This window comes from Balaenoptera physalus (genome assembly GCF_965194825.1).
Source record: "Balaenoptera physalus genome assembly, chromosome: 13".
NCBI classification, from domain to species: Eukaryota; Metazoa; Chordata; class Mammalia; order Artiodactyla; family Balaenopteridae; genus Balaenoptera; species Balaenoptera physalus.
The window spans coordinates 102,405,841-103,537,355 of record NC_138892.1 but is presented as its reverse complement, the minus strand read 5'-3'; the positions used below and the strand labels follow the sequence as shown (position 1 = coordinate 103,537,355).

Here is a 1,131,515-nt window from a genome sequence, read left to right as displayed (position 1 = left end):
GCCTCCAGAGTGGTGAGAAAATAAATTTCTGTTGTTTAAACCATCCATTCTGTGATGCTTTGTTGTAGCAGCCTTGGCAAATTAATACAATGGGCAAAACTAATAAATAGCAATAGACATCTGAAGTGTGGTTGACTTTTGCGGGAAGAGTGGTATTTTTAAAATTTTTAATATTTATTTATTTATTATCTTGGCTGTGCCGGGTCTTAGTTGCGGCACACGCGATCTTTCTTGCGGCATGCGGGCTCTTAGTTGTGACGTGAATTTCTTAGTTGCGGCATGCATGCGGGATCTAGTTCCCTGACCAGGGATTGAACCCAGAACCCCTAGCATTAGGAGCACGGAGTCTTTACCCACTAGACCACCAGGGAAGTCCCAGGAAGAGTGTTGATTTGAAAGAGGCTCAGGAAACTTTCCAGGGTGATGAAAATGTTCTAGATCTTGGTTAAAGAGGTGGTTATTTGGGTGTATAATTGTCAAAACTCATTAACCATATTCTTAATGGAGGTGCATCCTAGTGTATGTAAATTATACATCAGTTTTAAACAAGAAAACATCTGAATTCATTTCAGTTCCAGCACTTCAACTGACTGGGAGGATGGTAACAACATAGCTCTTAAGGGTTGCTGCTAAAATGAGATGAGCTAACACCTATGACACACCTGACGTGATGTTTAGCACATAGGAAGCTCCCAATGGTAGTTCAATCAAATCCTGCCTTCACATCCTGGCTTCTTGTTCCTTTGAAATATTTGCTTTATGAAATATTAATAAAGACATCAAAGAGGTAAATCACACTGCTATGTTCTTTTGTATGCTAATCTGCTTTCAGGTGGAGACCTCTTTCTTCTTTCACTTTGTCCTAGAATCATCCCCAAGCACTACGTAGACAGACCAGCATCCGACCTGTTCTGGGCTTACCCTTCACCTGGCAAGTGGCTCTGATTCCATCCAGGAAAGAATTTCACATATTCTCCTCGTGTCCACTGATCCCTTTTTGGCTCCAGTGTCACCCTGGAAACTGCCCCAAGAAGGGTTTGTTTTCAGGCATTCAGGGCAGCAGCGGTCGCTGATCTTGCCCACATTGGCTTTTCTGCTGGGAAAAAAAGCTTGCCCCTTCCCCCTGGATTTGTGGAGTTGTTTTTTGGGGACCTGAAGAAAAGAGCTGTTGTGCAGCTGATCCCATCTGCAACCAGTTAATGGGAGGGACCTTTGTCCTTGGCCTCAGGTTGTTCTGGTTTCACTTAAGAAATTAGAAAATTAATGTTAATGCTTAGCTTGATTTTTTTCACTGTGCAGAAAAGTAGAGCACCTGGAAGTGTCTGTATTCATCAGCACAGTGGTCACGCAGGAATCCAGAACCTTGTTCATAGGTGTCTTCTCTTCACCCAGGTCATTCCCAAATCCCTGGAAAACGTAGCTATGTTCATGTGGGTGAAAGGGTGGGGAACTAGGACAAGGATGACCAGAGATAAAATAGTGTCTACAAACATCACTACCGACATGGATGGTGTCATTAAGGCATGTCCTAACACACTGATGCTCAAACACCATCCTTCCTGCCACCATGAAAGATCTGACCTGGCCTGGCTTTCCTCATGCCCCAGTATATGGTCTCCCCACCTATATACAACCTTACTCCCTCTGTTATCCAGCACCCATACTCTGACCTGGCAAGATTTGTCTCTTTCCTGCCCCTATGTGAGCTATACTCATTCCCATAAGAGGCCTATGGATGCTTCTAGGGATGGTGATACTCTCCCAGATACAGGAATATATCTGGGAGAAGAGGCAGGTTATACTGAGGAATAGATAGGCTCAGAAAGACGTAAAACTGGGAAATGTAGAAGTGAGAGTAATCACATTTGTTAAACCCTGAAGAGGTGGTCCAGTGGTTAGGACTCACACTTTCACTGCAGTGGCCCAGGTTCAATCCCCGGTCACGGAATTAAGATCCCACAAGTCACAGAGTATATATATATATATATATAAAATAAAATACACCCTGAAGAAGTTAGAAACTTGGGAGCTTCCAGGTTGGACAAGCAGGGAAAACCCTTAAGAACCTTTGAGTCTACCAAGAGAGCTTCTTGGAGGAACCGCTGCATTGCACAACTCAGAGGCACTGTGCACATAGAGTAAAATGAAGTTGTGCAGCATGGTGGCTTTGGCTTCCCAGTACATGTGGGATTTCAAAAGCCACTTGAACGATGGAAGAGAGAGAAAAAGACAGAAAGAGAGAGACTTCCCTGGCGGTCCAGTGTTTAAGACTCTGGGTTTCCACTGCAGGGGGCGCAGGTTCGATCCTTGGCCTGGTAACTAAGATCCTGCATGCCAAGTGGCATGACCAAAAAAAAAAAAAAGGAAAATACCTTCTCACAACTCAACTTTGGTCAGAAACTTTCCAGACTTTCAGGCCCGTGTTTCTGTGAATCTATTTCCGCCTGAGACTAGGACCGAAGGGGAGAAGGTAAAGAAATGGGAATTGCTTTGCTGGGAGTAACGGAGGCCAAAAGGATGACTCAACAAAGCGATCAAACTCAGGAAAGGTCATTTTACAGACTGTGGCGACCAGCTGTCCTCTAACTCCCATGACTGCAAAACAAATTTTTAACTCATGGCAATTTGTGACTCATTTTAGAAAGCTATTCTGCGTGGTTGACCCCATGCCAATTTATTTATACCCTAGTTAGCTCCTTAAAAGGATTTGAGGAGGCAGCATTTGAACTTTTTAAACAATCAAGCAGCAAAAGAGCACTGAATCAAGACCACTAAATCGCTGACCCGTAGATTTGATGAAGTGGAAGGAGCTTTAGATCGTAGGTAAGTCCCATTTATTCATTTTATAGATGCAAAATCTGAGAACTTAAGAGGTAAAGGGACTACACCTAAATCACATAACCAAGTGACTTTATTTTATTTTATTCCCAGAAAGAAAGCCCAATAATCCCAGGATTCTTTATTTGATATCCATGAACCCCTAAGAGGTCCCTGAATCCCTTGAATTTGTGTGCAAAATGTTATGTGTATCTGTAATTCTGCTACTAAGTGGTTTACAACAGTGCATCTGTATTCGGTATTAAAATATCCAAATGCCTCCACACTGGTTCCAAATCCAAATAATGTTCCACAACACCAGCTGTTCTGGCCTCTCTCTAGGAACCCTCCAGATGTCCCCATAATCCAGCAAGTAAAGAGCTAGCGTCTGGCTCAGCAGGGGCCCTCTAGGCCCCTCCCCTCTGGAGAACCAGGACCATGCTTGATGTTTACTATTTTAAAAATCACCCGCGTGTATGTGTGTTTGTGTGTGTGTGTGTGTGTGTGTGTGTGAGAGAGAGAGAGAGAGAGAGAGAGAGAGAGCGTGTGTACATATACGCGCTTTTCTGGAGAGAGGCCATATATACGCTTCAATTAGGTTGTCCAAGAGGTCTTTGAACCCAAAAAGATTGGGACCAGTGGTGCCAGGGCTATAATTTCACTATGACATCTGGCTCTGTTCCCAGTGCCTAACAGTGGACTCAGGTCTCTGAACTGTGCTTTGCCAAAATTTTCAGAGAAGGTCGGGCAAGCCAAGAGTTCGAAAGTAGTTGGATGCACGCCAGTCGCTATTCCTGTTGTCTTCTCCCACTGGGACTGATGGGGGAACGTAAGGAGTCCCAGGTTACTAGTGAAACATATTTGGTCGTATTTTTTCCAGTAAACATTTACTTACAGCTAAGCGAAGCCCTTTTCAGCTGCAGCAAAACCACGTGCCTGTTTGGTTTAATGGGACCTGGACACAGACAGGTTACCATGGCGAATGTTCTGTATCAGAGGTCCGTCTTCTTTTTGGAAAAACATCAGGGTAAGCAGGAGCCCAATTCAATGCATCTAAATATATATTTAGCACCTTTTGGGGGTGTCAGAATGGAGACGCTTGAAGAGCCAATATCATAAAGCTGTACTGTATTCCTACTATGTGTCAGGTCTTTGGCTAGGCTCTACGAAAGAGTTCTGGAATCAGACCTGAAAAGAATTGAGATGCATCCGGGCTGAATTCCTCATTTAAGGACAGGGGGACTGAGTCTATTGCCCTCTGTCTGTAATTTGGGGACATTAAAGAGACTTAGAGGGGCTTCCCTGGCAGTCCAGTGGTTAGGGCTCAGTGCTTTCACTGCCAGGGCCCAGGTTCAATCCCTGGTCAGGGAACTAAGATCCCACAAGCTGCATGGCATGGCCAAAAATAAGAAAAAGAGACTTAGAGGTTATCTGGTTCTAACCCCTCTTTCTACAGGTGAGAAAACAGATTCACCAAGGTAAGTATAGCAGATTGGCTGACAAAACTAAGAAAGAATCTCAGCTTATTTCTTCTGATTCTCTGACCAGTGCCCTTTGTCATATCCTCATGGGATCTTTTCCTGCTTTGGGGATAACAGGGCTGGAGATGGGAGAATTATGAATACACAAGGCAAGGAAGGAGAAAGGATGGAAAGCAGTAAGTTTCCTTCATCAGCCTCATAATTTTGCCCGAGGCAGGTCCTATGTGAGTCCTGACCCCACCATTAACAGTCTTGGGCAGACAACTGAGGTTCCATGAATCCCAGTGTTCTTCACAATCCTAGGATAATACCTATGTACCTCTCAAGTTGTCATAATAGTAAATGTAATTCTTTGTCAAGCTTCTTGCATTATGCTTGGCGTGTATCATGGGCTCAAACAACCTTAGTCCCCATGACCTTGCGTGTTCCCTTTCTTCTTGACTTGCCAAATTTAAGTCCATTTCTTCAGCAAATAGAAGCTAAGGAGTACACTTTAGCGAGGACAGCTCTAGAAAATTGGAATTGTTGGCTTCGAACTCAGTGACGATTTGCAAAAAATATTGTCATGGTAGTTAAACTTCCCAAAATAAAATCCTAAGAAAAGAAGCATTTTGAAGCCACTTTATCAGCCCCCTCCCAAAATTTGCTTCCTTTTCATTTACAAATTTTATTTCTGGGAATGTATCCTGAGGAAATAACCATTGTCGTTTATGAAAGAAAACCGAAACTATCTAGCAATTGGATTGGCACCAAACTCACAACAGATTGGTGACATTAAATATGGTAATCCATATAGAGCAATACTATGCAGCCTCTTAACATTGGGTGATTGAGATATATTTATAGTTAAGTTGCAAAGTTTAGAAAAACGTATGCTGTAAAACAGTATTTTATATTTTAAAATATTTTATATATGTTTGCAAAATGGCATCTATGCATAGAATAAAGTCACAAATTATACAAGCCATATTGTCAACAGTGAACTGTCCTGGGGTCATTGGATTGTAGGTGATCTGTTGTCCCCTGTGTGCTGTTAGGTGTGTGGCAGAGGCAGAGCTCTGGTTAGCCATACTATGTCATTTTCCTCCTAGGCACACAGAAAAATGATATTTCCCAGCCTCCTTGCTTATAGGTTAGCCATGGGATTAATTCTGGCCAATGGAATGTGGGAAAAGTGATGTACTTATAGACCTGACTTTAGAAAATCCTGAGAATTCCTCTCTCTCTCTCTCTCTCAGCTTGTTGACTGGTCAAGTGATGCAAAGGATCTAGCTGAACACTCTGTGCCACTGGGAACAGCATCATAGCAAGATGAAAGAATCCTGGATCCCTGAGTCACTGCTTGGAGGGGAGTCACCAAAGAGAGTCATTGTTCAAATTTGTGTGAATGAGAAATATACTTGTACTCTGTTGTGATTTTGAGTTTATTTGTTACAGAAGCTAATGGTAATTACCCTGACTTAACACATGGTTTTTCAGTTTTCTACATTAAATACGTATCGATTTTGAAGTTAGAAAAGCAAGCTATTAAAAAAGAATAACTGCCCATCCCTCTCTTTCTGCACTGCACCCACTACTTTAAGGCATTCAGGAAGATCTGCATCTTTAGACACCTGTGTGTGAAGGGATAACCACCCTCCCACCCCCTCACACCCCGCTCAAAGGCGGTACCCTGGAAATATTTTGGCAAACCAGCCATTCCTTTGCATCTGTACAGTCATACCTCATTTGAAAGTCATACCTGCTTTTCTTAAAATTAATTAATTAATTGATTAATTAATTAATTAATTAATTTTTGGCTGCATTGGGTCTTTGTTGCTGTGCTTGGGCTTTCTCTAGTTGCGGTTAGCAGGGGTTACTATTCGTTGTGGAGCACAGGCTCTAGGTGTGTGGGCTTCAGTAGTTGTGGCACGTGGGCTCAGTAGTTGTGGCTCGCGGGCTCTAGAGTGCAGGCTCAGTAGTTGTGGCGCACGGGCTTAGTTGCTCCGCGGCATGTGGGATCTTCCTGGACCAGGGCTCGAACCCGTGTCCCCTGCATTGGCAGGTGCATTCTTAACCACTGTGCCACCAGGGAAGTCCCTTTAAGCTGCTTTTACCAGAAACTTGGGGGGCAGAGCTGCAAAGCCACCGACAGCTGATTTAAGGAAATCAGAGGCAGGCACAGATCCTGCTGTTTGGCCTGGGGCCCAGCATATGGTTTTGGAAAAGAGGTATTTGCTGTGGATGGTTCTCAATCTGCAATTCCACTTAAGCCCCGTGAGTTGCTTGATGTGAGCATGAAAGTGATTGCCGTGGAACAACTGGGCCAATAAGAGGTGATGCTGGCGGGGCAGGTGGACCTCACCTGTGCCGGACTGGCCCATCCTCCAGGGGAAGTCACAGTCTCATGGTTCTCCCGCTGCCATTTGCGATGCACACAACTGAGGTTGGGACTCGTATCTGTTGGGATCAAAGTCTTCTTTCAGAATCAGGGCAGTATGCTGGCTGCTGCCCCGTTTATGCCCTGAAGTCAGTATAGACTCCACTTCTGAGATGGACTTTGTCCCTTGAGGACCCCAGTCTCCCCGACCCCCTGGCCCCTTTGTTTCACCTTTCTGACTTCAAGGGTCAAAGAGCCCCTGCCAAATCTGGTTGATCCTGCCTTTCTCTTTCCCTCTCTCAATCTCTCTCCTTTCTATGCACAAACACATGCACACACGCACACACACACACACACACACACACACACACCAGTTTAAGCCTCCATTTAAGACCATCATGATAAGTCCCTCGTAGAAAAGCCTTATTTTAAGGTTAAGTGCACACTTGCCACTCCCTCTATTTCCTGTAACTGTACCTGTGGTTGCTTTTTAAGAAATTGTGTTGATATTCATGACTGAGAGACTTAGAAGATGTTGGAGAATTTGGGGACATGTCCTTTCATATGGCTTCCATCAGATAAGATTTTATCTGAAAAGACTTTTCACAAAAGGCTCCCATTCAAAGGAGCAGAAGAGAGATGGCCATGGTGCAGACACCACTTGACTCTTGACAGAATTCCTTGGTGAGCCACGCTGGCTATTAGGCTCTACTCTTGGGAACAGGGAGATCCATTTCCTTCATCTTCCCTGGGCCCACTTCAGGAGGTTAATGGGGAAGACATTCCTTCAGGGGTCCACCCCACTTCAGCAGTCCTTTTCTTGGTGGGGCTAGTCACTCAGGGGTTTCCTTCAGGACTAGGAAAGCACAGCTCGCTGTTGGTGGGCTATCATCAAAACTGAGTCTCTCCGTCTCTTGAATCTGCTTCCATTCCTCTTCATCCTTTTTGTTCTCGGCAGGCACACACCATCCAATGGCAAGATGGCTCCAACCTCTCCAGGAACCCTGGTCCTCAGCTTTCATGACCCCAGAGAAGAAAGGTCCCTGCTCTTTCCCAAAGTCTATACATCCAACCACAGGGATAGCCCTGATTGGCCTTTCATTGGGTTATGTGCCCATTTCCAAGAAATTCACTCTGGCCTGAGGGCTGAAGTACTGCAATAGGCAGGCCTGGATCACCAAGCACCCCTTTGGCAGAACGTAGGATGGGCGGATGGGTGTTGGACCACCTACCTGAACCACTTGGAATAGATTCTCACAGAAAAGAAGGTTTCTGTCACAGGAGAGGGATGAAAGAGGTCTAGGAAGACAAAAACAACACTCACAGGTACATTTTGTGCTTGTTAAACAGAGAATAAACAGTGTGGTTTCTCAAGGATGTTGAGGTTTCAGAAAATCTTTGACATGTGGGATAGCCATTTGAGTTACAAAACTGTGGTAAATACTTATTATTTGTATTAACCTACTCTTTCAGATGTTGTAGGTCTTAATCTCACTTTTTTTTTTTTTCTTCCTCTTAGTAAAAATTCCACAGATGTTTGCATTCAGGCTTAAATTTCATTCATTCTGATGTGTTCTATCATGCCGCCTGGGAATTAGACTCTCCTTCTTATGCGCTTTTCTCTGATTTGACAAAATCCAGGAATGAGTGGCTTGCTTTTGTCTTTCTTGCCATGGGAGAATTGAAAGCAGTAGCCTTTGTCCAATAAAATTATGTTTTCTCTTTTATTTTTATAAATGATTTAAAAGAATGTCAACTTGGGCCAAGAATCCAGCGACAGCTCTACCCCCCTTCTCTTATTGCTTTCTTTCTCTCCCTCATATTTCAAAATCTAGCTGTTTTCAGGTACCATTTTCAACTCTCTTCTCCTGCTCCTTTTCTTCCTGGCTTCAGAGAATACCAAGGCCTAGGTCGAGGGCAAGTAAAATCAAGGCTCTCCATTCACCTCCTCATCCCCCCAAAACCACCTCCCTTGTTACCCTCCGACCAGTCAACTCAGGGCTCCAAAAGAACTGTTCTCACATGGAACCAACACCTATGGGATGCCCAAGTTCCCGAGCACCAAGGGGATGCATGTATAAGCTAGAATATAGTGTATGTATGCGTATGTATGGGGGTGTGGAGATGCACTTCTGTTGGAAACAGAGAATAAAACTAGAAAATGCCAGGACACTCCATCTAACGCAAGGCTCTAGTGACCCCTAAGGAGATGCCACAGACCACCAAAAACTCTGTCTCCAAGGTGCCTGGTATCCCGCATGACTAGCCCTTGGGAACACCTAATTTTGGCAAACTGCCTTCGTTTATGATCAGGAATTCTGGATCAATGCTTGCTTAATTACTGTCTGTTTTAGAGTACTAAATGTCACACAAATCACCTCATTTCAACCTTTTAAGTATCTAATGGGTTAGGTATCATTGTCCTCATTTTATCAGAATGTAGAGTAAGGCTTAGAAGAAGTTATATTACTTAAGTCCATACATCTAGTAGGTTGCAAAACTAGGTTTATTCCACTAGAGATAGAGACGGAGACAGAAAAGAGACAGAGAAAGATTTGAAGAAATTGGCTCACACAGTTGTGAGGTTGGTGAGTCCGATATCTCACTCTTTGATGTTACGGCCTTCAACTGATTGTAAATATTCATCACATCTATAAAATACCTTCATGGCAACATCTAGCGTTTGACCAAATGACTGAGGAACATAGCCTAACCAAGTTGACCCATAAAATCACACATTTCTTCCCACCACATACTTCTTCCTTGGAGGGGATGTGTCCCATTTAGCATAGCTACAAAATGGAGGCAGATTATTTAGCCTGCTTTGGATTGGGGGTGAAAAATAAACTTTAGGTGTGTTTCACCTCTGAAATGTTGACGTTTGTTACTATGGCATAGCTTCTTCTATACTGAACAACTTAGATTCTCTTTGTTGTAAGTAATAGAATACTCTTACTGTTTAAAAAAAACCTTGAAAGTCCAGAGATGGCATCAATAATGATTTCAAGGACTTAGGTTTTCTCCTACTTTTGGCAGAGTAGTGTAGTAACTACCGAGAAACAGTTCATGCTGTCAGTTTCGTGTAAGGCTGATTCTCTTTGTGGGTACGAGATGGCTGACAGCTGCAATCAGCACTGTGTGTACAGAGAAATATTCTATGCAGACTGACTTAATCATTCTCAAGCCTGAATACATACAATCACCCAGGGGTATTCGAAAACATGACCAATGTCCAAGCCATAGCCCAGAGCAATTAAATCAGAATCTCTGAGGGGATGAGAACATGCATCACCAAGCTTCTCAGGTGAGTCTGATGAGCGGCCAGTAGGCAGAACCACTGGCTTAAACAGACCAGTCGGAAGCTCCCTCTGGAATCCTGATGAGGTGGAAAAGGGGAGACACAAAGGATCATTATATAGGGAACAGAGTCTCTCTCTCTACCATAAATTTAAGGCTTAAATTGCAAATATTCCTGGCATAGAAAACTTGGTGATTAAATATTTGTGATCATAGCAGAAACTTTCAAGAGATTGGGTTTTGATGGGAAACAGGGATCTCAAAAGGGGAGAAAATTTGGGGCTAAAAGATTGGTAAGAGTACCATAGGTATTTTCCTATTTTATTTCTTTTCCTGGTCCTAAATCTCATCTCCCACAGGTTGATTTTAGGCATCTGGGCTTTCAAGCATATTTGGCAAAACTCTCAAAGTCCTTGATGACCCCTCACTTTGCAAGTGGGGAGTATTTTGACACAGATGTTTAGGAGGTAGATAAGGAACCCCTGTTTTGATTTTGGATTATGGGTTGGGTGTGATTCTTCAGCTCCCAATCCGACCAACCAACTCATGGTCTCCACCATCCCTTTGTTCATTACTCATTTAAGGCAATGAGGATAATTTTTCAAATACCTATGTGAGCAGGAAGTAGATATGATGATAAATGAAGTCTGACCTACGAAGGACTTCAATTTTGGGGAAAAAAGTCAAGTTAACTATTTTCTTAGGAAAAACACAATGCACATAAACCTCCAAAATTTTTCCTTGCTAGCCGATTAATTCCTCCCCTGTTCATGCAGAACTGCTGCCTTTGAGCTGCTTCGCCTGCTACAATTATCTCCCAAACTATGTCCAAGTTCTTCCATGTTAATGATGTCAAAAGCCTGGAGACTTTGGATTAATCCTTGGCCACAGTGTCTGTCCCTGCATATTTCTCTGGTCTGTCTCCTGATTTCTTCTAGGTCCATGCCTGAGCTACCAGTTTTCCCAGCTCAACATCTACGTAGACACCCCTTGCTTGGTCTGTCTCTCTATACAGATTTTATCTTCTTGAAAGCAATGACAATATCATTCAGCTATTGATGTATTCTCCAACTCCTATTAAGTATTTAGAACATAATTCACGCTTAAAAATATTTTCTTGAATGAATGAATATCAGTGAGTTGATAGGCCATTCAACAACCTGTATACAACTCAGTGTTGGCAGAATAACCTGATGAGTGTTTTATAATCTTGAAAAAGTCACTTTTTAACTTCAAAAGTCACTAAATTATTTCCCAATCTGAGAATCTCTTGCTGTAGGAACTCTCCACTATTTACACAGGGCATCCTGGGAAATCTTGTAATAAAATGCACTAATGTAAAGCATGCCCCAATTTTCCCTTCTGAACAATGTTGTAATTTAGGAGATTACATTCCTGACTAAATACTGGGCTTTAGATCAGAGCTAAGGATTGACCACATGTCTTATAGGACACTGTACAATAACAACAAATGAATAAAATGATTGGAAACAGCAAAGATATGTTTTCAATTTTATTAAATGGGTTTAAAATATGCTAAAGAGAGTCACATTTTTATAAAGGGTATGGTCATTTTATTTACTTTATTAGAACTTAGGGAACTTGTTTGAAGATGATTGGAAATGGTCCAGCTCAATACATTTAAAATGTTTTGGCTGATGCCTTTTATTCCCCATATAATTTTGTCTGAAGTGAACAGATGCATTCAAAACTATCCCACTGATTTTATAGCTGCTTCAAGCTCCGTAAAGGTTTTCACTGTATGGCGTTGCTACTGCTGAATGTAGGTAATGATGATGATGGTGGTGATGATAAAGATTTTTTTTCTCACTGAAAGTAACTTTCAAAACTAAGGGTTAACCAACTCCCTCCCTACCTCCCCTGTTCTTACAAAATCTCTGCTTTTGAGTAGCTCAAGGGAATGATATACCCCTGTCTGCTGTTGTGACTTCCCATGGCATTGAAATGTCTTACAAACAATTACAGGTCATTCACAGAGATTTTTAAAGAGGGACTTCAAAAAACACTCTTTGGGAATTGTCAGGACCTGTGTAGGTGGCTATCCATGTTTGATTCCTATGGCAGCCTTCCTTAGGTAAGGGCATTAAATAATTCTGAATTGGTGGACCAGAGCATTCTTAGGGTAGGTGTGGGGATGATTGAAGGTAGAAGAAAGAGAAGGTGGGATTGTCCATTACCTGTTCCCTTTTCACAGTTCCATAACCAAAATTTAAATGCCTTGATATTCAGACATGTAACTGATATACTCCCCTTTCCCATCCCTGTCTGTCCCCTAAACACAGAAAGCACTCAGCATTGATCTAGTAACTAATTAGTTATTGGCTTAACCTACTCCTTAGCTCTTTTTAAAAAAATTCAACTGAGTAAATTTTAAAGGTCTCATTGGCTTTATTCAATAATTCATGAATCAGGTTGCATCCAATCTACCAGATAAAAAGGAGCTCTAAGGAAATGAAAGATTTTATAGGCAGAAAGAAGCAGGAACAAGGTTATTCGAGGCAAAAAAGCAGGTTGGTCCTTGCAAGGTTTCTTTCCTTTAGGGGATGGTAGGGGTTGATCCGACAGATTATCTAACTAGTAATGCTGACGAGATGATTCCTGATTGACTGGATTCAGATTCCATTTCTGGGAGAGCCGAACTTGCAATTAAATTAAGTCTCAGGTTGGTGATGCGGGGCTTAGCATAAGCAACTCCATTTTGGGCCTGTTGTCTTGTTTTTAACAGCTCTGTCAGGAAAAATTGAAAAGATACTTTAAATGGACATATATATTTGTATTTATGGGTGTCTTGACTAGATCACCCATCCAGATTATCTTTCTCTTTCATTCTCTTTGAGCTATCTTACAACCCTTTCAGTTGTATAAAACTGATATTAATGCATATAATTCTTGCATATTACAAATACGTTGTGTCCAATAGATTTCAGTTGATTGTTGCCCTGTGGACAGACCAGTTTTGCATGTATTTGTAAACTCATTTCATTTCCTTTACTTCATATAAACATGTGGTTATTTTAATTCTCCTTTGACCAGTTGTGACATCTTACTGGCTCCCTCATTAATTAATGAGTTAAGTAAAAGTCTTTGATGATATTTCATTTTATGCTTATACAAAAATCATGATTATATCCTCTTTAAAAAATCATCTTCTAATAATTTGGTAGTTGATTTATGGACTAAAATAGCTTATGTCCATCAAGAGGGGCTAGTTAAGGACTCTGGTAAATCAACAAAATAAGATTAGCGATTTATGTGTAGCTCTAACTTTATTTTCTAAACCTTCTGTGTATAATTCACATTGCACATATAGTCACATCCCTGACAATAATTAACTTCTAAATTGTTTACAGCATACAAAAATGTTTTCACCTATTTTATTTATACACCCATACCCTATATAATAATTGAACAAGAATTATTATAACTCTCACTTTGCAGATGAGGAACTGCAGAGGTTACGTGTCCTGCCTGATGTCATATGAGTAAAAACACAGATCTTCTGAGAAAAATTCCTTGCTTTTTCCACTATCCAACCAAACAACACTACACCCCCCATACCTCAAAGTGCTTCTTGAAAAAATCAAAGTTAATTCAATTAAGTTCGAGACAATTTTAGAGTGAAGGATATTTTATTTGAATATGCCAATAAATTTCAAATGGATATTTAGTTGTGGTTTGTAGGTTAACTCTTTTTTTAATCATATTACTCAATTGAGCTATAAAATTGTTGCCAGGATAATTTATATAGTATGCATTTTCGGAAGGAAGAAAAGAAACTAACACTTATTAAATACCTGCAATGTGGTCTTTTTTGGCTTATGTTTTTTCATTTAACCTTTGAAATAACCTTGTGAGGTAACTTCCAAGTTCTCCTTTTACTGTTGATGTTGATAAATAATACAAATCATTGGTACAGTTTATTGACCACTCATATATTATCTGATATATTCATCACAACCATCCTATCAGTTTGGTTGCATAAGTGAAAATTAAACCACAGGAGCATTAAGAAATGTTTCCAAGGTCATAGAGTTAGGATTTGAACTTATGTTCGAAGGTCACATTCTTAACAACTACTTGTGGTTCAGAGTAGCCAAGACCATTGTTTGTTGGTCAAAATGACAGTGTCCTTTCTGCGTGGGGCTTTGTACTCAGGATGCAGAAGAATAAAAAAGGTCTCTGGTCTTGGGTGTCTTGCTGTCTAATAGTGACACAGGGTCAAGGGGACAGATTCGAGTTGAGTCTGGAGAATAGGGACAAGGAGATCTTGACAATGGCTGGATGTGTAAGAGGAAAATCTTTCCCAGGGACCTAGAAGAGCCGGGATAAGAAGTCGTGAAGGTGAGCTTCCTGTTCACCCCCAACCCCCTAAGTTATCCCCACCCTTCCGTGTAGGGTAAACTTACCATTTTGAAGAAAAGGAAAAAGAGTTTCTCCTCCGACATCTCTATAACTTGTTCCAAAATGAACTCTTGTCAAAGCTTTGAGAAGTTATGGATGATGACATGTAAAACAACCCAAAGGGCTTTTCAGCTACATTTGGAGCTGAGTCAAGCACAAGGCTGTTAGATCAAGAGGCAGCAGAGAGTGCGTGATTCTCTTTCGCCCCCCTCCTGCATCCTTGTCTACCAGAATGACCCTCCCACGGGGATGGACAGGACAGGAGGACATGGACGCTTCAGTGGATAGTGAGCATCCAGAGAGGATGGGAGCTGTGGTGGACCTCAACCTCCAAGTCAACACCGATTGACTTTGTTGTCAACAGCAAAAGGATGTGGAGGCCTGGGAGTCAGGGCAGATTCCATAAGGGACTTTTGGAAGATAGTTTGTGAATTTCAGGGAGGGAGTGACCTGATCACTTAGGAACCATCTGAGTGCACAAAGGATGGACCGTAGGATGGATCCAGTGAGAAACGTTTCTTGCTGGGACGTCAGGCAAATGAGAGATAAATGAAGTGTCTGGATTTCAGTCATTCATCTGTCAAATTTGCAGTGGCTGCAAGAAGAAATTAGAGTTTCTCATGGATGATTACACTTTGCTGTCTGATAAGGTCTGGAAGTCTGAGATTCTAGCGTGTACGCTAGATGGCAATCCCCAGATTAGGGTTTCTGGAAAATACTGATGTAAAAAATGACTAGTAGAGATGTTTTTAGTTTTTCAGGCCATGATGCAGTATGGTATTATGCCATAATACAGAGAATGTCATAAATGAAATACATTTTGAGCTCTGACATCCTCTATCCACGTACCCTAACCGTTTTCTTTACAGGAATCAAATATATAAACCCTCACATCCCATCCTCACCCTGTCCTTTCTCTGCCAAACCAGGAAAAAACTTTCATTTGCCGTGAGTTTTCCAATTTTTGAGAAAGGAAGAAAAGTCCCCCTTTCTCGTGGTTCCCCAAGGCTTCTTTTCCCCAAAAGGCACGGGTAGGGTTCGATTAGGGGGATCGTTACCCTGTTGACTCCTGATCCCCTTCTGGAATGCTTTCTGTTGTCCAAACTTTCTTCACTGGCCACACACGACATAGTCTTGCATCAGGCTGAGAACATTTTTTTCTCCAGTGGTAGACTCTACTAGGTTTCTTTTGTTTATAAATGTGGGTTTTCAAGTTTTATGGGGGAAATAATTTTTAACTTTTGTTTTTCTGTGGAATCAAGCACATCTCCACCTCCTTTATGAAAGGTTACATAAACAAGTGGGACTGGAGGTTGGTTTTCCTTCCTCCAAAATAAGGAAAAATGAAGCATTCGCCTCTTCTTCCAAAAATGCGCTTATATAGGCGAGTGTTCTCATGAAAAACGTCAAATAAATTGTTTCCTACTCGAGCATATGCCTGTGACCAGGAATGCACCTAGAACAACTTCTTACTGGATCAGTTGTTTTGAAACTGTAAACAACAGTTTAATCAATCCGTCCTGGAGCTTATAGTTCACCAGAGGTAGGAGATTTTTCCATTTTTATAAACAGTAGCCACTGATTCCCAAGGGGCAGGGGGATAATTAAGGGCATATAGACTACAGTAAAACAAAGAAAAAGGTCTTTTCATCTCCTTTTGGAATTACAATTTTTATTGTTCAGCAAAGAAATTGAATTACGACTGTCTTATACCATGACCGGTTAGGAGAGAAGAATATAGGAGCAAAAGAGGAAGAGAGGAATGGGAAAGCAGATGGGGGGTGGGGGATGGAGCGGAGTAACAAGAAAAAACTGGGTCTTTGATCCAGTTATAAACAAAGATATAGAGAAACCGATCCAGATATAGCCAGGCTGAGACATAGATAGAAACTCTTTCATATAGAAAGAGACACACACACGCATGTACACACAAACACTCCAAGAGAAATAGAGAAATAAACACACACACGAGGCTTATGAACAGAGACTCAGTTAAATGAATTAGAAGCCCACACATTTTAGAGACTCACACATTGAGAGAGATGGAGAGAAATTAAAGGTTAATAAAGTGCTAGGGAGAAGCAAGAAGAGGTGGGGAGGATGTGGAAAACCCGGTTCACTGGATGACTGACTTTCTCCACATACTGCCTTGGGCTCCTTGCAGGGGGTCATAGAGCAGTTTTTATAAACAAAGGTTTTGGATCTCACCTGCAGCATTTCTTAATTGTGTGCTGACGGGCCAGCTTCTTACCCTCTCTGAGGTTCAGTTTTCTCATGTCTAAAGTGGGGGTAATAATTCCTACACTGCAGGGTTGTTTTAAGAACAAAATGAGATCATGAAGATTAGGTGCCTTGCTCATGGCCTGGCTCAGAGGCAGTGTTCAATAGACGGTGATAATGTTATCATTAAAATTCATAACAACGCTATGGAGTGGGACTCATTATTCTTTATACCATGAGGAAACGGAAACTCAGAGAAGTTAAATAGTACACCCAAGCTGCACAATTGTCGCGTGGTAGAGCCAGAATCGAATTCAAATCCACCTGCCTCAAAAGCCCATGCTTGTTTCACTGCACCGGGGCTGACACTAACCTCATTTGAAAATGCTGCATTTGTGCGTGCACGTGCGTGCCTGTGTGCATTTGTGGTGGGGACATGGCAATATGACTCTCTCTCTAAACTTTAAAAATTGCTTAAAGTGGGGTGGGGGAGGATGGATTGGAAGTTTGGGATTAGCAGATGCAAACTATTATATGTAAAATGGATAAACAACAAGATCCTACTGTAGAGCACAGGGAACTATATTCAAGATCCTGTAATAAACCATAATGGAAAAGAATATGAAAGAGAATGTATATATATGTATAACTGAGTCACTTTGCTGTACAGCAGAAATTAACACATTGTAAATCAACTATACTTCAATAAAATAAATTTAAAAGAATTTCTCCAAGTGTTCAGGTCTTGTTATGTAAAATTTCTTGGATTCTATGTGGAATTTTTAGGTATTTCTTTAACTCTTCTTCCTATGTATCAATGGGGGAATTTAAAAAATGTTACAGTTCTGTGAAGTGAGGTTCAGGTAACCTCTCAGAGACACCACTGACCTTTCTGATTCTGCTGCCACAGTCCATCTTGTATTTCTGTAACCATAGGTATGGATGGTGTGTCTGTAGCACTTTTCAGACAAGACGAAATAAGGCAAAGGCATCCACAAAGCCCACACATCAGAGGTTGTTCTGATCCCAAACATCCTGAACTGGAAAGCTTATCCCACCTGGAAAGCTGTGTCCCGTCCCCTGGGTTAGAAGTTTCTCCCTATGCATCTCATGTCAAGCTCAGCCATCGCAACATAATGTTTCTTTTCCTAACGCCTCCTAAAGGAACCAAACCATCCTTTCCAGGAACTTGTATTGAATGTATTTGCTTACAACACTGTCTACTATCAAATGAAAGATTGATGCAGAACTTCTCAGTGGAAGGATAAGGCTGCCACCGTCTTTGTCACTTTTATCAATTTTAGCACCACTGAAACAGGGTATGTCTCTCGCGATGGTGCAAAGGAATTATTCAGCATAACCTAAGGATTTTCCTTGCCAAAAAAGTTGAACCTGAACTTAACCAGATCTTTAGAGAAAACTTCCATGTATGGGGAAACATAGGGGAGAAAGAATCAAGTTAAAGGGCACCAGAAGAAAGCAAACAGAGAAACCTGGAATGTGGATCAGTCTAAAGGCCAGCTGGTCCAGCTGCTTTAACACGGAAAGTATGTCTGTCACAGGCAGGCACAAGGATGTCTGTCACAGGCAGGCACAAGGATGCCTGTTGACTGAGTACGTGACTCCCTTCTGAGGACTCCCATGGAAGCCGATCTGTTCTTTGACTGTTACTTTTATCTTTTTCTACTGTGTTTATATTCGTGTCCTGCCTCAAGATCAGGTCCTATGCTTATCTTTATCTCCCCTTCCTTCCTGAGATGCCGTCCTGAAGGCCAGAGGTAGGCAGTATGTATTTTTTGTTTCCTGTGTTTAATAGGCAATAGCTCTTCTCCTACACTCTCTTCTTAACTCGGCCAGAATTGTGAGAAAAAACCTTTTCAAAGGTTGCTTTTTTATTTCCCTCAGAAATACTGAGTTCCTATTCGGGAAAGGGGCTCATGTCACCTTTTCCTCTTAGGGCCTCGTTCCCAGGAGGTGATTGTCCAGGACCATCCAAACGTGCCACCTGAAGGCCGAGTGTGGCCCAGTTGGCACCGAGATCTGAGCCACCAGCGAGCAAAGACTTCAGACGTCCTTTTCCATTACTATGTCAAATAATGTTGTTTTTGCTCCCAACCTAAAATCTGCATGCTTGCACAATTTCTCTCCCTGGTCTGTGCCAGTTGAATCTGCTCTGGATCATATGTTTCCAAATGAGCATCGCTGGGCTGAGTCATCGTGTGTATCCTGTCCCCACAGGGCCAGGTCCACAGCCCCTTCTATCACGTGGAAGAGACACACACAAGCGCCCAGGTGTTGCTGCGTGTCGGTCTCTCCCAGAGCATGCTTTCCTCCCTCACTCAAAGGCACGGCTGTTTGGCATTTGTCTGACATCCTGCATCTGTGAAGGGAGAACAAATAAGTGAGGGTGGTCTTTCCCTGGGAACTGATAAACGAAATGTTCACATGTTGAGATGTAGGGAAGTCATTCTGGCTTATACGTGCGTTAACTTGAATCTGATGCGAACTAAAATAACCTGTTTGCGGTCTATCACACGTACATTGTACGTGTGCTTTAATTATTAGAGAAAAGCACACATTGACCAAAAGTAAAGAATGTCCATGTAAAAAATAAAGATTAAATGCCTCCCTTCCTGGGACACAAATGCTGGTCCTTCTTTGATAAGACCCCCTCCTAGGTGCCAAGGTCATACTGACTTGCTGTGTACATGCTGGTCTGTTCTTTTTTTTTTTAAACCTTGAAGAAATGTAACCCTGGCTTGTTCAATGTCCTTTGTGAAGATATAAAACAAGATATAAAACTGTGCTGGAAGCCCTGCTTCTCCAGAGCAGTTTCTCAGAGTCATCTGGGAAGTGGGCTTCCAGGCTACTCCTCAGTTTGGCTCATATAAAACACTTTTCTATTCTTATTATTGGTGGGTGATTGATTATCTTCATCAACTGAAGTGCCCCGTGAATGGATGCCAGACCCTTCTCTTACATGCTCAAGGCGGCAGAGTGAGGGTGTCCTGGCTCTAGATGGACATCGCTAGCACCCTTTGACCTGCATCCCCGTGGGGTAAACAAAGGGCGGGGGAGGAGCTGAAAGGTCCCTCCCAGACGTGAGCTGCAGAGAGGTGGGCTCTGAGCTCCATAGCAGGAGAGTCTACACGCAGCCGCTACCTGCACTGTGAACTTCACCACCGCGGGATCTACCAAGCAGAGAGAGGTGGGGAGGGGAGGATCCGGAAGAAATGAGGGAGAAGAGGTCAAGAGAAAGAGCGATATATAAACCGGCCATGGTGAGGGAGCGGGCACCTTGCCCAGGGAGGCCTCCCGGGATGGGACGGAGGTCCAGGGTTGCTGGCTCACAATCATAATTGCTTTCAGGGCTTTCCAGTTGTTTTACCGTCCCTCTAAAATATCACCTTCCATTTGATCCAGGCCCAGCCGATACATCAGAATGTGTCTGTGATCGACAGAGGCATAAATACATATCTGCTGCCCAAATTCCCTGAATTTTTGCTGGATTATTGAGGCATATTCGGTGGGTGGTACAGTCACGTGATGTACGTGCTGGTGGTCATTTCTCTGCCAGGTGTGTGCAAAGATACACGGAGGGAAATGCTCTAGAAATACCATTTATTGAACGTGGATCTCAAGTGTGTGGATTTCTGCAGATGAGGACCCTGGGGCCCAGGAGGTGGAATCACTTGGACACAGGTCCTTCTGTTCCTCTTTCACAAAAAAAGCTCTCTGCTACATCCTGAGCGATCCTATGCATCTGGGTGTGTACAAAAACCTAAACAGACATACACACGGACTTTCTCCTCTTTATTTTTACAAATAGTCTTTTAGTGAAAATTATTTTAGAGCACAGCACATTATTTTAGGAAGGACCATCCTACTGAAACAGAGCAGGACCCTATGTTCCCTGCCCCCCATGTCCTCAGCCTGCCTTTTGTCTGTGGAAAAACTTTAGCCAAAGAATAAGTTTAATCAGAGAAGTGAGAAAATGCAGAAACAAAGGAAAACAGTTAAAGGAGACCAAATAATAAAAGTTTAGTCATTAAGCATAGTCGAGGACATTTAGTTCCTCCTCAAGGGCTATAGATAATATTCTGAGCCATATCCTGTGAGCTGTCTTAGAGACACTGAAACCTCCACCAGGTGGAAGAAGTGAACTACGTGATGACCAGGCTTTAGCCATGACATAAGCTGCCACAATTCTGAGAACTGGCCTCAAGGAAATGGGAACAAACCGATCTTGGAACTGAAGATTAACTGTACCTAAAACAATCAAGATGACGCTGGTCAGACCACCCATGACCAATTTCAAGGTGACTGTCAGAGCTGACTGTGCCGTTTCTGCAGGTAGCCCCCTCCCTCCACCTGTAAAAGCTCTTGCCCACCGATTGTCCGTGGGAGTAGTCGGCCTTTCGACAGGCATCTGCCCTCCCTCCTAGCTGCCAGCATCCAGAATAAAGCAAACTCTCCTCTCCACCAACGTGGCCTCTGTATTGGCTTTTGAGAGGCGAGCAGCCAGACCTGACTTTTGGTTACACCACCGGGGTAGCTTTTATAACCTAGGATAGCATTTGTATCAACTGTTTTGCACATTTAAATAAACAGGAATGATACTGATAATAGTAGCAAGAGTAGAAACTCGTTGTTTAAAACCTGCACAACAATCTCATTCAATCCTGTTGTAACAGCCCTAGGAAGAGGCATTATTTTTATCCCGTTTTGTCAGTGAGGAAACTGAAGCTGAGGGTGGTTAAGTAAAAGGTTTAGGGTTCCCCAGCTGGGCAGTGTGGACTCCTGATTCAAACACGGGTTTTCCTGACCCCAGAAACCCAGCTCCCCACCCCCGTTCCTGACTCCTTGCCTTTTCTCCAGTTTCAACAGAACACAGTTCTAAGTTTACGTGTGGGTTTCCCTCTCAGGTCCCTAAATAGCAGAGCTGGATGCCCTCTTAGGGTCTTCAGCCTTCTGCCGATTCTGCTTCCAGGCACATGTCAAATACCATTTCCCTCTCCCCTCCCCTGGAGGCGCTGGGGCCAGCTACTTACTGCCTCTCGCTGTGTGCTGTCCACTGTGGCTTCTTTCTCCTCCTGAGTCTGACCTCTCTAGGGAAAATTTTAATCTTTTTTTTCCCCCTGTGGTTGTTTTTGTTTGGTTGCTTAGTTTACTGACCTTTCCTCTTCTGGTTTCAGAAAGACAGTTGGACCACAGTGAGACTCCCCAGGGATGTGTCCTGCTGTCATCAATCAGGCTCACCTCCCCACCGGGTTCTTGAGTGGCTACATTTGTCATGTCCCTCTCCAGCGGACTGGTTTATATTTTTAGCTGATTTCTTTCCCCCCTCCTTTCTACCTTTTAAACAAATTTTATTAGGCCTCTAAAATTTTTATATAACCACTACTCCCAAAGCTTAAGCCAAGCTTCCCTTTTAAAGTTGGATGAACACCTCAGTATATTTTAAACTTCACAAAAACAGAGGTTTTGTTTCTGTTCAATTAAACGTTTCAACGTAAAATATTTCAGACTTTAATAGTAAAGGTTTAGAGACTAGGATAAACATGTGGATACTTACCACCCAGCTTTATAAAATCTTAACATTTAGCCATATTTTTTTCAGATTTCTTTTTCAAGAAAGAAAAGCAACTTCTAATTCTGAAACTTGGTAGTGAAAAGAAAAATAATTAAGTGGGTTTCTTGTGTTAACTGTATTTCAGGATGACTAAACAGCCCCTGAAAATGAAGGAAGGTTTTCTCTTTGGGTTTGGTTTGCAGAGTACTTCGGTCTAATAAATGAAAGAAATGATGGAATTAGAAAATCGCCATTTTGTAACCTCTAATGAAATCATCAGTTCAGGCAGTGATCATCAATGGATGAAACTAACAAATGAAAGGTTGATGGGGAACTTCGTAGTGGAGGGATTAGGCTGCCATCATCTCTGTCACCTTTATCAGCTTTACATGACGGAAACATGGTGTGTCCCCTGCGATGGTACAACGGAATTATTCAGCATAACTTAGGAAGTTTTCTTACCAAAAAAATTGAACCTGAATTTAACCAAATCTTTAGAGAAAACTTCCATGTGTGGGGGATATAGGGGAGAAGGAATCAAGTTAAATGGCACCAGAAGAAAACATACAGATAAAGCTAGAATGTGGAACAGTCTAAAGCCTGGTCCCAATCCTTTAACAAAAAAAAGTATGAAAAAGGAAGGGGCGGGGGCGGGGCGGGGAAGGAGAGCCTGCGCTTGATTTAAAGCAATTTAAGACACATGAAAACAAAACACAGTGTGTGGTCCTTGTTGGGGTCCTGATTTGTACAAGCCTAGTGTAAAAAGGTTTTTTTGAGATGATTATGGAAGTTTAATATAAACTACAAATTTTAGATGATGCCAAAAACTGTTGATCATTTTGTTAGGTTTGATAATAGCATTATGGTTATATAAGAAAGTATCCAATTTTAGAGAGGATTACTGAATTAAGGCATTTGCTTTAAAACAGTAACAGCAACACATCACAGATACTTTTGAGGCCCCTGAGCGAACTCTCCTCTGATCTCCCTTTTTTTTCTTCCCTCACTCTCTGAATGTGATGTCTATTACTTCCACCCATACTTGTTTCTATTACTTTATGTGGATGTATCCATAAGTGTTACATAGTACTAGTTTTCGATTCTTTGAAACTTTTGCAAACGGTTATTCTGCGGCAGGTCTCATTCCATAACTTATTTTTTATACAACGTTAGCATTTTGAGATGTATTCATTCCAAATACATAGATGTGGCCACTTATTTCATTGCCTTATTATTTTCCATTATAAATATATTCCACAATTTCTTTATGGATTCAACTGGATATGGATATTCGGGCTGTTTTCAATTTGCCACTATCACTCGCAATGCAGCAATCCACATTGTTGCATATGTTCTGTTGTTCACATTTTCTAGAATCCTCCTAGAAGTAGATTTGATGGGTTGAAAGGTATTTGTATATTTACCTTTACCAGAAGCCAAGAGATTATCCTCTAAAGGTGTTATAACAGTTTATATGCCCAACACACCTTATAAAAATCTATGAACGTTTACATGTTTGCCAGCACTTGGGATGATCAGGGGTTTATAGAATAACTTCTAATCACAGTTATTTGGAGATTTTTCTCACATAGAGGCTTGGGCTTTCCCATGCAATTCTCCAAAAGAAAGCATGTTGAAGTTTGGAAGAAGGATATACATTTATAAAGCAAATACACCAACCAAGCTGATGCATATATCCCAACTTCCCTGCATTGTGGCATCATTGTACCATAGAGTCATTCTAATCTCAGCACATTTACAGTTCTTCAGCCTGCGCTGAAATCAGGCAGCAATCAGGATCAAAGCAATCCTTAGAGGCAAGAGTACCGGTGATCCCTGATGGAAGACTAGAGGTCATGGAGGAACAGATGGCACTAATACCATGTGTCAAGAGGAAGGGCACAGCCACCCAGCTTAGAAACCCTCTGCTAGTCTCTCTTCATAATCGTGGAGCCTGGATGAGAGAAAGGCTGGGACAGAAGCCAGTGCACATGTGACTGATGCATTCAGGGGCACGATTAGTTATCTACCTAAGCTGCTCCAGGCTTGGCAGACTCATCTCATGGGATGACAAAGGAAGCAATGAAAAGCAAACAGCTTAGAGTCCATATTTTGAAAAAAAAAAAAATCATGAAATAGTTTTGATGTACAAAAGGTATAAAGAATAATACAAGTATCCACAATTGAAATTAATAAATAAAACATTATCAATATGATTGAAATCACCCACGATGCTCTTATCTTGAACGAGGTTTTTATGTTAATTCCCATGCATGTCATTCTACTTCTTCTTATAGGCATATGTCCCTTATGCACATAAAACAGGCACTTACATGTTAAATAAATGACTGTTTCCTCTGTACATTATGCTATAACTTGTGTTTCCCTGAACATTAAGTTTTTAAAAATCGTCCATACACGTAGCTCTAGCTCATTCACTTTTGCTGCTGTATAGAATTTTCTTGAATGAATATATCATAATTTATTTATGCATTCACCTGTTAAAGGGCATTTAGATTGTTCTGTTTTTTTTGCTGTGTTGATGCTGTACACATCTTCTTACGCACATGTACCAATGTTGCCCTCGGGTGTATACCTAGGAGTGGGCTTTCTGTGTGTTTGTGTATGAGAATTTTCAGCTTTGCCAAACCACTCTCTAAATTGGTTTTCCCAATGGGCACCCAGCAAAGTATCTGACTTCTGATTATTCCACATCTTAGGGCAGCACCAAGCCAACACTTGGTGCTGTCTGATTTAAACTTTTCTCCCCAATTTAATGGGTGTGAAATGGTTTTACCAATGTGTTTTAAATTTATACTTCCTAATTGTTAGCTGAAATTCATGTACTGCTTCCTTGGAGTACTTGCCCATTAATTTTCTATCGGATTGTCTTTTGGGAGTACATGTGTATATGTGTGTAATTTGTAGGAATTCCTTATGACTGTGGGGAAACAAATTCTATTCAGCCCAGAAATTGTCTGGGATTTCCCCTAAGGCCAAGGTAGTGATTAAAAAAATCCCACCTTCTATTCCTCTTCTCAGTTCACCAAGAAGGTAAAAGAAAGGCATAAGGCATTTCAAAGCAGGCTGTGAAGCAGTAAGAAATAGGGAAATTGCCAGACTTGTTAAGAGATGTCTGTACTCTTAATAGGTTTATTGAGGCATAGTTGGCATACAATTAGTTTGATATTATAGAGAACAATTTCATACACTTTGATATATGTGTACAGCCATGAAACTGTCATCACAATCAAGATGATGAAGTTCTCTATCACCTCCCAAGTCTTCCTCATGTCTCTTTTATAATCCCTCCCACTCCTGTTCCCAGGCAATCACCAACCTGCTTTTTGCCACTAAAGCTTTGTTTGTATTTTATTGAATGTGTCGTCACTCAGTATGCATATTTTGTCTTGCTGATTTTACTCAGAAAAGTTATTCTGAAATGCATCCATGTTGTCAAGTGTATCACTCTTCCATTTCTTTTCATTGCTGGGTAGTGTTCCATTGTATGGCTGTACCACAGTTTGTGTGTTCACTTGCTGATGGACATTTGGGTTGTTTCCAGGTTTGGACAATTAAAAGTAAAGCTGCTCTGAATGGCTGTGTACAAGTCGTTGTATGGATATACGCTTTCCTTTCTCCTGGGTAAATAGTAGTCGAACGGCTGGTAATGCATGTTTAACTGTTTAGGAAAATACAAAAAGTTTTCCAAAGTGGTTGTACCATTTTACCTTTCCACCCTCAATGTTTCGTATGAGAGTTCTAGTTTTTCTACGTGTTTGCTAATATTTGGTGTGGTCATTCTTTTTTTAATTTTGCCATTCTAGTACGCGTGTAGTGGAATAGCACCGTACAGTCAATTTGATTTGCATTTCCCTGATGACCGATGACGTTGAGCATTTTTCATGTGCTTAAAGTCCATCCATACAGCTTTTAAGTATGTATTCAAATCTTTTTCCCATTTTATGATTCAAGTTGTTTATTTTCTTATTTTGGGTTCTGAAAGTACTTTATAATATTTGGAATTCAAGTCCTTTATAAGGTGTATGATTTACATCCATTTTCTCCCAATCTGTCCCTTGTCTCTTCATTTTCTTAACATAGTCTTTTGAAGAGTAAGAGTTCTTAATATTGATAAAGTTCAATTTATCAATTTGCTGTTTTGTGAATCATGCTTTTTGCTGTCACATCTAAGAAATCTTTGCCTAATTCAAGGTCACAAAGGTTTTTTTCTTATGTTTTCTTCTAGAAGTTTTATAGTTTTAAGTTTCATACTTAGATCTCTGATGCATTTTGAGGGATTTTTTTGTATATGATGTAAAGTATGAATTAAAAGTGTTTTTTTTTTGTTTGTTTTTTGTTTGTTTGTTTGCTATAGATACCCAAATGTTCTGGCACTGTTTGTTGAAAAGACTATCCTTTCTTCACTGAATTTGCACTTTTGTTGAAAATCAGTTGTCTGCATATCAACCTGGAATCTTTATGCTGACCAATTTCTCCCTTGGCTGGTATCGAAATACCAGTTCCAAATTCTTGCTCTCTCTGAACAGCTGTCCACCACCTATTAGTCAATAAAATCTTTCCAAACTACATTTCAGCATTCTAGTTGCAATAACTTTCCAGACTGCCTCCCTGAAATTAGCCTAAGTCACTCTGACGACCTTTGATATTCCCCCATCTCTATTGATATGTTTCCAGACTGTCCTTTGGTTTCTTTAGCCTATGGATAATAGTTATTCATTTTGCTAATTCGTCTTAATTTCATTCTTACAGCTCCACAGACCCAACATAACACTCCCACATCTGAACACAATATGATGTTAGAATTTCTGACAAGTTCTTGAGGACCAATAATCTTTGTTTTATCTCTTTAACCAAGTGATGAGACTTTAGTGGTCCTTACTGACATTGGTTCTTGGTAGACCACACTAACACCTCAAATTTCCACTTAAGAACACAGCATCTAAAATTGGAGAATCATTCATTCATTCATCAATCACTTTTGAACACCAACTACGTGCCAGGCACTTAGCTAGTGCTTTGGGGATAAAGAGATGGATAAGACATATTCCCTATTCTCAAGATATTTCAAGTCCAATATATTCTGTACCTTTAGGTCCCAAGGCCTCTTAAAGACTCTAAGGATCAATATGACCCAGGTTTCAGAACCCGGATCCACATTCTCTCCTCAGATAAGATGGCTGCCTTCAGTAGGAAGAAATGAGACACTTTCTGAGTCAAATCAGACATTCTAATCCAAGAATCATGGGATTTAGTTGGCAAAGACAAGCTCTGAGAAGGGATAAAGCAACTAGACAGGACCAGATGTCCAAAGGCAGATGAGTCACCCAAGGTCAGTGAACATTTCTCAGAAAAGAAGGGGAGTAAACTGGTGAAAAATTATCTTCACCTCTTGACTGGGAAGTGTATGTGCAGGAGAGAGTGGGTAAAATTAAATGTGAGCCTCAGGGATCAAAGTTCTATTCGTGTCACCTTTCCTATGATGAGGGGTCACTGAGGGAGATGCAGTCCAGACACATCGCAGAGAAGGGAACTGAATCAACGTGAGGTTGCCTGTCCTCTGTGATGGATGCAGGCTTTGCACACGTCATGAACAAGCATGCCACAAAGGGCAGAGAGATGACGTGGCTGCGAAATGAATCAGCTCTTTAAAAGTTCTTGCTCAGCCAGGGCGCATCTCAGGAGTAAATGGAGAACAAAAGGCGGGCAGCCTCTGGTCTTAGCCAGAAGGGGAAGGCCTCCAGTGCCTTTCTCCAGGACAGCTCAAGTACTTCCTGCCTGGGGATGCAGAGGAGTTAGGGGTTGGCATCAGCTTTCCATGAATATGGATTTCTGGAAATTCAGCTGCAGCTGGGAGAAGGTGTCCAAGGTACAGACTAAGAGGAGTGCTGGGGTTAAGTGCGGTAGGAATCCAGAAATTAAATTCCCTTCCCAAAGGGAAGCGAGTGCTGCCGGGTGGCCAAGAGGGAGGGGTGAGTAGCATTGACCCCACACGTGGGTTCAGTGGCCTATAGTCAATGCGGTGTGATTCCAAGGACCCAAGGAAGACCTCCTGCCTGAACTAATACCTCCCATCCCTCAACTAGAGCCTGACATTCCTTTAAAGTGGGGCATATACTTTCCTCCATAATTCAAGCTAAGGCTTATAATTAAAGTATCCCTGGGAGAGTTATATTCACATTAGGAGTAAGCTAGATTTTTTTAAGAGTAGTGTTGGAGGAAGGCACAATTATAAGAGTCTGGTGGAAGGGGAAAATTCACAGAAAAGGGAGCCGGGGCTCTGGAAGGCAGATTCCACCGTTCTTGGTGGCCAGCCCGATGCTGTGGCCAACAGGGCTGCCAGATTTGGCAAGACAAAGACAGAAGAGCCAGGATGCTCAGTTACATGGATCTGAAATTCAAATTTAACAGAATGTCCTGTATTTCATCTGCAAGCCCGGCCAGTGAAGGCGGGGCGGGTTGGGGGGAGTTCTATCTCATGGCCCTGCTCACACCCTGCCACCGTACATGCCTTGTAGATTCCCGGAGCCTTCCCTTGCAAGGGTGAAGACAGCTGGGGAGAGGGGTGTGTCGTAGAGAAAGCAGAACCACAATACTCAGTGAGGAAGGTATATCATTGAGGCCTAGAAATGTAAATCCCCTGAGGATGCAGAATACCTCCCCTCTCTCTGCATCCTTGGTGTCTTATGTAATGCCTGGTGCAGGGCAGGCTGCTCAGTACAGATACACTGAGATTCTTTAAAAATGTCAATAACAACATCAACAATAATAATAATAGCAGACATATATAGATATAGATATAGATATAGATATAGATATAGATATAGATATAGATATAGATATAGATATATAGTGCTTACCGCACCCAAGCTTTCCTCTAAACCCTTCACTGAAAGGCTGAGACCTTGTATAAAACCTGGTGCAAGTGACTCAGAAGGAATTTTGCTGGTAAAAGGGAGGGGTTCATGAGACATTGCTTTTTAATTAAGTAGGTTCTTTCATTCTTAATGTGCAATCCTTCTTCTTGGGGGATAAGCTTAAGGCAGGCCTCATCCTGGGTTTCCACTCAGCTCTTCAGCCCGTCCTCCTCCTAAAAAACAAAAGTACAAACAAAGCCAGTGACGTAATCCATTCTTCCCTTCCTCCCCTCTGTAACTGCTCCCGTGTCCACACAGCAGTGATACCTCACCCTGCTCTCCCAGGCCCCCCTCGCTCCAGGGCGCACATACATAACCATGAGTGTACGGCAACGCATTGTTAAGAGAGTGAATAGCTTTTGAAATAATTTCTTAATGCTTTCTCCGAATATAGGTGATGTGGGTTACATGGGAATTTGGATTATCCAGGCTGGTCTTTGCCTCCTTCCACACAGAGCCCCAAGCCTTGTTCTGTGGCTACATCACAGGCAGACGGAGGGGGGGGCGGCAAGGGATTAGGTGCTTAAACCAGGAACATCTCTAGCCTGGCATGAACTGGCTTCAGATTTGCCAAACGGAGCATTTGGAAAGTTTGGCTTCATTACATCCATCAAATCAGGACCAGGGAAAGCTCAGGACAATTTTAGGATTGGAGATATTAGGTTTGGAACAACCATTACTACTTTCTGATATGTCCTTGGTTTTTTAGGCAGAATCCCAAGTGCTTTCCATCAATGCCTTCTTCACCTCCACGCCCTTCAGACCACCTGTCTGGTCCCTTTTTCTTGATTTGCCCAGAACCATGGTAGAGCTTCTCCCACCTCTGAGCTGCTCAGATCCAGACATCTTGTTCAGCTCACTTCAAAGAAAAATCCATCCAAGATCAAATCTCTTCTGTCTCCAGAACAGCCTCTAATGCTAACGGGGGACAAAGCCCAGCTTCTCCCTCCCCAGGCTTGGTGGGGGGGTGTACCCTTGCTTCTCCAACCTGCCCCCAGCTCCAGCCAGGCTTCTGGAAAGAGAATGGGCCGCTTGTCCTCAAGCTTCTCATTTCACCTGTCACAACGGGGAGATGAACAGGGCTGCTAGGGGTCCCCCAAGGAGTTCCCTATCTGTAGGGCTGGGCTCAGGTCTTTCACAAACAGGCCATTCCCGGGGCTTCAGATCTCAGGATGGGGAGATTAGCAAGGGTCTGGGGCCAGGCAGCCCCCGGACTCTCCCTTTCCCTCTCCGGTTGCTCATCTTCAGAACCGAGTGGCTGTGTCTCCTAGGAAGCTGGGAGCTGCCTCTTACCCTACCTTCAGGGGGCAGAGAGGAGTGAGGGAGAGGGCACTGCTGACGGAATTGCTCCCAGATTGGCACTGCACTTAGGGCTCAGTCCACAGAGAATTCAGAGAGAGCGCCCCCCTTTGCTAGTTCCAGAGACGACACACAGAAGAACGCCGTATCCTTTTACTGCTCTGTTTCTCCCATGCTCTCTTCTCCCTGCCCCACACAGAATAATAATGCATCACAGAATTTCAGGACTGGACCATCCTGTGGCAGCCTTTAGCCAACCGACTGTCCTCATGTTACATAGGAGAAAACAATCATGGGCAGGGTCACAGTGGCTCATCCATGGCCACGCACTGGAAAGTGTCAGGACAAGGATGGGAACGAGGCATTTCTCACCTCTTCCTCCTTTTCTCAGTTCCAGTGGTTCCTAACCTTCGGTCACGAGTGCACCACTTCCATCATTTTTGGTGTAGCTGCAAACACCTGTGCTATTACTTAATACTTGCTCTCTAGCCTGACCCATTTTTTACTTAAGGGTAGTGACTTTAAAAGGAAACTATATCACTGATGCCAATGGAAAAGCAACATGATTTGCTTTCAATATTGGAGACCGAAGGGCAATGTTGGGAAACTAGCCAGATACTGTGATCTGCGAGGCTCTCATTCCAAGACCTAGTTGTTTGGGGTTAAAATGGGAGCTAAGGGTGTGAGAAGAGCCCAGGAGAGCCTAGCACCTGCCTGAGACTTCTCCCTGAAGGGAAAGTGAAGAGTCAGATGGAGGCCACCTTCCTGAAGACCAGCCACGCCTCCCCAGGCACCAGAAACCTGCTCCCTGACCCCTGGGATGTATGTTCCCCACGAGGAACCGCTGTGCTGGATGGGGGCACCTTCAGAAGGGGCGGGGCACCTCTTGCCTGGCTGTCTTCCCTTATCAGGGTGGGGCTCTGCAGATGCAGAAGACAGACACAATATTCAGAAAGTATGGCAGTGATGCCTGCAGAGGAAGAGATTTTTTTGGTGTCAGTTTCGCTGTCGGCTGGTGCAGTTTCTCCCAACTTTCTGGTTGGGAAGCAGGGTCATTGGAGGGCGATTATGACCGTCCTTGGACTTGAGACATAGCTAAGTGATCTTCTGGGCCCTGGACATCCTCCCCCTCCCCCTTATTGCCGTCCCCATAAGTCACAGCCTGGCCCATATCACTCTCTGTCAGCCGGTGGTGATAGGAATACATAGGCTTCCTTCCTCTGTGGGAATATCCGACAGCGCTCTCTGTATGACCCGAGAATCGGGGGTCCAGGTGAAGTGGGGTTCGTTTCAAGCACAGCCTGGAGATTCCTATCCTTCCACCACCCCCCATCTTAGTATTATCACAACAAGGAACGACCCAGATGGCAAGCAATTCTTTTTTTTTTTTAAGTGAAATATAGTTAATTTACAATATTGTGTTAGTTTCAGGTGTACAGCGAAGGGATTCAGTGGTACATATACATATATATATTCGTTTTCAGATTCTTTTCCATTACAGGTTATTACACGATATTGAGTATACAGTAGTGCTATACAGTAGGTCCTTGTTGTTCACCTATTTTATATATAGTAGTGTGTATATGTTAATCCCAAACTCTTAATTTATCTCCCTGCCTTCCCTCTATCCCCTTTGGTAACCACACGTTTGTCTTCTAAGTCTGGCAAACAATTCTTAATCACCTGCCACTGTGCCAGGTGTGGGATCACAGAAATAAATAATACATCACAAGGCACCATGTCTGCCCTCAGGGCAGCTTTGTGTAGTGGAGACAAATGTCATTCATATAAAAAGGTAGCAAGGACATGCATGCCACGTACACACTGATGGCTGGTCTGATGAATGTTCTGGAAGTCTGCAGGAGGGTTGAGGCCTGGGGCTTGAGGGGACCGGGGGAGCTTAGCGGAGAAGGTAGGATTTTTGTAGCACTTCCTTCTCCCTATTGTCCTCTGGTCCTCCTCCCGCACCTTCTCAACCTCTTCCAGAATGGGTGCAAAGTCTGCAGTGGCGGAGGCCGGGAGGCTGGCTCTCACCCCTGGGCGTGCGCTGCACAGGCTGACCAGGTGGACGGCGCCCACGCGGCTGCCCGCGAGGTCCTTGAAGACAGATTTACCAGTTGCCAAATTCTTCTTGTAGCCCACTCTCCTCTGTGTGGCCCTGCACAGCAGCTCTGAGAACTAGTGCGGTGGGGGGGGGGGGGGGGGGCGGGGGTGGGGAGAGGGCTCCAAAGAGGTGGGGGAAAGGGCATCACTCAGAACTGCAGGGACCGCAGGATGCCTCAGGCACATCCCACCCTCCCAGTCTCTGAGCACAGATTCTGCCTCTGCCCCCGCAGACCCCTCAGACCAGAGGGGGAAGCCGCTGACACAGGGGAGGTTTTCACTCCCGTAAGTGCGCTCTGCTGACCTCGTGCCCTGAAGTGCCTGCCAGGCTGGCTGGGAATCAGAAGTGGAAACCAGCTAGGCCACTGAGCCTGCATTTCCTCCTCTGCCTCCTTCTCCAGCTTTTTATGAAGATCTCGATTCCAGACATGGAAGGAAAATGAGAATAGGAGGCAAGAGGAGGGAGGGAGAGATAGAGACAGAGGTGGACAGAAGGTGAAGGATAAAAAATAGTGGTAAAGTGATGGAGTTATAGTGGAGACTGAAAAGTGGAAAGTCAGGGAAAAGGCAGGCAGATTCGTGTGTTAAACATCAAGGGAGCCCCAAGCCGGTCCCTTTTGCCTCCGTGTGTTTCGGTGGGGCTGTGTCTGCCCTATCCAAGCTTGACACTGTCCATCCTGATCAATACACATTAACCAAGGAGAGTCTCTGCCAGCCACTGTACCTGGCAAACACGGGGGCTCCAGGAGTGCATCTCACCTTAGACAGGCATAAGCTTACACAATTTTAGGAAAAGAATGCAAAAATCAGACATACAGAACTAAGCACAAAAACATATTTGTTTAGACTGAGAAAAGAAATCACAGCAAATTAAACATTTTAAAAAGCTGACATCTACAAAAGACCTCCTGATCTGGAAACTAACAATATTTTTATTAACATTTTTCCCTACATTCTCTTCCGTCTCCTCTTTACATGGCGACAACTTTGTGAAATCATTTTCTGTGGAGGGAAAGACAATTCAGCCTTCCTCCAGCACAGTTGACTGTGATTTTTTTAAAAACAAATTTAATGTGCATTCAGTCTCAGACCTTGTTTAACTCCGCCCCTCACATCACTGAAACCCTGATGACAAGCACTCTGTTTCCACTCTGCCTCAGTCCCTCTGCCCGCTTTACAAGCCACGGAGGTGGGTGAGACAGAAGGACCCCCTCAGGATTTGACAGGTGCATCACTCTTACCAGAACAAGACCTTCTCTCCCTGCCCGCCCTGAGGGGCTTTGGAGATAGGAGAAAGGGCAGAATCACCCTTGTTCTCCTGAGTGAGACCCATGAGAGGAGGTGTAACTGTAGTTTGAGATCCCAGATGAAGGAAAGACGGATGCTAATGAACAACAGATTCCACTGTCTTCAGCCAATCAGCACATGTTTGTTAATTATGAAATATCCTGTAGCCCCTGTTCCGTGTCAGGCACTGTAATTGGCTCTGGGAAATAGTAGCAAACAACACAGGAAAGACCCTCCATCCTGGGGATCCCCATTTTGCTCTCCACGGGTTGGATGACAGGTGCATGACGGTTTTGTCCCCCAAGCACCCTTTCAGTACAAGGTCACCAGGTCCTCCCAATCACCACCACTCTGGCCAGTGGACATGGTGGGGGGAACTTCCCTCTGTTCTCATCACGTTGCCTACCTCTCCTCCCACCACTGCCCCAGTGCCTTGTGGATTAAATGGAAAAAAAAAAAAAAATTCCAGGATATTTGGCCAAGTTTCCTTTCCCAGAATGGGCAGTCACCCACTGCTACAATCATCCTATTTTGGGGGTCTGACATAGATGGGGCTTTTCTATTTAATGTTGAAAAGCTGCACAAATTTATATGGAACAAAGCATAAAAAAATGAAAATGATACGTTGCATAGTAATCTAAATTAATCCTAGTCTGTATGATAGAGGATGGAAAATTTGGTCCCATAATTTCTTTCTTCATGGTGATAGACTTAAATCAGTTGAAATGTATTTCTGTAGCACAGTTTAAGCTTCAATAAAAGTCTGCTTAATTCATTGTCTAGTGACATTCAAAAGAAAAGGGTCAGAGAAGATAAAACCCAGCGTGGGTTGAAGTTTTAAGGGGAGATTCATATTATTCCTTCTGGACAGAGGATTGTTCTCATGCCTGCTTTTTCCCATATCATCTCGTCCTCTCTCTGCCGTCTTTCAATTCATTTCTATAAATCCCTCCTCCTCCGAGAAGCCCTCTGGGACTAACATGCAAGAAGAGGCATCCTCTGACTCCACTGTGAGGTCCATCCCCTGAGCCTCCATCTGCCTCTTCAGGCTGTGCTGGGCGCTCAGACAATGAGCAGGCAGGGCGGGCACCGCAGCCCCCTTCACGTTGGATTGTTCCCCCTGCAGTTCCAAATCACACAAAGAACGACACCAGGACATGAAGCATCGGTTCTAAATTTGGGGGATGACTCTAAAAAATTGCAATTATTATTGTTACCTGCAAGAGAAGCACCCGTCATCTTCCTTTCCCTTGAGGCTGAAGTCTGCCTGGGGTCCGTTAGGAAAGAGTGAAGTTCCTCTGTCACCTGGTCCCTCCGATGGCTTACTGTTTAGGTCCCTCAGTTCAAGACAGACTCGGGGCAACTAGGACACATCTGGTAGGTTAATTTGTAGAACAAATTTCTACCTGACATCTTAGGGTAGCTCTTTTTTAGAAACAGATGCTCCTTTTGCTGTGAATAAGTAGGCCTCTGTGTTATGTTTTTAATTAAAAAATTTGTCTTTTGTTCATTGCAGAAATTCTGGAAAATTCCCCAAAGCACAAATATGCATAAACATCTTCCATAATGCCACTAGCTAAGGACTGTTTGTGTGTTGACCCACATTCTGCCACTTTTCCCTATGCACGCGTGTGTCCCCTAAACCCCAAGTCCCCTCAGCGTAGACCTTCTCGTCCTGTTGTGCCTCTCTCCACACAGGAAGTGTAGATATAAGCTGCAAAATTGAGGTGATATTATAGGCAGCATATTGCAACCTGCATTTCTTGCCTAATAGTGTGTCACGGTCAAATCCCTCCTGTTATAATGAGATTCACTTGGAACAGGATTGTTCTGACCACATAGTGTGTATTTCATCACACGGGGGTACCACAACTGAATTAACCATCCCCCCGGTTGTTCCTTTAGGTGGCTCTCAGTGTAGCAATGTCACCAATGTTACAATATTACCACAATATTCACATCATTGTGAACATCTTCGATCATTTTCTTCCAAGCCGTCCCTAGAAGTAAAATTCCTGGGCCAAAGGGAATAGATATCTTTATAGCTTCGCACACACATTGCAAAGCTCCAAGAGGTCCCGTTCAAGAGGGGCAGTGAAATCAAGACAGCTCTGGACACTCGAGGCGGAGGTTGGGGGCGGAGCAGCCCTGATGATGACAGGCATTTCCTACCAGGTGGCCAGTCCAAAGAGGGCCCCGAGCTCACTGGGAAGGTGGAGCAGAGATGCTCAACAGAGCCGTCCAGTACATCCCCCAAGAAAGCGGGGGACGGGGGTAATGGCTTGAGCCTTAGAGCTCAGACATTCCATATGCTGGGCAGGACCTTGGGAAATATGGCCCGAAGGTGTTGTCACACACACATCACCACTGCCAACTCTGTTGATCAGAGCTTCAGTGATACTGCCCTCTGGTCCCGAGAGGCCAGAAGATCCGAATCTTCTCTCCATAGCTTTGTCTACTTCTCTTGTATCCCCGGGCCCTGTGTGTACTCCAGGGGTCAGTTTGAGGAAGGCATAGCTCCCTCAATTTTCAAGCTGTCTGGTGTCTACTTGATTCGTGGATCCAACAGCAAGTGTCGGACAGGCTCTACTGTGTGCCAGGCACTGTGCAAGGACTGAGGGTTGGAAAGATGAATAAGACACGCCCCTCCCGTGTATTTTAGTCTACTGAGAGATACCAATAGGTAAACTGTTTTACAGATCATGAAAATATAGTTGGTAATTTCTGTTTCTTTCACTCACGTATTCTTAGAGTAACACCTGGCAAATCGTGGGGACTTGAAAATATTTGATGAATGAATACTTGAATGAATCAAATGCATTTAACGGATAGGGTTGTATGCCTGAAGTACAGGATCACCTAGGGGTACTGTTTATAAGGTTTTATTTTGAGATATAATTTATGTGTTATAAAACTTACTCATTTTGGGCTTCCCTGGTGGTGCAGTGGTTGAGAATCCGCCTGCCAATGCAGGGTACACGGGTTCGAGTCCTGGTCTGGGAAGATCCCACATGCCGCGGAGCAGCTGGGCCCGTGAGCCACAACTACTGAGCCTGCGCGTCTGGAGCCTGTGCTCCGCAACAAGAGAGGCCGCAATAGTGAGAGGCCCGCGCACCGCGATGAAGAGTGGCCCCCGCTTGCCGCAACTAGAGAAAGCCCTCGCGCAGAAACGAAGACCCAACACAGCCAAAAATAAATAAATAAATTTATTAAAAAAAAAATTACTCATTTTTAGTGTACAGTTCACTAGTTTTTAGTATATTCACAAAGTTGTGCAGCCATCACCACAATCTGATTTTAGAACATCTCCATCACTCCCAAAAGAGACCTCATGCTTATTTGCGGGCATCACCAATTCCCCAATCTTCCCAGCCCCCAGTCCTAGGCAACCGCTAATTTACTTTCTTTGTCTGTAGATTTGCCTATTCTGGATAATTCATCTAAAGGCAACCATGCAATGTGTAACGTTTGAGTCTGGCATCTTTCACTTGAGCATAATGCTTTTGAAGTTCATCCGTGCTGTTGCATGGACCAGTACTTTATTCCTTTTAATTGCAGAATGATATCCCATTGTGTAGATAGGCCCCATTTTGTTCATCAGTTGATGAACATTTGGGTTGTTTCTACTTTTTGGTTATTCTGAATGGTGCCGCTGGGAACATGTGTGTACAGTGTCTGTGTGGACATATGTTTCCATTTCTCTTGGGGAGGACTGGCGTTGCTGTGTCATATAGGGTACTATGTGAGCAAGGCTTTAAAGAGGCATTTACAGATGGGAGACTTGGCTCAACTGGACCAAGCTAGGGTCTGTCTGAGGCTCAATAGCAGACACTCAAGCATGGCTCTCCGGGGACCCGTCCTAACTGGGGCAAAGCCTGAGGCTCTATCTCCTTTTTTCCAGAATTCTCTTTAACCTGCACATTGCCCTTCAGTGAATTTTTCTTTTCAAGGCTGATCTATGCTTTCCCTTTTTTACAGGGAGTCGGGGTGGTGGAGGGTTTTCCCATACTTCTCTATTCTTAAAATAACATTATTATGTTTCCTTAATATTGTACTAATGGAATATAGGTTTATCATAGAAATATCAGGTTCCACAATCTAAATTTTAAACAGAAACTAAGAAAAGTAAAATGACCTAAAATATCACCACCCAGATCTAATCACAATTAATATTTTGGTGTGTATTCTTTCATAGATAGATAGATCTATATAGATCATTCTCTACATAGATAGATATAGGTGTAGATAGATATTGATATTAATGTATAGATTTATGTTGTATATGCTATTTTGATACCTAGTTTTTCACCTAATATATCCTATCTTTTGTCTTTACATATTTTTATATTTAATGATTGTATACTTTTCCATAGCCACAATGAGCCTTAATTTATTTAACTAAATTCTTATCACTGAGCATGCAGTTTGTTCCAAAAATTTTTTGCAGTTATTAAAGAATGTTGCAGTGAATTCAACGTAATTAATTCTATACATATTAATCAGTATTTTTATAGGACATATGAAAATGTTATCTGAAAGAATGTTTCGAGGCCTTTGGTTGATATTGACAATTGCCCCCAGAAAGTTTAATCCAGTTTACACTTCTACCAGCCATGTGTGAGCGAGTTTAGTTCCTTGCATTTCCACTAAAACTGTCACCATAAAAAACAAACCCCAAATTTACCAACAGGCAGAAAATGGCATCTTTTGAAGTTAAGCAATATTCTTTGATAACTAATGAGGATGATGACTTTTCACATATTCACAGGCTATTTAAATTTCCTCTCTGGAGCCCCTGCCCCTTCTATGGAAGCATCACAGGTCTTCCTTCCCATGGCCTCGCCTGCCCCCTGCCCAGCAGGCACACTCAGAGGCTCTTCCCCTTCCCTCACACCTTGGGCAGAAAGCGAAGGGGATGCCAGGTGGCCCCTGCTCCACCTGCCACCACAGTAAGACCCTGAAGCCCACTCCCATGGCATAGGAAATATCTCCTGCTGCCCACAGGCCGCCTGGTACCCACCAAGGTTGACTCTACTGACATCTAAACCACAAACCAGTGGGACTGAGTTTTACAACAGGATGAAAGTGCAGGCTTCTGGAACCCCATGTTTTGGCACCAGCATCCTTTATCGGAAGGGCCAGTCTGTGGGTGGTGGAGCTCAGCTGTTCTTCTTTCCCTTTAGAGTCAGAGCAAAGGAAGTGAGATCAAATTATAATAGAAGGGATGTCAGTTAGACAAAAGAGGAGACTTGTTGCCAAAGAAGCTTGCACAGCACTGCACCTAAGGAAATCTTTGATGAGGGTGAGTTATCTGTGGGTTAATTGGATCCCTGCCTGGCAGTAGAGGATGGGCCTTAGCCTGAGCCTAAGGTGATAAGCTCTGGCTTAGCTCATGACCACCCTGGCTTCCTGCATGCTTTCCACCACCTGACAGCTTGTGGATCTTTCTTGGAACATTGACTTTAGAGATGCGGCCCCTTTGGGTCTCTCTGCCCCATCTTAGAATAAACAATTTAATCAGAGGTTTTGGTTTCTAGAATCCAAGAAACAGAAGCAAAGGGAATATATATCATTAAAGGCTAACTCTTTGTCAGGGTCTGGCTATCTAAAATCTTTATGATAGCGGATGAGGCACAGAGAGGGAAAACTAGCCCAAGGTTTCATATTACATGACAGAGCTGGATCCACACGCAGACATGTTTTGGCCCCAACATTCCTTTCTGTCGAACCATATTACTGAGGAAGTAATTTTAGTGCTGGAGGTGAGGGGATTTAAGGGTATAAACTCCATTTACATTGTACAATTAGCAGACAATTGCCCTGGCCATCTTACTCTTCCTAGAGTCTAAGTATTTTCCTGATCCAGGTGGAGCGGGCCTGGCATGGGTCTCCTGAGGCTGGACTTCTTCTTGGTCTCATTGTTTTCTGGTTTCTCAGCCCTAAATATCCTCTATGTTTATTCTTTTGCTTGCATTAACATGATGGTAGGTACTAGGCAAGGGTGGGAAACACAGATGGGGAATAAAAGATAGGAAGTCAAATCCCAACCCCACAACTCACTAGCTGGGTGGCTTTGGGCTACTTAGTCAATTTATCTGTGTCTCCATTTCTTCATCCGTAAAATGGGGACAAAAATAGCATCTTTCTCACACTATGGGTGTAAATATTAAATAATTAATAGGTTCAAGTATTTAGAATAAGAGTTGGTATAATAAGTCTAAAGTAATGCTAGCTTTCATTATTTAGGTGGAAATCAAGACTTGTATACGTGGGGAAAAAACAGTATGCCTCAATTCTCCATCCCTCCCTCCCTCCTTTCCTCCTTCCCTCTCTTCCTTCCTTCCTTCTTTCCTTCCTTCCTCCCTTCCTTCCTTTCTTCTTTTTTTTCCTCAATAAACATTTATTGGAAGCTCTCTGCATGCCAGACACTATGTTAGGCATTGCAATACATGCATTGATTTCATTATATTCTAACCCTGGTGCTATCTGTTCTTTCCTGCTAGAGACAGACAGGGCTAGTGGACCTGTGTGAATCCCTAGCAGCTCTTTGTTAAAAATCTGAAGACATGAAGAGAGAAGAATTAACCAGAATGCCATAAATATAAGGAATCTGAGGTACTGTCTAATCTGAACATCTCCCGTCCTCACAGGTGAGGAAACTGCACCATCAGATGATACCTGACTTCAGGATGCCCCTCAGCCAATTAACTGGAGACTCAGGACTCAATCTGTGGTTCCGGGTATCTCATCATCTCTTTCCATAGATGCTCCTACTTTTTCTACTTGATAGCCTGGACAGATGCCACAGGGAGTGAGGCATCGATGGGCCACCTGGTCCCGGCCCTTGTGCACTCCATCGCGTGCCAGCCGTGTTTCTGCCCAGGCTTTCTTCCCTTCTTACACGACTGTGCTCACTAATCATGCTGTGGAGAGGGGGAGGGGTGCCTTGTAGCTGGTACCAAAATCCAACCCCAACCATCACATCTGGTTTGCAGGTGTCCCTGTGACCTCAGAGATGCTGCCTTGCATGGGAGTGGAGACCTCTGTCAAGTGGCCCCAGCTGTCCTCTGAGATGCCAGGCATCTGGGACTAATGAGAAAGGCCTGGTCTCCACCTTCAGCCCGCCCTCCCTGTGCTCCTACTGCCCCTCACTCTCTGTGGTCTGCCGACCACCAGACACACCTAAAGCCATTTTCCTGGAAACCTTTCCCAGCTCTGATACTTATTGGCTGAGCGAACTCAGCAGTCATTAGCCTCTCTGGGTCTCTGTGCTCATTTGCCGTAACTTGATAGAGGCTTCCCCCATCCCTCCCAGCTTTGGGATAATGTGAGGTTTGTCTTCTTAGTAATCAGCACACTGCCGGGTATGTGTTAACTGCTGACCATGTGTCCAGTGCTCTGCTAGGGAACATCTGCAGAGCTTCCCACTGTGTTTCATAGAGTTTCTCACATATAAAGTGATTGTACAGCTCACCAGGATACACGATGAGGCTTCTGCAGCCAGACCCTGCTCAGCAACCACAGGAGCCATCTGGGGACATCTGGTAAACCATCGCCTCGCAGCAGACAGGAGATGCTGTGACATTCCAGAGGTTCCCCGTGCTGTCCTTGTCATCCAGGGGTTTACGGTCTCACCAGGGATGTGTGACACTCAAAACAGCACTGAAAAACTAACACTGCACTCTGGTTAGACCAGAGGGTCACAGTAACTCAGGGAAGGGGGTGATGGGTGAGGTAAAGGCATCTGGGGGGCTTCCCAGAGGACTGGCACTGCTCAGAAGTGGCCAACTTGGATTTCGTCAAATCAACACAAGAGGCAGAAAGCACGGAGGACAGAGCCCTGTGGAGGGTCAGAGCCCTGGATTCTGGTTCTGACGCCACATCTAAATCACTCTTCGGCAAGTAGGTTCCATCAGCCCCGGTGCCTCTCTTCCCTCGTCTCCCACTGGTGCCGGTGGGACCCTCCCAGGGGACCTCCCAGACTGCCGTGAGGTTCAAACAAGAGGCTGAAAGTACAGATCAGGACTGAGGGGCCAGGTCAATGTCAAGGATGCTTAGTAGCCGTGGATCAGGGCAGCCAGTGGAAGCTTCGTGATCAGAGAGCGCTTTCCCTAGTTGGTTTATTAACGGTGTCAAATGCTCAGAAGGATGCCTCTTCCTAGGAGGGATTTACAAACAGTTATTGAATGAAAGAAAAAGGGTGACTTGATCGACCTTCAGGACTGACTAGGTCTTGGAAGCTGGTGCGAGCAGCCACTCCCCACGTGGATTGGGATGAGGTTATGAGGGGCCATGAGGCTGGCAGTTAAGCAAGAAATAACACAACAATCCCACTCCTGGGCATATATCTGGAGAAAACCATAATTTGAAAAGGTACATGCACCCCAATGTTCATTGAAACACTATTTACAATAGCCAGGACATGGAAGCAACCTAAATGTCCATCAACTGACAAATGGATAAAGAAGATGTGGTACATATATGCAATGGAATATTACTCAGCCATAAAAAAGAATGAAATAATGCCATTTGCAGCAACATGGATGGACCTAGAGATTGCCATACTAAGTGAAGTAAGTTAGACCGAGAGAGACAAATATCATGTCTTTCAACTATATGTGGAATCTTAAAAAAGGGTACAGATGAACTTATCTACAAAACAGAAATCAAGTTACAGATGTAGAAAACAAAATTATGGTTTCCAGGGGGTAAGTGGGGGGAAGGATAAATTGAGAGACTGGGATTGACATACACACACTACTATATATAAAATGGATAACTAATAAGGACCTACTGTATAGCACAGGGAACTCTGCTCAATACTCTGTAATGACCTATATGGGAAAAGAATCTATAAAAGAGGGGATATATGTATATGTATAATTGATTCACTTTGCTGTACAACAGAAAGTAACACAACATTGTAAATCAACTCCAATAAAAATTAAAAAAAGAAAAAAGAAAAAGAAATAACACACAGGGTGAGGCTAATGCAAAGGTAAACAGATGGCTAGGAAAGACCATGGAAGCACCAGCTCCCCAGGACACATCCTCAGGTTTCCTGGGGGAGGAGCTTGGGGCTGAGAGAAGCAGAAGCTATGAGTTGAGGGAGAGAGAGGGGGTGAGTGCACGTAGCTCCTTTGAATCTCTGTATTTCATAAACAAAACCAGATCCTTCAGGGACCATCTCTCTGGATGAGTGGCCTCGGTCCAGCAGGGAATCCTGTGCTTTCCTTGATGACAACCTGCTTCAGCCACTGGCTCTCCAGGGGGCCCAGAAGCTCAATCCCCACCCACCTTCCAGAAACCTGATGGCTGACCCCAACCTCAAGGGAGACTGTGGTGGGCAGGCACTTAGAGACCTGGTGTTCTCAGGTAGCCCAGGGGACCCAGCAGGTATATGGAAGAAGAGGTTTTCACTTGGATGCAATTTAGAACTTTATTTTCCTAGGAGTTTTTGATTCTGTTCCTTTCTTCTTTGGCTTGAGGTTGCAGTAAAACACAAGATCAACTGGAATAAGTACCAGACTGGCTGTGAGTTTAGTGGGAACAAGAGAGGGGCATTTAGAGCCAAGACTGAGAGGCGGTGCATGAGAAGCAGGTGTCTGCTGGCTTTGCAGGCTGGCTCCTCTCCTCTGTGAACCTGCCTCACCTCCATCTCGCTTCTGCATCTCCTCCTTCTCCTCCTGCTCCTCCCAAATCAGTGATGGAGGATTGCGCCTCCCCCGAGGATGCTGTGCTCCACAGAGCAGGACCCTGTTCATTGCTCTTCCCAAGCCGTCCATCGAAGCCACCAAGGCTGTGCCCCAAATGAGCCTCTTTCCAGGGACCCAGGAAAGGACCCCAGGCCTGATCTGTATTGAGAAGGGCTTGACTTTGCCTACGAGCACCGGCTCTCACCTCAGAGAGCAGGTCTGGGCTTCCTGAGAACCTACAAAAGCTATAGGGAGTCTCTATTGACATGGGGCTGGGAAAAGTGACAAAGGGACATGTGGGTTTCCCGAGGGAAGAGAGGAGAAGGGAATATTGGACGTTTAGAAACTGTCAGACACCCACTCTTCCTGCTCTTCATACGTTCTCACAACTGTGAAAGGTCAGTATCATTCCCTCCATTTTACAGATGAGAAAACTGAGGCTCAGAGGGATCTATGGACTTTCCCAGGACCCCACAGCTGTCAGCAGCAGAGTTTCGCTTCCAGGGCTGTCTGCGTCCAAAGCCTCTGTTCTTTCTGCTCTCCTGGGAGAAGGACAGACAAGGAACCAGAGCTCACAGCCATCCCGGTGCCATGTATGGTACCCCAAGGTGACACCCCCCCCCCCATACGGGACAGGGTTCAGGGTGTCACCCCATGGACCCAAAGAATGGTCTTCAACCAAAGCCAGAGCCGCACTGGGGTTCTTCACCCTTCACCCTCAAGGAAAGTACAGAATCCCAGTGAAGTTTCCCAGAAGACTTCTTGTAAAAATGATGAAAAGATTGATACAAATAAGAACTGAGGGCCAAAGGGAAATAATGTGGGAATGCTGGCTGGGAAAATGGGCTGCCTGCCGCTACACAGCCTGTGAGCTTTAGAGGAGCCCTTTGAGCAGAGTCAACGGTTCGTGGTGTCCAGCGGAATCAAGCCAAGGCTGAGAAACGCCAATTCAGCTCCCGCCCTGGGAGGCCTGTGAAATCAAGTAGTCCAGTTCCAGGGAATCTAGCTGGAGGCAGTGTATATATTTTAAAAAATGACTTCTTAAGTCTCTTTTCAAGCCTCAAGCCTGGAATTGTGGAATTCTGAGAAGCACATTCGAGAGCAGACGGGGGCCGGGGGGAGATGGATTTAGATGCCCAGTTCGTATGGAATGAAGTTGCTATGGGTTCTTCTAACGGCATCAGGTGCCCAGACGTGACAGCAATAAATGGAGAGGAGTATTTATGTAAACAAAAGAAATATGAATAGAAGGGAGAGAGTAAACTAAATATAAACTCTCGGTTCAAAGTCACAGATAGAACAGCCAGTGCTATTTTCAGAGGAGGGTGTGTAAGTGCATGGGGGGGGGTGCTATTTATAGACAGGAGGTGGTATGTAAACTCTGATGGTGGCCGGCTGCTTTGGATGGTGGGCTGTCCAACTCAAGCTGAAGAGGCCTATTGTTTGCTCTACCCCACAGGGAAGAAAGCAAGAGAGAAAGAAAGGGACAAGTACAGTTTTCCTCTCCTGCATGCACGCCTGTCTCTGTGGTATGCATCTCACCCTCACGTCTCTGACTCTGTCTTCTGGACCATCACTTCCTACATCCTGTGCATTCTTGAAGGCTCAGCCAGACAGTCTTCTGCGTGAGGTCACCTTCAGGATCCCGATGCCCACCAATGCGTTTCATCTGCTTTTTAAGACAATGGGCACATGCACAGATTACGTATTTTTCTTTGGCCACTCTTCTTCCTCTCTGGCTGTGCTGTGGGTTCGCTGAGGGCAAGGCTGGACTTCCGTCAGTAAGCTAAGCACATAGTAGATGCTCCAGTTTGATTTGTTCACTCAGTTAATCACGGATCCAAAGGACATGTGAACTTGAATTCATATGCAGGAAAGGGATTTGTCAGACACAGGGAGATGGGGCCGAGCCTGAGGTCTTGTTCAGATGCAGGGGGATGACAGCGATCACCTGAAACCCCTCCCTGCCCTCTCAGGACTTTGCCCATCTTTCAGGGGAGGTCTCAGGATGATTGTGTTATGAATTTGGCCCATAGTTCTCTGCTTCCATGTGTGTGATTCCATCCAGGACATCCTTTTTTGGCTCTCCCCAGAATGCTGAGCCTTGCGTTTGCTCCAGCGAAGGAGAATTACAGACAAGGAAGAAATTGCTGTTCTTTGGGGTTTTATTTTTTTATCTTTTTATTTTTTTGCGTGTTTCCCAGAAGAGGGCAGCATCTCCCTAAGGTTTCTCTCATCAGGTGGTGCAGCCCTTTCCGGCAGTCTTAGAAGGAATAGTGGATTCATTGGTAGCAGAAAATGGTCTCAGGTCCCTCCATTCGGATTCACGGAGGGAAGGGGATAGAGATGGGAGAAGGTGTGTGTGTTGGGGGTCGGTTTGGGGGAGGTGGCCGGCTCGCTGGAGAACAAGCTTTTTCAGAATGTCACTTGCCCACAGTGGCTTAAGAACACGGTCCCATCAGAAGGCATTAGTGGGCGTTTGGAAACCTGGCAGAGCTTTTGTGCCCTGAAGCCCGAAGGTGAGAGTGCAAGGTAGTAGGGAAAGGGCAGTCTGGTTGCATCGGGAGAGCACACAGTTGCTTCTAAGGCAGGACTTTGGAGGGCAGGTGGGTGACTCAGTCACTCTGCTAGTTAGAACCAGGACAAGCCCTGGGATCTGCTAACATCTGTCCACCCCTCCCCCACCACTTGGACCGGACAAGGTCAAAGGTAGTGTCTGAACGTCATTCCCACCAACACTGGTCCCACCGGTTCTCGCCAATTAGACACATTGTAGGGTCCCGGGCCATTGACTTGTCTTCTCTTTTCAGTAAACAACCAGGAGGGCAGATGGGGGAGACCTCACGGGTGGAAATCGATGCTCGTGGACACTTGCCTGACCTCTGGGTCAGGTGGTGAATGTGTCAGCGAGGCAGGGTGGCAGCAGGCCAGGAGGGTCTCCAGGGTGGGGTTCCTGGGGCTGTCTTCCTCTACGCTCTTCTTTCTCTTCTGGATGTCTTTATCTGCGGGCGGCATGTTTGCTGGAAACAAAAGAGCGGCAGCTAGAAGTGCCTTTCAAGTTTGGGATCTGTTGTTCTTACCGAAAGGATCTGAAGTTGTTGGAGGAGAGGAACAGGTGGGGTGAGGTAGGTGGCGTGGTCCCGTGTGACTGAGTGACCCCACTCAGCGACACCCTCCCAAACTAGCCCAGATTCCCTAACTCTGTTCCTGCTCCCAGAGCAATGGTGACTGATGTAAGAAAGTCTTCAGTGCCGGAAGTGTCGTTCTCCCTCGGTGAAGCCCTGACCTTGCTTTAGCACGAGACCAGCCTTACTGTGCAACACCCCAGGAAGCACGTTTACCCTGTATGCTGGGCAAGTGGACGAAGGCAAACACCTTCCCTTCCATCCTGGAGACCTCTGTGCGTGCACGGAAATCAGCACAATTGCCTTCAAGCCTCAGAAGGCTAGCCTGTGCTCCCAGACTGTGCCTCGATACACATTTGCCTTTTCTGGCTCTGCCGGATTGGCATTCACTCTGCATTTCCTGGTCTTTGTGGTTTGTCAGCCCCTTAACATTGCTTTAGCTTCGCTGGCGTGTTGTGTGTGAGGATGAATTATGAGAGTTAAAAGCCTCCCAACCTCTGGCATGCTGGAACTGTTCCTTGAATGTGGCTCTGTTGTGAGCTGCTGTCATCACAACTTATATCAAAAGCATCTCTTGCCCCCAGGACATGACTGTGTTTTGAAAGCATTTCTGTCCTATGTTGCTTGTGCAGAGAGCTTCTTCCATTTCTGTTCAGTTTTTGGAGACGGGTTTTAGCGATGCCTCCGTCGTACAATCTTCAGCCCCGGAGTCTGTGTGACGATGGAGGAGCTCTTACTGTCTAGGCTCTGGTCCCAGTTCCACTGCCAAGCTGCCGGGCAACCTTGGACAAGTCACTGCCATTTTTAACACTTCATCTCACCAGCTTCGTATTTTATCTCTGGAAGCAGAAAGAAAATGAATTTTTCTGCCAGTAGGCTGAGAAAAGTCGTTCCAAATACAAACTGAATAGGATCAGAGAATCAAGGAAGCACACGCTCATGGAGGGTGGTGAGTCAACAGAAAAATATTGCCATTTTGGATGTCCATCTGCCTCCGTTTAACTCTTCATCTGAGGAAGGGGTGAAGTGTTGGAAAGCGTTTAAAATTGGCAAAAATGGGAAATGAGCTAAAAGCCTCGGACCTTTGGGACAGGACATACCACTGCTGGCCCTCGTGAGGACAGCTGCTCTGACAGCTGTGCCCTCCAGAATATGCTGTGGGCATCAGCCTGGCAGCAGGGTCCCTGGCTGTGCCTGATACCCAATAGGGACGCTGTAAATATTTGGGAAGTGAGTGGACAAGTGACTGTCCCTGGTTTGGGCTGGTGCCACTTAGAGGGCATCCAGAGTGCAGTGGAGGGCGAGGCTTGGGCAAGAGGGACATTCCTGCTGCTGGATCATGGTGAGAGTGACACTTCATGAGAGCCCAATCCTTTGGAAAGCCCTGTGCTTAAGTCCTGCGCTGACACCCCAACCCATGATGGAGAGCCAGCTCCAATGACATGCAGAGATGCACGGACCCAAAGAGGCAACCAGGGGGAAGGGAGGGGCACAGCTTCTGCAGGTTGGTGCTGAACGAGACCCAAGACTCACGTTCAACACAACCCATAAACCAAGCACCAAGGAAAATTCTGCCTCTGCCTCTTTCTCTTCCATTGGACCCTCTTGGGCTGCCCTTTTTTTTTCTTTTTTTAAAACGTGCCTCAGAGGACTTTCTTTAGGGATAGTTGAAATATTTCCCCATTTTTATTTTATTTTTAAAATTTATTTATTGATTTATTTATTTTATTTATTTGGCTGCGTTGGGTCTTCATTTCTGCGCGCGGGCTTTCTCTAGTTGCGGGGAGTGGAAGCTACTCTTCGTTGTGGTGCGCAGGCTTCTCATTGCGGTGGCTTCTCTTGTTGTGGAGCGTGGGCTCTAGGCGCGCGGGCTTCGGTAGTTGTGGCGCACAGGCTTCAGTAGTTGTGGCTCGCGGGCTTAGTTGCTCCATGGTATGTGGGATCATCCCGGACCAGGGCTCGAACCCATGTCCCCTGCATTGGCAGGAGGATTCTTAACCACTGCGCCACCAGGGAAGTCCCTTGGGCTGCCCTTTTATGTCTTCATTTCCCTTGACGTAGGGAAAATTGACTTTTGCAGGGAGTATAGAGCCTTATGAGTTTTAACATATATAGAATCATGTTACTGACACTATAATCAGGATACAGGACAATTCCATAACCCTAAAGACCTGCCTTATGCTACCCCTTTGTAGGCTCTCTTTCCCCATGTCCCCAGCCTCTGGCAATCACTGACCTTTTCTCTATCATGGTAATTTTGTCTTTTGAGAATGTCATATAAATGAAATCACACAGGGTGTAACCTTCTGAAACTAGCTTCTTTCACTCAGCATAATGCCCTTGAGATCCACCCGAGTTGTTGTGTGTATCCACACTTCTTCGTTATTATTTTTTTTATGACTGAGTACCATTCCATCGCATGAATGGACCACTGTTTGTTTATCCATCCACCTGTTGAAGAGCTTTGGGGTTATTTCCAGTTTTGGGTGATTATGAATGGAGCTGCTATAAATATGTATATACAGGTTTTTATGTGAATGGGAGTTTTCATTTCTCTCTGTTAAATACCTAGAAGTGGGATTACTAAGTCATAAGATATGTTTAACTCTATAGGAAACTGCTAACCTGTTTTCAAGAGTGGCTGTGACGTTTTGTATTCTCACCAGCAGAGTGTGAGAGCTCCAGTTCCTTTGCATTCTTGTCAGCACTTAATACTGTCAGCATTTTTTATTGAGTCATTCTAATAGCACATGTTTTTAACTTGAGTTTCCCTTAATGGCTGTGATTTTGAACATCTCTTCATGTGCCTAGTTTCCATCCGTATTTCCCTGTGGTGAAGTATTTCTTCAAACCTTTCCCCCATTTTTAAACTGGTTTGGTTTTTTTCCTTATAATTGAATTCTGAGAGTTTTCTCTATATTCTGAATATAAGTCCTTTATCAGAGATATGATTTTCAAATTTTTTCTCTTAATGTGCCTTTTCATTCTTTTAACAGTGAATTTCAAAGAGCAGAAGTACTTAATTTTGATAAAATCCAATTTCCCAGTGTTTTATTTTAGGGGTCTTGCTTTGGTGTTGTATCTCAGAAATCCACATCTAACCCAAGATTACAAAGGTTTTGTCCTATGTTTTCTTATATAATTTTTAAGATTTTAAGTTTTACCTTTAGGTCTATTGATCCACTTTGAGTTGATTCTTATATGTGGTGTTAGCCATTGATTGAAGTTCATTTTTTGCGTATGCATATCCAATTATTCCAGCACCATTTGTTAAAAGTACTAATCTTTCTCCATTGAATTGTCTTTGAAACTTGGTCAAAAATCATTTGATCATCCATGTGTGGGTTTATTTCTAAACTCTCTATTCCATTTCATTCATCTATTTGCCAATCACTAAAAATACCTCATTGTCTTGATTACTATAGCCTTATAAGAAGTTTTGAAATCAGGGAGTGTAAGTCCTCCAACTTGGTTCTCCTTTTTCATAGTTGTTTTGATTATTCTCATTCCTTTATCTTTACATATGAATTTTGAAATTAGCTTGTCAGTGTTTTAAAAAAAAGGCTGTGCTGGGATTTTGATTGACATTGTCATCTTTACTATTTGGGTCTGTCTTCCCATTTAAGTCTTCTTTGATTTCTTCTATCCACATTTTGTAGCATGCAGATCCTATCCATGCTTTGTTAGATTTATACCTAAATATGGTCGGGCTTTGGAGCTATTATAAATTATATATATGTAAATTATACATATATGTATGTAGATATATTTAATTTCAGTTTCCAATTGTTCATTGCTGGTATCTGGAAATATGATTTATTTTTGTGTGTTGACCTTGTATCCTGTGACCTTGCTGAGTTTGTTTATTAGTTCTAGAAATTTTTTGCAGATTCCTTGGGATTTTCTACATAGGCAATCATATAATCTGCAAATAGTGATAACTTTCTCCGTGTCCAATCTAGATAACTTTATTTTCTTTTTCTTTATTGCACTAAGAATTCCTGTATGATGTTGAATAGAAGTGATGAGAATGGACATCTTTGCCTTGCTCCTGATCTTAGACCAGAAGCATTTTTTTCTTTCACCATTAAGTGTTAGCTACTGGTTTTTTTGTAGATGTCCTTCATCAGGTGAGGACGTTCCCTGCTATTCCTAGCTTGCTGAAACTTTGTCTTATGCATGGATATTGAGGTTTGTCAAATGCTTTTTCTGCATCCATTGCTATTATTGTGTGGAGTTTTTTCCTTTAGATATTAATATGATGTACTATATTGATTAATTTTGAATATTGAATTTCTGAGATAAGCCTTACTTTGTCATGGTGAATTGTTCTTTTTATACCCATGCTCATTTTTAACGTCATTTTAGCTGATATACTCTCTGTGACCTGCCCAAAAGGTAAAGGTTTCTCAAACCTTCCTGCACATCAGTTCCTGAGACTATTGGACTGAGAGTTTCCTGAAGTCACATTTTAGAGGGAGGGGATGGTGTGATGTGCACATAGATAAACCAAGAAGTCCCTGTAATATAACAGGAATCTTTTGGATGAAGGACCAGAAGATCTCTATCATTTCATGGCTTCTGTACTATTCCTATTCATTCTTGGTGGAATTTTTTCTCCCCCTTCTCATTCCCAAGACAGAAACTTTGTATGATTTTAAGTTCCAAATGACTAATCTAAAAGACTAAAATCTACTCATTCATTTATTCAATAAATATTTATTGAGAGCCTACGACGTATTAGGAACTGTTCGATGCTGGGGATGCTATTATAGGTAAAAATTTAGTTCCCGCCTTCAGTGGGACTTATAGTTTGGTGGAGGAACCAGACGTGAATCAGACAGACACACAGGTGTTAATAGGAGAGAGTGCTGGTGTACCATTTTATGGTCATATATCATTTTCCTACGTCAGTGTCCTCAGTTAAGAATTATGTTATATTACAATTTCGTTATCTACCCTGATTTTTAAGACCATGTATAGATGAGGGCTTTAGCTCATGCTGGCTACGCATGATATTAGGACTTCAACTTCTGGCTGAATTGATGATAAACAAAGGGAAAAATGATGGCTCCATGACTCCATGAGAAAGACCCATTCATATGTTTCCTCTTCTCTTACAGAATGCCTTCAGTTGAGAGGATGCTCAAGAAGACAAGGTATCTTGAGAAACTGCAAGAAATGTTATGGGGAGAAGTGAGGAAGAAGAGAGGGAAGTTTTCAGGCTAGTTGGACTCTGGAAATTCCAGTCCCCGCCCCCCTTACTCATACTGGGACCCCGAGTTGCCAAGTGAAAGCAAGAAGTAGGAGGAGAGTGAGGCAGAAAATGTAGTGAAATGTAACTTGGGAAAGGAGAATTGCTGATGCATTCCTGGCATTCAACACAAAGTAGAGGCCAACCTAAGTCACATAAGGATTTAGGTAGGAGGGTCTCTGAGCATCCCTGGGGGCAGTAGATATCTTTGATTTTGGGACTAGAAGCATTCCTAGAGATGTACTGGTCCAACCCCCTGATTTAAAAAGTTAGGAGATTGAGACTCCAAGAGGGAAGTGACTTTACCTTAGAGTCATCTGGCAGGTTAGTAGCTGAAGTGGCTCTGAAATTCAGGACTGGGACTTCCAGAAGTGATCTTTCATCTCTTCCTCCTATTGATGGAGACTGAGACCCAAAACAGGGACAGGAACACAGAATCAGAGCAGCATCATGGTCTCTAGACCCCAGTGGAGAAAGGAGAAAGTTGGTAAACGTAGCCATTCCTAATCTAAAGCTGGAAAGTTCAGATTACGTACTTATTGATAGTATAATGATTATAAACAACATTAACTGAGTACGTACGTGCCAGGCACTGTTCTACATGCTCAATTGCTTTAATCCCTTCAACAACGCTATGAAGTAGGTGCCAGTATTATTTCTGGTTTATAACTGTGAAAACTAAGGCATAGAGAGGTTAACTAAGTTGCTTAATGTGGCACAGTCAATAAATGGCAAAAGTGGAATTAAATCTAGGTGATCTAAGTTCAGAGCCAGCCACTTAGCCATATGCTAAAATGTTTCAATGCAGACTGAATACCACTTAGGTGTTCCAGTCCTAATTCCTCACACAGAAAAGAATTCCACACCTGATGGAACCAGATTTATTTCCACCTCCAGCCACCTGGTACCTGCACATCAGAAAACTTGAGCATCCTGTCTTCGAGGTGGGCCTCAGGACACAAAGCCTGTGTGCTGTCTTTGAAAGGAAAAATTCTAGTGGTTCTAGAAACCACTCATGCTGAAAAGAAAGCTGGCTGCTGACCCCGAGTACCCGTGTTCCCTTCTCCCACTTTCTCTAGTGCCGTTGGCAGTGCGCCAGTGTCTCTAAAGCACACTCACTCTCCACTCTTTTATAATTCTGTTCCACCATTGTTAGTCTTCTGGGTATTACCCAGTGACCATAAAGCACATTAAATTAATTTCTGCTGCCTTACTTGACATTTATATTTGAGAAGCAACTCTGTGATGGGGCAGGGAGGTTGCCTGGAAAAATGCTAAATTAATATCCAGTTGAGAGACGGGTACCAGCTTCTTTTGATTACATAGGATATGTGCCTTTTCAATTGTCTGATCATACTGCCTGCTGTCAGTTGGAACAGAAGCTAACTGACCTCTCTAGGAATCAGAAAATCTGATCAGAATCAGGAGGCTTTCTTCAAAGAGGATAGACTCAAGGTTTTCCTCCTGCTTTCTATGCCCATGTCCCTGTTGAGTTCTGATCAATACGGCAAGGAAGGTTGCTTCACATTCCCTTCAACAAAGGCTTATGGTCCAAGAGAGGAACCAATCACAGCATCCCTCACGTCAATGTTTGCCATGTATTACATTGTATTTCCCGAGCCACCTGCTTGATTTCATCTTGTAGAGATTGGTGTTGCCATTGTGTCCTCTTGAACTCACCCTGACTGCTAGGAATGGCCATGGGATAGTGTGGAGGTGGGCGAGATAGTGAGACACACACTGGAATAGTCTCCCCAGAGAGTTGCCATAGCTCTGATACTTCCCATTTCCATTGTTTCCTTACATTTCAAAGTATTTTTACATGTGCTATTTACATATACATTCACCAAATATTTACTGAATGTCTACTGTGTACCACGTCCATATCCCAGGGCAAACAGTTGGGACACAGTAGTAATAAATACAAACGAAAGAAGTTTGTCCTCATGAACTTACATAGAGCAGAAGTTATCTCAAAGGCTTCTCGTGCTGATCCATCAGGGAGGCTGGACGAAGAGCCATGAGTCTCTTTTATGATTAAGATAAACCAAGGCTCAGAGGAGTTAAATGCCCTACTTAAAGGTACACAACTAGATAGTGGCAGAGCCCTGGAAAGCCCAGACCACCTGAATCCTTCTCTATTACTCTTTCTGGCATAATATTCTGCCTTGACTTACGCCATGAAGGCCCTGCTAGAACCTCATGAAGTCATTTTGGTCATCACCTTCCGTTTCCTGTCCCCCATTCAAGCCTCTCAGGAGCACCACATGTCAAGAGAAGTGGGTTTTGCATGTTCCCACGGCACCCACCCATTCCAACAAATCACGGCTCCCTCTTTCTTGAAATTCTGTTGTGTCTTGAATTTAAATTCTTCATGCTACAAGCTCAGTACTTCCCGTCTTCCTCCATTCTCTATGGAAGTGAAGTGAGGCATCTTTGATGGACCTGAGGACAATCCCCAAAGCTCCTCCTCTCTGGAACCATTGACAGACGTCTACATCCAGTCCTGACTTGTTTTGTCTCAATTGATCAGTAAACTGTAGTGAGGGTTTAGTCATTCTCACCCCTATTTTAGTTCCTCTTATACAGTTAAAATGACTGTTTTACCTATCAGACCAAAATTTAATGGCTAAAACAAGATTTAAGAAGTAATATCACCTATATGCGGAATCTAAATTTTAAAAAATGACACAAATGAACTTATTTACAAAACAGAAACAGACACACAGACTTCGAGAACAAACTTATGGTTACCAGGGGGAAACGGTGGGTGGAGGGATAGACTGGGAGTTTGGGATTGACATGTACACACTGCTATATTTAAAATAGATGACCAACAAGGACCTACTGTACAGCACAGGGAATTCTGCTCAATATTCTGTAATAACCTAAATGGGAAAAGAGTTTGAAAAAGAAGTAACTCTGGGACCAGTTGATAGGTTCACGGAGGGGGGATTTCATGGTTTGTCGTTGGAATGAGGTTTTGGCAAGCTTCAGTCCAGCAAACAGTCTTTTAAAAAAGAAACTAGAACAAAGAAATGTTCAGAGGAGTTTTAACATAATAGAGATGAGATTTCAAGTCAAAACCAGAGTCAGTCTCAGCTCTGCTGTTTACTGGTTGTCTTGGGCTGATTGATTGTTTAAAACTCTCTGTGCATTTATCAAATTCAATCACTAAAAGGCAAAACAAATAATACCTGGAAGGGTTTTTATTCAAGAAAATGAGAGAATATTTGTAAAAGGGATTTCTCCACCATAGCATGCAAGGTAAGCAGTAGTGATTGGTATGATGGTCACTATTGCTAGTTGTGGAAAGGAATGGGGCTGCGGTATAAACTCATGGATTATTTTGTCACAGTCTGTTTGCAGGCTTCATTTTCGTCTTCCACCTCCAGAGTGCCAGAATAGCTTGCCTGTGGCCTCTCCTTTTCCCTCCCTAATATGGCAATGACACCTGGCCCATTTCTCATGCAGGAAAGTATTAAAGCTCTAGCAGGTATCTCCATGACAACAGAGATCGTTTTGTTTTCCCTGTATCCTCAGTACTGGGAACAGTCTCTTTCTTACAGCAGGCATCCAAAGATATGTATGGGAAGGATGAATATATCAGAATTTGCCTCAAGGCCCATGGGAGAAAGAGATCAGGAAGAACTTTGTGTAAAGAAAATGCAATGGTTCAGCCTTTGAATGGGGGAGAAGTGTTGATACTAATGTTACAGGAGACAAGGAAGGCTTTGTCCTGGCATGTGGGTATATGGCTTTGGCTCTGAGGCAGACAACCTGTGATGTCTGCTAATCCCAATGTCCCAAGCTGTCCCAGGACTATCCCGTAAGCTGAACATCCATGGTCTTACAGATTCTGACATGCAGACACTACAAGGGCTCTTGTCCTCCAAGCTGACCTACCCTTGGCTTGTACGATGAGAAAGCTGAGGTGGAGAGAGTCACCCAGAAGCAGAGCAGAGACTGGAATCCAAGCTCCAGATTTTTAGTGAAAGACTCCTTTTCCTTCCAGAGGAAACATTCCATCATTTGAAAACTAAATGCTGATTTTTTGCTCGTTACCTTGCCTTGTTCAAGTGTGGAGAGAAAAATAGGTTTCTTTCAAAGTTTAGTGGTGGTCTTGTTTATAGGGGAATGCTTGATAGCTGAAAGGTTTTACCAAGAAATCGCTGGGTTTCCTAACGATCCCTTGGTATGAAATATTACTGAGACCATCTCCTCATCCAGCCCGTGTGTGTTTTTCCTTCCCTCTTGAAATTGTCAAACTGACATAATTAACTAAGCTGTTAGCTAAATAAATCACTGGATCCCAGCAAGAATTTTTACTGAGATATCATTGCCCCCTCACCACACTGCATGAAGGACTGTCAACACCGCATGATAGATGTATGGCAAAGGATTCTGTTTGAGAGACAGCTCTCTCCTTCTCCCTGAGCATCGAACATGGTTGGCAGGCTACAGAACAGATGTCATGGAGCGTATGTGAGAAACCCACCAATTCCTTAGAGTATTTTGATCCCACAAGGTTCACGGAGCCTGAAGGCACATGGAATGCAGGCTGATAGCCCAGGGATGGACTCAGGTCCTGGTGGACCTCAAACAGAAGCTGCTGTTATTCTGCAGTTCTTTTTTGTAGAGAACTGTGCTCTGACACAGGGGATGCACTTACTAACCTCCAGGAGTCTCTGACATCCCTTGAGGTAGATGAACACACTGTTATTGCTTTACTTTTATCTTTAGGAATATTCATTTGTTAGCGCTTTAAGAGCAGGGCCCACTCCATCTTTTGATCTATGTGGCTCATGGCAGAGCCATCTGGTAAATATGTGGCAGTGTTCATCTTTTGCTTTCCATCCCAGCTTTTCTGTATTCCTGCAGATTGACCAATGATTGAGGGCATTTTGGAGAAGAGTCTTATTAACAAATGAAACCTTATTTGAATTTCAACAGATAAAGAAATAGAGGCTGAAAAATCACGACAGGGGTGGTCAGTCTGTTGAGGAATTCAGAACGCTGAGGCACCAGGCCCTCGGGTGATGGACGGCTGCTCCTGCACTCGGTTTAATTAGAAGCATGGCTAATGGCCAGAAACTTGGAAGAGAGATTATAGATTCATTAATTAGGTTCATATTTACACCTTGATTGTCAACTGTAATCATTTGTTTAACCCGAGGTCTCCTTAGTTCATTATGATCATTATTGCTTGGCTAGAGTTTTACAGTTATGAACGAGGAATGTGAGCCTCTATATTCCAGCAGGAACCCAGGCTGACAGTATATGTTAATGTAAGGGGAGTTTCCTTTAAATCTTTGTTTTAATCCTCAGTCACCTTTTATTTCAGAACTATAAACTGTGCCCAATCAATGGATGCATTAATAGTTGCCCCTGACAACTGATAAGATCATCCACTTTGAGAATATCAACAATGTCTATCTCATACTCATAAAAATTTTCTAATTTTCCAAGGGCCTTGGGGATCATCAACTCATATGAGATGATGCTATGAAATCTAATTTGGCTATACAGTAAGTTCCCTACATACGAACGAGTTCCGTTCCGAGTGTGTGTTCATTAAGTACAACAAAGTTAGCCTAGGTACACAACTAACACAATCGGCTATATAGTACTGTACTGGAATAGGTTTATTATACTTTTCACACAAATAGTACATAAAAACAAACAAAAAAATAAAACATTGTTAATCTTACAGTACAGTACCTTGGAAAGTACAGTAGTCCAGCACAACAGCTGGCACACGGGGGCTGGCATCGAGTGAACAGGCAGGAAGAGTTATTGACTGGAGGAGGGGGAGGAGGTGGGAGATGGTAGAGCTGAAGGATTGTCAGCAATAGGAGGCAGAGAGCAAGCTGCAATTTCACCAATGCCTGATGTTGATGGCACAGGTTCTGGTTCCTTGATGGATTCAATGCTATGGATATCTACACTCTTGAAAAAACAATCCAGTGATGTCTGGGTAGTAGCTCTTTGTTTCACGTCACAGATGACACGGTAGCACTGGATTGCATCCTGAACAGCTACTGCAGCCTTTGAGTACCGTTCTGTGTTTGGATCCTGTGCCTCGAAAAATAACAGTGCCTCCTGAAATAAAGAAAAGCCCCTAGCCATTTCCTGTGTCATGAATCTCTTTGGTTCTTCAGTTACTTCTTCTTCCTCTTGTCTCTCTTTGTCCTTTCTCTGGGCCTCCAATTCCATCAGGTCTTCATTAGTAAGCTCCACATTTGCATCTTTGAAAGTTTGCAACTTGAAGGTTTGTATGTAGGGGACTTACTATGTACAAGAAGCTATGTTTGAGGCCCATAGAGATACAGCGATGGGATCTGGGGATGTGTGATGGGCAACATTTCTGCTTCTGCTCTGCTTTCTGTAGTTACCTCCAGGCTTCTCTGCAGACTTGGGGGTTGGTGGGGGAGAGAGAGAGAGAGAAGGTCGACCTTTGGCTGGCTTGGGGGTATCTTGTTCCCTTGTCTTATGATGGATGTTGTCATATCACAGGGGACATTACTGAGGGAGGATTAGAGTAAACCTACGTTAAGGCCACAGTAGAGGTTGAGTGGAGGGCACTAAGGAACTACACGGACAACTTCTAAGGCCTGAGAACCTCCAACACCAGGCCCCAGGGATTTACCTCTTTGTCTTCCCTACTTTAAAGAAGTAAAATTTGATAGTTTTCTTCCTGGAAGAATTTTCCTTTTCCACCAAATCGAACTATCCTTGGTTAGAGCTGTAATGCCCTAGCTATCCCCTTCTGCTTAAATCAGCATATTCTGCAGAACTATATCCAAAACAGGCTCCATTTTTTTTTGCATCCTTGGACAAATGATCACAGAGAATCTCCCACTGAGTCAAAGGATGGAGGGAAGGACGGCAGTCAGTAAGAGTGAGTGCTCAGAAATGTGAATTATCTGCTCGAGCAATGTACAGGTGCATTCAATACTTGCTCAGACCCTAGTTCTGTGTACATGAGCTTCATTTAATGTTGAAGTCTCCTGGCCATGTATGGCGTATTATCCATCTCTACCAAGGTCCAGTGTCAAGCTAATAATAACTTGCTTTGCTCAAAAACCCTAGGGTCATCCTCAGTAATTATTTTCTTAGACCTTGTCACAGACACCTACAGCATCCCCATTCTGTTATCCGTCATAGACATTCTGAGCAACTTGGGGACACAGGGCAGAGGTACTTGTACTGCAGCGTAGACCATTTGAAGAAACTTCTCTAGTTTGGTGTCCCACCCAGAGCCGGCAGCTTTTCAGGTCACTTGGTCAATGGACTGGAGGAGCACATCCAATTTTGTTATTGTGTTAAAACAACCATCAAATCAAAACAATCGTCAAATCCCCTTCTTAACAGTAGATAGAAGTTCCGGCTTCTCTGTCCCTTTGGAATGGATATTCAAACATAACCCAGTCTCCTGAACTTCCTAGAAACTTCTATGAGATGACAGGTTCCATGTTTTTGTTTTGGAATTTTATTTTATTTTTTAATTTTTATTTTACATTGGAGTATAGTTGATTTACAATGTTGTGTTAGTTTCCGGTGTACAGCAAAGTGATTCAGTTATACATATACATGTATCTATTCTGTTTCAGATTCCTTTCCCATATAGGTTATTACAGAATATTGAGTAGAGTTCCCTGTGCTCTACAGTAGGTCCTTGTTGATTATCAGGTCCCGTATTATTGTGTGGGATTTATCTTCCATGATGTGCATTATGGCAGATAAATGGATAATCTGGATAGTATGGCTTTATATTCTATAATATAAGTTACCTAGGCATCTAGGATGACCATTACTTACTGTTCCTCAGTATAGCCCCTTTCATCAACTTATTATCCTCATTCTTTGTGCTATCTAGAAGCAGCCACTCCACAGAACATTCCTTGATTTCATCGTATCGTCCATACTTTTCCAAAGCAGTGGCCACCCCATCTCCCAAAGCCTTCTCTTCAATGAGCACCACATTTTAAGTAGCCATAGGCAATAACCCAATTAACTGTTTCAATGCTACAAGTCATGAATTGCCAAATTATTATTACTTAATATTAGGTGGATTTTCATTGCCTTTTGTCTCAACTGGACCCAATTCCCCAATTTCACTTCAGATTCCTGGATACCACAGTCTGGAACCAACTTGTGTCTTATTTAGAGTTTTGGTTACAAATAACCAAAACCAACTAAGCTCACTTAAACAATATAAGAGTTTTAGAAAAACATATTGCAGACGGGGCTGGCTTCATGGGTGTGCGACCACTGCATTTTCACCAGGCCCCATGCTCAGAGGTTTAAGGCTTTGCCATTGCCATCTTGAAATTCTTAATTTTATATTTTAACTTGTGTTTTGTAAGTGATGGGAGAGTGGAGTGGCTGCCACGGGCTTGGAGGCTTGGCTCACAGTATTGGATGAATAAGCAACGGATGCCCACCCAGGCTCAAGACTTCAGGAGGCCCTCGAGTTCCTCCACTCTGGGGGGAAGATTGCTTAGCACCACATGGGAGGCTAAATTGGGTCCATCTGTGCCCAGGGGCACCACACCCTCCTGAATACAAAGTCTAATAGTGTTCTGTCTCCTCACAACCTCTCCCTCCCTCCTTTCAGGGCCCCCAAGGTAACATCTCCCAGACACAGAACACATTCGAGTATCAGGTGAGGCTGCACATCTCAGAGCTTCCCCCTCTGCCCCTCCTCCCCGGAATCAGGGCAAGTGTTTGTGACAACGTGCGCCATCTACAGGCTTTAGTTTCCTTCCACATCTCCTCTAATCCCCTTTATCTACAAACAAATTTGTGTGGAGGCAACTAACGAACTGGTATGAACCTGGCTTTGTTTTGTTTTGCTCTTTCTCTTTCAGAGACTTTTCAAGTTTCCCCCTTCCTGCCTGTCTTTTTTTTTCTTTCTTTCTTTCTGTGTGGGGAGTCCAAGTTCCTAGGTAAACAGCAAGTTCTTGTCCTCCTGACAAGTCAGGCCGTATCCTGTAAGACGTCTAGGTGACAGAGGATGGGAGAAGCATGCAGGGAGACAGTTAACTCCTTCATTTCCTGAGGTTCTGCGTCAGGAAATTACCTGGGAGGAATGTAGGTAGGACAATTGTCACCACTTAATATTCCTCAATCCAAGCTCAGGGGACAGAACTTACTTTCTTCATGATGGTTGGCGGTCTTCTACCAAGCTCAGCATCACTTCTGTGCTGATGCCTGGAGATGTGACTAAATGGCCTGAAAGTTCACGTTTCCCCGGATTTACATCTGGTCCAGCTGCTCATGCTTTTCCTACAAACAGTCGCTTGTAGTTAACAAAAAGCAAAAATAGCAATTCATCTCTGGTTAACAATTGTACAACATATTTGTACCAAATTTATTAAATCATAACATGTAAAGAAATACAAACACCTAGTGACAGTCCAGTATCTTTCTGATTAAGCTTCATGACTTCCTTTCCGGGATCAGAAACAAAGGGAAAAGAAAACCTTCATGAAACACTGAGTCTGAGTGTCTGTCTGTCTGTCCTGTCTGTCCTGGGGTCTGGGGCAAGCTCCACTCCCACCTCAGGCCTGGGCAGGGCCTGGGAGTAAAAGTTACTCCTGGACAATCAGGCCACCTTCCCTCTCTTCCCCTCTCCCCTTTGGTGTCAAGCATCCTCTCTCCGATTACTCCAGCCAGTACCATTATTGTATTTCTCCAATCTGTTCCAAGAGCCTAAAATGGCTGCACCTTCCCCTCTTTGAAGAACTGAGATCATCTCATCAGCAAAAGAAAATCATTCTAAGATGCTATTTTAAAGTACAAATAAAAGGGGAAGGGGGGAAGAAAGAGAGAAAAAGAGAGAGAGAGAGAGGGAGAGAGAAAGAAAGGAAGGAAGGAAGAAAGAAAAGAAAGAAAGAAAGAAAGAAAGAAAGAAAGAAAGAAAGAAAGAAAGAAAGAAAGGAAGGAAGGAAGGAAGGAAGGAAGGAAAGAAGGAAGGAAGGAAGAAAGAAAGAAAGAAAGAAAGAAAGAAAGAAAGAAAGAAAGAAAGAAAGAAAGAAAGAAAGAAAGAAAGAAGGAAAAGAAAAAGGGAGGGAGGGAGGAAGAAAGGAAGGGAGGGAGGAAAGAAGGAGAATAAAATCTACATAGTAGACTGACTCCCAGGATTCAAACCCAGGAATGATAAACTTGCAATCAGAATTCTCTTGCCTGGTGTACGTACGAATATCCTGATGTTATTCTATCCAATGTATACGAGAATATACAGTCTACTCTGTTCAGAATTCTGAAGGTTTTCTTATTAGCTAATTCTGGCTCCTTGCCAGGTGGTATATACTTAAAGAGACCTGCCCCCCCTTTGTCCTTTGAACATTTAAAAAACTTGAACCACAATAAAGTTTTTAAAAAAGAAAATTCTAAAACTAGACTCGCTAGTTTCATAGGTACCAGAAAAACTGAAAATGTACTAATAAATTAGTGTGTTTTCACTTTTTACTAGACCTTGATTTCGTTAAATGTTGGGTTAAGGGGTGGAAGGAGCCCTTTTATCTGGTTTCTGTATCCCTAAGATCTAGCAAAATACCAGGTTCACAGTATGTGCATAAAGAAAGGAGTGGATGTGTTTGCATTTCCCACCGCCTCCACTTCTGCTCTTTCTCCTTTGCTGGGTAATTCAAGCCAGCCCACCACAGTCCTGTTGCTGGAGGGGCTGAAGCCCACAGGCGCTGCCCCTGGGAGGCCTGAGCAGGGAGGAGCGTGGACCGGGCTCAGCAGGGGACCACTGGCCACAGCTCAGGCTGCTGTGCAGAGAGAGCGCTGGAGAGGATGCTCGCCGTCGGTGGCCTCCTTCTCCTCCAGCTGCCCCCGCCTCTCAACCCTACTAATGACCCGTCCTTACCCTATGCCACCTGCTCTCTTTCCTCTCTCCCGAAGCCAAGCTGTGGAATCTGGAATCCAACCATGGATGATGTTAAAAATGCTTAGAGAGTTGTAAAATTTTGTTTTTGTTTTCGTTTTTAGATTTTTTTTTTTTTTTGACGTGGACCATTTTGAAAGTCTTTATTGAATTTGTTACAATACGGTTTCTGTTTTATGTTTTGTTTTTTTGGCCGCGAGGCATGTGGGATGTTAGCTCCCCGACCAGGGATCGAACCCGCACCCCCTGCACTGGAAGGCAAAGTCTCAAGCACTGGACCACCAGGGAGATCCAGAGAGCTGTAAAACTTTGTAAGTGCGAAACCAAAAGCAATCCAGGAAGTGGGGACAGTCCCAGATCTCTGGCCTCAAGCAGGTTCCCTTCTCCCACAGTGTGTAGTGTGGTCTCTCGCGGTCAGGAGTGAAAGGGGCTGAGATCTGGTCCAGACACACACAGAACTCGCCAACCGACCCAGAAGTGCCGTCCGTCCTCAGGGGCCGGGAGGGGGGCTGGAATGGCTGTAGATGGTTAGTTCCCAGGCTGGGAACTCAGACAATGTTGCTGGCCTAAATGAGATCATTTGCTACCGTATCTGCCATTTACCCTCTTTGTCCCAACATCAGACAAACAGTCTGGTCTGGGGAAAGTCACGACTCCATCCTGGAGGAAGCAGAGACCCAGAGAAACTGTACAGAGAAGCAGAAGAGAGGACAGCCTAAGAGGAGCAGCAAAGTGTTTCAGGATTTTGTGGTTTTATTAACTGTTTCATTTAACAAATAAGAGTTGAGCACCATCAGGCTCTGAATAAGATGCTGCGGTCCAGTGGTGAGGTCATGCAGACACAGCCCGTGTGCTCTTGAAGTTCACAGTCTAGTGGGGACGCACACATCAAACAAAAGATTTGCAACCTGGGTTCTGTGGAATGAAAACTCATAAGGTCCCACTAGAGAGTATTTGGGGGATTTAATTTAGATTGAGGGGATCCAGGAAGGCCTCCTTGAGGAAGTGGTATTTTAAGTTGTGACCAGAAGGATGGGCGTCTGTGTCTCCAGCAGAGTGGGGAAGCCAGGTTCCAGGCAGACAAGGGAGGAGTGAGAGCTTTTAGGTGGGAAAGTGCTTGAGAAAGAGGAAAGATCAGTATGGCCAGAGCAGAACCAGTCAGGGAAGTGGTAAGACTGAGACTGGAGGGGTGGGCAGTGGAACGATTATGCAGGGCCTCTGGGGGCAAGTTATAAATGTTGGAATTTTACCCTGAATGAAAGAGGAAACCGTCAACCGTTCTAAGGTGTGAAGAATTCACTTTGACTTTGCATTGAAGGGGAGAAAGAAAGGAAGTGGGGGGGATCAGTCTTGAGGCCGTTGACACAGTACAGGTGAGAGATGATGGTGCATTGTTCCACCTGACTATGGAAAGAAGAATGAATTTAAGTTATGCTCTGGATGTAGAATCAATAGAACTTAGGGGAGGATTAGATATTGCAAATGAGCACAAGGGAGAAATCAAGGACTTTTCCCAGGATAATGGGGTAGTTGATTGTACCATTTATTAAGATGGGATTAGAGCATTTTGAGGAGGAAAATCAAGAATTTGTTTTTGAAACTTAAACCTCCATTGACAGATGAATGGATAAGAAGATGTGGTACATATATATATGGAATATTAGTCATAAAACAGAATGAAATAACGCCATTTGCAGCAACATGGATGGACCTAGAGATTATCATACTAAGCAAAGTAAGTCAGAAAGAGAAAGACAAATACCATATGATGTCACTTATATGTGGAATCTAAAAAAGGACACAAATGAACGTATCTACGAAACAGAAACAGACTCACAGACATAGAAAACAGGCTTGTGGTTGCCAAGGTAGAGTGGGGGAGGGGAGGGATGGATTGGGAGTTTGGGATTAGCAGATGCAAACTGTTATACATAGGATGGATAGACAACTAGGCCCTACTGTAGAGCACAGGGAACTATATTCAATATCCTGTGATAAACCATAATGTAAACGAATATGAAAAAGGATGTATATGTATGTATAAGTGAGTCACTTTGCTGTACAGCAGAAATTAACACAATATGGTAAATCAACTACAATAACAATTTTTAAAAAAAGGATTTGTTGTTGAACACGTTACCTGTGAGACACATGTGCAAAGCCAAGAGGAGATGTCAAGGAGACAGCTAGAAATACGGCTCTGGAAGTGACAGGAGTGAGCTGGGCAGGACATGGGAAGGGGTCACCAGCATACAGATGATATTTAAAGCCATGGGATAGATGAGATGGCCCAAGGGTAAGCGTGTAAAATGAGCAGAGAAGAACACTCAAGCCTAACTGGTAACAACTCCAATATTTAAGTCAAGAAAGGAAAATACATGGTACAGGACTTTCGTTTCCTCTCCCTCGTCTAGACAAATATTCATAATCAATCATGGCTTTCTTCCTTAACTGAGCCAAAATTCAGAATTTGATTTGTTTTCAAGACAACACCATAGAAACCTCTGCCAAAAGATTAGTGCTGGCAAAAGAGAGAAAACCTGATGGACTTCCTGGCTTTTGTTCAAGGGTTACTAAATTTTTGGAGGGAGAATTTCTTTTTGACATCAAAATATTTAAACAAGCCTACATAATGGTAGTTTTGTTCTTGTTTATTCAGTCAATAGACTATACTAACTGCTCATAAAATGCCATAGTAAGCCTAGGGCCCTAGGTCCACTGATTGGGAATGGCTCCTCTAGAGCAACGATTCTCAAAGTGTGGTCCCTGGACCAGCAGCATCACCTGGGAACTTTTTAAAAATGAAAATTCTCAGGCCCAAACCCACACTTACTGAAAAAGAAACTCTGTGTTGTAATAAGTCCTCTGGGTGATTTTGATGCAGGATGAAGTTTGGGAGCTTCATTCATTTTAATTTCCATCAGGAACTAGGTTTAGGTTTTCAAAAATTCAACTGTATTCTTAGTTACTATTAAAGTTCCTGGAAACATTGAAGGGGCTTAATAAATGTGTGATGAAAGAATGATTGACTGAGTGAATGAGTTCTCGCTATAGTAGTGCTGGAGAATGAAAATAGGGACTGAACAAGGTAGCCCCTACTCTCAAGAAGCCTGGTCGTTTCTACAAAGAACTTCTTGGTGATAGCAAGGTCAAAAACCATTTCTCTGTCCAAAAACTCTATCCAAACCACATTGTAATTTCATTTGAGCATTAGATGTTCCTTGGTACTAGAATCGTAAAGATGAAAGGGACATTGAGTTAGCCATCTTTTTGTTTGTTTGTTTTTTTAGTATCTACATTTTTTCCTTTCTTTAAAAATATTTATTTATTTTTAATTAAAGTATAGTTGATTTACAATGTTTCAGGTGTACAGCAAAGTGATTTAGTTATAGACATGTGTATATATATATATATATATATATATATATATATATATATATATATATGTATATATGTATGTATATATTCTTTTTAAGATTCTTTTCCATTATAGGTTATTACAAGATATTAAAAATAGTCCCCTGTGCTATACAGTAGGTCCTTGTTGTTCATCTATTTTATATATAGTAGTGTGTATCTGTTAATCCCAAATTCCCAATTATCCCTACCCCCACTTTCCCCATTGGTAATCAAAAGATCGTTTCCTATGTTTGTGAGTCTTTTTTGTAAATAAATTCATTTGTGTCATATTTTAGATTCCAGCTATAAGTGATATCATATGACATTTTTCTTTCTCTGTCTGGCTTACTTCACTTAGTATGATAATCTCTAGGTCCATCCACATTGCTGCAAATGGCATTATTTCATTGTTTTTTTGGCTGAGTAATATTCCATTGTATATACATACCACATCTTCTTTATCCATTCATCTGTCGATGGACATTTAGGTTGCTTCCATGTCTTGGCTATTGTAAATAGTGCTGCTGTGAACATTGGGGTGCACTTACCTTTTGGAATTAGAGTTTTCATTTTTCCCAGATAGACACCCAGGAGCAGGATTGCTGGATCGACTTGGCCATCTCATCATCCAGTGAGTAGGCTGAGCCCTAGGGAGGTAGGTGGACTGCCCAGGGACTCACAGCTAAAGACAGCATGACAACCCCAAACTCATCATGACCTACAGAACACACTGAATGTGGAGTCAGACAGAACCCAAGGCCTCTACTGATTAGCTCAGTGGTCTTGGGAAAGTTTCCCTGAGTTTAAATTTCTTCATGAATAAGAATACTCAACTGTCAGACAGTTGTAGAATTAAAATGAGTTACTGTGTGCCATGAAAAATTGACGTTAGTTTTCTCCCCTACTGTGGTGGGCTGGAAATGTCTTCTCAGAAGATAGCCACATCAAATTCCTGGAATCTGAGAATGTTACCTTACTTGGAAGAAAAGGCTTTTGCAGATGTGACTGAGTTAAGGGTCTTTAAAAAGGGAACTTATATTGGACTGTCCAGGTGGGCTAGGCCTTAAATACAATCACATATATACTTTAAAAGGTAGACACACAGAGAAGACAGACACACAGAGAAGACAGATACACCAGGAAAATGGGATGTGAAAATGCAACCAGAGATTGAAGTGATTCCATGACATGCTAGGGAAGCCGAGGCTGCCACCAACTCTGGAAGAGGCAAGAAGGATTCTCTCCTGCAGCACCTGGAGGGAATAAAGTTCTGAGAGATTTGGGGCTTTGAGCCTCCAGAACCGTGATTGAATGCATTTCTATTGTTTTAAGCCACTGAGTTTGTGGCAATTTGTTCATGCAGCCTCAGGAAACGAATACAGTACCCCAGCAGTAAAACTCCCCTGAAGTCCTCCCACACTCACCACTGTCTTGGAGCTCCTGTCTCTTACCCCAGAATGTAGGGGCTGATATAGTCTCAGAGACTAACATCCAAACTCAATGAATAGCAATCAGTGTCCAGCTAAGGACTCCATGCTTTTAAGAAGAAGAGGCCAGAAGAGAAACATGTACACGACATGAGGCTTGAACAGAAGGATGGCCCCAAATGCCATGCATACTCCTACCTTGGCCTCAGAGAATTTCTTACCAGTACCAAATAGCAACAACAGGATAAATGCAGTCAGTTGAAGATACCAGTCCCTCCACGGAGGAAACACCCACCATGAATTTTGCATAGCTATCAGAAGAATGGCTGGAATCCCTTGAAGTCTAACATAAATGGATTAAAGGGGGAATCACGGGTGACACTATTTGGGATTTTTGACTGCTCCTAAAATAGGGGGGTGGGCAGAGGCTAGGGTAGAAGGGACAGGGACGGTGGATACAGGAGAAGGAATCTCTCTTCCCAGCTCAAAGGAAATAACTCTAGGAGGGCAGGCCACAGACTCAACTGCCAACCCAAGGCAAAAAATAAATAGGTCCATTTTGGAGGCTGAGATGCATTTGCCCATTTGTTGGAGAGTCCTGTGAAGTCAGTATAAATTTTTGAACCCTACACACTGGCTGTCTGTCTGTGGATTTCTTGAATCTTCGGGATCAATATTTTAACTCGTTTGTTGTATCTCCTACTCCTTCTTCATTATGTTCCTTTTGAACAAATTTCCTTTTCTATATCCTAATGGTGGAAAGCATTCCCAGACTTTCCTTTACCTTCCCTCAAAGAGTATATAGGAATCTTTCCAGGTCAACTTGGTTGCACCATCCCTATACATATACATCCCTAAACATACATATCCCTACACATACACATCCCTATACATACACATCTCTTTCCTACACATCCCTATACATATATAACTCTATGTATATACACCACTTTGTCTGCAGCACTCTCTAAAAGGCAGCCTTCCATGTCCCTTGTTAAGGAAATAAGGCAATGAGAATTTGTGGGGATATACAGAACCCTAGGCCCTCCTGTGTCTTCCTAGACAATGGGAGAGTCTCCCTATAATTTTAGAATTGCCCCCTTCTTGAGTGCAGTCATTTCGTGCTAAGATATCTCATGACAATTTTTGCTGGCTCTCCTGCTCCTGGTTTAGGTTTTTGCCGTGAACTTGAGGAGTCAGCCTGCCCTTCACACTTGGACAACGGGTGCTGACCTTGAGTGGCCCAACCACTAATACCCTGTTTTTGTTCTGGTGCCACATAGAAGACCAGCAGAAGATTTCTCCAGTTGGTTCTTAGGTCATTAAGTTTTTTTCTTCCCAAAACACTCTGTCTGAATAATTAAGTAGATATGTGGCCTTAACCCCACTTTAGAGAATGGACATAAAAGCACAAGGAAGTTAAAATTTTTCACTCAAGTTCATTTAATAAAAATCAATTTGAGTTCTGGTTGGGATATTCCTCATTGTATCTTCTGCTCAGAAGACCAGGGGTCAAAGTCTTAGTGAAATATAATCCTGCCTAAAATGTTTGGATCAGACAGCATTACCAACCCTGTCTAAGGCTTCCCAACTGTATCCCCTATACCATTTCTTCAGGGAGCATACAGATCTCCATGGCAACTACTACCTCTTTTCAAATGGGACACATTGGTTCCATCTCTGTTGAGTTAATTTCATTTCCAGCAAAGCAGCTTGACTCACACCAGAGAATGGCAATGCCTACAACATGAGGTTGTGAGCCAAGGAAGAGATGTTTGGGAGGCACCCAAAGTCAGTGAGTTGGGTACATTCTATTCTTGACATGTACAAGCAGTGATGTGGTTACATCTGGAGGCTAGGGAGGCAGGAAGGCCAGAATTCAAGATTCAAAATGTGGATGGAAGGAGCTTCTCCAAGACACTGCCTTGCTTAGCTAGTCTAGGATTGCATACTGTCTACAGCTGTAGGATCCTGCATGGAATGGGCTTTTCAGGGACTATTTAGTTTATTCTCTGCCTCCAGGTAGAACTGTATGTAATGCAGCCCAAATTTATGGACATTTCTCCTGTTCTCGAAGACACACAGTGAAGGAGACACCATATCACTCTTGATGATCTAAACCAGTCTCCAACAATTATGCAAAGAAAGTTCTTCTGTGTCTTTCCTAAATCTCTCTTGCTACAAGGTAACCCTTTTTATTCTGCCCTCAGTGAAAATTAAAACAGATGGTCCCAGGCCACCTTCTGAAGACATTTGTAAATACCTTCCACCCTACCCTCAGCTGCTCTATCTTCTCCATGATGGAAAACCACAAGGCGTTTTAATTTTCCTGTGACCCCTTCTGTACATGACTCTGAACATTTTCTACTGAAGATTCAGCAATGTGAACAAGTTTCCCATATATTAATGTTGGAAGCTCACAATTTCTATCTGGTGCTTCTAACAGTCCTGTAGGCTGGTGGTCTGGGGCTCTGCTTTGGTAGCTGACTACATTTCCTGGCCACTAGCCTTTCCTCCTGTGTCTCCTTAGTGAATAGTGCTTGGCGATCCTTGCTAGGCAGTCAGCCATCTTTCCTTTTGGCAACCACCACGGTTGGACCCCTTAGTCCTTTGTCAGATAGTTGTACATGAGTAAGCTAGTCCTCAGCGGCTCCCTGTCTTCTGTGGATGTTGGGTCTGCTCTGTCACTCCAGTGCCTTCATCCATGTGCTTGTCATGGGGAGGCCCTCCTTCTCTTATGCCAGTTTCAGTCACACCTTTCCTCCAACATAGAGCTCAAGTTCCACTTTGTTGGTCAAGGTATCCACGTCCTATGGCCCTGAAGAATCTCCATGTCTTCCAAATTCCTCATAATACTATATCATTTATCATAGAATAATTCACTATATTAGATTGTTGTTGTTCTAGTCGTGTTGGTCCAGGGCAAAAATAGGAACCAAGTTTCCTTTCTTGGGACAATGCTGAATGATTCATAGGGGCTGCGTGGAGAGCTGGGGTGAGAAGGATTCTCATGCAGCACCCTAATTCAATGAGAATGTGCATCATGATTGATTTAAGAAATCTGCCTCAAGGACAAACATAGCCAAGGGTAGTATATATACCACATATTTGCCATCCTTGTTTTGGTGTTTTTCCAGCTAAATTATATGGAAGGACCCATAACATATCTTTTGGATCTTCCCATGCTGAGAGAAAGCAGGTACTCAATAAATACCTACTTGTTGATTGTCTAGTTGACATTTATACGTTTGTGACCACCATCCTTTAATGTCTTCAAGAAAATATGACCCAAGCAGAGTGACAGTGGAGTGCTTTGCCAAGCTTTTCTGTCTCCATGGAGAAGAGGGGGAAGGGGCTGGATGGCAAATCCATCTCACCCTCTACTGGAAGCTTATATGAACCACTTACCAACTCCATAGCTCTCATCCCAGATTTCTTGAATTTGTTTACTACATTTTTATTCCTTTGCCTAAATCCAGAGCCAAGTTGTTGTAAGCTCAAGTTATCCAAATAAAATTTCATAAGGCTGTGTATCAAATGCTTAAGTTGTCATCAATATAAACATAGCATTGTTAGAAATTCTCCCTGAACCATCCTTCTCTATCAATGGTTTGCTTTAATTCTCCTACATTCTCATTCCCCACTTTCTCCTTTCCTTCTTCTGTACTTCTAAGAAGATTCCACTTGCTATTTTCCCTCACTGAGCAACTCATCCTTACCCCCTTCCTCTCATCAATCCAGGACAAGGAATTATCAACACACAATCCTGTTTCCAAACCTCTCTTTAGCATTTTCACAGACTGAAGCAGTAATTGAGGGGAAAACAGAAAGGCCGACACTTAGGAAGATGGCAGGAGTTAATTGTTGGCCAAGTTCCCTGAGTGAGTGAGTCAACATTATTTAGTGCCCAGTTCTGTGTTGAGTATTTTGAAGGAAATGAAAAAAAGAAATGAGAAGCTGACTTCAACCCTTAGGAAAACTAACAATCTAATCAGAGCCATAGGAGAAGCAGAGATAGTTGCCTTAAGAGTTATTGTTACAGTTTCTAACTGGCAAATGTCAGTATAGCTTAAAGTTTAGGAATCAGACTCTGGCCTGGAGTCCCATTGCCTGTGTTTAAAGCCAACTACGTGTGACCTTGGCATTTTACTTAACCTCTTGAAGTCCAGTTAGGAAATGGAAATATTAGTGCCTACCTAATAGAAATATTGTGAGAATAAAATGAGATGATGCAAGCAGAATGCATTGTCTTATAATGCTATATATAAATACTCAATAAATACTACTATTAATGGTTAACCAATTTTCTTGTCAACGCAGATGACTTGCAAATCCATAGAGTCAGCTATCTTTGATAGTAGCAGTGAATGTTGATATTAACCAACCAAATATAGATAGGATGATTCTGTCCTGCATGGGAAATTAACAACTGAACACGGTTGCTGACAACTGCAGCTTAACGTCAGTCTTAGGTTTTTTTCAGAATCTACCCAGAACCTATACTTTCATAAGGGACCCCAACACATTTAAAAGTAGAGCTCAGCCTCAGCTACCTGTCTTCACCTTTCCGTAGACCCCCTTTGTTTCCACTCTGATGTTTCCTCTCGTGGGTCCTTTAAGCAAGCATCTGGGTGCCCAAGCGAGAGGCTTTGTTCCTGTATCTGACTTGGAGAATTGGCTCCACCGGGGAGGTTCTTGGATGGAATTGTGGGTTTGGATGACTGTACTTCCCTGGAGCGACAGACTTTGTAACTCTCCAATTTTTTTTTTTTTTTTCTTCTGAATCTAGGAGGTGTCTCCACATTTTTAAGCAAATGGAGGTTGTGAAGCTGCCAAGTAACCCTCAAACTTCTCTCTCCCTGAAAGGATGCACTGCAGCAGAGGAAAGGAAGGAATTAGCCAGAAACCACAGAGCAATTAATGGCTGAATCAAACCAAATGAAATATTGCCTAGTAGACAATGCCCCCATTCCGGCTCAGTTGGGGATGTCCAAAGAGAAAGCGTATTGCAGCTTCTTTGTTTGGGCAAAATGAACCAAAACCCAGTGCTTGAGTGTGTGTGTGTGTGTGTGTGTGTGTGAAAGAGAGAGATGGGGCAGGGGGGGGATAGAATATGAGTTTTTCATTTGCATATGGGGCATTGATTTTTCTCCAGTGGGGAAAACACTGCGTAAAATCCTAGAGTAACTAACAAAGGAGACCACCTTCACACCAGGAAAGAAAAGGCTAGATAAGTGTTTGCCATCTGTAAGGACTAGTCTAAATCTCTACCTGCATGAAGACAAAGGGTCAGAAAACAGTCCCCCTTTAGCTGGAGGGGGGGTGCTGACTCTCCTTGGTGGGTACTTGTTTACACTCCATGGAAGGAATCTGCTCACAGGACCCCTTGGAATCACTGGAGTCCCCTCCTTTGAAGACTTATCCATCCCTCTAGGCAGAGGAGACTGAGTGAGGAAAGATGCAAGAAAGCACACGCCACAAGAATGCAAGTCTTCCTCCAGGCAAATAGCTTGGCAAACCCCAAACAGCAGGCTCTGGACCTTGTCTTCTGTTTCTGAGGGACATGTTTCTCATCCCGGAACCTCACTCCTCCCGCCTCGGTTCCCAGGGTGTCCTTCAGAGTGGCATCTGCTCTGATCCGGATTTGCTTGGCTCCACCAAGCAGGAGACACTCCCTTCATTTGCACAACAATGTCTTTGACTCACTCCAGCCCCATGTGGGTCTGTGTGTACACGCACATGTGTCTGAACCAAGGAGGCATATTTACATTTCACTGAAGGAACTTTTATGATGTTGTCACCAAGCCACACTGTCTCCAGTTTTCAACTCCAAAATCTCTGTTATTACAGAAAGTCCACGTGATAAGGCTTCCTTCCTCTCTCATACTTTACTTATTCTTCAGTGGGCCAGAAAGGGGAGTCTTGGCTTCTCGACTTTCCCAACTACAAGCCCTGCAGATTGAAGACGTTTACCAGGCTCTGTGACAAGTAGTATTCAAGAGTTTTCTTCCAGGGATGGAGATCAATTTCCTTCCTTCAATATCTAACCTCTCCTAGAGTATCTCAAAGCTGTTGTTAAGAAATCAGTGTCAAGATCCTTATACAGAGTCCTCCCCCTACTGTGGGAGGGACTCAACCAGGGTCAAGACCACAACTCAGGTTGGTGACTTTTTCAACCGTGAAGCGGCTTCTTGATGAATCTACTGAGTGACATAACATGGGTGCTTTGCATTGCGCCCCTGGCTTGCTAGACTCTGGAAAGGGGAGAACTGAATGCTGTTCACTGGGGGCCAGTCAGCTGGCTGGAGTGCTGGCCGGGGGAAGTACCAGCCTTATTAGACCCATTTTCTGGCGGCCATGATGCAGCAGTGCAAAGTTCAGGCTTTGCATTAATAATCAAAAATTGGGGGAAGTGAGGCCGACAAAGTCAGCACAGATCATTCCCAGAAATGTGTCAATCTAATTCCTTTATCGCGCAGGTTCTTCCCTTTGTGTTTACCTGGAACCTGGAAGAAAGTCCCCCCCCCCACCAATCCCCCACCTTTTCTTCTGTTCTCACCGAAGAGCTGGGCCTGAGAATTATTCTGATTTCTCATATTTATTAATCAATTATATTGTCCAGATAAACCTTGTGGGAAGATGCCAAGAGGAAAGAATTTTGAGGACAGAATATTCTTAGGCAAAAATCTCCAATTTAAAAAAAAAAAAAATCTGCGAAGATGTCTTCAATTTTTATATCTCCTAAAAGAGGTTTTCAAGGAATTAAGAGAAGTTTGTCTGAATAACAAAAGGCCTGAGGGGGTAAAAAGACTAGAGCTGAATCATGATCTTCAAGACCACAAAATATTTTTATTCCCAAATAACGGTCTTCTTTTGAAATAATCTGGCTTGAGGCTGAATATTAAGGAGCTTTGGGGGTTGGAGGAAGATAAGATAATGAGGCGTACCGTGTATGATGGTGGGAAGTTGTAGCTGTGATTTCTCTGTAAGGTCTTCAAAGAAAACGAGTGAAATTTTCTCCTGGAAATGGGCAGGATAAGCTGGGTGAGTCTGTGGGGCTCTGATCTGCCCCATCAATCTGTGCCTTGATGGACAGACAGCTAATGAGGCAGTTACAGGAGAGGGTGGTGAGGGCTAAGGTAGTGTGTGCTCATTGGAGGGACCTCAGCTAAGGGGAGGGTGCAGGGTGGCACCATGGGAGCACCAAGTGGGAAGCTGGAGGGAGCCTGGGTGCTAGTTCAGGAAGCCACAGATGTGGAACCCCGAGGACCAGAGAGGCCTCTCTCTTCCTCAGGAACCTTCTTGCAGCTTGGCACCTGCAGGGAAGAGAAGGCAGTGGAGGGGGCGGGGCTGGAGTGCGGGCTCTTTCGTAGATGCAGACTTGGGGGTGGGGCCCACACTGAAGCATCTCGCTTCACTCTAGAGGCTGTGGAAAACCCCTGAAAAGCAAACCCCGGTACATCTGGGCTTGCTTATGACCTCCCCACACCTAGCAGGAATTCGGGTTACTTTTTACACACCTGGTTAGGAGCTGGGGGGTGGGATGGGGTGTAATTTTGTCATCTAACGTACAGAAAACTTCCTTAACAGTCCTCTTAAGATTCTCCATGTCTGAAGCCCACTGGTTCTGGTAGGGAACGGGTCAAGGGAGGGATGGACACCTGCAACGTCAGGCTTTTGTTCCTGTTGCAGAGGAGTTTTCAGCAGAGGGTGAGATTGCCGTTATGTAGACAACTCTGCTGTCCATGGAGGAGGGGGCAACGGAACCTGCTGGAAAACATGGAGGAGGAATTAGAAAGGCAGAGAGAATAGTGCTGCTATGCACACAGGGGTGCATTAAAAAAGAATGTGTGTATATATGTATATATATCTGAGTCACTTTGCTGTACACCAGAAATTAACACAACACTGTAAATCAACTATACTTCAATAAAAATAAATAAAATTTTAAAAAGAGAGAGAGAGACGGTACCTGCAGGAGAGCCACCCCAGGTAATGGCTCAGGGAGGACTATTTTTCCCCTATGAACGATGGAGATAGAGGCCCAGAGAAAGCAGTAATCAGCCAACCTCTACCCTCTGGTGTTGCCCTTATGCTGGGGGGCAGAGGGGGCGCAGGGCAGACGGATGCTCTTTGCTGGTGTGACCCCAGGACATCTTTTGCATTGGGTAGGGAAAGGATTTCTGTTTTAAAAGCCCAAAGGGCGTGTTTCTTCTTCCTTAGATTCTGGGTCTGGGTTAACTTCAAAACAATTTGGGGTGCCCCCCTTCTCCGCCCCAGCAGCCCCGGTGGGCCAGCGCGGGCCTGGAGGCACCGGCCACTAGAGGGCGCGCTGCCTCCGGGCCACCGGCCCGCGGGGGAGGGGTGCGGGGGTGGGCGGGGCGTCCGCTGTGGAACCCGCGGGGACAGAGGCGGCTCCATCCAAGGCTTTCTGAACAAGGCATCACAAGCCTCAAACGGTGGGTTTATGGCCCGGGACGGGAAGCGCGTGGAGTGGGAAAGAAAGACAAAAGAGTTCAGACACCTCTGGAAAACTCGCAAGGAAGGGCAGCGTGCTTGCCAGAAATTGCACTGAACCCCGATTGCACGTTTTCGGCAGGAAAACCTGCAGAACTTGGGGTTGCTCTTTTTTTTTTTTTTTAAATAGATCTTTATTGGAGTATAATTGCTTCACAATACTGTGTTAGTTTCTGTTGTACACCAAAGTGAATCAGCCATATGCATACACATGTCCCCATATCCCCTCCCTCTGGAGCCTCCCTCCCACCCTCCCTATCCCACCCCTCTAGGTCATCGGAAAGCACCGAGCTGATCTCCCTGTGCTATGCGGCTGCTTCTCACTAGCTATCGATTTTACATTCGGTAGTGTATATATGTCCACGCCACTCTCACTTCGCCCCAGCTTCCGCCTCCCACACCGTGTCCTCAAGTTCATTCTCTACGTCTACATCTTTATTCCTGCCCTGCAACTAGGTTCATCAATACCATTTTTATTTATTTATTTATTTTTAGATTCCATATGTATGCGTTAGCTCTTTTAATGGACCCTTCTAGAGTAAGTGTGAGTCAGATCAGATCTGATGCCTGCAGCCGCCTGTGTCCCAACAGGGAATTCTGGTCCTTTCACCCACCTGGTTAGGACCTTGGAGCTCGGCAGGGGGCGAGAAGGTCATGCGTGCCCCACCTGTGTCACCATGTCTGAGATGCAGAGAGTGTGTTCAGAGATCTGGCTGGCGGCTGCAAGACGAGGGAGGAAAGCAGGGATGGGTTTAAGCTGCTGCTGCGTTGCAGCTCTTGTGGGCTCTGTAGGGGGAGTGGGCGCAGGAGGGGGCTGAGCTGGTGTATCCCCCAGGCTACGAGCAGCCTGCTGGCCTCAGGCGGCCAGGAAGCAGCAATATCCCTCTTATTCCTGAGGCCCCTTCTAAGTTACAGCTCAATTAGAAAGTAACAAGATTACCAAAGGGGATGGGATGCGCGATGGAGGAGAGATAAATTAGGAGTTTGGGGTTAACATATACACACTAAGGAGACTTCCCTGGCGGTCCAGTGGTTAAGACTCTGCGCTTCCACTGCAGGGGGTGTAAGTCTGATCCCTGGTGCGGGAACTAAGATCCCACATGCCTCGTGGCACAGCCAAAAAAAAAAAAAAAATATATATATATATATATATATACACACACACACACACACACACACACACACACTACCACACACCTTCAGTGTAGCACAGGGAACTATACTCAGTAACTTGTAATAACCTATAATGGAAAAGAATCTGAAAAAGAATATATATATGCATATATATGTATGTGTGTATAACTGATTCACTTTGCTGTACACTTCAGTGTAAATTAACTATATTTCAATTAAAAGAAAAAAAAAAGAAACAAAATTGGTTCTCACTCCCACCCCACACTACCCTCACTTCGAACTATCCTCGCTGTTCATCGGAGGGAACATGCGGGCATAGACTGGCCCCCCATCATGCCTCTGCTCTGCATCCCCACACGTGCATGCCCCACCCCGACTCCTGGGAAAGGGTGACTTATTTAGGAGGAGCCCCTGCAGTTGCACGGTGCCTCTGCTGCAACAGCGGCAATGAGATTACTTGTGTGTTGCAGGAGAAGGAGGCCCTCTGGTTGACAGAGCTGTCATGCTCAGGATGAACGGCCTCTCCCTGAGGGTGCTGCAGTGGTTGGTTTCCAAGTTCATCCCTGGGTCTCCGGGCACTTTAGGAAATGAACCGCTGTAATTCCGCTCTGATCAGGCAGCCTTCCACAGCCAGTCCTGGTGGCCTGCTGGCTTGTCACTCAGAAGGCCAACCAGGGGCATCCACAGGGACCCCTCCCCCCAGAGGCAACGGAGGGCTTCCTGGCTGGCTGTGTCCTAAAGAAGGAAGGCGGGGACCTTATGCTCTGGGGAGCTGGGGGCGGGAAAACCACAGACCCAGTGAGCAGCGTGGCTGAAGTGGGAGCACCGGGCAGCCCTGGGGCTGTTCTTGGATTTGCATTTCCTTGTTGAGCACCTAAACGTGATACTGTTTATTAAGCTTTGGTGATTTAATATCCCTGATTTGAGGGGAAAAGTTTCCTCTGGCTCTCTTGAACTCACCAGATCATCACCCTGCTCTGAAAGTAGAAAATTACGGTCTCTGTGATTGCGTGGGGTTCATAATTTACCATTTTTTGCTAATTTAATTTTATAATCATACGTGTGGTTTGGTGGGCGGTTATCTATTGCTGTGTCATAAGCTCCTCTAAAACATACTGGATTTCAAACAATAAGCAGTTTTTATAACTCTTTTGTGGGTCAAGAATTTGGGCGGGGCTTACCCAGGCGATTGTTCTGCTCTGTGTGGCACCGGCTGGGTCATTAGGTGGCACTCAGCAGGTGACCTGGAGCATCCAGGGACTTCACTCAGACACCGGGTGCCTTAGTGGGGACCACTGGGGTCACCTGACCCCGCTGCATCCCTGTAGATCTCAGAGCTTTCTCCATGTGGTCGTTTTATCAGTACAGTTGGACCATTCACACGGCAGCTAAGTCCCAAAGACCGAGCCAGAAATTGCCAGTCCTCAAAGCAGCTTCCACCACTTCTATTGGTCAAAGTGATCACAGATCATGCAGATTCAAGAGGAGGCAAGTCACATCACTTGCAGCATCTTTAATCTGCCACCAGAGTCAATTTATTGATGGAAATCATTTATCTCTAGGGACAAGGGGGCGTCTTGTTCCAGGAACCCTCCTAACAGAAACCTCCTTTCTCCGATCCTTCATTCAGCACAACTGTGGTGCCAATACATGAAGAAGTCCTTTTAAGCCATTTGTGTTATAAAGTGATGAGGGTCAAAACAAAAGAAAAGAAAACTGCCCTTACTGCACATCCAAAGTGAGAGTAGCACTCCGGTCCTTCCCCCCTGTCTGGGATATTTACATAACCTTATTTCAGGTTTCCTTACCAAGTCAGAAATTGGATATGGTCATGATAAATGGTATTGGCTTCATATTTTAGGATACAGGGTCCCTGTGTGTAGTATTCCATGCAGCCTGGCCACGGATCCACAAGGCCATTCTGGAAACTGGATTCTCTGCCATTCCTTCCACTCACCCAATAGACGCTGACAGTCACTATGGGGTGGTGACGGTATGTGGTTTTCCTTACGCAACCAGCTGTGATATCGCACAGACTTATCCTGATCTCTCTCGGGGCTTCCACCACTGGGTCACTGTAGGTGGGCTAGAAAATCAGTACAGGGAGGGGGCACGTGTGCAGAGCCCTGCGCCCTAGACCCCAGGAGCTGCTTGGTAAATATGTGAACCTTGCCAGACGAGCCACCTTGCCTATGGTAGGAAGAGGTTCTGTCTCATAATTCAAGCCCCAGAAAGTACCACTCTCTAGACCAGATGCCCCCGGGGGAAGTTTCTGACAAGTGTACCTGGATGGCCACTGGAATATAGAAGACCGTTCTCTGCAGGCATGGCAGTGTCTCACCCTGTACACGTGGGCTGGTTTCAGGCTGTCTGTCGGGTGACCCGGGCCATGGGTCTCCTTGGCATTTTCACGCTAAGTACTTCCAAAGTTCTCTGACAAGGCTCAAAACTCCCCATCCCACCAAAGATTCTTGCACATTATTTAAATGGGATGCAAATGCATGGTCTGCTCGGAGCCCTGACAGCTTTCAATTTTTATATTTTCAGAATGGTGAGGCCTGCCATCAGTTCATTCGAAGTTCAGTCCAAGATGTGCCTGCCCCTGACATTTGTTCATTTTTTATGCAGGTAACATTTTGGAAAATTTAAAAAGAAGTCACGGTTGTATGCCATTCCCTACCACCCTCCAAAACAATGGGAAAAAATATTTCAGACATTTGTTGCATGCAGAAGAGCTGGGACATGACCAACTTCTTCCCTCCTGCCTGAGTCTCCAAGTTGGATTCTATACGCCCTGTCGTTGGCAATCCATTATCTATTTCTTTCCTGATATGTCAGGGGTAGGAACTGCCTGTTTGAGGGATTAGGCTCCTGAGAGCACAAGCACATCCCATCAGAGGGTGGAGCCCAGAGGTTGTCAGGATGAGTAGGAGGGAGGTGGAGTTTGGCTGCTGACAATGGGAAGGTGGGTACCGTTCACTTATTTCCTCCTTTTGTGGTGAAGGCTGAGTCCATTCGCTCCCGAGCTGAGCATGCAGCTGGGATCTGGGCAGGAAGGGGGACTGCTTGAAAGATAAGACCGCAGGAGGGGAACCATAAAAAGATGAACCCAGGGTGGTGCTGTGTGGGTGGTATGCCGGCTACACAGACTCAGGGCCCTCCCAGATCCAGCCCAGCCTGCATACGTGTGTGTGTCTGTGTGTGTGTGTACGTGTACACACAATTATACACTCCCCACCACTTTATGGCTAGTTCAGAGTGAAAGAAAGGACAAGGATAAGGGAGATAAAGCTAGAAGAGGGAAAGGAAGGGAAAAGAAAGACAGAGGGTGTAGCACATGTGGAAAGCTGGTATTTGTCCCTCTAGAACCCCCAAGTCCCTTTATTCTTCCTTCCGAGGCACATGTCACTAGAAACGACACTTCCCGGCTTCCTGGCCCTGATGCAGGGCCTGGTGACTCAATTCTCACCAATGGAATGTGCATGGAATTAGCACCTGCTTCACCTCCTGAATTGAAACTGCTGCCTCGTGCTGTGGTCCTTGTTCTCCCTCCCTGCCACAGGAGGGAAGGACCAGAGCCCCAAGCGAGCTTGCGGTGCAGGGGAGCTGCTGCCGGAGAGGCGATGGGTGCAAGAAACAAATGATTCCATTTCAATCCTGTGCTGTTCAGTTTCTCTCTTTTGTACCGCACAGAGCTACAGTCTGTAAAGAAGGGCAGGTGAGACAAAAACTGAGCAACTGTGGAAGAAAGGATGACACTGAAAACACGGGATCAAAGGGAGGGATCAGCTTCCAGGAGGATACAGGGAAGTTGTCCTATTTCCACAAAACTTCTCTCCAGCCTCCCTGACCATCATGCCACCTCCAACAGTGATTTTAAGCAAAATTAATACAAGTGCTGCCACCTTAAAAGGTGAGGGTGTCTCAAAAGAGTAAGGGTTACCAAATTAGAGGTCCGGGTGCTGGCCTCAGTAAGAATTTAACTAATCAACTGGGATGATTCTCCCGTGGAATGAATGCCCATTTCTGGGTGTGATCAAGAGAGGTTGCAAGACCCTGTCTCATGACCTTGGAAAGGGGACTCCCATGCTGATCGAGCATTTGACTAGATAAATTTTAAGGTCTCGTCCATCATTAATATTCTCCAGAAAAGGTTTAAGTCAGAAAAGCAGAGTAGCTTTTTCAGTGCTATGTGAATTATTTGCATTCACCTCACTGTTCACTTGGGCTGTGGGTATTGAATATTTATCAGCACTTCCACCTGCTTTTTGCAAATCCCCAAGACCTGGTTTCCACTTACTTGCTGGGTAAGTCAGAAGCTCCCCGTGAATTGTCTGTGTCCTGTGTACTGTAACAAAACACTGGTTTCGGAGGTTCCTTAAAAAACTACAAATAGAACTACCATACGACCCAGCAATCCCACTACTGGGCATATACCCTGAGAAAACCATAAGTCAAAAAGAGTCATGTACCAAAATGTTCACTGCAGCTCTATTTACAATAGCCAGGACATGGAAGCAACCTAAATGTCCATCGACAGATGAATGGATAAAGAAGATGTGGCACATATATACAATGGAATATTACTCAGCCATAAAAAGAAATGAAATGGAGGTATTTGCAATGAGGTGGATGGAGTTAGAGTCTGTCATACAGAGTGAAGTAAGTCAGAAAGAGAAAAACAAATACAGTATGCTAACACATATATACGGAATCTAAGGGGGAAAAAAAAAAATAAGGCCATGAAGAACCTAGTGGCAAGACGGGAATAAAGACACAGACCTACTAGAGAATGGACTTGAGGATATGGGGAGGGGGTGGGGTGAGATGTAACAGGGTAAGATAGTGTCATGGACATATACACACTACCAAATGTAAAATAGATAACTAGTGGGAAGCAGCCGCATAGCACAGGGAGATCAGCTCGGTGCTTTGTGACCACCTAGAGGGGTGGGATGGGGAGGGTGGGAGGGAGGGAGATGCAAGAGGGAAGAGAAATGGGAACATATTGTATATGTATAACTGATTCACTTTGTTATAAAGCAGAAGCTAACACACCATTGTAAGGCAATTATACTTCAATAAAGATGTTTAAAAAAACAAAACAAAACAAAAAACAACACTGGTTTCATGGCTTTGTCTTCCGTGGAAACCTCAGGTATGCCACTTGACAGGTCAAGGCTATCTGCCTCGCCTAAGCAGTCTGCTTTTAGTCGTGTTGGGAGGTCCTCAGTCATGAAAATATATTTCTTACTGACATAATCACAAATGCCTGAAATTCAGCTACTAGTGTTCATTCCTTTGCATCCCCTTTAGTCCATTCTGAACAGTTCTTTCTAAAAATGCAATCATCCATTGACAGGTAACAAATTAAATGTGTGTCTAAGAAACACAGGGAAAGGGGAATTGTTGACAGAGGAAATTGGCTCTGAAAAAAACTGCTTTATTCATGGCTATCCCTCACACAGCCTCTTTGTGTCTGCTGTTAATATGGGAGAGAAACGCAAGGTGGCCCCTCGAGGTCTTTACTCTCCTCTCTCTATGCCTTCCAAGTACGTTTGTACTCCAGACCCACACATGATAGAGGGCTGACAGTGACTTACAGCCAAGAGAGCCAGCTGGCTACTTGGCTTGGCCAGACCTCCCTCTCCTAACCAGGAGCAGCCCTGGGCCCTGGGATCCCACAAATAATCTTGTACCTCTCAGTGTTCAGCCAGTTGGCCAGGCCACTGCTCTTGGTTCCTTTTGTGCAGGTCATCTGAGGAGAAAGGGGGCTCAGGACAGGTCGTGTTTATTGGGTGGAAGGGGAGGGTTGGGTGTGAAACGAGAGCCCACCTGGACAGTACAGACATAGATGGAGAGTCTGAGTAACTCATAGTGACAGAAGGTCACCAGACAATTGGCAGAGGGTAAGAAAGGGAGGCTGAGTGGAGAATAAAAGAGAAGGATGGAAAAAAAGCTTCTGCACTTAGTCGTTGTGCTAGGTGCCTCAATGCAGAGAACAGTATTCAAAGTAAGAACATGGATATTTATACATTTTTATGGTGCATTTGACCTACTGCTGGGATATTTCTGAGTCTCCAAAGGTCAAGGTTCCCTGATAGGAGAGGGGGATTCAGTTTTATTCTCAGCCTCACAAGATCATATGGAACTTTGGTTTCATGTTAGGCTGCCAGCTTCCTTGAGCAGAGAAGGAGGCAGGATGTCAACTTCCGAGAAAAGGAAACACAGCTTGAAGAAGGGAAGGGAGGAGAGGAGGAGGACTCAGAAAAGAACCCTTATCCAAAAGGGGGAAATGAGGCTGAGGACCTCTCAGTGTCTAGGCTGACCCAAGGGAAAGAGCAAGCCCCAGTGAAAGTGAGCCTGAAGGATGATGGCACAGGTGTGGGTGGTGATTTAATGCATAGACTCATGAGCTTGACTCTGAGTCTTGGTTCCCTGTGGTGGGCTCATTCCTGGGAGGGTCATGATAGTTGAGAAGCCTGGAGGCACATTCTGCCTTCTCATTTTTTATGTTCATACCTAATGTCTTATCATCCATCTGATGATGAACTCCTCGAGGGACATTTGTATGGTCCTCAGCGCTTAGTTCAATGTCTTGAATGTGGTCCATGCTTACGGAAGCATGAGTGTCACTTATGAGGTATTGCCATTAGCTCCTCACATCTCCCAGCCTCTGTGCTATTGAGGGTGCCTTTTGACTAACCCGAACAGTGATCTGGGGAGCAGGAGGGACAGAGCTGCTGTGTGACCCACAGCTAGCTCTTCCCTTGCAGCCAAGAGCCACGTGCTCCCAACGGTGAAGCTGTAAGGTGGTGGAGTCTTTCTCAGATGGTGTGGAGATTCACTCATCTACCAACCCACGTTGGAGATGTTGCCCTAGTGACAAATAAAGTTTTGTTGTTTTCAACGACTGGGATTTGGGAGTTCTTTGTTACTGCAGTGTGACCTAACTGATCCTGACTGATGCAAATTCAATAAACCCCAATAAAATTCAATAAATTTCATTTATGACAATATAAAGGCTACTGATGGGATTTCCTACTTGGATTAACCTCTGGATTAACCTCTTCACTGCCCACAGCTTAATTTTTTTTTTTTTTTTTTTTTTTTGCTGTCAAGATCTTTGAGTTTGTGCCTATTGGCAGTTAATACTATTCTGTCTTCCCTAACTATACTATAAAGACCACATAAGGTGGTTATAAAGACCACATAAGGTCTTTCAGGGAAAGGGCTAAATGTTGGATGCAATAAACTACATGAAAGTATATTGTGCATCAGCCATGTTTCAGGCACTGCACTAGAACCAGGAATACAAAACCGGGTAAACATGTCCTCTGCCCTTGGAAGGTTCCCATCCTAGTAGGAGATGTAGAGACACAGCCAATTACATTGGAATACGTGTTATCATAAATGCCAAGACCAGACAGCTGCTACTGTCAATAGCAGAGAGAAGGAGCACCTAATTCAGGCTGGGAATTCAGGCTGGAGGAATTGGATAAGACAAAGACAGAAATGAGAGACAGCAGATGTGTTCAAGAAACTGAAAGTGGGTCAGTAAATTGGAGAACAGTGTACAGGAGTGGGTGGTAAAAGATGATTCTAGAAGGGTGAGCAGGGGACTGTGGTGCCTTCCTGAGTTTGACCTGCACCAAGTAGATAAGAGTTGTAAGGCGTGGGGACATGAAGTCCCCGCTAGTCAGAGTGCTATAAAACCTTTTGACATCCTTGTGTAGGTGATAGAGAGCCATCGAAACATTTGACCTGACAGGACTTCTGTCTCAGAAAGCTCACACCGACAGTGGTGTGGAGGATGGATTGAGGGGGAGGTGGTGGCGGCCACAGCCGGTCAGCAGGCTGTTGTGTGCCCCAGGTCAGTGTTGGTGGCCTGCCCCCTGACCAGCTGCCTGGGGTTTCACACCAGCAGAGGGTCCGCTGCTGCCATCAAAGTGGTCTTTTTGGAGCCCACCTCCCAGACGGCCATGCTGATTTCACGTGGTCAGAATCAGTACCACATCTGCCTCTGGTTCCCCAAGTCTCAAACTCACAGAGCTCCTTGGTATTTCTGTCTGAGGTTGGCAGAGGTCTTCAAGTGGGGCCTTGGACACCTCCAAGGTCTCTAGGCTCCCCGCTTCATACCAGACCCTCGAAGAAATTCAATATGTTCTGGTATTTTTCAAACTCTTTCTTCTTTCCTCTGTGCCTAAGATAAAACTTACAACCATCTTCATAGAAGGCAGAATTGCGTTACTGATGGGATATTGAATTTTTCTTGCAAGTATTTTACCAAGTTTTAAACCTTTGTGCCTTGGGGAAATAAAACAGTATTTTTCTCTATGTTTTATATCAGGGCAAAAGTGACTTCTTACAATAAATTGGGTAGCTTTCCATCTTTTCTCTATTTTTACTGCATAGTGAATACAAAAATAAATTCCAGATGGATTAAATAATTAAATCATTGCATTCTTCAGACAAATCTGCTGAACTCGATTCTTCTTTAACCTACTTCATGCCCAAATTAGAGTTCTGAGAAGGCAGGAGGATTCTCTCATGGAACCAGTGAAGTTTGAGGGGTGTGTGTGTGTGTGTGTGTGTGTGAGTGTGCGTGCGTGTGTGTGTGCAGACGGCTTGCAGAGAGGAGGGTATCAGGGCTGTGAGATCATCATCTGGGCTTGTGCAGAGCATCAGTGGGCATTTCAGGGACAGGAAATAACCTTAGAGCCGATCAGACCAGACCAGACCTCTCTCCATATGTGCGCACACGCGTGCCTGTCCATTGAGGCTTGGGGGAGGCTGGGGGTGGGTTTCCGTTGCTTCACAAATTTGCCTGTAGGAGAGAACTCCAGGGGAGAAAAGCCTGCCTCCATCCCCAGCCCCTCAGGTCAGCCCTGGGGCTGGACCTCGAACCGGCCTGAGACACCCTCTCTTTCCCAAAGAGGACCAATGAGGCTGCTTCCAGAGCTCACTTCGGCAAACCCCCTCCTTTTCCCAGCATCATGCCCTGGCAGCCTGGCTCCATTCTCCAGCCCTTGCCAGGGGGAGACATGGATCCAGCCCTTTGGAGAGGGAGGGCACGGGGCCAAAGCGTTTATGCCTCCCGGGGTTCCCTTCTGTCACCCCTCCTGTTTTGCACAGCAACCCGGGCTCAGCGCCTGCTGCCCGTGGGCACAGCCTCCTGAATTTGATAATGGGGGTGCCACTCTTTGTTGGTTTACATGAAGGCTTGAGGCTGGCGGCCCATGGTGTCCAGGGGGGTATGCTGCAGGGCTGGAGCGATGCAGGAGGTGGAGAGCTGTTTGCCGTCTATACCAGAAGCCCAGTCAGCAGGTCTGTAGCTCAGCCAACAGCAGCATGTGGGCAAGAACCAGCAGAGAAGCAGGCGGAAGGGAGATCAGAGGGCCTGCGGGGAGGCTTACACGTCACAACCACTGACATTGGTGAGCCTTTCGCATTTTTCAAAGCACGTCCACATTTGCCATCTAATCCCGTCCCCATAGCAACCTTGGGAGGCAGGCCCGCGAGGTAGACATAATTCATCTCATTTATAGATGCTCAAAGAAACCTCTCCTGAATAAGAGGTGGAGCAGCGAGTTGAACCCTGATCTCCTGGCTCAAGTTTTCATGCTTCATTCTGCTAAGCTTCTGGGATCATTGCTCTGCCCTGTTTCTCCCATTCTCTCCCCTGCAGCCTCCTCCTTCCTGAAATGTACACTCCCCACCCTCCAGGATCCAGGGTTCTCACACCTTCTCTGTCCCTCCCCTGTGAGATACCTTCTCCCAGGACCCACTGGAAACTCAGTCACACTGCGCTGGGGATGGCTTGGCACCGCTCCCCTCCTCAGAAGGATTTCCTTTTCTTTTTTTTAAATGTAAAGGTTTTTTTCTTTTTTTGATGTGGACCATTTTTAAAGTCTTTATTGAATTTGTTACAATATTGCTTCTGTTTTATGTTTTGTTTTTTGCCCAGGAGGCATGTGGGATCTTAGTTCCCCAATCAGGGATCGAACCCACACCCCCCTGCATTGGAAGGCGAAGTCATATCCACTGGACCGCCAGGGAAGTCCAAGGATTTCCATGTTAACTAGAAGAGAAAAAACTTTACATGAGAAAGATGAAATGCTAGTGAGAGGATTTCAACTTTAGGAACTATGCCTTTGAGGGAATGGAGCCTTCGGTTTCCTCTCAGACCAAACCTAGGTTAATTGTTTCCCTGCCAGGCTTCCGGCTGACCCAGAGGCTGGTTACAAGGACAGAAGGACCCTGGGGAGCAGTTCCCCTCCTGCCCCATCAGGTATCAAACAAGGGGTGGAGCCAAAAAGCTTGGACAGGAAAAAAAAAACGTTCCCATTGACAGGCAAACTGGCTGGGATCTAGGAGGGACTGTAGATTCCTCCCTGGCTGCTGGGACAATTCTGGAAGCTTTAGTAAGGGTCTGAATCCAGAAGTCCAGTCCAGGGGTACGACATGCATGCTCCACCCTGCCCTTGGCCCTGTCTCCTTGCCTCAAAAGCCAGGTTGCAGAGAGAGAGCGTCCCCAGGACCCACGCCAGACCAGCAGGTGTGCTTCTTCCCTGGAGCTGAGCTCAGCTCTGCGGGGGGTCGACCCTTCCCTCCAGCCCAGTCCCTGCCCGCATCCCCTCATCCCTTATCCCTGACCATGGCTCCCCGCACCCCACGCAGAGATTGGAGAGGCTGTGCAACAGGCACTTGCCCACCCTGGGGGCTGATAGCGGGCTGCCTTTGTGCAAGCTGCCCCCTCTGGTTTTATGCCACATTTTTAAAATGTGCGGACTTCTCATCAAGAGATGCTGAACATGAGAGGAAAGAAAAACGCCAACAGATCTAGCGGAGCAGTGGGTCTGTGGGTGAGGGGCTGACTCCGGTCCTGCCAGGCTGTGGGCTGGCCTGCTGACGAAGGGGAGGGGCAGCAAGATACCAAATATATTCTGGGCAGCAGCTTGCAAATGCCTCAGTGTTTTCCAAATGCAGGCTCTGCGGAAGGCTTGCGTTTTATGATGTGAGGCTATTTATTATAGGCTTGTGTTATGGGTCAATAATTTCCTGCTCCAAAATAACAAAGGAGGCTTGATCCAGGACCCAGGACTGAAGCCAGAAAAAGAGTAAACAAGACCTCAACGGGGCTACCAGCAGAGGGCTCGGCCTGGATATTTAGGGGTCCTCTAGGGCCACCCCAACTCTCCAGCTTTTATTCTTCTCAAATCTTCACCCATCTCATCTCTACCCCTCATTCCTCAGTCTTTTACTCCTTCAAAAGAGTAAACGGTTAACCAGCTTGAACGATTTCCTTCTTCCGTTATCCCAGGGCCAAGTCTGCACTTGAGTGAGTTTGGACAGATCAGCATCCCCCGATGGGTCCTGGTTTAATTGTCACCATGGTAGCTCTTCCTGGCTCTTCCAGGGAGCCCATCAGTCAGGTGAAAGTAGCCTTTAAGAAGAAGGTTAAGGATAAAGGTAACTGGCATTGCATGGCATTTTGCAGTCTGCAAAGCCCTGCCGTGTATTTTCTTCTAGAGGTATGGTTAGGACAAGGTTTTATTTCAACTTGTCAATGAGGAAATGGAGGCTCAGAGAGGCTAAGTGAACTGTCCTTAATCACACAGCCAGGAGAAGCCCAGCTTCCCTCCTCACACATTGCAGGGCAGGTGGAATTTCCCAAACCGGGGTCTGGAAACCAGCACCAAGTGTGCAGGGAGACTGAGAAGGTGAGCAGGCAGAGAGAGGCCAGTGGTCCAGGTACACGTGTCTTGTACAATTTCTCCTGAGGCTGGTTTAGGTCATTTGACGTTAGCCGCTGGGTCTGGGTGTGAGTCCTGAGTCCTTTTTGTTTGTTTACACATGAATAAGAATAATGTGCATGGTTTGAGCTAGAAGAGCCCAGGACCACAATTCAGGAAACCCGAGTTGGGAGTGGGCTTTGGGGCGAGTTACCCAGGGGCCCCTGTTACCTCCGCTGGGGCGGTGGAGGGCAGGATAGTCTCAGCAGCCCGTGCCCTCTGACAGTCCGGGGATCCCTATGCCCCTGGTTGCAGGAAGAGGCTTTGGGAGAGCGGGCACTGGCGCATCACCTCCAAAGGGGACAGAGAAAAGCAGCCGCCAGGGCTCCTCAGTTGCTTTGATACACGAGTCATGGCCAGGAGGAGGCAACCGGAGAGCTGGAAATAGCCCTGTGGGTCTCGAGGGATCAGGGGCTCCCCCGCAGGATCTCTAAATCGAGCAACTGTGGGAGGTGCAGCCTCGGGAACTGCTGGCAGGATGAGGGCCGCGGGGCTGAAGGTCGGGGAGGCCATGTTTCATTGACGTCGAGGGTCACACTCTCTTGAGTTTGTCTACTGCCCTCTGATCACCTTCTTGCCTTTGGTCTTTACATCACCGGCCCTGGTGGGGAGGAGGCCGCTGACTTCCTCTACTCTGTGATGAAGTGACCGCGGGGAAAACACGGAGGACGAGAGATGGTGATGGTGACCCACTGACCTGGCCAGGATACCTCCCCTCTCTCCCCGACACACCGGGACACATGCATACATTGAGCGAGACCGAGAAAAAGGCAAGAAAGAGCTCCCTCTTCTTCCTCAGGGATTTCAGTCGGTTCTCACATGGGGACTCTGTGTGAGCATTAGGCTGGCGGGTACCTTCACTTCCCACAACCCAGCTGAGAAGGAAACATGGGTGCATCTGGAGACTTGGTAACAGTGCCAGGTGGAGACTGACACACACTTCCGCTTGCAGGCTCTGGACAATAGGGGAAACCACCGCAAGTGTGGTTTAGTCGGGTTTAGGACTTTCAAGGAGTTTGCGGAGGGACTTTGGAGGACAAACTGTCCCCCAGCCTGCCTTCTAGTTCATTACTCTTCCTCCTCCGAGCCTCCTATTACCCTTCTGTCCCGTCCATCAGTACACACTGTCCTCGGCAGGACCCGGACTCCCTTGCCCAGCATGGTCCTCTCTGCCCTCTTTCCTCTCCTCTGGACAGTTCTATCCCGGGATAAGACAGTGTTTACTGGAGAATCTTCTCCCCAAAATGAGTTAATAGTAAAGTCCCTTGTGTTTGCTATTCCTCTCAAGGAGGCCTAATGGGAGAAGAACCGGGGTAAGTGGGTGGCAGTCAGCTGGACCAATCTGTAAGGGGTGACGCAGCCTCTCCTGGAAGTGTCATAAGATGAAGAAAATTATGTTCACGATAAGTCCTTTCAGGGAAAGCAGTGTATGCTGCAAAGAATCCTTTTCTAAGTCTTGGGGGTAAAAATTAGAAACTGCCCCCCCCACCCCGTACCCAGAGACATTTTCTAGCAACAATCACTTTCTGAGGAGGGTTTGTCCTGTTCCCGATGTTTATTGTATTCTTTTTCATCTTTCTCATCTCATCTCCTTGCTCATCCTGCTACCCCTGTCAGCACAGAGCCAAGGCACCTAACCAAAATCTCAGGGCAAATGGTATCTTTGCTCATCAAGATGTCCTGCCAGATGCCAGCCTAATGATTTTTGGACGATTAGTGCCAACGGACTCCAGCAGAGAAGGATGGACCAGACTCACTGGTAGAGTCTCCCCTATCTGTGAGGCTTTGGTTTTGCTGATTGGGTAGCAAGTTTGGGGCTGGAAGAGGACAGCTTAGGGCACTAGAGGAGGACAGGCCTGCCATCAAGGGTCAACTTTTTCTGCCCTCTGCCCTCAAGGCACACGGCACCCCTCTGAGTGAAGGCTGAAAAAATGAAGAAGAGCACCAATGACTAGCCTGCCTGAGGAACTCAAAGTCCCAATGCAGACTTGCGTGGGGTGGGGGGCTGTGAAAATAAGCCTGGCATGTAAAGAAGACAGGATTGCAGAGACTCACTCCATGGAAGTCACAGGGTGAAAACAGCTGATGAGTCCCTGGTCTCCAGTCCAGGTCCAGAACCCCTCAGAGAAAGGTTATTTCTCAGCGAAATTAGCGTCACGTTTTTCTGTCTCCAGGTGCTTCCCAACCGGAAAGGAATCATAGAAGGGGGGATGCAGCCAGATGACCTAGAGCCCCATCCTAGGGGCCCCTGTCCTCTGTCCCAAGCCAGACCTGGCTGGACTGTATATCTCTGGAACTATTTGCTCAGATAAAAATGTCAACCCAGGCATCAACGTGGATGGCAGGAACTCAGGGTTAAAGAAACATGAATGTCAGGCTCCTGGAACGGGGTGAGAAATTTCTATAATTTACATCCCTCTAAGGTAGCATCAACCCAGGAGGGCTTCTTAGAAGAGTGGGCCTTCAAACCTGATTTAAAGGATAAGCAGGACTACACATCTGCCATGAGGATGGATGTGGGAAGGTGAGTGAAGGGGAAAGTCAATGATGTGAGGACAGAGGGGAGATGCAGGGAGGGTTAGGGTTAGGGTTAGTGGACCACGTGGGGAGAGTTGTGTGTTCTCAGGGGCAGATCCTGAGAGCAGAGAGGTTGAGGATGTATTCTGTCCAAGAGAAGGTGCAACAGAGAGCTTCTCTTTGAAAATGGGGGCCCTGAAATGCTGAGGCTTTTGCTCTGTGTGGCTGAGTAGACGGTAAGCCCATGGTACCAGCTACAACATCCACAGTCCTCCAGACCAGCCCTGTGGTCTTTCTTGGACCGTCCAGTCGGCTTCCTTTTGTTCCCACCTCACTGACGTGGAGGCAGAATTTCCTGTGCTGAAGTTCTCCCTAGATCTGAAGGTCACGTTTAACCCAGTCCAAGTCCTCTCCTTCCAGTGAATCTCAACAGAATCTAAAGGCATCCTTGGCCAGAACCAGGTCCTTCCAGCCCTTATCTCCACCCTCTGGTTCCTCCCACTTGGGTGGGGTTGACCAGCTGGCTTTGTGTCAGCAGTAGATGCTGCTCTTTGAGAGGCGGTGGGCTCCCCTACTGGCTGCCCCACCCCTGGCAGCTGGGCAGAGTTAGTGGCACAGCCGTGTCTTCATCCCACACATGCCTCCTGGAGAGACCCCATCTTGCCATTCTGGGCCCCCAACCAGTTCACCACACCCCTTGAGGCTCCCAGACCTTGTTAGGACATTTGGCTTTTTACCTTGGAATCAGCTCAAGAGTATATTGTGAGTTTGACTATTAGGGCAGTGCTCTCTTTGTATTTTAATAATCTTCCCCAGATCTCTAAGCACTTTGCCAAGACTCTCCTAACACAACTTCTAAAAGTGCACTACTGTGATGGAGGAGGGCAGATCTTCCTCAAGTGGACACAAGTAAGACCTGGCGTTTGAGTATCTTGACAGCCTTGTTGATACCATAAAATGTGTCAGCTGGGAGTCAGACTCGTGCATCCCAGCTCTGCCCTGGACTTCATCTATGGAACTCAGATCTCCACTGAGAAAGGAGTAGGACCAAGCTGAGAATGGTCTTCAACTCTGTGATTCACAGAGCTGCAAATCAACAGGCTAACATGCTGGTGGTCGAGCTCAGCCGGCAGATTCTTAAGCATAAATCCACAGTTCCCCTGTCTGCATGAGAGCAGACAAATCCTTCATTTCTTTGATGGAAGTGAGAGAGCAAAGTCTGATGAGAGAGGTGGAGAGCTTCCTTCCCAATGTTTATTTTATCCTTTCTCAACCTTCGTGCCTATCCTCCCTCCCTCTGTCAATTAGTAGCCTAGACATATAACCAAAATCTCAGGGCACCTGTGCTCATCAAGGGTGTCCTGCCAGACATCAGCCTAATGATTTTTGGACAATTAGTACCAACCAACACCAGCAGTGACCTGCCAGACTCTGCCCTTGTCTTGCCCGTTGTCTCTGGATCAAGGAGCATTGTCCCAGCCTTGGGAAGTGTCTTTGCCAACCTCCCAGCATGAATGATCCGAGCTCCACCTTCCCCTCACTCCTTGCGCCTCTCAACAACCACTGGCCTTGTCAGGCATGCTGAGCAGAGCCTCAGGAGTTGCCAAATGGCCTTGGCCCTGGGCCACCAATGCTCCCTGAAGCAGAGGAGATGGGATTCGCAAAGGCACTCAACTCAGGAGAGGGAGAGGGCTGGTCTTCTCTCATAGCTGTAGCAGACCCATGAATTGTATTATCATAAAATATTTGCAAACTAGAGCCCAGGCACTCCACCCATGAATGAGTCCTTTGGTCATATAGGCAAACTCAACCTCGTAGGGTTCCTCTGGCAGGATCTGTGCATGTTGACAAGGAAGGACCCATCCCTGTCCCTGGTGGATACTGGAGGTAGGCTGGTGACTTCTGAGCAAATCATAGTGGATTACCTGTCTTGTGATGGCTGGGCCCAAGGTAGTTTCCCAAGACTGTTGTTCTTCCAAGTCTGTACAGTTGGGATGGAGGAAAAAAGAGGCGTAGCTAAATAAGTTTGTGGATTCTCAATCACTCGGATTAATGCCTGTAGCTTTAGATTCTGTCAGTGCACAAGTTGTCAGAGGAGATAATCCCTGGGCCTTCGGGTGAACACATTCCTGCTGGGAGCAGCTAGTGAGGGCTGCAGAGCTTGAATAAGGGCTTAAAAGGACCCTGGAGAAAGGGAATTCTCCTCCTGCCCTCTCTCCCCTTCTCAGCTTCAGTGATTGCCAGTAAACTCATTTAAGAGCATGGGAATCAAATATATCTCAGCAATAAAAAAAAAAAAAAAAAAAAAAAAGGGAGAGAGAGAGCAAAGTACTGATCTGTGCAACCACATGGATTATTCTCAAAAATATTATAGTAAGGGCAAGGAACCAGACACAAATATTTCAGATGATTTCTTTTATGTAAAGTTCAAGAACAGATAAAACTAAGCCATGGTGACAGAAATCAGAACAGTGGGTGTCTTTGGGGGAGCAGGGATTGTCCAGAAGGGGGCAAGGGGGAACTTTGCGGAGCGATAGAAACGTTCTTTATGTTGGTCTGGGTAGTAGTCATGTGAGGACCTCGAGCTATACACTTAGCATTTGTCCATTTTAATGTATGTTAACTGTACCTGAATAAAGTACTGTTAGTATTAATACGGAAAAAGAGGATGAGATCAGGAAATACAAGAGAAGCTCTCTTAGCCAATCTCCACTCCCAGGGGTCACTGGCTGTCCGTGCAGTAGTCTCCTCCAATGCTGGGTGGCCGCTGCTGTGGTCCAGGGGTGCGGGCTACTTCCTCACACACCTGCACACCTCTGCTGCCTCCAGGTAAGTGGCGGGTCCACCAACAGTCAGTGGTGTTTGCTATCTCACTGACTTATGTGGTTGTAGTTTTTGTTTTTTTTTTTACAATGAATTAATTTAAATTGAATACTCCTTAAACAAAATATAAGTATGAGAAGAACCAACATGTTTGTGAAAATGAAGTCGAATGCTCCGGAATGTCTCAATACAGGTGAGTTACTAAAAAGAATTGATGCCAATCAGATGTGGATGAGACAAACATAAAAGTGAAACAAAAGTTATATAAATCTAGGTTTCTGGACTCAGATTCTTCACATATGTAAACTCTTCTTCCACTGTGAGGAAACTGAAACTGGAAATTGTCAAGGATGCATTAAAAGTGTGGTTTTTGCAAAAAAAGAAAGGCTGGCATGGTAATCCTCAGATCTCTATTCCCAGGCCTGTGGCCTTGGCCCTTCATGTAAAAGTTTTATAATAAACATATGTGTATGTTTTGAGTTAAAAATAAAAGGTTTATCACATGTGTGTTCTATATTTGCTGGTTGCCCTTTTGAACCAACTGTTCTGATGATCTGACCAACGACCTGGGCATGGATCAAGAACAAGGAGGCGTCCACCCTGAGAGGTGGGGGTTCAAGAAAGCAAAGGCACAACTTTCCTAAAAGCTGGACACTCTTAGGTTCTATGTACGTTCAGAGAACAAGCTGATGTGAATCATGTGAATTCATCCATGTGAACAAGTTGGCCTCATCCCACTTTGCACAATCTTATCTCTGGTGAGTGTTTGACTATGAGGTACACACATAGCTCTGTGTGTTTATGCTGCATTTGTGTACTGTGGCATGTGATGCCCTGTCCTGCCTCCTTCCCTGGGAGTCCCGTGTGCAGGGCACAGCAGGGACAAGGACCAAGGGGTCTCATCTGGCATCCATTCAGCTCTTATCCATGAACAGCCTGCTTGTACGTTGGAGAGGGATGTGCCAGTGACCCAGATCTGTTATTTTTTTAAAAAGACACTTATTCCCATCATACTGTTGGTAATAAAACTTGCCTCCAAGGTCTCTCATTGTTATATTTAAAAGCCAGTTTAAGCTAACAAAGAACTGCCATTCACATATTCATCACTCAGAGTCTAGGTTAGAATCTCCTGAGGACTAGAATTCTTTGTTTGGACCCTGGGGATGAGTCAGTATTAAGTATTAATAAGAGGGATGATGCTTTAATTTTACAAGTTTGTGTGAATTGCAAAGACTTTAATTCTTTTTTCCCAGAGTGGCAAGCCTCAAGGAGATGTCCTTCAGCATCCCTTGTGACAGAACTAGACCCTACACAAGACAGACAAGCTTGCTGCAAGCACCTCCTGGCAGTACCCCACTTCTTTCTTTACCGATCATACCTTACCAGCCATGTCTTCTATTTCCTGTGTTCTGATGCTTTGACCTCTGGGATCTTCTGACCATGGAACCCTGCCCTCTCTGGGTTAGCCAGCTTCTGGAAATAGCAAACAGCCCGTCCAGAGCCTACACCTCAACCACCATCTTCAAGCTCCCCCACCCCCGGCCACTATCCACCTGCCCTAAGGACGCCAGCGCCAGGTACCAGACAACTAGGGACAGCACTTCTGTCCCTGAAAATTGTTCTGACTAGCCCATCCTCAGCCTGCATGCCCTGCCTTGCCCGTTTCTTCCCACAGAAACCACAATAAGGCTCTTGTCCACTCCTGCCTGACTGCCTGGCGCCCCGTGGAGTGGAGTGGAGTGTCCTTGCCCTGGGGAACTCTAAGTCACAAGCTATCTTTTCGGTGGCAGTATCCCCTGATCTGTTGGCCTTACCGTACCTCAAATTTTCTGTTAATCCACTACAGTTTGAACATATATCCTTAGCAATAGTTCTTTCCCTGGCCCTCCACTCCCCTTTGATGGATTCGCTAACAATTCTAACCTCTTTGGTATTCATTCATTCGTATGCAGGCTTGTACTAAAGTGTACCGTTTTGTCTCACTCATCCTCATTTATTAAGGGGCTGCAGACTAGCTAGGGGTCTGAGTCTAAAACTCCAAGAAAAAAAACCCGCAAAAAACAACTTTATCTTCGGTCAGATTTTGGCTCAGGACCAGAACTTCTGATGGATCCTGTTGGGAGAGAAACCAACCGTAGATTGGCTGTTGTAGGTAACTGAGAGCATGTAGCCTGGGGCAGGAAGCGTGCGCACAGCTTGGCCAGGGGATCCTGAGTGGATGGCCATGCGGTCCAGGTGGTGGAGGACAGGATGCAGGTCGGGGAGGGTGGGGGAGGAGGAAGGAGAGGAAGGTAGCTCTGGATCTCACATGGCCAGCAGGTGGAAAGGCTGGTATTGGAACAGAGAGAACACGCATGCCCGTATTCTTTCCACTCTATCACGTGGCCCAAGGAGGTAGATAAAACAGAAGAGGTACTTTGAGGGAAGAAGCAATGGGAACTGGTGATCAGCCTTGGGAGATGAGGAGGGAGAATGATCAAAGCTGACTCAGAGCGGATGCGGATGCAGTTCAGGAAAGAGATGGGGAGGGTGGAGAAAAAAGCACCAGGTGGGCCAACTGTAACTTTGGCAGAACCAGAGATCGGGCACAAGTGTCTTTGTTCAGGGCGTTTCCCAATCCTGGTCCTACAGGAAGAAGGCAATTGATGTAGACTAATGATGCCAGGAGGGGGGTGCACAGTGGCTGTTGAGCTGCCAGGTCCCTGCTGGGAGGTAAAGCTGTCAGGCAGAGGGGGCAGATTGGCCCTCATTCAGAGGGCTTGTAATCCCACCCCCTACCCCCGCTGCCCCAGGAGTCCTGTCTTGTCTCTCCGGGCCAGAGACCCTCTCTGCCGGCCTTTGTTCTGGTCTAACCTCTGTGTATCCTCTCCTGTTCACGGGAGCCACCTTCCTGCCCCTGTTCCCAGCTCCTTGTGTTTTAGGAGCGGAGCCAGTGTACGTGGGGTTGACTGAGGATACAGACCTCTCCACACCTCCTCCACAGGGCTGCCCCCCTGTTCCTGGCCCATCCTCGTCTCCGTTAGAACAATGCGATCCCTGGACCAGTGAGAGGGACAGTCTACTCCGCCTTGGTGTGAAGGATGCGCTGCTGCTCAGGCTGGCGGTTCAGTTAGGACATGTCCTCTACAGATTTCTGAAGGGCCCTTAGGCCTCCGAATAGCCACTTAGAGGCTGAGTCATCAAGTCATGACTTCTATGATCAAAAGAACTGGCTCCCTCCTCCCTCGGCCATCCCCTATACCCCTTCCAAGTCAATGGAACATCCCTGTGCCAAGCTCAATAGTGGACTCTGGATATTGATAAGGGGGCCTCACCCATGCCCTGATCCACAAATAAGCTACAGCATGCGGTCCTGGACCCCTCTTGTGCCCCGCCACATAGCCTCTACCCGACATCGTGTACCAGCGACAGCAATGGCAGCTGGATTCCTGCAGGCGTGAATGGACGGTCCTGCACTCAGCCGCACTGGGGCTCAGGTTCCTGTCCCACGGCTCTCTGACTCCTTCACTCCAGCACTCCACGTGAGGCTTTCAATCAAGACTCTCAAGTTTACTGACCACAACTGTAGCCGACGCTTCCCATCTGCGGACCATCTCCCAGCTCCAGTGCTTTGCCACTAATGGCTTGCAGCTGCGCCCTCTCTCTTAGGAGGATTGTCCTTGGGCCACTAGTGCTGCCACTATGGCAAAAGTTGGAAAGTCCCAGAAGTTTACCACCCCTCCCGAGCCCTCCTCCCAGGGCGGCTGGTAGCTCCCTGGCCTCTAGGACGGATGCATTCTGAATTGTAACTTACACACCAGATTTCTGCAGGATGGGACTGAAGTTGGGGCTCCACCTGTAACCAGAGCCTTGCTTAGTTTTTTCTCTTCTGTCCTGCTTGCCCCACTCCCTTCTCAGTACCTCCTGGGAGCCCTTCCTTAAAGCACTTGCACGCGGATTCTCTGCTCAGGGTCTGCTTCTGCGGAACCTGGCCTGCGGAGCAATCATCTTGCTGAGTGCTGAGGCTACAGTCAACTGCAGGAGGCTCAGTGTGTGGCAGGGAATACATACACCATTCTAGAAAAGTCTAATGTATGCTGGGATGGAACTTCAAGCTTTGAGCCTGTCTCAGTGTAGTCCCAGATACCACATCGAGAGCCTTTGGGGCCAGAAAGTCCTGTGTTTGAATTCTGCCTTTGTCTCTTACAAGCTGGGTGTTCTTAAGCAAACCTGTCATCTCTGATCCTTGGTTATCTCATCTGTCAAATGGATGTAATACCTAGCTCACTGAATTGTTATGAGGATGATCTCGCTTATGGGACAATAAATGTAAAGTTCTTGGGCTGATAACAAGCCCATAATGAGTGCTTAATAAAGGGAACTGTTTTTAGTGGGTATAGTGTGCCTGCAACGTGATTTGAACATATCCATATAATGTCACATAGGTCACATTCCTTCGGCTCCCCCCACATAAAAGCTTGCAAGCATGGTGTCACTCCATCAGTTCTCATAACTATGAAGTTCCCAGACTGACCACAGGAAAGGGTCTTCCTTATCTTCTGTTTATCCCTTCTTCGAAGTATTGGCGTCTGCACCCATTTACTGGAGGTTATTCTGGAGGTGCCAATTTCCCGTTTGCTATTACTAATTGAGTTTTCTTCTTTGGTTGAAATTCTTCTCTGTGAAAGAAATACATTCCTGAGCTCCCCCATATCTTTGCTGCCTCAGGGTCATGAAAAGCTAAATCCGGTCTTAGCTGTCCAAAAGAGAATCAATCCCAGCCTGCCCCCAAAGAAGTTGCTGTCATAATTACATCTCCTTTTGGAAGTAATTTGATTTAATCACATTAAAGCTAGGTTGCACCATTTCCTTGGCCAAAGTTGGTTCCAAATTGGCTTTGCTATTTCCCTCTTGGTCCATAGATTCCTCTCTCTCTCTCTCTCTCGCTCTCTCTTTTTTTTTTGGTGGTGGTATTTGCAAGGAAAATATCTATTTCAAAGGAAAGTCCAACAGAATGCCACAGGGTGGCACTGATACCTTCTGCTAGAAAAGCAGGTGGCTGAGTGAGCTCTCACCTGCCAATCCCCATGGGAGCCACGTTTCTCAGCAAGGGCCAGAGCTGGCCTCAGCTACTGCTCCTCAACCGATGGGACAGGGGACATCTAGGTGAGTATTGGAGGCCTCATTCCTATCTTTCCTTCTAGTTTTTCTGCCCTCTTTCCTAGGGAGCCTCTCCTAGGTCACCAACAGGAAATCTGTGGTATACCAGTTATCTGAATGCATGCCATTTATTCGTCAATTGTTTGTGTTGGGTCTCAGCATAGCCAAGATGCTCCCCGGTCCTGAGCATCATGCCAGGAAAATATGGGACGTAAGGAGAGAGGCAATGTGGCCTCTATCAGCTCCTGACAATATGACATCTGTGCTGTAGGGACTTAAAGCTGAGATAGTGGGGGCGGCTCCCCAAAAAAGAGGGGCTGACTTCTGGTTGGCCTTGAGAGAGGTGAGGGGAGGCAAGGCATTCGAGGCGTGGGAAACGGAGATGCCCTCTTGTCATCCCTCCCAGGGAGAGAGATGAGTGCTGAGTTTGGACAATCATGATGCAGTTAGCTTACAGAGGGCTCTCAAAGCCAAGGGGAGGACTGAGTCTGATTATGACTTGCAAGTCAATTTGGGAAAAAATCCAGGGTTTATTAATCAAGAAGAGTTTTGTTCATGGATTTCCTGTATTCTCACACCCCATTACTAGTGGAACAGAAAAGCTCGTGAAGCCTGGAGCCTGGATAGTGAGATAACTACTCACATCGGGGAGAGGCTAGGACTTCCCTTCATAACCACTGGGGATTCTTGAGCAGGGAGTAACAAGAGAGAGTGTTTCAACTGGCAAGAACATGTAGAATGGGGGAGATTTCAGTGTTTCTGGCTGACATGCTCTGAAATGTCCCAACAGGTCTTGCCATGCCTGGAATCCTCCGTGGGTATGCAGAACAAGTCCCCGTGGACCCTCTACTGCAGACCGTCAGATGTGTCCTCCCGCCCTTGCTAAGCATAAGCACCAGCAAGGCAGGGCTTCTACCACCTCTTCCTTTTCTCCTCCATCATTCCCTGCTATGAGTTGGTCCAGAGAGCTGACACTATCTTTTTCAGCAACAGACAACCTCTGACATAGAGAAATCCTTCTTCATGTCTACCTTTAATTCACTGACTCATTAAGAGAGATTTATTGAAAGTCTACAGGGTGTAGGGCAGTCTCCCCTGTCCTGTGCTTTTCAGGACCCAGAAAGCAGCTCGTTCCTCAGGATGGAGAACACCCCCTTCCTTACACACGGCCAGAGTCCAGCCTGATGCCACGAGGAAGGCATGGGAGGGAATGGGCCAGGTGGGGCACGGAAGGGTTTGGAAGTGGTTATTAATGGAGGACAGAGCAGTGCTCGTGTGCAAGGCGCGCGGAATGTGCTGTGGCTGCCAAAATGGAATGTGCCTGTTAATAGCACGAGTGACGAATTACAGCTCATGCACTGACACACGGAACCCTGGGCTTCCCGCAGAACGCAGTCTGCATGCAAATGATGCCAGGAGCCTCCTGCCCGGCCCTCTGGATCCATCTCTCCTGGCTGCTTGCTTGTGTGATACTGCAAAGATCGCGGCCCCTGATCTTCCACCCATCCCACGGGGCTGGCCTAGAAGGTGGGATCTGGAGAAAAAGTAATCTGTCTCTGCATCCTTCTTTCTACTGACTACTGTTGAGACCTGGGATGGCAATCACAGGAAACATAAATGGAAGAGTGGTACAAATCTCCAAGAGTTCAGAGACAGGGACTGGGGTAAAATTGCTTTGAAAATATTACTTCCTCCAGATCACAAAGCAATCCATTTTAGACACAGTGAGACAGTCCAGATGGAGACTCGGAGGAGGCTTCCGTCCTTGATGTCCCTTGGTTTTCCTTTGAAGATGTCTGGGTCTGGGGAAAGGGGAGGGGGCTTTTGAGTGCATTTCAGGGAATGCAGGGGAAAAAATGATTCCTCGGGGCTCAGGGAAAATAGGACATTGGAGAATTGTGGTTTTGACTGTTCATTGCCTTTCTTTTTTGAATCTCTCTGCTGGTTCCTAAAGACTGCTTGTCCCTTCACCTGACAGGGATTGTCCTGGGGTACTATCATCTTTTTAAAAAATTATTAATTAATTAATTAATTAATTAATTAATTATTTTTGGCTGTGTTAGGTCTTTGCTGCTGCGCGTGGGCTTTCTCTAGTTGCCGCGAGCGGGGGCTACTCTTTGTTGCAGTGCGTGGGCTTCTCACTGCGGTGGCTTCTCTTGTTGCAGAGCATGGGCTCTAGGCACGCGGGCTTCAGTAGTTGTGGCACACGGGCTCAGTAGTTGTGGCTCACGGGCTCTAGAGCGCAGGCTCAGTAGTTGTGGTTCACGGGCTTTGTTACTCTAAGGCATGTGGGATCTTCCCGGACCAGGGCTCGAACCCGCGTCCCCTGCATTGGCAGGCGGATTCTTAACCACTGCACCACCAGGGAATCCCTGGTACTGTCATCCTAAAAGGACTGAGGAGTGCCCAAGTGTGTGCTCCAAGGGAGGTCAATGTCTGAACCTGAAGAGCGAATCTTAAGGAGAAGTTCCGGCCAGCAGTTAAAGGAAATATTGGGCCTTGCTTCTCCCCTTGAAGAAACCTTGTAGGAAACTTCCTGTAACCTCCTAAGGATGATGACAGTTACCATCACGATAGCAGCTACAGCAGCCACAGATCACCACGCTTTGGGGATGTTATCACTCAGAGTTTAAAACAAGGAAAACAAACAGGCTCAAGAAAATTTCTCAAGCCGCCCAGAGCTGAGCGAGTGGCAAAGCTGGGGTTCCAGTCTGCCCCCTCTGCCCCCACTGGCCCTGCCTCTGCCACAGCCTTCAGAGCGCTTCGTCCCTCAGCCCCCGCTGGGCCCCGGGGCCCTGCTGCTCAGCCTGCCGGGGCTCGCTCTCTCCCCAGGCTGAAGTGAGAACAGGGCCAGTGTCGGGGCTCAGAGGACATTGAGCAGGAAGCTTGTTTGGAAGAGGCTAAAAACAGTCTCTCAGCTACCCAGAGACAAGACCTAAATGAGATGAAGCGGGTGCAGACTCTCCTTTCAGACCCCATCTCCTTCCAGCCGTTCCTCTGGAAAACTCTGTATCGGATGGACGAGATTGCTGGGTTCCTAAAGGGACAGGTGCTAAGGACTGACTCGGGACAGGAAGCTTTGCGGACGCGAAGGGCTGCTACTTAGAAACAAGGACGGCCCGCAGGTGGATGAGGTGAGGCCCTGGGAAGGGATTCTGTGAGCAACTGAGTAAAGGAAGAAAGAAGGAATGAGCAGACGTTCTCTATGCACTTATGACTTGTCAGACGTGGAGGTGGTGCTACGGGCTTAATACACTTCATCTATCGTCGTCCTGGCAACCGTGGTGGGAGGTCGGGACCATCATGCCCATTTCTCAGAGGAGGAAGTGGGGATCCAAAGAGTTTAGGTCGTTTGTCCAGGTCGGCCAGCAAGTCCGCAGCAGCCCTTCCAGAACCTCGCTTTCCCCTCCTCCCACTCTGTCATGCTCTTGGAGAGATCTTGGCCCCTGGTTCCCCAAAAGTACCACCCAGCTCCGGTGCACCTACCTGGAAGTCAGCCCCTTCCATGCAATTCCCTGGCACCGTGTGAGTGGCTTAGTGTGAGCGGCTTGGTCACTCGCATTCCAGCGGGCGGTTTGAGCAGGAGAGGGTGTGGGGCCTCCGTGGGGTCTTAAGGCAGAAAGTGTTGAGAAAAGAGAAGCCGGGCCTCGTGGACTAACTCTGGGGGTCTTCGGTCCAGGCTTCTGTGCCCCCCCTTCCTCAGTGGTTACAGGGGAGCTGCTCCCCCTCGCTCAGGGTTTTTGGTCTATTATTTGGAGGGTGTTGTTTCTGTCGGCTGTGGCGAGTGTGGTTCTTCCAGAGGTCACACGCTCCCTAGAGGCAGGGCAGCGTGGTGATGAGAGCTCCCCAAACTGGTGGCCCTGGATGTCTCCCTAGTCCCTGGCCCTCACGGTGTTCCCAGGCCCGGCCTAGTTGCTGTGTGTGGATGGATATAGGCTGGGCGATGGGAACTGCTTCTTCTCTTGTCTCCTGGGGAATGGCTGGCACCGTGCTTTGGGCAACTCCACCGCTCAGGGGCTTAGATCTTGCTACAGGCCCCCATGGGGACAATGCGTGCTGGACCACACAGGAAGACGGATGCACAGAGCCGCCCTGACCTGCCCTTCCGAGATGCAGCTGAGCCCAAGAGGAGAGAGTCAGCTCGTTGGCTCAGGGGTGACGCTGACATCCTAGGGCAGATTAAGAATTTGCTACCTGCACCCAGGCGTTAGGGGCAAGTGGCCGCACGCCTCTGGGGAGAGTGGCCCTTCCCAGGCTAGGCAGATGCTTTGTTGCAATCCTTAATTATTTCTTAAAAAACAAAACAAAACACTTTCCAGCCAGGAAAAGGTGAAGTTTGTCTTCTTTTAGGGTTTGGTTAGGGCTGGGGATTGTTCCTTTTTAATGCGATGGCCTCCTGTCCGGGCAAGAATCAAGTGAAAGGAAGGATGAAGCAGGCTTTCCCGAATGTTTGGGGAGATGCAGAGCTGTGTGGGACGGTCCCACTGCCGTGGCACCTGTGATCTAACAGCTCTTTGGAGAATGCAGGCATTTTGGTCCCATCACAGCAATGGGGACAGTCTGGGCTATGCCGTGACTCCTAATAACTTCTAGAATGGGGAGAGTTGTAGACTAGAGCCCTAGTTCACTCCCCGACTCCACCTCTAACATTCCTGGTGGCCCTGCAGAGGCCCTCTGTCTGAGCCTCAGTTTCCTCCTTTGTCCTGCGGAAGCAGGGGGCCGTGCCCAGCTCTCTCCTGGGCTGTTTGGAGACGTCACTGGGAGCTGGGAATGTGTCCACAGCAGGAGGCTGCAGACCCAAGCTGGCTGCCCCGGGCTGGGCTGGACGCCTGTGACGGACACTTCCCAGAGCGCCCTCTCCTGGGCACCTGCCCCGCAGGACCTCCGTCCTCCCTGGTCTCCATGTCCCCTGAACAATGAAGAAGATGCTGCCTGCCTCCTTCATGGAGGCCAAACTGTTCCCATCCCACTGCTTCATTCACAGGTCACCTAGTTGTCACATGGCTTCATTCCTGCCCAGCTAGTGTGCCAGGCCGTCCCCAGCCCAGTGCCTCAGGGCCCCGTTGTGAGGTCACACAGTCCGAAGACCTGAGTGCAAATGCCAGGTGTGCCCACACTCAGGCCATTGGCCTGGCTGTCCTGTTCCCCCCGTCCCCGCTCAGACCAAAAGGGGAGGCTCCCCTCCCTTCCCCCGCTCCAGGCTTTCCTGTCCATCACCTTTGCCTGCAGAGGCCTGTCCTCGTGGCTCCCAGACCTCACCTCCCCCTCCATCTGTGCCCTCCCTCAAGTCCCATCTTAGATGCAGTCTCCAGCCTGGAACTCCCCCCCTCCCCGAGCTTCTAGCAGGACGAGACCCTCCCTTCTCTGAGCCCCTGTGTCTCCCTGCTCCCGTGGATTTTCTTACAATCTGGGGTGAATTGGGGCCAGTTTCCTTGCGGGCCTGGTGGGTCGTGCCTGGTGGGGGTCTTTTGTCCCCAGTGTTGGTTCAGGGCCGGCCGAGGTTGCCAGTTAGTGTTTGAGGAAGGAATGAGTAGCTGGGTGAGGCGGGGACAGATGTAAGTGCTGATGTGGGTCTGAAGCTTACATACATTTTACGAGATCTTCAAGGAAAAGAACATAGTATTTTGAGTACAGAATTAGGGTCGGAGAAAGGCCTATGTGAGCGAGGGGCCTGAAGAGGAAGCTTCCCCAGCTCCAGGGTCACATCCCCGTTAAGGGTCGGTGTGGGTCAGTGGCTGAGGTGCGCTCCAAGGCTTGGCCCCTTGCCTTCCCTGCAGCACAGAGGGGGCACCCAGGAAGGTCCTCGGAGACTGGCAAGTGGGCATGGAGGGAGGATGGAGGGAAAGCATTCAAGCAGAAAAGGGACAAAACACAGAGGCAGGACCCCCGAGGGAGACCTCGGCCCCTCTCTGCTCTGGCCTTCATCTCTCTGCCCCCAGAGTGTTTGACTAAGCGTCTTCATCAAAGCTTGTAAGCTCCACCCTCCGTTTGGCAAGTCCTCCCCCCACCCCCTGATCTGTAGCCCCTTCCCCTCCCCTCCTCCTTCCCTCGCCGCCTCCAAAATCAATTTTCAGCAAGAGCATCAGGTTCCGTGCCATCTGGGGCTGCTGGCAGCCTCCACAGGCTGTAAGCAGCTCAGTCTGTTTCCCTTAAACCAGCCCCCGAATTTCTCTGCCATCCCCAGCCTGGTCTTCCGCCTCTTTCCTCCCGCGAGGCGGAGGAAGAGGAGGGAGGGTGGGATCGGGACCCTCGAGCTCTTCCCCTGAGAGGTGCCCCCTCCATCCGTGCCGGCAGTGCGCCCCTCCGTGGGGTTTCAGGCTCGGATCCGCGCTGGCCCGACAGTCAGACAGAAGTCACGGCCGCTTCCCCACCTGTGGGGAAGGACGGATGCGGTAATTGGCAGGAAGAGCGTGGAGTGGAGGACGGCGGAGCCGCGCCAGGCTCTCGGGGGTGCGCTGGCCTTCACCTCGGCCGCGGTGGGAGCGGCGCGACTCCATCCTGGTGACGGCGCCGTGAGATGCTCGGTGCTGTGTTCTCTGTTTGGGGGTGAGGAGGGAAAAGCAGAAACCTCCTTATCTTCCCTCTGCTTTATGGACGACTCTGCCATCCGGAGCCCCCGGGAAGGACTATTCTGCAGGGCAGGGAGTAGTGTTGGAGTATTTTCGGGCGTGTGTTTGCTTTGGAGATGGGGACCAATCCAGGACACTTCCTGAAGTGACAGCCCCCATCCACATCTTGCCCTTGCCCCCTACACCCACACAGGTACATTTTCAACTTTCACCTGCTTTCCCAAGTATTTCTTAGCTTTCTGGTTAGAAAAGAGCTTTTTTAGGTGACTTCTCCTTGCGTGTAGACCCCACCACACATCCCCCCATCCCCTACCACCGCCTCCCCTATTGTTCTTTATCTCCCATGTCCTTATTTAGCCTGCCAGCCACCACCTGTTTCCCTCAGGCCACCAGTTGACACCGAAAACACCCACTAGAAATATGATCCCAAGAAAACAGAGGTAAAGGAATCTTGGGTGGATGGTGTTTGCTTCTAGAACGTTCCCCAAGTGACTGGACGACTCAAGACCTGAACTCAGATCTCCTGACTGATGGACTGATGCCCTTCCCACCCTGGGGCAGCCAAGAACCTACTCCCAAGAGAGTCTGGATGGAGCAGTAGGGCCGTGAATGAGCCCCCAGCACCCTGGTCTCCTGCTTGTCTTTGTGACCTTGGGTGATTACCCCCCACCTGGAGCCCTGGAAGCCTCCCCTGTGCAGCAGGGGGTTGGCCTTGACAGTTAAGTTGTCTTCACGTCCTCAGCATGAAACAGAGTGCCAACCTCCACACAGGTGCTCCCTAAATATCTGTTGAAGGATGATCTCTTGGTTGGAGACTCTGGGAAGGCAGAGACCCCCACCCCAGCACCTATCAGGTAGCAGGTGTTCAGTACACGTGAATTTCCACAAGTTACTTCTCATGTGGTTACAGAAAACCAGTGGAATGCATTTGGAGTAGTGACATATTTTACAGATCACCATGGGGTGCTTTGGGGAGTGCAGGGGGCATTGAGTCCTGGGCAGCCTCAGGGCATCCGAGCTGAGGCTGCGGGGTGTGGGGGCTGTCGTGCTAGTTCCTGTCCTCTGCCCTCCGCTCCCCGCCCTTCTCTATGTCTCTGCAGCAGACACTGAACAGAGGGTACAGAGCTCTTCCTCACGTGGCCCTGGGCACCAGAACTTTCATCATCTGGCATAGGGTGGGAATTCCCTTTTATGGGACCAGTCCTCACTCTCTGAGCAGTGCTGCCGAGGGATGGCTGAGTGAGTGACCTCCGGATGTCCCTTGGCTTGTCAGGACAATCCTGACATTCCTGTAGGGCAAGGTGGGCTGGTTTAGGAATCAACACCAGTGACAGCCAGATTCCTAGGGGACTGAAAGAACATTCACTGAAGTCAATCCAGGAAAGCTCAAGGGTCTTTTGAGAAAGTCCTTGAGAGGGTAGCACCCCCCCCTGAGGGCAGGAGGGTGGAAAGGAAGGAGGGATGGGCTCACAGGGTCCAAGCTCGGGGCAGTGAGAGCAGCCGGCCTGACCGCCCCTCTCCTTCCATCAAGGCCAGAGTACTTCTCTGCCTTGCAGGGGAAACATTAATCACATTTCCATTCCACTTTTTTTTTCCACAGGTGATCACCACATTTGTGCCTTTAACACATGTTTTCAAGATGCTTTTCCAATGTTTGTTGTCTTCTAATTTCCCCCAAAGCTTGTGGCTTATGTAGGCACACTGCTGACGACACTGGTACAATGCTGGGGACTCGGGCAGGAGGGAGGGCAGAGTAGGTCAGAACAGTGGGCTACGGAGAGTGGAGAGTGAGGAACAGAAAATCAAAGTTCGACATTCCTTTGGTCCTCACCTAACAGGGTATTTCAGCTTCTAGAGCCTTATTTAGGTGCAAATAAATAACGTTCCCTTGTACTTGTAGAGCACTTTATGTTTTCAGAGCACTTTGACCTGCAGAATGGTGTTTGCCCTTCACAAAAACTTCTCTGCACAATAAGCAAGGGAGGTGCTATCATCTTTATTGAACAAAAGGGGGAACTGAGAAAGACAGAGGTCATGTGATTAGCCCGAGGTTCTCCAGAGAGGCAGCACAGAAGCACTGGCAAGAGGTTTATCTTCTAGCCTTTTTACCTTCTTGATTTTTGCCATATAATCTTTCCCCCTATACTACTGCTCTCTCTCTATACATACAGACACAGATACATGAACATATAATACATATAATATATATGCACATAACATAATATAATATATGCACATAAATATATACATTTATTTTGTATATATACACATATACATATGCATATACATACACACAAACAAGATTCTCTTTAGAAGATTCTGCTAGGCCAGAAACTGCCTTTGCAATTCCTATTCTATTTGGACCATGTTTATCTCTACACATGGATAAAAATGTTAATAGCTAGCCAGCTTTTCTCAGTGCTTACAAACATTATAACTAATACCCACACTTCTCCCATGAGGCAGGCCCCATGGAAGCTCTCTGGAGCTAAAACAGCCTGTCCGAGGTCATACAATGTGTATGTGGAAGAGCAGGAATGCATGGCCAGCTTTCTCTGATTCCAAATGCCACATGGCATGGCCTCTGGAACTTGACTGGCCCAGTGCTTCCATAGTACCTATCATCATCTGGGGGATTGCAAGCCTCAGTCTCATGAGGCTGCTGTATCTTCACCATCGCATCCCATTCCCTAGTCCTGGTCCTTCATTAGACTGTGGGCCTGGAGGCCTTTTTCACTTTGATTCCATCTTGCCTGTCCTGAGGACCAGGTGGCTTTGGTCAAGGTGTCCAGGGGCATGAAGTTACATCACCTCAGCGCTAGGCCTTAGCAGGCAGAGTACTAGGACAGAAGATGGACTCCTGGTCACTGCCAACTTCACTTAGACCAGCATATGGCTATTGTATGTCTAAGGGCCACCTCTGCCAGCCCAGAAGGACCCTAAGCAGAAAGTCTCGTGAGATGCCTTCTGACAATCAGGGTGGAGTGTGTAAAGAGTGTCAGTGCTGGGATTCCGTGACTGCCTGGCCTCAGGCAGCCACATCCGTAGGACTGCAGGACACTCTGTGACATCTTCAAGGCCTTGGGACATGATGGATGCATCCTCCCTAGTGGAGGAAAAAAACAGGTTTCTTCAGCAACCTTTAGTTGCAGCTGGTAGCTGCAACTTCACATTTTCAAGGGCTCCTCCGTTTTGCTTTATTTTTTAACATCGTTATTGGAGTATAATTGCTTTACAGTGGTGTGTTAGTTTCTGCTGTATAACAAAGTGAATCAGCTATACATATACATACATCCCCATATATCCTCCCTCTTGTCTCCCTCCCACCCTCCCTATCCCACCCCTCTAGGTGGACACAAAGCACCGAGCTGATCTCCCTGTGCTATGCGGCTGCTTCCCACTAGCTATCTATTTTACATTTGGTAGTGTATATATGTCCATGCCACTCTCTCACTTCGTCCCAGCTTACCCTTCCCCCTCCCCGTGTCCTCAAGTCCATTCTCCATGTCTGCGAAAGACTCCTCTCTTAACTATTAAATTTTAAACAATGATGTTTTAGATCAGATACTAATAGAAAGATGAGACATATGTGTAGTGGTCAATAGCTCCTGTTATGGATATGTTAATACTACATCAGAAGTTAAAACCTACTTAGGTAGAATTAGACAACTGGCTACGAAGTCTCTCCGAAGTGCCAATTCCAGACTGGGTTTCAGACTTATCCTCCTGAGTTCCTAAGGGATTGAGATCTATTTCTACTATTAAAGTTTCAGTTGTTATCCCTCCTAAAAAAAAAAAAATAGGCATTAGGTAAAATGCTTAATTCCCCTTTAGAAGAAGCATTGTGCTGAGTAGGAAGTAGGTCTACCAAAACAATAAGAAAAGAACAGACGTTAACTAACACAGGAGAAACCCGTAGGACCCATGAAAAATGCTTCTATAGGTGGCAATTGTGTCCTAGTCTCCTCTGTACTGTATCTTGCAGCCACAAGAGAAAAGCCATCTTGCTCCCATGAGCTGAGCAACACGGGTGGTCACCAAAGGAACTGAGAGCTTGATCAGCTGGGAAGGACTTGGCCCTAAATCTACTGTATAGATTATACTGCTGGACCTTGAACAATGAAACCAAACTTCAATTCAGAGGTCAGCAAACCTCAGCCTTGGAGAGAATGCCTCCCATGCTCCGGTCACCTTTAGCTGTTTTCAGTATTTTATACATTAACCCTATCTCCCTGGATTGTTAGTAAGTTTCTTAAGGTCAGAGGCAATCTCTCCAATTCTTTTGTGTCTCCCATCTCACTAGCAAAACACAGGCCATGGACACAGAGGCAGTTTCCATGGAGGCTTCTGAGTGTTGGAGATGGGAGGATGGCAATGACGGAGGCAGCCTTGGGGCCGTCCCCCTCGTGCCTTCACTTCCCTGGGCCTTTGTAATCCGCTGTAAGATGGAGCTCTCTCTCAAGGTTACCTCCTGCTCTAGGCAGGTTGCTTCTGTGGAGACAAGATAGTGTGGCATCTGAAAAAGAGCATTGGACTTGGAGTCAGGTGGGATGTTTGAACTCTTGCAGTGTCACTTACTAGTCAATTTCTCCATGCATCAATTTCTTTACCTGTAACAGGGAAACGATGACACAGGCCTTCTTTACTTTAGAGGAAAGGGGTGAAACATAATTCAGGCACCAAACACTTTGTAAATCATAGAACTAAACTCATAGGGAAGTAGCCGTTGATAGTGGGATGAGACAGATGAACGGAGTCTATGCACAGAGGATCCCACAAAGTTAAAGAATTGCACTGAACAAACGAAAGGGTGGTGGGTTCAGATGGTATGGCGTGGGAACAAGCAAAAGAAGAGCAAGAAACATCTTCCCTGTAAACAATGCAAGCTTTAGACGTCTTGGCTGTTAATTACATGAAGAGACCAAGAGACTTGTAAGCCCATCTGCTGCCTGGGGAGGATTCCATACGGCTGAAATCTGATTCTAGATCTTGGAGAGTGGGTTAAGTAGATGCAGTCAGGCACGAGCGCTGAGAACAAAACAATAGGAAGGTGCATTTGTATCGTTCCTCACCATTTGCAAAGCACTTATATATACATTACCCCGTTTCATCCTTATACCCGTGTGAAATAGGTATCGGGTTCTTATTTTTTCAAGTGAAGAAACTGAGACTCTGGGAGGTTGAATAATTTGCTCAAAGTCACAGGATCAATATACAACTGCCCCCAAACTAAGGGTTTCTGACCCCAAATTCTTTGCTTCTTCCAAGTTTGGAGAAAATCTCACATTATAAAACCTACTGGATTTAATGGGGGGAAAATCAAGCCCTCTTAGCTTCTTGGGAAAGAGGGACTTTAGTCTACCAGTCAGCTTTATTGCCTACACGTGTGCAAAACTTCTGACAATGTTTTAAATGTTAATGCTCGCGATCCAAGTAGATTGCAATACGAATTGTAAAGATGCACAGAATTAGCCCAAGAATTTAAAGTCACAGAAGTATTATTGGGGTGTACCAATAGGGCCATCTGGACAAGGGATATGCACATAGTTTGACCAGAATCTTGGAGTTTTAGAGGAATCCTGGAGCCTGTGTGCAAATGCAGTGTCTGTCCCTGGGTTGGGACATTGGCCCGGGGCAGGTCTGCAGCCTAAGTAGGTCTAAGATGTCTAAACAGGACACTGTCTGCTGACGTGACATCACGTCTCTTCACCTCGAATGTGTGTGTGAAGATGGGCATCGCCTCTGTTAGAAGGAGGCCCTCTGTGTCCTGGGAAATATGGAAAATGTGGTGCTTGGCTGAATGTTAAATGCAAGTCGTGAGGACAAGCCCAACCTCAGCCCTCCTCTCTCCCGTGCCTGAGCACAGCCACACCTTTCATGGACCAATCTGGGGGGGAGTTGCTTATATAGTTTGTCCCTTTAAGCAAGAGGAATGGCCTAAAATACTCTGGTGTTATGAGATTCTCTTACACCTGTTTCTCCCTAGATGTAGGGAACACCGCTGGGATCAAGATGAATTCAGGCAATGAGAATGCTCCCTTCTAGAAACCTCTAGCATATTTATCAGTTGACTATGTTCAGTGGATTTACCTTGTTTCTATGACATTTTCTTCCCCAAGTGAGGGGACTTATCCATGACTTATGGGGTGACACCTGGAAAATCATTCAAATGTTCTGGTCTTGATCCCAACCTCTCTTGATTCCAAAAGGTCTAGAGATGACAACCATCCCTACTTCTTCACTGAGCTTCCGTGAGGGCTAATAAAACATTGAGCAACTAATTTTTTTAATATAAATTTATTTATTTATGTATTTATTTATTTTTATTTTTGGCTATGTTGTGTCTTCGTTACTGAGCGCGGGCTTTCTCTAGTTGCAGAGAGTGGGCGCTACTCTTCGTTGTGGTGTGTGGGCTTCTCACTGTGGTGGCTTCTCTTGTTGTGGAGCATGGGCTTTAGGCATGCAGGCTTCAGTAGTTGTGTCACATGGGCTCAGTAGTTGTGGCTCGCGGGCTCTAGAGCGCAGGCTCAGTAGTTGCGGCGCACTGGCTTAGTTATTGAGCAACTATTTTAAATTGACTCTTCCAATTAATGGAAAAGATCAGTGAGGTGTATAATCTAAGAAAATGTCTCATCCAGGAACAATTAAAGAAACAAGAAGTCAACAAGGCATGTGTGCTTCTGTTTTCAGTTTGGGGCTGGACATAGTGTGGGACCCAAAAGACGTATAATACCTAGTATTTGTCCTAAGAATTTACAATCAAGCTGTGAAGATAATTACTCAAGGGATATTTACAAAGTAATAGGGCTCATTGTATTTCATGTATTCTTTAAACCAAAAACGAATACATCTAATGAGATGTTATCTTGAAATAAATGTCTCGTAAAGTTATTTACTTAAACCAATGGTGCTTCTACAGCTCCAAACATTTTGGGCATTCTCTTTAGTTTGCTGATGAATGAGCTTGAAAGGGAGAGTTGGCACCCACCTCTTGGTGGAAAGAATCTCCGCCCTGAGTCTTCCACTGCACAGAACATGGACTGGGGGTGAGATCAATGAGCCCAGGTTATCAGCTTCTGGCTTCTGAAAGAAACACCTGGTTGCTTGGAAGTATCAGGTGATCTAGGGGGGAAAATACAAAATGGAAAGGATTGGTTACAGGAGACAATGGGAGTAGAGGATCAAAGGGCCTGGGAGGCACCAGCAGGCCTGGGAGCAGGTGACACTCAGTGACACACACCCGGTGTCATTTTCTAGCGGAGATTCCCGATTAGCGGAAGGAGGAGGAAAACAGTTGGTAAATGGAGAGTGCTTGTTTTCTGTGCAAACTTTGGACCCATAAGCTCTGCGATTTGTGGTTCCAGAGGGTGTGGTACCAGACCTTTTTGCAGATGGACAAATCCCTGGCTTAGATCTAAAAACAAGGTGGCTACTGTTTCTTTTTCTGATGACTTGAATCCTTCCCCGCTCCCCTTTATTTTTCTAAGAAAGGCTGATCTTTAAAGATTTATCTGATCACATTTCAAGAAAGTCCAGGCAACTCTTGATTCCACTTTGGATAAAAGCCTCATTGAATATTAATGTCAGGCTGATTCACCTGCCTTGTATTCCATTCAATGGCGTGATATTTATTGAACGACCACCCTGCCAAGGGACAGAAGTGCACCACGAACGAAGTCACCATGAATCATGTGTAACCCTTCAAAGATCTCACTCTCTCATTGTGGAGACAAAACCAACAGCTCTGCAATAACCATGGTACCAGGCAGAACAGGTTAAACATAAGTGGGAGGTTCAATGACCTATGGCATTTGAAATTGGGAGAGACCATATATGCACGGGTGCCACTAGGAGCAGGGAAGCTACCAAGTGGGGTGAGAGTTTGAAGGGTGGGCAGAATTTTCCCGGTCAGAGAGGGCCATGGTGGCTTCTCGGGAGGTGGTGGGGAGGCATGGGATGAAGCTGACATTTACAGTTTGAAAGTTTGGGAAGAGGAATAGGAAAGGATGGGCTTGGAAGGATAGAGTGGGTACAGATTTTGGAGGCTTTGAATGCCAGCTTCAGGTTTTGTCAAAAGGTAGTGGGGAATCAGGGAAAGCTTACTAGCAGAGGAGTGATATGACCAATAGTAGGTTTGGGGAAGGTATTCTGCTAGCCGCAAATAGCATGGGCTGGAGGAGAAGAAGTAGGAGAAGGCCATTGCCATACCCTGGAGAGAAGAGGAGTGAGTGAGGTGGCCGCATACTTAGGGAGGAGGTGGTGTGATGAGGGGCATGGCAGAGAAATCATGCTCTGTGTATCGCCTTCAGCGCAATCCGTGGCCTTCGATAACTCCTGATACCATGCTTTGTGGAGCCAAATAGGATGGAATCTGCAGCTGCCTTCTGTTTCTGATTCTCTGCCTCAGTGACTGAGTTGGTAAAAACCACCAAACGCCTGAATCTAGGAGAGACTTAAGCTTCCCTGGCTGGGTTCCTCTCAGATCAGGCTCGTCTGATTACTTAAAGTGGGTGTCGTGCCAGGCTGAAAGCGTGGGGTCCTGTTTTCTAAAATATCGAAGGTTCCATTTCCTCAAGAGCACAGGACTAGATACCAAGAAAATGCCAGAGATTTGAGCTCAGAGACTAGAGCTAGAGGTAGAGATGGAAGGAAGGGAATGGGAGGTAAGGAAAAATAGAAAAGGAATTTCTAGAAGAAACAAATGTCATGGGTTAAAAAGATGGTCAGGCCCTTCAAAAACTGGGTCCCGGACCACTGAGAAGTATGGAAACAATCTAGGACACATTGCATCTGAGATTACTGCACATGCCACTCAATTTCCTCAGTCAGATAACTCCCCAGTGATGGACACACGTGGTGAGACTATTCCACAAGGGAAACAGGGTGTGTGTGTGTGTGTGTGTGTGTGTGTGTGTGTGTGCGTGTGCGTGTGCGTGTGTGTGCTTTAATTGTCTCCCCAGTTTGTTGCGACTTTGTTCCCCGATTCTGATTGCACGGAGTCCAGGGAGCCTGTTGGAGTCTGTCCCAGGAAAGGCTCCTTCTTCCTACTCCTGGGGGAGTTAAACTTCTCCAGCTCCAAGTCAGTGACACGGGGGCCTGCCCATCTCCAGGGCCTTATTTATTATAACTTCTCCTCCAATCTGCAGGTCAAGGGTTATTCTACAGCATGAATCATAAGATCAAGGAAAAGAGACAGAGATTTATTTAATGCATTGGATTTTTTTTTTCTTTTTGCGAAATGAATGTCTCTGTGCCTAGTGCCTGCACTGTGAGAGTTTAGAAAAAATAGTGCTAACTGCCACATCAGCCAACCCCATCATCAGTGGCTTATCATTCTTAAGAACATTTATTTCTCACTTATGTCACAGTCTGATAACTGGTGGGTCAAGAGGCTTCTCCATCTTGTAGCTACTCCATCTGGTATGTGTGACATCTAAAGCAAAAAAAAGAAAAGGGAAAAAATTTTATCTTTTTTTTTGGAAGAGGTTGCTGGAGGGTGTTGCAGGACTTTTTAAGGGCCAGCCTCAAGTGGCTTACGTCACTGCCCACATTTCATCAGCCAGAAGCCAGTGGGCTGAGGCGTCAACCCAATGCCAGGGAGGCTGGGAGACACGGAGCAACACATGGATCTTTGCTGCTACAGAGCTTTTGCTCAAGGGCTTCTCAGCGGGGAGATGATGCCCCGGTGATCTGTAGGGCACGCTTACCAGTGACACCCCAACTCTGCCTTTGGAGTCCTCACGTTCATTCCCATCGTGCTGAGTTAGGAGAACGAGTGTGAATGTCTTCTTAAAACCCTGAATGGAAGGAATTCCCTGGCGGTCCAGTGGTTAGGACTCCATGCTTTCACTGCCAAGGGCAGGAAAAAAAAAAAAAAAACAAACCCTGAATGGAAGAAAGATATTTGCTAGTCCTAGACCTGAGATGAAGCTTAGAATTCTCGCCAGGGTCTGTGCTCTTGACTCTGGCAGTGGGGGAAGGGAAGCAGAGAGAGCTGGGAACAATGGGAGGTGAAGAATGCAGGGGCAGCTGAAACATTGCCTTATGGTCTCCCCAGACTCCAAGGCTGCATCATCGGCTTCCAGAACACCCGTGTGACCTCACTGGATTCCAGGCTCTATATTTGGTAGCCGCCAGTGTCTATTACTGTAAATAATTGAAAAGAATATAATAGGGTGAGAATTATTGTTGCCTAACCCCCCCCGCTTTGCCTTTCATAAAATCTTTTTATACCAGAGGGGTCTGGCCCCAGCCACTCCTTGCTCTATAATTAGTCCTGGGAGTTGTGAGGACTGAGATTTAGTTAATGACATTTCATGGTTCAATCTTGGGGTCCCTCAGGCCTTTTCATCTTTGCTGGAGCAAAGGACCGGGGCCACAGGTGAACCTGGATAACTGGCACTAAAGACACATGGGTCGGTCAGTGGGTGCCTAAATGTTACAAATGAGCAAGGGAGACCCCAAGCCTGGTGTGCTGATCAGAGAGCCCGTCCCAGCCTCCTAGCTTCTCAAGCAGATGAGAATGGTCTGGGTTTCATTAGTCACGACTGGTGGGTTTCCATTGCCCTATCATTTTGCCATTCCATCCTGCAGCCTTGGCCACAGTTCTGCCACCAGATCTCTTGACACAAAGTATTCTCTGCTTGAGAATCCACCACAATTCTTGAAGCAGTGTAGGCTGCAGGAGATCTTCAGGGTTCTCATGGAGGCTTTGAAGTATGTGGCATGAGGCATGGACACACAGCCAGAAGTGTGGTAGGCAACATCGCTGAGCACAAAAGGAGTTGGAGAGGCTTTCCAGAATATCTTTGGAAACTAAGGTCCAAAGACATTAAGTGACTTGCAGATCTGCTCTTTCCTGTCTATCTTCATACCCCACCAGCCTATCCCCTCCCTCTCTGGGATTTAGATCCTTTATCTTGGGTGCCAGGCTGGTGCATATCTCCCTGGCTTTCCACTTACCCTTCCCTTTGATGGAACACCCTTCCCAGCCTTGTCCTACTGAATGTTTATTCATCCCTAAGACCCAGTGCACTTATTTCTCTTCTTTGAAGCCTCCTTGACTTCTGCCTCTTCTAGCGTGAGTTGACTACTCCTTCCTTTGCGCTATTACAGATTCTTATGCTTAGCTTTGCTACAGCGATCATCACACCACGATATAACAATGATGAACTGTCTTTCTCCTCCGAGCTATGAGCTTCAGTGAATGAAAGCTATCCTCCTTATCTCTGTATCATCAGAGCCGGGATGCTTTAGACTCATCTACACATGGTAGAGACTCAACACATGTTTTCTGAGTGAATACATGCATTAAAAATGTTTACCCTTTCCCTTTGCACAAAGATAACTATAAGACTGAGAAAGACAACAAATGCGGAATGCTTGGGATGCTTTAGAATCCCAAGGGGGCACTAATCAAATAGTATTTTGAGACGTCAAGCCTCCATGTGTCCTGATCTCCCAGGAAAGATGATGAGAACAGGCAATTGCAGTTCTATGCAAGGTCCTTTCTCTTCTCTTCTGCTGTCTACACTGGATCAGAAGATGGGGCAAGAGTCTTACTGCATGGGTATTAGCTAAGCTGCTGTAAAAGAATACGATCTCCTTGGCCAAGAAGTCCTGTGGGCAGAGTAAGCCACACTCCACCTCGTCATTCAGCTATTGTGCTTGGATATTAATAGCCTGGGCAGCGTTGTCTGTGTGGGCAAGTGCTGCTTTTTCTGAGCTGTGTAAACCCCCATCTCCCAGAGGCAAAATGCTCTACAAATAACCACAGCATGTTCTGAATTCCTCTGGGCAGGGAGCCCCGGGGATCACTAACAGGGCAAGGAGAAGCAGAGCTCTGGGAAGAGCAACAAACACCAATAGCTCCTGGCAGCCCAGAACCCAGGGTTGGGGTGTTGGTTGGGGGCTGGAATAGAAAGAGCCTGGGTAGGTAGAGAAGGTCAGCACTCTTGGATTTAAGTCCTGGCTTTTAAAGGAATTAGCTAGAGACTTCAAACAAATCACTGAAATTTTGTGAGGTTTGGTTTCTTCTTCATCTGGATTAAAGTTCTGCTTATTTCATAACACCATGATGAACCCATGATGGGATACTTGTGAAAGGTATTTATTGATTGCAAAATAATGCATCAATGCAAGGGAAAGTGATGAGGAGGAGGAGGAGGATGGTGGTGATAGTAACCGCCTGTTAGGAGAGCACGCCCTAGGAAAAGACAGTGAGTCATCTTTATGGTGACGATTTCTGGACGTCAGTGACCAATAAAGGTCTAGGAATGGGGTCTGCACTCTCAGCTCTTTCCCATCTCTGAAGAGCCAAATGTCAGAGCTCCCTGAATGCAGCAAACCCACCCACTCTTGGCAGAAGCTTTACTTTCTCTGGAGAATCCTTCTCTCACCTCCTACACACAGCATTTTTGATGAGCAAACGCCTTCTTTTTCTCCAATGACTAATTCAAAAGAAATTTGGGGGAAATATTTTGATTAAATGGATTACTCCGTGCTCCATGCCTTCCTCTCTGTGCCTCTGGACCAGTCTGACATTTGTCCCACTTTCCAGGTGTGTGACCTCGGGCAACTGACTTCATCTCCATGTGCCTCGGTTTCCTCACGTGTGAGGTACCCGGATAATAATAGTGTCTTTGTATAGTGAGAAGAGAGCCTGGCATTTGGTAAGAGTGCAATCATTGCTGGCTGGTTGTGCATACTTACCCCCAGCATCTGATTTGATCATTGCCTTTGAAGAGATCCGATGTTGCTTTTGTGCAGTGGAGTGACTCAGAGTGACACAAGCCCCCTGACTACACAGAGGAACCAAAAGAAATGGTAAGGAGGTGCCCAGCCAACCCCTGAAGACGAGCCTCTCCACTTTGATCCACATGAAGCAGCAGGGACTCAGCTGTTCGTGGCTTTTCCTCTGGTCCATGTTGTCTGGATTTGACTCCAGCAGGAAAGTCTCCAGTACAACTTGCATATCACAGGGAGGGAAATTCACCAGGTCCACGTATCCCAGGATCTTTAGGCATTGTCTTCATTACCTAGGGCCACCACAACCGGGTACCACAAACTGCACAGCCGAAACAACAGAAATGTGCTATCTCCCAGTCCTGGAGGCTAGAAGTCCAAGACCAAGGTGTCAGCAGGGCCCTGCTCTCTCTGAAGTCGGCAGGGAAGGATCTGTTCCAGGTCTCTCTGAACTTCTGGGCTTTGGATGGCATAACGCTATAATCTTCACATGAATTTTCCTTGATGCTCATCTCCCTGTATCCAAGTTTCCCCTTTTTATAAGGACATCTGTTGTATTGGATTAGAGCCCACCCTAATGATCTCATTTTGACTCGATTACCTGTGTAAAGACCCTGTCTCCGAATGCTGTCACATTCTGAAGTTCTGGGGTTCAATACTCTACTGTATTGGTTAGGGGACATGATCTAACTCATACCAGGCATGTTGTCACCCAGACCTTCATTCCGGCATGAATGAACCTTACGAACATGGTGGATGGTCTCCCATTTTTTTTGGCAAAGAAACTGAGTACTAAAAGAATGAAAGAAAAAAGAAACATGAAGTCTCAGGTCTCCTGACTGAATTCCCTGATAGAGTGACCCCCTCCTTCTGTGCTGGGCCTGAGCACATGTTCTCCAGAGCAACTACACCTGAGGACCTAAGAGGTAGAACTCACATCTTTCCCATCTCACCCTACTCCTGGTGCATCAGGAACTCTAGGGATGGAATTTAGATGCAAGTTGAGCAGACTCACCAGGTAACTTCCTCTTCCCGAAAGTTCGAGAACTTTCCCTGGGTGTAGAGCTAGTGGATTGGGGTGTATCTGTGGCCTAGACTTCAAGTCAAAGTGGAACCAGGAAGATGAAAGGCAACCAGGCTCCCAGGGCAGCCTGATGGATTCCAGCATCTGGTTGCATGAGAAGTTGGGTTCAGGCCTCAACAAAGCCCTGGTATTTTCCACTGCCACATTTTCCTGGTGGCTTAAGAATGACAAATGTGGGTAGTGACTGTGACCACAAACTTTAATTGAGGTTGGAAGAGTGTAGGATTTTAGGGCGGAATCCCCCCCCACACACACATGATCCCTCTTAGCCACAGCTTTCTGAGGTGCCCCCAGAGCTCCAGATAGATTATAGGGACACTAGGGTGTATCACAGGAGCTTATAGTTCCAATATGAGGGTTTCACTCTGAAAGTTACCCTTTATGTTACCTCCAGCAAAATGGGAATGAAAATGATTTACTGTATATGAGGAAGAACAGATCCAAATGAACCGTCCTGTGACATACAGATAAGGGTACTTACTCATGCTCAAATGTCTGTGTCAGTAAAACAAGTAGTGAGGATAGCTATTTGAGTCTAGACAAAACAAGACTAGGGCTAGCTTATCCTGATTCTCTGGGATCTATAACTCTAAAGCAACAAAGCATCTTCGGGGGACCCCCTCCCCACCCCCACCCCTGCCTCTTATGGCGAGGCTTTCCTATTTCAGGATCAAAGCAGGCACACCGTGCAGGAGCGAATGAGCTGATGTATTTAACAATGCAATAGTTCTCTTCTGTCATTGGAGAAGCTCCCAATTCCCTACAGGGAGATGAGCTCCATTCCTCTGAGAAACAGTCTGATAGGTTTACGGGGCAAATTGCAGGACGTTCCTTCCGCTGATAGAATCAGGTGGGACGCTACTGATGTATTCAGAACTTCCTTTTCAAAAGTTATTTCTTGATGAGGGTAATCCGAGACAAAGGATAAACCAAGGACAAATTGTATCAGCTTTGGGAAGCTTTTTTATGTGTCTGCTTGCTTCTTTTACTTTGGGAGGCGTGGTAAAAAAAAAAAAAATCTTGTATGATGATGTGTGGTTTTATAATGCAGAATTAGGAGGAGGAAATGGAAGTGGGGCTCAAAGCTTTTTTGGAGGAGCAACAGATGGATTACCCATGTGTGAGTGGTGAGGAGGAGCTGACGGCCTCGGTGCCAGGCTGGGCTGTGGTGGGTACAGAGCAATGCCAGCATCTCTAGAGAAACAGCTTCCCTGTATCTTCTCTGGATTTGACTGTTTCATGATCCCAGACACTCGCCATGTTTTCTGTGGTCAAAGGAGCGGAGGGTGACATAGTAATAACCATGGGTGCATGGGGTTGTCTTTGTTTAAGTTGGAAGCAGCCATTAGTGTACTGACACGCAGAGTCACAGGGATTTTTTTGACAAATACCAGAAGAAATCCCAGAATAATCTCTGATTTATGTATGCAGAGCAGTTTTATCAAAGACACACCATGGATTTCCCAAAAAATTCCCACTTCAACCAAAGAGAAGGACATAATTAGGATTATCTCTATTTTATAGGCAGGCAAATCCAAGTGCCGTTTCTTGCTGCTCAGGTCCATAGAAATGGAAATAGAACTGTATGCTCTAGCATCTGTGTCCACCCTTCCAGGTCCTAGGTTCCAGCTGCAGAATAAACAGTAACAAGAATGCGGTAAGATGGTCACCCGGAAGCAGTTTCCAAATATGAAGAGTTTGGGACTGGATTGAAGAAAGGTTATTTTGTTGTTGTTGTTATCGTTACTTTAAATCATGTGACTATCAGGAGAGAGGACACCCATTTCTCTAGGTTAGGTGAGGTGGAGTCCAGAGGTAGGTGGTGGGCAAGGATGTGGTTGGTTGACCTCTGCAATCCCTGGGATTCTGTTACCCACCATTCAGAATGAAGAATCATCCAAACCTCGTGACCACAGCCCCCCAGAACGCTGACCGTTAACGTGATGAATCTGTGGTCATGCCTGTAGTCTTGTTTAGAACGGGGCCAAGCAAAATGGTGGGTCATCATCATCTTCAGTAGCACTATTTGCAATTAGTAATAATCGCGTGCTCACCTTTGGAGATCTTTTGGAGGTAATTGAATCACACCACTTAAGAATTCATCTCTTCTGCTCTCCTCTCTCTTTTTTTTCTCCATTCTCATGCCTGGAAAGGAAAGAGAAGGCAATTAATATTCTTCAGGTCATGATGTTTCATTGAGATTTATGAAATGAATTGTTCAATGATACGGTCACATGTTATCTCTTCAGCATCTTTGAGATTCAGTGGTAGGCAGACGCTTGACTCTTAGGGTTGCAGAGCAATTCTTGGGCATCAACTTCCTACTTCTTGGACTACACTAAGTCTTTAATCAGGAACCATCAGCTGGGAAGACATATAGATTGCTTATCCCAGAAGGGTGAAATGGGATTACCGAGGCTCATATGATGCATATGTGGATGAACCAGATCTCAAATCCTGAACTCTGGGTCCCTAAGCCACTCTTCTTCCTGGAACATCTGACTGCTTTTGCAAGATCATTTTCAAAGTCATCCATGGCACATCGGCACAGTCCTTCAGACTGTCCCCTTCTGTCACCAACATTCCAGACGTTACAGCAGAATATATGTATATATGTATATTTATGGGCCCCTGTATTAACAACTCAAGCACCTTTCCTATCAGACATGTTCTACTTTGAGGAGCAAGTTCTTCCTTACTTACTCATCCATTAACGAGCACTTATTGAGCGCCTTTTGTTTGCTTCAGTCTGGAAACATGTTTGGCATGCCCATGAAGCATTAGGCATTATGCTGGATACTAGGGCTATGAAGGTAATAAGACACAGTCTCTGCTCATGTCAAGAAGGAGGCTAAGACGAGCACACGGGTATGAACAAAGTCAAGTGCAGTAAGCATGGATGTGCCTGAAGATGAGCTGCTTTTAATAAGGTGACACTGGAAACACCTGAATGTCCCTGAGAAGACAGTTCAGATTATTCAAATCACAAACTTTCGTGAGCTCCAGCTATGTCCCGGGCACAGTGCGGATTACAGATATGACAACAAAGACAGTTTCTGTTCTTACCCGCACATCTGTACATACTAGGAAAGAAGACAAATCAAGTGGGAGGGTGATATAAGATTCATTCTGACATCCAACTACAATTTATTGAGTATCTATCATGGTCCCTATTCCTGGGAAGTCTATAATCTGGTAGGAGAGGTGCATAACCAAAAAAAAAAAAAAAAAAGTAAGAAAAGGATAAAATCATTATTATCTGTGTTAAAAATATGAGAAAAACAAATAGAATGCCATGATAGATATAAGTTTTAAATAGATTTTTGCTTAAGAGACTCAGAAAGAGGTAGAGACAGAGAGAAAATGAACAGAGTACAGAGGGCAGCATTTTTAACCATTAACCATAATATTAACCATTAACCATAACTGCTTATTATCCATAAATGGAGCCAGACTGCCTAGGTTTGAATCCCAAATCTACCATTCCCCAGCTGTGTGACCTTGAGCAAGTTACCTAACTTCTCTGTGCCTTAGTTACTGCAACTGCAAATAAGAATTATATTTTTTTCTGAGATCTAAATGAGTCAATATTTGTGACCAGCCCAGAATAAGTCCTATGTGCTAGCAGAGTTGATAATGCAAGGACCCAAGGAGTAAATTTCTCTTTTGCCAAATGACCTCCTAATCTGACAGTTCTGTGACAAGGAGTGTAGAACTGGGGGGCAGGGATACACTGGGGCTGCCAGCTTGTACTGGTCCATGAGAGCCAATGGTTTGCATCTCTCCCCCAAACTCTGCATTCAGTGGTAGGAGCATCTACACCACAGAAATTGGTAAATGCTACAGATCAGGGCTTTCCCCCCCCCATGAGTCAATTGTTAAAATTTATCAGCACACTGCTGGTACATACATTCAGTAGAACACAATGGGGAATTGGTGTTCTTCTCAGTGGTTCCAAACTGATCTATGTCTAGTGTGATATATTTGTGAAATACATATTTGTTAAGAAATTCAAAACACCTGGATTTAATGTGCCCATTAACCAGTCCTAAAAAAATCGGGCTCATTTGCTGGCAATCGTGTTAGAAGGCAAGGGTGTGATGATTGCCATTAATATTGTGACATAAAGACAAGCTCTTCACCAGCTAAATATGCTCTCTCGACATTGTGCCAGCAATTTGGGTAATTGCCTAACTTGTTAGGAACTGCAGAAGCTAACCCCTTATAACTGAGGGAGAATAAACACCTACCTAATGATCCAATTACTTAAGCAGCAGCTATAAAAATAAAAACATAACAATAAACCTGTTTAATCATTAGCAATCACTAAGCATTCAAATGATTTTAAATCAAGGTAAAATGACCCAACATCTAAATAGATATGAACATCAAGGTGCAAGTTGTGTCCTTCCCCCACTTAACGTTATCTATTAAGAACTATTACTATTTACTAATATTATTAAATATTTATTGTGTCAAGAAATCCTCTGCGTATTACAGGTATATTAACTAATTTAATTCTGAAAACAACCTTAAGACGGAGTTATTATTATTATTTTTCCAAGTTTGCCAACAAAAAAACTGAGGCCCCAAGGGAGTAAGTAATTGGCTCAGGGCCTCCAGCTAGTAAATGTCAGAACCAGGACACAAGGCAGGGTGTCTGGCCCCAGAACGTGCACCAGCGATACCGCTTCTCAGATGCTTTTCCCTGAAGCAGACAAGAGACCAAATATCATCTCTATTATTGTCATACAACTGACATTGAAGAAATTATATCTGCATGCAAGAGTGTTTCCTAACAGTGAAAAAGAGGATAAAGCCATCTTATGCAGACACAGGCAGCACTTGGGCAGGGCTGGTACCACCTAAGGGACAAAATATAAGGTGGCATTCACCCTCAGGGTCATGCCAGTGCAGAGCTGGCCCTGGGAGTAAATCCTTCCTCAAATTTTGTACTCTGGCCCTGGACCTGGCTCTGAGCCGCCACAGGTCTATAGCCCTCTTTGTTTTCATAACCAGAAGCGCTAAAAAAGAGGTTTTCAAAAGCCAAAGGGAACCATAAGTTTGTTTTCGATGTCTGTGACTCTGTTTCTGTTTTGTAAATAAGTTCATTGGTACCGTTTTTTTAGATTCCTCATATAAGTGATATCATATGATATTTGTCTTTCTCTGTCTGACTTACTTCACTTAGTATGATCATCTCTAGGTCGGTTGCTTCCATATCTTGGCTATCGTAAATAGTGTTGCTGTGAATACTGGGGTGCATGTATCTTTGCAAATTAGAGTTTTCTCCAGATATATGCCCAGGAGTGGGATTGCTGGATCATATGGGTACCAAAGGGGACGGGGATGGGGACGGATAAATTAGGAGTTTGGGATTAGCAGATACAAACTACTGTGTATAAAAGATGTAAACAACAAGGTCCCACTGTATAACACAGAGAACTATATTTGACATCTTGTAATAATCTGTAATGGAAAAGAATATAAAAAATAATATATATATTTATATATGTAACTGAATCACTTTGCTGTACACCCAAAACAAACACAACATTATAAATCAACTATACTTCAATCTAAAAAGAAAAAAAGAATGGACTTGAGGACACGGGGAGGGAGAAGGGTAAGCTGGGACGAAGTGAGAGAGTGGCATTGACATCTACACACTACCAAATGTAAAATAGATAGCTAGTGGGAAGCAGCTGCATAGCACAGGGAGATCAGCTCGGTGCTTTGTGACCACCTAGAGGGGTGGGATAGGGAGGGTGGGAGGGAGGGAGACGCAAGAGGGAAGAGATATGGGAACATATGTACATGTATAGCTGATTCACTTTGTTATAAAGCAGAAACTAACACACCATTGTAAAGCAATTATACTCCAATGAAGATGTTTAAAAAAAAAATAGATAGCTAGTGGGAAGCAGCCACATAGCACTGGGAGATCAGCTCGGTGCTTTGTGACCTCCTAGAGGGGTGGGATAGGGAGGGTTGGAGGGAGACACAAGAGGGAGGGGATATGGAGATATACGTATGCATATAGCTGATTCACTTTGTTATACAGCAGCAACTAACACAACATTGTAAAGCAATTATACTCCAATAAAGATGTTAATATATACATATATATAGGGAAATACAAAAAAATTAAATTAAATTAAAATAAATAAATAAAAGCCAAAGGGAGAAAGAAGAGGTAACCAATGGCCTGGAAAATCCACAGGTAACACCCTTGAGAGCCAGTTGTATCCACAGACTCCAGGGACAGACAGAAGGAGGCTGGTGAGTCTTGGGTTGCCCCTGCTTCCAAGCTTTTCAGCAACTCAGGCTGTTATTTTTTTTCTTTAATTTATTCCAGCTTCACTGAGATGTAATTGATGTATTGATGTAATTGATGTACAATTGATGTAATTGATGTATAACACAGTGTTAGTTTAAGGTGTACAACACAATGATTTGACATACGTATATATTATAAAATAACTGCTACAATAAGTTTACTTAACATCCATCACTACACCAGTTACAATTTTTTTCTTGTGATGAGAACTTTTAAGATCTACTCTCTTAACAACTTTCAAATACGTAATACAGTATTAGTAACCATAGTCACCAAGCTGTACATCACATCTCCAGGACTTGCTCATCTTATAACTGGAAGTTGACACCTTTTGGCCACATCCACCCATCTCCCCCATCCCTCACTCCCCATCTCTGGCAACTATCAATGTGCTCTTTGTTTCTATGAGGTTTTTTTTATTTTTAGATTCCACGTATAAGTGAAATCATATAGTATTTGTCTTTTTCTTTCTGACTCATTTCATTTAGCATAATCCCCTCAAGTCCCACCCTTACTAATGTCTCCTGTTGCCAACCCAAGAGCTTCTTTCCTTCATCTCAGCTCCAATGACAGCTCTAGAAACCTTGTTCCCATAGACCCAAAGATGGAGCTACCTCTTGGCCTTCTCCCACTTAGGCCTTTACAACACTCAAGCTGTTTCTATTACTTTTCTCAGTATCCCTCATTTGCCATCCCTACAGAGAAATCCCCTGTATGATGCTATGATGATAAATGAAATGAAGACACCTAATAGCCCAGATGGCTTTAGGAGTAGGAGCCAATGACGTGCACAGTATCATATGACTTCAAACTCCAGCCCAGATCCTGCCTCTCAGAGAGACCGACCTCTGTCTGAATCCAAAAACCTCCTTGTGCCATTTTCAGTGGGTCAGAGAAGCATTTGAAATCAAGATGTGTGCAGGGCTGGTCCCCTTTTGGAGGCTCTGAGGGAGAGTCTGTCTCTTGCCTCTCTCCTGGCTTCTGGTTGCTGATGGCAATCCTTGGTGTTCCTGGGACCAGAGGTGAATAGCCAACGGCAAAGGCAGGGGTACTGACAACTGGATCTGGGCAAACCCAAGACGTAAGGAGATACAAGGATGAACAAAACAAGAGAAGCCTGTCTATCGGTCTCATCGCAAAAGAATAAAAAAAGAACATAGGAGTTCTTAAGACTCAGTGTCACCCAATATACCTCTCGGAGAAGCCTTACGTTTGTAAGAAGGAGGATGGGGTGTTCTCAGCATGAGAAAGCATCTGAATCCCGACTCCTGTGCTCTCCCTTCTATCCTGATGGTCAGACTGGACACCTCCTGTCCCACATCACAGGTCCCCATTTCCCTTTTTCTTCGAGGATGCCATTAGGTGCTCAATGTCTCCACAGAATCTTCGGTACATTTCAGAGGGTCCCCCTCCCCACCCCACTCCAAGCTGCTCCATCGTGTCTCCTCAAACCCGACCAATGGGCCACGTCCTAAAGCAGCTGTTGGGCCTCCACGTGATTCATAAAGGAGGCTACTCCTCTATGTCTGGGTCTTTGTCCTACCCCAAGCAGAGCTGGCCGAACGGCTAAATCCAGCAGATTTTCCCCAAGACAGTAATGCTTTAAGGCGACTTCTGCATGTCCCTTCCTTTGCATTTTAATTGGCACCCGTTGAATTAAAGTGGAATTCCTATGGAAATATACAATATCTAAATCAATACTTGCTGATTAGTGTCAGGAGAATGAATCTCAAAAGATATAGTAGCAATGGCAGGGTCCCAACCAGAGTGGATAAAGCAGCCCACGTCCATTAACTCAAGCCTGACTCATGCTAAATGACAACAAACTATCTAAGAAATTCTGGCCAGAGCCACTTGAAAGCCCACAAAATATAGCATAATTAGCACTACGATGACAAATGCAGGAAGAATTCATGACGCCCAAAGATGCCTCATAAAGTCCAATTGTATAAACTCTTCATTTTTCACCCATGCGATGCCTCGAAGGCCATGGGTAACGTAAATCCCTCTACCCTCCTGCTCATCACGTCCTGAGCTAAGTCAGGCCTCGCGTGGGCATGGGAGGATGAATTGCAAACCTCCCTGCTCTCTCTGTTCTTCAGTGCAGTATTCATTTCCCTCTTCTCCCTTCACCATGCCTCTTGATCTGTGTGTGTATCTGTCTCCATCTGGTTGTCTGTCTGCCCATGCATGATAGTGTCATGGTCATGAGTACACATTCTTATGTCAGATTCTGAGTTTCTTTCTACTGCAGTCTCTTCTCTTTGGGAAAGTTAGTCTGTACCTCAGCTTCCCCACATGAAAATTGGGATAATAGTGATGTCCACTCATAGGGTAGGAATGGATATCAAATGAGTCATTAAAGGGCCTTCAAGGGTGTCTGCACCAAGGAGCATGTGGCAAATGTGAGTTCTTATTTTATTTTGTTCTTTTTTTTAAAAAATCGACTCCAGAAGCAGTAGGATGAAAAAAATAAAAAAACAGACGTATGGACAACCCTGCCCTGTCAACACCTCCTTGCTCAGAAGCACACAAAAGCACAGGGAGTTAAAGAGGAAATGACCTTTAATAGAGAACATTTCATTCAACCCCCACTCACTGACAGATGAAGAATCTGAGGCCCAGGGAGGGGAGGTGACTTCCTAAGGTCAACCAGGTGTTTCTGTTCCATTCAAACATTTATTAAGTGCCTACTGTGTCCATACTGTGTGTCAGTTACTAAACTGCAATGATGAATTAGTTCCTGTTCTTAAAGATTCTACCATACTGTAAGGGAGCAAACACACCCACAAAACATGTACATATGATTTGGCAAGGAAAGTGATGAGAGAGAGAAAGAGAGAGAGATGCAGATTTTAAGAGGTTATAAGAGCAGAGGAAGAACACTGGGTCCAACATGCAGATTTAGAGGGGGCTTCTCAGAAGAACTGATGCTTGAATTTGGTTCTGAAGGAGAATGAGTTAGCCAGGCAGTGAAAGAAAGGCAGAACATTCTGTGCATGCACAAAACACAGGTATGCAAGAACACGGTGAGGGTGGGGAACCATAGCAGTTGGCCCATACGGGAACATACAGCACAAGAACAGGGAGTTGCCTTGGCAAAGAGATTGGAGTGATTTCTGCAGATAATAGGGAGCTTCCGAAGGATTAAGCGGGGGAATAACATGTTTACAAGTAGACGGAACATTCTGTTTTCATTTGGAGAGTGGATTTTGATGGACTAATATAGAAAGGAGGATTTCAAAAGGCTGAGTAAGAGCTAATAGGATCTGAACTAGGGCAGCAGAAGTAGAGAGGGGAGGGACAGATTGGAAAAGTAATTAAGATGCCAAGTCAGCTGGACTTGGTGACTGGTCAGCTGTGAGGGAGAAAGAAAGGGGAGTATAGAATGATGTCAAGTTTCTCACTTGGGTGACAAGATGGATGATAGAATTATGAACTGAGAAAGTGAGACTATAAGACAGAGGAGAAATGGGATGAGAAAGGTTAAATGGCCAAGACTTGTAGACAGCTGGAGGGCAAGCGTGGCTCTCAGGGAAGAGAAGGAGGCTGGAGGTAGGGATGTGGTGGTCCTCAATGTACAGGGAGTGCTTAAAAGAATGAGTTACAAGACCATTCGGAGAGCATTTATTGGACGAACAGTAGTGGGTCAAGGTCTTATTCTTGAGAACAGCATATTTAAGGGGAAGGCTGAGGTGTCTTCCATGAGGACGTCAAGGAGATCATCAAGGAGGTGCAAGCTGAAACAAAAGAGATGCCAAGGGAGTCAGGAGTTCACGATCACAATATTAGAGGAGAACGAATGTCTGATGACATAAGGTTGGAAAGCATCCTGTGGGTATGACATCATCCCCCCATGCGTGCTGACCTTGGCTAGGGCAGTCAGAAGCACAGCAGAGAGGGAGCCCAGACGGAAAGGGCTTGAGGAATGATGGGGTTGTGAAGTGGTGGAGACAATGAGTGTAGACATCTATTTCAGGAGCACAAGATTTTTTTCAGGAGAATGAAAGACAGGTTGTTGGTTGGGGGAGTCAGGAGAGGGGTTTTATGGGGAGAAGAGAGACTTGGGTATGTTTATTGGCAGATGGCAAAGAGCCAAGTGCGAACAAGTGGTTGAAGATGTAGCAAGGAAAGAGGCAGTTGTTGAGACAAAGTCTTAGGGAAGTGGGAGGAGATAACATCAGGAACCACAAGGAACTGGAGAGGGACATCTTGTCCTCTGACCCCTGAAGAAAAGAGCTGACCATGGAGGAAGAGCTGACAAGTTTGACCATGACGGTGGAGAAGGTTGGAAGTTGAAGTACTTTATTCTTCATGGTCTTATTTTTTGAGGAAGAAGAATCAAGTTTGGGGTGCTGTGAGTATAGTGTGGGGTTCAGTGATGGATGTGAGGAAAGAATATCCTAGATAGAAAAGGACCATCAAGCAGTGCAGAGAGGTCAGCTGAGGTTTGTGGCCAAGCAAGAGTCCAAGCTCAGGTCTATAGATTCTTGGAGAATTACAGCTCTCTTGGAGCATTTATCTTCAGTTTTGGTGATATTTTCGTACCATTGGTTTCTAGTTCCTGTATTTCTCATCAGATTCCAAAACAAGTCATCCTGCATCTGCACAGCTTAGAAAAAATTCCCAGAATTACTGCTGCTTGGCTCCTTGTTTGGACTTTGTTCTATGTTAAGAAAGGATATTTACAATCCTGTTTATAATATAGGTATTGAGTTTGAGAGGCAGGAGCCCTCCATAACCTCTGTGTCCAAAGACAAAATAATCAGATCATTCAACATAGAGGCTGCTCCTAATCCCATAATAAATCCAAACTTCTTCAGATCTTCCTCCTTTCCCTCCCTTGCCACAGAATAGACACTACCATGGAAAATCAGGGCCCTGTTTCTGTTCTCAGTAATCTGGAAGAACAGTGCACTTCAGGGTCCAGTGCCTAACAGCTGACTTCTTAGAAGTAACCACAAAGGGTAAGGACAACCCAGAATTCTTCTGTAAGCAGAGAGCTGTAATTGGTGACCTTTCCCAAAGCCAAGAGTCAGCTGGTGGTCTGCTTTCTTCCTGTGGGCTGAGATCCTGGGGACCCTGATAATTCCCACAGCACGCTGTAAGCAGAAGCATGCAGGACATAGATGATGGTGGTTAAGTCTGGAAGTGCTTGCTGGGGTTTAGGGGAGAAGGGTGAAAGGGGATGGTGGGGAGATTAAACGTGATTAGATATTTTCCTGAGGGAAGCTAGAGTAGGGTTCTCAACCCTGGAGGTCTGTGGTGACACCTTCTACAACCATCTGAATCTACTGTGAACCATAGGTCTTTGATTGCTTTGTCTACTCAGTTTCGGTTGTTGCATTAGTGGGATCAGGAGTGTCCCATGGTGTCATTGTGCTTTCTTGACATTTATGCAACTATTTTAACAGTGAAATACCCTAGACCCTGCTAAGAATTGAAAATTTGAGGTGTTTCTTCAAAATATTCGGGGAGAAGGTGACAAGTGTGAACAAAGCAGAAAACAAATCATATTGTGAGAATAGGGTATGTATGTTTCAGTGTTTTCTTGTTTGGGTTACAAACTATTCCAAAACACAGTGGCTTCAAATAACAACTATTTGATTTGTTCACGATTTTGTTGATCTGCAGTTGGGGGAAAGCTCAGCAGGGAGAGCTTAACTCTGTCCCACTTGGTAATGATTAGGTGTTACTGGGATTAGAGGATCCAGGATGTCTTTAACTACATATATGGGCACTCGATCGTGGAAGTCAGCTGAGGCACCTCAATGCTCCTCCATTTGATCTCTTTTTCCAGTAAGTTAGGCTGGACTTTCTCACATTGTTGTTATGGATTCTTGAGCATAAAAGTGGAAGCTGCCAGACCACATAAGCCCTAGGTACAGAAGTCACACAGAATAATTTCCACCATATTCTATTGCTCAAAGCAATAACTAGGTCAGCTCAGATTCAAGGAGAGGGGAAGTAGACTTCACATCCTGATGGGAGTTGGCATGTGCTTAGGGTTTCAAAATAGAGCACTTCATGATCTCCATGAGGTTCAAATGTGGATGAGACTCCTGGAGACCTGTGGACTAGCGGGATAGATTATCTGTCCACCACATCCACAAAATACAGGGATAAGATAAGAACATTCCATTTTACAAGGGAAATGTTGGGAAGAACAAAGCAGTCACTGATCCAGGGCAATTCTGAAATCCAGACATATGTTGTCAGTTCCCCTGACTCTAGCATCAAGGAAGATTCCTTGATCGGAGCCCATTTCTGCTCTCTGGGAATGGTTCTGCAATCTGTTGTTTTCCTTAGCTCCTGGCTCTGCTGGCTGGGCTTTTCCCTTTGAACACCTTTCATTTTCTATGAGAAATGGATTGTGTTCTCCCCTGAGTAGATTTCTCAGTATGCTTTCTTCCCAAAGAAAGTTGGGGACCTGAAGGCATCTTTATTTTTAACAACCTCTGTCCTAAAATCCAAGCTCTTACTGCTTTCTTTAATACACTTATCTTAAAGATTTTATAGGTTTTCTATGAATCTTGTTGGAGTTTATTCTATGACAGTAAGGCAGATTGTTTCCAAAGATGGCCATACTAATCCCTTCAATTACAAGTACACTTTCGAAATGTAACTTTGACACTCTTTCATTCAAGATTTGGAGTGTATTCCCCCTCTCACTGATTCCAGGCTGGACTTGCTTTGACCAACAGTAAGAAGCAGAAGTGACACTATGTCGCTTCCAGGCCTAGGCCTTAAGAGACACATCAAATTCTGTGTTTGCACTCTTAAGGCGTTGCTCTGCCATGGAAGAAAGTCCAGACTCTCCTGTTGAGGAAAGAGGCCAAGCAGAGGAGCACTGAGACACTCCACTTCCTGGCAGCAACAAGGCCCCAGACATGAATGCAGACACGTGAATCCAGTGGTGTCCTGTATACCCATTGAGCCTTACCAGAATTTTTGATCTACAGAATTATAAGCAATAAAGTAGCTGTTGTTTCAAGCCACTAAGTGTTGGGGTGGTTTGTTATATAACAATAGATACCCAGAAGAAGGGAGCTGGTTGGCTCCTAAGAGGTTTCATAAGTATGCTTTCATCTTGCTAAATTCTATGAATTTTGCAGGCTTGAAAATTCCATCTCATGGAGATCCTAGCATAGATCACAGATAATGAATGAGTTCTGCTAACCTAACTCACAGAGGCTGATGGATAAACTGCAATGTCAATTCACTCATATAAAATAGAGTACGGCTGTCAGGTAGACAAGATACTCATTCATACCATTTGGCCAGTGAAGCTTCTCTGTGTGGGAAAGCAGTTTGGAAAAACTGATAATCAGAAAGTTGTTTGGTAGAGTGGATCCAGAACAAGCGGGATTTGAAAAATAGAATACCCAAAGGGGTCCAGCTACGGTCATGCCTTCCAGAAGGATTGTACCTTCTTAATGCTTGAAGGGACTATGAGGTACCCTGGCAGGTACTTGGACGGGCACTTCTCAAGTTTGCCCCGCTCTCCTTCTTCTAAATGGGTTTGTACATTTAGACCCAAGACTTACAAGTCCTAAAGTCCTTCTTTCTGATTTGGTGTTTCCCTATTCTCGTGTTTTTCAACAGAAGACAGTTTTTCCCCCAGAGAATTTTTGGCAGCATGTGGAGACGTATTTGGTTATGACAGCTCGGGGGTGAGGTGGAATGGTGCTACAGAATGGTAGTGGGCACAGGCCAGGGATGCCACAAAACCTCCTACAGGGCACAGGGTAAACACCACAACACAGAATGATCCCGTTCAAACTGGCAATAGAGCTGACATTGAGGAACCTACTCTGATTCACTTTCTGTGATTAATGATTGAACCCTTAGAGTATACTTTTAATTCTGACATCTTCAAGTAGTAAAAGGTATCATTGCCCACCCCCCTCCCCGCCCATGTACTACTATTGGGTGGGCCAAAAGTGCCTTCGGTTTTTAAGTAACAATAAAAGACACATTTTTCATTTTCACCAAGAACTTTATTGAACAATGTATTCACCCTTTTGTTCCACTACCTTCTGCCATCTTTCAGGCAACTTCATAATTCCATCTTCCCAAAACTTTTTATCTTTTTGAACAAAGAACTGTTCCAGGTGCCTTTTACAGTCTTCCAGGGAATTGAAATTTTTTCCATTAAGAGAATTTTGTAAAGACCAAAATAAATGGAAATCCGAAGGTGCAATGTCTGGTGAATACAGCGGAGGAATCAGAACTTCCCAGCCAAGCTGTAACAGTTTGTGCCTGGCCATCAAAGAAACATGCAGTCTTGAGTTATCTTGATGGAGCATTATGAGTTTTCTTTTGACTAATTCTGGATGCTTTTCATCAAGCGCTGCTTTCAGTTGGTCTAACTGGGAGTAGTGCTTGTTAGAATTAATCAGTTGGTGTTCCAGAGGAGCTCATCATAGAGGACTCTCTTCCAATCCCACCATATACACAACATCATCTTCTTTGGATGAAGACCGGCCTTTGGTGTGGTTGGTGGTGGTTCGTTTTGCTTGCCCCACAATCTCTTCCATTCCACATTGTTGTACAGTATCCCCAATTTGTTTTAAAAACACAATGTTTTCATTACGTTTAAGTAGAGAATCACATGCGGAAATACGGTCCAGAAGCTGTTTTTCACTTAAGTTATGTGGAACCCAAACATCAAAGCAATGAACATAACCAAGCTGGTGCAAATGATTTTCAACGCTTGATTCGGATATTTTGAGTATGTCGGCTATCTCCCGCGTGGTATAACACGGATTGCTCTCAATTAATGTCTCGATTTGATCGCTATCAACTTCAACTTGTCTACCTGACTATGGGGCATCGTCCAGTGAGAAATCTCCAGCACAAAACTTCACAAACCACTTTCGACACTTTCGACCAGTCATAGCACCTTTTCCATAAACTGCACAAATCTTTTTTTGCGTTTCAGTTGTGTTTTACCTTTCTTGAAATAATAAATCATAATATGCTGAAAATGTTGCTTTTTTTCTTCCATCCTCAATATTAAAATGGCTACACAAAAATTCACCAATTTTGATAAGTCTTTTTTTAAATGCACACTTTTTGCCTAATTGTGGAGATGATATTTTCAATACTGACTTCAAATAAAGCAGTGTTTTGGGAGATCAAATTGTGGGTTTTTTAAAAAAAAAAAATCTAACCATCTCCTTCCACGTGGAGTAGGACAGCAGCTAAGGAATTGTCAGACTTTACGGACAACATTGTTACATGGAGATGGTCCGGAGATGGTCAGTTGCTAAGGGCCTTGGGGAGATGCTGACAGGAGTATTCTGTTTCTTTGGGAGGTGGCTTGGGAAGGCCAAGCTGGCAGATTCCATGATGGCAGAGGGCATCAGGAGTGACTGAGCATGGCTGAGAGGCGATGCCATAGAAATTCTAACCAAAGACTCACGGGCCCTCTAGATCAGATGAGAACTTGAAACCCCATCTTACCTTCCCCCCATATCCAGGCAAGATACTAGCAGAGTTATCCAAAACACGTTAATTGTTGACACTATACCAACTTTCCAAAGCACGAGACAACGCTCCTTAGCAACCCCTCTGGGCATTCAAATTTTCATTTACTTTTCCTTCTCATCTCCTTCAAAATGAGAAGAAGGAATTTTCTATCAGCTCCCATTTATCTGTGTTATTGAAGAGAAAGACTGGTACATATAATCCCTAAGAGCTAAAACCCAAGAATTATTTCTATTTGGTTCAGGAATGCATCCATCATAGAGTGAAAGGGCCTTTGTAGAGCCAGGAGACTTAAGGCTAAGCCATGGTTAGTCACTGAGTGAGCAAATAACCATTGGAAAATCATTTGAACTTCTCTGAATTTAGTTCCTTCATCTGTAACATAAGAATAATAATGTCTCGTCTCTGGGGTTTCCATGGTTCCAATGAGATAATACGTGAAAAGGCTTTACAAGCTGTAAAATACTCATCAAATATACGGGGTCGCATTTGAACACTGCACATCAGGCACGCGTAGAATCGAACACTGGGTGGAAGAACCCAGGAAAGTCTTCAATCAGCTCTTCAGTCAGACCCCACTGATGAGCTCCTGGACCAGCCCCACTGGACAAAAAGCAGGACCTGCCCGCCCCTCCCCCCCATCCCTTGTCATTAGCTCCCTGTCTGGTGGGTTCATATGTCAAAACCACACTTCAGAGGAGCGTGGGGTGTTCTAACTAAGTGTTCCAGGGCAGTGGGGAAAGGGAAAAGGGAGGCCCTAAGCCTTGTCTTGCTTCCCTCTCTGGGCCCCAAGCTGCAGGCCAGGAGAGGCATCACAAGCAAACCATGGCTCCCCCCAACCCTCAGACTGGAAGCAAGATTTCCAGGAGATAAGCTGTAAAGTGAGTAATGAAAGGCCCACTGTGTTTCCCTTGGAAACCAGGGGGTCACCTTGTTTTGTGCACTAGGTGGAGAGAGACCTGATCTTAGCCTCCTGGAGTCACATAATGTGACGTATTACTATGTTTGGGATTATAGAGCCCTGTATGATACAGTTTCCTTAGCAGCCCAATCAGCTTACACAATTTGGCTTTTAATGACTCGCAGTCAGCTGGCGATCCTAGGAAACTACTTACGTCCCATGACACCCCCAAATAGAGCACAGCAAACCTGCCCTCCCACCCCCCACCCTGCCCCTCACCGCGCCCAAGTCAGTCTCACAACACAACGAACGCCCTAGACAGCCATGCGTAATCGACCAGAGGTGATATGGGAAGAAAAATGTCCTCACACCTCAGCCCTAGGTGGACCCTCTTATTGTAGGGCTTCCTCAGGCTCCAGTAAGTCCTTATCACACAGTACAGCAAGGCCCTGCTAACAGCTGGGTCTGAGATGTGAGGTGGGTGTCACTGGACACCCAAACTTAGTCCACAAGGTAAAGGCAAAGTGAAAAGTGGACGTGATCTGGTGCCAGAAATGACAATAGGACTCATCAGGTCTGAAGCACGAGGCTGGAACCAGACCTGTGGACAGATGTGCAGTCCCAGCCCCACAGACAGGATACCCCAAAACAGGGCTCCTCCCAGGGGCGGGCTCGTGCTCCGTTCTTGGTTTAGGTGGGTTCTCTGAACACCATCTCGTGATGCTGGCTGAGGACTGACCCCCACGGGACCCCAGGCCCCGCTGGCCTGACGGGTGGGTTCTCTGAGCAGAACTGGGCAGGGATCCCTCACTTACCTTCATGTCCTCTGAGTCCAGCCAATGGCTTGTTGCAGGGTTTGTGCTTTAGTGAATGTGGATTGAATAAATGTGAGGCAGTCAGGAGACTTGGACCCTGATCCCTGGGTCTCCCTTTTTCTCTTCAAAACGGGTTCTCCCTACTACTTCCTCCCAACTCTTAACACAGTGGTAAGCAGTAGAAAACATTCAAAGAATACATATTAGATCTCAAATGAGTGAACCCTAGGCCAGCATAGGAGAAAAATTCCTCCAGGGAAGAATGATTTCTCCGTCTTGCCTTCCCATGGTATTTTTATAGAGCTATACTCCAGTAAAACACTGATCACGCTTCATATCACACTTTTTAAAAGATATGTTTGTTACCCATCCCTGTTGGCATAGGAACTATGCAATGATGGAAGTAATGGAGGCCATGACTTACGTACCTTTGTGCCCTAGAACCTAACGATGGCCCTTGCATGGTTGATGGATGACAAATGTACACAGGGACAGAATCCTGGCAGCAGTCATGGTAGACCCAGGCCTCCTGCCCATCCACTGCTCCACCCCAGTGTCCTACTGGAGTGTAGAGACAGGTCTATGGGCTCCAGAGGATCCTGAACCCCAAACTTCCCACCCTCCACAAGCTCCATCCCAGAGCACCTACATGCCATGTCCCATTTCCACCCACAGGATAAATGCTAAGAATAGCATGACTTTGTCCTGGGCTCTTCTCTTTCAGGAAGCAAACATGTATTTTTAGAGAATGGGAAGTCTTTGATCATTTCTCAGTCAACACAGAATCACAAACTCTAACTCTCAGAGCTAGAAAGGACCCCAAGTGGCCACCTGCCTTTGGGAGAGTGAGCTACTCTTATGGCTGTTGACGTAGTACAAAATCCACCAACTCACACCCTCTCCCATGGGCACCATATGCACACTCATGCATCTTAAATGTATGTGTACATGCACATGTGTGTATGTGTACATGCACATGTGTGTATGTGTGCAGGTGAGCATCTGGGCACAAAGAGCAAATGTGTGTTTGGTCTACAGCTTTCCCAGCCAATAGAAAGAGAGCACACATTTTGGGAAAATCTAATCAAATAATTAAATAAGACTATTAAGCTGACCCTGACCAGACTTTCAGAATTAAATAAGAATAGACACATGCCAATTGGTCCCCATTTCATGATGGAAAGAAGCCAATTCAAGAAATAGATTTGCTAGTGACAACAAAATGCTGTGTGTGATCAGACAACTGTACTGAATGTTTCTCAGATCTCTGCTTCTCCTTTATAAAGGGGAAAAGGCCACCTTCTCTTGGGCAATGGTTGAAGGGAGAGATGAAGTAGAAAGAGGCAGGACTGGCTTCCAGGGAAACACTCTCTGCCACCAGGTATCCGTATTACTTTAGGTAAGTCACTTCATCTCTCTGGGTCGGGGTAAAACTGGGCATAGAATTGAATGACAGCAAAAGTCTTCCTCTGCTCTTACATTCTACCCTCTTCTATGTGGATCTTTTGCTTCATTGGGGAACAGGAACCTTGTAGAAGAGCCCATCCAAGACAGCATGTGTTTTGACATAGCTCCTCCTTCAAATGGTTAGTCCCTGATTTAGTAACTCTCTCGGCTTTCCCACGCTCTCATCACTAATTGAAATCCCTGGTTCTTGGTTCTTGAAGGAGGGTGGTGGGGATCCACCAGGCATGGGGTGAACTGGCCCACGGGACTTTTCCTGCAGCTGATGGGAGAATCAGAAATGGATGAGGTGTGCAGACCTGGGAGACCAAAGGATACCCATGATTTTATAATTTTAATTAATAACAAATGCACCTTAATACTTGGGTAAATTGGTCAGATATTATGTTCGTCGGCCAGCAGACAGAAATACACAGTTCAACAATGGGATATTTTGGCAGCAGAGACCTTACAGAGGTCTTAATGCAACCCCTTTTCTACAGAGGAGGAAATTTCAACTCAAAGAAAAGGAAATGATTTTTCCAAAGGAGTCAGGAATTGCAGTGTGGATTGAATTAGAACCCAGGGATGAAGCACAACAGGAGCCTGTAAGTGTGACTGGATGGTGGGTGAGTGTTTGCTCCTCTTTCTAAATGCCCCTGGTGGCCGGGTTACACAAACAGCCATAGAGCTGAAAAGAGGTGTGATCAGAGGAAATACTCGGCCTCGGCCTCTTGGAGCTCATTAATCTTCTTTATGCTCTAGATGACAGAAAGCTATTCCCATTCTGTCCCAGACCAGGAACTCAAATGCAAAAAGACAGACGGGCATATTCGGGGTCAGAGTGACAGTGCCTTGCAGTGATTGCTACCTGACTATTTACAAAACTCATCCGTGATCCACCCCCTCGAGGAATAGGTAGTGTGATCTGAGTTTGCACACAGGGAAATCAAGGCTCAAAGGGCTTAGGCAGTCTGAGCAGTTGGCCTCCTGTCACTCAGCTGGTCAGTGGCAGCCATGGAAGCAGAATCCAGTCCATCTACATGAGTGAGAAGAAATCTACCTGCAGAAACAGACATCTTTAAGGTGAGCCCAGCGATGGGCTTGGCCAACCACCAGGCCTGGGTAAGCGAGGCATGGGGTAGCTGAGGACACGGGATTGAGCGGAGCAGAGGGGCAGCTGCATCCAATAGTCTCTCCTGCTGGCCGTGCCGTGAACGTGTGTCTGGAGCAGGGATTAATCTGGCCTTAGGACACATAGTTGGCATCCAGTGAGGACTGTCTTAGCAAACACGTTGACTGCTGATGCTTCAGTGTATTCTCAACACACTAAATCTCAGATGGCTCAGATATTTCTTCTGTCTTTTCAACAATTCATTCTGACACAGGCCCACGTGTTCTCTATGCTCGGTCTGCACAGATGCCATCCATGAACCTCAGCTCTCACACACACCCGGACCTCACGGGAGATGCAGAGCCTGACTTTGGGGCAATCGTAGCCCGTGGACAGAGGGCAGAGATGGCAGACTTTGCACTAAGAAAACTCAGTGATGAAAACAGCAACTCAGATCATCTGGAGGCGTTTTTGCATTCTGTTGAAGAATTACCTGCAGAATTTTTCTGAATATTGAGATTAATACATATCAAGCAAGTTTTTATTTAAAAAAAAAGCTTAAACAAATGGGACCTAATGAAACGTAAAAGCTTTTGCACAGCAAAGGAAACCATAAACAAGATGAAAAGACAACCCTTAGAATGGGAGAAAATATTTGCAAATGAAGCAACTGATAAAGAATTAATCTCCAAAATTTACAAGCAGCTCATGCAGCTCCATATCAAAAAGACAAACAACCCAATCCAAAAATGGGCAGAAGACCTAAACAGACATTTCTCCAAAGAAGATTTACAGATTGCCAGCAAACACATGAAAGAATGTTCACCATCACTAATCATTAGAGAAATGCAAATCAAAACTACAATGAGGTATCACCTCACACCAGTCAGAATGGCCATCATCAAAAAATCTACCAACAATAAATGCTGGAGAGGGTGTGGAGAAAAGGGAACCCCCTTGCACTGTTGGTGGGAATGTAAATTGATATAGCCACTATGGAGAACAGTATGGAGGTTCTTTAAAAAACTAAAAATAGAACTGCCATACGACCCAGCAATCCCACTACTGGGCCTATACCCTGAGAAAACCATAATTCAAAAAGAGTCATGTACCACAATGTTCATTGCAGCTCTATTTACAATAGCCAGGACATGGAAGCAACCTAAGTGTCCATCGACAGATGAATGGATAAAGAAGATGTGGCACATATATACAATGGAATATTACTCAGCGATAAAAAGAAATGAAACTGAGTTATTTGTAGTGAGGTGGATGGACCTAGAGTCTGTCATACAGAGTGGAGTAAGTCGGAAAGAGAAAAACAAATACCGTATGCTAACACATATATATGGAATCTAAAAAAAAACGTTGGTTATGAAGAACCTAGGGGCTGGACAGGAATAAAGATGCAGATGTAGAGAATGGACTTGAGGACACGGGGAGGGGGAAGGGTAAGCTGGGATGAAGTGAGAGAGTGGCATGCACATATATACACTACCAAATGTAAAATAGATAGCTAGTGGGAAGAAGCCATACAGCACAGGGAGATCAGCTCGGTGCTTTGTGACCACCTAGAGGGGTGGGATAGGGAGGGAGGGAGGGAGACGCAAGAGGGAGGGGATATGGGGATATATGTACATGTATAGCTGATTCACTTTGTTATAAAGCAGAAACTAACACTCCATTGTAAAGAATTATACTCAAAGATGTTAAAAAAAAAGCTTAATATTTTGGGTCTATCTCAGCACTTCTGTGTAACAGCATAGAAAGCAGATGACTGTGACGTGAGGATTCGAGGATGGGCTTGGGAACGTCATAAATTCAAGGCAAATGTAAAAACATGACGCCATATGTTTAAAGTGCTATAGCATTTTGAAGCACTTTTAGGTATTCCTTACACAATTATAACAGCTAAAGTTTTCGAGAACCTACCATGTGTCAGACTCTAATTGAAATATTTCTGTTCACGTTGCTGTTTCACAACCCTAGGAGGTATGTATTACTATAACCTCCCTTTTAAAATGTGGACGCCGAGGCACCAAAACTTTAAGGAACTTGTGCAAGAATTCACAAGAAAGTCAAAATTCAAACCCGGGACCCAGGGTAAGGATGCAAGAACAACAACTGTGTGAAAGGTGTCGTGTTATTCCCATTCTACAGAGGAGAAAAACAAACCCAAGGAGGCACAGCAGCTTTACCAAGGCCACCTGGCCAGTTAGTGAGGTCAAGGCAGTGTTCCTTCCAAGAGGTGGGTCTTGGAGGAGGGACTGCGGGGGGGTGGCAGGAGCTGGTCCTCCCTCTGTGCCGAGGGGTGTGAAGTCAGCCAGCAGCAAGGGCGTCTCCCGCGGGATTGTCCCCTCCTTGTGGGGAGTTGGCTCCAGGCGGTTGGTTTGAGACAGACAAGCAAGAAACAAAGAGCAGCAATGGGGAAAATCAGGCTGCCTTTGTCTCCAGCTGGCAGCTGGCAAAGCCCTGACCTTTAAGGCTTCAAAGGAGGCCTTTGCCCTGTCATCACCCACTGACTGCGTTTTAGAGACTGGAAAATGTTGATTGTCGCTCTTGGGCTCTGCCCTGGTCCTGTGGGCATAATAACCTCGAGCACTATTTACTGAGCCCAGGTAAGTGCCAGATGCTGTGCACATCCCCACATGACTCTGAGCCCTGTAACACTCCTTTGAAGCAGGTAGCACTGTTACTATCTCCTTTTAGCCAATGCAGAGATGGAGACTCAGAGAGGTGAGGTGACTTGCCCAGGGTGGTCCAGCTGGTAAGCGCAGAGCCAGAATCTTCTTGCCGCGCCATGCTGCCTCTCAGAAGTCAAGTCCAAGATGGAGCTTCCATTCTGCCTCCCCAGCTGGTCTACTCATGGTCTTCCTGATTCCGGGATGGAAATTCCTTTCTTCCGGTGCTCAGGATAAAAACCATGGGATGACCTTGACCCCCCTCTCTCTCTCACAGTCTCTGCATCCAATCCCATTAGCTCCACCTTCCAAAGAGACCCAGATCGTGACATGCCTCAACTCTCCCACTGCCACCAACCTGATCCAAGCCACCCTCACCTCTGGAAGTCCTGAAAAAGTTTCTGTCTTCTCTCCATGCTTCTACCATTGCTCCCAACAGCCCATTGCCAACGCTGCCCCCAAAGTGACACTGTGAACACAGACATCTGGTCAGGAGGCCACCTCCCATGACGCCTGGTTTCTCTAGAGGGAAAGCCAGGTCCTTACAGCGGTCCCTAGAGCCCATGAGAGTCTGCGTCCCCCAAGACCCCAGATCCCATCTACTTCTTTTGCTCCCATCCACTCTGCCCTGTCAACCTCCTGACCATTCTTCAAACATACCAGGACACTTTCCACTTGGGACTTGTCTCCAGCTATCCCCTCTGCCTCCAATGTTCTTGCCCCAGGTAGCTACAGAGGTCACTCCCCACTCCTTCAAGTTTTTACTCAAAGGCTACCCTCTTGGTAAGGCCAAGCCTCCTCTCTGAAGGCCCCAGCCTCCCTGAGCGGCTCTGGGTCTCCATACCATTTAGCACTTAGTATGATATAACATACTGTACCTTTCATTATCTGCCTTACTTGGTATGTAGACAAGAAGTACTCCATGAAAGGCTCTCCCAGTAGAATGTCAGTGTCACAAGGGGAGAAGTTTTTGTCTATTTGATTCACTGTTGCAATCCCAGCGTGCAGAACGGTTCTTGGTACTTTGTAGGCACTCAAAAAATAGGATGAATGAATGAATGTGGAATGAATGAATGACTGAATGAAAAAAGACTTTTTTCTACCCTAGGGAGAGGAGAGACTGAAGGGGAAACAATGCCCACATGTGGGCAGGTGTCATTAAACGGGGCCTCCCAACCCTGAATGCAGAGACCCCACTCTGCTTTCTTGACCTGCCTGCTTGACTGGCCTCCAGGTCTGGGAGGCCTGAGACAGATGAGGGCAAGCTGGAGGCTCTGTGACTTACATAGATTTCTGACATGTGCAGGAAGCAGGTTGAGCTCACACAGGTGCCAACAGAGGCCAGGTCCTGCCCTGGCTGTGGATCTCAAAACCCTGCCCTTGTCACCTGGTGGCAAATTGGAGGGAACAAGGTACAAGATGGCATAATGCTTGTCCTAGGGAGAGGGTGCTTTCCTAAGGATCAGGAATTTCCTTAAGACTCTTAAATTGGAATCTCCCAAAGGTAGTAGCCAAGCCAGCCTGCCTACCTTAGTACATGATAAGCACTTCCCGGCTGCAAATTAGTATTTCAAAAATAGCTTTGAAGATGACTTAATATTGATTCTGTTACTTTTATTTATATATGAAAAACAGGGGTATTGATATTCCACCAAATGTGTGCCGAGAGGTTCCAAATTTGGCTTTGTGATACAGTCTTCTGCAAAGCTACGGGAGACCCATCTTTTTTCAACAGCTCCCAGAACTTCAGGTGTGGCTGGGATGGTAGTTATTCCTCTGTGCTAAGCTATTCAGACGTTACCAAGGCCCTTGGCAGTTTCACTGGAGGCATCAAGATGCCTGCCAAGAGCTCTTTTTCTAAAATCCTTTCTATAAAGTTTGTAAATCAACATTAAGAAGATTGTTTCTCCCTGGGACTAGTCAGTTTCAGGCCCTGCAACTGTAGCCAGGAGACCTGCAGTTGTGTCCCGGCTCTGCCTCTTACTTGCTGTGTGTCCTTAGGCAGAGCACCTCTCCTCTCTGAGTCTTGATTCACTGCTAGAGAAAGTGAGGTTCGTAATACGTGCCCTCTTGACGCCGCCTCCTTACATGGCTCACAAGTTCTTTGTAAACTATGAATTTCTGTTCAAACATGAGGGGCTTTTAGGCTTTTTTTTTTTTTTTGTCTGCGCTGCAGGGCTTGTGGGCCCTTAGCTCCCCGACCAGGAATGGAACACACGCTCCCTGCAGTGGAAGCAAGGAGTCCTAAGCACTGGACCTCCCGGGAAGTCCCTCGGCTTCTAACAGAAGATCCTGCTGCATAGACTGTTGCAAGGGTGATACGTGAAGTTTAGAGGGGAAGGAAGGAGAGCCAAGCTGGCTGGGTTTTCACCGTCACCTAGCACCGGGTGTGGGCAGGTGCGTGGGGATGGGTGCGCTACATGAAAGTAGCTGTGTTTGGGGCCCGCACCTTCCCTCCCGCCCCGGCCTTGCTCTGGGGCATTGTGTGCCCAGTGGAGATGGTCATGAGCTCCAGTGCCTTCATCATAAAGCTCACGAAATGGATTCACACCCCTTAACAATTCAGCTGGAATCACCAGACGCAGCCCAAGGCAAGGCTGTCTTTGTTTGGGCGACATCTCTCATTTATTCATCAGCTCCCCTAGGGAAGGCGTGTTGTTTGGCCCTGATGAGGGACAATGCGGCAGGTATTTATAGCTCTGCCCTCACACCTGCAGGGCCGGAGCCTAGCACTGCGCATGTGCGTCTTCCCTCCTCTGAGCACAGCAGCGGGAAGGCACTTCCCCATCAATTAGGGCGGAGGGTGCGTAGTGAGCTTTGGACCAAGGATGCTGCGGGGATGGGCGGAAGGGCTGACCCCTGGTGGGGGGGAAGAGGTCAAACCCTGTCCTGACCTCAACGAGTGAAAAAGGACACAGGAGCTTGGTTTATCTTGGTCCAGATTCTGACTTAGACACATGTTAGTCTCACGACCGTCGGCAAGTCTGTGAAAATCAGTTTCTCCCCTGGAAAAACTACGATAACAATAATAATACCTACCATGCAAGGCTCTTGTGAGTTTTCAATATGAAAACTATGTGAAAGCTCCTGGCACACAGTAAGTAAGTAGACACACAGTCAGTGTTTGTTGTTGTTGGATCTTGTTGGAGTGAAAACACAGCCCTACGGGAAAGAGTGGAGAACAATGCAAGACAGTCTGTGATACAGGTGTTGAATTAAACATCACCAGGTGCCAACCTGTGTGGCATGACAGCCGCCCTCCGCCCCCAGGGGTGCTGGAGAGCCCAGACAATAGGATGTCTGTCTGATTTCACAGGAGGGAGTGCCCACCACCCACTATGGAGCCGTTCTGTCTGGGCAACGGAAAACTCCATCTCCCCATGAGCTCGCCATTTCTACATCCTCTCGGCCAATTAGTTCAGTGATCGGAGGATGATTTTTCCCTGCAATTTAATTCACGTTTATTAAGTCCTTGGGATGTAGGCCTGTAGTAGGCTTATGAGGATACAAAATTGGTAAAACAGATGCCCACCCTCAAAGAGCAATAGGAAGACTGTGTGTGTGTGTGTTTGTGTACAGTGTGTGTGTAGATATACTCATATATATGTTTATACATACATGTATAAACTCAGTGTTTTAAAGCAAGATGACATTTGGGAAATCAGGTGGTCTCCCTGGTGGAGAGGGCATTTACAAATGGTCTTGGGGGCCAGCTCTGGCTTGCACACAGGACAAATACTGACTTAACCCTCTGGCTAAAAGACGCAGGTCCCTCAGCTTTTCCCACATCATGCCCAAACACAAAACAGAAATGCCTGTTCTGAAAAAGAAATAAAGATGACATCTTTTGAAGGAAGACAATTCTGGAAGATCAGTTTCCAGCTCAAGCAGAGAAAAAAGGAAACATGTGCGAATAAAAGAAAGAAGAGAGTGAGTTTGGAGGTGGTTGGACCAGAATGGAGGCGATAGAGGTGAGGAGCTGGTACGTCTTCTCTGGTGCAGGGTGGGGGAGGGCAGGGGTGGGAGGCTCAGGCAGTGGTTGGGGGGTGGTCCACAGGGGTTGAGGTGTAGGTTGGGACTACAGGGGCAGCAGGGGAGAGAGTTCTGTAAGGAGGCTGAGGCCCAAGCCTGGAGACTCTGGTATAGTTGGATGAAGCACTGGGTTTCATTTCTTCTTGGATCCTAGGAGAAATAGGACCAGAAAAATGCTTTAAGAAGACTTATCCCCCAGCGTGGAGGAAGCAATGGTGAAATGGAAACAGAAAAGCCTGCAGGTTCTCAAAAGCAGGCAGGACGGGATGGCTGCGGGAACAGAGAAGAAGAGGGGGCAGTGGGTCACAGTTTGGAGCTAGACTCGCTGACTTGGCAGTGCTCACTATGCGGGGTGGCAAACGCACATCCCAGCCCTTCCCCGGCCTCTGCTCCCCGAGCTGCCAAATCCCCTGGAGAACTGGCTGCACCTGCCCCCTCCGCTTCCTCCCGCCCACCTTCTCTCTCACATCCGGCAGTGCCCCCGCCCCCTCCTCTGTTCAGAAAGGGCTCTCTTGAAGGTCACCAAGGTCCTCCCTTGGCCTCTTCTTCATAGAACTTGATATCGCCAACCTTTTACTCTTTGGAATTCTTCCCTCTTGGCTTCTCCTCCAAGACATTCTCCTGGTCCATACCTACTTTCTGGCCCTTTCTCCTCCTCATCCTCTGTGTCCTTATTTGCTTCTTTTGCATCCCCAGCAGAGCATTTCCCCCAGAGGATGTCTTCTCTGCTCTCTGTCCTCTTGCCCATAGTAATATCTCCAATCTCTCACCACATCGTCAATGATCGCATCTCCCCAGTCTGTGTTCTATCTCTGTTCCCAGCACTGGACCCACATTTCAGGGACTTTGCAACTGTATGTCCTGGATGACATCAAGCCCAAGATGGCTTTCCCTCAAGGTCACCTCCTCCTTCTTTCCCTGTTTCTGTTAAGAGACCACCATCCCCCTAAGCACCTGCACTCAGAATTCCAGAGCATTGTAGATGCTTCTCCTCCCTCACTGCTCCCATGCACCATCATCGTCTTTAGTCACTCAATCCTGGGACCTCACATCCACTCCTTCCATCCTCACCCCAGTCCCCGTCCCCCTCAGTCATGATGAGGGCATAGCAGTTGCCTCTGGGTCCTCTCTGTTCACTCTCTCCATCTTGAGCCATCCTGCATGTGACCACCAATCAACCTTCCAAATATTGTTTATGTTATACAAACTCTTTTTAGCCTATATTAAGTCCCTGTCGCTAAGCTGACTTCTGGAAAGTAGAAAATTAAGGTGTACATGTACTAGTTGAACAGACAGACTTGAAAGCCAGTAATAGCCAAAAAGTAACCCAAGACACTCATACAAACATAAACACCCTGCTGTTAGAGCCTAAGAGAAGCAAGTTCTAGCTACAGAGGTGAAGGGGGCAAGCTTCAGAAGGGCTGGCATTTAAACTGGTTCTTTAAGATAAATAGGGGTTCAGAAAATAAAGACGAGGAAAGTGGTAGTCGAGAGAGAGAGGAAGCGTGGAAGTACGTGGCAGACAGGAGGAACAGCGGCTGATTGGGTGGCAGTGGGGTGTGGACTGTGGCCTTGCCTGTTGTATTGAGGAGCTGGACTTTCTCTTATAACCAATGGGGTGTCAGGGGGTTCTCACCAGAGGACAGTACGGTGGGTTAGCCGTGAGCACCAGGGAGACCAGAAGTGGACCATCAGACCTTCGGGTCTGGAAAGCAGATGAAGGTGAATGGCAAATCCTATCACAGAGTAAATGACACCAGCCTCAAAGTGAAGTAAGATGCCAGGGCCCTTTCAGGAGACTCCTGACTTGGAGCCCAGGAGAGGAGAGAAATTCAGGAACCAGAGGTGGCAACATGGTCATGGAGATGAGGAGGTGCCAATGAAATGCAGGGGACGGGGACGGGGGGCTAGTTTAACTCCAGAAGATACTGTTTTCTCAGCAGCAGGTCTCTTTCTGAGGGGTTAGGTTGCTTAGACTTTTCAGACACGATGTCTCACAGGTGTCAGGGTGTGTCAGGTTGCTCTCGGCCCGTGACTCTGGTGACAGGATGGAGGATGTAATTGAGGAGAAGAACATGGAGACAGGCGAGTCCAGAGGCTTGTCCTATAATCAAGGTCAGGGATGTTTGGCCACGTGCACAGAGATGATGGGATGGAATTTAATAGTCTTCAGCGATCCACAAGCCTTAGTGACCACCAGCATTTATCACTTTGATTATATCATTTATTTGCTCAAAACACTCTTAAGCAATACACGTTTTCTTAGAAAGGTTACCAAAATGTGGGACACAGAAGATTTTAGGACCTAGCACTGAATTGATATCAATTTTCATAGTCAGCAACTTGTTGATTCAATCCTTTTTTGATGCTTCTGCTAAAATCAAGGTGAAACTGTTGACTTCTAGTCTGTATGTAGCACTTTTTAACCCATGATAACATCCCTAACAACAGTAGATGAGCCACAGTATCTACCCATAATTTAATCTCACTGTTGATAATGTAATCACTTTTCCATCAAACCTCTCAAATCTCCTTTAAGCATTTTGGACTTGTTCTTTTTATTTGTTAGAGCTAAGTTAGGAAAATAATAAAGGTATTTGCTACTATTTCCACCCTTCATTCAACAGACTACGGACAGCTCTAGCCAATGAATAAGTGACAAGAAAAAGAAATAAGAGGCATAAGAGTTGGAAAGAGAAAATCATAAAATATAAAATGATAATTTACATAGCCCAAGAAAGTCAACAAACTACTGTAACAGCAGTAACCAACCAGAAAATGTCTTTGAAAGTAAGTAGCATTTATAATATGACAATACACTCACGAAGACTCCACAAATTAAAATACCATTTAAAATAGGAACTAAAAGCTCTAAATCTCTAAAGTAACCAGAAATGAATGAAAATGCACAAGACCTACATGGAAAGAAATGATAAAATAGCCAATAGGACATTAAAAAAAATAAGTAAATAGAGACCTATACCATGGCCATGAGTGAAAAAAAACACATAAAAATTCCAATTCTCCCCCACATCATATATAAAGTTTAAATAATTTCAATGTAAATCCTGGAGAAAAAGATAAAATAACACTAAAATGTATATGGAATAATAAAGGTCTATATATATTTGAAAAAGAACAAAAAGAGGAGACTCTCTTTACTTCTCAGATATTATAACATGCTGCAAAGATAAACGAATTAAAACCAGCATGATATTGTGCTAGGACAGAGAGATATGCCAGTTAAACAGAATGGAAGATTCAGAAACAGAACCCACATATACAAGGGAACTTGGTTTATCATGGACGAGTCCTCACAAATCAATAATGAAAGGATCAATTATTTAATAGATTGTGATAGGGAAATTGAAAAACATAGAGACAAGTAAAATTAGAACTCAAATTCCAACTACTTGCAAAAATAAATTCCAAGTAGATTAAAGGTCTACACATGAAAGGCAAACCTGCAAAACTATTAGAAGAAGCTGTGGAGGTTAGCTCTGTGTTCTTTAACTGAACGGACATTTGTTAAGCAAGACGCAAACACCTATAGCATAAGGGGAAACACTTTGGATTTGACCACGTAAGGAGGAAATATTTTGTTCTAAGAAAGACTCTCTACACAAATTTGACAGTTGCCAGACAGGGAAGGTATGTTTTAAAGCACAAGACTGATTGTAATGCAGAATATAGAAGAAAGTTATGTAAATCTGCAAGAAACCGTCAGGAAACCCAAGTGAAAATGGGTCAAGAAAATATAGAGACAATTTATAGAAGGTAAAAGCTGACAAGATAACGTACCTATGAGCAGGTTTTCAACTTGATTACGAATCAGGAAAATGTGAAATCAAATAATAATTTGAGATACTATTTTATACCGATGAAATGGGCAAAAATAGGAAAACAGATCAAGTATCAGGGTAATATCAAATACTGGGAAAATGGAAACCCACACACTTTGCAGGTAGGCATGTAAGCCAGTGTAGCCATTTGAATGTAAAATGTACAGGGTTTGGTCAAGTGTGAATGTACCTAGCAATTTTACACCTTACAACTTTACTCAAGTGGACATACAGAGAGATATGTGTACAAACATTTTTATAGCATAGCATTGCAAACAACCTTTGGAAACCAAACCAGAGAGTTGATCTGAAAATTCAACCTGGTGCAAAATAGGGGGAAAATAAAAATACATGCTAATGCTGAACATAAATGGCTTCTTGAATCCTCTGAGCTTCCTATTTCTGGCATGAGTAATGGTGGATTGAATCTAGGTGGCTTTAAAAGGAAGCCTTTCATTTCCATGCCTATTTTATTCAAAACACTAGATTTGAAGAGTATTATGGACTGAATTGTGTTTCCCAAAATTCATAGGTTGAAGCCCTAACCAACTATGTGACTTTATTTGGAGGTAGGGCCTTTAAGGAGGCAATTAAGGTTAAATTAGGTCATAAGGATGAGGCCCTAATCCAATAAGACTGGTGTCCTCATAAGAAGAGGAAGAGATACCAGGAGTGAGCACACACAGAGGAAAGACCATGGGAGGACACAGAGAATGTGGATGTCTGAAAGCTAAAGAGAGAAGTCTCGCCAGGAACCAACACTGCTGCCACCTTGATCTTAAGTTGCAGGCTCCACAACTGTGAGAAAATAAATTTCTGTTCTTTAAGCCACTGTAGTATTTTGTATGGCAGCCAAGCAGAGTAATAAAAAGAGCATCTATAAAAAATAGACAGAAAATTACCAAGAATGGTTCTAATAAATTTTTAAATTTAATCTTGAATTCACTTTAGTAAAAAACCACCATACCAAAAATATGCAGGTTCAATGCAAATTCATATTTTGATCTGAAAAACACTGTGCTTTGCTGCACCCTCCTCCACACAGATTGGCATCGTTCTTTCTATTTTACCATGTATTGTTATTCATAATTAATCACTTCGACAGCACTTCTTATGTGTTCTTATGGTTCACTGATTCATTCTTTTTATATGATCTCAGGTAAGACATTTTGTTTCTTCTAATGGAAAGCCTTTTGACAAAGCAGTAAGGTCAATTTGGGGACAGGATACAAGACGGAGTTCCAGGTCAATTTGGGGACAGGATACAAGATGGAGTTCCAAAGTCAGAGACGGTAATCAGTTTCCACAAGAACTTTACAGATTAGTTAGCGGCAGAAAGTAGCACACATGTGTGCAAACTAAGATCCTGACAAAGACCTTGAAGGACGTGTGCAGGCTTACCTGTCCCTCCACCCACCTCCCTCCCACCTCCTAATAAATTCCAGAGTAGATGAGGCGTGGGTTGGATATACTAATACCCATGTAGAAAGCTCAGACAGAAAGCTGCAATCAAAAGACCACTGAGTGTTATGAAGAGTGTATTTTGCTTCAGCATCTGAAAAGATGAACATTTTGCACTAAAGCCAAATTGCTCTTGTGTGGATAATTACCTCACATCTTGTCTCATGCTCAGAGAAGAGACTTATGTGGCCACCACCAGGCTGGGTAGGGTGGATGCCAATGATTCTATTATGATTAATTCATCTGAGAGTCTAGAAAATCATTAAGAGTCACTGGAAAGAAAATGTGATGTGGCAGGAGGGGATACCAATACTTTATTGATAAGGAAACTGAAGTCTGTAGAAGATAAATGCTCAAGCTCTCTGTGATCACGAGGGGGCAGGACACTGCTCTCACGGGTTGGGGAGCAGGGACCGTGCTCTGGCAGCCGCCACCTTCTGTCACACCCCAGTGCTCACCATCAGACCCAGGACAGTGCCACTTAGTGAAGGACCCTGAATGCTTGGTGGTGCTGGTTAGGAAGAAATTTTTCTTGAGAATTATAAACTCTAATTTTTGCCTACTAGTGCATTAAGTGTTTTTACTTAACTTGTATTTAATAAATACCAAAAATGTGCACATCAGAAGTGGTGGGTGGGAAGGAGCAAAGATGATAAATGTGGTTCCTGCCCTCCAAGAGACATCCAGGCTAGCTGGGAAGACAGATTCACACACAGTACAAGGAGTGTCAGAAAGAAAGAACTATGGGTAAGTTATGAGAAAGGCCTTAGAATGAAAGTAGAATGAAAATTTTAAGGTGGAGCCTTGGGGATAGCTGGATGGGCAGCTTTAAAAATCCCATGCCATCAGTGTGCTGCTTGGTAGCTTAGAGTCCTTCCAAGGCATATCCAAATTATACCCATAATGGCTGATCACCCACAGTTAATTATGATACTGTATATTCAGGTAGGGAGAGGAGTTGAAGGAGAGTAGAGAATAAAGTAAAGGTAACTTTACTGAGTCAGAAACTGTGTCAATGGTTTGCAAAATGGGTAGGGTTGAGGCAGGAAGGCTTCCTGGAGAAAGGTGGTCATTTGCCAAAATTCCGAGAAGAGGGATGAAGCAATGCAGTTGGCCGTATGTAAAAAGTCCACCTTTGATATTGTGGCCTCCAGGAATCTGGCCCAACCAGCATATGCTTAATATGCTTCTGTAGTTTCTCCTGCCCTCGGGAGAGGCTACGGACCAGGTGCAGGAGGGGCAGCCTGCAGTGAAAGGCTTGGCGGGAGAGACCCACGTCAAGGTGGAAAGGGGAGCATGCTCTTCCTTCCATTCCTGCCTCCAAGCTCTCCGCGTTCAGCTCTGTTTACAAGGTGTGGAAGACATCCAGAAGGAGACAGCCCAGCTCAGGAAGGCAGGTTGGATTCCAGGACATTATGTACATCAGTAAGCAGTATTTGTATAGACCAGTCTGACTCCTGCCAAGAGAGATTTTGAATCATACAAACAGAAAACATTTTTTGAGAAAGGCACCAGAGGGAGACTGGAAAGTAAGACCTGGCTGACTGAGGTCAGAAAATCCCCAACAATTGTTAGGACATGAAAGTGACTCCTAAGATGGGCTGGGCAGTGAGAGGAGTATTGATGGGAAGGAGAAAGGGGTGGGAGAAGGGAAGGTGGCTAGAGGTAAAGGTGTCCCATAGAACTAAAGTACTCATGGATCAGAGAGCCCCCTTCGATGGCATCTTAGGCCAAGTTCTCCATAAAACACTCTCTGAGATAGAGATTCAAGTGCAGGAGGAGTTCATGTGCAGCAGGATTGGTCAGAGGGAGGAGTTGAACAACAAGGCAGTGGCCACAGAGGCACCAGCCAAACCCGCAGGGTGCTCTGCAGTTGAGACGGGCATCCAGGGATGTCCTGATGGAGGCAAGGAGGCCAAGCCTCTGTGCCCCTACAGCAATCAGTCATGAGACACAGGCCGCCCCTGGGAAGCAGGTGTGATCTTGCACAAGGTGGCTCTAGGAATTGCTCCGTTGGGCTGAGGACAACGCCCAGAGAAGGACTCAGCTAGGTAAGTACCAAACAGACAGAAGGAGGCTGTGCATTATTGTTTTGTGTTGAGCTCAGTCAATTGCTAAAATATATATTAATGATTACCTTATGATAATAATCATAAATCCCTATACAGTGACACTGTACGGTATAGACGAAGCACCTTCTCCATGGTGAATTCCAAACACAAAGTATCTGTGGCCGAGGCTCGTGCCTAAATCCCCGGTGAAGCATCACCATAGATTCCTATTAGCAGCCGCAAGCTTTCCTCCGCGCAGACTGGCTTCTGATGCTCAGTCTCAAGTTGCAAGAACTACGATGATGCGTCTTCCCATTCCCAACACCCCCCTTGCAAGGACAGAGGCTGCCGCTCTCTGGGTGGTGCCGTGGGCTGGTTCTCTCTGGCTTTAACTTTTCAGTCTGTCAGACAAGGGGCTTGTCTCAACCTGATCACTAGGTTCTATTCTAGAGCCGACAGTGCGTGAGTATTGGAATATAGTCTAAAAATGAAGCCTATAATGAGACATTGATGATTATGAGCCCTTGCAGGGTTATTTGTGCTGAAATCCATGTTGCAGTCAGCCCTCAGCAGGAGAAAGATGCATAGCTCTTGGAAAAGTCAGGAAACCCCTGAAAACTCTCTGGGACTCTTATGGGACATGGCTCTGATATGCTGCTCAGAAATGGCCTTACAATCCTTACCTGATCTGACTATACAGTAGTCACCAAGCTTATGGTGACCACAACTAAAGGTCCCAGAGTCAACAGAAAGAGCACGACTTTAGGTTAAGATTACCCTAAATTGGGGGCCCAGTTCTGCCACTTCCTGGCCGTGTGGATTTAGACAAGCTACTCAATCTCTCTGAGCATCGGCTTTCTTATCTATCGCACAAAGCTGCTAAAAGCTGTCTTGTAAGGGTGTGGTGAGGATAAATGAGATAACGTATGTACGCACAAAGCACATTCATGTAATAATGAGAATCAAAAAACCATAGTAAGGCTGCATGGATGCAGTTTTAACATATTGCCTTAGGGCTGGGATTGGGTTGGAGGTTGACAAAGAGTAATGTAAAATAGAAATCAACTAGTTTGTTTGTAGGAAGTAAAAGCCTTTGTGTAGAGAGACTTTGAGGATTTGCTCAGAGTTCAATTAAAGTAGAGGAAGTTAGTTCATCCAACTCTTTTCTACCAGGTGGAGGGAAAAAGAAAGCATTCCCAGATGGCAAAAGGAGACATATGTCTTTAGTTGAAGATTTTCAAGTTTTTGTATGGATTTGTGTGTTAGCAATTAGGAACAAAAATAGCCAAAACTACCTGCATATAGCTGTTGAAGGCTGCGTATGCAGAAGTCTAACACTAGGATATGCAGAACAAGAGAGGTGCTGAGAGCTCCTTGCATTTAGGAAAGTAGCTTTGAACAAGAAGACAACCACATTGACCAGCCCTAATATACACTAATATGAGACGCGGAAACAGATTAAACGCGGCACAGAACTAAGCACTCATAAAAGAAGTCGTGACTGGATCTGGGATCTCAATTGTCTTAACTACACCAAAAGGGCAAATTTGATATGTGTTGTTATAAGCTTGCTACATTTAAAATTGTCCATTACTGTATTTCAGCACATACCCCCTTTTTAAAAAACCTTGCAAAGGAGCACACATGATAGAAATTATATAAATGTTTCTTTCCTCTTCCTTAATTTCTTCCTGGGATTGAAACTGGAAAAAGTGGTAGAGGAGACCCAGTGGTGAAGTGATACTGATTCAGTGATTGGCTCAAAATCAGTGATGAACTTGTCAACACGCCAGCTTTTTTCTCTGTACAAATGTAGCTGGACACGTGTTTAGAAGGCTCTGCCTGTCTTCAAAAACCAGGGGCTGACAAATGACTGAGCTTGAAGAATGGCCTTTATGCAGAATGACTGTGCTTTGTTCTCCTTCCATGTTTTTCATCTGATTCATCAACCGTAACAAGCCACGCACATGCAGACTGATGGGAATGCTAACTTTCTTGCCATCACCGAGGCAACCATGTAATGTGATTTTCCATTTAGGTGCTTTGGCAGTGGCTCTGAGAGGATGCCGCCTGAGCTGCTCCCTCCTCTAGAAGAGACCCCAGGCCATTAACACTGCTATGGGAGCAGAGAAACGCTGTACATCACAGGCATGTGCGTGGACTGGGAACCTTGCTTCAACAACCACAAGCTTACAAACAAGCTTTAATTTGTTGCATATTTTTCCAAAATTAATTTGTTGTAACACATATCAGAGTCATTCCTTAAGTTGTGAGGAAAGCTGTTTGTCAACATCACCAGAGAGTTTGTGGTAGTCCATTCATTGTCTTTTCCATTCTAGTACTACAAAGTCTACAATAACAACCACAGTAAAAACAATGACAGATGATGATGACAATGACGATGGTAATATCAGATGCAGAAACCCACAGTCAGCTAGGGCTGATCAAAGCCAAAAATCAAGGACCGTAATTTCAGAGGAAGAGAAGGAAATGATGAAGGGGTGTCTGTAACGAACCAGACACTTTCACACTTGTTATTTTCATGAATATTCCCAGAGCCCAGTGAGGTATCTACCATTATTCTCATTTTACAGTGGAGGAAACAGAATGGAAAAGGTTAGATAAATTACTGAAAACACCACAGCTAGTAAGTGGCATATGCAGTACTCAAACCCAGTCCATCACTACTCATCTTTTTACCTGTGCACCACTTGCCATCCTGTTCATCGCCCTTGTAACTTAACTGTTGTGTAGACTGCAGCCATGTCTTGTGTTTGGCAATTCCTTCCCAGGAAGCAAAAGCATTTATGAGTCACAAATTGGGGGCTGGGTCTTATTTGGTTGTTGTCAGGCTCCCTCTAATGCCACTGCCAGCAGTGGTTGCAAGGGACATCTGAGTATCACCCCACTTGAGTCTCTCTACTGTATTTCACCCAGGAGTGGAGATGGCTACATCTCACCATTCACTAACTACCTACTGCCTAGATTGCAGACTTTTGATATATGCTATATGTTTATATGGTATATATTTATTTAAAAAAATAAATAACAATGCATTTGGGGGGGTTATAGTATATGTAGAAGTTAAATAAATGTCATAATAAATTAATATTGACTTAAATAAGTATGATAAAATAACAAAAGGCAGGAAAGGAGGTAAATGGAATTACATGATTGTAAGATTTTTTCATTGCTTATAAAGTAGTATAATATTACTTGAATGTATACTGTAATAAGCTAAAGATACATATTGTAATGTCTAGAGTGGCTAGTAAAAATAATACAAAGAGATATAGGTAAGAGGTTGATCAATGAAATAAAAGAGGATATTCAAAATAATCAATTCACACAAAAGAAGTCAGGAGAACAGGAAAGTCAATAAAATTCAGATGGGACAAATACAAAACAAATTCCAAAACGGTAGACTTAAACCCACACACATGAAATGTAAATAGACTAAATGCTCTAATTAAAAGGCAGAGATTATCAGAGTGGATAAAAAACAGTACACAACCATACATTGATTATAAGAAACCTACTTTAAATATACAGTAGGTTTATATATAAAGACAAAGATAGATTAAATGGAAAAAGATGAGAAAAGATACACCATGTAAACACCAGTCAAAGGAGAGCTGAAATGACTGTATCAATATCAGACAAAATAGAATTGAGACACAGAAATATTATCAAGGATAAAGAGAGATCTTTAATAATGATAAAGGGTCAATTCATCAAGAGGACATAACGGTTCTAAATGTATATACACCTAATAACAAGATCTTCCAAACACATGAAGTAAAAACTGATAGAACTAAAGGGAGAAGTAGACAATAATATTATCTACAATTATAGTTGGAAATTTTAACACTCTTCCCTCAGTATTGATAGAAAGAATAGGCAGAAGATCAGTAAGGATACAGAAGACTTGAATAACAATACAAACCAACTTGAACTAATTGACATTTATGGAGTATATCACCCAAAAACAGGTTCTTTTCAAGTGCACAAGGAACATTCACCAAGATAGAGCAATATTGTCATAATAAACTAAAATCAGAATAAATTTAAGTCAATTGAAATAATACAAAGTATATTCTCCAAGCAAAACAGACTTAAACCAGAAATTAATAATATACCAAATATGGACAATCTCCAAATATTTCTAAATTAAACAACACACTTCTAAATAGCCCATGAGCCAAAAAATTTTTGAACTAAATAAAAACAAAAACACAACATATCAAAATATGTGAGATGTAAGTAAAGCACTGTTTAGAGAAATGTTTATTGCCCTAATTAGTTATTGCACTAATTCCTTATTTTTAAAAGGAAAAGAAGTCTCAAATAAGTGATTAAAACTTCCATGTACAGAGAGTGAAAAAGAAGATAAAATTAAAACAGAGTAAAGATGGAAATAAGTAATCAAGAGCAGAATCAATAAAACAGAAAGCAGAAAAATACCAGAGAAAATAAATGAAACCAAACCTAGTTATTTGAAAATATTAATAAAATTGATAAAACTCTAGCCAGACAAATCAGGAAAAATAAAAGAAAGAGAGAAGGCATGAATTACCAATATCAAGCATGAAAGAAGAGACATCACAACAGATTCTATAGACATTAGAAGGAAAATAAAGGAATATTATGAAAAGCATTACAGTGATCAATTTAACAATTTAGATGAATTAGACAGATTCTTCAAAGACAGAAACTATCAAAGCTAACTCAAGAAATCCATAAACAAAAAGTTTTATATTTATTAAAGAAATTGAATTTACAGTTAAAACTCTCCCACAAAGGATGCTTTATGCCTAATTATCTTTACTGTTAAATTATACTAAACATTAAAAGAAAAAATAATACCAAACTATCAGTATCATGAATGAAATATGATCAACATTGAATATCCTACAGATATTTAAAGGACAATAGGGCATATTTACAAATAATTTTATGCTAATAAATTTGACAACTTAAATGGAATGGGCAAAATCATTTAAAAGCACAATTTGCCAAAACAAACTTAGGAGGAATTTAAAGCTCTGAATAGCCCTATATCTATTTTAAAAAATTGAATCCATAATCTAAAATCTTCCCACAAGATAAACTCCAGGACAAAATGGTGAACTTAATGAAATGTCTACAGTATACATAATACCAGTCTTATACAAAGTCTTTCAGAAAACAGGCAAAGAAATATCCCTTTCCAACTCATTTTTATGAGATCAGAATAAACCTGAAGCCAAAACATGAAAAATACATTTCTATAAACATAAGTGAAAAATCCTTGACAAAATATTAGCAATCAGTGCTTAACATTTTAAACTAAATCAATGTAATTCAGGATGTTAACAGAACAGGGGAGAAAATCATATAACAATTTCGTACATGCGGGAAACACATCTGATGAAATTCAGCATTGATTTATGACTTAAAAAATCCTCAGCGATGATCTAGGGATAGAAACAAAATGGTGGTTCCATTTGCATGAAGTCTAAGAACAGGTAAACACTCACCTGTGGTTATAAAATCACAAAGCAGTTGCCTCTTGTGGGAGCTGGGGGTAGGCAGTGTGACCAGCTAGATAAGGATGTGAAGAAACTTATCCACTGTTCCATGTGGATGGAACTTTGGGTGGTGGTCATAGGAGTGTACACAATTCTGAAAACTCATCAAACTGAACACTCAAGGCCTATGCATGTTATTTTGTATAAATTAAATTTTAATTAAAAAAAAATAAGAAGCCCACATACAGCACTCACAGAAACACATATGCACTGACTTTGCTTACAATAAGAGTCGAGCTGTTGAAAGTCAGAGGTGGCAACAACAGTGTATTTTGGGGGTTTTCCAAATCCATATGTTAAAAAAGAGATAAAGTCAGTAGATAGCAAGACCAAAACCCATGGCCAACATTTACAACAAAACTAGTTGACAGCATGCGAGTGGACGGGGGCAAACCACCAACAGCCACCAGGTCTGCGAGTTACCAGCACGCGTGCAAGAAAAATCAGAGGGCAAAACTGAGAGCTTGACTGACCAGAAAACAGGAGAATCCCAAATAGCCAATATGTGATCACAGCAAAGAACAGCGAACACATTTGAGAACCACAGTTGGAACTGGAAGCAGTTTTATTCAGTCCAATAGCAGGTGAGTACAAGAGTCCTGCTGTAAGGCCTGAAAGACATAGAGAAGTCTAACCCCAGGATTTTCTTATAGAACAGGACTCTATACTGAGGACAAGCTCTTTGGGGTGAAATCAAAATTAAGCAAATACAAAAGAATAGAGAAAAAAGGAAAGATAAGGCACAAGTAAAAGTGGGAGAGGGGAAGATAGTCAGGAACTCTTAACCTATCAACAACATATGAGCACGTGTTGAGATCAATTCAATATAAAGCTACTATGAGAAAAAAAGAGAAGGATCAGCAAAATATCCCTACAGACAATGAAAGATGCCAGAAAGACATGGTTTTAAAAGATTAAATCTGTAACTTAATATTTCAAAATAAACTAAAAGACAAGATATGAGAAAACAACATAAGTCAGAATTCGAAAAACTCAAAAATAAAGTAATGGAAAAAATAGAAACGTTTAGTTTAGAAATGAAGACTAAACTAGAAGGAACACGAGAATGAATAAACACAACAGATAATGACTTAGAAGAAATATAAATTCAAAAAAGAAAAAGAAATTAAATCAGAACAAATGAAGAGATTAAAAATATTTGAGACAGAGTGACAAATATTAAAGATACACAACGAAGATCCAACACACTGATGTAGATGTTTCTGAAGAAAAAAAGCAAAGCAAAGGGAAAGAACAAATACTAAAATCAAGAAAATATTCTTAAAATTAAAAAAGTATTTTAAACCAGACATTGAAAGAGTACACAATGTACCTGAGAATATCAATGCAGAATGATAATCATAAAAATGTATTCTAATAACATCACTAACTTTTTTTAATTACAAAATTATCTTAGCATCTAGGTAAAAAATAATGCATTACTTGGAATGAAAAATTATTTTACCTTCAGACTTTTGTACCACAAGAAAATGAAGTCACTTATTTAGGTTATTCAATGTTTTCTATCCATTAGCAATATCAAGAATCAGAGAATTTTGTATCCATAAGCCCTTCCTAAGGAAATTACTGGATAATGAGCTTCAGACAACAAAAAAAATCTAGAGAGAAACAGACACAAGGAGTAGTAGTGATCATTAAATTACATATACATGTACTTGAGAATACATAAACTTGTAGAACTCAGGTTAAATAAGGATTAAGCAGGAATGAGTATAGTACGGAAGGAAGATAGGTAGATAGATAGATAGGTAGATAATAGATAGAGGATAGATAGATGTATAGATACATAGATAGATACATATATTCAGATAATGCTGATATAATATAACCATAAAAAACAAAAGAGATAAAGGGAAGTATATATACAATTATTTTACCTTCTTTGAGAAATCATAATTGATGGAGATAGTATTAATATTGTTATGTTGAGACTGTTGTTTGTGTAATGTAGGCTAGAGCAAATGAATCATTATGGGACATTCTAATTCTATCATTCTTGGTGTCTTTGGGAGCCAGGATTATAAACATGGATGGAAGGAGACACATACATATAACTTAGAAGAGGCTGAGGAAATGCCATGTAGTCATGGTTTTGAAATGGAAATACTATATGTACATATGAGGTCATTACATGTGTGTATAGAAGATTATATCTACTTATCTATATCTACATATAAAACCCAGTAGCAATAAGCATCTCTAGTGACCACATTGTGGCCTTGAAATACTATTTCCCATTAAAAAGTGAAAAACGAAATACAAAACAGGGCTTCTCAGAGAATATTCAAAGTTAGCCTGGACCATTCTACCATACCACATAGCATGACAGCTATGACCCACTACTAGGGTCCCGTCAAAAGGACTTAGGCACCAACATGAAAAAGCTCTCAGTACCTAAAGGGGGGACACTTCGAGCCTCTATAAAGAAAAGAATTGCAATGAATTGAAACACATCAAACATTTTAAAATCTACAGATTTATAATATTTACCATTGGTCACATTCAGAGGGTGACAAGGAACCAATTCATTACCTTGAAAACTGGGTAAATAAAAGGTAAGATTCTAACATTTATCCTGCCCATCCTATATGAATTGTGCCACTGAGTAACAAAATATTGGATGAGAAAAAGTGTTTCCTTATTCAAAGAGCTGAGGTATTAGATGTAAAATGAAATAATAGATTAAGATGTCACCAACCCCCAATAAATGAATGAATTTAGTTATCGTGCATCAATGGCTACTAACATCAAAAAAAAAAAAAATTGAAAACCAGACACAACGCTGTGTTGAAAGAATATGCCACTACCATAGTCTTGCAAAAGGGTCACATCTGAGTCTGGCCAAGCCTCAGATTCTAGCTGCCAATTTGTAGGAAATGCAGAGGACAAAGGAGCATGTTGAACAACACCAAGAGTATGCGTCCAGCCAAATCTAGACTGCAGGTCACGTGCCAGGTTCACCAACACAAATTGTAAGGAAAATGACAGGGGTGAGGGGAAGGGAGGAAGAAACTGCAGATTAAAGGAACTTTAAGAGGGCAAGTTTTTAAAAATGGGCAAGATTTAACTACAGCGTTTGGGGATGCACTCGAGTGATACAACCGTAAAGTAATGCAAGGACGTGATAACTGTAACATGGGTTAGTGATTCATTGTAGAGGCAGAACAGTGCTGTGTCTGGAACGAAGCACAGGGAGGGGTCACTTGGGGGCTGCAAAGTTCTTGCTTCACCTGGGTGGATTGACGGTGTTTTCCTTATAATAATTCACTAGGATATGGTTTTGTAAAGTTTTCTGTTTCTGTGTTTTATTTTACAACAAAATGTGTGTGTGGGGTGGGGGGGGAATTCCCTTGCGTTCCCTGGCCGTCCAGTGATTAGGACTTGGTGATTTCACTGCCCAGGGCCTGGGTTCAATCCCTGGTTGGGGAACTAAGATCCCACAAGCCACGTGGCCAAAAAACAAACCAACCAACAAACAAAAAACAAATGTGTGTGTGTCTGCGTATATACACACACTGTGTGTACTGTGTGTACACAGGACACACAGTATTTGTGTGTTTATATATGTGTGTGTGTATCTGTATGTATGTATATCTATTCTTTCTATCTATCATCTATCCATCTATCTATCTATGTATCTATAATGCTTTAAATGAGATGTCTTTCAAGAGAAATATCTCCCCCATTGGGAAAGGACCTATAAATGATCAAAATCAAACTTTGTATGCTGGGGTAAGATAGTACAGCTCAGTCTCTACATCAGTAAAATGAGAATTAAAAACAAGACGATCTGGAAGCTTAGGCCAGGACTCCTACTACTAACGTGTCAGCAGCAGAAGCCACCTTCTGCTTTGGGACCCTGCCCTGAAACACACTCCGCTGGGGCCTGGCTCTCCCTTTGTCCCCAGCAATTAGCACAGTTTACACTTGAGCGATCATTGTTTTGACCTGCCCTAAGTCTCGGCATCCGGACTCCATCACCCACCATCTGTGCTCCGGCCAAGAGGACCTCTCAGCATCTCTCCAGCAAGCACTGGAAGTGGGTCTTGGCCACAGGCCTACGCTGTGACATGTCACTCATTGTCTCGAGGACTAGAGCTGATCAAAACCAGCTCCGTGCAGATTTAGCTACCCACAATATGCTCTGCTTTACAGCGAGAGAAGGCAAAGTAAGAGGAAAGGGAAAAAGAGGTGCTGAGGGGACGCATAGGAGAGAGAAAATGTAAAGAGAAAAGAACCAAGATTAAAAGAAGGGAAACTGAACAGGAAGAAGAGAGAGAAAGGAGGAGTTAGGGAATGGAGCACATAGTCAAAGAGAAGTAACGCGCCTTCTGAAAAGAGTCGGCTACTGCCGGTGAAGTTGCACTCTGAACTGTGCTCAGATACTTCCAGCATTAACTAGAATACACAAGCTCTTTAAGGAGGGTTTGTTCCTCATCCTAATCCAAATATTTATTTGTGTTTACATAGTAACTGGGAAAATACAGAGATCCCCACCAACTCTACAAGAGACCGGAACAGCTCATTTTGAGATTCTGGGGAGCCGGCGGTCAGACTGGGGCAGTGATGACTTCAAGATGCTGAGGCTGCAGCCCCAAACTTGGGCAGAAAAATGCTTGGTCAGCACGGGAAGATGCACTTGCCTTGGGCTTCTCAGCACAGGCACAGGCCACTTGGGAAAGCGGCTTTGGAATGGCTGGTGGTAACTGACCAGGTCTGAGAGAAGGGATACCTCCGTTCTCCACAGGTCTGCATGCTCCTTAACTGTCCCCCAGGCTTAAATGCACACTCTCCCCAACCTGGCTTTTTCTTGACTGGGTTTGTAATCTTTCAGAATCTGCCAAGAGTATCAATAAGATACACCAGAAGACCTTGTGTCCAAACGCATCCCTGGTGGGAAAAGATTGATGATTAGGTGTGAGTTGTGAAGATAAAATTTTGTTACTAAAAGGATCAAGAAGATGTGGTACATATATACAATGGAATATTACTCAGCCATAAAAAAGAATGAAAAAATGCCATTTGCAGCGACCTGGATGGACCTAGAGATCATCATACTGAGTGAAGTAAGTCAGACAGAGAAAGACAAATATCACATGATATCACTTACATGTGGAATAAAAAAAAAAAAAAAAAAGGACAAATGAACTTATCTACAAAACAGAAAGAGACTCACAGATGTAGAAAACAAACTTATGGTTACCAAAGGGGAAAGGGGGGGGAGGGATATATTGGGAGATTGGGATTGACAGATAAACACTACCATATATAAAATAGATAACTAATAAGAACCTACTGTATAGCACAGGGACCTCTACTCAGTACTCTGTAATGACCTATATGGGAATAGAATCTAAATAAGAGTGGATATATGTATATGCATAACTGATTCACTTTGCCGTACAGCAGAAACTAACACAACATTGTAAATCAACTACACTCCAATAAAAATTAATTTAAAAAAAGGTACCAACATTTGCAAGCAAATTGTTTATTTTAGCTATAAATTGGAGAGGACCCAAGATGGCCTCTAGAATGATGTCCTGTTCCAATATTTAGTCCTGAGTGGGATGAAAAGGAACAGAATACACCAGATGGAGTGGAGGTGTGGGGAGGTAAATGCACGTAACCATTGCTTTCTTCCTGGCATTGAGCTCTTAATCGGGATCTACTCTTGAGATTTTATCCTATGTGTGAATGTATCTTGCATAGAAATTACTATAGTATAAATATAAATATATACATAGAATATAAATTCCATGAGAGCAAGGAGTTCTGTCTATTTGACTCATTGTTCAGTACTTCGTGCCTAGAACAATGCTTGGCACATAGCAAGCACTCCATACATGTTTACTGAAAAATAAATAAGTAAATGAATAAACCACATCTCTTATGCATGGCTGTAGAGCTGCTTTTTTGGACCATGCCTTGGAAAGTCTCTAAAAATAGCCCTCGTCTAAAAGGGTTTCTTCCTTGAGTAGCTTTGCCTTTGTTTCAAGGTTTTTAGGTGTTCTGACTGGTGTGTCTGTTTCTCCCCCCTTGGATGCTTTCCTGGAATCCTCTCTTGACTTCTGGACTTCACCTGACCCCACGTCCTGAGTGCTGGCCCAGATTTGATTCCTGACTCTGCCTTGACCCCCTGCTTCTGTGTAGTTCACGAGTCCAGGACTGTACCTGCCACATTCTCTCCCTTCTTTCTCTTCCTTCTTGTGTTGTGTTAGTTTCAGGTGTACAGCAAAGTGATTCAGATATATAAATATATATATATATATATAAATATATTATTTCTCAGATTCTTTTCCCTTATAAGTTATTACAAAATGTTGGTTATAGTGTATAGCACCAGTATTGTATATTGTTGCTGTGTATAGCACCAATATTGTATACTGGTGCTATACAGTAGGACCTGTTGGTTATCTATTTCATATATAGTAGTGTATATCTGTTAATCTCAACCTCCTAATTTATCCCTCCCCCCCACCTTTCCCCTTTGGTAATCATAAGTTTGTTTTCTATGTCTGTGAGTCTCCTTCTGTTTTGTAAATAAGTTCATTTGTATCTTTTTTTTTAGATTCCACATATAAGTGATATCATGTGATATTTGTCTTTCTCTGTCTGACTTACTTCACTTAGTATGGTAATTTCTAGGTCCATCCATGTTGCTGTAAATGGCATTATTTCATTCTTTTTTATGGCTGAGTGATATTCTGATGTATATATGTACCACGTCTTCTTTATCCATTCATCTGTCGATGGACACTTAGGTTGCTTCCATGTCTTGGCTTTTGTAAATAGTGTTGCAATGAACATTGGAGTGCATGGATCTTTTCGAATTATGGTTTAAACTCTGATGGTTTGCTGAAGAGCTGGAACTCATCACCACTACAATACACCCATGCTGATTCCAGGAGTGATTTTCTCCTAGTCAGGGTAGATAGATAACAAGAGGACGACAGGATGGGATGTAGGCAGGGCAAGGAGAAAAAGCACAAAACTTGGGCTTTCTTCCATAATCAAAAACAACTACCATCAGCATGGCACCCATTCACTGAGTGTTTACTGCATGTGTGCGGGTGGAGACTAGGATTTTAATTTCTCTTCAGGACAAGCCTTTGAGATGTGAAATCAGATTGTCAAAGCATTCAACATTTCTCCAAGGTCACTGGTCTAGAACTGGCAACTTAAGATTCATTCTCTGGCCTTGTCCCAAGCCCGTGCTCTAAACCACCATCCTGAACTCTGTCTCCTGACCACAGAGCCTCCACATACAGCCTCAGGGAGCCCTGGCACGTGCCTCACTCACATCCTTCTCCGCCGACGGTTATGTAGGGGTTATGTAGGACAGAGCTCTAAGCTCTACGTTCTGTATGTTGTTTTAGGGTTTGTGTCACAGCAAGGAAGGAATAGGATTACTTCATGTTCCAAATATGGTTGATCTTTATCTGAGAATTTTTTTCTCAAACAGACTTAACGTGACAATGAAAGTGGGTTGAGCTCAAAATGAATTGCAACGTAAAATAACTGAAAGTGGAAATACAACGCAGCACTAGAAACCCTCATCATTTTATTGTATTATAGCTACCAAGATCTTGCCTCTTATACCCATCCCTTGAGATTTAGCTGTTGGACCAGATTTTCCTTGACATTTCTGATTTTCTCTTTAAGGCAAGTCTTTCACGCTGTGTACATTTCCCACCACTCGAATTTTCTGACTTCTTTCCATATATCATGACTGATGCCATTTCACGTAGATAAAATTGTGTTAAGTGCCTACTGTGTGTGGGGACCTGGACTGAAAGCCAAGCAAAGTTAGACTCGTAAACAACTAATCTGCAGAGTGGGAGTGTTATAAAGAGGGGTTGAGACAGGGCTTGAGGGGAAACCTACAAGGTGACAGTTGATCTGTTCTTTGCAAGAGGAGGGCAAATTAGGAGGGCATAATTAAGAGGTATGACCTTGAGTAATGGGGAGACCCCTGGATGCCTGTGCTGGGACTTTCGACTCTGGTACCAACAAGTGTGCAATTCCAGGTGAATCATTTTATGAGCTTTTTGTTTTCTCATCCATAAAACAAATCAGTTACACTGAATGGTGTCCCGGATCCCATGCAACTTAAAATCTGAAATGACACCTTTCTAAATCAGTGCCATGACCCATCCAGCCTATTATTGCTTTAAATATGTCATCAAGGAATACACTACAGTAGTTACCAACTCATGACATGGACCCTAAAAAGAAAGCACCATGGGATGGAAGCTTGCCCTGTTGTCTGTCTAGAGAGGTTTGGCCACTGACCAACATCTGACAGCCAAGAGCAGACAGATTAAGTAGGTTGTTCCTGTTGCCTATTCAGTCCTGGATTAATAGACTGTTTCTTTAGCTCCTGACTGCTTCTCTTTTTAGCCTGTCTTAACACATCCAGTTGTTAATCCTGGCCTAATAGCTGAGGTTTGCTTATGGCCAGAGGAAAGTCAGAGCATGTGGGGTCATGGTGGCAGAGGAGAGAGATGATGATTTCCTAGGATTTCCCATATATTGTAAATTTTGGAAGGAGGGATGTGTTTCTTTTTCCTTTCTTTTTTTTTTTCCCCCCTTTGGCCACACCGCACGGCATGTGGGATCTTAGTTCCCCAACCAGGGATCAAACCCACTCCTCCTGCAGTGGAAGCAGAGTCTTACCACTGGACCACCAGGGAAGTCCGGGGATGTGTTTCTTATAGTGAAGTTCTGACCATTCATCAATGCCTTCAATTGAAATTTAATATGTGAGTTTCTGTTGAGTGAGGGACCTATGTAATGGGCAGGGTCCAGTAGGGACTCACTGACATTTCAGGTAAAATAAGTCCAGCTTAATTCAGAGAGGAAGAGTTAGGAAAAGTGCCCCCTTAGTTTCCAGGCTTGGTGCAGGTCTGACTCACGCCCTCTCCATTTAATCCTTCTGGCCCCCTGAAGTCTTCTGACTCCATGACTGTTGGTCATCTCCATGCAAGATGCCAAAAGCATCTTTCAAAGTCACGGATCAACCAAGAGGGTGCCCTTGGCCTCCTATTCAGGCCTCATGGGCCTTTGCCATGGCCACGTTTCTGCACTACAAACAAATAACAGGCAGCTGAGCAAGAGAGAGCAGTGCGGAGCCTGCCAACGCTCGGGGCAGTGCATCCTTGACCTTGTGTCTCCAATAGTATAATGGATGAATTATTAATTATGATGTTTCACCAGGATAAAGGAAACTTGTAGGCGATTCTCTCCAAAGACAAGAGTACAAAAGACTGTGCCTGGGGCTCAGGATTTTATTACTGGCAGATGAACATTTGGAAGAGAATAATAGAGATGATTGATATTTTTCACCTCACCTTTCAGCCAAGCACTTAATAAGCACTAATTCATTAATTTTCAAAACAGCCTTGTGAGAAAAGAAATATCATTTCTACATTTTTCTCCCCACAGTTTTTAAAGGTTGAAAATTTAAGGCATCTTAATTTGTCTATCCCATTGCTTCTAAAAAGCAGTACTAAATGCATGTTCTTTCAAAGCACTATTTAAATGCAACTTCACAACTCAAACTATTTCTTCTTCTAAATAGAGGGAAATGTTCATCGTACCAGGAAATGTTTAAGAAATGGAGGCATTTGTTTTGATTCTGACTGTCAGATCAAGAATGTTTGGGAACTCTTAGGAAGCCAATAAATATTCCAACAGTTTCCCATTTGTTACTTGCCTAAAAATCTAATTTGTTAGAAAAAAATCATCACCTTCACAGCCCCAACTATTGTGGGTAAATGCTACCAAAATGTTTTCTTTGTAACTACCTTTCCTAGAATTGATTCCTAGAATCAAAAATTAAAGAGTATTTGATTTTATCTATAGAGATGCATCAGTTTTAAATGCTTTAAGGGCATTCACCATCTACCTGACACACGTTGGCTGGTGTAGAGGCGTGGAGAAGATAGAGGGAGCAAGGAATTGGTGGCAAGGACCTGGAGGGAGACGTTCGTGTGTGACTTTGTTGTTGTCATTATCATTGACATCCTTGTCATCACTACCAGTTACGTACATCAGTATATTACACCACAAATTCACAAGGGCCTTTTTAAACATTGATTGAGTAAATTCTGTAAGAGCCCCACAAGTTAGGTTTTGTGATCCTATCAGAGACCCTGCCTCCAAGAGAGACAATGTAAATAACCTTATTTGGAGACTTGATGGGGTCAATATATAACATTATCCATTTTCAAGCCTGAATGCTGGACAGATTGAGATAGAAGAATAGACATTTAGAGAATAAGATGTTTCCCCTCTTATTAGTAAAGTTGTCAAGGAACATTGCTTAAAAGCGTGGCAACAGTGAGATTCCTAATACTGAATCCCAAATTAAGCAGTCACCTCCGCTCAGGCACAAACAGCATCGGATAACCACAGGTCCACTCCCTAAGGACAGAGACTGTTTCAGAATTGTTCAGGACACGAACTCCCTGCAAGCACATCCCACAGAAGGAAGAGACGAACCACGCAGGTTCAATTACTCATCCCAAACCCACCGACTAGAAAAGTCACATCTCCTGTCTCAGGTTCTGATGGGTGTCTCTCCATTTGGAAGGATGCCCAAGAGGAGGGAATACTAATTCCCTTCCAACATACAACTCCTTCTATCGGAATTTTCCACTCTTTTATTTTGGCGTAATGCTTAGAGATAGTTGGGTTGTGTGGGGGTTTTGGTTTGTTTGTTTTTGGGGTTTTGTTTTGTTTTGCTTTTACCCTCCTGTGTTTTATTAGATGTTATGTTGGCTGGTGGGAGACAGTCGCTAAGCCCTGGTCAGTAGAGACTGAGGCATGAGATTCTGCCAAAACAGAGAGGTCTGGTGGGCAATTGTGGAATTTCTCACATTCAGTACACCCTTCTCCACCTTCTGTTAATAGCAGAGCCACCTTAATATGCCTGATTTTAGAAAGTAACTAGTTAGAGCCCAAGGTGTTTATTATTTGGCTTATCTCAGAGTAGTTCTCCATCTTAGCTAGATCCACGTTAGTTATTCATGTTACAGAAGATAAAAGCTGGTTCTCTTTTTGGGTCTGTCTTATATACCTCCAATTCACCCTCCTCTGATAGCAGGAGGAGCCCCACTTCTGAATAACTCCTCCACTCACAAATTTTCTTGGTCTCTGTGTCAACCTTGACATTCAGATGAACTTTCATCCCAATTCCTCCCTTCTCAGGATCAACCCCCAAAGTCCATCTTCCCAGGAACGTACCTCTCATCTATATCTGGGAAACTGGCACGTTTATATTCCAAAGAGGCAGAGGGAAATTGAGGTGTCTTTCTAATACTAGGGATCTGGTGAAAGTCTAGGTATTGTAAGGTATAAACAGTGGACCACCTGCAAAGAGGTAGATAGAGTAAAATGTGCAGGTGATTATCAAAGGTAATCACTGTGACAGTGTCACACAGGTGGGGTCAACTCTTGGGCAGAAGAGGGAAGCTGGACTGATCCAGAGGAATGTCAAGAAGGACTCTGCTTCCAGGTTGAAATTGTCTGTTTTCTCTCTTAATTTAAGGTCCCAGTTACCTCTGGATATATCATCAGTTAAATAGAAGGATGAAAGATCAACAAGGGCAGCTAACTACAGTTCTTAGGCAAAGATTCTTTCTCTTATATTAAAAGAAATAAATTCCAAGACCAAGCTTGGCTTCTTCTCATTTTGCTTCTTTGAGTTAAGCCCAAGCCATAGGTCATACTTTGATACAAATGTTGGTCTTTTGATCATGAGAATCCACAAAACATGGCATAGGGCATGGCGTGAGGAATGGGAGAGTCCACCTTAAGAAAGATCCAAGAGAGGAGATGACGCTGTATGGCAGTGGTACCAATGCCTAGTCCATGGACTGAGCCCGTCCACCAACCATTTGTTATGTGTCTGCAATGAAATAACTGCGGAACTTTCTGTAGAGAACAGTTGGAAACTTTTTCAGCATTTTGACAGAGTCATTCTATGACTGTTGACTCTACTAATAATAAAATATTTGTCTCATGTTATGTGTGACTGCTTTTTTTTTTCTAGCAATGTATTTTTATTGTAATCTTAAATAAAAGTGTTAATCCATGAAATATTAGACATTAAAAAAGACTTTCTTTTACCACAGATAAAGAAGTACTCAAAGATACATGCACCCCAATGTTCATTGCAGCACTGTTTACAACGGCCAAGACATGGAAGCAACCTAAATGTCCATCAACAGATGAATAGATAAAGAAGATGTGGTACATATATATTGGAGTATTACTCAGCCATAAAAAAGAATGAAATAATGCCATTTGCAGCAACATGGGTGCACCTAGAGATTATCATACTAAGTGAAGTAAGTCAGACAAAGACAAATATATGATATCACTTATATGTGAAATATAAGAAATGATAAAAATGAACTAATTTAGGAAACAGAAGCAGACTTACAGACTCCAAAAACAAACTTATGGTTGCCAAAGGAGAAAGGGGAGGGGAGGGATAAATTAGGAGTTTGGGATTAACATATACACACTATTATATATAAAATTGATCATCAACAAGGACCTACTGTATAGCACAGGGAACTCTACTCAATATTCTGTAATAACCTATATGGGAAAAGAATCTGAAAAAGAATGGATATGTATATATGTATAACTGAATCACTTCACTTTACACCTGAAACTAACACAACATTGCAAATCAACTATACTCCATTATAAAATTTTAAAAAAAAGAAGTACTCTTCTATGGCATAGTTTCCCAAACTGTGTTCTGAGGAATACCAACATTTCATGACATGCTGAAAAATGCTTTGAGGGGAAGGGGTTCCTTCATAAAATAATTGTGAGCACAACCTTTTACAAAGTTAAGTTTCCTTACTACAGGATTCACTGAACGTTGAACATATTATGAATTTGAATCTCCAAGATTAATTACTAATCTTCAAGAGCAGACTATCCTAAATTTTCTCCATTTTATTTGACCTTTGAATCCTTGTTACATCATATAAAGTAGTGTTCTGTGAAATATAGAGAAACATTTCTTTATAGGGGAGTCTAACCTTGTTAGAGGTAAAAATAGTATTTTTCCCTTTACACCTGACTTCCTCTGCTACCATCATAAAGTATCTAAGTAGCAGATTCTACTTGGTTGAAATCATCACAACTGCCATTAGGAACTTAATATGCTTACCATCAAAACTGCAAAAACGAGACACAATAGGAACATGTGTTTGGGCCCAAATGGTCCTTAACATCCCTGGGGCATCTCACTTAACAGGTCCATTCTCAAATCCTTAGTTTTTAACCCTCAAACGTCATGCTGCTCCTTAACTCTTTTCCATCTGCATAAAAAGCACCATAATTCACCCTATAATAACACCAAAAAAGTGTGGCATTATCTTGGAGTCTTCTCTCTTTATTCCCTTAACATATCCTTCTAGATTCACCTTCAAAATATATATTGTACTTTTCAGAATAAACAATGTGAGATTCCAGAACAAGCACTTTAACTTTCATGAGATTTAAATCAACATGAGAAAAGTTGGCTGAAAATGCATTGGGAGACCTTCATCCATCTTTCGGCACACGTGATGCCCAGACGGCTGTGGTTGGGGAGGAAAGAGATGGAGGGGACACAATTGCTCTTAACTGTCACAGCCTGGGCGTGACACACACAAGTTCTACTCATTGAACTAATCATCTGGCTCTAATGTAACTGCAGGATGGTTGGGAAATACAGGGGAAAAAAGAAATATTTGGAACACTATCTCAATCCAATTACTTGTCCTACCACTTCGCCTGCTATCATCCTAGTCCAAGCCATGATTGTCCTTGCCTGAAATAGTGCAGTAGTTTTCTAACCACCTTCCTGCTCCTAACCATGCCAGAATGATCTCTTCCTTCCTCCATTCTTGCTATCTCCTACTTTCTGTTCCCTAACCAACAAAGTCTCAAAAGCCAGACTCTTTTACACGGTCTCCAGGACTCTACACACTTTGGGCCCTACCTACTTCTCTCCATTTCTGCCACCTCCCACCTGGCTTACATTGCAGTAGCCACACTGGCCTTCACGCTCCTCTTGAGAACATCAACTTTATTTTTCTTTCTTTCTTTTTTTTTTTTTTTTTTGGCCGCACCACGTGGCTTGTGGGATCTTAGTTCCCCAACCAGGGATTGAACGCAGGCCCAGGGCAGTGGAAGTGCTGAGTTCTAACCCCTGGACCACCAGGGAATACCCTAGAGCATCAACTTTAATCCTGCTGAAGGCCTTCACACTCATGGTTCCCTCTGCCTAGAATGCTCTTTCCTCAGACTTTCAGATGGCTCACACCTTCATTCATGCCTCTTGAAGAAGCTATCTTTCATAGTTCTGTATAAAATAGCAAACGTCTAGCCCCACTTCATCACCCACTAACCCTTGACTCTGCATTTTCTTTCCTAGCCTTGTCCCTTCCTGACATTTAATTATATCTTTATTTGCTCAGTTGTTTATTGTCTATCTCCTTTACTTGAATGCAAGCTCAGTAAGTACAGAGACCTTGACTGTTCTGTTGACTGTTGTTTTCCCAGAACCAAGAACAGGGCTGCTCACAGTAGGTTCTCCGTAAGTATTTGTTCAGTGAGTGAGTGGGTGAATTAGTTAATTAATTAGTGAAAATAAGTCAAATAACAAACCAAAAATATTTTTAGCAGCAAGAAAAGAAACTGAGTTGACAGACTCATGGCCTCAGTTCTCACCCGGTCACTCCGCAGGCAGTCTTCCTGGAGCTGTTTGGACAGCCCTGCCTGGGGCTCCTTGAGGTTTCCTTGAAGTCCCTCAGAATCTTTGTTGAGAACACCTTCCTCATTGACCCCAGCCCTGGTCACCTTTGTTCATCAAACCAGCCACCACCCATCACAGGAGATGCGGGGAACTGAAAAGTGACCAACTTGTATAGTGCGGTTTTGATGAAAATGTTAATGGCCATCAAGAGAATCTATTCCAATCCTTCAAGACAGACTTGGCCGGTGAAGTTGTAAACTGCTTGCCTGAACTGTATAGCTTTGGAGCAGGGCCCATGTTTGGATAGGGGGAGTGAGGGCTGAAAATGCAAAATTCAGTCTTCACTGGTAATGGAAAATTAGTGAGGACGGTGGAGGAATTTTGACTGTTCTGTGCGGCTGCCTCAGTGAACTTGGCCTGTAAAATCCAAATGAGGTGTGGCCCCTGGGCACCTCCATTTTTTCCATTTCATCCTCTAGCCATAGTATTCATCCCATCTGGCTTTCCCACTTGGACTTCTTTACTCTCACTATTCTTCCCAATAGGGGAATTGCTCGTAGACCGACAGAAAAAGTGTACCACAGCCAGAGTTTCCTTTTATTGGCCTCTCTAATAACAACAAAAAGTATTTCATTATTTCCTTCTCTTTCTTAGACAGCGTGCTGCTCTTGACTGGCATGAAGTGGTGGTTACATGGAGTGCAGGAGCTGGTGGTTCACAGTGAGGATCCAAACTACAATTTCCCTGGGACAAATATCTGCCCTTTATCAGTGTCCCCAGGCTCGATCCCAAGTAAGGGTTGGGTTAAGGGAAGTTGGATCCGTTCATTCTGTACATTCACATAGTAAGTGTCTTGAGAGCTCCTATTCTAAAGAAACCTATGCAACTTTGCTTAACCCAACATTTCCTAAACCTGTTGCATCACTGAAACTATTTTATTTCTGCTTAACAGAGTGATGCTCAACTTAGGCAATACCACCTGCCTCATTCTGCAAACCTGGGCAATGCTTTGGTTTCAAAGGCTCTATCAGCGTTTGAAAGGTGAGGATCAGGGATGCTAAACATGGTGTAATAGGAGAGCCAGTCTTTCCCATTTAAAGAAGAATGAACCCACTTAAAAGGGCAGTACCCTGCGGGGTACATCACTTGATTCACATTCTCTAGTTTATATGCATAAAATAGATAAACAACAAGGTCCTACTGAATAGCAAAGGGAACTATATTCAATATCCCGTAATAAACTATAATGGAAAAGAATATGAAAAAGAATATATATATATAAAATATATAGACTATATATATATATAAACTGACTCACTTTGCTGTACACCAAAAACCAACACAACATTGTAAATCAACTATATGTCAATAAAAAATTTAAAAAAAAACAAACCCTAGTCTAGGCCAACCTTCTCATTGTACAGATGGGGAAACAGACCCAGAGAGGGGCAATGACGTGTAAGGTCACAAAAACAGTGTCCATGGTCAGAGGCAGGACTGGGACCAGCTCTCCTCTCCCCGATTTGGTGCCCATCACCCCACACCACACTCTTTATCGTGCTTATACCAGCACACTTGAAAGAATAACAAAAGACGTTGTTCAAGAGCATTGAAGAGAAGTTTCTCAGAGCTCCAGAGTGTCTAAATGCCTGTGGAAATATTAATTGATGAGTGACTGAAACAATGAAGCAACAGGAGAAAAAAGCATGACTAGCTTTCATGCGGTGACTATATATGCTGGCCCTTTGCACATACTAGGTTTTCTATGCCCCACCACCATCCTGTGACATAAAGATCACTAACTCCATTTTGCAGATGAAGAAACTGAAACTTAGAGCACTTAGCTAAATTCCTTGAGGTCACAGAGCTCATAGAAAGACATGGAGCTGGGACTCAACTCAGTTTTTGTCTGACTTCAAAGCCTGAGTACTTTTCTTCAGGTCATGCTACCTCCCAATCACCAGCCTGGGCTCCTGCTCTCAAAAATGGGAAGCAAAATCTGTTTTTGTACTGGTTACATGTCTATTGTTAAAAAGTAACAGAAATCCATATAAGTAGGCTTAAGCAAAAATGAGCATGATTGGAAGGATACTGGCGTTCATAGAATCCATGAAGAAGCTGACCTACCCAGCTGTCCAAGAGCTGGAGGCAGCTGAAGTGAGTGGGCACACAACCCAGTGCCGTGCTGTGGAGGATGCTGACTCATCCCCATCTCCCAATCCTTGTTCCTAAGGTCAGTTCTTGAGAAAGGTGATAGCTCTGTTTCATCTTCAATCTGGTCGTCACCCCCCATCTAACTGGTAATAGCCGTGGGGTTAGAGTCACGCAGCAGAACCATGGCTGCTGATAGGGCATTTCTGTGGACAGGGTGTGTATCCCCAAAATTGTTACCATGACCATGAAGCTTCTATTGCATCCTTCACATCGCCCTTAGCAAAATACCTTTCCGTCTCTTCAGTGTTTATCTGATTTCTTCAAAAAGTTATCTACCACCTTTATATCCTTTCCCTCCCACCAAACTTCCCCTGTTAGAGAATTCTCTATACTGACTGTAACTCCTATCTGACTGATAAGAGTCCTCCGAGAGGCTTTGCATTTTAAGAGAGCTTAATGCAATACAATCCAACCAATACTGACGGAGCATGCTTGCCAGGGAGGAGTCCTGAACAAAGAATTGTCCCTCCTGCTTTAAAGGGATTCAAAGATGGATAAGGCTCAAATCTTGCCCTGCAGAAGCGTACAACTGACTGGCTTCAGTCAAAAGAATGAGTCTGTAACCTTAATAAGGGAGATTTGGGGGAAGGAAGTGACTTTAAAGGAAGGGCTGGCTCCTCAAATCACACCAGAAGGTGACCAGTTGTCTCAGCTGTCAGGTTCTCTCAGTTTTCAGTGATGCAGAATGTAAGAGGTTATCCACGACCACAACAAACTCAAAAGACGAGCTTATGGTTAAGGACATGGGTAAAGCAAGGACGTCTAGTTAGACCATGGGAAACAAAGGAATGCCACCCAACAAAATAAATATTTTAGCCGGGACTCCTTAGGAAAATATCCCCTTCGGGTCCACGTCATGGAACATTCCATGGTAAAGGCCTTGTCTCCTATGGGGTGCCTGCCAGGACATGGTTCAGTCATTCACATTCCCGAGGGAGGCACAGAAAAGTGAGGGAGTCGGTCCTCATTCTCATCAGATCTACGACAGTACTGCAGTGAAGGTAGGAACAAGTTTGCTGGCATTAGTCATCTTGCCTTTCCACTACACAGGAGGTCCTAAGAAAATCGTGAATAGACCTGGGTCTAAACTGTATCCTGATCTCTGTCCGCTGCCTCTTTCTTTTCTCCTGATGATGCTCGCCCTATAAGTTTCTTCAGGGCACCTGCAGAAGCATCCTGTCTGGGCTTGTTCAGCTTAGATAGGACCATGATCTGGACACTTTGATGCTTTCTCATTTCCCTCCATAAAAATGCATCGGTTCCTTAACGGCCTGAGTTGTTTACCTACGATAAAGTGATCTACTCTAAAATGTTCGTGACTGACACTCACATCTCTTTTGGGTTTTCAAGTGTTTTATACTTGAAAAAATGTCCAAACTCAGCTTTACAGGTGGTCACCACAACAGGCAGAGAGGGAAATATTTGGGGGCAAAGGGCAGGGGCTTTTCATGGTATGTTTCAGAACATATCATATGAGCAACTGCCTACTTCGCTTCTGTGAAAAGCATCTCTACATAATATGTTAGTGACTAGGGAAGTTATGACATGGCCTTGAAGGAACTGAAAAGAGTAAGAGAATCAATCATGCTTTGTTCAGCCTTAAAAGTCAAGAAGTTCAGTTCCACACTTTTGAAGACTTGAAGCAAATTTATCTCTAGATTCTCCCAGCCATCCCCCTAATACATTTATAATTAATCAAAAATTCTTCAAAGCTATTTTACAGTTTAATTCCATTGTGATTGAAATCATGTTTTGTACTATGTTAACCCTACTAAATATGTTGAGACTTGTTATAGGGCCCAGAATATGACTTATTCTGATAAATGTTTATGTGTCCTGAGTGTGTATTCTGCTGTTGTTGGGCAGAGTGTTCTATAAATGTTAATTAGTTCAAGTTGGTTGATAGTGCTGTCTTCAATATTCTTATTTTTTTTCCTACTCATTCTATCAATTGCTGAGAGAAGATAGTTGAAATATCTAGTTACGATTGTGGGTTTTTCTATCTCTCCTTTTAGTTCTACCAGTTTATGCTTCTTATATTTTGAAACTCTGTTATTAGGTGCATACCCATTCAGGATTGTTATGACTTCTTAAGGGATTGATTCATTTATTATTATTAAATATCCTTTGTCTTCATTGCGATCCTTTTAATGAAGTCTACTTTTTGATATGAACAGAGCCACTCTAACTTTCTTATGGTTGGTGTTTGCATGGGGTATATTTTCTATTCCTTTATTTTAAGTTATCTGTGTCTTCATATTTAAATTGGATTTCTTAAAGAATATATTTAGCCAAGTCTTGTTTTCTTTTCCAATCTCTGTTTTTTAATTGGAGTATTTATACCTTCTATATTTAATGTATTTAATGTTTGGATTTAATTCTTTTCTATTTGTGCCACCTATTCTTGGTTCCCTTTCTCCTCTGCTTTTGGTCCTCTTTTGGGTTCACTGAGTATTTTTATTATTCTATTTCAACTACAATGTTAGTTTATTAGCTATACCTCTTTGCTTTAATTTTTTGAGGTGAACTCTAGAGACTTCACAATAATCATCTTTAAATTGTTAGAGCCTGCCTTCAAATAACATTATACCATTTAATGTATACTCTAAGAATATTCTAACATTATATTTCCATTCTCTCTCTTCAACCTTTTGTGCCATTGTTGTCATGTGTTTTATTTCTATACATGTTATATACACAATAAATTATCAGCTTTGATTTAAAGCCAATTTTCTTTTAAAGAGTAAATCTATATTTTAATGTAGAATTCCTCAATTTAAAATATTAGCCACCAATTCAGAAAAATCAAACACAAAGTGCAGGACACATTCTGTACAAGTCAAACAACATCCTCTATGGTTGAATATTATTATGTTGACTATATCATCTGCAACTTGGTTTTTTTCCCACTCACTAGCAGGAGGTGTAGATCTTCATTCATCAGTACTCTCTCTTTAGCTGCTGCATAATGTCCCTTGGATAGATACACAATGGCTTGTTTAGCCTTTTGCAAGGTGATGAGCAATTAGATGTTTTCAGCCTTTTGCTATTACAAATAGACCTACAATAACCACTCTTATGCAGACCTCTACACACATGAGAGTATATTTCTGTAGCGTCAATACTGAGAAATGGAATCACTGGTCAAGGGATAAGACTGTTTTAAATTTTAACAGAAACATTTAAATCACTCTTTGAAGTGGCTGTAGGTAGTTAGATCTCCGCCAGCTGGGACTAAAGGCATCTCTACAGTGCTTATGAGGCTTTGTGTCAAGATTTTTACAGTTTTTTAGTGTTACAACACTATAGAAAAGCATTGAATATTTCCTATGGGCATATGAGAATTTCATTTTTGGAAAAGAGCCCTGTAGCCACCATTGCTGAAAAATGTCCATTTGCAGAAATTAGTGGGCAGCCTTCTTAGAAATCCTCTGTCAGGGACTGAGACAGGGGAATTGAAGAAGAAATGACTTCTTCAAGCAGATCTTGGAATATTCACTTTGCAAGATAAGTTTTCAAAGAGTCTGTTCCACCCAATTAGTGATCACCTCTAACTCAGTAATTTTTATAATTTCAAAAATAAAATAAATCGAATATTCTTCCTAAGACTGACCTTAGAAATCATGTAATTCATCCTTCCCACTTTTCAAACAAAAAAAATAATGAAGCCTAGAGAGAAGTTACTAGCCCAGCTGGATCTTGGCAAAATCATACTTGAAAACCAGATCTCATGGTTCCCAATCCAGGGTGTTGATGTGGTGGAAAAACTAGCCCAAATACAGAATCTTTGGGTTGGAAGCAGTCTTAAAAAGGACCTAGACATCATACTCATCTTAATATAGCCTCCCATGCTATAGAGGAATCTTCCCAATAAAATACCAGATGTATCTTACAGCTAGAATTAGAGCATTTTCTTTGAAAATTAGTTCATTAATTTATGAGAAAAAGATAGACCGTTATTGGGTAGCTTTGATTATTAGAAAATCTTCCGTGCTGAAATCTGCCTTTCTGTAATTTCTGTAATTTCTGTAACCTCTTGAACTTTCCCATTTCTTGGACCATCCATGAATCAGATTCCAGGCTGTTCACCACCCCACTTCCGGCCCTCTGCATTCTCTCCTATTCATCAATGTCCCTCTCAGAATGTGGCATGCAGAAGAGGACAAGGCAATGGTCCAGCTGTGGTCTGCCTAGTGCAGGGTGCAGTGGGGCCATTGTCTCCTTTGATCTGCTCTGTATACTTCTATTAATAGAACCCCAACATGTCTGGCTTTCTTGGCAGCTGCAGGCCAGAGCTTATGGTCAATGGGAACACCAAGTTTGTTTGTTTGTTTGTTTTAGCTGATGACTATTATGCCCTCCCAGTCTCCTTCATCTTCTTTTTATGTAACTAATTGCAGGATTTGGGGTTAAAAATTCTACTTTTTAGCTTTAAGTTAAACACTCTTACTTTGAGAATGTTTGAATCTTCATCTTGTTATCTAAAACGTTCGTCTTTCTCTGTGCTATCCCTCGCACAAATTTGATAAACAGCCCTTCTATGCTTTTGTAGAAATCACTGAAGAAGAGACAAGCAAAGCATGGAGGGGAGGGCCCAGGTCATGGCACAAATGACCTTGGTCCAAGTTGAATGATGACCACTGTGAATTCACACCCAGGACACGGAGACAACCTTTATTTCTTTTTTTTTGTTTTTTTGTTTTAATATGGCTACCATGAAAGACTGTTTAATGCCTTTCTGAAATGAAGATACTCTATATAACTACAACATTCTTTTGATTTGCTGCCTGGTAACTATTTTTAAAAAGAGGAGATGGGGTTTTTTCCACATAACCCATATTGGCTTTTAGTGATCATTTCTTTGCAAATATCAACTTACAGATCTCCTGAAGGCAAAGAACTAGGGCACACAATGGCAAAAACATAATGCCCAAGCCAGAAAAAAAAGAATTTTTTGGAAGCAGAAGGAACCAGTTTTTGTCCAGTGATTTACTGTTTAAACCTCTTTCGATAGAGAAACACACAGCACTCACTGTGTTTAGGGGAGAGGAGATAGACAGATTGTATAAGCCAAAGGCTTTTGAAGGTCTTGGGAAGAGAGTGAGCAGAGTCTTTGTGAATGATGCAGGCATCCTCCAGGACAGCCCGAGACAGGCTAGGACTTGCAGCAACCCTGGCCTTCCCAAGGCACCCACCTCTCCCTCCCTCCCACTCCCTTTCACTTGTCACCATTCTGCCTGCAGCCCTTGGAGTCAACTCTAGCCTTTTTAATAAGATGGTTTGGAAGAGAAACAAGCCTTTTCAGTTTGAGAGATAAAAATAAAAATGTCAGGGATCAGAATTTCCACTTATGGTCTCAAATGATAGATGAAATTTAAAGCTGGCAATCATCCTGAGTTGGAAGGACATAAGCAGCAGAGGCTGGAAAAAAACAGTTTAGGGTTTGGTTTTGTTTTTTTCCCCCTAAGTGATAATGGACCAATCCCAAACACAGCGAGTTCTTTTCCTTTTTGAAGGGAGCGAAACTTGCCAGCCGACCGGTTCAGAGACAGTTTGCAGCCCCTTCTCCACGTCTGTGAATAGGTTTTCCCAAAATTCCAGGAGGGAGTCCTCTACAGACTGCCCATCTGTTCTCAGGCACGCAGGGAATCTGGGTGACAATTACATTTGGGAATCACCTGTTGGAGCTCCGGAAGAGAGACCATACTTCTACTCCAAGTCTTCGGAGTTTTTTTTTTTTTTTTTTTTTTCTGCAAGACACTTCTGCTTTGGGGTGTGATTAGAGATTAGGAGGAAGAAGAGGGAGGAAGGGAGAAGATCAAAGCACAAGAAAGGTTGGTTTTTGCCCTGACACGAGACACGAACATGTTTCCAAGGCCAAACCTCCTGGGAACCCTCTGATCTATACTCTTAGAGAGCTCGGAATACGAACCCATGAGAGACAGGCTCTGTGAGCAATGTACCATATCTCTGGGCAAATCGTTCCAGCCTCAATTGACTCACCTGAAAAATGAGGAGTATGAACAATATGATATTTTAAAAGACTTCCTCTTTTTACAATTCTGAAACCACACAACCCAGATTGCGACTTGAACCCACTGTCTTTTAATTAAAATCACACACCTGGTCTCAGGACCTATTGAAGTTCAGGTTCTTTATGTCTCAGTACAGAAAGAATTTAGTGAGAGACAAAGCAATAGGCAAGAAGTGGATTTATTTAGAGAGATACATATTCCATAAATAGAATGCAGCCCGTCTCAAAAGGCAAGAGTGGCCCTGGGAGACACACACTCCTCAGAGTACGGGCCAACTCAGAAGGCGAGAGGCCCTGAAATATGGGGCAGTTAAGTTTTTATGGGCTGGGTAATTTCATAGGCTAATGAGCGGGAGGATTAGTCCAACTATTTTGGAGAAGGGGTCGAGATTTCCAGGAATTGGGCCACCACCCACTTTTTGACCTTTTATGGTTGGCCTTGGAACTGTCATGGCACTGGTGGGTGTGCCATTTAGCTAATGTATAACAATGAGCGTATAATGAGGCTCAAGGTATATTGGAGGTCGATTCTTCCACCATCTTGGGCCTAATCGGTTCTAACAAGTTATGTCGTACCTGCAAAGGCTATGTTATTCTTTTAAAGATTGTGCCCTGCCCCATTCCCTCCTGTTTCAATTCCATTCCAACTTCTAACTTGAAGAATTCCAAGGCTAAAATATGTTCTAAAATATGGGCCAGTGGTTCTCAACTTGAGATCAGTTGCAATGTGAATCAACTGGAGAGTTTGTTAAAAACCTAGATTTTTGGACTCTGATACATCGATCTGTGGTGGAGCTTTAGAATTTGCCTTCCTACAAGTTCTTGGATGATACTGATGCTGCTGGTTTAGGCACCATACTTTGAGAACCTCTGTCCAGACCAGCTGAACTCCCAGCATATTAATGGTCATGCCTGGGAAACTGTTACCTACAGGACTGACTTAAGGACTAGTTAGCAAGAGATGACTTCGGGAGCTGCACCAGATTTAGATGTGTTCTATGTGAGAGTCGGGGATTGGGAAGAGGAGTAGTCAGGGGTCTGAAAATGCACCTTGAAAGATGTCATCAGAATTTAAGAAAATGCCACAGTTAATAGGAGCAGTTGAGACTGTGTATAACCCAGTCCTGGCCTTACAGATCCATTGTGCTCAAGAAAACCTAGTCAGAGAGAGTGCATTAGCCAGAAGAAACCCAGTCCTGCTGCTGAGAAAACACCTTTCAGCACATGCCCTGTTGAAAGTAGATCAGTATAACATATACACACTACTATATGTAAAATAGATAACCAACAAGGACCTACTGTAGAGCACAGGGAACTCTACTCAATATTCTGTGATAACCTATATGAGAAAAGAATCTAAAAAAGAATATATATATGTATATGTATAACTGAATCACTTTGCTGTACACCTGAAACTAACTGGGCCACAAAAAGTGTTAATAACTTGATTAAGGATCATAGAGGTCTTACATTCTTGAGTTGGGATTCTCCAACAGAATTACAATAGAACCAAAACGCAGAAGCCTTCAGAGGACTCATGCTTTGAGACCCCTCTGTTTCCTGGTTAAATAGTACTTCAATACTGTTAAGTTCAGGTTACCACACTCTAGGAGGAAAAACAAGTGAAAACTCAAAATAGGGGAAGAAGTTCTGGTTTGTTGAGAAAGATCTTAAGGTCATTTAAAAAGTATCTACTGGGCAACCATGATTTGCCAGGTGCTGGGGACACACTGATGAACAAGATGGGCAATGACCCTGATGCCCTGATGGGGCTTACAGTTTAAGGAAGGAGACATAATTTAAACAAGTAAGCCCACAAACCTTTAATTACAGTTGTTGTAAGTGTCATGGTAGAGAACAAGGAATCATAGTAAAGTGCAATACTACCTAGAGTGTTCAAAGCTAACCTGATTCTGGGATATAGAAATATAAGTCAAGGCTTTGACCATTATCGTGCATAATTCATCACATGAAGCCTTGCCCCAGTGCAGAATCCTGTGAGAGGCAGCATAGCGTGACTGAGTGTGACAGGGCTTGTGTTCCCTTTAAAAAATGAAATGTAAAAGCTTTAGGGCAATTCTTCCTTTACCTCCTGCCCTAGACAGATCTTTGCCAGAGCCCGGACTCCTTGATCATTCAAGGAGAGTTTGAAGTAAGATATGGAAGGGCCTTGGAGAGGTTGAAGGGATTGGAGAAAGGGTTAAGGAAACTTAAGATGGCTCAAGAATCGGAGCGTTAACTGACTTGCTCTCTCAAAGCGCATGTCCTTCATTAAAGGCTGATGGCTCTTCTCTCCATGAACACCCAAATATGACTGGAGCAGCCCAGGGATCTCAGGGATTAAAACATCAACCCACACCCACTTCTTAAGTCCAGTTCTGTTTCTTGGGGACCTTAATTCAACTGGAAGGAAATACTGAATCTTGAAGAATTAGGTTAAGATTCTGGCACAATCTTTATGCTTTGAATATGGAGGGATCCACTTATTTGAAAACATGCCATAAGACTGAGCTCGTAGGTGGGAAGGACTCACCTCCCTGACTGCCCAGCTCCAGGCCAGGCCACTGGCATCATTCCAGGCAGGGAGAGGACATCGCCCTGCCACCTAATGCATTGGGACCATTTTCAAGCGAGCAGTGGTTCTAGGAAGGTCCCTACCCCAAACAAGCTATTCGGAATGTCATGCAGAGAACAACAGGGTTATTCCCTTGGTTTAGGGATTTGCCTGAAGTTAAAGTGTAGGTGTCACCAGAGGGGTGGAGGTTATTACTGTCTATTAATACAATAGCAGGAAGTACTTTCTTAGATCCTTTCCAATCAGAGCCAGTAAGGAGCAAAAGAGAAAGGTCACATATCTGGGAAAATGGAATGTGGGAGAGAAAAGGAAGAAAAGACCTTGGTAGGCTGCATGGAGGAGCAGGATTCCCGAATGAAAGAGAGGGTAGCCGTGTGCTGTTTTGAAGCATCTGTTGATTTCCACGATGTAAAGACACCCCCCCCGACCCCCACACCATGGCTAATTTCAAGCTGCCAGTGTGATGTCAACTGGCTCACAAAATTCCTGGAAATGAACAATTGGCTGGCGCTTGCTGCTGGGTGAGCGTGGGCCTCCTGGGGGTCCCCACGAGTGGACAGAGAGGCATTGAATGGGGAGATGGGAAGACCCCAAATGTAGACCCGGCCCACGGCGTTGGTCTGAAGCGCTCCCAGACTGTGTTGAGGTTCTCCTCTGCTGAGGGCAGGAGGTGTCGTGGGACCTGGGTGGCCCAGGCAAACATGGGTGGGACTGAAACCGCCAGCAAGTGAAAAAACCGATGGGCCTCTAATTAGACCGCATCTCCCCAACTGCCTTTCATAACCATCACGTAGAGAGACAATCCCAGCAACAGCAGCGTTAGAGAAATCATCAAATGATTGCTGCTAATATCCCGGAAACATGCTTCTCAGTCTGGGGACACCCGTTCGAAGACAATGTCCTAGAATCACAGAGGGAAAGTGACAATGAAAAGAGGGGAGGGTGAGGCCAGCTGTTCCCCTTTGTGAGGGAGGCAGGGACAGTCAGGGTTATTAAAAGCTCCGTGACATACTTTGGCTTTGACGGTGAGGTTATGTCTCAGCCCGCGGATCCCTCCCTTCAGAGCGGATCAGGAAGATATCAGGGCCAGCCTGGTGGAGTTATTCATGTCCATGGGCCCTAATCCTGCTACATGTGTTCACTCTTTGATAAGGGTCTGCCTTATGTCTCAAAACTTGAATTCTCCATTCCAGGCGGGGCAGAAAGAATGATTCCTCAGAATCTCGGCAGAACTGGGAAGCTTCCCCACATCCCTTCCTGTAGATTTCTCCAGGCAACCTGAAGCAGCCTCTTCCTGTCGCCCAGAGCTCCACACTCTGGAGTGAAGTCATTCGCTACGTCTCACCTGTTTGCCCTTCCACTCAATGCTTCTATTTTATTTCTTGTAGCCTCGTAATATTTTCTTTGTATGATGAGTGAAATCCCTGTGAACGATTGTACATCAAGAAGTTAATGACTGCTTTTGACGTAAGGAAGCATCCTCTTTCCCAGAGGTATTTGTAGCTTTACAAACCTATCACTCCAAAGAAGGATTCTAGTAAGGCAGAACTTTGGCCTCTGTGGTAGGTAAATGACATGACGGTTTGGGCCAGGCTTGTGGTTTCTCACAGATCATACCCAATGGGTGAACGTATCAACCCCTACATTAGTCCTGCCCTGATCCACCTAACAAGGAATGGCATCCGATCATTTACCAGGAGGTCCAAGTAGGTGTATCAAGCATAGGCTATGCTCAGCTCTTTTAATGGGGATAAAGCGAGGTCCCTAAAATGGCCCCAGCTCTTCCACTTTGTCCAAAGACCAAGAAGAGACTGAGAGAAAGAGAGATACAGGAAATTTAAGGGTGTGTGACTGCTAAAACCTTTCCTGTGAGAACAGTCCGGCAGGGAGAATGGGAAGCAGGGTTTGCCCAGGACCTGAGCATCCCTTAAGGCTCAGACTTGACTCGTCTGTGTCAGAGATGCTCCAACCTGGTTTGGGACTGAGACACACCCATGATACTGCAGTGTTCTCAGGACACACCTACCCCTTTTGACCAACACACACAGCCGGCCACACTCTCAGACCCATCACCTCCCCTCTGCTCTACCCAATCCTGAGCAGGACTGAGTGGCAGAGGACGCTCCAGAAGGCACCGAGTGATAATAACTATAATAGCTGTCACTTATCAAGTCCTTACTTTGCCCAGCTGCTGTGCACAAGGCTTCATGTATATGTGACCTCATCTCATCCTTGCAACCACCCATTCAGTGTTGCATTGTTATTATTCTCATTTTAAAGATGAGGGAACTGAGGCTTAGGCTAAATAACTTGCCCAACGGCACACAGCTAACAAATGGCTGTGAGGGTGGAACCCAATACACTAGGAATCCAAAGAAGCTTAGCTTTCCCTTAAACTCCACTCCCTGGGAGCTAGTTCTTCTTCTCCATCTCAGCTGAGCTGGGCCACAACCAGTGTGCCCAAGTGTGGGGTCTACATGGCCACAGGAATCTGCAACCAGATTCACAGTAGGGCCAAAGAGGTCTCAAGTCCAGAAGAGAAATAAAGACCAGCAGATATTTTCGGTCGGCTTTAATCCTAGGATTCCGGATGTTTTCCTTTCTAGAGGTAAATGCATTTGATTTCTGGCTGTCTTCTCACCGAAAAATTTGATTTGCAAAGGATAGGAGAAGACCATCAGGATAGATGTGATGGGGCAATCTCAATACTTCCTACATGGCTCCAAAGGGGAGGCCATTTTGGATGCTAATATTCTGTAAAGAGTTGCCCTTTCCATCCCAGACTTGGCATCTTCATGAAGCTATGTCAACAGACAGTGGGAGAAATGGGGGCCCTTCCTTCCAATTTTAATGTAAATCTTTACTTGCTTCCTGGCTTTTTGTTGAGTGCACCTAACTTATACTCAAGGTCTGGATGCCAGAACTGGGATTAGTTACTACCAAGAGCAGAGCTGAGATGGTTGTCACCACCATAACAAGAGAAATACAGTGCAGAGGGGCTGTGTCTCCAGCTCCTCTTTCACACACCTACCACCTGACTTCACTCAGCAAAGCCTTGTGATGAAGAATTAAGAATTAAAGAGGCAGCAGCTCCCAGAGGGCTAGAGCCAGAAATGATACCCAGTTTCCACCTGATCCATTTATTTATTCTAAGAACTTACAATTCATCTTGTTGCATTGAGTTTTGGGTGAATGCCAAAACATACTGGGCATAATCCTCATCCTCAGGGGGTTACTATCCTGTTGCAAAGATAAAAATGTTAAATAAAATGATACAGACATTGGTAAGACCAGGTTATTAAAACATACAAGAGTGGTGAGAGTATGGCAGGAGTTCAGAGCATTCTAGTGTTAGGAGGGATTTCGTGGAAGAGAAGAGCAGAGCAGGACCAAAGAAGAGGGAGATGGGAAAGGTGGTCTTTAACCAAGCTCCCTTCCTCAGGCCAAGTGTGCTAATTCCATTGATTTTGGCTTACACTGCAGCCTCTCCTAATGCACCTTCTCCCTCCTTCCCATCTTCACTCTCTTCTATCTCTTCTTATCTTCCTATCATGTGAGTTATTCAAATCTTTTTCATACTTCCATACTTCAGCTCAAGTCCAAACTTGTTCTTGAAGACTTTCCCAGCAATTCCAGACGGTGCTGAATTTTCCTTTACTTATTTCTTATAATGGGTAGATCTGTACCATGCCTTGGGAAAATTAATTATCTGCTGCCTTATATTGTTTGCTTCTTATGGGCAGGGCTGTGTATGGCATTTCTTGTGTACCCAGCACTTTGCTAGATACATTACAGGTGCTCAGGAATGGTGGTTGACTGACTCGCCATCCAGGGGCATTGGTTTCTAGTCTCATTTGAAGTTCCACAGGGGGAGAAGCTGCAGACTGTTCAGATACTTGATGACCCAGGGAGTGATTTTCATGTCCTTCCAGAATTCCTTCTGTTTTAGTTAAAGCAACTGCTCCATATGTGTTTCATAAAACCGTTCATGTCCTTGTAAATACCACTAGCTCTCACATCTCTTTGCTTAACAAATTTGGATTCTCTTGCTCATTCTTTATGGCCCTGGGGCAGCTTAAAACCTCATCGTTTCTTCAGTGACTGTTGTATAGTTTCAAATAATTGATTGAACCCACGTTGGCCTCAGTTTCCATTTTGTTCAGATCATTAGCATCGTTTTGGCTCTGGACAGGGCAGAAGCCTGGGCTTGGGTGAGTAGAGTGTCTCTCTGTGTGCATACTTCTAGCGGCTCTGGGGTTACATCTGCAGGCACTGATTTCTCAACAGAGAACCTTGAAGGGCAGAGCTGGCATCTCTGTGCTTCCCTGATCTCTCCATTGTCATCACTGTGTCATCAAACCATTGACCAAATACTCATCTGTAGTGCAGGAAATGGGCTGAAACCACTGGAACTGATGGGGAAAACATCAGATATGACACTTTAGTCCCAAAATAAGGGGCACGAGCAAAATAAAAGGACTGAAGACGACTCTGCTAAGGAATCTCATGTGAAAAAGAGCTTGTGGGTTTCACAGATTGTAATATGTGAGTTACCTGTGATCATGGTTGCCACAAAAACAGATGCAAATGTATATTAATATTAATACATTTATTCTAATATAATAAGAAGGTACTATCCAGAAGGAAGGTGAAGCCCGTCTCTACTCTGCAGACTTTTCAGTACTAGTGTTAGTATTTAGAGAAGCTGGCAGTGTGAAATGTGTTCAGAGCATAACCAGGGTGGCAGAGAACTTGAAACCACGCCACACGAGGAACTTTTGATGAAGCAGAGGGAGCTAGTCTGGAGAAGGGAAGCTGCAGGTAATGCTAGATGTTGGTCTTCAAGCTTCTGTCATGTGGAAGGTATAGTGTGGGTGCCCAAGGGTTTCAGTGAAGACTTGCAAACTTACAGACTTCAGCTTAATACATTGTAGACTTTTTAGGACTAGTCAACTTGTATGGAGACTGGCCAGTCACTTGTCAAAACTACAAGGGGGTGAACGGGACTGGGGATAGGGTCCAGGAGTGGGTAGGATTTGAAATAGGCTGTGCTAGATGATTTCTAACAACTCCTGTGATGATGGCATTCAAGCAGGAGGGAAATTATTATTCTCATTTTTATAGCTGAGGAAACCAAGTCCCAGAGTGATTAAATGGCTGATCCAAGGTCATGCAGATTGTCAAGATACTGGCCTCTTGATGCCAAATGGAGTGCTCTGTACACCACGCTTCTAGCTGCTATTGTCAACCTTCCCCATGATAAATACCCTCCTCGTTGGATTCTAGAATAGTCTCTGAATCCCTAAAGCACTCAGCAGAATAGAATCAGGGTGACTCCCATTGGGGAGTCAGAGATCTGGCTACCTTTCCCTACAGCATCCCATCCCTGGAAGAAAGAATCAAAGACAACCAACCTCACCTCCAACCCTTAGCTAGGAGAATATCCAACATGAACCCATGTCTCTGGCTCACTCCTCCTGACTGTGGGAGAAGAACTCAGTGTAAACTTCCTGTCAGGGGTGCAGACAAAAGGGGGGAGGTGAAAAGAGAAAACTCAATAGAGGCCCTAAGATAGGGCTGGCTAGGTTGCCCCTGTCAGAAAGGCGGCAGAAGCCCACATTAGCAATGGCTCCTGGAGCAGCCTCAGTTTGAGAAAATCACATATTTTTAACAAGCAACATTAAAAAATACATAAATTTTATTGGGAATATGTTAATTCACTCACCAAAAAAAAGTAAAATATTTGTCTTATGATATATTCATTGCCTGGTTCCTTTCAATAGTCTGCTTTCTTCCTCTTGTGCTTTCTGTCTGCCTGTGATGGCTTTTTTAAAAAATAACAGCTTTATTGAGACATAACTCACACACCATAAAATTCACCTGAAAGTGTACCATTCAGTGACTTTTAGTACACCCACAGTCATGCAGTCATCACCACTACTCATTCCAGAATATCTTCATCACCTCAAAAAGAAACCCCTTGTCCATGAGCAGTTTTCCCCATTCCTCCCAGCCCTAGGCAACCGCTAATCTACTTTCTGTCTCTGGATTTGCCTATTCTGGACATTTCATATAAAGGGAATTATTTATACAAGACATGGTCTTTTGTGACAGGCTTTCTTCTCTTAGATGAATGCTTTCAAGATTCATCTATGTTGTAGCATATGTTAGTACTGCATTCCTTTTTATGACCAAATAGTATTCCATTGTATGGATATATGAGACTATGTTTTGTTTATCCAGTCATCAATTGATGGACATTTGAGTTGTGTCCACTTTTTGGTTATAATGCATGCCAAATAGCATGCACCATTTAAAATACTTTCAGCCATGTGTGAAAGTAAACATCCTCACCATGCTTGTTATTTTCTATCTTTTTGACTATAGCCATCCTAGTGGACGTGAGGTGGTATATCTTTGTGGTTTTGATTTCCATTTCCCTACTGGCTAAGGATGTTGAGCATCTTCTCATGTGCTATTGGTCATTTGTACGTCTTCATTGGAGAGATGTTTAATCAAATCCTTTGTCCATTTCTTAACTGGGTTGTCTTTTTATTCCCTTCAGTGTTTTTGAAATCAAACTTCATTGACAAAACCCTTTACAGGAATGGGTCCACTGTGACAACATCAGTCTCAGATCCAAGCATGTCTGGCTCATGAAGAGGATGATTGTTGGGTACACTGTAGCCTTCCCTGGAGATGGCAGAATAGACTGTAGGTGACATCTTTTTTTTTTTTTTTTGGCTGTGTTGGGTCTTCGTTGCTGCGCACGGGCTTTCTCTAGTTGTGGTGAGTGGGGACTACTCTTCGTTGTGGTGCGCGGTCATCTCACTGCCATGGCTTCTCTTGTTGCGGAGCACAGGCTCTAGGCACGCGGGCTCAGTAGTTGTGGTTCGTGGGCTCTAGAGCGCAGCCTCAGTAGTTGTGGCACACGGGCTTAGTTGCTCCGCGGCATGTGGGATCTTCCCGGACCAGGGCTCGAACCCGTGTCCCCTGCATCGGCAGGTGGATTCTTAACCACACCACTGTGTGCTCCCAGTCCAGACACAGAGGAGCTGTGTGGCCTTCCCGTTCTGTTTCCTGATCTTTTCAAGAAATAAGTAGAATTGAATGATTTCAAAGATCCCCTCCAGCAGTGCCATTCTAGGATGACTTTATGAAATCTTTATTTCCTTTTCCCCTCACTGCTGGGAACAGAGGAAGGAAAGCATAAATGCCCATGGGGAAGATTAACGTTAAGCCAAAGGAAGAACTTTCCAACCTCTGGGGTCACACATGACAGAGGCAGGGCTTGGAGGAGAGCTGTAGGATTTATTTCTCTGATATTTGAAAGAATAGAATCTACTCACCTAAGGTGGGATGCATTTGAAGATGCTGGAGGCTGAGAGTACTGTGTGCAAAGATGGCGTTCAGCTGTCAATCAAACTCTTTCCTCTCTGGTTCAGCTCTGGACGTGGCCTTTCTGCCTTCAGTTATCTCCTCCCTTTCCCTTCAAACCAACCTGTATGAACTGCTTAGTGCCTTCCTTCCATCATGTCATTTTTCAAAAATCTGACTATATTTTCACAACAATTTGTCCCTTACAGTATTGTGTCTGATTCCTCTTCCTGACTTCCATTTCTCCATAATGTGCTTCTGCCACTTATAAAAATACTTTCCACTAGAACCTAGTCTGTCCTATAAATACACCTGGAGTCCAGGTCCTAGACCATTCCCATTGTCATGGTTTTGTTTATTTTTCTTCATATTCTGAATGTACTTAATCTCTCCAAGCTCCATGGAATTACTGCCTTGTCCCTGAAATGTTCTCTGACCCATCTAACCCTTCCTGAACTCTTTGACCCCACATACAGTTCATCACGGTTGATCCTTGGAGATTTTTCTCTCATGTCTTAAGCTGTATTGAAACCTAGGGTTAGGTACTAGGAAGCCCTCAATACAGGCTTGATGGATTTGAATACACTTGGACCTTCTCTTTTCTGTGATGAGCCTGGAATGGGTCGTCAGAGCAGTCTCCCATAAGGCTGGCTTCTCTGTATATATCTGCCTACATAATGCCGGGGTTGTTAATGATACTTTTGTGTGTCTGCACCAAGAATGGCTCATTTACTGGTCTTCTGATTGCTTGACAGGAAGATCCTGGCAGAATGGATCTTTCTTGTATGCCGGGTCAGATATTTCTTACGAGTAGATTTATCCTAGGAAAACAACCTGAGTATGGCTTTGTTCAGATGGTCAGAGTGGTCTGAAAGCTACCCTGGGCCATTAAAATTAGCTGCAACTGCCTGTCTCAAAAAGAAGATTCTGATCCAAAGTACAGGTCTATCTTATGCCATAGAGGTATTAAATCTTCCATTACTCAAGAGGGAGTGTCAACAATGGAGAACGAAAGATTATCGAGCTGAGCATCATGGGTTCTGGCTAGCTCTGCCACTGGTCCGTGAACGTGTTAGGGTGAGCTGGGAAGAACCACAGTGCTCTCAGAGCCTCAGTTTCTGTACATATAAATAAGAGGTTTGCATGAGGTGGTCACTAATGTCCCACAAGCTCTGACGTAAAATGGATCCGTGAAGTTGTTAGAATGCTGCTCTCCATTCTTCAACAAGAGATGTAGGGAAGAGAAGAGTATCACACTATAGAAGTGAAGATAAAGTTAGCCTCAGGTCTCACCCATCTATCTATCCATCCTTCCACCCAACAAATATTTATGGAATACCTACTATGTGCCAAGCTCTGTTCTAGGCACTAAGGATTCAACGAACAACAACAACCAAGTCTTTATCATGGAGCTTACATTTTAGTGATGAGAGACAGACATGAACAAATAAACCAGTATGTACATAAGATGTCCTCTAAAAACAGACTACTGCGAAGGGCCACACAGGCTATGCACAGCACACTCCCAGGTGGCGCCTTCACCTAGATTATAACCATTCTGGGTGACGATGGGTGCTATGAAGAAAGGAAAGTGGGTTGGCAGATAGAGAGTGATGGAAGGTGTTATTGAAGATAGAGCTTTGAAAGAAGGACTCTCTACTGAGACTTTATTTAAACAGAGTCTTGAATGAAGTAAGAGAGCAAACCACACACATAATGTAGAGGAAGGGTCCCACAAGGGCTGTGAGAACAACGCTGTCTGAAGGTCCTGGGTGGGAGTGGGCATAGCCTGTCTGAGGGTCTAAGATGTTGTGATCCTATAACTGTCTCCCAGACAGCGATGGGACCAACAGTCCATTAGCAAAAGAAGGAATCAGACCTTGTAACAACAGGTGCCAATGCCACTCCCTGTGGCCACCCTCTCACAGGGCTGCCCAGCTCTTGTTTTTTTTTTTCATTCTTTCATTCCTTTAACAAATATTTAGTAAGCACTAACATAGTGCCAGGCACTGAGAAGGTTTCCTTGCTAACTTTTCTCTCTCCTAGGGTTAAATACCAATTCCATTCTTTTCTTAAGGTCAGAGTATGGAGAGTGTGCTAGAAAAATACAACCAAAAGCAGAGTGGAGCAGGGCCCATCATACTTGCCTTAAGAAGATCATTTGTCACTCGTCCCCAGCTTTCAACTTGGAGAACATCTTGGGAGGAGATGCTGCATCAGTTTCTAGCTTTGATTTCACCACAGATAACTTTTGCTAGAACCTGGCTTTCCATTTTATAAAAGGTGACTTTCACTGTCTACTTCACAGAGTCCAAGAATGAGGATGCTGAGGCAGTTTAAAATGAAGAATAAAGGGACTTCCCTGGCTGTCCAGTGATTAAGACTCCGTGTTTCCACTGCAGGGGGCACGGGTTCGATCCCTGGTCGGAGAACTAGGATCCCACATGCCACACGGTGTGGCCAAAAAAAAAAAAATGAGGAATAAGGTTCAACCAGCAATAAATTAATCAATGCATGGATTCTGAGGGAGGACAGGGTCCTTTCCTTAGGTAGGAAGACAAACACAGAGATATTGTCAGTGAATTAAAACATGGTGAATGCTGGAGGACCGGGGCTGCGAAAACATGCAGAATGAAGTGAGAGGAAGGAAATCACTGTGATCTGAGTTGATTAGAAAAATATTCATAAAACCTGGGCTTGAGGATGGGCAGGATTTTTTCAAATAGCGTCGAGAAGATGAAAGGATGGGGATAAGACGTGCAGATGAGAAAGCTCATGGCAAGTTCAGGGCACTAGAGAAGGAAATAAAGAGTCGCAAAGCAAGAGAGGATCCGGGAAGAGCACTGGGGCCAGAAATTCCAATTTTAGACGTTCAGTTTGTTTTCATTATGCCCTGGAAAATTCTAGACACCATAGCTGAGGTTTCCTTTAGGCAAAGCTGGGCTACCACCTTCTCCTTCATTGTCAACCCCATTAGGCTCCACTCAAGGGCTCTTCTGCCAGCATCTCCTATGGTAACAATAGCAACAGTAATTCATTGTCTTCGTATATTTCATATAACTTCGTACACTTCGTATAACTTGTCTCTGCAAGTTGCAAAGTGCAGTATTTGAAATTTCACAAAGGCAGGGGCCTTATCTGTCTCCCTTTATCTCCTTGAACCTGACACAGAGCTCACCACCTGGGACACACCCAGTAAACTCTTAGTCAATTGATGAAAAAATAGGAGAAGCAACTACATCATCTCATTTGAGCCTCCTAATAACGTTCTGGGGCAGGGAAGCCAAATGTTCTTATCCTGATTTCACAGATGCAAGAAGTGAAGCCCAGAGTAGGTATATGGTTTGCCCTTAAATACTGTGTTACAGACTTTGTATTAAAAATTGCACTGAGCTGGGAACCAGAGGACCAGGAACTAGTGAACTAGGAGCCTAGCTTTGTCATTTACCTTCTCTGGACCCTAGTTTTTCTGGCCTGTTAAATAGGCTTGGAACTAAATTTCATTGATTCCAAGATACACAGACTCACACATTTATTTAATCACATTTTAATGTCTCTGAAGTTGGAATATATCTTGTCATTAATTATGTGCCCTATTTTAATTCGCAGCATTTTTCTTGCTTGGTTTCTAGGAAATATGGTAACCTCTGACCTGTCTGTCTGCTGAAATGTGAATGTAAAAGGGTGTTGTAAACTGGGAAGCTCTGTACAAAGAAGCAATGGCCGCTGGCCTCCCTATATCCCTGGTCCCATGCTTCCGAACCACTCTGGAGAAGCCAGCCCCCAAGTGGGTTCTACCTGGAGTCCCTGAGCAGGCTCTGCAAGAGAGGGGATTAAGTGGCATTAATGCAACAAACAAATGCTGGCATCTCTGAGACGCCTGGTACAAACCTTCACTATTGATTAAAGGAATTAGTGGTCTGAGAATCTATGAATAGACAAAAGGAAAGGAAATGCAATCCTTTTCCACAAGCCCAAACACAGACCAGACATTCATTGATTTCTTTGTTCTCTGTTTGTGCATACCTGTGGTTCCATAGGGCTGAATTCCCAGAAGGACCCCCTTTGACACAGGGACCCTGCTCTAACAGAAGACCTCCTCCCCAGCAGAATCTCCTCCCCCTGCCACTCCACACCTTCCTTTGTCTGCAGCAGCCCCTGGCCGGGTGGGCAATGCACAAGGGACCATTCGTTAGAGGGCTGGTGATGTCTGCTGTGAGTCTGCAGCAGGCACGGTGGCATTGAGAGCCACTGAACTGCTTCAGTTGTTTACATTCGGCCTCCCTCACCCACACTTGTGAAAAACAAAGAAAATTTAAAATGCTGGCATTTAAGGAGGTGCTGGGGGAGGATGAAATGAGCAGCAGAGCTGAGACCAGGGTGAGCTAAGTGAGATGCTTTGGGAGCAAAATTCAAGGGGGAAGACACTCTCACTGTCAAGCTTGTGAGTAGCCCAATAAAGGCATTTTCTTGTTGTTGTTTGTAACATTTTTTTTCTCTTCTCTGATTTAAAAGACAACTGTGAAAACACTAATTATTAATCTGAGTTGATGGACACCCACTTTATAGAGATGTCATGGTGACATCAACACATAAGGAGAGGATAGAACTATAAAGAAGCTAAGTCTTTGTATACTATTAAAATTAGGTTGGTATTCATATATTCCAGATTTTTATAAACTAAGATGTTAATTAAAATCCACAGAGCAACCACTAATAACTCAAAAATATATACTAAGAGAATCAACAAGAGAATTAAATGGAACATTAGATAATATCTGTTTAACAAAAGAGAAGGCAGAAATGGAGGAATAAAGAAATAAAACACATAAGACGTATATAATACAATAACAAAATGACAAATATAAACCCTACCTTAGCAGTAGTTACATTGAATGTCAATGGATTAAACACTACAGTCAAAAGAAAGAAACAGGTAAATGGACTTTTTTTAATGATCTAACTGTATGCCGTCTACAAGGGACATTCTTTAGATTCAAAGACACAAATAGGTTGAAACTTGAAAGTATAGAAAAAGATATACCATACAATAAGTAAGCAAAAGAGGACTGGAATGGCTTTATTTATATCACAAAAGTAAACTTTAAGAAAAAAATTCTTACTAGAGACAAAGAAAACTATTTTATAATGATGAGAGGGTCAATTAATGAGAAAGAAATGATAATTATAAACACGTGTACACCTAACAACAGAGCCTCAAAATACATGAAGTAAAATATGTCAGAATTCAAGGGAGAAATAGACAACTCAACAATAATAGTAGGGAGTTCAATAAACCACTTTCAATAATGGATAGAAAAGCTAGAAGAAGAAAAACAAGAAAATATAACACTTGAACAATACTATAAATAAATTAGATCTATGAAACTTCTATAAAACACTCCACCTAACAACAGCATAATACACATTTCTTCTCAAGTGCATATAGAATATTCTCCAGAATAAACCATACATTAGACCATAAAACAAACCTCAAGAAATTTAAAAGGGTAAGAATCTTTCAAAGTACATTCTCCAATCACATGAAATAAAATTAGAAATCAAAAAAAGAAGAAAATTTCAGAAAGTTACAAATATGTGGAAATTAAACAACACATTCCTAAATAACCAATGATCTGTATGGACTGAACTGTGTCCCTTCAAAATTTATATGTTGAAGAACTAATCCCTAACTAATCCTTAATTTCCTAATTGGATATAGGGTCGTTAAGGAGACTATTACAGTTAAATGAGGTCATAAAGGTGGGAAAATAATTTGATAAGTCTGGTATCCTTATAAGAAGAGGAAGAAACCCCAGAGATCCCTCTCTCTTCATACGAGTACAGAGAAAAGAACATGTCTTCTGGCCAGGAAGAGAGAGCTCATTAATCATTTAAAGACAAATTAACATCGACGTATGTCATATTTATAGATTAAAAGACAAAAACCACAGGATCATCTCAAAAGATACATAAAAAGCATTTGATGAAATCCATCACTCTTTTATGATAAAACACTCAACAAATTAGGAATAGAAGGGAATTTCCCCAACCTGATAAAGAGCATCTATGAAAATCCCACAGCTAACATCATGCTTAATAGTAAAAGATGAAATATTCTCCCTGAGATCAAGAAGAAGACAAGGATTCTCATTCTCACCACTTCCATTCAACAATATACTGTATGTTCTAGTCAGAGAAGTTAGACAAGCAAAATAAATAAAAGGCATTCAGATTGGAAGAAGTAAAACTAGCTGTATCTGTACATCATATGATCATCTTGTATGTAGAAAAATCCTGAAAAATCCAGAAGAAACTGAAAACTATTAAATCAGTTCAGCAAGGTTTCAGGATACAAGATCAATATACAAAAACCAATTGGATTTTTATTCATTATCAGTGAACAATTTCTTTTTTTCATCAAAAAATGAAATTAAAGAAACAATTTCATTTATAATAGCATCAAAAAACTAAATAGCAAGGAATTAATATATTAAAAAACATGTGCAAGACTTGTTGACTGAAAAATATAAAACATTGTTGAAAGAAATTAAAGAAAACTGAAATAAATAAGAAGACCTCCTATGTTCATGGATCAGAAAGCTAAATATTGCTAAGATGGCACTATTTCTCCAAGGTGAGCTACAGATTCAACACAATCCCAATCAAAATACCACTGCCTTTTTTCAGAAATTAACAAGCAGATCCTAAAATTCCTATGAAATTCAAGGCACCTTGAATAGCCAAAACAGTCTTAAAACCAAACAAAGTTGAAAGACTCACACTGCTCAATTTCAATACTTACTTCAAAGCAACAGTACTAGTACTAGCATAAGGATAGACATATAGATCAATGGAATAGAATTGAAATTCCCAAAATAAATCTATGTATCTATGGTCAACTGATACTCTTTTTTTTTTCTGGCTGGGCCAAGTGGCACGTGGGATCTTAGTTCCCTGACCAGGGATCGAACGCGTGACCCCTGCAGTGGAAGGGTGGAGTCCTAACCACTAGACAGCCAGGGAATTCCTGTATGATCAACTGATATTCAACGAAAGTGCAAGGATGATTCAACTGGGAAATAACAGTCTTTTCAACAATTGGTGCTGGGATATCTAGCACATACAAAATAATGTATTTGGATCCCTTCCTTGCACCATATACAAAAATTAAGTTGATCATAGATATAAATGTAAGAGCTAAAACATTAAAACTCCAGGAAGAAAACAATGGAATATATTTTTATGACCTTGAATTAGTCCTTGAAAGACTTCTTAGATGTGACACCAAAAGAACAAGCAACAAAAGGAAAAATAGATAAATTGGTCTTTTTCAAAATGAAAAATTTTGTCCTTTAAAGGACACTATCGAAAAATGAAAAGAAAACCCACAGATGCAGAGAAAATATTTGCAAGCCATACATATGATATGGGACTTTTATCCTGGAGATGGATAGATAGATAGATAGATAGATAGATAGATAGATAGATAGATAGATAGATAGATAGATCAATCTTGCAAATCAACAATAAAAGGATATATAACCCATTTTTTAAATGGGTAAAGGATTTGAATAGATATTTCTCCAAAAAAGAAATAAACTGACCAAAAAAGTCCATTTGATCAACATCTTTAACCATTACAGAAATGCAAATCACAACCACAATGAGATAGCATTTCACACCCTCTAGAATGGCTATAATAAAAAAGATTCCCTTAATACAATAACAAGTGTTGATGCGGATGTAAAACTGGAAACCTCATACATTTCAGGGAGGATGGGAATATGGTGCAGCCAGCTTTGAAAATTGTTTGTCAGTTCCTCAAAAAGATAAACACAAATTTATCATACGATCAAAAAATTCCACTCCTGGAGAAATGAAAATGTGTGCCTACACGAAAACTTGTATACAAATGTCCATAGCAGTATTATTCATAATCACCAAAAAGTGGAAATGGAGACAACCAAATGTCCATCAACGGAAGAATGGGTAAACAAAATGTGATATATCCATACAGTGGAATATTTTTCAGCAATGAACAGGAATGCAGTACTGATAAATGATACATAGAGGAACTTTGAAAGCATTATGCTGAGTGAAAGAACCAGACACAAAATACCACATATTGTATGATTACATTTGTATGAAGTGTCTAGGCAGCTTCATAGAGACAGAAAGTGGATCGTTGGTCACCAGGGTCTGGGAAGAGAGGAGAGTGAGGAATAAGTGATAATGAGTATAGGGCTTTGCTTCAGGGTGATGAAAATGTACTGGAATCAGATAGTGGTGATTGTTGCACAACTCTGTGAATACGAAAAACCACTTAATTGTACAAATTTACTCAAAATATCCAAAGTATTTAAAATACCTTCCTTCTATTTTGAAAAAATGTTATATCAATGATGTAGGACCCTTTTGACTGCAAGTAACAGAAAATCCAGTAACTTGCTTAACCAATAAAAGGTACATAATTTGTAGGCTCATATAACAAAGGGCTAGTGCTTTAATAGTGACTTATGTCAGGTGATTTGGGCAGGTCTTCTTCTGCCCCTGTTGTATTGGCTTTGTTCCTTTTTCTTTCTTTTCTTTTTTTTTTTACATCTTTATTGGAGTATAATTGCTTTACAATGGTGTATTAGCTTCTGCTGTATAACAAAGTGAATCAGCTATATGTATACATATATCCCCATATCCCCTCCCTCTTGGGCCTCCCTCCCACCCTCCCTATCCCACCCCTCTAAGTGGTCATAAAGCACTGAGCTGATCTCCCTGTGCTATGCGGCTGCTTCCCACTAGCTATCTATTTTACATTTGGTAGTGTATATATGTCAGTGCTACTCTCTGACTTCGTCCCAGCTTACCCTTCCCTCGCCCTGTGTCCTCAAGTCCATTCTCTACATCTGTGCCTTTATTCCTGTCCTGCCCCTAGGTTCATTAGAACCTTTCTTTTTTTTTTTTTATATTCCCATATATATGTGTTAGCATATGGTATTTGTTTTTCTCTTTCTGACTTACTACACTCTGTATGACAGACTAAGCCTTCACAGAAACAGTCTCCAATCATCTGAGGTTCAAATCTCCAGGGGAAATTTCCCTGCCTCTCTCAAAAACCCTAGCAAAAACCTCATTGGCTGATTGGGTCATATGTTCATCTCAAAACCAATCACTTTGGCCAATGAAATATATGACTGGCCAGGCCTGTGTTATGTGTGTCACACTTGTAGCAAGGAGGGGGCCTCACCAGGAGTTTCCTGACTGAAAGAAGAAATTCCCAATACTGTTACCAATGGCAGAGCAGAGATGAAATGGATACTCAGGAGCCAGACAACAAGTATCTACTATGAATAGTTAGAAAAAAATTGCCAAAATGGGAAATCAGTCTAGGGACAGCTCATAATCTTGGTAGAGTAAGTACTCCAAAACACATAGCCTCTCTCAATTTTAGGTCTTTTTCCTTTGAATCTAAATCCTGTTTGAGTTACAGTCTACATTCAATGCTCATATTCACTTTTCAAAACTTGAAGATTAATCTTCCACCATAACATTCTATTAGCTCACCCTCTGCACAGTGGATTGGATGATGGCCCTCAAAATGCTATGTCCACATCCTAAGACGTGGGTCCTATGAATTTTACCGTACACTGAAAAAGTGCCTTTGTAGATACAATTAAGTTAAGGATCCTGACATGAGGTCATCTAGGATTACCCAGCTGGGCCCTAAATCCAATGATAAGTGTCCTTATAAAAAAGGCAGAAGAGGAGCAGACATGGAGGAGGATGAGATGTGAAGACAGAGACAGGGTCTGGAATAATGCAGCCACAATGAACACCCAAGGCCACCAGAAACAGGAAGAGGTAAGGAACCGATTCTGCCCCAGACCCTCCTTGCTGACTCCTTGATTGCAGACTTCTGCACCCCAGAACTGTGAAAGAATATATTTCTGTTTTTTGAAGTCACCACGTTTATGGTAATTTGTTATGGCAGCCCTAGAAAACTAATGCACTCTGATAGAGACAGTAGATTTTGAAAGGATTGGGTCTATCTCACAAACTTTGATTTTTAAAATATTTAAATAGACTACAACATTGATTTAATCGGATATCGTATGGCTTTTCTTTTTCTTTTTTCGTTTTTAAAATCTTCTTTCTTTCTGTCTTAACTTTATTTATTTATTTGGAGCAGAGGAGATTTTATTGAGGGGCCAAGCAAGGAGAAATGGCGTGCTCATGTTCAAAAAGCCCTCAATCTTCTCATATGGCTTTTCCGTAGGAGCAGATAGATGAAAAATCCTGTTTCTTTACTCTTTCATGTCTTTCCTCATCCCTAAAACAAAACAATGCCAGAAACAAAATAGCAAATAAAAGACTAGGGGGGAAAAAAACCTCCCAAACTTGGATTAATAAGAAACAAATGAAGGAAAATATCCACTATTCTTTCAAGAGTTTTGTGTGAGAAGAGAAGGAAAAAGCTCTGTAGATACAGGGGTACTAAGGGTCAAAAAAGATTTAATCTTATTTTTATTGTTATCTTCAGAATGGGAGAGAATTAAGTATGTTTAAGACTTAATTAAAGGAAATGAACTTTTAGAAAGGGGTTGCATTATAGAACCAAGAGAGGGTGACTGACAGGTGGGTCTATAAGGAAGCAGGAGGGGAGGAGGTGACTGGCATGGGGGAGCCATATGCATTCTGAATGAAAAGATGGAGACCTTGCCCTTAAAACTAGAGAAATGATGGTCAGGATGGCTACAGATATTGAGGGTTTAGATAAAGCGTGAATATGAAACTAAATACAAACAATCGTCTTATAAATTCTTCTTTTAAGATTTTCCAGATAGAGCAACTAAGATTAAATTTCCTTTGGGTGATTTTATTTTCTGACAATCCCATTCCCAAATGTGTATAGCATAGATCATAAGAGTATAGACTTTTAGAGTTGGAAGAAGAATCCTACGCATTAAGTTTCCAAAATAATTATTTTCTCTAAAAAACTCTCCTTTTTGAAAAAAAAAAAAATCGAGGTAGAGTAGTTCCAAGGTACAAGAAGTCTCAGGATGAGGTCTGGATGAGCAAGGCTGAAGCAGAGTGGAGATTTAAGTCATGAGCTCTGAGGATCCAGGCATTTTAAGATCGGGAGGCAGCATAGCATAGGTTTGGTTTCGTTTTTCATATAATACATTTAAGGGCACAAACTAAAAGCCAGACTTCCAGGGTGAGAATCCTCGATAGGCCACTTAGTAGCTGTGTGATTTGGAGTTTATACTTCTTTTTCCTCTTCTATAAAATGAGAGTAATAATGGCACCAACCTCCTAAGTTTGCTTCAAAGACTAACTGAGTGAATATTTGTCAAGTCTTATTACAGTGCTTGGCATTTGATAAGCACTAGATTACATTTTTACAAAAATATTGGGTAGGTGATTCTGTATCTTCTGAAGAAAGTTTAATGTGAAGATTTTATGCATGATTTTAACTCACTCATTTTTGTTGTTGGTTTTTGCACACCAAAATCTCAGAGAAGCAAGTCTGCCTCAGAACAGAAAAAAGGATGCAAGGGGCTTCCCTGGTGGCGCAGTGGTTGAGAGTCTGCCTGCCAATGCAGGGGACACGGGTTCGAGCCCTGGTCTGGGAAGATCCCACATGCCGCGGAGCAACTAGGCCCGTGAGCCACAACTACTGAGCCTGCGCGTCTGGAGCCTGTGCTCCGCAACAAGAGAGGCCGCGACAGTGAGAGGCCCGCGCACCGCGATGAAGAGTGGCCCCCGCTCACCGCAACTAGAGAAAGCCCTCGCACAGAAATGAAGACGCAACACAGCCAAAAATGAATGAATAAATAAATTAAAAAAAAAAAAAAGGATGCAAGGACTTAGCTCCCAAGCCAGCATCAAAACCCAAAACCCAATGATCAAATAAACAAATAAAACTAACGACCTCTATCACCCCTGTTCTCCCCACCCTGGGTGCCCAGCCACCCTTATCCCCAGAGGGTCACCATTTCTCAGAACACCTAGCACCTTTAGAAGTCACTGGAGGACCAAAGAAGCGTGATGTGCATGCAAAGCAGGATTCTGGTGGCCCCAGATCAGAAGCTCTGGGGTCCTGCTGGGGGCAGGGCAGCCCAAAGATGTGGATTGTTCTGGCAGAGATGAGGGAGACTGTGTCCCAGAACCCTCTCTCTCTGGGACCCTCACCTATAGCTCATCCCTGCTCTGCAGTCAAACATGTGGATTCCATCAGAGGAAACCCTCCCATCTAATCACTAGGCAACAAAGCCATGTTATCTCAACCCATCACCGTTGAAGGGAAACCATGTTCGGTTCCTGAATATGCTGCCCAGAACCATCTCAAGGGCTTCTGTGGTTACATGTCAGCAAGTGTTAGAGCTGGGATTTCAACTCAGATTCCTTTGACTCAATGAGATGACTTTCAGGCAGCTGAAAAAATATGTAACAAGGAAGCATATGAAATAGATAACTAAGGATCCTTCCTGGGATGTGTTCAAGAGCTGGGAAGAGGCTTGAAAGAAAGGACAAACCCTGCTTTCAGGAGAACCTCGGAGTTTGAGGCTTGTTTCGACAGGCTAAGTGGCCAGGTCATCACCCCATTCTAAGCACTTTTCTTAGGTAACCCAGTGGGGAGGGGGCACAGTTTCCAAGATTATCAAAATGATTTCAGTGAAAGAGACAGAAAAGTAACTGGCTAACTGTGAGAAGTTTTACTGATAATCAAGAAAATCAGGAAGACCCAGAACCTGGATGGCTCTTCCCACCTAAGAGGTGCTCCCTGCCCCTTCTCCTCCCTGCCCATCTGCACACAAAGGCACCTGCAAGAGATTACCTAGAGGGCCAGGCTTCGAGCCCACGGAGATCCAGTCAGAATTGTTGCAATGACTTGCAAACCTGTTCCCTAAAGCAGGATAATTTTCATGAGGCAGAATAAATCCTTCCCATGACAATGAGTAATTTTTATGGTCTTTCTGCAGCCATCTAACTAATTGCAAGTCTTACATTTTACAATTTTCCCTCCCCCATCCATACAAGAGTAGGAGTTAGTATGATCTTGGGCTCTCCTCCCTCAGAACCTATTCAAAATTGTTAGAAGGGGAAAATACATATCGCTGGAGGCTACAGAGACCTTTCTCCTGCTGTTTCTGCAGTCCTTTGTGGTTAATCAGCCAGTGGTGGTTGAGCGGATGTGCATTCTCTGAAATGATTGGGCTCTACTGGAGGCACAGTTTGCCCTCCAGACCCCCATTCCTGCCATTGCCCTTCTAAAAATTTATTTCAGCAAACTTTTATAAGTGGGCTAGGTTTGAAAGATACAGGAATTCACAGACATGGGAGTGGAAGGGGAAGACAGACCCATAAACAAAATAAATGCCTATTAGTGAGATGAGGAAAACTCAGCTAGACCATGGGGCTCAATGGGGACTTAAAGGCGGACATCCTTACTTTCCCAGTGGGCAAGGGGGGTGATTTTGAGTTGAGTCATGAAACTGAGTTGAAATTCTCCAGGGAGAAAATCCAGTGGACCAGCATATGCAAAGGTTTACAACAGCTTTGTGAGTTTAGGGGACCGCAAATACTACAAATGATATAGCTAGCTGGCAGGGAGTTGGTGTGGGTATGACCTTGCAGGCCATCCAGGGAGGTTGGGACTTTCACCTGAAGTCAGTGGGGGAACTTCAGAGGTTTTTGTTTTTTTAACAATGGAGCAACTTTGTATTTTGGAAGATAACTGCCTGCAATGTGGAGCAGGGGCAAACCAGAGGAAGGTTGTTCCGTGAATAGAGGCTGAAAGGAGAGAGAAGAGGAACAAATCTCAGAGAAATGCAAGTGTGAGAGTCAACAGAACTTAGCAGTTAATTCATTTGGGTGGTGAAGGAGAGAGGAGGACATGGCTTGAGTCCCCGGATGGATGGTGGGACCATTCATCAAGATAAGGAGATTTGAAGAGGGAGATAGTAAAAACAGTTTTAGACGTATGAAGTCAGAAGTGTTGATAAGACAACCTACTTAATAAAAAATAAATTAATTAAAGGAGCTCTCATTCATTCATTGCTGGTGGGAATGTAGAATGGTAGAACCACTTGGAAGACACTTTGGCAGTTTCTTACAAAATTTATACTCTTAACGTGTGTTTCAGCATCACGTTCTTCAGTGTTTACCAGAATGAGGTGACACCTTAGGCCCACACAAAAAACCTATACATGAACGTTTGTAATAGCTTTATTCGTAATTGCCAAAACTTGGAAACAACCATGATGTCCTTCTGCAGTAAATGGGTAAACAAACTGAGCTACATCCAGACAATGGAATATTATTCAGCGATAAAAAGAAATGAGCTGTCAAGCCATGAAAAGACATGGAGGAACCTTAAATGCAGGTATTGCTAAATGAAGGAAGCCAGGATGAAAAGGTTACTTACTGTATGATTCCAACTATATGACATTCTGGAGAAGGCACAACTATAGAGACAGTAAAAAGATGAGCCGTTGACCAAGCAGGACCCTGTGGGGCTCCTGGGCACAAAAGCCTTTCTGTGTCCCCCATTTCTTGATTACAGGAAATAAGCTTCATTCAGCCTTCATGACCTTTCCTGAGTTCCTAAGGGCAGATTCAAACAGTTGTTAATTAGGGAAGGAAGGGGAAGCGAGACAAGGGAGGAATAGTCAAGAGAAACAATAGTGCAGCCTTGGGGCAGGGTCCTGGTTCCCCCTCAAGGGATACACACAACACTATCTTTGAGCTGTTTTGCAGATACTGAAACCCCACCAGGTGGGAGAAGTTAACTGCATGCTGCCCACAAGCATGTAGACCCCAGACCAGTTGGAACCAGAAGGTTGATGATGCTGTCTCCCACTTACCTCACCGCCAACCAATCAGAAGAATGATCATGAGCCGATCATGCCCTCTTTGAACCATTAATATAAAACTCCTCATTACCCCCTCCAGATCGAGACACACGTTTTCGAGGGCATTAGCCTGCTGTGGCACCCTTGGCCTGACAAAGCAATAAAGTTATTCTTGTCTACTTCACCCAAAACTCTGTCTCCAAGATTTAATTCTGTGTCGGGGTACAGAGGCCAGATTCAGCATCATGGTTTCCAGAGGATAAAGAGGAGGAGGGAAGATGAATGGGTGGGCAAAGGGGATTCTTAGGGCAGTGATACTATCCTGTATGACACTATAACGAGGGATGTACACCGTTATACATTTGTCAAAATCAGTAGAATATATGGTGAATTCTAATGGAAACTATTGACTTTAGTTAATAACAATATGACAACAATGGCTCGTCACCATAACAACTGCACCCCAGTAGTGCAAGATATTAATAACAAGGGAACCTGCAGGGGTGTTGGGGGGATGTGAGAACTCTGTACTTTCTGCTCAATTTTTCTATAAACCCAAAATTGCTAAAAATAAGTAAATAAATAAAATCTATGTATTAAAAAAAGCCTCAAAAGGAAGTTTTTTTAAAAATTTCTGGCCACTTTTACATATGCTTTTTTCTACCCTTGTCTGAGTGATGAAGGCAAAGGGCATATATGGTGAGGATTTCACCTTCTCATCAGTTGTAGTTGTCAGCATGTAAGAAGCCTTTCTTCAGAAGATTAATACATGATTTTTTTTTTATATAAATTTATTTATTTATTTATTTTTATTTTTGGCTGGGTTGGGTCTTCATTGCTGTGCACGGGCTTTCTCTAGCTGCGGCAAGCGGGAGCTATTCTTCGTTGCGGTGTGTGGGCTTCTCATTGCGGTGGCTTCTCTTGTTGCGGAGCATGAGCTCTAGGTGCGCGGACTTCAGTAGTTGTGGCACATGGGCTCAGTAGTTGTGGCTCACGGGCTCTAGAGTTCAGGCTCAGTAGTTGTGGTGCACGGGCTTAGTTGCTCCGTGGCATGTGGGATCTTCCCGGACCAGGGATCGAACCTATGTAGCCTGCAATGGCAGGCGGATTCTTAACGACTGCGCCACCAGGGAAGTCCAATACATGATTTCTGACCCTATAAAGTTATGTTACACTGAAAGAGAGAAGAGTCATTACAGAGAGAAGTGTAGAATATGACAGTTGGAAGGGACTTCATACCAACGATCTATCTTAAAAATAGAGAAATTGAGTCCCAGAGAGAAAAATGACTTGCCTATTGTCACCTAACTCATTTATCCAACACTTATTAAATCCTTTAATGGGTAAGTTTGTGTTTGGGGTTGGAAATAAATGGATGAGAGGCAGTGACTAATGTCAGGGTGCTTATGGTCCAGTGGAGCAAGAGATCAGTAATCAGAAAGTTACAAAGCAATGTAATAATTATGATGACGGAGGTATGTATGGGATGCAAGGTGGGCAGATCCAGGGTCTGGCGTGGTCTCAACCATCAGGGTCCAAACTGTGAGTGGATTTGACAACAATATCTCTTCCCAAGGTAGGGTCCGAGCTGGAATCCAGGCCACTCAATTTTCCCTTTACTTCTCCTCTTATGCATGAAGAGATTGCTAGGCATAATCCTGGGTGGTTGGTTGGGAAACCAAACTGGACCATTTGAGGTTGTGAAGATAAATGGGAAGGACTCCCTGAGGTGGGTTTTCTACTTGTCAAAGTGATGCTGAGGGGATATCTCCATACAGCAAATAAAAACATTTCTTACCACCTGTTCCATGCAGGTAATCCTGATACGTGTAGTTGTGTAGCTGGTGGTTTTTCTCAAGTGTTTCCACAGCTCTCTTCTTTCTGGATTCCTTCTACAGTTCACCATGGAGACAAGACTCTTCTCCCCTAGGAGACTGTCCTTCATAAGCCTCCACATACACCTCTGTCCCATCTCAGGAGAGAAAGCCATGCTACCTATTTTTCCCCTGGGTTTAAAAAAATCTTGAAAATGAGTTATTCTCTATCAAGTGGCAGGCAACAGTTAGAAATTTGAAACCCAATAAAACGTCCTTCTTTTCTTGAAAAATCTCTTCTGTATGTTTGGAAACCAAGCTCTCACATTAATTGAACGTACTGAACACACACAAAGCAAAACAATTTTCAAGACCTTCCTTTTCCAGTTCTGGGTTTTAAAGTTTTGGTTTCCAAAATGTTTCTGACAAGATTTTGACTGTTTTTCAGAGATTTTTTGTGTTGCCTGTTCAAGCTGGCCAACGAACTCAATTATCTGATTCATGTAACATCCTTTTCCATTTCAAATGTTTTCCATGTCACCATGTCACAGAAAAGTACACAGTTATCTAGGAGGGTGAATGGCATGTGGCTAAGATTTGAAATTAAGGTAGAATCATGGGTTTAATAGGCAGATTCTTGGAAAGAAAGTCAGAATAGCTAGATCGTTCACCCAGCTCTGCTACTGGGCTATGATTTTATGACTGTGAAAGATATAAAATATCTGATTTTCAAGATTCTTTTAAACTTTTGCCACTCTGGACCTTCTCTGTCAGTCTGCCTGAATAGTGGGGAGCAAAAATCTTTGTCCTATTGTCTGGAATAAAAGAGATCAAAGGAGTTGGAGCATTCAAGAAGAAAAAAATGTTCCACCAAAGTCCCACGTGCCAATAATCCAAAAAATTTCTAGGAGGTGGGGATACACTTCTTCCTTGGGCTCTCTCCAGAGCCAGGCGTGCAGGTAAATGAATGAGTCAATATTACACGGGTGGAAATTAAGATTTGTCTTCATAAGAATAAAATATTTTGGAAATATATACTCAGGGAAAACTAAGGACCAATTAAACACAGAAATGCATGGTCATGATTATGAGCGCTTTGTAATCATCTTCCAGCCCTCTCAAATATTCTCATCTCCAGCCATTCCCCACCACAAATCCCATCTCCAGCCACGCCAAATTACCTGACATTGCAGGAACATGAGTCTTTGTTCATGTGCTTCCCTTCGCTTGGCATGTCCAGCCCCATCCGCTCCACCTGGCACCTTCCCCATCATCCTACTGGATTCCATTTAAAATCATCTCCTCTGTGTAGCCTTTGTGATTACAGCCATGGGTTGACAGCCTCCTCTTCCTGGGCTTCCAGAATCCTCATTCTCTACCCATGCCTCCATCACAGTGCAAATCTGTTGTCATGATCTCTTAACATATCTGTGGTCCCCATTGGATCGTGAGATCCTCGAGGGCAAGGATGGAGTCATCCATCTCTTTATCCCAGTGCCTCACATGGTGCCTGGCATTTCATAGCTTCCTAAATATTGGAATGGGGCAGTGTTGTGATTCAGTCAACTTGTACTGACAACTTGAGCTGGCTTTCGAGACCTGATTGTTAAATTTTCAGGAATTTTGTTAGCCAACATTAAAAATGACAGTCTATAAACTTACAATTAAATGTATTCAAAGGAAAAGTTATAAATACTCAAAGTTCATCACTGCCTAATCATGTTACATTTTTCTATCTTTATGCACTTGAGGTTATTTATGCCTATTGTGCGTGTATGACACAAATTCTGGGTAACATTGTGCTGCTGCATGCCTCCAACCCCACACTCAGCAGTGTCACATTGGGCTTGACTTTGGTCATGGTAGCACTATTTACACCATAGGAATTGGCAAATGCTACTAATCAGACTTTGGTTTATTGTTTTGCTCACTGTCTAGACTTAACAAAGTGATGGAGAAAATGTTATGCAAACTAAATTAAGAGTGTGTGTAATTGTTACCTTGTGAATCACACACACACGCACACACACATACAAACCCTGAGTATTTGAAAATTATTTTCCAACTCAACAATGAAGACTCTCAAGTCATTGAGCAAGTGAGATTGTGACATGCCTTTGTTGTTTCACTTTCATTTTTTCATTAAAATGTCAACCAGCATTCACGTCAGAACAACATGTTTGTCAATTGCAATCATAGGTTCACTACAGATACAAGACTCCGGCGAACATCAGTGAAAGTGTTTTGTGAACATCGGCTATGTAGAATTTACAATAAAGAGTATTATGTGTTTTATTATTACTTGTAAATTGTGCACTACCCATTCTTTATATCAGTAAAATGTATAATAAACTCATGTGTGTATATGAATGTACTTAGTTCCCCCTCTGGAGAGCTTGTTCTTAAATGTCTACCAGCATATCACTGGATTCAGAGAAGGGAGGCTTCAGAAAGGACTGAAGTAGTCAAGAAGAGCACATTTATGGAGGAGGTGGGGCTTCGGGGGTTGGGGGAGGGAAGCAGCACGATATTCGCATCTGCAGTCAAATGCTCTGCCCCTGAGCTACACTCCCGACAATATTCCAGTCTGGAAGAACAGCAGGACCAAAGCACAGAGGTAGGGAAGGCTGGGTCTGTGCAGGAAGCAGTAAGGAGCCTGCTAGAAGGAGAGGGCCATGGGGAGATCACGCTGGAAGGGCTGGGAAGGGCTGAGTCCTGGGAGCCAATGCAAGTGAGGCAGAGAAGCCGGCTTTGATTTAGCAGGCAACAGGGAGCCCCCTCCGACTCCTTACAAGGGGAGTGATGAGAAGTGAGCAGGGATTTAGGAGGACGGATGGGGCCATGGTGCTCAGGATAGATTAGAAGATGGACAGCCCGGCCCCATCCCTCTGGAAAGCAGAACAGAGACTGCAAAGGAATTCAGGACCAAACGGATGAGGTAATGCTGCCCTCAGCCTCCTTCTCCACCCATTTTCTCGCCGCCTCCTTTCTCTCTGCCAAGCTCAGCCACGTCCCCCTCCCCCAAGCTTCCCCTCCAGCTGCCCGTTTTCTCTGGCGTCTATGATTAATTCTCTCTTAAAAGTATCTGGTGATAGATACAAGGGGACATTTCATAAATTCTGCCTCATTGTGTGAAGCCTAGTTTAAAAACTTCCTTTTGTCTAGATCAATTATGAAATAATAAAATCTGACCTGAAACTAAACCTTCATCTTTTCTTTCTCTGAGAAAAGGATCCAACGATGATCAAAAATACAAAGAAGGAGAGAATTTGATCCTGTAGTCATGGGAGCCCAAGAAGTAAGTAGCTAAATCAGCATTATTGAATGTTCTTCAAGATCAATTGTATAGATTTCTTCTCTATTCACTCTCTGTATTTGTGTGTCTGGTCCTCACACACATACACACAATGACGCATGCACACAGACTCCCACTATTTAGCAATATGTCAGTTGGCTGTCTAGAGCATTGCCATTCCTATAAGCTTGGACTACTTAGAACAAGAATGCTCAAAAAGGGTGATAAAACAAAAAAATCAAATATCTGCCATTTACAATCTTCTCAAGGATGCTGGTTGGTTTTAAGACCATGGTGTGGCATCTAAAGCATGATCTTGTTCAGGAATTATATTTGCTCTACTTGTTTAGATGGCCCAATACTACCCATCATGCCCTCTGAGGTGAGAACAATGTCTGGCTAGGAATTTCATGGCACCATATTGGGCCAAGCTTTGATTTCATGGTCTTTGGGTCTTGAGGTTGGAGTGGTGGCACTGGTGTCAGTGAGGTATCCATGGCTCCTTTGACTTGATGGTGTCTTATCTCAGCTTTGACCTGCCTGTTGTCCAAGGACATGGTTGGGCAGGTACAGAAAAAATGCTCCCACTACTGAAAAAGAAAAAAATACCCAAAGTGAGTAGTATTCACATATCTTTTTCCTTTAGAAATATGACCTATTGCAAAAAATTAGGTGCCCCAGTATTTTATTTTCTTTCCACATTTTCTTGTCTAGAAGTCATCAGCATAGGCCCTTAAACACATTCTTGCTGGTGCCCACACGTACACACAATATTTCTATCCTTCCTTCAAAATACCATTCCTGCAAAGATGTCTACCCAAATTCCTCAGACACTTACAGCTGCTGTTTTCATGCCCCATTCCTCCTAGTTCCCTGTTGACAGCCCAATGGGCCTGACTCCCTAATATTTCTCCCTACCAAGGACAAAAATAAGAAGTCATAAATGCCAGACATTTCTAGGGCCTAAGTCAGCTCCTTCTCATGGGTGATTTTTATGCTGGGCTCTGGCTGGCATCTGATACTCAGTTGCATGGTAGGTCTAAGGCCTACTGGTGCCCACACCTAGGGAATGAAAATCTGGCAATCCATGGCAATCGGTAAGCCCTTGTTTTTTGCACTGAGCTAAGCACATGGAGAGATTCAAAGAGTATAAGGTGTGTTTCCTGCTTTCAAAGGGAAGGGAACTAACGTGCAGAAGCATTCAAGAATAATCCAGTGCTAAATTGGGTGGCCCTGGCTGGAGGAGATAGTGCAGTATTGTCAACAAGTGTTAGATTCAAGGGCTCTTTCTGCCAACTTCCTTCCCCTCAACACACAGACCCCTCAGACCCTCTCTCTTTCACAACTCCAATCCAGTTCACTCCTTAGCCCATACTAGATTTTCCTGAACTGGGAATTCATTAAGATTCAACATAAGTGTGGGAACAAAGGAACTAGGGTTGTATTTAACAAGTAACAGAATACAAGCTATTGTGGGTTCCATTTTCCCAGCTCCATCCATTAGGGTTGTGCCTCTACTCTGACCAGATGAATAAACTGAGGACCCAGGGCCCTGACTGCCAACAGGACCTAACACTGAAGCACAGGATTTTGACTGGGTTGTCTTACTTTGGGTTGAGTGGTTGGCTTGTTTTAATTTACTTTCAAAAAGTCCTATGCCTCTTTCAATTTGCGACACAAATAACTTTTGAAGACACCCAATTCTCGGTAGTTCTTCAATATCAAAGATTCTCATCAATGAGTCTTCAAAGTCCAAGGACGATATGAGGTTAGAAAGCTAATTTATTTCTTCCCCCGCTTCTGAATTCATCCTTTTTTTTTTTTTTCCAGAAAAAAGAGCCTTACAGCCTCTCTCAATGCTTTCCTAGTCTGTCATTGGTTGGGAAGTCATTGCTTGTGGTTCATCTGTATTTCACTTCTAAGAAATCAAGCTCATTTTCTTTTTTCAAATATATTTTTTAAATTTTATTGAAGTATAGTTGATTTACAATGTTGTGTTAATTTCTGCTGTATAGCAAAGTGACTCGGTTATAGCGATACATATATATTTATTCTTTTTCATACGCTTTTCCATTATGGTTTATTACAGGATATTGAATATAGTTTCCTGTGCTATACAGTAGGATCTTGTTGTTTTCATTTTCTTTTAAGTTCTTTTTTTTTTTTTTTTTTTGGTCGAGCCGTGCGTCATGTGGGATCTTAGTTCCCCGACCAGGGATCAAACCCACACCCCCTGCAGTGGAAGCGTGGAGTCCTAACCACTGGACCACCAGGGAAGTTCCTTAAGATATTTTTAAGAAGAGATTTGTTCATTCATTTACATTCATTCAACAAATATGTACTGATGACCAACACTGGGTGAGCCCTGTTCCACACACGTCTGCGGGTACCCTACTGTCTATAACCCAACAAAATAGATTAAGTCCCTCCAGGTGCCCAGTCCCTGGAGACAAAATGAAGAGGTTCAGTCCCCAGTTTTCCCTACATGAGGGCCATGGTCACAACTTGGAGGATGATGACACAGTTCCTTAGTCACGTGTGCACATGTGTGTGTACCAGCATCACGAGCACAACTGTAAGAAAATAACGTTAACAGATTTCATTTACTGAGTCCTGACTTTTTTTCCAGACAATACACCAGGCACCCTACAAACATGGATCCTAACAACAGAACCACGTGGAGGTACTATTATCCTCCCCACCTCACAGACAAGGAAATCAACGCCTAAAGAGTCCACAGAGACAGATGTGTATCCTCGTAGACCCACTGTGCTCTTGCATCCTGTTCTGCTGCCTTCGTGCTTTTAGCCTGTGTTTTTCCGCTGTGACTGTGGCAGGCCTGCTGCATGGATTTTGAAAGATGTGCTTTTTCATATCTAATATTTAATGAGGTCATGCATGCTCCTCACCTTGACCTTTGATCTTCACACCACGCAGAGGCCACTGACAGGGCCGGAGGGCCCCCATGCTCCTGCCGTCCTGCAAACGTTCTTCATTGGTTGAGAGAAGTACCCAGGGCCAACGTAAGCCTTCAGACGCCTCAGGAAACTCCAAGCACTGGCCCCACCCATGGCCAGGTCTGCGTTAAGCATTAGGGATAGCTCATTACCTGGAAAATCTCACTGTCTACCACAAAATATGGTGGAGAGAAACGTAGGCAGAAAAACCAGTGGGTTTCTTATGTTCAGGAGGCATCATCCTAGCTCTACCAGGAATGGTAAGATCCTGTCCCTCTGTCTTAGATCACAGTTCTGCCTATGGCCTTGTGTGACCTTCATAGTAAAGTCTGTAGAAAAAAGTGAAAGGAAATGTGGTAAACCAAGACAACTCCTTAATAATGCCATCTAGTTCCCAGGCAGACACTTAGAGAGAACAATAAATCAGAAGCCCACACTGGTGTGAAGGCAAAGATGGCATCCTGCCCCCAAACTGTTATCAACGCCGCATTTATATTTATAAATATATCATTCATATTTATAAAACAAGCAGTTTTATAAATAGCACTGGACAGTGCGCACGGTAACCCACGGCCCCAGAATGATCACCCGTCAGTCTGCACTGCTTCACTGAGGGCTGCCCATGCCGTGTGGTCCAGCACCCATCCTACCCAATGAGTCACCATTTGGAGCACACATCACGTGCCAAGCATCTTGCATACAGCATCCCTAATCCACACCACAGTTCTGCAGGACTCGGGAGGGAAGAGGGAGAAAATCAGTTCTGACTGTCCAGAGCTTCACAGTTTACTGGAATGTTATCACACCTTCAGTCACAAATGATGGTAAACCCAAACTGGCCTAAGATTATGAATTGATTGGCTCACACAACTAAAACCCTGGGGGCGTTGGCTTCAGGTTCAGTTGGCTCCAGGAGCTCAAACAGTATCTTTCTCTATCTTTAGGCTCTGATTTCTTCTGTGTAGCCTCCATTCTCAGACAAATTGCCCCCTCATTGTAGAGGCAAGAAGGTTGGCTGCTGGTAGTACAGGCCTACATCTACACAGTTCTAAGCCCAGAAGAAAGATAAAGACTTTATTCCCAGCGATTCCATCAAAAGTCCTAAAACTATGTCTCTGAATCTGTTTCTGTTTTGTAAATAATTTCATTTGTGTCATATTTTAGATTCCACATATAAGTGATATGATATTTGTCCTTCTCTGTCTGACTTACTTCACTTAGTATGATAATCTTTAGGTCCATCTGTGTTGCTGCAAATGGCATTATTTCATTCTTTTTTTTTTTTTTCATGTTCCAAAATAAATGGTCTTTATTAAAGGTTTTGGATTTTGTGGGGGATGGTTCTTAAAAAAGAATTTCTGGGTTTTTTATTTTGGTTTTTTTTTTAATGTCTGAAACATTTATATTAACATATTTCCATACATTCATTCTTTTTTTTTAAGGCTGAGTAATATTCCATTGTGTATATATACCGCATCTTCTTTATCCATTCATCTGTCAATGGACATTTATGTTGCTTCCATGTCTTGGCTATTGTAAATAGCGCCTTTTTGAGCTTTTGGGTGCATGTATCTTTTCAAAGGTACACCTGAAACTAACACAACATTGTAAATCAACTATACTTCAATTTCTTTTTTTGTTTGTTTTGTTTTTGTTATTTTCTTTTAACTATACTTCAATTTAAAAAAGTTCTAGAACTGAGTCTCTTTAGATCTGATCCAATCACGCGCCCATCATTGAACAAAGCCCAGTGGCCAGGAGGGTTTAATGCTCTAATATCCAGGGTTGAACCACAGTCCACAAGCAGGTAGGGTCAGCTCTACTCATGGTATAGAATGTGAGAGTGGCTAAGGGGTTTTACCTAAAGAAAACGGAGATGTTAAAAGAAGGAGGGGAAACAGATGTTGAAAAAGCAAAAATAATACAGGTCCACCAGGCAATTCCCTAGTGGTCCAGTGGTTAGGACTCCGTGCTTTCACTGCTGAGGGTGCAGGTTCAATCCCTGGTCAGGGAACTTAGATCCCCGCAAGCCATGCAGCCTGGCCAAATAAAAAAAAAATACAGGTCCACTACATTGAAGTCTAGGATGCACACAGCACACTCATGGATACATACTTCCTCATGCACTTAAAGCAGTAACATATAATGAAGTGAGCATTAACGTGATACAAACCAGTGACCCAAGACTTCAGAGAAAGGGTGAAAAGGACCATCATTCAGATGGAAAGGGTCATACCACCTCGTTTCCATATGCTCACCATGACCACTGTCATTATCACCATTAATAGAACAAGTCAAGCCTCTTTTGCCACAAGAGCATTGCAATGGGCACCATGCTGATAGAATGAACTAGGAAAAGTTTCTTCCTTTTAACAGCTCACCTTATAAAATAGTCAGAGCGTGAAAGATCTGTATAAACAAATCGAGAGCAGATTTAAAGACATGGAGCTGTCGACTGAAAACAATTGCACAACCTAAAAGCTGAGAATTATGTTTTATTCAGCGGACTTCAAGCCCAGGAGACAGCCTCTCAGGTAGCTCCAATAGGAGTTTTTGCAACAAAGACCAGGGAGTTGGAACATTGAAAGATTACTGATAGTTAAAGAAAACCAGATATCTCACGTAAATGAATATAGCACTTTTTTATGTATGGGAAGATGCAAGAGCCTGGGCTCCTTGAAACCCTTCCTTTGATATGCACATTACCTCTCTATGACCAGTATCCTGTTCGTTCCCACTGTGAGTCTTCTCAGGGTGCACCGTCGGAGGTGGAGGGCTGCAGGGGCTGATGGCTTGATGGTGGGCATCCTGTTTCCATCCTGAGTTCCGTCAGGGCTCACCGTCGGGGCAGCTGTAATGTGATGGCTTGGTGGCTGCAACATCCTTTGTTGACTGACATGGCGGCAACATTTCTCATTCACAGAGCTCATATAAGAATGGACATTCATAGAATAGTGGAACATTGGTTCATTCTCTCTAGGCACTCACGTCACACCGACTAAGTGCCAGGTGGCACTCCATACCCTGGGGACACAGTCCCTCCCCCTAGGGAGACAGAGGTCAACTTTTCCAAAACTGCATCTTACAAAGGAGGAAACTGAAGGCCAGAGAGGATAAGTAACATAACCAAGGTCATGAAACTAATTAGGGGCAGAGTTGGAACCAGAATGACTATCACCCGATCATGTACACTCTGGGGCTGTGAATAGAACATGAACTTAGGGTTCAGTAGATCTGGATTGCAATCTTGACCCTGTTGCCAGCTGTCTCTAAGAAGCCCACCCACCTCCACCTTCTCCGGATCCTGTGCTTTGTGGCCACCTGCAGGAGTGAACCAGGTGAGCTGTGCTGCCTCTGTGGACATCTGCTTTGCGAACTCGGGGATATCTCACAGAGATGTTTCCCCTGACAGGTTTATGGCTGGTCTTGGCTCAGTGCCTTGAAAACACTCATCATGTGATGAAACAAGAATGCCATTCTGCCTACTATCAATAAACCACGTGGACATTCTCACCTCCACCTCAACGCCACCCTACCCACGCCCTTCACCTCCCCACCAGCCCACTCTCTCCCCACATCCCAACGATGCCCAAAACATCTCATTAGGAAGTGACACCCAGCAGGATTCATTGCTCCAGATAAGAAGCATGGCCAGAGCTTGTCTTACAGACACTTAGGTTTTGTGTTAAAAGCTGGAATTTGAAAATGGCAAGATACGTCTAAAGGGAAACCGGGGAGCATGTTTGAGTTCAGGCTAGAAAACCCACAAGGTGACCATCAGAGGATCGTAACAGACCCTAGAACAACAAGATCTTATTTCTTGCCTGAAAAGGCATATAGTAGACTTGAAAGAGACCTGTTCTCTGGATTCCAACCCAGGGGATTCAACCCGGGGCTTTCCCTACATGGTGGAAGAGTGGGTTTCCCTGAAGAAACTGCATGTGGGCCTGAGTTTCTGGGATGCAGGGTGAGATGGCTGCCCCCTGGGCTGAATGCTCACCACAACCCTGAGAGATACTGGGCGGGAAATAAAGGTTCAATGAAGGCGTCCAGGAGTATATCAGAGTGCTTTCCTAGCCCCTCCATAAATATCATGTCCACCCCTTCCCACCATCTTGCCCATTCCCCTTGTCCAGGACACAGCCCCTTCCAGAGGTGGAGAGAAATATGATCCCTGAAGAAGCAGGAAAAGGTATTAAAAGGATAAAACACAGAATGGGAGAAGGGAGTCAAAAGAAACAAATCTCCAGTTTAACTTAAATAAGCTCTGGGGATATATGTACAGCACGGCACCTGTATTAATAACACTGTGTTACATATTTGTACATTGCTAAGAGTGTAGATCTTAAAAGTCCCCAACACAAGAAAAAAAAAATGTTTTTGGAGCTACATATGGTGACAGATGTTAACTAGACCTATTGCGGTGATCATTTTGTAATATTTGCAAATATCAAATATCATTATGTTGTATATCTGAATCTAATACAATGTTGCATGTCAATCATACCTCAATAAAAAATGAAACAAAAATTTTAAAACTTAAAAAATTATAAGCATGGAGAGCTCTCAGAAAATCATCATACATAAATATTGCTGTTAAACCACATGCCATTAAATGTGATCATCACTAGTGCTTTCTATCTTCTTATTATTGGGTAGTCATAATAAGAAAGAATACTATTGTATACCTATACCTATCTATCTACATGTCTGCGTTAGAGTTATTAAGTAAAATAATCAAATGTATTCCCACTTTCCCCTTTCTATTAGTAGAGATAACTCTATGATCATAAAAGCAATAAAATTATATTTTTTCCAAAAAAGAGGATATATAGCACAGGGAACTATATTCAATATCTTGTAATAGCCTAAAATGGAAAAGAATCTTAAAAAGTATATATATATATATATATATATATATATGTAAAACTGGATCACTTCGTTATACACCTGAAACATTGTAAATAAACTATACTTCAATTTAAAAAAAAAAGAGGATAAAGCACATCCATATGCAGGAAGGGAAAAAATACAACAACATCTTGGGGGGAGCAATGAAATGTTGTGAGGGTGACAGAGGCTGAAAGAATGGTAAAGCCAGGGACTCTGAGATTATTAAATTACCAATGCTGTTCTGAACTAAGACTCTTAAACCACACTCTCTCTTATCCAAGCAAATGAACATCCCACCCTAAAAAAAGCTGACGTAACAGCAGAGTGGTATGAAAAAGACTCTGCTTTGGGAATTGAAGGAGGAGGTCTGGACTCCCAGTTCCCCCCAGTTGCTTCCTCTGGGACGTTGGGCAACTTATTTCACTTCTCAGTGTGTTGATCTGTCACTTGCGGATAATAATACAACTCCCCATGATGACTGTTTGAAGCAAATAAAATGATAGATTGGAGAGGATTCTTTATTCACTGTAAAACACCATCCAAGTTGCAGTCACTGTTATTTCCTGTTCATTTCCCATCTATTTGATCCCTTTGATATAACTGCGTGGTTATGGTCTATCTCCCATTTAGATTCCATGTCCTTTGAGGGAGGGACTTGCATTTACCTTTGTCTAACAGGTGCTCACTGAGAGTTTCTGAATGAGTGTGTATAGAAGGAATGATGGGCAGTCACAGATTCCTGTCCTCTGCGTGCCATTGCCAGGACCTGGGAGCACAGGCCTGAGTCTGTGTCAGCTCAGATCTGGCTGACCAATCAGATGGGGTCATGCCAGGCTAGAGTCCAACAGAAGGTCTTTGCTCTGACTGCCCATCTGTTCTGCCACTGAAGCCAGCACTAAACTTAGCCCAAGTGACTCGTGAACACAGAGCCATCCCAAGCCCCACAAGTCATCTCAAAAAGCCTCGTGGTTGCAGCCAGTAGCTCTCTCCATCCCCTCATTTCTTCACCAAGCTCACTGGGCCGGTCTCCAGGGATGCACGGCTGGGAGACAGCACTCACAGGGGCAGCCGTCCTATGGGGATGCTCTTCTCTCCCAATTCACGGTGCCCCAAGCAGAGGTTATTTCACAACTCATTGAGCAAATGTTCAGCGGCTCCCTCGGAGAACCGTTCCCTAGGTGTGTGGCATCCTTAGGGAGATGGCAGTGCTGTTTCAGCCACAGTGAGATGGGGGGGGGGGGTGTAGGGGGCAGGGGAGGCATCATCTGGAGTACGATGGAAACTGCTTAGCAAGTATTGTCCATTTGTCCATTCAATGTTTCAGTCCTGCGTTCAGTACATCTTCTCAGTGCTCCTCAGTGTCTGCAGGGTTTCAGGGCAAAATCGCAGATAAATGGAGGCCATGACTGCTTAAGTGGGCAACCAGAGACGTCCGGTCACATGCATTCTGGTTTGATTCATTGTGCAGTGAATCGGAGCTTCACCACGTCGTACGTTTGCATGAAGCGCACAGAAAGGGCTGCGGGGAGTGGTCTGCCCTGGGTGGGGGCAGTAAGGGGACGTACCCGTGGGCACAGGATTTAAACACAATCATAAAATGGATAAAAAGTTGATCTGCTTTTTATTATTGCCATGAGCTAAACAATCTAAAAAGGTCAGCAATGCAGACTGCTATATTTAGAATGGATAACCAACAAGGACCTACTGTATAGCACAGGGAACTCTGCCGATATTATGTAACAACCTAAATGGGAAAAGAATTTGAAAAGGAATAGATACATGTATATGCATAAATGAGTCACTTCGCTGTACACCTGAAACTAACACAGCATTGTTAATCAACTATACCCCAAGATAAAATTAAACGTTTAAATTAAAAACAAAAAGGTCAGTGATAAAACAATCCTTCCTGCTGGGGTGGGTGGCTTCCTCCACTCCCCACCTCACCTCCATACGCCCCTGAACCACACTCTTCATGAATTCATTCTTTCATTAGTGCATTCAGCCAGTCAGTAATCAACACAACTCACATTTTTGTAGCATCTCTCAGGAGAAAAACATTGTGCTTGATGCAGGGGGACACAGAAATGGCTAGGACACAGCCCCGGTTCTCTGAGTGGGCTCATGGGATGGGGGAGAAAATCAAGGCTACCAACAGCTACAACAGAAAACGTCCACTTCCCTGGACTTGTCAACCTTGGAGGGGAGAGTCACTCTTCAATTCAGTATTAAAGTACCATATTTCATCAATTCTGAGCGACACATTTATTCACATTTAGATGTCTGAAATCAGAATCCATCGTACAAGTGATGTCTCACAACTGTAACCGGCAGCATTTTCCTTTCTTAGTGGTGCACAGAGCTGCGGTCATCTTACAATCATTCGGGATTTTAGAGTCTGTGTAGGATGGTAACACAGCAAAGTCCCAGGCTGTGTGTCTGCGGGAAGCCAGGCTTTGTCAGGTTCTCTTCCTGAGGGTCTCTGGAACACCCCAGGAATCACACGACCAGCATCTCTGTCCTGCTTGTCACCTCTGTCTGGGTTCTCTCTGCCCATTCCATTTATCGGGGCTCAGTATCGCTTCTCAGGCTATTTCCCCTTCCTCTCACTGCTTTGCCCTTAAGTCCCCAAGTGAGAACTAACTCTGGGCTGTAACAAACGTATCTGGAGGGCAGAGCAGAAACGGATAGCCTGATGTAGGTAGCAGTGACCACACCCGCTCAAGCACGTCCACCTTCCCCTTCAAGTCCTAGGCTGTGACTTTCCACCTGGTGACACCTTCTCTAGCCTCACTCCCCAGCCTGGGACCCAAACCCCCAGAGAAGCAACATTTTCACAATATGATCATGTCTGCTTCTCTGGACAATCCATGCTAAACAGTTCAGCTCAATGACACCACTTTTCCATTCCAGAATAGGATCTGACCTATAACCAAAGATGTGTTAAGGAGTTTTTCTTAATAGAATCACGGTCTTCTAGGACTTTCCCGGACCTCTACTCCAGGAGTTCTGCCATGGCCCAGAGAGTATGGGTTCCTGAAACTTACTTGTGCCATAGACCCCCTTGGCAGTCTGATGAATCTATGAACTCAGAAAAAAATTTTTAAGTGCATGCAATATGTGGGATTTAAAAGGATACCAGTTTTATTGAGAATCAGTTGTCAAAATAATTTTTAAAAACCAAATGTGTGATACAATAATAGATGAGCTTTTTTTTTTATTATTAACACATTAAATAACACGATCTACAGCCAGGTCTAAAAATTACTGCAATTTTGAAGTAGTGAAGAATATAAAGCATCTTTCCAGATATCTGCAAAATCTGTAATATACATAAAAATATCTTATGGATGGCAATGTCACAGTTACTGCTAATTCTACCTTGGCTTTTTGCCTATTTCATAATTGAAGGAAGTGCTAAATTTCAGTTAGCGTTTAGTGAAAGCAAAGAATGTCATTTTTACCAACTCAAGTTCACTGATCCCCTGAATTATACGAGAAGATTATGAACTTCTACCCTAGAGCAGCAGGCACTAAATACTGGCAGCTTGAGGATTCCATTTTTCAGTGGAAACTGCTACACGTATTCATGCAATGGTGGAGGTAAGCATGAGACGCCTGGTGTGCTGGGGAGCCTCTCTTTGCCCCCCAGATCCACTTTCTGCCCTTCCCTGTAGCATCACCCAGACTCGCTTGCCACCCAGCTTCCTACTGGTACCCAGCAATGAGGGTCCTTGTCTGGAGACTGGAGCACAGGAGAGAGGTTGGAGTGTTCCTTCCCTAATAGCTGAGTCTCTCCAGGGTTGGCTGGATTCACTGGGCTCTGGTTCCAGAATCAACCAATGGATTTGGAGTCAGAAGACTCAGGGGAGTCCAGCTCTGAAACTCAGCAGCTCTGTGAACCGGGTAGGTCACCCTGAAACCAAATCTCAGTTTCCTCTTAAGTTAAATGGATCCAGCAACCTCTGTCCCACCTACTTGCAGAGCTGCGGGGAGGGTCAGCTCAGACAGTATAAATTCAACACAAATGCAAATGTTATTATAAAGAGGTTTGGTGAATACGGATGGCAAAGGCAGGGGAGGGTGCTGGGCCTTGTGCCACAGAGGAGCCAAGAGGCCCAGAGGGGGAGGGCTGTCCCCCCTCCTCTGCTTATCTCTTGAAGCTGCACGTGCAATTGAGAAACTCAGTTCAGTGACAAACTACGGTCCATCCTTCATGCTGATGGCAGTAGCCTGCTTCTGCCCAATGCTCTGACTGGCTATTGGAGAACCAGAGCGGGAGATAGAAGACCCCACTACCCCCGAGACCTCATCCTGCAGCTGTCCAGAAGGAGCAGTTACGCTGAACTCTTCGGGGGACCAAGGAAAGAACCCACCAATCAGTCAGCCTTACCTTTGACTTGGAATTCTGAGCAGTGAAGGGAGGGAACAGAGTGATGGGAACAGAGAGACAAGGTCTTTTGCTTCAGACCCAAGGGTCAGGAGCCAGGTACCAAGCAGAAAGCCTGGCCTCCTGAGATAACTTCTTCTGTGTTTCCCTGCATCCCACACTTCCTCAATGCCATCCATTCTACGGTTCAGATGAATCTTCCCTAAAAACCCTTCCAACGCACCATCGAATGGCTTTAAGTGCCTCCTCTTGATCGTCTGTAAGAGGAGGCTTCTAATCCAACCCCATTCCTTTTACAGAAGAGGAAACTGAGGTCCAGAGAAGGGACATGATTGGTCCAAGGTCATGTGGCTGGTCAGGACAAAGGAAATCCAGACCCTTTAACCTAAGATACAAGATCCCGGAACTATTTCTGTCTTTCCACCCATCGCTCACTCCGTATTCCGGTAGACTAGACTCTTTACTGTCCCATGCACAACACCACGTTGTCATCCTGCAGGTGTTCTATTTTTCATTCCATTTCATTCATTCACAATGACATTGTGCTGTCATTTCATTACAGTACAACACCCTGGGTAGACATTGCTACAATGGGAATAGAAGAAGCAGTGGAGATTCCCACTCCTGGGAATGGTCTGCCCAGCCCCTCAATGTCATGGGACTGTCTCGCATGTTTTGTGTATGAACAGTGTCTTGGAGGAGTTCAGGATGACCTTAAGGAAGAAAATGTCAAAATAGGGCGGAAAATGCATCTGACCAAAGACCATAGGAAGTCACTTGGTAACAGCCAACAGCAGGTATAGGAACAAATATTTCCTTTCTGAGTCAAAGAAAACTTTTATGTGGTAGCTGGCTTTAAAAACAATGATGTGCAGAAACTAACACACCATTGTAAACAATCATACTCCAATAAAGATGTTAAAAAAAATGATGTGTTTCAGCCTGATGGGGTTGGGTTTTTAGACTTTTTTTTAATGATCTCCAGATGTTACACACACACACACACACACACACACACACACACACACACACACACACACACACTTGACCAAAACAATAGTTATGGTTCAGGGTTAACCCTTGGGTATGAGTCTGCAAATCTACAGCAAGCATGCAACGGAGGACGTTCAAGACATTGCTATCTGTGTATTCATTGGCTGCAGCAGGATGATCACCAATTGAGGTTTACAGGGATTATTGACTGGAAATAGAAGAGAGGAAGATTTTCTGTCATACAGAGATGAATTCATGCCTACCCTTGAAAAACTCCAAATCCAGAACAGAAGCCAATTAAAAGAGTGAAATCTTGGATCCCATCTCTCCAGGAAAAATTGGCCTTTATGCCCCATGGAAGCTTGCATCCATGTCACCACTGCAACTCTCAATGGTGTGTATTTCTTGGACCCATCTCCCCTATTTACAGAGCACAAGTGCACTCCTGAAGAGCAGACACTGGTCTACTTGGCTTTGATCCCATGCTCCATGCCATGCTTGATGTAGTAGGAACTTTGAAAACATTGCTTAAATAAATGAATAAATGAAAATAAACTTCAGTAACTTTTCTGGCTAATTATTTGGTAAGAAGATTATCTGGAACTGTGGTCTTTCCTACCTCAATTTTCTAACCATCTTTGACATCATTTGCTTATTTATTTGTCTCTGTGTAAGGGAAATATGAACTGAGAAAAACTGTAATCAGTCTACTTCTATCTGTTCACAGCTCTTATTGAAGCTATAAGGGGAAGTAAGAGCCCATGGTTACATCATCTTAGTGCTATGAGATTATTGGTGAGTTTTAGTTTTACAATGTGCATCTTCTCTTCCTCAATTTAGTAATAGATAATTGTGTGTTTTCTATTGGGAACCATATCACACTGTATACCTGACCAGTTATTCAAGTAGGTTCATTTTGGTCAAAACTCTAACTAAAAATTCAGATAAACACAATGGTCACAACCAGATTTTTGCTTAGTCCTTTGAAATAAGAAGCAATATTCAGAAGAATGTCATTGGGTTATAATAAGGCCTTTTTAACTCATCAAAGAAACTTTTAACCATTTTAGTGTAATTTTAAGTATTATTATTTGCTCTCATGGTCCCTTAACTAAGCCACCTGTTAAATGATATGATATAGGTAGAGGGACTCAACACTGTGCCTGACACATGACAATTGCTCAAACAATGATTATTGAAGCAAACAATTTGGGATAAATGGCAGCATTTAAACCTGTTGATTAATGGTTCTCAAATTAAGGATTATCAGAATCACCTTGATGGGTTATTAAGACACCAATTTCTTGTTTATTATTGTTAACACCACCCTCAGAGTTTCTGATTCAATAGGTCAAAGACGGAGCCCAAGATCCTGCATTTCTAACAAGTTCACAAGTGATGCTAAAGCTACTAGTTTGGTGACCCCACTTTTAAATCCACTGCTATTGACTCCTCTGGACTATATGAAACACCTTTGGCTTCTATGGTAGACACTCCTGCTGATTGCTTATCCAGTATTCATTTCCCCTTTTACTTACAAATAGACTCTGAGTTTATTCCAGGCAGCAACGCAAATAATACCTCTCCCAGCTTCACTGCTGCTAACTGCAGCCAATAATATGGAAGCAGAAGTTGTCTGACAGGACTTATAGGAGAATATCTAAAAGTAGTACAAAAAGATGACACAAGCATTTTTGCCCTTTCCTCCTTTCATTTATTGTAATGTGGACATAATGGTTGGAGCTCCAGCAGCCATCTTGGACCACGAGGCAAACTTTAACAGGGGAGCCATATACAAAAGTTTACAGAACAGAAGCACAGAATAAGCCAGAGTCCTTGATGACAGCATGGAGCAGTCATGCCAGCCTATTAATTGTTTATCTCAGATTTCTTCTCTGTGAAAGAAAAACAGATCTCTAAAATTTTAAACCACTGTTATTTTGGTTTTCCATTTTATACAGCTAATCTAATCATATCATATCTGATTCAGCTTCCAATGTACTGTAGCACTCTTTTTGTCCTCCCTCTTCTCAAATTACTCCTTTTGGAACCTCTTCCTCCTCCTTCTTATCTTCTCCAATTTCTTTTCTCTTTAACTTTTCTCTTTTTCTTTTTTTGCCTTTTGAACCATAGCTTATCTAAAGATCTGACCTCACCTCTCCTTTCTTTTCTACTCCATTCTTCTCCTCTTCTTTCTCTGGACTTGTTTTTGACAATCTCAGCCAGCTTGATTGCTCTGATTATAATCTCTATTCTGAAGACTCCCGATTTTGAAACTACAACCTTGCAATTGCAGAAAAAGAGCTGCTATACATCTCTACCTCAGTAGCCCAGTGGACTGACACATTCAGTGTTTCCAAAACTGAATATCTGATCTTCCCTCCAAAATCAGCTAGTTTTCTTTTGTTTTCCATTTTTCATAATAGATTCCTCTGATTTCTCCTTCACCATCTGGAAACCTTGAAGTCATCTTGAACTTCACTTCCTCCCTCGGCTTGACAAATGATCAGTGATAAATCCTATCAATCCGGTATCTGCAATTTATCATCCAGCCAAACTCTCTTCTCCATTCCAACTCTTATTGATGTCATTCAGGTCTTCATCATTATTTCTGGGCCACTGAAAAAGTGTAATAAATGTTCTTCTTTATAACTATTCCACTCACCTGTGTCTGTGAGTGTGGGTGAAGGACCACACTTATCATATTCTACTCCTCTGCAGCCATCATAATCCACCAAATATGGTCCACCATCTGATACCAACATATCTTCCCAAAGACAATTTCCACTGCTTCCCATCATATACTTTACCTAAACTTCAACCTATATAATTTACCATCCTCAATATTTAACCTAGAATTACGTTGTCACTATTTTATCAGGTTCATTTGCCAGTAATCCCTACTACTGTCCATGCTCTCATGCCTGAATCCTCTTTAAGCCCAACCAAAATGTCATCTTGAGACCTCACAGAGCCTTCCATGAACTCTTAAGCTGAACGTTCTCTCCTCAAATCCTATATTATTTTATTTGTACATCTTGGGGCAATGATTTTCCTCTTGGTATAGTAGTAATCAGGATACATGCTGTATCTTGTTAACTAGTCCTGTCTTATTCATCTTGCTTGTCCTTCACATGCCAGCATGCCAGGTGCTCAGTAAGTATGTTTACTTGTTGAGTGCATGAGTGAATATACGTGTTAAATGTTTGACTACTACTTATAGTCTACCATTTCATTGCCATGGACACTGCCTCCTCCACGTCCACTTCCCAGGCTTCACGACTTTGGATAAAACCAACAAAGAAAGTAAGGAAAAGAAGGCAAGGGAAGTAAGGTGAGCCAATATGTTCACTTCTTGAAAAATAAATACAACAGCAAGAAAGAGGTTAAGTTTTGATTGAGGTTTGATGGATAAGAGGATTATGAATATATTTTTGCTGCAGGAAAGACATTTTTGCTCCTTTAAGACTATGAAGACTCCCTCTGAATGCAGTCCGGGGCTCACGTCCCACTGCACATCAGACGCCTCGGGCTCCCTACTTGCAGCCCATGTCACACACTTCAGTCTGATCCACTGCAACCCAACTGTCCTTCAGGGAGGCACGCGCCTGCTGACATGATCAATGCCTTTCAAAGACTTCCAGACGCTTTTTGGAGAGCAAAACCCCTCTCAGTTTCACTACAACACGGAGGGGAGAAGTTAAGAGCGATGAATCACATGCTGGGATGTATGAACTGTACGTGGTGCACGGAGTGGGACGTCACGTTCTCCCCCTTGGCTGTGTGGACCACTGTGTCCCTTGCTTGGCACCCACCGCCGTCCCCCAGAGACCATGCAGGCGGGTGCCCTCTCTTGTCCCAGGGGCACAGAGACAGTCAGATATGGGGAGGAGCACATGCTTGGTGTCCTGGACCCAGATTGCTATTTTACCATGAAGCTATTATAGACCTTTTTGTTCTCAGTTTTCTTATCTCAATAGAACCTGCATAGTAGACCCTTGTTTACTGTCCCACAGAGAGTGATGCTAATTAAAGAGCATTTTATTTACCTTTTTTCCAGCTGGTTCACAGTCTGAGGGCACGTACTTCTTGCCACCCAATAAGCCATGAAGAGGGTGTGGCTTACACCTGTTAGATGACCAGAGGGTTGGGGTGGAGGTGGAGACTTCCTTCTCTTTCTCCTCTTGCCTTCCTCCAATCCAACAGACTCTGGGACCCAATGAAGCAGCTTCCTGCTGAAAGGATCTGGTCACACTCATGCAGCCTTAGGGGAAAGGGTGGGACATGGGATTCAGGCATTAACCCCTGGCCACACTCCCTGGTCCCTTCCCACCTCACAAAGAGGGGAGGCACCCCTCCTGCAGAGGTGACCCTTCCTGACCCCTCCTGCACAGGCACCCCTTCCTGCAGCTCTTTTCCTTCAAGACCTTTTCCTTTGCTATCTCTTCCCCCTCCCCTTGCCCAGGATGTGTCATCCTCATGATAGGGTAATGAAATCCCCATCTGTACAGCCTCCTAATGCCTGAAACACCCTCTTAATCACAGTGACTTTTTAAAATACTATCTCTATTACTTTGGTAAAAAGAAGGCACACGCTCTGGTTTCCAAAGGGTAGGAAGCGGTGGGGTGGGGAGGAAGTTCTAGACGATGCTTAAGGGCAGAGGAAGAGAAATGAGGGCAAAAGGCTTTTCTCTGGCCGGTGACCGTTTTTCCTCATAAAGGATCTGAGACTAGCACGTTATCCCATGCTGAGGATTAATGTCATTCTCAAGACTCTTGTCTGGTCTTTATGAGAAATTTGTATTAATTTTACGTGGCTTGCAAGATAATAATCCTCACCTTACAATGCTAAAGGAGTACGTGCCCCTTCCCTGCCCTGTGCTTTATTACACGATTTCATCACATTCACTGACAAGGAAGAGTGTCTTGCCCAGATCACTTCTCTTGAACATCCCAGCTCCTTCTGCTATTGTGGTGGTAGCGGGGCCGTCTTCATCCATCCACGTATAAACACGGCTCTGGGCTTTAGGTAGATGATGGATTGTACACCTGTGAAGTAGCCACCTGCATTATTGATGAGCTCCCAGATGACACGGAAGGGGCCCTCCTCTGGACCATGCTCCGAGAGCACGGACGGAATGGGTTCCTCCACCATCCAATGGGGAGCAGCCTCCAAGTCTCAGGAGATGAAGGAGAGGCTGGAGGTTCTGCCTGGACCATTTCAAGTTTCAATGAGCATGTATTTTCCTACAGTCACTGTTTCAGACCAGACAGTATGCATACCCAGGATAGTTCACAGAAAGCTATTAAACTGATCATCATTCAGACATTTTCCAAGCATCTATTAAGGGCCTACCATGTGCCAGAACATTTAAAGTGCTTTCATGATCAGTGCAGGCGATGAGGGGCATTCATGATGAGATGGGTGGTATGGACTGAAGTGTTTAGGGAAGTCTTCCTAACACAGTGGGAATCAACATTCCGTTTAGAAGAGGGGTAAACTTCATTTTCCCAAAGTCATCAAGAGCCTCAGCACCAAAGGTCCAGGTATATTTATCTTTTGTTGGTTCTCGGTCCTGAAACACCTCGTTGGATGTTTTCCTGGCTGTAGACTATGGAGGAGAGGTCGCCGGGCTGGCATGATGACACTGCTGGACTGCAGTCTGTCCTAGTTGTGGGCCTGGCTCTGCCACTGGCCAGCACGTGACTGTCGGGCAGTTGCTTACACTCTTCCAACACATGTCAAGAGTCAAACCCAAGGACCTATTGATTCCATCCCAAGATTTTATCGGGAGGCATGTTTTCTCAGTCTTATCACTGTGGACACTTTGGACTGGGTAGTATTTGCTGTGGAAAGATGTCCTGTAAGTAGGTTGCTTAGTGGCATCCCAGCCTCTACCCACTAGATGACAGTAGCAACCTTGCCAACAACTTGTAATAATCACAGTCTTCGGACACCGCCAAACGTCTCACCCCCCGGCTGAGAACCACTGTCATAGGACATCAAATGAAAGATAGCTGCTTGAGTAGGGAGGCCTGAGGCAGCATGACTTATAATAGTAAAAAAAATTTTAAACCATTTGCATCAACAGTAAGAGAAGTTAAGAAATTGTGGTACTTTCATTTGATGGCATATTATGTAGTCATTAGAGACAAATACATGAAATTATATACATACACAGTCATATAAAATCACATTGAATATAAAAGCAGAACATTAAATTATAAGTACATAATGCAGTTGAGTAAAAATTCTCTGAGTTATAAAATCTGAGGATTAGAAAGAACCTTGAAAGTCACACAGCCAAAGGACCTCCTTTTCTGATTCTCAGATTCCTTTGGAGATATCCTTACCAAGCAGGCATAATCCCCTGCTTGATCCCTCTGCATTAGTTTCCTATAGCTGCTGCAAGAAATCACCACAATCTTGGAAACTTAAAACAACAGAAATGCATATGCTCACAGTTTGGAGCCAGAAGTCTGCAATCAAGGTGTCGGCAGGCAGGTCCTCTCTCCCTCTGAAGGCTCTAGAGAGAACCCATCCTCGGCAATTCCAGCTTCTGGTGGCTCCTGGCATTCCTTGGCTTGTGGCCGCATCACTCCAGTCTCTGCTTTCTCCCCCATGTCTGTGTCCCATATCTCCCACTCCTTTCTCTTATCAGGACACCAGTCATTGGATTTAGGGCCTCCCTAAAGCCAGGATGATCTCAGCTTGAGATCTTTAACTTAATTACATCTGCAAAGACCCTATATGCAAATAAGGCACATTCACAGGTACTGAGGCTTAGGATGTGGCTATATCTTTTGGTGGTGATGGGGCATTTGAAACCACAGTACCTTCTACTGACAAGTACTCCCTTCCTCCTGAAGAGGGTCTTCCATTCTTTTTTTTTTTTTTTAATAAATGTATTTATTTTATTTATTTATTTTTGGCTGCATTGGGTCTTCATCGCTGCGCGCGGGCTTTCTCTACTTGCAGTGAGCTGGGGCTACTCTTCATTGCGGCAGGCAGGCTTTTCATTGCAGTGGCTTCTCTTGTTGCACAGCACGGGCTCTAGGAGCATGGGCTGCAGTGGTTGTGGCACGTGGGCTCAGTAGTTGTGGCTCGCGGGCTCTAGAGCGTAGGCTCAGTAGTTGTGGTGCACGGGCTTAGTTGCTCTGCGGCATGTGGGATCTTCCCGGACCAGGGCTCGAACCCATGTCCCCTGCATTGGCAGGCGGATTCTTAACCTCTGTGCCACCAGGGAAGTCCGGGTCTTCCATTCTTGGACAGCTTTGAAGGAGAACATCCTTCCTCGTGTTGTATAAACATCCTCACGTATGCACAGTCATTAGACACGCTGGAGAAATGTAAACAGCTGGAGGAGGTGGATGCTGGGACTGAAGGATTCATTTTTCTTTAGCCACACATTTTTCTGATTAAAAAATAAAAACCTGCTTTATCTTTCCTCATAGAATCCAGTCTTGTAGCATGCGTGAAATAGCTTTGTACAAACGAACTACCAAATGAACACAAGGACGCTCACCAATGACGTCCCCCTCACTCTGCAGATGCTCACCTGTTCAGTGTGCTCTACCTGATAAGCCCGTACTGGGAGCGCTACCGAAGGAGGGTCATCGAAATGTACTTTTTGGAAGAAGGTAATATTTGCTATTGTAAAATCTCATGAAATCCTGTTTGCTATTTTTAAAAAGTCATCATGAAAAAAAAAAAACCCAGAACTTGGGTGAATTTACTTTTTATTATTATCTTCATTGTTGGAATGACATGGCTGGGAACATCCTACATTTCTTGGTGCTTAAGGTTTCAAAGAGCATCCTTCCAGGGGGATGCGATGGTCAAAGGCCTCCCATCCTTGAGAGCAAATCAGTCAAGGGTCACCCCGTTTCCCATCACACAAGAACCAACCACTTTTTTCTCTCCTTTCACTCTTCTCTCCTTTCCTTTTATTTACCTTTCTCTGTCTTTCTCTGGTTGACCCTTACTCCCCCACCAATTTCTCTTTCATCCTCTCCCTCTTCCTCCTCCCCCCCCCCCGCCTTCTCAGCTCCACTTTCCCTCCCCCCAACCCTTTCCGCACAAACACATGTCAGACATCTGCATCCCAGCACAGAGAGGCAGCTCCTCCAAGCTGTGAGGGGCTGGCTGGACACCTCACTTGGATACTGCGGAGCCTCTGAAATATTTCCCGAATCCCTCTCCTGACACATGAAACACACTTATGCTAAATCAGGCCTCCTTGTCCACTCACCCAGGTGCACTCAGTGACCACTGCCCACGGCTTTCAGGACACCTCCCACCGTGTGGCCACATGGAAGGCAGCACTGGGGCCCGGGACTCAGGGCCTGCTTAGGCCGATCACAAATGTAAGACATCACTACCCGCAGGGATGGGCGGTGAGCCCTGAAGGTGGCCAGCAAGGAGGGGCTCCAGCCACCAACAGCCATTGCGCCAGCCATGGTGCACTTGAACCCTTAGCTCTCTGAAAGCCAGGAACCAAAGTTTTCTTTCGGCCAAGGTTATTAAAACTTTTCGTTTACTTACAGACATGTGACCATGGCCATCTGCTAAGGGTCTTTTAGCTAAGGGTTTCTGAGCACAGGGTACTGGGTCAAACTGCGGTGACAGCAACTGGTCTTGATAATCAGGAGAGGAGATGCCACTACTATTTCAGTTAGTCTGGAACCAGAAACTGTTTCAGTTGGTAAAGAAATAGGCCCCTCACTCACTCACTCATCCCCCAGCCGGCCGAAAGTCTAGTTCCAGAGGGTAGGACCACGGTGTAAGTTTTCAGGGTGTGGACCTTGTTCCCTCATCCCTATAAAGGACAAGAACCACCCCTTCCTTCTCGACCCCTTGCCAGACTGTTGTGAAAAGCAAATAAGACGGTGGATGGTAAAGCACTAGGAGATGCCGTAGCCACACAGCTATTGACTGGGGTGAAAGGGGAGGAGATGTATCTCAGAGCTTCTGGTCTCCGTTCTCCTTCCTCAAGCTCCCTGGAGTAGGTTGAGTAGTGACCTCCAAAGATCTGTCCACCCAGAAACTGTGAATGTGACCTTATTTAGAAAAAGGGTCTTTACAGATGCAATAAGGTTGAAGATTTGAGGGCAAGGTCTTCCTGGGTTAGGATGAGCCCTAATTCCAATGACAAATGTCCTTATAAAAGATGAGAAGGGGTGGAGACACAGAGGTATGGCCATGTGAAGACGGAGGCAGAGATCCCTGAGATGCTGCCACGAGCCATGGAATTCCTGGAGCCACTGGAAGCTGGAAGGCGCAAGGAAGGATTCTCCCCTAGGACCTTCAGAGAGAACCTTGATTTCAGACTTCTAGCTTCCAGAACCAGAAGAGAATCCATTTCTGCTCTTTTAAGCCACTGAATCTGTGGTCATGCATATGGCGGCCCTAGGAAACTAATACGCTCACTAACAAAACCTGGCAATGTTGGTGGAGAATTTCAGTCTCACTAAAACCCGCCAACATGCCTATATGTTGTCATGGCACAGATGTGGGTTTCAGATAGACCTGGATTTGAATCTCAGCTTTCCTGCTTTGCAGCTGAATGTCTCGGGCAGGTATATAACCTCTCAGGTCACAAGGTCCTCAGCTGCAGAAATCAGAGGGTAAGACCTCCCTTCCTGGGGTGTTAGGAAGACCAAATGAAATGAGGTCCAGAGGGCTAGTTTTCTGCACCCTCCCCTTCAACCACCTCTTTTCTTCTCCCTGCTCAGAAAGTGCTGGTGGTTCTTTCTGGTGATCTGTAAAATTAAGCCCAAACTCCATAGCCTATGATAAAGATCCTTCACATTTTGCCTGCTACTCACCCACCTGCCACTCAAACCTCATTTTTTTCTATCAAATTCTCCCTAAAAACCTCCACTCTTGGTAATGACTTTTCCCTGAAGCAGTCTTCTGCCTAGCTCCCCAAATCTTTATGCATGCTCTCTGCCCATGCCTCCCCCATGCCAGCTCCACCCACCCTCCCTCAAACATCTTTCCTGCATCTCTTCCTGTGTTTCTGGGGCAGGGCACTGAACCCTCCAAATTCAGCCATAGAGCACTAAGCTTGGGGTGATAGGCAAGAAAATAATGATCTGCTTCTGGGGCCCTCAACCCCATTCACTCCTCCTCATCCTCCTCTCATATCCCCTAACTTGCTTTTTCCAGGTATTAATTTGCTCTTAACAACTCCCCTCCACCCACCACACCACCACACAGCTCATTCACACCGTGGCGTAAAACAATGATCACAGCTTAAATTATTGCTTCCCACAAGGGACTCAAAATCCTCAGCCTAAGTAATTAATTTCGTGCGTCATCAAACGTGGAGATGCCAGGTCCAAGGGGGAGACCGGAAGGGCTTTCTTAAGTGACACGAGTGCCGCTGCCCTGGGCTGGACCTGCTGTTGGGATGTGTGTGCTACAGGGACTCCCCCCCCACCCCACCTCCATCTCTGTTGCCTGGTGTATCTGCCTTATTCTGAGATCCAACACCATCGGGGGTTTTCTCTCCCTGACTCCTTTTCTCTGTCCCCACCCAGCCTTTTCCTTCCTCTTTCTTCCTGCAACCTCAAGTTCTAATTGCTCCCTGGGGGGGACCATCCATCTTGTTCTCTAGGTATTCAATTAGAGCAGACCTCCGCCGCCCGCCCGTCTAGCCCCGTCCCTCCCTCCCTCCCTTCCTCCCGCCCTGCCCGCCCCCAGTGTCACCCTGCAGGAAGCAATATATAATACTCTCCATCCACTACTGGCTACCTGCCATCCCAGCCTCAGTCCCCATTAACTCCGCCAAAGCAAATGAATAAATAAATCTCTGAGGGGGAAAAGGGAGAGGCGGAAGAGCTGGTTCAGAGTTAATGAAGGTCATTCTCAGGCAGGCCTCCCACTCCCACTTCTATGCAAGGAGCCCAGGACTGGGGACAGAGCTTCCTCCTCAGGCAAGAAGCCGTGTGCATCTGTCCGTGGTGTGTGTCCCGGCTCAGTTCCAGGAGCACGGGGTATCGTCAGAGCTTTGCTGCCCCTGATCACCTTACTTTGATCTTCACACACCATGAGGTCTTGGGGCAGAAAGCCACAGTGCCTCTTGTCCAGCTCAGATAAAGAGTAAAATGACCTGTGTTTATGTGGCACGGTGAAGTCGGCCACTGCAGGTGGGCAGATGGACAGTATTATCATTGTTTGAGGGATGGGAACCACCTCACCGAAGACTGGAGATGATGGGGAAGGCATGCCTACATGTTCCTACTCTGATTTTTATTCATTGACAGTCATATTTCTCAGAAAGGGAGACACATACCTCGGAAAGTGCCTGGCTTTATGCCAGGAGGTAAATGAAACCAAGGTATAAATGGGACACTTTGTCCTGGATGGTCAATTTCACTTGATTATAAGTAATTGGAGACATAATTTAATATTAATAATATTAATCTCATTACAATAGACATTATATACACATACATGTATATTACACATAAAGACAGGTATATATTATGGAATAGAAAAAAATTTCACATTAGCTTTTATGAGAAAACAAAAGACAGAGTAATTTCAAGCCTGTTTTCCCTATCGTTTTTGTCCCCTGGGGCACCCTATCACGCTCCCCAGACTTAGGGTCATTCCTTGATGAGTATAATTTGAGCAGCTCTGCCCGCAGTATCCCTGAATTGATCTGGTGAACAGACTTTCACCCCCAAAGAGCCCCTCACTGAGGAATTCTCAATGTGCATGTGTAACCTGCATGTAGAACGGTCACCCAGAGCCCCAGAGTGGGTCTGACCTAATTTTGTTGCCCCTTGGCCATGATACTTGTTTCAAAATCTTCGCCCAGTCTGCTGATCACCTTAGTTCATCACCTTCAACTAGTCCTTCTCTTCGTCTCTCCCATGTCAGTTGCAGGTACCACCATCCCCCAAGTCTCTCAACCAGAAACCTGGGAGAGTCATTTCTTTCTAAACTCGGCTCAGGACCCCATCCCCTCCACTATCTCCAATCCAATCCATCACTCAACCCCAAATGGGTCACAAATCCACACCCTCCACCCCCACTCCCCACTCCCTCGTCCAAGCCACCATCATTTCTCACCTGAACCATTGCAATAGCTTCTCAACCTTCCTTCCTTTTTCTCTCTTGATTCTCCCCACCTCCATTTTCCAGACATCCACAACAGGGGTCTTAGTAAAATAGAAATAGTTCATTTCACTCCTGCCAGTGTCCCCATGGAGCAAGGTAAAGATCCAACCTCCTTAACACAGTCTGCAAGGCTCTCCCTGGTCTGACCTGGGGCTTCCAGAACACCCTTATCTCCCATGGGATTTCCCCACCTGCCAAGCTCCAGCTAAGCTGGTCCCCTGCCCATGCCTTGAACATGCCAAGTTCCCACTTGCTTCAAGTCTTTGCCAGGCTGGTCCCTCTCCCTGGAGACTTCAGCCCCCACTCTTGTCATGCCTCCTGTTCACATTTCATAGCACAGCTGAGATGATGCTTCTTCTGAGAAGTCTTCCCAGGTCACTCAGTCTAAAGTAAGTGCTTCCTCCCATTGTTTTCTCTTATGGCATTTTCTTTATAGTATATATTTACTACCAGTTATAGTTGTGGAATTATAGGTTGTCGTTACAGAGTTAATGACCATCTCCTTCTCTAGTTGATAAGCTCCTTAAAAATCAGAGACTATGTCCAATTCTCTCAGCATTGAATAAGCAAATGATTAACCTCAAACCTGCTCCTTAGAAGGTGTCCAATCTTTTTTTCCTTCATGAATGAATGACTGAATAATCTATCCGTGAATGCCGCCTTGGATTGCTTATACATTAAGTATAATTAACAGAACAGTGGGGAGTGGATATATTCCTTGTTTGACTGAGTGTTTTAGGTTGCCTGGGCCATCCTGTCAAATAGGAGTTCCCAGTTTGGAATTCAAATGGTAGGGAAGAAGAAAATATAGCATAAAAATTAAGATCACAGACTTTAAGTGTCAGCTAGATTTGAGTGCCAGTCTTGGCTCTTCCTTACTAGCTATGTAATCCCAGCCTGTTTCCTTATGCAGAATGCAGGAATAATAATAGCACATATGTTGTAGGGTTATTATGAGCATTAAATAGGACAATAGGCATCAACTTCTTAGCCCAGACTTTGGCCTTCAGTATGTAGTCAATAAAGGTGCACTATTCTGATTTCTCTTCTTCTTTGTAAGGCTCAGAGAGGAACCTGGTTTTTTAGCCCCTGTGCCCAAGACTGCTAACTGTCCGTGGCATTTATTTTCCCTTCTTTCTTTTAATAATAGAACCACTCCTCAACTCACAAACAAAATTAACTACACGCACACCCACTCATTTACAAACTATATTTCTCAGGATTTCACAGATCGAGGGAGCCTTATGACTTAAATTCTTGCCAGTAAGAAAAAGTGACAGGTTGCAAATTTCATGTCACTTGCTTAAAGGCGATTGCTTGCTTCTTACACCCTAGGGAATAGATCCACAGCATGAAGGGAATCTAGGTCCCTGTACAACCTCTAAGAGCAAGGCTTCCTGCCTGTCTGAGCTGCTCACCTCAGACTGTTAGGAAAGAGAGAACAAACTTCTATCTCATTTAAGAGACTGTATTTTCAGGTTGCCTTGTGATAGCAAATGTCCTAACTTATATGGCTTGTTATCGGGAGTCTTAGGAAGAGAACTAAGAACATCAGTGTTGAGACTCACAATTCTCTCAACCTAATTCTCACCCTCAAGTTGTGGTGACCAGGAATATGACGTGGAAGGCAGGGGATGTTCCTGTTGAGGTCGGCCTAAAGAATATCCATCCACTTTAATATCCTCTCATCGATCCATCACCAGGTACCGGAGTCCTCACTCCATCATAGCCACGGCAAGACCTTGGCCAAGTCGTCCAATTTCTGAGCCTCTGTCTGCACATCTTTAAGAATGTGCGGTATATTCTTAGATAACAGGAGATTTATGAGCATCATATGAGAACAGTAAACGGAGATGTACCAAGTGTGAGGCATGATGTGATGCTTCTCACCCAGTCCTTGGCCCCAGTCCTCAGAGACCCTGGTGGAGCCCCATGTTTATAAACCAGTCTCAGCTGAGCTGGGTGGTCCTTCAGGATAGAGGAAAGGCAATGCTTATCTGTCAGTGTAGGGCATAAGCCATGTTTTGCACACTTACTGTTATGCCAACTTTCTCAATGAGGATGTCGTCCTGGAGCACATCGTATGGTGAGCATGTAAAGCGGCTCCTGGAACACATCCTCCAGGTTAAGAGCCAAGGTCTGAGATGTTCCTGGGGAGGACAAGCGAATAGAAGGAACAGAGGGGCAGGGAAAGCTTAGCTCCTGCACCAGGAATCACAGAAGCTGGGATTCAGTCCCAGCCCCGACACGGGGTCACTCTGTGACCCTTCCTTAGGCTCGTAATCCGTTCTGGAAAGGGACTGGGTTGGACCTGATTATCCAGCCTTTCCTTTCTGAAAAGTCCTTTCTCAAAATCTGTGATTCTAGGCACTGTGGACAAAAGGACAAGGACACCAGGGAGTGAGGGTGAAGAGAGAGGAACTCCAACAGGTAAGAATCAATTGGTTCCTTTGCTCATTTATTCTTTCTTTCAGCAAGATGTCACCGAACCCCTGCTCCAGGAGGGGGCACTATGAAGACCAGAAAGACGGAACTGCCTGCTTTCCTAAGTCTTGAGCGGGGAGGAACGCTATCTGTCTGGCACCCAGTGAAGCCAAATATTGTGCACCGTGTAGTTAATTTAGGGCGGTGCTGGCAGCAGCCAGAGGGCTGAGAGCTGCATTCGCTGACTCATTCATGCCCTTCTCCCTGCTTTTCAGTGTGACCTTTAAGCAATGGTAGCTGAAATAAGGGTCAGGAGGAGAATCACCAAAGTTTGAAAATAAACGATGAAGACAAACCTCACCCTATGGAATTCCACAGACCACAGAATTGTTGTGCCAGAACCAAATCAGGCAGCAACACAAACCAGAAATGGGAGTTGTTGCCTGAGATCTGTCACCAGCTGGAGTATCCGTGTCACTCTGAGCAAAGAACCTTCCCTCTCTGAGGCTTAGTTTCCCCTTCTTTAAAGACTGGGGTTGAACTGGATTGTCACCAGTGACTCTCCTCGGTCCGATGTTGCCCTAGTCTGTCCCTGACTTTATCCCATAAGGTAGTATTTATTCCCTTCTCATGACACAGCACATTGAAGACCCCCCCCCCCCAGAGTCCAATGCAACACCTCTGTTCCCCCTGCCTGGCTGATTAAATTAGTGAGGCCAGGCAGCCCTCACTGGAGGGAAACTGATGGATACTTGGGAGAGATTTCCAAGGTGAGTGCATCATCACCCTTGGCTGGATTCTGCAGCCCTCCAGAATGTTCTCTGAGTTGTGATTAAGCATGAAGTAAAGAGGTCCAGCTATGTAGAGAACAAGCCTGAAGCTTCCCTTGACAGAAAATGCTTCTCAACTAAGGGCTCTTTTACCATTTGATGCAAGGAAGTGCACTGACTTTTTTACTCATTTTTTTCCAACTCCATCATCATGTTTGAATTACATAAAGCTACAGAAGCAAATCTGAGCAACGTCTCAAGGTTCGGTGAACACCGGTCAGTAGTTCAGAGTGTACGTGCTAGAGGCTGCATAGGAACCCTTGGCAATGGCCTTGGAGAATCCAAAGAGGCAGGCATGATGTAAAGAAGGAGAGGTCAGTGTGGCTTAAGTCAATTCTCAGGACTGAAACTTGGAAGATACAGGAACTGATAGTTACTGAAAACCTACTATGTTCTGTGATAAGCACTTCGTAGGTATTTTCTCTCTTTTTTTTACAAAACACACATATGCACACACCAACTCTTTGAAGTAGGTGTAATTATCTCCATTTCAGAGACGGTGGGAAACAGGCCTTAGAGAGGTGAGGTAGTGTACTCAGACTAGAACACTGAAATCCAAGTCTTACTAATTCGGAAGCTTGAGTTGTTCACAAAACCAGTGGTTTCCAAATTGCCTGAGTTGGGGAGAGACCCTTTAAAATATTGCCCTTTTTCTTTGCACTTCTATAGGATGCTAGGTTTTTAAAAATCAGTCCTACCACGAATGCTTGAGACCCATGAATTTGGAGGAACTGCAGGATCCTTGTATTAGCTGTGCAAAAAAAAAAAAAAAAAAAAAAAAAAAACCAATAAAACAAACAAAAAAAAACCCAGGGCTTCCTGAGCCCAGGTAAGAAAGTGGCAAGAAGTACAGAAGCGGAGTATAATACCTACATGACATAGGGCATGCTTTGACCCAGGAGACTTCAAATTGGAGCCTAAATTTTATTCTTTCTTCTCTAGCCCTTTATGTCTAAGAATAACAGATTTGGACTTTTCTATACTTCCAAGAAGATGTCAGAAGCTCCTTGAGAATCTCAAAACCAAGCTGCTTTGTGAATAAATATATGCTGAATGAATGAATGACCATAAGCCATTCATTCTAGGCTTATTAATTAACGTCGCCTCATCCATCAGCTGCATTGTCCAATAGAGGACCCGCTGTCTTCAGCTCTGGATGGCTTACATGGGTTTGAGGTTGTTAGTCTCCACGCCCCGAAAGACAAGCAGAGACACAGTGTTGCTTTCTTGCAGAGTTGTACACTGAGATGCTGGGAATCAGAATCTAAATGAGTTATCGACGGGATACAAAATGGTCAGATTGATCCATATGTAAATTATAGCATTGCGTAGAGCTCTAAGAGAACAGGTTTTCCAAAGTAGATAAGATGTCCCCTCACTATACTAAAGACTTAAATCTAATAAGGCTTCTCGCCAAACCCTTATCAAAGTAGAAACTCTGCAGCAAGCTGTCTATAGCCCAATGTGCCAAGCAGAGTCAGCTTAAAATACAAGAAACACCTGTGGTGTCATCTAAGGAATTCCCTTCCCCTTAAAATAATCTCTTCCCCATTGGCCTTCTGGCAAGACTTGGCATGCCACCATTCATTTCTTTGGGCTAATACATTTCTTTTTCTGGAATCGGTGCCATTGACATGACAAGAGCTGAGATTGGGCAGTTCTGGTAGGATCGATAAAGAATTAGCAGCCCAGAGCATGAGACCCTGTTTACTTATTTATTTATTTGTTTGTTTGTTTGTTTGTTTGTTTGCAGCACCGTGCGGTATGCGGGATCTTAGTTCCCCCAGCAGAGATCGAACCTGTGCCCCCTGCAGTGGAAGCATGGAGTCTTAACCACTGGACCGCCGGAGAAGTCCTGAGACCCTGTTTAAAGGCAAGCTTGGGAGAAGACACCCTGCCAGGCAGGTGCAAGCTTGACAACAGCTATCAAGAAAAGGGAGTAGAATAGAGAATTATTTGTGTGTGTGTGTACGTGTGTGTGTGTGTTTGAGTGTGTGTGTGTATGCTCGTGCATGCAGAGAAGGGGGCTAAGAGAAATTCCCCAGCCAGGCTGCCCAGCAGAGCTTGTAGGAGGGCCAGTGACTGCTGCCATCTTCCCTCTAATCCATTCCACCTCCATATTCTCTCTTCTCCCAACTGTATGTAGAATTTCTTGAAAACATACTGGCTAACTTTCAGACTCACTGGGCAAGCTGGTGAACTAGTCTCCTGCAAACAGACAGCCACAGATGATGGCTGGGTCCAGAACAGAGCTGAAAGTCACAAGGCCTTGCTTCCATTCTGGCTCTGCCAGTATGAGGTGAATGGCCTCAGCATCTCCGTGACTCTAACATTCAGGGTTTAAATGATTCTCTAAGTTCTCTGTTGACCCCTGTGTCTTGGAGTTACACGTTCAACCAGGTCAGTGTTTTTCAGCTGCAGGCAACAGCCAATCAACAAATACAATCTGTGTGTGTGTGTGTGTGTGTGTGTGTGTGTGTGTGTGTGTGTGTGTGTATTTAGGCATAAGGTGGAGGTAGGGAAAACAAGGTCATCGCATTCATTCCTCCATACAGACATTTGTAGAGCATCTACGGGCATTAGACACTAAGCCAGGCAGTCATACCTTGAAGCAAAAGCTTTGTGAACTTGGTTAAAAATATATATACTAACAAATATAAATTGGAGGTACTCACAAGACTATGCAAGTGAATGTGTTATGAGGACATGGATAAAGGAACTTTACCATAGGTCGGTCGAAACGGGAACATTAATCCCAGAAAACAGTCTGGAAATGTCATCATTTGAGGAGGAAGAGAGGGAAAAGGTCAGGCTGGGTATAACTTGGCTCCAACATCAATTTTTCCTCAAGTAGAAAAGAAGTTGGCTCCGTACAAAGTCCTCACTCTTCCCCTATAAATGGGCTGAGATCTTTCGCCAAAGCTCAATTATGCATCGGACATTCTCTTACTATATTTATATGGGAAAGAAAGAAAAGCAATTCACAGCCTCCCCGCTTCTTTTTCTTGCTGCTCTCCATTTGTCTTTGTTGCTGGCATGTTATTTCACTAAACAGGAATGTCCTATTTTTAAGAGGTGGAAGGCAGTACGTGGGGTGGAGGTTATACTAATACATGCTGATGTGGAAAAAAAAGAAGACCTTCTCTTGTTTCCTTATGATAAAAGAAAACCAAGCCAAGAATCTGGAAACTCACTGTCATCCCAGAGGGATAGGAAGGTCTTCAGGAGGGAAGAGGTGTCTTCAGAGGGTCCCTGAGCATGTGCCCGGCTGGTGATATGCAATGGACAGTAGTGCCTTGAACCCCTATCATTGTTATTACTGCCCTAGACTCCTGGGAGCATCGCAGATCTCTCTGCAAGGGGATATGCCCTTTCCCCCAGACTGTGGTGCTTACATCTCAGCCCTGTACGGTGATGCCAATCCCAGATTCTTTCTGCCATTTGATATACCTTTATTGATTATCTGCTATGTTCCAAGAAGCTCTAAGCACTAAGAATTTAAAGAATTCAAAGACGAATAAGAACATTTTGCTTGTTACAAGTGTATTAGTTTGCTAGGGCTCACATAACAAAATACCACAGACTGGGGGGTTTAAACAACAGAAATTTATTTTCTCACAGTTCTGGAGGTTAGAAGTACTAGATCAAGGTGTCCGCAGGGCTGGTTTCTCCTGAGGTCTCTCTCCTTGTCTTGCAGACGGCCACCTTCTTGCTGTGTCCTCACATGGCCTTTCCTCTGTGTGTGTGCAACTCTGGTATCTGTGTGTGGGTCCAAATTTCCTCCTCTTATAAGGACACCAGTTGGATTGGATTAGGGTCCACCCTAGCAGCCTCTTTTTAACTAAATCACCCCTTTAAATGTCCTATCTTTAAATATAGTCACATTCTGAAGTATTGGGACTTGTGACTTCAACATATGAATCTGAGAGAGACACAATTCAGCTCATAATAGCAAAGCAGCTCCCTGTACTCATAGTAAAACAGATATCATAAGCCAATTCACATGAAAAAATAAAACTTCAATTTTTGTAAAGGATCAACAGATTGAATGCATCTTCTGGCCAGAATAGGACCTTCATACAAGTTTGCTGAAATGAGCTCCTCTGAGTATCTGGGGAAATCCTCACAACTGCAGGCTCTGTTTCTTATTTCAGGAGAGATCTAATATGTAACGTAATTCCAGGCAGAAGGAACAGAGGATGCAAATGCACGATCATGGCAAGGTCCTAGTGAAACAGTTGGGTGTGCACACAGTGTCTTACGGGGAAGGGTTAGGAGATAGAACAGAAAAGGTAGGTTGAGCCCAGAGGGTAGAGAGAGGGTGGGGCACATGTGCTATGCATCCTGATTTCATCCTGTAGGCTCAACAGCAGTATTGGTGCTTGGAGAAGGGAGGCTATTTTGACTTGATGATCTTTGTTGTTTTAAGCATGTTCCTGAAACAGCAGTGGGGACAAAGGACCAGCGTGGGGAGAGGTGCAGACAGAGAGCCCACTTAGGAAGTGATCACAGCGATTCAGGCCATTTTAGGAAATTAGGAAGGCACTGGGGTGGGAGCCCAGGTTGCCCTCATTGCAAAGATATGGGATCCGTTCAACACTTTCTTAATCTCTCAGAACAGACAAATGCCAGTGAGGTTAGATTTGGGAGAAGGTCACTGGCTTACAGGCACAATGCCATTGATTTCCCTTGTACTTGAGCCAAAGCCATGCTGAGGGCAGAAAGGAAGGAGACCAGAGGTCCCCAAAAGTTATGGGGAGTCTCCATGGACATGTCAGCTATTGGATAATTAAATTCCTTATTGGAAAAGTGAGATCTAGTTCCTCTCTCCCATCATAGTATTCTTGCAAGAGACGCCTGCACTTTCTGCTGGCTGCCTGGCGTGTCCAGCTGCAAATGTCAAGGCCTAGCCCTGTAAGGTGCTGGAGACCTTCCATCTGAGAAGTGACTCAGGTGGGTCCACCTGCTGGACCAGATGAGGAGTCTTCACTGCTGGGATCAAAACCTTGCCTTCTGCGAGTGGAAGAGTGGAACATTTTCTGGTTTTAAGAGGGCCATATGACTGGATGTTTTTTCTTATATCTTTTCATTCCTTCACTCAGCATTTGTCAAGCACCTTGTGTATGCTGGGCTAATGACAGACACTGGTGGTACAGAGATGACTATTACCCGGTCCAGAGAAGTCTTGTGCTATCTGATAGGGACCAGGCAGATCCAAGTGGATGACTTGAAACATCATATAACATACACCTTACCTTAACTATGAGCTAAGGGGACCACAGTGGAAGAGCCACAACCAAGTGATTACTCTCCTCAGGCAGAGCGCCCCATGTTGTACGTGGTGTGATGATTTACCAGGACGCTGGAGTCAAATGTATGGTTCACTGGCTTATAGGGGTACCAGGAATTCCTACATTCATTAATTAAGTCTTTGGGTGAAGGCCTATTTAAATCCAAGAATGTTTTTGTTTTTTTCTAATTAATTAATTTATTTATTTTTGGCTGTGTTGGGTCTTCGTTTCTGTGTGAGGGCTTTCTCTAGTTGCGGCAAGTGGGGGCCACTCTTCATCGCGGTGCGCGGGCCTCTCACTATCGTGGCCTCTCTTGTTGCGGAGCACAGGCTCCAGATGCACAGGCTCAGTAGTTGTGGCTCACGGGCCTAGTTGCTCCGCGGCATGTGGGATCTTCCCAGACCAGGGCTCGAACCCATGTCCCCTGCATTGGCAGGCAGATTCTCAATCACTGCGCCACCAGGGAAGCCCCCAAGAATGTTTTTATTCTAATCATATCCTACTATTTCAGCTCAATCACTTAGAATAACCATTCACCCAAATGATATGGAAAGACATATAACTGACAGACCATTAGTCACGCAGACATTTATCAGCCATCTCTTACCTAAAATGTACTGGATTTGGGTACCGCAGGAGGATGGAAAGGCACGTAAAGGGGCGAGAGGGAAGCAAGTGAGGGAGTTAGCCTCCGGTGACTGCCAGGCGTTATACTGGAAATTTGGTGTATAGTACGTGATTTATTTTTGAAACAAAGATATTATTATCTCTATGGTATGGGTCAAGATACAGGTGACATGAGTTGCTCAAGTTCACAAAGACAGCAAGGGGCATTGTCATTGTCATTCCAAAGCCCATGTCCAGTTGACCACTCCCTGGTACTCTGACAACTGTGCACAAGGTATGTTTCATAAGGAAAGGAAGGGGAGAGAGAAAAGCCCTGACATGAAATGAAGCAGTAGTCCTGGTATCCGAGTGGGAGGGGACACTCATGGCAAAGCCCACCACGGCCTGATTTTTCCAGCGGGGCAGGGGCAAGGCACATTCCCCGCTGCCTCAAAGCACACAGGGAAATATGACCCTACACTGCTGCACCTGTGGTCCTCCTGGGTCAGCATTACGGGCTGCTGCAGACACGTGTGTTTTGCACATCTATGTGCTACTATTTTTCAGGGGCATGGGCATGTTAGGATTGTCAAAAGAAACATCCCTTTGAAAGAACTGTTGACTTTATATCCTTCTGTCATCATGAATAGTCTCAGCTAATGGATACTAGACAGGCAGTCACTATTCTGTGTAGGGTATGATGATATTTTTGTTTCTTGGCATGAAACCAGGGTCCTCATTTTAGAATCGGTTATGTGTCAAAGAACTAGAGAAATTGTACGGTTCCCTCTGATGAACATCTATCAGGGTTAGAGCTCATACAAGCTGCCAGACACTATGATAAGAACTCTGTACATCGTCTCACTTGAGCTTCACAGCAGCTCTGTAGGTGGGTAATATTATCATCCCAGTTTAACATATGAGAGTATCAAAGCTCAGAAACATCAAGTGACTTGCCCAAGGTCGCACAGCTGTTAAGTTCTTGAGCTGAGATTTGGCCCTATTCCTGGATTTGACTGGCAGATCCCAGCCCTTAACCACTGGTCTCTCTCCCTTATTTAATAAGCTGTGATTCTGCCTTCCTTCTCGAAGTTGTCTCAGACTCCAGACTAGGACAGCCTGCCAGAATCCAGCTTCATCTCATGGGTGTGAAACAGACCCTTGAGCACATTCTCTGAGTGATAAAGCACTTTGCCTCTAAAAGCTCTTTTGAGCTGCTGCTAGAATGTTTTTAAAAGGAACTATTCAATAAAAGGGGAAATTTCAGTGGAGTTTATTTGGCATGCTAATGGGCTGGTGCTCTGGACATAATCATGTACAAGATAAACTATCCAGTGGAGAGAAAAGGAAATTCCTTGCACTCAGAGCCAGAAGGCACCAAGATGAAACACTGCACTGGGACTCAAAGGGATTCTTCTACTATCCTTTGTGAGGGACTTTGGACCCTGAGCACGTCTGCCAACAAATTCGATCTCCTCTCTACCTCCAGTATGTCTGACCTGTTTCCCTGGGATTAGCTCCCTTGAAATGGAGCTAAAGTTCATTTGATGCAGCCCATGGGTGCATCACCATCTTGGTTCTGTCTGTGTTCTACTGACCTTCCCACTCTGGTCCGCAGGAACTACTCACGGTCATGCCCAATCGCTGAACTCTTATCCTGGCAGAATTGCCTTTGCATCGAAATGCAGGACTTGAAATTTTTGTCCTCTTCCTTCATTTTTAATTGGATATTGCTAGTTTTCACATAGCATTACAGGTCTCCAAATTCTTTTGACTATTGTTTCTGCCATTGAAAATATCAACAGATATTTCCAAGACTGGAGTAATACGCAAATTTGGAAAGCTTGAACGTTTATCTTCTTCCAAGTCGCTGATGGAAAATATGGAATACAGACACAGTCCTCTGTTTACGTCTCTTGGGACTTGACTGCAGTTTGACCTCAACCCACGGAGACAGCCTAATTCCTTGATGACCAGCCCAGCTTCTGTAGCACATTTTCAGTGAATCCTTCCTAGATCCTAGAGACTGTCACCTTCCAGCCTAAGCACTCAAAGCCATCGATTTAATAATCTCTAGAATGTTCAGTTTCATCTATCGTGTCCTGAGTCATCCTTCTCACCTATTTTGAAAATAAACACACTTGCCCACTTCCAGTATCTAGTCCCTTTTTCCATGAATCTCAAATGTTATAAACAATCGTCTGAGATCATAAATGTTAATTCACTTCATATGTTAATATGCAGTTTAGTGAAGCCAGAAGATTTGAATTTAAAGTGACCGAGTGTCCTCTTTGTGTGTCTTTGCCTCTTCCCCCCACCGAGGCTGCAAATAGATTTGGAATCTATTTATTTCTCCCATATATACACACATGAAAACCTCTCCCGCTATCTGTTTATCAAGGAGAACAGAAAACTCTCGTTATTCACGCAAGACCCAGGATGAGGAATGGGAAAAATGTTCCATGAGGTCAGCTGGCCACACTGTCTGATCATGACATGTTTGAAACCCATCCATCACCTCAGAGCCTGAAACTGATTGGCAAATTAAAAAGGGTCATAAAATTTTAGAACTGGGAGGGAATCTGGGGATTCTCTAACACAGCCCCTCATCTTGCAGATAAAAAGTGAAACTCACAGTGGGGGGTAGGGAGTGGCCTAATGAGTACTACATGGTGTGTTCATGATGGAGACAAGCTTAAAACCTGTCTTCTGACTCCTAATCTCATGCTCTTTCCATTTCCAGGATCACTTTTCTAAATTCCAAGTGGCTTTTCAGAGGAAACAGTTATCAATGGCGCAACTTGTTTTGGCAAAACAGTAAGGGAACTTTAAGCAAGTTTATGAAAGGACATTGTAAGTAAGGAACCGGAAGTAGAAGCAAACACGACTCTTGTAGAAATTCCTTAGAATGGTCCTTGTACCCTACTCCCCATCATCCTCTCCACCCGCCCAGCATCTCCCTTTTATGAAACTGAGGCAGGGAAAAAGTTCAGGCATTTTTCTAAACCTGCAGAACTGCTAAGGGATTTGAATCCAAACAGAGTGGTTCCAGAATTTGTGTTCTTAGCCATTGGACAAAACTATCTCTCCTGCTCACTTATGGCTCCTAGGGGTACACCAACCACACTGCCCGCCTAAATGGGTAACTGCTTCTTTCCAGCAGACTGTACCTTCCTTACCTGACCCAGCTGATCTGATACACTAAGTGCCAATGAGCCCAAATGAGCACAAATTGCCCCTTTCAATTTATACTTTTGGACAGGGGCCTTCTGGAGATGATGTCTTTCCATGAACTTACTTCGACAAACCCTTTTGGAGTATGGACCCCATGAGGGATCTATTAAAGATTTTCTCAGGAGAGTTTAATTTTGCCCTTCCCCTCATCAGCCTGGTGTGTGATGAATAATAACACCCTGTGCCCGAGACACACAAAACCTCGAGATCACTTCTTCCCTCTTAATCCCTTACTGAAGCATCGGATGCTGAGGAAACGTGGAACCCATAACTTTGTGGTACCTACATCCTAAGCACTGTGCCAAGGGCCTCACATATGTTATCCTGCTTAATAGTCATTACAGATGAGGAAACATTGGCTCAGAGAAGCAATTACATGTTAATGATCTTGCCAAAGTTCTCCAGCTAGAAAGTGGCTAAGAAAGTTGGGATTCAAAACAAGTTGGGTTCTAAAGCTCTTGCTTTCTTTTTCCTTTTCTTTCTTCTTTTCTTTTTTTCCCCTCCCTTCCTTCCTTCCTTCCTCTCTTTCTTCCCTTCTTCCTCTCTTCTTTTTTTTCTCTCTTGAATTATCCTAAGCTCTCTCACATATATTAGCCCATTTTAGGATGGAGGTCATCCAGGATGGATGGCTGAAGGGATACCACAGAAGGAGGACGGAGGTATATGTCAAATTCACCAAGCGTTATTGAAATTTGAGTACAGTGAAGGCTAGACTAGCAACTGGAGATGTTATATAATTTAAAACTTCCCCTGTTTCTTAATATATTTGCTCTCAAAATTAGAGGAATCAAACAAGATGATCTCTAAAGTGTAATGTGGCCATGCAGGCAGCAGAAGAGTGAGGGGTTGGAAATACCTAGAGTCAGGACAGACTGTCTTTTGTCCTCAACCTAATCAGACACCAAAAAGATAACAAAAAGAAAGATGAGAAATGCAGAACATAAGTTGCCACAAGTTCAATATTTCCCAAAAGTCTGTCTTTTGCAAACCACATAATGATTTTCCCATATACACATATCACTAAAACTATTATAAACTTAATTTTTCTTTAAATTGATTAATTTGTTTTATTTAATTAAATGGATGTTTTCTTTTTTACAAAATAATATTGAACTATAATATTCATGCAGAGAAGTGCCCCGATGATAAATACATGACAATAAACTTTTGAAAAGTAAACACTGATGTAATTATCATCCAAACCAAGAAATGATCACTAATACTCCAGAAGCTCTCATTCTGCCTCTTTCTAAGCACTACATTTTTTTGTCCTCAGAGGTAATCACTATCTTAACTTCAAAAACCACAAATTAGTCTGGCTTCTTTTAGAAACTTATTGAAGATGAAATTAGATATTATGCAATCTTTTGTATCTTTTTTTTTTTGTTCATTTGTTTGTTCAAAATTTTGGTAGCCAGATTTTTCTGTTTTTGCATGCAGCATTAATTCATCAGTTTCACTTGTTATAGAGTATTTCATTGTATAAATACACTACAGTTGATTTATTTCTACATTTGAGGGGCATTTAGGTTGTTTCTAAAATATTGCTACTGCATTTTGGCACATGTTTTTGGGGCCAAAGTGCAACATGCTTCTGTTGAGCATATACTTTAAAGTGCAATTGCTGGGCCAAAGATAATTATATGTTCAACTTCAATAAATACTTACATAATAGTTTTCTAAAATGATTGTACCTATTTATGTTGCATAGATTTACTAGAATTATTCTTGGATACAAATGTTTTTATTCTATTGGAAAGGTATTTTTTAGATTTCATTTTCTAATCATTTACTGCTAATAAATAGATTTTTTGTGTGTGACGACCTTATAACTACTGATCTTAGTAAATTCACTTTTGAATTTAAATAGATTATCAGGATTTTCTTTTGAAATTTATACATACACAATAATGTTATCCATGAATAATGACAAGTTTATTTCTTCCTTTTCAACCCTTATTTTTATTTATTTGTTTATTTATTTGTTTATCATCCTGAGTATGACTTCCAACTAAGCAGATAGCCTTGTCTTGTTAATGTTCTCAAGGCAAAATCTTTCAATTTTTCACCATTAAATATGTTGTTTGCTGTAGGTTTATAGGTAGGGGTGTGTGTGCGTGTGTGTGTGTAGATGCCTTTTATCAGATTCAAGAGATTTCCTTCTATTCCTAGTTTGCTACATTTGCTGGTTTCATCATGAATGAGATTTGAATTTTATCAAACAATTTTTCTGCATCTATTAAGATGATCATCTTTTTTCTTTTTTGTTCTCTTCACGTGGTAAATTGCATTGATTGGTTGTCAATATTAAGGCAATTTTGCATTCCTGGAATAAACAAAAATTGGAAATGACTTTATACTTTTAAAATATCCTGGATTTTACTTTCTAGTATTTCAAAGTTTTTGCATCTATATTGGTAAGAGAGACTGACTTATACTTTTTTTTCTTCTTGTAGTGTCCTTTTCAGGTTTTAGGCTCATGAAACAATTTAGGAAGTATTCCTTCATTTTAGTCACTGATAGATTGTGTGTAAAAATGATGTTATTTCTTCGTTAAATACTTACAAGTGTTCATTAGTGAAGCCATCTAAGCCAAGAGAGTTCTTTCAAGAAGGTTTTAAATTTCAGATTCAAATTCTTTAAGAGATATAGGAATAGTCACATTTTCTATTTATTCTTATATCATTTTGGGGAATGAGTGCTTTTTCTAGGAATTTGTAAACTTTATAGAAATTTCCAAATGCATCGATATAATTTTGTTCACAATGTTCTTTCCTTAAATATTTTTATTTAAATTCTTAGAATCTGTGATTCTTTTCATTCTTGATATCAGTATTTTGTGCCTTCTATAATTTTATAGATTAGCTGTACTAGAATTAATTATAATCTAATATTAATTAGATTAGTCATTTATAAAGACATTTGAAAGGAACAACTTTAAAATGTATTCCATCAATAGTAATTTTATTTTCTCTTTCATTCATTTCAGGTCTTATGAGTATTGTTTTCTTCTATGTTACTTGCATATAATTAGCTCTTCATTTTCTAACTTCTTGAGATGATATTTAGTTAAATGATTTCTACCTTTAATTCTTTTCTAATATATATATTCAATGCTACATATATTTTCCTTTAATCATGGCTTTAGCTGTATCTTACAAGTTTGGTCATATCATATTTCATTGTCATTCAGTTCAAAATATTTTATAGACCTTGCAATTATTTAATTTATGAGTTATATAAAAGTATGTTCCTTAATATCCAAATATTTAGGTGTTTTCTCACTGTTACTGATTTCTTAGCTTTACTGGGCTGTAGTTAGGGAAAATATTCTGTATGATTTTAAACCTCACAAACTTTTTGAGACTTACTTTACGAATCGGCATGTTGTTAATTCTGTTAATTACTACATGTCCACTTGGGAAAAATTTCTGGGTGCAGAGTTTTAAATATTTGTTGTCAGTAAGTTCAAGTTTGTTTACCATGTTGCACAAATCTTTTATAACCTTAATAATTTTTTTTGTCTATTTGATCTACCACTTACAGAGAAAGATGTATTAAAATCTCTCACTATGATTGTGGATATGTCTATTTCTCCCTTGTGTGTGTGCATGTGTGTGTGTGCTATATTATATATGTATAATATATACATGTTACTAGGTGCATGGAAGTTTAGATTTTAGTGTATGGAAACTTAATATTTTTAAATGTCCCTCTTTATTTCCAGTAATGAGTCTTGCCTTATTCTCTATTTTACCTGATATTAATAGAGTTACACTACTTTCATTTTGAAAATATTTTCATGGTATATGTTTTATAATCATCTTGCTTTTAAAGTTTCTTGGTATAATCGCCATGTAATGTTTTTTTTAATCCAGTTTGTTTTCTTTAATTGAGGTAGTTAGATTACTTTATTTCAATATATTCATTCATAAATATATAAATAGACATATTTGGGTCTAATTCCCTACTACCTTACTATTAGTTCTCTCTCACCTGTGCCATGTTCCTTTCTTTTCTCTTTTCTGGCCTTTTTTGGAATTAATATTTTTCCCAAACCCCACATTAGCATCTTCATTTGCTATATTCATTTTGTGGTTATCATGGAAACTACAACAGGTCACTCTGACTTATTAAAGTTTAATATACATTAGTACTTATATGGCTTTCCAAAGAACACAAGAACCTTGGAACTTTTATCTAGTTACAGTGTCCTGCCTTTTGTGCTGTTTCTGCCATAACTTTAATTCTACAAGATATTTTGTGGTTCCATAGTGTTAGTATTCATTCACATTTGCCGCACATTTAACTTTTCCTATATTTCCACACTTTCATATGCAGTCTTTTTCCTCATTCAGGAATAAGTCTCTTTAATATTTCCTTTAGTGCAGCTCTTCCAGTAATGAATTATCTCAAATTTTCATTATATGAAAATAATTTCACATATTTTTCAAGGATACTTTTACTAGCTAAGGAATTCAAGATTGACAGTTCTTTTCTTCTGTACTTTGATATTCTCTTGTCTTCTGAGTCCCACAGTTTCTGTTAAAAAGTCATTGATAAGTCTCATTACAATCGAAGGTAATGTGTCTTTTCTCCCTCTGGTACTTTTACTTTTTTCTGTTTGTCTTCAATTTCCACAGATTTATTGCGGTGTGCCAAGTGTGGTTTCCTTTCTATTTATCTTGTTCAGGTATGCTGAACTTCTTGAATATGTGGGTTGGTGTCTTTCATCAATTTTCAAAAATTCTGGACCCTTAAATCTTCAGATATTGCTACTGCACCATTTTCTATTTCCTCTCTTTATGGGACACTAATCATATGTGTATTAGATCTTTTCTCTGTGTATCATATGTTCTTACATCCTCCACAACATTGTTTCAAGGTAGTCTTATGCCTGAATTTGTCCAGTGACTTATAGCTATGGAGGCAGTTGATTCTAATTCTGGAAATTCTGTGTGTCAGAACTATCACTTTGTCTTGACTTAAAATTTGCACCCCTGCAAATTCCATTCATCCATCCTAGTTCTATACTTTGGGGTCTTCCATAACAGCCACATTTTTAAAATTTACATCATGACCTTCTAGATATTGGGGTCTTTGCAACTCCTGTTTATTGGGTGGCCCTAAGCTCCTGAGGTCCGTAATGCCAATAACAGATATTGGTGTCAGCTCTTTTACAAAGAAGCAATTAGGATGTAAATAGGAGAGCAAAGAACTTGACCCTACGTTTTACTGATAGCTTTATTGCAAGAAAAAAATAAAATTAAAAATTCTACCAAAGAAACATTCCCTTAGCAAAGATAGATACTTTTGCTGTCATTAATACAAAGGAAAGAAGATTTTTTTAAAAGATTCATTCAGGTGAGAATCTTAAAAGGTTATTTATAATGTTATTGAAAAATAGTTGGTCTAATTAATCCTCTCTTCAGAAAGGGCTGACCTTATGTCATCAAAAATAGGAAAGTGTCCATTCCACTTCTGAAGCTGTCTTTTAACCTCTATGTGATTGAAACTCTTTTCCATTTCCTACTGAAACTTTGCCTGCTGCGTGTTAAGTTAATTTTCTCTTGTCTTGCCAGTAGTGCACAATGGGAACAAAATAAAGACAATGAAATATTAGAATAAGTGGAAGTAAATAATGAAATAGAGGGAAGAAGTAAAGGTAAGGAATTAGAGGGAAAAGGGGCATTTCCAGAAGGAAAGCAGGAGTTGTGTCTATTTCCTGGGGGTTGTATAGACAGAGCAGATGAAGAACAGCATTCTAGGAGTCATGAGTTTGGGTTCCACACTCTCACTGACAAGTCTCGTTTTTTGCGTGCTCTCTGGCTGGTCCCTTCATTATCCTGAGTCTTGATAATGTTCTCTGTAAAATGAGCAATTGCACTAGGGGAATCCCAGGCACCTCGCAACTCTGAAAGAACTTAAGTCATTCATGCATTGATGCTACATTGCAGCCAGTCTGTTTTCCAGTTTGAGATACAGAGTGTGGACCAGTGATTCATACTGTAAATCTCCTGCCAGTTATGAGTCCATTCCCATCTTAACCATGGATTCCCTGCTAACCCTGGGAAAAATACATGGTTTGAGGTTTATTAATATCCATGTATGGAAAGAAGACTACTTCCAACTTTGTCATATATCTCTTTTGTTAACTTTATTTTTTAAATGTCCATTAAGTCAGTGGGGGGAGATCGATACAGGTGGAAAGATAATCACTGTCATCATTTGCAAAGTTATTCTTTCTCTTTGCGCCACAGGAACTAATTTCTAACTTTTGGACTCATCGTTGAAAACTTTTGGCAAAGGACCTTTGAAGCAGTGGGAGAAGGACCAGTGGAATTCTCTTATCCTTGTTTGGAGGCAGAGAGGCTGGGCATGGTGGAGCAGTAAAATATAAATCTGATGCCTCATGATTACTTTGTTGGCAGCAGCTCCAGACTTTAAAGCTCATTCACAGGCAGGTTTTGGCTGCTGGCTTGCCTGCTGTGTCTGAGCTCTAAGTGGCATTCAAGTCTGGGTCTAAACTAAAGGAGGAGACGTTTGCATGAGTGTACTTGTGACTGGATGGGATTCAAAGGAAACATATGTAACAATACATCAGTTGTCCATAATGTTCTAATTCAGCATTCTATGGTTTTGGAGTGGAAATTTACAGACTTATTAGAGACTCAAGGCTCAACTATTTTCCTGTATGTCTTGATGCTGTCAGCACTAATAGTTTGGATTAGAGGCCTTTTAATCTTTGGAGCAAAGCCAATGGCCTGCCCCCTTGGAAGAATTTCATAGTAACCCAGCACTGCATGGGTTTGTCCTGCTTACTTGGGGGATTTCTCTTACCCAAGGCTGGCATGTTGTTATCTAAGCTGTGTCCTGGCAAAGAGACCTGCTGAGGAGCTGGGAGGGTGCTGAAATCAGTCTTTCTTCCAGGTACCAAGTCACTGATCTGGAATGAGTTCCCTCCATCTACAGAGGCTCACGAGGGGCCGGGCCATGGATGGACTTGACCCTGCTGTATCCTATCATCCTGCCCTAGGATGACCTTGAGCCCAGGAGAATTAACCCTACAGATATTGCAACCCTGATACTGCTGGTCTAGGCCCTGGACCAGAGGCAGGAGACCTAACTCACATCTGAGCTCCTCTGGGTGATCCTAGGGAAGTTGCTCGTCTTCTTCTAGGCCTGTTTCCTCATCTGTAAACACACCACCCTCTCATGGTCGGATGGTGTAGAGGTTGACAAGCGGTTAGGGTTCAAACTTCTGTTTTGCAACTCTTTCACTACCTAGGTATCCTTGGGCAAGTTATTCTTTACACCTGAATATTTTAAATCAATAAAATGGAGACAATAATCGTATCTACTTCTTATATATTATTTAATCCTTAGAAAAACCCTACAGGTTGGCACGATTATTATCTCCCCTTAACAGATTTTTTTAAAATGAGGACTACGAAGGGATAAGCAACTTGCCTAAGATCACACAGGAGCTCAGACATGCACCAGGTTTTCTGTCTCCTTGTCCAGTTCTAGGACACGTGATATACATATATCTATAACATATGAATACATGCTGGTACAGGTACATGCATGTATATGTACATATATATATATATACACACATATATGTGTGTATATATATATACACACACATACACACCCACGGTGCTTAAAAAAGTACCCGGTATATAATGCTAATATTATTAACAGTACCTGGTACCCATTAAGCACTCAATAAATGTTACCTATTGTTAATAATAATAATAATAATAATAGTAAGATGATGATGACGATGACAATCTGTAAAGAAGGTTCCCACCTGCTACAGTTCTCCCTGCGCTGGGAGTTTATGGTTCTATGGGACCCCAGCTTGGGTATTCTTTGTGGCTGGAGCGTTACTTGCATTCTGAATGGGGGCCTGAGGCCAGCCTGCTCTCAGGGTGGGAACAGGGGCAGACCTTACCGTGAATGGACTGGTAAATATAGCAAAGCACCGGATGCGTGCCTGCAGGGGTGTGTCTGTATATATTTGTGTGTGTGGAGGAGAGAAGTGGTTTGTAAGCTTATTTTAACTTGAACTCGGCTTTCCTTGGCCCCCAAGAACTGCTAACATCCCTTTTGAGTGTTTCATGGGAAGTCTGGGCACAAGGTCTTTAAAAGAAAGGGCTCAGTGATTAGTTCCCCATCCTTGGTTTTGTAGACTGCTGGAGAGAAGAATGTTTTCAAGGAGACGTGGACAACAGGATGAACCTTCCTTGCCCCCCACCGCATTCTGCACATTTTGAGCCTGTCCTTTCGGTGGTGAATGAGGATTGGTCTTGGGGGCGGGAGAATGGATGAGGTGACCTTTGCTGGGTCACCCAGCCTGGAATTCTGAGGAGAGATGTACAGGAAGAGAGTACTCATAGGACATTTTATTGATGTCGCTGTCATACTCATGGCTGGACCGGACGGGGCTCCTAATTAGGAGTAAGGAGACCTGGGTTCCTGCCTTACTTAGCCTTAAATGCTTGGGAAAGCTGTACCTTTGGATTGTTATAGATTTGCCTCCTAGACTTTCCCCGCCCCTGACTACCCAGGAAGCATAGTAAAAGAAGGGTGTGGCCAGAAGACTTGTCTATTTCCTAATTCCATCCCAGTCCCCAACCAGAGGTAAATCCCCAAATGACTTCAACACCCAGTGGAAGGGATTGTGTGATGGAAAGGGCTCTGGTTTTCTAGTCGCCCTTCTAGACAAGAACCTGTATTTTGTGCCCTTTTGCCAGCAAGCCACGGAAAGTGCAAAAGGCAAGCTTCACTCTACGCTGTAGTAATGGGTAGGAACACTCCAGCCACAGGAATGAGCAACTGGCCAAGCTTTGCACAGAGAAGTCACCTGGTTGTGGCTTGGAACCAGCTGGAGTCTCACTGTCACTCGAATTACTGAAGGTGGAGGAGAGCAGATAATATAAAACTTCCAACTGTGCCCCAGTCAGTGTGTTTTTTATATTTTCGTATTTATATTCCCCGTTATACAAGAAAGTGAGGCCAAGTCCCTTATATACATGGTAAAACCAAGGAGCTGAAAGTTCAGTGAATTCCCTGAGCTCACAAAGTCAGTGACAGTGTTGCTTTCTCTCTGCTGTTCCTGGATTCCCTGGATTGCATGTCTTTCAGGATGAACCAACATTCTTTCAGCATAAATGGAAACCTAAGCTCCTCCTACAACCTTCCATGTCCTCCCAAGCATTCATGGGTTCTTTAGTATCTAGACCCTTCCCCAGATGAAGCAGCAGTGAAAAGACCACCAGACTGGAGGTTTGGAAATCGGACATGGACCCTGTCCATTCAACCCGTGGACCCCAGCCTTCCCCTGAGGCTCACAGCCCTGCTCCAAGGGGCTCAGAGTCTATACTGTCACATATGCATCTGCATCTCTTGAAACATCCAAATTGACCCTGTTTTTCACTTCCAGCATTTGGTGATGTCTAAATACCCCTTGGAGGGCTCAAGAAACAGCTGGCTGGTGAGTGGGCATAGCTCAGCAGATGAATAGTTACTCTCAGCATCTGTAACTCTGCACCTGGACCAGGAGATGCTGGCTCACGTGATGAGGGGGATAGTCTAGCGAGTATTTTATTGTCTGAAGATGGAATTAATGGCAGTGCCATAGCTATGTCAAACCCAGCTAATAAAACCTTATGAGTTCTTACCCATGAAATATTTTGTTTATGTCACATGGTGTAATCGAAGGTTTTTTTTTTCTCTTTCTTCATCTCCCTGCCCCCACCGCCTTCCCTGCCCCCTTTGTCTCCTGAGGCCTATGCCCTCTGGAAGTGCATTAGTTACCTAGGAAACCTGCATGTCATTTTTTTTTATGCGTGGAGTTTGGTGCAACGTAAAGCTAATTTATAAGGTGGTGAGGAATTCATGTCATGACTGGTGAAATAGGAGACTGTATTATGATTTCTATGTCCACCTGTGTGGTAGGAATCCATACCTTCCCTCTATTATTCTGGGTAATTTTTTTTTTCTGGGTAATTTTTTGAAGCATAATTATGAATCTGCATGCTATCTCACAAAATGAGTTGATCAACTATTGTTCAGTGTAACTCATTATGTTGTTCAGTGTAAGCTCTAGAACATAATTAGCAAGAACAACAAACCGAGAACATACGAGGCGAGCTGTTGAGAGTTAAAGGACACTGGAATTTCCTTTAAAATGGGGAGGTGGTTCTGTTTTAGAGGCAGAGAATGAATAAGATGAGATTTTGAAATCCTTCAGCTATGTCTTCCATGCTCATTGAGGTCCATATTAAGAAGCTCTTAGAATTCTAAATATGTCCACTACTTCATTCTGCTGCTTTCTTTCTGTCTTTGTCCAAAGGGGAGAATATATACCCATGGAGCTACATTAATGAAATGTTTAAAGACAGCTTACAAAAAACAGGACAGTCTTTCTAAAGGCTGATCCACCCCCAGTGGGGTGGTAGGGTTTCAGTGCAAGCACCGTTAGATTGGGAGTTGGGGCTTACGTGGTACCAGGCACTGTGCTGGGTGTTTTAAATAAATAAGTTCATTTGATCCTCATAACACTCCTATGAGGCTGGCACTGAGAAGCTCAGCACCTGCCCAAAGACACACAGCTGTGAAGTGAAGAAGGCCGCATGAAACTTGGGTTTGGATGAGTCCAAAATCCCCTCTTTCAATGAGTCGTAGCTCCTGATCTGTTACCAGGCTTTTTCTATTTCCCTGGGGAAAGTCACGGTCAGGCTGGAGCCTCCGTTTCCTCAACTATTCAATGCGAGATGAAGACACAGAGGCTCAGAGAACATGACCTCTGGGATCCCTGCTCTGCCAGACACCAGTGCTGATAACAGCAAAGCCACACTTTCTCGAGACAGAAATTTTAGGGAAGACCTGGGCACACAGCTTCTGTGGACAGCGGCACCTACTTTGCATAAAAGAGTAATGCCTCACGCAGGACTCTTCAGGACCTTTGGGCAGGGTCGCTAATGGGCCTGATGTTCACGTGGGTGTGATGTTAATAACGCTGTGGTTAGGACCTGTGCAGTAATGGGTGGGCAGTGGGGAATCTTTTGAGTGCCAGGAGCCAAGGGAGTGCACGGTCCTCCCTGACCCTTAAATTCCCAGTCCCTGTGCAAACACCTTTTGCATTCACTTAATTGTTTCACAAACAGAGACTTTCAGGCTCCCCTGGCAAAGCAGCAGTCTGAGTGAGTCGGGGTGGGGGGGGGGGAACAGGGTAGGGCCCAAGAAAGGAGTCATGGGCATCCTGCCAAATTCTCCGAAGTGCCCTCCAGCCGCAGAAGATGCAACCTGCGAATATTTGAGGGTCTTATGTGGTGTGGAGGAGCAATCTCCAAGGCAGGAGGAAAAACAAACAAACAAAACAAAACAAAAAACAATGAGAGAAGACAAATGTTCAAGGCTAGCTAGCTGATCATGGGGAAAATCACCGCACTTGTCTTTGCCACGAATGGTCACAGAGGAAAGGGTCCTTGGAGGCCATTCGGCCCAATTCTCTTTTTTCCTGGGTCAACATGTCACAGTGAATTAACCACAGGCAGCTAGAGCACAGGACCACACGCTGGGCATCCCACCCCGCCAACACACAGTCTACTTAAGTCAAACATCGAGGCCATAAGTGCTGCTTTTTACAAGGGAAAGGCACGCTTCAGGCCAACGTTTTCATCCTATTTCTATTCAGTGTTTCAACCACAAAGTGGTGCTGTTGCAGAAGAGAAGGGTGGGCAGGAGGCGAGCTCTAGAAATTTGCTTTAGGAGAGAGTTTTACAACGGACCTCCAAACACCAGATCCAGTGCCCGCTCTCACAAACCACTTTCAGGAGGAGGGCCTGACACCCAGATGCAGCCAGGAGAAAAAGAAAGTTCAGCAACCTAAAAATACAGCCAACAGATGGACGGCCAAGGCCCAGGCTGCGACCACCACGGGCTCAACTTGGAGAAAGGGATCCCAAAACACCTAGTTCTGGATCGACTGCCCCGGACCCAGCAATGCCTTTGGGGCACGAACTCCCCAGCTTACTTCCTAGCTCTGTTCTTGCTTTAGCTGTCTGCAACACTCAGATCTGTCTCTATTTAGAAAAATGGATTTGCTTAGAAGTCACAATGCTCCGCAGTTCTAAAACGATTTCATATTATACACAATAATCTTTCCCTCTATCTTTTAAAAAAATACACCTTTCTACTCCTTTTTCTGGCCACCCTATTTCTCGATCACCTGGTCACTCTCTTGGAAGCCAGAGGGAGGACCTGGATATCAGTCTTTAGAGGGGGGAAGAGGACACTTAGCTCTGCACTAGAAAGGATAGCAGTAAGGAGAAGGCAGTTTGCCTGCTCCAGGAAGATTGTCTGAGAAGGGCCTTCCACAAAGGAAAGGGCCAGTGGCTCTCCATTTGGGAAAAAGTGAGCAAAGGGCATCTTTCGGCCTCTGCCTGTTCTCTCCTCTTCCTCTCTCCTCCCTCAGCCCCTCCCTCCCTTCCCCCCCCACCCAAGGCACCAGGCATATTTGGCAAGATTAAAGTGTCACCTCTCATATTACAAGGCGTATTGATTGCACGCAAAGACAGACCCACCAGCTCAGGACAAAACCCCCTCGAGGTGGGAAAGGCACAAACTTTTCCTGGGATCGCCTAGGTCCTGGCAAAACGCGATAGCCAGTCAGCGGCTGGCATCTGCAGAACAAATCGGTCTTAGACTCCACGCTGCCTCGTCTTCTTCTTTTTTTTTTCTTCTGACTTTTTTCACATTTAAGTTTGCCCCTCTCCCTTCCCCTCCTCCATCCATCCTGCTGGTGACCGAAGAGCGGCAGGCAGATCAGCCGGGACAGGTTTTTAACCCATTCCTCGCTGCAGCGGAGCCAACCCCCTCTTTCCTTGCAATCTTTGGGTTACTGGAGGACCTGGAGCTCCAGAGAAGAGCCCCTAGAACCTGGCCAGCAGAGCTGAATCTGGGGCCTGAGTCCGGGGCCTGAATCCCGCCTTTGACTGCGCGGCAGCGGGGGGTGGGGTGGGGGGATTGGGGCGCAAGTGCCGGCAGTGGGGGAGGGCAGGGGGGCGGGCCAGAGCAGAGCGAGAAAACCGGGACCCAGCAGAGCACGCCCAATCCAGACCTTCATGGTGCCGTGCTCCGGGCGGAGGGGACATCTCTGCAGCCTAATCTGGCCCGGAGGAGGACCTAAACATTTTGGCGCGAGGGCGGCACGGAAGGAGGACCTTACTCTCCCCAGGGACCCCGGGAGGTGCCGCCCCTTGGCCTCAGTAGGCGCTTCTGGCCGTTTTCCATGAGGCAATCTCCAGCAGCCAGGATAATGATGAGGCAGGTACAATCTACCTAGTACGCAGCCCCCCGCCTCCCCATCCCTTCCCACCTCCCCTCGGACCGGCAGCCTCCTCTCTGCGTCGGGTTCGGCCTGATCTGGTAGGTGCGGCGCCCTTATTTCTTGGCGTTTGACTAAATTCTCAAACAAGTCAAAGGAATTTGGATTTTTTTGTACTTGGACGCCAGCTGAACTGCTTATTAGACGCCCGGAATGGCAGGGCCCCGGGGAGAAGCGATACCTACTCACTCCCCTCCCCCAATGGCGCGCATGTCCAAAGGTCCTGGAAAGAGATGGGGTGAGGGGTGGCTGAGGTGGCAGGGAGGAAGAAGTGGGGGGTGGAGGGGGATCGGAGATGAGATCCCCCCACGCCACGACCCGGGGAGCGGGTAGGAGGAGGACAGGGGGGCAAAACTCTGTTCCGAGGCTCTGGATTTCTCATTGACCCCTCAGTGACATTTCCCCCCCCCCCCACTTCTCTTGATGGCAAATGGGCGAAAGCAAAACGCATTAACTAGGGTAAATTTAGAGAGACCGAGCTCACCGCAAGCGGGCTCTAATGGGCGGCTAAAGTTATCTCGAAATAAGAGATTTTGCACCCTGCACTCCCCCGTCCTTTCCTCGAATAAGCTAAGGGTGGGGAAGTGGGCGTCACTCCTTTCGGAGCGCTTAGAGAGGTTGGTCTGTCGCTTGGCTTTCTGCTTCCCGCGCTGTCTCCGCGTGCAGACTGGTGGGTGCTGGGCGGGCGCTCGGCTGCAGGGCCCGACCCTCATTCGGAAGGAAGGGGCTTAGAAGAAGTTGAAGGCTTCGTGGAGCGGGAGGCTCCGATTCATCACCCTCTCCCTTCCACGCTCACGCTCGCACAAACACACAAGCGCGCGCACACACCCGCCCTCCCCCCACCCCCGCCTCGTGCCCCCCCCCCCGACCCCATACCTGTCTGGCTTGATCCGCCTGGACCTCCTGCAGCGCCTTGGGTGCTGGTCCCGGAGTGGCGGGCACGCGGGGAACGGTGTCCCGGGACGTGCTCCGGTGGTGGGGAGCGGGAAGGACGGGCGGGTGCGCTTGGTAGGGGGTGGGGGGGCTCTGGAGCTTTAAGGGTCGAAGGTTCGGAGAAGTTCGCACATTCGACCCAAGCCTCCCGAGGCAAGGGGCAAAGAAAGGCCCTTCTGCTTTGTAAAGAAAAACCTTAGATGAAAAGCAAAAAGAAGATCAAAAAGAGATTTTTCAAGAAAAAGAACAAATAAGACAGACTGAAGGCATGAATGTGTAAAGTGCAGTGTGAAAAGTTAAATATTTCGTTTTTTCTTGGATCTCTAAAACGGAGATGGAGGGGCAAACTGAAGCCTACTACCAACTTGGAGGTTGGGGATATTTTTCTTTAAGAAAGGACAGGGGAGATAACCCTGTGCCCCCAGTGGCTCCCGACCCCAGCCGGAGGGGCGCTGGGGCGCAGGCTCGCGCGGCCGGCCGGGCGCGGGGGCGGCCGGCGCGGCGCCGAAGGGGTTAAGGCGCTGAGCGCGCAGCCATCTGGCCGGGTTGGCTGGTTATAACCGCGCAGATTATGTTCACGGGACTCAGAGTTGAAGGCTCTTCTCCCTATCGTAGCAGCTCCGCGCGAGGCCCCCGAGAGAGCCCGGCGCAACTACTTTCTTCCCTCTCCTTTCTCCTCTTTTTGTCCCCTGCTGGGGGCTGGCGGCGGCGGCGGGGTGGGAGAGACTTTGAATGACCGAGCTCGCGTCCACCTTTCTCTTCATGTCGACGTCCCTGGAAACGGCCACACGGATGCCATGGTCACTTCTGCCACGGTAAGGGGAGGCGGGCACGCTGGGCGGGCAGGTTCGGGGCCGGGGACCCGCGCGGGGCCCGGGCTCCGCACCCCGGCCTCACCCCATCGCGCCGCGCTCCCGCACTTTCCCCCGCTCGTGCCTTCCCGAAGTTTGCGCCCGGATCTGCCCAGGCCGAGGTGCGATCACAGCCCCCCGCCCGCCCCCGCGCACGGACACTCCTTCCCACCTCCTCCCTCCCGTGCCTCGACTGCTGGAGAAACCGCCCAATATCTGGGAAGTGATCGGGTTTAAGGGACCGGGATTGGAAATGGTGGGAGGGGGGCGCAGGCGAGGGGAAAGGGGGACGACGGAAGGGCAGGAAAGGGCTTCGGGAAAACCGCCGGCCGCTCACCAACGCACCCGTCTACTCCCGCAGGGAAGGCTCCTCGCGCATCGCGTAACAAAAGCGGGTGGCAGCCGTCTCCGGGGCGGCGGGGAGGCGAGGGTGCCGCCGTCGCTCCCCGCACGCGCCCCCCGCGCCCCGCTCGCCGCCTCGCCAAGCTCTCCGCTCTCCTCCCCCTCCCGGGCCGGGCGGGGGCTGGGGCGGGGGAGGGGACGCGGAGCTCCGGCCCGGGAGAGTCGCTTCCCAGTTTCGCGAGTTGAGACTCCGTGCGTGGCGTGGCTACCTGCTGGAGGCCCCCTGCCTCCGCTCAGAGCTTTCTCGGAAGCAGCCCCGCACCCCGGGCTCGTCCTGGCCGGCGGCCACCCAACCCTGGGTCTCTACGCAGATGCTGGAGCCGTGCGCGCGGCCCGCGCGTCTGGGTCGCCGCCGGGAGCGGCGGGCACGGGGCCCGAGCGGTCCCTGGGGAGCTCCTCGCGGTTCCTCCGGGCCAGCTCTGGGAATCGGAGGTACCGGGAGGCTGGGAGGCCCGGGGCCCGGCGCAGCTAGGTCGGACTTCAGAGGACCCCCAAGCACCAAATTTCTCCGTGGCCCCTGAGCTGGAGCTCGGGGTGGTCGACTCACACTCCGAAGGACATTTGGAACGCTCGGGAGTTGAAGATTCGGGAAAGGCGGGCCTGGGGTGGGGGAGGGGGCTCTGCTTGTGGCTTTCGGGCGCGAGTGGGTGCGCGGCGAGGAGACGCTGCTTCTCTGGGGGAGTTTGGCTGCTGCGTTCCCCAGAGGCACAGCACTGAGACCCCCGAGCCGCACCGGGTGAGGGCTGCTGACTAGTAAGGATCCCTCTCGCTGGATCCGAGGCCGGGGGCTTCCAGGTGGAGGAAACACCGAACTAGACAGCCTGCTCTCGACCTCTGGCGGCGGGCGGCACGTTCAGAGTCTAGCGCAGGCAGCTGCCTGGACGCAGCCCGAGCGCTGAGCTCGGAGCTGGAGAGCTGGCGACTGCGCGTCCTGGACTTGTTTCTGTGCGCGAGGAGCAGGGGGCGGGAGCTGGGGGTGGGGAGGGCGGGCTAAAAGGGGGTGGGTGTCACCCCGGGGACTCCAGTCGGTTAAGCACTGTGCTGGGCAAGTGCTCTGTAATGAAGAGATGTCCTCTCCCGCTCTGCAGAACGGAGAGCCAGAGGCACATCTAAACCCTCTGCCCCAAATGTCAGGATGGAGAAAGTTGGAACGGGAAGGAACTTTGCAATCGGTTCTGTTTTCCCGGCACTGAGAAATTCTCCCAGGTCCTCAGCCTGCCCCCCTCCCGCGCCCGACAGAAAGAAGGTGGAGGGGTGGGATTCAGGGGATAAAATCCAACCGCCTCTGCCTTGGGCTCAAACGCTCAAGACCTGGGTTTGGCGTTGGGAGAGGAGGAGATGAAAAGAAACCTAGCTCTGAATGGTGCTGGGGGAGAGTAGGAAGTCTGCGGGGTTGCAGGAAGGAGCGTGTACGGTTCTGTGCTGGTGTGGACTGTTTTGTAGCTGGAAGTGGAGGCTGTGGCTCTGTGTGAACGGGTCTGCCGTCTGTGGAGGGCGATCAGGACCCCTGGGCGCTCTGTTTGGTCAGGGAAAGAGGTTTTTTGGAAAGTGTCTGCGTGAGGGTGTGTATGGGGGACGGCCAGAGTGCGGGAGCTCGCCCTGCTCTGTGTGCAGGTGGAGGTGTGTGTTTCTGAGGCTCTCTTGCATGGGCAGCAGGTGAGAGCATGTGGGAACAGAGGTGTAGCTAATGAGAAATCTGTGCCTGAGAAGGGTGTCGGAGCAGGAGGAGAGGTACGGTGTGTTGCAGCAGATGGCTTGTGCGTGCCTGCACAGACACACGGAGTGGGTGTGGCGTGAGAAGGCGCCCGCGTGGGGGACGTGTGTGGAAGGTTAGCCTAGGCGCCTGCGGATTACCGAAGGGATGGGGAGGGGAGATTATCTGCAAAGAGCAGAGTGTGAACCTTAGGAGTGAGTGCTGGGAAATTTGGCCAGGAGGGCATTGGGGTGTGTGGGGAACAGAAAAGTGTGGGCTCAGACACATTATGGAGAGATGGGGCATTTGCAGAGAAGGATGCTGGGGTGGTTTTTGCCTTCTCCCGCTCTCCACCTCCCCAGAGGGCAGGAAATTGGAGAAGGCTTAGGATGAGGGATGTACATTTAAGGGGAAAAGTCCTCTGTGTGTTGGTACCGGGTGGGGATGTGTGTGAGTGAGATCTGAGTGAGTGGAGAAATGTGTTTTGCATGCCGGGAAGGGATGTGCATAGTATTATATTGTATAATGGGTTTCTTATTTAAGAAATAAGAAATGGAATGCCCACTGGATGCTCAGCCCATTGCTGGGTACTGGGGCGTGGCACGGTGCCCTGGAACAATTTCTTCCCAGGGCTCAGCGGACTGCCACAGTTTTGCCAGGAGGAACGAGGAGAGCTCGGTGCTAGTCGAGGTTTTTTTCAAGCACTATAATTCAGTTTCTAGAGATGTTTATGGATCTCGGAGGCCACAGGGAAGCTGATTTGAAATGTACCTGTGGTTTTGTAAAAAGGGCGCAGAAAGATAGGGGTGATGGATAGTTTTGTGTGTTGGGGAGGGAGCTGAGGGCTGTTTCTGTTTCTTGTAGGGGGTGTGGGCTGGGAGTGGAGAGTGCAGCAAGCCAGGTCAGGATGCAGGTGCTGATACCCTGGAGGATTGAGTTTCTGAGAGCACGGCAGGGACGCGGCTTCATACGTGGAGCTGGAGAAGGGGCGAGGCAGTGAGCAGGAAGATGCCAGGGAGATGCAGGTTGGGAGTGTCTGTTGATCTTTGATGACTTCTGGGCTGTGAGTGTAAAGCTAACGTGTGTGTGCGCGTGCGTGTATGCGTGTATGCATGCGCACACGCCGTGGGTCTGGAGTGAAGTAACTGGGGAAAGGCTAGCTTGGAGGACAGGAGGGGCGTGTATGCTGGCTCTGGCGGAGGAAGTGGAATGTATGTTTTTGCAGGAATTCTTTGTGGCCGAGGAAGGATAAAAATCGTCTTGGATGCTCAGATGTGTATCAAAGTTTAAAAGGTACAGACAAAAGAAGGGTTGCAGGTTTATTAGGAAGCATTTGGGGAGGGAGGGGCATGTGATGTTGATTGGGTTCATACCAGCAAGAGCTGGGGAGGTAACTGGGACAGAGCAGGGGGAGGGGTGTGCTTTGGCCGCACACACCTGCTGACCAGGAACCTCATTTATTAGGTCTGTTCGTGGGAGGGCATATGTCTGGGGGGAATAAACCTCATCTGTTTGACCCATGACACTTTTGATTTCCTGAAATGATGGCTGTGTCATTTTGAGGTTCTGCCTTATTTGTAGGGGAAATTCATCTGTGTAAGAGTGTTGATACAGGGTCTGACCCTTGGTCAGAGGATCTTGCGGCAGTATTTCGGAGGACGGCGTGGTGGAGATGGAAGGTTTCCCATTGGGAATGGCTTGTTTCTAGTCCAGTTCTGCCACTTTGGAGCAGGGTGACCTCGGGAAATTTTTCTAATCTCTCTGATCCTCCATTGTTTCTCTGTGTAAAATGGCGTTGTCTGCCATGACTCAATGAGGAGGAAAATTCACTCTGCTTCCCTCCCCTTCAAAGCTTGGTGTGTTTAGGGGTACTAAGCTTTACTCAAAGGTGACGCCGAGTTGAATACAGGCGCTAGCATGGATGTGAACCATTGTAAAAATGGGTCCTGGACCTCCTTCTCTACAGTGCAAGTTGGTAAAACAGTCTTAATGCCCGCTGAGTGTCTACTGCTCACCCATGGTGCAAACAGAACTTTCTATAACCGCCTCAGTTTACTCACCCATAAAATGGAGGCAGCCAAGCCTAGATTACTATTGATGGCAATCTGTTTTCATAACAGGTCTTTGAACTATTCAGAAGAAAGGTGGTCCACAAATCAATGTTATTAACTATCCGACGCGGACGTTTCCCTTTTCTGCAGGCCACAATGCCTAAAGAAATGTGATTTGAGGACAGAGAAAATAGTCATTGTTCTCGGCGTGTTAGAATAAAAGAAGAGCGAAGTCCAGCCAACCCGGGTTACTATGAAGGTCTGTTTTTCTCCCGGCTACGTGTCCTTGGCAGGCAAGAGCCTGCCCGTAAGAAGAGGGCATAGGCTTTGGATCTTTGCAGACACCCAACGCAGCGAGTTGGTGCAGCCACTTTCCCCAGAGACAAAAATGGAGACCAAAAAAAAAAGAGGGACCAGGAAACCCACTCAAGCCTCCGAGTCCTCCCAGAAGTCAGCACATGCTGTGAACTGCTGGCTCGGAATCAGGCTCCCATCCATCCTTGAGTTCAGTGGCCATAAATAGTCAGGCGCTAAGCTATTTCCATGAGGCACTAAACCAATTCTGCTGCTTTTCTTGGCGAGATTGGGCCAATTAAGTTGATTGGAAGAGGTCACTGTTGATGGCTCTCACATTCCCCAGGCGGGACAGGCCAGCAGAGTTTAATTACATAACATTTCCCATCTCCGCAGCTCCCCTCCCAGACAGATCAGATGTGCAGGCCTCCCCCGCCGCCCCTCCACCCAGGACGCCGAATGCAGCAGGCGGTTCCCGCTCCAGGCTTCTCCAGACTGTTTCCTGAGCAGTTACAGCACTCCCACCCCAACTGTGAGGAATGTAAATCCAGTGTTGGCGGGAATGAGAGCAGGGAGTCAGGCCAACACAGAAGATCCTTCAAACCCACCACCCTGCTTCCCAACCTCACCAGCTGCTGTTTTACTCTTTAATGAGGCAGGCAGTTTCTGGTGGTGGGGATGCTGAACTAATGACCGTTGCTAGGGTTTTCCATTTAGTTTTCTTTAAAATTGAGTTTGTTGGAGAAGGACCAAATCTACCGGAGACCAGCCTAAGACCCGTGTGCTGCTGCTGATAGGCTCTGTGGATGTACTTTGTGCGTGGATAGGTGTGTGCAGAGAGAGAGGAGAGCAGGGCTGTGTGTGTGCTGGGGGACACGAGAGCACAGGAGGGGCCCTGGGTGGGCAGGAGGCATTCCTAGAGCTTGTGTTATGGGTGGCGGGTATATGGGCACCTGGTTCAGATTGGACCATCACCGTATTGTGTCTTGCAGAAGAGCCAGCTTCTGGAAGAAATTGGGAGCAGCTTTTTTTCAGACCATTTGTATCTAGGGAATGGAGGATGTGTGAGTTTTAGGAAGTCTGAGGCCAGTGCAGATAGAACCTCATTCTTGCCTGAACAGATTTCTATTAAGATCAAGCCTGGACAAAGGAAGCCTTTCAGAGGACTCATTTTAGAACCTATGAAAGCACATGTAGAGGGACAGAGATCTTTAAAGTCTTTTCGTGTTGTTGATAGTTTTCCTTAAGTCAGCCTTTCCTTCTACCTAAAAATACCGCGGGGCTGAGTGTGCACGCACCTCTGGGTGGTGAGGATACGTTGGCTGTGTCGTGTCCACATCTGTGCCATGGTCCTTCTCAAGCAGTCCTAACTGGGAACAACCAGAGGCTGTCTGTGGCTCTGGGCATCCTTACAGGACTAACCTCTGCCTGCCAGTGTGGTTTCGCTGGAGAAGGATTTTGACGTGAACTTTGGTGTGGTCTGTTGTGATTGCTCACTTTTCAGCAGCATCTCCAGGAAAGACTTTTGTTGAGCCCCCAGTCTTCCATGGATTTTGTTCAGTCAGAGATTTTTTGAAAGGGTTGAGGTTCTTGCTCATTCAAGACCAGAGTTGTAGGAGTAAATGGCAGCTTACTGATCTCAAAAGATCCCAGGCCAAGGTCCTCTTAAACAGCCTGGGGCAGCAGAAAGCCTGCTGACTTAGAGGTGGGGGACCAAGCTTGCCACTGAGCTCCGTCACTAATAGGCTGCTGTTGTGTGACCCTGGATAGTCTCTCCAGGCCTTGACGTACCCATCTGTAAATGAAGAACTTGAACTAGAGGATCTCAAAGTTCCATTCCAACTGCACCATCTGAGGATTGTACAGTAGCCCCATCCTCCTACTCGCTCAGCGCTAATATACTTTGCTTGGAGTGCATCTTGGCACACCCTCAATGAGCTCCTGTTTTTATCTTTGGGGAATGGCTGAGTCAAAGTCAGAAAGGCATGCAAAGAATTTGCCATAGAGTTTTGTTTTGGCCAAGAATGCTCTTGAAGTTGGCTTCGCCTGCACAGTGTGTACAGAGCTCTAAGGGGTGGGGTTTGGCTTTCTGGTAGACCCGATGCTAATCATCCAGCTTCCACATGAACGCCTATTAGTGTTTCTGACTAAGAGAAGTACCCACTTTGAAGATGATTGATGATGATGATAGTTAATATTTGAGTACTTACTGGGTGCCAGGCATTACTGTAAATATCACATGGTGTTATTTCAGTGCCCAAAATAATCTCCTTTGCAGGTGGGGAGACTGAGGTTATGTGAGGTTAAGGGGTATGTTTACGGGTACACAGCTAGATCTCGATGTGCTGACATTCTAGCCTGAAGCCTGTGACCATCCCAAGTCCATCACCTGACAGTCAGGTTCTGTTTCTGCATTCTGTGAGGTCATCCAGATGGGAGATTGCTTGATAGCCCTCTGCAAAGTCTATCACCCCACAGGGTAACTTGCTCCATGGGAAGGTTCATTTTCATGTGCAAGACAAATGCTGAGGCTTTCTGGCCACCTGCTGGAAAGCATGTGTCAGATCTGTCTTAGCTCCCATCGCCCTCCCCCTTTACTTCCCGTCCTGTTGACAAGGAAATCTGCCCTTCCAGAATGGGGGTGTTGATTTAAGTCACAATTGCCTCCTTGTAAACTCTATAAGATTGGAGCTGGACATCTGGTTTTGATCCACTTGCCCACGAGAGGTGGTGGGTCCCAGCGTTCTTGAGTCCTGTGATGAGAGTTGCACAGAATCAAAGTAAAAGAGAATGGAGGATGTGAGGGCTCTTCAGAATTTGGAAAATGGCTTTCCTTGAAAGGCTAGGGAACTCCCTCCATGTACACAGGGGCCATGTATTTCTTGCTGAGAGGTTGAAGGCAGGAGTTGCTGCCAAGGACTGGGGTCCCCAGGCTCTGTTTGATGCAGAGCAGAGCAGTTTTAGAGTCTTCCAGCCCTGGCACTTGCTTGCTGCATGCCCTTCTGGCCAATACCAGAAGTAAGGAAGCCAGAGGTGTTCTCGGGGTGCATGTTGCCACCATCTCTGAAGGGTGTGACTGAAGGCTCTTGTTGTTTCTCCCTCCACTGACTTTCCCATCACCACTACCACACATACACCTTCAAAGCAATGAATGAGAATGACTGGGTTCTGTTGCTGAAAGGTATTTGCAACGTGCTTGTAAGTGGACAACGTTAACCTAATGCCTATGAAATTGTGGGTGCTCCAAAGATATGTGTTTGCTTTGTTTAAAACAACATTCCACGTGTAGGGTGATGCTTTCCTTCTTTGTAAGAGGACACAGCCCTATTATTATCATTTTTTTTTATGATAGACCAGTCTTGCCCTGCCCCCCCCCCTCTGTTTTTAGGTCTGAGCCCATGGCATTTAAAAATATCCTCCCCCTCTGGCTCCAAATCATCCCTCAGGGAATATAGTTCAAGATCTCAGTCTGGGATTATTTCCATTCTGTGTCTAGCAGATCTGCTCCTGATGGATCATGGGGCACATCCATCCCCTGCTTCCACTGGGTCCGGGAGGGAAAGTGCAGCTCTGGAAATCACCTGTTTCCCAACACGTGCGTCCTGTAATTGGGAAGGAGCCCAGCTCTCCTGACACCCAGCTTTTGCTCCCCAAACTGCTCACCTCACCTCTCTTTGCAAAGGACTCAAACTAGCTGTGCGACCTTAAGCAAAGCATTCTCCCTCCACGGGCCTCTGTTTCCTCTTCCGGAAAAGGAGGGAATGGGATTCACTGGAAGGTCAAAAGGACCCTGCCAATCATGACAGGTCACATATTCCATGACTCTGCTGCTCCCTAAGCCCCTCTGTGGCCCATGCCTGGCATTTCTGGGTATCCCTGCTCCTCTGGAGGACTTATGTGCAGAGATGTGGAGGGGGTGGAGGAGGAAATGAAGTTATATGATGCCAGATAAGTTCTTGAACACATGGAGGAGTGCATGTTTATAAAGTGCTGAAGAAGCAAGCTTGCCAGATCGGTGGCAGATCTTGGATTGGGAGTTGAAAGCATAGGGAAAGGTTTATGTGGGATAAAATTCTCTTTGGGTAGCTGAACTTGGTGAGTGAAATCAGAAGGATCCTGAGCTATGAGCAGAGCTACCAGACTCCACCCCAAACTGTCCCAGAGCCTCACTGTGCAATTTGGGGAGTCTCTGCTCCATGGAGAGTGAAAGGCTCCTGGCTTAGATGATCCCCCAAATCTTTCCTGACTCATCAGTAATTATGGGAATCGAGGGCTAGTAGAAAAGCCTGGATGGATGGATTGATAAGGGGCTTGAATGTAGAGGGAAACGTCCTCTGATTGCAAGAGGGTAGGAGTAGCAGAAATATACGTCTGTTCTTGAATTTGAGATGGTCACGGAGGGCTTATTCTGTGTGTATATTGGGCTTAGAAAGCTCTCCCTTCTTCACCAGGGATATTGAAAGCATCCTTCACATCTTTGCTTCACCATTACCTTCTCCTGGAAGCCTCCCTGCATCCCCCAGGGAGCCTGGGGCTCCCTCTCAGTCACCCTGTGTTACACCACCCGGTATTCTGTCTTCTCACTAGAAGATGGGCTCTGCAGAGAAAGGGACCTGGTCTTTTCATCTCTGTGTCCCCAACACCTTGATATGTGTCGGGTGAGTGAATGCATGACAGGTGGGTTATCCGGGAGTCCAGCGGTGAGAGGCTGGGCTCAGAGAAGTGGTACTCCTTCCCAAGGGTCCAGAGCCATACGTGTTCTCTGTGTCCCATTTCGGCCTGTCCCGAGGCTGATGTCATGAAGCTCGCTGCCGGCCCACTAGGAAAGGCTGTTCTTGCTCTCTTTAGAGACCCCCTTCTCCCCTGTGTCTTAGTCTGCCAAGTCCTTCTGCAAATGTGGGTTTTGGTCATGGGAAAATTGGGTGTCACTGCACATGAATTAGGGCCATCTATCTCTAGACACTCAGAAAACACATGCTTAAAGATTGTTCATTAAGCATCCTGTTGGTGGCTGCCGAGTCTCAGGCCCTGTGCTCGGTGCTGGAGAAGATGCAGAGATGAACGCTGAGCTCTGAGCTCCAGGGTCTAGGAGCTGGTGAGGGCAACGGGCCAGTTACCTCACTGTGCTCTAGGGAGGGGCCGTGTGAGCATGGAAGTTCAAGCGCAGGGTTCCTGGATGGAATGTTGTGTGTTGGTGTGAATAATGATGGGGAATCCTCTGGACCAGAAGCAGGCTGGAGGGTCCATGAACTGCCTTCACTTTTTCTCGTCCCTGAGTTCCCAAGGCCTGACCAAGCTCAGAGCCCGTTGTGATGGGAGCCATTGGTTCTTCCCAGGGAGAGTTTGGGGAAGGGGCGTGATGTACAGGTGTTAGGTCTGGGTGGATGTGTAGGTGTGTGTGCTTTCCAGAAGTAGCCCCGCTCTTGGCTGTAGTCAGCCCAGGCGGGGGAGGTGCGTCTGCCCGGGGCTTTTAAGCGCTGCTTCTCCAGGCTGCACTGTGTGTTGTCTCTGTGACCACTCCTGACACAGGGACAGACTGCCATCTACTGTCCACTCTTGTCCTCTATGAGTCCGTCCTGCTCAGTGAGCTCCTCAGCATTTTTTTCACGTCCTGTTTTTAATGGGTCCAGATACCAGCAGAAAGAGAATAGACATCAGGTCCTTGTTAAGTAACTTCGTTGGAATTTAGAAGGGGGCGTTTCAAAAACATAACACATCTGTTAGATGTTTTTCTTATCTGCTTAACAAAAGTGTTATTTGAAGGGGGCCTCGTGCCTCTCTTGACTCTTCTTAGTTACCATGCTGGGTACCTGGGTACCGTGTAGAGTGCCAAGACGAAGAAGGCTAAGTCCTGCCTTCAAGAGCTTTGCAGTTTAGTTGGAAGTCGGGACAGACCTGCAAAGAAATAGACCATAGGATGCGGCAAGATATGTTTGGTACGTGGCACGTGAGTGGCAGGGACCCCAGAGGCTTTGGGGGTTTGGGGGAAGGAGGAGTCCTTGTAGACAGAGTGATTGGGAAAGACAAGTGTGGGCAGCTTGACTGGGTCTGCTTTTAGCAGCCCCAGGGTTTGGTGAGCGCCTCCTAAAATCACTGTGTGGTATCGTGGAACAGGCTCTGAGCTGGGAGTTCGGGGACCTAGAAGGTCTCTGTGACCCAGGGGGGCTGGTTTCAATGTCCTAGGGCCCACCTATCCCTGACCTGGCATCGCATCCCACATTTGCATGCAGAGGGAGGTGGCTCCTCGTTTCCATCTTGTCAAGGACCAGTAGAGCCGGAGTCCCTCTTGCATCCCCTGCAGGGAGGTCATCTCAAGGTGTGTCCCGTCCTGACAACCCCACACACAGTGGGAGGGAGAGAATGTCCCCAGAGTAACCTCAGGTGCTGTACAGCTATGAGGAGGTGAACGGCTTTCAGGACGTGTCTGCCTGCTGCTTCTCTCTGTATCTCCCCCTGGACCTTCCTTCCAAAATACATCTGCATAGTGCTTGAGTCAAGGATAGTTTTTCCAAAAGAAACTGCATTAGTATCCTAGTGTAGATTATAGCTCAGGTCTAGGATGCCTTCATGTTAGAATTCATTCTACCATTGCTTTTGTGGAGCTTTTTTAAAAAGTATCTAAGACTTTTGATGACTGTGGATTAAAATGGGGGAAAAGTTGCTTTTCATAACTCACTCCCATTCTTTCTCTTTCTCTCTCTTTCTTAGCATTTAAATGATCATCAAGGAAACCTTCAGTGTATTTATTCCATGTACTTGTCTTCTGGTGTATGTGTATGTGTGTGATTGTGTGTGTGTGAGAGAGAGAGAGAGAGAAAGAGAGAGAGAGGGAGGGGAAAAGAGAGAGAAAGGGAGGGAAAAAGAGAGAGAGAGAAAGAGAGAGAGCAAGAACAAGAGAGAAAGATACTGTAGACTGTGGTCTATTAGCGAGTCTAGGAAATCAAGTTGAATTGGAGTTGGGTTACTGGTAGAGAGACCTCAGATTGTCACTCTAAACCTCTGACATTTCGCTTTTACTCTTTGGCTCTTGTACGAATCAGGAATGTCTCTTCCCAGTCCCCCTTCAGTGTTTACATCTCCTTTTGGGGCTGCTGTATTAAGTTACCGTCTGCCTGCAGAAAGTCTCCTGAATTCTTGGGGGACCTCTCAACAGAGGCACAGTCAAGGATGGAGCCATTAGAGAAGGTCTGATTTTTTACTATGAGGGGGAACTAAACCCTTTTACTAAAAGGGTTAGGGGTTGTTTGTCATGTGTTTTCGTGAAGGTGCAGATGGAAAGAGGGTCCCAGGTGAGGGAAACCGGGGGCTAAAAGAACCGAAAGCCACCCAGGTCGTGGTTCATGGGGAGCAGCGTGGGGTGATGCATCCAGGGAGATGGGAGGAAAGAGGGCCCACACTGAGCCCCCTCCCAACCCCAAGGGCAGCAGGGGCCAGTGGAGGTGGCACAGGGGAGGGTACATTCAGTCTTTTGTTTTAAAAAAAGATCACTCTGGTGCAATACGGGAGATGGCTTTTCCTAAATAGTTGTTCAAGGGGAAAAAGACTATTGGCTGGATTGATGGAAGAATGAATTAATGAGCAAATAAATGAGTGAAATGCAGGGGGGACTTGATCAAGCCGGACTTGATCACTGGTTACTCTGACCAGTGCTGGCACCGGGGGAGATGAAGGACAGGACGGGCTGGGACGATAGGCGACAGGTCATGGATTCGCGTGGCTCTGGCTGTAGGGAAACAGGGACCAGCATAGTAACAATGCTGAGAGATCAGTTGGCCGTGGGAGGATCTCCCAACCTGTTTACATTTTCTATACATTTCCATCCAAACTTGATTTCATTCCGGATCGAAAATGAAAGTGGCTTTTGGAGTTGTACCCCAGAAAATTTGAAACTGTGATGGTGACTTTCTCCAGAGGGGGCTGCTTGCTCACAGACCTTTTCATAGGCTCCAAGTGGGATGTGGACAGATGGTGAGTTTTCTGGGGCATCTGGCGGGTCCCAGATTCTGGACATCAGATCCATCTATTGATGATTCCTATGGATTAGTGTGTGTTTGTGTTTGTGTGTGTGTGTATTTCAAAGTCTCCTGAAAATTACCAAATTCCACAGAACCTCTTCTGCTTGTAGTGGATCCCCATAGAGAGTCACTTGCAAGGTCACGTAGGTTAGCACAGATAAGAAGAGTGTGTGTGACAGTGACCTAGACAGACACCTGGCATGCCCTCCAGCGACTTGGCCTGGTGGAATGCAGGAATCCCCCTTGGTGGAGGCAAGGGAACCAAAGAGAACGTTCTGTGTCATCTCGAAGGTCTCTGCTCAACAAAGACCTCACTGTGGAACCCCCCCTCTGCACTGTCCCTGCCCCTCTGTGGCTTTGCCGTGGCATCCGTCCCATTCAGTGAGGTCCCCATAAACCCATCATAAGTTGAAAATATTGTTGGTCGAAAATGCATTGAATACACCTCATCTACCAAACATCACAGCTTAGCCCCGCCTACCTGAAATGTGCTCAGAACACTTCCATCAGCTTGCAGGTGAGCAAAATTATCTCACACAAAGCCTGTTTTATAATAAAGTGTCGAATATCTCATGTAATGTATTGAATACTGTACTGCAGGTGAAAAACAGAATGGCCATCTGGGCACAGAATGGCTGAAAGGGTATCGTGATTGCGGGGCGGCATCACGAGAGAGGATCTACGCATATAGCCAGGCCAGGGAAAAAGATCAAAATTCAAGATCCGCCAAGTACGGTTTCTACTGAACTCGTATCACTTTCACATTATCGTAAAGTCCAGGAAGTCTAAGTCTAACGGTCGTAAGGCGGGGGCTGTCGGCCCTTGCTTTGACGTATGCTCAGTTCATTTGACCTGAATCTCCTGCTCCTACTCATCCGGCATCTGCCTGGGAAAGTGGAGACCAGGAGGGCAGATCACAGGTGCTCAGCAGATTCCTAAGTGCAGCTCAACTCCAGCTACTGAAGGCGGTGTTGAGGGTGAGGGCAGGGAGCAGGGCAGAGAGAGAGGGACAGAGACCAGTATTCCTAGGGCCTGAATGCTGTGCAGGTGCCTTTTTATTTTTATTTTTATTTTTTATTTTATTTTGGCCACACCGTGTGGCATGTGGGATCTTAGTTCCCCGGCCAGGGATCGAACCCTCACCCCCTGCAGTGGAAGTGCGGAGTCCTAACCACTGGACTGGCAGGGAAGTCCCTGTGCAGGTGCCTTTGTACAGGTCATCTCATTAATTCCCCCCAACTGCCCCCCAGAGACAGCTCCATCCCAGGCTGGAGGGCGTGGCATCCACAGTGCTTTCGGAGTTGTTTGTGGTCTATGCGTGATCAGATTTCCTGGTTCTCCCTGGGAATTTGCGTACCAGTGAGAGGCCCTACTCTTGGGGCAGTTAGGGAGCAGGGCTGCCGTTGATGTCCAGCACCGATGGCTCAGTGGGAAAGTCAGCACCTTTTTTCCCTTTCGGGTCTGGGGAATCCACCCAAGCGCCAGGTTTAGGACGACAGGACTCCCAAGAGGCCCACCCTGAGGACCAGCTTTAACCAATGGGCCTCCTTGGCAGAAGGCAGTCGTTTTCTTGCTGTTTTCCTGTTAGGGAGCCAAGACTTGCAGGAGGGCAGAGGAGTGGAGTGTCAGAGAAGGAAGCTGAAAATCAAGGTCTGAAAAACCTAGTGAGGTCTGAAACAGTTGCCTTGCCAACCACATGTTCCCAAATCGTAAAGTGGACCTTGTGGGATGATCGCAATCCCTGGGTTTCTCGTTACGAGAAGTTATCCCTGTGGATACTGGCAGTCGTGCTGGGGCTGGACGTCCAGTGCCCATGGCGAAGTGCGCGTGTCTCTAAGCCTTTGGATTTGGGATTCTCCGGACTGCTGAGTGGCCTGAGTGCAGTTGGAAGCTATGATGGAGCAAGCCGTGCCGACCGGATGTAGGGCCCGGGATGGTGGTTCCCCGGGGACGGGCAGGGGAGGCTGGATGGTGGTGTGGGCAGGTGGGGGGGGGGTCTCGTTCTGCACGAGTCACTGCTGGGGGATTGCCCATCGGAGACAGAGACAAGCCCTGCAAAAAGCAGTGGAAGCAGAAACCCACAGGGCTCTCTGTTCATATCCTGCAGGTGGAACTGAAGTCACTCCTGAGAACAGGTAGGCCCCGCCCCCCACCCCCCGACCCTGCATCACACAGCCGTCACCCTCGGCCATGACTTTCTGCTTTTAACTCAAGGGACGGTAGTATTTCAAGGAGTGGGGCAAGAGATGAGCTGAAGCATTTATATCTGGGTTCTTTTTTACATTTTTTATTGAAATACAGTTGATTTACCGTGTTGTGTTAGTTTCAGGTGTACAGCAAAGTGATTCAGTTATACATATATAAATATGTATATATATGTATGTATATACATATATATATATGTATATACATACATATGTATATATATTCAATTTCAGATTCTTTTCCCTTATAGGTTATTACAGAATATTGAGTATAGTTCCCTGTGCTGTTCAGTAGGTCCTTGTTGTTTATCTATTTTATGTAATAGTGTGTATATTTTAATCCCAAACTCCTAATTTATCCCTCCTCCCCCTTCTCCTTTGGTAACCGTAAGTTTCTTTTCTGTGTTAGGGTTGAAACTGGTATATTCTGATGCTAATAGCACATTGTCCTTTTTGGTAGGCGGCTCTCCTCCAAGTCAGTCTGGGAAAATGTTCCTTAAAAGACATGCTACAAGCTGATCTCCCTGTGCTATGCGGCTGCTTCCCACTAGTTATCTATTTTACATTTGGTAGTGTATATATGTCCATGACACTCTCTTACCCTGTCACATCAGCTCGGTGCTATGTGACCACCTAGAGGGGTGGGATGGGGAGGGTGGGAGGGAGGGAGATGCAAGAGGGAAGAGAAATGGGAACATATTGTATATGTGTAACTGATTCACTTTGTTATAAAGCAGAAGCTAACACACCATTGTAAGGCAATTATACTTCAATAAAGATGTTTAAAAAAAAAAAAAAAAAGACGTGCTACAGCACTGAGAGTCGGGGAGAGAGCCTTCAGGGGGCACCGTGGGAAGAAATATTACAGCTGTGGCTTGGAAGCATCAATGTATTCCTTTACCTGTTTCTGATGACGTCGTCTGGGGTGTAAGCTCACGTGAGGGGCGGATGGGACCGCGTGTTGGGAGCGGGCAGGCATGAGGCATTGAAGATGTGGTACAGGAAACCTGAGGTTATGTTGATGTGGGTTCCTCATCCCGTCTGCAAGGCCATCCCCCGAGTTTGCCTCCAGCTGCTTGCTCTCTCGTTATCCTCTGTCTGCACCATTATATCTGCATCTGCGAAACGGAACTTCCCTCCCAGCAGCATCGTGGATCTGGTTGCAGAGCTCATAGATGACCTCCCCTGCCTTATTGTTTACTATCTCATCATTATGCAAATACCCTTGAAACACCCCTATTCTTGTTGTGTGGATGCATCGCCTTATATCTGTGAGATTATGAAGTATTCAAGGTCCTTTTCTCTTCACTCTTTTCACTGCCTCCTGGGGGTTGAGTTGTTGCAGTAGTAGAGTTTGCTGTTTCTTTCCATGGTGCTGGTTTTCCTCGGAGGGTGGTTGGTTATTCTTATTGCCGGGTTATCGTCTGTGGCAGATTCTTCTACATTCCTTGCACGTGGATTCAGTGCTTGGCTTCAGCTTCTTAAATTATCTGTGGCTTTTTGAACGTGTACCTTCCTTTAGGGATTCCTTACAGCTCCTAGCCAATGAAAGCCTCCCTTCCTGTTTTCCAGCCTAGGCAATGTATAACTAACTGCCTAGGCTGGAAAACAGGAAGGGAGTTTTACTGTGTTTTCTGTTGTATGTATGGACTTGATAGAGGAGGAGGAGGAGGATTGAAGTGGGCACTCAGTCTGCCGTCCTGAAATGGGAATCCCTTCAAAGTTCTTAAGAATCCAAGTGGAACATTTAAGCCTCGGTGGAGATAATGGTAATATAACTCAGACCACTTCACACAGTGCCTGCCCCATAGCAAGGGCTTATTGTAGATAGAACTGTTCTGTTAGCTGCATATTATTGTAATTAAAATAGAGCCTCAGCCTGGTTTCAAATCCCATCTCCACTTCATCTTAGCTGTGAGATCTTGACAGTATTGCTAAGATTCAGTCAGTTCCCTTAAGGGTAAAAAGATATTACATTGTTTGGAAAGACTAAATAAGTTACAGCATGTAGACTCAGAGAGTCTGGAACGTGGTCAAGGTTCAATACCTGTTAGCTGATACTATCATGATATTATTAATTAACCCAAAGGGGGAAATAACCAGATATTGTGCCATCTTAGGGAATCCAAGGGCAGGAACTGTAGCCACGCTTCATAAGAGACTAACCTAGGAGCCTGGAGGCACTTCTCTGTCTACAGGACCACATGGCCCTGTTCTCTCTGCCTCTGGACCCCGCTTCCCCACTTCTCATTCTAGGCCTACCAACTGACTCTCCCAGGGCTCCCGTTTCAAATTCCTTAGGGTGAGATCTGATTGGCCCAACTGGAGTCAGAGGTTCATGCTAGTTCATTAGCTGGGGACCATTGAGTATGGTCATGTCACGCGGCACGTAACTTCAGAGTACTACCCTTTCAACAAAGCTGCAGCTCTTCTCAGAGCACAGGCCTGTGGCCTGAGCATTCACCCCCAAATTATCGAGCTTCTGTGAGTGTGTGTGTGGCGGGGTGGTAGAGAAGCAGTGATCAAAGGGCAGACTCACAAGTGACAAATAAGCAGGCCTCACGGAGCATCACCTTAGGATGAAGAGGATAGGTTTACGTGTCCCCGCGAGACTCTGTGTCTTGCTGAGTTTAGGGCATGTTCGGGACCATCCCTGGTCTTTGTCTTTGGGTAACAATCCAGTGAGGGTCTTCACCGGAGTAGACGGGCATGAGATGAATTCTGCACGCAGTTTGGGGAAGCATGATGAGGTCTGGTTGGGGTACTCTCACCTCCCCCACATGCCCTGTGTAGCTCAGGGAGCCCGAAGCACGCCTGCCATGGAAAGGCCACCATCCCTGGCTCAGCTGCTTTTCCCAAGTGCAGATCTGAGGCTCTTCTCTAAGAAAGCACCCCCCAAGCTGTGCTCTTACATTCAGAAAGTGAGATCCTCACGGTACACATGCAGATCCTGGTTTGTGTGAGCTTTTTCCCTTTAATTCTCTGCCTTTTCCAAGCTGAACCCAAGTTTAAACAATGAAGGCCTTAGGAATATCTGAAATGGTGAAGATTCAGATCCTTAAATCCTAGGCAGATAGAGAACAAGTTTCTGATCCAAGAGGAGGGTTCTTAATGTGATTAATTTTAAAGATTTGTTCAGGATTTATTGGCTTGTTTGTTTGCATGTGGGGTCATGACACTGGGTATTATACTGTGCTTGGTGCTTTAGTGCACAATCCCATCCCCTTAGCCACTCGGCAAGATAGACATAATTTCCCCCATTTCACAGATGAGGAAACTGAGGCTCAGTGAAGTTGAGCCGCTTGCCCAACAGAGCCTTGATCAGCAGCCAGAGCTCTCTGACTCCACAACTCACATGTTGCCCACAGACACCACCTTTCCTCATCTGCCCAGGTGCCATTTATCTTTCCTTTAAACCACACACCTTTCTGTCAGAAACACACAATCTCATTGGTGAAATTCTTCTCTTCTTGTCATCTTTCATCTAATTGTTAGACTCATTTTTGAGTTTAAGTTTTTAACCCCTTTTTCTGAAACAACCCTGGTTTTAAAAAATATTTTCTTTATTATCACACCAAGTAAAAGTTGGGAGTTCCAAAACAACACAAAAAACTGGTTTTCCTCTCACTCCTCTCTTTGTTTCCTACGTTATCTGGGATTTTTGTGGATGAGCAATTTTGTTGCCCATGGAAATAAAGAGTGAATGCATCCACACTACCTAACTCATGTATGTTTGAATAAATAAGGTCCATGGGAGACTCTCCATCCCCCGTCAAGTACAGTCTGAGCTCCTGGGACATGATGCACTTGGCCCCATGACCCACTCTGCCTGCCTCACGTGATAGGCCTGAGTGTTCTGCCTCCATGGGAGTTTCTCACAGCCAGACTTCTGTTCCCATTACAGTAAGTCCCCTACATACGAACCTTCAAGTTGCGAACTTTCAAATATTCGAACGTGCATTCCATCCATGTAAGGCGTGAGTGAAACTGCAGCTTGCCCTCTGTCTCCTATTGCTGACGATCATTCAGCTCTACCATCTCCCACCTCCTCTCCCTCCTCCAGTCAGTAACTCTTCTTGCCTGTTCACTCGATGTCAGCCCCTGTATGCTAGCTCTTGTACTGTAGTACTGTACTTTTCAAGGGACTGTACAGTAAGATTAAAAAAATGCTTTCTTTATTTTTTGTGTTTGTTTGTTTTTTATGTATCATTTGTGTGAAAAGTATTATAAACCTATTATAGTACAGTACTAAATAGCCGATTGTGTTAGTTGGGTACCTAGGCTAACCTTGTCGGACTTACGAACAAATTGGACTTATGAACAAACTCTCGGAATGGAAGTCATTTGTATGTAGGGAACTTACTGTATTCCCAAACCTCCTGACACTGTTTACCTGGCTGACCATTACAAGTGCTCACGCAGAAAGCCTTCCCTGAGGCCAGAAACATATCTCTTGTATGTCATTTACTACATTATAGATGCTCAAATGTCTGTCCATTTTTTGCAGGTAAGGGCCCTATTCTAACTGTATCCACCAGGAACTAGTACAGTGCGTAAGAAATGTTGGTTACACTGAACTGAACTCCTGTGGCATGAGGGGTCCCAGAATTTGGCAAGACTTTTCCAGCACTGATGGATCTGTCTTGGTTGAGTGTATCTTTAAAAGCTGCCTTTTTTTTTTTTCCATGGGAAATTTCAGCTGGGTAACTTGAAAAAGCAGCTGCTTCATTCCTGGCCAGAGCTATAAAGTCTTGGCTCTGCTGGCAGGTGATTCTTACATCAGTGTCCAAAAAGAGTGTTCTATCCAGAAATATTTAGTCAGCTCCTGCTATGTCCTGGGACACTGTTGTTGGTGCAGGAGACTGAGCACAGAACGAGAAAGGTCAACCCTCTGCTATCAAGGAGCTTAGATTTCACTGGAAACAGTCTTCAATGCAGAAACAAACAAGTGGGTGGATGGATGGATAGATAGATAGATAGATAGATAGATAGATAGATAGATAGATAGGCAAATGAAATTTTCCTATGGGGATTAGTGCCAGGATGGTTAATAAAATCAAGTGATGTGATAGACAGTGGGAGAGGGTATTTTTTTTTTACCTTTTTTTTTTTTTTACCTTTTTATTTTATATTGGAGCATAGCTGATCAACAATGTTGCATTCGTTTCAGGGTACAGCAAAATGACTCAGTCATACATGCACATGTATCTATTCTTTTTCAAATTCTTTTGGGAGAGGGTATTTTAGATCGTTATGTTCATGACACAACAGAAGGCTCGTGTGGCTGGGACAGAGAGTGAGAGAGGCTGGCTAGAGCGTGTAAGGCCTTGTAGACCACTTATAGAATTCATTCCTGTGATGAGTTGAGCTGTGTAATTAGAAGCCACGCCCCCCTCCCAATATGGTGGGAAGCCAGAGCTTTTCCGCTGCAAGAGTATTGGGAAGCCATTGGAAGCTTTGGAGCAGGGAATAGTGTCATCTGCTCAACATTTGTAAAAGGCTGCTCTGCCTGCTTTGTCGGGGGCAGGCTGCAAAGGCAGTGAGACAAATCGGTTGACAACACAGCGGGCAAGAGAGAATGGAGGCCTGGATTCCGGTGGTCGTGAGGGGGTGTTAAGGAACCAGAAGATTTGGGATCTGTTTTGGAAGTAGGGCTGGAAAGACTTGATGGACAAGTGAGAGAAGAGAGTGTAAGAAAAAGAAAGCTGTCAATAGAAGAAGGAACAATCCAAGTCCGGGAAGGGAGACATGCCATTGACCTTGTTGGGTTCCTAAGACCCGCAGAAAGAGCTGACTTTACAGCCTGAACTCTGTGTGTGCTGTGGCCAGGAGCACAAGAGAAAGAAAAATAGAATGTTCACTATGCTTCTTTTACCTAATCTGAAAAACAAACTCAGGTCGGTGACCTAAACGGACATAAACTCAGGTGCTGAAAAGCCCACTCATCCAGCCACTAGCTCCTGAGCACTTGATGTGGTGAGGCATTGTGTCCTTGCTGATGGGAAATACAAAAATTCACGGTTCCTCACCTCCATGAACTCATGTTACATCTGGGGAGATAAGACATCCCCAACTAAACACAACTCAAGCTAGAAATGATTAAGGCCATCGGGCTGTTACCCACAGAGGGCAGTTGGAGTCCCAAAGACTGCTGGTGGGTAATGAGGGGACCCCCTGGATTGGGCAAGAGAATTAGCAGGTAGCTCTAGATGGCGCAGATGGAGGCACAGAGGTGGGAAAGGCATGGAGCGTTTGGGGCTTAGAAAGTCTATGCAGAGCAGTAACAGGAGCTGCATCTCAGAGCAGCTTCCTCCCCCGCTCCAGGGCATCGTGGTTTTGGGGGAAAGGCTCTATTACGTCCCCTCATGGCTCCTCTTTCCTTTTGCTGTTTTTGGTTTGCATTATTTCCCCTTCAGAGCATTCTTTGAACTTTCTGGAAACTCCCCTTGGCGGTCTCCTCACCTGTTCCCAGTTTAACCCTTTGCTCCATCTCATGGGTCCTGCTTTGTAGGTTGTAGTGTTTGAGACGCTGCCTTCCTGAAGTGTTTCTCTGAATTAGCATCGGGTACCTGTTCTGCTGTTTTGTTGCCATCCCATTACCCAGGAAAGGAAGGGTTCCCTTGGGTGTAGGAGCAGGGCTTCAGAGAAAAACCTAACACTTCCAGCTCCTGAGTTTACAGGGCTCTGCCAAACCTGGTTTCACACAGATGAGGAAGAGCGTCACAAGTTATCTTCTTTGGTGTCAAGTGCAAACAAATCCCTGAGCCCCTCTGAGGGGCACGAAAAATAAACCACTGGTTTGTGAAGCCCCAGGATAATCCATCTGATTAAAGCCTTGCATCCCGTTACTTAAAACATTCTTGCACGTGCATTGGCTGGCACGTGCACGTACAAACTCACACATCTATCTCTTCGTGCCCTTTTCTAGCCTCTGATGACTTCTTTCCTCTCCAGGAGGCTGGAGTCCAAGGCTTCTAAAGCGTGACGTCTGGAAAGCTTTTCCTTCTGCCTAACCAAGATGTCATCTCTTTCCTTCTTCTCCTGGGGAATCATTGGCCATTGGATAGTGGTTAGGTCACGGATCAGAAGCACCCTTGATTTCTGGGGGTTCATCCCTAGCGCCTGGGTGGGAGGCTGCATTGTGGTCTGTCATCTGGCTCCACCTGGCTTTTGGAGAACCCCACTTGAGTCTTTAATGATCTCATGACTCCCAGATGGCCCTGGGAATGTGTGGACTTAGAGGAGCAACCAACCTCCTTTCGTCCTGGCCTCTGCAAGAACAGTTTGCTATGTAACATCCTTACGAGACACAGGAGTGGGTGAAACTCCCCGGATCTTGTGTCTTTCTTTAAACTCTATCCTGAAGCAGGAGAAACCAAAGAACAGATATTACCTTTATCAAAAGAAGATCAGGGATTCCTCTGACTTCTTATGAGGTTGGATACACCCGAAGGCGAGGAAAATTTTGCTCTTTGTTCTAGCCATTAGGAAACCCAATACCACAATGTTGATGGTTTAATTTTCCCTCATCACATGGGGTTGAATCCCCTTTGCTTCTGCAATTTCTGAATGGTTGCAATCATTTCTCATGATACTCTTGTGTCGTCACTCAGAGTAGAAGAGTAGATTTGACTCTTAATCTCAAAAGAATGGCGATTGTTAATATTTATTGAACTGGGAACCACGCTCAGTACTTTATACGTGATCTCAGGAAATCTCCCAACTACTTGAGGAAATAGCTGCTTTATTTCCATTCCATTTTGCAGACAAGGCAACTGAGGCTCAGACAGGTTTTTCTACATTGCTCCTAAGATCATCTGAGAAACTGTGTATTTCACTTGTTTTTCTAATGTATTTTCTTATTCTCCCTAGTATTAACAAATCCCATGGAGTGTAGGGCTTTTTTGTATCCTTGCTGCACTGCTGTATCTCTAGCACCTGAGAGGCTCTGTGGGACATGACACTTGCTCTGTTAGTATCTGTGGAATGACCACATAAGTTGCCCAAGGTTAAATGGCTAGGAAGTGGTGGCCGAGCTTGGAATCACTCTTTTCTGATTCCGGAGTCTGTGTTCCTAACCACTACTTCACACTGCCTTCTTGTTTATTTATAAACAATTCCCCTTCTCCCACTCTACCCCTCTTTTCAGTGCTTTTCACCCTTCTTGCTGGAATTGAACAGCACAGTTTTCATTTACGAGACGCAGTAAGTGGCAGTCCCCCTCTACCTGGTGTCCTTATCCCCCTCTGCCTCTAAACATCGTCCTTGCTTCATCCTCTCTTAAATCACCAGGCTTAGTTCACATATCTGGTCATTTTATCTAATCAGAAATGCAAACCATTCGCCTCCTTAATTCAAGAGTTTGGGCTTTTCCTAGGTTAAGATCAGGGCCAAAGAAGTACCACATTGCTGGTTGGGGTTACTCAAAGTCTGCTCTTTCCTGCGTCTGGTCAGTGGGAAACAGAAAAGATGACAGCTGAAGCTTTGGGGGTCCTTTCAGAAGTAGTTATAACATACGACGTTGTTGTACAATTATGAAATAAATGGCTGTTCTAAAATATGTCCATTTTAGAGAATTAGGAAACTATTAGAATAGAGGAAGACAGTTACCAGAAATCCCATCCACATTTTAGGGTATATCCCCTGAAGTTCTTTTCCTGTGTGTGTGTGTTTGAGTGTGTTTGAGTGTGTACATGTGTATGTGACTCTGTGTGTGTTTCCTTTTTTAAATAAGGGGGCTCATCATACTTGGCGAACAGTTTTTAACTGGAATTTTCCACTTAATGTTGCTTTGTATGTTTTCCTCCGTGTCTTTAAGTTTACCTGTATAAAATCATTTTCACTGCATAATATTCCATCATGTGCCACCCTTTAACCGTTTCATGACTGTGGCACGTTTGCCTTTTGGCCACTGTTTTTATACTACAGTTAGGCATCCTTTTACATAAATGTTTAATCACAGGTGTGATTACTTTCTTAGAGGAGATTTCTAGAAGGTACGTTTCAGCGAAGTGCATGTGTCACGTGGTGCAGTGAGTGGGAAAGCGCTTGAGTGTGGGAACCAGGCCAGCTTGGCTTTGAATCCCAACTCCCTCACTTACTAGTGGGGTGACCTTGAGTAAGTCATCTATCATCCTCAGATTCCTGTGGAATGGGAATAAAAATCTAACTCATCGAATTGTACAGGATGAAATGATCATATCATGCAGAATGCTTTAAACAGTGCATGGCACGTGGGAAACCTTTAATAAAAGGCAGCTTTAAGGAAATAAATTTTAAGCTGGGTAAATCGACAACAGATTATTATGATTCCTATCTATATTCATATTGTTTTGCTGTCTAAAGTGTCACAAGCTTGTCAGCACTCTGGCACGTGTGGACTTACTGGCCAGACGTTTCCTCCGGTCCCAGGACAGCTCTCTCCCTCCTTTCCTGTCCTTCTATCCTTCCCTCTCCCCTTCCCTGAGACACTGTTGTTTTACAGAGTGTGGCTTTTCTCAGGCTCCCCGATCTGCCCACGTGTGTTTGCTTTGCTCTCCCATCCCATCTGGACTTTCCCTCCTTGTCAGTTTATTTATTCCATTTAGGAGGAATTGGAGCCCGGCCTCAGCTTTCCCGTTGGCTTTACCTGTGTGCGGCATTGTCACACTGTTCTCTCCGTGACTTAGAAATCTCTTTGATCCTTGTTGAGCGGGTATTTGTTCTCCTAACAAATGTTTGGGGTGGTTGGAGGATTTTCTTCTCCTGTTGGCCTAGCCTCCTGCCCCTTCAAGCTGCCCTTGTTTGTTTGGGATCTTTACCCGGCTGACCACAGACCAGGGACATCTGTCCAGAAGGTCTCCCTTGCCCGGCAACACTGAGAGTGGCATGACGACTGAGACTTTCTGGGGAACCTGCTTAGCAGGAGGGGGGTGGTGCTGGGGACCCTGCAGGGTCCAGTTTGAGTTCCTAGACACCGTCCGGGAGCACTTCCAATCCACAAGATACATGACTCATCTCATCCTCTGTGGCTTGTTAACAAAACTCAACCTTCCGTCACCTGCTGTGGACACAGAGAGAAGCTTCGGGTATGGCAGGCAGCCCAGGAAGACCACGAGGGTGGGGAAGCATGTGAGTTCCCTGGGGCTTCCATAACACCCTGGGTGGGTAAAAACACGGGGAATTTATTGTCTTACAGTTCAGGAGGCCAGAAGTCCAAGATCAAGGTGTTGGCAGGGCCATACTCCATCAGAAGGCTCTAGGAAAGAAGCTGTGTCATGCTTTTCTCCCAGCTTCTGGCAGCTTGAGGTTCTCCTTGGCTTGTAGACAAATCACTGGAACCCGCCACCTCACCCGCCTCCCTCCCTGAGTGTTTTCACATCGTCTTCTGAGTGCCTGTCTTGGCCCAGGTTTCCTCTTTTCATAAGGTCACCAGCCGTACTGGATTGGGACTCACCCTAATGACCTCATTTTAACTTGATTATCTCTGTAAAGACTCTATTTCCAAGTAAGGTCACATTCTGAGGTCCTTGGCAGGGCGGGGGTGGTTAGGACGTCAACATGTCTTGTTTTGGGAGACACAGTGCAACCCAGGACAGGAAGGCAAGACACTGGGGGTCTGTAACCCCTCCGTGCACCCACCCTGGGCAGTGCAGGCTGTGTGCAAATATGCTGTCAGCTCTTTTCAGGATTAAGATGAACGGGGCCAAGACTTTGAGTGGGGTCTCTGTAGCAGCAGTGATGGCCAAGGAGGACGATGTCTTGCCTTCCTTGTCTCAACCCAGATGTTTGTATATCCCACGTGACCCCTGCCTCTGTCTCCCAACACATTGGGAATTTCTGGGGTCCTGGGATCTGGAGAGAAAGCAGCGCAGCCGGAGGCCAGCTGTTCAGGAATGGAGGAAAGGGATGGCGTCTGGGAGGGCAGAGTGGAAGGGGTGGTGGGATCAGGAAGGGATGTGATGGAGCACCAGGGTGGTGGGGGAGGCTACAGGCGCTTCCTCCACAGCCGCGAGTCATGCCCCCGCTCTGCCCCTAGGCTGGGTGCCTGTGACCTGGGCATGTAGCTTCTCTGGACCTCAGCACCTCCACGGGTGAGGCTGGGAGGCCGATGGCGGCTCTCTAGGCCACCTTTCCCGCCAGAACAGAATTAGCTAGAGCCTGATGTGTGGGGCAGATGGGAGCTCCAGTGCCGGGCCCCTGCAGGGAGCGCAGCCCCCCTTCCTGTGGAAACATCTTCCGCGTGGGACTCCCGGCCCAGGGTCACCCGGCACACATCTGGCTCCTGCACCCCGCTCCACCCACCCCCCCACGCCCCCCGTCCGACTCCTGTCTCTTCCCACATGGAAGCCGGCTACTCCTTTTCATGATTCCCATTACTCTTGGGCTGCACACATCTGCCTTCCATCGTTGTCAGCCCTGGGAGGCTATTCCAGACTTCTGGAACATGGCCCATGCCTACCTGGGCTGGATCCCGTGAGTGAGCCAGGAGCAGGGAGGAAGGTGCCTGCAGCTGGGGCAGGGGGTCGAGGGCCTGGGCCCTGACTCTACAAGTGCTGTCCTAACAGATTAAATGAACCTTTGGGTCCTGATCGCCCGTGATCGCCTCAATACCGAACACACACACACACACACACACACACACACACACACACACACACACCCTCCCCTGTATTCAGAGGAGCCCGAGCCCTGCTCATGCCCTCCGGTTTAGTCTGCCTGCACCCCGGGCAGCGGAGGCCCAGATCTGCATCCTGTTTAACTGGATAATGGGGAAGGGGAGTGTGGGTGTGGCTCGGAGAGGTGAAGTCTTGCCCAGAGCATGCAGCAGCTCAGCTGGGAACACGCTGCTGACTCAAAGATGCTGATGGGCAGGAGGTGGTCTCTGTCATCCTTCTACTGAAGTCCTTTCCGTGATTGACAGAGAGGGTGAAGGCTACCCCGGGAGAAGGTTCAGGCATAAAGGTCAATGGTAAGAATCACACGGTCCACAAAGTCTAAGCAAGCAGACCGTCTGTGGCAAGCTGGGGGTCATAATGGCCCACTGGATAAGGCTCAGTGCTGCAGGGTCCAGTGGAGAAAAAGAGGGTGGCAAGCTGTTTGCTTATCGATGACGTCTTCCTTCAAGTATCCTGGGAATTCTGCAGTCAGTGGGTGGTCTCAGGTGTTCAGGGGATGCTGTGTTTTTCTCAGCAGGGATACTGTGATCACTTGCAGAGGATGGTTCTCTCGGGGGTTCGGGATGCCCTGCAGGCATTAACTTCTAGTAGCCTCTTCCCCCATCAATCACCATGAAAACCAGGAAAGCCTCCCCCCATTTCCAAATGCCCTTTAGGAGGGGCAGTACCAGCCCTTTCTGAGAATCACATAGACCCACATTGATTAAACGAGTCGAGAAGGAACGAATGATATCCCCCTTTTGTGATTTTGCAGCAAACTCCAGCTTCCTCTGCCCCAGGTGGAGCCTCGCCACCATTATTGAATCTATCTCCCCGCTGCTGGGGCCAACTGCACCCCACCGCCCCAGGCAGGGCTGTGCATGCTCTGCAGAGAGCTCGCTCGCTGCGCAGAGGTGGCCCTACTTCTGCCTCGGTCCAGCTGGGAACTCTGGGGACCCACCTCCACCTCCACCCCTCCCCCTTGGACCGGTGATTCGGGGTTGGAGCCCCAGCATTATTCTGCTACGTGTCTGGCCATTGGAAGAGAGGTTTGTGTGAGATTCCCTCTCAGCAGCTCGGCACAGATGCATTGGTGAGGACCAGATTCGGTTTCTGATACTCACCAGGCTTTTTACCAGGCTTCCTGGAACAGACAGGGAAACAGAGTGAGTTCCTTGAGGTCAAGTGATTTGGACCCAAGCTCCCCAGAGTCCCCGAATGACCCTGTTAGTGGCCCAGGGTGCCGAGCACCTCGCAGCTGCTAGTCGGAGAGGCGGGTGCTGCGGGAAGAGGGCACTGAGCTGCCGTCCAGCCCTGCCACCCACCCATGGGGCGCGGCACTGCCTCTGCCTGGGTTTGCTCACCTGCAGAATGGGGAAGGTGGTCGTCTTGCTACTTTGGCTACACAGGCATGGAATGGGAGCAAAGAGGAAATATTTATGGAGCGCTTTGAACTCCAGAGAGAACAGGCAGTGCACGCATTCATGGCGCATTAGGATTTGACGCAGGCACGGTCAGAAGGTGGAAATGAACCTAATCCCGTCGTGAGTGTCATTGCCAGGAAGATCCAGGGGTCTGCGCACCCGGTGCCCCTCTCGCCACCCTGGGAGGCCTCCCTGCCCGCTCCTGCCTTGACCCTCTGTCCTCTTCACGACCAAACTTCTCTCACAGAGGAGCCATCTCTGTGATGCTCAGACGCCCCGCGACCTCGGTCCCACCACCCACATGCCCCAGAGCCTCCTCGGCCCACGGCCTCGTCTCTAAAGCCGGAGAGGCTGGCCTCCTCCTGCTGGGCCTCCGAGCACCTTTCCATGTGGTCATCTTCTTGAAATTCTCTCTTCCCTGGATCTCCCACACGGTCCTGCTTTCCACCCTGCCTCTGGCAGTCTCTTCCCACTTTTCTTAGCTGACTTTTTCTCCTCTGCCTTGGGCTCTGCTCTCTGCATGCTCTCCAGAGGCATTGGTCTCTCTCAAGCATTCCAGTGGTCTCTCACATCTGCCTGGGGCTGACTCCCAAACATACAGGGGTTTTCTTGGAAGCTACAGGCCCATATACCCTGCTGCCTGGTAGATACGCCACCCAAATGTCTTGCGGGTACCGAAAGCTCGGTGTGTCCCAAACTCCACATGGGGGCCCTCTGTGCTACAAACCGCTCTACCTCCAGGGAATGTTATCCGCTGTTTCCCAGCTTAGTCAGTGAAACCACCTGCTGCTGCGTTTGGTCGAGTCAGAGCCTGGGTACCCTCCTCAGCTCGTCTCACTGCTGATCCCCACGGTCAGGTGGCCTCCACATCATCCGAATTCTAACCTCAGAGATGTCTCTTGAGTTCATCTAGGTCCCCTCATCTCCACTGCCACAACCCCGATCAAAACCGTCTTCATCTCTTGCCATTCCCCATACTTTGCAAAGCTAACTGGGTTATTTTTTCCTATTGAAATCTTATCATGGCTCCCCTTGACATGACCTCCATCCTCTTTATACTTCCTTTTCTCCCTCTCCAGTCCTCTCCCCTCCTCCCTTCCCCTCTCTCCTTCAGCCTTACTGGGTTTTGTAGTGGTTTCTGAGGATACACCATGTGCCGTCTTGCCTCTGAGCCTCAGGACTTAGGTATTGGTTCCTACCGCCTGGAACAATCCCTCTGCCCACCATGCCTCTTGCCTACTCTTGTCACCCTTCCGGTGTCAGCTTCAGCACCACTTCCTCTGGGAGGGTGTCCCCAATCCCCTGTCTTTCACAAGGGCTCCTTGCCATGTGCTCCCAAAGCACCCTCGACTTTTCCTAACACCCCATGTTTCCTATTCTAACTCCTGGTTCCACACCATTCTTCCTAGACTATAGACTCCTTGAGGGCAGGAATTCTTCGTAACATCATTTCCATCCACATCCACATTGAACACAGGGCTTGGCTTCAAATAAACAGTCAATACACAGCTGTCGAATGAAAGGGTGAATGAACAAAAGCGTTGCCCGGCAGAAACCTGGGATGGGATCAGAGATCAGGCCTGGGATTAAGAAACCAACTTCCTCAGGGTGGCATTAGGCACTCCCAGCACAGGTGACTAACCCCATTCACTTTGGCAACAGTCCCTCCATGCCACACAGCCAAGTAAAATGTTGAATGAGGTTTAATCTCTGCCCACAAGGAGCTTATTCCTTTTTTTGAAAACCTCTGAAAACAAGCTCTGAAATGATTTTGGCAGTAGACGGACTGGTTCCTTCTTTCTCTGTGACCAGTGATGGAGAAAAAGGGAGTGTGCAGCACACACACACACACACAGACACACACAGACAGCGTGCCCACACGTGGACTTGCCCAAACCCTTCCTCTCCTTGATGAGACAGTACTCACTCTTCTGTCTGGGCTCTTGGCGTGCCAGGGAACATCCCATCAGCCCGAGAGCTGGGGAAGCAGCTGTGACCATGACAGTGAGGCTGTAGCTCAGGTTTGCTGGCTCCCTTTATGCCCCCCACTTCTCGTTTGGTGAGCGCTGCTGTTACACTGCCCTTCCCCCCAAAGTTAGCACCTGATTTGGCTCCCCCCAAACTGGCTTTCTGTGCTTAGAATTCATCTTCGCTTCCTCTTCTGGATTCTCAGATGGGATGAAGTCAGAGGATGGAGACTGGCCACACCCTTCCTCCTTGACCCCCATAAAATTTCTTGGAGGCTCTCCAGAGGCAGCCAGTTCCTGCTGGTGAAGGAGCATCTGACAAGAGGCCTTGGGAAGCCCCCAGGCCCTGTTAAGGATGCGTCTGTCCTTCATTCTCAAAGACATTGCTGTTATCCCCCTGCTTGAGTGACACATGGGCACTGGCTCTTGCCTTTACACACTCCAGCAAGTGGCTATTTCCTGGACCTCTTAGAAGTGATTCCATCCTCTTTGGAGCTGTTTTCGTATTTCAGTTATCTTCAGGGAGGAGCATATGTCTGGGATCTTTGCCTGGCTGTGAAATTTCATTTCCATTTCTTTACACCTGCAGTTGCAGCATGAGAAGACAGAGCCCAGCTGATGTCCCAGACAAGGTGCTTTTTTTTTTTTTTTTTTAATCAAGGTTCTTTGGCTGTTGTTTCCCAGAAGGGGCTGCGGTCTGAGAGCTGATTTCATAAGCGGGGCTCTTGTGGGGCCACCTTTTTTCTCTTTGGGGTCTTGGCCTCTAATTCTTCTTCCTTCCCAGGCATGAGCTCTTGGTTTCCGTCTTTAAGGCTGATGTTGAAAAGATATTTGATTCGCTGTTCCAGATGCTCATTTCAAGTTGCAATTTGTCCTGAGGGGCCAGCTTATCCTCTGGCTTTTTCCCTCTTCCTAATCCCACCTGTCAATTCCCCTTTGGGACCCCCTGAAAACAGAACTGGTCTCCGTTTTGTTCTTTTGTCACCACAAGGCCGATGATCCAAGGGATTTCTCCATCTTTATGTGTTCCTTTCTACCTCCCTGTGGGCCAGTGCCTGACAGATAACAGATGCACATTTAGCGATCATTCCCTCCCACGATTCGGGCCACCTTCCCAGGGACGACAAAAGAGGGCAAGGTCGATTCCAGTGCCCCCGCCCCTGATTTAACCTCATTCCCTCTTTCTACAATAAACTGGATCAGAACCAACAGCCCTGTAGAAGTACATTTCTTTGCCTCAAAACCAGGCCCCAGAGAGCATTTGATTCCTTGGCAGAGAGGGGTAGGCTTAATTAATTTTTCTCTTTTTCCCTTTGAACCTCTTGGAATACACACACATACTCACATTCATGCACAATTGGGTGTAGAAGAATTTTAATGGCAGGTGGTGTTAGCAGTTCTTTTCCTCCTGATATGACCAGGGTTTTTCCATCTGGACTTTTTAGCAGGACCTAAGAATATTGACTTTCTAACCACTTGGATGTGGGTGGAGTGAGCAGAAGGGGAAGGGGGGTGGGGAAGTTTCAAGGGGGAAATATGCTTATATATAAATCACATGTGACGGCCGTTTTGAAGTCATTATTGCTTCAGGATGTGTGAACCGTAATTATTTTTTAAGGTCTTGATTTGCCCAATGAGCTTTCCCAGGGTTGCTGCTCCAAGCATGACGTCTTTGCTGTCAGGGTGTCCGGCCTGGTCTGATAGGAGTTTAATCACTTTAAAGGGGGCCCAGGGTGGGATCTGGTTTCTCCCAGTTCTCGGCTGCGGTCAGTTCTGCCTGCAGCGTGATATCCACATGACTTTGACGATTAAGACAAAGGAGTTAAATTGAAGAAGAGGCGTTTTCCCCCTCTCTTTTCCTCCTGATTTTTTTTTAATGGTTGGCTGCACAAGACACTACATCACTTCTAGGCTGTATGGATATTGGTCGTTAAACTTTCCCTCTGCCCTCATCAGCTCCCCGCTCAAAACAGGCAGTGCCGTTTTGCCTAAGCTCAGAAAGCCACTTCTCAGCTGCCCACATTCAGCCTTTTGACCCCCGAGGCTCGTCCTGCCTTCTCATCACCCCCCTCCCCTGTCGGCACACCCACTCTCCCAGCCTCCATTCCTCGTGTCCTGGCAGCTGCAGCCCTGCATCAGTAATGGTCATCCCAGGGAATAGTTGTCAAAGGTCATGTAAAACATCCCCCCCTCTGTGTTTTGAGAAAGTTTTCCATCCCCGAAGGGCCTCTCTGGATAATGAGGAAGGTCGAACTGGGGCAGCCTAAAGGAAGAAACCTGGAGAAGGGAAATCTGTGTCCATAAGCCATGCTGATCCAAAACTTATTTTTTGGGCAAGTCACTTAAAGAGAAATGTGGAGAACTCGGAAGACCTGGGGGAAAAAAATTGAGAGAATGTTGAAAATGTTTGAGGCATATGTGCATGGGAACACTTTAAAGGCTGTGGTGGAGAATTAGATTTGTGGTAAAACTTTGTAACAGAGTAACCTGTTCTTTCACCGAAGTGTGCTTTAATGTGAGGGTGACAAATTCAGCACATGTACTACCATTCTACACTTTGTCCAGAGCAGACATCACTAATCAATCACAGCATTCCTTCCCACTGTCAGTTCTTTGCCCGTAGCAGACATCACTAATCAATCATTACACTCATTCCCACTGAGCTTCGCAAGGCCTTTTAATCCTCAGCGCAGGTCTCCAGGGACCCATATATCAATCAGTTGGATTTGGAACTTAGACTGAAACCCATTTGGCACCTCTCATTTAATGGAAAGAACATTAGACTTAGAGTCAGAATACCTGAATTCTACTCTGCAACCTACTACTTGTTGGTAATTAATTATTAGTAATGATTATCTAATTTTAGTTTCTTCCTCTCTAGTAAGAAAACAATGGTTATCACAGAGGTCTGAGATAAGGGTTAATTAAGGTAACATGTAACTTACAAGATAATGTATGTGGTTGTGTCTAGGACAGAGCCTGGCACATTGTAACAGCTCAGCAAGAGATGACCAAATATGAGTTTGCAGTGGGACATGCCCCCTCTCCCATGTGGAGGACAATAGATAGTACTTCTCCCACCCTTGCTGCTACTTTGAATGTCCTCGGTGAAGGCAGATGGGGAACAGCTGGGGCTCTGTCCGCCTCCTTTAACTTCACATCGTTAAGACTCTTATTAAATCTCTCTTTCGAGAACTAATGTAATGGTCCCTTGATACCCTGGGAGGACAGAGTTCACACCCGGTGTCAGGACCTGCCACGCTGCATGTGTAGCTGTGTGCCGACGCCAGGCCTGCTTTAGACCTTGGCTGTGCAGGGCATCCTCACTGTGACTAAGGAAAGCCCTGGGAGAGATCTTGGTTGAGATATTTGTACAACTTATTGTCCTAGTGTTCTGGCTGGTGGTGATGACGGAGAACAAGGGACCCATGGAGGTGGTAGGACAGGCTTTTTTGGAAGAGGTTTCACCGTACTTCAACAATTCCAAGGTCAGAAGACTGCAGAGCGGTGTGTGTAGGGCATCCCCAGGACTGCCTTTTCCAACATGATGTCAGACTGGCACTGGATGCCGCCTTCAGACTGGGGAGGCGTTATTTTCAGAGCAGCAACCTCAGGGGACATTCTTTGAGCAAACTGAACCCTTAGGGTCATAAATTCACACATCCTGAGATGTCAGTGACTTCCAAATGCCTTTCTCATTATATATATTATACGTAGTGCATTTTACTTCCTGTCCTACTGATTTGCAATGAAAAAGGCGAGTGGAATAGATCTCTTCCATGTGGCTTCAGATTCTCTTTGGACTTTTCCTTGTTTATCTTTCCACTCAAATGTGAACAGTTCATACCAAGGATTAGTCAAGGCCATCAGGTCCTTTTTTTCTGGAATGAAAGGGGCAGGATCCAGATCCCTGCATCAAGGAAGATTCATTGTAATTAAACAAATAGATATTGATTACCTGCGTGTATGCCAGACAATATGGGAGGCACTGAAAAGTGTAAAACGTAGTCCCTGCCCTTATACAGCTTAAAAACTGTCATGAGGGATAAAGAAATACACAAAGGATATGGCAAAATAGAAGATCATCAGAATGTCCTGGGAGTTTGAAGGAGGCAGATCCCCAAAGGCTTCGTGGAGGAGGCGGCAATTGTAGCCCTTGAGATCAGTCTTGCAGCAGCTCTAGATGAATGGGCTGGGATGGGGCTGGGATGGGGCAGGGGTGGGGCAGTAGGACTGACAGGCAAGAGAAGGCACCAGCGTGAGGATGCGGCCATAAGAGCCCTGAAGGGTGCAGGTTGTAGTGAGGATGGGTTTATGTAAGGGGCGTGGCCTAAGAGGCAGGACTTTTTCTTTTGCTGAGGTCGGGTTTCAGAAGCAGAAGTCAGTACATATGCTTTCAGAAGCATACGTACGTATGGCTCTAGGACAAGTCCTGTGTGGGATCTTGGCAGGTCTGCGGATGCTTGGATAATTGCAGAGCTGGCTTAGTCCCTTTTCCATTATACCGCGCTCCCAGGGTACCAACTTGCTGTGAGGATTTGTCAAGCTACCGCCTTTCTCTGGGCTTCAGTTTCCACACCCGTAAAATCAGGAGATTGATTTAGCCAATTCTAGGTCTGACATCTATGATTTTGTGATGATAATGAAAAGATGATGGGAGCATCTTTTCCTTCTTTCCTCCTCCCTTCCTTCCTTCCTTCTCTCCCTCCTTCCTTCCTTTCCTCCTTCCTTCCTTCCTTCTTTTCTCCCTTTCTTCCCTTCTTTCTTTGTCAGTCATGCCTCTTTGAGATGGGAGTGGGAACAAAGTGACATCCGTTCCCACAAGAACGTCAGGGGTCCAGTTCTGGGCTTGGTCTGAGCTGGGCTTGGTTTTTTTCTGCCCTGACACAGGTAGTCAGCACAGCTGCTTCTTCCCCATGGGAGGTCCCAGTGGGGTCTATGTGGCAGGCCCACCAACTTGGAATTTCTGCTCAGTTCAGCAGACACTTTCTGAGCAGTACCCACGCTAGGCGTTGTGTGGAGTTGCATCTCAAGGCAGACAGGTCAGCCTGGAGGGAGCAGTGGGTCCCAGACCTCAGGCTTATCAGAGTCACCATGGAGGAGTTTTCTTAAGCGTAGATTCTTGGGCCCATTCATTAATGATGTTGCCTCAGCAAGCCTGGGGTAGGGCCTGAGAATCTGTAATATTAACTGCTTCCAGGTGATTGTGATGCTGGGCCAGGTTTAGGGAGCTGCAGTCCAAGGAAGATGCCCAGCTGTCACTACTCAGAATGACTGTGTTCTACCGTACTTACTTGTATTTATTTGAATTTATTGAGTATTTGTTGTTGTTTTCCTATGTACTTGATACGGACCTCTACATCCCGGAGGTGGGGGGGTGTAGAAGGACACTCTAAGTTAGACTATTGTGAGACCTTCACTTCTGAGCTCCTGCACAGCTGACGACCTCATTAGGAAGGCGAGTCATTCCCATGAAGTGATGTCATCATTCCCATCCTCACCGTTCTCTTTAGTATTCATTTAAAACTCATGAGATTTATCCATTGAGATTGGAAAGAGCCCCCCCTAAGGTGGACAGGTTAGGTGTTTTATCTCTTTTTTTTTCAATATGGAGACCAAGGCTCTGAGAGGTGAATCGATATATCCAAACTCACAGAAGTAGCAAGTGTAAGACCCAGGATGCAAAGCTAAACTCCTCCCTCAGTTCATTGCCGCTCCCCACTCCCCACTGAGAACTATCCTCTCCCCCCAGAGCACTGGATCCTGGAGCTGGGAGAGGCCAGCGTGGGCTGGGATGGTTGGGGAAAGCTTCAGGGAGAGCTGAATTCAAGGTGGCGGAGGACTGTGGCTGGAGCCTGTCCCAGGAGCAGGGGGGCTGACACAGCTTTGATCTGGGATGATCCTGGCTGCTGAGAGCGACAGCTCTTTACATCCGCCTTGCGAGGCAGTAACGCCGTGACAACGTATGTTTATGCTATTTCATCTGCGCAGAATTCATGTGAGGCAGAAAGAGGGCAGGGCTTATTACCCCGTACCAGTGGGAAAGTTTAGGTTGAAGACAGACATTTTTCTAAATGAACGGAAAGACTATTCATCAAACGCCTACCGCGTGCCAGGCAATGTGCCCTCTGGGCGTACGGCATGCAATGCTTCCTTGATTCCCGTAACTGCTCTGTGGGATAGGCATTGTCAGTCTGATTTTACGGTTGGAAAAACTGAGGCTTACAGAAAGTGTGTGAATTACTCACAGTCAGACGGCAGGGAGATGGCAGAGCCAGACTCTGAGTGAGGGTCTGTCTGACCTCCCAGACCACCCGCTTGCCCCAAAGTCCCCTCTGTACCACTCACCTAGTGGAACTGATCTGAGTCCCGGACCAGTGGCCCCACTAAACTTCTCCATCAAGGGAACCCTCGTGGTACGTCGGCCGTGTCGCTCAGGCCAGCGTCCCTACTTATCTATTAGGAACTGTGCACCAGGTGGGGCTGCTCAAGAAGCGTTGTCACAGGAAACTTAGCTCCCTGTTGAGGTGACAGGAGTTGCTCGAGACCATCTGACTTGTAAGTGGCACGGCTGGGATTAAAAGGCAGGTCCCTGACTCAGCTGTTGGCCCACCATATGCAGCTCAGTCTGCCTAAAGGATGCTGAACATCCCAGGTTGTGTCCCAGCCGAGGTAGCCAGAAGCAGGGCCTGGCAGGGATCTGTGGGCATCATGGGGACCGTGCCCCAGTCTCCAGGCTGAGCTGCCTCTAGCCTACCCCAGGCAGGGGTTGATACTAGAGCTTTATAGGTCTTGAAGTGAGTTCTTCTGAAAGGCCAGCCCAGCTCTGTCCTGGCCAGCGGTGAGATGCACGTGGTGAGGCCAGCTCTGGGTATTCTTTCCCGCTGCCCTCCCTGTGCTTCAAAACTCAGCCTGCAAGGATAATGCCAAAAGAATGCACTGCCAGCCCCAGGAGGGTCTTTTACAACAACTTCTGGTTCCCTCGTAATTCTTCTGACAAATGCTCCTTTTGATCTAGACTTTTTTAGCCATCAGTTCATTCCAGAAGTGACGTGTATGCACACATGCTTGAGGGAGATCCAGGAAAGGGGATAAGAGGAGAAACAGGAACTCTAAATCTGCTCAGATGTGGTAGAAAAACCTATCCAGAGACTGCTGACTGCTGACCGGAATGTTATTTGCCTTTTTTTGTTTTCGGAGTAGTCTCTTGTTCAAACTTGAACATGGAATTCCTCCACTTCAAAATGAACAGGGGAGAAAGCCTGCAGGTTGGGATTTCCCAGGAGGGCTGGCAGCTGTCTGCCCTGGGACTGAACAGGGAACTTGAACTCTCTGTACTTGCTTGTTTTGTTCCTGGGAAGAATGGGGGAAGGGAGGGAGCAGCCGGAAAGGACCACCCCTGCACTTTTCCTCTGTGCCCTTGAATGGGACGGGGGCCAGGCATGGGGTGTTGTCCACCAGGCTCCCCTTTTGGAGCATTGGGGAGTGTTAGGAAGAGTTGGTCCTGGATTTGGGTTCTGTGATCTTCCTCAGATCATGTCACTTGTCCTTCCCTGGGATGGGAATAAGAGCATTGTAGCCAAAGAGAAGAGTTTTGTTCTCCAAATGTCAGCATCCTAGTGCCTGGGAGGAAGAGGCCTTTCACATGCTGGTGGGTCCTCATCTGTATTTAACGCCCCTATTCTTAGGCCGTATTCCCTTGAGTGTCTTCCATGGTTTCATCGATCTACTGAGGGTTACACAGTTGTCACAAGAGCAGCACAAAATTTGGGGAAAATACTAAAAAAAAACGTAGAATCTTATAATTGGGGGCACAAACCCCAGTTCCGGCTCCACCATTAACTGGCTGTGTAGCCTTGGGCAGCTCATAATTCCCTGGCCTTGGTTTTTTCATCCGTGAAATGAAGGCTGAGGGCTTAGATGATTTCCAAGTTCCTCTGAATGCTAAAAGCCTGCTCTGGAGGACTTTTTTAAAATGTCACCAGCATTTCAAAGCATGTATTTGGGGGGGTCCCCCAGGTGAGCCTGGCCTTGTGTTGTATCTGAAGGGGTTTGGCATTCGGTCCGGCTGTGGTCACCTGCTGCTACGAGGGCCTTGGCTCATTCAGAAGGTGGAATTCTGAATTCTCCAAGGGATTGGCCAGATGCCAGACTCCTCCCTCTCTCACCCCTCCTCCAAAAAAGATTCTTTTGATGTTCCTGCTAGACCTGCCCATTAATCTTGCTTCTTTCAAATCTCCATGTGATGAATGTCCATCCTTGAATTCTGACAGTTTGAAATGAGGTATGCTTCACTGTTCAATCACCAAATTGGAGTGAATTTATTTCCCAGCACGCGGCTGCAGAGGGATAGACTGGCCGGTCCTTATTGGCTGCCTTTCCTCCCCTCCCCCTCCCTCCCTGCCCAGATTTCCTTTGTCCACCACCCTCTCTGCTGGCTCCATCATGCCGGGTACGCTGTACACCGTGAAAGTGGAGAGATGCGTCCTTTTCTTTCCACTTTCCCAAACTCTGCCATGAAGCCACTGCCCCCTCCTCCCACGCCTGCTCCCCACCCCCCAACCACGGTTTCCTCTGATGAGATTTCCTCTCTGAGGGAATATTTTGGTCCTGTTCTCTGTTCCCAAACAAATTCCCCGGGTTCTTTAAATCTGGTTTCAATCAACATAATCACAGTCTGTTCGGTGATATCAACTCTGCCTTGATTTGTTCATGTAATTCACGCTCTGGCCTCCACCCCTTGGGCTGTTTTATATACACACACTCAAATGCATATATATATGTATATATTACATATAATGTATGGATATTGTGTATTGAAAGAGGGATACATTTTCCATCACGCCTGTAATTTCTTTTCATCCTTCTCCAAGTCGATATCTTAATGCACGTCACCTCAACTGGATTCATTGTGAGTACCCTAGGGGCTCTTTTTTATTTTTTAAGAACAGCTATGTAAATCTGGGTCATAAACGAGTTACAAACTGAGGGCAGACTTCTTTTATCTGCCAGTGTAAATCCCATCCACATAACGGAGTCGTGAAGAGTGAGGTGGGAGATTTGCTTGTCCCTTTGACACACGCTTCCCCGATACCACAGAGCATTTTCTCCTAAGTCTTCATTCATTTTTCTAAGTCCTTTCTTGTGTCTGGAGGAAGAGAGGTGAGGAAGCCCTGGGAAGGCGTGACGCACGGAGACCGTAGGAAACAACACAGATAGGAGCTCAGAATTGGCGGCTCAGTGATAGAATCTCAATACCCCTCACATACTGAATTCTGCTAGCCTGCTAATTACACTGCCCTGTTTATTCCAGGAGGCAATGAAACAGGACACTAGTCTGGGTCTTGGTGAAGCCCCCCTCCCCAAAACAAAACAAAACCAAACCTATTGGGTCATTAACCTCAGAGAGGAGGGTGGAGGCCACCTAGAAAAGAGAAGTCTATTGAATCGCTGAATCGATGTTGTAAATCCATAACAGACCATAATGGCAAGCCATAGCTTTTCATCGCCAGAGCAGCCACTCAAGGGAGAAAAGTTTTTGTGAATACTGAAAATTTAACTTTACCCTCTTAGAGCCACAGTTCAGAGGATTCAGAGCATAAGGACATCAGAGCCACTTTCCCAGACAGCAGGCTGGGAGGGGAGGGTTTGGAGGGGAAGGGGCACGGCTTAGACGGGGAGGGGCTGGAGTCTGCAGAGTCCTAGGGAGGGGGCGGCTTCACCGTGGTGGAGTCAGGGATGGTTCCGGGCGCAGCGATCATCTTAGAGTGCACAGGACAAAGGGGAAGCTTGCACTTCTTCACTGGCTTAGGCATGAACATAGAATGGGATTCGACAATTAATCTAGAACTAACCCTGACCAACAAAGCAAAATGTAGAAACACTGGCCAAACTTACCCTGAAGGTCACAGAGCTTGCTGAATGTGTGTCTCTTTCACATTCCAAAATAATATAAAGATAATTTTTGAACCGTGCATTTAATTTCTTTTTAAATGTTGAGATAATTTTAGACCTGTGCCATCGATTATTTTTTTAATTCTCCCTGTCTTTGATTTATTGAGACCCCCCGTATTTAAAAACCAGAATGAGGGCTTCCCTGGTGGCGCAGTGGTTGAGAATCTGCCTGCCAATGCAGGGGACACGGGTTCGAGCCCTGGTCTGGGAAGATCCCACATGCCGCAGAGCAACTGGGCCCGTGAGCCACAACTACTGAGCCTGCGCATCTGGAGCCTGTGCTCTGCAACAAGAGAGGCCGCAATAGTGAGAGGCCCGCGCACCGCGATGAAGAGTGGCCACCGCTCGCCGAAACTAGAGAAAGCCCTCGCACAGAAACGAAGACCCAACACGGCCATAAATAAATAAATAAATAAATAAATAAACCCAAAGTTTAAAAAAAAAAAACCAGAATGAGAGGAACCCCATGTCCCTTTGGTGTTGTTACTTGTTCACAAGTTCATTTTAAGGGGAGACGTGTCGTAGAGGTTTTCATGGGGAAGAATCACATGGCTGGGATTCTTCCTCTCCTCTGATACGGGAACAAGAGCTCTTTCTTATTTCTACTGTGAGCAGGAAGCTGGATTAACGGCCACAGGCTCCAAGAGTGAGCAGCTAGTACGTTCAAGTTTTGCAGCCGGAAAACACCCCCTCAGCCTGAAGTTTGATTGCTGAATCCTGTGTCACGGTCTGGATGCCCAGGTGGAAGCAGGTCTTCCGTGTTCCTGGGGCATTCTGCTTGGAGCCTGAGTGGCCATCTGTGCAGCGGATAAGCCTCCATCACCACCCACCCTCCCTTAGCTGCAGGGCAGGGGCTGTGCCCTCCTCTTTACTCCCGTCCTGGAGAGCATGCCCCGCCTTCTCCAGGGTCCCTGGTGCGATGGCTGGAGAAGGGGGAGCCGGGGGCCAGAGATTCCTCTCGACACCGTCCTTCCTTCCCCTGCCTCTGCCCGCCGCCACCGGGCCAGCCACGCCGTGAGACCAGAAGCCTCATCTTCCCCTCCCAGGCGAAGCCCCAGACATCCTGCGAGCACGCCACCCAGCCTGGAGGCCTCTCCCCCAGCAAGTCTGGCTGTAAGACAAGCATGTCGCCCAGATGACTTCTGATAAAGGCTGTTATTTTGAAGTGCAGAGTGCCCGTCTCTGGCCGCTGGTGTTCACAGGAGCTGGGCATGTTGTCAACACCTGCTTGGAGCCGCTTCCGTCCCCACCCTTCCTTCTGACAATGGGAGCTGCAGTTCATTTCCTCCATCCCCAGGCTCCTCTCCGCCCTGTGACTGTGTCCTGCAATCGGCAATTAAATAGTTATTCATCCACTGGTATAGTCTGTGTCGAGACTCACTGACTTGAAGGCACTAAAACTTCCTCTGGTTTTTATAGACTGTTTCACGGGCTATTAATGTGGAGCAGACGGCCTTTGGAAACAGCAATTCACAAGGGTTCAGGACACCTGGATTCATCAACTGGGGAGGGACCTTGAATGGGTCACTTTCTCATTGGGCTTCCTCATCTCTCGCCCAGAGGACCTATGTGAGTTTGGGAAACTCTCAGGAAATAGTGTATTGAAATTAGAAACTAATGCTGAAATACAGAAGCATGATCATGTGTGTAGTCTTTTCCCACCAAGACCGTACCCAAAGAAAAGGGACTAAAATTTGCAGTAGGAAGATTTGGGATAGAGGGTGGGGCAAACCTCGGGGCACAGGGGCATGGACGGCTGATGGTAACCGTGGCCATTTCCAGAGGCCTTTCAGAAGACTCAGCTTCGGTATCGGCTGCTTATTACGTGTGTTTCCTTCTGTGGCCGGACTGCTCGGGAGCTCTTCTTGGAGATAAGGAAGAGCGTCTGGTGGAGGCTGGTGAAGGAGGGTAGGAAGTCTGCACGAAGAGGCATTGTAGAGAGGGGAATAGTGTCGCATGAGACTTGGATTTGCCCCCTGAGGATAGATCTCTGGATCTCTATAGAATTCCAGGGTGGATCTCCTGGTGGGAAAGTCTCTGCCTCCTAGTGGAAAGAAAAAAGTGAGCATTAAGCATCCTGCAGGGTATGTCTTGGTCGGCGGTAGGAGGGTCGGAGAGATGGGGAAACCCTCTCCCCAGTGCTGTGCATGAACCCTGAAAGTCTGGTGCAAGAAAGCGTTATGTAAAAGACAGAAAACCGAGCTGAGGGCCTGGACCTTTGTCTGCATATTGTCAATGTTCACCTGGTTTCCTTTTGATAAATGTGATCTCTGAGATCCTGCCCAGAAAGCATCACCTCGCAAGAGGTATGTGATTTAGCTAAGGGTCAGGTTGCCATCTATACGTAATCAGGCTCTAAAGAGGGAATAACTTGAAAGTATTTTTTAATACCATGTAATAGGTAAGAATCCCAGGACTGTGTTGATGGAAAGAGAGCTGGGGGTTGGTGTGGTCTGAAGGCAAAACACGATCAGGGGGCATCCGTGGTGGCACAGTGGTTGAGAATCTGCCTGCCAATGCAGGGGACACGGGTTCGAGCCCTGGTCTGGGAAGATCCCACATGCCGCGGAGCAACTAGGCCCGTGAGCCACAACTACTGAGCCTGCGCGTCTGGAGCCTGTGCTCCGCAACAAGAGAGGCCGCGACAGTGAGAGGCCCGCGCACCGCGATGAAGAGTGGCCCCCGCTCACCGCAACTAGAGAAAGCCCTCGCACAGAAACGAAGACCCAACACAGCCAAAAATAAATAAATTAATTAATTTAAATAAAAAAGTCAACTGGTAAAAATGTATGAAAGATAGAGTACAAAATAAACAACCAGCGTGATTTGACAAAGTTTAAAAAAAAAAAGAAAACACGATTAGGCACAGAGTGTGTGTAAGTATTTAGGAAAAAGAATAACAGCCAGAGGATGTGGATGGAGGCCTAGCTCTGTCACTTAGTGGCTGTTTGCCATTGGACAAATCATTTCATCTTCCTAAGATTCAGTTTTCTTCAACGGAAAATAAAGAAAATATTGCTCCTTATATCTCATTGAGCTACTGTAATAATCAATTCGAAAATATACAGAACAGTGTATATGTTCGGAATTTTTATTGTGACATCTGGAGCCACCAATGCCAACGTCCTCACTTTTTCCCTTTAGTGGTTACTTATTCTCTGCCCCTCTTTCTGGTCAGTTCTTCTGTTACTATCATTTGAACCTGCCTGGGGTGGGGGAGGGGAGGTGCCGCTCTCCCGTGATGCCTGGCGACTGGGCAGTTTTTCAAGACCAGAGTGACCATCACGGCTGGCCTCTTTTCCCATTTGTACCTGTCTTTTCCCCGCTGGTCCCAGGGTTCCTGGGAGGCTGATGTTGAGGAAGAAAGCCACGGCAGTGGGAAGGGGCAGGATCAGAGACCAGGAGTTGGTCTCAGAAGTAGGCTTTTGCTTTCTGTTCTAGAGCATCAGTGACCTCAGATTTCTATGTTGATCCCTGTGTTAACTTACCCCCAGAGCTGTTATTCAGTGAACTTTAAAAAAAAAAGCTCTGCAGCCTAGTTTTTCTCTGGGTGGCGAGAGCACGCACCCTCTCTGAGGTCCACTTATCAGGTGTATATATTCCTGGGAGGGTCCACCAGAGCTCCTGTTCTGCTTAGTTCAAAAGCAGTCTCCCCTCCCCTCAGAGCTCTTGCTAAAGACATGACCCTGAACCTTCTTTTTGTCACCGTGATGGAGTCAAACCTGCTTCCTCTTTACCTTTTGCTTGGCCAGCTCTTCCCAGATCCTTATCTGTCTTTTGGGAGTAAGTTCTTTCTGATCCACACATGTCATCCTGTAGCCCACATTGTTCCAGGCACTGTGTTAGGGGCTGGAGCTGCAGAGCTGAATGAGATGGGCCCTGCCCTCCGGCACAATGCAAGCCAGTGGTCATGTAGAGCCCCACGGGGCCCCCTGACCTGGCCGGAGGGCCTCTCAGAGCCTTGCCCCAGCCGGGACTTGGCCTCCGTGGTAGCAGCTTAGGAGCGTTTGGGCCCAGCCCTCGTCTCACCTTCATGAGATCTGTTGGGTGCTGGTTCCCAAGTGCTATTATCTGCAGATTCTCCAGTCTCGTGCATTCTCTCCAAGCCCCAGGAATTCCCGATCTAATCCTGATCCTGGGCCAGATCTGTAGGTGGAATGTGAGAGAGGAGACGCAGGTCCAGAGGGGCTTCGGACTTGTGTCCCTTCCCGTCTTGGTGCAGGAGTCCTTCTCTGTATCCCCGGGGGAGCTGCCTTCCTGCTCACCTCTCCTTCCTAAAGACAGACAGCAGTGCTGCTTCCGGGCAGTGGGCCGGGACTGCTGGAGATGAAACTTTGATTTTCCTCTTCGGCATCCGAATCCTTCCGTTGTAGTGGCTGGCACACAGGTTGTGTGAGAGATCACCTGTGTCATCATCAGCTCCCAGGACGCCCAGGAACTCCTTCTCCCTACCCTCACAGCGTCCTCAGCCGAGTGGTACCAGCCACTCTGTTGCTCTTGACTCAGTAAGTATCTTTAGATGGTGCAATTAGTCCATGTTAAGGGCCTTTGGAGACAAGTGAGCATGAAAGGGAGCACTAATAATAATTATACCAGGACAAAATCATCAATGATCACGCTTCTTAAGAGGTCCATCCCTTTGGCCCATTGACTGTGTTTCTCGGAACCTTTTACTGAACACCGACTGTGAACCTGGCACCATTATGGATACTCAGGACATCAGACTTCGAAGGAGAGCTTACAGTCCGGTGCGGGAGAAAGACAAGGAAAAGGAGGGTTATAAAAGAATGTGCTGAAAGGCAGTGTCTTTAGGGAGGTGGTGTAGGAGCAGGGTGGGAGGGACACATAGGAATCAACCAGGTAAAGGGCGGGGGTGGGAGGGATACTGCTGGCAAAGGGGGTCATCAGAGATCCTTGAAGAGGTGAGAGCACTTGGCGGGTTTGCAGAACTGCAGCCCTTCCTGGTGACACCCGCACCCAAGACCAGACTGGGAAGGGCCTCATGCCAGGCTGAGGAATTTGGGCTTCACCTCGAAGGTTTTAGAAAAGAACAGAAATTTCTCCAGCTGGGGAGCGATGCAGTCAAGCTCCACTTTAGAAGGTCCTTCCGTTCCAGTTGTGGAGAGGAAATGAGAGGGAGTCTGGGAGAGGGTGAAATTGGGGTCTCAGAAACCATCTAAGGGTCCCCGGGAGTAATCCCAGCAGGAGAGGTAGTACGGGCCGTAGGGAAAAGGGGCGTGCATTGTGAGAAGTAGGAGGCAGAATCAACTGGAATTTAATGGGACTTCCCTGGTGGTCCAGTGGTTAAGACTCCGCACTTCCACCGCGGGGGGCACGGGTTCAATCCCTGGTCTGGGAACTAAGATCCCATTTAGTAACGGCTGGATGAAAACTGTGGGAGAGCCACAGAAGCTTAAGGAGACAGGTCAGGAGGCTAAAGAAGGAAGGGCCGCAAGGCATCTACCTGATTTTCAAATGAGGGACCCAGGGCTCTTCTGGGAGGGTTGCTTCCGGAGGGCCCGGTGCTGGTGGTGAGGATGGATGGAGGGAATTCTGCCCATTTCGAGGGGGTGGAGGATGTGGAAGTAAGCAGTGCAGGTGCTTTTATACGAAGTTGGATTGGGACCTGCTAGTTGTCCTTAGGGGAGAGCTATTTTCTTTTCCTTGTTTAGGGTTGGTAACATGCGAACATTATGGGCACACCTTGTTTTATTGGGCTTCGCTTTATCGCACTTCTCAGACGTTGCCTTTTTTACATTTGAAGGTTTGTGGCAACCCTGCCTTGAGCAAGTCCATCGGTGCCATTTTTCTATCCACATTTGTTCACTTCATGTCTCTGTGTCACATTTGGGTAATTCTGGCAGTATTTCAAACTTTCTCATTATTATTGGTGATGGTGATCTGTGATCAGTGATTTTTGATTTGATGATTGCAAAAAGATTACAACTCGCTGAAGACTCAGATGATGGTTAGCATTTTTTAGCAAGAAGGCATTTTCTTTTTTTTTTTTTAAATAAATTTATTTATTTATGGCTGTGTTGTGTCTTCGTTTCTGTGTGAGGGCTTTCTCTAGTTGCGGCAAGCGGGGGCCACTCTTCATCGCGGTGCGCGGGCCTCTCACTATCGCGGCCTCTCTTGTTGCGGAGCACAGACTCCAGACGCACAGGCTAAGTAATTGTGGCTCATGGGCCCAGCTGCTCCGCGGCACGTGGGATCTTCCCCGACCAGGGCTTGAACCCGTGTCCCTTGCATTGGCAGGCAGATTCTCAACCACTGCGCCACCAGGGAAGCCCCAAGAAGGTATTTTCTAATTAAAGCATGTACTTTTTTTTAGACACAACGCTACTGCATATTTCATGGGCTACAGTATAGCGTAAACATAAATTTTATATGTACTGGGAAGGCAAAAGATTCATGTGACTTGCTTTATCATGGTATTTGCTTTATTGCAAGTGGTCTGGAACTGAACCCGCAGGGCAAGCAATGTCTGAGGTCTGCCTGTGTCTACTGAGGAAAGGAAACCTGCAGAGAGGGGCAGGTTGAAGACAGGATTGGGATGGAGGCCCTGATGGAAGGAGGCTTCTGAGTGAATGGGAGGCGGTGGGACCAGCGTGTCGCTGTAGATGCTATTGGAGAGAGAATGTGACCAGGACCCCCAGACACTCAGAGGAAATTATGGCTGGACTCAGTGTGAGTGTGGAGTCCTGGTTGATCCAGGGCAGGCCTGCCGTGTAACCATTACCCCAACCAAATGATTCATTGCACCCCCTTTCACTTTCAAAAGTTTACTGGTTAGGGTGATAAAGCATCTGGCCACTTCAGCTGTGTGCATTCAAGGAGATGTGTGTACAGAGTGAAGAGTTCTTACCTGGGGGACCCTCTCTTTTTTTTTCTCTGAAGTAGGAGGCAAGCTTTCTGTGCTCTGAGACTTCAGGAGATAAATGTGGTTTTGAGAGAGCTGTTGTGAGGAACAGAAGAAAGACCTGACACAGGAAGAATAGCAAAAAATTGATCTACAGCAAGGGCTGAGCCAAACGTGAGAACATAAATTTGCTTGGCACCGAACAGTGTCCGTGCCGCCCTTCCCCGTCTCCGCAGCCCGAGTATCAGCCGGAGAAATGGATGCTTGATTGACCTGAGGCTGGGGAGGTGCAGGGCAGATGTGACCAGGGCGGAGGGGTGGGGTAGAAGAAGGGCTGAAGCAAAGGACTGTGGGAATAACTCAGACCCACGGTCACCTCTGCACAGGAAGATGTTTATTGCAGCATTGTTTATGAGAATGGAGAATGGGAAATAATATATTTCCTACAAAGGGGGTGTAATCCAGTAAATTACGGCACTTTCCTGGGATGGACTATTAATTATGTAGCCATCAAAGCTTTGTTTATGTACAATTTTAATACGATGGGAGAATGCTTAGATTATACGATTAAGTAAGTCAGTCGAAGAAGGATGTGTATTCAACAATCTCAACTTTGTAATGCCTAGAAAAACTTTGCACGTGTTTAGAAAAGGCTGGGTACTTGTGGGAGTTGATAGATTTCTTTTTGTATTTTTGTATTTTTAGAATGCTCTCCAATATGCTCTGATTACTTTTATAACATGGAAAAAGAATCTCTAGAGAAATTTATTTAAAATTCTTTAAACATAAAAAGGGTGTATGCAATCACGGGTTAATTTGGCCTCCGTATTCTCTTGATCTCTTAGATGGGAAACATCACCCAGATAGCATGGTGTTTGAGAAATGAGTTTTGGTGTCAGACACACCTGGGTTTGAATCCCAGCTCTAGTATGGCAGTGGTGTGATCTGAGGCGAGTTGTCTTCTCTGGGGCCCTATTTCTTTATTTACAAAGTAGAGAGAATAAAGCACTCCCACAGTCTCTTATTTACAATTCCAAAACCCACAAAGCTCTGAAAACCCAGAGTCCCTTCTTAAAGTTTCAGCAGATTTATTTGGCTGCAAAATATGACCTGAATTGACATAATCTTTATCTCTCTTAAGTGAGTATTTATAATTTTGCAATAGAAATATTACCTTGTTTAATCACGGGGGCTGCCCCAGACCCATGGAGAGTGTTAGGTAATGTACAGCAATACACAGGGTTTCAGATAAGTGACTGTCGACTGTGGGACCTGCCTCAGAGGGTTGTTGCAGAATTAAATCTTAGCGAAGTTCCAGGCAGGAGCAAATGCTATCATCATTATTGACATCATAATTATTCTTGAGCCTTTGCTACATACAGAATGCTTGATTTCTGCTTGCTTTCTCTTCCTTCTCTTCCTTTCCTTATTGGGACCTTGAGAAGAAGACAGACATGTCATTTTTTATGGGCACTTAGGTTGGCATTGTTTAGGACACGGGAGTGGAAAAAATGGGAACTGCCAGCAGAAAATTCTCCCGCCTCTTTCCTTCTTCCCAGTTTCTAGTTTCCTGAAGAATAAGCCAAAAGGAATAATGCATGTTAACAGGTCACCCAGATAGTTGAAGAGCTCATCAAAGGATTAAGTCTTATTCTCTTGGTGAAGAATTTAATCTCAAAGCACATGCGTTCATTGTGGAATTGTGATATATTTACAGCATAGCTACTCTACATTTAAAGATGTACTTTGCTTTAAGCTAAAACTAGTCTGATATATATATTTTTTAATGGAAGAGTGGTTATTTACTGCTTTCCATAGGAATTCACAATAAGATTTTTTGTTGCAAACCCTCCTAGTATCTTTAAAACACAAATCAATTCACAGAAATGTGATTTGCACTCAACCTTTTCAGAGGCATAAGTAGGGTATAAACTGAAGTTATTCCTTCCTGTTCTTGGGTGAGTTTTGCTTCATAAATTCTGTCAGTGTGGCACTAGCCAACTGCATTATTAACATCACCAAGGGGAATTAGAATATAAAATGTTATAGGATCAAAAGTTCCACATTCTGAATCAATGCCAGTATATTTCCAGACCCTTCAGTTTGACTACAGTCTGCAGCCATCCTCTCCTCTCCACCATGTGACTCACCCACTTCAGGGTGGAGGTCATTGACTGTTCCCACACATCGCTATGGCCCCATCAACGTCCTCATGGTGGAGCGTTTTGCCTTTACATAGAATCACAGAGCCTCAGGTCTGGAAAGAACTGTTTTGCAATCCTGTCTATTAAATCCAGTGAATCTGGTCATTTCGACGGCATGCCTGGAAACTCACTAGAGCCTTCTTTCTAGTAAACCAAAATAGATCTCCCTGAAGTAGATGGTTCAAACTCTGCAAATTGGTCCAGAGGCAGAAGAGCTGGTCTGTTGGCTAGAAATGACTGCCTGTCCTAAGGTCTCCAACCCTTTTCCACTTCAGCTCATCAGGTCCTCGGTGGCCCTCCTACTGCATGCCCAGCACAGTGTCAGGACACATTCCTGCACATTCTTGGGTTCCAACTTACCCTCTATGTTAATGCATTCATTAGCACCAAACTGCAGGGTTCCTTGCCAAAGCCCATCAAGCGTAATTGGAGCTTCTGAAGTGAGATCCCCCAGTTATACTACTTCAGTTGTCTCATTGGTCTCATGCCCATCATCAAACACATTTTCCATCACGATTGTTGTCATTTTCTTAAAACAGCTATTGTTGAGAAAGATTGTTTTTAACACAGGCTTTTGCTTAACCAGTTGTTTGATCTCCAGAATACAATAAATCTTCAGACGGAACAGAGCCAGGAATGGGGGAGGGGGGACTGGGGAGGCTTAGAAAGAAGTAGGTGCAGAACTTGAGCCAAGGACCGGCCCCACCCATCTCCCTGCATAGGAAGAGGCTCCTGCAGCCAGAGGTGGCCCACCTTTGGAAATGATCCACTTTGTATGAATTGGTGCATCAAAGAGGCAGTGGGCCTAGAGAAAAGTGCAGTCTGCATTTTGTAGCTGTAGGGACTCTCCCAAAATTCCCAGAGAGCTGGGGGATCTCTACTTCCTGGGCGGTCCCAGGCATATGGTCTGTCCTCTGGATTCTTCAGGGCTTTGAGAATAAAGAGGTTATCTTTTAGGAAGAGTGCTGGATCAGGAGTCAGGAAGAACGGTTCTGGCTCTGGCTGTGACAGCTTTGAGCCCACCACTCATCTACGCTATGCCCTAAATTTCTCAGCTTAAAATTAGCAATACCCTCTCTTTATAATTTTCCTAACTTCATCTCCACCCAAAAAGCTAAAGACAGTAGGATGTAAGTATTAAGTTGCAGTCCTTGGCATATAGTAGGTGCTTAGTGTAGCATCCTTCCTTCCTTTAAGAGATCAGGGGGTTCTGCCATGTCCCCAGATGTTTTCTGCCCACGACCTGTGTCTGTGAAAGCCTCGAGCCTCTTGATGGACGCTTTGCCCACTTCTCCTGGCTATGTTTGTTAGATTAAAGGGTTGCCTCACTGCCTGTCTCAAGGTAGCCTCTGCTTGCTCTCCCAGGCACCCATGGGGGCCTGGAGCCTTTAAGTACAATTGTGCTTTTGAGGAAGAGGAGCTCCACACAGTTCTCAGGCTCACTGGCGCTTATTTGAGGTCATCTTCAGCCTTTCCAACTCAACCCCTCCAGAGGGGTGAAAACCCACCTTCTTCTGTCTTTTGGGAAATCCACCAGAACTAGTGTGAAGCCATGCATTGCATTTTTCAAGAGTCAAACTCAATCACCAAAAGATGCATCAGAGAGGGCAGGGGGTGTGGGGTAGAGGTCAGGGGAGGAGGTATGGAAGGTGTGCTCGCATCCCCCCCAAAAAAGAATTGGAAGTGGTGTTGGAAAAATCCTCAGCCTTTATTTACCACGGTGGGTAGACACAGGAGGAGGGGGAGCTGGGTGGGAAAGGAAAACAATAGAGGGCTGTGTGCTTTGCTACAGAAGCACGCTCTCAGCAAGTAACGTGGCAAGCTGGGTCAGCGCTGCTCAGTTGGCCCCAGAGCTTAAAGGAGGGTCTGGTGCAGCTGTCGGTGGTGGTGGGCAGGCTGGGGCCAAGGCAGGCACCCTCCGGGCACTCGGAGGCAAAGCTGCAGGAATCCCCAGGTTCAGCGGGCTCCAGCCTGATGGAAACCCTCGCTGCCTCTTGTTCTAGGGAGAGGCTTGTGGGGAGACCACAGAGGAGGTGACCAGGAAAGGGAGTGCTCACATCTCATGCAGAGAGTGACCGACATATGGAACATGTTATCGGGAAGGGTTACAGGCTGGAGGAGCTCCTAGACTTTTCCAGGGGTGGGATGGGGGAGGGGGCAGCCTTCACAAACCCAAGGAGGTTTCTAAACAAAAGGAATTTGAGAAGGGTTGGAGGAATAATGAGAAATGCAAACTTGACCCAGAGTTTCTCTTTCTATCTCCCAGGCTTCTCCCCAGCCTGTCCTTACATGTTTCCAATTCCTGGGGACCCGAGAGGGCCACTGGGGCCCCGAGAGGGCCACTGGGGCCATGTGCCTTCCTCCTTACATGGGCAGAGCTGGCGGGGGGTGGGAGCGGGGTCAGCAGGACCCCAGAGCCGTCTCCCACGCACCCCACCTCCCCCCGTGTCCCTGGGGACCAGAGAGAGAGAGCAGGGAGCCCAGAGCCTTGTCTTTGCCCCTCTGTGGGTAGGCAGACTGCAGACACTGCGAAGATCTCAGGATGATTTACCTGGATTCCCTCACGCTGTAGAAGAGCAAACTGATACCTGGGAGGTGGAAACAAGGCTTGTCCAAGGTCCCATGGGGACTGACTGGGAAAGCTGCAAGGCGCACCCCAGCCTTGTGTTCCTCCAACCCTAGGGATGTCTCCCCTCCTCAGCACCCCTCTCCCCACCCACTGCACACACGCACACACAGATACACACAGACACACACACTAAGACGCAGGCACACACGCACACACAGATACACACAGATACACGCACAGACACACACACTAAGACGCAGGCACACACGCACACACAGATACACACAGACACACACACTAAGACGCAGGCACACACGGACACACAGATACACACAGATACACGCACAGACACACACACTAAGACGCAGGCACACACGCACACACAGATACACACAGATACACGCACAGACACACACACTAAGACGCAGGCACACACGCACACACAGATACACACAGATACACGCACAGACACACGCACTAAGACGCAGACACACAGACACACACAGATACACGCACAGACACACACACTAAGACGCAGACACACAGACACACACAGATACACACAGATACACGCACAGACACACACACTAAGACGCAGACACACAGACACACACACACACACTCAGACATACACACTCACATACAGACACACACACACAAATGTGGACACACGCACAGACGCACACTCAGACCCAGACATACAGACCCAGACATACACACAGACACACACAGTCACACACAGATATACATACACATATCGACACAGATATATATTCATTCACACACAGACATACACATTCACACACAGGCACACTCACAGATATTCACACGCACACCATACACACAGATAAACACGACATACACTCACACACACACTCAGACACAGACGTACATGCACACATGCACACATACTCACACAGACACACACAGGCACACTCACAGATATCCTCACACACACACGCTTTGCTGGCCTGTTTCCCAGCAGCTCTTGTACAGGTTGGAATTCCTCCTCTTTCTGCTCTGCTCTGATGGCAGAGAGCTGTAGGCACTGCCCCGGCCACTCTGGGACAAGGTCCCAGTGGCCGCAGGAGTGTGGCCTATTCTGTGTCACCACCAGGAAGCCCTCTTTGACCCTGAGTGTTCATACCTTCGTGCTTGTATTCGTGTCCCTGGCTGCTAGGAAGAAAATGTCAGCTGGGGTGGGGTTAGCCAGCTCTGGGTGCTGGCGGGTGGAGTGGTTCCTAACACGGATGGATCTAGATTCAGACACCCTCTGGGTGGCAGTCGTGGTGGTTTTGGGGGACAGTCTCTCCTCCCCCGTTTTTCCCTAGCTGGGGCAAAAGCCACCATGCAGGGGTCTTGGACTCAGCTGAAACCCTGTTCAAGAAAGCCTTGTCTCCCTTCCTCCCTCCGTCCTCTCTTTCTCTCTGTGTCTCCCTCCCTCCCTCCTCCTCCCCAGCCCTCCACAATCACTTGCCCTGAGGTCCCCAGGAGCAGAGATGGCCCCCTGGCTCGGTGTCACCCCTCTGCAGTCAGATCCTTGGCCGCAGGGCCTCAGGTGCCTGACGGCTCGCCCCTTCCGTGGGGACGGTCCTGTTCTTCGTGGCTCCAGTAATGATCCCCGAGGTCCATTTTAGACCATCCTCCAGGAATGTACTCAGACTCTTCTGAGCAAGCTTAGTGAAATGGCATCACTGGCACTAAAAGGTGACACCTCTCATCCTCTGTACTTTTTCCAGCTCTGAGTGTTTGTCCATCCTTCACTGTGTAACAAACTCTCCCAAACTTGGTGGCATAAAAAAAAAAAAAACACTGTTTTCTCATTTCTCATGATGTTGTGGCTCAGGGAATTGAGTCGAGCTGGGTTGGGAGATTCTTCTGTGTCAGGTGGCCTTGACAGAGGTCCTTGGTGGTTTTCAGTTGACTGATGGGCTGGCACGGGTCACCCAGGCCAGTTCACCCGCAAGACGAGCACCTTGGCAGCACTGGCTGGAAAACCACGGTGAGGGGGGTCTCCAACCTGGTGGCCTTGAATGTCAGTGCCTCCCGTGGCAGCTCGGGGCCCCAAGAACAGGCAGAAGCCACACGGCCGCTCACAGCCTAGCCTTGGAAGTCACATAATGTTACTTCCTCTATACTGTATTGATCAAAATGGGCACAGGACACCCACCTACAAGAGAAGGGCACATGGACCCACCACTAGGTGGGAGGAGTGTCAGAAATCAGCATGTTTTAAACTAGCAACCTGCTTGTGCACAGTATTCGATCCCAGTGTATCTTCTGGCTACACTCTCTTCCAGAGCAATGAACTTATCCACTTTTGCCATCTGATATAAAAGAGAGCCTCTACTGGTGCTTAAGCCTCCTCTCTCAGGCTTCCGGGGTGTCCCCCTGGGCCATGCTCTGTGATTGTCCTGCACCCCTCCCTCCTCCAGCTTCTCCTCCTGAGACAGCGTGCAGCCACGCTCACAGTCATAACGCCAGTCGGCTGGAACGCAGAGAAGCTCTTCAGAAACAGCAAGGTTTCCAAAGACAAGGGAGAGCATTGGTCTTGAGTACGCTGAGGAACAGGGAAACCAAAGGGATGGAAAAGCCATCAGGTTGGAGGTGAAGTCATCCAGAGTGGTGGCAGGACCAGAGATAGAAGAGAAAAGGCATGCCATTCCAAAGCTCTTGAGGAGTGCAGATGTCACTAGACAATGGTGCTGATGCCACAAAAATGTTTGTAAAAGGAAGGGAAGGGTTCTGCCTCATGGGCTACCTCTTGAGCTGAGTCAGGCTGCGAGGGCTCCAGCCCTCTCACAGTGTAGCGTTCCACATGCTGTGCTGGTCCTGATTCCGCTGCACCTCCCAGAGAAGCCCTTCTGCAACCTTGTGGGCAGGTTTCCCTCTGGGTGTCCTTATATTTATGGTTCTGTGTTGGTTCCAGATGAGCAGCACAGCTCTGGGCCTCTGGAGAGCTGGCTCCTGGTTCTGGCTCTTCCATTAATTGATTGTTGCATTTGGGGCAGGCCACTTTCCTGCTGTAACCTTCCCATTGTATGAGAATTCTAGTAGATTAGGATGCCAGTGCCTGGCTCTGTAGCTTCAAAAGGACACAGAAAAGTAGGAAGGACCAGAAAACGAGACCAGTATTAAGGATCATTTGTCTGGTGAAGAAATGGCTCAGGGTTAGCAGAGGGTCATAGAAGCACAGGATATTAAAGCTGGAAAGAAGCTGTGAAAAACTGTTTAATTCAAGAGTTCTTCACCGAGGATCTATGGGTCTCTGGGTTAGGCTTTGGGGAGCTGGTGAACTGCCTCGAATTTTTTTGCAAACTTTTCTGATATGTGCACATGTATTTTTTTAGGGGAAACTTTCTTTAGTTTTTATCACATTCTAAAAAGGGTCAAAAACGGCTGAGAACCACTTTAGTCCACCAGCATTATGTTATGTGATTCTTAACCAGGAGGGATAAGGCCTCCCCAGATGGTATTTGGAAAAGTGTGAGTGCCTTTTTTTGGTCGTCACCATGACTGGGGACATGATTGACATTTAGTAGGTTGGGGGCAGAGCTTCATGTGTGGGAGACAAAACTGAATAATGAAGAACTAACTCTCCTGCCCAAAATACCAGCATCAGCCCTAGGGAGAAAGCCCGTTAGGAATTGAGACCCCAGGATGAGCAGTGATTCTCCTGTAGCCACAAAGCTGATCAGTGGCAGAGATGCTTTTCATTCATAAATCAAAGTGGGAGACATGCCGAGAGTCCGCATTATTTTATTTCTCCTTGTCAATACGCTAAAAATCTATGAAAACCAAGTAATCAGAAATCTGTCTCACCTTCAAAATTCCAGCAAATTTCAGAAAGAATCCCTGGGCTCTTGGTCTTCTTTACCATCCAGTAAGGACAGAGGAAAGGAATGTGTGACATTTGGGGAAACTAAAGCACAGATAAGTGGGCCCGTCAGCCCCGTGTTGCATAGATATGCTTCTCAGCCACTGTGAATTGGCGATGCCCAGCCTTGGACGGTGAAATATTCCCTTTGCACTTCAGAGCACCTGTCTTGGATATCTCTTTCTCAGAACAAGGAAAGAAGCATTAATGTATCAATGAGGGGCTTGGTGCCACACTCCCTGCAAGCAAGTGGCAGGTGCCTTCAACTCTCTGGAAAGAGTTGGGAGGTGGTCTGCGGTGCTGGCTAAAAGTACAACCTGGGGGTCACACAGGGGTCTGCATCCTGGCTCCACCTCTCAACTGATGCGTGATCTCGGACAAAATGACTTAATCCCTCTGAGCCTCAGTTTCCTGAGCTGACAAGTGGGCATGATAATCGTATCCATGAAGATTAATTGAGACAATCCATGTAAAGTCTGGAGAAGTCCTCAGCATATGGTGCGGCTCGGTAAATACTAGCTGCTCTTACAAGCGGTTATGATGACTGTGTCCGTGATGAATGACAGCTTTGGGTCCACAGTGTTGGTGCCAGAATTCAGAGGACAAACTCTGGGGTGGTTTCTAGTCTTGCCCAGCTGCCCAGAGCGAGAGTCGGTAGCTGGTTTGGGACTGGATCATAGTGTGTATGAAGTGCCTTCCACACACTTGGGTTCGGGTGGAAGATGGATTTTCTCCCTGTGTGTCCATTCCAGCCTCCCTTTGCAAGGGGGCGCAAAGAGGCTCAGGAAATCTCCCGTGCAGACGCCTCTCCTGCCTTGCTTTCCTGGTCTGGCAGGGGATTCAGGTGAAGGACGGTGGCTGGGAGGAGGCTTTGGCCCTCCGAGTCCCCAGACAGCGTGGTTTCCTGGAGAGGGCGTCCAGACCAAAGGCAGCCATGGACCATCTGCCAGTCCCTCATCCTTGTGGAAGGAGGCTGGCTGTGGGCTGGGGGAGGCGTGAGCGGGAGACACAGGCCCCATCGCCAAGCCTGCAGGAGAAAGGCTGCCATCTGACCGCACTCACTGCGGCCAAGTCCTCGTGAGGCCAAACCAGGGTGGTTTGGGGTGACCCCAGCCTCGCTGCCGCTGCCCTGGCGGGTGCAGTCACACATCCGGGCATTGCCAAGGCAGCTGTGGTCTTGGTTTGGAAGAGGCATCTGGAGAGTGAATGAGAGTCCTGATTTGGGATTTCCCTTCGCTCCCAGCTCTCAAGGTAAAGCCAGCTTCCTTATTCTGCGAAGTTTGAGACCCATCCTTGGCTGGGTAGACAAAGTAGATAATTGATCATCCTCATCATTATTTATCATAATTATTAAAGATTGACGGTCAGCAGCCTTCTGTTACAATTAGCTTACAGCCGGGTAGCACTTTACAGGAAATACATATGCTTGACACATCAACCCAACTCAAACACGAGGAGTACCTCTAGGACAAGAAGTTTCATTTGCTTGGGGAGGTTATTCTCTGACGCTAAGAGTTGAACGCCAGCCGTACCCACAACTGGCTGTGTAATGGAAGCAACCTTCCCTTGTGTGTTTCCACACTTGGAAAAATGGAGTTAACCCAGATGCAGAAAATGAAACCAAACTCAAGATGTCTCAGAATATTAAATGATACAGTAATTTGGAAATAACTCGACTGTAACCCATCCTCATTTGGGGAGGCTACAGTGTGTGTGAGGTGTGTGTGTGTGTACGCATGCACACACAAGCCCACCACAAACCCATGCATGTGCATCTTCAAGCACAGTGGTGAATGAGCATTAGTGCCCAGAACAAAGAAAACGGAATTTCCTAGATAAACACAGTTATGGCCGGTAGCTGGATTGACTCAGATTTTCTCTGCAGATTGTTCCTTGCCCAGCCTCTGGCCATGAAATGAGAGTTGGTAGGATGTAAAGGATAAAGTAAACGTGGGTTTCCTGGGGCTTGTGTCGGCATACCAAGCTCCTTTCAGATCTCTCTGCCAAGATGGGGCCAAGCCAGAGGGTTCCCTGGCCTGGGGAATAACTGTACTACCTTCTTCTCGGAGCTGTGGTGCACATTGTTTTGACATGTGCCATACCTTCTGTCTCTCACTACCTTGGGGCCCAATGAGTGGATGCTTTGAACAATGTAAAATTCCTCTTCCAACAGCTGTGAAAAAGAAACTCCCAACTTTTTACTTCCAGCTCAGGGTGTTTAGCTTGCTTTTGGGAGACCGGCTCCTTGTCTTTTCAGGGGTCTCTTGTCTTCATTTTCTGACCTCCAAGAGGAACCAGTTTCAGCAGTTCCTTTCTGAGGGAGGTGAGTCACCCTTCTGAGGTCTCTATTTCATTTCTTTTCACCCTAGAACACACCTTCCTTGTTAATAGGTTGTCTTGTTTCCACTGGGAAGCCAGCATCCCCTGAAAACCGAGGACCTTGTCCTATTTCAGATCTTGGACCAAGCGTTGTCTGTGTCAGTCGGTTTCAGAACCCTGAGTTAAGTAAGTTTCACTAAGAGGAACTCTGCAGAATGAGGGGCTTTTAGAGAACAGGGAAGGAATCCGTCTCCCTGCCTCTGCTGTCACCTGTATGGACTCTATGTGATGCAGACCTGCCCAGGGATCAGGGATCTCAAATGAGGTCTCACCAAATACAGCGGAGAGGTGATCCTTTTTGGTTGGGGGGCGGGGGGGTGATTTAGACCATGCTCACCAGCATCTTTGATGACAGTCGTTGACTAGTTCTCTGATCTCGGCTCGATTTCTTACCCTCTCTAAAGCTCAATGTATGTGTTCTTTTTCTCCCTAAGACAGGGAAGAGTGGCCACCCTCAGAGGTGCAATAAGACTGAGCGAGGTGGGTTTGAGGGATGCATGCAGGGCCGTCGGGGGAGGAGCGCCATGAACCCCCACACAGCCCAGTTCTTGCGACTTCATTTCTAATCCGCACCTTCCAGCCACCCCAAGTCGCTCCTTCCCTCCATCCTTTCACAAGCGTTTCCCTCCCTTGTTGGTTTTGGGTCCACCTTGCCCCCAGTGAGTTAACCTACGTGTTTCCAGTCTAATCTCATCCTGCTTCTTCCAGGCCCCCCGCCCACACGGGGGCTGGGGAATAATTGGTTTGTCCTCATCGGTGTTTGTAGCGCCTTCCCTTCAAGCGTCATCCGTGCGTTTCAATTAACCTGCCACTTTTTCCTCTCTCCTGCTTCCGGATCATTATTAAAGAGATTAACCAAAGCCAGACGAGTCCCCAGCGGAGGCTCCACCGGGACGTGTCTCTCCCGGCTCCCAGCCTTGTCAGGGGTCAGACCATCTTCATGTGGCCCCGACTGACTCATTTTGAGGCCTCAGGACCCGTGTTCAGAACAAAGCCAATTTGAATTAATTTTGCAATTAAGACAGGAGAACAAGCCTGGCCAGTCCTTTTATATGGCCTTAGTTTAATGTTTCCACCACATTCCTTTCCTTTTGGTCATTCTGCTTTAAATCTATCGCCTCCCCACCTCTCTCTCTTTCCACTCCCTGATCGAGATATTAGGGTTATCTGGCAGGATGTGGTCTTTGGACATCTTAGCATTCATCAGAGACCAGGTCATCGCTGCAGAAATTCTCCAGAGACTTAGGTCCTTATGGCTACAATTGGCCAGTGTCCTCAGTCACCCCCGCCAGAAAGTGCACTTGCCTCCGGCGGAGGTGGCTACCCTGGACATAATGAAATCTCTAGAATTTGCATATTCAACACTTGGCAAGTAAAAAAGTGCTTCCACCTTTGTTCTCACACCTCCTCCCCTAGGAAAGCTAGAACAGAGCCTTTATGCCTTCTGTGTTATTCACCCCCTTTTCCAGCGCTGGGGCCAAACCCAGGGTCTGAGGTGGCACATTCTGTGCTCTGTATGAAGCAACGCGTGGGACAGGCACCTGCAGGGGCCTGACCTTGGAGGGCATCAGGCCCAGGAAGGACGCGAGGAAACTGAATTGTGTTTCCTTTCATGGGGAATCTGAGAGGAGGAAACAGGGGTGGTGGCCTCAAGCCCCCGGAAACTGCCGAGAGCTGCCTAGAGGCTTCTCGGGGGGATGCGCGGCCTGCCGGGTGGAGCTGTCCCGGCTCCAGGCTTGGAAGCTGAGTTTCCTCTGGACTGTGTGAGAGCCAGGACAGACAGACAGCACAGGGCATCTGCTCCAGAGGCAGACGGCCATCCCGTCTGGGCTCTGCTGCTTGTTAACTAGTTATTAAACCTCCCCATGCCTTGGTTTCCCCATCTGAAATGGGAAATGTAACTACCTACCTCCGAGGGGTTGTTACCAAGATGAAAGATGCAATGTATGTCAGTTCCCGGCAAGAACATCTTTGTGCTTGGTGACCCCGCTCTGCCCAGGCTACAAAATTCACTCGGTACACGTGCAACAAGCAAGGGCTGGGGGTTCATGGCCAGGCGGTGGCTCGCACGTGCCAGGGAGCTAGTCCTAGAGAGGTGACTTGGAACTCAGCGGTGATGGCCCCCATCCCCCGCGTGTGGCAGGACAGACCCTGGTTGCTGTGGCCTCAGACCCTGTACCACCGTCCTCACCGGCTTCTCTCCCATTTCAGCTGCTCCTTCCAGACCCCAAACCCTCTGTGTGTATTGTACGCTGAGCCAAAAAGGAGGAATCAGAAATTGCTCTCTTTTGAGTATTTTGAGGGATGGTGAAACCTTGTAGGAATGTTGCTCCAGGGACTGGGAAAACACCATATGTGGGAAAGCATTTCTAAGCGAGCAAAATAGCATCTGCAAGCTGGTCAGGATCTTGGAAAACTCTGAGCGGGGAAAACGGGCACTGGGGAGAGTGCAGGAAGGGGTCTAACGGAGGTCTTTAACAGGTCTTTTTCCAATTATAGCCGAGAAGAGCCTGGGGATCCTGGCCTGCTTCAGAGCCAGGCCTGTATTTTCTTTGGGAGAAGAAGGCAGAGTTGATTTGCTTCCAAACCAGGCTTGGCAGAAACCCAGACAGAATCCCAGGCCAGGAAGCTGTGTAGGTCTTGCTTGTAGTAGGTGCTCATTCAGTAAATGGACCTGGAGGCTCGACAACAGTGCAGCCCTGTGCCGGACGTCAGAGGCGGGGGGATGAGAAAGACGTGGCCTAGTCATCCAGGGGGAGCCATTCAGACAGTGATAACTCAGTAGGATCATTGCTTAAACGGGGGTCTCTATAAACTGCAGTCACCACTGGCGAAGGAGCATAGAAGTCTCTCTAAATTGAAACATTCACTGATGCGCCTTCCTGGTACTGCCTTTCCCCTTCCACTCCCCACTCCAGGGAATTAGTCCTCTGCTACCCGGTGTGTGTGCATGGAGGGCAGGCGTGCAGTGTCTTCTGCTGCCGCAGATAACTGAGGTTCATGTTCATCTAACCTGTCCAGTGAATCACTGTGTGCCAGGCACGGTGCTAAGTGCTTTCCTAATGATGTCACTTTTCACCCCTGACCATGACCTTGACTGTGCACCGGCCACGCGATCTCTGTTACGCTTAATCACCAAGGCCCCCCTGTCCCTCTCTGTGTCATGTAGCAGTCAGACCTTACACAGCTCGCTTTACACTGCTCCGGGTCTCAGTGTCCTTAACGGTAAAAACGAGGTGGTTCTCTATGGCCCCTTCCAACTCCAACATCTGTGTTTGGGCGAATTTTATTAGCGACATTCTTGGGCTTGCTCTCTGCGAAAAACCTGAAAGCAGATTATCAAAGTGGAGTCCGCAGGAAGCCTGTTTTAACACAGCCTTGCAAATATCTAGAAACACTTACCAGCCTGCAGATGATTTACTCCCAGGACTTACTCCAAAGTATCATGACGAGTTTTTGGACTTGATGGTAAGCAAACATTCAGATCCAGAAATGGGTAGGACCCATGCTAAGGGGCATTTGGGAATTTTTATATAATTCATTTTGTTCATTTGTCCCACCCCACCACCAGCAGTGCTGGCCTGATGTCTCTGTGCTGAATTTGTGTGCTTGGGACCCGAGGGGATACTGGGGTTTGCCTTGGGGCTCCCACAGGTAGATGGGATGGTAGGAACAGTCCAGCCTCTACAATTCTCTGTAGAGAACTGAAAAACAATAATAAATCAGCTACAAGTCAGTCTGCTTTGTACGATCTGAGCACTGTGCTTTGGCGATTCTTTGCAATATCAGTGATGAAGTCTTCCTCTCTGACGATCCTGACCTCTCCCCCAATCCCCCACTGCCCAGGGGAGCAAGGAAGGCGGTCTCAGGAGCCTTTCCCATTGTCCACAACCCCGGGCCCTCCCTGCCGGGTTGCACTAAAGTCACAGCTCCCGTCCATGGCCCTGCACACTGCACCCTGTGGGCTTTGCACATCCCTTTTGACCAACGATAACTTTCCGCCCTTACTTTCAAACAATTTCACCAAGACGAACTGTCTTAGTTCCTGCAGCCGGGGCATCACACAGAGTCTGGCGCTCAGAGAGGGGACCTCAAACTCAAGGTGTAACGCTCTGTGGTTACCATCTTGAAATTCGGAAGAATTGTATTTCTGACTGTGGGTTTTCTATGTGAGGTCCCATGGGACCATGGAGCATGCACCTGGGGGCCCCAAGCATTGCCTCAAACGTGGTCACGCCTCCTGCCACCATCCTGCCTGTGAGAAATGTTTGCCCTAGGCCCTGCAGACTAGGTAGCCAGTTCCGTGCGTGGAGGGCAGGCGTTCCGGCCTCACTGCACCCACTTTGTATTCACTGTGGTGTGGACTCAGGGGAGAGGCAGACACAAACAGGGAGGAAGGGGCTCCTGGCCTTGGAGGAGAGCGTCTAGGGAGTAAACCACGTCATGCCATGAGGGCTGTGACACCTGCCACCATGCCACATCATGCCATGAGGGCTGTGACACCTGCCACCATGCCACAGAGACGCAAAGGAGGCCGGGCTGCCGCTATCAGGGGAGCATCACAGAAAAGTTAGCTTCTGAACCAGGCACTGAAGAATGAGCAAAATTTCAGCAGGAGAGGAGGCTGTGAAAGTGCGCAAGGTGAAGGGTCACATGGGCCGTAAAGCTTATTCAAGCGGCTCGTGAACAGTGAGTAGGGCTGAGGGGTGGGGCGTGGGAGCCCAATCATGACGTGATGAAAAGGAATGCTGGGCCCAGAGTGCGGGGTCCCCCTCTCTGCCCTTGTGTGCCTCTCCTCTGCTTTAAACTGCAGTCCGGGTTTTCCTCATCTATAAAATGAAGGAGTTGGATTAAATACCCTTCTCTTTCTTACATCTTTTGGTTCCATAATACAGGCCACCTCCCATATAGCAGGCCAATCCATCAACGTTCTTCCTACCAACTCACCCTTGCAATGACCTTACTAATCTAGGCGTGACTCTTACTGGACCTGGGACCTCCCTCCACTCACCACACTTGATTGATTTCCCTGTGAGCAGGTAGCCTGCTTATTCTTAGTTGATAGTGGCTGGGCTTTTGGGGGGTTTCATAAATTGTTTTTCGATAGCCTCTCCATCCCAAATTATTTTATTGCAGCTGTATTCTATTTTGGAAGGGAGAAGGGGGTGTAATTCTAGTTGCATGTACACCACACTTTTTGTGTTCAACCTTGATTTTGTTGGGCCTGCAAGATTGAAGGGGATGTCACTCTTATGCAGAGTTGGGGGGGAGATCAGTTATCCTGTGGGAACCATTTTCCCAGGATAATACAATAATTACAATCAGGGCCGATCTTCTATGTCTTGTGCCACATTTGTTTATTTCCCTTCTCTTCTCCCCCTGGGTTTCTCGAAATACCAAAGGTGAACCAAGGGAAGGATTTTATTTTCCATGCTTAGAGCTTTAAAGAGGAAACGAGAAAGGCCTGGGGACAGTAAGGTGGCTTCAATGGTGATTACAGAATGAGCACCTCGAGGCTAGTGGTGTGAAGCACGGGGCACGGGAGGGGTCATTAGTGCAGCCAGCCCTCCCCACCAGAAAAAATCTCCTTCCCGTGCCAACCCTCGGAAAATCAGGGCTGTGCTCTAGTGAGGGAGAGACCAGCAATGAAGGTATGTCAAGATCGGCCCTCTAATTCCACAAGGACTCAGCAGAAACCCCAAGTCGAGGTTCTACTATGGCAACAGAATGAGAGCGTTGATGGGTTCAGATGCCACTGAAACAAGGAGACAGCAGAATTAGAAACAGAACCATTAAAAGGAACATTTCATAGTGGAAACTTAAAAAGTCAAACATGAAAAATTAACAGGGAATCTTGCACTTCAGGGCAAGTGTAGCCCATTAATTTGGGCTGTGTCTCCATCTTCTACAGGTGGTGCTTTGGGGGGGCTGCCGTCTTGTGAAGAGGGTCTCTGGGGATCGGGTGGGCACCATGGTAAGGATGTCCATTGGAGAGGTCGGCAGAGCACCTGACACTCAGGCCCTCTCACAGCATAGGTCGCAGCCCACATGGTCATTTACAAGGGCAGGAGAACAGCTCTGCCAGGCTGGCCAAGAACGAGCCATCTCTGATGCTACGGATATAGAAGCAACTGGCCCAACCCAACCTTGGGCTTGGCCCAACCTTGGGGTATCTGTTCCTTTGAGAGATCTCAGGGGCTGCAGTGAAGGGGGCAAGAGAACTATGATTCTTGAGACAATTGCAAAGCCACTGCCACTGATACTTTTTTAATTAAAAATGTACGTACGCATTTATAATTTTCAGGTTCCATTTCTTCGTATTTTGCCAAGGTGGAGCGGGATGTGATCTTTTCAGGCTGAAGGCACCTTTAAAGAAGTGGCAGGAGACGTCCCTGGCGGTCCAGTGGTTAAGACTCCACGCTTCCAGTGATTCCACTGCAGGGGGCACGGGTTCCATCTCTGGTTGGGGAACTAGGATTCCACAGGCTGCATGGCACAGCCAGGAAAAAATTTTTTTATTAAATAGATAGAATAAAGTGGCAGGACGTCATCCACACACAGCAGAAAGCTGCAGATGGTAGACGTCAGGTGCAAAGGTGACAGGTGCCATCTGTCCAGGAAGGAGATGGAGGTTGAAAGACTGGAGTCAAGCGCACCTGCCTCTTTGTGACCCGGGTCTTCGGGAAAGACCTGACTCTTCTAGGCTGTAGTCCTTCCAGCGATGTTCTTGGTTTCCTTGTGAAAAAGACGATTTTGCCCTCTCTCTCTTACACACACAGACACACCTCTTTCCCTCTCACACAGCCACGATGCTGGAGGAAAGATTGTTGAGGTGAAGGCACTTGGACATCTAGGAGAGAAAGGAGGGCTGGTAAAAGGCAGTATTTCCCAGGGGAAGGGGAGAGAAATAGACAGCCTCCGTCTCTGGCCAGCACAGGGGCGTTTTGATGCTCCCCTAGGATGGTGGTCCCCTGCTCTCTCTCTTGCCTCACAGGGATCCTCAGCCTCTGGTTCAGGACGGCACGGACCCAGCGGCCACCACCTCCTGTTAACACCTATGTTTCCTTTTCCGATCTTACAGGTGAACAAGGTGATGTCCATCTTGTTTTATGTGATATTTCTCGCTTATCTCCGTGGCATCCAAGGTAACAGCATGGATCAAAGGAGTTTGCCGGAAGACTCGCTCAATTCCCTGATTATTAAGCTGATCCAGGCAGATATTTTAAAAAACAAGCTCTCCAAGCACATGGTGGACGTTAGGGAAAACTACCAGAACACCCTGCCCAAAGCAGAGGCCCCCCGGGAGCCCGCCAAGCCGGAATTCCAGCCCATGACCGCCATGGGCCCCGAACTGCTGCGGCATCAGAGACGCTACAACTCCCCCCGGGTCCTGCTGAGTGACAGCACCCCCATGGAGCCCCCTCCCCTGTACCTCATGGAGGATTACGTGGGCCACCCCGCGGCCACCAACAGAACGGCGCGGAGGAAGAGGTATGCGGAGCACAAGAGTCACCGAGGGGAGTACTCCGTGTGTGAGAGCGAGAGCTTGTGGGTGACCGACAAGTCATCGGCCATCGACATTCGGGGACACCAGGTCACGGTGCTGGGGGAGATCAAAACCGGCAACTCTCCCGTCAAACAATATTTTTATGAGACGAGGTGTAAAGAGGCCAGGCCTGTCAAGAACGGTTGCAGAGGCATTGACGATAAACATTGGAACTCTCAATGCAAAACCTCCCAAACCTACGTCCGGGCACTGACATCAGAAAACAACAAACTGGTCGGCTGGCGGTGGATACGGATAGACACATCCTGTGTGTGTGCCTTGTCGAGAAAAATCGGAAGAACATAAATTGGCATCTCTCCCCGTATATAAATTATTACTTTAAATTATACAATATGCATGTAGCATATAAATGTTTATATTGTTTTTATATATTATAAGTTGACCTTTATTTATTAAACTTCAGCAACCCTACAGTATATAAGCTTTTTTTCTCAATAAAATCCGTGTGCTTGCCTTCCCTCAGGCCTCTCCCATCTGTTAAACCTGATCCTTGTAACCCGGCTCTCGGGATCCACCGCCCTGTAAAATCTGTGTACACCAGTATTTTGCATTCAGTATTGTCAAGGCCATGACTGTCGTTTTAGTAAACTTGTTAAAATCGGCTGATGTCAGAGTTGTGTGTAGACACAGTTATATCCCCCCTTCCGGGGATGCCTCATGGTTGATTCATTAATTTAAAGAACTGTTACCACCTCCGTTGCAGCGATGTTTGGCAGTTTGGAGCTGCACCCTTAATTCTGGCCAACAAGCTCGCTGCCCACAACCTACTCGCCTTTCTCTGCTGTCAGTTTTGCCAATTAGAGTTATGATTTGCTCCAATGTTACAGTCCCGAAACAATAACAATGAAGCTGGCAATTTTCGTTTTGGAAGTTTCTTTTCAGCACATTTGTTGTTTGGGGGTTTGAGATTGTTAAGGGTTGAATTTTTTTTTTTTTTTTTTTTTTTTTTTGGCTTCGGTTTTTGCTTTTTGGAAGTGGTTTTCTGAGGCACATAGGAAACATTTTTTAACTATTTGTAACAGAAATAATTGTGTGGTTACACAGAAGCAGAAACGGATCCTGAGTCATCTGCACACAGAACAGAAATGTGCTCCTAAGAGATTCTCTTGGAGCCCCGCCTCCTTTTCCTCTGCTGGTCCCTCTTGGTGCTGCAGGGGGAACTGAAAAAGGCTGGTGCTTTGGAGTCAGACCTAGGTTCAAATTCCAGCTACCCCCTGTGACTGTGGGCAGGGTTTTGAAGGCTCCCTGAGCCCAGGTTTCCTGGAGTCAGAGATTCAGATGTGGGTATGGGTCTCGCCTACCCCACAGGTTGCCATGATTCAGCTATATTACTGCAGTAGGCGTCCCAACAGAGGGTAGATATTCAAGAATGGAAGTTCCTTATCCCTTCCCTCCCTCTCCTTACTTAGGTATTGTGTTCCTCTGTATCATTTTTGGGTTTTGGTGTTGTTTTTTTTTTTGTTCTCCCGCCACCCAGCTTTATTAAGATATAATTGACATATAACATTGCATGAATTCAAGGTGTACAGCGTGATGATTTGACACACGTATATATTGCGAAATGTTTACCGCAATAAGGTTAGTTAGCACATCCCTCACCTCACACAAGTGCCATTGTTGTTATTGTGAGAACGTTTAGAAGCTACCCTCATGGCAACTTTCAAGTATACAGTACAGTATTGTTGTCTATAGCCCCCATGCTGTACGTTAGCTCCCCCAAACCTATTCCTCTTAAAATTTGAAATTCGTACTCTTGACCAGCATCTCCTCTTCCCCACCCCCAGCGCCTGGCAACCAGAGTTCTACTCTTTGCTTCTGTGAGTTCAGCTTTTTTAGAGTCTACTGTACATGAGCTCTGTATCATTTCTGGTTGATTCATCCCCTTAGATGTAAAAACCCCAATTGGAGGGAAATTTCCGGGTGCCTACTGATCCCAGGAGGGGTCCACAACAGCCAAGGGGTCACTTGGTGATGGCCACACCTGTCCTGCCAAGGCAGACACTAGTGATGCCCTCCAAGTGCTTTTCCCCCTGGGAAGCAGTTCACCCTCCAGGGTCTGGAGCCTAAGGACTCCCATCTCCCATCTGGTCGGAGACGCGAGGTACCCACCATACCACTATGGACCCTGCATTACTGCCCTGAAACCCTGTCTGTTCGCTTCTCTGGATTGCCCTGCCTGCATCCAAGGCCCGTGTGTGCCCTCAGTATCTGGAGCAGCCTGAGCCCCGAGGTCTGGCCTTCCGTAAAGGACACACATGCCTAACAGCGTCTGTGTCCCTTATGGGACATGACCCTTCTGAAACAGGCTTTGGTGACGAGCATTAGATCACGCTCGATTCTGGATGCCCAGAACACGAGGGCAGGAAATGAGGAATTTACCACGTACCCACCACGTGCTGGCCGCTTTCAAATGCTGCCACCCACAGTAAGTTGTCACAAATCCTTTGCGGTAGCAATTGTCATCTTCGGTTTACAGGTGGCGAAACTGAGGGTTGAGGATTTAACCTGCCCGTGGCCACTGAGCAGGTAAGTGGCAGAGGGAGGGTGCAAATCCCTGTCTGAGTGCTGACGCTGTCCTGTCTCCTCATCTCTAGTACCTTCCCATCCCCTTCCTGCAGCCGTGCGTTTCAGAATGAACCACACAGGCCTAGGGAAATGGAAAGCTTCGTCCTCTGTGTGGAAACCTTTGGAAGCTCCCGCTTCATGAGCCCATGTCAAGAACACAGTAAGCCCGCCAATAGGATACTGGGAGTCTTATGATTGACCCAAGCCCGGTTCTGAGGTTGGAGTTAAGGAGCCTTTATGTTCCTCTTCTGGAACTTCTACTCCAAATGGGTTTAAGGCCTCTCTGGAAGGTCTGGGGAGACAGGCTTGGGTGACGGAGACCCCAGAGTCCAGCCTGGGAAGGCATAGCTCCTAAACAGCAGGGCTGAGTCCTGGACCACACCTGGAATGGAAGGAGTTTGCCTACATGTCGAGAGCGAGTCTGGAGCAGCTTGCTTCCGGGGTAAGTGCAGCTCAGGGGAGAGCTGAGCCCGGGGATGATGAAAAGAGGCCTGAAAGGAGCTCCGGGCTTCAGGCTGTGGGGCAGCTCTGTTTCCGTCCGCGTGCTGGGAAGCACAGTTCCCTTTCAGCAGCTATACTGGCATAAGAGGGCATCCAAGGTCTGCCAAAACCAACGTGTTGGACTCACGGGCCAGGGCAGAGCCTTCCGCAAGGTCCACAGGAGGCCTTTTTCATCTCATGCACACGTTTGCCATTGAGATGATTGGCAGTTCAACTCACCTCTGAGACAGGAGGGCCTTGGAGGGCAGGCGTCTGGCTCCTGGAGATGTACTTGCTCTCTGTCATCTTCCCTTGTTGCCTGGCTTCTTGCTGGAGCTTCGCTAAACAGAGACGTGTGTTGCAGGGTGAGGAGCCTGGCTGGAGGGAAGGCAGGTTCTGGCCCGACTTTGTTGCCAGTGGCGGCCTGACCTTGGCTAACTCACCTGTCCCAAAGTGGGCATTTCAGCCCCCCGAGCTCCTACCGCAGAGAGGGGCAGTATCCAGGCTGCCATTCCTCTCTTTCCGGATGGATGCCACGGTCAGAAGCTCTGTTGGCCATTGGTGGGGGCTTCTCTCTGCCCTTTCATAAGGACGCCCCCCCTCTACAGGCTGTGTGAACTTGACCAAGTTACTTAACCTCTCTGAGCCTTTGTTTCCTTGTCTATAAAATGAGGATAGTGGCTACTTCATAAGATCATTTTGCAATGTAATGAAAATATCCTGTTCCTGGCCCATCAGAAGCCCCTTTAGGGTTACCTCTGGTGGTTAGGTTTGGGGAAATTTTCAGGAGCCTTCACTCTGGAATTCCAGTAGGAATTTCCCAACTTCACAGCGGGGGATTGATCCTAATTAAAGAGTCTTAATCAGCTACCCCATGGGAGGCAGTCCCCAGTTCACCCACTTCCCTTCCACAGATCTCTTGAACGCTGCTCAGCAGACCTACCAGCAACACACGTGATTTTCTGAAGAGTGTGTGGATGGGTGGCTACGGGGTTTGTTCCTTCTTGCAAATTTATGGGACAGCTTTGTTCTTGTATTATACGTCTGTCTGTCTGTCTGTCTCTCACGTCCAACAACGCTTTCTCCAGGTTGGTGTTTAGGGTTTGGCATTTTTGAAGATCTTGGTTGTTTTTTCCTGCCCCATCCATGCATGAGCATGTCTGCGTGTGTACGTCTGCTTTTTAGTTCATTTAGTCAGCATGGAAACCCTCTACCAGGGCTTGGAGAAACCATACGCATGTATGTTATCACCTCCGAACATGTGTGCAGGAATGAAATTCGTGTCGTCACCTCCCAGCTACCTGGAGATTTGTCTGACTTCACCAGGAAGAGGCATCCCCCAGGCTTTGAACTCGGATGGCCCCGGCCGTGCAAAGCCATGCCGGCTGCCCCGTGAGGCCTGGCCTTGCTCTTTTTCCACAAACCCAGGAAAAGCCGCAGCCCCCGAGGACTGATTCTCTGACCTGGAACCTTCTTCAGCCTAACCCTCGTCCTCCAGGTTCCCAGCCCCAGATCTAAGGAGACCTCCCAAACTCCTTGCACTCGCTTCTCAAGTTACAGCAGGCCGGAGGGCTGCTCACGAGGCACACGTGTTTCACCACAGGCTGAAAGGCAAGCGCCTCTGGGTTGACCGGGACCCCCGGGGCTTTTGTTTGGTTCCAGATGGAGGGTGGCCCGGCTCGGGCGAGCAGAGCCACGGCGAGGACGCAAGCCCTCTGAAGGACCGCGGGTTTGTTTCCTTCCATCCTGGACCTGTATTTGGTACGAAAGGCCGACAAGATGAGCACAGATGGGCTGAGGTGGGGGCCAGGGGTGGGGAAGGCCCACGAGGTGGAAAGGCGAAGGCCCAAACATATCGAGAGAGTTTTCTAGAGGCGGACTACCGCTGAGGAGTTTGGCTGAGTTGAATTGGTGCAGGGGTCAGTAATGACATTGCGTGTGCTGTGACAGAAACCTCTGTGGCAAGAAAACAGAGAAGTTTATTGGGAAATGGTGAAGCACAGCTTAATGAGTTAGATGGCTTTTCACATGGAGTTGTAGGGAGGCTGGTGGACGCCCATGAGCGTGCTTGCACGTAGTCGTGCGTGCGTGTGTGTGTGTGTGTGTGTGTGTGTGTGTAGCTGCTTTGATTTCCCAACCATTGATGTATTGCCTTTTTTTAAGGAAAGGTCATGCTTGAAAAGAATGTTCTAGAACACGAGTTTAACCTTTAGGAGACTGAGCTGGTAGCCAGCTGGGGAGCATATGGAACACGAACACTCTTGGGGCTGGAAAACAGGCTGGTCGGGGTTGAGGATTTACAAGCAGAAAAGGCATCAGGCAGATTCCAGCAGCCAAAACAGAAGGGGCTGAAGGTGTGGGCCTTCTGATTGGGTAGGAAAGTGCTGGAAACTGGTGCTGGGGTTAGGGGTGGAAAGGTAAGGTCAGACTGAAGAATAAATAATCATAGTAATGGTTATCATGTACTGGCTGCTTCTTTCCTGTAAGGCTCCGTGTACACCCCAGTAGTTTTAACTCTTTTGTGCCGTTGAGGACACTGGTCAAGGAAAGTTAAGTAACTTACCCAAGGTGGTACAGCTGGTAAGGGGACGTGTCCAGATGGGAGCCTGGGAGGTCTGGGTGGTCTGGAAGCACATGCTCTGCACTCTTTGAGGAAGACAGCAATGGGGAGGGTGCTGAGTGCCTCAGGGGACCTTGACCTGAATTTCAGTGAGGTGGGGGAGTGAGGAGGGTGGCAGGCATGTGGCACAAGGAACAATTAAGGGGTCAACACAGCAGGGACTCGTAGCAATCGATCTACCCGGGGGAGATGCCAGACTCGCCAGCACGGAGGCTCCCTGCAGCAGGGACTTTCAGCAGGTGGGAAAGAGGAGCGGGTCTCCCACCCAAGCCCCCCAAACCATCCATCCCCCACCCAGTAACTTATCAACTGCTGTACTAGCTGGATTGGTGGTTGTCGCTTTGCCCTGAAACATAAAGATCAGCATGGCTGTAATATCCTTTGGGGGCTTTTGCAAAAGGATAGGACAGGAATTTCAAATTTGGACGGAACTTCTCATCCTCCCTTACAATCAGAGATCCATCTTTTATCCATTCAGTACATTCTTTAATCCACTGAATGCCTATTAGGCGTCTGGCACCCAGCTCGACTGTATGGGCTCAGCACGAGTCATGTCATCCCTCCTGGACGAACAGTGAGTAGAAAAGATGCGACCTTCAGGTATAGCCGCTGAGAGTACCCTTGATAACGTTCACGTCCTCTCCATAAGCAGCTGCTCACAAGGAGTTGGTGCTATTTTATAACAGCTCTAATTATCTGATAGAAATCCACTCCCTATGGTGAAGCCACATCTACAGATAAAACAGATGTAACTACATTGTCAGCAAAAGGGTTCCAGGAACCCACAAAATGAGCAACTAAATGCTGCTGGGAACAGTCAGGGAAGGCTTCCCTGAGGAGGCAACTCTGAGCTGGCTCTTAGGGATGAGTAGGAGTTTGACAGGGAAGATTGAGGGGAAAGATATTCCAGATGGAGGAACAGCCTTCAAAAGTGCAGGGTGGTGAAGGGGTCTAACACCTGCAGAGAAAAGTAAAAGGTTTTGGGTAAGGAGAATTTTATGACTGTAGGAAGCTGGAGAGAGAAGCTGGAACCAAATAATTCAAGGCCACGTGTGAAAGGCTGTAAAGTTTGGATTTGATTCAGAATCACCTGAAGGGTCCATCACCTGAGCCTCTGACTGATTAGGTCTGGGTGGGGCCTGAGATTCTGCATTTCTAACAAGTTCCCAGGAGATGTTTTTGTGTGCTTTGAGAATCACTAGTTTATTACGTAATGAGGAATCAACAAGAGTTTTTTCCTTGATTTTTTAAGAAGATGATTTTGGTGGTAGAATAACTGACGGGCGGGCTGGAGGCAGATTGATGGAGAGAGAGCTGGAAGATCAGCAATAAGTTATACAAGGGAGGGTCCAGACCAGGACAAGGCAGAGGGGGCAGGGGGGCAAACGTGGGATGAGAGGGGCACTTTTCAGATGGCACCAGTTGGATTTGGTAACCAGTTGGATGTGGAAGATGAGAGGGGAAGACCTAAGGACGGTGACCACTGTGCTCTGGAGGCATGATGATTCTAGATCAAAGTCAAGAAGACTGCAAGATGAGTGGGTTTGAAGACAGGAATGATAGGGAAGGAGTTTGAGGTACCCACGGGATATTAAGGTAGAGATATCCAATAGACAACTCACGGTCAAGACGGAAGCGTGCTTGAAATTATCAAAGGCCATCTCTTACGCGTCTCGAAATAATCCAGCACAGGTGAGCCTCTCCATTTACAAATGGGTCGAGCCTAAGCTTAGTGGAAGCAAACCGGGTTGTGGAATCCGGACTCCTCGAGGGATCTGGGGTCAGACCCCCACTGGAGATGACGCGGAAGATGGAAACAATATGCGTCGCCAGCATCACTCCATGGCGGTGTGGCTCAGTGGTCAGCTCTAGGATGCGGCTGTCGGAGACATGTCAGGTTACATTTTAAAGGAAAAATCAGATGTTGGGAAGCCAAACTCTGAAGATTCTTGGCCCAAAAGGACCCAGCATGGTTCTATTTTCCAGGCTAGGACCTTTACCAGTTGTTGGCTGGGCTCCTTGAAAGCTTATTGGTCAATCAGGAAAATAAAAGATCCTTCTCTCTTAGGAGAATCCTGGAAGGAGCCAAGCCCCATTCTGCTCCGGGGCTTCCAGACATGCCGTTCCCTCTGCTTGGGCGCTGGTCGTCTGTCCTCCGCTCCCTTTGTCTGGCTGCCTCCTGCTCAGTTTACAAAGTCCTCAGTTTATAAATCCAGACCTCAGTTCATCCATCCCTTTTCCGTGGGGGGGGGGGGGGTGGGCCTTTCCTGACATCTCCTCCTGAGTTCATTAGAGTCTAGCCTTCCCCATCCTTTTATGTCGTCCTGGTGCACAGCATTTATATCACATGACACAACTGAAATGACAGGTGTCTGGGTATTGGTGTAAGTCCTTGTTTGATATGTCACCCCATTTGGCGTTGATCTCCCTAGGGAGCTATCATGGTGGTTTTGTCAGAATCATATCCCGGATGCTGGGTGCTAAGCTCTCAGTAGGCAGTCAATATCTGTTATACAAACAGATGAATGAATCCCCTTAATAAACCGGAGCTACAGCAGGAAGGGTTTGGGTCAACCTAAGGGAGAGTGGATCAGGATGGAAGGCTGCATTGCTCTTTAGTTACGTAGATGGGTATGATGAGGTGGATGAGTATTTCTGGGAGACAAGAAGCTCAACAATATAGAATCGTAATGTCCTTTTCACTGCAAACATTCGAGACATCGTTACTACATTGATGAATTGTTGGGGGGAGGACTCGAATTGGAAGAAAACAGCTTTTACACATGAGTAAAAGGAAACAAAACACAAGGCCGGGAGTCAGGGTTGTGTTTACGCCTCTTAGATACAGAACACCACGTACTGGTTGAGCATTTGTCCATCCATTCAAGCTCACGTTCATTCAACCAATGTCGATAGAGACCTACTAAGTGCCCACTCTCCACCTAGACATGGGTCAGTATAGTGACAAACCAGCAGGTGAGGCTCGCACCTTAACGGAGCTTCTTGTCTAGAGGGTGTAACAGAAAAAAATTAGAAAGAAATAAGCAAATCTGCATATAAAGTAATTTCAGGGAACGCTAACCACTCAGAAGACATTGATGGAAAACTGTGAAAAGGATAGAGAAGGAACGTGGGGTAGACAGGCAGTGGGGGGGCAGGGCGATGGTGGGGGTGAGACACTATATATTTTCATGATTAAAACGCTTGCTGCTGTGAAATTCAAGATGTGAAATGTCAGTATGCCTAAGGGAAGTCAAACACATGTTTATATATACCCTGAGCAATGAACGGCCCTAATTAAAGCAAAGGATCTTTAACGAAAAAATCATAAGTCAAGCTTTGGCAATAGAAGCACAAACAGGGCCCGGTCCATGAACCATCCCTGCGTTTCTCAGGGTGAAGCTTTCTCTTGGGACCTCAGGGCCCCCCTTCTCCCCTAAGAGGCCAGCATGTTGCAGTGCTGCTTCACCAGCCTCCCCGCCCTCAGAGGGACTTTTCTGCCTGTCAGACCTGTTTCATTCCAGAGAAACAAGACTGGGTCCCTCCCTCCTGCTGCCCTGGTGCCCTGCAGATCTGAAAGGCCGGGGGAAGGGGGGCAGCATGGTCAGGGCCACTCCCCCTGAATTCCTGTGCCTCTGGCTCCTGCTGGCAGCTCCCCAACAGGGTAGGTGGGGAGGTTTGCCCAACCCAAGGCTAGGTTTCTGGTTCTGGTACTCTAAGAGAACTTTCTTTTCATCTAAGACATGCTTCAAGAAAACTATCCCTGAGATCCCATCACAGTGATTTTTCTTGGGACTATAGTTGAGTCATTTGTACTCCACAACCTTCAGTTTTGCTTCCTGAAAAGTGGGTCTAAAAACATTCCTCATCAGTTACACAGTGTCGTGGGAGCAGACCCAGCCTACCTTACAGATGTGGAAGGGGGGCCAGCTTTGAGATAGTATGGAAGGAGAGGCAAGCGGAGTGGTCTCTGAGAAGCTCCAAAAAGACCATTAGAACCGCTTCCCACCCCAACCTACTAAAGCCAGCTAGATTCAGAGAGGTTAGGCAAGCCCGCCAACGACACACAGCTAATACGTAGGGCAGAATGGGGATGAGAACCAGATCTTCTGTCATCCAGTCCAGAGCATCCTCCTTTACTCCGCCTTGCCTTCATAATCATGTGACCCGTCATCATGTGGGCAAGTTTCCTGATTTCATTCAGTCTCCAGTTTCCTATAAAATGATGCTGATGGTAGGAACTACCTCTCAGGGTGATAGTGAAAATGTCTGTAGCTGGAACAGGCAGCGTGGACCAGTGGAGAGCGGTCGGCTAGAGCAGGGTCGTGGGGGCATCCGCTGGGCCTTCTTTGAGAGTCTGAGAATAGAGAGTTCCTGCAGACCCCCAGGGAACGGAATGGGTAGTGGGAGATCCCTCGGGGGCTTGGGACCGCAGTTATTAGTAACTGGCACAGCAGTTGTTTGGTATTTTAATAACACCTTTGAGCCCAACACCTGCTCTGCCCACCTCACTGGGTGTCGTCAGGATGGAAGGCAAACACACACAAAAGGCACTTGGCGGCCCACGTGGCATCCCGGAAGCTCCCCTGACACTGGCTCCCCCGTCCCAACCCCCGGAGAGATGGGACCCAGCCAGCTGGCCCCAACACACAGACACACACGCCTGGCTGCTCATTACCACCCTCATTTGAGGGAAGAGTCTATTTTTCTTGCCCAATTCCCTCACGCTGCAGTCTAAGTCAATCTTCTAGCACTTTTCTGCAGACCAAATCTGGAAGCTTTCTAAAGCCCTTATAAAAATACCCTAGGCTCTGAAAGCGCAGTCCAATGGGATGGGTAAGGAGGTCGTGAAGCGGGGGAGTCCTGATGTCCCAGGGCTTCCTTTGCTGCATCCCCCCTTCCTCTGCCCGTGCTCCAGCAGACAGCGGCTCCACTGGGCTCGGACCTGCTCCAGCTGCTGGCGAGGCACTGCCCCAGCCTGGTGCTTTCCGTTTAGCAAGAGGCGAGACAGATGGAGAGCAGAAAAGCAGAGCCCAGCATGCCCGTCAGGAGCTGCGGGTGTGAACCCTGGAGCCCTGGTCCCACTGCGCAGCCTCAGATGGACCATGTCCCTTCCCTCCTCCCCAGCACCAGCTCCATGTTGGACCCCCGCCTGGGGACAGAGATGCAGCGCAGCCCCCTGGAGAGATGGACACGTACAGCCGTGATGCAATGTGATCAGGGTTCCAACAGCTTCAATGACAGCTTGTCATTAGGGCACAGATAAAGGGCTCTTTGCCTCGAGCCAACTAACAGGTTTGTGTTGTTGGGATATAAAGATTGAGGACATCAAGGGCCAAGCCATGGCAGCTTGGACCTAGTCCTACAGAAGAGGAGCACCTGTGTCCTGTGGGAGTTAATCAGGAGAAGGGCCTTCAACAGATGTGCCTCGTCTGTCAGGAAGGACTCCAAGCTTCGTCTCTCCACCCCTTGGTGCCCTGCTCCCCTGGACCCCCTGCACTGGCTGCCCCGTTGCATCTGTGCAGACCCAGGCCTGCCTGGAGCGGGCGCAGCCCTGCGGTGGTCCCACTGCAGATCCGAGGATGCTCTGTTGCATCTTCTCTGGAGGATGGACTTGCTTGGAGTCACAGTGAAGGGGAAGACATGGGGTGGGGGCATCCTGGAAGGCTGAGAGCCAGGTTTGGAGAAGGTAGATGAGAGACTCGGGACACAGTGGGGCCACTCCATCCCTCATCTGGGCCTGACCCATCACTCCGCATCACTCTGCCCACGCCCTGGTCCCCTTGGCCGGGTGGGAGGGCCAGCTCTAGTCACTACCCTTCCTGGTTTCCTGCAGCTGGGAGTCCAGACGCTGGGTCTCAGTCCCGGGATAGTCGCGCTGTCCGCATTGCTCCCTCTCCTCCCCATCCTGTCATCCTTCCTCCTGAACTTTTGACATAACCCTGCTTCGCGTGTGTCAGTGTGAGTGTCAGCACAGTGGAGTCAGCCCCCTTGGGGTGGGCTGTGCGACCTCGCTCAGCCTCTGGAACCCACAGGCCCTGTGCTGGGCTGGCAACCTTGGCTTCCCTTCTCACCCCAGGGCAGCCGGGCTGCGATTCCTCCGGAGGGCAGGGGGAAGAAGGCAGAGCTCAGCTCCCGTGGCCTTGGGACCATGAGGCTCCTGGCTGCCCCCTGGATTCCTCTGCATGGTGTGTCCTGTGCTGAGGGGCAGACGAGGCAGGGTCTCACCCCACCCTAAGGAGCCCTCAGCAGAGCTGCCTTTCCTCTCTGTGATCCAACCGTGAAAGGAGCTGTGTGGGATTTCTCCCAGACACGAATTTTCATCAGATGCCACTTTCATCAGGTCCCACCCAGATGCTTCCAGGAGCCCCCACTGTTCAGAGTCCCAAGCCCTCTGGCTGGGTACTTGGGGTCATTGACAGTGTCACCCAGCCCCTTTTCTGGCCATGTCCCTCTCTCAGGAAGACTGAGAACGGCCCCACTGATTGAATTCCTATTTCTCAGACCTGCTCACCTCCACGCCCTGGCGTGGCACTTCTGCTCCCCTGCCCTTCTGGATCCTTCCCTGACCACAGCCTTCATCCCACACAGGATCTCTCCCTGCTCTAACTCGAAAGTGATGCCAGAAAAGAAGAGGAGGCATGTGTGTGACGTCTGGACTCTTGAGTTTGTAAATTTCCCCCTTTGGCAGATGAAGATGCTGAACCCTGGGGAGAGTGAACGCAGGCGCTCAAACCAGGACGCTCTCCACACAGAGCTCGTTTCCTCCGACTCACAAGGAGGGAGAATTCTAGATTACACACGCAGCGCTCCCTGGCTCTTGCCCACGTCTCGGCACACGGTGATTCTCCTTCCTAGGGTGCTACATTTTTGCAAGGGAAAACCCTAACCAGACTTCCAGAGCTAACCTGGCTGTAACCAGAAGCTGCATAAATTTCCCGCCCCAGGATTGGCTGCAGAATTTGCAGGGACCCATGCAAAAGGCAAATAATTAAGAATTTCAAGATGGTGACAGCAAACATTAAACCCCAAGTGCAGAGCCCTCCTGCATGCAGGGCCCGGTGTCACCGCCCGGGTCCCGCTCCTGTGAAGCCGACCCTGCTCCTGCTCTGGGCTCCAGAGCACCTGGCGCTTCCCCTCCCAGCACTCAGCACACCTGGGCGTTGGGGAAGCAGGGCGTGGCCATCCTTGCTGAGGTCACAGTGTGAGCAGTGTTCAGCACACAGTAGGTCCTCAACAATGTCTGTTGAATTGCAAAGACTTCTCGTATGCAAGAGGTTATGAACTTCAGAAGAGGTGATTCTAAGAACAAAAGAGATACCCATGTGTCTGGATCCAGATTTTTCTGGTGCTTAAAACTTTATAGGGCTTCCCTGGTGGCGCAGTGGTTGAGAATCTGCCTGCCAATGCAGGGGACACGGGTTCGAGCCCTGGTCTGGGAAGATCCCACATGCCGCGGAGCAACTAGGCCCGTGAGCCACAACTACTGAGCCTGCGTGTCTGGAGCCTGTGCTCCGCAACAAGAGAGGCCGCGATAGTGAGAGGCCCGCGCACCGCGATGAAGAGTGGCCCCCGCTTGCCGCAGCTAGAGAAAGCCCTCGCACAGAAACGAAGACCCAGCACAGCCATAAATAAATACATACATAAATAAATAAATAAATACATACATACATAAATAAATAAATAAATGCATACATACATAAATAAATAAAGCTTTATAAAAATATGTGGATTCCCCTGAATAAATAACACAAGATGGGATTACTGTTCTGGACTGAACTGTGCCCCCTCCTGTAATTCAAGTGTTGAAGTCCTAACCCCCTGTACTTCAGAATGAGACTGTATTTGGACATAGGGTCTTTAAAGAGGTGATTTAGTTAAAATGAGGTTATTAGGGTGGGCCCTAATCCAATCTGACTGGTACCCTTATAAGAAGAGGAAGTTAGGAGAGAGAGAGACAGAGAGACAGGGAATGAACCATTTGAAGACATAGGGAAAAAGCAGCCATCTACAAGCCAAGGAGAAAGGCCTGCAATAGATCCTTCCCTCATGGCCCTTAGAAGAAACCAACCCAGCCGACACCTTGATCTTGGGCTTCTAGCCTCCAGGATTGTAAAACAATACATTCCCTAAATTAAGCCCCCAATTCAAGCCCTTTGTTATGGCAGCCCTAGCAAATGAATACAGGTACTTAAAGAAGAAAAATAAATCACAGCAAATTATAAATGTTAAAATCTTACAGGTACAATTAAAAAATCAGAAAATATAGAAAACCGAATACTAAGAGTTTCATTAACTGCCTGGCAATACGTCTATAATACTTTATTTCCCCTATTTTTTGTCTGCATGTTCTTCATATCTGACAATAGTTTTATAATATTATTTTCTATAGAGAGAGAGAAAGAGAACTGAGCTTCTCCTGTAACGTGACTGATCAAAATTTGTTTTTTAATATTAATATTTCAGGAAAGTTCTTTTCAGGTTGTATCCTTGGTAATAACAGTACATTTTCAGAATTGTTACCAAATTTAGGAAAACCTCTCTTAAGGTTCTTCCACATAGCAGCTGAAAAATGTCAGGATGTCTCTATTTTTTTTTTTTAATGTGGTGATTAATCTTAAATGCTCATTAACCAGTCTGCCATCATTGTTCCTACTGTAAGATTATGTTATCTTTATCAGTGATAGCAGTTTATGTTGAATCAGCAAAAGAAGGAAAATCCTTTTTCCAATATGAACATATAATTAATTCCTTTCCTTTAATTGGATTATGTAACAATCTAAGGTCCTACTCATCACTTCTACAGGAAATGTATCATTTCTATTGGAAATTTATTTCTTCCTCTTAACGAATTAATACTTTAGTGTGATCTGAAATTTTTTGTTACTATTTGTTTCTTAATATCAGAATAATTTTAATCTTACTTTTACAAGGTTTTTGAAACCATGTAACACGTGAATAATTTGCTGAGGCCCCTCCCAGCCTTTGGAAGGGGCTGGAGCAAGTGAGGGGATTTGAAGCTTCTTAGCTTCCTGGTGGTAAATCAGCCCTGGCCAAGGTTGAAGGCTCCGTTAAAAGAAGAGCCCAGGGCAGGGGCAGGGAGGGTGAGAGGAATGTGGGTCACACCCGCTGCCCCTCTCAGAGCCAGTGGGGGCTTTCCTGTCCTCAAAGCCGGGAGCAGAGAGTCTCCCCGAGGCAGCTGTGTGCCTGGGGGAAGCGGTGGGTGCTCTAGTTGGGGTGCAGGACAAAAGTGGGTGCCCTGCTGGGTGGCTTCTTGTGCTTCTGGGCAAAGGTCCTCCTGTTCGCTGGATCCGCCTGTCATTTTCCTCCGCCAGCGTGCTCTGGGCTCGGACTTTCTGAGGCACCCATGCTGCCGTTCCCAGAGGCTTAAGAGCAGGCTGGGGGACATGTGGGCATCTGGTGAGCCTGGGAATTGGGGAGGGGGTGTCTGAGCAGGGAAGCTGGCCCAGCCCAGTCATAAATGCCATCCTCTTAAGGACCCGCAGGAGTATTTTATGATTTCATTGAAAACTGAGACCCCAGCGCAGCTGTTCTGCCCAAGAATTCCAGGGGGCAGGGACGATGGGACGGGGAGAGGGACCGCTCGTCAAGTAGCTGAGATCTTGTTACTGGGGTGGAGGGGAAATTAGATGCGGCCCCAGGTCCCAACCCTTTCTTGCCCCACACACCAGGGCGCTGGCTCCACTCACGGCCATCAGGACACCGGGGCCTTCTGTTTAATCCCCATCAGCCTAGCAAATGGTTTCGGAGCCAACTCTGACAGTCTGTTTTCATATAGGACAAAGTTAAAAAAAAAACACCTCTTTGTTTGGAGAGCAAAACCTGCTCCGTGTTAGAGGTGACAGGTTAGGCTGAGATGCGGATGGAAACTTCCCCTCCTGGGTTTGTTAGGAGGCTCTCGCTGGCTGGTCTGTCCACCTGGAATCTCTCTCCTCGGATTTCCACGGAACCATCTCCTTCTTGTCTTTCAGATTGCAACTTTCAAGGTCACCTCCCCCAGGGGGCTTCCCTGCCACCGTCCCGCTGTTCCCCCTTCCGATATCTTTCTGCCGGTGACAATGCAGGCACTTTGGGAACAGGGACTGTGTCTGCTCTTTTGGCTGCATTATTACCAGCACCTCGAAGACTATCCAGCACACCGCAGGCATTCAATAAATACGTTTTATTATGTTGAACAAATGAATGGTGTTGAAGACCTGGGGTGTGCATTTTCCTTGATGAAGAGATGGAGAAAATGTAACATGGTGGAGTGGAATGGGGCCTTAAGGAAGGGACCCGCATCAGGAAAGAAAAATAATGCCATTTTTTTCCTTCAAGTATAACCTGCTGAAAAATAAGTACCTTGAGATCAGATGCCATTAGGGTTCCTGCCAGGCAGGCAGCTCGGAGACACTGGGCTGGCCCCCCAGCATCTGTGACCTTAGTTTTCTCTCCCTTTGTAAATCACATCCATACCCTATGCAGCCCTGAAATGCGTGTCTCATTTCTAAAATGTTTTCCTACAACCTAGTAAGTGTGACTTCCTTCCTCACTTTGGAAGGGGGTGTCATTTTACATTTTAAAAGTCCAAAAGAAGAGACTTCCCATCCCTCCGGAGATGTCTAGATTCCCCTGCAGGGAACAGTAGCTGTGTGACCTTGATCAAGTCGCTTCCCTTCTCTGGGCCTCAGTTTTCCGTAAAGCGAGGAGATGCTGCTGGCTGGTATCCAGGGTCCATCCAGAGGGCTGTGAGTGTCTGATGCCCACGCCCAGGGAACATCCACAAAGGGAGGAGAAGCCCCAGGACCCAGCATCCTCAGGAATTACAGGAAGCAGAGGGCCTTCTTCCTGGTGCCCAGGCCCCTGCTTGTTCCCTGGGGCTAGTCCGTCCCCCGCTGCTACAACACACCATGAGGACCCTCTTTGACGAGTGAGGAAAAGCAGAGTTACCGCCCAAGGTAGATTGACTGCAAAAACAGCCCCAGTTCACCCAATCCTGTATCCAAGTCCTTTGCAGTGTACTGTAAATTCACACACCTATTTCAAGAGGTGGAGCCTAGCCTCCTACTCCTTACATTTGGACTGGTTTGGTGGTGCCTTTGGTCAAAAGGATGCTCTCGAAGTATCAATGTGTGACTCTGGAGCCCGGGTTACAAAAGGCCTTGCACAATCCTTTCTCCTTCTTAGGTCCCTGTCACCGCCATGAAGGTAGCCCTAGGCTAGCCTTTTGGAGGATGGGACACATGGCACAGTGTGAGCGGGCCAATCAAGGCCATTCTAGATCAGCCAACAGCCAGCCGAGCACCAGACACACGAGTGAACCAACAGCTCAGCCAAGATCAGTCAAGCCTGGATCAGACCAGCAGAACAGTGCGTCGCCCCACAAACTTGTGAGGGATGCTAAGTGGTTGTTTCCGGGTTGCTTGTTATGCAGCAGTAGCTGACTGATGAAACTCCCTGCATCTTCCCCCGTGGCATCCCAGCCCTCCCTTATTTTGCACCCTGGAGCACCCTTGCCCATGACCTGCCCTTCCTAATTCTGCACTGCCTAATTATTTCTTAAAAATACAACCTCCCTCCTGTAAGTATGCATCAAGGCACACGTGCAAGTGTCTACATGATGTAATTTTATTTTTCAGGGTCTCTTAAAAACCAGCTAGCATTGGTCTCTTAAAAACCAGTATCTGACATTGTTGCCCAAAGAATCAGCCTTTTGTTGTTTCTTTTTTAATTTATTTTTTTAATGGAAGTATAGTTGATCTACAATGTTATGTTAATTTCTGCTGTACAGCAAAGTGACTCAGTTATACACATATATATATTCTTTTTCATATTTTTTTCCATTATGGTTTATTCCAGGATGTTGAATATAGTTCCTTGTGCTATACAGTAAGACCTTGTTTATCCATTCTGTATGTAATGGTTTGCATCTACTAACCCCAAACTCCCACTCCATCCCTCCCCAACCCCCCACCCCTTTGGCAACCAGAAATCTGTTCTCTATGCCTGTGTGTCTGTTTCTGTTTTGTAGATAGGTTCATTTGTGTCATATTTTAGATTCCACATGTAAGGGACATCATATGGTATTTGTCTTTCTCTGTCTGACTTACTTCACTTAGTGTGATAATCTCTAAGTCCATCCATGTTGCTGCAAATGGCATTATTTTGTTCTTTTCTGTGGCTGAGTAGTATTCCGTTGTATATATGTGCCACATCTAAAGAATCAGTCTTTTGAATTGCAATACAGATTATACACACCAGGTCGATGAACAGACATCCCATCTCAGTTTTAGCAGCAGGCATTAGTGGGCAAAGGGGAAATCGGAGGCAGGAATGATCTCTTTTATGCTTGGGAAGGGACTCTTCCGGGGATGCAGATTTGCCAGGATGCTCTGGTAGAGGCCTCCACGAGGTCTCTGGAATTAAGCAGGCCAAGGCATGTCCAGCTGACCCTGTTTTCTTGTGCAATTACTCCATTTCCCTGGTCTGTTCAATCAACATTGGTCAGAAGTCCATTATAAACTATAAACTAGGTAGATCCCCTGCCCTCAAGAACTGACTAATTCATGATCCCAGAGGTACAGAAAACCCCTAGGAGCTTGTGCTCCTTCATCATTAGGTTCGGATTTAGTTATCCCTTCTAAAAGTTTGGAGATAGAGCCAAAATCAATGATCAACGATTAGAAATCTCAATGAGAAAGATATTTACATTACTTAGGAGTTTATAGTTTTCCACATGTTACTCAAATTGCACTTCTCTTTGCAAATACCGTTACTATTCAAAGGCAAACTTGATCTGCAGCCATGTCCCCAAACTGATCTCCCACATGTGTAAATGATTCCTCTGTTTACCTAATTGCTCAGGCCAAAAATACAGGCATATCATGTAAAAATAAAGTTATATATATTTATATATAAGCTCTATTATTCCTTTTTTATACTGTATCTATTATAAATGCTGTAACTCTACCCCCATGACATATACAGAATCCAACCAGTTCTCACCACCTCCATTACCTCCGTCCTCACACAAGCCATCCCATACCTCTCACCTGGATTTTTGGCAAAAATCTCATAACTGGTTTTCCTAATTCCATCCTTCTCCCCTACATACTTTTCTAACCGGTAGGCAGAAAGATCCTTATGAAACGTAAGTCTGGTTATGTTAATCCTCAGCCCCAAACCCTCTAATGGCTTCCCAACCCACTTACAATAAAGTTTAGACTTCTCATCAGAGCCTCCCGGGCCCCAGATGACCTGGCCCTGACCACCTCTCTAACCACATTCCCCCATCCCTTGGCCCCTTGGTACACTGCTCTGGTCACATGGGCAGTATTGCTTTTCCTTAATCTGCCAAACCTCCCTACCTCAGGGCCTTTGCACTTGCTGTTTGCTCTGCCTGTGACCCTCCTGACTCAGATCTTCTCACAGACCATTTTTCGTGACTTTTCAATCTCTACGCAAATCCTACCTATTTGAAAAGAACTTCCTTGATCACAAGAGCTGAAACCACCATCACCACCGCCCCCTCTCTTCCACAGCATCCTTTGCTCTCTTACCACCTGCTTACCACCACCTTCTATTATATTAAGCATTTATTTCTTTGCTCATCTGTTGCTGAATATGAGCTGCCTGAGTGCAGAGGTCTCGGTTGTCCTGGGTGTCCCCAGATTCCTAGAACTTGGGACGGTACCTTATTCTTCCCAACTGTGAAATAGACATTTGTGGAACAAATGCCTATGTGTTCACAATAATTCCCCTAATCGTTCGAAGTGTTTCATTTTTAGATAACTAATAAGAACCTACTGTAGAGCACAGGGAACTCTACTCAATACTCTGTAATGACCTATATGGGAATAGAATCTAAAAAAGAGTGGATACAAGTATATGTATAACTGATTCACTTTGCTGTACAGCAGAAACTAACACAACATTGTAAAGCAACTATACTCCAATAAAAATTAACTTAAAAAAGAAAGAAAATGAAAAAAATGTTTCATTTTGTAAAATAATCATTAAGAGAATGGGCAAGTCTGTAGCAGAGCTCAAACATGAGTTGGAATTCAGAAGGCGTGAATTCAGTCCCATTACTTCTCTATTAAAAAAACAAACAAGCACCTGTTTTTCCTTTTTCAAATCATGCCTTCCCCTGTCCCAACCAAAGAGGTACGATCGTTACTTCCATTTTACCAATGAGGAAACTGAGGTCTAGAAAAGTTAAGTCAGCCTTGGTCTTTGCCATCTCACCAAGAGGTCGACCTTGAGGAGGCAAATTCTGTCTGGGGATCGTGGCCAGAGAAAGTCGCTCTGGGGATCATGTCAGAGGCAGAACCCTGCATTTATGCTATCAATTCCTGTAACAGGGGAGGGAGGTACTCCTTCCCAGCCCCCTCCTCTGCCCAGCCTGTCCCCTCCCCTGGTGGGACAGCCTCTGTGCCCCTGGGTCGCTGGTTCCTAGGAGCACGGCCAGCCCTCGGGAGCCCCAAGGCCGCACACTCAACGCCTTCTGGTCAGGCACAGACGGACGGCTGTTAATGCCTCCCTGGGCGTGCTTGATGTCATCACAACAAGGGTGTCTGTCCTTGGCACAGGCCGGGTGCAGACACCGAGGCCTCTGGGCTGATAACTGCACGGGGTCCTTCTCAATTAGAGGAGGACTTGGAAAAGAAAACAAAAACCCAGCATCGCAGTGTCTCCTGAAGTCTGCCTGCTCAAGGCCCAGGGACGCCCAGGTGGAGCTGGGTCCCCACTCTTGGGCTCTGGGGAGGACAGCCAGCAGGTGCCCACCCAGGGGCGTCCTGCCCCGGCTCAGGCTGCGCTTCCAGCCGGGAGAAGAAAGCACAGGGGCCTCAGCAGGCCAGCTGCCTCCTGAAGGGTCTTACTTTTTGCAGATCTTTGTTCTCGTCAGGGAAGCCCCACAGCACAGAGGAGCGGGCAGTCTTGGAGAAGTGGATTTGAACCTGGATTTTGCTACTTGCTGGCTGTGTGACCTTGGGCAAGTTCTGTGGCCTTGTTGTATTAGTCAGGACTCCAGCAGGAAGCAGAGACAGTCAAATTGGGTGATTTGAGGCGAAGTGTATTAAGGGAATCTTTACAAAAGTGTGGGCACAGGTGGCAGTGCAGCCCTTGGGACCAGGGACAGGAGGGCCCCCTGACCCAGGGAAGGCGGGCCTTCGATGCAAAATCTAAGGGGATGTCGGGCTTCCCTGGTGGCGCAGTGGTTAAGAATCCGCCTGCCAATGCAGGGGACATGGGTTTGATCCCTGGTCTGGGAAGATCCCACATGCCGCGGAGCAACTAAGCCTGTGTGCCACAACTACTGAGCCTGCGCTCTAGAGCCCATGTGCCACAACTACTGAGCCTGCGCTCTAGAGCCCGTGCTCTGCAACAAGAGAAGACACCTCAATAAGAAGCACTGCAACAAAGAGTAGCCCCTGCTCGCCGCAACTAGAGAAAGCCCGTGCACAGCAACGAAGACCCAATGCAGCCAAAAATAAATAAATAAAATAAATAAATTTTTTTTAAATGCCACAATCAAGATTTTAAAAAAATACTTCAAAGCAATATTTTCAAATTAAAATTAACAAAAATCCATGGTGAACAAAATATCAAAATCTTAAATAAAAATAGGCTCCTGCAATGCCTATTTTTATTTAAGATTTTGGGGAAATCTTAAATAAAAGGGGAAAGGGTGTGTTCCTATATATACATGTTTCTGTGCAGTTTTAATGGTTAATTTTTTTTCCAGAACATACAAGTTTTTAAGATATTGAAAATTAAAAGTACGTGTATAAAACTCACAACACTATTTTAAGTTTAAATGTTTTCTTTACATCAAAACCAGACTGTATTATAATTTTATTTTCCTGGCTTAAAATGGAAGCAAACTCATCAGTAATGTTTTTAGAAGCCACGTGTTGATTTATGTCAGTTTCAGTTGAGAGAATTGCCACATTTGACAATATCTCTTGACCAAGTGACTATCTTAAATAATTTTTTATTAACTTCAGCTCACCAAAACTTCTTTTGCAAGACAACACTACTGGTATTGTTTACAAAAAAATTCTGAAGGCTATGTCTAAATTTGGACAAGATTGCACTAAGCAAAATGTATGAATTAATTTTAGAAGACGCAGATACAATACTGATTTTACATTGTAAATGATTGATAATTGTGTGTTAGTTTTAACTATGTCAGATGAAATCTCTACATCAATATATTTAAGAGCTAAGTCAGTGGCTTCTTTTTGTATATCAGATCTATTAATGGAAAACTACTTTTTACAGTTAAAAATTCAAAATCCAAAGGTACTTTGTTTAATTTTTATATCTCCATTTCAAATACGAAATTCGGACGTCTAAAATCTTAATTTCTATTTGATATGTACTGGTCTCATTCTAATTAATACTCTTGTCCATGATTCATATGTTTCTAATTTCCTTTTTCTTTCATTTCTTTTTAAATTCAGAAAGTATACTCATATCTCTTGATAAAGATTTATATTCCTCAAACATATTTTCAAAGTTATTTCCCTCATTTGTTCTCACAACGCTCAACTGAAAATAAGATAAGCAAAGAAATAGATTTTAAAAGTACTAATGATAAATTTGCTTCCTTTAGAGCCAGAAATAAAATTATAATACCTTCAGCTGGAGTATAAATAAAATATTTAAATTTAAGATAATGTGAGTTTTTTTTATATACCCACTTCTCAATTTTTCAATATTTTTTTCAGCTAAAGTTCTAGAAAATGTAGCCAGTAAAAACAATATAAAAACAGGTATACAGGGACACCCAGTTCTCCTGTTGCCTCGGACTCCAATATGGCTTTGCAGGTTACTGCCATGACCACCGCTTGGCCTGAAGGCTCGGGGCTGTTTACTGGAAGCTGCAGACAGAGAGTGTGAAGTGGAGAGGGCTGATTGACAGGGGCTGGGACCCCGCAGGGAGGGGCTGGGAGGGAGCATCCTGACCTCACATCTCCTGCAGGAGCTCTGCATGGGCTGGACCCATCTGCACGGCAGTGGGCAAGGGAGCCCCTTGGTGTCATCCATGTCATCATGGGGCGCAGCCTTGCAGCCCAGAGCAGGGCGAAGAAGGGTGGAGAAAATATCTATAGGAACAAATGGAAAAGCTACGGAATGTCCTCTCGGTCTCAGTGGATTTATTCAAAAAAGCAAAGTTTCTGTATGAGGAAAATAGCGCAATGTGTGTAAACTGAACAAGGTACAGTAGGCGTTCCCCAAACTTGAGCCAATACTACAACTGAAATGAAAGTAACCGCTGCTGGCAGCAGAGCAAGGGATTTACAGATCAGGGAGGGGGTGAGCAGGGTCCTGAGGAGACCACATAGGACCAACATGGCAGGTCTGACCCCAGGAGGGCCGGCTCTGCCTTCAGAGGAAAAGCGGTGGGAAGAAAGGACCTCTAGCCCCTTAAACCCAGCCTCAGTTTCCTTGTCTGCACAGAGTCTGATGGTGATTGGACAGTGCCTATCTCGCAGGATTTTGAGAGCCGAGAGAGAGAGATAATGCATCTGAAAGTACTTTGTAAACTATGAAACTTGTTCATTGTTTACTTGGAGTGGGAGGGCTGGTGCTTGTTGCAGCCTCCAAACAGAAAACTACATAAAAGCTATGGGGCCATATTGTCTTCTTTACTATGAAATCAGATGCAGAAAATATTTTCCTTACTTTAGGATGCCATGTGAATTGTCCTTGTTGGATGGAATATTACCATCCAGAAGTAAGGAATTAAGGATTCGAATACCAACTTTCTCCTGTTTTGCCGAGATATTTTAAATCTGTGTCCCCCATTGTCTCTTAATGTCCTTGCAGGCAAAGCAGGGGCTATGATACTCAATAAAGTGCTTTACACTTTGGAGAAGAGAAAAGTCACCTTGACGATTCAAGGTTTTATCAGCGTGAGTGACCTGTCCCAAGAGGGATGTGTATTCTATAGCAGAGTTATGGGAGAATGTAGACACCTCTAAAATGTTCTAAAAATTGGAATGGCACAGAGGACTATTTCCGATGGCCAGTTCTCCTAGAGGCAAAATTAGTTGGGAAGATCCCGTAGTTGGATTCCCCGGGCAGAGCCCAGTACCGGGCCATCTGGGCAGAATCAGAGGAGAGTAGAAACTGCATTGCTGCTCCCAGTTTACAGATGAAACATACTTAGAGCTGCAACTTGACCTCAGGGCCCCAGCACTGGTGGCCACAGACACAACTGTGAGAAAGCGCAGGGCAGGCTGGGTGCAGGGCAACAGGGATGGGATCTTGGGACAGCCGGGGCCCCCTCTGGGGCTCTATCCCGTCCTGCTGTGCTTGGCTCTGACCCTGAGCCAGCCACCCTACCCCTCGGTTCCTCACCTGGGGATGAGGGCATTGGGCCAGACCAGCGGTTTCACCGTCTGGGTGTTCAGGAGAAAAACCTGGAAGATTTGAAAAATCCAGTTTCCTGGGCTTTTGCCCCTGGAGGTTCTGAGTCCGTGGGCTTGGAGCAGAACCCTGGAATCTGTATTTTTCCAGGCACCTGCAGTGATTTCTAGGAGAAGCCATGCTTAGGAGCCAGGAGTCTAAGTGGTCACCTGCATCCTCCCAGGCCGGCTCCAGCTCCCTCCTACCCTGTGGGGATAAGCTCTAGAGACTGTAGGTTTGGAGCAGAATTTCATAGAAGGGCAGAGAGGGAGAGAGTTTTTCCAGCTCAGGGATAGATGGCGTACGGACAGCTGTGGTAGCTGTAAAGACCTGGAGTTTCTCTTTTAAGCCGATTCTGAGTCCTGACTTGTTTTTACTGCTACCCCCATGGGAATGATTGCACTGTCCTGACTGTTTGCATGTTTGAGATGCCATAATTTCTCATCTAACCCTGTAAAAATCCAATCATAATGAATTGAAAAGTTGTCCTAATATCAACACCCGAAACATTGCGTGCACCCTCTCCACCAGCTGAGAATTCCATGGTGGCCTGGAAAGAGCTTACAAGGCACCTGTGTGCAGCTGTAACGTCTTCCTCAGATTGCTGTCTTGTAGACAAGCAAGGGGTCCCCAGGGGCTGCATCTTTACACGAGGAGCGGCCGCCCGGCCGAGGGGAGACTGTAAGATCTGGGGTAGGAGGCGCCAACGGGAGATGGGGCAAAGGGATAAGCAGAGGCCCAGGGAGTGGACGTGGATGTTGGGGGCGTGGCGTGGAAGGCCACTGGCCCGAAGCCAGGATGGGACTGGATCCTGCAGAGGCAGCAGGACGAGAAGCACGAGGCCCGAGGCACAGGGTAGTTGGGCTTCATCCCGGAGAGAGGGAGTTGGACAGGGTCCGACAGCAGGCAGTACCAGGGGGGTCAGCAGTCCTGGGAGTTCTACTCAGAGCCTTGGGCAGCAGCTGGACCCAGGGACAAGGGCTGATATGCAGCAGGCTCTAGGTCTGGGGCAGGAGGGGAGGGGAGGCTGTAAGAGGAGGCAGCCTTAGCCAGTCCTACCTTACGAGCTGCGGTGCTAGGCTCCTTACGATGCCCCAAAGCCACATGATGCCCACTTACAGGCGAGGAAACCACGGCACAGAGAAGTTGTGGAACAGGGCTGCTGGCTGGCAGACCTGCTGTTTAAACCCCAGTCTGCGTGATCACCAAGCCTGTGCTCTTTGCCAAGAGAGGGCGGCTGGGCGGAAACCGGTCCACGGGGTGTGCCCCCAGACTGGCATCGGTGTGGGAGGCAAGGACCACACAGGTACTCCAGGGACCCCCCCAGCCTTCCAGACCCAGGGTGGTGCTGGTGACAGCGAGGCCTGGGAGGGTGGGAGAGGGCAGAGGTGGTCCCTGGCTCTCCATTCGCTGTCCAGCAGGCTCGGTGGGTAGGCCCGGAGGGGGTTGAAGGAGGTCAGGGCAGTGGTGAGGACAAGAGGATGATAGACTTGTCCGGCCCCTGCAGATCAGAAGGCCAAGGCCAAGACCTGGCCATGACTCCACCGTTCACCCATGTCGGCGGGGACTTGACAGTGACGACTGGTGCAGGTTGGAAAGAGCGCGGGTGTAAGGAGGCTGCTGGGAAAGAGCGGTCGTGAGATGCTGGTGAGAGGTGAGCAAGGCTTGAAAGGTGGAGAAGGACGTGTCTGGCAAAGAGGGTGAGGCAGGCATGTCAGGTTGGAGCAGGACCGCGTGTGGACCGGCTCAGAGGAGGAGGCGGGGGAGAGGCCAAGTGACTTTCAGATCCCAGGCTGCCACATGGCAAGCTGGTGACCGCAGGCCAATCCATGACTTACCTGAGCCTCTATTCCTCACCTGTAAAAATGGCAGGAGTAACGCACACCTACTGGGTTTTGTTTGAGGAGTAAGTTGGAAGGAGTGTGCACTCCAGACACGGAGCTGGGATTAGATAACGGCTGATGGCACCAAGGGTTCCGGGATCCAGGGTGGGAGGAGAAAAGAGGGCCAGGGATGCTGGCGGGAGTTGATGCACGGTCACCTCATGGCACAGGAGACCCTAAGCGACATCACAGGAGCAGAGAGGGAGTCCAGAGCGTGCAGCCAGCTTTAAAATCCCAGAGCACAGGCAGGGCTGACAGCGCTGCCCGGGGTGGCAGCTGCTCCAAGCTGAGGCCTTGGGGTACCACCTGCCTGGGCTCCTTGGACAGGCTCCAGAATGCCAGGCCGCCAGACGTGAGGTCATGCACTTACGATGGGGAGCCGTGCAGCTGGGGTGGTGGAGAGGGGCCGGCGGGGGAGGGTTTCGGCCCCCTCTCAGTGCTCCTGGGGGCACCCAGGCTGCCTAGAGGGACTTGACTGAGGCCCCCAAGCAAAGCTGCCTTAGGCGCAGGGGTGAGGGGAAAGGGTCCTGCCCGTCTGCCCTCCCACCCCTGCCCTTGTCTCCTTCTCACTGTTCTGGGCCGGGCGGCCGCCTTGAGCCAAGCTCCTGAGCTTGGTGGCAGGTGTCTTTGCGGGGCAGCTGACAGGTCTGACAGGAGCCAGGTGAGAGCACGGGCTGCTCAGGGCTTTCAGTCGCCGCCCAACACCTCGGGCCATTGAAACTCAGCCCTGCTGGGGAGGAGAAAGTGCCCTCACCTGCAGACGCGGCCTCCGGGGCCAAGGGGAGGGGCAGGAGGACCAGGGAAAGGCCACCCAGGGGACAGGCTTAAGGGGGGAGGTGAACGAAGAGCCCCAGAGGCCACGTGACCCAGGCCCTACGCTTCACAAATGGGGAAACTGAGGCCAGAGAGGGGAAGCAGACCTCTCAACCAACATGAGGAGTTAGTGGTTGTACAAGGCTGAAAATTCCCCTCCACACCCGTAAAAGATACCCACATCCTGGTATCTGGAACCTATGCATATTACCTTATACGGGGCCGGGGGGGCGGTCTTTGCAGATGTGATCAAATGAAGGATTTTGAGACGGGGAATTTCTTCTGGATTATCTGGAAGGGTCCTAAATGCAATCACATGTACCCTCATAAGAGGAAGGCAGAGGGAGACTTGTCGACACACAGAGAAGGCCACGTGAAGATGAGCAGATGGGAAGATGCTGACCTTGAGGACGGGAGTGACGCAGCCGCGGATCACCAGACCCCGGAAGAGCCACGGACAGATCCTCCCCTGGAGCCTCCGGATTTGGGCCCCGTGACACCGGCTTCAGACTTCCGGACCCCAGCACTGTGAGAGAATAAAAATTTCTGTTGTTTGAAGCTACCGAGGTTGTGGTGATTTGTTACAGAAGCCACAGGAAACTAATACAGCTGTTTACTAGGACCCGGCCCTGCCCCAGAGCTGGGCTTCCTACTGTCACTCATTGAACTGATAGGAGGGAGGGATGATGGGGCCGAGAAGGCAGGCACCCCGATTTCCATCAAGAGCTCACCCGCCAGTCCTGCTATGTCCCAAAGGATAGAGAGGCACTAGTTGGGGGACGTGGGATGGGCCATCGAGGGAGAAGCCACAGGAGACGTGTTCATTCTGTCCTGTGTGTGCGAGGAGAGAGCCAGCGAGACCAGGATGGAGTCAGGGCCCAGACCGGCTTCCTGCTGCTACCCAGCCTTTAGTGATGTCTAAACCTAGTCTGGGATATTTACAGCTGAAGCTGCTTCCGTGTGGCCCTGAGCACTTGGGTGTCCGGGTCAGCATCTCCTGCAGCCCAAGGGGGAGTTCCTGTGGTTGATTAGGAGAAAGGCCATTTGGGGAAAGCACTGTTGAAGCTGGTCATTTCCTCCCCCCTGGTGAGGTAGCCCGGAAAATGTCCTGTTTCTGCCCGGCAGGACTGGCTGGAGGCCTGGGCCCAACTCCACTGGGATCCCAGGCGTGAGAAAAAGGCAGCAGTCAGGTGGCCTCGGCTCATCTGGAAGAATCCTGAAGGTGGATGCAAGGAGATGAGACCTCCACCCTGCCTCAGCACCCACAGCTCTGTGTCTTTGGAGAACTGGGCTTCGTGGAGGTTTAACAGTTAAAAGTGAAAGTGTCTTTATTCCCTTCACTTTGTTATAAAGCAGAAACTAATGCACCATTGTAAAGCAGTTATACGTCAATAAAGATGTTTAAAAAAAAGCGCAAAAGTGTATGAAAGGCCTTTTGTAAGCGGTAAGGTCCCTTGCAGGGGTTGTTATTTCTACCCGCTTTGCTGTGTTGGTTTTCCTAATCAGGTCCTACTACATTCCTGTCAGGTGGGCTTGGTGTGACACCAAGGTAGGCCTGACGCAGAGCCAGTGCATCTGCTACAGAAAAAGAGCAGAACTAACATTATACCAAGGCCCACATTACACCCTTCTGGGAAATTGGGGGGTGGGACAGCCTTGTCCCTCGAGAACCATCCTTCTAGCAGGGAATACTAAATGCATACATGGGAGATGACCTTATTAGAAAGAAACACGAATGCTGAAAGCCCACACAACTGCAGCACAGGGAAACGACACTGGGGTCTCCCTGGAAGTCTGACCCTGACACCATCAAGGCCCAAGGCACAGGGTGCCTTGGGTGCACAGGGGATGGGAGCAGGGTTGGGCTGTCTGGGAGAAGTGTCACCCAGGGCAAGGAGCAGGAAGGGGGTCTCCCTTCGTATTGGGGAGGCCAAGGGTAAAGGGGGTTCTGGGTCGGGATACTGGGGTCCCCTGAGCCTGGCAGCAGTGGCAGGGCAGGCATTCTGGTAGGAGGCCCTGCTGAGCTCAGCACTGGGTGGGACGGAGTAGGGTGGGCCTTGGGAGGAGGACCCAGGCTCCCCTAAAGCACCACACTGGCTGGAACCGAGTTCCGTATCTGTACCGGCCTTTGAGCGCCAGATGCCGGCCTCGGGGCATGAGACCCCGGAATTGGCCAAAACTCCATGTTCCAGGAAGTACACAGCAGAGGGAAGCCATGGTCTCACAGAGGCAAATCTGAGTTCTGGCCACAGTAACCAGGCAGAACCCGTAAGACTGGCGCTTTGGGGGCCGGCAGCATCTGGAAACGAGGACTTGCCTGGGAGATGGGGGATGCAACGTAAATCATCCTCCTCGGACCGTGGCAAGCTATGCACATGCAAAACTCTCCTTGGCTTTGTTTTATTAATCTTTCTCCTTTTCATCCTTGAGCCCCAGTCCTCTGACTCACCCCTGCTGTGTTAGGTATAAATCCTTGAATAGGAACGTATACATTTTAAATACATTGTGTAAGTGTGTATGTATAATCTATATAAATGGCAGTGTACTGTGGACTTTGTTTCTTCTTAGTTTTTTTTTATAACTTAAAATTGTTTTTAAGATCTGCCTGGAATGCTGTACGTCCTTCCAAGTCTTGGTTCTGACTACCACGGCCTGGTGTTCCATGGTGCCCCACCCTTTTCACTGGTCCAGGCCCCTGGGGATGTAGACCTGGTCTCCATCCAACTCTGTTCACGTCCTCCTGTGACCAGGGCTTGAGTCATTAGGTAAAAGCATACTTTGTGCTCACTATCCCCAGATTTCTCTCCAGAACCTCTGCCCCGGTCTACCCTCCTGCCAGCAGTGCATGAAGTGTCAAAGCTTTCTGTTCCCTGGTTCCCACCAGCATCCTTGACAATGTGATGAAAGCAAAGTTTTGGGTTTTGTGGTAGTTAAGATTGTGGGTTCAGATCTTCACTCCACCACTTACTAGCTATATGACCTTGGGTAAGACACTTCTCTGTGCCTGTTTTTGCATTTAAAATGGGGGTAATAATATAATTACCTCATGGGGTTATTATGAGGAGTAAATGAACTAATGAGGTGTGGTGCATATTTGTTTAGTAATTACTTCTACTACTATTACTACTAGGAATAGTATTACTTGCTACTGTGGCTACTAGTACTACCACTTCTACTGAGGTTTAACAGCTCTTTATATACTTGTTGGCCATTTGGGTTTTCCCTGTTGTGGATTGCTTATTCATATCTTTTTCCCATTATTCCACTGGGCACCCATGTTTCTGTTGCTGATTTGTGTTTTTTGAACAACCTAGATACTAATCCCATGTTTATTTTTTTATTGTTTCAAATATCTTCTCCCAGTCTGTTACTGGCTTATTATCTTTGACAGTGATGCCTTTGATTAAACAAAAATTCTGACAAAGTCAAATTTGCCTTTTCTTATTTCCTTGTAGTTTGTGCTTTGGAAGTGTTATTTAATATATCCTTCCCCACCCCAAAACTATAAATATATTATCACAACATTGTAAAGCAAGTCTGCATCTATACGCCAATAAAATTAATTAAAAATTAAAAAAATAAAAGAATAAATATATTATCTATTTCTTTTATGGTGTTATAATTTTACTTTTCAAATATATATCATTAATCTTTCAAAAGTTCACATTTACTCTTGGTGAGATAGGCATACAATTTTATTTTTCTCCAATGTTATTGCTTTTTTAAAGATTTTGTGGTGATTCATACCTATATATTTAGGACAAGAATATACAATATGGATGTGATCAGGCTTTTTTAGAATTGAATTCTATTGTGTTGGTCTCTTTGCCTATCTCTGAACCAAAACTATATTTCTTTTATTATTACATTACTGTGGGTTTGTAGTATTTTCATATTTTCCTATTGAGTAAAATGACTCTCCTGAGTTATTTTTCTTACACAAAATTTAATTAGCTATTTGTGGGTCTATATTATTTGATACACATTTGGAATAAGCTTATGTTCCTCAAAAAATCCTTATGACATTTAAACTGGGATTGCAGTAAATTTATAGATTATTTTAGAGAGAATTGACATATTTACAAAGTTAGGTTGATCATTCATGAATAAAATACATTTCTTCATTTATTTCAATGCTTTCTTATTATTTGAGTTTTTAACTTATCTACATAAAGATCTTATGAATCTTTTCTTAAAGCTAATTCTAGTTTTTGCTGCAATTTTGATAAAGTCGTTTATTTTTACATACTTCTAATATGTAAAAATATATATAATATAAATGTTTTTGCAGGAATAATGTAATGCTACTGATTTTTATAAATCGATCTTACATCTGTCAATGTTGGTGAATTCATGTTAGTTCTGATAGGTAGGCTGATAGTTCTACTGATTTCTCTATGTGGATAATTCTACCATCTGCCAATAATATAATTTATCTCTTCTTTTTCTATCACTATTTCTAATGTTTATTTTTCTTGTCTTATTGTACTGCCAGTATTCCAGTACTACATTAAAGAGAAGTGGTCATAAGGAGCATTTCTTATACTGAACCACAGCTTAAACAGAAGAAGTCTTAAATTTCTTTCTTGGGAATAATGTTCACTGTGAGAATTTGGTATCTATTCTTAATCAAATAAAAAGACTTCTATTCCTGGTTTTGTGAGAATTATTACTATTTTTACTATTTTTCTAAAAAGGCATTGAGATTTATTTAATGCCCTTTCTGCGTTTATCTAGATAATCAGATCATTTTATTCTCCTTTAGTCCTTTATTTCAGTGAATTACTTTGAAAGAATTTTTGTATTGTTACTCCTTCTTGAAAATATTCACTTTGATCATGATGTATTATTTTAAATACACAGTTGGATCCAGTTAACAAACACTTCTTTTTCTTTGTTTGAATAGTCATATATATGTCCAGAAATGAAATGAGTCTCTTGAATGGTCATTTGCTGGCTTTGTAATCAAGGTTATAGCAGCCTCATAAAAAGTTGAACAGTTTTTTTTTTTTTCTCTCTCTCTCTCTCTCTTTTCTGAAATAGTATGCATAACTGATTTTATATATAGCTTCAGAGCTTAATAGCTCTCTCCTATAAAACTTTTTGAGTTTGGGGCTTTGTTGGCACATGTGTGAATTTGGTGGGGAACATTAGATATTTAAAAATTTAAAAGAACAATCGATTCATTCAATTTTTCTGATTTTTTTCTTCTGCTGGTTTTGCTTTTTTCAGAATTTCATTCATTATACCTACGTTTTCAAATATTTTTCTGAAATCTTTCATGGTAGTTCTTTTATTGTTTTAAAATCTCAGTTGTGTCTAGTTATTTTTTCATTCGTTCTCTGTTTTAAAATTTGTATCTTGTCTCCTTTCTTTTTCTTTTTCTTTTTTTTTTTTTGTCTGTGCCGTGTGCCTTGCGGAATCTTAGTTCCCCAACTAGGGATCGAACCCCGCCTGGCAGGAAAAGCACCAAGGGAATTGGCGTTGGACCGCCAGGGAATTCCCTTGTCTCCTTTCTTAAAATTTTGATGTCTTTTCAGAAACATAAGAAGTTTTTCACAAAACCAGCTTTTAGTTTGGTTAATTTTTCTACTTTTTTTAGTTCATTATTTTGTTGATTTCTGCCCTCATTTTAATGTTCTATTTCCTTCTCAGTTCTTTGGGTTTACACAATTGCTCTTTTTCTAACTTCTTGAGTTGAAAGCTTAGTTCATTTGTTTTTGTTCTTTCTTGCTTTGTGATAAATGTATTTAACGCTATAAATTTCTCTCAAAGAAATTGTGTCCCACATATTTTGACATGGTACTTTCGTTTTGTTTGGTTTTAAGTACTTCATAATTTTCTCTGTGATTTCCTCTTTCACCAGAGTTATTGGTAGTGTGCTTTTTAGTTTCCAAGCATATAGGATTTTTAAAAACTATCCTTTTGTTATCGAGTCCTAATTTTACAGCATTCTGGTCAGACTGTAGTTTGTGCAATGTGGGTTCTTTGGAATTTACTGAGGCTTCCTTTGTCACTCCAGTTTAATATTGACTTCTGTGAATGTTCCAAGTGTTCTTGAAAAGATATGAATTCTGTATTTATTAGGTGTGAAATACATATGTATAAGCTCAGGTTTATTAATTGCATAGTTGTATAATTAAAATCTACCATATCTTTCTCTTTTTAAAATTTTTTTGTCAGTTTGGTTAGTTACATGGAAGAATGTGTTAAAATTACCAACTACAGGGCTTCCCTAGTGGCACAGTGGTTGAGAATCTGCCTGCTCATGCAGGGGACACGGGTTCGAGCCCTGGTCTGGGAAGATCCCACACGCCGCGGAGCAACTAGGCCTGTGAGCCACAACTACTGAGCCTGCGCGTCTGGAGCCTGTGCTCTGCAACAAGAGAGGTCACGATAGTGAGAGGCCCGCGCACCGCAATGAAGAGTGGTCCCTGCTTGCCACAGCTAGAGGAAGCCCTCGCACAGAAACGAAGACCCAACAGAGCCAAAAAATAAATAAATAAATAAATAAAAATAAATAATAATTAAAGGTGCAAAAAAAAAAAATTACCAACTACAATAAATGATTTATCTATTCAATAGTTATGTCTCAGTTTCTTAACTTATATATTTCAATGCTTTATTATTAGGTGCATATATGTTAGTGATCATTGTATTATCTTTTTGTTTTCATTTTACTGATATAGAATATAATCTCTCTTTGTTCCTTTGGCTGAAGTTCACCTCAAAATCCATTTTGTCTGAAAAAAACTGACACCCTAGCTATGTCTTTGATATATATTTGCTTGAGATATATATTTCCATACCTTTATTTTCATATTTGGAGTATATACAAAGGATATTTCTAACACAAAGAAAATGGTGTCAAAAAAAATAAATACTCAGCTCAAACAGTAGAACATTAGTCACCCTGATCCATTATGCTCCCTTAACCCCCAAAGGTAATCTAAAATGTTGTCTAATATTTCTTCACTTTTCCTTGTTTTCACATATCTATGTGTCCCTACACAGTAAATCATTCAATTCTTCATGCTTTCAAACTTGTATGAATGAAATAATAGTTTATGTACCTGACCAACAGAGCTGGCCCTGCTGTGACTTCTCACATGAGAAATAAATGCCTTCATTGCTTAAAATTTTTGAGTCAAGGTTGTAACATGTAACCAAAACATCCTAATGGAATCAGGGTAGGAGGGAGTACTTCAAAATCACAGTCATGATTAGTCGAGAACTAAGTGTCTAATGCAAGGCTTTCCATGTAAGGAAACTGAGACCAGGGTCCATGCTAATTCCTGTCAGAGCAGTGGCTGGCGTCCAGGTCTCCTGGTCTGGAATCACAGTCATTTTATCTGTGACTGACCAACCAGCATTTGTCACAGTGCCCTGGAGGAGACACCTGGGTTTTTTTTTCCTGCCCCAAGTTCCTTCCTTATTGTGATTTGCTCCTCACCCCACTCCATGTGATTTTGATGGGCTGTCAATCTAGGGGGACCCTCAGAGGGGTAAACATACAACCCATGCTGACCAATAAGACTGCATTCTTACTCTGACCAGTTTGTTTGGGGATGAGCATGTGACCCACGTCTGGCCACTCAGAGTCCTTTGCAGGAATTGTTACGTGAGCTAGGAGGGAGAGGGTCAAACCCTCTCTCCCCAGCCCCCCAGAATTTGAGGAAAGACCTAAGGGTCTTCACATGACTAAGTCTTTCCTTTCATTTAGATCTGATATGAAATATCACCTTCTCTGACAGCTCAAGCCAAAGTAGCCCACCAAGCCCTGTATCTCATCAAACTGCTTTATTTTCTTCATGATTCTTACCATGATCTGATTCTTCTGCTTATTTATCGGTCTCTTTTTACATCATCTCACAACCCCCACCACCATGAAGAATTTAGTTAACTTCATGAAAGCAGGGGCCTTGTTTGTATTTTTCACTGCTGTATATCCAGCACCTAAAACTGTGCCTGGCACAAAATAGATGCTCGACACATGTTCATTGTGGTAGGCAATAGTGTTCTCTAAAATATTGTTGCCCTTTGGGGCTGGGCCCTTTCTAACAGGTCCCTCCATGAGGCTCTGTCCTGTAGGAGGAGAATATGTCCCCCGACCACGGATACCAGGTTTGACCACGTGACTATTTTGACCATTGTGGTATTTGACCAACGCAAGCTCAAGTGACACATGCTGCTATTGAGCAGAAGCTTGAAGAAGACTTCCCTGGTTTCACTATTGCTTTGTTCCTCTTTCACAAGACCAAGAAAAAGACTGCTCTCTCAATCTGGTCCAGTAATAAAGTCTGGGTCCTTCTTACCCTACTGGAGGACGTATAACATGGGTAAGAAAAAAACCTTCGTAAATATAAGACGCTGAGATTTTGGTTGTTACTGCAACAAAATCTAGGGAAAGCTAACACACTAGTTAATGAATAAGCCAAAAAATGACTTTTTCCTTGAACTAGTTTGAATTAGGTTTCTGTCATTTGCACTTAAAAGGTTGTCATTGATATACTCCTTTATGTTGTTCTCTTTTCACTCGTTACATTTCATCTTCCTCTCCAGAGTTTGAGGAGAGCCATCCTCTTATTCATCGTTGCATCCTCAGGGCCAAGGAAAGTATCTGCTCATTGCACGTCTGTATTTTTATTTCTTTGTTCCTGCCTCTAGAGTCAAGCCACTCAAGACAGAGACAGGGGAGGGAACTTCTTGGCCTTCAGTAGCTCCAAATTAGGGGTGTTCTTGGTCAATTCTGAACATCCCACTCTGCCATCTTTCTTTCCTATCTCCACTGACCTAACCTATCTCATTAAAATGAAGAAAGAGCAAAGGCAACTCCTCCGGTAGTGTCAGACCAAGGAGTCTTGCCATGTCACTGGAGAAGTAGGTCAGCAGTTTCCTGGGCTCTTCTGAAACCCCCACCTCTTGATATGGGGACCTGACAATTCACTAATTCTCAGCTAAGGGTACTGTGTTCTGTTTATCTTAGTAGAATGAAGTTTTTGGACCTAAAAAGAAGTTCAAACCTTCTGTGAATAACAGATGGGGAAAGAGGAGACAGCTCAGGAAGATCATCAGTGCCAGTGGGGTCCTGGGTGGATGGATGATGGCAGGGAAATGGGGCTCAGGAATAAGGGGTCCATTGACCCAGCCAATCACCTGCAAGAGGAGATGGCTCCAGGTGACTTCATCGTGGTGAGGGGAAGACCAGGTAGCTCTTCTCCAGGCCTACTGTCAGGGCAACCCGTTTTTGTGTCAGAAGGAAAGGATCAAAGTTCTGAAATTAGATTGAAGGTTGATTCTGAGTCAGGGACACAAACACATCTATGTGTGAATGTGGTACATGGACACCCACACACACGACACAGCACAACATACATCTGTCTCTTCCAGATGGTTTAGAGAAGGGTTCTGAGCTATAGATCATTCTGGCAGTGTCCTGAAATCCATAGACACTTCTCAGAGTAAACCTTTTACAAAACAAAGAATATAGTGAAACACAAAGGATTACAAATGAAACCAAAGAGATTGAAACACAGTTACGAAGATATGATGAAAAAAATATGATAAACAGGGCTTCCCTGGTGGTGCAGTGGTTGAGAATCCACCTGCCAATGCAGGGGACACGGGTTCGAGCCCTGGTCCGGGAATATCCCACATGCCGCGGAGCAACTGGGCCCGTGAGCCACAGCTACTGAGCCTGCGCGTCTGGAGCCTGTGCTCCGCAACAAGAGAGGCCACGACAGTGAGAGGCCCGCGCACCGCGATGAAGAGTGGCCCCCGCTTGCCGCAACTAGAGAAAGCCCTCGCACAGAAACGAAGACCCAACACAGCCAAAAATAAATAAATAAATAAATAAATATATGATAAACAATGTCTTTAGTAATGCATTAAATAACAGTTCTAAAAGCTATCATTGTTTCAAAGTAATGATGAGTATGTTGATATTTTGTGACAGTTGCAACAACTAGAGTGTGACATGAAACTGTGAATTCTGTGGGTGACATAGTCACCAGTACCACTAACAGTAATGTGGATCGTTGCCTGGACTCAACATAGAGGGATGTGCTCCAATTCAGTCAGAGGTTAGCAAAAGAAAGAAGTATTTCTCCCATCCAAGTTCTTGGGTGAGTTCTATCCAAACATGCCTTGGGAGTCATGGAATCTTGGATAAGAACCCTTTGTTTGGAGACAGTCCACCTGAATTCAAAGAAAAGATGTAGTGTTTGGGATCCCATCTCGCCCTATCAGTTCAGACCTAAACGACCCAGTTACACAGTGTTTGACTCAAGGAGGCAAGCTGTTACCTGCTGGGTTGTTGTGCCAGGGAACCAGACTGGGCTTTGAATGTGCATGATCCGGGTTCGTGCTTGTCACTTCTCCCAGATCATCACAGAAGGCTCTGTGTCCTCCAACTCAGCAGGCCTGGGAGCCATCCCAGCAGGGGCAATGATACCAACCCCTGCTCCCACCCCCGTCTCCAGCCCCTGCCTGACTCCACTTCCCCCACCTACCCTTGCATCCTTGAAGCTATATGTCCACCCGAGGACCACCACACCCCTGCAAGGATTGGAGAAGGAAGAGGAAAGGAACCAACTGTATACATCTAATACGTGTGTAACATTATAATATGGACGTAGCACACCCTGTCACCACAACCCTTTGACAGGTGTTATTACCCCATCTTGCAGATGTGGCCACAGAGGCCCTGAGAGTTTAAGCTGCATCACTTGAAGCCCAGATGGGTGGAGCCCGATTTCCCAACTTAATGCACAGATTCCCAAAACTGTAAGCACATCATCTCTTTGAAACTGCTCATGCCACCTGTGGGTAGCTCCAACTCTCAAGAAGTTCTTCCTTGTTCCGAGCTTTAGCCTACCTAGCAAGAGGGACAGTTGGTACTAATGATTAGTTTTATTTGATGACAGAGTGATCATTTATTCATTCTTCAACAATTTATTGAGTACCTCCTATGGAGCAGGCACTAGAGCTGCAGCAGAAAGACAAAGCTCCTTCCCTCCAGAAATCCACATTCCAGTGCAGAAGACAGAAAATAAAAAATAAGCAAGTAGATAGAGGGCAGATCAGGTTGTTGAGAAAACTCTGGAGAACGATACTGACCAGGGAGATGGAGGGGCTGGGACTTCTCTGAGAATATGAAATTTGAGCAGAGGTCTGCAGGACTGAGGGGAGAGACACATGGAGAAGAGCATCCCACACACAGATGTTTGGCACATGGCAGGAATGAGGCCAGCGGGGCAGGAGCAGAGCGAAGAGAAGAAAATGGGAGCAGCAAAGCTGATATTCAGCCAACGTGCACCTATATATAGGAGTCCTGATCATTCAAATATTGAAAACCTTCCAAACTGGTTGGTTAAATGGCCACTTTTCCAAACTCTTAAATACCACCCACCACGACCTTAGTTACAAAGCCCTCCCCCTTGGAATGCCCATATCCAGCCGCTATGGGGGTTGGCAGAGCAGGACACCTTCTGGTCCTTCTTCCAGCCCTGTGGTGGGCACCTGTTCAGGTTAGTCAGTGCCCACGTGGTATCTTTTGTGCTGTTTAACATTCTGAATATCACCCTGTGCAGCAGACAAAGTCAGAGAGGAAGCAGGTTCCAGATCGGGTGGTAAGGACTTTGTTCTTCACTTTGAACGAGAAGGGAGGCCCCTTGGAAGTTCTGAGCAGAGGAAAGGCATGGACAGTTTCCAAGTTTAAATGCCTGATCCAGCTGCGAGGGGGAGAATGCACCAAAGCAGGGAGCATGGGAGGCTGTTGTCATAATCCTGCAGAGGTGACAGCAGTTTAGAAGTGGCAGAGCTGGCAAGAAGTGAGCAGGTTCTGGAAAGTAGAGCTGACAGTATTTGCTGATGGTGCAAATGTGGATCATGAAAGAAAGAGAGGAGGTAAGGACGAGGCCAAAGTTTTTGATCTGAGCAACTGCGAAGATGGAATTTCCATCAGCAGAGATGAGAAAGGCTGTGGGTGGCCTTTCAGTCTTCGCCCGGCATTTGGATAAAAGACAGACTCTTTGGACTGAGAAAGGCACTCGAGGGTTGAGACAAGGAAAGGCTTTTCACCTAAGCAATTGTAGAGCAGGTTCACTATATACTGTGATGGGAATCCAGCAAGAGGAATTTGGTTTGGGAGATACTAAATTTGAGACAAAACTAGATATTCATATCACGCCCAGTGGGCAGTTAGAGATAAATGTTTGGAGTTTGTATTTAAAACCCTGACACTGGATGAGAAATAATGGAGTAAGGGGAGGGAGAGAAATGAAAAGATCCAAGGAATAAGCCTGGGGGGGTGTATGTAAACAATAAAACCAAACCGAAAAAAAAAAAGTGGCGGAAAGGAGTTGAAGCAAGAGTCATCAGTGAAGAAGGGGGAAAATCAAGAGAAAGGGTTGCCCCGCACCCAGATAAAGAACATACATCAAGGAGGAGGAGGGGGAAATGACCGATGCTACTGGTTATCAACTAAAGTGAAGACTGAGGGCCATCATTGGATGGAGTGACCTTGACAAGTAGTGGGGATAAGGGCCAGATGCTGAGAGTTCAAGAGAGAAAGGAGAAAATTCTTCCCAGTGGAGATAATTAAGATTTACAAATCTTTGGAGGGATTTTGCTCTAAAGAGGAGCAGATAAATGGGACAATATTGGAGGGAGGACGTTTTATATTTTTATTGTAAGATAGGAGGTATTACACCTTGCCTGTGTGCTGATGGGAATGACCCAAGAGGGGAAAATCAGCAATGCAGGAGGGGCTGGCTGTTCACTTGAGCAGAAGAGAGGGTGGGGTCTGGTATGAAAGGGTGTGACCAGCTGGGAGAGTGCTGGAGGCCCGGGGCTGGAGGATGTGGGGCAGGAGTGGGGTAGAGGTTGTCCTCCAATGGCTCCTACCTTCTCAGTGAAGGAGGGTGAGGATGAGGGAGTAGCCACTGAAGGTTTGAGGGGAGAAAAGAGAAAATAAAATAGTTACTCCGCAAAGTGGGAGAGTGAATGGACCAGGAGAAGACATCAGGCAAACAGCACAGCTACCCTGTCCAGGACGGGGTGGTCCAAGTCTTCACACATCTGGTTCCTTTGGAGATGTGGTGAGTTCTCACACAGAAGGAACGGAGGGTAAAGCACAGAACTTCTCACGTGGTGCCCAAAGCTCCTTGCAGACTAGGATGATGGAGCCCCCGGCTGCTCCGTGGGCCCAGAGCTCAATGAGCAGACCAGTGTCTTCTGCTCCACTGGTGACCCCCAGCCCTAAGACACCTCAGCCGCCCCCTGCCACAGTGACTGCAACCCTACTATCAAAGCTTTCTTTTATCTTAACATTGAAAAATTATAGTGCATACAATATACACACAGTAAGGTACATAAATCTGAAGCACATGAAACCACCCCCCAAGTCAGGGGCATAGAACATTCTGGGCCCCGAGAATACACCTTCATGCCCTCAGAAGCATCCTTCCTGCTCTTCCAATCACTGACCTCCAAAAATAGCCAGTACTCTTGTTTTTCATAAAAATACTATTTTTTTTTACCATCTTTGATCTTGTTGTAAATGGAATTATACTGTAAATATCTAGAATGCCTGGCTTGTTTTGCTCAGTGTCACGTCCGAGAGATTCATTCCTGTTGTTGCATGTATCAGAGTTTGTATTCTCCTTTGCTGTATAGTATTCCATTGGTGAATTTACCACAGTTTATTTATCCATGTACTGTTGATGGACACGAAGTTTGTTTCCAGTTCATTGTTATTATGAATCTTGCTGGTATGAGTGGTCTTTTAACTGTCTTTTGTTGCACAAATATATGCATATCCGTTAGGTATATTCTGAGGAGTAGACTCTTAGGAGTGACCCCTAGGGAATGTGTACTTTAGCTTTTGAACCAACAGCACACAATTTTCTAAAGTGGTTACACCATTTTATGTTGTGTTAAATTACACTGTTGAATTATACAGTAATTCCTTCTTTCGAGCCTTAAGTATTTTTCAGAATTCACAAGGCCCTTTTATACACAACTTTTCTCATCTTGAGAAGAGAAATAATTTAAGCCTGGCACAATTACCATCGTCAGCATGCTTACCTGGGACCAGGAATAGGATATTATGGGCTCCGGGGGGCAGTGGGGAGCAGCTGGACCAGGGATGGTCCAGAGGGATGCTTGGGATGGGGAAGGGAAAGGGTACCAGAGACACGCTGCCCCATTCCACCAAGGCTGGCCCCGCAGACCCTCTGCCTGTGGGGTAGGGAAAGTCCTCAAGCCTGAGCATACTCACGCTCTACTCACTCACTCACATCCCTTATTTCCCTTCTCCTTGTGGTCTACTTCCGGTTCATTAATTATGAATAATTAGTAATAATTAATCATCATCATTCATTCATTACGCCTTTTTTGGGAAATGGCGCAAAGCGTTTTGGAAAGCTGCACAGTGCAAGTAGTATCTTAAATTATGAAACTGTATTCAATGTATTCATGACCCGGTAGTAAATTTACACATAATCAAGGATCTTCTAATAGTCAACTGGCAGAAAATAAAAGATTAGAGACTCTCTTTTTGTAATCGACCGGACCCTCCCAATGAGCAGGTCTGTGGGAAACAGGAGGAGGAACACGTGATCTGTCTGGGTTATTCTGAGTGCTAAGGGGGAAGAGATGGGCAGGAGCATGTGTCCCACCCCCCCACCCCCACCGGGCACATGGGAGGGAGCAGGGAAGAGTCAGAACGCCCTGAGAGACAGATGCAGTCATTTCAACCTAAGCTCCGACTCTCCACACACTTGTCATGTAAGCCCATTTGTGTGTCCTCAGCCCTAGAACAGGGTCCCAGAAAATGCTGCGAAGGGATTATCTGATCTCCTTGCAGGGGATGCGTAATGAAAAGAGCTAAGAAAGTACTAGCTGCTCTAATAAATCAACCCTAAGACTTCAGTAGCTGGACACAACAGAAGCATATCTCTGAGTCTCGTAACAGTCCAGCGAAGGCGCTCCTGGTGACAGCAGGACTCCAACTCAGGGATTCAGCCTCCTTCTACTTGTGGCTCTACATCCAAGTGGAGAAGGCACACCCTCCTTTTAAAACCTTGACCTGGAGTCACTCACATTAATCCACTAAGGAAAATTTGTTATTTAGCCACACCTGACTGCAAGTGGGGTGGTGGTGGGGGGAGCATGGCTTGGTCTACCACAGACATTTCTACACCAAGACTCACGGCTTCCCATTTGATTTATCCAGATTCACTTCATTATGCCAAATGTCCTCTCCAATTACTCTATTTTTCATATCAGGGCCCAGACCACATCTTACACATTTCTGAACCACCAGCAACTAGCACATGGTGGGAACTTTGTAAATGCCAGTTGATTGGTTGATTGATTCATAGCCCTTTCTCAGAGATTTCTAGAGTTTTACAAAGCACCAAGCCCTAATTCATATCTTATTCATTGTCTATCGACAGCTCCCTCTCTGCCTCCACAGTTACTGCCCGACCCGGCCCAGCTAGCTGGATGGGCAACTGGAAACTTCCCACCACTTTTCCATCTGTAGAAAATCCAGTCACCCTCCTTGGCTCAGTTCAAATGGCACCTCAACAGCTAACCTTTCCTTGCCCACCAAGATTTTTCTTGTTCACAAATCTAGCACTTGGTGTTGCTCCCTGATAATGTTGCCTTCTCAAATGCATCTGTCTAATTGCCCATCTAAATTCCAGTACCTTCATGCCTCTGTACCCCCTTAACACTTTGTTCCAAACCACGCACAGAGCAGATGCTCAGTGCAGACTTGTCAACTAATAGATTAGCAAGATGAGATTCTAACACTCATGAAAAAACATCCCCTGGACCAATGACCCCCTACATGCCTGCATCAGCAGGGAACTCAGCAAAAGCGGAACTCTTCTGACACATTCAGGCAGCACAGACAACAAGATTAGAAGGTGATTTTACCTCCATCCCACTCCCTTTATCTCCCTCTTGTCATCACAAGTACAACCCAGGGAAGAACTTCTGAGCAGAGAGAACATTGGGAAGAAGGGATTTATGATCCCCACGGCATGAGCTCGTGTGTGTGTGTGTGTGTGTGTATAAATGGGAGAGATCTGAGGAAAGAGCCCTCATGCTACACCCAATCTTAAGTGTCAGAGGAAACCAGTTGACCCCAGGATGGGTGGTCTCTGAGGTTAGGGAGAGGATCTTAGCTAGTCAGCAAGAGCCCTTTGCTGGATGCTGTAGCCACCTCGCTAAGAGCATGAGCCCACGTGCTGGAGAGGAGAAAACACTGGACGTGCTGGTCTAGGGGGCCAACTTCCCACCTAGTAGAACGAAGTAAGTCTCTGCACCTCATCTATAAAATGCAGATGATGACTTTCTGCCACCATTGGATCCAGAGAAGTCTGGAGGGCAGCTTCCAGGATGCAGTGATCAGGCTTGCCAGCAAGGGGCTTTATACGAAGCATATTCCAAACTAATACCTGGGATTATTGTAATCTGCTCTCCCCAAGATTTCAGCATCCTGAATCCACAGATTGTGAATGTCAGAAGGCACCTGAAAAGTCAATCTGGAACCACCTCTTCATTTTCTAGATGAGACACATCTCATTTCTGAGCACGTGGGGTCATGCGCTGCGGTTGCAGAGGGCCGTGCTGCATCTCTGCCTGTGGAACTTGGGGCTGTCAGGAACGGCCACCAGGAACCAAGCTTACGTGAGGACCCTCAGGCCACCTGGAAGAAATGGCAAAGCTTGGGGAAAACATGCCAGCTTCCTGCGGGCCAGACTGAATCCCTCTGTGACCAGACTTGACTAATATAGAAAATCATGCCTGTGATGACTGGCAGTGGCCCAGGGATAGGCTTGTCACCCAACCGGAGTTTTTCCCTGGTTTTCATGTATAAACGCCAGGAAAATGACTCCCGCTTCCTTCTGCAGTCACGAAATTGGGATGATGTCAACATAGAGCTATCCTCAGCCATACCCTCCCGACCTCACCCCATAGAAATGAAGGAGAGGGGAGAGGAAGGGAAGGAGAGACGGAGGGTGGAAGACCTGGATGAGGGTCCAGGGGTCACTCTCAGCTTCAAGCTGGACCTTCTCCTTCCTTATTCAAAGGCCCAGGAGGAGCATGTGGAAGGGCGGGGCAGACAGTACTAATCACCTGTGCAGAAATACTTTCCTCTTTTCCATGACCAGTGGAACCCTGACTCTGGTGGGAGGTGGGCAACGTGCCAGCAAAAGAAAACCCCATCTCCCAGGCTCCCCTTCCAATAGGGTGGCATGTGAGTAAGTCCCAGGCAGCGACGTGCACACTGCAGATACAGGGAGGCTATTTTGCTGGGTCTTTGTTACCTCCCCTCCCTCTTTCTTCCCTAGAACGAAGCGATGGCTGGAGCAGAGGCCATCTTGCAGCTCTGTGGCCGTGAGGAGAGAAGCAGTGCCATCCTCTCCACCCGTCAGGAGGAGACTTGGGTCTGCTCCGTGGTCTCCCAGCCTCGCCCCTCCCCATTCAGTGAGAAGCACCCCCTTCTAGACCACCTTGCAGATGTTGGGACCCCAGAGTTTTCTGACCAAGTGGCCCAAGGCCATTCCCAGAGCTGGGTGTGTCCTTTCCTGGGTCTGTCCTCCCAACGGCAGACCACACCACATGGGTGTGCCCCCACCAAGTCCAGAGGCACCCCTGGAAGATGGTGAGGGAAGGCCTCTCTAAGGAAGTAATATTTGAGCAGAGACTCAAAGAGAGGGAACTAATGATATGAGAACCTCAGGCAAAGGAACCTCAAGCACAGAGGCCTCGGGTGAGAAAAGATTGAAGCTGTGGGGCTGCTCCCCACTCCCGGGAACCCACTCCTCAAAATTCCCACCAAAGCCACCCCAGGCCACTTGGGGCATCCTTCCCAGTGGCTGTGCAGTTCCACTCCCTAAAAGCAACTTTGAATTAGATAAATTCCGCATTTAATTCCTCCTTAACTAGTCCATTGCCTCCTCTTGCGTGTTCCGTACACCAATCAATGGTGACCTAGGCTGCAAAGATACTGGCCTGGGGCCGGCCACCTCTGGCCACGGGCAATATGGCATCGGAAGGCTGGTCTGCATGACTGCCCCAGTTGCCATTCTCTTTTTCCCGGAACATGGTTTCCTTTCATCTCCAACTGACTGATTCCAGGCCCCGGGCTCATTTGCCCATTTGGTCTTTGGCATACAGTCTGGGATGAGTTTGATATGGTTCCTGGCCTGGAGGCAGTGGGATGAGTGAGGTGATCTCCGGAGGGACCCGCAAGCCACAGGGATTATCAGTGTGTCTCTGAGTCATGTCACCACCATCGGGACCAGAGTTTGGTACACTTTTGCATCTTGGAGTCCTTTCTCAGCAGGAGGAAGAGAGAGGATGGACTTGAATTAAATGTAGGCAGGGAAAATAGTGAGCACTGTTTCCTCTCTCCTGGAAAAGACGTGTTGCATGAAGAAGATAGCAGGTGTTCATGAACATGGGCTTCTTGGTGCTTAAGCCCATCATAATGTTGCTGAGAAAACATAAGCTACCTTAGTGCAGATGGGTCTTAGACCCCACACTCTGAGCCAACTGGAAAGGCCCCCAAAATGGCTCAGAGTATATTCACCAGAACATAATAAAGGCAGAGGATCTCCAGGGCTATGGGGATGTGGAAAAGGGTTGGCTGTGATTAATATATTCCCTCGGGATCAGATTAGAAATGATAATCACCTCTCCTTCAGGAAGAGACTAGGATTGGGGGAGGTGGGGAGGGGGAAGAGGGGTGTACCTAGGGAACTGGAGACATGCACATCTTTGCCTTTGCTACAGACTTGTCAGGAAATCTGGAAGGTCCAAAAGTTTCTGATGAGATTTCCACAGAGAAGCCAATGTGACAGATGCCAAAGCTTTTCCCATCTTGAATCTAGCTTATGCTCTGGAATCAAGGCAAGGGTAGGCAGCTACCCAGCTTGTTTCCTTTGGCGTGAACTCAGCCAATTGCTCTTGGGTTTGTTTACGTTGGCCGCCCGCTGTGGCTTAAGAGCCTTGAGACAAGAAAGGGCAACCTCCACTCAGAGGCTTTGAGCAAATCCAAGGATTCTAAGCTGCTGAAGGGGAATCTCTGGGTGGGTAGGATGGCAGGCAAGCAGGAACTGATGAGACTTCCAGGATTAGGCGTTCAGGAATTGGTGATTTTATGCAGACATATTTCAACGTTTTCCACGCGGTACAGCCTGCATGCCCAGCGATTACAGGGTCCCCAGGTGCCCTGCTGTGACAAGCAAAACTCTTTTATTTACTTCCAGGATCACTGTGAAGACCAGGGGGCCTGGAGGAAGTACTGGGGTGGCCTGAAAGTACACTTGGGGAACTTGGGGGGAGCAGTGGTTATTTATAATCGAGTACAAAGTTATTTCAATATTACAGCACAGGGAACTACACTCAATATTTTGTAATAACCTATAAGGGAAAAGAATCTGAAAAAGAATATATATATATATATATATATATATATATATATATATATATATATATGTATATATGTATATATATATGTATAACTGAATCACTTTGCTGTATATCTGAAACTAACACAACATTGTAAATCAACTACACTTCAATTTTTTTTTTTCCAGGAACTGGGGTCAAAGAACAAGTATACACATATATATATTTTAAATAAAGCTGATTGTATCACAGAAAAAAAAAAAAAGGTTTATACAACAGTTTTAGCCACACTGTAAAATATTTTGCCAATCTAAATGGTGTCAATGCCTCAAGTTTGTTACAAATACCAGCAAAAGTGAGCTTTGCTCCTTTATATGTTTTTAGTCTCTGTCTATCAGTTGTCTGTTTATATCTTTGGCCTTGATATTTTTCTGGAAAATAGCAATGCTACTGTCAGTTATATTAGTTTCTGTTTTGTTAAAAAACAAACCACAAAAAGTTATTTTAATACTTTCATCCCTGGCCTGGCCCTTGCTGGTGTGTCAGTAATATGTCAGCTCTGATTCTCTGCGCTAAAGCTGTGGAGAGTGAAGCAGTGGGGCCTGGAGAGGGGAGGGCCGTGGCTGGTCACTGTCGCTTTCTCATGAAAGCCTCCTTGCTGACCCACCTCCTCGCTACCCCAGCGGGTACTCCAGCCCCGTGTTTATTCTTCCCTCCTTCCCTCCATCCCTGCCTTCCTTCCTCGCAGTGATCAACATTTACTGAGTGCAGACTGTGTGCAGGGACTATGCTAGGATTTGGGTCCTAAAGATTAGTAACGCGTGTCCCTTTCCCTTAAAGGAAGTCAAGCTCACGAGCGAGCGTGCGTACCTTTCCGTGGGGTGGGTGCTCGAACATTAAGCCTGCCAGTCTCAAGCAGAGCTGCAGGGGTTTGGTGATGGAAGAGTGGGGACCTGGCCGTGGGAGAGAGGAATGCATCCATGAAATACAGCAGGAAGAAAAGGCTGGCTAGTCGAGGTGTGTCGCCTTGAGTAGGAACCAGAGATCAAGGGTAAGATCATGGGTTTTCTGGTGGCAAACCAGAAACGAGCATCCAGATGTAGCAAAAGCCCAGGAAAGGAATGTGGGAATACAGAAGAGATGACAATGAATAAGTCTGGAGAAGTAGAGAATTTATATAACTTAATAACGGGGGGAAAGGCTGGGGGGAAGATGGATGGCAGGCTGGCATAGAGGAAACAGCATGGCCTCCGGGACAGACCGAGGTTTCACCTTTGGCTCGTGAATGTATTTGCTAGGTGTCCTTGAGCAGCTTGGAGAATATCTTAAAGCACCAAGTTTTCATACATTAAATGGGCTCATTGTTACAGGTCATTGTAAGGATCACAAATAACGAAGATGATGTGTCTGGTCTGAAACAGGTCCCCATGAGCGGCCGTTACATGCCTACATGTCCATCCCTCACTCCCCACACCCCTTCCTAGCCCAGACTCACAATGTATATGCGGTTCCCCTTGCAGAACAAAAGAGGGAACTGGGAGGGAGCTGGTAGATCTCTAAGCCTGAGCCCAGGGGGCATGACCCCAGTGGACCAGGAGTCTCCCTCTCTGTCCTGAGAAGCATCACAGAAGGGCATGCCCAGGGACAAGGGGCCAGGCTGCTGGAAGCTTGCGGGAGGAGTCGTGGGCGTGAGAACTGAGAAGAGGGCACTGCGGAGTGGCAATGAAGGAGAAGGCGAGGAGAAGGGTCGGGCCGGGGCTGGGCAGCTGGGAGCCACGGCCAGCCTGCAGCAACACTCCTGTCCAAACAGTGGGGGTCACGTCCTCAAGGGGTCCAGTTAGATATTCAGGGAGACTATGCAGCCTCTGTTGTTTTAATACTTTAGTGACTTGATAATCCTTCTGTTGTGCATTGCCTGACACACTCTGCATAGAATTTCTGATCTCTCTCTCACTCTAGTTTAACTATCTTGAATATTATAATAGCAACTTCAAATCTCTTTTTTAAATTGTTTTATTGGAGTATAGTTGATTTACAATGTTGTGTTAGTTTCTGCTGTACAGCAAAGTGAATCGGTCATACATATACATATATCCCCTCTCTTCTAGACTCCATTCCCATATAGGTCATTACAGAACACCGAACAGAGCTGAAAGACGGTGACATTTAAAGAAACAGAAATAGCTTCTGTTTTTAAAAAAAACTCTTTACCAGTGAGACACGCTTTTCTCTGACCCTTTGCTTTCCAAATGACATCCCACCAATAAGGGACAGGGAAATCCCACGAATAAGGGACAGAGAAATCCCACATAATGTCTTTTCAACATAAATTCTCAGCTGAGCTGGTGATTTCCAATACGCATCTGATTCATTTCCACTCTTACTGGAAACAGATATGAGACTGCAGACCTTCACGAATAGGTAGAAAGCACTTTTCAGAAAGCCTGTTCTTGGTTGCCAGCTCTCTAGACGTCCTCTGGCCTTTCCTAATTTAGTGATCCTGGAATATCATTGCCTGTACGCGGCATCCCTAACAGGCAGTGGTATGACCAGTGTCACCATCTTGGATTCTAGATGTGCTGTGATGCCATGAAGAAATCATCCAAAGATCAGCAGAAAAGCCAGTTTTCTTCTGAGGGGATTTCAGTCTTGATGGTGAAGCATTTGAATCCAGAAGTCGCCCCTGCGCCCACAATCAACTCTCTTCTCTTTGGTAGATTTTTAGAGGGAACCTCTCAAGGAAACCATAAAAACCATGAAAAATTAGTTGAGATTAATGCATTTTCTGAAAATCATGGTCTTGTGACTGAAACTTATAGTTGGGCATCACTTAACATGTTTCTAATGGAGTTGGTGCAATATTTTTTAAAAACCACTACACACTTGACGTCAAAGCAAGACATTTGTTTTAAAAGCCAAGGCACGTTAACAGAAGTGGGGGGGAAAGACAATAATTCTTTAGTGAATCTGGGCAGTGACATAGCCTCTGAGGTCTGCCTCAATTGCCTATTTACCTCCAACCCAGTCCTGAAATGGAGCTTAGAAACACGCTGAGGTCAAGGACGCTGACAGGTGGTGCCGGGTACCCTGCAGGGATGATCCCAGTAACATGCAAACACTGCACTTCCTGGCGTCTGTGCCTCCCCCTCTAGGAAGGGCCTCTCCTGGACTTTCAGTTCACTTCTGGCAATGAGAGTGTTTACTGATGGATCTTATCCTGGGCTTGCACTTCTCTGAGCCATCGGTGATGAGTCTCGCATCTCAGGAATGGATCTGTTCATTACAATACCACCCCTGGACATTGGTCCTGTGCTCTGTGGCTTATCCAGGACAGCCCCGAGGAGGAGGCCGGGTTGCCATCATTTCCATGCTCCAGACAAGGAAAGCAACCCAGAGAAGCTTTGGGCTTGCCCCGCAGGACAGTGGGCACTGGAACCCATGCCTGGCTCCCAAAAGGGGTGCATTTCCTACTAGAGTAGGTTTCCTCGGCATCACATGAAAGACTCTGTCCCCATGAGGCTGTACCCAAACAGACAGCTCAGGAATGTGCCTTTTCCTTTTCTCCAGTGAGAGGTGAAGGCACAGGCTCGGGGGCAAGGCAGGTGCCGCCTCCTCCTAGCTGAGCAGAGACAGAGCTTCTTGGAGCCCCATGTTCCTCTGTGTGTGTTGGCGCTGGCACCCCTCGCCCCACCGCTCTCGCCAGCTCTGCCCAGTGAGGTTAGAGGCGCTGGGCTCAGGGAAGGTTGACACAGAGCTTTTCTTCTGGGTAAATGAGGGATTGCCCAGAGCAGAGTAAGCATGGAAGCTTCTGCAGCTTGAGAGGCAAACGCTTAGATTCAGCTTGGTCTGGAGGGAAGGGAGTGGACTGATTCTTCTTGACACTCGGAGACCCCCAACTCATAATCCCAAATCAGTATCTATGAGAGTGGGTCAGTGTGATGGGAGAGACCACCAGGCCTCAGAAGGGAGGTCCCCACCTGGAAGGGGGGTCCTGGCTGGGGAAACTGGCTTGATACAAAGATCTGGGAGTTCCAAGGAGTGGCTGAATTTGGTACTTGTGTGGTGAGGCCGAGATCCCTGGGGGATAATCGTGGAGCCCAAGTGTGGGACACACGACTTTGCTGGGGTCAGAAGTCAGGTCAGCGAGGGCGTCAAGGTGCAGTGGCAGATGACCCCCCTAGCACACGTGTGACACTTGCCAAAGAGCACGGAATACCCCCCCTGCTGTCTCCTCAGGGGGTCTCTGGAAGCCCCCTTGGGATGGGTAGACCCTGGAGAACTTGGGGGAACCCAAGGCAGGAGGCCTCAAGAAGGAGACACCAATGGCTTCTTGGTCCAGCTTTATTAATCATCATGTGGGCGCTCCAGTCATTCACAGGAAAAGGAGGGCTTGCAATCCAAACTGGTGGTAGGGCTCTTTAGTAAGACGGGGACCAAACACACTTCGCAGGAGGTTGTGCGGATTAAAGACTGTGCAGAGCGTTCAGTTCTTAGCAGAAGCACTAGCTCCTAGTAATTGCTCTGTGGGTGGGGACTGTCCTTATATCATTACTAGTACTGGCGCTGTCACTGGCCTTACGCCATGGGCCGCCGGGAGAGCACCCAGGGCCAGCGGGCCTCTGAGCGAGGGGTCACGACATCCAAGAAACAGAAGCCTGTACCCTGGTGCTGAGGTCCTTGCAGCTGTGTGAACTCCAGGCTTCAGTTTCAGTGGCTATCAAAACAGGGCTAATGATGAGAGGCACATTGACATTCAAGCTAATGCAATTTTAGCTCCAAGGCCCCTTCCAAGGGTGCCCAGCACTAGAAGGATACACAGAGAATAGAGGTGGAACTGCTTTCAAAATGTCTGGAACATTTTTTCAATCTTAGAGCTTACCTATGAAAGAAACTTGATAGACGCTTTCCCACATTTGACCGTAATCTTAAAATTCACATGAAATGACCAACAGTTGAGCTGTAGAACTGAAAGAAACATTTTAAGTTTCTATCCAAAATAGAAAGTAAATGTAGATCAAACTTGCTAGAGGAAAAGACTGGATTCCTTTCTCTTCTCCTTATTGGAAATATTGGTATGAAAAGGCAATTAAAGAGCCTGCAGCCAGTGGTGTGGAGGGAGCGGTATTATTATAAGGGTGAGCGAGTTGGTTAATTAATAAAAAATGAAGTTATTTGTTATGGCTTTTGTGGTGGTGGTGTTTTTTTTAAGAATTTTTTTTTAAAGATTCTTTGATGTGGACCATTTTTTTAAAGTCTTTATTGAATTTGTTACAATATTGCTTCTGTTTTATATTTTGGCGTTTTGGCCACGAGGCATGTGGGATCTTAGCTCCCGACCAGGGATCGAACCCGCACCCCCTGCATTGGAAGGCGAAGTCTTAGCCACTGGGCTCCCAGGGAAGTCCCTTTTGGGGTGTTTCTGGTGTTAGCCTAAAATGTATATTTTGTTGTGATTTCTCTCTTCATGCTAGATAAATATTCACCTTTGTATCTAATTTTATTTCATAATCTGGGGTACTTTTGTCTTAAAGAGGGTCCCTAAAATTGTATAAGCTTCTGACCCCACAAAGCCAGGATCTGCCCATATTAATAACACCACCTGCTTTTGACATTATGATATGGAAAAGTACTCTACATATGTTGCCCAGCTATGTGGAGAGGAGCTTCCGAGGGGTTTCTGAAAAGAGATAGGGGCCACTGAGAAGACAGATAAAATGGAAAAACTCAGCCTCATGAAAAGACAGTGGGCAATAAATGGAAGCAAGAAGAAAAGAATCAAAAGAGGCAGGTGGGGCTTCCCTGGTGGCGCAGTGGTTGAGAATTTGCCTGCCAATGCAGGGGACACGGGTTCGAGCCCTGGTCTGGGAAGATCCCACGTGCTGCGGAGCAGCTGGGCCCGTGAGCCACAACTACTGAGCCTGCGCGCCTAGAGCCTGTGCTCCGCAACAAGAGAGGCCGCGGCAGTGAGAGGCCCGTGAACCGCGATGAAGAATGGCCCCCACTCGCCACAACTGGAGAAAGCAGAAAGAAAGAAAGAAGAAAGAAAGGAAGGAAGGAAGGAAGGAAGGAAGGAAGGAAGGAAGGAAGGAAGGAAGGAAGAAATGAAAGAAAGAAAGAGGCAGGTGGAGTAAAGTCTGGGGTTGACAGCTGAGAAAACCAAGTTTGAAGTTGGTAAGGGAGACACCCAGCAAAGCTCCTGAGAGCGTAGCAGGAAGGTGGCCCGGGGAATAGGGTTGACGAGGCCTATTTCAGGGGCCTCACCTGTTTCCCAACAAGCAGCCTCACTCAGACCAGGCAGATGTGGTTCTTGACAGAAGATGACACGTACTCTCTGAGGAACTCGAGACAGGCCAACCAGAGTCCACTGTGCTGGGGGAAAACAAGGAGCAGGTTATGATGTGGGATCCACGTCAAAAGTCTGCCTCTTTCCCTTACGGCCTGTGGCTTCATCCCCCTAATTGAGGAAGACATCCTGGCTGGGAAGCCTCGGGCCTCTGTTAGGAAGGGAGAGAAAGAAGCTTCATGAAACATGAAGCTTCCTGAACTCATATGCGGAGCTGTCTTTTGGAATTCCCATCTGGCTTTCGCCTTGCACTTCCTTTCTGCAGATAAAACTGCAGGAGCCCCGGGGAGGCCAGAAGGGTCGGTGGCATCCACTGTGTCTGGGTGAGAGTCCCGGGCAGAACGTCTTCTCGGCTGGTCCTGAAGGGAGGTGGCTTTGCGGGCACTGCCATCTGCTGCTGTGCAGGGGACAGGGCAGAGGAGGAAGGGGAGCAGGAGGGGAGCCAGATGTGCAACAGGGCTGCGTGTGTAAGAAACATCTGCTTTGTTTTCCAGAATGCGTGTCTCGGCCTTGAAGGGTGGGCTCCGCTGTCTGGCGCCCTCTGCTGTGGCTGAGCAGAGCGGATACCCCCGTGGGTCGGGGCAGGAGTGGAAATTTGGATGTCGCTTACCTGGGCTGAAGGAGGTTAGGAGATCCGAGACACGGTTGCCCAGGGCCTGGGGTTGTAAAAGGTGAGTAGAACGGATCCGTGGAAGGTAAGCTCAGTCATCCACACTGAGCCATACGCTTCATTTGTGCCGTGCTGTTGGGAGCTGCAGAACTGTACTTGTCAGGAGAGGAATGGACGAGGCCAACCTCATTCACTAGCAAGAAATGTTATCTCAGAAAACACACACTGCAGGAAAAGGTACAGTCTTCAGCGGCACAGGAAATGCAAGAGAGTAAGGTTACAGGGGGCTGGGGGGAGCCTTCACCTCTCTTCCAGATTATCCGTGACGGATTCCTATAAGAGTTTAGAAGCTGCTGGATTCATATACCGTAGATTATAAATGGATGGAGAGGTGGGGGGACAGTAATGTATTATTCTGGGGAGAGCATACTCCTAAAGCATAAAGGATTTGGACAAGGAGGTAAAATGTTGAGAAAGGATGGTGGGCATGTACCTCAAAAACTAGAAAACCAACCTAAAACTTCAGCATGTCCTTAAAGTAACCGACACCTCCTCTGGGGTGTGGCCCTCCCGGCAGCTTCCATTGTGACCAAGTTGTACGCTAGTCAGACTGACCTGCAGGGAACTGGGGCCAGGTCCCAAGGGAAGGGCCAGCGCACTGGTTCTGGTCAGCAGGTGGGTGGAGGTGTGTGAAAGGCGATGATAAATGACGTCTGGCCTTTGCTTCCAACTAGAAGATCTCCCCGCAGAGCTCGGGAGGCCGCTACCAATCAATGACGTTAGCTTTGCAAGAGGTGATCTCCGAACCATCCTGGGTTTGTCATTAATTCATGTATAAAATGGCAAGCCCCTCCTCCCATGCCCTCACATTTCCTGCCTCCCTTATCCTATTTCATATTTCTTATGATCGTCTGAAATGCTGTGCATTCATCAGCTCACTGTCTGATGTAACTGTCCCCAGAACCTAACTCCGCGCAGCGGGATTTTGTCTTTTGTCCTCCGCTGTATCTCTAGTCTGAGAACAATGCCTGGCACCCAGTAGGGGCTCCATGAATATCAGCAGGAAGTAAGAGAGAGAGAACCGGAGACAAGGAGATGCATCTTTATAAAGAATGTTTCAATTTATTATTTTAAACCTGAACCTGCATAAAATGATGGCTAGTTGCATTTAGCTCAAAGCATCCCCATGACATGAACTGGAGACAAGCCCAGGTCTGGACCTTTGCTCCTCACCATTGGGTCCAGAGGCCACAGCAATCAGCCACGGAACTTAATTTGCATCCACTGAGGCTGTGACAGTGATGCAGAGGGTTTTCTCAGGGTGATGGTGGGAAGGGGGGTGGTGATCACTTATGATGGGGCTGAAACAGGGCCCGGACTGTGCTTCTCATGGCCCGCGGGCACCGAAATTCGGGGACGGTATCTGAGGGGGCACAGGGCAGGGCTCGAGGTGCCTGGGACTCTGGGCTGGAGAGACCCAATTCTTTCACCAGTGGATGCAAAAGCGGGTACCAATCCCCCAAAGGATACAGCTCAAAAGAGGACCTAAAAGAAACCCAAGCTTGAAGTTTCTCAGAAGCAGCATCATTCTCTTCCCTCCTGCGCCCATCCTCTGCCTCCTGTCGCTAATAATCTGTCCGCACACACACACACACACATACACACACACACACGCCCATCCCAAGGGCCCCTGAGGCCAGATCCTGCGCAAGGACGGACACGACACCGTGCTGGTCTCGGCTGCTCACACGCTGGTGTGCTGGGACCCCGAGGACGCGCTGCTGCCCGGCTGGCTCCAGCCCGAGGGCACTAGGCTGGCTGCCGGGCTCCTCCCGCTGCGACGGCTGGGGCCCCGGCCCCTCCAGGCAGCCTCCTCCATCAGCCTGAGCTTGTTGTGCTCCTCTTTCAGGAAGGAGTCCACAAATAGGCTCTTCTCACTCTTGATCTGGTCACTGATGTCGGTGGGGATGTCAGGGATCATCCAATCCACAAGGACGCTCAGGAACATCACCAGGTTCTTTGAGGGCCAGAAGGGGGGTGGTGAGAGGAGAGGCGGGGCAGGCGGGGTGGGCAGGGGTGAGGGCACAGACCCCAGACCCGGGGAGGCAGGGGGCCTCTGGGTTCCTCTGGCTCCTCAGCCGACTAGCGGCTGATCTCAGCCAGCGAGCATCACTGCCCCTTGGGGTCCCCGGGTGACAGTGGAGTAGGGACCGCGCCCATCTCCCAGAGCCCCCCTCCCATGCACGGCCAGACAGTGTTAACTGGCTTCTTCCCCTCCGCCCCCTGCCCCCATGTGTCCTGTTCTTGCCTCCAGGATCCGGGCTCCAGAGCTTTCAAAAAAGCAGCCATAACGCCCAACGGCCCCTGCAGGGCTCTCCCTGAACCAACCGCCCTTCTCTTCTTCCCAACTGTCCCTGCGTCCCCATATCGGAGGTGGACCCTTGGTTTCTGCACTGATTTCCGACCTCAGCCAACCCCACGTTCTGGTCTCACCGCCTGCCTGGGCCCTGCCTCAAAGGGCCTGCATCGGTTCTGAGGTTTTGTGCACATCTGTAAGTGCCTTCCTTCCCCCCAGTAAGCCACCTCCCCTCCCTTCCTGGGAGCGTTTTCTATTTAAGTGGGTGAAGACGTGCTGCAGTGCCGGCACCGCCCGCTGAAGGGCGGCTCCTCGTATGCTCCGGCTCCCAGGCCTTCCACACGCTGCCCCTCACCCTCCAGCTGTAGTTTCCTCTGCCTGCCCATCTTATGCTTGCACGCCCCCTCTCCTTAGACCTGGAGGACAGTGACAGCCCAAGAGATATCAGAGCCCTGCCATCTGTCTTCCATGCTCTGAACCCACCCCCAGCTCAACCTTGAACCCTGCGTGCTCCCAGGGCCCAGGGAAGACCTGGGAACCAAGGGCTGCTCCCAGAGGCTGCCGGGTGCCGTAAGTGACCTGGAGCTGCTTGGTCAAGTCAGACACTGGCCTTTTAAACCAAGCCCTCTCGGGGAGTGAAAGTGACATGTGACACGTGGTAAAGTAAGGAGGGCTTCTGCAGGCGGGGCAGCCAAGGGACAGGTGACGATCGGGCACACATATCGCCTCATCTCTCCAGAGGAAGAACGCCTGCTTCTCCAAGTGAAAGACTAGCCTCCGGGGCGGGGGGGGCTTCTTCACTTCCTGGGCTGGGGGCCGGGGGCAGGATACCTTAGAGCCCTCCAGGGACCTGCCTTCAGGGAATACAAAAGCCTGGGGGTAGGGGTGGCGATGGGAAAGGGATCTGGACTGGTGCCCCAGCCCTGCTCCAAGGCTGGCAGGACCCCAGTGGGAACGGTGGGCCTCGAGCCCGGAGAATCTCGGCGACGCAATTGTAGCTTCGGCTATTGTGGGAGATAGGAATCGGCAGCTCAGGTTTGCTATTCACCCGGGGCCGCCGGGGGCCTCTGGGGGCCTCTGGGGGCCTTTCCCACCAGGTGTCTCAGGGGCCGAAACAACACAATAAAGGAGGGGCAAGAGCTGGAAGAAAGAGTCAGAACTCAAGGCCTTTCTTGGGTGCGGAGACCAGGCGGGACGGTCTGTCTGCCTTCGAGGTGAGGCTCTGGTCTCCCATGCTGTTCCCCACTTTCTGGTCTTGGGTTTAACTGGGAATCAATCTCCACCCTGCACCTTACTCCACATTTGTCTTGTAACCTTACTCCACTTTATCCTCCTTCTGCAAATCCATCCGTTAATGAAAGCCCTCACCCAGGGAAGGGTCTCAGGGCTGCCTGCCGCACGTGAAGGCCCCTGAGTCGCAGAGAGCCCTGAAATCCCGGAGACGGGGCCATCTGTACCCCTGCAGCCCGGATCCTGACCCGCTGTGCCTTATCTGAACAACTCACCTGGAAGATTATGACAAAAGCCAGACGGGCAGACAGAACGGACCAGTACTGCTTGGAAAACTCATATGGGTTCGGGGCCCAGGGCGGCTCCCGGTAATCCTTAAACCTGTCCAAAGAGAAAGGCCATGTGACGACTGGGAAGAGACGGAGGGAAGGAGCTACTTCTCTGGTGCAACCTCAAAGGTCAAAGCAGCAGGCAGACCCCTGGCTCTCAGACTTGGGGGGGTAGGAGGCAGAGGTGAGGAGTCCACGGCCCAGCCAACAACGTCCAAAAAAGGACCAGAGTCCACAAAAGCCAACATCAGCCTAGAAGTGGCTTTCTTACTCTCTCCAACATCCCCAGAAGCTTCCTCTGGATTCTCCTTCCAGAGGAGCCCAGCAATCATGAGAGGAACCCAGGACTATGAAACCATCCTGGCTCCACTAGCCTGCGGGCTCTGAGGGGCGGGAGACCCCCGGACACCGCGTACACTGCTCCGCAGCCCGGGGCTCAGTGAAGACGCAGGTGCGGGCAGACGGTCAAGGGCGTCCTCCCCAGCCGGCTGCTCTGGGGCCACGGCCATGAGGGGGGCCGGCTTCGCTTGATGGCTGATTGAGAGCAAGCTGAAGGCTGAGTGAATTTTGGGAGGAGGGCAGTGGTAAGACTCACGGTTGGGCAGTATCCCCTTTCACTAACCATCTTTATCACCTGCCCATGTGGTTTAAGAAATAAAATGTCAGTGCCTGACGTGAGCTCAGACCATGGAGAGGTCTAGGGCTTGTCCGAGCTGTTGCCTTTTCCCCCCATCTTGGGATGACTCATGTTAAAAACGGCTTATTTTCTCAGACTCCCTTTTTTTTCTAAGCCTGGAAAAATAACAAGAGTTGGTACAGAAGAATTATGCCCCTTCACGGAACTGTCTTCTCCATGGAATTCAACAAATCTTCGATGCTCGGTAAAAGCAAAACAAGCCCCGGGCTGAAGCAAGAGGTGGGGTGGCATCAGGCCACCAAGCGGGGTGCACGGCTGCTGAGGAAGGCGGGGAGGGAACTCTGTCTCAGGAGGGCCCCGGAAGGAAAACAAGCGTAGACTGAACGTGCAGTGTGCGTCCATCCCGAAGCAAGGAGCTTTTCTGGAGGTTTCCTCATTTCACAACAAGATCCTCAGGAAGGCATGGATATCCCTGTATAACCCAGGAGGAAACTGAGGCTCAGAGAAGTTCAATGATTGGCCAGCAAGGGGTGGAGTCAAGGTGAGAATCCAAGTCTGCCGGAATCTGGGCTTTTCTCCTGTTGTCGGAAAGCTCCTGACTACCAGCTGCTGTTCGGGGTAGGGGATTCCGCAGCAGGTTCTCTCTGAACCTTCCTCTGTGCGGAATGAACCCGCTACTCTAAAGGATCCTCATAGAAGCACAGTGGCTTTCGACGGCCCAAGAAGAGATAAGGGGAGAAGAGAAAAAAACAGAGGAAGATGAAAAGAGATGCAGGGAAAAAGGCAGAAGAAGTCACAGTGGAAGAGTCAGCCGCAGAAGGAGGCAAGCGGAGAGGTGGGTACTAAGCGCTGGACTAGGGTTGGGCGAGAGGCCAGGAGCTGCCCCCTCCTCCCCCGGCTCCTCTCTCCCAACAGCTGATCACAGCTGTTGCAGGCCTGGTTTGACATCCGGACGCAATGCAAAGCTAACTGCAACCCAGCTAAACACCACGGGGCTCATCCTCGCCATCCTCGGCTGAGCACAGAAACACAGCCAGCTCCAGACCACGCCTGCTCATGGGAGAGAGGGAGGGTGTGGCCAAGGCAATAAGGACATTCGGGTGGGGAAAAAACTCAGGCTCGCCCACCCTCCTGCTGTCCCCCCAAAACCCCATGGCAGAAGGGAATTTATCTTGCTTTTCTCAAGACCTCTGGAGGAGGGGTGATACACGCGCCCCCGCCCCTACTTTTCACCGCGAGGAAATCCCTCCCCAGGTCTAGCCCAATCCCTGCTGCTGCTGCAAAGTTCATTTCCCTTGTTTTCTAGCTCCATCGATGAGGGAACAGCTGCTCACTGACCTCAATATGACAGCCATCGCTCACCCCTCTTTTTTATTTCCAATCTGCAAAGAATCCATAAATAATCTAATTCTGGTCCCACTTCTGCTACTAACTCACTACAGCTTTTGGAAATGTCACTTTGCCCTCCCTGAGTGTCCAAAACATGTTCTGAATCTGGCAGGCACATCCATGTAATCAAGGATCTGGGGAAAGATTAACACGCAGATACGTCCAGAAAGCTCGACTTGCAATCCGTTTGTGCCAATGGACTAAGGGTGCTTTGTCAGTAACTACAGGGCAAGCTATGCCCAGAAAACAGCAACACGCAATTTAATGAATTATACATCTGTTCACATTTCTCTTTTCAAAGCTCACTTTTAAAAAAAACTGTGACCTGGAGTAAGCAATGTATTTTACATTAGTGCACACGTACATATGTATCACAGAAATAAAAATCACACATACACACTCATGCTTGCTGTGTGCTATGAACTGATATTTTCCTGTTCCCTGCTATCCTCTCCTATCCTCTCCTATCCTACTCTTTCAACTGCTGGTCATGACCCACTAAAGTGATTTCCTAACTCAATGATGAATTCATAGTTTGAAAAACACTGATTCCAGTAAGCCTCTGCCACCAGGTAGATGATTGCTTATTTACATTCCAATATAAGCTCAGATTTCAGAATTAAAAAAAAAAATTCATCCTAAGAAGTCAAGCGTATCAAATGTTTCTGAGTAATCAGAAGACACTAATTAAACAAAGAGATCATTAGTTTTAAGACTAGGAATGTCCAGAAAAGACAGGGTGGCTAGTGGACTTAACTGTGGCCAGCCTGGTGACAGCTGTCTGTCTATTTCGCTTCCAAGCCTAGAGCAGAGAACAGCATTGGCAAAAGCACAGGCTTTGGAGTCAGCAGGTGAAGGCCTGATCCCACCCCCACTGTTTCAGTTCTCCGTCCTCTAGACAGTTACCTAAAGATCTGATGGCCGGGGTCCTCGTCCATAAAATGTGGACTTTCCATCTCACAAAGCTGTAACGAAGACCACTCAGCACACTACCAGACATATCAGAGGACTCAATAAATGGGAGCTGTTCTTTCTCCTTTAACCGAAGGCGACTTAAGAAATACGCGTCTTCTGTTCAAAGACGATGGAGCGTACACATCCCTGCTCCCAGTTCCCCTGGCTTTCCAGGAGGATTTCTGAGCACTCAAGCTCGGATGCTCCGAATTTCCCATGATGCTGAGATGAATCAGTAAGAGAAAGCCAATGCCCAACTGCAGGGGGCTTCTCTCAGGCTCTAGGTCCAGGTAAATGGCACAAAGCAGGCAAGCCTCAGGCTGATGGGAAGGAGAGCTTCTGCTCCATTCCCATCAGCTCAAATGCTTCCCAAAGCACACCCTTTCCCCTGGTGTTGAGAGCTCTGGCTCTCCTGGGTGGCCAAGCAGTGGGGGAACCCTACATCTGCTCACTTCCTGCATCTGCTGGCTGGGATTGAAGCTCAGGGATATAATTTTAGGAACGGTTCCCAGATCTCACCCTCATCCCTTCAGTCTTCCTTTATTTTCTTTGAGCCTTAACATTGAGTTTGAGAGTTCCCTGTAGTCTTGTAATAAGGAGAGTCTTCCAATAAAGAAACGACTAGAGTGTCTAAAAAGCATGTCTGCACTGGAGTGGCTGGGCCACTAATTGTAGGAACCTGAGAAAGTTATTCCACATCCCTGGACCTCAGTGTTCTAATTCACACGGAGCCAACAAAACGTGCATCACCGTGCCGAGTGTATAGCAGGTGCACACGCGAGAGCCCTCTCAGCCCACCATGAGCAAATGAGCGCACGCGCGTGTATGTACGTGTGTGTGTGCACTGAATGTTAAAGGGAAACGCAGTGAGCAGTAAAGAAAACAGCACACGTGAGTGTAATTTCTGGAGGCAGAAATGGACACAACGGTTTCTTCTGGGAGAGAATGACTGGGCTGGGGGCTGAGAAGAGGGGCTTTTCCTTTTATGTGTATATGCACACATATATACACACACATATGCATATACACACATACATTATATAGAATTACTTTTATAATAAAAAGTTCATAATTTCAAAAGAGGGATGCGATTAATGGTAACATTCGGTTGACTCCAATATATCTTTATACTAAGCTTCCAGGAGCAAAGTTATAGTATTAAGTGAGGCAGACTCACATACGATAAGTAAAAGTGGTACAAAAATCAACATTTTCTCAGCTTTAAAACTGCATTCATATTTTACCTAGATTGTTCTAACCCTATGAAATGATCACATTGAGTTGAATTTATACACTACCTAAAGAAACAACGTTCCTATTAACTCAAAATATATTTCATTATTATAAAACGAGTCCATGAAACATCTTAAAGGTTCTATAAATTCATTTTTATGTTAATCCATGGAACAATGTCTGAGAAAGAGTCATATAAACGTGTCGCCGTGGCTACCACTGGGAAGATGTCTAGGGCTGGGCAGGGCTGAGTGGAGGTGGGACAGAGTTGGAGAGGTTGCCTGTAATGTTTAGAACTTTTGCAGGAATAAAGTACTGTATTACATGTGTCATTCACTATTCTATTTTTACACTAAGTAGAAAAGAAGCTTTGGAGATTATTTATTCCAAGTCCCCACTTTTACAGATGGGGAAACTGAGGTGCACAGTGGGAAGAGAGACTCCTGGCTCAGACATCCCTTCCCATCCTCACTTGCAGGGGTGACCAGTGACAGTGAAACTGGCCACAATTCGTCACAGTACAGAATCACTGCGGGCAGGAAGGGTGCCAACGTAACAAACTGAGGGGTTGGTCACTGACATTCAGAAATGGCTTTTTTTTTTAAAATGATGTTTTAGTGACATTATAAATCAATTAGTAAATGCATTTCTCAACTCAAAACAGTGGTATGTAAAAAAAAAAAAAATTCAATAGTCCCAATGGAAAGTAATGTCATATTAGTGCTGAACACAATGGCACACGATATTTTCGTACCATCTGAGCCGCTTAAAAGTGTCTTCTGTAATTGACTTTGAACAAGGGAAAACAGCACAGGCCATTACGAACTAATCAGGCCTGGGTTGATCCAGTGGTTGATACAGATCAGGAAAGGCACCACCACGGAAAGCTGGCTCTCCCTCCGGTCTCGGCCAGAAACAGATGAGAGGCAGACAAACCCTGGAAGGGAACTCCCAGGACCTTGGGATAGGGAAGAACTTGGGTCCTGCAGAAAAACCTGCAGAAGCCATCCAAGGATGCTGTTTCGGGATGCTCAGCATCTCCAAACAGAGCCAGTGGGTTGCCCAAGCCCAGGTGGGCTCCTTGAGCTCTCAGACCCGGGTCCCTGGCCGGGCCCCGCCCTACTGACCTCTCTGCTCCACTCCACTGAGCCAGGAGCCTGAGTCACCATCCAGCCTGTAGGATACAGTGGCCCCTTGACCCTGTCAAATGACCACTAATCATGCCTGCAGACTGACGTCACGGGGCTGTTTACAGAGCAGCCCGGCCGGGGGCAGTTAGATGGCTGAGGCAGACGTGGCTCCAAAAATGCTGGGAATGCATCTCAAATGGGCAGCCAGAGACTTGCCCTAAATTTTACTGCTATTTTTAAGATACCTCTATCCCTGGCGAGGCCGGACTGGAGCCGGAGACCTCAGTTTTATTTGACCACATTTATCTCCGGGGGTCACGGAGAGCTAAGAATAAGAAGGGTCATCGAGTTCCCAACACTATTTGCCAGAAAATCAGGACAAACTTTTCATTTCCCATCATGGGAGTGGTTCTAAACGTGGGCTTTGGGGCTAGTTCTAGCGTTGTCTGTGTTTCTCATAATCAATCTCTCTCTCTCTCTCTCTCTCTCTCCCCCCGGCCCCCTCCATCCCCCACCCCCTTCATTTCTATTTCTGACAGCTGCTGACAAATCCTGGCTTACAGAGACATCAGTAGTTCATGCCTCCATTTCATCAATCTCCGGAGACTATGGCGAGCCAGACAGGCCCACACGGCATGCGGTGAGTAGAACCTACCTGGGGTAGGTAGAGATTTTCATCAGCAATCCTCATCCACCTAGGAAAGGTAGCCCTCAAAGTATACCCACTTGAGACTGCATATCTAGATGATTCGATGACCCTGCTCTCCAGACACCTGCTCACATTTCAGACTAGGGCAGCTCTTTATTTTCAGTGTAACCCACTGGTCTCCACAGCGCAGTCAGAGATGATACCAGTGAGAAGTCCCTTCCATCCCCCCCTGCCCCGCTCCCAGTGGCTCCCAGCGCCCTAAAGTGAGTCCACACACCCGCCGTGACCGACGTGCTCTTCCTGGCCTGGCTTCTGTTTTTCTCCCCGCCTCATCTCTCTTAGCTCACCCCTCTCATTCCAGCCCTGACCACTGAGCACGATCTAGCCCCTCGACCTGGGACACCCTGTTCTCCCTGGACCTCTGTCACCACCTGACAGCCCCCTGCTGCCCATCACCGCTCCTCCCACCCAGGCTGGCTTGGTCCTGTGAGTGAGGATTCTCCTTCTGGCCACTCTGGCACTGGACACTTAGGTCTGGGTGAGGTGCACGGCCTCCTCCTTCAGGGCTCTGAGAGCTCCCTGCAGCCGCCCGACTGTACACACGGAAGCTCTGTTCTCATCGCTCGATTGCATACTCATCTCGCCTGTCCATCTAGACTCCTCGAGGGAGGCACTGCGTCTTGTTCCCTGCTATATAACCAATGCCAGGCCTATAATAACGCCTCAAAAACAGATGCACAATGAACCTACGATCCCCACTGGTACAGAGTAAGGAAACAATGGTGGACACGCCAGGAACGCTTTTGGTTTGATTCTTGAATGATCTATTTTCTGCAGGTACATTTTTCTTGACAGAAATACAGCATGCACTTCCTGCACATGCACCCAGTGTTAATTCTGCCACTTAGTAGGCCACAGATGAGCCACGATCCCATCTACTTTCCTGGAAACAATGGAGAGAAGAGTTATCAGGGCTTTACAGCTGGCTGGAAAGTCCAGTGACACTGACGGTAGATACAGCAAAGCTCGATGTGATCCATGTGTGCTAATAACACCTGGTCTCCTGGGCACCCGTTGTTTTGGCTGAGTTGCATCCGTTCATCTTGACTTCAGATCTCAGAGGAGGAGGGAACTACCTCCTAGTCTGAGATCACGTGCTTCAGATGGAGATCATTTTACCTCCTACCCCTAACCCCACGGCCCCAAAGACCATGGAAAGCATCACATTCTTCTGGCCACAGTGATCGGCTCTGGGTAGGAAGTGCGTACTAATCCCAGCCAACAAGCTGCAGCAAGACTTTTGTTGAGATTGTTGGGAAAGAAGTATAGGCTTTTTTTCCCACTGGACTCGGACACAGTATGATACTGGCCTGTAGCTGCTGGCACTCATACAGTGCTTGAAACTACAGTCATCACTGACTACAGTAGGGTTGGAAGATGGAGAAAGATTTGGTTTGGGCAGATTGAATCAAATCTACCCAACTAGAACTACCCTCGACTTTCAATAGAGAGGCATTAAAGTCCCTTTGTGTTTAAGCCAGTGTAAGCCACCGATATATCTGGAAAGCACATTCATAGTGTCACTGGAAGATGTGATGGTCAAGGACAAGGTCAGAGTCCCTTGGTGCTCTGGATAGACTTGTGCTTCGAGACCAACTAAAGGAACAGCGTTAGCCTTGCTTCCCCACATGACAAGTCACACTCGTGCTGCTCCCGCCTGCACATGGGCGTTGAAGCTTGTGTTCCTGGAGAGACGTGAGTCTTGCTTGCTTCCCGATCTGTTGCTAGAAGCCTCTGTGATCTTGGAAAACTCTTCAACTTTCTAAGCCTTGGTTTCTTTTTATGTAGAATGAGAGTTTCAACAAGATGATTTCTGTACCTTCCAGTTACAAAAATGATTTTGTCCTTCTCACTTTTCAGTGCCCGTTCGTTTAATGTGAAGGTGTTGACTGAGACTTCACGTACCCTGCTGGAGCAAATCTAGATGCTACCGGAAAAGGCCACCAGCTGGTCCAGACCCCACTGTACAGCGGATCTGCAGACCAAGATCCAGCACCGTGGACAGACAGTCTGGCATGCCAGCGGTGGCCCCTGGGCAATGCAGGGTGGCAGCAAATCTGCCTGCTCCTGGCTCAAGTCCAAGAGTTAGGCTCTTTATAGTCCCAGATGTGAAAATGCTAGAAACATCTAGGTTATATGAATCAGTATCTGTGAATAAATGGACTTATCTATTCTTAGATCTGGTCCCTGATTTTGAGCCTTTCTGGTTGGCTAGTGTTAAACCCTAAAGTTATTGCTCCTGGGACCAGAATACCCTTCTATCTAAATCACATATTGGGAAGGTTGTTTAACTCAGTCATCTGGGTTGGGAAGACCAATGCGTTTTCTCCCTTTTGTGGTTCAGACTGGGTCTGAACCTAAGCAGCCATCTTACAAACGTCTGACCGTGGGTACCAAGGCATCCCAGGGGGGAAAGCATGACAGACACGCCCAGGGTCATCACTGCTGCAAACACAACCAGGGCACTGCTACTGCTTCTTCAATGGAGCACTAACGGCTTTTACATCAGACACTACTGGGGATGGTCCAAGAAAGCCCTACTTGTGTCCTTTGATACCTTTTTCTAGGTTTGGGGTTTGCTGCAGTTATTGTTCTGTTTACATATATGGGGTGTGATCTTGGATCGAGTCCTTTATGGAGACTATCACTTAACCAAGGTACAAAAGGGTTAAAGAATTTATTCCCCTCTACTCTTTTTCTCTTTCTTTGTCCTTCTCTCGTAAGTAGTGGAGAGTTTTCTGTTTCCCAGCTTCAATGATCCCTGTGCTGACAAATTACAATCATGACGCTAACTTGGTCCTCTCAGGAATTACAGCTATCCCCTCTAGGTGTTAGATGGAAATTGCCCCTTAGATTTCCGACCATCATTTTAAATGCAACATGATTGGAATCAAATTCATCTAATTTATTACAAATTAGATTCTCTTGGCATCTTCCCCATCCCTGTCAATGGACCCACAATTTCCCAGTCCTCTGGCTTCAGCCCAAACTTTGGAGTTATCCTTGACTCACACTCTCTCTCGTGTCTCTGGTACCCAGCTTTGTACCGTATGACATTAAGTAGCTCATCTTCTCCCTCCCTCTGAATTACTTCCACCTCTCTGGTCCATGCCTACCACCGGTCATGTCTGAATGATGTAGCACCTCAGCTGCCCTCCTTGAGTTAGCCCAATTCTAGCACATCTTCCTCTCTGAGACCGGATTAGTTTTCCTAAGCCCACACCTTAGCCTATAATTCCCTGGCCCTAAAAAGTCCATAACTTCCTATTGCATCACATTAAAATTCCTGTAAGATTTCAAGATTTCCCATTATCTACTTCATCTTACCTATTCAAATTCAACAATGCTTTGGCTTATACTACCCTAGGAGTTGCTCTCTATATTGTATTTCCTATATTATTCCCTATCATTATCTCCCAAGCGCTCTCCTTGCCAACTCCAGCAACTAGCCCCTAAGTGTTTAACACCCCAGATTCGTCCCCACCCCCATGACCTAGCCCATGCTGACTCCATACCTAGGATACTCTCTCGTTTTGCCCTACAACTCCTCATGGCCCCCCCAAGAAGCCCACCCTTCCCATTCCAGCCTTCACTGTTCTCCTTCTCCTTCGAACACTCGTAAGGCTCACGGCCCATACTAGACACAATCACTGAATAACCTGCAGGGTCCTATCAGTTCTGTTTTCTTCCCAACCAGACCATACACCAGACCTTCCCTTGATGGTAAGGACGAACCTATATACTTTTTTATCTGCTCCATGGTGTCTAGCAAAAGGCACTCAATAAATATTGGTCAATTCATTGCAATTGACTTGTAGGGATCTGGGGTTTGGGGGTAGGAGCCAGAAGCAAAGGAGAATAATGATATAATTCTAAGTCACCCAGATAATTACTTGGACCTGCCGCTTCCAGCCCTGTGCTGCCCTCCTGCTCCCGATTACTTTACCTGCAGAACTGAACCTCCTGGTCAAACTGTGAGTTCTCGGGCTGCGTTCCCTCCTTCAGCTGGCTGACGTTGAAAAAGGAGAGTGTGTGGTTGACAAAGCCGTGCAGAGTCCCGTTGTGACTGTAGGAGTACTGATACACCAGGCGGGGGATGAAGTCAGAGGTGACCGCGATGACAAAAGCCTGGGGGTAGAACCACAAGCACCTGAGGAACTGGCAGGGTGGACACCATCCGGGTGACACAGGTCCATCTGCCTAAGAGACTGTCCCCTCCTGGGCTCTCCATCCAGAGGCGCTGCTCTGACGGATACCGAGTCCTTGTCCCTGAGCGCACAACACTGACTTACCTGGCTTTTCCATCTTTGATACAGGTAAGGAAACCCACAAGTCAGTGGCTGTCAAGAGAGTGAATTACAACCACCGAAGCAAAGGATGCTAAGCCAGTTTGGACCATTTGGTGAGGGAGGGCATGAATCATCTCTGAGATATCTGAATTGATGCTGGCATCGGCCATGCCAAAGCAGAGTGGAAGATTTTCTGAGAAGATTACTGAGAGTGGTGAGAGGGCCACTTAAGTGTGACGGGCAAGGATACCAAATGGCCATATATTGAACACATCTGCCCCCGAGGGACACGAGAAAGCCAGGAACACCGAGGATATGGTTCCGCGGTGAACCTCAGTTTGACCATCATCTCTCAGCGCTTTTTAGCCCATCATGCAATGGAAGTCGCTCTTTCATCCATTTTGCTTAGAAGAAGTGAGACACGGAGAGGGAAGGAGTAGGTCCTGCTGGATGAAACGCACACACCCGACGTAGCGCCTGGCGTATCTAAGTTCTCTATAAATGTCTGTGGATCAAACCAAACGACAAATGAACGACTGCCTGCTTGGATGAGGGGAGACTTTCTGCAAAGAAGATCTTAAATCTTTTTGGCAGGTGTTTATACTGTCCTCGGCACCAACAATTAAAGCCCTTTTAAAAAAACGCGGTTTAGGTACTGTTTTCTAAATGTATATATGAGTGTGCATGGCCATAACTATATTTGAGAGTGAGTAACGGACTTCTAGTAATCACAGCTGTAATTAACGGAGCACGGGCCATACGTCCTTTCATCATCCCATTTAATTTCCAGACTGATCCGATTTGGTGAGACTCTTAATTCTCTCCCATTTCTTACAGACAAGAAGTCTTAGAACGGCCAGGGAAGTAAAACGTCCTGTCATTCTGTTGTAGATGAAAAGCGCTTGGTACTCAGGGGCTCTTTTCTAGAAGACACAACTCCAAAGTAGCTACTGATCAAACTGCACCTAAATTCTCGGCCTGGAGACGTGCACTTCCTACATCAAACATCCCACGTGTGACGGGCTGATCCCCTCTGCCTCTCTGCACGCCTCGTGCCATCTCACGTGTTTTAGTCGGTAGCCAGGTCACGGCCAGAATCAGTGTTTCTCTCCCAAGGGAAAGGGGGCTGTGGCTTTCTTGATGTGCGCTGAGCTGGCAGATATTGTCTCGGGAGATGCAAGAGGAGGCCCTGCCTGGCCACCATCTGTATGGAACGCAGACGCCAAAGGAGCTGCTGGCTTGGGCCCAGCAGGATTTCCTCTGAAATGTGGACACGTCTGGCAAGGCAGTTAAGGAGGTCAGAGCAGAGAGGACCGCTCTTCTTCCACGTCCTACCTTAACCAAGCAGCGCCAGGGATAATTAAGGCTTTACACTGACAGCTCGGAGAAACGGTAATTAGGAACTGCAGCCTGGGCGATGCTCCAGGTATCGTTCAGCTCCGGGGTAGAAAAAGAAATGAAAGATATGGCTAGATATGTGCAACTCTCTCCTCGTGATTCTTGGCTCCGAGGAAAGATCTGATCTGGACTCTTAAGGCCAAGGTACGCATTCTGGTGGGTAACTGCCTTTCTTGCTCTCAGCGAAATGAACGACAGAGCTGCACACCTCTGGCAACAGCCTGATGACTTAGAAGGCGTGTACGCGATATTAACGGGGGGGGGCGGGGAGTGGGTGGGCGCTGTCTTAACCAGAGCTCCAAATGGAAGAAGCTGGGAGGTAACAGGACAGGTTTCCCACCCTGAGGACTTCAGCTCCCCGGGAAAGCCCTTCCCACAGAGCGAGGGTGTCATGAAAGCAAGCACTTACGTTGATGATAACAGAGAACTTGCCGATGCCCGAGAGGATGTGAAACCAAATCCCTGTAAGACAGGGAAAAAAAAGGGCGTCTGGCTCACTCCCGCCCTCAGCCCAGGGATGACAAGGCTGCAGTCAGAGTGCCGCCTTGCAGGCAAGTTACCAGTGGAGCTCTGCCGGGCCCCCCAGGGATAGGCTTGTCTGGAAAGGCTTAAGTGCACCCCTGTCTGCAAAGCAGGGGGCCAGCGGGGGGAGGGGGGATACCGTGGCCTCCAGCACCTGAGGAGATGAGGATGAGGGGCTCAAAGGGGTGATAAGGGACGCTCCAGCCATCCGGATGCCCGACATAGTGTGAGGGGGGTGGCCAGGGAGACAGGGGGAGGGTCGGAGGGAGGGGACGGGGATGGGCTGCATCGCCTCTGAGTGACGCAGGGGACAGACCGATATCTTTGGTTCGCACAGCATCTGGCCGCCTCAGCTCCGTAACGAACTTCTTCGCATCAAGCCGCACTTCAATGACGTTGTTGAGGAGGGCGAACACCGGCGCCAGAGGAAAGGAGGCCACAAAGAGGGTGACAAAACCAAACTGGATGACTAAGAGAGAGAAGGGCACAAGAGACAGAAAGATTTAGATGTATGCTTGCCTTGCAGCTCTGGCCCCTGTCTTTTCTGACCGGGGTCTCTTGTCCACCTTGGGCTCAGGCTCCCTTTCCGTCCTGCCCCACAGGTGGGGCATTTCTTTCTCAGCACCCGCAGGCCTGGCAGTCAGTGCCATCACTTAGGTGCAAAGCTCTGTTGAGTTGAGAAGATACGAGAAAAGGAAAAGTCTCCACCCCTTCCTTTCCATTACCTTTTATCTCCAGTCACTAATCCTGGTCATTGAATTCAGAGGTTAACAAACTTCTTCAGCAAAGGTCCGGATAGCGAATATTTTTTTTAAATTGAACTTCAGTTAATTTACAATGTTGTGTTAGTTTCAGGTGTACAGCAAAGTGATTCAAACTGAATCATATATATGCATATATATATCTTCTTATATAGATATGTATTTTTTTCAGATTCTTTTCCATTATAGGTTTTATTTGTGTCCATTATAAGTTATTATAAGATATTGAATAGAGTTCCCTGTGCTGTAGAGTAGGACTGCGTTGTCTATCTATGTTATACATAGTAGTTTGTATCTGCTGATCCCAAACTCCTAATTTATCCCTCCCCCCAACACTTTCCCCTTTGGTAACCGTAAGTTTGTTTTCTGTGTCTGTGAGTCTGTTTCTGTTTTATAAATAAGTTCATTTGTATTATTTGTTAGATTCCACACGTAAGTGACATCATATGATGTTTGTCTTTCTGTCTCACTCACTTCACTTAGTATGATCATCTCTAGGTCCATCCATGTTGCTGCCAGTGGCGATATTTCATCCTTTTTTATGGCTGAGCAGATAGTAACTATTTTTGTATGGTCCTGTCATAATGAGCTAACTCTGCCATTGCGCAGTGAGAGCAGCTGTAGACAAACGTAGACCAGCGGGCTTGGTTGGGTTCCAATAAAACTTTATTTACAAAAGCAGTAAATAAAGTGGGCTGGATTTGTTTGCCAAGCCCTGATGTAACTTCAAAACCATCTCCCAAAGTTGGCCTCTTCTTCCCCTATCCGCAGTCGCTGTCTTTATTTAGAAGGTGGATTCATTCATCACACATGTACCGAGAGCTCCCTGAATGTCAGGCACGGTGCAAAGTCTTTAAGGAGGCAAAGGTCTGGACCCACCTTCAAAGGTCTGGACCTGCCTTCAAGGACCCGCCTTCAAGGAGCCTTCAAGAGAGAGGAATGTACAAAGATGTGCAAGGAGACTTCACATGTGCCAAGAGAGAAGGCAGGATGTACCAGACAAAGCGGAGGCCGCAAGGAAAGGGCTCAAGCCTGCTCCGCGTGGGGACTGAGGGGAGTCTCCAGAAGGACACCTAAGCTTAGACTTGAAGGATGGGCCTGTCACTGCAGGCAGAGTGCGTTACAGACTGCATCCAAGCCCCGGAAGCAGTGCGGGCAGAGGAGTGGAGGCGGCCTGTGCCGATCAGACGGCGTAGGGAGTCCAGGCCCCCATCGTTTCTACCTGGACAATTGCATCCACCTCCTACCTGGTTTCCCTGTGACCGATCCGCCCACACTTCTACATCTGTTCAGCCCCAAGCGCCCAGTAATCCGATCCCATCACTTAACCTACTCACAAGCATTTCAGCTGGCTCCCCTGTTTACTGGATACAATCCAGATTCCTTATCTTGGGACACAGGGACTGGACCATCTGCACCCAAGCTACCTCTCTAGCCCCGCCTCCCAGAATCTCTCCACAACCATCATGCTTCTGCCTTCCCGGACTCTGAGCTTCTCACCCTCCGGATTTCTCCCCAGACATGTCAGCTCCTTCCCTTCGATGGCACACGAGGGAAGGAGCTAGCAAACTCCTATGCACCCCCAAGAACAGTCAAATGCCATCTCCTTGGTGAAGCCTGTTATCCCCTCCACTCCTTCCCCACCCTCTGTTACAGCCACCACTGTGCACCGCTGTGATCCATCTACCCACATGCCTTCATTTCCCGCTAGAAAGGCAGGGCTCCATCCCTTGTAGGGGCTCAGTACAGATTTGCTGATGCAAAGTCAGACCTGAGTCTCAGGAAAGTCAGTCTAATAGGACTTCCCTTCTTATTTAAGGCAAGTTATTTAACTTCTCCGCATCTTAGTCACTCCAGTTATAAATTGAGGATAATAACAGTACCCACCAAATAGGTTGACAAAACGGTAAATGATATTGCATACACAGAGTGCTCAAAACGATGTCTGCCACTTAATAACTGTCCAATAATGTTACCTGTTATGTGTACTGTTACTCTTATTGGAGTGCAGATGGCTGCAATGTATCCTGCATATGGACCCCTTAGACACACGTTTAAGGTGCAAACCCCGAGGGAGAGTCAGGAGGCCTGACTTCGAGCCCCGGATATGTTTCTCACCAGCCCTAGGTCCCTGGGCAATTCTCTCTGTTTCATTGGGCTTCAGCATCCTCATCTTTAAGTTGAAGACACCGGTTTAAATTCCCTTCAGGTCTGATTTGCTGTGATGCTGTAATTCTTATTCTCTTGGACAAATGTCAAGATTCTAGGATATCCAAGTAAAGAATGAAAGACCAGGATCCAAACTTAATGAAATGAAATGAAATGAAATAAAATAAAATAAAAAGTATTCACAGAGGGATAAACCTAACCACAGCAGAAGGTTCAAGACACAGAGCACGTGTAGAACTTCACCCAGCACAACTGCTTTTGATTTGGCCCAAGGTTGAGGGCTAAGGCTCCTGCTGACCCAGCTCTATCACAGCCACGGTCCTGGACGCCCAGTGGATTCTCGGCAGGCCCTACGAGACCAGCAGCTGCCAGTTGGTGACAAGACGTACCAGAAGGCACAGATTTGGCAAGGCCGGGTCCTTGGAATGACCGCCTGGCTAGCTAGCTGGCCGAAGGGGAGAAGAAATCTTCCCAAACAAGCTCTGGGAGCCAGTTCAAAATGCAGGGTCTATCATGTCTCTTAAAGGAGGCTTTGCTGAGTCAGGGGTGGGGTGAGGGCAATCGGGGGTGGAGGTGGATGGAATTAACAAGGAAAGCAAAACAGATGTTAGACTAGTTTTGTGAAACCTGTAAAATGCATGTCTGTATTTAAGTATACAGATGAACATATCTTTATTTCTGGAGTTCTAAGTTGGTCTTCTTGATTCTAATGAGCTCAGGTCTACACAGCAAATGTTCTTCTTATAAGTGACTTCCTCCGGCAGAACTGTTTAAACCCTCCAAAGCCCCCATGAGGACTTAGCAAGGCGACTGATGGGGCAGGGAAGGGGCAAGTTACCTCCGAGTGACTACAAATAGATACGGCATGCCCTCTCCATACTCATGCAAATGGCACTCAGAAACCCAATGTCCTTCCACGAGCGTAGGAAAAAACAGGACTCTCCACTTCCTCAGCTTCCCTTCACATGAATTCCAAAGGCAGATCTGAACCCTCTCCTCTGAGGCTGCCCTGATGGTTTGCTTCTTCACCTTCACAAACTCTCCAACACAGGGTCCCTCTCTGTCCACACAATTTCCAGTGGTGACTCGACGCTAATAGTGCCCATAAGTGATCCCAACATTGTAACATGTCTCTTCTCTTTCCTCTTCCAGGCACGCCTGTGTGTTCAGCACCAGACAACCTTAAGAGCGTGGATGCAGCAAAGGCCAGTGATGGCCACAGTCCTGTGCCTCTTCTGATGTTACTACAGGGTATCCTGGGCCAAGGGAAACCACCCTCTGAAGATGTCCCATTGCTGCAGGTGTTGCCTGCTTGGACTGGGTACACTGCCTATTTCCAGGAGTCAACCCAAAGAGGCGGAAACAAAGAGGAAGCTTTGTTTCATTTTGGGGAGAAAAAAACCCACAAAACCATAAACCTCTGGCATACAAATGTCAACTCCAAGACTTGCTTTTTTTGGTCAGAGGTCTAAATGCTGTATCAGATGGGCGTCCTTCCGAGGTCACTTTAGAGGACACAATGATACCAGCCTTCACCAACACCAAGACTGGCTTCTAAAAATAGCCAGCCTCCAAGAGGCTAAGAGGAAGGCCGGAAATCCTCACTGGGCTGCATAATACAAGCCAGCTTGGCTCGACCAATAACAGATTAAACCTGGCCAAGCCAATTAGGGAAGAATTCATAAGTTGATTTTCAACTAAATCTTTACAAAGCCTGCTGTAAAGTGTCCCAGAAATACCAAGTTGAAAGCGTGAAGACTGGAAACCCTCATAGGCACAAACCCCACTGGGTTTTCTCTTCTCAATCCCCAGCCAGCCAGGCTCCTTTTAAAATACGCAACTATCAGCCCTGTGCTGCCTGATGCCAGAGGCAATTAAAATCCTGGCCTTGATTACCTGGGCTTCGGCTAAAATAACAAAGAGGAGTGGATTACACTCAACAAGATGGCATCCAGAAAGGACATTCCAGGACAATCTGCTTAAAAAAGAAAATAATATATCAGGTGGGATAGAGTGGACTGGCCACGATTGGTGGAAAAGCTCTTGATGGAACACAATTTGTTATTCAGTTATTTAAATTCTTCAGTAAATATATCTACCTTCCTGTCACACACGCACACCCACACCCCATCACACACGATAACGTCCAGATCCTTGGTGTGGCACTCAAGACCCTTTGTGATCTGACCCTAACTTATTTTTCAAGACGCTATGTGCTCCCTACCCACCCCCTGTGCTCAGGGCTGATACTGAGCTGGGGTGTTTGTAGATCAAGTAGTCCTGCTTTCCAACCACTTCAAAACCATTTGGACTTCCCCAAATTCACCAAGTTTCCCATACTCCTGAGCCTTTGTACGTACCACGGCAATCTGTCAATTTCCTTCTCTTCTTGTCTGCTGGATGGATTACCATTTATGTTTCAGGTTCAACTCAAACTTAACCTTCTCCATGAAGGCTCTCCCCTACCCCACTCCCCACCCCTACCCCAGGCAGAACTGGGAGCCACGGGCACCTCCCCTCCTCACTCGCATAATGCCTTGCATGTGTCCCTCTACTTGTTTATTTGACTTGCTCCCTGGACGGCAACCCCCTTGAAACCACGGACATTTTTGACTCTTTTCCGAGGTCCCACAATTTTGTGTGGCGCCCGAACCAGAGCAGATGTTTAGAGGTTATCTTGTTTCATAAACACAAACTCATTGTCACCAATGCTGTAAACACAAACACGAAAAGAGGCAGAGACGGCTAAAATGTGTGAATGGAAATCATTGTGCTTAGTGATGGGGAGCGAGAGGGGGCCGTTAGGTTCTAACACATCCACATGGCACTTCTCAGCGCTGTCACGCCCACAGAAGGGTTCGAAGAAAGTTGGTTGTAAAACCAGTCAGTTAGGAAAGTCTAATTCTAATGAAAATAACTATAGCTTTTTTTTTTTGGAACTTTCTATAATTTAGTAAATTTAGAAATTTTATAATATAGTCTGCTTAAGGCAGCAGTCCCCAGCCTTTTCGGCACCAGGGACCGGTTTCTTGGAAGACAGTTTTTCCACGGACGGGGTGGGGGGATGGTTTCGGAATGATTCAAGTGCATTACCTTTATTGTGCACTTTATTTCTAGTATTATTACACTGTAACATATAATGAAATAATTATACAACTCACCATAATGCAGAATCAGTGGGAGCCCTGAGCTTGTTTTCACTTGCCACTCACTGATAGGGTTTTGAAATGAGTCTGCAAGCAGTTGATTTATTACGGTCTCTGTGCAGTCAAACCTCTCTGCTAATGATGATCTGCATTTGCAGCCGCTCCCCAGCGCTAGCATCACCACTTCAGCTCCACCTCAGATCATCAGGCATTAGTTTCTCACAAGGAGCGTGCCACCTAGATCCCTCGCATGCGCAGTTCACAGTAGGGTTCGCACTCCTATGAGAATCTAATGCTGCCGCTGATCTGACAGGAGGTGGAGCTCAGGCGGTAATGCGAGCGATGGGGAGCGGCTGCAAATACAGATGAAGCTTCCCTCACTTGCCCTCCGCCCACGTCCAGCCGTGCGGCCCGGTTCCTAACAGGCCACGGACTGATGCCGGTCCGTGGTCCAGGGGTTGGGGACCCCTGGCTTAAGGGGATTAAAAGCTGGGGGCTTAAGAACCCTCCCTGTCATGAACCGCTAATAAGCAACACAAGGGAAGGACTCAGGAACAAGTTGGCGTGAGTTTCTCTTCACTCGGGAGGCGGTTACTGAAAAGATTCAGCTAGAAACAGCCCATTAATATAAACACGTAGGTAAAAACACCACGGGAAGGTCATCGCTGTTTATTTCATCAGCCTGTATCTCCAGCCTTTGCCCAGTGATCCCCTTCTCCTAAGGGCAAGGGAAGACACTGTGCACAGCAGTGAGTGTCTGGTGTAAAAAGAATTGCAAGTGTTGATGGACCATGTAAACAGGAAGAGATAACGAGAAGAAGGCCCGTGAGCTGGTTCCTTGGCATGGACCTCTATTGCCTAGGAAAATAGTAGCAGTCTTTACAGAAGTATAAGAAGGTTCTCAATGTCCATCATTCACCACTTATTCATTCATTCACTCATTCATCCAACAAGCATCTATTGAGCACATCCTAGACACTGAGCACCGTGCTCGTTGCTAGGAAACAAAGATGAATAATTACTGTGTCATCCTTCCAAGGGCTCATAGGTTGCAGTGGAGAAGATGGACATGTAAGCAAATCCTGGCTGTGTGTTGGAGTTAGACCTCTAAGGGCAGCATTAACAGACTGCAGTGTGTACCAGGGCAGGAGTAACTCACTCTCACTGGCAGGCCCGTGGAGGCTGCAGAGACTCACAACCGCTGGGCTTCACTTGAAGAACAAGTCAAAGAGGCATCTGAAGGTTTGCTGGATGTTTGGTCATTAACATCTTTCCTGCCAGTCACTCATCCAAATTCACAGACTACTTAGGAAATAAAGACAATAAGTGGAATTCCCTTTCAATCTGCATAGGGTCACCTGGGGTTTATATAATGGATCAGATTCAATTCAGAAACCCTGGAAGTCATAACAGGAAAGACTAGCCTTGAAGCCACGGCTTGAGTATTAAGAGATTACTGCCTACAAGTCATCACAGCACCAGGACAGATCAGCAAGGCACGTTTTCTCCATTTCTTTGTGATTAAGGGAGACTGGGTCCCCTCCTTTCCTCACTCCCACGTGAATTGTGAAATATTAACTCCTTCAGCTGAAGGAGGGAGGACCAATGACTTTCTGAGAGTCCCACTACTCAGGAACTCAGAGTCTAGTTATAACAGCTGATTTTAGGTTGATAGTAGGATACAGACCAGTCCATAAGCAGCCCTCTTCGCTGCCTTGGGAACAGAGCTTAGGGTCGTGGGAGTCTTCAGACATGAACCCCGCTGATGGCCACAGAAAAGGGCAGAACATGGTTCTCAGCCACAGGGAACTTAAAGGCCTGGGGACTACGGTCTTCTGGAAAAATGTGCCCATTGCTCCTCTTCTATCTCTTCTGAGAAAAACTCCAAACCCTCAGAGGTCATGAAGCTTCAACCAACAATTCCTAAACGCCTACCATGTGCAGGCAGAATGCTCTCTGGTTCATAAAGTAATCTTCAGTGTCAAGTATTATCATCTCCATTGTACAAGTGAGGAAACAGCCTCAGAGAGGTGAAGTAATCTTCTCAGGGCCACACACCCAGAAATCAATGAAGCTCGGAAACAAAGATAGCTTCTGATGCCAACCGAGTTCAAGGTCCTTTCACTGCACCAAAATGTACATATTCAACCCTAAGGCAACAGTATCCCTTCCCCCTGCCCAGTCACTCCCACGCATCTTAGGTTTCCTTTATTGGATCTTCTCTGATCTGATCTCTTTCTGTCAGAGAATGAACTTTTATCGATACCAGCATCCCCACCAATCTGTACAGGTGTTTTCCCTCCCCAGAGTGTCTTCATTCACGTCCATGTGTCTTCTGCAGGGGGCACACTGCAGCTGAACCTGATGTTCCCTGTGCCATCGCTCCTGTCTGCCCTGCATTTGTGGCACCTCAAAAATCTTACATCAGTTTCTTAAAAGTAGAGAGAATTGAGTTTGTGAGCGCTACTGATTCGTTTCTGATTTTCAGAGAACCACCTGGTGAATTTCCAGCCAATGTTTATTGAGTGAACAAATGAATGGCCTGGCTTACTCACTCCTGTTTACTTTTTCCATCTGCAAAATGGGATGTGAGGGCCAGTTACCCACGCGTCCTTCCTCTCATCCATCCATCCATCCATCCATCCATCCATCCATCCATCCATCCTCCCATCTACCCATCTGGGCTGGGGTAATGCAGTCAGTGAGGTGTAAAAGCAATGAAAATAGTCAAGGCTGAAGAGAAGTTCCCAAGCAACAAATCCCTGAGAACCTTTGTTTACCCTTACCTCTTCCCAAAGGGCTGGGGCAAAGTCAATGAAAGGAACACATAAGTAAGTTTACGGTGTTTTAGAAAAAAGGAAATAAAGAACAGAGAAAGGAGGGAGACACAAATATGCAAACTCTAAGGACCCACAACTGGGCTGTGGTTGAGCAACAAAGTTCACTCTGAGCTTCCTGGTTGACAGAGCAAGAAGAGAAATGGGAAAGAGAGAGTTCTCAGTATTTTAACCTAAAATACTGCCTTCATTCATTCACTCACTCACACAGGCATTTCTCGAGCACTGACTGGGCATCTCCTCTACGTCAGGAGCCTTCCAGGCACGGTATCCAAGTACACTCTTGCCTTTTCTCTTAAGTCTTCATGGGGAAAGGGGCTCCTAGCACAGACAATGACAAGCAACGTGTGCTTCAAAAGAAAAGGAGAGACTTGACCTGCAACTCACCCTCCTTCCCAGAAATACCGGAACGAGACCCTAGATACTGCCTGAATTACGTTTAAACGGCATTTGGAGAAGACGGCAGGTGCCTGATTATCCAGTGGGATGACTCAGTTTGTATAAACAGGATGGCTCAGGGAAAGGAATTTCCTGATTCTCTGAGCCATTGCCTTTGTAACACACACACCCGGAGTTGTGTGACAGAATACAGAGGCTTCAGCGCTGATGCTGTACAGATATTCTGGAAAATTTCTTCACTTACAGCTAAGGCAGCCTTGGGACTGGTTTTCCAAATCAGTCTCTTTTGGAAACTTGGAAATTACCCAGTGTGGTCCCTACTGTCCATGACCAAAGAATATGAGAGCTGGAAGGAATCTTGGGTGTCACCTGTCATCATTCTCTCTGGAGCCTCAATCTCTTCTACTCTTTATTTAATAAGTGACCACGTTTACTTGACCATTTCCATGGTGGGCTACTCAGTGATGCCTGTAGCCAGCTCTTTCTGTTGTTGTTTATTCTCTGGCTCATTTGCAAGTCACTGAGACTTTGGGATATTTGTTATAAAGCATTATCATACTAGGAGTTGACTATTACATGGGGTATTTTGCCTGACCTACCCAGATAATTTTACAAGTCCATCCATTTGTATTGCTGAACGAGACCTACCCTTAGTGGGATAGCATCCCCTAATTAAAAGCACCTCAAAATAAGGACTCTTGGCCCCTGGGGGGAGGGGGAGGAGGAGGCAGACTGTCCCAGCTATATCAATACATCCAGGGTGTCTGGAGAGCTTTGAAAATGGTGATATCTGTAGTATCTAATTATCACTTTGTCTTCAAGGTCCTCACTACAGGATCACCTCTTTCATTCTTTATTCTTCTTCCTTCATCTTCAAACTTTTATTGAGCACCTACTGTATGCCAGGCCCTGTGGTCAGGTGTTGTGAATAAGACACAACAAGAAGCTCCCATCACAATTTAGTGAATAACAGGAAGCTAAGTTGTTGGCCTTCAATTGCATCACTTATTTATTTGATAAAATGGTGATAAAACTTAATCAAGAGAGTCTTTTGGAACTAGTCACCAAACTCCTCTTAGAGGGATTAAATTCCGGCCTACGTTTTTATGCCAAATTCCGCTCTGTAGAAGTCAAAGGCTGTGAGCGTCCGGAGGCCTTAGCTCACAGCTCTTAAAGCAACTAAAGAAATTCCTCTCGTCAGGCCTTGAGGAAAAGTCCACAGCTGGGCTGTGAGGGGTCTGTGGCGAAGGCGCTGGAAGCCCGCTCTGAGGTGGGGGCCAGTGATGATTAATGTCATGGCTGCTCCCAGGCCAGCATTCTTCCCTCCCCTCCGAGCCGGGGAAGGGGGATTACCCTTGAAGTCCTTAGTAAGCTCTTCAGGAAAAGGGTTTGATATTGGAGATTCCCTCGAAAGCTGACCGCTCCCCTCCCAGGTTTTGCAGTCTAATCCCTCCCTCTCCCTCTTGGGTTTCTCTTTGTCTGGGGCCAGCCCATTCCCCACCACCCAACCTGCCCAGACGGGGCTCCCCACCACCACCGCCCCCTCCTCGGGCCGACTCCCAGCCTCCCCTTCGCCTCGTGGCCCCTCCCCCCAGGCCCGCTGGGCCCCAGTTCCAGCTCAACTTAGAAAAATGTAAATATAATACATCTCTCCCTGCCGCCTCCCTCTTCTGATGACCTGCCTCACCATTACAACCAACAGGCCCCGAGTGGGCTCAGTGTACTTCCTGTCAGCATGGGTGGTCCTGGGGATCACAGGGAAGGAAGCTGACAGCTGAGAGCAGGGCCAGGGATCACCGTGTCAGGCACACCAGAGGGAGTGGGCAGCTTTGGTTTCACTGCTCTCATTTTTGTTCAAAGCCCAAGACAAGGGCCTTTCTGGGACTGGGGAGGTCTAGCCCATTGGGACAGAAAGAGGAAACCTCACTCTGCCCCATGCCTCCACTGAAGCCCAAGTTCCTATTGGTCCTGATGGGATTCTCCTGTGGAATGGTCTGGAAAAAGACTCTAGTCTCAGTTCCACTAATGGGTCTTCGGGGTGACCCGAAGCAACTTGTATCACACCCTGGGCCTCTTGGTTTTGAGATGCACTGTCGAGCTGGTACGTATGAACTAGGATGTCAGCACCGGATGGGACCCTGGGGGTAATCTGGCCCAGGTAAGGGGCCCTGGGGGTCACCTAGTCCAGGAAAGGGACCCTGGAGGCGATCTGGCCCAGGTTAGGGACCCTGGGGGTGACCTGGCTTGAAAGTCTTAATTCTTATCAAGACACTCGATGAATGACGATTCTGCACACCACTTGCTTCTACTGGGGTAGTGAGGTTTTGTGCCTGCAGACACCTCCCTGCTCTCTCACTCAAAACTAATCTAGCAATGTGAGAAGGTGAGGGTGACACTGACCCTGTTTTACCTTATGCTTTTTGAAATATATTAGCAGTAGTAGCAGCACATTACTGGTGACACATTACACAACTGGTTAAGACCGCAAGCCAGTGGGTTGCACCTCTGCAAGGAAAAATTCATCATGTGGTCTAACTCCCTATGATGCTGAGGAGGAAACGAGGTCCAGAAAGATGTTGTGACGTGTCCAAAGTCACCCTGCTGGATACAGGCAGAGCCGGATTCACATCCAAGACCCCTGAAGCCCTGGGAAGGTGGGAAGGAGAGATACTGCTCCCTTTACCCTACAGGGATCATCTGAAGATCAAAGGGGTTTTGAAGACAGGGGTGCAGAGAAATGGGAAGTCATGGTACGATTGCCGTTGCTGAGCCTTAGGTACCCAGGGGGATGCAGAAACTATTGCCTCCAGCAAGGTTCTGACATCTGGACTTCTGTCTTCTCTCCCACCTTCTGTCTTCTTTCCCAGTGCACTACCTGTGAGCAGCATGGACGTGGACGGGCTCACATTACTCCTTCTCCTGTTTCCCTGGCTTAGTCCCCGGAAAGGAGCTCATAATAGGCCTGGGGTGGGGGAGGGGAGAAGGCAGCCACGAAGGGGAGGGGGAGAGGGGGCGTGGAAGGAGGAGGAGGCAGAGAAAGAGAAAGAAGGATAACCGCCACTCTTGATAATCCACTCACGGGATTATCAGCCTGTTAATAATATATGAGAGTGGACGCCAGCACCACTACAAGTAAGATTGTTTCAGCCCGGATAGGCCAAAGCTAGATAAAGGGTACCCTCATTTATTCAGTCACCCCTTTGCAGACTTCTCCAGTGTTTTCAGGGCCCATGCGAGGCCCTGAAATTAGCTTCCAGTAGGGTATGGCTGTCTTGGGAGGCGGCTTGTCTGAAAACCTGGGAGGGAGGGGGGACTAAAATACTGTGGACGGGGGGAGGGGCAAGGGGAGGGAAGGGAAGGGACCCTTTGAGCAGGAGGTGACACAGAACCGGTTTTGTCCATGGGGGTGAGAAGACACAGGGAATGCCAGGGCAAGGGGCACAGACACGGTCAGGCAGAAACAGAGTGACGTGTGGGCTGTGGGTAAGGAGCGCTTGGTGGGTTCACTCTGGCGGCACTAAGAATGTGTAAAAGGATCTCAGGGTGAATAAATGGAAAAGCTGCCTCTCCAAGGCCTTGCTCAGGATGTGGGCACGCTAGAGGCTTCTGAACAATGGATGGTAAGACCAACACCACCGTAGGAAAAGAATCAGAAGGCTGTAGGGAGACGCTGGCGGCTGTGAGTGGTGGCACTGAGGGTGTGGCAGGGAAAGCACCAGGGGTAGGAGGCTATAAGAGGCTGAAGGGAACGGAAGGAGCAACTTCCAGAGACACTCCAGAGAAAGACCAGCCCTGCCGGAGGGGAGGCGTGCAGACAGCAGAGTGAACGAACAGTGATGTCCCGGCTTCTGAGCCAGGGGCCTGGAGGGTGGCGAGACCATAAATGTGGTAGAGAACCCGGAAAAGAGTCACGGAACCAAGTCTCTGAGCAGACGGGCTGAGAAGTGTGTTCCCCGAGATGCAGTCTCTTCCTGGCCTCATCTGAAGTCTCAAAACAAGCCTGAGGTGGCAGCTGGGAGACAAGAGTCTTGTTCCCAGTGCAGAGTCTGTCCTGCCCCTGTCGGCACTTTCTGGGGGACCCAAGGAAGCTTGGTGGGTGAGCGGTCACAGGCCGGGGGCAGAGGAGAACGGACAGCCCTCGGTCATGCACCTCTGCTAAGGCACAAGGCAGCCAGAGACCCCCAGCCTCTCAGACGCAAGCAGAGGGGGCTGCATTTTTTCTGTGACAAGGAGGCCCTTTCCTGTAACCACTGGCCCATCACTCTCTGCCTCTAGACCCTGAGGTCCTGGAGGGCCCGGCCCCCTTTGTTGCCTCTGTGCCCCGAGTGCCTGCTCGGGGCCTGACACAGTATTGCCCCCGGCGGGGAGGGGCGCTGCAGGGGCCAGGATGTGAAACTGGGCTGAGTTTCAGTGCAAGTCTGGGGGCAACACCGCCCTCTGCCCACTTCCACAGGGATCAGTGACTGCACCCCTGAAGGCCAAGGAGCAAATGAAAACCAGAAATGACTTTTCTTGGAGGGACACTCCGATGATACACGTGTCTCGCTTGGGTCTTGGGAGATGCAAATTGCTGCATATAAAAAATAATAAAAAGGACTTCCCTGGTGGTCCAGTAGTTAAGACTCTGCGCTTCCACTGCAGGGGGCGCGGGTTCGACCCTGGTCAGGGAAGTAAGATCCCACATGCCGTGCAGCGTGGCCAAAAAAAAAAATAATAATAATAATAATAATAAATATGACCACAATGAAATGGGAGGCCGGCCCAAATATCACGGGATAAAGAGCAAGGAGGCCTCAGTTTCTCTGCCATGGAAGGAAAGGGAGTGGGAGGGCCATTCCTTCAAGAAATAGTTTATTGAGCCGTTACTATGTTCCAGGAGCAGGGCTGAGTGCTGCAGGCAGACAGGAGTGAGACTCAGTGTCTGCCCCAGAGCACTGCCATTTCCTCCTGGGCCAAAGCGGGTCCAGGAGAAGAGAGGAACTGAGGATGGGAGAACTGAGGATGGGAGAGCAAGAACCTGCAGCAGCAAATAGGCCAACACAGGCCGGGTTAGACCCACCAGATGTGCACACCTGGGTGTCCTCAGATGCTGTGCCTAGGGGGTCTGAACTTCATCTGCAAGGACCTCAGTAACTAATGTTGAAGGATTCTAAGTAGAAAAGATAATACGTTCTGGATTGCGTTTTAGAAAAGCTATTTTAAAAGCTGGGAAGGAAAAGGCAAAGAGGGAGTGGAAAAAGAAGCAGTTAGGATGTATCTGCAGTCATTCAAAGGAGGAACGGTGAGGACTTACATGGAAATCCAAAATTCTTAGTAGAGACTGTAGACCAAGAAAGCCACCCTGTCATATCAGTAAACAAAGGATGCTGGGGCCATCAAGCCATCAGCCACTGCAGTCCCCATACTGTGCACCCTGAGGGGATTCGGGATGGGAAAAAAAACCAGGATACTGGCCCCAGATAGCTGAGGTGCATATCAAAGGAATGATTTCAATGAGCCCAGACTCCTGCATCTTCCTGTACAGTACTGAGAAAAGTGCTAAATTCATTAACTTAAGATGTCTGCTTTTTCCTTAATTAACAGTAATCTTTTGATGCTCCAAATACCTGGTTTTTTTTGTTTGTTTTCTTGTTTTTTGGCAAAAGTCTCCCAGGCTTAAAAGTCCTCCGCATGCCTGCCGAATAAAACATAATTCTCAACTCTTAGGTGGTGCGATTTTTTTTTCAGTCGACAAGGCAAAGCCAGTGAGGTAAGGAGCCATGGATAAAAAAGACTCTGAATCATCCTGAGCAGGCCTCTCCCCAGCTAGATGTGATGCAAAGTCAGAAAGGAGTCACGGAAAAGAAGTCAGGGTCTACACCAATTCATGGATGCGTCTCCTGAAAGCTGAAGTTCAAATGTGCAACTTGGTGAGACAACTTGGATGCAGCTGCAAGGGTGTAGAGGCCCTGGTCTCTGGGGGGAACCTGTCCATGCGTTCCATCAGCTAGGTCATTCTTACATGTCTTGGTGGGTATATCCAGAGAGCAGGGGAGACTGACAGCTCTTGCCCCTTCAAAATAACAATCTGACTTTTACTCCTTATAAATAAGGAAATGTGCAACCACCAGTGCACCTCTTTTTCTATTCAGAGTTTGACAGAACTGTAAGCTCAAGACTAAGAGAAATGAGATCCCCTGTAATGACAGGAAGAAATTCATCTCCTCACCCACATGAATGGCCTGAGGGCCTCAAAGCTTGGGCTGCATTTAAGAAACCAGAGGAGGCTCTAAGAGGGATAATTGAATTCCTGAGTCAGGAAGACTATAGTGATTATTTTTTGGATGACTAGAGGAACAAACATTTGTGGGTTTGAGATAAACAGATGACAAAAAGAGCCCATCTGAGATGCCAGACTTGACAAGCAGGGCCCTAAGGCCTTTGTGTTCTCTGGAAGGACAAGCATCTTGGAATGTTTATATCTCAGGCTTCTGAGTGTGATTCTTGGGACTGCCTTGGAATCTCGTACCCTCAGTCTTTAAACATTATTGTCTGATCCTACTGCCTGATGGGACGGGAGGAACCTCCAGGGCTCATTACATGCAGGGGCTTCAGACTGTTTTTAGTCAATTCCTAGATTAAAGAGAAAGAAACCAGACACTTGACACTAACAATGGCGGCTGATATTCACTGAGAGCGTATCCAGACCAAGTGTTTTAACTACTCCAGATTCATCTCCTAGTTTTCAGAAGCATCCTACAAGGTAGGTGCTATTTTCATCAAAAGATGCCACTTTTCAGATGAGGAAATCTGGCCTGGCTGACTTGAAGCATCAAGCCATGTAGGACAGGAAGCCTGGCAGTTGACCCCAGAGCCCATCCCTAACCACACGTAGCCTACACTGCTAGAGGAAGTCATCGTTTGGTAAAGTTAATTCTGCAGCCTAGTCTTCGATCGTACATGGGATCAAATACTCCCTGAAAGGGTGAAGAGGATCATCCAGAGATACTAGGGATGAAAGACATCTAACTCAGAAACACTGTCCTGGGACTCGCCTGGCAGTCCAGTGGGTAAGACTCCGCGCTGCCAACGCAGGGGGCCCGGGTTCGATCCCTGGTCAGGGAACTAGATCCTGCATGCGTGCTGCAACTAAGAGTTTGCATGCCGCAACTAAAGATCCCACATTCTGCAACTAAGACCCGGAGCAGCCTAAATAATAAATAATTTTTTAAAAAAGAAACACTGTCCTTGTACTTATAGAAAATATAAAATAAAATAGTCATGTCTCTAAAATGATTGATAACTTAGCAAAATGGCCTAAAGGGTTCTGTGAGTTTCTGTGGAACCCAGCGTGGAAAGCCCATGTGTGGTCCAGGCTTCCTCCCCCCAGACAAGGCTGAATCAATATCAACCTGAATTGCTGGAGAGACTGTCCTGGTCTCTAAACTTGTTCCTCCCTCTGGGTGCCTTATAAATGTTTCATGAATGAAAGAATGAATGAACAAATGAATGTGTCCACCTGTGCTTCCTCATTCCCTCTCTATTCCCCTCCTGCACTAGCTGCCCATTTTTCTCAAGAGAAACAGAGTTCAAACATAGTCACAGCATTGACCAAGATTTTACACCTGCTCCCTATGACCTGATGCAAAATGCAAACTTGTCAGATCCCCCTTACAGTTCTCCAGTAATCCCTGGTCTTTCTCTGTTCCCTCCCTACTCCAAAACCACCATTTGCTTTGTCAACAGCTACTCACGGCCATGAGACTCTTTGGACTTGCCCGTCTTCTGCCTTGGAATGCTTGCCCTTACTCAAATTATTAGTAAGTAGACCCTCAGAATCAGAAGGGACCTTGTGGATCAAGTCCAATCTCCTACCTGGAGTGGAAACCTCTTTAGAATATCCTTGACCCACCATCAACCAAGCCCTGCTTTGAAAACGATCCTTCATTTTCCACTTAAAATTATTAAAAACTTACCTCTGTTAAGAAACTCTCCCTCATTAATAAATAAATGCATTCATTCCCTCACTCGTCTTTGTTTATCAGGCATGTTGAGTGCCTGCCACGTGCCAGGGAATGTGCTGGGCTCTAGGAGACGTGAAAAGTCATGGTCCTCACTCACTGCTCTTTAGATGGGTCTGCAAAAGAACAGCTGTATGAGTGCTATTACCATAATTCTGTAAGATACACCATCAGTGTGTGCACCAAATGCAACACTGGGACAGGAAAGCAAGCAGTTAATGCTTCCTCCCAGCAGGAATGGGGCTAGGAAGACTTCACAGAGGAAGCACCGTGAAAAGCTAAGTCTTAAAGGATGAGTCTGGAATATTCAGGTCAACAGGTAGAATGAGGTGGGCATGGGGGCTGGGAATCTCCAGCTGACTGCACACTGATCTTTCTTTCGTTATCACTTGACTTCAGGGTAATAAACAATTTGTACCCATTGGAAGAGTATTTCGTACATGTTCTATGGCGAAGGGAACTGGTCTAGTCCTTTCAGAAAGCAATTTGGTAAAATAAATCAAGAACCATACAATGGCCATTCTTTAGATCTAGCCATCACATCTGGGGGAGTATATCTTGAGGAAGTAATTACAAATGTGGAAAAGATTACATGCACGAAAATAATATATACCGGATTTGTGAAAACAGGGGAAAAATTGGAAAATGAGCCTCCAAGGCACTTCCTTGGAAGAAAGGTAAATAAACTAGGATCCATTTATTAGAGGGTTGATTTATTATGCAGCTGTTTGTTTTCAATATTATATGACAATTTGGAAATATTTATTCATATAAGGCTAACTGAAAAAGGAGAAGTGTGTGCACATGATCACAACTTTATTTTTTAACTCATAAATATTTAAAATACTTAAATGTTTAAAATATGTGTTACTCTTATAGGAAAACATAGGCAGAAAACTCTATGACATAAATCACAGCAAGATCCTTTTTGACCCACCTCCTAGAGAAATGGAAATAAAAACAAAAATAAACAAATGGGACCTAATGAAACTTAAAAACTTTTGCACAGCAAACGAAACCATAAACAAGAAGAAAAGACAACCCTCAGAATGGGAGAAAATACCTGCAAATGAAGCAACTGACAAAGGATTAATCTCCAAAATTTACAAGCAGCTCATGCAGCTCAATATCAGAAAAACAAACAACCCAATCCAAAAATGGGCAGAAGACCTAAACAGACATTTCTCCAAAGAAGATATACAGATTGCCAACAAGCACATGAAAGGATGCGCAACATCATTAATCAGTAGAGAAATGCAAATAAAAACTACAATGAGATATCATCTCACACCAGTCAGAATGGCCACCATCAAAAAATCTACAAACAATAAATGCTGGAGAGGGTGTGGAGAAAAGGGAACCCTCCTGCACTGTTGGTGGGAATGTAAATTGATACAGCCACTATGGAGAACAGTATGGAGGTTCCTTAAAAAACTAAAAATAGAACTACCATATGACCCACCAATCCCACTACTGGGCATATACCCTGAGAAAACCATAATTCAAAAAGAGTCATGTACCACAATGTTCACTGCAGCTCTATTTACAATAGCCAGGACATGGAAGCAACCTAAGTCTCCATCGACAGATGAATGGATAAAGAAGATGTGGCACATATATACAATGGAATATTACTCAGCCATAAAAAGAAACGAAATTGAATTATTTGTAGTGAGGTGGATGGACCTAGAGTCTGTCACACAGAGTGAAGTAAGTCAGAAAGAGAAAAACAAATACCGTATGCTAACACATATAAATGGAATCTTAAAAAAAAAAAAAAAAAAAGGTCATGAAGAACCTAGGGGCAGGATGGGAATAAAGATGCAGACCTACTAGAGAATGGACTTGAGGACACGGGGAGGGGGAAGGGTAAGCTGGGACGAAGTGAGAGAGTGGCATGGACATATATACACTACCAAATGTAAAACCGATAGCTAGTGGGAAGCAGCCGCATAGCACAGGGAGATCAGCTCGGTGCTCTGTGACCACCTAGAGGGGTGGGATAGGGAGGGTGGGAGGGAGGGAGATGCAAGAGGGAAGAGATATGGGGGTATATGTGTATGTATAGCTGATTCACTTTGTTATAAAGCAGAAATTAACACACCACTGTAAAGCAATTATACTTCAATAAAGATGTTAAAATAAATAAATAAATAGGAACATTTTTATTTAAAAAAATAAAATAAAATAAAATGTGTTATTTAAAAATAACAAAAGGGGCCTAAGATATGGCACCAAAATGCTACCAAAAGTTGGGCTTGAATGAGGAAAGTTTTGGGAGACATGTTTCCTTATGTTTTCAAACTTTTTGTTTTATGGTTGTTTTGTTCCCTTATAACCTGTAAGTAGTTTGCTTGTTTGTTTAATCTATGGAATGAATTTCACTCTCTACAATCTTGGGGTGAACTTCTTCCAAAAATCACCAAGTCCTCTAGTTCTTGTTTTTTCTGTCTTCTCATTACTTGGTAAGTGCCCGAGTCTGAACATGACATAGTGCATGTCTGTTTGGTGACGGTAGCTGACAAAGTACAGCGTGTTTTCCTATACCCTGCCTTCCTGGGGCCTCAAGACCATTAGGAGAAACAACAACACTTGACACAGCTTTTGTTTGTGCTACACACTCTTCTACGCACTTCACAGACATTAATTCATTATATATTGATACAAGAATCCCATGAAGTTAGGCTTAGGACTAGGGTTAGCGTTAGCCATTTACCCAAAGCTATCCAGCTAGTTGGTGATAGAGCCAGGATTTGAACCCAGGGAGTATGGCTCAAGGGTCTCTGCTCTTAATCACTCAAGACAGGGAGCTTTGAAATAGCCAGCTCTCTGTACAGACAGGCAGACAGGCATGTAACACCTACACAAATTACTGCGTGGTTGTGGGGAGGGACTGGAGATGGAGGGTGGGGTTTGAAAGACAGAGCTACGGGGGTTCTAGCGTAAGCCCCTTCCCGAATGGAAGCCTCAATCTGGCAGCGATCTCTTTCTGAGAGGATGGCAGACGCAGAATGACATCTGAAATCTGAGCGGTCATCTCTGCGTAAATATGGGGCTCAGCCAGTGTTGGAGAGGGATGAGAGGTAGTCCTTAGCAAGAGGCAAAGAGCATCAGAGAGCTATGTGTTTACACAAACTGTGTCTTGATATTTTCTTTGTCTATTGTTCCTGAGGCAGACATAATGATTGTTTCTTCTCTGGGGCGTTTATTCAGATGACAAAGCTCAGGCTTTGCCTGGAATTTTAGAGACCCCAGAGCTAGAACAGAACTCTGTTAGCCATCTCATCTAGACCTTGTCCATCCCTCTACCCTTAACACACACACACACACACACACACTCTGTCTCTCTCTCTCTCTCTTATGAAGACAGAGGATAAATATCAATTAGAAATAACGAGTGAGGTACGTGGTACACAGAGGCATTAGTAGCCCCCGTTAAAAGGAATTAACCAAAGAAGGCAGGAGTCATTATGCAAACACAATGAGGGTCCCATGATATGAAGTCCTGAGTGATTCTTTCGTTGGATCTGACTCATGTTTCTCCGTTCACTCTAGATTGAGTCAATGTTTAGATGATATGTCTGCCCTCTTGGTCCTATGTTTTTAATTCATTAGTTCCAAGTCTTGGAAACAGGCTTCTCAAATATTCACCCCAGTGAAACATCAGGATTATTAATAAGCAGCCAAGTGTTTGAAGGCAGCTGGTCCAAGCTGGGCCACTGCTCATGATGGAGAACACGTGGCTTCCAAACCATGTCTGAAATGACTGTGTTCTATTGGCCTGCGCTGCACGCGCTCCTACTCTTAGGCCTCATCCAAGAACAATCAGACTATAACTAGAAATCTTCCTCTCACCCCCTACCCAAAACATCCCCACCATTTTTAGAGGAAAGCTGACATTTTACCCAGCCCTGCCTGATCAGAGTGAGGGGCTCTCCTATATTCTCCTTGTCGAGATTTTATATATCCTTGTCCCAAGTGTCAGAGGACTACTTTACTCTTTCTGAATGGAAATTCCATTCTTAAATATCATCAGACTTCCCAATTTGCCTCTCATGGTAGAAACCACGGGAAGGAACCTGAGAGACGACACCTGTCATCTGACAGATGAGGACAGGTGGCCCAAAAAGAAGAAGGCACCTTTTGAGTATCAAGTTGGTGATGAGACGCTCCCGGTTCTCAGCCCAGGGCTCCTTCTACCCACACCCTCCTCAACTTCCACGTGGCACTGAAGGCGACACTGTGTCGCCATGAAGCCCGGGAAGGAGCAGAGGCTGCCTCAGTTGTTTTCCTAACCCTCTCCCTGAGCCCTTATCTGAACCCACCCCCAGTGGAAGGAAAGCGCATGGGATCTTACTCATTTCCATGTACTCTGGCGTCAGTCCAGTGTATGGTTCCAAGCTGTAGTCTAGATCCCACTGCTTTGGATGCTTTGAACAGGCAGAGTCAGCTGCTCCAGGCTCTGTCTCATTTTTCATCTTCCGAAATAGTTTCTTTAGCTTCCTGGAAAAGAAAGGGACCAGTCACCAAAAGCCTCTGGAGGAGAGGGTTAGTGCTGCAGACAGAAAGGAGAAAAACAACTAAGTTTTGATACTGGAGCCATCTCTCATCTAAGGACAGAGAGAGGACCACTAAGGAGACTACTTTTCTCTTAAAGACAATCCCAGGAGGTCCTTTGTCTGGATAATAAAAGGATCATCCCACAAAGGACCAAGTTTCTTCAAACCCAAAGAAACTTACATTCTTCCTGCTGTTTGATAAGCAACAGGAGTGTTGGCCCTTCCTGTCAAACATTGAGACAGTCCTATTTTCTAACAGGTGATCTGTCCACCCTCTTCATGGGGAAGGGAGGGTGTTGAGAAAGTAGTAGAAAGATGCCATCTTCTCATCTCAAACATTTTCATGTCTTAATAACATGAATAGTGTATGTCCATTAAAGCCAAGCTAAACGTTGTCCACCATTGCTATGGGGTGAATTGTATCCCCCAAAATTCAGATGTTGAAACTCAGAGCCCCATTGTGACCATATGTGAAGACAGGGCTTTTAGGAAGTACTTATGGTTAAATGGGGTTATAAAGGTGGGTCCTAACCCAAAGGATTGTTTGCCTTGTAAGAAAAGGAAGAGACAGAAATCTCTCTCCACCATGTGAGGTCACAGTCGTATGAAAGCCAGGAAGAAGGCCCCCACTAGAAACCAAACCCTGCCAGTCCTTACCTTGGATTTTCCAGCCTCCATAACTGTGAGAAAACACATTTCTGTTGTTTAAGCACCCCCGTCTATGGTATTAGTTATGGCAGACTGAGTAGACTAAGTCAACCACATTCAGGACATTTTTGGTCTAGAATGATAACAAGATAATAATAGCCCAGCCTCTTGGGATTGGTATGAGGATGAAGTGAAACAGTGTTTATACCATCCTTAGCACAATATCTGGACATAGTAAGCATTCAATAGATGCTAGCTATTATTATTTTTAATATTAAATGCTAAGATTAATTAAACGCCTGAAGGTACGATCTTTTCGTACCTCCCACTGATACACAATACACAGAGAACGAAATGAGGATAAGGAGTGAGGTCCCAATTCTGCTGATTGGTCTAAGAGAAAGTTTCTAGGAGACCGTGGAAGGAGAACTAACAGCAGAACGGTCAGAAGCATAAACTTGAAATGTTTAAAGGGATTGTGCCTATAATTGAAGGTTATTATTACCATTTTACAGCTGAGAGGACTGAGACTCAGAGTGGCTGGGAGTTGCTTGCAGTCTGAAGCCTGGTATAAGGACCCAGGTCTTCTGGCTCTGGCCCAGGTTTCTTTCCCTCCACAATTCATGGTCAAGGTCTCCATGAAGGAGACTTGGGATTGACACACGGAATTCATGAGAGCAAGAACCAAAAAGAGAAGGGGAACCAAGAGGATGGGAAGCAGAAGATCAACTTTACTTCCCATGTGAGTCTTCAGCCACCGCTCTGTTTAAACTTGCTGTGGCTATTGCTCATTCAGGGAAAATCTCTGATTGTCTTGGTCTTTAGCTTATAGTTCCTGATAATTGTAAGTTGAAATCTCAGCTCTTCAGTCCCTAGTGTGTGACCCTGTGCAAGTCAAATGATCTCTGTAGCCTCAGTTTCCTCCTTAATAAATGAAGATGATGCTAAAAGATAGGTCCTAGAGTCAATTCAATGAGATAAGGTATATAAAGGCAATTTAATAGCAACCATGTTTGGAACAAGGTAACTGCTCAATAAATGTTAACTATCATTAATGTAAAAAAACAAAATAAAATAAAGGGATTGTAAAGTCCATGCTCCATCCGAATGCAGGAATCCTCCCCACACACACATCCTCACACAAGACCATCCAACCCCTGTGTAGCTATTTCCAGAGGAGCACTCACAAAATCATTAGGCATCTCATTCTATTGTTAGAAAGTGTTCGGGCAAGTAGTGGGAATCCCATGGTTCAAAATAATGTTTTGATTGGTGCCTTGCCTAATACCACTTGTCATCAAGAAACCTGTAGTATTGTGGTATGGGTAAAAGTCTGATCTTTGATGTCAGGGAATCGTTCTTTAAAACCTAGTTTTACAACTCAACAGCTATATTTTCTTGGGCAAGTTATGAAAACTCCAGAAGCTTTAGTTTTCTTATCTATAAGATGAGAAACTAAATATTAACTAGCCCATTGGGTCAGTTAAAGGAGATAATCTATGTAACATGCTTAATTTAGGGCTTGGTACATGTCAAGAGCTCCATAAATATATCTATCATTGTCCTTATCATTGTCATCCTCATCCTCATCATCACAGGAGGATCTAAAGAATGAGTTGAGATCCATATAAGCAACAGTAAAATAAAATATTTCATAATAAGATAGCAAGCAATAATTCTGTGATCACAAGAAATTAAGAAAAGCCTAGATGGAACCTAAAGATTCTGAAGCCAAATAGTATGAAGTGGCTGAGACCCTGTTTGTGAGTCGGGACAGAAGGACAGGATGAAGAAAAAACATAAAGAAAAGAGAGACAAGAAAAGAAGGAAGGAAAAGAAGGGAGGGAGAGAGGGATGGAGGAAGGGAAGGTCTAGAACCAGAACTCAAATTAACACTTTTCCGCCAAGTACCAGTAATCAGAAAACTCGGCCACATCTTTAGTAAAGAATAGTAAATGGTTTTAACTAAACATGGAAAATTGAACACATGCATATATCCCTGTCCACTTCTGAAATGCTACTAAAATGATAGTGAATGAATTTTAAAATGTATAAAACCACGAGGTTAAAGAAAATAGTCATGAATACAGTAGAGTATGAGAGATATTAATGACTATCTTGGAAGATGAACAGTGAATGAAGGAGTTAGCAAAGCTGTGATGGCTGAATACCAAGTACCTACAGTGGAAGACAGAAGGGAAAAGCAAGTCAACTCATGCTGAAAAATCTCAGAAAGGCTCAGGAATTGCAGGCACCAGGTATCACCAAAGGCAGGAGGTAGGGATTAGTCAATGCACTATTAAAGGAACAGTAGACCCTAATCTCTCTGTCCACCCATATTGCCCAAGTGACCACCACTTCCCAACACCAACAGGAGCAAAAAGTTTATTCAGAGAAGAAAATGAACCAGGGAAACTCTGGATCTGACATAAATCCAATAAAATGATAGGAAGTTAAAAATCAATAACCTCTTAGGGAAAAAAGAAAATAGAACTAAAGACAAATATATGGGCAAGAGGAAAGAAAAGAGAAGGAAATTAATCAATCTATGAACTTCAACATTTATGCAGAGAGAGAAGACAGAGAAAATGGTGGGGAAGAAACTACAAGAGAAATATAAGAAAATGTCCCAGAGGTGAAGGATATGCACTTTTTTAAAAAAAAATTTTTTGGCCACACCGCACGGCATGTGGGATCTTAGTTCCCCAACTAGGGATCGAACCCGCACCCCCTGCATTGGAAGTGCGTAGTCTTAACCACTGGACCGCCAGGGAAGTCCCAGGACATGCACTCTCTGATTGTAAGGACCTACTCACCAAAATGAAGAAAGAAAAGGACCTCCACCAAAACATATCACCTTGAGATTTCAGAACTCTAAGAAGAAGGAAAAGGATTCTAACAGCTTCCAGGTCCAGAAGGACAAAGATAGAGTCTCTAAAAATTATAAGCAAAAGGATATTAGAATTCTCAACATCAGCCCTTTACAATAGAAAACTCCAGGGAAATGTATTAACATTGAGAAGGCAAATGATTTTTAGCATAGAATTTTATACCTAGCCAAAGTATACAACGAGTGCAAAGGCAGAATAAAGACATTTTCAAACATGCAAGTTTTCAAAAAAGATATATTTCTATGCCTCCATTCTCATGAAGTTCCTGGAGGATGAATTTCACCAACCAAGGATATAAAGCAATAGAGAAAACAGTATGGAATCTGGCAAAGAATCCACCAGAAAAACAAGTGTTGGACCTAACAGGGATTGACAGCTGTATGGAAGGTTTAGTGAAAAAACACTTCTGGTCTGAACAGGATAATGGAGGGTTCCTAGAGGATGGTCTCCAGGAAAAAATACATGTGACCAATAAGACATCTGATGTGTTTAAAAAGAATGAAGTATTGCCACTGGCAGCAACATGGATGGACCTAGAGATTATCATACTAAGTGATATAAGTCAGAGAAAGACAAATATGATATCACTTATATGTGGAATCTAAAAAATAATACTAATGAATCTATACACAAAACAGAAACAGACTCACAGACATAGAAAACAAACTTACGATTACCAAAGGGTAAAGGGACGGGGGAGGGATAAATTAGGAGTTTGGGATTAACAGATACAAACTATTATACATAAAATAGATAAACAATAAGGATTTACTATATAACACAGGGAACTATATTCAATATCTTATAGTAACGTATAGTGAAAAATAATCTGAAAAAGAATATATACATATATATGGCTGAATCCCTTTGCTGTACACCTGAAACTAACACAATATTGTAAATAAACTGTATTTCAATTTTTAAAAATGATAAAGCAAAACCAAAGTAATAAATAAGAAATAAAAGACATCTGATGTGTTTAATGAGGTAATTAAGCTGGGAAAGTGGACACTTAAACAAGTGTCACCAATATGGTATAATGAGTATTATAAAGGGAGCGATTTAGGGAATCATGGGCAACCTAACCTGCAAGGTTTCCCTGGGGAAGAGCTGTGTAAACCAACCGAAGGATGAAAGATGATAGAAGCAGCGTGGGAAAGTGAGAGAGAGCTGTGAAAGGGGAAGGTGTGTGTTCTAGGCAGAGGGAATTATTTGTGCAACAGCCAAAGACAGTGCAAGAATGGTCACTGCAGGGACTAAAAGGAGTTCAAAATGTTCGGAGCATAGAGTAGGAGAGAAAGTGATGAAAGATGACTTGAGAGGTAGCACAAGTTCATGAAGATGGCCTTGTAAGCCATCTGGATGCAGGGGTTCAAGTGAGAGATCAGGGTAGCAGAGGCCAGGATGATTGCCAAGGACATGAAGGGAAGTAGACAGATAAAGACATGCTGAGGAGGTGGGGTTAAGAAGCTGGGGGGGAACTGCAGTTGGGAAGGGAAGATGAACCAAGGATGACCCCCCAGAGTCCTTGGCCGTTTGTGTGGATGGTGGCAGAGTTGGCTAAGCTGGGGGACACAAGAGGAGAAGGGGAGGAGAAGTTGTTGAGATGGAGGGTTCCATGAGACAATTAAGTCGGGATGTCTAGTAAACAGTTGTATGTGGTCTAGAGCTCTGAAAACAGGTCTGGGTTGGAGCTAGAGACCCAAGAACCATCATGGAAAGAACAATGGAAACTCTAGCAACGAATACCTCCTGTGGGTGGAGTGGAGGGGAAGGAGTCTTCAGAGGGCAAGGAAAGAGCAGTCACAGGAAGAGATGCTCAACTGTGAGACCCTGTGGCAACGAAGGCCAGGGCAGAGGACAGCCTCAGGAAGGACACCGCAGTCGGGAATGCAATACGCTGTGGGTGGGTCCAAATATCCACAAATAATTCTTACGAACCTCTCCTTACCAGGAGTTTCCCTCCTGGAGATCTCAGTGCCCATTCAAAACATTAATAAAGAAGTCCCTCGAGAGCAGGATTTAAGGGGAATCCTGCACATTGTATAACACACAGATGGGGCATTTGGAAAACTTCAGATTATGATTCCTACCGTATGATGCATTCGCTTGTCAAAATAACTCCTTTGATGTTACCCTCGTCTCCTTTTCATCTGCTCTTTCTCTGTCTCTTGTTAATGACAAGTCTGAGAAACTCTGTCCAGAAGCCTCTGAGCCTTTCCCCTGCTTGTGCCCCACAGGTTCACCCTGAGATCACGGTGACTGTCGGTCACGCCTTGGCCTCCTGGCTGCAGGATCCAGGCCCCAGGAGTCCTCCACAGACCCTGGCTTCACAGACCTCGAGCCTCGTGAAAGAAGGCAGAAGCAAGCCTGCCATGGGCCGAAGAAGAGAAACACATCAACCTCAGAGCTGTGTATTCCTCTTCTTGACACGGGACAGGATTCAAATTTGTTCCTTAAACCTCTGATTCACAGCCATATTCCACTGTATTGAGGGGAACACACAGCTTCCCTTGCCTGTGATGGCTTTAAAGAGAGACTGTTTTATGTCTTGAAATAGAATATTTATCACATTTATCAAAAAAAGAAGAAAGTTTATGAAATCTTTCTGGCTGTGTGCAGGGGTATATTGTGGCTATTTTGGGGTGTGATCTGGTGTTTCTAGCAAGAATAGGGACTGGGAAACATTTTGCCAGTGGAAGTATTAATTCATCAGCTCTGTCCATCTCAGACGTCGCTCAGGAAAGAATCTGGCACCTGAAAAAGAGCATTTACCCTTACACACACACACACACAAAAAAAAAATTCATCTCTCTGAATGATTAAAGGCCATTTCCAATTTTGCTTCACGGAATACTGGAGCTGAGTTTGAGATAAAATTATAGCGAGGACTTGGGATGTGCTGTGGCGTGTTTGGGGGCACCATGATGTTTGGATCCAAAGTCCATTTTGCACAAACACACATGGGAAAGGTGGTGTGTGTGTGTGTGTGTGTGTGTGTGGTGGGGGAGATGAGGAAAATCCCCATCAATGGACTCAGATAATAAATAGCACAAGATCAGATTCTGCCCTGCAAGCCAGCCATGTCTGAAGTTATCTCAGAAGGAGCTGCCAATCAGCATTATTCTGGGGCCTGTTGTGTTGAAAACCACCTGGCTCCCCTCTGGAAAGCATCTGTCACAACTGTGTCAGGCCCCAGGAGCCTGGGGTTGTGTGAGTGGGGAGAATTCAAGGCCAGACCACACAACTTCAGTTTCTTCTAGTATCATGTCCTCATTGCCCTTAAAGAGTTACTGCTCCCAGTTTTGCTGCTTCCTTTGAAAGCACTTCATTTTTCCATCTCCAGGGGCTCTGAAGCAGGCCTAGCAAAAGTGGGACATGCTTCTGTCTGGATGGTGCTGGCCTTCCATGGTGGCCCTGTCTGGGGCACCTGCCAGATTTAGGGGTAGCAAGGGAGAGGTCTGGAAGCTGAAGATGCTTATCCGGGTCCCAAAGGACAGGTGTACAGTATTCATGGACATGCCTGGTATCTGTGCCAGCCCCGTGGAGACCTGCGGGGTTAAAAGGCAAGAACACTGTGCTACGCCAATGTCTCCCAAGCAAAGGACACGTTCCACTAGCAGCTCATGTGATGTTTTTGGACGGTCACTAGACTTGGCCTAACATCTCGTTAGAGCACCTGGAAGAATTATTCCCTTTACTGCTCTCAGCTCGTCCCTCTGATTGCAGTCCAGGAGAAAACCCCAGTCTGCTGCTGGTATGCCTGTAACAACTCCCCGGGACTTGTGCAACTTCTTTTTCAATAAAGAGAATGCAGATCTTAGGCTAACTTCATTGATTAATAATGGATCAGTTTTATTGTATTTCTTTCTACTATTTGCTATTCAGGGTAACTGATAGTGTTAGTTTTCCATTTTCAGAAATGTGATGGACTTAAAAAATTGGTTTAGAGGAAATTAATATGCAAATAGCTGTCTAGGTAGGTAATGGAAAACAATTTAAAAGTTGGCTGACAAATGACTACAGATTGGGAAACAATCTAATGCAAGAAGCCTACTGGACTGGTCGACTCAAGAAGACACTAGAATTTGGAGTGGTGGTGCTTTTAGCAATACACACACATGCACGCACACGCACACACGCATGCACATGCACACACAAAGAATCTAAGGAGAACGGTGCACCCTTAGGGAGTTAGATAAATTACAGCTGACTACCTGGCTTACCAGCAAAGTCAGTTCAATAGTCTTTAACATTTTTAAATTCTCTTTGGCAGAATCTCAGCAAATTGCTTTCAGAAGTAAATAACAAACATGAAAAATGATCAATCTATGTGTATAACCATATTTTTTTACCCCAAATATTCTTATTCAGTATGATTACCTACATAACTCCTCAGACTTGTTTCTGTTTTTAAAAATCAAGTCTGGTCTCGAAGATTAATATTTATCTCCCTGAGGGGAAAAATTGGATGCAGGCTCTGAAGGCACCGAAGAGCTACCATGAACCACAAGCCATGGGTCCCAGAACAGAAGAGAAAAACACTGTTCCTGAGAAGGTCTTTTCAGCTCACTCCCTGGACTGGAAACACTCAGAAAGCATCACTTGTAAGCATAAAAGCCAAAGACACTCAGTAACACCTTGGCTACCTGTACTCCCAGGAATGGTTCTTCCTTTCTTGGATACCCATATTTTCTCTTTTCTAGAGACCTGAGCATATATGCAAGCTGTATTTTTACATAACCGTGTGTCTTTCTAGAATAACTTTCCCAAGGTCTCACAGGGACTATATTGCAATGCCTGGATTTAAACCCAGATCTGTTGAACAATCACTGCCTTACAGAGATGTGTTGCCTCCATGAAAGAGTTAAAGACCACTGGGTCTAGTTTTTATAATTTACACTATTCCTTCCTCACTGTCAGGCTCAACGGTCATTTCTCTTTTGCCTATAAAAGACTCCCCTTTTTTCTTGGCTTATTTCATGTTTCTCTATCATACATAAGGATATTGCCAGGTGCATGAGCTCTGGATTGATGGGTCTAATCTACTGAGAGTGGGCTCTGAGTGGGGCATGGAAGACCCAATAATCATAATCGTGGTGATTTCAGGTGAACAAACTCAATCACAACCTGTAGAATTACAGAGAACTTTGAAGATAAAATACCACAGGGCTTGGTGGAAGAACTTTTGCTCTACATTCCTGACTTCAACTATATGATTAGGTTGTATGTGTTCACTAACAGATTAGGAACTAAAATGAGGAAAAATATTTTGAAAGAAAAGTGACTTGTATTGGAATCGGCAGTGACCAGTTTCATTGAATAGAGGAGAGGTTCATAGAATGCTAGAGCTGAAATGACAACACCTTAGAGATTATTACATTATTATATACTAAATAGGTATTATATCCTGTTATATATTATGTATTATTATATGCTTTTCATCAAGACATGAGGATAATGAGATGTAGGAAGTGACTTGCTCACAGCTTTATGAATTACATGCAAATGCCATCAATTGAAGTGTGGCATAGTAAACACACATCAAGCATAAGGAAGGAAATTTAGCCTTCAAGGAAAACAGCCGTGTGTAGGTTTCATCTGTCATGGAGCTGGTAAGAGCTGATGGGTGGGGAACATCCAACATACTGTCCAAATGACTGAGTTCTTGCCTCTCTTACACTCTAAAAAAGACTTCTGGGTCCAGAGTGGATGGGCCAAGTGGTAGAGGAGATGCCTGGGAATGAAAAAACGGCAAGCTGTCTCCAATTCCAACCAATGTACTGGAAAGACAGGTGTGTTCACCCAGATGTTTGGAGGGGATTAGAGACTTTCCTTTGTAGCAGTGGTGGAGGGGATGGGCTCACGGCTTCAAAGGGGCCAGGTGTGGCTTTGGCACATCTTTTTTTTTGGTCTGTATATTTTCTGGATGTTTGTCCATAACAAATGTGTTCTCTCTGAGATGGTACGCTCCTACACCACAGTGACCATGTGTCTCACCAGCTGTGTGTGATGACTATCACGGAGTGACTTTCAATCAGAAAGCTGAGAACAGGGTGCTGTTTCAGAGGGTTGAGATGCCCAGACCATGTTCTCCTCCAACTCCTCCGAGAAAAGTCACGTGCCCAAGTGCCTCCTGTGGTTGCCCCAGTGTGGGGACAGAAAAACAGCCTAACTGATGGCCGGTGATGGTGAGACCCATTCTGAGGACTGGGATGGCAAAGTGTTATGAGCGAATGCTCAGGATTCTCATTCCTTGAAGTAGGGCTCTCATGAAAACAGGTTTTCCTTCCAGATAAATTCGATTGTCTCCATCATAACTTGAGCTCTCTGATTGTGTTTCTGAGAAAGACCAAAGAATAGCTTTCTCTGGGGATCTGTCAGACAGTCACAGCCTGCCATGGGAGCAGTGACTGGTGTAGTTTTCCCTAGAGAAAGGAGTGGATCATGTATATCTGCTAATGGTTCCAATCAGCCCAAGGAACCTAGGCTCAGCGACCCTTAAGCAGACTGAGAGAGATTTTGGGCTCTCGCCCTTGCCATGACCCTGGCATGCCCCAAGACTGGTCAGGGCACCACTACCTCATCTTCTCCTGAAGCAACACCTGAGTCACTAAGTGTTTTGATAAACCCGAGTCAGTCTGTTGTTTGTTTAGAAAATAAATCTGCATCCAAGGGAAACTGGGTTTTTTTAATTTATTTACTTTTGGCTGCGTTGGGTCTTCGTTGCTGCACGCAGATTTTCTCTAGTTGTGGCAAGTGGGGGCTACTCTTCATTGCGGTGCACAGACTTCTCACTGTGGTGGGTTCTCTTGTTGAGGAGCACGGCCTCTATGCGCGCGGGCTTCAGTAGTTGTGGTGTGCAGGCTCTAGAGTGCAGGCTCAGTAGTTGTGGCACATGGGCTTAGTTGCTCCGTGGCATGTGGGATCTTCCCAGACCAGGGCTCGAACCTGTGTCCCCTGCATTGGCAGGCGGATTCTTAACCACTGCGCCACCAGGGAAGTCCGGGAAACTGTTTCTTTAAACAAAATAATGGCAGATCAACTTGTTACACGACAACCTTCTTTCAAGGCATAGATGCAGCCCCCTGCTTTCGAAGCTTTCTCTGACTGCTCCAAAATGCCTGACCTTTACTTGTCTGAATTCTGACAGAGTTTGCACCAGAGAGAGAACACCCAGTCACATGCAGTCTATTTTGTCTCCCAAACTAAAAAAACTAATCTCTGAGGAGATAAGGACCATTTCATATATATTTTTCTGTATTTAGCTGCATACAAATCTTGTGTATAAGTTAAAGAAAAAGAAACAGAGAGCCTTGTGTTATGGACTGAATGTCTGTGTCCCCTCTAGAATCCATATGTCCTACCTACCAATGTGATGGTATTAGGAGGTGGGAACTTTGAGAGGTAATTATGTTTAGATGAGGCCATGAGGGTGGGGCTTCCACAATGGTATTGGTGCCCTTATAAGAAGAGGGCACCACCAATGTTCATAGGGCACCTAAATGTCCATCAACAGATGAATGGATAAAGAAGATATGGCACATATATACAATGGAATATTACTTAGTCATTAAAAAGAATGAAATAATGCCATTTGCAGCAACATGGATGGACCTAGAGATTATCACACTAAGTGAAATAAGTCAGGCAAAGAAAGATAAATATCATATGATATCGTTTGTGTGCATAATCTAAAAAAATGATACAAATGAACTAATTTACAAAACAGAAACAGACTCACAGACTTAGAAAACAAACTTACGGTTACCAAAGGGGAAAGGTGGAGGGGGGGATAAATTAGGAGTTTGGGATTAACATATACACACTACTTTATATAAAATAGATAATCAACAAGGACCTGCTGTAGAGTACAGGGAACTCTACTCAATACTCTGTAATAACCTATATGGGAAAAGAATCTGAAAAAGAATAGATACTATATATGTATATGTATAACTGAATCACTTTGCTGTATATCTGAAACTAACACAATATTGTAGATCAGCTATAGTCCAGTATAAAATAAAAATAAAAAAAAAAAAGAAGAAGGCACCAGAGCTCTCTCTCCACATATACACAGAGCCTGGGTCACATGAGCATACAGGGAGATGGTGGTCTTCATCAGGACCAAACCGGCTGGCTCCATAATCTTCAACTTCATGGCCTCCAGAACTGTGAGAAATAAGCTACCCAGTCGATGCTATTGTGTTACAGCAACTCAAGCTGATGAAGACAGCTGGGAAGGCTCAGACTGCAGTTTTTGTGGGTATAGCTCTGTGGTATCCAATTCTCATTTTTTAATACCTGAGCCGTATGAGCCAAGAGATGAAGGCAGTGGTATTCCCTGCAAGCCCTCCTGCAGTCTGGACAGTGTTATTCCTGGTTATGTAGCTCAGGGCCTGGCTCTCTAGCCCTTATAGAATATTCTGTTGGTCACTTATTGTTCTCAAATTCCTTTGCTGCTTAAACTAGCCAGAGTGGACTCCAAGGTCTGCAATTAAGAACTCAGGCCAATGACATGAACAAATGCAGCTGGAAATAAAGGGATTAAACCAGTTTCTTTATTGCAGGATTTCTCAGAACCATTAAAATAATGTGCTTAGTAAATCTCCAAAAGGGAGATAGAGTGTGTGGCAGTATCTTCACCTAACCCTGTGGGGACTGTCTGACGACTGCATCCCAGGACGGATAATCTTGCAAGGAGTTTGCAAAGAACTCTGAGCCTGGTACAAACTGTCCATTCAGTCCTCCTAAACAGAACTGGCCCAGCCTATAAGAGTTACCCCTGATCCTCTCTGTCATTCCCTGGCTCTCTGATGCCAGGCTAGCTGAAAACACCCCCTGAAACAGATTTCTTTTTTTACAACTAAAAAAGCAATAGAAACAAAAGACAGAGGGGGCCACATTTTCCTTTGACCTGAAGGTAGATTTTCACCTGTTTCATCCTCTTCTTTTGGGTCCAGTGCTCATGAGTCAGCATTTATTTTCATGACTATCTCAGTGCAAAACCTAATGAAAGGGAGGACCTTCAAGATGGCAGAGGAGTAAGACGTGGAGATCACCTTCCTCCTCACAAATACATCAAAAATACACCTACATGTGGAACAACTCCTACAGAACACCTACTGAACGCTGGCAGAAGACCTCAGACTTCCCAAAAGGCAAGAAACTCCCCACGTACCTGGGTAGGGCAAAAGAAAAAAGAAAAAACACAGACAAAAGGATAGGGACGGGACCTGCACCAGTGGGAGGGAGCTGTGAAGGAGGAAAGGTTTCCACACACTAGGAGCCCCTTCGCGGGCGGAGACTGCGGGTGGCGGGGGGGAAGCTTCGGAGCCACGGAGGAGAGCGCAGCCACAGGGGTGCGGAGGGCAAAGCGGAGAGATTCCCGCACAGAGGATCGGTGCCCACCAGCTCTCACCAGCCCGAGAGGCTTGTCTGCTCCCCCGCCGGGGTGGGAGGGGGCTGGGAGCTGAGGCTCGGGCTTCGGAGGTCAGATCCCAGGGAGAGGACTGGGGTTGGCTGCGTGAACACAGCCTGAAGGGGGCTAGTACGCCATGGCTAGCTGGGAGGGAGTCCGGGAAAAGGTCTGGAGCTGCCAAAGAGGCAAGAGACCACTGTTTCTGGGTGCACGAGGAGAGGGGATTCAGAACACCGCCTAAACGAGCTCCAGAGACAGGCGCGAGCCGCAGCCATCAGCGCGGACCCCAGAGACGGGCATGAGACGCTAAGGCTGCTGCTGCCGCCACCAAGAAGCCTGTGAGCGAGCACAGGTCACTCTCCACAGCCCCCTCCCGGGAGCCTGTGAAGCCCGCCACTGCCAGGGTCCCGTGATCCAGGGACAACTTCCCCAAGAGAACACACGGCGCACCTCAGGCTGGTGCAACGTCACGCTGGCCTCTGACGCCGCAGGCTCGCCCCGCATCCGTACCCCTCCCTCCCCCCGCCTGAGTGAGCCAGAGCCCCCGAAGCAGCTGCTCCTTTAACCCCGTCCTGTCTGGGCGGGGAACAGACGCCCTCAGGCGACCTACACACAGAGGTGGGTCCAAATCCAAAGCTGAACCCCGGGAGCTGTGCGAACAAAGAAGAGAAAGGGAAATTTCTCCCAGCAGCCTCAGGAGCAGTGGATTAAATCTCCACAATCAACTTGATGTACCATGCATCTGTGGAACACCTGAGTAGACAATGAATCATTCCAAAATTGAGGCGGTGGACTGTGGGAGCAACTGTAGACTTGGGGTTTGCTGAATGCGACTGACTAGTTCCTGATTTATATGTATATCTTAGTTTAGTATTTAGAGCTTATTATCACTGGTAGATTTGTCTATTGATTTTGTTGCTCTCTTCCTTTTTATATATATATTTTTTCCCCCTTTTTCGCTTTTTGTGAGTGTGTATGTGTACGCGTCTTTGTGTGATTTTGTCTGTATAGGTCTGCTTTTACCATTTGTCCTAGAGTTCTGTCTGTCCGTTTTTTTGTTTAGTACAGTTTTTAGCACTTGTTATCATTGGTACATTTGTTTATTGGTTTGGTTGCCCTCTTTTTTTTTAAATTACTTTTATTTTTTTAATTTTAATAATATTTTTTTAATTTTTTATTTTAATAACTATATTTTATTTTTTTTCTTTCTTTCTTTTTTTTTTTTCTCCCTTTTCTTCTGAGCTGTGTGGCTGACAGGGTCTTGGTGCTCTGGCTGGGTGTCAGGCCTGAGCCTCTGAGGTGAGAGAGCCAAGTTCAGGACATTGCTCCACCAGAGACCTCCCAGCCCCTTGTAATATCAGTTGGCGAGAGCTCTCCCAGAGATCTCCGTCTCAACGCTAAGACCCAGCTCCACTCAACGACCAGCAAGCTCCAGTACTGGACACTCTATGCCAAACAACTAGCAAGACAGGAACACAACCCAATCCATTAGCAGAGAGGTTGCCTAAAATCATAATAAGTTCATAGACACCCCAAAACACACCACTGGATGCGGTCCTGCCCACCAGAAAGACAAGATCCAGCCTCATCCACCAGAACACAGGCACCAGTCCCCTCCGCCAGGAAGCCTACACAACCCACTGAACCAACCTTACTCACTGGGGGCAGACACCAAAAACAACAGGAACTAAAAACCTGCAGCCTGTGAAAAGGAGACCCCAAACACAGTAAGTTAAGCAAAATGAGAAGACAGAAATACACAGCAGATGAAGGAGCAAGGTAAAAACCCACCAGATCAAACAAATGAAGAGGAAATAGGCAGTCTACCTGAAAAAGAATTCAGAGTAATGATAGTAAAGATGATCCAAAATCTTGGAAATAGAATGGAGAAAATACAAGAAACATTTAACAAGGACCTAGAAGAACTAAAGAGTAAACAAACAATGATGAATAGCACAATAAATGAAATTAAAAATGCTCTAGAAGGAATCAAGAGCAGAATAACTGAGGCAGACGAACGGATAAGTGACTTGGAAGATAAAATAGTGGAAATAACTACCGCAGAGCAGAACAAAGATAAAAGAATGAAAAGAATTGAGGACAGTGTCCGAGACCTCTGGGACAATATTAAATGCACCAACATTCGAATTATAGGGGTCCCAGAAGAAGAAGAGAAAAAGAAAGGGACTGAGAAAATATTTGAAGAAATTATAGTTGAAAACTTCCCTAATATGGGAAAGGAAATAGTCAAGTCCAGGAAGCTCAGAGAGTCCCATACAGGATAAATCCAAGGAGAAACACGCCAAGACATATATTAATCAAACTATCAAAAATTAAATACAAAGAAAAAATATTAAAAGCAGCAAGGGAAAAACAACAAATAACATCCAAGGGAATCCCCATAAGGTTAACAGCTGATTTTTCAGCAGAAACTCTGCAATCCAGAAGGGTGTGGCAGGACATATTTAAAGTGATGAAAGGGAAAAACCTACAACAAAGATTACTCTACCCAGCAAGGATCTCATTCAGATTCCATGGAGAAATTAAAATCTTTACAGACAAGCAAAAGCTAAGAGAATTCAGCACCACCAAACCAGCTTTACAGCAAATGCTAAAGGAACTTCTCTAGGCAGGAAACACAAGAGAAGGAAAAGACCTACAATAACAAACCCAAAACAATTAAGAAAATGGTAATAGGAACATACATATCGATAATTGCCTTAAATGTAAATGGATTAAGTGCTCCAACCAAAGGACACAGACTAGTTGAATGGGTACACAAACAAGACCCGTACATATGCTGTCTACAAGAGACCCACTTCAGACCTAAGGACATGCACAGACTGAAAGTGAGGGGATGGAAAAAGATATTCCATGCAAATGGAAATCAAAACAAAGCTGGAGTAGCAATTCTCCTATCAGACAGAATAGACTTTGAAATAAAGACTATTACAAGAGACAAAGAAGGACACTACATAATGATCAAGGGATCAATCCAAGAAGAAGATATAACAATTGTAAATATTTATGCACCCAACATGGTAGCACCTCAATACATAAGGCAAATGCTAACAGACATAAAAGGGGAAATCGACAGTAACACAGTCATAGTAGGGGACTTCAACACCCCACTTTCACCAATGGACAGATCATCCAAAATGAAAATAAATAAGGAAATACAAGCTTTAAATGACACATTTAACAAGATGGACTTAATTGATATTTACAGGACATTCCATCCAAAAACATTCTTCTCAAGTGCTCATGGAACATTCTCCAGGATACATCATATCTTGGGTCACAAATCAAGCCTTGGTAAATTTAAGAAAATTGAAATCGTATCAAGTATCTTTTCCAACCTCAACGCTGCGAGACTAGATATCAATTACAGGAAAAAAACTGTAAAAAAATACAAACACGTGGAGGCTAAACAATATGATACTAAATAACCAAGAGATCACTGAAGAAATCAAAGAGGAAATCCAAAAATACCTAGAAACAAATGACAATGAAAACACGACGACCCAAAACCTATGGGATGCAGCAAAAGCAGTTCTAAGAGGGAAGTTTATAGCAATACAATCCTACCTCAAGAAACAAGAAACAGCTCAAATAAACAACCTAACCTTACACCTAAAGCAATTAGAGAAAGAAGAACAAAAAACCCCCAAAGTTAGCAGAAGAAATCATAAAGATCAGATCAGAAATAAAGGAAAAAGAAATGAAGGAAATGAAAGCAAAGATCAATAAAACTAAAAGCTGGTTCTTTGAGAAGATAAACAAAATTGATAAACCATTAGCCAGACTCATCAAGAAAAAAAGGCAGAAGACTCAAATCAACAGAATTACAAATGAAAAAGGAGAAGTAACACCTGACACTGCAGAAATACAAAGGATCATGAGAGAGTACTACAAGCAACTATACGCCAATAAAATGGACAACCTGGAAGAAATGGACAAATTCTTAGGAAAGCACAACCTTCTGAGACTGAACCAGAAAGAAATAGAAAATATAAACAGACCAATCACAAGCACTGAAATTGAAACTGATTAAAAATCTTCCAACAAACAAAAGCCCAGGACCAGACGGATTCATAGGCGAATTCTATCAAACATTTAGAGAAGAGCTAACATCGTTCCTTCTCAAACTCTTCCAAAATATAGCAGAGGGAGGAACACTCCCAAACTCATTCTATGAGGCCACCATAACCCTGATACCAAAACCAGACAAAGATGTCACAAAAAAAGAAAATTACAGGCCAATATCTCTCATGAACACAGATGCAAAAATGCTCAACAAAATACTAGCAGACAGAATCCAAACAGCACATTAAAAGAATCACAGACCATGTTCAAGTGAGGTTTATCTGAGGAATGCAAAGATTCTTCAATATACACAAATCAATCAATGTGATACACCATATTGACAAATTGAAGGATAAAAACCATATGATCATCTCAATAGATGCAGAAAAAGCTTTTGACAAAATTCAACACCCGTTTATGATAAAAAAACCCTCCAGAAAGTAGGCATAGAGGGAACTTACCTCAACATAATAAAGGCCATATATGACAAACCCACAGCCAACATCGTTCTCAATGGTGAAAAACTGAAGCCATTTCCACTAACATCAGGAACAAGACAAGGTTGCCCACTCTCACCGCTGTTATTCAACATACTTTTGGAAGTTTTAGCCACAGCAATCAGAGAAGAAAAAGAAATAAAAGGAATCCAAATTGGAAAAGAAGAAGTAAAACTGTCACTGTTTGCAGATGACATGATACTATACACAGAGAATCCTAAAGATGCTACCAGAAAACTACTAGAGCTAATCAATGAATTTGGTAGACTAGCAGGATACAAAATTAATGCACAGAAATCTCTTGTATTCCTATACACTAATGATGAAAAATCTGAAAGAGAAATTAAGGAAACACTCCCATTTACCATTGCAACAAAAAGAATAAAATACCTAGGAATAAACCTACCTAAGGAGACAAAAGACCTGTATGCAGAAAACTATAAGACACTGATGAAAGAAATTAAAGATGATACAAACAGATGGAGAGATATACCATGTTCTTGGATTGGAAGAATCAACATTGTGAAAATGACTGTACTACCCAAAGCAATCTACAGATTCAATGCAATCCCTATCAAACTACCAATGGCATTTTTCACAGAACTAGAACAAAAAAATCTCACAATTTGTATGGAAACACAAAAGACCCCGAATAGCCAAAGCAATATTGGGAAAGAAAAACAGAGCTGAAGGAATCAGGCTCCCTGACTTCAGACTATACCAGAAAGCTACAGTAATCAAGATAGCATGGCACTGGCACAAAAACAAAAATATAGATCAATGGAACAGGATAGAAAGCCCAGAGATAAACTCACGCACATATGGTCACCTTATCTTTGATAAAGGAGGCAAGAATATACAATGGAGAAAAGACAGCCTCTTCAATAAGTGGTGCTGGGAAAACTGGACAGCTACATGTAAAAGAATGAAATTAGAATACTCCCTAACACCATACACAAAAATAAACTCAAAATGGATTAAAGACCTAAATGGAAGGCCAGACACTATAAAACTCTTAGAGGAGAACACAGGCAGAACACTATGACATAAATCACAGCAAGATGCTTTTTGATCAACCTCCTAGAGAAAGGGAAATAAAATCAAAACTAAACAAATGGGACCTAATGAAACTTAAAACCTTTTGCACAGCAAAGGAAACCATAAACAAGACGAAAAGACAACCCTCCGAATTGGAGAAAATATTGGCAAATGAAGCAGCTGACAAAGAATTAATCTCCAAAATATACAAGCAGCTCATGCAGCTCTATACCACAGAAAAAAACAACCCAATCCAAAAACGGGCAGAAGACCTAAATAGACATTTCTACAAAGAAAACATACAGATGGCCAACAAATACAGGAAAAGATGTTCAACATCACTAATCATTAGAGAAATGTAAATCAAAACTACAATGAGGTATCACCTCACACGGGTCAGAATGGCCATCATCAAAAAATCTACAAACAATAAATGCTGGAGAGGGTGTGGAGAAAAGGGAACCCTCTTGCACTGTTGGTGGGTATGTAAATTGATACAGCCACTATGGAGAACAGTATGGAGGTTCCTTAAAAAACTAAAAGTAGAACTACCATACGACCCAGCAATCCCACTACTGGGCATATACCCTGAGAAAACCATAATTCAAAAAGAGTTATGTACCACAATGTTCATTGCAGCTCTATTCACAGTAGTCGGGACATGGAAGCAACCTAAGTGTCCATCGACAGATGAATGGATAAAGAAGATGTGGCACATATATAGAATGGAATATTACTCAGCCATAAAAAGAAACGAAATTGAGTTATTTGTAGTGAGGTGGATGGACCTAGAGTCTGTCATATAGAGTGAAGTCAGAAAGAGAAAAACAAATACCATATGCTAACACATATATATGGAATCTAAAAAAAAATAGTTCTGAAGAATCTAGGGGTAGGACAGGAATAAAGATGCAGACGTAGAGAATGGACTTGAGGACACGGGGAGGGGGAAGGGTAAGCTGGGACGAAGTGAGAGAGTGGCATGGACATATATACACTACCAAATGTAAAATAGATAGCTAGTGGGAAGCAGCCGTACAGCACAGGGAGATCAGCTCGGTGCTTTGTGACCACCTAGAGGGGTGGGATTGGTAGGGCGGGAGCAAGATGCAAGAGGGAGGGGATATGGGGATATATGTATACGTATAGTTGATTCACTTTGTGATACAGCAGAAACTAACACTCCATTGTAAAGTATACTCCAATAAAGATGTTAAAAAAAAAAAACAACCTAATGAAAGAAGCCCTTCTAAAAAAACCATGTGGGAGGGGAGGCGAGACAATCAACATGAAAATCCATTCTGTTTCACCAGCTATGCATCCTTCCCCTCCCACGATCATATATTCCACAGTTCCTTAGAGATTTTTCTAAATGATTACATTGTGTTTCAATCTTTCCCATTCATCCTCCACTCCTCTTTTACTTGTTCACTGGGAGTGAAATGGAGCAGGACCCTATGTTCCCTGCCCCCCATGTCCTCAGCCTGCTTTTGTCTGTGGAAAAACTTTAGCCAAAGAATAAGTTTAATCAGAGAAGTGAGAAAATGCAGAAACAAAGCGAAACAGTCAAAGGAGGACAAGTAATAACAATTTAGTCATTAAGCAAAGTCAAGGACCTTTAGTTCCTTCTTAAGGGCTACAGATAATATTCTGAGCCATATCCTGTGAGCTGTCTTATAGACACTGAAACCTCCACTAGATGGAAGAAGTTAAGTGCATGATGACCAGACTGTAGCCATGACATAAGTTGTCACAATTCCGAGAACTGGCCTCAAGGAAATGGGAGCAAACCAACCCTGGAACTGAAGATTAAGTGTACCTAAAACAATCAAGATGACGCTGGTCAGACCACCAATGACCAATTTCAAGATGACTGCCAGAGCTGACTGTGCTGTTTCGGCATTAGCCCCCTCCCTCAACCTATAAAGGCTCTTGCCCACTGGTTGTAGGAGCGGGGTGTTTCAGCCTTTGGACAGGTGTCCGCCCTCCCCCCCAATCCCGGTTGCTGGCATCCAAAACAAAGCAAACTCTCCTTTCCACCAACCTTGCCTCTTTATTGGCTTTCGAGCGGCGAGCAGCTGGACCCCACTTTCGGTTACAGGAGGACACAGCATTAAAAGTAGGATGGGGCTGCCCTGGTGGCGCAGTGGTTAAGAATCCACCTGCCGATGCAGGGGACATGGGTTCGAGCCCTGGTCCGGGAAGATCCCACACGCCGTGGAGCAACTAAGCCCGTGCACCACAACTACTGAGCCTGCACTCTAGAGCCCATGAGCCACAACTACTGAGCCCACGTGCCACAACTACTGAAGCCCGTGCGCCTAGAGCCCGTGCTCCGCAACAAGAGAAGCTACCACAATGAGAAGCCCATGCACCGCAACGAAGAGCAGCCCCCGCTCGCCGCAACTAGAGAAAGCTCGCGTGCGGCAACGAAGACCAAAAATAAAGTAAATAAATTTTTTTAAAAAGTATGATGCACTTTGAGGTCAGAGGTACCTGATTCCCAGCTCTGTCACTTTCTGTTACGGGCACTTAAGCAAGTGCTTAATCCTTCTGAGCCTCAAACATCCCGAACTGGATTGGCAGACAAGACTTGTGGGAGGTGCCCTACCTCAGGGGGAAGTTACTGGCGAGTGGACAGAGGAGTAGAGAGTCCACCTGTCTTAGAAGAGGAGAGACCACGAGATCCTGCTGGAAGTCTGGCACTGCCGGGCTCAGCCCTGGCGGCAAGGAGAGGGGTAAGCGGAGTTCATTACTCACGGGACTCCAATCTCGAAGATGTTGTTCTGGATCAGCTGCTTCCCCAACATGATGATGCTGAGCTGAATGCACAGCTCCATGAGGCAGCCCCCAGGGGCGCACTGCAGGGGGGAGAGGAAGGGAGGGGCGGTCAGAGCAGGCGCAGCTCAGAGAGGCACGGGCGTGAGCTAAGCCAGCCTGCGGAGGCGGTAAGGATTGGGGCGGGGCGGGGCGGGGCGGGGCGGTAAGGATTGGGGCGGGGCGGGGCGGGGCGGGGCGGTAAGGATTGGGGCGGGGTGGGGCGGGGCGGGGTGGGGCGGTAAGGATTGGGGCGGTAAGGATTGGGGTGGGGTGGGGTGGGGCGGGGTGGGGCGGGGCGGTAAGGATTGGGGCGGGGCGGGGCGGGGCGGGGCGGTAAGGATTGGGGCGGGGCGGGGCGGGGTGGGGCGGTAAGGATTGGGGCGGTAAGGATTGGGGTGGGGTGGGGTGGGGCGGGGTGGGGCGGTAAGGATTGGGGCGGGGCGGGGCGGGGCGGTAAGGATTGGGGCGGTAAGGATTGGGGTGGGGTGGGGTGGGGCGGGGTGGGGCGGGGCGGTAAGGATTGGGGCGGGGCGGGGCGGGGCGGGGCGGTAAGGATTGGGGCGGGGCGGGGCGGGGTGGGGCGGTAAGGATTGGGGCGGTAAGGATTGGGGTGGGGTGGGGTGGGGCGGTAAGGATTGGGGCGGGGCGGGGCGGGGTGGGGCGGGGTGGGGCGGTAAGGATTGGGGCGGTAAGGATTGGGGTGGGGTGGGGTGGGGCGGGGTGGGGCGGTAAGGATTGGGGCGGGGCGGGGCGGGGCGGGGCGGTAAGGATTGGGGCGGGGTGGGGCGGGGCGGGGGCGGGGCCGGGCCGGAGGAGCACCTACAAACCACTAGCCTAGCCGGGCATGAAACACCAGTGGCTCTACTTGCCTCTTCCATGCGGTAACCGTCAAACACATAAACGTAGCTTCCAGGTCTGCCCACAAACCTGAAACGGAGAAGTGTGGGAAGAGTTAGGGCAAGAGAGAGGAAGTCAGGACTGCCTGAGGGCGTGTCTTCCGAGGGGACCAGCCACTGCCCAGTGTTGTTCTGGAAAGGACTGGCCAGGGTGGGTGCTCATCACGCGGGAAGGAGCTCATACCTGTTGTCAGCTAACAGTCACCCGTAACACACAGGGTTCACCGCTTGTTTTTTAGTTTTTATTGGACTATAGTTGATTTACAATGTTGCGTTAGTTTTTGCTGTACAACAAAGTGAATCAGTTATGCATATACGTACATCCACTCTTTTTTAGATTCTATTCCCATATAGGCCATTACAGAGTATTGAGTAGAGTTCCCTGTGCTATACAGCGGGTCCTTATTAGTTATGTATTTTATATATAGTAGTGTGTATGTGTCAGTTCCAATCTTCAATGTATTCCTCCCTGCCCCTTACCCCCCGGTAACCATAAGTTTATTTTCTACATCTGTAACTCTATTTCTGTTCTGTAGATAAGTTCATTCGTACCTCTTAACCTGGTCAAATTCCAAGGGTAAGGGATTGAGGCTGGGTCTGGAGTGGGGCTGGGGCACTCGTGTGTGTGTGTGTGTGTGTGTGTGATCATTTCAGAGCCTAAACACAACGAAGTCTGGATTGTCTCTAAGTGCACTGTCCTGCACCACCTTCCCTCAGCTCGTGTCAAGAATCGAGTTCTGACTGCAATTCCTCCACGAGGGCTTCTGATTTCCCAGGAAATGAAGGCCAAGATGGACTAAAGTTGCAAGTGGAGATTCCTGGGACCAGAAAAGAAAAATCCAGACTTCTTACTGAAAATACTTAGAGGAATGGAAGAAGCCTGCCTCATTCCTCTTCTAAGACCTAAGGGTCTATTTTATTGGGGGATAAGAAGATTGAGCAGATGGGGGAGGCAGAGAGGTACCAGCCAACCATGGAACCAGACAGGTCATCAGAAGAGTCCCACTTCCTTGAAATGTCATCCCCTCACCCATCTATTGAAATCCTACTCATCCATTTGAGGCTCAGCTTGACTTTCATCCTTGGTGAGGTCTCCCTGTCTCTGTTCATAATTAAGTGTTCCCCTAACACTTTCTTTGCACCTTTTTTACGGTACTTACTGCAGATTATACTGTGCTGTTGCCAAGACTATCTCTCTCAATTCACCATAAGTTGATCTAAGGGTCAGAACCCTATTATTTGTTTCCTGGAATATCGTATGTATACAAGTTTCTATTTATATTAAATGTAGACATAAATCACCAAAGAAGTATATAATCATTAACACGGAGAGCCTCTCTGCTACTATAATTTCATGAGCATGAAGGGCAGAGGTCCGGAGAAGGGGGTTGTGGTTTGGGTCACAAACACACTTATAGGAAACTATAAAATGTGGACGATGACAGCTCTTGCTATCAGTGCCTGCTTGACGGGCTTTCAGTTCTAGGGAAGCTTTCCTGGCATAGTTGATGCCTACTGGGAAATCCTGGAGGGAACCAACTGATCTGACCAGGCACAATATTTATCAGAAGTGATTTTACACCCAGGACTGTTATATAATAAAGAATATGACTGGTCACTGACCCTGGTCCCTGGGAGGAGCCTCTAAACCCTTGGAATTTCCTGATAGGAGTGTCTTTGTTATTCATGGTGGGCCCCTGGGACTAGACCTAAGTTTATGCTAATGAGATCACTCAGGATGGGGGGGTCAATGCCAGAAAGACCAACCATGTGATGAGAGAGTTGGGGCTTTGAGCCCAGTAAAAGCAGCCTGACCTCAGCTGGGGGAGAGGGACTGTGGATTGAGTTTAATCACAATGAGCGATGATTCATTCAATCATGCTTGTATAACAGGACCCCAGTAAAAACTGTGGACACCGAAGCTTGGACGAGCATCCCGGTTGGTGACGCACATTGACGTGCCAGGAAACTGACATGCTGAGGACATCCTGAAGACACGGAAGCTTCTTTTCAGGATGCTCCTAGACCTTACCCTATGTGCCTCTCCCGTTTTGTCGCTTTGTATTTTTATCTCTTTGTGATAATAACACCATAATTTTAAGAATAGCACATTCCAAGCTCTATAAGTTGTTCTAGTGAATTATCAAACCCAAGGGGTTAGTGGCTGTAGCCAGTTGGGCAGAACCATCAGTGGCCTGAGAGCCCCAGAGCTTGCAGTACTGTCTGAGGTAAGGGCAGTCTTGTGGGAGGCTGTGCTCCTAATCTGTGAAGTCCACACTAACTCTGAGTAGTTGCCATCAGACCTGTATTGCAAGATCTAACAGCCACTGGCTAGACGTGAAATTCCCTCCTGTCACACACAGCCTCAAAGTTGAGAGACACAAATTCCTCTAACACTAACCCTTAGGGCCCAGAGCCAAATCACTGCAGAGTTTCCCATGTTATCAGAATCTGAAGATGCTAATCCAAAATGATTTAGTGCAGCCAGGTGGCAAAGGGAGTGGGGAATGGGGCCGAGGGTGTAAATTGACAATGGAGACAGGCTGACTCCAGTGGAGGGCTCAGTCTTCATGACCAGTTGCCCTTCCATGTATGGTACCAAGATACTCACCTCCCCTTGAAAAAGGCCACATAGAAGATGGGTGAGTAGGCATTGACAAACTTTAGCAAGAAAGCCTTGAGTATCAGGCGCTCTTCAAATGTCTGCTCTGTTTTTGGAACCTCTGAAAGAGAAGAGCAAAGCTGATCAGACTGAGAGACAGATTTCTCACCTCTCCAGAGTTGTGACCCTGTGACATGAGCCATTATCTGTCAGTTTACTCCTTCAGAGTAGAAACTAAGAGATCCACCTCTCTTGCACCTTAGAACTGACTTCATCTGGGAGGTCCCAAATGGTCTTCCAGGTAATATGGGGCTACAGAAGGCCAAGCGTACATACGATCATCACCTGTCTCTTTCCACTGCCCTCCTCTTATCCACGCAAGCAATGATTTCACACTGGGTTCCTCAAAGAGGGGTCTGGGCAAGCGGAACACCCTCCCACCACCCTTGCTTCATCAAGAGGAATTCAGCTTTTACCTGCATACTTGCCACTTCTACAGGGATTTTACTTGAACAAACATCCCTGACAGAAAGGCTTGTTAACCAGTGAACAGAAGTCAAGAAGCAGTAAAAGCCTGTCTTGGGCACCAGGGTGTGGCTCCTCTTTCTCTCTTCCTTTGCCTTTAGCAGGAAAGCACCCCTCTGGACATCCTCGGGCTAGGCTGAGGCATCCTGGGTCCACTTACTCAAATGATGGCGGCTCATCAGATAAGTAAGTGAAACAAACACAGCCTGAGCCTAAGGTCTCAGCCTCAGGGGTGACAGCACCAGTGTGCCCTATCAGGTCCAAGCAGGGGAGTCAGCCAGTGTTCCCGGGGGATCCTGAGAAACACCGAGCAGAAACCTCATTGGTGCCTTCAGAAGACTTGAGACCCACAGGAGCTCCAGTGGACAGCTGGGCAGAGAGCTCAGTGGGGTCTCCACAGACCGCGACAGAGAGCTTGGCAAAGATAAGAGGTTACCGGGCCACACTCTTCAGGGGCAGAAGGAAAGCACTAACCCCGCATCATGTGCCCTCTGACGAGAGCCCCAAAGTGTGCTGAGCCCAGGGCCAAACCACAAAGTGCACAGCAGCCAGGGAGTTCTGTGTCCAGATGAGGCCACGTGTGGACCCACCTGACCTGTCTGCCCACCTGACTTGCCAATAGCTTTCACAGGATTAGAAAAGTGGACATGGGCTTCTCTGGTGGCGCAGTGGTTGAGAATCTGCCTGCCAATGCAGGGGACACGGGTTCGAGCCCTGGTCTGGGAAGATCCCACATGCCATGGAGCAGCTGGGCCCGTGAGCCACAACTACTGAGCCTGCACGTCTGGAGCCTGTGCTCCGCAACAAGAGAGGCCGCAACAGTGAGAGGCCCGTGCACCGCGATGAAGAGTGGCCCCCGCTCGCCGCAACTGGAGAAAGCCCTCGCACAGAAACGAAGACCCAACACAGCCAAAAATAAATAAACAAATAAAATTTAAAGAAGAAGAAAAAAAAAAAAGCTCCCTCTTTCACAATGACATGATTTAAAAAAAAAAAGAAAAGTGGACATATGACCCTGTTCTCTCCCCTGGAATGCCCTTCCCATCTCCTCATGCACAAAGCCCTTGCATCGTTCGACATCCAGATCAAATGTCCCCACCACTTCCTTCCTGAAGCCTTCCCAGACGCCTTCAGCTGGCAGTAATCTCTCTCTGTTTTCTTCTACAGTACGTTACATTTCTCTGTATTAATTATCTACACGTCTGCCCTTTGAAAATCACTACAGTAGTAGCTTTCATTGACTGTGTCTTAGTTTGGGTTACCCTCTAAGTCAAGGATTTGGGAGTAAGTAGTCTATTTGGGAGGTGCTCCCAGGAAGCTTGGTAAGGGAGGGGGTGGTGAGACACAGAAGTGAGAGAAGACAATCTGGGTGTGTCCATGAACGGGTTAATGCCGCAGGCAACTGGGACTCAGTCCCACTGGGGATCTTCTAAGAGACTGTGTGAAGCAAGCCTCGGAATCATTACGCTGAGGCCTGAGCAAGTAGGACTCCCTCACTGGTTGAAGGCCACTGCTGGGCTTGACTCCCTGGCACTTCTGGCGTATCCTATGCACGGGCCGAGCACGCTCCCACAGCCAGGGAACACCTGCAGACAGGGAGCTGCAGTGACCTCAGCGGCAGCCAAGGGACGTGCATGCTGCTCATGGCTGTCAGTTCCAAGCTGCTCTCCATTTCATCTTACGTGAGGGAGGGATTACGTCTCACTTTTATGGATAAAGGGAACTGAGGCCCAGAGAGGTCAGAGCCTTGCTCAAGATCACACAGCCAGTAGGGGACAGAGTTACTTGTCTCCAAAGACAGTTTTTACTACATTACACCTTGAAATCAGGATCTTTGATTAATGTTTACACCACATTTCCTCTTTCACCTCCCCACCCTCCACTCCCAGCCTGACATCATGCACCTAAGAAATGTTTGTCACTATTCAGTGCACATTCACTGAGCACCGGCTGTGTCCCCTGCATCTTGCCAGGATGAATGAAGACGTCACCACTTCTTCCAGAAGCTTCATTGAGCCAGGTCTCTGTGAAAGGCTTTTGCAAACTGCCAAGTCTCTTCCAGAGTTCCCTTGTGAGCGGCAAGGTCTGACCTCCCCTCTCATCATGGCAGAGGGCATCCTAGGAAGAAGGACGCTGCATTTCCAGGATCTGCCTTCCCGCACAGCATAGTGAGCCCCTCATTCATTGGTGATCCTACAACATAGTCTTGAGTTTTGGCAGATGATACCCCGGAGCGTCAGCAGCGGTCCGAGCATAAGCAGAGGCTAAGGAGATTGCCCCAGGCAGACGTGCGCCCCCAGGCACCTGTGGCCCTGGGAGGGGACTTGAGAATGAGAAAGCTTAGTGACTACCATCACTATTGTGATCCTGGCCTTGATTTTCCCCTAAGGCTGAAAGAAGGGAAAATGAAGAGTTACTCGTCCTGGTCCCCGTGAGAAATGTGGTGTCGGTACTGGAGAGCCAGCAACACTGAAAACTTCTTCATTCTCCAATCTCCCCTCCATCCTAAAACCCACTTTAGTTCACTGATGTTGGCAAACAGTCCTAGAGGCCCTGGCAGGCCATGCTGAACCCACAGAGCTCCCATTCCCTCTCAGCTGTGTGTTGAGGGGAGGGATGATTTGTTTGTTTTGTTTTGCTACAGAGATGGCTGTAGGAGCAGATTTTAGCATCAGACATATTTGAGTTCAAATGCTAGATGTAATTAGAGAAGTGAAGTTATATAAAAAGGATAATGATACCTCCTTCACAGGGTTGCCCCGAAGACACAATGGGAATGCTCATAGAGCACTCGGCCAGGTGCTTGGCACATAGTGGACCTCAATCAATGATGTTGTCCTAAACATCACAATATCACCATCACAATCATCACCACCACAATCATCATCATCGCCACCATCATCATCATCACCATCATGCAGGTCCAGCAGCCCTGCTTTCCACAACACAGTTGGGCCATCACAGGCTGGATGTTTGTGCACATGACTAGCCCCCTGAGGTTCCAGGCATCATTTCCATGCGATTACTGATCACTTTCTACCAATCGATGGAGAACATGGCTGGTAGGTGATCCTGCTGGCAAGAGGATTCTGCTGGCAGAGATCACCTGTAGGTGATCCTCTGTCCCCACCCCACAGAACCACAGCCCAAGCTTTCTGAGGTCCTCCAGACAATTCTGGCAATAGCATTGCCGGCTAGGGAGTCTGGAGACATCGTCATTAATTCTACAGGAGATGAGGTTGGAAAAGTCTACCATGATATCCCTCAGCCAATAGATGGCTTTGTGGTTTTCTCCTTCCTGCCACACATGGACAGACACATGTGCAACCCCATGGATAAAAGTGCTGGGCAATCGCACTGCCGAGCCCAGTAAGCATTTGGATAATGCCTTGTCCTCACCATTTATGGTTAACACTGCCACTTCTGCCAGCTCTTCTTTAGTTTACATATGTTAGCAAAGTCCCTTCGAACTTTAACCTAGAAGGCCTTCCCCTCCCTGCTACAAATCCTGCCCTACAAAGAGGCCAGGGCCACCCTGTTGATTTATACTCGTCACGCCCTCCCCGAGCTCCAGATCCACATCCACTTCTTCAACCTGACTCTGTTCGCTCTGACTAGAGGAAACAATTCTGAGGCCCAGGTGGAAGTGCCTGCCATCGATTTCTAAGGTCACTTTCGGTTTTAAGATCTCATAACTCTGAACCCCGAAGTGGCTGTTAACCTCACCACCTTCCCCACCCCCCTCCCACCCGCCCCCACCATGTACGGTTTGGATGGCTTTTTCACAATGAGTGAGGTCAGAGAGATACATCTTCTGGGAGGACCACAGCTGGAGTCAGATGTATAGTACTCTACTGTGCACGTTTATTGAGTTAATGAATGACATGACGTGACATGAAAAAAAACATTATTTGGAAGAAGTAAATACTGAAGTATTTGTCATTTACTAAAAATGCCCTGTCACACTGCAAGGAGGGCAAAGCCTAAGGAGGGACCTGTCTGTTGAGCAGGAAAACGGTATGAAGATATGAGAGGAGCAGCCAGAGAGAGTTAAATTCCCTATTTAAGAGAAGAGATAGGGGTGCTGGAGGTAGATGCAGGACCCATAAAAGGCGAGAGCCAGGGCTCTGGGAGGGGGAAGGGCGGAGAGGGGGATGAGGGGGGCTGCTGCGTGACAGGTGGGGGGTGCCTGGTGGAAATTTCCATTAATTCCTGCTGTGTCATTTGTAGTGTGACCCCCTCATCTGCCTCTCCATAGACTCTCCAGTGAAGACTCATTACAACTGCGTTCCTTACCAGTGTCAAAGAATCCTGGATGGGTTCTTAGGGGAGGGATGTGTCAAAGGACTGAGTCCGACTTCAAGATGAGCACAGGGGCATGAACAGAGGCTCCCCGCCATACCCTGTTGTAGCTGGGTTACAAAGGAGAGAGACTGGGGACAGAGAGGCAGAGAGAAAGGAGGAGGAGGAGGAGGAGGAGGAGGAGGAGGAGAAGGGGAAGAGGGAGGGAGGGTGGGAGGGTAGATGAAGCAAGTCACTGCTTATCAGTAAACAAAGGACGTAGCAGCCACCCTGGGCTGTGCACCCTGAACAGATTCAGGACGGATAAAAGCAGGACACTGACCCTAGATAGTTAAGGTGCCTATCAAAGAGATGATTTCAGTGAGCCCAGATTCTTGCATCTTCTCCAACTTAGAAAAGCGCTAAGTGCATTAACTTGTCTGTTTTTCTTTAACTAACAGGAATCTTTCGATGGTCCAACTACCTGGTTTTTGTTGCAGAAACTCCTGTGTATCCTGGCTCCCCCCTCACCTCTTCCGAGCAGTCCCTCAGAGCTACCTGAGAGGCTGTCTCCCGGGCTTAAGTAATCAGAAAGTCCACTGAATAAAACATAATGCTCAACTTTCAGGTTGTGCATTTTTTTCAGTGGACAGAAGGAAGGAAGGAAGGAAGGAAGGCAGGTGGGACGGAAGGGAAGGAGGGTGGGAGGGATCACTTTCAATTGGAGTTTGAGCCTCTGCCCAACAAATTCAACAGTAACTTAATAACATCTTGTGTCTCAATTTTAAATATTTTGGGGGTTGGAAAATGAAAACTGAGGTCACCTGAAAAGTAATCAGGTTTGAGAATCTAAAAATTTGGAAAACTCACCTTGTAAATGTGGCTAAAAGGGGATTAAGGATGAGGTACAGAGAGGCACGTGTCTTTGATTTTCTTTTATAATTGCCTTTGAACTCTTTGTACGCAGATCCCCCAATCCCTACAGGAATTCCCTCCAAGTTCTCTGGAAAGAGAATCCAGTCCCTTCAGAGCTCTTTGCTCCAACTGGAAATGAGTGACTCCCTTCCTCCATCCTGTTGAATCATGGGTCTGTTTATTATTTATTAGGTTTATTTCTAAAAACAGCCTGTGCCTATGCTTTTAAGGCCAGGAGCCACCATAAATAATGGGCATTTCCAATAAACAATCCAAATCCCCTTGATAGGCCACTAAATCAGTCGAGGGTCCCACAGCAGAGAAGCTCTGCGGCCATGCTGGGTGCTTTGCTGAGACTTCTGGGGAAGTAGTGGGGGGGTCCCAGGGAACATGGCCCCAGGGAGGGAGAGAATGGGAGCCCTGGAGCTCCATGCGAATTTGGGTCTCGTTTTTGTTTTTTCTTTTTGATTGAAGTATAATTAGCTGATTTACAATGTTGTGCCCATCTTAGAATAGGTATCTTCCAACAGCCAACATGAGGAGCCTCGCCCGCCTACAACAGTGAAACGGAGCAGGTTTTTCAGGGTCCTTTTGGGGTGGGATGATGTCTACAGCACAGGTAGGGCACTTCAGGACACTGGGCACCATCCCCTGATAGGACACAGAATCTGGAGTGGTCCCAAACTGAGCCCATGAGAAAATGGACCAGCCTTCTGTTTCATAAAACTCCAAATAGAGTGTCTTTAGATATCAATTGCTATGGGGATGGAGAGGAGGAGAGTCAACATGGAGAGAGTGTGAGAAGGGAGAATGCAACCCCTCTCCAGCATTCACAGGCTCCTGAAATCTCACCTCTCCCAGGAAGCCACCCCAGGTTGACTGGAGGCCATCTGAGAGTTTCACCTGCTCACCACCAGCTGGAGCAGATTTCGGACAAAGGGCAGACTCTAGGACCAGGAGAGACCATCAGAGAATTCCTGTGTGGCGCCCTTACCCAACCCCCTTTCTTTTCAGTGTTAAACCTCTGATGCATTGTGTCGTGAAAAAACATGAGTATAACTGACCCAGCTGTAAACTGCCTTGGAAAGTAATTAGTATGAAAGCCCAAGTGAGTCTCAGGGGGCCAGCTCAGAATTCAAAGTCCCCAGAGCACCATCCCCGTCATATGGAAACAGCATGGCGAGCGAGAGGACGTCAACTGCGGAATCGGAATTCTGGAAGAGCAGCTCATGCTAATGGGTGTCCCTGACAATCCAGCAGATACAGAATGATGGCGACAAGACAAAAAGGCGATGTCCAGGTGTGAATTTCAACCAGTTCCAGCCCTGGCACGGCTCTGGGAAGGATGGAGGCTGCGTCAGAAAGCAAAGGCGCCGCGGCGCTCCCGGCCTCTCCCCCAGGGCAGATCCAGCTTTTACAAACAGCACTGTTTCCTGACAGCCCAACCATCTGGGCTTCCCTCCGTTCGTGTGTGTGGGCAGGTGTGTGGGTTTAGGGGTGGAGGTGGTCCCAGCCTCCTGTGTGACGTTGTTGCCTTGTTTATGCCATGGGGAGGGAATCACCCTGCAGAAGCCAGCCAGCTGGATAACCAGGCAGCCAGTGCACTATCCCAGGGCACTGAGCGCCCCCGAGCTGGAGATGATGGATGGGTGTTCCTGAGATACCCCTGGAGCCCTAGAGAGTTTCTAAGCACAGGGGCCCCAGAGTCAGGAAGATGACGGCTGCCCCCAGACAAAGGGACGGGAGGCCTACTGTGCTCTAGCAGCCCAGCCCCAGGTGACAGTACATTAAGGAAAGGGGACACAAAAGGGAGCAAGCACCTGCAGAGAGAGAGGGAGACAGAGAGCAGTGCTCTGTTACAGGGCATCCCTGAGAACTCCACGGCGCTGTGCAACACTTGACACGGGGTCCCCATTCAACTGTTCCATCCGCGGTATGGGGATGCTCTCCTCACGGCAATGAGGGAGCAGGGAGAGAACAGGTCGGTGTGCCCGGGTCACAGCCGCAGACACAACACCAGTGGGGTCACCTCGCAAACACACTCGCTGGTCTAGAAACCGAGCCCCGGGCTTCCCTGGTGGCGCATTGGTTGAGAATCTGCCTGCCAATGCAGGGGACACAGGTTCGAGTCCTAGTCTGGGAAGATCCCACATGCCACGGAGCAGCTGGGCCCGTGAGCCACAACTACTGAGCCTGCATGTCTGGAGCCTGTGCTCCGCAACAAGAGGGGCCACGATAGTGAGACGCCCGCGCACCGCGATGAAGAGTGGCCCCCGCTCACAACTAGAGAAAGCCCTCGCACAGAAACGAAGACCCAACACAGCCAAAAATAAATAATAAATAAATTAGAAACCGAGCCCCCCGCAAGCGGAGGTGGAGTAATCCCATCTCAGTCCAACCCCTGGTGCCTTCCCGGGGAAGACCACCCCAAGGGAAGGTTTTTACCTTTTCCATCATTATCTTTTTTTATTCAATGAATGTCCACCAAGTGACCATCGTGTGCCAGGCACTGGGCGTTGGGAATACAGCCGTGCGCCGGATCAATGAGCCCCCTGCCATGTGGCGTGTACAGTCCAGAAGAGGGAGGGGGGCGTGTCGGAGGGCAGTGAGTACTGATGGAATCCACAGGGAGATGAGGAAAAGGTGACAGGAAGACTGTTTTAGTCAGAGTGGAGGTCTCTGAGGAGGCGACCTCTCAGCTGACACCCGAAGCAGGAGCTGCGGGCAGGGGTGGAACAGACAGTCCCAGGGACCGGAGCATTCGGAGTGACGAGAAAGTATGAGGAAGAAGAATGGAGAGGAAGGGGTTCTGTCGCCACTGGAAGGACCTGAGATTCACGCGACACACAGTGGGGAAGTCACCTTATGGGCGAGGCAGTGATGCTGAGTGTCAGCACCCCAGGAAAGGAAGCGTGTTGGGGGAGGGCACGGAGTGAGGGACGGAAGCGGAAGCAGAGAGACAAACCAGGACTGTGTGGCTGTCCAGGTGGGACACGACCAACGTCAGGAGGGAGCTCGTGAGAACTGACCAGAGCTGGGAAACGTCTGAAGGCGGGCTAGACAATACTTCCCAGACGGGAGCTTAGGGGTGAAAGAAAGAGCGATCCAGGAGGATGCTTGGGTCTGGTAAGAGCGTGTGAGTGTTGTTTCCTGAGATGGGAAGAATGGTGAAAGTGACAGGTTTGGAGGGGAAATGGAGAGTTCAAAGTTAGACTCACTGAGTCATTGGGCCTGTGTGCTTCTGTCCTCATGCCCCAAGGCGGGTGGGGCTTTGTGTGACTTGAGAACCATCCTCCGAAGCACCTGGCCAGCTCTGAGGCATCAGATCCTCAGGCAAGCCACAGCCTGCAGTAGATGATTTCCCAGGTCCTCTCTGCTCTGGTCCTCTGTGTTCTACGGCACTACGGAGGAGCCTATGACAAGGGAAGAGCAGGTCCTGGGCTGGGAGCAAGAAGACCTTTGTCCCACTTTCCTGCAGAGACGTACGTGATTTACCTTTCTGAACCTCACCATCCTAACTCCTAAAATGCCACCTTCCTGAAACATTTGTTGTGAAGTCCAAGCAAAAGTATGGAAAGCACGAAGCGCCGTGTAAGGTCGCAAACACCTGCTGTTAGTAGGACGCTGTAGCAAGGCACTCTGTTAGACTTTTCATTTGTACATTTGTTTCCACTTCTTTGGCGAGAGAAGTGCCAGCAGGTTACCCGAGAATCTCTGACTGAGACCTCTTTGAAGGCTGGGGTGGGCTGGCATCACTTGGGGTGATGAGGGGCCCCCTAGTCACTGAGGGTCACCTCCCTCAAAGAGAGGTGGGACGAGGTATCATCAGATCTACTGTGTTTTGAAAGTTTAAGAAGACAGGCTGTATGCAACGAGGGTGGATTTCCAGGGAGAAGGGAGTCTGGGTCTGTGTGACGAATGACATCTTGGAGATGCAGATGCAGGTATTATGTGTCCTGATAGCTGCAGACCCTCGATGGAGCTTCCTCTGAAGGAGAGGACGGTCCTTCCTTAAAGAGACCAGTGACCTGTCTGGGACCGGCGGTGTGGAGGGACCATCTCGGCAGTGGTCCAGCCTCTCCTGTCGGATGAAACAAGGCCAGCATCCGACAGCAATGTGGTGTAGCAGTGACACACACAAAGAGTGAAGGGCTGGTCATACTCGAGGTATTTCCCTGCTGAAGCATGGATGTTGGCCTGACCCTCCTCTATTAGTCAGCATCGCACCAGGAAACAGAGTTTACCTCAGATGCTTCAGAGGAAGGGATTTTAACGAAGGCACAGTTTTGCCAGAGGTGAGGGCAAATCACCTCACCTCTGGGAAGGGAAGGGAAGAAATGGCCCCAATTCCATCTCCTCTACCCCCTAAACTCCTTCCATTGCTTCCCAATGGCTGAGCCCCGCCACCAGTCAGTGTGGGGATACCTGGTGATAGAATCTGCTGGGCCTCGGGGCACAGACCACGGTGGACGCGTGGGGAGAAGGGGCCTGGAGGGGAACCATGGCCAACAGAGCATGACCACCATGACTCCCTTGCTTCTCATGGATTCAGGCTCTGGGTTCTCAGAAAACTCAAAGAAAGGGAGAGGAATGTATGGGGCTTCTTGCTAAAAGGAGAGATGGGGGCTTCTTGCTAAAAGGAGAGATGAGTGCTTCAGTGATTAACTGGAAAAATGAGAGAGACGTGTTCATAGTTACAGCTCAAGTTTGGAAGGAATTCTTGCCAGTTGTATTAAACTATTATAAAAGTAGCAGTGTTATTAATAATCGTCCCATATAACTGGAATGAATTGTTCCACAAACTCAGGCTATAACCTTGCTCGTGTCTTCTGCGTTACTAGCAGCAGCCTCCCACCATGTCCTCTGCTTCCCAGACAACATTTACAGTTACTTTAAGCCAACATCACAGAGGGGGGCCCTCAAACAATGGCAGAATCCACCCTGGCCACACCCTTCCCCTGGCCTCCCAGATGGGACGGGCAGGAGGCCACCCAGGCAGTCAGGAGCTGGTGGCAGACCAGGAAGACAACCCAGCAGACATGACTCTAAGCCAGATTTCAAACTGCCAGCACTGTGGTCTCCCCGCCCGGAAGGCATAGGTCTCAGACCAGCCCACACACATCCACACGCATCCACACGTATCCACACGCATCCACATGCATGCACATGCGTCCACACGTATCCACACGCATCCACATGCATGCACACGCATCCACACGTATCCATATGCATCCAGACGTATCCACACGCATCCACATGCATGCACATGCATCCACACGTATCCATATGCATCCACACGTATCCACATGCATGCACACGTATCCACATGCATGCACATGCATCCACACACATCCACATGCATGCACATGCATCCATACGTATCCACACGCATCCACATGCATGCACATGCATCCAGACGTATCCACACGTATCCATATGCATCCACATGCATCCACACGTATCCACATGCATGCACATGCATCCACACACGTCCACATGCATGCACATGCATCCAGACATATCCACACGCATCCACATGCATGCACATGCATCCACATGTATCCATATGCATCCACACGTATCCACATGCATGCACATGCATCCACACACACCCACATGCATGCACATGCATCCACACGTATCCATATGCATGCACATGCATCCACACGCATCCACACGTATCCACACGCATCCACATGCATGCACATGCATCCACACGTATCCACATGCATGCACATGCATCCACACGCATCCACATGCATCCACACGCATCCACATGCATGCACATGCATCCACACGTATCCACATGCATGCACAAGCATCCACATGGGTCCCTGCTCCTGAAGCACGCTCCTGTGCAGGCTTAGGCCACAGGGAAGCCCACTCCCCTTGCCCCAGTGCTCAGAGCCAAGAAGGCAGCCCTTCACCCTGCACTCTGAAAACACACGTCGTGCACATTTGATGGGAAATTAGATCCATCCCTGTATACCCAAAATGTTCCTCTTTAAAGAATCTGTGATGTCCCAGCGGCCTCTGGTTCTGAGTTTCCCCCTCCTTTTCGTTTCTTCCCTCTCTTCTCTCCTCAGTGGTCAGATGCAGCCTGTGCAGAGGATGGCTTAGAACTGGACGCACAATTCTGGACTCAGGACTTCCTCGTGGTACTTCAATTCTTCAAAAAAAGGGGTTTTTTTTTAAATTTAATAAAGCACATGAGACCCCAAAGTCTGTGAACCTGCGGAGGTCTCCTCATGCCTGCGGGCCTGTGCAGGGGGCTGGCTCCCACTGTTTCCCCGCTTGTTCTCATGGGTGGGTGCGTCGCATTTTAAATCTTCTGGAGCCTCTGATGTGTTTTCTTCTGCTTTCCCAACACATTTAGAATTTCCCGAGGCCAAAGGACAGCTACGTATTACCAGGCAGTGGGGCGCTGTGGTCTCAGCAAGGACACCAAGGCCAGGGTCCTCACCACTCACAGCCAGAGGACCTTGGGCCTGTGGGAGGGTTGAGACCACCCTCACCCTTGGGGCTATTTTGAGGATTAAATATACTAACATACATAAAGTGCTTCGAACAGGACCTGGCACAGGCTGTGTGTACATGCGTGTGTGTGCATGTGTGTGTGCGTGTGTGTATGTGCACACCACTATTAACTATGGGTCTTCGTCAAGTTTCTAAACCTCTTCAGACCCCTCATAAATAAAGTGAAAGAAACAACCAGTTCCGGGCGCTAATGTGAAAATTAGGTGAAACACTGTACATACAATGCCCGCCGGTGCCTGGTACACAACAGGTGTCAGTAAATCAGATCCTTTCCCCATCTCTCCTTTCGTCACTTCCCTGCCCCCGCTTTGGTAGCGACACTCAGGAGCAGCGTTATCAGCAATATTTAAACAACTCACACACGCAGCCTTCTCCTAAGAACTGGAGGCTTTGATTTGGCACGATAGTCATGTCTCAGGTACACACAGTGAGCCCAACCCTGTAACTAGGAGAGACTCAGTGCAGAGTAAAGATGAATCATATAGCCCCACACACAAACCAGCACTTTGCAGAGTTTGAAAGGAGAGGAGGGGGAAGGAGAGGAGGGGGAGAAGGTGGGGTCAGAGAACGATGCTGACAAAGACAAGTTCATGGCAGCTGGATTATTCAGCTGAGAAGCCTGGTGTCAGCCCTGCCTTCCTCACTCTGCCTGGAGCTAGAGTGCACATGGGGCCCCTTCTAGGCCAAGCCGGACCCATGCCTATGTCAGTCATGACAAGACCCTACCGTTTCAGGAGCACTAGACATCATACTCCCCAAGCTTGGGCTCGGAAGCTCATTGCCTCACGGGCACAGTGTACCCTGTGCCCTGACCCAAGTAGGAAGCTGCAATGGTCTGAATGTTTGTGTTCCCCCAAATTCACATGTTGAAATCCCAACCCCCAAAGGTGATGGTATTGGGAGGTAGGGTCTTTGGGAGGTGCTTAGGTCATGAGGGTGGAGCCCTCATGAATGGGATTAGTGCCCTTATGAAAGAGACCCCCATAGAGCTCCCTCGCCCCTTCCACCACGTGAGGACACAGCAAGGAGATAGACATCTGCAACCCAGAAGAGGGCTTTCACCAGGACCCGGCCATGCTGGCACCCTCATCCTGGACTTCCAGCCTCCAGAAGTCTGAGACATGAGTTTCTGTTGTTTGTCAGCTATCCAGTCCACGGTATTTTGTTACAGCAGCCTGAACAGACTGAGACAGACGCATACCTTGAGCTGGTCTGCCTGGTCACCCCTGTTGTCTTACCTCAGACCCTGGCCTCCCAAGATGCCCGAGCCCCATCCTGTTTGCCTGGGTGCCTGGTGTCCTAATGTCCTGCCCAGCTCTTGCTTGCTTCCTCTTCCAGGAACTGGATCCTTTCCCCGTAACCCCCTGTGGCCCCTCCAGGAAAGAACAGATCACTAGGGACTAAGACAGTCCTTGTCCCACCCGTTCACTGAGATCCTCACAAACGTCAGCGACTGACACTTGAGGAACCAGGCTACACACTTTGCACAGCGTGCCTTGGCCGACAAGGTTCCAAAGCATCTTTGTTTCCCCAGCCACCCCGACCCCAGCCCCAGACTTCAGCTCAGTCCCTGCGCCACCAGGACCGCGTCGCCTCCAGATGATAGCGTGTCTTGCACCCAAGCCCGTGACTGTTGTTATCCTGGCCACCAGGTAGACAGTTACTGTCTTTATCTATCACTAATCACACTCAAGGCATTTAACAAATTCTGTCTTTTGTCACAAATATTTGTGGCAAGAACAGACCTCAGATAGGCCTGACACCGGGGCCTGTTGAGGGACCTCCTAGGGAATGGGTCTTCCGTCACCCAACTTTGCAGGAAACACTCAGGAACTCATTGGAGTTGTTTACACCAGCTGTTTGCACCTGGTGAGCAAAGCACGTGGTCACCGCCTCCTCATCCATCAGGAGATCTGGGGCAGGAAGCCAGACGGGTATTAAACCACCCAGCGTGAGAATGGCAAAGGAAGCCCCTAAGCTTGGCAGGACCCTCAGTCTATCAGGTGGCCTTATCCACAGCTTTATGTCCCCGTGGCGGCCTGGGGGCTCTGAAACCACACCTCTGCCTGCAGGTAGGCCTGTCACACCCTGCTGTGCAGGACCATCTCATTAGTGTGTGAACTCTGCCATTAAGGAAAATTCTAGGCTTTGGATCTCTCTGTTGCATCTTCCAATCACTGCCCCATCGTGGCAACTTTGCATTTCCCTGATTCGTCTTAACAGTTCCTCAAATCCTTCGGTCAGCAGGCAGGGTTGAAACCATGAATACGTAAACACTCACTTTAGCCTCTCCTGTGGCTGACAGGATGCCTCGCCTACGGGCATTCCTTGAAAAAGAATCTGAATGCATGAGTGAAGAGACGGATGTATTTCACCAGTAACTGCACCAACAAGCGTGGGCTAAGATCTACCAGAGGGCAGGCTGCAGAGGAGAGAAAAGAAACATAAGGCGGAGTGCCTGTTCTCCAGGGTGTTGTAGCCTGGTTGGAGCAAGTGGCAGAGAACTTTCCTGCTCATGGAAGGTCCACGAGCTTCCACGCATTTCCAGCCTCTTCCTGATCAGGCTGCTTCTAGCTGGCACGCTACGGGCAGAGGTGATGAACGACGCCTCTGTGACAGCCTCGACGTGACCCTCCGGCGCTCTGTCCCTAACACGGTGCCCACGCGGCCTCCACGGGTCCGGGTCCTCGGCAACTGCGTGAAGCAGAGACCCTGCCCTGTCACCCCAACCATGCAGCGAGAACCAATAAACACCTTCGTGGTACGGCACTGAGATTCTAAGATTAAGGCCTCGTCTGGTCTAAGAGTGGGAAATCCGGGAATGATATCAGTCGGTTATGTGACAAACTTCCAGGGAGTGAAGCAGATCCTTATCTGCTTGGGAAGCACCCCAAGCTTCTGGCCACCTTGCTGGTTTATAAGCCCTTGCTTTTGCCTTAGCTGTTCTGTGCCTTCGCCTCTGCCTCTGCTGTGCTGTAGCCTCTTTCTAGAGCCTTCCCTCTAGATCTCCTCCCGCCCCACTCAGGGTTCAGCCACAATGTTACCACCTGGACAGTCCTTTCCCCACCACCTCGTGCAAAGTACACAGCCCCAAGCCACCACCACATCGCCCTGTTTTGCTCTCTCGCCCTCTGTGAAACGTCCCCGTCTCCTGTGCATCCTTCCCCGACTGCAGTGTCAGGACAGCTGGAGCAGGGACCTCTTTACCTGTGTTCCCAGAATGGGGCCTGGCACAAAGCAGGCGCTCAAACAACATCGGAGGGATGAACCAAGGAGTGAACGGTCTGCGCCCGTGGAGCCCAGAAGTGGGTGGAGGAAACCCCCTGAGGGCTGAGTGTCCAGAAAAAAATCCACAAGGGAGGCAACCTCGAGAGGTCCCTTAAGGGGAGGGTCACTGAGGGTTACTGCAGCCTGAGCGAGGCCCAGGGGGATGGGGGGTGACTGTGAGTTAAGTGGTCGGAGGGGATGGAAGCAGACGCTGGGAAGAAGGTGGTTGAGAGCCTCTCAGATGCTAGTTTGGATCTGACTTCAGGGTGCAAGGAAGCTCCCTGTGGGGCCCGACTGGGAGGGATGCATCCCCAGCGCACTCTTTGAGAAAGGCTGATTGGGTGGGGTTCCAAGACTGAGGGCCCCAGGAAGAGGCTGAAGACAAGGGCATATAGTCAGTCATTAGGCTCTGACAACAGTCTAGATGGGCGTGATGATCAGGAGACAGGAACGATGAAGGAAGCATCAATGAAACTTGGTCCAGCAAACTTCCCTGTTCACCCGACACCACACAGGTGGTGGGGGACGGAGGAGGAGCCGGGGCTGGAATTCATGGTTCTCCCCACCGGACTCCCCAGTTCCGTGGTCCTTCCACAATACACCACACCTTCTGAGCCCTCTGGAAACATCCAGTCTGAGATACACAAGAGCAACAACCCAAGCAATGCCCACGTGGGGTCCAGGGTAGAGACCAATCCACCAATCCAGACAGTGAGAAACGCACATCAAAACTGCACAAAAGACACTGGCATTTTAGGGGCAGAATCTGAGTTTGAACCTTGGTCCAATGAGGATGGAATACTTCCCTTGCTGACCACACATAGTTTGTGAAGATGAAATGGAATAACCAAATTCGTTTTTAAGATAAAAATGCTTCATGAGTGAGTATTGTGACCACAAAGAACAAAATGCACTTGTTAGAATTTCACCTCCTTTCCGGCACGCAGACTTTCGTATGGACCACGGGACATCGGCTTAACCGCTTGGAGGAGTCTGAACTTTTGGGTGAGGAAGGGAGAGCTGTTAGAAACAGTGGATACAGCTTCATGGTGTGGAAAGGGTTTCATGGCCAAGACAAAGAGAAGCTGCCTAGCCTTGTAGGTGGGAGGGACTCACTAAATACTTGTTAATGAGTTTTTGATTGTCACACTCTATCTTGGATCTTTACCCCTGTCTGGAGCTGTGCAAGATAAGTGGATAATGTAACACAGACGGACAGCAAGAAGACGTTTCTGCATCATCACTGACTTCTGGTTCCTTTCTCCCTACTTCCTGCCCACACACTCAACAGGCTCCTTTACTCTAGACCCCCTGCCCCCCTCCACTCTGTGGCATCCTGCTGGAGTCATCTGGCAAACAGTTCCCCCCACCCCATTATGCTCTTCAAACCCCACAGCGTAGAGAACGAACTTGAGGGCATGGGGAGGGGGAGAGGAAGTGAGAGGAAGTGAGAGAGTGCCATGGACTTATATATACTATCAAAGGTAAAATAGACAGCTAGTGGGAAGCGGCCGCATAGCACAGGGAGATCAGCTCGGTGCTTTGTGACCACCTAGAGGGGTGGGATAGGGAGGGTGGGAGGGAGATGCAAGAGGGAGGAGATATGGGGATATATGTATATGTATAGCTGATTCACTTTGTTATAAAGCAGAAACTAACACACCATTGTAAAGCAATTATACTCCAATAAAGATGTTAAAAAAAACAAACAAAAAACCCACAGCGGTGTCGGGTTGGGAGCTGTTCAGGGGATGGAGGGCATTTCTTTGCACTCCTGCCTTTTCCCCCATATGAAGGGAGTGTGATTAGTTGTAATTCTCTGCTTTGTCTTCCCACCTCACTCCTTTCTCCTCCCGGGTGAGGGAAGGGGAAGAGCTTAGCCCATTGGTCGGTGTGGAAGGTAACACTGGCATCTGCTCTGTCCTTTTGGGGGAAGCAAACGGCCTGCAGGAGGGGCTCTTCTGAGTCCCGTGCCCCACCCCCTCCAATGTCCTAAGAACTGCAGGACTGCTCTGCCCACTGCTGCCTGCCACGGGGAGGCCAGTCTGTCTGGATTCTGGATCAGGAAGCCTATTTGGCTCTCCTGCTAAGTTGCTTCCGCCAATGCAGCCTTTTTCAGCTTTAAAGGTGAAATCTCAGCTTTTGTCTCCATCTGCCTTTGCCTTACTTCTCAGCTGGTTCAGTAATCAGGCCAGGAAGATGGTACTCTTTACTGGATGCCCCTTTGAACTTCAGCAAATACTTTTCCACTGTCTGTGAAAATAAGCAGAGTCCCCAGCCTGACATTCAAGATCCTCCACCAAAATATCTGGGCTCAGCCAACTCCCCAGGCCCAGTTCCCCACCATGCTGTGCCCTGGTCATGCCAGGACCCTTGAGCACCACCGCACGGGCTCCCCGGGCATCCTGGACAAGCTTCGTGTTCTCTTCCACCAGCTGAGCTCTGCTCCTTTGGCTCCCTGGCTTTTAGACCCCCCAGTTTTACCCATCGTACCAGCCCAGCCCACACTCCACTTCTCCTTGCGCCTTTCCTGATCCTGATGGGTCAGATCCCCCCCTTCAGTGACGGATTTCTCATTCTGTTTCCTCTGCCGGGAGCCCTCCTCCCCTCCTGCCCAGCCCCTCCTCCCCCCGTACATGCCTGACATCCATGTCCACTTATTTCCGAGCTCTCCCACTGGATGCCCTCACCCGGAGCCTCTCCTGAGCCCCCAGGAGTGTGGGATGCTCGTCCTAAGTGCTGCCATGGAACCCTGTATCCCAGCAAACACACTGAAGTGGAATTCTCTGCTCACTTTTCTTAAGAAACGAATGAAGGAACACAGATAACACTTCTATATAAACATGCACATGCCCAAAGACGGCGGAACGGCCAGATGGTAAATCGCCTACATCCACATAGAAACCAAAGTCAGTGCCCACCGTGAGTAGCAGCCACGCCAGGGAAGGCACTGAAAGAGTCACTGGCATTAGTGAAACCTTTCCTGATTCTCTGAGCCGCCAGGAAAGGCTCTTGAAGAGGCGTTACCCTGTCAAGTGTCTGCTTCCAACTGGTTAGTACTGTAAAGACATCCCATCATTAATTCAACTCCCCGGAGGTGAGTGAGAGGCTGAGACTGCTGGTCCCTGCATTCAGCAAGGGAAAGAGATGCCTCCAGGCCAGCCAGGATGAAGGCAGTGAGGAAAGGGTCTCGCCCTCCACCCCGACGTCTAAGAAGCACAAGTGCCAGAAAGCGGTGCTCAAGCAATGGCAGCCTGTGGCTCAAATGACACGTCTGAATATTGAGGCCACTGCATTTTTCTCACTGGCTGGAAGCTTGGGAAGCCTGATACACCTCTTTGAAGTCTGCTCAGGGCCTGGGGTATGCGTGGATTTGTTGGGACCTCTGACAATATGGGGATAGATAAGACGCTCTTGGACTCAAGTGTCAAGAGGCTTTCCCAACTTTATAAACACTGCTGGGGAAATGAGGAGAACTGAAACTCTGCCTTTTTTTAGCAGGAAGTGTTGAACACCTCTTGCTTCTAGGCTGAGCTAAAAAGAACAGACTCCATGATTAATCTTGGGGGATAACAAGGCCATCCACCTGGGCTATTGATCGAGAATGTTCCAGGAAGGATTCCTGCCAGGGCGGAGGCCCTACAAGGACACACCCTGCACCTCCTCACTTCTCCAAGTGCACTGGACTTCCTTTTTTTTATGTTGGGTCATTGGCACCAAAAACCCTGCACACACTGAACTGACCACCTCAAGGGGGCCCAGGGCAAACATGCAATGTGGTGATACGGTACCGATTTTGGTGAGCCACTTGGCCACGGCGCCATAAATCTCATCCAGGATGAGGATGACCACGAGGTTGATGATGACCGCCGTGGCTGTCACGGTCACCCGGACGTTGGAGCGTGTGGCCTTGTTGAGAGACAGAGCAGCAGCGGTTGTGATGCGATAGACAATGACCCCAAAGACAATGGAGAACGTCAGGGCAATCTGTTCGGGAAAACAGGGAGAGTCACACGTCAGCGGACAGCAGTTACTGCCCACCTATTACTTGAGTCTGCTACGTCGGGTGCTATTAATCTGGAGTCCACCGGTGGGCAACAAGGCACTGCCAACCTCGGAACTCATGCAAATTCCCGGTACAGGGGCATTTTCCAGGGGAGAATGTCTTTCATGTTTATCAGATTCCAAATGGCCTATAACACACACCCACAAACTAATACAGAGGTAGGGGGAAAAAAGGGTTATTATGGGATTCTATGAAGTCACGTGTGTGAAACTTCTGAAAATTGTAAAGCACCATAGACTTTAAAGAGTCTTTCATTCAATTACAAAAAACTGTAAAACCTGTTTAGAAGTCTTATAAATAAAAACTAATATCTAAAAAAGTAAAAAAAAGAGAAACTACGACTGAAACGCTGGATATGGTAGTGTGTGCGACACAACGTGGTGTGATTTCTTTCATTAGGGAGCTTTCAATCCACTATGGGGATAAGTTCAACCAGAGTAAATAGTAAATAATAAATAGTAAATAATGTAGTCGTGTCAAATGAAGAGTGTAGTTGTGAACAAGACTGAGAGTACAGAGGGGTTCGGGGAAGAGTTTGCGGAGCTAGTGGATTTCAGCTGGGCCTTCGATGAAAGGCAATAGGGAGCCCTTGAAGATGTTTGAGCTGGGAAGGGTTGGGGTCAGAGCTTGGTGGGGTGGGTGCAGGAAGGCTGCCCAAAGGAGAAAAAAGGGAAAGAAACCCCGAGCAAGACTTTTAGACTCTCAGTCCTCAGGGTGAATAAAGCATCGCTCTAAGATTTCTCTACCAGGCAATTTGCAGGGGAGTACTCAGATTTCTCACGGGCACAGCGATCTCTGGCACTATGCTTAGAAGGCAAGTTTACCAGCCCCTTGACCTCGAGGGCCAGCCCCATTTCCTTTTCCCAGAACCTAAGAATAATAAGGTGCTCTCCCAGAGACCAGCTCCCTTTCCCCTCCCACCACAGTGGAGGAAGGGCCATTTCCATGCAGCACAAGGATGTGAGGAGAAGACAGTGCCCGGCAGAGGGCTGAGAGGGAAGAGCAAGGTGCGCGCCCTGCTCAGAGCAAAACGTTCTAACGCGTTTCTGTCCAGTGGAGTCTTCTTTCTTAGAATTCTTTCTGCAGGAAAGGAAAGATTCAGGTCACATTTCTTCTGGGGTGGGGAAGGGGGGTGGGTGCTGGCTGTGGAGGACTAAACGGAAAACATGGGGAGAGAACGGGGCAGGTGAAAGGTTCCTCTGGAAAAACACACTGTCCTGGAGGATGGGCGTCCCCTCCCTAGAAAAAAGGGAAGTGTGGAGGGGAGGGGAGGAGTGGGGAGGTGACTCTGGTTGGCAGTGCTCTGCAGTGTGAATGACCCTCCGCTGGGCTGTGAGGGGGAATGGGTTGCAGATGTGTCCCTGTATGGAAGTCTTCGGACCTCTGGGGGTGCTGGTGGCAGCCTCAGCAGTGTGCCCCCATGTGCTTCACAAACATTAGTGCTTGCCTTGTGGCCACGGTGAGAAAAAGAAGCCCTCTGTAAGAAAGGCAGGATGGCAGCAGCCTCCAGGTAGAGGGTGTGGGTGTGGGTGTGGGTGTGTGTGTGTGTGTGTGTGTGTGTGTGTGTGTGTCAGTCAGGGCGGAGGAGAGGTTAGATGGGAAAAACACTCCGTGGGGAGGCCCCTCCTTTGATGGGGGTGCAGGTGGGCGCAGAACCCCAGCCTCCAGGACCGGGGAGGGATGACTACCATGGACGTGGGGAAACCTGGACATGACGTCACCGCCCTCCAACAATGTAGACATTGCATTTCCCTGTCCTCTGGGATTGTCACTGCCAGACAGTATGGGCCTGGAAAATGTGGTGTGAGATTCTTTTCCCCCCAAATCACTTTTGCAGTGAAGATCAGTGATGGAAGTATTGATGCGGGGCGTGCCAGGGCATCGAAGAGCGACTGTGTGTGTGTCTATTTGGGGTTGGGTGTGGGGGGATGACTGGGGAAAACAACGATGCCAGAAACATCCCTTGCCTTGGGGTTCAGGGGGTGGGGAGGAGATCAGCTTCTATCCTCCTTCTCTAAGAGGCCAAGCTGGGGTAAGAACACGCTTCCCTGCCACTCAGAGTGTGATTTGGACCTGCTGCCTCAGCTGGGAGCTTGAGAAACAGGAAGAATGGCAAGCACCAGTCTAGACCTACTGACTCAGAATATGCAATTTAACAAGATTCCTATTCCTCTAGAGGCACTGCTCCACTCACTCAGGGAAGCCCTTTCCCCATCCCCACCCCCCTCCTTGGCACCTCCATGCCCCTCCCCAACCCTCGGATGCTATGCTCTGCCATCCTAACTTCTCTGATCTTGATTTTCCATCCCACTATAGAAATCCACTTCTGAACCTCTCCTTTGGTGTCTCCCACAAGCACCTCAAGATTCACAGTTTTCAAGCCAGAAGAGCTTGGAGAGCACCGACCCAGCCCCAGCCCCAGGACCATTTTGCAGATGTGGAAACAGGCGTGGAAAGTGAAGCGATTTGCTCAAGGTCACAAGGCACAGACTACAACCCCAGCCTCCTAGGTCACTGTAGGAATTAAAGAGTTCTAGCATTCAGGGATCATCCGCGTCCAGCCTTTGATCTCATATACAAGGAAACTGAGGCCCAAGAAGCAGCAATGGGATTGGTCCAAGGTCCGGGTGGTGCGTGGCAAAGCCAAGATACTCATGGTCGTAACATCACCACCAACAACAGCTAATCCACGTGTGCTCTCTTGATTTCATGATTCGAGCCACATCTGCCCTAGCACGAATCTCTACAACAATCACACAAGATATGCCTTTTGCAGATGCAATTCAGTGCCATCCAGGATTTGAACCCTGCTCTATGGCTGCAAGGTCGACAATCCCATCCTGACATTAGAACCCAGGTCTTTTGGCACCAAGCCCAGCATTATTTTCATCACTTTGGCTGTATTATTGATTTTGTTTATTAAATTCAGCAAATATTTTCTGACCACTTACTGTACTGCAATAAGTGTATTTCATGTATGTGATCAGGTCCCCCAACTAAGCCAGGAGTGGGGATTGGTCTTGTACTACACTCTGTGCCTCATGCCAGTGCAGAGAGGTGCCTCCTGTGTGGAACCTGTTTGGTAAAGACTTGCCGACCCTCAGCTCTGGGCAGTCTCGCCCCCTGCACTTGGTCGCCTGCATCATGGCCTCTCTGGTTCTTGGTGTTTTGGTTTTTTTTTTTTATATACAATTGTTAAAAGTTACTTTCCATTTACAGTTATTACAAAATATTGGCTATATTCCCTGGGTTGTACAATACATTCTTCTTGTGGCTCTTGCTGTTTGAATCCCATAGCTTTACTTGGGGACACAGCCAAATAGCAGTGGAAGTCAGGCTACAGAGTCCAGAGTCCTAATTTCACACTATGAGAGAGATGGGAAGGAGAGCTGGTCTGGTCCCTACCCTCCAGGACTTGCATTCTGAGTCGAAGCTGAGAAAACCATGGCACACAGACAGCAAGGATGAGCCTAGTAGCAGCTGGACAGAGTGACGGGCCTCAGTTCAGGAGCTTCTAGAATGTTCTGGGCAGACAGCAGGGGGGTTAGTCAGAGAAAACGCCACAGAAGAAGCTGTGGGACCATTTCCTATGGGAAGGCTTGGAGGAAAGAATAAGCAGAAGCAAGTAAAATGCACAAGGCAGAGCAACCCCTGCTGAACCAGTGGGAGAGCGGCCCGGTTGAGGGCACAGCCCACAGTAGTAGCTCAATTTGAAAAAATACACACACCAACAACTCTGTCATTGACATACCAACTTGTCTCTGGCACCTGCTTAATTAATTTATTTTCTCATGCAGTCATTCATGAAACATGTCTTGAGCCCCTACTGTGTGCCAGTTACTCTTCTGGGTATCAGGGATACAGTAGCGAACAAAACAGACAGAAATTTCCGCCCTCGTGGCGTTGACCTTCTAGAGGGGAAAGACAGACAAACTCATAAGCAGGTAACATAGATAGTATGTCAGGTGCGATCAGTACTCTACAAACAAATAAAGCAAAACGGGAGCATAGAGATAGGTTGCAACTTAAAACAGGGCAGGGTCAGGAAAGGCATAGGTGAGAAGGTGACATTTCAGCAAGGACCTAAAGGAGGAAATCGGAGAGCTGGGGGTTCAGGCAGGGGGTGGCTGAAGCAGTGAGCGAAAGGGGAGAGTGGGAGTGGAAGATGGGTGTTGGAGGGGAGGAACTGTAATATAAGGATGTCGGCTTCTACACTTCATGAGATGGGAGGCCTTTAGAGAGTTTTGAGCAGAGGAGTAATGTAACATTTGAAAAACATCAACAGGCTGATGGATCTGTAGGGGGACAGCGTAACAGACAGGCAGACGAGTTAGGAGATCACTGTGATAATCCAGGTGATGGAGGAGGGTTTCTGATGGCTGGTTCCCGAGATACAAACAGAAGTTAATGACTGTCTTGGGCGTGGGAGTAAAGCTCAGGCACCCAGCTCTAGAGGCAGGACATTGCCTCTGGTAATCCCCTCCCACATAAAAAGGAAACAAAAAGAGGGTTAATTCAAAAAGGAAGGAAACTTTAGCTCAACACACTGGGTTGGAGAAGAAAGAGAAAATTCATCTTTGTCCATCCTGGCCTCTCCCACGGGTGAGGAAGATGGACACTGCACTGGGCTTTTCTTTGCTCTCGTCACCCCATGAAAAATATCCCCAACTGATGACAGACTGGCATCACTAAAACCCTCCTCATCGTCATGGTCCTGGCGTCTTCTGCCAGGGTTTCATCACAGGGGGTGAAGGAGGAAATGATATCGGATACTCAAGTTCGTTGCCATAGATGCCTTTGACTAATTCCATAACAAAAAACACTCTTTTATAAACACCATCCTGACTCCTTTATCTCAGATTCCACACCTTGTTCTAGGGAAATGCCAAGCCCCTTTCTGGAGAAGACTGGGTTTTTTAAAAAATGAAAAAAAAAAAAAAAAAAAGGGAACAAGTTAGTGTAAAATAAGGACTTTTAAAAAATCAAATTGGTAGGGGACTATATCATTTATTGCCCAACCTGGAATACTTTTGAAAGTAGAAAGGAATGCTAGTCATGATGATCTCAGTCAACAAGCCTAGGCCAGGACTAGTCCAGAGCACCTGCCTGCACGAGGTGATCTTCCTACCACTCTACTCCCAGTTCCCAGCACCTGCTGGCTACAGATAGCTGGGGGACCCCAGGCAGAGTGAGATGCCTCAATGAGTTCTTGATTCTGATACAGAATCTCCTGTTGCTATCAAGATTTGGAGTTTGGCGGGGCTGCGAAAGGGAAGATAAGAGATAATCATTTATTATTTCGGAATGACACAAAAACATTTTCCCACCCTCGAGTCTAGCTTTAGAAGGTCTCCATGGAATTTTTTTAAAATATTGATTTATTTTTTTTTGGTCACGTCATGCGGCATGGGGGATCTTAGTTCCCCTACCAGGGACCGAACCCATGCCCCCTGTAGTGGAAGCATGGAGTCTTATACACTGGACTGCCAGGGAAGCCCCACCCATGGAATTTTTAAAAAATTAGAACATTGAGGAGATAGCCCTCCACTGACCTGATTTTCAGTGTTTGTCAATAGTGATGTCTACTTGTTGTAGACAGTGATCATGATGATGTTACAAGGTCTTCTCTCAGGCAGTAGATAAGCTTCTATTTTCAATCCTCTCCCTCCCAGACCTATCAGTGGCATCTGACACAAGTGATGGCCCTCCCCTTGCAATACCTTCTCGGCTTCGGGGACCCTCCCCTCTCCCCCGGCTCTTCCTTTTCAACCTTCTCTTTTGGCTCTTCCTCGCGCTCCCAAATTGTCACATTACAGCATCTTGGGACTCAGTCCTTGGACCTTTTCTCTATCTCTCCTTACTCCCCTGGGGATCTCATGCAACCTCAGGGCTTTAAATACCATCTCTACCATCTGATTAGGGCTCCAGCCTGGGCATCTCCTCTGAACTCCAGATTTATATCCATCATGCAGGCAACTCCAGGATTCCTAGGGATAACTCTAGCCTTTGGAAGATAAAAACCTCAGAGTCATCCTTGACTTTTCTCTGTTTTACATCCCATGATGAAATTCTTTGGGGTCTACTTTTTCTGCACTTATATGCGTTGTCATTTGCGTGGATCTGACTCTTGATTTTCTGTTTTGTTCTACTGGTCTAATTCCCTATTTCCACCCCACCACCACATTGTCATACTTATTATTGTTTTATAATAAGTTTCTGTTTGGTAGAGCACCATATCCCTCCTGATTCTTCTTCAAGAGTGTCTTGACTCTCCCTAGCCTTTGCTCTTCCATATACATCATCAAGGAGACAAGGACCTTAGAACATTATTGTTCTATTTATTGCCCACCCAACTTACAGACTAGTGTTGTGTATATTTTAAATTCTACCTTATTTTTAATCCCATGAGCCGTCATCATTATTGTTTTCACAGTCGAGGTTCATACAGATTTTCCCACTTATTTATCACTTTGATTGTTCTTCATTTCTTTTTAAAACTATGGTTTTCCATATGGGGTCATATCTGAAGCACATAATTAGAACTCCTTTAGTAAAAGATTCAGTTGGTGGCAAACTCTCAGTTTTTGTCTATAAATATCTTTATTTTATCCTCATGATATTTCTAAATGATATTCTTCCTGGTTATAGAATTCTGGATTAGTAATTGTTTTCTTTTCAGCACATGAAGATAACATGTCATTTCTAATTGCTATGAGAAATCAATGGTCAATCTAACAGCCTTTTTATTGAAGGTCACTTGTCTTTTGTTTTCTGACTGCATTTGAGATTTTTCTTGTGTCTTATATAGTCTGTGATTTCACTATGATGAATCTAGATGTAGATTTATTTTATTTTTTTCTGCTTGGGTTTCATAGGGATTCTTCAATCTGTGGGTTGGAATTCTGTAGCAGATTAGGAAACCATCAGTCATTATATTTCATTCATTAACTTTTCTCTTTCCTCTTTGTCCAGTAGTGCAATGAAATGTATGTTAAATCTCATTCTATCAATATTTCCAAATCTCTTAATTTCTCTTCTATATAGTTTATCTTTTGCCTCCCCATGCTGCATTATGGATAATTTCTTCTAACCTATACTTCAGTTCACAAATTATCTCTTCAGCTGTGTCTAGTTTGTTGTTTTATATATATGTATAATACATACAACATTCATATACATGTAGAATATATTATATATTCATATATATGTATTTCATATTCATGTATTTATTTATTTCTAGAAGATTTATTGGTTGGTTTTCAAATCTTCGAAGCCGTTTTTTTCAATAGTTTCTTATTCTTTGCAGATTTTTCAAGCTTGATGTTTTAACTTGTAACTGGTATTTCCAGTATCTTTAGTCTTTGCTGTCCTCATTGTTCTTTCTCAAGGTGCTTTAGCTTCTTGTGTAATTGGTTGTATTCTCTTCGTTGCCCTTGAAAATTCTTTTGGGGGATTTCTTGAGGCCTAGCATGAATCTGCCTTCCTCCAGAGAGAACTTGTATTTGCTTCTGCTGGGCACCTGGGAGCACTGCTAGTTCCAGACCAAGTCCACAACCTGAGGTTCCCGATCCTCTCCTGTGATGAACCAAGCTGTAAATCCACCATGGGGACTGCCCATAGCCACTTCTTGGGGACAGGGCTTTTGTTTCCCTTTTTCTCCCTATTCTACTTAGAAAATAACAATTTTCTCTGAAGTCCCAAAGTTGGAGGGGGGGGTGGCTAGTTATTCATCTTCATTCTGAGAGTGTAGTCCTTTGGTGTTCCAATTTAATTTGGTGAGGATTTCCTGCTAGAAGCTCTCTTTGAGCCAGTCACACCCCCTGATTTCCATCCTCCTTGCCCCATAAACACCACCAAAGCCCAAGCCCGAGTTTGCCTAGATGGGAAAATGTCCTCAAGGTAAAAGCAGCATTAGTGCCCAGATATTTGTTTCCTTGGTCCCATTTTCCTTTAGAGTTCAGTCTAGTATTCCTATCTTGTCAGTCCTTCAAGCTTTAAGAAGATTGAAAAATATATTTATCCACAATTTTTTGCTACTTTCAGCAAGATGGGATGCTACAAATATCCTAACCTACCACTGCTGGAGATGAAAGTCTATTTTACTTATCTGTTTTCTTATTTATGCACGTATTTGTTATCTGTCAACTCCTTAAGGGACAGATTATTTTATTTTACTTTCTACTCTATGCCCAATGCCTAAGAATAGTGTCAAGCACATAGTTGGCACCCGTGAAATATTTTCTAAATGAATGAATAAACTCTTTGACAACATTATACATATTGTGGGAGGCTTGGAAGTGCTAAATTAAACTTTATACCATTCCAGCTTAACACACTGCAACTCACCACATATTCTTGAATAAATTCCACTCTTCTTAAGCAATGAGAAGATTCCAAGTGTAGACATCTAAGCTCTGGCAAGGCACCCAGCACCTCTGCACTTCAGAAGTGTTGAAGCAGATGGTGCCCATGCATCTTTCACTTTTTAAACTTCTGAGATTAGGACACGGTTCCCGTCCTCAATGATCACAATGGCAATAATAATGGAAATAGTAACCTCAGGCCAGGGTCAGAGTTACCTCTGGCCAGTGGGTCCAGAAAATTATTATAATTTCAGTCCCAATTTCTGGAACAAGCAATCCCTCCCCAACCCCACAACTAATGTGTAGTCCTGCTTGGAAATGCTGTAAGGACAGAGGTTCCCATCTTGAATACTAGAAGGAGTCCCCCCACAGACGGGGGGCAGGTGCCTTTGTGCCCCGAGCTCAGTCCTCTGAGTTTCCCCTTCCCGAGGTCTCCTCGCTTCAGTTCCTGTTGTCTCACCCCTCGTGGCTCCCAGGAATGACTTACTACCACTTCACTGATCAAGTCAGATATGAATCACAGACCCATTCCTCACCTTCTCCGACACAGTGGAGACCATCTGGGTCTCTCCAAAGGGCTCTTCCAAACTCTCAGGGAGAAGACAGGGAAATAAAACACAGCAACTACAGGGAGGCTAAAGAATCGGGCTTACAGAGCCCGAGCCGGCTGTCTTCTGTGGCTTCCAGAAGCTGTTCTTTTCCACCAGCCACCAGGGAGAGCCTGCCTGCAGCTCCAACAGGCTGCCACCATTCTACAGCCGCCTTCCCTGCACAGGTTAAGACCTTCTTCCAAGGTCTCCATCTGCCGCGACGTGGGAGACACCTTCTCACAACCCACCCCTGGAAACTCCATCTTCAAACATCTGTGGTCAGGGCTGGGAAGACAGAGCCCCTCCCCCTTCTATGGCCACTGAAGGCCACTGACCCTCCCAGGGCTGATGTTCTGTCTGAGGGAATCACCTTCCCCGCTTCGGGTAACCAAGAGCAGCAATGGCCTGGCTATCACGGGAGATGCTGTCCCTCTGGAAGGACTGTGGCTTCGTCTTCACTAGTCCCTCATTGTCCCCACAGCATAACAGACTAACACCCCCAGCATTCACACAGCAGGATCCACACGCACACGTCACGAGCAGGTGTTTCCGCCAGGAAATTACCATGAACAAGATGGAGGCGAAGTTCATCAAGTAACCCGGGAGACGATCTTTCCAGGTCAGCTTATCTGCATCATCCTGGGGAGAAACAGGAGAACAGTGACCGTCAGACGCCACAAATAACAGATACAAAATGTCTCTCGATTTCCCATAAATGTGAATATTAGCAATCATTCATCACTCTATGTAGGTATTTTTCTAGTCTGTGATGCCTTACCCTCCACATCAACAACAGCCCTCCTAATTTTGTGATTTTTAGGTAGCCTGGAAAATCTGTGGTGAAAAGAGGACAATATTTGATTTCAGCCTCATACTGGGCTGAAGTTTTAGTTCAACCACTCATCAGCGGTGCGATCTTCGATGTGTCTCTTAACGTGTCTGACCTTCTATTTCTTCATCTGTAAAGTGGTCACAGTCGTGACCCCCATCCTGGCTTACGCACAGGATGGTTTTATATGTTTCCTTTTTATTCTAATGAGAAGCAGGTGAAAACAAGAGACAGATGACATACAAACGACCACAGGACAGCATCCTAGAACAGATCATCATTTAAATCAAACATCGACCATTGACCTTAGATCCTAAGTGAGATCTAGATCCTTAGATCCAAATTACCCACAATTTTTGTTGTTCAACAACCTGTATGTGTTGTCGTCTGTTTCCTCCAAAACAACCGTTCTCGCCTGGTCACAAATGCAGACAATTCAAGATGCAGGTTAAGCTGATGCCTTGCTGTCAGTCTGCCTGAGAACCACACTGGATCCAGTCCACAGGCTGCTCTCCTTGGGACCACCATATCCCTGACCACATCCTCCTTCAGCACCCCCTAGGGACCCTCATCTGGTAGGGTGATGCCAACAAGGTATGAGTGGTAAAAACCTCTGCCGATTAATATCCACATAATTTTAGCCCAGGCACCTGATTCATCTGAGCTGCAGTTCTTTAAAATTAGAATTGATACAGTGCCCTGCTGACACTGTATCAATTCAAGGTTGCCGTGGAGACCATCTGAAGCCATGCTGGGGAGGATGCCAGGAAAATGGCAAAGCCCTCCATGCTGGCGAGGTAGGGCCCCCTGCACTTCTGTAGCGTGTCTGAATCTAAGTCAGCAAGCGAGAGTTCCAGGGCCTGCTCCGTTTCCCTCTTCCCTCCTCGCCACGATTTCAGAACACACCTGATCTAGCTCTAGCAACGGTGCCATCTAGTCTTTGAAAGCCTGTGCTATGGGCAAAGGGCCTTCTTGGCCTCGAAAGCTTCTTCCTAAAGATCTTTGTGCGCCCACTGTGTGCAGACCTTAGGGCCAGGCACAGTGGGGAGACAGAGAACAGTGGACATGGTCACTGCCGCTGGGGGGCTCCCAGTCTAATGAGATGGTGACACCCACACACCAAAACAGCTTGCCAGTTTGGGAATGCAGGTTATCCTGGGAGTGAGCCTGGGGGGGATTTGAGGAAAGGAATGGTATGTCTTTCTCATGGCATGTCTGGAGCTGAGTACAGGGTTGAGCTGGCTTAAATGGGGGTGGAAATGAGTGTTAAGGCTGCAGTCATTCAGTAACGAGCACTTTCATTTACTCGTGATGTCAACAAGGGATGCTAAGTTTCTCCTAGACCCCGATAGGATCAGGTCTCCAGACTCTGTGCCCAACAGACTTTCTATCACACAATGAGAACAAGGTCACTGCAGGTCGTGACCACGCACAGGTGGAACTATAAAAACCTATTTCTATTAGGACTGGAGCAAGTCTTCCCAATGAGGCCAAACATCAAAAGGGACTAGCATGCCTTTCTCTTTTCTTCCAGTGTTCATTCTTAGTTTCACTCACACTAGTGGTATTTTCCTTTAAGATTCTGATGAGGAAAACTGAAGATGGGCAGGTAGATGATAACCCCGTAGGGATTATGAAAAGAAGTACAGGGGTGTGTGGTGGAGCTCGTCCTGAGGCCCCTTTCACTACAATGAAGGTTTGGATGATTCTCTGACTCTTTTCCTGCTCTCTGGCCTGGGGATGAGAGGATCTGCCTTAAAGATCAGCAAACCAGGTGTGCTCAGAAATACCAGCGGTGGGGAGGGAAGGGGGAACTCCAGCTACCGGTTCTGTGTCACCAGTTCCTCCCCAGTGGGGCTCCCTGAGTGGCGAGCAGGGCAAGGAGAGGTAAAAAAAAAACCTGTGCTTGGTCCGTGAGATGAGAGGAAAGGGTGAGAAAGCAGTCAGTAAGGATGAGACCAAGCTCAGAGTGGTCCTCAGGGACGAGACGGACAGTCCTGGAAGAGATGGGGGGAAGGGAAATACAAGCAGACAGCAGGAAACATGGCCCCAGATGAAACGGGCTCAGAAGTAAGTATAATCGTAGAGGATGACTAAGCAACCCAAGGGAGGGGCCGGGCGGCTGAGATGGTTTTGGCTAAGGTTCCTGCCAGGTGTCGTCCACCTTCTTCAGGCCAGGGACCAAGCGGGATGAGGTCCCAGCCTCTACCCCGCAGTGACAACTCTGTCCTGGAGAATGAGTTTTGGTTCTGTTCTACTCAACAAACGTGGTCTGAGTGCCTGGGATGGGCTGGGCTCTGGGCCGGATGCGGAGGACACAGAGGGGAGAAGTCTCTGTCCTGCCCAGAAGGAGCTCCATTGCCACCCACAAAACACGGAGAAGGATTTCAGAGCTAATCCTAGTAACGAAGGTGGTGATAATATTATTTTGCATAAAAATGAGGCGTAACTAAAAAGCAACTGAATTCAACATCCTCTCAAAGCAACTATCTTAAAAGAACAATACTCACTTTGATATATATGTTCTGGTATTTGCTGAAAAATCACTCTCCACCCACGTTTACACCGATGAGCCCTTTTTTCTAGAAGTGATAGCTTCCAACATACACACAGTTCTCCTACATTCAGACACTTTCCAAACACAAGCGCTGAGAGAACACAGAGATTACAAACTGCCTTCCAAGCTCCCAACATTACTAGTAAAGATGACAGTGAGTCAAGTGGCCTTTATGTATAATAACTGGCTCTGGTAACAGAAGCTAATTAGAATCTCCAGTCACTGGCACATGAAAGACGTGAAGATTCATGGCAAAATACCATCCAGTTAACTACGCTCTGCGTGAAAGTCACATAACCAGCTTACGGGATGGTAGAAGAAAAGGAGAACTTGGAACCAGAACTTCTGAATTCAACTCTTGGTTCTAATATTTACTAGTCAAGTGACCTTGGGAAATTCCCAGAACTTCCATTTCCTCATCTGTAAAGTAATTATATTCCTTACCTGTAGAATGTATAAATGGTGACATCTATTGCACCAAATTGCCATGCGTTTTATATTAATTAGCCAACCCTAATTGGGAGGGACCAAGCCAGTGCACCTGCAAACACAGGTAAGCGAGAACTCTCAGCCCCTCCCTCTCCTTTTAACACAGAGATGATAACACTTGTCCCACCAACGTAGCAGAGGTCGTGTGTGGTCCCATGGCTGAACGCCTGGGAGACAGCTTTGTCAACTCTAAGGCATCACACAAAAGTAAGGTCTAATCAGCTTCACAATTATATCAGAAGCAGGTGGCTAGGAAGCACTCAGCTAATTCACCATTGTGAAGCCATGAGCCTAGCTGTCGTCCATGCTCGTGTCCTTGTCCTTGGACTACGGCTCCCACTTCTGAGTCTCCAAACAGGAAGCAGCACGGCGACACCCACATAAAACCACGCAAGTGTCCTTTTGACAAACTGAACGGCTGGAAATGCAATCACTGTACACGCGGTAGATGAGACTACTATTCAAGCAAATCCCTCGGAGGGCAACCTTGAAAAGTGGCCAATCATCCCTGAGTTGGTATTTTTTTCAATTAAGGTATGAATTTACATATAGTAAAATTCACCTTTATTAGTGTGCAGTTCTGCGAGTTTTGATAAACACGTATGTATTGCCATGTAACCATGACCACAATCAAGAAACAGGACCATCACCCCCTCAATCCTGCCCACATGTCTCTTTGTGGTCCATCACCTCCCTCAATCTCCAGCTCCTGGCAAGACCTGTTCTCTGTCCCTTTAGTGTTGCCTTTTCCAAAATGTCATGGAAGTAAATTCACACAGTAGGGACCCTTCTGAGTCTGACTTAGTGCACTTAGTGCACTTTCCTCACTTAGTGCACTTAGTGCACTTTCCTCACTTAGTGCATTGCTTTTGGGATTCACCCCTGCTGCATTCTCAGAAATTTGTTCCTTCTTATGTCTGAGTACTATTTCACCATATGGATGTGTCATGTTTCATTTAACCACCCCTGGCTGACAGATGTTTAGATTGCTTCCAGTTGTTGGCAATTATGAAGAAAGCTGTTGGAAGTATTTCTGTACTGGTTTTGGTGTGAGTATAGGTTTTAGGGAAATACCAAGTACTGGAAATGCTGAATCATGGGTTGAGTGTATATTTGGTTTATAAGCAACCGCCAGACTGTTTTCCAAAATGGCCGTGCTATTTTTGCATTTTCACCAGGAACATATGAGAATTCCTTCCTCTACTTTCTTTGCTTTAAATAAACTTTTCTATTTTAGAATAGTTTTAGATTTACAGAAAAGCTTCAAAGACGGTACAGAGTATGTGTGTGCGTGTGCATGCATATATATATATATATATATATATATATACACACACACACACACACTCTGCACCCAGTTTTCCTATTATGTTAGTATGAGTACATTTTTTCCAACCAATGAACCAATTTTGTACATTATTATGAATTAAAGTTCACACTTTATTTGGATTTTCTTAGTTTTCACTTAATATCCCCTTTCTGCTCCAGTCCCATCCAAGATTCCACATTATATTTAACCACCAAGTCTTCATAGGCAACTCTCGACTATGATGGCTTCTCAGACTTTTCTTGTTGTTGATGACCTTGTCATTTTTGAGAAGTATTGGTCAAGGGTTTTGTAGAATGTTCCTCAATATGGGCTTGTCTGAAGTTTTTCCCCTAATTAGACTGAAGTTATGGGTTTGGGAGAGGAAGACCACAGAGGTAAAGTATCATTTTCATCTCATCATATCAAAGGGACAGGCTATAATATGACCTGTCACTCGTGATGTTAACTTTGATCGCTTGGCGGAGGTAAGTGTTCGTCAGGTTTCCCTGCTGTAAAGTTACTCTTTTCCCCCCTTTTCACACTTTACTCTTCAGAAGGAAGTCACTATGTACAGCCCACATTTAAGGGGTAGGGAGTTACAGTCTACCTCCTTGACGGGGTAGTATCTGCAGATTCCTCCAAGCTTTTAATCCAGATTTTTATAACATTTTAGATTTACTTAAAGCAGGGCTGTAGAAAAGAGATGCTCAGTTACACCAATGTGAAACCAATGCAGACTGCTCTGAACTCAGTAAAGGAGAATGAAGATGATAAATGCCTACTGCTCAGGAAGCATCATGCCTGGGACAGAACTGAATTTGGGCTTCAAAGGAAACCAGCTGTGGTCCTCTTTCTTTGGGGAAGGCTACAAGGGGCAGGAAGCCAAGCACCATCATCATCACCTGCCTCACCCCCTCCAGCTCATAATCGAAGGGTTGTGAATAGATAGGCTCTGGTTTCCATTAGAACGTTCAGACACTGAGCCTCTGTTCCTGCAAATACTTGGAGGGCAGTGTCAAGGAGAGGGAAGAATGGTGCATTTGGAAATACAAGACCAGGGCTTCATCCCTGTCTCTACCTCTTTATTAGCTGAGAAACCTTGGGCATATTACCTAATTTCTCTGTGCCCTCATAGTCTCATCTTCAATCAGACAACTGGTAAACCTGCCCTACTGGGCACTCAATGAGTACACCACATGTGTGATAGTACTGGGAAAATTGTAAGTTCTGTATAACTGTGACTTATTACTACTCCTGTTTCTATGCAGGAAGCATTCACTGAACATCAAAAGTGTACCCTGCATTGTTCCTGGCACTAGGCACTGCGGATATGGAGAAGAATAGTTCACATTCTTTGCTCTTAGGGAATGCCCCAACCACTAAAAGAAACTGAGAAAGACAAACACAAATCATGAGATGATATGACACATGTCATGGGAACACAGAGGAAGGAGTAACTACCTGCCTAGAGGGAGAAGGGAAGACTTCAAAGATGAAGAGACATTTTACTTGTGATTAAAGAATACGAGTTTTCCAGGATGGGGACTTCCCTGGTAGGGCAGTGGTTAAGAATCTGCCAGCCAATGCAGGGGACACAGGTTCAAGCCCTAGTCTGGGAAGATCCCACATGCCGCGGAGCAACTAAGCCCGTGCGCCACAACTACTGAGCCTGCGTTCTAGAGCCCGCAAGCCACAACTACTGAGCCCGCGCACCTAGAGCCTGTGCTCCACAACAAGAGAAGCCACCGCAATGAGAAGCCCGCGCATCACAACAAAGAGTAGCCCCCGCTCGCCACAACTGGAGAAAGCCCGCCTGCAGCAATGAAGACCCAATGCAGCCAAACATAATTTAAAAAAAAAAGTTTTCCAGGATGAAAAGAGAGATGAAGGTATTCCAGAGAAAGTGCCAGGTGCAAAAGCTCCGAGCTGTCATAACGTATCATAACACACAGTACCATCCAGTGGGTCAGGGTAACAAGAGGGTAGAGTGTAGACAGCAGCAGAGTTAAGGCAGGGGAGAAGGTTAACTCACTGACCTTCCTGTCTCACTTGGGGAGATGTCCCTCCTCTCCTGTGGACAGCCAGTCTCTCCACCTTTCCTTCGGATCTCATACTTCGCTCAAGGATTTCACTCCTTCTTACCTTAAACCAGTGTTCTCACCCTTTAGCGTGCATCTTGAGACATTAGAACAAATCTCCGGGCCCCACCCTCAGAGATTCTGATCCAGTAGATCTGGAGTGGGTCTGAGACTCTGCATTTCTAACAAGGTTCCAGGCAATGCTGGTGCTGGTGCTGGTGATACGGCTGATCAGGGGATCAGACTGTGGTAACCACACTCTTAAACCATCTCCTTCCCGCTGGGCATTGCCATTCAGCCTATAAGCACACAGAACAATAAGAGCTACCACTTTAAATTGCTTACGATGTGACTGACAATCAGCTAAGTGTCTGAGGCATCTCTCATTTAATTCTTGCAACAGCCCCTGAAGTTATATTAGCCCCATTCTACAGCCAGCGGACGTGAGCTCCGGAAGGTTAAGGAACTTGGTCACAAGCTAATAAGCTGCAGCTCTGGAGTCTAGCGTGTCTGAGTCCACGCTTGCGTTCACCAGCCTCCTATGTGAGGCTGCCTCTTCAGGGCTATGCCAGCTAAAACAATAAGTGGACCAAAGAGTAGCCACAACACAGGAAGGAAACTAGAAGAGTAGTGCCACCAAAGCCTGGGGAGGGAAGGTTCAAGAAGTGGACACATGTTTTCTTAACAGATCAAGGGAGTTAAGACCGTGACGCGTCCATTAGAATTTGCCATGAAGGTCATCTGTGACCTGTGAGAAGGTTTCAAAGGAATATCGGGGCAAAAACAACGATGGGAAAGTGGATGGAAGGGGAGGAGAGAGAGAGCTGCCGTAGTCTACTTTCTTAAGAAGTTTTGGGAACAAAGGGTTGAGCTGAGTTCAGTACTAGTACAGCCCGTCGCCATACCCTCTTCCTGGCTACAATATTGGCTTTACTGTTCACCCACGTGTTGAGGATCACAGATCTTTATCTCCAGCTCAGAGCTCTCAGCAGAGCTCCCAACTCATCTGTCCAACTGCTTAGTGGACATCTTCAGTGGGATGTCCCAAGCTCAAAATGTCCCCAAAGAATGAATCAACTCACCCCTTAAACCTCCTTCTTCTCCTTTTATATTCCCTAACTCAGTGAACTGAACCTTTGAGCAGACAAAGCCAGAAACTGAGGCATTCACTCGGGCTACTCCCTCCCACACAGTCACCTCAACCAGCCTCAAGTCCTACAGAGTCTGTCCCCTTCAACAACCCGCCCCCCGTCTGCCATGCCTCTCCTCTCTACCGCCAATGCCAATGCCATCGTTCCGGCCCTGCACATCTCCAGCCTCATTACCCTCTATAAATTTTTCTGTAACTGTTGATTTTCTTTCTTCCTCACGGACTGTCAGCTCCAGGAGAGCAGAGGACAGGTTTTATTCATCTCCATATACCTAGCATTTAAGCACGGTGGCAGGTACATAGTGTAAGCTCAATAAATGTGCAATCAATGTGTCTCTTATCAGTTCATGAGCCTCAACTCTGAAAACAATCTTGGGGACAGTTAACCAGCCTCGCCTGGGTCCCTCTTTGTGCCAGGTGGCAAGCAGGGCATGGCCTGGATACTATTAGAATTCCCAAGGCCAACGGTAGGTGGGAATCTGATAGTTCCTCATCCCTGTCTTCTGGGACACTTCGTCTGCCTTGATTTCCTAAGACAAGGGGTCCAACCATTACAGCAGATGGAGGTCTCCTATCAACCTGGAAGTAAGTGAAGCCAAACCCTGTTCTGGTCAAGGGGAAAAACCATGGAGAACTGGGGATGGGAAGGGTGGGCAGTGCCTGGATGGGGCTTCTGAGGGAAATCATAATGATGTGAGTAAACCAGGGCTGGTTAAATTGCATGACAGATGAGAGCAGGTACCACGGAAGAGTAGGACTGGGAGGTTGACATAAAATGGGGTCTGGGTGGAGAACTAAAGAAAAGTCTTGATCTGGGTTCAACTGTGTCTGAGTAAGGGTCAAATTGCAGTAGCTTGTTCCAGTGTCATTATCGAGAAGATAAGCTCTCAAGGTTGATTAAGCACCACTCCCGAGTTTCTGTGTCGGATGCCTCCATTATGGATCAAGTTGGGCCTGGCTGGTTGGAGGAGACAAAAATACATGGAAGACGTGGAGGATGGTGGATTGAGAAGGGGCGAAACACTCGGAAGAACGAGATGATGAGAAGAAGGGCAAGGTACTTTTCCACTGGAGGGTCCTTGGGACACTGTCAGAGACGAGAATCCAGGAAGACCCAGGGACTCCTGGGCTCTGGGAGCAGGTGAGGGGCCACAGCGTGGTCTGCTGTGTGGCTGCAGGTCTCAGGGTTAATGAGCTTTATGCATTTTCATTTCTCAGGCCCACGGAGAGCATCCCTTTGCGTGGGGGACCCCTCAGCACAGTTTCAGATGGAGATTCATAATTGAGGCAGCCAATGTCATAAATTCAGCCACTCCCAGGATGGCATGTGTTAGAAGGCGGAGATGGGATTCAGGCCACTTTCACTAAATAAAAGCTATAAACTGGTAGGAGTTATGCTGTAAATTTCTGGAGCCCACCAGACATATGTTAAATAAAACAAAGAAGAAAAAGATAGTGAGGTTCAGGGCTGGGGCCAGCCATCTGTGAAATGGGACCATAAAATTGCATTCGTGAAAAAAAATTCTTTGCTCATTTATCGGCTTTCTCTCCTTCTCCTCATTCCCTTTTTCTTCCTCCTTGCTAGAGCTGGGCATCCCATCAACCTGGTCAGAAGAGCCAGTGGTGCCCCAGGAGCCTCTCAATGTTTACACTGGAGGCAGCTGCCTGGGTTGGATTCCCAGCTTTTGAGCTAATTGACTCTGTGACCTCAGGCATGGTGCCAACTTCTCTGCATCTCAATTTCCTCATCCCTAGAAAAGAGATCAAAAAGAGTACCCAACATACAAGATTGCTGCCGTGAAGATGAAATGAGGTGACACATGGCAATGTGCATAGAACTGTGCCTGGCACAGGCGCCTGGCAGTTACACACAAGTGTAGATAACCCAACACTTGTTCCCTAATGTCACCATCACCATCATTATTGTTTCATCCACCAGGGGCCCTGGCCCTGAGCAGGACACATTAAGTGAAGTTCCCTTGTCAAAGTGACTTGGAAATCCCAAGTTCGATTTGGGCAATGCTTCCTACGGCACAAATCCGGGGGCCACTCTTCCTGTTCCGACGCCACATAACTGTCCTATGTGACTTGGTCCCACTCTGCCCTCAGACACGGCTGTTCAATGCTCCCTCTGCTGGGTTAGTCTTCAAGACCCCTCACAAACAGCACCTACTCTAGAAACAGAGATCCCACCAACTTCACCACCTTCTCTCTCTCTCTAGTTCTCTCTCCTAAAATAGCTCCTCCTCCAGGAAGTCTTCATGGACTGATCACAAAAGTGAGGCCAGCATTTGACCGCACATCCCTCCCCTTCACTGACCTTGGGCCCCCCTGCAGTCACCATGATATCAGTCCCCGGCACGGTGTTGGTCCTCACAGCCCAAGCACACACAGCCTCTTGGGCTGAGAACCTCCAGGTCCTACCCCTCAGCCCTGTGGGCTTACCTGTAACTGACCCCCAGAGTCATCTAGAGATAGAGACGGACTTTTGGGAAGGGCCTCAATCTAGGAAGGCAATCCTGGCAAAGGGGTACAAGGCAGTCACGTGGCACGGCACCAAAGGCTACAGGCATGGATGAAGCCCAGGGCAGAGCGCAGTGTAATTTGTGGCTCAGATGGAAAACATTCTTTATCCCTCCCGCCGCTTGGTTATTTTAGCAGCCACAGAAACACAGACTCTGGTTCCCTCCCTCCCCTCCTGAGGTCCAGCCTGCTTACTCTGCTCCCTCTGCCCTCCCAGACAGCTTGCTGTTTCACTTCTTCTGTTTCCCAGCAGGCAGCCTTGGCCTTCCTAGCTTCCAGTACTAGGCTGAGCATCTCTCCCTCCCTTACCCCAATCCCAACTGCCTTATCGTGTGCCCAGCCTGGATTCGGGCTGCAGACACCCCCTCGCCACTCACTCTCTGAACGGGACCCCCTTGCATATTGTGGTCGTGGAAAAACAGACCTCAGACAGGCCGCCCCGAACAACGTACGAGAGCCCAGGGCAGCCAAGTCAATGCCCCTCTCCAGACCTCCCTGCCTGTGAAAGGAGGAGGCTGGGCCAAAGCCATCATCACCCTCCGCGAGTACTATATGCCTGAAGCCTTAACCTATAACCTTATCTAGAACATCACACAAAGACCTAAGCCAAATGACCATGGACTCAGGGGTTGGAATACATCTAAACCCAATGCCATGGCCTCCGAGGCCTGACATGATCTGGACTCTGGCCCCTCTCGAGCCTCATTTCCGACCATTCAATCCCTTCTTACTCCATTCCAGCCACACCGGCTTCCTTCTTGCTCCTCCTCATTGAACATGACAAGCTCAAGACCTTCATAAGATTTCTCCTCTTCCACTTCTTTACCCAGCTGGGTCCTCTGCTCTGTTCTCAAATTCTAGCATCGCCCCTCCAATGAGGTCTTTCCCAAGGCCCCTGCCCATCCCCTGGCCCTTATTATTCTCTATCACCACTATCACTATCTGAAGTTATCTCATGTATTTATTTATCTTCTCTCCACCTCCTTTAGGGAAACAGAAGCTCCATGAGGACAGGGAGCCTCTGTGTGTAGCTCCCCACTGGACCTCCAGCGCTGAGATCAGCCTGGCTCGTGGAATGCATTTGCATGTGTGGCTCAGTGGGTGAGTACTGATTTGGAAATAACAGCCTAGCTCATCTAGGTGCAGTGTTTAGTCTCTGGTGGGTCAAATCTAGTTTCACACAGGAAGAGCCCACAAAACAATTTTGGGCTATGATGCACCAGTGCCAAAACCTAAGGAGAAAATGCAGGTAGTTCATGGTAGCCTTTCCACACTTTAAGAATAATAGTCAAGTACATGTCCTATTCACAATAGCCAAGACATGGAAACAACCTAAATGTCCACCAACAGATGAATGGATAAAGAAGATGTGGTACATATATACAATGGAATATTATTCAGCCATAAAAAAGAACAAAATAATGTCATTTGCAGCCATATGGATACAACTAGAGATTACCATACTAAGTAAAGTAAGTCAGAAAGAGAAAGATAAATACCACATGATATCACTTATATGTAGAATCTAAAATATGACACAAATGAACCTATCTGTGAAACAGAAACAGAATCAGGGACATAGAGAACAGAATGGTGGTTGCCAAGGGAGAAGGGGGGGGGGTGGGTGGAAAGGGATGGATTGGGAGTTTGGGATTAGCAGATGCAAACTAGTATATATAGGATGGATAAACAACAAGGTCCTACTGTATAGCACAGGGAACTATATCCAATCTCCTAGGATAAACCATAATGGAAAAGAATATTTTTTAAAAAGAATGCATATATATGTACACCGGAGTCACTTTGCTGTACAGCAGTAATTAACACAACACTGTAATTCAACTATACTTCAATAAAAAATAAATTTAAAAAGATAGTCAAGTACATGTCCCACGGGCATGTGCCGATAAGGACAGCTTTTTGCATGGAAAACAATACAGGGAAGAGTATCAGTCTGAGTGGTGCTCAGCTGTGTTCCGACCCACGCCCTGCCTCTAGGCAAGGAGGCCATTGCCGTCTGGGCTCGCTATGAAGACCTGTGGCAGAGACCCTTCAGTCACTTAGCTCCTTCCCGTGTGTCTTGTCCTTTTAGGTCACACACTATTTCTTAGTCTAACCGAGAAGCCTCCAGCTTCAATTTGGGGGCTTCTCCTTATGTTCTAGCCCACAGAATGGCAAACTGACCTGTAGAACATTTGTTTACAAACTTGAAGTTGTTTATGAAATCCCCCCTTTTTTCTTGCTCTCTTCAGGCTCAATACTTGTAATTCCAATTTCTTTCCTACTAAACAGATACGGAAGGAAATCTATGGCCCTGCATTCCCCTCTGCATCTACTCCCCCTGTACCACAATGATGCTCTAAGGGGGTAGCCACACCTTACTGTGCTGGGGGGCCTGGGGAAGAAGCAGGCCGTGAGCCCTGGAGGAGAGAAAGAAGAGAGCTGGTGGCCCAGCCCCCAGCAGAGGCTCAGACCACAAAGCAGACAGGCTGCCGCTGTGCAAGGGGGAGGTTTCGGAATGGGACGTCCTGGGCAATGTCACCGGTTCCCACACTGGCTGCTCACAGCATCACTTAGGGGACTTCTCAAAATCAAAACTTCTCTGACTCCTGGCCCGGCCCCAGATCTACTAAATCAGAATCTTGGGGGTGACAGAATCTGTTTCTGAAAACAGCTCAGCCCAATTAGGGAAATCCTGTTCTTCGAGACTCGCCCCCTCCCCTGCTGTGTTTGCTCCGGGGCCCGTATTCCTGTGGCTTGTCCCCCTGGGAACAGATTCTCCAAGAGGAGCTCACAGGGTAGAAACAAGCTTGGAGACAATCCCTCATGTGCCGCGTGGGCACAGAATTCGTCACATCATATGGGGGCACTGCCGGCCCCCATCCACGCCCCTCTCCCACCCCCATCCGCAAGCTGGTTGTGGGGCTAGAGCTGCACTGATCACGCTCGAGTCCAGGGAGAACCTTCAGGTCTACTGTGCTGTCCCGGTAGCTCAAGGAGTCAGAAGGCAAGAAGTGAGGGCAGGAGCGCCGCCTGGTCACCCAGCCAAGGCGCACTTCGATCATCAAACCTGTTGTCTGACCCGTCACACAAGCCTAGACAGCATCTCATTACCTCACTTGATCTGTGCAGCTGCCTTGCATATCGTGCATTTACTGGGCTTTAAAATTCCCCACTATGCACAAAGCACCTTATAGGGTACCTGTTAAGAGATGCTCACTGCCCTCCACTCAAAAGCAGACGTGGGGAAAAAATGACATCAGGAAATGGATTGGTAACTTCTATTTAAAGATTATTATGCCCTTGCAAGATTTCACCTGCAAATGAATAAATCACGAATCTTGCCAACATCCACGTGTTTTGGCCAGAAGAGCAAGGACGCTTTGTCCCTTGTTCTGTTACAACATCCATCAGTTCTGGCCTCCGCCACGGTCAGACCTGTCACTGTGATACCAGGGGTAGGCGGTTAGACGATACACATCTGAAACAGGGTTTGTTTTTCACTAGGACTGCATAGGAAACACACTTTCAGCGACTTGCAGCGACAGTAAACTGGCAAGAAGACACTGTCATTAACTCTCCTCAGGGTGTCTGGTGATGCTGGACGCCGCCAGCAGGCAACGTGTGGTTTTGGTTTGGTTTCAGATTTTGGTAACTAACAGAGAAGAGTGGTTCGTTGCTCTTCCTCTTCATTAAAAAGAAGGACCGGGACAAATGGAAAGGGACCCCCGCAAGGAAAACTGGGTAAGACGCGCAGAAGCGCTTCCTGGATCTTCCTCGAACCTGGGGTTCCCCGGTCAAGGGAGGAGGTCTCCACTCTCCTTCAGGAGAAGAGTCATCTCCAAAGCCAGCCTTGGCACTTCCTGGAGACACAGCCAGAGCCACCCCAACATACGCCGTTCACTAACCCGTTCTGAAATTAATAAGTGAAATAAGCCCTGAAAGGGGTCGTTCGTCCCACACACACTGGAGGCGAGGGGAGATCCTGCCCCAGCCACGCATGCCTTTTCTTTGGGTCCAGGGCTCTCCTTGGCCGGGAGTCAGCTCTGTCCTGCCAGGCTGAGGACACCCTGGCCAGAGCCACGGGACAGTGACAGAGCCCGTCCTCGGCACGCTCAGCTTCAGCTGGGTTCACCAGCTCCAGGCACAGGGAGGAAAGTGCGGCCAAAGAGAGGAAGAAAAATCCAGAAAGGGGAGGATGTGGAGGAGGATGTATGCTCTGTGGGTGGACGTGCAGGTGGTCCCTGCTTGGTCTCCTCCTCGGTCACGATCGCCCCCTGCGGCCCGGGACGAGGCTGTGCACAGAGAGGGCTACAGAGTGGGCTCAGGGTGTGCGGGCCCCAGCGGCTGCTGCGTGTGACTACCCACCCCGCCGCGTGGCGAGAAAGGGAAGGACAGCGGAACCCCCCCACCCCGCCCTGATGCACCTCCCAGAACTCATCCTGTCCCCTCTCCACACACAGACTTTGCCATCATCCCCCTCTAGCTCTCTGTTCAGCACTGAGTTCTGAGGATTTATTTTTGACCCTCAAAAGGGGTTATATGATATATTAATAGGCTGGTGAGGTCAAGCCTCTCAGATGTCACTGGTGCAGTGGCCCTACTTGCCCAGGCAACTGAGAAGGGGCCCTGACAAGCCCTGTTATAATAATTTTATAAACATCTACTGTGTTCCAGGGACTGTGCTACGGCCTTTGTGCTCCAGGACTGTCAGTGCTGTGACAGAGACAGATGGGTAGACAGTCACAGCGCAGTGGAGTAGTGGCTAGGATGTGGCCATGCCCAGGATGCTGTGGGAGCCTGGTGGAGAAGCTCCCGACTGCTGTGTCTTTGTAAAAGACTCAGGAAAATGCATGCGTGAGTGCTTATGTGTAAGTGTGTACGTGCATGTACACACACACACCATCATGCTTGGTGCTCTGGGTGTGCCCCAGAACAATGACTCTACCTTGCTGGGGTAGTGGTCCAAGACTGGTAGTTCTACCCATCTCCTCGTCCATCCATCTCCTCGTCCATCCATCCCCTCATCCATCCATCCATCCCCTCCCTCATCCATCCACCCCCTCCATCCATCCACCCCCTCCATCCATTCACCCCCTCATCCATTCATCCCCTCATCCATCCACTCATCCAACCATCCATCCATCCATCCATCCATCCATCCATCCATCCTTTACTGTGTGCTTACTAAGTTACAGGTACTTTTCAGGATTCTTTATGTATTTGATCTCATTTATTCCTCCCAATAACTTTATGAGATAGGAATTATTAGTGCTATTTTATACCCAAAGAAACTAGGATCCAAGAAGGTTAGTTACTTGACGGGGGTTACACTAATGCCCTAGTAAACAGATGAGCTGGGATTTTAATCCAGATCTGAGTAATTCCAACCTAATGGGTTTTTTTAGCTCTTCTGCATTCCCCATACTGTGTTCTTCAGAAAATTGTATTTTTCAGGTATTTGCAGATGTTCCACACGGACAATCTTTCTTTTTTAGGACTGTAATTGCCAACACGTACCAGAGGCTCGGAGAAGTCCTATAGTACCTTTGTTTAATCCAGCGTTCACAGATTCAACTGGTCCTGGAACTTCTTTGGTAGCAAACTAGCCAGTTCCAGGGCAGTGTGAGAAAAGTTGCTTGACCCCCTTACCTGACCTAGGATCCTGACCCAGGACTCCTGCCCCCAGCAAGGTATTTTTTCCTTCTGCCAACAAACAATGACCTGACCTTAAGCCAATCAACAACCCATCCCCTTGCATCTCTGTGATGCTCTCCTTCCACAGACCCTTCACCTCTGTTCTCTCCCCGCACATCTGTATGAGGGTAAAGGGCCCAGGAGACTTTGCAGAAGTGACAGGTTCGGTCTGCAAGTCAGCACTGCATGTACACTGCAACCTTCTCATCCCATCTCCCGGCTCGGAGACTTAAACGGTTACCGGCCCAGGGGGAGAACCCATCTTCCTGGTGGTTCTCGCCTTATTCCCCACCGCGGACTCTCCTGCGGGGCTGTCCAGACAACAGCCTTGCTTTCTACACTCGGTCTCTCCATTCCCAGCTTCAGCTTCGGGGGAGTAGTTATCTGGGATTATCTCTCAAGTTCCTCTTTCCATCCTTCTCACAGTTCTCTCTCTCTAAAAAAAGAGACAAGACAGGCAGGACCAACGTAGGCATGAGCACCCCAGGCTCAGAAGGGATTCTACTTGCTGCCCCACAGAGACCGGGCCCTGCCTCTCCCCACCCAGAGCCAGGAACCAGGGCCCAAGGGTGACACAGTGGCGTGTCTGCCTGGGGGAACCCCCCTCCCCCATCCCGTGGCTGCCCCACATTCCCACCCCCCGCCTCCCCCCGGGAGTCAGCGCACATCATCTCCTCGGGCTCCAGGCCCTGACCCACTGCAGTGCCTTCAAGTCACTGCCTGGGAATCTGCAGCCTCAGCTGCTCCAACCAGGCCCGCTGTTCTGCACCACAGGGGCCAGCCACCTCCCTGTTGACGGCTAGCGGATTGTCTTTTCCAATGAGCTAAGTCATCCCGAATGTGTAACCCCAGGAGGGGCTGGAGTTGGCCTCCAGAAGGTGCACAGGGCATCCCTTTACCTAGTGAACAAAAGGCACAGCTGAACCCAGGAGCTTGCACTCCCCCGGGTCTCACCAGTATCCATCCTTCTCCAGGCCCCAGGAAGAGGCAACCAGGGCTCCCTGGGACCCCACACAAGCCAGAACAGAATTGAAGGGTGATGCATTACATGTTGATTGTTTCTGATACAGAACCAGAACAGTGAAGATTGAGGCTGAGACGGAGAAGGGAAATCTACCTCCCCGAAAACAGCAGGCAACCCAGAAGAAAGCTACTAGGATAACAAATGCCCGATGGAGACCAGGAGATCATCCTCTCTTCCTCTCTCCTCCTCTCCCTTTCCATCCTTATTTACCATGTAGTCAACAAATATGGATGGGAGAGAAGTAGGGAAGACAAAAGGGCAGGAAAGAAAGCCTCAAATTCTCCCGTCTGGGGGCGTCCCTGCTGGGCTCTTTTCTTGCTCCTTCTTGAGTCTGGGGAGAAAAATACCAGGCAGTTACCCCAGGGCTGCCTAGAGTTGCAGGCTCACTGTCACCACTGGTTAGTGTTAAGGACACACTCTTGAAGTGAGGTTCTAGCCCCAGCTCTGCAACTGATTTGCTCTGTGACCATTCGTGAGCCAGAAGGAAAAAAAAATTAAGTTCCTCACCAAATTTCACCTTGAAAAGTAAAATGATTTTCAGAACTATGCTCATTAGTCTATCATCTCCTTTTTACCCCCAAAGTTTCCGGTTCCCCCCAAAGCGGGCCACTGGTATGTTGTCTAATGAAAACTCTTTGGTGGTTGTGTGGTAAAGAATTAACCTCAACCAAAGAGAGGTCAGGCCTTCGCCCTCAGCTCCTGGGAGGTGATCTCCAGGCTCTTAGAATGCCACACCTGATGGGAGTGTCTTTGTTTGCCTGGGGGATTTGGCCACCAGACAGTCCAACAATGTGATTTATGATGGGGTCTCTGGGCTGCATCGTATCAGTTCTACTCCCAGATGGGCCAGAGACTCAAGGACAGCCGTGCAGATGGCATGTAATTAAGCCCCAATAAAAACTCCAGACACCAGAGCTCAGGGGGTTTTCCCTGGCTGGCAATTCTTTGTATCGTCACACACTGCCGCTGGGAAAGTTACACCGTCCTGACGCCATGGGGAGAGGACAGTGGCGCTCTGTGCGTGGTACTTTCTTGAACTCCGCCCATGAGCTTCTTCCTTGGCTGATGTCGACCTGTATCCCTTCCCTATAATAAACCATAACTGCGAGTATAGTATTTTTCAACAAATACTTCCAGCGAGTTACCAAGCCCAAGGATAGTCTTGTGGACCCCCGAACTTGCAACTGGTGTCAGAAGTGAGAGTGGTCTCATGCAGATCAGGCCTCCTAACTTTACAACTGGCTAACTCTTCCCAGTTGGCCTTGACTTTTATGGCAGATAATATTAATCGATTAGTAGGTGGTGCCTCCACTGGTAGAGGCTTTCTGAAACTAGTGGTCTGTTAAACTGACTTCATGAAGACTCTTCATTCATGAAGAGATTGTACAGACATCCTTAAACCTAGTAATCAGCTTTTAGAATTGTGTAAATGCAAGCACAGATTGCCATGGTTCCAGGACTGCAAGTTTTGGGAGTACTGATAATCCTTATTAGAGGCAGCAGCTAGGAGTTGGACAAACTTCTTCCACGCACCCTCAGCACTTAGTTTGTGCTGCTGATATACACTCTTTGCTTTCTGTTCTTTTTGATTATCTGTGTGTCTTGGTGCATATGAGACGGGGAGCTCCCTGAGAGCAGTGATTGCATCTTACTTATCTTGTGCTCCCTGGAAGTCAAGGCACACAGTAACGCACAAAACATTTGATGAATTGAACTGGATTTGCTGATCTTTCCAAGATGGTAAGCACTTGTGTCTGTGCATAAGTGGTTATTATAGTCCCGTAAACATCTTCTCTTCAAACTGTGAGGCTACATAAAATTTTACAAGTCTCCTATTCCTCCCTAAGAAGATATCTAAAAGGAAAAATCAACAGGGGCAGCAGAGCATAGAACCACAAACTCACGTGGGATTTCGGAGATCTGGGTTCCACTGACAGTCTCAAATTCCCTGGTGGTCACACGACCTTAGACAAGTCCCTTGACCTAAGGACTAGGTCTTCTCACCTGTGAGACACTGAGAAATACTGTGCCCTCTGGCCACCCACAGATGTCAGGAGGTAATGAGTATAAAGCTCATACTATTACAAATTCAGATTCCACAGACATTTTCTGAGCCTCTACCACCTGTCAGATACCCTAAAAGGTACCTGCACACCATTGTTTCGTCCCATGAAGTCCTCGCATTCTGGTATTGAAGGTAATAATGGGTGGGTGCAGAGGACACAAGACTGGCCAGGAGTTAGCTGATAATTATTGAAATTGGGTGAGGAAGGATGAAGGTGCATTCTATTATTTCCTCTATTTTTTGGGTGTGTTTGACGTGTTCTAATAAAACACATGTTTTAAACAATCCTCTTGGCAACAATGTGAAGAGGGTCTGATGAGTCCCACGTTACCTGTGGGAAACAGAGGCTCAGAGCTGAGGAGAAATGTGGGTTCCACGGGATGCTGAAGGTGGATGTGGGTCTAGGAGCCAGGTTCCTACTTCCATGCAATTTCCCACCTCCCTGCCCACTGAGCTCTCCATCTCTGGGGAGACAACGGGCCTGCGTGGCTGGCACCTGCTCGCTCAGAACCACACTTCCCTCAGAAAGGGGCTCTCGGAAGGTCTAGGTTTGCTTCCAGGTGGATCATTGCAAAAAAGTCAAGAGAGGGCTTCCCTGGTGGTGCAGTAGTTGAGAATCCGCCTGCCAATGCAGGGGGCACGGGTTCGAGCCCCGGTCTGGTAAGATCCCACACGCCGCGGAGCAACTAAGCCCGTGTGCCACAACTACTGAGCCTGTGCTCTAGAGCCCACAAGCCACAACTACTGAGCCCGCGTGCCACAACTACTGAAGCCTGTGTGCCTAGAGCCTGTGCTCCGCAACAAGAGAAGCCACCGCAATGAGAAGCCCGCACACCATGACGAAGAGTAGCCCCCGCTCGCCGCAACTAGAGAAAGCCCGCGCGCAGCAACGAAGACCCAATGCAGCCAAAAATAAATGAATAAATAAATAAATTTACATTAAAAAAAAAAAGTCAAGAGATGAGAGAAACAGCTTTCCACCTTTCTTTCCTGCACCAAGGACCCCTTTCCACACTTCATTAGAGAAATTCAAGGAATGTGGGGACTTCTCAAAGTCACCACCATCATCCTGAGCACCTGCTGAGTCCCCAGGGCACTGGGCAGGCATTGCTGGAGATTCCACAGGTGTGTGACACACAGGCCTGCCCCTCAGCAACTGCCTCAGATCTGCTCATGTTATGTTTTAATTTATTAGCTAACCGTACAACGAGACAAAAATATCACCACAGTAGTCTTCATCCTCAAAAGGATTTGCTCTAGAATGGAGACAGAAAGAGGTCTGCCCATCGCTTCTGCAAAGGAAGAACAGTGTGTGTGCGTGTGTGTGTGTGTGTGTGTCTGTGTGTGTGTGTCAAGGCAGGGGGCAGATGGAGCTGAGCAAAAAGAAACACATTTCTCAAAGGCCACCCTCGGGACGTGCCCATCTGCCAGCTCTGGGGCTGTGCAGCTTGCATTTGTTTGGAAGTTCAACCCTGGGATGTATACAATTTTCCCCAAATAACCCCGTGAAGGGAAAAATAACAGAGTATAAGTGACACCAATGGTATTCAAAAGCATGGAGACATAGTCAACTGTTTTCTTTACTCTGATCATAGTTTGCCAAAGCCCATGTGCTAGAAATCTCTCTGTTCAAGGAAAATCACCAATTGGGTTGTGTTTGCTCATCCCGTGTTTTAACTTTTTCTCAAGCTCTTGCAGCCACACATTGGATGGCCCAAGCAGAACACACCAGCGAGCTTGGAAAACATTGCCCATCACCTCTCCAACCTCAGAAACTCCCACTGGTGCCTACCGTGTGATAAGCCATTTCACACATTACACCAGGGGTCTCATCCTGGCTGGGGGCTGGGAGGGACAGTCCCTAAAGGTTCCCTCCACTCTTCCACTCTAAGTTCTACCTTGCCTTCTAAGTCCATGAACTCTTCAAGCCATGCCTGGATTCCCCATGTGCCAAGTTCTCCGTGGCCTCGCCAGGGTTGTCAAGAACCAAGGGACCATCAGCTGAGCAAGAGCTAAACCCATGACCAGGCCCACCCCCCTCTAATCCAAGGACATGTAAACATATATCAACTTTAAGACGCACAAAAGTCAAAGCTAAGCTCTATAACTATGGTCCTTTACAAGGCACAAGGTGCTGTCGGTGCCTTCTCGGGGGCGGGAGCTCTTCATGCCCCATGCGTGGGGAAAGATCACACAGGCCTGGTAGCATTCTGCACTCCGCCCTTCTGAACACTCTAGATTGAAAAGCAGAGGCCTTGCCAGTGTGGAGTCATGCATCTATAATCTAAGGTGCACCAAAGATTGCCAGCAGCCATCAGAGGCTAGGAGAGAAGCATGGGATGGTTTCTCCCTCCAGAAGGACCCAATTATGCCGACATCTTGATTTTGGACTCTGGCTTCCTGACCTGTGAAAGAATAAACTTCTGTTGTTCTAAACCAAAAGAAAAAAGAAAGAAAGAAAAGGAAAGCAGAGGCCTTGGGTTAAAGAGTTAATTCCTCTGAAACCATGCTTCCTTTCAGGTCAGGTTTGTGCCTAATGTGGAGGATTCCTGACGTCAGCTACCTGACCGCTTTTTTCTCAATTTTAATTTTTTTATTGAAGTACGGCTGACTTACAATGTTGTATCAATCTCTGCTGTACAGCAAAGTGACTCAGTTATACACATATATTCTTTTTTTTATATTCTTTTCCATTATGGTTTATCCCAGAAGACTGGACATAGTTCCCTGTGCTCTACAGTAGGACCTTGTAGTTTATCCATTCTAAATGTAACAGTGTGCATCTACCAACCCCAAACTCCCAGTCCACCCCTCCCCCACCCCCTTGGCAACCACAGGTCTGATCTCTATGTCTGTGATTCTGTTTCATAGATAGGTTCATTTGTGCCGTATTTTAGATTCCACATATAGGTGATATCATATGTTGTTTGTCTTTCTCCTCCTGACTTGCTTCACTTAGTATGATGATCTCTAGGTCTCTCCATGTTGCTGCAAATGGCATTATTTTGTTCTTTTTTTATGGCTGAGTAGTATTCCATTGTATATATGTACCACATCTTCTTTATCCATTCATTTGTCGATGGACATTTAGGCTGTTTCCATGTCCTGCTATTGTCAATTGTGCTGCTATGAACATAGGGGTGCATGTATCTTTTTTTTTAACATCTTTATTGGAGTATAATTGCTTTAAAATGTTGTGTTAGTTTCTGCTGTATAAAAAAGTGAATCAGCTATACATATACATATATCCCCACATCCCCTCCCTCTTGCGCCTCCCTCCCACCCTCCCTATCCCACCCCTCTAGGTGGTCGCAAAGCGTTGAGCTGATCTCTCTGTGCTATGCAGCTGCTTCCCACTAGCTGTCTATTTTAAATTTGGTTATGTATATATGTCAATGTTACTCTCTCACTTCGTCCCAGCTTACCCTTCCCCCTCCCCATGTCCTCAAGTCCATTCTCTACGTCTGTGTCTTTATTCCTGTCCTGCCCCTAGGTTCATCAGAACCTATTTTTTTTTTTAGATTCCATATATATGTGTTAGCATATGGTATTTGTTTTTCTCTTTCTGACTTACTTCACTCTGTATGACAGACTTCCATCCACCTCACTACAAATAACTCAATTTTGTTTCTTTTTATGGCTGAGTAATATTCCATTGTATATATGTGCCACATCTTCTTTATCCATTCATCTGTCGATGGACACTGAGGTTGTTTCCATGTCCTGGCTATTGTAAATAGTGCTGCAATGAACATTGTGGTACATGACTCTTTTTGAATTATGGCTTTCTCAGGGTATATGCCAAGTAGGGGGATTGCTGGGTCATATGGTAGTTCTACTGTTACTTTTTTAAGGAACCTCCATACTGTTCTCCATAGTGGCTGTATCAATTTACATTCCCACCAACAGTGCAAGAGGGTTCCCTTTTCTCCACACCCTCTCCAGCATTTATTGTTTGTAAATTTTTTGATGATGGCCATTCTGACTGGTGTGAGATGATATCTCATTGTAGTTTTTATTTGCATTTCTCTAATGATCAGTGATGTTGAGCATCTTTTCACGTGTTTGTTGGCAATTTGTATATCTTCCTTGGAGGAATGTCTATTTAGGTCTTCTGCCCATTTTTGGATTGGGTTTTTTTTTGATATTGAGCTGCTTGTATATTTTGGAGATTAATCCTTTGTCAGTTGCTTCACTTGCAAATATTCTCTCCCATTCTGAGGGTTGTCTTTTCATCTTATGGTTTCCTTTGCTGTGCAAAAGCTTTGAACTTTCATTAGGTCCCATTTGTTTATTTTTGTTTTTATTTCCCTTTCTCTAGGAGGGGGGTCAAAAAGGATCTTGCTGTGATTTATGTTATAGAGTGTTCTGCCTATGTTTTCCTCTAAGAGTTTTATAGTGTCTGGCCTTACATTTAGGTCTTTAATCCATTTTGAGTTTATTTTTGTGTATGGTGTTAGGGAGTGTTCTAATTTCATTCTTTTACATGTAACTGTCAGGTTTTCCCAGCATCACTTACTGTAGAGGCTGTCTTTTCTCCACTGTAAATTCTTGCCTCCTTTATCAAAGATAAGGTGACCATGTGTGCATGGGTTTATCTCTGGGCTTTCTATCCTGTTCCATTGATCTATATTTCTGGTTTTGTGTCAGTACCATACTGTCTTGATTACTGTAGCTTTGTAGTATAGTCTGAAGTCTGGAAGCCTGATTCCTCCAGCTCCATTTTTCTTTCTCAAGATTGCTTTGGCTATTCAGTGTCTTTTGTGTTTCCATACAAATTGTGAGATTTTTTTTGTTCTAGTTCTGTGAAAAATGCCATTGGTAGTTTGATAGGGATCGCACTGAATATGTAGATTGCTTTGGGTAGTATAGTCATTTTCACAATGTTGATTCTTCCAATCCAAGAACACAGTATATCTCTCCATCTGTTTGTATCATCTTTTATTTCTTTCATCAGTGTCTTATAGTTTTCTGCATACAGGTCTTTTGTCTCCTTAGGTAGGTTTATAACTAGGTATTTTATTCTTTTTGTTGCAATGGTAAATGGGAGTGTTTCCTTAATTTCTCTTTCAGATTTTTCATCATTAGTGTATAGGAATACAAGAGATTTCTGTGCATTAATTTTGTATCCTGCTAGTCTACCAAATTCATTGATTAGCTCTAACAGTTTTCTGGTAGCATCTTTAGGATTCTCTGTGTATAGTATCATGTCATCTGCAAACAGTGACAGTTTTACTTCTTCTTTTCCAATTTGGATTCCTTTTATTTCTTTTTCTTCTCTGATTGCTGTGGCTAATACTTCCAAAACTATTTTGAATAATAGTGGTGCGAGTGGGCAACCTTGTCTTGTTCCTGATCTTAGAGGAAATGGTTTCAATTTTTCACCATTGAGAACGATGTTGGCTGTGGGTTTGTCATATATGGCCTTTATTTTGTTGAGGTAAGTTCCCTCTATGCCTACTTTCTGGAGAGTTTTTTTTATAATAAATGGGTGTTGAATTTTGTCAAAAGCTTTTTCTGCATCCATTGAAATGATTATATGGTTTTTATCCTTCAATTTGTTAATATGGTATATCACATTTATTGATTTGCATATATTGAAGAATCCTTGCATTCCTCAGATAAACCTCACTTGAACGTGGTGTATGATCCTTTTAATGTGCTGTTGGACTCTGTCTGCTAGTATTTTGTTGAGCATTTTTGCATCTATGTTCATGAGAGATATTGCCCTGTAATTTTCTTTTTTTGTGACATCTTTGTCTGGTTTTGGTATCAGTGTTATGGTGGCCTCATAGAATGAGTTTGGGAGTGTTCCTCCCTCTGTTATATTTTGGAAGAGTTTGAGAAGGATAGACGTCAGCTCTTCTCTAAATGTTTGATAGAATTCGCCTATGAATCCATCTGGTCCTAGGCTTTTGTTTGTTGGAAGATTTTTAATCAGTTTCAATTTCAGTGCTTGTGATTGGTCTTTTTATATCTTCTATTTCTTTCTGGTTCAGTCTCAGAAGGTTATGCTTTTCTAAGAATTTGTCCATTTCTTCCAGGTTGTCCATTTTATTGGCGTATAGTTGCTTGTAGTACTCTCTCATGATCCTTTGTATTTCTGCAGTGTCAGGTGTTACTTCTCCTTTTTCATTTCTAATTCTGTTGATTTGAGTCTTCTGCCTTTTTTTCTTGATGAGTCTGGCTAATGGTTTATCAATTTTATCTTCTCAAAGAACCAGCTTTTAGTTTTATTGATCTTTGCTTTCGTTTCCTTCATTTCTTTTTCCTTTATTTCTGATCTGATCTTTATGATTTCTTTCCTTCTGCTAACTTTAGGGGGTTTTTTGTTCTTTCTCTAATTGCTTTAGGTGTAAGGTAAGGTTGTTTATTTGAGATGTTTCTTGTCTCTTGAGGTAGGATTGTATTGCTACAAACTTCCCTCTTAGAACTGCTTTTGCTGCATCCCATAGAGTTTGGGTCGTCATGCTTTCATTGTCATTCGTTTCTAGGTATTTTTGGATTTCCTCTTTGATTTCATCAGCAATCTCTTGGTTATTCAGTATCATATTGTTTAGCCTCCACGTGTTTGTATTTTTTACAGTTTTTTTCCTGTAATTGATATCTAGTCTCATAGCGTTGAGGTTGGAAAAGATATTTGATATGATTTCAATTTCCTTAAATTTACCAGGCTTGATTTGTGAACCAAGATATGGTCTATCCTGGAGAATGTTCCATGAGCACTTGAGAAGAAAGTGTTTTTGGATGGAATGTCCTATAAATATCAATTAAGTCCATCTTGTTTAATGTGTCATTTAAACCTTGTGTTTCCTTATTTACTTTCATTTTGGATGATCTGTCCACTGGTGAAAGTGGGGTGTTAAAGCCCCCTACTATTATTGTGTTACTGTCTATTTCCCCTTTTATGGCTGTTAGCATTTGCCTTATGTATTGAGGTGCTCCTATGTTGGATGCATAAATATTTACAATTGTTATATCTTGTTCTTGGATTGATCCCTTGATCATTATGTAGTGTCCTTCTTTGTCTCTTGTAATCGTCTTTATTTTAAAGTCTATTTTGTCTGATATGAGAATTGCTATACAGTTCTCTTTTGATTTCCATTTGCATGGAATATCTTTTTCCACCCCCTCACTTTCAGTATGTATGTGTCCCTAGGTCTGAAGTGGGTCTCTTGTAGACAGCATATATATGGGTTTTGTTTTTATATCCATTCATCCAGTCTATGTCTTTTGGTTGGAGCATTTAATCCATTTACATTTAAGGTAATTATCGATATGTATGTTCTTATTACCACTTTCTTAATTGTTTTGGGTTTATTATTGTAGGTCTTTTCCTTCTCTTGTGTTTCCTGCCTAGAGATGTTCCTTTAGCATTTGCTGTAAAGCTGGTTTGGTGGTGCTGAATTCTCTTAACGTTTGCTTATCTGTAAAGGTTTAATTTCTCCATCGCATCTGAATGAGATCCTTGAGGGGTAATCTTGGTTGTACGTTTTTCCCTTTCATCACTTTAAATGTGTCCTGCCACTCCCTTCTGGCTTGCAGAATTTCTGCTGAAAAATCAGCTGTTAACCTTATGGGGATTCCCTTTTATGTTATTTGTTGCTTTTCCCTTGCTGCATTTAATATTTTTTCTTTGTATTTAATTTTTGATTATTTGATTAATATGTGTCTCAGTGTGTTTCTCCTTGGGTTTATCCTGTATGGTACTCTCTGTGCTTCATGGACTTGATTGACTATTTCCTTTTCCATGTTAGGGAAGTTTTCAACTATAATCTCTTCAAATATTTTCTCAGACTCTTTCTTTTTCTCTTCTTCTTCTGAGACCCCTATAATTTGAATATTGGTGCATTTAATGTTGTCCCAGAGGTCTTTGAGAATGTCCTCAATTCTTTTCATTCTTTTTTCTTTATTCTGCTCCCTGGCAGTTATTTCCACCATTTCATCTTCCAGCTCACTTATCCGTTCTTCTGCCTCAGTTATGCTGCTATTGATTCCTTCTAGAGTATTTTTAATTTCAGTAATTGTGTTGTTCGTCACTGTTTGTTTGCTCTTCAGTTCTTCTAGATCCTTGTTAAATGTTTCTTGTATTTTCTCCATTCTGTTTCCAAGATTTTGAATCATCTTTACTATCATTACTCTGAATTCTTTTTCAGGTAGGTTGCCTATTTTATCTTCATTTATTTGGTCTTGTAGGTTTTTACCTTGCTCCTTCATCTGTAACATATTTTTTGTCGTTTCTTTTTTTTTTTTTTTTTTTTTTGGTATGGATGGTGCTGTTTTCCTGTCTTACTGGTTGTTTTGCCTGAGACATCCAGCACTGGAGTTTGCAGGCAGTTGGATAGAGCCGGGTCTTGGTGCTGAGATGAAGACCTCTGGGAGGCCTCACTCTGATTGATATTCCGTGGGGTCTGAGGTTCTCTGTTAGCCCAGCGGTTTGGCCTCAGAGTTCCCACCACAGGAGCTTGGGCCTGACCTCCGGCCTGGGAACCAAGGTCCTGCAAGCTTGGCTCCCCACACGTCCTGGAAACCCACTCTCAGCTGAGCAGACACCGCTGCTGCTGGTTGGGCTCCGAGCCTCCGAAGCCTATCTTTTTGAATTACAGTTTTGTCCAGGTATATGCCCAGGAATGGGATTGCTGGGTCATATGGTAATTCTATCTTTAGTATTTTGAGAAATCTCCATACTGTTTTCCATAGTGGCTGCACCAACTTACGTTCCCACCAACAGTGTAGGAGGGTTCCCTTTTCAGGGAGTCAGTTTTCATATGTGTGTGTTACGGGGTTAGGGAGGGAACGGGGAAGTATGCGTGTGTGTGTGTGTGTGCGCGCACTTGCACGCACGGTTGCAGGGATAAGGAAGCAGAGAAAGCAGCAGAGAACCAGAACATCGAAAATCTCTGCCAAGTGACCTGACACTGAGGAATAACATCCGCCTCAGGCAGGAGTCTAGAAACGAACAAGTTAAAACATAGCGTGGGGGCAGTTAGAAAGAGAAATTACGATCAGAAAGTGCCAACATGAGTATCTTAGAACAGGTCATGCCAAGATAACTCCCCTACAGTTTGGAAGTTCTACATATATCATCTTTGGATTTCAGGAAAGTTCCTATGAATTTAATTTCTAAATAGGTAATGTATCAAAATCCCAGTGCATCCACATGAGGCAGCTTCCTCCCATCTACATCCCCATCTGCCTCTCCATTCCTCAGCTACAACCACTATTATTCATTTCCCGACTAAGCTTACAGAATGTCTTATGAATAAAGAAGCAAGCACAAGTGTGTGTGCACGTGTATTTGTGTTTTCTCCCTTTCTTACACAACAGGAAGCGCACAGCACACTTTGTCCAGTCTCTTTGAGGAGGGCTTGGCTATCTTCACGGTCCAGCTGGAGAAACGGGGACTGGATGACCCCGTGCCATGGCAGGGACCTGGCACAGAACCAGACAAAAGAATTGAGTTCTGTTGACTGTCTGGCCTGGGTCCCACCCACTGCATCGCTCCGTCTCTGGATCTGCTGTCTGCCCATACCAGGAAGCACTTCTGAAATCCCGGCAGGCTGCTCGGAAGCAGACTGTCCTCTTAAGTTGTTTGAAGTCTCTCCTGGCAACCTTGCACTCACCACTCATTTGCTCGGCAAAACATTTTCTCATACATCGTGCAAAGGTAAACCTTCAGACCTCTGCTCTTCAAATGACTAAATGACCTAAGTATGTGAACGCCCCAGCTCAGGATTTGGTATATAGTAACCACTTCATAAAATAAATATTAGTTAAATGTGAATGACCACTAAATTCCAGTGAAACAGAACCTGGATTAGAGGATGAATCATAAAGAGGCAGGGAACTATCCTCCTTCCGAGCCAGGCCAGCACAAGCCTTTCCCACTCCAGGGGTCCCTTCCTACTCACCCGCCAGAGAAGCAGAAATCACAGTTTCCTCTGTATTCAATATTCATTTGCGGATCACATGATTCTCATGGTGACCTGCTGGCAATGATCAGGCCCATGGATGGAGCTGACTGGAAGAGTGGATCCAAGTGGGGGTCATGTGGCACAGCCAGGCTTGGGGAAGGGATGGGGACCCTCTCCAAGGGCCATCATCAATGCCCCCTCCCAATTCTCCAGGGACAACCATGGCCCCAATGCACCCTCACCAACCAGAGCATCTCTGGTCTATGATCCAGCTGCTGTGGGAAATCACATTTCCTTAACAGCAGCTTTAGTCAGATGCAAAAGAGGGGGACCCCTGGAGAAAAAAAAATACTGATGGAGATTCCAAAAGTGAAGGACTCCCTGGGAATTAGCTGTTGCTTTAGATGTAGGCCACTGCCACTGTCCACTCACTGGTGGAGATCCTTGTAAATCTGCCATAGCTAATGGGCAAAGGAAAGGAAAGGACAACTGCCCTGGGCTGGTAACTTTCTGAATTAATCTGCAAGGTACATATATGTCTTTTCCAGGCCCCAGAGAATCTCAGTTCACATCCCCAAAGAGTGACCTGGGCACTCATCCTGAGCTTTCCTCAGGGAACCAATCCAGTCATTCCCTCCACATAACCACGTCAATCTCCCCACACACACACGACTCTGGAAAATCTCTCCCAGACACAGCAGTGACGGGACTGCACAGCTCTGGCAAGGGCACCGTCTTGAATACAGAAAAGAGCCACGAGGGGCCTGCAGCTCCCCCTTCTGCTGGGTGTGGTGGCTGCCTCCTCCTAGAAGGAACCCCCTCCCCTGTGAAAAGTGCAGAGCTCTGTTGGGACCCAGCTGTCAGCCGCATCCATCACATTCCAGCCGGGCCACCTTGAGTGCAGCAGTTCTGAGTGCTGGGTGTGAATCCTGGTTCTATTCACTTGAACTGGGGTCACTATTTCAGCTCTCTAAGCCTCGGTTTCCTCATCTCTGCCTCCAGGGGGAATTAAAAAGAATAAGTGAAATTATCCTTGCAAAATGTTCAGCAGAGTATCTGGTAGGTTGCTAGTGCTGGATAAATGGTACTTACTTTACCATCATTATTATGGCTCTTAGGAACCCACAGCTTCTGTTCAGAAGAGAACACCACTGCCATCCCCACTGCCGATGGCATCACGCTTGAACTCTGCTCACTGGCTTTTAATTCTCTCCCTCCAGGCTTCCTCCCACATTGTATTCCCATCCTTATTTCCTCCTGTTCCCCATCAGCCATCTTCCACTCTCAGATACTGGGGGAGTGTCTGCCCATTAGCTCTTGTCCTCTCATCATCACCATCATCACCATCATCCTCATCATCACCATCACCATCATCACCATCATCATCACTATCATCAACACCATCATCACCATCATCATCATCACCATCACCATCAACACCATCATCACCATCATCATCATCATCATCGTCACAATAACAGTAACAGTGACAGCCTGCTGGCGACAGGTACGTGTGCTGGGCACTGTGAAGGGTGTCATACCTGCCTTCTCACCCAGTCCTCACCATCCTCTTCTCACTCACTTATACCAACCCCGTGAGATGGGCATCAGTGCTCCAGCTTTAAAGCTCAGGGACGGAAGGTAAAGTCGCCCAAGGTCACTCTGGACCTTCTGAGAGCATAAGCTCCATGACAGCAGGGGTGTCTGCTGTGTCTACTCTTGTATTCCCTAGACCACAACAGTTCATTGCCTTTAATAAATATTAGTTGAATAAGTGAATAAGTGAATGGATGGATGGATGGATAAATGGATGGATGGATGGATGGGTGGAATTGAGAAGCTGGAATTTGAGCCTAGATCAGTGTGACTCCACTGTCAGATGTGACTCTTCTTGTTTCTACGTATACACAAACCCTACTCATCCTTGTAAGACCAGCTTCTTCCAGAAGTTTTCTTCCAGCTGCAGCTCATTATTACCCATCTTTTTCTACTGTGCTTCCACACCATGCAAAGTCTCCAGCACACAATAGGGCACCTGATGAGACTCCTGAGGGCAGGGACCACGTCTTAGTGGCTGGGCTTCTTAGTCTCAGCCTCAGCTTAAATCAGGCACACTTCTGGTTGACCAGCTCCTTTTTAGGGGAAGAGATGCCAGCATCACCTGCTCTAGGCCTCCATGTCCCCAAACCCTGGCCTTTCTTATAGGAAAGAGGGAGTGCACTGACCCTTCTCCTGGTGTTCTTCAAGGAGGAGCCACATTTGCCATTGTCCACCTGACCCAATGCCTCTCCACTGGCCAGGTCAGTTCTCAGATATGCTCTCAGGCTGAGCTGCAGCAATAACTCTGTCCTGGGAGCCAGGAGTCCTGGTCCCAGTCTCAGATCTGCTATTATTGCTGTAAGAACTCCTCCATTCTGGGCCTCAGTTTCCTGTCTGTAAAATAAAGATTCTGTGACCTCTATGTTCTCCTCTGCCATGGCTGTCTACGCAGCTCATGTGTGCACCCCATCCTCAGGGCCACGGAGAACCTGATGCATCCACTGCCAGCTGAAGAGGCCTCCTAAGGTGGGAGGTCTGTCTCTGTCCCACCTCCCCCCTTCCTGGAGTTTGCACAGTGATTTCTCCCCAGACCTCTCTCGGACAGAGGGCTCCTGGACCTGGAGCTACATCACTTCTTCCAGGAGGCACTTCTGGGTACCATTCTGCTCCCCTTCCTCATCAGGGCCTCTCTCCTCGCCAGGGACCAGACACACTGCTCTTCCCTGTCATGGGGATGAGAGGGGCCAGTGGACAGCAGGCTTCTTAGCAAGAGCCACCAACGACCGCTCCTGAAGGGGAAGAAGCTCTCTGAGCACCTGGACCCCATGGTAAGGAAGGAACTTTGGAAGGGCATCAGCCACAGAAAGAAGCTCTCATGGATGTACAGGGAGAAATGGAAAGAATCCTCAGTCCTGGCTCAGCCAAGAGACAAAGATTCTGGGCCATCGTCTGGTACAGCCAGGGGATGGACAACAAAAGGATGCCACTCGGTTTGGATTTAGGAACGTCACATCAAAAAGCAAGAAGAAGTGTGGCTCCCTGTTCACAATAATCACTGGGTGAGAAAGGTCACAAAATACATCCCATCTGATTTACACAGCAGACACACAAATGCACAAAAAGACTGGAAGGCGATTCGCCAAAAAGTTAACAGTGATCACGTGAGGGGTGATTCTCTTTTGCTTTAAAAAAAGAAACTGGGGGCTTCCCTGGTGGCGCAGTGGTTAGGAATCCGCCTGCCAATGCAGGGGACATGGGTTCAAGCCCTGGTCCGGGAAGATCCCACATGCCGCGGAACAACTAAGCCCGTGAGCCACAACTACTGAGCCTGTGCTCTAGAGCCCATGAGCCACAACTACTGAGCCCATGTGCCACAACTACTGAAGCCCACGCGCCTAGAGCCTGTGCTCCGCAACAAGAGAAGCCATTGCAATGAGAAGCACTCCGCAACAAGAGAAGCCACTGCAATGAGAAGCCCACACACCACAATGAAGAGTAGCCCCCACTTGATGCAACTAGAGAAAGCCTGCCTGCAGCAATGAAGACCCAATGCAGCCAAAAATAAATAAATAAATAAATTTTTTAAAAAAAGAAATTATCTGTAGTTTCAGATCCTCTGCAGTAAATAAGGATTGTTTCATAAAGAGGGAAAATATATAGGAAGTTATTTTTAAGTGTCCCTTGACCTAAGATTTGAAAAATAAAAATGCTAAAAATGAGGTTGGTCCCTGTTCTTTGTACGGCAAAGTTGACACCAAATTGAAAAGAAGGAAACATATGAGGTGCAGGCGCTGGAGAAGTAAAAGGACTTCTCAGGACTGAGGAGACCAAGGCACAGAAAAAGGAAGACACCAAGAGACAGGCGGGGAAAGTGGGTGGTGCTGGGAAGGTCCCTGGCACCCAGTGGAAAGGAGAACAGGGCACGGAGGGCAAATTCCTGCTCCTATAGAAGTCAGACCTACAGGAGACAATGGGAAATGGAACCAAAATGCCCCAGAAGGCAACAGGGTCAAGCCACTCACTGCTCAGAATATAAGCAAGGGGAGTATTATTCTACCCCTGAAGTCTGGAGATTCAAGACTTCTATTAATTATTATTTGTTACTCTGTTAGTATCCATGTGTACGTCGTGTCCCGCTCTGAGGAAGAAGACCGCTCACAGCATCCATCGTCCCTCTCCACACCCCTTTTTCCCCACTTTGGCAACAGGTGACTTCGCAGAGAGGGGAAGGATAGATGTTCTGGTTCTGCACAGGCCCCTGGTCAGGTGTCCCAGGTGCTTTGGGGAGCTTCTCTATGCTGTCCCTTCCTCTGAAGTGCAGAGGTCACGGGGGTGCCACCCAGCTGCATCCCTTGACACACCACCGCGCCATCAACATGACCCTCCCCGTGGTCCTCTGCTAGCGCCAGAAACAGGGGAAGGCTCGGCTACCCCCACCCAAAGGCAATGGCCACCAGAGAGGAGTCACACCTTTCCAAAGGTCCTAGGAAAGAGAGAAGGAACGCCTGTCCCATCTTTTCTTCCATGGAAAATAGGGTCATCATGCCCGGAGCTCCCCTTTACAGGGTGGCAGCAATATCCCTGGACAGTCTCTCCTCCCACCATCCACACCCTCTTGGACCATGGTGGAGGGTGTGAGCAGTGGAAATCAGACAGGCATTTCAGAAAGAACAAAAAGTTGTGAGAACAAATCAGCAGAGTTTGCATGAGATAAGCAGGAGCGCACATCAGATAGAGGTGGGGAGAGAGAACCCACCCCAGGGAAAGAGTGAGAAGATGGACACATTGCTTTCCTCCCCGAAACTAGCAAACCCCTGAGGCCCTGATGGGACCTGGATCGTTGCTGAGATGCCCCCCTTCCCGGTCTCAGTTCAGAGGTAGTGGCCCCTGGATCATGGAAGCTGGCAGAGTTTGACATGTGTTTCCTGGGGGTGGCCTGGAGAATGAGCTGATGCTGATTTAGAAAGACTCTTAGGTTGGAACGCTGGCTGTATAGTTTGATCCCTACCCTCTTCTCTCCACCAGATGTGACAGGATCATTTATGTTAGGAATTCTAAAGGGCTGGCCAACCAGAGCTCTGGACTGGTGCCTGGAAGTTGGCTCAAATCCTGCCCATTCTTGAGCCAAAATCCTCAGGGCACCAACTGGGTGGTGAGGGTATCTCTGGCCTCTGGGTTAGGAAGCCAGATCACCAGCCCCCTCTCTGCCAAAGGAAAGACTGACACGTCTGGGACCACAGTCTCTGTGGAAGGAGACATAGCAAGGCAAACACTGGGGAGTGGGGTTAAAATTTTCCAAGGGATTTAATGGAACACATCATAGAGGTCGGCTGAACACCACCATCTATGTAGGGATCTTCCGTACTATATGGAATTAGATGGGCTTGTAATTGGTTGAGTAAAAACACCCAAGGAGTGCTGATTAATGAAATAGAGAAAGAAGGTCCTTGAGAGTGTGCTATGGTCCCTTTCCTTTTCCTGGTCAATATTTTTATCAATGATTTGGATAAAGACAGAGACAGCAAGCTTAAAACGTGCAAATATCACCAAGCTGGAAAGAGCAGATAATGCACTGGTTGGCAGGAGGCATGCCCATGAAGCTCTCAGTCGCCTGGCAAGAGCAGCTGAAAATTAACACGTTGGGTTTGACTCCCACAAGTGTAAGGAACTACGTGCAGGTTCCGAAAAGCATGTGGGTGAGCACCGCCAAGCCAGTGACCGCTCACATGGCCAAGACTCGGGAGGTCTGTTGCATCTGGGCTCAGCGTGAGCCAACAGTGTAACGTGACCTCTCAGACTTAGGTTATGTTGACAGATGTATAATATTTGAAACATATCAGGGTCCAACTGTACTCACTTTGGGAGTCTTTCTCAGGCACCCTCTTCTTGAAAGGGACACAGGCAAATACGAGACGGTGACCAGAACAGGAAAGGATCTGTAAACACTGTCATTCCTTAATGAATAACGTAAATGGAAATGCTTTGCTGGGAATGGAAAACACTCAAGTGAGGCAGGCCAGCTGCCTTCCAACTTCCGAGGGAACAGCTCGTGAGGACGGCTGTGCCTCCACTGCGTGGACACGGAGAGCCAGGACCCACTGGTGGAAATCGTGGGATTCCCGATCGAAAGGGAGAAGTAGTTACCTTATTATAAAGCAGTAAGTTCTCCCTTCCAGGAAGCATTCAAGCAGAGGCTACGTGAGCACCTGTCGGAGATACGGTAGAAACACTGCTGGAACCCCTAAGTGGTCCCTTCAACCCCGGGCTCTGTCAGTTCGGGGCCCTGCAGTGATGACGTGGAGGATCCCAGGGGATGGTAAGCAGATGGGGGATACTGGTAACTAGCCCCCTACCGGAACTCTCCCCTGAGGACTAACGGCAGGTGACGCACAGGTGGTCTCAGGGTAAAGGAGGGACACAGGTTCATCTCCTATAAGTACCAGCACCTGGATGGCAGACATGCTCTGCAGGGAAAGTGGAAATGCTATTTTGCCCCAGGTTCAAGCTGAGACACACCCAGAATGGAGGAGGCATGCGTTACTTGTCCAAGACCCTGGTGCCATTGGCACCAGCCACAGAACCTGTGCAAAGGGCTTCACGCCAGGGCACTATCTTGTGCTCCACAGGGAAAGGTGATCCCCAAGCAGGGAAGAGACCTCAGATAAAGCCAGAACAACAGGCAGCACCCCTGTCAATAGACCTGGGATGCCAGGTAACTTCAAGGAAGTCACTTCCCCCATCTGCCCTCTTCTGTAAAGGGAGGGTGGAAGTGGGGGGCTGCTGATGTATACGGCTGGTCCCTTCCATCTCTCTCATTTGCTATACATTTAATGGGTTGGGTGACTTTGGTTCCAGTGACATCAAGGTCATGGCACAGAGGAGACTCAGTAGCGGAGAAGTCCTGACACCGTCTGCTTTCCCACTCACATCCCTGCAAATGATGCTAAAAGGGCAAGTTCCACCAAAGGTTAACGAACAAATTCCCTACTGCTCTTGGGGTCACTTCCACCCGGGAGGAAATTCACTCTCCTCCTCTAACCTTTTCCTTCCTTCTTCAGCCTCATAGCCTCTTCGTACTCCCTGAAGACCGTTACTACTTAGAGGCCCCTACGGCTATCTTTTTGAGTCAACAGCCTATCTTTTCAGCTCTTAAATCTCTTCCTTGACAGCCTTCTTTTCCCTCATTTCCCTGTGCAACTTACACTTCCTTTGACAGAACCCCAGGAAAGATGAGGGTCAGTCTTGGGAAGTTTCCTTCATGAATCCACAGGATAAGAATAGACTGTGCTGGGGCTTCCCTGGTGGCGCAGCGGTTGGGAATCTGCCTGCCAATGCAGGGGACACGGGTTCGGGCCCTGGTCTGGAAGGATCCCACATGCCACGGAGCAACTGGGCCCGTGAGCCGCAACTACTGAGCCTGAGCGTCTGGGGCTTGTGCTCCGCAACGAGAGGCCGCGATAGTGAGAGGCCCGCGCACCGCGATGAAGAGTGGCCCCCGCTTGCCGCAGCTAGAGGGAGCCCTCGCACAGAGACGAAGACCCAACACAGCCAAAAATAAATATAAATAAATTTAAAGCTCCTCCAGGTGAATAAAATGAGCAGTACACATGAAAATGATCATATGGCCCATTTACCCTTAGTCCACTAGGAAACTTGGGTGGGCTTAGGTTTCATAAACCAAATCTCTAAAAAAAAAAAAAAAAAAAAAAAAAATAGACTGTGCTGGAAAACACAGGGGTGGGAGGCATAATTAGAGAAAACTTTTGGAAGCAGAGACCCGTTGCTTTATTTAGGAAATTAAGTTTTAAATGGTATCCTCTTAATGGAGTTTCCTTTTTTCCAAGGAAGTAGGGAGGAAACGGGTACAAAGAGATACATTTAGATCAATGGTCCTTGAATTCTTTCTCCTAAGACCCGTGCCTCTCTTTGTAGGCTTCCTATTCCACAGTTCTGAACTCTTAAATTTTCCCAGCTCCTAAACCAAACAGTGGGCTGTGAACGCTGGTCTTTTGAGATTTTGAGAGAGAACGGAATAAATCTACTAGAGAAATATTTATGCTCCTGATTGAGTTATGGGCTGTATTCCCTTCCTGCCCCACCCTCGGTGGAGCCAGGCAAAGGGGACGAACGTGGAAGGGTGGTGATAAGGATGAGATGCTGGTGGGTTTGGGGTGAAGAGAACCGAGCTCCCAGCAGCCACAGACAGACACGGGCAGGAGGCAAGACACTAAGAGCCCCTGCGGCGCCTGCTGTTCACTTCCGATGTCCTGGGACCGTTGCGCCCGCGGCTCAGGTCACGTCCTGCAGGCCAGGAGAGACCGCTGGGCGCTGAAGGGCCCTGAGACTGTAAAGGCAGTGACGCAGGGGAGCAGGCAGCACAGAAGGGCCGGCCGTCTTGCCCCCCGTGGGTTAAGGGTTTACTGAATTCCGTGGTGTGTCTACTGCCGGGCCCGGTGTGGTGGGAAACGACACGCTGAGCTACAGTCCTCCACCTTCAGCGAGCAAACCACCTGCCTGGCCTCCTCTGTGAGCACCCAAGAGAGAGACTCCTCTCAGCGGAATGGGTGAAGCTTGGTCTTATCTGGGGGCAGACGGAAGGCCAAGGAAACACTGAGTTTTTCTTCGCCACACGGAGACGTCTAAACGCAACAGGAGAGAGCAGAGCAACGGTGACCCACAGGGCCCTGTGAGCACCGGGGGCCCGGACGCCATCACCGGGGTCCCCTCGAGGTACCCTCCCTCGGCTGCGCTCTGGGACACGTCTACCCTGTGGATTCTAAAGCGAATCCCGCTCCTGGATTGTAGGAGATGCTATCTCAGCTGTCTGACCTATTACCATCATAAGTCTTCTCATGCCCTTCTCTCTACTGAACCCCACAATTGAAGATGGAAAATACCGCCCAGGCAAGATCCTAAATTATCTTATTTGGGGGGGAAAAAAAATCAAGAAACAAAGGAAAGATTCCAATGTCTCTCTCCCACTCTCAAAAGCAGAAGAACTGGCAGAGATCTGCAAGAGATTCCAAAATACCAAGGGAATGCCACATATATATATACTCTCTCCCCTCGAGAGACCTGAATCTGGTTGAGGAGACAAGTGAGGACTTTAAAAACAAATCACAACAGATGCAAACAGGCAAATCAGACACTGGGGCAGGGGTTGAGGGTAGAGCCACAGAATCACCACTGTGCTGGTCACATAGAGGGGATTTTTCCGGACGACCTCAATTGTAACCACCAGTCTCATTGTTGGAGCCCATGTCCTGACTTTCCGTTCAGAAAACAGTCACCATAATTGTATGCCCCAGAGTCAAACAGATGACTGGGTAAGAGAACTTCAGAGGGAGGAGGGAGCAGGGAGAGCTCAGTGCCGGCAGGCAGGGGAAGGGCAGGGAGGGCTTCATGGCGGAGGCCAGGCCAGCGGATCACGCTCCGAGTGGGCACGCCGGCCAGTCTGGCTCTTCCGAGGCTCAGCCTCCCAGCTGTCTTGCCTCCACCCCTGGCTTCATCTCTTGAACCCGTTCCACTCGGGTCCTCCTTCTACCCCCACGTGGCACAATGTCCCAACATCTATAATTCACCGTGGCAGGTGCGAGGATGGAGAGAGGAGAGTGTAAACATCCCTCCCCCCCTCCATCGCCCCATCACACTCAAAGCTCAGGCGGGGCCTGGCCCTTGCCCAGGGCCGCCACGCCAGATGTCCCACCCACAGCCCCGCCAGGCCCTGGTGCTCCTCGGCTCACGGCACCGGGGCCGTAGGCAGGCAGCCCCGCGGGAAACGCCAGCTGCTCTCGAGTTTGGAGCATCTGGGTCACGGCCAACAGCGGCACCACCGTCCTTTTGAGGGAAGAGAGCACCAACTCACAAATATTCATCAAGCGCCTGCCACGGGCCAGACACACAATCTGATAACAAACCAGGAAAAGGTCTCGGCCACCGAAGAGTTGACAATTCAGCAAGAACATGGCTGAGTCCCAAGAACTGGTGTACAGAGCCTGGGCGCCGTGCAGCTAGCTGCCCTCTCTGTTGGAAGGGGAGCCGGCCTCCCACCTGGGAACATCACTCGTCCATGGAGGGCAACGTCTTCCCAACAGCTCTCGTGGCCTTTGAGCCAACCTTCCACCTGGCTCGAAAAACCTCACTTCTAGGAAACCTACCCCCACTAACCACAGTCCCTTCTAAACCTCTCTCGTCCCTCTGAGCGCGTGGGACAGGACACGTCACACCCGCCTGCAGATATTCTGGGTACCTCCTTCCCATGTGGTTAGAAGGGTTCCCGTCCTAACCGAGACTCCCTTGAGAATAAGGCCCACGTTGTTTATTCATTTTTGCTTCCCTCTGGAGGTCCCGGAGAGGCTGGCGCTGAACCCGTGGGTCAAAGCCCAGGCTTTGGAGTCGTGGGTCCTCGGGGCAAATTCTGGCTCCACTACTTCAGAGCCTAGGAGATTTGGCACATAACCTATCTTCCCATACAATGGGAAGATACCTTCCTCCCATACAATGTATATGATGCATCTACTCCAGGGATGATGTGAGGGGGATTAAATAAGATAATACAGAGGAAAGGTCTAGTTCTGAGTCAGGCACATAGTAGGTCCTCAGGGGGTCAGGGTTCTTCTGATGCCAGATCTGTACACAGCGGAGACTCGGTGTGATCTGGAGACCACCTATGCCCACCGTGGCGTGGTCCTGGGCAGTAGGCCCTCTCCTTGCAGGGGGGCAAATACAGGGCTGTCTCTGAACCTGGCCCCTTAGCAGAGGACTGGGAAAGAGCAGTAGGAAAGCTGGGGGCTTACAGGGCACCAAGGAGACCCTTGTGTGTCCCCAGGCATCTCTGTGAACGTGGAAAAGGATGGGAGGAGCCAGGTCTGGGGACGGCGCACCCCACCCAGCCAGATCAGGCTCTGTCACCACCGGCCCTCCCTCGCCATCCCACTTCCGCCAGCAAGGTCGGAGGAGAGAGCCCTCAGGGGCGAGCCGAGGGCTGCGCAGGACGACTGCTCAGCCTTCTCAGGCCAGCCTGGCTTCTGGAAATAGCTGCTCTGCCCACGGGGGAGCTGACTGTTTCCCCAGCCTTCAGCTGGAGCAGCACCCCGCCAAGTGGCGGAAGAGATCACACTATAGCGACTGGCTTCTTCCCATGTAGAAAAGGCACAGCTTGGGTGTCAGAGAGACAGTCCAGTCCCCAAACACGGTGGACTGACCTCTACATAGCGTGCAAGTGGGCAGGATCAGGTCCCAGGGCAGCTCCCTTCCCACCCCCCGACCCGTGCAGAGCCCACCACCGCCTTCCCACTGCACCCCCAAGAAAGGAACAGCACACGTGTGTTCTCACGGGCCCCCAGCCTGCTCCATTGACCCTACGGAACTACTACGCACATCACCTGCATAAAAAAGCTTCTTTATTAAAACACTAATCTCCTTATACCTCTAGCTAGGTACCACGGACAGGAATTTCCAAAGCTCTCCTTATGGATTTCAATCTAGAAAATTCCCACGTTCCTTCCTTCCTTCCCAAGCATTTATTAAGCACTTACTGTATGCTGGATTAATGGAGAGACAAAGACAAACTAGATACTTGCCACCCCCCGCCGCCAACAAAGGAGCATATGGTCTGGAAGGGGAAACAAACTTATACCATTAAGCAGGGGCACAAACACAGTCGATTGTTACTAACAATAAAACAGCAGTATATTTAAGTTCTATGCAAGCACAAAGGAGGAGCAATTCATTCCGTTTAAGGTCTGGGGGCATCTTAAGGGGAGACTGGGAGCCTTTACACTGGAGGACCACCCATCCCTCCCCAGGGCCCTCTGGGAAGCTAGCTTGTGGCACCAAAACCAGGCGGCAAGCAGGCCAGCCAAGGACGCCAGCTGCTCTGACTCCCAGGGGACTGGGTCACTGTCACCGGTGGGAACGCGGTCTTCCTGAGGGTTTATAACATCTACTCAAGAGATATCCTTGAGTTCCTTCCTGTGCAGACCATGGAAATACAATGATCCCACACTGTTACCCTGACCTCATTTGCATCGACTAAGTCCCGCCTAGAGTTTCTGAAAATCTGGGTGCTATGCAACGGCATTCTTGACAGCAAGGGTGAAAGATCCAAATTCGAGAAGAGGAGGCTCAAGGAGCGTGTGGGAGGGCATGCATCCACCCTGGGATGGACAGAGGGAAGGGGTGATGGAGTCACCACTGTGGGCAGGAGAGCGTGAAGGAAGAGAGGGAGGCCACCTAAAAAGAGTCAAAAAACATTGTAACCAACTGAGCTCAGCACTTGGCAGGTCTTAGACTGAGCAGGGTTTGGAAACATTGTTGTAACCACCTGAGTCAGGCTGAGTTATAAACGACTGGACGAGGTACCACCTCCACCTGTGAGAATTATGCACAGTTCACGTTACACGCTAATTATATGCCTTTTGCACCAGGCCCTCAGCTCAGAGGGTCTGTCCTGCTCACCACTGATCCTGTGCCTGGCGGAGAACAGATGCTAAATAAATATGAAGGAGTGACCTCCGGCTCTTTCGCCACATGGAACATGGAACAAAAGGAAGTGAGAGTTCGTGTAGCTCTACACTGGGAAGACCGCCCCCCTCAAAGTGCGGATAAGCTTCCAACGAAGCATGTGCAGTTTCCTTGCTGAAGGAACTCCTTGGATGCAGTTGGCATCCATCAGCCTGGGCTGGGCTGGGCCGGTGGGGTCCTGCACGGAGGCTGGGGACACCGGTCCCCCTCGCGGGTGACGGATGCTGTGGCCCGTCACCGAGTGAGAGAGCAGCATCAAGGTGTCCCCTGCACAAGGCCGTGCCGTCCAAGAACTCGGAGTGCTGCCCAAACACCCGACATCTGTGAATTTCCGCAGTGCCTTTCTCCAAGGAATTGCACGCACTACAGACATGATCTCATTCATCCTCTCGTTCCCTCTGAGGCAGGGAGGGGATCGGCATGATGACCTCTGTTAAACACGTGGGGGAGCAGGCACAGAGAAGGAGAGGAACTTTCCCGAAGCTACACAGCAAATACCGGCCTGCTGAGAAGGATCCTAGGAGGTCCGGCCTGATGTCCCACAACTGCTCCCTTTCCTGCCTTTGCCTTGATTCCACTGAGAGTTAAAAGCTTTAAGAAAATGCACATACTATGAGGACTGCTGTATTATGGTCGTGGATGTCCAGGAAAATCTGACAAGACCACTACAAGATAGTATTCATCCGCGATGAAGAGTGTTCCCCGCTTGCCACAACTGGAGAAAGCCCTCGCACAGAAACAAAGACCCAACACAGCCATAAATAAATAAATAAATAAAATTTAAAAAAAAAAAGCACTAGTGTTAAGGCTAATAATTTCAAACTGAATTTACTTTAAAAAAAAAAAAAGATAGTATTCATCATCACACCAAGCTCGCTCCTTCCATGTTCCTACTTCAGTGATTAGGACCTTGTAGGGGAAGAGAAATGAAGAAGAACACGGAGGAACAACAACAGTGGTAGGAAAGATGTCAAAATTCGACCCCGGAATTGGGGCCTGTGCAATGGGCTGAGCCGTCAGTCCCCTCGGGGAGCAGGGAAGGCTCTGGAACATGCAATGCTCGGGAGTCAGCGAAGGGAAGGCAGCCTGGCCTGAAAGGGAGCCCGGGAGGCAAAAGCCAGCCGAGTGTTCGAAGGGGCCTGGCAAGGACGGTCCCTCACGACGAGACCAGCCACCTCTCTCTGCTTAACTGGGCGCTCCCTTAATGAGCCCAAAGCCCTGGCTACCACCGTCAACAAGGATTTGCTTCCAGGCAATCCTTAAAGTCCCAACTCCAAACAAAAGCTTGACTCCCGTCCTGGCTGAGGAAGGTGTAAAGTCTTAACTAATCCCATCTGCACCTACTCAAGTCCTCGGGAAACTGGATATAACGGGTTGAGACCCAAGAGGTGAAAATCTCAGCTGCTTTACCCAAACCTGGGGACAGAGGCGCCCCAATTTATCCAGATTTGCCTATTACTCTGCAAACAGGTCAAAGCATCATAGGGCCTGGGTGGCACCGGGTTCATCTGCGGCTGGGGTTCTTCTATTCAGCCCTTCTGGTTCCTTCGCCTGTCACGAAACTGGGAGCGCCCTCCCCTCGTCATGCTTTTCAAGTGCCGGGGAGACCCCACATCTCCTGCCCGACGTATTTCAGATGATGAGCCACCAGCCTCCTCGTCCTGCTGTCCGACACACAAAAAGCGAAAGTCTCCAGGGACCGAGGCTCCAAATCGTGATGTGAAATGGAGATGCAGGGAGGAAAGAGGAAGGGGGCAGCAAAGGCCACAGGTGTATTGATGAGGAAGGTCACGTGACTAGTTTCAGAAGATTTGGGGAGGAAAGCAAACGGCAAGGTTATTTATTTTTTTTGGCCGTGCCGCACAGCATGTGGGATCTTAGTTCCCTGACCAGGGATCAAACCCGTGCCCCCTGCATTGGAAGTGCGGCGTCTTAACCACTGGACCACCACGGAAGTCCACAATGGCAAGGTTATTAAAGGGCACATGGGCTGCAAGGAAGCCAAGGTGGAAATCTCAAGAAGAATGGCAGGAAGAAAAGGGGTGCTATTGGCATCCAGGGCAAGGCAGCTGGAGGGGCTCAATGTTTGAGGGAGAATGATGAGGAGAGCAGAATCTTTGGCCTGATTTTGGAGAGAGGATGGGAGATATTGAGGAGTTGACAGTTACAGATATGAAAGAGAAGGGGTCAATTCTGAGTAAAAAAGCCAGGGAGGTGAGAATTGGCGTCATTTCACTCCCTTCCTGGTGGGCCCCGGAATCTGGTACTCTAAAGGACGGCCTGGCCTCCCGGCTCCTCACTCGGTGTGACCGCCAGAGCCAAGCTCCCGGCTCGCCCACGGTGACCGAGGTTCTGCTCCTAAGCTCACTGGCTCTGGGTAACCCCCACGCCGGCCTCTTACATCCCCTCCAAACCCACCTGCTCCCCCCACCTCTGAGACCTGCTCCCCGCCAATGCCAGTGGAACACACAGCAGGTGAAGTTTCACCCCTGCAGGGTACCCACGGCCATGGGCAGGTTGAAGGCAAAACGCCATCCTGCTGCGGGCTTTGTCTTCCTTGTGGCCTAGCTTAGGATGTGACCTTGTTGAGTCGTTACCCCAGTGTCTGGCACATAGTAAACGCTCAAGAAACTGCTGAACTTACGCCTATTTTGCATTCTTCTTCCCTTCTTTGAGTCCTCAACTGGGAAATGACGTTTCCCAAGCAAGGCAGCTAAAATGTTGCTTGCTGTAAGATGCTGACATAAGAGACTCCCCACGCGGGCAGTGTGTGAGTTCAGCTGAGACGAGTTTAAGTCTCAGGCCACTTACAGAAGCCAGCTCTCTGTGGACCCTGCATAACCAGACACAGCAGGGCAAAATCAAGTTTAAAATCACTCAAGTGGATTTTTGCTCTGAGGATCACTGGACCGGCCGGACCTCAGGATGAAGGTGCTCCTTCACGGGCACCCTCAACAGCACTGCCTGATGGGGCGGACGGAGACGCTGAGGGCAAGCTGACAAGGGCCTCAAGCCTCTCTGGAACTGGACCCAAAGCCAGACCAAAACCCACGGCTTCGGAACTGCCCATTTCTGAACCTCACTGTCTTCCCACTCACACGGCCCTTGAAACGACCAACTCTTTTAAAAAGAAGCCAAATAAGAGTGAGTGCTGGAAATCAGGGAATCCACAGTTGCTACTGACTTTGGATCTCCAGGAGGAAAACGAGGCAGCCAAAGCTCTTGGCCAGATTTGTGTTAACACAATTTGGCCAGCTCTGTGGATTCCTGAAGGTCTGCATCCTCCACGGGGCGAAACTCTCCTTTGCTCTGTGCCTCTTCTAGCTGTAGCTGGGGCATCAGCCAAGTGACCCTGGGATGAGAGTTTCCAAAGAGAGGTTGCCGAGGTTTCCTCCTGTCCCAGGGAGACTTTGAGCATCCCAAAGATCACCTCGAGTCGTGGCACGGGTTGTGAGGACACACAGGCTGCGAGGGGAAAGTGCTGAACCCCACGGCTCCTATGTTGGGAAGGAAGGTCCCCTGCCCTAGACTTCAACTGGCTCGAAGGTTCAGGCAGAATCACAACTTTTATTATATTGTCCTTGGAACAAGTTACCCCACCCTGGGCATAAAAGTAAAGCTGGAAACCTAATGAAAATCAGAAATTTGACCTAAAATTATTAATTTTAGAAGTTGAGATTGCCGATCGGTCAGCAGGCATTTACTGAACACCTATTATGCCACGCGCCACTCCAGACATGGAGCACAGGGCAGTGCCAGGCCCGACAGACTCTCCATCTTCAGGGAGCTGACGTATAGAGGGAACAGGCAGTAAACAAGGAGGTAAGAAATCAGTAAACAAGGCCATTGCCAGTCCTGATGGATGCTGTGGGGAAAATCACATGGGCTAAGGCAGGAGGCCCACTACAGCCAGGGCTAGGAAAGATCTCTCTGGGAGGGTGATGAGCTGAGAGCAGAATGGGAAGGGCAGGCAGCCCAAGGGGACAGTGAGAAAGAACCTTCCAGAAGAAGGAACAGGACGTCAAAGCCCTGGGTTGGATATGAACTATTATATTTGAGGGATGGAAAAAAAAAGAGTGAATGCAGCTCAAGAGTGATGAATAAGGTGAAAAGGGGGAGGGAGAGAGGGAGGTGGGGGCCAGGTCTTGCGGGTCTTACAGGCCTTGATAGGGAAGTCCCCGGTGGCTCTCACATGGGTGAGCAGAGCTCACCCAGGTAACACGCAGAGACCAGATGACAAGGGAACGAGGCCCCAGACAGAGCAGGTGGGTGGGTCCCGCAGGTGATCCAGGCAACAAGTGATGGGGGGTTGGACTAGGTTTGCAGGGATGGGGAGGGTGATGGTGCTTACGTAAGGGATGTATTGCAGTGGCAGAGCCCAAGGTACTTACGCTATAGGGCACGAGGGAACAAAAAAGAGTCAAGGAGGACTCCTAGATTTTATCCTTTTTATTATATTTTTAATGTAAGGTACTCAAGGAACACACATGCTTAGTCTAGAGATGTGTAATCTAAGGCAGAACACTCATCTTCTTTAAGCCATAAGTTGTTAGTTGGTTGACATCAGGTTGGTAATTATTGCTAATTCAAGGATATAGGTACAGACTCCTGAATTTATGGAACCACTAGTGGTTCCCTTAAGCCCCTCCTCTGTGACATGGGCTCAAAGCTCCTAGGTTCAGGCCTGGATTTAGGCCAAGATCAGGCTCAAATGACTGCATTAATCTAAGTCCAGGTCCTGGCAGCGGTTCACAGCACTGACGTGTAGGGCGCCATGTTCCTGCCCTGAGTCTTACCATGAACCGCCAGCATCCAGAGCTGGCCTGGTCCTGTAGGAAGACGGCAATGGCCTTGGTGGTCTGCAGGCGATGACAAGAGGCCATCATCCCCTGTGCCCCATCCCCAGACCAGAAGGTCCAGTCACCCTGGATCATCCTGTCTGCCAGCAACAGGGCTGCAGTCAATGACCACTTCCCCCCGGAGCCGTTTTCCTCACCAGACCCTCTGGGACGCCAGTTTTCCTTGGTTCCCTTCCTATTTTACTCGCCACTTGTTGGTTACTTTGGTTGGTCCTCCCCATCTCAGTCTCCAAACTTTAGACAAGCCCAGGCTTCGTTCTTGGGCATCTCTCTTCTCTAACTACACTCATCCACTGGGTGAGCTCAAAGAATCTCATGGCTGGAAAGTCACTGACATGCTGAGGACCCCCCAGCCGGATGCTCCCGGCGCCTCTCTTCACCTCCGCATGGATGGGCGACAGCTGCCACCAGGCAACATGCTCACCGCTAAACACGTGATTTCCTCCTTGACCGATAGTCTTCCAACTGTTCGGGCCAAAATCTTGGCGTTATCCTTGATTTCTTTCTTTCTGTCACACCTCACACTCACGCCGTCAGCAAATACTGAGAGATATGCCTTTGAAATGCAGGCAGAAGATGAATACTTATCACCGTCTCCATGGCTACTCGCCTAGCTCAGGCCACCGCTTTGTCCCCTTGGACCGCGCAGCAGCCACTGGTTTCCCTGCTCTGCCCTTGACCCCCCAAAAGCTAGTTGCCACAAAGCAACCAGGGTGAACATTCAAAAACGTTAGTCTGATCATGTCAATCCTCACTCAGACTCTCAGGAAAACTCTTATCTCATTCAGAGTAAATCCACCGTCCTCAAAGGTCCGGAGGATCTGATCCCAGCTGCCTCCCCGCCTCCACCTCTGGCCACGTCCTCTCTCGGGAACTCTCTGCTCCGGCCACACTGGCCTCCTTGCTGTTCCCCAAGCACAGCAGGCTTGATCCACGTCAGGACCTTGGCGCTGGCTGCCTCTCTGCCTGGAACCCCACCGGCTGCTTCGTTCCACCACTTGCAGTGTTCCTGCTCAATGATCACTGTGCCCGAGAGGCCGCTGCTACCTGGTCCTCACTGTCTGCCCCTCACCCTGCTTTGTCCCTCCTCACGGTGCACGCTGCTCCTCAACACGTGATACACACATTTGCTTACTCACGTGTGGTCTGTCTCTCCCTACTTGACTGCAAACCCCTTGAGGACAGGGATTCTGCCTCCTTTTTCCACGGCTGCATGCCCAGAGCCTAGCTCTGTGCCCGGCGGAGAGCAGGGCCTCGATCACCACACTTTCCTGCTACTGATGTTGCCAAAACCAAGGCACTGTCCAAGCGTGCTTTCATTTGGTGCTCTCGAGATACTCCAGGGTCGGTATTTTATTCCCTTCTTTATCGATGAGAAAGAGAGGATTATAAGTCACACAGTCCAATAAGACAAAGCCAGAGGGTGGCAGGTCTGGGACCTGCACCAGCTCCCTTTGATTCTAAAACCGTCTCCCCAGCGAAAGAATGTACCCCACAGCCCTTCTGTCCCCCGAGGTTTCCAGAATCTCTGCTTCAATTCCTTAGTGAAAGGCTTTACTCAAGAGGTAGAGGGACGGCCAGACAAAGAGACAGAGACAATGATACAGGGACAGAGGAAGAAGGTCAGAGAGAGGGAGGAGGCTAGAAGGTCAAGATCCAGGGTCCGTGGGGTCTCTCAGGAAAGGATGAGCTATCAGACCCACAAGCAGGTGGTGGGCCAGGCTTCCCAAGGCAATGCCAGGACCGCCAACTCGCCAGCGTCCCCTCGCCCAGAGGTCACAGAGGGGCAAGTCTCACGAAGCAGATTACTCCTTCGTATGCCATGAACTAGCGAAATCCCTTCCCCCTTCCAGCCTCAGTTTCCCCGTCTGTAAAGAGAAGGAAATGGCCTGACAGTGGCTCTAAAACGTAGCTGCCGATGGGAGCCAACCCGGAGAGGTGTGAAGGGTGTGGCTTTTGGCACTTTGCCCCGGGAGGGATTTGGATACTGGACATCTGCAGTGGGGCCGGGGGCAGGTATTCTGGAAAAGAGTCTAACATAAGGCCTGTATGGGAGGCGGTATCCTGGCCCCCGGGTCAGAGACTGTGGAATTCAATCCTGACTCCGCCCTGGCCGTGAGACCTTAAGACTTTCTCTGTCTGTGGCCCACTTTCCTCGCCCGAGGAATAGGGATAATACTAAACTCTACAAGGCCTGGTAGGAAGATTTAGTGCGTTGGTATTGGCATAGCACGGGGAACAGGGCCTGAGTGCTAGTTGGCTGCTACACACTTAAGTGCTACGTAAGTGTCTGAGGAACATTACCCAGCAGCCAGACTGCTGCTATGGACCCCCTCTAATGGGTTTCTCTGTCCCACTGCTCCCTGGAAGAAAAAGGGACCAGCCCTCATTATACTGCTGTCTTAGAGCAGAGAGAGCACACACCAGGCACGGCTCCCAACTCACTGTTGAGTCAACCTCAACAGGAATTAGGCCCTTTTAACCATAGCTTCGATCAACATGTCAGATCAGGAGGGTTAGTGACCCTGACGTGGAACCACCAAATCGCCAAGTTGAAAAGAGTCTTAAGATCATCGGTCAGCATTCTTTTCAAGCACACATGGAACTTTCACCAAAAAAAAAAAAAAAAAAAAAAAAAAATTACAAACACAATCCAGGTCATAAAGCAAATCTGAAAAGCACCTCCCCAAATCAATATCATACATGCCACATTCTCTAAACAAAATGCAAGTAAATTAGAAATGGCCAAGACACCAACTTCCCCACCTCTACATCAATGGAAATGTAAAACACACTCCTAAATAATTCATGGAATAAAGAATTCAAAATAGAATTTTAAAAATATGAGGGCAGGGCTTTGGGGTTGTTTTGTCCACTGATGAATCCACAGCACCTGGAACAGTGCCTGGCACAAAATATTTATTGAATTAAGGAAGGAATGAATAAATGGAAAGTTAAAGGATATGAAGTATACATGCTCTTGTTAGCAAAGAAATAAGACAGGGAATTAGTGAGTTAAACATCCAACAACAAAGAACAACAGTTAACCCAAAGAAAGAAGGAAGTAACAAATAATAGATGAGCAGGAAAAAATAAAACAGAAAACAAACAGTAGAATCACATTCCATTTAAAATAGAAAGGGTAAATAAAACCAAAATATTTTTTAAGACTAATAAAATAGATAAACATCTGACATACTGATCAGATTTTTAAAAAGAAAGGTAACACACACAATATTTGGAATCACAAAAGCAATATAATTGCAAATGCCACAAAGGTTAGTAACTTCAAAAGAAGAGTCTATGGAGAATTTCATGCCAATAAATTTGAAAATACATACAAAATGGACATTTCCTAGGAAAATATAATTTAACCATGTGGAATCAAGAAGAAAATAAAAACCTGAATAGGACAAAACCAGTAAAAAATATCCGAAATTAAAAATCTACCCATAAAACCCCAGCAGTTGGCCCAGACACTGCTGAAGTGAGTTTTACCAGACTTTGGAGAAACAGATAATCCTGCCCTTCTATAATGTATTGCAGAGAATAAAAAAGAAGGAACACTCCAAACTCATGACATCCAACTTTTACAACCTTGGCACCAAAAGAAGACACACAGTCCAAGAAAGGAAAACTCTAGTCCAACCTCACTAATAGGTGCAAAAATCCTAAATAAAATACAAGCAAAACAAATATTGCAATATACTAAAATAAGTACATAATGAGTTCGTTTTTACCAGGAATGCATGTATAGTTTAACTTAAGAGCTCTGTTAATGAAGTTCAGTACATTTCAAATGTTAAAGCAGAAAAGCCATAGGATTATTTGAAATGATATAGAAAAATCATTTGATAATTTAAATTACCTTAGCAAAATGTAAACAGATGGGAACTTCTTTTTCATCTGCTAAATGGTATCAACAGAATACCACAGTGAATATCCTATTTATAGATGAACTATTAAAAGCATTTCATTGAAAATCAGGAATAAGATAAGGATATCCACTACTTAAACTTTTATTCAACACTGTACTAAACCCACTGGCCATACAGTAGGATAAGAAAACAAATACAATGTAAGAATTGGAAAGGGGAAAAAAACCCCAAAATTGTCATTATTTGCAGAAGATGTGATTGTCTACACAGAAAATGTAAGGGGCACTCCATTTTGGGTAGCAGTACACTCACTGTGGGGAAGACCCCTTCCTAGAACAGAAAGCATACTAACGCTTGTTAAAATATATTAAACAATTTCTTTAAGCATGCCTGAATGGGTGATGCAATAAGGAAAGAACCAATTCTAGGTAAATGTACCAATCTCCCCATTCTAACTAAATAGGCAACGAATAAGTCAAAAAGTGTTAGGACTACATGAGAAATTGACAAATTCAGTATTTGACTGTCATTAAATTCCAAATATTTTCTCATTTCTTTTTTGACCCACGAGTTTTTTTGGAAGAAATTTTTTCAGTTTCAAATATGTGGGGGTAATTTTGGTAATCTTTAAAAATGTATTTCTGAATTAACTGCATTGTGGTCAGGAAATATGATTTTTATAATATAAATTCTGTGAAACATGTTCTGGCCTGCTTCCTGGTTGGTATACGGTCAATTTTCATAAACGTTTCACTACAGGGGAGATTTCAACATAACACACTCTGTAATCGATAATGCGAGAAGATCAAACTCAGCAGATTACAGAGAATTTGAAAATCACAGTTAGCAAACTTGATCTAATAAATTGATTAAAAAAAAAACAAAACTGTACCACTGCTACATGAATACATACCAGATTCAGGTTTTACAAGTAAACTCTCAGACAATCAAAACAAGGACAATATTCATCATAGGATGCCATAATCGTGGTAAAGAAAGAAAACAAGCCGCAGGCTGGGAGAAGATATTTGCAAAGTACACGACTAACAAGGCTAGTATCCATGATATATAAAGAATTCCTATAAATCAAGGGACAAAATATTCAATAGGAAAATGAGCAACCTAAAAGAACAAATAATTCACATCACGAATAAACAAAGGAAAAGATGTCCATTCTCATTAGTAACCCAGAAAATGTAAAATAAAAACATCATGTAGAAAACCATGAAAATTGGTCCCATTTCGTACATGCTATACACAAAAATAAATTCCAGTTAGTTCAAAGATTCATGTGGAAAAGCAACATCTTAAAACTTTTAGGGAAAAAACATAGAATATCTTTATGACCTTGTGGGGTAGAGAAGGATTTCTTAAAACAGAAAGAGGCACACACATACGCAAAAAATACATTTGACTAAATTTAAATTTAAAACTATAATGAAACACCATTTCATAATTATCAACTGGCAAAAATTAAAATCTGCTATCAGCAAGATCTGGTAGGGATGTATAAATTAGCAGGAGTATAAATTAGTTCAGTCATTTTAGAGAACAGTTTGACTTTATCCTGTAAAAAGATGTGTGTCCTTTAAGAGTAAGTAATTCCATTCCTACATAATTCTTATATGAATGCTCCCAAATGCATGTGTAAGAGGATTCATAACTGCACCGTTGGTAGCAAAAAATGAAGAATCAACCTCAATACCTTAAACAGGAAAACAGATAGGTGATGATGGGATGCTAATCTCAGGAATACGGTAACTCAGCTTAAGTGAACGCAGTAGAGCTACATATATGGAAGTGAATCTATCTAAAAACAATGCTGAGTAAAATAACAAGCAACAAAATAACATGCACAGTATGATACCATTCAGATAAAGTTTACAAACATGCAAAAAAATACTATAGAGTATTTGGGTGCAAGTATGCTTTTACTAAGCACAAAAATATCCAAGAAAATGGTAAGTGCAGAGTTCAGAATATTAGTAACCTCTAGGAAGAGAAGGAGCAGGGGTGTAAAAAGAAGGACGACACACACATATGCTTCACTTGCATTTGTAATGACATTTTTTTAAAAAGATCTAAAGCAAATATGACAAAATGTCCTTTATCGCAAAACTGTGCCATGATGATACAGGTATTCATTCGTTTATTCTTTAGACTTCACTGTAACTTTAAAAGCAAATTATTAGTTTCCTCTAACCCCTCAAAGCAGACAGTCCTCATTTAATGTTTCTGGCAATAGCCTTCTATTTGATCACTTCCAGAAGTGGGGAGCTCACTACCATGGGAGACTACTTATTCAGAAAGCCCAGGATCTAACCTGACAAGGATGCATGCTATTTTTGGAATTTTTCAGTCTTAGATCCAAAAGAGCCAAAAGGTTGGGAAAAAAGCAAAAAAAAAAAAAGGAGGGATTCACGGCCTATAATACATTTGCGGAATTGCAATTAAGTATTTCAAAGCATTAGCTACTTGCCGGAATACATAAATGTCCGAGACCCCTCGCGACTCCTGCATTACCAAGATTGCCATCGGCATCCATCACAATCTGTCTCCGCCCCCGGCCATGTGGCTTCTGCGACATCACGGACCAGTCACACCCAGCTCAGAAAGTCACACTCACCACGTACCATGACAGCAGCTCTGTCTCTCCTTTTTATAATAGCACGGTTTTTAAATGGGCAGGCATAAAATAATGCTCTTTTTATAACAATCCTGTCATTGGAAGCTTCTGGTATTTACAAAGTTCTTGAAAAAAAACAGTCTTGTACTGAACTGTGTGATGCAGCCAATTCTGTCGGTGGGCAGATTTGACTGTTAAAAAAGTTCTTCTCCAAGGAATCTGAAATCTGTCTTCCCTGAAACTTTCACCGCTTGGACCTGATCCTGCCCTTGGAATCCCCCAAAGTTTCTCCAGCAAGAGTAAGTACAGGAATAAGTGTGTGTGTGTGTGTGTGTGTGTGTGTGTGTGTGTGATGTCCATCCTATACATATTTCTTATACATATTTTCAATGGTACCCCATGTTTTCTGTGCTTTTAGAGGAAACCTTTCCACTTCTGAGTCTGCCAAGATTCAGATATGAGGGAACCACAGGCAAAGAAACCTTAGATTATAACAAGCATTATTTGAAAAATACAGACATGAAGGTGGTTATGTTTTTAAAACTTACCTACTTAACGTAATTGAGATTGGAATTTCAATGGCCTGTCATTTCTGGGAACATCGTACCTTTGGTTAAGAAACGTAATTTCACTAACAGATTGTTCATCATTATGGCTTTTATATAGTTGGAATTCAACAAAGTTTCATTGAAAAAAATTATGACACTTTATTTTCTTAAAGGCTAGTGATTTACGAGGCCCACTTAGTAGGCACGAACAGCCTATTTTATTGGGAATGGAGATTATGAAGTGATATTTTCTTTTAGGGTGTGAACTCTGGGTGTGTGATATGTAGATGGTTATCTTACAAACAAGTGTAACTTTAATAGAGGGGAGAGCAAACGTTGGCTAATGTCCTCTGCTCATGGCAAGAGAGAAGAAGAGAGGGGGAAAAAAAGGATAGAAAAATAAAAAGGAGGGCAGAGAGAAAAGAGAGTAAACTCAACCCACCGTAAACAAACAGCAAAGATGCAAGGGTGGCCGAACTCCAACCCTCGGCTCCCCAGCTGAGAACCGCAGTGCGGGCTTCCCTCTTCACCCTCCAGGATCACACAAGGGGAGGGCCCGGCAGCGCCCTCGGCCAGATGTGATCGTCTATAAGAGCTGGTCCTCGGATGGGTGTGTAACTCAAGGTCACTTCTGCGAACCCCAATTCACGCACTAGTACATCTACATAATCCATGCCTAAGACTGTATAAAAAACTAGGAATTCTTACAAATTCTGGCTCTATTGTTTCTGGCCACTCTGTGGCTTCCAAAATAGATATAAAAGGAATTCTCTAAAGCCTATCATAACTGTTGGTTTTTCCTCTTCAGTTCTGATGTTTTAGCTTCTCAAGTCCAGCCCTGAGCAGAAGTCTGCGTTTAATTTAAGACAGTCTCTGCTGTCCAGGCCCCAACTGCCTTGGACAGCTCCAGCTCCCTTTTTTCTACCCATTTAAGACGGCAAACCCCACGTAGCTCCTTCCAAAGTCAAGTGCTGCCACATCCAGGAGGTTTGCAAAGCCCTTTGGCTTCGGGAGAAGAGTCTTTGACTTTGCCCAAAGGTTCAACCTGGTCCTAGATGCACATTGTGCCCCATGCTTTCTGAGACTGAGTCAGGATCATGGAAAGATGGGGTGGCCCGGGGGTCAGGGATGCCATCCTGGCCCATCACAGGACCCTGGAAATAGTCTTGAACCTAACTTCCTGGTTCATAAAGCAATTTCATATGCATTACCTCATTTGCGCCTCACAAAAACTCTACCAATGGGACAAATATCATCACTTAGGTCTCTGTTTAAAATCCTGCCCACCTCACTCAGAAGGAAATCTGAGTCCTTGCTGTGGCCGGGGAGGCCCTACGTGATCCCATCTCTGGCCACTCCCCCACTCTCTCTTTTGCCCTTTCTGTTCCTGTCACACTGGCCTCTTGACCTCTCCTTAAACACATCAAGAAGATTCCTGCCCCAGGGCCTTTGCACTTACTGCTTTCTCTGCCTGTAGGCTCTTTCCCCAGATAGCCATGCTGTTTGCTATCTTACTTCATGATGGTATCTGCTCAGACATTACATTACCTGTCTACCTTCGTAAGAAATAATACCCTTCCCTCCACCTTCTTACTCTGTCCCCTTACTCTGCTTCATAGCACCCGCTACCCTTGGATACATAATATATGTATTTGTTCATCTCTGTCATTGTCTGCCCTTCCACTTCCAGAATGGAAGCTCCTTGAGAACAGGCACTTTGCTTTGCTCAAGGCCGTGATCCGTGGTCTAGAACAGTGCCCGGAACACAGTAAACAGTCAAAAAACTTTTATATTTGAGTTAATGGTGTTATTGCCTAAGTCACACGCGAGGAAAACAAGAGTCAGAGAGGTTCAATCAGTTGCCTGAGGACTTGGAGCTGGGAAGCACAAAACGCTCGGTCACCTCTGAAAGCTGGAAGGCCAGAGCTGTGTTCCCAGTGCCTGCTCTTGCCAGCCAGGGGACCCTGGGAAAGTGACTTGTCCTCTCCGGACCTTGAATTTTATTTAACAATCTATCTTTCCAAATTTGCCTAGCTTTATGATTTACAAAATTCATCTGGGTCTGTATCTCGTTTGATCTTGACAGTCACACCACCCTGTGTGTTAGAGAGGGTGGGTGTCGATCCTAGTAGTTCAGAGAAGCCAAGTGCCTTCCCAAGGTGACCCAGTTAGGACATGGTGGAAGCAAGTCTCCCGGCCAGTTCGAGGCTCTGACGTCCTCTCCAGACCTATTGAGTTGTCAGATCTTTTTCTTCTCCCAGAAGATGCTCAATTAACTTTCTAGTGCATCAGTCTGATTATCAGAAATCCGTGAGTCTTCAGGGCTTATCTTTGAAACCTCTTCCAACTCTTCCAGCCTTCCCAGATTTCCACTGGTCTCTCCTCCCTCCGAACGATGGCGTATATGGAATTTACACTCTATTTGATTCTGGTAAACTGGCTTATGTTCATCACTTTCTAAATGATATATTCTAAATAATAAGATATTTATCGACAGACAGGACATCCTAATTTCGTCCTCTTGCATGTGTCCAATGCCATCTGAATGTCAAATTTATATCTCTGGTCCAGACTTCACCTCTGAGCTCTGGATCCAGCTGCCTGAATGACTTCTCCACCTGGATGTTTTAGAAATACCTTGATTCCCTATATCCAAAATTGAACTAGGATCTATCCCCCAACTGTTTCTCCTCCAGTGTCCCCCATCTTAGTGGGGGACCCCTAATCCCCACCTCCCAGCTGTTCAAACAAGACACCTGTGTATGGTTTTTATCCTTTTCCCCCCAAAAATCTGACTTACCCGACCTGTTAAGTATCTACACCTACTTCCTTGTCCTAGAAGATACTGTCAACACTGAATAAAATTACGATATAAAGAGTCGTTTCCTTATTGAAAGTTTGTCTTACCCACAGACTATAAGCTTCATGAAGGCAGAGAGCACGTCTCTTACCCACTTTTGCACCTTCACCTCCTAGCACTGTACCTGGCACATAGCAGGTGCTCAATAAGTAGCTACTGAATAAATGATTCCACAAAATGTCACTTGAGATCGTTTGCAAACCCCCTTTAGTTTGGCTTTTCCAAGAGTCTCCACTTGGGTATTAACTAACTGTATTGTCGCCCATGAAGGTTGCTGGTTGTTCCCCAAATCCATTCTCCTGTCTCACAATGTCAGAGCTCCTGGGTTTAGCTGGGTCCATGGATGTCCAGAATAAAAACCACACTCCCCAGCCTCCCTTCCCATTCGGAGGGGCCCCTGCCTGAGTTCCAGCTCATGGGAGACGACTGGAATTTCACACGAGCAACTTCTGGGTCGTGCCTCTAAGAGGGAGGAGGGTGCCCTTCCGGTCAGTGGTCCTCCTCCTCCTGAGTGTATTCTTTGTCAAAATATTTTACGTTTCAACTCTTTCTAAGTACTTAAACCTCCTCACTTGGACAACCAGAAAGAGATCAAGAACTGGACCAGACTCAGGTCCCATTCAACCCAGGGTTTAGCAATGAACCAGAAGCCTCCAGGGAAGCTGTGAGGGGGCCTGAAACACCTCCCGACATCCTTGCCCATGAGGCTCACCCCAGCTTTATTCACCTACATGGCTCTGCATTCATACACAACCTGGCCAATCCCTTTGAGAATCTCTGCAAGCAACAACTTTTAGGGCAAATGAGTGAATCCATTACCATCACCACTGTCCTCCTTCCCTGCCCGCTCTGTCCTATCAGTGTGATCTGACCGCGAGGAATTCTGGGGGCACCCAGACCTCAATCGAGACGTGGGGATACAGCCCCAGTGCCTTTGGCCGGTACCCAGAACTCATGCCCCAGACCAACTGTTCTGTAAGGACGGGAGACATCTTGGGCCAGAGGGTATGTGGGTCATGGATGAAACTGCAGAGGAGAAGGGATGGGGTAGGCTGAGGGTCCAGGGGATCCAGAACAGTGGTGGGAAATGGGAGAAAACTGCAAAATGAGAGTGGGAATGGAGCTAGAGGGCAGGGCCTGGAACACCTCTTATGCTGAGTGTGCTGAGTTGTGAATCCGGGGTTGAGGATTCCATGGTAGAGGAAGAGTAACGGCCAGCAGATTGGTGCTGACGCAGTGAAAGAAGGAAGGCGTTGAGAAGGGGGCAGAAGTTGCAAGTGACATTCGTGTGATTATTAGTTTTCCTAGAGGTGGGAAGACCTCCTTGCAAGCCCGAGACAACAGAGACTTTGATTCCGGGACTCCGGACCAGTGGGTAACGGGCGATTACGGTGGAGGGAGAGCCCAGGTCCCGTCGGCTGCAAGACCTCCTCAGAGATGCTAATGGTGTCGTCCCTTCTGCAAAGAGAAGGCGGCCTGGTACTCAGGACTCTTCCCCGTCAGTGACAAAGGGCACAGATGACCCATGACACTGAAGCCTTTCGTAGACAGTTCACCCAGCGTTACGAATTAATCGATCCTCCCTTTTCCAAAAGGACAGTTTGATTTTATAGGTTCTTTCACATATACAGCCTCTTTAATGTGGGTTGGGATAGGAGACCTCAGAGAGAGAAGACAGTGATGAAACAGGAGCTGGAGGTCTCTTGCCAAATTCTTTTCACATCCTCATGTAACCAAAGACAAAACCTTCTGAACCACAGAAGCTTCATGTTTCCGAAGGATATGAGATAGTCAAAAGATGGCTTTATCTATCCAGGCCTATGGAGAAGTTAACAGCACATAGTAGGGCCACTTTAATCACTTATAGACTGATTGGCAGGTGGGATTTTTGGGCTCAAGGGGCAATTTCTAACCACAAACAGATAGAAAAAAACAGGAAGCAAGCTGGAAGTTATGTTCTTATCAATTCTGTTTAAAGAAAAATAAAAACAAACAAAAAACTGAGGCCCAGAGTTTAAAAGCTGTAGATCTCATAAATGCAGGGCACTTTAATTTACTAAGTCCCTAAAACCAGCTCTTCCCACGAAAGCCAAGCTCTCATTTGAAAAACGGGGAATCCAGGCAAAGCCCAGACATGCTCAGAAATGTTCAACTGCTCCCTTTCAGCCATTTGGTAACTTAGAAAATGTGCACATAATCATCATACTCAAGACCATATACATTAGAATGTAGGTGAACGAGTTTGGGCTTCTCCCTGTGATTAGTAATATTCCAAGGCCTTCCTCTGGGTATTCCTTGAACTCAATTAGCCTAAAAATGTACCTCTAACCCAAACAAAACTTCGGAAACAGGTTCCTTGAGCTGGATGGGCTTCCCAGAGGTGATGTTGTCCAGGTTTCTGCCTATAAACCTGCCTGTATCAGCTCAAGCTAAAGAAAAGGACCAACCAACAGCCTGTAGGTAGCTATTTCTTACTTTAATGAGAGGGTCATGCTGAGATGCAGCCAGCCTAGAAGCCAAAGACACAAGGTCAAACAGAAGAGAAATCTCTCTTTGAGAATTCATCTTGAGAGACAGGAATATCAATTAATGCTTATAAATATCTCTGGGAAACTCCCTTCTTAAAGGGAATGAACTGTGGCTCCCCAAACCATATATCCAAGTCCTGACCCCCAGAAACTGCGGATGTGACTTGACTTGGAAAAGGGTCTTTGAAGATGAAACTAACTTGAGGATCTTGGGATGAGCTCATCCTAGATTTAGTGTGAGGGCCTAAATCTGATGACCAGTGTCCTTAGAGGGGACACACACAGGGAAGAAGGCCACGTGAAAACAGAGGCAGGGAGTGGAGTGATGCGGCCACAAGCCAAGGAATGCCTGGAGCCACCAGAACCTGGAAGAGGCAAGGAAGGATTCTCCCCCAGAGCCTTCAGAGGGAGTGTGGCCCTGCCAACACCTTAATTTGGACTTCTGGCCTCTTGAACCATGAGAGAATAAATTTCTGTTGTTTTAAGACCCCCAGGTTGCGGTAATTTGTTACAGCAGCCCTAGGATATGAATACAAGCGCCAACAGCTAAGTTCGCCCGGGGGCGGGTGAGAGATGGCTCCCGGTGGAGATGACTTTAATTCTGAGTTTTCTAGGACAAGAAGGAGTGAGCTGGATAAAAAGGGGGAAAGCGTATTCCAAGCAAAGAGACCTGCACGTACAAAGGCACCGGGGCATGACACAGCCAGACGCACCCAGAGAATTGTGAGTGGCTTGGCAACGCTTGGCATAGAAGGTCATGTGGGAAGGTGGGAGATGAAGTTGGAGAGGTGGGTCATGTAGGGCCTTGTGGGTAAAGCCAAGAGGCTTGAAAATAATCCCAAACACTCTGCAGAGCATTAGAGGATTTTAAGCATGGGAGTGTCATAATCAGATTTGCATTCTGGACGGATCCCTCTGACACAGACGCAGAGAACGGGCTGGAAGGGAGGCTGATAAGAGGTGGGAGACCAGTTAGGGGGTCACTGACGTAGCCTAGGAAGATGGGATGAGAGGATGAAGAGGAAGAGACAAACACAAGAGACGTTCAGTGGGTGGCCCCTGACAGACGCGGGGTCTCGGATGTGGGGGCGGGAAGGGAAGGGAACAATTGAGGGTGACTCCAAGGCTTCTGGCTGAGACCGCTGAGTCTTTCAAAACTGGTGTCACTGACCAAGAGTAAAACACGTGCATTTATTCTTGTTTTACTCATTTTTTTTAACCCAAGGATATAGATATTAAATAAACTTTGGTATTTTAAGGTCTCTTGGGGTCTCAAAGCACTTTAAACATTTCCTTGCAGAAAGCAGACAGGCAAGGCACAGTTCCCATTTGGGGAAACTCTGGCAGGTGGTTAAGGGGATGTTCAATCCCCGGGCCCCGCGTGCCAACATTATAACCAGTGTGGTGACAATGCATGAATTGAACCGCCGAGGGGGTCAGCACAGAGAGGGAAGGTTTATGGGGCTTCCTGGAAGAAGTATGGGAGATGACCCACGGGGGCTCTGGGGGACTGGGATCCTGGCTTGTTTACGGAACTGTTGTTACCACGTTCCCTGTGGCTTGATTCACACTGGCAGCCCGACCACCTTCCAGATCTCAAGCTGCCAAACTCCTCTGCTGGATCTGAAACAAGGACGACTCAGGCTGAATCCTTCTTCCATCATCCAAGAAATAGGTTAAAAAAGCCTGGGGGCCGGGGTCCCCCGGCAACCCTTCTTATCAGGACTCAATGGGCCCAGAGACACTAATCTCATTTTCCTGGGGACCCACCTCAGGCCCTCCTTCTGTCTGCCAGCTCCCAGCTTCTGCCAGAGCCAGGAGACCGGGGGAAAGATGCTAAAGCCAGAAGAAACAAGATCCCATATCGGGATCTGGCCCAGAGGCTGCTGACTTTGAAGAACCTCCCTGCTTCTCGTAGGCCCACCAAAGTTCTGGCCCATTCTCTTCACTCTCCCATGTAGCGGCTTATCTGCCACTCTACCGGATCACACCAGAGTGACCCTGGATGAGCAAAGGCTTAAAAAACAGAGTCATTTTAGCCAAATTCACACCAGTCCCCAGTCCCTGCTTACATGTCCAAGGCTCTGAGTCCAAAGGAAGGTCAAGAAGGAACCTCGGATAAGGGCTCGCTCCACTTCCTGCTGGTCAAACGTGGATTAGACAAGGATGGAGAAGTCAGGGAGGCTGGGTCCGGGACCTCCTGCCGGAGCTAAGGCTGTAGCAGGTTGGGCACCAGGCCCAAGAAACATCCGCCAACCCCTGAGGCTGATCGGCTTGGTGCTACTGCCAGCTTTGTTTTGTTACCTGGGCCTCCAGAGACCTAGAAATATCTCCCATACTCCATTTATGGAATAAAGGCTAAAAAACATGGAGATTATTTTATAATACGGGGTTAATAACATGGGGTTTTTTTTTTTTTTTTTTTTCTTTTTGGCCACGCTGCACAGCTTGCAGGATCTTAGTTCCCTGACCGGGGATTAAACCTGGGCCCTCGGCAGTGGAAGCTGGGAGTCCTAACCACTGGACCGCCAGGGAGTTCCCGAGAATGGGGTTAAAATATGGTGCTCGCTGTCATCCATGAGTGGTACCTATAGTCCCTCCTCCTCCCCCTCCCTTCCCTTCCTCTTCTTCTGTTTTAATGAGATCTACTTATTTTAACTCTGAGTAAGAATTTACATTTTTTGAATTTCAAAGGCGCCCGGTTTAGGATCACAGCATGAAGTAATAAGAAGCCACTATCCTGAACTACATATGATTGGAAAAGCAAAGATGGGGAAGACACCAAATGTACTCCACATCCAAAGAGCCCTCTTAGCTCAGTTTAGGGGCTAATACTGCATTTCCGTGAGTCATCAAAAGGGCGTGAAGGTCCACCCCTGGTATTACAGGGAGATAAAGTGACTATCGGGGAGTTCCTAGTCAGATGAAAATTGGCACTAAAGTAAAGAACATCGTATTAAAGTATGTATCAAGTGCTCTTCTGTGGATTAATAATATTTTCCATAAGTCAACACTGTTTGTCTGTACATGTTGGAAAGCTGGAAGAAAAAAAAATCGTCATCTCAACAACAAGAAATCCTCTCCCTTTCTCGGAAGTCAGAGTGACCCTACTTGCCCTCTAAATTGCTTCCAGAAGTTTATCACAAGCAGTTTCATGCTTTTTTGGTTGATGATTTACCAACCAGGACACATTTCCTCTTGGAGCTAAAACCATAGCTCACGATTTGTCCCACTGATTTCCCTGCCAAAACTTGGCCTTAGTTCAACTGATGAAACATCTTCATTGGAGAAGCCACTCACGACCCATCCATTGCCCCAGAGTCATTTTTCCACGTTAACAGTGGGGTCGGAAGATGCGAACAGTTCCAGGATTTGATACAAGTAACCCACCGATTCCCGGGATGTGAGAAATGGCTCCCTGACCAGAACTGAACCCCAGAGCCTAAGAGAATGACCCACCTATGCGCCAGAACATCTGCTCTGCCCGCCACGCACGCAAGAAGAACAAAGGCCTCCCGCTCTCCCAGAGGGGTACCCGATCGATGGAAGAGTCCTAGGATATGAATTAAGTGACCCGACCCAGCTTCACTTACTGTGAACGACTGAGCGGCAGCAAGACAGGCAATGACGATAAGGCTGCCTCTATGGTCACGTGCAAGGGCTGCGTCTACGAGGCTCCCTCACCGAGCCCAAAAACATGTGCAGTTAGGAACCCAGGAATTGAGTAAAGATCTTGAGCTTCCAGCAATGTCTCCTACTAATAGAACCCTCCTGAAATACCTGCAATCCTCCTCCGCCTGAAATAACAAGCACGAGTATGGTCATCATATGTTCAACCATAAGGTAAAGACTAAGAGAACTATGACTCATTCATACGATGTATTAACCCAAATAACCCAAGTTTCAGGGAAAAAAACTGTGTGTTCATCCTATGTTAACTACAGGGTAAGGAAAGGTTAAGAAAACTATAATGCATCCATATGATGAAATATTATGCAATCATCGAAAGGATGCTTAAGAATGGTATTTAATAAGATTGGGACTTGTTCTCAGACTGGCAAAAATCATAGTATAAAATTAAATATACAGTTGATTTTTTTCAACCATGCGACAATATACGTTAAAAAGAGGGTTACAATAGGTTTTCTGGGAGATGAAAAGTTGGATGAATTGTTTTTCTTCTTTATACTTCCCTTTTCAGAATTTCTACATTTAGCATATATTAGTTGTACATACTGAAAAAACAAAAGTTACTTCATTTGACCAAGCCGTGGTTTGCGGGCGCTGGTGAGGAAGGCACTGAAGGAGGAGGTGGTGAGCTGGAAGGCAGCCAGGCATCCCCAGAGTTTCTGTGCTGACTGCTGACCCCCCCATCCTGACACTCCAAGTACTGGGGGTGGAAGAGTCCAGAACGGTCCCTGACTCCACCCAGGGCCCTGAAGTCCAAACTCTCTGGTTCCGAGCGAGATCTTTCATGACTCACTACAGGCCCCTGAGCTGGTGACGTCCCTTAAAATAATCCAGCTGGCAAAGAGCACACCGTGGTGTTGGGGGGATTCATTCATTCATGTTTACAGACAAGGTCTCTGAGATTCCTGCCTGGGAGCTGCCCCACCCTAAGGAGTGAGAATATGTGGCTGAGCACATTTCCAGCGCAAACGTCCTGCTGCAAATTCTCTAAACGCAACACAGATGCCCAAGCTCAGAATAGAAGTTATGGAAGTTGGCTGGTAGACCGTGCACCATTATAATAAAAACGAATTGGATGTCAACTGCACGCCACCTCGTCTGGCCTTCCTGGGGGACCACGAGGCTGGTTCCAACGGTCCCAGAGTTGAGCAAACTCTGGGCCACTGGTGAGCAGGACGGCTTGGCCCTGGGTGGGTATTAACCCTTCCAGGGCTACGTAGCTCCACCACAGGGATGTAAATGGTCGAAACATGCCATGGAAATCCTCAGTACGGGCCCACCAGCCCTAGACCAAGCAGAAGTAAAATCCTGATGCAGAAAATCCTGGATGTGGTATTGCCGGGACAACGTGAGTATTTCTGAAGAAAAGCAACAGCAGCAGCTTCCAGACGAGGAACTGACTTTGGACAATCTGTGGATGAGGAATGACCGGTGGGAAAAGCTGCCCCTTTGCAAAGGCCAGCACTTAGCTCAGGCTGCGCTGCAGCCAGCTTCCAACACGGGGAAAGGACGTGACCGCCGTGAGGGCCAGTGGGGAGCTGCAGAGAGGCCCTGGGTATCCCTCAAGGCTCGGGATACTCTTCTACCTTGTCTCATCTCCTGCCAGTCAGAGGACAAGCCAGTGTTCATTTGCCAGAGGAAATGGAACGCCCGAGTAAGCCCAGAAGATATGGAATTGCATTTCAGAGGCTCTCCTCTGACCACACTACAGGGATTTCGGCTGGAAGCCAAGATAATAGAAATGAGAAAGGCCCAAAGGGAGTGGGCTTGGGGCTTCTCCCTTCAAAGAAGTTTGTTTTACAGAGATTCCAGGTATGGAAGGCCCACTAAATCATGGACCACCTCCTTCCCTGTGTCACTCTGCTCCTAGGCCCCCAAGTGTGAAGACAGTGTAAGACATGTAAGTAAGTTAGCAGCCTCTGCTCACCGCTCCAATTAAAGGACCGACTTCTTTTTGCCTCTCGGTTGGCACCTCCACTGACCCCATTCCAGTGTATATGTCACCTTGAACTCCAGATCTGGCCTGCCTGGGAGAGCGGGATGTCATTCTCATAGCAGGCAGTAGCCTATGAATATTAAATACACCTAGTGATCTGATCTTAGATGTTAAAAAAAATAGAAATAGGGGGGCTTCCCTGGTGGCGCAGTGGTTGAGAATCCGCCTGCCAATGCAGGGGACGTGGGTTCGAGCCCTGGTCTGGGAGGATCCCACATGCCGCGGAGCGACTAGGCCCGTGAGCCACAACTACTGAGCCTGCGCGTCTGGAGCCCGTGCTCCGCAATAAGAGAGGCCGCGATAGTGAGAGGCCCACGCACCGCGATCAAGAGTGGCCCCCGCTTGCCACAACTAGAGAAAGCCCTCGCACAGAAACGAAGACCCAACACAGCCAAAAATAAATAAATAAATTAATTAATTTAAAAAAAAAATCGAAATAGGGATCACTACGTTCTTGGGTGTATTATGTATTAAGTCCAAGCTATCGAGTGAACCCAACTCCAGAGAGGTAAGCAAAGAAGTGGGGGGTCGGCATCAGCTTTGCTGCGGACTTTGTGCATAATTAGTCCCGAAAATCTTATTTGGGCTGCCCCATCTGCAATAATGTGGACATGCCTCTTTCCAGGAGGCTGGGAGAGGGAATGAGGTAAGCACTGAAAGCATGGGGAATTCTCAGGGTGGGCAGAGGAGGAGAGAAAAGGTTAGCATCTATTCAGATGGCTCTTTCTAGTAATGCTGACATTTTGTCTTGTTGAACAGATAAAAGCCAACATGTCCAAATGGCAATAACTTGGGAGAGAAAAAAAAATGCAGCATGCTCCAGGTTCTGAAACATGTCCCTCAAAATGTAAGCGAACCTACCTCACTGACACAGAGCAAAAACCAAACCTTGGCAAGCCTAAGGGAGAATTAAACAGACAAAAGGGTGCATTCAAGATGTGGTGCTTCCTACGTAAATCAAAACCACAATGAGATACCACCTCACACCTGCTGGAACGGCCACCATCTAGAAGACAAGCAATAACAATTGTTGGCAAAGGTGCGGAGAAAAGGGAAGCCTTGTGCACTGTTGGTGGGAATGTAAATTGGTGCAGACACTGTAAAAAGCAATATAGAGGCTGCTCAAGAAATTTAAAATAGATCTACCATCTGATGCAGCAATTCCACTTCTGGGTATATACCCAAAGGAAATGAAAACAGGATCTCAAAGATATATATGCACCCCCATGTTCATTGAGGCATTATTCACAACAGCCAAGATATGAAAACAAAGTAAGTGCCCTTAAACAGATGAATGGATAAAGAATATGTGAAATATACATAATATGTATATTATATAATCTATATATAATGGAATATATATAAATATATATAATGGAATATTATTCAGCCATGAAAAAGAAATACATCCTGCCATTTGCGACAACATGGGTGGACCTTGAGCATACTATGCTAAGTGAGATAAGTCAGACGAAGTAAGGTGAGTGCTATGTGGTATCACTTATATGTGAAATCTGAAAAAGCCAAATTCATAAAAACCAAGTGTAAAATGGTGGTTACCAGGGGATGGGGGGTAGAGGGATAGGATAGATACTGTTTAAGCGTACAAACTTGCAGCACATAGTTAATAAGCCCTAGAGATCTAATGCACAGTACAATGAGTATACACAACAATAGTGTATCATAACCATCAAACTTGCTAAGAGACTGGAACTTAATGATTCCAGCCACTGAAAACAAAGGATAATTTTGTAACATGACAGAGGTGCTAATTATTGCTACAATGGCAATCATATTACGACATATGTGTATCAAATTAATATGCTGTACACCTGAAGTTTACACAATGTTACATGTCAAATACATTACAATATAACTAAAAAGATATGGTGCCTCCTCAATGACCCCCAGGATGGAGGCAAGGGATTGAAGGTCCTTCTGTGGCTGAATAGGAGAACAAAAGGCACAGGAACAGCCCTAGGAAACTTCAGAACAGGGGCAAACAAGGGTGTAGAGTGTGTCCCCCCCACTGATCACTGATCCCTTCCTAAAATGGAGTCCCTCCAAACTCCTTAGACATTCCCAGATTCTGCTTTGGGGGTGACAAACCCAACAGAGTCATGGGGCAGACAGAGGGGTGGAACTGGAAGAGGAAGGCATGGGGTTATGTCAGGGTTGTGACCAGTGCCAGTCTCTCCTGCTTCCTCTCAGATCTGCCCGTTCTTCCCTCTAACTCATAATGTCGGAGCAGTGGTCCCTGAAGACACATTTCCCAGACTCCCTGGCCAACTGGCTTCCGGCCAGATTCAGCCGATGGGAGGTACTGGAGGGAGACTGGCAGGTGGATGGAAAGGAGAATCCAGAGTATTCCCCCTGTCTGTCCATCTGCTTCATGCCGCGGCTGCACCTCCTCCATCCTTCCGGTGCCCGCTGGCCTGCCCTTCCCTCGCTGGCATCTCCTAGCACGCAGCTTCAACCAGGGCTCCATTCCCACCAGGTGGCCCTGGCCCTGGGCTCTGGGGACACCACCTCCCGCCCTGGCTTGCCAGCCCCAGCTGCTACTGACCTCTATGTTGCTTCACCACCCCTGTTTAGCTTGTTGGCAATCCTGACACCTTTTGAATTAACTTTCCCTGTACGAAATGCCCTCTGCTGAAGTCCTGGGCCTCTGATTTTCTGGCTAGATCTTAACTGAAGCACTTTAGGACCTAGGATCCTGATACTGCCATACTGCCGGTGTCAGCCCCAGAGTTCCCTGAGCCTGACCACAGAGTGGAGAGCTCCACCTTCCAACTGCCAGCCTCTGGATCGCTTTGCCTGAAGACTTTTTTGGCGGCCGGAGCCTTTTCTGCTCACGTGCATGTTCAAAGCAGGCCAGAAGTGCAGGGGAATTCACACACACACACACACACACACACACACACACACACACACACACGGAGCCTCCCTCAGTGGTGACCGGTGGAACCAGCATGTACCCAGCTTCTCGCCCCTCAGGCAGCAGACCTGTGAAGTGCGTGCTCTCGGTCAGCTCCCAGAATTTCTCAGTGACATGACGAGCCAGCTGCCCACAGTGGTAACATGACTGGCGACGCGCCCTTTGTCGGCAGCCTTCTCTCCTCTGCCACTGTCCCACTCCACTGCCGGGGCTTCCCCCTCCCGAATGAATTTTGCAGGTGAATCACTGACTCAGGACCTGCGTCTGAAGCAACCTAAAGAGAGGACCTTTTTTTCTTTTCTTCCTAGTTCCTTACTCTTCGTGAAAGTTAAGAAAGTAATGTCTGTAAGAACATTGCGTCCACTGGGCGATGGGGCAGGTGCTTGCTCACCGGCTGGGGCCCGGCTGCCAGGCCTCCGTGGTGTACGGAGACGGAGGCCCCGGCGACCTCGCTGGCTCAGGAGATCAGGGCTAAAAGGGCACAGTCTGGAAGGCTCTCCATCCACAAAAGAGCCATCCCACCTGTTTTCTTTGAAAGCTCCTTTCTGGACATCATGTCGAAGACTCACACGGAGTCAGAACACCTTTGACCCTGGAGGAATTTTTTAAACCAACACTTTGATTTTTCTGGCACATGCAGGGCAAGAGAGCAAAGGACCCTGACAGGCTCGTGTGTGCTTCAGTGAATTCTAGGGACATGAAATAACGGCCTTGGCCCGGGCAGCAAAAGACAGATTTAATTTACGCGCTTCAGGCCGTATATGGAAAAATCATTTAGACGAAGAAAGAAAAGTCCAAACTGCGAGTCAATCGTGGCAAACATCACACATCCCAGTGGTATGTGCTGGCCTCTGTGAGCCACTTGGCTCTTCCAACACTCCCCATCCTTGCACATATTTGGGCCTTGTGTTTTCCATGAGGGTCTGGTCCGAAATACCATGGTGACTTTGCCCAGCCTTAGCTCGGAGGCAGACCCGCTGCTCCTCCCGGCCCCCCACCGTCCCACTGAGCTCTCATTTCCCAGGCTGCCTGTCTCCCTCCAGCTTCTCCACCGTAACCCAGGCCTTGGGACTCTCCTTATTTGTAACGTCTTAATATAGACGCAGGCCAGTAGAAATGTACACACTGAGCATAGGAGAAAGTCTTATTTTAGCCAGGACTTCTGCTGCTGAGAATGGGCTGTCACTTGAAGAGGGCCAGAGCCCCCGGGCCCCCGCCATCTGATGGCCTGGGCCACCTGCGAAGTCTCTCCTTGGGATGGATAATTCACAGGCTCCGCAAAGGGAGATGTTTATGGGCACGTTCTACGCTCCTCTGGCATCCTTCTCTGTGAAGCCGGAGCCACCCGGAGATTGCAAGTCAAGCAAAGTCTTCTGGATAAGGAGTTGTCGGGTTTATTTTTAAATCTCATGGATTTTAAAGGATGTCCATAATCGGAACCGTCAGTCCCCTCCTAACACACATACACACACACACACGTATACACACACATGCAGAGAGAAAGAGAGAGAAATAGAGATAGAGGGAGAAGATGCTGGGGCAGATCCCCTCCGAGGCCCATGAGAGGAGTGGGTGAGAGGCCCAGGAGCCAGTGTGGAAGGAGCTAGCCCGCCCGGCACTTCCTCTGCACACACTTTGCCACAGAGCGTTGCCCCCAAGTAAATTTCTGCGTCTTTGAAACTCTCTATGTATCTTTTTAAACTTCTCTGCCCTTGGCCGTCTCCTTCACTCTTAAGCCTCTATGGACAGAAAGCTTTTACCCAGCAGGAGTCCCCAGACTTTCTCAGTTCCCTGTACCCTTAACAGCTCGGTCATGTTTACACGATGCCCCTCGGCTGCAAAAAAAAAAGACTTAAAGGTTCCATTTAGGGAGGAGTTAAGTCCAAATAACTTAAAAAGTATTTATGTCCAGATAGCCTAGTAGCCATTTAGGAAAAAATACACAGAAACTGAAAGAAACACTGACCTTGCATGTCATTCTTCACCCTAATTCCTCACTGAAAGGACGTGTCCACTTGCAGGACACTATCCGGCTCCCCCCTCCTGGGAATCCCTTTGGACCTGACATTCGCCTCCTCTGTTTCACAAGAACTTTGTGCAGAAGCTGTGCTGCTGCCACAGGAAACTCGGCTTCTCTAAGACACGGTGATGCTGGGGGGGGGCGTGTCTTGCGTTTTAACGCTGACCCTGCTGGGGTAGCGGCTCCTGCAGTGTCTGACAGATGCCAGGTACTGCTGGACTGACCTCAAAGGTGTTTAAAAACGCCATGACTTTTGTGAGTTCCCTGTGGCACCCCGGGGTGCCCTGGGGGGCCAAAGTTTGGGAAACAGTCTTCCTGACTTAAGAAACTTCCTTGACATAATGAGACCATTTGTTCATGGCTCTCTCCTGAATGTGAGTGTGTGTGTGTGTGTAAAGAAACCCATAACCAAAGCAAACACAGGTTCATACAAGAATAAAAGTGCGTATGGAAACGTCTGGAAAGATACAAGCTAAGCTGCTAACTGTAGCTCTCTAGGGGGGCAGTTAACACTGGGAGAGACGCAGTCCAGGGAGACTGTAATGTGGGATTCCTCTTGAGAAGAATGATCTCATGTATAATTTAGATGGTGATACGTAAAAGCCCTGCAATGTTAACACACCCACACACCGACTTAGCCTCCAACCCCGCTTCCGCCGGTGCTAAGTTCTGTGCAGAGAGGTTCCTTCTTAGGAAACTTCCATCCTTCCTCACTTCCTTCCACCCTGATTCCCGGGGTGGCAGCCAGCGTCCCTGGGGGCTTTCCGGGGACTCTGCCTGCTCCACTCCCATCACGTTTGCTGCTGTGGCAGAGACACCTCTGTCCCTTGGCCGGTCTGGAGCTGTTGCCCGGAGGCAACTGGCAAGGTCCACACATCCCCGCCTGCCTGGGGCCGGACCCCCCGGTGAGGGAGAGGGAGGCCGAACCCTGAAATTCCCAATTCAAGTCCTCGGTCCCTCCTAAGACGATGTCCCCATTCTGCAGTCAAACGGGTGACTCCCCAGTCCCCGGCCACGTCCGCTTCTCTGCTCCTTGGTTCACTGACCCATTTCCCTGGGTGAGGATGCCCCGGGGAGGGGTGGGGGGGAACCATGGGTGCGAAGGGGGGCCACTCCCTGAGAGACGGCAGAACGAGAGCCGGAGAGACAGACAGACAGAAATGGAGGAGCCAGAACTGGAAACAATGAATAAAAAATAATAATCAATCAATAAACAAATCAATAAAATTAAACTTAAATTAAATTAATAAAAAAGAAAGTACACAAAATTGCTGGGGGCGGCCGTCAACAGCAGTTCTACTTTGTAAGCTGCGCTCCACCCATGGAGCTACACTGTACAGAGTGACCCGTTTCACTGTCCCTCTTACCAAACATGACAAGTTCGGGGTCAGCAGCATAAATGGCAGGGTTTCAGAGCCGACCAGGCCTCGGTCAGTCCTTGCCCGCCCAGGGGCTGGTCTGCGAGCCATGGGCCCAGCTCCTCCGGCTGCCCTTTGGCCTCCTTCCCACCGGTTATTCCGTCAGCTCCCGAGGACTGTGGGTGAGGATGGAGACCCAGACCGGCCCCAAGGTGCAGAGCTCAGCCTTCCCGCTGAGAGCCCACGGAACAGCAGAGACTAAACAGGAGGGGAGGCCGTGGGCACTGAGGCAAATCAACGTTTCCAGAAACGGACCCAGGGTCCAGCTTTACCTCAGCTCCTTGCTATGTGGTGCTTCAACCAATTGAGTCCCTTTCTGTTCCCAGGGTTTCCCTTTGCCAACGAGGAACCTTCTTCATCCCTAAGAAGAGTCTGAGAGAGCTATGGAGAATCATTATTATTATTATTTTTTTGACCCTCCAATGGTCATCAGGTTTCTAGTGCCTCCAAAAGAGGGCCAGAGGGAACTCTGTTCCACTGGACATTCTGACAAACGCCCCTCGGTCCCCCAGATGGGAAACCTGAGCCCCGCGCCCCAGCTCTGACAGCCCCCAGCCTCCTCCCGCTGTTGCCCAGCCTCCCAGCAAAGGCCCTCAACGATGCATAATTTATTCCACATGTCCATTTGGCATGTGTCGTAAATGTTTCAATACTTTAACTTTAGATGAGTTTTGTTTTAAAATAATTGTCCCCAGGGTGGTGCGCTGAGCAGTAAGTTAACACCCGTCCGTCCACGGGCCTCCTCTTGGCAACTCTTCCCCATAAAACGTTCAGTAAATGCAGCACTGCAGGCAGCTCCAGGCCCACCCTGGATAAACGGCAAGGCCCGGGAGGTAAGCTCCTGGGACTAGTTCAGTGGGATTTTGTTTTAAAGTCCCTTTAGTGACAGGTTTTGTAGAAGACTCTCTCAGGACCCACCGGTGCCATTTCCCCAGCTTGTCACATGCTCCCTGCTCCTTGACACAAAAATACGGTTTCCCTCCTCACTGAAGCCTTCAGGTATCTGACCCCGCCTGTGTCACTCCGATGGCACCATCACACACACACACGCACACGCGCACACACAGGCACCCTCCCACGTGCTCACACCAGAGCACACCCACCCCACTCACATGAACTTTCTCAACAGCCTGGGAAGGGTCAGGGTCCCTGACCACTCATGTATTCGTTCCTCGTGTCAGTGGGCAGCATTCTTGTGCTTTCTGCCACATTTTTATCCTCCAACAGCCTCTCAACTCCCCAGTGGGAGGACCTGGCATAAGTGATGGATCAGTGGCTAGTAGGTTCCAAAGTGATGCTGACTTATGACTGGACCTCTGTGCCAGTCCTTTGCCATTGCCCCCTGGATCTACGCTCCGCTGTTCCTTTCCTCTGCCAGGTGCTGCACCCTAAAAACCATATTTCCCAGAATGATTTATCAACTGACTTGTGGTTAAATTTGGCCAACGGGGGGCACCGGCGTTCGACTCAAAGGCAGGAGGGGGAAATTCAGGGTGTTTCTCCTCCACCCCCTCTACCTGCTTCAGACGGCATCTCCAGAAAGAGCTGCACCTCCTGCAGGGCACCGGCACCCACCGGGTTCTGGTGATACCACCTCGCTCCTGGCCCTTCCAGCCCTAAGAGTGGGGGAGCCACCAAAGTTTACACAAAACCACTGAAGAAAATGTAGGGTCGCTGGTTGTCTCGTACCCTTCTTTCCAACAAATACCACGTTCCTTCCTGCCTTTAGAATAAGGAAGAGAACCAACCATGATTCTTCACAGGTGTCTGAGGATCTGTTGAGGGGCAAACACTCCAAAGGCAGAGGAGCATAGAGGTCAAGAGCACTGCTCTTGAGTCAGACCGTCTGGCCAGACACAAGCACTGAGCAAGTTCCTTCTTTCTAGATAAATAAGCCTCAGTTTCCTCACACATAAAATTGGAAATAATACTGGTTTTGAGACTTAAATGAAATAAAACCCGTAAAGACCCACACAGAGTGAGCACTCCATAAATATTACGTCTAACCTCGCTATTTTACTATCCTCACTGTGCCCACACCCTTGAAAATCGTAACAGTAGATATTAAAATGGCCAAATTACCACCACCTAAAATAAATAAGAGATTGCCTGTCCCCCAAAGTTATGGGCTAATGACCAACATGATTCTTTCACATCAGCAAAGAAAAGTACCGACACTCAGAACTGCGGAGGCTACAATCCAATCCCCCCACGTGACAGCTGAGACGGGAGAGACCTGAGATGGGCTTGGCCACCTGGTGATATGACGTGAATTCTCCTTAGGGGAGCCTTACAGAGAAAGTTAAAGAGCAATAGGTCGCAGCTAGCTAACATCATACTTAGTGGTGAAAGGCTAAGATCAAGAACAAGACAAGGAAGTCAATTCTCATCATTTCTATTCAACATTGTACAAGAGATTCTAGTCAAGGCAATTAGGAAGAAAAGGGGGAAGGGGCGGAGGATGGAGAGAGAGAGAGAAAAATGCAACCAGGCTGGGAAACGAAGAAGTGAAACTGTCTCTCTTCAAGATGACATGATCTTATAAACAGAAAAAACCCTGAAGAATCCACTAAAGACTACCAAAATTAATAAATGAGTTCAGCAAAGTTGTGGAATATAAAATCAATACACAAATATCAACAATATTTCTATATACTAGCAATGAACAATCCAAAAGTGGAATTAAGAAAACAATTATATTTGCAATCACACGAAAAAGAATAAAACAATTATGAACAAATTTAACGAAAGATGTGCAATACCTGTACTCTGAAACTATAAAACATTTTTGAAAGAAATTAAAGAAGATCTAAAGAAATGTAAAGATATAACATGTTCATAGATTAGAAGACTTACCATTGTTACGACGGTGCTACTACCTGAATTAATCTACAGATTCAGCTCAATCCCTATCAACAATTCCATCTTGCTTTTTTTGCAGAAATTGACAAGCTGGTCATAAAATGCATATGGAAATGTGAGACACCCAGAATTGTCAAAACAATTTTGGAAAAGAAGCACAAATTCAGTCACATTCCAATTTCAAAACTTACTACACAGGTGCAGTAATTAATCAAGACAATGTGGTATTGGCCAGACATATAGATTAATGGAATAGAATTGAGTACCCAGAAATGAACTCTTACATTTAAGGTTAATTGATTTTTGATGAGGCTGACAAGATAATTCAATGGAGAAAATAATCTTTTCAACAAATGGGGCTGGAAAAACTAAATATTCATGCAAAAGATGAATTTGGACACCTTACTTATATCATACACAAAAATTAACTCAAAATGGATCATAGACCTAAATGTAAGAGCTAACACTAAAATTCTTAGAAGCAAACCTGGCAGTGTATCTCTGACAACGGATTAAGCAGTGGTTTCTTAGATATGACACAAAAGCACAAATGACAACAGGAAAAACAGTTAAATCGAACTACATCAAAAAACTTCTGTGCAGCAAACTGTATCATCAATTAAATTTTAAAAATCCACAGAATGTGAGAAAATATTTGTAAATCATATTATCTGATAAGAGACTGGTGTTCAGATTATGTAAGTAACTCTTCATACAATAATGAAAAGACAATTAACCCACCTTTAAAAATGAGCAAAGGATTTGAATAGACATTTTTCCAAAGAAGCCATAAAAACTGCCAATAAGCACGTGAAAGGATGTTCAACATCACTAGTCATTAGGGAAATGCTAATTCAAACCTCAATGAAATACCACTTCACACAACTAGAATGGATAAAATAAAAAAGACAGATAACAAGTGTTGGTGAGGATGTGGAGACATTAAGAGCCCTCATGCATTGCTGGTTGGCATGCAAAATGGTGAAGCCACTTTGAAAAATATTATAGCAGTCCTTCAAAATGTTAAACATAGAGTTTCCATATGACCCAGTAATTCTACTCTTATGTATATATCCAAAAGATGTGAAAACATACGTGCACACAAAACCTGGTACACAAATGTTCACAGCAGCATTGTTCATAATAGCCAAAAAGTGAAAGCCATCCAACTGTCCATCAACTGATGAATGTACAAATAAAATTGGGTATGTCCAAAATATGGAATATTATTTGGCAATAAAAAAGAACGAAGAACAGATATAGCTACAACATGAATGAATCATGAAAACATTTTGCTAAGTGAAAGAGGAGAAATACCACATTTTGCATGATTTCATTTACATGGAAGTCCAGAAGAGGCACACCTATTGAAACAGAAAGTATTAATAGATTACTTGCTTCCCAGGGTATAGAGTTTCTTTTTAAGGTGATAAAAATATTTTAAACTTAGATTGTGCGAATGACAGCACAAAACTGTGAATATACTAAAAACCATCGAATTGTATCATTTAAATGGGTGAATGTTATGGTCTGAGAATTAAATCACTTATAAATAAGTTTTATAAAATGAACTTGATAGCTTTAAAAAAATTTTTTTGAGAAGCAATGGGCCTTGGGATCACGTGGAGCTGAGTACGACTGCTAGCTCTCCCACAACCAGCTATGTGGTCTTTGGTAACTTCCTCTACCATCTGGGCCTCGATAAATGGTAGCTTTTATCATTCAAGAGGAAGGAATATAAGGAGAGATGGGACATGAAGCCTCAGGGTTACAAAGAAGGCAGAACCACAGCGAGCCTCTGGGATGAAAGAAGCCCATCCAAGACCATCATCTAGACTTTGATTCTTGGTCCTTGTCTGTTTCCCAGAAGAATGTGCCTCTCCTAAATATCCCACCCTAGAGCCCTGTTCTGCCACGGGTGTCGACCTCAACTCTTCCCGTAGGCAAGAGAAGCAGCCCTCCCATCAGACAGCAACATGTGCTCCTCCCTTCATCTCCCACCCTTGGCTAGATTTACAGCAAGAACAGAAGCATTCCCAATATTAACAGGATGGGGGGAACACAAGAAGGACGCTGACAATCAAATTCCAGGCCATTTTTATCTTACACCGCTCATTTGGGAAGGTCATTTTCCCCCCAATGCCTATAAGGCATTAGATGCTTTGAGCTTTACATTCTCAACAGTGTAATGAAAATAGATGTTGAATGCTAACACATAAACATATGTATCATTCATAATGCATTCAGATGTTTTTCAATTATTCATGGTTCCTGAAAGTTATCTGACCTATTGTGCATATATATCCGAGCAGTGTTTATATCAGAACCACAGCCTCAGTGTACGCAATTCCAGCTCCTCGGCATTCCTGTCTATGGAATTAAAATTAAATGAGGCAGCGGTCATTAAAAGTTACATGTGATTTCCATAAAATTATCCATTGTATATGGCCCTGGGGTGGAGAAAGAAGGTTGCATAGGATTGCCAAACCCGACAGGACACAATATGTTTGCTTTCTGATGAGGGTGGTGGTGATGATTACTCTTTCCTAAGAATGAATTCATTTTCTTCCCCAAATAATTGGCGGTCTTGGACTTACTTTTTTCTAGGGAAATAATAACTTAGACAGCCACCCCCTTTCTCTTCTAAGTCCTGCTTTCTTAAAGGAAAAAAAAGAGAAAGAAAGAAAGAAAGACAGCTAGTTTTCTGGGCTTAAAAACACCACATTCTCCGTATTGGTGCTTGAATAAATTTGCATGTTAACATGAATGGTTCCAACTTAAAGAATGTAAAATTAAATGAAATTTTAATTCGAATCCAAGATGGAGAAAAGACACGTGTAAAAACAACAGATTGTCGATCTCGTTGAATTTTTTCAGGAACCAGATTAGGAAAGACATCAACACACACACACACACTCTTGGTTTCAAAAAAGGGTGGCACTCAGAGGAGACCGGCGGTGCCAAAGAGGAGCCCCCCACCTCACAGGCACTGCGAGTATTTACAGATCGCAGCACAGATCCTGAAGCTCTGTTTCGATTTCTGAATGCCACCATAAAACTCAGAAATACGACTCACAATCACCTCCGTACTTTGGAGGCCCATCCAGAGACAATGAAATGTGAGGAAGAGTGTATGAGCGGCTCAGGCAAATACAGGCATGGATGTGCCTCTGCCAGCCCTAAGGGCCATTTCTCGATTTATCCCTGCATAGCGGTTAGATGCCCAGACTGTCAGAGACTCATCTGGGTTGGAATCCCAGATCCACCCACCATTCACTGTCTGGGTGACCTCCGGTCAACGACTTAAGCTGTGGACATAACTTTCGTCATTAGTTTTCATTTACAGAAAAATTGCGCCAGCCTCATAAATTTATTTCGAGAATAAAATGATACAATGTGCTGAGAACAGTGCCTGGCCCGCAGCAAGGACTGAATAAAGGTTAGCTGTCGTTGCGCTGGTTGGTCTGGCGGTGGTTGCTATTGCTATTCGATTGTAGGTGATAAGAGTTCAGAGGACCCAGGTCTGAAACGGTTTCTTTCTTTTCCGACCTGCTCTCCCATTTCATCCAGACATCACCACCCGGGAAGGAGAGACAAATCAGGTCATGGCAGAAGACTGCTCCCCACAACCTCTGCCCACGGGACAACGAGAGATGCCATGCTCTCTTTCCATCCTGTCCCACCGCTGTCAGCCCTTCTCACAGCCCAGTCTCCATCCGCGAAGGCATTCCCAGTGAAATGACAATAGGATCTTAAGAAATAAAAGGGAAGGCAAGCACCAGGCGCCAGCATCTTACCTCATCCGCAGTCCCACCGGTTCCCAATTTCCGGACCAGAGACTTGCCGCTCTCCCTCCGCATTTTCTCCCGGACTCTGGCTTCATACTCAGGCCGGGAGTGCTCCTAAAACCCAGAGTCACAGAGCGGTTAGTACACAGGCGGAGGGCCACCTCGGCCCGCGGGGTGTGACCAGACACCACAAGGACAGTAAGCCAGATCATGGGGTCAGATGCTATGGGACAAGGGCTGCCACACTACACACAACAACCACGAGGCGTCGAGACCAGGGACACAGTGTGGCGGGAGAGGGGGACACACAACACTTGCTACCACACTGAAAACCAAACCTGAGCACGTTCCTGGGGGTGGCGCCAGTGTTGAGAAAGGAGAGAGGAAGCGTTAACTAGGAGCTGATACAAAGAGCTGCCCCGTGCTGCACAGAGCAGTTGGACCAAAGGCCTGGGGCTACCTCTGGTCATCCCACTATCTATCCTCAGGCCTCAACTTTAAGTCACAATGAGCCAAATCCCAGCTGGAGAAACAGATGTGCCCCACAGCTGGGAGTTAGGGCAAGGACCAAACGTCTTCCCTGCGCCATTCTTCTGCAAGCTAAAAACGGCCGCCAGTAAACATCAAAGTTGAATGTGCCCAGAGGGAATCTTAAAACTCCCTTGCCTGGACCTGTTTCCTATTCAGCCTTGGTGAGTAACTCATTGTCAACCACACTGATGCTCAAGAGACAGCACAGGGACACTGAGCAATGTAAACCTGGATAGTGAGTCACCAGGCATGGGAAAGAGGGCCTGGCTCATCAGAAGGACCACGGTCCCATCACGGCAGATGCTGCGGCAGGAAGATGCGTGACTTACTTCAAAGAGAACTTAACGGTGTACACCTGGCCACACTGGTGCGTCTTCCCTGCAGCTTCCAAGGACTAATATCTACCAGCGTGAGGACTTCACATTCCTGCATCATTTTCTGAGAACTCCCAGGCAGGGATTCCGGAGCCGGCTCCCAGCGGACACAGAGAACACACATTCCCTCATCACTGCTCACGCCTCGGAGATTCTGAAAGCCAACAAGCTAGGCTCCTGACCTGTCTCTGGCTTTCCCGAGACGTGCCATGATGCTGGAGGGGAGAAACTATGCACGTGACTAGTAAGAATAACCAGTACAACAGAGGAGGAGCCACTCCAGAGCTGTGAAGGCTGTCCACCATCACCCGGGCTCCACGGTGCAGTCCCACCCTCGGAGATGGGACCTTCTCTGCCTGCTGAAACACAGCTGGCGGTGTCTCCCCCTCTCAAATATTCTAGAGTTTTATAGCTTACACAACACGTAGTTCTTGATTACGTCATCTTCTTTTATTATTTCCTAGTTGTTTTGCATGTGGGAATCTTTTGATCCTAAGATAAGAATCCACTACCTGGTCTCCATTATTTTGTTTCTCGCAGTAATTGGCACCATGGGGAGAACACAGAAATCTCTAAACGCTTGCGAAGTTCACTTCATTTTGTCTCTCCCCTTCATCCATCCTCCAACGCAGCATTTCCTAATGTGTGTGCCAGGAGGGTTTCAGCTAAAAAAGGATTCCAGGGTCTAACAGATTGGAAAATACCATACAACGTGTCACCTGAGAGTCACAGCGAGCCTAATAAAAGCTCTGAGAAGTTCTCCTGTAAAGACACCTGCTGAATCTTCTTCAACCCACCACGTCCCACAAAACTTCTTCCGCCTCCAACAATTAACCTCCTGCAGAAATACTTGGAGAAATGTGCTGTGACATTTTCCTCCATGGCCTCTGAAATTTGGTTGCTTTTCTTCTATATTATTCCTGTGAAAGATTTTAACTACAGAACTAAAGCCGTGTCTTTTTGTACCATCCTCTGGATTCTAAAGCCCTTCAAGCGGAAATTGCGTCTATCCTGTCACCCTCGGCAAAGGAGCTGAGGGGCCTTCCCTACTGACTGTAGCGTGCTCCCGACCTGCCCCTGACTTTCCAAAGACATGACATCACGTAGAGGAGTGTCCTCACATCCCTCTGGTGGTGGCTGTGGCCCACTTCACTGCACTCTGGGCCCCAGTTCAGACCCTCCTCATCTGTTTAGAACAAGCTGAGAGCTCTTGGCACATGGACAGGAGTCCGAGGCTCTCAAAGCAGAGTGTCAGGCTGCTCTGCTTTCCAACTGAAGCAGGTCAGACAAGGATCTCGCTGCTCGCAGCCAAGAAGGTCGGGTGAGGTCACAGGATTCCTCAAAGGCAGGGACCTGGACAAATGAGCTCCTGGCCAGAGCAGACTCTGGACCCTGCGAAGGTTGCTCCAATATACCCAGCCTTAAACACGGCCTCCCTGGACGGGGTCTGATGCCGAATCATCACAAATACACAACCCCTCCCACCAAGACTCTGGGAAATATTTCGCAAAGCTACTTCCACCTGGATGCTCCCCTCAGGAGCTGGCCTGAAAGAAGGCCCCAGGCCAGCTCAGAACCAGCCTTCGCTGACCTCCAGAGGTAAACCTGGAGATCCAGTCAACAAATGTCTCCAGCAAAGAGTTATCAAGCATCTACTGCGTTCCGAGCTCTTGGGAGCTCTTTTTCAGGCTCTGAGGCTACGAACAAGGAGCTTATCTCCAAGTGGAGGAAGGTGACGGTAAGCAAACAAACCCACAAATAAGAAACCAGCAGGTGGGGATAAGCGCGACAGAAGGAATGTCAGGCCGGCTGCTTCAGGAGGGGGACTGAGGGAAGGCCAGCCGGAGGAGGGCAACGTTCTGGCTGGGATGGAAAAGCTAAGAAAGGTTCGGGCAGGTGGAGACTGGAGCCTTCCGGGCAGAGAGAAGAGCCAGGGCAAAGCCTGGAAGGAGCCCAGGAGAGAGCGCAGGCCCGCGAGGCGGGAAGGGCTGGGAGGAGGAACACACCACCATGCGCCCGGGGGGGAAGGCAAGGCATTTTGCGTCCTATGTGACAGGAAGCTGTTAAGGGCAGCTAAGCCTGACGTGGTAGACAGGGGCGGGAGAGAGAGGGACGGGAGGACGTCTGCATCAAGACCACCCTCTCTGAGGGGTCCCAGGGACATGTGGGGCCTGAGTGCAGCAGGTAACCGAGCAAGAGAGGCCACGGAGCTGAAGGCCGTCCCATCTCAGAGCGAAGACTCCTGAGGTCTGGCAGGCCTCCTTCGACGGGCTTCAAAGGGGTCTCTCGGGCCATCCCAGCCGGTTCCACAGGGAGGCCCCTGGGCCAGGGGCTGCTGCCCCAGGAGGCGGGTTCTCCAGCCCCCTTCCCCGCCTCCCCACTTTGAGCCCCGCCCCTGCTGCTTTCCTTGGCGTCCCGCGTGGTGCGCGCACCCCAGGCGGGAGGGACAGAGGGTGGGTGGCTCTGGTCCCCGTGTGAGTTAGCACCCTGCCCCCACTCCCGAGAGGCTGCTTCCTAGCAAAGACCACAGGCAAGAAGGCTGTCTGAGGGTTACAGGCAGCTGGCCGTGGCAGCATCCCTGAGACTTGGAGACAACATCTGGTTAAAACAGAAAAAATGTTCGCATCATGACCTTCAAGGACCCCTGCAACCTCCTCCCCGAAGCCCAGGTGGTGTCTGCCATCCTCTTGCTCCCCATTTGAATGTAGGCTAAATCTGCCCACAACACTTCATTTAAGGCCTAGGGCAAGTCACAAATGCCTTCCAATCCTGCCCTCCATGCCTTCCCGTGACCTAAGGAGATACAGACCAGCAATCGGGACCCTGCCTGGCCTAGCCACCAGCCTGCATTTGTTGCTCTGCCCCCGACTGCAGCCCAACCCCTGTTCCCTGCAGCCAGCTAGACCTTCCAGGTATCCCGCCGACTCTGAGCCACACCCTGAGCGTCCCTGGATCAACGCTGCTGTCGGCTGTTTCCTCCTGTGGGCACCCATTCCTCCCTTTGCTGCTTATTAAAATTCAACCAGTCTTCAAAACCCTGATTAAAAAAACAAAACAAAACGATACATTTTTTAGATCGGAAGGAATTTCTCTCCAACTCACCGTTGTATTCTAATTATTCAGAGACCAGACAACCCCTTAGTTGAATGCAACCCTTTGGAGATGCTCAGAGACTACGCCTGAGGGAGTTCCACGTCCCAAACCAAAACCTGGTCCACAGGAGGCGCCTGATGTCATGTTCAGGTTTAACTCAATTTAAAGCATGCTTAATATCCGAGTCCAAAATCTAAACACATGGAAGGAAAAACGCAGCTGCCCTCCTGCCTCTCAACCACGCCTGGCCCTGGGCTTGCACACGGGGGGCACATCCTCGATGTGGCAGAACTGCCCCGCCCCCAGTAACCTCACACAGAGAGCCCGGCAGCTCTTTGCGCCGGGGGTGAACCCAGGCTTGGCCAGGCCTCTCTCTCAGCCTGCACAGTTGTTACTGAAATCACGCCCCTCCCAGGGAGTGACCACGGCTCATCGGGTTAAACAGGAAACAGGAAACCTGGCTGCAGAAACCAAAATGGCTTAGCATCCCACTCCTGCCAGGGACTGAGATTTCAAGGGCACTGAGTCATAACGGATGCCTTTCTCTGTGTGAGTGTGTTTACACTTCCTCTTTCACGGGCAGACCTGCCGGCCTCCTCAGCGCTACTCAGAAGACACACTTAGCTTGTTTCTGTCCCCACACAGGCTTGGATGCCAGGCTGCTGCTTCTTCTCTTCCCTGGAGACCTCCTAGGCCCTGCTGTAGGAGAGGAGGACCTGTACGCCCACCACCTCCCCACACCCAGCCACAGCTCTCTCCCCTCTCCTCTCTCTCTTTCTCCCCAGAATCAAATCGAACCAACAGGACAAAATCACCCACACAGTCCAACTTCGACAGCTCTTTCCATTGGAAGCACTACTTTGGCCATCTTTCCCCAAGAAATGCAACTGCCTTTATTATTCTCTGTTGCTTATCTTCCCAACTAATGTGCATTGTCTCTGAAGTCAGAATTCATATGTACATTCTCTCATTTGCCACGGAATCCGTGATGCTGTGAGCCTCCGGGTATCCACTTAACGCACAGGACTGGGATGGAGTGAATGTGTGAACTCAATCCATGGTCATGGAATGCCCACCTGCTCAAGGGCAAGCTAATGACTTGGAGCTTTAAGGAGAGGAAAGGATGTCACATCACAGACAAGGGAGGCACACAGCCTTGAGAACAGGACTGAACTGGGGATTTCACTAGCTTGGTCACAAAGCATCAGGGTCACAAAGCCAGAGGTCCCGAGTCCAAGGAGAGGCACATCAGTGAATGAGGGAGAATACAGAAGAGGTCTGCTCCCCGCACAGCTGCCATATGCTCTCAGCCAGCCTATGTGCATGGTACTCCGGCAACTGGGGGCACCTCCTGGTCCTTCTGGACACTGTCCCCAGCATCTCATCGACACTGCCCACAGCATCGGGAGCCCCTATCCGATAGTCACGTTCGCTCTTCAGGCAATGGCAGCGCGTGGAAAAAGATAACTGAGCAGCCGGGCCCACACTGGCCATCTTCAACTCGCCGACATCAAAGGGGGCCCTAGTTCTCACAGGAGCCCCGAGGGAAGGTCAATTTGTTTCATCCTTTAAAGTCATCTGTCCATACAACTAGACTCTGGAAAAACCTACCCTTTCCCCTTAGCTCACGCTCCTGTTTCACACATGCTCTCCTGGCTGACAGGGTACTGGATCAGTGGTTCTTTCTTCCTCCATAAGCATCAGGGCAACTGAGACCCAGCACCCATGCCTCCCCCTGACCCTCAGCAGGCTCACAGAAGCATCCAGACACGTCCGTGCTCTGCGTCACATTCTCTGGCTTCACGCTCTCGAGCACCAACAAGACGGATGGTGGAAGAATGTTGAGTTAAACCTCGAGGTCACCACGAGGCTTGCTTCTCATGCCATTTTTTCCCAGAGAGGGTCACAAGGACATCTGGCTACCCATCAAGTCCAAAGTCTTACAGCTCAAGAGAAGAGAGAGGATTTCAACTCTTGGCCTCAGTGCCTATCAACCCTGGCTTGGCCCGTGGAGCCAAGCTAGGAAGGGGGCCACAGCAAGACTCGGCAGGTGACTGGCTGCCATGATGGCAAATGTAAGCGGTTATTTCACTCAAGACAATCTATTTCCAGGGGCAAAGCAAAGCAAAGACCCAAGGAGAACTCACTTCTTCCTCTTCTATGCCAGTCAGATCCCAGAAGTAGCCCAGTCGCATCTGTAATCTCTTCCAGTTTTCGAGAAACATGGTAGCTTAAAAAAGAAAGGAAAAAAATTCTATTGATTTTGAGCACCCTCAGGGTTCACCAAGGGAGGATAAACTTATAAATTTCAAATTTAGGGACTTTCTTTAAAGCATTGATTCCCTTCCCCAGCCCCAACTTCTAGCTGGGACAACTCAAATTACTCCACATCCAGGAGAACCCAAGAGACATATTTAAAGGGAGACACACACACACACACACACACACACACACACACACACACACACTCACACACACACACACACACACACACACACACACACACACACACCCTTTCCCCTATTTCTAGGTTATAAGAAAAGGGTAAACACTGATCTCAATAAATGAAGGAAGAACGGAAGGATAAAGGAAGTAAGAATGGAAGGGTTTGACGGTTTGTAGTCTTTTTTGACAAACCTCGTCTTCCCTATACGTTCCCTCTTCCTGCACCTTCCTCAGCACTCTCACTTTTTTCTCCATCTTTCTGTCCCCAGCACAGCTTCCCTTCTCTGGGCCCAAATCACCTCATTCTGAGGTGATGTAACATCTCCGAGTAGTTCTACCTGAGTCCAGGGCCTCAGTGTCCCCGCCCCCCAGCCCACATGCGGCTGGAAGACTCATCGCCCCAAAGTGCCATTCATTCATTCTTCCATTTGTTCGGCAAATACTCGTTGAATGCCTACCATCCCCACACATTGGTTAGCCTGCCTTCTCCAACCACAGCCCTTGAAGGGCAGCCCAACATGCTCCAGCAAGAACCAGCCCCCTCTGCTCTACAGCCATGGCTTCTTATGCCAGGATTGGACACCTGATCCAGAGCCCACTCATGGGCCAATCGGATTCTGTCTTTTGAAAACTGAAACTAAGAGACACAAAGAGAAGCAGAAATGGGACAAACCATGCAGCACGTGAAAGAAGGAGAGAGGTTTCTGATTGCTCCTCCTGCTCCAGTTGCCTAGGGGCCTGGCTATATTTAATTTCCTGCATCCAGGAGCTTGCTTCTTACTTTCTTATAATCTCTTATTATTTGAGCAAGCTTGAATGAATTCCCAACCAAAAAAAAACAAAAAACAAAAAAACTAGACCTAAGGTACCTGCAATATACAAAACAATGTTCTAGGCATCGTGAGGAAGATTAGGTAAATCCGATGTGGATTTTGCTCTCAAGTTGTTTAGTCTATGAGAAGAGATTTTACATAACTACAGTACAAGGTGTAATGTGATCAGGGCCTTAAGAATGACGCAGATAAAAGGCTGTGGGCATGCAGAAGAGAGGGTGCCAGCTGCCAGAGCATCTGAGCTGAGTTTTTTTTGTTTTTTTTTTTAATTTATTTATTTTTGGCTGTGTTGGGTGTTCGTTTCTGTGCGAGGGCTTTCTCTAGTTGTGGCGAGCGGGGGCCACTCTTCATCGCGGTGCGCGGGCCTCTCACTGTCGCGGCCTCTCTTGTTGCGGAGCACAGGCTCCAGACGCGCAGGCTCAGTAGTTGTGGCGCACGGGCCCAGCCGCTCCGCGGCATGTGGGATCTTCCCAGACCAGGGCTCGAACCCGTGTCCCCTGCATTGGCGGGCGGATTCTCAACCACTGCGCCGCCAGGGGAGCCCCCTGAGCTGAGTCTTGAAGGGCAATGGCATGTGGGCAGTGCACAGGGGCAGGGAGAGAGAGGATCCCAACACAGACCCCCAAACTTTCAGTGGGTCCCTACTGTCTGGATTCTTCCCTCTGGATACAGGGACCTTGGGTATCTGGCCCCGCCCATCTGTCCACATCTATTCCCGCCGTTTGTCAGCACACACCTCACACCCGCACTGCTGATGAGGGCACCGCCTCGCTGCCCTCTTCATCCCCAGCTTGTGCAAACTGTCCCCTCTCCCCCGCTCCGCTCCAGTGCTGCCCTCCTCCGTTCCTGACCAAGGCCCACACGATCAGCCTCCCAGGCGCCCGCTCCTCTGCACTCCTAACACCCTGAGACCTGGTGCCCTGGAAGAGGAGGGGGCGTGGCAGTCCCCGAGGCCACCCCTACCTGTCTACACCACCCCTGGTAAGAGCCTGGGCGCCCTCCACTACCTGCCGCACTGGACTGTCGGCTGCCACTCAGGTCTGCAGCGTGGTAACAGGACCGCAAACTCTTCTTCGGCTCGTACCTGCCTCTGTTCACCTGGGAACAGCACCGGGCTGAGCAAAACAAACACCCACCTGCTGGCTGAACGTAGGGTTCCTTACAGCTACATTTGTTTCACTTGGCGCTATGCTGGCTACTAGCTACATCGTGGTACACGGATCTGTATCTTTTCTCCCTGGGATCTGAGACTTTGTCGGGTGGGTGCCCCACCTCCGACCCTGGCCTTGGCCTGGGGATGGTCTCCGAACAAGGAGGGCGCCCCTCCTTTTCCTGCGCTGTCCTCAGTGCCGAGGAGGGCTCTGCACACAGACCGAGGTCTCTGTGAAGGAGAGAAGTCACACTGGGAACAGAGGACGGGGCAACAGAGTCACCGAGAGGGAGTCACGGGGACACGGAGGACCGTCGTGACGACGGAGAGCAGCTCACAGCTCCCGGTGGGAATCACGGCCAGGAACCACTCGGAGGGCTTTGCACACTCGCCCCACTGACGGTCACAAGAACACTGGGGTGCAGGTATTACTGCACCCGCTTGAGAGACGAGGACCGGGAAGCTCCAAGGTTGAGCCCGTCCCAGGCTGCTCAGCACCTCGGCTACGAGGGCTGACGTCAGTGACACGGGGCCGGCCACGCTGGCTGGCCCAGGGCGGGACTGGGACCCACCGTTAGGACTGCCTGACCCTGAAGTCACTGCCCTTAACCTCGTCCCTTTACTTCTCCCTTCCCTACTTTTCAATAGGGCTTCACCCTCTTTCCAAAGTTCCCTGGAGTCTGAAGTCAGAAGTCCGGAGGAGCTGGGCCTGACTGCTCCACTGGTCCCGGGTCCTGCCGACCCGTCTCAGGGACCCCTGTTCCCGCCCCACCAGCAGCCCCATCGCTCTCTCTCCGTGGAGAATCACGCCTTCTTCCTGGCAGGCTTGGGCCCTGGCCCAGGCCCACCCAGCACAGTACCACTGATCATAATAATCATGTAATGAGAGGCATTACTATTATTTTTAATTGTAATTTGTAGGCAGCCATGCCTAGAGGCTGTTGGCTGCTGTAACCAAATACACAATCGCATAAAACACACAGCAAGGCTGTTAAAATAACAAAACCAAACCCTAAGCCAGGAAGCGCTGACACAATCCCACCGCATTTGCTTTCCCTGCACTGCTGCTATGTGAGAGGAAGAGAGGGGAGCTGGGGGGTGGTGAAACGGTCTCGGACCTCAGAAGGGGTGGAAGGTATCTATTCATCCATCGAGGAGAGAAAAGGGGCAGTTGCTGGGGTTTGAAAGGGGGAAGGTACAGCTGAAAACCAAGTTTCCCCACGACAAGGAATCACGCATCCCAGGAGAGGTCTTGAGGGATTGTGGACCAGAGTTAGTAAGCTTCAGCTGCTCAATCTCAGTAATATCTGCCAGACAGATTCATGGGAATGAGGGGTGCAGCCTATCAAAGCATGAGTGTGTATTTTGCGCTCCAATCAGTTCAAATGGATTTGGGGTGATTACAAGACGCCGCCTTTGGAGAAGCAGGCACAGAGCCGCCTGGCACCGCCTAGGCCACAAGCTGCAACTTCAGTTTGTTCTCCTGACCCTTCCTGTGAACAGTTCCAGAGCTACACAGCCACAAGTGCCATGTCCTCCGACTCCCTGCCCCTGTTTTGTGGGCTGACACTGCCCACACTCCTGGGCAGTGGTCATTCTCCCTGGGAGAACAGGGTCCCTGCTGGACACCTTCCTCGGTGGCCTGGTCTCGCGGGAATCTTTCCAGCTCGGTTCCGTCTCCACCCACGCAGAGGTGCCCGCAGGGGACAGAGGCCAGTGGGACGAGTTCTGGCAGCGGTGCTAGAACAGACCTCGCCTCTCTCCTGCTCACACTCCCGGGACGTGTGACTCATGGCCCCGTCCTGGTGTGTCCTCCAGGCCCCCTGGAATCAGGGATAAACCCGGCAGCTTCTGCAGCAGGACAGTGGCCCTGCCGGTCTGTCATCCGATGGGAGAGATGAGGGCCCGCACTGGATAGATGAGTGAAAGGCAGGCTGCTACTCCCAACGGGCTGCAACGTATCCCCTTGGTCCCTTCCTTAATGCCCGTGGGTGTGTCTTCTTAGAAATGTTCAGTGACCACAGGGTGGTTATTCCAGGTTATCCCAGTTTGTAAGAATAGAAGTGTGTGTGTGTACACGTGTGCATGCATGTGCTTACAGTCAGATAGCTGTGGCCCAGAGAAAGTTTATTACCCCAGGACTCTGGGGGGAAGGGAGGAGGAGGAAAATGAAGGAACTATTTGTTCCTTCCTTCACAGATCCCTTTGGTGGGAATATTGAAAACATCCCTCTGGCATTAAGTAAAATCTCTGCAGTCTACACTCGCCTTGTCCCGGGAATTGCACTGAGTGTGGAGGCAAGAGACCAGGTCTGGGCCCACCTTTACCCCCAGCTAACTCCGTGACTGTGGCAGTCACCCCACCACTCTGAGTGTGACACCAAATGACATCTAGGACTTTCCATGTCTTAGGAGATGTACCTGGAGGTGCCTCTGAGTGTGTTAGGGGTTTCCAAAGCACGCATGGGTTCAATCTCCGAATAAATCCTACATGAGATTAACACCAGATTCCCATTACTCTAGCTCTTTAAAAAATATATATATAAAGCCACAGAGGATATTCTTAGTTCTATTCACATGTATGAGTAAAGGAGAAAAATCTATTGTCCCTAAAATGCTTCTTAAGATATAAGGACCAAATACTAAGGAAGTAAACCGAAGGATATGGGCTTTAGAGCTTGGTCACTGTACCCATTTAAAGGTACCCGCCTATAGAAGCAAGTCTCATGGTGACAACTTACCCCACAGAGCCATGAAGATGGAGAAGAAGACAGTGGCAGGGTTGTCAAACAGGTGGCTGGCCTGTGCTGTTCCACAGGCTGAGCTGAGGTTCCAGTAGTCACAGGACTTGTCACACAGGGGACACATGGTGAAGGCATTCTGTTGGTCACACATCTCTTTGCTGCAGAAGACAGAGGCTGCTGGGTCAGGGGGGCTCCAGCAGGACCCTTCCCAAGCCCATCACCCCCAGAACAGCTCCCACTTCCCGAATCCCTGGTTGAGCTTATCAACTCCAACAGCGAGAGTTGGAATTGGATTCTTCCCTTCGGAAGTGTTATTCTTATAGCTTGTCTTAAAAAATGAATGGGCTACCTTTGGAGGTATGGAGCCCCCTGTCACTAAAAGTGGCCCAACAGAAAGTTAGTGACCATCTATCAGAGATGCTGTTCATTGGACAATGCCACATAAAGTCCATTCAAGATGTGCTGAGTCTACGGGGCTGGTGGGGCGCATCAACAACTGTGAATAAATCACCCATCGGAGGTTAGATTCCATTGTCCTCATTCAAGCATGGGCTGTCTCATCAGTGAGTAAGGCTGGGCACACAGAGGAACAAACACGAGTGTGCAGCTGAACCAACACAATTCCTTCCTCTGGAAGGAGAAGCCATGTGAAAAAGAATGGAGTCAGGTGGCTGGAAGCCCATTTCTAAGTGCATCAGCCATGTGACCGTCTGTAGAAAGGGGATTGGTAACCTCAACTTAGTAAGAGTTATCACAGGCCTAGAGAACAAATGTATGGATACCAAGGGGGAAAGGGGGGGGGTGGGATGAATTGGGGGATTAGGATTGACATATATACACTATTGATACTATGTATAAAATAGATAACCAATGAGAACCTGCTGTATAGCACAGGGAACTCTACTCAGTGCTCTGTGGTGACCTAAATGAGAAGGAAATCCAAGGAAGAGGGCATATATGTATACATATAACTGATTCATTTTGCTGTACAGCAGAAACTAACACAACATTGTAAAGCAACTATACTCCAATAAAAATTCTAAAAAATAAAAAAAAAATTTTTTTTAAAGCAAAAAGAGAAAAAAAAGAATTATCATAACCATGAAATGGGATGAGGGAGGCCAGAAGAATAAGGTAAATTCTTCCATCATGGGATGAGGGAGGCCAGAAGAATAAGGTAAATTCTTCCAAAGTCTAGATTCCAAGATACTTGGAGAATGAAGAACTAGTCAAATAACCATCACCTATATTCTCACCTATTTTCAGTGTATTTCTATTACAGGACTCATGAATATATTTGAAATTCCATTCATTCGTTAGGTGATTAGCTGGACCCAATAAATTTAGGCTCATCAGAGTGCTTGCAAATAAGAGCCGAAGTATTCTCGGCCCTAACTGGCTTCCCCAGTAACCCTCCACACTACATTCTGGTAGGAAAATGAATGAACTCATCACTCTGGTGTGTAATATTCCCCCTGGGGGATGGGTAAATGGCTAAGCTCATGGTTTTGGGGAAAAGGGTGGAGAACTGGCAATTTCATGAAAACGAAGCACTGGCTGTTCTCACAGAGCAGCTGGAGCCACAGTGATGGGGTCGCAGGGGATCCCAGGCTGAAACCACAGCTGGGTTTCCTCCGGAAACAGGCAGCAGAGGGCGCTACCGAGCACGGTACAGTCAGAGGCCGCTGCCGGCGGAGGGAGCTGGTACCTGGGCGCTGAAGCCCGGGATTAGATGAAACCCAGAAGTTGGCAGGATGCCTGCGTCTAGCTCCCCATCGCTAAGCAGTCGAAAGGTTTCACCGAGGGCTGTCACTGTCTGTCAAGTCCCAGCTTTCAGGCTTGTTTTTAATGAGCCACGGCAGGGAAGGCCTTCTGTGTGAGAGAATGGAAACTCTAGGTCTCCCAGGATAAATCCCAGTTCCTCCACTGACTTGCCGCTAAGCTCTCCATTGGCAAGTGTCAACAGCGGCGACTCGCTCACATCGACAATATTGGATGGTAATTTCTTAATAGTAAATTCAGCCGTGCTAGCTTCACCTGGGCATGCACTTGTTGGTAACCGGAGAGTAAGGTTTATTTTAAGTCTTCTGGGTCAGACACACATGTTGGCTGCCTGGTGGAGGAGTTGCTGCTTTGGGAGAGGAGAGTACCTCTTAGAAAACAGACTCACGTGGAAAACAGTCGGTCTGCACAAAGTCTAGTAAAGAGCTTTGCTTCTAAGCCATTTCTGAGAAGACATGAGTTCTTCTCATATCTTTGCTGTGGAGGGTTTTTTTTTTTTACACATAGAAGGGGGTGGGAATCCTAGAACACCTAATCTCAGTCAAAACTAGTCACTGCTAAAAGGTCAGGAGTAAAACAGTATTAGCCACCAACTTGGCGCACTCTGAAACTTAAGGGCTGTGTACATTATTGGTTTTAAAATTAGAATGCCGTCAACTGCCAATCATTTGTACAAAATGGCAGCCATGGTACATGGATACTCCTCACCTCTTTTAAGTTTGAAGTCAGAACGCTCTATGTGTATTGGGTTGGGGTTTTTTGTTTCATCTTTTGGGGGTTTTGATGCAAGCAATTTGAACAGAATTCTGGAGAAATTCTGCCTTAGGATGACATTAAAAGGACTTTGTAGTCTCTGAAAGAGGCTGCCTCTAGACAAGCTGAAAGATGGGGGAAGCTCCCCTAGAAGTGAAGTCAGGTCTGGGTCATTCACTAGCTGCATTAACCACAGATTCCTAGCTCGAAGTAGCAGTGGCTATAAATGCAATGGTGTATTTCTTCAATCTATCATTTTCTCTACGAAGCAGAAGAAGGTTGATGAATGGGCTGACCATCAGGTGAACCAAGAGCCCAGAGTGGGTGGTGTTCTCAATGAGTGACCCACTGCTCACAGGTCAGGTGACACAGGGCTGTACTAGCCACAAAGGGAGGCAAATATTCAGGAAGTCCAGACAGAACATCTGCTATTAAGGTCTCAGATCTAAACTAACCAATTTTTGAAAATATGGTTTAGATTAATCAGCTTTAAAAAAATGCTCCAGTCTTTCCTATGCGTGTAAGCAAACGGAGAACAAATGCAAACAACCCCTTGCTAAGTCAAGGAAGGTTCTATAGATGTATCGTGCACATATGGAATTATTATTTACAAGTGATGCTTGTGTCTCACATAACAAAGTTCTTGGCGATAAAAGGTACCATTTAAGGTTCCACATGATGTAAGTTTTCTGGTTTTGATACTGTACTGTAATTATATAAGACATAATCACTGGCAGACCTGGATGAAGGGTACCCTGGGCCCTCTGCACTATCTTTACCACCTCCTGTGAATCTACATTGTTTTCAAAATAAAGCATTTTTTAAAGTGATGCACAGATACTAAATTCCAGGCTTAATGCCAAAATTAGAAACCTTTAAAATAATCCCAGGAAGAGTGCAAGTTTTTAATCATGCTTAGGAGTGGCTGATAGACACAGACCCCAGAAGAGTACGAATTCGTTTGGATTCAGTATTGGGACTTAGAGGCTATTCCTCTGTTGATGAGGATTGGTAGTTTGTGAGTTTTCGTCAGGTGTAGAGCTTGGACTTTTGATAGACACACAATTATGATTAAGGAGCAGTTCTCAAAAACTTCTTCATAGTATGCTTAAGTTTTTCTATTTACACCTTCCTGATTTGCCACACCCGACTCTGAAAAACTGGCAACCAAAATTTCAAATTTTGTAACAGCCAATTTCAAACTTTTTTGTTATAGAAAGTTAAAAAACAGTTTAAAAAAAATTTACCACAGATTCCAGTATGCGAGTATACACGTACCCACTCCCTACAAAAACACTTATATCACTAAATTAACAGTCATGAAACAATTCTGATACTTCCTTCTCGTGATGACTACTAATATTATATTTCATTCTACTCTGTCCTACCTTATTCTAGTTCATTTAAAAGGTAACGATTAAATTGATTCTATAATCCATTAATGGGCTGCTATCCACAGTTTGTAAAACGTCACACACTCCAGGATGTCTGCAATGATAATGATCACATTTTACAAGCATCTAAACCTGCACATATATGAGTGTCCATGCATGTGCACAGATAAATGACTTTGCAGCTTGTGTAGACCATGGTCATTTCCAGCCGCAGTGGTCACTGTCACATGCATTCCTGTGTGGAGAACCAGGGCACAAGTTCTAAGTCCTGATGTAAACCAGCACACAGATGCCCTACCCGCCGCGCTGAGTTGGTTCGAGGTGCATGGTATGGAGTCCTCAGCTGGGATCAACCTGAGGCCCCGCTCCCCAGGGATCACAACTGGGCAACTGAGTCATTTTTTTCTGAGACTGAACCAGGTGGGGCCAGTTGGAGCACCTGGGCTGCAGAGGAGGGTAAGAGCCCTCAGGAAGACTGCACCGCTTACTGGAAAAAGCAAAGACCTTGGAGCAGGTGGAACTCAAATCCCACCCTGACAATTATTCATTGCTGAAGTTGGACAAGTGACCTCAGGTAGCATCCATGTCTCCGTCTCTCTGAGGTGAGAATACCTACTGTTGACAACACTGATCTCTACAGGATCAAAGAAACAGCACACAGAAACCACCTAGCACCATGCCTGGTACAACTAAGACCAGGAATTTGCTAAGTATTCGTTCTTCCCTCGTGCTGCGGAAGGCAGAGCCCGGAAAACATAGCTCTTGTGACAAAGGTCCCAGAATGCCAGTCCCGAACCCTGAACGGATGACACCAGAGTTTTTATACACAAACATATCCAAACCCTTGTCTCTCATACCAAGGTATTGAGCTTTATTCTAACTACTGACACGGCCATCTCCAGTGTCCCTAATTTGCAAGAGCTTTTCTATAGAGTGACATAATGGAAGATCGCCTGGTTCCTGCCACCGGTGGATACGCTTTCCTCAAAGAGCACAGCTCTTGCCCGTTTCTTCAGGGTGGCCCCGACTTCCCCCATCCCTACCCCCAACTGTCGAGGACACCCGCAGGCTGCCCAGTGTCCCCAGCCCCCGGGCTACTGAGGGAGCATCCCTGCTGGCACAGTGTCACCCTGCCCCAAAGCCACGACTGGCTGACCCAGAGCCTCTACCTAAGCCAAAAGGAGTCAACAGGACTTTTTCACTTGGGACCAATCGAGTATAAAGCTCTCAGGTATGACACCCATGAGCTACAAGCAGCAGTGTTTACATCCAATGGAGAAACTCTGCAGTGAAACAAATAAATACTAGAAAGAATCAGAGACAGGCCGTAAACAGAAGGAGTCGCTATTTCCATAGTCCCTTGGCCTGCCACTGGGTCCCCTGAGGGCCCCCCCGAAACCCTGAGGATAAATTCCCTTTTTTTGCGTACATCAGTTCATATGCATTTCTATCACTTGCCACTGAAAGAGTATTAAAATACACAAATAAGGGAATTCCCTGGCAGTCCAGTGGTTAAGACTCCCTGCTTCCACTGCAGGTGGCCCGGGTTCGGTCCCTGGTCAGGGAACTAAGATCCCGCATGGCTCGAGGCATGGCCAAAAAAAAAAAAAAAAAAGTAAAATGCATAAAGAATGATTCAGTTGGCAAAGCCAGTTCTGGAGATGGCAAGAGATTTAAAATCTAAATATTGGCTAAGTGTCTCAAACTCTATTTCCACATATGTTGATTCATTCAACAATAATTTATTAATACTTTGCTGTGTGCCAGACGCTGTCTACTTTAGTCCTCACAACACCACCATGAAGTAGGTGTTATTATGACCATTTCACAGCCAAGGAAACCAAGAGTCAGGGAGTGAGGTACCCAGTCACATAGCTACTATGTAACACATTCAGTCCTAAAGGATGCTCTTTTTAAGTCCTTATTTTCTTTGTAGGATCTCTCTTCTCCATCAGGATCAGCCTTTGTTCCATGTCTTGGATCCCCAAGAGCCCCGCTACGGGGCCTGTCACCTCCTGCAGTCTCTGACATCCTGAGCCAGAGCTGAGGCTTCCTCAGCTCCAGAGCTGCCTGCTTCTGCAGACAGCCTCACAGCATTTTATCCCAGCAGCGTTTGACCACATAGATGCCATCTCTATCCAATACCACTCAACACTTCCTGCCTTGGGTCATCTGGGAAACCAAAGGGAAAAAGTCATGAAATTGAGGGGAAAACAAAGCTTTTCTCAGGCATGATTTCTTTTTCATCAGTTGTCAGACCCTGCCCAATCAGACCCTGGTCCTGGAGAAGAGCTTGACCAGGAAAGGAAGTGGCCACACCCAGCGTGGCTCTGAGCTGTTCCCAGAATCTGTTGCTTGCAGACCTCTCAAGAGGGAAGTGACAAGTGACCTGCTGTGTGGTAAGGAAAGCGGGAAGGAGAAGGACAGAGGGTGAGGCTTTGGAAGGAGGCGTCTGAAATGTACAATGTACTTGCAACTGGGGTGAAACTCCAAACGACTGACACGTGGGAACTGAGCCTTTTCCGTTAAAACCAACTCACCTGGGAATATCTTCTTCGATCGTTGCACATCCATAAAGAAACACGATGACCCCGATGACGGATGACGGGATGAGGAAGGATGTATATAATCCCAGCCAGGCAAAGTACAGTCCAATTTTTTCTCCAAAATACTTTCTGGAAAAGGAAGAAAATAAAACATACTGAGAAGATCATAGAGTTTCCTTCTTTCTGTTTGCTCTAAACCTGAGGATGGGTTGAAAAAAATGGAAAGGGACAAAAGTTACATGGGGAAGAGGGGACCTCAGCACAAGGAATCAACAACTGGTCTTTTCTGAAATGAATCACATTCCATTAGAATCACATATACACACCTGTCCTGGCTGTTCATGTAAAGTAGCTGCAAGAAGGAATCCAGCCCTAACAGTAAACTGAAAAAAATGCCATACATTGTGGCATCTTTACCAGACAAACATGAATAACATATCGGCATTTCATGAGTGCCATAGTACTCAACCCACAGAAAAACACACCTTTTTGAAACTAGCTTATTTAAACAAAACACACAAATTTGGGGGCATGTATACTGATATATACAAACCAACATAGATACTCTCATAGAAAAATGACAGGGAGAAATTCGATAAAATATGAGTCATGGTTTCTTTGGCTGATGGGATTATGGGTGGTTTTTATTTCTTTATTTTTTTTTTATCTTTCTGCATTTTTTTTTTTAAAGACTGATTGATTGATTGATTGAGTGCTATGTTGGGTCTTCGTTTCTGTGCGAGGGCTTTCTCTAGTTGCGGCAAGCGGGGGCCACTCTTCATCGCGGTGCGCGGGCTTCTCACCATCGTGGCCTCTCTTGTTGCGGAGCACAGGCTCCAGACACGCAGGCTCAGTAGTTGTGGCTCACGGGCCCAGTTGCTCCGCGGCATGTGGGATCTTCCCAGACCAGGGCTTGAACCCGTGTCCCCTGCATTGACAGGCAGATTCCCAACCACTGCGCCACCAGGGAAGCCCTTCTGCATTTTTTAACTATTTTGTTCATGAATTACTTTTATAATAAAACATGATTTCTTTTAAAAAGAAAAGGTACTAACCCATACCTTTTTGTTCCCCACTTCATAAAGTTAGTAAATGACCACATAAAGCCTCTAAAAAGGGGTTTTCCTTTTCCCTTAGATGAATATTGATTATGGATGCCTGATGAGAAAAATACAACCCACAGAGGAGACGTATATTCTATTTCTCACGAGCTTCTGATACAAACCACAGGAGGGAAATGGGAACCCAGCCCCCCCCTTGATGGAAGGACTAGAGAATAAGGGGAACAAATAAAATCTATGTATCCACCACCAGAACGCTGCTTCCATTTAGGATGAAGATACTGCCAGGAAATGTAGCTTCCACCCTAACAACAAAAATCTGTTAAATCAAAACTTTTCGTGAGCCCATCAGGGAGTGGACGTTGCAAGGTAACCAGGTGAGCTGAATTTTTTTAAAAATGACAAGCTCCTCCAAGGCAAGATGGGACACACGGCAGTTTCGTGTTTGGCAGAGCATGGGAAGGAAAGGCAGTCACCATAAAAGTGAGGAAGGGCTTCCCTGGTGGCGCAGTGGTTGAGAATCTGCCTGCCAATGCAGGGGACACGGGTTTGAGCCCTGGTCTGGGAAGATCCCACATGCCGCGGAGCGGCTAAGCCCATGTGCCACAGCTACTGAGCCTGCGCGTCTGGAGCCTGTGGTCCGCAACAAGAGAGGCCGCGATAGTGTGAGGCCCGCACACCGCGATGAAGAGTGGCCCCCGCTTGCCGCAACTAGAGAAAGCCCTCGCACAGAAACGAAGACCCAACACAGCCAAAAATAAATAAATAAATTTAAAAAAAAAAAAAAGATGGTTTGTTCCTTAAAAAAAAAAAAAAAAAAAATTAGTGTTAGGATTAAGGCTGGATTCAGACGTGCAAAACGGTTCAAGGTGACTGGGTCTTTTCAGGTTTTTTAAAAGTCTCTGGCTTAAATATTCACTCAATTCAAGGTCCAAGCTCCCATGAGAACGGTCTCTTCCAGCACAATGAGTCTCCCCCACCAGCCCCTTTATAAGGCAGCATCTAGGCGAGGAGGACGTGTGTGCATCCTTACCATGGGGGCAGGGAGGCAGCTTCCGGGGAAGGCTGTCCCCCGGAATGTCCTGGGCTCGACCTCGGAGCCCCGTGCTGGTCTCTGCTGCTCAGAGCTGAGCCGGGCTGGGTGGGCCCCCAGGCCAGCAGGGTCCTACGGGGGCATCCAGCAGACACCTACGGCTCGAGCTGCCTCTTCCTGGTCCCAGCCCCTGCGCCTCCTCAGGTCTGCCGGGCCATGAGAACCTCTGGACCCTCCAGGCCCTATTTGCGGGCTGTGGGCTGTAGGGGGCGCTATTTCAGGCCCACGTACCTAGACGCCTCCCTCGGCTGTTCCCAGTCAGCTGTCCCGGGCAGCCCCAGGCTGCGCTGGCGTGAGGCTGGGCTCTGGGCTTCTCTATAGGACCTGTTTCCTAGGGCTACACCCTAATATGAGGTGGAAACGCTGAGCGCTAGGATTCACCCCGAGTATCTAAGTGTCTCCATCCCTCTCGCCTCTACTCCCGCTCCTAATCCGGAGTGCTTGACCCCAAGATGGGGAGGGGCCAGAATAATGACCTCTTGACTCCTCCCCTTCTGTGCGCTTGTTCTTCTCTCCTTATAACAACCTTCCCTCATTGGAAAAGCGTATTTTCCCTTCCTGGATGATGGGACTTCCCCCGTGTCTTATCCCCTCCAGCCCCACTCCCACCCCATTCCTAGAGAGTATGTGCCTCCCCCTTACCTGCCCCGGGGCGGGGAGAGGGCGTGGCAGAAAGGCTGCTGGAAAAGAAACCCAAGAAGAGAATCTATATCAAAGGAATTTCCACTCTCTGGAGGGCAGATATATTTGCTAAAGAATGGTGTTGATCAGTTTCTTTCCCCAGGACCCACCATCCCAGGACCTGCAGCACATGGTCCTTCTGTGCAGTGAGTACAGACGTGCCCGTGAGAAAGGATCCCCACGCCGCAGTCACAGGATGGCAGGTTCCCCAGGACTCTCCCTCAACCTGCCTCCCAAAGTCTGCCTTCTCATCATCGGCCTGACAATCCAGGGCCCGAACCCAGCCCTGTGTGTGGTTGGGAAGAACAGCTGGATTGTCACCCCTCTGACAGAGCTGACAGCAGGAACCGGGCTGCGTTTGCGGGGCACAAGCCAGCAGACACAGCCGCTGGCTCCTCTGATCAACCATCGGAGGCCAGGAGACTCTGAGTTCTTAGCCGTCCCAGGGAGGCCAAGAGAAGGCCCCCTTCTGGAAAGAAAATTTTGCTAATGTGGGGCAAATTCAGAAAGTACAGTGAAAAGGGGCTGGGCTCAGGCTGGCAGGGCTGTGAAAATCAGGTTTAGCTCGAGTCCTAACATTAGGAGACAACACAGACGCCAGCGAACGGGATGGGAGCTGCTCCGAAGTTCCAGAGGGAAAAAAGTACTCCTGGGAATCAGAGCATCCTAAGTCTTTAACACTCTCCTGTGAGACTTCTGTCAAGTGCCTCACTCTCCCCTGCCAAGTCCCCTCGTTTAAAAGGCTTCCAAATAAAGAACAGGCTACGAAGCAAGAGGATCTGCGGGGCCAGGCTGATGGGATGCAGGACCAGGACCAGGAGCCAGAATCGGCAGGGCTGACGTGGTCCATCCCAGGCCCTGCACGTAGCAGATGTGTTCAGAGGGGCGAACAGGACCAAAGACCCAAGAGGGCCAGGGGCCAGATGTGCGGGGCATCCGGTCCAGGGGCAACCAGAGAAGGGAGGTGCAAGTGGCAGGTGGAAAAGCCAGGCAGACGAGAAGTCAAAGCTGAGAAAGTAAGTTAAAAGCAAGAGAAACGAGGCAAGAAGAAATCAAGCTTCCAGAAACCAAAGCCTCGGCAGGATCGTCTTCAGAACCCAGGAGAAACACTAAAGGCCTGTTCTGACCCGAGTCTTTCTACCGCTTCGTGTATTTCCTTCAGTGGCTGGGTGGCGGCCATGCCTCCCCATCCCAAAATAAAATGAAATAGCTTCGCCCCAGGGGCTCTGCCTAACGCTTTGCGTGCATTATCTCTAATGATCCTCACAAGAATCCTGTGAAAGGATACAGGGCTTGGCAAGCAAATGGAGTCCTTGGATGAATGAAAAGGTTCCTTCCTCCGGGAATGCACGGCCCTACATAGAGGTATGAGGCTTGGGAAGCAGAGCGTGGTCGGGATTTCAGGCTCCACAAGCCCCCTCAGCCCCCTCAGGCTCCACAAGCCCCCTCAGCCAGACCCATGGGCAAGGCACGAAATTCACAAGCCTACATGGCAGTCCTAGAAACAGGCATTACAGCCCCATCTAATAAATGAGCAAATGCAAACGTAAAGATGGAATACCTTGGTGAAGCCATTAGGTTGCAGACAATCCAAAAACTTTCATCTGTTAAAGTCCAAAAGCCCCCGCTCTTAACTACCACACCACATCGCAAAGCAAAGAACAACATCTTGTAAGATAAGAGTTAACAGCAATGGCTGTAGATTCCCAATGACCCTAAAACAGTTAAGAAAAGCTCATTTCCCAGTTATGAGATTTATCCCCAGTTCATGGGATGGAACCAGGGAAAAGCAAAGTATTTGTGTTTTTCCACGTTGTTGGTTTCCAATCTCACGATTCCACCAGCCTACTTGGCATTTCCCAATGGATGGCTAATAGGAGTCTCGAGGTCAACGATGCCAAGGTGGAACCCTGGGTTTCTCTGCCACCCCTGACACACTGAAATTGCCCTCCCCCATCTTCCGAATTTAAGTGTGCAGAACCCCAATCCCGGCGCTCCGGACAAAGACATGGAAGTAATCGTTGTAGAATCTGTTTATCACAATCCACATCCAATCCTATAGACGCTACTTTCAAAAATGCACCAAATCCAACCACGCCTCCCCCTCTCCATCACTCACACCCTGGACCAACCGCTGTCATCCCTCACCCGGGTCACTTCCACCCGTGCCCCTGAAATCTCTTTGCTACACAGAAGCCAGAAGAATCCTTTTAGAAATCTGTCGGATTTGTGCATTCCTCTTCTTGAGATGGCTTTAGGACTTGATATCACATGTACAATGAAACCCAAAATTGTTTTCATGACCTACAAGGTCCTATTTGTTCTGGCACCAGACCTCTGACCGCCTTGAAACAAATCCTGCTTCGGTTTCTCCTGCTCTCCCCCTCTGTGGCTTGGTTCCAGCTCACGGATCCTTACCGTCGCTCAAACACACCCCAGCTGCTTGCACCTCAGGGCCTTTGCTGCGGCTGTGCCCTCTGCCTGGAACCCCGTCCTCACACTTTCACATTCATGTCCTCACTTCCTCAGTTTCTGCTCCAGCGTCGCCTCCTCAGAAAGGCCTCCTGGGTTCACCCCATCCCAAAGGGCGCCTAACCTCTCCTCTTGCTTCATTTTTATTCGTAACACTTAACGTTAACATTTTTTCTAAATTTGTGTTTTTAATCCATCTCCACTGCTAGAATGTAAGCTTCATGAGGGCAGACCATTGTTCCCTTAGTCCCTAGAGTGTGCCTGGCACATAGCAGTAGCTTAATAAGCATTTGTTTAATGGATGCTAAGTCCTGACAATAACCCTATTAGGTGGTTACTGGGCCTGTCCTTCTTCTTTGCGTAAGCTGAGCACAGCTCAGAGAAACTGAGAAACTTGTGTAAAGTCACACAGCTAATGAGAGAAGAATTCAGACTCCAACTCAGAGCGGCCTGATTTCAAGCCTACACTTTACCCCTGATGTGTAACCCTTGGGTAACACAGTAGACGACAATGCAGACTTGAGCCTCCCAGTTTACAAAGTATTATGATTTATTTTCTAGGATTTTAATAAAATACTGAAAGGGACCCTAAGGATCAACTAAAGTGGAATTCTCCTCTCACGGGTTTACAAAACCCTATGACATCCAGAAGCTCATTCACATCAAAAAAAAAGGCAGTGATGGCATCTGTTCCAATTTCCATTTGTAAAAAAGCAACACATAAAATAATTATTTAGACATTTTCTGTTTATTAATGAGCAGTGTGAGAGCTTCCAAGAACACATCACATGGTGATTAGAGGCACATGCTCACACCTAGTCCCCCAGCCATTCATCACCTAGTGGTTTTAGCCATTTTACATTGTTTTCATTTTCATTCTTAAATATTGCTTATTCTTTACCCACAACCAATCTTCAAATAAAGATGGAAACATAAGGAACACTGATGGTGAAATATAACGTGTTAATGCAGAGCCTAAAAATGGCAAGAAAGAATTCAGTACATATGCCTCTACGTGATATTCACGCAGATCCATATATTTTACACAACTGATCAAAATTATTATATGATATATAAAGATATTCTCATTACCAAGATCAATGATAAAGGAGGGGGAGCTATTATATCCGATTATACCCAGTTGGCTTTTCGTTTATTGAGAGTTAGGCTGTCAGAGGACATGGCCAAGATGACAGGGTAGGAAGACCCTGAGTTCACCTCCTCCCAGGAGCACACCAAAATTACCACAATTCACAGAGCAACTACTGATGAGAAAGACCGGAATCTAGCAGAAAAGATCATCAGCAACTACAGATACAAAGAAGGAACCACAATGACATAGGCAGGAGGGGCCGAGACCCCATATAGTCCAATCCACCACCCCCCGCCCCAGGTAGGCAACCCACAAACAGGAGGAAAATGACAACTGCAGAGGTTCTCCACGAGGAGTGAGGGGTCCAAGCCCCACATCAGGCTCCCCAGCCTGGGGGTCCTGCCCTGGGAAGACAAGCCCCCAGAATGTTTGGCTTTGAAGGCCACCAAGGCTTACCTCCAGGAGAGCCAGAGGGCTGTGGGAAACACAGACTCCACTCTTAAAGGATGCACACAAAACCTCACGCACTCCAGGACCCCACGGCAGAAGCAGTAATTTGAAAGGAGCCTGGGCCAGACCCACCTGCTCATCTTGGAGAGCCTCCCAGAGAGGCAGGAGGTGACTGGAGCTCACCCTGGGGGCAGAGACACTGGCGGCAGCCAATCTTGGGAGCTCCTTCTATCACGAGAACACTAGAACTGGCGAGTGCCATTATGGAAGTCTCCCTCTAGCTTATTAGTGCCAGGACCTGGCCCTCCCCACCAACCTGCTGGCATCAGTACTGGGACGCCTCAGGCCAAGCGAAGCAACCAGCTGAACAGGGACACGGTCCCATCCACCAGCAGGCTGGCTGCCTTAAGACCTCCTGAGACTACACCTGCCCCAGGACCTAGCCCTACCCCACAAAGGTCCCAGGACCCAGCCCCACACACCAGTGCACTAGCACAAGCCCCAGGACACCCAGGGCTCTGCAGCCAGAGCCTCCAAGACCTGGTTCTGCCCACCAGTGAGCTGGCACTAGCCTTGGGACCCTATGGGCTTCAGTCCTGCACACCAGCTAGCCCACACCAGCTCCAGCACCCCTGGGCTCTGCGGCCAGAGACCCCAGGACCTGGTACCACCCACCAGTGGGCCAGCACTAGCCCCAATCTGGCCTCACCCACCAGCCCCAGGACCACCGCAGTCCTAAAGCCCACCATATCGGGACCCAGCCCACTCACCAGCAGACTGGCACCTTGGGCCCCTCAAGCCAGCCACCCAGGGATCTGGCCAAACCCATCAGGGGACCAACACAAGTTCTGGGACACTCTGGACTCCACAGCCTGATGTGTCAGGAACCAGCCCTACCCACAAGCCCTGCCCACAAGCCCTGCCCACCAATGGGCCAACATCAGCCCTGGGACCCCCATGGCCCTGTAGCTAGAGACCTCCGGACCTGGCTCTGACCACCAGAGGACCAGCTCTAGCTCTGGGACACCTTGGTCCCTGGCCCCACCCACCAGCAGGCTGACATCAGCTCCAAGATACCCTGAACCCCTAAGCCAGCCAGCCCAGGATCCAGCCCCACTCACCAGCAGGCCAAAACCAGCTTTAAGACACCCCTGAACCTGAAGTTAGCCAGTTCTTCTGGGGTGTTAAGAGCCAGCCACACCCACTGGCAGGTCAGCAGTAGATCCAGGACCTCCAATCCCACAACCGACCCACCCCGAACACATCCCCACCCACAAGCAGGCCAGCACTAGAGCCAGGACCCTCCCAGGCTCAGCTGCCAGCCACCTTGTGACTGAGCCCTGCCCGTCAGCAGCCAGCAGCTTCCATACAAGGCATGGCCTGGAAGCCAACTGGACTGGGGGGGTCACGCCTACCAGACCACCCACAGTAGTCAGCCCACCACAACAGAAGGACCCATACAGCCCACGTAAGGGGCACGCCTAGAGCATATATCTCTGGTGACCAGAGGGGAGGGCACTGCTGGGACGCACAGGACCTCCCCTACAAAAGGCCACTTCTCCAACTTACCAAATACATAGAAATAAAAACGGCAAATGAGGCAAAATGAGGCAACAGAGAAGTATACTCCAAATGAAAGAACAAGATAAAACACTAGATGAAGAACTAAGTGAAGAGGAGATAATCAATCTACCATATAAAAAGAACAAAGTAATGATTGTAAAGGTGTTTAAAGAACTTGGGAGAAGACAGGATGAACAGAGTGAGAGAAGTTTAACAAAGAGTTAGACAATATAAAGAAGAACCAAACAGACATAAAGAACACAATAAGTGAAATGAAAAACACATTAGAAGGAATCAACAGTAGACTAGAAGATACAGAGGAATGGGTCAGTGAACTGGAAAAAAGACTTATGAAAATCACTCTGGCTGAACAGAGAAAAGGAGATAAAGAAATGAGGACAGTTTAAGAGACCTCTGGGACAACATGAAGTGTTCTAACATTCATATTATAGGGGTTCCAGGAGGAGAAAAGAGAAAGGGGCAGAGAACATATTTAAGACACAATAGCTGAAAGCTCCCCTAATCTGGGAAAGGAAACAGACATCCAGGTCCAGGAAATATAGGGAGTCCCAAACAGGATCAACCCAAATACCACAATAAGACATATTGTAATTAAAATGGCAAAAATCAAAGATAAAGAGAAAATATTAAAAGCAGCAAGGGAAAAGCTACAAGGAACTCCCATTAGGCTATCAGCTGACTTTTCAGCAGAAACTCTGTAGGCCAGAAGGGAGTGGCACAATATATTTAAAGTGATGAAGGGAAAAACCTAAAACCAAAACCACTTTGCTTAGCAGGTTTTCATTCAGATTTGATGGAGGTATCAAAAGTTTTACAGATAAGCAAAAGCTAAAAGAGTTCAGCACTGCCAAACTAGCTTTACAAGAAATGTTAAAGGGACTTCTCTAAGCAAAAAAGAAAAGGCCACAACTAGAAATACAAAAATTACAAAAGGAAAACTCTTACTGATAAAGGCAAATATACAATAAAAGTAGTAAATCAACCACGTATAAAGCTAGTAGAAAGTTTAAAAGACAAAGAAGCAAAATCATCTACATTCACAACAAGTAGTTAAGGGATACACAAAACAAAGAGATGTAAAATATGACTGCAAAAACAGTAAACATGGGGGATGGAGTAAAAATGCAGGGTTGTTAAAATGCCCTTGAACGTAAGAGATCAGTAACCTAAAATAATCGTATATATATGAGAGCAACAGAGATACAGAGAAAGACAGAGACAGAGAGACACACAGAGACACACACAGAGATTGTTATATATAAGTTTCATGGTAACCACAAACCAAAAATCTATAATAGATACATACACATAAAAGAGAAAGGAATCCAAACATAACACTAAAGATAGTCATCAAATCATAAGGAAAAAGAGAAAAAGAATAGGAACAAAAAAGAATTACAAAACAATGCAAAAACAATTAACAAAATGTCAATAAGTACGTATCTATCAATAATTACTATAAATGTAAAAGGACTAAATGCTCCAATCAAAACAGAGAGAGTGGCTGAACAGATACAAAAACAATACACATATATATGCTGCCAACAAGAGACTCACTTCAAATCTAAAAACACACACAGACTGAAAGTGAGGGAATGAAAAAAGGTATTACATGCAAATGTAAATGAAAAGAAAGCCAGGGTAGCAATACAATCAGACAAAATACACTTTAAAACAAATTCTATTTTAAATCAGACAAAATAGACTTTAAAACAAAGACTGAAATAAGAGACAAAGAAGGACATTACATAATGATCAAGGGATCAATCCAAGAAGAATATATAACAATTGTAAATATATATGCACCCAATGTAGTAGGACCTGATTGCATAAAGCAAATATTAACAGACATAAAGGGAGAAATTGACAGTAACACAATAATAGTAGGGGACTTTAACATCCCACTTACATCAGTGGACAGATCATCCAGACAGAAAATCAATAAGGAAACACTGGCATTAAATGACACATCAGACCATTAGAACATTCCATCCAAAAGCAACAAAATGCACATTCTCTCAAGTGCACACGGAACATTCTCCATACTGGATCACATGCTAGGTCACAAAAGTCTCAGGAAATTTTAAAATATTGAAATCATATCATGCACCTTTTCTGAATACAATGCTATGAGAGTAGAAATTAAGTACAGGGGAAAAAAACTGCAAAAAACACAAATACATGGAGGCTAAACAATATGCTACTAAACAACCAATGGGTCACTGAAGAAATCAAAGAAGAATTAAAAAGTACCTGGAGACAAATGAAAACAAAAACACAACGATCCAAAATCTATGGGACACAACAAAAGCAGTTTTAAGAGGGAGGGTTATAGTGATGCAAGCTTACCGCAGAAACAAGAAAAATCTTAAATAAACAACCTAATCTTCCACCAAAAGGGACTAGAAAAAGAAGAACAAACAAAATCCAAGGTTAGTGGAAGGAAATAAATCATAAAGATCAGAACAGAAATAAATGAGACTAAAAAAAAGGATAGAAAAGATCAATGAAACTAAGAGCTGATTTTTGAAAAGATAAACAAAATTGATAAACCTTTAGCCATACTCATCAAGAAAAAAAGAAAGAGGGCCCAAATCAATAAAATCAGAAATGAAAAAGAAGTTACAACCAACACCACAGAAATACAAAGGATCGTAAGAGATTACTATGAACAATTATACTCCAACAAAATAAACAATCTAGAAGAAACAAATTCCTAGAAATGTTCATTCTTCCAAGATTGAACAAGGAAGAAATAGAAAATAGGAACAGACCAAGTACCAGTACTGAGATCGAATCAGTAATAAAAAAACAAAATAAAAACAAAAAAACCTCCCAACAAACAAAAGTCCAGGACAAAATAGCTTCATAGGTGAATTTTACCAAACATTTAGAGAAGAGTTAACACTTATCATTCTCAAATGATTCTAAAAAATTGCAGAGGAAGAAATGTTTCCAAAACTCATTCTACAAGGCCAGCATCACCCTGATATCAAAACCAGACAAAGATATCACACAAAAAAATAAAGTTACAGGCCAATATCACTGAAAAACATAGATATAAAAATCCTCAACAAAATATTAGCAATCAAATTTAACAATACATTAAAAGGATCATACACCATGATCAAGTGGGATTTATCCCAGGTGTGCAAGGATGGTTGAATATCCACAAATCAATCTATGTCATACACCACATTAACAAATTAAACAATAAAAATTAAGGATCATCTCAATAGATGCAAAAAAAGCTTTTGACAAAATTCAACACCGATTTATGATCAAAAACTCTCAACGTAGTGGGTATAGAAGGAGCATACCTCAACATAACAAAGGCCATATATGACAGGCCTACAGTTAACATCATACTCAATGGTGAAAGGCTGAAACTATTTCCTCTAAGATCAGGAACAAGACAAGGAAGCCCACTCTTGCCACTTTTATTCAACATGGTATTGGAAGTCCTAGCCACAGCGATCAGACAAGAAAAAGGAAAAAAAAAAGGAATCCAAATTGGAAAGGAAGAAGTAAAACTGTCATTGTCTGCAGATGACATGATACTATACATAGAAATTCCTAAAGACGCCACCAAAAATTTACTAGAATTCACCCATGAATTTGGTAAATTTGCAGGATACAAAATTAATATACAGAAATCTGTTGCATTTCTATATGTTAACAATGAATATCAGAAAGAGAAATTAAGAAAACAATCCTATTTACCACTGCATCAAAAAGAATAAAATCCTAGGAATAAATCTAACTAAGGAGGTTAAAGATCTGCACTTGGAAAACTATAAGAAACTGATGAAAGAAATCGAAGACAACACAAACAGATGAAAAAAAAATACCACGTTCATAGACTGGAAGAATTAACACTGTAAAAATATTAATTCTGTCCTATCCAAGGCAACCTACAGATTCAGTGCAATCCCTATCAAAATACCAATGTTATTTTCCACAGAACTAGAACAAGTAATTTTAAAATTTGTATGGAAGTACAAAAGACCTCAAATAGCCAAAAGAATCTTTAGAAAGAGGAACAAAGCTGGAGATATCAGGCACCCTGATTTCATGCTATACTACAAAGCTACATTAATTCAAACAATATGGTACCAGCACAAAAACAGACCCATAGATCAATGGAACAGAATAGAGAGCCCAGAAATGAAGTCACACATGTATGGGCAATTAAACTATGACAAAGGAGTCAAAAATATACAATGGGGAAAGATAGCCTCTTCAGTAAGTGGTGTTGGAAAAACTGGACAGGTATATACAAAAGAATCAAACTGGACTACTCTCTCACACCATGCACAAAAATAAATTCAAAATGGATAAAAGACTTTAATGTAAAACCCAAAACCTTAACATTTCTAAAAGAAAACATAGTAAGTTCTTTGACATTGGTCTTAGCAATATTTTTTGGATATGTCTCCTCAGGCAAAGAAAACAAAAGTAAAAATAAACAAATGTGACTACATCAAACAAAAAAGCTTTTGCACACTGAAAGAAACTATCAACAAAACAAAAGGCTACCTACTGAATAGAAGAGGATATTTGCAAACAATATATCCGATAAGGGGTTAATATCCAAAATATGCAAAGAGGGACTTCCCTGGTGGTCCAGTTGCTAGGACTCTGTGCTTCCACCAAAGGGGGCACAGGTTTGATCCCTGGTCAGGGAACTAGGATCCCAGATGCCACGTGGCCAAAGGAAAAAAAAAGATGTTTGAAAAGTTGAAACAAAAAAAAATTTTTTTTAATATAGAAAGAACTCATACAACTCAACATCAAAAAAAGCAAACAACCCAATTTAAAAATGGGCAGAGGATCCAAATAGGCATTTCTCCAAAGAAGACATACACATGGCCAACAGGACATGAAAAGATGCTCAGCATCACCAATCATCAGGGAAATGCAAATCAAAACCACAATGAGATCTTACCTCACATCTGTCAGAATGGCTGTTATCAAAAAGATAACAAACAACAAGTGTTGGTGAGGCTGTAGAAAAAAGGGAACCCTCGTGCACTGTTGGTGGGAATGTAAATTGCAGCTGCTATGGAAAACAGTATGGAGATTCCTCAAAAAATTAAAAATAGAACTACCACACAATCCAGCAATTCCACTCCTGGGTATTTATCTGAAGAAAACAAAAAGCTATGTACCCCAATGTGCACTGCAGCATTATTCACAATAGCCAAGATATGGAAGCAACCCAAGTGCCCATCAACAGATGAATGGATAAAGAAGATGTAGTGTATACACACACACACACACACACACACACACACAATGGAATATTACTCAGCCATTAAAAAAGAATGAAATCTTGCCATTTGTGACAACATGGAGGGACCTAGAGAGTATTGTGCTAAGTGAAATAAGTCAGAGAAAGACAAATAGTGTATGATTTCACTTATATGTGGAATCTAAAAAACAATACAAATGAACAAACGTAACAAAAAGAAACAGAGTCATAGATACAGAGAACAAACAGGTGGTTGCCAGAGGCAAGGGGGGTGGGGAGAGGAAAGAAACAGGTGAGGGAGATCAAGAGGGACAAACTTACAGCTGCAAAATAAATGAGTCACGGGTAAGAAATGTACAGTGTGGGGAATATAGTCAGTAACTATATAATATCTTCATACAGTGACAGTAACTAGACTTACCATAGTGATCACTATGAAACGTACAGAAACACTGAATCACTATGTTGTGTAACAGGAACTAACATAGTCTTGTAGGTCAATTATATTTCAAAAACAAACTAACTCATAGAAAAAGAGATCAGATTTGTGGTTACCAGAGGGAGTGTGGGGAGGGGAAATTGGATCGAGACAGTCAAAAGGTACAAACTTCCAGTTATAAGATAAATAAGTAATGGAGGAATGTAATGTACAACATGAAAATTTAATCTACACTATTGTATGCTATATATAACAACTGTTAAGAGAGTAAATCCTAAGAGTTCTCATCACAAGGAAATTTTTTTTTCTATTTCTTTAATTTTGTATCTATATGAGATGATGGACGTTCACCAAACTTGGTCATCATTTCATGATGCATGTAAGTCACATCACTATGCTGTACATCTTACACTTATACAGTGCTGGATGTCAATCATATATCAGTAAAAACTGGAAGAAATAAATAAAGATTGTCCCCAACTATCAAGCATAGTCTACAGAGTAGTCTTTGCAAAAGTAGCCTAAAACTTTATCTTTTTAGCTCATCATTTGGGAGTGAAGGATAAATATTAGACAATAAACCAGTTAAATTTTAAAGTGCAGACCTACCAAATTTCAGGTCATGAAAGTGGTGTTTTGTCTATTTCGAAGCTATAATATCACAATAAATTTCAGTCTGTTTTTATATACATCATTACCCAAACCAAAGATAACATACTCTGCTATTTTAAAATGTATTTGTTGGAACACGTTTTTTTCCTTGCATATTTCAATGTGATAACATAAACAGTATGTGCCACCTTTGTTAAAAAAGAAAAGGGTAAACTTGTCTTCGTGTATAATGAATATTATGAAAGATCATATGTAATGAATTTTATAGTACAATATCCATTAATATTTATTTAAAATAAAATATTTTTACTTAGAATGATTTCTCCACCATATTGCATATAATATGGACTTAAAGACAATTCCTAAGGGGGTTCAGGAGCCTAGCACATGCTGCTGTGAAGGTGGTTTGTGGAGAGCTGCAGACCCACCCTCTGCCACCTCACCGGGTCTGTGCCCCAAGAGGGTGACCAACCAGGCCCCCTGGCTCTCCGGCTTCCAGGTTGGCCAGTGGGAGGCACCCACAGGGAATCAAAGGGCGGGGGAATATGGACAGTGGGGCATTGATTTCCCCCAGCTGTCTGGCCGCAGAGCCCTGGGTTGGCAGTGGGTCCCCAGCTCCCGCCAGAGGCCTCACCTACACGGTAGTGTCAGTCGTGCTGTCTCTGGGCTCTGTAACCACAACCTCCTCTTGCCCCTTTGGGCCTGTTGCTGACCCCTGGGCTGCTTCCCCGCCCCTTGTGGATTTCCCTTAGCCCTCAATGACCCACTTGAGCGTGTCACCTCTTTCCTAAAAAGTACAAGGTTCAAGAGTCAAATAAAGGGGGTGAGGGGAGTTAGGCGTTACTGACCTGTTACAACCCTTTCATTTTACAGATTAGGGAACCGAGGCCGAAGGGCATTACCAGACTTGTCGCAAATCACTGCCAGTAACAGAGCAGAGCCACAATTGGAGACCACAACTTGACATGGGAATAACAGAGAACTTAAATCGTTAGACTCTTAGAAGATCTGTGTGAGTTAATGTACAGGAAGTGTTTGAAACAGCGCTTGGCACATGGCAAATACCCAGAAATGTTAGCTAGCAGCACCATCACCACCACCAGCATCATCCTGTGCTACTTCCCAATCCAGTTGAGAAAAGAAGGGGATATGGACTCAAAAAAATGCACTCCTTCTAGCATGAGGATGCTAAAATTCATCCTACTGGGTAGATGGAGAAACCAAAGCCCAAAAGGGTTCTGTCCGAGGCACACCCACTGCCCCCTTCAGCGTGCATGAGAAAGAGGCACCAGGGCTCACGGCTTGGCAAGAGCGCTGGGTGGTTTCCAGCCCCTGTTCACCCCCTCGGCCAGGAGACGGGTTCAGTCAACAGCTGGCACAGCTGTCACAGAACGGCCCTACCTCAAGGCCCCCCAGCAAAGAGGTGTCACTGTTACATGAACATGACCTTCATCACACTGAGTGACTGCAGATCTCCGTTGAGACAGCATTTGAAAAGTGCCATTAAAATTCAAAAGCAGAGGATGCCAGCACAAATTACTGTGGCCGCCGTACTCCACACTCTTCCAGGAAGCAAAGAGGCTGGAGACTGGGCTAAGAAGAGGCTGAAGAACTGTTCTGACTTTGCTCTTCCAGAATGTGTGCAGGTGGCAGAAAAAAATAAAACTTTTTTTCCCATGCAACTAAAAGAAGTGTTCTTCAATATTCCCAAGAGGAAAGAAAGATGAGCACGACGACATATGACAATCATGCTCAGGAACCAGTTACAGTTTATCTTGAGAGGCTGATGAAGAAATGCCTTGATACAAAGCCTGGCTTTTACTGAAAGCTCGTGGGAGATGTTGATGTGAATGTTCTGGAGAATACCTATGCCACGGTGGCAACTCCAGGAAAACTGAAGCAGAGCCCAGCCTTCCCAAGCTCTGCTCATCACCGACATGGGCCAGGCGCTTCCTAAGCTCCTGCAGCCCGTGTTCCCCCCTCAGGGTTCATCCATGTGAAATCCCAAGCGCGCTCTGGTTGGTTCTCTTTCAAATTTAAGGTGCGTTTCTCGCCTTAAAAATAACCCTGTTCATTCTGTCACTGGGCATTGCACCTCATCTTGGTGACTTCCCTTTTCCCAAATGAATTCCCGTCTCATTCATCGAGGAACGGAAGGAAAAGAACATTTACTGAGGACCCGCACTGCTTTTTACATACATAGATGGTTTAATCCCTACCCTATGGGTTGCGACTTGTTCCCCCAATTTGCAGATAAGGAAAACCAGCCTCAATGAAGTTAAACCCCATGCCCAAGGTCCAGTTAACTACGCATCTGATTTTCCAACCAAAGTCTGTCCATCTTGAGAGTTTCTGATCCTTTCCACTGTCCCAATGTTCTGCCAATTCCAAACCCTTTCTTTCCATTGGTAATTGTACCTCCCCCCCCCCCACCAAAAGAATATCATTAATGGATAAGGGAATAGTAATAGCTGTATATCTCACACAGAGAGAGAGAGAGAGAGAGAGAGAGAGAGAAAGAAAGAAATCCTACAAAATAGGAAAAATCTCCATTGTTTCATCTTGACCCAGAGGATCACCATGTGCCCACAAGTCATGTTAAAAATGATGGGAGAATAAAAACGAAAAGCTTCCAACTTGCTTTTCCAACTATTAAGATACGTTATCCTGTGCCATAAATCTCTTCTTTAGGAGTTTGTCAGCATAGTATTCTCCCTCTAACCTCTCCCCGGTGGACCTCCTTTGCCCCTGAGAAGGTATATTCCCTTACCTCAGAAACCCTTCCCACCCAGTGCCCTGCCCAGCATCCCTGCAGCCTTTGGTGTGGAGAGCCACACATGAGAGTGATGAACAGAGGAGCATGGGCCCAACATTCTGACATAAAAGCAGCTTTAAAAGCTGTCAAAACTCACACCGTCTGAACACCATCCTCACATATCCTGATTAGGGGTAAAGATGTTTAGGTATGCCCAGGCTACATGGGAGACCATCAGAAAAATCCTCCCCCAAGCCCATTCCATCCCTTCAACCCAATCATTCCTTCCTCGGACCCCACACCAGCAATGAGCGCTGTGGGCAGACATATGTCTTCATACCTCATCTGTTACATTCTAGAACTCAGTTCCTCTGCATTGTACTGCAACTTTATGATTACGATCAATACCGAAAGTCTGCACAGCACTTCATAGTATATAAAGTACCTTCACACACCTTATCACAGGCAATCCACCCAACCACTCTTTGGAAAAGAAAGTGAAGGTCACAGATGTAAACAACTGGCCCAAAGCCAAATAACTATGACGGGGGATGCTGGGACGGATACCGTGTCCTCTGCCTCCGTTGCCTGAGCTTGATCAGCTCAACTGCTCTCCTGTTATTTACGGGGTTGTGTCTTGTCTCCCCAGCCTTACTGCATGCACCTCCAGCGCTTATTCATCTTTTCTTCTCCACCTGGGTACCGTACAAGGCCCTGTCCTTTCCCAGCACTTGATAAGTCCCTGCTGAACGCATGAATGATGAACATGTGACATGAGCACCTCTGTGTGTCAAGTAACGGCAAGTAGAAGAAAGCAAGCTGCAACATGGATGGACCTAGAGACTGTCATACAGAGTGAAGTAAATCAGAAAGAGAAAGACAAATATCGTATAATATCGTTTATATGTGGAATCTAGAAAAATGGTACAGATGAACTTATCTGCAAAGCAGAAACAGAGTCCCAGATGTAGAAAACAAATTTATGGTTACCAAGGGGGGAAGGGAGGTGGGTTGAACTGGGAGATTGGGATTGACATATACACACTACTATGCATAAATTAGATAACTAATGAGAACCTACTATATAGCACAGGGAACCCTATTCAATGATCTGAGGTGACCTAAATGGGAAGGAAATCTAAAAAAGAGTAGATATACGTATACGTATAGGTGATTCATTTTGTTATACAGCAGAAACACAACATAGTAAAGCAACTATACTCCAATAAAAATTAATTAAAAAAAAAAAAAAGAAAGAAAGAAAGCGTCAGGTGATTGACATGGAAGCCCTTTAGGAATCGAGGCACGCAGGGGTAGCTCCAGGCTCTGTGAGCAGGCTCCTGATTCCCTGGAAGAACCCACATGGGCGCAGACCTTGCCCCACCCCGACCCCATCAGCATCTTTTAATTTAAGTACTAGAGGATGAGGAGCTCCTTTGAGCTTAGATGCAATCTTGGTCCCAGTGACTACTTCTCATTGCTATACAAATGCAGAACCCCAGCAGAACCTGAGGTCTGAGTCAAAGGTTACATGCTTTCCGATCCCTGGCATGGCTCCTGAGCTACCTGAGTGGAGAAAAGTGCCTGGAGGACCACTCCAAAGTGGTCTAGGAGAGGACTCCGGAACACAACAGGTGCCAACGAATTCAGCTTCCAGGGCTTAGGGAACGACCATGACTCCCTCATCCAAACCTTCCTCCACGCTCTTTCAGAACCCCAGACATATGACAGCAAATGCATGAAGGACAAATAGCTCTTTAACACATATACAAAACGTATGGAGGTGAAAGAATGACAGTGAGCTTAAAAATAATCAGACGTGCAAAGTGACACGAGCTTGGAGAAGATAAAAAAGCCACTGGAGTTAGGGCGTTCACAGAGGCCAAGGAGCTGTAGCTCAAGACACCAGCATGAACCAAGAATCCTCAGCGCTGCAGACGCTAAGAGGCATAGTCTCTAAACGAGGCAGTGAGGTCATAGGCAGCAATCATCAGCTACAGCCTCACACAGGCTCCCGAGAAGTGAAGACTCCGTGATCTGTCCTCACCTCAACTGAGAACACAGGGAAGGAGACAAGGTCTTAGGGATGAAGACAGCAAGAAAGGGGAGAGGACAAGAGAGCAGAGTCCCCACGTGAACTTGATCCTCTCCAAACCTGGCAAGCGGTAGCATGAGCTGAGGAGATGAAGACACCAACGCGGGGCTTGTAAAAGTGGCCCCTAAGTCAGCCAGAGGCTCTTTCCCAACAATGTTTTCTTATTATTTCAGGGCAAATGCATCGCAAACATATGGATTTGATTGGATCTCCCCACTCCCATCTTTCTCTCCTCCTGCCAGAAGAACACATACAGATTTCAAAATGAAAAGGGGAAAAAAAAAAAAAACCAAAATGCATAGCATGGCTTCAAGCAAGGTTGGAACACGCTAGGAAAATAGTTGGAGCTGGTCAACACATTCAAGTGGCAGTGGCACCCGGCCCCGTCAGTAACATTGACGGCTGGGAACGTAACTGCAATCTGGTGGGAGCAGACATGTCGTTTGGCAGAGGGGACTGGGAGAAATGGCCCCCAAATGTCCAACCCTCAGATGCATAAGGTGCCACATCATTTCCCTAGTTTCAAGATCAATGTGTAGGGCTGAGTTCACTTCTGTCCTCAAACTTTATCGAAGAGCAGATGTCCCACTGTTCTCCACCTCCACTGGCAATGGAACACAACGGCTTCCATTAGGGCAGAGGGAAGGCCATTTAGACGTCAAAAGGAATGACAAGTTGCAACGCGCTCTTATAACCAAACATCTTAAGCACATGCCTACAAATCAATCTATTTACAAATACTCATTGGGTGCCTACTCTAATAAGAGTTGCATTATGTGTCAGACGCTAAGCTAGATGATTTTCAGATATTATTACCAGGCCTCCCACGAGCACTCCTAGATGGGCAGGATCAACCCCATTTCGCTGAGACACAGAGGAAGAGAAGGATGTTCCCAAGATCCTTCTATAAAGCTAGGAAGTGGTGACAAAAAGATCAAACTCAAGTTTATCCAATTCCAATTTTTTTCTTTATCTTCTTGAATTTCAGCTAAGTGCTGAAGGGGATTCTCTGTACTTCCCCCCAAAGACTAGCACATCATTTTTGTTGAGTAAATGTTGAATAAATGAATGAACCAGTAGAAATTATGGATTCTACCACCGGTGTCCTTAAACCCTGTTTCATCAATTTAAATGTTCACCTTTTTTACGCATTCCATGAAATAAATGTGCATCTTACAATCGGCAGACTCTTAGAATCAATGAGATATGATCACCTCGAAGCAAGACCAGTCCCAGATGGAAGTGTAATGAACAGTATGAGACAGTGAATGTTAAGTGTCAGACAAGGTGAGTGTCGTAGTCCAAACAGAGCAGTCCGAAAACAGTGGAATCAATTTTAGATTAAACGCTGAAAGGATTTTGATGAGGATGGGGAATGGGCATTTGAGGCATCTCTCTTCTAAGAGCATATAGGTTCTCTAAAGGTACGGAGCTCATCGGACTTTTTCTTTCTGCTCCCCAAGTCTGCAGTGCTGCATTATGCAAGAAAGAACACGGGTGTCTCCCCCTCTGGAAGTATCAAAAAGGAAAGAAAAGCCCAACTCATCTGACGTTTCCAGTGATTCCTTCCCAGAGGCAGAGATTTGAATTAGATGGTCTCTGGAGAACACTCCTAGATCGAGGATTCTATATCCAAGACGGGAAACCTGATGGGTTGCTCATCTGATTAATTACAGAAACTTACTGTGCATTGACAGGATCAGATCAAGAGCTCAGTCAACAAGGAGATTTTGTTTGCTTCCTTCTCTCTAATCTAGCTTCCTTCTCCAACTTCCACATTTTGGCTCACTGCCTCCCTTCCCAAATACACACACACACACACACACACACACACACAATATGTCATTTAAAATTAAGTTAATCTCTCTTCTCTATTCTCAATTTAGATAATCCAAAAAGCCTACTTTTTTCGGAGCACACACCATGGGGACAGGGAATGATCACACACTAAGCAGAGCCTTTAATAAGAAGTTTGACCAATCCTTTTTCCTTCACAATGCTGCGCAGTAAGTACAATAATCCAAAAACAATTCCTGCATGCGAAAAGTAATGGGTGAAAATCTGACGACGGACAGGATAGTCACAGCATCTCAAAGACTCTCCAGATAAATTTCTTAATAATTACAAAGGAAAACCAGCAACCTCACTGCCGAGGAATCTGGTAGACACGATCATAAGACAGTGATCAAAGCCACCATCACTGTAAAAGGGACATAGCCCAGCCCTCCTGTTGCGACGTATCGAAAAGGACACACATCACTTATGTAGGATTCCTACTAAAAATGCACAATCTGGATCCAGTCATGAGGAAACATCAGACAAACCCAAATTGAGAGACCTCTGACAATACGATCTTTTATTCTTCAAAAGTGTCAATGCCATGAAGACAAAGAAGAGATTACAAATTAAAGGAGACTAACAAGATAGGCTAACTATACATTGTAGTATAGGACATTACTGGGACAATTGAAGTTACAGGACGTATCGCAGACTAGATAATGATATAACAGCAATGTTAAATTTCCTGCTTTTGAAAATTACACTGTGAGAAAAAAATTCTTCGTTTTTAGAAACCACACACTGATGTATTCAGGGATAAAGAGGCATGGTGTCTGCCACATTCCCTTAAACGGTCTAAAAATAATAATAATATATTCATATATAGAGAGAAAGAGGAAATGACAGAGCAAATGTGGCCAAATATGACCTGAGGAATCTGAGTAGGGAGTTCCTTGTATTATTTTGGAAATTTTTCTCTAAGTGTGAAATTGTTTCAAAATGAAAAGTAAGAAACAAATAAAACCAATTGCTCCCCATTTTACAGGAGTCATTTAGCCCATGCCCTGTCCTCTAAGTAGCAACGTCTCATTTCTTAGGCTTCAAAAGCCTTCAGAGGGTGTGGAGAAAAGGGAACCCTCTTGTAATGTTGGTGGGAATGTAAATTGATACAGCCACTATGGAGAACAGTATGGAGGTTCCTTAAAAAACTAAAAATAGAATTACCACGTGACCCAGCAATCCCACTACTGGGCCTACATATACCCTGAGAAAACCGTAATTCAAAAAGACACATGCACCCCAAGGTTCACTGAAGCACTATTTACAATAGCCAGGTCATGGAAGCAACCTAAATGTCCATCAACAGACAAATGGATAAAGATGTGGTATGTATATACAATGGAATATTACTCAGCCTTAAAAAGGAACAAAACTGGGTCATTTGCAGAGACGTGGATGGACCTAGAGACTGTCATACAGAGTGAAGTAAGTCAGAAAGAGAAAAACAAATATCGTATATTCACGCATATATGTGCAATCTAGAAAAATGGTATAAATGAACCGGTTTCCAAGGCAGAAGTAAAGACACAGATGTAGAGAACAAACATATGGACACCAAGGGGGGAATAGGGGCGTGGGATGAATTGGGAGATTGGGATAGACATATATACACTACCATGTATAAAACAGATAACTAATGAGAACCTACTGTAGAGCACAGGGAACTCCACTTGGCTGTCCAGTAGAAACTAACATAACATTGTAAAACAACTCTACCCCAATTTAAAAATTAAATAAATAAATTTTTAAAAAAGGCTTCAGAGAAGAAAACGGAGAAACGTCCATTAGTTCATCCCACCTCCCTACACATCCCATCCATCCTTTGACTTCAGTAGAGAAGACAAGTGAACAAAGGGATCGCTGGAAATAATTATCTGAGCATAAAGCAGTTAGTGCGACAACCACAGAGAGAAAGTTCATAGCCATTTACGTGGGGGCAGGATGATCCTTCGCTTGTAAACATAACCAGCAGGGAAATGCAGTCAAACCCACTCTCTGCCCTCAGGAATCGCAAGTCTTAAAGTTACAAGGCAGGGCAGGCGGTGGGGGCCATGCACATTTTGAAGGACGCTCCGAAAACGGGAATAAAGATTTTCCTGGAAGCAGATTTTGGAAGGGGAAAAGGAAACCTTGATGACTTCAGGAAACATAGGAATAGGTCACCAGGGGAGCCAGTGGGCATCCTTTCCTCGACATCTTTAAAAGAAGGGGACATCGTCTAGGAAAATGTTACAATGTGTAGAATTTACTTTCAGACACCTCATCATATAAAGTGTGAGAGGATATGTCTTACTGGACTGAAGCTAGGATGCAGGTGGCGGCCAAGACAGCCCAGGTGCCCAGCAGGTGCTCTGCTCAGAAAGCCCGCGCTCACAGGTGGCATTCCTGCTTCCCCTATCTCTATCCACCAGCACAGCTTGGCTAATTAGCATACAGAGAGTCAGAAATGAATTTTCATCGTTAAAAATAATGGCCTGTTGACTAGCATAACAAATGTTAGAAAAGGACTCTCGGGAGAAATTAGAGGTATTCAAATAATGTGGACTAAACAGACTATATTTCAGACATCCATCCATCCTTGCTTATAAATCTTCATGGAGGCCTCTCCCACTGGTTCTAGAGATGATGCCTTAGGCCAAAGTCCTAAATGGCCCCAGGTCTAGCTGAGTCTCCGGATTCTGTTTCCCAGATATTAGTTATAAGGGTAACAAAGTACTGTCTCTAGAATTGAGGTTTCTGCCTGGAGTAAATGTTTCATGCAAGGAGATGATCAGAGAATATAAAAGAATGTTTTTTTATATTACTTATATAATATAAATGTTTTATATCAATCAATATAAATTAATAAAAAATGTAAATATTTTTTATATTACTTATATATAAGTATATAAACAGTTGGGACATCCCGAACGGGTCGTATGAACTTTATCTTTTTTCCCACTTGTTAACGAATGTCACCTATTTCAAGATTTTTTCCAAGGCCCCCAGTGTCTATCAGAGAAGAATGGTGCATGACCAGGCTGACTTTGGTCAGCCTGCAGCAAGTGAAGGAGGTGTGGCCCTACACGCGAGGAGGGGGCGGGGGCAGGGTGAGCTGCAGGGAGGCCTTTGTGTGAAGGGCTCTAACTTAATTCCACTCCCACCACGGCCTGAGCATATATGCCATATGACCTCAAGTCTTAAAAACTGTTGCGGGGCTTCCCTGGTGGCGCAGTGGTTGAGAATCCGCCTGCCAATGCAGGGGACACGGGTTCGAGCCCTGGTCTGGGAAGATCCCACATGCCGCGGAGCGGCTGGGCCCGTGAGCCACAACTACTGCGCCTGCGCGTCTGGAGCCTGTGCTCCGCAACAAGAGAGGCCGCGATAGTGAGAGGCCCGCGCACCGCGATGAAGAGCGGCCCCCGCTTGCCGCAACTAGAGGAAGCCCTCGCACAGAAACAAAGACCCAACACAGCCATAAATAAATAAATAAATACATACATACATACACACATACATACATACATACCGCTGGAGCTTGTCTTATGGACTAGCACGTGGTTTAGCTCAGTACATGGTCCACGCGCACTTGAAAATACTGTGTTTGCTGCAGTTTGGGTGCGCTGCTCTATAAATATCCATTAAGAGAAGTGCTTTCATGATGTTTTCCAAGTCTGCATCCCTACTGATTGTCTACTTGTTCTCTTAATTACTAAGAGAGTTTAAATCACCAAATATAATTGTGGATTTGTCCCTTTTCTTCTTTCTGTTTTGTCAATTTTCGTTCCATGTATTTTGAAGCTGTTATCAGGTACACACAATCCTAATAAAATTGCTACATCTTCTTGAGTTGCCCTTTCATCAATATGAATATTATCCACATCTCTGATAATATTCCTTACCCTAAAGCCTGCTTTGTCTGGTATTAACACAGCCACTTCAGCTTTCTTTTGATTACTGTTAACATGGTATATCTCTTTTCACCCTTTTACTTTTAACCTACCTGTTCCTTTATAGTTAAAGTATGTTTCCAGTAGGCAGCATATAGTTGGGTATTGCTTTCTTATCCAATCTAACAATTTCTACCTCTTACTTTTGATGTTGAGGCCATTTATACTAATGTAATTACCAATTTGGTTGGATTTAAGTCTACCATCTTGCTATTTTATTTTGTCCTTGTTCAGAGCAACTGTAGGACTAACCTCATTCTTTCAGGGATTACCTGCCTGTTGTCTAATATCTGAAAACAGTTTTTACATATCTACTTAACTAGCTTTCCACCTGACGGCAGAAAAGCTAGTCCTGTACCAGATGCTCCACAATGGCCACATGTGGAAGTAGGGAATCTGTGTTTAGCAGGTTTCCCAGGTTTCCAGTGAGCTGCTAGAACTGGGAACCATCGCTTTAACTCAAGAGGCACAGGTTGAAAAGGGTAAGACACATCGTGGAAATGTGAGCTGCCGGACATAAGACAACAGGGGATGTTGGGAGCTGTGGGGAACGAGAGAATGTAGGTTCCAACTGAAAATATTCACATTTAATGTTTTTTAAAAAAATCTTCTGGACCAAAAAAAAATTTTTACACATATATACATTCTTTTTTATACTCTTTTCCATGATGGTTTATCCCAGGATAATGAATATGGTTCCCTGTGCTATACAGTAGAACCTTATTGTTTATCCATTCTATAATACATATATTAATAGTTTGCATCTACTAACCCCAAGCTCCCAATCCATCCCTCCCGCACCCCCCTTTCCCATTGGCAACCACAAATACTACTCAGCCATAAAAAAGAATGAAATAATGCCATTTGCAGCAACATGGGTGGACCTAGAAACTGTCATACTAAGTGAAGTAAGTCAGACAGAGACAGACGGATACCGTATAATATCACTTAAGTGTGGAATCTAAGATATGGCACAGATGAACCTATCTACAAAACAGAAACAGACTCACAGACATAGTGGACCAAAAATTTTTAAATGTCTATTGGCTGAAACCTTCCCTGGGGCCACCTGTTTGCAACAGTCATGAATCTTCTCCAGTGTCAATGCACCTCTTTAAATGGGGCACCAGAATTGAGCACATCGTCCACGGTGGACTCAAGGGCGGTGACCCCATAATTACCAACAGCCCATACATACCCCATGAGTTCATTACTTCAGGGTCAGACAAGTTCATGTTTGGCAACACACTGAGAGCTCACGTTTAGCTATGGCCAACTTCCCACTGCCGCCTTCATCTCTCTCACACAATCACCTGCCAAATCAGATCCCCTCGGTCCTGTCCCGTATTTACAGGCTTTACGGCCACCACTGCAGAATTTCACCTGTTGGTTTGGACTCAAGGCTCCCTCTTGTCAAGAACACATTGAATCTTGATTCCGTTATCTTTTTTTTTTTGGCTGCGTGGCATGCAGGATCTTAGTTCCCTGACCAGGGATCGAACCCGCACCCCCTGCAGTGGAAGCGTGGAGCCTTAACCACTGGACCGCCAGGGAAGTCCCAGATTCTGTTGTCTTTCAAGGTAACTGTGCACCAATGGAAAATCTGACGTGTGCCTCCCATTCTCAAGGACGCGGAGCCTGTGACGAGACCCTGTGACACAGCCCCCTTGACGGATGCTAGCCAATCAGTGCTGCCTTTCTTCTTCAGAATCTCCACCCCCAGGGGAACCGGGAACAGAAGGAGATGAAGCACAAGCAGATAAACCCAGCTCTTAGAAAGCATCAGGGCAGAAGGCCAGGGTGACGGTGAACTTGCAATTCGTGTGTGGATTTTGCAGAAACGTCCCCAGGAAAGCTCCTCCTGCTCATTCCCACAGGTAACAGGTGGTGCTGAAAATGGAGAAGACAGAGCCCCCCTAGGGCAGGGCTGCGGGGTCGCTGCTCCGGCTCAGCTCTCACTCAGAGCTAATTCTCTTGTGTCCTCGGGCTCCTGCCTTTCCTGAGCTTCAGTTTCCTCATCTGCAGTCTCGTCTCCCAGCTCTGTTCCTTCTCTCACCCTGACACCCTCGCTCCACTGGAGACCCACTGACGCTACGCCCCATTTCCACGAGGCCTTGCTTCGCCCTAGCTGTGGCACTCTCCTGGGAAAAGTAGTTAGGGGAGCCTTCTCGATCCCTCAAATAACGTTCTTTGAGTCTGACCTCACCCGTTTCCCACTTCAAGTCCTTCCACATCACTTGAGCTTCAGAGGTTAAGGCCGATGATCGGACACCTGCCTGCCTTCCCTGCCTTCCCTGCCTTAGACCTCCCCCCTACCAATCACAAATACTCTTCATTCCAGCCACGCTCAGCTCCTGGAAGCCCCTGAAGGATGGTGCCTTTTTGCCCACTTCCTGCCTCAATTCATGCTGGTCTCCCGGCCCGGGAGGCCCAGCCCCCTCTTCTACACCCATTTTACATCAAGTCATTATTCAAACTTCAGCTCCGTCCTTGCATCTTCCAGGAGGTCTCCCCTGACTGATTAGGGAGCCCCTCTTTTGTCCCTCCCCGAGCCCACTGCACACCTTCCGTCTGAGCGTTCATCATGCTTCTGGAGGCACCCGCTGACCTGTCCTTTCTCCAGGTTGACTATAAGCTTCTTGAGGGCCAGGGCTTTTCAGCACCACTGCCTGGATGGCTCCTGCCACAGCACAGGCGTTTGCTGAAGCACCGAGTCCTCTGAACGACCAGGGAACGGATGAACAAGCAGGTCACAGCACGTGGCTGCCTGCCCCCAGCCCCACGGGAGGGGCCGCCCTGCCGGCTGAGCTCGGGCTCCAACTCCTGGCCTCTGAGTCCCAACCAGGGTCCCAGCGTCAGACGTCCCAGGGCGCCGCCCCCGGCCACACCCTCAGCTCTCTCTCCACTCTCTTCCTAAGGCCTCTCCCCGAGCAGGACACGTTGAACGGAAGAAAGGCTAGAGCACCTGCCCTCCTCTGTCCCCACACGATCAAGGAGGAGCCGCACTCCCGGACCTGCTGCCTGAGACAGGTGCTCTGGAGCCCAGGATCCAAGAAGTCGGGGAGCCTGGGGAAGCACCCGTGAGACAATCCGCCCAGGCCAGCCCGCGCCGGGCCTCTCTCCTGCCCGGTGCGCTCGCTGCTTGAAGTCCTCAACCCACTAGCTGTTTACGTTCCCAACCGAGTCCAGGGGCGTCTGCATTTTAGCTCAAGCCGTGGACAGACGGGGCTGCGCTCCGTTAGACCTGCAGGCGCATCTACAAGCTGCCTGGCTGAACTCGGCGGGGCAGGCCCCGGCACTCCCCACCCTGGGCCTGTGAACTCCCAGCCGGGGGTCCCTTGCCCCCAGATCTGGAAAACCTCACGAGGAGTGTGCAGAGCTGGAGGAGCTGGGTAAGGAAAGGAGATGGAAAGAAAAGGGATAAATAAAATGCGAGGGTTATCGGGGGAGAGAAGGAGAAAGTTCAAGGGGAGCACAGAGGTCGAGGGGGCTGCACATAGCCGTGAAGCCTGGAGATAAAAACCTCTGGGGGGTGTGGGGAGGGTGGAGGAGACAGCCTTGGGGGAGCCGGGGGTCAGGCTCCAAACAGAAGGTACACAGCGTTGGCTGGGCACACCCACTACCCCTCCACCCATAACAGGGAGAAAGAGAAGAAAAGGAGGGCAAGTGGGACCTCAGTCCTTGAGAATCACCTTCATAAAGTCTGTCTCCTTCCTCCACCACCACTCTTCCCGCCGAGAGCATCTTCACCCGCGTAGAACCACGCCCACTCCCTCCTGCCCACGCCCGGGACTACGGGGATTAAAGGCCAACACCAAGGGAGCAGGTAACACACAGCAAAGCGAGGTCTGATCCTGGGGCCTGAGGCAGGCACGTTCCCAGCTCCTTCCCTCTAGGAAGCCCACTCTGCATGTCATCCACGCTCATGCTCACTGGTCCAGCCAGGCGGCTCACTGGAAATTATCGTCACCTTTCACAAACAGCACCACGCTGCCTCTCAGCCCCACAGCACATCCATCACCCACTGCCGACCTGGAGAGGACACACACTTGGCTTATGTTCCTGGATGTGCAGATAAGAGTCCTGGTTACCACGGAGAGCAAAGCACTGAAGGCAGCATCCCATAGCAACAAGGCAGAGGGGCCCTTCCAGGCCTTTACACACACGCAGGCACCAACCCACTAGGACAGCTCACAGCCATGTGGAACAGCAGGCCCCAGGCCGGGCCTCTGGGCCTTCCCGAGGGTCAGCTGGCCCTCACGCCAGGTCCCCTGCCACACAGCTGCCATCCACCCTCCAGGCCAGCAGCCCTTGAGATGCCACGCAGACTTTTCCATCCATCCGGGCTTCTTAAGTGTCTCTGATAGACACCATGTGTCCCAACAGGAAAACACACAGTCACCAACTCTACAAAATGCTCCAGATGTGACCAAAATCGGAAAGGCAAAAGAAACCAGAGATGGGTTGCGTGGAGTGGGGAGAGGTTAACGGAGAGAAGAGAGGAATCCAGGGATGTGGGTACGGGGGTGCCCGTAAGAGGGGGCGAGTCCAATGGACGGAGTCAGGACTGGGGTCCAAACTCCTGGGTTCCAACCCCAAATTCAACTTGCCCCCTGGGGAAACCTTGGGTCTTGCCCCGAGACCAGCTTCAGGCTTGAGACGGTATCCCGTACAGCCTAGAAAGTTAGCCCCGGAAGGGATGTCACAGATCACCTGGGCCAACCCTCCTGTTAGGCGAGGAAGGCAGCAGGTAATCCACCTGCCTGAAGCATCATCACCACCTCTTACGCCACAGGTCCTTCCGCCTCCTAGCTCGCTGCTGTCTCTATTAAATGTCAGCAGGTTACGTATTAAAGATTCCTTACTGGCAAGTGGCCTCAGACATGATACCTCTGTCCCTCCGCCTTGTTACTCCTGCTAGAGGATTTTGTTCTTTTTTTTTTTTTTTTTTTAATTAAATAAGAGAACGGTTTTCAAGGATCCCCAGATCTAAAATTCCTGAGTCCCCACGATCTACAGCAACACCCTCTTTAAGGAACCAGATCTGTTTTATTCTAAAAGATCCTAGAAACCCTTTACCACCCCATCTGGGCACCTGACCACAGCCATCCACTACCCCCACCCTCTGCCTTGGGGCCCCATTTGAGAAGCAGCCCATGTGTCACACCAGCACGGTTTCCTCCCGCAAAGTGCAGCAAAGCGGTTACAGTAATGGACTCTGGAATGGTCCTGCCTGAGATCTGCAGCAAGTGACTTATCTTCTCTGTACTGCTGTGTCCTCACCTTGAAAACAGGGGACAATGATTGTGCCAACTTCACAGGATTGCCGTGAAGATGAGACCAGATCAGGTCCACACTGGGCGAGGTGACACCGGTACCCGGTGAGCACGGGGCAAGTGCTGTGTCAGCCGTGGTCACCATCACACCCACAAAGACATCCCCGCTGGTGAATGGGGAGAGACGGTTCCCATGCACTGATTACCACCCAGTGAAACCTGTGGGTTAGTTGGGACGTGGAGGATGAGAAGACTGGAGTCAGAGACCCACTCCCCAGAATGCCCACCAAGTCCTCTCGCAAGGACAGAGGGCGTCCGGGAGGAGAAGCTGTTCTTCCCCCCACACTCCCCACCCTCCCTCCATCCTGTTTGGCACAAAACGTACAATCTCGGGTCCTTTCTAGCGCCCACACAGAGGAGCCTCAGGTCCTTTCAAAGTAAAAGCAACCGGCCCACGTCAGGGCCGTCCACACATCTACACCCACATAAGCCAAACCCTTCAAGGACAGGCTCTTTTCCTTAGGATAAAGCCCCAAATCTTCAAACGGCCCACGAATGAACGGAGCTCTGTGTCACCTTCAGCCACGTGGTACCAGGGAAAACACATCGTTTCTGGAGTCAGACAGGCCTGGGTTTGAATCTCAGCTGGGCTGGCCTGTGGTTTCGGGAAGATCCTCCGGGGCCTGCTCCCTGCTTCGCCCCAGCCTGACCCCCACTGCTGACCTAACACCAGGCACCCCAGGGCCCGCTCTTTCTGTTGTGGGCAGCGTACCCTGTGGCAAAGAGAACTGACTCTGGAGCCAGACTTCGGAGTTCAAACCTCACCTCTTGCTCACACACCAGCTGTGTGACAGCGGGCGACTTAACATCCTCTTTGTGTCAGAACCGCTCCTCTGTAAATGCAGGGAAACAGTGTATCCCAAAGGGTCGCTGTGAGTTAGCAAGTGCACGGGGCTTAGACGGCGCCTGGCACACAGGAAGTACCACGGGCCGTGAGCTACTGTCATTATTCTGCTCGTCTCTGCCTGGCTCACTCATGCACCAAATCCTCGTTTTAATGTCACTTCCTCGGCTGGCCTTCTCCATTGAGGTTAGATTGCCCATGACACCCCATACTCTCCTAGTGTAACCCATGTCACGCTCACAATTAACTATACATCATCGGCATAAATTAGGAGTTTGGAATTAACGTATACACACTACTATATATAAAATAAACAACAAGGACCTACTGTACAGCACAGGGAACTACACTCAATACCTTGTAATAATCTATAAGGGAAAAGATTCTGAAAGAGAACATATATATTGATATATTCAGTTTTATGTATCACTTTGCTACACACCTGAAACTAACACATCACGGTAAATCAACTATAGTCCAATAAAAATTTTAAAACAATAAAAATAATAATGAAAAACTATACATAATCTGCCTTTCCTGCTAGCTCATAAGTTCCACGAGACCAGACAAGGGTGGACCACAGGTCCACATATTCCCGGAACGGTCCTGGTTTATACCTGTTCTCTCACTGGGGCAGGTTACATGGGCGTTCAGCAAATATTGACTCCTCTCCCCTTAAGAAAGAGTATACTTTCCAGAAACATGGATTTGTGCTCAGCCATATGACTGCTTTGGCCAGTGGAGCCCTAGCGGATGGGATGTGAACGATGCCTTAAGAGGCACTGTGTGTGTGTGTCTCCCTGCCTTTCCTTGTGCTCTTGTGACTCACCGTGAGAGGACCATGCCCAGGTAGCTTCTCATCTATGGAGAGCGTGCAGACCTGTGGAGACCTGAACACAGTCTGAAGCCTGGAGCCAAGCCCAGCCGACCCTCGGCCTGAAGCAGACCTTTTCCACTCAACCTACAGACACTTGAGCAAGAAAAATAAACAGCCGTTGTTGTAAGCTGTAGACTTGGGGGTGGTTTGTTATGCAGTGTTATTGTGACAGAAGCTGACTAGTACACTCAGCATAACTATTAATAATGCTCCCTTTCACTCTCAAGAGTGTCCTAGGTTAGATGGTAAATTATCTAATCACCCAAGGTGATTAGGTAAGCTATCTGATCAGTCCACATCTATCTTTTTCTTCACTTTAACTCTAGCACCTGAAACAATAAACACAAATAAAACAAACACAGCAAAGATGCCCAATAAATATACTGCATTAAACAGAACTGAATTATACATTCTCTTAAATCTATCTCCCAACTGGACGGTGAGAGGTCTGAGTTTGGGGACGCTCCTCTTTCTTTCATGATGTCCCTGAGAGATGCTTCCAGCTGGCTGCTGGATCATCAGAGGGCTAAACCTCACCCCCAGGGTTAAACCTTTAGAGAAGTGTTAGGATGCCCATGGTGGGGGGAGGGGGGCACTGTGATTCCCCTAGGATTTGACAGGAAGGGGAAATAGACCAGGGGGTAAGCATGGAGAATGAGCGGCTTGCCTGCCTGCCCAAAGGCTGAGGATTGGGCTGCATGTCAGCCTAAGGAAACACTGCCATTTTGTCAGAACTGATAACTGCTGGAAACTAAGCCATTGCCCTTACCCTCCTCCAGACTACAATTCCAAATAAAAAGTTCAAGGTCCCAGTCCTCCAATCTCATCTCTGTCTCTCCTGTGTTCAGTTAACACGGATTTTATGAGTGAAACCGACAGGGCTGAGGCAACAGCCCTGAGTCCTGAGCCCTCAAGGAGGGCTTCCTGAGGCCCTGGAATGGGCTGGGCGATGCGGGCTGAGGGTCACAACCTCTCCACATCGGAGTCAGCCACTCTGCCGGGGCAGACAGCCATCCCTGGCAGTTACCCAACTACCCACACCTTTGACTACCTTGAGAAAATCCCAAGAAGGTACTGGAGGACAGCAGTCTCCCAGGCAGCGATCTTGAAGCTTTTTGTTTGTCTTTTTCTTATGTCTGTGACTTCCAAACCCACAAAATGCTGTGGTTTTCCGTTCCTGAAACAGAGGCATATGTCTGTGCGAAGTGCCTGGGCATGCCCAGCTAATTAAATGGAGAGATCCTGCGGTCGCTGTTGTAAGGTGTGTTGCAACGATGTTATTCAATGTGTCAAGACGTTTTCTGTTTATGTTGGTCACATACCCATGTGGCGTGGGTGGAGAACATCACTCAGGAGAATATCGTTAGCAGGAATGGGGAGCTCAGGGGTTCCAGAGACAGGCGGTGAAACAGTGGCTCAGGGGGATCAAAGAGTCGGGCGGTGTCCATGGTGACTCATCCCCCGGCCAGTCCCCTCCTTCCTTCTAGGGCAAGATCAGCCCCTCGGATCCACCTGAGGTCCTGCTTCCTACAGACAGATGGCACCTGCCATCACAGCCTAGAGGGTTTGTGGAGGAGATGCAAAGATTCCTCTCTTTCTCTCTCTCAGCAAGAGGATGTGCACCAGATCCAAAGGGCTGAAAGACTTGCCCAAAGTTTCCCAAGAGTGGGTGAGCGAGAAACTGGCTCCCGACGGTCCATTCTCACGTCACAGCTAGGATCGCACAAGTCCTGAACCCCCGAAAGCTCTGTTTTGCCACCTAAATCCCGGAGAAACCACTTGACAGCATCTCCTTTTGCTCCCCATCATCACAGCCCCTTTGTCTAGGCTTTCCTCCCCCTGCACTGACTCAGACACCTCCTCCAACCACTTCCCGTAGCCCCAGGGCTCTCCTCTCAGCTGTCTGCAGCCTCAACCTGTCCTTGAGCCTTCCCTTCCCTCAGCATTTCCTGACCAAGAATACTTCAACCTGACTCTTGTAAATCTCCCAACCACATTTCCTTCTTCCTTCAAATCTCTACTTTCTGCTCAAAACTCGCCTGTCCTTTAAGTCTCATCTTTCCCTCATCAACCACACTAAAGCTAGTCACAAACCCCTTCAGAACCTTTGGCCCATCCCCTTGCCCAGCACCTTGCCCCCAGCCCGTCTATGCACAGCTCTGTGCCCAGGTTCCCTGTTGGGTACCACTTTACCTCTGCGGCTTCCATCAGATCTACTGTGAGCACCTGGGGTCCCACTGTTACACTTCAAGCTTCCTGCTTTCCCCCTTCTTTTCGCTTTGACACCACACCCACGATAAAGCTTGGCATCCAGTAGACCCTTGATGTAGGGATCGACGCTTGTGTCAACAGACTCTGAGCTCTGGCCTGGATTTCTTGTGACCTCTCAAAACAAGCCAAGAGCAACAAAATGCAGCTCTTCACAGCAAAGGCACCTGCCTTATCACACTGACTCTGGTCCCATCTTGGAAACACCATTTCACTCTCACTGGGAAACACCAGGAAGACATTTCCATGACATATGTCTGAGCCTCCACAAAACCCCACACCTGCCAGGAGGCAGACTCCGGGATAGGCTGTGGAAGATGCTTACCTGGTGCACAATGCTATCTGCTCAGGGGTCAGGTTACTAAACCTGCAACGGAGACAGAGCAGCGAACTGAAGTCGGGAAGGAACCTACTCGGTTGACAAAAGCAAGAAGTGACAGCTGACAACCTGATGACATGGAAGAAGTCAGGGAAAAGAAAGACTATGAAAAGTAGAAATGAGAAACGAAAAACATGGCATTCGGGGGGCCCCTAACAAACAGCTCCTGCGAGTGACACATCACTCCTGCTGAGACAGGGATGTTCACGAGGATGGCCCGTCACAGAGCAGGGGGTGACCTGGTCAGTGAGCCCCGCGCCCCCCTCCGCAGACCACACCAGCTGTCCCTCAGAGGTTGCTGATCAGAGGGATTAACGCGAGGCATCTGGAAACCCAGCTTGCCCCACGTCTGGCTGGACGAAGCTCTGGGTCACCTTCAGTCATGTGGTACGAGGGCAAACACATAGTTTCTGGAGTCAGACAGGCCTGGGTTTAAATCCCAGATGGGCTGGCTTGTGGCTTCGGGAAGCTCCTATCTCCCTGAGCTCAGTACCCCACCCCCTCACCCCTGTTAACATGGAGGTAAGAACATCCACTTGGCAGGGTCGCTAGGAGGCACAGAGCACACACACGCAACGTAAATACAGTGCACTGATTTACAATTTAAAAAAAAACACAGTCTTGAAGTGAGAGGGTGGCATGGACATATATACACTACCAAATGTAAAATAGACAGCTGGTGGGAAGCAGCCGCATAGCACAGGGAGATCAGCTCGGTGCTTTGTGACTACCTAGAGGGGTGGGATAGGGAGGGTGGGAGGGAGACGCAAGAGGGAGGGGATATGGGGATATATGTATACATATAGCTGATTCACTTTGTTATAAAGCAGAAACTAACACACCATTGTAAAGCAATTATACTCCAATAAAGATGTTAAAAAAAGTCTTATGATTATACAATATTTGTCAAGACAAACTAAACAACTATATAAAATTCTGCTAGTTTAGGAAATAGTATAACTTCCCCCAGGGAGCAGATAAATAACAACTCTACCTAACCAGACCTGTGTCCATCACCACGCTCTTTGCACAACTATACCGTAATCCTCGCAATAATACTGTGGGGCAGGTAGGACAGGTGTTATGATCCCCATTTCATAGCTGAGGAAACGGAGGCTTGAGAGAGAACGGCTTGCCCCAGTATTACATCACTTGGGATCAAGGCTGGAGCCAAAACCGAGTTCTTCTCATCCTTAACCCACTGCTCTCAGTCTAGAGGAATGTCCCTAGGCAGGTGCCTCGGGGTTTGATAAACACGTGGACAGTCATTCTATCCATCTTCTAAGTTAACAAGTGCAGCCTCACTCCGTCTCCACTTCTTCCTAGAGTAGGAGCTCTTCTTTGTTTAAGTCTGTCTTCGTACGGCTACCTGTCCACATCTTTGATCACGTTTCTTTTCCTTCCCTGGAACAGTTCTAGCATGGCTGGTTTTTCTCTAGGCAGGATAACCTGACTTGGACACATGAGGTTTTGCCATGATTTGGTAAATCCCTAAGTCATGTGATCCTAAAATGTTTTCTGAGATTTTCAAGGGTCTGTGGGTGCTGCCATGCATCAACAGATGTTTCCAGAAACAGTCAGAGTCACCCCCAAAAATCTCTGCCCGAGGCACAGCTGATAGCCCTGAGCCCCCTCGTCACAGATGACTGGTCTGGGGGTCAGCTTCCCCCCACCCCCATGATCTTTTCTATACCCCGTTTTTCTATAGCCTCACAGTTACTCTTTGAAACTTTTCTCCATCAGTCTGTCCCTCCATTTCCCAGAAAAGCCACGTGGTCGTCTACACGCTTGGGGATTTGACTTTGAGCTTGAGCTCCTTGAGAATGGGGTCATGCTTCATTCATCTCTACGCCCCAGCACCAGTGTCTCACATGTGGTCAGTGCAAACAGGTGTCAGCTTAGCTATACCAGGTGAGGTGTGCGTGCAGGAGGGCCCTGCTCTGACTTTGCCAGGCCAGTGGGTCCCAAAGAGGACGATCACGATGGCAGCTGTTTGAAGAGCCCGCGTTACAGGAGGACACACAGCGAGGCCAGGCGTGCTATGCGTGCAGAACTGTTAGGGACACAAGAGCTATTTTCAACTAATTAAAGGCTGGCCTACACAATAGGATGCTCTTGTTCAGAACAGGACTGAAACAGAGGGAAATTAGCAGAGCTCTTGCTCTGGCTCCATGACCATTTCTAGTGGCTAAAAATGTCCAGCAGACAAACAAGCTGCCCCCGAGGCCAGGCGTCTCCCCCATTACAAGAAAAATCATGCAGAGGCTGGGCGTTTGCTCGATCAATATGCAGGGAGAGGAAGTCTCCAATTCCCCATTCCATGGCCGGGCACTGAGGTCAGCCAGCCTCTAAGCTCCTCCCACCTCTGTGATGCCACGGTTTGGTCCCAGCGGTTCTGGATAACTGAGAGTTTACTGCACACAAGGTCCAAGGGGATAGGAAATTACAGCTTTGTCACATATTTTCAGGCTAATATCAGCTTCTCTCCCCCTCGGGAAATAGGACATGACATAAGGGAGTCAAGGAGGCAGTGAGCTGGTAAACCAGACCCTCAGCCCATCCCAGCTCTGGCCGTGCAACCCTGGGCGGCCATGGGGGTATGCGTGCAGCTTCCTGGTGCCATGGGAGCCACCAAGTACCATACGGCTGATACTCCAGGAAGGAAGATTCAGTTTGATCTGAACCAGGAGCCACCAGCTGTGGAAGGCAGGGAGGCCACCCTCAGGGGACCAGGACGGCCTTTGGGTGCAGCCTCGGACTAGAGCTGGGGGCACCGTATTCAATTCCTGGTCCACTGGCAGCCCCAGGCCGTCTCCTCTCCTCTAGAGGGTGCAGACCTGGAGGGGAGTGGCATGCTGCAGGGAGGGGGAGAGAAAGCAGAGTGGGACATCTCACATTTTATGAACAGCCTGACTGATTTCCCAAGTCTGTAAAATGGGCCAGAGTATAACAGCACCGAACATCATTATCCCTGTTTCTGCCTCGCCTCAACCAGCTACTGCCGATTTTTCTCTGTCTACTATGTTCCTACACCCTCAGAGGTAAAGGAAAAATCCTCTTCAGGCCCATGAGACATGACTTCTTTCCAGCCGGCATAATGTTTCCCTGCTAAATCCAAGGCTTCAGACCTGCAGATACCAAGGTGCTAGCCCCACACGTCACCTCTCCTTGGCTTCCTCTCTTGGGTCCAGCCTCATCCCCTTCCAACCCCGGATGCTCTGCTAACTTACAGGTCAGAGCCAGGGACACGGGCCAGGTTGGCACAGAGTCCACGCAGGTGAGCGAGATCTGCAAGTCAAGTTCTTGACTTGACCTCTCCCAACTGACAGTCAGGAGGGACCTGGCTTTGGGGCACTGTGATTTCTGGCCATCGATACCAGGCTCAACAACAAGGCCATATTCGGGGCAGCCCAGGCTGGTGACAAAGACACATTCAGGACCTTTAACCTCAGCCTTTCAGAAAGCAATGTTTCCAATTCCAGCACCACCTCTTCTAGGAAGTCTTCCCTTATTCTGCTAGCAGCAAGCACTCTACACCTGTTGTCCCAACCTATCATGTTAGTGCTTCTATGACAGTCCTGAAAAGCCCTCAATCCATCCTGCCTCCCATGGGTCTGTCTCCCTACGTGACTGCTGGCTCCGTAAGGACACAAACTCCGCCCTACGTCTCGCTGTGTCTCCAGAGACTGGCTCACTGTGAGCATCAGTAAATGTTTATTGCACTGAGCTGAACGGCCTTCATAAATCCCAGGGAAGGATCAAGGAGGAGGCAGCAGGGCTCAGGAAATAACTCACCACAGGTTGATCAACACTTTTTCCTCTCCATTCCCTCCCCCAAACCAGCTGCAGCCAGTCCTTCCTGAGCCTGGCCTGCTGAGATGCCTCCTAAGAAAGAACGTGGCTTCCTCCATCTCCCTCCTGGAGGGATGTGCATGCGTCACATTTCAGGAGGCTAGAAGTGGGGCTCAGAGACACACAGGGATGGACCAAACCACGCAACCTTCTAGTGGCCTTTCTGGGGAATTCTGGCAAGAACAAGCACCTCTGCCTTTTATCAGGAGGAGGAAAAGCCAATTCCTGTGATGCCCAGGTCCTGGATGGGCTCTCCATCCAGGTGGGGCTGGAGAGGGCTGGAAGTCTAGGATGGTAGAGACGTGTAGCAAGAGGCACAGTGCCACTCTTGCTGTCCACAGATGATGCCCAAAGGCTCTTGAGATGGCACAGATACCACTGCTAGGTCACTGAGGAAGCAGGACATTTCTGAGAGGGCTCCAGACCTGCCACAGGGATGGGTTTCACGCCCAGGGCCTAATCTTAGGAAGCCTCCCTCGTGAAATGGCATCCCTGAAAGAGGAGGGAACGAGGAAGAGCCATTTACGCCTCTCCAAACCGCAACCCCGATTTGACACAGTGGATGCTGCCCGTGTACGACGCCCTTGGCCCGTTCCCCAAAGCCCACAGCTACACATCCCCTGAGCCCGGTGGACTTCTGGGCCCCTCTCCTCCGCATGCTGTCATAGTTAGGCAGCGGCAGATGCTTTAAAATACAATTTTGTATCTCAACTTCAGCAAAGTATGGTTAGTAGCTAAATCTAACTCAGATGTTCAACGCCTGTGGTTTTATCTCATCCATACCAAAACCTCCCAGCTAAGAAAATCTGCCCGTGAGCAGATACCCATTTCAGTGAAAAGACAGGGCAGGGCGCTAATATGGGTCACCCCTGTACAAATCCAAAAGGCCCAGCCTCCCGGGCTCCCCAGAAAATAAAGGCCGTGTCCCTCCTGGGATGTCAGGGAGTTAACCCAGGGCAGTGCAGGCAGAAATCTACTCCTCCGCCTGCAGGGACACTCATGTGGCCCCAAGGCCCTAGTAGGGCCATTTCCCTCCAGCTAAAACATCATTTCCCCCACTGGCTCCAACACAAACCTTGTTTCTTCCAGGGCACAAGTGCTTCGGGCTAGGAGTTCCCAGAAGATTCTTCTGTGAGGGGGGGTCGCTACTGGATACCTCCCTGGGGGGCTTCCCAGGCAACTCACATAAACACACACACACACACACACACACACACACACACACACACACACACACACACACACACTCCACTCAGGCCTGCAGGCCCCGAGGTTTCTAGAACAAGGCTAGGACTCAGGGTGGAGCGCTCTGCTGGGCTGGGGGCCCCATCAGCAATCTCACAGTGCAGCCTGCTGGGCCCGGATGCCCGTGCAGCTGGGGGGGAGGGGCATCTTGCTCCCCCTCTGTCCACTTTACACACCTGGGAAAGGAGCCTCGAACCCTAAATCTCAAGCTTAGGCTTGAAGGGTTGCAGAAGGGGAAGGGTAGCTTTACATGCCAACGGATCTCCCACCCCGCTGGGCTCTCAGCTGCTCCGTGCTTTCAACTGTTCCAAACCACGGGCACCGGCAGAGGAACAGCGCCCGGTGCTGCCCATGAGGAGCTGGGGGCCCAAGGCGACGGGCGGGAAATACCTCTGCTGGGCCTTCGCAGGAGTTACCTTCAGCTCGGACAGGACGCCCCTGCCTCTGCGGATGCTTCAGCACTGACCACACGGGTGCAGTTCCTACGTGAGCGCTAAGAGGGCGCCGTTCACAGGCATGAGCTGCGACGGAACCACAGGGTCAGGGTGGCCTCAGGCTGGGCCCTGTGGACCACTAGGTCCCGAGAGGTGAAGGCAGGAAGGATGGAGAAGAAGGGGCAGCAGAGAGAAGTGGCGCTGAAGACACACCCACAGGAGCTGGTGTCAGAGCGGGGACTGGCCGATGGTGGAGAGGAAGGAGGTGACGTGGACACACGAGTTTAGGCGCAGCCGGCTGAGCGCGGGGAGCTCTTCCCACACCCTCCCCCCCAGCTTCCTCTCCAGCTGTCTGCTCCTGGCTGCCCTGCCTCTGCTACCCACCTATGCCGCCAACGCCTCTGTCCCTTCCCTCTCTCCCCACTACAGTCCCCTCGTCTCTCTCCAGCAGAGTAAGTTCCTTACCCCTCTGGGTAGGCCACAGTCCCCCACTACAGCCCCCATACTACCCGTGCCCCATCCCCTCCCCTCCAGCCAGTGTCTGAAAGATGCCCGAGGCTCCAGGCGCGTCCGAGCCCCACATCCAGGCCACTGGCGTCGTGCAGCAGGTGTGGAAGCCCCCGAGCCCTCTGACCCGAGCGGCAGTGGACAGCCCCCAGCCCCACAGCACACTGCGCCCGTCTGGACAGCTTTGGGCTCTGTGTCCTCGGGAACCGCCAGACCCCAGAGCCAGGATCTGCTCCAAAGGCACCTCTTCCCCGCAGGTGAGGCTGAAACGGAGTGCACGCGGGAGCCGTCGCCCACTTAGCTGGCGGCCGGTCACCTGAAGTCTCCGGAGGAAAACATGGGGCTCTCCGGAAGGGAGAATTTTTATTTTCCGGCATCATATTTTTTCAAAAGGAGTGAGTAGTTGGAGAAAACAGGCGACAGCGTGGGTGGCCACCAGAGAGGCAGAGAGGACGATCAAAGCTCACCAGGCACGGAGGAAGCAGCCCTGGTGTGGCCCAGAGAACAGACTAGGTGGCCGCACCTCACAAAAGGCCGCCAGGGGACGGGAGGTGCAGGGTGAGGGGGCCTCGGTCACCGGCATTTGTGGCCCCGCTCCCCGACCCCAGCCCCTCGGCTAACGGTCTTCAGCTGGAACAAACACCTGCTGTCCAACTGAGCTCCCAGTTCCCTGGGAGGGCCGTCCCATCTCTGCGTGGGAGGTAAGCCTGCCCAAACTGTGACTCCCAGGCTGCTGTCTTCTTCCAAGAAGAAGCTGGAATCCCTCCCTCTGGACTCGATCCTTCTGGCGGCCACCCCTCTCGCGGTCCCAGCCCAGGGCAAGCAGCCAGGAACACTCTCTGAGTTTGCTGGCTGATGAACTAGCTCATTAAAGTGAGCCACGGGTGACTGAGTGGCAGCGAGTCCACTATGTCAGGCACAGAGCCGAGGGTCCCCATAGTTTCCAAATAAGCGTGCTCTATCAAATTTCCCCCGTAGAGCCCTAGCTCAGGCTCCCAGTTTCGGAAAACCAGGATGCCGAAGACCAAAGAGGGGACGCGACTTGACCAGAGCAACAATCACCCCTAGTGGCCAAGCCTGGGCAAGACCCCAGTCTCCAGACCCCACTCAGCCCAGTGGTCCCCCACTGCACAGGGGTCCTTCCAACATGCCAGCTGGGAAAGAGGTGGGGTTTCAGCAGCCCGTGGAGTTCCTAGAGCCCTCAACCCACTTGAGGCTAGTCAGACCTACTGCCTTCTAGAAAGTTCTTTCAAAAAGCTTTTCACCCATGTTCTGTAGAAACTGGGGAAATTCCCAAGGCAACAGGACATCATTTTAGGAGCAGCGCTGAAGGCAGAGGTTTAGGACCCAGTTCTCGTCTCCCTTCCAATTTTTTGGAGAAGCCATAAAAAGCCTGCATTTCCGCGCAGACCAGCTGGCTTAGCCCTTATGTGATGTGCCGGGTCTTCCCTTCTCTTGGTCAATACTGTGGCTACTTGAGAATGACCCAAGGATCTGCTTCACCCACGTTCTTCTCTAGGCAAATTTGAGGGACGATAATAAAAGAGAGAACTCTACTCACTCCTCTCCCCACAAGAGCAGGCAGGGAGAGACCACAGTGCTGAAGACCCCAAGATGCAAGTCACGGAACATCCGTCTACATTACCTGCTGCCCCACAGCTGGCGCTGCCCTCCCCCACCCAGGAGCTGGCTCCCCACCTGTAGGACACAGAGCAGGGGCATCACAGCCTAGGACAGCCAAGCCCTCTGCTCGGCCAACACACTTCCAGGAGCCAAGGCAGCTGGCAGAGGCCTCTTGGGACCTCCCAAGAGTCCCCTCCCACATCTTACCTGATGAGGTCAATAGGTTGAAACTTATAAAACACCCTATAGCGCGCCCATTCTTGATACAGCAGCTAAACAAAAAAAAACAGGGAACCAGATTAGAGGTGAAGCAGGCAACTATTCACCTTTTTTTATTCAGCTTAGCAAGTCAACATTTGACACACACCCCTCCCCACCAAACCCATCCTGGCAAGTCAAAACTGAATCCCCAAAGCGCAGCTTCCAGAATTCTCATGAGATATCCACAGGGAGACTCCAAAGGCAGAAGCTGACTTCTCCTCCCCAAATAATAAAGGTGATCTTCATCACACTCTGGGTGCGCGGCACCTACCAAGCAAAACCCCTCGCTCTTCACTCCCTCGCCTTGCTGAGTCCAGCCAGATGAGCCCTGGCGTTCATTTACTCACTCGTTTAATAAGTACTGACTGAATATCCACCTTGTGCCAGGCCCTGTCCAGACACTGGATAAAGCAGTAAACCAGACAAAGTCACTGCCATCATGGAGCTTACCCCTTGTGTGCAGAGACAAATATTAACTTATAAATGCCACGGAGAAAAATAAAGCAAGGTAGGGAGTAAAATATAAAGAGGGGGGTAGGGTGCTATTTTAGATAGGATGACAAGGGAACACCATTTACAACAGCCAAGACACGGAAACAACCTAAATATCCAGCGGTGGAGGAATGGATAAAGAAGATGTGGTACATATATACAATGGAACATTACTCAGCCATAAAAAAGAACAAAATAATGCCATTTTGCAGGGACATGGATGGACCTAGAGATTGTCACACTGAGTGAAGTAAGTCAGACAGAGAAAGACAAATATATGATATCACTTATATGTGGAATCTAAAAAAATGGTACAAATGAACTCATTTACAAAACAGAAATAGAGTCACAGATGCAGAAAGCAAACTTACGGTTACCAAGGGGGAAAGGGGGGAGGGATAAACTGGGAGGTTGGGATTGACATATACACACTACTATATATAAAATAGATAACTAATAAGAACCCACTGTATAGCACAGGGAACTCTACTCAATACTCTGTAATGACCTATACAGGAAAAGAATCTAAAAAAGAGTGGATATGTGTATATGTATAACAGATTCACTTTGCTGTACACCTGAAACTAACACAACATTATAACTCAACTATACTCCAATAAAATTTTTTTAAAAAGGTAAAAAATAAAAAAACAAAATAAATTAATTTAAAAAATAAAGTAATTATTGATAGGTATGTAAAAAAAAAAAAGGATGGCAAGGGAGGGCCTCTCTGAGGAGGTGACATTTGGGCTGAGACCTGAAGGAAGTGGGGGGGTTATGTTTCAGCTAGAAGAACACTCCTTCTGTGCCAAGGCCTAGAGGAAAGGGCATGTCCTAGGATGAAGAGGGAAGCCAGAAGGCTGGGGCTGAACAAGGGGAGAATTTTGGGACATAACCCCAGTTAGAAAGGACTGGGGTGGCCCGATCAGTCAGGGGCTTGTGGGCCATGCAAAGACCTTTGGACTTTGAAGGAAGCCATTAGGAGGTTGGCAGCAGCGGGGTCGGTAGTGGGGATATGATCTAGTACTGTTAGAGTGTAGACGGCTCACTCTGGCTGCTGCAGGGGGAACAGAGTGAGAGCTGGTATAGGAGTAGGGGAGCTACTGTAATGGTCCAGGGGAGGGGTGATGGTGCCTGTACCACAGAGGCAGTGGGACAAGCAGTGAGAAGGGGTTTATTCGGCTTGTATTTTAAAGGTAGAGTCAATAAGATTTACTGTTGGATTGGATGTGGGGTGAGAGAAAATGAGAACGAAGCCTGAGCAATCAAGTAGATGGTGATTTTATTCACTGAAATGGGGAAGAACAGGCTAGGGAGGGGGAATCAAGAGTTCCATTTGGGAGGTGTTTGTTGGAGATGCCATGTAGATGTGCACATGGGGATACAGAGTGAGCAGCTGAATCTAAAAGTCTGGAGTTCAAAGGAGAGTCCAGAGTCAGAGAAGACATGATTTGTAAAGTCATCAAGTTACGGATGCAACTGTCAAAGAGGGAGAGGTAGAGAAGAGGCGTGACGCCTGGGCCCTGGGTGCTCCGCCGTTCAGAGGTCAAGGGGATACTGAAGAACAGCAGAAGAGGCAGAGAACAGTGGTGACATGCCACAGAACTAGAAGTGGGTGGTGTCCTGGAGGCCAAGGGACCATGGGATTCCAAGGGAAGAAGGTGAGCATCTGGGTCAAATACGGCTGATGGGTCAGGCTGGATGAGAACCAAGAAGTGACCCTGGACCCAGTGACCCATGGTTGATCTTGACAAGAGTGGTTCCAGACGGGCCAGATGGACACAGCAGAGGAGATCACCAGGCAACCCCTGGAAGAGGTGGAGCTCCAGGGCGTCAAACCTGGGAGGTGATGCGACGATGCCTGCACACCGCCCGTGTGGCCAGCTCGCACAGCCCTGCAGGGGAGGGAGGGTGCTGTAGACCCCCATGTGGCCAGCTCGCACAGCCCTGCAGGGGAGCGAGGGTGCTGTAGACCCCCGTGTGGCCAGCTCGCACAGCCCTGCAGGGGAGGGAGGGTGCTGTAGACCCTTCCCCGTCTCTACAAATGTTTAATCACACAGTTCGAGACCAGGTGGATTGGGCTAAGCCCCGGGTTACAGGGTCCCGGGACAGACCAGCAGTCAGCAGGGATGAGGCTGTGTGCGCCAAGTGAAAGAGGACAACCAGAGTAACCTGCAACAGTCCCTTTAAGCCTGCAGAGTCTAGAACCTTCTAATGAGCTCCTAGCGAATACACTCTCTCCCTCAGAGTTACGCCATGTCCTCTTCACCTACCGGCCAAGCCTGCAAACAGAGTCAGGAGGCTCTGCAGCTCCTCCTCACAGAGCCTTATTTCGGAGGCCTCGGATGCAATTCCAAGCATGTGGGTCTGACCCCAAACCTTTAGGGCAGGAAGCAACAAGGGGACCACAACACCTGATGGATCAGAGCATACAAGAGGCCAGGTCGGCTTCCTAGGCTCACATCTGACAGTGGGTCAGTTGGTTTAAGTATTTCATGAGACTATGAAGAACCCAACTGTTAAAACCATCTGCAGTGCCAGAGAACAGCAAGCTGCATGAGACTCGGGGCCCTCCCTGAGGCCACAAGCTCCTCAGGGAGCAGCTGGACCTGGGACAGACAGAAAGACGCCAGCTGTAGCCGGCTTAGAGGCACTGATGGGACACGGTGGACCAGGATGGGAGAGGACGGAATTCTACCCCCGGATCCTGCAATGACCTGTTGGATTTTTTGGCAGGTCACTTCCCCGTTAGTAAAATGGGAGTTGTGCAGGATGGGAAAACTAGTCCTCAAGTGAAACCAAGAAGAAAGGTACCTTTCCCGTCAGAAAGACAAGACTGACTTTTTAACTGCCCACTAGAGAAGATAATCATCTGCAAAAGCTGGAAAATTCAGGACCAAGGGTTTAGAAACTGCTAAAGCTTCTAAACTTTAAGATGAGTATCTTCCAGCCTGTGCTTTGGGTTCCCTGTAAGTGGGCAGGGAAGCCACGGGGAGCTGGTGGGACTCAGTCAGCCCTTGGAAGATGGTGACAGTCCCTCCCCTGGGATGCCTGAGAAAAGCAGGTAAGTCTGGCGGACGTGGAATGAGGTGGCTGCTGGCAGTGGGAGGGGCCCATCCACACCCTCACAGCTCAGCTCTCTAGAAAGGCAAGAAACCCCTGCTCTCCAGAGGGAGGGAGCCTCTCGTGAATTATGCTCTGGGAGGGAGCTGAGTCATCGAGACTGCAGGCTGCACTAGGCGAGTTGCGGGGAAGATCGCTCTCCGCCTATGAGGCATATCCCCGGAACAGCCACAAATCGCAGGGAAGAAGGAGGCGAACCCCAGGTACGGGCAGGATGGGCGGATCACCCCTAAAGGCCCCCAGAGGGGCGATCGCCCATCAGTTCTCAATCCTTCTCCACCTCCTCCAGCACCAAATTCAAGGGTTCTCCCTTGCTCCCAACCAAAATCCTTCCCGCAGCCCTCTGGAAGAACACTAGACTATTACAATGTAACACATACGAATAAACGTGCTGCACATATTCAGAGCTTTCGGCTGGTTCTTCCAAGATACCTTTTAGGGCCCACCCATATGCCTCTGAAGCTCTAGGAAGGAAGCCAGCACGGCAGTGAGAGGTCCCCTTGCCATACATCAAAGACCGTGTCCACCTGGTGGTAGCACTGGCTAGAATTTAAACACCAGCGTTTTAGTCCTGACGGGACAATCATTTCATGGACATTGGAACCAGTCTCCTTGCCGTGCTGGGTATCCGTTTCCCAAGCCAAATGGACAGAAAAAAGCTTTCACTCTCACTCCTGGTTTCTCTTATCTCCCATCACAGCAAAGTTTATTTCCCTAACCATGACCCTGGCAGAGGAAAATAAGGAGGCCAGGACTGACTGGCAAACCCGAGGAAAAGCCACAGGAAATGGGTTGCTTGTCTTCCCAAGACACTTGTCCACCTTCACCGAGCAACCACCGAGATGCAGCTCTGTCCTGGCTGGTCTCCCTCTGCCTGCCAGATTCTACCCATTCCATCCTTTGGGGTGTGCACTGGGAGGAAGTAGTATTGGCCTAAGCAAAACAATTCCCGGGAGGGAAACATTTTGTTAAAAGGTTTTATTGTTAACAATAATATAATATCATTCCAGGCAAAGGTACATGTATTTTGGATAGTCTACAATTTGCTTCTCTCTGCCTCTGCGCAGGTAAACGGGGGGCTGGCTGATTTCTCCCAGGAGTACTGTGTGTTCCTGATCTCTGGAATGTTCCTGTAAAGTGTTCTACCTTGAGGGGCTGAGGGTTACCACCCAGCCAGCAGGAGGTCTCTTAGGTGGGCAGTAGGTGGTGATCACTCTTTAAAGGGTAGTAATGTGAAAAGAAAAAGTAGGAGGACAGAAAATGGCTGGGGCCAGGGAGGTGAGATGTGGGGAGAAAGGCTTCCTCCTTTTCCTTTAAATTTGATCCGGGACTTTTCAGGAAATTAAACACCACTGAGACTATTAGCATCAGATAGAAAACAGATGAAGTTAAAACATGGAAAAACTACAGCAGATTCCCTGGGCAGGCAGAGCAGGGGACATATGTAAGCAATCACAGCAGTATTTCTGGAAAAGACCTTTTTATGTTTTTAATACTTAACACTTCATAACAGGGACTAATAGGCTGGATAAAAAGAAGGCTGCTCAAAAGCAACTTGGGGGATGAACGATCTTCCAGACAGCAGAGCCGGGGCGGGGAGAGGGGGTACGCGGGCTTCTACTCCTCATCCTGCCCACCCTCGCCCACCCTCCTCTGTTCACCAGAGTCGCTGAAGGCTGGGGAACCTGGGTGGGAGATGGCATGAGGGGATGATGGCCAGACGGGCAGCCCCCACTAAAGAGGCTGGGTGATGCTCAAAGCATCATGCCGTGGTGGGAAGGGTGGTACCCATGCTCCTAGAGTACCAGCAAACAGAAGAAACGGGATCTAGGTGGAGGGCTGGGGACAAGAGCTGTCCAGGCAGGAGCTGTGACTGGCATAGGGGGGATCCTCCAAAGGGAACCCTTTCCCTCCCTTAAATATAACCTATTTCTAGCTGCCCGGAATACGCAGCAGGTTTCCCATCTATCATTTGGGAATGGCTGTACCCCACCTGTCTGCCTCGACGGAGAGGATAAGAATCCCTTAAGGGTGACCCTCCCCAGACAAGCCATAACGGCATGGATGCTGGTATATTTTTAGCAGGAACACTAGATTTGAGGGTCAGAGGGGCACTAGCCCCTTCTCTGTTTATGGTAGCAGTGTTCTCATGGGCAAGGTGCACAATCGTTCTGTGCCTCAGTTTCCCCATCTATCAATGAAGGGATGTGGATGCTCAGTGTTTCTCAGCCGAAGCTCTCTTGTCATCAGGGGCAGGGACACTGCCTGTGTGTGTGACTGTGGGATGTATTTCAGGATGGCTGGCATCACCGGTCCACCAGGCACTAAATGCCAGTAGCACCCCCATACACAGTCACGTCAACGACCAGAAATGCCCTCATACTTCCAAATGCCTGGGGACAGGGAGCTGTGGAAGAACGGCTGGAGATAGATAAGCAGTAAATAGAGCACCCAGGACACGTCTACGCAGCCCCCCACCCCTGCGTGGTCCTCGAGCGCAGCAGCAGGCTGGCTTACCTTTCTGTCATTCACGTCATCCCCTGGACTATCACATTCACCCTGTAGGAGGAGAAGGCCAATGGAATGATCAAAAACAGAGAAAGCGTTTTCTTTTAAATTTTCTAACGTTATCCCTTTCTTTCATTTCCATTTAAGGAAGGTCAAGGGCATGACACGTAAGGAGACACCGGTCTGCTTCCTTGGTCACCAGCACCTGCTGTGTTTCCTGTGGGCAGCTTCTCACCCAGGGCGGCTCCCCTTACAGGCCTCAGAGACCCCCCCCTGCACCTCCTCACAGCAAATGCAACAGCAGAGCCCGACCTGGAAACGGACTAGCACATCAGGAAAACCCCCCTGCGCCCTGGCCATACCCGGCAGAACCTCAATTCCCGTGTGCCCACAGCAAGGTTGCTGGCGAGGAGAAAAGGTCACCTGGGAAACTCCTGCGGGCACTCAGGGGTCCCCACCCCAGGGGTCTCATTTGGTACCGCTGTGGGGCATATACTAAAGTGACCGATGGGGTGGACAGGGCAGCCTAGGGGCACCGAGTTCACGGGCCAGTTCAGTTCCTCACAAATCATCTTGAAGAATATCACTGCATTATGTTATAGGAAGTTTATAACATTACTCTCAGCCAAGAAAAGCTTTAATTACAGTCTCTCTGTTTTCTTAACCAAACAACAGTATAAGGGATTTTGAGAGACATCCTTAAAAAATGTCAAGATAGAAAAAAGATCTGACACTTAATACATCCTCGCATAGAATGAGGAATTTCACATCCACACAAAGCTATCACATATAAAATATCACTTTCAGTCATTTGAGGGCCTGACAGTCCAGCCTGCGTTATTATCCGGGTCTGGGACTTGCACTCCCCGCTATCCACCCACCTTCCCCATCTCCCCTTAACCCTCCACACGCCGTATCTGTCTTCTCACACTTTCCCCAAAATCAAGGCAGGGAGTGCGGGGAAGCCCAGACAAAAACCAGTTCGTTCTGCCATCGGGGAAATAACAGAAACAGTTTGAGACAACAGGCAAAAACCAACTGGGGATTATTTTCATTCACAAGTGGTCCAGAGCCAGCCCAGGTGGTTCGTCATTCCCTCCTGCCTCCCTGCCCGTATATCCACCACGTCGCCTGCAGTGTTCACCCTTTTGACTGATGGAGGTGGTACTCACGTCATGCAGGGGGTAGGCAGCCTCGTAGATATTATTTGCTATCAGAGAATTAATACCTGCAGAAGAAGGAAGATGAAAACGGTAACTGTAGGGCAGGGGTTTCTCAACTTGACCTTGGTCTTCTGATAAATATTAATTCCCCCAGCCCCACCTCTCAGCTGAGAACCCCTACCCCTCCAGGTCCTCCCAGTCGAGAAGTTCCTTTCGGGCTTGACTTCTTAGTATAAGAACAGTATTTTTTCATTTCCCAAATGCAAAGTTATGATTAAATAGCAGATACGCTCTCTCAAACGTCACGTCTGTCCTGTCCTCATACACTCAGATCCCTCTGGTCCCGGAACCCTCACCACCACCTCCTCCATGGCCACAGCTGTGCGCTGAGAATATCTGTGTTCAGTGACCGGCGTAGGAATGACCGCAGGGATTACTGTAATTATAATCAATAAACATGTCCGTCAGAGCATCCCACCGCCCTTCATCTCAACTCATTTCTGGCCCCTCCCTGCTCCTTCACAAGGCAGCGTGCATTATGGCCCACGACTGACCTGCCTGGACCCTTAGATCCCTAGGGCAGTGGTTCTCAAAGTGTGACCTGGGGAACCCCGGGTGTCCCCATGACCCTTTCAGGGGGTTCATAAGGTCAGACTATTTTTATAATAGTACTAAGACACTGTCTGCTTTTACACTCCTATTCTCTCACGAGTCTACAGCGGAGTTTTGTGACCTGTGATGACATCACCCCTGGACAGCTAATGGAATGTGGTCTTGTGTATCCTTGTGCTTTAAACTTTTCTCGATTTTAACTTCAAATATAATAAATATTGATCAATATAATCCACCTAGATGAAAGCCCTGTAGGCGCTCTCGATAATTTTTAAAAGTGTCAAGAGGTCCTGAGACCACAAAGTTGGAAAACCGCGTAACAGGGGATCCACTTCTTTTTAACCCCGACAGTATTCCACAGCACCGGACACACACACAGCAGACCCTACTAAATAGATGTTACGTGAAGGAGTGGCTCCGTCCCTGTAACTCCAATATACTCACCACAGAGAAGCTCATTTCAGCACAGAGTCACTATTATTCCCTCATTTCCTTCATGTTTGGATTCAGAGACTATAACGTGCCCTGTACGTTCTGTCACTCAGGACAGTCTGCCCTGGGTTGCTGGCTCCCAGATGGAAGGGATCATATCTCATCAGCTCGAGGACCCTGCCTGCGGGGATGCGGGGATGCACATTCAGTGGGGGGCAGTGGGGCGGCAGGGGGCGGGGTCTCTGATACACAGTGATTTCACTTGTCTCAAGCACGCTTTCTGCCCTGAACCATTCTTTCCGGAGACACTGTAGACCGTAGTGTGAAGAGGAGAAATTCGATTTTGGAGGGAAACACGCATGACATCCAAATGCTAAGTAATCTGCATTTGCACACGACTCTGGAGAGACGGCCAGGCCGCGTGACAAAGCCAGACGACAGTGACTCATCAAAATTCATGGTTTTCCACCTCCCGCACACAGTCAGGGCCCCACCGCGTGCTCGGAGCCTCAGAGGTTCTCAAACAATCCTCCTCCCTCCATCAGCCTCCTCTTCCTCAAATCATGCCCCTATTTGCCTGGGATGCCGAACGGCTGGCCAGGGGCCCACGTGGGAGCAGAGGCCCTCAGGAGGCTGCAGGGGCGCCTGGCAGAAGCGGCCACTCTTCCAGTGAGTTGAGAGCTGAGATTTCAGGGTTGCGGCGCCACCCAAGGGCCAGTCCTTTCCTGATTTTACGTCTCCTCCTCGGCATGCACAGAAAACATCAGAAATAACTGGGGCGGGGAGGGGGGGTGGGAGATGGGGGATGGAGGGTGGGTATAGGGAGTACGGGTTGGGGAGAGGTGCCCCGGGGCTGAAGGAGCTGCAGATTTGTCTTCCTCCGAGGACTACAATTTCACCCTGAGCATCATTAATCAGTTCAAGAGCCGTAACCACAGCAATGTGAAGCCACCCTACAATCATCAAGGGGAGGGATCCCAAGGCAGGAGGGGGCGGGGGGCGGTTCAAAGCTGTCAACATGGATACAGGCTGAAGCATCACAGGCGGGCAGGGCTCCAGCTAGACCCCACCCCACGCACTACCCAACCCAGTCCCTGCACCCACACCCACACCCTGGTTGCCACGGCGGCAGCATATACCCTGAAGACAGTCGCCAAACTGCGTGGAGAAGTTCAGCAGGTGTGGAGCTCCCCTGCTAGTTCTCGCCTTTGCTTAGAGAGTAGCCCAGCATCTGAGAGCACTGGGCCGACATCCTGAACTCCTGGGTCCTGCCACCAGGGCTTCAAAACAGATCTCGAATCGTCGGAGGTCTAAAGCTATGCACCCTACGTCTCATCTGAAATAAAGTTCCTTGGCAGTGAATGCCAGTTTCACTTCTAGAATGTTGTTCACGCCTTGTTTGGTGCCCTCCAAAGGCCCGCAAGGTACCTGAGGCAGCGAGCACGCCCCTCTCACGGGAGTCTCCCATGGCTCCCACCTCACTGCTGGGAACACGGGAGGGATAACGGTTGTTCCCCAAAAGGGTAAGCAGCCCTATGGCGAACGTGATCTCAGCATCTCTTCCCATGATTCTCAGGCGTCCACCTACCCGCTACTCCAATTTTCTTTGGCAACCCATGCTGATGAAGGAAACTTAAACTCTGGTTGACTAGTCTGCTTCCTAAAGAGAGGAACCAAGACGACTCAGGTCATCAAACCTGAATTGTCCTAAACCAGATAACCAGAGCTTCAAGATGCTGTCATTGACTGTGTCTCTGCCCCATGGCTGTGCACCTCCCCCTCTTCAGGTGGTATCTTAGGCGTCATTCCGTCAGTGGCTGCTGGGCAGAGGGAGGGGATGGGACACGAAAGGAAGAGGAATGGGGAGGGGGAGAGGCAAGCTGAAAAGTAACTGTTCATCCACAACTTCACCCAAGAATGGGAACTGCTTTGGCCTCTCAGCCACAGACTTCAGACACCAAGATTCTACCCCCAAACAAGCATGGAAATCAGTTTGAAAGAAGAAAATAATCAAACTTTAAGGAAAAAAAAAAAAATTGAAAATTTTTTTGAAAATTGAAATTCTGAATTTTTCCTTTCTTTTCAGCAAAAAGGGCTAATTGGTTCCATCATGCACCCTCCATCTGGCCATAACGGCAAAGCTTTCCTCTTCAGGATGACATCCAAAGTCCTTCCTCTCTGCTCTAGACCCAGGGAGAGAGAGAGAGACCCAATCTTTTGTCCTCCTACTCCCAGAAGGGGGGCCAGCCATAAGGAGAAAGCACTGAGAACATTTTCCTTCCCCTCTCGCCCCAAAGAGAAGCTGTGCCTCGGCCCAAACAAAGCATGGCCCACCGAGGACTTCTTTACTGATCCCCAAAGTCCCTTCAGGTCACCGGGTACTTCGTATCTGTTGCTTAGAACCACAATTACCCAGGGAAAAGGCTCACATTTTTCTCTCTGCCCAGCAATGGCCACAGCTCTGCTGATTCAGCCAAGCCCAGCAACACTGGTCCTCTGCAAATACAGGGTCAGGGTCAAGGACCAGAGCAGGGTGGGCTCAGGCCCTGGGACTGGTACCTGAAAACACCCTCATAATATAAAACCTAAGGCTTCGCATTTAGCTTCCAAGACATCTCTGGTTTCCTGGACACAGAGCCTGACCCAAAGCACAGTTTCTGGTCCGCCTCCCAAAGTGAGAATCTCCTAAAACCTGCAAGTGCTGCCGAGTGATACGGAACTGCAGCTGTGCCCCTCCAGGCCAAACACCAGGACAGGTACTTAGAGGCATGATGCTCAACCCCTGAAAACTCATTTGGTTTTGATTCCCCCCAGAACAGGGCCCAGTCTGCCCGGCGTTCTGCTTTCATCCCTGTATTCCAGCCGGACGTAAATCTAAACCAGAGCCCCCCAGACAGTGCATTGAACAGAGACTATATTTACCCATCACCAAATTGTCTTGACGTGTGCTTAATTACTTAAATGCCTTTAATCCCAAGCCTTTTCTTCTAACAAAATATAAACCAGTTCAGCTGGATGAATGATAAACCAGATGTTTACATCACACAACATGGTCTGGCTTCGGTCAAAATAATTAAGACATCGTCTCCTGAGTAGGGAGGGGAGATGCCCAAAGCATACATTTGTTTAAATGCTCTGATGCCAAAATATCTATGAAAATGTAGCTCTATTAAGCTGTAATTTTCTGTCCATGAAAAGGCAACAACTTTCATATGAAGGAACAGGAAAGGTGTCAGTGAAGGAAGCTTGGGCTTCTTTCCACGATAAAGCACACTTGAAAGGCATTCCAGAATGGGGTGAACTGGCACAGTCCTGAACCCAACCACTGATCTGACATTATGTTGATTAGGAGGCACCATCGGGCTGGGCCAAGTTTGGGATGACTTACAGGCTACCACCACCCTGCGGATCCCAAACTCACAAGTACTTCCAGGCTCTGGACATGGTGTGTGTATCAGCCCACCATCCCTCACTTCCCAGGTAAATAAAAGAGAAAGGGTGAGTTGGCTCTTGGGGAGGTTACAGAACAAACCACCCCAAATTAAAAGTTATAGACAGTCACCAAATGCCGATCCTTTTTCAAGGTCAGCTCCCCTTTCTTTGCCTTCTTCTGCTAATTTTTATCCTGCTGCCCCTCCTTTCACCAAAGAAGAAAGAAAGTAAAGAAAAAAAGGCAACAGGAAGTCCAAGAGACCCTACTGCTGGCTAGGACATTGAAAGGGACCAAACGGTGAACGTCCATATAGCAAATGTTAGAAAACCCACAACAAAGACTAAGCCCTTCACAGAGAAGACTTGGTTTCATTTGAGGACTTCGGAGAAGCAACCGTCAGATCCCCAGAAGGCCAGCACGTGGACCACTCTTCCCACTCCCAGACGTAGGCAGGGCAAGAAGCCTGTGGCAGCCCATCCTGTACTCATATCGTTGTCTACCTTTAGAGTCCCTGAGAGTCACCTGGGGAGTGGGTTAAACATGCAGTTTGGGATCAGCAGATGCAAACTAGTCTATATAGGATGGATAAACAACAAGGTCCTACTGTAGAGCACAGGGAACCATGTACACAGATGGTAACAGCTCTCCCGCTAATTCCAGGTCACGATGCTACCCTGGCATCCCCAACTGCCAGGCCACACCTTTGTAAATGGTCTCTCTGTTGATATTCCTGCCCTGAATGATGGTCATGTGAGTGTGTCATTTGCTCCTGTTGGGACCCTAACCTGATTCTCTGGAGTGGTTCCCTTCCTGTCTTTTGTATCATTTGCTTTCCTTGCATGCATCTCTCTCGCTAGACGGCCACGTGGCTTATTTGTTCTTCTCAAATGCCACTCAAATGTGAGCTCTGTAAAGGCAGGGATCTGTGTCTGAGTCTCTACTCTAGTCCCCAGTTCTAGAACATGAATGATACGTAGAATACGAATAAATATTTGTTGAATGAATGGATGTCACAGGGGGAAGACCTCAGCTTTCACCTTCGCTGGAAAACTTTTCCCAATAACTTCATCTATTTATTAACTGATTAATTTACAAGAGCACTGAAGAAGAGCCAAGAAACTCGGGTTTCCATCAGCTCCAAATCTCTAACCTTGGGCTCGAAGTCAATCTCTCTGTTGGGAAAGTGGTTAATATCTAATATCTGTTGAACCTACTCTGCACGGGAGTTAAAGGATCAAAGGAGATAAAGAGTGTGAAAGTGCTTTGCAAAGCATACAATGACACACATGCAAGGGGTCCTTACTATCTTGGTTACAGGAAGACCTCATGTGTACAGAGATCTCTTATCTGGTTATCTCAGCTCTCACAACAGAGAACCCAGAAGAAAAAGTATCTCAATCTCAGGCAACCGATTCCCTAAGGTTATGTACCTAGCCACAGCAGAATCCTCCAGATCCTCCTGCAATGCCTTTTTGCTCTCTCTTTACCCCAAATTCTAATGAGTTTGTTTTTCTGTGTCCTAAATAGCAGGGCAAACCTTGAAATAGCGAAACTCAGGGAGGGAGGTCACCAGAGTCGAGAATTCAAAAACATCAGAGACTGTGGGGCAAACAGCCCTAATAATACTTAGGTAATCCTTGAGGAAACTTAAATAACCTTATATTCTCAAGGATAATCCTGAATCCTACAGAAAAGCTTACGTATGCCTTTATAGAGAGACCATATGTTGATATATTCTATATAAGAAAGCAGGGAATTTTAGGGAGACTTTAGAAAAATTTCTATACAAAAAGATGTTGCTGAGGACATTAAGTGCTACACCACTGACTGTATTCCCCTCTCACTTTGGTTCAAGGTCAAATTTGCAGCCCAACTGCAGAAGCTAGAGGGCCGTATGGTTTGCCTATCTGTAGCCTATTTTTTCCTCCTAGTTTCAACATTCTATTTTAATTTGTGTTTTTCCTGTTTCTCATTTCTTTATTTATTATTTATATTATGCTGTTTTATTGTTTTTCTCGTAAGTCACCTCAGAAATTTTGTGGAACAAGACAGGACTATAAATAAATCACTACATACATCTTGTAGGCAGCATAATGCTTTGCAAAAGTAGGCATTCAAGAAAATGTATTTTCTACAAAGAAGAAAGTGATAATACCAGACAAACGGGAGTGATTCTGAATTATTATTATCTTTAGTTTTATTTTTCCATCTTCTATTTCTAATCTTTATCATCTTTTCCATCTTTTAATTTCCACCGTAATTGAGGACAATGAGAAAGGGAATACAGCTTTGTAGATTGGTCACAAAAGTAATGACCACATAAAAGGTAATTCCAAGGCTGGAGGATCAATGAAAATGCCTTGGAAAACAATTCTGCACACAATCCTGTTCTTCCTTTTTCTTTTATTTTTATGAGGCAACCCTCCTCCGGAGGAAATCTAAGCCAATTCTAAGCCCATGTGTGTTTCTCTATAAAACCAGAGAGAAGGGCAATAAAATCAAAATTTACCCATGGCTCAAAGGTCCGTTATTATCCTGAGGCCTCACAATGTTATCACATTCCTCATTCTTTCTGATCTTCTAAGTAAGATGGTAAGTTGGCCAAAAAGCTTAAAGGGTACTGTATTTTCCCAGGCGGAAGTCAAAGAACCTGAGAATCGGCCTTCAGCGTTCTCCTCTCCTGGGAAGCAGAGTTCAGTCCCTTGTTAGGAGCTAGTAAGTCATCAGCAACTACTGTGGAACCAACAGCCCATAAAGACTCAGCCAAATGCCACGCTGAGTTCCCTGCATCCCAAAGGCAGAGGAAGTAGGATCGGAGGAGGGAACCCAGGTTCTACACCCAGTTCTAACAGTGTCTCAGTATGTGGCTCTGGAAAAGCCACCCCTCCTGTCTGTGCCCTTGTTAACTGGAGATGATCATTCCTGACACACCTACCTTCCTGGCGAGTCATGAAGCTAACACTGGATAACTTATGATGATACTTAGATGCATCCATGGGAGCTGGCTGTTCTGAATCTGTGCTCCCTTTGCCCTCTGTACACTTCTAATATCATACCTACCCGATTATCTCATAATTATCTGTTTACGTGTCTGTCCATATGGCTAAACTAAGAGCCCGGCAAGAACAGAAAGTAGGTCAAATTCATCTTGCCATCTCTCAGTTTCTATAACATCATTTGACACATAGCAGGTGCTCAATAAATGTTTTCTGAATGTCAAAAAAGAAAGAAATTTTTGAAAACTACTCAACAACAAAATCCTTAAGATGTCTGACTTTGTGACATCGGGAAAAAAAAAAATACAGATCCTCAAAGGAAAAAAAACTGCTGTCTTAAAGCAGAGGGTCTCTAATGACTTTTCAACAATCTGGAGGCTGTCCCTCAAAACAAACTTTAGTTTTTAAGGACTTCCCAGTTTACAAAACAAACTAACAGTTTCCCATTTAATCTTTACAAAAACTCTGCGAGACACGTAATTCTTACCTTAGAGGGAAAACTGGGTTGGAGAGAAGTTAAGTCATTTGTCCACAAATACACATCACAGGGAACTCACCAGCTACTGCTATGACACTAGCCAGCTGAGCACGTTTAATTAATTCACTAAAGCAAATCGACTGAGTAGAACGTGCAGGGCAGCCAGCCAAGTGCACTGGGGGATAAAAGGTGATCCAGACACATCTCAAGGACTGTCTCGGGGGTCTAAGCCACGGACACAGATAATCACCAAGAAAGACATCAAACTTGATGGGAGTTCCGAGGAGAGGGCATAACGGGAGAACCTGGGGGACAGAGGTATTCGGTCTGGGGGTGGGCCCGGGTGAGACGTGGGGAAGGACATGCCGGCAAAGGGAACAGCAGGAGCAAAACTGGAGAGGGCAGTGGTCACGTTAACAGGAAGAAAAGCAGGAGAGATGGACAGCGTGAGAGAGGAATGAGACGGAAATGGGCACAGCCAGACGCTGATTTCAAGGTTCTGGGAATATCTCAGTGGAGGTATCCAGCTGGCCGCTGGAAAGGCTGGTGTGCAATGGGGGACAGAAGTGGGAAATAGAAATTCACGGCTGCACGTCTTCTGTGCAGGGCAAGAGTGAGGAGGCCAAGGGAACGTGGAGAAGACAACCTTGAAAATGGGGGAGGAGGAAGAGGAAGCAAAGCGTGGTCCAGGAAGGAGAAACAGGATCTTCCCTCGTATCCTCCCTGGATACCCACTGTCAGAAGATGGAGGTTCAGTGAGAGGGTTTGGAAGGATATAGAAAGACGAAGACGGAGGAAAAGGCCATGAAACGCGGGCAGGACGGAGTCACCTGTGACACCCGAGGGAGCAGTTTTGGTCCATCCAAGGAGGGTGTGAGTGAATAAAAGGCAGATTACTGGAACCGAGGAGTGAACTGGACTAGAAGTGAGAGTAAATTCCAGAACTTTGATAGAGGCCATGAGAAAATACAAACCACACCCTCAGACCTCTTGACGCCTCTGGTGGTCCTCGGCTACAAGCGCTCAAAGTGAGGGCTTCGGTCCATCCCATGGGACTGAGGGGCCAATGCCCCACCTCACTCACTGAGTCTCGTCTCATCAGCACCGTGCTCCAGACAGACAACACCATGTAGAAGATTTGATTTTTTAACACTGGAGTGGTATTTAAAATTTTGTCGTGAGATGAATACATCAGAGTCATATACAGTCGCCCCCTTGAGAGGTCCCGCACTGTTCTAATGATACTGTCACTACACAGCACCTGCTCTGATTCCCTCTTCACCCCCTTCCCTCAGTCCTGAGGCAGCAATATGGACCCCACATAAACTCTCCAACGTTAGCTATTATTACTGCCATCGTGGTTATTGTTCCTCAGCTTGACGGCCTACTTTATTCCCTAGACTTGCCTCTAAATGACTCTTTTCAACTAAAAGCTGCCTCAAAAGCCAAAGGTGTGTCACCCCAGGGTGTGTTCTGAGTGATGAGTGACAGCAGCCCCTTTGGAAAGAGCGTTCCACCTGCAGGGGGATCGTGTGGACACCGCGCGTGGACCTAAGCTCAGCGTGTCACCCCCGCCTGTGTCCCCTCCACCACCCGTCAGCATCCGGCCCACCTGCCTTATACTGCAAGCTCCCAAACACTGAGGGTCCTGCTTCAAACACAAACACCCCCAGGTTCAAAAACCAAACCACAAGGCAGACAGGTTTAGCCAGACAGGTTTAGTGGTGACAAGGACGCTGAACTCAGAAGAGGTACCGGCAGACTAATTCACCCTCTCTGGGAGTCAGTTTCTTTAGACATCAAGTGAGGGGCTTGGACTAAAAGGCCTCGAAGATGCCTTTCTTCTTAAAAACAAACGAATAAAAAGCTGCCATGATTTGGGTGGTTATTAAAACCTTTTGGAGACTGTGAAGAGAGAGGAGCTGAATTTTCGGGATCAAGTGAAAGGTGTCAGCAAGGATCCAGGGAAAGGACAGGAAGGACAGAGACCTGGGGTGAAGGTCAGGGGGCAGCCCCAGCCCCATGAGGAATGGGGGCAGGCAGGGCGCCCCCTCCATGCGGGCGTCTGTTTGTCTTGTTCTCAGTCTCCCTGGCCCCCCAGCCCCTGTCAGCACGGCCCCCGGTGGGAGGGTCCTTACCCATCATGTTGTTGGCTCGAGAGCAGGTGGTGCGCTTCAGGATCTCGCGTACCTAAAACAGACGACAGTTCGGCCGTGAACGTCTGGGCCACATGGTGCGTCCCCAGCCCGAGGGTGGGGATGGGCAGGCATGTGCCCAGCTCACGGACATTCCAACAAAGCATCTAACCCCCTCAGGCACACACCCCTCATTTGCCACCCCGCCCTGCAAAATAAAGAAAAGCCTATAAGTTGACTGCAGTTACAGGAGGGAAGGGGAGCCCAGACTCACATCCCTCTGGAGGGCCCAGGAGGAAGCCGGGAGGGAAGGCGAGGGGGGGCGTGCCCTCTCCACCAGCCCCAACAGTGCCCTGCCGCTGAGGGGTGCTGAGCGCCCGTGGGCCCCCCTGCAATGGAACTGTCTCTCAGAGCTGCTTTGGGGACCCATGAAAGTGCTTTGGCAACTAGAAAAGGGCCACCTACATCTTGGTCTTTGGTGCTATCACTTCTCTGCTTTTCCCCCAAGTCCTTATCACGCCTCCCCAGTCAGAGCAGGTCCCACACATCCTCAAGACTCCACGTGTCACAGCGCATCCTGGGCACACGGCAGGCTGCTGCTCGGTGACCACTGCACACCAACAGGTCAACAGCCCCGACTGTGGGGCCTGCAGGGACCCTGGCGCTCACTGAGGAGGGCGGGGTGCTGAGAGCGTCCCAGCCAAGGAAGCAGGGACCCAGGGCAGAGTAAACCCGCAGGCCAACTAGTGCCCTCCAAGGGGTCTCAAGCCTGCTCCCGGCTCCAGGAAGGAGGTCGGCGTTGGGACAGACAGCTGGGCTGCCCCGATGCCCACAGGGAAGGGGGCACAGGGAGATGCAGGCGAGGTCCTCAGACCAAAGCCCAGGGCAGAGCAGACCCCAGGACAAAACTCAAGGCCCTTTTCTCCCCCCGTCACAGTGTGCGGTAGACTGGGAAAAGGGCAGGAGGGGAAGGAAGAAGCTTCCAGAACGAGAAAAGATGTGTTACTCCATCATCATTTACACTCCCACATTCCAGCCACAGACCTAGAGGGAGTGGTAAATAAATAACTTCCAGCAGAATGGGGCCCAAGAATGTTTAATTCACTTATAATATAGTGCAGTATTCAACTGCAGTGATAATTAGGAACAGCATTTATATGGCAGTCTATTATTTTACAAGCACTTCGCAATTATCGGGTAATTTCCACAATGCCCTATAATGTCCCCCCCAGTCGTGGGACCCAAGCTGTGGGGAGACTTACAGCTTGTAACAGCATCAACTAAAACAATGGGAAGTTTACACTTTTTTCTGTAGGAAGATAAAAGAAATCATATGCCCGTGTTAAATCTTGCTAGAACACTAGGCGAAGGGACCTGAGGTGTTTTCTTGCCCATGCTGCAAGCAAAGAGTCAGGGCCGTGTTCTCAGCATGACTTGGAAATGTTCTGCATCTTCTTCCCATCACCTGCCCCTTCTTACCCTTCTCATCACCCTGCTGGCTTGGAAGTCCTCTAGGTACCTAACTTTTATTCCTCATTCTGTTGAAACTTAAGTTCTTTCCTAGGGATCAATGGGAACATGCTGCCATGTTTCCACTGTGGCCTAAGTGACCAGCGTTCCTTGACCCCCTTTTTCTCTCCCTTCTTCTGTCCATAAGCTGGATGCTCTCCAGGTGGGGAGGGGATAAATGGATCAGTGAACAGAGATGCCCTACAGCTCAGACTGGGGCCGCAGGGCCCAGGGGAATCAACCACCCTGCAAAATCCAAAACCTTGACTTCAAAAGGCAAAAAGACAGTAGAAGAATGGCTACAGTCACAAATGTTGGCTTCCTATTGAATGGGCTGGTAATTCTGTCCTTGGACAAACTGCCCAGCTCTAGCATTCCCTGTGACAGCAATGAGCAGGACTTCTTTGGGGATAAAGAAAGAAACTCAGCAGCCCAGCAATGAGCCCTCATTTGGACACAAACGATCTGCCTGAATTTTTTTTCAATTCATTGCATCTCAGAGCTTCAGTTTCCTCAACCGTCAAGCAAGGGGGTCACCTGACTAGCTGAAAGTCCCCCCCAGCTCTGACATTCCCTGCTTTTGTGATTCCAAGAAGGGCCTGGGTGGAGGACCATAAAGAGGAGACCCGCCTCTCAAGCCAAGAGTGAGAAGAGTTGTTGGCTATTTCGATACTGGGATTGGGAAGCTCCTTCCAGTTGCTAGGCAACTCCAAGCAAAGGATGATGGGAGGCAGCAGGGAGGGCGAGAGATGCCCTGCCAAAGGGGATTCAGGCTTCCTCTCCCCCTCCCGAGCCCACCACACCTGGTTAAGCACCTGGTTAACCGGTTTTACTTACAATGCGGCTACGGGTAGCATTATCAAAGAAGGTGTCCTTGTCCTGGATGTTGTACCTGGCGACACCAAGAAAGCAGGTCAATTCATTTCATTATCCTTGTTCTGGGACTACTGTCACCCCAGGCCCAGAGCAAACCTCTAGAAAGCAACATAGCAAGATGTGTAAGAGACACACACTCTCACAACATTTACACTCTTTCTGACCCAGTAATTCTGAAAACTTATCATAGAAATGTATCACTGGGAAAATAAATTCAGTGGAAAAAAAAAGGTCCATAAATTAAAATGTTCATTACAGACTTACTTATAACAAAGACTATGGAGCTAAGACGCAATTCCAAAACCTAAAGGATGGATTACCATATAGCCGTTGAAAATTATAATTATGAAAACTTTAGAAATACTGTAGAAAAAGTTAGACTATGATAGAAAAACATTATACTATGATAAGTTTTAAAAATGAAAGTATATAAAAAGGATTCCTGTGTGCGGACAAAGACAGTAAAAACACAACAACGGGGAACTCCCTGGCGGTCCAGTGGTTAGGACTCAGCACCGCCACTGCCGAGGGCCCGGGTTCAATCCCTGGTCAGGGAACTAAGATCCTGCAAGCCGCATGGTGCGGCTGGGGAAAAAAAAAAAAACAAAACACAACAACAGAAAAGAGTGCAGTTTCAGGATGTTGGGTTTATAACTGTTCTTCAAATTTTCATTTAATGTTGTCACTGTTGTCACATCAATTAGATACCAAACTCCCAATTATGCAAGACCTGTGTCTGTTGTAAACTTCAAATGTTGACCTTTCACTCAAAAAAACACCTGTGTGGAATAAAGACACAGACGCAGAGAATGGACTTGAGGACACGGGGAGGGGGAGGGGAAGCTGGGACGAAGTGAGAGAGTGGCATGAACATATATACACTACCAAATGTAAAACAGATAGCTAGTGGGAAGCAGCTACATGGCACAGGGAGATCAGCTCGGTGCTTTGTGATGACCTAGAGGGGTGGGATAGGGAGGGTGGGAGGGAGACGCAAGAGGGAGGAGATATGGGGATATATGTATATGTAGAGCTGATTCATTTTGTTATACAGCAGAAACTAACACACCATTGTAAAGCAATTATACTCCAATAAAGATGTTAAAAAAAAAATAACACCTGTGTGACTGTCCTTAGGGCATTGTGCTGGAGGGCACACAGACACCTGAACCATGCCCCCGGCCCCCTGGGAGCCCAGCCACTGGGGATCCGGGTGGGGGGTGTTTCCAAGCAATTGATGCAGAGGAGAACGTAACCACATGCAGACTATTGCTATGAAAACTCAGAGGATGGAGAGCATATTCTGGCTGGGGGTGAAGAAGTGGCCTGGAAGGAACACAGAAGCTGAGTGAATGGAGCTGTGTGGGAGGTGGCAGGTCAGATGCCAGCGCCGGTGTGGAGAAAGGGCCCAAGGAAGGGGGAGATGTGGAGGACGCACAGACTGCAAAAACAACAGCCGGCCAGGAGGTCAACACGCCAATCCCAGTGCAGCCACTTAAGCTTTCACGACCTTGGACAGATCCTGGACCTCGGTTTCCTCTCCATAACAGAGGGATCATTATATCTGGACGGCCGCTTCACAATGAGAGTGCGACACTGTGATTTATAATAAGTATATATTTTGGTCTTCATCCACTGTGCTCACAGCTTCCCAAGCCCTAGGAATTTTCTGAGCCATAAGAGCATCTTTTGTTATAGTATTTGGTCTCCTGTCCTCAATTCCTGAAATTGCTTCAGAGCCATAAAGGTGACAGGAGTGTCGTGTTACTCATAACAAGCCCCTTTCAACCACCAGTGAGTTTATGTTAATGAGGTGACTTTTGGAAAGCCGCTAAAGATAGGGCTGGTTGCCAGGGAAACCACCAGGAGTAGAGGGTTGGAACTTTCAGTCCTACCCACTGATTTCCGGGAAGCAGAGCGGGACTGGAGGTTGAATCAATCACCAATGGCCAATGATTTGATCAACCACGCCTATGGAATGAAACCTCCATAAAAATCCAAAAGGATGTGCTCTGAAGAGCTTCTGGGTTGGTGAATCAAAACGCTTTCATGCTGAGCCCAAAACTCACGAGGACAGAAGCTCCTTTGTTTGGGACCTCGCCTTATGTATCTCTTCACCTGGCTGTTGATTTGTATCCTTTAACATCCTTTATAATAAAACGGTAATCTAGCGAGTAAACTGGTTTCCTGAGTTCTGTGAGCCACTCTAGCAAATTAGTCAAACGCAAGGAGGGGGTCGTGAGAACCTCTGACTTGTAGCCAGTCGGTCAGAAGCACAGGTCACAACCTGGACTTGTTTAGGCATCTGAAGTGCGGGGCAGTCTTGTGACACTGAGCCCTCAGCCTGAGCGATCTGATGCTATTTCCAGGTAAACAGTGTCAGAATTGAGGTGAATTGTAGGGCACCCAGCTGGTGTCGGAGAATTTCTTGGTGGGGTGGGAAAACCCACACACACGTTGGAACTGGTGACCAGAATTGGTACCAGAATCGCTGAGGGGTAAGACTTCAATGAGGGAGCATAGGCATGTGCACAGAATTGTTATCTAACATGGCAAAGATGGGTAGAGATGGTACCCAGTGAATGGCAGAAACACAGCCCATCAATGCCATCTCCTCCAAAAGCAAAGATCCTGTACCTTTTCTTCCTTTCCAAGCCCATTCCTTTCCCTCTCTCACTCGAGTCTCTTATCACTCTTGATAGTTTCTTATTTTATCATTAGCTCCTAAAACAGAATTAGTGCTTGGCTTCTGCATCTCCCACTTCCCAACTACGACTCCCCCTTCCAAAGGCTTCCCAAAAGGGCATCCCTGAGAAGAAAACTTATTCCCTCCCCTCCTCCGGGTCAGTGAGGGCACGAGCTGGCAGCTGAGAAGACAGACGTCCAGAAGCTTCATCCACCGTCTCTCTGGATTATCACAATATCTTGAAACCCTGTTAGACTGGGAACAGAGCAGAGTGGTCTCCCCGCGGAAGGTAAACAGGTATTGGACCACCTTGCTCACAGAGTCCCGAAGTTTCTGGTTGTCTGCTCCCTGATTCTCCATCCATCATGCGAAGTGACTGAAGTGGCAGGTTTTCCCAGAAGCCACGGGATGAATATTCAGGAGCTATCTGCGATCATCTCGCTCAGGGACAGGGAGTGGGAAGGCAGACACAGGGAGTATTCCACCCTGAGAGCAGGCTTCCTCCCCCATCCCCCAGGCACCCGGGCACTCAGCTCCTGAGCCGAGGCACCAAGTGGTGCTTGAGGTCCCTTCCCATCCCCCACACAGCCCCACCTCCAGAGTCCCAGTACTCACAGGTACATTTTCTCCCTGGAGAACGGATAGGACAGGTTTTTCATCCTGTTGTTACTGTGCTCGGGCACTCGGGGCTTCAGGGGTGCGCTCAGCTTCTGCAGGATCTTGTTGAACGTCTTCGCGATGCTGCCTTCTGACTTGATCACGTACGTCTACGAAGGCAAAGCCACAGGTGTGAGAAGGAGGTGGCATCCAACACTCAGAGGAGAAGGACTCACAGCCAGAGCTGCAGGGGGCTCAGATTCCCCCCGTAGGGGACACTCTGGGGAGAGGACGAGACTGGGGAAGCCAGCAGGAGGGTCCTGTCCTTCCTCCCCTTCCTCCCCTGCTTTCACAAGGCGGTGAACCCCCTCAACTGTTTGTGCGAATGGAGGTGACCAGTGCAGGGAAGGAGGAGCGCAGTTTGAAAGGAGTCCAAACTTTCTATACATCTTTGTTATATCATCACAGAAGACCTACTGTGTGACTGTCACCATACTAAGGGCTTTACTCAAATGAGCTCCAATGCACACTGCACCCGGCCAGCTAGATAATATTACTCTCCTGTTATGAGGAGGAAATTAAGGCTCAAAAAGGTGAGATGAGGCAACAAAGGTCACACAGATAGTAACCGGGCGACTGCTTGGCTCTAACTCGTGTCAACCCGATCCCAAGTCTGCACTCTACAACCAGACCACGCCCCTACGTGACGATCCAACATCACTTCTCTTGTGCTCTTCTTAGGAGATATCTGATAAATGAGTCTGCTTTCAAAGTACTAAGCACCTAGTGAGTACCTGCCTTGAGTAAAGCACTGCGTTAGTACCAAGATAATCACTGGTATTTATAACACCTATGGTTTTTCCTAACGTACAGAGTGCGTCTGCACACATTATAGCTTCTGGTCTTTCTAATTTACGGATGTTGTCGTTGAGACACAGAGGTTGTACTTGTCATAGCAATGCTCTGGTGGATCAATGGCCACAAATTTTTTACACGACTTCTCCATTCAAGAGGTGGCGTCTCTGTTTCCACCCCCTTAAGTCTGGGTGGGCTCTGGGGCTGCCTGCCCAGTGCAGCAGAAGGGACACTATGCCAGTTCCACCCTTTAAGAAGATGGGCAGCTTCTGCCTTGGTCTTCCTTGGTCTCTTGAAGCTCTGAGCCGCCTGCAGCAAGTCTGAGGAGACATGCGGAGAGGACTCAGGGGAAGGACGAGGTGGAGCCCCACCTTCCGCCTACCCTGCCAAGCATCAGGCGTGTGAGGGAGGCTTTCTTGGACCTTCCTGTCCAGCTCAACCCCAAGCCAAATACCACCAAGTGACCCCAGTCAACACCACGTGGAGAAGAATCACCCCGTCTAGCTCTGCTCAAGATACTGAGCAAAAATTCATAAGACAGAATAAAATGGCTGTGTCTTACTGACTAAGCTGGGGCTAATTTGTCCTGCTGCGGTAGATGACCAGAAGAAGGGCCACACCCAGATCCTCCGACCTGAAAGCCGGCTGTGTTCTCTATCAAGATATCCTTAAGATGCTTAAATCTAGAGAGGCTGTAAAACATGTACAAAACACTTGTAATATCGATGGAGATAAATGCCACAAGACACTCAAAAAGCTTTGAGGGCTCAAAGAAAGGAGACAGCACATCCAGCTGAAGAATCGGAAAAGTGCTTCCTAAGGAGAGCAGCATTTCTGTTGGGACTTGAACAGAAAGGTAACCTCCTTTTGTTTTTTTGTTCTTTAATAAAATCATGATAATCAGTGGGAAGGGGAGAACCTCCCCAATCTAACAACTGAAACATAAGCCCAGTTTATTTATTTCTTCTGATACATTTTTCTATGCATTTTGACTTAATTTCAATCACAAAATTAACACAGTTCTAGTAAACAAAGAAACCAAAACCAGGGACTTCCCTGGCGGTCCAGTGGTTAAGTCTCCACGCTTCCACTGCAGGGGGCACGGGTTCAATCCCTGGCCAGGGAACTAAGATCTCACATGCTGTGCGGTGTGGTCCAAAAAAAAAAAAAAGAGACCAAAACCAAAAAGTATATTAACTAATGTTAACAGCTTCCTTTCACTTCCAATCCCATCCCATCCTCCACTCCAGAGGAAATCTCCATTCACAATTTGGAGTATGTTTTATACTGACTCTCTCCACACATATTATATGTAACTGAATCCCTTTCCAAACACACCTGTGATCATGCTTCACAGGTACGATCGTATAATTCTACAATTTGCTTTTCTCGTTTAGCAATATATCCCTGGCACATGTCTTTCCAGGTCAGTCCACGTAGAACTACCTTCGTGAAGGCACCATATAACACAGTGGGCACGAGTTCTAATTTGTTAGTCACTTCCCTAGTGATGGGCATTTATTTGAGCCTCTACACGTGTTTTATCTTCTTTGATCATACTTCTATTAACCTCACCTTATACATACTTTTAATGAATAAGGCTCGAACAGGTATCAGCAAAGACATTCCAAGCTAACAAAAAAAGTAAAAAAGTTCAAGCTGGATTTAAGAAGGGTTCACAGCCTGGTTCTTTGGTGCTCAGGTTCTGATGGGGGAATCGTGACGGTTCACGGCAGAAAGGCACGCGGAGACCAGTGCATGGCGATCCCGCTGCATGAGGCAACAGGAAGTCAGCGAAGGGTGTGAACAAGGACAACATCAGAGCTGTGAATCAAGAAATTCATCAGGCGGGGTTCTGCACAAAGAAAGAGCCAGCCTTCTGAAACGAGGGGACCGTTTAATTCTGGGAGCACAGACCATTTCTAAGCATCTCCTATGCACCTGGCTTGACGTACATCAGCACTAATCTTAAAGACGTGCCTCTAAAAACCGAGAGGGGTTAAGAATCTCAGTCAAGATCACACAGAGAGCGTCAACCAGATAATAAGTGCTGGAGCCTCGGAACCTTGTGGCAGAGCCTGCGACCTTGGCTGCTTCACTTTACTCTTCCTCTGCCACGACGTGAGTGATCATCGGGGAAAAACAGTGTGCAACTTGCTCTACGGCCCCTACTGTCATAAAGCTCTTGACCCTCCTGCCATCGGTCACTTAGATGCAGAGAGCTCACCTCTGGGGCATCCTTGGGCCTGGAGGGACACGGGCAGAAAGATGACCCCTTCACCCTGTCCCAACACATCTCATAGGTCATTTAGGGCAGGTTCCAACCAGGCACGTGTCCTGCAGCGTATTCACCATACCCGTAACCATGCGTCTTTAAAGGGCATGTGCGTGGCAATTCAAGTTTCAGAGCAGGAGGGAAGTTGACTGGCTCTGCATCCTAGATGCCTTGGAACGACAGACTTGGACCGACCAAGGGTGTTTCTCCTTTGTCCACTTCTCTCCATGTCCACCTCTGGTTTCCTAGTCTAAGGAGGCTTCAACTACAGCAATAACTGGCTTCCCACCTCTCTTGCTTAGGGTTGCCAGATTTAACAAATAAAAATGCAAGAAGTCCAGTTAAATGTGAATTTGAGGTAAACAATAAATTTTAACTTCTAATGAAACAATTTTTTCATTAAAAAAGACAACTGGAGGGCATACTCACATAAAAAAAATTATACTAGAGCCACAATAATTTTTTTGTGTAAGTATGTCCGCTGCAGTATTTAGGACATACTTACGCTGATACTAAACAAAGTATTCATTGTTTATTTGAACTTTGGATTTAACTAGGCATCCTGTATTTTATCTGGCAACCCTACTTTTGTCCACCTCTAATTTGGTCTCCAAGCTGGAGCCAGAGTGATGTTTCTGAAGCAAAAATCTGATCATGTCACCTCCCTGCGGAGAAGTCTTCAACCATTACCCATTGCTCTTATGATGAAAACCAAAATTCTCCACACAGCCTGGGGGGCCTGTAGAAGTCTCCACCTTTTCCTTGCCCCACGGTCCCCTGCTCACGGCACCCAGACACCAGCCTCGGGCAGTATTTTTAGTACTCTACACCCTTCGCCTTCTCCCTCCCCCTCACCAACCTCTGTTCACACTGGAGTTCTCACTCAATTGTCACTTCCTGGGGGAAGTCTTTCCTGGCTTCCAGACAAGGGCAAGTCCCATCTTCACAACATTCCGAGGGCCCAAATGCCTCTCCTTCGCAGCACTTATCACAGTTGTGATTTTACATTTATTTGAATGATTATTTGATTCATGTCCAGCCGCCCCACCAAACAATCTCCACGAAGGCAGGACACTGTCCAAACCATCCCGTATGGTTAAACAAACGAATGATAAATCTCTGGGGACCCAGCACTGATGACAGCAGTGGCTGCCACTGCAGGAGCCCAGGCTGGGGACAGAACAGTCGTCAGGTAACAGGCCCTGGTAGAAAGAAACCATGATGCAGAATAAAGCCACAGCCCAAAGCCAATGGCCGGCCGAAAGGTCTCCCAGCCTGTTCCCACCAGCTGCAAGGGCATGCGGGGTTGCCCAGTCCTGGCAGAGGCCAGGAGGGCCTGTATTCAATCCATGCGGATTAACAACCAGCACCTGCCCCAGGGCCTTGTCCTGGAAGAAGGTTAGCTGAGCACCTCCAAGCTGGTCTTGAACCTTTTCTTAGCAGTGGGTCTGGCAGAGCTCCCTACAGAATCGGTCTAAGGGGAATGGGGCCTGTGGCATGTCTTTGGAGGGACCAGGAATGGCACCAGGATAAATTCTGACTGTTCCTTGATGGGGGGAGGGGTGCTCAAAAGCCCTACAAGTAGCATCATTCACCTCCAGGAAAAATGTAAACGGTGCAAAAGGCCAGAGTCCCACCAGAACCGTCAAGGCGACCTCCACCACACAGCCCTGATGGAGGCCCTACACACACACCCGGGCAGACACACGGCCCATGCCCACAGTCAAACATGGCCGGCGGCCCCGTGCACGCTACCATGGATGCTAAGCTTGGAGGACAAAGGACCTGCTTCCTGCCTCTGTGCCTTTGCACGTGTCGTACCTATTCCGGGAACTTCTCCCCTCCCTCTCCACCTGAATTACCCTCCTTCTCCTCCTCCACTGGGCTCAAGCACCAGCTTTCCCAGGAAACCCTCCTTAGCCACTCGCCTGCTGTCATGCTTCCTTAGCATCCTGTGAACGAATACCTGTGTCCTAACGTTTGCCACACTCTTCTCTAACTTGTGGGTTCACGCGTCTGTCTCCCCAACAGACTGTGGGCATCTGGGGAGCAGGGAGCACGCCCTGTGTGCCTGGCACACAGGAGGAGCACGTTAATGTCTACAGAGCGAATGACCTGGGTCCTGGGCCTTGCTGACGCTAACGAGCTGTGTGACCCTGGGCAGGTGGCTCTCCCTCTCAGATTCTTCATCTCTAAAGAGAGAATTGGGGAACTTCCACTTCCCACTAGGATGGAGTAACAGGGACCATATTTACCCCACCTGAACCAACCAAAACACCCAGAGGAAAAAAAAAACATGAAATAATGGTTGCTCTGGTCGGAATGTTTGTGTCCCTGCAAAATTCATATCCTGAATCCTGATGCCCAGCGTGATGGCTATTGGACGGTGGGGCCTTTGGGAGGTGATTAGGTCATGAGGGTGGTGCCCTTGTGAATGCGACTGGTGCCCTTATAAAAGAGACTCCAGAGAGCTCCCAGCCCCTTCCGCCATGTGAGGACACAGCGAGACAGTGCCAGCTACGAACCAGGAAGGGGGCTCTCGCCCAACCATGCTGGTATCCTGGTCTCAGACTTCCAGCCCCCAGAAGAACTGTGAGAAGTAAAGTTCTGTTGTGTACAAGCCTCCCTAGTCTGTGGTATTTTGTTAGAGCAGCCCAAACAGACTAAGAAAGCAGTTTTCAAGATACTGGACATTGAGAAGTCACGAGTTCCTGAGAGACAGGAAATGAAAAGGGTGACTCCTGGGATCGCTCCAGCTCGCCGCCTAGAGAGAGGTCCAGGGCTGCGGGGCAGGAAGGGGAAACAGGTGGGGCCCCACACACTCCCTGGGCTGAGGAGCCTTAGCTGTAGGTCTGGGGAGACCAGGGCAACCAGAGCTCCCAGGACAGCGCAGCCAAGGGGAGAGAGCTTCGTGAAGAAGCCTGCAGACAGTCCTCCTGGAGCACTGGGCAGCGGGGTGGGAGGAAGCTACCGGACGCTGGAGAAAACCCGTCTGCAAGGGTTGGGAACAGCCCCTCTCCCCACCAGCCAGGATGGAGAGCTCACCATTCCAGGGGCGTTCGGTAGGGTCCCGGGGTCCGCTCACCAGTGGGGATAATTAGCCCGAGGCTGAGCCCCGCTCCAGACCCACTTCACAAATCATAAAAGACAGAACTTGACTAAATGGCTTTGAAAGTACCATCCAAGTGTAACCTTCTTTGGCTTTAGACATTTAATGAAAAAGACACATTCGTTCTCGGCACAGACACGTCTGGGCGCCTCCTGGGTGCCAGGCGCTGAGCCTGGGGGTTGACTGGTTGATTGTGCCAGAAGCTGAAGCAGCACGGCGATGAGGAGGACCCCTCCACACACAGGATGCTCACCCTGGGATCCCACAGGCTCCACGTCACCAGGGCCCAGAAGACTCGGCAAGCCCGGCCCACCCAGCAGTGTTAGCCTCGCTACGTTACAGACAGGGAAACTGAGACTCAGAGGGGCAGGGAATTGCCAGCGTCAGGGGTGAAACCAGGCCTCGGAACCCAGGTTTCCTGACTCCCGTTATCCAGGCTCTCTTCTTAAACCTCGGATCCTTGGAAGGGCTGTGTGGTCCCCGAGAAGGCAGAAGGCCAGAGCTCCCTCTCCGCCCCCACCAAGCCCAGCAGCCCGGCTCTTCCCCCGTGTTCCACAGGGTCCACGAAAGGCGCCCCGATGCTCTTTAGTATTGTTAATACAATCAGCAGCAGCAGCGTCATTACTGTTATTCTTGGACAGTGGAGAATGAGGAACATCCTCAGAAACGGCGAGACACATGTTCACCAGCTGTTCCCCATTACGCCCTCCCCGGGTACACGATACGCCTTTCATGTGCTTAAAATCATAAATAACTTTTAAAGTATGTTGTTCTTATTTTTTATTCCAGGGCTCAAATGTGGTTCTCATAAAAGTCCGCTTTGGCCTCATTGTCACAAGCTAAGAGGTTTACTGAAAGGCCTTCTTTTCTTCTTTCTTCCTCCGTCTCCCTCAGCCTCTCTCCTCCAGAGGGGCACGGCAGTGCGGTCTCAGGGCTAATTTGTTTCCTTCCCGCACTGGAATCATGTTCCTTCCCAGGATGCAAGGCACTGAGGCTGCAGTGATTGTCTATCATGGACAGATACAGGCTGCTGTCCCCATTTTACAGGTAAAGAAACAGGCACAGAAAGTTTTACTAGCATACCCGATGCCACGCAAACACTAGGCGATCCAATGATCCCCCCCAAAGATCAAGGGAAGGGAATAACCATATGAGATCTAAATAAAATAATCTTGATTATCCGTGAGTCCCTCATCTGCAGTGATCTAAGAGGGTCTCTTTCTGCAACTCGTAGGAAAAGTCAGCAGGAAAAGCAGCAACCGGGCGTAAAGGTGGAGAGCAAGCCCAGCTGTGAGCACGTGTGTCTGCTTTACACCCAACGGCCCAACAGACACTAATCCAGACTGTCTTCCCCTTTCAACGTTTCTGTGCTTTCCTCTGCACCTCTGGTCACTGGGCAACTGAGGGTTGACTGAGCTGAAGATGATCACCTGCTCACCTTTCATTTCAAAAGGCTCAGACACACAGGGAAGCCAAACAGTGTGGAAGGTGCTTCTGCAAGCTGGACTGGGGTGGACGCCTCCGGACTAAAGAAGTTATGAGGAAGAGAAGCTAAAGATACAGCAGAATAGGTCCGCTGTTCTCATGCCCCGTAGGCGCCTGACGGGACAGGCAGAGGGAGGGATGCACGCAGACGTGCACGCACCGAACCCGGATCTGAGGAGTTCCGTGCACAAGCCCAGTTACCCATGCGAGCGAGTGTTAAACCACCCACCAATCCAAATGCAAGCAGCCCCAGGAGCCACTAAGCTCAGCTGCAAACTGGAGCCCAAAGGAGCCTCTGTGGGCGCACCAAGAACAGGAGCTCCTCAGTCCCTCCATCCCCACCAGCGCCTACGGGTCAATTTCCCATCCGCGGCCACGCCGAACGCAGCCAGTGACATATTCACAAAATGCACATCCTCTGAGGTCTAACTCTGGATTCACTTACGGTTTTTAATTCTGTTTCAGTATGTCCTCTACACATGAATGAATGTTTGCTGACTTTTAAGATGTGGGAGAAACTCCAAACTACTTACATGGCTGACAAGCGCCTTCTGAGCCATGCCTCCTGCCTCCTTCCACAGGCCCAGCCCCCACCCCACCCCACCCCCTCTCCCGCAGTCTCCACGCTGCACGCACACTGGCCTCGCCTCCTCCCACTTCCCCGCACAGGCCGGGGTTTTCTTACCTTGGGGCTGGAGGACATGCCCTTCCCTCGCCCAGGAAGGTTCTCACCTGCCCACCCCACCCAGCTGGTAAACTCCTACCCAGCCCTCTGGTCTCGGTTCAGATGGCCCCTTCTTGCACCCTGGCCCCCATCAAAACTGGTCTCTCGGGTTGGCTCTTTGTCTGTCCTGCTCTTTCTCTTCTGTTGGTGCCTCCAAGCTCATCAACAGCTACCTGACTTCTGAATCCTCCCCACGCCGAAGCCACGTGGGGCCAGGACCAGCTGTAGTCACCACTGCATCACCTGCCATCAGCAGAGTATCTCAGACACAGTGATACTCAGTAACTATTCACTGGGTGGATGGATGGATGGATGGGTGGGTGGATGAAAAATGTGACCTTTCAAAGGGCTAGGACCCCTTATACACAGCCATTCCGGGTACAATTAGACTCTTCCTAGATGCTTTTGGTAACTGAAGGGGCTACTGAGGACCCAGATCAGGGACGGCCGCGATGGTACACGTACCATGGTGCTAGCTCCCCCGACCTTACAGACAGCCCCGAGGGATCACAGCACTCCCTCCAATGCCCTTGGATGGAGCCCCAGAACCCGTCTCAGCGTCTCTCTCCAGTAAGCCGCCACCAATGGATCAGGCCTGGTACGTGTGACCCATTTGTTCATTCATTAACAAACACTGATTTAGTGCTTGCTCTGTACCAGGCCCTGTTCTAGGTGCTGCCGACAGGGTGAAACCCCCCTGCCCTCCTGGAGCTTCCAGTGTAGTGCAGATGGGGATAATAAAACAAAGATACAAATATGCTACTCAGTATCCAGCAGCGCTGAGTGTTAGAAAGAAAAAAACAAGAGAAGGAGGATGCAGAGAGACAGAGGTCCGCTTCACACAGGGCGGTTGGGGATGTCTGTCCGGGCATAGACCCTGTTGAGGTGGGAGAGTGCGTCCTGCAGTATCTGAGGTCCCCAGGCAGAGGGAAAGGCAAGCAAAAGGCCCTGAGAGGGAAACAGGCTTGGTATTTTGGAGGATCGGTGTGCCTGGGGCGGAGTGTGAAAGTGAGCAGTGGTGGGAAGTTCCTTTCTGTGTCAGAGGTGACAGACACGGCATCCATTTAGAGGCCCTGCAGAGACACTGTCATTCCCGGCCCCTGTCCGACCAGTAGCCCTTTAACATCCACGGCCGGGATCACAGGACACCCTTGGGTTCCGGCCTGTCCCCACATGGGACAGCTCTGGTCCATGGTGGCACTCTGGCTGCACACCCGTCCCCATTCCTGGGGCTCTGATCCACTGCAAGCTGGTAAACGCTCACCAACCACCTGGGTGTGGAGGGTCGAGCGGCTGATTTGCAACCTTCACTGATTTCCGTGGTGTAAATACGCCCAGCGTGGCCAATTTCAATCATCAATGGCGCAAAGACCAGCTTGCCAGGTTTCTGAAAACTGTGAGCTCCAGGCGCCAGAAGCTGCCCGCCTCCTCCTCCTTCTCTCCCTCTCCCCTCCCGCAGGCGCCCCCCATCCACCGCGGAGGCAGCCACGGCCCAGCGAGGCCGCCCACTCCCACGTCTCCTACTGAGGAGCCCAGTTGCCCAGCAGTCCTGGCTTACTGCTGTCGTCCTGGCGTGATTATTAGCAGCTCTCTCACCCTCAGAAGGGCCCGACACTGGATGACAAATTCTATCCACTGCCCTCCGCTCTCAGCGCCACCTGCACAGGGTCCAGGGTCCAGGTCCCAGCCAGCCCGTCTGGCAGGAGCTGCCCCAGTTCAGCTGGACATGACTTGAGGCTTTCAAAAAGAAAAGCACCACTTCTCTTTCAATTTTTTTCAATCAGGAGCCTAAAAACAAGTTAATTTTAAAAATTCAAGTTCATTTCCCATTACACGTTTTCCTATTTTGGGCATCCCTGTCTGTGAGCCCTGAGACAGGCCTGTCAGCTAACAGCCCATGGCCTGCGGTCTTGCCAGGCCTGAGTGCATGTCCGGAAGTTGGCCAGGAGCCATCTCAGGTTCTGCAGGGAAACAACGGCATGCAGGTGGCACCGATTAATTTTTTTCTGAATTTTGAAGATGAGAAGCATCACGGAAAACAAAAAACTGTAAGTCAAAGTGTTCTGCGCTCTTTCCAGCCTATTTAAATGGCAATCAAAGAGCAGACACCAAAAAGCCCATAAAGATATCAAGTATAAACCCGACCCTCTCGGCTGCATCGCCATTAAGAACAAATGCTTGGGGACAGGCAGTGACAGCAAGGGGAGGTCCCACCCACAACTGAGCAGTGTGAACAGCTACAGCTCTGGTTCACTCCAGCCTAGGATTATGGCAGAGTACATTCTACAGACCACTGGTTCCCCAGACATTAACAGGCATTCAGCAGGAAAAGAGCTAAACAAAGTTGAACCATTTCCTTTACTGCAGGGTTTTTAGAACTTTTAATTGGTCAAATAAATTTTAATATTTAGTGTTTCTACAGTTTGTCAGACCATGGACATTTTTTTAAACAAAAAGCTATCGTTCTACAGTAGTACACTTTGAGACCATGCCACCTCCAGCCCAGGTAGAGATTCTTCACTAAAGTGAGAGGGTAGGAGCACGGCTTTGGAGTCAGACAAAATGAGTTTGAGTCCTCGATCTACCTCCTTGAAGCTGTGTGACCTCAGATAAGTTTACTAAACTCTCTGAGCCTCAGTTTCCTCATCTATAAAATGGGGCTAAAGCTAGTACCTACTTCACACTGTTGTTGTGAGGATAAAAACAAATAATGCACGTAAGGTTCTTACCAAAGCACACAGCATATAGGAAGAATTAGCTATATTTAAAACTCAATTCATTTAATTATCTATTTATCAACTTATATCTATGGTTACAAGATTTTTCATTTTCAGATATTTTGTTCTGATTGATCACTGACTGATCATCGAGAGTGGTTTTATGAACCTTTCTCCTCAAAGTCAAAGGTAAAAATTATGAAATGTTTCAAGCTTTAAAACATGCTAACATCCTTATTTACAGATACCTCTTACCAAGGCAGAAGAGTTTTCACTTAAACCAACAGTCATCCTTAGAAACAGAACTATAAATGGAAAAACAGTTGTTGAACTGAATAAGCAGCTCTTCTTAGCCACGGTGAGTGTCCTTCCACAATCTGTGCTAAATTGAGCCTCGCCTAGACTCTCCAATCTCATCAAAGCCGGACGGAATGTGAGACATCCAAGGAGATGCAGAAGGACGCTTGTACAAAGACTCCTCTAAACACCCCCAAGAGCCAGCATCCAGAAGTGAGCACGCCCATTTCAAGCAATCTTAGAAGATGCAAAGTGGATTTCGGGGATGCAGAGCAAGCCAACAGGCCTATCGGGGAACCAGGTCTAGGACTGTCTGCTTATTTTTCTCCTGCCCAGAGGAACACTGTAATAGTTTCCTACGGCTGCCGTAACAAACTGCCACAAACGGGGTGGCTTGAAGCAATAGAAGTTTACTTTCTCACAGTCGTGAAAGCCACAAGTCTGAAATCAAGATTTCGGCAGGGCTATGTTCCCTCCAAAGGCTCTAAGGGAAAAGGGCTCCTTGCCTCTTCCCGCCTTTGATGGCCCCAGGCGTTCCTCGGCTCAGGGCCGCATTGCCCCAGTCTCTGCCTCTGTCTTCACATGGCCTTCTCCCCCGTGTCTGTGTGTCTCAAATCTCTTTCTCTTATAACGACACCTGTCACTGGAATCGAGTCCCCCCCACTAAGTCCAGGATGATCTCTTCTCGAGATCCTTAACTAATTATATCTGCAAAGACCCTTTTTCCAAATAAGATCAAATTCACAAATTCCAGGCTTAGGACTGTGACATGTCTTTTTTGGACACCACTACTCAACCCACTACAAAGAGGATTACAGGCCTTAAAAGTACAAGTTTTGGGCTTCCCTGGTGGCACAGTGGTTAAGAATCCACCTGCCAATGCAGGGGACATGGGTTCGAGCCCTGGTCCAAGATCCCACATGCCGCAGAGCAACTGAGCCCGTGCGCCACAACGACTGAGCCTGTGCTCTAGAGCCCGCGAGCCACAACTACTGAGCCCTTGTGCCACAACTACTGAAGCCCATGTGCCTAGAGCCCGTGCTCTGCAACAAGAGAAGCCACCGCAATGAGAAGCCCATGCACCGGAAAGAAGAGTAGCCCCCGCTCACTGCAACTAGAGAAAGCCTGCGTGCAGCAATGAAGACCCAACACAGCCAAAATAAAATAAAATAAAATAAAAAAGTACAAGCCTTGAGATGGCTAATTTCACGTGTCAGCTTGACTGGGCCACAGGGATGCCTAGACATTGGGTTGAACGTTCTTTTGGGTGTGTCTTTGAGGGTGTTTTCCGATGAGATTAACATCTGAATGGGTAGACTGAATGAAAAAGACGGCCCTCTGCAATGTGGGTGGGCCTCGTCCAATCGCCTGAAGACCTGAACAGAATAAAAAGCCTGACCTTCCTGCAAGTAAGAGGGGACTCCTTCTGCCTGCTGACCTGGACATCAGCCTTTCCCTGCCTTCAGATTCAAACTGAAACATCAGCTCTTCTTGGGCACGAGCCTACTGGCATTATGGACTGGAACTTACACCGTCAGCTCTCGTGGGGCTCCACCTTTGCCAGCAGCAGACCACGGGACCTCCCAGCCTGCATACTCTCCTGGGCCAATTCCTCATAATAAGTATATATAGATCTAAAATATATGCACATACACATATCCTGTTAGTTCTGTTTCTCTAGAGAAACCTTACTAATCCAAGCCTCACATCTGGATAACTGAGACGGCAGAGGTGCTCGGGTCCTGGCCTGGCTGAGTGGCCCCTGAAGCTGGGTGGGCACCAGAATCTGGGGGACAGTCTTCCCGTGCAACTTTTGCAAAAGTCATGGTTACCAGATCAGAATGTCTAGAAAGCCAGTAATAGGTAACTGAGAACAACTTCCAATAATTTACAAAGCTTAATGGAATTAATGTTTTCCTCCTAAGGGGCCACTCGAGCTAACTAAAATGTCACGTTTCTCTGCTTTTTAACTGGAATTATATTAGTCCAACGTGGTTTTAACACTGATTTTTCTCACACTCATCAGAAAATGCTTAACGGCAGTTCTATATGTTTTCAGTTCATGGAAATGAGAAGATGAATTATTCCTTAATAAATGCAGTTTAGTAGATTAAAAAAATATTTCAAAACATGGATTCCACGGAGAGAATTAAAGCCTGAATGGCATTTCTGCTCTAAGCTTTATCCCTGAATTGAGTTAGCGCAGCAGAAATCTACCTACATAACTTGGTAGTACAACCTTTCCTGAACTACAGTTAAACATGACATCCTCAGTTTTTACCCAGAATCAGTATAAGAAATGGCCATAGGAAGAACATTCCAGCACCTTATATAAAACTCATATTGGGGCTTCCCTGGTGGCGCAGTGGTTGAGAATCTGCCTGCCAATGCAGGGCACACGGGTTCGAGCCCTGGTCTGGGAAGATCCCACATGCCGTGGAGCAACTAAGCCCGTGTGCCACAACTACTGAGCCTGCGCGTCTGGAGCCTGTGCTCTGCGACAAGAGAGGCCGCAACAGTGAGAGGCCTGCGCACTGCGATGAAGAGTGGCCCCCGCTTGCCACAACTAGAGAAAGCCCTCACAGAAACGAAGACCCAACACAGCCAATAAATAAATAAATAAATAAATAAGTGAAATTCTTTAAAAAAAAAAAAAAAAAAACTCATATTTACTGAAAATATGTCCCTTATATTGTTCATGTCCTTTACATAAAATTATGCTTTAGCTACAGGAAAAAGTTCGCCTCCCTTCACCAAACAGATGCTTATTTCTGCAGATTATGTAAACCGTAGTCCTTTCTGCCTTGGCTACCAGGAAGCTCAGAATGTATTTGTCTCACTTGCATCCATCACCCTTACTTTTTTATTTCTATGATCATTATTTCCCCTGCACTGCCCACTTCCCCCCAAATTAATGATTCTTTTTTATTTGTCCGCTTTCAAAATGATCCATTTGTATTTCTGCTTTTGGTCGTAATCCATCTCAAGCCCCGTTTGGGGAAACAGGCTGAGATGTGAATCACATAACCCAGATTCGTGGAGGGAGAGCAAGGGGTGGAGCTCAAGGTCTCCACTTGTCCCACCGGCTGTCTACCCTCTGAAACGGGCGCCTTCGAGCTCTCGCCTCTGCGCCGTGGGGCCTGAGCAGTCTTCCTGCTGGCTTTCCCCGTGACCGCACTGCAGACCTCGCACATGGAGCCATTATGTCTACCGATGCCCCAGGGACCCGCGCTCTAAGAAACAGGAGTCCTCCAGCACGCCGTCCAGAGGCCGCCTGTTCCTGCCTCTCCAGCGAGCCCCCGTCCGGGCTGCTGGCTGCCTGGGCAGATTTAAGGAACTGGACCCAACACTGCAGATGCTGCTGGGAAGGGAACTAGCAGGGAGGAGCAGCCCCGATTTGGTGCCAGCTGCACGCCCTACACACATCACACGCAAATGACGATACCGAAAACAGTAATAATACAGGCTATGCCTCCGTGATAGGCCTCTGAATACGTGGTCACTGCTCCTTACGACAGCCCTCCACGGCACTCACTACTCCTGTTTGGGAGATGAGGGGAGCTCTGAGCCTGCGTTCCTATAAAGGTACCACTGGCTGGAGGTGAACAGCATCTACATGCATGTGAAGAACTCGTAAGCTAAAGTCCTTACAGGCTCCTGGGAACAGCAAACGTGACCCCTGTAATATCAATCATTCTATCAACAAAGCTACGAAAACTTCGACGGACTGGACGAAAGTGATTTTCACCCATCCCAGGCATGTCCCTTCTTCTGAAATTAGCGGACTCTGGCTGCACGAACACGCTTTCGTTAATGTGACCAGAACGGACTCTGTTACCCCGTCCTCATCAATTCTCCCGGAGGCGGGGTGCTCGTTCATATATATAAAAAAGTCAGTGATAAATAAACGTAGATGTTGACCACCTTGGTAACGAACAGAGGTGAGAAAGCATCCATTTCAAACCGTCCCAGGCTGCTCAGGGCCAAAGGCCAGGCCTTCCTGCCCCCTTCCTGTGCACGGATGCCGAGCGTCCCTCACAAAATACTGGCTCTTCTGTTGTTGTTTCTGGAAAACGAAGGCTTCCTTCCAAGACTCCCCCCTCACGGTTAATATCTGTGCTCAGGACTCCGTGTCCCTGGACGCATTACTATGGATTCGTCCAGGTTGGAGATCTTGATGTTGTGATTTCCTCCCCATCTTCCCAGTCTCTCCGGACCCTGCTGAGTTATGAGCCAAACCTCCATCGGCCTCCACCAGCCTGGAGGATGCTGAGTGACCCCACCCCATGCCTCAGCCTTCCTCCCCGCCCGCCCCTGCCGCCAGGACGTGGCTGTCTGCAAATGTGGTTTACTCTCATTGAAGTCACTTCCCAAGCCCATTAAAAAGAGGGGAAAACGCCACTGGACTCAGCGCTAGCCCTGCAGACTGCCCCATCTCGTCCTCACCACCATGCTCCTTTCTCACCCCAGGAACTGGGTTTAACCCACCCCTGGAATCGGCATCCCACCCGGCATACCAAGTTATATCCTCCTCTCGCGGTTATGACACCCCCTGGGAGGTAACTACAAGCCGCTGCGTTCTGTGACTACAAAGGAGATCTGGGGCCCTGCGGCTGAACCCTCAGAGGATGCCGGAAGGGTCCACCTGTGTGGAGTCCAGGGCCTAGACACTGTGGGAAAAGTTCCTTCTGTTACATCTGATGCTCGTCAGGGCCACCACCTGGCTTTGCTCTCCCAGACTCCCTGGACCGGCACTTTCCCAGACAGAATCTGTGCTGTGCTAATGGGCTGCTACTTGACACAGTATTTAATCCACGCTGGGATGTCTGGGTGTGTGCCTTCTTCCCGTTGTGCCCTTGGCTGGAGACTCTGAGGGCTCTGATGGTTTCTGAGCCCTTCAGGGTCTCTCCACAGACCCCCCTTCCTCTGGGAGCTCCATCAGTGTTGGCTGCCCATTCTGTCACGAGGGAAGGTGACTGGGGAACTAGGAATTGAGAATACACATGAAAATGTTTGAGAACACAGACACGGTAATAAACTCCTGTGTTTCCACAGCACTAGTCAAGAACTGGATTCTTACAGCTACCTTCTAAGAAAAACAGGGCAGGTGTTATTATGCCCACATCACAGATGAGGAAACTGAGGCTCTGGAAGACGAGGTGACATCCCCAAATCACACAGCAAGTGAGTGCAGAACCAAGGCTAGAAGCCCGGTCTTCCGAGGACTCGACTGATGCAGTGTCTACCACCCTATGCCTCCAAAATAAGAAGGAAGGAGGGGAGGAAACAACCTAAGGGTCCATCAACAGGTGAATGCATAAAAAAAGATCATATATATATACGTACACACACACACATACATATAATGGAATATCATTCAGCCACGAGAAAGAAGGAAACCCTGACATTTGCAGCACCACGGCTGGACCTGGAGCACATTATGCCAGGTGAGTAAGTCAGGGAAAGAAAAGTACTGTATGATGTCACTTACACGTGGAATCTAAAAAGCCAAACTTGTTAAAACAAGGAGAAAATGGTGGTTACCAGGGAATGGGGGTGGAGAGATAGGACAGATGCTATTTAAGGGTACAAACTTGCAACAGGTAGTAAATGAGCCCTAGAGATCTAATGCACAGCAGAGTGAATATACACAACAGTAGTGTTTCATAACCATCAAACTTGCTAAGAGTCCGGAACTTAGTGATTCCAGCCACTGAAAAGAAAGGATAATTATGTAACATGACAGAGATGCTAGCTATCGCTACAGTGGCAATCATATTACAATCTATGGGTGTATCAAATTAACATGTTGTACACCTTAAATTTACACAAGGTTATACGTCAAATATATTTAAATTATAAAAAAAGAAATGCAAAAAAGAAAAAGAAGGAAGGCAACTCAAAGACGGCTGCGTCATAATACGTCCTTGTCCTAATCATCTCAACTGCAAATTCAAGTGCAGGTACTTCCTAAACGATGGATGGTAAGTTCCAATAGGCTTAGTGTATGGGGCAGATGTATCACATAAGGAAAACTATGCTCCCATAGGCATGAGCTTGTGGAAGGACAAGCAGAGACCAGAAGGACCAGCACTACTTGGGGGCTGAGACCGTGAATAAGGAGAAGGAGGAGGTGATGGAGAGAGAGGTGTGGGCAGATGTTCAAAGAACAGAGAGGGAGGCTAGGAGACGGCATCAGGGCATCAGGAGAGAGGTGGAAGGGAGAGGGAAGAAGGGACGGAAGAGCATGAGGGCAAGGAAGGATGGAAGACCAGCGAAGGAGAAGAAGGGACAAAGAGGGGAGAGAAGAAGGAGGCACACTTCTTCTAAGTCTCTATATTTCCCGCAAAAAGGACTGTCCTGGGGAGAGAAGCAATAGCAGAGGCATTAAAGTTTGCTCACCTTCTTTCCAAGGATCAGCCAGCATAGATAAAAACATAGGAAGCAAGTTACAAACCGAAGAGATTAAGAGAACGTTAGATATTCAGATGAGCCAGAGAAAGGAGAAGAAATATATATATATATATATATATAATGAAGGCAGAAGGAAGACCGGAGAAAGAAAAGGGGAAGGTTGGTTAAGTGAGGACATCCCCACGGGGAAGCAGACGTCTCCATCCACAGCTGATGCGGTCATGTGGCCATCAAATGGGGAGACCATCAGCAGAGGAGGGGCGCAGGTCCAGAGCCAAGATGGTGCCTGCACCTGAGGACAGCGGTGTTGGGAGTGAGGGGTCAAAAACCAGGAGACAGAGAACTGAGCAGTGCAACTGAAGGGGAGACGGTCACAGCGTGGTCCTCGTGAAACCAGGACACTCAGGCGTGTGGCCCCAAAACATGTACCTTTTACTGGCACGATGTTTGTAGCTAATATTCCTGCTCATGCTTGTTCACTGTTCAATAGTCATCTGCCCCCCTGCCATGGATGTGTTATCCAAATCTATAAGGACAGAACCCACAGACTTCATCCTTTTTGAATAAGGGGGGCATGATACAGCATCACACATGACGATATCTGATGAGTGATTTTTGATGGGAACAGTAGATCTGCTGTAGCGAAGATGGTGTACACACAGCCAATGATGCTAATCCAAATGTTTTGCTCTCTCTAACCATGCTACTGATGGTGGAGATGGTGATGAGAGAAGGCGGGTGGTAATAGTGCTTGTGTAGAAAGCAGCAAATATGTAGTTCTGTTAATGACGGGGATGGTGAACATTCATGGTAACGGCAGTGAGAATGATGAAGTTGTGATCTCTGCAAAGCTAGGTCACCACTTGTGAAGTAAAACTATTGATGGGTGTGTGGGTGTGTGGGTGTGTGTGTCAGAGACAGAGACAGATCACCTATAGATCATTTATGGTTAAACTAGAGTATCACCTGTCCCAGGGCCCTTTCTAGAGATGCCTCAAATAGTCAAAGTCAATAACCACCCCTTTCTCCTAAAATACCTAGTAAAAAAAGAAGAGTGAATCTGTGGACACATTGCTTTTATCTTTGGAGGTATTTGCTGGATTTTCTTATGCAAGGCAACTGTCACCCAGGAATTCCTTGGGGAATTTTTAAGTTATACATAGACTACAACGGCTGAAAAGGACCTCAAAAATCATCTGAACCGTGTGGCTCTCAACCCAGATGTGCATCAAAACCTCCTGGGGATTTTTTTTTTTTCACAATACTGATGCCAAAGCCTCATTCCATACCAGCCAACTAAATCAAAGTCCCAGGTGGGCTCCAGGCATGAACACTGTGAACACTTTCCCCAGATGCCTTTGATCAACCCGAGTGTGAAAGAACTTTCTATCTTACAGAAACCCACCGTCACACCACACTTAGTGACAGAGTCACAACCAGAAGAGGGGTCTTCGTGGCAAGCCTGGCGCTATTCTCCCCACAGGCTGCCTGCCCAGGCGGCAAGGCTTGCTAGTCTGCTCTCATTGCTACGCCCGCTCTACAGAAATGCCTGGCCATGCTGGGAGGGAGGGAGAAGGGGGCTATCACAGAGAAATCAAGAAGCTGGACCAGGGCAACGTTCAGCTTCTCACGGGGCACGTCCTGGCGGTGCTCTGAGGCGACACCATCTCCCAAGCCCGGCCCCTCCCCGCCCATCTCTTCCCCGTCTCCTCCACATCACAAACTCAGCGTCCCCAGGGAGACACGTGTGATTCCAACTCCGCAGGACCCACGTCCCACCTGGCCCCGTTCCCGACGCTATGCACACACCCAGCCAGCCCTCGCGAGGCCCCAAACCCAGCAGAAACATGCTCGTACTTTCTTGGTGGGGACTTTGATCTTCAGGAATTCCGCCTCCCGGGCCAGCACTTGCCATGGGGCGTGGATCCGGACAAAGACGGAGCCCTGGCTTTTACTCTGTAAGAGACGAGGAAGAAGAAAGAGAAACACTTAGGAGACATAGCTTAAATTCCTGATTCCCCAACTCTCCCAAACAAGAAGCCCAGACCTGTTATTTCTTCAGTTTCTGGGTTTTGGTCTCTTTACACCTCACCCAGGGCCAGCCCCCTCCCACCCATACCCCATTCACCACTTCTGGTCTAGAAATGCTCTCATCCAGAGTAGGGAAAGGTTCCCCAAAGTGTGCTCCCTGGAGGTCTGGTGACTTCAGAGGAAAAGGGGAGTTAAAACAATTGTGTTCAGAGATTTGCAATGTAAGCAATTATAATTTTCACAGAAATCCCATTAACGCTTTTTATTTATTGAGGTATATAGTTGATTTATAATATTGTGTTAGCTTCAGGTATACAGCATAGTGATTCGGTACTTATGTAGATTATATTCCATTATCAGTTATTACAAGATAATGGGTATAATCCCCTGTGCTGTACAGTATATTCTCATCACCTATTTTATATTTAGTATTTACAGCAGTTAGTCGGTTTACCTCTGCTGGATTCAGTGAACAGTCTGGAACCTGTCTCCATACAGATATTTTCATTGTTAAGTTTGTATTTTTGTTCTACTATTTCGCTGTGTCATAGCCCAAATCACAAAAGTGGATCATCTAAGCCTAAAAGTAATGACATAACTAATCATGTAAATGGCACAACTCAGTATAATATCATAAACATAAATCTTGGGCAGGGCTCCGCGTGAATACCGCTATGAATCTAGGTCCCAGGACAAATCATTCTGTGAGTGCACTGATTTCACCCAAAAATGGAAAGTAAGGAAAGGGAACACAGCGATGAATATCTGAAAACTAGGCTTTATTGACTCAGCAACTCATCTGGCCCGAGGAACAGTGTATGCTATAAAAACTGGTCAGATTACAACATCAAGCCATCAGTTTCTCCTCACCTTCAAAGAAAACCTCAATTTTTTTTCAGAACAAGCACACAAAGGAAAAAAAAAAAAAAACACTTTAATTCATTTTGTCACTAAATGAAAAAAGACCAAAACAAGCAGGAAACATGGGCAAAAGCCCCATTACTGGTGTGAAGCTTCTAAAACTACCTGCAAAATGAATTACAAACACTGTGTTCACAAAGGAAGCAGAACAAGCCAATAGCAAAATCCCTCATCCGATGACCGCTGGGAGTCACAGAACCCATGTGATGCAGGCCCGAGTGCCACTGACAATTAGGATAAAGCTGAGGGCGGAGTGGGAACCGGGTCCTAGTGAGTGTGCCCTTCAGAGACATGTGCTCGCAGTTTCTTGTTGCATTCACCCCCCGCAGACCACGCTACAGGGGAAAGGCGGGTTTGCTGGCTTCCTGGGCATCTCGTGAAGCAGGCTGTATGGAGGCCAGGACTGAGAAGGCACCAACCCTGCAAGCAGCAAAAGTGATCCTGCTCACAGAAAAGCAGTGACAGTCCTCTGCAAAGTCATCTGCAAAGACCAGCTGGTGTTCGTCGATACGCCCTCGGTCTCAGTTTAGCACTGAAGATGCCCATGGAGGCATCTGAGCACATCCCCCCGTGTGCCAGGCAGAGAACCAGGTAGCGGGGATAAGACTGCTTTCCCCACCAAAGTGCACTGTCTACAACGGGGCTCTCGTGGGTTTTTGAGATGATGAATAAGATAAAAAGACATTTTACGATGCTTGTAATGCAACTGAAGACTGTCTCTCTGATTCTGAAGGCACTCTACCATCTCTTCAATAATTCAGACATCCAGAAGCTACCCCCGCTTCGGGGATGAAAGCTCCTGACTTCTAGGGGAGAAGAATGAAGAGGAAACCAGGATTTCTCAGGAAGATTGAACTGTGGTCTGAAAGTCTTGGATGGTCTAGAGTTGACAAATACCTGAAAATAATACCCATCACTGTGACGCATCTGCACTGAGTGTGAATCGTGTGCCCGGACAGAGCAGGGAGGTTGTGTGTTTTGGCTCGTACAATAGTCACGGGTACTATCACTCTCCACTTTATTGTTTAGGAAATCGAGGCAGGGAAAATTCAAATAATTTGTCCAAAGTTACACAGGTAGTATGATTTTGAAAAGTATTCGAATCCAGGCAGTCTATGCTCTACCTGGTGGTTTTCTCCTCTCATCCCAAAGACAGACAGGACATTTACTACGCATAGTTAAAAACCACATCCGAGGGCTGCAACAGAACTTAAAGACGTGCCTTTTAAACTAAAACTGAATCAAAGGATGGGAGGAATCTAAGAGGCAGTCCTAAGATGAAACACTGAGCCTTCAAGCTCCCAAGTGGACATAGTTCCGACAAAGCCCTGGAAGCGGCTTTCACTGAGAAATTGCCCCAATTTCTCTGTCTACCTATGGCCGCAATACCAGGACTACTAGACAGAGTCATCAATCACTTGCTGCTACTTCTAACGGTAATTTTAGCTTTTCTAATTTAGCGAAAAGAAAGAGGAAGAAAAGAAACCATCTGTGAAGCTGACCTGAAGTCCCAGCCTCTCCATCATGGCCCCAGAAATGATGTTTTCAGTGAAAGATGGCAGACAGTACCATCCCTCTCACGAAGATGAAATCGTGACTATTGTTGATTTTAAAACATTTGGTTTCATTTTTGTTTTTAAATTGTGATGAACCCCTTTTTTTTAACTTTATCTGGACGTGGTGCCTCAAGTGTGTACCAAATGTCCATTAAGTGGATGCAGATGTTTGAGAAAGGGGTTGGGAGGGCCAGGGTCCACCCGTGGCCTTGGTGGCAGACTGCTGGCTGTCCCCTGAGAGCCATTCTCCTTTTATTTTTTAACTAAGCATACGGCCTTCCAGAATGAAGACTGCATCCCACTTGAAGTTAGGTGTAACCATAACACTCATTCCTGGCCTATGTGGTACAGGTGGAGGGGTGAAGCAGCTCCTGGTAGCCCCCCGCAAAGATGCAAGTGGATGACTTCTGCCCCTTCATCCTCTTCCCTACCCCTGGATCTACAGCCTGAAACACGAATACAAGTGTCTTAGACCTCGAGGTCAAAGTCAAGGCCAGAAAAGTATCAAGAGAGAAGTTGGGTCCTGACTCTATGGAGTGTCTCAGCCACCCTGGGCTGTCTCCGGGATTTTTATGGGAAAGGTAAAACTCCACCTTGTTTAGCCCCTATGATTTTAGAGGCTCTATCAATTGCAGCCCAACTGTGTATTAAACTGATGCAAAATTGTTCCCCAATGTCGGGGCATTCGTTCCCTCCAGCAAAGCATGCTGCTTCACCATTCTGCACAAATGGAACTTGTTTCAAAGGAAAATAAAAGCTGGAATGCAGTTATGCTGGTGCTAACATCTAGTCATCATGTTTCTTTCATGCCGTGCGACATCGTTACCTTCTCATAAAAAGAACACCGAGATGTATGTCTCCCGGAAAAAACAAACAAAGAAACAAACAAATACTTGAAAATCCCTCAGCAGAACCATCACCAAACGCATAAGCTCTTTTTACTAACCCAGAAATCAAAAAATTGTAAGTTAACATAAACTGAACTACAAAAGAAAAAAAAATTTCCTATTCTCCAGGCCCAGCTAACTTCCATTCTACCTTGGATTTGGATTCCTTTAGGCATAGCAGGGGAAATAGAAGGAGCTTGGGATTTGGATTCAAATAGATTAGGATCTGGATCCTGGATTTTACAGCTGTAGGACATTGGGCAAGTCACTTAACCAAGGGAGCCTCGGTTTCTTCATCAATAGATGTCGGCCATTGCAATGATGGGGATTCGCTCTACTCAACTAAAATGACAGCTTCTCGACTACAGGGACAGTACCTGACACTTCCTTTGTGTCCCTCAAGCACCTGGCACAGGCTGGACACAGAGTAGGTCTTCACAGAACTCCTGCAACTGATAGAAAAGACTTAGCGAAAACCGTTCCTGTTAGATTAAAATCTTGGTTTGTTTACTGCCTTGAAGTTTTTATCTGTAGGATTTTCAAAATGTCCCATGGACCTAAAGGAAACCATGGGTTCCAAGTATTATTCATCTCTAGAATCTGACAACACGGTCAGAAAGCATTGTTTTCTGAAACCAACACAAAATTTAACATGAAGTATAAGAGATTAGGCATGAGAGCATATAATCCATCCCTAAAAAAGGTTTCATAACTAAGCAATCAGGGTGAGCGGAGGGGCTCCCAAATCTCATCAGGCAACTAAAATTTACGTTCATGTAAAATGAGCTGAAACGTATAATTTGGTTCTGGTCGTCAGAGAAAGGAGAACCAGTGCACAAAGGTTCCTCTAAGAAAGCACAAACCCATCCATCTTGGGGATGCACTATCGCAGGGGTAACAAACGTGAAATGCACGATGGGGCAGGAACATCTCTCCAGCTCAACTGAAACATCTCACAAAACTACGTAACTCTTTTCCGCATGATTCCATTTTCGTAAAACCCTACAAATTCTGTTTCTCCAGTTCCTGGGTATCAGGAGGAAGCACCCCAGAAGAGGCTGTCAGTACTCTGGTCAGAGGAAATGGGTAGTCCTCAACCATCACATGACTGTCGGCTCTTTCAGTGTCTTTCAAGGTGTGTCAGCTGGTTTCCTTCACCACTAAGTAAACCAACAGAAACCTGAGTTCACAAGAGGCAGAGTCAGGTCCCCACCTTGAACCCATGCCCTAGCTCATCCGCCAGTCTCTCCCTTCCTCCCTTCTTCTCTAAAGCTGACCCAACAGCAGACCTGATCGCACGCACATTCTCTAAGGCACCAGCCCCTCCCGCCCTCCTCCCAGGACTCCAGACACCCAGCCCTTCTCACTGGTTTCCAACTGGTCCAGCCAGCTTCTCACTTCAGAACCTCCTCGGGGCAGGCTTCCCTGAGCCCCGAGTTACGCGTGGTCCCCCTCTTACCTGCACAGCTCCCAACCCCCTCCTTCCTAGCACTCACCACTCCTGCGCTCATTGTAAGCAGGTGTCTAATGCCTGGCTTCCTGGCCAGACCTAAGCTCCATGCAGACAAAGACTGCGTCTGTCCTGCTGACTGCTTTGTCCTCAGCAGCCACCATGCACCTGGCACACAATAAATGCTCAGTAACTACGTCTTACAACTTCCATGCACGCATCAGTTCTGTTCAGATCCTGTGACCAATTTCTAAAAATTAGCTACCCTTAAGTGTCATTTCTGAATCTTCGTCTTGTGCCCACAACTAAAGTTGTTCAAGTTTCCACCTGACCAGGAACCTTATAAAGACCTCGCGGGAGGTCGTCTCTGTTCCTCTCGGTAGCCCTGGGGTCCTCACTGCACCTTCAGGGCACTGCTCCCATCCCTAGAGGTCTACTGCGTCGGCATGAGCTCATCCTGGTGTTCACAAGACACAGCCTGAACTGAACCGCAGCTGGACGCACCTGGAACCTCTCTGCCTTACAGGCTCCTAAGGGTGCTGCAGCCTTAAGGAGGAGAATCGGGGATGCTCTGAAGAATAAAGGACACTTCAGATGCAGAAGTCGTGCGTCTCTTTATCTGCCAGGCATCGGACTTCCACGTACCATTCAACACCCTCACGCTGACGGCTCAAAGCACGGTCAGCTGACGACCACGGTGCATTTCAGAAGAGGAACTGACTTGGCCAAAGGATGCTGGAGTTGAAGAGCCCTCCAGCGACGCTTCACATCTTTCTCAAGTAGCAGATGAAGACCTTGGCGCTCAGGAGGCTGAGTGGCTGGGTTATGCACACACAGCTAGTCAGGGGCAGAGCCAGGAATGGAATCCAGGTCTCCTGACATCAGGGTCCATGGCACGGTGCCTGTGAGGGATAGCGTCACATGTCCCTGGGGGCTCCCAACCCGTCCAGGGCAGTTCTATGCGCCACACACGGGAGATTAAGTAGATGGGGGACAGGGGACTGCGGGTGGGGGGAGCCGCGCTCCCAGACACCTCTCCCTAGAGCTCCAGCCACTGCTGAAAGCCCTTGTCAGGGACCGGAGGCCGCGCACTCCTGGTGAGATTTTCCGTATTGTTCATGTCTCGTTGTCTTCCAAAGACCGCATGTGGCTTCACCAGACCACGTCCCCCCTCCGGAGAGACGAGAGTGAATGGGAGGCAGTCCCCGCCAAACGCTGGAACCCGATACTCCACGAGCCTCCTTCCCCGCAGCCCGGCCAAGCCACCCCGATGCTGACCCAGGGCGCCTGCGTGTGCTCTGGGCCCAGCCTGCCGTGAGAACACTAGCTGCAGCACACTGCGGCCCGGAGCGGGCTGCCAGGCGCGGGGCGGGGGCAGGGAGATGATGGAGAGGGACCAAGGGGGGCAGACGCCTCCCAGATATCACCAACCTGTGTCACCTCGGATCCGCAAGGAACAAGGGCATGCGGTCCCATGGGGAGGGGGAGACGAAACCCCAGGGGCTCCTATGTTCTCAGATCACCGAGGTTGACGTCCATGCAGCTGGAGGACTTACACCAGGCGGTACTGAGACTGTGGCTGGGGCAGACTAAGGAGGAGTGTGGGGTGTAGCCCTGAGAGCAGGAAATCAGAGCAGAAAATGAGAAGGTCCTCACAACGGCCCCACGGAGGAACACCCTGGTCTACCTGTGTCATCGTTAAGACCAAAGTCTTAACTTCCTTCAGGAACCTCCAACCCATGGTCCGGGAGCAGGGTCTGCCTGGGCCACCCAGAGACACAGGGGCTTGGACTAAGTGCAGGGAAGAACTGGAGGAGGAAAAGGTGAAAACCTGCTTTCCCGAGAGGCCCCAGATGACTCTCCTCTCCAACCCTCTCCTCCCCAGGCCAAGGGGAGGATGGGTGAGTGATCAGCAAAGACGGAGGGGGCAGGACCAAATGCCCACCGAACCCTGCCCCAGGGACCACCCCCGCACCCCAAAAAATACCAGCACCAAGACTGCTCTTACAGAAAAGGCTTCTCCTTCCCAAGCAAAGATTGGGGACAACCCAGCCAGGGTCCTAAGGCGATGGAAACTTAGCCACTCTTGTCATAATTTTGTCAAAGGAAAACAGCTGTCACCAAAAGTTCCTGGAAGTGGGGGATGGCCTTCTGTGCTACCAACATGGACAGGCGCCCAGAAGACATGACCTCTGGACCTGGTGGCACAGTGTTTAATCTGTGCATCGCACCTCACTGTATTCCCCACAGCTGACACCCAGGAAACCTCTTCTCAAGCCCAGGTGAAGAACTGGGGAGGAGGGAACCCAGCAAAAATTAAGGAGTCAGACCCTCTCATACACCAAGGGCTGAGAGAGCCAGCTCCCCACCTAATCCCTGACCTGCAGGGGCCCCCAGGGCAGCCCAGCACTCTGGAAGGACGGGGACCTCATGTGGAGTCAGCAACGGAGTGGGATTAAGTGTTCCCTGGGCTTCTTTCCACTTCAAAAACCCACAGAAGAAAACGGGGGAAATCTTCACCATTGTCATGGGGCAGATTGGTCATGGGAAGGCCATGGGTATTAGGGTTTGAAGACTGACTGGGTCTTGGGCCCCAGCTCTGTCACTTCCCAGCCATACCATTTTTGGCGAGTCACCAAAGCTCTTGAAACTCATAGGCAATGTTAAAATAAATGAAATGATTAATAATAATACCAACTGGAGGAGAGAAGGATGGACTTTACGAGGGACCCGTGGAATCTTTCAGGGGTGGTAGATATATTCTTTGTCTTGATTATGATGATGGCTTCATGGGCTTGTACATATGCCCAAGCTCAACAGATCAGATCATTTTAAATAGGTACAGTTTATTATACATCAATTATACCTCAATAAGGCTAGGGAAAAAAGATTTGCAAAAATGTAAAATAGTGCCACATGTCTCACCACTTTTTTGTTTTGAAAAATATTGTTATTTTTCATAAACATGTGTTATTTATAACATATAAAATGTCATTTATAACATAAAATATGTTATTTATGTTAAATAAACATGTTATTTATTTAAAATATATTATATACTGTTAGTTTTTAATTAATAAATAGGTATTCAAAAGCTAATACTGATTCTGTGGTATCTCAGGATCAAATGAGATTATACACAGGAAAGCGTTTTGCAAATTCTGAACTGTGTATAAAAGGATTTTTTTAGGAGCAAGGTCGGGGCAGCCACTGCCAAATCTCTGCCCTGGGACTCAAAGTGCAGGGCGTCCTGCTGCCCCCTGGGCCACAGAGCACATGCCCTTGACCTCCACAGGGAGGCTACCATGCTTCTTGGATCCCACTTGAGAGACATCATAGCTGAGCCCACCGTGGCAATAGTTCCTGGCTTCCCTGAACAGCCCCAAGTGAAGCTGAAGGAGAATGTTTCCCTTGGGAATTTAGAATGTGGGAAGTAATAGGCGGAACAGAATCCAGGAGCCAGAGACCCAACTTCTACCATAGAAGAGGATAAAAGTCCGTAAGCCCTGACGATGTTGGCAGAAAGAACAGGGCCTCTCCCAAGCCCAGGCCCCAGGCACAAAGGCCCAGCCCCACACAGAGGGGAAAAGGTCACAGATAAACTGGAGGAAAGACCAGAGGAAAATGCCGCCCTTTCCTATTCGTCACAGGAGAACTATTTTGGACAGTCGACATCCCCCAAGTGGAATCAGATGCTGCAGATACCAGCTCTCAGCAACCTCTCACCCCTCCAGGACACTGCGAGCATGTCGAGGCCCAGAGAAGTGAAAGGCAGCTGCAGAGCAGGGGCAGAGGGTCGCCTAGCTGGGCGGTTGACAGAGACCTAGACCAAAGACGACTGATAGGTCCTGGCTGTGCTGGGACAGTCCCAGGTTATGTCTTCTGCCTCATCGTTCTATCCAGTGTAGCGTTTTAGTATTACCAAAAATGTCCCAGATTGGAAAATAAATCATAGAGTCTCCCTACGGATCACCAATGAGCACCACTAAATTGAACAACCATCAAACCTTTGGGCAGGAACGCCCAGTATCTCCTTCCGGACCTGCACTCCTTTGACCCGTGTAATAAATGTCCCACTCGGAGAAAAGCATTTCCAGGAGTTTCAAAGCCCATCACGTTACCTTTCAAAGTACCCATCTCTCTCGTATTCCTCCTAACTCAAAACTTGTGTGATTTTTTGATTTAGATACTTGTCTTCCCTCCTCAAGGCACTTCTATAAAACCTTCATGCTATCAGTCATTAACTCCCCTCGCCTTCCCTCCAAAAGATGTGCCCTTGCCTTGTCTGAGCAGTGACTCACCTCTCCCCTAAGGAATATCTCCACTGTCTCCTACTATTCAATCACCCCATCATATTTCAATTCAACAAGTATTTATTGGGCAACAACTGTGTGACCAGCAACATGCTAAGAGTTAAGGGCACGCAGAAGAAATACAAGCCATCCTACGGCTCCCAGTCTCCTTGAACACCAGATAAATGATATCTAACACACAGGACAGATGAATAACATCATGACTGCGGTGATTAATGTCCAAATGGACAGGACAACTAGTCGATGCCCATTGGTTGGCTGTTTTCCCTTTTCACTCATCAATAATTGCCAGATTATGCGCCCAGAGAAACACTCTTCCCGGATCTCAGCCATATGTTTTCGGTAGAACTGACCCCACCATCAACTCCAGGGATCAGACCAATTAGCTTGAGCCCGTCGGCATACCCATCCCCCTGGCCACAACAACTGGTTCTGGAATACGTTTGTAATGCAACCGGAATCGATAAGATGTGAGGAAATGTTGGCTAGGGTTTCGGGGCAAAGCAGCTTTCTCTGTCTGCCAGAACTCTGGGGAGAAGAGTGGCAGTCGAGGGAAGCCCTGGGTCAGCCAAGGGACCACTGAGTAAGTAGAGGATGGAGTGGACCCTGCAAAAGGTTGAGCAGAAAGATGGAGAAATAGGAGGTCCTTGGGAACCTCATTTGAGCTGCTGGATTACTCCTCACCAGACCTACTTATGGCCTTTCTGATGACGTGAGCTTATAAATTTCCTTTGTTGCTTAAACCAGTTGAGTTGGGTTTTCTGTCGATGCAACCAAGAGTTCTCAGTGATAGAAGAAACCAGTGGAAGAGCTGACTCCAGGCTGGAGGAGCCAGAAAGGATTTCCTGGAGGAGAGGGAACCTGAGTGGTACTTCGAACACCGTGATGGGATTTCCACGTGCAAAAGGCTGTGGGTGGCACGAAGAGGAGTGAGATGAGGCTGCAGAAGGGGAGTGGAGCTCGGGAGCCGAGGGCTGAGATGCGGCCCGTGCTGGACGCTCCACCCACAATCCTGCTGCTGCCCGTGAAGCTCACAATAGTGACCCTGATGGGTCAGCCCTGTGCACTCCCCTGGATGCATTGTACCTTTGACAGGATAAAGAATAATGAAAGTCCCCCTCCATCAGGGAACCCGGAGAGAATGCCCTCCTCCTTCTCCTTCTCAGTGGAGTCGGGAACAGCTTCCCACCTCCTAGCAAGACCAAGAAAGGCAGCAGACAGGCAGCGACCGTCCAGCTGCTCTGGGGCTGGTCTAGGCCATGGTCAACAGAATAAAGGAGAAGCCTCTCGGTGCTGCCGTGACCTCCTCCAGGTCAGAGGAAGCAGGCTTCTTGAAGGCACGGGTCTGACGACTCCTTCTCGGGGTCATTAACCCTTCGTAACTGAGGTCTTACACAGGGAGGCAGACTTTGAGCAAGCACAAAGAAGCTGTAGAATCTTCTGCAACCTAGTTACAAGCTTTCTTCGGCCAAAGAACCCTTTCTTCCAACCCAATATCGCACGGGGCTACCCGCGCTGACCTCTGGAGGCCAGAGCTCCACCTGCTCGCCCCCACTTGGCCCTGAGATGTTCTCCGTGTCTCTGTTATGCAAACCACAGGAGCTGTGCCATCCCCTTAGGAAGTGGGTGGGAGCTTTTTTGTCACAATGACTGGAGAGCATCCCTACCATTTAGTGGATGGAGGGAAGGATGCCAAACATGCTCCAAGGTGCTGGGAAGTCCCAGCCAAGGAAAAGTTATCCTCCCTGAGGATAATGCGCCATCGAGAATCACCGCCCTACGCAGAAGTTGAGACACAGACGTAGAGAACAAACGTATGGACACCAAGGGGGGAAAACCGCGGTGGGGTGGGGATGGTGGTGTGCTGAATTGGGCGATTGGGACTGACATGTATACAGTGATGTGTATAAAACTGATGACTGATTAAAAAAAAAAAAAGATGCTAATGTTGCAAAAAAAAAAAAAAGACACATGCACCCCAATGTTCATTGCAGCACTATTTACAATAGCCAGGTCACGGAAGCAACTTAAATGCCCGTCAACAGACGAATGGATAAAGAAGATGTGGTACGTATATACAATGGAATATTACTCAGCCATAAAAAGGAACGAAATTGAGTCATTTGTTGAGACGTGGATGGATCTAGAGACTGTCATACAGAGTGAAGTAAGTCAGAAAGAGAAAAACAAATATCGTCTATTAACGCATGTATGTGGAACCTAGAAAAATGGTACAGATGAACTGGTTTGCAGGGCAGAAGTTGAGACACAGATGTAGAGAACAAACGTATGGACACCAAGGGGGGAAAACCGCGGTGGGGTGGGGATGGTGGTGTGCTGAATTGGGCGATTGGGATTGACATGTATACACTGATGTGTATAAAACTGATGACTGATTAAAAAAAAAAAAAGATCTTGTGGCGATTTATGTCAAAAAAAAAAAAAAAAAGAATCACTGCCCTACAGCTCAGAGAGAGGACACTGAAACCACTGTGCTGCCTACAGAACATCAGACCTGACCTAAAAGCCAGAGTCAGCGACTATCACACCTGTCCCCCTCCGCCCTCCCCACCAGACTCAGCCTTGAAAGATATTAAGGTAGAGCTTAGAGAAGTCGGCTTATGAGTAAAGGCTGTTCGATTAACTAAAACCTAGATCTTGACCCGATACAGATGCACTGATCAGGGACACTCAGGAAAAGACCCATCGACGGTGATGAGAAAAAAAGAAGAGAGAAGCTGATTGTTTTGTGGGCTTCCAAAAATATCCAGAATTTAGCCTCTCTGCCAAGGGTACCATGAACATAGTCCATCAGCCTCGAGTGGTTTGGAGGCCAGGGGATAAAGCAGGTGGGGTCCCTGAGAAGCAGAGGGCATTAAAGGAAGAGCTCAGAGAGGCTTGGCTTCAACTCCCCGCTCTGCCATTTACTCCCTGTGCGATCATGGGTATGTGAAGCGGCCTCTCTTGAGACTCAGTTTCCTTTTTGGTAAAAGAGAAAAATAATAACCCAGAAGCAACAGGGGGCCCACAGCATGCTTGTGAAGATGAGCAAGAAGATGAGAAAGGCACCTCACCCGGTGCCTGGCTCAGGATAAGCAGGTGCTCGAGCCGATAATAACTGGATTCTGCACGCGGAGTCCTCTGGCCAGAGGAATTTGAATCGAGGGGGTTTGTGCAATCCAGTTTCCAGGATCCTCCCTTCTTTCCCAGAAAAACCTGGCTCCCGGGGCACTTTTTTCCCTCTCTGAGGCAAGAGCCCAGTTTGGAACACGTCCCCTCTACGTGGCCAAAACAGGCTTTTCGACCGCGAGTCTCTGCACAGACACCTCGCGGAGCTGGCCCTGCTGGAGGCCGCCCGCCCCTCCCCACAGCCCCAAGTCTGGAAGAAAAGGGTCATCAACCACGCTAATTAAATCTGCAGATGATTACAAACTGGGCGGTGCTGCGAACAGCACCAGAGAGGATGGGGAAATAAACGAGAAGGGACCTGGGGAGTTTAGAAAACAGAGGACAGGAAATAACAAAATGAGAGTCGATGCAGAAGAACGCAAGTAATTCTAACTGGGGGGAACAATCAGAAACATTGACCTTGGCTAGGGGGAGGAGAGGGATGCTGGGAAAAGGCTGAGGAGCTGAGGGCTTGGGGTAGGTGAAAGGCAGGTGGCAAGTGGGAGGGTGGGGAGCAAGAAGGGAGCAGCAGCAAGTCGAGCTCAAAGCCTGCAGGTGAGACCAGATGGGGCGTGTGCAGCAGTGGCTGACCCAGGCCCGGGGCCCAGGCGGCAGGGTCAAGCAGCACTCTCCAAGGTGGGCCTCCATTCACACCTCCTCCAAGAAGCCCTCCCGGACTGCTCACCTGTCACTCATCTGTGACAAGTGGCCCCATGTTTGATTGGTGGGCACCTTTTTTCCACATCCGACTCCCCTGTCTCCACCACACTCTCAGCCCCCCGGAGGAAAACGCCCCGGCTCTGCAGCTCACCGGGTTCCTCCCGGCATCAGCGCTAAGCCCGGGGGAGGCTTTCAACAGAAAGTAGGGTCTGCATCATCTCCAGCAACACAGGAAAGAGAAGGATTTCTGTCTGCAAGCCCTCGTGGTTCAAGATCACATCTGAGGCGTCTCCGTCTTCATCTCTACGCCCCTGATGCTGGTGTGACACTTAGCACATGGTGCCCAAGTCAATGCATGTTGTCTGTTTAACCCTTTGTGGGCCAGAACACAAACCAGACGCTGTTCAGGGTCCTGGAGCCAGAGGACAAAGGACGTGTCTGGGGAACATGATGAGGCATGTGCCCCACCGTCTCGTGTGACAGTGACTCTTCTGATGTCACCACAATGCGGGGAGTGGCTTCTCCAAGGCTCCAGTGGTCTCCCTGGGGTGCCTGCTTCCTTTCACATGAAGACTTCATAACGAATAACCATGATCAATAGCAATCGGGAGAAGAAGGTATAACGCTGGCCCTGCAGAGAAACCTCACTGCTGCTGGGACCACTGCCAAGTCAAGCTCCCATGGAGAAGGGCAGGAGCCCCCCTAAACCCAATAATTCTCATCAAACGTGTGTGCTTTAAGGGATGAAGGAAGCCAACACCGAACGCTTGCTTTGAAGCTCAGTCTCCTTTGGCATCAGGAACAACAGGAGGGGAAGTAAATGTCAAAAGTGCTGGAAAATCTCCCTGGGAGAGGCCAGGGACGAAGGTGTTTTTCGAGTGCCTTCTACGCAAAGCAGATTCCTTAGAACCCAAGCCCACAGGACACTCACAATTCTGAGAAGTCCCTGGAGAGAGAGCCCACGGCCTTTCCCGCTCCTCGGACCCACACTATCCGAGCACCACTCAGCCCCCAAGAGGGGGCGGGGACAGACAAGGGGAAAGTTGATGAGACACAGAGACCCAGGCCCTGTGCCAGCTCCCCACTTCCCATCTGTGCCTTCGGTGCCGCACCTGCGCCTCACTGGGCTCTGCTTATTCTTACCTATGAAATGACAGGGCTGAGCTCAGCAAGTCCAGTCCCACTGAGAGGATCCTTTGACTTCACGAAGGGCAGGAATTCTCTTAGCATTTTAGATTCAAGAACTGGCCTTTCCGTCCATCTACTGCAAATGTAATTTGACAGGCTGTGAAGCTCCCAGCCTCCTGGGAAAACCCGGGAGTCACAGAGACTTACACCATCTAGATAGAACCGTGTTTCTTCTTCTCTCCTTTCCCCAAGCCTCCCATCCCTGTTCTCGTATTCTAAAACTTGAAAGGATCAAAGGCCCTACTCAGGGGGAGGCACCACTCTGCTGGATGAGAAATGCAGCAGGCACCAGCCAGCAAGAAGGGTAACTATCCTAACCAAGTGCTTATCCTAACCAAGGCGGCCACATGCAGTTGTGCAGGTCACGCACTGCACAAAGATGCTACAGTAAGGGGGCACCAACCATAGGGAAGATATCTTAGAGTTGTATTATTTACTAGGTCAGCTTTCTGGTGATGGCAGTAAAGTTTTGATCAAATAAAATCATCATATTAAGACAATTTTCCAAAAATGGAAGGAAAGCATCTTGAGGAAGACAGACTTCTTTCTAACTGGCATGAAGATACCATACGGGCTGGCTGTGGCCCCAGTCTTAACCCCAGATGCTGATCCACAGGAAAAGGGCCAGAGAGAAAGGGGGCAGCACCACTTAGTGTCCTTTCCACGGCCCCAAAGCAAAACTTGCTCTCAAGAGTATAATCTGAAAAAAGTCATCTACATGGCTTGTAAATGACTAGTAAGCCAAAGCAGAACCCCTCCAGGGATATCTGTATTTTTTAAAAGATCAAGTAGAAGGATGACGTCTTAAAGACTGGCCCCTGTCTTGTTCAAGCGTTAGCACCTGGAGTGGAGTAAGCAGCCTACACAGTCCACCGGGACCGACGGAACCAACGGAGAAATGGCAGAAACCTACCAGAGGGCGGTGGAAGAATCCAGGTCTCCTAAAGCCCCAGCACACAAGGAGCCCCTGGCTGGCGGGAAAGGCCAGCATACCCCACTCAGAATCCTTCACAGGTCTCCCACACAGGACGTGCTCAGGGAGCCTCATGATTGTTTCTGAGGCCAGAGAAATCTGGAGATGTAGCATCTTCTAAGCTCTTTTTGTTCATTCTGCAACCAAGAGAATCAGAGAAGCAGTCCAGAAACTAGTCCCAGGATGTCAGCCAGCTCTAACCAGGTCCAGGTAAATAAGACAAGAGAAAATGTGTTTTCAATTCTCCTCCTCCTGGTAGCCAGCTGTTTCTCAGAGCTCTCCATAGGCGCCTCCACCTGCCTCTGACCTTGCTCTGAAGGGTCTGTGCCCTGGGCATTCCTACGTGCTGACTTTCGCACATCACTGAACCCGCATCCTTTCCAACTAATGGAGGCCCTGGGATGTCCTCAGGAAGCTCATAGTCTAAACTCAGGTGCCCACATGCAGGGACTTCCAAGTGACAAGTTTGGCCATCTATGACAAGGCCACCCTTCTGAGGCATAACAGGCCGATGAAGGTCTGATTCCACTAGCTGAACTGAGACGGCGGCTTTGAAGGCTTTACCCCACCAGCGACTCACAGCAGACAGACCTCAGCGTACAAGGAGGCTGATGGGGGAGAGGGTGAAGGCCCAGGGGCCTTTCTAAAGAAGCTCAAATCATACCACCTGGGTGATGGCTGCACAACTTTGTGAGTACACTAAAACACTGGACTCCACACTTCACAAGGGTGGATCTTACGGTACAAGAACTATATCTCAATTTTTTTAAGAATCATGCTACCCAAACCCCCATTTCTGCCCACAAAGAGGGCCAGTCCTGCCAGGACTCTGGACAAGCTTCCTAAATAGTCTTTTTCTTAGGAAAAGAATGTGCCCCTGGTCCCGGGAGGAGGCTGGTATAATGAAAACAAACAAACAAAAAAAAAAACAGGATCCGGAACCAGACAGCCCTATGATTTTTTTATGACCTTGTATGACCTTGGCAGTTATTTCACCTCTCTGAGCCCTGGTCCATGGAATGGGGGGGAGGCCGCCCTTCACGGGGCCACCGTGAGGGCCGATGGGAGGAGGTGTGGGGACACTGCCCACGACGCCCACGTGGCAGGTGCACGTCATGCGTTCTCTTCCGTGACAGGGTACTCTTTGCACTGGGGCCTTTTTTTCAATGTTTGGTAACTGGGCTGGGCAGCGAGGCCCCTATAAGTGACGCATTTCCATGCGACTGTAGATAAATGAGGCCAGAAACAGGGGCGAAAGGGAGGGGGTGAGGACTGAGTGGGAGGCCCTGCAGGGTCAGAACTGAGTAACTGTGCCCGGAAGTGCCTAAAGCAGCCCTCTTTCTTTCTCGGCCTCAGGACACCTGGTGTCCCCGGCTCTTGAACTCTGGCCCGTGTGTCATCCTCCAGCTCTCCTGCTGGACCAGCTAAGCCTCCGACGCCGGACAGCTTTGGGGTTGCCGTGCAGATGGCAAATAGTGTCCATCATTTGCCGGACTCTGTGGGCAAATACTGTCCACCTCGCTTTGCACTGCCTTCCCCTCCCCGTCCACGTCCCTGCCGTCCCCGGCTCGCTGGGGGATTTGGGCCGGGGCCGGCCCAGCACCCGGGGGAACCCAGGGAGCCCACTCGAAGCGTGAAGGAGGTGGGAGAAGCACATTCCGCGCATGAGGGATGGGCTGAGCCCAAGCGTCCTCTCTGGCAGCTCTTCGGCCTTTCCGCCAACACGTCGGGACAAATGAGGCGTTTCCGTGGATCACCGGAGACGCGTGGCATCCCGACTGGCGCCTCCCCTACCTGACGGGGCTGCGTGGGAGACGTTCAGCGTTTAAAGAAGCTCCTTGCTCAGGGGTGGTGAAGTGTCTTGGAAGAAAGCTCTGCAGGTGGCCAGAGCGTGTGTGACTAACCACACGGGGAGCTGCCAATCCGACCAGGGCTCAGGGACAGCCTCGGAAACCTCGTGACATCGCCTTCCCCCCAGGGCAACCAGGGCGGAGGGCCAGGCCTCAGAGCTCAGCGCTCTCCCACATCCACGGGGTCCCCCGTACGAACAAGGAGGGGTTCACAAAGAGGAACCAGACACAGACCCTGCCCTCGAGGAGCTTACAGACTGCGGAAACCTACAAGATGCCAGGAAAAAAGACCAGGAGTCTGGGGGCTACAGAACCTTTAAAAGAGGGGGCGGGCTGTCGGGGAGGAGCCACGCTTCTCAGCCCCTTCCCCTAAGAGCTAGGTCACGGGGTCAGGGCCCCAGGGCTCAGCTCACCATCGGGGAGGAAGGCAGGATGCCCACCTGAGCTGCCACCTCCACCTGGATGAGCTCGGAGACGTGGCCTCCCTCCCCTCCCTCCCCTCCCACCCCTCCCTTCCCTTACACAGTGAAGGTTGGGGTCACATGACCCGTAAGGACCCTTCAACTTGAGTTGCATCGTTGATGCTTGACATTGAACCCATGCCACCCCTGTTCTCACAGCCTCCCGGGCTGGCTCGGCCCCAGCCTTGGCCTCTCTCTCTCTTTCTCTCCGCAATTCTGTGCGCCTGTGAGAGTGTGTCCCCGGGCACCCAGCTTCCTCCCAGCCCCACAGACCTCCTGCCCACCTGCAAGCTTTCTGACATCATTCCCAGGCCAACCTCACACACATCTCCACAGCTCCCCCCAAGCCACTCCTTCAGGTCATCTTTCTCCAAATCCCATGTGCCAGCTGCACACACACAAAACTCCAGAGAGCCCCTGAGGACGAGGTCCGTGTCTACTTCTCATTCGGAACTCTGCCTGCTAACCCATCATCTGGGACGGGGTCAGCAAGCTTATTCTATACAATGGCAGATGGTAACTACTGTAGGCTTTGCTGGCTATGTATCATAATCACTCAACTGTGGAAGTGGAAAAGCACAGACAATACATTTTAGGTACCAAATTTCCACCACAATTTTATTTACCTAACTAGACGGTGGGCTGGGTTTGGCCTGTAGGCCCTTGATCTAGTTTGCCAAACCTTGATCTAGTTCAGGTCTTACTGACGGTCACACCTCCACCTGGCCCTTCTCTCATTGCCGTGACTGTTCCATGTCTGTCTGCTATACTGGCGAGTGAGCTTCTTGAAGGCTGGTTCTATGTCTTTTCACTCTTGAACCCCAGTCTAATACTGTGCCTTGTATATAGTAGACGTCCAATAAATGTGTCCCATTAATGCTCTGATCTGATGGCACATTTCACATCTCATGAGCTAGGGAGATCGTCAACTAGGACGAACCACAAGATAGCAAGAGGCAGACGAGCCCTAATGGGAGGATGGCCCTGGGCTGAGACCCAGACACACGAGTTTGCGCCGTACCTGCCGGAGAACGCAGGGGAGGCGAACGGGCCCGCTGGCCACGGCCCGCTCCTGGAGGAACTCCGTTCTGCTACATCAAAGGGCGCATCTCCTGATCAAAAGTTTGGACCAGACACTCCACCTTCTGGACCCATTCCTCCAGCCCTTCCCACGCGAACTATCCCCGCCTGATAGCCCTCCCGGGACCGGGGTCAACCATGGAGGGCAGACGTCTGCGGGCGCCCAAACCCTTTCATCTGAACCTGCAGCAGATGCCCAGTCTCGATCCCAGCACGTCCACACGCTGCCAATGAGAGCGCATCAAGACACATTGGGCCGCTCGACCCTCAGCTGCCTCAGCTGTGATTAAGTGAAATGATCCCCATCCTAAAGAGGATCAGACTGTGCACAGAGAGGCTCAAAATCACTGCGGTGAGAGGCAGAGCCAGGCCTGGGGCTCCAGCACGACGCGGCCACCACAAAAAGCCCACAGGGCCTTGGCCACAACTAGAAAGACAGAGAGGAAACTGTGTCTCTGTTCTCATGGATGCATTTCAAGGGGGCCGACAAATCAGAGCCCATTCAGAGGAGAGAAACGAGAAAAGTCAAAGAACTCAAGGCCACATCAGATGGGAAGTGGATGAAGGCCTTTGACTAGCGGGAAATCCGGGGCCGGGGTGTGGGTTAGCCTCCATGGCATCCGGCTTGCGCAAGGCCAGGACCAGCCGAGGAGGACGCAGGGCCCCACCGTCTGGCCACGGCCCAAGCCAGGCGGAATCGTGTTCTAATATATGTTCAGGTTCTTGGATAATAAATAATTAATAATAATAACAATTTTAATTATTTCCCTTGTTTTTTGGAATGACAGTAAATAAACACTCCTCCCATTTTAAAATAAAGAGCCAACGGTTATTATAATGGGCTGGATAGTGGCTTTCCGAAAATTCATGTCCACGTGGTAGCTCAGCATGTGACCTTATCCAGAAAGAGGGTCGCTGCAGATGTAACCAGTTACGATGAAGTCACATGGATGAAGGTGGGCCCTAAACCCAATGACCAGTGTCCTTATAAACAAGAGAAAAGGACGCACAGGAAAGAAGGCATGTGAAGACAGAGGCAGAGATTGGAGTGGTGAGGCCACAAGCCGAGGGACAGCACAGACTGGCAATCGTCAGAGGCCAGGAGAGAACCTCCAGAAGTTACCAACCCTGCTGACACCTCGATTTTGGACTCTGGCCTCCAGAACTGTGAGAGAATAAATCTCTGTTGTTTTCGGCCAACAAGTCTGAGGTAATATTTTATGGCAGCCTTAGAAAACAAATACAATTATTCACTAGAAACATTATTAGACTGAGTAATATGGAGAAACAGAGTAATATGTTAAGAGCACGTAATACAGAGCAAAACTGCCTGGGTTCAAATCCCCAGCCAACAATTCACCAAGTGTGTGACCTTGGAATAGTTATTTGACTTTCCTGTGCCTCAGTTTACCCTTCTACAAAATAGCAAAAGTATTTCCCTAAAAAGATTACTGTACAGATTCAGTGCCTTAATACATGTAAAGCGCTAAGAACAGAGTCTGTATCAGGGAATGTACACCCTAAACCTTAGATATTACCGTCAGCTAAAGCAGACTGGAGAGTTTGGGTTTTGCAGTTTGTCACAATCACTGCTGTAACAGTGGAGAGTAATCATGCCTCTCTACGACGTATAAGGCACTGTAGCAAACAGATGATGTTTGAGGTATTCTCGCTCTAATTTTTACAATAATGGAAATAGGATAATCCTTTTTTAGATGAAGAAATTGAGGCTCAGAAAGGCTGAGTACCTCGTTCAGGATCACACAGTAAGGGGTGATGCAATCAAGGCTTACACTGGGGTCTGCGTGACCTGGGTATGCCTTTCTATAATACCACGCTGCCCGCTCTAGGGCAGCGACCAATTCTGCTCCCCGCTGTCTTACCAGCCCAAGCACAAGAGTGCTCCAAATATTTGATGAATTAATTAATTCACTAAGTAGAGTATAAATGCCCTGGATATCAACATGATTGACTTTCTCTTAAGCTCGGTCCACACAGCATAGAAACAAGTTCCCAAGACCAACAAAGCTAGACAGTGATCCCTACACAAGACAACAGATTTATGGGAACATCACATTCCCACACTGATTTACACAGCGTCCCATGTGGACACACGCACTTGTGGAGGGCCTGCAAGAACACAGCAGTGTTTCTTCATCCTTCTCCATTGGAAGCATGACCCGATATTAAATCTGTTTGCCTCCCCTGCTCCCAGGGAAGGAGGATGGGGGTGGCGGAGGGGTGGAAGCAGCACCAGGGTCAGAGCTAAAGATCCAAGCGAAGCCGAGTCTATATTCATCATTTCTCCTCCGAATAATCAAAACATCAGGTGAAGCTGCAGGCAGATAAACAAGAGTTGACTGCACCCAAACACGAGAAACAAAGCTCATTTCAGAAGTCCTCGTGCTTTCTGGCAGATTTCTGATGCGATAGATAGAAGAGAAAGTCTAAAGTGACAAGTGACGAAGCATCTGTAGCTCAGATACACAACAGAAGAGGAAAAATTATCTGAGGGGCTGTATAGCCAGGAACAGCTCCTGAGCTCTCTCCAGGCCAAGCCTGTGTGAAGCACTGGGGTTACACGGATAGAGGACACCACCCTCACCCCCGCCAGGCGCTCGCTGTCTAGTGGGGACACAGACACGAAAGCAAAGTATCACGACAGGTGCCAGGTGCAACGGACGTGGGGAGGAGGATCCCAGGAGGTCAAGGAAGACTTCGCAGGAGAGACGGTGCTTGAGCTACGAACAGCACATCGGGGGAGGGAAAAGCGTCCCCGGTGGAGGGAAGGGCACGGGCAAAGGCCCGGAGGCAGAAGCAGCATGGCAAGTGGTTTGGTACGGCTGGAGACTCAGGTGTGTGTCTGGGGCGAAGTCTGAGGGTGGAGATAAAGCAAAGAAGTGAGGTGAATCATAGAAACCTGCTACAACACGCTTAAGGAGTGTGAACTTATTCTTAGGTGCTTAGAAGCCACTGAAAGATTTTCAGTAGGAATTGACTTGATCAGATTTGCACCTCGTAAGATCAATCTGATACAGCATGCAGATGGCCGGAAGGGGCAAATCTAGGGACCAGTTAAGAGACACTGCAGTAATGCAAGGGGAGATCGTGGGTGCTGGAATCAGGATGGTGGCGATGGAGAAGGTGCAGTGGAAACAGATATGGAAAATGGGACTGATACGACTTAGTATCCATGGGTGTGAGGGGAAGGAGACGCCTAAGGAGGCTTCCAGATCCTGGCATGGTTGAGAAAGAGAATGATGAGGACATCCCCCAAGACAGGGAATCATAAAGGTACGGGTTTGACAGAGAAGATGCCGAGTTCATTTATGGGCATGCTGAGTTTGAGATGCTTCTGGACATCCAGGCATTCACGGTCAGGAGACAGATACAAGAGCCGGGAGCACACGGCAGAAATGCAGGCTAAATAGAGAGTATTTGAGGGTCATCATATGCAGGTAGATCATAACTTACACACGGTGACACAGTTGAAATTGTCCAGAAAGAGTGTTGAAAGAGCAGAAGAAAGGAAAAAGAAAGCTAAAGACAGAACTCTGAGGACACTGATACTCCAACGGTAGGAAAGGGGGAAAGAACACATGAAAGAGAATAAGAAGGATGCCCACAGGAGCCGACGTGCAGGGACAGATCATGTCACAGACTCTGGAAACCTTAGGAAGAAGAATATCAAGTAGGAAGAAGTGGTCAACTGTGTCAAGTGCAAAAGAAAGATCAAGTTGAAAAAGGATTGGAATGGTCTTCTATTCTCACTGAATAGAAACACCAAAAGAAATTAAATAATAGGGAGCGTATTAGCATAGCTCCTAGATTTTAACAATTATTTGATTAATGACAGATGGATGGATGGATATTGACTCCCCCCAGATGAACCCACTTTCTGCATCATAGACTGCATTTGCGATGGTTCTATCCAGAGCCAGAGAGTTGGACACAGGTGACCTCAGGGCATCCCTTCCAGGCTAAGTTATATAGTATTCTACGTATATCTCCAGAAAAAAAAAAAAAAAAGAAAGACCTGTACAGTCCACAGAATAACAAGAAAAAAGAACGCACAGCTCTTTTACCAAGAAGGGTCTTCCAGAGGTCGTTCCATCTATCCCCCTGCCTCGGCAGTATGTCAAGAGCAATTTTTAAAGCATGCCATCAGTAACACAAAGAAACCCACATATGCATGTATCCAAATCAGACTTTCCAGAAGGGAGGAGTAAGTTTGCGTCTACCCTACCAGCTCTTGCATCTGGCGAGGGGAACGGAAAAACTCGTCATCGGCGTAGCTGCTGCCAAGCAACCGCGGAGCCAAGTCTCTGTGAGATGCATCAGATCAAACTCAATGATCGATAATAAAATCGACAGCCTTCTCAAAGCCGACGGGGTCGAAATTCAGAAGGGGCAATCCTGCCATCTCTCCTGGGACCATACAGCACACTCATTTCTGTGAGATTTACATCTTTAACCAGTTCTCCAATGGAAGACAATGTCACAGAGGTTAAACCTTTTGACTAGATAAGAGGTCAGGGTCAGGGGAGTAATGATACAGCAACGAGAGGGGCTCATGGACCCTGAGACCTCCCCACCCCCAGTCCCACCAGCTCGAACAAGAGAAATCCAAACCACTTGCAAGGGTTAACCGATCAAACCAGAAAATCCAACAGCCATACAGTTCAGCTGGAGGAATGTTCCTTTATTAAACAATGTGTCTGGAACACTTCTGGTCTCATTGTTCCATTCCAGGCTGGAGACTGAAGCTATAGAAATAAATTAGCGATTTCAATAATGCTCATACTAGGCTGATTCTACTGGCAAATAGAGACTTCCTGGCAGGGGCTGAGGACTGAGTTAACTCTTTCAGACTACGGTTGGGAGGAGTGAGGGTGGGATGGGGTGGGTGACTGGGGAAAGCAGAGAGAGAGATTTCCAAGTGGAAACCGCTATTGAAAGAGGAAGGCTGAACAGCATTGAGAACAAATGTGGAGACTCTTTCTTCACGGGTCTTGAAGAAAGGGAAGGAAAGTCACAGGCAAAAACATCTCATATTGGGGTTTCAGGGCAGCCATCCTAGACAGCCCTGACCTGTATCAGGGGCTGTCACTGCAGCCCGTCACCTCTCTCATGGCCTGGAAGAAATAATGCTCCTCTCCAACCTGAGCTTCTGTCAGGGCCCCAGCGCATCCGCTTGATGCAGTCTGTACTTTACAAATGGGAAATTCAAGTTTGGAGTGATTCCCTGGGACCACTTGGCTTCAGAATCTTCTCTGCTCCTCTGTCTTCTCCAGGAAGGGAATTTGGAAAGCTGTGGCCTTTAACGACACCTTCAAACAGAAAGGCAAGGCTCTGCAGGCCTCCCCACAGGCGGGGAGTAGGGACGGTGCCAGCTCCAGGTCCTGGCCCGCCGGCTGGACTGAGTATGTTCACAGCTTGGTCAGACATCAGAGGGACCAGTGGCCAAAGGACCAGTGCCATGTGACAGGTCTTCCTTCCAAGGTTCAGAGGAAACCGACATCAAAAGATGGGAGAGCCGTGAGCTGGGTGGTCTGAGAGAGCCACCTGGGAGGAGCAGAGGAACGGAGGAAAGGAGAGCGCCCAGTCGCCCACATGCCCACACAGACTGCCTTTGTTCTCCTGACTCAAAACCCAGCAGCCGATGAAGCCCCAAGAGAAAAGGCCGGGGTCAAACCTCGCTCTCACCGGGGTCGGGGGCATTGCCGAGTGGTCTCTGGAGAGGGCTGTCTGCTGGCAAGGTGATGGGCAGGAGGGCAGAAGAGGAGGAGACGAAAGAGAAATTCTCAAGAAGAGGATGAGGTTAAGAGCTGGATGGGGGGCTTCCTTGGTGACGCAGTGGTTAAGAATCCGCCTGCCAATGCAGGGGACGCGGGTTCGAGCCCTGGTCCGGGAAGATCCCACATGCCACAGAGCAACTAAGCCCGTGCACCACAACTACTGAGCCTGCGCTCTAGAGCCCCCGAGCCACAACTACTGAGCCCGCGTGCCACAACTACTGAAGCCCGCGTGCCTAGAGCCTGTGCTCTGCAACAAGAGAAGCCACCGCAATGAGAAGCCCGTGCACCGCAACGGAGAGTAGCCCCCGCTCGCTGCAACTAGAGAAAGCCCGCGCCCAGCAACGAAGACCCAACATAGCCAAAAATAAATAAATAAAATAAATAAATTTATAAAAAAAAAAAAAAAAAGAGCTGGATGGGGACGCAGGAAAGCAGAGAGGGGCACTGGACAGAGACGGGCCCTGTGGCTTTCCCGCTAGGGTTCGCGTGAGCCCCATCACTAGGGATGGTAACTGCCCACCACACACCCTGCTGGAAGCCCCTGAGGCCACGGGCCCACACAGTTTTTCTAGCCTGAAGTCCCACAGAGGCTCAGTCAGCCCTTCCCCGGCTTCCTGCCGGTCCCCAGCTAGGGAGGGGGCTGGAAACTGAGGCCAATTAGACATCCGAGGCTCAGGCACAGAGCCTACGCTAAGCGCAGTAGAGCAGAGGGTCACCCAAGGAGAAAGATGCCCATGCCCCAGGGCCAGGTCCAGCCACTCTGTCGTTGCCCCAGACCTGAGATGCCGTCTGCCCCGGAGATGACTCACCAATTCACAACCACTCTGCACAAATGCTCACAGAAGTGTCATTTACCTGTTTGTTTAATATACATCCTGAGCAATTTCCCCTGCTCAGTCACTGATGCCACTGACCGGAAATACAGCACAGATCCTCAGGTGGGTTTGTGCCACACACGTGTGTGCGACGTCTGCTTAGCTGTCGGGTCTCTGGCTGTCCTGCAGGACCCTCTCCCAGCTCGAGGAGAGGCCCGGGGACGCACTGTGAGCGCTGGGCTGGGAATTCAGGTCTTCAAGCCCCTGCTCTCCCACTGCCTGGAGTCGGGGTCTTGGCAAGACGTGCCTTTCTAGGCCTTGGCTCCTCTGTGAAACCAGGAGTTTGGATGAGATGACTGGTGTCATAGGTCACTTCTAGCTCTGACATTTTCTGGGTTTATTTAACGTACTTTAAACAGTACCAGGCATTTATTTTATTTTATTTTTTAAATTGGTTGTACAGCATTTTAATTTTTATTTATTTATTTATGGCTGTGTTGGGTCTTCGTTTCTATGCGAGGGCTTTCTCTAGTTGCGGCGAGCAGGGGCCAGTCTTCATCGCGGTGCGCGGGCCTCTCACTAGCGCGGCCTCTCTTGTTGCGGAGCACAGGCTCCAGACGCGCAGGCTCAGCAATTGTGGCTCACGGGCCCAGCCACTCCGCGGCATGTGGGATCTTCCCAGACCAGGGCTCGAACCCGTGTCCCCTGCATTGGCAGGCAGATTCTCAACCACTGCGCCACCAGGGAAGCCCATACCAGGCATTTATAATGAATAATTTTAATGGCTAACGTTGACGGACCGTGGCTTTTCCCCTAGCCAAAAGGTCTGAGTTCTGTAACATCGTGCCTGTACCTGGAGAGCCGGTTAGAGCTGCAAATCTCACAAAGATGAGCGCCCAGTTAACGCCCCAGGAGAAATTACAGGATGGCGCTTTCTGAATTTCAACCCCTGCGTGGCAGGCTCTTCTCTAATCCCTTCCCACGCGTCATCTGACTTGATCCCAACAGCAGCCCTGGTAAGCATATACTATCATCCCCATTTTACAGAGAAGGAAACTGAGGCACAGGAAGTTTAAAATGTGGCCCAAGATCAGGCAGGTGGTAAAAAATGGAGATGGGAAATCCAGCCGCCCACCCCCAGACCCTGACCACTTAACTCTGACTTCATACGGCCCCGCCGGCAGTAAATCAAGGGAAGGGTGTTTCGAATCTGGGCCTGTCACCCGTCACGGTGCCGGGAAGCACTAGATCACAGCCAGCGTGGGCAGTGCTTCTAGCTGCTGCCACAGGACCTTGTAAAACTCATGAGAGAAGAGAATGAAATGACCGGCATCCGTTCAGAGCTGCAGCTTGGATTTCAGATGTGTCGTCCTCGCCCACCTGACCAGCCTCGTATGCAGACTGACGCAATGCCAAGTACAAACCATGTCCTTTCGCCCCCCCCGGCCCCCACCGCCGTCCCCATCTTTCCTGCTGCTGGAGCCGCATCTCCCGATGAAGAGCACTCACTGCAGAGGGCAAGGTGGCCTGAGGTCCAGGTCAGAGCACCAGGGTCCAAGCCCATCTCTGTCCTGGCCCAGGACAGCCGGCATCTTCTGCATCATCCAGAGGCGGGGAGCAGACAAAAGCCAACTCCAACAGCAGGAAACTGTTCTGGGGGCCCTGGTGAAGGTGTTCAGCCCCTGCTTCCGGAAGGTGCATTGGAAGGAAACGGCAATTATTTAGGACCTTCTCAACGACCTGTGGCCTAGGACAACACGCTGGGCCCACAGATTGCTCTCGATCATCTGGACAGAAAATGGACCAAACAAAAATGGAAGGAAGCCAGCAGGCAGGTCCACAAGCCCACTCTCTCTCCCCAGCCTGGTGAAGAAAAGGACCCACACAGCCCCAGGGCAGGGCTGCTAGCGAGAAGCAGAGGGGACCCCAAGGCGCGACCACCACCTCCCTATCCACCGCCACCCGAGCCATGTTCAAAAATCTGGTTCTGATTTGCTGCAGCCATGCATTGCCCGGTTCCACCAAGAGAGCACTACATTCCTGCTCCACTATTTCATCTCCCTCTGCTCCAGCCTGCTCTGGCCTCGTGTCAGATTAATATTCCTACTCCGTGGAAGCCAGACGAAACTGCCTTTGGTGGGGCTGACCTCTCCAGTTGGCCTCGGCTGCCTGGGAGCTCACAAAGCCAGTGGCAGTCACCACTCCTTCCCCGCTCCCGGGATCCAGAGAAACACGCCGGGTGGCCCCTGACTCATATAGAAAGTTATCAGGAAGGAGTGAGGCTTTACAAGGTGTCAGAGCTTTCACCAAGCTTTCACGTTGGGTGAGCTGATCTCAGGGTTTTGCAGAAAGAGAGTAACTGAATGGAAAATGCACGAGAGACCCAGACCAGGCTCTGTCTGAGGTTCGTACTTACTGAGTCATGACCAAAGCTGGATAAAGGGAGATGGCTGTTAAGAATAAAAGCAGAGATGATAAGAACAGTAATTAATGTTTAATGCGCAGCTTAACCATATATCGGGCACTGTATTAAGGGTTCTGAATCCATTATCTCATTTAACCCTCTCAACAAACCCACCAAGTAGACATTATTCTTCTTCCTACTTTAATAGATGAAAAAAAGAAGTGAGCCTGAGAAATATCTGGTAATGTGCCCAGAGCATCAGTAAATGGCAGAGCCAAGACTTGGACCGAGGCAATCAGAATCCAGGGTCCGAGTCCTTAACCACTTGGCAACACCACCAGCACGGTCTGAGTTCTTTGGAATGTCCCTTAGAACCATGCAATCCTCAGGGAGTGACAACGAGGATGATTCTGAGGATTGTCACAGCTAGTGAAGACCGCTGACTAGCGCAGTCCTGCCTCCAACTGGTTTACAGCCCCTGACACGAATCAACACGTACTCAGGAAATGGAACACCCTCCATCAGAGCTAAGTGCATCCAAAGCCAAAGCAAGCTTCTCCTTGTCTCTTTCTAGCGATTTGTGCCACTGCCCTTCTCCACGACAGGGAAAACCAGAAGTAACTGCAGATCCTGTTACCAGTGGAGCTCAGGAGATGCCTGGAGTGGGCCAAGAGGACTGATCCAGGACTCGGGACGTGCATTTTAGGAGGAGGGGGCCCTAGACAGATGAGCCCTCCCAGCCGACAAATCGAAGCTGCTCTGACCCTCCCAAGCAAGTTTAAAAGCAGGGAGGAAAAGCAGGAACTCAAATATATATCAGTAGCCCCATGTTCGTAGCCGCATTATGCACACTAGCTCAAAGCTGGAAGCAACCCAACTGTCCATTGACAGATGAATGGATAAATAAAATGTGACATATACACACAGTGAAATATTTAGACTTAAAAAAGGAAGGGAATTCTGACACATGCTACAACGTGGATGAACCCTGAAGACGTCATGCTAAGTGAAATAAAAGGACACAAAAGGACAGTCACAAAAGGACTGTATGATTCTACTTCTGTGAGGTGCCTAGAATGGTCAAATTCATAGAGACAGAAAGTAGAATGATGGTTGTCAGGGGGTAAAAGTTTCAGTTGGGGAAGATGAAAAAGTCCTGGAGATGGATGGTGGTGATGGCTGCACAGCAATGTGACTGTACTTTATACCATCGAACTGTACACTTAAAAATGGTTAGAATGGTACACTTTATGTGATTTAAAATTACACATGTAATGTCACATGTGTATATGTTATTCAAAATACACACATTTAACCACAATAGTAAAACTCATAGTAAATGCTGTGTTCTTCAATCTACTAATATTAAGAATTAGGTTTGACTCTTGAAAAAAAAAAAAAAAAGCAGAAAGGAATAAGAAATTAATAAAATTCACAGATGGAAAAGAGTTGAGCTCACGAGCCTCAAACTCCAACGAAACGTAATGATGGATTCACCGAAATATGGGAAAGTGACAGTTAAATCCTCCAATATTAAGTTATTTAAGTGAGCAACCCTACCTGACATAGCAACACCCTCAGTAAGAAGGTATGATTCAAAGCAGATCCGTCACGAAGGGGCCCTGAGAAACCACTGCTTCCGCATCATGGACTCTGCCCCCCCAGGAGCTGGTCCTGCTCCTCTGCAGACAGTGCCCCCTGTGTCCAGGGGGATGAGGGGCAACTATCCGGGGCGCCAATGAGCCATATGACCGGGCCTCAGGTGGTTTTTAATTCAGTCACTTCCTTAGTCATTCAACTAACGTTCTATGTGCACCTTCTCTGAGCCAAGCACTGTGTGAAGCTCTGGCGGGAAGGAGGGGGAGAAAGAAGGGGCAGAGGAACTAACTCTTTTGAGCCCCTGCCGTCTGCCAAGCACGGGTGAAGCTCTTCATGAGCATCACCTTCTAGAACCTTCACAGAAGCTCCGTGGGATAGGTACTGCTGATGTGTCCACTTGTTTTATTTCTCATGAAAATGCTGAATGAGGGAGATAAAGAAAGCATTTGGCAGTGACTGAATCCAGGGATGTGAATCCAGGTTTGGCCCCAAAGCACAAGTGCTAAGCCCCTATTCTACGCTGCTCATGCCTGGAGATGCAGAGATGGGCTCCCCGTGCGCCATCCCTGCCCTCGAAGACCTTACGCGTGGCTAGGGAACAGGAGGACAGACAAGCCATTGCACTCCCAGAAGAGACTTGCTAAGATCTGGGCCCAGGTACGAGTTGCCAGGAGCCCAGGCAGGAGGACTCAGGACGGCTCCACAAGTCGGGACTCGTAAAGTGTAAGATAAACATCTGGTGTTTTTATCTCCCCTGGCCCTGGGAGCCAGGACCACGTCCTCTCTTCTCTGCACAGCCCCGTGTCACGCTGAGAGGGCTAGAGTTGGCTAAGTGTGCTGGCCACCAGATGGACCAGCAACCCAGGAATGACAAAGTGGGGCTCCCGAGTAGAGGGAACTGAGAAGAAAATCCTTCTTTAACAAGGACACTGTCTCGTCAAGGCTTATAGAATTTCACTTGGCAAAGCGCCCCTCCAAGGCTCTTTACTGCCTCCTGCTGGCCTGGAGGACTCATGGCAACTGTGCAAATAATGCAAGCTCTCGGGATTAAGAGTTCAGAAATGAAAGACAGAGGCAATGTGTCTGTGGACAAGCAAAAGCAGGTACTTAGATGGAAAACAGGGCTCATCGGGTATGTGCCTCCTCTGGTCTGTGGCCCCTCGGGTTTAAAACTCCACTCTTTCTTTTCTTTTCTGCCCACACCTGCATCTTGGGAAAACCAGTTCTGCCTAGAGGTGATAATTCCCACCAGTACTGACTCCTTGGCTGCATGGAAAATTCCCCCCAGGAGTCTGGGAAAGGTGGCAAGGCCTCTTGTGGCTGGAGAGCTCAGTCCTCTAGTCTGGCAGCTGCTCTGGGATGCCGGCAGCCTCATGCCAGTCCACAGGCCAAAGGAGAATGTGCTCCAAGCTGGTCACACTGGAAGCACTGAGTGATGGAAGAAGAAGACCCTATTGGAAGCCTTTTGGGGCCCCATCAGAAGAGGACCTTCTACCCACAGCCCAAGGCCGAGGTGCACACGTCAGAACAGTTCCACAGACTGCTCTGTCTTTATAAATACCCTAATCTGAAGTTAATTATTCTTGAGCAGCTCTGTCTTCTAGGATTTCACACATTAAAGTGTGAGATAGAAAGAAATCAACCCAGCCATCACTTACCAAATCCTGTGCTAGGGACTAGAGAGTTGGACTGAATTTCTTTTTTCTAAAATTCAGATTTCTGCGATATCCATTCAGACAATATCTACCCTTTCTCTGATTTCAAAAAGTATATGCCAAGTGTGGTATGTATATCTGCCCACGCCCCATGTTCTGTCCTTGCATCACTGCCAAGAGGGCAGGGGCAACTGGGGTGGTTCTTTTGCCAAGAGTTTTCTTTGCTATTCGTAATTGAGACAAAAAGCTACTTCCTCTTATTGTCTCTCCTACATGCAAAGACATATCCCACAAACAAAGGAATTCAAGAGTTACTGGTTCCATGACCTTTTACTTGAAGGAACTATATTCAAAGCAGGTGCCTTAATAATAGAAATTCCCTATCACAGCATTTCCATAAGTTTTAAGTTCTCTGTTAGGAAAGTGTCAACCATACTCCCTATTCGGTCAAGTAACCCACAGTAAGCTCCATGATGCTTTATTTCTTCTAATCTCACTGCTCAACCAAAGGATTTCCACTGTCCTTTCACCCTCAGCTTATTAAACAGGAAACCATCCGGCGCTTAATTTTATTAAAATGAAGGAACTTGACTTGAATTCTACTCTGGATAAAGAGTTTTCCCCATCTTAAGGACAGACTACATCCATGTTTCTCAAAATGTGGTTCTGAGACAAGCAGCATCAACATCACCTGCTGATTTGTCGGGAATACAGATTCTCAGGCCCTGAGACTCACTGAATTAGCAACTCTCAGGGTGGGGACCAGAAAGCTGTGTTTTAAACAAGCCCGCCAGGAGTTCTAGTTCCGGGCAAAATGAAGTAAGCACACACCCTGTGTCTCTTCTTCTGAATGCAGCTACAAAACCTGAACAGACGGTACAGACCAGCTATTTGAGAATTCTGAAAAGTAAACAGCAGTAAGCATTTTGGGGAAGGAGAAGGGAATTTGAACTAATACCAAACCGGTGTTTTCTTACCTCCAGCACCTCCCCTGCTTAGTCTCCAGGCAGTCCAAACCCAGAAGTGAGCGTCATCACCGTGGACAGCAGGAGCCCCAGGAGAAGCCCTCTAATTCTGGCTTGAGAAAAAAGACCCGTCTGTTCACACTCGGACAGAGCGGAAGCAAGCTCCCCTTGTTTGTTTTCTCCATTCTTCTGCACCCCAGCCCACAAGCCCCTAAAATTCTAAGGGAAAAGAACCTTCTCCTCTGAACAGAGAAGCTGTGCCCCAAGAGGGTGGCGCAAACCCGTTTCCTTTTCTCTCTCTCTGTCCTCGCGCTACTCGCCCCCTCCCGCCCCCGGCCTACAGGAGCAGTTGTGGGAAGTGTGTGGCAGAGGAGAGTAAATGAATGCAAGGTTGGCTGGTGGGTGACAAAGGGGATCCCGGAAACCTGGGGTGTACTAGCAAGACCATGGAGAGAGAGGATCTTAGCAAGGTGACCCCACAAAGCTGTTCATGAATCCTTGGCTACCCCTGAGCCACAGAGGCAAAGATCTGGCCCTCAGTAGTGTACTACATACTTTAAACCTGAACGATGTGGTGTACTACTGCCCATGTCCCAGACTGGCCACTTGGTAGCTTCTGCAGAACAGAGCCAAACAGCACAAGGCTTTGAAAATGAAACTGATATGAGAATGAAACCACAGCCCACAGAAGGCTGGTCAGAACTTGCAGTCTGAACCCAACCAGAACAACTGCCTGCTAAAACACAAATAGGATTTAAACAACACCCAGAATCGCATCATATTGAAAACATCCAGGATACAATCTAAAATTGCTGAGCAGACAAAAGACCCAGGAAATGTCTTTATGGGAAAAGATGATCAAGAGATGCAAACTCCATGATGACAAACATACTTGAAATACCTGACAAACGCTTTGAAGTAGTTAGTATAAAAATGCCTCAAGAAGTAAGGGGCAAGCACTCTTGAAATAAATAAAAGGATAGAAATTCTCAGCCAAGAAACAGAAGACATCAAACGAACCAAACAGAAATTTTAGAACTGAAAACTGAATACAACAACTGAAATTAAAAGCTCACTGATGGACTCAATAGCAAAATGGGGGTGACAGAGAAAGGAGTCAGTATACCTGAAGAAATCAATAGAAATTATCCAATTTGAACAACACAGAGAAAAAAAAAAAGGTGAAAACAACAAACCAAACCTCGGAGATCTGTGGGACAATACCAAAAAGATCTAACGTTAATGCCACTGAACCTCCAGAAAGACAGGAGAATTGGTGCACTGCAGGAAAAAAAAATTGGAAAATATAACTGAAAACTTCCTCTCGAATCTGGTGAAACATATAAACCTACAGATTCAAGAAACTCAGCAAATGCCAAACAAAATAAACCCAAAGAAATCCACACCCTCATACATCCTAATCGAACTGTTGAAAACTAAAGACAAAGAAAAACATCTTGAAAGCAGCCAAAGATAAACAGGAAATCGCGATTTGAATGATTACAGATTTCTCATCAGGAACCACAGAGGCCAGAAGGTAGTAGAACAACATTTTGAAAATGCTAAAAGAAAAGAATTGCCAACCCAGAATTCCACATCTTGTGAAAATACCATTCAGGAATGAAGGTAAAATAAAGGCTTCTCAGATGAAAGAAAACTAAGATAACTTATTGCCAACAGACTTGCTCTAAAAGAATCGCTAAAGGAAATTCTTCAGACAAAGGGAAGTGCTACCAAAAGGAAACTTAGAATATCAGGAATGAAGAAAGAGCCACAAAAATGGTAAACATCTGGATAAATAAAATATATTGTACTATTATTCTATGCTTGAGTCCTTTGACAGTTCAAAGTAAAAACTGTAACATTTCCAATGGGTTTTTCAATTATGTAACTGTAACATATAAGAAAACTATGAGTGAAGTAGGAAGGGTTAAAGGAACTTACATGGTGGTAAGATTTGTACACTCCACTTAAAGTGATAAAATACTGATTCTAAGTAGACTGTGAAAAAGATAAGTATATCTACTGTAATCCCTAGAGCAACCACTGATAAAACCATACAAAGAACTACATTCATAAATGAATTCTCAAGGTCATACTGAGAACCAGTGGGCTACAGAAAAGAACTTTACATTTAACTGAAATTCTGATTAGTATTCACTTATGACACTGAAACTCCAACTTTAAGAGAAATAGGGAATGATTCTGGCCTAGAAAAGATCTAAAGTGAGTATGATAAGTATCGGGGGCAGGTGGGGAGCACAGAGCCTAAGCAATGAGCAAATAAATAGAATTGCTCCTCAATCCCACACTTGAGTGAAAGGGCAGCTCAGTCCCTCCCCTGGAATAGTAATCAAGGCTGGAGATTGGAACTTGAACCTCTAGGATTTTGAGGGTTACCAATGTTCTCTGAGAAGGGACTCTGATGGAAAAAAACTGAGGGGCTTATTGATCACCAATTATGGTGGGAGAAATTCACTGGTGCCTTCATTTTCTCCTTCTTTTAAGCCCCATCATTCTAGAAGGTCAGAATGAGATGAACATAGTAACACCAAAGATGAGAGATGATTAACAGAAACCTAAGTGGGTTGACAACTAACATTTTATAGAGATATTACCTGTCTCTAAAGAGAAAAAAGAAATTTACAGAAACAATTCAGGTAATTCTCTCCACTTCCTTATGAAGGAGGGAAATAGCTGCCCCCCAAGTAGTGATTTTTTTGGCAACTGAATCTCAAAGAAATTAAATCCCTTGTCTGAAGCCCCAACTGATCTGGGTGCAGAGAGAAGAGGTAGTAGGGTAAAAAAAATCTGGATTAAAGAATAATTCAGGAAGAGATCCACTAAGGAAAAAATTCTGATTGAGATAATCCATGATTTCAAAATCCAAAGAAAATTCTAACTGGAGATGTAAATTTGGGAGCTCTCTTACCATAAAGATGGCAACCAAAATGTTGGAAATAAAGCATCTTGATAATAACTGTAAAATGAGAAAAGAAGAACCTAGAAGAGAGAATTGAAGAAGCCCAACATTTAAAACTCAGATGGAGCAGAATACCCCAGCCAAGAAGACTTAAAGGTAGTGGTCAGAGAAGTAGGAGGGAGATCAGGGAAGTCTGGCATCAGGGAAGATGGTGTTTCAAAGAGGAAGCAATGGTCAGCTGTGCTGAATCTTGCTAAAAGGTTAAGGAAGCTGAGAACTGAAACATTTCTGTGAGGTTTAGCACCAACTAGAGGCCACTGGTCATCTAGACATGGGCATTTGGGGCAGAGCGATGGGAACAGAAGGCAGATTGAAAGAGTTTGACTAAGAGATTAAAACATGGAAGTAGAAAGTAAAAATAACTTTGTAAGTGTGAGATACTTATTATAAAATGCAGTGATTAAGATGGTGAGGTATTACATGCAGCCCTATGTTCACAGCAGCACTATTCACAATAGCCAGAACATGGAAACAACGTAAAAGTCCATCGACAGATGACTGGATAAAGAAGATGTGTTACATATATACAATGACAGGCATCAAAAAAGGACAAAATAATGCCATTTGCTGCAACATAGATGCAACTAGAGATTATCATACTAAGTGAAGAAAGTCAGAAAAAGAAAGACAAATACCATATGATATCACTTATATGTGGAATCTAAAATATGACACAAATGAACACATCTACAAAACAGAAACAGACTCACAGACATAGAGAACAGACTTGTGGTTGCCAAGGGGGTGAGGGGTGGGAGAGGGTTGGATTGGGAGTTTGGGATTAGCAGATGTAAACTATTATATATAGGATGGATAAACAACAAGGTCCTACCATATAGCATAGGGAACTATATTCAATATCCTGTGATAAACCATAATGGAAAAGAATATTTTAAAAGAATGTCTGTATGTGTATAACTGAGTCCTCTGTTGTACAGCAGAGATTGGCACCGCGTTGTAAATCAACTGTATGTCAATTTAAAAAATTAAATTAAATTAAAAGATGACGAGGTATTAGCATAAGGACAAACAGACCATGGGAATAAAATAGAGTCCAGAAGCAGCCTCCCACACTTGATTTATGACACAGTTAACACTGCAGAGCAGTGGGGAAGGATGGCTCTCTCAACAAATGATGTTGGGTCAATTAGATATCCAAGTGGGAAAAAAATTAATCATCTTGACTCACACCTCATGCCACATACACACACACACAAAAAAAATCAATTTTATGTGGATTGCAGATCTAAATGTGCAGGGTTAACCAATAAAGATAACACTGAAGAATATGTTTGTGACTTGGATAGGTGATGATTTCTTAAACAGAGCACAAAAAGCACTAATTACAAAGAAAAAGATCAATTAATGGGACTAAAATAAAATTAAGAACCTCTAGCCACCAAAATACACAATTAAAGAGTGAAAAGGTAAACCACAGAGTGGAAAGAAGATATCTGCAAGACAGATATTCAACACGAGACTGGTACCAAGACTATACAAAGAACTCTTTCAAATCCACGAGGAAAAGGCAGACAAACCATCTTTTAAAATGGTCAAAAGACTTGAACAAACACTTCACAAAAGAGGATATCCAAATGGCTGGGGAAAAAAAAAACATATGAAAAGGCTATCATCTCATTAGCCATCAGGGAATACAAATGAAAAGCACGCTGAGATATCACTACACAGGTACCAGAATGGCTAAAATTTAAATGACTTACTATACCAAGTGTCGACAAGTATGTGGAGAAACTGGAACTCTCATACACTAATGGGGAGTATAAATTAGTACAAACCCTTTGGAACCTCTTCAGTAGTGTCTACTAAAGCTAAACATATACACATTATATGACCAGCAATTCTGCTCCTAAGTATTTACCCATCAGAAATGCATTCTCCGGGCTTCCCTGGTGGCGCAGTGGTTGAGAATCTGCCTGCCAATGCAGGGGACACGGGTTCGAGCCCTGGTCTGGGAAGATCCCACATGCCGCGGAGCAACTAGGCCCGTGAGCCACAACTACTGAGCCTGCGCATCTGGAGCCTGTGCTCCGCAACAGGAGAGGCCGTGACAGTGTGAGGTGCACCGCGATGAAGAGTGGCCCCCGCTCGCTGCAATTAGAGAAAGCCCTCGCACAGAAATGAAGACCCAACACAGCCAAAAATAAGTAAATAAATAAATAAATTTATAAAAAAAAAACAAAAAGGAGCTCTCTTCCTGAACTCTTTCTCTCACTCAGGTTTGAAAAAAAAAAAAAAAAGAAAGAAATGCATTCACCATAAGACTTGTAAAAAAGTCACAGCAACACTATTCATAATAACCTAAAACAGGAAACCACCCAGTATAAATGAAGTTATTTACAAAGAAGAAATAAAATTACAGATGTAGAAAACAAACTTATGGTTTCCAGGGGTAAGGGGGCAAGAGGGATAAATTGGGATACTGGGACGGACACATACACACTACTATATATAAAATAAATAACTAGTAAGGACCTACTGTATAGCACAGGAAACTCTACTCAATACTCTGTAATGACCTATATGGGAAAAGAATCTAAGGAAGAGTGGATATACGTATACATATAACTGATTCACTGTGATGTACATTAGAAAGTAATACAACATTGCAAATCAACTATACGCCAATAAAAATTAATTTAAAAAAAAACAGGAAACAACCCATCCACAATAGAATAGAAAAGTAAACTGTCTGTTCAAGAAAACGAAATAAACACCATATAGTAATAAATAAACCACCACTACAGACAACAATATAGACAAATTTCACACACTTAATGTTGAGCAAAAATAGCAAACACAAAATATATACTGTATGATTCCATTTATATAAAAGTTCAAAAACCAGGCCAAACGTGTGATGCTAAAGGTCAGAACAGTCACGACCTTTGGATGGGGATCCGTGACCGGGCAGAGGCCCAAGGGGGGCTTCTGAAGGGCTGGAAAGGTTCAATGTCTTCATCTGGGTGGCAGTCACACAAGTGAATCCACTCAGTGATAATTCATCAAGTTGTACACTTAAAATTTGTGCTGAAGAGGAAGAGTGAGCAGGTCATAACTGGTAATAGGGTTAAAAGAGGCATTTCTAAGACAGAATAAAGGTGAGCATGTAAAACCAAGCTGCAGCCCAAGAAGCTTGCTGTCTCTCACTACGGTGGAAGAGAAGCCCCCTGCTGCCTGCCCGACAGTGGCCGTGCCTAGTAGGGACCAACAGACTCCTGATTAAAACCATCCCTCTGGACCCTGCTTCCAGCTTGGGAGGCCAGCAATTACCTCTTTACTAGTCATTTCTGATCTCAGCTCAGGGGCCTACAGGCTTCATGTAATTACGAATTCTAACAACTCAACCAACTAGCCAAATTGCATGATTTCCATTTTCAGAGGAGGAAACAGATGCACTTGGTGAGTTAGCAGTTACCCCGCCAAAATCACAGGGCCCCTCAGAGACCATGGATGCTGAGACCCTCAGGCAGGTGAGTCCACAGACCCCGGGGGAGGAAGGTGGCAGCACTGAAAGTGCCCCGTTCTGCTATGGAGTCCCAGCTTAATCTCCGAAAGCCTCAGCTGCTATAAAATGGGAATGATAATTTCACGGTAAGCGCCTCTTCATAGTAACTTTGTTAAGAGAATGTACATCTGGCATATAATCCGGTGACCACAAATGTTTGTTCCCTTCGTCCTCCTCTTCGAAGAGAGAAGCAGTTCTTGCAAAGAGCTCCACAAACCAGAGAGGCAAAGGTCCCTAGGATTCCAGACGCGTGTTCCTAAGACCCCGCAGAGCCCGGCGGCACGATCTGTCTGCAGGACAGCCAATCCCTTCTCCTCTGCACGGCGCCCGTTCGGATCATTCACGTGGGTTCCTGTGTTTCTACGTGGTTTGGGTGTGTGTGCTTTCCCCAGATGGGGGGCAGGGGGACACAGCAGCACAAGTGTGTATGTTTCTGTTTCAAGCTGCAGCTGTTTATTTCCCCAGATGAATTTTAAAATCATTGCAAATTCACCAGCATCTTCCAAGGAAGCCTCCTAACTAGCAACATGCTCGGAAAACTCCACAGCGAGGTGGGGAGGAAGAGAACTGGCCACGGGGACGGATGCAGGAGTTCCATTTTTACAGGTTCCCTCTGCCACTCAAGTTCTAAAGAACTCTTGGACGCAGCATCCAACTCACCCCCATCCACACACCTGTATTTCAACTGAATCATGGGAACCCAGAGCCCTGGGAAGCCGGAGAGGTACCAGGCTCCCAACTTCGCCTTCAAGCTCCAGGTAAAGAGATGCAGGCAAGCCAGGGTCGTTTGATACGCAACCATTTCTGAGCCCCCTCCTGGTCACGGGAGGTTTCCCTTCCCACACCTCATACTCAGCACCCCTCTACAGGGCCGAGGACGACTGGTAATGCTTTTGTGGACTTGAGAAAGTTCCCAAACGTCCATGGGCCTCCTTCTGTAAAATAAGACAAGCAGGAAAGATTCTCAAAGGTCCCTTCCAGCTCTGACTTTCTGAGTCATCAGGGCCGACAATAAAATCGGATAGAAAAAACTAAAGTAAAAAAAACTCTCCCTTTTCCAAAAGAATCGGGGGTGCATCCACGCTTGCTCTACATTTAACTTGTGGCCCCTGCCATCCTGGCCCGGCCCCCTCCCCGGACAGGAAATGATCCCGACTCCTTCATCTGGGGCTCACTGCTTCCTCTGCTGAGTATTAGAACTCGTTATGGCTGTTTGGAAAGAGCCGAGGTCGAGAGGGCAGGAAGGCGTCTCCTTGTTCTCGGCCCAGGAGACAGGAGCAGGCCGGACAGCTGGGACGGGCTTGGTCTCCGTCGCCCCCCTGCTGGCAGGGCCCGATGGCTTTCTGTGCTCATCAACTCAGATGTTCTCCTGGGGAGTCCTTGACTTCACACTGGGTGGGGCCCCTGTCAGCAGGGGAACCAGCTGTCCCTGCCCCACTCCCTTCAGGGTCTGCTTTCCGAAGGCTGAAAACCCGAGTTTCCACGCCCAGCAAGCCAGCAGCAGCGGCTACAAAAGGGACCTGGAGATGTTAGCAAAGCCGGGCAGGAAGTAACAACGAGCAGATTCAACCTGGAAAAATGTGGCCGTTGCCTCTGGGGCTAAATAATCGGAAACACAAATACTCAGGTGGGAGGGAGATGCCTGGAACAGGAAGCGGCCAGACAGCATTTGGACAGGAGCTTGCAACGTGATCTAGTGACAAAGAAATTGCTGGGGGATTCACAGGCTGGATGCATGGAGGTGCTACCCCAAAAAGAACAAGGAAGGAACAGCGGCGGGGCCAGCAGCTGTTCTCTGCCTCCCTGGAGGCCAGGGCTAAGTGGACCACAAGGTGGAGATGGCAGCAAGGGAGGGTCAAGTCAGACTCTAGAAAGAACCTTGTCACTATGAAGCGTAGGGAGAGATTATCCGAGGTGATGGAGAAATCCCCAGGAAGATATTTGAAGCACCGGGACATAGGAAGCCTGTCCCAGAGGCAGGGGCATGGCCTAGATGACCTTCAGACACCCCATGCAGCCCACCAAGGAACACCGGACTCTGCAGAAAACAGGGAGCTGACCTGCCCGTAGATGCCACAGGAGACAGGAGATGGAGGAGCCCAAACCAACTGAAAATACTGAAATCTGAGGTCTGGGGAAAGTCACGTGAGCTGTCTTGAGTCTGAGACCAAGCTGGGAAAAAAGCTCCGATCTGCAGACGGCCAGACTCCCCGCTCCTCGGGCTTGCAAGGAAGATACTTCCCAATCTTCCCGTTGGCTCCATTGCCTAGGACGTGGGAGTCTCAAAACGAGGCTCCCGAGACAAATCCCCATGTACTTTAGACCCAGCGGGGCCAATCAAACGCGTGCCATCTGACCCGTTCCTTCACCAACTTATGGTTGCTCTGAGGCAGTTAGGTTAGACCTCAAGAAGAAATTCCCTCCTGAGTTTTGAGATACTGTGCAAGCAAGCAAAAGAGGCGGTTTCTCTTCTCTTTCCCTCTGGTAGGTTCACGGGCTAGAGGGTGCTTAAAGAGTTGTACGGTGCGTCGCATTTCTCACTGAAGCACAGTGAGAAAGGTACAAGTGTGTCTCACTTCCATCAAACTTGAGGTTTGGAAGTTTGGGTTTAGAGAGCAGATAAATTAGGCTGATTATTCACTTTAAAAAGGGGCTCTCTGCAACAAGCTACATTAACATACTTAAATTTTAATGAGAATTTTATAAACAGGGGTTCAGTGTAGCAGGCGAGACTTCTACCTCAGACCAGGGCACACAGACGGATGACCTATCCGTGCAAAGGTCCCTATGATTCCAGGTGAGTCTTCCTGGGGACCAGTCAGCCTCCTGGCGAGGTATCTGATACCAGGTTTTAGCCCTTGGGCAAACTTTCCAGAGACTTCAGAAAGAAGAAAAGAAAAAAACTTGTTGAAGGAGGCTCTCCAGGGCATCTGGACCACTAGAGCCTGACGTGGGTCTGTGAAGCCAGGACAGGAGAGGAATGGGAATAATTAGGATGGGAGAGTCCAGCTCATTTACAGACAGGTCAGCCTGGAGACCAGAAAAAAACAGAAGATGTTTAGGGATCTTTGGACCTGAGAGGAAGGAACTAGAACAGCAGCTATGCTGAGCTTCTGACGTGTGCCAGGCACTGCTCTAGACACTCTGACAAACGTCCCCTCATTTAATCATTTGTTCCCTTCACAACTATCAAGTACCCCCCATGGGCCACTTGTCTTCAAAACAACTCAAATAGATCAGATGAGAAAACCGAAGTGACAGGTGACATCATACAATCTGCCCAAGTTTAGGCATCGCTTAGTGGCTGAGCTGGGATTCCAACCTCACTTTACACCAGAACTTTCTCCTTCAGGAAACCTTCCAGCCCTGCCCCTCCTGGTGCCAGTCATTGTAACAAGCCAGCTAAGCTGCGTGCAGACACATATATGCGTGCAACAGGGTCTGTGCATATCACGTGCAAGTACCCAAACCACTGGAAGCAGGGAGAGCCAATCAACCACAGCCCTTCTGTCCCGGAGAGGAGGACACTCTGTGTTTGGGGGAGGAAGATCCCAGCATCTCTGTCTTGTTCCGCTTGGCCAAGCGGAACAAGACAGAGAATTCTCTTCCATTTCCTGAGCATCCGAACAGCCGGAGGGAATGACCCAGAATGCAAGAGGCCGTGAGCAGATTAACCACTCGCCGCCACACGTGCCCACACGTGGAATAACCTGCACGTTTACAGGGGTCGCCCTGCACGACCCTGAGAAACCGTCTGCCTTCTGTGCCCTTCGCTAAACATTGACCCCCCCATGTGTGCTGACGTCTTCCTCCTCTTCACCCCACAGCAGCACGGGCCTCCGCACACAAGGGACTCTCCATCCCAAATGCTGCCTGGCCGTGCGGGCATTAAGCTCCGACGTAAGCGGCTTGTGAAGGTGGGGGTAAAGGAAGGCAGGAGGCCTGCCTGGGGCCGTGGTCCCTGATAAAGGAAAGGGTCACCCTGGTGTGACTTCCGGAGCCTCGCTCCCTCTGCCGGTGCCCAGCCCACCACCGTCACCTACAGTTTTGATCCCTATTGACGACGCAGCTGCTGCAAAGTCCGGCTGTCCTGAGGGGTCTGAATGAAAGACCTGAGAGTGGATGTAAAGCGGGGAGAGAGATGGGAGGACCAGGTGGGAGAAGCCACGGAAGAGAGAGGCTGGGCACCCAAGACACACGGGTCCCGCCATCAGCCCTCCTGATGCCCACGGGCATGAAAGGGCAGCCCACACACGTCGGCATCCTCCCAGCCCTGCTCCCAGGGGGCTGACGTTCCACGCTGGCCCACTGTCCAAAGCGGCTCCGGACACCACGCTGCCCCGCGCTCTCCCCAGCTCCTGCAGCGTCAGTGCCCAGCCTCGCCCTCCTGGGAACCCCTGCCGCCTCTCACCCTGTTTGCTGGTCCAGATCTACCCAGCTGTCTCAGAGGCAGCCCCGGGCAGACTGATTCCTGCCGCAAACACAGTCCGTGGGTAACTGAAAGGTATCTGCAGGGATCCAGCTGTTCCCCCATCCCATGACCGCCCTCCTCGGCGGATAAGAGGGACCAGAGGGGTAAGGAGAGAACACTGCCAAGTTCAGAGGCTCCCGGCTCCTCTCCTGAATGTGCTCTGGTGGCCGACAACCCTGATGGTGAGGATAAGGACTCCCCCTCCCCTCACCAAGCTCAGAGGGCAGAAGCATTACCCCCAGGGAGGTGGGGCGCTGCAGTCATTGGGGCTCAGGTGCAGGGTCTGAATCCCTCACTGGCACTAGCTCTCTGACCTTGACCAAGTAAACTCAGTTTTCTTATCTGAAAAATAAAAGCAGTCATAGTAAATCTTTTATAGGGTTTTTACAAAGATTCAATGCGTTGCTTTATGTACCGAGCACAGTAAAAGTATTTGTTGTCAGGACTAATATCTTCAAAAGCAGCATTAAGATGCTCAAGGAGGGAAGGGTCCAGATTCCTGCGGCCCCCCGTGGCAGGAGGGAGAGAACAGGTATTCCTGGCAACACCAAGAAGGAGATTTCTGGTGACTGGATGAAGGCAAGGTCCCAGGGCCAGACAGGCCTTGGGGACATAGCCCCGGTCACGCAGACAGTTCCTGACATGCGGTCTGTATGAAACTGTGTCTGTGTCTGTTTCTGAAGGATTTCATAATCACATGGAGACAAGCCTGGCCTAAACACAAACATCAACAAGTCCACAGCAACGGTAATCGTTCTGGGCTGTGGGATTTGCCCCAAGGGCAGAGCTGGAAGGTGCTGAGAGAAAGAAGAAGGGAGAGAACTGGAGAGGGAGGGAAGAAAGCTAGGGGAAACTGCTAACAACCCCCAGGGCTCAACCTCTTCCCCAGGAGGGTCACCAATCCTCTCAACGCTGGACCCGAGGGCAGCCTGAAAGGGCTCAGGTTTACCCCAGCAGTGCGCCGTGTGTGTGTGTGTGTGTGTGTGTGTGTGTGTGTGTGTGTGTGTGTGTGTGTGTGTGTGTGTGCGCGCGCGCGCGTGTGTGTGTGTGTGTGTCTGTCTGTCTGTCTGTCTGTCTCCGCCCCCCCCACCCTTCCTCCCACCCCCTCCTCTCGTTTTTGTTCCCCTCCGCCCTCCCCTCAGGGCGGGGGTCTCAGAAGGCTATGGCATCTTCTTCCCTGGCTGGGGAAGCTGCTGCAGAAGAAGCCGGAAGGTGGAGAGGGGGTGATGGGGGGAAGGAACTGCGGGCAGGGTTCCAGGCTGCCGAGAGTGGGAGCAGGGCTCAGGGGAAGGGAGCGGGGTCTCTCTTCTTGGGAAAGCCTTCCCTGCCAACTCCAGCTCTTGGGGACGGTCCCCTCCCCTGAACAACTCCACCGTGTACTGTCTTTGCTACACATTATGCTTTGAGTCAATTCAACACACTTGAGTATCTACTATGTGTCAGACACTGTACAAACAAAAGAGGAATAAAACACAATCTCTGCTCTCAAAGTCTTCAATCTATCTGGGAATAAGTGAAGCTCCAGAGGGCGCAAAACTAAGTGTTTTGGTAATTCTGCCCAAGAACAAGGAGCATTCGATTAAGGACAGACACAACAGAGCATGAGATAACATTTTTAAATGGTGAAAAAGTCCCTTTTCAATTATCTGCAAAGATGAAGTCTCCATTTGATGTCAGTACATCTTTAAGCTCTCTGACACTACCTAAGCTTCCTTCTTTCTTCTAACCTTTTCTTCTACTTTTTTAATTGAGGTATAATTGACATATAACATTATGTTAGTTTCAAGTGTACAACATAATAAGCCTCCTTCTCAACAGAGAGTGAGCCAGCCTCCGACCTTCTGCAGCCAACTGCGTCCAGCTGGAAATTAGTGATGTTATTGTGTTTCTCTTGTGGTTTATTTTTGTAGTTATTTTCTATTGATTGGTGTGTTGGTTTTCCATTGATAATAATGATACAGTATTTCCTTTTAAAATAATATTAAGTTTAAAAAGTGAACAACTTAGCAAAAACATTCAGCAAGTAACAGCGTAAAGACTAAATGGCTATTTACTATTTATCATGAAACAGGTAAGCAGGGGTACTCAAGATCATGATTACGGTACTAAAATAACTGAAACTGTGAGATCCTTTGGCCAGAGGAACCCAGAAAATAAGCAGTCAGCATCTAAGCCTTTGTGACTACATCTCTTCTCCCAACTAGACATCACACTCCCCGCACCCCCTCCCTTTGGGGAGGCCTAATCCACACATTAGCATGTTCATTCACTCAGAAAATGGAAAGGAAATTCAACCCAGCTCATAGGAAGGGTAAAAATCGTGGAAAATTAAAGCAAAATGTGGCAGGTGCGAGAGCCAACTTGGGCCTGTGGCAAAGAGGAAAACCCAGTGCAAGAAGCAAGCCCACACCATTCCTACAAAGACCTGGGGAAGTGATGGCACTTCTTTCTAGGACATTCTGCAGCCTGTGAAGTATCTTCACCCGTGGAAGGGGCTGCTCCAGGGCTCAGATGAGAAGATTGGCCCAGCATGGCTAAGAAACCTGCACAAAGGCCACGCCCGTGACCCCTGCTTGTCGCCCTCTGCGCTCCAGATTTCTTCCCTCTACCTTCTGCCGCCACAGAAGTCCAGGTGACAGCAGGAGATAACTCCCACCCAGAGCCACTGGTCTTCCAAATGTTCTGCCAGCACAGCCCTGCTCCCAGGCCCTGGCCCGAGTCAGTCTGAATGCGTCCCCTCCAGCTGCACCCGGAGCGCAGGACACAGCAACGCACACAGCGCCATCTGCGGATGGGCAGCAAACCCCGCCCAGGCCGGGGCCCCGGGCTTCAGCTCCGAAGCCTTTGGTGGTTCCCCAGTCTGCACTTGACAAAGAAAACACAACCCGACAGCACACCCTCCAAATCCCACTCCTTCTGACTTCCCGATCCTGAAAAGGTGCTAAACCCCGCAGGCGCTCTCCCAGGCCTGGGAAACCTCGACCCTCCAAGGGCTGGTGGATGAGTGAAGCCCCCGGGGCTGGAGCAGCTCAGAGAGGAGGGCAGCCGTCCACAGGCAGCTATCTCCCACCTCTCGACACCTGACGGCGAGCCATCCCCCAGCGGAAACACGACGAGACGGTTACAAGAACACCAGCGGTCACCTAGCCCAGGCCCACGGCCCGGTCCCACGACGGCGGAGCTGCTGGCCGTCACGGGTGGGAGGTAGCAGAGGGACTCCCAAACCAGCGATGCCCGAGGGACCGTGATCGTATTCTAGAAGACGTGGGGACAGAACCAGAGTCCCCCAGGAGCCCCACGCAGCACACGTCCATTTCCATGAACCTTTCGGGGCAGATTCACACGCTCTGGCCTCAGCCAACCTCCTGGGCGAGGAGGAGGGACAAGGCCGAGGGGCAGGCGGGGTTTCCACCGTGCACCGTCTGCTTCAGAAGACAGTGACATGCATGGCTGGCAAACGGCTGACAATCCTGCCAGCTCTCCTTCCCTTTGCTCCCGCTGTCCCCTCGGCCTGTCCTCCCTGAAGTCCCGATGCACAGAACAGGGGAGGCAGGGAGCACATCGGGGGCCCGGTCGCTTTTGTTTGTGGCCTGGATGTAAACAGGCGTATTATCTCCCCTGGGCAAAGGCCACAGCCCTACTCAGACTCGCCACGCACCCACCCCTTACGGCCCTACTCAGACTCGCCACGCACCCACCCCTTACGGCCCTACTCAGACTCGTCACGCACCCACCCCTTGCGCATCCAGAAAAGTCGGGCTTCTCAGCAGCACACAGAGCGAGGAGCTGCCTGTCCCCGATGCCAGGGCAGGCAGGGCCGGGAGACCCTCAGGAGCGGGGACCACACGCCCAGGTCACAGTGCTCCTTGCAGAACCCTTCACGGAAGTCCTTAAAACACCAACATGCTTAATTCCAACATTCAAACTAGGGATAATTTTAGTGGAAGGACTCATAGGATAGGCAACAGAAAATCACCACCAAAATCAAATGCAAAATTAAACGTGATGGGCCAATTCTAAGTCTTCCCATTAATATTCTTCTACTCCTCACCCACTGCCTCTGCCCTCAGCAAGTACGCCCTGGCAGCCAGGTGCTAACAGCTCCCAAAGGCTGAAGGGAAAGACACGTAAGAACGATTTTAAATTGAGAAAATTGTCTTTCTCAGTGCAATTTCTGAGAACACTGAGAAAACAGTCTGCAGCGAAGAGAGGCGGACACGTAAGGCTGGTGGCCCAGAACCATCCTCAGCATCGATCAAGCACCGGATATAACCAATGGTGTCCCCAGACCTCAAAGGCTCCAAGAAAGACCTCACCACATACAACACCCAGGTCCGCTAAGCCTTCCAAACCTGCACCCTCCTCCCCGGCGTCCCAGCTTGCAGAGGGCGAATCTTCCCTGGAGCGCTGATAAACGTAGCAGACACAGCACACTCAGGTCTGCTGGGCCCCAAGCATCTGGGGGCAGGGAGAGGGAAAGTGATTCAGTCTAGAGCTTCAGGGCAGGAGTGGAACTTCTCCCGGTCACCCAGGCCACGGGGTCACTCTCCCAGCGCTCTCTTCCCACCTCTGTAACTGCACTTTTAGACCTGACCGCGTGACTCCCTGTGGTCACGTCTGCTTCGCCTAGCAGACTAGAGGCCTCAGCCCCACCTCGGAGGTGAACGTCTGCTAAAGGGAGAGGCAGGAGAGAGGAGGCCAGAGACGGAGCCCAGCGGGTCTTCTCTGGCAGCTGCTTCCCTTTTGGGAATCGTTACAGCTGAAGTGACTAGCCAAGCAGTCCCTGGCTGACAAAGACCTTGAATTTATCAAACGACCAGTGGAGAAAGGCCTTCTTTCTCCACGCTTGTCTCGGAGACCGAAATATCTAGCACTGCCGCGAAGAGGGATGGTTAGCAGGATAGGGGCCGACTGTTCCCCGACCCTCTCTTCACCAGACACAGAGGCTGATGTAAATGAGAGGAGCAGGAGTGACACACAAAATACTGAACCACCAGCAGAGCCCAGCGTTAAGTCAGAACAGGCACCAGCCACGGACCCCCGACAGTCATACGCGGAGGCCCAGACACCAGGCTGCCGCCAGGAAGATGACAGCTCAGCTGCAAGCAAGATGCACCCACCAGAAGGAGGTCATCTCCCGCATGACCTACTCGTCTGCACAGACTCTCTGCAATCAGGGTCTCATCTGCTGAAGATGTAACTAGCAGTGGGAGCTTGTACAAGTCACATCCTCTCGACTGCGGTTCCCACCCTCTTACGGAATTGAGAGAAACTCCAAGCCCTTCCAGCTCACGTATCACAGGACCCCATTTCCGGGTACCTCACAGATTGCCCCTGGTAACAGAAAACCAGCAAAACACAAGCAGGCCAAGGGGTGCCCAGGCCGGAAGCCCTCAGCAGGTCAACCACTGATGCCTGCCCTCTGCTACCACAGGGGGGAATGGGATAATCAAAGCCCAGAACCTCCTTCCAGCCCCTTTTGAGGAATCCTAGGACTGCTAGAAGCTCACTCACTGATCAATGAAAGACACCCGGACGTAAAGGACTTGAGGAAGAGCCGCCCCCAGCTCCATCTACCTCTGTTTAAACCCTTGGCCCGCTTTTCACCAGAGCCATTTCTTTGATAACCTGGGCAGCGTTTGTCTGCATGGCAGGGGGACCATGTAGGCCAAACACCACCCTGCAGAGTCTCTGTAAGAAGGGAGGGGGAACAGGAGGTAGGAGACCTGGTTTCCAGGCACAGCCCTGTTCCCCAGCAGGCTGGCAAGAGACCTCTGTTCCTACATCAAGGGGACGAGAGCTGGCCCAACCATCCCAGTGGGGACATCACGAGCATAAAATTAGAATATTGAATGTTAATTTTTTTTTTTTATAATTGAAGATTAGTTAATTTACAATGCTGTATTAGTTTCAAGTGTACAGCACAGTGATTCAGTTATACATATAGATATATTCTTTTTCAGATTCTTTTCCCTTATAGGTTATCACAAGATATTGAGTATAGTTCCCTGTGCTCTACAGTAGGTCCCTGTTGTTTACCCATTTTATATATAGTACTATGTATATGTTAATCCCGAACTCATTTATCTCCCCCTCCATCCCCTTTGGTAACCACAAGTTTGTTTTCTATGTCTGTGAGTCTATTTCTGTTTTGTAAACAAGTTCACCTGTATCATTTTTTTAGATCGCACATATAAGTGATATCACATATTTGTCTTTCTCTGTCTTTCTTACTTCGCTTAATATGATAATCTCTAGGTCCGCCCATGTTGCTGCAAATGGCATTATTTCCTTCTTTTTTACGGTTGAGTAGTATTTCATTATATATATGCACCAAACCTTCTTTATCCGTTCATTTGTCGATGGACATTTAGGTTGCTTCCATACCTTGGCTACTGTAAATAGTGCTGCTGTGAACAATGGGGTGCATGTATCTTTTCGAATTATAGTTTTCTCTGGATATATGCCCATGAGTGAGATTGCTGGATCATACGGTAGTTCTGGTTTTAGTTTTTTAAGGCACCTCCATACTGTTCATGAATGTTAATTTTTTAATCACAAACTCTGAAAAAGGAAATTGATATTCACCCAGGTTTGGGGGACTTGACTTGCCCTCCTTGCTTCTCTCTGAATCCCCACCCCCAGGCTGCCTGGAGGCCTCTCCTGGGAGATCGGGTCCACCCAGCTCTGCTCTGCTCTGCTCTGCTCAGCTGTGCGGTCCCGAGGGCAGGGGCTGCTGGAGCTGTCTTTGTTGTGCTCTCTGAAGTTCCCTCGGGGCAGGAAAGAGGCGGGTGAGACGCCCTGGGCTCCAGCACACGGCTTCAGAGTGGGGCAAGTGGGACAGGAACACATCCAAAGCCAGGGGGAAAGCATCGTGTCTTCCCCAGTCATTAGTGCAAGTCAACAGCTGCGGGACTGCCACGCACATCCGTGAGACCGCGGCAGCATCAACAGGAAACAGGATGGACTGGCGCGTGATTAGATGCCGCATTCCCTGCACTCCCTATAGCCTTCCTTAAGAATGCAAACCCCTATCCCATTCCTGAGGAGGAAACAGACTTATCCTATGATGGCGTCAACAGGGGTGTGGGAACCCCCAGCCCACAGAAATACACCACTCCCCTCACTCCAGCGCCCAACAGCCTGCTTGGGGCCTGAGGCAGAGCGAGGGACAGGAAGACCTCCAGGGGACGCTGTCGCCCTAGAAAAGCAAGCAGCACGGTTTTCCTAAGGATCAGGGAATCTCCTACGTCCTAGTCTTCCCAGCAAAGCAAGATTATACACGTAAGAGAGAAGACAGCGCAGGTCTGACTGTCTATAATCTGCAGGGCTGCAAACTGATACCATAAGAGGAGAAATGGTCACCCGGGCTGGCCTGGTCCTTCGGGGAGGCCACCGCAGCCTTCAGGAGAGAAAAAGGCCCAAACTGGTGGTGGTCACTGCTCTGCGCCCACCCTGTGCCCCTGTAACAGAGGATAAAGCAAAGGTGCCCCTAAAGCAGTCCCCTTTTCTAGATCAATATCTCCAGGCCCCTGCAGAGAACCTCTGTGAATTCTGGGGAAGGAAAAATAGGAAACTGCTATCAAGGGCTTGTCACTTCTCCCTGGGATGGCAAAGCCCCCAGAAGGTCTCAGCCGGGGTTGAAATCCCAGCTGGATCACTCGGCAGATGTCACCGTGGCAGTCACTAGCCTCTCCCAGCCTGTCTCCTCCTCTCCTCGAAAAGATGGGACTCACACCCGCCTTGCGGGATATTCACGGAGACTCGAAGAGGATGCACAGGTGGAAGCAAGATCCCACGTTATGAGACGTACAGAAGGCACTCAGGAGAGACAGTTTCCTTCCTTAAAGCCACAGACCACATCACACTCTAAAGACAGAGCAATTTCCCAAAGCTGCCCTACCACTGTCCGAGGGCCTAGGAGGACGGAGGTGCCCATCAGCTGTTTAATCCGACGTATGAAAACTCTTCCCTGAAAAGGGGTGATGACAAAGGTCAAGAAACAGTGGGCTCTGGTCTGAAGAGAGTGAGGCAGCGTTTGATTTTCCCAGCCCGCCAGTTTCTCCCATAAATGAGCCCCACTGGGAGGTCACAAGGTCGCACACCTCAGAGGTCCCCTAGACGACTCCTCTTGAGCCGGCACAGTAACCTGGGTTGACGTGTCAGGCGTCAGGGCTACAGGGTGAGGGGTCAGGTGTCAGAGTCATCCTTTGCCTTGGCGGAGGGGGCCTCCTCTCCGCAGAGAGAGAGGAGTTTGGTCGTTCCCGGGGTCCCACCCGACACCAGGTCAGAGAGGAGAGTTCTGCCTCCTGAATGAAGCTGTGGGCTTCCAGGACCTCCCAGCTGGCACTGTGCCCCTTCTACGCCCGACTCTGCCAACAGCAGCCCACGGAGCTGCCGGAGACGCAGGACCGTGCGCTGCTTAAAGGCAGCTCCTGCTGTGGGTCCCTCTGGCGCCCTAATCCCAGGAGGCCAGCGCCGAGCAGGGGCCGCCTGGTCTCCCTGTCGATGCCCCCTCTCCACTCCCAGTTGGGAACGTTGGCTGCTCACAGAGATGAAGTTTGGGGCCACGCCTGCTGGCGTTTCCGGGCCTGCAGGCTGGGAGACGGTCTTTACCGCCAAGTCCACAAGCAGGCCCTCCAGGCCCACCAAGTGCGTCACATGCTCCAGGCTCTGGGGCTCGCTCCTGGCTCTGGATTCCCCCTGGTGCCATCTGAGTCTCTGCCTCCGTCCCTCGGGCTCAGTCTCACTCAGGGTAGGAGGTCTGGGAGCGCTCGGGAGGAGGTGAGTCACAGGAGGCCTTGTTCAGCCCACCCGCTCTACAGCCTGTCTGGAGGCTCGAGGCTGGGTAAGTCCCTCAACTGCTTTCATTAGCCTCCCATTCAGCACTGATGCTCAACTCCCAACAGGGGGCCCTCATTTATCCGAACTGGCAGTGAGGATGCAGGGGTCTCTGTCATCCACAGACACCTACAGTGAGGTCTCATTTTTTTAAATTTTTTTTGGCCACGCCACGTGGCATATGAGATCTTACTTCCCCGACCAGGGATCAAACCCTCACCCCCTGCAGTGGAAGCGCAGAGTCTTAACCACTGGAGCGCCAGGGAAGTCCCTCCAGTGAGGTCTTTAGATGAAATTCTAATCAAATGACCAAACGTAAGAAAACAGAGCCAACTGTGGTTTAGTCATCCAATAAATACTGAATAGTCTTTAAAACATGAACATGGACCTTGTCAATACATGGCAATACGTACACAAAATGAAAAGTGAAACACCAAACGGAAAGTACACATCAGTTCTCCTCCTGTCTAAAGCACGGCCAGATACCAACTAGGGTCGAAATGAACTCCACGATACTCAATCAAGTAGAGTTTGGTGGCTGCAAAGTTCTTTCAGTCTGTAAGGTTAAGTGAATATTCTTCATGGGTGTCTGACAGAAACCCATTTCCTCTCCGTTTGTCTTCAAATCAGAGTGAAACTAGAGCCTAAGAGGCGGTCCAGCCCGGAAGAGTGGGGACAGCCGCGCAGGTGGGGCCGCTGCACCTGCTCTCCAAACGGCCGCCAGGTGAAGCCGAGCAACGTCCCCGACCCCGTGAGGGGCCGGTTCCAGGCTGCTGCTCACAGCCAGAGGCTGAGCGTCCTGACGCACAGAAGAACGGTTCACACCCCAACAGGCCCCGAGAAAGCTGTTCAGACCCTCACGGTCTCCAGCTCGAACCAGGGTTTAGCACCAACATGGCATGTGGGCTGGGGGGGGGGGGGGGGCGGCGAGAGATGGAGCAGATCACGGGACACTGCCCTGAAGGAGGTGACAATTCATTCGCAACCCTGTTGGGTGGCAACTAGGTGCTCTTTATCATTTGGGGAGCGACTAGGTAAACAAGCGCTCATCGGTTAGAAAAAAGGGATTAGATGCACGTGCACTATGTGAATGGTCCGAAAAATACAGTGCTGGGAGGAAAAAGAAAGAAGCAGAATGGGTTGTAAAACAGAGCTCCTCTATGTAAATCAAAAACGCATACAGTTCCGAGAAACTATCACCACCAAGAAGAGCCTAAGGAGACATGACACTGAATATAATGTGGGATCTGGGCTGGGATCCTGGAGGAGAAAAAGAGAGAAGGTAAAAACTATGGAAATCTGAACAGAGCAGGGATTTTCCTTAATGACAGTGTATCAATATCGGCTCATTAATTGTGACAAACGTACCATATTAATAACAGAGGAAACTGGGTGTGTGGGACAGGGGAGCTCTCTGTCCAATTTTTCTGTAAATTTAAAACTGTTCTAAACAATAACGTCTATTTTTTTAATGAAAAAAAAACTGCATACAGTGAAAATGACACTATGCATTTCCCAGAAACACGAGGCATTGGAATGATTGCCTGTGGAAGGAGCAGGCAGTGAAGAGTGAAGGGCAGGGGGTATTTTAAAAAGTCACAAGAAAGACCTTTGCAGACCAATGATAATAATGCACCATGACTGAGCACTGTAATTAACTCAACTCTGCATCAGAGGTGCCAAAGCAAATAAGAATAATTAATTTTTAGAAAAGAGAAAGAAAAAAAAAAAAAAAACACTGTAAGACAGTAGGTCACGATGGCTACATGAGTGGTGGAAGCCCTGATGACAGAAGGGACTTGGGGAAGGCTGAGTAGCTTGGAAAGGCCCCAAGAAAGAACAGTTAAGTCAGCCTTGAAGCCCGGGGTAGGGGCCAGGAAGGAGGTGCTTTGGGTGGGTACACAACAGGAACAACAGTCCAGGACACACTCCGCAGCCCCACCTAACACTAGTCAGTCCTAAGAGCTACCTCTGGGCCCTCCTAATTCCCAGCCAAAGCCAGGAAAATCCAATAGCATCCAAAATGAAACACGCTGGAGGGCTGCAAAGACGGTGGCGATACTAGCAGCAGTAGTAGGAGTTAAAGGACAGTTACATTGGATTTCAGATTAGCAACAAACAATTTTTTAGTACAAGTATGCCCCCAATATTGCATGGGACACACTTAAGCTAAAATAATTATTTGCTGTTAATCTGAATTCAAATTTAACTAGGCATCTTGAGTTTTTATTTGCTAAATCTGGCAACTCTCAATAATAACAATGCAGTAACACTCATTGTTACTATTCTAGATACTTTACTTGGTTGTCTTACCTCATCTTCACAAACCAATGAAGAATGTATTGTTACTCCCTTTTTACAGACAAGGAAACTGTGATTCAAAAGGATCGAGTCACTTGCCCAAAGTCATGAGGCTGGCAGATGCCAGGCCTGGGATGTGAACATCTGGCCTCAGACTCCAGAGTCCAGCTCTGGAGCAGGTTGCTGTCTCCCAACTCGGCAGCCACACGAGGCCCAGGCCTCCGCTCCCTGAGCCTCCTTGACTCCCTGACACCCAGAGAAGGTGCAGCCTCCCACGGTGGTGGTGTCAAGAGCTCCTTGTATGGCCCTCCAAACACACCGCTACCTAAAGAAACCTTCCCACCAGACCCCAATCAGAGGCACCAAGCAAGCTCTGGGTTTCCAAAAGTCAAAGTCAGCACTCCCCCAGCAAGGGAGCCCCGAGTAGCCCTAAAAGGGCACAATGTCCCTACAGTGGCGCAAAGAATAATGAGAGGAGGGGCTCCTGGTTTAAGAGTCTGAATGAGCAGCACAGGTCCGCACCAGGGGTCTGAGCCGGGCCACATAAAAAATGGATGAATGACCTCTGGGGGGTCCCTTCCAGTTTGGGGATGGCATTAATGGGAATCTCACAAAACACGTTTCTGATGAGAATGTCACCCCACCCCTCAGCATGACACCCTCTTCAATAATCATAATGAGTATTTATTGAGCACCTACTGCGTACCAGACATTGTGCCAGATGTTTTCATTGCCCCTTCTAATGAGGGGGCATATAAAACTACACTCCTGCAGGACGTCTATTATTTTGCAGATGAGGAACCTGAGACTCACGGACATCACTTATTTATTCATCTAGCACTGGTTAAGCTCCTACTATGTGCCAGACTCTGTCCTAGGTGCTAGGGATACAGCAGTGAACCAAACAAGACCCCTGCCTTCATGGAGCCAGTAGGGTCACAGATTAAAAAATAAACAAATCTACCATGTTATTTCAGGTGCTAAGTATGATGAAGAAAAGTGAAACAGAGTCAAGGAACAGGATGATAGGGCTGGGGGTACTTTACCTAAGACGGTCAAGGAAGAGGTCTGGAAGGAGGTAACATTCGAGCAGAAGTCTAGTGAGGGCCTGAGCATGCACAGGTCTGAAGATGGGCGCCCAAGGCAGAGGGGACAACCAGTGCAAAGGCCCTGAAGTAACAGTGACCAACATACAACCCAGATAAGGCCCATGGGCTGGAGCCAGCACGGGAGGGTGGGAGGGGTAGGAGATGAGTTTGGAGGCGATGGCGAGGCAGGTCATCTTTAAAGGATAGTATGGTGTGAAGAAATGCATGGAGAAGTGAGTGACAAAATGGATGCATGGACGGACGAACACGTAGACAAATGGATTTCCAAAGGCCGGCTACTGATCAGAGGTCAGAATACATATAGCTCACAAGTAGATAAAACATATCTGATGTTCAGTTCCCAAATAACCAACTCCCTGAAGGCCCTAGGCAAACACATTCCTTTTTTTTTTTTTTTTTTTTTTTGTGGCTGCGCAGCTTGCAGGCTCTTAGTTCCCTGACCAGGGATCAAACTCATGCCCTCAGCAGTGAAAAACGTGGAGTCCTAACCATTGGACCGCCAGGGAATTCCCACACATTCCTTAATAATGTAATTCTTCTATACAGGAATTTTAATCCAAAATTCAACAGGCAAACCGGGTCTTCATTCGAAGGAAACCATTACAAAGGCCAGAGGATGGCGAGCCAGCAAGAAATGTCTTCTGTCTCTAACTAAGCCAACTTCCACAGAGCAGATGGGCACCCCACCACCAGCACCGGGGATCCCAAAACTCTTCCTCAAATCTTTGAGCAAGAAAATCTGGTTTGCCCACCAGAAAAAAAAAAAAAAAAAAAAAAACAATGCCAAACGCCAGAGCAAAACCAAGGCTTCCTGCAGGAGCCCAGCCTGCTCAGCCATCCCACGCCGTACCCTCTGCACCTGCCCGACCTCACCTCCAAGTCCTTCTCCAGCTCCAGCCCGGCCTCCACCAGGTTGTGCTCAAACTCCTCCCGTTGCTCCTTCCTCTCCTCCTCCAGGGCGTCGAACGGCCCCAGCTCAATGTCACCGGCAGCTCCCGCGTCGGGGTCCTTGCCCGTCTCGCCATTGGAGACCATCGCCAGCGAGTGGCCAGGGGAGTCGTGGCCGGGGTGCGCCCCGCATTTCCGGTAGTGGTAGACGAGCACGTAGTCGACCTTCCTCTGGTTGTCGTGGAAGTGCATGCGGCTCAGACGGGGCTCCCAGGACAGCGGCTCGCTGGCTTCCAGATAGTTGTTGATGACCTGGCCGGAGAGAACAGGACACGGGCGGCGGGGTCCAGTGAGGGAGGGGCGAGAGGCGCGGGAGGCTGACCTTGCGCTCTGGACCCCCGGGAGGGGGCTTGGAAGCCAGGCCCTCCCGGACCCAAGGAAAGGACAGAGGGGCCCCAGTTCATCGGCCACGACGGGCCCGCGGCGCCTCCACCCTCTACCCTGGCCCAGCCCGGGCCCCGGCCGCCCGCCTCTGCGGCGCCCACGCACACGTGCACGCTGCGGTACCCGGATGCGCAGGCGCCGCGAACGCCGCGCATCCCACCGCCCGCCTCCCTTCGCGCCCCGAGCCCCACGCCCGCTCCCGCACGTGCGCACAATCCCGCACTCGGCCTTCCTGCGGACGCGCCCGCACACACTGTGCACACGCGCGTCACCCGAGTGCGCTCTGACACGCGGGCCCCCCGCACACACCACGACACCCCCTCCTCCTTGCAGATGTGCGGCCCTCCTGCAAACACGCAATACTCACCGGCAGGTTCTCTGGATCCATTGGAACAAAGCCCGATTTCTAGCCGCCTGGCCCACCCCTGCCCCCACCCCTCGGGGATTCACTGTACACTCTGCCCCTCACAGCCCCACCTCCTCCTCCTCCTCCCCCTCCTCCCTCTCCTCCCTCTCCTCCTCCTCCCCTTCCTCCCTCTCCTCCTCCTCCTCCTCCTCTCCAGCCACTGGCGAGGACCCTGCCAGAGACGGCGGCGGTCCACTCCTGTCTGCTCCCCGAGGTGGGAGGTTGGGAGAGGAGGAGGAGAAAGCACGAGGCAGAGTGGGGGGAGGGACTTGCCTCCCCCCCCTTGGGTGTTTCCCTGTTTATTACCGCTTTGATACCCAGCTGCCTCTGCAGCCCCCTGAGAGGTCACCTGGGCAACCAGATGAAGCGCCAGGCACAGGAGAGAGCCTCGGAGCCGCCCCAGCAGAGGTCTGGTTCCTCCGACCTGAGGGAGGGGAGCCGGGGAGTCTGCAGACCAACAGGCGGGGCCCCCTGGCCTTTCACACGCCCGCCTTCCGGGTCCTCCTCTGACCAGAGGGCCCCGGCGCTGCTGGGACAGCGTGTCACCATGACTCGGAGAGACAGGAGAGGAAAAGGTCCTAACAGAAACCCCTCCCCCGACACCTGCCTCCCAGGTGGAGGAACCCCCAGTCCACAGGCTTCCTGGGGACCCCCGCACAGGCCGGCCCATCCGCCTACCCCAGTACTCGCAGAGCTGTTTGGGGAGCTCCCTCCACCGGACGCCTGGCTGGAACGTCGGGTGAGACGGCCCTGGAGACCCCGAACTCCGGGACCCGGCACCTGGAGGCATTGCTGTCCGTGTTTGGGGCCCTGGCCCCCTCTGACCACTGCCGGGGGGCACAGACGGCGTGGCGAGCCAGAGAGCAGGGGGATATCTGTGTGAGGCAAGGACAAAGGGGGACAGCAGCTTCAGGGGATGGGAAACCCGGGGACCCGGAGAAACTGAGGCACTGAGGCGGGGACACCAGGGCGACCCTAAGACGGCGGCCACGTCTCCCCACAGCTGTCCCCTCACCCCGGTCACTCCTCACAGGCTTAGCCAGGTTCACGCTGGCCGCAGGGCTGGGGGTGTCCCCATCTCTCTCTCTCTCTCTCTCACACACACACACACACACACACACACACACACACGGAGCCACCAGCAGGAACTCCTCCCGATGACAGCTGTCATAATCTCTTATGATTCCCAGACGAGAGGAGAGGGGTGGCACCCAGGGGGCAGGGTGGGCGGGGCACTGCCTGGAGAGCCAGCCTGAATTAATGCCAAAGGCTTAGCCTTCAGGGTCCCTCCTGAGGCAGCAAGACCAGCGGGCACCCTGGCAGCCCTCACACCCCTCGAGGAGACAGCGAGGACAGACCAAGAGTGGGTGCAGGGCAGGGGCAACCTCTGACCAAAGGGCCACCACCTCCAGGGCCCTTGAAGGGTCCCCATGCCCCTGCTGCCCCCTGGCCCCCCCAGAGCAGCCCTTCAGGGCACCTGGGCTGACACCTCAGCTCTGTCACGTGCTGGCTCTGAGGCCTCTGAGCCTGTTTCTTCAACTGTAAAATAAGGAGAATCCCAAACTTGTAGGATGGAGTGAGAGTGAGAATGAGAGGTACACATGCAAAGCACCCGGACAGTCATTAGACTACAGGTATGCAATAAAAAAGTGGTTATTATCATTGTTCGTATGTTTTCATTTTAAACTCCGCGTGAGCACAAATCACACCTTATACATCCAGCTCAGCCCTTAGCCCCTGCCGAATGAATGAATGAATGAATGAACGAACGAACGAATGTGGAAAAGGCAGCTCTTCCTGGTCTCTTGAAACAGAGCCTCTGGTCAGTTACCGGGTTGTGGAGCAGCCCTCTATGTGCCCAGCTCTCTGCCAGGCAGTTTCGGGATAACTGGGACATCGGGTCCCTGTGCTTAAGAAATGTATCATCTCTTTGTGAAGATACCGCTGATGTGCAGGAAACGCAATTATGACAAGCAAGTAAAGATTCCATAATTTGTTTCTAGACTGTGGGCTCTGGTCTATACTGAGGGAGACCAGAAAGGTGCAAAGTCAAAGTGGCTTCAGGAGGAACTAAACCTGAAGCTGGGTCTTGAAGCATCTGGAAGGCAGGGGACAGAACACAGAGGGGCAGGAGTGGGCAATCGTGCTGGTGGTGTGACGGGGGTTGGGGGGCCTCCAGCTGAGGGTATCAGGGACGGGCTTCCTTCCTTGGTCCCCAGTCTTGCTAATCCCTCTCCCCTTGTGCCTTTCTGCCCAGGGCAGAACTGAGAACAGGCCTCTACACCCCAGCGAAGGCCTGGAAACCTCCGTGTGCATGTCTAAACAGCCGGAGACCATCCTGATGCCTACCTGGGCAGGTGATAACGGGGATGCTCAGTCAACGTGCACCTTTCCTCGACAGCAATTCACATTCACACAACTGTGAGTTGGGTAGCTCAGATTCAGAGTCAGCCTAAAGCTTTTGTCAAACCACTGACCGGGAGCCACCATCCCCTAAAGGTGCCACCTGGGGTTTGAGGCTGGCCTCCAGGGCTCTGCTGGCCATCCTGGCTGGCCCCTCCGCTTGCCCTCTGACACGTGGATCACAGCTGCCTGGGGCCATATTCTCACGTCCACCTTCTCCCCACAATCAATGATTAGAGCACAGCATATGGTTCCGCCATTCCAGCTCCAGAAAGACATTCCAGGCAATAATGACATTCCAGAGAGCTCTCTTAGCAATACTGACTCCTCTTTGATTTTCCTTTCACGTCATTCCCTTGGCTCTTAGCACAAGCTGCCTTGAGCAAGAGATCCGTGGGTGTTTGTGGCTTAGCTACCCTCCTGGGCTCTGGGGGTGTGATATTGTGACTTATTATAAGAAACAGACAATTTGGTCTTCATTCTGTTGCTTGTACAGAGCTCCTAAAACCCTTAGAACTCCCTAAATGTGGAGAACATCAAGCTGTCTTTTGTTATATGTTAATGAGGTGACTTTTGGAAAGCCCCTCTGTAACCTAAGGAAGGGGGCTGGTTGCCAGGGGAATCAACCTTGTGATGAGAGGGTGGAACTTTCAGTCCCCCCTCCCCCTTCTACCCCCTTACCTCCTGGGAGGGGAGGGGGCTGGAGACTGAGCTCAGTCACCAGGAGTGACCAGAGATTTAATCAATTGTGCCTATGTCATGAAGCCCCCAAAAGGATGTAATCAATCATGCCCATGGAATGAAGCCCCAAAAGGAGGGGGTTCGTTGAGCTTCCAGGTTGGGGAACACGTGGCGATGTGGGGAGAATAGCACACCCAGAGGGCATGGAACTCCAGGCCCCTTCCCACTACCTCCTCCTCTCCATCTTCCATGTGGAGCTTCCTGAATTGTATCCTTTTGTAACAAACCAGTAGTCTAGTAAGTATCAACAAAATGTTTCTCTGAGTTCTGTGAGCCACTCTAGCAAATTAATTGAACCCAAGGAGGGGGTCATAGGAACCTCCATCTACAGCCAGTGGATCTCAAGCACAGGTGACAACCTCGACTTGCAATTGGCATCTGAAGGAGGTCTGGGGTAGGGAGTAGTCCTGTAGGACTGAGCCTTTAACCTGTGCAATCCGATGCTGTCTCCAGCTAGACAGTGTCGGAAATGAGTTGAATTGTAGGACACCCAGCTGGTGTTGCAAAACTGCTTGGTGTGGGGAAAAACCCCACACACTGGAACTGGAATCAGAATGGTAGGGTGCCCTGAGGGCGAGGCATAGCTTACCGTCTCTGGATCAACTAGATGCATTTTTCACAAGGCCTGGACCTGGGGCCTCCTCTCTACACTCAGCTCTCTTCCTGGGAACTCGCATCCATGCCAATGACTTTAATTATCACCTCTATGCTGATGACTCTCAAAATTTAACCTTTAACGATGACTCTTCTCTAGCCACCAGACCCATATACCCCGCTGCCCACCTGGCATCTCAGCTTGGATGTTTCAGAGGCCCCTCAAAGTCAACACGTCCAAAACCAAACTTACGACCTTCTCCACAACATGACACTTTTTCAGTATCCCCATCGCTATGAATGCCACCACCATCGCTCAGTCCACGAACAAGAAATCTGAAGGCAGCCCTGACAGCCTTCATCCCTCACACCCCGGATCCGATCTGTGATCGATCCTATGAATTTCACCCCTGAAATACCTCCTAAATCCATCTGTTTTCCACCACGTCCATGACCACCTTAGTCTAGTCCAACTTACCGTCCTTGCTCACCTGTCTTACTCCACACTCTCCCAACACCCCCCCCACTTCCATCCTTGCTCCCCACCACTGTTCCCCACAAGGGGGTCCTTTCAAAATGTCAATCAGGCCATGAGGCCTATTGTGTGGAGACTTCTGGTGCTTCCCACGTTCTTGGGCTGTGAGACCCTGTGGAATTCGGCCTGTTCCCGTCTCTGCCTCATCTGCCCCGTGTCCTGGCGGAGCTCTGAGTTCCAGCCGTACTGTTCTGCTCTCAGTCTCTCTGACGCATCACAGTGCCTCCCTGCCAGGACCTTGCATCGATTCCTCCTGCTGGCTGGAACATGCTTCTTCCTCTAGCTCTAGGCCACCTGCAGTTTTGGTCCTTAGGAACCCAGAAAACCCAAACGCAGCACATTCTTGTTTCAGAAAGCTACTAATCAAGGTGAGACGGGAATATTCAGATACTACAAGCAGAGCTAATCTCCTTCCACCCCAGACATGACTGAGATGCTACAAGCTGAGCTGGTGCAGAGGGAGGTGTAGGGCCACACAGACAAACGTCAAGTTGGCCAAGGAAGGCCTCCGAGCTTCAGGCAGCGGACCCCACTGGTCAGCAGGGAGCCGTAGAGGGTGGGACTCAAGCAGCAGCCTTGACTGTCCGGCGTCCCTGAGGGAAGATAACCTACTGGTGACGGCCCGTGACTGTCCAGTCTAAGGGGCTCCTTCTATATCCCAAACCTTCGCTCAGCTCCCCAAATGACCACCCCAACTGATCGCCCCATATGTGAGTAGCCCATCTTCCAACTGTCTGGACCTTCATTAGCCTCCAGGAGCATTAGGGTGGCGGCAGAGGACAGCCCTCCACACCTTGTCCAAGTGTGACCAGATGGAAATGACCAGAGGCCTCCGCTGAGCATGGACAGCGTGGCCCCCCCCGGGCAGGAGCGCGTCCGCACATCCACATCTGCCCCCCAGTCCCTCCTCCTCCTCCACCCTGAGAGGGACCCCTCAAGATGAGACCTCACTTTACTCCACCCTCCCTCTCAAAGCCCTTCAAAGGGTCCCATTGCCTGAGTATAAAATCTTTACCATGAACTGAAAGCTGGGACATGTATTCTCCAACCTTGTTCCTGCCCTGCTTCCTACCCCTCATCTCTTTGAAACTTGAGTTTTTCTGAATATTCTGATTTGCTCCATCTGTGGAGACGCTGAAGGCCAGTGGAGCCTCAGGGGCGCGTGATTAGGGGGGCTGCCCTTTTGCGGGGCGGGAGGAAATGAAGGGAAGGAGGGCCATCCTGGTCTTGGCTTGCGGTTTGGAGGCACCTGCAGCCTGTCCGAGTGGTGGTCCAAGGCCACGGTGGACAGTCTTTGTCAGACCGAGAATAAAAAATCAATAAATGCCAGACCGTGATTTGGGACTACACGGGGGTAGCCCAGACCACCTGAGAAGCACGAGGGTCGACCTAGCCACGTGCCCCCACCCATGACCCCCCCCAGGAGCGGCCACCAGCACCCTGCCCCACACCAAGCCAGGACGACCCTGGGTGCCTAGTCCTGGCATGGCCACAGTTCTGTAAAAATACTGTCTTTCCTCTGAGCTTAGTTTTTCCTCCCATCATTGGGGGGAGGGGGTCATTTTGTTTCTTTCCTCATAGGGGAGTGTGATGATAGAACAAGAGAAAAGATTAAAATTCCTTAGAAGCATGTGAGCTACAGAAAATGTGAGGGTTGTTAACGAGTCCCACTTCGGGGCTGCAGTGTCTGCCCTTCCACCCATCTCTGCCCACCCACACTTCTCTGCTCCACTCCCCCCTGCCCCCGTCTGCTGGTTACTATGTGCTTCCTGTTGGATTCCTGGATGAGACAGGAGAAGCCCCTGCTGTCCACCCCCATCACTACAGGGGAGCTGGTTTCCTTACTCATCTGGGACCACCACACACTTCTTTACCCTGGAGAGCCAGGTATTTCCAGGATGAACTCCACCCCTCCTAGTTGGATCTAAGCTCCATCACCCAGTTGGCCTGCAGGCACCTCAGGTTGTGCTACGGAGGCAGACGGAGAAGGAGCAGGATTGGAGATTTTCAGAGAAAAGAACAGAGTCTTGGGGCAGGGAACAGCCCAAATCTAAATGGAAAAACAGAGAGAACTTGTTTTTCGGTCCTGCCCTTTTGTTGTCCCTTCCCTAGGCTGCCCAAGGCCCCTCCCCAGCCTGGGTCCCCATATTGTAAGCCTGCACCCACCCCACCCCCCATCCACTACCAGGGGCTTCCAACCCTCACTGCCATGGCAAAGAAGCTAACCTACCCCAAAGTACAAATAGCCCGTGCTGACATCCTGAGATAATCTGAGTGAAAGCATTTTGAAAACTTTAAAGGCTCTGCAGACCTCACTAGACCCGCATGTTTACAGGGCAGGGCCTTTGCCTGAAGGAACACCATCTAACGGTGGGCACTGTGCACCCAGTTAGGTGAGGGGGAGGTGCTGAAAGGCGGGAGTGGTTTCCAGACCCTTCAAATCATGCCACACCTCTCAGACAGTGTGTCAAGAATCTTCTGGGTCCCAGCAAAGGTTCAGAGCTAGGAGGGCAGAAGGGCAACAGGAGGATGTGACGAGCTAGTGAGAGTGAGAAAAGCTCAGGCAGTAGGTGATGGTGGGAAAACTGGAGCAAGGGGACCAGGCGACACAGTCAAGAGCAAGGCAGTGCCAGGCTGGGCAGAGAAAGAGCAGGCAGTGGGCTCCCCAGGCACAGAGGAGGGCGACATGAGTCATCAGGGCCTGAGAAATTGCCAGAGCCTCCGAGAGAGACAGCAGCAGGAAGAGGTTTCCTGTGGGAGCTGGACTTCCGGGCAACAGGGCTTATCCTCGAAGTTTCCCTCATGGCATCATTGCTGTCTCATCGCTAACCACTGGCAAGTGAGTGTGAGATGCCCAGAAAAATAGGGCAGCCCCCGTCACCAGCCTTCTGAGGCCACTACTTCTGGCAAAACCAGACAGGCCAGGGCTGCCCTGAGGGGGACAGAGTATCCACACCCTCCCAGGCCAAGGACAAGACACTGGGCAGGGGTGGTCCTACTGACAGGCAGGCCCTCGGGAAGTCTCAGAGTGACCTGGGCACTTTCAGATTTTGAGAGGCTCACCTGGAGCCTTCCCAAGAATCCAGGGATGGATGGATTTCATTTAAGAGTCAACCCTTCCACCGAGGTCTCACCCTGCTTTCCTGCATGAATTTGACCCAGGACAACAGTCAAAATTTGATATTCTAAGCTCAAAATTTGGACCCAATGGCCCTGCTGATCGCCCCACCCTTTGCCCCATAGGTCCTGCTGAATGTCACTTTTCTCAGCCCCCAAATGCGGCCAAAGTGACAGAAGGACCACCCTCCGGTCCCCTCCCCACGAAAGGACCATCTGTAGACCTGTCTCCTCAGCTCTGCTCATCTCACGGCCTCGCTCAAAAACAGCCCTCTCTCCCCCGATGTTCAAACACCCCCTTCCTGATGATGATACCGCCACAGTCTGCATCCCTGCCTTGAACCTGGATAAGGAAGAGTTAACTGGCCTCCCTGCCACTGATCTCCCCTTTGATCCTCGGGTCAGGCTCAGGCTCACAATGCAGCTCTCCTGCAGCTCATGATGCAGCTGGTGTTACCATTTTGAAACAATGTGACCAAGTTACTCCCTTGCGGTGGTTTCCCACTCTTCTTAGAAAGAAGACCAAATTGTCTAGTTGGTGCACAGGACCTTTCATCATCTGAGCCCCACCTACCTGTCTGAGCTGCTTCATCTCCCAGCACCCACCCACGGCCCGCCCTCCCCCTCCCGGCCCCTCCTCCACTGCACACACTCTCACGTCATGCTCCAGGTACAACTGGCCATTGGGGTCGGGGGGCGGGGGTCGGGGAGGCGGGGAGAGTGTACATATATCTAAACTTCCACATCTCTATTCATTCCAGAACCATTTAACTTCCCAGGCACTGAATAATACATTGGAAACTCAAGGTAAACAGAACATGCTCCTTGCCACCAACCCCTAGGTGCCCACAGGGAAGGCAGATTAGTAAGCAAGGAAAATAGACTAATGAGGAGATAATTCCAGGAATAAGAGAAGAGCTAAAGTTGGAATCTGAACAAAGACCTACAGAAGTGCTCTGCCTAAAGCTATCAGGAAAGGCTCCCCAGCATACACACCTTTTGAGATGCATCCAGAAAAGATGAGTAAGCATCTTCAAATGGGCAAGAGAGGAAAGGAGATTGCAGGGAGAAAGGCAATCATTTGCATGGTCCCTTGCAATCAGCCGCTGGTCCTGGATGTTTCAGATCATCAACCACCTGAGATCAAGGACTGCCTGCCTCCGCCTGCTCCTTCTCCACCCACATAGTCCCAAGAGGTGGCCAACTATGCGGTGGGATTTGAGGGGCAAAGAAAGGATCCTTCTAGTTTACGGAACACACTTTTTAACGTGGCCTACAAGGCTCTTGACTATCGTTCCTGTCAGTCTTCCCAGTATCAATCATCTCCTGCAAGTCACTACACACACACACACACCAGAAAGACTGAACCACCCGCAGCTTCTAGAAGGTGACCTGCTTTTTCTGATCTTTGGTCTTTGGAGTGGTTCTCCCTTCTGCCCCTATACGTCTCTCCTAAATGCTATACCCACCCCAAATCCCACTCTGTTAACACGCAGTGTTCACAAGTTATAATAACATTAAAGCAGGAGAGCAACATGGTTAGAATTACATCAGAAAGATCACTCTGGCTATGGTTAGGATAAATGCAATGTCAGGGGAAGGATGGATGGGCAGATGGATGGATGGATGGTGGATGGCTGGATGGCTGGATGGAGAGATGATTGGATGGATGGATGGATGGATGGATGGATGGAGAGATGATTGGATGGATGGATGGATGGATGGATGGATGGATGGATGGATGATTGGATGGATGGATCCCTAACTCCTTTTCCACTGCATGTGACCCTTTATAACACTTTTATTTCACTGGTCACTCTGCTACTCAAAACCTTCATTGTCTTGGGACTTACAAACAACTTGGCATTCAAAGACTTCCATATCTGGCTGTTACTTATCTCTGCTCCCTAATTCATCCATCAGATAAGAACATTCCTTTTTAGCCAGACCTATCTCCAAACTAACTTTCTCTCGTGCCTTTGCTCACAGTCACCCCTGCTTGGAATGTTCTCTCCACTTGTCTAAATCCCATCCAGCTAAAGTCCTATTCCTATACCAAGCCTTTTCTAACCACTTAGGGAAATCCTCAAGAAGGTCAGAAAATTTGCCTTTTATATCTTTGTATTCCTAGCACAGAACTCTGGATGCAATAGGGGCTCAGTAAACATCTGGAGGTAATAATGTGGGGAATGAAAGAATCGTTGCTTGTGAGTGAATTTTGAACAGAGTGGAGTCCCCTGTGAATTGAGCACAGACCTGCCCTAATCATTAGAACAACTACAGCACTAACAGCTGGCACCTGACATGTGCCAGGCACTGTTCTGAGCTCTTTCCGTGTAACGACTCATTTCGTCTTCATGATAACTCTGAGGTCGGTACTACTGTTGTCCTGTTTTTACTGATGAGAAAACAGGCATAGAGAGGTCAGGTAAGTTGCCCAAGGTCACCAGCTAGTAAGTGACGTACTCACAGTGCACACTTTTAACCAGCAGGCTCTACGGTACGAAAGGGAGAAGGACAGCCCAGACTACTCCATAAGTCCCTTGCTGCCAGGACATTCTGAACGTCCCTCACCTCTTTAAAGAGGACTTTTAACAAACAGCATTTACATTCAATGCTCAGATCCAAGGTCCTAAAAATGAAGACCAGGGACAAAAAAAAAAAAAGAACAAGAAATTCATTTCAGGAAGTACTTCCCTCCACAACAAAAACCACAGATCAGGACTTGGATAAGGTGCCCAGATGAAACCTACTCATTGGCAGCCCATCCTACACGGTGGTTTGGTGTGTGACTGATGAGACTGAGGTTATCAACGTCCCTCCCTCTGTGTCATGAGGACATGACGCATCTACAACATAACTGGTCAAAGCTGTTCTGTTAGCTAGTTAGTCATAACCTGTTTTGCAAGTACACCGACGGGAACAAGCATGACGATGCGACTGTGAGCAAAACGTACTCCTTCCCCCAGCCCTCTACACACGCACACGCCCCACTTCCATGAGACTGACTGACTCTTCTCTTGGGTATACAGCCCTCATCCTCCTCCACCCACAAACAGCTCCCATCTCTGACCCTTCTCTTCCTCCTGGGTGTCACCAAGACTGATGATCTCTTTCTTATCCCCTGCTCTCCAGAGAAGGTGGAACGGATTTCTGTTGCCCAAAATGAACTGGCTCTGAGGTTAATGCCCAAGACAGCTCTTCCAATCATAGCTCTCCACTGAAACTGCTGGAGCCTTCGGGTCTGGATGAAAGTTCTAGAGGGACTCATCAGATGTGAGGGATATGGATGAACCTGAGATTTTTATAAATATCCCAAATACATTTATAGTCTATAGGAAATTGCTCAGAAATTTTCTCTATGTTACAGCATTGTTAACAGATATGAGTAAGTTCATATCACGTAGACAAACCTTCACCTGGTAGATTGTACTCTCCTTGAGGACAGGAATCGTGCCTGTCTTGTTCACCACTGAATCCTTAGCCCTAACAGGGGAACTGGCACGTAATCAGCTCTGGGAGTTGGGCAGGTGTTTCCCCATAGCTTTGGAAAAGAGAAGTCTCGACAGCCAGCATCCTTTGAGATGATAACACCGTGTAGAATCTTGAAGAACTGTTCATGAAAACACTTGAGACACTCCCTAGGGTCTCCCATAATTACTGGGTGGGACTTTAAGGGGGATTGGAGATCCTGTAATAACTAGTGGTGGAAACACTTGGGAGACACATTTTTTAATGTCTCATAACTTCACCTCTACTAGGCTGCTGTCCTAGCCAAATACAGATTGCTCTCACTTAAGACCAGATGTGTCCTCATTTGACTATCAGTGAAGTTACAATCACCACATTCCAAAGGACAGAACTAGGAGAAGAAGTTCTGGAAAAGGGATAAGTAGAAGCACCCAAGAGCTACTCTATGGGGAGGGTGGGGAGGAGCCTGCCATGGGAAGCCAGACTTAAAATACTAGGATCCAGCGATCGGTAAAAGCGAGGACAAATGGACACAGAGAGTGGTTCTCAGCCTTGGATGCACGTTGGAATCACTTATGAAAATTAAAAGGTTGATGTCTGGTTCCACCTCGAGATCTGGACTTATTTGCCTGGGGCGTTCTATTGCGCCACCAGGGTGGAGACTATTGGTCTATAGAATCACTAACAGAATCAAAAATGTGAGCACAGATCCAGTCACAGGTCCTCAAATGTTAGATGGAAGAAGCATCACCTAGAACGTGAACAAGGGAAGCTTAGGACAAATAAAATGAAGGGCCACATAGCACAGCGAAGGTAAATGTTTAGATCTAGACCTGCCTTGACCTGGGTGTTAAAAAAAAAAAAAGTTGGGTGCTACATGAACCTAGAAGCAAGGGAAGCCTGTCAGTGGAGAAGGAAAAGCTCCGTGCTTGGCACCCATGAGCTTGGCCCGCTGCTACAGCAGAGGTGTGTGCTTCTACCTGGGGTAGGACCCATCTGTGCAGCTTCAGTTTGGCTCCCTGACTTTTAAAGCATACATTAGAGCCTTGATCATAAAACCAGCTTGAGAATCAAAAGGGGTAGGAATGGGTCTACACATACCAAGTAAAGGCAAATGCTAAATTTCATTAAATGTGGTTAACCTGTGCCTGAATGAGTTGATATACTTTATAGAAGAACTGGAGACACATCTACCTGCCATAACAAACAGGAAGGCAAGCATCTTCCTCTAAATTGACGACACAGATATGTGATTTTCCAGGAGGAGCATGGAGATAAGTATATAACGCCATCATGATACAGCACACACTGATAAAGCAGCTTTCTTAAAAGGTGGCCCTCAGGTAGAATTTTATCATTTCACCTAACTTCAGAGGATCATAGCCAAGTCCCATAACCAAATACCTTGGTTAAATCCTTCATAATAAAATTGTTATTGAAAAAAAATTTTTAATATGCAGCTGTATCTCTAGTTCATGTATTATTTTTATAATTTCTCTTTTTCTCTTTCCTTTAACCCAATGTATTCATTTCATAAAGGTGTGTTCTTAAATTCTGCAAAGGATTGAGTTTCCCAAGGAGAAATTAAATTCAAACTCTGAGTAGCAAAGAATCAAATTGCTTGAGTTTCAAGGACCAGTGAAGTATATATTTCACATTTAAAGGAAGATTCACAATACCTTCACCTGCTTTCTCTAACTCAAATAGCCAGATGTCACTTTTTAAATTTCTTAAATATTATTTTAAAAGAAGCAACTGTGCAAATCAAAACTACAGTGAGGTACCACCTCACACTGGTCAGAAAGGCCATCATTAAAAAGTCTACAGGGCTTCCCTGGTGGCGCAGTGGTTGAGAATCTGCCTGCTAATGCAGGGAACACGGGTTCGAGCCCTGGTCTGGGAAGATCCCACATGCCGCGGAGCGGCTGGGCCCGTGAGCCATAATTACTGAGCCTGCGCGTCTGGAGCCTGTGCTCCGCAACAAGAGAGGCCGCGATAGTGAGAGGCCCGCGCACAGCGATGAAGAGTGACCCCCACTTGCCACAACTAGTGAAAGCCCTCGCACAGAAACGAAGACCCAACATAGCCATAAATTAAAAATAAATAAATAAATAAAAATTTAAAAAAAAAAAAAAAAAAAAAGTCTACAAATAACAAGTGCTGGAGAGGGTATGGAGAAAAGCGAACACTCCTACACAGTTTGTGGGAATGTAAATGGTGCAGCCACTGTGGAAAACAGTATGCAGTTTCCTTAAAAAACTAAAAATAAAGTTACCATATGATCGAGCAATCCCATTCCTGGGCATATATCCAGAGAAAACTATAATTTGAAAAGATACATGCATCCCAATGTTCATTGCAGCACTATTTACAATAGCCAAGACATGGAAGCAACCTAAATGTCCATCGACAGATGAATGGATAAAGATGTGGTAAATAAACACACACACACACACACACACACACACACACACACACACACACACACACACACACACACACACAATGGAATATTACTCAGCCATAAAAAAGAACAAAATAATGCCATCTGCAGCAACATGGATGGACCTAGAGATTATCATACTAAGTGAAGTAAGTCAGACAGAGAAAGACAAATATGATATGATATCACTTACATGTAGAATCTTTTAAAATGATATAAATGAACTTATTTATAAAACAGAAACAGACTCACAGACATAGAAAACAAACTTATGGTTACCAAAGGAGAAAGCGGGTGGGGGAGGGATAAATTAGGAGTTTTGGATTAGCAGATACAAACTTCTATGTATAAAATAGATAAACAACACGGTCCTACTGTATAGTACAGGGAACTATATTCAGTGTCCTGTGATAAACCATAATGGAAAAGGATACAAAAAAGAATATGTATACATATGTATAACTGAGTCACTTTGCTGTACACCTGAATCTAACACAACATTGTACATCAACTATACTTCTATTTTTAAAAAAGATAATAAAGAAGCAGCAGAATCTGTTGGTCAGCTACTGTCACACCAACTCACCATTCATTCATTCATTCATTCATGCATTCACAAACCATTTAATAAGCGTTCACCACATACCCTGTCCTGTCCTGGGTGCTGAAACTTGAAGATCTCAGAGCGTACTTGGGGAGACAAATGTCTAAATCTGTAACCTTAATACAGTAGAGTAAGTGTGACTATACCACACCAAACTTACCATTTTTGATAGGCCCCTATGACAGAGACTACAAGCTGCTTACCAAAATCCATGTCTTCCTCTTCTCCCTGAAAACACAGCTAGACCATATTTCCTAGCCTCCCTCCCTTGCAACTAGATGTGGCCACGGGACTGAATTCCGGCCAGAGGAATGTGAGAAGAGTGATATGTGCTATTTCTAGGCCTGGCCCATAGAAACCTTCCATGCCTGCTTCTGCGTGCTCCTGCACGCTCTTTCCCCGGCTCAGATAACTGGAAGGGCAATTCTCAGGGCCACCTCGGAAGTCATAGTTGAAGCTGGAGGAGCCTCCATCACCCCGGGTCCCTGCAAAGCTTCCTGGGAAAGAGTCACCCCACCAACTTGTTTACCCACCCAGGCCTATCACCTTAACAAGAAGTAAACTCTTGTTGTGTTTTACTCCTTATTTTTCAGTCTATTCGTCAGAGCAGTTATCTGAGCATTACCTTAATAGAGTGCCCTTCATTATCAATGTGAATAATAATAAATAGAGCAGAGCATTACCCTAATACAGTACCCTTCATTAATGTGGACAATAATAAATATCTCCACTTACAAGTGCAGTAATTCAGCCCAGGGAGATACCATCCACGTCAAATACCTGTACTTCACAGCCTTGCTCAAACTTCCCCCAACTTGACAGACTGGACAACCCCCTCACACTTGTACACCCCAGGCAGGGAGAGATTCTCAAAGGTAGGGACTGGATATCACCTTTGATCCTTACTGCAGCCTGGCACATAGTAGGTGCTCGAGGAAAGGGTGGATAAAAAAATGAGATGCTGAAAAGATGAGCAGAGAGGGATTTCTGGCCAATCACCTCTTCCGTGCTTTGTGGTATGGAATTCTGGAGTTTTGGGTGGGTAAAGAAGTTGAGAGGATTTGTCACCAGCAGAAATGCACTTTAAGAAATGAAAAAGAATGGATATATGTATATGTATAACTGATCACTTTGCTGTACACCTGAAACTAATACATTATACTCAATTATATTCCAATATAAAATAAAATTTGGAGTAAATCAATTATACTCCAATATAAAATAAAATTTTTTAAAAATGCTAAAGCATGTTCTTCACAATGAAGGGAAATGATAACAGATAGAAACTTGGATAAGAATTACTCCTGGGACTTCCTGGTGGTCCAGTGGGTAAGACTCCAAGCTCCCAATGCAGGGAGCCCGGGTTCGACTCCTGGCCGGCGAACTAGACCCTGCGTTCCGCAACTAAGAAGTCCACGTGCCACAACTAAGATCCAGTGCAGCCAAAATAAATATACATAAATAAATTTAAAGTATTGCACCTGTTGGAAGAGTGCATCACTTTCTTACACAGGCGAGGAAAACAGATTGTGAGCCATTGGTCAAAACGGACTATTAGCCTCTAAGTTTTCTATCTGCTGTAAGCCACAACTTTTCAAATTAGAGGTTTAACCCAATAGCTGCTTATCTAATGGTTTGAAAACAGCATTTTTTTCAATATAATGGAAGAGAATGGACCAGAAAAGAGTAAAACAGAAACACCTCTTTTAAAAAAAGAATCAGAAACAATATAATAAATGCCCACATGAAAAATAATACTCTTTCTGAAAAGCTATTAATGAAACTACAGCCCATTATGCTAGGCAATGTCTTATATGTCACACAAATACCACTGTGCCATTCTTCTTAAACTTTAATGTTGATGAACTAGTCTCCTTTTCTTAGGCAACGAGACCCACGTAACTTACTATCTCTTTTCTGTTCTGCCTGTCAGGAGGCTCATAGGTAAGTTTTCACTCAATTACAGGAACTATTCTTCTCTAGGTTTTGGTGCTATAATAATATGTTCCTAATCTTTCATTATTTGGCATTTGCTAATTTATCCTTGATTTAAGTTTTATTGCATCTAGGCTTTCCTTTTTTGTAATTTGTTTGAAGATTAATAAATAAGAAATAGAAATAGTTACTGATATAGGCAAGAATAAAAATGGATTAAAAAGGAGTTAGGGTGAAGAATAATTACCAAAATATTAAAAACAGGTATTTTATTTATTTGCATTTAATTTTTTTTCACAATGGGCTTGTATCATTACTTTTTAATTTTTAAGTGATTTTAATTAGTTAATGATGAACAACAGGCTAGAAAGTGGGAATTATCCCTTGGTCAGTGAACCAGTCAGAAGATGCAGGGGTGCTTTATACCTGTGTTTGCTACACAGAGAGAGGATCTGACCCTGGCTCCTTGTGAGAATTGCCATCCTTTCGTAGTTTCAGCACAAGTTAATCTAGATGGAGAGCTGTCAGACAGACAGACTCATAAATTATTTCCTTAGAGTTTCTGGAGGAAGGGCAGGGTTGTCAGTAGGAGCCTAAGAAAGACCTCTAGTACATCTTGAAATACCTGAAGTATAGACAGGGCTAATTTCCTTGGTTTGGTCTAAACAAGCCCAGGTTTGATCCTGGCTCCTCCTTCTCATGTCCAAGAACAGTGGATGTGGTGGTTGCTAAACTACTAGGATCAACTTAGGGCACCAAGAATCCTGACAGGCCACTGTGTGCACTCGCTGATCCTTGTAGCTCCAGCACTGAGTGTAGCATCTGGCTCGGCAGGTGTGCTCTGAACTGATGTGAGCTGCAAGCACAGGTGCATGGTGTGCAGATCCATTGAAATGATCGTGAGCCAGGTTTGCTAGAGCACATCAGACACTGGGCAAGTCCTCTGCCCCCAGTGGGTCAGGCTCTCCCACGTGCCTGTGAACCACAGATGTGGAACTCAGATTACCCGTGCTCATTAAGTCATGTCCCCGGTGGAGATCACAGCGGCACATTGCCTTAGGAGTCTGGTGCTGACAACCTGCCTTCCTGGGCTTGACCCCACTAAGTAAACTAACCATGATGATTCCAGATTGGAAGTCGTGTCAAGGCAAGCCTTGCCTCCACTATGACCACAGCACCACCTACCAGCCTTGCAAAATTAGTATCTCCCTAAAAGCCCCAGTTCCACCCACATTTCTCACCCACCCCTCCTTGTTGGTATCTACACTCCCTTCTAATGGCTTCTTAAGAACAGAACAAAAGCAACAAGGTGAGGGGGCGGGGAAATGAATTTGAATTCCAACTTTATCCTTCTCTGATGATTCGGTAGTTAACACAATGTAGCAGACATATTTCGTAACCTCTCTGAACCTCAGGTTCCTCTTCAATGAAATGGACTTAACACTGACCCCCAGGTTTTGGGGGAAGCAAAGCACGGTGTCTGGTATACAGGTAATGCTTGATAAATGTTACTCTTCCCTTTCTCTTTGAAAAGTCAAAAACGTATGGCCTGAGTCCCAAGACTCCGCGTGATCTGGTTCACTCTCACCCTCTCCCTCTCTCTCTCCCTCCAGGCACCGGGCATCCCCCCTATTTTTTGGACAGCCCAAGCACGTTGCTGCCATGGGGTCTTTCGCCACTACTGCCTTTGCTAGATCATTCTCCAGGTGTCCACATGGCTGGTTCTTTCCTTGAATGCAATCTCTGTTTAAACTCCTCCTCCCCAACCACCTGCATACAAATAGAGACCGATTCTACTTTGTAGTTAGAGGCAAGATTCTCATCTCTAGTGGTCAAGTTTCTGTTCTCCGTGTGCTCTAGGAATCAGGTCCTCATTAAAGAAAATGAAAGACAAGCTCCACTTTAGTCCCCAGTGCCTCCGGCCGCCTAGCTGTGCCCTGTAGTGGAAGAGAGCAGGGAAGGGGCAGAGAGAAACTGGACAGAACCTGAGGCTGGTGTTTGGAACCCATCCCCACTCCTCACACAGCTTCCTCCATCAGCCAGCAAAGAGGCCCAGGACCCACGTAGAGGCAACTCAGAGAGCGATGCAGGTGCCCCGAAAGGACCTTCTCAGGTTCTTGGCTCCCAAAATGACGGTGCATGACAGGACACCGTGAGGGGGAGATTGGGCCCTGGACACCCAGCAGCTGAGGCAGGGCTCTACTGCCCGGTCCCAAGCACAAAGCCCAGGCAAGTGCAGGGACCCGGGTCTCGTCATCCTCCAGAAGCGCCCTACCTTGTCTAAGATCTTCCCTCACCTGTCACCTGCCTTCCGGCTGAGACCTAACCTTGCTCAGTGGGCACTTCTATCCTGGACCCGCATCCACGTGGTCCCGGGGGTCTCTCCCACCTGCTCACAAAGTCTCAGGACTGTGGCTGATGCCTACCTTCCAGTCCCTTCTGCCCACCGTTCATGCCAATGAAGTGGGCACCCTGCCCCCGCCACTCCACGCCTCTCCCACGAACCACCAGAAACAAGACACCCAACAAAATCCCTTTCCAAGCAAGGTCAACCCTGCCAAACACGTCTTTCTACTCAGTATCATTTGGAGGTGCAGCAGGATCACATCCTGCTCCCCTAAACGCTGCCTCAATTTGCTTTTCCTCTACAAAAAAGTCCCCAGGAAAGTCACGCCTGTGTTTCCCTGCACCCCGAGGTGTAAATGCCCTTCCTGGGGGTGGGTTTGGATAAGGGCTGGAGGAGACTTCCTGAAACTGTGAAGCTGCTCCAGGAACGCCGAAGTCAAATTGCAGGGGGTGAATCTGAACCTCTGTCCTCAGCAGATTGTTTCTGACTTAAACCCTGGGTGTTTGCTTGCCATTCAGACGCACTAAACTGAACACCCCCCGACTTAACATGAAGATAAAGAGATAGGAATTGGTAATTCATCACGAAAAAGCCACTGCACCAATCTTCTGCCTCTTGTCCTACCTCTTCTCTCCTTGATTAGAAATGAGTGTCCAGGAAAGTGCTCAGGCATCCCTCGCCTTCCCTATCCTGGGAGAGAAGGATCAGCTCTGGAACCACCCCCTCCAGGTTCACTCGGGGTCACAAATCCCAACGGGTAGGAGTTAAGATGCCATCTCCTTCACTCCCAGCCCCTCTGCCTTCTACAACTTGTCAGATGCCCAGGACCAGGGTCCCCGGCAGGGGGTACTCACCGCTCAGCCCGCGGGTGGCCATGGTGCAGGCGCGCAGGCCAGGAAACCGGGACTGCCCCTCTGCTGGGGCTGCTCTGCCGTCTGCACTGGCTTATTCAGTCGCGGGACTAATTCCATCGCGGCTCAGCTCCGTTTGGACGTGCCCGCCCCAGCCTGCTGCCGCTGCCTCCTCCCCCACCCCTCGCCAGCGGCTACCAGGCCTCCCCGGAGCTGCACCCTAGGCGCACCTGCGCTGGTCGCGCCACGTGGAGAAAGGAGCGCGTTCCCGTGGGCGGGTGGAGTCCGGGACACGCTCCGGTTAACGAAGCTGAGGGGCGAGACAGTAAGACCGCTGCTCTCCCCACCCGCGGAGCTGCCTGCTAACCTCGTTCCGGTGTGAGCATTCAGCCGGATTATCTCGTGAACAGTCTGCCTGATTAGCTTCCAGTCCCGCCCGGGAAGCCTGCTTCCCGCCGCCCTGGCCCTGATCGCCTGCGTAGGGGTGGGAGGCTCCCCGGCACACCTGCCTGCACGCCACCCACCACCAGCTGTCCCCACCTTTCTCTAGACTAAAAGGAGCAGGAGTGGAGGAATCGTGCCCCGGGGACAGGAAGAGGGGCTGCAGGAGGCAAGGGGAGGGGCAGGTTTTAGCAAAGCTTCCCAGGGAGACGCTGGGACCACTTGAGGAGGTAGATGGTGAAAGCTCCATCCCAGGAAAAAGAGGAGTTCCATCTCTCCGGAATGGCTTTGGTACCTAGCCATGGGCAGGGGGATGGAAGAGAAGACCTCCAAAGGGCCATTCTGGATGATGGAATCTACAGTTCCAAGACGCCCCCGAGCTAAACAAGTGCATTAATACCAGGGACCCTGAAAATGAAAAGGTATTATGTTAACAATGTATGTCAAGTAGGCTCTGAATGACCACGGACTTTCCTATCGCCTATGCTGATAAGGTGGGCTGGTGGGGATTGCTCCCCACTTTACAGATGAGGAAACTGAGGCAGTAAAGGGGAGTCAGGGGCTGAGCAGAAGGAAATCCAAAAGCAGTGTGTGCCAACCTGGGCCGTATCCTGGGCACCAGGAGTAACCATGGCTGCTGTGGACGTGGACCTCCTCCCCCTCAGCATCCTTCTCAGAGCCTTCCCCAGAGGAATTATCTAATTCTAGTAACAAATCTAGGAGGTAATTACTGCCTGTGTGCCCATTTCACAGATTAGGAGACTGCAGTGTAAACGGCCAGGCACCGTGCCTCTGAGGACTGTGCCTGCTCCAGAGTCTGTGCTCTAACACTTGGTTCCTGGCTGCTTGAGACAACGCCCTTCTCCATTCACTTCTGGGAACCCTTCTCTACGTGTTTTCAATGCCAAGAGGATTGGAAACCTTTCCACCATGGTGGTTCCTTATCCATTCCCTCTCTTCTCTCCCTCCAGCACTTTTTTAGTCCCCTGGTCCCTGCATACTCCTACCTTGAGACTCCCCCTAAGACTCTCCCTTTGGGGACTGTCCCATCTGGTCTAAGGGTGACAAAAAGGAGAGTGCCTGAGACCAGAGGCAGACCCGCCCTGGAACACATGTAGAATGGGGACGGCTCCTGGTTCATACCCCCACTACCAGTTTCTCCTTTTTACCCTACTCCCTGCATTTTTTTTTTTAATCACAATATGCAATTTTTCTGACTCAGCTTTTTTCTTGGTAGCGAACTGTCCTATCAGTAAATATGAGGAGAACTCAGGCTATGGAGGCAGTTGGGAAACTGACACCTTCTGCTGAAGAGGTAGTCTCCCTGCTGAGTTTCTCTGTGGCCGATGCCTCCAATGGCACCTCGTCCCCAGGTGGAGCATTAGGCGATCAGTCAGAAGAGGGACAGGTAATTCTCTGGCCCTGGATCTGGTTTCCTACAGAGACCACAGAGGCACTCAAAGCTGGAGGCGGGGTGATGGATGATGACAGCCTTTGAATTATTGAGCAGTTACATAAAACTTCTATCCATTCTTCCTTCCCTCTACCCGGCTAAACTCCCCACCAACACGACTCAACACAACCCATGCCATTTGCCTTTAATGTATCTTCCCCGGAGGTTCTTCCCCAGCAGTGACAGAAGCAGAAAGACCTAGAAATGCAGCCGTCACTGGTTCCTGTGAGAACAGGGCCGGATCTGTCAGCACCAGGGACGTGCGGCTCTGATGGACCGGCTCGGGAGTTCTTGCCCAGGCGTCCAGGTACTTGGGTTCTGAACCTGACCCTGCCACCCAGCAGCTGTGTGACCTTTGGCAAGTCACTCAAGTTCTCTGAGCTGCTTTCATCCTCTGCAAAGGGGCAGGAGAGGGCAGTGGATGAGATAATGTCTAAATCCTTTCCAGCTCCATCGTCCAGTACGTTCAATGAGTTGAGCCTCTCCTGGGTTAGAAGGATCTGGCGTGAAAGTCAATCCTCCATCAAATTCCTGTCTCATAGCCAGGACAGTTGCTTTATTCTCATGGGTGTGCTCTCCCCACCTAGAGTCTCTGCCGTCTTGCCAGCATATACATGTAAGCTTTTTTCATAAAAGTCTAAGACAGGATGATCTCTCCTTGAGAGTGACAGCAGTGGTTAGTGATTTGGGGACCCGGTGAGGTCTGGCGTTACCTACACCTCTTCTGTCCACTAAAGGATCCTGGAGTGGGCAGGGCCTCCGCCTCCAGCATCCAGCCCAAAAGGAACTCAGCCCCCTCACCCCTCAGAACAAAGGAAACCCTCAGTGCTCTGCCACTGATGGTAGGGACACTTAGGGTTCCCCTTTGAACCTTGATTTCCCCATTTTTCTTCTGGTCACTTTTTCCGTTATTATAGAGCAATTCATAGTTACTCCTGGACTTTCTGGCTATTTGACCCTCTCAACCGAGTGAGTGAGACTGACGCTCCTGGTTCCAGTTGAGGAAACTATGTCTGAAAACCGCTAAGGGGCTTGCTGAGGCCACACAGTCCAGCGAAGGCCATGGGTGGAACCTGGGCCGCCCCTGAGTCTGGGGGTCCCCGGCCACGGCCACGCCTGTGCCACGAGGGACCACGTTCCCGCACATGCCCAGCACCGTGTTTCCAGCCCCCCAGCCCCCAGCCTCTCACCCTCCCACGGGGGCCACTGAGGGACACAGGCACTGGCTCAGCCGAGGGCTCAGAGAACCCCTTGCACACCCACTGGGGCTCCTTCCCCATCAAGTCAGCCACACTGGCCACAGCCTGGCAGGAGCCTGGCTCCAGGGCCCCCCTCTGCTCTGCCCAGAAGCCCCTGGATTCAGAGACTGGAGACCCCAGTGTTCCAGAGCAAATCCCTTCTCCTTCAGCCACTGGGCTGTTTCCGAGGAGGCCTGGCGCTCACTTTCCCCTTCCCTCCCCGTGGAGGCTGAGATGCCACTTTCTCCCCGAGGTGGGCGGTGCCTCCCGCAGACCCCGGGGCTCAAGGGTTTCCAGATGGAGCCTGTGCTCCCCTACCCCCCGCCCCCTTCAGCACCAGCCTCAGAGCTCCAGCCCAGCCTACAATAGCCATCTCAGCCTAGATGAACCATGAGCCTTTGGCAAGATGACAGATTGGCCTTTATTGTGGGCCCGGGGGAGCCCGGGAGCAGAGCGCGCATGCGCCGAGCAGGGGTCGCCAAGCGGGAGGTGACGGGTGTCCGCGGCAGGGCCGCGCCTCACTGGCGGCATTTCCTGGGGGAGCACTTGCACTGCATGGCGTTGAGGACCACGTGGTGGATGACGGAGCCGTTGGCGCAGCGCAGGGGCACCTGCATGGGCTCCGTGCGTGTGGGCGTGCAGCAGGCGCACTGCTCCTGCACGTCCTCTGTGTCGATGGAGTACAGGGCTTTGCTGGTGCACCGTCCCTACGGCGGGGCAGAGAGAGGCAGCCGTTGCGGGCGGTGGAGAGTCCCAGGGTGGGGAGGGCTCTGGGGCAGGCCACTTCCTCCACCTGCCCTCCTCCAATCAAGAAGGTCTGGCCTTGCCCGGGGAAACACAGGACAGCCAAACAATGTGTAAAAGTAGCTCTTGGGAGGTCTGAAAGGCCTGTCCTAATGGAACTGTCACACCCAAGCCCTCTAGCTGCAATTTCTATGCCTGTGTGATTGATCTTCAGGAAGCATAGCTCCCATCTTCCATTAAGTAACTCTCCATTCTCTTCAAAGGGTGTGTTGAATCACTGCTCAGTTTTTTTTCTTCTAGGGTCAAAAGTTCCCATTTACTTCAATAAAACACTGGCTTTCTAAAAAAATTTTAAAAGCTCCCAGTTCCTTTCACTTCTCCCCCCCTGTGAATTTCCCAGATCCTTCGCCTCTGTAACTAAAGAGATGTGTCCAAACAAAGAACTTGCCCCTCCCAACCGAGGACCCCTTACCTGGCAGTAGTGAATGTCCACTTGCTCTTCAGACAGACAGTCTCCCACTTTGACGTACTGCAGCTTGGCAGTGATGTCCTTGCACTCGGGCTCCTCACCTACAGGACAGGTGAGAGATGCAACCTGTTCTTCCATACAACACTCTCCAGCCCAGTTCCCTCATTTACTGGAAATAGGTCAATTTCACAGTAACTGGATCACCAAAGCCAGCCATGGGGAGGGCAAGTCAGTGGTCCTGGTTCCCCTCAGCTTCTCCTGGCCCTTAATATCCAGAGATATAGTTATCACTGGGTTTAACTCACTTAATGGCACAATTTTAATTGCAGGAGCAGCCTAGATTCACTGTGGTTTGGTGATGTCAATGGATGGGACTTACTTTTATGTAACTGTAGACTCTAAAAGCCATAATGAATAAATAAGGAAACACAAGCTTCAAATGACACATTAAACAAGATGGACTTAATTGATATTTATAGGACATTCCATCCAAAAACAACAGAATACACTTTCTTCTCAAGTGCTCATGGAACATTCTCCATGATACGTCATATCTTGAGTCACAGATCAAGCCTTGGTAAATTTAAGAAAATTGAAATCTTAACAAGTATCTTTTCCGACCACAATGCTATGAGACTAGATATCAATTACAGGAAAAAAAACTGTAAAAAATACAAACACATGGAGGCTAAATAATACGTTACTAAATAACCAAGAGATCTGAAGAAATCAAAGAGGAAATCAAAAAATACCTAGAAACAAATGATGATGAAAACACGATGACCCAAAACCTATGGGATGCAGCAAAAGCAGTTCTAAGAGGGAAGTTTATAGCAATACAATCCTACCTCAAGAAACAAGAAACATCTCAAATAAACAACCTAACCTTACACCTAAAGCAACTAGAGAAAGAAGAACAAAAAAAACCCCCAAAGTTAGCAAAAGGAAAGATCATAAACATCAGATCAGAGGGCTTCCCTGGTGGCACAGTGGTTAAGAATCCGCCTGCCAATGCAGAGGACACGGGTTCAAGCCCTGGTCTGGGAAGATCCCACATGCCGCGAAGCAACTAAGCCCATGCACCACAACTACTGAAGCCCGTGCACCTAGAGCCCGTGCTCCATAACAAGAGAAGCCACTGCAATGAGAAGCCTGCGCACCGCAATGAAGAGTAGCCCCCACTCGTCACAACTAGAGAAAGCCCGCACACAGCAACAAAGACCCAATGCAGCCAAAAATTAAAAAAAAAAAATCAGATCAGAAATAAATGAAAAAGAAATGAAGGAAACAATAGCAAAGATCAATAAAACTAAAAGCTGGTTCTTTGAGAAGATAAACAAAATTGATAAATTATTAGCTAGACTCATCAAGAAAAAAAGGGAGAAGACTCAAATCAACAGAATTGGAAATGAAAAAGGAGAAGTAACAACTGACAGTGCAGAAATACAAAGGATCATAAGAGATTACTACAAGCAACTATACACCAATAAAATGGACACCCTGGAAGAAATGGACAAATTCTTAGAAAAGCACAACCTTCCGAGACTGAACCAGGAAGAAACAGAAAATATAAACAGACCAATCACAAGCACTGAAATTGAAACTGTGATTAAAAATCTTCCAGCAAACAAAAGCCCAGGACCAGATGGCTTCACAGGCAAATTCTATCAAACATTTAGAGAAGAGCTAACACCTATCCTTCTCAAACTCTTCCAAAATATAGCAGAGGGAGGAACACTCTCAAACTCATTCTACAAGGCCACCATCACCCTGATACCAAAACCAGACAAAGATATCACAAAAAAAGGAAACTACAGGCCAATATCACTGATGAACATAAATGCAAAAATCCTCAACAAAATACTAACAAACAGAATCCAACAGCATATTAAAAGGATCATACACCATGATCAAGTGGGGTTTATCCCAGGAATGCAAGGATTCTTCAATATACTCAAATCAATCAATGTGATGCACCATATTAACAAATCGAAGGATAAAAACCATATGATAATCTCAGTAGATGCAGAAAAAGCTTTTGACAAAATTCAACACCCAATTATGATAAAAACTCTCCAGAAAGTAGGCATAGAGGGAACCTACCTCAACATAATAAAGGCCATGTATGACAAACCCTACACACTAGGGTTTGCATTCCTATACACTAATGATGAAAAATCTGAAAGAGAAATTAAGGTAACACTCCCATTTACCATTGCAACAAAAAGAATAAAATACCTAGTTATAAACCTACCTAAGGAGACAAAAGACCTGTATGCAGAAAACTATAAGACACTGATGAAAGAAATTAAAGACGATACAAACAGATGGAGAGATATACCATGTTCTTGGATTGGAAGAATCAACATTGTGAAAATGACTATACTACCCAAAGCAATCTACAGATTCAATGCAATCCCTATCAAACTACCAATGCCCTTTTTCACAGAACTAGAACAAAAAATTTCACAATTTGTATGGAAACACAAAAGACCCTGAATAGCCAAAGCAATCTTGAGGAAGAAAAACGGAGCTGGAGGAATCAGGCTCCCAGACTTCAGAATATACTACAAAGCTACAGTAATCAAGACAGTATGGTACTGGCACGAAAACAGAAATATAGATCGATGGAACAGGATAGAAAGCCCAGAGATAAACCAACGCACACATGGTCACCTCATCTTTGATAAAGGAGGAAAGAATATACAATGGAGAAAAGACAGCGTCTTCAATAAGTGGTGCTGGGAAAACTGGACAGCTACATGTAAAAGAATGAAATTAGAACACTTCCTAACACCATACACAAAAATAAATGCAAAATGGATTAAACACCTAAATGTAAGGCCAGACACTATAAAACTCTTAGAGGAAAGCATAGGCAGAACACTCTATGACATAAATCACAGCAAGATCCTTTTTGATCCACCTCCTAGAGAAATGGAAATAAAAGCAAAAATAAACAAATGGGACTTAATGAAACGTAAAAGCTTTTGCACAACAAAGGAAACCATAAACAAGACAAAAAGACAACCCTCAGAATGGGAGAAAATATTTGCAAACGAAGCAACTGACAAAGGATTAATCTCCAAAATTTACAAGCAGCTCATGTAGCTCAATATCAAAAAAAAAAAAACAACCCAATCCAAAAATGGGCAGAAGACCTAAATAGACATTTCACCAAAGAAGATATACAGATGGTCAAGAAGCACATTAAAAGCTGCTCAACATCACTAATTATTAGAGAAACGCAAATCAAAACTACAATGAGGTACCACCTCACACTTGTTAGAATGGGCATCATCAGAAAATCTACAAACAACAAATGCTGGAGAGGGTGTGGAGAAAAGGGGACCCTCTTGCACTATTGGTGGGAATGTAAATTGATACAGCCACTATGGAGGTTCCTTAAAAAACTAAAAATAGAACTACCATATGACCCCGCAATCCCACTACTGGGCATATACCCTGAGAAAACCATAATTCAAAAAGAGTCATGTACCACAACGTTCATTGCAGCACTATTTACAATAGCCAGGACATGGAAGCAACCTAAGTGTCCATCGACAGTTGAATGGATAAAGAAGATGTGGCACATGTATACAATGGAATATTACTCAGCCATAAAAAGAAATGAAATTGAGTTATTTGTAGTGAGGTGGATGGACCTAGAGTCTGTCATACAGAGTGAAGTAAGTCAGAAATAGAAAAACAAATACTGTATGCTAACACATATATACATAGAATCTAAAAAAAGAAAAAAGGTTCTGATGAACATAGGGGCAGGACAGGAATAAAGATGCAGACGTAGAGAATGGACTTGAGGACATGGGGAGGGGGAAGGGTAAGCTGGGACGAAGTGAGAGAGTAGCGTTGACACATATACACTACCAAATGTAAAATAGATAGCTAGTGGGAAGCAGCTGCATAGCACAGGGCGATCAGCTCGGTGCTTTGTGACCAGCTAGAGGGGTGGTATAGGGAGGGTGGGAGGGAGGGAGATGCAAGAGGGAGGGGATATGGGGATATATGTATACATATAGCTGATTCACTTTGTTATACAGCAGCAACTAACACAACATTGTAAAGCAACTATATTCCGATAAAGATGTTAAAAATAAAATAAAACCCATAATGATCAGAGCAATCCTCCTGCGCTTATAACAATATCCAGAAGCTAACGGGCAATGAGGTAGCTAATAAATGCAATTGATATGTATCCATCCCTGCAAATGTCATTGTCTCTGTGGGAGCTGATCCTAGGAGCCCTTATGGAATCTTCCTTTTGGGTATAGCTATCTCCAGGTCGCTAGCATGGGTCTCCTTATATACAGGGGTTAAAAGGATTCAGATCTGAACCTCTACTAGGCCCACTGATAATTCTAAGATTTAATGCCAGCTCATTATTGCCCATCCAAACACTGGGAGTTTTCCATTCCTGGATGGCTCCAAATCTAAATCAACTTTAACTACCTAAGAGTTGGGCTCCCAACTCCCAAATAATGTCATTTTAAAGTGAAAGCCTGCCAACCACATTAAGAGAGTGAATAAGGAAAACATATTGAGACCAACACACTATATTCTTTTGCTGTAGATTTAAATCCCTGAGCCTGGCTTCGTTTCCTTATGGAAGGTCCCCACCTCTTGAAAGCACAGACCAACACAGGCCCCTTTTTGCCTCGCTGCTAGTTTTGAAGATAACAGCCTCGGCCCAATTCCATGTGCAGCACGCCTAGAGAGAATGCATCTCCTCTGATGGTTTCCTGACCATGTTCTTCAACCATGCAGACAAGAACCATAGAAAAAGATGCTTTCAGAGTGTGTTTCCGCAATCTGCAATTTGGTTACAGCAACTACAGAGACTGTCAGGGTGAACCATCAAGAAAATAATGAATGACCGAACGCTGAAGACATTCATGTTTTTACTCTTCCTTTCTCTACCCAAAAATAAACGTGGGAACATGGGCCCGTGAACCCAGAAACTAACTAAACTAAAAGACAAAGAATATTAGTCCAGGCCAGTAATTCTACATTCAGAGAATACAGCACTAACATTGGGATTCTGAAAGGTACTTGCGCTCATGGAAACAAGAACGCAAGAACGTGTGGTGAGATGCTGTCTGATGGGCAGACTTGAGCTCCGTCTCCAAAGCTGCTGCCGTAACTATTGGGACCAACCAGTACAACACAACTGCAAGGTCAAGAGGAGCTGAGAGTGAAGAAGACGAGGTTAATAAAACTGAGACCAGCCTCATAAATCCTCGAGAAGGCTGTGTTCTGTGCAGCCCCACAGCCAGCTGCTGGCTTCCCTTTCTCTCTGGGAGAGCTGCACGACATCCAAAGATTAGAGGCATATTGAGTGTCTGCTCTGTCGAGATCATGAATCAAGGTGCCTGTCTTCAGGAGCTCTGGTGGCAGAGAGAAGACATTCTCTCATGATAGGACTATGACCAACCCAAGACTCTGCAAGGGGAAAGGCAGGTCAGAGGCTAGTGATTGTCAGGAATTTGGAAGGAAGGAGGAAGAGTCTGCTTTACAGGCATCTTGAAAGGGAGCTTGAGCAGGGGGCAGTCCAAGGACATGCAGGGTGGGGTGGAAGTTCCCTGCAGAATTGAACACAGTGACTGCAATATCTTTCTAGAAGAAAGTTCATTCCAAAGAACAGTCCCTGGGCTTCCCTGGTGGCGCAGTTGTTGAGAATCTGCCTGCTAATGCAGGGGACACGGGTTCGAGCCCTGGTCTGGGAAGATCCCACATGCCGCGGAGCAACTAGGCCCGTGCGCCACAACTACTGAGCCTGCGCGTCTGGAGCCTGTGCTCCGCAACAAGAGAGGCCGCGATAGTGAGAGACCCACGCACCACAATGAAGAGTGGCCCCCGCTTGCCACAACTAGAGAAAGCCCTCGCACAGAAACGAAGACCCAACACAGCCAAATAAATAAATAAATAAATAAAGGTGCTAATAATTTAAAAAAAAAAAAAAGAACAGTCCCTGGACTTGGCCTGATGGATTTCAAGGGACAAGCTATTGGTAAGGTACTTACATGTGTCACAGCATGTGCCTGGAATTTTCATGATTTTCCCCTAAGAAAACAGCAAAGTCCCAGATTAGGCACAAATAGTACATAGTGGACACTTTCAGTCACTCCAGGCCAAGTCCTGCCTCTGGACTCAGAGTCCTGAGCTTAAGTCCCCAGATATGAATGGGCTTTCCCATCACAAATGTGAGCAGGCTGACCACCCCACCTGGCCAGGCTGAAATGATTCTGATTATTCTGAATTCTCTTCCAGTTGAGTCACCAGTATCATCATTCCCAGGGGAGGCTGGAAATCAGTTTGATCTCTCACCTTCCCATTCAAGGATCACAGATCCAGTCTCCCTTAAGGGAAGGTATTTTCTTAAAGCATGGTAGAGTTGAGAGAGTTTTGTCCCTCCATCGGGCTTTGATTTTGTAATTTTGTTGATTTTTAAACTAGGTCAGGGTTCTCCTTGGACACTGAGAATCACGTGTCCAACAGCAGAGCTGGACCACTGTTCAGAAGAACCCTCTTCTTAGAGTCAAAGATGGAGACAGTCAAGAGGAAAGCAGGGCCTGAGCTCCAGCTACTCACCCCCTCGGCCAAACATTTGTGTCCATCGAAGGGTGGGCAGCCCGTGACCCTCCTCTCCCAGATGAACTCGCCTCTCTTGTTGACCCTGCAGAAGTGACTGTCACAGCCATCCTGGAGAGTCTCGTCGCGCTGAAAGGAAAGAGGGGAGGTGGGCAGAGCAAATCTGAAGACGGTGTTTGGGGTACAAAGCCACTTCAAGCCATGACCTTGACTCGTTGGAGTTGTTGAGACAATGTAGGGGACCTTGGAACAAGACTGAGGCAGTGTGTGCAAAGTCTCCACATCCAGAACCCAGAACGGAGGTGGAGTCCAGTTTTACAACTTATTAACTGGGAATAGGGCTGCATAAATGTAGGGCATCCCTAAACTCTACTGACCACTCAACAGCTTAAAGAATTAAGACACAGCAAAGGGAAACCGGTCAATCAATTGCTGAACGAGAGGTGAGCCAGGTGCCACCTGCCAGCCCCACCAGCCCACTCTGGCTTTCATAGATCCGAGTCTGTGTCACCCTGATTGCCTGGCCAGTCTCACAGACAATCAAGGCTGGAGAAAATCTTAAAGATCAACTCACTCCCAATCATGGGGCCCTGCACCAACTTTTGTCACAGAGAGTGACAAAATAACCAAATCAAAGAGAAAATTCTGTACCTCCTAAAGGTTATCCATCCCTCCCTTATAAAATCAGAAATAGGTACAAAAGGAAGTCAATATTGACCCAAACTTAGTCCCTCTTCCTTGAAGAAAATATCCCCAAATAGGAAACCAGACGGTGATCGTAGGGAGACTCCTGAGTCCAAGTTGCCCCCACCTTCAGCATCATGATCTGTCCCCCTCGTAGCTGAATGGTGCAAGCCACAGGCAGGCATCTCCCGCAGCACTGGCCCTGCATCTTCTCTTCCTTGTAACCCTGTAACCAGGAGAAAAAGCAGCCTTAGTTTAAACCTCCCCCGAAGATCCCGATCGTAAGTAGGCCAAATGGTAAATGGTTTCATTAAGCAGTTGCTCCAACTAGAAATCTGGGGGTCATCCTTGTCTTCTCCCCTTTTTTCATCCCCCCTGCCCCACTCATCGCCAGATCTTGCCAAAAAATGCATCGTGAACTCATCCACAGCTTGCCATTCCAGGGTCCTCTGTCATCACCTGATCCAAGCAACCATCATCTACCGCTGGACTCTGTCACAGTCGTAACTGTCTTCCTACCTCTATTCCTGCCAATACAGCAGCTTCCCGGAAGAAGGATTTCACTGTTTCACAAAAACGCACCCCCAATCTGGGAGACGACCTAGGGTAACCAACTTTTTATCTTGCAAAGTATTTTAAGCCATACTAACAAAACCAAAAAGTGACCATCAGCTGTCTCATCACTGCATTAAAATTAAAGCCCTTTTAACTCTCCCCACCATGCCCGAAAAAAAAAAAAAAAAAGAACTAAATCTAGTAAAGTTTTTTTTTGGTTTTGTTTGTTTGTTTGTTTGTTTGTTTGTTTGTTTCAGGCAAGGCTTTATTAGGGTCCCTGCTGCAGCAAGGGGCAGTGAGAACAAGTAACAGGTGCCCATGCTTGCTCGCTCCCAGAACAGGGACAAGCAGGTTCCTTATATGGGGTGAAGGTAGGGGTGTTTAAAAGAATACATTTAGTTATGTGAAAACCAGCTACGGTGTCATTGTTTTTTTCATTTTGCTACATTTAGTAATGACCACTTAGCGATTCATTCCTTGGAGTCCTGAGGTTTTTCTGCTATGAATCTCTAGCAGGTCAATTTGGAGCCCCGGACAGAAGACCTGGTCCTCTCACGTTGCTCCCTTGCTTACTGCACTCCGACTGACAGCTCGTAACCAGCAGGGGAGGTTAGGAGTCTATGAGCGTCCACTGAACTCATCAGGGAAGCCGCAGAGAAAGCCCAGGCCACACACACACTCAGAAGGACACTGCTGACATTTGAGGCCATCAGGTAGTGTTTCACTGGTGAGGTTTAACTGTGTTTTCAAAAACGCACAGTTCCTGGCAGGTGTGGACCGAGGTGGATGGGAGAGGAAGAAAGAGGTGGGAAAAACAGCATGAACGTATGTGAGTCGTTACAGTCAGAAAGAGGAAATAAAATGAGGCTTAAATCAGGCACGATTTCATGGGAGCGTGGATTGGGGCATTTTTTAGTGAGTGTTAGAAGAAGAGACTAGGAAATGCCCTCCACTCAGCAGGCGCAAGGAGAAGAACGTGCCCAAAATCTTTACAGGAGAAGTGAGGGGTGGGGGACAAACGGAGGAGGGGTCTGCGAAGTGAAGGGATGGGGCGGTGGACGCACAATCCACACGCCGGAGGGGCAGAGGGCACGGTGAAGCCAAGAAGAGGGAAAGATGGTAGGCGCTGTGGGAGAAGAAGGGACAAGAGGAGGTGGAGGAGGGGGTGGAAGGTGAGAGGAGGGGCAATGATTTCAGAGGTGCAGTGGGACTGGGGAAAGAGGGACGGCGGGAGAGGGAACACGGCAGAAACCACTGGAAGGACTAAACAGAGAGAACAGACCCCGCAAGGCAAGAACACAGCTGCACTGGTGACGGGCTTGTCTGAGCCCTGCTGGGCTCCCAGCCACTGCTGCCGGCGTACGCACCGCACAGCTGCCAGACGGGCACGGAGGGCAGTGCTGACCAGGCTTTTGCCGGAGCATGCAATCCGGAGCAGCCAGGTGCCCGGCCAGCCACAGGCTCACTCGCTCAGGTCTGAGCAGCCAACCAGCCTTGCTCCCCCCGTCCAGGGATGCCCCTCAAGCTCTCCTCACAGGTGTCTCCCAGCCCTTTTCATAAACTGCATCGGCTGCTCAAGGACCCCCGTCTTATCTCCCCGCTGCCCTTTTCTAACTCTTGCTTAAATGCCAGTCTGTCCCTGTGCCCCCTCCTGGGGGGGGGGGGGGCTGGTCATTGCTCAAGGTCCGCCCATGGCCATGCTCCTCTGGGAGGCCTTCTCAATGCTCCTGGTCAGTGTCATCTCTCTTCCTCAAGCCTTCCTTTGTCTCTACCACCCAGCAGCACGAACCGGCTTCTGGGCTCCTTTTAGGTATAAGGATCGTCTCCCCGAAGGAGACAGAGGACCCACGCCTCCGACGATGCTAACGGTTCCATCTGACGTCGGCAGTTCAAACAGACACAGACCGACCTAAACTTGACCCACCACAGCTCCCCACCTGCAGGAGGCCACATGGAGGCCCTTCATGGCAGAGGAACGTGACAAGACCGGGTAAGCTGAGCTAGAATGGGGGCATCTGAGGCAGAGCTCAGCAAAGGCTGAGAGACACACAGCAGGGCTAATCTCAGGGATCTCAAGAGGGAGGAGATCCCTGGGGAGACAGCGCAATTTTGGAGGCGAGGAGGAGGAGTACACAGACAAAAAGGGGCCGTGAATTTTAAAATATTTAGAAACCTATGTCTAGACTGGATTCTAAAGCTGGATTTCTATGGACGCAGAGGAAGTGGCCGTGCCACCCTCTGACCACCAGAGGGCGCAGGTAGAGAGTCAGTGGGCTCGTCCCCCTGTCCCCGGAACACTCTCCTTCAGGACAGCTTAGTGTGGACCTCTTCCTGCATCCACTGTAGTTCCATGGACATCCAGGTAAAGGGATGCCAAAGACTCCAGACAGCATCATTCCATCCCATATTCAAGCCCAGATGTATCTAGGGGAGTTATCACACACGCACACACACACACACACACACACACCTGCATCCGAAACCCTAAAACAACTGGGATTTTAAATTAAAAAAAGCAAAAAGGCATACTTCGCTGGCTTCTTTCTAATCGAGGCGGGAATGTTCTCCTTGAGCCATTCTAACAGAAGTAGCTGTGTCTCCTACGGACCGCTTCACTCCCCTTGTAAATATGTTATTAAGCCCCTACTTGGAGCATCACACGGTGCCAAGTGCCATGAAGGGCACAGGTGCAGAACACTCCCCGTCCTCAAGAGCGCTGACCGCACCAGCAGCTTGTCCTAACCTTGTCCCTAACCCCCGCATCGCCCCTCCCCTCTGGCCACTGTGCCGCTCCTCGGATGAAGGATTCCTCCCCGAGCCCGCGCAGAACCCGCCCGCTGCCCCGCCATCTGAAAGAGCAATGACTATATCCTGTGCATCTAGCTCACAAGAAACTCGTCTGACCAACCATATTTTCTAAGACAGCAGGAGCCCCAAATGCAGAAGGCAGTCTGCGGAGGAAACCAAGGCGTCCTGAGCGTTGGGTCCAGCGCTGTGAGGTGGGGCTGAGAGTCATGATCAGAAGGGTGCAATGCATGCTTTCCTCTACCCAACTAGAAATGATGATTCCACGTCCCAGAAACCACGCTCAGGAGGTGTTCTGAGCAAACACAGTCATCGTGACCCGGCAGGGCGAACTATGACAACGCAATGTCCAATAATAAAAGTATGTGTTGAGGCAGAACCCCTTCAAAGAATGTTGCATAGAACTCTGCACATAGCAAGTGTCTGATAAATAATTGTCGACTAACTAGTAACTGATAAATATTTGTTGACTAATTTTTAATGTTTTCAAAGAACAGTAGTATGTTGCTTAAAAGGAATACAGATCTGTAAATATGGTATCATAAGCCTTGCAAATACAGGAAGAAAATGTTTAAATTTCCAAAACTAAATTATATCTGAGAAATGCAATTTGGGTAGGCGACTTTTATTCTCTTCCTTACCGTTGTCAAATATGTCCATAATCAGAAAATCACGAAAGCTTTTATTTAAAGAGCCCGGTGAGGTCCCATTGCTTGGGCCCCACAAGTACCCAGTCCAGCCCCAGGCCCCCAGGAGCCTCTCTCACCAGCGGGCAGTCCTCGCAGGTGGTCTGCCTGCACTCCAGCTTGAAACTGGAGATGACCCCCGCCTGGACGGTGCAGAGGCAGGTGGTACACAGGTCAACCATCAGACTCCTCCCGGGCTGGAACCAAAGGGACCAGGGTCAGGCCTCCTGGCACCCTGACCCCCCCAGCCCTCCACTGCCCTCAGTCCCGTGAGCCGTCTGCCTTAGGCATGGGGGCCCAGCTGTCCAAAGCTGCCAGGATCCATCACCCTGATTCTCCTCCTGTCCTGAGAGGTCTGCTCCCTCCCTTCCCGCCCCCCACCTCAAGGATGGCATGGTAAGAGTGAAGGCTTTCCCGGCAGAGAGGGAGCTGGGGCAGAGGGAGAGGGGCAGATCGAAGCGTGCACAGAAGAAATGCTCGAGTGCCTGGGGCCGCGATGTGAGCGCTAGAAGGCGGGGCCCAGGCCCTGGAGAGGTAGGGGTTCCACTCCAGGATGCCTGGGAAGCTCTGGAGGACAGGAAAGTGTGGGTGGGGCAGGCCTCCCTGGTTCCTTTCACTTGCACTTTAGAATGACACCCTTCCCACAGCACCCCATCCCTGCTCCCCAGGCGCCCTGGAGGAGAAGGCAGCAGCTCACCCCAATGATGGTGCCGTTGAGCACACAGGCCTGCACAGGCTCTGGGGAGAGACAGGCACAGGGCATGAGTTTGCAGAGCACAGCTGGTGAAGACCCACGACCCGGCTGCTCCTCCCAGGCTGGGCCTCCCTACTCCACCTGCCGGTCCTTCTCCCCACCCAACGCCAGGCTCTGTGGGTCCTCCTGCCAGAGCCCATGTGGCCACAGTGACCCCAGGCCCGCTGAGGAAGGGCAGCTGCCCGCTCCCCACCATCCAGCCCACAGGGAGAAGTTCCTGGAGTCCTCGAGGGGAGGGCACTTGTTTAAGTGATTCATATCCAAGAGGTGAGTGGGAGAATGTTTGGGCTTGTCAAAGAAAGAAATTCTACTCTGGGAACTTGAAGTCCCAAGATAAAATCACACAAAGAATTCAGGACAGGTGGTGGCGAGAGTTGTTTGCTGTTGCTGCTGCTGTTGGTTGTTTGGCTGGTTGGTTGGTTGGTTGGTTGGTTGGTTGATTGTGTGGTTTGTTGGTTAGTTGGTTGACTGGTTGGTTGGTTGACTGGTTTGTTTGTTTATTTGGTTGGTTGGTTGGTTGGTGGGGTTAGGGGATGGGCAGTTGGAATACCTTTTCCAGCCGAATGATCGAGAAGGAGTCTCTAGAATTAGAGAAGCCTGGGTCCAATCCCAGTTCTACCACTCACTAACTCACAAGAGCAAAGGGGGGTATAACGGTACCCACCTCATGGGATTGTCATAAGGATGACATGAGACAAGGTACAAAACCAGCACTGACACAGTGACGACCTTCAGGAAATTGTCCCATTTCCCTCATCTTATTTGCTTTCTCCCCAAAGCGCTAGGAACGGATGGAAAGATTTGATCCTCCCCATTTCCCTGAGCTGCTCAAAAGGCAAGGATTCAGGGGCCTTAGAGGAAAGAGAGGCTTGAAGGCGGGGCTGGTGGCACATCTTACCGCAGCGACAGGTGGGGCAACAGCCCGAGGTCTGACAGCTCAGCTGGAAGCCCGAGGGGCAGGTGGGGACGCTCAGTTGGGGGCAGGAGACATTCCTCTGTTGCACGAAGACCTCCTCCTGGACTCGGACACACTCGTAGATGAGGCAGGGGTTCTCGGGAGAGGCCCAGTGAGAGCCGACCTGTGGTCGGAGCACCCGAGTTGGTCAGGGGGCCCAGGTCCCGCCGGGAGTGGGCGGCCCCCTCAGGAGCTGGTGTGGGTCCTGGAGGTGAGCCCGGCTCAACGGCTAAGCCCTGCCCACAGGGTGAGGCCCACAGAGGGAGGGAGAGCGCATCCGGGTCCTTCAGTGAGTCTGGGTCAGAGTCACCCTGACCAAGATCCTAGCTCAGAGCCCCGTGTGCTCCCAAGACAGAGTCTTGAGCCACCGGAGGAAGCACCTGGGGACACCTGAGGATGCTCCCTCCACCCTTGGCTCGGCTGGGAGCTGAGTGCCCAGGAACGGCTGCATGCGGAGACAGCGGAGGGGAGACGTGGAGGGAAACTCAGCCCAGCACCCAGCCTCGTGCTGCTTCCCTCTGGTACAGGGAGCCGGTGAGAGCCAGGGATGCTGGCCTCTGACCCTCGGCCCTGCAATCTGCCCTCAGCTTCCAGGCTGCACACGGGTGGCCTGTCCCCAAGGGCACCACAGTCAAGGAGCACTGAGTGTCCAGAACATGGTTCAGACAGTCCCTGCGGAGGTTCTGCCTGGACAGCGCGTGACCGTGAGCTCGGTCTGTGTGAGCCAGCTCCCAGACACACAGGCGGGGGCAGCCGGCCGGCCCACTCCAGGCCCAGCGACGTCTCTTGGCCCCTGTTCCCTTTCTTCTCCTTCCAGAAGAGAAGCAGAAAGTGCCACACACTGCAGCCTCTCTCCTGACCGCCCTTCTGACTCACCCTGACCAAACCTTCCCGCTGCAGGCCACACCCCACTCCGATCACTGACCCGCCGAGCTTTGGGCGCATCAAGAGGGCCTGTCCCTACCCACCCCTGCTGGTCCCCCCAGAGCCACTGCCGACCCGCAAGTCTTGTAGGTAAGATGGAGACTTGAATTGGGAAGGGAAACTCTTTTGTGAACACTGATGGGGGTCAGGGCTGAGGGAGCCCTGGAGGCAGATGAGAGGCCAGGGGCGGGGTGGGGGGGGGCGGGGAGGACGACGCTGAGCCTCACAGGGACCAGCTGGCAGCCCCAGCCGGGATGGAGCAGCCTCTGGCCCTGGGGAGGGGGTGCAAGGCCAGCCTGATTACAGGATGGGGTGGGGGGCAAAACGGCTACAAGCGTGGAGAGGAGGGACACAGCGGGGAAATCCACAGGTGACCAGAATTAGAAGAGGGAGGCGGGAAGCCCTGTGGGAAACTCAGTGTGTCACCACCGAGGAGGAGGAGACTGGTGGGCCGGGGCATGTTCAGGGCAGGACAGGTAACCCTTTGCCCTCCTCCTAAACAGAGTGTGTTTTGGTCTCACTGGAGGACTCAGAAGGGGAAGGTCCCTAGGCGCCCCTCACCCCCTCCCAGCATCCACGTCCTGAGGACTCCAGGGCTTAGCACCCCTCCACTTCATCCTGATCAATCAGAGTAAAAGGACTGTTAGCATCCTAGCATCTGGGCTAAGACCGACTCCCGGGGAGGGATCCTCTGTGCTTCAGAAAATGGCTTTATAAGCATCCACAGTCAGAGTGAGAGCCTCTGGGCCACGAAGGAGAAGCTACCCTGCTCTGTTTCAGGGGAGGGGATCTGGGGGTGGGGGGCTGGGCAGGAGAAGACAAGGGTGGGGAGATGGGGGCTGCCAACACGCTCAGGGGCTACAGCCAGAGCTGCAGAAGGGGGCTCAGGGGCCCTGGGAACAGAAATGTAGTTTGCTTCTCTGGGTTACATACTTCTCCAACAGAAACCAGTGAAACGGTCAGAGGACACCGCCTGGGCCGGTGTGGCATGAGCAGTATTTGCCGCCTGTGCGGCGTGGCAGGGTGCCAGGCCCACAACACAGCCCTGCACCACCCATCAGGGGAAGCAGGTCCTCAGCTTCACAGGTTAAACAGGAGAACATGACCCCCACCCTCAGGCGTGCACAGAACTCAGAGGGAGGGAACTGGGCTTCTCCCAAAATCCACACCATGGGAGGTCTGGGGCAACTTTAGTTCCCTGGGAGCAAGGTAATCCCAGCCGACATCTGGATAAACCAACAGCCGCATTAAACTCTCTGTGGGGCAAGCAAAAGGCAGGGAATGAGCTTCTACTCTACGGACGAAACCAAGGGCAGCTCTGGACCCCAGATGGACGAGGAGGCTGGTGAGGCCCCCGCCCTCCTTCCCACCCACCCTGGCCCAGACCTACACTCTTCCAGTAGGACTGGGAGTCTCCCCGAGGGGAGCCGGTCACCACCTCGCAGGCCGACGGCAGGCACGTTCCACAGCACTCGCCTTCGTGCAGAACGTAAGTGAAGCCCTGAAAACACACAAAGGGCGGGGCGTCAGCACAGGCCAGCAGCAAAGACACGGGCGTTCTGGTCCACTTGGCAGGTGTACGGAGCCCTGGGGCTTGCAGGGGGACAGCTGGACCGGATGTTTTCATCTCTGCCCTCCACCAGCCCCTCGGTCATGCTCAGTGACCCACTGAGTCACTATGGGTCTTACACCAGCCGAAGAGACACAACCCTGCCCTCTGCAAACTTCCGCTTAAGAAGAGCCGGTCCATGGGAGTATTAAAGATGCTCAGAGTTCACTCAGAAGCAGCCAGCTGCCCTGATGTTTATCACGGCCCAAATCTAGGGCCCCCCACTGACTGGGGGAGAACATATCAGAAGCCTGGAGTCCCGGCTCTGCCCTAACAGGGCTAATTACCTGCACAACATGAGTGCCCTGACCCCAGGACCTCTCAGCAATGTGCAGAGCTGGGCTTCCCCAGGTAGTCACTTGACATTTACCTAGTAGTTTATGGGGCACAGAGAGACGAGACCCACTTTCCCCAGAAAGCCTGCCAGGGAGGCCAGCATCCTGCAAGTCTGAAGTCCACCAGCCCATCCCTCCTCTTGGAGGTCCTCCAATCTGGCCAAAGCATCGGGAACTTGGATTGAAACCCTCCAATGAAAACTCTGAAGCGATGTACAAAGAACAGACAAAACAATGACGCGTGAGGCTGTCCCAGGGGCCGAGGGGCAAGAACCCGGGCCTGCGCAGCATCTCGGAGAGAAGGACGAGCTGCAGCCGCAGCCGTGCGGGATGGGGGTGGGTACCACACCCGCTCGGCTCCCCAAGAGCACTCACAAGCAGGGCCCAGTCAGAGGACGCACTCAACGCTCGGTATCACCCCAGGTGGTGCCTCTCCCGGGGGAACGCGAGGACCCCAGAGCCCTGGCTCAACTTGCAGCATCTCCATGGGACCTACTTACACCCCGACCTGCGTCACAGCGGCGCCCAGTGAACTGTCCTCAGTCCTTGATCAGCGGAGATCTAGTTAGTTATCGTGCACCTATGACGTACTAGGTGCTTTGGAGGCGCCAACAAATTAGGATGATACGCTCGACACGCCCTCCGCTACAAGGCAGGATACACAAAATGGCACAAAAGAAACAGACACGAGGGAGCCTAGAACAGAGACATCGATGCCTTCAGGGATCTAGAGTCACTCTTGGGCACCCCCCGCAGGGTGCTGAGTGGTCTGGATTTGTGCATACTCTACGTTTTCTGCTGCCTCCGCCCACCACGGGCAAATACACTGCGGGTTATCGATGACCCAGGCTCGATGCCTGCTTCCCACAGCCCTACCTGCTTCTCATGCTCAGGTGCTCCCGGCCACGCCCCCAGGTCCTGGGGCTGCCGACTTCGCAAGATTCCCCTCCACAGTTTCCTCCTGCACAACCAGGGCTCATCCTGTATTTTCATCTCTGTTTCTTTTCCCGTACTCCTCCAAACCCTCTAGATTATATCTGTCCAAAATAGACATCTCAGACCTTTCTCCCTACCCTCTTCTCTATCCTGTTTTCACTGGTTTCCCAATTAAGAGTGGAACTGAGTAGGTCTGATATCCACCCAAGCTGGAAACAGATGCCGCTGGAAAATAACTTCCTCACTGATTTAACAGCACAACTGCCACAGCTGAGTGGAGGTGGAGGCCTGGAGCGCTGGCCCCTGTCTCTTGGCCGGGTCGTTCTGGCCCTCACACCGCCCGTGTTGCCAGCTGTACCAGCCTAAGAGCAGGGGCCCCGGCCTAGGAGTCAGGACACGCAGGTGTCTGCTGGCTTCAGATGAGCCTCAGTGCAGTGGCCAACTTCATTCCCTGTGCAGATCCTCTGCTTTCTAACAAGTGGGAAGAACAGCCCTGCCTCCTCTTCCTTCTGCAGGGGTATCACGAGGATGAATAAAACATAATGGACTGCATGTAGTCGCTCAGAACACAGTTCCTGAAGCTACAATTTAGTCTGACTCTGGGGTCTAAGGGTCATAAGCCTTCAAAGGAAAACTCCTCTGAGGTTTATACAAAGGAGCAGGAATTCCTCTTGCTGTCAACGTGGAAGCAAGGCCATAGTACACCTATGAAATTCTTTGGGACACCAGCAATGCCCTTTGCTTATCTTACATCACGTTTCTGATGTGATGCGTAGAGGATTAATTATGGAGATGGCAGGGGAAAGCGTATTTCTGCAGACAGTGGCTTATAAAGGAGGAATCAGAGGGTGATGGTGGTAGTGTTCTTTTTTTTTTTTTTTGTCACAGCCTAGACAGCAAATGAATTCAGGTAAGTGAGCCTAAATGCCTCTGGAGTCTGACCAGAGCTGACACTCCCCTATTCCGAAGAATGAAGCCTGAGGCCATTCAATGAAGCTCCCACTTCAACACACAATACAGACCAAAGCCCAGCCTCCCCTCAGCTGTAAGTAAATCTCAATGCTTCCTTCTCCTCCCAGAAGGTGTGAACATTCTGTCTCTAAGACAGGCCACTCGCCACCCTAAAGCCATCATCCGGTCGAGAGTTCTGAACGTGGTGCCCCCTGCACTCATTCCTGCCCTCGGGACCCACCATCTTCCTGAACCGCCTCCAGCGCCTTGGCCTCTAGACAGCCAGGTTCACACCCCGTGCCCTGCATTCTTCCCAGCAGTTCATGGACCAGAGTGGGGACTGGACAGAGGACCCAGTCCATGGGCCAAGCTGAGCCCATCCATTTTCTTCTTGAGAAATTCATCTCTGGAGCACACAGACTGAACAGGTCTGACTGGACCCTGGACCTGAAAAGCCACCCTGAGTTGAAGCCAGGTTCCATAAAGCCACGTGCAAATGAAGCTTCTGAGAAAGCGAAACGTCCTCCCAGGCCCGCAGTGAGGAACCGGACAGATGGGCAGAGAGAAGCGGAGACAGGGGCTCATGGGACAAACGGAGAGAAAAGTGGTACAACCACGGGCCCCACCTGCATGCCCTGCACTTCGTTTCTGAGTGATCCCTGGCTTTCCTGTAAATCCCCTTTTTATTTTTTATTTATTTTTAAAATTTATTTATTTATTTTATTTTTGGCTGCGTTGGGTCTTCGTTGCGGCGCGCGGGCTTCTCTTGTTGCGGAGCACGGGCTCTAGGTGCGCGGGCTTCAGTAGTTGTGGCGCACAGGCTCAGTAGTTGTGGCTTGCGGGCTCTGGAGTGCAGGCTCAGTAGTTGTGGTGCACGGGCTTAGTTGCTCCGCGGCATGTGGGATCTTCCCAGACCAGGGCTCGAACCCGTGTCCCCTGCGTTGGCAGGTGGATTCTTTTTTTTTTTTTTAATTATTTATTTTATTTATTTATTTATTTATTTATTTATTTATGGCTGTGTTGGGTCTTCGTTTCTGTGCGAGGGCTTTCTCTAGTTGTGGCAAGCGGGGGCCACTCTTCATCGCGGTGTGTGGGCCTCTCACTATCGTGGCCTCTCTTGTTGCGGAGCACAGGCTCCAGACGCGCAGGCTCAGTAATTGTGGCTCAGGGTCTAGTTGCTCCGCGGCATGTGGGATCTTCCCAGACCAGGGCTCGAACCCGTGTCCCCTGCATTGGCAGGCAGACTCCCAACCACTGCGCCACCAGGGAAGCCCGCAGGTGGATTCTTAACCACTGCGCCACCGGGGAAGTCCTCCCCCCTCTTTTTATTTTAGCTAGCTTGAGTGGATTCCATTCTTTGCAATCAAAACCCCCTACCAAAACACAAAACATATTGGGTGCCAATTTTATGAAAACAACCTCTACACAGCACTCTCTTTAGTTGACAGCAAGTCGTTTCCACTGCCTCCCATGGCCTGTGGGAGGAGATGGAGACCGATACGTTTCCAGAGCTTAGTGTTCCCCAGAGGCGCACCTGGATACCACGGCATCACCCTCTCCCAAGGGGGCCCGGCAGCCCCGCCCCCCCCCTCCGCATGAGCAAAGCAGGTAGAGCGCAGGTGAGCTGAACAGACCCCCCCATTTCCGGATTCACTCTCAGGCCCCCCCTCCGTCACCAAACCACACACACTTCCGGAAACAAGCACCAGGAGCCTGCTCTTCCCGCTGCTACAAAAGCACCACTAGCCGCGCGCACTTGCCTGCCCTGGCTCCTCTTCTTTTATCATTACTTTCTACTGATAACAGTGCAGTGATAATAGTCATGTAACTGGGCAGGACCCTATGGGGTCTTCCCGGGACAGGCCTCCCCCGTACCCTCTGCTTTAGCTCCTCTCTGAAGGACCTACGTAACAGTATTTGATGCACATTTCCTGAGTTGTGTTGCAGATGTGAAAACCCCCCACCAAAGGGAAGATGTTAAGTACCGGATGACCGTGAGCGCGTAGCCCCAGGACTCCTGGAGATTAAGGACTGATCATGTGAACCCCTGTGACACCGCCCTGCTACCTCACCATCAGCCAGTCAGAGAACTGTGCACGGGCTGATCACAGACACTGCGACCCCCGCTCCCTCACCTGGCTCTTACAAAAGGCTTTGCTGAAACCCTTCTGGGAGCTCGGGGGGCTTTTTAGAGCACGAGCCACCCGTCCCCTTGCATGGCCCTGCAATAAACCTTTCTCTGCGCCAAACTCCAACATTTGGGTTTGGCCTCACGGTGCATCGGGCACGTGAACTTGCGCTAACAATAACAGCATTAAACCAGCAAACGGAATTGACCCCACAATTCCCCCGCGGACTGTGGTTCCCTTTTTCTAGAGTCTGATCGGTCTTCAATGTGCAAGAATAAAGCTCCCCAAGCACACAGGAGCCTTAGGGGCAGGCCTCCACAAGAAGAATTAAAAACTGGACTTGGGGTTTCAAACCCCCAAATTATACCTCAAATTATAAACATGGCTCAACTTCTGTACCTCAAATGATATACCTGGTCTGAAAAATCACCAACCTGTGTTGAAACACTACAGTACACTGACACGGGGACCATCTCAGAAAATTCAGGACATATGTCTGTACTAGGTGTAGGCTAAGGAGATGTCTGAAAAGGGAAGAGATAGATAGAGAAAGAAATCAAGCCCTGTTTTCTAGGCAGTTAATCCACATCTCTGCTTAGACCAACTTCCCAGCCCTGTGGACTCAAGACCGCACAGCGGACATGACTATCAGCCAAGAACTCATCACAGAAGGATGACACAGCAATCCTTTCCTCATGCTTCTTTCCTTTACCCAGCCCCACTCCCCTCCTTGCCCCTCCCCTCTGGTCTTGAACCAGAGGTTCCTAAAGGGGCTTTCTGGCCTATTCCTGGGACCCCCTCCCCTACTTCCCTCCCCTATTCCTCCCCTTACCGGCCGGCAGCTGTCTCCACAGGGCTTCTGAGAGCACTGGGCCACACGCAGGCCCATCACGGCATCCTCCAGGTCGGTGCAGGTGCACACGTCACAGCCCTCCTCCCAGAACTGGCCCACGGGGTAGATGGTGCCTTGGTGGACACACACCTGTAGACACAAGGTTTCCGAGAGTGAACTGACTCAGTTCATCTAAACAAGAAGTGAGTAAGCATCTACGCCGTGTTGGAAGCTACTCTAGGTGCTGAGACTACAGCAATAAATGAAAGCAACATAGTCTCTGCCCACACGAAGGGATGCTTACATAGTACAGTTTGCCCTCTTCCCTCCCCTGTCCACCTGCCTTAGGAAGGTCCACCCTGGGAGTGGCTCCTTCTGAGTCCTTCGAGGCCCTCAAGTGGGGATATAACACACTGGCCACCTTGACCCACTATCAGTGCTGCCTTAACTGCATTTAACTCCTTCCTGTGTCACACGGAAAGTTGCACCCTAATTCTCAGACTGTGAAAAGGAATAAAGCAGATCTCCATATACTGACAGAGGATAATTCTACTATAAATTGTTAGATGAAAAAATACACATTCAAAACAGAATTTATAATATGCTACCCTTTCGGTGAGAAATAGGAAGCAATATAAATTTATAAAATTTGCTTATATTTTCAAAAAGAAAAATAGATGGATACACCAATGAAAATGATAAATTATGAAGGGAGAGAAGGAACAAGGTAGGGAAAGTGAGGGTAGAGGTAAGATTTCTGGGAGTGCATCTTGTTTTATAATTTAGGTTTTAGAATCATTCATGTGTTTAGAATCATCTATGGCACCCAGCCATGCTCAGAACATGGTAGCGTCTCTGTAAGTACCTCCTGAGCTAATTAGATTTAGGCTGAGATGGAAGGCTGATGCCCCTTCACTGGGCCACACAGCACTCGTGTGGGCAGGAAGGCAAGTCTTCCACAAGGAGCATGTGTCTGGCCACTGTCCCAGCTGGAGCCGAGCAGCCCCTACCTTATCAGGGAGGCAGGTGGTGGTGGTGCAGCCGCAGTCATTGGTGACGGTGGAGGCCAGGTACCCCAGTGGGCAGGTCACCGCCGAGCTGGTACAGTTGCAAACACACTTATACTCATCACAGCACTGGGTCTTCTGAAGGACTGGCATCCGGTGTGGGGGGCAGGAGGGCGGGGACCCCCTTGGGCATTCCTCCTTCCTGCAGGCTGAGGGGCAGCACGAGGTGATGCCCCGGTCCTGCCACACTGAGCGCTGCACTCAGCCTGGGTTCCTAAGCATTCAGCTACTATATAAGGTCCCAGGGAACTCTAGCCCCAGAACATTGTCAGAAACACACGTGAGCCCAGCTCAGGAGCTGAGGGATAGTCAACCATACCAAAAAGTGGTTAGTCTGCAGAAAAATAAGAACACTAACCCAAAGGAGAAATATGAAGCCATTTTAATGGAGAAGCTAAGGCTGCTGGGTGTCTACTCCACCACCTTCCCAGGCACATCTGGAAGGGGTGGGGTCCCTCCAGCTGCAGATACTCAGAGATGACTGGTGTAGAATCTCTAAGACCCAGAGAGCCCTGGGCACATAGGTACTGGTTAGCATTTTTATAAGCTGGTAGCTTATGAGATCCTATCCCCAACCTCAGTACCTGGAATAATAAATGACCTACAGTTTTAGGTCCTCCAACAATGATGAATGAAAAATGACAGCAATCTTGTCAAATCCACGATGCTCTTTAATCACTGCCAACTCCCATCCCATGCCTTTGCCTGTTCCCAGCTTCCTGCAGATACAATGTGTTCTCCCACACTCAAGGGCTTTCATCTCAGAACTCTAGTGAGATTCTCAGTCAACAGGACGAGAAGTGGGTATTGACTTAAAGTGGGTATTCTCCGTAACTAAATACAGAATTCAGCTTCCTGACATGTCCAGAAACTGTCTTTAGTCCAACCCTATGCTAAACTTGTAGTATTTAGAAATTAAATACATAAACATAGAGGAAGAAAAATTTATAAATTTATTTGGGAATAAGACCCAGTGATTTGAACAAACCAAGGGTACATTCCTTCCCCTCCATGGCTTATGGGAGGGTGGGAGAAAATAAAGATTAGATCTGGAGGCTTCTTCATCTCAGGTCCAAATGCCACTTCATAAGCCCAAAAGGGGGGTGCCTGCAGCTGTGTCCACACCCCGTTCCCCATCGTAGCCTGTGGCTGGGAGGAGTCTTAGGGGATTCAGTCCACGTGTGATCTTGACCCCTCTGTTCTAGACACACCCCAAGCCCAGACTCAGCTCACTAGAATACAGGACGCCTTCCCAGACCAGGGGACAGTGACCGCACCGCCCCGTCCTCACCCACGGAGGGAGAACTTACAGCAGGTGAAGTTGGGTCTGCACTCGCCAGGGTTGGTCAGTGTAGGCTGGAGACCACCTTCGCAGTGAGGTACCGGGGGCAGGTCACAGCTCACCAGGTCACACACTGAGGGCCCAGAGAGAGACGTGCACTCAGAATTCAGCGAGGCTACTCTTGTGCTAGTGAGTGGCTCCCTACACTACATTCCTACTCACGCAGACCTTTACTGTTTCACATACGCGATGATGGTGAGATGAAGGCAGAGCTAGAGATGGAGACAGAGGAAAAGATACAGGAAGATGAAAAGATAGGGGAAGAGATGGAGATAGAGATGGAGATAGAGGAAAAGATACAGGAAGATGAAAAGATAGGGGAAGAGATGGAGATAGAGATGGAGACAGAGGAAAAGATACAGGAAGATGAAAAGATAGGGGAAAAGATGGAGATAGAGATGGAGATAGAGGAAAAGATACAGGAAGATGAAAAGATAGGGGAAGAGATGGAGATAGAGATGGAGACAGAGGAAAAGATACAGGAAGATGAAAAGATAGGGGAAAAGATGGAGATAGAGATGGAGATAGAGGAAAAGATACAGGAAGATGAAAAGATAGGGGAAGAGATGGAGATAGAGATGGAGACAGAGGAAAAGATACAGGAAGATGAAAAGATAGGGGAAGAGATGGAGATAGAGATGGAGACAGAGGAAAAGATACAGGAAGATGAAAAGATAGGGGAAGAGATGGAGATAGAGATGGAGATACACGGACAGGGAGGGGGCGGGGGGAGGTGATGATAGATAGACAGACAGATAGATGAGAAATAGATAGATAATAGATGATAGATACACAGACAGATGATAGATCGATAGATAGATGATAGATAGGTAGATAATAGACAGATGATAGATACATAGATAGATGATTGATAGATAGATAGATAAATAGATAGACAGTAGATAGATAATAGAAAGATGATAGGTAGATAGATAAATAGATAGATAGATAGGAAGGTAGATAGCCAGATAGATAGATCCAAGCCATAGGACAAACTCATGTTGATTACTCTTGTCATCTGCAGGGACTCCAGCTCTCGGCCAATCACGTGAACCCTCTAGACCGCAGGATCATCTTCTGTAAGGTGGGCACTCTACCTCACAGGGTCGGTCTATTGATGTCTTGAAATAATGAAGGCAAAGTGCCTGGCACGTTGGAGAAGCTTCAAAACGTCCATAAAATGAGGGCTTTGAACTAAATGACCCCCAGTTCCCTCCACTGTTAACATCCTAAGACCTATTTTTACTAAATTGTCCTCCAGTCAGATTCGCCCCTCACCCCCACCCCGCCACATAAGGCTTCTCTTTATCCCCGATAAATCGCATCAGCCTAAAGCAATGTCTCAGATGATTTCTTTTTTAGATCCTCGGACTGTCTTGATTTATCTGCTCTCCCTCAAAGGTTTCATCGCCTCAAATTTCACAAGCCTGTGCTTTATGTCTTCACCTGTACAATTAATAAACGCCTGGGACAGGACGGGGACAAGGCACTAGAGACTTCCTGCCGTGTTACTCAGAATTCCATCAGCTCTGGATTCATTTAATTATACCGTTATTCAGCCCATTATTCACAATGCAGGTTGCAAACCTATAATGAAACCCTTTGACAAATAAGGTGTTGAAGTCAAGGTGCCCATGTGTGGCCTTTTCTACAGTTACTCTGGCATAACTGGCTCTGCAGTAAATCCCTTGCACCTCCCCCACCAGTGATTACCCCATTCTTTTACTGTGTACAGCACAGCGATTCACAATTTTTAAAGGCTATACTCTGTTTATAGTTGTTATAAAATATTGGCTATATTCCCTGTGCTGTACAATATACCCTTGCAGCTTATTTATTTTATACACAGTAGTTTGTACCTCTTACTCCTTGGCCCTATATTGCCCCTCCCCCCTTCCCTCTCCCCACTGGTAACCACTAGTTTGTTCTCTATATCTGTGAGTCTGTTTCTTTTTTGTTATATTCACCAGTTTGTTGTACTTTTAGATTCCACATATAAGTGATATCATACAGCATTTGCCTTTCTCTGACTTATTTCACTAAGCATAATACCCTCCAAGTCCATCCATGTCGCTGCAAGCGGCAAAATCTTATTCCTTTTTATGCCTGAGTAGTATTCCATTGCATGTATGTACCACATCTTCTTTATCCATTCCTCTGTTTTGTGGGGGGTTTTTTCTATTTTTTGGCCACGCCACGCGGCACTCGGGATCTTAGTTCCCCAACAAGGGATCGAACCCATGCCCCCCACAATGGAAGCACGGAGTCTTAACCACTGGACCACCAGGGAATTCCCTATCCATTCATCTGTTGATGGTCACTTAGGTTGCTTCCATATCTTGGCTATTGTAAATAATGTTGCTGTGAACATTGCACCCCATTCTTTTTTAATGCTTTCAAAACTTACATTTAATAAGTCACGGCAGAATCTTTCTAGGAAACAAATCCTATTTTCCAGAGGCTACTCTTTCCGGGTTTTGGAAAATCCACACCCTGCTCCTGACCACGAGCCCCTTCAGCACCACACCTCGGCCCCCTCTCCCCGGGGTGGGGCTGGGGTTGGACCCCGAGAAATGCCACGGGTGACACATACCACACTCGTACTCGGGGCAGCACTGCTGCGAGGTCTGCCGGAGACGGGCCACCTCGCACGGGCCGCACGCAGGCGCTGGGGGAGAAGAGGCCGCAGAGGTCAGAGAAAGAGACAGCGGTACCCACTGCAGACTCTCGGCCGCGGGAACCAGCCAGGCCCACTGACGAATGAGTCTCCCGGTGTGTCCTGCTGTCCCCTCAGATGCGCCCTCGGGAGACCGAGGCTGAGGGCCAAGGAGGGGACAGCAGGGCAGGCACACACACACACACACACACACACACACACACACACACCCTCCCCCGAGAGCTCCACCCCCGTGCAGAAAGGGGAGCCCAGCCCGGTGAGGCAAGGAGGGTGGGGCTGGCATGGGGAATCCACGTGTGGAGCTGGTCCACCAGGTCTGAAGACATGGTGGCCTTGGGGTCTGGAGGGAGCCCTTAGGGAGGGGCCTCACCTCTGGCTGTGGGGCAGGGCTGTGTCGTGCAGTTGACCTTCCGCCCGCTGAGGCACGTGCAGATCTGGCAGGGCTGGTGGTCTGGGACCCACGTTTCCAGAAGCTGAGGGAGAACGAGGTTCAGGGAGGGCCCAGGAGTTCATGGAAGTTGGGTCCCCCCACCCCTGGCTCGTTCTCCCTGGGGGACGCCCAGTGCCCGAGCCCCGCCTGGGTCAGAGTTGCGCAGATGAACCGAGACAAGCTGACAGACGCTGAGGATCCTGAGGAGGAGGGAGCTGGAGGAGCCCTGGGGTGCCTGGGGGCGCCCGTACTGCTTTGTACACTCGGGGGAAGGACAAACCACAGGTTTCAGAAAACATGGCGCTTTCATCACAGCCCTTCTGATGGTGACGCTAAAACAAAGCAAGGCGAGAGAATGAGGACTCCCGTGTCACCCCACCGGCCACTTCCCAAGCCGAAGGAGAAGCTGGGCTGCAGCTTGAGAAAGATGCCATTCATTTCTGGAATGGACTTAAGACTATGCGGCAGGAAGAGCTGAAGGGGCGACAGCAGAACTCTCAGAACCCTCACATTGTTGGGACTGGCGGTGACGTTCCAGACCAGGGTGCCGTTGCCAGGTGAGGGTCACCAGGGCAGCAGGCATCCCCACTGCACAAGGGCTTCGGAGTCAGGAAGCCCCCCAACTCCTACGTCGGCTTCACCCTCCGTGCCACTGCCCGGTTTCCTCCCAGCCGAGGGGAGGGCCCTCCAGCCTGCCTCCCAGGACTGTGCAAGAAGCAGGAGGCTGTGAACAGCACAGATGGGACTGCAGAGCCAGGACTGGGTCCCTGTGGGCTCGGCCATCAAGGGAAATTCCAGTGAAGTCACCCCTGAATAAACGCATCCTTATCCAGCAGCTCAAAGGCCGCTAAAAAGTCCCCAGGTCAAGAAGGTCGTACTTATTCCGTCTGCTTCCATGGTCCGCAATCAGCATGTGCCGCGGAGAGGGAGAGAGATGGGACATCTCCGGCTAAACCCCTCCCCGGGCTGCCGGTCCTTCTGCGAGATTAAACCTTGGATGCTTCCCTTGACACCTTCTGCTGCATCCACGTAACAGCCCACATCTGAGGGGCAAGTGTCACGTGGCACGGTTTAAGGGCTTTACGTAAACTACTCATTTAATCCTCACCGTAGCCCCATGACCGGGACATTCTTACTGTTATCCCCACTTGTCCAAGGAGAAAGCGGAGGCACTTGCTCGGGGTCACACCGTCGCAGGGCAGAGATGGGATCTGGACCCAGAATCCACTTTGTATCACTGTGTTCTGCTGCCTCCCGGCAATAAGTAGCATTAAACATGTGCAAGATATTTCCCCAAAGGCTTTACACTGACTCATTGTATGTTCCTTCTAATGACCCTATCGGGTGAGTACGACCATTACTTACACTGATCAGTGATGACACTGAGGCACAGACCAGGAGCTTGACCAGGTGGCACAGCCGGGGTTTGGACCCGGCGTCCTGGCCCTGCACACCACATGCTCTCTCTCCAAACCACAGCCGCCAGGCTCGGCCAGCCCGCTGAGGGGCTGTGGGAGTGCCAGGCACTGGGTACACTGTCCCAGCCCTCGAATGGCTGACGGTCAAGCCGAGGAAATAGGACTTGCCCGTGAAAAGGTGAATGAGATCACTCAATTTTGATGCATCCACACCACGGAATACTACTCAGCCATAAAAACAAACTACGGAACGTACAGTGTGGATGGATCTCGGGAGTATCACGTTGAGCGAAAGAAGCCAAGCAAAAAAGGAGTAAATACTGCATGAGTCCATTTACATAAAATTCCAGAAAATGTAAACGGATCTATAGTGACAGAAAGCAGACCAGTTGTTGCCCGGGGATGGAGGTGGGGACTGGGGGTGTATTAAACAGGGGCGTCAGGGAACTTTCGCAGGTGAAGGAAATTTCATTATCTTGATCGTGATGATGGTTTTTACAGGTGCATGCACTTGTCAAAATCCGTCAGATTGTACATTTATATTTGGTGCTGTTTACTGTCTGTGAACTCTCCATAAAGGTGATTTTTAAAAGAAGAGTGCCAGGAGTGCAAAAGAAGAGTTCACTAGGGCTGTGGGCTCCAGAGAGGCCTCACATCCTTGGGGACGTGGCCACTGCAGGAGGCTGTGCTTAACCTGGCGGGCAGGGTGCAGCCCCTAGGCTCTGTAAGCAGGACCAGCCTTAGAGGGAAGAAAGTTCAACAAGGACAAGTCTTGAGCGGGTGCCAGGGAGCGGGTGGAGAGGGAGGGATGAGGACCAGGAAACAGAACAGAGGCTGCAGCGGCTACTATTCCAGCTTCTCCAAGGGGCTGGGGAGACCCAGGGAGGGGCACAGGGACAGGCGAGGCTGGGCAGAGTGGAGGAAGGCAGGGGAACTCACACATCTCCCCAGGTCTCTCTCTGCTCTGCCTCTTTCCTGCTCTTTTACACTGATGGTGATGCCAAAAAAACCATAAATCAAAGGATTTATATTTAGACGTTTAAATGGCAAAGTGATGAGATAAGAACGGAGATATATATTTATATATTAGGGTTTTTTTTTCTCTTTTTAAAAATGAACTCCAGACATCTAAAATTCAAGAACGAATTATACAGCTTTCCAACTCTCCTTGGCAACATCACAATAGATGACCAAAAGCAGGTGTTAAACGTCCTCTTCCAGGGATTTCCATTTTCCCAGGAAGCTTTAATGAGGCAGGCCACAGAATCTATGGCCCCTGAAAAAGAGCCCTGTTTGGCAAAGGCTAAGCTTCTAAAAGCGCCCGCGGCCAGCTCTTACAGCAGTACACCTGGCGCGTTATGCAGCCAATCGGCCAGCAGAGGGCACTCCTGCACCAGGACAGGCCAACTCCAGGCAGCCCTGTCTCAGCCCCCAGGTTCCAGGGCCTGGTGCAGGACTGTTACCCGGACAGAACAGGTAAGCGAGCTGGCTGGAGTTAAAGATTAAATAAAGATGACAGGAGAACGACCTGCAGAGAATGCAGCAAGGGAAAACTGAAGTCTTCAGAGCCCAAGGTCAGAGCAGGCACTCAGCAAGTCACCAGGCACCGCCCACCCCGGCCAGGATTTGAGGGAAGATGTAAATTAAATGTCAGCGCTGAGCCGCTACAGAACACCGCTACAGAGAGGAGACGAGGCTCAGCAGACCGTCTGGGTGATGCAGGCAATCCCCAGTGGAGTTGAAGCAGCGCTTGCCCAGCACAGCGGGGTGTGTGTGGGCAAGGCGGGACGGCCCATGCATGGCCCCGGATCCCTTTAGAGCCGGCTACAAAGGCAGAGCGCATTTTGTAAAATAAACAAGAGCTATGGAAACGTAAACAGTTTGCCCTTCCAAAATTACCACAAGAGATTTCTACCCTGGATTATTTCCCCGAAGAAAAGTTTTCTGGCCTTTATTTTTCAGTTTCAAGAAAATTCACTTAATGGAAATGTTCTTCATATTAGAGTGTTATTCCCTCTCTACTTTGAAAGTCAAAGCTGGACTGGCTAGATATTTATCTTCATCCGTTTAAACTATATTTTCTGAAATAACTAAAACCGGCTGTGTTCCCTTCATAGTTTTTTATTAACTAATTTTATGTTGCTTGATTTTAAAATGTATTTATCAGACTATATCTATGTCAAAATACTGCACTATTTGGATGCCCTCTTCATACAACTCTGATGCATATTCCAATGTGTGGGACTGAAGGGGCAGGGAGCAGGGAAAAGGGTCAGGGAGGAGGAGTGGGGAAGCGGGCAGAGACCCTAGGATAAAATTCACAAGCCTCCCGCCTTCGGGTCCCTGCAGACACCTGACTCACAGAGAGCTAGAAATGCAAACTTGAGTTTCCTTCTGATCTCGAGGATGCCAAGGAAGGGGGTAGAGACCATTTCTGACTGCCTCTGAGAGCACCTTGCCACCAACGGGAAAACCAGCCTGAAATGACCACTGGGTGTCAGCACCCCAGGGCATTGGTACACGTCATCTACGCCCAGCGGGAGCCCAGGAGCCGTGCGAGTCAGGGAGAGCGATGTAAGGTTTTGTCAACTCTTTGGGGGAACATTATGGTACAGGCAGTTACTTAATTTGGCCAGCTGAAATATGGCAGTAGAGTGCGACTGGGCTTCTTTCCTGGTTTACCTGTTACACTGTGAGAACAAATGGGATCCACTAGGATAAAGCCCAGCGACAAAACAGAGCCAGTGGGACCATCCAAGTAATCGCCTTATTAGTGCCATGCTTACCTGGACACCCAGTCAGCTCAGCGTTTAGCTCACAGTTCCTGTGGAACCAGTGGCAGGGCTTGGACACTATAGGGTGACCTGGTGTAGTGAGTAGGGTCTTTTTAAATCACCTCTTGTCATCTGAGCCTTAGTTTCCCATTCAGAGGGACATGTAATAATTACCCTATGGAGCTTTGGGGAGAATCAAATGAAACGGTCCATTTCCTAGCTTCTGATGGCAGGGACAGAACAGTGTAATCCTGGAATGATTGTTTTCATCATTCTCCAGTTGGTTAGCTAGCTTCACCATGTGTTCTCCTACTTCTGATTAAACACAGTGTTAAGTCACCTGACCTGGTCCACTTAGTGACGAAGGTCTTCCTTGGTGATGATGGAGATGTTAGGTCTTGAGTGCAGCCCATGGTCATAGAACATATCCTCCTTTGCTAGAAGCCAAATGTGCTCCCCCTCTACCAGGCTCTGTGGTATCACTGCCAGTTTGAAAGGCAGGACCACGGCCCACACTCACAGGTCCACAGACACACACGGCCCCAGGTACTACGATACACACATTGGCAACTTTGAAGAGATATGACTGCCATCTGAGTCCAAGAAGAGGGAGTTTGGTAAATAAATAGTCTTTCAAAATAATGATTCCTAAAAGGCTAAGAGAATTGATGACTTGATGACTCAATGACTTCCAAGAAAATCAGCGCAAAGGGGACCTAGCAAAAGGGAAATTTCATGTATCGAAAACAGCAAGCTCTTCGGAATCAGACAGAGCTTCAAATACTAACTCCACCTCCCAACCCCACCTCCTACAAACTGCATCCATGGGCAAGGTACCAAGCTCTCTAAGCCTTCATTTTCTCATAGGTGTTTTGTGAGTATTTATGAGAGGGGATACTACACACACACACACACACACACACACACACAATTCTATAGTCTAATACGTCTGAGAAGCAACAACTTGCAATGTACATTAGCATATCAAAAGCTCTAAAGAATCCTGCAATAAAGAAACCTGTCTAACTTGCTTAGCTGGTGTTCTTTAAAACCTCTTGACCACAGGTAACTGTCAATACCTTGCCTGCTAAACACACCTTTGAAAAAAATGTTGAAATAATGAATATATAGTGCTTAGTACAATGTAAGGTACCTAATATATCTTAATAATGGTAGACATCACCATATAAAATATTCTTTTCCCATCCCCTCCTGGGTTCCTAGCATTCTACTAACACGGATATAATGATAAATATAGTAATGGTAGTAATGTGTTGTTGGTGTTTGATCACACAGCTAACCCATGACAGATCCGGGATTTGAACCAAGATGTGTCTGACTCCAAAGCCGTTATGCCATACTGTCTTCCCATCCCTCAGGAACCCCCCTGGAGAGCAGAGCCATGCAGCCAAGGTTAGAAGGGGCCAATCACGGGTGAACACTTCCCCCTACTGGCCCCACGGGGGGCGAGAGGCCAGGGCTCCTACCTGGTGCCGGATCCCATCGTCACCAACGCACTGGGTGCAGGCCTCCTCGGGGACACAGCTGCCTTCCAGCAGCACTTGGTGCAGTGGGCAGAAGCAGCCTTCTGAGGGATGGTCCCCACAGGAGCTCGAGTTGCCCTCACATTGGCGGGGGCAGCCGCGCTCACAGTGGTTGTAGACCAGGGATGGCGGGCATGGCACAGCTGCAGACAGAGAAGGGGGTCACCCTCAAGGGTCTGCACCAACCAGAGGGAAGTGGCTCAGCTTCAAGGCAGTTATCATCTGACAAACTTGCTGGAGCAGAAACTGCTAGTTTCCACCAATTTTCATTCTCTCCATCTTCCATGGAAATAGACCTTCAAGCTGGGCACATGACCACCCAGAATAAAGACTACATTTCCCAACCTCCCTTGCAACTAAGTGCAGTCATGTGATTACATTCTGACCAATGAACTGTAAGAGCAAGTGTAGACTCTTAACAGCAGTTTCGAAGAATCATTTTTTGAAAGACATCTGCGTCTCTGGTCCTTTTCCTTCCTTCCCCTCATCCCGCCACTTGGAACCTGGATGTGATGGCCAGAGCTCCACCTTAAACCGTGAGGAAAAAGCACACCCAAGTGAGGACGGAGCAAAGAACTAGAATCCCCTTTGAGACCCAGAAAGAGCTGGGACTGCCTCCCTCTGATCAGCTGTGTGACACAGAATTTTACTTCTCTCTTACTTGTAGCCAAATTTAATCCCAGCTGACGATGTGAACCTGTGTATCCTTAGGAAGTTCTACGGTTCTTTTCTTTGAATACACCTATATTTAATGCTTCGAAAATTCTCTTCAACTTAAATAAGGAATCCACAGCTATGGAGGGCTGCCCTGGGAGAAAAGCTACAAAGTGATCCACTTCTACCACTCTGGTCCTGCTCAACCCCTTCCTCACATTTTCACGGTGCCAAGGCAGGTGGTAGAGAAGGTTTCCAAGGATTTAGAGCACCAAAGACTTTGCTATAAATGCATGACAAATTGCCTGGAAGTCGACAAATTAATAAGCAGAGAAGCTGTGATCGGTAACTCAGAAACTAACATTTTCCCCTTAATCTGCAGGCAGGTTGAAAGGAGACTGTGTCATCCACGGGGACTCGGAAAACCAGAGCCCCAAAGACACCTAGGGGTTATCTAGTCCAACTCTCTCATTCCAAGATGCAGAAACTGAGGTCCAGAAAGACTAAGGAAATAGCTGATGATCAGCTGAGCTGGGGCTAGGATGCCCAAGTCCTCTAGCCCCAGTTAAAGCTGTGACAGCATTATAATAATAAACTGGGAGACTCTGAGATGCTTGTACACATTGATTTTCCTCAAAAAAAAAAAAAAAAAGGTCAGGGATTACATTAGAAACTGAGGATGCTGAAGTTCAGCGTTCTCATCCCTCCAGCACGCCCTGAGAGCAGGAGCCGTGTCTGGCTCATTTTGGTGTCCCTGACATGTTAAGTATTAAATACATGCCAAGTCCAAGTAAGGAAGCTGACCTTGGGAGGTGTCTACACTAGCAATCTTGTGGTGTTTGTAATGAAGAAGCCTTCTTGGTATTCAAATGGCAAAATTCCACTCATACTTCAAAATCCTGTTCGGGCATGGGCTGCTCTGTGAGCCTTTGCTAAAGCTTGGTGCAATTCCAAATTCAAGGTGACTGCTTAGTCTGTACCTCGCTGTGGCCTGGATGTGTCTGACACATCAAAATCACATTTGTATGAACCGCAGAACTACTGCTAGAAAGGACCGTGCTTTCATTTACACAGAAATTCTATGTTCAAATTACTTATACGTCTACCATCTTATTGGATCCTGAATGGAATCCTAGGAAACAGGAAATGCAGAGATTTTGGTCTTCGTTGCCCAGATAAAGAACGTGAGGCCCAGAGAGGCTGAGCAGGTCCCCCATTCGCTGGTCTTCACAGCGTCTGGGGGTGCCTAAGGAGACTCACCGCAGAAATCGGGGGTCCTCCAGTCGACACACACCCCCTTGGTCCGACAGAGGTGGGCATAAGAGGCAATGGCCTCACACACTTGCTCCTGGTGGCAGCTGTCCTGCTGGCAGATGGCATGAAATGTGGCCGGGGCAAGGACCGCGTGGCACTCGGCGAACAGCGCCGAGAGGAGGACCTGGCAGTGGGAGCCCCTGGAGACGGGACATGGCTCCTCGGGACCCAGCAGGCACGTCTGCCCCGGCTGTTGCACCGTCCACTCCTGGACCAGCGTCTTCCAGTCTGCGGTGACTGTGCCATCCCTCAGCATGAAGTCATTGGCCCCATTCTCATCACAGATGCCTAGAGAAGCAAGGAAAGACATGGTTAGGAGCCCAGGGTGCCAAGCCCTTGATGCCAGAGACCTGGCCATTCTCCATCACCGCCAGCATCTGAATCTTACTACTGGACCCAGAAATAGCAGTGGCCAAGGGCCCTGAGGATAGAGCAAGGAGGGTTTATGTCAGGGAGGAGAGTCAGAAGATATTCTTACCACAGAGACCGTACATCTTTGAGGCAAAGGTCTTGGGGCTCAGCTGCAGCTGGAACTCGTTGTTTTGTGGGGTGAAGGTGAGGATGTGGCCGAGATGGTTGAATCTGACCTCATACATAATGGTACCATAGACACTGACCTCCATGTCCCCACCCATGTAAGGGACAGAGACCAATCTCCCATTCACCACCACCTGCCCAAAGAAGAAAACCACCCATCAGTAGTCATGGCAACACGGAATCCTAGGATTTCACTCTTAGCCACTTTCCAAAGTTCCCAACAGTTCCTACACATTCACCCCGCTCAACTCCACTGTTATCCACAAACCCGGACGTTTGCCAGCAGCTCTTCAAAGACAAAGGGGCTTTGCAGAGCTTGGCAAAAGAGTGGACTCATAACACTGAACAGACAGCCATGCATCTGGAACCCGAAAGCCCAGGGATTAAGAGGAACCATGAGTCACCCGACAGGGAAGATGACTCCTCAAGAAAAGCTGGGGAAGTTGCTTATTTGCCAACTGGTCAGTGCGCTGTCTCCACGAGCATCTAATAGGACTACTTTAAGCATCTGATTTGATTTGATTGACTAGCTCTTTGGAGGCCCCACGATACATCTTATCAAACCTATTAAAATATACTCACATCCCACGATGAATATAATTTTTGCTGTAAAAATTTTAGAAGGCTTTTTATCCTTTTGATTTTTATATTTTTGTCTATGAGCTACTCATTTAATGTATGACAAGCTGTGATTTTTCAGCAATCACTGTGCACGTTCAAGAATTCTTGCAAGAGGAGGACATCTAACCCATAAGCTGCTTTCACGTAATGAAATATTTACAATTTCTAAATGAACGTGTAAAGAAGTTGGCAGAAAGCAACCTCTTGTAAACATTTAACCAAACATTTATTTTTTTATCAGTTTTGCAGTTTTCTTTTTGAATCTTGGGTCCACACATTTTGTTTGGGCCCAGAATATTTTCATAGGCCCTAAATATTTTCCTTTGGAAGGTTCGCAGGCCCTGGGTGCAGGGTACATAATGCCTGCTGGGCAAACAGCCTGGTGTCACCCTCATTCTTCTACCAGTACCAGAAACTGGCACTACATTCACAATGTAATGCTATCGAAAATGGACCCTTTCTTCCAAATCTGGACCCAAAACAACAATGAAATTACACCACGAGGGAGACAGCACTGAGCCCCTCCTGCTCAAGGGGCAGGAGGCCGAGTCCCCAACAGGAGCACCAGCTAAAACCGACTGCCACCGGGTCCACGTGGCTTCCCCAAGGGTCTGCCGCTGCCACGTTACGGGACTCACAGGAAGCCCCTCTTACCTCCATGTCGCTGCGGAGCTCAACCGAGAGGCCGTTATGTTTCACCTCAATGGACTTCATGCAGGCCTGCCTTGCCCCGGCCCTGCAGGCACCGTTATGCACCAGTACATCCAGGTCCTGCTCCTTGTTGTGAAATAGGACATATGAGCAGTTGCCAGTCAGCTTGAAGTTCTGTCCATCAAAGGTCACGATGTGCCGAGTGGAGCTGCCAGTACAGACACCTGGACGGAGAGAGCAAAGGATGGCTATGACCCGTCCAGACTTCCTCTCCTATCTCCTCTGCTCTCTTTGGACTGATAGGGAGACTTGCGGGTACATCTTTCCATAGACTTCTGACATTGAAAACCATGTTAATGCTTCACATACAGAAAACAAACAAAGAGAATCAGCTAGGATGGCAGTAAGGAAAATTCAAAATGGAATACAAACAGATACAATTAAAAGAATAATGTTAAGTAATGAATAACGTAAGTACAAAGAAGGGAGGGGGGAAACCAGCCTAAATAACTTTGGGGAAAAACTTACTATATACCCAAAGGCTAAAGACAAAAAGAACTGTGCACAAATGTGTACTCTAGTTGGTAGATTTGTCTTTCATAAAGGTATTGGTTAGCAGTTCTGAAACTACTTTACGTGTATTCTGTGTAGGGTCTACAGAGGAATGATGGCCCAGGGTTGTTCTAAAAGCGATCCTAAGAGAACTTCTGCTACACAGTAAGGAGGACGCCAAAAGAGAGAGAGAAAGAGAGCCTATGAGGGGTTGGATGCAAAAACAAACAAATAAATAAACAAAAATAACGAAACAAAACAAAAAACCCAGAAGGATGGCAGGGTGAAGCAGCAGACAGCAAAAGAATATAGAATATTCAACTGATATCAAAGGACCACTCCTGAGAGCTGGTAGAAGAAGCAGCTGCTTTCAACACCTGCCCGACCAGTGAGTGCAGGGCCTCTCACAGAAGCACCAGTCACAGAAGAACTTTGAGAAGCCACTTCCAGCTCCTCCCTCTCCAGGCTCCAAGCTGGAGGGAGACTGACTACACCCCTTTCCCAGAGGCCAGGAGCCCACACAGGGACTAGGGAGGTGTTTCAACTCTAACTCAAGTTCAAAGTCTTGATTATTACCCGAGAGTGGACATCTAATTACCAAATTGAGACTGTGTTTTACGACTTAAAGCAAACATAGAACTCTTTATAAATAAACAGAAACGATATGAGGTCTGGTAGAGTTCTCATCCAGGCAAAAAGGAAATTTATCCCACTCAATAAATTCTAAAAGGAGAGTGAGATACAAGATACAGTTTTGATTTCAGCCCACAAGTTGTATCTGTTCATCGTAATCATCTTGAGCCATCCACTGCTGAGCAGGGATTGCCATAAGCAAACATTTCTCCCAACCATGAGACAGAGGGCTAGCCCACCCCACGGATGAATGCTCCCCACAGGTCTGCATGTGATGGAGTTGACTACGTCCTCCTCTTAAACCAGGCCACCGTGATGGTACACCCTGCATCCAACGCTCAAACACCTACAGGTATGATGCGGGAGCTTCCTGGGGGCTTCTCTCTCACTGCTGTACCTGCACTGCCTAGACCCCCTCAGGGTGACTCTTCAACAGCCAAGCTGAGCTCTGACCTCAGAAAATCAATTCTTCCTTCTGGTTATGCATTATCTGCGGAAGTGCCCTCCAAAAGGCACAGGAAGGGAACAGGGAGCCCTGGGACTGAATGGAAACATGTCCCAAGGTCACGAGAGGGAGGGAACGTGGGTGGAGGGGGAAACGGGCTTCTGGTCTACCTCTCTGCACAGCCAAGCGAAAAGCACTGCCCCTTGAACACCGTCCAAGCTGGAGAAGCAGGGGACTCACAGGGGCAGGTCCAGCGGCAGCCACAGGCCTCTTCCACCCTGATCGGGGACTGGCTGTTGGGGCAGGAAGGCCGCAGCTGCTGGTCACAGTTGACCCGGTGACTATTCAGCAAGGTCTGGCCATCTGGCAGGCAGGTCACCGTGTGGCACCGATCCGGCAAGGTCCAGATGTCCCCGGGCTGCAGAGAAAGAACCAGGTTCAGGCAGGGAATGGAATGAGGCACTTTAACATCCACCAGGCAACTGACCCCCTTGGAAAACATAGAGACTAGGCCTTGGGCCTAAATGGCAAGGAGACAGGATATAGAACATAGGATTTACAGGTGGATCCACCCCAACCACAACCAAAATTTAAAAAAAAAAAAAGGCTATAATGGTAAGAGGGAGAATTGGACCCAGACCAAAGGAGGAAGAGTTCACCAGGGGAACGAGGGCCCCAAATATACATTCCTGATCTTTCCTTCAAAGTCAACGGAACTGAACGTACCCTCCTCTCATTCCCGTCCTCATCCATGCAAACACTGATGAACCCTGAAACAGACACAAGCAAGATCTCTGTTCCCACCCACCATCCAGAAATTCCGAGCCATTCACTCGGCTACCTGGCTGGTCCTTGAAGCTGGATTAACTCTGAAAAGAACGTGAGTGGGTTTAGCAGTGAGGATGCAGGTACAGGAGATTAGGAGGACGTCATCCCGTGGTTCTTTGTGGTTAGTAGTCATTACAGTGACACAACAGTGATAATATGGCAACAACCACAATCAATATCTCCTTGTCCTCTTTTGTATACAGATCAGTGCCTAGTGAGAGGAGGAAAAGTGCAGCAAGAGACTGAAAACAAAAGAGATCAAGATTCCTACCCGGAGAGCTATCATCTAGCAAGAAAGGGCAATAACTCTGTAGTAGGTTTAGACTCACAGCTAATTACATTAGGAAAATATATAAAACCAGGTTTTAAAAAAAGCATGTATGGTAAAAATAAAAAGTTTCTAACCTTAAGTCAACTTCAACTATGGTAGTTTGATGTTATATTCTATGTTATTGTTATTTCTTTTTTTTTAATCTTTTCAGTTTCGTATTTTATTGAAGTATAGTTGATTTACAATATTGTTAGTTTCAGGTGTACAGCAAAGGGACTGTTATATTTTTTTCAGATTATATTCCATTATGGATTATTACAAGATATTGGATGTAATTCCTCGTGCTATACGGTAAATCCCTGTTGCTTTTCTAAAGCCCTTTATACCCATGCTGACGGTGAGTGCAGGGCATGGGGAAGAGGTGCGTGATCTAAGGATGCTGGAGCTCCCTGCCTCCGTCTTCCATTTCTTTGTCCAAGAGCCCTGTGCTCAAGTTAGCATGGACAGTAAGGATGGACGGAGGTCTACACACAGAGAACTTTCTGGTAACCCCTTGGAGGTTTGTCTTACGACCTTCCACGAGTAGAAACTTACAGGCCCCGGCCTATAAAACAAACTTACTTCAAGGCCAAATCTTATATATGAGAACCTCTGAGTCTCTAGATGGGTTTGGTTGCTTTTGTTTCTGTTTTGAGGGGAATAAGAAAAACATCCCAAGACTCACCAGAGCACAGCTTGTGGAGGAAGGAATTGCCCAGGGCGACCATGGTGGGGAGGTCTTCGATCCGCTGGAGCTGCACCATGTTGGAGCTGGCCCCTGGGCCCGCCAAGATCCTCAGCTGGGCCAAGTCATACCCATCTCCAATTCCAATGGGGAACACCGCCACTCCTAGGGTTACAGAGGAGCAAGAGAGGGTCTGTGTCAACCTTTGGTCAGGTGGGCTCAAAATGCGCTGGCCTGAAGCTACACCCAGCGTGTGCATAGAGCCTCATGTTTTCCAAACTGGCCACTCACACCGACCCTGTGAGGAGGGCATTCAGTCAATCAACAAACGTTAGTGAGCTCCTGCTCTGTGTCAGGTACTATTCTAAGCAGCGAGGATACTGTAAACCAAGCAGGTCAAGTCCTGACTTCATGGAGCTCACACTGGGGAGAGACAGACAACACACACACAAGTAAGTAAATATCTAGTATTTCAGACCTGGATAAGTGCTCAGGAAAAAACAAAATGGGGTAAGGAGGATAAGAGTTACAAGGGTAGGGGTGAGGGTTACTGTTTCATACAGGATGGTTGGAGATGTGTGCAGTGAGAAGATGACGGACGGAAGGAGCCAAGAGGACATCCCGAGCACAGAGACAGTGAGTGCAAAGGCCCTGGGGCAGAAAATTGACTGCATAGTCCAGGGAGGCCGGAGCAGAGAAAGCGGGAGAGGGACACAGATCACGCAGAGCTTCAGAGGCCACGGGAAGGACTTAACAAGTTCTCTGAATGAAATGGGAGCCAGCCGGTACTTGAGAGCAGAGGAGTGACATGGGTGAGCTGACTTCAATGTTTAAAGGGTCACTACAGCTGCTCTGCTGATTATGAACTTCAGGGGCCAAGGATGGAAGCTGGTAGAAAGCTGTTCCAGGTAGAAAGCTATTACAATAATCCAGGTGAGAGATGATGGGGGCTTGAACTAGGAGACAGTGGTGGAGGTGGTATGCAGGTGATATGGCGTGGTGGGATTCTCAGTGTATTTTGAAGATAGAACTATAGTTTGTTGATGGATTGGATGGACGTATGAGAGAAAAAGAGGAATTAAGGACCCTGAGGCTTTTGATCTGAGCAACTGGAAGGATGGAACTGCCATTTTTCTAAGATGGGATAGACTGTAAGAAGAGGAGATCTGGATATGAAAGTCAGTAATTCAGTTTATGCTGAGTTGCCTTTCAGAACATCTAGATGGAGATGTTCTAATTCCTAATCCAGACTGGAGATAGGAATTCTTAAGTCAATCGTGCATAAATGTATCTAGACGAATGACATAGAATGAGACCACCCAGGAGGTGAGTGTAAGAAAAGAAGAGAAAATGTCAGTCACAGGGCTTAGCCCGGGGTACGTGCATCTACAGGTGAGAAACAGGCTTTGAATGGTTCAGTGATGTGCCCTGGATCACGTCTGTTCCCTCCAGACCACAGCTGCTTCCTTTCTCGATGAAAGTCTTTCTTTGGATTCTTGATACTAAAGGAGAAAAGTCTCCATCATAAAATCACTCCAATTAGTTCTCCAGAAAGTTCTAGGTATTTGCAGTTTGCTTAAGATTAGAGCTGATTTTCTGCTAGCAGCTTTTCAGCTTTTCTAAGCTGGTTGTATCACCCCAACATACATCCTTTCCCTTTCAGGGTCCTTTTCCCTAAAATAATAGGTTTCATCAAAAGGTCACATTCATTCATTTAACAAACGTTAAATGGCCACCTATTTTGTTCATCATGCATAGACGATACAGAAATAAGCAAGATTTTGCCCATGCCTTCACAGAATCCCTAGTTTGTGCAAGAAACAGATATATAACAGAAAAACAATGTGGTTTGCACATTTTGAGTAGTTCCAATGGTACAGAGAAGGGAGTGAATAACTCTCGGGAAGACATCAGAGGAGAGACAGAGCGGGGTTTTGAAAGATGAGCCACTCTCCAGGTGGCACGGGAAGGTGTCATGTCATGTCATGCCACTCACCCAGCCCCCCGCCAGCGCGACACTGCCTGCCCCGGCTCACGTGCTGTTGCTGTTCACAGCACAAGCTCTCATAAGGCACCGAGGCTCGGGCACATCTGCATCCGTCCCCTTCCTAAAGCAGCAGCCTTGGTCTCCTGTCCGTCCTGCACCCCCAAGCCCCTTAGGCTGGCACTGGACAGGGGCTCAGGATACAGGAAGGTCTTCGATGGCTCTCAAAGCCCCAAAATGAATCACTCTAGCTTCAGAGTGGAGAGAGGCTAAGGACACCACAGGCGCGGGGGTATGACCCAGCCCTGAACACAGAGGGAATATTTGGAGAAGTTAAAAGTTACAGTCAAGGGCTTCTCTGGTGGTGCAGTGGTTAAGAATCCGCCTGCCAATGCAGGGGACACTGGTTCGATCCCTGGTCTGGGAAGATCCCACATGCCACGGAGCAACTAAGCCCATGTGCCACAACTACTGAGCCTGTGCTCTAGAGCCCGCGAGCCACAACTACTGAGCCTGCGTGTCACAACTACTGAAGCCCGCGCGCCTAGAGCCCGTGCTCCACAACAAGAGAAGCCACCGCAGCGAGAAGCCCGAGCACCGCAACAAAGAGTAGCCCCCGCTCGCCGCAACTAGAGAAAGCCCACGCGCAGCAACGAAGACCCAACGCAGCCATACATAAATAAGTAAATAAATAAAATACATTTATAAAAAAAAAAGTTACAGTTGAAAGCATGCAGACAAATGAAGGATAAACACACATTTATTACTGCTTGGTTTCCAAATAACACAGGGATTGGGCAATTTCCCGCTGTTTGAAACCAGGCCACATGTGGGTATCAAGTATTCAAAATCAGCCAGGACGTCGGAAAGTAACCGCCGCCCACTCTGAACCCGCTAGCAGTTTGCGGGCGCAGGGCTGCAGCCCGACACTTACGGTTGGATCTGGCGGCAGCGGCGGCCACGTCCACTGAGTCCGTAGAAGTGCCCATGACCAGGATGACCACCGCCTTCGAGGCTTCGGGCCTGGCACCGTGGACTTGGGATGTGACATAGCGCACCGCAAAGCCCAACGCGTCCCCTGGAATAGAGAACGGGCCACACGGTCAGTCCTGATGCGGGGAAGGTGGGTCTGAGGCCGGCTGAGCATCCTGTCTCCAGGGGGAGCCTTAGGTCATCGAAACGGAGTAACTCAGAGACTCAGAGAGTCTCACACACAAGTGAGATCGGGAAGAGCATCTTGACCCTTGGTTTACCGGAAAGAAAACTAAGGCCAAGGAGCAAAGTGGCCGGCCGGAGTTACTCGGTCACTTATGCGAAGAACTGGGACGAGACGCAGCCCCTGCACCCCAGCCCGCGAGCGCGTTACCGATTTGGCTGGGGCCTCCCTCCTGCTGCATGAGGTCCACGAGGCTCAGTAAGTGGGTCTTCTCCAGGGGCACAGTCCACGGCACGTCGATGGTGGTGATGCTTCCGTACTGGAGCACCGACACCTGGGTGAGCTGCGGGCCTGACGGGAGAGCAAGCACGGAAGTCACGCTCTGGATTAGGAGGAGCCCCTGAGAGGGCCCCTCCGGGCGCCTCACTCACCTATATTGGCTTTTGAGATGAAAGCCTTGGCAAAATTCTTCATTTCATCAAAGTAAGAAGCTGGAAAGCTGGAGGAGCCGTCCAGGAGGAGGACCACATCCAGGGGCTGGCTGCAGTCTGCAAAGAGAGCAGAGGGGAGCAACCAGGGGTATGGGGGACCGGCACCAGGCCCCTGCAGCAGACACACACTCAACGGGTGTGCAGGGCGCTGCCGACCAGGCGGCGCCACAAAGGGGAGGCGTGTCCCCCAGTTCTGCACCTCGGCAGCTGGCGCCAGGCAGCAGGGAAGGGGGCCGTGAGTCCCCGGGGTTTGGAGGCATTGGGGAGACTCCAACTCCCCCCAAAGGCAGCTTAAATGCTACAGATGGAAGCAAGAGGCATCCTCTCCCTCCATTTCGGGGGCTGCAACTCTTCTAGAACTGAGTGAAATACTGGAGCAGAAAACAGGCAGATGACAAAAGGAAAGAGGGCAGCACATCCCTGGAAGGTGGGCTTGTGTGTCCTCAGGTCTCACAGGGCATGCAAGGAGCTAGGAGGTGATCCGATTAAAAATGCCTAAAGCTCATGTTAATGTTTGGGAACAGGGTCACGATCGCAGTGAGGAAACAAGCTCTGGCCCAAACACTGTGCTGAGATTTGATGATGCTACTACTGAAATAGCACAAGAATTTAGATAAATCTGTGGCTCTGACTAAAACAAAAACAAAGAAACAAAGGCACAGATAACAAGTGTGGGCATCAAGAGACGGTAAAAGAAGGCTAGTGATTCTGGGGTGGTCCCAACCACACCAAATAAAGATGTTGAAGAGCTAGGAATTGATGTCTCGTTAGTATCAGTTAAGAAGGTAATAATAACAGCAGTGGAGTTAAGTCATTTTTGAGCACTTGCTGAGTACTGGGTACTGCTGTAAACATTTTACAAGTACTATTATTACCACCATTTTACAGATGAGGAGACTGATGGACACAGAGGTACTTGCCCAAAACTACCCCAAAATTATTACCAAAATAATTGCCAAAAATTACCCAGCTAGTAGGTGCCAGAGGTGAGATTCAAACTAAGGCAGCCCGGCTCCAGAATCTACTGGACTTCCTGGCCTTGCCCTGAAGAATGTCAGGTGCTGAGAAAAAATTTATCCACCCAGTATGGTAAAAAAGCTGATAGTCACCAAATTTAACAGGTTACCTCCAAGGCAGGGAGAGGAATTGGGTGGGGATGAGGCTATATGGTAAAGTAGGACTTGTATTTTTTTTTACTCCATATCCTGGTTTTGCTTAAATTTTAATAATAAGCTTGCATTACCTTTGAATTTTCAAACGCAGACAATAAGAAAAGATCCTTCCCCCCAAAAAAGATCACAGGTGCTGTTCCCTGCCCGGGAGGTGAGGAAACGCAGACACTCAGAAGGCAGGGGTCTGACCGAAGGCACAGAGCAGGGAAGCCAGATCTGAACCTGAGAATCGCGTCTCCACCAAGGCTGCCCCCAGCGCCCCCAAGTCTTCGCCCCCATGCGAGGCGCCCGCATACCTGGGATGGGGGCGAGGGTGGGGAGAGGCAGCCCCTCTCTGGAGCAGCACCTCTGCAGCACCAGATCAGGAGCCTCTCGGGGGAGCGTCTCGAAGTCCTTGACGAAGATGGGGGCCTGGGGCCAGCCGATCTTCTCCAGCTCCTGCACGTCCACGCGAGGTCCCACTCCAATGGGCACCACCTGGATGTCTCCGGGCATCCGCCTGATCTCATCTGAGGCCGGGCTCCCCGTGACCATGTAGACCAGGTTGGGCGCCTGCTCCCGGTCCCCCTGGCTGGCCGAGAAGCTGTGCTCCGACAGGTACTGCAGGGCCAGCCCGGTGTTGGTCCGGTTGCCACCCCGGTAGCGGATCTCCCGCAGCCGCTGCAGGACGTCCTCCTTGGACTGCCCCTCTCTGAAGGAGTGCTCCACGGTCACCACGTATGAGTACTGCAGCACCGTGACGTGGACACTGTCCCGGCCCACGTCCATCTGCCGGATCACCTCCTCCAAGAACTCTGTGCTCCTGTTGAAGTTGGCCTCGCCCACGTTGTCCGACCCTTCCAGGAGGAATGCCACATCCAGGACCACGGAGGTCCTCCTGGGTGCCAGCGTCGAAGTCCCCGGGAGCTCCGGCGCCACGGTGACCTGGGCCGTGAGCGGGCGCTGCGTGAGGGCCGGCGCTTCGGGGGCGAGGTCGCAGAGGTAGCTGATGATCTCGTCCCTCCGCTGCTCCAGCTCCTCCACACTGCTGAGCACAAAGGCTTTGTTCTCAGGGGCCTGCTTCTCGATGAGGCGGATCTGCCTGAGGCTGGCGTGGGGCCCGATGCCCACAGGGACCATGACGACCTTCTTCTTCTTCAGGCCCTGGACATAGCGGACCAAGTTCCGGGCCAGCCTGGGGGGCTCCTGGCTGGCCGTGAGCAGCAGGGCCACGCGGGAGGCCTCAGGCCGGTCAATCTTGCTGAAAATCTGGAAGAGCGTGTACTTCAAGACCTCGCTGGTGGAGGCCACCTCACTGCCCGCGTACTTCACCTGCCCGGCGATGCGCCGCAGCTCCGATGGCCGCTTCCGGTCCTGCAGTGCGATGTAGGCGTGGGAGCCGTCGTGGTACTCCACCACGGCCACACGGATGCGCTTCTGGGAGATATGCAGGCGCTCCATCACGCCCACCACGAACGCCTTCAGCGTCTCGAAGTCAGCCTCAGACAGCTTGGAGGAGCCGTCCAGCAGGAAGACCAGGTCCAGAAGTCTGCTGCAGAAGAAGTCGTGCAGGGGCGGCTCCGGCGTATCCTCCACGTACGGGGTGGTGAAGCCGACCGGGCCTTCTGTGGGGGGCACCGCCAGGCCTCCCGGTTCCCTGCAGGCTTCACAGGTGAGGCTGACACCATCACAGTGACTGCAAGAGGGGAGAGACCGAAATGGTTCAGGAAGAACCTCTGGGCACTTCCCAGCCCACTGAACCCGAGCCCCTAAGGAACACTTCCCACTCGAGAGAGACACCATGTTTAACATAGCCCCCAAGCAGCCCCCCTACACACACACACACACACACACACACACACACACACACACACACACACACACACACTTCCCTTGAGTTTTGATCCCCTTGAAAGCCAAAGCTTTCACCCACCCTAGGACCTGAAAAAGAATCTTTCTTCTTTGTTAGCAATCCACACAGCCATTCAAAGTTGGTTTATTTTCAACCTATGTCTCTAGCAACATAAATATTTAATTATAGTCCAAGCCTTCTCCTAAATATCTCCAAAGACAAATACTGCTCTAAAATGTTGATGCTGACCAGGCCTCATAAATGTTCTATCAAAGATAAATGCTTTTCAGTATTTATTACAACAGAATTTAAGCTGCACGAATTCTGTACTATGTTAACGTGTTGGGCCTTAAGGAAGAGAGGAAAACTGGAGTAAAATCATTTCAGAGAGATGAATAAAGATTCAAAATCCCAGCTTTATCTGGCAGAATAAAGTATTGGGAGTGGTATACGGGGGTCTCCAAGATGTTAGACGGAGAAAGACAGTGACTCACGCATTCTTTCTTGCCATGGACCCACCGTTTACACCCATCATGTGCCGGGGTCTAGCTATGCTCCACGCCCAGCCCCAAGCCCCCCACACAAATTCTCACCCCACCAGGCCAAATTTCCAATCCCCTGGTCACTTCTCTCTTTCACCAGTGTCCTGGAAAGTGGCAGGCTCTGCCAGACCACAGGAGAAATCAAGCTGCCTGTGGCGGAGACCCACACAGGCTAGAACCTTCTCCTTCAAGCCCGGTGGGAGCCCGGGGGCAGTGACCCATGACTCTCAGTTACAAGAGCCGCATCCTGGGACCTTGGCCATGGCCCGAGGTGTCTGTGCCCCACTGCAGAGTCAGGCGCTCCACCTCTCTTCCTCCTCTGCATCCCCACCTCCAGTAAAAGAGAAATCTGACTTCCATAGATGCCTGTCCCCGGACTAGATGCCACCTCCAAGGATAAGAAGAGACCACGTCCTTCCTTCAGCAAGAAGAGGTAAAAAACCTAAATCTCTTGAGAGATATTTCCTGGAAAAGAAATATAGCCTGTCCTCAAAGACACAGAAGCAAAGTAAGTAAGAACAGGACATTCTTCCCCAAACCAACACTTCTGAGCAGGCCCCCAGGTTAGACAGTAAGACCCATCACTTCGGACAACCAGGGGGACTGTTTTACCAAATCTGGCAGTGCTCAGGGTCCCCGGGGTTCAAGGTGATTTTCTTCCCGGGGGCTAAGCGCCGGCCGGCCACCTCGCACACAGGGCAGTCTTCAGGGTTGACGCAGGTCTGCAAAAGCTCATCCAAGATTTTCCCTGCATGAGAAGCCTCTCGTTAGGAGCCAAAGTTCCCACCTTTCCCACAAGGAAGACTCTCCTTGCACTAAAAGGCCTGTCCCAGCTCTGCCTGCCTCCCCCAAGGGTCCCCTCACCGCTTAGGGAGCTTCCTTCTTTCTGAAAAATTAGGAGGGGGTGTTCTTTCCCCCACCTCGCCTCCTCCAAACCCCACGACAAAGCAAATCTTATCTCCAAGGGTCTTTTTGCTACTCCACTGAAGAAGATATCTGATAACTCTAGATGTGTGCTATCCAATACTGTAGCCAGTAACCACGTGTGGCTGGTTACACTTAAATCTAAATTAAGTAACGTTCAATAAAATTGAACATTCAATTCCTCAGACACACGAGCCACATTTGAATAGAACTTTCCCAGCGCTGCAGAAAGTTCTGCCAGAAAGTGCTGCTCTAGATGATACGCCCATAAACAGACCCCAGAAGCATTGCATGGGAGCTCAGCTTGACAAAAACCACAGCTGGCCTGGCTTTGGTGGAAGGACGTGGAAACAGGACCTAGGGTAGTGGGGCCGGGGACAGGGCGCCACCAGGCGAGGCCGAGAAGAAGCAGGGCAGGGGGTCAGCTTTTCTGAGGACCATCCCAGCCCTCCACCCCTTCCCCGCGGGGGCCAGGGCCTCACCCGGAGGGCAGTGTGCGTGGCAGCCCTCCACACACTGCACGGGGCAGGCCAGCGGCTCAGGGTGCTGGCACGTGACGGGACACGCAGGCGCACAGCTGTTGTAGCGCCACTCACACTGGTACCCGTTCTCCCGCAGGTTCCGCTCCTCGCAGTTCTGGGCTGTGCAGACCCCCAAACAGGCAGGACCGTTATTAAAGCACCGGGCAACCCTGGGCAACCCCGGACAGATGGCGGGAGACCCAGACAGACAGCCCCGAGGAGGGGATGATGGTACTGGGGAACTACGGAGTCACCCACGCGAGAGGTGTCTAGGCTTTGAGAGCCCCTGAGCCAGGAACCTAGTGGTCCTGACTCCATTTTCCTTATCAAAATGATCAGCCACTTACATGCAGGAAGGAAGACGCAGCATAAATGTCTGAGCTGCCTGACCACGATGGCAAATGTGATCGTGTCTAATCACAGACACTCTGACCACCTTCTTCTCTTCGTCACTGCTCCCTCTTCTCCATTTCCCTGAATTTCTCCCCATTACTGTCTTCAATCTCTCTCCATTACTCTCTCCCCATTACTGTCTTCAATCCCATGCCTCCTCATGCCCATGCACGTCCTAACCCCCTTCAGCCTCGGCCATCACTCCCGCATGGGTCTCTGTCTTCTCCCCCACCAAGGTGTCCTTCCTCACCCCCCGCGGTCCCAAGGTCTAGATGCGTGAGGGGGGAGGGGGGTGTCTGGGACCACGAGGGACAGCAGGACTCACGGCACGACGCGGCCGTCCTCCAGGCCACCACCTCGCCGTGCCGGGCACAAACGTGGGCGTAGGCGGCGACGATGTCGCAGAAGCAGGCACAGTCCCCGATGGATTCGCAGGAGCAGGTGTCGTAGATGCAAGCATCCAGGTACGGCTCGGGGTCCACCTGCAAGGGAGACGCAGGTGGCCTGGGCTGCACTTGGGGACTCTGGCTCTTGGTCTGGGCGTGAATGTTCCAGTGGTCAGAGGAGGGGCAGGGGCTCCGGGCAGAAGGAAAGATGTGTGGCAATGGTCCCAAGGAGGGAATGGGTAAAAAGGCAGAAATCCTACGTTCTTATGTGGAGTCCAGCAAGAAAAGGGGAAAAAAGCAACCCTGCTAGTCTCTCTAGAAGAGATGTGCCTGAGAATTTTTCAAAAGAACATTCCTTTCTGTCCATCTGTCCGCGTACCTGCTCAGCCATCCATCCATCGCCATAAGCCACTCCCACCCTCTTGGGTGTCTGCGTGTTTTACATAAACACCACACACACACACACACACACACACACACACACACACACACTCTTTCCTGGCCTCCACTCAGCAGAGAGACTGAGGAAACACATCAGGACCACTCACACTGTCTTGCTGAAATGCTACAGGCTAGCGTGCTGGACCGCGGCCGGCCCGGTGCTCCTGAACTCCGACCCTCAATCTCCCCAGAGGGGAAGCCCACCCTCGGTCCATGTTCAATCTCAGGAACCACCTCTCACCTTCGGCTGCCCCAGACGTGCCCCCCACACCCTTGTTCAGGGCAGTTGTGGTGAGAATGAATTCGGACGTTAAGCCGGTCACTGTGCCCAACAGCCCTGGTTTCCCTGACCCTCTCACTGTCTCCGCCCTTCCAGCCCAGGTGCCTCGGGTCTCCACCAAACCAGGGGATCCTAAGTATCCTTCGGGTCCTGAGGGATTAAAAATCACTGGATGGACAGAAAGAGCTGAGATACAGGTGTTCAACCAGTGACTCCCACGAGGGAGGTGCCACGGAGCAGCATGCGTGTGTACCTGGCTGTGTGTGTGTGTGTGTGTGTGTGTATGTACATATATACACACACGTACCCACACATATGTAGGTGTGCGTATATACGTTCATACAGAGATAGAGAGAAAATTGCACTGAAACTTGTTTAGGGAATTCCTCATCACCATGTGAGATAAAGACACAAAAAGAACCTGCTGTAGAGCACAGGGAACTGTACTCAATAGTCTGTAATGGCCTATATGGGAATAGAATCTAAAAAAAAAAGAGTGGATATATGTATAGGTATAACTGATTCACTTTGCTGTACAGCAGAAACTAACACAGCCTTGTAAATCAACTATACTCCAATAAAAATTTTTTTTAAATAAAATAAAATAGATAACCAACAAGGACCTACTGTATAGCACAGGGAACTCTGCTCAATACTCTGTAATAACCTAAATGGGAAAAGAATTTGAAAAAGAACAGACACATGTATATGTATAACTGAATCCCTTTGCTGTACATCTGAAACACAGCATTGTTAATCAGCTATATTCCAATATAAAATAAAAATTAAACAACAACAACAAAAGACACAAAAAGAAGCCATAAAATGCGGGCTCAGATTCTGGCTTTAAGACCAGAAGAGAGTTTCCGCGAGACAAGACCTGGGAACGGGGGCAGCGGCGGGGTGCCCGGGGCCAGAGACGCGGTGGGGATGGGAGAAGGGAGCTCCCGCTCTAATGTTGGAGACAAGATTATCTGTGGGCGACAAACCCTAAGACCGAGGCTGGAAGAACAGCAGCATTGGAAGCCCAGAGAACCAGGTACTGCACAGAAGAAAAATGATCTGCCGGGCATTGCTCTCCTCACACACCCTCAGTTATTCTTTCTGTGCCCCAGCCTCAAGCCAAGAGAGGGGAGCAGCTGCAGACGATTTCTGAGGCGCCTGGAAGCATCCACAGCTAGAAGCGCCTGCCCCCAGGGGCCCCGCCGCCCTCACCAGCCTGTTGCACTCCTGGAAGATGTCGCTGGTCAGGACACTGCAGGAGGAATCCACCATCGTCTGCTTCATGACGTTGTTGTGGCAGGTGGCAGGGGATGGGTCCAGTGGCACCTGGGGAACCGGGCAGGAGTACACAGATGGACCCAGAAGAGTCAACCCGGAAGGGCCCCAAGAGGCCCTCTCCCCGAGCTCTGCCCCCGCCACAGGCCATAGCACCCACCGCCCACGGTCCGCACCGCGACCCCGACCTACTTTCTGGGTGTCGGCGCACCGCGGGCTCACTTTCCAGGAATTCCCAAAGTCCACGGGGTCTTCCTCCACTTGGAGGCTACTGCTGGTGAGGTCGTTGTTCTGGATGCCGTCAAAATTCCCACACAGGCCACACACCCGCTCCTGGGGGACCAGTTGGGAGCATAAGCTTTGCAAACCTCAGAGCAAACTCGCTGAGTCAGGAAAGCGAGGGTTCCAGGCAGCATGGGAGGCAGGCTCGCCTGAGGAAGAGGAGGATGGGAGGGGACAGGGAGGGAGACGCAGAAGGAGACCAGGGTGACCAGCAAAGTCTTGACCTTGCCAAGGCCTTTTCCCGGCTTCCACATTGACCTCATGTTAAGGTTAAGGAAACCAAGGTCATTCACAAAGAGGGGCGGCCCGTCCATGTCCCTTGGATGGCCAACTCGGCTGCCCGGGCCCTGGTGTCTGCAGTATAAACCATCAGCTGCCCCAGTAAGGGTCTGAGCAGAAGAGGAGCTGGTCCAGCATTACACCAATGAGAGTGTAAGAAGTCTGAGGAGGGAACGTTCTCGTCCTACTTGACCGTGGACAGGCGAGTCGCTTACCTAAACAACTGCAGCCTGTTCAGAGCAGGCTGGCCAGCACTAAATGCCACCAGGGCTGACATAATATCTTACTCAATCCCATGTTCACCTATCATGGGCTGCAGGACACAAGTCCTGACCAACTAATGAATGAATGGGTGGAAACCATCACATAAGAACCATGGACAAAACCGGAGCTATTTGGCCTGGAAAAGAAAGGATGCCATGCTCTTAGAACAAATTTGGAGCCCTGCCTCGGGACAAAGAGATGTGACTTATTCTGTTTTGCTGGGAAACATGGACAAAAGGACAAAGATCTTTACATGGCCCAACAGCCCCCATGGCATGGCCCCTGCCCCATCCCTGCCCTTGTTAACTACCAGTCACCCCAAGCCCCTCCTCTCCAGCCGCCCTGGCCTCCGTGTCCAAACACAAACGCCGTCCACCTTAGGGCCCTGGCACCTGCTACGCCATCTGCCTGAATTCTCGAGTCAGGATATTTACGTGGCACCCTCCCTCCCTTCCACAAAGACTCCACTCACACCCTTTGAGACAGGTCTCATCAGACCAACCAATCTAAAACATACAATATTCCCACTAGAATATGATCTCCACCAAGGTTGTTGTAGACAAAACCATGGTGCCCACAAAGATATCCACGTTCTCATCCCCAGAAGCGGGAATATGTTACCACACACGGCAAAAGGAACTTTGCAGGTGTGATTGCATTAAGGATCCTGAGATGGGAAGATTGTCCTGGATCATCTAGGTGGGCTCAGTGTAATCACAGGGCCTTATAAGGGGCACAGAAGTCAGAGTGAGAAATGTGATGTGACAGAGAGAAGCAGAGAGAGTGGAAGATGCTATGCTGTTGGCTTTGACGATGGAGGATGGGACCACAGCCAAGGGATGCGGGCAGCCCCAGAAGCTAGGAAAGGCAAGAAGACAGATTTTCCCCTAAAGCCACCAGAAGGAATGCAGCCCTGCCAACCAACTTTATACTTTGGACCTCCAGAACCAGAAGATAATCTATTTGTGTTGCTTTTTTAAGCCACTAAGTTTGTTGTAATTTGTTATAGCAGCAATAGGAAACTGATACAAAGTTAAGATACATATATATGTAACTATATGTATATATAGTTATATATAGTTCTTTCCCTGCTGTGTCCACAGTGCCTAGGACAGTTGCTGGGAAGGTCGGTCCTGCCACCAGGGCAGCCAGAGCACTTGTCACATTCATGCCGGTCAGAGAAAGTGAAGTCCCAGCAAACCCTCGGAACCTGGGCAGATACTGCAAGCAGCTTTCCCCAGAGCAGGTGACATGCAGCTTCACCGCAAGCATCGGCCGGTGCTGGCCTGTGGCCCCGTGGGAGGGCGCACCCGGAACGCTCTGCAGAGTTATAATAACATCACGCATGACCGTTTGCCTCTTGAGGTTAAGAAACCTTAAGAATAGCTCTTGCCCAATCTTTTCTTTCCTTCCTTTGTGGATATAAACCGCTTGCCTAGCAAGGCCAGTCAAGGGACTGTTTGCAGGGTCCGGGAGCCCTCCATCCTTCTCAGAGGCAGCCTGTCTCGGGAAACAGCCAAGGCGAACTCTAACACTTGAGTCTTATTTGCATCAGGAGGGAGGCCGGACTAGGTGACCACCTCCCCCTCCCCCAAGACGGTGGGCGGGGGCTGCGGGCTGCTGCTCAGGAAGCTGAAGATGCAAACAGACAGGACGAGGAGGAAGCGGAGAAGGGTCACCCACCTGGTAAGTCTGCTTCAGGAACACGGAGATACCCAGGTGGCGGTCCCAGACCACGGAGAGGGCCTTGCCCAGCAGCACGGTGATGTACAGGCCGGACTCCACCACCTCAAAGTAAGTCTCATCCTTCATGGACCTCTTCACGCTCACCTGAGGGAGGACGCAGTGTGAGACCAGGACAGTGATGGTCAGGTGTAAGGCCCGGCTCCCCCCGGCCCCGCGGCCCTCCAGAGCCGCTGGTCATTTGCCCCGTTCGGCCAGAGCTGCGTCCATCTTGCCCACCTCTCTCCAAGAATCCTAGGATAAAGAGGTGGCAGCAAAATCGTAATTACGAAATTAAAAATACAATGAAACCTACTGGCAGAAGATCACCTACCACGTCATGAAAAGAATTTTTTGGACACTTGATCATTAAATACACGTGGTCCCCTAAAGAGGTTTTTAATGTGGTGATGATTTTAAGCACCTCTAGGCAACTGATTTAAAATGGACCTAGAGACTGTCATACAGAGTGAAGTAAGTCAGAAAGAGAAAAACAAATGCCGTATGCTAACGCATATATATGGAATCTAGAAAAATGGTACTGATGAAACTAGGGGCAGGGCAGGAATAAAGACGCAGACGTAGAGAATGGACTTGAGGACATGGGGAGGGGGAAGGGTAAGCTGGGACGAAGTGAGAGAGTGGCATGGACATATATACACCACCAAATGTAAAATAGATACCTAGTGGGAAGCAGTCACATAGCACAGGGAGATAAGCTCGGTGCTCTGTGACCACCTAGAGGGGTGGGATAGGGAGGGTGGAAGGGAGATGCAAGAGGGAGGAGATATGGGAACATATGTATATGTATAGCTGATTCACTTTGTTATAAAGCAGAAACTAACGCACCATTGTAAAGCAATTATACTCCAATAAAGATGTTTAAAAAAATAAATGAATTAAATAAAATAAAATCCCTTATTGGCTTATTAAAAAAAAAATCCACCCCTTTATTAAAACGAGCACTAGATTCTCCCCTTTCCTCCCGTCTCCCACTCCAGGAGTCAGAGCTGAACAGGGAGACGGGGAAGCTCGGCCCTGGAAGCAGGAATCCCAGACTTCAGCCCCCAAAGGACCTGAGCCCTTGACTCGGCTGACTCGCTGCCGGTGCCGACCCCCCCCCGCCCGTTTCACGGTACTTGGCTGACCATCTAACCCATAAGACTGAGGCTGACGCTAAGAACTTGTCACCCCTTCGCCAAGGTCCTCTCCCTGGGGACACACCACAGGGAGAGCCTCCCACTCTATGTCACCACTGTCATCTGTCCTAAGTAAAACTGTCCCTGAAATGGACATGGCTGACCCAAGTCAACAGGTCCTGCTTGCTCCACAGCTATCTTCTCTAAGGGAGGAGAATTCACCTCCCATCCCCTGGTATCAGCGGTGGGTATTTGCCAGTAGGCAGGATGTGGGCTGAGGCCACGGAACAAAATGAAGATATGGGGAAGGGGTGAGCCCAGACCCAGGTCTCCCAGGTACCGATGTGGCCAGCCTAGCACAGCTGTGCTCCAGGGACCCCTGCCGCTTCAGACGCAGGTTCCTGGGTCCCACCCAGACCTGAGCCAGGACCTCAGGGTGGACCCAAAGGTTGGTGTCTTAAACAAGGTCTCCTGGGTGGTTCTCGGGTAGACTTCTGAGAGCCACTCCATGAGCTCTTAGCACACAGGGCCTGTGTCTGTGCACTTTGAGCTCTTTAGAAAAGATTTTATCTGAAAAGAACCGAAAAACATAAAAGAAGGTAAAAATCCCCCCAAACACCATCACCTCCCAAAATATATATTTATATATGCATGTGTATATATATTTGTATGTATAAGTGTGTATATACTTGTATATATATTATATGTGTGTATATATTTCTGCAAATAATATATGTATACAAGTGGGTATATGTGTGCATCCATTTGTATATAATATATATGTGGGTATATAATATATACTATATATGTGTGTATATGCGTGTATATATTTGTATATATATGTAAATGTGGGATATATCTGTATATTATGTACACATGTGTATATTTGTATGTATAGTATATGTGCATATATGTGTGTATATAATACATATAACTGTGGGTATATAATATACATGTATATGTGTGTATATTTGTATGTATAATATATGTGTACATGTGTGTACATTCATATATATAATACATAAAACTGTGGGTATATAATACATATGTATTTGTGTGTATACTTGTATGCATAATATATGTGTGTATACATTTGTATATATAACACATATGTGGGATTTAATATATATGTATATGTGTGTATTGTGTATAACATTTGCATTTATAATGTATGTGTACATATGTGTGCATACATTTGTATACATTATATTTATATATATGTGGATATATAATATATATGTATATATGTTTGTATATATAATATATATATGTGGGCTATAATATATATGTATATGTGTGTATGATGTATTTGCATATATAATATACATGTATGTGTGTACATTTGTATATATAATATATATAACTGTGGGTATATAACATATATGTATATGTGTGTATATGTGTGTATGTATAATATACTCATGTGTGTGTGTGTATATTTGTATATATAGTGCGTATATAATATATATGTATATATGTGTGTGTATATACGTATTCCTATATGAAAGTCCTCCCGCCCTCCCATCTCCCCGCGCCTCCAGAGGTCAGCCCTGGCTCTCCCGACGCTGGTGCAGATATGGTTACACACCCTTCTCCACATGTGTGTCTGCACTTCCTTCCACTAAAATGGATCGTGTCATCTGTCACCATGTGCCACCTGCCCCCCTCACAGGACGAGGCAAGGTCAGAGGATACAGCGCTACTGCATCTCTCCACTGGCTGCACGACGTCCCACCCCCACACGTTCTGGACGAACACTCGGCATGTGCTCTTCATCAGCCGACGGAGGGGCGTGAGGGTGGAGGGACGAGCCCACACTCACCTCCCCATCAAACAGCTCAATCTCGCCTCCGTCCACCAGGATGGTGATGCGCTTCCTGCATTTCAGGGAGGGGTAGCTGCACCCCTCGTTCCCCACCAGGATCCGGAAGGTCCCAGGGTTACTGTCACAGTAATCCTGGGGAAAGACAGGTGTCAGGATAGAAACACTATCCCTGCTACTCCTCCCCAGATCACAGACTGGCGTCCCATCACCTCAGGCCTTTGAAGGATGTGTTCCAGGAGGTTGCCGTGTCCACGTGTGTGTGTGAGAGAGAGACAGACAGACAGAGACGGAGGACACTCTCAGGTGTGTCATCCTCAGCCATCGCCTATGAACCAGGTGCCTACAGTCAGGTTGGGGGGGTGAGGGGTGGGAGGGAGAGAAGGAGGGACACAGGGAGAGGGAGCGTGGACCCATCAGCCTACAGCTCCTCCGAGACTCTTAGTCCAGCCTCAGCCAGGGAACCAGCACAGCCCAGCCACGCGGCACGTGGCAGCCCTAAGTTCCGGTGGAGTCCCTCTGGACTGCTGGCCCAGAACAGTAACCAGAGACTGCCGGACCTGAGCTTCATCCCAGCAGGGAACAGAGTGTGCGGGAGCGCTGGTCCTCGCTGGGGAATCGCATAGGAAGGAAGCAAAAGCGGACACGTTTCCGGCAAACATCTCCCATGGTGGCTATTGCTGTGATGGGATGGGAAAAAATACACCCAACACAGAAAAGCTAGGGGTGGGCCTTGTTTCTGCCACTTACTGGATAATACTGAGTAAGTCACTTACCTCTCTGACCCTCATACACACACACACACATACACACACACACACAGAGGCACACGTACAGAGACACACATTCATATACACACAAAGACACATACACACACATACATGCATACCACACACACACATATATAACACACATGCATGCACACACAGACACATACACATACACTCACACATACATACATTCCCCACACATGATGTGCCCCTCTGTAAGATGGGATCCGCCAACTTGATGGGATTGGTGGGTTAAACGGGTTTGTCTTGGGTTAATGGGGCTGTTAGGTTAATGAGTTTGTGTTGGGTTAATAGGAATGTTAGGTTAAACGGGTTTGTGTTGGGTTAATGGGATTGTGAAAGTTAAAAGAGGGAACGAAGGTACAAGTGCTTTGTCACCAGCTGAGATTTTTCTGAAGGAGAAAGAGTTAAGTCCTGATAACACCTCCCAAAGGAGGAAGGGAGGAAAGGGAGGAGGACCCCGGACAAAGTATCAGAGGGGACAACGGCACTGGCGGTGGGGCAGGAAAAGCAGCCCCACAAGGGGCACGACTCGGAGGGGCTCCGACTGGCCCACCTGGCCAGCTTCTCCTAGGCAGGAAGAGCTGGGGCGGTAGGTCTGACCGGCCCCTCTCGTTGCACTGAAATGTCGTGTTTTCTGCGTGCTCAGATCTGAACCTGGCTGGGGAGTGGAGCCCCAGAGCTGGTGTCACCCCAGCTTTTGCTACCAAGGCTGGGAGGCAGACAGATAACAGAAAGATGGGCTTCCATAGACGACGTGTGGGAAAGCCCTAGAGGGTTCCTGGATGTGGGTAAAACCATTTCGTGGGGTGCACGCCTGTCTCCCCAGCACGCTGCCCACCTCTCTGGGGCCAGCCTGGGGTGCGGGCCAGAGGCAGGGGGCTCGCTCCCCGCGCACTGGGCAGGCGTCGTGCTTGGTGCCCCTGCCCTCGTTGCCTGACTCCCGGGCCCTGCAGCTCTGTCTCTGGGGCTGAGGCTCCCTCGGGTCTGTGGTCCTCCCTGCAGCCCACACCGAGCCCCCTCCCCTGCCGCTCCTGAGAGTGGAGACGGAGAGACCACACTTGTTTAAGCTGCGCAGAGGCCAGCCGCCTCGAGGGCAAAGCGCTCAGCCCTCCTTGCTCACCCGCGTCGGTGTCACCCAGCAAGAGGAAGTTGCAGGAATCCGTGGGCGGGAAAGGGGGCCAAGCAGCCCTCCCTCAGCAGCTAGGATTCCCCCAGGCTGCTCCTCGGCCTGCCGGGCAGCGGGACCTTCTGTACCCACACCCCCTCGCCCCCTCCCCGTTCTGAGCTGCAGAGGTTAGAAAGGAAAACGGTGGAGAATGCGATGGAATGGAATGGGGACTTCCCCGGCGGTCCAGCGGTTAGGACCCTGCGCTCTCACTGTCGAGGGCCCGGGTTCAATCCCTGGTTGGGGAACTAAGATCCCACAAGCCTCGAGGTGCGGCAAAAAAAAAAAAAAAAAAAAGAATAGAATAGAACAGAGTAAAATAGAATAGAATCACAAGGCGGGAACCAAACTCCAGGGGTCATTTCAACCTTCCCTGAGTGGGCTGTTCACTGCCCAAGGGTGCTGGCAGGAAGGGCGCTGGGGCTCCACTCCCCACTGGTCCCCTGACTGAGGCCGTGCCTGCCAGAAGGAAAGGGAGCCTCCTCTCATTCCACTGTGCCGGGACTGGGGCAGATGGGAGCCTGCCCCACACCAAGGCCAGTCAGCGAACGAGCTTCCGTCCCGTCCTGGGAGGCGTGCAGGCGAGCTGGAGGAGCCCAGCAGTCACTCGAGTCTCGAGGTCCTGCCTCTCCAGGGGCTGGAAAATCACCCCCGTAGAAACCAGCCCCCAGAGCTGTTTCCACCGACAGAACGGTGGCGTCCGGCCTGGGAGCACACCCGCCCCCCGACCCCTGCTCTCACCTGTGCCAGGACGTACTGGCACTCCCCGGGGAACAGGTACTTGAGCCCGTCAAAGGTGAGGTAGTGAGCCAGGCCCAGGGCGGAGCACGTGGCATCGCACACGTGGTCCGTGCAGTTCCACTTCCGGTCCCGACAGACACTGGGAACAGGATGAGGGGGGTGAGGGCGGGGCCCTCGGGCGTCGGGACCGCGAGGACGCCACCCACCCTCCAGGAGGCCTCAGGAAGCGTTGGGAGGGTGGTCTGCAGCCTGTGGGTCGGACCTCACAGGGCCCCGCCGTCATGAACGCACACATTTTTAGAGCACGGGGCCCAGGAGGAGAGGGAAGCCACGCTGACCCCCCGTCACGAGGCAAAGAAGGGCCCTGGTTGGCCAAGGTGACCCAGGGACACTCTGTCACCACCTGCTCCGGACGTGCCAAAGCCCAGCCTCCCAGGACATCACCTGGGAGGGGGCCACAGGGTCTCTACAGAAAAGACACTGAGGCCGATAGCCCCTCTGAGGCTAAGGGGACACACGTCCAGAATGGCAGGAAAATTCTGAGCTGGGGAAACGGTGACCAGCTGTGAGCTTCTGCCAGGAGAGGGTGGGCAGCAATGTGTGTAAACCCACAGCGACTTGCCGGCTGCCCTATGGCCCCATCTCTCCGCCCAGTAACAGAGCCGACATCAGGAAGCCCGACAGGGGCGGCAGCGGTGGAAAGCTCAGACCTCAGGCCCCAGACACTAAGCCCCTTCCTGCCTGTCCCCGTGGCCCTTCACTAAAGTTGTGCACTGCCCCAAAGAAAGGCACGGTGAGTGAGCAGAGCCCGGGGTTGTGTGAAGGACGGTCTCTTTCCCGGCAAGCACACTTGCAATATGGCTGGGGGACAGGACAAGGCCAGAGAAGGACCCCCGATCCCATGCCCTGGGAATAGCTTGGTCACACATGCAGTGACGGATATGGCCCTTATCTTCCCCAGGAAACACTGCTGTCCAGAAAGTGTCCCCGTGGGGTGAGTACACGGGACGATAAAGTCTCCCATTTGACAGATGGAGAAACAGAGGCACAGAGAAAAGGAAAGGAGCAGCCACGTTACCACAGGTGGGAGGCGAGCAAGTGCCAGAGCACCCCGTCCCCCGTCCCCAGCGTCCCTGGAACCCTTCCCGGCCTCACCAAGTGTTGCAGTCCACCTTCACCGTCTCGCCGGGGCTGTACTCTCTGCCCTGGTGGAAGCAGGGACACCTTTCCAGGGCCACACACCTGTTCTCCTGCCGGACCTAAGGGAAAGCGATCCAAGAGTCTTGGGGCCGTAACGAGTGATCCAACAGCCGCGGCCAGAGGCGGCCCAGGGAGCCCACACCCAGGCTGGGGCTGGAATCCCGGCTCTTGTCTACACTGGTCCCCCTGTCTCAGCTGAAGACACTCTGACCCCCTCCGCCCTCATACACTGCAGGGGCAGGAGCCCTGGGACCTGGTGGAGACTCCGATAACACATGTCAGAAGTCCTTGAGACGTGCATCTCCTTAGACCCAGTAATTCCTCCAGAGGACTTCTCCAAAGGTAATAGAGTTATAGGCAAAAATTAATGTACAATTATTTATCATTCCAAAAAAAAAAAAAAATGGAAGCAACCAAGTGTTCAACGATAGGAAAATGATTAAACCCATTAAGGCATCTCCAGGTGATGGTGTCCTGTGGAGCGCATTAAAATCTGAAAAGTTTTGAGAACTACTTATGCTGTTAATTTCTAAAACAAGGGAGAAAAAAACCGTATACACGTATGGTCCCAATGATGAATATATATATGCATATGTTTCAAAAAAAAAAAAAAAAAAGTCTTGAAAGAAATATATAAGTTGCCTCCAAAGGGCTTGGGAAGTGTAGAAGTTGCCTCTGGTGAGCTAGGATAAGGGAATCTTATTTTCTTTTTTGGCTTTTAAATTTCTTTTCTGAATGTTCTTCATTGAGCATCTACTATGTTTTGTAGTTGAAGAAAATGGATAATGTATTTAATAAAATGAATTAATTAGTGAACAATGCACTTAATGCCCTAGAGGTGAAAGCTGAATAGTGGCCACAGGCAGGGAGGGACCAGAACCAGAGGCTGGGGGTTTTCAAGCCCCACGTGCACCCTTGTCACCCAGTCCCCTGACAGTCCAACACACCCTCACGGGGCCTGCGCTCCTTCCCCACCCCCCCACCAGCGAAGCAGTAACTATGTGACAGGTTATACTCCTCAGGGGTGTCGGGGCCAGAGGAAAAGAATGAAGACCCGCTGGCCCCAGTGACCTTAGGGAGAGCTGGCCAAACCCACTCTGATCCCACACGTAGATCTGCTTCTGTCCCAACCCTAGGAGGCAGCCCTGGATGCCGGCTCTGCGTGACCCTGGGTGAAGGGACCACGGCACTCTGGTTCCAGAGCCACCTGAGGGGTGAGAAGCTGCTGGTCTGGGTGCCTTAGCACCTGTGCGATCCCGTCACTCCGCAGACAGGCCTGGGTTCCCTGGGCCTAGAGCCAGACAAAGCCCTGGGACAGAGCGGTCTTGGGCTGAACAAAGGGCTTTCATGTCAAGGATCACAGACTAAAATCATGTGTGTGCATATGTATATGTGTGCGTGCAAGTGTGTGTGTGCATGTGTATTTGCATGCGTTTGTGGGTGTGAGCTTGCGTGTGTGTGCATGCATGTGTATGTGTATGTGTATGTGTGGGTGCATGTGCGTGCGTGTGTGTGTGTGTGTGTGTGTGTGTGTGTGTGTGTCGGAAGGGGTGGGAAGAAGAACCTCCACGACTCAGCCACCAGCTTCACGCAGCCTCTGGAGTGTTCCCGAGTCCCCGGGGTCTAGGGGAAGGGGCAGGATGGGAGCTAGAGTGAGGAAGATGCAGGGGGACCACGCTCTAGGTGGCTCTTACCTCCGGGGGCCGCAATGTCCTTGGCAGACATCGAGCTTAGGCACCCAGTAGGGAGGATGGCAGCCTGGTGGGAACAGGGAGGATGGGGAACGTCCTTCCACCCGCGTCTTCAAAGGCCTTGCCATCAGGCTTCACCCCCGCATCCCCCAAGCTTGTCATCTTTGATGTAAGTCCCAGACCCGCCACCTCGTGGCTACTCTGGGAATGACCGTGGCCTCCCTGGGGATCCCTGACCTGCTCGCCAGCCCCGGCTCCTGCAGTTGAGACCAACCAGACAACGAGCCTCGTTACGGGAAACATTATGTGAGGCGAAGCGATGCAGGATGGATTCCAGAAAGCGGCCCTGCTCACCTCCCCTGAGCGGAAGCAGGCTGCGGGGAGGGAGCCCAGGCCTCTTGGTCTGCGTGCTGCATGTTTTTACCTCTCTCCAGGGTGGACAACCCACTGACAAAAAGTCCTGCACTCCCAGGGCCCAGGTAACCCCTCGCCTGGACCAGGGGTGAGTCCCAGGGAGCCCGGCCCTCCTCCAAGGGACAGAAAACTCAAATCCCAGCTTGGCCATGAGATAATACTGTCACCTCCTTCCGAGCTCTCACTGACAAACCACATGGCTCCTCTCTGCCCTGCTTATTTTAGTGAAAGGAGATGACTAATTGATGGATTATGATATTAAAATAGGACCTTAGTATCAAATGAGGACAGGGGCATAGGTTTAGACCTAGGTCAGAGCTGGAGGAAGCAAAGTGGAGCCTTAAAGGGAGAGGAGAGGTTTCTCAGCAGGAGGCTCCCGACTTGGGACAGAAGATCAAATATCACCAGCCTAGCCAAAAGCACCCAGAGTCCTAAAGCGCTAAAGAATCCACAGAGATAGAAAGATAAAGACACATGCAGGAGATGGACGGGATGGGGATGAGAACGGGTCCACGTGTAGGGTGGGCCAGTACAGCAGCCCCAAAGTGAATTTCGTGCAAGTCACTTACTTAAACTTCATGTTTGAAAAGAAGAGAACCATTCCTGCCTAGTGTTTTTCCCTTTAGGACACCAGAAGGATAATAAGATAAAGTTGACAAAAGTTGACGAATGTCCTTCAAGGACTTCAGAAGAAAACAGGCAGAAATAGCTGTCGCCATTGTTCATCAGCTCATGACACCTTGAGTAAGAAAGGCTCGTGCTGAGAACACAGTCCTGGGTCTTGATCAGCCCGAAGAAAAATTATGAAGTAGAAAAAAATTGGCATTGTTGCTCTTCTCTGAAAAGGCCCCATCTTCACCCCGCCATACTGACCCATTCTCCAGAATCTTTTTTTGCCTTTCAGCTGTCCTCTGTTCTCCCCACCAATACTTCCAGCTCAGTGCAGCTGCCTTCAACTAGATGTTTGCTAGAGGAAAGAATCTGATGAAATAATTCATGCTAAAGTGTGAATGACCTCCTATGAGGATTTATAAGGTAAGCTTTTTTAAAGTTGTTTTTTATTAACCAAACTAAATTCATACCTATTATACTTCAGTAAACCTGATTAGGTGACAAATCATAGGAAGTGTAGGAGATATCTTTGAGACAGGAGGGCTTTCCTGGGCCTTTTAGAATTACATCTCGTAGGATTTACAGTGCACACATGAGAGGCCCTCTCTGGATGGGCCCCTCAGCCCAAGCTCTAGCTTTCAAAAAGCAGTGCCAACCAAAGGGGAAAGGGGGGGAGGGATAAATTGGGAAACTGAGATTGACATATACACGCTACTATATATAAAATAAATAACTAATAAGAACCTGCTGTATAGCACAGGGAACTCTATTCAATACTCTGTAATGACCTATATGGGAATAGAATCTAAAAAAGAGGAGATATATGTATATGTATAACTGATTCGCTTTGCTGTACACCTGAAACTAACACAACACTGTAAATCAACTAGACTCCAATAAAAATTAATTTTAAAAAAACAAAAAACACAAACAAAAAACAAACCCAAATAGCAGCGCCAAAGTCTTTTCAGGCTTCATAGTGGGCCAGTGGGAAAACTGGGCCTCAGAGGACCAGGGAAATGAACACATGTCTCAGCTGCTGAGAGCTTTTCCAGTACCAGCAGAACTGGGTACCAGTTTGGAAAATGTGACCACTGGACTTCAGAGCATAAGTGAGCATCTCCCAGACAGGGGTACTACACTGGGAGTCAGGAGGCCAGGATTTCCACTACACAGTTATGTAGCCTTGAATGGTTCTGTGTCCTTTCTCTCCTCGGTCTCCTTCTGTGTCCTCGGGGAGGGGGGGGGGGCGGGGGCGGGGGGCGGGGGGGTGATGTTGAAAGCGTGAGTCTTTAGGGCTCCTCGCTCTGCCTGGAGACAATTACAGCCTCGACTGAGACAGTGAGCCGGGCGGTGGGTTGTGCTTTGCTGCCACCTCGTGGTGGAGGCAGGTAATAGTCTAATTTAAAGGCAGGAGGTGCATTCCAGGATTTTTTAACCACAGAAAAAGACTTGGGAAATTTTCTAGGGCAACCCCTTTATTTTATTGATCTAGTGGGTCTTACATGTGGATCCTGAGGTCCAAAAAATTGCTCCCCAGCGTGCACTAGTTTCCTATAGCATCTCTGTCCATAATACGGTTCATGCTTTTCCTCCATGAACTTCTTGTAACCGCGGTCGTTAAACCACCACTTACGAAGAGACTTCCATGTACCCACCACTGTCACCTCCAATCCTCTCAAGAACCCTTCTGACCCAATTTTACAGGTGAGAAAAATACAGACACAAAGATGTTAAGTGGCTTGCCACTCTGTTGAAGTAAACGTCAGGAGCCCAGATTCCAGCCTGGAAGCTCGGGGCAGCTTCTGCACCAACCATCTATCAGGGTGGTCAGAAAGCATCCCCACCCCTTGTCCCATGCAAGGAGACCTTGGCACCAGGGTCAGGAGCAGATGGAGTGACGCAGAAAGCCTCTGATCTGAGCGGGTACCAGGCCCGGAACAAACTGCAAAGAGGGGGGTGGTCCTCAGGACCACTGCAGGTCTGTGAGGACGTGAGTGCAGCCTGGAGGGTAGTAGGTGTTTAGAAAATCATGTGCAATATATCCTGTCTGTTACTCGTGTTTGTATGTCATTGCCTTTTGCTTCATTTTTCTGATAATTCACTTCTGTTATATTTACAAGAGCTTTGGTCCACAACAGATTGGAAATTTATGAAAATGGGCCCTTCCTGGGTCTCTCCCATGGACCAGAGGAGGGGGCCGGCCCAGCCTCTGAGACAGCCTCGGTTACGGATGAAAACAACAACTAAAGCTATTCCCATGATCCCATAGCACTTTCTGGTTTTAAAAGCGCTTTCACATACGACTCCTTCAGGCCCATGTGTGATGAAGGCAGAGCAGGAATCCTGTGCCCATGTTACAGATGAGGCAACTGAGGCTCAGCGAGAGTGAATGTGCAAAAGCGAGGAGCCAGGAAGCGGTGAGGCCGGGCTGGGAGCTGGGCCCCGGGCCCCTGTTCCTGCTCTCCCTGCTCCCTGTGGATCTGCCCCCCAGGAAGGGGCTGCTCCCTCCCCCTCTCGAGTCCTCAGAACCCCTGACCTCTTCCCACAAACCCTCAGTGACATGCCGCAGCCTCCCACCTTCCACAGGGGATGGCCGAACGAGAAGCACCCCCTCGGAGGACGTCTGCACCCATGGGCCCAAACAGTGTTTTCGGCTCCTTTTCCTTTGCGTGGAGGCCAAGGACACGCATGGGTCGCGGGCGGCAGCCAGCACACGGCGCACTTCATAAATCACCCAGACCTTCCTGCTCGCAGATCTGGCCTCGACGACTTGCATGTTAGCTGGCATCATAATGAAGCAGTTGTGAAAACAGCCCAGTCCCTTATCCCACAAGCCTCAAGTTCACAACCCCTGCGGTGGGGGTGAGAGACACCTTGTTAACAGGACAGATGTCCAGAGACTGTCCTCGGGAGGCCAGAGGCTGCAGGAGTGCCCACGAGTCCCTAACGACACGTTCTCATCCTGCATTCAACGCCTCGCTCTCCACTGGGGATTTGGGACAATAATGCAATTATTGTGGTTACTAATATTTAAGACTCTCCGTACTATTTCCTTCGTGGGGGAAAAAAAAGTTCATTTGAAAGAGCCCCTCATGCTTCCAGTCTCCTGAGTGGCATCCCTCTTTTTGCCAGCGCTTTCTCTGATGTCGGGAGAATTTCTTCTCCAAGTATGGAGAAGGAACAGTCAAAATAAGAGGCCCTTGGGGTAAAAAAGAACAATATGGAAGTTTCCTCTCCACGCTCCTATTTCTTGTCTGAGTTTCCCCCTCCTTTATACCTCCTTCTGCTAAGGCACCAAACAAGTTCTTCCAGTTTGGGGATGTTCCCTGGCCAATCTCTAGCTCCCCCATTAGAAAAGACAGTTCTAGAATCCTCAGAGGCTAAGACAGAGGGGAGCACCCAGGGAGAATGGATAACCGCTACTCTGTCCGTCTCGGAGGAGAGCGGGTTGGAGGGAAAGAGAGAGACCGCGTGCCCTGCACACAGCCCAGTCCGCAGCCTTCCTGAGGGTCGCTGGTGATGCATCTGAGTTTCCAGCTCCCACAGCCCAGGATACTTGCCCCCAAGCCGAGGCCTGGGCATCATGAATGACCTTTACAGCCGTAAGAGGGCCATCTTGCCTCCCCCCACCAATTTTGGCCTCTAGGACTCCCACCCCAGCCCTCACTGCTCACGTTGAGTATGGGGAATTAGAGAAAGCAAGAAGACGGGATGCATTTGAAAGAGAAGAATCCAGAAGTTGCATCCTTCAGGGTGACAAGAATAGTCTATGTATATTTAATACACAGATGTCCTAAGACTAGACTTGGGACGGAGCTAAGGGGGCCTGGGTGTGCTCAGGCCATTGCCACCACCAGGATGCACTAGGAGCCAGGCGGCCGCAGACCAGCAGCTGGGGGACCACAGGGAAGGGCTGGCCGAGGGTGACGGTTTGCAGCCTCCGCCCCAGAGACACGGAATGTTAGGAGCTGACCAAGACCTCATGGCTCACCCTGCAGATGAGGAAAACAAGGCTCGGTGTGGGGAAGGGATTGGTGGGCCCGCGGCTTGCTGACGGCAGTGTCTTCTCTTGAGATACAGAGTTATACACATAAATGCAAATCATATGCAGAAATGTGTGCATGTGTGTGTGTGTGCATGCATGTGTCTCCTCATCTTCATACAATGGCATGCAGCCCTTGGGAAAATTCTAGTGGAAATGCCCATTAGCACTTTTAAGTATTTTCTGGAAATCCTTGCCTTGCTTCCTAGGGCACCGCTGTGCTAAGTTCTTGTATTTTTGTCAGCTCTCACCAAGATCAAGATCAACCCCAACTCTCCCATCAGCTCTCCCCCTGCCTCCGGCGGCAGCCCCAGCCACAGAGGACTCACCCCCGCCCCCGCCTGCACCCCGTCTGCAGCCCCAGTCACAGAGGACTCACCCCTGCCCCCGCCTGCACCCCGTCTGCAGCCCCAGTGCCGTCCTTGTGTAGCTCTTGTTTCTTTCTCTCTCTGCCTCCGCAGCCCACCTCACTGTCCCCTGCCCGCGGGAACCCGGCAGGTCGACATCCCCCTGCGGCTTGGGTGGCTTACCATGCCCGGGGGGCAGAGGCAGCCGGACACGCAGCCCATGCTCACGCACTCCAGGTCGTAGTTCTGGCAGGTTTTGGCGCACTCCAGCCCTTCAGCCCTCGGGTTGTCAGCAGGACACACCAGCTTGACCATGGGGGGCCGACAGGACAGGCTTCTTTTGCCTTGGAGTCAGGAAAACCAAAGAGACGACCATCGAAGGGGTGAATGGATCTGCCCTCTACTCTGTCCTTTGCCCCCTGCGTGCAGTCACTCAACCCCAGAGGCTCAGGCTGCCCACGCCCCGGGACAAGGCACTGCTGGACCTCCAGCTGGGTCCTGAATGGCAGCCTCATCTACTCATCTGAGCTCTGGCCTCTGCCTACACTGAAGATGCCCCTGCCGAGCTCAGCATCCCTCTAATGGCCCGCGGTCCTCAGCCCCCTTGACCCTGCTGTTGCCTGCTGCACTGAATCAGGACGCACTGCAAAAACATCCAGAGCCAGGCTTCAAAGGACCTGGGTTTGGGTGCTTAAAAGGAACCTTTGCTCCAACACATTTAATTTTAAATTCCTAAAATTAGTTAATTTAATCACAACAACGTTAAAGGGGGCTTTGCTCACATGGCATCCTCTGCCCAGCCCCTGGCCATCCCAGCGGCTCTATTTAAACCTGTAACACTCCATCCCTGGACACTCCTACACTCCCTGCTTTGTCATTCTCCACGCCGACATCACCATCCGATAAACCATTTATTTTCCTTCTTTGTTGATTGCTCACCCCCACCCCACCTACACACTAGAACATAGGCTCCAGGAAGGCAGGGGGTTTTGTCTGCTTTGTTCACTGTTCTATTTCCTGGCAATTAGTAGGTATCACTTTTGTCTGCTTTGTTCACTGTTCTATTTCCTGGCAATTAGTAGGTATCACTGTGTTGACTGAGTAAATGATGACAGCAGATAACTGACACAGCACCTGTGTTTCAAAAACCCTGATGCACTGAATAGCATTTGTATCTTACATACATATGTAGCATTTAGTATCTCTTATGGACAAGAAAGTCAGAATTTCCAGCCTTGTTTTTATATGGAAACTTTTGTTAGGAAACTGAAACCCTAAGAGGTTAAATGGCTTTTCCAAATGGCACAGAATTTTAGGAGTTTCCTGACTTTGAAAAAAAAAAAAAAACCTTCCTGTCACTAGGCTAGAAGACTCTGGGCAAGAGAAGCATCAGACCTAAGAGGCAGAATGCAACAGAGAGGGGTGGAGTGTCGGAAAAAAACGTTACAGTGAGAGAGAGCAGGAAGAAGAAAGAGGCAGAGGGATGAGTGACCTTGACGTCTGCTATGGACTGAATGTTTGTATCCCCCCAAAATTCACATGTGGAAATCCTAACCCCCAAAGGTGATGCTTTTAAGAGGTGAGGTTTGGGGCAGGTGATTGGGTCATGAAGGTGGAGCCCTCAGGAATGGGATTAGCGTCCTTAGAGGACACCCCACGGAGTTCCCTTGCCCCTTCCACCAGGTGACCACACAGCGAGGACCCGGAGGTGGGCCCTCACCCGGCCATGCGGACATCCTGTTCTTGGACTCCCCACCAGGACCAGCCGGAAAACAAACGCAGGCACAGAGCTGTGTCACTGGGAGAGAGGGGGCCTTAGGAGAGTGAGAGGTAGGGAGAAGAGGTCAAGCTGGAGGTTGAAAATAGCCCATTTATCTGCCTAAAGGCATCTCGCTCCCTCCTACTAGGAGGGTCCTTTCTAAGCGAGGACGTCGGATCCTTCTGATCCGTAAACGTGGAATATGGTCCCACCAGGTCTCCCCCCTGTGCCTTGTCCTTCAACAGCACAGCATCTATTAGGACCTTCAAACTGAGGGCACCGAGTCCAAACCCCTCTGTCTCAAATCCATCAGAGAAGCTTTCTAAAGAGGTGTTCCGGTCACCGTGTCCCTCGGTAAAATGAGGCCATGAAGGACCAATGTACCCACAGCTGCTCCCTGGGTTAAGGTCGCTGTGGGCAGAAGAGAGATCTCCCTGGTCCATCCTGCAGGCAATTCAGTCTTTCCCCATCACAAAATAAAACTCTTCCTGCCTCAACAATTGGGATGTGTACATGCAAAGGCACATCCAGGCCTGGAAGTCACACACACAAACGCGTACCTGAACGCAGCCAGCTCCCTCACCCACCCCACCTGAGCAGAGGGAGAGGAGAGCCCATTGGGGGTGGTACTCACTGCGGTGGGACATGGGGCTGCTGAGGACCGAGTCGGGCAGCAGGCTCCCCGGGGCTCCACTCGTGGAGCAGTGCATGAAGCCATCCTCACAGTAGCTGCAGAGAGGAGGTCACAACCCCACTTAGAGGGATTCCCCACCTCCCACAGCGTGCTCTGCCCCCTCCGGCCGGGCTCCCATCCCATAACCCGGCTGAAACGCAGCGGCTAAGGCCACCAGTGACCTCCACGCCACTGGACCCAGTGCAACTGTTTTCACTTCTTTTCTTACTTGATCTCCTTCCACATTAGTCATCCCTGTTGCCTGCTCCATCCTTCTACGAAAAGAAAACAAAACATCCCTCCTGGTTTTCCTCCCACCTTGCTGGTTGCTCCTCTCAGGCTCACTATAACTCCGCCCCCCTGCGGACTCATCCCCGCCCCCCTCTCCTCCTCCTACTGTGTGTGCCATTTGCAAGTCCGGCCTCAACTACAGACAGGACTCAGATTCACGTCAGCAGCTCCGATCTCTCCGTTGAACTTAAGATCCACGTATTCAAATGCTTAGGTGATAACCACCTGTGTGGCTCAGTGTGTCCAAAACCGAACTCACTATCCCCCCTCCAAAGCCAATTCTCCCCCCGGGCTTGGATTCTTCTAATGAAACCACCATCCATCTAGTTTCACAAACCGGAAACCCAGGGCTCAGCCCTGACACTGCCTTCTCCCCACCCCCTACACCCTATCCATCCCCAAACCCTGGACTTGGTGGCTTGAATATCACTGGAAGCCACACCCACCACCATCTCCACTGCTGAGCCCCACCCCCGTCACCTGGATGGTGCAAAAGCCTTCCCACTGATGTCCTGCATCTCTCCTCACCTCCCTCCAAAACACATACCTCATGGCAGCCCAAGTATCTTTGCAAACCCCAAATCTGATTATGTCACATTCCTGCTTGGAATCCTTCAATAGCTTCCCTTCAACAGGCCTTAGGATGAAGGTCAAACCCCTCCCATAGCCTCGCAGGCTCCACACGGTCTGAGCCCTGCTACCCGTCCCCTATCCATCCCCCTGGCCTTCTTTTCATCTTGAAGGTGCATTGCCCCACTCAAATGCAAATGCTCCTGCACACACTGTTTCCTCTGGCCTGACATCACTTACACACACACACACACACACACACACACACACACACACACACACACAAAACCGCCTTTGTCCCCCCCTCACTTCAAGCTTTCATAGACCACATACTTTGCTTCCTACCACACTTGTAATTTTACATGCATTTGAGTTATTACTTGGTTAACATCTCTCTCTGCCACTGGACTATAAGATCCAAGAGGGTAGGGACTTCCCTGGCGGTCCAGGGGTTAAGACACCGAGCTTCCACTGCAGGGGGAGCAGGTTCGATCTCTGGTCAGGGAACTAAGATCCCGCATGCCTAGGGGCGTGGCCAAAAAATAGAAAGAAAAAAAAGATCCAAGAGGGTAGAAGCCATGGAAGATTGTCCCTCATTCCTCGCCACCGTAAACAAGGCTGTGATTGACATCTTCATACATGTACCCTACATGAAGAACTCTAATATATATGCCTAGGTGGGACTGCCAGGTGTGGATGTCCAATTCGCATAGACTGTGCCCCTGGCTCTCTCAGGTACAACTGGACTTGGGTTTGAAGGCAGCAAAGCACCTTCAGGATTCAAAGGAGGCCAGGGCATTGGAGAGGGGACAGGTAGCAGGGGTCAGATCCCATGGGGCCTGGGAGGCCGTGGGAGGGATTTGACCTTCACCCTAAGGCCTGTTGAGGGGAAGGTTTGGAAGGATTCCAAGCAGGAATGTGACATAATCAGATTGAGATTTTGAAACAATACTGGGAGTATCTGAACAAGTCTGTGTCCACCAGGAGCAGGTCAGGGGCCCCATGTCCCATGGCCCTGCCAACACTTGGCATTATCCAGATTTCAAATTTTCCCGGTCTAACAGATATGCAGTAACGTTTATTGCTTCATTTTGCGTTTCGCTGATTATAATGATTTTGAACATTTTTAACGTGACTGCTGTTCAATCAACATTTGTTGAATGAACAAGGGAATCAGCCCTTCCCTCCCTGGGCACATGCAGATTCTGTGCTTCTGGTTGTTAACTAACACCTGGCTTAAAAAGATCCTCCCCCAAATGCCATGTTCTATCTATCATTTGGACATGACCAAAAAGCTTAATTTTACTTCAAAAAAAAAAAAGTAGAAAACCTTGCAGGTAGGTTAAAAGTCATCTCCTGGCTCACAGCTGGCCTACCTGGAGTGAGCACACACTGTGATGGCTGTTTGGATACCACACGAATGGTCTGGAGAAACCTCCAGGCCACGTGTGCTTGCACCTTCCTACCACCTCTCCACGGGCGTCACTAGCACCTGCCCCAGCTGTGCTGATTCTGCAGTGTGTTGTCAGAAGAATAAAAATAAAAATAGAACCCTGGTGATCCAGTGGTTAAGAATCCGCCGTCCAATGCAGGGGACGCAGGTTCAATCCCTGGTCGGGGAACTAGGATCCCACATGCTGCGGGGCAACTAAGCCCGCTCGCCGCAACTACTGAGCCCACACGCACTGGAGACCACGTGCCACAACTAGAGAGAAGCCCATGTGCCACAACCAAGACTTAACACAGCCAAATAAATTAATTAATTAAAAAGAATAAAAATAAATAGCCACAGACAAGCCCTGAGTTCCCTCTGGCTCACATTCTCCCTGAAATCCAATTTTCTAAATGAAGTGAAAAAACAGATGATCTACAGCTTTCAGCCCTGGTGCCTGAAGGGGAGACTGGGAAGAGGAGGTGGTCACGGAGAGGCCACTGATGCCCAAACCCTGAGAAGAGCCTGAAGCCAGGGCTACCCCCTGGCCCCCTGCCCACCCAGGAGCTGCTGTCCCCCCCAACCTTCCTTGTGCTTCCGATATGGTAAAATTGGTTATTTTTACCAATACCAGCCACATTGCTGTCCTCCGAGTCACCCCAGCCCCCTACCCTCTGGCTTCTTTCCTCACCACACTATGAAACAAGGGGGCCACTGTGACCTTCTGATCGCCAAATTGAACAGCCTCTTCTCCATGTAACATGAAGAGTTCAAGGGTCCCTGGGTTCCAGCCACTTGCTGGGTGATTTGGGAAAGTGATAATCTCTCTAAGCCTCCAATTCCTTACTAAAAAAGCAAGTCCTGCTTGCCTAACAGTGTTGTTTCAAGGTCCCAGAGAGAAACACCTTGAATATTATAGCTCGACAACTATGGTAAAACAACCACTGGGCTAAGGCCAAATGCCCAAGCCAACAGAAGATGGTACTACTCCCCTGTTCCCTTCATGTCCGTGATATGGGCCTCTCCTGGTTCTGCCCTTTCCGCTGGCCTTTTTTCTTCGGCCTCTCTCACGGGATCCCCTTTCTCCTCCCCTGGTCCTCTGAACGTTCTCACATCTTTGGTCCTCCCCTCTTAGAAGCCTAGCTACTCTCACAGCTGTAACAGGTACCTCCAGCCCCAATCTCTTACTCAAGCTCCAAACCCATAATTCCAGCCATCGGTTCCATTCATTCACCAAGATGCCCTCTTGGTCACTCAAAGTCATCGAGGCCAAAACCGAACTCATTATCTTCCCTCCACCTACAAAGAGTCCTCTTGCAGTTCTTGGTCTCGCTGTTCTCCCAAGCATTCAAGTTCAGAACCCTGGGACCACCTTCAATACACCTCTCCCTCCTCCCAAACATCCCACTGGTCTGTTCACCTTCCCAGCATCTCTGGCTCCTGACTCCCTCCATCTTTGCTGCTATTACTTGGCCCAGGGCCTTACCTTCCGACTAGACTATGTCAACATCTTCCCACAACTGACCTCATAACTCATGCAGCTTCCAGAACCTACTCCCTAAAAGTACACTTTGACCCTATTTGCTCTCTGCTCAAACCCTCCGAGGTCCCATGGCCTATACTGCTCAAGCATCAGTCCTCACCTTATCTTCCAAAGACCGACCCCTGATGCTGGTCCCAACTTCCCCCCGGTCTTATCTTTCCCTCATGCACACATATGTTCCCCCAGAGGACTTACCTTGGTGATTGATGAGTATGCCGTGTGCACTTTAGTCCCTGGACCTCAGCTCCACCCCCAAAACCCTCCACCCCACTTCTGCCAGCAGAATCCTCCTCAAACTCCAAAGTTACCTCCTGCGTCGAGTCTTCCCCAAGTCCTCCCAAACGGAAGAGATCCTTCCCTTTTCTGAATGAGCAGGGCTTTTTATGGCTCTGATATGGCGAGTCTACCAAATATAGTTATCTCATCTCAGTAAACATGAATGGTACCTACTTTGTATCAGAACGGTTAGCTACTAGGGATCAGGGCCTAAGATACAGTCTCTACTCTTCAGGAGGTCACAGTCTAGAGGGGAGATCTCACACATTTTTGCAGAAATCCAGGCCCAATGACCATAACCGTTTTAATACAAGTGTAAACAACCCACTTTGGATATAGGAGATTGGGAAGGATGGCAAATTAATCTCACTGGAGTGATGAGAAAAAGCTTCATACCACATGCAACGTGCAGACCCTGATTGGATCTTGACTTGGACAAACCAATTGTAAAAAGACATTTTGAGACAATCAGGAAAAAGTGAACATGGATTGAATATTAGATGTTATTAAGGAATGATTGTTAATGTTTAGGTTAATAATGGTATTATGGTTAGATTTATTTTTTTTAAGTGTTTCTCTGTTGGAAATATATACTGAAGTATTTTCAGATGAAATGAAATAATATCTGAGGTTTTCTTTAAATTATTCCAGCCAAAAAGGGGAGGAAGGGATAGATCAGCTCAGAATGGCAAAGTGGTGATAATTATGGAGGCTGGGGCTGGATGCATTAGGGCTCCTTATACTATTCTCTCCAGTTTGATGTCTGAAATTTTCCATAATCAGGACATTTCAACTGGTTTCCCTCGTAGATTGTCAGCTTCTCTGGGGCCCACCCTGTGTCTGGTTCATCTTTAGGTTACAATCTCTAGCCCAGCACTGGGACAGAACTGGTGCCAATGAGGTGTTTATAAATGTTCTGTTACAAATTTCTTCTGCGACCGTGACAGCCCTGCTGAAACTGACCAGGAAGCGTGCATGACCTGGAGCTGTTTTTCGGGAAAAGCATGAAGCAAGTCGAGACAGCGATACACCCTTGAGGCAATGTTGCTATGGTATGCCTTCTCCTGGCTCAAGTGCTTCAGCCTGAGAACACTGACAGGAGGCTGAAGGGGAGGGGGGCAAGGAGAACTGCCATCTTTTGTTCTAGAAAAGGGAAGCTGAGACCTAGTGCAGAGAAATGGGGCTCCACACGTGACAGCTGGCTTACTGTTCATGACTTACTTCTGCCACCAGCCTGGAGCTCCAGTGCCCTGCACAGCAAGGCAGTCAGAAGACCTGGGTGAAATCTCAGCTTTGCTCCCGACTTGCTGTGCAACGCTGGACAGGCACTGCCTGTCCTGGGCGTCAGTTTACCCATCCATGAAATGAAGGACACGGAGGAACATTTCCCAGCCCTGCCATTCCCGAGGTCCCCAGCCCCACTGCTCGACTTACCACATGGTGTGATGGTCCGAGAAGATGTCTTCGGGCTGGAAGATCTCACCGTCGTAGTAACAGGGGCACTGGGCCTTGGGCACACAGGCCCCGGTCTCATCCAGGTAGAGCCCCACGGGGCAGAAGCAGCCCTCGAGGCAGACGTCGGTGCATTCCTCGTCCGGGTAAGAGAGGGATCGGCAGGTGAGGTTGCAGGGGGTCCCACACTGCAGGTACACCTGGCCTCGTGGGCAACTCAGCACTGAGGAGAGAGGGCGGGGCAAGGACAGCCTCAGTGGAAGCATTAAGATGACCAGGACTGTGGTTCTAGGACCGGGGGTGCCACCCCTTGCCGCTGGGACCCCCAGTCATATCTGTACGGTCACCGCCTTCTCTTCCCACTGTGAGCCAAAGTGTGTTTTTATTTTCACGAATGTCTGTTCTAATCACGGATGTACACGTTTTCTCCTCTGCTTAACCAGGGGGGCCATGCTTTGGTCATCTCTGAATTCTCAAAGCCTGGGACATAGCAGAGATCCTGGTGGATTTTAGGGCTGTAAACATTAAAAAGGACTGGCGGGGATGGGCAAGGGCATTTCTTCCCTGATGATAATAATAACAGCTCCCTTAGCTGAGCACCTACTGAACGCCCTTGGCTGCCGCTCAACGCCTTAGACCTCCCAGCCCCGCCCCCCCAGAGGTAAGCAACCTGAAACTTAACTTAGTGCCTCATCAGGGTCACATCTCCCAGGGAGAGGCCGAGGCAGGATTTGAACCCAGCTCTCTGCGACCCCAAAGCTCATGCTCCTAACCGTTACGCTCTAGAAAGGAAACGGTCCCCTAGGAACCAGGCTTTGGGGACGTGCCAGTCACAAAGAGCAGGGACACCCTTGGACCTGCCCCAGCAAAGCAGGCAGCGTCCACCTACCCACAGCCCTCACCCCACCCCCCGGCCCCCCACACAGAAACGGCACAACAGACACAGGCTGACAGGAAGCACGGCAACGCGGCAGAGCAGCTGAGGGAGGGAGTGGGCGCCGGACCCCAAACTCCTGGGTTCAAGTCCCAGCGCCCCCTCGAGTTAGCAATGTCCTCTCCGGAGTATAAAACTAACGCCCACCTGGGTCGCTATGAAGGTTAAGTGAGCTGAGAGCCGGGCCTGGCAGGTGGTGAATGTTTGCCGCTTTATTGCCCTTGTGATAACAGGGGAAACGCAGCCCCAGCTCCCCAGGCTCCAGACAAAGGTCGTCTCCTAAGAGGACCCAGCGCCGGCGGGTCCTGGCCAGCGCTCAGCCCACTCTGCACTCACGGCGCGCTCGCCTGATGATGGAATTCTTTACTGGGGGGGTGGGGGGGGAGGCCCTTGGATCTTTCAAAACGCTTTCTCGTTGCTGATCAGCTGTCGTCCAAGAAATGAGAATCTCACTCTGGGGACACTCCTCCCGGGACCATTAGAACCCTTCCCTTCCCTGTTAAAAGCCATTTCTACGGCAGAAACCCGCTGGCTGTGTCCCACAGAAGCTGTAAAGGGAAAGCCTGGCCATGAACCTCAGAAATGCCCAAGCCCTGCAACTTCCCTGCCTACAACTGCTCCGGGGGTGGTGTTTGAGAGGAGGGGCTTTAACCATATTAGACACAGGCTTTTCTCTGAACCAGCGGAGAGGCTGGGTCATTGGATGAATATTTAGAGCAAATGCAGATTAAGATGGGACGCGCTGGGCCATAGAGATGGGAATCCCATTCAATCCATTGCGCCTACGACTAAAAGGGCAATTTCACCCATCCAGGAGGAGCAGGAGCCCAGAGGGCTTTTCTCTCTGGGGAGCTGGCTCGGAGCTGTGTTCAATTTCTCCTTCTTCCCCAGAGGTGATGTGCATCAGTTTAACAGATGTTGGCTGTGTGTCCACGGCGTGGCAGGGGCTCTGCTAGGCTGGGGGATGCAGAGACGGTAAGACTCGGTCCCTGCCTGCCAGGGGCCCGTGGTCTTGTCTTTCCAAAGGAAACATAACCAGTTTACAAGGAAAGACATGTGTTCTGCTTCTCCGGAGTCTCCTCACAGCACCCTGCAAAGCAGCTACGCAATCAGGCCTTGCTCCGGGCGTGTCCCCCAGTGGGTGTGGCCTCTTCTTGGGGATGGAGTTAGTGGTTTAGGGAGCCTGTTCATTTCTCAGGAAGGGAAAATGAGGTGCAGGATGAAGGCAGGAGCCTACCTTCCTCGGGCCTCAGAGGGACAACCCGTGACCACCTGGCTGGTTTTCACTGGTTCAACTATAGAGACAGACTTCTCTTGTCCTTAGAAGTCTCCAGGGACAGGTCCTTCCCACCACCCACACTTCCTGCCTCAGGAGCCATGAAACTCTAAACAAAGCTCAGCGCCCGCTGCTGCGGGGTCAGCTCACCCCCTCTTGTTCTGTTCTGGGTGGAGGTTAAGAACTGCTGCTCCTAAAGTTTAAAGAATATTTCGGTGAGCCCTCAGCATGCTGGGAGACTGTTCTAAATTAGGAAATCCCTCGGATGCTGTAGCACGGGGATAATGCACAATTGCTAACATTGGGGGACAACCAAAGCATAGTCACAGACAGACGCCACTTACTCCAAATTACGCCCCCAGTTTCTGAACAGCAAATGCTAACAAGGGTTTTTGGAGGGTGAAGTAAAGCACTCGAAGCAAGTTGCCCAGCGAGGTCCCAGCCTCAGTTCTCCCAGCTACTGGCCGTGACCCCGTGACACCCCAGGGCTAGAGGGACAGGGGCACAACCTCACACATCTACACACTTGTTCCGTTTCGTCCTTACTTTGTCTCTGCTTCTTGTTTTATAAGGTGGCTTAGACTCGAATCATAAGTTGGCTCATTTGACCCCAAAGAGTGACACTTCTGGAGCCCCTAAACCTAAACTTCTCTTCAAATACATGATATTAAGTCCTTTTACCGTTTCTTGTAGTTCCTATTTTCCTGCTCTGTCAGAACCACTGACATTTTAGTCTCCAAATGCATCTACTTCACCCTATAAATCAGAGCATCCACTAGACCTTATCCTGCTTGAATGCCTTCACTTCTACGCATCCCAACTATTATTCCACCAACAGAAACAACATTTTTGTCAAGAAAGTGCCTTTTAAAAGCCTGGTCAAGTGCACCGCCTCCAGAAAGCCTTCCTTGGTTGCCCCTGCCTTAATCTACTGATTCTCTTGCTCAGTGTGACAGGCACCTAGTAGGAAGGCAGCTTCCACCTATGCCTCAAAAAGGAAGGTCGAGGCCCTGAAGCACTGCTACAGCCTCGCCACGCAGGGCACTCGGCAAATGTTCCCAGAGCGACAGTAACAACCAACCAGGGACCAGAGTGCGGGGCAGATACCAACTCGGGTGCCAGGCATCTAACAGTGCAGGGTGGGACTCTCACGTTGTCTGGGGACAAGGATGTTATTCTACTTTATAAGACTTCACACAGTGCTGGAGATGTGGGCGGGGACTGCCCTGATGGTTTGCCTGAAGTTATAAGCAGAGGATTGGTACCTGCATCTCCCATCACTTCATCAGATCCTCCAGGGATGCAGAGACCCACTGACTCCTCAAGCTGGCCTTACATGCATCCCACACTAGGTGGCAACGACCACAGGAAATCTCTGCCAGGCAGGGACGGCAAGGTTCTAGGCCCCCAGGTAGGGGGTCAACTTGCCCTCCAGGCACAGGTCCGTCCCCACCGCGCTGTCCTTCGGGGAGATGAGAATCGAGAGGAGATGGGAGGGGATGCCCTGGGCCCGTCCAGACAGCGCTCTGAACGGGACCAGCGCGGAGGCCGCAGGGCATCCGAGTGGATCCCGCTAGGTGGCGTGGCAGTGGAGGGGCGGCGGGCGGGGAGGGCACCCACCGCAGAAGCTGGGCTCCCGCCACCCGATGCGCACGCCTCTCCGGGCACAGGCCGCTGCGTAGTTGGCCACCGCGTCGCACAGGCAGTCTCTGCCGTTGGAGCAGGAGCACACGTCGTAGCGGCAGTTCTGCAGGTAGGGCAGCGGGCCCACGGCGCCGTGGCAGGCCTTGAACTTGGGCGACGTCAGGATGGCGCAGGACTCGTCCGCGAATCTGGCTGTGGGGAGAGGAGCGGCGTGGCCCGGGGCCCCGCACGGTCTGAGGCGACCGCAGGCGATGCGCGCGCGCACCCCAGGGTCACCGGCTCCGGCTCGAAATCCCCATCCCCGCCCCTCCCTCGCTGCGGCAGCGGTAAAAACAAATTCTCTCAGGTCTGGGAATCATGGCGATTTTTCTTCCGCAGCCAGTATACTTCCTGATGGCTTAAATATATAATCAACCACATTTCCTAGGGAGAAACGGTTCCCCGATGAGTAAGAGGGTAAGAGGGAGCAGTCGATGTAGGCCTGAGGACGCTGCCGCAGACGAATCTACCCATGGCCAGCCCCGTGCATCTATCTTACGATAATTTAATTGCTGCTCCGAGAGACCGAGAACGTCCAGGGGAAGAACTACGCGCTACTCTTTTCTTTCCCAGGGTGTGGCCCACGGAGAGTGCTCAATAAAGAGACTTTGAAGAATAAATGACCCAGATGAAGATAATCAAATGCTGATGGTGAAAACAAAGACCCACCTCCCCCAACGGTGGGCGCACCACCCACAGAATGCACTGGAACCCGGGGGAATCTCAGGGTTCTGGGGGCGCGCCTGTCCCTCCCCCCGCGGTGGGCGCACCGTCCGTGGAATGCTCTGGAACCCGAGCGAGCTCGGGGCTCCGGGGCCCCCAGTCCAGGGCTCACATACTCAGGCGCGGGTTGAGGCTGCAGGGGTCGCTGGGCTGCTTCCGCAGGTCCTCGCAGTCCGCACGCAGCTTCCAGGCGTTTCCGAAGTGCTCCACCAGGGGCTCCACCAGGCCCGCGGGCGTCAGGAAGTCGTCCCCCTGGTTGCCGTTGTAATTCCCGCACAGGCCGCACGTCCTCCCCGAGTAGACCGGGGACAGCTGCGGGGGACACACCACCGTGGAGCAGCTGCCAAAGCAGCCGCAGCTTCCTTGCTCTCGTGAGACAGTTTTCATCAAAAGCGATCCCCAGGTGAAAAATAGATATGAATTTAATAAACCACAGCTAAGCCCTAGGCTGCAAAAGAAAATAAAACAGGAACTGCACTATCTTCACCAGCAGCTCCGTGCCCCCTCTTAAATCCTTAGAGTCAGAGACCTGTCCTGCAGGAAAGGGTTTAGAGACTATCCTGTCACTTAAAGACGGGGACACAGAGAGGGACAGCGACTTGCCTGAGGTCACAGAGCTATGACCGGTGGATGGGCAGAGCTCCATCACCCTGCCTGTCAGAGGAGATGCCCAGGGGCATGGAGTGCAAAGCCAGCGCCCCTTTCTTGCACACTTATCTCTGCCACACACATGGGTGAAGCAGGCTGAACTGTTATGGTGCAAGTCTTCTGAGAACATTGGGTGACCAAGAAAAACACCTTCCTAACTTCTTTTTGTTTTTTTAAATAAATTTATTTATTTTACTTATTTATTTTTTGGCTGCATGGGGTCTTCGTTGCTGCGCACGGGCTTTCTCTAGTTGTGGAGAGCAGGGGCTACTCTTCATTGCGGTGCACGGGCTTCTCATTACGGTGGCTTCTCTTGTTGCGGAGCACGGGCTCTAGGCTCGTGGGCTTCAGTAGTTGTGGCATGAGGGCTCAGTTGTTGTGGCTCACGGGCTCTAGAGCACAGGCTCAGTAGTTGTGGCTCACGGGCTTAATTGCTCCGCGGCATGTGGGATCTTCCCAGACCAGGGCTCGAACCCGTGTCCCCTGCATTGGCAGGCAGATCCTTAAACACTGAGCCACCGTCCCCCTTCCTAACTTCTTGATTTTGACTTGGCCACTGAGCATCACTGAGGAAAAAGGGCCCCGAGCCAAGAGGACCCCGGGGGTTGTGATCATGATCGGAGGAGGTGGGGGTCCGCGAGGACCCCAGGGCAGCCTGCGAGGGTGATCAGGAGGGGACGCAGGCCACCGGCACATGGCTCGTTCACCATGCTTCTGAGTCCGGGGTGCACATTCAGGAACATTTTGGGGAGTCGAGCCTGTCTCTCACACGGTACAGCCGGGGGCATCTGCTGGTCTCTATTGAGGAGGGTCCTGGTTCAAACTGGAGCAAAGGCTGGGACCCCAGGGCCCTGACTCTTGCTCTGCAATTTACCAGAGTTAAACTGTGACTGCGGAACCTCCCTGCATTCTGACACCTGCTCGGGCCGGGCTCCGTAAGGTCATCTCCTGGAGCCCCTTCCAGCTCGGACTTAACAAGATGCAGGACGGACAACCTAGTGAGGGTTCCGAACCCATATAAAATGTACCCAAGTAAATATCATTAATAAGAAAGAGGATGGAGTAACGTTTCCTCGTTTGCTTGACAAATAGCAAGTGTTGGCACGTCAGGCACCAGCCCCTCCCTGACCTCGCGATGAAAACGTCAATCCTCCCACCTAGCACTTCCTGCCCCTCCTCTGCTTTCTCTCTTCTCTCTCTCTCTCTCTCTCTCTCTCTCTCTCTCTCTCTCTCTCTCTCTCTCTCTCTCTCTTCTCTCTTCTCTCTTCTCTCTTCTCTCTTCTCTCTTCTCTCTCTCTTCTCTCTTCTCTCTCCTCTCCTCTCCTCTCCTCTCCTCTCCTCTCCTCTCCTCTCCTCTCCTCTTCTCTCTCTCCCTCCCTCCCTCCCTCCCTCTCTCTCTCTCTCTCTCTCTCTCTCCAGGATTTATCACCTTCTAACACGTGACACAGTTTCCTTGTTGGTTCTGCTTACCGCCCGTCTCCCCCCATTAGAATTTAAACTAAACGAAGCCAGGATTCTGCTCTGCTTTGTTTCACTGTTGTACCTCGGCCACCAGTTCCGTGAGTGGATGGTTGAACAGTGTCCGGACAGATTCGTGAGGGAGCGAGGCTCTCCTCTGGACGCCGACACCCAAGGCCAGCCCCGGCGAAGCAGTGACGCTGGGGGTGCGTCTGTCCCCTCACCCCCGTCTCAGTGTCCGCTTTCTTCCCTCCTAGTTCTCAGGCCCTGAGTGCCTCATGCTTCCCAAGTCACCTCTGGCACACCCGCCAGGTCTGCCGTCTCCACCCTCCTCCACTCTCTAAGGCTGTCTCCTTCCGTCCCTGGGGCTTGTCTCAGAGGCTGGCTCAGCAAGGGTTAGGAGAGTGTGCGTGCGCGTGGAAGCCAGGCCAGGCTGCCCTCCTCCCCGCCCCCAGTGCCTCAACTGTCCAAGATCCGGGACTTGGAGAACGCACTTGCTATTTGCTATCTGAAATAGCAGTGTCACTTCTGACAGAATGAAAAGTGTCAGAGAGTCCTTTCTACTCCGCTTGGCCTAATGCCGAGCTGGGCCTGCATCACGGCCGGCAGGGCCCCGCTGCCTGGACCTCGGGATCCGTACCTCACCCGGGGAGCCCCCGGCAGCTCCTCATCCCACCTCATCTGGCTGCTGCCTCTGGGGCTGCCCGCCCTGCCGCTCCCTGCTGCCCCACCTCCAGCAGGTGTCTTCACCTCGGCGGTCCCCACCAACCCCGGGGTCAGCATGGGGACACGTTCCCTCCACCCCATCCACAAACGCCCCCTTTCCTCCTCCAGCCGAAACACATAGGACATTCCCCAGGCCCCGGGGTCGTCTGCCCCGTCCTGAGTCTTGACCAGGGAAGGCCTCTTCTCTTTAGCCAAACTGACCAAACGCAGCCCCAGTGATAACCCTGCATCTCATTCCCACAGAAACAAGTCCCCCTTCTCTCCTCAGAGGAGACAAATAAACCTGAGGCAGGGAAGTCAGCCACCCAAGACAAGACCAAGATATCATGTGCCTGCTGAAGGTGGGGAGGGGCACCGGACAGATCAAGAGCGCCCTCTCGGTGTGGTGGGAGATGCCTGAGAAAGTGGGACGGCTAACAGGGGCACCTCCCTTGAAGACCAGGGTGCAGGAGACCCAAGTTCTGCTCTCACTCCGTAACCAAATGACTGTAAGTCACTTTCCTGCTCCAGAAAAGATAGGATCTTTAGGGCTTCCCTGGTGGCGCAGTGGTTGAGAATCTGCCTGCCAATGCAGGGGACACGTGTTCGAGCCCTGGTCTGGGAGGATCCCACATGCCGCGGAGCAACTGGGCCCGTGAGCCACAACTGCTGAGCCTGCGCGTCTGGAGCCTGTGCTCCGCAACAAGAGAGGCCGCGACGGTGAGAGGCCCGCGCACCGCGATGAAGAGTGGCCCCCACTTGCCGCAACTAGAGAAAGCCCTCGCACGGAAACGAAGACCCAACACGGCCATAAATAAATAAATAAATAAATAAATAAGATAGGATCTTTATTTCCAACTGTACTCGAGGGGTTGATAAGATCTCCAAAAACCTTCATGTTCTATAGTGTGTGGTCACAGTTTTATTTTTTATAAAAGGAAAAAAAGGCGTTCATTTGGAACTTTCTCAGGGTCTTCAAAGACAAGAGAAAGAACATGACATCACGAGGATGGAGGACACCAGGATGTCATCGAGGACACCCCAGGCGCCCATCACGGGATCATACCGAGGGCCTATGGAACACGGGACCCCCGGAAGCAGGAGGGGACTCTCCAGGGATCCTAATGTGCTCAGGGCGGGGGTTCTCAAAGTGTGGACGTGGGACCATGGCAGGGGGTGATCCCCGAGACCCTTTCAAAGGGTCCACGAGGCCAAAACTATTTTCATAATCATACAAAAACGTTATTTGGCTTTTTCCCTCTCGTTCTGTACAAGTACGCAGTGGAGTTTTCCAGAGTCTGCATGACACGTAATATTGCAGAAGACTGAACCCAGACGCAGATGAGACTCCAGCTGTCTTCCATTAAGCCAGCCATCAAAGAAATTTGCAGAAACATAAAACAATGGTATTCTCACTACCTAATTTTGTTTTGGAAAACAGATTTTTTAATGTTTATGTCAATGTGTAGTCGCTTTACTCTTGTTATTTTTTAATGAATTAATAAATGTCTCTGATTTAATTTCTAATCTGGTAAATATCAATAGCTATAACCTCCATAAAAGATCTCGGGGTTCTCCATAATTTTGAAGAGTGCAAAGGCATCTGAAGACCTAAAAGTGAGAAGCGCTGGTCTACTGGGGGCGACACTGCCCGGGGAGCTGATGGGGTGCGCGGTCCTGGGCGCGTCTCCCGGCCCCCATGAGCCTTGCTTGCTTCGTTTATGAAATGGCAGTGACAATACCTTCTAGGGAAATTTCCAGAGGGAAAAAATGTATCTGGAAGCCCTGTGAAATATATGGCTCCCTCTCCAAGCATGACTCTAGGGCCACAGAAAGCAGAGGAAGTGGCCCCTAGGCTGCAGAGGCCCCGGGACCAGGGGAGGGATTTGGTAGTTCCCAGGACAACCTTTCACAGGCAGTGGGTACACGACACAGGGTCTTGGCTGTGAGTCCCACAGTGGGCCCCCCGCCCCGCGGAACACCCCCTGATTCCAGGCCTTGTTGCAGCCAGGAGCCTGGGCAGCAAATCAACTGCTTCCCCAGCCCCACCCAGTCTGGAGGCCCCTTGGGGTACCAGAGCCCAGCACCCGGGAACTCCCGGGGTGAACAAGGGGCATCCAGACAGCAAACGCCCGCCTCTCATACACAGAGAGGCCTGTTCCTCACTCTGGGGGCGCAGGGCCGGGGGAGAAAGGAATTCCCCTCCCACCCTTGAGCTCTCCCCCCAGAGCACAACGGGGACTTTGTAAGGTCCGGCTGCAGGGTGGCCGTGCTCAGGAGGGCACCTACCTTCACCAGCAGCCGCCCGCGGCCGTCCCAGTCTATCTGCAGGTCCTCCCCGTAGCTGAGGTGCACGGAGGCCATCACGGTGTGCTGGATGCGGAGGTCACCTGGAACCCAGCAAGGACGGGATTTAGGCTAAGATGGGGAGAGGGCAGGAGAGCGGCAGGCAGATGGGGCGTAGGGAAAGATGGGGTATCTCACAAAGGACTGTAGCAATGAAAGCAGTGAGTTAGGGGGCAGCTGGGGATGTCCATTAGGCTTAAGGTGGGGGGAGTGTCTCAGAGGCAAGGTGATCAGGGTGGGTGTAGTGCAAATCAGGCTCCCCCAGGAAGGCGCCTCCATATCTATCCCTGCCGTAGCCTGCCATTCCCTGCACTGCCACAAGGGGCAGCAGAAGCTCCTACATCCTTAGCTGAGGCAGGTGCCCTGAGCCTGGTTCCGTTTCCCATTGAACCCCTAACCCCTGAGCATTTCCTGGGCCCCTCTGCTGTTGCACATGATTCCAGGCTAAGTTACTCAGTCCTCACGGCTGAGTGGTGCTGTGTGCACAGCTGAAACGGCAGTTTTCTCTGGGGAAGAGGTAGGAGGCATACCTCTTTCCCAGAGAGACACACATAGCATTAACACACATAGGCACCCTCAAGTTCACTATGTGCAAAGCCGGGATAATGGGCCATGGGCTGGCCAGTGGTCTTGAAGAAGAAGAAGAAGAGGGGAAGGGACTGGGAGCCCCTTTGAGGGTGAAGGTTGGAAACAGGCTGTGCAAAATGGCACGTAACAACCTGGCAAAGTCACTGAACAGGTAGGTTTTCCCACAGGTCACGGGGTCATCTGGCTTTGCCCCATGACATCTTGGGGTCTGACTCATCACCAGCCACCCCGCCCCCAGCCAGCTTCCTCTGCTCCTCCTCCTCCTCCAGGAAGCCTTCCTTTCTTGCAGGAGGCAGGCCGGGACACCGAGCCTGCCCTCCAAAGTTAGCTCTCCTGCACATTTGCGCAGAAGAGGTGGCAGCGAGCACTGCTGAGGGCCGGGGGCGCTGAGGGTGAGCTGGGCGGGGGGCCTGTGGGGGAGGAGGGCACCCACCTTGCAGGAGGGGGATCTGGACGTCCTGACCATCCATGGCAACGCCTCCCCCGTGCTTCAGCTTCACGACGTTGCCGTGCTGGCTGGGCAGGCGGACGGTGACCGAGCGGGTGCAGACCGCGTCGGGGTCGTCGGCACACTGCCGGGAGGGGCACGCCGAGGGACGTCACCAAACCCCCGCCAGCCCCGCAGCCCAGCCCCCGACCCATCCACTCGGGGGAAGACCTCCACCCACGCAGCCCTTCTCACATGGAACCACTCCCTGGTCCCAGAACCATCTCTGGGAAGGGCCCTGGGGTTATGCCACAAAGAGGCCCAAAGCCCAGGCCTCCCCCCGCCCAGCGCCATCCTGCTCTGGCCCTTTATCAGGATTCTAGGCCTTGCTTGTCCTTGTTCCTTGGGCCTGTTGTTCCAGAGGGGCTCTGGGTCCTCAGGGGAGCCCCGTGCGCCCTGTCTGTCCTCCCCTTTGCTCAGTTGCCCAGAGGAAGGACGTGCACACGGGGCCATCTTGCCCCCCTCACCCCCGAGGTTGCCCTGGGGCTGCCTGGCGAGGCTCACCTGGATAGTCTCTATGATGATGGAGAAGGAGTGGTCCTGGCAGTCCCGGGCCAGCAGGTACTGGCAGACCCCACTGAAGGTGAAGTGCCTGTTGTCAAAGCTCTTGAAGTGGGACTGTCCTGTGATGAGACATTCCCCTGGGGGGACACAGGGAAGGGAAGAGTGTGTGTCCCAGAAGGTCCCCTGGGGGGACATAGGGAAGGGGACAGTGTGTGTCCCAGCGCATCCCCTGGGGGGACACAGGGGAGGGGAAAGTGTGTCCCAGCGGGTCCCCTGGGCGGACACGGGGGAGGGGAGAGTGTGTGTCCCAGCAGGTCCCCTGGGGGACACAGGGGAGGGGAGAGTGGGTGCCCCAGCAGGGCGCCTCCCGGGGATGCCCCTCACCACAGTCTGTAAAGCGTCTCCACGGGAGGACTCTATTCAGGCCCCACTCCTCTGGCCCTGAGAGGTCAGGGCCGGGTGCGTCAGTTCCACGCCTCAGGGGAGTGACAGCCACACCCAAGGAGTGGCAGAGCCAGACCAGAACCCGTGGCTCCGGCTCTGCGCTCTGGGTTCACCGTGGCCCCCAGCCCTTCCCCACGGCCGCTCCAGGTTCTGGCTCTGCTGGGGCCAAGGGCCTCGGGCCTGCAGAGCCCTTTCTCTGCGCTGCCATTGTGGGCACTCCCCCCTCCACGAGAGTCCCTGAAGGCAAGAGGGCAGAAAGGCCGCCCAGAGCAGTGATGGGGGAAGGGGGAGCCCAGCAGCGCAGGGGCCAGGACCCAATCCTCACCCCCTCGCCAGCCAAGGGGCAGCCCTCAGGTCTCCTCCTGGGCAAATCCACGCTGTGACTTCAGCTGGGGCCAGTGGGGGCCCAGGACCCCATCTGCCCATGACCCCACCACGGCCCGAGCCAGCTCCCCGGCCAGGCTGACGCGTCTGGGGGTGGGTACGAGGACGCCCCGGCATCACCCTGCCGCTCGAGCCCTCGACGCGCGCCCACCCAACAGCTACTCCGTCCTCCCAGGCCCCAGTGCCGGCCCGTGGTGCTGGCCCAGTGCACCTCGGACCGCAGGTCGTCCGTGCTGGGGGAGGGGGCTTTGCTAATGCCGCCAGTGACTCCCCACTGGCCCGACCCCAGCTCAGCCCACAGCGGACCCACTGAAGCCGAGGCAGGCATCTGGAACCCTCCCCAGCCTCCCTTTACCTGTTTCCTCTCCTCCTTGCCTTCTACTCTATAGAGAAAGAAAAGCAGACACACACCACAGCCGTTCCATAAAGTAGGGCCCTCCTTCCCCTCCCAGTCGCCCCGGCCTCCAAACAGCAGAGAATCAACCTCCACAGCACCACTCTGCTCTGCACCCCAAGTTCCCCCTAGGAGGGTCCTACAGCTGGTCCCACCTGGACCCATCTCCAGGGGCTGACGCTGAGCCCAGTCACACAGTCAGGGGTCCCCAAAGGCCTGACAGGGGTTCCAGCGGTCCACCTGTCAAAGACAAGCCCCATCGGCCCCCTGCCTGCCACCTCATGCCCAGATTTGCACTGAAAGACACAGCAGGCATGGGGGGCGGGGGAGGGGGGGGGCGGCCGGGGGGAGGGGCAGGACCAGCTTTGGGTCCAGGTGTGGCCCTGCCCTTGGTATGTGCTGGAAGGCAGGGGGAGGGCGAGTAGCCCCAGGTTACAGTGAGTGTCCCTCTGCCTGGTCCCCAGAGCAGCTAACCCCTTCTAAGATGGTGTGGGCCAGGAGGGCACACTCAGCCCGGAGAAATTAGGAGAAAATAGGGAGGCCCCAGATCATCTTCACCAGCACCATCTTCTGTGATGAGAAGAAATATACATGTCTTTGTCCCTGATTCCTGACACAGAGCTTCTAGAGCCCTAGGAATGTCCTGGCTGAGAGGAGCATCTTTTGTTCTAATGCAGCCACTCTTAGCGGGTCCCTCGAGAGCTTCAGGATGGGGACTGGTTACAGAAAGACCTAAGTATGAGTAGAGGGTTGGGACTTTCAGTCCCATCCCCCAAACTCCAGGGAAGGGAGAGGGGCTGGAGATTGAGTTAATAATCAACCAGGCTTTTAGGGACTTCCCTGGCGGTCCAGTGGTTGGGACTTCGCCTTCTAATGTGAGGGTGTGGGTTCGACCCTCGGTCGGGAAGCTAAGATCCCACATGCCTGGTGGCCATAAAAACAAAACATAAAACAGAAGCAACATTGTAACAAATTCAATAAAGACTTTAAAAATGGTCCTCATCAAAAAAAATCTTAAAAAAAATAATAATCATCAGTTGTGCTTATATAGTAAAAGCTCCATAAAAACTCTTATTAAACAACAGAGTTGGGAGGGCTTCCAGGTTGGTGAACATATTTACATGTAGGACACCCCAACTCCACAGGGACAGAAGCTCCTGTGCTCAGCACCCTTCCAGAGCTCACCCTGTGTACGTCTTCATCTGGCTGGTCATTTGTCTCCTCTATAATATTTTTTGTAATAAACCAGTAATAGTCAGTAAAGTGTTTGCCTGAGTTCTGTGAGCCATTCTAGCAATTATCATAGCTGGCAACAGAAGCAGGAGCACTTGGACGGAGCCCTTCACCTGCGGGGTCTGTGCTAATTCTGGGTAGTCAGGGTCAGAACTGAACTGAATTGTAGGACACCCGGGTGGTGTCCAGAAAGTCGGAGGATTTGGTTGTTGTCAGGGGGAAACACACACACATGTGGTGTCAGAAGTGTGAGTAGAAGCAGATCGTGCCTCCCCATTGCATTGCCCCACAAGAAGGGCACGAGTGAGGGGTCACTGTTTGTGGAAGTCCGAGCAGAACAGGCAATGAGTTAGGGGCCAGGGTCATCCCGACTGATGGTAGCCGCGCTGGAATTCCAAATCCACGGGTGTCACAAGAAAGTCTTTTTAAAATGGCTATTTTTCAGAAGCCACCATCATTCAACAAACAGAATGACACGGCCCTTTGTATCACGTCTTGACCCCATTGCAGTGCGATGGGTGGGAATTCCTCCCCCAACCTCTCTTTGTTTTCTCAACAGCACTCTTATCTGAGTAAGAAATTAAACTTGCATTATCTCTGACAATGCTCAGGAAAAGAGGGGTCAACGAGAAAATACGCAAACATTCGAAAGCAAAACTTCTGGGTCAGAATCTAATCCTCTGATCTGATTTCCTGCTCTGACCTCCCCCGATTGGCGTTCTGGAGTTTCTCGGGAATCAGAAATCTAAATACTGTATTATATTTAGCTTATCTCCTTGGTACAATTGAGGGATGGGGCTGACCACACGGGAAACCCAGGAACACAGCTGAGTGAGGGGCTAGGGAGCCGTGGGCCCGGGGGCTGGAACAGGAGCCAGAAGAATGGGCCACACGGTGACACTCGCCCAAGCTCTGCCCAGAGGTCCCCAAGATGCCCAAGTTCTGCCAAGAGGATGCCCAAGACATTCCCAGCCAGCTGGTCAACAAAAGGCAGCCTGACAAGCCGCTGGCCACCACCGGACACAGCAGGTGGGCAATAAAAGTTCGGTGAATGCATGCAAAGCAGGTGATTCTTAAAATAGCAAATAGCATAAAACCAAGAACAGCCAGAAGTTAAAGCAAGTCCACTACATGAATAAGAATCCTCCCTCATGGAAAAAGAGAAGAGAAAAAAAGGCTCTCATTTGATGGAGACATGTTACCTCTTCTAAATAAGCCCTTTTGTTCGCAGGAAAGGAGCCTCCATGGGGCTGTTCTGCTCAGCTCATTGGCTTCTACCCTTTCCCATGCAGCTACAGAAAGGCCAGCCCACAGGCCTTCTGCAAAGCAACTCAGGCTTCCTCCCAGCATAAATGTTCACCAAAGCCTGCCTCTAAATCACATTAACATAATCTCAACCAAACATGCAAGATGCATTTCTAAGTGCTCTATGGGCACTACCTCATTTACTGCTCTGGTGAGGCTGGCAATATCATACCCAGTTTACAGAAGAGAAAACTGAGGCACAGAGAAAATCTCGCCCAAGGCCCCAGAGTGGCCCAAGAGGAATTTGAACGTGGGCGTTCTGTCAGACTCCAGAGTTCACAGTACTTGACACCGGCCAGTACTGCCGCATGGGTTGGCTGCAGTTTCCAATAAGCTTCATTTCATGGGGATACTGGGCACGCGTGGCAAGTGCCGAGGAGCACGGGTACATCCAGGTCTGGACGTGGAGAAAGCAGAGGAAAAGGCGATGCATGGCCTGGCCTGAAGGAGGTCTGGTGAGACTCCAGGAACCCCAACGTGGGCCGAGGCAGCCACAGGAGACTTGCCATGAACTCGGGGGGTCAGATCCCCCAGGTGAGCCCAGGTACCTAGAAAAGCATGCTCTTACTGGAGGGGCACCATCCTGGTTTACTCATCACTTTCCCTCTTAGCCAGGGAGGAAGTTTATCTTCCTTCCCAGAGGTTTCAGAACAGCCAGCTTGAATCCCAAGGCTGAATGACAGGAATGGCTTAGAAGGCATCAGAAATTATCCCGAATCAAATGAGCAATGCGTTGCACCAAGGTCCTCCCTCCCGCTGCAGACCAGGCAGGCGCATGGGCCTCCATGCCACCAAGCCCAGGGAAGGCTCAGGCTCTGTCTTGCCTCCTGCCTCACCTGTCCCAGCCACACCCTGTTTTGCACCGCCCCTCCCCACCCCGGGCTCCTTCGTGTCTCCATCCTTCTCTGACCCTGCTTAATGAAACAGCTGTGGCTGTGATGATGAAAACAGCTAATGTTTACTGAGTACTTGCTGTGTGTCAAGGAACCACAGCTCTCATGGGATGAAGCTGCTGTTATCATCCTATTTGACAGATGAGGAAACTGAGGCTGCAAGTGGTTAAGCAGTTTGCCAAAAGTCACCCAGCTAGTAAGCGGTGGAACTGGAACTCCTACCAGGCTGAGTCCACAGCCCACGCTCCCAGCCCCAGGACCATGCTACCTTTCCACGTTCATAGGACTTGGGCCACAAATAAACTTCCCAGCTCCAGAAGAGTATCTTCCACACTCTTCCGTCAGGAGTTTGAAATTCTGTCACCAGAGCTTTATTTGTTTGAGGAATAGTCCCTATTCACAGGCATGCTCCTTCCTCATTGATCCCAACCAAACATTTGTGACTCAGTGGAAACTAAATTAGCAGAGCCCCAGGCACCTGGGGCTGCCCTAATCCTAACCAGAACAGAGGTGCACCAAGAACAGGGAAGGCCTAAGGAGCATGTAACAGAAGCTCCAGCCCCTCTCCATGCAGACTGATGCTCTCCTCAGCGATTTTTTTCACCCTCCCACTCCCAAACACGAGGTTCTCTGTGCTAGGTAGACCTTAAGGTCCCCCCCTCCATGGTCCCCACCTCCTGTATTCACATCTTGTGTGATGCCCTCACCTTGAATGCAGGCTGGACATGTGGTCTTGTTTCTAGCAAATATAATACAGCAGAAGTGAAAGATGTCACTTTGGAGAGCAGGTGTTTAAAAGACTGTGGCTTCTGTCTTGGCTGCTCTGCCTCATTCTCTCTGAGGTCACTCACCCTAGAGGAAGCCAGCTGTCATGTCATGAGGCAGCCCCAAGGGGAGATCCACAAGGTGAGGGACCAAGGCCTGGCCACCATCACATGAGTGAGCTTCAGAGTGATTCCCTTCACTACAGAGGAACCTTCAGATGAGACCACAGCCCCAGTCAACAACTTGACTGCAATTTCATGAGAAATCTTGAGCCAGAGGGACCCAGCTAAGCCACACGCAGATTCCAGATGTACAGAAACTCTGAGATAATAAATGTTTGTTGCTTGCTAAGTTTGGGGGCCATTTGTTATACAGTAATAGACAACTAGTACACTCTCTTCTTACTCCAGGGAATCAAAACCCAGATCTCTATTTCTAAGAATCACAATGTCAGCTCCTCCAGGGACTGCAGAGAAGCCCCAGCCTGCTCTTTGCTTTACTAGCAGAGCCAGACATATCCCCTTCCAGAACCTTCCCATCAGAAGCTCTGCCAGCAATCTTCACCCTGGGAGATAAGACAGCCCCCCTGCCAGCTGACTCTCGGCAGGTGTAGAAATATGCTGTGTGCTACAGGTAGAAATGGACAGGGAGGCAAGGACCAACTAAGCTCCAGATCTAGAAAAAGAGGGTCAGGGCTTTGAACGTGCAGAGCAAGAGCTTATCGGTTGTGTTGGCACAATATCAAAACACTCAGTAGACTTCAGAGTTGGAACTAGCTCTCTTCCCATTAAGGCATCAAGAAAATTTCGTGCATCCTCAGCAAAGTTACCATCCAAATTTTGAATTGAAGACCAGGGGATTACATTGTCTACTCCAGACCAAGCATTCCATCATGTACACAGTGGGTTTTTAAATAATTGTTGGATGGATGGATGGATGGATGGATGGATGGATGGATGGATGGATGGATGGATGGATGGGTAGGTGGATGGATGGATGGGTAGGTGGATGGATGGATGGATGGGTAGATGGATGGATGATTGGATGGCTGGATGGATTGTTAGGTGGTTGGGTGGACGATTAAACGGTAGATGGATGGATGGATGGATGGTTAGATGGTTGGACAGGTGATTGGATAGATGGATGGATGAATGGTTGGATGGATGGATGGAAGGAAGACCCTCCCTATAGAAAGTTGTTATTAAGAATTACTAATCTAGTAGTCAATCTGACAAAACACAATAAGCTAAATTCCTAATTCTACCCACTGTACCTCATAGATCTTATACAATAAATGCTTATTATTTAGATATTAAAAGTTTTTTCACAGGTCCATTACATCGACCTCATGGCTTTCAAATGAATCTTTAGGTCTTTCACAGGGTATGATTATGTTAAATTGGAGCACTGATACCACTTGCAAGAGCATCTTTTGTTCTTTGTGCTTCCTTCAAGAATTGCACAGAAGATAAATGGCTGGTTGGCCATCCCTGGGCCAGACTAATTGACTTAGTCCTGGGGCCCACTTTCCATCTAGTTTCCATCTAGTTCCAGAATTTTCCCAGTATAGTGGGCACTGGATAAGTCCTAAGTGACTCTAAAGCCACAGACCCCAAATATGATCCCAGCTATGTAAGCTCAACCCCCCGCCAGCCCACCAAAGCCAATGTAGTCTCTTGGGGCCAACGGGAGGGGAGCCTATCATTTGGCTATTTGCCTTCAGTCTTTTATTGCATTCTACAAACATGGGGACCTCCAAAGTAGTATCCAGCATTTGAATGAGGTTGAGATGGTCTTTAACTAAGCATGGGGCCTCTCCAGAACTCATGAACAATGGCAAAGATCCTCCTGCAAAGGGATGGATAAAGCACTAGGAAGGAGAGTAAAGGGAAAGGCAAAATAGAAGTCAGGTGGTTGTGAGTTTGAATCTTGTCTCTGTCTCATAGCAGCTGTGTGACTTTGGGTGAGTTACTTAACCTCTCTGGATCTGTTTCCTCTTTTGTAAAATGAGAATAAATTGCACCTTCTTCATAGGTTGTGGTGATGATGTAATACATGTAAAGTACTGAACACCATGCCTAACACATAGCAAACATCACATGACTGACCAAAAGGGGAGAAGCATCAGGAGAAGAGCCAGGGTCATCGGGAAGGTGAGGCAGAGGGAGCTTTGAACGGGCAAAATTTGCAGTAGATAGAATAGAGTTGGGGCTAAACAGAGGAGAAAGTAAAGGGCAGAAATTATAAGGAAACTTTTCCTAAATAGATTTTCCAGGGCTGGGACAGGGTAGGAGGGATCATTCAGTGACCTGGTTTTCCTAGCTCTTGGATCCTGCCAAGATCTTTGGATCAGGCATTCCAGAAAATTCCAGAAATTTCTCACTTTTAGCTTAAAGAATTACCAGGCCCTTCTTCCTCTTAATTTTCCAAGGAATTTGCTTCATCTTTGTTTAGTCACCTGTGACCTTGCAGTTTTCACAGCACATTCAGTCGTAATCCTTTGAGCAAACAGGTGAAGGGAAAAGGACAATGAAGGAGTTCCCAGGTGCAGTCTCCCCTTTCGGCTGCTGGGGGACCTCTCTCTGCTGGCCCGGGAGGAGAGAGTTAGCACAGCTGGTTCTGTGCTGGAGCTGTGGTCGGGGGTTGCATCCAACCTGTGCAGAGACCACCTTTCCCTGCCTGGCCAGGGGGTCCTCCCAGCCTAGGAAGGGAGGTTGTACCTCTCCACTGGGAGGAGGGCAGAGGGGAGGGGGAAGCTCGCCTACCTGGACACTCCTCGTTGCTGCAGACCCACTGGCTGTTTCGGCAAATGCTGTTGGGGAGAGAAGCACAGGTTACGGGTTACGGGTGGGTCTGCAAATGCAGGCCTCCCTGAATGGATTTAGAGAGTGCACTGCCCATCCCACAGCCCCAGGGGAGAGGTCTGAGAGAAGAAAGGCACTCACGCCTGAGGGGGCTTCATGAGGCTGGAGGTATACAGGAAGGGGCTTTGGCCACAGAGGAATCATGGAGACAATGCCAAGGGGAAGAAACCCCAACAGACAGATAGAAGAAGTGGGAAACCTAGGGAGTGTACCCAGGCACTAAGCAGTCAAATTCCAAACACACACACACGCACACACACGCACACGCGCACACACACACATGCATACACACACACAGCTGGTAGAAGACCGGAGGAAGGGCGGGCTGCTGACAGGGGTAACACCCTGGCCCATGCTGGGCAGCCCTTGAGACTCCTGGAAGACTGCCCAGTAGGGAAAGGTAGCCAGCGAAGAGGTCTGGAGGTGTTCTCCTCTCCCCGTTTGCAGGGGACAGACAAACCCAGCCCAGGGAACACCAGAGGGACTTGTGGAGGAAATGGCTCAAGCAAAGCAGGGGCAACAGGGAGAGAGAGTCACTTATTAAAGCATGGCTGGGGGGAAAGCTAGAGATGTTGTCTGCATGCGAAGGGGCCTTCACCACCCCCCCCAGCCCCCCTCCTCCAGGCCGATCTGTATATAATCCTTGCTCCCCATCATCAACCTCCACACCCTTCCCCAAACCACCCCCGGCCCAGGCCAGGTCCTGTTCTACCTGCCCGTGCCCTTACTGCCCCTGCTGGCCCAGCTGCCCCTCCCACAGACCCGGGAAGCTCCCCCAGACCACACTGCTCGGCCCCAATTACCAGGTGTTGCAGTCTCTTGAGAGCGAGGCGCCCGGAGGGTACCGCTTCCCAGAATGCACGCAGGAACACTCGGCACTTTCCACACAGCGGCCTTCGTCAAGGAGCTGTCCCTCTGGGTCAAGGGCAACAAGGCAAAAAGATTCAACCTTGTCGTCATCACTACTCATCTCACAACCACAGAAGCCCCGGGGGTGATGGTCAGCTCAGGGCTTCTTGCAGGAAGCTCAGAGGACTCGTTCTGCGATGCTGATCTTTCACGGTTTGCAATGAGAAGGGAGGAGGGCTCTTTATGTCCACTCTAGTGACGAAGAAATGGGGGAAACAGGTTTGTTCAAAGGCCTTCCAATAGGGACGCCGTGAGTCTAGTCCGAAGGCTTCTTCCAGGAAGCTCAAAGAACTTGTGCTATGTTTATCTCTCACAGCAATGCACTGGGAGAGAGGGGGAAGATTATTAATCTCCATCCTATTCGCTGAAGAAATGGAGGCAAGGGTTTTGTTCAAGTTCCTCCAGTAGAGAAGTCGTGAGTCAAAACACACAAGACTCACTCTCAGTACTTAACCAGAACTTTTCACCAAAGCTCACAAGGTCTCTCCTGAGAAAGACTTCCTGATGCAAAGTTCTTTTTCAGCTGAGCACACATGACAAACCTAGGAAACAGTTTAGACTATCTTTCTCCCAGACAATTCCCTGACACTTAACTGAGAAAACACTGCAGCTCAGATAGGGCCAGGCGCTCCCCGCACAAAGTCACTCCTGGAGCCCAGACCATCCTTCTATTCCCCAGACACACGTGCTTTCATGGATACAGTACAACAGGAAAACATAAATTAGAAATAAATACCAGCTCGATCCTCATCACTCCGTACAAAGACTTTTAAAAAATAAATAACAGGCCTCTGATGTTGGCCATGGGGAACAAGCACAAGTGGCCTTCGTCTGGCTTCCCCAAGCCAAGGGCACTGGCGAGGCCTCAGATTTGTAAATAAGGTGGGAAGCCATTACCAGGGCAGCTGCAGCCATCCACGCACTGCTGCTGACACACGTCGCTGATGTGCAGGCTCTGGCAGTTTCTGGGGCAGGGGGACACGCAATCCTTGTACTCCATGCCCGCGGGGCAGTCCGGTCCTGAAACGGAAAACTCAGGAGTCTGCCCGGAGCTGCGCCCGTCCAGGGCAGCATCTCACAAGCCACGTGGTGCTCAGAGCCCCCTGTGCCCCCTGTGTCTGCCCCCCTCTGTCTTCAGGGACCCAGGGGCCATCTCCACCTCAGTGGCACCCCAGGGGCCAACGTCCCCGGCTGAAAATGCAAGGCCCACAAGGCCAAGCAAGTGGTAAATGGTGTCCTCCATCCCATCCCTCCTCTGAGGGTTCCTCTTCCTCAAGAAATAGGGCCCAATCAGATGCCCCACCCGGCACTGGGCACACAGCCGCACGGCCACGCCCCGCACAAGGGATGCTCGTTTCTATCTACGTCCACTGAGGCAGGACAGCCCTGGGAGCCGCATCACCTAAGCCTCCGTCCTCCCGCTGGACCCAGCCCCTCACGGACGAGGACAGGTCTCCTTTCTCTCTTCTCTTCACCTGCTGCCGACTGACGCTCAGGCTGAAGGACCAGAAGGGCCAGAGCATCCCAGCATCCCAAACCACTTCTCCCCCAGGATACCTCAGGCATCTCCCCACCCTTCCTTCAAAGACCTAAAAAAACTGCCACTCCCCCTTCCAGAGGAGAAGGCTGCTGCTAATGACCGCCCTTCCCACACCCCACAGCAAAGATGAAAAGCTCTCATTTATAAGCTGAAAAACACAAACTGAAAGGCATGTGCGCAGTGTAAGTATTTGGGCTGCTCCCCTCCAGTCTGTGCCCCCTGTGATCTGTGGGAAGCCTCGGCGGGGAGAGGAGGCTGCCTGCGAGGTGACTGGAGAAGCTCGTACTTAATCAGGATAATTTGGGGGTGGCGACAATGACAATGACTAGGGACGCATGACATTAGAGGGAGAGGGGGAGGGAAGGTGAGCACCAGCACTGGCCGGAAGAGAGAAGGGATTAAATGAAAGGGAGGAACTCGATAAAAGCCTGCCAGGATCCCAAGATCACCCGGGGACACTTCGGCCACCGCCCTGCTCCCGGTCAGCTCAGACTTTAACTGCTGAGATTCCCCTCGGAGCCAGGAACGGTTTTTGAGTCCAGGGGATGGATTTGCGCACGGGCAAGCGAGGAAGACGGGGCGTGAGAACAGAGGCAGGAAAAGTGACATGGGGGTTTTTAGGGGGGTCTTTCAAGCCTCCTCGAAGCCGTTAGGGAGGGGACTCGCTCTGTGACCAGGGGACAGAGCAGGAGCCGGGCGGGAGCCGGTCCCCGGGATGTGGGTCTTGGCAGGCGCTGGCTGGTGGGGGTGTGACAGCCGGAGAGCTTGTGGAGTGGCACCGAGACGGGCACCGCTCACCCCCGCCGGTGGGGGTCCCATGCTGACTCACGGCAGGAGGTGTGGTCCGTCCAGCCATACAGCAGGATCCCCTGCTGGGCGCAGGCCCGGGCGTACTCCAGGAGCACAGGGCAGGGGCACAGCAGCCCCTCGGCACACGTGCACAGCGTCCTCTCACACAGGGCCACGAAAGGCTCGGGGTCCACCAGCGGGTGGCAGCGGGCGAACACCGAGGCGCTCTTCAGAAGCTGGCACCGCTCCCACAGGCCCTGTAGGAGGGAGAGGCCACCTCAGCGAGGGCACCACCCACGCACCTGACCTTGGTGCTTGGAGACCCACCCTGCCCGGAAGCCCAAGCATGCTGGCTCACACCTAGTAGGTGCTTGTCAACATCTGTCAAGCGAAACAGTCCAGTCAGTGGAACACTGTCGGACCCCTGCTCGGTGGGGCAGCCCGAGACCAGGGCGACCTCCTAGACTGAACCCTGGAAATGCAGAGGCCAGGGACCTGACCTCCACTGGCAGGCAGTGTCCTCTGAAGAGAAAGAGCTGAGGGACACTCATGAAAGGAGCTGAACCTGAAGTTCTCATGGAGGCCACGTGGCTCAGAGTCTAGGAAGGCCAGTCAGCACCTGCTCCGCACGCCCCGGTCACCTCCCCTCCCCGACCTTGGTTCCTCCACCGGAGATGAGAGGTGCCACAAGGAGTTTTACAAAGTAGAGCTTCCCGGGCCTCATCCACAGAGATTTAAACTCGGTGTGTCAGGGATGGAGTTGAGCAAACCTTCCCCAGGGGGTTCCTGGGACCAGACTGGACCAGTTCCCATCAGCAAAAACATGCCAGGACTCTATGATGTGTGCCAGGGCGCTGCCAGGCAAGGACCCTTCCTGGGTTTTATCACTTTGTTGCCAGCCTCGACCCCATTACACAGGCAGGTTTGGAATGGTTCTCGCTGACGACTCCTGGGCACGTTAGCACAAACCCCTCCCTACACACCGCATTTGTAAGCGTCTCTGCATTCTGTGTTTTGGTCATTCATTTATTTATTTATTTTTGGCTGCGTTGGGTCTTCGTAACTGTGCACAGGCTTTCTCTAGTTGCAGCGAGCGGGGGCTACTCTTCGTTGCGGTGCGCGGGTTTCTCATTGCGGTGGCTTCTCTTGTTGCGGAGCACGGGCTCTAGGCACGTGGGCTTCAGTAGTTGCGGCACACGGGCTTAGTAGTTGTGGCACGTGGGCTCAGTAGTTGTGGCACGTGGGCTTCAGTAGTTGTGGCACATGGGCTCAGTAGTTGTGGCTCGTGGGCTCAGTAGTTGTGGCTCGAGGGCTCTAGAGCGCAGGCTCAGGAGTTGTGGCACACGAGCTTAGTTGCTCCACGGCATGTGGGATCTTCCCGGACCAGGGCTCGAACCCGTGTCCCCTGCATTGGCAGGTGCATTCTTAACCACTGCGCCACCAGGGAAGCCCTGTGCTTTTAGTAATTTAAATGCACATCTTTTTCATGATGTAGTATCTCTGAAATTGGGTGCATCTTACAATCGATATCACACTTTGTCTTAGATTTAACACAACACAGTATTGTTGCTATTAGTGATCCCCACTGGGCGCATAATTCCTTTCATGCACAGACATGCTCTCCAAATGAATGGAAACCAGCTGTTTGTGAAAGGACTTCAGGTAAAATGAAAGGAGTACAAGAGCATCTGAAGGAAGGGCTGAGCCCTGGAGGGTAAATCCGAGCAAATCGGCGTTCATAAAGGGGACAGTAAAAAAAGGAAAGAAGTGACCAGTTTTGAGAAGAGGGAAATCCAATCTGCTCAAACTGTACAAGGCATGGTCAGAGCAAAGCTGTGTAAATCAAGAGCCAGGAGCCAGGCCCGTAGCCTCTGGAGAAATAGAAATCTGACCCAGTACTGCTCAACACCCAGGAGACCCACCTGGGGAAGCACCAGGGCCATGCTGTGGTCCTAGGGAAACCTGTGTCCTACCCCTGCCCAGCCTACACAGTCTGCCATCAGAACCAGGCCCCTGATCGCTGCAGGCCCTGGGGTGGACCAGGGGAGCTCCAGGGCCAGCTGGCCCAAGCAGTTGGGCATAGCTGTTTCCCTCTGCACCTCAGAAAAGCAGCAGCCGCGTGGACTGCTGAATTGCAAAGCTGCCGCAGCAGGCGGGTTTGTGGGCAGGACCATTAGCAGCTCTGCATGTTGGGAGCCGTGGCTGAGAGCAGCTCTCCCTCCCTCCACGACCCCACCCTTCTGAGCTACCTCCCTGCATGGCCGAGAAAGAGCAGAGGCTAAAGCCCAGCTCTGCCACTGCCTAGCGGCAGGGATGGAGGCAAGCCTCGTCCCTCATTGGAGAAGGGCGTCCTGGAGTAAGACGGGAATACCAACTACAGACACTGCCTCACAGGTGGACACATGGAGCCTGGCGCCCAGCAAGCAGCTGATGAACAAAGACGGCTGCCGTGGGTCCCGTGTCACAGAGGCCTCGGGTGATGACAAGCATCCTTCCATTTGCCACCTGAGCGCTTCACACGGGGGAAACTGAGGCTTCTGAATACAATGCCAGGGAGGGTCCTGCCCTGGACCTGTTGGGACTTCACAGCCCCGGGCCCAGCTTCTGCCTCTTCCACGTGCTGGCTGTGTGACCCTGGCTGTTTACTCAACCCCGCCTCCTCTGTGGATGGGACAATAATAACAGTGCCTATCTGAAAAGACTGAAATGAAGACCGAATGGAATAATGCGCGTAAAAGGTTAGCCTTTTACCATTTAAGAAATGGTGACCCCGTAGCATCATCACCATCGTCATCGATATCCTGGCCACCAGAGAGAGTCCTTCCACTGTCCTTCCTGCCATTAGGTTTAGCTTCAGAATGGTGAGCAGGTCACCAGCAGGACAGAAGGACATCTTTGTCCCTTTCCCCATCTCCATCTGCCTGGGTTGTACGGGGATGAATGGTTGCCACGGCAACACTATCAATTCACTAGTATTTGGGGGCTCCCTGGTGAACAGAGGGCTGCTCTTGTTGATCTTTTATCTGGGAGGGTCACACTCCTCCAGAACGAAGTGGGGGCTGAGGGAGGAACCCACTCTTCTTTCTAATGGGCAGGTCTAAGAATCTCCATCCTCACTGGCAAGTGAGACTCAGGGAAGGAGGCTGAGGCCTGTGTCTGGTTCCTTCCATTCTGTCACACTGCCTGGCCCATCAGAAATGCCACTCAGAAAGTGAGGTCACTGGACTCTTACAGGGCAGTGGAGGGCACCCCCAGGAGGGCCAGGGCCTTGGCTCTTGCCCACCTCTTGCCCCCCATACAATTTGGAACCAGAAAAAGAGCTCCCAAAGGCAACGCCATGGGGTTTTTCTAGTGATTGCTGCCACTGCCTGGGCTGTAGGACAGTGGCTTAGAGCCGTCCCTGCACCACAGGACCAGCTCTCGCAGGCGCAGGCACCAGGCACCTCGGTGGACACAGAACCAGGAGTCCAGGCACCCCCTCCCCCTTTGAGAGCGGGGGGTGCAGAGTCCAGCGTGGCCCGTCTCTAGCTGGCCCACCTTTGTCTTCTCCCTGCTCAAAGGAAAAGTGGGCACAGTACTCCAGCACATTTCCCGGGGTCCCTGGAGGTATTAAATGGTTTACAGAAAGCCTTAGCAAGAAGGCTGTTTTCTAGGAAAAGTCTGTCTTTCCATCCTTCCTCTGGTCAGCCCCGGCCTGAGCTTGGTCACTAGGGTGACCACAGTGTGAAGGTCAGGGAGGACTTCCAGATGTCTACCAGCCCCTGCAGCCCATCCGGCCTCACCCCGCAGTGGCAGAGGGTGACACACCTAGCCTGCCCTCTCTGCCTCCCAGAGATCCCTTCCCTGATCCACCACAGGCAGCCCTGCCAGGCCAGGTCCCGAGACAGGACATCTCCGTGGACCCAAGTCCAAGATGGAGCTATGATGTCCTTTCAGAGCCAGTGAAGAGACACGGACCAGTAGGAGGTGAACAAACCTCTGCTCAGCAAGCACTGGCCGTGTGGTCAATAGAAAAGGTAAGTCTGACTAAGTCCCACCCCATCTTGGAGGGCAAAGTTCCGGCACGTGAGGGAGGCAGGGAGGCCTGGCCTTCCATGGTCTGAGCCCAGCCTCCCGCCCTGGCTCCCCCCTCCCCCTCCCCATGTCCCACATTACTGATGGTTTCCTGAACGCACCCCAATGTCTCGTTCAATTTCTTGCATACCTACTATGTCCAGGCATTGTGCCAGGCAAGGCCCACAATAGAAAGCAAGCTGACTTGGTCCCGGAGTCAGATACTCCCACAGGCCTCTGGGTGCATCTACTCTTGCCTGATTTCTGGGGCCATCTTACCCATTTCCCTGCAGGCTTTTCAAAGACAGGAGCTGTATCCCCAAGACGCACATACCAGGCAATAAGAAAGTGCTGGATCAACAGTCATGAACACAACAATGGGAAAGTCATACCCTCCTGTTCTCAGGGAGCTTTTGATCTACCTGCACCAGGTGTTTCCATAAGGAAGGTTTACATAACAGCCAGAAGACGTGGTCTCAATTTAAAGCTGTCTTCCCAGTGGTGCGGCCAATTGCAGCAGGAAGGAACCTGCAGCCGGGGTACCAGGGAAGGATGCACAGTCTGAACCAGGCTCTGGACGCTACACAGGATTTGGTTTCAGGGCAGAAGGGAGGCCACATCAGGCAAGGCTGATAGCCAGGTTCAGGCAGGAGGAGAAACAGAGTAATTACGGTTGAGCCAAACCCGGTGTTGCCAACAGACCCCCCCAGGAAAGAAAGGCACGGCTGCCCCTGGGACACTGTTCTAAGAGGTCAGTGGCCTCAGCTTCTCTTAGCAGCTAGTTCTGGCCCCTGTCATATCCCCAACCTTACGGACTCTCTTTGAATCAGTTTCTATTTTCTCCTAAGCTCGTGCCTCCAGACCCTCTGTTTGTTATTCCCCGAGTAAAGCACTCGGAGGTGCCTTTCTCTGATGCATCCCAGGCCACTCCATCCACTGCAGGGTCTGGTGAGCAGGCCTGGGTTCCCATGCCTGGATCCCAAGCCATCCATGATGTAGGCGTGTCTCCTGCGCCCCGTCGTCTGTGGGAGTAGGGCACAGTCATGCACGGCAGTGTTGGGTGGGCCAGAGGGACACAGGCTGCTGGGTAGCTGGGCGGCTTCCTCTGGCTTCTCACCACCCACCCAGGGCCACTGACCTATAGAACCCCCGGCTGGACGGTCCTCCACAGAGTCTCCACCCATCTCCCGGCTTTAAGGACAGGCAGACCAAACCCCTCCTCCCCTCCATGGTGGTCTGCACTCTCCATAACCCAACAAGTAAAACTGTTTCAGAGACCACCGCGTCATCCACTCCCACTCACGGGCCCTTCAGAGGCCTGAAGACCCCTTCAAAGAACACAAGCCTCAGAGAAAGGCTGCATAGAGCCTTCCAGATTTGGAAACTGAGGCAAGGAGAGAGTAAAGAATTCAGTAGGTCCTCAGTTCGCTAAGTGTGGTCCAGGGACCCCCTACAGACTCCCAAGATTCTTTCAGGAATCCACAAGGTCAAAACTATTTTCATAATCACACTAAGATGTTATCTGACCTTTATGCTCTCATTCTTTCTCAAATGCATAGTGGAATTTTCCAGAGGCTACATGATGTGTGGTATCACAACAGGCCGACTGCAGACACGGATGAGAGAATCCAGCTGATTTCTCTCAAGCCAGACAGTAATGAGATTTGCAAAACTGTGAAACAATGCCATTCTTCTCCCCAAACTTTTTGTTTGGTTTGGAATTTATAGCTATTTTTATTCAAATGATGGTATTCATGTTAAATATAATGTTTCTTATTTTTAAATGAATTAATATGTTTTAAATTTTCCGTTTTAATATCTAACGTGGCAAATATCAACAGATATAAGCCAGATAAACAGACTCATTGAGGTCCTCAATCATTTTTAAGAGTGTAAAGGGCTCTCAGCCAATTTAGTTTGCCAGTGGATGTACTGGTGAAAGAGTCACCGAGGGGACTCAAACCCTGATTCCATCCAGGTCAGGCTCCTGCAGGAGACAGATGGGCCCCAGGCTGAGCCTCTGGAGTTTGTACCCTGTGGGCAGATCTCCGAGACAGCAGGAGGGAGGAGAAGCTAAGCCCTGCGCAGATAAGAGACCACATATTTCTCATTCTCGAGGTCAAGGAGACCTTCCAGACTACGCATGTGCAGAAAGGCTCCTGGGGGGGGGATTAAAAAGGGAGGAGGTGCCACCCTGTAGTAAGTGATGTCAACCTACCCATAAGCCTCTTCGCTAGAATCCATCCTGGCTAAGAGATGCGTATGCACACGGGGGAGGACCCTGAGATAAACCACATACGTACTCAGAAAACCAGGCAAAGCAAGATGATTGGCCAAAGGAAACCCTGAAGAAATGTCCCATAAAAGTGATTCGGGGCTTCTCTGGTGGCGCAGTGGTTAAGAATCCACCTGCCAATGCAGGGGACACAGGTTCGATCCCTGGTCCGGGAAGATCCCATTTGCCCCGGAGCAACTAAGCCCATGGGCCACAACTACTAGAGCCCACACACCTAGAGCAAATGCTCCGCAACAAGAGAAGCCACCGCAATGAGAAGCCCGCGCACCGCAACGAAGAGTAGCCCCCACTCTCTGCAACTAGAGAAAGCCCGCGCGCAGCAACGAAGACCCAATGCAGCCAAAATTAAATAAATAAATTATATTAAAAAAAGTGATTCAAACTGCCACAAAGGCAAGATTCTCTCTCTGAGCCCGCCCGTGTGTCTATCCACACGTACCCTTTTTCCTCCTAATAAACAGTTTACTTGTTTCACTACTTTCCATCTCTATGTGGAAGTTCATTTCTACACAGCTGACAGGCCAGGGTCTTGTCACTGGCCACTGGTCCCTGGTGGTCTAGTGTCTAGGTTTCGGCGCTCTCACTGCCACTGCCTGACTTCAGTCTCAGGCCAGGAACTGAAACCCTGCCTCAAGCCACTGCAGGCCAAGGCCACCTGAGATCACTGCCACCCAACCACAGTTTACCTGGTTTTCCATGTTCCCGATGCCCCCACCCTCCCCACCTTGTTTCCTACCAATCAGATTAGAAGACAGTGTAGTCCAGTGGACAGAGTGCAGGTTTTTAGAAGCACCAACCCCATCACTTACAAAACGTGTGACTTCAGGAAAATTATCTCCCCTCTCTGCACCTTTATTTCCTCACCCTTAAAAGAGTGAGATTATGCACCAGGCTCCAATCAAAATTCATAGAACACTCCATGAACAGGAGCAGAAGACAGGTTCTTTTCAGGTGCTGACAAAACTTATAACAAGGTACACTATATCCTGGGCCATAAAATAAACTCAAATATCTACAAGAACTGAAATCATACAAAGTGTGTTCTCTACCCACAGTGGAAATAAATTAGTAATCAGTAACAGAAAGACAACAAGGAAATCTCAAAACACTAAACAACAGATCTGATTCATTCATGTATCAAAGAGATAATCTTTAGGGAAGTATGAAATACTATGAAATGAATAACAGTGAAAATATATCAGTTGTCAGAGACAAGGCTAAAGCAGCCTTGAGAGGGCTATTATAGCACAAAGTGCATACATTAAAAAGAATAGCCTGCCATGCATACAGAGCCTTTTTATTGTTGAAAAGTGAGCTTCCAGGCCCCTGCCTCCAGCCTCTGCTCCAGATGAGCAACCTATGTCCCCATCACGGAGGAGAAGACTCTGGCAGCAAAGTGCAAAAGCCCGTGCTCATTAGGCTTCCAGATCCCTGCTGGCTGCAGCAGCGAGACCTCTCCATCCTTGACAAGCAGAGCGACGAGGTGTAAGAACCAGGTCTGGAAATTGAGAGCAGCTCCAAACAGTCGTCTGAGTAGCGTTACAGACATCTTTGGCAGAGAGGAGACGGCCATCCATGAGAGGTTCAGCGAGGAAAAGATCCAGAAGCCAGATGACCACTCAGGCAGCACAGCCCGGACCCAGCCACCTACCCAGGCCATTATCACCCCAGGAGCTGACTGAGCTCTTCACAAGGCCACGGGCCTATTGCTGGAAGATGGTATCAAAGAGAAGACTGGCTCCAGCAAGCCTCTTGAGATCCCCAGCAGTCACCACCTGCATATTCAGCAATCAACATCCCCAGCTCTGCCCCACCCGTGACCTCGGTGCCCCGGTCACCCATGATGCCACCTCCTCGTGAATATTTTGGATACTACCCCTTTATCAAATGGGTATCTTGCAAATATTTTGCATAGGCTCTGCTGTATCTTTTCTTTCTCTTAATAGAGTCTTTCAAACATTCAACATCATTATTTTCCCATGGATTATGCCATGCTTTTGATTTTGTTATCTGAACTCTCATTACAAAACCCCCAAATTTAAAAAAAAAAGAGTGAGATTATGGAAGAGATTGAAAGTTGCCCAAGATCTATTCCTCCTTTCTCTCTTAGTCAGAAAACCCTCGGTTGTCAATCTTCCCCTGGGCACATAGCCCCTGGGAATAAAGATCCCATTTCTCAGCCTCCCTTACATCTGGGAGTGGCCATAAGACTAAGCTTTGCCCCCCGGGACATAAGCAGGAGGGTCATGTGCAACTCCCTGGAAGCAGCCTCCAAAGGAGGGGGTGCTTCTTTCTATGCTTCTCTTCCTACTGCTGGAATGTCGTCATGATGCCTGATGCATAAGCTGCCATTTTGGGCCATGAGGCTGAGGACAACAGAGAAATAAGACAGAAGGACCCTTCATCCCAACCCCATGGCATCCGTACTGGACATCCCACCCTGAACTCCTTGACAATGAGAGAGAAATACACTTCTATACTGTGTAAGCTGTTTCTACTTTAGGTGCCCTGGCACAGGAGAATCTAGTCCTAACTAACACAGATAGCAATGCCTGCCTTAGACTTTGCTGCAAAATAAAACTAAATGACATTACAGAGGGAGGGCAATCGAGTGCCTGTAACTATTATCATTGGCCTATTGTCAATACTAGCTGAACAGCTCGAAAATGGCTTCTCCTCAGCTCCCTGCTAAACCATTCTGGCAGGGAGAACAAAGAGGATCAGCTAATTCACTTCCAGCATCTCCCTGGCTCTGATGCCCAGCATCAGCTACTTCTCTCTTCCTGCACCTCTCGTCTGTGGTGCCAGGGGCTGGCGAGAAAGCGCCAGCCCAGCTCCATCAGGCCATGACCTCACCCTGCCTGGGGGGCTGTGCAGACCCAATTGGAGCCCAACTTAATCACATTTTCAGTTCATTAGAGAAGACCAGGCCTCCTCCCTGGAGATGCCAAGCCCATCCGAGGGAGAGGGAGAGAAAAGCAGCACATCTCCCCAGGGGCAGATGGGAGGGGAATGGGGGCTCGAGGAGAGGAAAGGGCAGCAAGAGATCTGGAGCTTAGCTATTGTGTTGGCTCCCAAACAGCTGAGGAAGGAGAAGGGAGGGGGGCATTCCTAGGTCTGAAGGGAACAAAGAAAGGGGAGGCTCATATATAAAGTGCAAGATTGTTCAGCCAGGCCCTGGGGTGGGTGTCCCATGGCTGCCCCTGGAGGAGGTCCAGAGGTGCCTGGGCCTGAACTGGTCCAAAGCAGTGGGTTCAGGAATTCACCCTTGTGGCAGGGCACACTTTCTCATTGGTCAGCCTGCAAGGATGGATGGGGGAGGGTGGCTGATTCTAATTATAACTTCTGCCTGGCCTGGGATTCCCACCCACACTCCAAGATCTGGCTCGAAAAGACCCCATGATTTCCACTAACTGGAGGGTTTTGTGGAGCTGAACATTCCTCTCTCTGAGATACCTGGTGTTCAGCCCTCTTGAGAAGTAGGGTAACTGGATATGTCACTGAAGTCCCCAATACCAAGGGAGATGGCCACAGAGTCCTCCAAAGGACCCTTCTCCCCCTCCACCCTGTTCTCCTGAGCAGCATCTGAGCAGGGATCGGGGCAGGACCAGCTGGCTGGGAGGACGAGGGCCGAGTTCCAGCCCCCGGTTCCCACTTTGGGGTTTGTCCAAGCTCTGGGGGTGGAACAGCTCCGCCCATCCTGCTCCCGGTCAGGAAGGATAACCAGCTGTGTGATAAGAGCTGCTGCACCACTTCACCCTTTACTAACCCAAAATGGCATTTGTGTTGTTCTCTGTCATGTGTTGTTTGTGTCAATATCTCCTATGTGTCTTGTCTCTGAGTGAGATTGCAAATCTGACTTGCACAGAGTTAAGACACAAAACATCTCAATAAATATGTGCTGATGGGCACCTTCAGATTCCTGGCCTCGCCGGGGAGAAGAAGAAGGGAAAGAAAGCCACTGAGGAAATGTTTCATGGAAGGATTTTGAGGCTGCTGGGTTAGGGATGCATTTGCATCTGCTTAATCTGAGGGAAATGTTGAAACCCTGTGGCAGCCCCCGATCTCTGCTGTGAGGCTAGACCCCCAAAGGCAGAGTGGCCAAGGTCACTGTCCCACCACAAGCCCAGGGGCTCACTGCCCCTTCTGCCGCCCTGCACTCAGGTGGGTGAGGGAATTTGCTGGAAAGGAAAAGGGTGCTTATTCCATCAGTGTCGGGCAGAGCTCTACTTGTCTTCAGAGGGGACACTGAACCGCAGAGCAGGGACACAGCTACGAGAGGACACAGCAAAGCAAGTCAAACCAGGGCCCGCGCCCCGGACGCTTGGATTTCGGCAAAGTACCCAAAATAAATCCTCATTCCTTAGCCTACGGATGACTTGAGAGAGCAGTTCTCACTCTGAAAAAGGGGGATGTGTGTGTGTGTGCATGTGTGTGTGTGCCTATGTGTGTGCATATGTGTGTGTGCGCACGTGTGTGTATATATGTGTATATGTGTATGTGTATGCATGTGTATGTGTATGCATGTGTATGTGTATGCGTGTGTATGTGTATGCCGATGTATGTGTATGTGTGTATGTGTGTATGTGTATGTGCACGTGTGTATATGTGTGTATATGTGTATGTGTATGCATGTGTATGTGTATGCCTGTGTATATGTATGTGTATGTGTATATGTGCATGTGTGTATATGTGTGTATATGTGTATGTGTATGCGTGTGTATGTGTGTGTGTATGCCTGTGTATGTGTATGTGTATATGTGTATGGGTGTATGTGCACGTGTGTATATGTGTGTATATGTGTATGTGTATGCATGTGTATGCCTGTGTATATGTATGTGTATGTGTATATGTGCATGTGTGTATATGTGTGTGTATGTGTATGTGTATGCGTGTGTATGTGTATGTGTGTGTGTGTGTATGCCTGTGTATGTGTATGTGTATATGTGTATGGGTGTATGTGTACGTGTGTGTGTGCGCTTGTGTTCAAACCCCAACTCGGATGTAAGCATCACTAGGACACAGTGGGTGGACAGCATCTGCAGAACCAGCTCCGGTTACCTGACAACTAACTCCTCTGGGGGTCCTGGGTTACAAGGATCTCTTCTTGAGATTTACTGACCTTCCCTGGACCAGACTCTCACACAATTGGTCTCTCTATGAATCACAACTATTCTACCAAGCAAACGAACGTACCAAAATTCTTCCCAGTCTCCAAGAAAAGTCTATTCCAGGCCAATTAAGTGAAAGCAGGAGGCCAGGAGAGGAAGCAGGAATGCCAGGAGTGGATGTGGTCAGTAAGCCCCCAGCTTTGCCAGGGCACTTAGCCCCTCTCCCACCAAATCACCTCCCTCCAGGCCTGTGAGCCTCCTTCCAGGGCGACTGTGGGCAGAAAGAGGAGAAAGAGCTGGGTACGAATTTTGCAAATAAAAGGCGTGGGCAATATTTCACGAGGATGTGAAGAGTGAATTGCGTTGTCCCCAACAGAATGGGTATTTCGTGTGCCTCTCTGTGCCGTGGAGGGGACATGTTACTGTCGTTCAAAGTAAACATGAGTATTTACAAATATTAGCTCCAGCGGGGACAGGTGACTTCCTGGCGGGAAGAGGAATTACAGGTGAACAGCAGGCTTTCAGAGGAGGAGGAGAGGGGGAGAAAATGTGCAGATATGAACAGCAACAGAACAAAAGGAATATGGATTGAGTTCCCCAAATAAACGTCAAATTCGAGCCAGTGGAAAACAGCCAACCTGGGACTGTTAGGTGACTGATGGGAGCACCATTGGAAGCCAAGTCCTGAAGAGGACCTAGAAAAACCAGACTGCAAGGTCTGGCTTCTCCAGTATTCAAGGGCACCGAGGGAGGTCTTCATCTTCAACTGGGGGTAAAAGAAAGGGGTGACTTCTCCTCAGGGAGCCAAGAAGGGCTGCACAGGGTTGAGCTCTGCACAACAGCTGGAAAGAGCCCAGCAAGGATGTCTCAGAGACTTGAGTGTTAAAGTCCAGGTTACAGTACCACCTGCCTACCTGAATATACATGGGCAGGGGACTGGACTAGATAGCTTCTTGAATCTCATCTCACTCTGAGTTATTATGAGCCTGAGATTCCTAACATTGATGAAAAGAAAGACTAGTCGTCTTGAGAACCAATTCTGAGTAGGGATATGGAGAGGACTTAGTGGGCCAGGGGCAGGAAAGTATAAGCAGCTTTTTGCAGGAAGAGGTCTCTGCAGGAGGCCCCTTTTGTACTGTCACGTTAGCAAAGCTACATTTTAACTAACCTCCAACCCAAACACACCTTTCAAATCTTTTGATCACACAATTCTTTGCTTAATCTGTTTGTTCTTTCCTTAGATCAAAGAAATAGACATGAAGAATAAGTGATTAACAGGGGACCAGATCTTTTCCCCAGCTTCCCCTTCAGTAATCTCACAAACTGTGTGAACAATATAACATCTCAAAGAAAGATCACAAGGAGTCGACAAGCCTGCAAGCAGTGGATGGTGATGAATCTGACCCTCTATCTCAATGATTCACTGAAATTACTTGCCCTTTTTCCCTTTAAAAACTTTCATGGCCAAGCAAAACCTCTGATGTCGATTCTGGGACACGAGTCCGCCTTTTCCCCAGATTGCCGGCTTTCGGATTAGAGCAACGTTTCTGTTTCTACCAGCACTTGCCTCTTGAGTATTGACTTTCAAGCAGCGAGCAGCCAGACCTGAGTTCGGTAACAGAAGTGGCCTCATGTTCAGATGTCAGCAGCAGAAGCAGGAGACGGCCCTCCACTCTGGAGGAGGTGACCCTGAGGAGGAGCAGGGCTGCAGCGACTACACCTCCCAGTGGAAGCGAGGCCAAGTTCATGGCCATCAAGTATAGTTCTGCAAGTCACACAGCGCAGTGGCAACACACCCAAGGCTACCGTTCCCATGATAGACAGCATACGTGTGTACTACGTTCTAGGTACATTTATAATGTTTACTATGGCAATTTCCCAGCAGGTGATGGTAAAGTGTCTTGAGAAAGGGGTGCCTTTTTTCTAATTAGAAAGAGCATTGGGGGTCTTCTCTGGTGGCTCAGTGGTTAAGAATCCGCCTGCCAGTGCAGGGGACACGGGTTTGAGCCCTGGTCCGGGAAGATCCCACATGCCACAGAGCAACTAAGCCCGTGGGCCACAACTACTGAGCCTGTGCTCTAGAGCCAGTGAGCCGCAACTACTGAGCCCACGTGCCACAACTACTGAAGCCCACACGCCTAGAGCCTGTGCTCCACAACAAAGGCAAGCCACAGCGACGAGAAGCCCCACGCACCACAATGAAGAGTAGCCCCCGCTCGCCAGAACTAGAGAAAGCCCGTGTGCAGCAACCAAGACCCAACGCAGCCAAAAATAAATAATAAAATAAAAAATAAAAAATAAAAAAAAGAAAGAGCACTGCACGGACCAGCTGCAGCCTACATCCAGCCTCCTGGAGCCATGGGCTTCACGTTGCAGACAGGACTACAGGACACAAACAAGATCCCTGTGTAAGGTTCAGCCCTTGCTGACATTCCCCAGACTGACAGAATTTAAATTTTTTTTTAAAAGTGACCTAAGGATCTTTCTCAAACATTCATTGTGTAGTAGAGTTACCTGCAAATTAACGCCAATTATTTGAGCATCTATAGCTGGGTGCTTTTTGTTTCTAGGTCTGCACCCTGAGCCCCAGACTCCAGCAGTCCTGCCCTCTGAAAAGCTGGAAAAAAAACCCCCGCAAATCTGTGTGCCAGCAAACAAGCCATTATTCGTCCCAGCAGAGAGGCTCCGGCTTTTGTTGGCATAACAAGGAAACATTCATCCCCCGGGTATAAGTAATATGACCTGGCTCTCAGAATGAGCTGACTCCTTGCTGCCACCTTAGAAAGACAAAAAGTTCCAGAGAAGTGGGCAAATAGATTCTGGCGGCTCAAGGAAAGCTTTTCGGCCAGTGCCATCTCCCCTACGGAACACTTTGCCACTGAATACGGCTCTTGGAGCCACAATGGCAAACCCTTGTAAATGATGCCCATTTACCAGCCCTGACTTCTGAACCCAGGGACCCAGTGGGACTAAGCAGGCTGTGGATGGTTCCAGAGACCGCATCAATAACCTCCCAGGAGAAGTCTCTGTGCTTCCCAGCCAAGGGGGGGGTGCCCCGTTCGTGGGCAAACACAGCCTGATTGGCTGAGACAAAGCCCGGCCCCTCTTCTCAGGTAAACAACCTGAAACAGGAGTTCGGACCTAGAAGGAGCTTGTGCCTTGGGAGGTCTGAGTGTCTGGGGGCCTCGGCCCAGCACTGAAAACTTGGTAACCAATTTCTTAAGCTGCTCCCAGGACACTGGTTAGTAAGAACTTTGAGGCACCCAGGAGACAAAGTGAGTAGCAAGTGTGCAGCTGGAGCCTCCAAAGGCACCCGGGAGACAAATGAGGCCTCTCTGGATTCTCTCCCCGCACCTCCCCAACGCCCCACCCCCCAGGCCCTCCCCCTCTGTCTCCGGGAGACAAAGTGCCCAGCTCCCTCCTCTACTCCGCCTCTGTATCAGGTTCCCTGTTTGAAAATCCTGTCTTCACCTCCCACTTCTTAGGGGTAAATGAGAGTGTTCCTTTGTACCCCGGGGGTGGGAACACTTGTCTTGCACTTACTCTGCGCTGCCTGTGTTTGCAAAATAAAGTGAGACAAGCCCATGCCCTCGGTATCAGAGGTACCTACTTGCCCCGCCCCCACCCCACCCCCCCACCCCACCCCACCCCCGCCATCTCACCAACTAACCTCCCATCCCCCTCCCCTCCACCAACCCCGCTATCCTACCCCTGCCTAGAGAACACTGAAAGGGGCGGGAGACAGCGAACCACAGCCATCTATGGAAGTGTACGTTTGGAAATAGAAGAAAGAGAGGATAAAATCCCTCCTCCTCCCCTCCCTGCTGCACAGGGCTCCTGGAGTGCCCTCAATCTGAAATGCCCCTGGGTTATAAGATGCCCCAGAAGAAAAGTTGACTCCTGCACTTCCCCACCCCTCCGTGTCCATGTGTGTAGGCAACTTGCTCTCCTTCTAACCCCAAGCTGCGCTCAGATCGATCCCCCGCCTCCAAAAGAATGGGGTTATAGCTGGGAGGAGGGGAGGAGAGAAAGAATGAGTTTTGAGCTTACACTTAAAGTACTGTGTGTGTTTGGCCTGCTTCTCCCACTCCCACTCTCGAAGTGTGGCCACTCCAGAGGCAAACACAGACACAAAAGTAATAATAATAACAATAGCAGCTCGTACAATTGAGCCCGCTGGGCGAAGCACTCCACACGCGTTCCCTTATCCTTACGATGGCCTCGTGCAGCAGGCACTGGTCCTGTGCCTATTTTACATATGTGGAAACTGAGGCTTGGAGAAGGCAAGTGTCTTGCCCAGAGTTACAAAGCCGGTAAGTGGCCCAGGGATGGGAAACACTTAAGGAGCTACAAGGACAAGCGGCTGCTACTTCAAAGTTTTCCTGGAAAGAAGAGGAAGCTACCCCCCTTCCCCAGGACAACACCCTCCCCCCAGGGTTAGAACTTGGTCTGCCTCTGTTAGTTGCCAGTACTGGGCTATGCTCCAGGTGACAGAGATGTTTCCAGACCAGCTGGGAAACCTAGCACCACTGAAACACTGGAAACCCAAGAAAAAGAGGCGTCAGGGATGTACTTGTTGATAAACTGGAAATTGTGTTTACGGTCCAGGCAGCTGGATCGAGCACAACCCAGAGCATTTTCCTGGTGCTGACGTACTCCTTGGTTCAGAAGATCAAACTGTTCCATGAAAATAGAAAGACTGGGCAACTAATACTGAAGCTCTCTCACGCTAAGGTAGGCGTGTGCGTGTGCAGGTGGCCGTGTGGTTTATTTAGCTACTGGAGCAGGAGAGGGCTGGAGTTTCTCTACTTACACGCAGATTTGGTCTTACAAATGAAGGATTCGGGGTTATGATCGTGGGGGTGTCCCAATCCCTAGATAAATTACACCACCTAATTTGCATCCATCCATCCATTGAATATTTAGTGAGACTTATTATCAACCATCTCTTTAGTCCAATCCAGAGAAACACACAAAGAATTTTAGAGCTGAAAGGAACCTCAGGATTCAGGGAGCCCAGCTCCTGAAGGGAAACACAAGGGTGGAATTCACCTGGGCAGCCTGAGATGGTGCAGGCAGAACAGCAGAGGGGGGATGGGGGCGGGCGGGCAGCGTGTGAATCCTGACTCCGCGAAGCTAGCTGGTGGCTCAGGGCAGCTCCTTAACCCCCAGCGCCAGCGCCAGCTCTGGTTTCCTCCTCGCCCTGCGGAACCGCACAGGCCCAGGCGAGGGGCTTATTTGGCCTGTTAAGTCCCGTCATGGCGACAGTCCTGGGGATAAGCAGGGGCCGCCCTCTCCCTGCACGGCTGTGGGTTGGAACAGCGTGTTTGCTCAGGGGGGTGGAAGGTAGGGAGGCGATACTGTCAAGTAGCTGGCCCTGCGGGGGATGTTGGGTGCCTTATACGTCCCCCATGTAGACCGGGGGTTGGGACTCACCCACCGGAAGCTGAGGGTGTTGGCTGGGGGGGACTCACAGCCGAGTCACTCTGCAGGCACTGCCGTCAGCCCAAGGGAGCTGCCCCGTCTCCTTGCCCAGAGGCAGCCTGCATCCAATGACCGACTGGTCGGTGTGGGCCCCCCTGCCCCATGGGGCCAGCACAGCTTTCAGAGCTCCTTGAAGGACCAGCTGAGGCCTCGGTTGTAACTACATGGTATTCAGCTTCTCCCCCTGCCCAGCCCCGCCTCTCTCACTCCCTGAGAGCCTCCCTGGTCACTCGCTGCCCACAAACCTCCGCTTCCAGGGAACCTGCCTCACTTCACCTCCAAGGAACCCGTTCCCCAGACGGTGAGTCTCTGAGCGCAGCCTGGACCGGGCATCCACGTGCTGACGGGAGCCCAGCCGCATCTGGGGCCGTGCCGCTCTCTCCTCCCTCAGCCCAGGCAGCCTGACCCCAAAGGGGGAGAGGGAGGTCGTCCATAGAGGGAGGTCTTTCCCCACCTTAAGCATCATTCTCCCAACTCCCCACACAGAAGCACAAAGGCCATCTCCACCCGCAAAAGGAGGAGACAGCGTGCAGTCCTGCCCACTCCCTCCCGGCCAGACCCCCTCCTCTCCAAGTGGGATCATAAAGGGTAACGCTGAAGGGGAAAGAGCCGCTAAGTACAGGGAGAAATGGCGCCATGCGGCGAGGGGCGGGAGGAGCCCCCATCTGCTCTGCCTCCGGACAGAAGCACACAGACAGGAGGCATGAGACCACAGAGGCAGCGAGTGGCGGAGGCAGCCACAAGCCAAGGAACCCCACAGCCCCCAGGAGCTGGAAGAAGCAGGGGGGACTCTCCCCTAGAGCCTCTGGAGGGAGCCCACCCTGCAGACACCTTGAAACCAAATTCAGACTTCTGGCCTCCAGACCCGTGAGAATGCATTCCTGTTGCTGTAAACCGCTGGGTTTGAGATAACTTGCTACTCCAGCCTCAGGAAACTATTACAACATCCAAGCTGGGGACATCAGGACTTGCCCCTCCTCTCCCCCCACCTTCCTCCCTCCCCCCAGCCTTCTTCCCTCCCCCACCAGGAGGTAACCCCCTTCCTGCTGATGTGCTGGTGAGACCTTGGGGCCTTGCCCCATACTTGTGCTTTATCACAACCACTTATTGGGCCCTTAAAAAGGAATGGTTTTCTACCACAGAATTTCAGACAGGTGGCAGGTGATGATGGTGATATTTGGGGCTGAGAGGGCGTTGGAACGTAAAACAGAAAAGTATAGTCACTCGCGGTACCAACTCATTCGACCAGGCCCATCTTTAGAGCTCCAGGGCCAGGACAGTATTAGGATTAGCGTCCACGTGACTCTAGCCCCAGCAGGTTTTCAGGAGGAAAGGGGCCCGTGGGACATGGAGCAGCCAGAGGGACTCACTCCTCCCCTGGATGGAGGACCTGGGACTGCGTATCGTTCTGCCTCTTGACTCCAGAAACCCCACACCACCCAGCCCACATCAAGCCTGGGTGGACCCACCTTCTGCAGCTCGGAGGAGACATTGCACAAGCTGCTGGGAGGGGACGCCCGCTGGCACCGCTGTTCCCCACCGCTCAGGGCCCAGGAGTTGGCAAAGTCGTAGGGGTCCGAGGTCAAGGTCCCTGTGGAGAAAGTTTCAGGAGGGTGAAGCCACGGTCGTGAGACCCGGGACTTCTGAGTGAGAGCTCTAGGTCTGCTGTCACCAGAGTCAACTTTCTTTAGATTTGAACATAGGCGTCTGTGGCAGGAGTACCCCAGCACTAACACCACAGGGCACGGGCACCCGGGTTCAGCCAGCGTCTGGCGGGGGGCGGCTGGACGGATGGGCACAGTGAGGAAGACGCCAGGAAAGGCGAGGAGGAACAGTCCACCCACTCTCGCTTCTCAGGACTTGGCTCCCTTTCCTCCTCCTGTGCGGAATGTTCTCCACCCCCTTATTACCCTGACTCTCTCAATGTATTCTTTGAGATGCAGCCCCGGAACCACTTCCTCCAGGAAGCCCTTCTGAATTACCTCGACTCCCTGTCTCCCTCCCCAGTCTGGCTGGGTGCCCCTTCTCTGTGCTCCCTCAGCACCCTGGCCATCCCTCTATCAAAGCTCTCATCATCCTTTGTGTTAGTATCCTTTTTGCTTATATTCACCCCCCATTCAACTGTGAGCTCCTTAATTCAGGGCACAGGGCACAGATAAAACGCTTACCTGCTGGATGGTGGATACTCAACATATTTTTGCAGAATGAAGGTAAGGATGTGGCATGAACCTAAGCAACCCCATCACTGCACCCCTGGTGCTCGCAGAGCATCTGTGCCTTGGTACTCAGAGCAAACACGCTCCTATCAGCTACCCACAAGAGACTGTGAGGGCCTTCTGGGCCTGCATGGCCTGGTGCCAAGTCAGTGCCAAATAGAACTGCTGCACCTTCATTGCAAAGGGGCTTAGTGGAGCAGGAAGGCAAGGAGTCCCCCTGCATAGCCAGATCTGGAAGAGTGAAGCACGCTTCAAGGTCAGATCATGCACTTGGAAAAAGAAAATAAACTATCTCCGCAAAAAGAAAAGCAGGACCTTGGAAGTATAGTGAGTTGGCCTCTGGGTGTGGTGAGCAGAAAAAAATGGCCCCCAAAGATATGTCCACTTCCTAGTTCGCAGAAACTGTGAATATTTTATGGCAAAAGATGTGATTGAATAAAGCATTGTGAGAGGAAGAGCTTATCCCGGGTTCACTGAGTGAGCCTTAAACGCAATCAAATATGTCCTTAGAAGAGAGGGGTAAAGACTTCCCTGGTGGTCCAGAGGTTAAGACTTTGCCTTCCAATGCAGGGGGTGCGGGTTCGATCCCTGGTCAGGGAGCTAAGATCCTGCATGCCTCGTGCCCCAAAAAAGCAAACAAACAAAAACATAAAACAGAAGCACTATTGTAACAAATTCAGTAAAGACTTTAAAAATTGTCCACATCAAAAAAAAAAATTTTTTTTAAAAAAGAGAGGGGCAGAGGGAGATCAGACAGAGACACACACAGAGCAGGCAATGTGCAGACCGAGGCAGAGATTGAAATGATGCAGCCACAGGTCAAGGATGGCTGGCAGTGGCTGGAAGAGGCAAGGCACAGATTCTCCCCAGAGCCCCTGGAGGAAGTGTAGTCCTGTCATCACCTTGGTTTTGGACTTCTGGCCTTCTAGAATTGTGAGAAAATAAATTTCTGTTGTCTTAAGCCATCAAGCTTGCAGTAATTTGCTGGCAGCTTCAGGAAACTAATACATGGAGAAGCCAAGGGAAGGGCACTTAAATCTGTGAAGTTTCTACTATGTGCCAGGCATTATGATAGGCATTCTCTGCGTTCTTAGTCACCATGCCACACAGGCTTGCCCACCTTCTAATATACCATCTCAAGGAAGAGGCGGAGAAGAGGCTTTGTGCTATGTGGGGAAAGCCCGAGAGAGAATCAAGACCCCTGGTCTGGTCTCAGTTCTCCTTCGATCGCCCTGTGTGATCTTGGGCTGATCCCATAATCTCCTGAGCCTGATTCCTCATATGTAAAATGATGGGTTAGACTAGAGGACCTCTACATCCTTTCCTGACCTTTTAGGAAGTGAAACCCTATGGGCTAAATCTGAAATGAGACATAAGGATGTCTGATAGATGGAATTACAAATCATCTCGCTTATAGAAAAATCTCTGAGAGCCAGAGTTAAAACCAGCTGGGCAGGCTCCCATGATGTCAGGAGGCAGGGTTAACTGTCGAGTCTTTGCCAACCAAAAAAAAATAAACCCACAGTCCTCTGAGAGAGATTTCCAAAATATCACCAGAGCCCTGACTTTTTGCCAACATGCACCACCTTCTCCCTAGTAACATAGGTCCCATTTTTAGTTAGTATTTTTTAATTGAAGTATAGTTGATTTGCAATGTTTCAGGTGTACAGCAAAGTGATTCAGTTATACATATGCATATATATTCTTTTTCAGATTCTTTTCCATTATAGGTTATTACAAGATACTGAATATAACCTGTGCTATACTGTAGGTCCTTGTTATTTATTTTCTATACAGTAGTGTGTATCTGTTAATCCCAAACCATTTTTAGTTTTTTAGATCTTAAAGCCTGGAGAAAAAGACATCTTAGGGCTGGGACTTCCATTTCTGGCAATATAGCACATTAGAAAAATCTGAAAACTCTGCCACTGCAAAGGACAAACATCCTGTTGAATCTGTGTTTAATCCCATTTTAAAAAGTAGAGGGAATGACAAGGGACAAAAAAGAAGGAGAAGAAGGAAAGGAGGAAGGGAAGGGAAGAAAGTTTAAAAACAAGGAAAGAAAGGCTAAGAATAGAACTGGCAAATATGACTTGATGTTCTGACTACAGGGTATTACAGTGGGGGTGGCAATCTTGCCAACTAATGTGCTTGGGTTTTAACAGCTCCTTGGAGATTGATGGAAATGAGTCTTGGGTCTGCATGATGTAGGGAGATGGGCTTAGACCCCTTTGTGAACCTGGGAGTTTTGAAGGACTACCCCTCCGTGAGAAAGCTAACAAGAAAAAAATTCACTCTGAGAAGTAGGAAAATAATAAGGAAGTTTATTTCCTTGGTCTGGACTCTGAATAGGAGGGGAAAAGTCTCCTCTGAGAACTTATAGTGATAGGAAAGCCCTCATTTAGCATTGAGATTCCAATTTATACTTCTTGTGAGATTCAGTAACTCCATATTAGAAAATTAGCATAAAACCCTTCTAAAGATGAGCTTACAATCCAAAATTATGCAACATAGACAACAATCTACTTCAAGCAAGACCCAGCAGACATAAAGATAACATGATTCAAGCTCTAAAAACTTCAGATAATAAAGTTTTTGTACAGAGGTTATAAAAGAAATATATTTTAAATTGCTGTTATAAAGAAGAAATCAAAACTTGATAAAAGAACAAGACAATAAGAAAAATAATAGAGTTGACAAAGTGCCAGATTTACCTTCTAAAATTACAAATATAGTCAATGAAATAGAAAAGAAAAGTCAATTGATGGATTAGACATCATCTGTCAATTAGAGTTGAGAGAGAATTAGTGAACTAGAAGATAGATCTAAATAGTGATGTGCTGATAAGCCAGCTCTCTGGGGGGAAAGCAAAGCCCTGATTTGCTTGTTTCCATGGTGTAAATACTCCCACCATGGCCAGTTTCAAGCTACCAACATGACATTACTGAAAATGGAGCTGGAAAAGATGCATACGATTGGTTCTCACCAGCCAGCACGACCATACCACTCAAGCAACAAAGAGGGATAAAGAGATAGAAAAGTGGAAGTATGGTAAAGAGGGAAAATAGGGTGCAATAAAAATATTCAACATATGTCTAACAGAAGAGAGAAAATGACTGAAATTTTCCTGTATCTGATGAAAGGTAGGAATCATCAGATTCATGAGTCACAAAAAGTCTCAAGCAAGATAATAAAAATAAAACCCACATATAGAAATAGCAGAGTGAAATTTCAGAATACCAAAAGCAATGAGATGACTTATACACAAAGCTAAAAGACACATTGTCTGTGAAGAAATGACAATTAGACTGACAACATACTTCTCGACAGCAACAATGGAACAGCATCCTCAAAGCACTGTGAGAAATAACCAATGTCCTAGAATTCTATACCTAGCTAACATATCATATAAGAATGAAGGAGTGTTTGTTTCAGTTATCACTACCAGATGCTGAGTGAGGAACTACTAAGGGATGTTTTTTAAAAAAATAGAAATTGAACCTACAAAAAAAAGTAACACAAAAGGAGAAATTATGAGCAAAGAACCTGTTAAACATGAAGGCATAGCCAAAGAAGCACCAATTACGTAAAACTATGATAATAATGCCAAATTTAGTAGTTATTCAAACAAGGTGGGGGGACAGTGAGGGTATTATTCATATAGTAATGGGTAGATGAAGCAGACAAAAGGTAGTAAAAAAAAAAATAGTAGACTTGAATAACACAATTAACAAAGGTAGTTCAACAAAAAGATACAGAATCTGGCACCAATCAGGAAACATTCTGACAAGCCTCTTAGATAGCCTCATCCACCAGAAGGCAGACAGCAGAAGCAAGAAGAACTACAATCCTGCAGCCTGTGGAATGAAAACCACATTCACAGAAAGACAGACAAAATGAAAAGGCAGAGGGCTATGTACCAGATGAAGGAACAAGATAAAACCCCAGAAAAACAACTGAATGAAGTGGATATAGGAAACCTTCCAGAAAAAGAATTCAGAATAATGATAGTGAAGATGATCCAGGACCTCGGAAAAAGAATGGAGGCAAAGATCGAGAAGATGCAAGAAATGTTTAACAAAGACCTAGAAGAATTAAAGAACAAACAAACAGAGATGAACAATACAATAACTGAAATGAAAACTATACTAGAAGGAATCAATAGCAGAATAACGGAGGCAGAAGAATGGATAAGTGACCTGGAAGACAGAATGGTGGAATTCACTGCCACGGAACATAATAAAGAAAAAAGAATGAAAAAAAATGAAGACAGCCTAAGAGACCTCTGGGACAACATTAAACACACCAACATTCACATGACAGGGGTCCCAGAAGGAGAAGAGAGAGAGAAAGGACCTGAGAAATATTTGGAGAGATTATAGTCAAAAACTTCCCTAACATGGAAAAGGAAATAGCCACCCAAGTCCAGGAAGCACAGAGTCCCAGGCAGGATAAACCCAAGGAGAAACACACTGAGACACATAGTAATCAAATTGACAAAAATTAAAGACAAAGAAAAATTATTAAAAGCAGCAAGGGAAAAACAACAAATAACATACAAGGGAACTCCCATAAGGTTAACAGCTCATTTCTCAGCAGAAACTCTGCAAGCCAGAAGGAAGTGGCAAGATATATTTCAAGCGATGAAAGGGAAGAACCTACAACCAAGATTACTCTACCTGGCAAGGATCTCATTCAGATTCGATGGAGAAATCAAAAGCTTTACAGACAAGCAAAAGCTAAGAGAATTCAGCACCACCAAACAGGCTCTACAACAAATGCTAAAGGAACTTCTCTAAGTGGGAAACACAAGAGAAGAAAAGGACCTACAAAAACAAACCCAAAACAATTAAGATAATGGCAATAGGAACATACATATTGATAATTACCTTAAATGTGAATGGATTAAATGCTCCAACCAAAAGACACAGGCTCACTGAATGGATACAAAAACAAGGCCCATCTATATGCTGTCTACAAGAAACCCACTTCAGACCTAGGGACACATACAGACTGAAAGTGAGGGCATGGAAAAAGATATTCCATGCAAATGGAAATGAAAAGAAAGCTGGAGTAGCAATCCTCATATCAGATAAAATAGACTTAAAAATAAAGAAGCAATTGGCATTCTGAGATAATTTTTTTCTTGTCTTATATTTCAATTTACTTTCTTCTTTTTCTTCAGATGTAAAATATATCCAACACTTAATTCCAAAGGCAAATGTATCTATGACATTGTTGTCCAGCCCAGGTGTTTACAGCCATATGACCAATGTGATAGGACCATAATTCGTTATCTTTTTACCACCGAAAATTGTTTTATATTTGTAATGACAGAGAAATGGCTTTATCATGCTGATGCTGGTGGCAAAGAACTAATAGTTGGCTACTTCAATTACCAGTAATCTTCGCTGGATGAGGCCCTGCTTCACACATTTGGCCCAAAATCTTGCAACCCATCTGAGGTAGAAACAGAGATGCGCTACCCAGATCCCTTTCACGGAAGACTTGGTTTGCTCTTCAGGGTCTGTCTCAGCTACAGAGAACTACCTCCTGATGTCATACCCTTCTAGAGGCAGTCGATAACGCAGTGAGCAAATGGGGCCCAGACTTCTTAGCCTGGTATGGAACATTCTGAGGGGCAGTCCTTGCTCTAGAGCTCTCCCTCTGCTCAGCTCTCCTTCCTCCCCTTCCTTTCGATATTGATCTCTAATAAACACCTTGTACCGTAGATTCCACTGAGATTAAATAAATAAATAAATAAGAAAACATTCTGTTGGAGCATACGTAGAACAATTGCAAAAGATCATGTACTAGGCCACAAATAAATCTCCCCAAATTTCTAATTTAGATCAGAAATCAATTTAGTTGCAAAAGATAGCTTTTAAAATTCTAAACATTTAAAAATTTTAAGCACATTTAATAGGTTGAGAAAAAACTCAGAATGGCAGTAGAAAATTCATAGAACTCAATGAAAATGAAAATATTTACCTATCAAAGTTAGTGTGATACAGCTAAGGCAGTATTTAAGGAAAGTTGATAGACTCAAATGTACATATTGAACAATAAAAAGTTTAAGAAATCAGGGCTGGAGAAGACAGAAACAAATGATCTTACTATTTTCCAGTCCAATGAAAGGAATAATCAACTGTTTCTCTACACACTTACCCCTTAACCGTAAAAAAGAAGGAGAACTTATACACAAATGTTCAGCTTTTGCAAAAGAACATCCCTACTTAAATGTTTATGTAATTGAAATTATCAGAAGAAGAATAAAGATTAGCAGTGGTTTTCGCATTGTCCATATTACTTCCTATTGCTTGTGAACACACACATGCACGCACACCCACATAAACTAGCCTGTTTGGACAGTGTAGAGGACCACCCTTTTTTTTTAGCCACACTGCGTGGCTTGCAGGATCTTAGTTCCCCAACCAGGGATCGAACCCAGGCCCCCAGCAGTGGAAACACAGAGTCCTAACCACTGGACCACCAGGGAAGTCCCAGGATCACCCTTTATAGATTTCATCCTCAAAGTTCCATCACAGTGGCTCAGGAGGATCTGTTCAAACCATCCAGCATTTATCAACCATCTGCCACATGGGTAATTCAAGGTTGAACAAAGTCAGGTCTGAGGAGCCCCCAAGATCTGATTTGCCGGGGGGTCTAGGCAGCGAAGTAGAACACTAAGAGATAAGGTTGGCGGGATAAGTTGAGCTGAGGTCTTGGGGAGGCTGGAACGCCAGGGGAAGAGTCATAGTGAAGACTGGTGAGCAGGACAGCACAGCCATGCGGTCGGGAAACGGTGTGCCAGAAAAGCCTACCTTCTTGAGTCCGGAAGTCATCTTCGGCAAAGATGTTAAAGTTGCCGCACAGCCCACAGGTCTTGTTGAAGTGTCTGTCTGACAGCAGGACTTGAAAGTTGCCGCTGCCATCAATCCTGGCCACAAAGCCGTAGGCCTCGCTGGACAGCTTGTAGTACCCAGCCTCAGTTTCTAGGTACAGCCCTTTGGAGGCATAGGGCATGGAGACCCTGGAGGGACAGGAGGAACTCAGGAAGTGGCTTTCTCGTCCATTTTCTGGATGTCCCTCCACCCTTCAACCTGACCATGCTGCAGGGTTCAGACCGAGGAGCAGAGGCTGCGGGCCTACTCCAAGCGTTGGGACACCCCACTCTCGCACACCCTGCTCACTTCCTCTGGGCACATCTACTTCCTCTCTCTGGGCCCTGCTGCTTCATCCAAAAGACGATGGGGGAGTACAGGGGAATTATCAGGGTCCCTTCTAATTTGAACTTTCTGGGCTCCGACTTACCTCTGGTCCCCCTGCAGCACAGTACCATTGACAAACACGTGGATATCGAAAAATTCCCCAAGATACACGGAGAGGCTCACTCTCTTGCCATCTTGGAAGTCCCCTGAAAGAGAAAAGAATTATTTAAACTGGGTAGCAATTATTACTCCCAAAAAGTGAATACATTTATTTATAATCATCATCTCTATAATCTTATCTCAGTGGAAAACTCCCCTCAAAGATTTAACAAATGGGCAACAAAAATTTCCCTAAAAATCTCATTGGCTCACTCATCTTTCCATTCATCTAAAAATATTTACTGAGTGCCTTCTGGATACATAGCCCTCTAGTAGTCTCTTATATTTCTCAAAAGAGAAATGTAAAATTCTGACCCCTTCCTTCTGGGCGTTTACAATCGAAGTATAAAGATAAAATAAGCATGAGTCGAATGCATTCTAAGGCAGTGAATCAAAGCCACAATGTGAGTTATTGGTGACAGGAACTCTGGGATGTGTTATTTAAAATGTTCTCTTAGAAAGGGAACCCTCCTACACTGTTGGTGGGAATGCAAAGTGGTTCAGCCACTGTGGAAAACAGTACGAGGTTCCTCAAAAAACTAAAAATAGAGTTGCCATATGATCCAGTGATCCCACTCCTGAGCATATACCCAGACGAAACTATAATTCGAAAAGATACATGCACCCCTATGTTCATTATGGCACTATTCACAATAGCCAAGATATGGAAGCAACCTAAATGTCCATCAACAGATGAACGGATAAAGAAGATGTGTTGTGTGTGTATATATATATACAATAAAATGCAACTCAGCCATAAAAAAAAGCAAAATCATGCCATTTGCAGCAACACGGATGGACCTAGAGATTATCTTACTAAGCGAAGTAAGAAAGAGAAAGAGAAATACCATATGATATCACTTACACGTGAAATCTAAAATATGACACAAATGTACCTACCTATGAAACAGAAACAGACTCACAGACATAGAGAACAGACTTGTGGTTGCCGGGGGAGGGAGGGAAGGAAGGATTAGAAGTTTGGGATTAGCAGATGCAAACTGGTATATATAGAATGGATAAACAGCAAGGTCCTACTATAGAGCACAGGGAACTATATTCAATATCCTATGATAAACCATAATGGAAAAGAATATGAAAAGGAATACATATACATGTATAACTGAGTCAATTGGCTATACAATAGAAGTTAACACAACATTGTAAATAACTCTACTTTGGTAAAAATCCAAAAAAAATAAATAAAATGGAGATTCGTGAGTCTCTCCTCACTGTACTGAATTCGCTTCTCTGGGAGAGGTTTAGAGATACCACAGGTAAAATGCCTCACTCCATGCAGGGAACTTAGTAAGGACACAGATGTTGCCATTAGAGATGTCTGAATAGCCAAACACATGATCAAATGGTCTCTGACGTTCCCGTTGTGGGGGGCAAACGCAGAGGCAAGGGGGATGGCAGTTGACATGAAAGCGGGAAAACAGGAAGAGACATTTTTGCAGCTTAATGAAGACCTAACAACCCCACTGCTTGTCCGGAGAACAGGCGCCTGCGCTGGGCTATTGGTTTTCAAAGATAACTGAGGGGCCACAGGAGACGAAGGATCCAGAAGGAACAGTGTGGTCTGCGTCTCAAGCCTTTGAGACTGAGAAGTTGATGGAAATAGGGAAGATCAGGGCAGCCAGTGAAGACAGAGATGGAAGATGCTGGAGAAACAGGGGTCAAAGTTGGGGGTGCCACGCCTTCATGCTCCCGAAGAAATGGGGCGGGGACCCAGGTGGAAAGGTTAAGCTTGGAAATGAGGACATGTGCCTGCTCCTGGAAGGGTCAGGGGACTGTAGCTCCAGCTCCTCAGCAGAAGAGAAGGCAAGGGGCTTCCCTGGTGGCGCAGTGGTTAAGAAAGCACCTGCCAAGGCAGGGGACATGGGTTCGAGCCCTGGTCCGGGAGGATCCCACATGCCGCGGAGCAACTAAGCCCGTGTGCCACAACTACTGAGCCTGCGCTCTAGAGCCCGCGAGCCACAACTACTGAGCCCACGTGCCACAACTACTGAGGCCCACGCACCTAGAGCCCATGCTCTGCAACAAGACAGGCCACCGCAATGAGAAGCCCACGCACCGCAACGAAGAGTAGCCCCCGCTCGCCGCAACTAGAGAAAGCCTGCGCGCAGCAACGAAGACCCAACGCAGCCAAAAATAAATAAATAAAATAAATTTTAAAAAAAGAAAGAGAGAAGGCAAGAATATCTATGGAACCAAGTGCAGGAGGCTCGGAAGGTCTGTTGACGTGACGTGCAGCTGCCACGGCTGGGGCCACTGATAAAGCGAGCTAAGAAGGGTGGTCTCAGGACAGCCCAGCAGAGGTCTGGAAGGAGTTGTCCTCCAACCAGGGCTTGAGCTGGACCCAGGCTGCTGGAGGACAGCGACACCTGGTATATACACACACACACACACACACACACACACACACACACACACAACCAACCAGAATTAGCCAGAAAATAGACTTGCTTCTGGTAAGATTTCAGTGAGGGCCGTGGCATGTAACTAACAAGCCCAGTCTAAGAATAGAGTCTTGAATGATATACCGTTAGTAGCTCAGGGGCCACCAGGAAAGGCCCAGAGACCACCCACAGCCCACAAGCCACAATCTGCTGGGCCCCAGACCAACGCTGGCAGGGGTTAAAGGAGATGCCAACCGTGGGGAAGGGTTTTGTCCTGTCCCACTGAGGAGTCTTGTCCAAACTGCATTTTCACTTCCAACAGTTTTTGTAGCAAGCAAATTTTTCAAAAGTTGAACAGACTTTCTGACAGCAAGAAATTAGCCGAAGAAAAACAAAAATAAGTAATAGGACAAATAAACTCACATGTTAATGGTAGAGTCTGAGTGGTGGGTATGGTGGTGCTCATTGTCCTATTCTTTCAACTTTTCCGTATGTTTGAAATTTTCCATAATAAAATGCTGGAAAACGCAAACAAATGGGAGAGCCCGGCAACAGGCTTCAGTTTGCAGTTTGCCTTCCTGGCCCCTCGACATTCACAGTGGGCCAAAGACTGAATCCCTTCCCGGCCTCTGCTGGGGCTGACCCTGACCACCACACCCCAGCCTGGAGGGAGCCCCATTCACCACCTGCCTGCTGGCAGAGGTGCAATGAGCCCAAGAGGTTGGGGTCTCCTCCCGGCCACAGAACCCACCTCCTCCTCACCAGTACAATTCCTATCCATCCCCAGTCTCAAGAGGGCTGGAGGGCTCTGCCCCTGCTTCACTAGGTAACTCAGCCCGTACATCACCTTGAGCTAGGGGCATCTCCCTCCTGGAAACAGGAGAGGAACCCTGGGCACCTCTCCTCAAAGGTGCTCCCTCCCCATCACGGGGATTCAGAAAGGGTGCCTGAGAGAGCTAGGCAGCCAGCCAGGGGCGGGGCAGGGGGCGGGGTGGCGGTGTTTGCTGGAGACTGGGTGGGGAACACTGCCCGCAATCGGCCAGCTTGGGGTGAACCACCATCCTGCAGTTGCCTTCAAGGCTTTCAAGGGTGTCAGATCACCTCAACAGTCCCTTGTTCCGTGGGAAGCAGGGCTGAACAGGTGCCGTGGGGAAGCCGAGAGGTCACTACCACTATGAAGGAAGGGCCTGAAGGCTGGGCCAGCCAAGACTCCAGCAGGAAGTCAATCAAAAGGGAACCAGGAGAATGTGACAGGGCCCCGAGCCTCCCACTGTTGGGGTGCATGGGAGCTCCCATCTTTTCCAGGTAAAAGGTGATACAGCCTGACTCCACAGCCCGTGGGACCTGGGTCCACCAGGTAGCTGACACTCGGTGTCACTTGCCCGTCGTCACACAGCTGGTGAGTGATGACGGGATTGGGACTCAGACCGGGGGCTGGTTTAAGCATATGAAGGGTGGGCTCTGCATGGCCCCAGGAGCGATGGCATCTGGAAGCTGAGGAGCCTGCCAGGGGCACCCAGAGCCCAGCACTGTGTTAGGCAGCAGCCCGTTGGTGGAGGTGGGGGTAGAGATGCCGGGATCAGGACACTTGGTGAGGACAGAACTGCAGGACCCTGTGGAATTCCACACCCAAGGCAGGGGCAGCAAGGGGAGGTTTTGAAGGAGGAGACTTCAGAAAAGCATACCACGGCAGCATGAAGGAGCTTGGAGACCATCTAAACAAGTGGCTTTAAAACATTTTTGCTCACATATATCCAGACAAAACTATAATTCAAAAAGATACATGCACCCCTATATTCATACCAGCACTACTCACAATAGCCAAGACATGGAAGCAACCTAAATGTCCATCGACAGATGAATGGATAAAGAAGATGTGACACATATATATATAATGGAATACTACTCAGCCATCAAAAAAGAATAAAATAATGCCATTTGCAGCAACATGGATGGACCTAGAGATTATCCTACTAAGTGAAGTAAGTCAGAAAGAGAAAGACAAATACCATATTATATCGCTTATACGTGGAATCTAAAATACGACACAAATGAAACTACCTAAGAAACAGAAACAGACTCCCAGAAATAGAGAACAGACGCGTGGTGGCCGAGGTAGGGGGAGGGAAAGATTGGGAGTTTGGGGTTAGTAGATGCAAACTATTAAATAGAGAGTGGCTAAACAACAAGGTCCTATACTGTAGAGCACAGGGAACTATATGCAATACACTGTGATAAACTATAATGGAAAAGAATGTGAAAAAGAATATATATGTATAACTGAGTCACTTTGCTGTACAGCAGTAATTAACACAACACTGTAATTTAACTATACTTCAATAAAAAATAAAATTTTAAGAAAGAACATTTTTGCTCAGAAAGTGGAGTAAAAATGCCAGTAACTTCATGACCCAGTGCATGCACCATACACGTTTCACATAACATCCCTACCCTAACCCTGTGCCAGGCGCTCTGGTACTTTCTGATGTCTTCTATTCTGTTCCCCGTAATTTTTTTTCATGCTGGTTACAACCGTTCCATTCATTTTATGACCCATATGTTGTGACTCAGTTTGCAAAACACTGATCTATACTGACTCCATTCTACAGTTGGAGAAACTGAGGCCCAAGTTTACAACAGGCTTTCTCCACCTCGGCGCTATTAACACTGCGGGCCAGATACTTCTTTGTTGTGGTGGCCACTCTGTGCACGTAGGATAATTAGCTGTATCCCTGGCTTCTATCTATCAGATGACACTAGCCTCCACCCCCCAAGCTGTGACAATCTAAAATGTCTCTAGACACAACCAAATGTCCTCTGGGGGAAAAAAATCACCCTGGTTGAGAACTATTGGTTTACACCGCTAACACGCGCAGAGCCCACATCAGGGTTTTCTAACTCCAAGGCCAAACCTCCCTTTGTAACACAAAGCCACCTAACGGGGCGTCTGAGTGCTCAGGATTCAGTTAACCACTAGTGCAGGAGAGAACTCTCCATCAGCCTTACGTTTTATTTGCTTCCTTCCCTCCCTGCAGAACTCAGGAGGGCATCTGATGACGTGCAGCCATTAGAAACTGCCAGCGACGGACTTCCCTGGTGGTCCAGTGGTCAGGACTCCGCGCTCTCACTGCCGAGGGCCTGGGTTCAATCCCTGGTCAGGGAACTAAAAATCCCACAAGCCACGAGGTGCAGCCAAAAAAAAAGAAAAGAAACTGCCGGCGAGCCCCGGGGCGGGAGGACACTCCCACAGTCCGCAGACCTGCCTTCCCGCACTTCCTGTATCTGCCAGAAGATGGGCGAGGTGTCCATCCCAGAGGCGAGCCAGGGAAGCTCTTCCCGCGGCCCCATCTCCAGTCTGGCCTCTTGAATTCAGGAACTGAGGCTCTAAGTAAGGGAACAAGGCCTCCCCCAGGTGAGCGAGGAGCATTCAGGGAAGCAGGTGGCAGCTGGAAGCAGAGTCAGACCCGAGTGCTTCCTCTGAGTCTAGAGTGTGGGAATCACTACTCTGTGTTTCTAACAAACACTCCATCCTCCACTCCTGTGATTCTGATGCAGGTGATCATCGTCCAAAAGCTGCACAACAGCGATCTGGTGTGACCTGACCACATACTGATGGGGAGGCAGAGGCTCAGGCTGGGGAGCTCACTCAGAACCTTGCTGGTTGTCCGTGGCGCTCTCGGGGCTGCTTTGGGAGCCACTTCCCGCAGGGTGGCTCAGGGGCCACCAGAACTCCCGAGGTCTCTCCCGGGTCCCCGTGCTGGCCGGCTAGGAGCCTTGACCTGGGACCTGGATGGAGCCTGCCGGACCGGGAGCCAACATCAGGGCAAGGGGCCTCGTCTTGGCACCAGGTGGCCCTTCATGCTCGGACACAAACACTTTACCCAGGATGTGAACAGGGTTCACAGGAGAGGAACGGGAACTTGCAATTTAGAAGCGAGGAAACAGGATGTCATTGGAGAACAATAGAGCAGAAACGTGTGGGAGGGCACAGCCGTGCCTGCAGGATGGAGTACCTGCAGGATGGAACGGCAGCGTCCAGGGGTGCTGCACCCCTGGGCACCTCCGGCCCCCAGAGCAGCAGTACCAGCCCACTCTGCCGGGCCCAGCTCCTCAGATTATCCCTCTCCTGCCAACACCCCACTCTCACCCCCAAAAACAGAAAAAGTAGCCGCCCGTGCTCTCTGATGTTAGCAGCACGATTTTGGGTGGGAATTAAACCAATCTACATTGAAATGGGATTGATCTATAGCCTGACTTAAACCAACTACCTGCCAGAAAATTGACACTTGACAAGAGCAAATTGTTGTAAGAAAAGGAGAAGGACGCAGAGGGGGTATCCCACGGAGATGCTCTGAACTAGAGAGCCCTTCCATTCCTCCTTGGGCCCTGAAACCCAGAGAAGGATGGCCAGAGAGGCCAGACTTCTGACACCAACCCGCGTGGATGTGAGGAAGAGGAGTCAGTGTTACCCTGACTTTGATAGACATGCCCCCAAGTGCCCACGGTACATTTGTGACAACGTGGATGGACCTTGGAGGCACTGTGCTAAGTGAAATAAGACAAGGAGAGACAAATACTGTATGATCTCACATGTGGACTCTTAAAAAACAAACAAAACAAATGCACTGTGACTTTTAAGGTGGAGAAATCCACTGAAATAAACATTGGGACCACCTGAGGAGGAAGGACCTAGGGCCTTCAGCTTCCCAGGGAAGGTGAGGGGGTGCTTTTTCTCTCCATTGCTGCCTCTGAAGCAAGACGGGTCCCCAGAGTTCAGAGTTCAGGATGACTTCCTCAATTCATCATGCCCTAGGGGTGTCTCTGGTCCTTTTCATCACCCGCCTGGTTACCATGGCCAAGGCCACCCTGCATCCTGCTTCTCTCCCTTTCAGAAGCATCTTGGCAAAGAACCTGTTTCTGCTGAGGCTCTACACTAGCCCCTCGTCGCCTGCTGAATCAAGAAACAAACTCCCCCATCAGACAGCAAGACCCAGCCCCATCAGCCTCCCCCCATGACCCCGTCTTGCACTCCACTATCCCCCAGGCCTGTGCTTCTCAAACTTGGGGCCCCAAGCCAGCAGCAGCAGCTGGGAACTTGTTACGAATGAACATTTCAGGCCCCGCTCCAGATCCACTGACCTAGAAACCTTGGGCCGGTGGGGAGGGACGGGGGACCCCAGCACTCTGTTTTAGCCAGCCTCCAGGTGAGCCTGATGTGCCGCAGGGGGGCAGAGATACCTGCACTTTGCCAGGAACACAGGAGGTGCTCAACATCAGCTGATACTCTGAATTCCAGCAAGCACATGCAACCTTCCTTCCCTTTCCTACAGGCTTTTGTTATTAAAAACCACCTTCTGGGTCATCAATTCTCTCGACGCTTCGGGGCTTCCGGAGCATTGTCTGGACCCAGAGCAACAGACTCAACCACTGGAGAAGCACGAAGACTCTCTCCATCCACCAGGTTCCCACGGGTAGAGGCCCGGGGAGAAGCCGAGGGAATCCCCACGTCGTGGAGAGGCCGTTCCCCACCACGCTCTCCGCTCGGGCCCTGTCCTACGAGTAGGAAATCCCAACCCGCAATCCCCAAGGCCCTCACCTGCCAGGGCTGAGCTGTGCTGTCCCCACTCCCCACCCGCCTCTGAGGTCCCCCCCTCCGGGCCCGGGCTCACCTATGAGCGAGAAGGCGTGTGTCTGGCAGTCCCCCGCCAGGAGGTAACTGCAGCTTCCCTCGAAGCTGTACATGCTCTCGTCAAAGGTGTTGATGGAGTCGCCCCCGAAGAGGCTGCAGCGGGCCATCGACGACCTGCCAAGAGTGCCTTCTCCACAAAGGGCCCCTGGAGGGAAAGGCCGCACGTGAGCACAGCTGGCACCGCCAGCCCAAACCACTGCAGCCTGGTAGAAACGAGGCTGCGTCTGTCAGAAATCAGGCTCCGGGGAAGAACTTTCCATCCTCAATGACAGTAAAGCTGTTGCTTTCAGCCCCAAAATATGACCCAGGACTCAGCAATAATGGAGGAACTGTTCTTCAGGAAACCTATTCATTTTAATGACATATATTCACTGATTTTAAACGTACTGCATGCTCATTAGAGAGGATTTGGAGACTATGGAAGAATAATAAAAAGAAATTAAAATCATCTGTAACCAACATTCAGCAATAACTAGAGTTAACGTTTTAGCGTTTATCTTTTATTTCTATTTTACTGTGTATATACAGTTACAGATTTTTTGCAAATTTGTCAGCGTGCTGAGCAAACTGTTTATAACCTGTTTATTTCTCAATATATTGTAAAGAATTTATCATATTTATCATGCCATACTTACAAAACATTTTTGGTGGCTGCATTATATTTTGCATCTAAATGTATTTGGTATAGGTTCTAGCATTTTCCAGTTTTCTGGTATGTACATAGATTGTAATGAGCATCCTTCTACATTAATCTACTGGTATATCTTGAATATATTGAATTCTAAACAGATCAACCTGTGTGCCTGACACATAGAATCTGTGAAGTATTGACTCCTGCAGGGTCATATGCTATCTCCTGCCACTCTCACACTGTGTGTGTGTGTGTGTGTGTGTGTGTGTGTGTGTGTGTGTGTGTTGGCAGGTGGAAACCACAGCTGTCAATCTCTACGTTTTCTGGATCCCCTGGCACAGAACACACCTAGTAGGAAGATGCAGAGGGTATGACGAATGTATATTTTGCCCCAGACCAACCTGTGAGCTGCAGGCTGGACGCTGCTGGCCTAGTCATCTAAATGGAGACTAGGGTCAGAAAAGGGTCCCCCTTGCCTTTCACAGACGCAGCATCTCAGTGAGGGAAGGAGGGTAGTGTTGTACAGTGAGGGAGAGCTGGCCTCTGATTTTGGTTCTGTGTGACTTTGGAGCAGTCATTTTTCCTCTCTGACCCTCAGTCTCTTCATCGGTACTATCGGATGTACACCTGTACAACTAGATGAGCTCCACAATCTATTCTAAAGCTAATAATCTGCCCAAGTCTTGGATTCCTTCTTCCCCATCCTCCATCCCCAGCATACAGGACTGTTCTGTGTGGCCCTGGTGCTTCTTAGTTCCCCAATTGGAGAAGACATTTACAGGCACCTGGTCCTTGAGAAACACAAGTCCAGAGCAGTGGGCTCTGCAGAACCTTCATAAGAGGAATTAACCAGGGAACCAGTGACTCTGGCAGCCCCAGCATGAGCCAAACGTGGGGCTGGGCACACAGGTGGGCTCCAGACACACCTCCGTGGCAGGGGGTGGTTCCCAGTGGCCCTGAGGCAGGAGTGAAGAGTGGCAGCACCTTTGGACCTACCTGGCAAGGTGACGGCCAGAGCGAGCAGCAACCTCGCGAGCCTGGCAGGGATCATCTGCGGAGAAGCAGGAGAGTTGAGCTCGCGATCACTGGTCACACAGGTGGCTGGTGCTATGTGCTCCTGGCCATGCATGAAGTGGGGAGAATTTTTTTCAAGCAAGAGAAGAGAATCACTCTCATCTGCCCCTTAAACATGGACTGCTGGTCCCCAAAGAAGCCTGTGGCCAGGCCCAAAGAGTAACAATCACTGTGATCCAGGACCCCGGGCACCCTTCCCCAAACAGTGGTCCCTGCTGCACACAGAGGGGAAAGCCCTGCCTTGGCCTCCACACGCCCCCAGGTGTCATCGCCTGAGCTCCCGCGGCCGCTCAGAGCCGGGGGCACCTCATTCCCTCCTCCTCTTCATCCTTTCACGCTCGGCAGCAAACTGGGGAGTAGGAACTGTCTCGCTTCTGCTCCTACCATGGGCGCCAGGCTTTGAGAACACTCAGGAACCAGGCTTTCTGGTCAATCACCCACAGTGTACACCAACTCCTCTCTCATCCCCAACCCAGCACCTAGCACAGTGCCCGGCACCCAGGAGGTGTTCAGGCAACATTTGCTGAGTTGATCTGATAAATAGACAGGAGTCCAGCAGCCCTGGGTGGTGGGCAAGGTTCCCTGTGGTGTGGCCGCCCCAGAAAAGGACAACTGACCCTGGCTGGCACAGCATACCCCGAGTCCCTTAGGGCCACGGGCACAGCTCCCTCCTCTGGAAAAGCTGCAAAATTAAGTGCAGAGTCTGTCACCTGAGATTCCTTGGGGGTGGAGAGCTCCTTTACCACCCACTGCCCCATCCAGCCAAACAAGGGAGAGGTAAACCCCATCCATGATGTATCTGTGGAAGGAACACTCTAATGTCTGATATGGCCAAGGCTTGGTCTTGGAGCAGGTGCCCAACACACAGGTACATCAGGCTGCTTCCAGAAGGTACCCAGAGGTGAGGGCAGAGCTCACTCCTGTCTCATCTCGTCAAGTATTACAAGCAGTAAAGCCCAGGCAAGAGCGGAAGCAGCCACAGGACCTCCAGAGGCAAGTGGAGGAGGTGGCGTTGGGAGGGTCCCTGGCTGTGAATCACCCTCCAAGCTAGTCCAGGGATGGAGAACCCCAGCTCCCCAGGGGTGGGGATCAGTCCTGCAACTTCCTCCCACTATGAGCCAGCCCTCTTCCCCAAAGACCATACCTTCCCCTGCAAATGGGGGCTGCGGGTGACTCCAAGGTCCCTCGGGAAACTCAGCCTCCACAATGGTGCCGCCAGACCTAGGCCATGCTCTCCAGGACCTTCTGTAGCTTGGGACTGTCTTGCTGGTGAGTGACCCCCGGGCTGTGGACACCCTGGGCCGAGAGGAGATAAAGCCCAAGCTGTGACGTCCGTCAGCCCCCCCTTTCCCACCACAATAGCTGTGAGCTGCCACCACAGGGGATAGGCCTCCTCCTAATGACCGAGAGGAAACAATGAACGGAAATGGTATTAGAAACACCTCCAAGGCGATAAGGCTTTGAACGCTTTGGTGGGAGACTTCCTAGCAGCTGCCCTGAGGAGCTGCCTGGCCCTCCCGGCGCCCCTACACAGGCGCGGGTCCCCCCTCAGACAGTGCCCCACAGACGGCAGGACCAGGAAGGCTGGCTGTCCGGGGCAGGCCGGTGCAGGCCAGGGAAGAATCCAGACTGGAGCAACTGAGCTCTTGGATCCGGTTTCCAGGGCCAGACTCCAGTTCCAGGGAAGTTTGGAAAAACACCTCAACCTGAGCCAATTTAGTGGCCATGTCTAGAGGAAGGAGAGAGCTGATGCTTCCTGTCCGGCTAGGTGTGAGTGATCCGGTTCCAGCCCCGACGGGAACCGTCAGTGTGGGTCCTGGCCAGAGAATGGACAAGTTAAAGATGAGGGGTCTGGTCTCTAGTCCAGGCCTTCCTGAAATGATGGCTGGACCGTCAGATGCTAGGACTCTTCCCGAAGACACTTCCAACCACCTCTGCTGCCCTGACTCCTCCCTGACCTTACACACACACACACACACACACACACACACACACACACACACACACACACACAGACACACACACCACACACCACATACACAACACACACACAGACACCAACCACAAACACCACACACACACCATACACACCACACACCATACACACAACACACACATACACACAACACACACTATATACACAACACACACACATACACCACCACACACACACCACACACTATATACACAACACACACACACCACACAACATATACACAACACACACATACACCACCACACACACACCACATACACACCACACACCATACACCATATACACAACACACACATACACCACCACACACACACCACATACACACCACACACCATACACCATATAGACAACACACAGACATACACCACCACAAACACCACACACACCATACACACACCACACATCACATACGCACGCACCGCATACACACCACACACCATATATACAACACACAGACACACACCGCCACAAACACCATACACACACCATACACACACCACACATCACATACACACACACAACATACGCACACACTACATACACACCACACACCACATATACAACACACACACATACACCACCACAAACACACACCACAAACATACACACCACACACACCAATCTTTCTTCCCAACCTCTAATTCCCTGGAGCCTAATTCTCAATCATCTGCTAAACTAATTCTTGCTAAAAGAGGGAGCCAACAAAACAGAGGAGGATGGGGACTCTCATGCTGGGACCCCAGGCTCTGTGACAGGCAGCCTAAGACACAGCTCGGTGAGGAAGCCCACCCCGCTGCTTCCCACGTCACGGCACCCGCCCTAAGAGTCTGGGAAACCTTCTGTCTCCAACCTCCCCCTCCCCACGCACACCCCTCACACCCCACCACTCCCTTTACTGCCCCAGGAGAGGAAGATGTTCCCAAGAACGAAGTGGCAGAAGAGGCAGAATTAGCATGATATAGCAGAAAAGCCACTTAAGGATTTCCATTTCCAACTTTTCTTTTCAATAGATAACCTGAAAATCCACCCACTACAAAACATCTCCAAATGCTGTGTTAAATATAACAAATGTTCTTTTTCTTTTTTTAATATTTATTTATTTGGCTGCACCGGGTCTTAGTTGTGGCACCCAGGATCTTTAGTTGCAGCACATGGGCTCTTTTAGTTGCAGCCTGTGCCTCTTAGTTGCAGCATGTGGGATCTAGTTCCCTGACCAGGGATCAAACCCGGGCCCCCTGCACTGGGAGCACGGAGTCTTAGGCACTGGACCACCAGGGAAGTCCCAACAAATGTTCTTTAAAAGCACAGCTAGGGCTTCCCTGGTGGTGCAGTGATTAAGAATCTGCCTGCCAATGCAGGAGACACGGGTTCAAGCCCTGGTCTGGGAAGATCCCACACGCCGCGGAGCAACTAAGCCTGTGCACCACAACTACTTAGCCTACGCTCTAGAGCCCGTGAGCCACAACTACTGAAAGCCTGCATGCCTACAGTCCGCGCTCCGCAACAAGAGAAGCCACCACAGTGAGAAGCCTGCGCACTGCAATGAAGAGTAGCCCCCACTCGCTGCAACTAGAGAAAGCCCACGCACAGCAACGAAGAAACAATGCAGCCAAAAATAAGTAAACAAAATAAATAAATTTAAAAGAAAAAGACAAATGACCCAAATCGAATGGGCAAAAGACTTGAATTGACATTTCTCCAAAGAAGATATACACAAGGGCCAAAAAATACATGAAAATATGCTCAGCATCATTAGTTATCAGGGACATGTGAATCAAAACCACAAGATACCACTTCACACTTCATTAGGATGGATATAGTAAGAAGCGAAAAGTGTCAGAGAGATTGTGGAAAAATTGAATCCCTCACCTCGTACGTTGTTGGTGAGAGTGTGAAATGGTGTAATTCTTGTGGAAAATAGTCTGGTGGTTCTTCAATAAGTTAAACATATAATACCATATTACCCAGCAATTCCATTCCTAGGTATATACTCAGGAAAATTAAAAACACGTGTTTAGGACCTTCCCTGGTGGCACAGTGGTTAAGAAACCACCTGCCAATGCAGGGGACACGGGTTCAAGCCCTAGTCCAGGAAGATCCCACATGCCAAGGAGGAACTCAGCCCGTGCGCCACAACTACTGAGCCTGCGCTCTAGAGCCCGTGCTCCACAACAAAAGAAGCCATGGCAATGAGAAGTCCGCGCACCACAACGAAGAGTAGCCCCCACTCGTTGCAACTAGAGAAAGCCCGCGTGCAGCAACGAAGACCCAACACAGCCAAAAAGGAAAGAAAGAAAGAAAGAAAAAATCATCATAGACTAAACAGCAGGAATTGAAAACAAAAGAATAAGACGTCTCTAGAAAAGAAGAGGAAGACTTGAAAAAGAACCTTTAGACAACTATAATCCAATAAAATTTTTTTTAAAAAAGAACTTATAGAAGTGAAAATATATAGTAAATTAATTTTTTAAATTCCAATACAAACACCAGACATCTCGGAAGAAAAATTTGCTGGAAGATAGAGTTTAGGAAATTATAAGGAGATGAAAAACGATAGAAGGAGAAGATCCAAAAAGAAGTGCTGAGAATATGTCCTTCAATGTAGATTCCCATCCACGCTACCTTAGCTTGAATGCCACTCCCTCCCCCAACCCCAAAGCAGGCCCTGAGAATTTTAGTGCAGATAATTTATTTGGGAAAGCAGGAAACACTGGCAGACAAGTGGAGACATGATATGGGGACGGGAGAACAGCCAATAAAAGGTGTTTATTAAGCCAGCTACCACGTGGTCAGCTGAGCTTCATCCATGAGGAAAGTCTAGGAGAAAGGTTAAGGCACATGCCACAGAATTATCCCACTCCTGGGTCAAGAAAGCAGAGGTATTTCTAAAATACCCTACACTGGTCCTTAACTGTCAAGGGCTGCTCCTGGGCTCATTAACTCCTCAATACTCTGGGCCTTGAGCACAGAGGTTCAGACCCTGGCAGTCTAGAAGAAGCACATGAAGGTTAAGGTCTGGGGGATGTGTGAGGGGGTTAACTAGGTAGTTAAATTATCATTCAGAGATTGGGGAAAGTAGAAACATTTTTTTCAGAAAACAGGCAGTGTGTTTATTATTAACAGTCCTTTCTGAAAGAACTATTCAAGAAGATACTTCGGGAAGAAGAAAATTAAACCCACAAATAAAATGCCAGAGGAAAAGATAAAGAAAGAAATTGGTAAATACGGGGGTAAAGAGGAGCAGGCAGTGATTGCATAAACAATAACAATAATAAGGATAAACTGGAGAGTTAAAAAATAAGATGGAACCAAAATACCAGACAGCAATAGCACCTAGGATGGGGAGGGGGTGATGAGAGTGGAAGTGTAGTAAGGTCCTTGTATTGCTCAGAAGAAAGAAAGAGGTGATAACTGTAGACTTTGTGGTGGCTAGAATGCACAGTCAAATTTTAAGAGAGGATGCTAAAAAAATAGAATTGAATATATGTTTTCCAAACCATTGAGGGGTGGAGGGTGGGGAGCTGGAAACAAAGAAATCTAGACTGACCCAGGAGAAAACACAGAAACAGCACGACAAATAGTATAAAATAAGATAGAAAAAATCCAAACAATGACAGTCAGCAGTAAAAAGAAACAGATTATCAGGTTGGATGACACACATCTAGCAATGTTCAAGAGCTAGGCCTAAAACATAAAGACACAATACTTCAAGGAAAAAAAAAAGAACAGCCAAATGATAACCAAGAGAAAGCTGATTATACTACTATCAGACAAAATAGACCTGAAGAAAAAAAGTCATTATTACAGACAAAGAGGATACAAAGAAGATAAAAAGAGAAATGTACCAGGAAGCTATAATTATGTGCACTTCATAATATCAGCTCAAAATGTATAAAGAAAAAAATTATTGAATTATAAGGCAAGGCGGAAAAAGCTTTGGGTAAAAATCAACAACATCCACTTATGGAAAACAAGCACACAAAAACATCTTTGAAACCCACAAAAAGAAGGGAGTGTCCTTGACCTGAGTAATAGAGCAAACCTCACAATCATGGTAAAAATATAAGTCACTTTCCCTTTAAAAATCAGAACAAGACAAAAATGCCCAATATCATCACTGCTAGTCAACATTGGATCAGATGCCCAGGCCAGTACAGAAAAAAAAAAAGAAAAGAAAAGAAAAAAAGAAAAGGAAATATAAGGTATATGGCTTCAAAAAGAAAAAGCAAGAGGGACTTCCCTGACAGTCCAGTGGTTAAGACTCTGTGTTTCCAACGCAAAGGGCACAGGTTTGATCCCTGGTCAGGGAACTAAGGTCCTGCATTCCGTGTGGTACAGCAAAAGAAAAAAAAGAAAAAAAAAAAAGCAAGAGAGTTATTATTTAAAGATATGACTGTCTACGTAGAAAAATTCCAGAGAATTCTACATAAGAGAATTTTATTAGAGTTCAGCAGTTTGCTAAAATAAGACTAATCTTTAAAATCTATTATGTTCCTATATAATTACAAAATGTAATATTTAAAGTGACACTATTAGTAAAACAACAAAGTGACCCTATTAGTAAAACAACAAAAACTAAATACAATAAAAATAAATTATTCTTAAGAATAAATAAATAATTCTTAAGAATAAATACAATAAAATCTGCACACAACCATTATGCAGAAAATCATAACTTTTATTGCAAGACATAACAGAAGACCCAACAGGGAGATACACTGTGTTCATACTTACTGAAATCACAGGATTGTAAAGATACCAATTATCTCCAAATTAGTGTATAAATTAAATGCAATTCCAATCAAAATCTAACAGGGTTTTTCATGAAATTAGACAAGCTGATACAAAATCCTTGTGGAAAGCAAAAGATTAAGAATAGTTCAGACAATTTCAAATTTTAAATTGTCAATAAAAATGGACAATGGCTATTATCAAAAAGATAAGTTTTTATTATCAAAAAGGTAAAAAATAATAAATGTTGGTGAGGATGTGAAGAAATGAGAACACTTGTGCACTGTTGGTGGGAATATAAACTGGGAGAGCCACTATGGAAAACAATACGGAGATTCTCAAAAAAATTTAAATAGAACTACCATATGATCTAGTAATCCCACTTCCCTGTATTTATCTGAAAGACATTAAATCACTATTTCAAAGAAATGTGTGCACCCTCATGTACCTTAGAGCAGCATTCACAGTAGCTAAGATAGGGAAACAACTGATATATCCATTGATAGAGGAATGGATACAGAAAATGTGGTATATATACAATGGAATATTATTATTCAGCCATAAAGAGATGGAAATCTTGCCATTTGCAACAACGTGGATGAAATTTGAGGGCATTATGCTAAGTGAAATAAGCCAGAGAAATACAAATACGTGATCTCACTTATAGGTGAAATCTAAAACAAAAACTCACTTATATGTGAATGATGTCACTTATACATGAATGATCTCACTTATACATGAATGATCTCACTTATACGTGAATGATCTCACTTATACGTGAATGATGTCACTTATACATGAATGATCTCACTTATACGTGAATGATGTCACTTATACGTGAATGATCTGTGAAATCTAAAACAAAAACAAAAACGAACAACAACAGCAACAACAACAAAACAAGAAACCAAGGTCATAGAAACAGAGAACAGATTGGTGGTTGTCAGAGGCAGGGGGTAAGGGGTGGGCAAAATGGGTGAAGGGGGTCAAAAATACAAACTTCCAGTTATAAAATAGGTAAGTCATGGGATGTATTGTACAGCATGGCGACTACAGTTAATAATACGGTATTCAGTATTGGAAAGTTGCTGAGAGAGTGGATCTTAAAAGTTCTCATCACAAGAAAAAAAGTTGTTACTGTAACTATGTGTGGTGATAGATGTTAACATGTTACTTAGACTAACTGAGGTGATCATTTCACAATATTTACAAATATCAAATCATTACATTGTATACCTGACACCAATATAATGTTAAGTGTCAGTTATACCTTTTTTTTTTTTTTTTTTTTGGGGGGCTGTGCCATGCAGCTTGTGGGATCTTAGTTTGTCCACCAGGGGTTGAACCCAGGCCACGGCAGTAAGAGTGCTGAGTCCTAACCACTGGACTGCCAGGGAATTTCCTTTCTTTTTATTTTTTTAAATTATATCTTAATTTTTTTTTTTTAAATTTAAGGTATGGACAAACTACCCAGAAGCAATAGATATTGATATAGAAAGGCAATTCACAGAAAAGAAAAAAGCCCATTTGGCCAGTAAACATATGAAAAATCATTCAACCCCACTGGCCACTAGGGAAATACAAAATAAAACCACATAGCTATCTTCCCATCACATTGGCCAGGATGTGGGGCTATTGGAACTATTTGCTGTTGTTAGGACAAGTGGTATACCACTTTGGAGGAAAATCTGGAAATAGCTAAGAGATTTAAAGATGCTCTTCCCATGGCCCAGTACATGCACTCCTGGGCATATCACTTGGCGAAACTTTCACCTACGTGCACAAAGCAACTTGCACAGAATGTTCACTGCAGCAGTGAATGTAGTTCACAAGCATGTAAACAACTAAATATACTTCAACAGTATGAATAAACAAATGGTGATACATTCATCCTATGAAATACCAAACAGCAGTCAAAAATAATCAAGGCTACATCTACCAACATGGATAAATCCCCAAAATAATGTTGAGCAGAAAATAAAAGCAAGTGTCAGAGACGCTCTACAGTATGATAGTATTTATGTAAGGCTAAATAAAGACCATGTAAAATAAAACAGTATATTACTGCTTATAAATATGTTTAATTGCAGGAGGAGTCAACATGTACAGTGGATAACCACTAAATTCAGGGTAGTGGTCACCTTTAGGGAGGAAGAGAGAAGACAGGATCCAGGGAGTGGTACATGAGGGGCTATATCTCTCTGTATATGTTTTATTTACTTAATAATTTCAAAAATATGAGACAAACATGGAAACACATTAAGAAGGCTGGAACATGCCAAAACATGGAAACAACCTAAATGTCCATCAACAGATGAATGAATAAAGATGTGGTACGTATATACAATGGAATACTACTCAGCCATAAAAAAAGAATGAAATAATGCCATTTGTAGCAACATGGGTGCAACCAGAGATTATCATACTAAGTGAAATAAGTCAGAAAGAGACAAATACCGTATGATATCACTTATATGTGGAATCTAAAATATGACACAAATGAACCTATCTATGAAACTGAAACAGAATCAGGGACATAGAGAAAAGACTGGTGGTTGCCAAGGGGGAGGGGGGTGGGAGAGGGTTGCATTGGGAGTTTGGGATTAGCAGACGCAAACTGGTATATAGGATGGATAAACAACAAGGTCCTACTGTATAGCACAGGGAACTATATTCAATATCCTGTGATAAACCATAATGGAAAATAATATGAAAAAGAATATATATATATGTATAACTGCGTCACTTTGCTATACAGCAGTAATTAAGACAACATTGTAATTCAACTATACTTCAATAAAAAAATAAATTTTTATAAAAAGATGGATGGAACATGGGTATCTTTATATTATCCTCTCTAGTTTTCTGGACAGTTGAAATTTTCACTTACAAGATAAAGCCCTGATGCCAGTGACCTTGGCGTGTTGGCTTTGCCCTCACAAATAGCAGAGGGTCCAGCATCCTTGCACACCCATCTTCACATACAAGGCCTACTGCCTTAAAGCAAGCTCCTAGATGTGAAAAAAATCACTGGGTTAAAAGTCACAAAAATTGTTAAGACTTATATACATCCTGCCAAGAACTATATCAATTTACCCTTCCATGGCATTTTATTAGTTATGGACTGAATGTTTATGTCCCCCAAAATTCATATTTTGAAGTCCTAACCCCCAATGTGATGGCATAAGGAGATGAGGCCTTTCAGAGGTATTTAGGGTTAGATGAGGTTGTAAGTGTGGGGCCCCACGGTGGGATTAGTGCCCTTATAAGAACAGGAAGAGACACCCGCGTGTTCTCTCTCTACCGTATGAGGACACAGGGAGAAGACAGCCACATGCAAGCCAGGAAGCGGGCCCTCACTGAGAACCAAACCTGCAAGCACCTTGATCTTGGACTTCCAGCCTCTAGAGCCGTGAGAAATAAGTGTCTGTTGTTTCAGCCATCCAGCCTCTAGAACTGTGAGAAATAAGTGTCTGTTGTTTCAGCCATCCAGTCTATGGTATTTTGTTACAGCAGCCTGAGATGACTAAGACAGTTATTTTTTTATTATTTAGTAATTTAACTGGCAAAAACTGGTATGAGATTATTTTTTAATATTCATCCCTTTAAATATTGGGGGGATGTTTTCTAATACTGTCCATTTGTATTTCTTCTTTTGTGAATGTCTGGCTAGTTTATTTATTTATTTATTATTTTTGGCTGCGTTGGGTCTTCGTTGCTGCGTGGGGTCTTTCTCTAGTTACCACGAGCAGGGGCTACTCTTTGTTGCAGCGCACAGGCTTCTCATTGCGGTGGCTTCTCTTGTTGCGGAGCACAGGCTCTAGGCGCGCAGGCTTCAGTAGTTGTGGCACACAGGCTCAGTAGTTGTGGCTCGAGGGCTCTAGAGCACAGGCTTAGTTGCTCCGTGGCATGTGGGATCTTCCCGGACCAGGGCTTGAACCCGTGTCCCCTGCATTGTCAGGTGGATTCTTAACCACTGCACCACCAGGGAAGTCCCCTGGCTAGTGTCTTTAGCTCATTTTCAATGGAGATGTTTATCTTTTCCTATTGATTTGTAAAATCTCTTTAGAGATTAGGAATAATATTTTTGTTTCCTCACATTAATACGTGAATGTTTTTCTCAGTTCTTCATTTACCTTTAATTTTTACTTATGGTGGTTTTTTTTATGTTACAGGGGTTTGGGGGATTGTTTGATGTTCTGGGGGTGAGGGGTGTTAGGTATCATGGATACAAAGTAAAAGTACAAACACAAAATGTTTGAAAGGAAACAGTGAAAAATCAAATCTCCCCTTCTCCCTAGTGGGTGACCAACTGTCCCAGTTTGCCCTGAACTGAGGGACTTTTGGGGACATGGGATTTTCATTACTAAAACTGGGACAGTTCTCAGCAAACTGGGACAGTTGGTCACCCTACCAGCCTCCTAGTTCCCTTCTCAGAGGCAATACTGTCTCCAGTTTCTTGGGTAGCCTTCCAAAAACACTACAAAAGTTTTAAACATTCATCTTCAAATCTGTTGTGGAGAATGTGAATCTTAGCCCACAAACTTGCATTTGCAAGATATGTCACATCCTTTTAATTTCTTTAAATCAAATTAAACATAACCTTCTTTACAGTCAGGGTGACACAAGAATCCAGGGGGGGTTATGGAGGGCTCAGAAAACACTGAACTCAAATCTTTAGTCCACCCCTCTCGCTGCTTCCCGCTTCCCAAGCCCACATGACTTCTTTTATTTATTTAATTTTTTTTTAGGATTTTTTTGACGTGGACCGTTTTTAAAGTCTTTATTGAATTTGTTTGAGCAATTTGAAATATTCCTTCTGTTTTTATATTTTGGTTTTTTGGCCACAAGGCACGTGGGATCTTAGCTCCCCGACCAGGGATCAAACCCTCACCCCCTGCATTGGAAGGCGAAGTCTTAACCACTGGACCGCCAGGGAAGTCCTCCCACAGGACTTCTTTAAAGACCAGCATCCCAGCAACTTCCAGGGCCTGTTGGCATGACCTCTGGGTCTGGCCGCCAATGGCCTCCGGAGACCCCACCACCTCTCTTTCTGTGGACCTTCCTCCTTCTCGGGCCTCATGACCAGTCTTAACTTCCTCCTGGGCCCCCATGAGCACCGGCACCCGACCCCGCCGTGCACCCCACTCATCACCCACTGGCTTCGCTCCCCAGACACCTCCTGTGCTCACTCACACAGAGTCACCGTCCAAAAGGCACTCCCTCTCCCCCCATTCCTTCTCTCTGCCAATTATCCTTCCCTTGGCCTTTGGTGCCAGGCCCTCTGCTACATGCTTCACATGCATTCTTTTTTTTTTTTTTTTTTAATTTATTTATTATTTTTTTATATTTATTTTTGGCTGCGTTGGGTCTTCGTTGCTGCACGCGGGCTTTCTCTAGTTGCGGTGAGTGGGGGCGACTCTTCGTTGTGGTGCGCTGGCTTCTCATTGCGGTGGCTTCTCTTGTTGCGGAGCACGGGCTCTAGGCACGCGGGCTTCAGTAGTTGTGGCGTACAGGCTCAGTAGTTGTGGCTCGCGGGCTCCAGAGCACAGGCTCGGTAGTTTGGCACACAGGCTTAGTTGCTCTGCAGCATGAGGGATCTTCCCGGACCAGGGCTCGAACCCGTGTCTCCTGCATTGGCAAGCGGATTCTTAACCACTGCGCCACCAGGGAAGTCCTTCACATGCATTCTTACACTCAATCCGCCTGTATAGTTTCCTGGGGCTGCAGTAACAAACTATCACAAACTGGGTGGCTTAATACATCAGAAATGTATTCTCTCAAAGTTCTGTAGCAGTCCGAAAACAAGATGGCAACAGGGCCAAGCTACTCCAATGGCTCTAAGAGAGAGAGAGAGCTTCCTGCCTCTTCCAGCTTCTGGGGGCTCCAGACTTCCTTGGCTGTGGCTGCATCGCGCCAATCTCTGCCTCCGTATTCACACTGTCTCCCCTTCTCCCTCTGTATTTCTTAAAAAGACACTTGTCATGAGAGCCCATCTATGTAATCTAAGGTGCTCTCATCCTGATATCCTTAAGTATATCTGCAAAGACCCTTTTTCCAAATAAGATCACATTCACAGGTCCCGGGGGTGAGAATGTGGACGTATCTTTTGGGGAGGGGCACCATTCAACCCACTACACCTCCTAACAACCATTCACCCCAGAGATAAGGATGCTGAGGCTCAGACAGGCTAAGTAACTTGCAGAAGATCACCCCGTTACGAAAAGACAGCCAGCTCTGAACCCACGTCTGTCTGATGCAAAGTTCATGTTTTTTCTACTACACATGTACTATTCCAGGAGGCTTTTCTCCTTTCCTGCTCCCCTCTTCCCCACTTACCTGTCTAGAAACCACTTTCCTATCTTTGAACCACCCTGGATGTCTCTAGGGAAACCCATCTTACCTTGTATTTTCCTCTTTAAATCTCATCTCCTCTACTCTTTGCTCTCCTAGAAGACGGACCACGCCTTACCCATCCCTGTAATTTCCCAAGTACATGGCTCTGAGCATGGCAAATAATAAGTGTTCCAGAAATGCGTGATGAACTCCCTGTGTTGTTTCATTAGCATAAAATATTAAAAAGTAGATCCAGGGCTGATATCGCAAGGAAAGAATTGCTCAAAATCTGAGGAAGTTGTCAGCTGCTCTCCAATTTGTCAACACAGAAGTTTAAAAAAAGCACTCAAGCACTCACCAGAGGGTCAGGGGGAAATTGCAAAGGGAAAGTCATGGGTTTGCTCTGCTAGGGGACAGTGACATCAGACAGTGACATCAGACCAGGGTCGTGCACCCACTTGTCATTCTGCAGCCGTAACTGGTATGACTCTCCAGGACTATTTCTAAATGACACTGGAATTTCTATTTTGTCAGAGTATAACACTCTTGACTGGAATATTAAGACTATTTTCCCTAAATACAGGGGAACATAGATAAATACAGTTGGGATTCCCGATTGGCTAAGAAGGGAGCTGTGTAAACCACCAGCTGCAGCGGAGGGTGCACTGGTGCTGTGCGCAGAGGGCACAGGGCTGCGGGCACAGGGCTGCAGCGTGATCCACTCTTCAATCCCGGACTCTACTTAGCACACCTAGACTCCTGCTGTCACCACAAGAGCCACTTCCTTTAGGAAATTCCCAAGTCAGAGGCCAAGCCATGGAGTTTGACATTTGACAGCTTAAGCCCAGTGGTTTCAATAGATATTTTATATATTAAATGCAAGTGATCAGTAAACACATTTGAAAACTGCCCAGGGTACCTTTTCTGAGGTACTCTTTCCACTGAGGTTGTTGGTTTTCCTGGAATTCTGTAACGTTCTTTGTATATAAAAGCATGTTATTTGAGGGACTTCCCTGGCAGTCCAGGGGTTAAGACTCCGCGCTTCCACTGCAGGGGGCATGGGTTCTATCCCCGGTCGGGGAACAAAGATCCTGCATGCCACACGCAATCTAGAAAAAAAAAATTTTTTTTTAAATAAAAGCGTGCTATTTGAAATGAAAGCTATAGACTGTGGCCCACAGCAGCCTTGAGCTACCCGAGTGTTTGGGTTACATTTACATAAGTCTGGGGCAAAATTGCATTGACCTGATGGATGTGTCACCAGCCCAGAGCACGCCTCCTCTGCCCTGACTTGTGGCTACCTCTCCCTCCTCTGCCCTCTTGCTACCCACTTGGCAAGGACCCACATGATATCTGTCGGCAATGTTCGTATTTTCCTACAACATGTGAGGTGCTGTTGCCTTATCTCCCTAATCAGACCACCAGTTCCATGAGAACAGGAATGGAATTTTGAAAACAGCCTGCCTTCCCAGACGACATCCCGCCTCCAGACACAGGACCCCTGGCAAAAGTGACCCTTCAAATCCCTGAGCCCCAGCCCCAGCCCGGGATGTCTGGGCGCACCCCTCTCTAGCTGGGGCACCGCCCCAGGGCAGAGCAGCCCTGCAGCCTCACACCACGGAGATGAAGCCCCACACCCAGACATTGCTCTGTAGCAACTTCTTAAATACAAATAAAGGGGGCGTGCTAAGAGCTTCAAACAGTGCGAGAGGGTCAAGGGACAGAGCCTTCACATTCATCCAGGATGATGGCTGCGGAAGGCTTCAGGGAGGGACAGGGTTGACTTGGCCTGGGTAGGGTGGGTAGACTGATTGTTTTAATAGTTTTAATAGCTTTTTTGTTATTATAAAAGTAACATGTGGTCATGGTAGGGGAGAAAAAGTATGGACAAATAAAAATAAGAAAATAAAAATCACCCATAATCCCACTACCCAGAAACAACCACCATCAACAGTTTAGAATGCTGCTGTCCTGTCTTTTTTAATGTATATGTAATATAATTTTTAAATAAAATCTTCCTATACAGGGGGTTTTGTAATCTGCTTTTGAATATATCGTAAGTGTTTTTCAACGCATTAATACTTTAGGGTGTTTGGCTTTTGTTCACTGCATACTTCACTTCTTGTTATTCCACAATTTAACCAGCTCCATATCATTGGTTGTTTATTTAGGTTGGTTCTACTTTTTTCTTTTTGTTAACAATGCTGCATTCAATATCTTGTAATAATCAATAATGGAAAATAATCTGAAAAAGAATATATACATATATATATACATATATATATATATATATATATATATATATATATATATGAATCACTTTGCAGTATACCTGAAACTAACACAACATTGTAAATCAACTATATTTCAATAAAAAAATTTTTTTAAAAACAATGCAAAAAAAATAAAGTAAAATAAAAAACAGTGCTTCAGTGAATATCTTTGAAACTGTATCTATGCACAACCCTCAGGATTTTTTCCATAGTATGAAATTCCTATACATGGAAATGGAATTTCTGGGTCAACGGTCATCCACATTTTAAGGCCTTTGATGATGAGGCCAAATAGGATTGTGACAGGTGAAAATGAGGGCAAAGGGCATTTCAGATGCAAAGAAAGAAGTAAAAGCATAGAAGCAGGAAAGCTCTGGGCATGTTAGAATAAATAAATGCCGTAATAGGCTGGTAGTTAATGCATGTAAAGGAAACTAGTGAGAGATAAGACAAGAAAAAGTGGTAAGACAGCTCGTCAAGGACCCTGAGTCAGGGTTAAGGGTCTGTGTTTATCCAGTAGACTCTGGGCCAAACACTCTGGCTGCAGTGGAAAGGGATTGTAGAGGGGCCGGATGGACACGGGAGACCAGTCAGGGGGCTAATGGACTCTTCCAGAAGAGGCACAGTGAGGGCCTGAAGAGGGCCATGGGCTTGAGAAGAGAAGAACGGGTACAGTCAACCAGGTGATTGCCCTAAGACATCTTCCCCTTAGTCCCCCAAACCTGTGAATGTCACCTTACAGGGCAAAAGGGACTTTGCAGATGTGGTTCAGTTAAAGATATTGAGATGGGGGATTATCCTAGATTGTCCCGGGAAGCCCAGTCTAATCACGAGGGTCCTTACACGAGAGGCAGGAGGGTCAGGGTCAGGGAAGGTGGTTGCAGAAGCAGAGGTTGGAGTTGTGAGGGGCCACGAGCCAAGGAATGAGGGCAGCCTGGAGAAGCCAGAAAAGGCAAGGGACACATTCTCCCCTGGAACCTGCAGAAGGAACACAGCTCTGCCCATACCGTGACTTTGACCCATTTCAGACTTCTGACCAAGACTGTAAGATAACAAACTTCTGTTGTCTTAAACCATTAAGTTGGTGGCAACTTATTAGAGCAGCGATAGGAAACTCACACCGGCAGAGTGCCCTGCTCTCTTGGGGGGTGATTCCAGGCAGCTTTGCTAAATTGGTGTTGAGAGAACAGTAAGTGCTCTGAGCTCAAGGAAGAGGGATCCCTGAGGGCCAGGGTGTAAGAGCCTGAAGAACTGGGCTGGGAAGATGAACAGATGCAACCAGAGAAGAAGCTCACATGTGAAGGTGTGACTGTCAGAGGCACTTGGGGCAGGGCTACCCAGAGGCAGGGGGATGGATGAATTGACCTCTGCCTGCCTGGGGAGTAAGTTCTCCAGGGTGGAGCTGGCACAAATGCAAAAGAACTCCAAGGGGGGAGAGATTTCCTAGCAGGGCTCATCTTTGCCTTCTCATATTTTTGTAGCATCTCTTCTCCTATGTCAACTCCACAGGAAAGAGAACTTTCTTGTCAGTTTATGCCAAATAAACAAACACACCAGATTTCTCAAGCCAGGCTACCAGCTCCCAGCATATACAGCCAGCACCTCAGCTAAAGGGAAGCCATCCTCCTCCACTTCCTCTCCTCCAGGGACATCTGTGGGTGAAATAGTATGCTCACTTCCTGCCTTCAGGATGACTATCAAAGTAATGAAATGCCTACTATCAAAAGGACGCACAACTGCAGACTAATCTTCTCATGTTCTCTGTAACTATGACACCACACTATTATTGCCACAGAGTTAAAGAGGGCTCAAACCACTACATCTTGTGGAGTTTCTGGTCCTAGTAGCCCAGTAGGATTCCTGAACCACTATCCCAGGAGCTGGGGTTCTAATTTTACAGATAGAAAGTTACAGATTCTGAATTTGTCTGCATCTTATAAAATAGCTTCAAAATACATAAATCGATAAATCAACTTTAAAGTCTTTCTCAATTATCCATAAATCAAGCAGATAAACTTGGTAAAATAAAGATTTTTTTAAACAATTGTTAAACCCAGTAATTGTACCCTTGGGCATTTATGCCAGAGAAATAGAAACTTAGATTCACACAAACTCTTATACATGAATGTTCATAGCAGCTTTATTCATAATACTGTAGTTAAAAACTGGAAACAACCCAGATGTCCTTCACTGGGTTAATAGCTAAAAAACCTGGTCAATCCATACATGAAATACCACTCAGCAATAAGAAAGAATAAACTGGGACTTCCCTAGTGGTCCAGTGGTTAAGAATCCGCCTTCCAATGCAGGGGATGTGGGTTCGATCCCCGGTCGGGGAACTAAGATCCCACATGCTGCGGGGCAACTAAGCCCGCGTGCTCTAGAGCCCACATGCCACAACTACAGAGAAGCCCACATGCAGCATCGAAGAGCCCGCGTGCCGCAACTAAGTCCCAACACAGCCAAATAAATAAATAACTAAAGTAAAAAAAAAAAAAGAAAGAATAAACTATTGATATATACACAACAACATGTGTGGTTCTCCAGAGAATTACCTGAGTGAAAGAAGCCAACTCCAGAAGGTTAAGTACTGTACGATTCCATTTATATAACACTCTTGAAATGACAAACTTTTAGAAATGGAGAACAGATTAGAGGTTGACAAGGGTTAGGGGTAGGAGAGAAGGGCGAGGGGGAGGAGGAACAAGAGAGATACTTGTGGTGATAAAAGGGCAAAAGGAGGGACCTTTGTTGTGATGGCCATATCTTGACATGGTGGTGGATATACAAACCTACACACGTGATAAAATTGTACAGAACTAAATACACACACACACACACACACACACACACACACACACACACACACAAATGAGTACAAGTAAAGCTGGTGAAGCCTGAATAAAAATGGGTGGATTATATCAACATCGATTTCTGGTGGTGATATTATATGATAGTTTTACAAGATGTTACCATTAAGGGAAACTGTAAAGGATACAATGAATTTCTCTGTGCTATTCCTTACCATTGCATGCGAATCTACAATTTTCAAAATAAAAATTTTAACTAAAAATTGTTTTAAAAAAAATAAATAAACTTGACCTAATGTATCTGTTTAGAGCTCTGCACCCAATAATGAGAGAATCCATATTATTCTCAGGTATACGTAAGGAACCAAACCAGCTCAGTTTGCTCAGGACTTTCCTAATTTTAGCACTGAAAGTCTTTTATCCCAGAAAACCCCTCAGCCCCCCCAAAGAATTTAGATGTTTAATCACCCTAACATTTACAAAAATTAATTATGCACAATTCTCAGCACATTTCAAAGAACAGGTAAAATACACACCATATTCTCTGACTATAATACAACTAAATTAAAAGTTATCTTAAAAGATTTTTTAAATCCTTATACACTTGGACATTTTAAAACATACTTCCAGAAAACAGTATGGAGCTGTCTCAAAAAACTAAAAATAGGCTTACCATATGACCCAGCATTTCCACTCCTGGGTATATATCCCCAAAATACAAACACACTAGTAGGAAAAGATACATGCACCGCAATGTTCCTAGCAGCATTATTTACAATTGCCAAGACACAGAAGCAACCTAAGTACCCCTCAACAGATGAATGGATAAAGAGGATGTGGTATATATACAATGGAATATTACTCAGCCATAAAACAGGACAAAATTTTGCCATTTGCAGCAACATGGATGGACTTGGAGGGCATTATGCTAAGTGAACTAAGACAGACAGAGAAAGACAAACACTGTGTGATATCACTTATATGTGGAATCTAAAAAATATAACAAACTAGTGAATATAACAAAAAAGAAGCAGACTCACAGATACAGAGAACAAACTAGTGTTTACCAGCAGGGAGGGGAGAGGGGCAATATAGGCATGGGAGAGTGGGAGACACAAACTATTGGGTGTAAGATAGGCTACAAGGATACATCGTACAACACGGGGAATATAATCAATATTTTGTAATAACTGTAAATGGCGTGTAACCTTTAAAAATTGTATTAAAATTTTTTTAATTTTTTAAATAAATAAAACATATTCCAGATAACTCACAGGTCAAAAAAATAAATCAGAAGAGAAATTCTAAAATACTTAAAATCACACAATATGAAGATACACCATATTAAACAATATTCAAAATGTGTGATGATGTAGTGAAATGTGTTCTTTCCTGCTCTCAGTTCTTAAAGCTGGTGGGAGTATTTAAATAGCACCTCTTTAAAGGGTTTATATTCTTGATCCAGTAAATTCCATCTCTAGGAACTAGCTTAAGGAAATTACCTACAATGAGGAGAGCGATCTGCCTCCAAGATAATCACTGCAGCATTGTTTCTGATTGTCAAAATGAAAGTGCAAGCATCCTAAACGTCCCAGTTTAGATTAGGCAAATAATTTTGGCATACACATGGGATGGATTATCACGTAGCCAGGAGAAACAATGTTGAGGCACAGTTACAAATGACATGGGGAAATACTTGCGGTATAGTCTTAAGTGAAAAGAGATGATCTCAATTATGCGAAATAGATGTAGAAGAAAACACGGGAGAATCGTGCTAACATATTTACACTGTTATCTCTAGATGGCAGGAGGTTGTCACTTTCTTATCTAAACTTCTCTGGAGTTTCCACTTTTTTTGGCAATGTGCTTACAATGTCTTTAAGGGGGTGTTTACTTTTTTAATGTTAGGAAAAGGAGGAGAGGGCAGAATAAACACAGAAGGTTACTGAGAATTTAGCTTACAGGTGAAGTTGCAGATCTGAGGAGGAAGAACGAACTGTGAATTCTTAGGAAAAGGATAGGCTCTTTCTTGACCCAATTAGATTCTTGCTTCCCTGGGGGGGAAAAATGGAAAGAAAAATGTTAAAAGAGCACAGTTTAAAAAAAAAAAAAAAAAGTTGGATTTACTTTTTAATACCTCTTTACAATGAACCAAACTTAGCAATGCTTTTTATCTGTAATAGCCCCAAGCCAGAAACTACCCAAATGTCCATCCACAGTCGAGGATAAATACACTGTGGTCTGTTCACACAATGGGTTATCACATAGCAATGAGAATGATCTACAACCACACACAACAGAATGGATGAACTTCACAAATACAGTGTTGAGTGAAGGAAGCTCGATTCAGGAAAGTACTTACTGGATAATTCCGTTTGCATAGAATACCAAAAAATGGCAGATCTATGCTGTTAGAAGTCAGAAGAGTGTTCCCTTGGGGTGGGGGCGCCGGGGTGGGTGTACCTAGAAGGGAGCGTGAGAGGAACTTCCAGGTTTCTAGTGCTGTTCTAATTCTTAACCTGGCTGCTGGTGATGAGGGGGCTGTTTCGTCTGTGAGTAAGTATTGAACTGGGTGCTTATAATCTGTATACTTTCTCTATGAATATTATATCAATATAAAGTATTCAAAATGAAAAAAAAACAATAATAGTGCTTGGAAGCATGCTTGGAATTTATCTTCCCTTAATTGCATAAAGTTTCCTAAAAAGCTACTGGGCTTCCTAGAATTTTTATTAATAATTCAAATCTCCCAAGCAGTGTTCCAGACAGGGTAGAATCTACTAATTTTGTGCCCCTTGTTCTGAAGCCCACTTCCTGTTCCAACTAGCTGTTCTCCGGACCAGAGCTGTTTGCCTCTCCTGATGCACACAGAGGCACCTCCACCTACCACTAATAATTAGTTGCCATAATTTGATGTATGCAACATATATGGACGTCAAGGTGACACCACACGATGGGGCACAGCGTGGTTTGAAGGGAGGGGAAGAAAAGGTGCGAACACAGAGCTTGTTCAGAGAAGACACTCTGTGATCCTCATTCTGAGGATCCTACCAGGCACCTAAATCCAGAATCCCCGCTGCCTACACTCCTGAAACCACTCTGCAATCCTAACATTTATCTGGTATCTGGGCTGGGTCTGGGGATACTAAGATGAGCAAAACCGCATCATCCTCTGCCCTCATGGAGCATACGGTCTAGTGACAAGAATGACATAAATCTAAACAAATCATAACTACAAGATAACCTAAGACCTATAAGATAGTGATGCTGTGGATGTACACCTGTAATAGAGGATTCCAACCTAAACTGATGGGGCTTGGGGGGGGGGGGGCAATGAGCTGAGTTCTAGGACGAATAGGACTAAAATCAAACCAAAGACGGGAGGAGCACTTCGGGTCATGGAACCAGCATGTGCAAAGGCCCAGGGGCAGGAGGAAGCTACCTATGAAGAACCCAAAAGATGGTTTGCCTGGCTGGAACAGAGAACACAGGGGAAGCGTGATAGGTGATAAGGCTGGAGAGGTAAGAAGGTGCCAGATGTGATGTGAATGTTTTCTGTTTTCAGGGCACTTTCACAGACATGCCCTCCTCAGGGCACCGCCATGCATTAGCAAGAGCTGGCAAGACCGTTCCCAATCTGCAGATGAAGAAGTGAATGCTCAGGAAAGTGACTTGCCAGAGGCCACAGAGAGGAAGTGGGAAAGCCCAAATTCACCCCTTGCTCTCTGCCCTGCACCACCATTGCACCCCCTGTATTGCAGTCCAAGCTGAGCCTGCTTAGGGCCCCACCCTCAAATCCCAAAGCGGAGACTCCGGGTCTCACAGCTGGAGGGGCACCTTCTGGAGGACTCTCCCAGTGGGCATCCTGAAAGGGCTGAAGGGTCCCAGGATCTCTGACTGAGCTCTCCCTGGTTTACTGTGAAACACGGGCTGGAATCCTTTGACCTCAGACTTCATTGGTGGGAAAAGGCTTTGGGATGATATGGTTTGGTTGGATCAAGCAACCCTGCTTTGAATTCAGTTAGTCCACATTTCCAGACGTCTGCTTTGAAACACAGAAAATGCCTCCTGTGAGCCAGCCACATCCTCTCATAGGAAGCTTTTACCCACTCATACGGGAACCACAGGAACTTTCCCCTTATCTTTATGCCTTCCTGAAACACAACCATTCTCTGTGTGAAATGTCCTCTCCCATACTATAGAACGTTTGTTGATTTAGGAAAAACCACGTATCTCTTTCTTCTTCCACAAATGTTCAAGGACAAATCCTTATGTCCTCCTAAACGTCCAACCTCTCTCTTTCTGTGAGACTGAGTTTACCTGCTATAATTTGCATGAAAAACTTAATGTATCTTAAACCGTGGGCCCTGAGCAAGCTGTCACCACCCCTCCCTCAAGTCATTTTCTGAGGATGGAGCCTCTTGCAGGAAGAGAAAGCCTCAGACATTTAGGATCCTGCCCTTGCAACAAGCAAACAGTAGAATATAATCATGCCCTTGATTGGAATTAATAGCTGCATATACTTAATCACAGAATCTCAGAAATGGAAGAAGTCTCAGAGTCCTGGAGGTCAGAGTCTCCGCTTACTTCATCTTCCACTTCGAGAAAGTTACAAAATTCCTCTGGCCCTCGCTTTCCCCCAAAAGAGTCAGATGTGGGGGTGGGGGGGGCAGGTTTAACTACTGTCTCCGTTTTTAAATTTTGAGCCAATATTAAAAGCTCAGGATCTTTTACATTAAAATGTGGGTTTCCGGTTCACTTAGCAGACTGGCAGGAAGATTGGATCACATGCTCATGAGGGAATGATTAGCAGGAGATGAGGGTCTTCCCTCGTTGGAAGCGTTCTCTAAAATTTGCAAGTCCCTTCCACCTGCTCTTCTGTCTCCAACAATGAGGTCCAGCATCAGTTGCCATTTATCATTCCACTTGCCTTATCATTTTTTTTTTAAGAGCACAGAAACATTTCTTTGTAGCCACTTCTCTATCAAACGTGGAAAAAAATCAGACACTCCAAGAGAGCTGAGTTTCAAGAAAAACAAGAGGCCATATTTCTTTGCAGAAACTGAAAAATATTCCTCTGCATTTGGTTAGCTTCTGTCTGTGGTTCTGGCTACAATGCATGTAAAATTTGGAATATTTTCAGTTCAATATGAAAGTTGCGCTTGTTCACATGTTTAGGAGAAAGCTTTCTTACTGAACTGAAGAAAAATTCTTTAAAGATCTTTTTAAAAGCTGAAAATGGTTTATAACTGACATTCTTTCATGCAATAGTGGCCAGTTTAATGACTTCAATAATTGATATTCTTTCCACTTAAGTTATCTAGAGAAGCTGCAAGTATAGATCAAGAAGCAATGAAAATATTTCTCTAATACTACCCAAATGTATAAATATAAATATATATGAAGTCTACATACTAGATCATATTTTTAGTTTTAATGAAACTAGTCACGATTAGAAATAAATGCCTCGGGGACCTATTTCTCAAAGTAGGAATCATAAATCTCAGGATTTGGGTCTATAAAGAGTTCACTTACTATGGTGCTGATGAGGGGATACTGGCCAAAAATTTAATCACATGAAGGACTATGAGAGAGGCTGGGAAAAATAATCCTTAGCTATGTGTCCAGCTAAAAATTGGAGTTCTGTTGCTAAAGAAAGAGGGTCAGAATAACTATTAGAGAATCAGCAACAGATTCTGCCACAAAGAAAATTATCCCTGATTGAGACTATAAATCTAATGTAACCTTGATGCCAAAACCAGACATGAATATGAGAAAAAAAAAATCCCTTGCCAGATTTACTCATGAAGATAGAGTAACAAGTAAAAGTAAAAAGTCCTAAACAAAATGTTAGCAACTGAATACAACAGTATATTAAAAAGAAAATATATTCTGACCAAGTTTTATTTATTCCAGAAATTTGAGTGGTCTATCAATAAATTTCAAATAAATTTGAAAATCTATCATTATCAAATACCACCCTAATGGATTAAAGGATAAAAATTTGAGCATCTCAATTGATGCAGAAAAACCATTTGACAAATTTTCTCATTCATAAAAACTCTGGGAATAGAAGAAAATACTTTAACTTACTAAGATTTTTTTTTTTTAATCTACTTTCTTTTTTTCTTTCTTCCTTTCTTTCTTTTGGCTGAGTTGGGTCTTCCTTGCTGCGCGTGGGCTTTCTCCAGTTGCGGATAGCGGGGGCTACTCTTCGTTGCGGTGCGCGGGCTTCTCATTGTGGTAGCTTCTCTTGTTGCGGAGCACAGGCTCTAGGCGTGCGGGCTTCAGTAGTTGTGGCTCGCGGGCTCAGCAGTTGTGGCTCGCAGGCTCTAGAGTGCAGGCTCAGTAGTTGTGGTGCACAGGCTTAGTTACTCCGCAGCATGTGGGATCTTCCTGGACCAGGGCTCGAGCCTGTGTCCCTGCATTGGCAGGCGGATTCTTAACCACTGCACCACCAAGAAAGCCCTAACCTACTAAGATTAACTGACAAAAACATATGGGATACCATTTGCAACAACATGGATGGACCTGGAGTGCATTATGCTTAGTGAAGTCAGAGAAAGACAAATACTGTACGTTTTCACTTGGAATCTAAAAAATAAAACAAATGAATGAATACAACAAAACAGAAAGAGACTCACAGACACAAAGAACAAACTAGTGATTACCAGTGGGGAGAAGGGTGGGGGAAAGGGCAAGATAGAGGGAGATTAAGAGGTACAAACTACTAGGTATAAAATAAACAAGATAGAATGATTTAATATACAGCACAGGAAATATAATCAATATTCTATGATAACTTTAAGTGGATTATAATCTATAAAAATACCAAATCACTATATTGTACACTTGAAACTAATATAACATTGTAAATCAACTGTATTTCAATTTTTCTAAAAACCTATTCTAATGAGGAAACGTAAGAATGTAACATCAGTCCCCTTCAAATAAAAAACAAGATAAGGATGCCCAATCTTACCACTTCTGTTTAAATCACACTGGGAATCCTGGCAAACGCAACAAGACAAGAAAAATAAATTAGAGTCATAAAGATCAGAAATAAAAAAAAGAATCATTAATAACATACAATATAATTGTCCCAAAAGTATCTACAGACAAAATATTAAAAATTAATAGAAACATTGGCAAGGTAACCAAATATAAGATCAATATTTGAAAATCTAGGGACTTCCCTGGCCGACCAGTGGTTAAGACTCCGCACTGTTGAAACCCATAGAATGTACAACACCAAATGAACCCTAATGTAAATTGTGGACTCTGCGTGATACTGATGTGTCGATGTAGATTCATTAATTGTAACAAAAGTACCCTCTGCTGAGGATGCTGATATTGGGGGAGGCCGTGCATGTGTGGGGTCAGGGGGTATACGGGAAACCTCCGTACCTTCTGCTCGATTTTGCTGTGGACCTAAAACTGCTCTTAAAAATAAAATCTATTTTAAATTGTTCAAAGAAAAAGCCAGAAAAAAATCATTTCAAAATATATGCATCCGTGTTGTGAAAAGGTCTAAAAGATATAAACAAAATCAGAAACAGTGGTTACCTCTAGGGCCACATTTCTCAAACTCTAACATGTATACAAATTACCTGAGGACATTGTTAAAAGTGTTAATACTCGTAGTCTGATTTAGTAGGTCTGGGGTGGGGCCCAAGATTTTGCATCTCTCACAAGCTCCCACGCAGTGATAACTGGAACCAGCTCATTCTGGCTTGTAAGAGCTGATTGTTGTATTTTTAAGAATTTTGTAAATCAGTTATTAAGTAGTCATTATTAAAAATTTAAGGGACTTGCCTGGCAGTCCAGTGGTTAAGACTTCGCCTTCCAATGCAGTGGGTGCAGGTTCGATTTCTGGCTGGGGAGCTAAGATCCCACATGCCTTGTGGCCAAAAAACCAAAACATAAAACAGAAGCAATATTGTAACAAATTCAATAAAGACTTTAAAAATAGTCCACATCAAAAAAAAATCTTAAAATATAAAATAAAATAAATTTTAAAAAATAAAAATTTAATTATATAAACTTATAATTAAATAAATTACATTTAAAAGAGATAACAAATACTGGAAACTCATCATTTCCTAATTATTACACATTTTACCATTATCTATACTCTTGAGATTATACGTACATATATATCAGTACAGTGGGAATTCTATCCAATGGTGTGGTACTACACAACTCTTTCCAATTTTGTATTCAGTGACATTGAAACCACACCCCATAGGTTAATAGAAGCTGGTGACTAACAGAAATTCCTGAGCTTGTCTTACAGAACAGCAGGTAAGGGAACAGCTTGTTAAAACCCCTCTGCTTGAAACCTGCCTTTACTGATTAAGCTCTCTTTAGTTATGTTTTTTACTTTCTTTAACTGCCTACCCTCCATGCTTCATATACCTTAGTAATATATTGCAAGACTCCTTAACCACCCCTGCAGACAGTAATACCTCTGACGCATGGGTTGCCGTAGTAGTAATGGAGGCTTAAGCTGTTTTTCAGAAACTTGGAGTCAACTCATGTCCAGTTCGGGACGGCTAAGACTGGTTGGGACCACTGATCTTAAAACTGGGCCTGCACAAATGTCCAATGAACAACCTTTTGACATCAGAGGGCCCAAAACTCCACCCTCAGATCATGCTAAGTGCCTCCATTTTTTGAATATGTGTCCCATGAAGAAGCATAACCCAGATATGCCTGCGCAGAACACCAATTACCTCACCTTTTCTCTACCTCCCATCACCTTTTTCCACGTGTAAGAATACCCTGCTTCTTTGTCCCATAAATATCCCAAGCTCCTTGCCTTCGAGGAGGCGGATCTGAGACTTTTTCTCCGGTCTCCTCACTTGGCTGCCTTGAGAATAAACTCTTTCTCTGCTGCAAACCTTGGTGTCTCGGCGTTTGGCTTGCTGAGAGTTGGGTAAACAAACCTGGTTCAGTTACATCACATCAGTAACATGAAAATGTAGCCATAGTGGAGGCTGCAGAAAGCCGGCTATTAATCATTTATCAAGCACACCACTGCTCTGGGATATAGAGCGCTCGTCTAGGGCATGGGATCAGAAGGGGGTAAAGTTTTAAGAGTGAGAGAAGGAAGAACTGCCGAACACGAACGCTATGAACAATGAATAGAAAGTTTGCCCCACTAAGGTTTTCTGAATTTCTAACTTGTTAGTGGCAGGTAGTGCTTAATAAATGTTTACCAGCTCTACGGACGAATGAATGCTGTAAAGAAGAACCAAGAAGTTTCCACTGGAAAACACAGGATGACCCGCTTCACTTCCCACGTGAGCTGGGGTAAAAGAATCGGGTGTGTGCTCCTGGGGGCCCTGGCAGGGGAAGCCCAGGGCTGGTCCTCTCCCTCCCTCCCACCTCAACATTTCCTGTAGGATTTTGGTTCCCGTATCTGGGAGCCAGTATTTATTTAACTCCTCCCCTGGAGTTCAGCAAGAACTATTCAGCAAGAAAAGCCCAAGGCTGCCCAAACTACTGGCCAAGTAAACAAGCGGACAGCCGGCACCCAGCAGACTCCGGGACCCAGCGCCAGCCACAGTCTGGGAAAGGCTCCACCCACACCCACACCCTCTCCAGCTCTGTTCTGCACTCTCTTAGAGCCATCCATCAGCTCTAACTCCCTACTCCCCATCCAGGGAGCATCAGCTGAGCCTTACCTGGGTGCTGGCATCATTGTAGGTGAGGGAGACCCAGAGTGTGGGACAATCTACTCCAAGAGCTTATACTTGGTGAGGGAGGAAGTTGATGAACAAGTGTTTGTATCACCCTAACATTCATATGGTGAAACCCTAATTACCCCCAAGTGATGGTGTTTGGAGGTGGGGCCTTTGAGACATAATTAGGGCTAGAATAGGTCAAGGGTGGGGCCTTCACGATGGGATTGGTGCCCTTATAAGAAGAGGAGGAGACCCAAGATCTCTCTGCCTGCCTGCACCCAGGAAGGCCATGTTAGGGTCCAAGGAGAAGGCAGACCATGAAGAGAGCCCTCCCCAAGAGCTGAATCTGCTGGCACCTTGATCTTGGACTTCCAGTCTCCAGAACCGTGAGAAATAAATGTCTGTTGTTTAAGCCACGCAATCCATGGTCATTTGTTATGGCAGCTCGAGCTGACTAAGATACGAGGAAGCCAATATAAGTCAGATGGTGACAGCGCTAGGGAGAGGATGTAGGGTAATGGGAGCAAGTGATGGGGGCGAGTGGTATTTATGGAGGGTAGTCAGGAGGGCCTCTCTGAGGAGGTGACACGGGAGCAGAGGCCTGTATGAGGGCTGAGTCTTAGAATATCTAGGGAAGAATATTCAAGGCAAAGAGAGCTGCACAGAAATAGCTGAGTGGGTGCACACCCGCTGGGCTCAAGGCAGCCCCAAATGAAGGGAACAGAGAAGCATGATTGGAGCCGAGGCCAGTATGGCCAAAGGACCCATCATGAAGGGTTTTATGGGCTGGTGAAAGGAAATTAGCATTTATTCTGGGAGAGATGAGGAGTCACTGGAAAGTTTTGAGCAAGGAAGGGACATGATCTGATTTATGTTCTAAGAGGATCATTCTGCAGGCTCTGTTGAGAACAGACAATGGGCGAGGTGGTGTGGGAAGAAGCACGGAAACCAGGTAGGGAGCTAACGCAAAAGTTCAGGCAAGGGCTTCCCTGGTGGCGCAGTGGTTAAGAATCCGCCTGCCAATGCAGGGGACACGGGTTTGAGCCCTGGTCCGGGAAGATCTCACATGCCACAGAGCAACTAAGCCCATGTGCCACAACTACTGAGCCTGTGCTCTAGAGCCCATGAGCCACAACTACTGAAGCCTGCGTGCCACAACTACTGAAGCCTGTGCACCTGGAGCCCGTGCTCCACAACAAGAGAAGCCACCACAATGAGAAGCCCGCGCACTGCAACAAAGAGTAGCCCCCGCTCACCGCAACTAGAGAAAGCCCGTGCAGCAACGAAGACTCAACGCAGCCAAAAATAAATAAATTAAATAAATAAATTTAAAAAATAAAAGGTCAGGCAAGTGGTGGTGGCGGCTCAGACCAGGATAGTGGCAGTGGAATCAGGGTCCTGGTTCTATTTATTTATTTTTTTATTTTATTTTTTTTGGCCACACTGCATGGCTTGCAGGATCTTAGTTCCCCAACCAGGGATCGATTGAACCCGTGCCCCCTGCAGTGGAAGCACAGAGTCCTAACCACTGGACCACCAGGGAATTCCCCCAGTTCTATTTTGAAGGCAGATTTGACCAGACGTGCTGATGAAGTCTTTATGGGGCATGAGAGAAAGAAAGGGTCAAGGATGACCTGAGGTTTGTGATCTCAGTGGCTTGAGTCTGTATGACATCATGCCATGAAGACAGGACCCTGTCTTATTCTTCCTGATTGTATTCCTCAGGAGAGACAGAGGACACAGTGCCTGGCCAATGATCAGAGACAGAGGAAGGAATCCAGGAAGAGAGGGGAGGCCTGGGGGGATGGGCGGGTGAAGGCAAGGGTACTCATACCATTGATATCCACAAAGTCCTGCCTCCCCAGAAAGTCTTCCTAGAATGACCCAAAGAGCACTGGCGGCTGGCCCGGCCCTTCCCAGGGGTTATTCTCACACCCGTCTGCCGTCCCAACCCCAGCTCTCATCCTTGCACCAAAGCAGTGTGCTAGCCTGTTTGAGAACTGGTTTTACCACTTTTACTTCACCACTGGGTTGATCCTCACAGGGTTAGGCTACAGCTTTGACCACTGTAACAGACAACCGAAATGACAGAAAGCCTTTCTCCCTCGGCTACTACTCAGTAGGTAAGTCATCCAGGCTACAGAGACCTGGCACCATCTATTTCGGCTCTGCCATCCCCTCCCACCCCGGGGACCTGGCCGTATCTCATGGTCTCAGACAGCTTCTCACCACATCCGTGCCCTGGACAGCCAGGAGGGGGCAGGAAGGGGTGGGCAGGGTTGTGGCAGAGACAGCCCTGCCCTTTAAGGACACGCTTTTATCCCACTGGCCGGAACCGGACTGTATGGCCCAAGGAGGCTGGGAAACAGAGACTGGATTCTGGGACCTCGTGTCCCCATCTGGATCCACTGGCTGTGGAGGAAGGGAAGGAGAACGTGGGCAGGTGGCAGCTCTGCCTGTGGGTCCCCAAAGCAGTTGAAGGTCAATGCCTTGAAGCTCAATTCCTACTCCTTGTGTGAGCCGCTAAGGATAGGGTCCAGCTCAATCCCTTTCATTTTTCGTACAGAATTTTTCACCATACGAGGCATGTTCACCTATGAAATTGTACTTGATTTCACCACACCTTGTTAGGGAGGTAGTTTTATCAGACTTTACCCACAAGAGAACCAGGGCTTAGAGAGGTGGGAGGGTTTGCACAGGGTCGCAGGCTGGTGGACCTCTGGGGTTTGAACTCTGACCTTCTCTCCAGATTCCTTGCCCTCACTCCTCACTAACAGGGCATTTAATGGATTATTATTGTGATGTGGGGCACAGGTGACCCCCACCACCAACACCACCACTAGAATCTTTCAGGAAAGATAGCTGCTAAGAGACAGATGCAACTTGCTAGAACCCAGGCAATGCCATCAGCTTGTGGAAGAAGAGGCTCTACCCCCCTTGCACATCAGTGTGTGTGACGTGGACGCAGAGGACGCAGAATCAAGCCGTCAGTACCCATCAGCTGACAAGCCCAGGGCAGACGGCCTCCTCGCCTACAGCAGCCTCTGGGATTATGGGTTGGCGTCTGTGCCAGCCAGTTGTGAAATAGGTTTATTATCACCAGTCATGAGTCCCAGAGTGTCCTGTCATGCTGGAGAGGCTCTCAAGTTGCACTTCAACTAAAGAAAACAAGCCAATCATACCCCTCCCAGCAGCTCCCAGCTGGTGAAGAGAGAGCCCTAAAGACACCAAGAGGGACTTCCCTGGCAGTCCAGTGGTAAGGACTCCGTGCTTCCACTGCAGGGGGCGTGGGCTCGATTCCTGGTCAGAGAACTATGATCCCACATGCTGTATGGAGCAGCAAGAAACGAAGGAAGGGGAGGAGGGAGGGAGGAAGGAAGGAGAGGAGAGAGGGAGGAAGGAAGGAAGGAAGAACATTCACAGAAAGATAGACAAAATGAAAAGGCAGAGGACTTTGTACCAGATGAAGGAACAAGATAAAACCCCAGAAAAACAACTAAATGAAGTGGAGATAGGCAACCTTCCAGAAAAAGAGTTCAGAATAATGATAGTGAAGATGATCCAGGACCTCGGAAAAACAATGGAGGCAAAGATCGAGAAGATGCAAGAAATGTTTAACAAAGACCTAGAAGAATTAAAGAGCAAACAAACAGAGATGACCAATACAATAACTGAAATGAAAACTGCACTAGAAGGAATCAATAGCAGAATAACTGAGGCAGAAAAACGGATAAGTGACCTGGAAGACAGAATGGTGGAATTCACTGCCACGGAACAGAATAAAGAAAAAAGAATGAAAAGAAATGAAGACAGCCTAAGAGACCTCTGGGACAACATTAAATACACCAACATTCGCCTTATAGGGGTCCCAGAAGGAGAAGAGAGAGAGAAAGGACCCGAGAAAATATTTCCAGAGATTATAGTCGAAAACTTCCCTAACATGAAAAAGGAAATAGCCACCCAAGTCCAGTAGGCGCAGAGAGTCCCAGGCAGGATAAACCCAAGGAGAAACATGCTGAGACACATAGTAATCAAACTGACAAAAATTAAAGACAAAGAAAAATTACTGAAAGCAACAAGGGAAAAACAACAAATAACATACAAGGGAACTCCCATAAGGTTAACAGCTGATTTCTCAGCAGAAACTCTACAAGCCAGAAGGGAGTGACACGATATATTTAAACTGATGAAAGGGAAGAACCTACAACCAAGATTACTCTACTTGGCAAGGATCTCATTGAGATTCAACAGAGAAATCAAAAGCTTTACAGGGCTTCCCTGGTGGCGCAGTGGTTGAGAATCTGCCTGCCAATGCAGGGGACACGGGTTCAAGCCCTGGTCTGGGAAGATCTCACATGCCGCGGAGCAACTAGGCCTGTGAGCCACGGCTGCTGAGCCTGCGCGTCTGGAGCCTGTGCTCCACAACAAGAGAGGTCGCGGCAGTGAAAGGCCCGCGCACCGCGATGAAGAGTGGCCCCCGCTTGCCACAACTAGAGAAAGCCCTCGCACAGAAACGAAGACCCAACACAGCCAAAAATAAATAAATAAATAAATAAATAAATTTATTTTAAAAAAGCTTTTCAGACAAGCAAAAGCTAAGAGAATTCAGCACCAACAAACCAGCTCTACAGTAAATGCCAAAGGAACTTCTCTAAATGGGAAACACAAGAGAAGAAAAGGACCTACAAAAACAAACCCATAACAATTAAGAAAATGGTAATAGGAACATACATATCAATAATTACCTTAAACGTGAATGGATTAAATGCTCCAACCAAAAGACAACTTTTGTATCACTGAATGGATACAAAAACAAGACCCATATATATGCTGCCTACAAGAGACCCACTTCAGACCTAGGGACACATACAGACTGAAAGTGAGGGGATGGAAAAAAATATTCCATGCAAATAGAAATGAAAAGAAAGCTGGAGTAGCAATTCTCATATCAGATAAAATAGACTTTAAAACAAAGAATGTTACAAGACACAGGGAGGACACTACATAATGATCGAGGGATCAATCCGAGAAGAAGATATAACAATTATAAAGATATATACACTCAACATAGGAGCACCTCAATATGTAAGGCAAATGTTAACATCTATAAAAGAGGAAATCAACAGTAACACAATAATAGTGGGGGACTTTAACAACTCACTTACACCATTGGACATATCATCCAGACAGAAAATTAATAAGAAAACAAAAGCTTTAAATGACACACAATAGACCAGACAGATTTAATTGATATTTATAAGACATTCCATCCAAAAACAACAGATTACACTTTCTTCTCAAGTGCACATAGAACATTCTCCAGAACAGATCACATCTTGGGTCCCGAATCAAGCCTTGGTAAATTTAAGAAAACTGAAATCATATCCAGTTTCTTTTCCGACCACAATGCTATGAGATTAGAAATCAATTACAGGGAAAAAAACGTAAAAAACACAAACACATGGAGGCTAAACAATACGTTACTAAATAACCAAGAGATCAAAGAGGAAATCAAAAAATACCTAGAGACAAATGACAATGAAAACACGACCATCCAAAACCTATGGGATGCAGCAAAAGCAGTTCTAAGAGGGAAGTTTATAGCAATACAAGCCTACCTAAAGAAACAAGAAAATCTCAAATAAACAATCTAACCTTAACCTAAAGGAACTACAGAAAGAAGAACAAACAAAACCCAAACTTACCAGAAGGAAAGAAATCATAAAGATCAGAGCAGAAATAAATGAAATAGAAACAAAGAAAACAGTAGCAAAGCTCAATAAAACTAAGCTGGTTCTTTGAGAAGATAAACGAAATTGATAAACCTTTAGCCAGACTCATCAAGAAAAAGAGGGAGAGGACTCAAATCAATAAAATCAGAAATGAAAAAGGAGAAGTTACAACAGACACCGCAGAAATACAAAGCATCCTAAGAGACTACTACAAGCAACTCTATGCCAATAAAATGGACGATCTGGAAGAAATGGACAAATTCTTAGAAAGGTATAACCTTCCAAGACTGAACCAGGAAGAAACAGAAAATATGAACAGACCAATCACAAGTAATGAAATTGAAAGTGTGATTAAAAATCTTCCAACAAACAAAAGTCCAGGGCCAGATGGCTTCACAGGTAAATTCTATCAAACATTTACAGAAGAGCTAACACCCATCCTTCTCAAACTCTTCCAAAAAATTGCAGAGGAAGAAACACTCCCAAACTCATTCTATGAGGCCATCATCACCCTGATACCAAAACCAGACAAAGATACTACAAAAAAAGAAAATTACAGACCAATATCACTGATGAATATAGATGCAAAAATACTAACAAACAGAATCCAACAACACATTAAAAGGATCATACACAATGATCAAGTGGGATTTATCCCAGGAATGCAAGGATTCTTCAATATACGCAAATCAAACAATGTGATACACCATATTAAAAATTGAAGAATAAAAACCATATGATCATCTCAATAGATGCAGAAAAAGCTTTTGACAAAATTCAACACCCATTTATTATAAAAACTCTCCAGAAAGTGGGCATAGAGGGAACCTACCTCAACATAATAAAGGCCATATACGACAAACCCACAGCAAACATCATTCTCAATAGTGAAAAACTGAAAGCTTTTCCTCTAAGATCAGGAACAAGGCAAGGATGTCCACTCTCTCCACTATTATTCAACATAGTTTTGGAAGTTCTAGCCATGGCAATCAGGAAAGAAAAAGAAATAAAAGGAATCCAAATTGGAAAAGAAGAAGTAAAACTGTCACTGTTTGCAGATGACATGATACTATACATAGAGAATCCTAAAGATGCCACCAGAAAACTACTAGAGCTAATCAATGAATTTGGTAAAGTTGCAGGATACAAAATTAATGCACAGAAATCTCTTGCATTCCTATACACTAATGATGAAAAATCAGAAAGAGAAATTAAGGAAACAATCCCATTTACCATTGCAACAAAAAGAATAAAATACCTAGGATTAAACCTACATAGGGAAACAAAAGACCTGTATGCCAAAAACTATAAGACACTGATGAAAGAAATTAAAGATGATACAAACAGATGGAGAGATATACCATGTTCTTGGACTGGAATAATCAATATTGTGAAAATGACTATCCTACCCAAAGCAATCTACAGATTCAGTGCAATCCCTATCAAATTACCAGTGGCATTTTTTACAGAACTAGAACAAAAAAATCTTAAAATTTGTATGGAAACACAAAAGACCCCGAATAGCTAAAGCAGTCTTGAGGGAAAAAAACGGAGCTGGAGAAATCAGACTCCCTGACTTCAGACTATACTACAAAGCTACAGTAATCAAGACAATATGGTACTGGCACAAAAACAGAAATATAGATCAATGGAACAGGATAGAAAACCCAGAGATAAACCCACGCACCTATGGTCAACTAATCTATGACAAAGGAGGCAAGGATATACAATGGAGAAAAGACAGTCTCTTCAATAAGTGGTGCTGGGAAAACTGGACAGCTACATGTAAAAGAATGAAATTAGAATACTCCCTAACACCATACACAAAAATAAACTCAAAATGGATTAGAGACCTAAATGTAAGACCAGACACTATAAAACTCTTAGAGGTAAACATAGGAAGAACACTCTTTGACATAAATCACAGCAAGATCTTTTTTGAACCACCTCCTAGAGTAATGGAAATAAAAACAAAAATAAACAAATGGGACCCAATGACTTAAAAGCTTTTGCAAAGCAAAGGAAACTACAAACAAGACGAAAAGACAACCCTCAGAATGGGAGAAAATATTTGCAAACAAATCAACGGACAAAGGATTAATCTCCAAAATATATAAACAGCTCATGCAGCTCAATATTTAAAAATCAAACAACCCAATCCAAAAATGGGCAGAAGACCTAAATAGACATTTTTCCAAAGAAGACATACAGATGGCCAAGAAGCACATGAAAAGCTGCTCAACGTCACTAATTATTAGAGAAATGCAAATCAAAACTACAATGAGGTATCACCTCACACCAGTTAGAATGGCCATCATCAGAAAATCTACAACCAACCAATGCTGGAGAGGGTGTGCAGAAAAGGGAACCCTCTTGCACTGTTGGTGGGAATGTAAATTGATACAGCCACTATGGAGAACAGTATGGAGGTTCCTTAAAAAACTAAAAATAGAATTACCATATGACCCAGCAGTCCCACTACTGGGCATATACCCTGAGAAAACCATAATTCAAAAAGAGTCATGTACCACAATGTTCATTGCAGCTCTATTTACAATAGCCAGGACATGGAAGCAACCTAAGTGTCCATCGACAGAAGAATGGATAAAGATGTGGCACATATATACAATGGAATATTACTCAGCCATAAAAAAGACCGAAATTGGGTCATTTGTAGAGACGTGGATGGATCTAGAGACTGTCATACGGAGTGAATTAAGTCAGAAAGAGAAAAGCAAATATCGTATATTAACGCATGTATGTGGAACCTAGAAAAATGGTACAGAGGAACCGGTTTGCAGGGCAGAAATAGAGACACAGATGTAGAGAACAAATGTGTGGACACCAAGGGGGGAAAGTGGCAGGGGGGCGGGGGTGGTGGGATGAACTGGGAGACTGGGATTGACATGTATACACTAATATGTATAAAATAGATAACTAATAAGAACCTGCTGTTTAAATAAATAAATAAAATAAAATTCAAAAAAATAAAAGAATGAAGGAAGGAAGGAGAAGAGGGAGGGAGGGAGGAAGGAAGGAAGGGAGGGAGGGAGGAAGGAAGGAAGGAAGGAAGGATGGATGGGAGGGAGGAAGGAAAGGAGGAGAGGAGGGAGGGAGGGAGGGAGGAAGGCACCAAGAGAGGGGACAGCAGGTTTCCCCCGGGCTCCTCAGGGACACCACCTGAGCCCTCGGCATTTGCCCCCCAGCATCCTTCCTCCCATACCCACAGCCTGTCCGTCCCAATTTCCACTCCTGAAGCTACAACCCCCCACCCTGCAGACCTAGTCCACTCCTACAGTGCTGGGCAGGCTTGGAAGGACTGGCAGAAATCACAAAGCCTTAGAATATCAGAGCAGAATGGGCATTAGAGACCTCCAACACCACGGCCGGAGTGGTACCACATGGCAAAGGCCTGATGAGCACACATTATGTGCGGGGCACTGCCTGAGGTTCTCTGCATCTTGCTTTACCTAATTCAGAAGGGACTACCTGGCTTTGATCCCAACTCTGCCACCTAGACCTGTGTGACCTCAGACAAATTAGGCAACCTCTCTGTGCCGCCATGCCCTCATCAGCAAAATATAGAGGATAATGAGACTCTGCCCCAAAGAGTTGTTGTGATGAGGAAACGAGTTAGTACAGTTGATTCTTCTCGTTCTAGGTGGTGATGTCCTATGAAGTCACTATGGACACAATTAGAGAATACTGAACCAGTGTTCCCGGGGGGGAAATCAGGGAGGGCAAGGTTCCCGCGAGCGGTCACATTTTCATCATCCAGTCAATATGTTAGCTTGTTTTACGTGTGTTTCTGTTTAAAGACACTTTTTGTTTTTTGGCCTCGCCACACGGCTTGCGAGATCCTAGTTCCCCGAACAGGGATCGAACCCGTGCCCCCTGCAGTGGAAGCTCAGAGTCCCAACCGCTGGACCACCAGGGAAGTCCCTGAAGACACTTTATTTAATATAAATTGTTGCTTCGTTAACGTTGACCTCACGGCCAACAGCACTACAGCTCAGGCCTGAACAAAGTTGGTGTAACACAGGTACTTTCTCCACAAGGCATGTCCCAGCCTTCTTGTGCGTGGGAACCTTAGCCCTTCAGCGCTGTGCTTGGGGGGCGTTTTAAACAGCGAAATCACCAACAGAAAGCACAAATGTGAGAAAAACGTGGCACCAAATAGACTGTGAACAGGAGAGATGGAGCTGAAGCAAGATGGCTGAGCTACTCCCCGTTCAGCTGGGAACATGAGTGTTCAGCAACTGACAGTTGTCACTGCTCTGCACACACTCTCGAAAGACCGCAAAGTACTCTGAGTATTGATTCGGGGGATTGCAAATAAATTTTAGCAAGTAGGCGAGTTCGCAAATACGGAATCCACAAATAGTGAAGATCAACTGTATAGAGGAAGTCCTTGGAACAGGGCCTGGCATGTAGGAAGCACTGGATGAATACTGGTGCTAATATTTTGTAAGCTTTAGGATACCTACTGAGATGGATATTGCTATTCCCACTTAATAGATGAGGAAAGGGAGCGTCTGAGAGGTTGAGGATCCGGACCAGGTCACAAAGCGGGTCAATGGTGGTGTCAGGACTTGAGCCCACATGTGGGCCTGGCTTAACCCTTTTCTACGCTGCCCAGAACAGGGACCCCAGCTCTTCCCATGCTGCCTCTGCACAGGCTCACACAGGCTGGCTCCCCCCCACCTGCAGACAAACATCATCGCCTGTGTTTACACCAGAGCTTCCTTTCCCAAACCTCTTGACTCTGAGACGCCTTAGGAACAAAGAGGTTTCCCGGTTTCCTGCCCGGGCTGGGGCATTCCTCCCTCTGGCTGCAGCACCCCACCCCGAGGCCTTCTCTCCCCGCTCTGCCTCAGCACCTCCCACCCCACACCTGCCACCAAGGCAGTCTGGCAAAAAGGCTTGGGGACAAGTGGATCCTCTCGGCTGGCCTTACCCAACCGAGAGCAGAAGTCCCAGGAGAAAGGAAGGCGAGATGGGTGCTGAGGAGGAAGAGGGGCCCAGCCCCAGTGAGCAGGGAGCAGAGGGGAGGCTGGGCAGATGGAGGGACAGGTGTGAGGGGCAGAGAGACCCTGGTGCCCACATCCCACTAGATCTTCAGAGAAGCCGGCATCCACCTGGACCAGACAGGTAACCCTGCCACCCTCCCAGGCCCGGAGTCTCTGAGTGGGTTTGACATCCCCTCTGAAAGCTGGAAAGAGATGCCATTCTGCAGCAATTTGCATCTCTGTTTACCTGTTAACAGGGTCAGTAGACTATGGCCTGAAGGCCAAATCCAGCCAGCGGCCTGTTTGTGTACAGCTCACTAGCTGAAAATGGTTTGTATGTTTTTAAACGGTTGAAGAAAGAGAGAGAGGGAGGGGGAGGAGGACAGAAGACTCTATGTCACCCACAAAGCCTAAACTAGTTACTTTCTGTAGAAAAAGCGTGCCCACCCCTGACCAGGACTGACCCAGCTGTGGCAGCCCTTGGCCCACGCACCCGTGGCACGTGGCACTGGGTGCGTTACTCAATTTCTGGAAGGCTCGGTTTCCCCATCTGTACAGCCAAGGCGGGAAGAGCACCCGTGTCCCAGGCTTGTGAGAGTGAAGCCAGGAGTAATGGGCGCCCAGCTCTCAGCCCAGAGCGCCCTGTGCTCCCGCACGTGGTGCATTCCGCTAGCCGATGGCGGCAGCGGTGGTGGCACTCAGTGTGTGATGGGAAGATGAGGAGAAGAGTCCCCTCCTGACCAGCGGACCTTCCCCATGTCACAGAGAAGTGGGGAAACCGAATCACGGGGGTGACTCATCTGAGGTCACTCGGCTATAAATAGGATGTGAAGGCCCTTGGCGCCTCCCTTCCGCCCCCCCCGCCGCGTCTCCCCCACCCCTGCTCTCGCACCCCTGCCCTCTGCACTTCTCCACACTTCTGTCCTGGGTCCCACTCTCACAGGACCTTGCTCTTCTCAAGAAGCTGATTGCCCTCCACTGCTGTGTTGGTTGCCAACAACTGAAGTCATTTCCCATCCTAGGGGTATTTGCATTTAACGCGCACCTTCTAGACCCCCAAACATCCACAGGTATTTCTAACTGTGTAACGCCAGGCACAGTGACAGGTGCTCAGAGCTGTGTTGAAAATCACAGACGCCGCTTCAATCCAAAGCATCTCGGGAATTCCCTGGCGGTCCAACTGTTAGGGTTCCGCGCTGTCGCTACCGTGGCGCAGCTTCAATCCCTGGTCGCCGAACTAAGATCCTACAAGCCGCGTGGCGCAGCGAAAAAAAAAAAAATTGTGACCACAGTCTCTCAGATCCACTATCCAAATTCTGTCTCACCCGTTTAGCTCACACTCTGGAGCAGACAGACAAATGTAAACACAGGATCTGACCACTGAGTCCAGCTCTGCCGTGGTCCAGCTGGCCCCCCAGTCCCCTCCCTCACCAGCCTCCTGAAGTTGAAGGATGCAGGGTCTCTCTGAGGTCACATAAGAAGGCCCAGGCCACTTCCATCTTTTGAGATTACCGGTACATATATTTTATAAAATGAAGAAATGCCCCAAACAGGGTTATGGAACTTGTGGTCTATCTTAAACATTTACTTGCAAAGTTTACACTTTCAACCCCAAAGGATAATGCAATCTAACGGTGCTGATCCTCAGAATAATTTCAGGATTTATAACAAATATTCACGTATCCTGAACTCTCAGGCAAAGTGGTCTAGTGGGGAGATAGAGGGGAGTTTACAGAGGAACAGCAGCGACTTCTTTCAGTTCCGTGGGCGCGTCTCTGTGATGATTGCAGCTCACTTTGTTGGGAGATGAAGTCTGTGGAAATGAGACAGGAGTCCAGGGGTGAAGCTCCTCTCGCCCGGCTCTCCAGGGAATTCCTAGACGCCCTCCTACAGCTGAGCCCGGCTGAGTGGCTGCTCTCGCCCGAATCCTGGACCTAATCTCTCTTCTCTTGCATCAAGCCTGCCTGGAAGGCCATCTGCTTCTCCTCCTGGCTAGGTGCAAATTCCCTTTCCGTTCCACGAGACCTGCCATCACCCTGCTCTGCCCTCTCTCCCTCTCCCTAGTCCCAGGAGAGTCACCAGCTGCTTCTCCTCCTAGTGCCCAAAGCATAACTCAAGTACTGTAAGTATTGGAAAGGAAGAGGAACTTTACAGCTACAAACACTGCCTCGGCCACGTGATCAAGGTCAACATCAACATCATAGGTCATAGTGATAGAACATACCCTTGACATGTAATGAAAATGGGACTTGACCTCTGTGATCTTCCTCCCCAAAACCCATAACCCCAGCCCAATCATGAGAAAAACATCAAACAAATCCCAATTAAGGAGCATTCTGCAAAATTCCTCCCAATTGTCAAGGCCATCAAAAACAAGGAAAGTCTAAAAAACTGTCACAGCCAAGAGAAGCCTAAGGAGACAGGATGACTAAAGGTAATGTGGGATCCAGGATAGGATCCTGTAATGGAAAAGGAACATTAGATGAAAAATAAAGAACTCTGAATAAACTGTGGACTTCACTTAATAATAAGGTATCGATATTGGTTCATTAATAGTGATGTGTGTACCACATTAATGTAAGATGTCAATAATAGGGGAAACTAGGCGTTGGGTGTACGGGAATTCTCTGTACTACTTCTGTGCAGTAATTCTGTGAATCTAAAATTGTTCTAAAATTAAAAGTTTATTATTAAAAAAAATGACTTATGAATGAGTGGCTCTGTTTCATCCTTACCCAACTCCAAAGCACAAAGTACTAGGCTTAACTAGAGGGCAGAGTGGCGGGCGGATACGAACACAGGCTCCAGCCTCAGACACGTGAGGTCTGAGACCTGGCTCTGCACTCACTGCTGCTATGTCCTGGGGGGGGTTACTGGACCCCTCTAAGCCTCAGGTTCCTTCATTTTAACGGGAAGGAGTGGTAACTACAGCAACAATTTCATGGAACAGTTGACAAGATTAGTGTGTAAAGCCCTTAAGTCAGAAAATTTTCGCTGTGCTGTTGATCTGTTGTATGGCCGGGACCTAAGGACATCTGGGCGCACGGCTGCCCGTCATGGGGAGAGCTGAGTGGCCAGAGGCCTCCACCACGAAGAGGGTCACGTCCTCTTGAGGAGGATGGAGTCCAGGGGAAGGGGAGGAAGGCAGGTCTGGGAGACCTCCCGTAAGTGACCACACTCAGGGGCCTCCTTGGAATGCGGGAAGTACGGGGTGTTGCGTCCACTACACAGGCTACAGAGGCATCCTGCTCTCTGTTCATGACCCAGAGCACAATGGCCGGAAGAGCCACTCGGGGCCCAGGCCCAGCAAAACAGACAGCGTCTGCGCCTCCCCTCGGAGTCCCCACCTCTCGCAGGACCGCCGGCTGCACCACCCTGCAAGGAAACCGCAGGGAACCTGGGCCTCCAGCGCCCTCACCAGCCAGGCCGCAGCAAGGCCACCTCAGAGTGGCCAGGCCAGCAGGGCCCTGAGCCCACCCCTCGGAACTTATGGAGCACAGCTGTTCGTGGGCAGCCCTGGGGGGCACCTGCTGCCCAGACAGGTGGGCAGAGGCCTGTGCTGGGCCAGCTGGGGCGCGAGTCCTGCCGCTGCCGCACGGCCTTGAGCAATCTCTAACCCCTCAGTGTCTCAGCTTCCTGCCCCGTCCCGGGGAGAACAGGCCTGTCTGCAAAACCTCACACCCTGGGACTTCCCTGGTGGTCCAGTGGTTAAGACTTCGCCTTCCAATGCAGAGGGTGTGGGTTTGATCCCTGGTCGGGGAGCTAATATCCCATGCCTCATGGCCAAAAAAACCAAAACATAAAACAGAAGCAATATTGTAACAAATTCAATAAAGACTTTAAAAACGGTCCACATCAAAAAAAAAAACAACCCTCACACCCCAGGAATCAAAGAACCCAGGTGGACGGAGGGGCAGAGGGCCCTCCAGCCCCCCAGCTTTCTCACTCCCCAGGCCGCCCTGCGGCTCCGCAGCTCCACACAGCAAGCAGCAAGGGCGCTGGGGGGCCCCGTGTGCTCTTCAACATAGAACCCGCTGATCCCCGCAGGTGAGGGTTGGCCCCATTTGAATGATGTGGAAACTGAGGCCCGGGGGCTGAAGTGACCTCAAGTCACCCATCAGGTCAGTGACAGAGCTGGTCCTGGGGCCAGAATCCTCCTCTGGTGCCTCTTCCTCACCTCAGAGCAAAGAGGCTTCACTGCTATCCTCAGCTGAGTCGGCACACCGGATTCCTGAGTCTTCGCCTGGCCTGGGCTTGACGCTTCATCTCTGTGACCTCCTGGTCTTCATCTACCGTATGGGGAGTATAAGCACGAAGAACATCCAATTTCTTTGAGGGATTCTGGCAGTCTCTGTGGGACAGACAAAACAAACAAAAAAACCACCTCAGTTTCTGCCCTCGAGGAGCGTAATATATAACAACAATAACTAAAGTTTGAAAATCGCCCTACAGTCTGCCTTTCCTTTTCTCACTTTTCCTTCAAAGCAGGCAGGTGTAGTTAGTGCTGTTTTACAAACGCGGGCTCGAGATGGAAGGGGTAGCCTAAGTGGAGAATTGAGATGTTCTGACTGAATCCCATTGTACTTTCTACCTGAGGCACCATCGCCAAAAGAACTAGAATGTAAGACAAAATTTGATGATGACCGTTGTTTCACGTAGGACTCTCTCAGCTGCAAGTGACAAAAAAAAAAAGGGGGGGGGGGAGGAACAAAAACAAAATAGTGAATAGGAGCTCACTAAACTGAAAGGTCCAGGGGTCAGGCTGGGCTGCCTTTCAGTGCAGCCTGCCTGGGACCTCAAAGACCTGATTTCTCTCCATTTCTCAGCAGCTGTCTTCCTCAGGCCACATGTGATAACAAATGGAGACTGTGGTTCCAGGGTTTGTGCATCCAGGTTCAAGCTCATCAGGGAGGAACCCCTACCTCTCCCCCAGAAACCACAGCTGAAGTCTCACTGGCTCTGGGTAGAGCCCAAATCCCTCCCCAAACTCATCACTGTGGCTTTGGTGATCCATCGTGGCTTTGCCCAATGAGGCTGAATTATAGAGCTGGATCAACCGCACCCAAAGCAAAGGGGCAGAGAGAGGGTGGGGAGGGAGAGAGTCTTAAAGGAAATTTGAGATACCGGAGGATAAATACCCCAACTTCGGTCTCCTCCTGCCCTCCAAACAGATGGTCCAGGAGGCCGGGTGAAGCAGTGTACAAGGTCAGAGCAGGTTAGAGAGGGTTGGCAGAGGGAGGCAAACAGAAAATAACCAGCACACCAGGGTGAGGCCTAGATTCACCCCCGCCCGCCACTCTCAGGAGCAAGCCTGAGTTCTCAGCCTGGAGTAGCAGGTGCTCCGGCCATACTTTCTCCCTCCGACCTCGGTCCCCTCTCTCACCACCCCGACGCCCAAGCCCCTTACCCCAGACCGACATAGCCCTTCCCCAACTTCCCGCCTTGCCAGCTGCTACTCCCTCTGCTTGTAATATACTCTCTCCCTTCCCCACCCCCTCCCTTTCTTTACATGTCGAACTCCTATTCATCCTTCAAGGCCTTTTTCTGATGGCACCTCCTCCATGCAGACTGCACCAAGTCCCACACTCAGAGTATCTCCTCTGTCCCCACAGCATCCCTATACAGAGCCCATCAGAGCAGCTGTGGCCTTGTCCTGGGACCGTTTACCTGTCTGTCTCCCTGTCTAGCTGTGAGATCCCTGGGGCTGGGGATTGAGTCTACTCAGCTCTCCGTCCTTGGCTCAATTGCACAGTCAGGCACATAGTTGGCCCATAAATATTCACTGAATATATGAATAAAAGATGAGGAGAAGACTTCTGTGTCCTTCTCATCCCCCACTGCCTTTTTCTGGTCCCACAACAGAGAAGCAGCGCGGGCAGGAGTAAAGAGCAAGAGGAACACGTACCCCAGTAGCCCCTCGCACTTTCCTCTCCCAATCCAGTTTCAGGCTCTGCCTTACATAACACGGGAAGCCTTTCTCCTTGGCCTTTCTATTGCTGGGAAGTGCTATAGGTGTGAGTTGTGTAGACCTGAGGAAAAGGTGTTATCCACCAGGCCCTCTACCCTGTCCCCAGAGTCCCAGGGCTACCCGGGCTGCCTCAGCAGGACTTTCTCCAGAGCACAGCCCCTCACGGGAGAGGTCCGCACCAGCTGGCGCGATCACGAGGGGTACCCTGCTGCCCCTGCTTATTAAGCGCCTACATTTGTCAAAGCCTCTCTGACCAGCCCAAGGAGACAAAATTCCTTCCTTCCTCCTTCATTCACATAGCCATTCATCTACAAACAGGGTGTCACGCACTGAGGGCACAGCAGCGAATGAACACAAAGGACCTACAGTCTAGAGGGGGCGACAGATACTGAACCGGAAACAATCTGTGTGATGAGACCCGAAAGAAGGGGAGAAGGGGAGGGGGAAACGAGACAACAGCTGAAGAAAGCCAGAAGCAGAAGGGTCCGAACAGGCAGCTCCTCCTCCCCTTCCAGCCTGAACTCCAGAAATCAAGGGACCAGGAGACAAGCATCAGTGGGAAGGAGAGGCTTTGCTTTGTTTCCCCGGGGGCATCACAGAGGACCACAGGCTGGGGGCTGAAACACCGGGGATGCGTCCCCTCACTTCCTGGGGGCCAGCAGTCTGAGATGGAGATGCAAGCGGGTCGGCGCCTTCTGATGGGCAGAGTGGGAGGGCGGTTGAGCAGGTCCTTGTTTTGTTGACCCTTAGCCCTGCTGTACTCCTGAGAGGGCCACTTCCCTAGCATATTTCCGGGCCTGGCTGACTCACTGGACAGGAAGGGAAGGGCTGCAAGGGCTGGCGGCCGACCAGGGACCCCTCATCTCTGGCCACACCCAGCACAGCCTCCTGGGGAGCCCACACACACCAGCCCTCCCCTCTCTGCGTGTCCTGCCTTTGCTAGCAGGTGGCCACTCAGCCCTCTTGGGTAGGGGGATGCCACATGGGCCCAGCTCTCCCTCCCTGGATGGTCCCTTATCCAGGGGCCCAGCTGCCCTGAGAGGCTTCCGCTACAAGTCACTCATCCATCCACACATACTGAGCCCTCGCTTCCCTTTCAACAAATAAGTATCAGCACCCACCGTGGACACCATCTAGGCCCTGGAGATACAGCAGCAAACGTAAGGACTAGACACGGCCCCCGTGAAGTTCACATTCAAGTAGATGGAGACAAAGACCAGAAAAATCAACATATACCATGTCAGCTGGTGATCAAGTCAACAGAGGGAGCAAAGCAGGGGAGACGACAGGGATGCATGGAGTGGGCAGGGCTGTGCCATCCGTCCAGCCAAGAAGCCATCTCCGATAAGGGTCCTATGGAGCAAGGCCCAAAGAAGGAAGGATCCTGGGGGAGAGGGGTCCAGCTGAAGGAACAGCAGGAGCCCAGGTCAGAGGTGCAGTGTGCCTGTCAGTTTCAAGAAACATCCTAGGGACTTCCCTGGTGGCACGGTGGTTAAGAATCCGCCTGTCACTCTTTTAAAGTGTGCATGGGGCTTCCCTGGTGGCGCAGTGGTTGAGAGTCTGCCTGCCAATGCAGGGGACACGGGTTCGAGCCCTGGTCTGGGAAGATCCCACATGCCACGGAGCAACTAGGCCCGTGAGCCACAACTACTGAGCCTGCGCGTCTGGAGCCTGTGCTCCGCAACAAGAGAGGCCGCGATAGTGAGAGGCCCGCGCACCGCGATGAAGAGTGGCCCCCGCTTGCCGCAACTAGAGAAAGCCCTCGCACAGAAACAAAGACCCAACACAGCCAAAAAAAATAAATAATAAATAAATAATAAATAAATTTAAAAAACAAAAGTGTGCATGGATATGTATTACAGGGGGGACAGGTGGGGAAATGTATAGTCATACACAGGGGGAAGAAGAAGGGAACCTGCATGTCCCCTTGTTGGCTATATACTGTAGGAATACATGCCACTCAGTCTTTGTTGGTTCTGAAGCTTCCTGAAGTGTGCTGACATTTGGGCTGCACAGAGACCCTCACCTTCACTTTCACCTCCTCTTCTAGAATTGCTTTGCTCTATTTTTGTATATATAAATATGTTATGATGATTATTAATAATGTTAATGATATTGCTGCAAATGGTGCCATACACAAGGTTTGGCTTCTTGGAACATTTATAAACCCAAACCAATACCTGTCACCTCTTATGTTGCTTTCAAGTCCTTCCATTTTAAGTAACTTCTTTTTATCTTACAAGTCTGCCTGATTGACCTTTGAACTTATCCACCCCTAAAAGCTGTGCCCGGTTCTCTGGGTCAAGCTGGATGGTGATGAGTAGCAACACACACTTCTCTTCGCTCCCTCCTGAAATTTGCTTAAAGCTGAGATAAGTAAGGATTCTGACACTAGGGCATTGTTCCTGGAGCTAAAGTCATTCTATGGATGTTTGCTTATTAGTTTCAGGACCCAAAACAACACAAGTCCCTCCTCCTTGATAGCTCCTTCATATCTCAATCCTGCAGTCCTTACTCAGGCAAATTGTGCACTGCCAGAGGGGCCCTGGGCTCTGCCACACACCCAAAGGAGCTCTTCTCAGTGTATTTCTAAATGGCCTCACACCTGGTAGAAGAAACTGAAGGGTTCCTCCAATGCAGTTGCAGTCTGCAATCTGCTGAGTCAGGGTTCTCATTTGGGTCCAAGTTGGCCTGATATGGACTGCATCTGGTTTACATATAGATGGGTCCTGTTGGGGTATGCGCACGGACATGTGAGTGTGCATATGTATGCCCTCTGTGAGAGAGAGAGATATATATATTTACATATATATATAAATATATATTCACACATCTCTATATATTTTAATGTATTGCACATGTATATTTAAAATATATATGAAAGAACTCTAAAAAAAAAAAAAAAAACCATCTGCCAAGGCAGGCCACATGGGTTCGAGCCCTGGTCCAGGAAGATCCCACATGCCGCGGAGCAACTGAGCCCGTGCGCCACAGCTACTGAGCCTGCGCTCTAGAGCCCGCAAGCCACAACTAATGAAGCCCGCGTGCTGCAACTACTGAAGCCCGCGCGCCTAGAGCCTGTGCTCCGCAACAAGAGAAGCCACCGCAATGAGCAGCCCGTGCACTCCAACGAAGAGTAGCCCCCGCTCACCGCAACCAGAGAAAGCCTGCACGCAGCAACGAAGACCCAATGCAGCCAAAAATAAATTAATTAATTTGTTTTTTTTTAAAAAAGAAACATCCTAGAGTCCAGGGTGTCTGTGTTGGGGAGGGTGAGTGGGGACCAGATGCACCATTAAGGTGTGGGCATCTTATCACAAGCCCTGAGGAATTGGGGTTTAACCCTGAGGAACTGGAGATTTTAAAAGTTGAGAACAAAATGTCCCATGTCCTCAAGGAGCTTCCCGTCTAGAATCAGAAGTGGAACAATCCCCAGCAGGGGCTATGTTGACAGTGGGATTCCTGCTAAAGGTTCTTGGAACGCCGCCTCAAGACAGAAGAGTGTTCTCTGCCAGCCCCGGGGAGACACCGCCTGTCTCCGTTTAGAAGCCTGCTGTTCTGCGTCAGGGTCGGCTTTTGACTCTTTGTCCCCAAAGCGGGTGCTTGCTTGTTTGTTCATCATAAATTTAAATTGAGGGGGAAAGTGTCGTAATCTCTCGGTTAACCACTTTGCCTCAGAGAACCGAGCTGATGCAGCCACGGCCAACCCCGGGCCATGGAAAGCAGAACACGGTGCACGCACGCGTGTGTGGGGCAGGGCGTGCATCAACACACTACTGCCTTCCTTTGTCCCTTCCAGCTTTGGGGTTTTCCTGGGACGGTTCCTCTCTTCTGGAGGGAGGGGCAGGGGGCGGGTACAGGAGATGGGGAAGGAGTTGGGAGGCACACTGGAGACGTTTTGTGGCAGAAACAGATTGTGTACAAGCAAACGGGGCCACTAGAGAGAGAAATATGAGCAGAGCCCATGTAAATGGAGTGACCGAGGGCATTCCTGTGGTTCTAAGGATTTGGGAAAACAACTTGCAGATCTGGACAAATTCACGCAGGGAGGGGTACAGTGTGATGGACCAGGGCCAGAACTAAAAATAAGGCGGTGTTTCTATGCCCAGCGGAGGCGTTAGCATCTGTGGGACTGTGGCAGAGGAGAGGGGAGTTTCAGCGCCCCCAGGCACAGTGAGGCCAGAGAAGGGGGTGGGGGGGTTGGCCAGGCCTCCGTCTCAGCAGTGAGAGAGGATGACGCTTCCCGCAAAGAGGAGACCTCGCTCCTCTTCCCAGCTGGGAAGCCGAAGCCCAGAGAAGGCAGAAGTCGGGCAGGGAAGGACTGAGGCAAAGGCTGTCCGGCAGCAGAAGAAAGACTCCAGGCAGTTACCGCTGGCCGGCCCTGGAGCCCGGCCCATCCCTGCCAGAGTAGCAGAGAGGGGTGGGGCCGCCTCCAAACCTCCTCCCCAGGGAGCAGTTAAGGAGCCCAGGAGTGGCCTGGAGTGGAGGCAAGGGACACAGCACTTACTGGGTGTTCACTAGATGGGGGTGTTTTCCATAGGGTCCCACAATGATCCTGAAAGGTGGGTATTTCGTTCCTTTTTTACGGATTATGAAAACAGGATTCTGGACTTCCCTGGTGGTCCAGTGGTTAAGACTCCGTGCTGCCACTGCAGGGAGGGAGGGAGGGAGGAAGAAAGGAAGGAAGGAAGGAAGAAAAAAAAAGAAAGAAAGAAAGAAAGGAAGAAAGAAAGAAAGGAAGGAAGGAAGAAAGAAAGAAAGGAAGGAAGGAAAAAAGGAAGAAGGAAGGAAGGAAGGAAGAAAAATAGAAAGAAAGAAAGGAAGGAAGGAAGGAAGGAAAGGAAGGAAGGAAGGAAGGAAGAAAACAGGGTTCAAAAAAGACTCACAGACTCACGTAATCCCAAGGCCATCCAGCATGTCAGTGGCAGAGCTGAGACTGGACCCCACGGCTCTGCCCCCAAGCCTGCACTCCTTCTGCCACCTGTCACTCATCTAAAAGGCAGAAAGGGAAGCAGACCCTTTCCAGGTGGCCCCAGAGGGCAGAACAGGGACAGGGGTCACAGGTGGGGAGGAAACCTTTGTAATAACCAGAACTACCCGACAGTAAGTGGCTGGCCTCAGGAAGCGGCAAGCTCACGCAAAAGCTGGCTGCTGGGGACTGTGAGAGGGATCCAGGAGGTTCCCATCACTCTCCGGGTCTGTGCCATGTGGAAGCAGCACGGCAGCCTGCCCTGCCTGGGTCTGACATTGCCCTTGACCTGCCCTTGGTGTGGGAAGGAGGGAACCTTGAGTTTGGGAAGAAGAGAACCGTCTCTGGAAGCTGCCTGCTAATGGATCAATCATTCAAGCAGTCTGTGACCCTAATATCCAGCACCAAGCCGTCGGAACAGAGCCCGGCCCTCCGGCTGCTGAGCACCTTCTAGGGAAATAGGGCTCCCACACAAAGGGAAACAAGCACACCAGACCCAGGCAAGAGAGGGTGTTTGTTGCAGAAACAAGGACTAATTTATGTGCCGCCTCCCAGGGTTATAAGGAGTCAAAAGACAGGACAATGGGACCTGGAGAACCCAGGGAAAGCGCCTTGTACTAATAATTATAGTGTTAATAGTGTTATTCACAGCTGTCTTTTTTTTTTTTTTTTTTTGAGCATTTACTATGTGCCAGACACTGTGCTGAATGTTTTGGATGCATTGTAGGATTTAACGCTCAGAGCTCCCCTGTGAGACAGGTGCTTTTATCACCTTTTTACAGACAAGGAGACAGGCCCAGAGAGGGGATGTAACTCGCCCAAAATTGCACAGCGAACGTGGCAGAGCTGGGACTCAAGCCCAGATCTGTCAGACTCCAAACGCCGAGTACAAGTGAGGAGCTGGTGCTTCTGCCATCTCTGCCCTGATACAGAAATAGCTCCAAGATAGAGCGTAATCGTTTCCTATGGCTGCTTAACAAATTACCACAAACCTAAACACACATGCTTATATAACATTTGTGTAGGTCAGAAGTGCGAGCTAAAATCAAGGTGCCAGCAGGACTGTCTTCCCTTCTGGAGGCTCCAAGGAGAATTCATTTCTTTGCCTTTTCCAGCTTCAGGAGGCCATACTCAACCCTCAGTACGCGGCCCCTTCCTTCGGCTTCAAAGCCAGCTTTGCCATGTCTCTCTGACCTTTACTCACATCTTCCCCTGACCACAGCCAGCGAAGACTCTGATTTTAAAGATCCACATGACTAGACTGGGTCCACCTGGATAATTCAGGATCAACCCCCGATCTCAAAGTCCCTTTTACCATGTAAAGTAACACATTCACAGGCTCCAGGGATTAGGGTGTGGACATTTTAGGGGCCATTATTCTGCCTAGCACTTATAATAAAGTGGGGAAAAAGCAAATGCACCAGTAGCAAGGTACTTAAAAAGGGAGGGAGGGAGGAGTGAGTAATTATATGTATTAGTATTTGCATAAAGGATACATAAAACCAGCATTGGTTATTGGAGGAGAACCAGGCTGATGGGGGACAAGGCTGGATGGTGATATTTCGTGTTATTACAGAAGTGTTCAGGGCTTCCCGGGTGGCACAGTGGTTGAGAATCTGCCTGCCAATGCAGGGGACACGGGTTCGAGCCCTGGTCTGGGAAGATCCCACATGCTGCGCAGCAACTAGGCCCGTGAGCCACAATTACTGAGCCTGCGCATCTGGAGCCTGTGCTCCGCAACAAGAGAGGCCGCGATAGTGAAGAGGCCCGCGCACCGCGATGAAGAGTGGCCCCCGCTTGCCGCAACTGGAGAAAGCCCTCGCACAGAAACGAAGACCCAACACAGCCAAGAATAAATATAAAAATAAATAAATAAATAAAAGATTACTAAAAAAAAAAAAAAACTATTAAAAAAAGAAGTGTTCAAACACACACAAAACCAGAGAGAATACTCTAATGAATCCTTCTACCCGTCACCCAGCATCAACAGTTACCACCGTTTTGCCTCCCAGTTTCATTTATCTCCCCACCTTTTGGGAAAGGACTGAAAATGTATAGCAAATCCCACACATCATATCACTCTAGCTTTAAAAACTTCAGTATGTAGCTCTAAGAGACAGGGGGTTTTCAGAAGTATACCACAACTCCATCATCACACCTAATAAACTTTAAAAATAGTTTCTTACTATCATCTAATACTTAGTTTATATTTAAATTTCCCTAATTGCCTACAAACTTTTTTTTTTTTTTAATAATTGGTTCGTTTGAATCAGGACCCAGACAAGGCCCTCATGCTGTACTGGGTTGAGGTGAGTCCTAAATTTCTCTCAATCTATAACAATTTCCAGGAGATACACTCTTCCCTCTCTACACTTTTATATCTTTATTTCTCAATCATGTAAATGAATGATCTACACAGAAGTTAAATTCGGGAGACAATACAAATCTAATGCTGCGTGGAGAGTTAAAGGATGGGGGTGAAGAAGAGCATCCCAAGCAGGGGACTCAGGAGCAGAGAGGACGGGGGGGGAGGGGGGAGGGGGGCCCTGCCGAAGCCCCGGGAGGTGGGTGGAGTCAGGGAGCCCAGGGGTCCAACATTCTGGGGGGTTTCCTGGTCTGCTTGGCAGAGGTAGGTGGAAGGGTTGCAGGGACACCGGCGACAGCCTAGGCTGCAGCATCCTAAGGAAAGTCCCCAAAGGGGACTTTATAAATAAATAAATAAAAGGATGATGCAACCTTATCTAAATGTGCAGCCTGCCGAGAAACCACAGGAAACCCACTACCCACCAAACCGAGCCTAGTGTTACACCAAAGCACCCCCAGACCAGACAGCGGAAGAACATAGAGGCGGATAATCACGAAGGACAGAGGAGCCGCTTAAACTCCCAGAGGTGAGAGACCTGAGCTCTGTGCCAGCTCTGCCTTCAGCCGTCTGCAGGGTCCTGTGAAGGTCACCTGCAGATGCAGCACCTTGAGTAACCATGGCTGGGAGAGCGGGGAGTGAGCAATAGTATGCACCAGCATGTGCCTGGATTTGCATAAAGAAGGTTACATAAAAACCAAATGAGAGTGGGACTTCCCTGGTGGCGCAGTGGCTAAGAATCCGCCTGCCAATGCAGGGGACACAGTTTCGAGCCCTGGTCCGGGAAGATCCCACATGCCGCAGAGCAACTAAGCCCGTGTGTCACAACTACTGAGCCTGTGCTCTAGACCCCACAAGCCACAACTACTGAGCCCACGCACCACAACTATGGAAGCCCGCGTGCCTAGAGCCTGCGCTCCGCGACAAGAGAAGCCACCGCAATGAGAAGCCCATGCACTGCAACGAAGAGTAGCCCCACTTGCGGCAACTAGAGAAAGCCTGCACGCAGCAACGAAGGCCCAACACAGCCAAAAATAAATAAATAAATTTATCAAAAAAAAACCAAAAAAACAAATGAGAGTCAAAGAGATCCTGAGTACGGAAGGAGCAGTGGAAATTCTCCCCACCTAATATTGCAAACAGCCAGATCCCAAAGCCCCACTCCTACCACCACTCCCCATATTATCCCTGACTGAAAGAGGGGTTGCTGCAGGATGAATAGGAGTTTGCTGGGAATAGGAAATTTACTGTAGGCGAAGAGAATGACAGAGTCAAAGGAAGAGAGGCGGGAATGAGCCCAGGGCGTTCAGAGAATTAAAACGAATTCAAAGTGCTAAATCAATGTGGGATCTTGGATTGGACTCTGGGACAGGAAGAAGACATTAGTGGAAAAACAGGTGATATCTGAATAACATATGCAGTTTAGTTAATAGTACTGTACTTAGTTTTGACAAATAAACCACTTTTTTTTCAGATGTTGACATTGGGGGGAAGCTGTACTATCTTTGCAACTTTTCTGTAAACCTAAAATTATTCCAGAATAGAAGAGTTAGTAAGAAAGAGAGAGAAGGAAAAAAGACAAAAAGAAGAGCAGTGTAAAATGGCTAAAGCATATAAGATGCCAGAAGGGGGGAACGCGTGATGGGAATCGGCAGAGGCCGGCTTAGCGGGGCCTCCTGTGCCCCACCACGGGGTCCAGACTCCATCTCTCTGCAGGCAGCACTCCACAGCGATGTGCCCTCTTTCTGAACCCTTCCCACAGGCCCCAGGGGGACACCAGCCACAGTTTCTTACCTTCATGTTCATCTTAACTATATTTCACCTGCCCATATGTGCCTGAACACACACACACAAAGATCCCAGGTCTGCTACACACACACACACACACACACACACACACACACACACACACACACACACACACACACACAGAGCTCATCTAGGAGGGGCCCTGTGTCCAGCCTCTAATCCCCCTTAGGAATCTAGAACCATCACCCAGAACAGAGGTCAGCAGCCATCCCCATTCCCCGTGGCGGAGGAAAAGCAGTCATCCTCCCGGCTCCGCAGCTGTGAAAAGGGAGGCTCAGAAGGACAGGCTCCAGCAAAGGCAGGACCAAGACGCAAACTCTCCACCTGTCTTCGGCCCCTAAGACTCAGACGCTCAGCTTGCTGGGGGCACCTTCAAGATGGCACAACCCCTCGGGGGTCACCTGCAGTCCCTTCACCCACCTCCACAACCAAAGGACAAGAAAGAGAGAGCACCAATGTTAACACAGCCACTTACGCCGTGCAGAGGTAGTTCAGCACCCGGGTCCTGGAGCCAGATCACCTGGGCTCAAATCCCGGCTCCGCTGCTTCCTAGCAAGGGAATTCATGCGGCCTCCATTTCCCCATGTGTGAAATGGACATAGTAAGACTCTCAACCTCAGAGGGCCGTTTGAGGATTAAACGGGTTTACGCATAGCAGTTGTGCCCATCCAAGTGTTCGTTCTTTGGGCTTATTTTTTCACCTAGTGTCTGCAGAGTACCTACTGTGGGTACTACAGGAGCTGATCATCTATTGGGGGACATTTCTTTAAAAAGATGCATGAAACATGAAATTACTGGGAATTCCCTGGCAGTCCAGTGGTTAGGACTCCGTGCTTCCACTGCAGGGGGCACCGATTCAATCCCTGGTTGGGGAACTAAGATCCGCATGCCTCGCGGCTCAGTCAAAAAAAAAGAACACACACATGAAATTACCATCCAGGACAACGTCTGATCAGAGTCTAGTGGGTGATTTAGAAAGAAATTGCTACAGGAGCGCTGAGAGGGAGGGCCAGCGCAGACTGGGATGATCGAGGATTCGGGAAAGGCAGGGGCCGAGCTGGCCTCAAAGATGGGGGCTGCTTATGGGAGAGAAGAGAAAAGGATGGGCCAGGGACTGGGGCAGAGGGAAGAGGAGCTGGGAACCCAGCCATAGGTGTGGGTGTGCATGTAATGTCCCAAGAGAGGGAACAGAATTGTAAATACTATAGGTTACGACGAGAGAGCAGAGGGCCTTTATGATGAGCTTAGAATTAGGACATGAGCCTTTCATACATTCAGAAAATATTTACTGTGCACCTGCTGTGTGTCGGGTACTGTTCAAGGCCCTTGGGATACTTCTGAGAACAAGACGGTCACAGTCTCTGCTCTAGAGGAGTTTACATTCCCGCGGAAGGAGGCAGATTATAAACAACACACATACTAAGAAAATTCTTTCCTCTGTTAGAAGGTGATAAGTGAAGTGTGATGGCAAACAATTCAGCAGTAAGCGGAGCCCGAGAGGTTTTCGAGCAGGAAAAATGAGCGAAGCAAAGCTTTAGGAGTTACGGCACAAAGATGATATTAAATATGAGTTACTTACAACTCTTCCTCGCCCCCCACCCACTCTTCTAAAGTGGACAGATCCTGAGAAATATGATTTGTTTTGCTGCGCTGGGGTAGTGGGAAGCGGAGGATGCAGACTGGAAATGCCGAGTGAGAGCTACGCGGCTCCCCATGAAGCGGAGGGCGAGGGCCAGAGGCTGGCAGGGGCTGGGCAGGGGTGCAGGAGACCAGGCAGGCGTGGCTGCACAGAATGGAAGTTTGAAGAAAGATCCAAAAAGCATTTTGAGAATGGTGTTCTCTGGCGTGCAAGCTGTCACCCCTCATCCAGTTCTCCGTGAGACCTTCATAAACTCCACACTCTGCGTGGGTGGTCTCCACATGGACTATGCGTGTGTTCAACGCACTGAAAAGAAGTTATGGTGGGAGTAGGGCGGCCCAAGGCAGCCCACACCCAGTGACATGGCAAGGCAGTCGGTCCAGTGATGTGTGCAGACTGGATGAGCGAATGACAGGAACACGGGTAGGAGGATGGGACAGGTGTTTGGACTGAGGAAGGGCTTTGAGGACATGGCCCCATCTTGGGTGGAGCGGGAGGAAAGAAAGCTGAGCAATCAGCACGGAGCTGGGCTCAGAAGCCCTGAGGTCTGCTCTTTTCTCTAAATCCCTCTCTCTTGGGTGGGGAGGGATAAATTAGGAGGTTGGGATTAACATATACACACTACTGGGCTTCCCCGGTGGTGCAGTGATTAAGAATCCACCTGCCAATGCAGGGGAAACGGGTTCGAACCCTGGTCCAGGAAGATCCCACATGCCACAGAGCAACTAAGCCCGTGTGTCACAACTGCTGAGCCTGCGCTCTGGAGCCCGCAAGCCACAACTACTGAGCCCATGTGCCACAACTACTGAAGCCTGCGTGCCCTAGTGCCCGTGCTCTGCAACAAGAGAAGCCACCACAATGAGAAGCCCGCGCACCGCAACGAAGAGTAGCCTCCGCTCGCCAAAAGCCCACGTGCAGCAACCAAGACCCAATGCAGCCAAAAATAAATTAAATTAAATTAAATAATTTTAAAAAACAAACAAAAAAAAACATATACATACTACTATATATAAAACAGATAACCAACAAGGATCTACTGTAGAGCACAGGGAACTCTATTCAATATTTTGTAATAACCTATATGGGAAACTAACACAACATTGTAAATCAACTATATTTCAATTAAGAAATAAATAAATAAATAAAAGTAACTTCCTTGAAAGAGATAAAAAATTTTAAAAAGACACCAACAATCCAATAAAACCCTGTCATTTGAATGGAGAAAAAAATAAGAAACAAAATAAATCACTCTCTCCTGCCTTAGGCTTGCTTCTTCATTTTTAAATTGGACAGCCTCGGTGGCACCTCCTACCAGTGATGGGAACAGTACAGGAGGCAGGAACCACATTCAGTGAGCAGGGGTGGGACCGCAGGAGCAGAGGAATCACAGGGGAGAGGAGGGTTCGGGGCTGACTGCGGGGTGTGTGCAAGGAGAAGGGAAGTCGGCTTCTCGTGTAGCGAGGCCCTCGGAGATTAGGAAGTCTGATCTTGATGTTTATATTGAGATGTCTATTAGTATCCTATTGATTCTGTGACAAATTACCACAAATTTAGTGGCTTAAAATAAGCACACATTGGGCTTCCCTGGTGGCGCAGTGGTTGAGAGTCTGCCTGCCAATGCAGGGGACACGGGTTCGAGCCCTGGTCTGGGAAGATCCCACATGCCGCGGAGCAACTAGGCCCGTGAGCCACAACTACTGAGCCTGCGCGTCTGGAGCCTGTGCTCCGCAATAAGAGAGGCCGCGATAGTGAGAGGCCCGCGCATCACGATGAGGAGTGGCCCCCACTTGCCACAACTGGAGAAAGCCCTCGCACAGAAACGAAGACCCAACACAGCCACAAATAAATAATAAGTAAATAATAAAAATTAAAAAAAAAAACCACACATGACTTTACAATTCTGCAGGTCAGAAGCCCAAAATGAGTTGGCAGGATGACATTTGCTCTCTCTGGCAGCTCTAGGGGAGAATCTGCTTCCTTGCCGTTTCCAGCCTCTTGAGCTGCCTGCATTCCTTGGCTTGCGGCCCTGCGTCCCTCCCATCTCGGCCTCTACCTCCACGTCTCCCTCCCTGGCTCTGACGCTCCTGCCTCTTCTTCTAAGGACTCGTGGGATTACACTGGGCCCATGAGTACATGCCACGATAGCCTCCCCATCTCAAGAGCGTAACGTAATCACACGTGCAAAATCCCTTTTGCCATGGAAGGTAGTATCTTCACGGATTTGGGGGGTTAGGATGTGGGCATATCTGCGGGGACATTAGGGTTAGGGAAATGCTCTACAGGCCCTCAGATATCATGATGAATTTAAGCTCAAAAGGAAAATGGTGGGAGGAACAAGGGGGGATGCACGTCCAGGGAAAGAGGGGAGCAGAGGACAAAGGAGCCATGCCTGAGGGAGACCCACTTCCTTGCAGTTTTTTCACAAGTTTGCAGAGGGCTCCTATGGGCCAGCAAGGGACTGGATGCTTGGAGAACACAGAAACTAACCAAATGCACGCGTATTTAGAGGAGCTCGCCTCCAAAACGTGTACACAGGAGAGATTACGATGAAGGCCAATGAGTCACGCAGCAAAGATCCAAACAAGGTAACCCATGGAGGAAAAGACCGAGTGTTCAAGGCTTCACGGAGTGGTGACATTTGAGCTTAGTAAGAGGAGCAGCAAAGACGTTTCTAGAAGGGAAGGGAGTGAACCAAGATGGTGCAACCCCAGGGACAGCAAGGGAGAGGTGTCTAGAAAGAAGGGCTGGTCAGCAGGGTCATGGCAAGGAGGAATGGCCACCAGTGTGGCAGCTGGGAGGCCTTAGTGGCCCATGAGAGTGGGTTCTCCAGCCGCCCCCCATAGTGGGAAGCAAGAACGGTCCCAGGCAGACGGGCGTGGCCAGTCCTCAGCTCCCCAGCCCTGTGTTCAAATCTTACCACCAGGTGGGGCACAAGAGCCAAAGTGAACCCTCAGCCAGAGCAGGGGTTTTTCCAGAAACAGGATGTCCTGAGGGAAGGGAGGAAAAGTTTTCCCACTCCATCACCACAGAGGCTGGAAGGCCTCACTGCCTTCATGTGATCTCTGACTCAGGGGCTTACCCAGATTTTCCCCTTCCAGTTAAAGCAAACCATATTTTTTCCGTTGCTCCCTTTCTTGGTTGCCTGTAGGACTAAACGCCTCTAATAAACACACTTTGGGGCGGAGGCTCAGGGCACCACAGAATGGAGGGGACCTGACATCTCCTAATTCAAAATGTCATTGTACAGGCCCAGACAGGGGAGGTGGCTTGTCCAAAATAAACCAAAGGGTGGGATCAAGAACAGAATTCAGATCTCCTCACTCACATTCTCAGGACTCCTTGACTGTACGTCATTTGATGTTTCACCATAGCCCTGCCCCTCCAATGGTTTCTTGAGGGTAAACAGTAACAGTAATAGTAACAGTGGCCAACATTCCCTGGGCACTCCAGTGGCAGGTGGATGACCTCAGTCAGTGCTCACAATTACCCTTAGAAGGAGTTTCTATCATAAGCTTAAATGTTTGCTCAACTCCTCCCATCTGGGCTTGTGAATGAGGAGGTGGGGCGGGGAGAGGAGAGGAGAATATAAAAAAGATAAAATATTTTCTCTCCTTAGACCTGTTCTCCCAAGGCAGGCGGACTCTGGCTGAGAAGAGCACCGTGAGACCTTGTCTGGTTTCCGGCCTCAGCATCCCACACCCTGCTGGACCCCACCATCCTTGGGCACGGTGGGTCAGGGGCAGTGACCCGGGAAAGGGTACGAAAACTCCTCTGCCCGTGGCCGCTTTTGGCGACACGTAGGGAACTTTGCTTCCGCTGCTGCTCCTTCCTTCCCTGTCTCACCCACTATGGTGGTTTCCCCAGCAGCTGCCTGTGGTTCTGTGCCTGTGCCTTTCCACATGCTTCCCTCTGCCTGGAGTTCCCTCCCCAGCCTCGTCTGCTGGCCCGCCTTCCAAAGTCAGCGGCGGTGTCCCCCTCGCTGGAAGCCTCTCCCGGCTCAGGCAGACCTGGGTACACACCCCAGCCCCTGCTACTTCCTAGGCCACATCTCCCCCCTGTTAGCACGAGTTCATTTGCCTGACGCACAGTGAGGCCAAACATACCAAAATGTCGGAGTTTGGAGCAGAGAAAGGTTTATCAGGGCAGGGCCATACAAGGAGACGGGTGGCTCATGCCCTAAAAAACCCCCAAGCTCCCGGAAGGATTTCGAAGGGTTTCAGCAAAGCTTTTTTAAAAGCCAGGCAAGGGACAAGGGTCGCAGGGTATGTGATCCGCTTGTGCACAATTCTCTGACTGGCTGATGGCGGTGTCACAGGGGTTAACATGATCAGTCCTTAGGCTCCAGGAGGCCTGGGGCTATGTATTCAGGTCATCAAGTAGTCTTCCCTTTGGTGGGGGGTTTAGCATATGTAAAACAACTCAGGAAATGTTCATCAAATACCATTCGTAGGTACTTAAGAGACGAGCTAAAGCAGAGGATATGGGGGAGGCCTGTCCCAGGAAGGCCCCACAGGGTCCTGCTCGGTTACACCACAAGCAAAGACCCCAGGGGCTTATACTGGTCTGGCCTGCACTGAGATTCTTCCAGGTGAGATAGAGGGCATGTCGTCTTAGCATCGGGTATGTACAGGACACAGAGCAGGCCCTCCAGAAACTCTGGGAGAAGAAATGAATGAAATCCTCCTCGGCTCCAGCTGGCCTGACTCTGATCTTGCCCTCACTACCCCCTCTCCTGGTTTGCCCCCCTCTCTCCAGCCTCCACCCCGTTGCCCCACCCCTTGGTCTCTCACCTGAACTACTCGACAGCCTCCTACCGTACCTCCACGAGTCCCCAGCTCACCTTCGTCTCCTGCTGCCCCCCTCCCCAATTGCAGGTACCCTGATACACCTCACCTTTCAGTCTAACCCCCCAAAGCTCTGAGCCAAGGCCTGGAGATAGAGACAATGGTCCTTGTCCTCCAGGAGCCTCCTGCCTGCTCCTCCCCTCAGCCCCCAAAAGCACCCCGCCACCAGCCACCCAGCTACCTAAAGCGCAGGTTCCCTGCTTATAAACACTTCAGTGACCCCTCACCCCCGAGTGCAGAGTCCAAGGCCATGAGGCACCTCTAGTTACATCCCCACCTTCACCTCCCCACACGCCTCCCCCAACTGTGAGCTCCAGCCCAGACCCCAGACAGCCCCAGCCCCAGCTATGCCTGATTCTCCCATGACTGCAACCACTTTTCCTGGGGTTCTGCAGCATGCTTCCCAATTTGGGTCAAAGGCCCCTCCTTTAAGCCCCCCTGGCCTTTAAGCCTCTCTCCTTGACCTCCTGTAATACGGTCATCCCCCTCCTGCCCTAAGGATATACCCTCGTAACAGGATACTGAAAGGTGTTTTCGAATGAATGAATCAATGAGACAGATCTAACAACGATCATAAACAGAGCAAAATATGTACTTCAAAGTGGTAACGCTGGCTGTTTCTGGTGAGTGTTATTTTGAGTTACGTTTTTTTGCTTATTGGTATTTTCTGATGTTTCGGTAATTGAGTAGGTTTTGTTTTTGTAATTAAAAAAAACACCACCAAAGGAAACTTCATTTTGAAAAAAAAAAAAAACGGTTTTGGGATTTCAAAAGTAGGGCGAATCTCCTCATCCTCTGGTGAGAAACAGGAAAGGAACGTTTAAGGGGCCATAGAATTTCTACAAGTGAAGATGGGAAGGCAGGCCAGCCAGAGGGCACACACCACATGCCACGTGCAGGCCTGGGGTGCTGGGAAGGGCAGAGTGTCCCCTACAGATGCAAGATGAGGAATTTTAACTTCCTGAATGTGGGGAGCTGCAGAAAGTATTTTTTTCTTCCAGCTGTACTGAGATATAATTGACCTACAGCACTGTGTAAATTTAAGGTGTACGACATAGTGATTTGACTCACATACATCATGAAATGATTACCACAGTGGGTTTAGTGAATATCCACATCTCATACGCATACATTAAAGAAATAGAAAAATATTTATATCTTCTCCTTGTGATGACAGCTCAGGATTTATTCTCTTAACAATTTTCCTTTATAACTTGCAGCAGTGTTAATTATACGTATTATATTGTACATTACATCCCTAGTATTTATTTACCTTATAACAGGAAGTTTGTCCCTTTTGACTACCTTCATCCAGTTTCCCTTCCCCTCCCCTCCCCACCTCTGGTAACCACAAATCTGATCTCTTTTTCTGAGTTTGTTTGCTTCTTTTTGAAGTATAATTGACTACAACACTGTGTTAGTTCATGATACGTAACACAGTGATTCGATGTTTCTATACATTTCAAAATGATCACAAGTCTAGTTACCATGTCACCATATGAAGATATTACATAATCATGGACTATATTCCCCACTCTGTACATTTCATTCCCATGACTCATTTATTCTGTAAGTGAAAGTTTGTGCCTCTTAATCTCCCTCACCTAATTCTCTCCTACCCCTACCCGCCTTCCCTGTGGCAACCACCTGTTTGTTCTCTGTGTCTATGACTGTTTCTGTTTAGTTATATTTGTTTTTTTAGATTCTACATGTAAGTGAAATCATACAGTATCTGGTTTTCTCTCTCTGATTTATTTCACTCCACATAATACCCTCTAGGTCCATCCATGTTGCTGCAAGTGGCAAGATTTCATTCTTTTTTACGGCTGAGTAATATTCCATTGTGTATATATACATCTTCTTTATCCCTTCATCTACTGATGGACACTTATGCTGTTTCCATATCTTGGCTACTGTAAATAATGTTGCAATGAACACAGGGGTGCAAATATATTTTCAAGTAGTGCTTTCATTTTCTTTGGATAAATACCCAGGAGTAGAATTGCTGGGTAGTTCTCTTTTTAATTTTTTTAAGGAACCTCCATACTGCTTTCCATAGTGGCTGCACCAATTTACATTCCCCCCAACAGTGTAGGAGGGTTCCCTGTTCTCCACATCCTCGCCAACATTTATCATTTGCGGGACATTTTTGAGCGGAGGAGAAACTAAGAACTCTGGCACTGGAGCATCAAAGAGGTAGCAGTGGGCAGAGTCAAAGGGCAAGAGGGCGGGTGATGGGGGGTAGAGGCAAGAACAGAAGCCAAGCTACAGCCTTTGTCTTCTCCTCTGGGCCATCTGAACCTCAAGTTCAGGAAGCACTCCCGGACTGCCCGGCCCTCAGACATATTACTATTCAGTGATGGTAACTGAGAATTACTCCCATAAGCCTCCGACCGACCTTCCCACCTGGACGGCGAGCTTCTAATTCCTCCTGCTCCGCATGATGTGCCGAGTAACAGTGTGCTTCACGAGTGAAGGTTTGCAAGGAGCCGCCCCAGGGAGACATAAGGCCAGGCAGCTTCCCTTTAAATCGAGGCCAAAGCAAGAAGAGCCTTCATTCTGCGGGCAGCCGGCCTTGGGTTAAGGGACCTCGGCCCCGACCACCGGGGAAGGTCTCCCAAAGTAGAGGGCTCGGGAAGGGCGGAAACCAGGCGACAACCGGAAGGGCGAGGCCTCCACTTACTCTGGGACGAAAGCAGCCGAAGATGACGGACTGGAAAGACCCCAGGACTGTTGGGAGGAAACGGGGAGCATGGCGGGAAGTCAAGGCCGACCGACTCGGTGGGAAGGGCTGAGCCAGAAGCGGGAGGGGCCGCGGCCACCGGACCGGACCGGACCGGGGCGGGGCGGGGCAGGTGGGGCGGGGCAGGTGGGGCGGGGGCGGGGGCGGGGGCGGGGGCGGGCGGGGGCCGGCGGGGCGGGGGCGGGGCCCGGCACATGCGCACCGCGGCAGCGCGCGCCCGAGGAGTGGCACTTTTTAAAAGTGCAGCCCTGAGGCCAGCCCGCAGCCGCCAGCACCTCGGTCCGAAGCCTGGTCCCGCCCGTCCCGGCCTCAAGCGCCCCCGTCCCACACCAGTCCGGCCCAGGCCAGTCTAGCGCGCACCATGCCGGTCAAAGGAGGCACCAAGTGCATCAAATATCTGCTGTTCGGATTTAACTTCATCTTCTGGGTGAGTGAGCGCAACTGCCGCGCGCTCCTATCCGGGGCCACCTGTCCGCCCCGGGCACCCGGTCCACGGTTGCGGTTGCCGGTCACCGGCATCGCCTGCGCAGGGGAAGACTCCTGGCCGGAGGAGAGGGCACTGCGGCCGCCAGCTGGCTCCTCGGCGGGGGCCGAGACTGGCTGGGAGGGCGCGTTGGTCCGGGGCTGGTCCGAAGCGGGGCGGGCAGGGGGCTCGGGGCCCTAGTGAGCCGGGGGTGGGGGGTGTGTGTTTGCTCCCACCCCGATCCCCTCCGAGTGCAGGAGGGAGAAACGGAGCACCCCCTCTGCTGGGGACTCAAGGCCCTGCCCGAGGGGGACTGTGGCGGGCAGTGCAGCTCGTGACCCGGGTGGGGTCCCCCCGAGTGGCCGAGGCCGCGGGGAGGGGAGGATGCGGACCCTCCAAGGGACTAAGGTGGCGCCGGAGGAGCTCAGTGAAGGTCTGTTGGCACCTTTACGCCGGAGAGCAAGGGGCGCGCCGGTCGCGGGGGTCAGCGTCCCGGGCCCAGTCCTTGAATGAGCGTCGGGATCCCTCCTCCACCCCCGAGGAGGAGCCTTCAGGCCCCCATGCTCTCAGACTGATTCTAAGCCGGCGTGAGAAAGTCCGAGCTCCCTCGAAACTACCTGAAAGACTAGCTTGTCTTGATTTTTTTTCCCCGAAGAGCGATAAGTATCTGAGCTGGCGAGAACTCCGGGAGAGTTGGGGAGGGGTGGGGCAGATGCCTATCGGCGCCCTCAGTAGGATGAGTCCTGTGTTTCTCCATTTCCGGGAGAGATCAGGTGCCGGCCTCACCCCCTTCCCCGCCAGCCCACCCAGCAGCCGAGCGGGGCCACAGGGAGTGGACTGTCACCTGGGGAGGACGCAGGCCAGGGAGCTCTAGGACTCCCGCTGCCGGCCACTCTCAGCTTGTCTGCAAATGGGAAGGCGAAGGCCGGCAGCAGGGAAGGGGAGCGGCCCCTCGGCACCTCTCCTTGTGGGATTAGGGGCCACCCAAAGAAAGGAGCAAGGAATAGGGGACCTTGGTGTCCGGGTTCCCGGGCCACATCCCCTGCTCACAGGTGGACAGTATTTGCCCCTTTGCAGTCAGGAAAGCATTTGGAAAGGCAGGCCCTGTGCCACTCTCGATAGAGATGGCTGTAGAAGCAGGGGCGACCCACCAGAGGCTTGTAACAAAAATGTGCTTATTTCCTTGGAGCTGCTTCCCCATGAACCCCAGGGAAAATCTCCTGAGATTTAATCCTCTCTCTGGAGCTGACGGGGTATGAGATTGACCTGCCCTTGCAAGACTCATCACACCCAACACCTGCTCTAGTGAGGACAGTGCATAGGTGTGCCCTGCCCAGCGCATGGTCTGCTCTAGAGAGACCCTCCTGTGGTGGGCACCCCCTCCTCCCGGGTGTCCCTGCCAGCCAGCTAGCTGCCAGCCTTGGCTCTCCCCTCTCCCCAACTCCGGCTCTAGGAAAGAGCGTCGAAGGCTCCCTAGCCCCGCCCCACCCCGCCCTTGTCCTTTAAGGAGTTTTCCTCTCCCTCCTCCCTAGCGCTGTCTCTCCCCTGCCAGTCTCTTGGTTACTCTTCAGCTATCTGCCTAGGCTGTGTGAGGGTTTGGGGCGTGGGGACCCACGGACTCCCAGGGTGCCTCCATACCCCCCGCCCCATGGCACCTGCAGAAACCTGGCGGGAGGCTCTCAGGCCACTCAGGTATCTGCTCAGCCTCTCACTGACTCCAGCCTGCCACCTCACTGTATCCAGACCTGCCCCTGCCTGGGCTAGGTGCTGCTGATGGGCTGTGTCATCTGAAACAGAAATGACTCATTCTGGGAACGGCTGGGTATAGAATTAGAAATGACTTTTGAGGTCATTCAGTCCAGCCTCTTCTTCACAGCGAGGAAGCAGGAACCAGAGAGGGGCTGACCTGCCCAGCGTCACGGGAACCCAGCCAATACCCCAACCCCTAGGTCCCTTAAGTCCTGTCCTCTTCCGTCTCCATCACAAAACCAACAAGGGGACCTAGTAACGGGTGGTGTATGGGGGTCAGCAGTAGCTTCATGTCTCTGAATTATTTATTGTTCAGTCATCCTGTATTCAGGTCCCTGTAGAGATGAAGCCCTCATCTCCCTCCTGGGAGGTGTTGGAATAAAGGAACACCATGATCCCCTTGTGCAGTGTGTTACTGCAAAGTCCTTTTCCAAATCTCATTGTACAGCCAGAGCAGGTAGCATTATCCCCATTTTACTGATGACCAGGAAACTAGTCCCCAGAGAGGTTCCACGACTCAGCCAGGGTCATGTGGCAGGATAGCATCAGAGGTAAGTTTGAAGGCAGGTCTGGTTGGCTCCAAGTTCAGCACGCTTTCCATCACCACCTACTGCTGTACCCAGCTGAGTGGGAATGAAAGGAGGGTGGCAACAAGCTCTCAAAAAATAACTTTTAAGAGAAGCTATGACCTGAGGGAACTGCTTGCTTGGATTGTTATGACGTCATCACTTCCCTTTCTCCCTTGAGACCAGGAATGTATAAACTTCGTGTTTGGGACCTGATGTGGGCCTTGAAGAGCAGGAGTTGGGAGGCTAGGGGCCACCAGGACCTCATGGACAGAGGATGCTGAGGGGTGGTCCGGCAGGGATCCAGAGAGGAGAAGCCCACCTCAGCAGCAGTGGGATGATTGGGGCGGGGGAGGGGAGCAGGGTACCTCTTTCCTGGCCCCCACTCTCATCCCTGTGGGACCCTCAGTGACAGCAGAGCCTGCACTGCCTGCCCTCCCCAAGTAGGGCCTCTGGTGCCCGCAGCTAAGCCAGCAGTCAGGCTGTTCTTCCAGTGCCCCCAGGACCCTAACTTCCCAGCTCTCTTTCAGTTGTTTCTGGGTTTCCTTCAGACCTCTTTGCCTACCCACCCTCCAAAAAATTTCCATGGGGAAACATTGTACGATGCCAAAGGGGCAGCCTCAGCTGTACAGTGGGGAACCGGGGCTGGTCCAGGCCAGGAGCAAGGCCTTCACATTCTACCCCACCCCTCACCCCTTTGTTCCCTGCCTCTCACCCGTCTCCTCCCTCACTGATGGGAATAGCAGGGAATTTCTCTCTCCCGAGAAATGGTGTCTCGCAGGCCCAAGGCAGGCTTCACGGAAACAGGCACAGAGGCCTGGACCAGAGTTCAGGCACCTGGTTGTTAGTCCAGCTCTGCCCCCAGCTCACTTTGAGCAGGTCACTTTTGAATTCCAGACCTCAGTTTCCTCATCTGTAAAACCAGTGGGTTGGAGCAAATGGTCCAAAAAGGTCCCTTCAGTAGCTCAGTCTACGAAACCAGCCCCACCCCCAGGGCCTACAGCAAAGGACATTCCCACACAACCCGAAATAGGAGTCAGGAAATGGAAGTGTGCAGTGGGTACCCAGGCTTGACTCAGAGCGTGGCTTCATTTCATTCAGAGGCCTCTTGATGTCTGGGGCCTGAGTCGTGCCTCTCTTTCCCGTTAACCCCAAGTTCCCTCCACTCCCCCTGCGTGGGGTCCCTCTGTCTGGGGGGGTTCTCTGTTTTGGTCGCCCTCAGCCTTTTGTGGCAGTGCTGCCCAGTGGTCAGAGTGGCTCTGGGTTGGATTTGCGCGTCACCGGGTGGAGCTGGTGCCTACCCCCTGGGGTTGCTGTGGGTTACATGAGCGCATGCGCGTGATGCACTTAGCCCAGGAGCCTAGTCCTGGATGAGGAGTAAACTTCCAACCGTAGCTTTTGTCATCCCGGTGTGGAAAGGGGGTTGAGGAGGTGGGGAGGGTGGGAGCAATGGCCTGAGGAAGTGTGGAAGTTGAAACCAGAGAGAGGTAGCCAGGTGCACACCCCACATCCACACACGTCCCCCCTTCTTCTCGTCCTGCATCACTGCCAGCCTCGTTCCTCCACACACCTCTGCGATTCCCACATCAGGAGCCTGACTCCATTTCATGTGTGGCCGCCCGTCTGACTGTGGGGCAGCCCCACTTCTGAAACTAAAACTGCGTGCGGAGAAATCCGGGATGCGGGGTCCGGGCGGGGGATGGACGAGCGGGGTGGCACTGGCAGAAGCCCCTCCCACCCAACCTGCTGCTTCACCCAGAAGCTGTTTGCCTTCAGTGCTGGACTGAGCAAGCAGCTGGGGCTCTTGCGTGAAATGGCTTCCACCTTTGGCACCCAGACAGCCCGAGCCCGGCTGTGTTTGCGCAGAGGCTGGCAGGTTTGGGGAGGCCAGGTGTCTGCATCTGCTCAGGAAAATAAGACTTCTCCCTGCCCGGACTCCTGAGGCTTTCCCCCCACTTTGCCCCGCGATGGTTGTCAACAACAGATTGGACTCGTGATTTGGGGGATGGGGAGAATTCCTCTACACGCGCACACGCACACATGCGCTCACGCACACGCACACTCACCTGGCACCATTCCAGACCTTACCCTCCTGTGCTCAAAGGAAGCAGCTGCCGGTTCAGACCTGAGTTTGGAACTGCTTTGATAAGAAGCCCTTTCGAGGGCCGTCCTCACCCGAGCACTTACTCTGCTAAACGAGTCTTCTGCGGCTTCAGACCTCACACATCACCGGTCTCACATCTTCCTTTTGTGTCAGATGCAAATCTTCACTCTTAACACACAGAGCTGTGTGTCCGTGTTCGATTTGTCTGTTTTCCTGTTCGATTCCATTTTACAAGGAGGCACGGTTTTGGGGATTGGTTGCACAGTTTGGGACTTAATAATACGCCTGGGACTTAACAAAAGCACCTTTTCTGCCAAAGAGCACAAGCCTTGACCGTCTTTCTTGGGTGTGTCTGGCTGTGAGGACGTCACGGGTTACCGTGGCTTCTGTGGTCCTGTTGCCTCCTTGGTGGCTGCATGTTGTGGAGAGTCTGGGGAAAGGAGCGTGAAGAAAAAGTTCCAGGAAGCTGCATGTTTTTGTGCCGTGTTCCTGCCTCCCCCCGGGGGCGGGGTCAGGGGAACTTTATTTGGAGCCGCCTCAGGTCTTTTCAACCAAAGACTTGCAGAAACCGTCTTTCCCTCTTACAGAAGAGCAATGACTTCATGGTTTGGGGGTTTGAAAATCTGGGGAAGAGCCTGTCGAACCCAGGTTCACGCAGAGTAATCATTTGCAACTGAGGGAATTAAGGAGACCAAAAGCGCTAATCTAAACAATATATATTTTTTTAATTTATGTTTTTAAAGTCTGACTGCAGATCACTTGCCTGTTTCATTCCGTGGAAAAAGTAATGCTGGTCCAGGGACATTTGCATTTTCCGTCAAGTGATGGCAGGCAGCTGTGGAAAGCAGCATCCTGTCTCCAGATGAGATAATTTTATTTTAATTACATCCATCCAGTAATTCCTCCCCTCCACCAAAGAAATACTTAGTTCTGGATAGTTTTTTGTTTGTTTTTTTTTTTTAAATAAATTTATTTATTTTTTATTTACTTATTTTGGGCTGCATTGGGTCTTCGTTGCTGCGCAGGCTTTCTCTAGTTGCAGCGAGCCAGGGCTACTCTTCATTGAGGTGCATGGGCTTCTCATTGCAGTGGCTTCTCCTGTTGCGGAGCACGAGCTCTAGGCACGCGGGCTTAAGTAGTTGTGGCACATGGGCTCAGTAGTTGTGGCTCGCAGGCTCTAAAGCACAGGCTCAGTAGTTGTGGCACACGGGCTTGGTTGCCCCACGGCATGTGGGATCCTCCTGGACCAGAGTTCGAACCCATGTCCCCTGCATCGGCAGGAGGATTCCCAACCACTGCGCCACCAGGGAAGTCCCTGGATAGCTTTTTAAGTACTGCTTGCTGTCATCCTCGACTGGCAGGTCCGAACATTTTGGGGGAATCCCATGAAATCAATGAGACCTGCCTCCAGAAACACACAGTCCCCGTTTTTTTGCTTTTTTCTCCAGAGACCCATGAACCTCCCCATATCAAACACCACATATTGGTTTCCAGGCAACCCCTGCTCTGTCCGGAATCCCACGTTTCTGCCATGAGCTGTGGGTTGCCTCACTGCTCTCCAGGACTGCGCAGGGGAGCTGGGGGGACTTTGAGGAGGGCATTAGAGAGCCCCTAAGTTCCCCGAGGATCAAGGGCAGCCCTGACTGGAGCTCTGGCCTCCCCACCCATCCTTGCTCTGACTGTCAGCTTAATCCTCGCCCAAGGAGTGGCTTGGACTCGAGATTAATTTAAGGAGTGTTCTGTATTCCTAGTCCTGGAGCTTGGGCGATTTGTCTGGAGCTTGGGTGATTTGTCTTTGCTGGGAAAGAGCAGGGTCCTGTCTTTCCCACAAATGGAAACTAGAAGGCTCGGCTGGCCTTCTCTGGCCTTGCCCCTGAGGACTTTGGAAAGGGAGATGCGTCTCCCTGGCGTCGCTGGAGACGCAGACCTCTGAGTTGTGATGTACAGCCTGGCTAAGCCCGCTGACTTGGAGGAGAGGGGCCAGATCTGTTTGATCCCAGGGAAGATCCCTGCATAGAGAGGTGTGTGGACTGTTGACGTGGAGAAAGTCAGTCAATCCTTTTGCTCAGTCCTCTTGCCAAGCATTGTGCAAGGGAGCAGAAACGGTGTCCCTGGCTGTGTCAGGGAAGTCACCCTCCACAGCCTACCCGCTACACTCTCAAGGTCCCAGTATTCACCTCTCTCAGACCCAGGCAGATGGGGGCCATGACTTCTACCGAGCCCCTGCCTCCAAACTGCTGAGAGGAGGCCCCTTTTCCTCCCAGTCTGAGCTGCATGTCAGTGTCCAAGGGCAGAAACAACACCACGCGTGGGTCATAGGAGAAAATCCTTGACTGGGGGTTAAAAATATAATAAAGTAAATTAGACCGTTTTGGTGAATTCAAAACATGTTTCTATAGCATTTTAGTTTTAATTTATCTTTAAACTTACACTGATTGAATCAGTAGCAAATGATAAGGTTGATTTATTAAAGCTTTAAATGAAAGATCAGCAAAATCATACATAGTTGCGAATTCATTGCTTTTCAATTGAATAGAAGTTTGGGGGGTGTGTGTGTGTGTTAATTTTATTGAAGTATAGTTGATTTACAATGCTGTGTTTAATTTCTGCTCTACAGCATGTGTGTGTTTTAATTGAAGTATGATTGACATACAACATTCCTTTAGTTTCCAGTGTACAACGTAGTGATTTGACATTCATACACGTTGCAAAATGATTGCCAGAGTAAGTCTACTTACCATCTGCCACCATACAAAGTTACAGAATTTTTTTTTCTTGAGATGAGAGCAGCTTTCAAATTTGCAAAACAATATCACTGACTATAGTTACCTTGCTGTACATCATATCCCCATGACTTACTTATTTTATAACTGAAAATTTGTACCTCTGAATCCCCTTCGCTCATTTCACCCACCTCCCCAGCCTTCCTTCCCTCAGGCAACCACCAATCTGTTCTCTGTGTCTATGGGTTTGGTTTGGTTTGGTTTGTTCATTTGTTTTGTTTTCCAGATTTCATTGAGCATAATACCCTCCAGGTCCATCCATGTTGTCACAAATGGTGTGATTTCTTTCTTTTTTATGGCTGAGTAATATTCTATTGTATCTATGTACCACGTCTTCTTTATACATTTATCTATGGATGGACATTTAGGTTGTTTCCATGTCTTGGCTATTGTAAATAGTGCTGCAGTGAACATAGGGGTGCATGTATCTTTTCGAATTAGTGTTTTCATGTTCTTTGGATATGTAACCGGAAGTGAAATTGCTGGATCATGTGGTAGTTCTATTTTTAATCTTTTGAGAAACCACCACACTCTTTTCCATACTGGGTGCAACAATTTACATTTCCACCAAGACTGCACAAGGTTCCCTTTCTCCACATCATCATCAACACTTGTTATTTGTTGTCCTTTGGATAATAGCCATTGTGACAGGTATAACATGATACCTGATTGTGGTTTTGATTTGCATTTCCCTGATGTTTAGTGATGTTGAGCATCTTTTCATATGCCTGTTGGCCATCTGTATGTCTTCTTTGGGAAGTTTAGTTTAAAAGATAGTTTGCTATAGACTGTTTGCGCCTCTCCGAATTCATATGTTAAATCCTAAAGTCCAATGCAGTTTTATTTGGAGGCGGGGCTGTTGGGGGTGATTAGGTCATGAGGATGGGGCCCTCATGAATGGAATTAGTGCCCTTATAAGAAGAGGCAGGACTTCTCTGGTGACGGCAGTGGTTAAGAATCCGCCTCCCAATGCAGGGGACACGGGTTCGAGCCCTGGTCCGGGAGGATCCCACATGCCGCGGAGCAACTAAGCCCATGCGCCACAACTACTGAGCCTGAGCTCTAGAGCCCACGAGCCACAACTACTGAGCCCACGTGCTGCAGGTACCAAAGCCCGTGTGTCGCAACTACTGAAGCCCGCGTGCCTAGAGTCCGTGTTCTGCAACAAAGGGAAGCCACTGCAATGAGAAGCCCGTGCACCGCAACGAAGAGTAGCCCCCGCTCGCCGCAACCAGAGGAAGCCTGCGCACAGCAACGAAGACCCAACGCAGCCAAAAATAAATAAATAAAATAAATAAATTTATTTTTAAAAAAAAAAGAAGAAGAGGCCCCAGAGTTCCCTTCTCCCTTCAACCATGTGAGATTCTAGTGAGAAGACAGCCCTCTATGAACCAGGAAGCGAGTCCAAACCAGATGCCAAATCTGCTGGTGCCTTGATCTTGGACTTCTACCCTGTCCACAGTGCTTTGTTAGAGCAGCCTTAATGGACTAAGACAAAGTTATTTACAAATCCGAATCAAAAACACCTCTTCCCATCCAGGTGAACAACTGCAGTGTACCAGTTTGCATGCACCCCTCACATCCATGCCCCCCCCTGTTGTGTGGGAAGCCGCCCTCAGCAGAGTGTGTCCTGCAGGGACAGGAAACTCGTCCCCCTTAAAGACTCTTCCTCCTGCTCACCCTGATGCACTGTAAGCGCCTTCTTGTGATGTGGGGCCATGGATTTCAACCTGTTCCTATTATGCTCAAACTTTTTTTTCTTTTTTTAGCCACACTGGGCAGCTTGCGGGATCTTAGTTCCCCGACCAGTGACCAAACCCGGGCCCCCTGCAGTGGAAACACGAAGTCCTAACCACTGGACCACCAGGGAATTTTCCCTATGCTCAAAAAAAATTTCTTTTTAAATAAATGTATTTATTTATTTTTGGCTGCATGGGGTCTTCGTTGCTGCGTGGGGGCTACTCTTCGTTGCGGTGCGCGGGCTTCTCATTGCGGTGGTTTCTCTTGTTGCGGAGCACGGGCTCTAGGCGCGTGGGCTTCAGTAGTTGTGGCACTCAGGCTCAGCAGTAGTTGTGGCTCACGGGCTCTAGAGCTCAGACTCAGTAGTTGTGGCGCACGGGCTTAGTTGCTCCGCGGCATGTGGGATCTTCCTGGATGAGGGCGCGAACCTGTGTCCCCTGCACTGGCAGGTGGATTCTTAACCACTGCACCACTGGGGAAGCCCTCCCTACGCTCAGAGTTTTTAAAGCCTCCTTTCTACAAGCCTGGGGAAGTCGTCCCACACTCTACTTTCCCCCACTTCAATCAAATTATAGCCCTGGCTCCCCAAGACAGATAACCCTTAAGAGACCAGAAAACTCATTTCAACTAGAAATTACATTCTCTTCCAGAGCTGGGGAGGGACCCTTAGAATGGGGAGCTGGTGTGATCCTCATGCCTCTCAGGGCCCCATGCCCAGGGCTGTAAGACAGGCCTGCAGTGATGCCCTCTCATTCCCTTTGTCCTCTGCTGGCAGGATGGTGCTGTAAGGGGCGGGCAAAGGCTCTGGGTCCCACCTTCAGGCCATTCCTATAGGGATCCAAGGACAGTGGCCAATGGGCAGCTGCAGCGGTGTCTGCACTTGCCAGGCTTGCAGTGGTGGCGAAGCTGGGACGAGAAGGGAATGTACCAGCTTAGTCTGGAGAGTCTGTTTCCCAGAGCAGGGCTGTGGCCACAATTCTGGCCGGCCAGCAAGAACGTGCCCAGAGCTCTCCAGCCAGAGGCCAGCAAGAGGAGTCCCAGGCTCGCTCTCTAGACTCTGTCCATCAGGCTCCCCCAGAGAGATGCCAGACTCCGATGGCACCTGCAGGCCAGGTGGCCATGGCAGGTACCTTCCTGTCGTGAGAAGATAGGCCCTCTGCTCTTACATGTGGGCTCTCTTGGGGCCTTTACGGATCGAAGACGCCACTTTTGAAATAGAATCAGCTGTGACCAGGAAGGAGAAAGGATAAAAGTGAAAAATTCTGGCCCTGAAATTAACAAAATGGATCAAAAAGACCTTTGAGCTTAGCAAAATGATTGAGAATTTGGGCTTTGCAGTCAGACTGTTCTGGGTCCAGGTTGTAACTCAGGCACCTCTTTGCCATGTGATCTCAAGACAAGCTCCTGAACTTCTGTGCCTGAAACTTCTCATCTCGAAAACAGAAGTTAATATTACCTACCTGGTGGATCTGTTGAGAAAATTAAATGATTCAAGTGAAGTGCTTCGGGTGAGGCGGGGGACACAGCAGACAGTGGAGGGCTTGCTGTTTAATCATTGAGACTAAAATGAAGAGGGGATCGTGGCAGAGGAATAGGGCAAGGGGCATCTCCCACCACTCGGGGCCACGCGAGCAAGTGGTAACAGGTTCCACAGATGGAATGAGAGCTAGCTGGTCCGTGTGGCTAAAGTGTATCAGCAAGAGTGTGTGTGTGTGTGTGTGTGTGTGTGTGTGTGTGTGTGTGTGTGTGATCACCAGGCATCTTAGGCATACACAATGGAAAACACAATGGTATTCTGGAATTTAAAGCAAAACAGCCCCGAAACAATCCCCCACATCAGATGATTTTGGTTAAGATCAGAATGCCTACTTTCAGCAGAAAATGGATTTATGGGCTGGCTGACGTCTGCTACACGTCTGGCCAGTAGGCAGTGGAAACTTGAAACTTCTTGTTTAGAAGGAGGTTACCTTGGGCAGAGGCCTCCCTCCCAATCCCTCAGCCCCAAACGACTTAACACTGGCACCTTGTATTAGCTAAAACTTTTCTTCTCTTAGGCAGAATAAGGGCTCTGGTTTTCTTTTTTTCTTTTTTTTTTGTTTTTTGGCCACGCTGCGAGACATGCAGGATCTTAGTTCCCCGACCAGGGATGGAACCCGAGCCCCCTGCGTTGGAAGCGCAGAGTCCTAACCACTGGACCGCCAGGGAAGTCCCACCCAGGGCTCTGGTTTTTAAAAGATGCTGGCTCAGTCCTCAGGAAGGAGGATTTGTCAAGTCTTGAACTTGTTCAGACCAGGTCACTGCCTAATTTCCATAAAGGTGTGCTGAGAAGACGCTTACAAGGTCTTTCATCCTCTGCCACACCCCAGAGAGGGGACCAAGCTACCTCCCTTCCACCAGGGATGAGACAGGCAGTCAAGTAACTGACCTGCCTGGCACATGCTGTACATGTGACAGAGGGAGAGAACTGTCAGCTGAGTCGCTGCATACCTGCTGTGTGACCGTGGGCAAGTTACTTTACCTCTCTGAGCCTGTTTCGTCATCTCAAGCTGGGATGATCGGAACTACCTCGAAGAGTATAAGGCAGTCCCACCAGCATCCTCAGATTCAGAAGGGGCAGCAGGGCCTAACAGGAGGACTCTAGTCTCCCAATATTCCTCTTCTCCCTGGGAAATCTCTCACTATGTGCTTCCAGGAAATGTTCCCCTGTTAGCAAGCTGAACACAATTGCCCAAAAGAGGCCAGCAGAGCAAGATGGTGACACCCACAGGCTGTAGCTATTGAGCCAGCACCCCGCGTCCTCCCAGGAGGCCCCCAGGAGCATTAAGCATCACCGGAAAGGGAGGCCAAGAGGTCCACAGACAGGCTGAGCCTGTGCTCAGGAACCTGGGGAAAGTTAATTCTTTAGACTTATCCTACAATTTTTATTAATATTTTTTAATGTTGAATTATCTAGGCGGTGGGGTAGGTACCACAATCTTCTCAGTGTTTAGGGCACTAAATAGCAGAAGTCTGCCTCCCTGAGGTCCTGGCTTGGGAGAAGAGGGGGGGGGATGGTTGGATTTTGTTTTTGTTGCTGTTGAGACCTCCCCCCCTCAAGGTGCTGTATTGTGTAAAAGAGCAACACAGAGCAGCAGGGGGCGTTATGACCCAGGGGGATTATTGGGGGAAGGAGGGGTTGAATTGTTGGAAATGTAGATTCCTGGGGGGAGGCGGCCAGTTGGTGACTCTCCTGAGGCCTCACTTTCCTAATGAGGGTAATCATGCAACCTGCGTACAATAATACAAGGTCTTTGGGAGCAAGAACGGGATATTTAACGTCAAGTTATTATCATGGTACCTGGCTCATAGCAAGAGCTCAGCTGTCAGCTTCTGCAACTGTTGTTTAGTTACTATTACGTAAGGAGCTACCTCTCCTTAGAATTTTTCAGAGGTTGAAGTTATCCTAAGCACTCACATTCGTCCCCATCTTATTGCTTCAGCTCTGCGAAGCCGCATCACTGAGGGCATTGCTCAAAGCGGAAATTTTACCACTAGGCTTCCTCTCTTTCAGAAGGTGAAACAGACGACTTATCTTTTCGTCTACAAAATGCCCATTTCAGAGATTCCCCTGGTTTGGGAAAAGTGAGGGAGGGAGGGACCAGTTTGGGACTTTGCTTGGAGTGGCCCATAAGGGTGCCCAGTTGGCAGGGACCCCTCTTGTGGAATCTGCCCAAGAGGGGCGGCCTCGGCACCTCTCCTTCAGCTCTCGCCTCCTGCTTCCCAAAAGGGCTGGATCCCTCTTACGGAGAACTTTTTGACACCTTGAAGCCAGATCCCAGAGGGGACAGAGCCAAAGTCACCATTGCTTCTGTATGGACACCTTGGGAAGCAAAGAAAGGAAGATAGAACTGGCCCTGAAAGGTTCATTTCCCCTGGGACCCGCTGAGGGTGGGCTTGAGGCCACCACCTGTCCCGTGCTCACCAGAGGGAGAGGGGAAGGGGAGAGAGAGAACGGACCCAAAGGAGGAGTCCGTGGTCGTTCCCTCCCTTGGCCTTGGCCTTGGCCGGCATTGATGCCCTAAATTGGACTCGTCTAGCCAGCAGGCAGGGTAAGGTTTAGGTCAGAGCATCCTGCCAAATTCAAGGTGTCCAGACCAGACTCTTGTTCCCCCACCAGAAAATTTCTTGGGGGTTCCCATTCTTGCCGTTCACCAGCTGGCAGGGAGGGAGCACAGTGTTGGGAAGGGTGCGGCTCTGAGCTGCCGGCCACATGGATCTGGTTCAGAGTCAGCTCTGCCTCTTGCTGGCTGTGTCTTTTTGAGCCAGTTGCTTAACTTCTCTGTTTCACCGATAAAATAAGTGTGACGAGCAGATTAAATGAGGTAATATACTTAAATCACCTCCTGTGATGCAGGACACGAGTGAGTGCTCATAAAGAGTGACTGCTACTATTACTATATTATTTATTTTCCTTTCCCTAGCCTCTGGAGGAGTTACTAATGGACAGAAAAGCCTGCCACAGTCAAATCAACAGTAACTCTAGATAAACCTACAAGGTCATTGACCGTCAGCCTCTGCATGTGTTCTTTTTTTTTTTTTTAATGTTGTTTTCCTAGAATTTGGGGTGATTTGAGGAAGAGTTCCACTTCCATACACAACGGCAGCCTGTCCTGGGGAGAACGTAGGCTGCAGAAATTGGGGAAGTTTTTGCCAAGAGCGCCCTGCTGCAGGGGCTGCCCGAGTCATTTTGGTGTCTGGGGGAGGAGGTTTCACCAGGTGAGTCTGTGGCTAGAGGCACGTGGAGAAGCCAAATGCGGGTTCTGACTTGAGCATTTACTGTGACTTCCCCACTCAGTGGGTTCAAGAGGGCGTTGTCTAGCCAGTATCTGTCTTTCTTACCTCTTGCTTCCTTCCTGCTTACCTGTCCCGTATCCTCCCCCTTAACTGTCACCATTCAGCAGCCAAGGTGGTCCTCAGCCCCAGTCCCCCTCCCTGGCTTTCCAGTGCCAGCAGGAGCCCTGCGCCCAGGGGAGGCTCACACCCCCACTCCGTAGCTTCGTGCCCTTCGGCACTGGCGTTTCAAAAGCTGGTCTCTGGGTTCAGAACCCCCAGAAAGAGCTTTTCCATTCCTCCAATTGTTCAGTGTTTAAATGAAAGCCTTAGAGCGGTGGTTCTGAAACCTGAGTGGGCAGCAGAATCATCTGGGGGTGCTTGTTAAAACATAGATTGCTGGGACTTCCCTGGCAGTCCAGTGGTTAGGACTCCATGCTTCCACTGCAGTGGGCTCGGGTTTGATCCCTGGTCGGGGAACTAGGATCCCACATGCCACGCAGAGCGGCCAAAAAAAACACAGATCACTGGGCCTCACCTCACTTGGGTTTCTAATCAAATAAGTCCAGGACGGGGACAGCAAGTTTGCACGTCTGACAAGTTGCCAGGTGACGCTGCTGCCACTACAGCTGGTCTGGGGACCACGTGTTGAGAACCGCTGGCCTGGAAAAAAGTCTCCCAGTGGCCTTTGAGGATACAGGCTTCTGTAGATGTGCAGCTCAGAAGAAGCCCCAAGGGGACGAGATGGCCCCCAGAAAGATCATACTCACGGGGAAGGTGGGGGACAGTTGTTCTTCAGGACTGTGATCTCTGGGGCTTTTCTGTTCATCTCTAATAAAACTAACGTTAGTAATATGCCCTGGTTGGCATCTTTCAGTTCTGCCATGAACGAACCGTTTACTTTTTTTTTTTAATATTTATTTTATTTTATTTATTTATTTGGTTGCAGCAGGCGGGCTCCTTAGTTGAGACTCGCAGGGTCCTTAGTTGCGGTTTGCCGGCTCCTTAGTTGCGGCATGTGGGCTCCTTAGTTGTGGCAGGCAGCTCCTTAGTTGCTGCAGGCGGGCTCCTTAGTTGTGGCATGCATGGGAGATCTAGTTCCCTGACCAGGGATCAAACCCCGCCCCCGCCCCCGGCCCCCTGCATTGGGAGCGCGGAGCCTTAACCACTGCGCCACCAGGGAAGTCCCTAACAGTTTACTTGTGATCCTTAAGGAAAGCAAGTCATGGCAGTTTTTTTCTGATCAGCATGGAGTTTGGTTTTAGCTGTTGTTATCCTGTGCGGCGGGCCTGGAGAGGGCAGGACTCCAAGACCTCTGCTCCTGCCCAAGTGCTTCATCCTTCCAGAGACACCAGCTCAGGGGAGGAGGGTGCCGGGAGAGGGTGAGAGAGGCGTTGGGGAGCCGGCTCCTGTTTGCTCTTGCCAGCAGTGCCCGGCCCAGGCTCCTGACGGTGAATCAGCCCATCAGGCTTGGCACACTGTGCTGAGCCAGGGTTGCCATGGAGATGGGTGAGGCTGGAGCCCACAGGTCTAGGTGGCCCGACTTGTTGCTAAAGGCCGTGTGAACACAGAGGCCCTTATCTGCCCTCCCGAGGCTCCATCAGGCGTGAGTGGTGAGGCAGCTTGCATCCTCAGGGTTCAGCCTCTGTGACTTTCTGGGTGGCCAGGGGCAGCTAGGCTGAGGTCTCCCAAGCCCAGTATGTTAACAAAAAAATCCAGGGCTGATACGGATCTTACCGAAGAAAGGAAGTAAAGAGGTCAAATCCCCTCCCTCTCTGTGATCTGCTCCTTCAGTAACTGCTTCCTGCAGCGTGAATTCGCTCACGGAAGCAGCCTGGGATCCCAGGAAGGACAGAGGCCTGCACTCTCGGCCAGCCGTGTCCCTTACCCTCCCCGCCCCACTTCTCTCCCCCCATCCCGGCTGGTCCTAGTGGAGCTCTGGAGGCATCTCCCCCAGCACACCGCGCTCACACAGACCCACAGAAGACAGACCCCCACTGTCCTCAATCGCCTGTGCCCACCCAGCCGCCTTCTCAGATCAGAGAACGACACACAGCTGAGGCCGCCAAGAGCCGTGACTCTCCCCACTTCTGTCTTCGTGTCGTTCGCAAGGTTTATTATTATTGTTGTCATCATTATATTCCCCACAGAATCTGGCTGGCTCTAGCACTCACGGTTGTCAGAGTGTTTTACACGTATCACTTCATTTAATCTTCCCCTTCAACCTCCTGGGTCAAAGGCAGGAAAGTGTCAAACTCTTTTTTTACAAATGGGAACTCTGAGGTTCAGAGAAGCTACGGAGAGTGCGTAGTGTCACACAGCTCCTAGGTGGCAGCGCCGGAATTAGCCCCAGAGGCCACGCTACCGTCCACACGTGCAGCTCTTCTCAGCAGAGATGTGCGTTCTCCTGGGAGCGCTCGGATGCCCCGGGATGGAGCGGCGGCGGATACGTGTTTACAACTCTGCCAGGTGATTCTCACATCACCCCGTGGCTGGCACCGGTGTGCAAGTGACAGGGGACAGAGCTAGGGCCCCCCGCTTCTTGCCCACGGTTCTTTCTGTCATGCCACCTGTCCCTTACTAAAAAGTCTGCTGCATCCCTTTGACCAAAGTCACCAAATAGCCAGGGCTTCACAGAAGGACAATGGGACATAGGAAAGAAAGCACTGCCTTCTCCCCCGACCCCCTCCTGTCACCACCGCCCACCTCTAGCCGCTTCCAAAGTGGCAGATGGGACCACTGCAGTCTGAGGTCAGCCTCAAAGGAAACTGCTTGTGGAGAATGATCTGCCCTGCACTTCCTGGGCCAAGACAGCTGGATGGAGAAAGCGTCCATGAGTATTTTGTCCTTTTAAAAAATGTGTGACCCATCAGGTCATATTACAGAAGACAGAGGGAACCGAGAGGAAAGAGGGCCAAGCCAAGACCACCCAATGTGTTTGCCTTGGGAGGATTTTTCTTTGAAGTGGGGTTTGCCCCACGGGGAGACATGGTTCCTTCCACCTGAGGGATGGGATGCAAGGCGACACGTACGCGCGCGCGCACACACACACACACACACACACACACACACACACACGCATGCACTCTCTGAAACCTCTGCAGTCAGCCGGTTGCCCTTTTCCTCCGTGTCACCTCCCACCTTTCTGCACGCTTGGCGTTTCGGGCGGTAGGGTTCACAAGCACCTCCTTGGGCTCCAGCTGAAATCGGCTTTGCAAACTCGGCAGGGGGTCCAGAGAAGCCAGGTGCCCCTAAGCAACACTGCGCTTAGGATTTGTTGCTTAGGATTTGTTTTCAATTCGCCCGTTGGAATTGGAGGCGTTTCCTTTAACCCCAGGTGTGTGTTTTAGTGTAAGATTTCTGGGCCTGTCCCTATGGGTCTGGTGTGACTCACAGAAATTCCCATCTCTGCGTGGGTGCCTTGGGCGTGTTGTGCTTTCAGCCAGGGGAGAGAAGAGGACAGGACAGGAAGCCGGGCCGGCCTGGGACGGGGCTGGACTTTCAGGCCTCCTGCAGCTGGCATCCGCTCCAGGTGACTGGACTACCTGTGTGCTCGGCAAGGATCGGAGGGTCATTCCAAGTACTCACAAGGTGGGATCCATACACTCCAGGTTTTATGAATGGTTTCAGAGTGTGTGAACTCTAGAGGTTGTATGGAAAATTATAGCGATGCTTTTCAGACTTTTTCTGAGACTTTCACCCAATTCTCAAACATCTGTCATCCAGAAAAACTTCAGAATCATAAATTCACAGATATTCTAGAGTGGTGAATTCAACACCTATCACCAGACATCTAAAACGTCACATATATATATTCTTCTTAATATTTATTTATTTGGCTTCGTCGGGTCTTAGTTGCGGCACGCGGGATCTTCGTTGCGGCATGGGGATCTTTACTTGCGGCATGCGGGACCTAGTGCCCTACCAGGGATCGAACCCGGGCCCCCGGGCGTTGGAAGCACAGAGTGTTAGCCACTGGACCACCAGGGGAGTCCAGTCACATATATTTTAGAGTGAAAGAATTAAACACCCATCACCACTTGAATATTGCTATTAACAGTATAAAAATATCCAAAGCTATGTATGTTAGAGGTTTACTTTATTTAATTATATCTAGTCACCTTTAATAAAGTATTATTAAATTAAAAATGAATGCATTTTAAAAAAAAAGGATTGGAGTGTCTAACTGGACTTCGGTGGGCAGTGAGCACAGCAGGGCATGGACTTTTTATAAACATAAACCCTCATTTTCCAAAAGACTTGATGTGGACGTGCCCCTAAATCTCACTGTGACGTTCATCACATACCCTCATGGCTCTTTCTCAGTATTTATTCTGGGCAAGTAGTTGTTCTTTGTAGTTTCTGACCCTCGTTGGGAGATGTTGGAAGATGGGTCTGGATGACAAGCCGGTGGGAAAGGAGGCTTGTCCAAGGTGAGAGGACCCAGGAGAGGAGATTCTGATGGGCTTCAGAGCTTCTCTTTCATTGAAGTCATCCTTCACTTATTGACTAATGATTTACTAATGACTGTTTGGTCCCAAGTATGGATGGGGTGCAGGGGAGCTACTGAAATGACCCAGAAGTCATCCTGCCCTCCAGGAGAGTGTAAACAGGAAGGGAGGGAGCGAGGATTCTGGGGAGGACCAGTGCGGGGTGGGGCTGGCGTTTCCTGGGGAGGAAGCTGAGGACGTCTTGGTGGGGAAGCAGCTGGCCTAGGTGGCCGGGACAGCCTTCCGGGAGGAGGGGCTCCCTCCAGCTGAGGCGGGATTTACGAGACTTATTTGGGAAACTTTGAGGGATTCCATCTAAGGAGCAGAGGAGAAGGAGGCAGGGTTCAATGTTGTTACTGCTCAGAGATCCAAAAGTGCGAGGATGGAGTAGAAGCCTTAACACTTGGTGACAGCCCAAGCCGTCTGAGCCTTTCAGAGGAACGGCCACTGTCCTACATGAAGGGCAGGGGGCCCCACGGGGACTCCTTACTGAGTGAGGACATGGAGGTGGTTTAGCTACAAGCTCGGGGTTTAAAGCGCAGAGCAGTTGGAGCAGGAGACGGTTTGTTTTCTGGGTTTTTTTAGGATAGACAGACCTGCCCATGTGTGTTGGCAGAAGTAAGTCAGAAAGAGAAAAACAAATATCGTATATTAACGCATATACGTGGAGCCTAGAAAAATGGTACAGATGAACCGGTTTGCAGGGCAGCAATAGAGACATAGATGTAGAGAACAAACGTATGGACACCAAGGGGGGAAAGTGGCGGGGTGGTGGGATGAATTGGGAGATTGGGATTGACATATATACACTAATATGTATAAAATAGATAACTAATAAGAACCTGCTGTATAAAAAATAAATAAAATTAAATTTAAAAAAAAAAGTGAAACAGTAGCCGAGACAGACAACAGAGGCAGGAAAGAGGTGGATTAATGGGGCAGGTTCTTGAAGGAGATGGGAAGCTTTGAAGGAGAGACCCCACCATACACACACACACTACACACATACACGCACACACACAGAGTTTTAGAACAGCTTTAGAGGTACAGAAAATTTGCAGAGATACTACAGAGGGTCCCCTTGTACTCCTCCCCGTCTCCCCTCTTGTTCACAGCTTATATTCCCAGGGCACATTTGTCACAGCTCAGACACCAGCATTGGTATGTTACTCTTAACTAAGCTAGACTTAATCGGATTTCACCTGGTTTACCAGCCCGGTCCCCTTTCTGTTCCAGGATCCCACCCACAATACCACATGATGGGTGTCCTGTCTCCTCCGTCTCCTCCGGCCTGTGACAGTTTCTGTCTGTCCTCATTTTTCATGACCCTGACAGTTTTGAGACATTCTGGTCAAGTATTTTGTAGAATGTCCGCAGGTTAGGTTTTGTCTCGTGTTTTTCTCCTGGCCCATCTTCTAAGAAGAAACTGAGCGTGCCTGAGGAAATAAAGAAATCTCCAATAAAACGACGGGGAAAGCTGTCCTTCTTCCCTGCAATATCAAATGGGTGGGACCTTTTCTGGCCTGAAGGCAGAATGCGTCCCTTTGGCTTTTGTTGGCAAGCGGTAACCAGCCGACTGGGCAGAGCCTGGGGCTGGGAGTGGAGGGGCTGTACCTTCTACTTCTGTCCCCCCACCAGACCGGTTGGTGATGGTGGGCAGGTCACTGCCCTCTTTCAGGGACCCCTTGAGCAGGGAATTGTTTGAGCATCCTCGGCCCACGCACTCTATTCCTGCCGTGATGGGTGAGAGGCGGGCTGCAGCCGTGGCCTCTGCGTGGCTGACATTCTTGCCACGCGCTGTTCATTAACCCTGGAGGAAACCGTCAACTTCTTGGGCCCCCAGACCCCTATTTCCTTATTTTATGGAGTCCCTCAATAACTTGCTGGCACCCTTTTTTTTTTAATTGAAGTATAGTTGATTTACAATGTTGTGTTAGTTGCTGGTGTACAACGAAGTGATTCAGTTATGCATATATAGATATTCTTCTTCATATTCTTTTCCATCATGGTTTATTACAGGATATTGAAAACAGTTCCCTGTTCTATATAGTAGGACCTTGTCGTTTATCTATTTTATATATAGTAGTCTGTATCTCCTATTCCCAAACTCCTAATTTATCCCTCCCCCATCCCCTTTCCCCTTTGGTAACCATTTGTTCTCTATGTCTGTGTGTCTGTTTCTGTTTCATAAATAAGTTCATTTGTGTCATATTTTAGATTCTGCATATAAGCGATATCATGTTATTTGTCTTTCTCTTTCTGACTTACTTCGCTTAGTAGGATAATCTCTAGGTCCATCCATGTTGCTGCAAATGGCATTATTTTATTCTTTTTTGATGGCTGAGTAGTATTCCATTATATATATATGTGCCACATCTTCTTTATCCATTCATCTGTCGATGGACACTTAGGTTGCTTCCATGTCTTAGCTATTGTGAATAGTGCTGCTTTGAACATTGGGGTGGCACCCTTTTTTAAAGGTTAAAGCTCTTTTTGGTGCTTGCTGGTCATTCCTGTTTGGTTTCTCCTAGGACTCAAGTAGCTGGGGACGAGAGCCAGGTGGGGGGCTGGGGGGACCCCTTTGTGCACACCAAGAAGTGTGCCCTCCTGGGAAGTGCTCTGAGCTCCCCGATAGCACTGCCTGCACACCGGGAAGGCCACTGTCAAGTGGTGTCATGGCCCTGTGACCTCCAGCCAACTGAAGCAGTTTCTCCAATAGCGTTCCAGAAAACGGGGCAGATGTTGACAGCATCCCTTCAGGCCAGTTAACTCAGTAATTCAAACAAAACGGGCAGCAGTGCTCATTTCTCTGTGATTTTGGTGAACCGAATCTCCAGTCCCGCCCCTGTCCTCCCTTCCTCCTGGGTTTCTTGAACCTTCCTCCTCGCTCATGGTGAGTTTTTAGGCGTAAGAAACTGAGATCTATTACTGCTTTTTCCACTTCTTTTTTTTTTTTTTTTTTTGGTCACACCACGTGGCATGCGGGTTCCCCAACCAAGGATCGAACCTGCACCTCCTGCAGTGGTAGCGCGGAGTCTTAACCACTGGACCGCCAGGGCAGTCCCATGCTTTTTCCACTTCTGCAGAGCCAGCCACTTTTCCTTCCTCCTGATGTTAGGTCTGGGGTGGTGTCCAGATGTGGCAGGACCCTGGACTCCTCTCCTGTATCTGGCCTTGTCCTTGGCCGGGGTGGGACCTTCTGGGACATTGTTCTCCACAGTGTTCTTCTTGCCACCTGTGCGTGTGGACCAGGTAAAAGGTAAACGACTGGCTCAGGATCCTCAAAACTAAAAATGGAAGTTTCGTTCGGGTGCTGTTACCTGTGCATGGGATCACTCCCAAAGAGACCCAGCTCCTGGACTGACAAGCTTCTGGGCAGAGTGGGGCTGTCATCATCTTTTTTGTTTTGTTTTGAGCAGAACCACTATCTTTACGTCATCATCTTTTGTAGCTTCGTTCTTTTGGATGGGATTGTTTTTGTTCTTCTTGTGGTGACTCGTTCAAGAATTTTTCCAGCAGAGTAAGGGGTGGATGAGTAACTTTATCCACAGGGAGAATGACTGGAGGATAATTCTTGGATAAGTGCAGGCAGCCTAGAGCAGAAAGGACGTGAAAGGACACGGCTCTCTCAGGCCCAGGTGCTCTCAGCGACAGCCCCGCCAAGATAAGGGCGAGAGGGGAGACTGAGGCCAGGGCTTGTGGCTCAGTGCTAACCACAATCTAGGACTACCTGCAAGTGCATGTGAAGCTCCAGCCTCCAGGCTTTTCAGGTTAATGCTTTCATATCCCCAAAGAAGCCAATGGCCTCCGTCTTCCATTTTCCAGGAATCTGATTGCGCCTACTTGTGTTGGGGGTGGAGAAAGGGGAACTACTACCTTATTTCTTATAACTAACTCTCCAAGACCCCAAGGGAGCTAGACCAGGGTCTTGGGTCTTAGTCCCCAGTGCACCGAGATTTCCCAGCTGGGCCCCTGTTCTAAGACGTCCTGAGAGTCAGGAGAACCCAGACTGAACCAGAGCATCTGGGCTCACCACGCCTGTTTGCCAGATGGGAGAACTGAAGCAATAGAACTCTAAGGAATTCCAGACCCTCACTGTGGACACCGCTACGGGTATAGACAAAGGTTTTTTTTTTTTTTTTGGCCATGCCACGCAGTATGCGGGATCTTAGCTCCCCGACCAGGATTGAACCTGGGCCCTCCCTGCAGTGGAAGCACAGAGTCCTAACCACTGGACCGCCAGGGAATTCCCTGTAGACAAGGTTTTAACTCTACTGCAGTGTGAAGTCTTGGGTCGCCCCTCCCACTGTTGCTGTCTCCACTCTCCACACAGCACGTCCTAACCCGCTGCAAAGTCATGGGAAAAGGAGAGAAGCAGAGAGAGAGTAGACTGCGGGCTGTCCTGGCCCTTGGGTCAAAGAACCCAGCTCCCTGAGGAGGAGGGTTCTGACACAGGGTGCCTCTAATGAGGAGGGTGTGCCAGCGAAACCTGGGGCTGGGCATTGGCCCTGAGCCCACACACCCTCATCCAGCCGGCCACCACCCACAGCCTGTGAGTCACCCCAGCAAGCCCTGGTACAGGCCAGCAGCAGTGGGGAGGGGAGCTCAGCTGGCCTGGCGGGGCTTGGCAGGGGGCCTCCTCCCCGGCATCAAGTTCAGCAGTGCCTGACGGGCCAGGATTGATGCCTCAGTCTTTCCTTACTGGGAGAGTCTACCCTTTAGGGTCCAGTATCTCAACTTGCCCACCTATGAAATGGGATTTTCACTAAATTATAGGATCAGACAATCCGCTGGAGATTTCTTGTCTGATGTTTACAAGGCTCACCCATAAGTAAATGTCCACCTAAGCCTGGAGTCGGGTGGGTCAGCTTGTTAGGCTTCCCTGTGTGAAGACGGAGGCACCAGATGTGGGTAGGTTTCACTGAGCAGCATGGTTTAGTCCGGAATCACAGCTGCCGTCACAGCCCAGGGAGGTACCTACGCGTTGGGCGATTTTTTTTCTTTTTTTTTTTTATTGTCTGGTACATATACAGAGGAGTGCAGAAAACACAAACAGTGTGAAGGATAATTGTGAGGTGAATATCCGGGCCACTACCACCCAAGTCAAAGCTAGAATATCGCCAGTGCCCTAGACCCGCCTCCCTCCTCTTTGCCCCAGTGCTGTTCCCTCATCAGAAACCCCGCCCTCCCTACAGGCCACCACGCACTCGACTTTATGATCATCACTTCCTTCTTTTTCTGTTATGATATACATGCACTCCTAAACAAGAGTTTTTAACTGTATGGAATTGTATGTGTTCGGTGCTTTTTGCTTCCTCTGTTTAACATCGTGAGACGCACTCGTAGTATTGCACAAACTGTGGCTGGTTCATTTTCACTGCTGTATAATATTCTGTTGTCCACGAGGTATCCATCCCTGTACTGCTGGTAGATAATTGTTTATTCCCAACTGGCTGGTATTTTTAGCAAATGGCTCGATCCCCTGCTCCCACCCCCACCTGGCTGCTGCTACTTCCAGGTGCCCAGTGAGGGGCAGAGGCCAAGGGCAGCTCACCTGGGATAAGGTACCGCGCTGTTCCTGACAGCCAGGCTCACGCCGACGTCCTGTGTGTCTTGTAGCTTGCCGGGATCGCGGTCCTCGCCGTCGGACTATGGCTCCGATTCGACTCGCAGACCAAGAGCATCTTCGAGCAAGAGAATAATAATTCCAGCTTCTACACAGGTGAGTGGGGGACCTTGCTGTTCCCTCCAGATGTGGAGAGTCCGTGTTGATCCGAGGACTTGGGCTGGGGAGGACTTTTGCTCCAGCTGCATTGCCAGTCGGGTCCTTTTCCAGCTGTGCTTTTGTGTAGTTGTGCCCATGCATTTGCATTTGACTGATGCAGTTTCTTTTTCCAAGCTGACCGAGCCTGGCATTGGGACCATTCTCTGATGTGAAGTCAGCTCTGCCAAAGCTGCTGCCACCCTGGAGGGTTTCAGAACCTCTGTTCTTGTCTCTGAACTTCTCTCTGAATTTCATGTCTAAGAAGGCTTGTTCATTTCTTTAATTTAAAAAACTTTGTCCTGGGGACCCACAGAGCCAGGGGAACGAGAGGGAGCATCTCCCCCACGGTTCAGACAGGGGCTTAGAGACCCAGAGGACCTGCCTCCTGGGTAACATTCAGATTAATACGAGAGACTAGAAGAGACACCAGCCCCTCAGACCCCTGCGCTGGGGCACAGGCCATGCATGTTAAGTCTTATCTGTTTTCTAAAGTGATTTTGCTTTAGGACAAAGGCTTCCAGTTTGAAGATAAATAGATTTAGCAGGTTTCTTTCTGCACACGGGTCCTTTGGCATCTTTTTCTAGCATCGTTCTGTCACTTTCACCAGAATATTGCTGTGTAAGCACCTCTAACAGGAGTGGGAGGGCCAGGGCCTGTCTGAGGCAGTTCCCTGGTTTCTGAGTCAGCTCACAGACCCCTCGGCTCTCCCCTCGCCTGGTTGGGGGATAGGAAACACTTCATTTGCGAGAAACAAAAGCAGCCCCCTATTTTTAGGAGGATGCTGTCATGTCATCAGGCTCAAAGTGTAAGTTTGGTCGCTTCCTTTCCACCCACCAAAGAAGTTATTTTTAAAAAAAGACAGAGCAAACAGTCTGAAGAGCGTTATCACCCAGACCTTCAGGAAGAACGCGGTGGCCAGTGGTGCATGACCCCCTCCCGCCTCCCAGGGCCAGCCTCCAGCTGGTGGCCCCGCAGGCGCCTGGGTCTGGGGATGGTTTCCCCGCCTTCATCTCTTTTTGGTGGTGGTGTTAGTTGGGGTTTTTTAGGGCGTGTCTCCCTATTGTCAGAAAGAAAGTAAGGGAAAGAAAAGCACAGCATACTTTTTTTTTAAAACTACACACACACACGTTTCCCTGGTGGCGCAGTGGTTAAGAATCCACCTGCCAATGCAGGGGACACGGGTTCGACCCCTGGTCCGGGAAGATCCCACATGCCGCAGAGCAACTAAACCCGTGTGCCACAACTGCTGAGCCTGTGCTCTAGAGCCCATGAGCCACAACTACTGAGCCCACGTGCCACAACTACTGAAGCCCGCGCGCCTAGAGCCTGTGCTCCGCAACAAGAGAAGCCACTGCAATGAGAAGCCCGTGCACCGCAACGAAGAGTAGCCCCCGCTCGCCACAACTAAAGAAAGCCCGCGCACAGCAACAAAGACCCAACGCAGCCAAAAATAAATAAATTAAATAAATTTAAAAAAAAGAAAAAGTACATTGAAAACTACACACGCAGAGTTTTTAGGGAGCAGGTTTCCATAGGGCCCTGACTTGTTTTAGCTACAGCATTCTTTTGTGAGGTTTTTGGCGGCCTCGGCAGGCCTGGAATGCCACCCTTGAGCTGGGGCAGTGGGAGTGCAGGGTGGAGGCGGGGGCTGAGGGCAGGCCTTGAGCTCTCCATGTCACGTCACAACAGGGAGCTGGGGACCCTCTGCGGGGAGAGCAGATCTGGGCACAGGCGTGTGCGAGCAGGTGGCATTGTCCTAGAGCAAGTCCCCGGCCTCCCCATGCTCTGCAGGTGCCTGGCTGCATACCGCTGGTCGCTTCCAACGACCGGTTTCTCTCTTGTTATCTAGGACTCTGGCTCATTCTGCGTATTTTTTTTTTAATTGGAGTATAGTTGATTTACAATGTTGTGTTAGTTTCAGGTGTACAGCAAAGTGAATCAGTTATACACATATCTACTCTTTTTTATTTTTATTTTTTTTGGCCTCGTGGCTTATGGGATCTTAGTTCCCCGACCAGGGATTGAACCTGGGCCCTCGGCAGTGAAAGCGCCGAGTCCTAACCACTGGACTGCCAGGGAAGTCCCTCCCTAGGCCTTTTGACTTCGCCCCAATTGTGGTTGGGAGAGACAGGCCCCCAGCACCAGCAGCCCAGCAGGTGTCAGGAAAGTCAGGCAGGTGGCAAGAGAGTGACAAGCACACAGCCAGAGGGGACAGGCCTGCCTCCAGGAATCTCCCAGGACTCAGGTCCCCTGGTCATTGCAGCGTCCTTCTGATGGCCCGTGGTCCTACCTGAGGTGACCAGGAGCTGGTCTGAAGGCACATCCCAAAGAGACACAGCAGCCCCTACTCAGGGACCAGTGGCCACTGCCCCCTGAGCTCTCATAGACAGATACAAACCCTCTGCACTGGACCCCCTTCCTGGGAAAGGGCTCAGCTTTGAAGAGTTCATTCTGCTGGCAGAAGCCCAGGGCTTGGAGGGTGATGCAAGTGACATCACATAGAACACAGTCAGCGACTGACCACTTGGGCCTGGCTGGGCCCCGCGCTTCGCTGAGTGCTTTGGGCAACTGAATAATTGTCATCCCCGGGCAAAGGGCCAAGGAGGCTTCGTTCTCTGTGTCCCCTTCCCCCTCGGGCTGTGACATCAGCCTTTGCATTGACCCACAGCCCCTCTTCCAGCAGAGAGTGCCAGCTCCATCCTGGCTGCTCTTCCTGACATCATGGGGTGACCGTCCCTTGCACTTGGGCACAGACCATCTGCAGGGCAACCCACAGGCCAGGCTGGCCATGCAGCTGACCCTTCAGGAAACCTGAAGGACCCAGGGGTGTCTTTTCTCCAGCGGGCCACAGCTTTCAAAGCGGAGAATGAATGCATAATCAGGCAGAGAAGCGAGGGAAGAAAGAAACTTTGCAACGTTCAGAACAGTCTCTAGTGGATCCAGAACGGCTGACAGCCTTATATGGGCCTTCTCTCCAGTTCGGGCCCTGGAGATTCAGGTCGTCAACAGTATCCATAATCCCAGGCTGCAAACAAATTGGGGAACTTCTTCTTCTTGGTCCCAGGCCAGCAGCCCTTCTTAAGTCCTTGGTGACCTTCCAGAACCAGAGCCACTGAATGAGGGCATCTGGGGAGCTCCAACCAGAGGCCCAGCATGTCCACCGCCCAGGACCATTCCCAAGATGGCGCTGATGTGGCTTCCCTGCTCTAGCTCGTGTCCGGGGACAGTTTGTTTTGTTGCTCTGTGCCCGGTTTTCCCCATCCTGACACCGGCAGGGCCTGTACACCCACCTCTCCAGGCAGACACCTACATGCTTGACAAACAGAGTTCACTGTGGCCTTATTAATGAGAACAGCCATCAGTGGGATGGACAGAGGGACTGGGAGAGAGCCATCGGGGAGCAGACTTAGGGTTCCTTGGAAGCCCTGCTTGACTTATTTGGAGACAGTAAACTGTTCTCAGCAAGTGGAGGCCAGAGGCTCTGCCAGATTTTATTCTGCACAACGAACGGGTGTGGGGAGCACTGTTTGCAAATGGGATGGGGGTGATGACGGGAGGCTGATGTGTCCCCTGCCTTCCCGAGGCCGAGAGCTCCAATAAACAGGTGAAAAAGAAGGCTTTTGTGTAAAGGACACGGCAGATGCTACTGCTTCACTAGAAGCTTTTTTTTTTTTTTTTTTTGGACTAGGCCTATAATGTCAGCCTGAAAAAGGCAGAATAAACAGCCCTTAAGCAAATGAATACAGTAATCCCAGAGAAGGCTCCGTGACAAATAACTTTTTCCATGAGTCAGACCGAAGGCTAACATCCACTTGTTTCATAAAGGGGAATGCTTTGTCATTTATCATCATCAGCCTCTGCTCACAAGCTCGGGGTGTAGACCAGGCGGAGCCTGTCCAAGGGGAAGCCCTGGATGGCCCTTTGAAGCGGCAGCCCTCACCCGGCAGTGGATTGAAGGCTTCTGGGCTTGCTGCTCATCACTGGGCCGTCCTGTAGCTTGACGGCTGCTGTCAAAAATCCCCATAAACAGCCGCCAGGGAATTGCTCATCTTCATCCCCCACTGGATGGAGAGGGTGAAGCCAAGACACCCCAGACCTTGCCGCTGTCGGAGCAAGATTTAAAAGCAGGACCCTTGGTCCTAAAATCTTCATCTGCTGAGCCCAAGATTGAATATTTAATATTAACCCACAGGCCCATTAGGAGAATGTTCTCTCTGTGTGGGAAATGCTTTTTGCTTTAGTGGCTCTCTGTTGCCGCCAACCTGACTCCCCTGCCTTGTGCCAGGGTCGCCTGGCCAGGCTGGGATCTGGACGGAGAGAAAACGCGTCTGTGTGCTCAGCCCCACTCAACGCTATTTTATGTGCTTGTAAATCCTTCTGATCTCTTGATACCCCCTGTTTATTCAGCCCCTGCGATGGAGCTCAAAGGAGGGACCTCATCCTTTGTTGTCTTGCCCCAGTGGGGAGAGATGAGGAGACGGGGAGAAACGGGGTCTGTGTTACTGCCCCCACTCACCGGGGTCCCCAAGTCAGAGCCCAGACCCGAAAGCACTGCCACTTCTGTGGTGCCCATGTGTGGGCGGGGCGGACCTGCCTCCCCAGGTCCAGCCTGTGGCCCCATGGAGTGGACGACCTAGGAGGATGGGACTTGACTCCAGGACAAGCTGCATTTGTCCCCTTGCCCAGTCTGGGCCGGGCGTGCACGGAAACAATACCCATATTCATCGGGGTTTGCCAGCAAGGCCACGTGACTTGACATCACGACAGATGTGGGGAGGGGACGGGCAGAGGACAAACACTGCCTTGTGTGCGCCCCTGGCTGTGCTGCCGGGGAGTCGCAGCCACGGGCCCCCTGCGAGGTTTGCTGCCTACACAGCTCCGGCCCGGGAGGAGGGTACGGATGTGGGACGGTGAAATCACTATGACACCTGCCGGGGTTCTCATCTCAGTGTCCTGTTGTGTATTGTGGGGAAGCATCCCTACTTTAGGGAGGTCTCCCTGCTCCCAGTGAGAGGACAGCAGGGAGGGAGCAACACGTCTGTGAAACTCGGCGTCACAATCGTGATTATTCACATTTGTCGTCCATCCTTCGTATTGTGAAGATTGACAGTAGCTGATTGTACGTCAACTGTACCTTAATAAAAAGATTAAAAAATTTTTAAATTAAAGTTAGAAAGATTAGCAGTAGCTAGCACTTGTTGTGGACATTTGGAGCATATGGCCTAATCGTCACAGCAATCCTTGCGGTGGGCATTTTTCCTGTCCCCAGTTTGCAGATGGAAGACAGTTACACAGAGAGATAAGTGGCCTTCCCAGGGTCACAGAGCCGGCTTTCAAACCCAGGCATTTGGGGCTCTCGACGTGTGACAGGAGGCCCCTCCCAGCAGTGGGCAGAACATGCCTGCATGCCAGGGATGCCTAAGACTTCTTTGCCAGTTTTCCCGTGGGCCGGTGGGGTGTGGAGGAGGAAGCCGGGGAAGGGGGTGGTCACTGCAGGTCAGCTGTGCTTCTCAAGAATATAACTGCACGATGGGCCCCTCTGGGCATTCCCTGGGGGAGTGTGGAATGACTAGGGCCGGGGCTGTGTCCCACTGTGTTCCCCTGTCCCAGGCTAGAGTTGCGGAACTCACAGCCCTTCACCACCCCTTCTCCACTGGACACCCCAACTGAGTGCTTAGAAACCTTGTCACTCACCTTCCCTCTAGCGAGGAGGATGCTTTCCACTCTTCACCTGGTGTAACTGCATTGCAGCTATAAGATCTCACTGGTGTGCTGTAAGGGATCTTCTGAAATTTTCTAGCAACCAACTTTTCATTTTACTAATAAGGAAATAAGGAAATTGTGATCTTACCCAAGATCACGCAGCAGTTAGTAGCAGAGTTGGGACCAGAACAAGGGTCTTCTGACACCCAGGCTGTTCTTTGCACTCGAGCAGGGCTCTCGTGCCCTCGTATGTCACTAACGGTGCAGGCCTGGCTGCCACCAGCCAGCAGGGCGGGAAGGCGTCCCCTCTGGGAAGGTGGCAGAGCTGGCCCGCCCAGAGCGTGGGCGTCTGCGTGTGCACAGCCCGTTCCTGCCGAAGCCTTGCTCTCCTGGCCTCTTGTGTCAGGGAGAGGCCAGCAGGAGGTTTGTCACAGCCTCAGGAAGTTAGCCCGAGTTTGGAGAGTCTAATTTAACTGGCGGGGGTGGGTGCATCCAGCTGGAGACAGCTGACAGACTGCACCGGTCTATCCTGAGTAGAATCTGGGGCTCCCGTGGATGTTCTCTGTTCTAGGGCGGGGGTAGTGGGCACCTTCCAGGAGGGCTGAGGGTAAGGTGGGAATGGGGGCTTGATGGCTGGGTCCCAAAGGAGAGACAGGCGGGAGGGGGCTGTTTGGGGGATGGGACTGTTGTTCCCTGAGACGGGGATGGGGGGACAGTAAGGATGCAGAGGGGGAACGGGATCAGGAAGCACCTACACCTCCCCGCTCACAGCTCCTTAATCCTGTCCTCTGCCCTGTCCCCTCAGGAGTTTACATTCTGATTGGAGCCGGCGCCCTCATGATGCTGGTGGGCTTCCTGGGCTGCTGTGGGGCTGTGCAGGAGTCCCAGTGCATGCTGGGATTGGTGAGTGTCCCCTCTGTGCCCACAGACCCTGGTCTCCCAGGTCCCCCACCCAAGATCCCATAGACCAGGGGGCGGGACAGGGCAGAGCGGGTGCCCAGGACCCTGAGCCATCTCGTTGCCCCATGATGACACGCTGCTCCTCTTCCTTTCTGGAACCTCTGTCTTATCACTTCCCTTAGGCAACTAAATGCCAGGACTTTGTTTTTCCCCTTTTCGAGGACCACGTTTGCTTTTTTTCCCTGAATCCACAGGTACCTTCACCTCCCCTTCTTGTTTCAAAATTTGTTACCATTTTCCTCAAACTCCGGATTGTATTTACCTCCTTCTTTCCTCAAATCTCCGTGGTTTTTGTGAGCAGGTGAGGGTATTTTATCACTAACTCTTCGTTGACACCTTAGAAATATCAGTTCTGGGGTCTGTGCCACTCTCTCCTCCTGCAGCTTTCCCCTGCTGGCCTTGGCCGAGCGCTGGCAGTTCTGTGGACCTCTTCCCGCCCCTTCCAGGCATCCCTTCCCACCCCCAGATGCTTGTTCCGGCCGGCCGGCGGAACTGTGCCTCACCCCAGCCCTTTCCCTTCCAGTTCTTTGGCTTCCTCTTGGTGATATTTGCCATTGAAATAGCTGCGGCCATCTGGGGATACTCCCACAAGGATGAGGTAGGTTTTTCCCGTAAGGTCTCTTGGGAGTTGGGGGATGGGATGATGGCGGTGGAAGGGTGTCCCAGCTGGTCCCTTGCGTCGGCCTTTGGCCTTCAGCCATCAGACATGCCCCTGACGGGAGCTCCCCAGGGAAGGGGATGCAAGTGTTCACACTACCCTGTGCGGGTGAGTGCCGGCCACCGCTTCCCGTGCCCTGGGCGGCGCTGGCACGGAGTGGGTGTTCGGGCAGTATTGTTGGGTCAGTGTGTCTGCCCCTCCCACCTCAGCAGCCCTCCCCTCAACTTCTCTGGAACACGACTTAGGGAAAAATGACTTTGTCTGGCCAGGGGAAAATGGCTTTGTCTGGCCCGGACCCACCCCCCCACCCCCCGCTCCCTCCCCTCATCTCTAAATACGTGCCACCACCAGCCAAGAGCTGTACCCTGCTCGCTGCGGGGTCCAGAGATGCGTGGGCAGTGGTCCCCACTTCAGGGAGCTTTGACACCTAATGTGGGAGAAAGACATGCATTTGACTAGTGTCACAGAAGTCATTTATAATCAGAAGCCCCGTGGGATTTGAAAGCCGGTGTGGGGAAGGGGACTCTCTTCTGGCTTCATGGAGAGAGAGGGGTGTTGACCTAAACCCAGAAGGAGAGAGAGGATTTCAGGAGGAAAGCTGGTGGAGGCTGGGCCTTCCCGGCAAAGAAAGGGTCTGAGCACAGCTGAGGGTGGGCTCAGTCAGGGGCCAGGGTGGGCTGCATCAGAACAGTGTTTCAGGAAAGGCTGTCTTGTTGTGTTTAGCAGGGGGGGCAAAAGAAGAGAGACATTGGATACAGGCATTCTTAAACCCGGGTGCACCCAGGTGCAGAAGCATAACGATACTTCCTCCGTATTATAACATAATAGCTAGCTAGTCCTTATCCCCTGTTTGCACCAGACACTGTGCTACAGGCTTAATGCAATATCACCTTTAAATCCTCGCCATAACCTCTGAGGTGGGGACTATTATAATCTCCATTCTACGTACGCAGAAACTCATGTACAGAGAGGTTTGGTAATTTGCCAAAAGTCACCCAGTCTCTGAGTGAAGAGAAAAAGATGGAAGCCTGAAAAACTAGCCGAATCAGGAGTAGGATTTTTGTTTTTAGTTCCTTAGATTGAGGCAATTTAATTTTGTTTCTAGGTAGAAGGGAAAGAGCCAAGTGGGGCTGAAGGGACCAACCAAAGGTGCAGAAAGAAGGGGAAATGGCTGGAGCGGTTCCTAGAGGATGTGGGAGGAGATGAGGGGGGACCCCGGAGGCCCCGAGGTGGGGAGGTCCTAGACCAGTGGCTTGTCCGCTCCAGGAATTTGTGGCTGCACGTGAATAAGACGAACAGGTGGCGTTTTCTCATAAAGAAGCCATCTCTGCTCCTCTCTTGTCTGTGCCTCCCAGGTGATCAAGGAAGTCCAGAAATTTTACAGAGACACCTACAACAAGCTGAAAAACAAGGACGAGCCCCAGCGGGAGACGCTGAAAGCCATCCACTACGCGGTACACCGGCTTCGCTAAGACGCTGCCCTTCTCCTTGCCTTTCTTCAGAACGCGTGTGCATCTCTATTTCAGTCCTCTTTATTTATCTCTCCCACCCTCATCCCTGTCTTTCCCTCTGCAGCTGGACTGTTGTGGTTTGGCTGGGGGAGTGGAACAATTTATCTCAGACATCTGCCCCAAAAAGGACACACTCGAGAACCTCACGATGAAGGTAAGCTTATGCGCAAGACCCTTGTGCCCGGCTCAGCTGCTCTGGGCAAATCCTGCCAAAGTGGACTTGCATTCAGCCCCCTTGTTCTGGGAGGACAGCATGCCAGTGCTTTCTAAACACCTCTTCCCCCTGGGAAGGACCCAAGGTGGCCATCTCCTTTCTCCCCTGCCCTGGGCCTCTGTTTCCTCAAGGGCAGCAAAACAAAGGTCAAGGAAATAACAAAGTGTTCTAGCTCCCTGCAACGACTGGGCCCTCCAGCCATTGTGCATGGGCAATGCTCCCAGGCCTGGACTCCTGCTTTATAGACTTGTGAGCAGCTCATGATTGTGAGCTAGAGCGAATGTCCAAACTTCAGAATAATAGGAGGTAACCCTATGGCCAGATAAGACATGGACCCCAAAGCAAGGGCTCATCCCTCTTCCTTCCCTGATTTCTTGCCCAAATTTTGGGGACCCACCTCCCGTCTCTCTCCTGGTTCTCCTTTCCATCCACCAGCCAGTCCCCAGCCCTTGCTCTGGGACCACCAGCGTTCCGGGTATGAGATGGGTGCCGTGGGGGGGAGGGGGGAGCCTGAAGCAGGACCGTGTGTGACCTGGGTCTTGGTTTGCCCCCCCAAGTCCTGCCCTGAGGCCATCGAAGAGGTCTTCCAAAACAAATTCCACATCATCGGCGCCGTGGGCATCGGGATTGCCGTGGTGATGGTGAGTGCCGGGGGCATCGGGAGGGAATCTTAGTAATTACGATTGATTAAGCCCTTGCTCTGGCCAGGCACTGTTTTAACTAATCAACTGATTTATCGACTAATTTAAGCCTCGCCATATCCATGAAGTGGGAACTATTCGTATTGCCATTTTACAGACTCGGGCCTGGAGAGACAGAGAGGTTGAGTACATTGATCAAAGTCTCTGAGGTCAGGAGTGAAGCACCTGGGATTTGAACTCACTGTGTCTCCAGAATCCATTCCCATAACCATTAAGGTGCAGGGATAAATGTAAGGTGATTCCACTGTGTCTGGTCCACGGACCACACTTGGAACAGCAAGGATGTAGGTCACCCAGACCTGTTAGTGATCCCGGGATAATCTTAAGAACATGTTTTCACCATGCACCTGCTTTTCTTTGCCCCACGAAAGTAGTTAAGTAAAAGCAACATGGGTGAACTGTCTCACCTCCCACTACGGTCAGAAAGACACCCAAAAGTGGACAACCAGAAGGAGACTGAAAGCTTCCAACAATCTACTCTCATGTCAGGAGCCCCCAGAAGCCACCAGGGGCCAACCAGTTTCCCTGGGGTCACTGGTCTTCCCCCACGAGGGAGTGATGAGACTCTGTAGGGGACACGGCCTTCCTCTGCCCCTTGCAAAGACTCCCCCAGAGAGAGAATCGCTTCCTGTCTTAGTGGTAATTGACACCCCTCCTCTGTGTCTAGGAAAGGCTTGAAGCAGCTTTCAGTAAAAAGCATGACAATGCCTTTAAAACTAGAATAGAAAACACAGACATACACAAAGAGGGAAGTGAAAGTATTGGCCTGTAGACACTATGGGAATAGCTGGCGTTGGAGCATTCAGTTTAAGAATGCTCACCTTGAGTTCCCAGGGAGCTGGCTTGTGCGGCCTGCAGTGGCCGATGGCTGCAGACTCAGAATCCCCCCGGTCAGCAGCCCCTCCACTGTCTTACTTATATTTCTCCTGCTTCACACCCTTTACCTCATTTGGCCTCGTGGGCACCTTCTCCTTGTCATTTGTAGCAGCCAGCATGTCTCCTGTCTTCCCCTCTCCCTCTGCCTTCCCGCAGCAAAGCCACGTAATTCCTCACACCCCTTCCTGTCTTCCAGATATTTGGCATGATCTTCAGCATGATCCTGTGCTGTGCCATCCGCAGGAACCGAGAGATGGTCTAGAGTCAGCGCTGCAGCCGTGAGCAGGAAAGTTCACCCCTGAAGACTGTTGGTTATTTTCTCGGGGTTCTGTGTTTTTTTTTTTTTTTTTTTTTTTGGTTTTCTTTGCCACTAACTTTAGTATTCATTCTGCATTTCTAAACAAAAAAGTTATTCTACGTTTGTGTTTTTAATGCTTTATTCAATATTGATATTTGTAGTTATTTGGGGATTTGGGTTTGCTCCGGTTTATTTTTTTTTGGTCATTTGTTTTTGCTTATTATGTTAAGCAGAAATCCTGCAATGAAAGGTACTATATTTGCTAGACTCTAGGCAAAAGATATTGTATATAAAAGAGATTTTTGTGTGTGTCTTTAAATAGATAAAAAATGTCTATCAAGTTTAATCAGGTTGTAACTTATGTTAAAGACAATTTGATACATAATAAAAGATGATGACAACATCCCAAACTGGTTCTGGGGTTTTGCTTCCCTAAATTTTTTTTAGAGCTACTTATTTTTTCAAATGTTTTTCACCTGATCTTTGCTCTGTGCATACATGAGAAGTAGGTGGGAAGGTTGGTCTCCCTACTTTACTAGTGAAGAAATCAGGGCATGGAGGGATGAAGGGATTTTGATCCAAGATCTCACCGTTGTTCACACATCAACACTGGAGCCTAGCCCGGGACTCTTCCTTGCAGCAATGTGATGTGTCTTGAGGATACAGTAGTAAACATGAGCTCCCCGATGGCCCAGACTTTGTTTTATTCCCTGCTATACCCTCAGCACCTAGCACCTATCGTCTAGTGCATGGTAGGTACTCAAGATTTGTTGGTTGAATAAATGAGGGTATACTCATCAGGGTTTAAAGAAGCAGAATATTGAATACTTTTTTTACAGGGATTTGACCTTACACAATCGCTGGAGCTGGTTAAGCAGTCTCTATAAGACTATGATCTTTGCTTCCGAGGTTGGAACTTGACGCGCACGGGCAGAGAGTCAGGGAGGACAGATGGATGTAACGTGGGCGAGATCGAGAACGTGGAGCCCATGAGGACAGACAAATCCGCATCTGTTCTTGTTCTTGATGATGGTGGCGTGGGTCCTGCAGAGGCCAGGACCCGATGCGGTGGACCCGAACACACACCGGCTGGGATGTGGAGAACCTGAGTAAGCCAGCAAAGCAGCAGCAATTCGTGTGAGCCGCGGAATGCCTGCTGCTCTGTTTCCACCTACGGCTGTGCTCCACGCTAACCAGAAAGGAGCAGGAAGAGGCATGCTGGGGGCTGTCAATCACCCTCACCAAGCCACCGTACGGGAGACAGTCTTCACTCAGAAAGTCTACAATCTAGTGAGCGGTTCAGAGCATCAAGCCAGCAATTACGACAGAGTGAGAGAAACACCACAAGAGGGGAAGTACAGAAGCGTAGGAAACCTGTTTCTTTTTTCCACTCCTTGATTCAGTTTGGGCTCTTTCTCAACATTAAAAAAAGAGAACCAAAATGGCCCTGAACGCCATTACATTAAAAAATCAGAACACCAATGTTCACAGCAGCGTTATTCACGAGAGGCAAAAGGTGACAACAACCGAAAAATGTCCATCATCAGATGAAGGGATAAACAAAATGTGGTAGATCCATACAACAGAATACAGTAAGTCCCCTACATACGAACCTTCAAGTTGCAAACTTTCAAAGATGTGAACTTGCCTTCGCATGTCCAGTCACCTAAGTTAGTTCTCCTGTCTGGCGTACATTGTCACGTGTGTGCATCCTCTACAAGCGGTTGTTCTTTTGTGTACTTTGTACAGTACTGTATAGAGTATAGTAGTACAGTATTTTTATTTCAAGCCCAGGATGTCCGGAAGCAAGTGTAAAAGCAGCAGTATGTAGCCGATTGTGTTAGTTGGGTACCTAGGCTAACTTTGTTGGACATACGAACAAATTGGACTTACAAATGTCATCTCGGAGTGGACGTGTATTATTTCGCCTCAAAAAGAAATGAAATTCCAACACATGCTATAACACGGATGAGCCTTGAAGACATTATGCCAAGCAAAATAAGCCAGACACAAAAGAACAAATACTGGACGATCCCAATTATATGAGGTACCTAGAATAGGTAAATTCATAGACAGTAAGTAGATTGGAGGTAACCAGGGGCTGGGGAAAGGAGAATGGGGAGTTATTGTATAATGAGTGCAGAGTTTCCGTTTGGGATAAAGAAAAAGGCGTGGAAGTAGATAGTGATGATGGCTGCACAACACTGTGAAATGTACTCAGTGCCAGCGAACTGCACACCTAAAGATGGTTAAAATGGTAAGTTGTATGCTAGGTTTATTCTACCACAATTAAAAAAAAAATCCAAGCTGTGTTAGCATCCTTGGGTCTCTCTGCTGTTCTGTGGCCTCAGTCCCTTACTAATTTGAGCACTTGAAGGCTAACTACTATTTCAGTTGTGGAAGTAACAGGTCAATCGTTTGTTTTCTCTCACAGTGAATGAGACTGTCTTAATTCACGGCATCACAATCCCTGATTAGTGGTAATATCCACCCTGGGGACTTCCCTGGCCGTCCAGTGGTTTGGACTCTGTGCTTCCACTGCAGGGGCCACAAGCTCAATACCTGGTCAGGGAACCAAGATCCCGCATGCCAAAAAAAAAAAAAAAACAGGTAATATCCACCCTGCTCGTGACTGCCAGCTCCCTCTAGGAAAAGCAGGTCCCATATACACACTTCCCAGTCCTGGCTTCTTTGCTGGAGAGAGTGGAACCAGCAAAACAGATTGCTGCTACGTAAACTGAGGAATACCTCAGAGTTATGCCCTGTCTTTCCGTTTGTCATAAATGATGGACCACCTGGCTAGCTTCAGCAAAAGCGAACAGTTTATTAAGAACACAGGTAGTAGGGGCTTCCCTGGTGGCGCAGTGGTTGAGAATCTGCCTGCCGATGCAGGGGACACGGGTTCAAGCCCTGGTCTGGGAAGATCCCACATGCCGCGGAGCAACTGGGCCCGTGAGCCACAATTACTGAGCCTGCGCGTCTGGAGCCTGTGCTCCGCAACAAGAGAGGCCGCGACAGTGAGAGGCCCGCACACCGCGATGAAGAGTGGCCCCCGCTTGCCGCAACTAGAGAAAGCCCTCGCACAGAAACGAAGACCCAACACAGCCAAAAATAAATAAATAAATAAATAAATAAATATAATTTTTAAAAAAAGAACACAGGTAGTATCTCATGGAACCCAAACATGGAAACACAGTTAAGCTGTAGAAGATTCTGGAACCACAGACTGGACACTCCTGCAGCTCTCTTCTTCTGGGTGCTGTGTTTTGCTCTCCAAAGATACCAATTGTGTCTGCTACTCAGTCTACAAGGGGTGGAAAGAGAGCAGGTGTTCAGCTCCCAGGCTTACACAGAGACGACCTCCACCAGCCCCACTCGAAGTTTTTAGGAGAGAAAGTCTGACCCAGGTGCAGTGGAATATCTACCCCTCACCAGTCAGCTGTCAGGTGGGGGGATCAGCACATGTCATAAGGACTCGGCCACCCTCCGACCTGCAGGCCGGGCCCAGGACCGGGAGGGGAGGGATCGTGAGAGCTGGGAGGCACTCGGGAAGCAGCCAGCTGGTCCGCGCTCGCCGCCCTCCGTCCAGCCGGGACGGGCTTGCCCTGACTGCTGGCCACCAGGACCTGGGGAAGCTCTGCAGCAGAGGGGAAACCAAGATGGCCCAGAGCTCTCAGGACCTGGGGGGCTTTGGGAGCAAAGGCCTTCAGGAAGTTTTAGGTTACAAAAGGGCAATAGACAGCCAATAGCAACAATAGCTGTGGGTCCAGAAAGAATCTCCTTGAGCAAAAGAGGATATAGCTGGTATGTTGGACTCTTGGTTCAACTGTGAAATGCAGCCCAAGGGCAACAAATATGAATAGAGACAGCTGGATAGTAAAAGGTTATTACTTCACCTGGTGCCCTTCGAGGACAGAAAGTGCTTTAGAATCCCCACACTCCTGGCGCTCTCCTCACAAGGGCCCACCTCTCCACATCCCTCATCCTCCAGAGTAGAGTCAAGTGGTGCAAGGGTGGAGCCAAGACCCCCCCTGTATCCCAGCACTCGTTCCAGGCCTCTGTTGTTTCCCTACCCCGGGAAGGAGGTTTTAACTAGTGCATTAGGACGCTCCAGGGGTACAGTGAATCTTTATTTCACTGACAGGCTAGAGCATCTTATGAGCTTCTTGGGCACAAGATGGAAAAGTATGAGTGCACTTAAACAGCACAAGTAGGCAGATCCATAGCTGGGTGAATCCCACCCCCATACAAGGGCAGAGGGCTCCACTGGGGAGCTACAGGGCCCTGCTTTGCCCTACCTTGGTCAATGTTGTTAATGATAACTTGGAATATTATTAAACACTGTAGGTTTCACAAAGCTCTGAGAACTATCCAGTAACTTGGGTAACAAATTATAGTTCAAAGAGATCTCAGGGTCTAGAATAATGGATTATAACACCCAAAGGATATATCTTAACAGGAATAAATAATCAGTAAATGAGATCAAGCAACCAGTATAATACGTTTAGCAGAGTTCCTGATCCTTACACTTCAAGGAGCTGAGTAAGTTAAGCACACGTTTGGCTGGTTGGATAATAGTGTTTATCCCCCATATGTTAAGTCCAGAGGCAACCACAGGTGTTGATTTAGTAGCAAGGCACTGTCAACAGTGGCATCGCTGTGATTCTCTTGGCTTGTCCCCCATGGTCACAAGGTAGCTGCCACAACTCCAAACATCTCTACATTCACAGCAGGAAGTAGGGGAGGAGAGCAAATGCTCCAAACAACTACCCTTTCTATCTACAATGCAAAAGCTTCTCCCAACACACTGGAAGCCAACTTCCATTTGTGAATCATGAGCCAAAATCTGACACATGGGTACTCAGAGCTATAAAGGAAGCTGAGAACATGAGTATCTAGTTCTTCCAATCTATAGTGAAAGCGGAAAAGGGGCAAATGAGATGTGAGTGTCTCGCTGGTGTTGGCTTTGGTTTGGTTTTTTGTGACCGCGCCACACGGCTTGCGGGATCTTAGTTCCCCAACCAGGGATTGAACCTGGGCCCTGGCAGTGAAAGCGCCAAGTCCTAACCACTGGACCTCCTGGGAACTCCCAGATGTGTTTTATTCCATCTTACAGCTGGAGAACTTGAGGTTCAGAGAAGTTACATATTTGTCCCAAGATCATCCAGTTAATATACTAGATACAGATTGGAATCCAGGTCTGTACTTTTTTGGTCTTATTGCACCTTTTACACAGTGGTACCTCCCAGGATTAATATCGCAGGAAGAAATTTAACAGAAACATACTGGAACACCTTTGGATTGGAAGACCTCAATTCCATAAATACAAGATAGAAAACAATATCATTTGGAAAAAGACATGAAAATGTAGCTTATCACAAACCTAACAGAAGCCAAATCTGTGAGGTAAGGCTGTCCTGGGCTCCATCCAGAGAGGTAGGTGTCCAGATGGAGGGAGACAATAAAGCCACGGATGCAGCAGTCAGGCCCCAGAGCAGTACGATGCCCCGGTCTGGGGCCTCCTCAAAAAGGAAGGTGGCCAACTCCAGAGACCTGGAGGGGGCAGACCTAGAACCCTGTCTTCCAAGAAGAGAGTGAGGGACCAGGGGATTCGAACCTGGGCAAGGATGGGGAACCAACAACACAGCAAACTTTGTTTGCAAGTATCTAGAGAACTATAAGGTGGACCAGGGGTATATGCCGTCCCCGGGGCCACAGCAAGAATTCGTGGGTGGAACTCACAGGCAACAGATTTTGGCATAATGCCAAGAAAACTCCCTGAAACCAGGGCTGTCTTAATAGAGCAGTGGGCCCTGGGCTATGGGGAGCGGCAGGGGAGCCGGAGAGCCTGGAGATGGGGACTTGAGGAACTCCTACATCCCTTGCATCTTAGAGATCTCATAAAGACATAGGTCTCCCAGCGAATACTCATGAAACCAGTGCTCTCTCTATTTTTTTTTCACTTGGGGTGCAGGGGTGGGAGCAAGGGTGAGGGGAGGACCTCTGGTAAAGATTAAAGTAACAGGAATGGTGAATATTCCCATGGACAACCCCCAAAAATTTCAAAATAATGCTTTATCTCTGAGATCGTTGTGTGTTTTTTCCATATTCAGTGCCATGGTTGGGCTGTTCAAGATGTGAGCAGATAGGGTAGGGGGTCCGCAGAGGAAGAGAACCGGGCATGGTTTTCCTGACATCAGAGAAGCCGTCTTTGGCCTAAGCCATTTTGTGATCTAAGCCTGGCCACAGTGCTTGCCCTCAAACAGGTCTCAGTAATCAACGATCTTAAGGGAACAAAAACCACAGGAAAAGCAGTCAAGAAACAACAGTTCAGCCATAAAACAGGGTCCTAGTTCCTCCCCAAGGAGCATAACAGTCTGATACATACCTCTGAACTAAAACCCCAACACAGGTGGAGATCGGAATGATGATCTTGACCTTTTTTTTTACTTTTTGGCCGCACCGTGCGTCTTGCGGGATCTCAGTTCCCCAGCCAGGTATTGAACCCAGGACACGGCGGTGAAAGCCCAGAATCCTAACCACTAGGCCACCAGGGAACTCCCAGATGTTGAACTTTTCTGACCCTAGGATTTCAATCAACAAAAGCTGGGACTCCGTCCACCTTTGCCCCAATTCTAGGCTGAATTCTCCTCAACTCGAGCCCCTTCCTGAATATGCATGGACCCTTAGCTTAAATCTTCCCCAATTTTGCTGTTTGGGAAAGGACCCTGCTTTGGGAAAGACCCCCGGTGTTCTCCTTACTTGCTGCAAGTAATAAATCCTTCCTTTTCCCGCTCTTTGGCTTGGTTGAGTCTTTTGGCTCGACACCCACCAAGAAGAGAACCCATTTTTTGGGTAACAAAGACGCAAAGAGCATCCCAACCCTTAAATAATGGGAGTTTGGGGGAGGATATTCAGCATCTCAGCAGTCACACCATGACTTCTGTGCTGCTGTGCTTCTAGTCTGGATTGTACAACAGACCTGACAGAAGCCCGAGACAGTGGCTCATCCCAGCTCTGCATACGGCATCTCTGCTTCTCTCTGATCTCACAATGAAGCTCCCTTAGCAGAAAGGATCTAGGGACTTCCCTGGTGGTCCAGTGGTAAAGAATCCACCTTCCAATACAGGGGACGCGGGTTCGATCCCTGGTCGGGGAACTAAGATCCCGCATGCCATGGGGCAACTAAGCTCGTGCGCCATAACTACAGAGCCCACGTGCCCTGGAGCCACAACTAGAGAGAGGCCCACGCACCACAACAAAGATCATTGCCCACGCTGCAACGAAAGATCCCGCACTCCTCAGCGAAGACCCCGCGTGCCGCAGCTAATACCCGACACAGCCCAAAAAAACGGATCTAAATAGTAGTTGGCACTATCCAATAAGAAGCATCCCTACTGGCACCTCTTGTCAGGACACTGATCCCTGGTCCCAGGGGTTATGGTGAAGGGAGCAGTGTCCACGTTCAGGATGCCCCATGGTCTCCCAAGCACAGGAAATCAGGCAAAAAGAACTTCCTTGGACACCGTTCCCCGTTAGACCCGACTGGCTCAAAGACCACCTGGGATAGCCTCCCTAGATGATCCCGCCCCATAGCACTCACACCCCAAGGGGATCTTCAATGGAGTAAATACTCGGAGTAAATAGGCCTGTTGAGGGATGTTGTCGTTACATAAGTGTGACCACACTCCGGGAGGGCTGGGATTATGCGTGTGGGTCTTGGGGAAAGGGAAGTTACAGGGAGGGTCTAAGAACCGTGGAAAGTCAATGGCAGAGTCAGCTGCAGGTTCCGGGGTCCCAAGCCAGGGATCTTCGGAGTCTTAGGACTTTATTCCACCAAGCTAAGTTCTCTGCTCTCCGGCTCAGCCCACCCCACCCACAGTTTTAATGCTGGCTTGGAGAGGCCTCAGCAGCTAATGTAATCGTTTTCACTCAGGCATTGGCTGGCAGACCCCTGGAGAGCTAATTCAATTTCTTTCCTTTCAAATTGGATTTCCCCAAACCATCTGCTTCCCCTGTGGCGATGCAGACAGGATCAGATCTTATTCCAGGAAAGAATCCCCTCTACTTTGCAATGCCCCACGGAGGCAGAGCTGACCTTTTGGCCAAGTCAGGCAGCGAGGGACCCAGTGCGGGCTGTTCTAACACCCCCTGCAAGGACCCACAGATCTCAGCAGAATTTGGGTTGTCCAGCTGACCCTCAGTACTGCCCTGGGAGTCAGGGATGCCAGCTAAAAATTATCGCTCACCATCTGGTTCTACAAGGATGAAGTCGCGAGCCACTGCAGCCACTGACCTTCAACACATCCTGAAAGGCGTCCAGGGTGGAGATCAGGAATGAGGGTCTCTGTGCTCTGGGAAAAACTGGCAGAATAGGCCTTCAGATAGTTAGATATTTTCAGGAGAAGATCTTATGAGCCCAATTTCTTGCATCTTCTCATATCTAGAAAAGCACTAAAATCATTAACAGAGATATCTGTCGCTCGTGACTAGCAGCAACCTTCTGCCAAAATGTGGGCTTCACTGCATGGATCTCCCTTCACTAAAATCATACATGTACTGACCTGCCCCCTACCTCTTTGGAGCATTTCCTCAGAGCTACCTGAGAGGCTGTCTCCCAGGCTATAGTCCTCATTTTTCCCTGTGGATGAAAAATGTTGCCTGCTATATCAGTAAACAAAGGATGTTGTGGCCGCCAAGCCATCAGCCACTGCAGCGGCCCCGACTGTGTAACCAGAGGGGATTCAGGATGGAGAAAAGCAGGCCCTAGATATATACTGGCCCTAGATAGTTAAGGTGCATATCAAAGGGATGGATTTCACTGAAACCAGACTCTTGCATCTTCCCATACATAGAAAAGCACTAAATTCATTAACTTGAGATGTCTGGTGGTTTTTCTTTAATTAACAGTAAGCTTTTTTTTTTTTTTTGGCTGCACCACATGGCATGCTGGATCTTAATTCCCTGATCAGGGATGGAACCTGTGCCCACTGCAGTGGAAGCACAGAGTTCTAACCACTGGACCGCCAGGGAAGTCCAACAGTAATTTTTGATGTTCCAGCTACCTGGGTTTTTTTGCAGAAACTCCTGTGTATCCTGGCTCCCCCCTTACTTCTTCAGAGCAGTCCCTCAGAGCTACCTGAGAGGCTGTCTTCTGAGCTTAAGTCCTCAGAAAATCCACCAAATAAAACATAATTCTCAACTTTTAGGTTGTGCATTTTTCCTTTCAATCGACAGGGAGACACGTGGATTATTCTACATTCTCAACACATGGGGAAATCAAGAGGCAAAGAGGCATGGGACTTCTCTCGTGGCGCAGTGGTTAAGAATCTGCCTGCCAATGCAGGGGACACGGTTTGAGCCCTGGTCCAGGAAGATCCCACATGCCGCGGAGCAACTAAGCCCGTGTGCCGCAACTACTGAGCCTGCGCTCTAGAGCCTGTGAGCCACAACTGCTGAGCCCGCGTGCCACAGCTACTGAAGCCTGCACGCCTAGAGCCCGTGCTCCGCAACAAGAGAAGCCACCGCAATGAGAAGCCCACGCACCACAACGAAGAGTAGCCCCCGCTCACCTCAACTAAAGAAAGCCGGCGCAGGGCAACAAAGACCCAAAGCAGCCAAAAATAAATAAATAAATAAGTAAAATTTAAAAAAAAACAAGGCATGGACTTGCCCAGGACCACAAAGCCCAAGCCGGACTAGAGAAGACCCACAGCCACGGGCGAGGGGCTGTCGGGGAGGAAGACATTTTCCTCTACCCTCCAGGCTCCTCTGGCTGATTTAAGAATTAAATTGATATGAGACAGATTAACAGGAGAAAATCAAACAGAAGTGTCTATCCTGTCTATATGGGAGATGGAAACCTGAGTAAGCCTCACCTTAAATACCACCCTCAGCAGAAGACAAAAAAGGATGCGGAGGGCGGGGAGAGCCAGTTAGGGGAGGTGACCAGGAAAAGCCCAGCAAACAAGGGTAAGGTTGTGATGCGGTTTATTTATTTATTTAATTTTCTTTTTGGCTGCGTTGGGTCTTCGCTGCTGCGCGCGCTTTCTCTAGTTGCAGCGAGCAGGGGCTACTCTTCGTTGCGGTGCGTGGGCTTCTCATTGCGGTGGCTTCTTTTGTTGTGGAGCACAGGCTCTAGAGCACGGGGGCTTCAGTAGTTGTGGCTCGCGGGCTAAGTAGTTGTGGCGCACGGGCTTAGTTGCTCCGCAGCATGTGGGCTTTTCCCAGACCAGGGCTCGAACCCGTGTCCCCTGCATTGGCAGGCGGATTCTTAACCATTCCGCCACCAGGGAAGCCCCTGTGATTCAGTTTAAAGTCATTGCTTCTCCAATGATGTTTCTAGAGTTTCTAGAGATCTGGTCATTCTCTTCCTGGTACAACAAGAAAGACGTCTTAGAAACGGAGATTTCCCTTATAAATGTCAGTGTTTCTTACACAAGGGTGACTCCTCCTTGGTTTGCAGAGTTTCTTTCAGGTCTCCTGTTTCTTAGAAAATAACCCATTTTAAAAAAATTAACATGCCAAAGAGGCACACTTGGAGGTGACAAATTCTGGTCCCCCACAGGGCAGAGACACTGAAACAGATGTACATTCAAAAGACCTGTCCCTGGCATTCAGCAAACATGGTCCTCGGCCTTGGTTTCTTCATGTGTAAGTTGGAGCTGATAAAACATATCTCTGGGGTAGTTTTGGAAATTAAAAGTATTAAAAAGAAATGAGCTATCAAGCTGCAGAAGGACCTGGAGGAAACTTAAATGCGTATTACCAAGTGAAAGAAGCCAATCCGAAAAGGCTACCAACTGTGTGATTCCAACTACATGACATTTTGGAAAAGGAAACTGTATCCCACAGGGTTAACAGAAACTGGTGACTAACAGAAATTCTTGAGCTTGTCTTACAGAGCAGCAGGTAAGGGAACAAATTGTTAAAAAAAAAAAAAAAAAAAAAAACCCTCTGCTTGTAACCTGCCTTCAATTATCTTTTGACTCCTTAACTATCCCTACAGATAACATCTCTGACCTGTGGGTCGCTATAGTAACGGGGTGGGGGCGTGGCTTAAGCCGTTTTGAAACTTGGCGTCAGCTCTTGTCCAGTTCATAGTTTGGTCCATGAATGACATTCTGGGCAACTTTTGGTGTAAAGCAAAGGCAGAGAAGAAAGGTCATAGCAATTCAGTTAAGTACAAATCTCTCTCCCCTGGAGAGTAGTATTTTATCAAACCCTGGCTGACATAAGCAAATATTTCATCATTTCCTTCATAAGTAACTGGTTGTTATATTCAGTGTAATTTACATCTGCTTTCAATTGTGGTGGGTTGGAAATTGTTAAATAACCAGTATATAATCACGGTCTGGTCAAGAAGACAGAATCCAAAATAGGTAATTCATCAGAGAGAATTTAATATGGGGAATTGGTTAAACAAGTTTTGGAGGACTGAAAAATCAAAAAGAGAATGGAGGGAATGCAGAAATAATAACCACGGGTACATGTGTCTTTTTGAATTATGGTTTTCTCAGGGTATATGCCCAGTAGGGGGATTGCTGGGTCATATGGTAATTCCATTTTCAGTTTTTTTTTGAATTTTATTTATTTATTTATTTTTGGCTGTGTTGGGTCTTCGTTTCTGTGCGAGGGCTTTCTCTAGTTGCAGCAAGTGGGGGCCACTCTTCATCGCGGTGTGCGGGCCTCTCACTATCGCGGCCTATTTCTTGTTGCGGAGCACAGGCTCCAGACACGCAGGCTCAGTAGTTGTGGCTCACGGGCCTAGTTGCTCCGCGGCATGTGGGATCTTCCCGGACCAGGGCTCGAACCCGTGTCCCCTGCATTGACAGGCAGATTCTCAACCACTGCGCCACCAGGGAAGCCCTATTTTTAGTTTTTTAAGGAACCTCCATACTGTTCTCCATAGTGGCTGTATCAATCTACATTCCCACCAACGGTACGAGGGTTCCCTTTTCTCCACACCCTCTCCAGCATTTATTGTTTGTAGATTTTTTGATGACGGCCATTCTGACCAGTGTGCGGTGATATCTCATTGTAGTTTTGTTCATTGCAGCACTATTTACAATAAGCAGGACATGGAAACAACCCAAATGTCCATCGACAGATGAACGGATAAAGAAGATGTGGTACATATATACAATGGAATATTACTCAGCCGTAAAAAGTAACGAAATTGGGTTATTTGTAGAGACATGAATGGACCTAGAGACTGTCAGAGTGAAGTAAGTCAGAAAGAGAAAAACAAATACCATATATTAACGCATATATGTGGAATCTAGAAATGGTACAGATGAACCTGTTTGCACGGTAGAAACAGAGACACAGACGTAGAGAACAAATGTATGGAAACCAAGGGGGAAAGGGGAGGGGTGGGATGAACTGGGAGATTGGGATTGACATATATTCACTATTAATACTATGTATAAAATAGATAACTGATGGGAACATACTGTAGAGCACATAGAACTCTACTTAATGCTCTGTGGTGACCTAAATGGGAAGGAAATCCAAAAAAGGGGATAAAGGTATAAGTACAGCTGATTCACTAACCCAACATTGTAAAGCAACTATACCCCAATAAAACAATAATAATAACCACGGGAAACAGCTACCAACCCTAGGGCTAGGGGAACAGAGAGTAGACGTGGAGTTCCCGGGGCCCTAGAAGCTCAGAAGAGGGGCCCTGAGAGCTGGGACAGACTCTGAGGAGGGGCCACGTCCCCGCTGCTGCTGGTACCTCTGCCGGCTGCCAAGAAGCTGAGTTTGGGAGTACCACATCCTACACCTCTGATCCTTGGCGTAGGATTCCTGAACCTTCACCGACTGGGAACTCAGAAAAAGCACTTAGGAGAGCAGGGGTGAGCCACGCCCCTCCACCAGGGGCAGGTCCCTCGAGGCCCAAAGAAAACGGTCATAACTTTGACTATAATTGGAAGCTGTGGCTATTATCTGAGACTGAACCTTGTCATTCTGGAATGAAGGCTGTTTTGCAACTCGAAGCTGCTGTAGACCTTATCCTAAAAGTCATCAGGGAAGTGTTGGGACTGCACATCACTGCTGGGCCAGGGAGAACTGCCCCACGGAGCACAAGTTAGGAACAAGGCAGAGTCGCTGTGACACTGCAGCCCACGGGCCCTGCTAACCTACTAGGTGCAAGTATAAGGTGCCCGCCACATAGCAGACACGCACTGATGGAATTGTTATTTTGAATCCCAGGGCTCTGACTCCTCCCACGAGGCTACACTGAAGGTAAGGTAACATGAGAATGTTGGAACTTCACCTCCTCGAAGATTACAAAATCCTCAGGCCCAGCTCTGCCAGGAGCAGGGCTGTCTGAAAGCGGCTCTGGGATTCCCTGCTCTGAGTGGGAGGGGCTGCCCCACGCTCAGCTTCCCACAGCTTACAGGGAACAGCCGCGTCCTAGGCCGAGGTCTCCAAGTGCTGGGCTGTTCCCAGTGCCCGTCAAGCACCGAAACCCAGGCTGGCTGACCCCAAGCAGCTTGCGGCTCTGTAACCGAGCAGGACCCTATGGGATCTTTCTGGGACAGGCCTCCCCTGTACCCTCTGCTTTAGCTCCTCTCTGAAGTACCTAGATAACAGTATTTGATGCACATTTCCTGAGTTGTTTTGCAGATGTGAAACCCCCCACCAAAGGGAAGATGTTGACTACTGGATGACGTCAGCATGTAGCCCCAGGCCTCCTGGAGCCTAAGGACTGATCATGTGAACCCCTGTGACACCGCCCTGCTACCTCACCATCAGCCAATCAGAGAACTGTGCACGAGCCTATCACAGACCCTGTGACGCCCCCTCCCTCACCTGGCTTTTAAAAAGGCTTTGCCGAAAACCTTCAGAGAGCTCGGGGCTTCTTAGTGCATGAGCCACCCGTCCCCTTGCATGGCCCTGCAATAATCCTTTCTCGGTGCCAAACTCCGACGTTTTGGTATGTTTGGCCTCACGGTGCGTCGGGCACACGAACTTGCGCTAACATGGTCTTCACTAACAAGGCTGCTTTAGAATTTGCCCTACAAAAAGGGCCAGGGGCTCTTCCCTGAAACATGCCAACTTGGTCTCGCTGACCCTGGGTTTGTCAATATTTCCTGTCCCCCCCCCACCCCCCAATAAATAAATAAAGTTCATTCCTTTATCCATGCCATGGGATACTGTGGGATTCATCCCAGAACCCAGTGATTAGCAGCGAGGTCGCAGATATGTTACTGAGTCCAAGCTCACTCTGCTCCCCACATGACAGGCCAATGAATTGGCAGCCTAAAGTCTCAAAATAGCCATCTTATCAGGGTCTGGATGGCAGTTTCTTTTATAGCACAGAGAGAGGGAGGAGATGAGGAAGTAAAGTAAAAAGGTCATAAGTTTTGCAAATATCCCCTGGAATGGCCAGCCTCAGGGAGGGGGTGTGTTAATTTCTTCTTTCTTGCAGCCATCCACAGGGGGACAGGGTCGGGATGTTTCCCTAAACAAAGGCACTTTGGTTTAACATTCAGGCAGAGGGGCGGGGTTCCCCGAGGCAGGCCATTATGTAGAGACAGTATCCTTTTAGTGAACAAAACCAGCGGAAAGCAAAGGTTAAAGTAAAAGAAACAGATCCAACGCGTAGTCTGATTTGGCTCTTCCCTGTTACAGGTAGAGCCCATCTGCATAAGAGTTCCAAACACAAAACAAAGCAGACTGACACATTCAAGGCACTATAATCTGGTCTCTTTCTTTCTACCCAAATGCACATACCTCTCCACCCCCAATGCAGGCCCTATCGGGTCTCCTTCCAATCAGCTCTTTACTGGGCCCAGCACTACCCACTGGAAGACCCTCCCTCTCTTCCTCACTAGGTCCCTCCTTCCTTCTAGGCCGGCTCAGATCCTCTTCGCCCGCCACAGTAGCTGCGGCAGAGGACACCCGCTGATGGTCAGAGGTCCTGCTCCCTTCCCGGAGGAAGCAGTTGTTGCTTGAATGGCTGCCCAACTAGTCTCCTGGTAGCCGTGTGTTTAAGAAGCAGGTGTGTTTTCCTCACCAGCTAAATGGGTAGAACCCCAAGGACCCAGAGGAAGGAACTAAGGATCTCGGGTGTCTGAAGGAGCACGGGAAAGGCCACCTTGTCAGGACTGACTGTGCAGTGACAGTGACACAGTGAGAAATATTTTGTACAAAAACTGAGACTTCCGGGCTTGTCTATTACAGCAACTAGCATCACAGATCCAGCTGCCACCGGTTGCTGCTCTGCTTGACCTTGTACAGTCCTTAGCGGCAGGGCCATCCGATGCCATGCTTCACCTTAACTGGTTATGTAAGCAGAGAAAGTGGGACAGAAAGAGAAGCCATTTTGGGTCCAAGTCATTTGGGGAACTAAGCCTGGCCACCATGAGTGTCCTTGAACAGGTCTCAGTAATTAACAATCTAAGGTAACAAAAGAATGCAGGGATGCAGCGCTGTTATCAGGCAAGAGAAGTAACAATAGCAAAGATAATACATCAGTTGCAAAGACTCCCCATTCTGTTTCAATGGTAAAGATTAGCCTGAAGCGCTCCACCACGAGATCAACTGGAACCTAAGTGAGGATGACGTTGACCTTTTCTGACCCTTGTGACTTCAATCAAGTGAAGCTTGGCCTCTGTCAGCCACCCAAGCCCCTCCATGAATACGCACATACCCTCAGCTTAAAACTTCGCCTGTTTTACTGTTGGGGAGACACTGCTTTGGGGAAAATCCCCCGTGTTCTCCTTACTTGCTGCAAATAATAAGCCTTCCTTCTCACGCTCTTTGCCTTGCTTGTGTCTTGGCATGACATCCACTGAGAAGTGAACCCAGTGTTTCGGGTCACACTACCATCACAGATCCAGCTGCCACTGACTCTCGTGCTGCTTGACCTTCCACAGTCCTTACAGGCAGGGCCACCCGATGCTGGTTAGGAAGCTGTGGGCTACAGATATCAGGAGCAGTAAGGAACTTGCCTCACAAACAGGAAGTTCAGAGGTAGAGCTGTTCCATAGCGTTTGCACTTGGGTTCGTCCCTTCGAGGTCACATGGTGCCAGAAGCAACTCAGGGCTTCATCTCCTACAAAGTCTCTGTCTAAAATATGGAAGAAATAATACTTCCGCATTGTGACTCTTTTTCAAGAATATGAAAACTATTCCCAGAATTTTCTTAGAAGAGATTCCCTCACATCTCATTGGCCAGAATTGATCATATACGCATTCTAAAATCAAAGCACGTGGAGCTGAATTACCATAATGGGTCAGACCAGACTCATTCCCCAGGCCCAGGCCCAGGGCTGGGAAGGATCCCAGCCTCACCTGGGGCACATGGCCTCTGGACACCTGCACCTGGGGTAGGACGTGGTATTGGACAGGCCCTAATGATGCCGAAAACTCAGCCTCTGTGCACCAGTGCCGAATCAAATCTCAGAGACAGGGTTTTGGGTGAGGTAGAAAAGAATAGCTTTATTGCTTTGCCAGGCAAAGGGGGACACAGTGGGCGTGTGCCTCAAAAACTGTGTCCCAACCCAGGGGGATTTGGTGAGGAGTTTTATAGCAATGGTTCAAGGGTGAAGTTGCTGGTAAGGAGCAGGGTGTGTGCAGGGCCTGCATTCCTTTAATCTGGTCTCAGGTGGTCTCTTGGTGAACTTCTCTGGTTCCTTTGATCTGGCCTCAGGGGGTCTCCTGATGAGCTTCTTGAGGTTATCAAACTGTGATCTTCTCTGCAATGAAGAATGCTGGGAATTCCCTGCCATTCCAGTGGTTAGGACTTGGCTCTTTCACTGCTGTGGGCCTGGGTTCGATCCCCAGTCCCTGGCTGGGGAACTAAAATCCCACAAGCCAAGCGGCAGGGCCAAAAAAAAAAAAAAAAAAAAAGAATGCTAACATCTTCAAACATATTGTTACGTGTATCCCTTGAAGCGGAACCAGGACCCTGCCCCAAGGCTGCACTATTGTTTCTTGCTGCCCCTCCCTTGTCTCTGCATCCCCTCCCTTCCCTGACTAGCAACAGTTCGACTCTGCCTTTTGGAACTCAGGGAAGGTCATGGAGGCTGGAGTCTATTCCCTACAAACAAGAAACAGGGGACACAGAAAGGCTTCTATGCTCAGGAGCCCCACAGGGTCCTGCTCGGTTTCACTAACACCATAATCAGATTCACATGTGTCCTATGTTTTCCTTTTATCATCTCAACCTGTGAAAGGTGTAAGCTACTGGGCAGGAGACCTGGATTCTGAAGAGCCACCAAGATGTTATAGGGACAGAGTTGGAGGGAAAGGTATATTACAGGGCACCAAAACCTCAAGAAATGACAAGGAGGGACCAGGAGTCTGTAAACAATTACAAGGACCATTACTCCCTGCTCCAAGGCTTCTAACTCTTTCCTGCCTTGTGACACAGGCCTCAGTTTTGTCACTTGTTAAGTGTGGAAGCTCCCTAAGGCCTCAAGTCCCCTGATGGTAACCTTCTGCAGCGCCAGGACCAGGTCTTCCCTCTTTCTCTGCATCCCCATCATCACAGCTCTGTGATGCAGGGCTGGCATTCCGTGGGGACAGTAGCCATTCAAGAATTTTAATGTTTACACTTCAGCTCTGTGGCAGAACCTGTGATATTGTGATTTATAACAAGAAATGTATTTGGTCTTCATCCTGTTTCTGGCACAGAGCTCCTAAAACCCTCGGAATTTCCTTAGTGATAAGAACAATAAAGGTGTACTGTCTTAACCAACTCCTTTCAACCACACCTGAGGTTATGTTAATGAGGTGACTTTTGGAATGCACCTCAAGATGGGGCTGGTTGTCAGGGGAACCAACTAGGTGATTGGAGGGTTGGACATTTCAGTCCCACCCCTTGACCTCTGCTAAGGGGAGACGAGCTAGAGGTTGAATCTACCAATGGCCAATGATTGAATCAATCATGTTTACATAATGAAGCCTCCATAAAAACCCCAAAGGATGGGGTGTGAAGAGCTTCCAAGTTGGTGAACCAGAACACATCCACGTGTGCCGTGCTGGGCCTCAGGCTCCCCGGGGACAGAAGCTTCTGCCTTGGACACCTCACCCCATGTATCTCTTCATCTGGCTGTTGATTCCTATGCTTTAATATCCTTTGTAATAAACCCATAGTCCAGTGAGTAACCTGGTTCCCTAAGTCCTCGTAGCCGTTCTAGCAAATTAATGGAACCCACGGACGGGGTAGTGGGAACCTCTGAGGTATAGCCAGTCAGTCAGAGCACGGTTAACGACTTGGATGTGCACTGACACCTGAAGTGGGTGGGTGGGGCGGTGAGTAGTCTTGTGGGACTGAGCCCCCAACCTGTGGAATCCGATGCTCTCTCTGGGTAGATGGTGTCAGAACGATGTTGACCTGTAGGATACCCAGCTACTGTTGGAGAAACGGTGTCAGAGCTATAGAATCCAACATCTATGAAATAGGTGCTTTGTAGTTGTATTGAAGCATGAAATCTGAATCTTATGCTGTGAGGATGGTCTGTAAGAGGAGATCAGTCAGCTGGTGGGGGAGGTTGGGAGGTGCTTTGCAAAGGCTACACTGAGGAGTGCGATGGACCTGAGTTCAAATCCTGCCTCTGATGCTGAGTGACCTTGCACAAGGCACTCAACCTCTGAACTCCTGACTCTCCCCTATAAAATGAGAAGTAATTTGTGCCTTGCAGGGTTGCTTGTAGGCACATAGAGGGGCTCCAGAGATGGTGACTGACCTTGACATTGTGTTGCTGTCCAAGTGAACACACTTGTAAAGAGTGAGAGGTCTGAGTGAGGAAACCCACCCCGGGGCTGTGACCCAGCACTGGAGGCAGGTTGCTAGGATACTGAGGCAGGTTGGAATCGCTGGTGGGCAAGGAGCCAGCAGCTGCTCAGGGTTGGGGGACCACTGGAAAGAGTTAGACCCAGAAATCTTGGGGCAAGGAGGAAGGACCGCCTTCAGACTCCTGGGCATTTCTTGAAGAGTTTTGACCCTGGTAAAGTATCCTCTCCAGCACTACCTCTATGAAGCATTGGTGATTTCAAGATTCACAATAAAATTCTTCCAATCACCTGGCCTCTGAGTTCTTCCACCTCCTTACCCACTCTCAGTGCCAATGGCTTTCAAATTTGTTTGTCTATGACCCAATCATATGTGTGACTCAGGGCACACATGCACCATGTGTACAGACCTCAATAAAATAAAGCTTTATCATATGAAACTTACCCTTCCTGCACACAGTGATCTCTGCTACTTCCTGTTCTGTTCTATTTCATTTTTATAGATGCACTAACTTAATTTTACAATCCACTGATGGGCTGTGTCTCTCATTTTGAAAAACACTGGCCTAGATTTTTTTCATGACTTCGTTCCAGTCTTACAGACCAAAACGTTGAGGAGGAACCAGCAAAGGTGGACTGAGACGAAGTAGCCAATGAGGCAGGAGAACAAAAAGCTCCTTCATCACTCAATCCAGGTATGCACCATCTCATCTCCTCCTGTCTCTCAAACTCCTTCCTCTAGAACTTTAAACCCAACCATTTTCCCACCCTACCCAGAGCCTTCCATCCCTTGACCTTGCCACCTGCCCCTGCCTCTCACCCCTCCTGATGTCTGGTTTAGATTATACAGCTCATAATAATCATCCACTCAATGGTTCATTCAATCAACAGCAACCCAGGACCCACACTGTACCAAGCACTGTTCTAGGTGCTGGAGATACAACAGTGAAAAAACAAAGGCCCTGCCTGTGAAGCGCTTTTTATTGAGGGAAACAGACAATAAACAAATAAAGCAGAACATTGAAGCTGTTTCAGTATAACAGCCAGTGCAAAAACCTAAGGCAGCAGGGTGCCGGCGGGTCCCAGGGACAGTGCAGAGGCCAGCGAGATCAAGAGAGTCACAGAGAGGGGGTCAGACAGGAAACAGGAGACAGATGGTCTCACAGGCTATTCCAAGGACTTTGGGTTTTAGTCTGAATGAGGTGGGCTGCCATTGCAGGGTTTGGGGAGAGGAAGGGTCCTGATCTGACTCAGGTCTTCAAAAGCTCCCTCTGTTTGGAGAATAGATTCTAGGGAAACCAAGGAAGAGGATGCAGGTTAAGATACTATTGGATTAATCCAGGTGAGAGATGATGGTGGTTTAGACCAGGGTAGTAGGGGAGGAGGATCTAATTAGGAAGGTCAATCTAATAGGATTTGCTGATAGGAGTCAGGAGTACACCAAGGTGTTTGACCTGAGCAGTGGAAAGTGTGAAGCTGCCTTTTACTGATAAGGGCAAACTTTAGGAAGAGATTTGCTGGTGAGGGAATCAGGCATTGAATTTTACCTACATCAGTCAGCAATCCAAACAGAGGAATACATAGTCAGAAGTTCAATATATGAAGTTCAGGAGGGGAGTCTGGGAAGGAGCTCTAAACGGGGAGATAAATACAGCAAACAGCTCTCTTGGGTATGGCCAGCAGAAGTGTAAATAGCTACAACCACTTTGGAAAACAAGTTGGCATTTTTTTTATGACATCATAAGATGATATTATCCATCAGAGATTCCTCTCCTAGGTACCTACCCAACAGAAATGCTTACATGGGCGCACTAGGAGACGTGTAAACCCTTGTTCTTAACAGGGCTGTTTATTATTGCAAAGAGCAGCCAGAGAGTTCCTGGCGGGAGAGTGGACAAGTAAATTGTTTTTGTCACAAGATGAAATACTATGTAGCAGTGAACACAAATGGGTCTGAGTCATGCTTTTAAAACTATACGTCAGATCATGTACTCCTCTGCTCAAACCCCGCAAGGGTTTTGCATCTTTCTTGGAGTGAAAGCCAATCTTTACAAGGGCTTGCAAGCTCTCTGCCGGATCTGGTCCCCACTACCTCTCTGTCCTCATCGTTTTCTCTCTGGCTCAGGCCAAGCAGGCTGTCACCTTCCTGTTCTTCTGCCTGAAAAACTCTCCCCCAGATACACACCGGCATATTTCTCACTGCTCTTCAAGGGCCATCCTATCAGTGGGGACTCCCCAACTGGCCTCCTCATTGTAATCTCTCCCCCTTAACCTGCTTTCTTTTCACAGCCCAGTCACCCCAAGGAGAATATAGGCTCCTGGAGGGCAGGACATTGTCTGGATTGTCCTGCCACTAGGGCCACCTCCAGGATGGCTGAGCCCCTGCCCAGATATTCTTCTTCTGGGCTCCTGTCTAGATAGACAATCGGAGTCACACAAAATCAGCATGTCAGCACCATTCCGGCAGCTCAGTCTCCCATGATCCCACACCGGCCAGCGGCACAAGCTGACCCCTGGAACTGAGGCCTGGCCGCGGGGCCCAGAGCTCCTGGGGTCAAGTCCATGCAGGGGGTAGAGGGTGGAAGAGCACACTGGGTGGGGAGTGGGGAAATGGGGCCCCCACCCCAGTCTAGAGGTAGCACTGCCTCGCCCACAGAAGGTATCACTAAAAATTATTGCAAGAATACACTGAGTTTGATTTTTTTCTTTCTAACCTCCTCTCCTGTCCAAACTCTGGCTAAGAGACCACAAGCATTCACCTAAACAAAGGCCGCCCACCTTGGAGTGCAGTTTGCCAGATCACACAGCGAGGAAGGCTCTGAACACAGAAGAGGGTATCCCTGCCGCGCCCAAGGCTGAGTTATCTGGGGGGATTATTCAGGGAAGTGGAGCATCTTGACTTGCATGAACGAGCTTCCTGGACCCCCAGGGCTCAGGTTGGCCACATAGAACTGCTTCCAAGGGGATACAGCCCCCGCTGCCTTCATTAATGAGCTTGGCTGGAACCACAGATCAGATCTCCCAATGGCCTCTCGTGGGGCTTTTCTCTGAGGCTATAGAGGGAGGGTCCAGGCTCTCTGCTCCCTGGACCTGGACCTGAACAGGTAGGTCTTGGGCCAAGATACTGCCGTATCTCACCAATTTGGATCCTCTCAGCAGCACTCATGACAGAGATGCTCTAACGCCCATTTTTACGAATGAAGAAACTACAGCTCAGAGAGGTTAAGTAGTTTGCCCAAAACCACACAGTAAGTGATGGAGTCAGGATTTAAGCCACGTCAGTTTGCCTTCAAAGCCCACAGTACCAGCCTCCTCTGCCAGGCACACGCCTCTCAGGAACGCAAAGGCCTCCGGAGTCTGGGAATCTGAACTCCCTGGTGCTTGATGTCCAGCCTTCAGTGCCCATAACAGGAAACAGGGTACATGGGTGCCTAAGAGGCAGAGGAGGGGCCCCGAATACAAGAGCCTGAAGTACTCCCAGTGGAGGGGGATTCTGTGGACGCTGTGCTGGGTGCCCACCTGAGCACAGAGTTGGTCGGACACCAGAATGTCAAGTGCACTTTCCAGACCAGACCCTCCTGCCCTCAAGCCAGGGTGCCCACTCACTGTGGACAAGTCACAGGGGAGGACGAATCCCAAAGTCATGTGGGGTCACAGCCGGGGGCCTCCAGCTGAGGCAGATGGGGATCTGCCCTCACAATGGAGATTCACCTGCCCAGGCTAGACAGGCGGCCCTCTCACCTGGCCGGTGCTGGGAAGAGCAGCGCCAGCTCCTGTGGGGGAAGGAGGCGGACCCAGGAGGGAGGAGGCCAGCCTCTCTCAGAAAGAATTCTCAGAAAGCCTCTGCCCACTCCCGGGACAGCAGGGGCGAGGCCTGGAGCCAAGATGAGCGCTCTGGGCGAGAGAAGGTGGAATTTCCCCACAAAAGAAAATGGGAGGAATTTAATTTTTGTTTCTGAGAGGAAGAGGATAGTGATGAGAGGGCAAAGGAAGGAAGAGGAGTGAAGGTGGGGAAAGAGGGAGGGATTCTAAATAACAGGGAGCCAGAGCCGGGCTGCAGAAATGCCAGAAATGCCGCAAGAGGCTCGTTTCATAAGAACACGTGGGCTAATATCCAGTCTGCAGCCGTCACTGCTGCTCTGTACATTCCCTCCATCTCCCTGGGCACCTGGAAGGCCTGCCACAGACACGGATGCCTCGCGGTGGGGCGGGAGAAGGTGGATTTTGAAACAAAGGGAAAAGGTTGCTAGGTTGACAAACAGGATGGCTGTCTGGGCAGAAGCAGGAAGTCAGGGTCACTTGACCAAGAGAAGGCACCCCGACCTCCACCCCAGGCCACCTTAGAAACGGTGGGCAAGACGTTGGACTTTCCACAATGGAGGATGAAGAAATCAGCCAGTCTTAACTAGATGTGACAGGTGTGCTGACCCAGCTGCCCAGAGCCTCCCTTCTGTTTGTTTGTTTGTTTTCTTTAGTTACTAACATAATTGTCACTTCTTTAGTACCCACAATCCAATGAAGCCTGGGAAAACTTGTCACATAAATAAAAAGGATTCATCCTTATCTCCACTAGGAATATTTCCAGCACCGTAAGTGGTCTTGATGTGCTTAGCTTATTGATATGCAGATTCCTTCCAATGAACTACAACACAGAGAGCAGAGAGGTATTTTCCCCTCTTCACTACGGATGCTCAGCTTTAACGCACTCTGAAGCTATAACACTATAAAGCACCAAATCAAAGTAAGATGATGATATTATTATTATTATAAATAGGTTGTTTAGTTGATACATGATCCCCAAGCCCAGACCCTTGTCAGTCTTAGAAGCAACAGAGCCATGAATAAAAATTGAAAGGGCTATCCCTTTCCATCAGGTTCTAATCATGACCTCATGGGTCCCTGCTTTGGGCACCTTAGGTGCCGGTTTTCGAGTAACACCCAGAGACCTTTCTCAGTGCAGTCATGGGCGATGCCCCTGGGTGACGGCGTGCACCGCAGCCCTGAGTTAACCTCATCACTGCTCTGAGCCCCCGCTTCCTCACCTTCCATGGAGACCCCAATACCTACCTCCCAGGTTGTAGGGATTAAACAGGAAAGCCCCTGCGATGGTTAATTTGATGTGTCACCGTGGCTAGACCACAGTGCTCAGACATGCAGATAAACATTATTCTGGGTGTTTCTGTGGGGCTGTTTTTGGATGGGATTTACACTTAAATCTGTGGACTTGAGTAAAGCAGACTGCCCTCCATAATGTGGGTGGGTCTCATCCAATGAGTTGAAGGCCTGAGTAGAAAAAAAGACCAACCTCCCCTGAGCAAGAAGACATTCTGCAGCAGGCAGCCTTCAATCTTGAACCAAAACACCAGCTCTTCCTGAGGCTCCAGGCTGACAGCCCACCCTGCAGTCAAGGTCACTGCCCCCAGGGCTGTTGTGAAGCTGAAAGAGATAAGCTTTGCACAAAAACTGTGGGCTTCTATCAGCTGTGGGTCTTATCAGATCTTCCAGCCTAGGTACCCAAAGTCAGTGTGATTCCCAAGCAGCTCCGTGGGTCGGGTGGATGACACACTCTGTGGTGAGGGCTGTTCCATCTGCATAAACAGCTTCTGTCATTGCTCCTCGGGGTGGGCAGGGGCGTGCTGTCTTGTGGGTGTACGATGGCCGGGTGAAACATCACCACCTTCTTCCTCCGGGAGAGATGTTCCCTGCTGGGTTGAACTTTCAGAGGCAAAAATCTAAGTATACATGGAGGTAAAGGGGCTTAAACACGGAAGTGCTCTTGGAAAGGGTCTGGCCACGGCTCTCATCTTGCAGTTGGGGAACAGAGAGGGGGCCCATTTGCACAAGGACAGTTGGGGACAGAGCAGGAGCAGAGCCCTGGCCCATTGTCCTGTGGTTTTTAGGTGACCTATGTCAATGAGAAACAAACCGGTGAAGGAACTTTCTCTAGATCACACTGCAGCAGGTGGTGGAGCGGGATAGGAACCCAGATCCTCCCCATTTGAACCCAGGCTCTTCTCACGGCCCCTGAAGGGGAAGCTGAGAGACGCTGGACACATATTTGTATTATATACAATGTTGCGTGTATATATATTTCGTGTGTATATATATGTGTATACATATACACACAACATTGTATATAATTCTTTTCCCTTATAGGTTATTACAAAATATTGAGTATAGTTCCCTGTGCTATACATAGGTCCTTGTTGTTTATCCATTTTATATACAGTAGAGATAAAATAAACAGATTCTTTTCCCTTATAGGTTATTACAAAATACTGATCGTAGCTCCCTGTGCTGTACAGTAGGTCCTTGTTTATCTATTTTATGCACAGTGGTGTGTGTACGTTCATCCCAAGCTCCTACTTTATCCCTCCCCCACTTTGATTTCTCTTGACCTAAACCACCACCTTGCAACCCCCTTCCTCCCACATTTTGATCGGCGTCATCACAGTGCCACTCAGCACACATTTACGGAGTGCTCTCTGCACGCAAGGCGTGGCGCCGGCAGATCTAAAGGGAAACATGGGGGGGGCACAAACCCGCCAAACATGGGGGGCGGGGCCACAAACCAGGAAATGGACAATTACAGTCCAGAGTAAGAAGCAATCTGACAGTGCCAGACGAGGACTTGGAGAGCACACAGGGAGACGACGGGCTTAGGAAAAACCTCCCGAGAAAGTGACCTGTAAGCTGAGACCCCTGGTGCTACAGAGGAGTTAACCGACACGGTGAACACTGCAGGGCTGGAGTCTTTCTAAAGCCCTAATCTGATCAAACGCCACCCGCCCCCGGCCCCTCCCCATCTCTGACTAGCAGCCCTCCTCGGCTTCCCACACCTGAATGAGAAAATACAAACTTCTGAGCATGGCCTGCATCCAGTTGGGTGCTGTTTAGAATATCTCTGCCACATCCAAAGTAGGATGGCAAGTAGAGTGGCAATGGCAGCAAGAGACTTGGGTCAGAAGGCAGATCTGGGGGCTGGGGTGGGGACATAAGAAGGAGGTCGGTGAGCCCACAGTGATCCCTGGAATGGGTGCGCTCACCCAAGGGAAGGGAGCAGAATGGGAAGAGAAAGAGGAACACCGAGATTTAGGAAACCAAAGCGTCCCAAGCCAAGGCAGGATGGGAGAGGCAAAACTCACCGACAGGTGCCGTTGTTTGGACGAGGAGCTGGTTGCTGGCCTGGCACACATCCGCTCCCTGGACGCATGCGCGCGGGAGGTGGACGGCCTGGTTTTGAAACCACTCGCTCCCCGGGTGTGGGCTGTACTCAGTGTGAGCACATTTAACCTCTCCCCTGCGGTTTCCTCGTCTGTCAGATGGCTTAGTGATAGTACCTACCTCTCTGGGTTGCTGTTCTGAGGATTCAGTGGGTCACTACACGCAAGCACCTAGAACAGCACCTGATACACAGAGCTCGATAAACGTTCGATTAAAAAACATGACGGGCCGAGGAGTGAAGGAGCTGGAGGGCGTGATGCTCTGAGCCTAAGCTCATCTTTCAAGGAGTTTGACTCCGAAGTGGGGGAGAAAAACAGCAGCTGACGGTGACGTGGGGGTCAGGGGAGGGTTTACTTTTTAAAACAGGAAAAATCTGAGCATGTTGGAATGCTGAGTGGAAGGAGCGCCGAAAGAGGGGCAGGTGGAAGACCTGGGGAGGAGGGGGCAGAGGCGGAGGGTTTCAGGTGCCCAAGGGAGGGCGGGAGGGAGGCGAGGTGGGGCAGATGCCAGTCAGTGGGTAGGTGGGTGGGTGGGAGTGGGAGGCTGGGGCACCACCTTCCCTTTACTCCCCCGGAGGAGATGATGTCACTGTCCGGATAATGAGGAGGTGGGCAGGAGGCCAGCCGAGAAGGGCAGACCCGCCCTAGAGGGGAAAGGGAGAACCTCTTCCAATCTGTCCAGCTGAGAATAACCCCTCCCCTCACGGGCACGACGAGTCACAAGACGGTTTCCCAGCACATCCTCATGCCACCCTTGCGACAGCCCCAGGGATATTTTTGTCGCCCTCACTTGTGGGAAGGAAACCAAGTCCGAGGAGGGTTAAGACAACAAACCTAGAACCAAAGTGCAGTGTGGGGCTGCTGCACTAGGGCTCTCCCGAGGTCTTCCTGGAGGCACGCGCGCACACTCACACATTCACACTCACACACACACACTCACACACTCACATACGTACTCACATACACACACACATACACACATTCACATACATACATACACACACATACACACACTCACATACATACTCACATACACACACTCTCACACTCACATATACACACACTCACACTCACATATACACACTCTCACACACTCACATATACACACTCACATACACACACGTTCACATACACACACGTTCACATACACACACATACTCACATGCACACACACAGTCACACACACATACTCACATACATACATAACACACTCTCACACACTCATATACACACACTTTTACACACTCATTTTCTCACACACTCACATACACACACACACACTCACACACACACTCGCACAGACACCCTCCCTAAGGGCCTGGCCAGAAAGGGCTGCCGCCCACCATGCCGGGCAGAAAGTTGCTTGGGAAACCGCCCCTGCTACAGGAATGACCTCGAATTTACCCTCACCCAGGGGGAAAGTTAGTCAGTTATTCACAATGAAGAAAACCAGGCGCAGGGCAATGGGAATCGTGTGCTAACATTTGTGTAATAAGAGGGGGATGCGAGTGTGCTTGCGTTTACGCGCATGAGACATTTCTGGAAGGGTGCCGACAACTCTCCAATGGCTGCCTGGGGGAGGGGAGCTGGCGGACGGGGAGGAGGGAGACTCTCAGCGGGTTCCCTTCTGTGCCTTCTGAATTCTGAAATGCTTAAATGAGTACATATACGCTTTAAAATACAAACTAGTGCTTTGACTCTGGTGAGTAACACTCTACTGAAAACACACCCCACGGCCAAGCTCCGTGGTGACGTCATGACTGGAGGCCACCCTTCCACCCCTGGTCCCTCCGGCCCTCCCTTTCCCTCTCCCTGGGCTTCTACTCCACATCCTACCCTTCTTCAGGCTCCGGCCCTGAGGCGTCCCTGTGAATCTGAACCGCAGGAGCCAGGGACCCAAGTGTGGGCAGCCGCAGCGCCCCAGCTGCGGCCCTCAAGGATGCGGCGGGCAGACCACACCAGGTTCCGGGACTGCCCTCATTCACCTCGTCCGGTCACCACGGCCGCTCACTCAAGTAGGTCTAAAAATGAGCTTGTAAGGAATTCCCAGTAAGAAGGGTCTGAAGGATTCCAGGGACCCCCCAGTAACAGCCACACCGGGGGCCCCGTAACTCAGGAAGGGGACATTGCCCAGGACCCAGGGCACTCCAGAGCCCGACCACCTCTCGGGTGGGCTGCCTCTTCTTCTGCTCTTTCTGGGCATCTTCCTGCTTCTCCCCCCTCTACCGCAAGGCCCAGCCCAGCCCCAGCACGCCGATGTGGGCACAGCCCTGACACCAAAGCCCCATCAGGGACCCCTGGCCAGCCTGTGGTGGGGCTGCCCTCAGGCGGGTGCTTGTGCTGGACCACCCATCCATGGCCAAAGGAGACAGGGCCACAGGATCCAGGACAGTATCTCTCAGAAGGGGCTGCGGGCCGGAGGTCCTATGGTATATCCCAAATCCCTAGGATACCTAGCCGTCCAGGAGCCTTAGTTCACCCCCAAGGCTGGCCTGGCCTCACCTGACCCCTGGGGAACTGCCTCTCCTGGAAGTATCCCTATGAACAGAGGGGAAGGTACCCTTCCCGAGTCTGAGAGCCAGAAGAAATACCTCTGATATTTGTTACAAGGGAGAAGGTCCAGGTTTATAAATACCTGACTACAAAGGGCCCACACAGGCACAACCCAGCTTCCTGCCGCCTCTGCCGCCACAGCCCCTGGCAGCCACCCCACTTGGTGATGTTGCCAGGACTCCAGCAGTGGTGAAAGTATTTGGAGATTCTGGGCAATCCATGCACACAAAAATAGAGAAAAGTAAACCCCAGAAACAGCGTGGGATTTTAAATCAGAAACTTCTAGATTTTATCTCTACATCTGCTACTTACTAGCTATACGATCTTAGGCAAGTCATTTAACCTCACGGAGCCTCAGTTTCTTCATCTGTGAAGTGGGAGTGACAATACCTAATTCACAAGGTTGATGTGAGAATTAAAAGAAAGAATGCGGATGACAGAGCACATTGCAGATGCTCCTCAAAAGACCGCCCCCCTTTCCCGTTCCCTCTCCCCGCACTTTCCTCCTGTCTTTCCTGCAATAAATTCCCTCCACTTAAGTTAACCAGAGTCAGTTTCTGTTGGCTAAAACCAAGCACACAGACTGACAGAGCCTGGTAGAAGCCAGCGAACTTGCTTTCCCAGCCTCCTTTGTAGCTAGGTAGCAGGCATGTGACCTAAGCTCCACCCACCAGAGGAAACCACCTGAGGTTTAAAATTGGGGAGGTGAAGAAAGAGTGTGAGGAAGCAGGTACCAGTGGGGCTGCATCTCCTGGTGATGAAGGAGATAGAGGCATGGGGGTCTGGGACTTGCTGGAGAGGAGGTTCCAGTGTCTGGGGGACCAGTGTTGGCCATACTAGATGCACTGCCCATGACCAGAGATGGACACAAGCCTTCGCTGATCTAGTTAGAGATAGGGTCTGTGTAGCCTGCAAGCTGGGTTCTCTGGTCCTCCTGGAAGTTCCCTGGGAATCAAATATCCTAAAATAAATTCCTTTTCTTACCAAAACATGAATAAGTTTTATATTTTGCAACTAAGAACACTGACACACACACACACACACATAAACTACCTGATTTATTTTATTTCAGTCTTAATGAGGTATAATCGACATATAAAGTTGCAAGATATTTAAGGAGTACATCGTGGTTATTTGATATACATATACATTATGAAAGGATTCCCCCTATCTAGTTAATTAACACATCCATCACCTCACATATTTATCTTTTGGTATTTTCTGTTTTTTTGTTTTTTTGTTTTTCGGTAAGAACACTTAAGTTCTACTGTCTTAACAATTTCAATTATACAGTACATTGTTATCACCTAAAGTCACCTTGTTTTACATTAGATCCTCAGACCCTATTCATCTTATAGCTGAAAGTTTGTACCCTTTTACCAACCTCTCCCTATTTCCCCACTCCCCACCCAGGCCCTGGCAACCACTTTTCTACATTCTGTTTCTATGAGTTTGACTTTCTTTTTCTTTTTAAAATTCTACCTATAAGTAATAACATGGAGTATTTGTCTTTCTCTGTCTGGCTTACTTCACTTAGCATAAAGCCCTCAAGTTCCATCCATGTTTTCACAAACAGTAGGATTTCCATCTTTCTCGTGGCTGAATAATATTCCATTGTATATACATCTTCTTTATCCATTCATCCATCAGTGGACACTTAGGTTGTTTCCACATCTTGGCTATTGTGAATAATGCTGTAATGAACATGGGAGTGCAGATATCTCTTTGATATCCTGTTTTCCTTTCCTTTGGATAGATACCTAGAAATGGGATTGCTGGATTATATGGTAGTTCTATTTTTAATTTTTTGAAGAACCTTCATACCATTTTCCATAGTGGCATAGTGGTTTTAATATCAGCATAATGCTGGCCTTATAAAATGAGTTTGGAAGTGTTTCTCTTCTTCTATTTTTTAGAAGAATTTGAGAAGTATTTTTATTAATGCTTCTTTAGGTGTTTTGTAGAATTCACCAGTGAAGCCATTTGGTCCTGGACTTTTCCATCTTGGGAGGATTTGATTACTGATTTAATCTCCTTACTAGTACTAATTGGTCTGTTCAGATTGTCTGTTTCTTCATCATTCAGTCTTGATAGGTTGTATGTTTTTAGGAATTTATCCATTTCTTCTAGGTTGTCCGATTTGTTGGCATATAATTGTTCATAGCAGTCTCATGATCCTTTGTATTTGTGTGGTCATTTGTATCAGTTGTAATGTCTCCTCTTTCGTTTGTAATTTTGAGGCCTCTCTCTTTTTTTCTTGATGAGACTAACTAAAGTTTTGTCTATTTTGTTTATCTTTCCCAAAAATCAGCTCTTAGTTTCATTGCTCTTTTTAATTGTCTATTTAGTCTTTATGTCATTTATTTCTGCTCTGATCATTGTAATTTCCTTTCTTCTACTAACTTTGGGCTTAGCTTGTTCTTAGTTCCTTGGGGTATAAAGTTAGGTTGTTTATAGGAGATCTTTCTTTTTTCTTAATGTAGGCATTTATCACTATAAACTTCCCACTTAGAACTGCTTTTGCTGCATCTCATGAGTTTTGGTATGTTGTATTTCCATTTTCATTTTTCTCAAGATTTGTCTTCTCTTTCAATTTCTTCTTCAACCCATTGGTTGTTCTGCAGCATGTTTGATATCTACATATTTGTGAATTTTCCAGTTTTCTTCTTATAATTGATTTCTAGTTTCATACCATTGTGGTTGGAAACAATGCTTGATATGATTTCAATCTTCTTAAATTTATTGACTTGTTTTGTGGCCTAACATAAGATCTATCCTGGAGACTCTTCCATGTGCATTTGAGAAGAATGTGCATTCTGATACTGTTAAATGGAATGTTTTGTAAACGTCTGTTAAGTCCATCTGGTCTAATGTGTAGCTCAAGTATAATGTTTCCTTATGGATTTTCCTTCTGGATGATTTATCCACTGTTGAAAGTGAGGTAGTGAAGTTCCCTACTATTATTATATTGCTGCCTATTTCTCCCTTCAGGTCTATTGATATTTGCTTTATTTATTTAGGTGCTCCCATGCTGGGTACATAAATAGTTACAAATGTTATATCTTCTTGTTGGATTGACCCCTTTGTCTCTTGTAACAGTCTTTGGCTTAAAGTCTATATTGTCTGATATAGGTATAACTATCCCTGCTTTCTTTTGGTTTCCATTTGCCTGGAATATCTTTTTCCATACCTTCACTTTCAGTCTATATTAGTCCTTAAGGCTGAAGTCAGTCTCTTGTAGGCAGCATATAGTTGGTCTTGTTTTTTATGGCATTCAGCCACTCTATATCTTTTGACTGGAGAATTTAGTCCATGTACATTTAAAGTAATCATTGATAGGTATGGACTTATTATTGTCATTTTGTTAATTGTTTCCTGGCTATTTTGTAATTCCTTTGTTCCTTTCTTCTTCTCTCACTCTTTTCTTTGGTGATTTGACGATATTCTATAGTAGTATCTTTGGAGTCATTTCTTTTTATCTTTTGTGTATTTACTATAGGTTTTTGCTTTGTGATTACCATGAGGCTTACATAAAACAGCTTATAGTTATAACACCCTATTTTAAGCTGATAACAACTTAACTTTGGACACATACTAAAGCTCTACATTCTTACTTTCCCCACACATACATTTTATGTTTTTGATGTCACCATTTATATCTTTTTACCTTGTGTACCCATTAACAGATTAATGTAGTTATAGTTATTTATAATACTTTTGTCTTTTAACCTTTATACTACATTTATAAGTGATTTACCCACCACCATTACATTCGAGTATTTTGAATTTAACTATATATTTACCTACACCAGTGACATTTATACTTTCATATGTTTTTCTGTTACTAATTAGTGTCCTTTCATTTCAGGTTGAAGAACACCCTATAACATTTCTTTTAAGGACAGTCTAATGGTGATGAACAGCCTCAGCTTTTGCTTGTCTGGAAAACTCTTTCTCTCCTTCAGTTCTGAAAGACAAGTTTGCTGGGTAGTAGTCTTGGTTGGCAGGTTTTTTTTTTTTCCTCTTTCAGCACTTTGCATATATCAATATCATGCCATTCCCTTCTGGCCTGAAAAGTTTCTGCTGAAAAATCTGCAGGTAGTCTTATGGGGATTCCCTTGTATGTAGCAAGTATTTTTTTTTTTTTTCCTCTTGCTGATTTTACACTTGATCTTAGCCAAAAGGACGAGAAGCGATCCTCTTTCTGATTTTAAAATTCTCTCCTTGTCTTTAACTTTTGACAATTTAATTGTATTCTGTCTCAGTGTGGGTCTCTTTGGATTCATCTTGTTTGGAACTTTCTAGGCTCACTAGATCTGAATATCTGTTTCTTTCCCCAGGTGAGGGAAGTTTTCAGCCATTATTTCTTTGAATAAACTTTCTGCCCCTTCCTCTCTCACTTCTCCTCATGGAACTCCTATAATGCAAATATTAGTCCACTTGATGGTGTACCATAAGTCCCTTAAGCTATCTTTACTCTTTTTTATCCTTTTTTCTTTTTGCTCCTCTAATTGGATGGAATCCACTGTCATGTCTTCAAGTTCTCTGATCCTTTCTTCCACTTGATCTAGTCTGCTGTTGATCCTCTGTATTGAATTTCTCAGTTCAATAATTGAATTCTTCAGCTCTGTGATTTCTGCTTGGTACTTCCTTATATTTTCCTATCTCTTTGTTGAAATTCTCACTTTGGCCATGCGTTGTTCTCCTGACCTCATTGAGCATCTTTATGACCATTATTTTGACACTTTATCAAGTAAATTGATTATGTCCACTTCTTTATCTTGTTCTCTTGTTTGAAACATATTCTTCTGTTTCTTCATTTTCCTTGACTTTCCATGTTGTTTTCTGTGCAACAGACAGAACAGCCATCTCTCCCAATCTTGACAGGCTGGTCTCAAGTAGCAGATGAACTTTATCATTCAGCTCAGCCTGAGTTCTTGGTTGTCTTTCAAGACTTTGTGATTGTCCAAGTTGATTTCTTTGTTCTCCATGGCTCCCAGTAGTTGAGGGTGTGCTAAGAACTGTCAGTGTCCCAAAGTGGAAGATCTCGGTCTGCAGATCTACACGCAGACTGATTGGAAGCCAGACGCTGAGGCAACAGTTTTTTAAGATATGCAAATAGGAGTCTTCAGGCAAAGACTGGGAGATGGGCATTTCTGTCTGCTCCCTCTGCACTAAGCCTTGGGGGTGGGGGGGTGTAACTCATTAAGAACTATTGCTTTGTTTGCTATAGCCTTGTGGGCCCCATGGATGCAAGTCCCATTGACTTTCAGAGCTAGGTGTTTTGGGGGGGGTCCATCCCCCAAAGGTGGAAATCTTAAAAAGTTGGGGTGCAAGATATTACATCCAAAGCCTTGGCTCCTCAGGGAGACACTGGGGGTTGAACTCCCTCCTGACTGCACGGCATTGTGTAGGTTGGGGTTTATGGCCAGTGTGTCTCAGCCCTTCCTACCCATTTTGATTTGAATATTTTCTCATTCGTCCAATGTGTAGAAGTCACTCAGCTGATTTCTGGATTTTTTGGTGGAATTTCTCCACATGTCACTATAGATTTGCTGTATTTGTGGGAGAAGGTGAGTTCAGGAGTCTCCTATATCTCCATCTTGGATTGGTTTTTTGGGTTTTGTTTTGTTTTGGTTTGGTTTTTTTGTTTTTTTGGCCACTTGGCATGCAGGATCTTAGTTCCCCGACCAGGGGTTGAACCTGCACCCGCTGCAGTGGAAGTGCAGAGTCTTAACGACTGGACCACCAGGGAAGTCCCAGTACCTGAGTGTTTTAAATACAGTCAGTCATACTGCATTAAATTTCACCAATGTGGGGTTTATTATAAAATATCCACTTTAAAAACTCCTAGGATCCACAGTTGTCTCATTTGTTAGGAGCCTCTGTTTTCCTTGTCAACTGTCTCTGAAATCAGATATACCAAGGAAACACAAAGAGATTGGTCTGCTTAGAGCAGTGGGGATAGAGGAAGTCTGGGTGGGGTTGTGGGGTTCAGTGGGGTTCTTCAGAGAGGGTGGCAGGTTTTGGACACACGCACACATACATATATGTATATGTATGTATATAAAATGTACTGTCTGTCTCTCTGTTTGAGGGGGATCTTTATTGGTTTTGTTCATTAATGTATCCCAAGAACCTAGAACACCTGGAACACAGTAGGTGCTCAAGAAACATGTATTGAATGGGGAATGAATTTATTCAGCAGATATTATTTTAAGCCTACTCTTCACCAGGCCCCATGCCACCCATGTCTACACAAGGAAGACAGCAACAGTCCTTGCATTTTGAAGCTTACAGTCAAGCTTCTTACCTGCTAAAACTAAGACATGTTGAGAAATGAATGAAGGTAATGTGCTCACCTTCCCAGGGAATGTGGGATCTTTACAGAGAAACTTTTTAACCCAAAGAGTGACCCTTGAACTTCAGGATTTCAGCCTGGCTATTTCTGGCCAAGGCAGCCTTCTGGGTACATCTCAGATTACACCTACAAGGCTACCCCACCCACATAGCCACCCTGCCAGAGCCTGAAGGCAGAGAAAGGAGTCCTTAAGCGACTGCCCTCCTTCCTTCCTCCTTGTTAAGATGACTTCTCCAGTAGTCAGGCCCCCAGTAGCAAACAGAGAGAAAGGGGTGATCAGGGAGAGTTTGGTGGAGGGGTTAATCACAGAGGGGCAGGTGGGGTTGAGAGAAACCAGCCAGGATGGTGAAGCCCCCTGGGGTGCTGACCCGAAGCCAGAAGACAAGGGAGCCCAGGAGAAGGGGTCCACAAAGGTCAGCCTTCTAAGGTGCAGAGCAGGTGGGGAAGGTTGGAAGGTCTGCAGGGGCAAATGGAATACCCAGCACATTCTCTTTAACTTCCTTTGGTCAGGCTGGGAAACTGAGGCATGAGAGTTAAACCTGGGGGTCTGTACCCCATCCCAGATGTGGGCCTGAGGGTATCAGAGCAGGCAGGAAAAGGCACAACAAGTACTCTTCAGTTCGGAGGACAGGGAAACAGCAGTGTGCTTGTCTGACTGTCACCACGGCAACCACACTGAGCTGCCTTCCAGGCCCAAGTCCAGGGAATGGCTGGCAGTCACTTTTTCCATCACCCGCCCATTCCATTCCCGTCCCTCTTTCCTTCCTCCTTGGCCCCAGACAGAGTGATTTCCCATGATGCATCCATTCCCAAGGAGAACAATGGATGGCAGCTCTGGGCGGAGGGTGGAGCACTTGGGCAGGGGCAGGGATTGGGGTGGGAGAAGCAGAGAGATGCCAGAAAACTCAGAGTGAAGGGGAGAGGACTGGGTGGGGGGGCTGTGATATGACCTGGGGCACACAGTCCAGAACTCAGGTTCCCAGACTCCAAGCCTATCACCCAACATGTGCACCAAGTATCCAGAAGAACACATAGTAGCCAAAGACACAGAAAAGGCTATCAAGCTGGGAGATGGCAGATGTAACTACTTCAGGGCAGAAGGCAACACTGAAAAAGAGGGATAACAACATGTCCCAGAGGAGGGGGTGGAAGCAGTCACTCCACCCAGCTCACTTGTCATGATAACACAGTCTACTAACACCTGGAGAAAGAGGATGGAAGTGAGGGTTCCCTAAGGTCCTTGGGCTGCCAACACAGTTGGTTGGTGTTCAAGGGTTCAAGGGTCCCAAGCTCCAGGTGACCACCAGCTCAGAGGAGCTGACCACCCTGCCCAGAACCTTTGAGAAATGAACATGACTGGGTGGGCAAGAATGCTGGTGCCTGGTAAGGAGCGAAATCCTGTAAACTGAGACAGGGGCCAGGAGAGGCTGAGCAGGGACCCTGCTCCCTTTCTTGCATGGGAGAATTGATGCAAAGTTTCCGAGACAAGCTGCGAAGCAGCTCCCACACGTGACGCAGATGGTCCCATTAGAAGAGTCTGGGACACTCTTCAAAGCCAATCAGAAGAAAGTGAGTTCCACATCAGAGGTCTGCAAACACGGCAGCACCCGAAAATCACACAAGCAGGTTCTTAAAAATAGAGATTCCTAGGGCCACCTCAACCTTACGGACCCAACCATCGGAGCAGCGGTGCTCAATCTCAGCTGCATACGAGGATCATCCTGACACCCAGGGGGACCCCCAGATCTATTCAATCAGAATCTCCGGCGGGGGGAAGACCTAGGCATCAAGTCCACTGAGTATCAATGTATGATCAAGGCTGAGAATCACAGCTCTGCAATGGGCTGGGATCTGTGTGTTTAACATGCTCCCCAGCTTGGGATTCTAAAGAACCCCAAGCAGGCCTCACTCTGTTGGCAGGTATTTGGGAAGCTCTGCTAAAGGCAACGTTCCCCAAAGCAGTGAGTGTGGTCCACCAAACTGAGCAGGGGGAACGGTGGGGGCCGGAGACCAGGTCCTGGGGCCACAGTGAAACGGAGCCGGTCCCTATGTTCCCTGCCCCCCATGTCCTCAGCCTGCCTTTTGTCTGTGGAAAAACTTTAGCCAAAGAATAAATTTAATCAGAGAAATGAGAAAATGCAGAAACAAAGGAAAACAGTCAAAGGGGACCAAATAATAATAATTTAGTCATTAAGCAAAGTCAAGGACCTTTAGCTCCTCCTCAAGGGCTATAGATAATATTCTGAGCCATATCCTGTGAGCTGTCTTATAGACACGGAAACCTCCACCAGGTGGAAGAAGTGAACTACATGATGACCAGGCTGTAGCCATGACATAAGCTGCCACAATTCTGAGAACTGGCCTCAAGGAAATGGGAACAAACCAACCCTGGAACTGAAGACTGACTGTACTTAAAACAATCAAGATGACGCTGGTCACACCACCTCATGATTAATTTCAACATGAGGGTCAGAGCTGATTGTGCTGTTTCTGCAGGTAGCCCCCTCCCTCTGTCTACAAAAGCTCTTGATGGGGCGGGGCGGGGGGGAATTCGGTCTTTGGACAGGTGTCCACCCTCCCCCCCACCCCCCAGGGTTGCCGGCATCCAAAATAAAGCAAACTCTCCTCTCCACCAGCCTGGCCTCTTTATTGGCTTTTGAGCGGCGAGCAGCTGGACCCCACTTTCGGTTACAATAGGGATAGCCAACGACTGGACAAGAGTGATGCCCAGCGCTTCTCTTCTGCACTGTGGCACGTGGGAAACTGCGGAACTGGGGCCCCAGCAGGAGGGGCAGGGCTTCCCCCACCCCAGCACGGAGCTAGCTCTCGGTTTAACGCTATGCTCTTCAGACACCCTGAGAAGCAAACCATCTGCAGCATACTCCGGTGATGAAATAAAATTCAAATTTTATGGTAAGACAAGAAAAATTTAAACATAAAAATTTTCTTTGCCCATCTGGGATTCCTCCCTCCTCGTGTGTGTGTGTGTGTGTGTGTGTGTGTGTGTGTGTGTGTGTGTTGCATCTGCATTAACCCGATCTCCTTTGGAGATCACATTCTTTCTTAATCTCATAAAGGGTCACAACTGCTTAAGAGATAACCTTCCTTCTTACTCTTGTAAGAGGCCACGATGACCATGACCACGCTTTGTATGAGCGGCTCTGGATTGTGTAAACTGTCAATAATACGTCATTTAATATACAGCCCTCTCTCAAAACTTACGTAACTGTGCTTTGACCTCTAACAGGCCAAACAGTTCTCAGAGCTTTCTGAGAGGCTGTTCCCAGGTTATAACCGTCAGTTTGGCATGAATAAAATTTCCCATTTCTTTTTTAGATCGACTGGTTAATTTCTGTGTCAACACCTGGACCTCAACAATATTTGAAGTCAGCCTCATGCATACGGCCTCTGAAGTCAGGGGGTCTGGGTTTAACTCCCACACTATACTTCCTAGCTGTGTGATGTTGGGCAGGTTACCTAACTTCTCTGAGCATGTTTCCTCAGCTGCCATATGGCGATAAGAATAGTATCCATGTCTTAGTGCAGTGGTGAGAATCAAACAGTTAATCCATGAAGAACACTTGCAACAATACCGGGCATGCAGTAAGCGCCCCATAAAGATGAGCTATGAGACACATATATATACATATATTATTTATTATACATTACGTCTGACTATGCGCCAGGCACTATTTTAAGCACTTTCCATGGCCTGGTGAGCAGGAGGTCCAGACCCAGGAGCTCGGCCTCCTCTCTGAGGCCTTTGGACAAATCACCTCCCTGCCTGGGCCGGATCTCCCAAGCGAAGCCAGGGCCCAGGCTCCGCAAGGCCTCGGGCATCTGTGACCCCCGAGGTGCTGAGCCAGACCCTCTCTGGACACCGGGCACCTGTCAACCTGCAGCCGGGACCAGGGTTCCTCTTCCTTCTGACTTAGTCTGGGAAGAGGCGAAAACAGACGGCACGCCAAGGTACAGAGCCGGCTTTCTGCGTGTGGCTTTGGCGTGAGGGCGAGTTTCTCCGCGCCGCCCGCAGCCCACCCGGCACCCGGAGCATCCCAGAGGGTCCGGCCGCCTCGTTGGGAGCGGTTCCCCAGGGAACCACGCCCCTCCACCCCCGCCCGCAGGAAGGGCCACCGCCCAGCCCGAGCCCCCGGGCAGCGCCTCCGCCGGCTCCCGAGCTGGCACCCGCCGCCCTTGGATCAGCCTGGGCGCGCCTGGGCCCAGACAAGCACGAAGTCTCCTCCCGCAGCCCCGGCCCCGAAGGAGAAAACGCCGAGCGCTGGGCCCAGCGCGCCCCCGCTTTGGGGAAGCCCGGGCCCGGCCGGCGGCAGGGCGGCGCCCTTGGGGGCCCTCCCGAGGGTCAGCTGCGGGCGGCGGCCGGGGCGCGGCGGGCGCGGGAAGCCAGAGGACGGCTGACTCATCTTCCTTCCCGCCGCCGTGAGTCACCCGCCTCCCCCGGGACCCGCTCCCTCTACCCCCCACCGCCCCCGCCGCCCCGTGGCGCCCCCTGGCGGCCGCCCTGACTCCCCGCTGCCCCTCCCAGCGCTCTGCGTCCGCCCCCTGCCAGCCCCCCGCCCCGTGGCCCCGCCCTCCTCACCCCTACGCGTCTCCACCTTCTGAGCTGAGGAGCTGCGGAATCCTTTTGTGCTTAGTTTATACATTTAATTCATACTCACAGCCACCCTGGGGGATGCAGTTGCCATTGTGCACCCATGCTCAGAGAAGGAAATGAAGGCTTAAGTCATGGTGTAATGACAATTTTTTTAAAAAATATTTATTTATTTATTTTTGGCTGCGTTGGGTCTTCGTTGCTGCGCGCGGGCTTTCTCTAGTTGCTGCGAGCGGGGGCTACCCTTCGTTGCGGTGCGTGGGCTTCTCATTGTCATGGCTTCTCTTGTTGCGGAGCATGGGCTCTAGGCGCGCGGGCTTCAGTAGTCGTGGCACGTGGGCTCAGTAGTTGTGGCTCGCAGGCTCTAGAGTGCAGGCTCAGTAGTTGTGGTTCAAGGGCTTAGTTGCTCTGCGGCATGTGGGATCTTCCCGGACCAGGGCTCGAACCAGTGTTCCCTGCATTGGCAGGCGGATTCTTAACCACTGCGCCACCAGGGAAGTCCCTGTAATGACAATTTGTACACCACTTAATTGTTTAGGCAGCACTTTAATTCCACAGCAATTGGGGAATGAGGGATTATCCTGCCCCTTTACAGATCAGCTAACAGGTAAAGTCCCAGGAAAAGTAAATGACTAGTTCAAGGTTGCTGGGACCCAGGCCTCAGCCCCCAAGCCCTGGGGCTCTTTCCATTTTCTCAATGTCATCCGCCCTCTCCCTTCCTGCAGGCAACCCATGTGACTCACGGTCGAACTCAGCCCACATCCAGATTCCAGCACCGGTGAGTAAGTTACCCTGCTGGATGCTTTTGCATGAGAACCCACCTAAACAAATCCCCCTGCTGGGAAGCCAGCTCTGTGGGGCCGCGATTTCTTTTCCTCTGTTTTATTCACCGCTGTCTCTCCAGTGCCTAGAAGAGTGAGTGTCTACATTTCATGGGGCTCCATAGATGAATGAAACCTCTCCACCAAGGAGGCCAGGCAGCCCCAACAGGCCTCAAGGAGATGGAGAGAGGGACTTCCCTGGCGGCCCAGTGATTCAGACTCTGCCAAAAAAAAATGGGGAGACAGGAAATGAAGGGTGGTGGAGGGGTCAGTTCTGCTCCCAAACCTCTCCTGGAAGAAAAGATGCCTCCTAGGGCTCCTTTAGCTGCCGGTCTTCATGCTTCATACCCTGTCCAGGTCAGAAAATTCTTCCCCAAACCTAGCCTTGATTTTATTCTCACATTCCCTACATACCTGACAGGCAGTAAGTGAGGTCTACATCCCCCTGGCTCCTCATGGCTGCTTCTAGAAGTGTCGTCCCACCACCACCCCTGCCACCCCTGTATAAACATCCTTGAGGAATCTCGGCGATCAGCTTTAGCTCCTGCTCCCCTTCTTCCTGGTGCCCCTTCTTGCTGTTGTCCTCTGGCCTCTTGGCCACTTCCCCTCCTTCCCTGAAGACTCGGCTCCTGGCTCTATGCTTGCTCTCCCTGTGACTCTGCTCTCACTCTGCCAGGCCGCATCCACGTGGGGGGACCATCCATCACCATGGCCTCTGATCCTGCTCCTCTTCCTCCCCGATGAAGGAAATTCTGATTCATGCGACAACATAGATGAACCTTGAGGACATGATGTTAAGTGAAATAAGTCAGTCACACACATATAGTGTATGATTCCACTTACATGAGGTCCCTACTGTGGTCAAATCCACAGAGACAGAAAGAATTGGAACCGTGGTTGCCAGGGAATGCGGGGCCGGGGGGACGGACGTGGGAAGTTGTTGTTTGATGGGTACAGAATTTTAGTTTTACAAAATGAAGAGTTCTGGAAATTGATTGCACAACAATGTGAATGTACTGAACAGTAAACCTAAAAAAATGGTTAAGATGGTAAATTTGGCATTGTGTTGGGGTTTTTTTACAATTAAAAATAAGAAAAACATAAATTAGCTGGCATTTCTCTCCTGCTTTAAACCCTAGAATGGCTTCCTATTATGAGAATAGAATCTGAATTCCTTACTTGGCCTAGAAAGCCCCGATGACTTCTACTCCTCTGTCACCCTTACCTCTGCTCTGGGTCCACTGTTCAGCTGCACCAGCTGCCTCTGCGTACCCAGACCAGGCTCGTCCCTCCCGGAAGGCTCTGTCTCCACCTTTTCCCATGGCAATCCCCACCATTTACTCTGAGCTAACACGCTCAGGTTTTTCCTGGCCAAACTATCTGTAGATTTCCCCATTTTTCTCTGTCGCTGTCCCCTTTATTTCCTTCAGAGCACTTTTCTCAGTTTGCAATTACAGGCTTATTTGTTTACTGCCTGTTTCCTGCTGACATGACCACCATCGCTGCCATCACCTCCAGGCACTAAGCCCCAAGAAGTCAGGAAGCAGAGCTGTCCGATCCCCCTTTACCCCAGCACCCAGTACAGGGTGCTGGACACACACTCAGTCCCTCCCACATCTTTGCTGATGAATGAGTGAATCTCTGGCTTTTTTTCTCGGTGTAGCAACAGCACAGTGAGAAGCAGGCATTCCTGGAGTTAAATCCCAGCCTCACCACTTATTAGCTGTGTGTCATGGGGCAAAGTACTTTCATCTCTCTGAACTTCAGGGGGTTTGGGGTTTTGTTTTCTGTAAAATGGGGATATCTTGCAAGGTAATTTTGAGGATTATTGTGTTAAATTATATATAACAAGTGCTCGCCACCGATGGATGTCAGCATATTAGTACCTAACATCATTGCATTCTACTCTCTCAAAGGGATACTATTACTTTGAGTCTGATCAAAACTATAAAACCTCCCTCTAGATAGAAAAATGAAGCTAAACATATTTTACACATAAATTCTAGGTGTTCACTGACCATCAGAAGCCTGACCAGAGTCACCAGGTTAAGAACCTGAATATAAGGGAGAAAAACAAAGCGAAGTGTTAGCGGTCAAGAATGCCTGGGGAATAACTAAAGCAACCCCGCCATCCCTAGTTCTACAGCGCCCCCTGGCGGTAGGATAGAATTGTTGCCTAGGATTCCCAGGCCGGGGGAGAAATGCAGGATTCCGAGTCCCTGCTCCGAGCCTACCCTCAGCACCTCGGATGGCCTCTGTCCACCCTTCTTCTGTCCTTCCCCGCAGCCCATCTCTTAGGAATTTAAAGTCTCTTGGAGCACTGAGGGACTTCCCTGGCAGTCCAGTGGTTAAGACTCCGTGCTTCCACTGCAGGGAGCGCGTGCTCGATCCCTGGTCCAGGAACCAAGATCCTGCATGTGGTGTGGCGCAGCCAAAAAAAAACCAAACAAAAACAAACGAACAAAAACTCTTGGAGGACTTCCCTGGTGGCGCAGTGGTTAAGAAACGCCTACCAGTGCAGGGGTTACGGGTTCGAGCCCTGGTCCGGGAAGATCCCACATGTTGCGGAGCAACTAAGCCCGTGCGCCACGACTACTGAGCCTGCGCTCTAGAGCCCGCGAGGCACAGCTACTGAGCCTGCACGCCACAACTAGAGCCCACGTGCCTAGAGCCCGTGCTCCGCAACAAGAGAAGGTACCTCAATAAGCCCGCACACCGCGAAGAGTAGCCCCTGCTCGCTGCAGCTAGAGAAAGCCCACGCGCAGCAACAAAGACCCAACGCAGCCAAAAATAAATAAATAAATTTATTTTCTTAAAGAAACAACTCTTGGAGGCTTGAAATGTTTCCAAGGAAAGTTGTATCACTGGGCTCTTAGGTAGACTGGTAGTTTCAGGGAAAAAGTAATAAGCACCTTAGTTCCCCACTTTTCACAAATTCGAAATGTGGCATTGATTACAGCTGTCACAGCATCTCATTATATTAATAATTATTACAATCCTAAAGATTTCAGATTCTTAAAGATTTAATTAATGGGGACAGGGGACTCTGGTGAATCATTTTCCTGTCGTATGCATGTTTTTGTTTACCTTTTAAAATGTGCTTTATATGTTCATACTGTTGTGCTATGTTATACCCCCAAATTAGAAAAACTCATGAATGGCTCAAAAGTGCTTCCTTGACTTGTAAATGTAGCAATTAAGGTAGTAATAGGGATCTCACAACTCAGAACAATGCCATTCATAAACTGTGAACTGGGTTTCAGTGGGGATATAATATGTCTAAAGGTGCTGGGATGAAGGAAAATGTGAGTGATTATTTTGCACAGTAAGAAAAAAGAAACTGCAAATAGGAACTACCACAAACATTATCTGGAAACTGGGTTTTATTGACTATTCACCCCTGTCCCCAGTGCATTATCAGCTCTAAAATGTCAAATCGAGGTTCAAAGTCATTAAAGCTTGTGTATCTGTCATAGTGAGAGCCTACTGATTTTTTCCAGAATAAGTGCACTATAGCATTTCCCAGAATAAAAAATTAAGTTTGTGATAGAGAGAAAGGCCCCAGGAATATAGCACATCACTCCAAGTTGCCCTCACTCTTCAGAGCAAACACGAATATAAGACACACAACAGAGAAGACAGACAAACCAGTTGTGAAGTTAGTGACATAGGTACTTAGAAAGCAGTTTTATCGCCACTGTTGGATGTCAGAGAACAATGGCAAACCAGGTTCAAGAGCAATCACCATCAGGTACAGATGCCAGCATTCAGTTCTCTTTGTGGCTGGTGAAAATCCTCACATCCAGACGGTGCAATAGCTTTCAGAAGGGGGAAAACATATATGATGGCAAAGTAGTCAATGAGTTTCTGTTCCGCTTATCTCTAAAATTCTCTACTGCAAGAGAAAAATACTTTGTCGTATTAGGGATTATTTGGTAAATGAAAAAGACACACTGGAATCAGGACAGATGAAACACTGGCTTTGGGAACAAGAAGGCAGGAGGTCTAAATTCTAATAAAGGAGGTTGTCTAACTCTGAGCTTCAGTTTTTCCCTCTGAAAATTGGGAATGATGTTGATAACAGTAATAACAATGCCTGTTTCATACAGTTGTGGTAAAGATTAGTGAAGAACTACATATGAAGCATTTAGGGCAATGTCTGGCATATATTGAATAGAAAGCACTCAGTGAAGGTAAGTTATTATTATTATCATCATATGAATTCCAGTTCCAACACCGTTTAATTCACGGAGAACCACTGACTGCCCTCAATACGTGTCCTGAACCCAATTCAGTGTTGAAGGAAATAGAAAATATTTTCACCATGAGTCAAACTGCAGTCACTAAGGACACATTCTTTTCAACGTGGTCACAGAAATAGGCAGCAAGTACAAGAACCTGCTTCCTACCCGCAACCCCTAGGAAGTACACGGATGCTGGAGGGCAAAGGAGTTCACATGAGTCTTGTTTTGTTTTAGCATTTTTTTGAGATATAATTCATATAACATAAAATTCACCATTTTAGGGCTTCCCTGGTGGCCCAGTGGTTAAGAATCCGCCCGCCAATGCAGGGGACATGGGTTCGAGCCCTGGCCCGGGAAGATCCCACATGCCACGGAGCAACTAAGCCCGTGTGCCACAACTACTGAGCCTGCGCTCTAGAGCCCGCGAGGCACAACTACTGAGCCTGCGTGCCGCAACTACTGAAGCCCGCAAGACTAGAGCCCGTGCTCCACAACAAGAGAAGCCACTGCAGTGAGAAGGCTGTGCGCCTCAACGAAGAGTAGCCCCCGCTCGCTGCAACTAGAGAAAGCCCGCGTGCAGCATCGATGACCCAATGCAGCTCAAAATAAATAAATAAATTTATTAAAAAAATAATAATTCACCATTTAAAAGTGTACACTTCAGTGATTTTTAGTATATTCACTATGTCGTGCAACCAGCACCACTATCTACTTCCAGAACATTCTTATCACCCCAGAAAGAAACCCCATACCTATTAGCCGTTAATCCAGATTCCCATCCTCCCCCAACCACTGGCAACTGCTAATCTACTTTCTGTCTCTATGGCTTTACCTGTTCTAGACATTTCATATAAATGGCCTCATACACTATGTGGCCTTCTGTGACTGGCTTGTTTCACTTAGCACCATGCTTTCGAGATTCATCCGTGTCATAGCACGTAACAGTACTTCACTCCTCTTCACGGCTGAGTAATATTCCACTGTATGGATAGACCCCACTTTGTTTACCTATTCGTCAGTTGATGGACATTGGGTTGTTTCTGGTTTTTGGCTATTTTGAATAATGCTTCTGTGAACATTCATGTACGAGCTTGCGTGTGAACATATGTTTTCAGTTCTCCCAGGAATGAAATTGCTGAGTCCTATGGTAATTTTATGTTTTACCTTTTACGAAACTGCCAAACTGCTTTCCTCAGCAGCGGAAACGTTTTACATTCCCAGCAGCAATGTATGAGGATTCCACTTTCTCTACATGCCCGCCCACACTTGTTGTTGTCGATGTTGTTGTTATAACTGTCCCAGGGGATGTGAAGTAGCATCTCATTGTGGTTCTGATTTACATTCCCCTAGCAACTAAAGATGTTAAAAACATCTTTTCATGTGATTTTTGGCCATTTGTATACATTCTTTGGAGAAATATCTATTCAAACCATTTGCCCGTTTTTTAACTGGATTCTTAACCACTTCGCCACCAGGGAAGTCCCTGATTTATTACTTTTTAAAATAAATGTTTCATTATGCTATTTTAAAATTTGTGATAATTTTTTAAATGTATCAAAAATTTTAGTACTTTGTGTGTACCAGACATCCATTAAAACGGTCTGTAGATGCCAAAGTTTGAAAAACATTGGTTTAGTGGAACGGGCACTTGACTGTGAGCCAGGAGGTCTAGATTCTCGTCTTGGTTTTGACCTTGACTGTGTTAGTCAACTTCGATAAGCCTTAGTCTCGCCGTTCTAGGATAGATTGTATTCCCTGCTCTGGCTTTTCCTCACATGGCTTCTGTGAAAAGCAAATGAGACAGTGGACGCACAGGTGCTTTGTAACCTGTAAGACTTTGTGCAAACGTATGGGATGAGATGATGGTTTTTTTTTTTTTTTTTTGGAGTCTAGTTGATTTACAATGTTGTGTTAGTTTCAGGTGTACAGCAAAGTGAATCAGTTATACATATGAGATGGTCTTTTATTTTTTATTTTTTTTAACATCTTTATTGGAGTATAATTGCTTTACAATGGTGTGTTAGTTTCTGCTTTATAACAAAGTGAATCAGCTATACATATACACATATACCCAAATCTCCTCCCTCTTGCGTCTCCCTGAGATGGTCTTTTAAAAAGACTGTCTGTCCCTTTGGCTTCCTTTCTTCTGGTTCCTTTGTGTACGTCCCCACGCCCCACCCTCCAACCCCAGCTTTGCATTTCTGAATCTGGCCTATCATCCCACCACCACCCTGGGGACCAAACCCCGTTTGTCTCTGGTGAAGAAAGTGCCTGGCTCTCCTGAATCTTGCTGTAACTTTTCTGTACCCGAAGGCTCGCTCTCTCTCTCTCTCTCTCCCCCTCTCTCTCCATCCCTTGGGCTCTCCCCATAATTATCTAGAGAGTGGGAGCTTCTGATCAGCTTGGGGGCTGCACTCAGTGTTCTCCCAGGCCCGACTGCAGAGATCTGTCCCTCTACCCCACTCAGCTCCTTCCCCTCCCAAGGAAACCCACACCTGAGATTCAGTAGACAAACTCTCTCTCCCCCAGTCCCCTCTGCTATAGTCTGGGAAACTCTGCCAGGTTCTGAGCCAGAAAAGGAAGAGGACGGCCTCACCCTGAGGACCCCACCCTCCAGGAATGGATTTATGCTTCATTGTTCGTGGCAACTATAGAAACCACAAATGAGTATGAGTCACAAGGTAGTAAACAGGATTCTTTACTAACAGAGGTTGCCCAGGGCAACCCCGGGAGGGCAGGGCCCTGGATTTCTGGATTGGCCTCGGAGAACCTCCTAGAACACAGAGCTCCCAGACCATGGCACTGGGCCAGGCCAACAAACCCGGATGAATCATTAACCATTCTTCTGGAGTTCCTGCTCACGACCCCCAAGGTCCTCTCGAACCTGAGCTTATTTCCATTCCTCAAACTCACCACGCTGGCTCTTGGCTCTTTTTTATCTTATTTTATTTTTGGCTGCGTTGGGCCTTCGTTGCTGTGCGTGGACTTTCTCTAGCTGCAGTGAGCGGGGGCTACTCTTCATTGCGGTGCGTGGGCTTCTCATTGCGGTGGCTTCTCTCATTACGGAGCATGGGCTCTAGGGCACATGGGCTTCAGTAGTTGTGGCGTGCAGGCTTCAGTAGTTGTGGCTCGAGGGCTCTAGAGCGCAGGCTCAGTAGTTGTGGCACACGGGCTTAGTTGCTCCGCGGCATGTGGGATCTTCCCGGACCGGGGCACGAACCCGCGTCCCCTGCATTGGCAGGCGGATTCTTAACCCCTGCGCCACCAGGGAAGCCCTGGCTCTTGGCTCTTGACTTTCCTATCTGAGCTTCCAGTTCCATGAAATTTTCTTCCCTCTTCTTTTTACTCAGAAAACACCGATTCGTCCTTTAGATCTCAGGCCTCTGAAATCTCGGGACCTTCCCTGACCCCTGGAAGTGTCAGAAACCCCATGAAAAGTGGAATCTTATTTCTCACATCAGTGAAATCAGGGCGCTCTCCATGGAGTCCTCCAGAGCCCAGGCTCCTTCCCCCTCTGCCAGCCTGAGGGCAAGTCCCTCTGCCTCGGCCCAAGGAGTACTCAACACACCATTGGAAGAGAATAGATTGCCACCAACTCAAATTCTCTATCACCTTCTTCCTGCCTGCGCTCAAGGTATCCGCTGGTTCTCTGTCCCACCTGCCTGTTGACTGTTCTGCCACCTTATAAAGGAAAGGTGGGCCTCTTATCAACCGTGTGCAAGAGGAGGGTAGTGGGACTCCCCCCGACCCTGCAACCACCACCGTGGGCAGGCAATAGGCTGCATCGTCCATAGAGAATTTTAAAACATTAACCGCCCCCAAATGGGCTGCTCTATATTATCACCTCGGGGCGATTCTAAACAACCTCAGTAGGGACTTCCCTGGTGCCGCAGTGGTTAAGGCTCCGTGCTCTCTATGCAGGGGGGCCCGGGTTCAATCCCTGGTCAGGGAACTACATCGCACATGCATGCCACAACTAAGGAGCCTGCGAGCCACAACTAAGGAGCCAGCAAGCCGCAACTAAGGAGCCTGCCTGCCACAACTAAGACCTGGCACAACCAGATAAAAATAAATAAATAAATAAATATTGGGGGAAGATGTTTAAAAAAAATAAAATAAACATCCTCATTGATAACATATTCCTCCCTGAAAAAATATTTTGTTGGTCTAAGTTCTGAATCTACACAAATGTTGTGGTTACCACTGGCTTTCAATAATAGATATATAAACTTCAAATTGGTGTATTTGTGTAATTTAACCTTTAAAAAACATTATATTCAACATAGAATTTAATCCTGAAAACTCCAGTTATACAGGGGGCCCCTGACACCCACCAACTCAGCCCCATGTACCCCTTTCCAGAGTGAGTTTATGAGGATTCCCTCCTTCGGAATCATCTGAGCTCCCTTCACGCTAGGTCAGCACCTCCATCTCTGCAACACGTATCTGTGTTCAAACAGTAGATTCAAAGGAAACCATGATGGCACCTCGATTATAAAGACAAAAGAAATGAATTATTTACCTCTGTCTACTTGGACTTTTTATATGCGTTTAAAAATTTTAAACAGTGAAAAGGAGGGCAAATTACAGGTTAGACTTTTTTTTGTTGAGTCAGGACAAACATGAAATGTCATCGTTTCTTTTTATGATTATTGCTGAAAATAATTTTGTCTAATGGAGAGGGAAGGTGTTTAATCCATGCCACGTGAGACACTTCAGGTGTGCCTCAGCCTCTCACCCCTCCTGGATTTTGTTGTGAATTATTGTTAATTATTATCAATGCTTGGAATGCAAAAGCTTTGTGGCCCCAAACAAAAGGACACCAAAATATCAGTTCTGATGAATCCTCTTTTAATCGGATCACCACAAGCCTATGACACATCTTCATGTCTTCTCTGTCATGTATGTATTTTTGTTATGGGCACAATGTGAAATTAATAAAAAGAAGATATTTTGTGGATGGACCTGGAGATTGTCATACTGAGTGAAGCAAGTCAGACAGAGAAAGACCACTATCATATGATATCTCTTATATGAGGAATCTGTAAAAAGGGTAAAAATGAACTTATTTACAAAACAGAAATAGAGTCACAGATGTAGAAAACAAACTTACGGTTACCAGGGGGACGGGAGGGGAAGGATAAATTGGGAGATTGGGACTGACATATACACACTACTATATATAAAATAGATAACTAAAAAGGACCTACTGTATAGCACAGGGAACTCAATACTCTGTAATGGCCTATATGGGAAAAGAATCTAAAAAAGAGTGGATATATGTATATGTATATGTATAACTGATTCACTTTGCTGTACACCTGAAACTAATACAACATTGTAAATCAACTATACTTCAATAAAAAAAAAACTTTTTTTAAGGATTTAATAGAAAATGAGTACATAAAGCAGTGCTAAAAAATAAAAATAAAAAACTAAAATAAAAAGATACTTTGGCCCATGTTGGGGTGTTCTGGATTCAGATATGTCACAGAGGGGCTGCGCCTCAAGGCATGCGGAACTTCCTCGACCAGGGTTGGAACCCGCTCCCCCTAGAGCGGAAGCGTGGAGTCTTAACCACTGGACCACCAGGGAAGCCCAATGATGGTACTCATTTCCATACACCCCCAATTGTCTAAGAATGCCTGATTCCTGAGGGCAAATCCCTTGAGCACAAAGCAGGTGAAGTTCTGAAGGTGATCATACTTTATATCACGCAGGTGACAAACACATGACCAAGCGCCGTGCCTTATCTGTCTGTCTTAAAAATATTCATGATTCTTAAAGAGCATCTGGGCATTCGATGCCCATCTGCTGCGAGGCACACCCGCGCCCTGGCTATTCTCAGCTGTGCAAGAGCTTGGCTGGCACCCTCAGCCGTCCTGTCTGGGTCTGTTCTCCTTTGCATATTTGCATGACTTCCAGGAGGAGGAAGTGAAAAGTTTCACATTTACTTTCAACAGCTGAACACGACGTCTTTAAATAAAAGGAACATATATCAGAGGCACTTTAGTGTTCTATATTTTTGCAAACATTTAATGACTTGTAGAAAAAATGTTTCATTAACTTTTGCCCCCAAATCATTGGATAATGGAAAATCATTCTTTTTTTTAAAATTTGGATATGTCTCCTGCCTGCTGTCAATCATCAGTCATTTCTCTGCTCATTTGTTTATTCCTACCATATTCTTATTAGATTAACTTTAACAGCAATGTTATGTGATTCTCCTGTAAATAATGCATTTAACAACAATCATTAAGTACATATTTTGTAAGCCTGCAACTTACTAGTATTATAGTGTCTTCTCTTGTTGTTAATATGCTCTGAAGCCTAATTATTCTAACAATAAATAATTATTTGTTTATTGGTGCGTTTTATTTGTACCATAAACATAAATTGAACATACAGTATGTCAGGTAACATTGTAAGTGCTTTATAATATTAACTCACTTGGGTCCTCACACAACCATATGAGATAGATTTTGGGATACAGAGAGATTAAATAACTTGCCCAGGCCACAGAGCTAATAAGTGTCAGAACTAGGGTTCAAATCGAGGCTGCCTGACTCCAAACTTGAGCTAAACAACTGTACTATTGCTGCCTCTCTGAAAACATTTAGGGAAGTCAAGAGCAGCTCTGGCCACCTCCCTGGGGAAGTACAATCGCCCCAAAATATTTCTTTTTAAGTTTGATACGTTAATAATTAATGAATCTAGGAAAAGGCATACAAGAAGTCATTATATTATTTTGCAAGTTTTTTACAAACTTTATTTTTTTATATAAAATTTAAAATAAAAGTGAATAGTTTTACTTTTAAATGTTAATATTGATTAAAAATTTTTTAAATTTACGTTTAAAACTCTAAAGAAAAATTTTAGGTCTAAAAGATACGCAAGGATGTATACAGTTTTCCAAAATTCTTTTCGTAGTGGTAACAAGCACAGAGTTTGAAGACAACGGTATTTTTAAAAATTTATTTTATTGGAGTATAGTTGGTTTACAATGTTGTGTTATTTCCTACTGCACAGCAAAGTGATTCAGTTATACATATATACACATTCTTGTTCATAGTCTTTTCCATTATGGTTTATCACAGGCTATTGAATATAGCTCCCTGTGCTCTACAGCAGGACATTGTTGTTTAGCCATCCTATGTACAATCGTTTGCATCTGCTAACCAGTAACTCCCACTCCCTCTCCTACCCCCACCTCCCTGGGCAGCCACCAGTTGGCTCTCTAGAAGGCAACAGTCTCAAGGAACATTTCCGGAAACTGTCATGTGATTCTTTTGCTTTCACCTCATTGGCCAGAACTTGGCATGTGGTCCCTTGCTCTCACACGTGATTTCCAGGAAATCAGACTCTTAAGATGGAGATATGAATGGAAGAGGTTTATTGGAAGCACTGTTGGATTCAACCCGTGTGGAGGAGAAACAGAGGTGGACTGGGCAGAGGGAGGAGTAGGAAGACAGTACAGTCACGACAGAGGCTTGGCCGATCCCACAGGCAGCTCTGGAGTCAGGATGGCCTTGCAGACTCATCCCAAACAAGGGGGCCAGACCTTTATACACACACCAGCCGGCCACCAGATGCAGGCTGCCCTGGGGAAGGTGGCAGAACCTTGGGAGAGGCAGCTCTTCGGCTGAAGTAATCGCCAGACAAGAGACTCAATTGCAAGCTATCAAAAACGGCCACCACATCCCCACTCTACAGACAAGGAAGTTGAGGTACGTTGAGATTAAACAGCTTGCCCAAGGTCACCGAGCTGGTAAATGGCTGTATCAGTTATCCATTGCCACGTTAATACTGCATTTTCCCAGAAAAATCATCCACCAAAAGTCTAATAACAATAATAATTATTATTAATAATAATTTTAATAATAATTAATAATAATTAATAATAATAATTGGGTTAATAATAATTAATAATAATAATTAATAATAATTATTGGGTGAGTCTATAGGTTAATAATAATTATTGGGTGAGTTAATAATAATTATTGGGTGAGTCAGCTTGGTGGTTCTCTGACTTGGGCCAGGCTCGGCTGATTTTAGCTGGGCTTCCTCATGCCTTTGTGTCCATGGGGCGGCTTTACTTGGCCTGGCCTAGGAGGGCTCCCCTCCACATGGTCCTCCACAAGCTATCCTCAGGATGGTGCGAAGGTTCCAAGAGAGAAGGAAAGTGCACAAAGCCTTTTGAGGGCCAAGATCAGAACTGGTCCATCACTTCTTCCACTCTTTCGGCCAAAGCAAATCACCAGGCCACGCCCAGAGTCAGCCTGGAGGATGACCACGGGAGGTCATCCCACGGAGGATGCCCCACGGAGGCATGGGGCCCGGGGATGACCCACCACAGTGATGGAGTCAGGATGCAAACTCCAGAGACCTCACTCTTAACCCTCATCCCACAGCCACCTGCCTGTCCAATCTTTAGTTAGTACCTATTTCAAGTTCCGTCAGCTGGTGCAGCCAGCGCCTTCATGGGCTCCGTGGAAGGGACAAGGTCCTACCTTCGAGGAGCACACAGCCTAGTTAAGGAGACGCGACACCCACCACGGAAAGTTTGGTAACAACAAAGGCAGGACGAGTGGCAGGGGTGACGAAAGCAACAGGAGTCAAAGGTAGGAAAGGGCGCGGGGACTGGAGAGGCCCGAGGGTTGGGCGGGCATTGATCTGGGTGGTGCAGAACGTGCAGAAATGGGTCCTATGGTGAGTCAGGAGGGACAAATAGCTCCCTTTCTTCCTCCCTTCGCGAGGTGCTGATGGAGGGGAAGGAAAATGGAGATGGGACAGGGGAGGGAGACCATGAGGAAGGTAGTTCTCTAAATCACCTCTCAGTTGGCCCCTCAGCCATTAGGATTTTCTATTGGCCTTGGACATGCACTGAGTCCAGATGCCAAGCACAAGCATGTTCCATTCTCACGTGAGTTTACTACCCGGCTTTTTTTTTAATCTATTTATTTATTTTTGGCTGCGTTGGGTCTTTGTTGCTGCGTGCGGGCTTTCTGTAGTTGCGGTGAACAGGGGCTACTCTTCGTTGCGGTGCACGGGCTTCTCATTGCAGTGGCTTCTCTTGTTGTGGAGCATGGGCTCTAGGCGTGTGGGCTTCAGTAGCTGTGGCACGCGGGCTCAGTAGTTGTGGCGCACGGGCTTAGTTGCTCCATGGCATGTGGGATCTTCCCGGACCAGGGCTTGAACCCCTGTCCCCTGCATTGGCAGGCGCATTCTTAACCACTGCACCACCAGGGAAGCCCTACTACCCAATTTTAAGCACGGTGGCTTCCCAGAAAAATCTGCCGAAGAGAAGACCAGGGCAGGTGACTTTATAAAGGCAAGGGGATGGGGCTTTGGGAAGGGCAATCAGGAAGAGGGCTTGGGAGGAGACAGAAGAGCGGAGAAGCTGAACAGATGCTGTGAGGAGTGATATTTTGGGGACGGGGGTGATGTGTGAAGATGCTTTTTCGCTGCACCGCGCAGCATGAGGGATCTTAGTTCCCCAACCAGGGATCGAACCCGTGCCCCCTGCAGTGGAAGTGAGAAGAGGGGAAGCTCGGAGTCTTAACCACTGGACTGCCAGGGATGTCCCGTGAAGATGCTTTTTTAAGGAAATCTTGCTGGTGGTGAGCCGCAGGTCCTTGTGTTCCAGGACGCAGCCCTGACCAAAGGCCAACATCACTGCTCAAGGCAGTTTCTTTGAATGCTAAGCTGACCTTTAGGATGGAAACAAGGCAGCTGGTTTCTTCTGATTTTCTTCCCCCACGGCAGGCTTACCCACAGTAACCCATTTATTTTCTACAGGAGAGCGGTGAGAAGTGCAGGCTTTGGGGTCAGACAAATGTGAGTTCAAATCCTGGCTTTTCCTCTTGCTAACTTTGTCCTCTTGAGCGTGTTATGTAACCTCTCCGAGCCTGTTTCCTCATCTGTTATAATGAGGATAATATCTAACTCGTAGGGCTTTTGTGCGGATTAAATGAAATTACACATGTCAAGTGCTAAATTATTCCTGCACCTAGTAACTGCTTTATTAAAAAGTTAGCTGTTATTATTATAATGATCCTAAAATGTAGTATTATTATCCTCATTTTACATACAAGGGTGGAGACTTGGGGAAGTCAAGTTCACCTGCCCCAGAAGCCCTTCTGAAGGGCCCTGCCTTTGAACAAAGACAGGAAGGAACACATGAGGCCATGACTGAAGGTCACCTAGGCAGATGGAAAGGATCAATGCAAAATCAGAGTGGAGACAAGCATAAAATGGGGGTGAGGTCAGAGGATGATACGTGTGCCCCAAATGCTCACAGAGGTCTTCTGGTGGAGGCTCATGGTTGGACCAAATGCCCGCTCTGAAGCCTTGTTGGATGTAGGGATTGGATCCCAGCTGTTCCACATGCTGGCTTTGTGTCCTTAGCCAAGTTACTTCTTGCCTCTAGCAAGCGGGATAATACCAGCAGCCCTGCTTCACTGGGTTGTGCTGAGGAGGTTGACTAGTCTACACTGAGCACAGCGCTGGGCACGTAGGATGGCTCCTGAGACCTAGGGGCTGCCCACGTGACCCCAAACGGAGAACCTGGGTCTCTGAAGGATGGGGAGAGGATCCAAGGCTTCTGGATGCTGCTAAAATGACCCGAATTGTGGTTCAGTTATGCAAAGAGGGGCCTGTGATACAGAGAAGGGTATTCCCCAGAGCATGAGGAAATTACTTTAAGCTTGAGCAGGCGGTATTTGGGTCAGTGATGAGAAAGAACTTCCTGAAATTCAGGGTTGTCAAATTAAATTAGAAAAAACAATTTGAGACTGTTGTGCCAGCGTCTGCTCTAGGAGTAAAATATCTGCCCATCTTCCTGGGCTGGGCAAGAAGTGTCATAACGAGATACGCCCACACAGTCTCTGTGGGCAAATGAGCCTCAAAATACACATGTCACAGCAAGGGCCGGCTGTGAGCCTGGACTCAGTGACAAGGGCCAGAGAGCTCATAGAAGCTGACCATGGTTTGGGGGCAGGGGGCAGGGCGAGCTGATCTAGCTTTGAAAACATGTGCAAGGACTGACCCAAAGCCTTAAAATTCTTCATTCCGTGTGCTTTTGAGTCACTCTGGGGCTGAGCAGCTGGACACCCAGTGTCAGCACAGACCTGAGGGAGGAAACCAAATGACTGTTTGGAGGAAGGGGCTGTCACTGATCAGAGCCACTTGAACAAAGGCACAGACTGGGCAGCAGCCTTGCTGGCAGTTGTCAGGCAGCAGCGAGGACCATCTGCCAAGGACATTAGGCAGCCTTTCTGCACAGGGAGGAGTGTCAGGTTGTGAGACCACATGGCTGCCATCAGGCTGGGAAAGGCCACTCCTGGCCCCCAGACCAAGTCAAACCTACCTGCACTTCCAGGAATTGCCACTAGGGGAGAACACGGCTCCCGAGGACAAGGAGGCAAGTCAAGGCCACGAACTAGACCGCCTCCAGAGATTATTCACTTTTGGTACCTTCTCATCATTCTTGAAGGCCTGAGCTCCCTGGGAGGAGAAAGGAGTGGGGAGCATTCCCACAGGTGGGGACTCGGTGCCATCGCCTTGGCCTCACCTGCTGAGGAAGTGCCGGGGATCCTGAGCCACGGAGGCCCTCCTGGTCTTGCTACGACCCATTGTGTCACGAGCAGGAGGAGGCCTGGTCAGAGCACAGACCCGGACAGTCACACACCTGACTCCGAGGTCTGCCTCAGGAGATCCCAAGAAGGGCCTTTGGGGCCCCCAGCTCCGCTCCTATACGCTTTCCCCATCACCTTCCACCAGCGGCCAAGGCCACACTCCCCCAGGGCCCCAGTCTTGGCTTAATGTGAGAAAAGCATCTGATAAACTCCTTGAGGCGGAGGGAGCCCTTTGTCCCCACCAAGGCAGGCACTGCTAAGTTCTCTCTCCAGAGCCCTCATCATCCACAGAATCCTTCTGGACATGATATTCTAGGACACCCACTACTCATCCATCAGAATTGGAGCACAAGGTAAAACTTACGTGGTGTGGTTGTCTTAAGGGGCCAGAAGCCTTTAGAAGGAGTGCCACCGAAGAAATGCTGAAGGGGCAGTAATGAACCAGGAATGCACAACTGAAGTTAGGGAAGAATTCCAGGTATTTAAGAAACAAAGACCGTCCCTTTGGGCAGGGGCAGAGAGATGACAGCGTAGGCACGTCTACCTGCAAGTCCGTTCTATCTGGGTCCTTTAGCAAGTCAAGGCCGTTCAACTCCACAGACACCAATGCCAGGCCTGCACAGGCTCCTGTGCTAGGGGCTCCCTGCCCTCAAGGAGTCCAGTGAAGAGAGTGTGCACATAAGCCAACAGCAGCAGAATTAGGCAGAATGTGAGTGGTGCCTTTCAAAGAAACACAATGGCCAAGGCATTGAAAGTGGGGAGGAAAGTGATCACTCCGGTTGGAGGATTATCAGGAAAATGTCCTGAAGGAATCAGGGCCTTGAAGGAGGCAGAAGTGGAGATGGGGGGACAAAGGGTCAGGAGCGTTAGTTATGCCAGCTGGTGGGAGTGCTTGAGCAAAGGCATGGAACCAGGGAAGCCCAGGCAGATTCAGAGAACGGGGACACGTCCAGGGACGGAGCAGGGAAGCAGAAAGTGAAAGCAGGAAGTATGACTGGGGCCATGCCTTGGAGGTCCTTGCATGCCAGGAAGAGGTTTGTCCTCCGAAGCCACCACCCAGAAATCGGCAACTGCGGTGTGATGTCCCCAGGACAGGGGAGGCTCTCAGGAGGCCTTCGGGAAGCCTGCCCTTTCCCTCTTTCTTTCTAAACACTTCTCTGTGTCTTTGCTCATGCTGTTCCCTCCTCCAGAAATGCCCTTCCCTCCTACTCTGGTCAACAAACTCCTACTCAACCTTAGAGTCCCAGCACAAAGTTCACCTCCTCTATGAAGCCTTCCCTGGCTCCCTTATGTAGTTACTAGTCCCCCAAAGTACTCCCCCAGCTCTTGGCTCATTCCTTATATGTAACTTATAGATCAATGTTCTGTTCCCCATTAGTCTATCTGTCTCCCCATTAGTTTGTAATCTCCTGGAAGTCAGGGGCTATCTCTAACCTAGGAATTATACTATTCTTATACTAGTCCTCATACTAGGAATGCATATTCTATATACTCCTAGCACCTTGCACAGAGAACACTGCTGGTAAGTGGGGGAGGGATGGAGGGCATCAGTTCTGGTCTGAGGTGCTGTCAGCTGTGCCCCGTGGCCTGGCCTCCTGGTTTTATCTGCCTCACATGACCTGGTGCCTCCCAGCTGGAGCCCTCAGCTTCCCCCGCCCCCACCTCTGGAGGGAGGAAGACACACCTCCCATCAGCTGCCTCGCTGCCAGGTGCCTGCTAGCACCTCATTAACCCAGCTGGCCCCTGCCCTGCCCTGAGAGGTGTGGGCTGGGCAGAGTTCAGGGATCAAGGGAGTCTCCCTGACCTTTCTGCCTGTGAGGAAGGGGAGAAGGGACTAAGGGCCCACTACACCAGCCCCAGAAGTCACCCTCCTGCTGTGCTGGACAGAGGCTTTTGGTCCTCAGAGCTCTGTTCTTGGACAGACAGACACCTCACTAGCTGTGGGGTCCAGCTGGGGACTTGATGAGGACCGTCTGCACTGGGGCAGAAACAGAGGCACAGAGGAGGGATAGGACTCAGGCTAGGGGGAACTCCCTGGCGGTCCTGTGGTTAGGACTCCTTGCTTTCACTGCGGAGGGCGTGGGTTCAATTCCTGGTCGGGGAAGTGAGATCCCACAAGCTGCGTGGCATGGCCAAAAAAAAGTGGGGCGGGGGGAATGTGAGGGAAGGCGGGGTGGGAGGAAAGACACGTACCCAGGTGCCCCCCAGTAGAGGCCAACCCGCCAACCTGCCAACTCTTCCGGCTTCCTTCAGCTCCCTGAGCTGTGTTCCCCTCTGAGCCTGTCGCAGGCAGGGGTCTTCTCTCCACAGCGCAGAAGGGACGAGGCAGGCTGTGAGACGAACCATCTGACGAGGCCGGAATGGAACAGATAGAGCACGGGAGTCCGGTTTCCCACCCCACACGTTCCTGCGGCCACTCCTCCAGCTTCTAGACTCCAGCATTCCCTGAGGACCTCTCCTCCCAGAGAGGCTGGAGACTGGCCCTGGGGCAGTGGCGGGTGGAGGTTGGATCTCAGCCTCGAGACAAGTGAAAGGGTTAACGCTCCTGTGTCCACTGGCCCAGTCTAGCCAGCTCTCTCAGCGCCTGTAAGTCCGGGCTTGCCTCTGGTGTTCTCTCAGTTTCCATTCCCCTCTTACTCCTTCCACTTGGGAGGACACCCTGGGCACCAGCAGTGTCTGGGGTGTCATTTAATACTGCCAGTAATCAGCACCTCCTGTTTACTGGCTCTCTTTCCCTCATGGCTACTCTTGTCATCCCTGGATCCCTCTCTGCCTCTCTCTCACAGACACACGCACACACACACACACACACACACACACACACACACACACACACACACACACACACACACACACGAGGAATGGGATAAAGGGCTTCTGTCCACCGCAATTCCTGCCCCACACAACTTCTCTCCCTAAAACGGATCCGGATCAACTGGGAGGCAGGAAACAGGAGGTAGGATGCGGAGAGCTGGAGGTGCCAACAGCTCTTCTGAACTAACAGAGCAATCGCATAACAGCAAGCTCAGAACAGGAGAATAGTGGAGGGCAAATAGGAGGAGGGCAGACGAAATTAGAAAGTATCAAAGGATAAAGATTCTTCTTCCAAATCAAACAGAGTCATCAGAGTCGAGGATTGGAACACTTCAGATCATTTGTGGGTTTAATATGCCAGCAAAGAGAGGAGAGAGATTGGACACCCTTTCCCCAGTGATACAATGAGAGGATGTCTGTACACTTCACCGCACAGCCATTTTTAAAAATAAATTTATTTATTTATTTATTTTAAATTTACTTTTGGCTGCATTGGGTCTTCGTTGCTGTGCGCAGGCTTTATCTAGTTGCGGCGAGTGGGGGCTACTCTTTGTTGCGGAGCACGGGCTCTAGGTGCGCGGGCCTCAGTAGTTGTGGCACGTGGGCTCAGTAGTTGTGGCTCACGGGCTCTAGAGCACAGGCTCAGTAGTTGTGGCGCACGGGCTTACTTGCTCCGTGGCATGTGGGATCTTCCCGGACCAGGGCTCGAACCCGTGTCCCCTGCATTGTCAGGAGGATGCTTAACCACTGTGCCACCAGGGAAGTCCCCGCGCACCCATTTGACAGGAGGAAGACCCAGGACAGGGTGGAGGGCTGGAGGCATTCAGACCTGCTCCCCTCCCCCCTCCCCCCCCAATGGGTCTTCAGCTTCATGATTGTGAGAAGACAAGGACCACACATCCATGGACACTTCTGATTCCATGTCCGGCGTTTCTGTCAGATGATGTGTCCTGATCTGGGAATGTGAAAATGTGCCCTTTATTTTGCTGCCGGCTGTAGGTGCTGGGACGCCCTCCTGAAGGCTTCAATGTGGCTGTTTGCCAGTGAAGAGCGAGGGTGCCCCCATCTGATACCCCTGTCCTCCCACCCCCAGACTTGGTTAATGGGAGAAGTGTTGGGTCAGCCTCAGCCTGGCACCAGACGCCATCCCTAGAGCAAAGGTGAAGTCCAACCTTCCACCAGATGGCTGGAGCCGGCAAGCAGAGATAAGGGTCACACTTTGGACTCCACAGCCGGAGTGGGGGGCAGTGCCCCCGGGGTCCGTGAACCCCGACACCCCTTCTGCTGTGGGTCCTGCTCCCCTGCCTGGTTAAAGGAGGAAGACGGGGCCAAGACCAGGGCAGTGGGGGGCTAGTCAGTCACTCACGGCACGCGCAAAGCGAGATGGGCACCTGCTGCGGGTCACTCTGTCATCACCGCCGCCGGGCCGTGGGGAGGGGGGCGCGGGGGGTTGCAGCGCACGAGGGCGGCGGGCAAGCCAGGGTGGGTGGCGACTTCAGGGGCGAGGGGAAGCGGGGAGGGGTCCCTGCGGAGCGAGCCCTCCTCGGCGGGGGAAGGTGGTGGCCGCAGCCCGGGCAGAGCCGCTCGGTCCCCAGGGCCCCACGGGCGCCTACTGCGCCGCGGGTCCGGTGCCCGCAGGAGAGGGAGGAGCCAGCCCGCGGCCCCGCCCCTCCGCCCCCTCCCTCCCGGCCCGGCCCCGCGCTGTCCTGGTCCCGCGGGCCGCTCGGTCCCAGACCCGGCCGGGCCGCGAGGCGGGCATCGCCGGGGGAGCAATCGGCGACCGGGGGGCTGGTAGCGCGGGCAGCGGGCGCCGGGACACCTGCGGACACAGGTGAGTGGCGGGAGGGCGGGGGCGGGGCGCCGGGGCTGGGGGCGCGGGGCCGAGAGAAGGGGAAGCCGGCGCAAAGCTCGGAAAGGACCCTGGGGAGGAAGAGGGACTCAGAGCCCTAGGAGGGAGGATTATTGGGAGGGGGCCCGGGAGACGAGGAACGTTGTTGTCCCCTGCTCATAACTCAGAGGAAACGTAAGGGGCGGGCTGCGCGGGATTCTGGGGCGCACCTGGAGGGAGACCAGCACCTGCTTACGAGGTCTCTCCTCTCCAGGCGCTGCCGCCCCAGAGAGCGGATCCTCTATCCAGGTTTAGGCGGAGGGGATGGAGCCCCGCGCGCGCGGCTCCCAGCCCCACAGAGGAGCTCCCATTGGCTGGGGAAGACCAAATAGAGCCTGCTCCCACTCGGCTCGTCTGTAAGGCCAGCGGCCGATAGCTGTCTGTGGCCTGGAGGGTCCAGGTAAGGGGTGGGGCAAGCTTTTCAGTAAAAGACCAGATAGTAAGTATTTCAGACTCTGAAGCCGCTGTGGTCTCTGTCACAGCTAGCAGGAACGTAGTCACAGACAACTGTCCAAGGAGGCGGTGTGGCTGTGTTCCCATAACTCTTTATTTATGGACATGGAAATTTGAATTTCAAATAATCTTCGTATGTTGTGAAATATTATTCTTCTTTTGACTTTTTCCAACTATTTAAACATGTAAAAAACATTCTTAGCTTGTGGGCTGTGCAAAAACAGGTGGCAGGCGGGGCTGTGTCCAACAGGCCCCCTGCGGCTCCGCACCCTGGACACTCACCCCGCACTCCCGTGTATGGAGGAGGGGAGGGTGTAGCTAGGTGCAAGGGGCATCCCCCCACCTGGGGGCATCCAGGAACCGAGGGACCCTTGCTCCCAGCTACTCTTAGGACTTCAGCATCCTTTGAGGCCAGGGTAGGAGCTGGTACCCCAAATGCGCAAATGTGAGGGAGGGGGCATAGTTCCAAGGGGCTTCCTACCCAGCATGTCAGCGTGTGCCCGACCCCCACCAAGTCATAGATGAGGCAGCTGTGCTCTCCCAACAAGTAGTCTTGGCCCTCCCTCTCCCCTTCCCTCTCTTCCCCTCCCCCTCCCCCCCTCTGTCTCCAGCCTGGTGCCACCCACTGATCAAGGCTGGCCCTTCCATTCTTTATTTTCTCTCTGCAGCCTCAGCGGGTCCCTTTCTCCTGAACATTGGAGTTATGACCCTTGGGAGGTGACCCAGGAGAGAAGGGATGCACGCCTTTGGTCCTCCCAATGGGGGTAGCCTCCAAGGACTGGTGGCCTCCCGCATTGAGACCTATGGGGGCCGCCTTCGGGCCTCCACCCTGAGTACTCCTGGCAGTCTCTATCCCCGAGGAGGCCCCGTGCTGGTGAGTCCAGGCTGTGTCCCAAAGGTGACCGGGGTGGGGCAGGGGGGAGGACACCCAGGCTTTCAAGTCTCTGTCCCCTTGCCAGGCCTTGGACTGCTCTATTCTTAGCCCACACCCCTGCCTTCTTTCGTGGGTTGTGAGGGAGAGGACGGCCGTGCTGGGCCAGGCTCCGGGGACTCCACACCCATCCCAGACAGACGGGGCAGGTGAGGCAGAGAGCCGGGAGGGGCCAGGCCCCCAGTGCTGTTAGACTGGTCACAGGCACGGAGCTGGTGGGGAAGGTCACCAAACCCAGGGTTTGGCACCTCCCAGACTCCCACCTCTACTTGGGAGGAGCCGGTGGGCTCCGTGAAACCTGCCTCCCTCTGAGTCAGGCCTGGAAGAAGAGCAAAGGTTCAAGGTGTTCCTACTCTATAGATGGGGAGGGGTGTGAGGGCCTGCCCAGCTCCACCCTCCTGGCGGCCTCCAGTGCTGACCAAGGAAACGGGCGTGGGGGCACAGCAGTCTTTCCCTCAGCCTCCAGGCTCTCCCTCCACCTTGAGGTCAGTTCTGCTTCCAGCCGGGGGTATCCCCTGCCTGGCTGGAGGAGGGTTTGGCCCTGGGAGGCAGCTGAGGGTGGGAAGGGAGACTAGGATGTCTGTGGGGTAAATCAGGCCATGGGCAGATCAAGGAATGTGACCAGGCCTGCCCAGGAGGAGACTTCTGGCCCAGGCCTCAACTTCTCACACGGAAGGGCTGCCACTCCCAGCTGGATGGGACATGCCCCGGGGAGGAGGCCGCGTATGTGAGTGCCCCCATCCCCACGTGCGCGGGAGGCTGTGAGGGCCCCAGAACGCGTGTGCACCGGGCGCTGTGCACGCACGGCCATGGTGCAGGGAGCACACACGGGAGTGGGGTTGGAGGGGGACGCTGGGACACACGCAGAGCCTGGGCATGTGCGTGCCTGTGCTCCTGCGCTGCATGAGGCCCCGCTTCTACCCCCGGGAACCCCTGGGGACCCGGGCCTGGTGGGCCCCTGCCTGGCCCAACAGCCTCCCTGGCAGTGGCTGCTGTGACTCAGGGCCAGAGCGGCTCTCACCAAACTGGTTTGAGGGGAGAGGTGAGCCGGCCCAACTTGCCGGCATAGGGGATGCTGTCCGGAGCCAAGCCAGGCCCCACTGCTTGTCTGGGACTTCTGTAGGGAGAGGACACCCCCAGAACTCCCCCACTCCCCCTCCAGGATCCCAGTCGCCGACGCCTCCAAGGCTATGTCCCCTTTACCAAGGGTTCTGGCCTGGCCCGAGGCCTGTCTCCCCTGAGGCTGCGAGAACCAGATCCCGAGAAGAGGCATGGAGGCCCCTTTGGGGCTGGGACACCTCACTTCCCCAAACTCAAGGTAAGGGGTCCCTCTCCTCCCATCCCCAAGCTCACAGCCTGAGCTGCGATGTCCTCCAGAGACCATCAGAGCTGAGAACACGGGAGCCCCTCCAAGAAGCAGGGTGCGGCTCTGTCTAGAGACCCTCTCAAGGGAGCATCTCTAAGCCAGGCTGCCTCGTAAAGATGCCCGCTTGATGGGCAAGTGTCAAAATGTTCCTGAGACCACTGGTTCCCTAAGTCCCGTTCTGGTCTCCACCTGAAGGTCCCTCTGAAGGGTTCTGTCTCAGGAGAGCCCTGGAAGCTATCTTTCTGGTCAGGGAGCCCAGGTCAGACCCCTTTGTCCAGGGACCTTTCTGCAGACAAGGTGCCTCTCCATCCGTGTTCCGGCAACACCCTGTACCCTGTAATCCCAGCCAGGATTGATCCTCGTCCCTTGGGCCTGCGTGTCCTCACTCAAGCTCAGGGCAGCTTGCCACCACACACACACACACACACACACACACACACACACACACACACACACACACACACACACACGCAGCCCTTCCCGGGCCAGGAAGTGGCCAGGACTAATCCCCTCTCGGCAACCCCAGGAAGTCACCAGAGCCCATGAGCTGGAGGTGAGGCTGCACACGTTCAGCATGTTCGGGATGCCCCGCCTGCCCCCAGAGGACCGGCGGCACTGGGAGATCGGAGAGGACGGTGACAGCAGCCTGGCCATTGAGAAGTCCTGGAAGGACCTGGTGCCTGGGCACAAGGTGGGCCTGGGACACAGTGTCTGTCCCCGTGGGGTCCTAGACACACACACACACACACACACACACACACACACACACACACACACACACACACACACACACACACACACCTCACCTCTGCCCCGGAGGAGGGAAAGGCCTTGGGCAGTGGGGTCTGCAGGGACAGCACTTGGAGGCATCTTGCTGTAGCTTCAGATCCCGGCCCCGCCACATACTAGTGAGACCTCGGTCAAGACAGCAAACCTCTCTGGGCCTCGGTCGCCTCCTCTGTCACCTGGGGACAACACCCCCTACACACTGGAGGATGGGTGGAGGGTTAAAGGCTTTCTGTGCAGTAGATCTGGTAGCATTCAGCAGATGGCAGCTGCTGGTCTTGTTCCCCAGCTGACCCAGCCCTGTCCCCACCCAGGAGATGAGCCGGGAGCTCTGCCACCAGCAGGAAGCGCTGTGGGAGCTACTGACCACGGAGCTCATCTATGTGCGGAAGCTCAAGATCATGACAGATGTGAGCCGCCCTCCCCGCCCCATCCCCGGCAGCCCCAGCCCCCCGCCCCATCCTCGGCCGTTTACAGTGTCCCTCGAATCACCCCCCCCCCGTTCTCCAGACCGGAAAGGGCATGGCTGTTGGGGAGAAGGGGCAGGACACCAAGATCCCCCTGACCTGAGCCCTGCCCGGGGTCTTGGGAGAGAGGCTTGCGGTACTGAAGATGGGGGTGGGGATGCTGTGAAGGGCTGGCTAGGCTGGGGTCTGAGAGGAGGAGGTCAGGTGCTGAAAGCCCTCCCTGCATCCAGCTCCTAGCCGCCGGTTTGCTGAACTTGCAACGAGTGGGTCTGCTGACGGAAGTGAGTGGGCACTCGGGGTGTGGGACCCAGGGAGTGGGGGGCGGGGTCACAGAGCGGAATTGCCACCCCCATTTACCCTGCCCTCCCCACTCCCCTCCTTGCTCTAGACCCCAAGCAGGCTGCAGGTCCCACCCAGCCCCTGCCACTCGGGCTTAGCCGTCCCTGCCTGCCCACGGCCCGTGCTGCCCGCAGGTCACCTGCGGAGGCATGTTCTGCTCCTTCCTCCAGGTGTCAGCTGAGACCCTGTTTGGAAATGTCCCCAGCCTGATCCGAGCCCACCGGAGCTTTTGGGAAGAGGTGCTGGGGCCCACCCTGGAGGAGACGCGAGCCTCGGGCCAGCCTCTGGACCCTGTCAGCCTGCAAAACGGCTTCCTGTCGGTGAGGCGGGGAGATGGGCCACATCTGGATGGGGCAGGACTGGGAGAGCCCCAAGGGGTCCTGTCCGCTGGAATGCTCATACCACTGGCATCCTGCCGTGACTCGAGGGGGTCCAAGGGCACGACCCCTACCCCTAAATACCACCTCACCTCTTACCTTCATTCCACCAGTATGACCTCTGTCCCGAAGGCTCTTTGGGCTTCTGGAGCCCCCAGAGGGCAGCTATCTCAGGGAAGGGCTACACCTAAGCTCTCATCGACCATGAAATCTTATGTCCGGGACAGAGGCCCATTGACAAGCAGCAGGGGCCTAAGCGACTTGTCCCTCAAGGGCCTGGGGGGAGGGGATGTGAAAGGCCACAGGGTACCCAGAGGTGAAGGGTGATAAGAGAAAGCAAGAGGCCCAGGATCCGACTTTCTCCCAGTTCACTGGCCAGGGAAATGTGGCCTTGCAGAGTTGGATTGGGGTAGAGAGGTAGGGGGACAGTCTCCTGGGGGCCGTTGGTGGCCCTCTTCCCCAGGAGCAGGGCTCTGGGCAAGCCTCAGGTCACCACCCCATGGCCGGGCTGAAATGGGATCCGCAGTGCCCTGAAAACGGTCCAGCTAAATTATTGATGACGGGTGAGGTCCAGAGCAGCGGGGCATGGTGGGGGCTGAGGATGGAGCTCAGAGGGCGGCAGCGGGTTGGCCCCTTGGGACCTCAACTCCTCCTTGGAATCCAGAGAGGGGGGCTGGAAGTGGTGGGGGGTTGGGATTGGCGGGAGCTGGACTGAGGATCTAGGCCAGGCTCCGTCCCCAGCCCGCTCCCCATGTTCTGCAGCCGAGCCCGCCCCTCATCCCTCCTTCCCCTGCCCGCTCCCCGCCCCACAACTGTCCCTCCAGTTCAGCCAGCGCTTCCAGCCCTACATCCTGTACTGCCTGCGAGTGAAGCAGACCATGGCCTACGCCTGGGAGCAGCAGGACAGCAGCCCTCTCTTCCACACCTTCGTGCAGGTGGGCGAGGGGCTGCTGGGGAAGGGGGATGCGGCGGACCTTGATCCGAGGCTGAGGGTATCCCTGGGGCGGGGCAGGAGGGTGGCTTGCAGCCCCCTGACCCCTGCCCACCTGCCCTGGCAGTGGTGTGAGAAGCACAAGCGCTCGGGGAGGCAGACGCTGGGGGACCTCCTCATCAAGCCCCACCAGCGCATCACCAAGTACCCACTGCTGCTCCAGGCTGTGCTCAAGAGGAGCCCCGAGGCCCACGCCCGGGAGGCCCTGACCGCCATGGTAGGGCCACCAGGGCTGTACCCTCGGGAGTCAGGGGCTGGTGAGTGGGAACGGATCTCCAGGAACTCTTGAGGCCTCTTTCCTTACGTGTATGTGCCAGCGTGGCACTGAGGTCGCTGGCTGGGTGGGACGTACAGGCGAGGAGCTGAGCTGTCCTCCCTCCACACCCCACCCTCACCTAGATCGCAGCGGTGGAGTCGTTCCTCCGACACATCAACAAGCGGGTGCGCCAGGGCGAAGAGCAGGAGAGCTTGGTGGCTGCCGCCCGGCGCATCGGGCCCTACGAGGTCCTGGAGCCGCCCAGCGAGGAGGTGGAGAAGGTGAGAGAGGCAGAGGGAAGCGGGGGTCCAAAGAAGCAGGGCCCCAGGAAAAGGGATGAAGCTGAGGCCTGCAGCGGGGAGAGGCGGAGGTGCCGTGGGCTGTGTGTGCCCATCCTTCCTTCCTGAGGGTGAGGGTCCCAGGGGCCAGGTACAAAGGGGTAAAACGAAGGCACTGGGATGCTTCCTGTCCTCCAAGAGGCGGGATACCCAGTGCCCTGCTCCTGTGCTCTCTGCGCCCCTCAGAACCTGCGTCCGTTCTCCACGCTGGACCTGATGGCCCCCATGCTGGGGGTTGCTTCCGAGCACACCAGGCAGCTGCTGCTTGAGGGGCCTGCGCGCATGAAGGAGGGACGAGAAGGGAAGGTGAGGGGGCTGTGGGAGGAGCGAAGAAGATGGGAGAGAACTGAAGAGAAAGAAGGGAGAGACGGTGGGACACAGGATGCGTCAGAAGGCTGGAAATGGGAGAAGAGGGGTGTGTGTGTGTCTGTGTGTGTGTGAGTCTGTGTGTCTGTGTGTGTCTGTGTGTGTGTGTGTCTGTGTGTCTCTGTGTGTATGTGTGTGTCTGTATGTGTCTCTGTGTGTGTCTGTGTGTCTCTGTGTGTATCTATGTGTGTGTCTGTGTGTGTCTGTGTGTGTGTCTATGTGTTTCTGTGTGTGTCTCTGTGTGTATCTATGTGTGTGTCTGTGTGTGTCTGTGTGTGTGTCTGTGTCTGTGTGTGTCTATGTGTGTCTGTGTGTGTGTCTGTGTCTGTGTGTGTCTGTGTCTGTGTGTGTCTCTGTGTGTGTCTGTGTATGTGTGTGTCTTTGTGTGTCTGTGTGTGTCTGTCTGTGTGTGTGTGTGTCTGTGTATGTCTGTGTGTATCTATGTGTGTGTCTGTGTGTATGTCTGTGTGCGTCTTTGTGTGTGTGTGTCTGTGTATGTGTGTGTCTGTGTCTGTGTGTGTCTGTGTATGTCTGTGTGTATCTATGTGTGTGTCTGTATGTGTCTCTGTGTGTGTCTATGTGTCTCTGTGTGTATCTCTGTGTGTATCTATGTGTGTCTGTGGGTGTCTGTATGTCTATGTGTGTGTCTGTGTGTGTCTATGTGTGTGTCTGTGTGTGTCTGTGTCTGTGTGTGTCTATGTGTGTGTCTGTATGTGTGTCTGTGTCTGTGTGTACCTGTGTGTGTGTCTGTGTGTGTCTGTGTGTGTTGGGAAGAGGGCGTGGTTCTGGCTTTGCTCTGCTTGCTGGCATGGCCCTGAGTCAGCCACTTTCCTGCCTATAAAGTGAGAGATGGGCCCAAACTGACACGGCTCCCAGCTCTCCTATCCCACAGCTCTGCACCTGCCCACACACCCATGCGTGAGCCCCAACCCCTGTCCCGCCTGCCCCCGCTCCAGCTGACCCTCGTCTCTCTCTTCGCTTGCCCCCAGCTGGATGTGTACCTGTTCCTCTTCTCTGATGTGCTCTTGGTGACCAAAACCCTTCGCAGAGCAGACAAAGCCAAGGTTATCCGCCCGCCCCTCATGCTGGAGAAGCTTGTGTGCCGACCGCTCCGAGATCCAAGTATGTCTCTCCTGGGGGGAACTTTTCCTTCTCCCTTCCCATCGGCTGGAGAAGGAGAGGTTGGGAAGGGAATCAGATAAAGTCCAGCCCTGGAAGCAGACCTTCTCCTCCACCCAGGCAGCTTCCTGCTTATCCACCTCACCGAATTCCAGTGCGTCTCCAGCGCCCTCACTGTGCACTGTCCCAGAGCTACAGACTGTGCCCTATGGCTGGAGAAGACCCAGCAGGCCCAGGTATGTGAAGCCAGGTGTGGGAGCAGGGGGATGGCGGGGCCCCGGAGCTCAGATCTGGTGCACAAGAGTGGAGGATGGGGAGAGAGAGGGTGGGGTGCACACAGCTTCAGACCGGACCTCCTGCCCCTCTGGTGCTCCCTCGAGAGGGAGACACAGCCTTGACCAACCTTAAGAGCATGGAAGAGGGACTTCCCTGAAGGTCCAGTGGTTAGGACTCCACGCTTTCACTGCCGAGGGTGCAGGTTCAATCCCTGGTCAGGGAACTAAGATCCTGCAAGCTGCATGGTGTGACAAAAAAAAAAAAAGTATAAAAAAAAAAGAGCACAGAAGAAAGCCTTTGGCCAGCTAGGGTACCAGTCCCTGGGAGAGCCAAGACAGCCTACCCTGAAGGTTTCGAGGCTGTGAAACAAAAGTGCTGAACTTGAGCTTCCGTTCAGCAAACATGAACGGGGCACCTGCTGGGTGCGCACAGGCTGGGTGCTGGGGAATCAGAAAAGAATATAACGCCATTTCTGCCTTCACAGAATACATGCTGCAGCCTAGCTAGACAAACAAGTATACAAATAACAGAAACGTGTGGATGGAATGGAGCTAGGGCAGGGAAGGACGGAATGGAGCTAGGGCAGGGACGGAATGGAGCTAGGATGGTTCACTCTGTCTGGTGGGTTGGTTGGGAGAGGGACTGTGCAGAGGACAGGATGCTTCAGAGGACAGAGAAGGCTTCGCAGAGGAGCTACTTTCTGAGCACCGCGGGCGGATGTCTCGGAGCACGTCAGGGCAACAAGGTGGGCAGGAAAGGCGTTCCAGATGGAGAGCAGAGTGTGCGAAGGTCGGGAATCGGAAGCAGTTGTGTGTGTTGAGAGCACCGTCAGCTGAGTGGTTGGCGTTACCAGGGCATCAAGCACAAGGGCAGCACAACGGCAGAGGGGCCAGGGGGGAGGTGCCACCAGATCATGCCCATCCCTGGATGCCGTGCTGGGGAACTTGAACTTTGTCCTGTAAGTGACACAGAGGCAGTAAAAATGTTAACTAGTGGAGTGGAATGACGGGGCAGGGGGCAGATTTATGCAACAAAAGCTGAAGGAGTTCAAAAGAAGGGAGACCCGAATGGAGCCATATTGGTTACTGCTTGGTGCCTTAAAGCAACAGAAACGTATTCTCTCACAGTTCTGGAGGCCGGAAGTTGAAAATCAACATGTCAGCCAGGCAACGCTTCCTTTCCATAGCTCTAGGGGAGCCTCCATCCCGGCCTCTTCCAGCTCCTGGGGGCTCCGGGTGTTCCTCGGCCTATGGCAGCATCACTCCACTCTCTGCCTCTATCTTCACGTGGTCTTCCTCTCCATGTGTCTCTGTGTCCCAATCTCCCTTTCCTGTCTCTTAGAAAGACACCGGTCATTAACCCAAAATCCAGGATGACCTCATCTTGAGATCCTGCACTGAGGATCTATGCACATCTGCAAAGACCCTTTTTCCAAACAAGGCCACTCACATTCACAGATTCTGGGGGTCAGGACCTAGACCCATCTTTCTGGGGCCACTATTCAACCCACTACAGGAGCAGAATTGCCAAAGAAGAGGGAAGATTTGAGTTGGACTTTAAGGATGGGGAAGACCCTGAGCAGAAGACTTAAGGGAGAAATTGGGCTGGGTTGGTTTGGGGGACAACCAGCATGTCTGTCTGAGTCTGGAGGGAAGGGTTTTGTGTGGAGCCAGTGATGAGACGCCAAGTTCTAGGGGACCCCAGGGCTTGTAGAAGAGTGCGGACTGGACGAGACTGAATTGAATTGGGTTGGCAAGTTGACACCAGAGCCACCATAGATTCTTTTTATTTATTTATTTATTTATTTATTTATTTATTTATTTATTTATTTATTTACAGCTGTGTTGGGTCTTCGTTTCTGTGCGAGGGCTTTCTCTAGTTGTGGCAAGCGGGAGCCACTCTTCATCGCGGTGCGCGGGCCTTTCACTATCGCGGCCTCTCTTGTTGTGGAGCACAGGCTCCAGACACGCAGGCTCAGTAGTTGTGGCTCACGGGCCTAGTTGCTCCGTGGCATGTGGGATCTTCCCAGACCAGGGCTTGAACCCGTGTCCCCTGCATTGGCAGGCAGATTCTCAACCACTGCGCCACCAGGGAAGCCCCACCATAGATTCTTGAGCAAGGGAAGGCCATGGTGAAATCCGTGTGTTTTGTCTTGAATTGTCAGGCGGCATGTGACAGGTGGGCCGGGGGAGGGAGAGATTGGTGGCAGGAGATTTCCCGTACTAGTTTGGGTATGAAACATAGAGGTTGAGTGCCACAGCCTTAGGGACATGGTGCAAAAAAAGAAGAGAAGAAGAAGAAAGGAGCTGAAGAAGAAAGAAGGACAGGTGAGCCTTAGGGAGACCGATAGAAGCCTCTACCGAACCCATGGTTCAGACCCCAGCTCTGCCTCTTACTAGCTGGGTGACCTTGGGTGAGTTATGTGGCCTCCCTAGTTTTCCGTTTCTTCACCTGCAAAATGGATATAAATAATAACAGTCCTTGTCTCATAGGGAAGATTCAAAGAAATCATTCAGATTAAGCAGGCAACATGGTGCCTTGGTAACTCAGGTCCACAAGGCCAAGGATGACTTGCTCCTGAGGTTCCTGTGTGGAAGGCTGCTTTGGCAATGACAACTGAAATCATTAGAAAGGGAAACCTGTTTGTCTAGTTGTTGCTTCCTGGGTGGCGTGGGGCATGGGTAGCAAGGTTTAGTTTTAAACAGAAGCACTTTGGAAATGAGGTAATGGGAGACAGCCAAGTGGAGACCTCTTAGGGGTTTGTGGAAATATGGAAACACAGACTAGAGTTCAGGCGAGAAATGAGGGTGAACTCTGAAAATTGCTAAGAGAGCAGATCCTAAAAGTTCTTTTCGCAAGGAAAAAAATGTTTGTAACAACGTCCGGTGACGGATGTTCACTAGACGTTGTGTGGATCATTTCATATATACACAAATGTTGAATCATTATGTTGTACACGTGAAACTAATATAATATGTCAATTATACCTCAATTTTTTATAAAAAGAAGAGGCATTTTGAACAAGTTAAGAAATCATAGTGTAGACGATTTCTAAAGAATGCAACTGCACTATTTTTAAAGAGTTTAAATCAAAGTAGCGCTTCTCATAGGACTTGCTTTAATGAGTAGATTATAATGATTTGTCGTTTGCACGTTAGGTAATTAGGGCTTTGAAACTTTGGAGGATGCGTAAAAAGAGTCTTGTTCTTTAAACAATTTTAAGCATTCTTCCCACAGTCTTACCTATGGCATCGTATCAAGATGTGGAGAGCTTATTCGAGAAAAGGAAAACCAGAGCTTAGTCTCTGTTTAAACACTGTATTTAAAGATTCGAAATTATGAGAGTAAAAAATAAACAAGAGGTTTTCGCCATTAAAAAAAAAAAAAAGAAAAAATGATGAAAGGCAGAACCTCAAGGTCTTGTGTCCTCCAGCCCTTCGGGGCTGTCATTTCCTTGGATACCTAAACAAGATGGTGACGGCGCCCAGGAAGCCAGAGGTAGGGGACAGGGTTTGGGTCATCCGCCCTGACCCCTGCTCCAGGCCGGCTCAGAGTCTCCTCTCTCGGTGCAGTGGGGCCTTCTCTCTACACCACCGCCCCCCAGCCCAAGAAGAGACCCGCCACCTTCTCATTAGAACCCCCAGGGGAACCACTAAAGATTGCTGGCATTTTATTACACAAACTAATTTAGCCCCCAGGAGTTTTACTCCACGCTAACTGAGGTGGAGAAGTCATTTCCTATACCTAACCAAGCAGCGCACAAGCTCCCCGCGTCCCCTTGCAAAACCAAGAACCCTGAAACTTTGAAATGAGTTTGTCCTGCTACTGCCTCACACCAAAGTCTTAGGGAATCCTTTTCGCAGTTACCACCAGTCCTTGTAAACCGAAGAGGGCAGTAGAATACCTACTGATCCCAGGGGTCAGAATGTTTTTTTCTCCGCCTTACAGAATCGTACATATGTAGATTTATTCCTAGCGGGTCTGGCTGTGTGGCTTCAGCTTTTAGAGAAAATGAGCTTCTCAAGAGGAGAGAGACTGAATCACGGGAAATGTCCATGTTTAGGGGCTGGGAAGAGGAAAAGGAACCAGTGCCGGGAACAAGGAGCTATCAGAGACGAGGCCAAGAGGTGAATGGAGGAAAGAGGCGGGCTCAGAGGACCCCCAGCCCAGCTCTCACTCATTACCTGCGTCACTTCTCTCAGCTCCGGCCCCACCTGGGAACTGCAGGGATAATGGGAACCACCTTGCAGGACAGACGGGAGAGTTATGTTTGTAAGCTGCTTGACACGCGCCCGGCACTTAATGGGGGTTCCATACATGTTTACTGTTGTCATCTTTAGAAGATGCCAACATCTTCTAAAGGCCAGGGGTGCCCGGCCGAGGGCACCTTCAAGAGATGGTTTTCGTCCGTGATGGGAGACTTGGGGAGGACAGCGGGTGAATTTGGGAGCCGCTCCAGGGGCGGCAGGGAAAGGAGGCATTTCCTCCCAAGGCTTCAGTTCCCCACCAGGGCAAAGGAAGAAGAACCATGGCGTGGGGGGGGCCCTCCCTTTTCCCTCCCTTTTCCCGGCCTTGTGGGGACGTCACATTCTGGCCCAGGCACCAGTTTCCTCTTCCTTTCCCACCCTGCCCCCAACATGTCTCTCCTTTTACCCAAGCTGAGATAATCCTCCCAGGGTTGCTAGAGAGCCTTTGGGGGTGGCCAGGGGCCCTTCAAACAGCCCCGTCCCTGGTACATGATCCCTGGTACCTGAGGTGTCGGGTCCTCCATCCCCACCCCACCCCCTTGCCTCCCTGCTTCTTCCCAGGTGGGCCCACGGGAGAGTTTAGTGGAGATGTTTGTATGGGACAGACGTTCCTTCCAGACCACCCCCCAGCCACCTTCCTCCAGTTCTTTCCCTCCACACACCATCTCTATCCTGGACATCCCAAAGATAAACTTGAACTTGGGTCATATGGGGCCAAAGGGCATCTCAGCAGGCTGCCCCAGCCCCGCCCTGACCCCAAGAGCGGCTCCTCCCACCCTCGTTATTCCTCTCCACACTCTGCACAGCTGGGAGATGCGGAAAAGGTCACAGGACCTGGCCTGGTGTGCTGGTCTCCTGCCCCCAGACCCCATCATCCCTGGCTCTGGCCAACAGAGCAAGTCTTATGAGACTGCTAAGAATCCTTGCATGAGCTAGTGACTGGGAAGCCAGGGCAGGAAAATAGGAAATACAAGCCTGAGGTCATTTTCCTGTCCCTGTTCATCCTTTTCTCCAACATATCTCTTGTACAGACCCAGCTACCCCCTACCCCGTTGTGTTTCTGGAGAGGCTTTGGGAAGGTCCAGAGTTGCCTAAGAGTTGCTGGTTCATATACCTGAAGGGGGTGGGGGAGGGGGATATTCAAATTACTTAGTAACCAGAATGGCATGGGCATCAACCAATCAGAGTAGAGCTTGGGGAGCAGGGGTGGGGGTGGGGGTGGGGGTGGGGGCAGGGTCCTAGAGGCCCCCTGCTGTGCCAGATGTTATCCCTCTGCTGCTGGATCTTGGGGGGCAGGGTAATCCTGGCGAAGGAAGGTGGGAGGCTTGGGCAGTAGCCCTTTGCTCACCAGCATGAAAGTACTTCAATATGTGCACAATGATAAGGCCATTCCAGCCAGTGCTGGTATCAGTGCCGCCCCCAGTAGCCTCCACCACCTCTTTTTGCCAAGCCTCCGCCTTCGGCCTCTCCAAGGGTTCCCTTGCCATCCCTCCCCTCCCTCAAGAGAAAGTTGTCCTTTGGTAATTCCTGACCCTTTCTAAGGCTGCCCTTGAACAATAGTGCAGTTACTGAACTAGGACTCACAGAGAAAGACCCAGTCCCAATTCTGCTTCTCTCTACCTGTGCGCCCTGGATCAGGTCCACTCATCTTTCTAAGTCTCGTTTTCTCATCTGTAAAATTGGCTAATATACTGCAGGGTGATGGTGTGTGTCAAATGACTGCCTGCATGTAGAGGTGCTTTATAAACCACTTCTCAGGTGTCACTATTTTATTCTGGTGGCGCCTGTATGAAAATGCTAAGGAAGACAAAATATAATGTATCCTCTCTCCATTCCTCTTGGGATGGTCTTGTTGTCAACTCTGAAGGACAACAGAGTCCTCAACCCAGGACAAAGCCTGCCCCTGCCCCTGCCTGCCCTGGTGGTAGGAGAAAGAGTAACCTGAGGGCCCAGCATCATTCAGAGCAATTATGCCACCATCACCACCAATCAGGGAGGGCTTCCTGAAGGAAGAAACAGACCAGACCTTGGCTTGCCAAGGGGATGTGAGAGGCAGGAAGAACGTACAGGTAGGAAAAGGGGCCTTATGTTTACCCCACACATCCTAGGACCAGCTCAAGATTTCAAATACTGGCTCCGTCCTACTTTCCCGTGGCATGACCTTGGCAGTTACTTAACCTCAGAGTCTCTGTTTCTCAGGAGTAAAGTAGGAGCAAAAAAATCTGCCTCATAGGGCGGTGGTGAAGGTGAAGCAAGATAATGTATGTAAAGCACTTAGCATGGTGCCTGGCATACAGCAGGTGCTCACTAAATGAGAGCTCTTAATGAAAGTATCCCCACCCCAGGTCGCCCTGCAAAAGCTGAAGGCAGAGGAGTGCATCCAACAGAAGAGGGAGCTCCTGGCCCTCTATCAGGACCGGGACGGGGAGTCCCCAGGCCCCAGGCCCTCCACGCCTTCCGCGGAAGGCTCTGAGAGCAGCACAGAGGGAAGGTAAGACCTACAGGGCGTACAAGGCCTCCCAGAGGAGGGGGGCTGCAGGCAGGGAGGGAGGGCAGAGGAGCCCACAAGGTTGGGAAATGGCATTACAGCTTTTGGGGACACTGGGACCAGACTGAGGAACCCAGGCTACAGGTTGGCACCAGCCATGCCAAAGGCCACATGAGACAGCCTATGGGGTTAGCCAGCCTAGGGCTGGCACAGCATGAAGGAAACAGGCACGAGAGGCACAAATTCCCTGAGAGAATCAGGTTCCCCGGGCCAGGGATGGAGAGTGAAGGCCAGTATGGGTTTGCGGAATGTCAGAGCTGCAGGGACCCGGCTAGTTCAAATCCCCAGAGAGCGTGAGAGTTTCATCCAAAATAACACAGCTGTTGAGCAGCATGGTTATAGAGAAAAAAAGACTCCATCACTGGGGGATAACCTCAGGGGAGCTCAGGAAGCACTCAGCAAATACTTGATAACAAGTTTCTGGACTGAGTGCAGGGGCTAAAATGCCTTAAAGGAGCTTACAGTCTAGCCAGTGAGATGAGAAAAACAATCAGTGCAGTGTAAAAGTGATACCAAAATAAGTTTGGAGGAGGGCCCATTTCTGGATGGAGGGATCAATGGAGACTCCCTGGACTTGAACTTGATCCCTCAGCATCTGACTCTGACCATTTGCTAGTAACTGTAGGACTCCTGAGTCCTCGACCGTCATCCCCCAGCTGGTGGTGACAGAAGACACAGATGAAGATGCTCCCTCGGTACCAGATGATACCTCGGACTCTGGCTATGGCACTCTGGTCCCAGGCTCCCCCAAGGCGTCCCACTTCCCGCCAAACCGTCTACGCTCCAGGGCCTTTCGGCGGGACCCTCGCCTCACCTTCTCCACCCTGGACCTCCGAGATGTTCCTTTGCATCCCCTGCCTCCTGACCCCCAAGCTCCCCAACGCCGAAGCACCCCTGAACTGCCAGAGGAAAGTGTCCAGAAAGGAGGCAGCCTTCCCAGGGGAGACCCACCGACCTCGTCTGAGGAAGAAGACGGGACCTCGGTTGGAGAGAATGTGGTAGTGGAAAACTTACATAGGGCCCGACTTCGGGGGCAGCTCTCCCCATCCCCGACCCACGCCGACTCTGCTGGGGAAAGCCCCTGGGACTCCTCAGGGGACGAGGAAGAAGAGGAGCCCTTCCTGGGACCCGGCTACAGCCCCTCCCCTCACCCGCTCCGGGCCGAGGACATGCTCCGAGAGATCCGGGAGGAACTGGCCAGCCAAAGGATTGAGAGCGTCCCCGAGCCTGGGGACAGCAGACCTCGGAAGCTGACTCGGGTCCAACTGCAGAGGATGCGGGGGCTTCACGTCGTACACCTGGACACGCCCCTGTCCACATCGTAAGTGCAGAAGGGAAGCTGGCGTGGGATGGAGCGGAGGGGAAGGCCAGTATGGAGCCAGAGGGGATGCCAGGGCGGGGGTGGGGGAGGCCGGTCAACACAGGAGGGCAGGACCGGAGGGGGGTCATGGCGGGGAGGGGCCTTTAGCTTCACTCTTCACCCCATGTCTGCCTACCTGACACCTGCCTCTTGCCTTTGCAGAGAGGTGTGAGGGAATACCTCCCTAAGAGTGCTGGTCACCACCTCCACCCCTGGATTCTACCTCAAGGACACTTCCCCAGGCACCCTGCCCTTCCTGCTCTGAGGACTTTGGGGATTAAGAGCTGTACGTTGATGTGTCACAGACACACCAGAGTCCCACATAAAGTTGTGCATAAATATGGCCGTCCAGCCAGCACTAGATAAGGGCGGAGCAAAGAGAACCTGGGGGGTGAGGAGTCACAGACTGAGCACAGGTGACTCCTCTGTCGGTGGGCTGCACGAGGCTGAGGTATTCACCGCCCCCCCTCCTCCCTCCCCGCCCCGGCCAGGATCTTGGCTCTGGCCCCGCCTCCCACACGCACCACGCAGAAAGGCCACTCCCTCCAGGAGCAGAGCTTTAATTCCGTGCTTTTAGTGTATTTACAGAAGTCCACAGCTCCAGCGGGAGGGCCCTTTGTTCTGTGCCTCCCCTGCCTTGGGACACTTCGGCTTACTCTGTGCTTGTCCAGGCAGGGGGACAAAGGTTCTATTAGTGTACATAATGGATACAAAGATTGCTTATCTACTGTGAAACAGGCTCAGGGACCAACCAGGGGCCCCCAAGCAGCCTTGCTGGGTTCTCCAAGTCCAAAATGGGCAATGAGGCATGGCGCCCCTCATCCTCGCAGCCACCGCCTGGGCTCCTGGCACACTCAGCCTCTCTCACGAGTACACACACTCCACATCACACAGACACACACACTCTGACACACACACTACACACAGCTCACCCGCTGGCAGTGCTCAGGCAGCTGAGAAAGGCTATATACACTGAGGGAGTAGCACCAGGTGAGTGGCTGCCAGATCATGCCTGCTCCGCCAAGACCCTTCCCCCCCAGAAAAACGGGGGTCCAGAGGGCATCTCGCAGGTCCTTCCAGGCTGCCTGGGACAGGAAGCACCCATCTCAGGGCTGCCCGCAGGGGGCACGGCGTGGCCTCATCGCGGAAGGCGGGGCTCGGGCGCGAGGGGGGCGGGGCCGCCCAGCGCTTCCTCGATGTCCTCCAGGCAGCCGAGCAGGTCCATGTCGCGGAGCACGCGGCCCAGCAGATCCAGCGTGGCCTCGCGCCGCGGGGTGCGCCGCCGCCAGGCCGCCAGCATGCTGTACTGCGCCTCGCGCAGGCAGCGCAAGTTCTGCAGCTCAAGCCGCTCGATTTCGTGATCACTCAGCCCCAGCCGCCGCACGAACTCCTTCCAGCGCAACGGGGGCACGCCGTCCACCACGGCGTACAGGGTCGCGGGGTCGGCTGCAGGGAGGCGGCGCGGTGAGCCCGGAGCGGCGGCCCTCCCCGACCGGCCCCCGCCCACTCGCCCCGGGCGCCCCGCCCACCCGCCTCCCCGGCCGGGGTTCCCTGCGAGGATGAATGAGGAACTCACCATCTGCGAGCGGAGCGGGGGCGCTGGGGGCGCCGTGGGCGCTGGCCTCCCACTTCTGCACAGGGGTGGGGACGGGGGTGGAGGCTGGAGGCGCAGGGAGGATGGGGCCAGCCCCTTGGTGGGGCGGGGCCATCTCTCTGGGGAGTGATGTGACTCTGAAGTTGGATCGGTCACAGGGGGTGAAGGTGGGACTGGAGGCAGGACTGAAGCTCGGGGCCGAGGCCAGGGGCTCTGGCTCCCCCTGGGAGAGAGAGAAGGCACAGCATTAGCGGGGAAAAGGAAAAACAGCCCCAGCCCTCCTTCTTCTGGATTCCGGATGGGAGTTGGGGCTAGAGGGAATCAGGGGAGCCCCAGGACGAAGGGTGATTCCAGGTGATTTGGGTGTTACAAGATGACAATGGACAGTCAGGGAAGACTGCGGGTAGTTCCCCGGTTTCATCTTACCTCCTTTACAGGAGCCGGCTGCCCACAAACTGAGAAAAAAGAAACAAAGCGTCAAAGATTTCACTTCCTCTCTCAGCCCTGGCGCCCATCATGGGGCTGGCGGTGGGTACTTGTGGTAACATGCTTCAGGGCCTATGTGGCCCCAGGGACGAGAGAGCTACTGATGCAGTATGAGCTCTCACCAGCCGAGCTCTCACCAGCCGTCCAAGACCACCTCGTGTCAGTGGGGTCCTCGCCAGCAAACTAAGGGGACACTCATCTCCCTCCATGCCTGTGCATCCCTCCCTCCCGCCTCCTCTGAAGCCTCCTCCCGCATTCCTACCAGCACCCTTTCCCTTCCCAAAGGCCCCACTCACTGATGGAGTAGAGCTTGGGCTTCCAACGCTGGTAGCGGCATGCTAAAACAATGAGGAGGAAGGATGCCAGGCAAAGACCAAAGATGATCACCAGGGGCAACAGTACTGTGGTGCCTGGAAACAGAGCAGATTGTGGTCAGAGGAGAGGGGCTCTGGAGGTAGCAGGGCGGGATGGATGGGGAGGGGCATGACTAGGAAAGGGTCCATGGGCATGGGCACCAGGATAGTTCTCCTCACCTGGGTCCTGAGAGTCGTTACTAGTTACAGGTAGAGCTGGACATAATTTCTCGCACTCCGTGTTCTTACAGCTAAAAGAAGAGAGAGTGCTGGTGAGTAGGGGCCCACCGTAAGAGGAATACAGGAAAAAAAGAAAAAGAAAAAAACCACACAGCTTGTTGGAAATTCTTGGCTTTACAAATATTTTAGCTATCTCTTGATATAATGGAAATTAATCCTATCTTGGGAATTGATGCGGAGGAAAGAAACATTAGTTAATCCCAAAATCATTTCATTTTAGAGCTGGATTTGATCTTGAAGAAGCTATGTAGGAAAAGAGTTAAAAGCAGTCAGAGTCAGGTATAAATTCCAGCCCCATTCATTGGCTAGCAGTGTGACTCCAGGCAAATCACTTCACCTGTAAGCCTCAGTTTCCTCATCAGTAAAACAGGGATCCTACCCACTGTCAAGATTGAGGATTAAGTGAGATAATTATGCCTGACATATAGTAAGCCCTCGATAAATGCTGACTGTCATTGAATTGTTATTTTATCACTGTTTTACTGATGAGAATCCAGTGAAAAAAAGGTTAAAGAGCTTTTTCTCTAGATGACACTGCTGGTGACAACACCTAACTTTGAGAGAGGGGTCTAGCATGCATGTGAACAATTAAAAAACACATCTTGCTGGGGGCAGCCAGAGAACACTCTAGAACAAGCACATCTTCCCATTTTGGAGCTGGCACTGGACAGCATGGACTAATGAGAACTACATCAGGGGTCCTAGAAGGAACTGGAGGAGGTGAGTTCTCAGCAGGAATCTGAAAGCAGGGAGAGGTCATTTTGCCCACCTCACAAGCTCATGGTGAGAACCACATGGAAGGGGTGTAGAAGTGCTTTTAAGGGGAAGAGACTAGTGGGAAAAAGAACAGAGTTTCTTGTCAGACACTTTGTGGCTATTTTTTGTGGTTCTTACAACTTTGCCAACCTGATGTCATTATCCTTACTTTAAAGGTAAAAACATATTCTCATAAAGACTTAAAAAAAGAAAAAAAAAAGGTAAAAACAACTAAGGCTCAGAGATGTTAAGTCACTTGCCGAAGCTCACACAGCCAATACGTGGCTAGCCTGAGATGTAAACCCAGGGCAATTCAACTTTAGAACCCTCAGTTTCCTCTTTGCAAGCAAGTGTGCAAGAACAGCCTCTGCAGAGCCAGAAGGAGTGAGGAGGTGTGGTCAAAAGGACTGGGGAGGAAAGCGCATACTGCATTAAACCTAAGATCAATAATCAGAGACATTACGATTTACATCCCACACACACACACACACACACACATGCACATGCCAAATGAACCATGATACACCGTCAACTGTTGTAAGATGCAGTATGATTACGGAGATGTAAAAGTGTATTCCTAGAATCCATAGTAGGGCCTGTTGCCCAAGAATCTGAACGTCTTCCAAAAAACATCTGAACGTTTAAAAAGAACTTCAAGTCCTTGCGGGTATGCGCCTCTATCCACAGAGACTTCATGAGATTTTAGGAACAAGTTGGGGGCAGGGAGGACTGTCTGGTATCTTGACATGAAGTGTCTCCCATCCAAACAGCGGGAAGGAGCCAGAGCACCTCCCACAGTCTTCCCCTCCCCTCCCGGTCCAGGGCCCAGCAGCCGGCAGAAGTACTCACTGAGCACAGGAGACGCACTCAGCATCTCTTAGAAAGAACCCCACGTGGCAGTGGCAGATGGTGTCCTGTCTCTCCTTGCCTGTAGGGAGAGATGCGGCACAGCTGAAGGAGGATGGCCCAGCACCCCGAGGGCCGGAGGGAGAACTAGGAGGGGCAGGAGTACAGCAAGCTGGAGACCGCCCTCCAGAGACGGGGTGACCAGCGGGGTCGGGAGGGCCATGCTCACAGGAGTGGTGCACCGTGCCGTTGGGGCAGAGGCTGCAGTTCAGACACTGGAACAGAGTCTCACTCCAGTATTTCCGATACTGGTTCTTCCTGCAGCCACACACGGTATCCCGGTCCACTGCGCAAGGAGCAATCTCCACCTGGAACATTTCTGGTGAGGGGAGTAGGTAGGGTATGAGCTCCCACTGTCCCCCCCGGGTGTGTCTCTCTGGGTAACACACGCTCACACCCATGCATTCGTTCCCTTGTGCACACGCATCCCTGCCCACCAGCAGCAGCACAGCTTCGCACCTTCCCCTGGAGACAGACGCGCACACCATTCTGAACACCCACCTGACCCAGTCGGCGTAGAGCCCCGCCCCCTGCTGAGACTCACCTTTCCGGCACTTGGAGCAGCTCAGGCATTGTCTGAGGTGGTTCTCCGAAGCAGTGAAGGTGCCGCGGGCACACACCCTGCAGTCCGTGTCCAGCCCCGGGCCCGGACAATCATTGTACAGGTAGGTGCCTGTGATTGGGGGGTCGGGGTTAGGCTGCAGCCCGGAGCCCCAGCCCCAGGCCGGCCCGGGCACCTCCCCGAAGTCCCTGGGAGAGGAAAGGAGGGAGAGACTCCCGGCCCTGGAGAGGCAGCGAAGTCAGGGACCCCGCGTTCTGGAACATCTGGAAAAAGCAGAGGAAGAAGCAGGGCCCCCTAACTGGGGAGTTCCACGGTTATCCCTTTCTCCTACCTTTGTGGCACTTTGTGCAGCAAATGGAATTATTTTGAGGGTGGCTATATTTCCCTTGGGGACACGAACTCTCTCTCTTCTCCCGGTCCCCGGGGTGAGGGACCAGCCCATGAATCCCCGCGGGGTACACATCCACCAACAGAGCCCGGAGCACCTGGGGAAGAGTCAGATGGAGGAGGCCCGTCAGGGGAGGGAGGGGCGGGGTCTCAGAGGGAGCGAGTCTAAAGCCTTCCCAGCTCAAGTCTTTTCTCCGCGGAACATTCTCCCCAGGCCACTCCCGCTCACACGCCACGTTCTCCTCTAAGCCTAGGCTGTCGGCACTGTGCCATCTTAATTGTCCTCTGGTGGTCCTGTGTATTCATTTCTGTCCTTCCAACTCAAGGCTGGTAAACTCCAGGCACGGGCCGTATTTTATCCTTATTTCCCCAAAGCAGCTATTAGTGCTGGACACAGGACAGATGTTCAAGGAGTTTTCTGGGTTGGGAACAGGCCCTTCCTTCCGACGAGTAGCCCTAAAGATTGGGGTGGCGTTTCTCCATCTGGGTGCTGCGTTCACAGTGTATTCACTTCGTGCACATTCACGGAGGTGAACATTTAGGATCTGTGCGCTTTCCTGTATTATGTTATGCCATTAAAAAGGTTTTTTGTAACATCAGATTGGACTGGAGGTGAGTGACGTCCCTGTGGGGACCATTCCTGGACAGCGGGCAGAAGCCAAAGGAAGAGTTTCTTTGTAAATCTGTACCAAAACCTCACTCAGGATCCTGCCCTCAGACTCCGGGCTGCATCCCCTTCCACCAGTAAACCTGCACAAATACCCCAGGTTGGCCAGGGCAAATGGGGAGCGGAGAAAAAGGGAAAGTTCGGGGTCAGGGATGGGGGTAGAAAGGTGATGAGGTTTAGGTGGGGCGGGAGTGGGCAAAGGCATGGAGGTTACATGCAATTGGAGCCGGCTGGAGGCTGGGGACCCGGCTCAAAGGCCACCGAGCCGGGAGCTGAGGGCGTGCCAGGGAGTCCCTCTGCCCTCTGCACATCAGGGTGTCCCGGGAGCCTGTTTTCCGGCCCCAGGCCAAGCCCACCGCCCCGGAATCACTCGCCCAGCCCTGGCTTCAGAGCTGGGACGGCCCAGCCAGGAGGCTGTGTTGAGCTCCAACCCAGACTTTGCTGTTTCACCTCCTACCAGCCTCTTCCTGGCTTTCCCTGGGCCTTGATTTTGTTTGCTCTGCTATAAAGGCCGCCTTATGTAAAGATAAGAGGATATCCTCCAAGGATGTTAAACTTTGGGAGCAACAGGCTAATCAGATCCCAGAAACCCCAGCCCAAGACAGGAGGGCCTGGTAGCCCAAAGCTGTAGGCCGGTCACGCCCCAGTTCCCCGCTAGGTGTCGCTGCAGCGGCCCGGAAGCCCAAGCCCCCGCCCCAGCCCCAGACAGGGGAAGCCACACTCAGAAACCCAGCTGCCACCCCCCAGGGGCGTAGGGCGCCCTCCCCACCCAGAGGCAGCACCCTTCCCTGGCCACTCCAGCACTGTGCCACCTCCCCTGAGAACAGGGCTGAGGCTTCCAGAGCAACAGGAAAAGTCTGGAGTGTTTATGGGAAGGACTTCCCAGTCCTGACAGTGTGGTTCCTTTCCCCGAAGAAGGGCTCACAGCACCTAAGGTCACTGGCACTTGGAATTCCATCCAGGCGGCTGGGAGCAGGGCCAACCGGCAGAGACAGCATCAGGAAAAAGAACGGCGGCGGCGGCGGCGGGTTGGGCTGGGGGTGGGGGTCCTTCCCAGGAAGGAGGGAGAGGCGCCTTCTCAGGCCACGTGCCTCCCACCGCGATCTCCAGCACTTTGGGGGTTAAGTCAGATCCGGGAAAGGGAAATCTTTTCCCAGCAGCTCTGCCCGGTGACTCAGGCCAGAGGGAGGGAGGGAATCTAGGGGAGGGAGAGGGAACCAGCAGCTTCCCCAGCTCCTCAAGGGTCATGAGTCAGCAGAAAGGCTGAAGGGACCAGCCCGCAACTGGGACCCGATCCGATCCCCTCCTCGTGTGGGCCGGTCTCTCCCTCCAATCCCCACTCAGAGCCCCCTTTCCTCCCCTCCTCCTCCCAGGAGCCAGGCAATGGGCCTCAGTCCCTCTTGGCCCACTTTTTCGGGAAATGGCTCCCTATCCCATTCCATCCCAAAGGGAAGTCTCGGCCGACCCCGTGCTTCCTCCCATCGGGTCACTACCCGCCCCTCCCTGAGGGCCACTCAGCTCCTTCCCACCCCTCAGCATCCTTCCTTTAGACCCAGCCCCGCCCAGGCTCCTCCTCCTGGTTCAACCAGTCTCTCTACGGGTTTGTCCTTTCCCTGGGTTCTCACGTGAGCCCCCCTGACACTTCCCAGTTCCAGAAGGGAGCAAACCAAGGCTGCCCTCCCACCCGGGTTCACTGCCTTCCCACAGCCTGACTGGTTCTGGCCAGCTGGGTTGGGCTTGGGGACCTCCCTGGGGTCCTGAGACAATCCTTAGGAAAGGCGGCCAGTTCTGAGGCTTCACATCCCCCTCTCACAAGCCCGCTGGCAGCACAGGCAAAACTCCAGAGCCCTGAGCACCCAGTTCTGGGAGGGAGCGAGCAAGACGGGGTGTAAGACAAGCAGCACCGTTTCCCCGGGTCCCCCCCAGTCCCCAGCAGCCCCCCGAGCCAGCCCACTCTGACCCCAGGAGCCAGCAGGCACCATTCCTTGGCACTGGCTGTCTCCAGTGCTTAGCCGCTGCATCTTGCAGCAAAACAGCGGAAATAGGAGGTGAACTCGGAGCGCCCAGACCCCAGGCAGCCTGAGTGCCTGTGGCCTGGAGCAGGGGAAGGGCAGGAAGCTGGGGTGCCTGTGGAGAGACAGTTGAAGGGGTGGCCCAGCACCCCTCCAACTCCCCCATAACTTCCGCCTAGGGAGGCTTTTAAGTGTGACTTCCTGCGCTGGGGCCGCAGCTTGGGGGCGGAGGAGCTGACAGCAGAGCGACCCTGTGGTCTAGCTCCGACCCAGCCACCTCACTGTGCCGTCCTGCGTTAATCTGTTCATTAACTTAAAATGTCTTGTGTTCATTTGATGTCAAAATCTTTGGGGAGCTCACGACAGCTTCTCCTCCAAGGCCCAGTTGAGACCCGGCCTCCCTCCCCGGAAGCCCCCCATTAATGAGGCTTCCCCCCACTCCAGCTCACGAGATACACACCCACCCTGTGAACTTTAAAAATATGAATTAACTATACCTATTTTGGGCTCTTACCATAACTACCTCGGGTGAGTACATATGATCTCCCCAAACAGACCATAAACTATGCGATGAGAGATGAGAAAGAGTGTTTTGGTCAGAGATAATGTCTAATCCTCCGCACCCAGAACTGGAAGAGGGAAATAAATGTGGTTTGATTGGGTGATTTCATGACTGTCTTCCACTCCAGTCAAGGCCAGTGAAAACCAAAGTGGGAAGATGGGAGTCAGTGCCTCCCTGTAGGAATAGATTTATCTCCAGGGGAGAGTTCCCATCTCCTTCCCCCACACACGCACAATCGCAAACACCCTCCCAGGAGATGCTGACAAGCTTTCCTCTCCTTTTCAGCATCCCTGGTGAGTGAAGGTTTTGTGTCACTTACGAACGACACAAAGGCAGACATGAGTCTGAGAACCTCTGCTCTAGCCTGTTAGATGCTCCCTTCACTTGGCTGTTCTCCAGACCCTCAACACTGCCCCAAAGGAAATCCATCGACCTCCTGACCTGGACAAATGTCACACTATCAACTTCTCTTTGCCACCCTTCTCTCCTCAAGGCCCCCATCCCTCCTGTGCTGCCATCCAGTCTGTAGTCCATCTTGCCAGACCTCCCCCGTCATCTCTCAATCCTTTCCAAGTCCAGGGGTTGCCTCACACCCGATCACTGCAACCGTCTTCCTGCCTTTTTCCTGCTCCAATCCATCCTACACGCTTTCTTATCTTGCATTCAAGCTTCAACCTGCACCCACAGGTGTGGGAATCTTCCTTTCTGGGGCCGGACCTCAAACATCATTTCCATGGGTCACTCTTCCCCTGAATGAGAACTTGCAGAGGTACCTCACTGCTATTCTGGACACATGCCCAGGCGCAGCAGCCCTGAGAGAACCATTTATGAATGAATGAATGAATGAATTCCTCTACCTGGGACCACAGTCAGGATTCTCTCTCCATCGCTTCCCCCACTTCCTCCAATTTTCTCTTTCTCGCTTCTTCTAGTTCCTCAACAGGGTCCTTCGCCTGCAGCCGAGGTGCTCAGCTTCCTGCCACCACCAGCCCCCAACACAAAATCCCATCTCTCCGTTCCTCCGCTCTACCACAAACCAGTCCCCCTTCTTTCCAGCCTGCTGCCAGTCAGAGGCTTTAAATCTCAGCTCCAAAACCACTCTTCTATGAGGCATTCCGTCCCTCATTCCATCCTTCATTCATTCAACAAACAGTTAAGGAGCACTGTAGAGGCGCAGGTCCCGCAAGGATGCCGAGATGAATATTCAGGGCTTGTGCTCTCAGTTGGGTCAGAGACGGGCGACTGTGGACTCTGCGTCTCTGCAGGGCGCACGGGCGCTGGAGCTGAGATCTGCTGAGCAGAAGAGGCAGCAGGACGGCACTCACAGCCTTCCCGGTTCTGCCTCCCATGGGTGTTCCAGGGCACCACGTCGCAATGCTTTTGTGGGCATTTCCCCCCAGAGTGTTCTAAAATCATTTTTTGCTGTAAGCTGTCTTGGCTCCAAGACTGTCAGCTCTTTGAAAGCAGCAAGATCTTATGTGCTCTGTTACAATCTCTCCTGCATTCTTCCCCCACCTCCACGCCCCCCCCGCCACCACACACACACAGTTCCCTGTATTGCCCATTGAGCGGCGGGCAGTTGGAAAGCCCGTGGACAGCCTCCCCCAGCACTGCACACCTCCTGTTTCCACTCCAGCTCCAGGCTGAGCCTGGTCCCTTAGCTGTCACACCCCAACCCGGGCTGGATCAGCTGCAGCCCCAGGCACATTCCTTTATCCATTCAGGCTCCCCGTACCTCTTGTTTCCCAAACGCAGAAGCCACTAATTACAACCACTACTGATACTATTAACAACATGAAAGCTAACGTTTATTGAGTGCTTTCTGTTTGCTATACCCTGTTCCTCTACTAGAATAGAGACTCCACGAAGGCAGAGATTTTTGTTCACTGCTGTAAGTCCAGCACCTAAAAGAGTATCTAGCGCCGAGCAAGCACAAATGAATGGAATACTGAATATATATCTATCTATTTCATCTTCAAAACGACATTACGAGGTAGTGACGATTCTGTCCATCTTAGAGATAAAGAAGCAACAAGGCATGAAGGGTTATGTAACCTGCTCAAGCCCAGGCAGCTAGTCCCTGAGGGAGTCAGGACTGGACCGGGTGATTTACTGCCAGGAGACAAGAGAAGGCAGGGCAGCTGGATGAGGAGCAGGGGGAGCCTGTGGGAAGGACAGCCTGCAGGGGAGGGAAAGATGGGCCTGGGGCCACAGGAGGGGGCGGGGTGCTGCGCAGGGAACTAGGGTCTAGAAACGTGGACTAGAGCAGAGGGAGCGGGAGGAACTGGAGAGAAAGGTTCAGAGAGGAGACTCGGAGGAGATGTGACAGAAGAGAAAGGAATGATCTGGGGACACAGTACAAGACCCTGGGGGAAGAAGAGGTGGGGGAAGGAGGAGTGGGGGAAGGAGAGGTGGGGGGAGGAAGGGTGGGGGGAGGAGGGGTGGGGGAGGAGAGGTGGGGGGAGGAGAGGTGAGGGGAGGAGAGGTGGGGAGCGGTGGCTGGGCCAGGGAAGAGCAGGAACCCTGAAGAAAGTGGCCAACGCAGTGCCCCCAGCTAGGTGGAGGCGAGGGGCCGGGTTTCTGCGCAGGACGACTGCAGGACGTGGAGGGGTCAGGGATACACTGAAACAAGGCTGAAGCAAGAGAAAGGGACATTTTCCAGTGACGAAAACAACTGTCTACCAACTTCCCCAAACTGAGCTGTGGAAGAAGAAAGCAAGTGCTCTGTTGTCTGGGTCCGTGGGAAGGGCTTGGGGGGCAGGGGTCCAGGGCTCTGAGGCGGGGGAGGAGGGTCAGGCCCACAGACAGTGGCCACAGATCCAGGGTGAAGAGTGCCCCCCGGGTGGGAGGCCTGGGCCTGGGGAGGCCACGGGGTTGCCGGGTCCCTATCCGGCTACCGATCCCCCTCCCAAATGCCTCCAACACACAGCAGCCCAAGCCTACCCGCCCCAAGCCAGGGCCTCTCCCGGACTCAGTTTCCCCACTTCGCTGGCGTCCAGTCCCTGCCCTCCAGCAGGGTGTGCTCAGCCGGGCTCACCGGCAGCCTCGCCTCTCCACGGCCCGAGACTGCTGAACTGCCGGACAGAATTCAGAACCATCTGGACTCTGAGAGGACAGACCTTCTTTCTCCCACTCCTTTCGGTTTCCGAACAAACTCCCCCGCCCCCGCCGCGGGCACCTGCCCCGACGTTCCTGGCAGCCCAGGAGCCCCTTTCCCTCCCTACCTTGCAAACTTCTCCCTTGCTCCCGACTCAGGGCAGCGAATGAATGGGGCAGTGTTTGAGGTCAGGCCTCGCAGGCCTGAGGCTGGGGCCCGGCCCTCGGCTCTCTCCCGCCCCAGGCGCCGCTCGCCCGCCAGCCCACTCCGCCCTCCGTCCCCCGTCTCACCAGTGGCAGCAGCAGGCCAGGCACGGTGGGGAGGCCCATGTCCGGCCAGCTGTGGCCTCTCACTCCCCCATCAGGGCTCAGGCAGTGGTGGACAGAGGCGACAGTGGCAGCGACACAGTCCCAGGATGAGCAGGGTCCGGAGTGGAGCCCGGGCGTCGGGCAGGGGAGTGGAGGGTTGAGACTGGGGCGGGGATCACAGCCGGGTCCCAGGGACCTCAAACCCGGAAGGCCGGCACTGCAGCCTGAGTTCGGAGAACTCCGAGACAAGTCAAGCAGAGAGGAGGTGGGAGGGGAAGGGAGAGTGGGGTGTTGCAACTTCAGGGCAGGAAGAGCCGGGGTGGAGGCGGGAGGAGGCGGGAGGAGGCGGGAGGGGGGGGCCAAGGTGCCTTAACCTTTTGTACCCAGTCCGAGGCACGGGCGCCCGGATCCTGCTGCCCTGCCACGTGCGCGGGTCTGACCACTCCCACCCAGACACCCAGGGGCGCCGGCCCCCTGCCCCCTCCCCCATCGCCCGACCTTTCCCAAATGAACAACAGTAGAAAGACTCGGGGCTTTGGAGTCAGATTCGCTGGGTTCCAGCTCAGGATTCTCTGCTTTTTAGGTGGGCGGTCTTGGACAAACTCGGATGCTGTGTTCCAGTTTGCAAAATGGAGAGCCGCTGTCTCGTGAGGTTGCCGGCAGGATTTATTGACACCGGCAGGTAAGCTTCTGATGCCGGACAAGTCCTCAGTGTTCCTTAGAACCCCTTCCCCTTTCCCCAGAGTTCTCCACTGACACCGTAATCTCTCACTTTCCTAGGAATTTACGCCTCCAACCGAAACCTCAGAGTAAAGCCTAACCCTGACTTGGGGCCCTGCCGCCCCGCACCTCCCTTCCCCCCCCTCGGCCACCCCCACCCCCACCCCACCCCCGCCCCCTGGTCCCAGTTCTCATCCAGTCTTTGCTGGGCGATGCTCCCAACAGCGGATCCTGGCTCTGCCTCCAAACGATGGTGGGACCTCTCAAAAGACCTCGGTTTTGAAATGAGAGCGACAGTGCCTGGCCTACCTTCGTGGGGAAGATGACGTCATGAGGCCTAATGAGATCACATCCGTGACAATGCTGTGGAATTACAGCTCTCTCCATCAGGTATTACGAGTACATTCCCAGTGCCCCTTTCCCAAATATTCTGATACATCAATCCGAATTGCCCTCGGAGATAATCTACTGCAGCCCCCTTGTTTTATAATCGAGAAAACTGAGGCCCAGAGACACACAGGTCATGTGCCCTGCAGAGCCAGCCCAGCCCCCAGACTCCTGACTTCAGACTAAGGGCCCATTTTGCTACGACACATAATTACCGCTTTCCACCAGTCCTTCTGAGTCAGACCCCACCCCCTGATTCTTTGGGTATTTTTAAAAATTATTTATTTATTTATTTATTTATGGTCGCGTCGGGTCTTAGTTGCGGCACGCGGGATCTTTCGTTGGAGCGCATGGGCTTCTCTCTAGTTGTGGCGCACAGGCTCCAGAGCATGTGGGCTCTGTAGTTGCAGCATGCGGGCTCTCTAGTTGAGACGTGCGGGTTCAGTAGTTGCGGCATGTGGGCTTAGTTCCCCAACCAGAGATGGAACCCGCGTCCCCTGCATTGGAAGGCGGATTCTTAACCACTGGACCATCAGGGAAGTCCCTCTTTGGGTATTTTATGCCATGCTTATCTGTGCAGGACATCTCCCAAATGCATCCCACAACAAGGGTACAACATTCACCCAAATATTCTCCGGCCGCAATGACCTTCCCTAGACCCAGTCCAGGCCCCGGGTCCTCCAGCCGCTGACGTTGCTGGAAATGCAGGGAGACCAGACAGGAGTGAGGTCCTAGGGCTTTGTGACTTGGCATCAGAGCTCCTCACCCCTTTGCCTCTTGATCCACCAGCTGACTCCCCACGCTGGTATCCACCCTCCCTGGCCCTTTCCTGGCGCCCCTCTGTGATCCCAGGAACGGAGCTGTGGATGTGAACAGAGCTTGGACGCCCCCACTTCTGGCTGACTTCACTCCATCCCATCCTCCAGCTTCTGAGGAACAAGAGGGTTGAAGCTGGACACACAGAGGAAGGTCACCTCCACCAACACACAGGGAGGCTCCAAGTACAGTACGAATGGACCCAAAGCAGAGCTCTTATAGAAGCAGAGTCACTGAAATAAAGTGCAAGAGTCAAATTGCCCAGTTTCCAGTGTAAGGACGCCAGAAGAGCCACAGGCTGCTCATGTAGGAAATGGGAGGCACGCGTTGATGAGCAAACGCATGTAAAGTGTTTAGCAAGGGTTTGCCGTATACTAAGCATTCAATCAGTGGTAGCAATGTTAATAGTTTGTATTAACAGTAATAACTTCAGTGTCCTATTTTTTTCAATTTTTATTGAAATATACTTGATTTACAGTGTTTTGTTAGTTTCAGGTGTCAATGTCCTATTTTTAATGTTACAAGGAATTTTTAGTAGTCTGTGCCAACTGTCAATGCCATTACACATAGCCTGGCACAAAAGGAGAATTTCTTTCATTGTTTAGGATAAATGCCTATTTACTCAGCAAGTTTAAAGTCTTGAGACACGTGGTATTCAATGGTTCAATAAAATTCTGTTTAAAAAAAGATGGTGAGAGGTGCATGGATCTAGGGATATGAACAGCTAACCAGTCTCTTGGAGGAGGTGAGAGTATGAACATAATCCCTCCAGGGGAAAAAGAAATCATGGCAAGGGAGACAATGGGAGAGATGGAGAAATAGGACAGGGGCAAACTAGGATTGGCTGTTAGGGCTCATGAAGCAAAGGATAAAGCGTATAAAGAGCTTTAGATAACAGAGCCCCGTCTCTCCATCACGTGTCACACACACACACACACTCACACACACACACACTCACACACACGGGCCCCACAGTAGCAGAGTCATCAAAAGGGCACTGAACTCTCAGTCGGGGTGACATGGGTTCCAGCACCTGACATCCCAGCCCTGTGTGTCACAGGAAAACAGGCTGAGTCACAGAAGACCTGGCTTCCAAGCTGGTTCTGTAAGAATCATGAACTTGGGCAAGTCACTTCACCTGATAAGCTCAATAAGGAAAATGAGGCAACTTGAACTCTCTTCTCTACCAGTCTGAGCAACCTGGGACAGAGAAACTAGGAGCACCTCTCCTGGATGTGCTAATTTTGGATAACTACTCACACGATGCAAGTATGCAGATTACTGCTGATTTCAATAAACACTCTAGAAAAACGCATGCCCTGTATTACTGGTACCTGCCCTAGTCCCCTCCCGGCCCCCATAACTGGCACCCATTTGCTTTTAAAATCCACTTTATCTTGAATCATGTAAGACAAATACATTAATACAAGTTTTTATGGAATTTGTGATGCCTTGAATAATGGTCAGAAGGTGCATGTCTTTGTGTGTTGGTGAAGAAGGAAATAAACTATTTTTAAAGCTAAAAAAACAAACAACCAACCCTAGTGTCCAGGAGTAACACATAGATGAGGGATGGAGGAGAGAAGGAAACAGCTCAAGGTGGGCATGCTTTTGGCAGGAGAAACTCCGGCGCAGGCTGGGGGAGAAGGGGAAGGAGGGGGCGTGTGGCTGATTTCTGTCATCCACAATAGCTCCAGCTGTGCCCGGCAGGTCCTGCCCAGGCAGCCAGGGGAGACGGAGCCAGGGAGGACCGGGACAGGACTGACTGATAGGCTGTGGCCAGAGAGCACAAGAGCAGGCCGAACCTGAGGGCTCTGAGAGGAAACCATTGTGACACCAGCATTTTCCCCTCATCATCTTGAGTCTAGGAAAGGGAAGTCAGGAGTCATCACATCACTTCCTCGTCACGACCTTTCCTACCTTCCCGCTCCCTCCACCATCCCCCCCTCTTTCCCAAGATTGATGTGGCTCCTCAGGACGGGGAGATCACAATTGAGGGGAGTAAGACCAAGGCAGCAGGGGAAGTGGTCCTGAAGAGGGTCAGGAAGGGTGATTTCTGAGTTCCAGGTCTGATGCTGGAATGGGGGAAGGAACTGGGGGTCTGGAAACCAGGGTTCTGTTCAGACATCCCTCAATTTCTCCTTTGTGAAAATAAAAGCTGGGAAGATTCCCAATGCTGCTCTCTCTGTGAGGACGTGAGAGTGAGAATATACAGTCTTTGAGGTTCCTAGGAACCTGGCCTGGTTCTCATACTCCTCCACCACTACCGGGCGGTTGATGGGGAGGCAGGCAGGTGAGGATGCTGCAGACGAGGCAGATGGGGACGAAGATGTTGCAGCTGGGTGGTGAGTGGTACTCAGCGAATGGAGAGGAGGATTACAGATGGTGGTAACCAAGGTTGGGAAGGAAAGGAGGTTCAGGCCGTGGACAGGGGCACATCATCCCAAGCACTGCACAGCAGGTCTCCTGACGGAAGGGCACCTGTCTTCACCTCCCACCTGAACATGGTGATGGGCACATAGCAGATGCTCAGCAATGCCCAGGGAGGAACTAGCAAGACAGTTTGTCTCTCCTAAGGCCCCTGAAGAATGGTCATTTCCGTAGTGCAGCCAGGGGTATGGGAGACTGTCTCTTCCCCCAAGCCGGGACCTCCAGGTGCTTGGACGGTGACCCAGGACTTGCATCCACTCCCTGACCCCTTCACGGTGCCCCCATCCAGCTCTCCAGACATTCTTTATGCAACAACATTTATTAAGTACCTGCCTACTTGCTCCAAGCAGGATACTGGGCTAGACCCTGAGGATGCATAAATGAACAAGACTCAATCCCGACCACGACGAGCTCAGTCTAGTGGGGGACGCAGACACAAATGAACAGGAAAGTAAACTGCAGCATCTGCACTTCTGTGGATGTTATGGTGTGCTATGGGAGTCCACAGGATAGGGAAGTGGTCACGTCTGGGCAAGACAAGATGGGGCAGAAGCCTGCACAGAAGTAATGGTATCTGAGCAGGAGTCTAAAGGATGCATAGGAGTTCTCCAGCAGATGGTGGGAGAAGCTTCCAGGCTAAGGAAATAGCTTGAGCAAATCCACAGAGTTCCAAAGGACAGGGATGCAGGGCAGAGGCGCTGGGGTGTGGCTCCGTGGGGGCATGGGGTCGTGAGGCTGGAAGAGTTCTGGGACTCCCGACTGGGAATGGCCAAGTCTTTACTACACTGGGCTGTTCCAGCCCCTGCCCTGGCAGTCAGGGAAAGGGAATTGCCTAGCAACTAACCAAGGGGGCTTTTGGGTGGGGTTCCCCACCCAAGTTCAAGAAGAGGAGCAAATGTCTGTGTCCCTGGAAAGCAGCGTGGAGGGCCATTCTAGGGCTGAATCCAGTCATCTTTGAGGAGGAAACCATGCATGCCTTTGTGTGCCCTTGTTTGTGTTTTGTTCTGGTTGTCAGTTGTTTCCTAGGAAAGTTCTTTGTCAAAGATCCAAGTTTGGCTTGGCTGATCCAAGGGAAAAGAGGACTTGTCTGCACTCGGGTGGGGAAACCAGAGTGTTCTTGAGGCAGGACCAGCGGGTAGAGGGCAGGAACCAAGGTCATGCTGGCCGTGGTTCTCCAGACAATTTCCTCAGCCCCCTATCCAGCCTGCTTCCCTGCCCCACAGCACAGGCAGCTGGGCAGCTCTGAGAGGCAGCCCCAAACATTCTCTAATCCTGCCAAGGTTGGTCCCCTCCCACCAAGGGAAGTGCCTGCCTTGGGGAGGGGACACCGTCCTCCCCTCTCAGGGCTCCCCCGGAGTGTGGGCAGAGGAGCTGGCCTCCGTGGAGCCTGATGGAGCCAGGCAGGGGCCCAGGGTGGCATAGGCAGGCGGAGGGGCTGACAAGGCCAGGGAGGTGGCAGGGCCTGGCGGGGATGAGGATGGGGAGGCGGGGTGGGGGCAGAAACGGGAGGGGAGGGAGGAGGCTGGAGTGGAGGCCACCTCCTGGGCACCCCTGCGCCCTCGGCCTGGGGACCAGTATTGACTCTGGAACCTCCGGAGCAGCATGAGGAATGTGATGGCCAGGAGGTCAAAGATGAGCTCGGCCACCTCCACCACAGACAGCACGGAGGAGCCGAACCACAGGCTCCACTGGCTGCCCAGGTTCGACAGGAGGGTGACTGTCTGTACGGGAGAGAGGCACACCGACCACTCAGCAGAGGAACCCTGCCCTCCCGCCCGTAGGCCCTCGGCCACCCCGCTCAGCCTCTCCCGCTCCCTGGGCCCCTGGCCTCTGCTCGCCTCCCCTGGGAGCACATGACCACTGGTTGGTTTCTTCCAGGGAAAGCTGAGAACCAGGCCACCACGGGGACGGCTGAAACCCAGACCTGTCTCAGGGGCCTTCTCCCCATCATCCGGCACCCCCTGCCCCAGAGACTTCACCCCCAGCGAGCATCCCCCTTCCAACCTTCTAATCCTCACCCTTGCCCTATCCCCTTTCCACCTTCGAGGCCCAAGCCCTCTGGCCCACAGAGGCCATCCCTTGTGTTTATACAGACAGCCACCCCGCTAAGATCCCCAAGAGAATCCCAGCCTCACTGAGGCAGGACGCACCGTGACAGAGGGAGACTCAGAGTTGGTTTTGTAGTTCAGCTCCTTGAAGAAGATGTTGAGTTTGGCAACCCCATCTCTTTGGAGTGGGGGAGAGGGTGGGAAGAAACGGCAGAGGGTTAACTTCTCTGCCGCTCGAAAACACCCCCTCCAATCAACCGTATCAATGATCCCTCTTCCCAGGTCTGTTTTCCCTCCAAAAAATTCCTTTCCCGGGGCCGGAACCAGGGTAGGACTGACCTCTTGTTCTTGATGGTGTAATTGTTCTGTCGGGACAGCATCTTGAAGACCCAGTCCTGGGAAAGGATTGAGGTGTCAATGGGGTCACCCCAGAGTCTTCAGGCTTACAGGGATGGGGTGGGGTCATACACACCCATAAACATATGCCCAGAAGACCACAATGTTACACACACACACACACACACACACACACACACACACACACACACTTTACCTGGGATGTCACCGAGGGCCATCGTGAGTAACCGGCAGAGAGCTTGTAGGTGGTCACACTGGGGACGGAGAAGGCGCTCAGTGATGGCGGTGAGGCTCTCCCACTCAAAGCTGGGCTGAGGACCCTGTATTCTACCCAGCCAAGCAGCCAGCTGCCCACCCTGCACTCCAGGGGGGGTGGAGTGGGGAAGCTCACCTGCATGGCTTCCGGCACTTGGTGAAACAGCCCAGGCGGTCTGAGGAGAAGGCGTCCTGGAGCTTATAGTAGCAGTAGCCTGTAGGTGCAGAGACGTGCTCATTTCCCTAGGCCCCCTCAACCTTCTCCACCCCACACCCAAGAGGTCTCCCAAGATCCCTGGCGCCCACTTCACAAGAGTGTTACATAGCGTTACAGTGATGCCTCCTGAGTGGCAGCACCAGAAAATGTTTAAGAAATTAAGCTAAGTCCAATAAAAAATAAAAACAACGAGGGTACACCTCTGTAAAGATGCACAAGATATGGACAAACATTTAAAAGTCAAAGAAGGAAACGGGAACAATTTTTGTGTAAGAATAATGAGACACTACGAGATACCCCTTCACACTGGCTAGGATGGCTATAATGGAAAAAGACAATAACAAGTGTTGGTGAGGATGTGGAGAAACTGGAACTCATCACTGCTGGGAATGTAAAATGGTACCACCGTCGTGGAAAACAGTCTGGCGTTTCCTCAAAAGGTTAAACATAGAACTTCTCTATGCACCAGCAATTCCACACCCAAGAGAATTGAAAACTCAACACAAAACTTGTACACAAATGTTCACAGCAGCATTATTCACAATAGCCAAAAAATGGAAACAACCCAAAGGTCCATCAACTGATGAATGGATAAACAAGATGTGGTCCATCCACACAATGAATATTATTCAGCCATAAAAAGGAATGAAGTACTGGTATATGCTACAAAGTGGATGAACCTTGAAAACATTAGGCTAATGAAAAGAAGCCAATCACAAAGGATCACATATTGTGATATAAGAAATGTCCAACACAGGCAAATCTTATGGTAGATAGTAAGTAGATTAGTGGTTATGAGGGGCGTGGGACAGTGGAGGCAGTGAGAAAGCCTGTGGTCGCAGGGAAAGGGGAGATGGAGAGGGCTAATGGGTACATAGTTTCTTTTTGGAGTGATGAAAAGGTTCTAAACTGATTGTGATGATTGATACACAGCTCTATGACTGTGCTAAAAACTGAAAGTATACTAAATTTCCACTGTACACTTTCACTGGGTGAGTTATCCGGGAAATGAATTACCTCAATAAAGCTGTTACCAAGAAAAAAAATAATGGGACCATGAATTCGCACTTCACCCCTATTTCCCAAGTTCTAAGTAAGGTTATTTTGTCATTCTTGCTACCTTTAGTCACCGGTCCAGAAGTCCTTCTTCATTTCTAACCCAAATCTCTCTGTCTACCAGGGTTTATATTATTAATTACATAATTAATCTTTAATTAGGAAGAGTGGGAAGCAGCTAGGCCCTTTTCTCTGGGAGTAAGCCATCCTCAGGAAACTCAACAGAGTGTGTTTTCAGCCAAGTTCCTCTCCCTCATCCTCACAGCTTCTCAGCAAACAGCAATGTTATTTTTCTCTCGCAGATCTTTTTCAAATGCACAACCACTTAGCAATCACTGTTTGGGGGTCGGGGGAGCAGTGGGCAGAGTCCCTGTTCTGCGTGTCCTGGGACATCGCGTCTTCCCTCAGGAACCTCAGCTTGTTCATCTGAGAAAGAAGCCCGTCAGGCCAGACGCCCTCTGAGCTTCCCTCCAGCTCTGATGCGCTGTCATGCTCTAAGGCCAGAGGGCCAGGAATCGGAAGGCCGGAAGGCCGACTGCAGAGCACAGGCAGGGGGAAAGCTGAGCGCAGCAGAGCCAGGAAAGAAAAGTAGGCACAAAGATGAACACAGCAGAGCCAAGACAGAAGCAGCACGCAACTCTAGGGTCTGCTGTGCCCCTGCCATGTCCCCTCGGAGGGGTCAGCTGTGCCAGGTAAGGGCATGTGCACAGGGACGCCCGCCGTCTATTTTCTAGTCTCTTGGGGATTTTCTTTCTCTCTAAGCACAGCTTCCCTGTTGAATAACTCAGCTGTAGAAAAAAGGAAAAGGGATTGGTCGGCTCCTAGACCAGGGTCAGGAGGAGAATCTAGTGCCCTCCAGATTCTTTTGATTGTGCCCTCCTGTAGGTAAAACATTCCTCCATAAGCCATTCCAATCTATGTATTGGGTTTCTAAATGACATACCCACTCCTACTGAACTGATACATTACGTACATTATAAAACATACATAAAATGGAAGATGTTAGGGAATGAGGCAGGTGCACATAACTTCTAGTATTTTCTTCCTGCCCCCAGTGCTGCCTCGCCAGTGCCCAGCACCGCCCCGGCTGGTGCCCTGGGGAGTGAGCCGGGAAGCTACAGTCAGAGCGCAGAACCCGGGGGAGATCTTCTTCATGTGCTCTTTCTTCCTTTTTGCTGCGAGTTATTTTTAAATGGGGCCATCCCATTATAAACACACGGAAGCCAAAACGGAGAGAGAGAGAAACTGTGAGGGAGGAACAGAGATAGAGGAGAGAGACAGAGAGTGAGAGGAAAACGGAGAGGGGGAGCATCTAAGGGCCGGAACACAAGAGTCGGCAGGTTCTCCTGCCGGAGACTGTGGGAGCCAGAAGCCACAGCCAGGGCACTGAGGGTGCAGGGGCTCAAGTGGGGTGTGGGGCCGGGCCCCCCGCAGTCTCACCCCAGGAATTATGCTTCCTGTAGTCGCAGAACTCCACACCCCTGGGCGGCGGGTAGAAGATGTAAGCACAGCCACACTCCCTGATCATGTTCACCTGGAAGCAGGAGTGGATACACACCTGCAGGAGGGGAGAGTGAAGGGGAGGGGGTCAGGCCTGCCCTCCCCGACGTAGCTCCAAACGGCAGGGGAGGGGAGCACAAACCAGTCCCTGCAATGCGCCTCCCTCCCTCTCTCCACCCGTCCCCATCACCCATCACACACACCCTGAGGCTTTGGCTGACCTGTGCGGCAGGCCTGGGAGATGGTCGCCATAGAAACAGGCTGAGCCTCACCTGCTGCGTGTACTTGGTACCGTAAAGGTTCTCCACTGGGACATCGCTGCCATTCTTGGTGCAGTCGCCATAGTCACCCCCAAGTCTTGCCACGGCTTCCTGCGAACGCAGAGACATGGAGAAGTCAGAGGTCAGAGGTCAGACCTCTGGTGGTCAAGGCCTCTTCCTGGCCTCTGTCTTCCCTCAGTCCCAGGCTGTATGTCCTACCTTACCTCCTCTCCTATCTGCCTCGCCATTTCAAAACACACGTCCGGGACTACTTCCAAGGACACTGGGCCCGGAGCATCCCCTGGAACCCCAAGCATGCCCCGCACCCCTTCTCGGTGCTCTCGCCCGAGGTTCACCCCCCCAGATCCCTACTTCCTGACGCCCACTCGGCCGGGCCCCTCACCCCTGATTTCTGCTCCTGAAGACCTCCACGCGCTCGAGGCTCACCCTGCACGACCTCTTCCAGTTCTCTGGCTGTCACCCCCCAGGCCCTCTCCCCGCCCCTCATCTGAGGCTCTCTTCCCAGGCCTCCCAGTCAGCCTCCTTGCCTTACTCATGCTGATGGAGGTCTCCATACCAGGCCGCAGGTTAAAGCCTCCATCATCCATAAAGGCGGGCTCATCCTGCCCGTGTACCATCACCCTGGCCCCGGTCACCGTGGACAGCAGCGGGATGAAGTCATTCTGCTCTGTACGCAGCGTCAGGGACAGACCTGGGGGGTGCGGAGGGAACAGAGTGAGGGGGGTCTGGGAGAAGCATCAGGGGGTGGAAACCCACTCTCCCACCCACCCACCCTGCCTAATCTCTAAGCCTCCAAGGGCAGCAAGTTCAGGAAGACCTGCAAATGGATTTGGCAACCCCTGAGCTGGATTCAGGGTTGGGGTGAGGGGCAGCGGAAGGCAGGACTGGGACAGGATTCCTACCACACCTGGAATGCACCACGTGATGCCCACGGGGGAGAAAAAACAAAGAGGACTTTTCCAGGATACAGATGGGCATGCTGCAGTGAGGCCCCGAGCATCACTAGGACGCGGGCTCAAGGTGGGTAAATGTGGGTGAACAGGGCGGGGGAGGGGCTGGGGCCGAGGGCAGGGATGGCGCACCGTTGTTGACCCCAGAAATGGAGGACATCCAGAGGTTGGAGCTGTTCTTGTCATTGAAAGTGTAGCAGTTCCCGTACATCGGGTGGTGGAAGTGGGAGTAATTCCTATGCAGGAGAGAGCGAGAGGGGTCAGAGGGGAAAGTGCAGAGGGTCAGGGAGAGCAAGACTTTCAGAGCCCTTTGTTTCCTGATCACCTACTATGTGCCAACACAGTGCTGGGAGCCTTGCCCACAAGCCCTCAGTCACTCCACTGGGCATCATCCTCCTTCACAGAAGAGGACGCACGGGCTCGGAGAGATCAAGCAGCTGCCCAAGGTCACACAAGCAGCAAGGATGAGACGGGACACAAACCCAGATCAGCTATCTTCCAGCCCAGGCTCTTTCCACCAGGCCAGCTGACCTCACTGGCCTTGTGACCCTCCCGTCACTGTGCAGCATTATGAACTCCTGCAGCGTCCCTAGCTTCTCACATGTCTAACTCTTAGTTCCCCATTTGGATTATAATCTCCTTGAGGACAGGAGCCACATCTCATTCGTGTCCGAATCATCTCTGGGGTAATGGTGTGGTTCTCAGCACACCGGAGATATCGGAGATGGTTAACAACTAGCTGACAAACGAACGGAAGGGAAGGGGGGTCCGGGGGGAGGAGCGTGAGACCAGTGGGCACAAAGCTTCAAGGAGGAAGGTCAGATCCGAGGGCGGGAACGGGGCCTCTCACATCAGCATGCCTCCCACTGGTAGGTCCAAAGCTGGGCTGGGACAGGTTTGGGAACAGAGAGAAAGGAATCACAGATTTGTGTTGCAACAGGAACACGATTTGACAGCAAATCACAGGTCCCCCAATAGGGAGGCTATGCGGGGCTGCAGCCGGAGCCCACATGGGAACAGAGGGGATCTGTGTTCTAACGACCCTGCCCTCTGGGAGCCAGTGAGGGGAGCGGGGAGAAGAGGCGGACGAGGCTTTGGGCCGAGAGAGGCAGAGGAGGAAGGAAGAGAAGTAGGAGAGGGAAGAAGGCTGGACGGAGATCAGGAGCGGGGCGCTGGCTGGACGGCCTTGAGCAGCCATTTTTCCCTAAGCTTACTCGCCTCATCTGTAAAACGAGGAGATGGAACTAGGTGATCTGGAATGCTCCATCGGCCTTGAAGAGCAAAGGCTCAGGGCTGTGAAGTACTGGTGCACATTCTGGGAAGGGCTAGGAAGTCAGCATTTCCAGAACAAAGGCTTCCCTCAGGGAGGGAGGAAGGAAGAAGCGGCCAGTCCTGCAAGGCCTGTGAGCCCTGCTCAGAGGAGAGGGACAGGGACAGAGTGGCAGATGCACACCACGGGCTGTTTGCAGCAGGTGGAATCAACAGAGTAGACAGAGCACCATGGATCGTTCTTAAACTCATAGAACTTAGTTTAAAAAAAAAAAAGTGACATGAGATACATAACACAATGCCATTTATGTCCACATTACATGCACACTTGGTAAAAACACATACAAAGAGAAACACAGTAAGCACATTATGAGAATATATATATGAGAAGCAGTATAACGTGATGGTGAAGAGCACAGACTCCAGAACAAAACAACTTGTACTTGAATCCAAGCTCTAACGAGTGTTAGCTGGAGGACCAGCCCAGGTACTTGATCTCTTTGTGCTGCAGTTTCCTCATCTGTAAAATGGGGATAATCATACTACTTACTTCACAGGGATACTGGGAGGATTAAATTACACTCAGAACGGTGCTTAGCACTCAGTAAGAGCTATATAAATTTGCTATTAAGAGTAGAGGGATTCAGGGACTTCCCTGGTGGCACAGTGGTGAAGAATCCACTTGCCAATGCAGGGGACACGGGTTCGAGCCCTGGTCTGGGAAGATCCCACATGCCGCGGAGCAACTAAGCCCATGTGCCACAACTACTGAGCCTGTGCTCTAGAGCCCACGAGCCACAACTACTGAGCCTGTGTGCCATAACTACTGAAGCCCGCGCGCCTAGAGCCCGTGCTCCGCAACAAGAGAAGCCACCGCAACGATGAGCAGCCCCCGCTCGCCGCAACTAGAGAAAGCCCGCGCGCAGCAATGAAGACCTAACACAGCCAAAAATAAATAAATAAATACATACATACATTAAAAAAAAAAAAAGAGTATAGGGATTCAGGGACTACCCTGGTGGTCTAGTGGGTAAGACTCCATGCTCCCCACGCAGGGGCCCATTGTTTGATCATTGGTAGGGGAGCTAAGATCCCACATGCCTCGTGGCCAAAAAACCAAAACATAAAACAGAAGCAATATTGTAACAAATTCAATAAAGACTTTTAAAATGGTCCACATCAAAAAAAACCCATAATAAATAAATGAATAGATAAATGAATAAATAAATGAATAAATAAATAAATAAAAGAATATAGGGATTCAGGGGAATTCCCTGGTGGTCCAGTACTTAGGACTCCACGCTTCCACTGCCGAGGGCGCCGGTTCAATCCCTGGTTGGGGAACTAAGATCCCACAAGCCACGTGACATAGCCAAAAAAAAAAAAGAGTATAGGGGGGCTTCCCTGGCGGCAAAGTGGTCAAGAATCCACCTGCCAATGCAGGGGACATGGGTTCAATCCCTGGTCCGGGAAGATCCCACATGCCGCGGAGCAGCTAAGCCCGTACGCCACAACTACTGAGCCTGCGCTCTAGAGCCCACGAGCCACAACTACTGAGTCCTCGTGCCACAACTACTGAAGCCACGCACCTAGAGCCCGTGCTCCACAACAAGAGAAGCCACCACAATGAGAAGCCCGCGCGTCGCAACAAAGAGTAGTCCCCACTCGCCACAACTAGAGAAAGCCCGCGTGCAGCCACAAAGACCCAACACAGCCAAAAATAAAATAAATAAAATAAATTAATTAAAAAAAAAGAGTACAGGGATTCGTTAAGACATCTAAAGTCAAAAGGACAGATATAACAAGGGGAGGCTGGGGAGAAGTTGCAACACTCACATGCCGCTGGTGGGAATGCAAAACAGCGCAGCTACTTGGAAAACAGTCTGGCAATTCCTCTAAATGTTAAATATAGAATTACTATGTGACCCAGTAATTCCACTCCTAGGTATCTACCTAAGAGAAATGAAAATATACATCCCTACAAAAACGTGTACAAGAATGCTCATAGCAGCATTATTCATAATAGCCAAACGTCCATCCACTGAAGAAGAGATAAACAAAATGTGGCTTATGCATATAGTGGAAAACTATTTAGTCAGAAAAAAGGCAGGAACTGGGGGGATTCCCTGGCAGTCCAGTGGTTAGGGCTACGTGCTTCCACTGCAGGGGGCACCAGTTTGATTCCTGGTTGGTGAACTAAGATCCCACATGCCTCTCGACATGGCCAAAAAAAAAAAGGCATGAATTACTGATAACACTGCAACATGGATGAACCTTGAAAACATGATGCTAAGTGAAAGAAGCCGGTCACAGAAGACCACATATTGTGTGATTCCATTTATATGAAATGTCCCCAGTAGGCAATCCATAGAGACAGAAAGTAGATTAGTGGTTGCCAAGGCTTGGAGGAGGGGAAGGAACAGGGAGTGAGGAAAATATTCTATAATTAGATAGTGGTAATAGTTGCACAATTCTGTGAATATACTAAAAACAAATGAATTGTAGCCATTAAAAGGATGAATTTTGTGGTATGTGAATTATATCTCAATAAAGCTGGTTTTCTTTTTATACTTATTTTTTAATTTTTTAATTTAGGCTGCGCTGGGTCTTAGCTGTGGCTCGCAGGATCTTTTAGTTGCGGCATGCGTGTGGGATCTAGTTCCCCAGCCAGGCATCGAAACAGGGCCCCCTGCATTGGGCGCGCGGAGTCTTACCCACTGGACCACCAGAGAAGTCCCTCAGTAAAGCTGTTATTAAAGAAAAGATTATAGAGAGAGGGGAAAGGGTGTTGGATACGGGGGAGGGGAGGACTGAGAAAGCCATGATAGAGAGCTTGAACTCAATTCCGAAGGCCAGAGAGACACTGAAGGATTTTAAACAGGCCTGACTGGAATAGTTAAGTACAGTGAAGTGCAGGCAGAACCCTGAAGTATTAAAGCTTCCTGTGGTCGCAGAATAAAGGGAGGATTGAGAGGCAGAGAGACAAATTAGGAGGGTTATAATAACCCCGGTGAGAAATGATGAGGCTCTGAACTGAGGAAGTGACCTAAGCGTCAAGCCTGAGATGAACGATGGACTTTCCATTGATGGGGAGGCAGCAGCCTGGGGCAGGCAAAGTGAGAGGGTGACAGAGCAAGTCGGTGGCAGGTGTGGGCTGACCCAGGCTCAGGTGCTGGTCTCACTTCCCCAGTGGCAGCTTCTGTCCTCAAACAAACACAGAAACAAGAGACAGGAACAAAGGTGTGCGCTGGGCAGACTGTGTGCTCCAGGTGAGGGGTGGCGGCAGAAGCAGGTGACACGTGGCCCTAGTGACAAAAAAGGGCAGGGGTCCTTGTAGAGTGGAGATGCTGCTTGAACACCCTTCCTCAGCCAGGCAGAGGCAGGGAGATGGTGCCTGAACACTGAGGAATAGGGAGGGGAAGGCGGGGGTAGGAGGGGCCAGAGGCTACAGAAGGGGACCTCCTTTTACCCCTAGCCTCTCCCAGCCCTCAGAGAGCTGGCAGCTGCCATGACCTCTTTGCAAGGACATTATGACAGGAGATGTGACTGAAAGAATGCCTGGCGAGCAATGCAGTAGAGTGGGGAGGACCCTTGGCTCAAGCTGGCCTGGTGGCCTAGGGCAAGTCACTTCGTCTGTGTGAGTGTCACTTCACAGGAGTAATGAGACCCACCACTCACTGCAGTGTGTAAAGTGCCCTCAACTCGTCATCTCTTGCACTTGGAGATAGATGTTATCATCATCTTCATCACTTAAGAAAAAGTGCCAAGGGACTTTCTTGGAGGTCTAGCGGTTAAGACTCTGAACTTCAACTGCAGGGGGAGTGGATTCAATCCTTGGTCAGTGAACTAAGATCCAGCATGCCACACGGTGTGGCCAAAAAAAAAGAAAGAAAGAAAAAAAAAAAAGAAGAAGAAAAAGAAAGAAAAAGTGCCAAAAGGGCAGGGAGTTTTCTTCTTCTTCTTTGACGTATCCCAAGTGCCTACAACAGTGACTGGCACATAGCCCAGACAGCCAAAAATATTTGTTCAATGAACATTGAATGAATCTCATTTCCCCCACTTTACAAAGAAATAGGCTCCGAAGAGTGATGTGAAATGCTCAGAGTCACCTGGCCTGGAAGAAACAGAGCCAGAGCAGGAACTGAGGGTTAGTCCCTGACTCAGTCCACTACACCACTACTGCCGCGTCATCTGAGCAAGTGGGGCAGGGGACCAGATGACCTTCCAGGCACTCTGGAGTTTGATGCTAGTGAGAAAGAGGCCTTAGAAAAATGGGGAACCATGCTTCCAGCCCTTGGTTTCTCAAAGCCGGACCTCAACCCCAGCCTTCCCAGGGCATCCATTTGAGGCTGCTTCACTCAGACCCAGCCCTGCAGGGAGCAGCAGAAATCCTGCAGGACAATTCCTGGGGCAGAGGTTTGGACCTGAAGTCAATGTTTCTCCCTCCTCTCCACCTGCAGGCATTTATTTAGTCAACCAGCATTCCGGGGTGCTGGCCATGCTGGGCCTCAGGCTGGCGCAGGGAAGGAGACCCCGTGGGGAGCACGAAGCCAGGCTGCAGGGACAGACTCACGCCTCATTGCAGGAGGCCTGGTTGAAGCGGCAGGCGAAGATGAATTTGCCCAGCGCGTCCTCCTCCAGCGATGGAGAGGTGTCCTGCCGTCTGGACAGAATGTTGATGTAGTGGAAGCGGTACCACTCCCTCACTGCATCCACCCCTGATGAGTACGTCTGGTAGAAGCAGTCCGATTTGTTCTGGTTGCACTAGACACAGGAGACCAGAGTCAGAGGACCAGCAGCAAGGGTAAGCAGGACGGGGCCAAGGTCAAGGAATGGATAGTCTGGGGTCCTGACGACCGATAGACAGGGGTGGGGAGCCAGGAGTGGGAAGAAACAGAAGCCCCGAGAAGAGCGGACCCGGAGAGCAGGGGATTAATGGAGGAGACCACACCTCGGGGTGCTGCACACACCTCGGGGTCGTTTATGCAGCCTCCGAGGAGGGTTGAGCAAGGATTCTTCTCCCCATTTCACAGATGGGAAGACTGAGGAATCAAGTGGTTCGTCCCAGCAGCAGAGCAGGGACTGGAACCCCCGTCTCCGGGTACCATGCTCCGCTCTCACTAAAGGGGCCTCTCTTTCTTCTCTCTCTGCTTCTCTCCCATTTATTTTTAAAGTTTCCTTGTTACTGTCTCCCTAGTCTCTGTCTTAGGCCGGCGGAGCCCCAGTGCCCCATCACAATGGAGGGTCCCAACTGAGTCCCACTGGGGGGGATTGGAATTCAGAAAGTGCATTTTCCACAGTAGATCTAACTTCCCACCCCATAAACGCTCCCACAGAGGCCCCCAGCGAGGAGCCTCCACAAGCTGGCGCCCAGAGAGATGCCATTTAATTTTATTTTTCAAACCATATTTAAGTATTTACCTTATTCATTTTACCAGCCAGCGGACTGGGCCCGCCTTGTATCACTGGCAGCAGAGGCGCGTAGGAAAAGGGGGCGGAGCGGAGTCCCGGGCTCTAGCTGAACCAGAGGGGCGGGGCGAGTGGGCGGGGCCTTACCAGTTGGAAGCCGATCTTCCAGTCCTTCCTGTTCACCTGCGGGTTATTATCCCTAAGGCTGGAGCCGGATCGGCGGACTCTGCTGGCGGCGTGGGGCGGAGCCGGGACCGGCAGGCGCTGCAGGGGGTGCGGCAGGGACTCCCGCAGGTCGCGGCGGCCGCGGGCGTGGGCCACGAGGGTGTTGGAGGAGTTGTACTTGTACAGGTCGAAGAGCGTCTGCTCTGTGATGCGGTCCAGCTCCTCCAGCTCCTCTTTAATTTCCGTGTACCTGGGAGGGGCGATGGCAGAGGGTCGGACTAGGAGGCGGCGGCCTCGCGACAATCCCCGGCCCCCCTGGGCCTCAGTTTCCCTGTCTGTAACCCGAGAGGCCGGTTCCTCCCGGAGAAGCCTGCGGGGAATAGCTCTGGGGTCTCCCAGGCTATCTCGGGGGCGAGGGGCCGTGCAGACAGGTGTGCCCGCGGAATAATAGGAGGCGACAGCGAGCTCCGGCGGTGACGGCATTTATTGCCGCATGTTTATCGTGAGGGAGAGGCGGGCGGCGCTCTCCTCCCACCTAGCCCTGGCCTGGAAGGGAACCCGGAACCTGTCTGCCCCTTCCCAGGGCAGGAGGTGGGTGGGCGGCTTGGGCCCAGACACTCCAGGGATCCGCGGTGCGCGCGCCATCCCGCCCCATTCCCCCGCCCCTTCCCGCCCTGGCGAGGGTAGCTTTTGGGTCCGTCTACCACCTGACCCCTTCTAAATCTGGGGTTCTCAACTGCACTTCTAGACTCTTCCAAGGAACTTAAAAAATGCCAATGCCAATGCTGCATACGCCGCGCCCCCTCCTGCCCACCGTACACCAGAGGAGACTCAGTTTTAATGAGTTTCGGGTGGGGCCCAAACACTGTAAGTTAAACACTGTCCAGTATAAATCCTCACATTCCTTCTTCTCAATACAAGGCCTATATTCTGCATCACGAAAGTCCAGAGTAGCAGGGCCTTAGGGATAGAATCTACCAAAACAAAACAAACACTTAGAACACCTAGAAATTAAACGAGGTTGCAAGATACAAAGCCAATGTACAAAAATTAATTGTATTTCTACAAACTAGCAACAAATATTTGGAAAATGAAATCAAATACAACTCCATATTAAACAGCATAAACAACATCAAACACTGGGAATAAATCTAATGAAAGAAGTGCAAGACCTGTACACTGAAAATCCTGCTGAAACAAACCACCAAGACCAAAATTAAAGGAGTTGCAGATGTTCATGGATCAGAAACTCATGAGGGGGACTTCCCTGGTGGCTCAGTGGTTAAGAATCCACCTGCCAATGCAGGGGACACGGGTTCGAGGCCTGGCCTGAGAAGATCCCACATGCCACGGAGCAACTAAGCCCATGCACCACAACTACTGAGCCCACGCTCTAGAGCCTGCAAGCCACAACTACTGAGCCCACGTGCCACAACTACTGAAGCCTGTGCGCCTAGACCCTGTGCTCCCTAAAAAGAGAAGCCACTGCAATGAGAGACCCACACACCCCAATGAAGAGTAGCCGCCACACGCCACAACTAGAGAAAGCCCGCGTGCAGCAACAAAGACCCAACACAGCCAAAAATAAATAAATAAATATTAAAAAAAAAAAATAAAAAGAAACTCATGAGGTCTCCCAGATTGCTCTCTAGATTCAACTCAAGTGTCTATCAAAATTTCAGCAGACATTTTGGGAGAAATTCACAGGCTGATTCTAAGATTGATATGGAAATGCAAAGACCCTAGAATGGCCAAAACAATTTTGGAAAAGAAGAACCAAGTTAGAGGACTTATTCTACCTGAGTTTAAGACTATAAAGCCACAGTAATCAAAGCAGTGTAGTGCTAATGTAAGGTTAAACGAAAGATCAATGGCACAGAATAGAGTCCAGAAATATAATCACACATATATGGTCAACTGATTTTTGACCAAAGCACCAGTTCAACTCAATGGGGAAAATAATTTTTTTAAAACAGATGGTGCTGGAACAACTGGATACTGTATGAAAAAAAGAAAGAAAGAAAAAAAAAAGAACCTCAACCTCTACCTTAGTCCGTATACAAAAATTAAGTCAAGCTGGATCATAGACCTAAACAAAAAATTCAGAACCATAAAGACTATAGAAGAAAATATAGAAGATATCTTCATGACCTTGGGGTGGGCAAAATTCCTTGGAATAAAGAATATCTAGGGACTTGCCTGGTGGCACAGTGGATAGGACTTCTCGCTCCCAATGTATCAGGCCTGGGTTCCGTCCCTGGTCAGGGAACTAGATCCCACATGTATGCCACAACTAAGGAGCCCACATGCCACAACTAAGACCCGGTGCAACCAAATAAATATTTTTAAAAATATATCTAAAGAAGAAATCCTGAAATATAAAAACTTCTTATGAATCAACAAGAAAAAGACAAATTGTTTTAAAAATGAACCCCCAAAATATACAAATGGTCACTAAACACATGAAAAGGTGCTCAAGATAATTAGTCCTCAAGTAAATGCAAATGAAATCCATAATGAGGTACCATTTAACATCCATTAGGCTAAAAGTAAGAGACTGACAACATTAAATGTTGGTGAGAATGTGGAGCATCTGGAATTGCTGTTGCTGGGAGTTTAAAATGGTACCACCAGTTTGGAGGGCAGTTTGGTAGTTTCTTATAAAGTTAAATCTACATCTACCTTATAACCCTCTGGATATTTCACCCAATTCCACTTCTAGCTATTTGCCCAAGAGCAATGAAAACCTAAAGACTTGTATGTGAATGTTCATAGCAGCTTTATTCATAATAGTCAAAAACTTGAAAGAACCCACATGTCCATCAACACTGTTCAGCAGTAAAAAGGGACTGATACAGAAAAAAACCCCAAACAAAAACAAACAAACAACAAAAAACCACATGAAAGAATTTCAGAAACATGAAGTTGAGCCAAATAAGCTAGACACACATACAAGAAAATTCATAGTGTGTGATTCCATTTATATGAAGTCTAAGAACAGAAAAAACTAATTGATGGTGATAGAAGTCAGAAGATGATAGTGGGAGAGGAATTGACTACAAAGGGTCACCAGCTAATGGAAATGTTCAATATCAATATCTTGATTGCCAAGCCTCAAAGAGCACCTAAGATCTGTGCATTTTACTGTATGTAACTTTGCCTCAGTTAAAGAAAAAGTGAACCATCAGTGCAGGGCTTCAATCACCAGAGTCAGATTTGGTGGGATCGGGTGGGGCCCAAACAAGGTAGTTTTTGCAAGAGTCCCAGGAGGCCCTAGTGTGCAGCCACAACAATCACTGCCTAGTCCACGTCCTCACAGCATTCCTCCACTATCTCCCTCATAAAAGTCCAGCCGGCTGTCCCGCATCCTCTCATAGGAGAAAATGTAGCTCAGGTGGAAGGTGTGTGTTTGACATTCTGAGATTTGTTTGTTACTGGTCATTAAAAGAACAGCAGTAGGGCTTCCCTGGTGGCGCAGTGGTTGAGAGTCTGCCTGCCAATGCAGTGGACACGGGTTTGAGCCCTGGTCTGGGAAGATCCCACATGCCGCAGAGCAGCTGGGCCCGTGAGCCACAACTACTGAGCCTGCGCGTCTGGAGCCTGTGCTCCGCAACAAGAGAGGCCGCAATGGTGAGAGGCCCGCGCACTGCGATGAAGAGTGGCCCCCCTCGCCACAACTAGAGAAAGCCCTCGCACAGAAAGGAAGACCCAACACAGCCAAAAATAAATATAATAAATAAATAAATAAAAGATTACTATTAAAAAAAAAAAAAAAAGAACAGCAGTTAAAGGGAACATTACAGGAACTGAGATCTAATCAGCTTTCCATGCTCATTTCCTAGCCTCACCACTTTCTAGATGGTTAGCCTTGGAGAAGTTACTTTGGAGAAGTTACTTTATCTTCTCTGTGCTTCTGTTTCATCATCTGTAAAATGGGAGTACCTGCTGCATAGTGTGGTTATAAGGATTAAATGAGTTAATGAAAAGTACTGAGGAAAATACCTGACAGAGTGGGTACTGTATAACTGCGGCTGTTGTTTTTATAATCATGACTGTTCTTTAATGCGAACGATAATAGTAACCTATTGTTGAAGCAGAGAAAGCTAAGGAGACAGAGGAGCACTGCCTGCCACTCATCTGCCCTGTGACTTTGTGATCTTAACAAAAGTGGAGCCTAAGACCAGATTCCAATTCTGACTCATCCACCTAGCAGCTGGGTGACCTTTGCAAAGCCTTCAGGGTCTCAGAGCCTCCGTCTTGTCCTCTGACTCTGGGCTGACAGTTCCCTCCTTATCCAGCAAGCTTGTGATGAAGATCAGGTCGCGATAGTGGACTTGGCAAACTGCAGCACGGTCAGGTGCACCTGAACTGATGGCCATCGGGCAAAGAAGAAGATGTCTTTAGAGTTCCTCCAAAGAGACAGAACCAGGACCGGAGGGTAGAAGTGACGATGAGGTAAGCTGCAGCTTTACCTAAGGAAGAACTTTCCAGCAACAGCTGCTACAGAGGTAGTAAGGTTCCTGACGTGAAGGAGTCCATCCCTGGGAGGGCGTTGGGAGAGTGTCAGGTGTTAAGAGTCTGGGCTTTCTGACCCTGCCAATGCAGAGCCTGCTTTCCAGATCCTGTGTGAGTGCAGCGTCTACCCCCGACCAGGGTCAGGGGCGGATGGCCTGGCTCAAAGCCTTCCCCTACCTCAATGCAGCTCGTTGGGGCACTGCCCTTCTCCTCACTGCCATGCCCCCTGCTCTGCCTTCTCTGGGAAGGAAGATTCCATGACCTTCTTTGCTGTCTAAGAATGCCAAGCTCTTCCTTAGACTCAGCCTCAATCCCTCCGAGGACTGGATGAAAAATATGTTCTTGGGCTTTGTTTGCCATGGATGTGGATATGTCTGGCCCTGTCTCTGGGGTGAAGAAAGCCCTTTGTTAACCAGAAAGGAGGGGATTGCTGTAGCTGACCTTTCACATTGGATTCTCAGCACCTCCTTGCTTAGCATGAAGGTCTTCAGCCTTGTCCCCTTTTCTGGCAGTTATAGAACAGCCCAGAACCACCCTCCCCCTTCTTCCTCCCCCTCTGCTGGCCACGCTCAGCTGCCTGCAGGTGGGCATCTGGTCATGATTTCCACCTCCTCCCTGCTTCCCCTGTCCAAGTCACCCATCTTGCCTCTGTCTCTAGTACCCATGCCAGCCAGCAGCGTGGGTCACACTCAGGTTACCACCCACCCCCAACTGGGTGCATCAACCTATCCACCCTTCCCTGCCTCTCTCCTGGAACACGAACCAATAGCCTGGATCCTTCCCTCCTCCCTCCTCCCTCCGGACTCCTGCTGCTCTTCCCCACAGACTCCCACCAGCCCCCCAACCCTGGATGCCTTTGCCTGGCTCCTCCTTAGAGTGCAATGGGAGAAAGAGCTTTGAGATCAAACACACTTGGTTTGTGACCAAGCTGCTGACCTAGGATGCACTGGCTCCTATGTGGGGGGAGGGAGGGGGCGGGGGGGGATTTTTGAACCTTAGTTTCACCACCGGTTCCCTGTGTGAACTTGGGCAAGTTACTTAACCTCTCTGGGCCTCAGTTTCCTCAGCTATAAAATGGGAGTAATACTGGTATCTACATTAGAGGTCTGTTGTGAAGATTAAATCATTTAATTAATAGAAAATTTTCATTTGTTTGTACTATTAAGTACTATATTAAGTACTGTATGTGTTAGCCATTATCGTTGTTTTTTTTTTATTATTTGCTGTTTGACCCTGCTCAGTTACTTCACCTCCACTTCCCCATCTGCAAAACTGGAAATAATAATGCGCATCTCCATGGACTTGTCAGGATTAAATGAGGTAGTGCTTCTAAAGCACCCAGTGCAGGATCAAGCACATAGTAGACGTTCAATACCCTTGTCCGGCTTTGAAGAGCCTTCCCTGACTCCCCTCCCTTCCAGGGTGCTGTGTTCTCTCCCCACTAAGTCGTGCAGGAGGGATTTTGTTCCTGTGTGGACACCTGCCTCCCAGCCTGCAGGCCCCAGAGGCTGGGGCTCTGGTTTTCACAGCCCCCTGGGGGCTTTTTCCACTAATGTTCAGGGCCCTGCTCCCTGCAGAACCTTGGAAAATATGCAGGCCTCAACAGATTCACCCCTGCCCTGTCCATCTCTCACCCACATCTTTCAACCACAAGTATTTTATTGAGAGCTTAGGCCTCACGCCTGCCTGCCCTCCCCTCTGCCACTGCCCCAGGGGATGAGGGTGGGGGAAGAGGGGGGAAAGATTAGGGCAGAGGAGCACCGAGGTTGGGAAGAAGAGAAGCAAAGTCACAGGGACCAGGGGAAGAGAAAGAAGGCTGAGAAGGGGAATAAAACAAGCTCAGAAAAGAGATGTAACATCTGAGCGGAGATTCCATTTATTCCACGTGCACATCTTGGGTGTTAAGAAGAGGCAGGATTTGCGATCAGGCAAACAGGGTGAGTCACAGCGGAGTCACTGTCTCTGTGACCTTGTGCCTTATCTCTCTTTGCCTCAGTTTCCTCAAGTGTAAAACAGGGATGATAATAATACCTGCCTCGTAGGATGGTTGGGAGAATTAAAGGAGGTGCCTGTGGGGTACTTAGCTGTGTCTGGTGCGTGAGGCAGCTTCTTAGTAACTGGCCTCTTACCCTGGACCTTATAAGGGGGTTAATCAGTGAAATGGCCCGGCAATGTTTCTCTGTAGGACAGGAGGTCCCAACCCTTATTAGTTCATGACACACTTTCGGACACAACAGAATATACCACCTCCAGTGTGTGACCAATCCCAGTCACCCACAATCGCACGCGCACCCCGTTTGTTTGCTCACACACAGACTCCTGAGATCACACACACGTGCACTCGTAAATCTTACACTCCTTGAAGACAGAGACTATACCTCACGATTTTTATTGTACCTATCACAGTGAGCTGAAGTTATTTGTTTATATGCCTGTCTCTCCCATCTTATCTTTCAAATACCTAGCAGAGTACCTGGCCCTCAGCAACAACTGCAGGAATTATTGGTGAACCCATTTGCCGGGTGTCTAGCCCCGTGTCTGGCCTGCCTCGGGTGTCCCAAGGTGTGGCAGAACTGAGTGAATACACAGAAAATGTGGGTGTGTGTAAACACCCAGCCCTGCCCTCCTGTCTTCTCTATGGTCACCTCCACCCGCTCTGGCTTCCAGACCGAAAATTGGCAAAGAACAGTGATGAAACCCAAAACTTCAGGACACACCCAAGTACGTAAAAGTCAGTCACCTGGGCAGGTGGACTGTACAGCCCAGTAGGGTCACCTGAGCCTCTGGGGAAACAGCCTGACCAGGGCTGTCCTGTTCTCCTGGCTCTGTGACTCTCCAAGCCCCCGCCTCCGGGCTCACGGAATGCTTTGCCACCACCCGCCACTTTGCTTTCTCCAAAACAAACGCCCCTTCTCAACCAAGACCACCATACCAGGGCCCAGCCCCTGCCAGCTGCCACCGCCCACCCCACCGCACCTGCAATGGCCCTACTGCAGAACCTCCATCAGCTTCATCGCCTGACGCGGAGGAGGGTCTGATCCCTACCCTGCCCTTCTGGACTTCTCAGCATCTTGACCTCATCAGCACTCCCTCCCACTTGCGGGAGGATGAAGGGCCGGAGGAGGAAGTTGTCGGTGCCCCAAGCCTGCTCTGGAGAAGCCTCGGGCACTAGGAAGGCGTCACTGGGCAGAGCGAAGGCCAGCCCATCAGGTCGGGGACTCCCTGTCCTGCCCAAAGGGAGGTCCGCCTCGGGACAGGAGTGTCGTCTCCTACCTCTGGGTCTGAGCATCTGCCTGCCCAGTGGGCACCCCTGTACCCTCTGAACCCCCCTCCCAGGCTCGGAGAAGCAGTGGAAGGAGACCGACCTGTAGGGATTGAGGGTGCAGACGGTGACGGCGGGGAAGACGAGCTTCTCCGAGTTGAGGTTGATGTTGAGGCTGACGGGGTAGCTGAAGTACTCTCCGAAGAGCAGGCCGAACTGCCAGTACATCATGCCGAAGGTGCAGAGCCAGAGCACGGCCCAGAAGGCCGTCTTCATGCGGTTGTGCTGCGAGCACACCAGGCGGATGGCGCCGTGGATGGTCGTGTTGTTGCAGAAGAACTGGAAGAGCTCCCGGTAGGAGTGGTGGAACTCCAGCAGGGCCTCCTCCTCCTCCGTGGGCGGCGGGGGGGCCGCAGGTTCGGGGCCCGGCTCAGGCTCCTCACGCTTGTCTCCCTTCATGAGCCCTTGGGTGGGTCGGGGAGGATGAGGGGCAGGACTGAGTCCTGGGCTCTGGGTGCCTCCATCATCATCTCGGGGCCATGCCCTCAGCCCACCCTCAGCCCACCTTCTCCCTCTCTTACCCGCCCCCCTCCCCAGGAGCCAGCTGACCTGCAGGAGTCGGGGCCAGAAGAGCTGGAGCCTCCCTGGAGCGACCTCTCTTCTTCCCCGATAAGGCCACCTTTTGCTTTCTGTCCTAGAATCTCCCTTCTGTCTCCACTGCAGTCTCTGCCCCGCTGAGTCAATCCCTTTCTTTGGTCTTCTTCCTCCGGCGTCTGTGTCTTAGCCTCTCTCTGTCCCTGTCTCTGCCTTCTGCTTCTCTTTGGGTGTCTCTCGGCTCCCTTCCTTGCCTGTCTCCTCTCCGGGCACCAGCCTCTCTGGTCCTGCCCCTCTTCCTTTTCCTCCCCTCCCTCCGGTCTCTGGCCCTGACCTCGGGCCGTGGCCTGACTGCCTCTCGGCCCCGGGGACTGCAGGGCTCCAAGAGGCCTGGGCTGCCTCCTGCTCCCCACTCCCAGGCTGTGGCTGGACTGGGACTGCTTCCTTTCCAGTTGGATCTGGCAGCCCGGCCTCTCCTCCCCCTCACCTGACAGGTGCAGCAGCCCGGCCCTGGGAGCCCGCCCGCCCGCCAGGGATGGAAGCGACAGAAGCCTCATTAGCATCTCAATTAAAGGTGAGCCGGGCAGGGGGAGGGGCAGAGGAGGAGCCGGAGCTGAGAGCTCTCCAGCGGGAGGAGGGCGCCTGAGGGCAGGTGACCGGGAGGGAGCACGGGGACAGGGAAGGCGAGAGGTGGTGGGAGAAGAGTCGGGGCCTCGGAGTGGCGGGGAGCTGGCAGGCAGGGAGACCAGGAGACAGAATGGCAGGGGAGGGTCAAGGGTCTCGAACCAGGAGAGGGATCCTGAACACAAAGCCGGGAGGGCAAAGCATGGGAAAGAGGGCAAGTCAGGACGAGTGAGACGAAGGCGGGGCGACCAGGAGAACAGGGAAGGCAGGAGCAGGGAGGCGGATGGACCAGGAGAGGGTGAGGGACTGGGAGGGAGGGACAGAGGAGAGGCAGAGAAGGGGGGTGAGGAGGAGGGAGCCAGCCCCCAAAGGAGCCCCTCCCCTGAAGGAGAGCAGGAGGGCCCCCCCGCGTGGGCTTCCAGGAGCCAGGGCCCCTCCTTGGGGAGTCCCTCCAGAGGCACCCCTGGGTCAGCCTCACCCCCAGGCCTTGGAGAGGAAGGAGAAGGGGTGTCTGCAACCTCCCTCCCTGCTCACTAAGGTGGGAGCACCTCCGGCCCCACCTGGCACCGGGCACAGAGCTCCTTTCTCCCTGTCCGAGCTGGTCCAGCCTCTTCCCTCATAACTCCTCACCAGCAACCCTACCTTGTCCAGCCCAGGGAGGGGCCCAGGTGGAGCTGGGGGCTGGGCGGGGCCCTGGGACGTTCTGTTCTTTTTTACATCACTGGCTGCCAGGCCAGGAATGTGTAATGTCCCCAGTTGTGGTCACGGGGTTGCAGGAATGTGTGCTCGGAGAAGGGGCCAGGCAGGGCACTTGGGCAGAACCCCGGAGCCCAGGGAGCTCAGGGACAGGGGGCACCGAGCAGACAGGGAGGGATGTGGGCCGTGCAGGGAGATGCGGAGGAAGAGGCTGGGCCTGGCCCAAGGCCGCACCAGCCCTGGAAGGAAGGAAAAGCTCAATGTGGGGCTGTGTTTTTACTCCAAAGCCTCTGCCCCAAGCAACCGAGCAAGAGAATAGTGAAGCGCCAGGTGAAGAGGGAAGGCATCAGAGAATGAGGCCCAAAAAAGAGGGCCCAGGAGGCACAGAGACCAAACCACACAGTCAGGTGAGAGGTCTGCCGCTGTGTCCCTGCAGGAGGCGTCCACTGGCTTCTCCCGCCTGCCCCGGGACCCAGCCTGAGCACTGATGTAGCTGGGTGGGAGAGGACAGGCCCCGACGGCATAAGACAAGGATCCTAGTGACAGCTGCGGAGGCCAAGTGCCGAGCGAGCCTGGCGGCGGGGAGGGAGGGAGAAGCACTCACCCAGGGGGCTCGGGAAGGCTTCCCGGAGAAGACGGCATCTCTGCTGGGTCTTGCAGAACAAGCGGGCTCAGGGTACAGCCCTGTCTGCGCCCGTCTCCTGTGGCCTCTTAAAGTGAGAGCTGCTGTCGACCAGGATTCCAAACGCGCCCCATTGCTTCCCTGACACGTATAGGGGACAACTCCCCTCGGAAGGGAAAGGCTGGCTTTTTCTTTATTTTCCAGATGAAGAAACTGCCCTCCGCAAAGATAAGCCAGTTTTCTGTGGACACAAAACCAAACAGCAGTAGAGTGAAGAACAAGAGCCGAATTCTCCTTCGGCAGGGGGGTGTCTGCTTAGGGCTTTTGCCACACACCCCAAGAGAGACCAGCCACAGACTCTTGGGGAACTGGGGCTCCCCTGCACCTGGTTTTGAAGTTCACCAGGAAGGTTCACACACTCCCACAGAGAGTCCGTGGATTGACCAGCCATCAGGGTCCTGGATTATCTCCCAGGCCCCGTGAGAAGCTCTCTCTACCGTCCCCGCCTTCCCAAGGGACGTCCTACCTACAGGTGGGGTACGCAGCACCCTGCTCGTCCCATCTCAGAGGTTCAGAGAGGCACATCCCTGCCTTTTCTATTTGCCGGCTGGTGCCTGAAATCCAACCACTGGCCCAAGGCCTCACAGCAAATAGTTTTCGTTTTCCTCTCAAGGGCTGGGTGAGCAGGATGGAGAGGCCTGGCCTGGGCTGAGCCGTAGAGCAAGCGCAGTGTCCCTGTAGCACCTGCCAGGGTGCAGTAGCTTAGAGACAGCAACATTCCAGATCTGGATCGGGCCAGAGCAAGCTTGTTGTTGTGAAAAAAACAGAAATCTGAGACCTGCACTTGTGTCATGGCTCTGTTTTAAATATTATCTTTTAAGGTGCAGAAAAAAATACCTGAACATGTTTTTTTTTCACAACACAATTTTCCAACAACACGGAGGTTTACAGGACAATAAAAGCCTCCCTCTGTCCCATTCCTTTCCCACCCCTTGGCCCAGGAGAGCCACTGTCATTTGTGTCCATCTGTATCTTTTTTGGGTGCTTTTATAGACTTACATGTATTTTTTAAAAACAAGATATATAGTTTTTTTCCATAAATGGGACCATGGTCTAGGCATTATTCTATGACTTCCATGTTGGCTTTTAAACTATGTGCCTTAGAAAATGATAGTTTCTCCTGCGAAAAACCACAGTGGAAAAGAACATTAAAAAAAAAAAAAAGAATGTAAAAAAAACACAAAATGACACTTTACCACTCTGGGCCACCGGGCTCTCAATGAAAAGGAGGGGGTGGGGTTGTAAGGCAGCCCAGATGGTCACCAAAGCCCTTTCCAGCTGGCTCTGCATCTAGCCCCTTGCTTAATGCATCAGGGAACTGAGGGCCCAGAAGCAAAGTGACTTGCCCACATCACCCTGGGAGTTGGGGGTGGGGCCAGATGGAGAGCTGAGCTTCCCCTTTCCAAGCTCAGTGATGCTCCCTGACTTCCAGAGACGTGGAGGCCTGTTCTGGGGGGCATCAGGGCCTTGTAGGTCTTGTCTTGAAGCTCCCCCAGCCTCTCGCAGAGCCCCAGCCCTTCCTTCCCCCTCCCAGGACCGACCATCCTCTAACCCTGTGGTTTGGCCATAAACTGTGCAAAGGCTGCAGGGAGAGAGGGGAGACTAGAGGGTCTGCAGTGGAATGAGGGTTGTGAGTTCGGGGGGGGTCTCCCTGCCTCTTGCTCCCCGGGGACAGGAGATGGTGGAAGTGATCGCTTTCTCCCCCACGCTCCAACACGCACTGCTGTACACGCTTATCTCGGTGTGTGCGTGCGTGCGTGTGTGCGTGTGTGCGTGCGTGTGTGCGTGTGTGCATGCGTGTGTGTGCGTGTGTGTTTCCGTATGCACGGATCCTATTATGAGTTCTCTGAAGACAGGCACTAGGTTTATTGCCGGTGGCCCCAGGGTCTAGTGGCCCCTCTTTGTTGACTCCCCCCCCCCCCCGCAGGAGACAGCAGAATTAGCATCTTGGGTAAGACTCAAGGTATATCTTTGACAGAGAGTGATGTGCTATGAGAAAGTATCCTCAAATCTAAAATTTGACACAAACGAACTTATCTACAAAAGAGACTCACAGACATAGAGAACAGACTTGTGGTTTCCAAGCGGTGATGGTGGGGGAGGGATGGATTGGAAGCTTGGGATTAGCAGATGCAAACTGGTATACATAGGATGGATAAACAACAAAGTCCTACTATAGAGCACAGGGAACTATATTCGATATCCTGTGATAAAACCATAATGGAAAAGAATGTATATATGTGTATAACTGAATCTTTGCTGTACAGCAGAAACTAACACAACATTGTAAATCAACTATACTTGAGTACATTTTTTTTTTCCGTTAACAATTTTAATCAGTTTATTGTCTGAAGCACTATACTAGGTATAACATAGATACAAATTAAATTCTAAAGATTGCTCTTACCCATTTTGAAGTTTACCTCCAAATGCATAGGATAAAGCAATTAAGCTAGTAAAAAAGGAGTAAATTTGGAGTCACTTGGGCAGGACAAAAAGATTTGTTTCATTATCTAGAAATAGGAGTCGTAAGTCACCATTATAAGTAGAGAAATACAGAACTGATTTTTGGCTGCGTTGGGTCTTCACTGCTGCGCTCAGGCTTTCTCTAGTTGTGGCGAGCAGGGGCTACTCTTCCTTGCGGTGTGTGGACTTCTCATTGCGGTGGCTTCTCTTGTCGTGGAGCACAGGCTCTAGGCCCGCGGGCTTCAGTAGTTGTGGCTCACGGGCTCCAGAGCACAGGCTCAGTAGTTGTGGCGCACGGGCTTAGTTGCTCCGCGGCATGTGGGATCTTCCCGGACCAGGGCTCGAATCCATGTCCCCTGCATTGGCAGGCGGATTCTGAACCACTGCACCACCAGGGAAGTCCCATGAATTTTTTAAAAATTAAAAAGTAAATGAAGATATCCTCAAAACATCCAACATCCTAATTTCCTCTGAGTACCCATTAATTTGTGGTTTGTTAATTTATCTAAATTTCCTTCACCTTTTCATTTCAGTCTCTATCCTTTCTAGGGTAAAAAGGAGTCACTCAAGTAATTGTAACTTTTTATTCTTACTGCTTAGAGCTAATTAGCCTCTCCACACTGGGCTGCCCACTGTGGAAAACAGTGTCCTTTTACCTGCGCTTATGTAGTATGAATTTCTCTCTCTTTTTTTTTTTTTAATAAATTTATTTATTTATTTATTTATTTATGGCTGTGTTGGGTCTTCGCCCCTGTGCAAGGGCTTTCTCCAGTTGCGGCGAGCGGGGGCCACTCTTCATCACGGTGCGCGGGCCTCTCACTGTCGCGGCCTCTCTTGTTGCGGAGCACAGGCTCCAGACGCGCAGGCTCAGTAGTTGTGGCGCACGGGCCTAGCCGCTCCGCGGCATGTGGGATCTTCCCGGACCGGGGCACGAACCCGTGTCCCCTGCATTGGCAGGCGGACTCCCAACCACTGCACCACCTGGGAAGCCCATGAATTTCTCTTTAATCTAAAATGATGTTCCAGAAAATCCCTCCCTGCCACTCTTAGTCCAGTCACCTGGCACGATGCCTAGAAGTTCACCATTTGAAGTTTATTCCTTTGGATTAAGGCTGAATTTCTCAACCTTGGCACTATTGACACTTGGATAATTCTTCATTGTGGCCATGTCCTGTGCACTGTACGATATTTAACAGCATCCCTGGCCTCTACCGACCAATAGTACCCCCTGAATTGTGACAATCAAAAACTCCTCCAAATATTGCCAAATGTCTTCAAGGGGGCAAAATCACCGCAGTTGAGGACGACTGGGCTGAGGGATTGTCCCCAGTGAAAATATTCTGGAGAAGGACGACCCTCATCAATTACACATTTCTCAGTGTGTACCAGACCCTGTTCAAGGACAGCAGTTGGCTGAGAGCAGTACGGGGAAGAGGGGAGAAAGAAGAGTATTTAGAAGAATCCACAGGGGGAAAGGAGGGGGAGAGATAAATTGGGAGATTGGGACTGACATACACACACTACTATATATAAAATAGCTACCTAATAAGGACCTACTGGATAGCACAGGGAACTCTACTCAATACTCTGTAATGACCGATATGGGAAAAGAATCTAAAAAAGAGTGGATATATGTATATGTATAACTGATTCACGTTGCTGTACAGCAGAAACTAACACAACATTGTGTATCAACTATACTCTAATAAAAACCAAAAAAAAAAAAGAATCCAATCCCATGGATTTTGGATCCCTCATGGGCCTCTGGGAAGAAGGATCTCCCAGCAACCCCCTCTGGAGAGGGCCTGGAGAAGAGCCTCACTCCCACACACTCTGGGGGTCTATGGGGCACTCAGTCGGGGTCTGGTGTTGCCCCATGGAAATCAGCAAAACCTCAAGGAAGCCGATGAAGAACACGAAAGGGAAGAAGCAGAGACAACGTCTGCCCATGAGGAGTTCATGGACTCGTGAGGCTCCCCTCATCCTCCCGGAGAAGGCTGGGCAGGCATGATAACCATTTAAGGATGAGATTTGTCCATCAGGGTCCAGAAAGAGGAAACACTCTAAGTCTTCCAAATGGAAGAAGTTTAACACGGAGAATTGGTACATGGTTGATGGAAATGCTGAGAAGCCAGTGGGGGACAGCAAGGCAACCCAGAAAATAGCAAAGCAGGAAGCAGCTACATCTCTAGGGCTGGAAAGGCAAACTTATAACGCAGCCTTACAGACCCAGAAGCCTCCAGAGCTATTTGGCAGAAACTAAATAGTGGGGGCTGCCTGGCAGGGGATGGGATAGTGGAAGGATGGAAGGAAGCAACACAACCAGCTGCATGCCGTGTCAGAAAGCAGAGAAGCATAGAAACCGCCTGGCTTCTTCCCTCTTCCCACCAAATTGTCCTCCACCCACCTGTCTTCCTATTGGCTGAGCCTACAGGGAAGCACTTTGGGAAATGTAGTTCCCAATAGTGAACAGAACAGAGCAGGGGAAGGGTGGAGAACAGATCAGATCTGCAAGCAAAGCAGCAGTTGATTTGGCACAAAAAAAGAGGCCCAGAGAGGTGAAGTGATGGGGCCAAGATTAAAGTCCAGATCTTAGGACTCTTTCCATAGGACCCAGAGAGTCCTTGAAAGCTGAAGTGACAGCTCATGCTGGCAGCAGAAAGAATATACTTCAGCCTGCTGGAGCTAAAAGGATCTGAGATGGTGCTTACCTGTGAAGCAGGGAGCTTTGCCTGGAAAGGGCATGCAGGAACATTTTGGGGTGCTGGAAGTATTCTGGGAGATACACAGGAATACACAAAAGTGAAAATTCATTGATCTGTACACATAGGATTAGTGTAATTTATGCATTTCGTTATTTATAGGTTATACTTCAATTAAAAGAAAAAGAGTCCCTGTTTTTGAGTAAAATCTTAAAATATTTTCAAATGAAATGATATATGTCTGGGATTTGCTTCAAAATAATTAAGAGAAGATTAGAAGAGTAGGAGAGGGTTCTATGGGAGAAATAAGACCCGCCTGAGTTGAGGCTGGGAGTTCACAGTACTATTGTCTCCTCTTTTGCATATGTATAAATTATGCATGATTTCCATAATGATAATTAAAAAAGAGACCTAAATAGACTTTTTTTCCAAAAAAGACATACAGTTGGCCAACAGGCCCATGAAAAGATGCTCAACATCGCTAGTTATTAGAGAAAGGCAAATCAAAACCACTATAAGGTACCACCTCACACCAGTCGTCCATCATCAAAAAGTCTACAAATAATGGGACTTCCCTGGTGGCTCAGTGGTTAAGAATCCGCCTGCCAGTGCAGGGGACACGGGCTCGATCCCTGGTTCGGGAAGATCCCACATGCCACGGAGCAACTAAGCCTGTGAGCCACAACTACTGAGCCTGCCTGCCACAACTACTGAAGCCCGAGCGCCTAGAGCCCATGCTCCACAACAAAGAGAAGCCACTGCAATGAGAAGTCCGCGCACTGCAACGAAGAGTAGCCCCCGCTCGCCTCAACTAGAGAAAGCCCGTGCGCAGCAACAAAGACCCAACACAGCCAAAAAATTAATTAATTAATTTTTTAATTTTTTAAAAGTCTACAAATGATAAATGCTGGAGAGGATGTGGAGAAAAGGGAACCCTCTTACACTGTTGGTGGGAATGTAAATTGGTGCAGCCACTATGGAAAACAGTATGGAGTTTCCTTAAAAAAACTAAAACTAGAGCTACCATATGATCTGGCAATCTCTCTCCTGGGTATAGATCCAGAAAAGACGAAAACTCTAATTCAAAAAAATATGTGCAACTCTAATGCTCATAGCAGCACTATTTACAACAGCCAAGACATAGAAACAACCCAAATGTCAGCCACAGACAATTGGTTTAAGAAGAATGTGATATATATATATAATAGAATATTACTCAGCCATTAAAAAGAATGAAATGTTGCCATTTGCAGCAACATGGGTGGACCAAGAGAATGTCATACTAAGTGAAGTAAGTCAGAGGAAGACAAATATTATACGATATCACTTGTATGTGGAAATCTAAAAAATAATACAAATGAATCTATATACGAAACAGAAACAGACTCACAGACATAGAAAACAAACTTATGGTTACCAAAGGGGAAAGAGATGGGGGAAGAATAAATTAGGAGTATGAGATTAACAGATACACACTACTATATATAAAATAGATAGGCAACAAGGATTTACTGTCTAACACAGGGAATAGTATTCAATATCTTATAATAAACTAGAATGGAATAGAATCTGAAAATATGTATGTTTCATATTTCATATAACTGAATATATGTTCAGTTATATATATAACTGAATAACCTTGCTGTACACCTGAAACCTATACAACATCGTAAATCAACTAAATTTCAATTTTAAAAATTTTGTTAAAAAATAGAAAAAGGGATCTAAGGTGCACACACAGATCTTTGCATTTAAGAGCTCAGTGGCGTGTCCAGTCCCAGACCCCATTTCCTTGACCTGAGCAGTGCATGCCAGTCTGACACTTCCTCCCTCCCCAGGCAGCCTCGGATGTTCACTGGCAGAACGCGGGTCCTAGGCCCGCACCAGGAGAGGAGAGAGATGTCTACAGCTCAGGCAGGCTGATTCGCCCTTTTGTGATCCGCCCCCCACCAGGGGCACGCCCCTGACCTGGACTTCCCACTCTTCCCCCAGGAGCCTGTCCAGCCAGTCAGACCAACCAGGGTTAGGATGTGTGAACAGAGCCCTCCAAGGAGTGGGCAGGGATGGTGCCCAGGTGATCTCTCTCCAGACGGCCAGTCATGCTGAGGGAGGCACCCCTGAGTCACGAGGAGGGAGCCTGGTTGCTGGAATGCGCTGGGACACAGACATCTCGAGCCCCGGCCTCTAGGCTGGCTCTGCCACGGACTGGCTGTGTGACGTGGGCGAGGCATCATCGGTTTAGTCCATAAATATGTACTGGACACGCGGTTCATGCCAGACCCTGTGTGAAGCTCCGGGAGCCCAGAGTTACAGATCCGGGGCAGGCCGTTGCCGAGCTCAAGGCCCAGCGGCCAGCGGATGACAAGCAGCGGGTCACAGGGAGTGGTCTGCAGGGGTGCTGGGCAGCCCGGGGTGGAGGTGCTTCCCAGAGCCCAGGTGACCCTCAAGGACAAGTGGGAGTGAGCCAGGAGCACAGGAACTTGGAGACCAGACACCCTGGCATGGGTGCGGGAGGGCGGGGATACTGTTTGTTAATGGGTTGCAGGGGAATGGTGGGAAGAAAAGGGACAAGGACCAGACCGAGTCCCCCTGGAATCCTGGTCTCCTCTACATGGCACCCTGGCCTCCATGTCCTCATCCTTAAGGTAACGGGCCCGGTCTGGTGGGCTGTCAGCTCCCTCCAGCTCAAAGGGATTCAAAGGCTCCTGGGTGAGAGGCTGGGACTGAGGGTGGTGGCCACCCAGCCCCAGCCCGGCTGCCCTGCTCATGGGAACTTGGTCTATGCTGCACCACCGCCTTCTCTGAGGACAGGGGACCAGGGGCCGCTGCATCCTCTGGAGAATCTCGTAGGTGACCTGTGTCCACTGAGGTGGGTGTGGGCTGGGTTGACTCAGGGAAGGGGATGCTGGCTGGCTTGTGACTCCTTTGCAGTTTATCTTAAAAAGTCACACAACAGGGTGGGAAGCCAGGAGTCCAGACAGTCTGCCAACCAGGACTTCTGGTTCCCAGATGCTGGTCTGGCTGGCCGAGGCTCTCCATGGGTCTCTGCACCCTCCAAGTTTGACGGTCCAGGCCCATCCAGTTTTCGGATCTGGTGTCCTGCTGGCTGGACACAGCTGTGTCTGGAACTCCATCTGTTCCCAGCTGGGTTTCCGGGGGCCCAGCCGAGGAGCGTCCACTGGCTCTGCTACCCCTTTCCCAGCGGCTGGGCCTGGCCTGTCCCTGCATCCTCCTCTCCAGTCAGGCCTCCAAAGAAGGGAGGAGGCCCGGTTCCGGCCCCGCTGCCCTCACGTGCTTTCCCCGCCACCCCCTCCCGTCCTGCCTCGGGCAGCCAAGCCTGTTCCTCTTCCCGATTGCGACAGACAGCTGCCTTGGCTCCCAGCGCTCCCTGTCTCCGCCCCGCGCCGGCGGCTCCACTCCCACTTCCTGAGCCCGGCTGGAGCCCTGGAGGCCAGGCCAGGCCCGGCCGCTCTGGCCCCCGGGGGCAAGTCGGCCGAGTCCTGTCCCAGCCTCTGGGCTCGGGAGGCTGCTGCCACCACTGCCCGGGACGTCCAGGCCTCCCACCTTCCTCCCAGGCCTCCACCCATCTGCTCGGCTGGCTGACTGGCCGCCATGCGCCTGCCGTGGACCGCCTCCCCCCGCGGCCTGGCCTGGGGGCCGCTCATATTGGGCCTCTGGGGTCTCCTGGCAGCATCCCAGCCCCAGCCGGTGAGGGAGGAACCCAGGCCAGCGGGTGGGGGTGGGCTTAGCTAGGGAAGAGGGGTCTGGGCCGCCCTCTCTGTAGTCCCTCTGCCCTTCCCAGCTGACTCTTGAATAATTCTCCCCCCCTCCATCTCCCCTTGAAGGTGCCCCCATACCGCACGGAGAACCAAACCTGCCGGTACCAGGAAAAGGAGTACTACGAGCCCAAGCATCACGTCTGCTGCTCCCGCTGCCCCCCAGGTGAGAGGCGGGGGCCAGAGGAAGCCTGGAACGGGGAGGTGGGTTACAGGGGGCTCCAGCCCACATCGCTGCCTCAGACGGAAGGTGGACGCCAGCTTCCAGGAATACCAACTGGCAGAAGCAGAGAGTGAGAAACACCGGCCGTCCCTCCCGCGTAGGCACCGGGGCAGGCCCAGGGTCACACAACAAGCAGCAGAGGGGATGGTGGAACCCGAGTCCCCTGACACTCTTACTGCCCCGCTCACCTCCTAGGCACACACGTCTCAGCTGAATGTGGCCCCGACCAGGACACCACTTGTGCCACGTGCCCCGAAAATTCCTACAACGAGCACTGGAACCATCTCTCCATCTGCCAGCTGTGCCGCCCCTGTGACCAGAGTGAGCGGGGTGTTCTGGCGGGGATGGGGGCTGGGGTCTCCTGGAGTGCAGCCCCTCTGCTGAGCCCTCCGTCTCCTCACCAGTGCTGGGCTTCGTGGAGATCACGCCTTGCACTAGCAAACACAAAACCCGGTGCCGCTGCCAGCCCGGTCTGTTCTGCGTCTTTTGGGGCTCTGAGTGTGTACACTGCGAGTCACTCTCCCACTGCCCGCCTGGCACTGAAGCCGAGCTCAAAGGTCAGAGGTCACTGGGGGCAAAGGGGCGGGGGGAGGAGGCGGGTGATCTTGAAGGGGGCAGGGTGCATGGGGTTGTATCCATGGTGAGGCCCCAGGCCTCTTCTCCCTGCCTGAGCAAGGCTCACAGGTGGGACCTGCAGAGAAATGAAGCTGGGATGGTGCAGGGTTCGGGGGTCTTCCCAGCCCTGGGAGGAAGCTCGGGCAATTCGGAGATCAGGAAAGATGCTGCAAACTACGGATTGCAGTGGGTGGTCAGGGAGGGGGCCGTCCAGTGGGCGTAAAGGAAGCCCACAGCTGGGCCCCCTTTGCCCACTCACCCTGGCTGGCCATGCGTTTCTCTTGCCAGATGAAGACAGGAAGGCTAACAGCAACTGTGTCCCCTGTAAGGCAGGGCACTTCCAGAACACGTCCTCCCCCAGCGCCCGCTGCCAGCCCCACACCAGGTGAGGGTGCCAGGTCCGTGTTCCTCCCACCCTCCCAGCCCCAGCTGCTGACAGCCCCGTCCACTGCTCACCTCCACAGACCGCCTCCCACTTCCCGCCAGGAGCCCACCTGAGCCGGGCGCTTTCCTCTACAGGTGTGAGGACCAGGGCCTCGTAGAGGCAGCGCCAGGCACCTCCCGGTCTGACACCAGCTGCAGAAATCCGCCAGAGCCCTCCGAGATGCCAGGTGAGGGGCCAGGGGCAGGGGCAGGGAGCATCTGGGAGGATGCCTTAATTCTAGCCATCTAAAAAAAACGGGAAAATGATGAATCCTTTCCAGTCAGAATTGAGGCAAGAAGAAACGTTCCTCAAAGGGAAATTGGAGTATCCCTGGGCCAGGTTAATTACACACAAACACACACACACACACACACACACACACACACACACTTTTTAAGTTATATGTCCTACACACAACTTATAAGTTATATGTAATAGTACGCCCACACGGAGATGTAGTTGTAACTGACATCACCGTCATTGTTTTGGACATGCCACCATCACATAATCCATTTACTAGACTGGAAATCTCTGTAGTAGGTTACACCCTCCGTTATTCGAGAGAAGATTCTACACTTGATGCTTTCTTGGTCTTTTCTGTGGAGTCATTGGTTTCCTCGCCTAATAGAGGATTGCAGGATGTTTCTAATGACTGTAGTTGTTATTAATCAGGGGAAAGTTTATTTCCTTAACTTTAAAAAATTACCAAGTATTGATAGTCATAGCTTCCATTTATTGAGAGCTAGTGCGTCAGGCACTCTGTGAACACTTGACTTTCAATAACTCATTTAACCCTCATAATGATCCTATGAAATAGTCTTATTACTATCCTCACTGACTAGATGAGGAAACCGAGGCCCAGAGAGGTTAGGTGACTTGCCCAAGATCATCCACGTGGTAACTGGTGTTATGAAGACCTATTCTAAGTCTCTCTTACTCCAAAATCCATGCCATAATACATGCAGACTGCAGAAAATTAGAAAATTCAGATAAACAAAACTAAACATCACCCACAGAACCATCACCTAGCATATCCACTCAACACTTTTGAATATATCTTCCCAGACATTTTTCTGTGCAATAGAAAAAAATAATTTTTTTTCTAAAAGTGCAGTCATTTGAATGTTTGTAACTTGATTTTTCATTCAACTATATCATAAATATTTTCCACATCCTCGTATTAATTTTTAACTGTGTATCAAAAACGATTGGCATTTTAGAGCTGGAATTTTAGAGAGTATGTAAGCTAATCTCATTTTGTATATGAAAAATACACAACTGGGCAGGAACCCAGGTGTCCAAGACTCTGGGTCTAATTTTTCCCCACACCTCCCATTCTGGACTCCCTTAGGCCATGGAATTAGGTGGATCACAAAGGGCAAACTCCCAGTGTGCAAATGTCCAAGTGCTCCCGATCTTCCTCAGGCACAGGTGACACAGGCGATGGGCATGGTAGACTCCATGCTGTTGATGGCAGCATGAGGCCCGTAGGAAGGCAGCAGTTACCATGGCTACATGTGGGCACCTGAGAAACCCCGCCTCCGCTTCCCTCCCTCCCGGGACCTGCCCTGAGCCGCGGGTGGAGACCGGGCAGCCCTCCTGTGCCAGGCAGCCACAGGCAGAGTTCAGAAGCCAGGATCCCGGCTCCGTCACCCCTGTAAACACCTCCACAGCTGCAGAAGGACAACCTCAGCTCCCGCAGCTGTGGGTCTCTCTGTAAGATGGTCAAGTCCGCAGAAACGTGACTTTACCCTGTGGCCTGCGTCTGCTTACAGACTCCCCACCCTCCCTTATTGCTTCCCACTCCCACTTTCAGCCCCTGCAAGTGCCCGTCCTCATCCACAAGGCTGCCCCCGTGCCGGTGGCCACCCGCACCCACCCCGAACATCTCCATCCGCGGCAGAGTTTCTGCTGGCTGTCAGGAGGTCCCCCCGTAGTCAGGCTTAGTGCCCCTTCTCTGTAACCCGAGGGAAGTTTCTCCAACTCCTCCTTTAGGAACCGTTGTGGGACTGGAAGGGGAAAGCTGCTCCCCCTTTTCTGTCTGGGTGGCCGGAGAACTGGAGAGCTCTTCCTTAGCTGCCCGCCCCCCAGCCTGCTCGGGTCCTCACGCCCCGTCCTGTCTGCCGTCCTGCAGGAACGATGCTGGTGCTGGCCGTCTTGTTGCCGCTGGTCTCCTTTCTGCTCCTCACCACTGTCCTCGCCTGCACCTGGAAGAGCCACCCCTCTCTCTGCAGAAAGCTGGGTAGGAAGGAGCAGCGTGCAGGCAGGGATGCAGGCCTGGGTCTGTGCCTACCTAGATGGGGGCGGGGGGCTGGAGGGGATATTCGGCTCCCCCAGGGATGACCCTTCTGCACCTTCACACCCTCAAGACGCCCAACACCTGCCCCCCACATAGACGTCGCCTCCATCCAGCCCCCCCATTCTGAGGCTGGAGATAAGGGTAATGATAACCCGATCTTTCTGGGGAGCCCAGGGTGGGCAGTGCCGTATCATGGCATGTGTGGAGGGGGAAAGCCTGGGGGACTGAGGCCTGCCGTTTCATTTTCTATTGCAGGATCCCTGCTCAAGAGGCATCCAGAGGTAACGGGGAAGGCTGAGGAGGCAGCAAGGAGGGGCAGGGGGACAGGTGAACCAGGTGGGGGGGCAGGCAGGAAAAGAGTCTGCAGCTTCAACAACCATTCATTCATTCAACTAATAATTTATCGAGCACACGGTGTGCCAGGCACTGTTCAAGGCACAGTGGAAACAGCAGTGAGCAAAGCAAACTGTCTGTCCTCCCAGAGTTACAAACCAGTGGAGCCAGAATAAATTTAGACAGCTGTACCTCAGGTAGTGATAATTGCTAAATAAAGCATGGTAGGGCGACAGTGACAGTGGCAATAGATGGGGGTATATTATCTTAGAGTGGACAGAGAGGGCCTCTGTGATCAGCTGATATTTGAGCAGAGAGCTGAAGAAAACAGGGAGCCAGCTGTCGGGATGTATCGGGGAAAGTGCTCCAGGAGCTCCAGGAAGAGGAAACATCAAGTGCAAAGGCCCTGAGGCAGGGAGCCTGATGAGGAGCGGAAGAGGGCGCTGAGCCGCCTAAGCATGGGGTGGGGAGGGGGGAGGAATTAAAGAAAGATGGGGTCTGAGGCCCACGTCATTGCTTGGTTCTCGGCCTCTGTCCTGCAGGGAGAGGAATCAAATACTGCTGAAGGAAGCTGGGAGCCCCCGAGGGTCAACCCACAGTACCCTGACCTGGTAGAGCCACTTCTGCCCACCTCTGGAGACTTGACTCCAGCTTCGGCCGGGGTCCCGGCGACCCCAGGTTTGGAGGAAGAGGCGCTACAACAGCAGAGTCCTCTGAGCCAGGCCAGGGAGCTGGAGGCTGAGCTCCCAGAGCAAGGCCAGGTGGCCCACGGTGAGCCTGGGGCAGGCGCAGGGAGCAGAGTGGGTGGGGAGGGAGGGTGGGCAGGGAGAGAGAGTGTGAGCCAGGCAGAAATGAGGAGACTAAACCGGGTGCAAGAGGAGGCTCCAGCAGCCAGAGTGTCCCGACTACAGAGAAGGGAAGAGACTGAGAACCAAGAAACCGGGGAATGAACACAGAGCTCAAGAACGCCGATGGAGGGGGACAGAGCGGAAGGGGAGATGGCGGATAGGGGCCCTGGGGAAGCTGGGGTCTGATGCTGGGGGTACACAGGCCTTCCCCTCAAACTTGCCCCTCACCCCTCTCACTCCGCCTTCCTTCCCACAGGCACCAATGGCATTCACGTCACCGGCGGGTCAGTGACTGTCACCGGCAACATCTACATCTACAACGGGCCGGTATTGGGGGGAGCACGGGGCCCCGGAGACCCCCCCGCTCCCCCAGAGCCTCCGTACCCCATCCCTGAAGAGGGTGCCCCTAGCCCTCCCGGGCTCTCCACACCCTACCAGGAGGATGGCAAAGCTTGGCACCTGGCTGAGACAGAGACACTGGGGTGCCACACCCTCTAACGGGACCAAGGACCCAATTCGTCACCCACGCCTGATGTTGTCTGGAGAAGCCAGGAGAAGGGAGGCCTGAGAGCGCCTCCTCCTCGAGGCCGCCCTCCCCGCACAGGACTGACCAAGGGCCTGGGTAGGGCCCCGAGAGCTGGACCCCGAGGGGCCGGGCCTCAGACATGTCTCTGAGAGCAGTGCCAGCACTGGCTGGGAATGGTGTCCCTGCAGGACTCTCACCACCGCCTGAGCAGGCCCGGGACTCCACTGCAGACCCCCTGCCCACTGGGGCAGCACCAGCTCGGCCTCAGGCACGGACAGGACATGTGACGCTAACTGCTGCCCCCTGGCATCTGTACCCCAAGCATGGCACAGAAGGGAACCAGCCACGTGGTCGCTCAAGGGCACGGCCGGGACCTCTGGCGGATTCGTGGTGCTCATTATCCCCAAGCTTCAGAGGCCCTTCGAGGGCCCACACTTCACATGGACTGAGGGAGACCCTACATGAAGATGGAGTGACAAGGAGGACCACCCTCCCCTTCTAGACAGGAAAGGGAATCCTTATAACCAGGGGCTTGGGTGGGGTTCTATGTATAAGGGAGAGTTTTGGAGAGGGAGGAAAACGGTGAGTGTATTTATGAGTTGTAACCACATGCAAATAAAGAGGAGACTGAGACCTAGATCATTGATTTCCTTGGGATTTTTTTTTTTTTTTTTTTTTTTTTTTGGCCGTGCCACACGGCATGTGGGATTCTAGTTCCCTGACCAGGGATCGAACCTGTGCATTTGTAAGTGTGGAGTCTTGGTCTTCCCTGGTGGCGCAGTGGTTAAGAATCCGCCTGCCAATGCAGGGGACAGGGGTTTGAGCCCTGGTCTGGGAAGATCCCACATGCTGCGGAGCAACAAAGCCCGTGCACCACAACTACTGAGCCTGAGCTCTAGAGCTTGCGAGCCACAACTACTGAGCCCACGTGCCACGACTACCGAAGCCCGTGTGCCTAGAGCCCATGTTCCGCAACAAGAGAAGCCATGACAATGAGAAGCCCGCGCACCGCAACGAAGAGTAGCCCATGCTTGCCACAACTAAAAGAAAGCCCGTGCGCAGCAATGAAGACCCAACACAGCCAAAAATAAATAAATAAATAAATTTATAAAAATAAAAAAAAAAAAAGGAAAGTGCAGAGTCTTAACCCCTGGACCGCTAGGGGAGTCCCTTGGGATTTACAGAGGAACACTGTTCCACTGGGGCCATGTCAAAGGCACAGGTCAAAACTGTAAAATATAATCCCACAAGGTATTTGTGTGAGAGGCCAGGATATGGAATTCAGGTGATGACAGTATTGGCCAGCAATCGCTGACAACGTGGCAGGCAGTGTTCTCAATGCTGTGCAACGTGACCTTATGCAACCTGCACAACCCCCCCAGGAGGTAGGTACGATGACTCTTCCCATTTAACAAATGAGGAAACTGAGGCCCAGAGAGGGTAAGTCACTTGCCCAGTTCAGCTGCACATGGCTGTGATGCGCCCCCACCCCCCATTAGGCTGGCTCTAGAGGCCTGTTGGGCAAAAATAGAATTTCTCTGAACGGGTAAAATGGGCTGGTTTTCTGAAGTCATCAGACCTCCTGCATGTCCCACCGGCATCAAGTCTCAGCCAACTCTCAAACCCCCAGGCTCAAGGCAAAGTGCAAAAGTATTTGGCAAGTTTGGATGAAGGGAAAGATACACACTTTAGACATAAATTGACATAAATTTAGAGGCCAAGTTCACATTCTGTTGGTGAAGAGATAGAGGCCGGCCTCCTTCAACCCAGAAGGAGCACTCGTGACTTTCACTTTATTTCTTCTTATCTTGCAGGCGTACCTCGCTGTATTGTGTGGGGTTTTCTGTCTGTTTTTTTACAAATTGTGGCAACCCTGCATTATTGATGATGGTTAGCATTTTTCAGCAATAAAGTATTTTTAAATGAAGCCATGTACATTGGTTTTTAGACATAATGCTATTATTGCACACTTAATAGACTACATATATGTATAATTTTTAGATGCAGTGGGAAACTCAAAAATTCGTGTGATTCGCTTTATTGTAGTGGTCTGGGCCGGAACTTGCAACATCTCCGAATATGCCTGTATTTTCTTTTTTCCCCAAAAAGAACTTTAAATCTTTCAAGCTCTCTTATTGTTTGTAAATGTTTGGGCCCCCAGAATTTATCTACCATGCTGCTCGGTCTTAGGTTGAAGGATTGTGAGGGGAGCTGCTGCCAGCTGACTGCTCCTTCCATAAAAGGCCACCATCTGGGTCTGATGTTATGACTCTGTTGCTGGGACCCTTCAAGGTGGGGAGGGTTATTCAAGGTTGGATACGGATGGGTTATTTAAGGTTGACCTTGAAAGTACTAAATCCAACTTCCTTTTTTGAGAAGTAAATAATGTGAGCTGTATTTTTAGAGAGTTAAATCCTCCTGCTCTTGCCATATCCTAGCACTAGACAACGTGATTCCTTAATCATTGTTCCAAGGTGTTTAGATTAAAAAAAAAAAAAAATTTATACTTTTCTTTTTCAACAAAATAAAAGGAGGGAAATTTTTTTAAGGAAATGATGCTAATGAAACTACCGGATAAAATGGTAGTTAATAATGGGGTAATTAAGTCTGAATCCAGCTAGTCTTTTCTTTTTTTTTGGATGGTTTATAAACTTTATTGTCTACCCTGTTTGGAATTGCATGGAATGTTCTAGAAGTTTCACAGAGTCTGGACCCCATCCCCCACCCCAAACCTTCTGGGATTTTCTATCTACCTCCATGTCCTGGGGCCCAAGGAATGTTCTTGGCTGTGATCTTCACTGAGAGAAAACAAACTTGAGAGGTCTGTGTCAAAGAGCCCATGAGAAACGTCCAGATATCACAGACCACTAGTGCTTTTACAAATAAACCCCCAAAGAACCCCAACCCCATTTGATGGAAACTTTGATAGAATCTTGCCCCAGGGACACTCTGTTATGCCGCAACTCCTTGGTTGAGAATCACTACTCTCCGTACGTTTTACTAAGCTTCACTTCCTGTAGTTTGTGTTTTGAAAAGAACAGACTTTCCCTCTTGTTTTCCAAATATGAAACACAATAGCATTAAATGTTCTTTTTTAAAGTACATATGCCCTTCCACCCAAACTAAGGCTCGCTGAGCCCAGCATGTCTGAACCAGAGTGGGCTTAAATCTTTACTACTGAATCATATGGTCACTGTAAAGCCATGACTAAGAGCTTGCCCCCAACCTCCAAGGCTAGAGAAAACAGAATGGTTCCCAAGAGACCAAGTTGAACTAGCTATGGGTTTATCCCCAATTATACAAGGATTTCACACAAAAGACTGAGTGCAGAAATTGGTATTAATAGTAGCAAAGCACCTCTGGCTTTGTTTAGAACCTAGACTTAGGCCCTCACCCTTATAGTAGATGTCCTGCAAAGGTTTTCTATCCCCCCATCCCACCCCAGCTTTACACTCAACAGTGCATACACACTAGAGTCCCTACCATCTCACAGCTAGTTCACGCCCCACATGCAGTGATTCAGCGTTAAGAGAGCTGATTATCACACCTCTAGCCAAGTGATGACCCACTGATAAGCACCAATTAGGCATAGAGGTTAAAAAAAAAATCCTCAACTAGCTCTGAATAAGGAAGTGAGTTTCCACCATGTGTCCTTCAGCAGTCCTGTCTACTCAAACTCCCCCAGTTCCCACAGTCTCAAGTCACCATGTTTCAAGGACTTGGCTTGCAGGGTCTGCCCACATTCAGGCAACTCAAACTCCCGGTTTGTTGTTCTATTTCTGGGAAGGGATGGGCTGCACAGTTAGTGATGGGTCCGGCTGGTCAAGGGATGACCAGGTGCCAGGCACACTGTCCCAAGGATAAACCTGACTCTACTGGCATCATATTTTAATCACTGAGCCCGTTAGAACATGGATAATAAGTGTGGCAGACCTCAAGAGAGCAAACGACTTGTTCCTCTGCCATCATGCCCACAGAGGAACTTCTCCAAGGTCATACACTAGATAAGCGTGGGCACAGGAAGCCTTATTCCTTATGCTCATGACCTTGCTTTCTTTCCCACTCCCACACTCCACCAACAGAAGGGGGAGTGGGGTCTGGGGCTGACCACCGAAGAATGGCCAGGTCCCCACAGATCACATCCTTACCCTACAATAGGTCTCATCCACGGCTTGCGGAACTCACAGAAAGAAGAGTTTCATACCACTCCAGAATTTTTCTTTTGGCAGCCACAACTGGTCACGTTGCACGTTTCAGGGTTAGAGGACCCCACGCTACACACGTGGGGCAGGAGCAGACGAGTCTTGCTCAGGGCTTTACAAGGAAGCCAGAGCAAGTGTTCCAGAAATTGACCACATCTGGAAGCAGGCACCCCAGAGCCTCCAGGAAACCCCTCACTCTCGGGCTTTGGGGATGCTTCGCTGGGGGCCTCTTTCTCAGGCATGGAAAAGCCTCCTTTCCTGGACCAGAGGGGTCAATGGCTAAGCTGGCCGGCTGGGGAACAGGAAGGGGAGAGCAGTTCCTTCGGACCCCAGCAGAGGTAGCCAATGGAAGACAACGGGTTCAAGATGACAGGCAAGGCCATTTTCTTGGGGGTAGGGGATGCTGGCTGGGGGCTGCTCGCCTTCCTTCTGCTCTGCGATTAAGAAAAAAAGTCCATGATGATGAAGATTGTGAGCAGAACAAAGACGAAAGCGTATCTCGGGTCTTGTCCCAGGAGAAGCCCTTCTTGGCCCCATCTGTTCTCTGTCGCTGTCATGCCTGGTAGAAGGCGTCGAAGTCAGACACGGTTCGGTTGGTGCCCGGCTAGGCCTGACCACGGCCTCGGCCCAAGAGGTGGGCGGGCGGGCTGGGGGCGAGTCGGGTGGGCGCCTCAGAGGGCCGGACACTGGGCCGTGCACGTCCTGGTCACCGAGCAGGCCACGGTCATGCATGCGACGCAGGGTGGCCCGAAAGCCAACACTGAGTCCAGCCAATGTCAACATGGGTGCAGGAGGCCAGTGCGAGGCTAAGGCCACAGTCCACAAGGGAGATGGACGAAATCGAGTGTAGGGCAGTGCAACGGGAGATATGGCGGTATGCGGTCTTGGGGTAATTAAGAATTTCTCTTTTCAAAAGATGGAGTGGTTCACATTGACAGCTGAGCGGACTCTGTCTACTACCCACCCAACAGACTTCTGCCCCTTTCCTAGGAACAGAACACTATTTCTGTACTAGGACAAAGATTCCTTGATATCAGGAGGGGAGGCCTTTTCCCCAATTTCAAGGGCCAGTAAACCCATTACCCTTTGCTAGGAATTGGTTTGGGATAAGCATGGGATCCATTCTGGCCAATGACATGGACAGGGAAGTCTTCCTTCTCAGGACAAAAAGTATCATCAGGAGAAAGTTTTTGGCTTTCCTTGTCTCTTCTTTCTTGTCTGGGGGATGTTTGTGTGAGGACATGATGCCTGCACTGTGGCAGCCATCTTGCTATCATGAAGAAAAGCCATGGAGATAAAAAGCCAATTCTCTGAGGATGGAAGTCCTGGAAGAAAAGAAAGGGCTTGGCTTGTGAGGCATCATTGAGCAGCTGAACCAACAGTCAGTGAACACCTACTTCTGGGCTTCCGTTTGTGAGAGAAAAAGCAAACCTCCATATGTGTAAATCACAATAAGTCAAGTTTTCCTTTTCTTTTTTAGTTTTAACTTTATTTCCTCTTTTGGGGTAGGTAATTTATTCACATGGCTCAAAATTCAAAAAGTATCAAAGAGTAAACAGTGAAATGTTTCTCTTTCACTACTGCCCCTCAACCAGCAAGGTGTCCCCTCCCTGGAAGCAACCAATGTTATTGTTATTGTTATTGATTTATGCATATTCAAGCAAATATATACACATATATAACTTCCTCCTTTTTTTCCACAAATGGTAGCAAATTCTTTGCATATTTTTCCTTTTGCCTTTTTCATTTATCAAAATAACTTGGCCATAATTCCGTACCAGTATCAAAACGTCCTCCTTAATTTTTATATCTTCATAGTATCTCATTGTATGGGATCCCAATATCTGCACCATTTAACTAGATCCCTTGGATGATTTTTAATTAATTTCCAATCTTGACTATTAAAAACAATTCTACAATAATGTATGTTGTTTTGCACATGTGGAAGTATTACTGTTAAAAATTTGCTAGAAATAAAATTGGGGGTCAAAAGATATATATACTTTATTTTGACAAATATTGCCAAATTGCCCTCCATAGAGATTGAACATCAGCAGTTTATAAGTGCCATTTTCATACACAAATACCAACCTTGGTGTGCTAGCAAACATTTTAATCTTTGCCAATCTGAAAGGTGAAAAATGGTATCTCAATGTCATTTTTATTTGCATTTTTTTGTTGTGAGTAAAGTTTTTCATTTCATTGTGACTCTTTAACTTTCATATGTTAAAGAGTCATTTGTAATTTATTTTCCACTAACTGTTCATTTCTCTTACCATTTTTCTTCTGGATAATTATGAAATATTATCTTGTTATCCCCCAAATCATCTATTGAACAATGATTTTTTTAAATTAATTAATTTATTTATTTATTTATTTATGGCTGTGTTGGGTCTTCGTTTCTGTGTGAGGGCTTTCGCTAGTTGTGGCAAGCGGGGGCCACTCTTCATCGCGGTGCGCGGGCCTCTCACTATCGCGGCCTCTCTTGTTGCGGAGCACAGGCTCCAGACGCGCAGGCTCAGTAATTGTGGCTCACGGGCTTAGTTGCTCCGCGGCATGTGGGATCTTCCCAGACCAGGGCTCAAACCCGTGTCCGCTGCATTGGCAGGCGGATTCCCAATCACTGCGCCACCAGGGAAGCCCAAACAATGATTTTTTCTTCACTAATTTAAAACACTACCATTATCATAAACTAAATTTGTGTGTGAATTTGAATTTAATTCTGGATTTTCAATTCTCTTTCTTAGATCTGGCTTTTTAATTTGCTAGCACTACAGTCTTCCAATTATATATTTTAGCTTTATATCTTAATATCTATGGGGCTCCTTTTAACCTCCTTTTTCAAAATTGTCCCAGCCATATTTTCTTATTTGTTTTTCCACATGAACATCAGTTTATCTAGTAGAAAAGAAAAGAAAAAAAAAACTCCCTCATGTCTTTCTGGTGCTAGTCTTTCGAGAACACGATATGCCTTTCTATTTGTTGATTCCTTTTATGTCTCTCAGTAGTATTTCAGTGTTTAATGTTTTTAAAATATAGATCTTGAGTATCTCTTAAATTCATTCCTAGATGTTTCATCTTTGTAAGTGCCTTAGAAATGGAATTTATTTCTGTCTTTTCACCCAGCCACCTACTGAATTCTCTTATCAACTAAAATAGGTTTTCAGTTGATTCTCTTAGATTATCAACTATAAAAAATATGAAATTAACCTCTGCTGTCTAATTTTATGCTTCTAATATATTTTAATCTAGTCTAAATGCATCGTCTAATACCTCCAGAAGAATGTTGAGTAGTAATGGCATTAATGGACATTGCTGTCTTGATCCTGATTTTAATGGAAATATTTTCAGTATGTCCCTATTAAGCAGGAGTTGAAATAGATTTATTTATTTATTTATTTTTAAATTAATTAATTAATTAATTAATTTACAGCTGTGTTGGGTCTTCATTTCTGTGCGAGGGCTTTCTCTAGTTGCGGCAAGTGGGGGCCACTCTTCATCGCGGTGCGCGGGCCTCTCACTATCGCGGCCTCTCTTGTTGCGGAGCACAGGCTCCAGACGCGCAGGCTCAGTAGTTGTGGCTCACGGGCGTAGTCGCTCCGCGGCATGTGGGATCTTCCCAGACCAGGGCTCGAACCCGTGTCCCCTGCATTGGCAGGCAGACTCCCAACCACTGCGCCACCAGGGAAGCCCTGATATATTTATTTTATTATGCTAAGGAAATATCCATCTCTTACCATTTCACTGAGTTTTTAAATTAACAATGGATATTGAGTTTTTATGAGAAGAAAACAAATGTCTTTTGAGCATCTACAAAGACAATTACACTACTTTTCCCCTTAATTCTATTAATCTGATGAATTACATAAATCAGTTTCCTAATACTAAACTATCTTTACTTTCTGGAATAAACCACACTTGATCTTGAAGTATTCTTCTTTTAATGTAGCTCTGGGATTCTGTTTGCTAAATTTTATTTCATATTTTAATACGTGAGCTTGGTCTACATTATTGGTCTCGTAGCTGAAGGCATTTCTTTTTTTTTTTTTCTGGTTTTTTTAATTAATTTATTTATTTATTTTATTTATTTATATTGGGGTATAGTTGCTTTACAATGTTGTATTAGTTTCTGCTGTACAGCGAAGTGAATTAGCTATATGTATACATATATCCCCTCTTTTTTGGATTTCCTTCCCATTTAGGTCATCACAGAGCACTGAGTAGAGTTCCCTGCGCTATACTGCAGGTTCTCATTAGTTATCTGTTTTATACATAGTAGTGTATATATGTCAATCCCAATCTCCCAATTCATCCCACCCCTCCCTTTCCCCCGTTGGTGTCCACGTTTGTTCTCTACGTCTGTATCTCTATTTCTGCTTTGCAGATAGGCTCATCTGTACCATTTTTCTAGATTCCACATATATGCATTAATATACGATATTTGTTTTTCTCTTTCTGACCTACTTCACTCTGTGTGACAGTCTCCAGGTCCATCCTGAAGGCATTTCTGATGTAACAATCCATCCTAAAGGAATTATACTTTAGAGTTAATTTAGTTTAATATCTAAGACTGCCGCCCACTCACCCTCCCCAACCCATTCTTAAGTCATTGCCCATCACACTTCTTAGCACAAAGTCATATGGTTCTATGTTAAGAGATCTTCTTCCAGGCACCTGTTCACTTTTATGTACTTACCATGAAAAGAGTTACTCGTTCCAAGTAACATACCTCTGAGGTCCTCACATCATGAAGTGACCCTCAAAACACCTGTTCGATAAAATGGCTTATTAGTCAAATAGGATGGTTTATACAGAAGCCGTTTCAGAGCAACAAGACCCCAAAAGGCAATCCTGCTTGAGGCCGAAACCTTCCCTTTGGGGTTAGTCCTATTCATAGAGGTCTATCAGCATTGTCCAATAGAACTTTCTGTTATGATAAAAAGTATTATCTGCGTTGTCCAATACGGTAGCCTCTGGACACACATGGCTGACAAACACTTGAAATATGATTAGTGTGGAGGAACGGAAATTTTACTTCAGTTTAATTTCATATTTAAATAGCTATGTGTGGCTAGCGGCTACTGTTCTGAACAGACCGACTTTAAGTGGTCTGTGGAGAAACCTGATTCAAGGAGCCTGTGGTTGCCAACAGCTGGGAAGGCAACTGTCATGGTAGAAAGAGCTCGGGCATGGAGGTATTCATTCATTCATTAAATCTCAAATATTTACCCACTGAGCACCTACTGTGTGCTAAGCACTGTTCTGGGTATCGAAGATACAGAGCTAAAATGACAAAGTTCCGGGGGATAGTGTGTCCTCTAGAGCAGGAGCTCACACCTCTCCACTCTTCGATCAAAGAATAAACCTTTCCTTCTGAACTGAAAAAAAAGAGTTCTTCTCTCATGAGATGAGGCAGATAATGAAAATAAATAAATAAGGAACAATAAGTATCATACTGTAAACTGAAATAGGGAAAGTGACAGTCACCCTATAGCTACTTGAGATTGAGTGATCATGGAAGTCCTTCTTGAGGAGGTGACATCTGAGCTGAAGAGCAAGAGGAAGGATGTCGCAGACAGAGGGAACAGCTAGTGCAAAGGCCCTTGGCCCTTGGGACATGAGAGGAATTAGGCACCTGTAAGTCTAGGCTAAAATCTGGTGGCTGGAGAGGAAAGTGGTTCTAGATGGACTCAGAAAGTCAGGCCAGGGCTTCCCTGGTGGCGCAGTGGATAATACGCCTGCCAAGGCAGGGGACACGGGTTCAAGCCCTGGTCCAGGCAGATCCCACATGACATGGAGCAACTAAGCCCACGCGCCACAACTACTGAGCCTACGCTCTAGAACCCGGGAGCCACAACAACTGAGCCCACGAGCCTAGAGCTCGTGCTCCACAACAAGAGAAGCCACCGCAATGAGAAGCCCATGCTCCACAACGAAGAGTAGCCCCCGCTCGCCACAACTAGAGAAAGCCCGCGCACAGCAACGAAGACCCAAAGCAGCCAAAAATTAATGAATTAATTAATTTAAAAAGAAGTAAAGTTATTTTGATGTAAGAATGAAGTACGTTGTGTCAGGATGTCAACCTCTCATCTATTTTCTTTGATAACCACTCAGCTCAGCTGCTGAGGGGCCCCGCTGGGGGCTTATCAGTAAGAACACGTGGAGAAGCAACTATGGCAAGAGGACGTCTAGACTGTAAATACTGAGAGTTTGTGAGGAATATCCAGAGTTCGGTCTGGGAAAAAGCTACCCTTTGCTGATCCAGCTCTGTGACAATTCTGAGACACTTGCACCTGCCGTGGCCAGGCTGCTCTTGGTGGGCAGTGGTATTAAACCCGCAGCAGTCTCAGGAAGAGACGGGACACCTCTTCCTGCATTGATGAGGCACTCCTCGTAGGCAGTGTCGCAAGCAGAGGCACGGTCCCTGGAGTGATAACCCTCCGAGCAGCCCAACCTGCCCCCGACACCGGTGCCTTTGTTCCCTAGCAACATGCTTTAGCAATAGGGACTTTTGTTTTTTTGCGCTGGCAGCTGCAAGTCAGCTCTTGGTTGGTCAAGTGTCTCTCTGGAGTACCAACCTGTATAAAAATAAACCTTGAAACTAAATTTGGACTTTATTCCTTTCATCTCCCCCTGCCCTGGAAAAAATAGTGTAATCAATCTATCATCTGTTTGGTGTATGTAAGTTTATTGGCTTATTAAGAGACATTATCCTGTACGCTATTGCCTTGTGAAATTGATTCCTGCAGTGAACCTGTGTTAAACTGTTGGCAAAGACAATCTCTGTCTCCGAGCATAATTTGCCATCCCCCAGACAAAGCAAATCACTCCCATTATTCGTAAAGGGGAGGGTGACACAGGTACAGAACTAGTGGGCTGTTCCCACCACTAGGCAACACAGCAGCATTCACTGTTACCTATCAGGCCCTTAGGAATTCTGGCATAAAAGTTTAAAGGTATAGTTACAGTTTCTTGCTTAGGGGTAATCCCCATTTCCAGCACCCACCGTTGTATCCCTGGCCCTGGGACCACTGGAGCAGGTAGGATAAAAGCAAGTAGGGGTGATATGGAGAAGAGCTGTATAGTGTCACCAGCATTCTCCCCCACCCCCTTTCCCAGATCCCCCAGGAAATTGGAGGAATCTATCCAAGGGGACTCCCCCTTAGCCCCCATCATGTTGAGCGTGAGCGCACACTCAGGGAGGCACGTAAGGCAGCCCTTCATGCCGTTATCTCCCGCGTTCTAGAGAGCAAATGTTTCATCTACCTGTTCCAATTCTCTATTAGACCGTTACTCTGAGGATGAAACGCACCATGGTTTGTCCATTTGATGTGATATCTCTTTACCCACTGTTGGACCTGATGGACTGTAAAGTACATCCCTTGGTCTGAAGAAATGGAACTCAGCGGCCCAGATGAGTATATTATCTTCTGTACCAATTCTTTCATAGCATTTTGAACGTTTATGTCTACCACTGAGTTTGCAAAGCCTAGTCCAGAGTGTCTATTCTTTTTAAGGCCAGTTTATAGCCCCCCAGGGCTACCTGCATTAGTCCAATGCAATCCACTTGCCAGCTCTGCGTGGGGCCTTCCCTGGGGAATCCTCCCCAGAGCCGTCTCTGGGTTCTGCAGTCTGTCTCTCTTGTTGACAGAGAGGACAGTTCCTGTTGGCACTCTGTGCCTCAGAATGTGAAGAGGACTCCGTCTAGATTCAGCCCATCCTGCATTGCTGCACCACCCACATGTCCGCTCATTTCATAGACCCAGGTGGCCCCCTCAAGGGAATGCATCAGAAGGTCTGCTTGCCCGTTCCAATCACCTTCTGAATCTGGAAGGGGGTTCTTCTGATGGGCATTCCCAGAGTGATTTCCACCTGGCTGTGCCCCATACAGGCACTCCCGTATTGGTCCAGTCTTCCGTTGCCCATTTACCTTGACCATATGGCCAAGCCATTGGCTACTGCCCATGAGTCTGTAAAAAGCCAGACATAAGGGCTTTTTACCATTGTTCAATTCTTTCATCACTGCTAGAAAACAGCATGAAATTCATCCCAATGAGAGATGACCCTGTACTATCAGTCTTTCTGTCCAACAGTCTTAATGTGGCTTTCCAAGCAGGATACTCCCTTTGTTTTGGAACTACCATCAACATCAATTTTCATCCAAACTTTCACCTTAATTCCATCAACCATGGCATCTGCATATCCTCCTAATCTAATCTTAGCCCTGTTATGACTTCACCAACAGGTCTTGAAATCACAGTGTATAGGGCTCTCCTGTCAAGCCCAGAAAAGCCTCCTCCCCCTACCCCAGCCATTTTATCCACTCACATGCATATGGCCTTGAGTCCCCAGTTGGGGGGTGGAACCAAGAAGACCCTGGCCTCTCCACCAATCTTTACCTTGATTAAGCTAAGCACTGCCCCACACATTTCTCATCATAATCTTTGCCTTCCGATTTTCAAAACTCCTACAAAATGGGGTAAATGGAACAAACTAATTTAGGGCCTTTTAATATTAGGGGACCAGCAGGGGATCCCACTGGTCCACCCAACCTTCAGTAGAATTTATCAACAGCTTTGTTTCAACACCGTTGAAAGTCCACCATCATTCACCTCATTTCTCAGTAACCATCTCAAGACTTCCACCCCGATGGGACTGCCCGGGATGCTCCCTTCGGTCTCACCCCACTTTCTTGTTAATTACTTTAATGGTCTTGATATCAGTAAGAATCACACAAGGAAGTAGAGACAGCGAGTCTGATAGGGCTTCTGGGATTGTCGTCCAATTTTGCAGCAGGAAGGTTATATGAGGTGTACCTACTAAAGGGGTCCCTTTAATCACAGCATTTCCTATGACCTGGGTAACAAGTATCATCAGAAGGTAAATATCCTGGGCATCACAAAGCCAGTCCTGCAGGGCTTGTACATGAAGCATATAAGCTGCTTCATCTGGAGTGTTCCACCTGGCATTTATAGGGGGAACTGGGTAGTCCCTCCTCTCAGGGTAGACACACTTTACAGTGGCTTTCATCCAGCCATCTGTGATTGTTCAACAGTGGTCCGGTGTCAACCCAAACACGATCTTCCACTCTGCAGCATCAAAACCAAAGACACAGCCCCCAAATTAAATACTCTCACAATCCGTCTCAGGAAAGGTTCTTTAGGAAGTTGATGATACCGGTCTACAAAATGAGACAATTCCTTCTCACTATACTCCCTGGTTTCAGTAGCTTGTTCGTTTTGTCCTCCCCCCATGTTGACTACCTTCTCCATAAGCAGAGGCGTTATGGTGCTTTCTGTTGTCCTGGTATAACTTTTCCCTTGGGAGCAGCTTTGAGGCCGGTGGCCAAAGCTCAGACTGACCTCAATCTGAGTTTGGTCCAACATCAAGTCTGTAGCACTCTCTTTTACTTTCACTTTCACTATGTCAGCTAACAATAACTAAGGGACTGCGTATTTAGCATGCTTCTGATTGTTTTTCATTTCCTTATGTATCCAATAAGCCAACTCCTTGGGAATTGAGTCTACCACCATTTCTAAATCCCACTGGTAACTGATCGCAGCACAGCGACAGTTTCAGACTATGCGTGACTAGGTAGCCATCCGGGATCAAAGCTTCCTCATCCTGCACCCTTTCATACTTCTCTTTCCCAAACCACAAGTTTCCATGAGCCAAGGCTGTTTTAGCAAATCCCACTTCTCTGACAGAGATTAATAAGATCTGCTTCTATTCACAACACTTCTGACACCAAATGTGCGGGTTTTCCACAGCAAGATACCCTTCAGTTCTCACACCTACTGGGTGTACTACAATTTAGTTCAGTTTTGACACTAAGCACCCAGAGTTAGCAGGTTACCCACACTTCTGTCCAACGTGGCAACAAATCAGGGGTCCCCAAGACCCCCTCGTCGGGTTCCATAATTTGCTATAACAACTTACAGAACTCAGGGAAACACTTTTACTATTATAGGTTTATTATAAAGTATATTATAAAAGATAAAAATGAGCAGCCAGATAAAGAGGTACATAGAACAAAGTCTGGAAGTGTCCAGAATACAGGCGGTACTGTCCCCACAGAGCTTGGGGGGTGCCACTCTCCCAGCTCGTGGATATGTTCACCAACATGGAACTCTCTGAACCCCATGGTTTAGGGATTTTTATGGAGTTCTCATCATGTAAGCATGATCAATTACTAACTCAATCCCCAGCCCCTCTCCCCTTCCTGGGGGATGGGTGGGTAGGGCTGAAAGTTCCAAGCTGCTAATCATGGCTTAGTCTTTCTGGTGAACAGTTCCCATCCTGAAGTCACCCAGGAGCCCACCCAGAGTCACCTCGTTAGAACAAATGACACTCCTATTACCTAGGAAATCCCAAGGGTTTTAGGAGTCCTGCCAGGAACCAGAGTCAAAGACCAAATTTAGAACAAAAGATGCTCCTAGCAGCCCCGTCACTCAGGAAATTACAAAGGGTTTTAGGAGCTCTGTGTCAGGATCTGGGGGCAGAGACCAAACACATATGTCTTATTATGTCACTGGAGTGAGAGAGGATATCCTGTCTTGTTCCTGATCTTTATTAATTCTGTCACCATTAGGTTTGATGTTACCTGTGGGTTGTTCATAGATATTCTTTATTAGGTTAAGGAAGTTCCCCTCTAGTCCTAGTTTGCTGGAAGATTTTATCATGAATGAATTTTAAATTTTGCCAAATACTTTTTCAGCATCTACTGAGATGATTATATGGTTTTTCCTATTTGGTCCATTGATGTGATGTATTACATTGATTGATTTCTGAATGTTTAACCAAATATATTATCCTTTTTACATATTACTTGATTTGATTGTTGATATTTTGTTGAAGAATTCTGCACCAATGTTTATGAGGAATACTGGTGTCTGTAATTTTTTTTCTTGTAATTTCTTTGTCTGCTTCTGATATTATAGTAAAGCTAATTTTGTAAAATTGGTGAGGAAGTATTCCCTCTTCTGTTCTCTGGAAGAGACTGTGTAGAATTGGTATTATTTCTTTCTTAAGTGTTTCTATAATTTAATCAGTGAAATAATCTCAGCCTAGAGTTCTATTTACTGGAAGGTTTTTAACTATCAACTCGATTTCTTTCAGGTTATCTGTTTCCCCTTGAGTGAGTTTTTGGTCTTTGTCTTTCAAAGAATCAGTCCATTTCATCTAAGTTATCAAATTTATGACCATAAAGCTGTACCTGGTATTCCTTTGGGTAATTTCTATAGACATATTCAAGTTCACTAGTCCTTTTCTTGGCTGTACAGAGTCTACTGATGAGCTTGTCAAAGGCATTCTTCATTTCTGTTACTATGTTTTTATTTTAAGCATCTCCATTTGATTCTTATGGTTTCCTCTGCTGAAATCATCCATCTGATCTTGGCACGTTGTCGACCTTTTCCATTAAAGCCTTTAACATATTAATCATAGTTATTTTAAATTCCACATCTGATATCATATCTGAGTCTTGTTCTGATGCTTCTTTGTCTCTTCAGATTGTGTCTTATCTTTCCTTCCTGTGTGCCTTGTGATTTTTTGTTGAAATCTGGACATGCTGCATAACACCATAGATACTGATGTACATATTTTTTATGCTTGAAGATGAGCATTTCTTTTCCTTCTGCCAGCCCTTTAAGTGTTGGGGTTTCTGAAACAGGAGGGAAGTGGGCAGGACAACCCTAAAAGAATGACATAGTCGTTGAGAATACGACATAAACTGTTTAGAACCAACTAGGTCCAAGATGGTGGAAGATTCAACTTCCAGAGGACCTTGAGCCTCATTATATGCTCACTGTAATACATTAGCACGTGCTAAATGACACACCCACAGGCCCCGAGGCCAACCATAAAAGGCCAAAAAGTGGGCGGTGGCCCAGTTCCTGGAAATCCCCACCCCTTCCCCCAGATAGTTGAAATAATCCTCCCACTTGATAGCCTATGAAATTACCCAGCCTGTAAAAACTAACCACCCCATATTTCAGGGCCTCTCTCGCCTGAGTTTCATTAAGTCCTGAGACCAGCTGTGTGATTTTAGTTAAAAGACAGTGGGTTCAAGTCCCAATCTGGGTTTTGGCTGGGTTGGAGTGCCAGCCCACGCGTTCAAGTCCCAATCCAAGTTGTGCGGTTTCATTTCCATTCACCTAGTCAGGAGTTGGACTGGGCTTGAAGTTTGCTTTGCTACGGTTACCTGCAGTGCACTGGGGTCTTCAAGTTCCTTTCATGGTACCTTGTTTGTGTCTCCCCACTTGGCTTTGCATCTTCCTGTTATGCTGTTTCCCAGAGAGAGTCTGTCTCTTGCAAGCTCTCCCAGGTGTATTTCTGTTAATTTGACTAGATGCTTGTTCATGTGGTGGTGGGAAGTAGAGGAGGATTCGTGTTCTCTGGTGTTATCACCAGAGTCTTAGGCAGGCAGTCTTAGGCAGGCACTATGAACCTGGGTCTTGGGGGCAGTGACCTTCATGAGTGTTCCCCCCTCTTCTCCAGATGCACTGCTGGTCCCAGCATGTGTTCCTGTTCTCCCTGAAAGGAAGAGCTTCTTTTTTTCCCTGATCCCCTTCCTCGATTTCCATCAGTGCTCTCAGCCTACAGGTTTTGATGACCTTTCTCGTGCAGATGAAGTCTTGTCTGAGAGGAGTGGAATTTTAACAGTGATAGCCAGCAGCGGGGAGGAGGGGAGGTGCTCAGAACCCTCCCCCATTTCCACTGTCTTCCTGTGGGTGACCGGTGGGGCTCCTGAAGGAAAAGCCTGAAAGGGAATGTAAACCCCTCTGTGTCTATAGCTCCCAGGGGGTCCACACTCTCTCAATAGTCAATCTTAGGCCTTTATTAATTTGTTTAAAAAAATTCTAGGGACTTACCTGGGGGCGCAGTGGTTAAGAATCTGCCTGCCAATGCAGGGGACACAGGTTCGACCCCTGGTCCGGGAAGATCCCACATGCCGCGAAGCAACTAAGCCCGTGAGCCACAACTACTGAGCCCGCGTGCCACAGCTACTGAAGCCACCACAATGAGAAGCCCGCACACTGCAAGGAAGAGTAACGCCCGCTCACCACAGCTAGAGAAGGCCCGCGCGCAGCAACGAAGACCCAACACAGCCTAATTAATTAATTAAATTTTTAAAAAGTCTAGTTTAATCCTCTTTCTCAAAAGAGCAAATCACAGGTCCTATTTCTCCATGTAGGTGCCTGTCACCCTCTAGATTCCAGGTTAATTGTTGTCCTATGACCTCAGTTCTCTGATGAGATCAAGAAAAGTCATGTGCAGTTTTTCTAGCTATTTTCTTGTGCAGATAGGAACAATACTCTTGCCAGCATTTCAGTTTGGATCAGATGTCCCCTAAAGGGTGTTAAGCAGAAGAATAAAATGATCAGCTATGTAACTTTATTTATTTCCCTTCCAGTTTTATTGCGATATCACTGACATACAGCACTGTATAAGTTTAAGGTGTGCAGCATAGTGATGTGACTTACATGCATCATGAAATTATGACCACAATAAGCTTAGTGAATATCCATCATCTCAGATACAAAATAAAAGAAATAGAAAAAAATTTTTTTTCCTTGTGATAAGAACTTTTAGGATTTACTTTCTTAACAATTTTCATATATAACAGAAGCAGTGTTAATTACATTTATCATGTTGTACATTACATCCTTAGTGTTCATCTTATAACTGGAAGTTTGTACCTTTTGGCTACCTTCATCCAATTCCCCCTCCTCTGGTAACCACAAATCTGATCTCTTTTTCTATGAGTTTGTTTGTTTGTTTCTGAAGTACAGTTGACCTACAACACTATGTTAGTTCCTGGTGCACAACATAGTGATTCGATATTTCTATACATTTCAAAAGGATCACCACCAGATATGCAACTTTAAATACTACTCTGACTACCGTGGGGAGAATGGATTTGTTGGCAGCAAGAGAGGAAGGGTGTGGAGATGTTAGGAGGAGCCCATTGCTGTCGTATGTGAAGGAGGTGATGGTCACCTGGATAAGGCTCGTAGCAGTGGAGATAAAAAGAAGATGGACTCTAGAGATACTTGGGGAGTAGAGTAAATAGAACTTGCTAACTGATTGGATGTGGGAAGTAAGGGAGAAGCAGGGAGCCAAGGATGACTCCCAGATTTGTGGCCTGAGCACTGAATGGGTGATGATGTCATTTACTGAACTAGAACATTGTGAAGGGTTAATGCATTTGATTATATCGAAATGTAAAACTTCTGTCCTTTGAAAGACACTATAAAGGACAGACTAGCAGAAGATATTTACAACTCATATAATTGACAAAGAATTAGTATCCAGAATGCTTTAAAAAAATCAGTAAGAAAAAGACAGGGCTTCCCTGGTGGCGCAGTGGTTAAGAATCTGCCTGTCAATGCAGGGGACACGGGTTTGAGCCCTGATCCGGGAAGATTCCACATGCCGCAGAGCAACTAAGCCCGTGAGCCACAACTACTGAGCCTGCGCTCTAAAGCCCATGAGCCACAACTACTGAGCCCGCATGCCACAACTACTGAAGCCTATTCGCCTAGAGCCCATGCTCTGCAACAAGAGAAGCCACCGCTCACCAAAACTAGAGAAAGCCTGCACATAGCAACGATGACCCAAGGCAGCCAAAAATAAATTAATTAATTTTAAAAAATACAATAGTAAAATGTAGTAATATAGTAAATAGTAAAAATATGTTGATACATGTAACTTTAGTTCTTTCATTTTTACTATTATATTTATATATATACAGATACATACATATAACATATATACATCTGTGTTTGAAATTTACCCATGTTGATAAGTAGCAGAGACAAAAAAAAAAAAGGCCAGGTGGTAAAAAGATACACATAGTTTAATACCATTTATACGAAGTTAAGAAACATGCAAAATATATATAGATTATAGAGATATTTGTAGAAAATTATTAAAATATGCATGGAAATGATGAAACCAAATTCAGGCTATTATCCTGGGGAGAAAGAGAGGGGAAAGGGATATACAAATGGGCCTCAATTTTACAAGCAATGTTTCATTTTTTAAGCTGAGTCATGGCCACATGTGTGATTAGTTATATTATTATCTACACTTTTTTGTATGCCAGAAATATTTCATTAAAAGTACTTTTTAAAAGAAAACAGAAGTCCAGTTTTTAGTAATAACAGACTAAGTCTTCCAGTACAAACCTCTGGCTGAAAGAAACTAAAAATAATGGACATTTTTTTTTTAATCATGGAAAAAGTACCAGAGAAATGACAAGATAGCAGGGAATTACCCAGAAAAAAAATCTAAGAGACAGTGAGAATCCAGACATATAAATGGCAAAAGCTTAAACCCTTGCCTCACCAAAAAAGAAATCTAAATGGCTAGTAAACACTTAAAAATGTGCTCAGCCTCGTTAGACATCAGAGAAGTACAAATAAAACCACATCCACCAGATTGGCAAAAATTCAAAACTCTGACAATGCATGGTACTAAATGTTGATAAGTGTGTGGAGCAACTGCGACCCCCACATAAAGTCCAGGAAGTGTTGATTGGTTCAATCGCTTTGGAAATCAGTTTAGCATTGTCTAGTAAAGCTGACAACGCCTTCTGACCCAGCAAGTTCACTCGGGTATATACCCAGGGAGACTCACGCATACGGTTACCAGTATACACATACACAAGGGTCAATAGAATCAGGAAGTGAACCCAATGTTCACCATCATAAATAATGGTGTAGACACACAATGGAATGCTATATAGTGCTGAAAATGCATGAACTATAGTGAAACATGACAGTATGCATGAATCTCATGAACATTTTGTTGAGAAAAAAGAAGCAAGACAAAAGAGAAAACATACAGTGTGATTCCATTCATACAGTTTAAAAAACTAAACGACCTTGTTTAGGCATACATACATAAGTGGTGAAGCTAATATAACAAGAAGCAAGAAATGATCATCACCAAAGACTGTAGTCATCGTTCTAGGAAGGAAGAAGTTGATTATGATCGAAGAGGATGGATGACTTCTGAGCTTCCAGTAATGCTCCATCTCTGGATTTAGGTGGTAATTACATAGTCATTTCACATTATAGTTATTCATAAACTATACATACAAGCTTATGCAATTTTCTGCTAGGATGTATATTTCACACGGTACAATGAAAGGGAACAGGTTTGGGTTAAGCATGGCGAAGGATTCAGTTTTGACCATTTTAGTATAAAGTGCCTGTGAGACAATCAAAGGTTGGTGCTGAATAGATTGGAGATGTACATGTGGGAGTCCTGGATATACAGATGATAACTGAAGCATAAGAGAAGATCACCTACAGCATGTAGGAAGGTGACAAGAAAAGGGGGCTTAGGGCAAGACCCTGTGGAGCTCCCACATTTAATGGTCAGGTAGAAGAGGAAGAGCCAGCAAAGGAAGCTGAAGAGGAATAGTGAAAGAAGTAGGAAGAAACCAAGGAAATATGCTGTCTGGGGAAAAAAAAAAATGTTTTAAACAGAAAGGAGTGGTCAGCTATGTCAGATGCTCCTGAGAGGTCAAATAAGATGAAGATTGGAAAGTGTCCATTGGATTTATGTAGTCACTGACCTCGGCAAGAGTAGGTCCAGTGAAGATATGGGGATGCAGTGAGATGAAGGCTGGGTGGGAGGTAAGCAGGGCCACCACATGGCACAGCTGCAGAAGTCACCTTTCAGATTATACCCCAGGAGGCACCGTTTACACAGACTACAGTTTAATGGTGTCCATAGGGCCATGCTATGCCGAGACTCTGGAGAGAAATGGAGCCCCTGAGCAGAGTGATTGAAGAGCACGACCTCTAAGGTCCAGCAGCCTGTCCTCAAATACTGGTTCCACCACTTCCTAACGATGTGAAGTTGGCCAAGTAACTCAAACTTCTTGCACTTCAAGATCCAAATCTATAAAAATAGTACCAATGCAATAGGATTGTTGTGAGGAATAAAGACAACAGTCTACATAAAGTGTTTAGCACATGGTAAGAATTCAACAAATGTAAATTATTATTTTCTGTATTAACTTAGACAAATTCTTTCAAGAAGTTTGGCTATGATGGGAGAAGAGAAATGACAATAGCTGGAAGGGGGCATGGAATTAAAGAAAGGTGGTTTTTGTTTTGTTTTGTTAGAATTAGTAGACTTTATTTCTTAAAGTTTAGGTTTACAGAAAGATTGCACAGAAAGTACAGAGAGTTTCCAGATACGCTTTCTCCACCTCCACACACAAAGTTTCCCCTACTATTAACATCTTGCATTAGTGGTACATTTGTTACAATTAATGAACCAATATTGGTACATTATTACTAACTAAAGTCCATAGCTTACATTAGAGTTCACTCTTTGTGTTGTACAGTTCTATGGGTTTTGACAAATGTTTAATGTCACGTATCCATCATTACAGTATCACACAGAGTACCTTCACTGCCCTTAAAATCCCTTGTGATTCACCTATTCATCCCTCCCTCTCTCCAAGCCCCTGGCAACCCCTGATCTTTTTACTGTCACTATAGTTTTGCTTTTTCCAGAATATCATATAGTTGGAATCATACAGTATGTAGCCTTATCAAACTGGCTTCTCTCACTTAGCAACATGGCTTCAAGTTTCCTCCATGCTTTTTTGTGGCTCGATAGCTCATTTCTATTGCAGAATAATTTTTCATTGTGTGGATGTACCACAGTTTATTTATCCATTCACTTACAGAAGATATCTTGGTTACTTCCAAGTTTTGGCAATTATGAATAAAGCTGCTAAAACATACATGTGCAGGTTTTTGTGTGGACATAAGTTTTCACCTCCTTTGAGTAAATGCCAAGGATTGCAGTTGCTGGATCATATGGTAAGACTATGTTTAGCTTTGTAAGAAATTGCCGAACTGTCTTCCAAAGTAGCTATACCATTTTGCACTCCCACAAGCAATGGAAGAGGGTTCCTGTTGCTCCATATATTCACCAGTGATTGGTATTGTCAATGTTTTGGATTTTAGCCATTCTAATAGTTATGTAGTACAATGGTATCTTGTTGTTTTCATTTGCATTTCCCTCATGACATATAATGTGGAGCATCTTTTCATATGCTTATTTACCATCTCTATATCTTCTTTGGTGAGGTGTCTGCTAAGATCTTTTTGCCCATTTTTCTTTTTTTTGGCTTTTTTTTGGCCACACCATGTGGCTTGTGGAATTTTAGTTCCCCAACCAGGGATTGAACCCAGGCCCTCGGCAGTGAGAGCACAGAGTCCTAACCACTGGACAGCCAGGGAATTCCCTTTTTGGCTCATTTTTTAATTGGCTTGTTTGTTTACTTATTGTTGAGTTTTAAGAATTCTTTGTATATTTTTAATACAAGTCCTTTACTAGATTTGTGTTTTGCCAATATTTTCTCACAGTCTGTGTCTTGTTTTTTCATTCTCTTACCAGTGTCTTTCACAGAGCAGCTTTTCATTTGAATGGAGTCTCATCTATCAAAATTTTTTTCATGGATAGTACTTTCGCTGTTGCATTTAAAAAGTCATTGCCAAGGGAATTCCCTGGCCATCCAGTGGTTAGGACTTGGGGATCTCACTGCCGGGAGCCCGGGTTCAATTCCTGGTCATGGAACTAAGATCCCACAAGCCTTGCGGAGTGGCCAAAAAAAAAAAAGTCATTGCCAAACCCAAGATCACCTAGATTTCCTCCTATATTATCTTCTAGCAGTTTTGTAGTTTTGAATTTTACACTTAGGTCTATGGTCCATTTTGAGTTAATTTTTGTGAAAAGTGTAAGGTCTGTTCTAAACTTAGTTTTTTGCACATGGATATCCAGTTGTTCCAGTGCCATTTGTTGAAAAGACTATCCTTTCTCCATTGAATTGCCTTTGCTCCTTTGCCAAAGATCAGTTGACTGTATTTGTGTGGGTCTATTTCTGGCCTCTCTATTCTGTTCCACTGATCTATTTGTTAATTCTTTTGCTCATCCCATAGTATCTTGATTACTATAGCTTTATAGTAAGTCTTGAAGTGTCAGTACTGTGACTTTGTTCCTTGATATTGAGTTGGCTATTCTGGGTCATTTTGCCTCTCATATAAACTTTAAAGTCAGTTTATCAATATACACAAAATAATTTGCTGGGATTTTGATCGCGATTGCATTGAATCTACAGATCAAGTTGGGAAGAACTGAAATCTTAACAATATTGCGTGGAAGATTTTTTTTTTAGATGAGGAGAAGCTTGAGCATATTTTAAAGTTTGGGGGAAGGAGCCAGTAGAGAAGAAATGGTTGGGGCCTCAGAAGGGAGGGAATAATCAATAGCAGAAGGTTTCTAAGCAGACTGCAAGAAATGGGGTTCAGAGTGCATGTGGAGGAACTGGCCTTAGACCGGAGGAGGGACCTTTGTCTGTTGTAAGGGGAGAGGAGGGTGAGGATGGGTGCAAATGCAGGTGTATTTGTTAATTTGGTAGTGTTTGGATTTTTGGCAAAGTTGGATGCCAAGTTATCTGTTGAGAGTCAAAACATGAGATAGTGCTAGGAAGTCTGAATAGAGGAAGCGTGAATGGTCATTGCAGGGAGGGAAAGAGCAGGTTGACCAGAAGGATGAAGCAGGGTCACCAGGCAGATTTGGGGACTCAGTTGGTGATAAACTGAAGTACTGATCTATGCTGACATGTGGACTGCCCCATGGTGCTCAGAAACCCAGTTGCTCACATGGAGATGGAAATAGTTCCATTCATCCAGGATTGGGGTGTTTCTACAAAGGTTTGATTAAAGGTCAGAGAGGCAAGGGAGAGACTTCCCTGGCAGTCCAGTGGTTAAGACTCCACGATTCCAACGCAGGGGGCACGAGTTCAGTCCCTGGTCGGGGAACTAAGATCCCACATGCCATGTGGCCAAAAAAAAAAAAAAAAAAAAGAGGCAAGGGTTTTATAGTGTTGACAAGAGAGAGACAGAAATAGTGTAGGATCTAAGATGGACAGAAAGGGAAGTGAAAATGGAGGGAGTTGATGTCTGGAAACCAAGCAGAGGAGGCCACAGACTGGCAGCCCTGAGTGAAGAACAGGCACAGAGGGAGCAGTTGAGCAAGAAATCGGGGGTTGTGGTCAGAGTTTCCACATCTGTAAAGTGGGGGAAACAACAGAAGTGAACAATGAAAATTAAATGTGACAGAGCATGTGCTTCATAAACTGCTAGACACCATACCAGTGTTGGTTTGTTGGTTGGTTTTTCACTAGACTGTCAGGTTCTTGAAGGTGGGAATTGTGCCTCAGACATTCCTGCTTCCAGCAAAATTGCCTGATGCCAAAAAGCGCTTAGTGAATCTAAGTGTGTCAGAAGGATGGATGCATGAGCTGGTTTCCCTTTACGATTTAGACTCTGCCAGGATTTTCTGAATTTTCTAGTCCAGAAAACAGCCAACTAGTTCTTCAATATTCTTGTACACAGATTAGCTGAAGTTTGACAACATTGTTAAAAGATCAAACCATGTTCTGATAATGGCAGAATAGCTTGTTTTGGATAGATAGATAGATAGATAGATAGATAGATAGATAGATAGATAGATAATAGATGATAGATATTTATATTTATCTATAGGTAGATAGATTGATAGATAGATATTTATATTTATCTATAGGTAGATAGATAATAGATGATAGATAAATATTTATATTTATCTATAGGTAGATGGATAGATAGATAATAGATGATAGATAGATATTTATATTTATAGATAGATAGATAATAGATAGATATTTTTAAATATTAAAAATAGTTGCTTGAATACATTGGAGAGTGCCCCAAAGGGCAAAAAGTGGAAGAGATTTAGTGCTTAAAAGAAGGGAAAACACGGGTGAGATCCACATTTAACTGGCTTTTAAAAACAGGTTTTCATGAAGTGCGTGGCCGGTGTGGGGTGGTGGATAGAGCCTGAGAAGAAACAGGCAAAACTAATCTATGGTGATTAAAACTAGAATGATGGTTGTATCATCTAATTTTAGATGAGGGGTGTGAGGGAGGTAGATTAGAAACCAGAACCAGGGAACATCATTGCATGATGGAACTATTCCATAACTTGATTGGAAGAGTCGCCTCACTCACCTGCCCAGACCCCTGTCCAGACTTACCTGGCTAGACTCCTCATCTCTCCGTCTTCTTCTATACTAGCAATTCTGAGCTATGGTTCTGAGAACTAATAGTTCTCAGAGCATACCTTGCTCTTGTACATTTCTGTGCTTCTGCCCACATCTCAGGACTGATAGTCTATACTGCTCCTTTGTGAAAATTAGGAAAAGGGACCTCCTCTTCCCAGCGGAATGCAGGCTGGGTTTCAGGCCCCTCTCATCCCTTGGCCTGGCACCATATTGTACGGACCAACCTGCACACCATTTCCAAAGCCTGGAACAAACACAGTTAGCTCACCTGACAACCCCCTACTCATCCACCAAGTCTCAGCTCAACCTCTACCTCCGCTGAGAAGTGATCTTCCTCTAGCAGATGTAGTATGGGTTTTGGCTAAGCTTCCTCTGCTTTTGGAATAGCCTCCATTGAAGCAATTATCTTTATTGAATTATGGTTGTTTGTCTACATACCTCCCTACCCCCATTAGATTATTCTCAACGCTTTTTCCTCTTTTATTCTTCATACAAATTCCAGTTCCTAACACATAGGAAGTGATCTGTAAACTTGAATGAATGAATAAATGAGTGACATTTTACCTCTCTGGTCCTCATGATACTTTTTTGAGAATAAAAGAATCAGAATAAGAGATGCCTGAAGTTCTTACCAACTCTAGAATTCTCTTTTCCAATATGCGTTAAGTAAATGGCTGGTGAGCAGATGAATAGAATCCAACCAAAAGAAAATCCCTTTAAAGGTGCAGCTTAAAGGAACATGGATCAATTTGTTTAAGTTCTATTCTAGAAGCAGGCTACTGTGAGTTTTTTGAATCTCTTAAATATTTTGTCTTGCCTCTGAGACCTTTCAGAGACATTTCAGACCATCTGAAATAGAGTTTAAGAGGAACTGCTTTAGGAAACCCTTCCAGAGAGTAGATTGCCTTCCATCTCATTATGTACATTAACTATTTCTGTTATGTATCTTTCTCAGATATTTTCACAAAAGGAACAACTGTTTCTCTACACTAGGCAGCTCTTTAGCCTCTTTGAAGCTAATGTTACTTCTCTCATGAGAGGAAATTTTACCCTGAGTTCTTCCTCCCTGATCAGAGATATTTTCCTTAAGCGGACATTGTCAGTTTCCCCAGAAAGGCAGCAAATCTATTCGAGGGCATCAAGCTTCTGAGAAGCTAACAGAAGCAGAGGTCTAGAGTAAGGGCTTTTACAGACTATCTCCTGGATCCCTAAAGAGTCCACTAATTCCCTGAAACTCTATTCACAATATTGTGTGCGTGTGCATTTTCCAAAGAGAGATCAATATCTTTCTTCAGACTAAGGAGCCCCTTGACCCAGAAAAGCTGAGTAAGAACCACTGGTCTAGAGTCTGGGATAAAGTAGGCTGGGGAGTACAAGGGCTTTTAAGATCAGATAATACTCTTTTGGGGCATACCAAAGACAGATTCCTCAACAGCCATAGACTGGAGTCCTTGGAACTGAGTCCATCTGGCCATTCCAGGGGCCCTTCCTCAGGGGCTTCCCCAAATCCCTGGGACTTGCTGAAACCCGCCTGCTCTGCAGACACAGGGAAGTTTTGGGGGGATGTCAGCTGTCTGGCATCCCTGCCCTTATGTTTTAACAACGATGGCCTTGGAGCCAGAAGATTGGGTTCCTGAGAATCATGGGACCCTCTGAAGACAGAATCATTATTCCGCCACAAGGGGGCACCCAATGCCCAGACAGATGGGACAACGAGCCTCTTCCCTGGGCTCAGAGAAGCTTCTTCCGCTCTGAGCCAAAGCTTGAAGCTCCTGGTTATACAATCGGCCTACAAAGCCCTTCTACCCACACCCAGTGTCCCCCAGGAAGCCTCATTGCTCCTTTTGGTGCAAACTTTGCATATGTTCTTGCTAGCCTCAGCCCTTTCCCTAGAGGTGACCCTGGACCCCACATACCTCCCTGGGGTCTGCCTGGAACATGTAATTTGAATTGTGAAGATCCTGATCTGAGGTGATCGTAGCACACACTTCTGCTTTCCACTCCCCAGGTTACTCCTGGGCCTGCAGGGTCCTCACCCAAGGCTCAGTCTTTAGCGTGATTTCAGGGTTGTGAACAGAGCCCTGCAGAGGTGTGCAGATGCCCATGGACATCATTAAAACACCTCTAGAGAACTGTGACCTGTTCAGACAGGATAAGGAAAACATCCAGTATTCACTGAGCCCTAAGGGAAGAGTTACCAAAAATTAGCTGCAGCTGGTGTCAGGATCCCAGGCCGCCATGTACTCTAGTGAGGGTGCAGAAGGCAGGATGAAAATCTAAACCCATCGGAAGGGTATGGACTTAGACAAAATCAAAAATATTTTTTTTTGAACTTCATTTATTAAAAATAATTTAAGTAGAGCACAATAACACTAAAGAAATATTCAGAAATTTGCTAATTATAGCATGACAAATAATTCTGTGAAGAATATACTTATTTTATTTTCATATCCTATAATAGATTATATCAACTTTTTATAGTATGTTAATAAGTACTCAGAGATTGGATTATATTTATTCAATCTATAAGCGTATCTGGAGGTTAAATCATAACTAAGGCTTTGAAGGAAAATCGGAATGAGATTGAAGAGTTGAAGGAATAATTCTAGATTTTCCATCAGCCTCTATGCCTCTATGGGATTTTATTTTATTTATTGTATTTTATTTTTTTAATGCAATATCTATATCTTTAAAAATCAAAAATATTAAATTTATAAATGGAGGTTAAAACATTTCCGGGAACTTAGTGTACCCAATCGAGAGAAGACTCACCTAGATGTACGTTGGCCCCAGGTCTAGCACCCCGGCCTCAAATCTCTGGCAAATAGAGAACTTAAGCCTTCTTGAGATGGCAGTCATACGTCAGGGTCATACATTGTCCACTTGAGATAGTAAAGCTACTCCCTTAGCGTACAGGTGTCCTTTTAACTCCAGGAAGGTTTGGAATTGACGTGGTGGCATTGCACTGTGTCAGCTTAGCTAAGATGAAACCACATTTCTTGGAATTCCCTCCCTGTGTGGTTCCAGGTTAAGACTGGCTAGGAGAGAAATGCGTATGAGGTTTGAAAGGTGGAAAGGCAGAAGTGAAGCAGCAGCCGCCGCTCTGAAGGTCAGCGTGGGTGCTAGGCCGCCCCAGCCCCTACCCATCACAGCTGCTCTGCTGGTTCACTTTTTTCAGCCCAGGTAGCAGCCAATCCTGCAGGGCCTCCAGCTCCTGTCAGGTCTCCTCCTTCAGCTGCACCGACTCCTGGGCCAGGCATGTGTGCCTCCCCATGGCAGAGGGTACCAGGTCCTTCTGCAGACAACCCAAATCATCCAGGCTGGAGGTGGTGAGGGACAGATGCAGGTTCCACTTGGTCCCTCCAAGCTCCCCACCGCTTCACGGCCAGGACGTCTTCCCAGCTGACCTGTGGTGATCTCAGGCCTGCCACAGACAGAAACAGAGGAAACAGACATCCACAGACCCCTTCACCAGTTCCTTATTCAATGTCACTCACAGCGGTTTTGCTTCTCCGGTCAAACCTTAACTGATATCAGCCAAAAGTGATGAAGCAAATCAGACTCATGCTAAGCTTCATATACATTTTAATCATTGGGACAATCTGTGTATATTTACTGCTTAAAGTTTTTGTAACGCTTAAAAGAGTTTAGCATGGGAGAGCTATAAAATTAGCCTCATTATTCTATTAAAATGTATAATGGATCTTCTTTTTTTTAATTAAAAAAAATTTTTTTAATTTTTATTTATTTTTGGCTGGGTTGGGTCTTCGTTGCTGCGCGCGGGCTTTCTCTAGTTGTGGCGAGCAGGGGCTACTCTTCGTTGCAGTGCGCGGGCTTCTCACTGCGGTGGCTTCTCTTGTGGAGCACGGGCTCTAGGTGCGTGGGCTTCAATAGCTGTGGCACGCGGACTCAGTAGTTGTGGCTCACGGGCTCTAGAGCGCAGGCTCAGTAGTTGTGGCTCACGGGCCTAGTTGCTCCGCGGCATATGGGATCTTCCCGGACCAGGGCTCCAACCCGTGTCCCCTGCATTGGCAGGCAGGTTCTTAACCACTGTGCCACCAGGGAAACCCTGTATAATTTATTTTCAATGAATGACTCTAAGCTGAAGGGGGTAAAAAGTGTTGACACAATTATAAAGTTTGAGGGAATTCATTCATTTAAAAAAAATAAAATAAAAGGCTCAATATAGCAAGAAGATATAATAGTTATAAAGATACACTCACCCAATGACAGACCTTTAAAATTTATAAAACAAAACCTGACAGAATTGAAGGGAGAAATAAACACTTCTACAATAATAGCTGGAGATGTCAATACCCCACTCACGATAATGATAGAACAACCAGAAAAAAGATGAGTAAGGAAATAGCGGGGGTTTTTTTTAATTGAAGTATAGTTGATTTACAATGTTGTGTTAATTTCTGCTGTACAGCAAAGTGATTCAGTTATACATATATATACCTTATTTTTCATGTTCTTTGACATTACGGTTTGTCATAGGATACTGAATATAGTTCCCTGTGCTATACAGTAGGTCCTGGTTGCTTATCCATTCTCTATATAATAGTTTGCATTTGCTAACCCCAAACTCCCAATTCTTTTTTTTTTTTTAACATCTTTACTGGAGAATAATTGCTTTACAATGGTGTGTTAGTTTCTGCTTTATAACAAAGTGAATCAGCTATACATATACATATATCCCCATATCTCCTCCCTCTTGAGTCTCCCTCCCATCTTCCCTATCCCACCCCTCTAGGTGGTCACAAAGCACCGAGCTGATCTCCCTGTGCTATGCGGCTGCTTCCCACTAGCTATCTATTTTACATTTGGTA

General features: G+C 48.0%; 8 protein-coding genes and 8 long non-coding RNA genes across 41 annotated transcripts; 7 read left to right on the top strand and 9 right to left on the bottom strand.

Moving 5' to 3' along the window:
• Positions 1-263,858: 263,858 nt before the first annotated feature.
• Positions 263,859-266,841, bottom strand: LOC309641520. Its single transcript, XR_014252658.1, has 3 exons — positions 265,891-266,841; positions 264,638-265,468; positions 263,859-264,488 (listed from the first exon to the last, which is right to left on the bottom strand). It is a non-coding gene; the product is annotated as an uncharacterized lncRNA (long non-coding RNA).
• Positions 266,842-280,837: 13,996 nt separating this feature from the next.
• On the top strand, positions 280,838-743,086 carry LOC309641530. Its single transcript, XR_014252672.1, has 2 exons — positions 280,838-281,008; positions 742,844-743,086. It is a non-coding gene; the product is annotated as an uncharacterized lncRNA (long non-coding RNA).
• NTF3 (neurotrophin 3) lies at positions 327,561-331,244 on the top strand. Its single transcript, XM_082421579.1, has one exon. The coding sequence runs from the start codon at positions 330,134-330,136 to the stop codon at positions 330,926-330,928; it is 795 nt and encodes a 264-aa protein (XP_082277705.1). The 5' UTR covers positions 327,561-330,133; the 3' UTR covers positions 330,929-331,244.
• Positions 384,910-733,242, bottom strand: ANO2 (anoctamin 2). 6 transcript variants are annotated; one of them, XM_082421522.1, is made up of 25 exons: positions 733,209-733,242; positions 714,479-714,675; positions 712,936-713,262; positions 656,915-657,013; positions 637,200-637,351; positions 633,860-633,914; positions 631,517-631,568; positions 621,437-621,492; positions 620,274-620,315; positions 614,088-614,152; positions 571,153-571,287; positions 564,681-564,841; positions 559,660-559,742; positions 553,524-553,628; positions 475,869-475,943; positions 466,077-466,272; positions 446,770-446,881; positions 444,132-444,189; positions 443,203-443,303; positions 421,657-421,802; positions 400,304-400,456; positions 399,875-399,927; positions 397,725-397,906; positions 387,673-387,778; positions 384,910-385,828 (listed from the first exon to the last, which is right to left on the bottom strand). In XM_082421522.1, exons 1-25 carry the CDS (start codon positions 733,225-733,227, stop codon positions 385,556-385,558), a joined length of 3,003 nt encoding a protein of 1,000 aa, XP_082277648.1. In that variant the 5' UTR covers positions 733,228-733,242; the 3' UTR covers positions 384,910-385,555. The 6 variants fall into 6 exon arrangements, with proteins under 6 accessions (XP_082277648.1, XP_082277647.1, XP_082277649.1 ...); XM_082421521.1 differs by lacking the exon at positions 733,209-733,242 and adding an exon at positions 732,845-733,182; XM_082421523.1 differs by lacking the exon at positions 733,209-733,242 and adding an exon at positions 727,912-727,936.
• Positions 601,438-611,423, bottom strand: LOC309641528. Its single transcript, XR_014252670.1, has 2 exons — positions 604,624-611,423; positions 601,438-603,665 (listed from the first exon to the last, which is right to left on the bottom strand). It is a non-coding gene; the product is annotated as an uncharacterized lncRNA (long non-coding RNA).
• Positions 736,371-872,805, bottom strand: VWF (von Willebrand factor). 2 transcript variants are annotated; one of them, XM_082421519.1, is made up of 52 exons: positions 872,687-872,805; positions 871,465-871,519; positions 869,818-869,982; positions 861,691-861,793; positions 861,201-861,409; positions 853,630-853,751; positions 835,257-835,473; positions 833,785-833,907; positions 832,782-832,893; positions 831,880-831,926; positions 823,697-823,833; positions 823,139-823,277; positions 822,061-822,161; positions 817,077-817,272; positions 816,175-816,390; positions 812,327-812,567; positions 806,742-806,836; positions 804,532-804,692; positions 797,195-797,298; positions 796,040-796,178; positions 793,340-793,474; positions 790,340-790,486; positions 788,024-788,164; positions 787,769-787,882; positions 785,772-785,928; positions 785,015-785,173; positions 784,221-784,356; positions 781,532-782,910; positions 780,004-780,120; positions 779,783-779,923; positions 779,351-779,494; positions 776,433-776,597; positions 775,336-775,379; positions 774,850-775,027; positions 772,983-773,203; positions 771,649-771,841; positions 771,117-771,458; positions 769,146-769,345; positions 763,407-763,509; positions 762,953-763,027; positions 760,328-760,432; positions 758,961-759,166; positions 757,951-758,100; positions 752,549-752,659; positions 750,178-750,358; positions 749,223-749,263; positions 748,606-748,722; positions 744,607-744,705; positions 743,796-743,924; positions 743,228-743,267; positions 737,190-737,287; positions 736,371-736,680 (listed from the first exon to the last, which is right to left on the bottom strand). In XM_082421519.1, the coding sequence occupies exons 2-52, from the start codon at positions 871,517-871,519 to the stop codon at positions 736,492-736,494; spliced, it is 8,439 nt and encodes a 2,812-aa protein (XP_082277645.1). In that variant the 5' UTR covers positions 872,687-872,805; the 3' UTR covers positions 736,371-736,491. The 2 variants fall into 2 exon arrangements, with proteins under 2 accessions (XP_082277645.1, XP_082277646.1); XM_082421520.1 differs by lacking the exons at positions 785,015-785,173; positions 872,687-872,805 and having other exon boundaries at positions 871,465-871,577.
• A 61,859-nt stretch (positions 872,806-934,664) lies between these two features.
• Positions 934,665-970,245, top strand: CD9 (CD9 molecule). The gene is made up of 8 exons (XM_082421580.1): positions 934,665-934,879; positions 958,776-958,878; positions 965,430-965,527; positions 966,108-966,182; positions 967,598-967,696; positions 967,818-967,907; positions 968,525-968,608; positions 969,741-970,245. Exons 1-8 carry the CDS (start codon positions 934,814-934,816, stop codon positions 969,804-969,806), a joined length of 681 nt encoding a protein of 226 aa, XP_082277706.1. The 5' UTR covers positions 934,665-934,813; the 3' UTR covers positions 969,807-970,245.
• A 16,028-nt stretch (positions 970,246-986,273) lies between these two features.
• LOC309641525 lies at positions 986,274-995,971 on the bottom strand. Of its 3 annotated transcripts, none has more exons than XR_014252665.1 (3): positions 995,943-995,971; positions 993,904-994,313; positions 986,274-986,660 (listed from the first exon to the last, which is right to left on the bottom strand). It is a non-coding gene; the product is annotated as an uncharacterized lncRNA (long non-coding RNA). The 3 variants fall into 3 exon arrangements; XR_014252666.1 differs by lacking the exon at positions 995,943-995,971 and adding an exon at positions 995,744-995,866; XR_014252667.1 differs by lacking the exon at positions 995,943-995,971 and having other exon boundaries at positions 993,904-995,437.
• A 13,533-nt stretch (positions 995,972-1,009,504) lies between these two features.
• Positions 1,009,505-1,023,030, bottom strand: LOC309641527. Its single transcript, XR_014252669.1, has 2 exons — positions 1,022,829-1,023,030; positions 1,009,505-1,009,846 (listed from the first exon to the last, which is right to left on the bottom strand). It is a non-coding gene; the product is annotated as an uncharacterized lncRNA (long non-coding RNA).
• A 6,151-nt stretch (positions 1,023,031-1,029,181) lies between these two features.
• Positions 1,029,182-1,030,511, bottom strand: LOC309641521. Its single transcript, XR_014252659.1, has 2 exons — positions 1,030,226-1,030,511; positions 1,029,182-1,029,814 (listed from the first exon to the last, which is right to left on the bottom strand). It is a non-coding gene; the product is annotated as an uncharacterized lncRNA (long non-coding RNA).
• Positions 1,030,512-1,030,542: 31 nt separating this feature from the next.
• PLEKHG6 (pleckstrin homology and RhoGEF domain containing G6) lies at positions 1,030,543-1,047,308 on the top strand. Of its 14 annotated transcripts, XR_014252644.1 has the most exons (18): positions 1,030,543-1,030,690; positions 1,030,962-1,031,186; positions 1,031,869-1,032,074; positions 1,033,294-1,033,449; positions 1,034,024-1,034,188; positions 1,034,598-1,034,693; positions 1,034,981-1,035,031; positions 1,035,224-1,035,409; positions 1,036,291-1,036,401; positions 1,036,525-1,036,674; positions 1,036,857-1,036,994; positions 1,037,238-1,037,357; positions 1,038,407-1,038,539; positions 1,038,657-1,038,772; positions 1,042,876-1,042,939; positions 1,043,015-1,043,084; positions 1,045,405-1,045,550; positions 1,046,224-1,046,360. XR_014252644.1 is itself a non-coding variant. In XM_082421542.1 (17 exons), exons 3-17 carry the CDS (start codon positions 1,031,937-1,031,939, stop codon positions 1,047,137-1,047,139), a joined length of 2,376 nt encoding a protein of 791 aa, XP_082277668.1. In that variant the 5' UTR covers positions 1,030,547-1,030,690; positions 1,030,962-1,031,186; positions 1,031,869-1,031,936; the 3' UTR covers positions 1,047,140-1,047,308. The 14 variants fall into 14 exon arrangements, 13 of the variants coding, with proteins under 13 accessions (XP_082277662.1, XP_082277661.1, XP_082277668.1 ...); XM_082421542.1 differs by lacking the exons at positions 1,042,876-1,042,939; positions 1,043,015-1,043,084 and adding an exon at positions 1,047,130-1,047,308 and having other exon boundaries at positions 1,030,547-1,030,690; positions 1,033,339-1,033,449; positions 1,046,224-1,046,928; XM_082421539.1 differs by lacking the exons at positions 1,042,876-1,042,939; positions 1,043,015-1,043,084 and adding an exon at positions 1,047,130-1,047,308 and having other exon boundaries at positions 1,030,547-1,030,690; positions 1,046,233-1,046,928.
• A 203-nt stretch (positions 1,047,309-1,047,511) lies between these two features.
• Positions 1,047,512-1,059,146, bottom strand: TNFRSF1A (TNF receptor superfamily member 1A). Its single transcript, XM_082421572.1, has 10 exons — positions 1,058,880-1,059,146; positions 1,052,196-1,052,349; positions 1,051,847-1,051,975; positions 1,051,472-1,051,621; positions 1,051,246-1,051,324; positions 1,049,581-1,049,651; positions 1,049,344-1,049,457; positions 1,048,988-1,049,016; positions 1,048,544-1,048,784; positions 1,047,512-1,048,413 (listed from the first exon to the last, which is right to left on the bottom strand). Exons 1-10 carry the CDS (start codon positions 1,058,916-1,058,918, stop codon positions 1,048,106-1,048,108), a joined length of 1,314 nt encoding a protein of 437 aa, XP_082277698.1. The 5' UTR covers positions 1,058,919-1,059,146; the 3' UTR covers positions 1,047,512-1,048,105.
• Positions 1,059,147-1,059,249: 103 nt separating this feature from the next.
• LOC309641519 lies at positions 1,059,250-1,063,448 on the top strand. Its single transcript, XR_014252657.1, has 3 exons — positions 1,059,250-1,059,579; positions 1,059,678-1,060,007; positions 1,060,794-1,063,448. It is a non-coding gene; the product is annotated as an uncharacterized lncRNA (long non-coding RNA).
• A 102-nt stretch (positions 1,063,449-1,063,550) lies between these two features.
• Positions 1,063,551-1,085,321, bottom strand: SCNN1A (sodium channel epithelial 1 subunit alpha). Of its 4 annotated transcripts, none has more exons than XM_082421547.1 (13): positions 1,085,116-1,085,321; positions 1,084,638-1,084,998; positions 1,076,740-1,077,007; positions 1,075,757-1,075,947; positions 1,070,047-1,070,150; positions 1,069,492-1,069,655; positions 1,068,956-1,069,054; positions 1,068,624-1,068,741; positions 1,066,047-1,066,125; positions 1,065,852-1,065,909; positions 1,065,638-1,065,693; positions 1,065,401-1,065,476; positions 1,063,551-1,064,971 (listed from the first exon to the last, which is right to left on the bottom strand). In XM_082421547.1, exons 2-13 carry the CDS (start codon positions 1,084,991-1,084,993, stop codon positions 1,064,591-1,064,593), a joined length of 1,950 nt encoding a protein of 649 aa, XP_082277673.1. In that variant the 5' UTR covers positions 1,084,994-1,084,998; positions 1,085,116-1,085,321; the 3' UTR covers positions 1,063,551-1,064,590. The 4 variants fall into 4 exon arrangements, with proteins under 4 accessions (XP_082277673.1, XP_082277671.1, XP_082277672.1 ...); XM_082421545.1 differs by having other exon boundaries at positions 1,085,144-1,085,321; XM_082421548.1 differs by lacking the exon at positions 1,063,551-1,064,971 and adding an exon at positions 1,064,984-1,065,161 and having other exon boundaries at positions 1,085,144-1,085,321.
• A 272-nt stretch (positions 1,085,322-1,085,593) lies between these two features.
• On the top strand, positions 1,085,594-1,087,911 carry LOC309641522. 2 transcript variants are annotated; one of them, XR_014252660.1, is made up of 2 exons: positions 1,085,594-1,085,702; positions 1,086,736-1,087,911. It is a non-coding gene; the product is annotated as an uncharacterized lncRNA (long non-coding RNA). The 2 variants fall into 2 exon arrangements; XR_014252661.1 differs by having other exon boundaries at positions 1,085,594-1,086,290.
• A 7,825-nt stretch (positions 1,087,912-1,095,736) lies between these two features.
• Positions 1,095,737-1,101,981, top strand: LTBR (lymphotoxin beta receptor). The gene is made up of 10 exons (XM_082421518.1): positions 1,095,737-1,096,006; positions 1,096,144-1,096,240; positions 1,096,493-1,096,618; positions 1,096,702-1,096,854; positions 1,097,201-1,097,297; positions 1,097,432-1,097,523; positions 1,099,471-1,099,578; positions 1,099,891-1,099,916; positions 1,100,511-1,100,739; positions 1,101,073-1,101,981. The coding sequence occupies exons 1-10, from the start codon at positions 1,095,911-1,095,913 to the stop codon at positions 1,101,312-1,101,314; spliced, it is 1,266 nt and encodes a 421-aa protein (XP_082277644.1). The 5' UTR covers positions 1,095,737-1,095,910; the 3' UTR covers positions 1,101,315-1,101,981.
• The last annotated feature ends 29,534 nt before the right edge of the window (positions 1,101,982-1,131,515 follow it).

What these genes read in the sequence shown, in the direction of transcription:
- VWF (XM_082421519.1), bottom strand. Translation starts at nt 871,519, where the DNA reads ATGATCCCTGCCAGGCTCGCGAGGTTGCTGCTCGCTCTGGCCGTCACC. An exon ending in TCTGGCCGTCACCTTGCCAG is followed by an intron (nt 869,983 to 871,464) that starts GTAGGTCCAAAG and finishes CTTTCCCTCCAG; the next exon opens with GGGCCCTTTGTGGAGAAGGC. An exon ending in TCGGACCATCACACCATGTG is followed by an intron (nt 806,837 to 812,326) that starts GTAAGTCGAGCA and finishes TCCTCTCTGCAG; the next exon opens with CTACTGTGAGGATGGCTTCA.
- SCNN1A (XM_082421547.1), bottom strand. Translation starts at nt 1,084,993, where the DNA reads ATGAAGGGAGACAAGCGTGAGGAGCCTGAGCCGGGCCCCGAACCTGCG. An exon ending in TGCACCCTCAATCCCTACAG is followed by an intron (nt 1,077,008 to 1,084,637) that starts GTCGGTCTCCTT and finishes CGCCCCTCCCAG; the next exon opens with GTACACGGAAATTAAAGAGG. An exon ending in GTACCAAGTACACGCAGCAG is followed by an intron (nt 1,068,742 to 1,068,955) that starts GTGAGGCTCAGC and finishes CCCCTCCTGCAG; the next exon opens with GTGTGTATCCACTCCTGCTT.
- NTF3 (XM_082421579.1), top strand. Translation starts at nt 330,134, where the DNA reads ATGTTTCCTTTTCCGATCTTACAGGTGAACAAGGTGATGTCCATCTTG.
- ANO2 (XM_082421521.1), bottom strand. Translation starts at nt 732,866, where the DNA reads ATGGCCACCCGCGGGCTGAGCG. An exon ending in ATGACGTGAATGACAGAAAG is followed by an intron (nt 614,153 to 620,273) that starts GTAAGCCAGCCT and finishes TTTTTTGTTTAG; the next exon opens with CTGCTGTATCAAGAATGGGC. An exon ending in GTGGCCTTTTTCAAGGGGAG is followed by an intron (nt 444,190 to 446,769) that starts GTGAGTATCTTG and finishes TCTCCGTTTCAG; the next exon opens with GTTTGTGGGCAGACCTGGAA.
- TNFRSF1A (XM_082421572.1), bottom strand. Translation starts at nt 1,058,918, where the DNA reads ATGGGCCTCCCCACCGTGCCTGGCCTGCTGCTGCCACTG. An exon ending in CTGGCCTGCTGCTGCCACTG is followed by an intron (nt 1,052,350 to 1,058,879) that starts GTGAGACGGGGG and finishes ACTCTTCCCCAG; the next exon opens with GTGCTCCGGGCTCTGTTGGT. An exon ending in AGCCGGCTCCTGTAAAGGAG is followed by an intron (nt 1,048,785 to 1,048,987) that starts GTAAGATGAAAC and finishes TCTCTCTCCCAG; the next exon opens with GGGGAGCCAGAGCCCCTGGC.
- LTBR (XM_082421518.1), top strand. Translation starts at nt 1,095,911, where the DNA reads ATGCGCCTGCCGTGGACCGCCTCCCCCCGCGGCCTGGCCTGGGGGCCG. An exon ending in GTGCCGCCCCTGTGACCAGA is followed by an intron (nt 1,096,619 to 1,096,701) that starts GTGAGCGGGGTG and finishes TCTCCTCACCAG; the next exon opens with TGCTGGGCTTCGTGGAGATC. An exon ending in AGAGCCCTCCGAGATGCCAG is followed by an intron (nt 1,097,524 to 1,099,470) that starts GTGAGGGGCCAG and finishes GCCGTCCTGCAG; the next exon opens with GAACGATGCTGGTGCTGGCC.
- PLEKHG6 (XM_082421537.1), top strand. Translation starts at nt 1,031,937, where the DNA reads ATGCACGCCTTTGGTCCTCCCAATGGGGGTAGCCTCCAAGGACTGGTG. An exon ending in TGCAAAACGGCTTCCTGTCG is followed by an intron (nt 1,035,410 to 1,036,290) that starts GTGAGGCGGGGA and finishes CTGTCCCTCCAG; the next exon opens with TTCAGCCAGCGCTTCCAGCC. An exon ending in CCAGCGAGGAGGTGGAGAAG is followed by an intron (nt 1,036,995 to 1,037,237) that starts GTGAGAGAGGCA and finishes TGCGCCCCTCAG; the next exon opens with AACCTGCGTCCGTTCTCCAC.
- CD9 (XM_082421580.1), top strand. Translation starts at nt 934,814, where the DNA reads ATGCCGGTCAAAGGAGGCACCAAGTGCATCAAATATCTGCTGTTCGGA. An exon ending in TAATTCCAGCTTCTACACAG is followed by an intron (nt 958,879 to 965,429) that starts GTGAGTGGGGGA and finishes CTGTCCCCTCAG; the next exon opens with GAGTTTACATTCTGATTGGA. An exon ending in TGAAAGCCATCCACTACGCG is followed by an intron (nt 967,697 to 967,817) that starts GTACACCGGCTT and finishes TTCCCTCTGCAG; the next exon opens with CTGGACTGTTGTGGTTTGGC.